General features: G+C 51.9%; 12 protein-coding genes, 7 long non-coding RNA genes and 2 pseudogenes across 80 annotated transcripts; 10 read left to right on the forward strand and 11 right to left on the reverse strand.

The window, feature by feature from the left end:
- Positions 1-213: 213 nt before the first annotated feature.
- On the forward strand, positions 214-35,208 carry Ccdc13 (coiled-coil domain containing 13). 2 transcript variants are annotated; one of them, XM_013072803.3, is made up of 16 exons: positions 214-337; positions 9,328-9,558; positions 11,646-11,794; positions 14,610-14,752; positions 15,456-15,545; positions 17,609-17,725; positions 18,624-18,728; positions 20,518-20,679; positions 21,431-21,607; positions 22,597-22,803; positions 23,248-23,372; positions 23,625-23,708; positions 25,002-25,124; positions 32,450-32,586; positions 33,313-33,424; positions 33,737-35,208. In XM_013072803.3, the coding sequence occupies exons 2-16, from the start codon at positions 9,338-9,340 to the stop codon at positions 33,894-33,896; spliced, it is 2,112 nt and encodes a 703-aa protein (XP_012928257.1). In that variant the 5' UTR covers positions 214-337; positions 9,328-9,337; the 3' UTR covers positions 33,897-35,208. The 2 variants fall into 2 exon arrangements, with proteins under 2 accessions (XP_012928257.1, XP_087066793.1); XM_087210667.1 differs by having other exon boundaries at positions 33,313-33,404.
- Positions 35,209-36,892: 1,684 nt separating this feature from the next.
- Positions 36,893-43,471, forward strand: Hhatl (hedgehog acyltransferase like). Of its 4 annotated transcripts, none has more exons than XM_004835089.3 (12): positions 36,893-37,208; positions 38,346-38,464; positions 38,662-38,729; positions 39,020-39,133; positions 39,216-39,410; positions 39,588-39,797; positions 40,021-40,192; positions 40,452-40,596; positions 40,667-40,702; positions 42,503-42,704; positions 43,065-43,206; positions 43,301-43,471. In XM_004835089.3, the coding sequence occupies exons 2-12, from the start codon at positions 38,359-38,361 to the stop codon at positions 43,429-43,431; spliced, it is 1,521 nt and encodes a 506-aa protein (XP_004835146.1). In that variant the 5' UTR covers positions 36,893-37,208; positions 38,346-38,358; the 3' UTR covers positions 43,432-43,471. The 4 variants fall into 4 exon arrangements, with proteins under 4 accessions (XP_004835146.1, XP_004835147.1, XP_087066795.1 ...); XM_004835090.3 differs by having other exon boundaries at positions 37,087-37,245; XM_087210669.1 differs by lacking the exon at positions 36,893-37,208 and adding an exon at positions 37,268-38,215 and having other exon boundaries at positions 38,330-38,464.
- On the reverse strand, positions 41,529-49,382 carry Klhl40 (kelch like family member 40). The gene is made up of 6 exons (XM_004835092.3): positions 46,806-49,382; positions 45,978-46,138; positions 45,737-45,844; positions 45,481-45,666; positions 44,422-44,568; positions 41,529-43,916 (listed from the first exon to the last, which is right to left on the reverse strand). Exons 1-6 carry the CDS (start codon positions 47,979-47,981, stop codon positions 43,805-43,807), a joined length of 1,890 nt encoding a protein of 629 aa, XP_004835149.1. The 5' UTR covers positions 47,982-49,382; the 3' UTR covers positions 41,529-43,804.
- A 14,989-nt stretch (positions 49,383-64,371) lies between these two features.
- Zbtb47 (zinc finger and BTB domain containing 47) lies at positions 64,372-72,219 on the reverse strand. Its single transcript, XM_087210668.1, has 7 exons — positions 72,011-72,219; positions 68,656-70,161; positions 67,648-67,800; positions 67,373-67,520; positions 66,554-66,669; positions 65,865-66,009; positions 64,372-65,765 (listed from the first exon to the last, which is right to left on the reverse strand). Exons 1-7 carry the CDS (start codon positions 72,011-72,013, stop codon positions 65,512-65,514), a joined length of 2,325 nt encoding a protein of 774 aa, XP_087066794.1. The 5' UTR covers positions 72,014-72,219; the 3' UTR covers positions 64,372-65,511.
- A 3,594-nt stretch (positions 72,220-75,813) lies between these two features.
- On the reverse strand, positions 75,814-117,885 carry Nktr (natural killer cell triggering receptor). 6 transcript variants are annotated; one of them, XM_087210664.1, is made up of 18 exons: positions 117,750-117,834; positions 117,546-117,626; positions 103,943-104,017; positions 103,078-103,185; positions 102,412-102,456; positions 102,078-102,105; positions 100,639-100,726; positions 91,736-91,765; positions 91,059-91,204; positions 89,970-90,192; positions 89,161-89,316; positions 87,849-87,936; positions 87,204-87,349; positions 83,043-85,955; positions 80,983-81,072; positions 80,545-80,601; positions 79,920-80,024; positions 75,814-78,407 (listed from the first exon to the last, which is right to left on the reverse strand). In XM_087210664.1, the coding sequence occupies exons 7-18, from the start codon at positions 100,680-100,682 to the stop codon at positions 78,320-78,322; spliced, it is 4,086 nt and encodes a 1,361-aa protein (XP_087066790.1). In that variant the 5' UTR covers positions 100,683-100,726; positions 102,078-102,105; positions 102,412-102,456; positions 103,078-103,185; positions 103,943-104,017; positions 117,546-117,626; positions 117,750-117,834; the 3' UTR covers positions 75,814-78,319. The 6 variants fall into 6 exon arrangements, with proteins under 6 accessions (XP_087066790.1, XP_004835151.2, XP_012928271.2 ...); XM_004835094.3 differs by lacking the exon at positions 102,078-102,105 and having other exon boundaries at positions 79,920-80,021; positions 117,750-117,885; XM_013072817.3 differs by lacking the exon at positions 102,078-102,105 and having other exon boundaries at positions 117,750-117,885.
- Positions 117,886-127,698: 9,813 nt separating this feature from the next.
- On the reverse strand, positions 127,699-131,225 carry LOC110347914 (cyclin-dependent kinase-like 2 pseudogene; annotated as a pseudogene).
- Positions 131,226-131,945: 720 nt separating this feature from the next.
- On the reverse strand, positions 131,946-134,365 carry Ss18l2 (SS18 like 2). The gene is made up of 3 exons (XM_004835096.3): positions 134,221-134,365; positions 133,937-134,013; positions 131,946-132,230 (listed from the first exon to the last, which is right to left on the reverse strand). The coding sequence occupies exons 1-3, from the start codon at positions 134,287-134,289 to the stop codon at positions 132,143-132,145; spliced, it is 234 nt and encodes a 77-aa protein (XP_004835153.1). The 5' UTR covers positions 134,290-134,365; the 3' UTR covers positions 131,946-132,142.
- A 105-nt stretch (positions 134,366-134,470) lies between these two features.
- Sec22c (SEC22 homolog C, vesicle trafficking protein) lies at positions 134,471-158,272 on the forward strand. 7 transcript variants are annotated; one of them, XM_087210681.1, is made up of 9 exons: positions 134,471-135,668; positions 136,089-136,331; positions 139,341-139,505; positions 148,094-148,302; positions 149,016-149,115; positions 150,212-150,375; positions 153,857-153,975; positions 154,903-154,968; positions 156,904-158,272. In XM_087210681.1, exons 4-9 carry the CDS (start codon positions 148,121-148,123, stop codon positions 157,335-157,337), a joined length of 1,065 nt encoding a protein of 354 aa, XP_087066807.1. In that variant the 5' UTR covers positions 134,471-135,668; positions 136,089-136,331; positions 139,341-139,505; positions 148,094-148,120; the 3' UTR covers positions 157,338-158,272. The 7 variants fall into 7 exon arrangements, with proteins under 7 accessions (XP_087066807.1, XP_087066806.1, XP_004835155.2 ...); XM_087210680.1 differs by lacking the exons at positions 134,471-135,668; positions 136,089-136,331; positions 139,341-139,505 and adding an exon at positions 139,552-140,148; XM_004835098.4 differs by lacking the exons at positions 134,471-135,668; positions 136,089-136,331; positions 139,341-139,505; positions 149,016-149,115 and adding exons at positions 139,581-140,148; positions 151,983-152,162.
- Positions 158,273-165,197: 6,925 nt separating this feature from the next.
- Positions 165,198-190,437, reverse strand: Vipr1 (vasoactive intestinal peptide receptor 1). Of its 12 annotated transcripts, none has more exons than XR_015451078.1 (14): positions 190,336-190,437; positions 181,605-181,704; positions 177,801-177,908; positions 174,123-174,229; positions 173,169-173,275; positions 172,847-172,979; positions 172,374-172,582; positions 171,234-171,387; positions 170,783-170,843; positions 170,598-170,664; positions 170,320-170,411; positions 168,596-168,725; positions 168,407-168,448; positions 165,198-168,119 (listed from the first exon to the last, which is right to left on the reverse strand). XR_015451078.1 is itself a non-coding variant. In XM_087210672.1 (14 exons), exons 1-14 carry the CDS (start codon positions 190,399-190,401, stop codon positions 167,928-167,930), a joined length of 1,545 nt encoding a protein of 514 aa, XP_087066798.1. In that variant the 5' UTR covers positions 190,402-190,437; the 3' UTR covers positions 165,198-167,927. The 12 variants fall into 12 exon arrangements, 11 of the variants coding, with proteins under 11 accessions (XP_087066798.1, XP_087066799.1, XP_087066797.1 ...); XM_087210672.1 differs by having other exon boundaries at positions 171,254-171,387; positions 173,169-173,272; XM_087210673.1 differs by having other exon boundaries at positions 171,266-171,387.
- Positions 190,438-191,079: 642 nt separating this feature from the next.
- LOC106008788 (uncharacterized) lies at positions 191,080-204,104 on the forward strand. Of its 5 annotated transcripts, none has more exons than XR_015451085.1 (5): positions 191,080-191,600; positions 192,214-197,124; positions 197,394-197,520; positions 200,867-200,993; positions 201,333-204,103. It is a non-coding gene; the product is annotated as an uncharacterized LOC106008788 (long non-coding RNA). The 5 variants fall into 5 exon arrangements; XR_015451082.1 differs by lacking the exons at positions 200,867-200,993; positions 201,333-204,103 and adding an exon at positions 198,510-198,661 and having other exon boundaries at positions 192,214-196,550; positions 196,973-197,124; XR_015451084.1 differs by having other exon boundaries at positions 200,867-204,104.
- Positions 204,105-211,861: 7,757 nt separating this feature from the next.
- LOC110349009 (uncharacterized) lies at positions 211,862-226,930 on the reverse strand. 2 transcript variants are annotated; one of them, XR_015451079.1, is made up of 2 exons: positions 226,786-226,930; positions 211,862-219,489 (listed from the first exon to the last, which is right to left on the reverse strand). It is a non-coding gene; the product is annotated as an uncharacterized LOC110349009 (long non-coding RNA). The 2 variants fall into 2 exon arrangements; XR_015451080.1 differs by lacking the exon at positions 226,786-226,930 and adding an exon at positions 225,488-226,014.
- A 119,691-nt stretch (positions 226,931-346,621) lies between these two features.
- Positions 346,622-351,023, forward strand: Cck (cholecystokinin). Its single transcript, XM_004835106.4, has 3 exons — positions 346,622-346,941; positions 347,299-347,520; positions 350,669-351,023. Exons 2-3 carry the CDS (start codon positions 347,301-347,303, stop codon positions 350,809-350,811), a joined length of 363 nt encoding a protein of 120 aa, XP_004835163.2. The 5' UTR covers positions 346,622-346,941; positions 347,299-347,300; the 3' UTR covers positions 350,812-351,023.
- A 16,202-nt stretch (positions 351,024-367,225) lies between these two features.
- Trak1 (trafficking kinesin protein 1) lies at positions 367,226-506,987 on the reverse strand. Of its 12 annotated transcripts, XM_021257940.2 has the most exons (17): positions 506,664-506,987; positions 459,559-459,854; positions 436,134-436,328; positions 398,217-398,293; positions 393,569-393,685; positions 391,700-391,800; positions 391,138-391,246; positions 390,193-390,271; positions 389,491-389,621; positions 388,980-389,054; positions 388,374-388,511; positions 386,362-386,438; positions 385,093-385,329; positions 383,905-384,221; positions 378,394-378,711; positions 371,842-371,944; positions 367,226-369,538 (listed from the first exon to the last, which is right to left on the reverse strand). In XM_021257940.2, exons 4-17 carry the CDS (start codon positions 398,265-398,267, stop codon positions 368,758-368,760), a joined length of 2,634 nt encoding a protein of 877 aa, XP_021113599.1. In that variant the 5' UTR covers positions 398,268-398,293; positions 436,134-436,328; positions 459,559-459,854; positions 506,664-506,987; the 3' UTR covers positions 367,226-368,757. The 12 variants fall into 12 exon arrangements, with proteins under 12 accessions (XP_021113599.1, XP_021113604.1, XP_021113597.1 ...); XM_021257945.2 differs by lacking the exon at positions 506,664-506,987 and having other exon boundaries at positions 378,556-378,711; XM_021257938.2 differs by lacking the exon at positions 506,664-506,987 and having other exon boundaries at positions 378,493-378,711.
- LOC101719865 (calreticulin pseudogene) lies at positions 473,582-476,953 on the forward strand (annotated as a pseudogene).
- Positions 506,988-524,868: 17,881 nt separating the features above from the next.
- Positions 524,869-528,789, reverse strand: LOC101726552 (uncharacterized). 3 transcript variants are annotated; one of them, XR_015451087.1, is made up of 5 exons: positions 528,622-528,789; positions 527,684-528,538; positions 527,180-527,595; positions 526,936-527,033; positions 524,869-525,695 (listed from the first exon to the last, which is right to left on the reverse strand). It is a non-coding gene; the product is annotated as an uncharacterized LOC101726552 (long non-coding RNA). The 3 variants fall into 3 exon arrangements; XR_015451088.1 differs by having other exon boundaries at positions 527,180-527,301; positions 528,622-528,785; XR_015451086.1 differs by having other exon boundaries at positions 527,180-528,538; positions 528,622-528,788.
- A 3,458-nt stretch (positions 528,790-532,247) lies between these two features.
- Ulk4 (unc-51 like kinase 4) lies at positions 532,248-912,006 on the forward strand. Of its 12 annotated transcripts, none has more exons than XM_004835115.3 (37): positions 532,248-532,374; positions 536,623-536,792; positions 538,921-539,020; positions 540,718-540,857; positions 541,545-541,698; positions 543,258-543,359; positions 543,927-544,010; positions 546,050-546,125; positions 549,387-549,479; positions 550,666-550,787; positions 550,952-551,021; positions 552,706-552,802; positions 559,019-559,123; positions 563,010-563,070; positions 564,537-564,718; positions 565,527-565,573; positions 567,187-567,265; positions 587,821-587,928; positions 591,831-591,914; positions 604,400-604,561; positions 623,134-623,316; positions 638,837-638,964; positions 657,071-657,204; positions 658,725-658,846; positions 659,483-659,539; positions 661,015-661,066; positions 661,166-661,260; positions 676,772-676,823; positions 676,919-677,066; positions 690,264-690,356; positions 708,806-708,854; positions 740,683-740,788; positions 781,389-781,555; positions 786,218-786,316; positions 823,150-823,332; positions 909,649-909,734; positions 910,741-912,006. In XM_004835115.3, the coding sequence occupies exons 2-37, from the start codon at positions 536,655-536,657 to the stop codon at positions 910,817-910,819; spliced, it is 3,837 nt and encodes a 1,278-aa protein (XP_004835172.1). In that variant the 5' UTR covers positions 532,248-532,374; positions 536,623-536,654; the 3' UTR covers positions 910,820-912,006. The 12 variants fall into 12 exon arrangements, 7 of the variants coding, with proteins under 7 accessions (XP_004835172.1, XP_087066816.1, XP_087066818.1 ...); XM_087210690.1 differs by having other exon boundaries at positions 550,669-550,787; XM_087210692.1 differs by lacking the exon at positions 823,150-823,332.
- Positions 911,558-939,719, reverse strand: Ctnnb1 (catenin beta 1). Of its 6 annotated transcripts, none has more exons than XM_087210649.1 (16): positions 939,647-939,719; positions 922,366-922,425; positions 921,726-921,953; positions 921,318-921,571; positions 920,963-921,201; positions 920,671-920,872; positions 919,921-920,065; positions 917,410-917,513; positions 916,999-917,337; positions 916,652-916,810; positions 915,168-915,287; positions 914,707-914,857; positions 914,491-914,612; positions 913,618-913,678; positions 912,629-912,847; positions 911,558-912,178 (listed from the first exon to the last, which is right to left on the reverse strand). In XM_087210649.1, the coding sequence occupies exons 2-15, from the start codon at positions 922,376-922,378 to the stop codon at positions 912,639-912,641; spliced, it is 2,346 nt and encodes a 781-aa protein (XP_087066775.1). In that variant the 5' UTR covers positions 922,379-922,425; positions 939,647-939,719; the 3' UTR covers positions 911,558-912,178; positions 912,629-912,638.
- A 49,080-nt stretch (positions 939,720-988,799) lies between these two features.
- Positions 988,800-996,423, forward strand: LOC106008789 (uncharacterized). Its single transcript, XR_001182988.3, has 3 exons — positions 988,800-989,255; positions 989,753-990,045; positions 990,342-996,423. It is a non-coding gene; the product is annotated as an uncharacterized LOC106008789 (long non-coding RNA).
- Positions 996,424-1,095,104: 98,681 nt separating this feature from the next.
- Positions 1,095,105-1,098,207, forward strand: LOC147828247 (uncharacterized). The gene is made up of 3 exons (XR_015451094.1): positions 1,095,105-1,097,087; positions 1,097,237-1,097,407; positions 1,098,024-1,098,207. It is a non-coding gene; the product is annotated as an uncharacterized LOC147828247 (long non-coding RNA).
- Positions 1,098,208-1,103,404: 5,197 nt separating this feature from the next.
- LOC101722693 (uncharacterized) lies at positions 1,103,405-1,110,485 on the reverse strand. 2 transcript variants are annotated; one of them, XR_204752.3, is made up of 4 exons: positions 1,105,763-1,110,473; positions 1,104,927-1,105,056; positions 1,104,400-1,104,570; positions 1,103,405-1,104,285 (listed from the first exon to the last, which is right to left on the reverse strand). It is a non-coding gene; the product is annotated as an uncharacterized LOC101722693 (long non-coding RNA). The 2 variants fall into 2 exon arrangements; XR_002395374.2 differs by having other exon boundaries at positions 1,103,405-1,104,570; positions 1,105,763-1,110,485.
- A 13,684-nt stretch (positions 1,110,486-1,124,169) lies between these two features.
- On the forward strand, positions 1,124,170-1,127,172 carry LOC147828248 (uncharacterized). Its single transcript, XR_015451095.1, has 3 exons — positions 1,124,170-1,124,528; positions 1,124,704-1,124,834; positions 1,125,380-1,127,172. It is a non-coding gene; the product is annotated as an uncharacterized LOC147828248 (long non-coding RNA).
- The last annotated feature ends 6,915 nt before the right edge of the window (positions 1,127,173-1,134,087 follow it).

The raw sequence follows: 1,134,087 nt of genomic DNA on the forward strand, positions 1-1,134,087 counted from the left end.
TCCCTTGCAGGACAGCAGAATGTGCAGAGGCTAAAGGTCTGATCCATAACACTCTTTAAAATACCCTTCAGAAAAAAAAAAAAAAGTCTCAAGGGTACGATGCCCTTTGTCCAGCCCACCACGCCTGTTTTCACAAAGCCTCAAGCTGGCCAGCGGCGCCGGTCACTTTCAAAACTTTCTGGTCTCTGTCGCTCCCCGTAGAGGCGTGATGACGTCTTGCTCGCTACGTTACTGGTTTCCCTGGTGACGGTTGCCAAGGCAGCAGATGCAGGCGTCCGGAAGAGGGAACCCGGCCCAGCAGTCCGAGGTCCTAGAAGGGAGAAGCAGCGAGACGGCTGTAAGTGCGAGGAGGGCGGCCGGGCCGGGCCGGGCTGGGCTGGAAGCGGAGCCGGGCTCGCCGCTAGCCCTGTGGCTCCACACACACCGGGTCCCCTCCCCGGGCGGTCGCGCGGTCCCGGGGCTGGTGGGGAGCTGAGGCTCGCTCGGGGTCTTGTGCCCTACCGCGCTGTCCTCCGGCGCGGCGCGGCGTCTCCCAGCCCGGGCGGGCGTCGGCAGGGCAAGGAGACCTCTCGTCCCTGGGCGCGCGCCTGGCCAGCGGTCCAGCAGGGGTCGGCTGGGCACCTCCCGGCGTCTGCCGCCGCCCTGGGACTTCGGGCTATTTCTAGGAATCCGGAAGAGAACGGAGAGGGAGAGGGAAAGTGAGGAGCAAATAAGGTGCCTGCATGCGGGAGGACGGCCCCGTCAGTCCTGCACTGGCCGCGTCCCCTGTGCACGCCGCAGCTTTCCAACGGGACCCCTGAGTGGGAGCCACGCGCCCCACCGCACGGCTCCCAGTCCTGCCTGAGTACACAGTTCTTTCCATCTAGCCTTAGTCCTACTTAAAAAAAATACTTAATTGACTTTATTTCTTAAATCAGTTTCAGATTTACAAAAAAATATCGAATAGAAAACAGAATATATATATATATATATATATATATATGAGATAAGCTTATATTGATAACGTTGTAATTGAAGCCCACAGGTTACATTAGGGTTTACACTATTGGTTTTGGTAAATGCACAATGCCATGTATCCACCTAAAATACCATACAGAATATTTTCACTGCCCTAAAAATCCCCTGTGCTCCATTGTTTATTTCTCCTCCTACCCCTGTTCCAACCCCTGGCAACGACAAATCTTTTATTTCTCTATAGTTTTGCCTTTTCCGAAGTGTCATACAGTTGCTAAGTTGTGATCATATAGAATAACCTTTTCAGACTGGCTTTCTCACTTAGAAATATGCATTTATGTTTCCTGCATGTCTTTTTTTGACAGCTCCTGTCTTTTCATCACTGAATAAAAATTCCTCTGTGTGATTGTACCAGTTTATTTGTTCACCTATTGAAGTACTTCTTGGTAGTTTCTGATTTGGGGCAACTATGAATAAAGCTGCCACAACATTTCCTATGCAGGTGTTTGTGTGGACATAGTGTTCAGTTCATATGGGTAAGGTTATTTTAGCTTTGAAAATGACTATCATCTTCCAAAGTGATTCTATCATTTGAATTCCCACCAGCAATGAGCGTTCTTGTTGCTTCCTATTGCCAGCCTATACTGCCACCAAATACTGATATTTGGTGGTGTCCATGTTCTCGACTTTGGCCTTTCTACAGGCTATGTAACGGTATCTCATTATTGTTTTAATTTGCATTTCCTAATGAATTATGTTGTCAGGCATCTTTTCATATACTTATTTGCCATCAGCATATCTTGTGGTGTTTGTTCAGATCTTTTGCCCACCTTTTACAAAGTTGTGTATTTTCTTATTAAGCTTTAAGAGTTTTTTTTTTCCATGTTTTGGACTCAGTTGTTTATCAGGTACATTTTGCACATCAGTTTGTTTTCATAGATTATACTTCTGGTATTAGAGCTGCACTACCAAATCTAAAGTCACCTAGATTTTCTTCTATATTGTCTTCTAGGAGTTTTGTAGTTTTGCATTTAATATTTAGGCATATAATCATTTTGAGTTAATTATTTTGTAACAGGTTTAAGGCCTGTGCAGATTAATTTTTTTGTATATGGGTACATTTGTTCCTGTACCATTTGTTGAAAAGACTGTTCTTTCTCTACTGGATCACCTTTCTTTCTTTGTCAAAGACCAATTGACTATATTTATATGGGTCGGCTTCTGGCTCTCTCTTAATTCCTCAGATTTGTCTTTTCTTTCACCAATACCACACTGTTTTGATTAATGTAGCTTTAGAGTAATTCTTGAAATTAGAAAGCGTTCTATATTATGTGGGTATTCTGGATCCTTTTCCTCTTCACATAAACTCTAGAATCAATTTGTTAATATCCACAAAGTAACTGTCTGTAGTTTCGGTTGGGATTGCATAGAACTGACATCTCTGACAATATCGAATCTTCCTATCCATGAATATGAGATATCTACTTCCTTAGTTCTTTGATTTGTTTCATCAGAATTTCATAGTTTTCCTCATATAGATCTTACATATATTTTCTTGGATTCACACCTATTTCAGTTTTTTTTCAGTTAATGGTGTTATGTGTTTTCATTTCAAGTTCCGATTGCTGATTGCTGGCACTTAGGAAACCATTGGACTTTCATGTATTAATTTTGTATTTTGCAACCTTACTATAATCACTGAACCTTGTGAGTTTGTTCATTCTTAGGATTTTCTACATAGACCATCATGTCATTTGCAGACAAGACAGTTTTATTTCTTCTCTCCCAATTTCTGTCACTTATTTCCTTTTCTTGTCCTATTTCATTAGTTAGAACTTCTGGTATGATTCGAATAAGAGTAAAGAAGGGCTACTTTTGCCCTGTTTCTGGTCTTAGGTGGAGGCATCTAATTTCTCACCACAAAGTCTGATGTTAGCTATGGGCTTTTTTGCAGATGTTCCTTACCGAGTTGAAGAAGTTCTTCTTTTTCCTAGTTTCTTAGAGTTTTTAGTTTTTAATCATAAATGGGTGTTGGAACTTCGTAAATCTTTTTCTGCATCTATTAATGTGATCATGTGAATTTTTTCATCTTAACCTGTTGATATTCCAGATACGTTAATCGGTTTCCTAATGTTAAACCAGCCTGCATTGTAATCTTAGAGATTACAGTCACAGCTGCTTAACTTAGAGGTTCAGACCCACAAACTGCAAACGCCTTAAGCAGCAAGGTAAAAGCCATAAAACAAAGTTTAACAAATTGTTAATTGACACATACATGATTACACAGAAGAAAGAGAAGGTACAGAAAGAACGTTACATCGCCAGATCAGACAAGCTTCAGCAGTGAAATTTCAGTTGTAAGCCGGGGAGTCTCATTATACAGCTTTTAGGGTTATGACTGGGAAGGGTCGGGGCAGTGTCCTCTCCACACAGGAGACCCCAAAGTCCCCCTGCCAGTGAGGCCCCTTAAATGGCAGTTGAGGCAAAAGTGGCTGTGTCCCAGCTGCATATGTGACTGGAGACAGAGTTTGTGGCTCCCCGAGAACTGCCCAAGTGCCCAGGGGAAAAATCACCTGCATTTTCTAGACAAGTAAGGAGATGTCCCTGAGAGCTGGCCAGGGTTTCATTCAGCCATGGCCCACCTTTCACTTCTGCTTAGTAATTTGTGTTTTCTCTCTTTTTTCCTTGGGTAGCATGGCAAGGGGTTTATCGATTTTATCGATCTCAAAAAACAACTTTTGGTTTTGTTAACTCTGAGCTAAATCCCCGGCCCTCAATTTCATTGATTGATGCTCTGATTTTTATTATTTCTCTTCTGCTTATTTTGGACTTAATTTAGTCTTCTTTTTCTAGTTTTCAATAATGGAATCTTAGGTTGTTCATTTAGACCTTTCATCCTTTCTAGTATGTATATTCAATGCTATAATTTCCCCTCTGACCACTATTTATTTCATGGCATTCTGCAAATCTTGATTGGTTGTTATTTTCATTTAGTTCAAAAAACTTAAAAAAATTCTCTTGAGACCTATGTGTCATTTAAAAACATGTTGTATAATCTCCAAATACTTGGGATTTTCCAGCCATTTTTCTGTTATTAACTTCTAATTAAATTCCATTCTAGTCTCTGGGCATACTTTGTATGATAGCTTTTATTCTAATTTGTTAATATCTGTTTTATGTCACAGAATTTGGTCTCTCCTGATGAATGTCCCATGTGTGCCTGAGAAGAATGTGTGTCCTGTTGTTTTTGGATGAAGTATTTTTAAAATGTCAGTTGGTTCCAGTTGTTTGACCGTGCTGTTCAATTTGACTCTACCTTTCCTGATTTTCTGTAGATATAGATTTTGATACCATTCTGCAGTTCTTGGATAGTCTCTTCTGGTTATTTTCTTCTTGTGTTTCATTCTTTCTCTTGTTGCATTTCAATTTCAATTCAAGAAGTTTCTTTCAACTCGTCTTACAGCTCCCTGAGTCTCTGCTCACCGGTCTATCTGCTGATGTGCCTATCAGCTGCATTCTTCATTTCTGTTGAAGGGTATTTGATGTCTAGTTTTTCACTTTCTTTTATTTTGCATTTTTCTCTTTGTGTTACCCACCTGGTTTTCCATGTTGTCCACCTTTAGCACATTAATCAGTTATTCTAAATTCCTGGAATGGTAACTCCAAAATCCCTTTCATATCTGATTCTGGTTCTGATGCTTGCTTTTTCTCTTACCACTATTTGTTTGATTTGCCTTTTAGCATGTGCTGTAAATTTTTTGCTGAGATCCAGACGTGCTACATAAGGTAAAAGGAACTGAGGTAGAAAGCCTTTAGTGTGCGGTCTCGCACTGATCCGGCTCGGATTAAGCTGTGTTTACAGCTTGCTGTATCTTTAGGAATCAGAGGCTAAAGTTTCTCCTGGTGTCTTGTTTTTCTCCCCTCTTGTCTTTGGGCTTTCCTACAATTCGTGTGTGTGTGTGTGTGTGTGTGTGTGTGTGTGTGTGTGTGTGTGTGTGTGTTCCTGGGCTGCAACCCCAGCCCTTTTTACTTTTTTTTTTTTTTGGTACCGGGGATTGAACTCTGGTCCTTGTGCGTGCGAGGCAGGCGGTGGAACCACTGACCTAAATCCCAGCCCTACTTTTTTTTGCTTATAGTCTTGCCAGGTTGCCCTGGCTGGCCTCCAACTTGTGATCTTCCTTCCTCAGCTACCCAAGCAGCTGCGATTGCAGGCATGCAGAATCGCACAGGGCTGGAGACTCCTTAAATGTGGGCCACAGCTTGTGTTCTTTACTGCAGTCCTGTTGCACAGGGAGCCCACTGGAGGGTGGTCAGGTGTGGGAGGTGGGAGGTGGGAGGTTCTTGGTCCTGAGAGTGGATAGTCTCTGTCTCTGAGTGAGCAGAGTAGAGCAATAAAGGTGTGACCAGGGCCGGGGACAGGGGCAAGCGGCGGGGATGGGAGTCCAGGAGGACGCCTGTCCCAGACAGGGGACGAGGTGTCGGGGGACCTGTGCCATGAGGCTGTCCCTGAGAGGGCTGAGGGTGCTGAGCAGGTCGGCCACTGTGAGAGCAGTCAGGATGCAGGGCAGGGAAGATGAGGAGGGGTCTTGGAGGGCCCAGCAGGGAGGGAGGAACAGCAGTGTCCTCAGCAGCCCACAGCTGACCCCGCTCCTGCACAGCGCGCTCTGCTTGGCACCTTCGCAAGTCTCTGGCTTCCATACATCGGCTCCGCCCACTGAGGTCGGGAGCCCCTCAGACTCACCCAGCTCCTCGAGAACCCACCTGGAGCGCTAACTGCCGAGTCTGCCCAGGCTGGCGGCTCCCGTGGGTCCCAGATCAGCAGCACCCAAGGCCTGGGCTGCCCCTGACTGTGGCCAAACGCCGCGCCTTCAGTTGCCCAGGGTGTTCCTGTGCAGCAGGCGTCAGACTCTGCGCTCCACCCTCCCCTCAGCCTGCTCGGTGTCCTCGTTCTTGCGGCTCTCCTTCCAGGGGCCCATCCTGGAAAGGGAAGAACATGGTTGTCCCTTCTGGTAATACACGCAAGGAGGGAATCACAACGATATGGTTTCAAATCTTAGGCTCCACAGGGTTTCCCAAAGCTCAAGAAACCTTTCAGGTGAAAGTGCTGTATGCCAGGTCACAAACTCAGGGCCACAGCCCAGCGGCATCTTGCTGCCTGTGGGACGCAGGTCAACTGAGAACGCCTTGACCGCGCCGCACACCGCCTCAGCTGCTTGGGGCCACTGAGGCAGAGTGCAGCAGGTCACATGGGCGTGCAATCACAGCCGGGGACACTGGGCCTTCAGAGGAGAGCTTGCTGACCCACCTCGACTTAAAACCCGGAATCTGGTCTCCTGTCACGTGATGCCCTGTGCCGCATCGAGCGGAGAGTGCCAGGGGGGACGACGAGGCAGAGGGGGGACCCAGGCGACGTCTGGGGCCGACAGTGGGAGGTGGCTGAGGTGCCACTGGCACGGTGATGAGCGTGGTGTGGGGCGGGGACTTAGGGCCAAGCTGAAGGTCGTTTGTGGACAAGAAGGTCCTCGACTGTGGGTGGCTCAGGCGCTTTCTGCTGCACGTAACACAGGATCACCGACTGGGTGTTAGGAAGAGCAGAGGTCGAGATCAGGGCGTGTCTGGTGGTGGCCTTCTTGGGGGCAGGGTCATGGCGGTGCAGGGGATTGCGCGGCAGGAGTTGGGAGCCTGTGCACGCCTGTCGTCACTCTGAGACTCTTTCTCTAAACGCTGTGGTCACATAAGGCCCACCCTCTCAGGACCTCACACTAAGGTCTCTACTTCAGGCTGGGTGTTGTGATGCAGGCCCAGTCTTGTCACTCAGGGAGGCTGAGGCATTGCAATTTCAATCCAGCCTGGGCAACTCAGCAACTAACTTAGCGAGCCCCTGTCTCAAAATAAAAAGTGAAGAAAGGGCTGAGAGTATCACTCAGTGAAAAGGCCCTGAGTTTAGTCTCCATTATCAAAACAAAAACAAAAACCAAACACAAACTAAAGACTGTGTATCTGCATGAGCCTCAGTGGTGGACGGTGCAGCTCAAGGTTGGCTCTGGGTGGGGATGCCAATGCCGGCGATGTGCCAGAGCCACCCAGCAGCCCTCATAAGATCACAGACATAAGCTCTGTGAGTCCCTGTGTGTAAAGTTCAAAGAGAGGGAACATCAAGAGTGTGTGAGGAGCTCTGACCACACAGTAATATAATGATTTAAAAATCACCAAAAAAGTAAACTCACAAGTAAAAGGAGGCTCGACAGAACTGGTCAGCAGGGTGACAGAAATTAAAAGGTCATTGAGACCCCCATTGCTTACCAACTAGAAAGATGAAATCCAGGCTGGCCCCACAAAGTGCTGACATTATGTGAGCAGCTGCCATAGGGACCCAAGAGGATGCAGCCTCTCTGGAAGGCAGGTTCACAGTGTGGTAGCTGCTTCCTCCTTGCTGGGATACAGCACCCAACAGCCACAGGTTAAAGGAGGAGAGGTTTATTTAGCTCACAGTTTATAGAGGTTCAATTCATAGTTGGCTGGCTCCAAGGCAGGGTGGCCTGGCAGAGGAGCATCTTGGAGGAGAAACAGTCCATGGCAGGGCAAACAGGAAGCAGCGAGGAATCAAGGGTGGAGGAGGGAGCTAGACCCTTCTGGGTCACGCCCCCAGGACCCACCTCCTCCCAACATCACATTCAGATTTAAACTCATCAGTGGACTAATCCACACTTACAAGTACCATGCCCCTGTGATCCAGTCATTTCCCAAAAGCCCCACCTATGACCACTTGAGGGGGGATGTCTAAAAATAAACCATAAAAATAAATCATTTCTTAAAGTTAAACATAAATTTCCTACACTTATGGGAATGGTCTTTCATGATGGTGGTAGTGGTTCACACAAGCATATATACTTGTCAAAATTCATCTGTACACAAAAAATGTGGCAAATTTTACTGTGTACAAATTATACATCTGTAAAGCTGATTGAAAAGAAAGGAGAATTCATCTTCAAGGGCAGAGGTGGGACTCAAGGTCCCATAGCAGATGCATGACCACAGGGGAACAATGTGGTTTAGACCTTAAGTCACTTACCCTGCACAGACATGGGGACATCACAGTAGAGGCCCAGATGCCACTCCAGTGTGTGTGTGTGTGGGGGGGGGGTCCTAGGGAAGATGTTCTAGGGAGGCAGAACTCACCTTGTAGATTATTCTCTTTGGAATCAAAATGTGCCCATCCAGACAATATCCTGCAACAGAGTCCCCCAGTGAGATAAGAGATCTCAGGAAGAGTGGAGTGGAGGGCAACTGTGTGTGCATAGAAGGATGGGTCTGAAGGTGCAGTCTCTCCTGTGTCAGTGAAAGCTCTTTCCTCTGCCTGTGGGTGAGAAAGAGGTCCAGGGGATGGACTAGGTCACAAGACTTGGATTCTAAGTTTCTCCAGCTCAGCAGGTCAAAATGACAAACCTTGGGGCCGGGGATTTAGCTCAGTGGTTCTGCCGCCTGCCTCGAAAGCACAAGGACCCGAGTTTGATCCCTGGTACCAAAAGAAAAAAAAAAAAGGTGCTATTCTGGACAAATCAAAATAACACACATTGTGGGAATCATTTTTTAAGCCCAGCTGTGGGTAGACACAGAACAGTGTACTGATTGGTGCATTGAGCTGTACACTCAGGATTTATGCATTTCTTTAAATTACACCTCAGTTTTTTGGTGAGGGGGGGTCTCACTATGTAGATTAGGCTGGCTGCAAGCTTGTGGTGCTCCTCCTGCCTCAGCCTCCCAAGTGCTGGGATTGCAGGCATGTGCCACTATATCCAGTTTATACCTCAGTTTTAAGAGAAACAAATAATGATGCCTTGTGGGGCATGGTGATACAGGTCTATAATCCCAGCACTCTGGGAGACTGAGACAGGAGGATCGAAAGCTCAAGCTCACCCTGGGTAACTTAACAACTTAGCAAGACCCTGTCTCCAAATAAAGAAATAAAATAAGGTTAGGGATGTAGTTCAGTGGAAGGCCCTGGGTTCAGTCCCTAGCACCCCGCCACACACACACACACACACACACACACACACACACACACACACACAGTAGAAATAAGGATGCCTAAGCCCTGTTCCTAGAAACCGATTTACGTGGTCTGGGGCTGGACGCAGGCACTGTTCTATTTTAGGGGTGCCCGGGACCCTGATGTTCCCCAGAATAGACAGCAGTGAACACAGGCCCAGCTCGTGTTGTGTCTGCGTGGTGGGGGAGGTGCTGGCACCTCATGCAGGCAGGGGTCTGTCCCAGGGCGGGTGGGAGGCTCAGCTTGATGGCTGGAAGGTCACTGCAGTGGGTGGAGGTGTGCAGAGCCCTGGGTGTGTGCTTCAGCCCCTTTCTGACCCCCAGGAGGAGCAAGATGGCCTCGGACGAAGCCTCACAGGACACTGTGCGGCTGCAGTTCAAGGCGATGCAGGAGCTGCAGCACCGAAGGCTACAGAAGCAGATGGAGGCAAAGAGAGAAAAGAGCCTGCACCTCCAGAGCCATGCTGACCACCAGGAAGGGCCCTCGGGGGTCTCTGACAGCCTTGGCCTCCTTCTCTCGGGGGAGCAGGACTTGAAGAGCGTCTTCCAGCAGAGGTAATGGAGGGCTGACCTCCCACAGAGCTGCGGGCAGGTGGAGGCAGGGGCGGAGTGACTGCAAATGTAAGATGTGGGCTCATCGATGAAAGTGGCTTCCATGCAGAATTGGTTCTTAGAAACTCCTGGATCTGCTAGACCCGTGCTCCTGAGGGCAAAAATTTGATATGAAACACACCTGAAAACCATTTAAAATCAACTTGAACATTTAAAAGCTCCTCAGGGTATAGTTTGTCACCTGGTTTCGTTTTTTATTTGATTGATTGATTGATTGGTTAATTGATTGATGACGGCAGTACTGGGGTTGATCCCAGGCCTATGCACTGAGCTACATCCCCATTCATTCATGCATTTATATTTTGAAACAACATCTGGCTAAGTCGCTAAGTTGCCCAGGCTGAGTTCAAACTTGTGAGCCTCCTGCCTCTGCCTCCCAGAGTGCTGGGATTACAGGCGTGCACCACCATGCCCTCTTTATCAGCAGATTTTTTCCATCTCTCTTTCATGAGAATTCTGTCTGTGTCTCTGAGGAGCTGGTTGGCTACTGCTGGTTCATAGATGCTTGTTGCTCCAAATCCATCCGAGACCATTGTCCCCGGCTAGCTTCCTCTCCTGTCCCAGAGATGCTCCTGCTGACCCTTTGTCCCTTCGCAGCCGGTGGACAAGTTGGAAGGTATCGGGAGTCTTCGCAGTGTGCTCTGACCCCAACGGTGCGTGGAGGCGCGCGGCCTGCGGCACTTAGAGGCAGCAGGGCGAGCGTCCTCTGCCCATCACTGGACCAGAGGAGCACCCCGCAGCTGAGCCGTCTCTGCTTCTGCTTTTGTCTGGAATATTTCTTCCATCTTCAAATTCGATTTTTTTATCACCTTCAAATTCTGTTTTTTTTAGTTTCTGTTTTCAAAATGACCTACTTCAAAATGCCAATTGGAAAAAATAGATATTTCTAATAATTGAAAAAATTTCAAAAAGCATACAGCTCCTGAATATCAGCTCTCAGTCAACCCCACACCTGTTTCCAAATGACCCGTCCCCGAATCAAGAGACTGGGTGGAGCGGCAGCAGCAGCAGCAATAGTAGCAACAGCTGTTGCCAGAAAATCCTGGCCTCCCGGCAGCTCCCTCTGCACTGCGCCTGACACGGCAGTGACCACCACTCAGGGTTTCTTGGCTCCATGAAGACAGCGGTGACACAGGACCGGCCGCCTCTTCTGCAAAGTGTACCCAAACCCCAGCCCCCTAGCCTCAATTTAAAGCTTACAAAAATCACCATTTGCAAGCGCATGTGTGTGCACGCGTGTGTGCATGTGTGTGCATGCGTGTGCACACGCGTGCGTGGAGGACTGCAGAGGCTATGTCGGTGAAATGAGGCTGGCTAGGGCTGTCAATCCCCGCACCCCTCGAGTGTGACAGTGTTCCCGGGGCCAATCCTCGCTGAGTGCTTCCTCATGTTCATTCTGATTTCTTCTTTACCAACAGATAATTTGGGAATTTGCTTCTCAAGTTCCAAATATATGATGGCCTTTGGGCTTTGTTTTTTATTTTCTTTTACTTTTTGACTTACTTTTGTTTGTGTGTTTTCAGACAGGGTCTCATTACACAGCCCCGGCTGGCCTTGAACTCACTGTGTAGCCCAGGCTGGCCTCCAACCCCCAGTCCTCCTGCATCAGCCTCCAGGAAGGATGCTGGGATTACAGGCCTGTGCCACCATGCCTTGTTTATTTTTTGCTATTTTTAAAGCGTTGAATTTTTGTCCACTGCCGTCTTTATTTGAGAATGTGCTAAGACTGGCTTTGTCGCTGCCTGTTCACTTTTATGAGTATCCCATGGGTGTGTGACATACTTCTCTGAGTCGGGTTTCGTTAGTAGATCCCTTGAAGCCAGCTAGTAAGCCGCGCCACTCAGCCTTTCTTTTCTCCTTCTGCTCGTGTGGTGCACACACGCGTAACCGCTCTGTCCCGGGAGCAGGGTGTTAGAATCTGCTCACCTCTCCCCTTTCCGTGCAGACCAGTCCCACTCCCCAGTGAGGCCCTGTGCCTGCCCGTCCAGGAGGCCCCAGCCCTGGGCGCTCACGCCGCCTTTGCCTCCCAGGGTGCTCGAGGACGAGGTCCAGCAGCTGCGGGAGGAGCTCAGGGAGACCTCGGACGAGAACGGGCGGTTGTACAAGCTGCTGAAGGAGAGGGACTTCGAACTCAAACACCTCAAGAAGAAAATAGAAGAGGACAGGCTGGCCTTCACAGGTAGTGCAGGGTCAGCTGTGGTCACGTGTGCAGCTGCATCCCGGAAGTGAGGGAGGTGGAGGAGCAGAGGGGGAAACTGGGCCAGGGCGAGCAGGGGCAGGGCGGGCCCTGAAGTCTCTGCCACTGGCCTGTGACCTCACCTGGTGTTTGTTTCTGGCATTTTGTGTTTGTGTTTTGTGTATGTGTTTCGTTGATTGGTTTCCAGTACTGGAGATTGAACCCAGGGCCTTCATATTAAGCTACATCCCCAGCCCGTTTATTTGTCATTCATATTTTGAGACAGAGTCTCACTAATTCCCTAAATTGCCCAGGCTGTCCTCAGACTTGTGATCCTCCTGCCTCAGCCTCCCAGAGTGCTGGCATTACAGGTGTGCACCTTGCTGACCAGCCACACATTTCAGAGAGGGAAGTCCAACGGGCCCCATTCACGTTTTAAACCAGGCCACAATGTCGACTACAGACAGGTAGAAGGGCTGTTTTCCTTTGGCTGGAGTGTTAGTGGGTGTTTTAGTGATTACACGTGGGACTTAACTTTGTACAGTCTGTTAGTCTATCAGAAACTTACCATGTCAAGTGGAAGCAGAAACTTCACCACCATAGAAGTGCCTTCACACTCCCCAGGGATGTCACAGCTTTACATGCGTTACACCAGGTTTACTGAGAGTCTTATGGATGTTATAGGTTTTGCAGGCAACCATTATACACATTTTAAAGAACTTGAGGAGACAAAATTAGTCTGTGCTTTCCTCACAGTTGTACCATTTGTCAGGGACGTCACAGCTGCAGGGCTGGGCTGGGCTGCAGTCTGACTGGGAGATGGGGAAAGCAGCGGACCCGTGGTCTCTGGGCTCCCCTGCTGTCTGGGCTGAAGAGGGCTTCTCCTGACCCACTGCTGAGGGCCGGTTCCAGGACTTGCACTGCTTCCGAATCCCAGGAGGAAACCCTAACCTGGGAACTCCGCCTGGATCATTTGTTCTTCTAGGTCTGGTTTCCTCCCAGATATGCTTGGTATGTCTTAGCTTCCAGTCCCTGGGGCACAAAACCCAGCACCCACAATTGAAAGGAGGAAAGGTTCAATCTGGCTCCTGGTTCAGGAGATTCAGCTCCATGGCAGGAACGTCATGGCGGAAGGGCACGGTGGAGGGCGGCTCACCTCATGGTGACCAGGAAGCAGAGAGAGAATGGAGGAGGGAGATGGACCCCCAAAAGCCCCACAGTGGCCCCTCCAACCAGGCCCCACCTCCTCACAGCACACTCAGCCTGGACTCATCAGTAGATCCATCCACTGGTGAACTCAGCACCCCGATCCAGTCACCTCCCACCTAGACCTCTGAGGGGCATTCTAGATCCAGCCCACAACACTCACTGGCTCCCAGAATCCTCACCTTGCTTCATGCATTCTGTCCTGGGGTGTGGGGTCCTCCGTGGGAACCATAGGGTGGCACACGCTTCCCCCACCCTAGCAGAGCCGGAGCTTCTGCTGAGAGTGCGTCTCTCCAGCTGCTAGGCTGGTGGTGCCCCCTGTGATCTTTCAGCGTCCCTCCCCGGCCATGGCGAGTTGCAGGACCAGGGAGCCAGCGCCCTCCTGTCCCCTCCCTGCAGACCTCAGGGCCCCAGCCTGCTCTGAGCTCTGGCCCCCGGGGGTCCTTGTCCTCCTCAGCACCTGTGAGGTCCCGAGGGCAGCCCCTCCCCACAGCCCACCTGAGTCAGAAGCTCCAAGTGCCGCCGCGTGCTCTCCGCCACATGCTCTCCACCGCTGTCCCCTGTGCCCTGTGGCACGGCCTTGCTGGGAAGGAGGACAAGGTGTGTGTGCCAGGCTTCTGGGGCTGGAGTGTCAGAAGCATGCAGGGAACTTGCAGAGCCACTGCCCGCAGGGCGCTGCCTTCCCGAGAGCCAGCTGCCCGTCCTCAGAGCCCGGCCCTCGTCACGCTCTGTCCAGAACCCTCCTCCTCGCTGACAGCCCACCTCTCGGCTCCATCTGCCCCGCCAGAGTCCGGCTGTGGACGATCTCCCTCCTCAGAGAGACGCCGGGCCACAGCCTGGGGAACGGCAGCGCCCACCCCTCTCGGCCTCACTGCGCAGCCCGATGCCCCCACACGCCCCTCGCAGGCTGATGCCTTGCTGTTCATTGTCTTTCTGCTAGAATGTAAACTCCAGGAGTCCCTTTTACTCACCACCAAATCCCTAACACTGAGAGGGCCCGGGACTTGGCAGAAACTCTGAACACTTGCTCAATGAATGCGTGTGCTTGGGGCTGCCACAGCGCTCTGCCGAGGAAGCAGCCACATTGTCTCAGCAGCTTCCAGGAGCGAGCATTCCCTCGGCCCAGGCCTCGGGGGCAGTGGGGTTGGCTGAGCCCAGCCTGGCGTGGCTGGGGCGGCTGCTGTCCCCTGTACCTCCTCTGAGGGCTGGCAAGCTGGCCCAGACCTGCTCACGTGCAGCTTAGCAAGCGCTCCTCCAGCCCCTTCCTGCCCTGGCCTCTACCTCCTGCTGGCCAAGCCCAGAGCCCAGCAGGCAGAGAAGGGTGGGGGCTGCAGCCCCTCATCAGAGGGCTCCAGGGAAGAAGGGGGCGTCAGCCTGTCTCCCGCAGAGCTGAACCCCTGCCTTCCAGTTTCACTGTCTCCCTAAGTGGCTTCCTTTGTGTCTCCAGCATTGCCATGGGCCCCTGGGTGTGCGGGACTCTTGGAACCTCTGCCCCTTGAGCTCCTTGCCAGCACTTCGCCCTTAAAGCCCCAGCGCTGTTGCCATGTGGCATGAGAGTGCGCATGGGACTCCTTTGTCCTTTCTCTTGACCTTGCCATTCCCTCCGTTTTAGGGACAGCCGGCCCAGCAGGAGACCTGGTTGCCACCAAAGTCGTGGAGCTGTCCAAAAGGAACCGAGTGCTGGCGGCAGAGTCGGAGGCTGCGCGAGCCAGGGTGAAGCAGCTGAGCAGTCGCGTGCAGGAGCTGGAGCGGGAGGTGAGGGCCAGGGCCCAGGTGCCCGGGGCCACCACAGTAGATGCTGAGTGGCCTCTGAGGGCTGGAGGGCACGCATTGCTGTCTCACCTCCAGGGCCCAGGAGTCAGGCTGCACAGGACCTAGGCCACTGAGAGGAGCCAGTGCAGTGGCCACAGCTCAGCACTGGGGCATGGTGGCCTCGTGTGGCTCTCTGCAGCTCTGCCAATGGCTCTGCACGTGTGAGCACTCTGCACTTGGCACCACGAGGGAGCCTCTGTTCTGTGGCCCAGAGTTGTGAGACCCGACTCCGGCTCTGAGCCAGGCCCTCGGGGAGGTGGAGGGGTCAACACAGCCATGGTGGCTCCCAGAGACAGCACATGGGCTTGTGGTATGGTCGAAGGGCCTCAGGAGGGTGTTACAGGCTCAGTGTCCCTGACCCGTCGTCTCACCTGTGCCCCCCAAGTCCACGATTCTTCCACGCTCACCTCCTCAGCTGAGCTGGGGCTCAGCATTATCCGCTAAGCTGCTGGCAAATCCCTGGCTGCTCTGCTGGTGTGTGGGGAGGGCAGCTGTCTGCAGGGACAATCCCACTGGTGCCCCTAAGGCACTGAGAGGACAGCCCCCCACAGCTTGGTAACCACACACCCCACACACCAGGGTGTTTTGGTTGGGCCATCCCGCACAGAGCAGCATTAAATATTAAGGGTGAGGTTTGCTTTTTCAGTTGCAGACGGCCCTGGCCCGGCTGCCAGCCAAGGGGGCCACAGATGCAGGAGCCAAGCCAACGAGGCCCCAGATGGGAGACAGCACCCTGGTATGGATCCTGCCTGTGCTGGGGCCTGTGGGGCTGCATGGGCCTGGCCACCCCGTCCCCTCCCCCGCTCTCCCTCCTGCCCCTCCCTTCCTCCCCCTCCCCTGTGGGCGTGTGGGTGCCTCTGCCTCAGTCCCCTGACTCCTTGGCCACACTGGCACTTGTAGGGGAGCCACCAGGGAACAGTACCCAACCCGTGGCCTGAGGCTGGGGGTTCCCAGCAAAGGCCAGGAGGGTCGATTCCTATTCAACCTCGGGGAGGGGCTGAGGCCTTGGGGACCCCAAAGCAGCCACCGGCCTCCCGCTTGTGCCTCCCGCACAGCCGCTCCCATGGGAGAACCAGCTCCCCCCACCCCAGGGAGCATCTGTGGGTGGCTCACCGTGTCTACAGAGTTGGGAGGGTGAGCGTCCCCCAGGCACCTTGTACCAGCCCAGGGAGGGGACTCACAGCGTGGGGAAGCCATTGTCTGTGCCCAAGCTGGAAGCAGAGTCTGAGTGTCAGGAAGTCCCGAGAGACCAGGCTGCAGGGGGACAGAGGGAGCCGGCTGGGCCGCCCCATCTAGGATCAGGCCAGCTGAGCCTTCAGGGCAGGGCCTCCCCTTCCCAGGGACCACAGAGGGCAGCACAGTGGCAACCAGAAGTCCCACCTGCCCTCCAGGAGCCCGAAGTGCATGTTCCTGGCCTCTCCTTCACAGACGAAGGGGCGCAGCTTGGAGGGGCCCCACTGCCAGGTGATCCAGCCAGAGCCGTCCTCTGTGCCCCTGCCAGGAGCTGGCCCACCACAGAGGCACTGCCATGACAGCTCCCCAGGCAAAGCCCTCGGGGCCCAGGACACAAAGCTGTCATGGGTGGAGGGATGTCCTTCTCAAGCCAGGCCAGCTCAAAGCCTCCGGTCTGACGGAGAGAGGACGGGCGCCCACAGTGGGGAGAGGGGCAGTGGGCAGCCCACAGGCAGAAGGACACACGAGTCCTTTTGACAGGGTTTCCTTGTATTTCCTGTTTGTTTCCAGCTTGCAGGCTTTGCTCACATTGGTTATTCCTCTGAGTGGGATGTGGTGCTGTGAGGAAGCCGTCTGGGACCAAGTGTCCAGGGCCAGTTTCTTTGGCCATTGGTCTTCAGCAGGGCTACCCAGAGCCTCTGGGGTCCGTGGAACGCCCCACACAGTCCACCGGGGCCACCTGCCACCCTGGCCTTCACAGGAAGGGATAGAAAGCCACAGCCACACCCACCTGCCTCCCAGAAGCACCGTCCCCTGGGTACCGGGCGAGGGCGGAGCCCCAGTGCCACCGTGGGGAGGAGCCAGGGTTCCAGGCGGTGGCAGCTGCCCAATGGGAAAGTCAGCCAGGCCCGGAAGGACCAGGCTCCTGCCCCAGGATGTCACCTCCACCCTGCTGTGTACCCGAGGGCAGGCACTTCCCCTCTGTTCCTGAGGCTCGGGAGGAGCTCAGATGGCTGAACTTGGAGGGCTCGGGATGTCTAGCAGACAGGCAGTCGGCACATTGCAGAAGAACACAGAGGCGAACATGGCACCCTATGCACCAAACATTGTTTAAAAAAGTAGAAAACCAAACAAAGTTCCACCAGGCAGTCTTCATGGCTGCTATAGTTCCTCAGGCCCCAGAGAGGGAGGGTTTGGGGACTGCACCCGGGTCTCTTTCCTGCTCAGTGAGCACAGTGCCTGCCAGAGCCGAGGCCCAGGCTGGTGGTTTGACTCCAGGACAGGGAGCCTGGGTTAGGGAGGTCATGGTCCTTGTGCGAGTGAACCTGCTCCTCCTCTATGAGTGAGACTGGCAGAGGCCACACCCAGGGGCCCGGGCTGTGTGGAGCCTGCAGCCTCCCATAGCCAGCCTGCCTGTGTGGGCAGTGCTCTGCACAAGGCCTCCGCGCGCAGTGGGGCTGCCAGGGTTCAGCCCAGGCCTTGCCTTCAGCAGCCAGGTGGTCAGGCCAGGGGCTTCCCTCCCAGGACCCAGGACCCAGGAGGGTGGAACAAGGCCCTGGGGATGCGGGGGCTGCGGCTCTCATGACTTCAGGGCACAAGCGACCGGTCTCCCTGTCCCTCCAACAGCTGGACACCCTGGAGGTGAAGGCCCTGCAGGACCGGCTGGTGGCCACGAACCTGAAGATGAGTGACCTGCGCAACCAGGTCCAGGCCGTGAAGCAGGAGCTCCGAGTGGCCCAGAAGGTCCTTCAGAGCTGGGCTGGGCTCGTGGCTGGGGCGGCCGGGAAGACTCCGCCTCGGGACCAGTCACTCCTGGGTCCCGCGCTGGGCTGAGGAAGAGAGCTCTGCCCCCTGGGGAGGATCCTCTACCCTCCCCCACCCCCACAGCCCAGCAGGCCCTGGGTTTGGCAGGAAGCTGGGCAGGACCCGCCTCCCGCCCTCCGCCCTGGGTAGTGTCCCCACATGGACAGGCGGTGTGTGCCGTGTGCATTCAAGGCCCCTTCAAAGGAAACACTCAGGCTTGGGACCCAGCCCCCGGGGTTCGTTATTTATCTGTTTGGACAGCGAATTCCCTGGAATTTTTCTGTCCCTCCAGAACCACTCAGCCTGGCCAGGATCTCTAAACCAATGACAGCCAGCTGGGCAGGGCTCTGGGGGCCCCTCAGAGGGGCTCAGGCGCGGGCTGGTGCCACTTCCAGGCCACAGTGTGGGGTCCGAGCCCCGCATCCCAGCCCCAGAGCTGGGCCCCTGAGGGACCCTCCAGCCTTCTCCCGCTGCTCTTCCACGACCACTTGTCCTAGCTCTTCTGAGGCCAGTGCCGGAGGCCCTGAGGGTTCTCTCAGGTGACGAGTGGACGGGTCCTTGAAGCTGGTGTGGTCGGTCATGCAGGCCACTCGCCAGGGACTATGTGGGGACCTGGGGACGCTGGCCGCTCTAGTGTCACCAGGAAGTTCTGAGGGTGACGGGTCTTGTCTCCAGGGAGACCTGGCCTTCAAGCCTGGCCTGGCGGCTGTGCTCTAAGGCAGAGGAAGGGGTGTGGGTGAAGGCAGGGTCCTCGGGGAGTCCCCAGCACCACTTCTGGGAGGCCTGCTGGAGCCCCTCTGGCTGCCAGCCGCAGTAGTGAGCCCCCGCCTGCCTCCAGGTCCTGGCCAGCGAGGTTGGGGAAGACGTGAGCGTGCAGCAGCTTCTGTCCTCACCGGGGACCTGGAGGGGACGCGCCCAGCAGATCCTCGTGCTGCAGAGCAAGGTGAGCGGCCAACGCCAGCTTCCTGGGCGGCCCCCGAGGCCCGGACACAGGACCCGGAAAGGCCGCCAGGCCGGGGCCCAGGAGCGCTGCAGGGCCGCTCCTCTCCCTCCGCCCTCTCCAGCCTGACTCCAATTCATTAGCCCTTGTGTAAGACGCAGCAACTCCAGGCCCTGGCGCTTTGCAAATGCCAGTGCCTTCAGCTTGACTTCTTCTCCAGGCACATTTCTTTTTTCCTAGTTCATTTAAATTTGTGTGACTGCTGTGATTCAGGCTCTTTCCAGTTTCATCCTGATGGATGCAGGCTTTTGAACGTTTTCATTACCCAATGAAAACTTAGCCTTGCCTCACTCGGTTTTCCAAGCATTTTGGAGCATGCCCAGCGAAGCTAAAGAGCTGGGGCTGCACATCCCAGCCACTTGAATCCAAGCCCCAGTGCTGCACCCACCAGCTGTGTGACTTTGAGCAGGTTACTTCCAGTCCTTGCCTCAGTTTCCTTGCCTGTGGAGTGGGGAGAATAGCAGTCCCCATGGTTCCCTGGTGGCTTTCATCCTGAGTCACCTGTGGGGTCCTTGACGCCAACACGAAGGGGCGGGTCTCCAAATAACTGTAATTGGTGATTAGCGCGTGGCCCTGGGGTTCAAGGGAATGGACTTTGAGTCTGGACTCCGTCCCTGCTGAAAGCTCCGTGACCTTGGTCAGGTCACTTCCTCTCTGTACCTCAGTCTCCTCACCTGTAAAGTAGAAATAATAACACTGTCCCTGTAGGGTTGTTAGGGGTTAGTGAAATAATACTTGCACAGTGCCTGGCCATAATGACACTCATCATATTAGTTATTATTGCTATCAAGTTGCATATTAAATGATTTAAAGTAATCCTGTGCTCTTTAAGGCTCCAATAGAAGCTATACAGTGCCACCTCAGGGCCCTGATTCATTCTTTTGTGAATCAGGGGCTCTTGCCCTTCACCAAAGGGGGCTCAAAGGGAAGCTTCTGCCCTGTGCAGAGATCCCAATGAGTCCTTCCTTCTTTCTTGGAAACTTTGTCTCCAGATGGAATTTGTTTGAGTTGCAACTTTGTTTCCAGGTAGAACTTTGTTTTATTTGCAGCTTGTCTTGGTTGTGACCACAGGGGAAGCAGGGTAGGAAGGACCCCGGGAGCTGTCTGCTAACCCCAGTATGACAAAGGCATCGTTCTGTGGGGTGACACCCACTTCCCACTTTCTGAGGGCCTGTGTGTGCCAGGCACTGCATTTCACCTGGACTGTCTCGGGGTTTTTCAAAGTTGCCTAATCCTAAAAATCACCCAGGCCCTTCCCTTGTCGGTCTAGAGTAGATAGATCCCAAGATTTGTCACTGCAAGAAGAGTCGTGGTAGATTTCATGTTTCAGGCGTGTTTGGGACACTGAGTCCTCTTAATGACTCTCTACAGTGTTTACCCCAAGGCTCATTTTAGGGTTGAGAGAAGCGAAGCGAGCCATGCAGTCACACAGCCCCGAGGCCCTGAGCCTCTGCAGGCACCACCCCCTGAGGAGCCCCCTTAGCGCCCAGGCCTCGAGCTTTGGCCCGTGTGGAGACCCAGGCCACACATCTGCTTCTCAGCCCTGACGAGTCTGGTTTCTAAGCTAAGCCTCTGTGCCCTCAGCCAGCGCAGGTCTCCCCTCCCCACGGAGGCCCCCTCAGCCTCTGGGGCAGGGGCTCCAAGCCTTCAGTCCCAGTAGGGTCCTCCGCCTCCCCAAATGGTGGGGTCTGTGACACCGACTCGGTGGAATGAGGAGTTTCACTGCCCTCAGGTCCGGGAGCTTGAGAAGCGCTTGGGACAGTCCCAGAGCAGGTCTGCAGGGACAGCCAGTGACCAGCTGTCTGTCCACCCAGACCCCAGGAAGCTGTCGCCACAGGAGAGGAACCTGCAGAGGATCCGCAGCCTGGAAAGGGAAAGGCAGGAGGGCTGGGAGGTGAGGACAGGCCTGTGGAGCCTGGGTCAGGAGGGCCTGGGCTACCGAGGGGTGCAGGCGTGGGCAGGAGAGCCCTGGGGCCTCGGGTCACCTCGAGTGGGCCCAGCTGGAGCTGCCTGGCTGGGTCTCACGGGGCTGTTTGCAGGATGCTGTGCCTGAACCCATACTGGGAAGGGAGGGGGGCGGGTGTAAGGGGTTGGTTAGATGGGGCTTGGCGCGGGGAGCTCCAGGCTGATGAAGGGCCTGTGGGGCTGAGTCTAAGCAACAAACAGAACTCCTCGGCCCTGATATGAACAGTCCTGGGTGCCCTCACTCCGGGCATGGCTGTGTCGGGGACTTAGGGGCCTTCTGAGGTCCGGGTTGGCCACGCTCTCTCCCCGGGTCCCGCCTGGCCTGCACCTCGCTCTCTTCTATGCTCTCTGGCCCACACTCCCTCCCACCACTCTCCCCACTTCGCATCTGCATTTGTCCACTTCGGATGTCTTGTGCATCCCTGCTAGGAGGGCCGCTTCTTGCTCTGCTCACTCTGCCCTGGGCCCTTGGCACACAGCAGGCCCTCGGGAAGCACTCAGGGTGCCCAAGCCAGAGGCCAGAACCCTGCTGTCCTACGGGGTCTGGCTTCGGGGCCTCTCCGGGCCGAGCCTGACTTGGCGCCTTCCACTGCTGTTGGGCCTGGGTTTCCTCGTGCCTCACCCCGGTCGCCGGCTGGGTGGGAGCCCAGCACTGACCTGGCCCCGGCTTCCCAATGCAGAAGCTTGCAGGTGAGCGAGACGCCCTCCAGGGAGAGCTGGAGGAGCTGAAGAGAAAGTTCGAGGGTGCGCGCTCCCGAAACAAGATCCTGTCCAGCGAGGTGAAGACACTCCGGGGCCAGATGGGGACACTGGCAGAGAAGGGCAGGCATGACGATGAGCTCATCGACGCCCTCATGGTAGGCAGCCTCTCTGCGGACCAGAACCCGTGAGCAGCCCAGCCTGGGACAGCCTGGTCCCCAAAGGCCACCACATAAGCCAGGGGGGCTCACAGCCTGCACCCCGGGATGGAGCGGCTGTGCTGTGCAGGCACAAACCCTGGGCCTGAGGACCCTGAGACCCCGCGTGTTTGTGTCCATCCCTCTCCAAGGCCCTTGAAGATAGCTCGTCGCCAAGACAGCTCCCAGAGTCACAGGTTAGGGTCCCTTCCACAGCTGGGAGCTCAGGACACAGGCCTGGTACATAACCCAGCCCCACAACACAGCCACGCCCCATCCGGGAGCTTCTGACCACCCAGCCACCCCGATAAGTGAGGCCACACCGTGGGGCTGCCCTGCAGCCTGAGGCACCCCAGGGTTTAGCGTCTGAATTCCAGATGGTCTCCATCTGCCCCAGGGAGGAGCAGCCGGCTTGACTGGGGCACAGTGTTGACATCAGAACCCCGGAATGGAGGCTACCTCTGCCCCCCTTGCTGGCTAAGCCCAGCCCAGTCGCCGCCCCTCTCCGAGCCTCAGCAGCCAAGTTTTGCAACCAGGCACAGGCTGGGCCGCCTCTGCATCCCCTAAGAGGCTGGCAGACCAGCTGTGCACCCCCAGGCTCTCCGGCCTCTACTTTCTCCACCCCTTCCAGGTGGCTGACATTGCTCTTGCTGTTGCCCTGCTTCGGGAAGCTGCTGCCCTGGGAGTGTCCTTGGGGCATTTCCAGGCTGTGGGGCATCAGGCGGGTGGGTCAGGGCGCTGCCTCCTAGGAGACCAGGCCTGGTTTTTACCCCCACACCTGCCCTGCCAGTGAGGAGCCACCCAAGCTGCTTTCTGCTGCCCTCGAGCCCTGCCGCCTGGTTTGAGTCCCCAGTGGGCTGTGGTGGGCTGTGGGGTTCTTGGGGCCCAGGGAGAAGACAGGGGTCACGCCGAGCAGCCAGAGCTGACCCGCTGTCTGGCCCGGACCCCAGGAGCAGCTGAAGCAGCTGCAGGAGACCCTGAGCAGCCTGAGCCTGCAGGAGGAGAAGGTCCGCACGTCCCAGCGCCACCAGGACCAGGAGGCCCACAGTGAGGCCCAGCGGAGCAGCAGCCTGGTGGCCCAGCTGCAGGCCATGGTGGCCGAGCGGGAGGCTAAGGTGCAGCAGCTGGAGCTGGAGGTCAGGCAGCTGGGCATGCAGGTGAGGGCAGGGCACCGCGTGGAGCCCCAGTGTTCTCTCCTCACACTGCTCTTGCTCTGGCCCCAGAAAGGACAGGTCCTCTGTAGGTCACCACCAGACAAGTGTCAGCTGCCGTTTCCTCTGACCAGCTGGGGAGGGCTCATGCCAGGCCGCCGGGTGGCCATACCCGCTGTCCCTCCTCGATGCCGAGGGTCCCCTACAGTCCCTGCCCAGCAGGCGTCAGGCCCTGACCTGGCCAAGTCCACAGCCACGCATCTCTGGCCCGGACTGTGGAGCAGCCCTGGCTCTCTGAAGAGGGCATCACCATGCGAGCAGTGCCTCCCACAGGCCTCTCCTCTGAAGAGAAGCCTCTTCCTGTCCCCGGGGCCCCGAGACCTGGCCAGGGTCCCCGCCTCCCCCAGGCCGCTGTGCCCAGCCTGACGTGGAGCTCACGCCTGTCTCCAGGACAGAGGCGCCGGCGAGGGGTCCTGCAGGCCTGAGGTGAACCCCACTGGCCCCAGGCTCGCAGGGGACCAGGCCAGGTCCCCAGGCTCCACAGGTGACCACGCCGGCCGGCTGGGACCCTCTCGGTGAGCACACACTGGGGAGGGGAAGCCCCCATGGGCCCCTGGCCATCCTTCCCGCAACTGCAGGCCAGCCATGAGCCCCCGGCCTTGCTGCGACCCTCCTTGAGTGTCCTCAGGATGCGTCTGTCCTGCCCCTCACGCAGCCACACTAGGCCCCGACACCCGCTGGGTGGTTTCATTCTGGGAAGAGGCCCGGGACGCTGGGGGCCCACGCCGGGCCCCTCAGCTGCTGACGGCCCCTCTGACCCTGCGCAGTGCCGTCAGCAGCCTGGGCCACACGCTGGTGGAGTCTGCGCTCACAAGGCCTTCCCTGCCCAGCCCCCACGGGACCACACCCAGGTAGGAGGCCCACAGCTTAGCCAGGGCCGCGTCCCACAAGGAGGAGAGCAGGACCGAGGCCAGGCAGGCCCAGGCCACGTCCGAGGCCACAGTCAGCGCCTGGCAGCTGGGGCCCGGCCACGCTCCCTCCGGCTGCCAGGGGGCAGGCGAGACCCAGCACCGACCCTGCGCCTGTGACAGGGACCGTGCTCCAGGGGAGCTCTGCCCGATGGCTCCCACTTCGAGTCCCCCATAGCCTCGGTCTCGGGCCTCTCTCTGTTGGTAGAATCGGCCTGGGGCTTAAACGGGGCCTTTGTTCTGACTGCCAGCTCACAGACAAGGGTGGCTTTGTCCTGCCTCGGCCTGCTGGAGCCCTGGTCCTGTGTCACCAGACCCTGTCCCTTGGGCAGGTCACCGGTCTAGCAAGGCCCCTCTTGAACTCCCTGTGTGGCTCCAGGCCAGTCTCTGGGCTGCTGTCTCCTGAGGAGCATGAGACACTTGCGACCTGGCACTGGGGCCAAGGCCAGCCTGGTACCACCCCATACCAGCATGGAGCATGAGCAGCCCTGTCTGAGGGGCCTGGGTCACCGCCCGCCCCTCCTTGGCCCACGGGCTGTGACCTTGCTCCCACGGGACAGACACAGACACTGACTGAGCCCAGCCCCTCCGGGCCCTGCCCATGCGGCTCCCCATCCCTCCCGCTGGCCACAGCGCAGCACTCTGGCTGGGGAAGGCCGCACGGCTTGCGCCCACTCCCAGGTGACTGGTGGGTGCTGGATGGACGGAGGGGGGCAGCCCCTTCCTCTGCTCCTCTGCACTCACTGGAGTGGTGGCACCCGCGGGCAGACCTACCAGGCGGGCACAGGCTCTGGCTCGCAGGCCCAGGGTGCACATCTGCATTTCCAGCCAGCACCAAGCCACCGCCACAGCCCCTGACCCAGAGAGGCCCTGACTTTGAGGGAGCAGTGCTGGGAGCCAGAGTGACAGGGCTGCGGCCCCAGGGCCCCTCACCACCCAGTGCCTAGCGGGACCTCGGCCCACGCGAGCCGCCCCAGACCCGTGTGCCCTGCTTGCTGCCCTGGCAGCCCTCCCTGCACCCACGCTGCTGGAGGGGCCCGGGAGCCAGCGTCCATAGCAGGCAGGTGGCTCCAGGCCCCATGGGGACTGCAGGGACTGAGCAGGGCAGGTGACTCCAGCAGGGCCCGGGGTCTGGCCACCCCCAGAGCCCAAGTGTCCTTCCTGTCCCTGCCACTGTCCCAGACGTGCGTGTGGTCTCCTGGCCTCGATGACCTCTGCCCTCCGCCCTGGCTGCAGGTTCCCAGACCCCGAGGAGCAGAAAGGCTGGCAGGCTCAGGCGACCGAGGCCAAGGCACTGTGGCAGGCCGCCGAGGTGGAGCGGGACCGGCTCGGCGAGTTTGTCACCGTGCTGCAGAGAAGGTAACACGCAGGCCGGGGCTCCGGGGGCCGTGTGGGAGGGGACGGGGCTCCCTCACCCGAGTTGCTCCCTGGTCCGGCCAGGGCAGCCCCAGCCACGAGGCCCCCAGCCTGGGGCGCCGTCATCACACGGTCTGCCTGTCTGCAGCCCTGTCCTGGGCCCCTGGAGTCCTGGGAAGGGACACTGGAGCAGTGCTCTGCCAGTCGATGGGCAGCAGTTAAAGTCGAGCCGGTGCTGAGGGAGGGTGTGGTGGAAAGAGATCAGGCTGGTAGCTGTGGGGAGAGAAACCTCTCTGGGGACACCGTGGACCAGAAGCTCCCGTGTCCTCCTGAGGCTGTTCACAGTCTTCATGAGAATGAATCGGTGCTTGCTGAGGGACCCTTGCAGGACCGCAGGGGCCAGGCCCTGATCCACAGTGCATCCCCGTCTCCCAGCCTTGTCCAGTGTCAGCCAGGCCCCCTAACGACAGTAACAGGAGCCTGCTCTGGCCAAGTGGAGTGGGAGGAGGATTTTCAGAAGGCGCTGGAAACCCCAAGGTGCAGAGGGGAGGGGCCCCAGGAGACAGGGGGCTTGGTGACACCTTGGTGGACAGTGGCTTCCATGTTTCTCTGTGCTTTCTGGGCAGGGGTGGCTCCCACACCCACCCGCATGAGGTGGTCAGCTCTGATTTCTTTGTTTTGTTCTGTGCATGGGGAAGATATGGATTTCGGACATAGTCAGGTTCATGAGAAAAGAGACATTAATTCTTTCCCTGTGGTTGAACTTTAGTGGACAGTGCAAGTCTGGTCTATCAAATGGAGACATGTATGCAGCTCCAGCTTTCTCCCCTAGTCATTAAGTTACTCCTGCAACCAGGATACAACTCAGCTATCGACTGCTGTGTAACAAATATCCCCAGCTTCAAACACACTGGTTTGTTCTTTCTCTCGGTTCCATGGGTCTCTGGTCGCTCTGCTCCATGGTGTCAGCTGGGGTCACCTGTGCAATCTCAATGGACTGGATGCTCAGTGAGTGCCTGGGTCCCTTCCTGCGGCCTCTCTGTCCGGGGCAGGCCAGGGTGAGGCCCTGGACAGACAGGGTCTGAGGATGCTGTCCCTCCCTCTCAGAGCCACACTCAGGCCACCCTGTCATCCAGCAAAGGCCGAGGGTCCCTTCTGCTCCACGTCAGGAGCTCTGCCAGGCTTCCCCGGCCCATCGGCCAAGGCGCATGGCCCTTCCTACCCTGGATCTCGCTGTCTGCCTGACATCAACAAGAAAGGGGGCCCGGGCAGCCTCTGTGCTATGACTCCCAAGCCAGTTCGCTCCAGGGCCTCCCCCCAACCAGAGCCCACTGTCTGTGGGGCCTGGGCCTGGTCTCCCCTGTGTCACTGGCCCCCAGCCCTGGTCCTGGGGCACCCGGGCGACAGGAGGGGAATTGTCATTCGTTTCTCTTCCCTCCATCTCCCACACAGCGCCCGCTGTCCTGTTGTCCATCGTCTGAAAGCAAGTCATTGCTTAGATTTTGCCCTTCCTCCAGTTCATGGGAGGGGCTGGCCTAGGCAGGCTGCAGGCAGAAGCCACTAAATACGGCTCTTTCATGAAAAAGCATGCACTTGGCTTTGTTTTCAAATTCAAAGTGGGGATTTCTATGTTTAAACGGTGGCGTTCAGCCCATTCTCACTTTGTAATATTCGATCCCCTTAATTAGTTTGTTCTATTTGCCACGATTTTTCCCGGCTGCTTTTCTCCGTTCTTCTCCCCGATGCCAGACTGATGGAGTTCTATTTCCCTTTCCTCCGTGGGAGTTGGGAAGTTATAGTCCTCTCTCTCTCTCTTCCGTGTTACCCTGAACACTCAACAGAAAGCCCCGCCTGGCAGTTCCGGCCACTGGCTTTCTCCACTGTCTCTGAGCGCCAGAGTAAGGTAAACGCTCGCCTGATTCCTCCACGGTCGTTGACTTGTTACTCATTTCTGATATTTCTCTCTCGTGTTCTTTCTTCAAACCACCCGAAAGTAAACGCTCCCAGTCAGTCTTGGGTGCTAAAGTCAGCGTTGTTTCCTTTTCCTCCTCCTCCTCCTGCTCCTCCTCTTTCTTCCTTTTTGGCACTGGGGATGGAACCCAGGGCGTCCAAACTGAGCTACATCTCCAGTCTCCCCACCCCCTCTTTGCAACAGCATCTTGCTAAGTAGCTAAGTTGCCCCGACTGGGCTCAAACTTGCAACCCTCCTGCCTCAGCCTCCCCATAGGGTTGGTATTACAGGTGTGGGCCATGGTGCTGGGCTCATTCCCTTCTTGCCAGGGTGCACCTGTGGGTCCGTGGCAATGGCGGAAACCTGCTGAGACTTTATTTTTGACTGCTTTATTATGCCTTTCTCTTGAATGAAAATTTCAGAGGAATTTGGACAGAATTCTGAATGGGTCTTTTTTCTGAGCACTTTGAGGCCACTGTTTCATCTTCAGCAACCACTGTTGCTAAAAAGAAATCTGCTGTCAGTTGTTCCTCCTTCCTCTCTAGATGCTTTTTGGTATATTCTGTCTTGGGAATTTTTCATTGCACCATGTCCAGGTGCATGCGTTCACACACACGAGTGCACACACATGTACACATGCTCCCACACATACACACATGCTCACACATGTGTGCACGCACACACTAATTTTCCCACCCAGGAACCTGTGTCCTTTTCCCTCTGGATGTTGCCTGGGACTGCTCTCCATGTGTTTCTTCTCCCCATTCACCCTGTTCTTTCCTCTGGAACTTCTGATCACTGTGCATTGCACTTTCTTATTTGCCTCCATGACTCTTAACCCTCCCGGATATTTGGGGTGAATCCTGAGCGCTCTCTTCAAATCTGTCTCAGCTCACTAGGTATCTTAGCTACACTTTGCCTACCTTGGAACCTGTCCTCATGCCTGCACTTCCGCCTTCAGGGCTACGTGTTCATAGGGTCCCGGGACCTCCTGGCCTGGGGCCCAGCTCCGGGGTGGAGGGCTCGCGAAGCAGCCCACCACCGAAGAAAAGACAGATAGCTTCACCTTCCTCTGCACAAGGGTCTGGAGCCCCCCTAGTCCGCTTAGGGCTGTCCTGCGCCCCCACCCCCCTAAGGCACAAGTGGTGTCTGTCACTGGACTGTCCCCTCTGGTGAGTAGCCTCCCTATGCCATTGGTATTTCTGCTTGAGACAGGGTCTCACTGTGTATTCCATCCAGGCTGGGCTTGAACTTACTATGGGGCCCAGGCTGGCCTCAAACTTGCAGTGATCCTCCCGCCTCAGCCTCCTGAGGACTGGGATTACAGGCGCACACCACCGCACCCGGCTTATTTCTCGTTTTTGCAAACTTGTCTTCAGCAGGCTTTTTCTCAGGCTGTCTTTGGTTAGAAAACTGTGGGCATGGTGCTTCTGTGCAGTGCCAGGGTTTCCCCACACCCTGTCATTCACTGCCTCCCTGCCCCTCAGACGCCTGGAAGCTGCTCAGTCCTCCCAGCACACAGGGCGGCCTGGAGGCTCCGAGTAACCCCAGGAGCTCAGCGAGCCCCACGCCTTCCAGGAGCCCAGGCCCACTTCAGCCCCTGTGCAGTCCAGCCCCTGCCCAGGCTGCTGGGAGTTTCCTGTTTTCCTGTCATAAGTATGGACCTACTTACTGCAGAGTCTGTCTCCAACCCCAATTCCACATTCCTCCTAGATAAGAACCGCTAAAACTATTAAAAATGCTTTGTACATCTAATAATACGCATATATGTAAATGCATGTGTGTATCCGTGTGTACACACGTAACACATGTTGCTGAAAAATGAACTCAATACTAAACACATCGTCACCCTTTCGTGAGAGTATATCTGTATCGCAGACTCATAAAAAAGGGCTGGAGATGTGACTCAGTGCAAAATCCTTGGGTTCGATTCCCAGTGCTGAAAGGAATACAAGGTGGCAGACAGTGGCAGGCTGCCCTTTGAAAGTGGTGGAATTCACATTCCCGCCCATAGCGTGAGGACTTGGTCCTTTCCCCGCACGGCCCGCTGTGCCAAGATCCATCAGCCTTCGCCACTTTTGCCAGACCAGTATGGGACCCCTCGTCTCACGGCCTCTGCACACAGTGCGGGGCCGAGCGTGTGGCTGGGCGTGTTTCTTACGCATCCTGTGTGTTCTGCCCTGTTCATGACCTGTTTGCGCCGTGGCCCATGTGTGTAGCTGTGTGCACATACATGCGTGTTTACCCTTACATGGATCTTGTATCGTTTTTGTTAAATTAACAGTCAGGCGGGGGAACCTCCTATGTGTGTCACAGTTGAGCCTCCAAAGCAACGCTTTTAACATCAGAACACGCACCATAAGCTGGCTGCTTAATATTCTTCACTTCACTCTGGCCTTGGGTCAGTTTGGTCAGACCCAAAACACGATGCAAGTCAGTTACGAGGGAAGAGGCAAGCCTAGGAAGCATTTGGGGTTCCTGTGGTTGGTTGGAGGCTCCAGAGACCGGCTAGGACCACAGACAAAGCTGCTGGCCAGTGGGGCAGAGTGGGCTCAGGACAGGCACAGAGGCGCGGGTGACTCCGGCCTGCGTGCTGGGCAGCGCCTGAGGCCTGGGACCTCTCTCCAGGTGGGGAAGACACTTTGGAGGAGAAGGAGTTTGCTTGCTCCTAAATTTTGCGGGAACTCGTGCTGTGCTTTTCATTTTGCGCAGCGTTTGCTGTCCTTCCTTCCCCCGTGTGCCGGGTTATGAAGTCGGGCAGGACGCAGGCCTGTCTGCGGGGCCTTTGGGAGCGGCTTCCGTCCGTGCCCAGCCCTGCCACGGAATTACTCAGCCTTGCATCTGCTTCTGAATTTTCAATTTGTTATGAATTTCCAGACTTGACCGTGTGTCATGCACAGTCTTGTGCTACTTATTTCACTTAGTAAGACATCATAGACCTTCTCTTTCTCTCAATGGAAAATCTTTTTATGGCTAGAGGGTATGTTATTGGATGACTATGCAGCTTTACCTACCGGTCCTCTGTTGATGAGTTATTGGTTTATGATTTTGAAATGGCTCGTTGTGTTAGGGTGCCCCCATCTATCCTCATTTTTCTTGGAGTGTTAAACCTGACAAGTAGCCAGTGGTTTTGTCAGTGCTTCTTCAGCATCTACTGGGAGGATCTCAGGTCCCCATGGCCCTTCTCTGCCGGGTGGGCTCCCAGCACACCTCCTGGTTCCTGAATGAATGAGAGCGACAGAGGGGGGAGCTGAAGGAGTAACGAAGTAGGGCACAGCCTCCCCAGGGTTGGGCCCCTGAGGCAGTGTCTGTCACATGAGGCACTGGCAAGGTCATGCAAGGTGACGGCAGAGTGTGCGCTGAGCAGGAGCATCACCCACGGGAGGAAAAGGCCCCATGCCCCTCCAGAACCTCGCTCCGAAGGAGCCCGGCCTGGCCTGGGCCACCACTCCAGCAGGCCAGTGGGAGGATGGTGCCTGTCCTCTCCTGAGCTCCTGCCAGCGTGGATGCAGCCCAGCTGATTGGTGGCCCTCCCAGCCCCACGCCCACCCCCTCTGGCCCGTGATCGCGGGCAGCACCTGGCCTGTGCTGGTGCATTGCTAACACAGGGCAGTGGGCTCAGACTCGCCCCCAGCAGGGAGCTTCTTACATAAACAGCTTCCACCGCTTCCCATGGCCCTTGCTTTTTGCCACCCCTGTGGCCTGGCGATGAACAAGGCTGTATGCACAGCTCCCCTCTCAGCCTGGGGGAAGCTCCTGAGCCCACGGTGATGCCCTGCACCTGCTCTGGGCCATGCAGCCGCTGCCAGCCACCTGGGCTTCTCTGAACCCTTGGCGGTGCTTAGTGTGGCTAGGAGACCGAATTTCCTGTTTTATTTCATTTCATTAACGTAAGCGCTTCCTGTGGACATGCGGCTGGTGGCCACTGTCCTGGGAGGCAGAGCTCCGTCTACTCCAGGGTCAGTATTCCTTTGTCCTGTCCCTGTGGTGGCCCTGTAGGGCCTCTTTGGTGCTTGCTTTTGCACACAAAGTCTGGAGAAACAAGCATACACGTGCTGGGCCGCACGGGTGTGAAAGGCCACACGCAGCCCCAGGGAGGACCTTGGCCCAGGCCCCTGTGAGATGCTGTCACGCGAGGGAGCCACATGATGAGGTCAAGGCCGTCATGGCTGTGACATCCGACAGCTCACAGGAAACAAGACGTGAGCATAAGGCTGTGCCCAACTGCAGGGGAAGCAAACGGACAAGCAGGGAGGTGTCCCTGTCCGTGTCCACGCAGCTGGGCGGGGTAATCTGTCCCTACGTGCGCCCTGAGGAAACAGGACCTCAGTGCCCTGGCCTCCGCTCCCCACCGTGACGCCCACATAGCAAGAGGCCCTGGGGATGGAACCGTCTCGAGGGACCCTAAAGCAGGAGGACTGTCCTGGATTATCGGGCGGCACTGTCTAATTGCCTAAGCCGTGAAGGCAGAGCTGTTTTCCCATCTGGGCTCCTCCAGCGATGCTGCAGCAGCCAGCAGCCGGGTCAGGGAGGCAGGCCAGCTTCAGAGTCGGGGCAGTGTGCTCTGTGGAAGCAGCTGGAGGGAGCAGCGCTCGGCCCTCCGGTGGCCTGAGCTGGACTCTGCCAGTGTCCAGATGGGCTCAGAGCAGATCTCCCAGCCCCTCTACACAGGAGCCCTGCAGCGAGACCTTAGATTTGGCTGAGCAGGGAAACAGCTGACCCTGCTGGCCTCCTACTCACAGACCTGCAAGGGGATATATTTATGTTTTGTTTATGCCTTTCGGTGCTAGGGATCGAACACAGGGCTCCGCACATGCGAGGCAACTGCTCTACCCAGGAGCTACAGCTTAGCCCTTTTTATTTTTATTTTGAGATAGAATCTGTCTAAATTGCTGGCTGGCCTTGGACTTGCAATCCTCCTGCATCTGCTTCCCAAGTAGCTTGGATTACAGGCATGCATCACTGTGCCTAGCAAATGTGTGTTGTTTTAAGATGTGAATTTTGTGCTAATTTGTTACAACAGCAATAGAAAACCAATCCACTCCCTTCTGCCGGTTCAGTCACAGTGTGGAAAAGGGTTTCTGTGTGATGAGGGAAGAGCATTGGGAGAAGACTGAATTCCCATTCTGCATGACAGGAGTGTTACCCTAAGCCATAGAAATGTGGCCGTGAATGTCCAGAGAACCAACTAACAGGCTGGGAGCAGCTGCCCTGGGGAGCGGGAATTGGGCGAGGGTCGGCACCTCGGGGCTGGAGAGAACTCTGTGACTCCAGTGCAGGCCCTACACGCCTCACTGGCCAACCTTGAAGCCCAGATCACTCTCAGAGCTGGGGGCCGGGGGCCCTGCCTGTGGCTGCAGCATCTCTCTGTGTCCAGGGTGGAGGACAGCAGCACCAGGCTACTGGAGGCTGAGAGGGAGCTACGGGCAGCGCGGCAGCGTTCAGTGGTGCTGGAGCAGCAGCTGGAGAAGGTGCGGCTGGAGCCTGGCCGGGCCTCGGCCAGGGGCAGAGCAGGTAGGGGCTGTAGCTGATCTGGATGCACAGGAGGCAGAGGCCTGGGAGAGGCATGAGTGGGGAGCCAGGAGCCAGGACCCCTGGACCCCTGGTGGTGCCCAGCTGGGTGGCCCTGCCCACCACCCTGGCACCAGCTCAGCCCTGGGCCCTGGGCCCCACACACCTGGGGTCGGAGTGGCTGAGCCCAAGGGAGCTGGCTCCCAGGCCTCCAGAGGCTGCGACTCCTCCTGCCCCAGTGCCCAGGATGGTGCCTGAGTTCCCAGCCCGCAGCAGGAGGGGGCCTGGCACTGTCCCGAGCCCCATCCACTGTGCCCCGCAGATGCACACCTCACCCCGTCCTGCAGGCTCCAGCCCCGAAGCAGCTGGGGGCCTGGCAGGCCAGGACTCTGGCCTCACTGTCCCTGGCCGTCCTGCTCCTCCAGGCCCCTGGCCACGCAGGGACATGAGAAGCAGTGGCAGACCAGCCCCAGGTCCCCACGGCCCGAACACAGCTCCCGCTGGCTTCTCCTTTTGCACTCGCGAGTGTGGAGTTGAGGTGCTGAGCGGAGAAGCCAGAGTCAGGGCCCTGGCAGAGGCCAGAGGCAGGCGGGGTGGGAGGGGACTGGAGGGGCTCCTGGGGGAGGAGGCCTCGGAAGGAGGTGTAGGGAGCGTCTCACCGAGGGGGAGCACAGGGCCTTAGCACAGGGTGTTGTCTCATCGCACAAAGTGGCTGCTGCTGTCCCCCAGGTCTGCCTGCCTCCAGCACCAGGAATAACCCGACAGGGAGCAAGAAGGCCCCGTCCTCTGCCCCGATGTCCAACGTGCCCGTGGAGTCCCAGGTGGAGGAGCTGACTGCCAGGTGCTCCCACCCCGGCTTCCTGGCAGTGGTGTTGTCTGGGTCCAGGTGCCTCAGGGCCTGCGACTCCGGCCCGCAGGCAGTCCTGCTGTGTCCTGCCTCTAGGCCTGCAGCTCAGGGTGGCCTAGGGGGCACGGTGGCCAGCTGTGCCCTGGGGAGTTAAATGGGCGTGGGGCCGAGCGCCCTGTCCCACTCAGCGGCCCTTGTCCCACCTCGGGGCTCTTCCGGGGCTCCCAGCGCCTGGCGGGGCTGTGGGTGCTGGGCAGGGGCAGGGGCACCGTGCGGCCAGGCCCTCAGCCCCTTGTCCTGTGCCAGGCTGGCCGTGCAGGTGGAGGAGAATGAGCTGCTGCGGACAGCCCTGGGCAGCGCCCTGAGGGGCAAGGAGGAGGACTTCCGCGTGTACCACGAGACCCTGGCCCAGGTGAAGGGCGTCTTCCTGCAGGCCCTGCGGCAGCAGAGGACTGATGGGCACTAGAGGGTGGGCTGGTGTCTGCAGCCTCCCGGAAGCCACCGGAGCCCCTCAGGGTGACCGAGCCCAGCCTCGGCCTGGTGGCACCTGGGCACACCCGCCCCAGCTCTGGGACAGCAAGCCAGCTGCAAAGGGATGGACGTGTGCCCCACCCAGCGCCATCTGAGGCCACCACCCACCCCAGACTGGGCACTGGCTCCCCGGCCCTGGAGCCAGACCTGTAATAGCCATTGCCGTGGTAATCGCAATCCTGCAGTTGGTGAGGGGCTCCTGCTGACCTCGGGGTCAGGGGTGCCATGGAGTCTCGGTGGGGCTGGGCCCTGAGGACGCTGGGCTGCTGGTCCCCATGGGCAACTCTGGGGGGCAGCGGGACCTGGGCCAAGGTGCCAACCGCACCCGGTGTGTGCACAAGGGCTTCACGGCACTGGGTTCTGGCCAGGCCCGAAGCTCGTCCTCTCCTCAACTTCTGGTGTCACCTCAGCTGCCCGGAAGACTCACCAAGTCCTGACCAGGAGGCCCAGCCGCACGGCCTAGCCTCTGCCCCAGGGGCAGCACCACCCATCTGGCACGTCCACCTCAGGGCAGGACAGAGGCTGCAGGGCCAGAGGCGATGCTGGTGGGGCCTCTGCCCTGGCAGGAGCAGGCCACGCGTGACAGCCCTGGCTCACACGGCCCTCTGCAGGCACTGGGCACCCTGAGGGTGCACTTGGCATGGGGTGCAGACCCCACCCCTGTGGTGTCCCCAGGAGCAAGAGCGGGCATGGGACCAGCCCCCCACAGTCCCCTGGGCAGGGGCAGGGGTGCGGCGGGCACCTGCTGCCAGCTTTGTGCCCTCCGGCAAGTGGCTTGTGCTCCCCGGCCTCCCTGGCCTCATTGTGAAGTGGGGACAGTGACAAACCCCCAAGACCACCAAGGAGACGCTGGCTGTCCACAGCATTGCTATTTACTTCTGCACAAGGACCAGTGTCTGGACTGATGGCCGTCAGCAGAGTAGGACTCGTGTAAGGACAGACAGCAGAGAGCTGCTGCCCGGCAGCACAGCGGCCCCTCTGCCCACCCTTGGCAAACTGATCAGCGGGCACCCGTGGGGCCATGAGGCTTCCAGTCCCTGGCCAGGTGGCTGCAGACAGAACTTTGCAGGGCCCTCGTGGCCGGGGAGCCCCGTGGGGCCACATGCCCAGCACCTGTCCTGTCTGTGGGCGCCCTACTGTGCCCTCTGGCTGGGACCCTGCCTCAGAGTCCCACTGGACCCCATGAGCCGACAGCCACTGGCACACAGTAGGCCCCCAATAAATGCCCATGTGGGGCACTGCAGTGAGCCGCGGGGTCCCTGCGGGTCTCTGTCCACAGGCTGGCCGGACACCAGCAGCCAACTCGGGGAGGCCAAGGAGTGTGACCAGCTCCCATGGCCCTGTGCCTGCCGCGTCCTGCCCCAGCTGTGGGTTAGGGGAGACTGGAGAGGGCTGGACCCAAGGGCCGAGCCCAGTGGCCCGGTAGGGAGCGGCCGCCTGCCGTCCGGGTTGGTGCCCCGACCCCGTGCAGCACCCACCCCTGCCCAGGGAGTTGGCCGGACACAGGTGCCCTGGAGGGCGGGAGGGCCGATTAAAAAGGCAGGCAGAAGCAGGCTGGCAGGCCCTCTGGGAGCCTGAGCAGGAGGATTAAACCAATTTGAGCCCAGGCTGGGCAATTTACCAAGGGCCCTGTCTCAAAGTGAAAAGTAAAAAGGGCTGGGGATGTGGCCCTGGGCGAAGGCCGGGTTCAGCCTCCAGCCCCAAGACACAGGCAGGTGAGGGCGTGAGCTCCCACACCCAGCAGGTGCCCGCGGCTGGTGTTGGTGAGCAGGCTCTGGGCCCCGCAGCACCCAGGGCAATGCTGTGCCACCCAGTTGCAGCCTGGCTCCAGGTGTGAGCCCTGTGAGCCCACGCAGCCTCCACACGCCTCACACACGGCACACACAGTGCGTAGGACATGCACACGGCACAAACTGTGGGTGCGGCTTTCAGGAGATCCAGCCGGGCACTGTGCTCCCCGCACTTTTGCTTTGAGCCCAGCGAGGGGGAAGGTTGAGACCCACCCACGCGTCCCTCCCTGTGCCCTGGCGGCCTGCTCTCTGCACCCCACCCTCCCATCCCACAGGTACAAGGCACGGCCCACACCCGGGGCTGCTCCTCAGGCCTCGGCCCAGGGCTCCCCCCAGCCCAATAAGTGCAGCCGCAGGGCACCCGCCTTACCCAGGGACTGAACCAGCAGCCGCCCCAGCTGCAGGGACCATGGGCCTGGGGTGGCAGTGCCTGGGGCAGCACCCTCACCCTCGCCCTGCAGGCAGGCAGCCCAGAAGCCACTCCACGGCCTCCCGCCTCACTTTGCTCTTGCACAAGCTGGGGACAGCGGGGCCACTGCAGACTGAGTCCCTGTCCATCCTGGCTGCTTCGGCTACCCAGTCCTCATGCCGAACAGAAGCCCCCACTCCCACTTCTCAGAGTCAGGACTGGGACGGGGCCTCGGCCGCTCTCTGCCGGGCTCCCTGGCTGCTTCCTCTGGGCCAGCCCATCCATGTGCCCAAGGGCCACCTCTGTCCCTTTCCTGTGTGGCCAGCAGGGCTTCCTGTCGTCCTCAACAGAGCCTGGCAGGGGCCAGGGAGCAGGGGCTCCAGGAGTGTCCCCGACTGGTGACAGTCACACATGGCCAGTGCGGGATGGGACCTCATCCCAGGGGAGCAGCCTTGCCAGCCCCCATCAGAAGACCCTGCCCGCCCAGGCCACCACTGGTTCGCACAGTCCCTTCCCCCTGTCAGCCATCGAGAGGCTGCCGGCCACTCCAGATGCCCTTCAGCTTTGCTGGTGACCCTGCAAGCGGTCTGCCCAGAGATGGCTCCTGTGGGACAAGCAGGTCGGTCCTCCCCGGGCACCATGCCTGGGCCAGGACTCAGTGTGGCAGAAGGGAAGAGGGCAGGGCCCTGGGGTCTCACAAGAAGGCGGAGCTGGAGCCCACAGGGCTGAATCGGGCACTGTGTGCGTGACCACCTGGAAGGCTTCCTGGAAGAGGGGTCCCGACTGACAGCAAGAGGGCTGGGGGCCCCGTCCCTGCCTGAGCCTCTCCCTCCCCTCCCCCACCTCCAGAGGCTCCGCAGCCAGCAGCTCCGCAGTGCTCGGCTCAGCGCCACTCGGGAAAGGCATCTCCTCCTCCCCCCGCCGCCGTGTCACCACTCACTGCACAGCCTCGGGGGGTGGGGACCCCGGGCTGGACACTCCCCACTGTGCTCCAGAGCTCAGCCAGCCGGACAGACGTTTGGTCGGACACAAGGCCCTGGAGCCCAAGGTGGGCAACGCGCCAGGGCCCCTTGCAGCTCCTCGAGGTCAGTGCCAGCCAGGGACAAGGCCAGTCCCGGGTCCTGAGGCAGGCTGGCCCCTGCACACATGAGGTGGCCAGGTGGGAAGGGAGCACCCCGGGGCCAGCGCCGGCCGAGGTCAGGGGTCCGATGGCAAGGCCGGGCTGGGGACACTCCGCACTGGCCATGGGAGCTAAAATTGGAACGTGGCAAGTGGGAGGCAGCTGACAAAGCTGTTCCACCGCTCTTCGGCGCTCCGGTTCCAGGCTCCTGCTCCATTAACTTGATCCCGGGCCTCCCTGCCCCCAAGCCTCGAGGGCAGGGAGGATGAGCAGGTGCCCAGCCTGGCCGTGGGGAGAGTCAGGTGGCAGCTAGCACTCGGGCAGGGGTGACAGTGGTCTCTTCTGGGACACCCGAGGGGCCCCCAGAGGCCACCTCGTCACGGGGAGGCAGCCAGATGCTGGGCCCTGGCCGACCCTGCCCCTCTCTGGGCCACGACCTCCCCTGTGGAGCGGGTGTCCTTGGTGGGACCCAGGAGAGCTGGTAGGGGGCTGGCAAAGGCTATCTGTCACTGGGAGGCTCGGGTGCCACACAGCCACGCCGGCCCGAGGACACCTGGACCCCGGCTCAGCAGTGTGGAGTCGCAGGGTGGCCCGGCCAGACTGGGGCAGGGCTGGAGGGCATGGGTGCACAGAGGCCCCAGGGATGGCCCCGCACGGCGCCGGTGGACTCCTGGCCCCGGCCCGGGGGAGTGCTGGGCATCCTTGGTGCAAGGTCGGCCAGCACCTTGGACAGCGGCCAGCGCGCTGGTGCCCGCCTGGCCCAGCCGGCTTCCCCTCCCGGCTCCTCTGCAAATGCCCTCCAGCCAGGGTCGGCCCGAGTGCCCGGGCACCGAGTGCGACAGCGTGGACACCGGCAGGGCCAGGATGCGGAGGCCTGTCCGGGGTCCTTCCCCGACGGGGTTTGGGCGGGAAAGCCGCTCAGGAAGGGCGTGAGGGTGAGGCGAGCGCCCCTGGGGGAGCAGGGCTGGGGGAGGGGATGCCCCCGGGTTGGGGCGCAGCTCGGGGGGGGGGCCTCCACTCCAGCAGGGCTGCGGGGTGCCGCTCTTCAGCCTGCCTGTCTCCCAGCCCCGTCCAGACCATGGGCATCAAGACCGCACTGCCCGCGGCCGAGCTGGGCATCTACTCCCTGGTGCTGAGCGGGGCCCTAGCCTTCGCCGCCCAGGGCCTCCTGGAGGCGTCGCAAGGTGACAGCGGGGCCCTGGGGTGGAGGCCGGGACCCTGTCCCTGTGGGACCTGGGGCTGGGCGCTGTGAGCCCCTGGCGAGGGTTCAGGGACACAGAAGAGTAGAAGGGGGCGAGGCAGAGACCCGGGCCCCGCACGCTGGTGGGGACGTGGGGACGGCCACCTGGGGCCCTGGCCTGAGGCCGAGCGCTGTCCCCAGACGGGGCCCGCAGGAGAGCCTTCCGGGAGTCCGCGCGACCTGGCTGGGAGTACATCGGCCGGAAGATGGTAGGTCCCCGCCCGCCGAGCCCTTCCCGTCCTGCCGTGCCGGGTCTCCGAGCGGGGTCTCCAGCTCCCCAGCCCCTCCTGGGCCCTGCAGGGTCAGCGCTCAGGTCCCCTCGTCCCGTCCGCGCCCCCCCCCCAAAGGCTGCTGGCTGCACTGTGCTCAGCAGAGGCCCCGCCCCTGCCGGGGGGGGGGACCCCGCCAGGGAGGCGAGGCCCTCTGTCTAGTGGTGGGAAGAGCCCTGCGCTGGGAGGTGCCGGCCCCTCACCGCCCCTCCTCCCGTGCCGCTGCCCAGGACGCGGCTGACTTCGAGTGGGTGATGTGGTTCAGCTCCTTCCGCAATGTCATTCTCTTTGCCCTCTGCGGACACGTGCTCTTTGCCAAGCTGTGCACCATGGTTGCTCCCCAGGTGAGCTGAGCCCAAGCCCACCTTGGCCACGGGCGGCGGGAAAGCCACCCAGGTCCCCGACGGAGCCTCCCCCTGTCCGCAGCTGCGCTCCTGGATGTACGCGGTGTACGGCCTCCTGGCCGTGGTGGGCACCATGGGCCCCTGGTACCTGCTGCTGCTGCTCGGCCACTGCGCGGGCCTGTATGTCGTGTCCCTCCTGGGCCAGCCCTGGCTCTGCATCGGCCTCGGCCTGGCCAGCCTGGCCTCCTTCAAGGTGGAGCCCCTCGTCTCCTGGCAGGTGTGCACTGGATAGGACAAGGGCTCGGGATGGGACCCGCCCCCTCGCCACCTCCAAGCCCCCCGAAAGTAGCACCTGGCGGCCCCGGGGTGTGTCCAGTGTCGGGTCTCTCTGCTGCGGTCCAGCCTGGCCCGGGAGGCGGGGCCCTGCAAGCCAGCGCCTGTTCTCTCTCCGCAGAGCGGGTTTGTAACGCGCACCTTTGATCTCCAAGAGGTGCTGTTCCAGGCGGGCAGCGGCTTCACGGTGCTTCGCTGCACCAGCTTCGCGCTGGAGAGCTGCACGCACCCCTGCCGCCGCTACTCGCTGGCCGACCTGCTCAAGTACAACTTCTACCTGCCCTTCTTCTTCTTCGGGCCCGTCATGACCTTCGACTGCTTCCACGAGCAGGTGAGGCAGGGCTCTGAGCACGGGGGGCCTCAGACAGGGGCTCCCAGCATCCCACCCTTCGCAGGGCCCGGGGGGGGGGTCACAGCGGGGACTGTTTCCCCAGGACTCGCGGCCGGGCCGCAGCACCTCCTCCCGTCACATGGGGCCCCCACGTGCACAGGCTTCTCGGGAGGCCCCAGCTGCGTCCTCAGGCTGCCCCACCACAGACAGCCTGTGTCCCTAGGTGATCCAGGCAGAGCCCGTGCGGCCCGAGGGTGAGCTGTGGCGGATCCGGGTGCAGGCGGGGCTCAGCGTGGCCACCATTGTGGCCGTCGACATCTTCTTCCATTTCTTCTACATCCTCACCATCCCCGGTGACCTCAAGTTTGCCAACCGCCTCCCGGACAGTGCCCTGGGTGGGTCCCACACAGGGACGGGTAGGGGATGCCCTCTGTGCTCGCAGGGTGGCCACAGCACCCAAGGGTCCTTGCCACATGCAGGTTGCGATGTTCTGTCCTGGCAGCTGGGGCTGTGTGCCTGGGATCCCAGGCCTGTGGGGCGTGCACAGAAGATGGGGTGCCCATGGGGAGCGTAGAGTCTGCAGGGGTAGGGGAGCCGGGAAGGGCCTGTAAACAGGGCTCCACGGGGCCAGGCGCTGACGGCACCCTTCCCCAGCCGGCCTGGCCTACTCGAACCTGGTGTACGACTGGGTGAAGGCAGCCGTCCTCTTCGGCGTCGTCAACACCGTGGCGCGGCTGGATCACCTGGACCCGCCGCGGGCACCTAAGTGCATCACCGCGCTCTACGTCTTCGGGGAGACGTGAGTGCCCAGGGCAGGGGGCCTGGACCCCACGCCCAGCCCCTCCTGCTCAGCCGCCTCCCTCCCGCAGGCACTTCGACCGGGGCATCAACGACTGGCTGTGCAAGTGAGTGGGCCAGACCGGGCCAGGCTGGGAGGCAGGGTGGGCACGGGGCTGGCCACTGTGCTGAAGGAGCAGGGCCCTGGGCAGCCTGGGGGACTTGGGCTGTCGGGGGTCCCCAGATCGGTCGGGTCAGCAGCTTCCAGGGTGGTGCTGCTTGGGAAATGTCTGCTTGGAACCCGAGCATCCTTGGGGTGGAGAGGAGGCAAGGACGGGGGACCCCGAGGTGTAGGAAGGAGAGGGGGCCAGCTGGGCCTGCGAGGACACTGGTCGGGGCCAGAAGCAGAGGTGACCAGAGTGGAGGGAAGAGCAGGACAGGATCGGGGGCCACGTGACACCTGGGAAGCCCCCGGGGATGGGGGCAGGGCCTCACGCCTCGGCCCAGGAGAGCCAGGAGGACTAGGAGGAGGAAGAGTGGGGGCCAGCGCAGGAGGGGGTTCTGCTTGGCACAGGGGGCCCTGGCCCTCGGGCCCAGGCAGGTGGAGGTCATGGCTTAGGGAACAAGCAGCTGGGCTCCAACATGAGAGAAGGAAAAGTGGGAGATGGTTTTCAGTTCTCCAAGATGTCAACTCTGTGCCCAGGCCCATTAAGGAGGGCAGCACTCAGGAGGCCGAGGCAGGAGGATCGCTGCAGTAAGGAAAGGATGGGAGGAACACATGATGGGTGGGATTGAAGGACCAAGCCAGGGGACAGCAGAGTCAGGACGCACTGGGAAGAGGGGGAGTTGGGGGAGAGGCAGGTTTTTGGCAAAGCTGGGGTATGGTCAGGGTATGGGTGGCAGAGGTGGATGGAGAGGAAACCACTGGAAATGAGCAGACCATGGGACGCGAGGCTGGTTCCTCAGCGGGTCTCCCGTGGTTTTATTCAACACACGTCCACAGAGCCCTGCTGTTTTGGGCCCTGTCCTGGGCACTGGACAAACAGCTGTGAACATGGTAGACCCTGAACTTGGGGCTGAGGGGGTCTGGTGAGGAGAAGCAGCCACACACAGGCGACTTCGGGTGGCCTGGGTGTTCAGAAGAGCAAGACTGTGCTGCAGGAGCCTCTGGGCACTGGGGAGAGCTTCTCGGGTCTGAACTGGGACTGGAGAGGCTCGGACAGGCAGGAACAAATCCCGAGAGAAAGAGCAGTGTGTGCAAGGCCAAGGTCCCGGGGCACGCAGCAGGGGTGGTGAGGTTGGTGAGGTTGGGCGGGCGCCTAGCCCTGGGAAGGGGCGACTGACCCCCACTGTGAGGGAAGCTCAGCGGGCAAGGTGGTGCATGCCGGTGTTCCCAGCATCCCGGAGGCTGAGGCAGGGGGCTGCAGCTCCAAGCCAACCTGGGCCACACAGTGTGACAGGAGGCAGTGCGGGTCCAGGCTACCCCTGAAGATCCCTGGGTCCAGGGTGGGCAGTGGGGGAGCAGGAAGACCACAGAGGCTCTGGCCACGAGGGGGTACCTTGGCCGGGGCAGAGAGGGAGGTGGGGAGCGGTGGTCGGGACTGAGTGGGGCCTTAGCTGTGAGTGGGAGTCGGGGACCCCCAGGCGCAGAGGACTCGCACCCCAAGCAGCTGAGAAGGTGCTGCACCACAGGCTCAGTAGCCCCTGAGGGAAGCCACCAGCAGGGGGCGCACATGTCAGGGGCTCAGGTGTCCCAGCAGAGCCCTGGGTGGGAGGAGACAGGAGACAGACACTAGGCCCAGGGCGGCCATGCAGCGCCTCGAGGGCAGCGGCCTAGGTTGGGACAGCAGTAGCCCCAGGGCAGCGCCCAACGCTGGCTCCCGGCTGCCCCTGCCCCTTCCCACACCCACGGCTGCCGTCCCCTGCAGGTACGTGTATGACCACATTGGTGGGGACCACTCGGCCGTGATCCCCGAGCTGGTGGCCTCGGTGGCCACGTTTGCTGTCACCACGCTGTGGCTCGGGCCCTGTGACATTGTCTTCCTGTGGTCTGTCCTCAACTGCTTCGGCCTCAACTTTGAGCTCTGGGTCCAGAAGCTGGCAGAGCACAGGCCACTGGCGCAGATGGAGGTGAGCAGGGAGCGGGCGGGAGGGGCGGACAGGGCCCAGGGGGGTGCGGAGGCAGGTGAGGGCACAGGGGGGCACAGAGGGGCGCTGTTGCTCGGGCCTCGCCCCACTCCCTGGCCCCAGCGCAGGGCAGCGCGCTCACCGTGGACCCCGTGTCAGGCACTGGCCCTGCCTGGGTACCAGGCCACCCAGCCTGGGCCTGGCTGTGGGTTGGGCCTCCATGTCCCCACATCTGACCATGAGGGGAGCCGGCCTGGGGCTCCAGGACCCGACACAGCCCAGGCCCGAGCAGCCGGGCCAGGCTGCTGAGCGCCACGTCCTCCTCCCTTCGCGCCTCACCGCGGCTCCCACTTGGCCGGGCAGGCCTCCCTGTCGGAGCAGATGAGCCGCCGGGTGCGCGCCCTCTTCGGGGCCATGAACTTCTGGGCGATCATCATGTACAACCTCGTGAGCCTGAACAGCCTTGAGTTCACAGAGCTGGTGGCCCGGCGCCTGCTCCTCACAGGTGAGGGTCGGGCGTCCACCTGAGAGGCAGGGAGGGCCTCGGGGCGGAAGGAGGACCCAGGGATGGCGCCCCGATCCGCGCCTCCACCCCACAGGGTTCCCCCAGACCACACTGGCCGTCCTGCTTGTCACCTACTGTGGCGTCCAGCTGGTGAAGGAGCGGGAGCGCACCCTGGCCCTGGAGGAGGAGCCAGAGCCGGGGCAGGGCAAGGAGAAGCCGGAGTAGCACGGCGGGCGCCCACTGAGAATAAAGCTTTTCTACCCCGCCTGGGCTCCAGCCTCTTCTGGTGGCCCCAGCTCCCGTCCATGGGGGTGGGGACAGAGAGCACAGAGCAGAGGGCAGGGCGCAGGGCAGCAGAGACCCTCAGAGGCCCTCCCGGCTCCTCTCGCAGCGCAGCAGCAGAGCCCAGAGCCCGAGCCACTTTATTCCCCTCAGACGGCAGGCGGGGGACAGCACAGCACAGCACAGCACACAGGGCCGGGCTGGGCGCTGCCGGATTCCTCCCCGTGGCTCCCGGCACCCAGCCCCACCAGCCCCACCACGGCTGGCAGCTCCGCCTCTCCTGGCCTCCTCCCTGGCCACAGGGTGGCTGCAGGCATCACATCTTGGTCAGGCGCAGCACGTTGAGCCGCACGGGCAGGAAGGTGGCGCTGGCCGCATAGGAGATCTCCCGGAGGACGCCCTCCCACTTCTCCTCCTCCTCGCTGTATCTGGGCGGGATGGGCCGGGGCGAGGAGGAGGCGCCCTGAGCAGAGTCCAGGGTGCTGGCGGCCCACACTGCACCTGGCCCGACCCTGGACACCCCGCTCCTAGGAAGCCCGAGAAAACGCACCCCGCGGGCTTATAGCCGGGCGGGGAGGAGCTCCCTCCCCAGGAAAGGGCCCCCATTCGGGAACCTCACGCCACTGCCCTCCCAACAAAGCCCCCTCAGATTTCCAGGCTCCGCACTCAGGAAGTGCCCCTGCAGCAGGGGGGTGAGGGGTTCAGGAACCCGGGCGGCCTAAACCTGCCCTTCCCCATGAGGGCCCAGCAGCTCCCCAGGCCGGCCTGGTTCCTTCCCGACCGAGCATGGAGAAGGCAGGGCAGGGAAGGCCTGGCAGCCGCCTGGTCCCTGAGCTGGATCCGGGGGTTCACAGGCCGAGCAGCAGGGTGCTGTCCTCCCTGGACCCCTCCCTGCGCCAGGCCTGAGCCTCGGGAGCCCTGGGTGGGGCTCACCTCCAGACGTCGTTGAGCTCTGTGGGGACCAGCTCTCCAGACTCGGTCTCCAGCGTGGCGAAGCCCCCGATGGCATAGAGGGTGCCCGCCAGGCTGAGCAGGCTGAGGGAACTGCGCTCCTGCGGGAAGGCCTCGAAGGTCGACCACCTGGGGACAGGGCGCGTGAGCCAGGGGCCAGGGCCACTGCTGCAGCACCCACAACCTGGCTGCCCCTGGACACCAGAATCCAGGCTCCCCCGCCGCCGGCCTCTGGGCGGCCGGCCCTGCGCCCCTCCCAGCCTGGTCCCACGCCACCCCATCCCAGCTGCCCAGGGAAGCGGCCCTGAACTGCACCTGCTGATTCAGAGCAGGGCCCGGCGTGCCCGGGACGCGGCCCTCAGCTCCGCGGTGGCCCCGGTGCGTGGCCTGAGCCCCCTTCTGCCCTCAAAGCCTAAGGCTCCGCAGCGCCTCCCTCCCCACCCCCAAACTGTTGCCACCCCACGCATCTGCCGCCCGTTGTCCCTCCTGGATCCTCACTTCTGCTATCGAGCCCCAGTGGCCCCAACAACGGGCCTCCCCTCTCAAAAGCGTCCCCTCGGCCTCTCCCTCACCCCAACATCAGGCCCCTCTCTAGGCTCCTGCTTCTCAAGCGAGGCCCTGGACCACAGCGGCAGCGTGTTCCGGGGCTGGCAGCTGTGCAGGCCCACATTTCACCCCGCCGCGCCTGGCCCAGGCCTCCCTCCCTCTGCCCAGGGGCACCCTGTACCCCTGGCCTCCCGGAGACCCCTCGTCTGCGTCCACACTGCTGCTGTGAGCATCGTGGTGAGACCGGGAGACCAGGACGCTGCCCCGGGACGGGTGCCTCCTCCTCCACCGCTCCGCCCGCCAGCCCGCCCAAGCCTGGCTTCTCCTGCACCCCCCTGCTCTGCGGACCCAGGCACCAGTCTGCTGGGACTGGACAGCTTCCTCCCACCCACCACCCTGCCCACCCGCTGGCTGCCTCGGGCCCAGGATGGAGGCCTCGCTTGCACAGACTCCAGGCAGGGCTGGGACCCAGTGGGGGCCGAGGGTCGTGCTCACCGGTTGTCCGCGATGCTGTACACCTCAGCGCTGCTGGTCAGCCCCGTGTCTGTGACCCCCGCTGCCACAAAGATGCGGCCATCGTGCACAGTGGCCCCGAAGAGAGAGCGCGCCGTCTGCATGGGCGCCAGCTCCTTCCACTCGAACTTCTCAGGATGGTAGACACAGGTCCTGCGGAGGCACTTCCTGCAGGGCACAGCAGTGAGCGGGGAGGCTGAAGCAGGGCCATCTCCCGAGAGCCCAGGCCCAGCCTCACCTGTCACTGCCCTTGCCCCCAATGACGTAGACGAGGTCCAGGTGAGACAGCACCGCGTGGCCGTACACGGCGTAGGGCAGTGGGTCCGACTCACCCCATTTGAACGATCTGCAGGGGCGGGAGGTGCGGGCTCAGGCGAGGGCTCAGTGCCCGCCTCCAGTTCAGCAACCCCAGCCCAGACCCGGGTGCGCCCCGCTCCTCCCCAGGACCCCAGATCTCAGGGTCCTCATGCTCTGCTCACAGTCGGTCGTAGCACAGCACCGAGTCCAGGCTGCGCTCGCCGTCCTGGAGCTCGCGGCCGCCGACCACGTAGATGGCGTTGAGCGCCTCTCCCAGGCCGAAGAGGCAGCGCGGCGAAGGCAGCGGCGGCATGCCCAGCCACCCCGAGTCCAGGTGGTCAAACTGTGGGCCCAGTGTCGGGTCAGCGCCACACTGGCCGCCACCCCAGCTACCAACAGACCCCACGGCAGGGACCCTGGGATTAGCGTGGAGGCCGCTGGCCTCGCCCACTGCCCTGGACACTTCACTCTAAGACCTGCAGGCTGCAGCCGGCCGCCTCCACCCCCTGCGACCGTGAGGAGTCTGCTTGGGGCTGCGGCTGCGCCCACAGGCCCCGCTTAGCCTGAACACCTCTCCTCTCTGCTGCAGCAACGCCGCCCACAGACTCCAGCGGGGCGCAGCACCCACGCTGCGACAGTCCCAGGCTCTTCCCTTCCGGGCCAGCTATGGCCGCCCTCCCTCCACTCCTCTGAGCTCTGTGTAGCCGCTGCGTGCTCCCCGCGGGCAGTCTTCTCTGCCTGGAGGCCCCACAGCCGTACCCCAGCTAGGCCTGGGCACCTGGCCTCCCGGGCCTTCCCCGGCCTCAGCTTCTCTAGGAGAGGACTTGGGACTCAGGCTCGGAATTCGAAGGCCCTGCCCTGGACCCCTGCCCCCTAACCCTGCACCCCTTGGAAGGGAGGCACCGAGGGACCAGCTCTCCACCAGCGGCCTGGGACCGTCCTCAGCCTGCCAGCGCGGGGCAGCAGCCAACCGCCCTTCTCCAGCCAGTGGGTGCCCGGCACGGCCGCACCTGCAGGAAGTAGGCGCTCATGGGGTCGTCCTTGCTGTCCTCGTCGTAAAAGAGGCCCCCGGCCACGAAGACCTGGTTCTCCTTGGTGACCAGGCTCACGTGGTTCTTGGGGACCTGCGTGGAAAGGGAGACGCAGTAGCACTCATTGGCTGCGGGATCGTAGGCCACGGTGCCCTGCTCGCTGACCATGAGGATGAGGTCCTGCAGGAACATGCCGAAGCGCAGCGTGTCGTTCAGGATGCCGGGCAGCACGCGCTCGGCTCCTCCCTCCTCCTCCTCTCCCTCCTCCTCCTCCTCCTCCGGGCCCTGGGCCTCTTCCCGGGAGGGACTCTGCTCCTCGCCCTTCTCCTTGTCCTTGTCCCTCCTCTTCCGGCGCAGCGTGGTCACGCGGCCCTCGTGCGCATCCTTCACCATCTGCACCTTTCGCAGCAGCTCGGGCTGGGCGCGCACGAGCGGGTGACGCTCCACGCGGGTCTCCAGGAAGGCGCGCGGCAGCAGGCGGCAGCGCACGCTCTCGAACACCGTGGGCAGAGCGCACTGGCGCTCGGCGCGGGCCTCGGCAGTGCCGCTGTCCGCCCAGCGCATCACCGCCTCGAACACCGCCTCCTCCTTCTCCACGTTGAGGCCGTCGCTGGAGATGATGGCGATGAGCTCGTCCGCCGAGAGCCCCAGGAAGTCGGCGTCGCGCGACACCAGCGGGAAGCGCGCGCAGATGAAGTCGCGCGCGGCCACGGCCAGGCGCGCGCAGTCGAGCAGGAGGCCGAGGCGGAACACGGCCAGGCAGTTGGCAAGGCACAAGCGCTTCTGCAGGAACGACACGCAGATGGTGAAGATGGACGGGATCTGGAAGCGGTGCGCTGCGGCGAACAGGTCCTGCACGCGGGCCTCGTCCAGCGCGATCTCCGACGTGTACAGGTAGTGCAGCACCTGGGCCACCACGTCGGGCGACACGTCCTCCAGGCGCACCTCGCCGCTCTCGGGCGCGGCCAGGAAGCGCGCGCGGAAGTAGGGGCTGCAGGCGGCCAGCACCAGGCGGTGGCACGGGAACTCGCGCTCGCCCGCGCGCACCACGCAGTCCAGAAACTTGCCGTGGTCCAGCATGTCCTTGAGCCCGTCCTGCAGCAGCGTCTGCTGGTAGAGCCGCTGCTCCTCCGCCTGCTCCAAGCCCAGCGCCATGGTGGAGCCCGGGAACGCAGTGCCGGTGCCGCGGGAGCCCTAGGGTGCGGCGACAGTGCCAGGGCCCCTCCGTGCACCTGCCTCCCTGCGCCTCAGTGCCTGGGCGCAGCTGTCCCGCGCTATTTATAGAGCGCTCCTGAAAGATGAGCCGCCAGGCCTCAGCGGGGCCCTCCCGGAGCAGCCTTGTCGAGGCCGTGGGGTGGGGCGTGGGCCAACTTGGGGCCCTCCCTGCCCCCTCCCAGTGGAACCGCGGGGTGGGGGCCGCCCCGCGGCAGAGCCCTCTCCGCCTCCCTCCCTTCCGGCCTCTGGGCCTGTCTGGGTCCGGTTCGGAGTCTGGGTTTCCTGCACAGTGAGCGGCACTGTGGCCATCACTCTTGAGCCGTCTGTTGCTGCCCTTAATGGGGAACCCTTTTCCTCTCTCTGCCTCTGTCCTGAAACTCTCCTTGCAGAGAAGCCCGTAGGTAAACAAGGCCACCACTACCCTGAGGGGCCCGGGGCAGGGCTGTCTCTCTTCGAAGCCTCAGTTTACCTCCCACACCAGGCGGAGGTGGAGGAACTGGACTGCAGGGCCCCAGCCAGGCCCTGCCGAGATTCGAGCTCACTGAGGTGTGGTGTCCCCGAGAGCACACAGGCGCTGTGACATCCTAGCGTGTCAGCCCTGCTAGGCGTCCCCCGCTCTGGGTGTTCAGCCCTCCAGGTTCTAACATCCCAGGGTGGTGGGGACATTCGAATTCCAGTGTCCAACACCTGGCACTCAGGCTCCAGGACTGCGGCTCTGCTCTCGGGCCCAGGTGGACACTGGTGTCAGTGTGGCCTGGCTGATCTGAGGGCTCAGAGTGGAGGCCCAGGACAGCCAGTCTCCATGCCTGCCCTGCTCCAGACTCTTGCACCCAAAGTGCGCACGTACACGCACACACCCCAGCCTTGGCCAAGATTAACTTGTTCTCAAAGTGCCAGCAGCAGCAGCTGTGGGTTAAATTTAGCCCCGGAACACTGGTATGAGCTGTTATGGGGCACTCCCCCGTCCGTCCTGAGTCACTTGTTTGTACCCTTGGGGTGTGGCGAGGACAGAAGAGAGGACCTCGGGGTGGGCCCGGACCGTGTCACCTCCCCTTTATGGCTCCAGCAGTGTCACTGTCTGTCCCTCTGGAGCCGTGCCCCTGACTCACCCACGCACCTCCCCAGCAGGTCCTGGGACTCACCCTGAGCAGGCCCTGCAGGGGGTCCTGGCCACCTTGCCCCCAAGAGGTGAATGGGGTCTCCCTGCCCCGCCCCGCGCTGCAGGGTGTTTCTAGCAAGCATGGAACAGATCTGAGAGGCTCCACAGTTCAGCCACATCCATCACCCAGCCGCCAGGCGGCCCAGCCGGATGGAAAGCAGGGCTGCCGGTCCCTCCTGACGTTGCTCCTCCCAGGAATGACAGACGTGCCCAATGATCATAGTCTCGTTTTCCCCAGACCAGGAGAGGAACTGACGAGGCAACTCATTTATAGCCACTGGATGACCTCATGGGTATCTTTAGGTTATGCCAGATCCCATAAAGCTCACGACCTACACGCACCCCCTGCGAATGTGTGTATGTGGCTCCTTCACCTGCCGAGAACCCACTGCTCTCTGTTTGAAATGCTGAATCCTTGGCATGAACAAATCTGTCAGGAATGTCTGCCTTTCAGGAGCTCATATGGAGGGGGCAGCAGATAAGTGTTATACAAGACCACAGATGATAGTGACTGCTTTGGACAGCGGAGCCGTTGGGATTTTCAGTGGCATAGTCAGCATGGACCCACTGAGAGGGCTACCCATGAGCAGGCTCCAGCCACAGAGGGTTCCAGGCAGGGAGCAGCTTGAGCAAAGGCCTTGAGGCACAAGAGCACTGGCATGTGCCAGAGACATGTGGGGCTGGAGAGCAAATAGGGCGGTGAGTAGGAGATGAGCAGAGGGGCCGTGTGGACCCCTGCATGAGCTTACTCATGGGAGCCACCGTTTCTTTTTAAATAATGATCATGGAAAAAGTGAAAAGTACAGTACAAGAATGTTCTGACCTCTCACACCCGTCACCCCACTGCAGTGACTCTTGGGTTACTGCTGAGTTAGATGTTGTTGTCCCTCTAAAGGCTCAGGCGTGGTGGTGGAGGCGGTGGCCAAGTGGGAGGTCCTTAGGTCGCTGGGCTCTGCTGGGGAACAGAGTAAGTGGGTTCTCATGGGACCTCCTGGTGGCTCTCGGGAGAAGGCTGGCCTGCACGCCGGAGTCGGCCAGGCCGTGTCTCAGCTTCCTGTGCTGAGGTGTGATTTCCCAACACCACACTCACGCTTGCTGTAGCCTCCGCCATGAGGGGACCCAGTCAGGGGCCTCCCCAGAGCCGATCGCCATGGGCACACACCCTGGGCCCTCGGGATGGGGGCCAAACAGCCCTCTTCTTCCCTCGCAGCCTCCTTGGATGTTTCAAAGTGGTGAGTAAATGCTGCTGAGTCGCCCTGCTGTCACGTGCGGCAGACACTGTCACACTTGGTGGCCCTTTGTGTCCCCTACACAGTCCTGCTGTGTTTCAGACAGTTCCCACCTCGGTAGTCCTCGCCTGAGGTAGAAACCTGACCTTGTGTTTCCAGCCTCCTGGAGAACACAGACTCCCGCTGAGCTCCATTCCCATGTGACCCAAGCTGCCCAGACTTCCATTTAGAAAAGGAAGCGGGAAGGGCAGAGTCTGTTTTGGCAAAGACCGCTGAGGGACAGCATGGTCAAAACTATGGTGCCACTTCCCCAGGTCCATGGGGTCTGTTGCCCCTAAAGGCTGCCTAGTCCCATAGCAGCCAGCTGAACTGCATGGACAGTTTGCTTCTAAGGAGGCTGCGTGACAGAGAAACTCACATCAGGCAGACATGGAGGCTGAGCTCCGGCAGCTGAGCCCTCCCGGTGGTCTGCTTTCTTCTCAGCTGACTTCTGGACGAAAGGTGACCTACCCAAGGAGTCCAGATGCCAGAGATGCTTTCCTGTGACTCGGAGAAAGGATTGCAAAACTTTAGGGAATGGGCGCGTCACAGAGGATCTGCTGAGCGGCTCACTGTGTTCATTGCATTCACTCGCTGAGTGGGCTCAGAGGACACATTTGCCTGGTGCCGAGGAATCGAGGAATGTTGGCAACGTTGGCACGTGCTGTGATGGCCACGGGTGGCTGGATCCTCGGTCTTCAGTTGCTGCCCTGATTTCAGGGAGCGCAAGGAGCTCCTACAGATGGCAGAGGCCAAGCAGTGGCTCCTAAGTGCCAAAGGTAAGATGGGCAGTGTTACTGCAACAGGCCGCAGGCTGGCATGGGTGGTAACCGGGCCTGAATTGGGGGATCCTAGGGGGTCATTAAAGGGTCATGGGTCTCTTAGGATCAGAAACAGATGGGTGCTCTACCAAAGTCAGGAATTCACCTGCTGGATCTGGATTTGCATTCCTTGACTGCCACATTTCTGCTAATCCCACCATCCATGGACTTAATGCCTTCTTTTCATGTAATCCCACTTAACTGCTTTTTTATCTAGCGTCTTATCTGATAGCAAAGCAGAGGCAAGCCTTCCAGTTGATGATAGCAGATTCAATATACACATTACTTTTGCTTCTTCCTAAAGCTTTACTGCAATGAAGGTACAGGAATTTTTAAAAAAATCTATATAACTATCAAGACCAAGTACATAACATACTCTGCATGGATACAGAAGAAACACCATGGGTTCAGGAAGGGAGTTGGTGTGACTCGCAGCTTAGCTTGCTTGAGAATGCTAAACCCTGCATCAGCAATGGGAAACCCTGGTGCAGCCATTATACACATTAGAACCCCTGTCTTAGTTACTGTCTCATCAGCAGGACCAAGTACCTGCCACAGTTTTAAAGGAAAGGTTTCTTTTGGCTCATGGTTTCAGAGCCAGCAGGTTCACACACAGAAATGGCATGGTGGAAGGGCTTGGCACGGAGGAAAGCTCATGTGGTGGCACCTCAGAAGCAAAGAGAGAAAGGAGGGACCTAAGAAGGAAATACACATAGGTCACGCCCCTAGTAACCCATCTCTAACCAGGCCCTGCCTCATAACAGCAAGTCAGCTGTCAACACATCAGTGGGCTAATCCACTGATAAATATCGTACCCCATGATCCAGTCACCTTCCAAACACATGAGGCTTTGGGGACACCACGGTCCTAATCCATAACACTGCCAACAAGGTCTAGAGTTGGCAGCACCCAATACATTGAATATACGGGAGAAGGCTGAAGACAGGAGGATTGGTCGTAGGAGTCATTAAGAAGCAGTTAGACACAACACCATGCCACCTGGGCAGAAACCAAAGGTTTAATTTCTGAAGAAGATAAATCTGAGCTCTTGACTGAGGGACACCCAGCAGCATTGAGGGTGATGGTCCCATGTGGAAATGAGTAAGAGCAACTTCTTATGCTTCGTGAAGAGTTCCTGCTCCCACTTAGCAACCAGAAGGCTAGCAGCCCAGCCATACCCCCAAACGGAATTGAAACTGGGGGATTTGCCAGACCAAGAGGAAAATAAAAGGTATCAAGAACCAAGGGCCTTTTAGAAAGCAGCCTGGCCAAATCATCCTAAGTGGAGCCCTCCTATTAATAATTCTCATCACATATGTGGAGTTTCCAATGCCTTAATGTTCTACTTGTTAAAATGGTTGAAGAGACAATTTATGACTTGATCAAGATAGTGTACCGCTCTATGAAAATAATGAAATCAAAGCATAACTCTAAAAGATAGCAAGAGAATGGAGCATGAGAATGGACAACTCAGCAGCAGGATGTCTTATATGCTCCCCAAGAAATGATGACCCAGATGATCCAGACCAGGTGGCTTCTGGGCCCCAAGCCTAGCAACAGAATGCAGCCCATAGAGGCTCATTTCTCTTACAAATTGGGCAATCCTCTGACATCTTCAGGGAAGTACCACCAGCAAGGGGCACCAATCAGGAGCCCCACTAACAGTCAGTAGCCAGGGCAAATGCTGTCCTTCCACACTGGGCCTGAAACTCACTTTCCTATCATGAGACCCTGGGCAGGCTGACCTAGGAAACCTCTCTGCCACCAGCAGCACCAGATAAGCCAGGCAGGTGAAAATATCACTGCAAAGGTTATGATAGTTGTCATTTGAACTTCAGCCCACAAGAATAGGCCAGGACTTGCATGCCGAACTTAATAAGATGACTTCCTGTTGCAACAAAAACAAGATCCAGAATCTCCTAACATGACAATCAAAATGTCTAGGATACAATAAAAAAAAAAATCACCCAACATACCAAGAACTAGAAATATCAAACTTGAATGTGGAGGGAATCAACTGATGCTAACACCAGTTGAATCAGATGTTGGAATTATCTGGAAAGGGTTCTAAGGCACTTATCTATCATAAAATGCCTTGACAAGTTCAAAATTCTTATAAAATAAAATTTAAAAATAGAAAAATTCAGGGCCAGGGATTTGGCTCAGTGGTTCCTGTGCCTGCCTCTCAAGCACAAGGTCCCAAGTTCAATCCCCGGTACCAAAAGAAAAAAGCAAAGAAACAAATTATACAGAAAAACCGAATGAAAATTATAGAACTGACAAAATACAACAGAAATGAAAACTTCCCAGGTAGCTTTGATAGGAGAGAGGAGATGGCAGAGGATAAGATCCATGCAACAATGGAATTTCCCCATCTGCACAACAGAAAAACAATACATTGAAAATATATAGATATGAGTAGAGTTTCAAGGGTCCATGGGTCACTGACAAAGAGCCAGTGGTGGTATCATTGTATGTAATCTCAGAAAGAGAGGAGAGAGTGGAGCTAAAAGAGTAATTGAAGTAAGAATGATGGAAAACTTCCAAAACTTGGTTAAGACAAAAACCAGCAGATTGAAGAAACTGAGCAAACCCCAAACAGGATGAAGTCAAAGAAATCTATGCCAAAAATATCATAAACTTCTAAAAAATAAAGTTAATTTTTTAAAATTCTTGAAAGCAAGTAGAGAAACCACATATCACCTATGGGGTTGGGGGGTGGGAGCTGCCAGTTCAAGTCACAGCCAATTTCTCATCCAAACCATGGAAGTCAGAAGGAAGTGGCACCACATTTTTCAAAGGCTAAAAGAACTACTGACTATGGATTCTATACCCAATGAAACTGTCTTTCAGGAACAAAGATGAAGTAATCCCAGAAATTTTTTTTAAAGTGCCAGAAACTAATAAATGAACTCACAAAGTCAGTGCACATAAGGACGTAAGCTTATAAGATAAATACACAAAAAATATTTCTGTTTACTGTGTTTCTGTCTTCTAATGAATAATGATGTTTACTTGATATTAATTTACTTATTAATGTTAAGTAAACTACAATATTAATATGACTATTTTTAATATTAATATTAACATGAAGTAGGCTGGGCATGGTGGTGCACGTCTATAATCCTAGCACTTGGGAGAATGAGGCAGGAGAATTGCCATAAGTTCAAGGCCAACCTGTGCTACATAGTGAGTTCAAGGCCAGCCTGAATTACATAGTGAGACTCTGTTTCAAAAAAAATTTTAATGTGAAATAAAACAATATCATTTACAATTACTTAAAAGAAAATGTTAAAAAAACTTAGTCATACATTTGGCAAGACACACACAAGGTCCATAAATTATAATTTATGCTGAAAATTATAAAATGCTGATGAAAAAAATCATAGATCTGAAAAAATGGAGAAGAATCCAATTTCATTGATTTGAAGAGTCAACATAATACAGATGTGAATTCTCCCAAATTGAAGTGTAGATCAAATTCAGTGCCTATAAAAATTCCAGCATGCCTGCCTCATAAGCACCAGGTTGTGAGTTTGTTCCCCGGTACAAAAAAAAAAATTCCAGCCAAGTTTTAACCACTTGACAGTTAACCCTGGGGATCACTCAGGCAGTGCATTTATTTATGTACTGAATATCTTGAGCATCACTTGAGCATTTGTCATTTCAACCAGTCAATTCTTGTATTGAATAAATTTGATAAAATTGTTTTTATATTTCCTGTTATATTTTCTTATAAAAACTAATGAAAAATATGCAAATTTTGGTCATCCTGTATTTAAATAATTGGACTGATAAGTGGTTAACAGACATAAAAGTAATTTTCATGGAAAGGCACAGGCCCTAGAATAATTATTGATGCTAGGAATAACTGGGAAGGAATAAGTGGGAGGAATCACTTTACTTGATATTAAGTCTTCCTGTGTATCTATTGTATGGTGTTGGCATAAGTTAGACACATAGATCAAGGGGATCCACAAGTAGATCTAAATAGCCTCAACTGATTTCTGACAAGGATGCAAAAATAATTCAATGGAGGAAGGACACCTTTTCCAACAAATGGCACTGGACAACTAAACATCCACAGGCAAAAAAAACCCCCAAAAAACCTCAATACTGGATCTTAACTGAAAATGAATTATGAACTTGAAATTTAAAATATCCAAAAGTAATCTTGAAAAAGAAGAACAAACTTGGCGGTATCACAGTTCCTGACTTCAAAAGTTTAGACTACAAATCTACAGTAATCAAAACAGCATGGTGCCAACAGAAAGGTAGACATTTAGACTGAGAGAATAGAATATAGAGCCCAGAAATAAACCTTCAGGTATGTAATCAAAAGATTTTTAATAAGGATGCCAAGACCATCCAAGTGGCCATAATGGATGGATGGATAAATAACATGTAGCATAAGACACACAATGAAATATAATTCAGCCTCCAACAGAGATTCTGACACATGCTACAACACAGTTGAACCCTGAGTACATTATACTAAGTGAAACAGGCCAATAATGAGAAGATACACACTACGATTCATTTGTATGTGGCAGATAGAGCAGTCACCTCATGGAGACAGGAAGTAAAATGTGTTAAGGACCTGTATGAAGGAAAGAATGTGGAGTTACAGTTTAATGAATAAGGAAATTTAGTTTGGGAAGATGAAAGGTTCTGGAAATGGATGGTGGTGATGGTTCCACAACAATGTGAATGTTTTTAATGCCATAGTACCGGGTACCCCTGCAGAGGACCCCAGTCTCCTGCTCGGTGCTAGAATGCAAAGCGAGAAGAAAGGCTCACAGACAGAATTAAAGTGAAACAGGGAACTGGGCTGGTCAGTGCTTGAGCAAGCAAAGACCCTGAACAGCCAGAACCGCCAATATTTATTGGTTACACAAGCATTCACTAAGTTGCGGGAGGCACGTGTTCTTGCTAGAGGTAAGTTGCTGATGCAGTCAAGGTCTGTAAAAAAAGAGACAAAGCATTCCTATGTTAGGAACAGAACTGACCACATATAGATTGTGGCTAACAAATTAACCTTGACTTTTTGGTTAAGGTTTCAATTCTGGGAACGGAATTTGGGTAAGAGTCTCTCTGACCTTGGCTATCATGTTGTCTCATATCAGAGCCCTACAGCTTCACAGACTGTTTCTGAGGCCTGTGCTGTTTCTGTTGGCAAGGGGATAATATTAATCCGTGTGCCACTGCAGTGTCCCTGTGAGTCACGTAGGCTTCGGCCAGACTCACCTCTTTAAACAAGCCAGTCGTGGGGTTAACTCTTACAGCCTGCCTTGGGCATAATCAAGGGTGGTCTCCTGCACCATAGGACTATACACTTAATGGTTAAAATGGTAAGTCTGATTTGTGTTTTACCACACCAGGGTTAGGGGGGGTGGACACCTTGGGTGCTTGTACCTGGATTTGACTCCTACCGAATAAAGTAAATGAGCATATTTCTTTTTAAATCCAACATATAGGGCCAGGATTTAGCTCAGTGGCACTGCGCCTGCCTTACAAGTGCAAGGTCCTGAGTTCAATCCCTGGTACCAATAAATAAAATAAAATACAACATATAAAACTATACAACTTCTAGAGAAATGCAGGAGAATATTACTGGCATTTACGGCTAGGAACACATTCCTGGGCTCAACACCAAAATTATGGCTCATAAATGGGAAGTTTGACCAACTAAACATTAATTAAAATAATTCATTTTTCAAATTTTGTCCTGCAAAAGCTCATGTGAAGAGAATTGGGACAAGCTACAGAGTAGGAGAAAATATCTAAACACACAAAGAATACTCAAAACTCAACAGTGCAAAATCTGTACAACTCAGAAAATAGACCTAATATCTGAACTGATATCTCACCAATGAGTATAAATGTGACAAATAATCTCATAAAAAGATACACAATGTTATTAGTATAGGAGAAATATAAATTTAAACCACAGTGAGATATCACTAAACACTTACCAGAGTAGCTAAAATGAAAAATAATGATAACACCCAATGCTGGTGAGCATGCAAAGAAACTGAGGCACACATATGTATTGTTAGTGGGAATACAGAATGGTACAGACACCTTAGAGAATACTTAGGCGGCTTCTTATGAAACCAGAATGCAGCCACAATGCAGCTCAGCAATTGCCTCACTGAGCACTTGTTCCAGAGAAGTGGAAGTCAGTGCTCACAGAAAGCCTGCCCATGAGTGTTCCCAGCAGTGGTGTGGTGGTGACTGCTGGCTTTTGCTACCTGCCCTGCTGTCCCTGGGAGAAGCCACTCTGTGGAGCCTGCAGCCTGCAGAGTTGGGAGCATCCTCCTGACACAGCATACACACTAACCCTGCACTCTAGGCACCTGTGGCGTCTCGTCCTGTATCTTGGCGTGTGCAGACATGAGGGGAAGGTTTTCATGGGCACCTGGTCACATTTCCATGAGTTGGGAGCTGAGCCGGCCCAGAACCACTCACTCGGGCTCCATACCCTTGGAAGACTAGGCAAAAGAGGGGGTTGGTCCCATATAAGAGAGAAATGACAGTGGAATCCACTAGTCAGCCATGTGGAGGAACAAAATACCCTCCATGGTCCATGCTAAGTGATGAAGCCAGAAGAGAAGCCATATACTGCTTGGCTCCATTCCTACGCCACCCCAGAGTGGGCAGGTCCCAGTGACAGAACACTGATCAGTGGTCAGTAAGGTCAGAAGGAAGTGGGGAACATAGCTGTGAGCTTCCCTTTTGGGATGTTAGCCCCAGAGCAACGGGGTGGCTACACAACATCATGAGTGCACTCCATGTCAACGAACTGCTCACTTTACAATGGTTTTTTAAATCATTTTCAAATAGCAAAACATTTATTGGTTTATTTTCGGTATACCTAATGATAACACTCATCATAGGGAATTTGCCCCTGTGCATCCCGCCCCTTTTCCCATCCCCCCTCCCCTCTCTCTGCACAAAAGCTTTGTTTCCACTTTTTCCTTTTATTTCAATTTTTTTCTTGTCCTGTCCATCCTTTCTCCCTCCTCCCTCCCTTGTTCTCCTTCCCATTTGAACATTTTCTTCCCATTTCCCAATATCTATTATACATTTTAGTCCTTATTTCCATTTTTGGTTTCTCACATGAGAGAAACAATGCGATATTTAAACATGTGTGCCCGATTTATTTCACTTAAGAGTATGGTCTAAAGGTCCATCCATTTAGCTATAAATGTCTCAAGTTTATCTTTCTTTATGGCTGAGTAGTATTCCATTGCATTAAAAAACCACATTTTTATCCATTTATCAGTTGATGGGCATTTGGGCTGTTTACAAGCTTTAGCTATTACAAACCGTGCCACTGTAAACATGGGTGCACATATATCGCTGTGGTATGATGCTTTTAATTCTTTTGGGAAGATACCAAGAAGGGGAATAGCTGGGTCAAATGGGACCTCTACTTTTAGTCTTTTGAGGTATCTCCATACTGACTTCCACAGTGGCTGTACGAGTCTACACGCCCACCAACAGTGGAGAAGGGTTCCTTTCTCCCCACAGCCCCTCAATTTGTTATTGGTTGATTTCTTCATAGCAGCCATTCTTTCTGGGGTGAGGTGGAATCTCAGTGTTGTTTTAATTTGTAGTTTTGTTTTGTTTTGTTTTTTTGTACCAGGGATTGAACCCGGGTCCTTCCACTTGTGAGGCAGGCGGCAGAACCATTGAGCTAAATCCCTGGCCCTTGTTTTAATTTGTATTTCATGAATGACCAGTGATGTTGAACATTTTTTCATATATGTATTTGCCATTTCTACTTCTTCATTTGGAAAGTGTCTTTTCATTTCAGATGCCCATTTTTGGACTTTGTCCTTAAATTTGGTGGGGGGTCTGATTTTTTGAGTTCTTTATATATTCTAAATAGTAGTTCTTTGTCTGATGAATAGCTGGTAAAAAAATTTTCCCACGCTGTGGATTGTCTCTTTACTCTGTTGGTGGTTTCTCTTGCTATGCAAAAACTTTTTAATAAGATGAGGTCCTAGTTGTTGATTCTTTGTAGTGTTTCCCATGCAGTCTGGGTTTTGTTCATGAAGTCTTTGCCTACTCCTATGTCTTCAGGCATTCTACCTATTCTATCTTTCAGCAGATTTAATGTTTCTGTTTTAATATTTAGATCTTTAGGGCCGGGAATTTAGCTCAGTGGTTCTGTCACTTGCCTCACAAGCGCAAGGACCTGAGTTTGATCCCTGGTCCCCCCCAAAAAACAAAAAAAGATCTTTGATCCATTTTGATTTTAGGTAAGTGCGTGGTGAAAGATATGGGTCTACTTTCAATCTTCAGCTTATGGAAAGCCAGTTTTTTGAGCACCATTTATTAAAGAGGCTATCTTTCTTCCAGTGAAGGTGTTTGGCTCCTTTGTCAAAGATAAGGTGGTTGAGTGTGTTTGGAGTTGTTTCTGCATCCTCTAGTCTGCTCCATTGATCTTCAGGTCTGTTCTTTTGCCAGTACCATGCTATTTTTTCCTTTTTTTTTTTGGTACCGGGGATCGAACTCTGGTCCTTGTGCTTGTGAGGTAGGCGGAGGAAACACTGAGCTAAATCCCTGGCCCCAAAATCCCATTATTTTGTTTTATTTGGGTACTGGCGATCAAACTTGGGTCCTTGCACTTGTGAGGCAGGTGGCAGAACCACTGAGCTAAATCCCCGGCCCACCGTGCTGTTTTTATCACTGTAGCTTTGTAGTATAATTTCAAGTTAGGGATTGTGATACCCCCTGCTTTGCCTTTGTTGCCCAGAATTGTCTTTGCTCTTCTAGGTCTGTTCTGGTTCCAAATGAATTTTAGGATTGTTTTCTCTAATTCTGTGAGATCTGCTCTTGGGATTTTGATTGAACCTGTATAACAATTTTGGAAGCATGGCCACTTTCACTACATTGGTTCTTCCTATCCAAGAACAGGGGCTATCTTTCCAATTTCTGGTATCCTCTTCAATCTCCTATTTCGAAGTACTGTAGTTTTCAATGTAAAGGTCTTTTACTTCCTTTGTATTGATTCCCAGGTATTTCATTTTTTTGGATGCTATTATGAAAGTGATTGTTTCTCTAATTTCTCTCTCCATGAGACTGTTATTCACATACAGGAAGGCTATTGATTTTTGAGTGTTGACTTTGTATTCAGCTATGCCACTGAATTTGGTTATCCAATCTAGAAGTCTTTTGGTGGAGTTTTTAGGATCTTCTATGTAGAGTATCATGTCATCCACAAATAATGATAATTTAACTTCTTCCTTTCCTATCCTTATTCCTTTTATTTCTTTCTCTTGTCTAATTGCTGTGGCTAATGTTTCCAGAAGTACATTGAACAAGAGTGGTGACAGTGGACATCCTTATCTTATTCCTGATTTTAGAGTGAAAGCTTTCAGTTTTCGACCATTTAATATGATGTTGGCTGTTGGTTTGTCATAGATGGCTTTTATCAGATTGAGATAAAGACCACCTATTCCAATTGTCTGTAGGTTTTTATCATAAATGGGTGTTGGACCTTATTAAATGCTTTTTCTGCCTCTATTGAGAGGATCATATAGTTTTTTTCCTTGGCTCTGTTGATACAGTGTATTACATTTCTTGATTTGTGTATGTTGAACCATCCCTGCATCCCTGGGATGAATCTAACTTGGTCAGGGTGTGTGACCTTCTTGATTTGCTGCATTCTGTTTGCCAGGGTCTTACTGAGGATTTAGGGTTTATGTTCTTTAGGGAGATTGGCGCTGTCTTAGCCTCACAGCCAGAGGCAGAATGAGGTCAGCTGCATCTTCTCCTCCCTGGTGGGTATGTGAGTGTTCTCTAGAGAAACAGAACACATAGGGTATAAATCCAGAAGGGGCTTTGTTAGGGAATTGGCTCTGCAATGATGGAGGCTGAGAATCCCTGTGTATCCAGCCTAGTCCAGAGCCCGAGAGCCAGAGGAGCCAGGGCTCTGAAGGCTAGAGAACCAGGAACTCCGATGTCCAAGAGCAGGAGGAAGAGAGCGAATCCACACCTTCTCTGCTTTTGTTCTCAGCCCTCAGTGGATTGGATGATTCCTGCCACATTAATGGAGACGAGTCATCTTTACTCAGTCCACCAACTCAAGTGCTCATTTCTCCTGGAAACGCCATCACAGGCACACCCAGAAATCCTGCTGTCCCCACCATGCGGCATTCCCGAAGTGGGTCAGGTTGACATCCAAAAGGAACCAGCACACTGGGTGTGATGTGTACATACATTTGAACTCATTTCCTCTCCTCCTCCCATTCCCCTTCTGTCTCACAAAGGGTCTGGGGTGGGGAGCGTCACACTTGGAGTCAGCACATCATTTCCAGACACAGAAGCAGGGTCAGAGCTGAGCTAGAGAAGCAGCCCTGCCCAGCAGATCCTGGGTTTGGAGCTGGAGGCCTCCGTGTGGAGAATGCTCTGGGGAAGGACAAGTGCCTGCTCATTTCTGTGAGGAAGGTTATTCTCAAGAGCGAGGTGCTGCTCTGCTGTGTGCGGTACTGGCCTGGATGGTGGCTGGGGCAGGCTGTGGCACCAGCAGGCCGGGGATGGGCAGTAGTGAGTTCTGCCAGTCACAGTGGTGGGTGTGGCTCGAGGGTGTAACGAGAGGCCCGACCCCTCAGTCAGATGCACTCTGGTAAGAGGCGCACAGCAAAGCTCCCACCACCCACACTCCCGCGCCCTGTGGGGGTGCGGAGGGTGTTCATTGGGGCATAGCAGAGGCAGCTTCCTGGGTTCAGCCTTTGCACCCTTAGTTCTCACTGGCTGCCTGGCAGCCACACCGCTGGGCCAGGCCCTGCAGCGTCGCTTAGGTTGCTCCTCACTAGGGCCAGGACCTTGAGTCTCTGGGGTTTGAATCAGTGCTTTCCACTGAAATTAGCTGTAGGGGCTCTGTTCTTTGCAACCAAATAGGCCTGGGTCTCCTGAATGCCACTGTGTGCCCAGCTCTAAGCTGCATGAAGAGGGGTGGCCTTGGGATCTGGCAGACCTGGGTTCCAGTCCTGGCTCGACTGCTTTCTGCCACATGCACTGGCTTTCCTTCTCCGAGCCTCCAAGTCCTCAGGACCTCGGAAGCCCATGGTGGAGTGCAGAGTGGCTGTCAGAGTCCCATCTGGAGGCTGCAGTGGCTTGGGGACAGCCTTGACTGCAGGGCTTTCTGGGGTCCTCTCTCCAGCTGGGCTGAGCAGGGCAAGGAGCTAAGACAGCCCAGGTAGGGGAGGAGGACCCACCTCCCCCACCCTCCTGGGCCAAGGCTGTGGTCTAGGAGACCAAGTAGGCTCCTCCCAGCCAGCACAAACCCTGGGGATGCCATGCTTGCTCCTCATCACTGCCCTGCTGGACTTCAGGAGCCAGCACCCCAGCCTGCACGCAGCAGCCAGGCCCCTAGGGACTCAGGGCTGAGCACTGGCCAGGATTCCCAGGAGGGCTCGCTCGGCCAGTGGGGTGCATTTCCACACCCTCCTAAAGGGGGCCTGCTGTGGAGCTTGCAGGGGCAAACTCCAGGCAGCGTGTCCCATCAGGGCACCATGCCTCCCGCACCAGTGCCATGGAGCCCCCTGCAAAGCCACCTGGGACTGAGCCTCATTCAACCCAACTCACACAGCTCTGGAAAGCCCCGGGCTGGGGTGGGGACCCCAAAGGGCTGAGCACGTGCATGCAAGAGGCTGTGCCTCGGTCCCAGGCTCTGGTGCTCCTGGAGCTCGTAGAAATCCCCCTGCAGAGGCCTGGCTTCCTGAAACCACTGCCCTGGGAGTTGTGAGCTGGGAAGCCCAAGAGCTCTCCTCTTCCGGGCTCCCAAGGCCGCCTGCTGCCTGTGCATCGCCCCTGGCTCCCTAAGGCTCCCCTCCCCTCACGGGAGGGGCTGATGTCCCTGTGTGCTGTAAGGTCTGCCCGGGCGGCTGGGTTTCTCCCTGCCCATACTCGGGCAGCAGGAGATAAAGAGGAGGCAGGGCCAAGGGACAGGACTGCTACTGCTTTTATTCCCGCCCTCTTCTCCTTCACACACTGCTGTCCCCAAACCTGGGGCCAAGGAGCATCCACACTGGCCTTTCCACTACCTTCAGCGCTGTGCAGGGCACAGTGGAGGCTGTGCTGTACAAGCCAGGGCCCCCAGGACTGGCCATCCGCTTGAGGCCCCACTGCTCCGGCCAGGGAGCTGCAGAGGGGCAGGCCCTGACTCTAGACCTGAGGCTGGCTCCCGTGGCTGGAGAGAGGGACCCCAGCAGGATTCCCTGGAGATGACCACAACCCTCACCCCGGTTCTGGAAAGCAGGTCCAATGCCTTTGTCCCTCACTCTAATAACTGGGTGCCCACTAATTTTTTTAAAGGAATTGTAAAAGTGGCTCATACCCGTACAGTGCTGCAAGTCTCCATTATCGCTTCCAGCAGGGCGGCCCTAGCTGGAAAGGAGCCTGAGGCAAGACCCACGCTTAGCACCAGGGACAGAGGCCTCCCAGGAGGTGGCCGACCTGACTGTGCCTAGCGGCCTGGACCTCTCTCCCTGCCCTACCAGGGATGTGCAGGGGAACGCGGAGCCCAGCCTTCGGCAGGGTGGCCCCCAGCCCCCACCCACCTTGGCCTCTGCTTGTGGCAGTGTCCTGACAGGCCTGGGCCCCCACACAGGCTGCTCAGCCCTCAGGGGAGACCCTGGTGCCAGGCATGGGCTGGGGAAGCCCTAGGGCTACTGCCTACAGCCCATGAGGGAGGTCAAATTTGGGGGGAAAGAGCTCTAAAGAGCTGCAGGCACTGAGGCCAGAGGTCTGAACTAGCATGGGGGGGCGCACCCTGAGGAGAGAAGCCTGGGGATCAGGGGGTAGAGGAGGAGGCGGGAAGACCTAGTGTGGAGCCTGAGAGTTGCAGGAACCCCAGCCTTGGGTTCAGGGGCTGTGGGGCCACAGGGCCACCTTCCTCTCTCAGGGGACCTGGAGGACACAGGTGCCTGGGGATGTCGGCAGCCTCAGACCCACCCAGGCCAGGGAGGCTGCTGGCACCAGATCCCGCCCCAACCCTGGAAACCACCAGCACCGTGTAGCTTGGGATGTCTTCAAATCACTCAGGTACCTTGGGCCTGCCCCACATCTGTAGAGAATAAAGTGCTTCATTTATTGATGATTAAAATGTCCCCGGCCCTCTGCCCAGTGCTGCAGGCCTCCAGGGGGTTCCCAGGGGTTCTGTCCCCTCACTGGTCCCTGGGCCCAGGCCTCCTCCCACAGCAGCCATGCTTGGAAGGTGGGGGGGCAGAGGTGGGGTGTAAGGTGCAGAGTATAACAAACAAAACCGCATGAACACGATAGGAAGAGCTTAACTAGGAGACCTGTAGCTTATGGAACCTCCTCGCCCATTTTCAAGGCAGGAATGAAGACGTTAAATGACAACAGAAAAGGCTATCCTATTAGTAATGCTGGCCTCCAGGTGCAGCCCTGGATGCAGGCTGGACTCCACCGCCCCTGGGGTCTGGACGTGCGGCTCCTCAGAGCGGGATGCGGGCACCGCCCCTCACCCTCTGAGGAGGCCCAGGAGGGACGGGGTGGGGGGCTGGGAGCGGAGGCGCAGACACACACAGACCGCGCGTCTCCTGGCGTGGGGTCCAGCCAGCGTGGCTGGTGAGGGCCAGGTGCTCTGAGACGCAGCCTGGCCCCACCCCACCGTAGCACCGTGGGACCCTAAAAGGCTTGCCTGAGCCTCCTCCTGGGCCCTGCCCCTGAGTCGCACCTTCGCAGCCCAGGGCCGGCGCTGCCCAGGGCCTGGTCACCGCGCAGAGGCCCAGCTGCTTCTGGGCCCTCATGGCAGCCGGAGCAGGCCGGGGACCTCTCCACCGCTGGCAGGAGTGTCACCGAGCAGGGCAAACCCTCGGGGCCAGCCCCTGTCTGCCCCACTCCCAGATCCCGGCCTGCAGTCTCGGCCCCCGGCTCCTCCTGGCCCACAGTCCCGGGGTCCAGCCTGAGCTCCGCCTCAGCATCCACGCCCTCCGGTCAGCCCGCATCTCCGGGCCTCCAGGAGAAGCGAGCCGGTCTGAGCACAGGTGAGGGCGAGCACCGAGTCTGCCCAGGACGCCCCACCCTGGGCAGCAGCGCCCTCACCTAGAGGGCCGCTGCAAACTCCTTCCTCTACCTTCTCTTCCAAAAATACACTGAACAAAGGAGCCAAGGCTTCCAGGAGTGGCGGAGGGGCATGGGGACGAGGTGTCCCTGCGGTGGTCCCACGGGCCAGGGCTGCGGTCTCAGTGGTGTGCGCCAGGCCCTGCGGGGAAGGGCGGCGGGCCGAGCCCCGCGGGCTGCGTGCTGGTGGCGGCAGGCAGGCTCACGCGGAAGCACTTCTCCTTGTGCGCCTTGAGCATGTTGGAGAAGCGGAAGCGCTGGCCGCACACGTCGCACGGGTAGGGCTTCTCGCCGGTGTGCGTGCGCCGGTGCCGCTTCATGTTGGGCCGGCTGGTGAAGCTCTTGCCGCAAATCTCGCAGATGTAGGGCTTCTCCCCTGCGGGGCGGGGCCGGGAGGGCGGGGTCAGGCGGCCCAGGGAGGGCGAGTCCCGCCTTGGGCCCCCGGAGAGGAGAGGGCGGGAGCAGCGGCACTCACCGGTGTGCGTCTTCATGTGCTCGTCGAAGTACTGCTTCATGTTGAAGTCCTTGCCGCACCACTGGCACATGAACTGCTTGTGCCCGACGTGGATGCTCATGTGCGAGCGCAGCTGGTACTTGTACTGGAAGCGCTCGCTGCAGTTCTGGGGGTCGGGGTTAGGGGCTAGGTCAGGCCACAGGGTCGGGGGTCCGGGTTGGGAGGTTCAGGGTCAGGGCTGGGGTCAGAGTTAGGGCTAAGGGGTTGGGGTTAGGGTTGGGGTTAGGGTTAGGGTTAGTTAGGGCACAAGGGATGAGGCGTCCTTAAGGCCAGGGATGGGGTTGGGGTTAGGGTTTGAGTTGGTAGCATTGGGGTTATGTCTAGGCTGGAGGGGTGAAAGTTAGGGAGTCAGGATCAGGGATGGGCTTAGGGTCAGGGCATTAGGGGCAGGGTTTGGGCAGGAGGAACTGCGGGCCGGGCCAGGACAGGCTGCAGGCTGTAGGCAGCAGAAGTCCCAGGCCACAGGGGCTCCCTTCTGCTCCTGGACTTTCGTCTCTGTCCCCCACTCCTCGGCCCCTGCCCGGCCCTACCAGGCCCGGAACACACAGATGCCCCACCTGGTGTGCACCCCACCTGGCTGCACAGGTGAGGCCCTGGTCCCGAGGCCGGTGTCCTGCCCTAAACCCTGCAGGCCGGTGGGCGGCGCTTACCTCACACCGAAAGGGCTTCTCCCCTGAGTGCTGCAGCGAGTGCACCTTGAGAGACATGCTTCGCTTGAAGGACTTCCCGCAGGTCTCACAGGTGAAGGGCATGTCCTTGGTGTGGGCTGCGGGTGGGCACCGAGCTGTCAGAGCCGGTCAGTGCCCCCCACGCACCCTGTGGGTCCAGGCGCCATCGGGGCAGCCCAGGGACATGCCCTTTCCTGAAGAATGAGTGGCACTGGGTCCAGGCCGGCATTTTTACAACTATGGGGTCACTGCAGCAGAGACTGCTGAGGGCCCAACAGCTGTTCAACAGCAACAGCACCCCACCCATGGATGGGAGCCCCCAGCAGAGGCTGGGGAGATCTGAGACACAGGGAAGAACCCAGCCACTCTGAAGCCGACAGTGGTCTTGGTTTACTCAGCGTGCTCCCAGGGAGCTCACACGGGAGAGGCAGCACTGTCCACCCAGTAGGGAGAGGGACGGGACCCAGCCAGAGCCCTGACATCCACCTCTGTCAAGCCCTTGCCTGGACTAGGCAAGGAAGGGGAGGCACGGAACACAGGCAACCAACTAGGCTGCGTGTGGTGTGGGCACCTGCCCAGGGCCTCCTGTACCCAGGAGTGACCCCCGCCTTGAGGGGTGGAAGGGAGAAGCAGGCACAAAGAAGGCACGCCTTTTCTTGGGTACTGCCCCAGCCAGGACACACCTGGCCAGCCCAACAGGACCCTCCCACCCCTCCTGCTGCCCTGGACAGAGTCTTCCCGTCCATCTGCCCGCAGGCACATCCTGCCTGCGCTGCCAGCAGCCACCCTGCCCCGACTCACCCACCATGTGCTTGCGCACATGCGCCATGGTGTAGAACTTCTTCTCACAGATCTCACAGGAGAACTTCTTCTCTGCATAGCCATGCACGATCTTGTTGTGCTCGTGAAGGGACCACAGTTTCTTGAAGGCCTTCCCGCACGTCACACACTGCAGGGCGAGATGACTGTGCCCTCAAACAGGCCACTGCCTCTCCCTGGCCTCAGCCGCCTCACTTCAGGTGTGCTGCAGAGGCCCCTGACACCCACAGGGCTGGGGATGGTGACTCACTGCACACCTGCACATTCAGGGGGCTCCGGCCCCTTCGCTGGCCTCGCCTCGCTGCGCTGCGAGGATACACAGGCAGCCCACCACAGGCACAGTCCACGGACACCATCAGGACCTGTGCCCGACAACGTGGAGAGCCCCAGGGATGGCTCCAGGGGGCTGGCTGGGGACAACGGTGGGGGGCTGCGGGATCAACTCCTCCCCGTCTTCCCCATCCTGCCAAGCCCTGCAGGATACCCCGGGGCCAGAGCCTGGCCTGGCTGGCACAGAGGCTGGGCCAGAACACCTAGCCCAAAAGTGCACAGGACTCTGCCCCTTCGGTGTGTGGCAGGTAGAAGCAGAGAGCAGCCCAAGGCAGACAGGAAGAAACAGGTGAGGGATTGAGCAGGAGACTGGGGCCTCCCCGGGAACACGGGGCGCTGTGCTGAGCAATTAGTTCAGGCAATTAGCATCCACCACCTGCACCTTTGCCTCTGCTCCTGGGCCAGAGACGGGCAAAGGCCCTGAGGGCCCCAGCTGGCCCTGTGCCACAGACACCCCAGGAACCAGGCTGGCAATACGTACTTCATTGGCCCAAAGCAAGGAGCCAAACCAGCTCCTCCACTCTTCCCAAATGTCTTATCCGGTCCCTTCTCCTGGGCCCACACTCCTAGCATCTCCAAGGAGCTGAACGCAGGGGGCTCCTCCCGCTGGGCTGCCCCTGCTCTGGACAATGCCTTTGTGGGGAACAAAATGACTCCCCCACTGCACAAACCTCCCTTCCCCTCCTGTGGACTCTGGTGCAGTACACAGCCTGTGACGCTGTACAAGGTGGCACTTCCGGCCTTCCTGCAGCTCCAGCAGGCCATGCCCTGGCCTGCTTCCTGCATTCCAATTCCCCCACCCCTCTGGCCAAGGGCACAACTGTCCCAGGCCTCTCTGCACATCTGTCTGTTGCCTCCCGCAGGGAGCTCTCCTTGATGCCATCCCCAGAGCCCTCCAGGCCAGACACTGCCCCGCCCCCGCTGCCCAGGCCCACCTGGATGTTGCGCTCGCAGTTTGTCTGCCGGTGCAGCACCAGCTCACTCTCCAGCAGGAAACGCTTGCCACACTGGTCGCAGATCTGCATGCGGCTGTGTGTCACATTCATGTGCTTCTCCAGGTACCAGCGGTTGTTGAAGACCCGGGGGCACTTCTGGCATGGGTGGTGCTGCTTCTCCTCTAGCTTCACCTTGGCCCCTAGCCCATCTGCGGCCGGCGGTGCATGGGCCGGGGTGGGCGCCACCCCAGGGGGCTTTGGCCGCTTCCCACGCCGCCTGGCCTCCTGGGGCTCAGAGGCAGCCCGGCGCCCAGCGCGTGCGTTCTCCCGGGACCTCGTGGCCATGCGACCATGGGCAGTGGGGTCCTGGCGACCCCCAGGGCCTGCCGAGCCCTGCCTGCCTGTGGGCCCCCCTTCCTCCTCCTCCCCTTCCTCCTCCAAGCTCTCAGGGCCCTGCTCACTGTGCCCCTCCTCCCCCTCTTCCTCCCCCTCCTCTTCCTCCTCCTCCTCTCCCTCACTGCCACCCTCCTCCTCCTCCTCCTGACCTCCGTTCCTCCCTGCCTCTCCTCCTTCCTCCTGCTCCCCCTCCTCGTCCTCTTCGTCCTCCGAACGTCGCTGCAGCCCATCCTCCCTGCCCAGCACCATGGTGGCTGTGCTGGCGCCCGGCCCTGGCTTGCCCTCGGGCCCTGTGGACACGTGCAGTGTCTGGTTGTTGAGGTTGACCTCCACGATGATCTGCGACTGCTCCTGCCGGCTGTAGCTGCCGGCTGCCTCCAGCGCTTCCTCCAGCCCCTCGCCCCCTTCCAGCTTGCACGGGCCACCAGCCGCCTCCACACCGGCCTCCTTCTCCTCCTTGAAGAAGGGCTGCGCCGGCCCCAGGGTGGCTGGCACTGTGTCCCCAGCAGTACCTGCCCCGTCCTCCACACGCACCGAGTAGGGGTCAGGACCCTCTCGGGCATAGATCTTCGGCAGCCCAGGGGCGTCAGCCTCCTGCTTGATGTCACAGTAGTAGGGCGGTGTGGCTGGGTTGCAGCTCGCGGCTGGTGGGGCCAGCGCCACTGCAGTGCTGGGGCCGGGTGGGCCCAGGGAGCGGGCGTCCAGCAGCTCCTGGCAGGACGCAGCTATGTCGGCCATCTGCAGCAGCGAGGCGGCGCTGAGCACCTCGTGCACGTTGGTGGCGTTGACCAGCAGCTTGGACGTGTAGATGAAGTTGAGGATCTGCTGCAGGCCGCCCGGTGCCAGCGCCTCCAGAGACAGCTCAACGCGCTGCAGCTGCTTGTTTTGCGTGAAGAGCGAGTGGAAGAACTGGCTGTAGGCGGCCAGCACGCCCTTGTGGGCCGGGAAGACACTGCGCTGCGGCACCAGCACCAGGTCCACGTCGCACAGGTCGGGCTGGAAGAGGCGCTGCTCGTTCAGGCGGCCCATCAAGCAGGCGAAGTGCAGCGCCACGTCCTCCACCAGCGAGAACTCGGCCGCTGGCGAGTCGGTCGTCTTCTCAACCAGCAACTGTTGGAGGGCAGCGGAGGGTCAGGGTGGCAGGGGACCCACAGACGCTTCCCACCCCACAGCAGCTCCCTCTCCCGGTCCCTCCCTCCTGGCAGGGTCATCAAGGAGGTGGAGCGGGAGCCACCCCAGGACCCTGGGTCAGTCCACTTTCCTGGGCCTCCGCTCTCCCTGTGAGAGGCACGGTTGCCCTGGGAGGGGAAGTGGATGGGAAGGCCAGGGGAGGGGCCGGGGGGGCCCTGCCATCCTTTCCTCCCCCTCCTGACCCTCCAACACCCCACTCCCCTGTTGGTCCTGGGCCCCACAGATCCCCCCACAGGACGCCTCGCTCCCCACCTGCCGGCCCCCTGCCTGGAGGACAGCTCTGCACCCCAGCCACCAGCCCAGCAGGACCTCAGAGACTCAGGGATGAGCCCAGCCCTATCCCTAAGACCACCTCCCACGCCAGCCCTTCCTCGGAGGGGGTGGGGAGTGTCTGAGCTAAAGTCCTAGGTCTCTGCATGAGAACCCGCCTCAGGGTGAACCTCAGAGAGCCACCAGCAGCCACCTGCCCTCCACGCCAGCAGTGAGGCCACTCTGTCCTGTGTCTCTCAGACTCCAGGGTGGCAAGGCTCTGGCCGTGTATGCCATCTTCCTGCAGATCCTCCACATTCCCCAAACCCGGAGCCACTGTCGGCCCTGTCCGGAGCTGCTGGCCACCCAGCCTGGCCAGTCTAACCCAGACGTGGCACCAAGCCCCTCCCATTCCCCACCGCTGACTCACTCTGCTTCCTCCACTGGGCCCGGACTCTGCAAGATGGGGAAATCAAGGATGGGAATGAGGGGTCCTCTGCCTGCCTCCCAGCTCTGCTAGGGCTGCCCCTGCCTGCTGGGCTGGACCCGGCTCTGCATGGTTGGATTCAGGAAGCAGTTCCTGGGAGCCCTCCTAGCCAGGGACAGCTGTGGTCTCCCAGATCCCCGCCCACCACCTGCTCCCTGAACCCCTGCACCTGTAGGTCACTGAGGGCACAGGGAGCAACAGGCCAGACAGTAGTGGGGAAAAATGGCAAGGCCTGTCGGGGTTGGACGATCTCGATCAGCCACGTCAGCACCACCCTGGACACAGATGCTGCCCAGCCCCGAGTGGCAGCCCTCTGCAGCCAGGTGTGCCACAGCCTGAAGCTGTGGGTGCCCCTCCCCATCTGGCCATGCCAGCTGCAGCCACACACCCATCCCAGGCCCAGCCCCCAGCCTGGCAAGGATGCCCCAGGGACAGGCTGGCGCTCTACCGCCATCAAGCCCTCCAGCCAAGTCAGGTGGGCACCCTGATACCTGAGGGCACCTGCCTCGCCCAGGAGACCTTGTGATGAACCCAGGCATCTAACCGTGCCTGCTCCTCCCATGCCAGCCTCCGGCCTGGATGCACGGTTGTATACGAAGCCAGCCTGGCACAGGCACCAGCTCCTGGCCTCAAGGCGCCTCCTCTCCGGGAAGGGTGGATGCCAGCCCCTGTCCCCGCCTCTGCTCCCTCCCGGGGACAGACCAGAGAGGCGGGGGCGCCCAAGGTCACGCCGCAGCTCGCACCGGCCTGTGGCCCCATCCCAGATCCAGGGCCGGGCGTGCGGCGCCCACGTGGCCGAGGCCAGTGGGAACCCGACCCTCCCCGCCCGGCCCGGGAGAGCGCAGGACTTGGCCCGGCGCTGCGCCCCCACCCCAGGAATTTCCCCGCGGCGCCGGGCCCGGGGTGGGAAGCGCGTTCCGTTCGCGGGACGAGGGGCGGGGCGGGGGAGGAGAGGGCGAGGTCGCCCCCCGGCCGTGCGCGCCGCGGGCGGGGACCGAGGGGACCGGCAAGGCCAGGGAGCGGGGCCCGTACCATGGTGCTGCGGCGCGGGGGCTCACAGGGCCCCGCGGTTTCGCGCTGCGCCCGGCGGCCGGGCCGGGGCCGCTCCACGAAGCGCCGCGCCGGGGGCCCCCGCGCAGGGCCGCGCCGCCATGGCCGGCGGGAGCGAGGCCCGGCGATCCGTGCAGCTGCGCCCAGCCTCGGGCGGGCGGCGGCGGGGGGCGCGGGGCGCCGATTGGAGCCCGCGCGTCAGCTGGGGCCGCCGTCCGGACGCTTAAAGGGCCAGGCCGCCTGGTGCCGCGGGGGGCGCGGACGCGCGTGGCGCGCTGCCCGTTGCCTCCGCCCGGCCTGGGCCGCTCGGCCCTGCCAACGCCGAGCACGCGCCCGCGCCGTGCGGATCCCTGGCTGCGGGAACTTCGCTGGGTCCAACCTCAGCGCCGGCAGCTGCACCCGGAGGCGGGGCGCGGAGGGGGCCGGGCCCCACTCGGCAGGCGACCTCCACCTGCTCCCCCAGCGGCCGCATCCGGGCGGCGCGTGCACCCACCCGGGGGCCCAGGCGGCTCCGACCCCGGGGTGAGTCGGGGGTCCCCGCGGACTCCAGCCTCCAGCTTGTACCCCTCCTACCGGGTGTCCTAGGCTGCTGTCCGGGGCCTGTGAGATCCAACCCACGGCCGCAGGGCTCAAGGCCTTGAAGGTCTCTGACCCGGCCCAAGGGGAGGCCCCGGGGCCCAGGCCCCACCGCCCCAGAACCTGGGACCTGCGGCTGCCGTGGCCTCCCCGCCCGGCCTCTGCGGGAGAGGCCGCCAGACCCGCGGAATGCTGCTCTGGCTCGGACGCCCGTGGGGGCAGGGGCCGGCTCTGCTGGCGGGAGGCTGCAGAGGACCCGTGCCAGGCCGAGCAGGCAGCAGGGTGGGGAACGCGGGGCGGCGAGGGGCCCGGCAGGCCCAGGGGATGGCTGGGCGCCACCGCGGAGGGGGACCTTGTGCCCCGGGGGCTGTGTCATCACGCAGGCGCCTGTCTGTGACTCCCACCCACACTGCTGCACATCCCGCTCTTGGTCACCACGTTGTCCTACCCTGGCAGCCCCCCCTCCTACAGGAGCCCTCTGAGTTACTCAGGTCCCAGCCAGGCACCTTAGCCTGGGTTGAGGGTGCATGCTGGGTGTGGGGAGGGGTGGAGCAGAACGTGGAGGGCCCAGTCTGTCCTGTGATACACAGGGCTCCCAGCCAGGGACAGAGGTGGCCTGAACGGCGCGCCAGGGCAGGAGGAGCACTGTACACAGCCAGATGGGAGTGAGGACGGATGCTAGTGTAAGATGGGTGGGGACAGAGGGGCACACCTGGGGGCTGTGCACGGGCTGGGGCTCAGCACCCACAGGGCCCCCGCCTAGGGCAGGCCTGAACAGCCTCTGTGCCTGGACCAGCCAGACCTTCTGCACTGGCTTCCATCTCTTCAAACACCCCTCACCTGACTCACAGTGGACCCTTGCACTGACCTGGGAGGTGGCATTGACAGGACTCACTGGCTGGACAGACACCAAGGCCGGGTGGCAGGAGCCAGGGAACGGGGGATTGAAGCGGCCCAGCAGAGGGCTGTGTGGGCCGTCCTAGGCCCACTCCAGCCAAAGCTTGGCAAAGTGTGTAGCCAGTGTGACCAGAGAATGGCCTTGGCTACCAGTCTAGCCAGAGGAGGGGTGGAAGGGTGCTGAGAAGGGAGGAATGGGGGCCCAGGGTCCCCAAAGACCCCAGCCCCTCCCTTCCCTCGGCTTCTGGCCTGAGCAGGTCTGCTGGGGAGCCCCAGGCAGAGCCCGAGCCCTGGGCGCCTGTTGGTGCCTCATTGTCCCACCCACCCAGTCACCTGCAAGGGCCTTTGCACACCCTGGAGGAGGAACCTGAGGGTTCCTGCAGTGCAGTGCCCAGTAGAGGCAGGCAGAACAGATGTGTGGGACATCTGGGGGCCTGAGTTCCTAGAAGGCCACGGTGAGACTGAGCCATTGCTCACCTGGCAAGGGCACAGTGCAGTGTCCTTCCGGCACCTGGGCTGGCAGTTCTCAGTTTCCCTCAGTGGCCCAGGTTCCTCTCTTGACAGGGAGGAGATGCAGCCCCCATGCTTGGGGGCCGGGGAAGGAGCAGCTCCAGCTGCACTGGGATGGGTGTGCAGAGAGTGCAGTGGGGCTCAGCCTCCCTGGGGTAGGAGGGGCAGAGTGGGCAGGGTGGCAGGAAGGGCAACGGCCCCACCAGGAGAAGACCCACTGGGCACTAACGCCACAGCTGCCAGGGCGGGCCTCACACAAGCCAGCAGGTTGCCTGGTTTCTAAGGCAGCCTGCACACCGCAGCCCTGGTATGGAGGCCTCCAGCTCCCAAGACCCTCACCACCCTGCTGGCCTGAGGATGCACCTCTCTTCCTGGAGGCAAGGCGGGGCCGCTTGGTTCTGAGCATTTGTCTGTCTACCGGTTAGTTCTAGGAGGGTGATCCTCACATCCCGAGTCCTGTCTGCAGGTGAGGAGCTGAGCTAGAGGTCGGCATGGCAGCTCACTGCTCCCCAGGGGAGACAGCGGGAGCTTGTCCTTAAGGGCCACGCCCGAGGGCAGTTGCTCACTGAGGTCCTCCATTTTCTTCAGAACAAAACCCAAGCAGGCCAGGAGCAGCCAGGTCGCTGTGGGTTCTTGGCTTTCTCTGAAGATCTGGCCTGGTGGCAGACTGTAGTTGGAGGCCCTGGTGGCCTGCGGCCTGACCACTGCAGGGCGGAATCAGAGGCCGGGCTGGGCTGAGCTCCCTGCACCCCCACCCACCCCCTCAGGGCTGATGGGCAGGCAGAGGCCCAAGGATGGGGCTTGAATGCAGCATGCAGGAGCGTCCCGAGTGTGGGTCACGCCTTTGGTCATCCTGTGTCCTCAGTGCTCTGCGTGGTGTGGGCTCTTCCTGCGCGCTGCAGGGCTTGGGCTACCGAGCTGGGCTGGGGTCTCCAAGGGACAGAAGTGCTTATCCCTGGCTCCAAACCTGGCACACAGCAAGGGAGCGCTGCTGCTACCCAGCGCCAAGCCCTGGGGAAGAAACGCCCCCCCCACACACACACCCAGCTCCTCTGCTACAATTTAAAGCAAAACTCCCAGATTAGACAGTTTATGGTTATCCAACTTGGGAGCCCACTGTTAATTTAGAAAATTCACTGTCTGAAGTGAGAAGTAGCCTGTGTTTACTGCGGAAACACATTCCTCCATGCTCGAGGACACAAAAGCTAACTGTGCTGGCCAGGTAAATCCTTGTGTTTTGGTTTTTTTCGGTACCGGGGATTGAACTCGGGACCTTGCACTTGCAAGGCAGGTGGCAGAACCACTGAGCTAAATCCCTGGCCCTTGTGTATGAGAAAATGTCACCGTGCACCCGTCCCCAGAAGTGACGCATGCCACTCTGCACAGTGAGCGCTGCTGGGGAGGGAAGTGGAGCTAGGGGCAGGCGCTGTCCCCAGGTGCGGTACAGGGACGCACTCCCTCCACAGCAGAAACCTCTGGATGCAGGTGACAAGCTGGAGGGATTGGGGTTCCCGGGGGGCCGGGGGGTACGGAAATCAGACAGCACAGCACGAACACTTCGTGTGCAGCCGGGCAGCACTGCCTGGCACCTCTGGCGCCACCTGGGCCCCCCACTGGCCAGGTCGGCAAAGATAGGTTTGTTCCCACTTCAGAAAGACTCGCTGAGGTCTGGTAAGTCGAGACAGACAGAACACAGACACAGGGCTAGGGATTTAGCTCAGTGGTTCCGCCACCTGCCTCAAAAGTGCAAGGTCCCTAATTTGATCCCTGATAACAAAAAAACACAAAACACAGACACAGACTTAGACCAAGTATACATTTTAATTTCTACAAGGCCCCGTCATGTTTTAGGGAAATACAGCTCAAGTGTATACAAATTAGACATTGGTACTATGTACAAAAGTATTTTCTACAATTTTTGAACAATACCAGCTATTTGCAATAAACAGAACGTTACAAAAACAGTCCAATAATGCATTTTCTATTAAGAAGCACATTACACAACATGATTCAATTTTATTAAAAAATAACTTCAAAATACAGACCCATGCCCTGTAGGAAGAAAAGCTATTTCTGTAGTTCACTTAGTAAACCCACAAGTCCAACACTGCAGCAGGGCCAGCCTTTTCTGAGGGAAACGGGCTTCTAGGGCCTCCTTCCGGGATAAAAATCCCACCTGCCCTCGGCTGTGACGGGTAGAGGTGCTGCCCGAGGTCCACACGGCTCTGAAGTGCCCTCCCCCGCTCTGTGCCGGTCCCCAGAACCCGCGACTGTGACAGCCCTTACACGGCCCCTGAAGATCGGAGGGAGGGCAGAGATGTGGAGCATGCCAGCCAAGGGCTCTAGGGGCCACGCAGAAGGGATGTAAAGGAGCTGGCCGTGACTGAGGAGCCCAAAGCAGTCCCTCCCGAGCCTCCACCTTGGAGAGTCTAAGCAGAGAACCCAGCCGGACCACACAGCCCTGGCCCAGCACAGGACAACACGAGTGCTCCACAAGCTGCACAACGTGGCTCATTTGTCACACAAGGCAACAAAGAGCTAATACACTGCCAAGAGTCACTCTTCTTCGCCTGGCTGATCTGGCAGTTTCTGTTCAGAATGTTCTGAATGCCTTTTTCCTCTCCAGCTGCTATATTAAAACAATATCCTCCTTTGCAGGCAACTTTTGAAAACCCGATACAAACCACACGTTGTTTTATATTCTCTCTCAAGTCCTGATCTTTGACTCCGTTCTTTTCTGAGGAACTGCTGTCTGCTGCCACGGTAAACAACGGCCCACCAGCCCTGCTCACACACTGTGCCTCCTGCCGGGACCGAGCCCAGGGCCTCGCTCCACCGCAAAGCTCTACCCCAGCCCTGGACGGCAGCTCTGACACATCCCCTGTCACATCCCCCCAGCTGGGGTCTCTGCTATTTCCTAGACAGCCCAGGCCAAGGCTTGGGGCAGGAGAGCAGACTTTGACACTGGACATGCGACAGGAATTCCCCGGCGTCACTGGATGAAATTGGCACTAAGGTGATTAAGTACACTTGGGGGAAAACTGCAAACAAAAGATTAAAAAAAAAAAAAAATCACACTAGTTTTTACAGGTCGAGTCATTTTTGGAGAACCACCCAAAGCCACAAACCGGGGTCTTTGTGGCACCCTGAAGCCCTCGAGGCTGTGGCCTGGGTTTTCCAGGTCACGTGGCTTCACGCAGCTGGCGGGGGACCCAGCAGAAACAGGAAAGCAGGCTGGTTGGAAGAGTCCTGCCCCTGCTGTGGTATATCCCTTCCTTGGAGGACTCACACATGAAGCCCTCACAATGTCTCCAGGACGGTGGCAGTTAAAATTCTGGTGCTGCTTTTTAGATGCTCTTCAGCCCTCTCCTTCAAAAGCACAGGTACAGAAGGCCAGAGTGGGATGGGCATGCACCCTTAGGGTCAGGCTCACCCGCTCTGGGCCCAGTCCATGCATGTGCTTGAGAGAAGCTCCTCCAGTATTCAAAGACAGCGTGGAAGAAACAACTTTCAGTGCCAGTGTATTTAACAAAACATCATTCTCTTATGTGTAGCATTATGAAGATGATGCTTAAAGAGGCACCGAAAGGTACCGAGAAAGCACCGAAGCATAAACTGGAGTAGGACGCTTTCTACAGTCTAAACTCCCATATTAAAAAGCATGTACAATATGCACTCCTCAGAGGCAGTACAGGAATATATAGTTAAGGCTGATTTTTTCTTCCTAAGGAGCCCCCCAGCCACAGCAATGCCGCCCGTAGGCAGCATGATGGACGACCATGTTCCTGAGCCCCAGAGAGGCAGAGACAGAAGGTGAGTCAGGCGCCGCGCTGGCTCCCGCCAGTGCGAAGTCTAGGTGGTCAGTTCTGACCAGACCTAGCTCAGGACTGGGAGCTAAACATCTGCCGCCTTAGCAGTTCTCCTCTGAAGCTCTCTGCTTGGCAGCATGTATGCTAAAACCTGAAAGGTGGGCAAAAAGAATCTGTACTCTAGGGATACATGAGATGGGGAGAGACAGTCTATCCAAAATAATATCACAAATTATACTTACATAAATTTCACAATTTCTTGATTCAAGAAAATGAAAATTCCATAGTTGGCTACTGTAAAATGTGGCCTAAAAGTATTTATAGGAGACACACCTGCAGACTTCTACACATGTACGTAAGGAGTGCAACTGACAAGCGTCTATCTCTGAAATTCACCTCTAATATCAAAATAGAACAACAGACTGTCATTAAGTTTCTGAAACGTTTAAGTTACCAGATATTTACAAACAAGATATAATTTATATCAAAATGGTAGTTTTCAGCTGTATCTGCTGCTTTCACTGGGGCTCCGGTGATGAGAGTAACTGCGGTCACTTTCGCTGTCAGAGCCATAGGATCTACAACTCCTGTGTAACAAAACAGAACAAAATGTACAGCAACATCTTAACTCTCCACCCTCTCAATCCCTCCCGAGTCCACTCTGATCTGAGTGGCTTCCAAACTGACAGGACGGCACAGCACAGGCGTGGACGCTGGACTCTGACCGCGGCAGTGCTACTCACTCCTCAAGGGTGTTTGCAAGACAGCTGGTGGCAACATTCGGGAAACTTACTTGAAACCCGTGCATGCACGTGGGCAGAGTAACTTTCCATGGTACCCAAAACGAGACCCAACATTTCACTAGATCACCTGAGGAAGTACGAGGGAGATGCACGATTCAACACAGTTTTATTGAAGGCACGGAAGCCAAATGAGAGCCCAGCAAAGGTGGGAGTGGTCTGCACGCTGACCCTGAGCCAAGAGGACCTGCTTATCGTCCCTGTTCAGTTAGCTTAAAAAAACTTCAAGAAGAGCCAGTCACAGTAGCCAGGTACGGCCCCTAAGGGTCACAGGTAATGTAGCACAGCCAGCCAGAGAGGAAGTGAGGGACAATGAGCACAGGGGCACAGCAGCCCCTCCGGGCGAGAGGGAGGGAGGGAGGGAGGCTTCCGGGACAGCGGGCTGCAGCGGAGACCTGAGTGTAGGTGGGAACTGGTCATTTCAGGAAGCAAAGAGGAGATGTGGAGAGGGCACCTGTGTCTCTAGGCAGGAGAGGGTCAGGGGTAAGAGAAGCGGCCCTGCAGTACCTGGACCTGCCCGTGTGCACCGGAGTGCTCAGGTGCGTCGCAGGGATGGGGGCAGGAAGACTGATCCACCAGAAAGGGCTATTTCAAAAGTTATCAAAGGGGCCAGGGATTTAGCTCAGTGGTTCTGCCACCTGCCTCGCAAGTGCAAGGTCCCGAGTTCGATCCCCGGTACCAAAAAAAGTTATCAGAGACCTACAGTAGTCAAAATTTATATAAAACACAAGACACAGAATACATAAAAATTATTTTACTAAATTGACAAGACGGAAACCTCAATCTTGCCAAGACTATGTCTTACATTACTTTTTTCTTATTTCTACGGAAATAAGAAAATGGAAAGCCCGACTTTAGGAAGTGGCTGGAATGCAGTGACCTTCTTTCATCCTTCCTCAAGAGGTGTATGTTCAGCAACCCATGAACATTTACAATTCATCTGAGATGAGACATGAACAAAATCCAGCAAATATCACCTGGTAACTCTTAATACCAAGGCCACTTCTGGCAGCTGCCAGTTGTCACTAAAACGCAGGAAGAGAGGATTTCTGTCCTTGGAGGGCTACACCTTCTCCCCACTAGCAGTCAGTGCCTGGTGTACCAAGAGCCCACAGTAACTCGAGTGCTCCAAAAGGAGGGGTTCTTAGCCTGGCATGATGGCACATGTCTGTAACCCCACCGCATTGGAGGCTGAGGCAGGAAGATCGTGAGTCTGAGGACAGACTGGGCTACACAGCAAGACCCCATCACCAAAACCCTGCAGCCCTCCCCCATGAAACAGAAACAACAACGACCCACCTGGACCACCTGTTGTAACTTCTTCCTCGGTGGTAACTGTCACTCCTCTGGCTCCGGCTCCGGCTCCGGCTCCTGCTGTAGTAGCTGTCGTAAGTGTAGGACCTGCTTTAATAGCAACAGCACACATTCAATTTTCCCATGCAAAAGCTCCAATTCCCACTTCTTTTTAGCTGGAACATGGGCACTTACTTAACGACAGCGTGAGGACACGGGTACATAACAAGTACCACGAACATTTGGCAACTGCCCATCACTTATCATATTAAAGAGAAAAATGCTGAAAAATAACACAACATTGAGTTTGATGGACTCTGTTGGATCTTTTCAGGCAATTATATTAACAAACACCTGTGGCATAATTTGCCATTGTCACTTTTCCCATCAGAGTGAAATGGGCCAAAAGATAAAAACTGTTGAAAAGACCTCATTTAGACAGGGTATCCTTTGAGGAGACAAATACACATAGTAAGTTATTAAATAAAAAATGCCACAGGTGAGGGCCAGGGGCAGAGTGCAGGCCCAGCACATGGGAGGCGCAGGCTCAAGCCCTGGTGTCAACAACACAACACACCACCGCCAGTGGCTGCCACACGCGGCTCCCGCCCAGACTCACACCCTGTCTTACCTGGACCGGCTGTGGGCGTCATACGAGCTGCTCCTGGACCTGCTCCTGCTGGATGTCCTGTGGGACCACAGGAAGGAATCATCTTGGGGACAGGTGGCCAGGCTCATCAAAGTCTAGACCAGTCCTCGGCCACCACAGTGACACCTGTGTCCAATGAATGACACCTCGGAACTTACTTTCCTATGAAAAGTCTGCTCGATGCCCTAAAACCCATTTCATGAAAAAGATGAAAGTGTGGCACCCTCCACACACCCCTCCTGCCTGGTGCCCTGCAGTCCTCTGCTCCTCTGCTGCTCTCCAAGCCCGTGGGGTGACCGCGCCTGTGAGCTCTGGTTAAGATGTACTTGGGGCGAAGAGGGGCGGCGGGCCTCTCCACCCCAGCCTGAGGAGACCCCACTGAGGAGCAGCCAGGAGTGTCCCTGGGCCCTGCAAGCCCACCTGTGACTGTCGTAGCTTCGGTAGGAGCGGCTGCGGCTTCGGCCTCGGCTCTGCCATCCTCGGCTCCGGCTCCTAGAGTAGCTTCTGGATCTGTGAAGACAGCCAGTGAAGACACCAGCACATCAGTCATCTTGCCACACTGGCGACAGGAATCCCGAGTCTGGCCAGAGAGGGACGCAGCTGAGGGAAGGCCTCTCTGCCACTCTGCAGAGGCTGTGGCACTGGCACTGCAAATGTGGCAATCCAGAGACAAGCGTGCCTCAAAGTTAATGATCAGAGTACAGCAAGCCACTGAAGCCACAACCACGCAGCCCAGCTCCAGCCCAGAAAGAGGAGAGGACCCAAGCCCGCAAGGGAAGCCCAGGACCAGACACGATCCTGAGTGAGAAAGGTGGCAGGGAGCATCTTCACGTGTAAAGGCTTGTTTATAAAAGATCTCAGAAATGCATCTACAGAGAAACGCTTCTAGGGGGAAAACAGAAAAACTGTAGCACAAGTTTCCAATCATGGTTAATTATAGGAGGGCAGTCAGCAAGTAGGGTGGAAGTGGTACAACAGATGACAGGTACAAAAAGACCCATTATGTTATTTTCTGTACTTTCTATCACTTATCGTGGGCAACTATTTAATGTTTAATCAATGCAACACTCAGGTCGCCCTGTCCTGCCCCCTGCACTCCACTTTACCCTGTCACTCGGAAGTGGCAGGGAACCTGTGCGGGTGAAGCCCTCGGGCAGGGTCCCTGCAAGTGTCTGCTTGTTTGGGGGATGTGTGCTCAGTGTACCTGCAGGACTACGATATGTTACGCTCTGTGAGACTCTGGGTTTTCAGCAGCCAACACAGAGCCAGATCCTGTGACATGGTGACCAAGGATGCGGAGGACACTGTCAGGGAGCTGGGCTGAGGCAAGACACTAGAAAGCAGGGAGGGCAGTGCTCAGCAAGGCCATCTCAATCTGCTGCCCTTAGGCTGCAGGGCAACTTCCTAGAGCAACTTCCTGTCCCACCACCCCTTTCACAGAATGAAATGCCACCTGCTCCAGAGGCAGGGGCAGGAAGCTGGTGAGGGGTAAGCACCAGTGAGCGGTCAGGAAGCTAAAGGAGCTCAACGGGCACCTGCACCACGCGAACAAGGAACCCTGGGACGAAGGGCCAGTTTCCCAGCTCCATTCCTGCTGGGGTCAGGGTGGGAGCAGGGAATGATGGGAAGAGCTGGCAGAGGGCTTCTGGTAAGCGGGCCTGAAAAGGCCCGGCATGGCTTTGCAGGAGTCTCTGAAAACCTCAATCAGTTTAGTGAGGCCAGCAAGCATGCAGCTGCTGAGGATGGCCAGGGGCAGTCCCTTTCTAAGTAAAGTCTGGAGAAGTACAGGAAGAAAGACGGGTAGAGAAGGAAAGAAAGGGAACAATGGTCAAGGAGGGGTCTGTATTTTAAGCTCAAACAATGAAAAGCAAGCCAAATAAAATAGGAGATTTGAGTAATGAAGACAAAGGTAATACCATGAAGTGTTTCATAAGGAAAAAGGCAACACAGTTACTTATGAATTATCGCTATGGCTCTTTTTTAGTATCTAGCTCTTATTCTCTATACTATCCAGTCTACACCCATGCATCATTACAAAAGCTACGTGAACTTTTCCAATTTGAACAAGAGAAAAGTCTGAAGATGATTTTTACCCTCCTCCAGATAAAGGTCTCCAGCACGCATCCTGGTCAGGTGACCGCCTCTCTGACACTTACCTTCTGGATGTGTGAAACACAAGTTTATGATCTCTCAGCCTACAGATTCTGTTAACTCAGGATTCCTGCAAGAAGCCTCAGACAGGGCACGAAAGCAGCCTTACACCTTTAGAGATGGACAACTCACCAACATCCAGGCAACTCATTTCTCTTTCACTTAAATTAAGCCCAAATTTCTTCACCTGAAACCCCCCACCACCTATGCCCTCAGGCCCAGTTTAGATATCTGGAGACGCTAATCTTGTCCCTAACTCTGACACCTTCCCAAGCTGAAGAGGAACAGATGCCCCCTGGGAAAACCAAAGGAAAGAGAACAGTGCTTACCGATAAGATGACGTGGAAGTTCTTGATCGACTTCTGGAGCGACTGTAGGAGGTGGACCTGGCTCTGTGTCGGGATTTGGTGTCAGATTTACTGCGAGATCTACTTGGACTCCTGGACTGAGTGTCACCATCCCGACTAGGTGTCTGCTCCTCACTTGAACTTTCCTGATTTCTTGGCCTGCGGTTTAGCCGTGCTGTCTTCCTTACTTCATCAAACAGTGACCCAGGCCGAACTTTGTTTTTGCTCTTGATTTCTATCCTTAAGCCTTGTGGTTTCGTCTCTGGTACAACAGTCAGGGCCTTCGCCTCTGCAGCACTGGATGTGGAAGCAGGAGGGGTCCACAGGTTCCCCACACCCTGCAGAGGCTTCCACTTGTTATCCAAGAGGCGGCCCTGGCTCTTCTCAGCTGCCTCCCTCTTCCCGACACTTTTACTGGCGCTGGCCGTGCTGGCTGAGCTGCTGTCCAGTTTCCCCCCTTCTCCCACTGTTTTCTTTTCAGATGTGCTGCTTTCCTGTCTCACTCTTTCTGCTTCGGGAGGTTCTGTGTGCACATCCTGTTTCAGAACACTGCTCATCTGTGGGGTGCTGAGCCTTGAATTGGCCAGAGGGGATGTCCCCTCTCCCTTGACTGGGGAGCTCCTCTCGGGAGTGCAGATTTCCATGTTATCGTCTGTCTGAAGCACATCCTCCGCTCCGCTTGGGGCTTGTTCTTCAAAATGCTGACTGTTTCGGGGCAAACTGGCCCTCTCTTTCTCGGGATCTAAAGCTGTGGGACACATGCTGGGCTTACTGTCACCTTCGGCAAGCTGATCCAGGGCTGATGACGCAGTCACTGTGCTATGTTGTCCTGAAAGCCTGGCCTTGTCACAGGCTTTCTCAGTGTGAGTAGTATCATCCTTTTTTACGGTTTCACTGTTTTCAGGAAGTTCTTTTTTTTCTTTTGACTCTTGGGTGACTTGCTTTTCATGACTCTCCTCCTCTTCTTCCTCCTCTTCCCCAAACTCTAGTGGAGGCTGCCAGTGGAAAGCTTGCTTTCGTTTTGGAGGCTTGTGCTTTTTGTCTTTTTTCCCTTTCCCTTTCTCCTTCACTTTCTTGGTGTGGTCCCTTTTCAGACTTTCCTTTGTCGAGTGTTTGTACTTCCATGGCTTTCCTTTGTTGTTTTCAGAGTTAGAATTGGACCTCTCAGAACCAGAAGTCGAGGGCCGCTGCCTGCTGGATTTCCGGGCACCACTGTCAGGCAGCCCCGCATTCACTGGAGATTTTGCCTTGGATTTAACTTTGCTGTGAACTGCACTGACCTCTGACTCAGAATCTGATGTGGCCTCCCCTTCCTCCTTGTCAGAAGACCTCCGGGAACCCTTTGCACCGGTTCTAGTTACATCTCGTTCTGAATTTGACTCAGAGTCCCATTTACTCCCAGCGTAATTCTTCCTTTTGGGCTTACTGCCATTTCTAAAGTGATCGGAAAGATTCTCTTTTGAGTTTCTTGTTTTTGGACGCAAGCATTCCCGTTCAGGCTTGGACTTCTCTGCATCTCTGCCTTTTTCCTGCTTCTTATTCAGTATTTCCACTCTGCCCTGCTTCTCTTTTTCCTGGACTGAACGGGTGACCTGACCACTTGACTGTTCATTGTCTGAAGAAGAATCTACAGACGACCTGCTCTCGCTACACCTTCCTTCCTGACATGAAGACCGGTCTCTACCTTTGGCATGCCGACCACCCAGTGTCTTTTCAGAGCTGCTGCTACGCCTTTTACTGGAAGTGTTACTTTTTTTCCCGCTGGATCTAAATTTCCTCCTGGCCCGTCTGTCCCCATCACTGCTAATGGAAGTGTACGAGGACGATTTACTGCACTGTGAGTGATCGCTGTACTTACCTCGTGAATGAGACCTAGAGGATGGAGACCTGGACCTGGACCTGGAACGTGAACTAGCTGGACTACGAGATCTCGTGTATGACCTAGAGTAAGACCTGCTCCTACTCCTGGAAGTTCTGCTCCCTGACCTTGGTGAGCTTTCGGAACTTCTATCACTATATTTTGAATAAGCACTCCGATCACTTTCTGAATTTTTTCCTCTTTTATGGTAGGATGATGAACTGCCAGTCTCTTTAGTATTTGCTAAACTGTAAGTACTTTGGATGGGCAGCAAATGAGTCGTTTTAGCTTTCATCTCCTGAATTCGCTCATAGGAGGGCTTCCAGGGCTTCTGTCCAGGCTTCCACCTTGAAGGGGGGGGGCTATCACTCAACGGTATTACTGGAATATTTTCTGTTACCACCGGCTGTACTACTACATTTTCATTTTGTGGCACTGTTGCTCTTAAAGATTCTGTTTTAACTGGTTTATTGTCACTTAACTGAGAAGCTGTTCCTCTTGGTGATTTTGATGCTGCCCTTCGGTGCCCTGACTTGGAACTAGATCTGGACTCGGATCTACTCTGAGAATGTGATGAGGATCGTGATGCAGCCCTTGATCTGGAGCTCCCTCTAGAATAAGACCTAGAGGGAGGCTCCGACCTGTGGGAGTCCCTGCTGGAATGGGTAGAAGAGCTCTGGTCGCCCTTGTCAGATTTGGACCAGTCCCTCTTTGATGAGTGATGTGATGATGAGGATGAAGAGTGAGACCTCCTTTCTCTATCACAGGAGGACTTCATCTGTTGAGTGGAAGATTTTGAAGATTCTATGTCAGATAGTACAGCCCTTCTCTTCTTAGTCTGCTTGTGTCTTCTGTAGTGCTTCTGCTTTTTGGCTTTCTTTTTATGCTTAACTTTTTTTTCCTTTCTGCGTTTTTTACGATGACCATCAGAGTGTCTTGCTGTGCTAAGGTCTGAGTAATAGCCACTAAAGGACCACGACCTAGATCTCTGTGACAAGCTTCTCTCATCCCACCGGCTTGAGGAGGGGTCGCTTAACCTACAGACAGGGACACAATACAAATGAAGTCATTGGGAAGCATGTTTTCTATGCCTTGAACACAGTTCCTGTCAAAAACAAAATCAGCACGTGAAGCACAACTAAAAATCATGAATCAAAGAGTTATGTGGCTGGTCTTGACCTTATACTTTCAGAGATAAATAATAACAACTTGTGGCAGATTCACTTACAAAGGGCTTTTTGTTTTTTAAGCTAAGAAAGGAATTTCCAATTTGACAGGAAAATGCAAAAACCAAATCAACTCATCACAAGATCACTGCTGATATGCTGAGTTCCTGGCTGGGATCTGCTCACGGCCCTTTTCCTCTAGAAGCAATTTTTAAGGGAGATCAAAGAAAGTTTCCCAACAGCTCTGCTGTGTTCTTAGCTTAACTTTTATCTTCTGGTGCTGGGCATCAAACCCAGTGTCTCACAAATACTAAGCAAGCATTCTACCTGAGCTGCACACTCAGCCTCTAAGATCAGCCTCTTGTTCTAAAGAAGCTAGCATGAATTGTCTTCCTTTCCCCTCACAGAGGTAACCAAGACTTGCCTCTAAACTACTTAAAATAGACAGAGGAAAAAAATGACATGAAAACTATGGTTTCCAATCTTAGTGGCAATGCCACAGCTCAAATCAAGACTCCTCAGCACTGCTGTGCACCAGCCACTCCCACCCAGCAGACACCTCTTTCCTCCCTCTCCCCATGTCCAGCCACTCTGTGAGACACCTGCAGAGAAAATGAGGATCTTTCCATGAAGAATACACAGGGCTCCCTCAGCGTATTTTCCACTGGCTATCCTGGGGCCAACCCCATTTCTAAAACAAATACTCACTGTGGGGTATCACTGAGTGTAAGAGGCAGCTGCCCTTCTGAAGAAGCAATGGTCTGTGGGCACACAACCAGGACAGGTTTTCCCACCTGCCAATGAATTTATCAGTGACCAAGACTCATGGCTAGGAAAGAACTGGCTGTACTATATGATCTTAAAGTCTTGATTACTTCTAAAATTGGGTACCAGTTCTTCAAAACATTCAGTGGACGGAAAACCATTTTGAAAGCCCCAAAGCCATCTGTCTTACCTAGTTAACAGTACTACTTTCACCAAGTCTCCCTAAATGTATTACCTTTGGCCACAACCTAATTCCGACTGCACACCTTTGATGGGAAGAGGAGGATTAGGCTATATTCCTTCAACACTTAGGACATCACAGAGCCTGCTCAGTGCCTCCCTCCCAGCTCTCACTTGTCTCCTTTACTCCATTTCTCTCCACTTGGCGGTCGGTATGCTCTCAGCCTCTGCATCTCCTCCTTCCAATGAGGAGGAGTTTCACTGCTATCGTTGTTCTCAGACTCCGAACAGGATCTTGATCTTGGAGGTGTGTGATAGCGCTGTACAAAGGAAACAGCTACTTTAAAAACACTTCTCAATTACAGGCTGCTATCAGACAAAGTCAGGCAAAAGACCCAAGGATCTCGTTTACCTTCAGAGGCAATGAGTTAAGTACTAAGAGAATGGCACAAAGTTATTTCAAACATAAGGCACTCAGAGAGATGGGAAAGAATGCTATTCACCTGTAATCTCCTACGAAATTTTCCTCTTCAAAGTCCTAACAGCTACATCCACTAGACTAGATTATTCAATGTACTGTAATTTCTCAACATCTTCATTATTTTATAGTACATTCATTTCACACTTAATTAAACCCATCCAAATACAGGCATAAACTCTGACCCAACAGCAGTACCTTCCCATAACTACGAAAAATACAACTAATTTCTCATAAAGATTTTCTATTTTAAGTAAAAAAGAAGTTAGGATTTTACTAATAGGTTTAAAAAAAACTGTTTAGGAAAGTGATTCACAAAGGGGAAAGTCTTAGCCACACACAATGGTGCCCCTTCCTTTAATCTTCCGTCCAGACTTTGACACAGATGGTTTCTGATCACTCACAGTGGGTGCCACATCTGGAATCGTCCTAGAAAAGAAGTTGGGATGAATAAGAAAAATTAGCAAGTGTCAGGCAGTGTTTAAATGGAAAATGTATATTCCTACTATGCAAAACTAGTTTCAAAATATTTTGACACGGAGATTACTTGAAATTCAAGTTTCAGCTTCCACAAATCAAGTTTTATAGATATAGAGCTACCTCTATCTGCTCAGCTCACGCTTTTCTTGAGCTGTCTCCAGGTGGCGATCCCCTGCTTTAGACTGCTATGGGCACTCAGAATCACAACAGTGTAGTTACAACCTGCCAGCATCCGAGTGCTACTCACATCACCTGTCCACACGGGAGTAAAGCTTCAGAGATGAAGGCCGTGAAATCACACGGCAGGGCAGCATTATCAGACAAACAGTATCAACATGTTTTATGAGAGAATACAAACTCTGAAGTCTAAGAAAAGTTAAATGGAATTCCATTTTTCTTATTAGTAGACCTGTATTGAAAAGTTGATACTCAGCTTGTATTATACTTTACATCTTGATAAAACATTTGTGGAAAGCTAGGGGTATGTTTCAGTTTCAGCCCAGCCTAGACAACTTAGTGAGATCTTATTTCAAAATTTTTTTTTAAAAATGGGTGGGGGAATGCACCTCAATACAAAAGCCCAGGGTTCAAACTCCATTACCACCACTACACTCCAAAAAAAGAAAAAATTATCTTGAGACAGGATAATGTTAAGTAGTCACCCAGGGTGGCACTGAATCACTGAAGTTATGATCCTGCTGCCTCAGCCTTTCCGGTAGCTGGGATTATAGGCAAGTACAACTGTGAGCAGCTAAACAGTATTTTTTGAGACCAAATCTAAAGCCACACACTAGCTTTTACAAAGCAGAGAAGTTTCACTGAGCAAGTTAACTCTAGTAACATTTATGATACTAAGTATCTCCCATCACCAGGCAATTAACACGTTTCATCCCTCACTTGGATTCCAAAAGTTCAAGTAGTCCTCTATTCTGATAACCAAAAGCTCAGTGCTTTCATGAAAGGCCTATGACCTCCAGAAAGAACCTCTCACCTGACCAACTTATCTGCCTCCTTTCCCTACTACTGTAGTCAAATGTGAATCCTACAGGGTATCTGGTGTCTCCTACAGAGTGCTCTGAACACAGGCCTTGTCCGATAAATGAATACGAAATGGCAATGAACTGACAAGTTTCTACTAGAGAAATAAAAGCACAGAGTCCTCATCCTACTTACGGCTCAGGCTCCACTGGGACAACAGGCATATCTCTCCTCAGTAAAAATCGATTCTCAGGCACGGGCGGAATCTCTTCTGGACGGACAACAGGCTTTTCCCTTTTAGCATTTGAATCCACTGGTCTGTCTTCATTGGTATCGCTCCTCTCAGAGTGACTTTTGAAAGAAAACAGCAATTAGGATCTGTACTGCTGTTTGTGCTTCAACATAATTAAAGCATATAAAACTCGACAATAAAATAACACCAAAACTACTGATAGCTTACAAGTCTCAACCAAAGAGTTTCATAATTTTCTCACAGAGAACAAAAAAAATCAGCCCAGAGAACTAAATTGTCAAATGATCCTAACTTTTCAAGTTTCAGAGATTATTTTCACCTAAAAACAAACAGATCTTTGATATGAAATGTCTATGCTACTCCTACATTTGCAAAATTTCAGTTTGGATAAGGTGCAAAAATCCAGCCTTGTAAGCCGTAGGTAACAAAACAGTTGCTAGAATCATACACACTTCTCCCATCCTAGGGTGTGTGTGTGTGTGTGTGTGTAGGGGAGTGTTTGTTTGTTTTTAATTTTTTTTTTCTTGGTCCCAGGGATTGAACTCAGGACCTTGCGCTTGCGAGGCAGGCGGGGAACCACTGAGCTAAATCCCCAGCTCAAAAGCTGAAGTTCTGAATATGTACTTTTTCTTTCTTGGTACAGGTGATCAAGCTCGGGTCCTTGCGCTGGCACCACTGAGCTCCATCCCTGGCATAGGCACAGGGGTGTTTGTGTGAGTGAGGGAAGGTGGCCTCAGGGTTTTGCACTCACCCTTTGGGGCTCACAGTGTGTTTACTCCTTGGCTCTTCTGAACTGCTTGCTTCCTTTCGTCTCCTCTTAGAATGTTTAGCTTTGGGCCTCCTCTTATGTTTCCTTCTCCTATTTTTCTGATGTTCAATTTCACTTTCTGAAGATGATTCTGAAGAGGAAGAGGAACTGGAAGAGGAATCTGAGTCTTCTGAATGTGTTGGTTTCTTCCCCTTTTTTTCAAAAACTTTTAATAAATATTAACAAAAGTATTAGTATTAAATTCCAGTGCTTGCATTTCAGACTAAACTTTATGGCTTGATGTACAGCAAACTAAAGATGAAATTTAAATAAACTTTGCAAGTTGAGAAAACTACTGTTTGCAAAACTGCAGAAAGCCTGTATTCTAAACGGGTCAGATAATAGGAAAATAAATAACTATGTGAGATGACAAATGATAAATGCTACCACAGAAAAGTAAATCAGTAAGACCAATGCAGAGGGAGCAGGGGAGTAGAGTAGTTTAAGGCAGTATCTGCCACATCCCTGGAGGAGGAGGAGTAGTGCCGATGCTTAGAGATAAGAGTTCTAGAGGGAGAGAAGAGTGCTACAAGGTCGCCATGCTGGGAGGCACTGGAGGGGAAAGGGTTGGGAGCTCGATCACCCAGGGCCTGCTAGGCCCCATAAAGACCGCAGCTCTGGCTAAGAAGGGAGCTTCCTTGTACGCAAGATGAAAAGACCAGGGACCAGCTGGTTACTGCTAAGTGCAAACCCCAGACATAAGCAAGGGACCAGGTGAGATACTGGCCCGAGAAAAGAGCAGAGAAGAGCAAGGAGATGGAGGCAAGGTGAACAGTCACGAGGCCACTGCATAATCAAGGCCTGAGACCCTGGTGGCAGAGCTTAGGCTGGCAGCAAGGGGAAGCAGTGGGAGGAGGGACGGTACAAGATCTGCCGACTGACTGGAGGTGGGCTGTGAAGCAGGGACATGAAGAGCTATCTTTACACCACCCATGGCCTTTCTTCCACCACTGCAACTGAGGAGGTATTTTTACAGTCTCCAACAAGGCTTTACCTCAACCCTAGTTTCCTCCACCCTCAACAAGGTCTTACCATCTTTTGTTGATTTTGTGGCAAGCACCCCGCAGTCAATAACTCGCACATCTGCATAAGGTCTGCTTGCGGCATCAGTTTTCAGATTTTCTATCTGCTCGATTACTTCAAAACCAGAGATAACCAGTCCAAAGACAACATGTACCCTGCCACAATATAAATTCAGGAAGAAGTGGCTTGATAATTAAGCTACGAATAGTATCTCAGACAACCGTTATAAACGACATGGCCACAGACCTGAATATAAAACCAAAGTGCCTGATGTATGAAACAACTGGAAGGAAATAACAAACTTGAAATCTGTTTCACACAAGCAAACATTTGGGCCCCAATCAAACCGGTCTCAGCTTTTTGCCTTCTAACAATGTTTCTTAACCATTTACAGTTAGGAGTCTGAAAACAGGCTGCACTTGTAGTGAAAAACTGCCTTTATAGCTACACTCAGGACTGTGTAGCTGGGAAGCTCACCCATGGCCACAGATGGAGACCCTAAAAAGTGACATCAGATCCCCAGGATCTCAAAGCTATCTCACTTGTGACCCTCCAGGAAGAGTGTGGCCACGAGATTAACCCAGGCATCAGCAAGAGTAACTGGCTGAAGGTTTACCCATGGTCAATCAGTCTCTAGAGCTGGTCACCCTAACAGCTCCCCTAGATAAGAAGAATGTAGCTCTTACCCATCCAGGTGTGGAGCAGGTTTTGTAGTGCTGTGTAATAAACATCAATACAAAGATGAGGTCAAACACGCCGTGTTTTGGTGAAGAAAGTGCAAGGGTTTAACCACAGCATGTGGAGGACAAAAAAGTAAAGATAAAAAGACAGGGAAAAAGTTAAACACAACATACATCTAAAATTAAAGACCCCCCCCAAAAATAAAATTAAAGACCCCCAAAATAGCAATAGTAGCCATTTTACTGATTTCTTAAAATCAAGATTATAATGAATTACAAAATCATCTCTATTAGACAATATGCATAAACAATACATAAAGTAGTTTTTATTTCCATTATAGCCATAGATATACAACAAATATGCATTTAAGTTACTCTCAAATCTAAAATTACATGTAAAAAATCTCAGACTTTATCAGCATAAACAAGGAAAGCCCATCTGTCACTTGTGCCATGGAAAGGGAACTGCGCTGGCTATTTGCTCGTACACTGCATGAGTTCTCTTCTGTCCCTTTTCACACTGGGTCTGCCTGCAGCTTTTAGGCAGGCAGATGAAGCCAGGCCTCTACAATCCTGTTCCCAGAACTTCCCGCTCCTCTTCTTTCACCCAAAGCAAAATTCAGCCACTAGTCACAAACTGCCAGAGCATCACTCTTGGGAAGTCTACGGGGCACATCTGATTAACATACTTTGAACCCCATCTGGTTTTTCCCATAGCATGCTCACAGATCTTCATACTATGTGAACAGCAGTGTAAAACTCCAAAAGCAGATAAGGAGAATTACATAACACAAGCATCTCAGTTTACAGGAATGAAAAGTAGATGTTTCAGAGAGAGAAAAGGCCACTGGATATCAGGCCATGTTCAAGCAGTAAATTGTACCAGAAGCTCCCATTATCTTTTTATGCTCGTTTTAAGGTAATTCTAAGACATGTATGTCAACAAAACACAACTTGAACCTCCACAACAATACTAAAAATCTTTACCATTCCAAAATTGTAATGCTTATACTTACATTAAGAATATTCAGTTCTGTAAGACAACTATAGTATTTAATTTAAAAAATTAAAATGTCAACTTAAGATTCAGAAATTTGAAGAAAATCTTGAGTTTTAACACCACAAATCTTAAATATGCCGTAGAAGCCAGTGTAACTATAAAAATTTAAACAGGCAGCAAAAAGAAAGAAGAAAAAGAAAAAAAAAAACATCTAGCGAACTGGTGCCCACCAATGCTTAAACCATTAAACTGGCATCCAGAAAGCACTTTGGACAGCAATTTAAAAATAGAAACGGGGCCGGGGATTTAGCTCAGTGGTTCCGCTGCCTGCCTTGAAAGCACAAGGTCCCAAGTTTGATCCCCAGTACCAAAAGAAAAAAACATGCTTCCCATAATTTAAAAACTTTACCAAAGCATACTGAAAATAAGAAGGAACCAGTACATAAGCTAGACATAGATCCCACTGTACAAAAGATGTAAAGAGTGCATTTAAAAAGGTAGAAACTTCCCACTGTATAAGGAAATCAGTGTCAAACACAAGTGGACACAGGAGTGGTGGTCTGCTCAGGTCCACTTGCCTCCAGCCCTCTTCTCTCAGCCCTACATACAGGGTCTGGTACCAGGAAAAGCTTACACGCGAACCTCACTGGGCCACACCTCCAGCCCCAAGTTTTATTTTTAATTCAAATGAAAACTTGATTGTAGGAGTAAAGAAAATGAAGAAAGAACCAACTCTTTCTTTCACCTGCCCAGACTGCCCAAATGGACGTGAATAACTAACTTGCATTTGTATTCAGGATACAGAAATATGAAGTAGTATTTCAAGTGAGTTAGAGTACATATTAGGAATCCTGAAAATATTTGAGAAGAAGCCCTCTGGGAGTGGAAATCCCAATGTAAAGCAGGCTTACTGGTCCAGGGCTGACAGTCTACATGGATAAACAAAGGGCATCAGCAAAATTACAAAAAGCGGGTAACAAAAGGGCAGGGGTCAGTTTGCTCAATGTCATGACTAAACTGGGCAAGGAGAGCTCACGCACTCTCGGATGTGTGACTCCTCTTGCAAAACTTGCAGCTCTGTAAAGAACCGCGCTGCAATGCCAGACATCGGGGAAAGAGGACTAAGAAGGCCAAGGTCTCTTGCAAGGCACATTATACTCACGCACTAAAAGGTACCCAAGGGGGAGATGGCCAAGCAACATTCTAAATTAAACTCTTTCAACATTTACACATTTTTATTTTCCCATCACTTAGAGATACCAATTTTCTAGTTTCCTCCTGAATCTACTTTAAAAACACATGAGCAAGGATTCACTTAAACCTTGTAAATCCTAGAAACTGAAAAGGGTTACTGTTATTCCAAAGAGCAATCTCAATTTTTTATATTATGAGCAGAGAAGTTCTTGGCCTTATGCAGAAATTACTAGTTCCACACTGCAATAAAATCTAAAGCCATAATATAAAATATAATACCAGTCTCCCAACAGAGGAGTGTAGAAAGAAATTTACTGTAAACAAGCCACTGGAATTTAGATACACTTCTCAGGATTAACTACGACAATAAAACACACTTGCTATACGAGTATTGTTGCTATACAGAACAAGCAGAAAATTATTTTTCTTAAAATGTTTCAATGCATTGTAACGACAGAATTAAAGAGATAGAGGCAAAGAAAGAAAAAGAGCCTTAGAGTAATGAGACATTACCTTTGGAGCGCACGGTGTAACACTCTTTCTGTAAATTTTACACAAAAATGGCAAGAAATAAATTGTAATACACTTTTAAGACAAGACTGAATCTATGTTTTAATATCAATATAACTTTGAAATTAAATATTTTAGTTTTATGCAAAGTGAAAAAGCTTTTTAAAATGGAGGGCTCTAAATTTTCTTTCACAAAAGATACTTATGTAAAGATGAAATATGCTCAAGAAAAGCCTTATTGTAGCTGAAGCAGGACTCTTTAATGTTCTAACACAGGACGCCAATAAAAGCGAGTAACAAAACACCACACTTCCTTTCGCCAATCCCAGAAACCAGCTAAGAAGACTAACATCAAAATCTGAGTGCCCAGGAGCAGTTACAGCTCTGCCAGTCAAAAGTAAAACCTTCAATGGAAAGAGACTGAGTTAAGATAATTCAAAACAAAATTCCAAGGAACTCCTTAGTAATTCCCTTCACACAGTTAAAGAACCTTTCGTACTTCCACATTTGAAGCCTTGTTTTAACCACACATGAAAAGACCACTTTCAGGAGTTAATGAGCAAAGGTCTGGGCCGCAGTTACTGCTCACGCCTGTAATACATACTCTGAAGTTTGCAGTCACGACACATAATAATAATGGAATAATAAAGCAGTGTAACGGGAATTTGAGGGTTCTTCTCAGAGGATAAAAAGGCAAGAGAAATGAAAGTATGAGTGTGCTGTCAAAACTTGGCCATTGTATTTTCTTTTCCTATCTAATCTGATTTTCCCCATTATAAAGATTTTTTTCTTCAAAGACCATCCATTGGGCCGGGGATTTAGCTCAGTGGTTCCAGCACCTGCCTCGAAAGCGCAAGGTCCCGAGTTTGATCCCTGGTACCAAAAAACAAAACAAAACACACAAAGACCATACACTGTCTGATCACTTTTAACTGATTAAATCTTCAACATATACGTTACTACTCAAGACCAGAAGCCCTACTGCGGCATAAACAAAATGTCTGATAAGGGTTTTGGACATATTAAATCTTAAAATATTAAAAAATAACCATTAACTTCTTATAAAGGCAATGATACATGGATGTCAAAAAAGAAATATGGTTGAATGAAGTTTTCAATAAATGTAAAAAAGTACTCTAGTGTAACATAGTAAAAAGAAGGAACTAAAGATAACCTGCTTCTGTCTAACTCGGTCTTTGACATGCAATTCTTTTGAGTGTTAAAACCACACTACTGTCAAGGAAGGGGCACCAAATTGTACACAATGGCACAGCTTCCATTGGAGCAATTGGAAACTCACTCAGCTTCTCACATGCTCTACTTATGTACTCCATCCACAAAGAACAGCCGAATGTCACCAGAAAGTTTCTCCCATATTGCTAACACCATGTCACATAAGCACCAGGTAACATTAAGCTTGGATGTTAGGGATGACAGGATACTCAGAGAGACTGCTTAAGGTTGACTGTCACAAACATGTCTGCTCATGAAAAAAATCCCGAAATTAACATATGAAGGTTTTTACCACCCCCTCCAAAAAAGGGGGAATGAAAAAGCTAAAATTCCTCAGGTTATTAATACTTACTAGCATTTCCTCTCACACACACAATTTATGAATGTGGGTGGAAAAAGCATTTCTATCCCAAATCTACTTCTGCTGTCTCCCATGTCAACACAGCTTCACACAGCCCTTCAAACATTGCCTTCTCTGCTACTCTGCAGGATGAGCACTCTACTCATCCATCTGTGCAGCCACTTGCAAGTCTAACTCCTCAGTGATGTAAGATAACTCTCCAATGTCACATGTCCTCACTCCTCCCTTGGCCATGTTTATGACTGCTAAAATATGACACCGGGCTGGAATACAGCACAGTGTCGAGTATGTGCTCAGCCAGCACAAGACCCTGGGCTTAATCCCCAGTACGACGCCCCTATCAAAAAATGTTTTTGTTTGTGACAGGGTCTTTGTATATAGCCTAGGCTGGCCTAGAACTTGTGGTCCTCCTACCTGTCTCCTAAGTGCTGAGACTACAGGTGTGTAGGTTATTGTGACCACGCCAGTAGCCATGACAAGGATTGTCCTCCAAAGCTTTGTGGGCTTCTACTCCACAGCTGTAAATGAGGCCCCACAGCTCCTGTTCTGAGAGCCACTGCCCTCTGTGAGGCGCCTCTCACACTGGTGACAATCAGCCCACGGGCAGCATGTCCTGTAGGGAGGACAATGTCTGCATAGGAATCATTCCTTCTGTGACCATATTTTCACAGCGAAACGTTTAGTTTATCTTTACAAGAAAGAATAGATACTTTCTAAACAAGAAAGACAAAACTAACTCAAGGTACAAAGGAAATACAACTAAAACCATGGCTTCTTGAAAGCCAGTTTAGTGTCCTAGTCCAGAAGAGCTATTAATAACAAAGGCTGTAAAGGATCTACCTGATCTTCCTAATTACTACTTTATGTAGTATTTTCATCTTTTTAATAAATATATATAAAAACAATAAAAACTAGAATCAGAATTACTGCTACTAATAGCAGAAAAGGAAAAAAGTTTTCCCAAGTGGCATTATAATTTCCAGCAAAATCCTTGCTACTTTCAATACTTAACAAAAATAAATTCAGAGCAGAGTGGCTAATTATTCAGTTTATCTTGTGCAGCATTCTCTTCCTAAGCATCAGTTTCTTCCAGATTATGAGTAAAGTTTGTATAATCTGGTCTTTACATCGGTTTTCTTCCTTATTTAGCATCATTCAGGGAACTAAAAGCATGTCCAACATGATCTCTAAATCTCTTTCCACTCTAATAAAACTGTATGTCTAGAGCTCTTTTATTTTTGCCATGCTGGGGGATCAAACCCAGGACCTTGTGCATACTGGGCAAGCACTCTACCACTGAGGTACATCTCCTTCCCTATAGCGTTTGTTTTTTTTTTTGGTACCAGGGATCGAACTCTGGTCCTTGTGCTTGGGCAGCAGGCGGTGAAACCACTGAGCCAAATCCCCAGCCCTCCTTCCCTATAGCTTTTATTGTGGTTTCTTCCTAATCTTTGACCTAAAAAATTAGTAATAATAAAAAGAACTAAATGAGTAAATACTAAATGAGTTAACTTGGTAACTTTGGTCCCAAGCCCTAGAATGCCTTCAAAAATGCTTCGATTTGAACACACACTTGTCTCCTCCATGACTCAGGGGGACAGTACCATCTCTCAATTCTTTCACGTTTCTTGGGCAGTTACCATTCCAAAAAGCATCAATTTTCTTGTACAGATGCTCCTGAAACAAAATCATTATGACTAATGTAGTGGTAGATGTGATTAGTTATGGTAAAAATTATCAACAGCTTTATAGAAGAAAATCTGATTTTCATCATACATACGTTTATTCCAGCAAACAGAGTAATAATGTAAAACTATGCTTAATAAAAATGACATATGCCTTAGGAAAGTAAGTAAAACAATGCCCAAAGCACAGGAATCCTTCAGCAATGTGTTGCAAAACACCCACACTAATAGCACCAAATAGTCCTTGGGAACTACAGAGTAACAGATTTATAACTTAAACTACAAGTGCAACATTGCAAAAAGAAAGATGTATTAAAAGTCCTGATGAATCTATAAAGCAGGAACTATAAAGGCAGTTCTTTTATTTTACCATCCATCCTTAATCCTATCTTTTTCAGAACTGCTGCTCACAGGGCACCTGAGGAGCTGTGGCAACAGGAAGCATGCAGGTAGGCGCTACCCCTGGGAATCAGTGCTGTGACAGTCACCACTAATACCTGCAATTAGAGGCAGGACCTAAACACAGAGCATTCTTCTTCCAGCTCCAAAAGGGTTTGGGCTTGCAAGAGACTTTCAAAGATTTTCCTTTTATGGGTCACATCTTCCTTTAACCCATCCTTTCAATGAAAGCAAGGATACATTTTGTTCAGTAATGTATCAATTTGATTTTACCATGCAAAGCATGGGAATTGGTACTTTTAGCCAGCACAAAGACAGCACACAGACACAAAAATTTCTTTTAAAAAAGAGGTGAGAATTATCAAAACAATTATTTCCAAGATTGCTTTTTTAACTGCAAATTTCTTTCTAAAAGTAAACTTCAAACTAAATTTTGACCAAACTGAAAGTAGAAAATTTCTTTTGATCACAAGCTCATACCAATCTTAGTGCTACCTACAGTTAATAATGAAAACAAGTTTAAAATTTTAAATCCTAACACACTGATGTTAAAATTTTCATTTGACATTCTTCAAAAAGTAGTGGCACACACAGCTACTCAGAAAGCTAAAGCAGAAGGATCACCAGTCTGAGGTCAGCCTGGGCAACTTAGATCAAATCTCAAAAAACTAAAACAAAAGAAAACAAGTAGTCTAATGTAAAATTAGGCTATGTAGAAAGCAACGATGACCTTTATTAAACATTCATAGAAAAGACTTAAATACTAAGTAACGTAAAAACAATAATACTCTAAATTTCCTGAGGTACCTCTATACTAGATTTTAATTCATGTACGTAAAAGTACCAGTTTTAACTCTTACCATTTTACAAACAAGCTAATCTGTATGCAATAATGGCATGAAGCTGCTGCTACCTGATAAATCAAATTTTGAATGTAATGACATAAAAAAGGAAATCTAGGGGCCGGGGATTTAGCTCAGTGGTTTCGCCGCCTGCTGTGCAAGCGCAAGGACCCGAGTTCGATCCCCAGTACCAAAAAACAAAAAAACAACAAAAAAAGGAAATCTAAAAGAAACTTTAGAGCCCTCAGATGGTAGCTTCTTGACCAATGAATCATTAGTTTTTCGTGTTTACAGTTCAGATAAGCTTAAAAATGGAAATGGGAAACCTCAAGAGTAAACAGCTACTACATAAAGTCACCATGAAAAGTTTTAAAAATACTTCTCTCTACTTTTTACTGGCCCAGCAAAAAGGTCTGATAACTAATAATCTAAGAATCAAGAGATGGGAACAACCGCCTTGGGCTTTTTCCTGTGTAGCTCCAAGCACAATCATTTCTTATAACTTTCCATTTTTAGGATATTCTTACAAACAGAATGTCCCTTATCTGAACTTTATCTGATCATGTTGGAAATCTATTTTTCAGACCAATTTAAGACACGGGTTGTTTTATTTTTATGTATAAAACATGAACAATTTACTCCTCTAAAGACAGGGAAGCGCCATTCATGTTTACTCATTTAGAAAGATGTCAAAGAAATCTTTTACTGATAAATCATGAATAAAATACTTCTCCAACATATATAGCACAAATGAGATTTACTTCTCATCAAAAGCATCAAATCTCCTGCTGGACAATTATCTTTATTTCATAGATGGGACTGTAATACAAATAGATTTGGGAGTAGCTTTAGATAACAATATAACTAGAAGTATGCCAAAAGTTTTTTTTTTAGAATTTTCACATGAGAAGTTTTAGTTGTGCATGCATGTACAACCATGTGAAAATATTTGTTTTACACAGCAAACTTAGCAGTCTGAAGTTTCCTGAGTGATAATCTCATTACAACTTTTGGCAGAAATGACAGAACACTAGGTTAATTCAATTATGCAGAAAAACCTTACAAAGTTTTTTGTTTTTTTTAAATACCAGGGACTGAACTTGGGACCTTGCACTTGCGAGGCAGGCTGCGGAATGACTGAGCTAAATCCCTGGCCCAACAAAGTTTTGAGTTTTTGAAAATGCTGGCTCAATACTACCTATTTCAATACAACAGCAGAAAATGGCACTTCTTTCCAAATTGGCTCAAAGAACAACAGTAAACAAAGAGAAAGAAAGAAAAAGTATACAATGGTCTCACACCAACTTCTTTCCATCCCAAGGGTCCATGTGATCCTTTACTATGAACAATTTTTAAATGTTCTTCAATAGTTTACATTTTAATCTAGGTTTTATAAACCAATCCCTCAAATTTGGTAGGGGCTGAAGTCAATTTTTCTTTTTATGATGAAAGTATATTTTGAAAATACTACGTATCTTCAAGTTGTATATTTTTTGTCCATTCTTCAAATCCAGGATATATGCTCAATGCTGATGTTAAGAGATTACCAGTCACCCTATAACATTACAATAAAAAAACCCAGTTGATAAAATTTTAGCACTAAAGTTGGTTCAACTATACCATCTTTCTTATGAACAGCGCTTCTCTGTTTAGGAAAAACTTAACTCTGAATTACGCCTACTCACATGAAAAACTGGGAACCATTGGTATGTTTCCCTCGATTTGCCATTGACAAAAGGAACGCTCTGTCATGTTTGAGAATAAAGTTTTCATCTGTTTGAAGAAAACACAAATTTGTCAGTTTCCAATTATAAGCCACTTCTAAAGTAATGTTTAAGTAATAAATAGAAAGCAAAGGATGAAATTTCTCTTCTGGTCAGTATAGATACTTGAAAATATTTAGAAAAAAAAGTTTTAACTAATCAAATTACAAGAGCATAAAAGGCCAAAGATACTAATTAAAGCCTTGAAGAAAAGAACATGTATTTAATACTTTATACAAATAGCCTTAGAATAGTCACTTTTAGTAGTAACATTTTTTGATTAAATGATATATAAACTATCAGCTTTCAGGAAAAACTACAAAGAATTTTTAGAAAAACCCCTATAGTAAAAGCTAATTTTTCAATTAGTCTGTTGAATCCACTACACATGGATGGACTCTGATACTCCTCTTATGTGGTTTGTTTTCATTTGGTGAATTTATTATGAAACTGAACTGAAGTCAGACTATGAAAGCAGAAAACACATCAACTTTTAGAGATATGTCTAAATTAACTTGGGGATCACAAGGAAGAAAATTTTGTAAAAATAAAATTTAAGGAGCAAACTACAATTTTAAGGCACAAAAGTATCGCCACAGGGAACAGCCCCATTAAAGTGGGCTACAGCATTAAGTTCAAATCGCTACATGCTAATATAACCAGCTAAACAGCTGTTTCCTACTAGTTCAAGGAAAAATTGTCACAAAGATCACTCGGAGATTATTTTAATTCCAGCAAAAACATCCTTAAAATTAACTTAAATTTTCTGTTAATATTCATACAAGCAAATCTTTATTTAAAACAAACAGAAACATAGAAAACTTTAAAAAATGATTACCTTGGGAACAGCCTTCTGAAAAAGAGTAGTAATCCATTTTCTCCCAAAGGAAATATAAAAGACTATTATGACACTGAAGCTTTTTAAGCATTAAAACCTAGTAATATTTGATCCCATTATAAATCTCTGCAACTGACTTTTCTAAGGCTTTTTGGGGCATGTGCAGTAGTTAGATTTATGCAAATGCTACTACTGTAGGAATAAAACACAATCATATAGTTCCGGTACACAAAAGAAAACATACAAACCTTTGAGAAAGGAGAAAATACCAACTTTTATTCAAAGAAATTATATTGTTTAGGGGGAAAAACACAACTAGATTCTTTTCCCTCATGTAGAACTAATAACCCATTGGGAAAAGAAAAAAGATACAGATGCACATATGAAATAACATAAAGCATTTCCAAGTCTTCAAGCAATATAGAAATCCAGACACAACCTGACCCAGACTGTCCATAAATTCATTAGGAAGGGTGCAAGGAAACAGAATTGGAGTTTGTGTTACTGAGCTTTGTTCTCTTACCTTTTCATTTTGCAAAAGACCACATTCTCTATAAACAAAAGAATATGTTGACAGTTTTAGGCAGGAAGATAGGAGTTTTCATGTATAAAGTTGCCTAACCTCCATGCTGAAAGTCATGTTTAACCATAAAGTTAGCCTTAATTAATCTTGTCAATTTAAAGTTACATATAACATATAATTTATCCCCAAATTCATGCAAATAAAGTATTTTCATGCAGCATTAGTTTCATGCAAAAAGTGAACTATAAGTAAACTTCTTCTCATTAAGAGTATATGACCAAACTTGCTTTAATAACAGAACTGAAAGAAAAGACCATAAAATACTAGGCCTTACCTTTAAAATATCCACCATAAATAGATTCTCCACCTTTTCCATTACCTGCAAATGTGAGTTACATTAAGTCACAATGAAAATGAAAAATATAGTAATTAATACATACAAATTATTTTTCATGGTTTCAATTTGCAAAAGGAAACACTGAGCCTTCAACTGTTACAGACGATAATAATTCTAAGAGTCCCCAATTAACTTCATCTTTAAAATATTGCAATAAATACTATAAAAAATGATTTCCCACATGAGAAAATGAAAAAATGGAAACAAAGTCTTTTAAATAGGGAGGGGTAGAGGGGTTGAAGGGAGGGCAGGGGAATGGTGAAAAAATAAGAACCAAGAAAGAAATGATTTCCCTGGCCCACTTATTTGAAGCAGTACCACACCAATAAAGTTCTAGAATAAATGCAACTGGACAGAACTCTGGCATTCATTGTTAGGGAATTCATCAAGCAATTATATAATAATCCTACAATAAATTATATGAAAGCAAAATAAAATGTCATAGTATTTTACTTTTCATACATTCTGGATCTTAAACATTTATTCATTGAACAACTATGCAATGACCACATATTTACATCACTTTGTGACATGATATTTACAATTAACAGTAACAATAAGACACTGACAGAGCATCATTAGGAAGACAACTTTTAGCTCTACCTTCACTGAAGTCCCCACCCTGAATCATAAAGTTTTTAACCACACGATGGAATGTAGAACCTTTATAACATAACTTCTTTCCAGTTGTTTTCCCAAGGCCTTTCTCCCCTGGGGGAAAAAAAAGAAATATAGCTACAAACCCATCCATTTATAGAAAGAACTTTCTAATTGCTAGGCACTGTACAAGACCTAAAAACCAGAGAGCAAGGCAATCAACACCCACACACACACGCGCGCACCCCCCCGCCCCGAAGTAAAGCAAAGTAGCATGAGAGTGTGGAATGTTGTGGTATAGACTGTACATGCTACAGATGATATAGCTGCTTCTCTAAAGAACAGAATCAGAAACTGGAACAAAAACTGGGGGACGGGTGTAATGAATATCTAAGTATTGGCTTTAAAATATTAGTCTGCTATGTCTAATTTTAAACTAAACCTGTCTCCATTTTTTCTACTTATTTAGAATGCAAATCCAATTATGCATAATGAATATTTGTTTTGCCTCTCCACCTTCTAGGCCTAAATTTCTTGGGCAATATGCAGATGCTATATCTGTTAAAAGTACTGAAATTTGTAAAATTCTACCAAGACCAAGCAATTTTGAATGTCTATTATTTTATAAACTACAATGTAGAGAGAAGACTCCATTACATGAAGCAGTCTTACTATTTTTTCATTTTTAAGACCTTTTTTTCCTTTTACAGAGATGATTCCTTAATTTCATATGGTAGGGTAAATAACATTTCTTGTTCCAAAACAGTTCACAGACGCCTTTTTTTTCCCCAGGAAAATACCTGCTCTGTTAAAGCAAGGTAAAACTGTAAGCCATAACTTTTTGTTGGAAATAACTTCAAAATTCACTTACCTGAGCATAGGCAAAGGAAGTTTTTACACGTTTTTGGACATATGTCTGAGAAGAGCTGAAACATAATGCGACCAACTGAAATAAAACACATTGAGGGAAAACAATAAGCAAGACGGTGAAATATAACACGTTACATGTGAGAAAGAAAACATAAAGAGAACAAATGGGAAGGTGCTGGGCCCCTCCAGGAATGACTGCACATCACATCCTGGAACAACAGTCTCTTCTCATCAGTCCGAGAAAAAACAAAAGCTTTTCTGTATTCAGCTTTCCCTTTATACAGGAGCTGTCTGGGGCCAACTTCTCGAATTACAACATCCACACTTAACACTACTCTATTCCCTGAGAGAGCAGAAAAAGAAGGAAAGAACCGACACTAGCTGGCTTGATGGCACACACCTCTAAGCCCTGCTCCTTCAGAGGCTGCAGCACAGGAAGTGCAGGCTGAGCCCAACCTCAGCACTCATTAAGACCTTGTCTCAAAAAAACGGATTGGCATGTAGCTCAGTAATACACCTCTAACTTGGTGGCAACATTTCTCTCATGGACTTTCATGAGGCAAGGCATGGAGCAGAGGTTTTGTCTCTTCTGACACTGTTTAAGACCAAAATAAAAAAACACATAGAAATACAGCTTAATTGATATGGCCTCAATTCCATCATGAAAGGTAAAAAAAACTGCCACAACCAGGAAAAAAGAAAAAAATCCTAGAAAGGACAGATGAACCCTATAAGGCTCAGCAGACATAATGAAGGCTAAACTATGAATACTCAAGACACTGGTTAAGACTGCTTTCTTGCTGGGCATGGTGGCACACCCCTATAATTCCAGCACTCCAGAGGCTGAGGCAGGAGGACTGCTGTGAATTCAAGGCCATCCTGGGCTACACAGTGTGTTCAAGCCCAGCCTGGAATACACAGCAAAACTGTCTCAAAAAAACACTGCTTTCCTAATTTGTCTGTTTTGGCAATGCTGAGAACTGAACCAGAGCCTCATGGCTCTGAGACTGAGATACATCCTCAGCCCTGCTTTTTAAACATATGAATATATATATGTGCAATTTGAAAAATTTAAAAACAAAAGGCAAGATCTGGTGGCGCAAACCTGTGATCCCAGCACTCTGGAGGTTGAGGCTAGAGGGTCCTTAGTTCGAAGCCAGCCTGGACTACGTAGCAAGCGACTGTTTGGAGAGGAATGAGAGCGGCACTGCAGCCTCCAGGTGACTTACATGGCACAGTACATAAGTTCTGCTGATCACATGTACAGTACAGTACTTTTATGTTGTTACACATTATAGCCCTACATGTAAGAGTCACGCAAATAAAAGCCAAGTCATCAGGTTGGAGTTTCCTTTGACCATTTTTTTGTTCTGAATACTGTAACATACATACTTATGTACAATTCCTCATTTAGCAGCCAATTCAGTTAGCCACTACTTGCAGGATGCAATTCAGTCATTAAATGAGGAATGTCTATAATAATTAATAAATGAAAATAACAAAAAGCAAGGTCAAAATTTATCAAAAAGAAGAAACAGAAATATTGTAACTTCTATCTGTGAAGAGGTAACCTGGTATTAATTGCCCCAAAGTAAATTAAACACAGCAACTGAACGCTACAGGATATGTATCATCAAATATTAACTTGAACTTAGCTCATTAATAAAGCAAACAATAGATTTTCAACATTTTTCACCAAACTGCATTACTTTAAAGAAAACAGTGCCCAGTCCTCTTTTGGTGGGTGTGGTGGTACACACCTGTAATCCCAGTACCTGAGAGGCTGAGGCAGGAGGATAGCCTCGAGTTCAAGGCCAGCCTGAGCTACATAGTGAATTCAAAACAGAAGATATTCTAAGATATATTCCTTAAGGAGAAACTCAATCAGCAATAGTGCAGTTATTTTCAGTGACAAGAGGCATAAGCTCTAGTTATGAAACACATTGAAAGGAAAAGCTCTGTAGTTACAGTAAGGAAAAGACCAGAGTGAAAGTGCAGAAGGGAAGATCCTCTGGCTAATGGTAACAGTAACCCAACTCCTAGCAATAAATACTAGCGATTTCTGGACCCCAGAATGAGCTAAGAACCCCTGCTAAAAATGTCTCTCTGCAAATTAACAGCTGGTTTGTTTGTTTTCAGAATACAGGATCTTGCTCTGTAATTCAGGCTGGCCTTGAACTCACTGTGTAGCCCAGGCTTGCCTCAAACTTGCAGCAGCCTCCTGCTTCAGCCTCCTGAGTCCTGGGATTACAGGTGTGCACCACCACACCTGGCTTTAATAGCTGTTCTGAATGAATAAGGTCTAAGAAAAATTTGTTACTCAACAAACATTACTTATAATTTAGTGACATTTAGTAATTCTTTAGAATCAGTTAACACTATTGATAATATTCTTTTCTATTTCTTCCACAGAATTACTTGCTACTCTAATAAATATACAGCTCTGTAACAGTAAATCTGAAACTGATTCCTGTAAGCATTAGCACTGTGCTTTTAGTGAGGACACACACACACACACACACACACACACACACACAGCTAAAGATAAAAATGACAACATGTGGAACTGGTTTCTACCCTAATCTCAAAATACGAACATGCAAATCCTTAAAAATAAAAAGACCAACATCAGATACCTTACATGAGAAACCAAAGACAACAGAGCACTACCTTCTTAAAAGGAATAATACGCTATGAACCACAAATTTTATGCCTAGCAAAGAAAATACAGTAATCAGCTTTTACCCTGATGGATCTATTTGAAGCCCTGGACACTGAATACATTGTAATGCCAGATTAAACCTAAATAACTATGGTAACTATGGCTGTAAATAAAAGGTAAATGTTGTAAGTATTAGGAAACAAATTTATATAATAGTAAACATTTTCTGCTATTTTTATACACCTAAACATTTTCTTTTCCAAAAATTTTCTGCTATTTTAATATACTTACAGTATCTAATGATTGAAAAATCAAACAGTGGAAAGGGTACAGAATAAGAAGTTCCAATTCCTAAGGACAGGTACTCAGGTTCACTAACTTCCCCTGTGCTTTTCCAGTTTATTCTCATACATAAGAAGATACTGATATTGTCTTACTCCCCCCCCCCTCTTTTTTTGGTACTGCGGATTGAACTGAGGACCTTGCGCTTGTGAGGCAGGCAACGGCACCACTTAGCTACATCCCTGGCCCTTCCCTTTTTTAAAGATAGCATACTGCACACACTGCACTGAACCCTGCCGTTCACTGAGTAACACATCACGAAGAACCTGTCATGCCTGCAAGGCAAAAATACTGTAAGTGGGAAGAAGGCAGTGAAAAATGACAGTATCAGTAAAAAACAGGGGAGGCCAAACTGGTGACAAAAACTACCTATCCTCATACCTCTTGGTGAGAATCAAAAGGTAGCCTTTGCTGACACAGATCCAAGTAGTAGGGTGTAGGCACACTTAAACGTGCAATTACCCGCAGAACTAAATAACATACTCTGGTAGGAGGGAAGCAACCCACAGTAAAATACAGGCAACAAAGGAAACAAGAAAACATAAACAGGACAGGACAGGCAACACAGGACGGGATAGGCAACACAGGACCAAAACAGCTCTCGTGCTATTTGGCCACATGCAGCTTTTTTCATGATGTCAATCAGCAACCAGTTAAAGTATTCTGCAGATAGCACAAAATTCAAAAGAGAATTTACTTATTGGCTTCTATAGCTAGCTGACAAGGATATGGGACAGCAAAGATCCAGGATATCAGGGAATGTGGCCAGACGGCAGAGCTGTCCCACACTTCTGTGTCCCAATCACTGCATACAACCCTAGGTATTTCACAGGAAATCAATCGCTCAACTCAAGAAAATAAAAAGAGGAATGCCAAAATGTGAGAAAAGAACTGTAAGAAAGTAGAGATGATAATTCCTCGTGATAAGGACTAAAAGCAGACCCCAGAAAGGAGCTAAATGCCATCAAGTAACCAACTAAAAGAGAGCTGCTAGGTACTCTAACTCTTCAGACATAAATGAATTCTCTCTAATCTTTAAATAACACCAAGGTATCACTGTTTTGGAGCATAGCAAAAGATGAAAAGCTCAACACATTTTATAAAGCAAAACCTGAGAAAGATAACATAAAACAAAATTTTAAAACTCAGTATATTATCCTCATTTTTAAAAGAGATACCAGTCTTAGGAAATTTATTAGGAAATTAGGAAATCTATTAGTATATCTAAAGATTAGGAAATCTACTAATATAGGAAATCTATTAATTATATTAGGAAATCTAGTAATGTAATTGAAATGAAGGAAAAGCCAGATAAAATTCTGTAAGAGAAGCAAAAGAGCATTTGATGAAATCCAACATTCATCCTTTAACATAAAATATACTCTTATCTTCTCCAACAATCAGCATTATGTTTAAAGTAAAATACAACTACAGCATCAATTGTATTAAAAACAGAAACAACCCAGGCGTGGTGATGCACGCCTGTGATCCCAGCACTTGGGAGGCTGAGGCAGGAGGATCACCATGAGTTGGAGGCCAGCCTGGGCTACACAGGGAGTTCGGAGCCAGCCTGAACTATAAAGGGAGACCTTGCCTCAAAAAAATTAAAATTAAAATTAAATTAAATTTAAAAATAAAATAGAAACAAGTTGAAAGTGCTCATTAGAATCACTATTATATAATGTTGTTCTAGAAATTCTAGCCAATATAAGTAGCTATGAGCTATACAAATTGGAAAACATTTTATTATTTGAAGGATATTAAATGTGCACATGGAAAACTCAAAAGAACCCCCTGAAATATTAAGAGAGACTGAAGTTGTTTATCTTATGACCAACAAGAACTAGGAGAATAATTGAATAAAATATTCTCAACAGCCACAAAAAGAAAAAAACAGTCTACTACTTAACCTGTGTTCATGATCTACTAAAACAAAACTACAAAACTCTGAGAAGCATTAAAAACAATCTGAATAAAAGGAGAATTACCTTGTTCTTGGACAGGAAGACTCAAAATTACAGACATGCCCAATTTTCCTTACAGGAGCAGTATTTTAACTTAATTGCAACCCTCCAAAAATACTACTAGAGGAACTTGAAAAAAGGATACTGAAGGTTACTTGAAAAAACAAACACATACTTTTCCTCCTTCAAACATTTTATTTTGAAATTTAAAAATATCCAAGTCTTTTGCAGTATTCATCCCTTCCTGTCTACGTAGGTCTTTTCTGAAGTATGGAAAGCTACAGACGTGACACTACTCTGCATTGCTGCAGCAGACACGCCTGCCCCTAAAGGTGCTGCGGTGGTTGATACCCGGATGCCCCCCAAAGCCCCGTGTGCAGAGATGCGGCTCTTGCAATGTGCCTGGCTCACAAGCGTGAGCACCTGGGGTCTGATCAGAGGGGCCTCACTGGAAGGTACAGCTCCCTTTCTGGCGCCTCCTGACTGCTGTTGAGCCGAGCAGCTTCTTTTCACCAGACCTCTCTGCTATGCTGCTTCAGTCTGGAACCAGCCGGCCATGATAGGACTGAAACTTCTAAAAGATGAGCCAAAATAAACTCTCCCTCCTGTGAGCTTCGGGTGTGGAGTATTCTGTCCCCACAATGAAGACAATGACCAAGGCAAGTGTTCTCCCACTAACCCCAGTACCTTTATAACATCCAGGAAACAAGCAGTTAACAACACAGCCTAACACACAATTCTGGCCTAACTATAAATACTGTTATTTGGTTGTTTCCCCAGTTCCTGACACGGCGCTCCTAAAACCCTTATTTCCTGAGTGGTGGGTGGCTTTTATTCTAACATTTCATTTTTCTCTCCGGGCCTTCAAATTCCCTGGGAATTTCCAGGGGGACAGGACCATCTCCTGGTCTACAGAGCCGACCTCTGGCAGGCCCTAGATTGCTTTACGATGGGGACTGAACACCAGAAAGACCAAGCTACAGAGCCCTGGAGCTTTCAGACTACCCTCCACCCCGCCTTCCAGGAAGGGAAAGAGCTCAAGAGTCAGTGGTACTTACAAGAAGCCCCCTCGACAGGGTCTGAAGGACTCCTAGGCCCTGAGAGTGGCAAGCTCGGCGGGCATGGAGTTCTGCCCACCCCTGCCCCAGAACTTGCTCACGGATGTCTCCCACTTGCCTGCTGCTGCACTTTACCTTTCCGAATAACCCTGCAGTACTAAGCAGTGGCTTTCTGAGTTCTGTGAGCTACTCTCGTGAACTATTAAACCCACACAGAGGCTGTGAGAATCCCTGATGCACAAACTGTGGATCAGGAAGTGTCACGGTGGCCTAGAACTCACAACTGGCACCTGAAGTCGGAGCAGTCTCGTGGACTGAGTCCTCTCCTCCAGGCAGTGTTAGAACTGAACTGAATTGTGTGTTTGAAAGCTGCTATGAAAAAATCTCTTCAATAGGCCATATTCAATTTTACCTATCTACATCTTTTGTTTTTTCCCACTTTCTCATTCTTTTTAATAGCTGAATGGAATTTCATTGTTTGGCTCTACTGAATTGTATCTAACCACTCCTCAATTGAGAGGCATTTGAGTTCCTTCCGGGTTTTTCTTTCTTTCTTATTTTTTTCTTTTGAGATGCTTTGAACCTAGGACTTTGCAAATGCCAGGCAAGTGCTCTACCCTTGAGCAGAGGAAGGGAGAGAGAGCTGTTGCTCCTAAGGTTAAAGTACTAGCCACACCAATCTGTAAGGTAAGCCTTTGAAAAGACATGCATATCGTGTTTCACAACAGCTCTTTACCCAGTGGGCATGGCCACTGGTAATCCTTTTCTGAAAGGGGTTGCAAAACAATGATTCTTCCAGTCCCATCACTTCTACATTTATCCAGCTTGAATTTCTCTGCGAAGAGCTTCACCTACCCACCTCATTTAAGAGTGTCAAACAACACAGAAGTCACTGCCATTGACAGCCCTGACTGGGTGAGTAAGTGCTGTGTGAGAGAGGTAAACTTTCATTTCAATCACTGTTACTTAGCCTTCATGTTAGCAACTAGCCCTACCCTGCAGCTACCTTCACATGATGGTTAACTAACTATGTAGCCACCAAAAATGACTAGATATAGCTTAACCTATGCTTAACAATAAACACCCCCTAATTACAAACCAAGTGATTCTCTGTAAGTGCATACACAGTTAAGGAGGGAAGAGTCAGATTTCACTCTATGGCAGTGAGTCTCTTGCACATTAAGACTCCACCCTGTTGGAACACAAGACACTAAAATCAGGGACAATGTGTAGCCAAGCTTACACAGTAAACTGCTTGCAGGGGGGTTTTGTTTCTGTGCCGCTTGGGGTCAAATCTAAGGCTTCACATACTAAGCAAGCATTCCAGCACTGAGCTACACCCCCAGCCCCAGTTAGGGGTTTTGAATTCAACTTTTGAGATCATCTCAAAGCATCCTTGAGATCTAGAGAACTTTATTCATCTGTGGACACTTGGCCTCTTTAACCTGATCTTTCCACCTATTTAAAGAAATCTTCCTAGTCCCAATCTGCCTTTACCCCAGAAGGTGAAATATTTGCTAAAAACCTGGCCAGCTGTCTATGTACCATGTGCTACCAAGAACCCAGGCCTAGTACCTCTGAGCATGCCTGGGAAAGGAGGCTAAGGCAAGAGGATCACCATGAGTTCAAGGTCAGTCTGGGCCACACAGTGAGTTTAAGGCCACCTTGAATTACATAGCGAGACCCTGACTCAAAAAACACAACAAAAAACAAACAAACAAAAAAAAACCCTGAAACTTAAAATTGCTAAAAGAAAACATAGGGAAAACACTTGAAACCATAGAGACAGGCAAAGACTTCCTGAACAAAACTCCAACAACATAGGAATAACAAGAATCAATAAATGGGACTGCATCAGATAGAAAGCTTCTTTCTCTCTTTTTTTTTTTTGTGGTACCAGAGCTTGAACTGAGGACCTCTTGCTTGCCAGACAGGCTCAGTGCCACTGAGCTACAACCCCAGCCCTCTTCCTTGTTTTTTTGAGACAGGGTCTCATTATATACTCCACACTGGCCTTGAGCTCACTATGTACTCCTACGCTGGCCTCAAACTCATGGTGATCTTACTGGCTCGGCCTCCTCGGTGCTGGGATTACAGGTGTGCACCACCACACCTAGCTTAAATAAAAAATTTCTACATAGCAAAGGAAACAAGTGAAGAGACATCTACAGAACAGGAGAAAATCTTTGCCAGCCACTCTGCTGAAGATTAGTATGTAGAATATATAAAGAACTCAAAAAAAGTTGACAACAACAAAAAAATCAAACAGCTTGGGCTGGGGATTTAGTTCAGTGGTTCCACAGCCTGCCTCAAAAGTGCAAGGTCCCAAGTTCAATCCCCGATATCAAAAAAAAAAAAAAAAAAAATCAAACAGCTCAATCAATAAATGGACAAATAAACTGAACAGACACTTCTCAAAAGAAATACAAATGGCCAATAAGTATGCGAAAAATGTTCAGCATCTTTAGCCACTAGGAAAATGCAAGTCAAAACTACACTGAGCCCAGTGTGGTGGCACACGCCTTTAATCCCAGCGCTCAGGAGGCTGAGGCAAGAGGATTTCTGCCAAGTTCAAGGCCAGCCTGAACTACACAGCAAGATTGTCTCAAAACAAAACAAAACACTACAGATTCCATCTTATCCCAGTCAGAATGGCTGTCATCAAGAGCTCAAAAAACAAGTGCCGGCAAGGATGCAGGGGATAAAAGGAACACAGCTGGTGGGAATGTAAATCATATGACGCAGCTATGCACCCCGAACTATATACCTGAAGCAGTCGGAGTCAATATGCTGCAGGGTTACCTACATACTGTGTTTATGTAGCACAACTCATAAGAGCTAAGATATGGAACCGGCCTTGGTGGCCACCAACAAGTGAATGGATAAATACAATGTGGTGTGCATACATAGTGGAGTAGCATCCAGCCACAAGAAGGGAATTGTCATTTGCACAGAGGATGGATCTGGATCATCATGTTGAGTGAAATAAGCCCAACTCAGAAAGACAAATATTGCATGTATCCCTAAAATGTGCAATCTAAAAAGGATGACAAAGTAGAAGGGAGACTATGACTAGACAAGAGGAAGGGATTAAGAGAGAGGAGCTGAGGATGTGTGATTCGGGAATGGACTCGAGCAAAAGAGACACATCGAAATCCCTCCCCAAAAATGTGAAGCTAGGTGTGAGGGTGGAGCAAGGCGGTGAGGGTACTTGTGGTGGTAAAAATGGTCTAAGTGTGCATACACGTGTACACCCTGCTAAAATGAACCCTAATGTGAATAACCAATGCAAAAGAGTGAAAAAAGCCGGGGCATTCAATCCCCAGTACCAAAAAAAAAGTGAAAACAGTTTTTTAAATGTCAGCATCACAAGAGACCAAGAAAGACTGAAAAAATAAAGGCTAAAAGGTCACAACAGCTAAATACAATACCTGTTGCTGGACTGGATTTTGTATTGAAGGGGAGAGAATGTTATAAATGACTTTTTAGGCAAATTGACAAAATTGCAGATGATACTGCATCAATGTAAATTCACAAAACTGACAGCTGCATTGTGGTTATATAAGAGAATGCCCTTATTCATAAGAACTACACACTGAAGTATTCTCAGACAGAGAGTCACAATGCAAATAACTTACCTCAAAAGGCTCAAAAAATTATGTGTGCGCAGAGGAGTTTGAGGTCAGCCAGCCTGGACAACGTACTGAGGACCTCATCTCAAAAGACAAAACAAAACAACAAAAGCAGGCTAATCCGAACACACAAATAATTTTATTAAATGTAAATAAATGTCAACTAATAGAGATTATCAGAAAAGATAAAAATAAGATCCATCAACTACATTTGCTATCTACAAGAAACCCCTTTTAAATGATGTAAGTAGATTAAAAGTGAAAGGGCTAGGGCCAGGGATTCAGCTCAGTGGTTCTGCTGCCTGCTTTGCAAACGCAAGGTCCAAAGTTTGATCCCCAGTACCAAAAACAAAAAAAAAGGGAAAGGACTAAAAATTACATGACATAGTAACACTAACAAAAAAGATGGAGTAAGCCTGATCTTATGTAATCTGGGAAGCCAGGCAGGGTCAGGCTTATTACTAGCATGGGAGAAATCTAGAGTAGCTATATTAACACCAAAGTAAACTCCAGGAAAATTATCAGGAATAGAATGGGCTGTTATATAATGATAAAGGATCAATTTACTAGACGGCAATCCTCAACTGTTACTAAGACAACAATCCTAACTGTGTATGCACTCAAGAGCCTCAAAATAAATGAAGCAAAAACTAGTAGAACTGAAAAACAAATTCACATTTAGGGCCAGAGATTTCAGTACTGCTTTATTGTTAAATAGAAAATCAGCAATATAGACGTGAACAGCACTAGTAGCCAACTTGATCTAGTCAACATTTAGAGAACGTTCTACACAAAAGCAATAGAATACTGGTAATTCTTTTTTTTAAAAAAATATGGGAAACACACCAAAATAGACTGTATCAAACCATAACAAATTTAAAAGAACTGAAATCAACATGTGCCCTCTGATCATAATGGATCTAAACTAGAGTAGAGATCATTACAGAAAACCTAGAAAAAGCCAAGTATTGGTGGAGGATCCCTATCAAAAAATCCAAAGCAGGCCAGGGATTTAGCTCAGTGGTGAGGCACCTGCCTCGCAAGCACAAGGTCCTGAGTTCGATCCCCAGTATCAAAAAAATCCAAAAAGCTCCAATCCAAAACTTTGAGCACACCATATATCCTCATATGACAAGTAGCAGTCAAAACACTGGCATACTAAAAATGATACAAAATCATATGTATAAATTTTAAATGCCATATGAAAGTATATATGTACAACATGCACAGGGAACAAATAAATGTTGTGTTTAGACTTGGGATCTAACCCCAAGATAACTTACTATGTCTATGAAAACATTTTTAAATAAAAGAAATCTAAAACCTGAAACTTTTGATCCAAGTATTCTGCATAAGGGATATCCGGCCTGTGCTTGAAAACAGAACACCCCAGGGCCGGGGCTGGGGCTCAGTGGTTAAAGCATCTCCTTAGAATACACAAGGCCCAGGGTGATCCCCAGCATGGCAAAATGAAAATAAAGAAAACAAGGAAAATAAAAGAAGTTAGGTACTTCTAAATAACTCAGGAATTAAAGACTAAATACCAAGAAAAATTAAGTATTTTGAACTGAAAAAATGCGCATTATCAAAATTTGTGTAATATATCTTAATTTACCTCTATAATTAAATACTATATCAGAAAAGAAAGGTATCATGTCAGTAATCTAAGCTTCCACTTTCAGAAACTTGGAAAAAAAAAAAGCCAATTGCAGTGGTACAAGCCTATAATCCCAGCACCGAGGGAAGCTGAGGCAGGAAAATCTGAGGCTCAAGTCTGGCCTGGGGAATTCAGTGAGAAACTGTCTCAAAATAAAAATAAAATAAGTTAAAATAATTTTTTTTTAAAAAAAGAGCTGGCGGGCCAGGCATGGTGGAGCATGTCTGTAATCCCAGCACTTGGGACACGTTGAGGCAGGAGGACTGCCTGGATTTCAAGGCCAGTCTGGGCTACATAGTGGGTTCAAGACCAGCCTGAACTCAAAAAACCTAAAAATAAACATATAAATTAAACAAACAAACAAAGGCTGGGGATGTAGCTCAGTGTGACTGCCCTAGGTTCACTCCTCAATGCTTTGAAGAAGGACAGATGGACAGACAGACAGATAGAAGGAAGGGAACTAGAAAAAGAGCAAAGCAAGGGTTAGGAAAGAAATAATGGTAGAAACAGAAATTGATGAAATTGAAAACAGAAAAACAATGGAAAAACTCAATGAGACCAAAATCTGATTCTTTAAAAGATAAAACTGATAAACCTTTAGACCAGTGGTGGTGAACCTATGGCATGCATGCCTGCAGTTGGCTATTATCACTGAAAGCTCCAAAAGGTTCACCATCACTGTTCTAGACTGACCAAGGAACAAAAGACAACAGGCACAAATTACCAACATTAGGAGTGAAAGAGGAATCACCACTATGGATTATGCCAAACAACTCTATGTACATACAAAGGACAACTTGGGTAAAATGAAGCAATCTCTTAAAGCCAGTAACCACCAAAACTTACCCAAGGGGAAAAGACAACACCAATACTCCTTTATCTATTACAGTAATAAAAATCTAAAAACCTAGAGTTTGTAAATGAACAGTCCTGGAATTACTGGCTTCACGGAGAAAAACTTATACACAATTTAAAGCCTTTTTCTCTTTTAATAGATGCTTGCAGGGGCCGGGGACTTAGCTCAGTGGTTTTGCCGCCTGCTGCACAAGCTCAAGGACCCGAGTTCGATCCCCGGTACCAAAAATAATAAAAAAAAATATATATATATATATATATATATGCTTGCATTCATTCGATGGCTTTGTAATTCAAAAGTCAACCTGGGCTGGAGATTCAGCTCAGTGGTTCCCCAGCAAACGCAAGGTCCTGAGTTGGATCCCCAATACCAAAAAAGAGTCAACCTGTCTGCTAAATCCCTGCCCTCGCTCAAAACTCTCTTAACGGTACCTCCTCGAGTCCAAGTCCTACAGGCTCTTTCCCACTCTCCTCCCTTCTCTAACTCGTCACACGTGGCTCCTTGCTGCTCCAAAACAAAACCACTCTTGCTCAGGCCTGGGCTAAGTAATTCTCTCTACTAGGAATACTCCGAATATTCTTCCTAAGATTGGGGATGTAGCACAGTGGGGCCGGCGCCTGAATATTCTTCCTAAATTATAAACACGAGTCAATGCTTGAATGTCGTCTTCACCAAATGGCCTTGTCTCGCCAACTGATTTAAATACTACTCCTGCTGTATGCCTTGATACTCGTTTTCCTACTTTTGGGTGTAAAAGGAGAAGAGGCCTTGTTTACTCACTATCTCCAGAGCCCAGAACAATAACAGGCTCTCATAAGGAGGTGCCGGACAAGACGCTGGGCCAAGATGCGTTATGTGTGCCTCCCATCAAAACTTGTCACAGATACCAAAAAGAGCTAAGAAAATGATTTGGAACGGTGCCCGCTCTGCTACTAGGAATGAAACAACTACCATTAGAGACAATATTTTATTTTCAAAAAACATACACATTTAATGAAAGGCTGGATTCCTTAAGAAGGAAACAAGGTTAAGTGGACACATGTTGCACTTGTGCAGGAAAAGAACACTCTCGTTTATCACACAAGTTCCCTAGGCACTTTCCCAAGAAACAGGAATTCCAGCTAGAGTCTTAAGGAAGAACAGCAGCCGGGCTAACGTTTTAATAACAGTGACTGTAAAACACAGAACACACGAGTCCAAACTTGACAGCGCAGAGCTCACCACGCTCCCTCAGCACCCGGGCCTCTGCCCCCAGGAGAACCTCGGAGGCCGCTAGCCCGGCTTCCGGGCGCAGGGCGGGGTGAGGGCGCGCTCCGGAGTGCGGGGGCTGGGTCGCGGGCAGAGACCCGGGCGCTAGCAGGGGCACCGGCGAGGGTGAGCGGCGCCCACCCGACCCCACCGATCTCCCGCGGCCCCTCCCTGCCCTCGCTCACCCGGCTCGCGGTTGATCTCGATGTCGAAGTGACACTGCGGCCGATCCTGCGCCCCCATCGCGGCCGAGGCGGCGGCGAGAGCTGCGGGAGAAGGGAGGACGGGTCAGGGCGGGCAGAGTTTCCGCCCGCCCGCCGCCGCGAGGCGCGGGCCCGGGGACGGACTCCTCCCGCCCTGGCCTCCCGTTCCCGGTGGCTTGTACGCACCTGGCTGGCCTCCGGGCTGACCGACTCCCCGTCAGCTGAGGAGAAAGCGCCGCCACGGGCGCCACAGCGCAACGCCACTAACGGAACACCGCCTCCTCCCGGGGGCGGGTAGTCGGGTGCCACGCCAAACCCCGCGAGAACCAGGACAAATACCGCGAGAGCATAGCCGGAGGGGGTGCGTGCGTGGGTGTACGCTCTGGCGCTCCTACCGCTGCGCGAGCCTTTGCCACGCCCCTTTGTCTGTCGCCCAATCCGGAGGTGTGGATGCGCCTGCGCGAGACTCTCTTGTGGTCTGGGCCTGTGAACAAAGAGTATGGTTTGAGTTGTTGACTTTTAAGGGGCGTCGTGGTAAGTTTCCTAAAAGGGAGCTTTAAAATGGGCATATAACCGTCTACATTTATTTTTTAGGAGTATTTCTATCGAATAATTTTAGGGATGTAATTATATTATGCAGTGTACTTAACAGGAAAATAAAATATCGAAGTATTACATTTTTAATATATAATGAGTTTGGAATAAACATTAACATTTTCAACATCAACTGTTTACTTGCTTACAAAGCGTAAACAATAACAGAAATAAATTTCTATGTGAACTACGATGAAAATATAAACAGAACTCTACCACACCCAACTCAGTCTTCACACATGACAACTGCATGTTCCACACACAAGTCTTACTCGTTGACAGCACATGTGTTTTGTTTTCCTGTCTTCTTTGGTCGGACACGGTTGACATCTTGCTAGTCTTCCTCTTAGGAGGTTCCTATGATGTCTGTTCACTGGTCTGCTCCAGAATTATTATTATTATTTTTTTGGTACTGGGAATAGAATTCAGAACCTCACACTTGCCAGGCAGGTGCTTGTGCTGCTGATCTAATCCCTGGCCCATGCTCCAGAATTCTTTTGCAGAGTTCTTTGAGCAGATACATACTGTTCTTCTGTTATAATTGATCATTTACCAATTCCAGTCCCAATTCTCTAGGAAAATTTCTCCATGATATTTTGTGCTTGTTATTTTCTTTGTAAACTATGAAACTATGCCTGATGTGTTTAGGATTGACTAAAACACAACCGTTGGTCAACGATTTGTGTTTTGAATGACATCATAGTTGCTGCACAACTCATCAAAAGCATCTCTGCTTTTCCATTTGTTATAAAATGTGATCATTTCTGGCTTCATTTGTGTTGAGGGTTCACTATCAATTTTTTTTTTTTTGAGACAGGGTCTCACTAGGTAGTCCAGTCTAGCCTTGAACTCACTATAGCACAGGCTGACCTTGAACTCACAAGATCTTCCTCCCTCAGCCTCCCAAGTGCTGGGATTACAGGTATACACCACCACATCTGGCTTCACTGTCAATATTATCATCATGGTGTAATGTTGACAGTATCAATACTACTTTGTTTTTCTTCACCATGTAGAAGCCCAATGTTATGTCTTTCTGAAATCCAAAGATAGTACTATACATTTCTCTATTGAAAACTTGCAACATTTTTTCGGGAATCTCCTCTTTGTTCTTGCAAATAGTTCCTTTACTGGTCAACTGATTTTTTTTTTTTTTTTTTTTTTTTTTTTAGCAAATGTAACATCAATGGGTAACTCGTGAACCAATTGTTGAATGTGACATTTGAGTTACCCATTGAAATAGTGCAACAAGTCTGTTCACAATGTCATATGGTTTATTACTGCACAAATAAAGACCTGGTGACTGAGTTCCAGGATACATTTCTAAATTCAAGACGTAAAATGTCTTCGCATTTACCAGGGCATATATCTTTATACCACATTTGGAAGGTTTATTTGCATATATTGCTGAAAGCTACAACAATCACAAAATGATGGAAGTTGCTCATCAATTGTCATGTATTTGGACAGTGTATAAATTGCTTGACAGTTTAAAACAAAGTTTTCAGGGGCCAGGGATTTAGCTCAGTGGTTCCGCTGCCTGCCTCACAAGCATAAGGACCCGAGTTCAATCCCCATACCAAAGAAAACCCAAAAAAACCCCACAAAGCTTTCAAAAAATGAGCATAGCAGCCAAATTGTCAGATTTTTTATTTTTTGGCAGGTCTTTTTGTTGCCAAAATGTAGGCAATTTTGAAGGAAACCAGATCTCTTGAATGTCACTATTCTAAAAACCTCAATGCCACATCTGTCACTTCTCCATACATACTTTAGATTTGGATGATTAGAATGATAAAGTCCTGCTCTGAAGGCTTTAGTTCAAACAGTGAGGTGTCATGACAAATATATTTGAGTATTACTATTGGTGCATATAGAACATTTTACTTGTATTTCATTATTAGTATATTTCACAACATCTTGTAGCATATTGTCTGTTACAAACAATTTCCGACATTGAGTTGTAGTGTTGGCATTGTGTCCAATAGATTTCACCTCTGGCAAGAACCTAATAACATTTTCTGACCGAGTTCTAATGTTGGATCGTTAGGTATACATGACCGTTTTTGTAGCATTTTGACTAGTCACATATGTATTTACATCACTGTTTTCTTCCTCATCTGAATCAAGGTCCTCATTCTGTGCTTCTCTGTCATTCTTGCTAACTTCTTTGGCTCACATGATCCAAGTCACCATCAGTAGCTGAGTAACCTGATGACTCACTTTCAACCACCTCCCAAAGTTTTAAAAGCAAATTTTCATTCAACATTATACTGAATTGGGCTAATTCTACAAGAAAATCAAAAGAAAACATTTAATAAAACAAATCATAAATACACAAAAGTGTAACATGGCACATAAGGTGGGTAAAAACTCTCCTGTTTACACTTTGACACATGTACATACACCCTATCTGCCTACCAAGTGAATGAACACAAGGATTGCTTCCTGTATCCCCAGCACACTACTGAGACACACAGCTGGCTGCTGTTATGCTAAAGTACATATTTTCATTAGAAGAGAACACTATGGGCATCTGTTAGCCAGTTTATATGCCAAGGTAGCTCTTTGGCTAGGTTTCCTTTTTATAAGCATGGTTATGACCGTGTGCCACAGTTGGGCCACTTGTCTCCCACTTCGGAGTGATTTCTGTTTGTGCTTCTTTAAGACCGTTGTCCATATTTTGTCAAGTGCTCATTTTAAATTCTGGTTTTCAATGTAAAGGTTCTGGGTACAGATATTTCATAACACAGGTGTTTCATAACAAAGGTGTCTTGACTTTTCAGTTGATCGGGTTTTTCTTTGATGGTGTGTGGCTTCTCTGTGCTTAGAAAGCTGCCTGGTTCCCTAAGTCTGTGAAAATTTCTCTTGCTGTGTTTTCATCCGGAAGCTTTGCAGTTTCTGTGGTCTTAGAATTAGTCCTTGTTTGTGGCGTCAGGTAGTGGCTGAGGTCCCTGTTTTCCTGTAGGGATAGACTATCATTCCATCACCAGTTGTCGAGAATCTCTTTTTTATTCATGGAATTACTTTGGTTTTGTGACCACATATATATTTATTTCTGGACTCTTGTTCCAGTGATCTATTTATCTATATCAGTGCTGCACTGTTTTTTGGGGTGTTTTTTTTTTGTGTTCCCAGAGATTGAACTCGGGTCTTTGCGCTTAGGAGGCAGGTGGCAGAACCACTGAGCTAAATTCCTGGCCCCATGCACTGTTTTTTAACAAACTACTTTTGAAAATTGTAAAAGTCAGTGTGGAAGCCCATGCTCGTAATCCCAGCTACTGGGTGGATTGAAAGAGAAGCCTAAAGTCCAGGCCAGCCTGGACAGTTTAGGAAGACCTTAGCACAGTGTCTTCAATTTCATTCATATTGTTTCATGTCAGTTTCCCTTATGTATATACAACACATTTTTTTGTACCTACAATGTAGATTCTACTTCAGTGGACACTTGAGTTCCTTCCACTCTTTGGCTATTGTGAATAGTGCTGGTGTGAATATGGGTGTGCAAATATCTCTTCAAGATCTCTTTTGAGCCAAGGATTTAGCTCAGTGGTGCTGCTACCTGCCTCAAAAGTGCAAGGTCCCAAGTTTGAAAAACTCAGGGTCCCCAGTACCAAAAAAAAAAAAAGGTCTCACTTTTGAATCTGTTGAGTAATGCTATGCATGGTGGTACGTACCTGTAATTCCAGCTACTTAGAAGATGGGGGCAGCAGGATCCCAAGTGTGAGGCCAACCTGATCAATTTAGTGAGAACTTGTCTCAAAATAAAATGGGCTGAGGATGCATTTGTTTGTTTGTTTGTTTGTTTGGTATTGGAGATCAAACTCAGGACCCTGCGCTTGCAAGGCAGGCGGAGGAAACACTGAGCCAAACCCCCAGCCCCTGAGGATGTATCTCAATGGTAGAGTGCTTGTGTACCTTGTGCAAGACCCTGAGCTTAATCTTCTATATTGCAAAAAAGGAAAATAAATGTTAAAATGGATATTGAGTGAGATAAATGTGGTAATAATCTTGTTCACTATTGCATCTATATGATAGGAATCGGGATTTACTGAGCTATGTTTTCCATGTGTATCTTTGAAATTATTCACAACAAAATCATTAAGATCAGGCAGCAGGGCATGGTGGTGCACCCCTGTAATCCCAGCACTCAGGAGGCTGAGGCAGGAGGATCATCAAGAGTTTGAGACAAGCCTGGGCTACATAGTGAGTTCAAGGCCAGCCTGAAGTAAATAGTGAGGGCCTGTCTCAAAAAACCAAACCAAAACAACAACAAAAGCATAGTCTTTCTTTCCAAAAGACATAGGTCCAGGTTATTTTGCAGGCATATTTTGTCAGACCCTCAAGTAATAATCATGTCTTTCTCAATAAACATATCTCAGAAATTAGAAAAACAAAGAGGGCTACCTTACTTTTATCTCAAGGCCAAGGACAGCACAAGAAATTTATAGACCAGTCTCATTATAAACATTAATTTAAATTTCAAATGAAATATTAAGAAGTTGAGTTTAGCAAAATGTTTTGACCTAATTGACTTTAGCTCAAGAATGCAAAGATGGTTCAACATGAGAAAATATTTTCTTTTAATTCACCAGATTAACAGATCAAAGATAAGGTATACAATTATTCCAATATAGTGTCTATTGGTCATCAATTTTTGGCCTCTTAGCTCTGAATGCACACTTTATCGTATCCTCTAATACACAATTCAACCTCAAGCAGGGATCCCTACTCCAACCCCATCTCCCCAGAATAACTTCTACATTTTTATAACTTGGGGGAGGAAGAAAAAAGGTAAATGCATGGAGAAAATGAGAACATACATATACAACACCTGTTTTATTTGTTTATATCATTAAAAAATAAAAGGATATCCTAGATCTTTCCTTTTTTTTTTTTTTGTACCAGGGATAGAACTCCGGACCTTACGCTTGCGAGGCAGGCAGCAGAACCACTGAGCTAAATCCCCAGCCCAAGGATATCCTAGATCTTAAATAGGAATTGGGCAGAAAAAACTCTTATTAATACACATAACTGGCTAAAGACTGCTAGCTTTAGAAAGCTAGATTTCAAGGGTAGCCCTTGGACGGAGTCTGAGAACTCAGATGACAGACTCCACAGTTCCCTCAGTGACGTCCTGTGCCTGAACTGTTTGCGCAAACAGTCCGGTTCAGGGTGAACTCCCACTTTCCTTCTGGGAGCCTAGGGTTTTGGTCTATGCTGGACAGAGCATACACAGGTGTGCAGCCCCAGTAACAACCTTGGGCCTGAGTCTTTAATGACTTGCTGGTAGACCTCTCACAAGTGTCCAATTCAAGCCGCTGGACTAATTAAGCCTGTCCTTGGCAACTCCTGTGGGAGAGGACTCTTGCATCTGGTTTCCTCTGGGCTTTGCCCCATTCCCCTTTAACAACAGTCTGCTGCCACATCCTCTACAGGAAGGATCTTGGATCCCATCAGACAGCCCACTGCAACCAACCCTGCTTGTCACATGAGGTCCTTACTCACTGTGCATTGACCCTAATTGTTTTCTGGTTTCATCCTCTTAATTCCTCTTTGAGTCCTCAGCTCTAACTCTTTTTCTGGACACTAGCCTTTGCAAATAGGCTGGGTTTGGATACAAATTTTCAAGTACTTCATTGCTGTTGGAAGCCATACTCTCCCTGCTAGGAATGAGGCATAAAACAGTTGCTATCTTCATTTCTTTTCTGTCTAGAAGCAGAACCTAAGAAGGTGATTTGAGTGGAAGTTGTTTATTTAGGAACTGCTATGGTGTGAATGTTTGGGTCTACCAAAATTCATATGTATATTGAAATCCTACGCTTAACAGTGAGAGTATTAGGAGGCGGGCCTTTGGGGGGGATTAGATCATGAGAACTGACCCCTCATGAATGGGATTAATGTCCTTATAAAAGAGGTCTGAAGCTGGTCATGGTGGCACAGTCCTGTAATCCCACCACTCTGGGAGGCTGAGGCAGGAGGAATGTAAATACATGCCCACCCTGGGTGACTTAGCAAAACTCTGTCTCAAAGTAAAAAATAAGAGGGGAGAAGGATAAGGGTGGAGCTCACTGTAAGCATCCCTAGTACTGAAGAAAGAGAAGAGAGGCCTGCAGGAGACTCCCTGTCCACGTGAGGTCATGATGAAAAAGGCATGTCTGTGACCAGGACACGGGCTTTCATGAGATTCCCAATCTCCTGGGGCCTTGATTGTTTATTTATTTATATTTTCTCAGATGAGGTTTGTTCTTTTGCCTCAAACTCATGATCGTCCTTCCTCAGCCTCCAAGTAGCAGAGATTACAGGTGCATCCCCCTGTGCCTAGGGTGGGCCCTTGATCTTGAAGTTCCTAGTCTCCAAGACTATGAGAAATAACATTTTTTTAGAGAGGATCTTGCTGTGTAGTTCCTCCCAAGAGCTGGGATTACAGGCCTGCACCACCATGCCCAGTTAGAGAAATAAATTTTTGTTACTTATTAGCTATATGGTTATGGTATTTTATTATAAGCAGCCCAAAGGGACTAAGACAGGAGCTGATCCTAGGAAACTGGATTCAGGGAGCAAGGAAATAAAACGAGGATCGTGACTCATGAAGTGCACAATATTAATCCAGCTACCACAGTGGCTTCTTGGAGTTTCCTCCTGCTGGGGAACTCTGGGGACCAGCACAGAAGGAACACCTCACGTTCACCCCTCTGGAGTGGGTAGGGGCTGTATTTTCATGTGCTGTCTTGGGACAGTCCTTGGCTGAGAGCTGCTCCCAGGGGTGGGGATCCCCAAACTTGGCCTCTGTGCCTGGGCAAAGGCAGACTTCCAGGTATGGGAAATGGTCTTGGGAACAGAGATGTGGGCTGTCGGGAGTCAGGAGGAAGACTGTTGGGAGAATGTCCAGTGGAGTTGGCGGAAAGTTCAGGAATAAGACTGGGGTGCTATTAAGGATAGATGTAGTGTCCCCCAGAGCCACCTGTGCTCAGAGTGGGGTCCTGGAAGGTGACTGGAGTATGAGGCTGTAGCTGACTTGCTGTGGGGAGGCGGAGCCTAGTTAGAGGCGCGTCACTGGGGTCGTGGCCTGAAAGGGTCTATTTCCTCCCCTGCTCCTCCTTTCTCTCTTTGCTTTCTGGCCACATGAACTGAGCAGCTTTTCTCCACCCATCTCTTCCACCCTGCTTTGGAGCCAGCCATCCATGGACTGAAACCGTGAGCCAAAATGAACCTCTCCTCCTTTAAGTTGTGGGAGTTGGGAATCGTGCCTCAGCAATAAGAGTGACTAAGACAGATGCTGATCGCTTCAGCTCCAGCTGACAAGTCAATGTTTTGTTTGCTGACTAGGGAGTGTCTACGGTTGGAAAAGCTTAGACTTTTTCTATGACATATAAAAGCACTTGATAATTTTCGGAGTCCTTGCAGCTCAACGGCTAGGCAGTTTGTCAGGCATCTCTGAAGTAGCATGGTGGCCTGGTCCATGCCAGGGTGTGGGTCTTTTCAGTCTTGCCAGACTTTGGGGCTCCCTAAAGCCAGGGCCCAGTGCCCTTCCACTTGTTTCCTCACTGTGGAGCCCAGCACAAGGCATGGCCCAATGAGGGCGCCCGTTAAGACTGAATCAATGACACAGATAAATAAATGGACTCAAGAGAAGAAAAAGTACAGTTGGAATGAAGGATCTTTAACTCTGGCCCCTGCCAGCATGGCTAGTTCCCTTTGATGATCATGTGTCAGGTCCCTTGTGTTCATGTCTCGGCCGCAGTGTTATCTCCACAGGTCACCCCTGACTGTAATCTAGTAGCCACACAAACATGTCTCAGCATGTTTTGTAATTCTTTTATTTTTTTTGTAATCCTTTTATAATTCTCTGAAGAACATGATTACCACATGAAGCTACCCTCACTTATTGTCTCTCTCCCCGAGGCTGGCTTCCTCACTACAGTCTTCTTGGCATGTACTAGTTGATCAATAAACATTTTTAATTAATTAAATACAACAAAAATGAAAACAACTTGAATTTAGGAAGGAGGTCCTAGCAACTCCAGAGAACACCTAGATTCTAGGGGAATCTGTGGTACTTTCATTAAGAACATAGGTAATAGATTAACTTCTGAAAATTGCTTTTATTGGAATATGTTAAAAAAACATTATATAAGCTACAGTAACACTAAAATTAAGATACTATGAATCCAGCTCAAGAAATAGGTTCAGCTTGTCTTCAGGCTCAAGGGCAGCAGATGGCACCGACCATCACTTCCTCAATAGTTCTTTCAGTGATAGGAGTCCCAGAGGTGACTCCATGGTGTGGAAAAGAACACTTTGTGGAGTACCTGACCTCACATAACCTGTCCTCGTCTGAGGTGCCAATCCTCACCCCAGGAATATGAGGGGACAGAAGTCTCCACTGCTGCAAATCCTGAGTCGGGGGGGGGGGGGAGGGGTAGAAGAAAAAAATGGAAACAAAGCTTTTGTAAATCAGGAGGGGAGGAAGGGTCGAAAGCAGGGAAGGGGAATGGGCTAAAAGGAAGAATCAAGATACAGATTCCCTATGGTGAATGTTGTCATAATGTATATCAAAAGTATACCCATAAAATTCTTTTTAAAAAACCAAAAACTACAAAAAATTAAGTAGCTACAACTATTGTTTGATTTAAAAAGTAAGGTGTGCCCGAAGTAATGTCAAAGTTTTCAGTATTGCTTTGTGAGTGGATCTATTATTGATTAGCAGGTGAAAAAGCAAGAAAAGAACAGTATGGCCAGCCTACGATTTGATTTAATTTAAATAAAATAGGTGTGAAAATCTGAAGAAGAAGAGTCTGGCTGGGAAATCCAGGCCCCGGTGGCTGTCGGGAGGGCAGAGACCGCGCAGGCGCACAGTGCAGCCGGCCCGGGCCAGGTCGGGCGTCTCCGCGGCGCAGGCTCGGCGTGGGCTCCGAGACAGCTGTGAGGTGGGGTGGGGTGAGGTGGGGTGGGCTGGGGCGGGCCGCTCCCCGGGAGGCGCTGTGCGGCGCGCCTTACCGGGCAGCCTGGGCTGCGCTCACAGCCTTCAGTTTTGCCGCTTGGTTCTCTGCCTGCAGACGCGACAGCCTTCCACGCACGGGGCCGCAGCGGTCTCAGTGCCCTTCCCGGGCGACAGGGCTGCGTCTGCCCTGCTCCCCCGTCCCCGACCCCGCGGGGAGGCCGCTCCCCAGGCTGAGCCTGCGTCCCGCCGGAGCGCCGGGCTTCCGATGCTGAGCGCCCCCTTTGAGGGTGCGGGTCAGTGCAGGGAGTGACGGCCCTGCGGTCTCAGCCCGGGCTTCCTGCGCGGGTCCCCAGGCCGACGCAGTGACCCAGCTCCGTCTCGGGGCAGTTCCTCCTCCACCCCAACCTCCCGGCTCCTCGGGTCCCGCCAGGCCTCGGGAGCTGGTCTGCCGGCCCACACGCCACTCTGGCGCCGCACTGCTGGGAATTAGACTCCATGAGATCTTACAACTCAAAACTAAACGCTGCACGGCCCAACACGTCTGCTGACCAGATGGGGCCATGAGCGCCCGTGTGCCAGCGGGCAGTGCCAGCACCAGGAAGACTACACACGGGCGAGAGCCATAGGATGGCACATGGAGAGGGGAGCAGGGCACGGGCTTGTTCCCAGACTGTGTGGTAGGAAGGGCCAGCGCCCTCAACTAACCCATCAGAGCACGGGAGTATTTACTACATTATCTCAATCTCTGAAGCTTGGGGGGCAGATACTGCTTTCATTATCTTTTTTTTTTTTAGACAGGAGTTTTCTATGTATTTCAGGCTGTCCTTGAACTCACTATGTAGCCCAGGCTGGCCACAAACTCATGACGATCCTCCTGCTTCAGCCTCCTGAGTGCTTGAATTACAGGCACGTGCCACCAGGCCTGGCATTTTATCTTTTTAGAGGTGAAGAAACAGAGGTCTCAAAGGTTAAATGACAAAACTGGAATTCAAAATGAATCCTCTCCGCTATTTACATATTATAGCCGCCCTGGGTTCCACCCGGCTCTGTCAAAGGAACAGGGAACCGGGCTAATTTTGGATTCCTTGACAAGAATCTGCCTCCTTTTAGGGGTAAGTCTACAGATGGAAGTTTTTATAGGACATAGCTGACAAAGGCAGAGGACTGACAAAACTAGAAAACCACCATTACACAATCACTAATGAATTAAAAGAGCCAAGCTGGGTAGATCACATTCAAGTTGTGAGGCTGCTGGACCCTGAAGGTAACTGAAATCAGGCAGCATCTTGATGTGGTGCAAAAGCAAGTATGTGCCCCTCCCGCGATGTAGTTTTGCCTGAGTATCAGCCTGAGCCTCTTGGAGCCGGAGCCTCTGGGTCTCCCAGCTTATGGTAACGCTGAGTGAGGGACACACATTTAATGACTCCTCTGGGGCACAATTCATGGGCCCAGAGCAGGAGAAAGTCAAGGGCAGATGACCTACTTGTTTTCAACATGAGGTGGAACTGTTAATCATTTTTAAAGTGACATCAGCAAAATGGAATATGTCAGTGTTGTCTGGATCCCTATTCATCAACAAAATGACATCTTTTTGTAACTGAAGAAAACGGCACATTCTTATGATGCTATTAGATGGTAATTAAGAATCACTATTAATTTCTTTGGCAACAATGTTATAATTATTAAATACCTTACGGTTATTAAAAGTACCTTACAGCTATTACTCTGTACAGTTTGAGGAAACCAAACGGTACACTTATTATATGGAAACTTGTCTCTCCACCACCTTCTTTCATGGAAAAGCAAGGTTTATTATTTTCATTGCATGAGTAAACATGACTGTTTACAGTATTTCACTCCTTTTTCTCACTTTTAATCTTGGCTAACTTTAAACATACAGTCTACTGTCAGCAAATACACTCAGGTAACAAGATCCATATTACCATTCTTTCATTCGCTGTATCTTGGCATCAACATCTGGCAAGGTGACAGAGTAATCAGGGGAGGGGCACTTGATTCATCTTCCCTTGAAACAACTGCAGTCTTTGTCTTTCCTTCTTCTGCAAAGCCTTTCTTAGAAAAAGCAGGCAATCAGAAGGAAACCTTTGCAACTACAAATCTCTCCTCCTAGGCTCTCAGCCCTCTTGCTGCAAAGGATGTCAAGTGCAGCACCCTATTCAGAATGACGATGGTCCCTCTAGGGCCTGTTCCATCCAAAGTGAGCATCTGATGTGATGCCACACTGGGGCATGCAGGTCAGTAGCAGCTGGGGAAGGTGCGCAAGATTCTCAGAGTTCTGTTCTCCTTTCTTAGTCTGGGATTTTGAGTTACGCTTTTCAAGGCTCTCGGTTCAGGGAGTTGATTACAGCTTAGTTCAGGCAAACAGACGTTTGTCTTGGAGTAGTCCATTCTTTTATTTACCTGAAGGAGGTTCTTTTTGCTGGAGATGGATGTGGTCACATTAATATACTAATTCCTGGTGGAGAACATTTGGCTTAACAAGTGGAATATAATTCTTGGTTTTGTTATCCACTCTGTAACGCTCAACTCCTGGGACAGCCCTCATTCCAGGGTTACACTGGGGAGCCGCTGTGAGATTGTGCGTGAGTGGGGCTTCTCATGTCACCTGTAACCCTGCTGCCATCTCTGAGGCTGGTGGAAGGCACTGCTTGTGGCTTGTCTCACTGTTGCAAAGACAGCTGGCCTTCGAAGCTCTATGGCCTTTTCAACTTCTCCATCAATTTTTGACTCTTTAAATACTTTAGAATCCTTTATTTTGGTATTAGCATTGGTATCCTGTACCACAAGTGTTTTTCTTTCTTCACCTAAGGATTTATCTTTTTCTTTTCTTGAGATGGGGTCTTGTTCTGTAGTTCAGGCTGGACTTGAACTCGCAGCAATTCACCCACCTCAACTTCCTGAGTGCTAGGTTACAGGTGTGTGCCATGACATCCAGCTCTTTTTCCTTTTCTGTTTTGGAACTTTTTTTTTTTAGGTAAACAAATATTCCTGGCCTCTTTCTGCATCTTTAACTGTAGTTCCTGGGAGAATCTCTCAGCAAATCCACCTATTTGAAAGAAATCATGGTGCAGGAGCTCAGCACAGAAGGGCCTTTTGTCTGGGTCAACATGTAAAAACTCTACCACAACTAAAGCCAGGCGTGGTGGTGCAACCCTGTGTTCCCAGCACTCGGGAGGCTGAGGCAGGAGGATGGTTGCAAGTTCAAGGCCAGCCTGGACTACACAGTGAGACCCTGACTCAAAAAACCAACCAACCAAAAACAACAGAAAACAACTTCAGAGAGTTTAGGATAGTGTCTTTTAGGACGTTCTACTTCCTTGATTTTAGGCAATCATACTCCAGCAAATGCAGAATTTTTACAGAATGATTCTTGGTATCTTAGAATTAAGTTGCCTCAACACATCTATGATAGAGCTAATTGATATGCAAATCTCCAAGAAACAGTGGCTCCTCCACAAGCATTTTATTTTTGGTACTAGGGATCGAACTCGGGACCTTGCTCTTGCAAGGCAGGCGCCAGAACCACTGAGCTAAATCCCCAGCCTTCCACAAGCATTTTAGTTACCAGACAACCACTGGCTCATACAACACCCTTGCCATACCTGACATCTCCAATAGTTCTGGAGCTCTGTATTGCTTGGCTGCTACATAATCAGCATAAACCCTGAGGAGCTGCCAATGTCCATGAAAACCTGGTCACATAAATTCACACCAGACTGGGAGACTAAAAGTCTCTGGCTTTACACCTCTGTGTATGATGCGACTGATGAAATCTAATTCCATTAATAATCTGAAGTAAATACTTTGGAACTACTTGGTAATCTAATCCATTTACAAAGAGTTCCAAGTCATCAAGAATTGTGGGGTCAACCAATTCAAAGACCAGGTACCATCTTTTTTGTTTCACACACCTTCAACAGTCATCAAGTTCTCATGCCTCAGTTGCTTTAGTAACGTGCTAACATAGGAATTTTTTAATCATTTTGTCATCCTTCTAAGAACTTCTTCATGGCCACAATTCTACCACCTTTATTCCTCCACTCCTTCACCATTCCATAACTCCTTTTTTCAACAAATCCTAGATTCTCATGTTTTTCCAGTGTGATTTAAAAGTGGTAGGAATTTTTTCTTGCGTTTCCTCAGAGATCCTCTCACTTGGAAGGAGACAGAGGTTTCCAACTTAGAAGCAAAGTTGGGGCAACATGAATGCTGCTGAGGAGCTGTAAGAGATGCTGACTGGGATCCAGTGGTTGCCATGCTGCAACTCCTATGGATGCAGTGAGAGTCCAGGTGGAGCAGAGGTGTGCCACCCGCAGGTGCGGTTCCACAGGAGTGCCAAGGCCCAAGCCTAGAGCATGTGTAATGCAGGGTCTGGTCAGCAAGGCAGCACCACTACAACCTACCTGGGGACAGGCTGCCAGCCCTTAAGGTTTATTTCAAAAGAACCTGAGAACACAGCCAGGGGGACCATTATTTGCTGGTGAGGAGCATACAGATACCTGTCCATTTGGCAGGCTTTCAGTCAGGAGTCTCAACAACTTTTTTAAAATTCATTTTAAGATTTGGATCAGTACATGATGATTACACTCATCATGATGAGTGGGGACATGTACATAATGTACCTTTTGTTTGGTACTGGGAATTGAACCCAGAGCCTCAAGCACGCTAGCCAAGTGCTCTACCACTGACCTACATCCCTAGCCCCTCCAATTCTTGCTGGTTGCTCAAAACCAACTCACTTTCCTCTTCAGGCTGAAACTAAAACGTAGTCTTGAAGATGCCCAAAACACATTCCCATTCCAGGAAAGAGGACACCTGGAGCCAACTCACTGAGGATCTGATTTATTATTAAAATAAATATTTACATTGAGAATACAGTTAAATTAGTAGCTTTCTTCACATCTGAAAAAGAAGCACAGTGGTTTCATTCATGCTTTAAGCAGTTGAGGTGGTAAAGATCCTGTCTTCATTTCATAGGAGCCAGATTATATTCACTCACTTCTCACAACAGCCAGCTGAAAAATTACTCCATTGCTTCTGAAGCACTGGCTGGGCTGGCATCTGCGATGGTAGCCAAGTAAATGAGATTTCTATGCAACACCTGCTGATACCTAAGGGTGAAAACAAGCAATAATTAGTAAAAGCTAGCTTTTATGGACCATGATCAAAATCCTGGAAAAGAAAGACTCATTCGAGCAGAATGGCTCAACCACTGACTAGATTCAGTGTTAGCAACCTTCTTGTCAAACTTAAGGAAAATATATCCAGAATCTCAGCCATTCTTACCACTTGCAGAGCTACTTCTCTGGACTAAGCCACTATTACTTCTTGCCTGGACCATGACAATTGTCTCCTAGATCTACACTGACAGTTCTGTTTTATTCTCCAAACAGCAATCTCAGTGATCACTTAAGTCAAGATCATGTCTTAACTGCTTAAAATCCTCCAAAGGCTCCCATCTCATTCAGAGTAAAGCTGAGCCTTTGTATGCTATGGGGACTTCCAGTTGCATAGCTAGTTCCCTCAGCTCAGGTCTCTTCATAAATGTCACCTTATGAGAGACACTTTTTAAAATAGCTCCTCCTACTTGCCCTACTTTCTTTATTTTGCAACGTTACAGATCAAACCCAAGGCCTCATGCATGCTACTGCTCTACCTAGCCACCAGTCCTCTGCTTCCCTGTTTTATTCTCACCCAAAATACTTACTATTATGCACCTAAATATTCCCTCCTTTCAGAGTCTAGAATATCAGCTCCATGAAAGTAGAGCTGTTATATTTCTTGCTGACACTGACCAGTACTTTATAGTACTGTTGAACAAACTTCAAAAAGGAATAAGACACTTCCATGATCAATGAGAACTTACTTAAGCAGTGATTCTCAATCAAGGGGCAGACCTCTCTGTTTTGAAAAACAATCAAACTAGGGCTCAGAAGCGTGGCTTGTATAATGTAGAAAAGCACTATAGAATGATTTCGGTAACTTTCTTGCAGTGCATTAAAAATCACAGCACCAAACGGAATACTCTGCAACTGTTTCCCACATAGAAAAATAAAGTACTTATTATAAACTGTAAAAAACAAAATTATTAAATATCAGTCAAACACCAAGACTTACTATGCCACTGTAGGTGACTTTAGGAGGTAAGTAAGGCATGACTTTCTTTTTTTTTTTTTTTTTTTTTTTTGGTATCGGGAATCGAACTCGGGTCCTTGAGCTTGTGCAGCGGGCGGAAAAACCACTGAGCTAAATTCCCGGCCCAAGGCATGACTTTTTTAAAAGTTTCTTCAGGGACAACAAAATAATTATTCTCTATATGAAATGGGGCATAATTCATGGACCACATTTGGAAAAAAGATTCAGATTCTATTTTCTCTCATTTTGGCACCTGGCTGGAAAGCACATTGTTATCCAGAATTTACCTTTGGCTTAACTTGGAAATCCTTTGCTGGTGTTTGTGGGTTGCTCACAGATTGTGAGTTGGAAAAGGGAGCTTAGTAGCCAGGTGGTCTTCCTCAACGGGGGATGAAGCTGAAATTCAGAGGGGCCACGCCTCCTCCCCATCCCTGCTGTCATCAGCTGACAAGACTGCACGCCCAGGTGGCTTTGCAGTGAGAATAACCCAGTTCTGAAAACGAAGCCACGTCTAACTCCAGGTTCTGCAAAGCACGGGCTGTATGGTTCGGCCTCCCTTTCCTCGCCTGCAAAGCGAGGCTCGTCTGCGATCCATCCCTAAGACCCCTAGCTCGGGACAGCTGCTGCATCCTCCTCCTGGCTCTCCCCCCATCGTAGGGCCGGGGTGGGAAGGGGCACTTACTGAACGCACTCGTTCGCCCAGCCCTTGTTCTGATACTCTACGATGCAGCGGATCAGCTGATCATTCTCCTCTAGGAGCTGCAGAACCAGAGGAAGGTTCAACGCGCGCCACGCGAGGACGGCGGCGGGGTTGCCCGCCAGGCCCGGCTTCTACGCGGTCTCCGCCCCCGTCCGCTCCACACCCGCAGGGCCACACGCTGCACAGGCCTGAAGTCCCCACCGGAAGCCCTCGCTCCGGGGAGCCCCCCGCGCCCTCTGCCTCCCTCTGCCCGAGGCGACGCTCACTCGCTGGATAGTCTCTTGATCCACCACCGCCTTGCCCCTCAGCCAGTCGGGTACGAAAGCCACAGACATCTCCCGGGGCGGCCCGGAAGCCAACGTCTGGCCTCGCCGCCGGGTCCCCGAATGACGCAGCACGGCGCGCGGCGGTACGATCTCGAAGCTGATTGGTTCTCCTGCCTACGTGGGGACAAGGAAGTCACTCATGATTGGACGCGCAAAGCGACGACTCCTGGGGTCCCGCCGGGCGGCGTGCGCTTGCGCTGTCTGTAAAGCTAAACCTGTGGAATTCGGGCTGGGTGTGCAGGGCGTCGTCTGCGGAGCCCATGCTTAGCTGTAGGATTCGACTGCAACCCATAGATAGGGCTCTAACCCTACTGCCCTTTCGACCTTAGTGACTCCGGGGCTCTGCAGGGCTAGGACAACACTGGTGTCGGCTGTAGGTTTCCTCTGGGCCGTAACGATGCTCCTTAGGTTTGCAGCTGAGGCGACTTGCTCTGTCCCATAGCTGTGGAGGCCGTCAGCACTGGAACCCTCGCTCACTGCTCGTGCACCGTACTGTTACTGACTCCCTACGTTCTTCTGGTTTGTTTGCAGCACTGAGGATTGAACCCCGGGCCTTGGCAAAGAGCTACATCCTGGGGCTTTATTTTATTTATTTTTGAGACAGGGTCTCGCTAAGTTGCTCAGCCCGAGCTGGAACTTGCGATCCTCCTACCTCAGCCTCCTTAATACTGGGATGAGGGACGTGCCTGGCTGGTTTTGTGCTTTCGATCAGAGGAATCAGAAGTGCCTTGGTACAGAACAGGCTTTTATTGTTATACTCGAGCGTAAGGGGGAAAGTTGTGGGTGGATAGGAGCCCCGGGCTGATCCAGACAGAAGGAAGAGGGAGTACAGGATGGCTTCTATGGCTCCCACCAGGGAGGGAGGGACACAATCGCAGTGCCCACATGCGCCTGCGCTGTTTGTCCTGCCACACCACGTGACACATCTCATTACCGTTTTAAGTCTGCACCCTCGGGTTTGATTTTTTGCTATGCCAATAAAGTAAAGGCATAGTTTACTATGGCGACTATTCTACCCAGGGTCCCTTGCCACCTGGAAGCCCACTCCTGCCTCAGTGGGTTTGATTTAAATGATTTCTTTCTTGGCTTTGATTCTTGGTATCTTTGCCGGCCACAGGCTGATATCTCAACCTCCTGTCTCTAGCTGTGCTCCTCCAGTGTCACAGACTGGAAGACGGTCCAGGTTTTCAGGGTTCCGTTTTCCTGGTCTGTTCGTTGGCCCCCTGCAGGCAGCCTCGCTATTTCAGGACTGCGAAGGTGTTCTGCTGTGAGGCACAATGGGGAAGCTGCGCTCGCCCGATGGGCCCTGCCGCGGCTCCTAGTGACCAGGGAAGCTCTGCAGAAGTGGCCATGGTCTTCTAGTCCCTCCTGGTGGACATGTTAATGAGGTTGGTTTTCCCTAAAGCACACGGTGCAGAAGCCACTCTGTTCAGAAGGGAGATCTTAGCAGTCTGGACTTCTCCAAGGGGTGGATCCTAGAGCTTCACTATCCTGAGTGGTGGTTGGGATCCAAAGCAGGCTCGTCTGCTTTGCCCAGCCCTCCCTCCACCATCCCTGAATTCAGCAACTTCCATCTCATTTCATTCTCATGTCACAGAAGGGTGAAACCAACGAGGGAAGTGGGGTGACGTCCCTGAGCTGGGGAAGGACTCGGGACTTTCTGGTAGCCAGGCCTGCACTAACTCCACATCAGGGTCCCTCCCCAGGCAAATTCCTCAGAGGCTCTATGGAAAACAGTGGACAGAGGAGGAACCATAGGAGCTGGGTGCATTCCTTGTCCAGCCCTACACAGCCCCATTCCTGTTTAGACAAGTACAGAATGACAAGAAGATAAGATGGTGTTCAGGTGGAGCAGGTGCGGGTGACCACCCTGATTCGGCACACAGGAAGCGCTCGAAGGGAAGAGACGTCTCAGTGAGAAGAAGCAGAGGTTGTGCAGGTGTCCAAAGCCTGGGCCCTCTCCTAGGGGGAGTGAAAGCCATGGATGGTTTCAGGTGGAAGAGCGAAGTCAGCAGTGTCTCAGAGTTTTCCTGGCTTCAAGATGGAGAAAGGTAGGTAGGGCAGTGAAATGAGAAATGAAAGGGGCATTGAGAAGGCTGCTGCCGGTGTACAGTTCAGAGGGAGTGAGCACAACGACCACGGTGTGCATTTGAAAGGCACGGGAGTAGACTCGCTGGACCTTGGTGATGGACTAGGGAGGGGAAACCTAAGGGAAGTCAGGGATGCTCCTGGGGTTCTGCCTTGGCAACCGAGAGACCAGTGATGCCACCCATGGAGGTAGAAAGTGAGGAGAAGCTAGACTGGAATGGAGAGGAATGCACCGCGGTGAACATGTACAATTGGATGTAATGTCACACAGATGTCGGAGTCATGGCTGGGTGCTTGGGGCTGGAACTCAGGGACAAAGGCGGGACCAGAGGTACAGGTCTGAGCAACATCACGTGGCCAAACTGCTTGGGATCCTGCAGTGGGTGAGATGGCCTGAGGTGCATGTGCAGCTTTCCCTCGTGGTAGAGGAAAAGAGGCTGCAAAAGAGACTGAGGAGGAGAAAGAGACCAAAACCAGAGAAGCCTGGGGTCTGAGAATTTAAGGAAAAAAGAGCAATGGAAAAGAAAAGCTAGGACAGCAATGCTATATGGAAAGGTCAAGCAACACAAAGACTAGATCTTTGATGCCCTTGTCGAGGGCAGTGTCAGCTGTGAGGCAGAAGTCAGAGTTTCAGAGGACTGAGAAACTGTGGTAAGGGAAGCAATGGAGTGTCCAATTGGACCACGTATTCTAGAGGTTTGGCTGTAAAGGGGACACAGAAAGAAGGTGGTAGCCGGAGGAAAGGAGTTGTCGGAGCTTATAGACGTTTTGATGGTTGCTCTTTCTTGGGTGAAGGAGGCACCTAGAAGAGCAAAGAAGGCTGAAGAATGGGATATTTGGGGGCTTGGAGAAGAGTTAGAATTGGGCTGCCACATGGCATTAATGACCGGCAGTATACGTAGCAATGATCTACAGGGTTGTGAGATTTTGTCTAGCAGTACTGGCCCAGGAGCAGGCGCAAGGAAGGCAGAAGGTTGGGTTCTTCCAGGGCTGGAGTGCTGCCAGGCAGGCGTGACAGGTGGTGACTGCCAGTGGTGTCAGTGTGTGGGGAGCATGTGATGGGAGTGGTGGACCCTGGCTCTCAGCTAATGGGAAGGGAGTGAAAACTGAAAGGAACTCATCGCTAGAAGACAGTGGGTGGACAGCTGCACTGGAAGTCTCTGCAGGCCAGAGAACAGGGTGGAACTGGGAGAACAGACAAAGGACAGGTTACGAATAATCAGAGGTGGAGCTCTTCTGTGGTGATGCAGAGGTCAGGAGTGAAGGGAGGAAAGTCTGGGAAGAGGACAGTGGCCTGGAGCCAAAGTGACCGTGATGGGATGAGGGCTAGGACCTCAGGTGCTACACCTTAGCCCTGCTGCCAGTCCACTTTGGTGCCAGAGCCACCCAGCTCTGCCAGTCAGCAGTGAGGCCCTTTCCTACAGCACCCAAGGCTCCACATTTGAAAGCTCCAGGTTTATAGGTCTAGCACCGAATTTCCTTCCCACTTCTCGTCCTGGCACATTTACTACCTCTGGTTCAATCTCCTCTTCCAACCCCGAATCTCCTGGGTTTTCTCCTTTGTGTCTGTGATGACTCAGCCTCCTTATCACTTGTCACAGGGACTGGCCCTGGGTCAGTGTGGGAGGGGACCATGTGCAAGGACCTGAACACCAAGAGATAATGATCCCCGGGGCCATCTTGGACTCTATCACAGCTCTCCTGGTCTCATTTTGTAATTTCTATCTGGTTATGTGAGCCCTGGGTCCGCCCATGTGACGATGACTTTCATGAGTCCAGCTCAGACTTCTAAACTGAACAGCAACCTGCACATTCCACTGCTGTGGTGACCTCTGGTAGCCGGGACTCTGCAGAGACAGAATGGAGAGGACATCTATGCTTCATGAGAGGGGTTTATTAGAGGAATTGGCCCACATGATTATGGAGGCTGAGGCATCCCATGGTAGGTCACGTATGAGCTGCAGAACGAGGGGAGCTAGTGGCTGGTTTGGTACAAGTCCATCCCGATGGGGGCTTGGCTGCAGAACCAAAGAAGCTGATGGTGTAACTTTAGCTCAAGGCTGAGTCCTAGGACAGGTGTTGCTGGGAAGGCCAAGAGCCACATAGGGAATCTGGGGTTCGATGCCAAGGGCAGAAGAGCGGTGTCCCAGCTCTAGAGGAGTGAGCTTGTCTTTCGTGTGGCTCAGCAGTCGGATGTGGCCATCCAGACTGGGCGTGGGGCACATCTTCCTTCCCGCCATGGATTCGAATGTCCAACTCTTGTGGAAACACCTTCACAGACACATTCATGAACGATGCGCCAGCATCTATCAGGGCATCCCCAGGGCCGGTCAGGATGACCCCAAAACTAACCATCACAGCACCCTAACCAGAACTCTCAAAGGTGCCTCAAATTCAGCTAGTCTGAGACACATCTGTGATCTCTTCTCTTCCAAATCAGATTCCCTTCTGGCATTCTCCAGATCTGTGAATTCCAGTTCTCTTTACCTTCCTGGTCACCCTGCCTGCATTCCAGCTGCGGCCTCTCTTGCAGTGGCCTCCTGGCCAGTCCCACCACAGCTTCTCTGAGGCATCTCCACTTAGATCGCAGCTTTCGAAGCCGAAGTGATTTTTACAGAATGCAAACTTGACCCTTCCACTCTGGCTCCCTCTTTTCTCTCTAAGGCTTCCCATCCCACTCCTCTATTCTCTAAACTCTTTTTGGGTGGGGAAACGTACACAACAGACTTCATGATGTTAGCCGTTTGAGGGCACAGTTCTCAGTACACGTACACTGTCGTGCAGCCGTCACCAGCACCACTCTTCAGAGCTTTTTAATCTGCCCCAATTAAAACTCGGTGCCCTTTAAAACATTCCCGCCTCTGGTTTTCTTTTCATCCCTCAAAGGAGCCCTGTGGCCTTGCACACAGAGTTCTTTATACTCCCAGATCTCTCCGTCTGAAACAGCCTTGCTCTTTCCTCTGCCCATTCAGCTGCTACTCAGTGAAGCCTCCTCTGACGCCCGAGTCCAGGCCAGAAGCTCCTGTAAATTCTCTCCAGCACCTGCTCCTGCAGAGCGCGGTGGCCACTCGACAGGCTGAGGCAGGAGAGTCGCAAGTTCGAGGCCAGCCTGGGCAACTTAGTGAGACTCTTTCGGGGTAAGTATATGAATAAGGGCTGGGGATGCGGCTCAGCGCTCCCAGGGTTCAGTCTCCAGTAGGGGAGACCGCAGAGCCACTCGTCCCTGCCCCATTCCTACAGGTGGTGTGATTTAGACACTTGTTAGGGGTCTGGGGCTGTCCCCCTGCCCTGTTCTGGTGACACAGCGCCCACGTGGCGCGTCGCTCCGTGGACTTTGCTCCCCCCTCCAGGCTGGCGGTGGCCACGGGCCCCAGACCCGGAGCAGGGCGCGGTCCCGGGGCCTCCCCTCCACCCCAGCAGGAATCCCGCGCGAATCTCGCAGCGCCAGCGGCGAGCCCTGCGCCTCTGGACCTTGGGCCGCAGGTGAGCGTCAGAGGCGGATGAACGTGGGAGGCTTCGTCCCGGCCGCGCCCCTTGACTTGGACGTCCCGGCCCTTTAAGGGTTTCACTCGCGACTCGGGGACCCCGGTGGAGGCGCTCGCGGAATGGTCAGTTTGGGTGCGGGCGTTACTTAGCAGCAGCGAATGAAGGCTCCAGGCGCGCGCATGCGCACGGCCTCCCACCTGCGCCCCGGGACTTGCGCGGGGCCGCCCGTGGGCTGAGTTCGCCGAGGGGACGGCAGAGCCGCCGGGGATTCGTGGAGGCCGCCGGTGAGGCGAGGTGAGAGCGCCGGCGGGCAGGGGCGCCGGGTCGGGCCGGGCCGGGCCTGGGTTCGCGGGGTCGGGAAAAGTGACGCCCCAGGACTGACGAGCGGTAGAGCGAATCTGTCAGATTTTACAAAGAATTAATCCTGGAAAAGACCATTTTAGTGAAGTGAAAATGGAAAGAAACATTTGGAAGCGGTAACGCTGCTGAACAGAATTGAATCGGCACGCTGGGTTTCCTCAGGAAAAGGCTTGCGGTTTTGTAGTGGCTCGGATTTATCTTTTGAGACAGGGCCTCCCGGAGCTGCCCGGGCTGGCCTCGAACTTGTGATCTTCGTGCCTCAGCCTCTGGAGTAGCTGGGGTTACAGGCGAGTAACCCACGACTCGCTCAATAGCTCCGATTTAAATGTTTGCATTTGCAACCTAGAGAACATCTTGGGTCCAGCGTGTTTTATTCTTAGAAGGAACTTAGAGATCAGTTGTACCCAAAAGGTGACTGATGGCCAGAGAGGAAGACGGCTTCAAAGGAGTGCAGGGTTAAGGAGCAGTGGCAACACGTAACCTTAGCTCCTTCCCCACCCACTAATCTCGGATTAATTTTGACATTAGTACTGTAGGAGAAGGAATTAGAGGAAGAGTAACTGTAATTCCAGAGGTTGGATTTAGAGAAGCAGGATGTGGTGGAAAATCATAGGCTTTTGAATATTTGAAGGAAGTTCGAGTTTGAATCCCAGTTACACCTTTTTCTTTTTTGGTTTTTTGAGACAGACTCTCCTCTCACTGTGTAGCCCAGGCTGGCCTCAAACTCATGATGATCCTCCTGCCTCGGCCTCCCAAGTGCTGGGATACTAGGCATGTGCCACCACGCCTGGTTTGAATTCTACTTAATACCCTTAAGCTGGAGAGCTGCAGGATTCACGCCTGTCCAGGGCAGATTATGCTTACACCATAGCATTCAGCAACATCGGCAGTGTGAAAGCTTCATAGACAGTCACCCCTCCGTGTCCTTGGCCGCTGGTCTCAAGTCTCACATAAACAACATCGTATTTGTGTTTAAGCCGCGCACATTTCCCTGTGTACTTTCAGTCATCTCTGGATGGCTTATGTACCCATGTTCAGGACAGGTGTAATTTTTTTCAAACATTTTGTATTGGAAGTTGGTTGAATGCACTGCCCTGGTACTGTGGACATGGAGGAATGTAATACTACTCATGTTCAGGTTCCCACTTTTCTCAGCTCTTAACAGATGACTTACATTGACCTTTATCTTCTCTGTCTGCCCCTCGGCGCCTACAGGATGGACAGATTAGGTGGCCATTTCTCGGGTCCTATGGCCAGTGGTGAATCTAAGAGTGGGTGTAAGCCTTATTAGTTTGTTTTCCTAGCTTAAACTCCTGGTGTGTAAGACCTGGTCAGCTCCTCCACGTGGTAGAGATTTGGGGGCAGAGGAAAGGAAAAGGGGAGAAAAGACAGAAACGAGAGTAGCCTCTGGTGTAGGCACAAAGCCTTTGCTGGTGGACTCGCGATAATCTATGACTTGGATAGTTTGTGAACAGGTGGTTGGGTCAAGATTTAGGAAATGGGGGAGGTAGATTAAAATACTATTTAATAACACTAGTAACATGGGTGTGGTATATTTATTACTCCCTTGTGCTTCTACTTAAAATTGTCTCTATATAAACTAAAATTTTTCTAATTTTCTCTCTAAGTAGAGATTTATTGTGGGTGAGTGTTCAAAATATAGTTCAGAAGTAAGGCAGGGGATATGCAGATCTGCATTTCTTGTTTCAGTGAACCAAATGAAGGCAGTTGTTTGTTCGTGCATTCATTCATTTGCTGGCAGTTCTGATTGTTTCCTAGTTCCAGCCAGGCCTAGTGCTGGATTACAGCAGCCTGTATGAGGGTCTGGTAGGACTGGAAGACAAGCCAGTGTCTCTTTGTGAGGACTCTGAGGCTGAATTTCTCTGTGTGGAATTGATATTTTTTCTGTAATTGTGGCATGATTTTCCAGATTCGTACCACTGCTTTCCTGTTGTGAATCGACTGCTAGTTTTCTTTGAGTAGCTTTATTTTAGCAAACCCTGGGGTTATTGTACCTTTCTGTTTGAAAACGTCCTGTGTTATCTTCCTGCCTTGGTCTCCCAGAGTGCTGGGAATCCGGTGTGTGCTGCCAGGGTCTTGCCAAATTGCCGCGTTGACTGGGCTGGGCTCGTCCCTGCGCTCCTCCTGCTTCAGCCTCCCAGAGTGCCAGGAGGACTGTGCCGCCATGCCCAGCTCCTTTAGCCATTCTTGTAGAGCAAGTGTGTCACTGACACACTCTGCTAGTGTTCCTTCACCTGAGTATGTTGTACTTCCCCTTTATTCTTTTTGTTTTTGAGGCAGAGTCTCGCAATAGTTCAAACTGGCCTTGAACTCACTAAGTAGCCCCTGCTTTGAACTCACAGCGATCCTCCTGCCTCAGCCTTCCTCGTGCTGGGAGTACAGGCATGTGCGCCATGTCCAGCTTTTTCCTTAATTCTTAAAGGATATTTTTGCTAAATAGAGAATTCTGGGTTGGCAGCTCTTTTCCTTTTAGCTCTTGATAAATGTGTTATTTGCTTTTGTCCACTGTGGTCTCTATGAGAAATTTGCTTATATTTGACTTGTTCTTCCACTATAAGTGAGGTATCTTTTTTCTCTTGCTGTTTTCAGTTTTCTTTAGTTTGGCTGTTGTGCGTGCTGGCATGGGTTTCCGGGGGCATATCCTTTCTGGGCTCTGTTCAGGTTCCCGATTCTGTAGGCTTTTGTCTTCTGCCATGATTGAGAGGTATTCAGATAGTACTTCCCCAAAGACTTTCCTCTTGTCTTCCAGGACAATAGTGACAAGAGTGTTAGATGTTTTTCAGATCCTCAGGTCTCTGAGGCTCTGTGCAGTATTTTTCTTTTTTCTTTTTGGTACTGGGAATCCAACTCAGGACCTTGTGCTTGTCAGGCAGGTGTGGTGCCACTGAGCTACATCCCCGGCCCTGTGCAGTATTTTTCAATCTAGTTCCTCTCAGATTGTCCAGATTAGGTAATTTGTGTTCTGTCTTCATGTTTTCCAATTCATTCTTCTTTCCCCTTCATTTTGCTGTTGAATTCATCCATTGAGATTTTTTGCTTCAGTTATGTTTAATTCTTAAAAATTTTAATTCTGAATTTCCATTTGGTTTTTTATATTTTAGATTTCTTCAATGAAATATTTTAAACATTTCTTTAAGTGTGTTCATAGTTGCTTATTGAAGCATATTTATGGTAGCTGCTTTAAAGTTTTGTCAGATAATTTTAGCATCTTAGCATTCAAGTTGAAATTTTCCTGGTTCTTAGGTTGGCCAATGATTTTCTGTTGAAACTTAGACATTTTCAGGTATTGTTATGGGATATGGCTCTTACTGTAATACAGAAAGGTAGAAAGACTTCCCATGTTCATGGACTGGGAGAATTAGTTTTGTTAAAATGGCCATGCTACCAAAAATGATGTACAGTCCAGTGAGACCCTCATCAACATACAAATACTGTTCTTCACAGAACTAGAAAAAAATCCTAAAATTCATGTGGAAGCACAAAAGACTCCAAACAGCCAAAGGAATCCTGAGCAAAGAGGAATAAAGCTGGCGGCCTGGTAGTGCCTGGCTTTAAGATATACTACAGGGGCATAGTGACAACAGCAGTGTGGTTTTGGCATAAAAACAGGGCTGGGGATCTAGCTCAGTGGTTCTGGCGCCTGCCTCGAAAGCATAAGGTCCGAGTTTAATCCCTTGTACCAAAAAATAACAAAACAAAACAAAACAAAAAACCCAGATGCACAGACCACTGTACAGAAGAGAGGACACCAAAGTAAATCCACGCATCTTCAGGCAACTGATCTTCAACAAAGGTGCCAGAAACACACACTGGAGGAAGGACAGCCTTTTCACCAGATGGGTGGGGAGACTGGTTATCCATCCATAGGAGAGGATAGAAATCAGAGCCTGATTCCTCTCCCTGTACAAAAAGCAACTTGCATTGGCTCAAAGTCTCTGATGTAAGACTTGAAACTACTAGAGAACACAGGAGAGGCATCTGAGCATATTGGCACAAACAGTGACTCCCCAGGCGGGACTGCAGAAATGCAGCAAACAAAAGCAGGAACTGACAGATGGGGTCACACAGAAGTAAGCAGCTTTTGCACAAGGAGGGGACCCCCACAGCGTGCAGAGTCAGTCTACAGGATGGGAGGAATCTGGACAGCGAGTCATCTGACAGTGGGTTAATGTCCACAATATAGAAAGAACAACAAAACGTACGAAATCCGGTAAAAGAATACAGGCAAGTCATCTGAGCAGACACTTCTTAAAAGAAGAAATGCAAGTGGCCAATAAATATGTGAAAAAATATTTGGGGTCTTCAGCCCTCAGGGAGCCACAAATCAAAGTTGCAAGGAGACCCCCCTCTCTCCCTGGTCAGGATGGCTGTCATCAACAAACAGCTGCAGAGGGCCAGGGGTTTAGCACAGTGGTTCTGCTGCCTGCCTCGCAAGCACAAGGTCCCGAGTTCGATCCCCGGTACCAAAAAAAAAGAAACAGCCACAAATGCCAATGAGGACATAGAGAGAAAGAAGTCTTTATACACCATTGTTGGGAACATGGATAACAGTGTGGAGAAAGGTGAGAATGGGATTACTTCGGGATCCGGCTGCCCTACTCCCAGGTGTCCAAAGGAAACGAAGTCAGCACACCAGCGAGGTCCCTTTGTGGCCATGTTTTGTGGCACCGTTCACAACCGTCAAGGTACGGAATCAACCTAGGTGCCGTCAGCAGACGAATGGACAAAGGAAATACGGTATGCGTGCCCGGTGGAGGGTTATTCAGCCATAAAGGAGCCAGGTCCTGTCATTTGCATGAAAATGGATGTAACTGGAGGAGTTCACATTAGGCCACGAGTCAGACGTAGACAGACTAGTATTGCACACTTCTTCTCACGTGTAGAAACTTAAGCAAATGATCTGACAGTAGAAGAGGTGCTGCTCTGGCTGGGGTGGGACGGGGAGGGGCAGAGGGTGGCAGGTGGATGGCCGAGGTCTGTGCCCCCGAGGACCCAGGTGCACAGTCCCTGTGTTAATAATTATGATACTAATAAAAGAAATCACCTGTTTCTGCTGGGCTTTGTTGACACCGCTCCTGCTTGGGAAGTGGGGTCCAGTCTCCTGCCAAGAGGGTGTAGAAGTCTGGGTTCCCTCGTGCATTTGTTCCCACCCTGGGGCAGTGAGCTGCTCAGTATTTTGGGGGAGAGGTGGACATTTTGTTGCCTGTTGCCTGGGGAGGGTGGCTTCTTCCTTCCCTGTGGGAGAACACTCAGTACTGCAGGGCCAGGGCACACGCGGAGCTCTTCACCTGCCTTTGCTGGTGTGCAGGAGGTGGCTGCAGTCTTTTTTCCGTGGTGTGGCCTAGGATAGAGTGGTTTTACTGACGGACTGTCTGCTTTGCTAGACTGTACCTTTCCCAGGTCCTTGACTGGAGCGAGCAGCTTTGTCGTGGTGGTGGCGGTTTTTTGGGTCTCTGCTCATTGGTGTTTCTGCGTTGCTGGTTTCTCCAACACCAAGTCTGGACTTTATGATGCAGAAGAATAGGCACAAACTCATGGCTCCAAGGCCCTGACTACTGCCTCCTCCTGCACCTGCAGGTCGCCTCCTGTGTACCTCGCATATAGTGCCCAGGTTTCCAGGGGTGTCTACCGGGAGGGGCTGGAGGAGCTTTACTCCCGTCCTCTGCGACTCTCTCCTTGAGTAGTAGTCAGTTCTTGCCCAGCTTGTCTGCTGTCTCTTAACAGAGCCTAACCTGAACTCATAAACATTACATCCCCACGAACATGAGCCCCTCCACGTTTGTATTAAGACAGTTCTCATCTTTTGGAACACGGAGTATTTTCATGAAGGAAAAAGGGCTAAGGTTGTCCTCACCTCCATTCTTTCCTATTTCCCCAGCAGCGTGTGAAGCCCTGCCATGCGCATGGGCTGCCACATCGCCTCTCACCGCCCTGCAGGGGCACCGCAGGTCACCTTTGTGTAAGGATCACAGGTACCTGTAAAGGGCTTGCAAAATGACGTCTCACTGGTTTGCAGTACTAGCAGCCTGAAATACAGAGTTTTTATTTTTCCTGAATGCTAGTGATTGGAGCAAAGCAGGTTTGGTCACCAAAGACTGAGGGTGGGGGTGGGGGTGTTAGAGAGTGGAGAGCGGGTTCTTGTGGTTACCGTCATTGGGCAGTGCCGCCTGTTCCTTCTTAGGGCAAACACGTTGTCTGGCTTGTAGAGAATGTTCCTTTAAGAAGACAGCACCTGAGAGGGTGTCTAGGGGTGACAGCTGGAATAATGCTGCACCCCACTTTTCTGAAGAAGAGCATGCTTAGGATTCCTGCCTTGTCTTGCTGTGAAGTATTTGTATCCTGTCCCAATTTGTCTTTTTTTTTTTTCTCCCAGTGTCCTTGTATGGCTTGGTGTGAGGCTCTTTTTGGAGTTATTTTGACCCTAAGCCCTAAAATTGGTCTTGTATTTCCCCTGATATCTCTTAGGACTTTGTGCCTTATATCTCTTTTTAAAAATGAGTAAGCGTGTAGCAGAGAGTACGATTCACCTCCTCACCTCTGTCTCCAGGCCCCTGCATGGTGTGAGAGGAGTCAGTGTTGAGCACCAGGCAGGTGTGGATCCCACAGTGCTCCTGGCAGTGGGCCTGGCCCTGATGTGCTTCTGGGAACTTGGTAGCTGGTCAGGATTGTATCGTTCCTGGAGCTTTTCATGGTTTTACTTCCCGAGAGAAGGTGTGGGGAGATGGGACAGATGGACCGTGTGTGTATCTCTGCGGTTTCTGCGTGGGTAAAGGGGGAATAATTATTCATCCACTGCAGACAGATACACTCTCAGGTAGGGGAAATGTTAAATCAGTCAAATGGAGAATGGAGCAGCAGGTTCTCCAGACTCTTGGTAGAAGGAGAGAGTTGGTCTAGCTGGGCCAGCCTGGGAAGGTGTCCTGGAAGGGGTGGACTGCGACAATTCTTGATCTGGACCTGGGTGTGGGCCGTCTGAGACCTGACTGCAGGTCCGATGGAGGCAGGTGGAAGTGTGCCTCCTGGGCTCCTGTTTTGGAGGGAGGAAGGATGTGGATGCTGGGGAAGTTTGCAGCCTGAGGGTTCCCTGGAAGAGGGGTCTGCTGCGTTTCCTCTCAGCATCCTGGCAGGCAGAGGCCCTGGCAGGCAGAGGCCCTGGCAGGCAAATCTGTGAACAGGACTGTGGACTGGCGGAAGGACCCACGACAGCTGTCCTGGCCACCTCTGTAACCCCAGGTGTGCAGGTTCTGCCCTTGCAAACCAGGCTTTGCCCCTAGCCTGGGCAGGGCTGCTTTCTGCCCCAGAGGGACCTTTTTTAATTTGCCGAAGGCACCGTCAGGGCTCAGATCTGTTTCCTTGTGTTTCTTAATATGCTTACACATCAAGGCCAAATATTTAGCATCTTGCTGTAATGCAGTTTGCTCAGTGACTTCCTTTAGCCATCTGTGGGGACTCAGTCATCCTTTTGAAGACTGGCTCTGTTAGACATTTGCAGGGTTTCAGAGGACATGCTGTCCGGGTCCATTCCTGCTGTCCTGGCGACCAGCTTAGGGGTAGGTGCTGTCTCCCTGCCTTGCTCCGTCTCCTGCCAGGGCAGCTAACCTGCTGAGCACCTTCTCCCTGGGGACCCTCCCTGTCCCTGCTGCCCGAGTGTCAGGCACTTCCTGTCCCCTGGAGCCCTCTGTGCTGGGCTGCTCCCTGCTTCTCGGTCTCATCCCCAGGGCTGGGTCCTGGAAGGGATGGATTCGAGAGAGAGGCATGGAGGGTCCCGGTGAAGGAGAGCTGGGCGGAGGCGGAGGGAGGAGGCCGTCATGGCCCAGCACCTCACTAACCAGGTCCCCTGGCCTCCGCCCACCCACAGGAGTCCCCATGCCTCCTCCTGAGGACCATGTCCATGATCTTCTTCGCTAGTGTGGTACGGGTGAGGGACGGACTGCCGCTCTCGGCCTCCACTGACTTCTACCACGCCCCGGCCTTCCTGGAGTGCAGGCGGCGCCTCAAGGCCTTGGCCCTGCACCTGGCCAGGCACCCGGGCCGGGGCTCCGCAGAGAGCTGGGACTTCCGCATACAGTAAGTGCAGCTGAGACGTTCCTCCCCCTCCCTCCTCCTCCTCCTCCCTCCCTCCTCCCCCTCCCCCCACCAAGGCTCTGGTGGGACACCTTCCCCGTATGAGGGCTGTTCTCCTCAGAGAGAAGCCTGTGACTTCACAGTGATATCTTGGGTACCTCAGTATTTTTTGTTTTTGTTTTGTTTGGCTTTTTTGGCACCGGGGATCGAACTCAGGTCCTTGCACTTGTCTGCTGTGGCGGGAGCACTGAGCTAAATCCCCAGCCCTTGTTTGTTTGCTTTTGAGACAGGGTCTCCCTTTGTAGTTCAGGCTGGCCCTGATCTCACTCTGTAGCCCAGCCTGGCCTCGAACTTGTGGCGCTCCTTCTGCCTAGGCCTCCTGAATGCTGAGTTTGGCCATTACTCTTGGCTCTCACCATTCTTTCCACAGAGGAAGCTGAGACTTTCTTTTCTTACAGGTGTGCAGTAGCACACCCTTTCACAGTTAAGGGGTTATGTGCTAGGGCTGCCGAGGCAGAAATGCCTTCTCTCTCTCCTGAGGCTGGAGGTCTGAGCTCCAGGTGTGGCAGGGCAGAGCTCCCTCTGCAGGCCTTGAGGAGGACACTCCCAAGGCTGCAGTGCCCCCTGGTGGCAGTCCCTGGTTTCCTTGCCTGGCAGGCACTCCATGGTCACATGGCCTTTCTTGTTTCTGTGTCCAATTTCTCTCTTCTTGTAAGGGTAGCAGTCATTAGAAGAGGGCCCTCCCTACTCCAGAATGACCTTGTTTCATCTTACCGACTCTGTTTCCAAATGGAACCCCATCCGGCGGCCTGGGAGGTAGGATTGCTGCCATCTTTTTAGGACACAGCCCACAGTAGGGCCCTCTGACCTATAGGAACAGCTTGTCCTGAGGGGACAGGTGCTCTGAAGCACAGCTGTCCAGGGAGCCACCCTGTCCTTCCTGAGAAAGGATTTTTGTAGGGAGTTCCAGCTATAACACAATGTAGAACATTAGAGCCTGAAACCCTCCTGCTGGAAATGCCCAGAAACATGGCTGCCCGAAGTGTATAGTGGAGCTTGGAAGAAGCCCCAAGGCAAAGGGAAGTGAGGATGCAGGTGGTGAATATGTGCCTGTGTGCCCGTGCATGTGTGTTTGTGTGTGTGTGTGGTGACACAGAGGCTCCTGGCGACTCACAGGTGCTGACAAGGCCTTCATACACGTGGGGCCGGGGCGGGGGTCAGGGTGAGACCCTCGCAGAGGAAGGAGGGTGCTGGCCGGCGGCAGTCCTGCAGACAGCATGCTGCTCAAGGGCGCGCTCAGCTCACCTTTGCCTCAGCTGTGGTGGTAAAACAGTCGCACCTCAGAAATGGGGCCTCTGCGCCTGTTCGGCCTGGGGGCTGCAGTAGCAGTCTCAGTTCCCCAGAGTCTGGGAACCCCCATTGTTGTTGGGCCAGACCCAAGACACCCCTGGGGGAGCCGGCCTGCCCTGCAGCTCGGGGCTGGGGCTTTGAGGGAGGAGAAGCCCCTGTGATGAGCTTAGTGGAAGATGGTAGAGCAGGAGCAGGTACCACCCGAGCCGGTCCTAGCCACCCCAGCCAGGTGAGCCGCAGCCCCCAGAACTCAGGCTGATGAGGAAGGGGGCAGCCTGAGGAGGAGCAGAAAAGGAAGAAATGCCTTGCATTTGTTTTAAGAAACCAGAAAACAGAAGCACCCCTCATGCCTGCCTAAGTTGCATGGTGTTGGGGACTGGCACCGCCAGACGTTAGAAAGACACAGTCTCAGAGCTCAGTCTCGCTGAAGAGTGACGTGCGCAGCAAGCAGCCCCAACTGTTTGAGGCCAAAGGAAGCAGACTTGGGTGGGCTGTGCTGGGTGTGGGCGGGCCCTGGCCTGGCTCCTGGTGACGCAGATGAGATGCTGCTCTTCTGTTTCAGCTTTTCTTCTGCCCGGGATGTGGCCTGCATGGCTATCTGCTCCCGCCAGTGCCCAGCAGCCATGGCCTTCTGTTTCCTGGAGACCCTGTGGTGGGAGTTCACAGCGTCCTTCGACACCACCCGCATCGGCCTCGCCTCCAGGCCCTACGCCTTCCTCGAGTTTGGTTCGTGCCTTTTGCTTCCACGTTTCCTCTCTCCTCTCCTGTGTGTGGTGTGTGTGGAGCTCAGGGGGCTTTGATCCTCAAGGAAGCAGGTGGGAGGCATAGCCAGGTGACATGAAGCCACGTCGGCCTTCACAGCAGGAAAGGGCCAGGAAGCCTGGAGGTCCTGGCTTTTCAGCTCTGCAGAGCTGGGCGGGGAGGGAGGGAGAGGCTCGGGATTGCTCACCCCAGGCCTCAGACACTGTCCAGGGAGCCATGGCTGCTTATCTTTGTAAGTAGGGTGGAGCTCAGCCCTGCTCCTTCCCCGTGTGTTACGTGGCTGCTGCCACCCTGGACAGTAGAGGTGGCTTCAGTGACAGAAACCATGCAGCCTACAGTCTGAAGTCCAGGACAGTTTGCTGGCCCCTGCCTGGGAGCAGGGCCACTCTGGGGTATTCTTCTATCATGAGGGAAAGGGGAAACAGCGTGGGCAAGTTGGCTGGTGATTCCCTGTTTTGTTTTGTTTTTTGGTAGTGGGAATTGAACTCAGGGCCTGGTACTTGCCAGGCAGGCACTGTGCTGCTGAGCTACATCCCTGGCTCTCCCTGGGACTTTTAAATTGTACTTTATCAAAGTACTAGTGTGCAGCAGTTTGGAAAAGCACGTCCTCTCCTGAGGAGCTTGGGAAGTGCTGGCGTGGCAGAGAGGCCTCGCGGGTCCCTGGGGCTCAGGAAGCCACGTGGCGACGGGGTGTGTATTGGTCTGTTTTGAGCTCTTGGGGAATGAGTGTAGAGGGTAGAGGGAGGAATGGGGCAGCTTCTGTGGGTTCTGGGTCAACATGGGATGTCCTTGAACAAGGGGCTGGCCGCCCTTGGTCCGGGCTGGTGCGGGGCCAGTCCCGCCTGCCCTCTCTGGCTCCTGTGCTATACCCAGCACGGTCCCTGTGTGGCCCTCCGGCTGGCCCATCAGCAGTGGCATCGGCACCCTCTGATGGTGTCACCTCTAGGTGCTGGGGTCTCTTGGTGGACCAAGAGCCCTGCCTTGGGTCAGCCTCACTGCCGCCCTCAGCCCTCTTCCTGTCTGTCCCAAGCAGGCCGCACACAGCGTCCTCGGCTGCGTTCCTCTCCCCGTCTGTCTGTGTGCTGCCTTCCTCCAGCGCGGTGGGGGACCTGGTGGGAGGCCCTTCCGGAAGGAACGGAGTTAGCATTGGGCGTGATTCTCCTTTGCCCATGTGTATGAAATTTCACTCCAGACACTTTTTAGGATTTGGTAATGAATTCATATTAAATGGAAGAAGTAAAACCAGTCTTTCAAACATATATCCTAATGTGCAGAATATATGCACGTTCATTTGTAATTTTTTTCAAACAAGCCTTTTGGAGATGATTAGGCTGTATGTGCAGCCTAGGGCTTCCCCGTCAGGTGTGGCCGAGTCAGTCCCTGCTGCCTCTTTGTCGCTGAGGCCCTGGGCCGCACCTGTGCAGGCTGGGGGCACCGTGTGGCAGTCATCTGACCTGGATGTGTAACTCGCTCCCAGGCCTGGCGGACTCGTGCGCTTGCCTGGAGATGTGAGCTCTGTTGTGCGCTTGTGGCCTCATGCACACACTCAGCCTGGGCTGCTCTTTCTGCAGACAGCACCATTCAGAAAATGAAGTGGCATTTTAACCACGTGAGCCCCTTGCAGATGAAGAGCAGCTTGGAGAAAGTTCAGGAGGAGCTTGACTTCCAGCCCCCTGTAGTTCTCTCCCTGGAGGACACGGACAGGGCCAACGGCCTGGCGAACGGGCACACACCCGTGCATGCAGAGCCCGGTGAGTGGCCTCCCCTCTGTTGCTGACAAGAAGGCTGCTGTCCTTGTCGGACAGGCGTGGATTTCTCTTTGCTAGAACTGTGTGCTTGGGTGGGGCACAGATGACAGGCTGACCCTGTTGCCAGGTGGCTAAGAATGTGAGCGTGGATGGTGCCCACGTGCTGGACAGCCGGGTTAGCATCATTGACTGTTGGCGCTCAGCACACGATGGAGCATGATCATTTTTCACTTCTTGATTTACCGTGACATAAAAGTAAACTCATTACTAACTAAAGTAGTTGTGTGCAGCCCAAGGATCCTGTAATAGTGTAGGAGTGGGTCGTTACCCGACAGAGCTGTCCACATGGTAATAGTCTAATTATTTTAACTGTTTTCTTACTGAACTCATTGCTTGATTTTAAAGTGCTGTATTAAAAGGCTTCATGTTTTTGGCTTAACTTTGTGTTTTGGTTCAGTCTGTTTCACAGGATAAATTCCCACATTCGCTGTCATGCCAGTCCGTACGCTGTCCTCACTTACATTAGAAGAGAGAGCACTTAACTTTTGTAGACAGAACACTAGGTAGCCGACCCCCAGGCTGCTCCTGAACACAGGCTACTTTGTAATGTAATGTAATATAATATAATATAAAATAATATAACAAGTGTTTTAAACACTTAGGCAAGAGGAGCAAGTCCAGAAAGTGTCAGTTTGCCCACGCCTAGGGCGATTTACTGGTTTGACTCAGCTGATGGTCCCAAGGCTGAATCTTTACAGGAAGCTCTCTCTGTCCTAACAGCACCTGTGAGCTGCTAGCAGGATTCTAACACTGACAGGAGCAAGTTGGGTCTTGCTTGGGGTGTGTGCTTGAGAAATGTAAGACCAGAAGGGTTGATTCTAAAAGATCATAGTGAGAGAGGAGCAGCATTCAGTTGTGTGAACCAGAGCCAGGTCCACCAGTTACCTCTAGAGAAAGGAGCGCTTGTTTGGTGGTAGTTCCAGGAGCTCACCAGTGTCCCTCCTCTTCCCAGGTATTTTAGAGTTAAAAAGAATTAAGTTGCTGTAAATTGCTCTAGAAGTACTCTGGGCTGAACATTATCAGAAAAAGAGTAGAACGTTTTACAAGCTGACGGGTGAGGTGTGTAGCAGGATGCTGCTGGACTCTGACAACCAGTTTCTGAGAAGAGTCCTGGTCCACCCTGGTAGCATAAAAAACTATTCAGCTCAGGGCCGGGGATTTGGCTCCGTGGTTCTGGCGCCTGGCTCCCAACCGCAAGATCCCAAGTTCGATCCCCGGTACCAAAAAAAACCAACAACACTATTCAGCTCAGGCCTCCCTGTCATGGGTGCCGCCCTGGGCTCTGTGGGTGTCTGGAAGCCTTGCTGGCTGCCACCTGCAAGATGCGGTACCACCCTGTGCCAAGGGCGATAATCGGGAATGTCTCCTGACCTCGCCCCACCTCCCGGGGCAGACCACCCAGCCTAGAGCCACTGCTGGAGTGGGAAGGAAGTCAGGCGCTGGCAGACCGTGCCTGCCTAGGAAAGGGCTTGTTTCCGGCGGGCGCTCAGCTGGCTCAGGCCTGTGCTGTCCTCCACTACTGCCTTTTCCCCAGCGCGTTCCTAGGTCTGTCCCCGGCAGAGGTCTGGTTGTGCCTCTGCTGATCCTTCTTTCACAGAGCCGTCGTTTTCACCAGGCGCGTGTTTCTCGTTGTCCAGCTCCGCGTTTCCGCATGGAGCCCGTGAGCGCCCTGGGTGTCCTGTCCCTTGTCCTCAACATTATGTGTGCCGCTGTCAACCTCGTCCGCGGAGTTCACCTCGCAGAGCACTCCTTACAGGTAGCCTGGGCTCTTCACACTTCTGCTGCGGCACGCGGGGTAGAAGGAGCCGAAGGGGACGCTTTGTGTCTGTGAAGTTACTGTGCATTGAATCTCTGTTCGATGCACGTGCGGAACTAGGGATTGAACCTGGGCTTTCACACTGGGCAACATCCCCAGCCCCCCTTTAAATTGCGAGACAGGCTCTCGCTAGGTTGCCCAGGGTGGGCTGGCAGAGAGGCCAGTGAGAAGTGGGCAATTTGCTGGAAGGAGACCGGACCAGCGTCTCCCTGTGAGTCACACCGGGGGCTGCCTTACTCTGGGGCAACCCAGCGGAAGTTGGGTTCTCGGCCTGCACAGTTCAGGCTCCTCCTTCCCCATAGTCCGGTGTGAATAATGCCGCAAGCGCTTGCTTCTCAGTGCCTTCATCAAACAGCTGCATCCCTAGCAGATAGTGATATAGTTCTCCCTGCTGGACTGGCCATCTCAGAGCAACTGTTCCATCCTGTTTTAAAATAGTTGTAAATCTTGAAGTATGTTACTACTTGGATAAGGAAAGGAACCATCGTTAGCATAGGTATCTTTAGAGTAGAGCGATAATGCTCCGCTCTCCCGCGTGTGGCCGCTGTCTGCAGTGTGGGCTGGGCCAGTGCCAGCCGCCTGTCACCACCTCCTGCCATGCAGCATGGTCTCCCTCTTCCTGCTGGTGGTGCTGCGGCTGGAGGCCAGAAGCAGCCCCTGGCCAGCGAGACGGCCGAGGTGTGGTGTCTGCCTGGTGGGTCTTGGGTACAGAGCAGAGTGTGGGTCCAGAGGCCGTGGGTGGTTGGAGGGAAAGCAGGAGAGGGGCCCGGTGCTGCGGAGCAGCAGGGCTGGGAGGGGAGGGGAGGGCAGAGGTGGGGGTCTCCTTTCACCTCAACACGCCCCTTGTGTTCCTCTTGATTTCTTTAGGTTGCCCAGGAGGAAGTTGGGAACATCCTGGCCTTTCTCATTCCTTTTGTAGCCTGCATTTTCCAGGTGGGTGAAACTCGGGTGTCTTGGTGAGTGGGTTAAACCTCTGGCCCTCTTTGTCGTTTTGTTACGGCTGTCAGCGAGTTCCTGATCCCGGCTTTGTTCCCCCACAATCCTGGACCACACTGAGCCACTAATGAAAGAACCTTGGCGCATCCTGACGAATCCTCACCTTTTACGGAGGAAGAGCTTTGGGCACGGAAAGGGAAAGCCACTTGGCCAGGGCTACAGGGACCCCGAGAGTAGCTGATCCGACAGGGACCCCGACAGTACAGGGCAGAAGTGGCCCTGGCCGGAGGTCTGCAGGAACGGTGTGGGTTACAAACCTGTGAGGAATGCAGTTTGCTTTTTTAAATAGTGACACTTTTTGATTCAGATCTGCACCTCAGGGAGTGAAACAGAAATGAGGTCATTAACTAGGGGCTATGGGCACGTGCAGTCCTGCACGCCCGTAATCCCAGCTTCTCTGCAGGCTGAGGCAGGAGTATCGCAGGTTCAAGGCCAGCCTGGGCAACTTAGTGAGACCCTGCTGGGGCGGGGGTCAGTGGGAGGGAAGTACTGGGGTGCGGCTCAGTGGTACAGCACTTGCCTAGCTGTGTGAGGCTCAGGCTTCCATCCCACTACCACAGACAAGACAAGAACGAGAGGGCTTTGATTATTCTTCAGTTGCATTCAGATAAACTGTGTGCTTCAGAGCTGGCATAAAAAGGAGCTTTTGAATCCTCTGTGGGTGAGTTTATTTCAGTAAAAACCTGACTTTTATTCTCTTGCCTTCTCCATTAGGCCAGGATTTTAGCACTTTCTTTGCATGCTTAAGCTTTTGTTTTTTCTAAGTTAAAATTTCTTTTTTTTTTGGTACCGGGGATTGAACTCGGGACCTTGCACTTGCGAGGCAGGCAGCAGAACCACTGAGCTAAATCCCTGGCCCCTAAAATTTTTTGTAGGGCACTTCTCTGCTCTTCCACATAGATCTTAGAATGGTTTCTTTTCTTTTTCTTGGTACCAGGGATCAAACTTGAGACCTTGTGGTTGAGAAGCAGCTGGCACCACTGAGCTAAATCCCCGGCCCCTAGAATGGCTTCTTTTTAAGAATTGCTGTACCTGATTGTGAAAAGGGAAGTTTTCAGGGGCCATTAAGTTGTCAGGGGGATTTAGCTCAGTGGTTCCACCACCTGCTTCTCAAGCGCAAGGTCCCAAGTTTGATCCCCGGTACCAAAAAACAAACATACAAACAAAAGGAAGTTTTCAACCCAAAAATGAAAATGCACTTTTTTTCTTTGAAAACTAGTCTCTAAAACCTGGCTGCAGCGAGTGGCAGTTCTATGGAGCCTGCCTTTCAGGGCTGCAGGGGCCCTAGGGTTCCTCCTTCATTCCTTCAACTGCATTCCTCCTTGGCTAGCTCCTGCTCCGAGGGCCTCTCCCTCCCTCCATAGCCAGAACTGGCATTGAATTGCTCTGTGTTCTGAGAATGTGCTCTTTTAAAAAATACTAAACTAGAAATCTGTTCCCAGCATTTGCAGAGCGGGACTAGCCCCTTTCTGTGTGGTCGCTTGCGCGAAATCCCAGTGGCACCCCTCCTGGGTGCCTTCTTCGCTCGGAGATCCTTCCATGGTAGTGCTCAGTGTGGTGCTGACTGGGAAACCTGGCCAGGGAGAGCACAGCACCTCCGGCCATGCTTGCTGGAGGAGAACTGCACTAGGGTCTCCCAGCCTGGCACCTGCCCACCTGCCCCTTCCTGTGCCTGCAGGTGTGCTGCCCCTGGCTCCCCTGTCACACCTGCTTCTCTGTCCTCTCCCACGTGCCTGATTGCACCTGGGGTCAGCAGCCCGAGCTGCTGGTAGTGAGCCAGTCCCTGGGTCCATGAGGGCGGCGGATGCCATGCCGCGGTCTGACTGTGGCCTTGCGGTCGTCCCTAACAGCTGGCCGTGTGGTCTCTTGCAGTGCTACCTGTACCTGTTCTACAGTTCAGCCCGCACGGCGAAGGTGCTGCTGCTGCTGCTCTTCATCTGCCTGGGCAACATGTACCTGCACGGCCTGCGCAACCTGTGGCAGATCCTCTTCCACATCGGTGTGGCGTGTCTGTCCTCACACCAGATCCTCATGCGGCAGCTGCAGGAGACACAGTCGGACTGCAGCGTGTGAGGATGCGGTGGCTCTGGCTCTGCCCTGAGGGTTGGTCCCTGCCTCCTTTCCTGCCCTGCCTCAGCCCACTTCCCACCTGTGAGCTTCCTTTGGACCACGTCGGGCGCAGGGCTGGAACTCAGGTCCTGGCAGGGCCGGGTGCCCCATGTGTGGTGCTGCAGACCACAGGCTGGTCCGCCCCAGGGCATGCTCAGGAGGGCACCGGAGAGCAGGCGGAGCCTGGGGTCTGCTGAGTCAGCCTCGCAGTAACGGTGTCTCCAGGAGCCGTCCTGAAATCCGGGTCTGTTCTGGAGCCCAGATGGGGCTCAGTGTTCTTCTTTTGAGGAGAGGTCAGAACAGGGTGAATTAAAAACTTATGTAGGGTTCATAAATACAAGCTAGATAAATTTTGTTTACAGTTTTGAGAACTTAGGTTTGCTGTACCTTTGGAATATTTCTATTTTGGATATAAATTGAACTTCAGTAGGACAAGAACAAATTTAAGCTGAGAAAATGGCAAAGAAGCCTGAGTTTATTTAATTGTAGAAGGGTGTCTGACCCTTGTAAGGTGGAGGGACCATGAGAGCAGAGAAACGTGTTGTGCTTCCTTGCAGGGCGTATCTGAGTGCTTTTTAAATTGGGTGAGCAGCCAGCACTGGCGGGTGGTCAGCCTCGAGGCACGCGCAGGGACAGTGTGCCTGACGCCAGCCACACTGGAGGAGACCAGGGAAGGGGACCCTGTGGTGCGTCCCAGACCCTCTCGGAGAGGCGCTGTCACCGCCTGTTGTTCTGCTGCTGATCCTGTGCACCTCTACACAGAGGGCTGCTCGAGTTAATTACTCCTGTACCTTTCCTGAGAATCTGGATTGGATCCAGGGCCTCATTTTTAATGAACAAAAGCCAGGATGTAGCTGTGTGTGTGGTGGTGCGAGCTTGTAATCCCAGCACTGTGGGAGGCTGAGGCAGGAGGATTGCCAGTTCAAGGCCAGTCTGGGCAACTTAGTGAGACCTTGTGTCAAAATAAAAAACAATTTTGAAGGGCTGGAGAATGTAGCTCAGTGGAAGGGCTCTAGGTTCAATCCCCAGTACCCTAAACAAACATAATAACAGAAGTAGATGTTAACTCTCCAAAATTTTATAAAGGTATAACTGACGCATTATTAAAACAATTGATTATCATTTTCCAAAATAGGGCTCTGAGTGAGGTCCCTTAGGTCTCTGGGTGGCCCGTCTTACAGAGCCCACCCCCGGGTTGTCTGAGAAGTCTGGAATCTGAGGGGCTTGAGCACAGCTGCCTGGAGCACTTGGGCTTGGGCCGTGCAGCTTGATGAGCGGCAGGTCGTGTTCCGTGGCTTTTACAAGGGGAAGCCGTGACAGGTATGAGGACGGGCTTGGGAGAATTCAGCTGTGTTTGCTTATTGCTGCTGCCTGTTGTCGTTGAGCTACCTTGGAATCATTTTAGGAAAAACAGATTTCGGTGACTTGCAACTGGGTTGGGGAAATGTTGCCACAGCAGCTTTCTTCTCTGGTACTGGAATTTTCTGTTTAACCCAACTCGGATCTGGATGTGAAAACCATCTTGGCAGCATCCTCAGGTGTAAGCGTCGAGGTTGCTTCTCAGCGATTTTCCCTACACTTAGCAGGTGAACTTTCAGTCTCCCGGGAGATAACCTCCAGGGGCGTGGACGTAGGAAGGGGCCACACGGGAGAAAAAGAAGCACCAGGAAGCGTGGCTAAAACAGCGCAGAAATCTGTTTATTTTGAATCTCGCATGGCCCGGTGTCCTGTGGCCCTTTCCCCCATGTGCTCTGGTGTCTGAGCTGTGACCCACGAGTCAGCAGGTTAGAAATGGCCCCTGAAGGTGGCCTTGCTGGTGCCCACGGAGCGGATGGAGCCGCCCCACACCTGGCCGAGCGTGGTCGGTCTGCACCCCTTGGGTGTGAGACCCACTTTTGCAGCAGAAACAGAACAGAGAGTGCAGCAGCCTACGTGGCTGGAATCCAGCGGAGGGAGGCTGATGATGGAAAGGAAGTCCGGGGGTTTTGCTCAGGAGGCCAAGGGTTGGCTTTAGGCACAGAGGTGGTGGCGCCCTGTGGTCTCATGTCACGAGCTGGTCCCGCATCCAGCAGGGGCTCGGCCGCCCTGTGCTCGCTGCTGCTCGGGCCTTCGCTTTCCCTGCCCATCACCTCAGGCCTGGATCTGGGGAAGAGGAAACAGTGTCGAGGACAGAACCTGTAAAACGCCCCAGGGTCTTGCGCTGCCACCAGTGCCCAGTCCCCTCGTGGACCAGGGCAGGGCTGTGCCCCGTGGAGGATGCAGTGTGCTTTCCCCAGGACCGGCCGTGTGTGACGACGGGAAGGAGAGCCTGTTGAGGTGGCTGTCCCTCTTGGGACCAGAGGCCCCACGGCCTGAGTCCTGGGCTTGCTCCTTGGGCTTGCGCCCTGTTACTCCAGCAGCCTGTGATGTGCACTGCGAACCAGCACCTGCAGTTCTTGAAAGGCCAGGAAAGGCTGTCGGAGTGCTGGAGGGGGCCATTTTAACTGCCCTCTCTTCCCTCTGAGCCCCTTCTCCGGCTCCCTCGCCTCTTTCCACCGCTGTGCCCCCACCCCAGGGACACAGGGACCCTGGAGTCTGGCGGATGGAGCTGTCATTGGCATGGAGAGGGTGGGCGAGGGTGTGTGGGTGCCTAGCACTGCTCACAGATGATGGCCACGGGGCCTTGGGGCCTGGGCGGCAGGGCCTGAGGCAGGACCAGAACTGGGGCTCTGTCAGTGGAAGACAGTGGCTCCCCTGGGTGTGGGGCTGCACCTTTGTCCAGGGCCACCATGGCTGTTCCTTGCAGGCCCTCAGAGAACCTGCTTATGGTTTCCAGGGTACAGCGCAGGTGTGGACAGGTAGGGATGCGGCTATGTCAGACGTGGCTCCCATCCCAAGTGTCCCTCTCAGGGCCCTGCCCAAGTTGGGGAAGCCCTGCCTGTGCACTGTGGGTGCTTTGGGTGGTGAGGGACAAGCAGGATGTGCCCCCGAGACGGGGCAGCTCCCTGGGTGGCTTGGGGACAGCTGGATTCTTCCACCCAGCCAAGAGTCACAGTGGAGTGGCTGCCCGTCGGCCTCAGATTCCCTCTCGGGGGAATGACGACAACATCACCTGCGGCCTTGGCGAGCTGTGTGGTAGTGGGGGCCCTGGGTGGGTCCAGGCCCATGTGCGCACAGAGAAGGGCTGAGTCACCTGGCCCCGCGGTTCCCCATCCCCGGCCACACAGAGGCGTGTGCGGTGCCGCAGTGTGCGTAGCTCATCGTCCACTCCAGATTCTCTGGAGCGGGAATCTCCTGCTGCAAGGCACAGGACCCCCGTGACAGCAGGCTTCTGTTGCCGGGGAAACCTCGTCAGTGGGGACATGGAGAAGGCTGTCATTAGAATCGGAATGGCGAGAAGGGGGACATCTGCCCCGTGACTGTCGGCAGGGTTGGGCCTCACAGCGCCTTCGTTTTCCATGAAACTGAAGCCCGTGCTGCTCCTAACCTGTGTGTGGTGCCCTTGGCCTCCAGCCCTTCTGCCTCCATCAGCCCCTCTAGGGCCATCGTGGCACTAGCCTAGGTCAGTCTGCCTGGTGGACGCCGCTACGCAGCTTAAACCCTGAGGCTACTTGCTCCCTGGACTCCTTTCTGGTGCTTGCTTTCCAGCTTCTGTTTCCGTGGAGCCACAAAGGTCTGTTCCGAGTACAGGACCAGTGCATTTTAACAGCCCGGGCCCGGGACATCCGTGCACTGGGCAGCAGGCCGGTTGTGTATATGCAAGTTAAGTGGGCAGCTGCTGGGCGGGAGGAGAATAAATCTGACTGTTGCTAAGCCAGTGTTGTCTCCAGAGGTTCTGGCTTGTGCATCCTTTCTCGTGGGTGGGTGTGGAGAGAAGTGACGCTGGCTCTCGTTTGGTTCCAGCAACACCTAGATAAGTGCAGGGCTCAGACGGTCTTTAGCACAACAGCAGCCCTGGCGCTGCCCTCGTGGGGCGGTGACATCATCGATGGCCGCCAGGGGGCGCAGCTGCCTGCCACAGTCTCAGGTTCCCAGCCCAGGGTCACTGCTGGTCCTGTAGCAGCTGACAGAATTCCCAGAGAGGAGGCAGGGTCCTGTCCTCCACACCAGGGCTGCTTGTGTGGGGCGGGCAGCTCCATGCCATCTGTCCTCAGCTGCGACTTCGGGAGGAAGGCGAGGCTTCCTAAATTAACACCTGAATGGCCGGCAGAGCTTTGGTGGGCACGGGAAGCCGAGTCCAGCCCTGCGAGCTGGTCACAGTACCCCAGGCTCTGTCCCTCGGCTGGGGCCAGGTCCACCCACCACGCAGCCAAGGGGGCCATGGTCCACCGAGGTTCCCTTCTGGGGGAGCCCAGGCCGATGAGTTGCTGTCTTTTCTCCTGGGCCCTGGCCTTGGTGGGCCGGGTGCCGGAAGTGCTGCTGCCAGCTGCTGGCCATGCGTGGGCAGCGCCTGCCTGCGGAGGATGGGCGTCCTGTCCGGCCCTGCTGAGCCGCCTGAGAGGCTGGCTCAAGTTGTAAGCAGCATCTGTGGAGTTCACTGAAGAATAGGGAGAATCTCTTCGTGGCCTGGAGTGGAACGGTATGTCTTAGCAGGCTGTAGTGGTGCACACCTGTAATCCCCACACTTCAAGGGGCTGAGGCAGGAGGATTTCCAGTTTGAGTCCTGTCTGGGCGAACTTAGCAAGACTCTGTCTCAAAAAAAAATTAAACAGCCCTGAGTGCAATCCCCAGTGTGGAAAAAGCGAAAAATAATACAAAGGAAGAAAAAGGTAGTTCTAAAAAATGTCACAGGCAAAACTACAGAAGCAAAATGATTGATAAATGTGGTTATAAATAAAATACCACCGTCACAGTTATAAGAACAGAACATACAGTCCTCGGAACCAGTCAGGGTGGGTAGACAAGCAGTTTGTGGACATCAGCAAGTTAGAGCCAATCCTGACGGAAGTAAGAACGAGTCACAGAAGAGAAGAGCCCGCCAGCTAGTGCACATGGAGACACACAGAGAGGTACACACCAAGGCAGGAAGTGCTCACTTGTGCCTGCGTCGGGCGGGTGGCACTGGCCACGCCGGGGGGGGGGTCGCCGGCATGCACAGGAGGGGTGGGCATGGAACCATTGGCCAGCTGCAGCCGCAGTGAGGAGAGACACAGCGCATCTGCAGAGCTGTGCTGCTTGGTGTCGCCCCAGACTCCTACGCTAAAGTCCTGGCAGACAGGTGCAGGAGTTCAGGTGCGATGGGGATGTAAGTGTGGGCCCTTAAATGGGGCGGTTAGGGCTGGGTGTGGCGCATGCCTGTAATCCCAGCTCCCAGGAGGCTGTGGCAGGAGGGTCACTGTGAGTTTGAAGCCAGCCTGGACTACATAGTGAGCATAGCCAGCCTTGGATACATATCAAGATCCTGTCTCAAAAACCAGTAAAAGAAGAGAGACTAGGAGATGGGGAAGGCCAGGTGAGGGATGAGGAGACAGCCCCTCCACACCTTGACTCCGACCATGGACGTCGGCCTCTAGAATCGTGGGAAAACAAATGCCTGTTATTACAGCACCCGACAGCCCTTGCCCACCAATAGCGGACCAAGCGTGCCCGCTCCTCTCGGTGTGGGAGTCTCAGTTTGGGTTCGCAGTCCGGGAAAATAGACCCTTAGGTAACCGGGGTAGAGGCAAACGTTCACGGAAGCGGAAGCTTGACCGGATGGCTGTGTGGCACCCACCGAGGAGGCTCAGCAGCACACCCCAGACCTTGATGCGCCTTGGCTGGGGCCTTACCACTTAGCGCCGAGAAGAAAGTAACTTCTGCTCGGTTGCTCATGTGTGCACCAAAATGGTAAGAGGCTTTGTTGGCAGAGCTGTGTGGAATCCGTGTGAATGGCTGGCTGGGGTGGGCAGCGTGGGAGTTAGGTGTGGGTTACTAAGCGCCAGTCAGCCCCTGGAGCACAAGGTGGCCCGTGTGGCCCTGAGCGGTCCTGTCACTTGTGCCCGGCCCCAAGGGGACAAGCTCCAGGGGGGTTGCACCTCTCAGGCTGCCTGTGGGCGAGGGCAGCTACTGGCGAGAAGGGAGAGGGGTGATGGGGGGAGCCAGTCTGCCGAAGGGAGCTGTCCTTGCAGACCGTCCGCTTCCCAGACCGAGCCAGTTCCTGGCTCGACTTCCCACAGAAGGCGCTCCTCAGAGGGCTCTCCCGGGGCAGGGGCGCAGCTGCAGCGGGCAGGGGTGTCCCCAGTGCGAGTCCTTCTAGCCTAGAAATAGCCTTGCTGGCCCCAGGGCCAAGCAGGAGGAGGGGCGGAGGTGGTCAGCGCTGGAGTGAACTTTCTCACAGAGCTGTCCAGCAGAGCTGTCCTGGCTGAGGTGTTGGGGCCTGGGCGGGGCGGATCCGAGGGTCTGGGGACACGCTGTTCCCATCTCGCAGACTGTCTCACCCTACATCCTGTGTCCGAGGGGACATTTCCCTATCTCCATCCCGAGGCCAGCCAGCGCCAGCCACAGGAAGCGGCCAGTGCCAGCCCCCACCGGAAGAGTAAATATTAGTCTCTTCAGGAGCTGCCTGTTCTCTGTCACTGGCACAGAGGACACAGCAGGAGGGGCCTCTGGGTCCCCACGCCCAGGGCCTGTGGCCAGGTTGCTGGAAGAACAGGTCCCCGCTGCCAGCCACTGCTCGGCCATGCCCCTGCCGGGGGCTCAGGCTGCACTGACCCTGTGCCAGGCTGTCCAGCACTGTCCAGGCAGTGTCCACAGAGGCAGGCGCTGGGCCCTGACCTGGACAAAGGGTCTCTGGGCCTGCGAGGATGTGGTTTCAGGCCCTCGGTCACCAGGAAGGGGAACAACCTGTTCTGCCCCACTGTCCCCCCACAGACAGGGCCTCCTTGCAAACCTCCTTCGCCCTGCTGAGTCCACTCATGCGTGCCCAGCCATGAGCTCCGGGTGGGCATGCACGCTCACCTATCAGGGCTCAGGGATGTTTTGCAGGTGAATATGTGGGGCCACACTGAGAACACTAGCGAGCCCTCATCCCTGTGCCCCCAGTTCTATTCCCCAAGCCCCCGCTACTGTGACCGGCGAAGGCCAAGGAGCGGCCATGGCTGGGAGCAGGATGCGGGTGCGGACGGGTAGATGGCAGGGATCTGTGTGCCGAGGTGTCCCTGGCTCTTCTGGGTGACAGTGGTGGAGCAGACACAGCGGCAGGGAGGTTTGCAGGACCCAGCCCTCAGCTCTCTGAGGTGGGAGGAGGCAGGGCTCCCGTGTGGCTCTGGGCCTGTCCTGCCGTTGGGGACTTGGGCCGCAATGCCACCCCGCAATGGCCACCCCCCAGCAGTGCTCAGCCTCTCCTCTGCCTGCCAGGGGAGGCACGGCAGGTGTCAAGAGGCTCAGGACAGGGAGGGGTGCGTCCTGCAGCGCGGTGCTCCTGGTGAGTGTTTGGGCGGCGGGAGGACACTCTGCCCTCCGCCCTCCACCCTCCTGTCTGGCTCAGTGGCCCTGCACCTGGGACATCGGTCTCCACTTTCTGCTGTGGGGCTGACCGCCACTCCTCCATGCCCACCACAAGACACTTTCTGCACGAAGCACCCAGGGCAGCACTGTCCCCGCACCAGGCCAGGAGACCCAACGCGCCCGGCAGGAGTCGGCACACCACTGGCTTTCCTGCCCGCAGCCGCCTCCCTTCCGCCCCAAGCCTGTGTCCCTGGCACAGAGGGTTAGGTGAATACCCTAAGCTGGCCCAGGCGTGTGCTGGGGGCGGGCCTCGGAGGGTCCATCCTCCCTGACACGCACACACCCTCCTTCCTGCCAGCGAATGGGCTCCCAGGAGAGCAAGTGCCTGGGACTGTGACGGCTGTCCACACTCACGGGCCATGGGGGTTCAAGGCCGGCAGAGAGGTCCCCAGAAAGTGTCCCGTGGTCCACAAGGACGCTACCGAGCCACTGACCTGGCCTCGCAGCTTCCCGCTGCCGGCCTGCACCCTGGGCGCGTGTCTCCCTGAGCCCGGGGAGGTTGGCAGTACCCCTGGTTCCCTTTCATGATGACCTCCGATCTTGGGGGTGCTGGGGACCCCTGGGGTAAGAGGGGAGACAGAACAACTCAGAAATCAAGGTAAATAATAGTTTAATATTTTTTTAAAAAATCAACATTAATGCAAAAATACATGATGAATAAAATATGAAGGTTTTAAATACAGACGGAATCCGCATCACTAACTGGACCGGCTCCCCCGGTCTCCACGCACGCCACCCCATGACCTCACCTTCGAGGGTCAGATACCGGGGCAGCGCTGGGCTCTGAGGCCAGGCTCTGCCCCGGCTGCAGCCATCCTAAGCAAACCCATTCCCTCTCTGCACTGCACTTCGAGACCCTGTGTGCCCCACGTGGAGGCTGGGGTTTTGCCGCGAGGGCCTCCTGACCTGTCCTCCTCCTCCCCTCAGCCGGCCGAGGTCCCTGTCCCTCTCCCTGAGGCTGTCTCCAGGGCCACTGACTCCCGGCTATTAATATCCCACCCTCGCTGGCCTGGCCGGAGCAGGGTGCTTAATGACTGCCAGCTGCTCCGGCCCCTCCCCGGGGACGGATGGGAGCAGTTTCTGTTCCCACAGCGGGGAGAGGGAGGCCAGCGAGCAGTGGGAATACAGGGGCTGATCTGACCCCAGCCCCAGCCACCAGCACCGCAGGTGGGGTGCCAGGGACGCCACCCCAGCAGGCGGCCTCGCCCTCCGCCTGGCCCTGTCCTCCCGGTCCTTACTGCAGCAGCCTGGTGCTCCTCCCAGAGGCCCCGCGGGTGTGCTCAGCACGTCCCCGGCCAGGTCCTGCGTCCCCAGCCTCCTGCTCCATCCCTGGCGGATGGGCTGGCAACTTTGCCAGCTCTCTCCTCGGCCTCACCCCGAAAGCCCGTGCTCTGCTCCCACTGGCCAGGGCACGGGGCTGTCCTCCGTCTCGTGCGGGCACGCTGGCCTGAGTGGCAGAGCCGCGCACTCCCGCTGCCCTCTACCTCAGGGTGGCGGCCGCCTGGGCTGGGACAGGCGATCCGCACCTGGGCTAGCGGTGGGGGCAGGCGGGGCCGGCTCGGTCAGGCCAGAGTCCACCCGTGGCAGTGGAGGCTGGGCCCTGGGGTCCTGTCCCAGGCTCACCCTGGGACCAGCCCCTGACTGCCCGCCTTCTCCCTCTGTGGCCCTCGGGGTAGAGACAGCTTCTGAGCCACTGGACCCCCTGGCAGGGACTTTCGGGAGGTGCTGCATCCCAAGGCTGACCTCGGGGAGGCTCTCAGCACCCAGCAGGTGGCAGAGGGACAAGCCGGCCTGGGTGACAGGTGACAGTCGGAGGGGATAGGAGGAATCCTGGTCTGGTCAGCCTGCTGGCCCCTGCTGGGGCTGTCCCTGACTCCCCATCCCTGCTCTGCACCCTGTCACCTTCCTGTGCGGGCCTCACCTGTCCTCCCTTCACGCTGCTTCCCAGTCTCTGCCTCTTATGAGTTACTCTTCTTCCCTCCCCAGAAGCCAGGCACGGATGGGTTTCGGGTCTGGGCTGGGGCCCCGCTGGCCTTCCTGCAGCTCAGGCAGTCACGGGGTCCCTGATCTGTCACCTGGTGCAGGGTCCCGGGCTGGCTCTCAAGCAGCCTGGGCAGTACCCTGCCTCCCTTTGCTGGCGTGGTGACTGTCTGGCTCCTCCAGGGGGGTCGCCCCCTTGAAGGTGGGAGCCCTGGGCCCAGGAGGTCAGCAGCCTTGGTGACAGTGGCACTGTCCTCTTCTCCTGGCTGACCCTGGGAAGGGGCAGCGTGGCCACCGCATTCCTGTCTGATCCTCATTTCGGGAGTGACCATGGCTGGGGACTTAACCGTCTCTGAGTCCCCAAGCCCGTGCCAGCCCGGGGCTTGGGAGGCTCCTCTTGGTCAGGACGGGACCTACCCCTCGCGTCACACCCAGAGGAAGAGGATGCACCTCCACGAGGCGAGCTGCGAGCCCTCAGAACATGTGCTCGACACATGGAAATGTGGGCTCCTCACCCTGGCCGGCCGAGGTGGCATCTGGCTCTGGCATGTTCTGGACTTCTGGAAGAGGCCAGGCCACATGGGCCCAGCAGTGCTGTGGCACAGGCCCCAGCCAGGTCAACCCGAAGGGTCCTGAGCCGGCTGCAGCCTCAGGGTCTTCAAGCAGAGGCTTGGCCACCAGGCCGGGGCCCCAGAGTGAATACTGACTGACACAGGCTGCCGTGAGGACACTGGGCTGGGCCTCCTCAGCCACCTTCCAGGGTTGGGGATTCGGGGATAAAGGCACAGTGACTCAGGGTGACAGAGCCCCGAGAGGACCTCGCTGTTGTGACTGTAAGAAGGCAGTGAAGGAAGAGTGCTTTCCCTTCCCGCAGCCCCTTCTGAGTTCAAATCCTGTCTGGATGGCGGGCAAGGCACCCGCCGTCTCCCAGACTCAGCTTCCCCATCTGTGGGATGGGGACCATAATTCCCGCCCTGCCGGGCTGGTGTGAGGTTTAAGGGGCCAGGTGAGCGCCGCAGTGACACCTGGGCGAGCTCCCAGGGCCGCTGACTGCTTTGGTTGGGTAAGGCTGGGGCGACTGACCCCAAGGACAGGAAGCCACGAGGCCCAGGGGAGCGCTGTGCCCACCGCCTCACAGCCCGGTCCGTCACAACCCTGCCTGCGCCGGAGGTAGAGAAACCCACTAGTGGAGGAGAGGCGTGGGGCGCCGGCAGGGAGTCCTGGATGGCAACGCTGAAGCGGGGAAACTCGCCGCGGCGGGGCGGGCCCAGGCGTCGCGAGGCCGGGCCGCTGTCCTCCCATTGGCCGGAAGAGCGCCGGGGGCGGGGCCGGGCGCCGAGAGCTCACACCAGGGAGGCCTCGGCCTGGAAGCTGGAGGAGCGGCGCGCGCCCGGGCTGGCGCGGGTCAGCATGGACACCTGCGTGCTGCACGTGGCGCCTGTGCTGCCGCCCCACGCCGGCTGGGCCTTGGGGGTCCAGCCTAGCATGCCCCGCAGGTGCCAGCGCCGCCACTTCCGCCGCAGCTCTGCCTGCACCTGCGTGAGGGAGCTGGTCAGGCCCGGCCTCCCGCCCCGGCGCCGGGTCCGAGCCCGGCCCGAGTCTAAGCTGAGACGGGTCCCTGCACCCGACTCCCTTCTCCAGCTCACCTGGGCTCCCAACCAGCCACCTCCCACTCCCGCACCCGGGGCCGTCAGAATGCAGATTCCGAGGCAGCGGGCCTGGGGTGGCCGTGGGGAGCTGCGTTTTAACCAGGCTCGGTTAAAGCTGGACAACATGCTGGGGCAGTAGGGTGTCACCCGGGCCAGCACCAGGAGGGGCTCACCTCGCCGTTGAGAAAGCAGTAGAGCACGGCTACCACAAAGCCCTGGGAGGAAGGGGCCAGGACAGGTGAGGACACAAGCCCCAGGCGCGCCCGCCCGGGCACCCGCCACGGAAGGGCTCAGCACCAGGGCGGTGCCCGAGCCAGCGGGAGGGGGCCCGACCAGCCCGCGCCCGAGGCCCCAGCCCCTACCTGGAAGGACCCCACGACGAGCTCAAAGACCATTTTCACCTCGGCCTTGAAGTTGTCGGGGAAGAAGGCGAACATGATGTAGTGCACACCAAACAGGGGGATCAGCAGCAGCGTGGACTTGGCCAGCCTCCTGGGGACGAACGGAAGAGCAGGCTGGGGTGTGCGTGGCCCGCCCACCTCGGCCCCTGGCCTGGCCAGCGTCACTGCCCTGTGCTCAGCATCCAGGAGAGACGGAAACTCCCCAGCGCTTCCCTTCTTGAGAGAGCACTGTACCCGATAGCAGGGTTTCGGCTACTGGGGAGGCGTTCCCAGGCACCAAGAGATCCTGGCTCCTCCCTCCTGGTCTCAGTTTCCCCAGTCTGTACCCTGGGTCCGTGCACTCAAGTCATGCTGCAGACTCAGAAGGCTCAGGGTGCTACCCGTGCAGCCTCCTCGGAGGCCAGCTCTGTCCTGGGCGGGGGTCTCTGCAGCTGCGCTAATCCCAGACATCCCAGGTCACCTGGAGGGTGGGTGGCGAGTGCCCACGTTGTGCCCGGTCACCAGGGAGCCTAGGACTGGCAGCTCCGCCCCAGGTCGCTGGGTTTTCTTCTGTGCCTGCTTCTCCAGGACCCGCCCCCCAATGTCCACCCCCAGATGCCCTGTGGGGCCGGCTCCTCCTCCCCAGCCTGTGCCCAGCAGCAGCAGTGTGGACTCTACATGCTGTCCTCTCTGGGCAGGGCTTGTCCTGGTGGCCTGGGCAGCTGGCCTCCGAGCTGGTCCAGTCGGTGTGAGCCCCGGGATCCCTGGCAGGGGGCATCGGCAGCCTGGGCAGAGGAACCTCCCCTCCCCTCCTTCCTAGGCCCGGCTCCCAGCCATGCCAGGATCCTGCATGCTCCCCACTCTTCCTGGCACAAACCTATCCCACGCGCTGCACAGCCAGCAGATGGAGGCTTTAACTGGAGGCTCACGGTGGGGTGAGTGGGAGCCCACAGCCCCTCCCCATGGAGCGCATTCCCGGCTCCTGCCACCCCTCCACTTGCTGCCAGCTGTTCCCTGCCCTGCCCCGCCTGAAGGCCTGGCGATGACCAGCCCCGCTGAGCACCAGGTGGGGGAGGTGAGGGTGCACAGTGGGGTGCAGGCCCCCGGGGCTCCCCTCCTCCAGTGGGAAGGGATGCTCGTGTGGGTGGAGAGAGTGTGAGCTGCTCTCATCTGAGACTCACAGGATTCCAGAATAGAATCCTAAATCCAGCCCCATGTGACATCCTAGCGGGAACCTCAGACCCTGTCTGCTCTCCAAGGAGGAGCCAGGCCAAGGCGTCCCTGGCTCCCTGGGCCGAAGGGTCCCACGAAGGCTGGGGCCCCACCTCCCCTGGGTGCCAGACCCCTGCACCTTGGCCTTCCACCTGCCTCTCCAGCCCCAGGCGCAGGGTGCCGCCCTCGCCCTGCCCACTCCGCGGAGCCCTGCAGAGCAGCGGCTGCCAGTGTTCTCTGCAGATGTGCTGCCACAGCTGATACGGAGGGCACAGACCCCTGCAGTGACCATCCCTTGGGGACAGGGACCCCAGGGCATCATCGGAGTCCTTTATCACACCCCTCCTCTGTGCCAGGGATGGGCACACAGTGCAGCTCGTGGGGGCCGAGGCAGGGGGCTGGGCACAGGGCAAGGGCGCTGTGGCCCCTGGTGACCCTGGAGGCTGGGGCGGGGCCTCAGAGGGGATGGAGTGCTGGGCCTGGGCCGCACTCACGAGTAGGAGCTGCTGTCGTTTCTCCCGATGTCAGGGGGCCGAAGCTTCTGCACCAGGGTCCGGATGATGCAGATGAAGAGGATGAAGTTCACCTGGTGGCGGCAGAGGCTCTGGGGAGTCTGCCGGCCACTGCTCGCCCTGGGGAGCCCTGCTGCGTTCCCCTCACTGCCACCGCCCCTTCAGGCACTTGAGGAGTAACTGACGGTGGCATGGGCTGGAGGGAAGCCAGTCCGGCCACGGGGCCTCGGTTTCCCATCTCCACGGTGGGAGCAGCTCACCAAGATGGACATGAGGATCGGGGCCTTGATGATCCACCACAGGGAGGAGCTGATGGTGTCCCAGCACCTGCAGGCCAGCCGGAGGGGCCGTCCTCAGCCAGGCTCCCGCCAGGCTGGACACCATCCCTCCCCCAAGGCCCCGACCCTCGTGCTGGCAGCCAGGGGAGGGGTGGGTGAGCACTCACCCATAATCCTCGAAGTGGATCCTGATGACAGTCCACACCATGGTGAAGGTGCTGGGCACCCCTGCCAGGGCCAAAGGGGCCAGAGAGGAGGCGGGGAGAGGACACAGGAGGCGGGAAGAAGGAGAGATTCAGGAGAAAAGAGAAAGGGGTGAGCTTTCAGGGTTGCCAGGTAGAGCTGCTTAGGTTGCTCACTGGGCAAAGATGCTCTTTTGAGAGGCTATGGACACGGTCCCAGAGGACGGCCCTTTCTAACCTCGAGAGAGGCTGCTTGCAGACGGGAAAGGGAAGGCTATTTGGGGTCCACCTGCTGAGCAGCCACAGGCCCCGCCCAGGGTCACACCACGGGGGGGAAGTTCAGCACCAGCAGGACCAAAGACTGGGGGGTACCTCCCCTGGGGGCTCCCAGGCCCTGCCCCTCTGCCCCAGCCTGGCGCCCTCCCTGGTACCATACCCCAGCCGATGAGAATGTACCCCCAGAAGTACTTCCGCTCGGAGAAGAAGGAGATGGCCAGCAGGGTGTGCAGGTAGAGCCCCTCCACCAGCAGCCAGAAGAAGTTGGCCATGACGCAGTACTGGAAGAAGACGACGGCCGCCTTGCAGCCCACCTGCGGGGGAGAGGGCTCGCTGGGGCGGGGACCCCACACCGCCAGCCCCCACACACGGACCCCTGATGTTGAGCTCACCGGATGCGGTTTCAGGTACGCGTCTGTCTACCGCTCACCGCCCTCACCACTGACCTGCTCCTGCCTCCGTCTACTGCCCACGCGTCCAGCCCGCATCCATTCATCTTCCCGGGGACCCATCCGCCTGCCCCTCGCCACCTGCCTCTCTCTGTGTCTGCTGCCCGCCCCAGGTGCTGTCCGAGCCTCAGCCACCACTGCCCACCTCCGTCCAGTCCTTCCGCCTACTGGGCACCAGCTGCCTGCCCATCCCCTCGGCCCCGGCCCCCATCCTGTTCCACTAGGCTGGGAGCAGCTGGAGCAGGGCTGCAGGCAAGGGGGACGCCCAAGGGGGCTGGCTGGGGACCCTGGCTGCGGGCGTGGCCGGGCTGTGCCCAGGTGGGAGGACGGAGGGAGGCCGGGCTGGGAAGAGGGAGAGGAGGAGAAGAGCAGAAGGGGCTGTGACCCTGGGCCGCAGGAGCCAGGGAAGAACGGTGTCCGGGCAGACAAGGAGGGCGGCGTGAGGGGAGCCCGGCTCATGGAGCTCAGAGGCCTGGAGCTGGGGCTTGAAGCCCCGTCCCTCGGGAGGCCTCTGCTTCCGTCCCGGAACCCAGGGCACAGGCTCAGCCCTGCCTTCCCCCAAGAGCAGCGTGTCTGGCCGCCCCCCCGGGAAGCCCTTCTGCAGCCATCCCCACGCAGGTGCAGGTGAGCTTCCTCCCCCCTCCCCTGGCTCTGCTGTACCACAGGAAGCCGAGGTGTGCGTGTGTGCGCGTGTGTGCACGTGTGTGCGCGTGTGCTTGCACGCAGGGCCCCAGGGCAGCGCATTGGCTCTGTCACAGCACAGCTCCTGGAGAAAAGCTTCAGAGCTGCTGAGGAGAGAAAGGGTCACCACCTCCCCAGGCCCCCACAAGTGAGAGGCTGTGGGCCCCCACCTGGGCGCTGCCCTTCTTGAGATCCCAGACTCCACCATCAAGGCCCGCTCTGGGGTCACCCAGGAGGCGGCGAACCTTTGGCCACAGGCAGAGGAGGGAGCCAGGCTGGCCCAGCACTCTCGGTCCCAGCCTGGGGACACGGCGAGGGCCCCTGCGCACCAGGTCCCCAGGGTGGCCTGGCCTGGCCTGAGCCTGGGAGATGTGTGAGCCTGTGGGCAGCAGCAGAGGGTGAGAAGCAGAGGGGAGCATGGTGGGTGGAGCTGGGCTGTAGAGGTGGGGTGGAGAGCGTGCACAGATGGGGAAACTGAGGCACAGGGGCCTCATGGAACTGTAGCAATGGAGGCAGCGTGATGGCGGGCAGGTCCACCAGTATGAGGCCAGTGCACTGCCAGAGAGAGGAGGGAAGATGCCAGGGGAGGAGAAGCCGGGAGAAGAGGGATCCAGGGGGAAACTGAGGTGGGGTAGACCCTCACCGAGCCCTGGGAGCAGTGGTCCGACTCTCCACTGTCGTACAGGGCCCGGTCTTTGATGAAGACGGCGGCGGCCCGCAGGATGAAGGAGACGAAGAGGTGCATGTGGATGTAGTTCCGGGTGCAGTGCAGCTTCCTGGGGGCAGCAGAGCTGGGCACGGGGCCGGGACCCACCCACAGGACCATCCTCCTCCAGGGCAGCCCTGAGGCTCCTCTGCCCCCTGCTGTCCAGAGACGCCGGGCTGGGGCAGCAGGGGCAGGGCAAGCTGGCTAGGCTGTGCCCACCCGGGGAGGGACACAGGCCAGGTCCCGGGCTCGGCCTCACCTGAACAGGCTCAAGATAGCGGTGGCCACCAGGAGGGTGGCGAGGGACAGGCTGTAGCCAATGGTGTAGCCGGTCTTCACTGAGCTATAGAACAGGGTCTGCTGCTGCTGGAGCGATAGGCAAGGTCTTGGCAGGGGCCGGGGGGCTCCAGAGACTGCCTCCCGCCCTTCCCTGGCAGGGGGACCCTGCAGCCCGGGGCTCGCAGCTCCAGTCAGGGATGGGACAGGACCGTGCCCCGGGGATGAGGCTAGCCCTCTGTCCTTGGCCAGCAGTAAGTCACCAGGGGCATTCCTCCCTCTGTGCCCCTTCCATGCCAGGCCCGGGCTCAGCCCTGGGCCGAGACTGCTGGGCCTCTTTCTGTGCAGCCAAGAGGTGCCGGGCTGCAGAGTGCACAGAAGATGCTGCGCTCCTTTCCTGTTGGCTCCGAGGGAGGCATTCTGGCCTTCCTATAGAAGGCAGCGCCACTTGGGCCCTGCTTGTCCCCCCTCCCCGTCCCTGCAGACACAGGGCATCACTGGGCAGCCTTGTGTCCCTCCCGTCTCACTCCCATGGGGGAGTAGAGGAATCAAGGCCTCGGGCTTGGAGCCCCCAGGTGGCGGGAGCCCCCTCAGGGCTGGGCCCTGTCACCGAAGACAGACTCCAGCAGGCAGGAAGGGTCCCGGCAGAGAGTGCACTCACCCTGGCCCTCCCCATCCCCTGAGGCACAACCTTCTGGAGACGCGGTGCTCAGCCTGCTGGGGACATCAGGCCCTCCGCCCTGCCCAAGCTGCTGCTGGGCATCTGAGCCTGCCTGGCTCCTTCCGGTATCTGTACCTCAACTGCCCCCTCCCACCCCGCACCCCAGGCCAGAGCGAGGGGTGCCTTGCCCGGGGCAGCTTCTTTGTTTGCTGCTCTGGGGACACTGTCCTGGGCATGGTCCTCAGGGGCTGGGCAGGGCAGGGCCACGGTGCCCACCTCATCCAGACTCGACGCTCCATCATCCAGGCCGCAGGCAGTGGGGTAAGGGCCAGGCTCCAGCTGAGTCCAGCCCGCGTCAGTGCAGCTGCGGCTCACGTTTCGGCCTGGGTGGGGGTGGGAGCAAGGGACAGAGGCTGAGGCAGGAGGAGGCCCAGTCCCTGTGCTGGGCAGCAGGCAGAGGACCTGGCCCGACTTCTCCAACCCCAGGGTTGTCAGGCTCCAGCAGCCCTGACCCAGGGCGCCCTGGGGACACCTGGGGACAGCCTCAGAGCAGACCCTCAGGCCTACGCCCTGCAAAAGCTGACTCCAAGCGCAACACAAACTGGTCCTTGTGACAGACAGCTGTGCCCGTGAGGATGGAGTGACCCCCAACCTTTCGTCACCGGGCCGAGGTCCTCCTCAGGCAGGCCAGGCTGTGGCCTGCTGGGGCTCAGGTGTCCCAGACAGGAGCAGAGGGAAGGGCCAGGGACCCCTACACGTTGAGTTCGAGGAGTCCTGGCAGTGGCCTTCCCTAAAAAGGTGCCAACTCAGGAGCCAGGCCTGTCCTCACTCGGTGGCCGGCGGGCAAGGCTGGGGCTGCTCTCAGTGAGGCCTGCAGCAGCCCAAGTGCTGAGCTCTCCCGGGACCCCCGCTGCCTCCCACTCGGGCCCTCGGTCTTCTCCCTGTCCCTCCCCAGGAGTGGGCAAGACCAACCCACCGGCCTTCAAGCTGGGTGTTAAAGCTCCACCCTGAGCAGGTCTGGGCTCCTGTGAGACCTGTGAGGCCGCGCATCTGTGGCCAGACAGTCCTGTGCCAGGCCAGGGACAGGACGCCGCACCACGGACACAGTTCTCCCAGGCTAGGCGAGGCTAAGTGACTTGCGGGAGCCACGCGGCAGGGAAGCTGCTGGCCTGGACACAGACCCTGCTGGCCGACCCACATCCTCCTGGGCTCCTGGCAGTGGGGCCTGGCTGCCCCGGGACCGGTGGGAGGGCACAGGGGTCGACTCCGAGGCTGGCCGGCCTCTGAGGAGTCCTGGGATGGAGGGCGGCCTCAGGGAGCCGCTCCTCAGGGGACCCTGGGAAGCCGTGTCTATGCAGCCCGGCTCAGGGCTGAGGGGACGGTCAGGTGGGGACCCCCGCTCTCCCCTCTCCTGCTCCCCCAGCAACCCCTCTTCCTAAAACCCCCCCTCCACCTCAGCACCCGAGGTACTAGGGGGACGCTTCTGGGGCCCGGGCCTGACCATGGCGCGTCCCATGGAATCCGCCGGGGTGCCCTGCCCCAGCCAGCAAGGGCAAGCAAACTTCTGAGGCTGGCACAGGGCTTTCTGCTCACTGCCTCAGGACCAGGCAGTGCGGGCCTGGAATGTTCCACGGACCCTGCGTACACGGCTAACATGGACTCTGGTTCTGCAACTGGCATCACTCTTCTGCTTATTTAAACGTCTCTTCAGATACTGAGGATAAAAACACCACAGCTGAAGGACGCTTGCACTCCCGCTGGGAGGGAGGCCCCATCTGCCAGCCTCCTCCAGGGTCGCGTCCTGCTGGGCAGGCGGCTCCCTCTGCCCTCCGAGGCTTCCCACATGCTTCCCACCTCGGGGCTTCCTCAGCTTCCCGAAGAGCCAGGCCCTTCCCAGCACACCGGCCCCAGCCCTGTTCCCCAAGGGGCAAGTGCTGGGGTGGCACCGCCCCGCCCAAGGGCGGCCACTTCGTTGTTTCAGGGCCTGTGCTCCCACCATCGGCACCTAGTTACCAGGGAGACACGCCTGCCCCAAGCCTCAGCTGACTGTTTCTCACTGCCATTTGGAGAACTAGGCCCGAGTACAGCCGGGCGGGTGGTCCCCTGGATGAAGGTATCCGGCCGGTGGCTGCTTCGAGCTCAGTGCCCCCAGGTGACCGGGCTCTGCCTGAGGAAGAGCAGCCTTCTCCTCCCCGAGGAGCACCACACAGGCCCTCCCCGCCAGCCAGAGGGTGGGCTGGAGGGTTCTTAGGCCAGGAGCTGCAGAGCCATGTCCAGGATGGAAGGGGGCTGCCCAGGAACCCCCCAGGGGACCTGCTTGGCTGAGGGGCCAGGGAGGCCAGGCAAGGTGCATTCAGGGTCCCGAGTCCCTGGGGCCTCCACAGGGGCCGCAGCCTTAGCCTGGGCACTCTGAGGGCATCTGGTCACCCTGGCCTCGGTTTACAGACAGGAAGCGGGCTCAGGGTGGGGACCAGAGTGCCTGCAGGACACTGGAAACACATTGGGGTGCTGCTCCTTGTCACCCCTCACCCCACCCTGCTCCTCCTTAGTCCTCCTGCTAGGCTGGAACCCATGTGTCCCCCAAGAAGTTTTTCTTTTTTTAACCAGTGCTAGGAATCGAAGCCACATGCTAGCTAAGTGCTCCACTGATGAGCTACATCCCTGGGGCTTTTAAAATCTTTATTTTGAGACAGGGTCTCACTAAGTTGCTCAGGCTGATCTCGAACTCTAGATCCTCCTGCTCCAGCCTCCCTAGCAGGTGAGATTAGAAAGCATGTGCCACTACTTGGCTCCAGGACCCCTGGGGTGGATGGCCTGGCCTCAGCTGCTGGGCCTCTTGGGAGGGCTCTTACTTCCTCAGTGGGTCAACCCACCGACGGGGCCATGGGTCAAAGGGCTTTTAGGAGGTGGGGCTGACCGGATGAAGCAGGTCCTGGGGCGAGCTGGAAGGATGTATCCTGCCCGCCCCCTTCCTTTCTGCTTTTCCCTCTCTCTGCTTCCGGGCCAAGGTGAGCATCTTTCCTCCAGCATGCCCGTCCACCAGGACACTTCTGCCTGGGAGCAGCACTGGTCTGGGCCCCAGTAAACTTTCCTCCCTGACGCCATCTCCCCAGGTGTCTGGTGACAGCAAGGAACCCAGCCTCCAGCATGGGTCTCCTGTCTGCACTTCTGGACTCCTCCTCTCAGAACTGGCACTGCCCATTGGAAGCCTAAACCGAACTGCGACAGTGCCTGATCACACCTCATGGCTTCTCGGTGGACCAGGACAAAGCCGTCCAGGGCTCGAGGCCCTGAGGCTCCGGCCTGCACCGCTGCTCCAGCCACCCTGCTGCCCACCCTTTGCTGGGTCAGGAGCTCGCCCGGGGCCTCCGGTCCCCTCCAGGTTTCGGCCCCCAAGGCAGTGCCACCTCTGACTCCCACCTGTGTGGTCCCCAGCTCCCCAACCCCTCCCAGCCCTCCTAATGCCTCCGACACCTTCGCCTGGGCCCCCAGCTGGCAGGCAGTGGCCACGTCGAGGCCCCTCAGGGTGCCCAGTGTGGTGCCCAGTGGGCTCACAGGTGCCTTATCCACGGAGTGGGAGGGTACAAGTGGCATGTGAGTGTCAGAGCCGCCCGGCCCTGGGGTGGGACACAGCAGGGGTGGAAGCAGCAGTGTGGCCCGCCAGCCATCTCAAGGGTCCCGACTGCTTTGGCTCCAGGCAGCAAGGCTCAATGGTGACGGCCCAAGGCGCCACACCAGACCCAGGGAGCCTTGTGCTAACCAAGTGCCTGTCAGTCAGCAGGTTATCAATTGCTGAGCAAATATTTGGTGAGTCCTTCCCACAGGCTTATCTCCAGGTGAGGAGCTAATCAAAGCCCACAAGTCCTTCCAAAATGCAGCACCATCCCTCCTCTGCACCGCCCTCTGGCCCACGCACCCTGCCCCAGCACCCTGCCCTCTGCCCGGGGCTCTCACCTCGGACGGGGGAGAAGAGCCTGAAGATGAGGGGGCAGGCCAGGACGACCACCTGGCCCCGTGGGGTGGCTGGCCAGCAGGTGAGGTTGTCCCACATCTTGCTGCAGCCTGTGAGGTGGAGGCAGAGGACACGCGGTCAGCAGGTCAGCAGGGACAGAGCCCACAGCAGCCCTTCTCTAGCTCCTCAGCTGGGCTCCCCCGCCGGTCCTCCTCAAGGGTGCAGCGTCCCTGGGGATGTTGTGAGCACAGGAGGTGCCCCATTTTACAGCGATGGGGCCTGGCCTGGCATCTGGCGTCAGGCACGGGGGATGCAGGCCTGGGTGGGCGCAGGGAGGAGCCGTGTCCTAGAAGGCCCTTTGGCAACACCTTTGGCAGTGCGGAGCCCTCGGGCTCTCGCTCCACTTCCTGTCTAATCCCAAGGTGTTCACCACCCAGGCTGGACACACTCGGGCTCTTACAGGAGTGTGGGCTGGGTGGAGAGACACTGCGTCCAGAACTTCAGCGAGAGTCATTCAGGGTTTTGGAAAATCGTGTCCCAACAGCAAAGCTGGCTGGGATATCTGAGTCACAGCTACAACCGCCTGTATACATCAATCTGCATTTATGGCGCTCACACTCCTGGCGTTTATATTTATAGGTACAACCTTCAGACTGTATCCTTTATCTCCCAGTGCAGTCACGCCTGAACATATATAGATCATTTTATTATAACCATTTTTTCTTTTACATTACAGCTAAAACATCATTTTCTTTTGGCAGCACAAGGAGTAGCCTTTAGTCGTATGATTTGTTAGAAAACTGACAGTTTGATTTCAAAATTCCTATTGCAAAATTATCAGCAGCAGTTTTAAACATTTCCACAATGTGGACAGATTCCACTTTGCAGACACAAACAAGGCTGTTATTCCACATCCAAAAGCAAGACTTGTCCCAAGAGGGCCTATTATAGACTGTCAGTTTTTAAAAAGATGACTATATGTGTGTGTTCTGAATTTCATTTTGTAGCAGTAAAGACAGCGTTAGAAAATGCTTCTTATAAAAGAAGATGTTAGGTCTGATGGGCTGACAAGTACACTGGGGTACAGCTGCTTCTTGGGTGTCTTCAAAGAACCCACAAACAACCTGAGTATCCCCAGCTCAGCGAGACCGAATGGTGACTGGGGTCAGGCTGTGACCTGCACCATGGAGCTCTGGGTCTTGCAGGTCCGCTGGGGAGGGGTCTGCTTTGCCAGGCAGATGCCTACACTGTGGCTTTGCCTCTCGAGCACCCCAGCTCCCCTGAGGGACCGAACTGCTCCAGACCTCCTCCCTGGGGAGGCTTAATTGTCCCTCTGCAGCCCTGCCAGGCCCATAGATTTGCTCAGGAAACCCAACCCCAGAGCCAAAGTCAACGCCAGCTGGGCCAAGCCCAGCCCAGCCCAGGTCCGAAGGTTCACAAGTTCCCAAGGAAGGGGCCTGGGAAGAGGAGTGGAGGGCTGTCCCCCTTGGGGAAGAGCATCGGGACTCGGGGGCTGGAGGCACAGCACAGGTGGAGGTGGGGTGGGCGGTGCCCACAGCTGGCTTCTGCAGCTGGACGCCCAGGACCACACCTGTGTCCTGGGGCCTCCCTGCCTGGATGCCCAGCCTCGGTGGCTCCCTCTGCCCCTCTTCTGTTCGGGGCCAGCTCTCCAGGCCGGGCAGGGCCTCCCAGCCAGCAAATCCTGTGACGTCTAGGCCCCCGTTAGTAATGCCAGCAATCTCCTGTGCAGCCTTGGTATGTGCCGGGCGCTGTTCTAGCTTTGTTAAGTGAACAGCTTACTTAACCCTTCCATTTCTCAGATGGTGAAACCGAGTCTGGGATCGGACCCAGCCAGTTACACTTCCACTGAGGGGTGCAGCCTGCTCACTAGCCCCCCCCCCCCCGCCGCCTGCAGGTCCCCAAGGCGTTTCTCCGGGCATTTGCTGCTGCCAGACTGTGTTCACCCCTTTCCCGCAGCGCCAGGCACGCCCTGAGTGTAGGCTTCCTATTGTGTCTGGGTCCCCGCCAGGCCTGGGCTTTCTGGCTCTCTGGATGCCAGCCCAGGCCCTGGTGGATTTGGGGTAGGCTTCTGTCCCTGAGGGGGACAGAGGGAGGGAGATGGGCCTGGCCCTGGGGGAGGAATGTCCACACAACAGGCTAGGCTGGGCCGGGGTGCAGGTCAGCAAGCAGGGGCAGGAGCTAGGGCGGGAAGGCCACCATGCGGTGTGGCAGCTTCCTGCAGGAGGCAGGGTGGGGACGCGGGGCGGGTGGCAGCCAGCAAAGTGCTTGGTGCCTGCTGGGGGCTGTGACCCCAACAGGAGAACCTACCTGAGCCTGCCCCCGTCCCGTCACTGCAGAAGTGCATGCACACAGGGACGCTCCTCTGGGCACACGGGCCCAGACAGACAGGAAGGTTGCACAGCCGAGGGCCACAGAGACCCGGCTTGCGGTCAGACACTCCGTGTTCCCTGCACGTCCATCCGGACAGACACCCACAGACGACGCCCAGGCACACAGCGTGCCCGGCAGACACCCGACAGACACAGGCTGCAGCTTGCAGAGACACTCAGAGTTGGATGCTGGCCCAGAGGGACACAGGCCAGGAGCACCCACTGGGTGTCACCCCAGGCCTCACGGGTCCCAGTGGCCTGCAGACCCATGGCTGCCCCCTGGGCCCAGGCCGCTGCTGAAAGCAGGGCGTTGGCACTCAGCAGGCATGAGTGCCAGCAGTGACCTCATCGGGATCACAAGGTGGCCTGGCCTGAGCCGAAAGGCGCTGCCGTGGGAGCCCAGAGTCTGTCTGGTGTCCCCGGCCTGCTCCTGCCCTGCAGCTGGAGAGGAGGGGCACACAGACCTCAGACTCAGGACCCAGAGGCGGGGGCTGCCTTGCCTAGGGACCCATCTACTAGGCCCATCCACCACTGAGGGGTACAGGAAGCAGAGGGCCTGGCAACAAAGCCAAAAGGAGGGACTCGGGCAGGGTATGGGGCCGTGGCCGCAAAGGGGTGGGAGTTGTGTGTGGCACTTCGGGGAGAGGCCACGTCCTGACTGCCACCCAGCCTTACGGGGGAGGCCCTGACCTACCGCCCCACCTCTCCGCATGGCCCCCTCTGACCTCGCCCCTCCCCGCTTCTCCACCTGCCACCCTTCCTAGCCTGGCTGGAGCCCAGCTGCCCGCCCCACTGGAGGGTGTATCGTCTGTGGTGATGGCCCTGGTGCCAGGTTGGGGCAGCTGGGCACCCTCTTCGTGCTGCCAGGCCTGGACAGGAGCTGGGGTTCGTGAGCCTGCTGAGGGCAAGCCAGGCTGGGAGCAGTGTGGGGCCTGGATGTCACTCCCTATCCACTGGGCACAGTGGAGACAGAGCCTAGGGCTAGGAGGGTGGAGCAGTTTCCTCCCGGACCTGTCTGGGCCAGCCTGGTGTCCCCTCTCGCTCTGCACAGCCACAATGGCTCCGAGTTCCCGTGCGGTCCCCATGGAGGTTGTTCCTAGCCCTGGGACCCGCCTGTCCCACTGTCGAGTCTCTGCCATGTCGCACCCTGGGCTCGTGTCCTGGGCATCATTTCCACTTTTCTAGGAGCCTGAAAGCAGAGGGGCTCGACAGAACCCAGTGTGCATGACCTCCCAGCGGACGCGTGGGCCCCGAGTGCAGAGGGCTGGGAGCCTGCTGTCTGTTCCCAACTGCTCGCCACCTTGTAGCTCTGGGTGCAGTCAGCCCCATGCACCCCCCCGACCAGTGGGGAGTGAAGGGCCCCGAGGGAGGCGGCACGGGTGCCGAGGACTCTGAAGCCCTCCTCGGGGCTCTCACCTGTGGTCTCATTCTCCACCTGAGCCTCCTCCAGGCACTCCCGCTGCTGCCTCTCAATCTGCTGCACGTAGTCACACTCCTGCTCCAGCCCAAATGTGCCCTGGGAACAGAGGGGTGGAGCAGGGCTCGTCAGAGGGCCCAGGCTCAGCTTGTGTCCTTACCAGGAGTGGAGCCAGGCAAGGCCAGGGCAGATGGAAGCTGCTTCAGCCCTGGGGGATCTGACTTCCAGACTGAACTGCACACCAACCCCAGACTACAACCCACCCGACCACAGCCCCAGGCTGAGTCCCCACACCAGCACCAGGCCGCAGCCTACCCAAGTCCACGAGTCCCAAACGTGACCTCAATCGCAGGCTGCAGCCCATCCAGCACCAGACTGAATCCCAACCCTAGCCCCCAACTCAGCCCATCCAACCCCACCCCCAGACTCCACCTCAGCCCCAAACTGCATCTTATGCGGCCCCAGGCTGCACCCTGACCCTGACCAGGTGTAACCCCTCTGTGGTGCACAGCCCCCAAGGTGGGGTACTGAGGGCACTGTCATGCTTCCTGGCGGCTTCCTCTCAGTGGTGCTACTGTAATAACCATGACTCTGTGGGTAGCTGACCCTGGACAGTGGTGCAAGGGCCTCTCCTGAGAGTCTTGAGCTGGCCCACTGGACTCTGACTGTCTCCAGTGTGGCTTGGGTTCCCTGTCCTTGCCTGGTCTCTCTGGATGTGTGGACCAGCTAGTGCTACCCTGCTGTGGGGAGCTGGATCCCAGCCTCCAGTCTTTGGGTCAGGCCTGGGCAGAATCCAGTAATCTGCTGCATGTCCAGCCTTGTCTCCATCCCAGGATCCCATGTCAGCCCCTCGCTCACCAAAATGGAGAGAGGACCAGAGCCCTTCCTGGCCAGACTTCCCCTGCATCCTCTGAGCTTCCCAATAACTCAGTTATTCCAAATCTACTGAGGGTCAGGAGGCTCAAGGAAGTAACAGGCCCCTGCAGGAAGTCTCAAGATCCACCAGACCTCCTCTGCCTCCAGAAGGTGGAAAGAAGGATGGAATAACCCTACCGTCTGCCCTGCCCAGCACTAGCCTGTCGAGGGAGTAGAGTGGGGTGGGGCACACCATGTGATGAGACATCATGGCATTGGGGAGAACACATATGTGGAGGTGATGGCCATCTAGGAGAAACAAACCAGAGACAGCTGGGTCTTGAGAGCTCTTGGGTGGGAAGGGTGGGTGGAAGAACAGTGGGCTGGTGGCAGGTTCTGCCTGTCTCTGACTGTAGCGAAGTGGCAACCCTGTATCAGTTTCCTCATCTACGCCTGGGGCAGAGGACGGTATAGTCCCCACTAGGGCCTAAAGTGAGAACTCAGCAAGACCTTTCCAGAACCAGAGGTTCTCAGGGTCTCCTGCAAGTTGTTCTTCCCATCCTGGGACAAGGTATTTGTCTCCCTGGGCCTGTTTCTCTGTAGGAAAGATGGGCTTCAACCACCTCCACTGCTGAATTGAATGTTTCTTGAAACGAGTCTGGGGAAAGAGCACAGATGGGGGCTCCCCTTCATTTCCTTCTTTTAAAGGGGTCTCCTCTTGGCCTGCAGGCACAGAGTACATAACACCTTGACCAGTGAGTGTGACCACAGGTGGCAGTGAGCTCTGCATTGCCATTGAGGCAGACAGGTCCAAGCTGAAGGTGGGCAGCTGCCTAGCTGGCCATACAGCCAAGTCTCTTCCACCCTAAGAGCTCCCTCATCCCACGCCGAAGGCTTTGTGGAGCCCATTGCCTCTTAGGTCACCTGGAATCCAACTTCACCATATGCAGCTCACACCATGGCTGACTTGGCCAGGCCCAAGGAAGGCCTTTTTGTCCAGGATACCTTTCAGACTTTCCCAGCATGCAGACCCCACCCACTGTGTGTCACTGGTCCAGAAGCTACAAGCACACATGGGTTGTACCTTGGACCATAACTTTTGCTGGCCAATTGGGGTAAAGTCACAAGCTGGTAAGTCCTTTAAAGCTTGTCATATTGGGAGCCACATGGACCTATCATGGAGCAGGCACAGTTACTTGGGTGATTACTGAAAGAAAATATGACTTAAAGGAACGTGGCACCTGTGGGTCCTCTTTTCCATAAGGAAACGCTCATGGTGCTGCAGTGGAAAGGCTCTGTGGCTGGCTCACCCTGAGGTGTGAGGACAGGATGATCAGGTGGATCCCAGGGGTGGCCTGAGAGAGGAACCTGGGCCCTGGCCACCCTGACTTGGGTCCTGTCACAGGGCTGCCTGGCTTGTCTTGGAGCACGCGTCTCCCCCAGGTGCCTTCCCAGCTCCGCCACCCACCAGCAACAGGGATCTTTCTGCCTCTGGCCCCTTCCAACCCTCCTGATGCTCCTGCCCCTTCTAACCTCCTGCCCAGGGCAACACAAAAGCAGGACTGAGGTAGTGGGCATCTGTTGTTTGCCTCTCCTGCCATCCTTTTCTCTCTTCTGGTGCCACATCCCCATCCCTGTCTATCTGGGAAGCAACTTCCTTCCCTGCCACTAGATCCCAAGGTCTCGTGAATTCTCTTCCAGGGGACTGACATGTGATACAGACCTAAGTCAGAGTACTCCTGGCCACACTGCTTGGCACATGGTCAGGCTACACAGACCCAGAAAGCTCATCCTGGCACTTGGGATTAGGCTATCAGCAAGAGAGTGCTTTCCCCACTGACTGGACCCTCACGGGAAGGAGCTTCTGCCACCACCATCTTGTTGACAAGTGGAACATGATAATGAAGGCCACGTAACTAAAGGCAGGATTGAGATGGAGAAAAACCAGGGCCCTCGATGCAGCTGTGCCTACAATCAACAGTGTGTCCCACAACATGAACCAATATCTTAATTCATGGCTTGAGCGAGTTGAGTCTTCCATCCTTATAACCCAAAGTGTCCAGCCTTGTGGGGTGTGGACAGCGGATGCCCTTCCTTCCTGGGCCCCCTGAAGTACTTTGCTGAGAAATATTTCTTTTCCAATTGCTGTGGGGACCTAGGGTTCCCAGCAGCTCCTGCCTGCTGCTCTCTGAGGGTGGAAGAACATGGGATCAACTTCTCCAGTCAACTCTGCTCCTCCAGTGGCACAGCCATGGAGCCCTTCCTGAAAGGCAGCTGGGAGGGGACAGCAGGCTGGGCACAGGAGGCCCCAGGATGACTCAGGAGCCTGGGGTGTCTCTGCATCGCGTTGGGGGTGGTCTAGAAGATGACTCTGTCATGTGACAAGCCCCATCTGGAGAAGGGTAGAGGAAACGGAGACCCACAGAAGGACCTGAGAGCATTCCCAGATGGGACCATGTCTCTGACCTCTGGTCTGGAGAGCATCAACTCTTTTCCACAGCCTTGCCTTGGGCCATCTGGTCAATCATTGTCCTTTGAGGGCCAGGGCCAGGGCAGCTCCCTTTAGCCCTTATCACGGAGGAATTCAGGCAGACTTTGGACTTCCTCTCCCACTTACTTCCCTTTTCTAAACATCCTCATTATCCCTGTGGACTCCAGGCACACACAGAGCATTGGAAAATTCCCTGGCCAAAGACAGCCAAGTCTACCGATCCCAGAAAAGAGCTTGGGATGTGGCTGGAGGGTGGGCTTCATGCAGACAGAGTAAAAGAGAGGGTCGTGGAGGACGTCAGGGTTAGGCAGTGACGGGGGAGTAAGAGCACCTCACAAAACGGAGTGGTGTGTGCACACGTGTGGAGGTGCCTTGATTCTCTGCCTGCAGGAGGCCCAGCGTGGCTGCAGCAAAGAGAGTTCTGGGGCCTCGGGAGATACGGCAGGGACGGGACTGCAAAGACCTCAGAGCCAATTTCAGAGTGAGCTCTGACTCCTGGGGTACGGGGGGGCCTCAAGATTTGAAGCAGCGTGGAAGATGCGCACTTAGCAAAGACCCCCCAGGTGTCAGGTGATAGGACCCAGGGAAGCAGGAGTCTGGCAGGAGTGTGAAAGGCAGCAGGACGATCAGGGGACTCCAGGCAAGGAACTTCCTGTTTGCAGACTGCCCAGCACTGGGGGCCACTAGGGATGACCCGCGCTCCTGAGGTTTCCTCAGAAGAGGGCTGTTTCCCGGCCTGGGACCAGCAGGGGAGGCCAGGGCATGGGGAGCAGGGGCAGGATGCTCAGGAGTGGGCCCATCTTTCCAGCCCTGGACAGAAACCATCACCGCCTAAGATCTACTTAAGTCTCCCCTGCCTGAAATCTTGGGGGAACAGAGGCAAAGGGAAACCGAGGCTACAGACAGCAAGCAGTGTGACCAGAGGCACAGAGATGTGGTGGCAAGGTGGAGAGGAAAGGAGGCGCGGAGAGAAGGGGCAGGACGGGAGGGGCCGGGGAGGCCGGAAGGTGAGACAGATCGCGGAGCCCAGAGGTCACGGAGAGGAGGAAAAGGCGTGCTGCTTTGCAGAGGGCTCACAAGGAGGCTGAGAAAAAACTGCATCTTACGGTGGAAGGGCACGAGCAGCCCGCTGGTGCGGCAGCAACACACAAGGACCTGCTCTGGGCAGGGGCCACACCCTTGTGCCATCGGCAATTCAGAGCTGTCTTTTAGGTCTGTGCATTCCCTAACTAAAACCTGTCCTGAAGTGGGAGGCGCCGCGCCACAGCCCCTCTGGAAGAAGCAGTCCCTCTTGGCCTGGTGGAGCACATGTAAGACCACAGGCTCCAGAATGAGATGGTCACTTCCTGCCGGGTGACTTCTGGCAATGTCCCCAACCTCATCTGCGAAACGGGGCAATCAGAGCGCCACTCACTGCTAGGACTGTGTTGAAGGGCACACGGAAAGGATGAAGCCCGGCAGGAGAGAGTGCTGCCAAGGGTGAGCAGTGCTTGCCAAAGCCCGGGCCAGGCCCCCGCGCCAAACGCCCTGTGCACGCCTGGGCAGGCTGAACCTCCTACCCGCTGGATGTTTACCTGCCAGTGCAGAGCTCGAGCTCTTCCCATTCATTCCCTTCACCCTCATGGCACCTGCTTGATCTTCCTTTCTAAATATTTTACATCCCTTCGCCCACAGCCCAAAGCTTCCCCTCTGCAAACCCAGGTTTTGCAAACCACAGCCCTCGTTGGGGGGAGTCTGAGGTGTGTGGAAGAGGAGAAGGACTGGGCTGTGCATGCACGTGTGTGTGCTGTGAGGAAGATCAGGAGCTGTAGGGCTGCAGGGCTGGACTTGGGGCAGAACTCCCCAGAGCCCCCAGCGGTACCGGCACAAGGGCTCTCATCATTAGCAGAGTCTGAGCAAAGACCTTCAGCCTGTTCCTGACTTGAGGTGCTGCTTAGAGGGGTTCCCTTGGGGACTCAAAGCCATCTGGGCTAAGTACGTGGTTTAAGTCATCCTCCCTTGAAAGATTCCTAGGCATCTCTGGGAAGTGAGGTTTACAGGATCCCACTTACAAACTGCCTGGGCGATGCTGGGGTGGAGGCACCTGCAGACAGCCAGGCACTGGCGTAGGAGCACCAGGCTGTGAGTCCTCAGTGCACCGAGGCTGGCTGGTGACCTCCTCTCCCCGGTGAACTGCTGTGCAGGAAGAACGTGATGTGCAGTTAGACAGGAGGGGGCACTTCCAGAGAGAGACTCCCCTGCCCTCCAGAGTCACACAGAAGGGGACGTGTGTGAGCTCAACCCTGCCACCTCACAGTGCCGCCCTCGGGCGCAGACTTGGGGACGCGGAATATTAGACAGGAAGGAAACTCGTCTTCGAATTTTGTTAGGTTCCATGATAGTATCGCAGTTATGCAGGCAAACGTCTTTTAGTTTTAGATCTGCATCTTGAAATAACTTGGGATAAAGGTCAGGATGTTTATAATCGACCTCAACATGCTCTAACCAAAAAAGCAAATAATGCAAACATCAATTGTCAAATGTTAACACTTGTCAAACCTAGGAAGTGGGTATTTGCATGTTCACGATACTATTCTTTCTACCTGCTTTATCTGTTTGAAAACTTTAAAAGAAAAGCAAAGCAAGCAAAATAAAACCCCAAACACCCGTACATGTGGTGGGGAGATTAAAACTTTTCTTCTTCCAAAGTGAAGTGAGGCGTGGGAGTCAGTACATGCTGCAGTTCTCCTGGGTGCAGGGAAAACCCATCTGTGTTGGGCAGTCAGGTGGAAGAGAGGAAAACCCTCGAGGAGAAGGCCAGGTTCCCTAGGTCACTGGCCAGGCCTCGCTGTGGCCTGCAGCGGGTGCAGCACTGGCAGGCGGTGGCAGGCTCGAGGCCTGTGATGGTGTTGCAGCCCTGGCTGGATCAGCGCTGGGGCTCCTGTGGTGTGAGGCCCGTCACGTCCCTGGGCCTGGACTCTCCAGGGCACCTCCCTCCCCGCTCCCAGACTGGGCACTGAGGGGAGGCACGGCCTCTTGTACAGGTCGCCTGCCACTTTGACCGCTTTCTTCCTTCCTTGGCCCCAGAAGTGCTGCTGGGATGCCAGCGCTGCAGGGAAGTTGGGGCCCAGTCCAGAGGAAGATGGAACCTGGTTGGGAGCCGCAGCTGCCCTCCCCAGCCCACTTCCCCTGCACACTGGGCCAAGAGTTGTCAGCTTCCTCTGAGAGGAGGAAACTGAGGCCCAGCCATGAGTCTCAGTGTACCAGGATAGAGCTGGAAACCTCCCCAAGAGCCCCATCTTCTGGCAGGGTCCCTGGCCTAGGCAGCCCACAGGGGCCATTGCTTTGCTCCCCAACAGGTAGTCTGAGCTTGCTGCAGCCATGTCTCCTAAGGCCCACAGGGTGGCCTTTGGGGTCAGAGACTTGGGAGAGCTGGGTGGGGGCAGGAGCAAGGGGCCTGTGGCCAGGCAGGGCCTTCAGGAGTAGGTGGCCAGTGCCCTGCAGTGCCAGGAACCACCTTTGTCCCTGAGAGCTGGGGGCCCCCCTCTCCCTAGGCTCAGGCCAATGGAGATGGTTTTATGGTTGGCACCATCCTGCTCCTCCAGGGGGACCTGGACCTTCCCTCTCGGCAGCCCCTGCACATCCCTGGCCCAGGACCCTTGGTGGGGCCCAGTCTGCTTGCCCCTGGGCCCTTCCCCCACCTGTGCTGCACCCAGGGAGGAGCCCCGGGTCTGCTGTCCTGGGAGGGAAGGGAAGGCCTGGCAGGCACCCTGGGACACACTTCCTCCTCCAAACACTGAGTTTTCTTTCCTTCTTCACTTCCCTATTCAGAGATTTCCCCTTCCCAGGCTGAGGTCAGAGCCATAAGCAGGAGTGATAAGGCTTCAGGCCTTCAACCTGAACTTTGCAGCCGCTTTATGACCAGACCCCCCCCCCCCCCCGCTCCACAGTAGGCTGGAGCAGGGCTGCCCGGTGTCCACTCCAGGGCCAGGAGAGACCGGCCCCTCGCTCCAGCCTGGCCTCCCCGTCCTGGCTGAGCCCCTTCTTGCCCTGTGGGCTCCGTCCTGCAGAGGGCTGTGAGAAATGAGGGCAGCTAGAGCCCCCAGCCCCGACCTGGAGGGTGGAGGGAGGCCCACCGGGCTGGAACAGTCAGGGAAGGCTGCCTGGAGGAGAAGCTGGAGTCTGGCCCTGAATGCCTAGGAGGTGGAGAGGGGAGGTGGCACTGGAGGGGCCAGGCTAGGGTCGGCTCGGAAGGTGGAGGGCGGAATGGCCTGGTGTGCCAGGAGGCCCCTCTGAGAGCCCTGCTCTGGCTCAAAGCCTCCAGCAACACAGGAGTGGGGTGCAGCATGAGACCCAGATTCCTGCTCATCCAGAGTTTGAGAGGCTGGGAGCCAGGGTTCTTGGCGTGGTCTGGAGGCTCAGGGACACGCAGGGCCAGAGCTGGGACCTTGAGTCAGAGCATGGAGGAGCAGGGGGTCTCATGGGTATCGGGGTAAGGGGGTCCGGGCAAAGGTCAGAGATCTGCTCCTGGGCCAGTTACTGAGGGTCCTATCCCCATGGTGTGTGACAGCAGCTAGGGGGAAACAGATTTGTGCCCTGGTGGGGGTCAGAAGGGGCGGCCATGGGACAGAAAGGATCAGGTGGTCAGGATCCCTGCCCTCCCCAGCCAACCTGCAGCTGCTTCCAGACTTGGAGCCTGTGGGCGTTCAAGGCCCTGTTCAAGTAACAACTCAGGCTGGCTCAGGGCCTGGGACAGAGGCGGGGGAAAATCAGGCTCTGCTGGGGCTGGGAGGGGTGGACAGCAGCGGCTCAGGAGTCCCCGATCTTCCCTCTCTCACAGGTGGTCCAGCATCTGCCCTGGCCCTGGCTCGAGAGCCATCCCAGCCACCCACACGTGGGCACGGGGCCTGGTACCAGGGGCAAACACAGCCCTAGGAGAAGCAGAGGTGGGAGGAGAGGGCCGGGCAGGCTGCCCCTGGCTTGGGCTCAGCTTTCCTGGGCACACCCAGGCCCTCAGCCCCACCCAGGCTGCCCACCACCCGCCGCCTGCGCACCAGGACTTCTCTGCTGTCCCCAGTGGGGGGCACGGAAGGGCACCATGCCCACAGTGCCAGGGACACCGCAGAGCCAGGACGTCCTCAGGCCCGGGACACCCCAACCGGGGACAGCCAAGACCCGAGGGCACCCCTGACCTGGGCACCCTGGGCCGCGCAAGTCGCCCTCCCGTGCCCCTCTCGCCCGCGGCTCCTCCTCGCCACACAGCCGCCTGCGCACCGGGTCGTGGCGCGGGGACACGGGGCCCGACCCGCACTCCCACCCGTCGGGGAGCCAGGCCGTGGTAGAGCCGGCCGCGGTGCCCGCCGTCCGCGCCCGTCCCGGCCCCCGCCCCCGCCCGGGACACTCACCGCGGGGCCCACGGCGCAGGCGAGCGCGGCGAGCACACAGGGCCAGCGGGCGGGCGGCGGGCGCATGGTAGCGAGCGGCGCGGAAGGCGGCGGGCGCGCGGGTCCCGGCTGCGGCGGGCGGGGGCGGGGGCGGGGGCGCGGCTGACGAGCGGCGGGCGCGGCCAATGGGCGCCGGGGGCGGGGCTCCGCGCAGGTGTGGGCGGGGCCGGGGTCCCCACACCCGCGAAGCCGCGGCCACCTCCGCCCGCCCCCACCGCGGAGCGGGGACTGCGCGGTCTCCCACTCCGCGTCCTGCCCGCCTGCCCCTCCCGGGGCGCGGCCCCCTTCCGAGAGGGTCCTGCCGCGCGCTTCGGAGGGCTCGGGCTGCGGGCCCAAGGCGCGACCGGAAGGGCCACCCAGGTCGCGCGTGGGGCGCAGGTCTGACCCGCGGTGGGCAGAGGCTGGGGGGAGCGGGCCGCTCACGTCCACTCGCGGGACTGCGAGCTCCGGCCGGGAGCGGAGCTGCGGCGCCCTTCCGCGGCGCAGGAGGCAGTCAGCGCCCTCGCGCGGAGAGCTGTCCTGAGACCCCTACCCTCCCGCTGGCGCGCACCGAGGGCGGTGCGAGGCCGGCTGGGGACCCCAGGCGCATCCCTGGCCCCGGCGCCTGTCACGGCTCCCCGAGGCCCACGCAGCGCGGGGCGCGGGGCGGGACGGCAGTGGCGGGGGGGGGGGAGTCCTTGGGCCGCGCAGGGGGCAGAAGCCCTGGCCTGGCCTCTCTGGAGCCCGGCGGACCCGCGTGGAGGGCGCTGTGGGCTCGTGACCTCGTCCTGGGCCTCACCCTGCCGGCTGCTGTCCCGGGAGAGGGCTCTGCCTGCCGCGGCCCCATCGCGCCCTGGCTCGCACCTGCGAGGGCCGGATCCGGGGCTGGGGACAGGGGCAGCCAGGCACCACGCTGTCCCGGGACCCTTGGGGTGACACGGGCTGCGCGGGCAGCGGGAGCAGGCTGAGGCTGCCGGCCGGGGGCGCTGTCCTCAGGGCGGATGGCGGCTCGGACCGCGCCCGCCTGGCGCTGCCCCCGCCAGATGAAGGCAGTGCAGGGGGCAGCGTTTTCCGGTGGACTCAGCGCCAAGCTGCTTCTCTCCGAATTGTGCCGGGGGAAGCAGCCTTCATCCCCACCGAAGGGCACAAAACACTCTCGGAAGTGGCAGAAGCAGAAAGAAAGTAGCAAAAGCAACTAGACATGCAACCATGGCGAACCGTGACCGCGTTGCAGCCTGTCCCCTACTGTGAGTCCTGTGTCTGAGACCCTGGGTGGGGATCAGCATCGCCAGTCTCAGGGGCTTCGTGGACTCTGATGAGGGACCATCATGTGCCCCCTGGGTGTGCTGGGGCTCTGGGAAAGGAGAGGATTCAGAAGCAGAGGCTGGGCAGGCGGCTACCGGGGGTGGACGGCAGTTCCCTGGGGTTTCTCCTCCTGTCTCCACCCTGGCCCAAGCCTGGGCCCCTCTGGAGTAGGCCTCTGCCCGGACAGTGCTGGCGTGGGAGGAACAGGCACCCCTGCCCCCTGGTCCCCTTCTTGTGATTGCTCCCTGGGGTGCAGGTTCTGTGTCCCCTCTGGGCTCCTGGAACCTGGCCCCAGGCTCTGGCTCAAGCCGCCACTCTCCTATTGGATGCCGGCATCCCAAGGGAGCCCTGGATGCAGGAGGTTTGGGAGAAGGAGGCAGCCACCTACCGCCCCTGTGACAGCAGGCATAGCGGGGTGGGGGGTCTCAGTTACTCACGGAGAACGCCTGGCTTCCCGCCCGCCCGCCTCCTCCTCCCGGCACGAGCCGAGCGCCTCCCGCGATGCTCCAGCCCTCCACACCCCTCTCAGAATCCTGTTCTCACTGCCTCCTCCAGGCGCTGCTGCAGGAGCTCAGCGGTGGCGGTGAGGTTCTTGGAAAGGGCAGCTGCGGACCACAGAGGGGACCTGAGCTGCATGATGGGGTCCCAGGGAGTCACCGCCCCAGGATGTCCCCGAAGGCCACCCACACTGCCAGCTGGGGGCTGACCTCGCCCCAGGCTCTTCTGGTGTGGAGGGCCGGCACGAATGTCATTCATCCCTCCCGCATTGCCACCTGCCCTGGTCTGACCCACCATGAGTGTGACTGACGAGTCCCCTTCAGGGGAGCCTTGCATGACCTGGGCGGAAACAGGGGACGTTTAGGTGGCACTGCAGCTGTACGTGGGAAAACTGAGGCACAGGGCATGGAAGGGTAGGAGAGCTTCTGCTCTGCTCTGGGGGTCAGAGACAGAGAAGACCTCAGTTGTTCCCTTGGGTACAGAGAGGGGTGACCTTAGAGATCCATTCCTCAGGATCCCAGGGCTCAGTGTGGCTGGGAGGTCACCAGGCAGCCAGCATAGAGATGCAGGGAGTCTGGGAAACTGGAGGGAGGGCTGCTCCTCCTGCTTCTTCTCTGATGGCCTCACCACAGTGTGCACGGGTGTTTGTGTGTGTGTACCTGTCTGCGTCTGTGTACAAGAGTGTGCTTATGGACTGGGGATTTAGCTCAGTAGTGCCACACCTGCCTCACACAGGCAAGGTCCCAAGTTTGAGCCCTGGAAAAAAAAAAAAAAAGAGTGTGCTTATATATTCCGGTACAGGGGACATGACTGCTTGCAGCTGAGGGCTAGCACAGGGATGGCCACCATGATGGCTTGCATCTGAAATGTTCCCCGAGATGGGCGTGGTGGCACACACCTGTAATTCCAGTGTTCCTCAGGCTGGGGCAGGAGGATCACCATGGGTTTGAGGCCAGCCTGGACTACATAGCGAGACCCTGTCTCAAAAAACAAAACAAACAAACAAAAAGTCCCTTGAAAGCTGTGTGCTAAAGGCTTGGTGCCAGCCCGTGGCGCTGTCAGGAGATGGGGCAATCTCGAGGAGGAGGGCCATGGTTGGAGGAAGTAGGTCCCTGGGGGTGGGGCTTCAAAGGTCCCACTTTTGTCCCACCTCCTCTGCTCCCTGACAGGTGGGCAGCTTTGTGCCACCAACCCCTCCCTGCCAGCTCAGACACAATGGAGCCAGCCAACCATGGACTGAAATGTCTGACACCGTGAGCCAAGATAAATATTTTCTCCTACACTGAGTTTCTTAGGCAGCTAGAAGAGGCAGAGTTGGAGCAGGGCTCTGGTACCTGGGGGAGGGGTGGTCCCAGAGATGTGTCCAGGACCCCAAGAGGCTGCTCCCTGGGGCAGCAGGGCCCTCGGGGGACTTTGTACCCAGGCAGAGCTCAGACTGAGGCCTTGGGGACCACTGAGTTCCCATGCCCCTCTCCCTCGCCCAGCCCTGCAGCCCTGTGTACTGGGCAGAGCTGAGCCCAGGCAGGGGTTCAGCAAAAGGGAGACAGGCAGGAAGAGACGGATCTAAGGGGTCTAAGTAACATGGTTTATGCCATCAGAGGTTAGTGTGTTAAAAACCCACTGGTGGGGGCCGGGGATTTACCTCAGTGGTTTCACCACCTGCTGCGCAAGCACAAGGACCCGAGTTTGATCCCCGGTACCAAAAGAAAACAAAAGCAAAACCAAAAAAACCCCACTGGTACTGGCCATCTTTGTGTGACTCCCAGAGAGCCAAAAGAAGGGAAAATGAAACTAAGAAAACGCTGCCAAGCCAGTAGATTGTATGGATGGGAGGAATAAACTCAAGGGAGGATGGGCTGTTCGCAGGAGCATAAAGTCAGATGTCAGGAATGATTACAGACACCTTCATCATGGGGCAAGTGAGAATTCAAGAGGAAAAGCAACAAAATGTACAAAGAGGATGATAGTGCACATGGCTAGAACTTCCTATCCATCAGGAAGGTGCAATAACCCGAACATCTACACAACATTTGTCAGGGCAGCTTTGACATCTGCAGTGGTGGTGAGTGGCTGGAAACCCTCGTCTCAGGGATTTTAGTCAGCCATGGAGATGAGTGGACGGCAGGCGCGTCTCTCCCGGGGCTGTGGAGCTGAGTACGCTGTTGAGCAACCACAGCAGGTGCAGAATGCTATGCACAGGGTCCCGCAGGCGGATTTAATATCTAAAGCCAGTACTGCGTAACTTTCATGGTCACATAAATATGCAGTGAAGGTACAGAGCGTGCTCGGGAATGGTGAACAGCAGAGCTGCGTTGGGGCTCCTCTGCAGAGGGAGGTCGGGTGGAAGAGCGGAAGTGTGTTCATTCCATCCCGGACAGCAGTCAGCACAGACACGGGAGCTTGAAGCAGCACCACCTTGCCTCTGTTTCCTGTAGTCGGAAGTCCGCATGAGGGTTAGCAAGATCCTCTGGCAAAACAAGGTGCTGGCCGGGCTGTGGGCACACGTAGGGCCCCAGGTCCTCCTGCAAGGTCACTCCAGTTGTTGGAAGAATCCAATTCCTTCAGCTGGAGGATTCTTCTTTTTTTGTTTTTTTGATGGCCATTGGCTGGGTCTTTCTCATCTCCTCGAGGCTGATCTCACGTCCTGGCTCTGCAGCCGTCTCCATAAATGTTACCTTTTTACCATTAATAATTTAATTTAAAAATTTTTTTTTTTTTGGAACCGAGGATGGAACTTGGGACCTTGTGCTTGCGAGGCAGGCACCAGAACCACTGAGCTAAATCCCCGGCCCGATGTTACCTTTTTAATCAGGGTACCAAGAGTGCATTGGCTGTGGCTTTGAACCCCTCTGACTTTCAACTCTGGAAACTCTTTTTAAAATCACCTGATTAAGTCAGGCCCACCCACCTCAAGGGGAGGGGATCACAGGATCTGCACCCCAAGGGTCAGGAGTCGCCAGTGCTGTCTTAGAACCCACAGGAAGGATGCACAGTGGGTACCAATTGTGCTGCAGACTGTACTGAAAATATCTACAGCCAACATGGCTTCATGTTAAGGTCTCTGGAAAGTAGCTGGTGGATACCAGGGGTTTGATTTTCTTATTCTTTTCTCCTACATTATTGAAAATATTTCACACATACAAAATTAATGAACTAAAACACCAAAATGCACCCTCTATTAAAGGAGTAAAGAAATTATAAATTATTTAGAAATAAATAATAATGAATATTAAAACCTGAATAATATAGACATTACACAATTAGAGAAAAATTTACAGCCTACATTAGATATACTACAAACAAGAGAAACTGAAAATCAGTGAAATAATTTTACAACTAAAAACAGTGGAAAAGAAACAACAAATTAAATCTGAAGAAAGGGAGGCATTAGTGAAGATAAAACTAGAAAGTAATGGTCAAAATAAAATATTGGATGAATGAGCACAACTTTCCCCTTGAACAGGCGTGGCTTAGTTACTTTTCTCATTGCTGAGACAAAATACCCGATGCCCACAAGTTAAGGGAGGACAGGTTCATTTAGCTCACAGTGTGTGGAGGTTTCCGTCCATAGTCGGTTGGCTCCAAGGCAGGGGGCCTGGCAGAGGAGGAGCAGCTCAGAGAAGCAAGGGCCCTCAGCAGCTGCTTTCTGCCACCTTTATAGTCTTTCTTGGGTACTGGGATCAGGGCAGGTGCACAACCAATCAGGACTGATTTAGTAATCACACACCCTTAATCCTAGCATTGCACCATGAATCAGTCACACACCTTAGATCCAGCCACCTCTGAAAAAGCTCCATCTCTGACCACTTGAGGCTTGTGGGGACAGCTAGACACAGCCATAACAAGGCTGGTAAATAGATAAAAAGTTGGCAAGCCTGATCGAGAACAAAAGTGGAAACTTAGAAGACAAGGGATGTAGTTCCAGGAACAGAGAATATTTTAAAACTATAAAAGAATGATATTGTGTGGCAATATTATTCAAACATCTATGTGAAATGGGTGCTTTCTAGAGAAATATTAGAGTTGCCTCTAAAAAAGATACCAGGCCCCGATGGTTTTATGGGAGGATTCCCTAAGCCTCAAAGGCACAGATAATTCCCATGTGAAGGGAATCATGTTCCCAGCATGCTCTATGAGTGGTGTATGCTGATATTAAAACAACGCAAGGATAGGATAAGCAAGGAAAATGGTAATTTCACTCTGTAATTCAATACATTAGGAAATAGATTTATGAATTTAATATATGACATAATGTTTAATATTTAACTCATGTTTATGCATAAACGTAAGAGCAAGAATCAAGCTATGACAAAGCCGGGGAACTACAGTCACCATCTCACATCAGGAGCTGGGATCACAGAGACCTGCAGAGCTGCCTGCGGGGAGGAGGGCAGGTCTGCTGCCAGCTCACTTGCCTCTGGTGGTGGTGTGGGCTGTGGCTGGGTGAAGTGGGGCACCCAGGAGTGTGTCTGCAGAGGCCAGTAAGGGTTTCCACCGGAAGTGAGGATCCTGGCCGTTGACATGGCAGTTGCTCTTGGTGAGGCAGATGCTCCAGAAGGGGATGGGCAGAGAAGTGGACACAGCCCAGACCTGGGAGATGCCAGGCATGGCTGCTATCCTCGTCCTTGCAGGGGAGGGTGGGTGCATCCACTTGGCCTCTTTGCCTCCGCACGGGACCCAGGATTTGTCCTGGGGTGTCTGCAGCAGGCTGGGCACTGTGGCCAGGCTGGTGGCTTGAGGACTGGCAGGGACGGCAAGAGACCTGAACTCTGTTGGGAGAGCCTCAGTCTTTCCCCACATCTGTCCTCCACCTCAGCCACAGGTGTCACACAGAGAGGCCCCTGGAGCCCCTGCAGCTTGACTCTGCCCACGAGCCAACAGGGAGATGCTTCTTCTTATCACCCTCATTGCTCTGACTGTGGCTGGAGTCCCAGCCCCACCTCTGCCCTCTCACCTCTCTGGGAGCAGGTAACACCCCACAGTGGAGACAGAGCTGACAGTGCCATTGTCCCTGGTGGCCACCCTGGGTGGGGACTGTGGTGTGCAAGCCCGGGTCTCCCTCCCAGCCTTTCCTTCCTTGGTGGGGGCTCAGTCCACAGCTTAGTGCTGCTCCCAGGAACAGTCTGGGAGAATCGCAGAGAAGTCCTCCCCTGCTTCTCTCTGGGTCCCAGGTGCCTGAGCAGGAACCTCCGGGCTCCACTTCTGGTTTTCCTCCTCCCAACCCCAATCTCCTCTAGGCGAGAGATCATCTGCCCAAGAGAGGACGCCTTTCCAGGGAGGAGCGCACCGAGGGGGCCCTGCCAGCCCCTGGGGTCCTCACCTTGCCTTCTTCAAGCAGGGACAGGACGGCCTTGAAGGAGGGAGGTCAGAAGCAGCCTTCTTTTTCCTCTGGGGGAAGTGTGGAGGGGCCGGGTGGTGTAGACAGAAGAGCATCGGACTGGAGCTGCTGGCAGCCAGGCTGCAGGGGGCAGCAGCCAAGGGGGACACTGCATGAGCTAGCCCAGGCCAGGGAGAGAGCAGGAGGAGCAGGAAGAGGAGGAGACAGATGCTTGATGGGGAAGAGAGGCCAGTTTCTGCCTCCTGTCTCAGGTCAGCTGCATCTCATCTGCAGTGGGAGGGTGGGTGTCCCTGCTCTGAGGGCTTGGGACAAGGTGGTGGTGCCTGGCAGGAGGTCCCTGGGGGTGTGTCCTAAAGGGACAGGGGGATCCTGGGTGCTCATTTTCCTCTCTCTTTGCTTCCTGGCTGTTGTGAGGTGAGCTGTCCCTTCCACCGTGAACTCCCACCACCACGTTCTGCCTTGCCAAGAGCCCAACGGCAAGAGCCAGTGACCATGGACTGAGCCCTCTGAACCCATGATCCAAGCCTTTCCTCTTTCTTGCTTTTATTTATTTAAAAGTTTTGGTGCTGGGGATGAAAGCCAGGCCAATGCTCCACACCTGAGCTGCAGCCCAGCCCTACCTTGCCTCATTTTTTGTTGTTGTTTTTTGAGGTAGGGTCACCCTTTGCAGTTCAGGCTGGCCTCAAACTCACGGCAATCCTCCTGCCTCAGCCTCCTGAGTGCTGGGATTACAGGTGTGCACCACCACACCTGGCTTTGCCGCTTTTGAAGCAGATGTTTTGTCACAGTGATGGAAGCCGGAGCGCACCCCTCGCCCGCTCACCGTCTTGTTCCCCACAGCAGCTTCCTCCAAATTCCCAGCCCTTCCCTCCTCAGGCTCAGCATCTGGGCTGGGCATTAAGCTTGTTCTTTAACTCATCAGAAAGAGCTCCCAACTACAGGATGTGGATGAAATAACATAACCCACTCCCTGGAGCCCATCCCTGATTTTACCTCCTTGGCGTTCCCATCTCAGCAGTGACCATGCTGGCTCAGACTGCAGAGCTGCGGCCATCTGTGACTTGGAGGATGAGAACCCCAGTGCCATCACAAAAAATCTGCTCTTCCATTTGCAGAATACTAACATTCCTCAGTGGCATAAACAGTCAGTGCTGGGTTCATTCCCTTCCTTGCCTTACGGTGTTTTTTTTTTCAAAACCTCTTGTTTGTATAAAATGATTCACACCCTGGAATTGACTACAGGGAACCCTCTCCCTGCCGCCTGTCCTCTGGATAAAACTGAGTCTCGGGTCTGGGAGGGCACCGCAGCGGAGCTGGATTGCTGCCCACCCCCGGGGGGGGGGTTATTCAACCTCTCTCTCTCAGACTGTTTTGAAGCATCAGCAAAGTCCCACCTTTCCCTAGTCACTCATTTTTGTTTGTTTATTTAGAGTCAGGGTCTCACTATGCAGTTCAGGCTGGCCTGGAACTCACCCAGGGTGGCCTCAAACTTGCAGCAATGCCCCTGCCTCAGCCTCCTGGGTTCTGGGATTACAAGAGTGGCCACCACACCCAGCTCTCCCTAGTTCTAAGTGTGCACCGGACCCCAGTGGTCCTGTTCTTTGTTCCACTTCTTCTGCCTCCTCCTGCCCCCCTGGCCATGCTGGCCTCCTGAGAGCTTAATCCTACACCCGCTTGCTTCTGGGTCAGCACTGCTCCCTCTGCCGGGAATGCTCTTCCCCTGGAACCCGAGTGGCTTCCTCCTCTCTCCTCCTTCACTGAACACCAAAAAGCAGCCCCTGAAGGCCTTTCCCTGCTTGGTCTTCAGCACTCATCACCCTCTAAGGGCCTGCACTCAGGGCCAGGAGTGGACTTTCTTACTGTTTATCTCCCCTGCTAGAACAGAAGCCCCACAAGGGCAGGGAGGAGTTTGTTCTGTTCTGGGCCGGAGGCGGGGCTGGCACCTGGAAGTCATCTCTTCACAGAGGGGAGTGAGAGGCTGCCTTGGCCCTGCCTCTCTCTGCTCCCAGATTTCTAGTGCTGCACTGTCACCCAGCTCTGAGGATCCCCCGGTTCCTTCCTTGGCCCCCATGGGGTCCCCCAGGCTCTACCTGGCCTGGCTCCTTGGCCTGGACTGACCCTTGCCCAGAGCAGCCTCCTGCATCAGCTCCCAGGGGACTTTGCTGTAGCACTTGTGGGCTGGAGTCGGGGTCAGTGGCCCCGCTGCGGAGTCTGGAGCACTCTGTGGGGGAGGACGGGCCCAGACGTTCCCGGAACAAGAGCGGAGCCTGGGCCGGCAACCCTTCCTATAGCTCTGATATCGACTCTGGGCCTGACCCATAGCCACGGGGTGATCCCTGCCCAACCCTGGCCTCCTCCGGTTACTCGTGACCCCAGCCCGACCCCTGAGCCCTTTCCAGGCCTCAGTCTGGGCTGATCTCTGCCCCAGGTTGGCCCTGATCTCCAAGCCACCTGGCCCTGCATCCAGCCCCACCTGCCCTGCTCAGCACAGACGTGAGGCCCTGTGGCCGCCACTGTCACTGCTGCCCGCAGTCCATGGAGCCTAGACAGGAGCAGGCCGGAGTCTCGGGGTGGCTGCGCCACTTCCTTACCTGCCCTCCCCCTGCACCCTTCCTCTCTGGCTCCTCACCGAGTGGCACTGCCTACCTGGTCAGGGCCTTCCAGGCCAGGTGCCAGGGCAAAGAGGAGCCTGCACCTCTGTTTGCACAGGTCTGGGTAAAAATACCGCAGCTAGGCAGGCTTCTCCTGCTTCCTCCTCTGCAGGCTCCGGCCCTGGCCATCCCTGGCCAGCTATCCCCACCCCAGCCTCTTCTTGCCTGGACAAGGCAAGGCCCAGAGGACAGGGCAGAGGTCCCGCCTGGCCTGCAGAGCCACCCTACAGACACCTAGGGCCTTCGAGTTGCGGAAAGATAAACTTCTGTTGCTTCTGCCCCCCAGCCTGTGGCTCTGCTTCATGACAGTCCCAGCATTCGAGATGTGGTGCCTGCCACAGGTGACCTCCAGGCAGTGCTGAGGGTCCTGGGCCTCAGCAGGGTGGGCAGGCTGGCCCCTCGGCAGCTCGGGCCTCTGGGGTACAGAGTCCAAGCCCCGCTTCTTTAGCTGCTGTTCTTTTGTTCTCCGTCAAATGGGGCTGAGGCTGCATCCTCACAAAGCAGCATCTGCACCTCCCCAGGTCCCGTGTGCTCTCCCGACAGAGGTCACAGGGGAATGAGCGCCCAAATCAACAAGTAAACGGAGGCCCCTGTCCTGGCCCTGTGGGTCACCCTGCTCACACGCAGACCTCTCTGGCCACCTCTGGCCTCTCGGGACTTTGGGCCTCCCCCAGTCTGATCTTTCATGGTCACTTGGTATTCTTGCCACGTGTGTGTCCAGCTGCAGGGTGCCCATCCCTTCAGGATGCCAGCCATCATGAGGAGGGCCCACCTCAGTTTGCCTCTGCCAAGACCCTGCCTGTTAATCGCATCGCTTCCGGTGGTCCTGAGGCCTAGGAATTCAACCTGTGAGTTTGGAGGGATGGAACTCAACCCGTGGTGGTCACCTGACGTAGCCATCACCCAGAACTCATCCTTTGTCCTCTCCGATTTCCCCAGCAGGGCAGTGGTTGGGGGCGGCTTGGCGGGCGGTGCTGGGTGCCAGGGAGCAGGGCGCTGTCCCCGGAGGGTGTGATGAGCAGAGGTTCAGTTTCCACTGTGTGGCTGTGGGTGGAGGCCTCGGCCCTCCCGGACCCCCACAGCATGCCGGAGTGTCCCCCCACTCGGTGACTGGTCCTCTGCTGGGGACCGGGAGAGCCAGCGTGCCTTTTCTGACCGGCCTTGGGCGTCACGGGTGTCCCTTCCAGCCTGTGCTCTTGATCACAGAGGCTGCTCCCGCTGGAGCTGGGAGGAGGTTCCGAAGGTGAGTCCCGGGAGGGAGGGCTTCGTTCCTGACCCGGCTGGCTGACCAGACTTCTGCTTTCCAGCCAGTGGGACGTGGAGGGAGGAGTGAGGCCCCTTCCTGCTAACTGGGGACGTGGGAGTTGCAGTCGCCTCTTTTCAAATCACCCTCGCTGAAAGTCAGTGGCACAGCCACACAGGGCTGGAGGAAGGGCGGGAGACCGCTGTCACCTTCAGGGCCCGGCCCAGCTCAGCTGGGACCCAGGAGCCTCTCAGCGTGGGCCAGCTGCTGGCCCTTCCCCCAGCTGGCTGTGGCTTCAGAAGCAGCCCTACAAGGGGCAGAGGAGGGTACCATGTGTGCTCCCCGTGGATTCTGAGAGCTCACACAGAGCTGTCCCCAGAGCTGTGGGTGTCACTGGAGGCAGAAGCAGAGGTCAGCGGGAAGCACCTGGCAAGTCTGACACAATCTCGCCACTGTCCAACCTGAATCCCGGGCAGGAGCTCCACCATGTGCCGGGGGGCGGGGAACTCCCACACCCTGTCTTGCAGGCTTCTGGTGACGGCCGGTGACGTGATTGCTTTCCAGGAAAACCCTGGGTTTGGGTCCTGTTATCCAGGGGCCTCCACTGGGAAACTGAGGCTGCCCTGTGGGTCCCAGTCCAGGGGCTTGAGATGGTGCCCACTGAGCTCTGCCTTTTCCTGGGCCCATGGCTGCAGCTGGAATGGGGCCCCTTCCTGACCAGGGCCACCACTTCCCTCTCTGCTGGGCTCTCTCCAAGGCACTGGGGCCTTTGCACGGCCCAGGATCTTCCACAGCCTATGGACCCCTACTAGGATCATATTTTTATGTATATATGTATGTATGCACACATGCATATATGTATGCATTCATGTACTCCTGAATGCATGCACATGCGTACACATACAATGGTACCACAAACACTTTTGTTTATAAACAGTTTGGTCTGAAAACAGAAGTCTTTGGCAAAATTTTGATTTTTTTGCAAACTCTGCATTGGGTGACAAACATGATCAAGGCCATCTTTCCCACACAAACACAAACGTGGCCATCTGTCCCCAAACTGTAGAACAAATTATGAACCGAGGCACCACTGTACATGTATATCCGCGTGTATGAATTCTGTGGTGCTGGGGATCGAACCTGGGGCCTCACAAATGCTAGAAAAGTGCTCTGCTGCCGAGCTTCATCCCTAGCCCAGGATAATATTTTTAAATGCATAAAAAATCCCCACAAAGGATTATAAAGAAAATCAATTGAAATATAGCAATCAAAATATTAAAAATAAATTTGGGCCACAGCAATACATGTGCTTCTTTTTCACGTTTCAGATAACAAGACCCTAGCAGCAGGCCGAGGAGCGGGTGGTGGGAGACGAAGCAGTCCCTCCTTATCGGGTGGTGCTTTCTGTGGTTTTGGTCACCTGCTGTCACCTGGAGTCCTTAGGGCACAAGGACTCCCATCAGACTTAACGGGTCAGGAGGTCAGCAGCAGCCCAGTGCCACGTCACGGTGCCCGGGCCCTCATCTCACCTCCTCTCATTCCGTAGGCACCGGATCTGCCCTCAGACCCCAGGACAAAGCAGGGTGAGTGTGGTCAGTTTAACTGAGGTGCAATTAAACAGCGTGCGTGTGTGTCACAGAGACAGAGACCACCTCATATCACTTATTCCAGTAAATCGTTAAAATCATTCCATTTTATTAATTATTTTTAATCTCTTACTGTGCCTACGTTATAAGTTAAACTTTGTCATAGGTATAGGAAAAACAACAACAACAACACACAAGGTGTGATTTCAAAATACTGCTGTCTCTGGCTGTCACTGAGCCTTAGCCACGGTGTGTGACGTTTCAGTTCGTCCAGTGCTGTCACTGGGTCGTGAGCTCCAGGTGAGAGAAGGTGTGTTTTGAACAAAGTGTGCCGTAGATCGCGGGGCACAAACGACTGGCCAACGTGAAGCCTGGTCAGTTGTGCTGGAGTTGCGGGATCCTGCACCTCAGGTTCCTGCTTTTAAGATGTATCACGGTGGGGGACGAACCTGGGCCTCTGTTGCCGTCCTGAGGCCGTGGCTCAGAGCTCAGTGGAGGCACCCGGGTCTCCTCGCCAGTCCAGACCCAGCGGCGCTTTGACCCTGCGGAGCTGCGCCGGGGGAGTCTGCACCAGGAGCGCGGTGGGGAGCCCTGGGTGCCAGGCCGGCTCCTGGAGCATTTGAGAAATGATGTGCGGGGGAAACGGCTGAGAAATGGGCCAGCGCTTTCACCCTCCGCCACGACTCTGCTCTGGGCCACACGGGTGCTGGAACAGCATTTCCTGTCCAGTACAAACTGACGCCCTGTCCCCACGTCCTCATTCCCCGGATCCGGCAACGCGTGACTCTGGCTCCTCCCCAGAGCCAAAACGACCATCAAAGGGAAACATTTTGAATTCATTCAGGACACGGAGGCAGAGGCAGCCAGGACAGTGCAGCTAAAGACACTAAGGAAAGAGGGCTCCAGAGCTGCTGCAGGAAGTGGTGAGGATGATGGGATGAGTTCAAAGTGGGGGATTCATGGGAATATGGCTTATACTATAATAAATTTTAAAAAGTAAACATTAGCCATAGTTTTCGACCACACCTCCTATATAGGGTCCAGTCCTATCCAGTTTCAGGCACCTGCTGGGAATGAGGTATGTCCTGGCTGACAAGTGGGACCCCTAGCATACTGCAAGTAAATGGCATCTTGGACTATATTCGCGAATGGCAACGTGAGATGAAAATATCAAAGATTTCTATTAGTGACAGAGTCACAGCTCTTGCTGATATTTCTGTGCTACATTGTCTACTTTCATAGTGGAAGAAAATGTTAAATTCAGTTTAAATGGAATTAAGTGGCCATTTTTCCTACTTAAATATATTAACTCTCCATTTTCTTTTTACTATGGCACTGGGGATGGAGCCCAGGGTCATTGCACTGAGCTACATCCCCGGCCCTTTTTAAAATTTTGGGACAGGGTCTCACGAAGTTGCTCAGTGGCCCAGCGTGGGCACCTGTGATCCTCCTGCCTCAGCCTCCCTGAGTGCTGAGATTGCAGGCCTGCACCACCATGTGTTTCTTGAAGGTCAGGAGACCCAAGACTACAATCCTCCTGTGTGGGACAGGCTTAATGGTGACTCGTCACCTTCTCAAGCCTCGTGGCCCCAGTGGGAGATTCTCTTCCAGCCTGGGCTGGTTGCTGTTGTGTCAGCTAGGTCGGGGGGCCTGCAGCATGTTCAGTAGGGACAGGGTTTGTATTCAGGCCCTGGGGAACCACAGGGGACTCCAACCTCAGGATGCAACTACCAGGGCTTCAGGGTGAGGGTGTGGGGCCTGCATGTTAGTCAGCTCTCTGTTACTGTGACAAAATACCTGAGACAAACAGCTCAAAAGAGGAAAGGCTTGCTTTGGGTCCTGGCTTTAGGGGATTTCACCCACGGCCAGTTGACTGGGCCTGGAGAGGCAGAATCTTCACAGCAGGGTGTGTGATCGAACAAGCTGCTCATGTGATGGGATCCAGGGAATGAGACTGAGGAGGCACCTTTCGGCCGGGGTGCGCCCTGGGGGTCAGGGCTGACCCAGGGCTTCTTTCTTTGCCAAGAAGACTGCAGTGCCCTGACAGGCGATAGGCAGCCTGTGAGGAGGAAGGGAGGATGGAGGTCTGGCTCAGCAGCTCCTGCGGGGCCTTCAGCTCAGTGGTGTGGGGAGCTGCACGACCTCCCTAATGCAAGCTCTCCCTGGTTCTGCGCCCTGGTCGGCTGCAACCGCAGGAAATGAGACCCCAGGATCCCTAGGTTCCTCGCATTCCAGGGCAGGGCCATAGCTCCGGGCTGACACAGTCCAGGTGCTGGGGCCTCCGTGGGCATCCAGGTGAGCTTCTCTGCTGCTTCCTTAGAAACTGCCTGCAGCCTCTGCCATGTCTGGGGGACAGGCAAGGTCCCTTGCAGGGCCCCACGTCCCCTCCCCCTGGACCTTGTCACCTCCTGGCCACTTGGCCCTGAGTCCCATGACCTCCTCCTGATGTCCAAGCTTCCTCAACGGTCCTAGCGTTTTCCTCGGAGGGGTCTAGTTTTCCCTCTTCCTAGCTGATCCCTCTGGAAACAGACCCGGGGGGTTTTGCCTGGGAAGTGGTGATGTGAGGAGGATAGCACTGTGGGTCACCGGGGCTTGCACGCTGGGTGTGCTGGGCACTGGGCAGCACACAGCTTGGCATCTCATCTGCCGCTGACGATGTAGGGCCCTGTCCACCTTCTCCCGTCTACTGCAAGTTCAAGGCTGGCCCAGGGAAGAAACTGCCGGGCAAGTCTGGCCTGCTGCTGGCGTCATCCCTGCCTGTCCTGAGGCTAGGGCACAACTTCCTGTCCCGGGGCCGGAAGTGCAGGTAGGTTTTGCTGGGGACAGTGAGTGCAGTGGGTGTCAGGGCCCTGTCCCCTCCATGCCCTTTCCCCCTCCACCAGCTCTGGGGGCAAGGACAAGACATCTGCTCCTCAGTTTGCAATGTCCTGGGCTCAGGCTTCGTGCGGGGTGGTCCCTCTCCCCAGCCGCACTCCTGGGGTCCCTGAACAGGTCTGTAGGTTGGACGGCGACAGTGCAGAGATGACTAAGCCCTCACTGTGGGTGGAAGGAAGATAGGAAGCAGGGCACCGTCATGGGAGGCAAATGCTGACAGTGCTGCCAGAGGGGCAGGAGCGCAGGGTCTCAGGAAGGAGCTTGTCGTCTCTGCTGGGATTGGGGTGACATGGAGCTGCTGGCCCGGGAGGCTGAGGGGTGCAGGGTGGTGGGGGACAGCGGGCGTGTCCTGCAGGCAGGTGGCATGGAAGAGGAAGGCGCTGTGGCTGGAGGGTCCAGGAAGGACAGGACAGGATGGAAGGAGGTGGCAGCCAGGGCAGGGAGCAGAGACATAGGCAGCAGGCGCCGAGCCCTGGGCATTTCCTCCTGCAGGTCTGGGAGAGCTGGTCCAGACTCTGTCTTGGCTTCATCACTCGACTCAGAAGCACCAGCTGCCAGGCCCTGTGCCCCCCAGCAAGGAGCTCAGGGCCCTGTGTCTCCAAAGCTATAAACTGCTAGATGAAGAACTAATTGCAGCGTTGGGCCTCAGCCTGGCTCATCCCTGTGGATGCCTGGTCCTCTGCTGGTGGCTGTGAAGCTGCAGTGGACGGGGCGGCCTGAGCCCTGAGGTGTGGTGGGTGCTGTGCCCTGGGAGTGTGGGGCCTGGCCTCCACGGTGGCTTCGGCAGTGCCACCTGGCTTCTGTGTGCCCCTAAGTGCACTTGGAGGAGGACAGAGAGCATTTGGGAGCACCAGCTGGGGTTGGTGGACGGGGCTCAGCCTCCCCAGGCCCCGCTGCACACTGGGGAGAGGAACAGGGCACAGGGCATGGGGCGGAAGTGGGGAAGTAGCTCAGGGGCTGGGGGCTCATTTTAACCCAGCCCCGCCCCTCAGTTCTCCCTACCTGCAGCCAGGTTCAGGGCCCCAAGTCCCCTGCTGACTCTCCTGTCCCCACAGGCTCCCCCAGCCCCCAGCTCCCATAACTCGGGCCCACTGCCTTCACTGTCCAGCTGGAGAGGCTTCCCAAAGCAGAGGACTGTGCCGCTGTCCTGCCCCTCCCTCGAGGGCTCCCAGTGCCTGGAGAATACAGCTTCCCAGACTGAGGTCCCCACTTTAGAGGGGCCTGGCGGGGCCCTTAGACCTGGGCAAAGCACTAGACTTCTCGGTTTGAGCTCCAGCATATGTGACGTGTGACTGCTCTGCACCTCAGCCTTCTCATCTCTAACTGGGGACAATCTCAGTCCCCAAATCCCCGCATCCAAGAGGACTAAATGAGCTGGCTTGTGGGAAGCCCTCAGCACAGCTCTTCCTCCATGAACAAACTTACAATCCCAGAAGTGCTTGGTAAAAGGCTGCCATTGTTACTGGCTGCCGCCACCTGCCACCATCTCCAGGAACTGAGTTTCCATCCGAAGTTTCCAGTGCAGCCTTGTACTCCTTGTTCGTTGCCTTGAGACGGATGAGCCCAATGCCAGCAGCTTACAGCGGCCACAATTCTTGGAGCATGGGTCACCTGTGTTCTCCACTTCCAGGTCTCCTGCGTCCTGCTGTCCCCAGACTGCAGTGTCATTGGGGCTGGAGTGGGGCAGGATCTGTTCGCCAGCTGGTGGTGCCATGAGCTCACTGAGGCTGTGGGGCTGAGGGCCTTGCCTCCTTCCTGGAGCCCATGTGGCGTGGGCTAGCAGCTCTGAGGTCCTGACCACATGGGGACTCGGCTGCTGCTCCCTCCAGCCACTGTCATGGGGGAGACCAGGCAGGCTGGGCACTGCAGCTCTGTGCAGTGCTCACGTGCAGCCACGCCACCCTTGCTCCTGTGTTCTCTCAGCAACAATCCCACATGTCTTGCCCACTCTCAAGGGAAGAGGACACACAGGTCCCAACGGCAGCAAGCAAGATCACAAGGCCACCATGCACCACTGGCCTTGTCCCCCTCCTGTCCTCCTCCTGTCTGGAAGGCTTCTCTGCCCCCGGGGTCCATCCTGCTCCCTCCTGCCATGGTTCCAGAGCACCTGCCCCCGCTGGCCCTGGCAGGGTTCTGGGCACCGACATGGACAGCACAGTCCAGCCCTTTGCACTTCCTCTGCCCAGCAGCTCCCCTCGATGCCCTAATTCCCGGCTCCTCTGGCTATGGGCTCATCCGGGAGTCCCGGAGGCACATTCATGTGAGCATACCTGTCTCACTGGTTGGGACTTCCCAGGATCCGCACTGTCAGGCTGAGCCTGGGTCTCCGTGTGGCCGTGAGGTTAGAGAGCCCAGGACGTGCAGGAAAGGGCAAGGAGCAGGTAAGAGCAGGTCAGTCTGCTCCCAGAACCTAACACAGGTCTACGCAGGAGCCACAGTGAGCCCCGAGTTACCAAGAGCCTGATTCTCCTAAAATAAAGTGGCTGCTGAGAGGCCAAAGGCACCGGCAACAGTGGGGCTTATTTTTCACGTGCGGCAAAGCCACTGGTTATCTGAGATGAAGGCGGGAATGGCGTTGGGTTAAAGAGAGCAGCGCATGGCTCCTGCTGGGCGAAGCTGCCAATGATCCTCTGCCCCTTCGTGCTGAAACCGCAGGGTTTGCTGAGCCGGTGCCCCCTCTGAAGTGGAAGCAGCACCGTGGAGGCAGGGGGTGATCTCTGGGCCCTGAGCAGGACCACAGGGCAAGGGTTCAGGAGGGCTAGGCTCGGGGCTCTCCCGGGTGCCAGTGCACACCTGTTACACTGATGGGAAGCTGAGTCTGGGAGAGGCGAAGGGCTGGGGAGCACTGCCCCTCTGCCCTGCCCTCTCTTGAGCTGTGAGGTCCCATCCCAGAAGCCCCAGGTGCAGACTGCATTCTGCCCCGTCCTTGGGTGTGGCGTGCAGCCGAGAGGCCTGGCAGGGGAGAGCGCGGGCCCTCAGCAACTGCAGTGGCCCCCCGGGGAGGTGTGGCGGCATGGTGACAGCCACGTTGGGGGAGAGCTGCGGGCTGTGGCCTGGATTCTCCCAGGACAGGTGTCCTGACCTCACCCGCCTTGCCTCACAGGCACACATGCAGAATTTGCATAATGGCTGCTCCTGGACACCTGAGGAACCAGCTGGAAGCGAGTGGTCTAGTTGTGTCCCCAAGGGCAGCCTCCCAGAGGCCTGGTTCCCGGGTCCAGTGTTCCTCACTGCCAGGGAGGAGTGTACAGACCCTTTGTGTATCTGAGAGGGACGGGAGGCTGCCTGGCGGAGGGGTGGGCTGCTTCTCACGCCTGTCACCAGCTCCCGGAGGAAACAGTGACACTGGATTGTCCGGGAGAGGGTTGGGTGGGGGTTGGTGGACCAGTTAGAGGAGTGTTGAATGCCTGGGGACTGAAAGAAGAAGGTGGAAGGTTTCTAAGAGGTGTAGGCACCTAACCCTAAGGCAATGGCTGGGGTGGGATTAAGTGACTTCTGGAAGTGAATGCCTCCAGCTCACATTCTTCCTGAATCTGGGGTCTTGGTGATCCCAGGGATACAATGGTTCCAAGGCAGGACCTTGACCATCAGCTGTTCAAGGGTGACATTGTCTTAGTCACTTTCCTTGTCACTGGGCCAACGGGACAAAATACCTGACACCCACAATTTAAAGGAGGTGAGTTTGAGGTTTATTTTGGCCCACACTTTAGAAGTTTCAGTCCTTGCGTGGTCAGCAGTATGGCGGAAGGGTCGGGTGGAGGAGAGCTGCTCACCTCATGGTGAACAAGAAGCAGAGAGGAGAGGGAGGAAACAGGGAGGGAGATGCACCCTACCAGGCCATGCTCACAATGTCTGCCTCTTCTGATCAAGGCCTACCTTCTCACACCAAGCGAGCTGTAGCCCCCACAATCAGCTACCTTCCACAAGCCCCACCTCTGAGCCCAAGGGGCAGTGTGCGGGGGACAGTGGATATAAACCATTACAATGTGCTGCTTGCTCAGATTGCTTTCACCAGGTGGACCACCACTCCCAGCTGCTGCCAATGTGCTAACTGCACTCTGCTCCTGCTGCTCCAGAGAGCTACCCACACCTGTGAGAGCTGTGTCCCTTGAGGGTTCTACCACCCATACTGGGGCAGCTCAGGGCTGAAGTCCAGGTGACACAGGGCAGGAAAGCCTGGCTCCATGCCTCAGAGCGGGCTTGGTCTGCAGCTGAGTCTTGCTCGGTTTCCTCCTCTCCCCCATCCTGGCCCCACTTCCTGAGTCCCTTTCTCCACAAACTGTGTCCCAGGCTCTGCTTTGGGGGAACCTAACCCAAGACCCTGACCCATGTAAAACTTCTCACTCATTCTGGGGGAGCTAGAGTCAGAATAATAATGAGTCTGAAATTTAAAAGATGAAATAATATGAAATCACTACCACTCAGCATGCTGCCTAGCAATTTATGGCTTTATAACAGCATGGAGGGAAATGATATATGGACTTCCTGACCCTGGGATAGTCGGTTTGATCATGGAGCAGTGAACTTTTCTTGGGTAGAGGAGTTGAGATCCTTAGTGAGGAGGGTCTGCATTGTTGGAGAACACTTTGTCTTGGGCATAGAGTCATGCGTGTGGCTGCAGGGGCCAGGAAAGCCCATGCCATGCCTTGTATCCCTCCCTGGGACCAGGGCTGGGGCTGCATGGACTTGATCCTGGTGGTCACAGCGGCTCTCCTCCAATCAGGGAGGACAGACCCCAGGGCAGGGTTCCTGCTCCAGCATGAGGCTATCCAGAAGGCTGGGTTGAGTCCTGGCTCTGTGGAAGTATTGATGGGGATATGGGCTTAGCCTCGCCCTTTCTGGACCTCCATGTCCTTGCTGATGAATGGGAGTCTGTAGGAGGAGCAGGAGAAAGGGCAGAGAGGAGGAAGACAGAAGAGGGAAGAAGGGTCTGCCCAGAAGAATCCAAATGCTGCCAGCTGTCTTTGCTTGGGTCTTTTACCTGTTGGCAGTGTGGGGTGGGAGGGTGTGCCCTTGCCGGTTAAGGGGGTGTGTCTGGTTTGGGGCTCAGGATAGTGACTTGGAGCATGTGGAGGAAGGAATGGTAGCTGGAGGGTGACTGAGGCAGGCTTGGAGGCTACTCTAGAGCCATTGCTACTGTTAGTTTTCTGCCATTATAACAAAATGACTGGGGTCTTTAACTTACAAAGAAGAAAGGTTGGTTTTTGGCTCCCAGTCTTGGAGGTTTTAGTTCAGGATGGGACAGATTCACTGCTTTGGGCTCTGGCAGTCATGCCAGATGATAATGACGGGAGTGCTTGGCAGAGAAAACTGCTCACCATGTGGCCAGGAAGCAAAAGAGAATGTTAGGAAGAGCTAGGGTCCCATAGTGCCCTTCCAGGACACACCCCGAGTGGCCCAAGGCCTCCCACTGCACTACCTCCTCAGGATCCACAGCACCACCCAGCGGCACTACCTGCGTGTTTGGGGGATGTTCAAAATCCAAACTGCAGCCCCTAAATTCTTAGGCATGTGGGCTAATGTATCCAAACTGGGATACATCAGGAGGCAGTCAGAAAATGCTTTAAATTATGGCATATTGTAAAATATTTATGTGTTAGTCCATGTTATAGTTTATATCTAGATATCCCCCCAAAGCCTCACGTGCTCACAAGTGAGGCTCTTGGTGTGACTGGATCATGGGGGTGTGATACTCATCACTGGATTAGTCCACTGATGGGTTTGTAGCTAAATGTGATGTTGGGAGATACAACCTGGTGAGAGGAGGTGGTCACTGTGGGGATGACCTGGAGGGGTCTGTCTCCCTCCTCCTCCCTTGATTCCTCGCTGTATCCTGCCTGCCATGGACTGTTTCTTCTCTGCCATATCCTCTGCCATGCCACCCTGCCTTGAAGCCAGGTGACTATGGACTGAAACCTCTACAAACTGTGAGCCAAAATAAACCTCTCCTCTTTAGAGTTGTGGGTATCAGGTATTGTGTCTCAGGAACAAGAAAAGTAGCTAAGATAGCCAATAAACAGATTATATTTTATTGGTGGACCTATGCAACATTCTCATTCAATTATCAATTCCAAATATAAAATTCTAAGATAACAAAAAAGTATATGTACATATTCATGTGCATTAAAACAAAGGCTTCTTTCTATTCTTTTTATTTAGACATTAAAAAGAGTATAAGCAAAAACACCTGGGGATGCTACCTCCTCTGCCATAGCTGTAGGGGGTGTAGTGAGTGCCCAGGTGAAAAATGCCCCTTTTTTGCTGAGAGCTGGTTCAGAAAAGCAGTCATCTGTCCAGACTACTGCAATGGAGAAAATGGATTTCACTACTGGAGTTGCTGGGGCTGCCTGCATTCAGCCTATGGAGTGTGCGGCCCTGTGCAAAAACAGCTTCCTGGTGCCAACAGATGACCATGCAAAATAGTGGAGGTGCTATCACCCCTCTCTGGAAAGTGGCATGCATCCTGTTGGAGTTGACATTTTGACAGGCAAAAACAATGAAGGAATTTGCCTTCTACTGGTAAGGTGTGTATTACACATATCAAAAGAAACAATTATCAAACAACATTGATAGAAGACTCCACAAGTCATAAAGGGAAAAAGATACCTTGTGAGTGGAAAAATCTGGTAGATACTACCTTAGCCAAGAGATCAGAGCCAACATTAGCAATAATAGGACAAACTGACATTATTTACCTCCTGATCTGACACCTGGGGACATATCATGTATTCAGTGTTCTTGCCAATAAATACATTTCCTGAGTCATGAGGAAACTATCAGACCCTAAGTGAGGAACTGCCAATAGCACAACGGTCTCCTCACAAACGTCAGTATCATGCAAACAAAGGCAAGGACCGCCCCAAACTAAACAGACTAAGCAGCCCAATAAATGCAAGGCATTATTCAGAATCAGATCCTAACCTGGGAATGATTTCCTCTAAAGGACAGTATCGGCCAATTTTGCAGATGAAGGAGGAGGTGAACACAAGCAGCATTTGTGGGAAGGAGCAGGGCTCAGGAGTTCAGTACTTCATGCTCTTCTCTTCACTTACTGCTTTGTGGAATCACTGGAGACAGATATGAACAAAGACATCAGCACATTTTCTTGTCAACTCTGCCTACTGTGATACAGACAAAATAAGACGAAGCAAAGTGTACTTGAAGAAACAGCATTATTGGGGGAAACAAGCTTGGTTGGAGGCATTCTAAAACATCAACTGCTTTTATTGTCTCTTAGAATAAAGATATGAACATAAACTTTATGTAAGCAAGATAAGCTAAGAAACACACTGTTATGTGGGATATGTACATTTGGGATTGCTATCTTTCTGGAGGGTTGGTTTCTTAAGTCACTATATAATGTCCCTCTTTGTCTTTAGCCACTTTTTATTGCCTTGAAGTTTACCTTATACTATTATAGCCACTTCTGCTCTTTTCTTTTTTATTACTCATTGCATCATATATCTTCCCCCCTATATTTTCAGTCTACCTGTGTTTTTGTATATGAAGTGAATTTCTTGTAGGCTGCGTATTGCTGCATATTCTTTTAAATCTACTGTGCCATATCTGTCTTTTTACTGGTAAATTTACATTAATTGATAACTTGCCATTTTATTATGTTTCCTCTTTGTTCCTTTTATTGTTCTTCAACTTCTCTCTTATTACCTTCTTATGGGTTATTTGAACATTTTAAAGGATTCTATCTTGATTTATTGATTTTTAAAAAAAATATATTGGTTTAAGGCTGGGGATTTAGCTCAGTGGTTCCAGTGCCTGCCTCGCAAGTGCAAGGTCCTGAGTTTGATCCCCAGTACCAAAAAAAAAAAAAAAAAAAAAAAAAAAAATATATATATATATATATATATAGGTTTGTATAATTTTTAAGTGATTATTCTAAGTGTAATTTTTCAGTAGTTGAAAACTCATGCCATTTCCTCCTTGTATCCATGGTTTTGGATGAGAAATCTTTTAAACTGATGCTTTCCATGATTAATTCATCATTCTTTTTTTTTTCTTTGGTACAAACCCTAAAGGAAAATAGCCTCCAACCCAGATTGATGAACCCTGCAAAACTATCTTTCAAAGTTGATGGTGAAATAAGGTATTTTCATGATAAAGAGCACCTTAGGAACTTCATGAATACCAAACCAGCACTCCAAAAAATTTTAGACAAAATCCTAGGAAAAGACAATGAGGATCACAACCCCAGGAAGCCCAGCAGAATGAATCTGTTGGGCGCAACAAGAAATGAATGCAAAGGGGGCAAATCCAACAAAAGGAAAAAGTCATGAGAATGATGTCAATACGTATCAGTTATAACCATCAATGTTAATGGCCTCAACTCACGAATCTAAAGAAATAGACTGGCAGAATGGGTCAAGAAGCAAGATCCAACAATATGCTACATACAAGAAACACACTTAATTCAAAAAGAAACTCATAGACTGAAAGTTAAAGGGTGGAAAACAATGCAACAGGAACCCAAAGAAAAGCAGGAGTAGCTGTCCTCTTTGCAGATCAAGTGCATTTCAAACCAACACTGATTAAGAGAGCCAAAGAAGGACACTACATCCTTGTAAAGGGAAAAATCCAAGAGGAAGAGATGACAATCATAAATATCTATGCACCAGACACTACTGCGCCCAACTATATAAAACAAGTACTAACGGGCACGAAAAATCATATAATCACTAATACAATAATAGTGGGGGACCTCAATACCCCACTGTCACAAATAGATAGAACAACTAGACAAAAAAGCAAGCAACGAAATACTAGAACTCAATCAAACTCTTGAACAAACGAACTTAACATGTTTACAGAGTGTTCCACCCCACAAAATCAGGATACACATTCTTTCCAGCTGCACACAGGTCATTCTCCAAAATAGACCACATACTTGCTCATAGAACATATTTAGGTAAGTGCAAAGGAACTGAAGTTATCCCCTGTATATTATCAGACCATAGTGTGATGAAATTGGAGATCAATAGCAAAAGAAACTGCAAGAATTTCATAAACACATGGAAATTGAACAACACACTTATGAATAACCAATGGGTCACAGAGAAAATTAAAGAAGAAATCAGAAAATAAAATAAAATTTAAAAAAAAGAAGAAATCAGACAGTTCCTTCAACTAACTGACAATGACAATACAACATATCGGAATCTATGGGACACAATGAAAGCAGTCTTACGAGGGAAATTCATAGCAGTGAATATGCATATTAGGAAAACAGAATGAGCCGAATTAACCTGATGCTGAACTTCAAGCTTCTAGAAAAAGAAGAGCATGACAAACCCAAAGCTCATACAAGGGAGGAAATTATAAAGATCAGAGCAGAAATCAATGCAATGGAGACTAGGAGAACAATACAGAAAATCAATGAAGTCAAGAGTTGGTTCTTTGAAAGAATAAACAAAATTGACAAACCCTTAGCCAACCTTATCAGAAAAAGGAAAGAAATGGCCCAAATCCATGCAATTAGGAATGAAAAGGATGAAAAAACAACAGCAGAAATCCAGAGGATCATCAATACCTACTTCCAGAAACTATATGCCAATAAGATGGAAAACACAGAAGAAATGGACAGATTCCTAGACACGTATGAATTACCAAAGTTGAATGAAGAAGACCTAAAAATACTAAACAACCCAATATCAACCAATGAAATTGAAAATGTAATTAAAACTTACCAAGAAAAGCCTGGGTCCTGATGGCTTCACTGCTGAATTCTACCAGACATTTAGAGAGGAACTACTGCCGCTACTGTTTAAACTCTTCAATGAAATTGAAAGGGAACCAATACTCCTGAATTCATTTCTGGAAGCAAGCATAACCTTGGTCCCCAAAGCAGAGAAAAACCCAACCAAAAAAGAAAACTATAGGCCAATCTCACTAATGAACATAGACGTAAAAATCCTTAATAAGATACTGGCAAATAGAATGCAGAAGATCATCAAGAAGATCATACACCCTGACCAAGTGGGATTCATCCCAGGGATGCAGGGATGGTTCAACATATGCAAATCAATCAATGTAATACACTATATCAATACAGCCAAGGACAAAAACCATATGATCATCTCAATAGATGCAGGAAAAGCATTTGACAAAATCCAACATGCATTTATGATAAAAACCCTACAAAAAATTGGAATAGAAAGTCTCTACCTCAATCTGATAAAAGCCATCTATGACAAATCAACAGCCAATATCATACTAAATGGTCAAAAATTGAAATCCTTCACACTAAAATCAGGAACAAGACAAGGATGTCCACTATCACCACTCCTGTTCAATATAGTTTTGGAAACTTTAGCCATGGCAATTAGACAAGAGAAAGAAATAAAAGGAATAAAGATAGGAAATGAAGAAGTCAAATTGTCATTATTTGCAGATGACATGATACTCTATATAGAAGACCCCAAGAACTCCACCAAAAGTCTTCTAGACTTAATAACCAAATTCACTCAAGTAACTGGTTACAAGGTTAACACAAAAAAATCAATAGCTTTCCTCTACACGAATGACAGACTCACTGAGAGAGAAATAGGGCAAATAATTCCTTTCCAACAGCATCCAAAAAACTGAAATACCTAGGAATCATCCTAATGAAAGAAATCAAAGACCTCTTCTCTGAAAACTATAGCACTCTGAAAAGAGATTGAAGATGATATCAGAAAATGGAAAGACAGCCCTTGGTCCTGGGTAGGAAGAATCAACATAGTGAAAATGGCCTTACTTCCAAAACTGCTATGCAGATTCAATGCAATCCCAATTGAAATCCCAGCAGCATACTTCATGGACCTTGAGAAAACAATCCAAAAATTCATTTGGAACAAGAAGAGACCCAGAATAGCAAAAGCAATTCTAGGTAACAGAGACATGGCAGGGGGTATTACAACCCCCAACTTGAAACTATACTACAAAGCTACTGTGATAAAAACAGCATGGTACTGGCAAAGAAACAGACCTGAGGACCAGTGGAACAGATTAGAAGATGCAGAAACAACTTCAGACATACTCAGCCACCTCACCTTTTGCCAAACACCCTCACTAGAGGAAAGATAACCTCTTTAATAAATGGTGCTGGAAAAATTGGATTTCAACTTCCCAAAGACTAAAACTAGACCTATATCTCTCACCATACACTAAACTAAAATTGAAATGGATTAAAGATCTAAATATTAAAACAGAAATACCAAATCAGCTGGAAGAGAGTTTAGGAAGAACTCTTGAAGACATTGGTGTAGGAAAAGATTTTATGAACAAAACCTCAGTTGCCCATGAACTAGCACAAACAATCAACAAGTGGGATCTCTTCTTACTAAAAAGCTTCTGCACAACAAGAGAAACCACCAATGGTGTGAAGAGACAACCCACAATGTGGGAAAATATTTTCACCAGCTGTCCTTCAGACAAAGGTCTACTATCTTGAATCTATAAAGAACTTAAAAAAATCAGACCTCCCAAATTTAAAGACCCAATCCAAAAATGGGCATCTGAAATGAACAGACATTTCTCAAACAAAGAAGTAGAAATAGCAAATAAACATGTGAAACAATATTCAACATCGAGAGATGCAAATGAAAACAAGGACGAGATTCCACCTCACCCCAGAAAGAATGGCTGCTATCAAGAATCAACCAATAACAAATGCTGGCAGGGCTGTGGGGAAAGAGGAACCCTGCTCCACTGCTGGTGGGAGTGTAGACTGGTGCAAGCACTGTGGAAATCAGTATGGAGATTCCTCAAAGAACTAGGACTGGAAGTCCCATTTGACCCTGCTATTCCCTGTTGGGTATCTTCCCCAAAGAATTAAAAGAATCATACCACAGTGATATATGTGGACTCATGTTCATAGCAGCACAGTTTGTAATAGCTAAAGCTTGGAAACAGCCCAAATGCCCATCAACTGGAGACTGGATAAAGAAAATGTGGTTTTTTAATAAAATGGAGTACTACTCAGCCATCAAAACCAAGAAATTAGAGACATTTATAGCTAAGTGGATGCACATTGAGGCAATACTCTGAAGTGAAATAAATAGGACACACATGTGTAAATGTCGAATAGTTTCTTTAGTGTGAGAAACTGAAAGTGTAAATAAGGACTGAAAGGTATAATAGATAATGTGAAATAGGAAGAAAAGGGGCAAAGGGGAAGGGGAAGTGGGAGGGGTAGGGGAAAGGAAAGAAGGGAATGGGATTAATATGAGAAAATGGAAAAATGGAAACAAAGTCTTCGTAAATAGGGAGGGATGGAGGGGTTGAAGGGAGGGGAGGGGAAGGGGGAAAAATAAGAACCAAGAGAGGTTATGTAAAGGTGCAAATTTCCATCGATGAATGCCATTATATTGTATACCTACAATGTACCAATAAAATGAAGAATAAGGAAATAATTTTTAAAAATTTATTTTTAAAATTTTGGGACCATCCCACTAAGTTGCCCAGGCTGACCTTGAACTTGGGTCCTTCTGCCTCAGCCTACTGGGTGGCTGGGTTTACAGGAGTTTAAACTGAGCTCTCCGCTGCCTCCATTGCTACCAGAGAAGGGTGAAAGAACCAGGCCAACTAGTCTGCTTGTTTATTTGTTTTCTTGAGGCTGGAGATTGAAGCCAGGGCCCCGTGCTAAGCAGGTGATCCACCCCCGAGGAGTCTGGCTCCATTCAGCCACTGTTGCTATGACTGGGCTGGAGTTCGCTCCCTGCTGGGCTCTGCACTTGCAGAGTCAGCACGAATTGGTAGCTCCACTTCTCTCTGTGGCACTCAGTTTCCCTGCTGCTGGGTGCAGTGGGTGCTGAACTCCAGGCTGGGCTTCTCTGACCCAGGCATGGAAAGAGAACAGAATGATGGATAGAATGGGGCTGGAGCCTGACTTCCAATGCCTTGCTGAGGAATTTCAACCAGGTGGTGAGGAGACTCGCTGCACACTGCCTCATTAAATCCCATTGGTGCCATGTGGTAGGGGAGGCTCAGCTCACTGCTGGGCCCCACTGACACTACCCTTAGGGGAACCATTGTACTACCTGCTTCTGCCAGGCAGAGAATGGAATATGAGCTCCCTGCATAGACTCAGTAATGTCACCTGTCAGGGGAACAGGGTGTTTGCCCTAGACGGCTCCACAGAAGCTGCCAGGGCAGGTTGTATGTTTTTTCCATTGGTATTTGACTGGAGTGGGGTGAGTGTTGCCAAGGTTTTCTGTTTTTAAGCCATCTTTTTCCTGGTCTTTAGGATTTGTCTGTGCATGATAATGGTTCTGAGCTGCAAGCCTGTACAGGAACTTGTTCAAGATATGTGGGAGGCAAGGAGGAAAACGAGGGGACTCGCCAGGGCGTCGTTTCTCAAGTCCAGGGGCCATCAGGCAGCCATTGTCTCCTTTCTTTGTTGTATTGTGTCCAGACTTTTTAGTTGTAAGAGGAGGACCAGGGAGAATATGACAACTCCATCTGGGTGAAACTGGGAAACAGCAGAGCTACTTTGCAGTGAAGCAGTCTGAGTGCAAACAAGGCTCAGACGTCCTTCTCAAAAGCAACTTCTTAACCCTTGGTAAAATAATCTGCAGGGAATACAAGCATCACCTGAGCATGATCTGAAAATCATAAGCACTCAGCTCTACCGATGAATCTCAGCAGTATCTGTGAAAACAAACGTGGAGCATATGTTACTCTAACAAAGAACCCTCTTATTTTTGATTTAGAACAAACAGGAATCCATGTGTCACTTGGGCAAACTAGATCCAAGTCACCCAATGTTCTCAAGAATTCCTACTGGAAGTCAAAGCCGGGTAAAGCAAAACCAAGGAGTATTTGTACAAACAAGTCCTAATTAGGATCAGTCTAAGCTGTTTTTGCTATTTGAACCTGGACCTTGGGCATTATCTTGGTCTTTATGGACCTCAAACCTGGACATTTCCTTTGTTATGGACTTACATGATGGATTAGTGGCTCTAAATGTGGAGCTGGGTCTTAGACCTAGATTTCTGAGGTGGACCTTGATCTGCACTTGGATATGGGCTTTGGCCCTGTATCTTAAACTTGGACATTGAATTTGGACTGCATCTTGGACTCCAACCTTTAAATGAAGTTGTATCTCAGACATGGATGGACATGGGTCTCAGGCAGGGCCTGAACTTAGACATGACTATGGATGTGGCTGTTAGACTGGGACTTTAGATCTGAACATCAACCTTGGAGTTTCACTTTGGACTTTGCTCCTGGACTTTGGTAATTGCAGTGGTTTAAATGGGAACTGTACCACAAAGACAAATCCATTGAAGGCTCTATCTCTAAGGCACCAGTGTTTGGAGGTGGGGTCTAGAGAAGCAGTGGGTCACGAGGCCCTGACCTCATCCGTGGACTCACCCATTAGTGGCCCATAGCTGAATCGGCCATTTGGAGCTGGGACCTGAAGTGGGTTCCTGAGTCTCTGCTCTTGAAGGGTGTATTTTGCCCCCAGCCTCCTCCTCACCGGCTCTTTTCTTCTCTCACTTCCTTGTTGCCATGAGGTGAGCAGCTTTCCTCTGCTATACCCTTCCACTGTAATGTTCTTACTCATGAAACTTGGCAATGAAACCAGCCAAATATGGACTAAAATCTCTGAAACTCGGAGCCAAAACAAACTCCTTAAAGTTGATTTATGTCAGGGATTTTTGTCACAAAAATGGAAAACTGCCTAACATAGCAATGGAATTCTGGTTTTATTCCTGGATCACAGCCTTGGACATGTTCCTTAGGCCTTGAACTTGGGCCTGAACCTCAAACACAAACATCACTTTGGAGTCAGTCCTGGGACTGTGAACAGGACCAGGACCGTGATCCTTTGACTTGGATCTCTAGACATGAATGTAGACTATGAGCATGAATGTGGATGTTGAGCCTAGACTTAGAAATCTGTGCTGGGCCCTGAATGTGAATCGGTAACATCAGTCCTCTACAGGGAACTTGGATTTGGATCTAGGCCTGGGACCTGGAACTGGACTGGGATCATGGAAATCAACCTTGAATCTTGGACCTGAACTTCAGTCCTGGACATTGAAACTGACTTTGAAAATAGACTTGGAATCTAAACTATGGACTTCAACCTCGGACCTTTGAACTTTATTTAATTGACCTGAAAATTAGACTGAAACCTGGGTCTTGGGCCTTGATTATGTGCCCGGATTATGTATCTATATAATGGACTCTAATTTAGACATAGAATTTGGACCTGTGTGTGAATTTGGACCCCATATTGGGAGCTGAACCATGGACCTGTGGATTGTCCTTACATTTGTGCCTGGACCGGAGACTGTTGGATCTGTAAGGTCAAATTTGGACCTTGGACCTAAACCCAGCCCTGGACATTAGAATAAGACCTTGACCAGAAATTGGACACGACTCTGGATGTGGCTGTTAGAACTTTGCTTCTGATCTTGAATGTGGAATTCACACATTACCTAGACCTTCTCCCATGACCTTGTACCTGGTCTGTGGATCTGGATCTCAGACCTTGACTTGCAGTTGAAACTGGACTTTAACCTTGGTCTGAATGCTTGGCCTGGATTTGGACTCTGATAGGAATCTGAATCTAACCTGGGACTTGGATTCGTCTCAATCTTGAACCTAGGCTTTGGACCTGGACTTTGGAATTGGCCTCAGACTTTGAAATATAAACTGGGCCTTAGATTTTTGCTCCATCTGGACTTGGGCCTTGACCTTAGATATAGATCTTTCCAGAACTTTGGACTTGAACTTAGATTTAGTTCTTGGTCAGGACCTAAACTTTGACTTAAAAACCATATTATGAGGTCAGATGTTTCCTCACTGTTGAACTTGGCTTTTGCACACAGATGTTTTCTGGACTTTGGTCTGGAGCAGCACTTGGACCTTGGACCTATACCCTGGTCCTTGGACCTTGGCTTTAAATTATGACTTTTAACCATGGTCATGCACCTCAGATCCAGATCTAACCTTGACTTTGACTGGAGAACTGCTGATATAGCCTAATCATTGAGCCTAGGTCTTTCTACTTACTTGAATTGGATCTTTGATCTGGAACTTGGATTTTGATTGGCACCTTGAACTTGATCTTGGATCTGGAACTTTAACCTCATATGTTGACCTTTACCTCTGCCATGGAGCATGACATGACCTTGTATATGGATGTGAGATGTGAGCTACGGATCTTGACAGGGACATTGGACCTAGGTTTGTGCAGACCCTTGAATATGACCTTATGCTTGGAACTTGGTCTTAGTACTGGAGGTGGATCTTGGAACTTTGGCCCTATGTCTATCCCTTGACCTTGGACTCGGAGCATGGAAGTTTGTGTTGGACCTGGATAAGGACCCTTGACCTGAACCTTGGTCCTTAGATCAGGATCTTGGATCTTAAATTTTGCTTTGGCTTAGACATTGTGCCGGATCTTTGACATGGAAACTGGATAGATTTAGACCTTTTACTTTGACCTTGGTCCTGGACTTTGATGGTGGAACCAAAGTTTGAACTTTGATTCTAATTCTAAGCTTGTTTTCTTTGTTGTACAAGTAAAGCTGACTTCATTTAACTTGCAGCAAGAACATACTTTTGAGAATAATATATGAGACTGATCTTGTTTTTGCATTTGGAAAAATTGCTTGTCTTCTCAAACACTTACTGGATTCATCCTAGCTGACTCTAATGTGCAATAAGAATGTACTTTTGATAACAATGTGTGATAATGGACTCATACATGTTTCGTTTCACTTTAACTCACTCTAACTTGCAAGAGGAACATTTGAGAACTCCATTGATTCTTACATTGGTTTCACAAATGCTGCGAGGATTCATCAATATAATTGAGAAGAATAAGCATTTTTGCTTATATAATGCTTATAACTATCACGACTTATTCTACCAAGATATAGAGAGGTCCATATCCGAGGTCTAGGTTCTAGGTCTAAATTCCATTTCTAACGTCCTAAACTTATCCAGTACCCTATTCAGTGGTCCAAGTCCATATACAGTGTTCAAATCCAAGCTCCAGGTCTAAGGTCAGTCTAATATGAGCTCAAATCAAAGTTGCAAGATCCATATCCAAAACCCATTTCCAGGTCTGAGATCCAGGTCTAAGGTCTAGGTGCAATGTCTGGTCCAATGATAAAGTCTAGGTTCAAGCCTAACAGTCAGCCTCATGGTTCAATTTCAGAGTAGAATTTTATTCCTGAGGTCAGGACTGTGTGTAATTCAAAGCCAGATCCAAGTTCCAGGTACAAGATCTGTATACAAAGGTGGATCAAGGTTTAAGGTTCAACTTTCAAAGTCTAGGTCTATGGTTAGGCCTAATGGCTTGGTCAAATCCCAGTCTCAGGTAAAGACCCAAGGTCCAGAACCACATATGAGGTTTGGGTCAAAGTCTATGGCTTAAGTTTAAAGCACAAGTCCACAGTTTAGGTCTAATATAAGTTAGACTTTAGATCTTGGATAAAGCCAGATATAGTTTGAGGCCCAAGGTCCAGGTCAAGTTTCATGGTGGTTAGAGGTTTTATGTTTAGTTCTAAGGTTTCGGTTCAAAGTGAGTCCAGGTCAGTGTTGAAAGTCCAGGTGAGATGTCATGAGCAAATCTCTACATCAAAGGTCCCTAATCTTATCTTTGAAGTCCAGGTCCAAGATCTATGTCTCAGGTTCAGATTTGAGATTCAAAGTCTAGGACCATGTTTCTAGTCCTAATTTCATAAATGTATTTCAAAGCTTAGGTCTGGGTCCAGATTAGGTCAATCCAAGGTACAATTCAAATACAGTTTACAGATCAAGGAATAAGGTCAGGCCTAGATTCACATACAAATTCCATGTCCAAAGTCATGGTTCAATTTCCAGAAGAAATTAATTTAATGTTTTATCAATAACTGCATCCCCTCTAAAGTCCTAGATTTCTGGGTGATGGTAATGTTTGGTCTTATACTTACATCATTATTTTTGTCTCAATATTTTATAACCTAAGGCCTAAATTGTAAGACTATCTACAACTATCAAACTCTGTAAACAACAGTAATATAGAGGGAAAGGAAAAAAATTAAAAAATAAAGAAGGTATTGTGGTATATATCTCAGCATCCCCCCCAAAGCTCGTGCACTCATAGGGGGCTTTTTGGAGGTGATTGGATCATGGAGGAGTGTATTTGTCAGTGGATTAGTCCACTGATGAGTTTATAGCTAAATGTGATATTGGGAGGTAAAACATGAGGGGAGGAGGTGGTCACTGGGGGCGTGGCCTGGAAGGGTCTATCTCCTTCCCCTTCCCTTGATCCCTCTCTGCTTCCTGCCTACCCTGCCATGGACTGTTTCTCCTCCACCATCCCCCTCTACCATGTCCCCCTGCCTTTGAGCCAGCCAACTACGGACTGAAACCTCTACAAACTGAGCCAAAATAAACTTCTCCTTACAGGTGTGGGTGACAGGTATTGTGTGTCAGCAATGAAAAAGTAACTAAGACAAAAGGGAAAGGAAGTGAGGAAAGTAAGTTGAAATATAAGAAAATACTGGTAGTGTCTGTTTCTATAATGACTATAGTAGTCATTTATGTCTTCATTCTTCCAGGACCTAGTCCATGTTCCTGTGACCTTAGCCTTTTAGATGGCTTTTAACCCACAGGTGACATGGGCTTCATTCACTACCTGGAGATTCTGTGGTCTTCTGTGAACTTTTACATTGAACAGAGTGGCCCTGAGAGGCTCCAGGAATCACCTGGGTTCTTGTGATTGTCTCTGCCTGCACAGCACAGCATAAACTTTATTAACCCTAACTATCATTTACCACATTTCCTTTGGTTTTGTTAAGCAAATGCTTCTCCGTATGTTGTAGGCCCTTCAGTCAGTCTTCAGAGAATAATTTTATATGCTAATTTAAAGCAGTTTAATAAATGTTTCTCTGTGAGAATGGTTTCCCAGTCCCTCAAAGGGTCTATCCTATATGTTAAACAGCATGATATTACTGGAAGGTGTACTGTAATAAATTAAAGAAACACTGTAAACCCCAAAGCAAGCATAAAACTAATGCAAGAGTGAGTTAACAAAGGAGATAAATATTAGATAATAAAAATACTTAATCCCAAAAAGGTGGCAAAAGAACAAAGAATAAAATGGAAGCCCAGCTCTGTTTGCTGGATGTTAAGGATCTAAGCACCCCAATTAAAAGACAAAGACTGTCAGGCTGGATAAAAAAGCTGCCTAGAGGGCCAGGGATTTAGCTCAGTGTTTCTGCCACCTGCCTCGCAAGCCCAAGGTCCTGAGTTCGATCCCCAGTACCAAAAAAAAAAAAAAAAAAAGCTACCTAGAAGAAGTCACTTTAAATATGAAGACAAAATTATGGTTAATGTTAAAAGATGGAAAAAGATATTAATGATATAATAAATATCAGGTGAAGTCAGTTTCATAACAAAGACTTTTGGCCGGGAAAAAGAAAATCATTTTGTGATGACAAAGAGGTCAAGTGGTCCTAGCACACACATCCCTGCCTAATAACAGAACTCCTAAACACAGGAAGGAAAGAAAAGAAAATGGAGAGCTTAAAGGAGACATAGACAAATCCACAAGAACAGATTTTAACTCTGTACTACTTTTCTATTGCGGCCGAAACAGATTAAAGCAGATTTAGTGGCTCAACAGTGAGGTATTCATTACCTTGTAGTTCTTTGTATCAGAAGTCTGGTACAGATCTGGGCAAAAATTAGTGTCCTAAGCTGTTTTCTGTTCTGGAAGTTCTGGGGGGGCTCTTCTTCCTTCCTGCGCCTTGGCTCTTTCATGCCCCCATCATCAAAGCCCAAGGTGTTCCACCTCTCTCCTTTTTCTCTGACCACACCTGGGAAAGATTCTTCTCTTTTAAGGACTCATCCATCTGAATAATCCAGGATGATCTCCCTGTCTCAAGGTCTGCAACCTTAATCACATTGACAAGGTCACTTTGGGTTTTTTGAGACAAGGTAGCCCAGGCTAGCCTTGAACTCGAAGCAATCCTCCTGCCTCAGCCTCTTGAGTGCAGGGATTATAGGTGTGTGCCACCACACCTGGCTGCAAGGCCACTTTTGCCATGTAAATATATTCTCAAATTTCAGACATAGGGTGTGAACATGTTTGGGGGCCATTCTTTGGTGTATGACAACGCCACTTCTCTATAATTAATAGAACAAGCAGAAAGAAAATTACCAGGCATGTAGAAGACTTGAAAAACACTCGGTCATCTCCATCTTCCTGTATTTACAGAGCATTCCACCCCAAACAGCAGAGGGACATATTTTTTAAAAGTGCACATGAATATTTTCCAGGGTGTATGCCACACCCTGGGTCATGAATCAAGTCTTGATAAATTTAAAATAATTTAGATCTTACCAAATATATTCTCTGACCATTCTGAAATTAGACATAAAATCAATGACAGAAAATATCTGGAAAATTCCCATATATTTGGAATTGAACATGTTTCCAAATATTCCCTGGGAAAAAGGAGAAATCATAAAGGAAATTATAAAGTAATTTATAATTATTTTTGTGTTTCCAGTGGAAATCGAAACACAACATACTAAAATGTGTCAGATGTAGCTAATGCACTACTCAGAGGGACCCTCTCGTCACTAAGGGACCTATGTTCATTAGCTTGGAAGGCTCTACTTGGGACTTCAGAGCCTGCATTAATAACCTAGAACAAGGAAAAAGGTGAACTTCAAACATAATAAAGATCGGAGAATAAATCAATGAAAATAAATCAGAAAGTCAACAGTGAAAATGAATAAATCCAAAATACTGAGATTAATATAGTTGATAATCCTCTTACCAGACTGATTAGGGAAAAAATGATAACAGATAATAAATTATCAATATTAGAAAAGAAGGTCACATCACTGTAGAGTCTGCAGATAAATGTAATTCAGCTTGTTTTCAGACTAAATAAAAACAGTGTATGACTCTAAGACTGAGGGCCTTACCAAACGCTCCGAGGAGCTGACTGCAGCGAAGAACACCCGGGAAGGAACACACCGGACAAGTTGGAAAGTAGAACAGACCTTTATGAGTCTGGCCAGACGGCACTCCCAAGCTCCAAGCTTAGAGAGGCAGCTGGCTCAGAGTCCGAGGCTGTTTTTATAAGGGTCTCAGGGGAAGGTGGCAAGCAGAAATACAAAAGCGGAGGGGAGAGATAAAACAGACCTTTTACAGATTGTCCTTCAGATAACATATTCAGATACGGAGTTGGGCAGGCATGACGGAACACGACGCACACAACAGACCTTCCTGGCACAACAAGAAGCACAACCCTGGAACGCGATGTCTGCCTGGTGATCCGTAACAGAAGCAGACAAGTTGGGGCCCTATTACAAAGATGGAGTAACTATTGTTCAGTCTCACAATGACCATTTCAGTACATTTAGAAAATAAACTGTACTGGTTTCCTAGGGCTGCTGTGAAAAAGACACAGACTTGGTGGCTTAAGACAACAGACTTTATTTTCTCACAGTTTTGGAGGCCAAAGTCTGAAATCCAGGTGCTGGCAGGACAGGCTTTCGCCAAAGGCTCCAGAGGAGAGTCGACCCCATGCCTTTCTCTCAGCGGCCTCATGTTACACACACTCCTCAGCATTTCTTGTCTTCTTTTTCTTCCAGAAGACAAAGGTTTAATTGCCAGACATATACAAATACACATTCATACACACACCCACGCAATACTTCAGGGCTTTTCATACCAGTTATTTTAGGGCATAAGCTGAGTACTATCCCTCCACACCCCATCAAAAAAGGAACAACAACCGAAAAAGGAAAAAAAAATCCCAGTTTTAACCCTCTCCGTAATGAAGAAAACTCCCCTCACCCACGTACAAAGTAATTGCACAGCGGCAGCTTCCTGGCGGCCCCACGGAGCACGCTCCCACAGATGTCCCCCATCGGCCACTCCGTTGGGATGGCAACAGGCAGGTATTCGGGATTTTCCCCAGTAGTGGTTATTACAGTCAGCACCACTGTGAGGTTCGTGAATCAGGCTCTGAACAAAAGTGTGAGTTACAGATTTGATAGTCAAACAGAATCATGACTGAGTTTATCTACGACAAAGGGACAATGAGGTGAGACTGAAAACTAAGCCATAGACTGCTTGATGTCCCAATATTCAAACAATAAACCAACCCTCCATTTTCACATAGGCTCAGCTTCATCCCCGAGAAGTGGACAATGCTCCACCCTTGGGAGTAACCAGATTGTTTTCCCCACTCTTTGGCAGGAGATGCATATTCTTGTTGAGTATCTCAGTCTAAACTCTGTGACAACCACAGCCCTGGTTTCTTCCTTTCCAAAATCTTAGTGAGTTTTTTCCTTTTCGGGGTTGCGACTGCTGATGTAGGCAAAGAAAGAACAGTTCAAACTGGCACTCAGCCTTTCCAGGAGCCACATGATCATTTACAAAGCTCTCCCCATCTCTCCCATTCTGCTCTTGCCTTCCTAGCTCTCAAAACATCTCTTAAACTGAAGTTTAAAGAAAAAAACACTATTCCATTCTCAACAAATACTCTAAAATCCATTTGTTATTTGAATGCTCATGGATAGAAACTATTTTTAAAAAGTGTCAAATTCAGGTTCGCGGACCATGTTCATGAGTATCAAAAACCCTATTAGATATAATCTCAGTTTTCATCTTGATTTGCTACCTGTAAGAAAATGCTATTTGAACCAGTTCCATGAAATTCTGAATCTGAGAACTAAATTGGGGTAAACGAGTTATTGTGGAAAAAAAATAACTATCAAAAGCTCTTTCTAGAAAATTCAACTACCGTGCTATTCCTCAGGACCAAAAAGATTTCCACTCATCTCCTCACGAAAAGCATTTCTTGTCTTGAGATGCATCTTTCCAACCTCTGCCTGTGTTTTCACATGGGTGTGTGTGTGTGTGTATGTGTGTGTTCAGCTTTTCTCATAATGATTAAGGCTCACCCTGCTTGAGGGTTCCTCATCTTAACTTGGTTACCTTCATGTGAGTAAAGACTCCATTTCCAAATAAGGTCACATTCACACAAAAATTCACATGGAAAATTCGAGTTGAGAGGTAGAACGTTAGCATGTCTATTTGGGGGACAGGATTCAATCTCCAAAGAAAGCATTTAACAGGATTCAACACCTAAGCCTTATAAAAGTTCTAACCAAACTGGGAATAGGGGGTAGCTCCTCAACCTGTTGAAGAGCATCTGCAAACCCTGCACCTAAGTGGATCCTCAGTGATGAGTGCTGAAAGCCCGCCTCTAAGATCAGGAAGGATGCAACAGTGTGTTGCCTCATCACTGCTACTCAGCACTGTATGGAGACTCTAACCCAGGCAACAAGACCAGAAAAAGAAATTAGGGGCACCTAGAGGGGAAAACGAAAAATTAACTCTCTTTGTTTGCAAAGAAAATGCCATTCGTGCACACCCATGTTCATAGCAGCACAACTCACAATAGCTAAATCTTGGAAGCAGCCTGTAAGTCCATCAACAGATGAATGGATAAGGAAAATGTGGTATCTATACACAATGGAGTACTATGCCATAAAGGATAAATTTGAGTCATTTGTAGGAAAATGGATGCATCTTGTTACATGTTAAGTGAAATAAATTAGTCACACAAGCTTAAATCACATGGTTTCTCTTATATGAGAAACCCAAAGTATAAATAAAGTGCAAAATAAAAGATCAACAAGAAAATCCTATGGAATCTACCTAAGAAGTTATAAGAACTAATAATGAGTCTAACAGATTTGTAAAATAAAAATAATCATGCCAAAACAATATTTCTATATAGCATCTAGTACTTGTGTATAGTAGGAATGAAAAATTTGAAATTAAAATATAAAGATGAAATGACTGCAAATAGCCAAAACTTGGAAAAGAACAAGGTTATCTACTTTCAAGACTTCTTATAAATTATAATAATCAACACATTGCAGTATGGAGAAGTAGTAAAGCACAGCAGAGTCCAGAAATAGATTCACATGTATAGAGTCAATTTTTGATAAAGGAACAAAAATTCAACGGAGATAGGATAGTCCTTTCAACAGATGTTGCCACCACAACTGGACATTCATATGCAGAATAGAAGAAAAAAGGTGAAAAATTAACTCAAAAATCTTAAATCCTTATATGCAAAATATAAAACTATAACATTTCTGGATGAAAACAGAAAAAAAGCATTGTGGCATGGACAAAGGTCACTAGAGCATCATTTATAAAAGGCAATTTTTAAAAATTAGGATTCCACAGAATTAAGGACTCATGCTCTTCTAAAGATACTGTTAACACAAAGAAAATCAAGCCAAAGACTTGGGGAAAACATTTGCAAATTATATATTTGTTAAAGGGTTTGCATCTAGAATTTATAGAGTTCTTAAAATTCAGTAAGCAAACAAACAACCCAATTAAAATGGTAAGATGTTTGAACAGAATCTTTATTAAACAAGATATACGGTGACAAGCACATGAAAAGATGCTGAATATTGTTAGCCAAGGTCCAGCACCAGTTGAAGGTCATGCTCAGGTCGTAGACCAATCTGGTCCAGGGATAAGGTTCAGATTCAGGGCTCCATCAAAGATTTAGGACTGGGTCAAGGTTTCAGCTCTAAAATCAAGTCAATGAAACTGGAGACATCTCTAAGGTCCAGGTCTAGTATCTGTGTCCAAATGAAGATCTAGGCTCAGGTTTGGGGTCCAGGTCCTGGGTCCATGAAGAGAGGTTAGAAGCCCAAGTCCAGGCCAGGTCAAGATCTGAGTTTAATGTCAAAGTCAGGGTCCAGGAAGACACCAGGTACAAAGTCAATGTCAGATTTCCAGCCCAGAATCCCAGGTGTATGTCCAAGGAATGGGTTAAGATCTATTTCGAGTTAAAGTCTAAGACTGACGTTAAATTCATGACCAACATCCAAGGATCAAACGCAAGATTCAAGGTTCACTTCCAAAATTCAGGTCCATGTCTGCAGAAGGTCTGTGTTTATCTGACCTCCATATTTAAGGCCAAGGCCAGCATCAGAGCTGAGGTTTGACACCAAGTCCAAGATTAGAACAAAGCCTTGAAAATTAGCCCTGGACCTGTCCTGGATATCTGAGCCGCCAAATCTGAAGATGCCCGGTGGGCTTCCCCTCATCCAAAACCCGCCTTCCTTCATCAATCTCTTTCAAAAAACTTGTTCTCAATCCAACCTTTGCGTTCACTACATGTTCACACCCCAGATTTTGTCATTACCCAAAGCTGCAACTCCTACATAGTCTTAATGTCAACATTTCACTCTGTGACCGCCATCTGCTAATTTTATTTCTTGCTCTTCTAGCATCCCAATGCCATCAAGTTAAAATCTCAATAGGGTCTTCAATCCACTGGTCTCTTTGTTGTTGTTTACTACCCCCCATGTCTCTGTTTACGTCCTTACCTGGCTGATTTGCTGCGGTCACTGCATATACTCTTTCCCTGGGGGGACCCCGACACCCTTACCCTCCCTCCCTCCAGTACATGCACAACCTTGTCAAATCTACCTTGCCACTCACATGTGCCTGTATCCCACACAGCTAGGTGTAGGAATAACCACCCCATACTAAATTGCCCTGGGCCATTTCTCACCCAAGCATGTGTCTTCAAACCTCAGATTCCATGCCACCTTCACGCTCAGTTAATCTAGTTACTTTTATCATTATTATCACCTTTTGGGACACTGGAGGTTGAGCCCAGAGCCTCGAACATGCTGGGTGAACATCATACCACTCAGCTATATTCCCAGGCCTTTTTATTTTTATTGCGGGACAGGGTCTCACTAAGTTGCCTAGGCTGGCCTTGAAGTTGTGATCCTCCTGCCTCAGCCTCCTGAGTAGCTGAGATTGTGGGCAGGCACTGCTTGCTTCTCTCTTGTTGCTAAACCACGACAGTCCGTTGACAAATGGCAGGTCCTCCCACGGGCTCCGACTCCACTCTGCCTCAGCAGTCCTGCCTGTGTCCTGCAGTGCGCCCAGATAGGAAGGGGGTTCTCTTTCTCAGTGTCTGCAATCTCGCGGCTCCTGCACGTTTCTGCGCTCACGGCCCCACGCTGACATCACATGTGATATCACACCAAAAAGAAACTGTGGCCCTGAACCTTGTTGGTACTGTTTACCAAAACCATTTAAAAATAAAAGAAGCTGCGGTCCTGTGGCCACCGTGGCTCTCAGGGAGCCCAGGTTGGCCAAGCTCGTCCCAAGGCATGAGGAGAGGAGACCTGGCCCGCCCAGCCAGTCCCCACCTGGAGGCTGTGCGCACAGCCCTGCAACTCTGCAGCCTCTTGCAGGGCACGGTGGGGCCGACTCTCCACTGCCCCGCGGCTCTGCTCCAGTGCCCCGTGACTTTGTGTTCATATGTCCGGCCTCTGCCTTGCTTTAGAGGAACAAGTGACACGCACACGGCTGCTCCTCTGGTTCAGGAACACGGTGCACTCTACGTCACCCTTGGGCGTGCTTTGTGCATTTGGCTTGGAAGCCTGTGTGCTCTCTGGTTTCCCGAGTGCCCCATCTCAGGCTCTTTCGCGGCTTCTTTCCTGTGTCCTTGACTCCCAGACTTGGCAGTGTCTCTGGGCTCAGCAGTTGGACCATGCAGCCCCGACCTCCTCCTCCACATCTGCAGCCTCACATACCTCACGTATTATGATGAGCCCGAGTTTATGCCTGTGGCTGTCCGCAGGGGGGTCCCCAGGTGGGTGTTTGGGTGCCGCTGGTGCGGGGTGAGGACTGCACCCCCATTCCGCCTGCTCGCCTTGGCAGGGTCTTTCTTCTCCAGAGTCTTCGTGGCTGATCTGGGCTGCAGGCTGCGGACATGTCCTCGGGACCGTACACATCTCAGCGTCCTTCCTGCCAAGCAAAGGAAGTGGGGGCCAGGGTCAGTCACAGGATCCGGGGAGTCCGGGGTCCTTTCTCTGGTGGGCCATTGTCTGGTCCTACGCATTCTGTAAATGCAGCTCCCTCCGGGACCTGGTTCTCAGTTTCACCTAGGTGCTTCGCTGCCTTCCCTGCTCTCTGGCACACATTCTTGCTCTGAAGAGAGCTGCTTTGAGGTATCCTCGGAAAGTGCTGGTTTTTATCTGGTCTTTGCCAAGTGCTGAGTTTGGGTGGGCTTTGCACCCAAAGGCTTTTTCAGTACTGTTTTCTCATAATAAGAACCCTTAAACTGCTGACTTTTGTTTGTTTGTTTGCTTTTGAGACATGGTCTCACTATGTAGCCCAGGCTGGTCTCCAACTCAAGGCAATCCTCCTGCCTCAGCCTCCCGAGTGGGGGGATCACAGGTGTGTGCCACCACGCCTGGCAAATGCTGACTTTTTCAGTAACGTGACATTGCATGTTTCTGAGCTCATTTAGCTTTGCTTCTGACGGCAAATGATTCCTTAGGTACTCTTTACGGTGACACCTTTCCGATGAGGCCACTGTCAGCAGGTGCTCTGTTTCCCACGTTCCCCTGGAGCTGTTTGCCAGTCACATGATCCACCTCTCACAGGGTCACAGGCGACGGTTCCCCGGTTGCTGGGTCTTGCCTGATGGGCATTGTCCTCCCAGCTGTGCAGTGTCCTCTTCACCCGTTTTCTGTTCACATTTTAGGTGTTTGTTGTTTCTGGTGCTAACTCTGCATCAGTCAGGATCCTGGGGTTTGGCTGCAGAAGCAAACCTCCCAGACCTCAGAGATTTAACACAAGTCTGTTGCATGTCAGTGAGGAGGTGGGGAGGCTACTATGGGTGCTCAGGACTGAGGCTGGAGGAGACGACACCCATCGGCAGCTGGGCCTGGAGGCCAATTGTCAAGGGAGAGAGAGGCTGGAGACAGACCTGTGCACAGCTCCTACGCGTCACGGGCTGGTTGGAACTGGTCATCGGGCTCCAAAACAAGAATAAGGAGGCTGAGACAGGCAGTCTTCTCGACATTGTCTACCTTCAAGGGCAGCTCTTCAGTGCATCTCCCACACAGGGTTTGGCTTTTGTTTACTGTGCTTTGTTCTCTCTTTTGTTTACTGCTGTATCTTCAGTGCCTGGCCCTTAATAAATATCTGGTGAATGAAGGACTGAGCAGAGTAAGGTTTCTTAGCTGATTGCAAAGAAAAAAGAAGAAAAAGTAAAAGGAATCGCCGGGTTCTTGAGGCCGCAGTGGTGCACTGGAGCTGGCCGTGTGTGAGCCCAGGGCCAGGGCCGAGGGCGCGGACTGAAGCCCTGCCTTGGGCTGCTGTTGGAGCCCTGCTCAGAGAAACAGCCGAAGCCCCCTGGGTGTGTCACAGTGCGCTGCCCCCAGCTGGGGTAGGGCCATCCTGCCTGAGGGCCCTAAGCAGGGACGGAACCTCCCCTCGGCCTGGGATCTGCCCAGAAACGGTCCGAGTGGAAGCCACATCTTCCATGAGTCACTGGGCCGGGGCTGTGGTGTGTTTGACTCGATTGCTCACTTCACCCCTGACCCGGTGTCCCTGAGCCACGAAGACACCCATTTCGAAACCTGTACACGGTGTTTTCACACCTGTATTCAGAGGCTCCAATCTGGAAGTGACAAATGTTCACAGCAGGAAAACAGGCGAACAGTTTGTGAGAAACACTCACTCAACAGAATCCTGCTTGAGATTAGAAAGCACAAATTACTGAGGTGGGAGTGCCGAGAGCTCTGTTGAAGTGGAGGACGCAGGCACCGAGTTCTGGCAAGGGCAGTGGATCTGTCTGACGTTGTAGGGCCGGCAGGCCTGGTCCTAGTGCCTCGCATGAATAGGGCGCGGACCTGTGGGGAGCTGTACAGCTGTGTGAGCACGGGGCTGTGGCTCTGCGGGTATAGACGGGTTGAGACGGACTGCAGCAGGCACTGAACATGGACGCTCTTATCGGTACAATGATGGGTTTGTACAGTGAGCAAATAAAGACTTGATTTAACGAGACAAAACGAAAGCGTTTCCAAGCTGGTGACCTCAGCAGGGCCTGGGCCGAGGGAACTGCAGATCTGAGTGAAGTAGATTGGTTGTTGTGATCCCCCGCTCTGTCCAGTCCCTTCCAAGGTAAACACTTGGGTCACATTTGTCATCACAGTGCCAGAGAACAGCAGAGCACCTGAGCTCACAGGGCTGCATAAGCGCATTGTCCTTGTTTATAAGAGACAAGATGGCTCTCCTGTCCTTGAGGGGCTAGTTAGGTCCCTTAACACTGAAAACTTAAGAGAAGTACCCAGAGCTTCCAACCCACACACCCTAAGTGGTTTTTTTCTCTCCTTCCCAGCTCCACTTCCAGCTGGGAGCAGAAACAGCCCTAAGCCTGGTGCCAACAGACCACAGAGCAGCCCTAATCCCCGTGTGCCGGCCCCTTGGCCCTCTCCCTAGCCAGTCCCAACGATGGCTGGTCAGAGCTGTCTTCCTGGCTTTGGCTAAACAGAGTAAATGACTTTCTCGCTTCACCATTTGTCATGGTTTAGATGGTTTAGATGGGGAATGTCCTCCCAAGGCCTCACGCACTTGTAGGTGGGGATTTGGGGAGAGGAGTGGACCCTGGGGGCTCGTAGCTGACTTGCTATTAGGAGGCGGAGCCTGGCTAGAAGAGGTGGGTCACGGCCTCACGGCCTGGAAGTGTTTATCTCCCTCCTGCTCCTCAGTTTGGCCTCTGCTTCCTGGCCGCCATGATGTGAGCAGCTCTCCTCCACTCTCCTCCGTCCAGGCCCTTCCACCTTTGAGCCTTCCACGCTTCTGCCTTTGAGCCCACCAACCATGGACTGAAACTTCTGAACTGTGAGCCAAAATAACCTCCTGCTTTAAGTTGTGGGTGTTGGTATTGTGTCCCACTGATGAGAAAGTGACTAAGACACCATCTTTTTTCTCTTTGTTCAAACTCTTCATGTAGGGGGTGATGGCATCTGGTTTCTTGGGATTCCCAGAGTCAAGCTTTTGCCTTGGGGCCCTGGTAACACTGGGAGACCCAAGAGGGAGAAAGAAAGGACTTGTACATGTGGGCTTTCTAAAGTTTTTGCTCTGAGGTGGGAAGGATTCCTGGGTCTGGCTACCACAAAGTTCTACTTCCGGAGCTTCCTTGGGGCTCTGGGCTAGGGGTCACTTTAGGATGGCCTCAAGCTGTTAGAAATGATGTCAGTGTTTGTTCAAGTCTTTTGGGGTTGAGCTGGACACAATCGTTTGTGCTGCGGGCCAACAGTTTTTAGTCAAGATAAAGTTGAGGCCTAGTCAAAAAAGGCTCTGAGGAGCCTGTCTAAAGTTTGGTTGAGGAAAGTCTTTGTCGTTTTGTTTTCTAGTCCCGCAGTAGGACATGGCTGCCTTAGGTGGGCCCTAGAAGCGAAGTCTGAAGTGAGGATTTGGAATGTGTTGGGGCAGTGCTCTGGGGTGAAGCTGTAACGGAGAAGGAAGCGTGGTAGGGAAAGTGCCTGAGTGAGGACATGGCTGGACAGGCTCGGCGGGGCGGCCCTGGGACATAAATCCGGACCCGGAGGGCAGGCCGTGTCCCCTGTGGCTTCCGGCAGGATGTGGGGGAGAGATTTCCAGAGAAGGGGCAGTGGTGGCATGGTGGGGGCATGCACCCACTCTACCCCAGGGGATCTGGCCAGGGTTCCCCTAGCGATGCTGTCCAGGCTGGCCAGGTTAGGGCCCACTTGGGCTTCCTTGATTTGAGACCCAGCTGACTGACTTGGAGCCTCTTAAATCAGCGACATCTCGGTCTGGGAGCCTCCCCCAGACCCTGCCCACTCCCTGGTGGAGACCAGGTGCCCTCACCGCTGGCCTGGAGGCTGTGGCGGGGCGGGTGCTCTGCCAGGCCGCACAGTGATAACTGGGCTCCTGGCTGGGACACCATCATAGGGGGACAGTGTGCAGGGCTCAGACAGTCCCCACCTGGCGCGAGAGGGCCGGCCCAGACACCGCAGGGATGGCCTCTGTCCACCGTGGAGCGGCCAGGCGGGTGGGAGGGCAGCGAGGACAAGGGACCCCGTGCAGCAGCTGCTTGCGGGACGGAGGGCTCCGTGACCTTCCATAAGGGTTCTCAGGCACATCTCCACCCACGGGGAGGAGGCAGAGGAAAGCCGAGGGCACGGCATTGCGCAGGGGCTGTCACTCCGGCGCCCGGGGGCAGGACTGGCCTCACCGAGTCCTGCAGCCTGGCTGCCCCATCCCTGTGGTTGTCCTGCCTCTTGCGCAGGGGCACACGAGTGCTGGGGACATGCACACCCCGGGGAGCATCAGGGTCTTCTCCTCAGGTCAGGAAGTGCCGGCCTTCTGGAGGCCCTGGGCAGCTGGCGGGCGGTGGCCTGTGCTCCCGCATCCTCGCTGGGAGCCCACACAGGCCGGCAGCCGTGTGGCCACCAGGTGGCAGCGGTGCCACGCTCCTGGGCCCATGCAGCTTGGCCGGGTGGGCGGTCACCTGCGTGCAGGAAAGAGGGGTGAGGCAGGCAGGGGGCAAGTGCCTCAGCTTCCCCTCTAGTGCTGGCGTGTCACAGGTGGAGTGCAGGCTCAGAGCGCTCATGTCGCTGCGGCCATGTTGCAGCCAAGCTGCAGAGTTCCCTTGAGGCTCCTTGTGTCCCACACTGCGGAGCTCATTCACCCCTCAGGAAAACCTGTGTGGCACATCCGCTTGTCACCCTTAGGTTCCGGATGGGAAACTGAGGCCCAGACAGGTTCAGGAACCTATCCAGGGTCACAGAGCTGAGACTGCAGTCCAGGCGGGCTGGTGTCCAAGCCTGACATGAGTGTCACGTTCTGGCACGGTGTCGCGGTCACTAGCAACAGCCCGGGCAGAGACGGCTCTCGCTCATTCATTCAGTTTTTTTGTTTTTTTGAGACAGGTTTTGCTACATAGCCCAGGCTGGCTTCAAACTCATGGTGATCCTCCTGCCTCGGCCTCCCAAGGGCTGGGTTACAGGCGCACCCCCCACAAGGCCAAGTGTTTTCTGAGGAACAGACCATCCAACTAGACGGTGCAGCGCTCGGCCCTTGGACTCTGCCCGCGGGGAAGCTGGGGTTGGCAGCCCTGCAATTCAGAGGCCACATGGCACGACCCAGCGAGCGGCGGGCGCCTGAGCCCTCAGTGGAGCGGCTCACGCCCGGGGGCAGCTAGGCAGCTCCCGAGGGGCAGATGGAGGAATCCCTCCAGGAGGGTGTGTGGCACGGTGCACCCTGCCCTTGCGGATGCAGTGGGCACAGTGGTGACTGCACTTCCGAGGCTGCTGGGGACCCTCAGGCATCACTCTCCACAGTGTGTGTTGCCAGCTCACTTGCTGCAGGATGAGTCCACATGACCGAGGCAGAAGCCTGGACTTCCGGAAGTGTGTGGAAGGGAGGGAGCCTCCCTTCTTCCTCCTCCTTCCCTCCTGCTGCTTGGAACACAGATGTGATGGCGGAGGCTGCAGCAGCCATCTTGGGCCACATGTTTGAAAGTCACCTGCTGATGGCAGAGGAGTTCTGGAAGGAGCTCTGGGGAGCTGTCACACCAGTATGGGCCTGGGCACCTCGGGAATGGTTTCGACACAGTGAAACAAAAGCCTGCCTGCATCAGCTGCTGCCAGTTGGGGTTTTCTGTTCCTTGCAGCCACACCTAAGCCCCAGTGACGTGGGATGGTGGTCAGGGTTCAGGTTGGGCCCCCACAGCTGGGCTCACTCTGGGCTCTGCCACTGCCAGCAGGGGTCCTTTGTTCATGCCCCTCATCCAGATAGAGGTGCCTCCCAGGGCTGCTGCACACAGGGACAGAGTAGGACACAGCACAGCGGAGACAGGAAGTGAGGGGCGGTGGATGCAGGGCCCAGTGTATGGTGGGGCCGCCAGTGGGGTGGCTGTTCCCATGTGCACGGGTGCAATCTGCTCTGGATGCGCCGTCATCACCCCGTGCTGTCTGAGAAGGACGCCACCCTGGAGCCCCAGGAGCCCCCATACACACACGCACTGGGGCCTCCCCGCAGCCGAGCTGTCTTGAGGCAGAGCCGTGTCCCGGGTGTGTTGCCCTTGTCTGGCCCGTGACCCTTCCACCTCCCCGGGAAACAGGGTGCCTGGGGCTGCCAGGTTGGGCCAGTAGAACACCAGCTGCCCCGTGCACTTGGGCGTCAGATGAATGGCACATGGTGGTTAGGATGAGCATGTCCCCATTTCGCCTTTACCTGGCAGCTCTGGGGAGGGACCCGTTCCTGGACCCCACATTGCTTGGGGGCCCTGCTGGCTCCTCCAGGCCCTGCACTTCCGGTCTGGTTGCCGGGGAGAGGCTGTTTTCAGGGGACTCCCAGGGGCCACCCCTCTGTACCCTGTGACTTCCCGGGCTCAACCTCTGGCCGGCCGACCCTTTCCACCAAAGCAGACAAAGCATGCTGGCCGGAAACCCGGTCTTCGGAGTTTCTAGATTACCTGTAAATGTCAAGTCCCGAATCCTTGGCGTTAAAGTTGACTTTATTTATTTGTTTTTTTGGCAGTACTGGAGGTTGATCCCAGGGCCTTCACCCTGAGCTGCATCTCTTTTAAAAATTTTTCATTTTGAGACAGGTGTTGCTAAGTTGCCCAGCCTAGACTCAAACTTGCAATCCTCTTGTCTCAGCCTCCCAGACTGCTGGGGCCACAGGTGTGCATCACTCTGGCTGGCTTAAAGTTGGCTTCAAATGTTTAAGAAATGCTCAGACTGACAGATAGTAAATGAACAGGAGTGCAGCGAGATGTCTCAGCACACTCACACACTGCGTGTGGATCAGTGCAGGGTTGGCCACCCAGCATCTCGGTCACTTCTCTTTGTGATCAAACATTCAAAATCTTGTCTTCTCTCCATTTTACACTGTACAATACGAGATTGGAAGTTGACCTTTGAAACTCCAAAGCCAAAGCTTTGACTCCTTCCTCTCCCATGCCGCACTATCGCATGATTCCCTGCGGGTGGCGTCTGCTGCAGGCACTGCCAAGCATGCTCTGGCAGGCAGGGGACTCTCACACCCCTAGTGCCTTGTCCCCGTCCTCCCACCTGTGTCTGCACGGCGCTCGGCGTTTGCTGTGACAGCTGCGGCCTGTGAGGTACAGGACAGGTGTACCTGTCCACCCCCCCACCCCCCACCCCCGGTCCGCCGTCAGCTCTTGGCGCGGCTTCCCTAGGGGGCTGTCAACGTGTCACTGCTGACAGCCTCCTAAGCACCCCTTCTGGCCGACATTGCTCCCTGGTGCCCAAGTTGTCCCAGCCTGGACCCTGCAGGTCAGGGTGCCGGAGGACCTGGCACCTTGCTCCCAGACACAGGGAAGCAGGGCTCCAGCCCACAGGATCTTTCCCCACCATCAGGCTAAAAATGTCGCCATTTCTGTAAGACACAGGTCTGAGTCACCAAGGAAAGAGAAAGTGACAGCAGCTGAGTCCTACACTTAGCAAACTTGCCACGGACTCACACTTCCTGCTGCAGATCACTGACATTTTTGGAAGATCCAAATTTAATCCAGGCATGTTGGAAGGATCCAGATGGAAGCAGAAGCCACAGGGCCGTTGGCAACACCAATCTCGACACTTGGAACACCGTGGTGGGGAGCGTGACCTGGCCTGGGGCTCAGGAGGGGGCTCCCTGCAACCTCCGGGCCTGTTCTGCATCACAGCCGAGGAACGGTGCACCGGGATACCACGTCCTCCCAGGGGGTCGCCATGGCTATGGCTCGGAGCAGAGCGGCTTTGGAAACCTGCGATTTCAGCATGGCGGATGGGGCTTCGAACAATCTTACTTCAGGCCAAGCATGCAAAACACACAGGCGAGCTGCTTGTCCCTATCTGGTGCCCACACATCTCTTTGGTTGTTCCCTCTCCCCTCGAGACTGAGTCCCCAGGGCAGGACTTGCCTGACCTCCCAGAGGTTCCCAGCGCTGCGGCACTCTGACCTGGCCAGGCCCGGTTAGGCAAAGCCTCCTGCCAGGAAGCAGTGGGCCAGTGAGCCTGCAACACAGGCCCTCTGGTTCCACGCCCAACAGCACCTCCTGGCACTCTCTCTCAAGTACTGTGACATCTATTTACTGGAAGCATAATGAGTGATTTTTAATATAGCCATGCCTTTGTGTAGCCTTCGACACATTAATTTTAGAACTTTTTTTTCATCCTCGAAAGAAACTCCTTACCTGCAGCAGTCCCTTCCTGTCCCCCAAGCTCACGAGATCTGAGCAGTTGCTAGCTCACTGCCATCCCTATACATCTCCCTACTCTGCGCGCCCTGTAAACGGAGCCCCATGACTCGAGGGCTCTGTGACAGCCTCCCTCCTTCGGCCTGTCTGCGCTGAGGCAGCAGGCATCAGTACTCCACTTTGTTCTTGCTGAGTAATACTCCACCGTATATTTATCTGTTGATGGACATTTGAGCTGTTTTCATTTGGGGTTATGATAAACAATGTTTCTGTAAATGCTTGTGTTCAAGTTTTTACGAATTTATGTTTTCTTTCAGATGCCTTGGACGGACTTGCTGGGTCACATGGCGACTCTGCGTGACATTTTCAGAGGAGATCCGGGCGCATTCCGGGTGGTTTGGCCGTAAGCTGCTTAGCGTTTTCGGGAGCACTCTGATTCCTTCCCAAACTGGCCTTGCCATTGTACAGCCTTCCTGCCAGGGAGCAGAAGGCTTCTTCCTTACACTTGCTGTTTTCTGACGCTCCCTGGCAGCCATCCTGATTGCTCTAGAGCTGAGCCCAGCGCATGTCTGCATGTCTGTCCATCCTAAGTGCCCTGCCCGACACAGAGAGCTCACTTCAAGGCGTAGACTAGATTATCGCTCAGGGGTGGCTGGACAGGACGTCAGGGCCAGAGCCGCGCGAGGATGGTTTGCTGTATCCTTGGCCTCACAGGGACTGGCCAGGCCCCAGGGTCGGGCACAGGGAGGAAGGGCCGGCCTTGAGCCGGGCAGACTGGCGGTTGTGGGCAGGAACCTCGTTGCAGCTTCTGCAGGCAGGGCGGCCCAGGACTGCTGGTCGGGGAGAAGTCAGCGGCTCTGAAGGACAGGGCTGTGCTGAGCCGCCTAGTGCCAGCCCCAGGAGAGCAGGGTGGTGGACCGAGGCCCAGGAGGTCAGGATGGAAGAGCATGGGGCGGGGCCTGGCCGGTTGGTTTGCAGGTAAAAGGCACGTCCAGGGTGAGTGTCCCCACCCCTCCGATCTTAGCCCTGTCTGTGTGTAAGGAGACTGGAGGAGGCCGAGTGGTGCAGGGCAGGGCAGTGGGTGGAGAGCTCTCCGGGTTCCCTCTCCGTCTCGGGGAGGCGAGGCTTCTAACTCAGAGGGTGTCTGCTCCTCCCCAGGAGCCCCGATGCCATCGTGGGCCAATGGCCTGGGCCGGAAGCCTGTGCTCAACTCCAGGAAAGCAGGGCCTGCCTCACCCAGCTGGAGCGGGAGGGAGGAGCTGGTGGGGTTTACCGGAGCGTTCCCGCCACCCCCCAGGCCCCGTACGAGCCATTTCCAAACAGCTCCCTCTTTGAAAGATTTTCTGACCCATCTCTCTGGCGGTTGATATTTCTGAAGCCCGGCTGCCCACAGAACCCCGAGCGCGGCTCAAGTCGGGGTCGCGGGGCCCCCGCACCGGTGCGGTGCCGCTTCATGATAAATTGGTCCAGGCCTCGCCACATCGGCCACAGCGTCACACCCTTGTTCCCTGGGCCCCTCAGCCTGCGGGGGATTCTTCTCCAGGACGAGGGCAGGCCACGCCTGCTCGGCTGCACACGCAGCTGTTTTATGAACGCTTTTTAATGTATAAATCCCGTAAGACAGCTGTGCTGTAGCTGGATCGAGGGCTTTAGACTTAGAGTTGGGGTTCTCTCCTACCCAACAGGGCCCCTGCTATTGCTGGACACTGGTCAGGGAGGGGACCTGAAGGCCACACGGCTGGGGTCCTGAGCAGCTGACAACAGAGGCTGCGGGCTTGAAGGTCTCTGAGCAGCAAGCAGCAGGGGTAGGCAGGCTGGGGGCCCAGGATGGCTTTGCCCACCCACAGGGCAGCGTGGCTGCTGAGCTCAGCAGGGCTAGGAGGGGCACTCGGGGGCTCCTGAGAAAACCACTTGGGAGGGAGCAAATGGCCAGATTGTTAGGCCCCAGGCCCAGCAGCAGTGTGAGCTCCTAATGTCACTTCTGCTGTTACTGCTCAAAGCAGTCACAAAGCCCACGCTCGGAGGTGAGACGTTAATCTTCCTTCTTAGGGAGAGGAAGGTCAGAGAATTTGCAGCCATGAAAACTGGCCACAAGGGGCTCTGTCCCCTGCCCCTCCCACTGCCCAGCCCCAGTTTGGGGAGGGATGCGGGAATCCCTGAACAGGGGTGAAGAGTATAAGAGCAGATTTGTAGCGCTTCTGGGGCTGAGCCCGGGTGCACAGCAGCCCTGAGATGGCTGTGTGGGCTGCACAGAAAGATGGGCATAGGATAGAGTCCTCTGCAGCCCAGCGTGGCGCATGGCACAGTCCTGCCTGCCCAGGTCCAGGAGCACGGAGGACACTCAGGAGCTGGCCTCGAGGCTGGCAGAGCAGATCCTCGGGTGACCAGGGTGGAAGGAGCTCTAGGGACCGGATGGGCAGTGGGCATCTCAGCGGTGCCAGTGTAGATCAACAGCAGTCACCCCCTTTCTTTGCATTGTGGAAACAAGGCAGGGCCAGGACAGCAAAGAGGGCCTTGAGCAGGGTGGGTTCCCCGGAGCAGACTCCGATGAGGAGAGTGTTGGTCAGGCCGTGCAGTACATGTGCCCTTGGGAGGAGGAGGGCAAGCTGTGTGGCGCCCTCTCCTGGTGGAGACCTCAGCCGCACTGGAGGGAGCTCTGGCAGGGGTGGACCTGCCTGGCCAGGCCGGATGCAGCAGCAGGGAGGGGGCACCTGGCCTTGGGAGCAGCCGGTGCGATGGACTCTCAGCCGCTGGGAAATCATTGTTTTCTTCTGGAAGTGCGGGCTGGAAGGCACGTCCCAGGATCTTCAGAAAACCAGTGTGAGGCACGAAGTGGTGGAGAGAGTTGCCTTTCTTGTTGCTGGACTTGTGCACTGTGATTCCTGTCTCCACCGTGTGGGTTCCCGGATTTCAAGAGCACAGGAGCTGTGACTCTGAAGCAAGACTGCTGGGCTTCTTGTGCCTTTTAGGAAGAAGAAAGGAACTTCATCTTGTCTCCACAGACCTGGACATAGACGAGGACCCACATGGCTGTTTGCTAAATCTCATGTGGAAGTAAGGGGTTATTCTTATTTTATTTGCTTCAGGGAAGGCTGTCGAGGCCCATGGAATAAGAACTGGCTATTTCCTCATTTTTCTAGATCCAGGAGTCAGATAGGGAGGGAGACAGAGCCTGGGGTGACAACTGTCCTGGCACTAAGTGAGCCCAGGTTGCCCGTCTTAAGATGCTGATTATCTCATACCTGCTTCAAGTTAGGTAATATGAGGTGTCACAGACCCCTCTGCATCCCCAGGATGGGAGTGGCTGGTTGTGCACAGCTGAGCCAGGCCAGCAGTGCCCTGAGGACCTCTGTCCAGTGAGGAAGAGAAAGGACTTCTCAAGGACGCAGGGGGCTTAGATTCAGCTCCTGTAACAAAGCACAGGGACCTGATGACTTACAAGCAACAGAAATGCATTTCTCAAGGGTCTGGAGGCCAGGGTCTGAGATCAGAGCGCCGCACGGTCAGAACTGCTCAGGGTCCTCGTCCAGGTGACCGCTTCTCCTGCATCCTAGCTAGTGAGTTCCCTAGGCTCCCTTTTATGTAGATACCTAGTCTGTTAGTGACTGTGAAGCCAGGAGGCAGATAGGGCAGGGGTCCTGAGTAGGTAACAAAGTAAGCTAAAAGTTAGGGCCCCAGTGAGTTCGCATACCAAAATGGATTATCTGGGCCTAATGAAATGCAAGGGACAAAGAACAGGTTCTTAAACAAATAGGAGAGACCTTGGAGGAAGTGAAATGCAAACACAGCAGCTGGCTTTCCAGACATCAAAGGCCCACCTGCAAACAGGAGCACCCCTGTTTTTTGTCATGTACTCCGGTCCCCCAAACTGTGTAAAAAACCAGTGAACCTAAACATCTGCAGTGTCTGCTTGCAGAACCCCTCTCAACTACTGGAGACTTCTCTTTTGTTCTTTCTAATAGACATGCATTTGGCCATTCCTCACCACTTGCTGTTCGCTGTTTTGTCAGCTTCTAGACAGATCCTGTTCCATCATCATCACATCGAGAGTTGGGATTCGATGCATGAATTTTGGAGGGACACAAGCAGTCCATGGGAGGGGTCCCTGGTCTGTTGCATTGTTCAGTGGGGCTTTTTGGATGATGAAAATTCTATACTGTTGTGCCCAAGAGGGTGCCCACTGGGCCCTTGAAATGTGGCTGGCATGACTGAAAAGCTCAGTTTTAAATTCTCAGGCCCCACTTTGAACCCATGACCCAGAAGGTGTATATCTGCAGGAGTCCCTAGGGGACCCATACGCCTGACTGAAGGTGACCTTGGAGGACCAGCTCCCCACCAAGGCATGGCTCTCTGTCACCCCAGGATTCAATATGGAGTAGGGGGAGCAGAGGATTGGAAAATACTGGCACCATCTGGGTTTCAGGATGGAGGACTGGGAGACACAGGCAGATTCCCAGCAGGTGGGGTGAGGTGGTGGCCCGGGCTGTTGGGACAGGGATGGGACTGCTGTGAAGTTTGCTGCCGACCCAGGAGGAAGCTGGAGGTCTGCTCCACAGACTGCAGGCTCTGATCTAAACATTCTGGCTCGATCTTTGCCCCTCATCTCGCCAAATTCAGAGTCCTCTCAGCAGCTGAGAAATATCCTTTATGCTCACCTTTTAGGTCAAACACGTTTTATTTTATCCTTTGTGTCTCAGCTGGCTTCTTTTTTCATCTCCCTCTACCCGGCCCGATTGCTCCTTTAGTTCAGCTGTCAGGGCCTTTATTTCCACCCATCCCTTCTTGTTGTTTCAATCGCTGCTCCATTTGTTTTGGAGAAAACCCAGAGCACTGTGATCTCTGTCCTCCTCACCTTCTCCCCACTAGGTTTGACATCTGTCTTTTTAGACAAGATTTCCTTTTTGCAATGGCACAGTGTTCAGCTACTGCAGTCTGCGTTCGCCCTGAGGCCGCCATGTATGCATTGAAGAGAAGCCTTCGAATGCCTTCTTCCTGCAGAATGGGCATGGCATGGATCTAAATGTCACTCAGGCGCCTGGTGTGCCGAGTGGGGCTCCCGGAAGCAACTAGACCCCCAGGGCTCCGACTTCACTGTGGATGAGCCACACTGATGGCACCCTAGCAGGGGTGGCTCTCAGGAGGTGGGGCCTCGAGGGGCCCGTGGGTGGCCTTTGGAGGTGTGTCTTGTCCCTGGCCTCTTCCTCAAGGCCAGATCGTGAGACTTAGGTGGAAGGAGTTCCTTGTGGCATGTGTTGTACCCCAGCACTCGGTACAGTGCCTGGCACAGTGTGGGACTCAGATTGCTTGAGGTCAAAAGGCCTGGACCAGAGATGCATCCCGGAAGGGCTCAGTTCTTGAGAGCATCACAGCCAACTCTCTTTTGAAGACTGGTCAGTCCAGGCACCAGTTTCCAGAGCTCTTAGCTGCTTTCAGTCCCACCACACTCATTTCCCTGACTCGAGCCCCCTGGGCACCTAGTGAGGGGCTGAGTGGTTCTCTGCTGCGGCACAAGAATGCTCATTGCAGAGCCGCCCAGAGCTGAGTCTCAGACACTGCCCTTCCCTCAGTTCCTCACCGCCTCAGCCGGCCTCCGGGGCTTCCTTAAAGAGTCCCCAGGCTGTGAAGTCCAGGGAGACCTTGCCAGGTGAGTGGCTTTCCCTCTCCTCCACCTGTCCCATCCCCTGATCCTCACTCCCTTCCCAAGGTCTGCATCCCCTCTACCACCCACCTGGGGAAACGTTTGGTTCTCACGACCCCTCTTCCAGAAGGGAGCCCAGAGCCACAAGGGCCGACTCCAGGAAGGAGTTCGAGCTTAATTCACATTGCTTTTTGTCACGATTATGGTAGTAAATTGTTTGATGCCAGAATACTCATTCTTCTAAGTTGTTTCCCCAAAAAAGACCACAGGTGAGGCCCCTTTAATTGGATTCACAGACTTTGCTCACTGTAGTGTGACAGGATAGGACACCATGGCTTACGGTTCCATGGTCCGGGACAGACGTGACTGGCACATGGGAGCAGGGAACTTGGCATCCACCCCTTTGTTCTTTGTTCTTTTGGTACTGGGGATCGAACTTGGGTCCTTGCATTTTCGAGGCAGGTGGCAGAACCACCCAGCTAAATCTCTGGGCCCTGCCCCTTTGTTTATAGGGGAGTCTGGGAAGGGCACAGGGTTAACTGAGGAATGAAGAGATGAACGGAAACTGGAAGGCCCACATGGGTCGTGAAGAACATGTGTGTAGTGACATTATTTAGTGGTAGCTGCATGAAGGGCCACGAGAACATCCAGAGCACGGGTGAAGATACCCACGTGTGCTTCCACATGCCGGGGGCTCCCACTGCTTTGTGCACGGGCCCGCAGGATGTAACTGTAAACTGCCCATGGGTGGATCTGCTGGAACTCCGGGCTCTGGTGCTGTGTTGGACCTGCCTTCTCTCTCTACCTCTGTCTCTGCTGCCTTGGCATGGAGTCCATTCTCAAAGATTGTCCTCTGCAGTCCCAAGACAGCTCCTGCCAGCGCCTGGCTCTGGGCTGCCGCCCTGGAGGGGTCATGAACCAAGTAAGGAGCCTTCACTTGATCTTCATGGGGCCTTATTGGTCCCAGATGGGTTACCGCCTACTTCTGACCCAGCCACTATGGCAGAGGAGGGGGCGCACACACTGGCTCGGGCTGGGTTGCCTTGCTCCACCTGGAGCACAGGGCCAGGAGAGAGACCCTAAAAGAAATACGGACGGTATGGTCTGGAGAAGCGTGAATGAACAGTGGGGAGTAGAACCAACAGGAGTGCATTGTAGTCTCATCTAGAAACTGAGCTGGGTTGGAGGAAGGGGTCTGGGGCCTGTGGGTTCCCTGAAGTTGTGGGCACAAATTTGTGTTTAGATCCATCGTCCAGGGAGAGAACTGTAGCCACCTGACATTGTGGCAGGTAGTGGGCCAGACGAACTGCCTTTCTTTTTATTTGTTTTGGTTTTTTTGGTACCGGGGATCGAACTCGGGTCCTTGTGCTTGCGGGGCAGGCCCGGAACCACTGACCTAAATCCCCGGCCCTCTGCCTTTCTTTTTAAAACTAGCCCTTCCTTTTGGTATTGGCTTCCTGAAAATTTTCCGTATCAGAGGCAGAATTTGCTCTTCCACTGCTTCTTATGAAACGATGTTACTAGAGAAAGTAAATGCGGTCAGAATTTAGTTTATGATGTTTCTTTGGGTTCTACAAGTTGCAGAGCCCTTTCTTCCTCTGTGGCTGGAGCATCAGAGCGAGCAACATCCAAGGTGGTGCCAGAGCCTGTCATCCTCCAGCCCCGTGGTCAGAGACTGCCCATCAGGGCCACAATCTGCACCCTGTGCCAGGCCTTCCAGTGTGAGAACTATGCTCCAGGACCCCTCAACGTGTGCCGTGCCTCCTCCAGCACCGTGAGCCCTTTGCTTTGTCTGCAGAGGCAGCTCCACCCTGCTGGGGACCAGCTGCCAGCTCTCCTGAACTGTTTGCCCAGGAGTGGGAAAGGCCCTTTGCGGATTGCTTCCTTGTAATGCCTTCGAGGCCTCCCACAGGCTGTTATTTTCCTGCTAATCCCAGGCCAAATAACGTTAGTCTTCTGGCCACTGCAGAGGTGGTGAGCACACACGGGCGGCCAGCAGCATCCCTGACATCCTGGCTGTCCACAATCACGGATTCACTGAAGTTCAAACACGCCAGGACTGCCGCGCACCTGCCCTTTGCACTGCCAGATGAGCTTCTCCTTGAGCGACATTGTAAACAGCTTCACTTCCCCTACAACCTGCACTTTGGATTTTAATGAGACTCCTGGCCAGCTGGTGCTTCGCTGATTTTCCTCTGTGTAACTCCAAGGTGACCACGGGGATTCAGAGACTGCAGCATGCATGTGCCTCACCCTGGGATCTTGTCCAAATACAGATTCCGATTCAGCAGACCTGGGACGGGGCCGAGAGTCTGCATTTCCTCCAAGCTCCTCCAGGGTCCACGAGTCCAGCAGCAAAGGATGGAGTCAGTGGCCTTCAGCCCCACTGCTCCTCGGAGCCTGGGAGCTGAGGGCTGTGGTGGCCCAGGCCCACTGTCACTCAGTAGATTTGGCTGCTGTGGACTGTGACCCCCAGTGAGTGTCCTGGGAAGCCAGGGTTGAGAGCCCTGCCCCTCGAGGCCTCAGCCCTGGTCCACCAGCTTGGCAGCTCGCTGCCTCTGCCATGTGCACCTGGCCATTCCTGTCTCATCCTTGGCACTCACAGACAGCTGGTAGACCAGGAACTCCCCGCAGCCTCGTGGGACCCGCACGACCTCCTGCCCCACCTCCCACTGCCATGGAGGTTTGTGGAGTGGAGTTCCTTCTCCTGAAGTCGCAGCATCAGGACCTGCCCAGGTTTTCTGTCCCCACAGTGCAGTGGCCTCCCAGGGGCCTCAGGAACCAGGCAGGAACCGCTCCTCTGTGTGACCTCGGGCAGGGCTCCTGGATCCTGTGAGCATTCGCCTGCCCTGCATGAGGGGCGGAGAGAGAGCTGCTCCTCAGGGCGGCAGGACACGGGGGAGAGGACCTCTGTGGACCACGCTCCAAGCCTGGGGGCCGGGACCACAGCCGCCCTCCGTGCCACCTCGTGTGGCTGCCTCTTCCGAGGGCCGGGCAAAGGTCTGGCTGGCAGCTCCTGCTCCTAGGCTCGTGACCATTCTGCGGCACAGTAAATGTGAGCTTCAGGCTTCCTGGCCTCCAGCGTGCTTCCTCTGCCGGGTCTTCCAGGGCGGGCAGTGACCTCCCCATGCTGGCCACGGGCAGCGTCTGTACTGCAGCTGAAGGAGGTGGTTGTGTTGGAACGGAGCTGTGAGGAAATCGTGAACAGTCCCTCAGCTGGATCCCTCCCTCCCTCCCCCTCTCCCTCCCTCCTCCCCCTTCCTCCTTTCCTTTCTGTTCACCGAGGCCCAGGAGTGGCTGAACCCAGCTCACCCGACCCCCCAGACCCTAGTGAGTTTATCGCTCCTCCTGTCCTTGGCAGAAGGGTGCAGGGTTTGAGGCACAGGATCTACCTCCTGCTCACGAGACTCCTATGCCGAATCCGGGACCTCACAGACCCAGATAAACGGGGGTGGTTGGGGCCCTCAGCCCCACAGGGTGGGGCAATGCCCCTCCTCCCCAGCCCGGTGGCCCCGGGGCCCCTCTGCCTCCTCTCCTGGTGGAGGCTGTTTGGGAGCCGTGGGGCCCACTGCTTTTCCTCTGTGATGCGGGCTCACGAACTCCGGACTCGGGACCTCGCTGTGGGTTCTGCCTCCCGCCCCCTGGGGACTGGCAGGTCATGACAGGCCCCCCGCCTGCTCCCTGGGCAGCATCTCTCTCTGCACAGCCTGGTGCCGTTCTCCATCCCACACTGCACCGTGGACAGCCGAGGGAGGCTTTGTCCCACATGGGGTCCAGGAAGAATGCTCACAAAAGACACAGCTCCATCCTCTCCCCCAGGACGCCCTTCCTCCAGGCTGCGGACACATTTTACTCCCGACAAACACTCTTAGAATGTGCACAAAGTGAGGCAGTTTTCTTTCTGATGCCAGTTGAATACTTTTTAAACAAGGCAGCAACACCAGAGCTAAACCTGCTTAGATGTGAAGATAAATGTGTGGCAGATATACACAAATCACTTGACAGGTAGGGCCACTTCCAGCAGCTGGGAATAACATGTGGCCGAAGGGGGCCTGTGCCACATCTTACGTCTTCCTTGCACGAGAAGTGTGGGGCTGGCGGCTGCTGGTTCTGACTCAGGGTCCATGACATTGGCTCTGAGTTGGTGCCAGTGCCGCCCTCGGGCCCATATCAGAAAATGGCATCGGAGCTAGGCCCAAGGAGGGAACCAGGGGCCTAGAGCAGGCCCTCCTGCTCCCTGGGGTCTATCTTTCCATGGAGAAAGCCATCTCCCAAAGCCCTCTCTGCCAGCCTGCTCCTCCTTCCATGTTCCCGGCCACAGCTGTGGACATCACTGCCAGGCCAGGGACAGGGCCACCATCTTTGAAATTAAGGAGTCTCTGCCCCAGTGCTGGGGCTGGGAACCACAGGCCTGACACACACAACTTAAAGGAAAAGGTTTATTTTGGCTTACAGTTTCAGAGGGTTCAGTCCACGGCCAGCTGGCCCCCACAGGAGAAACACCATGGTGTACGGGTGTGGTGGAGAAAAGCTTCTCACCTCATGGTACCCCATGAGCAGAGAGGCTTGTAAAGACAGTCAGAGAGGAAGAGGTCAGGCACCTGGCCCATGACTAACCCAGATGGATGTACCTGTAATCCTAGTACTCTGGGAGGCTGAGACAAGAGGCTTGTTCAGCCCTGGCAACCTGGTAGCTTAGTGAGATTCTGTCTCAAAATGAAAGATAAAAAAGGGCTAGGGATATAGTGCAGGGTAAAGGCCCTGGATTCAATTCCCGGTACTGAAAAAAAAATGATTAACTGGCATAAGCATACGTGGCTTTGGCTACATGTGACCAAAAGTGCACAGGTCTCAGAAGCCCTGAGCTGCTGGCCCAGACTCCTGCCTGTTAGGCGAGAGATGTCACCCTCGGCGCTGACAGGGCCCCATGGAACTGGGAGGAAGCTCAGCTCACAGTGAAGGGCTCTGTGTGAGGAGCATGCATGCATGGCTTCACAGCAAGAAACAATTCTGGAAACAGGAAAGAGAGTCTGATCCAAAGGGGAACTTCTGTTTCAGAGTCGGGAGGGTCTGAGGGCCAGCATCTGTGTTTCTGGCTGTATCACACACTGTGCACACGTGGGTGTGTGTGTGATCACAGACAGAGGTGTCCTCGGTGTCCGTCTGGCCAGCGGGACTCCCTCTGTGGAGGGTGCTGAGGTGTCCATCGCGGGCCAGGGCAGGGCCACTGCGGGTCCCCAGCTCCCCAGAACAGCTGACACTCCGAGGTTCAGGGCTGGCTCCACACCCCCAGTCAGAAGCCCGTCCCCAGCAGGCGCTTAGCTTCTGCAAGAGACAAGACTTGATCCAACCAAATCTAAATTGCTATTGAATTATGGATGACAAATCACTAAAAACCAGAACAAACAGGCAGAGCACTTTGAGCTTTCATGGGTGTCCTCCAACCTCTCCACCTGTGGGAGGTGGCCCTGGGCCCAGCTGGGGGACATGCTGGGGAGTTACTGGCTGAAGTGTCCCAGGGGCTCTGGGGTGCAGATGAGCAGCTGTGGTCCAGAGGACCTGGGCCTTCCCTCCAGCTTCTCCAGGAAAGCTCAGAGTCGGAGGTCGGTGAGGTGGTAGCAGCAGCCTTTGTTAAATGCTTTGCCCAGTGACTTTGTTTTTAATTTAAAAAAAATTTTTTTTTTTCTGTACCGGAGATCAAACTCAGGTCCTTGTGCTTGTGCAGCAGGCGGCGAAACCACTGAGCTAAATCCCCGGCCCTAAAAAAAAATTTTTAAGGCTGGGTCTCCACTTGTCCTGAGATTGTCGAGACCAAACCATCTAGTAGATCTCAGTGTCCTGCCCTCCCTCCTGGCCAGGACAGGTTCTCTCCCCACCAAAGGTGTCCTGTGAATTGATGTTCCAACTGCCACTGGCTGACAGGAGGAAGGGAAGCGACTGCTTCTCTCTCCCCTCTTCTCAGCCCTTTACCCTCTTTGTTCTTCTCTTCTTCCTCCTCCCTCCCCTCCTCCTCTTCATTTTAATTTCAGAAGTATTATTTATTGAGCACCTACTATGTGCTGGACACTGTGTTAAGCATTTTGCCATATTGTCTCATTTAATTCCCCCCAAAGTCTACTGGGTAGATTTGGTTATTATTGATGTTGTACAGCTGAAGAGTTGGAGAAAAAGATAAATAAGGTGTTTGCAGCTGTGCTAGGAAGTGGTAGAGCCAGGGACGCCTGACTGGAGCACCCCCTCTATTGTTTAGCATTGTTAAAAATTAATTAATTTATTTTTGTGGTACAGAGATTGAACCCGGGGCCTTCAAACTAGGCTGCATCCCCAGCATTTAAAAAAAGTATTTGTATTTGAGCTAGGGTCTTGCTAAGTTACTAACTTGCCCAGGCTGGCTCAAACTTGAAACCCTCCTTCCTTAGCCTCCCAGAGTACTAGGATTATAAGCTTGTGCTATGCTGGCTGGCTGAAAACTTTGCTTTGTTTTCTTGTTATAAGAACAATGTGGGGCTGAGGATGGAGGTCAATGGCTGTGCCTGCCTAGCAAGTGCAAGGTCCTGAGTTCTATTCTAGGTACTGGAGAAAAAAAAGAACAGTGTGATGGGCACCCCTCGGCCCCTGGACCAGGTACACTGTCTCCGCCCCTCTGCCACTCCTGTGCCCTGTCTCCCTCCATAGCCCGCACTTCTGTTTAGCTGCAGCATCTGAAGTCCACTGTGACACTGCACTCCTAGTACTTGGACGTGGGTCTAACGGCCACACTGCCCAGGGCACAGCCCGTACTCCAGTGTCCTCAGTGGTCCCTCAGCCGTCCTTCTGAGACAGTTCGTTCGACCCAGACCCCAGATGAGGTTTGCAAAGTGCCTCTGGCTACTGGAGATGCAGGGCTCTCCCAGGGCGGCAGGATGCCCGTCCCCTGCACTTTCCTTCGGTGCCCTGCTCCTCTGTGTGCACCTGAAGTTCCACCTCCCACCAGCAGGACCTTTACCCTGCATGCTGAGCACAGAGCCCTGGTGCAGCCCTTGCCGCCAGCGGTGTTGGCTCTGAGCTTGGGCACACGATCTGACTCTAGCCTCACAGCCACCACCTTGCAGGAGAAGAAACTGAGGCAGGGAAGGAGCAGTGACTTCCCCAGGCACACAGAAGTTACAGCAAACCTGGGTGTAAACCCACAGCCAGAGTCTGGCCAAGGTCAGCAAATTGTTTAGGCAAAGGGCTGGCAGCTCACATCTTAGCTTTCCCGACCTTTCTGTCTCTGTCTCAACTCCTCATGTGAGCCGCTGAGGCCCAAAGCAGCCCATGGACAGCAAGCAGAAGGCTGATGGGGTGTGCACGCTCCAGCCAGCCAGCTATTGGAGCAGTCATCTGGCCGGCTTCGGCCTGGGGCCAGCAATCCCTGCCCATTCACTCTGCAGGCTCCCTGCTCAGCCTCGGACGGTGGCCATGAGGGCAGCCGGCTTTGTGCCCTCAGCACACCCCAGATGCCGCTGTCTGCACCCTGGTGGGCACACGGAGGTCACGGGGAACAGAATCTGCACAGTTGGGGGGACAGAGGGGGTCCCATAGCCAGGGCACCTGGGGAGCTTCGACTGCGGGAGAAGACACAGCCCCTCTGGACCAGAGGTTTCCGGGAAGGCGTGCAGGTTCAGGGTTGTCTTCAGAAGTTGCTTTAAAGTACATCACATTGCACAATGCTCTGGGGTGAGCGCAGTGCCAGTGCTGCTTTGCACACCCAGTCATGGGTTAAGGGAGTGGGCACTGCTGTCAGCACCGATAGGAAAACTGTGAGCAGGAGGCTGACGGCAGGTGACAACCACCCCAGACAAGCAGGAGCTGGTCACTCGAGCTCACAGTAACAATCAAAACTGCATTGGGTGCTTTGCTAAAAAGCGTTTGCCTAAAGGAGCAAGCGGAGAGGAAGTTACAGCATCTTGAGCATCTAGGAGGACACAGGAGACATTGCTTTGCTTGTCTTAAAATTCTTGCTTCCCTTTAAAGATCTAGAAACTAGAAATGGAATATGGCAGTGTAATCCACGGCAAACATTCCAACGGTGTTCTGGTCAGTAACTTGTGTCTGGGAAAAGACCCATGCTGAAGACAGCTGAGGAAGTTTGCATTCATGGGCCTAGGCTCAGTGCTTATGGCCTGCTTTGACCTTTTCTCCTTTTACGATTCTTCACTTTATCATTTTATTTTATTTATTTTGTTTTAGTTTTGTTTTGTTGAGATGGAATCTATAGTTCAGGCTGGCCTTGAACTGACTACGTAGCCCAGAAATCCTCCTGCCTCAGTCTCCTGAGTGCTGGGATTACAGGCGTGTCTCACCACACTCAGTTTATCGTTTTAAATTAATCAACTAATTCTGCATCTTCATGGAGTCAGCCAGAAGCATGTCTGTGCTTTTCAGTTTGCCCTCAGGTAACCCAGTCTGCTGCTGTCACGTGACAGATGAGGATGCCTTTGACCTTGGGCCCAGGGAGTCAGAGGGCTAAATGAGGGTCTCTCCTCTGCTTCCCTTAAGAGGGGTCCCACAGGGTCTCAGGAATGCTGAGGCTGTGGAGCCCTGGTCCCCAAGGGTGCCCACACTCTGGCTCTGGCCTCTGTTCCTGCAGAAGGACTTGCAGGCCTGACAAGGGCCTGGAAAGGGGGCGACAGTCCTGAGTCTGGGTAACCAGTGCAGCCCGAGAGCCTGGGAGTGGGAGACAAGGTGTGACGAGGAGGAGGCGCCCTCGCTGGCTTTGGAGACAGGAGAGAGAGGGGCCAAGAAGAGCACAGGCCACCGCCAGCCCCGAGAGAGAGGACCGCAGTCCCCGGGAGCGCCCAGAAAGGACGTGGCTTGCTGACCCTTGACTTTAGCCCGGTGAGAGCCACGAGCTTCTGACGTGTACCACTGGATAATAACTAAGCCATGTTGTACCAGCCTCCAGATGCGTGGTAGCTCATGACAGCAGCAGTAGAAATGAATACAGATGCAACGGTGACAGCCCCTTCCCTTTCCAGAAGGTTGCGGCCCACAGCAGAGGATGTCATAGAGAAGACTCTAGAAGTGCTGGCCGTGGAGACAGACGGAGGCCTCTGAAGCTCTTGGGAGAAGGTGACTGAGTTATTACGGCAGCGCACCGGAAACCCCCCGGAGCCGGGAGCAGCCCGAGCACCTTCCGAGCAGAGGCGGAGGCTCTGAGGGAGCCACTCTTCCTCTCCAGGAGGGCACCCAGGTCTGCAGGGAACGGGACAGGGAGGCGGGGAGGGGACAGGCAGGGGACAGACCGCACATTCTCTCACCGCTCACCTCATTCCCTCAGCACCAACAGAAAATGTCCCCGCACCCCCTGTGTGCGCCAGGCTCTAAGCCTGGGGCAACGGAGACAGCGCGGGCGGGTCTCTGCGCCCTGGTGCTCAGGCTGGGGCAAGGGAGAGCAGTGAGTGAGTGAGCCAGCAAGCAAACAAATGCGCAAGGGAGTTGCTGGTTTCCGCTTGGGTTTCCAGAGAGCTTGGAGATGCTGAGTGGAGACCCGAGGCGGCGACAGAGGAGAGCAGAGCGGGGAGCAGAGTGAGGAAACCCTGATCAGCCAGAGCGGGGGAGCCGGCCAGGGCGGGCGGAGGAGACAGCGTGGTGCGGAGCCACAAGCTCTGCATGGAGGACGGCGGGCGGGCAAGCGAGGGGAGGAGGGCGCAGCAGGCCTCTCACAGCGGAGTGGGGCCTGGCCTCCCCTGTGCTCGGGAAACGCAAACAGACTTCCCACACAGGCACGGAGTTCAGGCTAGCTAAGGACTCGGGTGCAGGCAGGGCTCAGAAAAAGCGAATGCTGGCAGGGAGTCTAGGGCTTTGTGGACCTAACTCTCTCCCTTCCTTCTCAACACGATTAGGCATCTGCTATTTTGGTCTCTTATGGATGGGGAAACTGAGGCATGGCACAGTTGAATAGCTTGTCTAAGGCCACGCCTGAGCTTCCAGATCAGTGATGGCGAAACTTTAGAGCTTTTGGTGGTAACAAACAGCCCGCTGCTGCACGAGGCCAGGGGTTCCCACCACTGTCCTAGGTGCTGGGTTCTTCTGGCTCCTGGCTGCTGCTCAGTCGCATCTGCCACTTGCCAGGTATCTGGAGGCTTCAGCACATCTTGGCAGCCACAGTTCTCTCACTCATGAGCACACTCACTTCCTACTTTGGCCTAAGTTATACTTTTAGCCTGGGTCACTGGTTCTCAACAGGGAGCCGTCTGTCCCCAGGACCTCTGTTGTCACAGCTGAGGGGGCCGAGCTACTTGCATCTCGTGGCCAGGTCTGCCCTAAAGAACAGCCCCCCATCGGGCGGTCCCAGGAGCAAAGGATTTCCCAGCCCACGTGCCCAGGCTGAGGACCGGTGGTGAAGGTGACCCCTGGAGGATGTCACACATGCGAATGGTGACAACAGGACAGCTTGAGCAGCCACCCAGTGGGTAGATGTTTATGGAGTGCCAAGGGCTGTGGGCCTGCCAGGAAGCAGATGTGTCCTGACTTCCTGTGACATCCTCTAGTTTGAGGGATGGGGGAGTTCAAGGCCAGCCTGGACCACATAATGAGACCCTGTCTCAAAAAACCAATTCCCCCCAAAACAACCCCCATCCCCAAGAAACAAGACAGTCACCTGCTCAGGGTCACAAAGGGCTACCACTCTGCCAAGGAGCACCGTGATCATTTGTGGGAAATGGAGGACTTGGAGACCATAGTGTGAAGTAAAGCAAATCAGATGCAGCTTAAATATCACATGGTTCCTCTTATATGAGAACCCAAAGTATAAATAAATTGAAGGCAAAATAAAAGATAGAGGATAGGAAACAAGGAGAGAGATCTTTTTCAAAGGGGAAGGGGACCACGGAAGGAGGGGGAGGAAAGGGAGGGAAGAGAAGCAGGCAGAGTTGAGATGTGTGTGGACCCCAGCTCCCCAGGAGGAATGTGATCATCATGTGTTTCAGACACTTGCTAATAGACATTTAAAAAAATTAAAACCAAAATGCAACAGAGGCCGAGGTGCCCTGGTGTGCAGTGACCCAGGGGGGAATTGGGCGGCCTGGGTGGGGCCTCCTGTTTTCTGAGCACGCGGAGTGATGCCCTTTGCTTGCCGGGCTCCTCTTCCCCAGGACCGGAGTCTGTGAGCTGGGACGGGTGGTGCTGAAGCCGGGGACGGCAATGTGGCCTCCCGTGCTGCTCTCCCTGCTAGGCTACCTCGTGGTTTCCAGTGGCGCCTGCATCCTGGGGCACTGCCCGTGGCTCGACTGCTCCACAAGGGGGGCCTGGAGTACTTCAGGGCTACAGCCCCGCCGACTGGGAGTGCCCAGCCCCCGCTACCCCTTGGGTGCCCTCTCCCATTCTCGTGGCTGCCTCACACTCCCCTTCTCCTAGGGGTGTGCCTGGCTTACTTCGAGAGCAAGTTCAACCCCTTGGCGGTGTACGAGAATGCGCAGGACTTTGGCTTCTTCCAGATCCAAGACCGCAAGTGGTGTGCGCCGGGCAGGAACCTCTGCCATGTGGCCTGCTCAGGTGAGGGGCTTTCACTGCACGCAGGTGCTGGGTATGGCCTTCCCGGGGGCTGGAGTGCTCGGGTCTGGGGGAGCAAGAGGAGGCTGTGTCCATGGCAGGTCCCCGGAGGCTGAGCAGGTTTGGGGTGACAGAGACCCCCATCCAGAGCACAGAGCAGGGGCCCAGGTGAGAGGCTCTGCAGGCCCTAAGCCCCTCAGAGCTGGAAGAGATGAGGCAGGGAGAGGTCTCAGTGGGTCTGCTGTCACCCACTTGCCACTGCTCTGTTCCTCAGGGGACAGATGCTGCCACTGTGAAAGGCAAGGGGGTCTCTGGAGCACACAGGAGCTGTTACCAAGGGGAGCTCCCTGCCACTTGCAGGTGCCCAGCTCCTGTGGCAGGCGGAGGTGCTGCCCAGAATTTCCTCTCCATACGCATTTATCGGGCACCCCCTAATTGCAGACCCATGGCGTTGCTATCTGCCAGGTGCCCTCCTGAGCCCTCCACCTAATATTCACAGTGACCCCGGGCTGGGGATTTAGCTCAGTGGTTCTGGTGCCTGCCTCGCAAGCGCAAGGTCCCGAGTTCGATCCCCAGTACCAAAAAAAAACAACACACACACAGTGACCCCAAGAGCTGGGCACTGTTATTACACCTTTTCTCTAAATGGGGAAACTGAGGCCCGGGGAGACTAAGCACATGCCATGGCCCTCAGCTGGCGAGCAGGGGAGCTGCGCAGGAACCCTGCAGTGCAGCCCCTCCCAAGTCCATCCCGGGAGGCCAGAGCCAGCCAGGCGCCTGACACCTGAGCTGTCCCCCGTGAAGGGGCCACACCTCCAGGGGCGTGGGGCCCACCTGGGAAGCCTCTGTCGCCCTGTTCAGCTCCCAGACTGGGTGTTCAGGAGGCAGTGAGGGCTGAGGCAAAGCTGGCAGCCTCTTGAGTGGTGTGTGGTGAGCCCGCTGTGTGTGGACCCCGCGGTCGGCTTTGGGGCTCTAGGGTCCCAGGGAAGCCGGGTCTGTGGTGCGGAAGGAGGTGGTGGGCACCTGCTGCTCTCCCTGTGGGAAGTCCCTTCCTAACCCTCCTGTCTATGCGGCGGGGACTCCGTGAACCCTGCCCAGGGGCACTGCAGTGCAACAGCACGTGCAGCGGCTCGAAGGCCCGTGGTGAGTGGCAGCCAGTGGGGACAGGCATGCGGAAAGCATGGTTTAATTACTGTGATGGGTGTGTCGTGTCACCCAGCTTCTCAGCAGTGGAGGCAGAGAGAGACACGGCAGACCCGCAATTTGGATCTCATGAGAAGTGTGGGTGTGTGGCACCCCGGGCCCTCACACACCGCTCCCGGAGCCTGGCACCGTCTCCTGTGACCCGGCCCTCTTCCCGGCCCGCTCCTGTGTCACCGCCAGGCTGAACGTCCGTGCGAGCAGCTGTACCCCATGGGTCTCGCTGTGCCGGAGGCGTCTGTGGCCCTGGCTCCGCCCAGGCTCTGCAGGTGTCGGGGTTGCCAGCGAGTCTCCACCATGGGTCACCCAGTGTGGGGCAAATGGTCCTAACACACGAGTATTTCAATGGAGAGATTATTAAGAGAAATACAAGAAAAAACTCCATGGATTTGGTAAAAAGATGACCTCGTCCTGCTGCCTGAGAAAAGTCTAGAGGTGGATTTATTCTTGGAATTACGTGGAAGTGGCCCAGAGCGAGCCCTCGGCGCCTTCGAGGTCAATCTCAGCTGTTATGGGATGGCGTGGAATCACCTGCTTCATTTTCCCCACAGATTCACTGAATCTTAATTTAAAGGACACAATCAGATGTGCCAGGAAAATTGTGCAGGGAAAGACGGGGTGCGAGCCTGGTGACTGGGGCCTCTCCGCTTGCTGGCGTTGGTGACGGCCACGCGGTACGTTGGCCTTGACCTTGGCCATCTGGGGTGCAGATCTCAGCCCGTGAGGGCGCCTCCTCACCCGGGTGAGCGGCAGAGCACTCGCGTCCTGCAGCCCGACCACAGTGGGAGGAAGCAACTGCCACTCGCGTTGCCTCGAGCTGCGGAGTTCTGTGATGAACATCTTTAAAGTCAGCTGGTGCATATCTGCGACCGTTCTTCCGTATCACTTCCTACAAGGCTTTTGAGTTCTTTTGAGGTTCTTGGTACATATTGTGAAATGACTCCCCTGTAAGATCCTAACAATTTATCGGTCTCTAAAGAGTTTAGTAACATGTCTTTTACTCTGCACTCACCAGTCAAAAAGACTTTGTCATTTGAAAGGTGAATAATAATTTTATTATATCTTTTTTTTGCCTTTTATGATATCTCATGAGCGTGTTTTCTCCTATGTTGGTTATATTGCTATTAATCTGTGATTTTTCCCCTGTCCTTTCCTAGTTTTTAAATTTAAGTCATCGTAATTGTTGGAAAGGCTCTTTACATGGTTGGTATATTAACCATTTGTTGTGTAATTGCTGCCAAAAATAACTGCCTAATTCCCTCTTAAGCCACATATTTGCAGAGGAAACTTTCTAAGAAATGCAAGTGATTGGGCCTGTGTCTGATTCTTTTACTCAGTATTATACTTATTCACACTGCTGTGTTTACATGAATTCATTCATTCTCGTTGCTGTGTGGGCCCACTGCGTGGATCCCCATTACATCTAGTGATTTATCCATGTTTCTGTTGGTCAGCATCTGGGTAGTTTCTATTCTTTGGTGCTGCTGTGAACACTTTCTCTTGTGTTTGATGAATCTATAAATTGATTTCCATTGGTTATATCAAAGGATAAAAGTGCTGATTATTGGAGGCACTTTTTTGGATTTGATATATTGTGCCAAACAGTTTTCTAGATTTTGTTTACCACTTTACACTCCCACAAATAATTATGGATTTTAGTTGCTCTATCTACTCACCAGTATTTGGCATGTCCTAGTTTATTCTCATGACTGTGTAGTCATACTGCTTTATGGTTTCATTTTCCATCCCCCAGTTACTAATGAAGTTTGGTGCCTTTTCAAATGTTCACAGGCATTTAGATATCTTTTATGTGTGTGTGAAGTACCTGTTCAAGTATTCTTGTCTGTTCCATAGCTATGAGGGGCCAGGAGACCCCCTGCTCTGGAGGACAGGGGAGTTTGCCCAACTGAGGGACGGGAGGATTCCTGTGGCTCCCAGCTGGCCTGATGCTCCATGGGGACAGGGGCTGAGGCTGGGTGCAAATCAGGGCAGTAACTTTTGGGCCACCAGGTGGAAGGGTCAAAGGATCTCAGCCGAGCTGGCTGGGCAGGGTTGAGGAGCTGAAAGGGATTCTGGAAACCCAGCAGAGAGGGTGCCTGGAGGGAGCAACCGGCCTGGCCTGGGACAGTGCTGAGGACACAGCGTGATGCTCTGTCCGAAGCTTGCTTCAGGAGAGCTGAGGGTGCTCAGGATGCAGGGCTGGGGAGACGTTGTGGTCACGTGGCTTCCCATGTGAGCTGGGGTGGCACTCATGCCTGGGCGTGGACTGAGCCTCCAGGAACATGCCTACAGCAGGCACCGCAGGCCCCGGGCACTCTGGGCCCTGGGGGTGGGACACACGGCTAGGCCTGGCCTCTGGCTCTCCGGTGCCCCTCCTGACCCCTCTCTGGTCTCCCCCAAAGGCCCAGCTGGTCCCTGTACTGCCGATTCTCTGACTCCCTGGAGTGGTGGCTGGACGGCTGCAAGCTGTAGCTGCTGAGTGCCCCGCACGCTTGCCAACACATCCAGGACTCTCGCCCTGCTGTCACCTTGCTGCCTGACAGCTCCCGGCAGAGAACCACAGCAGCTTGCTTCTCTAGAGACGCAGGATGTGAAATACACCTCATTCATCCCTAGCCTGGGCCCAGTCTCTGCCATACATCACTGCAGTCTCCGCTGGTCACCATGTTGACTCCTCACGCCTCTGCTCACAGACAGGACTCGAAGGAGGGGATGTCTAGGAATGAGTGGTCAGTGCAAAACAGGGACAGGAAAGAGAGGCACTGGGGAAACAGTCCCAGCAGGAGGCTGAGGCGAGCAGGCCCACTGTGAGAGTTCTGTGTTTTCAAACCCTTCAAAAGGCTATGATAGCCGCTTCCATGGTTGCCCCTTGTAGAGACTTCAGGTCTTTAAAGTTACACAAACATACGTAGGTAAAAATGGAGACTCAGATAGTGTTGTAAAGAGGGGAATCAGAAATAACCACCCGCCTATGGAAGCAGAAGTTTTCATTGTTGTCTGTAGCCCAAGTTTAGAGGCCCTGGCTTAGGTTAGGGTTCAACTTTTCATGTGTCCTTCTCTCCTTCGGGGGGTGTGTGTGCGCACGCGCATGCTTCACACATGCACTTGTTCCCCTTAAAGCCTGGACTGCTACTAAATACATAGTTTTCTATCTTGCTTTTTACTTAATATTTTGTGGTCTAATAGTTCCTGGTCAACCACAGGGAGCCAGCACCATCTTTAATGACTATATCGTATTCCACCACACAGGCAAACTATGATGCCTACACTCTATGTGCTGTTCTTTTCAATCTGGAGGTAAACCAGTGAGGTGAGCAGGGGCCACCATCATGGAAGACAGGACCCACTGCAAATCTGCCTCCTTCTGGTTGGCATCTTGGTTGCTTTCAGAAGCGACAAGAGGTGGCCGGAAGTTAGAATCTCAGGGGTAGAACTGTTATGCAAGTTCTCCAATGATCTATCAACTTTCACAGCTCTGTGTGGGTTTCCCTCCTCTCCGGAGGAAAGGGTGTTTGGTGTTTCCCAATGACATGGTGCTGCAGAGGATGTAATATTGATCACACCCAAGGCAGGCTGTGAAGAGTTAACCCCATGACTGGCTTGTTTATAGGAGTGAGCCTCGCCAAGGCCTACGTGCCAAGGTCAGAGTAACTCGCACCCAAATTCCGTTCCCACAACTAAAACCTTTAGACTAGAAGGACAATGTTCTAATTACAGTCATATATTTTGTCTATTCTGTCTCTGATTCAAGAATGCTTTGTCTTGTCCTTTATGAGCCTTGTTTACCTTAATTTCCATAGAACCTGCACGTGGCTCACCTTCACCCCAATTGATTGCCAATAAAAGTCAGTGCCTGGGACTGGCCAGGGCCTTTGTTGGTTGCACCAGCGTTGGTCTTCCTGGTCCCTGCTTTCTCTCCTGGTTCTGTCTTCTAGTTTTATCTCTCAGGCCTGCGTTGCAGACTGGGCAGGCGACTGGAATGTGACCGCGGGGGGTCTCCAGTACCATTAACAGGGTTCTTGTTCTTATTCTATTACCAGCAGCCACTGTATTAACTCCAGAATACTGCAAGAATCTTCACATGCTCTGTTTCCAAGCTTTGCAAGATAGATGTGAATGATGCCCAGGCTCCAGGTGGGGAAACTGAGGCTTGGACAGGGCACATAACCCAGCTCTTCTGGAGTCTGCTAAGTTATGGAACTGGAGTTGGAATCTCTCATGTATTCCAATCCTGGGGCTGGATCTGTCTTCTTTCCTCACCCCACCCACTAGCTGGAAAGTGGAGTCTGCAGCTCTTTAGTTAAGATGCTGCTGGGAAGAGGTATTAAGGAAATAGTTCAGGCGATGGGTCCTCATCGTTGTGCCTAGTTCCAGGGCTGGGAAACTGAGGGGACTTTCTGCAGCAGCTCTGGAAGTCCTCTTTTGTAAGTGTCTTCCCCAGGTGTGATGAAAACTAATGGTGACTGCTGTTCCTGAGCACCATCCAATGGAAAGGCAGCCAGTGAAAACACGACGCTGGGTCCTTATCCACCCTATTCACTGGGTCTGGCACCATATGACACTTGACTCTTCCCCAAAGTCAAAATGAACATGAAAGCTCAATGTTTTGAATGGATTCAGGACATCGCGGCAGCCAGGACAGCGCAACTAAAGGCACTCAGGAAAGAGGACTCCAGAGCTGCTGCAGAAAATGTCCAGGACATGGGATGAGTGAGCTCAAAGCCAGGGAGAGGATTTGAGGGGGATTTGGGGCAATGCGTTCTTTACTGTAATTCACTTTTGACGTCTACACCTCACCGTGTTTTTGATCAGGGGCCCCCGGGCACCATGCTGTGATCTCCCTCCAGGCTCCCGGAATCTGCTGCTGGTGAAACTGGCAGCAGAGCTAACGGAGCGAAATCCAGCCTGCTCTGGGGTTTTCCCTGGCAGCTGTGGTGAAGGACTCAGAAAGCCCCTGCCACTGCCAGGAGGCCCGCAGGAAAATGCTGGCAACGCCCCAGCTGGAGGAGGAGGAGGCGGCCAGCGGGCAGGGCGTGGTCTCCCGCACAGCACACCTTCCGTCCGGGGAGAAGCCAGTTACTGCCCGGCCCCGGGCTGCGAAGCCTCTGGGAGTGCTGGCGTGGTGACGCGGACTGCGTCCAGTCCTTGTCTGCACCCAGGGAGGACGCGGGATGGACCGGCGTTTTGACAAGGGCCTGGGGAGTGAGGGCTCCTGCGGGTGGGCGGCTCTGGGGACGGCTCAGCCAGTGCTGAGGTCTTTTGCTGGCGAGGGCTCCCGTCCAGGTCCCCGGTCGCCTCCTCTCCCGTGCTGCGGACTTGGTGTTGAGGCCTGCGGGTGCCTCTGAGCCGGAAGAGCCTGGCTCCCGAGCGATCCCCGGGCCTGGTGCAGGAGCTAGGGCTGAATCACCAGCCAGCTGGGCGCCTGGGCTGCCTCTGTCGGGCTGCCAGCCTGTGCGTGAGTGTGAGCGTGAGTCGGGTGAGCGCGCGTGTGTGAGCACACCCAGGTGCCGCTCTTCCTGCTGCTGTTGCTGTCCGATGCCATTTGCAATTTTAGAGCTGGGGTAGACCCTGCGGTGGCCGTGTCTGACCCAGAGTCCGACCCGGGGCCAGGGGAGCAGCTCTGCTTGCCCAGCGCCCATGCAGGTGGCTGAGGGGATTTGGACCCCCTGCGCATGCCCACCGCCCAGCGGCTCCTGCCTGCTTCTCTGGCAGCCGGGAGGGAGAGGGGCGCCCTCTTCCTGGGCGACTCGTGGTCAGGAGGTGGAAGGACAGGCGGGCCCAGTCTTTGGGAGGACCTGGCTGGGAGGGCGTCGGAGTTGCCGAGGGTCTGAGGCAGTTCCCGGCGGAGCTGGGGAAGCGGGACGAGGAGCTGGAATGTTTTTCTCCATTTTCCAGTCATTCTTGGCCAAGTCTTCCCCACCCTGTGCCAAGGAGATCAGTGGAAGGGAGACAGTGAGGGGTCAAGGGAGCAGGGGCTGCCCCACCTGTGTCCGAAGGGATCTCATGAGGGCTGCGCGTCCCCTCCGGGAGAAGCTGGGCCCTGGCCAGGCAGGCAGGGCCTTCCCCAGCGCTCCTCGTTTTCATAGCTGCAAGAATACGTCCTATGTTCCAGCGAGGCCCATGCCAGGTGGTTTGCATAAAGGGCCCCAGTAAATCCCGAAGGCCGATCTTCAAAAGCAGGCATCTCCCACCACTGTGGAAATCAGTGTGGAGATTCCTCAAAGAACTAGGGTTAGAGGTCCCATTTGATCCCGCTATTCCCCTGCTGGATATCTTCCCCAAAGAGTCACACCACAGTGATATATGTGCACCCATGTTCATAGCGGCACAGTTTGTAATAGCTGAAACTTGGAAACAGCCCAAATGCCCATCAGCTGGAGACTGGATCAAGAAAATGTCGTTTTTTAAGTAATATGAAGTGCTACACAGCCATCAAAAATGAGAAATTAGAGACATTTATAGCTAAATGGATGCACATTGAGGCGATACTCTTAAGTGAAATAAATAGGACACACATGTGTAAATACCGAATAGTTTCTCTAGTGTGAGAAACTGAAAGTGTAAATAAGGACTAAAAGGTATAGTAGATAATGTGAAATAGGAAGAAAAGGGGCAAAGGGGAGGGGGAAGTGGGAGGGTTAGGGGAAAGGATAGAAGGGAATGGGATTAATATGAGAAAATGAAAACATGGAAACAAAGTCTTTGTAAATAGGGAGGGATGAAGGGGTTGAAGGCAGGGCAGGGGAAGGGGGAAAAAATAAGAACCAAGAGAGGTTATGTAAAGGTGCAAATTTCCAAAGATGAATGTCATTATATTGTATACCTAAAATGTACCAATAAAAGGATATACAAAACAAAAAACAAAAACAACAAATGATTCAGATAAAAATGGGCAAATGCATTGAACAAGTTTTTTTTTTTTTTTTTTGGTACCAGGGATTGAGCTCAGGTCTTTGAGCTTGCGTAGCAGGCGGCAAAATCACTGAGCTAAATCCCCGGCCCTGAACAAGTATTTTTTAAAAGAGAATATAAATGGGCTACAGGTATATAAAAATGTAAATCTCAACTATCACTAAGAAAATATAAATCAAAACCACAATTAAATATTATCTCACCTGAGTAAGAATGGCTGTTACCAAAAAGACATGAAGTTACAAACTCTGTCAAGGGTAGGGAGCAAGGGGAACTCATGCATTACTGGAAATGTATTGCTGAAAATATGAGAAATATTACAGAGATTTCTTAAAAATCTAGAACTAGGACGTGACATAGTAACCCCACCGCTGGGTAAATACACAAGAGAGTACAAAGAAGAGACACTTGCATACACTTGTTTATTTCAGCACTGTCCGAGACATGGAATCAAATCGTGCACCCATTGTTGAATGAATGGATAAAGAAAACAAGGTGCATACACGATGGAATAATACTATTCAGATATGAAAAATAATGAAATTCCATAATTTGCACCAACATTAATGAATTTGAGATCATTACCTGAAATGAACTAAGCGAAATACAGAAAGGATACTTCAGGTTTGCACTTACATGGGGAAGGAATGTTGATCTTTGAACAGAGAATAGAGTAGTGCTTACCAGAGCCCTAAAGGGAATGTAGAAATGGGGGCTGGAGAGAAGGCAAGGACAGGAGAGTAGAGATGCACAGGATAAATAACTTCTAATGTTATCTAGCAGAATAGGCTCTCCATGGATGACACAGAGAATGTCTTATAACAATTACTAGAGAAGATTTTAAATGTTCCCAACACAAAGACAGGGTAAATATCTGAGGTCATAGATAAGCCAATTACTGTATTCTGCACATTACACTCTGTGTACATCTGCTTAAATAGGATGACCCCATAAAAGGTACAAGTGCTATATGTCATAAAATATAAACTTTTTTGAAAAAAGGATTGCATCAGATAAAGGTGATTCATTTTAATAAAAGAAAAATTCTTCCATTTTCTCTCTTTGAGTTTTTCCTCTACTTTCTGGGAAATTTCCTCAGCTTCTTTCAAACTTTCCATTGATTTTTTTTTTTTCATTTCTATTTTCATGCTTTTTCACTTCCTTGGGTTTTCTTTGTCCTCTGAATGTTTCTTTCTTGTCTTCTCCTAGGACCCTGGACCTGTTTTGAAGATTCACTATGGTTTTCTTCTCAGGATAGATCTTTTTGCTGTTTGTTCTGTAGCAGTCTCTTTCTTCTAAGTTTCCTTCTAGTTACTATTTGAAGTCATCCGCTGCTGGGGACCAGCTATGATATGTACAGATTGGTGGGGCCAAGAAACAGACCCTACACTCCCAGGTCAGTGTTAACTTCCCCCAAACAGGAAAGTATTCAAAAGACCCAGACTTCCTAGCTGCATGAGAAAGGCATGATCACAACGCTCCCCAGACAAGGTAACTCCTGCCTGAGATGATAAAAAATGCAGGCACCCTGTGTTGGGAGGGACCTTAGCTTTTCCCTGTGAGATGCTAACCTCGGTCAGGTCACTGTTTTGCTATCCTAGTCTCAGTACACTCGCTGTTCTGGGACAGTGCTGTACCTGCCCCTCTGTGCTCCTTGCTAAATAATAAAAGCGGGCCTACTAGAGATAAATTCCTCCCAGCCCCCTTACATATTAGGTATTGCTTGTGTCACTTTTATTCCCCGTCGTCCTCCCTACAGGTATTCGGGGCCCTAAAGAGCTCCTGATATTTCTCAGCTATCGCTTGACAAGTGCTTGCTGGCTTATACCCGAAGTGGGGCACCAGCTCCAAGGCGGCATGGATAACTCTCGCATGTGGGGCCTCCGTGGGGCCCCTGGCCGGGCGATGCCCCGCACATGTCCGATGTCTCTCGGGCTGGCCGTGTCCGCTGAAGTCTCCTTAGCCCCTACCTGGAGTTTTAGGTCTGGCTGTCTCATTTGGGTGCTGGTTTGGGGAGGTTGAGAAGTGGGCTGGATCCCAGCTTCCCAATGCATAAACACTTATTTAACCCCTATTTTCAGCATGCACAGCCTCTCCTAAACTGTGCCCGATGTCTCCAGTTCAGACTCCGGCCTGGGCCCCAGGCTGCCGTGATCTACTGCTAGCCGGTCAGCTCTCCAGGTGCAACTGAGGCAGCTGCCCCTGCTGCCCTACCTTATGCGCTCTGCAGTGTGCTCAAGGCCTGAGATGCTCTCCAGCCCATCGGACAGGCTGGCATTGTGCTGATTTGTCTGTCTCCATGGCTGCTGACCACCAACCATGTAGAGGGGGCAAGAAGAAGTGGTCACATGGTCTCTTGCCCCTGGGTGGAGCCAGCCCACTGAGGTCCCCTGCTGGGTCCACGGCCCCTCTTCTTGCCACTGGCTCTGTTCGCGTCCCTGCCACCCTCTGCTGAAGCCCATTTCTCCCCTGGCGAGTGCCTGGAGCTTCAAGAACTCTTTGCACCCATGACACCCGGCTCCCTTTGCTTTATAAATGCCCACACGAGACCGGGGTGGAATTGGGAATTTCTCTCTGCAAGATTTCAGCCTTTCAGTCTTTATCAGTTCATCTAAAGAATGATTCTCCTGCAGGGGAATTAGTGAAAGCAATAGATTATTTAAGAACTTTATTGTAAACTAATGAAGAAGGGACGAGGAGGGCCGTATTCTCCACTGGTTGTGTAGGGGATGGAAGTCAGTGGGCTTCACACCGACACGGGATTCTGAGCTTTGACAGAGCTGGGAAAACTGAAAATCCGCATCAGAATGAGCAAGATTTTACTGCTGATAGAACACCCTGGAAAGCTCTGGAAGGAAATGGCAAAAAGTATCCCGAGTTATAAGTATTTTAAAGGCCAAGTCTCAAGGGAAAGCTTATGCAATTTACTGGCTTCTCTGCCAGCTCCCATTTCCCCAGGAGGCGGTCACTGAGAAATACAGAGTTCTGCAGAAATAAATCTGCCTCTCCCCAGTGAAATGCTCCCAGAAACTGTTATTTACATTTGCCCTTTAAAGCGTGCTGTGGGAGAGACTTTCAGAAGGCTCAGTTCCGGTAACTGACTTGCATTAAAACCCAAATGGGTTACATTCCAGCTGGGGCTTCTGATTCCAGAGCACAGAACGCTGAAAACCATAGCTTCCGCGACGGGAGAGAAGCGTCCTCAGGATCACCCTGTATTTAACAAGCACTTTACAATGTGTAAGTGGCCAACTGTGGCAAACCAGAACAGACCAATTATGTTCTAGACAGGAGCAGGAATACGAATTCAGATCCAAATGAAATAAAGCCGCACAGTTCCAGCTTTGTGTGAATCGTCGTATGATTCACATTCGCACGATACGAATCACCCACTGTGCGCCGGGGAGGCGCTCAGAGCTGCGTATCCGGTCTGACTAATCTCGGGGATTGGTGTTTGTGGCCTGCCTCTGTGGGCCTGCGGAGCAGCGGCCCGGGGTCTGTTCCATTTCTCTCTTCCCTTGCTCAACAGTGGTAGAAAGGGACATCAGCTATGGGCGCACTCAGCCCATAGGCGACAGTGCAGACCCTGCCCATGACTCTGTGTGTGTGTGTGTGTGTGTGTGTGTGTGTGTGTCTCAGGGAAGACTGATGAGAGCCGGAATCTACACCACGCTGATATTTAGTTACCAGGAAAGTGATTGCTGCTGCTCTGGGGAGGTACTCCAGCATTAGTGGGCTGAGCAGTGTGGCCCTGTGCCACGTCCCTCTCATCTGACCATCTCATCAGCACCCAGGTGATTGTGCCAATTTCTCGACTTCCCTAGCAGCTCAGCGGCTGTGGAGGTGAGGCAGCTCCTCAGCAGTTTCCACAGAGAGCCAGCCACCAGGCTGGAGCCCGAGTGTCCCTGTGGGGCTACTCTGAGCCACCTCCCTGGACAGCAGCCACTACAGCCTCAAGGAATTTTTAAATACCTGAACTTTCGAGGACAAGGAGAGAAGACAACAAAAGCAAAGCAACAGCCACAAAGCGGAGGCTTATTTGGCAAGGAAGACCTCACTGCTGACCCTCTGAGGCTGCTGGGAGCCGCACGGCCTGCCTTGCTGAGTTTCAGAGGCTGCTTTCTCTGTTGGGCCCTGCGTGGAGGTGAGAGGAGCCCACAGGGACAGGAATGCTGCGCTTGCACCAGTCCCAGCTCCGCTCGCTGGGAGCCCCGGCCTTTGCCATCACCAGGGTAGCTGCTGGCCCACAAGTCCTGTACCCCTGGGAGCAGCTCGGGAACCCTATAACCCAGCTCCCCATGGGTGGGTTTTGTCCACAGTGCATGTCCCCATACCCTTGACCATCCCTGCAGATCCCAGGGAGCACCCGGGCTTGGATCATGTTCTCTGTCCTGGAACAGAGAGACCTGGGCACCCGGGAGCTGAGTCATGGTGACGTCAGCCACCAGGCGGCAGTCAGCAAGCCGCTGGGGAGTGCACCGAGCTCTATCAACGCCTACCTTCTCCGGCCATGCATCGGCTTTTCCTTTTCTGCTGTGGGAGACAGCAGTGTTTACCTAACAAAGATTACTTTATGCTGAAGCTAGCTGCGTAGGCTTTTCTCATTAGCCACCCAAAAGAAGTCCAAGACACTGGCGATTATTAGAGCCCAGGCGATGGTCCACCCCTTGGACAAGAGTGAGGTTAACAGAGATGATGTAGTGGAGGCCACCAGCCCAGTCCGCCTCGGAATGCTCCACTCACCCCTCATCCCGCCTTCTGTGCCCTGGACACACTGGTCTCCACAGAGCCAGCCCGTTCTGGATCGAGGTCCTGGAGCTTCAGGATCTCGTGGTCCTCTGCCTGTCTCATTTACATCCCTAACACAATTTCCAGGCTTGATGTACAGAACACAGGATGAAAACCCAGGGAGATTTATTCCATTCCCTAGTCCTAGAGATCGGGGGCAATTTTTATAAACTCTTGTTGTTGCTGAACAATTTAATATGCCATTGTCTAGGCAACAGAATTTTCCTCAATTCGATTTTAAGCTAGTACGGGAGGGATCTTTCCCCTTGCTCTCCAATGACATTAGGAGTCTTGTAGGAACTTCGAGCCAGATTCTCCTTGGCAGCCCTGTTGCCCTTGGCATCTGGGGAGGGTGTGGAGCCTGCGGGTGGGAAGAGCCCACAGGCACAGGGAGTGCTACAGACGGGCCCCCGGCAGAGGACTTGCTTCGGAGCCTGAGTTGCCCATGGGGCACTGGTCCTCAGCCATGGAAGCGCTGAGATTCAATCTTTTAAGGAAGTTACTGGATTCTTGGCAGGCATGAGCAGGGAGGGGCCTAGAGCAAACTGGAAAGCAAACGTGCTGAGTGCAGGCAGCCCGAGGGGCGCATCGGCCCGATGAGCACATTTTCTCCCCGAGGAGCCCCTCTCTCTGCCTTGGGCCGATGTCACCCCTGGCCTGGGCCTCTGTGAGTCTTTGAGCTCTGGTGTGAACAGATTTTGAGGCATCACTCTTGGCATAGCCTCAGTCCCCTCCTGGCCACAGTTTTGGGGTCTGGACCCTCTTGTGTGGGCAGAAATGACTTTGACTGCAGCTGGCGGTGGCGTGAGACTGACTCGGATGGTGGACGTGGCGACCAGACAGAAGGTGGCCTGTTTAGTGAGGAGAGGTCACTGGTCACTGTTTACAGAGCGCTGTCTGCACCTGGGGTCATCAGCCCATTTAATCCCACAAGGAGACGGCTAATAGAGTTCCTGAGCAGATGAATGGCAGATTTGATAAGTTGACTTATTTTGTTGAGTTAGTGCTAATCGACCAGTTTGCATCTGTCTTTAGGACAGCATTTATAAGCAGCATGAGGTGTGCTCGCTCCTGCCTCCTGCTGCTGTCAGTGGAGCCTGTGGGGAGGAGAGGGGAGAGGAGGGACAGAAAGGAGCACCGTGCACTCTTTAGTAGCTCCCAGGCGTGCCCGTCAGCCATGTTTCCTTGCACCGGTTTGAGTCTTCCTGGAAGGGATGCGTTCTCCCAAGCGTGTTCTTTCTTCCACCACTCTCATCCCTTCCCCTCTCTCATGCTCCAACCTCCAGCTGGAGGAACAGAGATTAGGGCCAACACAGTCAAATATTCTGTGAAATCCTGCTGAGGACAATAAACGGGAGAAATGCACCCAGTGAGTCCACAAATGGCTCATTCGGGAGCTCGGCTCTCACTGCCCTGGCTGTTGCTGACCATCCTTCGTCCGAGTGACCTGAGAGTGAGGAGCTGAGAAACTTGACCGGTGTAACAATCAAGTGTTAGATGCACAATTTTTAGACAATCTGTCTGAAATTGAGGTGGGGTCTTTGTGCCGCTCAGCAGGACAAAGGCACAGCAGGGAGGACAGACTGTGACACAGGGTGGCTCCCGGTGCGCTGACAAACTGCACCCAAGCTCCAAGACCGACGCAGGCCAGGAAGGAGGGAAAACAACGGTGGAGTAAAGGAATTAGAAACAGCTCATTTCCTCTCCTCTAAGAGAACCCACAGTGCAAAGTGCAAGGCTACCGCAAGGACGGACCGGTGAACTGGGGGGAGCTGCCGTCGAGGCTGTTGACCCCGTTCACTTTTACAAAGGGGGCATTGTGCATGTGATGCCCAGCATCCCAAGCTGTGGCCCTTACTGCACCACGTGGTTACCGGGCCTGGTCTGCAACTTACAGCCCTGACACTTGTGTGGCCCGGAACCATTCCTACACCCTAACCCAGGGAACCAGTGGGTTGGGTGTGGTGCGGAGGAGATGGAAATTCTGATTACTGGGAAGATTAGATGAAGAGGCCAAGAAATAACCTCAATGCTTATGAGAATAACACTGTGCCACTAAAATGGAATCGATTTCGAATATTTCACCCAGCACTTGCACTGAATGAAGAGCAGCATTTGGAAACTGAGAATCTGCCACCAAATCCCAGCTCCTTTGCTTACCTACTGTGTAACCCCAAGCAAATTAACTTTCCCCTCAGTGCCTTGCTGCCTTCCATCTGAGTTTCTGTGTGATTTCAATGCAATAAAATATTAAAGGCAAGATAAGTAACAGATGGGAGGTTCTCAAGAAACTGTGCTTGCTAAATAGCAATAATGAGAATTATCATTACGACAATAACGATAGCTATTATTATCACCACATACATTTATAAGCCCCCAGGCAGCCTCTAATGGGAACTTGGTTTCTAAAAGTTCTTTTCCTGCATGACTTTCCTATGGCAATGATGAAGCACTCGGGTGTGATTTTCTTGCCTTGTTATCCTTGCATCTGGAAGCCACAAAGCCCAGCAATTTTTTATTTTTTATTTTTGGAGTTCAAGCCACAAAGTGTCTGGGAGACTCCAGCAATCCACTTGAACCCTAACTCACTTGAACCCTAGCTTCAACATTCTCACACCTCTATCCCCTGGCCTTCAAGGGACGCTCTGCCTCGAGAGGACTCATGAAGAATTCAGTCTGCCCTCGGGCACAGGCTCCTAACTCTGTTCCACTCCTTCCAGTTTGCCCGGCTGCAGGTGCCTCCTGCTGTGTCCAGCACGGCCCAAACCATGTCACCACAGGAGACGGCCAGGCAGACCACTGCGGCCGTGCCCCAGGACACAGGCACGTCTGCCCCAAGCCCATGCTGGGCTCTGTGAAAGAGCTTGTTCTGGGTGCTGGGTGAGGGGATGTGTGTGAAGCCTAGTCTGTGTTTTGCAAAGAGCGAGCAGGTCTCACTCACTGGCACAGCCCCGCCATGGCCCGGGTCAGCCCTGCAGAGAAAAAGCTGTGCTGCCACGCGGTGACCCACCGCCAGAGCACACTGCCCAGGGCTCCTAGGTTAGCTGATGACAAAGGACTAGGGCCGCCCCCTGGTCCTGACACAGTTCCCCCTTCCACAGACAGTGCACCAGCCAGGACGGCTCTAGTCCAGACTCAGAACGGGCCCTCCACCGGGGCCTGGGCCCTCATAACTGCGTTGGCCATGGCTGACCAGCTGCTGTGCCACCAGTCACCACCCCAAGGAAGAGGCAGGACAGTGTAACTCAGGGACCCACTGTGCAGAGACAGCTGGCTGCAGCCCACAGAGGCAGCGGCGCTGTTATTTTGAGTCCTCCTGGGCACCGAATAGCAGCCTTTGTGGTGGTGGAGGCTGGCACAGGCTGGTGATGCCCCCACCAACGGGCTATGTAGGAAGACCATGGGAAAAGCCCGCTTGAGAGTCTGTAGCCAGCTTTGCCAGCACGCCTCCTCCCTCTGTGAGGAATGGAGTGCTAAGGCTCTGCAAGGCTGCCTTCCGACCTTCGCCCTTCCCTCCCTGTCTGCATGGACTGTGTGGCTGGCGTGGACCCATCTCTGGTGGGAGAAGGGCCGAGGAGATTTTCATGTTGATGCCTCATTTGGGTGATGTTTGCCCAGTGGCTGACCTGGCCCATCTCCACCCTTGGACAGGTGAACAAAACGGTGGCCATACCCATTGCAGATCAAAGGAAACACACAGCTGGTCAGGCATCTGTTACTCTGGCCCTGCATTCTCCGGGAGGTAGATGTCCTGTATTCAGAGGGCCAGCCATGCATTAGAGCACACCTTGTTCCAAGCCTGTGCTTGGCACCATATGGACCCCCGTGGGTGGTGGGCAGGAAGGAGTATGGTTGACACAGACTGGGGCTCTCTGCCCTCAGAGGTGGCCTCACCACAACCCTTCTGGTAACGCAACAAGGCCCACAGCTCCACAGTGAAAGGCAAGCACGACCCCATTAAGGTCAGCTGCACCTGGGTGTGGGGCCAGGGACAGTCAGGAGCTGCCTGTGTCCAGAGGCACACAGGACTTCAGTGGCTAGGCATGGAGAGGGTGATGAATGTGCGCAGCGCCCCCCAGGGACGAGTGTGGAAGCCTGGTTCTGCACACATTGTTCCAGCTGGATGCCACAGAAACTAGCGGAAGAGAAAGACGGATGCCGGAAAGGATGGAAAGGAGCAGCAGGTGGCATGAGGAAGCTTCTGGACCCAGACTGAGGAGGAGGACTCTGTAGACATGTGGCAGGCAAGCTCTACCAGTCAGCACTGAGTCATAAGTGTTGGAAATCAATTCCAACCCACACAAGCAAAGAGAGGAATTTCTTAGAAGCATTTGATAAAGTCCATGGAATTGAAGATAAAGCTCATCAATAAGGCCCCAGAAAACACAAGGCCAAGACCCCTAGAAGGAAGCGGTGGTAGGAGCCAGGGCTGTGTATTAGTCAGGTGTGACTGCAAAGTGCTGCCTAACAAGCAGGCCTCGCATCTCAGGGGCTCCAACCTCAGATATCCTCTATCTCCCTGGCACCAGCCTGGGCACGGGCTGGAATGGCTCCACGTCAGTTTGCCTGGACCAGCGGCCAGAGGGCCAGCCATGCCACAGAGGACATGGGGCCTTGGTCCCTGCCCTGCTACGTTCCATTGGCCACAGTGAGTTCTGCAAGAAAGAGGAGGAAGAAGAGTGCGAGAGAGGGTTGTTCCAGGCAAGGTGCGGACCCCCACTCAGGGCAGTTTGATGGTGTGGGTCACGGTACTGGAAGCCCCCGTCTCCCCAGACCTCAGTGAGTCCAGCTCTCTGGTCTCTGCCCCTTGGGATGGACACTGGGATGGACATGGGAGCTCCTCGGGGTGTTACACACCCAGATGCTGAGGGAAGGAGCCCTGGGCCTTGTTCCCCCAGCAGTGACCAGTGGGAAGTGCTGGGGGCCCATGAGGTGAGGCCATGTGGGGCTTAGCGGTACTGGAGTGACCTCCTCTTCCCCGGGTGCGGCTTTGCAATGCTAAACGGCTCAGCCATCCTCAGGATGGGGAGCAAGGCTTCCAAGGGGCCCCTGAAGCCGCCCTCACCCCATCTGCACTGGGGTTCCTGTGGGGAGCAGGGGGGCTGTTGCATCGCGTGCTGCGCCTCTGGCTGCTCTCCAGTTCGAAGATAAAACTTTTTATTCCAACTGGTGATTTTTCTCTCTTGGCCAGGGCCGAAGCTTCTGTTCTATAAACAGGGCCTTGTTGCTAGGTGACAGCCACAGCCCCGATCCTGGACAAAGCTGAGGCAGAAAGGAACCAAAGAGATCCGAAGCTTCTACTCTGAAGAGAAAATGTGCAGCCCACAAGGAGGAGGCCCTGCACTAATTGGAGAGTTATATAAGAGCCAGACGCCCTCGCCTTTGCCCAGGCCTTGGGATGTAGTTAATGTATTCTTTAAAATTGGGAAAATAGGAAGTTGATCTGATAAATATAGTTGGCTCTTTGGACTGGGAGAGGAGACTTGAAATAGCCTGACTCCCTCCAGCAGGCCCCACCTCCATTAGCCTGAGTGAGGAGTGCAGCTTATTAAACACTTAGATCTGCAGAGAATGGCACCGTCAGGGCCTCTGAGAGCTGCTCTGGGACCTAAACTTTTCATTAAAATGGAAGGAGGCTTTGCAAATCAATAAGAAATACAGGAACATTCCAAGTGGAAATGCACAAAGAACATGAATAGACAATTTATAAAAGAGCCACAAATGGCTGAAAAACTAATGAAAAAATTTCCAAATTCATTAGCGAGAAAGGAGACACAGGAAAATGATAATGAGAAAACAGTTTTAATCTGGTAAACAGCAAACATTTTTAAGACGATGTACAGGACGGGCCACAGCTAGGGAAGGCCTCTCTGCAAAGTGACTCGGCCCTGTCCTGAAAGCCCAAAACACATGCACAACTTCTGACCGAGCAACGAGGCCCCCTTGTTTACTAATACAGTTGTGTAGTGTTATTGAAAAAGAAAGAGACATTGGAAAAAACCTAACAATGCCACATTAGCTAGCTAAAAAGTAATCTCTTATTCCATGCAAAGTTGTTTTCAAGATTACGAAAGGAGGGAAGCAGCTCCTAAAGTTGCACACCCACTTGAGTTTATTTTTGTAAAGTGGGAAAGAAGAGGACATAGAAGGCAGCACAAACTGGGCATTCCCAGACTCTCTTGGTCCTTGGAAGCTTCGGTGTCTCGGGTGTTCTCTCCCACTGCATCTCTGAAACTGCCTGTGAGCTTTCCTGTAGCACCTGGGGGCAGCCCAGGACCTCACCGGGAGCCACAGCTATAAACCAGTGTGCTAGTGGTTAAGAAGGAAGGTTCTGGAGCCCCAGCTGTCTGTACTTGCTAGTAAGTGATTTTGTGCAAATTCCCTCTCTCTCTGGTGCCTCAGTTGCCCCTTCCAACTGTTATGCAATTGACATATATGACTTTTGTAATAAATGATGTTTTTATTTTAGAAGAGGAGGAGGGTTGTGTAATGTCTCTCTGAGTGCTGTGCACGGCAGAACCCAGGACAAGCAGCTCACCCCGCCCCGATGTCCCCGGACACTCCCCATGGTGCTACCAGGTCCCCTAGTAATCACACCTCAGAGAAGCTCCTAGTGTCCAGCCGGGGAAGGCAGGGTGCCCCGGGCTCTTCCGCTTTAGCAATGCCAGCCTGGCGCCTGCCTCCTCCTCAGCCCGCACTCACACCATCACCCTGTGCCTGGCTGGGTCTCAAGCCCCGTCCAGACTTGTCCCTCTGCCAGGCCATCCTCTTATGACCTCTGCTCTGCTCCCCTGTTGTGCCCCTCGGGAATTGCTTGAGTTCCATCTGCCTCGCATTCAGTGGGTGCTTCATAAATGCTTGATAACTGAATATGTGCCGCATGAGATGGGGTTGTGTGTCATTCCAGGAAATACATTTGTTGTTAGCATGCTCCTGGAAGCAGCTGGGGTCCTTGGTGTCCTCGCTGTCAGAGGCCAGGGTCCTGGTTGGGGTCAGGAGGGCAGCTACTGTTCCTTGGGCAGGCATGGGAGACCACACAAGGCCACCCAGACCACTAGAGCTTCAGCCTGGGGTCAGAGCGGCACTTACTGTTTTGGAGCTGGAAGGGCCTGGCCCCACCGCAGCCATGTACAGCCACCAGGCCACCGCACCACAAGCTGTTGCTGTCTGCTGCTGGTCCACCAGGAAGTGACGAATGGGCAGTTCCTGTTGCATGGCCCTGCACCAGGAGCAAGCGAGGGGGCACTGGATCTCATGGGAGACAAGACGCCTACAGCAGCACTCCGAAGTGAACCAGGCCCTGGCTGCTGGGGTCCTCGCTGGGGATGACGCGACGCCGGAGAGATGAGGGGACTGGCGTGGCATGAGCGGCCTTGGACAAGGCCAGCTGGAGAGGGACACTGGGGCCGAGCTGTGAGGGACTGAGGGTCAGAGCACACGGGTCATAGGCGGGTCAGTGGAGCACGTGGTGGGGAAAGACACAGCCCGTGTGGCAACAGTGGGCCTCCGTCCCCTCGGCCTGTGCCCTGGAAGGAAGGCGGATCAGCCCAAGTGTGGATGGATCCTGAGGGTTCAGGTCACAGTATGGATGTAGGGGTAGCGGTGAGGCCCTCCCCAGAGTGCTTTCTGGGGCTCCCGACCCGAGCCCCGGGCGGCCGCTGCATCTGGCCTCAAGCCTCTCCCCGCCAGCGCGGACAGCAGCGCCTTTCCTCCGAGTGGCTCTGCCTGGTGTGGCAGGGAGACAGCTGCCGAGCCTGCTCTTCCCCTGCCCCTCACCTGCCCAGCCCCATGCCCAGTGCCTGGGACAGGGCCGCCCCCAGAGTGGGTCTGTTTACTGAAACAGTGAAGTCTCCCCAGTCCATGCGGAAGTGGGGGCAGAGGGCGGGAAGGACAGGGTGGGATTTCTGAGGAGCTGTTGATGTGTTTGAAAGGAATCTTTTCATTATGTCAATTACAATGTCTGTTTATTGCAGAAAATTAGAAAGTGCCAACAAGTAAAACATTTTAGAAGTGAAAGCATTCTCTCTCTGCCCCTAAGGAAGCTACTTGTGGTGCCTTTGGTTCAGAGAGCACTTTTTGTGGAAGATCAAATGCTTTGTCCCGGTTCCCCACGCCCTGGGGTAGCCATCTGTGCCCACAGCCACGTGGCCTTGTGGCGCGTGGACTCGGCTGCCTTCTGCTTGGTCTCGGGCCCGCTCTGTGGCCAGCTTTGGCTGGCAGGATGTTAGCAGACAGGATGAATCTCAGGTGTGATGGGTCCTCTCGGGGCGGGTCTCTCCCTAGAGGACAGGGCTGGCATGGGCCCTGGGCCAGGAAGAGGGAGATGCCTGGCTCTGGGCTCCATGTGTATCCCAGCCCCAGCCAACCTGGATGAGAGCAGATGGCCCACGGAGCGCCTGCTTCTCACAGTGACACGTTCCCAGGACACCACTCACCCCGTGGTGCATCACTCAAAATTCTCTTAGCCCAGGCGCAATGTCCCAAGAGCAAACCCAAGGGCAGACTCCACACAAGGGTGCTGGTGCTGTCAGTGTAGGTCCGGGTGTGCGACCAGGTGCCCGCGGCTGGGGAGCAGACGGGAGGATACAGGAAACACGATGACTGCTGCCTCGTTCACTGTGAATCTAAAAATGAAGTCTATCTCTTTAAAAAGTCGGCAGATTCAAGGTTAAAGTTTAAAACTAGAAGCAGCAGAAAACTACCTTGTAAAATTTATCCAAGTAGAGTGCAGGCTAGGCTGTCTTGGAGAAATAGACATAAAAATTTAGAGCAATGTTTTACATGGGAAAAAAAAGTCAGCAGATTAATTTTTATTATAGAACATCAAAGAATTGATAATTAGGTAAAGTGCCGAAGTCTGTCACTACCCCTCTGCCCTTCCTTTCTCCCCCTCTTCTCTCCCTCCCTCCCTGCCAACTCCTGCTGATCACCAGGAATGTTGGGGACCTGGCTGCAGAGGGACGAGAGTGAGGGAGAGCCAGGTGCAGCCCAGCGTGCACAGAAGGAAGCAGGGATGCACACACAGAGTCACACGCACACACAAGCACTGTACAGACGGGTGCATTTGCTTGTTTTTTGTTTTTTATTTTATTTTATTTTTTTTAAGAGCAGGAAATTTTATTGAGGGAGAGACAGCTCCTGACAGAGACAGGAGGCGACCTGGAAAGTGGGTTGCCCCATTGGCTTTGTTTTTACAACAAGGCCCCCTGGAAGGATAAAGTAGAAACCAATAACTGTGGTCACTCAGAGAAGTGGGAGGGTAGAAATGGACAGGAGCCTGCTCTGGCTTCGATTTCATGTAATTTTGACTTAACTACATGAATATTGTACATATTCATAAAATAAAGTTAATGGAAATGTGACATTGAAGACATACCAGGCTGAAGGAATGTCATTGCATACTAAATCAGTGACATGCCGAACCGAGAGAAAACGTTCAGTTCTCCTTGGTGAGGGACAGTCCAAGAGCAAGACCAGGCTGCAAGCGGACAGCCGAAGCCTTCTCAAGAGACGTAACCATGATGCTTCAAAGCTGCAGCAACTCTCGGTGTGCTGCCAAACAAGATAAGCAGTGATACCTGATATTGGTCAAGGAATATTATGAAGAAATATTAGGAACCAGAAAGTGATAGGAGTAAAATAGACTAAATAGAAAATCTGCAATGTTAGCTCACACGGTTTATTTAATATGAACTCATGATTGTATATTATATAGTGCCTTAAAAATGAGTGCATATCTGAAATGAAGAGACACATGCCTTCATGTATGTATCACGTGTACACCTACATAGACACATGTGCACGTGTGTACACAACTCCCATGGAGAAGGTCCGTCCTCATCCAGCCACGGGAGACTTCATGCATTCTGTGCTGCCCAGTCCTGCCCAGGGTCCGCCTTCCAGACACGTGCCTATAAGCACCCAGCAGCGCTGGTGGGAGGTTTGTTATCTCGATGTTAGTTTCCTAGCGAAGGACCAGAGACTGTCCAGGTGTCCTGCACAGAGGACTGGGAGAGTGACCTGCTTGTCCCAGTTTTATATCCGATACAGCTATGATATCATATACAGAGTCTGCCAAGGAAGCATATGCACACTTCAGCCATTTGCTGTACTAATAAATGTCTAGAAGCTCATGGCCACCGCTTCGAGCACTTCTTATAACTGTCGAGCCAAAGGTAACTTGTATTAATCTCATGATGTCTCAATAAATTTAATATTAAAATATTTATACCAGTTTTTCTTTTCCCGATGTGTACATTTTGGGCAGACTTTGTATAGATTATATTTATCCCCACTGAAAGGCCCCAAAGCCTAACAGCCCAGCAGCAGCAAGCACGCCCCCGCTCAAACCAGTCAGGCCCCAGGAGAAACGGGAGGGCCAGGCTGAGCCAGGAAATCCAGGCGAGCCTTGAGTGTCTTGTTTTCCGGAGAGCAAGGGAGCAGCACTTGCCCGGCACTCAGGGAGTTTGCTGTCCGCGTCTGGTTTACAGCTGGGACAAGCAGCTCGCTCTCCTCTGTGGAGGACACCGGGACGGTCGCTGGTGCTCTTCGAGGGTAACCAGGGCCACAATAAGAATCCCCCACCCCGGGCTGCTGTGCATTTGTGGGCTCCTGTCAGAAAGGCACTGACGCGTGCTCCTCCCGCGGAGATGCCGTTCTGCCTCGCTACTCCCCCTGGGACTTGGACCCAGACCGGCAGGGATGGCGCTTGTCACACCGCACGGAGGAAGACGTGTGTAAGGACACTGGAAACGAGGAGCGGGTTTGTCGTGGAGGAGCATACCTGGCCAACACCGGCCTCTTTTCCAGGTAGCGGCGTTGATGACGGCAGAAGGAGCCGGTGGACGCTGCGTGCAGGTCCTTGAGGGAGGTCCTACGTCCATGCCCCACTTCCGTCATGCCTGGGTTCCCCCGTGCTCTGTCTGGGTTCCCCACCCCCCGATACCCACACACTGAGGCGTCAGTCAACCCTTCCACTCCAAAACCTACTTCTTTGCCACTCAGAGGCCCTTTGCTGATTAGCATAGATCACAGTGATGGCGAACCTTTTACCGTTTTCAGTGCTACAAACAGCCCGCTGTGGCATGCATGCCGTAGGTTCGCCATCACTGGCACAGGACATTCTCCCACCCGAGGCCTCTCTTCTGGGGCCCTTGGTCCACGGACAGCACGAATGGGCCCATGCCCATCCTGGCCCTCTGCCCTGTCCCCGGGACGGCACTGTTCCTCCTCTCAGGACCACTGGCACCCAGGATCGGGCCCTTGCATCCATCTACAAAGCAGCAGAGTCCTGCCCTAGCCCCACTGTTCTAATTTTTTGGTTTCCCTCCCAGTAAATATAACATTCACATCTTCACAGGGATTCCCAGATTATAAGAACCTCAAACAAGTTCTTCGAGTCAGTTGGCATTACAGCCTTTGGTCCAATCCTGTGAAAACTTCTCAGTGAGCTTTGGCCCAGCCTCGGCCCAGAGCCATAACCAATGCACTGCTCTGGAAGAGGACTGGGAGCCGAGCTGGTGATCGGGGGACAGCCTGGGGATGAAGCTGTCATCAGGCTTCTCCTAAACCTCTCCACATTCTAGTCCCTCCAACAGTGGCAAAATGAGAAAATAAAGACGGAAAAGCACTCAACAGCATGGCAAGCACTTTACAGAGAGAAAAATGAGCAGGTGAAGCAGTTAGCTTTGCCTGTAACTTACTTTTTTCCTTTCTTTCTTTTCTATGTTTTTTTGAAGCTCTGGAGAAACACTTCAAGGTATTAGCGTTTGCTAAATGTAAGAGATGTTTGGTGCTTTTCTCTCTATTTTTCGGTATTTTAAGGACACAGTTGTCCCTCACGATTGTGGGAGATGATTCCAGGGCTGTGGTCCCTCAGTGAAACGGTGACAAACTCACACAGAACCTGCACAAGCTCCCAGGGGCTTGGGGTCACCCCTTGGTCACTTATCATACCCAATAACGGGCCGTTATAGCGATTGCTCGGGGAATCATGACCAGGGATCTGCCCATGCCCAGTACGCACACACTTTCCCTTTTAGTTTTATCGGGGATTGGTTGCATCTGGGGCCGTGGAACCCGTGGGTGTGGAGCCCTGATAGTGCTCCAGAAGCTACGTACCCACTCACACATGCATCTTAGAATTAAGAGAGAATGAGAGACAGGGAATGACATTAGGTAAACAGACTCGGGACTTCCACCATTTAGATAGAGGGTGAAGGGGGAGGAGGAGGAAAAAGGGGATGGAGAAGGAAGAGGAAGAGCAGCAGGAGGAGGAAGAGGATGAGGGGCAGAAGGAAGAGGGAGAGGAGGAGAGGAAGAGGAAGGGGAAGGAGAGGAGGAGGCAGAAGAGAAGGAGGAGGAAATTCACGCACAAACACCGCCACCCTGTGACCTCGGGCGGGTGCCGCCTGGGGCAGCTCACTGAGCACCAGGACTGAATCTGGCCTTGGAGCCCTGCCCGGGAATCTCCACGGTGCGTTCCAGGAAGTGAGGGAACTGCCCAGCAGCATTCAGAGAGGGGTCAAGTGTTCCCAGAGATCTGGGGGAAGGGAAGGGGGTAAAGGTGCTGGACGAGGACTCAGTGCTTTATTTTACATTGGTGTGGACTGACTAATGTCTTATATTGGGAATAAATTTGCTTACTGCTTTTTCAAACAGTTTTACAGTGGCAAGGGTTCTAGGAGAGCCCAAGGCTCCTGGAGCAGGTGGGGGCCTGGGAATGGCTGGGGTCCAGGGCAGGAGGAGGTTGGGAGGCAGGGATGGAGGTGGTGGCTCGGGGAAGGGTGTGAGGCCTGGAACATGTGTTGGGACAGCCAGGTGGACCTGATTGCTCAGCCTGTGGAGCCAGTTCCCAGCCGGCCTTCCACTCCCTGGGCCTTTAGGGAGCAGCTGGGCCCTCAGACCAAAGCCAGCACATCCAGAGGCTGCTGGGAGACGGTGGAGGCAGAGGCAGCCGGGCCCGGGGGTGGAAGGCAGGCAGGCCAGGGTGCCCTTCCCCAGCAGCTGGGCGCCCTGCCTGGATGAAAATAAAATCCGCTAATGAAGCTAATTGTCTGAAAGGCACTTTTTTGTGTAGTCATTGAAAAGAGGCATAATGAGCATAAAAACGAAGAGATCTGTTATTTTCTCATTCACGCCTTAAAGACATTCTGAGTATCCGCCTGGTTGGTGTGATTACCAGCTCTTGCTGCAAAACTGAAGCTGGTTTTGTGGGGGACATGGAGGCCATGTCCCTGCTCCCCTAGGACCTCTGGCTCCCGGAATGCTTCCTTCTGAGTGCAGTCCACTGGACGCTGTCCATCCTTGGAGACGGACGTGAGGGACACCAAGACATGGAGCCTGTGGTGCGGGCCTCACCTCGCCTGAGTGTGTCAGGGAAGCTCTTCTGGGATGGAAGAGCCCAGAGCTGGGTGGAGACCGTGGTCACCAGGTCACTGGAGGTGGTGACCGTGCGCCCCAAGCAGGGCCCCCAGGTCTGCAGGCGAGGGGAGGGAGAGGCCTCTGATGGGCAGGGACAGAGAAACAGGCCGCATGGGCACTTCCGCTATCCCTCGCTCCTTGGCAAGATGGGCTCTGTGCAGCTGTGCAGGGACCCTCACCCCTCGGGGACGCTGCCGCTTCCAGGAGGACAGCAGCTGTCCTGGCTCAGCATCCTGGTGGAAGGGGGGCCACTCGGCAGCCATGTGGCCGGCAGCAGGGAGCATCGGGGAAGAGCGGGAATCCCCGTCTTCCGGGCCCCCTTGGCAGTGACCAGCAGTGTGAATAGCCCGCCCAGCCCTCAGCCCGCATTTTCCAGTTTCCTCTGAAGGTTAGACTTAGTTTGCACTTTTGCCAGCTGCCTTCCCCTACCTGAAGATCTTCTTCACTCAGCCGTGTTCTTCCCACCTTCCAGACAAACTTCTTGCATGCAAGTCCTTGTCCCAGTGTCTGGTTCTGGGGGAGCTCAAAGGAAGACCCGCTGGGAAGCTTGCTGGGAGCAAATCCCCTGTAAACCGGTCCCGGTGAGCATTCTGTCCACCCAGCGTCGAGTTCACCTCATACCTGTCCCTGTGCATGAGGCTGCAGCTTCCCAGGTTCGCAGCTTCCATCTGCACCCTTGGAGACACGGAGGAGCCTGCCCCGAAATGGGTGGTTCTAGGGCCCAGCCCGCTTTAATCTGCACCAATCTAGTGCACGTGCCACTTTAATCAGAAGGAAGGGTTCTGCAGACATAGCAAAGAAGGCGACAATCACAGAGCAGGCCCCGCCACCTCCCCGTGGGGATCTGGTCTTCGCACACTGAGCGCCAGATCCCTGGCTGCACAGCCTGCACAGAGCCCCAGACATCTGCTGGCCTCGTCCTGGTCAGCACCCGGGTGTCACAGTAGCTGCCCTCTTGCTGCTGCCTGACTGGGATGTGGTCCATTGTCATGGAGGCCTTGGGAGAGAATCCGGAATCATCCCTCCCTCTGAATCTGCAGTCTACACTTCTGCCCGCACATCCTCCCTCATGAATAGGTTCTTTGTGCTCCCTGGATTGCAGAGGCTCTTTCCTTCCTCCAAGCCCAGGACAGGCAAACGCTGGGCTCCAAAAGACGCCCACCGAGTCCTGGGAGCCTGCAGGTGCGTCGGCTTCCCTGGCAAAAGAGGCTTTGCAGACACGAGGGAGTCAGGGATCTGGAGGGGGACAGGGCCCTGGGTCACCTAGTGGGTCCCGCACAACTTGGAAGAGAAGGAGGAGGCAGCTTTGAAGGGGCCATCAGCCGAAGGAGGAGAGCAGCCTGCAGAGCTGCAAAGGCAGGAGATGGATTCCAAACTCCTGTGAAGGAGCACAGCCCTCCTACACGGGGACTTAGCCCACCAGACCTCATTTCAGACCTCAGGCTTCCAGAACTGCACGACCATAAACAGTGTGGTTTCCAGGCACCAGTCTGTGGCCATCTGCTACAGCCACGAGGGATGAGCCCAGCATCTTACGCTGTCCCCTCCCCCGGGGACACCCTGCCTTCCCTTTCCCACTTCCTTCCCACAATCCCTCTAACCTCCAGTGCTGGCCTCTGCACCGAACCTGCACCTGTCCTGGCGCACAGCTGTTGCCCACCCTCGGGCAGTCCCAGCCCCCCAGCTCCCCGGCCTAGGCCTGCTCTTCTGCCCTTCACACACTGCGGTCAGTGGGGTCACTTCTCCTGTTAGCACCACTGGAACTGCTGGACAGTTCCAAGAATTTCACCAACAGAGGGGAAATAGAATGAACTGCCAAACCACAAATAGGAGAAAAACTCTGGATATTTCTAAATTCAGTTCTGTTTTGACCCTAAAAATCCCATAGCAGCAGCAAATTGCCCTGTTGTGGTCCTGGGATTCCCTGCAACCCCAAGGCACTGTCCTCTCTTCTGTCCACCACTTCCAGGTCCCCTTCTGGGGCTTCTGGACAGCTCCGAGGTCCGCCCACCTTGGGCACACACCTAGAGCCCATTGGGTGACCCGGTTCCAGTCTGAGGCCTCAACCAATCAGCAGCCTTTCTGTGGCTTCCCTGGTGCTCCTCAGGGGGTGTAGAACTTGTCCACTCTGAGATGCCTGTGCTGGGAAGCGGGTGCAAACGCACCCACCCTGGACACCCAGGAGGGTTCCTTGTGCACCGTGTGTGGCCTGACCTCCCTGGTGTGGGAGACTCGAGGACCCAGCTTGTCCCCTCGTCCCTCTACTGTCACCCTCCTGGTAGCCACCCAGACCCAGGGACTGACAGCCAGGCACTGACCGGGACACCAACAGCAGGGCTGGGCCTGGAGGTTAGCGAACTCCCTAACATGGGACTCTGCTCAGAGGAGCCGGGAAAGTGGGGACGCATGGGGGAACCTCCCACCTGGCAGGGACCTCGCTGGTCCACCCTTCGGTTCTTGCCCTCACTTCAGTGAAGAATGGAGAAGCAGGGCTGAGTGAGAAATGGGGGAGTCAGGGCTGGTACTGTGGGAAGGGAAGGTTTCTTTAGAGCGTGGCAGAGGCAGAGAAAGCAGAGGGAGCTATCTGCAGCAGGGAGGTGCTTCAAGAGAGGGGCGCCCCACTCAGAGCGAGATGTGCTTCATACTTAGAGGATGCTGGTTTCTAAAACTACCTGTGTCCCTGATTGGCGGTCTGGGCCAATAGCGTCTCGGCCTTTGTTTCTGGGAAGGGGACAAGGTTGGCGTAAGTAAACATGAGTGACACTTTCGTAAGGATGCAGGCCGGAACCTTTTCTCAAGTACGTGGGAGCGATAAGCACTTGGTGGTCTTATAATCGTCAGCCGAGGGGAGCATGTGGTGCCCCGAAGCTCCAGGCTCTGGGTTCGTCCTGTGTGCTTTCTGCGTCCCTCTGCCCTGCAGGAACACTGGGGCTCCTCAGGACCCGAGGGGCCCTGCTGTGGGTCATGGAGCTCCAAGGGGAAGCACAGCCTGCCACCTCCAGAGTCCTTTCCTGCCCACAGGCCCTCTGGGGACACCCAGCTGTACTGCGGGGACCCCACGTAGGTCCTGTGGGGCTGGGCTTGAGGCAGATGTGAAGCAGCAATGGGGCCAGAGTTCCAGGCCCCTCCCCAGGACACCCGATCTCCACCTGGAGAGGAGAGTGTGGCCCAGCCTAAGCACCTTGTACCGGGCACCCAGGCCTCGAGTCTCCTGGTGACGGTGCTCAACGGTGGGTTCATCTTCTGCAGCTGAGCAGCGACCACCTTTGCCTCTCCCAGGACTGAGGCTGGTGTTGGCGGACTTCCAAGGCCAGGCCGAAGCTGGGTCTGCAAGGTGGGAGACCTGATGTTGGCGTCGCTTAGGAAGAGCCAAAGTCTCTGCCAGAGTCATCCACAATGCCCCAGGGCAGGAACCTGTCTCAAAGATGGCATTCGCACCCTGGCCCATGGGAGCTGATTATACACAGAGGAAATGTGAGGAACGTGCACTCCCACGAGAGTCTCCGTCCTGGCCTCTTAGTCCCATGCAATTTTGTGTCTTCGAACACTTCGTGAGTAGAAATGAATCAAACTCAACTCACTGTCTCAGTCATGAGGACCACACACCCAGGATCCCCAGGACGGACACACAGGGTAGGGGACCCCGTTGGCGAGGAAGTCGGGAGACTCAGGCCTGGTTCTAACTTCTGCTCCTGAGCAGCTCTGGGCCTCGGGTTTGGTTATTTGCTTTTAAATCTGTGAGACAAGGTATTTGAATGGGATAATCAAGAATCTGGTGTATCACATGTTTCAAGTGTAGCAGCATCAAAGTATACTCACCAAAAGTCAGACACACAAAGTAACTGAAGCAGGAGTGTGGTGGTGCGCACCTGTAATCCCAGCACTCTGGGAGGCTGAGACAGGAGGATCACTGTGAGTTCGAGGCCGGCCTGAACTGCATAGCCTATTACATACCCTTTACCAATAAACAAACAAACAAACAAATAAATAAATAAATAAATAAATAAATGGTCTGGGGACGTAGCTCAGTGCAAAGGCCCTGGGTTCATTCTCCCATACTCCCAAAAAGCAAAACAAAACAAAACAAAATTAAAAACCAAGTAATTGGCCATGTTTTGGTTTAGAGTATTTTCCTTCTCAGGACAGAAAACACTTCCCAGTTGAAGGCGAGTGCCCTCCTGATCTGAACATGTCTATGGTGTGGTACTCAGTGTCTGGAAGAGAGGTGCCCACCTCCCCAGGAGCCCCTCATGCCTCCTCTCCAGGTGCCGGGAGAACAGGAGTCCCCAAGGCCCCTCGGGAGGGCAGGCTGGGCTCCTGCGCTGTGCATCCTCCGGGCTGCCAGCCCTGGCCGGTTCCTGGTGCTGTGGCTCCTAACTGAGCATGGTGGCTCTGCCTGGTCCCTGAGCAGCGGCTTCGGGCCCCTGGCCTTGGTCCTGGAACCACCCTGGCCGGGCGTCCTTGCTCCGCTGCAGGGTTCTCTGTGCCCACCCTGGATGCACCGGCCTGGGCTGAAGCCTTCATAGTGCTGCTCCTGGGCGCCCACTCAATCCAAGGCTCCTCTCCTCCTGTTCCCCCTGCGGTCCCCCTGTCCCACCCTCCTGCCCCCTCTCCTCAGCCCCTCCTGGCACTGACCATTCGGCGTGGAGTAGCTTTGTCCACTGAGTGGCATCAGTCCACAGGGCTCGGGTGTTCTAGGCCCAGCGAACCTTTATTAAACAGAAATTACTTTCATCACAGGAGGGGAAGGGGCACAGACCACCTGCTCAGATTGCAGCTCCTGATCTATCGGCTCCTCTGTGGCCATGGAAACCAGAGAGGCAGGGATCTGGAGGCGAGGCAGAGTATGCTGCAGGCAGCAGTGACGTCCTTGTCCCTACCTGCACCAAGCACAGGCTGCAGCAAGGGGAGGTTGGCGGGTGCCGGAGGACAAGGGCCTCCTGTCCCTCTGAGCTCTCCTCCAGTGCAGAGCCGTGTCCTGCCTGCCCTGCCCGCCTGGCATCAGGGCTGGCAGTCGGGAGCACTGGGCTGTTTTCCAGACCTGGAGTCCTGCACCTCTGTGGGTGCAGATGGCCTTGGTGTGGGTCCCCAGAAGCTGACTGGTCAGGGTCGTCTGGAGGTGAAGGCGCACAGGGCGGAGAACTGGAGGAAGACACGGGCTGCTGCCAGCTCCGCCATGGGTGGAGTTCACTGTTGTCTTGACTCTGGGGCTTCCCACTGCTCGTGCCAGCCTCTGGGGAGTCACGGCAGGCTGGGGGCCTAATTTTACTCTTCCCTCTGGGCCTCTTCTGCCGGGCGTCACTAGGGACGCCCACAGACCCAGGGAAAGAACCTAGTCCCGGTCTCCTGTGGAACCAGAAAGACCAAGTGAAGGGATGGGGTCCACGGAGAGCCGCACGGATATCGCTCGGGATTGTGGGAAATTGGGACAGCGAATCCTCCTCCTGCCCCGTCCTACCCCCAGCTGAAGCCTGGACGAGGACCCGCCAGCAAGAGTCCAGCAGCGTCTTGAGGCTATGAGGGAACAGTCCAAAGAGCTAGAGACCCCTGAGTTCTGATATCCTCCCAGCACCCGGAGGCCGACGCAGGAGCATTGCAAGTTGGAGCCTGTCCTGGGTTACTCAGTGACTTAGCAAGACCCTGTCTCAAAATGAAGAAGTGAAAAAAAAAAAAATACAGCTAGGGATGTAGCTCAGTGTGGTGGCCCCGGGTTCAGCCCGTGCTGCAAAACAAAACAAGAACAAACAAAAAAAACACCTAAGCTAAGACACCACGTCACCTGATGGAAAGGACTCCCTTCGGATCTAGGCCACTTTCATTCAGATTTTCTGTTCCCGGAAGCTGAGCCTCCTCCCAGCCTGGAGCACTGGAAACAGTAGTGACTCCTCCTGGGGGAGCTGTCCCCGCTTGCTGTCAGGTTGCAGGGTGGGCACGGGAGCAGCCGGGCACACTGAGGTGGCAGGACTTGGAAGGTGGGGAGGCAGGGAGAGGGGTGTAAGGAGGGAGCGCACAATCAAGCATGCAGTGCGCTTGCCCAGACTCTCCAAGACGGACCTCACCATTCCGTGACAAATGCGCACTAACTAGAAGGACAGGGGACAGTGGCAGGCACAGCAGGAGGGCACTTTGGGACGGACAGAAGCGCTGCGTGGGAATTTAATCAGCCTTACGATATAAATCCTCTTTTTATCTATGTCAAATGCAGTAAAACCTGCATTACTCAACACAAACTCTGTAGATGATCTTTGTAGAAAATCCTAAAGTGTCTACCACAAAACTATTAGAACAAGCTCAGCAAATTTGTAAGATACAAAATCAGGATGTTAAAGTCAATAGTATTTCTATATAGCAGGAATGAATAAACCAAAAATGAAATTAAGAAAATAATTCCATTTACAATAGTATCTTAAGGAGTAAAATACCTAGGAATAACATTAACAGGGGTAGTACAAAACTTTAAAATCTGAAAAATCAAAAAGTTTTTTGAAAGAAACTAAAGAAAATTTAAATACATGGCAAGACATTCCACATTCGTGGATCAGAATATTTAATGTGGTTAAGATGGCAATAGTCCCCAACTGAGCTACCTATTCAGCACAATGCCTATGAAAATACCAGCTAATGTCTTTGCAGAAAGGAACAAGCAGATCACAAATTCAGATGGAAATTCAAGTTACTCAGAAGAGTGAAAGAAAAACCTGAAAAAGAACAGAAACAGAGAACTAACACTTTCTGATTTCAAAATTACTGTAAGTGATACAGGGAGAGGGCGGTACAGGTGTGCGGACACGGAGACAGATGAGCAGAGAGCACGTGGTGTTCGAAATAAACCCTCACACTGTTGGTTAGTGATTTCAACTAGGGTCCCAAGACAGTTCAACTGGGGAAAGAATAGTCCTTTTGACAAATGGTACTGGGTAAACTGGTTATCCACATGTGAAAAAGTTGATTTAGACTACATGCCATTTACAAAACTTAACTCCAAAAGCATCAAAGATTTAAGTGTAAAAAGCAATAATCTTAATACTCTCAGAAAACAGTGAAGAGGTAAATACTGCTGACCTTGAATTTGGCAACATTCCTTAGATGTGATGTCCGAAGCACAAGCAGTCACAACAATAAAAACAAAAAGATAAGTTAGATTTCATCAGTATTGAAGCCATTTGTGCATCAATACCATCAAGAAAGTAAAAGTTAACTTGTAGAACTGGGGAAAATATGTGCAAACCATTTTTTTCATAGACTCGTCTCTAGAATCTATAGAACTCTTATAACTCAACATTAAGCAGACAAATAATCCAATTTTAAAATTGGCAAAGCATTTGAATAGATGAATAGACATTTCTCCAAAGAAACATACAGACACAGCCAATGGAAGTATTCTCAATTTTGTTAGCCATCAGGGAAATGCAAATCAAAACTGAGATGAGATCCCAGTGAACACCCACTGACTACAGCCACTATAATAAAAATGACAGATAATTACAGTGTTAGGGAGGATTTGTAGAAACTGGGACCTCGATGGGAATGTGAAGCAGTGCAGAAACTTTGCAGTATAGCGTGGGAGTGTTCCCGTTTAGATCTAGATGTCCCCTAAGCCTTATTCGATCATAGGCAGAATCTTTGGGGTTGGATTGGATCTGAAAGGACTGGATCATTATCCTTGTATCACTTACCCTTCACTTGCTGTTAGGAGGTGGGATCAGGTCGGAAGAGGCAGTCACTGGGGGCGTGACCCAGCCGGGCTCATCTCCCTTCTCAGCTCCTCCCTCGACTCTGCTTCCTGTCACCATGCTGTGAGCAGCTCTCCTCCATCAGGCCCCTCTGCCATGCCATCCCACTTTGGTGCCAGCCAACCTTGCAAGATGCCTTAGTCACTTTCTTATTACTGAGACACAATACCTGACACCCACAATTTAAAGGAGGAAAGGTTTATTTTGGATCACAGTTTGCAGAGGTTTCAGTCCATGGACAGCTGGCTCCAAGGCAACAAGGGTTATGGCAGAGGGACCTGGCAGAGGAGAAAGAGCTCATGGCGTGGCAAGCAGGAAGCAGAGAGGGATAAAAGGAGGAGGAAAGGACACATATTGTTCCAGGCCATGCCCACAGTGACCCACCTTCTCCCTCCAGACTTTACCTGCCAGCATCACTTAGCTCCAAGCCCATCAGTGGACTAATCCAGCGGCTCACACCCATGATCCAAAATCATATACCTGTGATCCAGTATCACACACTTAAGATCCAGTCACTCCCAAAGCCCAACCTATGAGTGCATGAGGCTTTGGGGACATCTAGATATAAACCATAATGAAAGGACTGGGACTACTGAAATGTGAGCCAAAATAAACCTCACTTTCTCTACGTCGCGGGTGTCTGGTATTGTGTCCCGGTGACACAAAAGTGACTAAGGCTAGCTGCTCCTCAATGGCCCAGCCATTCCACCCCTGCATAGCCACCCAAGAGGAGTCAAAACATAGGTCCACACAGAAGTTGTACACAAATGTTTATAGCAGCATTACTCATAACAGCCAAAAGCGGAAACAGCAGACATGTCTGTCAGCCAATGAGTGCATGTGTAACATGCTGTGCTATGTGTATGCGTAGAAGGTAGTATTATTCAGCAATAAAAAGGAACAAGGAACTGGTCCACACTGCAGCATGGATGACCTTGGAGAGCCTGGAGGGAGGTGAGAGAGGCTGGCCACAACGGGCCGCACATTGTACCACTTCATTTAGATGAAGTGTCCAGAATCAGAAAATTTGTACACACAAAATTTAAATTGGTGATTGTGTAGGGTCGGGGGGGTGCTGGTAAGAGTAGAAGAGAAACGGAGATTGACTACTGAAGAATATAGGGTTTGATTTTGGGGTGATGAGAATGTTCTAACTGCCTGCGAGGGTTGTATAATTCTGTGAACATACTGCAAAGGACTGATTTGTACCCTTTACATGGATGAACTCTTTAATGTGTGAATTACATCTGAAGGAGGAATCTACTTTTCCTCTGGTGTTAATCTGACAGAACAGCAACTTGCAACTGTCTGCAGCCTTATTAGCATGTCTCTGAATGAAGCCGACACAGGAGAAGTGGAGAAATCTTCTTATACATATTCCTTGAGCCCTGATTCAGCCATACCTGAAGCCGTGTACACCCTGTGACCACATGGAGAGGCCCGCAGAGCTTCTTCCAGGTTCTTGGTGACCCAAACAAAGAACTGGACAGGAAGAGGCAGTGAAAGCGCACACTTACCAAAGGCAGAAAAGAAGGTCACTCGGCAGAGGGAGGGCAGCAGTGAAAAGGCTCACAGCGGCCCTAAGGATAAGGGAAGGGGTCTTTTGTATTTCGATTCCTGGGTTATCTCTCGTTTACACAAATAGGCATTAGGACAGTTGCCAGGGATTTAGCTCAGTGGTTTCTCTGCCTGTTGTGCTAGCGCAAGGACCCGAGTTTGATCCCCAGTACCAAAAAAAAAAAAAAAAAAGAGGACAGTTGTCCTACCAAACACCCACTTGGTGTTTCATGTGTAAACTGCACTATCAGAAACTCATCTCTTCAAAAGCTCCTGGCTTCCTGTTACATGTAAATGAAAAGTTCAGGAATGGTGCCTTTTGATTGGCTGTGCCCACATGCAAATGAAGGATTGAAAAGAGCATCTTCTGATTGGTCCTGTGAGCAGCACCAGATTCAAATGAAGGATGGAAAGTAGCAAGTTTCCAATTGGTCCACAGCAGCACCTTTCTGGTTGGTTCTGTGTAAATGATGATGACAGTCACTGTATTAGGAGTGTCCCCCCCGCCCCGAAGTGTCCCTCCCCGTTACCCTGCCTTACAGTGGACTTTCTGGCTATGTGAACCAACTTATTCCTTTGTTTTGTTTACACATTTTAGGTTTGGTTTCTGTTAGAATTGAAAAGACCCTGACTTGTGCCGCAGTATTGCAACCTGGTTTCATAGGGTTAACCTTGCTTTGGAACCAAAATTCACTGTGGAGCATGAGTTCCAGAATTTTCTCAGCTACGTAAATAAACCCCAAGTGTGGTAAGCAGTGTCCCAGGCCCAAGAAATGTCTGCCGAGCCCACTTCTCCCCCAGGGATGGCAGGGGTGGGAACCCAGGGTCCTGGCTTAGAATCCCAGATGCCCCTGTCTCCCGAGCAGGGTGGCTGTTTCCATTTCTGCCACTTGACAGTGTCTCAGACACGCAGATAATAGAAAAAGTGAACTCATTAGGGTCATTAATCGTTTGATCTGGAATAAAAAAATACACAAAATGCAGTTAGTTTCTGAAAAAGCTATTCAATTTGTCAAAAGCGAGATGACAGATAAAAATTTTTTAAGCTGGAAGAAATCCTGATATCCTCTGGCCCTAGGACTTCTACTGTACAGTTAATTAAATAAGAAAAGCTTTCCTTCCTGTTTGTTTGAAATACTGGTGTTAAGTTCTTATTTTGCTCCAAATTAACCTGTGTTTCGCCTGGAAGCCAGAGCCACACCGCTGGCCGTGCAACAGCCACTTAAGGACCTATTTTCTTATGCATGACGAATGGCAACGAGTAATTCAAATTCATTACTGAGCAGATTTAAAGTTGCAGTTTGGTTTAGTTTGGGTTTGTGGAGACCGAGAGCTTGGAGTAGAGGTACAGTCGAGGTCGGAGGAGAGGGCAGAGGGGCAGCTGCACCAGGGACACGCAGAGGAGTCCACACTCCTGAGCAAGACGACCCGCCAGGTCCCGTGTGCAGGGCTTCAGGGAAAGCAGGAGCAACAGTGCACAGCGGGAGACTGGAGGGCAAGAACTAGGGATCCGGACAAAGGTGAGGGCAGGCAGAGGTCGGGAAGGCGAGTGGGGGCCTTGGGAATGGAGTGCAAAGACATCAGGAAGGACTGGCCAGGCTCTGCTCTTGGGCTGTGGGACACCGTCCCGGCCTGGGTGCAGTGAGGGGCAGGACCCACCTGCACCCCAGCCCGGCTGTCCTGAGGGTGCTCTTCCCACCTGGAGCTGGCCTCAGACCTGGCCCGGTTTCTTCTCTTGCTGGGCTGTGCATCCTGGGCTTCAGACGTGGCACTCAGAGGTTGGCCCCTAGCTGCCGGACAGCCGCTCTGTGTGGCAGCCAGGAGCCTGGTGCAGCTCACCGCCCCACCAGCCTTGCCACCCACCTCTGCCCCACTCTTTCTCCCTGTTCATTCCCTCCACTTGCCCTGGCCCATTCTTCTTGGTGCCAGAGCTGGACACAGTTCTGGGGAGCCTCAGGAGGCCACCCTGCAACTGCCCTGGAGTGAAGGCCCAGGAGGAAAGGCTTAGCTCTTGCATCGCCCCAAGTGTGGTCACCGGATTTGTGGAGCTGTTTTGCTTCCTGATTAGGGTGCAAAGTCCCTGAAAGCATTCTCCCCACAGCCTTTCTACCATTCCGGGCACGAGTGTTGTCGATGTCCAACACCTGCGCCAATTAAACGCACAAGGTTCCTGGGCAGAGTTTTCGCTTCTGCTGATTGCAGGAGGCTTTGCTAACAAGCTGTCCTAAATCATGCTGGTTTTGTCCATCAGTATGTGGAGTTGTCCTGTGGGCTGTTGGTGCAAACAAACCCAAGGGAGCCTTTTAAATAAAGTACCCAGTGTGAAAGTCACAGTGAGAATAAAGTAATGAATACCCTAGGGATCTTTAAGCCAGGGCTGGAATTTCAAATTTGTTATACTTATTTTCTGGCCAGCTTGGGAGCTACGGTGCAGCTCCGAATGTCCCTTCCATGGAAAGAACAACGGGGAGGGTACAGATGAGGGAGCCACTCCTCGGCAGGTGCTTTACCTTTACCTTTAGCAGCTGATCCTGGAAACACGACAGCATCAATAAAATAACCACAACTATGATTTCATGACATTAGACCATTATTTAGAGTGTTTCAGTGTGGCGAACGTATCATGGCTATGCTGCTAATAAAAGACTCATTATGTTTCAGAGATACAGACACACGATTCACCAATGAAGTAAGAAGTGCTCCGGAATTTGCTTTAAAATGAGGAATGTGTGGGTGATGGTAACTGAGGACTTGTTAGATTTTTTTCTCTACTTTTCTACATGCTCGAAATTTTCCCTCATGAAAAGATAAAATGAACAGCGAAGTAACCATGACCCATCTCAACGTGCTGACCACTACAGTTCACTGTGTCTTCAGCGTGGAGGGAGGATGCAGCTGAGGCCCCGTGTGAGGTGTGTGCATGACGAGGAGCATTCTGTGCCCAGGTGGCTCGCTCGGGACGCCCTGGTGAGGGGCCAACGGCAGCCGCAAGAGGGGGCCATGAAGTCCCAAGGACAGTCTCGTTCTGAGGCAGAGACCTTCCGTGGCCCTGACCTGCTCCCAGGGCTTGGGGGCTGGAGTGGGGAGTGAGGCCGCAGCCACCCTCTCTCCAGGTCTGGTGGAGCTTGCTTCACTCCTGGGGTCAGGGCTGCTGTTGCTCTGTGTGGCCAAGCATCTGTCTCAGAGTCAGCGAGCCACTGGTAAATGATCGGCCAAGTGGTTGGCGGCCTGTTCGCGAGCGGCTTGCACGTGCCTGTGGCTGAGCTCATTCGGCAGCTGCGCACCCTCATCTGACCCCGCACAGCAGCACGGCTCAGCGAGGTCGGGAAACACCATTTCTCCTCTTCGCTCTTTCCGGTTCTGGGCCCGGTGCTTGGGCAGCTTAGAGTTTATGAGAGTGATTTGAGGAACAAGCCGCCCACTCAGGCGCTGCCTACACTCTGCAGCCACATTCTTAAAAGACGACACGGAATAGAACAGTGGGCATGGCCAGGGTCCTGAGGCCACAGTGCGACAGTGACTTACAAGGAATACAGACCACGGACATCAAAAAGCCCACTGGGGCGTTTGTTCCTCCATGAAGGGAGCTGTGATTTGAACCTGCGTTTGTTTGTGATTCTCCAATTCACTTTCTGACCCCCAAAGACCTGTCCCCACCCCAGGTTCCAAGTCTGTATTCATTGGTCTACTAGGCTTCTCCACTCAGATTTCTGCACAAAAGTCAGCCTTTCCAGTTTTAAATTAATTATTTTCCTTCAAATTTGTTCCTTTTTCATACCATGCAGCTATGCTATTGGCCAAAACTGATGTCAGCAGCCAGCACTCGCTTCTGTGTCCCCTGCCCAGCCACTCTGCACCTCCAGCCCCTCGGGAGTCTCTGCAGTGGGATGACCACGACTGGCTGCACCCCCACAATCACCCTCTGGCACCCTGAGAACAAGCTCACAGGCCAGATTGTTCCAAGGGAACAGATTTGGGTATTTCCTTAACTGATAAGAGAAGCAACTCAGGAAGAGGTGGGGAGGTCATAAAGGGCTTCTGGTGCCAGCCAGCCTGGGCTATGTAGTGAACTGAAGGCCAGCCTGAACTGCACAGCAAGACTCTGTCTTTAAAAAAAAAACAACATTGTTGATATTGCCTTCTACTCCATAAAAAGGCTGTTTGGTTGCATACAATTGTGGGTGTTTTTCTTTGACATTGTATAGAAGAAGCGGATGCTCCAGTCAAAAGCTGCACCTGTGTGTGTCGCTTCCTGTACCTGGGATGCCACACAGCACCCACCACTGACCACGGGGCACAGGAAGATGGCAGAGCTGGGGACACTGGGCCTGTGGGGCCCACACAGCCCCAGCATTGGTCAGAACTAAGTCGAGAATCCCTGCCTGCTGAGGTCTCCCCTCTAGGCTCCGTAGGGGCAGGCACCAGGCAGGAAGAACCCACATAGATTGGGGGGCACACTCCATGGTGGCTTTCAAAAGAGCTGGGGATGCAGAGCAGTGTGATTATTCTTGTCACCTCTACTACCCGTCGCATGCAATTGCTGTCTCACACAGCCTTCTAGTGGCTTGCACACCAATTTGACTTCTTTCCAAAATGATGACTGTTTCCCATTTGCAATTCTCAAGCATGGGACTGCAAAGTATTTAACGTTTTTATTAAAGCTTTTAAAGACACCTTACTTTGATAAAGTGGCAATTACCAGGCATCTGGCCTGTGCCTGAGGACCGTTTGTCATCTCACAATCAATGGCATCGACTTAGCTTCTGAGTGCTCTGTGTTGGAGCCTTTTCCAGACAACAGGAGTGTCACCAAATGGTGATGGAGCCGCCGTTATTACAGGGGTGATGGATGGAGCCTTGACAGAAACGGGATCCAAGAACATCGTGATCTCTCATGTCTTTCCCGTCAGCCTTAAGATGATCCACGGGGAGGAGTCCAGGTCCTCAATTTGCAGTTCCCCTCTCTGTCTGGGGACCCCAGGACAGCCTTGCCAATGGTGCCCCATTGTCCAGTTTTCCTTTTGGAAAAGTACGCATCTCAGGTCAAGAGAACCATATGTGTCTGCTGTTCCTGTACAAATCTCTAGAAAATTTAGAAGATGTTCTTTTTAAAATTTGTACCCATGTGGAAAGCTAGCCCTTTCAGTGGGAAGTATGCAGAGGGCACGGAGGTCAGAAGGTGAATGCTATGGGGCAGAGGGGGTGCAGGTGGTACCAAGGTTGGATGCAGTGTGGATCTGTCCTCCGAGGGTCTGTGTGCCGGGGTCTGGACCCCACTGTGGCCACATTAGGTGGTGGGGGACGGCTCACTGGGAGGGCCTGGGGTGAGTTGCTGGGTCATCACGGTGCTGAGCTCATAAAGGATTAAGGCTGCTCTCATGTGATCCTGAGTCGGGCTTTGCAAGAATGAGTGGGTATTTACAGAAGATGTGAGGGTCCAGGGATGTAGCTCAGTGGCGCCACACCTGCGTGACAAATGTGAGGTCCTGAGTTTGATTCCTGGTACCAAAAAAAAAGAAAAGTGAGCCTGGCCCACCTCACTCTGTGACTTCCCTCTCACCCTGGGACCTCTGGCTTCCCCACAGGTTCCCGCCTCTTGGTCATGGTCACGTGACAATGCAGCCCTCACCAGAGGTGGAATTGGTCAGGCCCCCCATTCTTGGATGTTCAGGCTCCAGACCTGTGAGCTAGATTAACCTCTTTTCTTTGTAAGTCATCCCACCTCAGGTATTCCATTACAGCCGTGGAAAAAACTGATGGGATAATATGAGATTTTTATAATGCTACTCAATTTAATATTTATGCACTGCTTACTTCTGGAATTTTCCACTTAATATTTTTGGATTATGATCGACCACAGGTAACTGAAATCGAAGAAAGCAGAATCCTAAGTAAGTGTGTGTGGAGCTACTGCATTGCCTTCGTAGTAAGTCGTGCTTCCCTCCAAGGCATGGAACACTTTCCCGTTTATTCACATCTCTTTGATGTCTTTCAACAATGTTTCAGTTTCCAGTGCATATGTCTTGAACTACTTTTGTTATCTCTAAGTATTTTTTCATTTTAAATTTTATATCAGCCAATGCTTATTAGAGAAAGAGATTTTTTTTTTTTTTTTTTTGGTACCAGGGATCGAACTCAGGTCCTTCTGCTTTCGAGGCAGGTGGCGGAACCACTGAGCTAAATCCCCGGCGAGAAACAGATTTAATGTAAGATACACAAATACACAGGAATTTACAAGCTCGGCTCACAGCAGCCGCCCACAGTTGGGTGTGGAAGAGCACGGAAGGGCTGCCCGCGGGCAGGGGACCAGCAGGATCCAGGCCAGGCCTGGAGCTCACTGTTGCGTTCCCGAGAGTCCATGTCAGGGTGCTGAAGGGCCTGCCGTGGAAGCCAGGAGACCACGTCCAAGACGAGGGTGAAGAGCGGAGCTCCTGGAGGAAACAGGCGCCTTCTTGCTCCTTTCCCTTTATTCCATGCGGGCTGCAAGCCCATTGGCTGCTGTCACTCACACCGAGGCTGGGTCTTCCGTCTGCAGTAAATCCCCTCGGCCACGCCCAGAACTGTGCCGATCCCGTTTAGCTGGGCGTGCCTTACTCAAGGTGACACAATCAGGTAACTATTACAAATGTACCTTATTTTTAGTGTGTTTTTATGCATAATAACTGTGATCGTCTTGGTGAATTGGTACACATGCAAACCACGCCCTGACTGTCTTTACCCCTCCCCTCTATTTCCAGAGTCTACCTGCCTGTCTCCTACCATCTCTTGTTCATTTTTAACTAAAGGCTTAATTTTTCAGTGTTTTATATTTGGTGCGATTACTCATGGAGTAGGATTTGTGTCTGCCATTTTGCCATTTGTTTTCTGTGTTGCGTCTTTTGTTGTTGTCTTGCTCCTTTATTCCCGTATTAGTGTTTTCTTTTATCTTAAGTATTTTAGTGCACTATTTTAATTCTCCTGTTTTCTTAGTAGTTACTTTGCATGAGGTTTAAAATTAACATTTTAGCTTATAACAAGGCAGTTTGAATAAATACCAACTTTATCTCAATAGTTTACAAAAACTGCTCTTATATAATTCTATTTTCTTCCCCTTCCTTATGCTATTATTGTTACAAAAATGGCATCTTTATATATTTTATGCCCATCAACAAAAATTTATTGCTGCTTTCTGCAGTTGTGCTTTACATCATATAAAAATAAGTTGGGCCGGGGATTTAGCTCAGTGGTTTCGCTGCCTGTTGCACAAGCGCAAGGACCCGAGTTCGATCCCTGGCACCAAAAAAAACCCCAATTTGTACAGTTAATTTTATTGGTGCTCTTATCTGTGTGGGCTTTAGTGTCCATTTATTTCAGTGTGAAAGAGTTTTAATACCTACAGTATTGTAGGAAGGTGTGCCAGTATTGTGGCTGTGTCCAGAGGTCCCCCAAAGCCTCATGTGGTCACAGGTGGGGCTTTGTGGAGGTGCTGGATCTAGGATGGGTGCTGCTGGGGCCCAGGATGTGGTGCTGGGATTGATTCACGGTGTGATGCTAGGATGAAGGCTGCCCGCCCTAAGGATGGGAGGCCTGGATCGATGTAAGGGACAGAAGGAGGGTCGTGACTTGTCACTTGTCACTGGCTGCCTGCTGCCTTCGGCCTGCCTGCTCTCCCAGGCCCCCTGCCTTGCAGCCAGCCAACTATGAATGGAAACCTCTACGAACTATGACCTAAAGAAACCTTTCCTCCTTTAACTTTGGGTTTTGGGTACTTTGTCTTAACAATGATTAAGTAACTAAGACAGAATTTGGTACAGAGCAGTGGGGTCGAGGCTGTGACCTTACCTGGCCATGTGGCTTAGGAACCTTTAACGCGGGCTTGTGGGAAGCATTTGGTCCGCAGATGCCGGCTGAACAGGCAGCCCTGGAATCCCTGAGGCTGTACCTGATGGGAGAGTCCAGTCAGAGCTCAGAAGACAGAATGCTGACAGAAACGCAGCCGGTCAAGGCCGGGTTCAGGCGGTTCTGCTGGGCTGCATCAGCTGCTGCTGGTCTCCAGATGATGAGCGTTTCACCGTGGCGGGAAGTTCGTCCGCGTTGTGCTCGTATCCAGAGACTGCCGGAGACTGAGAGTAAGGCAGAGGGCTAATTAATCTGGCAGAAGAAATTGCCAGTTTCGTTACCGTGCATCTAAGAGTCTCTTGAATTTATCTTCGGGGCGTTTATTAATCTTTGTAACGTGGATGGCCGTTTTTCCGTCAGATTTGGAAAGTGTTCAGCCCTTACTCTTCCACTATTCCTCCCTTCTCACTCCGCTCTCCTCTGAACTCCCGTTACGCACATCTCACTGTGCTCGGCACTTGATGTCCAGCAGGTTTCCGAGACTCGACTTCCTTCCGGTTCTCTTCTCTGCCTCTCGGACGGGAACACCCCAGCCCACCTGTCTTCACAGCTCATGAGTGCCCCCCAACTCAGATCTGCGACTGGGTCTCCAGAGTTTCCGTCTCCAGTGTTATACTTTTCAATTCCGATTTGATTTTCTAAGGATAATTATTTCTTTAGTGATACTTTCATTTGATGATCATTCTTACAGGCTCCTTTAGTCATTAGACATGGTTTGCTCAGATTTCTTGAGCACAGTAGCTGACTTACATCTATGTCTGGCAAGTCAGCCTTGGGCTTCCTTACGGACAGTTTCTGGGACCTCCCTGTGTCCCCTCCCTCTTCTATGGGCTAAGATTTCTTGTTTCTTTCCATATTTCACAGTTTTTTGTTGTAAAACTGAGCATTTTAATAACAGAGTATGTTCCTTGTGGAAGTCAGTTTCCAGCTCTCTCCGGGCTTAGCCCTTGTCCCTTTTTGTTGGTATTCTTGTTGCTGTTTGCTGACTTTTCTGAGCAAACCTGCTCCAGTCTGCACCTCATGGTGTAGCCTCAGCCCTGCCTCGTGCTTGGCGTGGCAGAAGCAAGTGCTTGCATGGAGGTGTCTAGATGCTGGGGCTCATGGCTCCCCTAGTATTTGCTCAGGGCCTCCTGTGCACCCGGGACCCATGTTCAGCCTCACCGACGCCTCCTATCTCTGCATTCGCCTGGCCCAGAGCGCCGGGTCAGCAGGAGAGGGCTTTTCTGAGCACTCACACGATGCCACCAGGTGCACTGCTCTGTGTGTGCACGTGCCCTCTAGGTTCCGGGCATAGCTCAGTGCCTTCCAGGCTTCCCACAGACAGCCTGTCCCCAGCATTCCCCTCTGCACATGGAGGTGGTGTGTCTGTGCCTCGCTCTCCTCCACCACCTCAGGCAGCTGCAATATTAAATAAAACCTCTGGCTGTTCCCAGCAGACATCTGGGGGAGGAAGGCCATGCTTCAGGCCAGCAACGACTCCTTGCCGCAGGGTTTCTGCAGAAGCCCTGGGGGCTCGGAAAGGACAGTCCTCTGAGGATGCAGCCTCGCAGCAGCTTCCATCTCATTCTGCCCGACCCGCAGCTCCAGGTGTGTTCGCCGTGGCTGTGAAGTGCTGGTTCTCAAGATCACCACCCGCGGGACCGGGGAATGGGAACGCAGTAATCCACAGCGCCGCAGAGCTCACCATCCACCAGGATTCAGCTGTCTTCCTGGGCCCCTGCCCTGGGTTGCTGCAAGCCTGGGTGGAACTTTCGGAGTGCTGGAACATTAATTTAGACACTTCCCCCCACTCCAGTGCTCTTAGTGTTTTTTACGGAGGAAATAATTTTCGAAAGTTCTTACTCTGCTTTTGCCTATGTTGGCTGGCTCTCAGTGTGGGTTTCACTGGGGTTTGTCTCATCCTCGGTGAAGGTCAGTATGTTTTCACGTGTCTGAAGGATATTCATATTTTCTTCTCTGGGAAATGTTTATGTCCTTTGCCTACTTTTCTGTTAGTTTTTCTTTTGTTTTGAACTTTTCTTTCCAATTTTAAGAATGTTTACATATTATGATGATTAATCCTTTCTATGTGATAAAAATTGTAAATACTTTTCAGTTTGTCATTTGACTTTGCCTTTATTTTGTTTTGTCATACGAAAACCTTTAAGCTTGTTAGTTAAATTTATAAAAATTTTTAAATTTTTCAAATAAATAAGTTATAGTTCTAACATTATCCACTTCATGTTTTTTTTCATTAAGTTTATTGGTACATTTTAGGTATAAAATAGTTACATTGATCATTGGGATCTTGTACCTTTAGAAGATATATCTTAGTTTTTATTTTTTCCCCATTCCCCTGCCCTCCCTTCACCCCCTCCACCCTTACCTATTTGCAGAGACTTTGTTTGCATTTTTTCTTTTTCTCATATTTTTTCTTTTCCCTTCTTTCCTTTCCCCTATGCTTCCCATTTCCCCAACTCTTTTAGACTTTTTCTTCCTATTTCACATTATCAATTATATCATTTGAACCTTATTTGCACTTTTCGTATTTCACACCAGAGGAACTATTTGGTTTTTACACATGTGTGTCCTATTTATTTCACTTAAGAGTATGGCCTCAATGTGCACCCATTTAGTTATAAATGTCTCTAGTTTCTTGTTCTTTATGGCTGAGTAGTACTCCATTTTATAGAAAAACCACATCTTCTTTATCCAGTCTCCAGTTGATGGGCAATTGGGCTGTTTCCAAGCTTTAGCTATTACAAACTGTGCTGCTGTAAACATGGGTGTGCATATATCACTGTGGTATGATGCTTTTAATTCTTTTGGAAAGATACCCAGCAGAGGGATAGCTGGGTCAAATGAGACCTTTAGCCCTAGTTCTTTGAGGTATCTCCATACTGATTTCCACAGTGGTTGCACCAGTCTGCACTCCCACCAACAATAGAGAAGGGCTCCTTTCTCCTCACAACCCCTCCAGCATTTGTTATTGGTCAATTTCTTGATAGCAGCCATCCTTTTGGGGGTGAGGTGGACTCTCAGGGCTGTTTTCATCTGCATCTCTTGAATGACCAGTGATGTTGAACATTTTTTCATATATTTATTTGCTGCTTTTACTTGCTTGTCTAAGAAATGTCTGCTTATTTCAGATGCCCATTTTTGAATCAGGTTTTTATATGTGGGGGGGTCTGATTTCTTTGAGTTCTTTATATATTCTAGATAGTAGACCTTTGAGGAACAGCTGGTAAAAATTTTTTCCCACATTGTAGGTTGTCTCTTAGCTCTGTTGGTGGTTTCTCTTGAAGTGCAGAAGCTTTTTAATAAGATGAGATCCCAGTTGTTGATTCTTTGTGCAAGTTCCCATGGTACTGAGGATTTGTTCATAAAATCTTTTCCTACACCAATGTCTTCAAGAGTTCTACCTAACTTACCTTCCAGTAAGTTTAGTGTTTCTGTTTTAATATTTAGATCTTTAATCCACTTCAATTTTAATTTAGTGCATGGTGATAGATATGGGTCTAGTTTTAATCTTTGGCAGGTTGAAATCCAGTTTTTCCAACACCATTTCTTAAATAGGCTATCTTTCCTCCAATGAGGGTGATTGTCTCCTTTGTCAAAGATGAGGTGGCTGAGAGTGTCTGGAGTTGTTTCTGCATCTTCTAATCTGTTCCACTGGTCCTCAGGTCTGTTTCTTTGCCAGTACTGTGCTGTTTTTAATCACAGTAGCTTTGTAGTATACTTTCAAGTTGGGTGTTGTGATATCCCCTGCCATGTCTCTGTTGCCTAGAATTGCTTTTGCTATTCTAGGTCTCTTCTGGCTCCAAATGAATTTTTGTCTTATTTTCTCTAGTTCTGCAAAATATACTGTTGGGATTTCAATTGGGATTGCATTGAATCTGTATAACAGTTTTGGAAGTATGGCCATTTTCACTATATTGGTTCTTCCTACCCAGGAGCAAGGGATGTCTTTCCATTTTCTTGTATCCTCTTCAATCTCTTTTTTCAAAGTGCTATCGTTTTTAGTGTAGAGGTCTTTTGTCTCCTTTGTTAGATTGATTCCTAGATATTTCATTTTTTTGGATGCTATTGTGAAAGGAATTGCTTTCTTAATTTTTCTCTTAGTGAGTCTGTTATTTGTGTACAAGAAGGCTATTGATTTTTGAGTGTTTACCTTGTATCCAGCTCTACTGAATCTGTCAATTAAGTCTAGAAGTATTTTGGCAGAGTTTTTTGGGTTTTCTATGTAGAGTATCATATCATCAGCAAATAATGGCAGTTTAACTTCTTCCTTTCCTATCTTTATTCCTTTTATTTCTTTCTGTTTTCTAATTGCTGTGACTAATGTTTCCAGAACTATATTGAACAGGAGTGGCGATAGTGGGCATCCTTGTCTTGTTCCTGATTTTAGCATGAAGGTTTTCAGCTTTTGACCATTTAGTATGATGTTGGCTGTTGGTTTTTCATAGATAGCCTTTATTAGATCCACTTCATGTTTTAAAAGAGGGCCAGGGATTGAGTCAGGCACCATGCCTGACTCAGAAGCACAAGGTCCTGTGTTGGAGCCCAGGTACTAAGCAAAACATAAAAACCAAACAAAAAAAGAATGTGCACATACTTTCTCCTATACTTATGGTTTATTCTTTTTTTAGCCTTAGATTTATGATTTATCTGAAGTTTATCCTAGTATATGTGTGAAGTTCAGACCCATGCTTGTCCCAAATGGTTATTTAGTTGTCTCAAAACAATGATAAATGTCTTATTTCCTCCAGTGGCTTGAGGAAGTTTCGATGTGGGGTGGGTTAGACTATGCATGGGGCCTACTCTGGATCTTTTAAATTTCATTCATGAATCTGTTTTGAGACATTGATGAACACCACTTCAATTATTGAGGATTTCTAGTATGTCTTAATATATGTCAAGGCCCAGCTCATATGCCCAGTATTCTCCCTTTCTTTGGGGTGTTCTGTGATAATTTTGCCTTTTTATTTTCTCCACAAAAAGTTTATATTCATCAAGGGAAAAACTTTCCGTACTTCATAGGAATTACACCAAATTATTTAAGTAATTTGAGAAGTATTCAGATTTTTATAATTCTGTTTTCCTGTGCAGGAATACATCACATCTGTCATTGGTTTAGGTCTATGTTTTGGACATTAGGGGTGTTTTGGAGTTTTTCACATTAACATTTACACGTTTCTTATTTAATGTATTCCTCGAGCTTTATCCTTGTGATATTAAAGAGCAGCAGCAACAGCTCTTCCCCACTGTGCTTTCTTTAGCAGGAATGTCTTCAGCATTTCCCACTACAGGAGAAGCTGGATTTGGGGTTGAGATATATCTACCTTTTAAAATTTTTTTTTTTTTATTAGTCCGTTTTATCAGAACTTGACCTGACTCTCGAAGGATATTTCTAGACAGGTGGGAGTTTAGGGGAAATTGTGTTCCAGCATTGTGTAAAGGAAAGGAGCAGAAAGAGCTGTTAAGAGCCATCATGTGGCTGGGGAGCAGGCAGCTGGTTAGGGTAAGGTAGGACAGGCAGGCTGGCGATCACGCAGGCAGCTCCAGAGGCCCTCACAGGCTGCGCCAGGCCCGGCGCTTTCTTCTGCTGGTGTAGGAGCCAGGATTTAGGCTTGCACTTGTCACAGATGCATCCAAAGCCTCTCAGAAGCAACTACAGATCAGACCCAGCCGCGTATGCCAGAAGGAAGAAGGGCTGCGGAAAGGCACTTTCACTTTGTTTTTAAGTGGAGTGAGTGGATGTAGAGCCTTGTATCTGCCTCCCCCAAACCTGAGAGTCCTCCCTGTGGGGAGCCTCAGCCCCAGGCGATTCTCCCGAGTCTTCCTCCACCCTGGTTGAGCCAGAGCTGGCAGAACTCTGCTGGAAGAGGCCTCTTGCCTATGTAGGGGTCGGAGGGGACCCTGGTGCAGACCCCAGCATAGCTTCTAGCCAGTGGGAACTCAAGTCTCCTCTCTGCTCCTGTTTGCCAGACCTGAGGGCTGGAAATAGTTGAGCACAATGCATAACCTAGCGGATAAAGAAAACAATGTTTATGTTCATGAAAAATTCATCAGTAATTATACCTCTGGGAGCCAGTGGGAGTTATGAAATCGTGTGCACAGGATGTTCATCTTTTTAATAGAGCTAGCCACGGGGTACTTATTTTCCATGCCATTCATAAAGCCTTTGACGGGCAGAAGCTGCTTGCGTCAGTCCATAAAATTATAAGATACGCAGGATATTATGGTAATTTTTTGAGAGTATTCTCATTTAGTATGGGGCTGGGAGGGTGCAATAGTCCCACAAATGCAACAGTAGTTCAGCAGTGCTCTCAGAATTATTCGCAATGACTCCAGCTCAGACACCAGGGTTGAGGTCTGCTGCCCTGTGTGATATGCTTGTTAAGGAAATGGCTTTTACATTCCATCTCCCGCTCTCTGTTTAGGAGTGACAGCTCCTAGATTTCAGTCCCATAGACTGACTGATACACACATGGCCCATCTGAGATCAGGAGGAAGCTCTAAGTCAGCTTTCCACGGACCGAGGCAGAACCAGATCCACTTTTCCCGTGTGGCAGCCCGTGTCCCAGCAGCGAGCAAGCAGCAGTGTGAGGTGAACAGAAAAGAGTGCAAAGAGAAGGCTGATGCTCCTTTGGTTAGAAGAACAGAGAATACAGAGGTGAGGTGCTTGGGCCTGAAGCTAAGTTCAGAAACCCGACCTTACTGACTTTCAACCTTATTTATTTGGGCTGAACCATGTGAACCCTGCCATCTTGCTATTTTTGACCTGAAAGATTGGTTATTTCTCGTGGTTCAACCCCAGAGTTCAGGAGCATCCTGGCTGCACCTCAGGACTCAACACAACCACTCCTGCTCCAGGCTGAAGTCCCCACCCCCACTCAGCTGCAGCGTCTGTCCTCTGCACGAATCCGTGTCTGCAGCAGGAAGCTCAGAATTTCCTGGTCACCTCCATTCCCACAGACACCTCCAGGAGGCCCAAAAGTTCTGTGAGATTTCTTGACGAGGCGAAGTCCAATTATCCACCTCTTGCGTTGGACTTGGCTTTGTGGGTTGTTCCACGAATTGGAATTCAGCAAAAGTTACAGCACATGACTCCAACACTAGGCCATGAGAAGGCCTGGGCTCCCCAGAGCACTCGCACACAGGGCGCTCACTCGGGAGCCCGGTCTGAGCAGCCCGGTGGAGAGGCCCAGGGGGAGGAACTGAGTCCTGAATGTGGAAATGCGTCCTCCAGCTCCACCCAGGCCTTCCAAGCCTCACACCCAGCCAGATGCTGCCTACGATCTCCCGAGGGAATCCAGGCTGAATGTCCCCACTAAGAACCCCCCTAACTCCTGACCCTCAGAAAGTATGGGATAATCAGTATTTGTTGCTTCAAGCCAGTAAGATTCATGATTTTTTTTTTTTGGTAAGAATAAGAAGTGCAAATTTAATTCACCATATATCCTTTTCCTAAGGCCCCAAATTACCATAGAATTGATGACGTGAGATAACGGAAATTAGCTGAGTGTGGTGGCACACACCTATAATCCCAGTAGTCTGGGAGGCCGAAGCAGGGGGATCATGAGTTCAAGCCCAGCTCAGCAATGCAGTGATTTAGCAAGACCCTGTCTCAAAATTTTAAAGCAAGGGCTGGGGATGTAGCTCAATGTGAAGGCCCTGGTTCAATACCTGGTAACAAAACCAAACCAAACAGAAACAGAAATTTATTCCCTCAGAGTTCTAGAAGCCAGATCCAAGTCAAGTTGTTAAGAGGGCCAGATTCCCTTGGAAGGTTCAGGGGAGAATCTTTCCCTGGATCTTCCTGCTTCCCGTGACTCCTGGCATTCTTTGGTGGGGCCAAGCCCACCCCCACCCCTGCCCTATGTCCACACATAGTCTTTCTGCATTCTTTGTGTCTCTATGTCCTCTCCTCTTATAAAGATGCCAGTCATTGGATGGTTTCATCCCAAGAATCTCACCTAATTACATCTGCAAGGACTTATTCTCAAATGATGCTGCTGTCAGGCTCCTGCTGGACATGAATGCTGGGGTCACAGATCACAGTGGAATGAAACTAGCAATCAACAGCAAAAGAAATCACAGAAATGACACAAACCCACAGTGACTGAATAATACACGTTCAAACAATCAGTAGGTTATTGAAGAGATTGGGGGAAATTAAAAAATTCCTAGAATAAAATGATAGTGGAAACACAATGTATTTGAATCCATGGGACATGATGAAAGCAGTTTTAAGAGAGAAATTTATAGCTGTGAGTGCCTACATTAGAAAAACAGAGCATTTAAAAATAAATAATCTAATGATGCATCTCAAAGTCTTAGAAAAACATGAACAAACCAATAAAAGAAAAGAAATAATAAATATCAGGGCAGAAGAAATGGATAAATTTACAACCTACCAACATAGAGCCCAGAGGATATAAAAAGCTTAAATAGATCAATAACAACCAATGAGTAAAAAAACTGACTGAGTAATAAAGAGTTTCCCTACAAATAAAAGCCCACAACCAGTTGGGTTCTGCTGAGTTTTATCAGACCTATGAAGAAGAATGAATACCAGTGTTCCTCACACTGTGCCATGAAATAGGAAAGGAGTGAACCCTTCCAAGTTCATTCTATGAAACCAGTGCCATCCCAATGCCAAAACTGGATATACTCAACAACAAAAGAAAACTACAGACCAATATCTATAATGTACATATATGCAGAAATTCTAAATAAAATTCTTGCAAATTGAATTCAACAACACATTGAAAAGATTATACACCATGACCAAATTGGATGAAAAGATGGCTTAACATACACAAATCAATAAATGTATATACCAACTAAATAGGCTCAATGATTAAAATCACACGATCATCTCAACAGATGCCAAAAAAGTCATTGACAAAGTGAACATCTAGGTTGAGTATTTTACCCCAATATGATAAAAGCTACAGACTACACAACAAACCCAGACCCAGCATCATTCTGAGTGGGAAAACCAAAAGCATTTTCTCTAAAAGCAGTACAGAGACAAGGGTGTCCACCGTCACCAATTTTGTTCAATAGAGTTCTTAAAATCTGAACCAGAAAAAATACACAAGAGAAAGAAATAAACAGATTACAAATAGGAGAGGAAAAAGTCAAACTATCCCTATTTACAGATGATATGACTCTCAGAAGCTTTAAAAACTCCACCAGAAGACTTTTAGATCTGATCATCAAATTGAGCAAAGTAGCAGAGTACAGAATCAACATACAAAAAATCAGTAGCTTTTCTATACACCAACGATGAACAGACTGCGAAAGAAATCAGGAAACCAGATCCATTCATAATAGCTTCCAAAAACTAAACACCTAGGAACCAACCTAACCTAGGAGGTGAGAGACTTTTACCATGAAAATTTCAGAACACTGAAGAAATTGAAGAAGATGCTGGAAGATGGAAAGACCTCATGTGCTCAGGAATCAGCGGAATTAATATTGTTAAAATGTCCACACTGCTGACAACAGTCCACAGAGTCAGTGCAGTCCTCAACAAAACTCCAATGACATTCTTCACAGAACTAGACAAAACAACCCTGAAATTCATGTGGAAGCACATTTTGTGGCCCAGAATGGCCAAGGCAATCCTAAGCAAAAAGAGCAAAGCTGGAGGTGTCACCATACTGTACCTGATTTCAGGTTATACTACAAAGACATAGTAACAGAAGCAGCATGGCATGTAGACAAATGGAACAGAACAGAGGACACAGAAACAAATCCACATGACCACAGCCATCTGATTCTGGACAAAAGAGTCCAAAACACATGTTGCAGAAAGGACAGCCTGTTTAACAAATGGTGCAGGGAAAACTGGATATCTGCTGGTAGAAGACTGGAAACTAGATCCCTATCTCTCATCCTGTACAAAAATCAATTCAAAATGGATCAAAGACCCAGCTATAAGACCTGAAACTTTTAAGGGGAAACACTTGAAGCCATAGGCACAAAACCTCCCTGAATAGGACCTCAGTATCACAGGAAATAGCACCAAGAATCAATCAACGGACCACGTCAAACCTAAAAGTTCCCACCCAGCAATGGAAACAGTGACTACAGTGGAGAGGCAGGCGTCAGAATGAGAGACAATCGTTGCCAGCTGCTCTGCTGAGGGGGGATTAGTATCTAGAATATATAAAGAATGCAAGAAATACCAAAAAACAAACACCCTACATAACTCATTGAATAAATGGGTAAATGTCCGAACAGATGCTTCTCAAAAGGATGCAAATGGCCAGGAAGTATGTGAAAAATGTTCAGCATCTTTAGCCATCAGGGAAATGCAAATCAAAACTACGTTAAGATCCCATCTCACCACAGTCAGAATGGCTGTCATCAAAAGTACAAATGATGATAAGAAGAATGATGATGATAATAATAACAAATGTTAGCAAGGATACAGGAGAAAAAGAAACTCTTCCTCACTGCTGGAGGCAAAGTAAATTAGTACAACCACTATGGAAATCAGTAGGAGATTTCTCAAAAAGCTAAAAACAGAGCTTCCATTGGATGCAGCTATACCACTCTTTCATATAAGCCAAAAAAATTTTTTAAAAGCACACCACTGTGATACACACATGCTCATTTTTGTTTGTTTTGGTAGCAGGGATGGAACTCAGGACCTTCCACTTTCGAGGGGGGCAGCAGAACCACTGACCTAAATCCCGGCCCTCACATGCTCATTTTTATTGCAGCACAAGTTATATCATTTGAAGGAAAATGCATGGAATTTGTTGAGATGACAGATCTACTGTTCTGTCTTTCTGAGACATTCCTTGCTATGTATTTAGTTTGGCAGCATGTTTTTTGCATATGATGTCTTTTCAAATTGTAATCTTTGAAAACTGACAGAACTTTCCTACAAATAAGCACAGTATCTCATCATTTGTTTCAACAAAAAAGTACTGTACTCATCTGTCCGGTTTTGAACACACTCCCTCTATCCATGGATTTTCTTTTTGGATGAGGATCTATTTTCTTGTGAGGTGATGCTGAAGCCATGCTGATATTTTAAAAATCGTAAATAAGCAACCATATTTCTAATAGTAGTGATGAACGAAACACCATTTGATACATTTTTGTACTTTGCATACCACAGCTTCTAAAAAACGATTTTAACTTAAACCAGCCCAAGTTTAATAATTAAATGAAGAGCTTACATGTCTGCTTAATCACAATAAATGCTGTCTTCCCAGGCACACACTGTGCAGGTGGCTTGAAATATTATCGTCAAGTTGCAGTCACACGTCACATCCCACACACACAGCTGTGGCGGGTGCAGGATCCAGTCATTAAAAATGGCACCGAAGCGCCATAGTGACGACCTCAGGGTCTCGTTATTAGCTGTCCAGGCCCGCGTGCAGACCACGGCTTGGACACGCCTGCTGCAGCCTCCTTGGCTCTGCCCGTGTCAAGTCCACCTTTGGCATCGGAACCGGCCCCGTTGGCCCTCCTTGCGTTAGCACGGCTCTTCCGTCTGTCCTGACCCCCGTCCTTTCTTGTCGTCTCCCTGCACTCTCCCCCACGGCCCCCTGCAGGGCTGTAATTCCCACTCCATCGCTCCCCTTAGGATGAAAGCCCAGGGCTGCGGCCACGCCCAGACGCCTTTTCATCCCTGTTGCTGCACCGGGTGGGTGGCAGTGTCTGGTCCCGATGAATGAAGAGCAGGTCGGGGAGGGCAGTGTTTGGGGCGCGGTTCCCGGGAGCCTCAGGCGCAAGGCAATCTTCCATCCAGCCAGTCTATGGACACCCAGGGCTCTGGACCAGCACGGTGGAGCCGACATGTGCCCGGCCTCCCTCACCAGCCCTTACCCTTAAATGACAGAAAAATAGAGCCGTCCTTGAACTGGACAACAGGAAGGACGAGAAATGGGGCACCTGGCGCTTAGGCGGGAGAGGGAAGCGTGTCGATGAGCATTTCCTGAGCTCACCGAGGGTCGCACTCCGTGTGTTCCGTGACGCCCGCTGTCCTTGCGTTCCGATGCCCGGCTGCTTCCTGGCTCAGGGCATCGGCTTATTGACTCGGTGGATGTGGATGCGGCCCTGTTTTTGTCTCTGCTCCTCTCCAGCTCCGGGCTCGCTAGGCCCCTTGGCGCTTTAGCTGCTGTCTACCGTTGCTGGCTCTGGGGCCTCTGTCTCCATTAGCACTCTCACCTCCGCTCCCTGCCAGGCACCTGGCCATGCGGGCACCTTGACCCCAGCCTCTCTTCTGCCCAGCACAGGAGGCAGATGGAAACTGCATCCTTCCATTTGCTGCAGTCCTGGCTGCACCCCACCCTCTTTCTCCTTGGCCCTCACTGAGCAGTCAGTGACTCCTACCTCGTCTACTTCTGCTGCATGTCGGTTCTCTCCTCAGCCCACGGCTCTGCCAGGCCAGCCTCGAAAGTCTTTCCTGGGCTTTGGGCACAGCTCATGAGCCTGTGAGCCCTCGCTGCCTCTCCCCTGGCCTTTGTCCTCTGAAAAGCATCGGGTCCAGCCTGTCTTCTCTCAAAGCTTGGTCAGCCCCACCTGCTGCACTAGAGAAAGCAAGGAACCAAACCGAGGCCCTGCACTCCTCCCACGTGTCCGAGGTGGCAGAGACAAATGGCCTCTTCCTCTGAGCCCTGGAGCTCTGGAGAGAGAGGTTTCTGGAGTCTAAATCTCTTCAGTAGCTGATGCAGTAAGGCCCAGCAGGATTCCGAATCCAGTCCCCGGGTCCCTGAGGAACAAGAGCTGTTGGCAGACTGGGCTCTGGGCTCCGACCGACAGGGCTGCATCCTGACTGCTGCACACTAGCTGTGGTGTCTGACTTTTTAATCACCTCTCCTGACTGTGGGGGCTACAGGCAGCACCAAGCCCAGGGTGTCTTCGTGAGTACTGAACGAGAGACTGCACGGAAAGCCCCACCTCAGTGCCCGGCACAGAGCAGTCCTGATCACGGCAGCCTTTGTGGTCACTGTTAATATCACTTGCCAGACCCGAGCCTCACACTAAGAGAATGAAGTGACAAGCTAGAGCATCAAACGCGTGGGCCTGTTCTTGGGAACACTTGGCCGAAGGGGACAGTGCCATGGGGGTTTTGAGAACTGCCTTCGGGCAGAGACGTTCAGGGCCAGGACCGGTGGAGGAAGGGGGGACAGAGGGCCCAGAGCCAGGCCGCTCACTGTTCCCCTGCGGCCACCAGCTGTGCGGGGTCAGAGGGGCTGCCCGGGCCGACTGGAAGAGCAAGAGAACCATGGAAGGGAGACCGCGCGGGGCCCTCTGCCTGCCAGTGAGGGTCTGGAAGGAGTTTTACTGAAGAGGAGAACGATCCACATTGGTCAGCTTGGACTTCCCCTGGTGGAACAGGAAGCAGAGTGCCAATACAGCCCCGTCCTCACTGTGCCAATCAGCATTCTGCAGTCCAGCCCGGACACGGCATGGCTGGGTGGGAGGGGCCCTCTGGAGCTCAGGGGAGGAGCGGAGGGTGTTGGCCACTTCCCCACGGGGTTGCTATGGCGCCCTGCAGCTTGTACCAGCCCAAAGGGGGAAGGGGTGGTGGGAATCCTACCCGGGCCCCTCCTGCTAAGGCTGTGCCTGAAGAGCTGTTTGGAATTCGCTGGTCCAAGGAGGAAGATTCAGCACAGGCCTTCTCAGACTGGGGTGGGTTATGATTCCCCTTTTCTGCTAACTGGGGTCCTGCAGAGGCCCTGGCCAGAGGAAGGGACTGTGTGACAGACACCGCGAAGTCGCTGTGACCCCGTGCGCCCTTCGTCCTGGCAGCTGGGCTACCGTCCTCATGTGGGAATCCCCAAGGACTGTTTTGACTTGAGGGAACCTACGAATTGTCCTCTTCTAGCCAGAGAAACACTGCTCACATCAGAGGCCGGGAGCGATGTGAGACCTCACCCAGCAGGTGACAGCGCCGGAGCCAGCTGGCATGGAGAGGATGCCCACGTCCCGCGCCTGGGTCGGGTGGGCACGTCTGTGAGGCTCGCTTCCCAGCATTGGGAGGAACATCTCCAGGTGATCCTGGAGCCTGCCGGGCCTGGGCATTTCCACATGGGACCACCTCACCCTGGTGGAGATCATCCCAGGAGAGCGGGAAGGAGGAAGAAGGGGCTGCGAGCTTGAGGGGCAGCAGAAGGACCTCACCTGCAGCCCTGGGCAGCACAGCTAGAGCAGGAGAAAGTGTGTAGGAGCAGGTGGGGCTCGGCAGCAGGCCAGGGCGGGCCGATCCACCCCCCAGGAAGGGAAGGGACTGGATGCCAGAGCCCACAGGCAGAGGCTGGGCCAGGTGGGAGCAGAGACCTTGGCATCTTGCTCCTGTCCACAGGCAGGAAGGGTGACCCAGTGTCTGAGCAGACGGACGGGGATGGCTCCGGGCAAGGCAAAGAAGTCAGGCCTGCAGTCAGGTCTGCAGCGATGGGCTCATGAATGGGATGCCGCACAAGGGGATGCGGGCTCCTCAGCACCTGCCCAGCGCTGGCCTTTAAGCTGCAGCAGAGACTTCTGTGGAGAAAGAGCAAGCTCCACGCGCCCCAGGGCCAGGTCTGCCCCTTGCCTTGGAACCCTGCCCTCTTTCCTCTCTTTTTGCTGTCACCCCACACTGTGAACTTGGGTTAGACAGTCAGGCCTGCAAAAGCACTACTCTAATGGCACTGGGATTGAGCCAGCTGTGCAAAACGGGTGGCTCCAACCGTGCATTCTGTTGAAAGGCAAAAGCTCCAACCTAAGCCAAAACCGCCAGTTTGTGCATTCACCTTTCTCCTGTGCTATAAAAATCCTGCCTCTGCTTTAATCTGGGGTGGCTGGCCTTTGTGTACTCTCTGATGTCTATCAGATGAATGAGGTGTTTAATGTCTATTTCTGTCACCTACATAACTTTCTTTTGATGCCCAATACTAACAAAAAAATGTCCCTGGAATATAATTTGGTTGCCTGCCCCTAAGCCGGTCTTTTGTGTCTGGCAGCTGGCCAGGGTTGGGGAGAGAGCCTGGGTCAGCCTCCCTCTAGCCTGCCCTAATGATGCTTTATGTTTGTTTGTTTGCTTTTGGTACTGTGGATCGAACTCAGGTCCTTCCACTTGCTCAGCAGGCGGCAAAACCACTAAGCTAAATCCCCAGCCAATCATGCTTTATTAAGAACACTGGTACATAGGACAAGGAGTCTGAGGACAGCTGCCGTGTGAGTCAGACACGCGCCCAGGGAAGGTGAGGACTCTTTACCCTGCCTCAGAAGCCATCTGGAAAGACAGCGGTGAGGTGGGACAGGAGTAGGAGAAGGGAGTTTGAACACTCTTGGTGGTGGTGCGTGCGTTTCAGCACCCCACCTAAGGGGCTTACAAACTAGAGCTTGCTTTATAGTCCACGGCTACCTAATTTCTGACTCAAATCCCCAGTCTGCAGGGCTACAGGAGAAACCGCTGCTGCCCTTCTGAGTCCTCTCCGATCCCAGGTCTTGCCCAGCTTCGGGGAGGGCAGGGGTCACAGTGACATCCGTCCCCTGTCCTCCACACTCGTAGCCCTCACCTGCCCCTCTGCAGGGAGCCTGTCTGGAGTGTGACCCCTCTCTGGTGTCCTGCCCAGGTGTCTGCCGGGAGCCAGGGTCGCCTGTGTCCACTCCTGGGATCACAGCCTCATGCCTTCCCCCTTCCCAGCCTGCAGTTGTCTCTCCGGTACGGGGAAAATCTCCCTGCCTATGTCTTCAGCTGCGAATATTCTCAGGAGCTCACGTCTTCCCAGCCAAAGGACCAAGCCGCCACACCCAGCTAGTTTTCAGGTCTTAACTAGAGGAGGTGTTGGTCTTCGTCACCTTCGCAGATACCTGGGGTCATCAGCTGGTGTGATCTCGGCTTGCAGTTCAGCGGTTTTAGCCCAGGGTTGCTGGCCCTGCCGCCCGGGACTGTGGCGGAGCATCACGGTGTGGGGGGGGGGGGAGGTATGCGCTGACAGCCGAGAAGGAAGGGAGGAAGCTGGACGGGCTCCTGTCCTTGTCCCCAGCAAGGAGGACCTCCCTGCACCCGCCCTCCTCACGCTCCCCCAGGGCCCATGGGTGACCTCCCAGATCCACATGGTAGCCGTGGAGATCGCACCCTGTTTTCCTTGCCTTCTGAGCCCCGTGGCTCGCTGTTCTCCGCCCTGTGCCCCGCTGCGTGTTCTCAGTGCCATCAGAACTTGAATGTGCATAAGAGGAGGTCAGTCCTGAGAGGAGACGGTTTCCTCCCCGCCAGGGAGTGGCCAGCGACCCTGGACAGACCTAGGTCAGCACCCAGCTCATTCCGGGACCTGCCTGAAGCGGGTAGTGGGCACGGGCTGGTACTGAGGCTGGGGCAGGGTGGGGTAGGTCGAGGAGACAGAAGTGTTCACAGGCACACGGGGACCAGGACCAGGGAGGGCGGGGTTTGCTGGGGAAGGGGTGGCCCGGAGCAGGGGGGGCTGGCATGGCAACTCCCCTGCATTCCTCAGCAGCCCACAGTCATAACCAGGGACCCCGAAGTGCAGTAACCCTTGGCCTACTGTGATAACTCAGATCCCCCAACACACTGTATCCGAAGCTGCCACTAGATCCGGGTTGGAGACCAGGAGAGCACCCCCACTGGCCACCCTGCGGTGGGGGAAGACGCCAGGGAGGATCTGGCAACTGCTAACCATCCCACCCATTAACACGCTCGCACAAGCATCAAACCACCTGACTGTTAGAAACAGTAACTATGTGAAAGGAATGCAGTGCTAATTAGGTGAATGCGTCCAGAAGACAGCAGACTGACAGGAGAGGGCGATGGACTTGTCTACTGAATCCAAGGCCACTTTCCTCCTCATCTGGGTGCCAAAGTGTCAGCTGACGGGGCGGAACATTCCCGGCTCTAATGTTTCTGAGCCAGGCCTGGAACATAGGCGAACTGCTCCAGCCAGGACCAGGAGCACTGCCGGTTCCTCTCCTTGATAAGTCCTGAGACACTAAGTCTCCTTGCTAAGTCCCCACTGTCCCTGGGGCCTGGACAGGGACGCCATTGATAAAGGCTCGGTGCAGGAGGAAGTGGACACGCTGTTCAGTGCACAGGAGTAAATGATTCCATTTATTGTTTAGAGAGGGATATATGCCTTCAGTGTATTTATTTTTCGTATCTGGATGACTGTGTGCCAAACTGTCACTTCTGGCCAAGGGACTGGGAAGCAGGGAGGGGATATTTCACTTCAGAGAAAATGTCAGATTCTAGAGGGACGAGTTTTCCATGCCTATGAAGTGATACAAGTGAGACGTAAAACTTTACAACAATGCAACCATGCTCTTATAAGACGCCAGTACCCACTTAGATTCAGAGGTGGACCTACACACAGAACGCCAAGAGCTGCCACCTTCACGGGAGTTACAACTGACTGTTGTTTTCTTTGACCCTTTTTTCATCTTCTAAGATGTCTACAATAAGGATTTTTACTTTCAGGATGTACAGATGCACGTTTATTTAAAAAGAAAACTGAAGGGCTGGGGATTTAGTTCAGTGGTTCCGCTGTCTGCTGCGCAAGCACAAGGACCCGAGTTTGATCCCCGGTACCAAAAAAAAAAAAGAAAGAAAACTGAAAGCAGAAGCATATCCAAACTCAGTTTTGTCAGTGGAAAGTCCTGTCCCCGACACCTGTATTTTAAGGGAAATTTGCCTGGGTTCTGTGCCTGTAAAACAAGAAAAAATCTTCTAGTGGCAGGCGAGGCCTTCTCCTCCGTCTCTGATGCTCACAGGAATATGTCCATAATCAAGCCCCCAGACTTGGTCACGGCTGGGGGCTCCTGAGCCTTGGATGTTGTGTCCCATGTGGTCTCAGGCCACAGAGATGCCTGACCCAGTGCGCCGCCTCCAGCAGACCGAGGGCTTAGCTAGCTTCAAAACAAAAGCAAACCAGTTTCATATAAATAGGCAAATGTCACCGATTGAGCTCTGCACATATGTTCATGAAGGGGAATGTCCTGAAAGTGAATGGGGGAAAAGCAAAGCCATCTCCAGACACACTGCTGATGATGGGCTACTGTCAGGGACCTCTCGGGGCAGCTTTGCGGTGGTGATGGGGATGCACAGCAAGGGAAGGCAGAGGCTCGTGCCGCATGTCAGTCTGTGACAAAGTGAAGCCTAGGATAAATGAGGGTCACTTCTGATGTTATATAATAAACAAACTGATGGGCATTTTATCCCAACAGGACTGGACCATCACGCAATAAGAACCAGTCACAAGGGACAAAAGGATTCGACTCCTCTCTAGCTCCAGGGAGGAAGCCACAGCCCAGCCCAGGACTCGGAGGAGGTGTGGGATGCCCTGTCACCAGTTTCTAACAATAGCTTATCATTTTAAGAAAGTTCGTGCTATTTCCAGTTTGTCTATTTTTATCTTTATTTCTGGAATGAGTTGATTTTTAATAAAAAAATTTCTTTCACTATTTAAAAATGCACATGGTTTTTTCTTTAATGTGTTCAGAAAGTGGCTTATATTAAAAATTTCCTACCACTGAATCATGTTTGCGTAGCTGGTATGAATCCTATTTTTAATATGTTGTTTGATTTAATTTGCTCCCCCTGAATTATCATCTTGATAGAGTGAGTTAGGCTTCCAGCTTTCTTCTTTTGTTCTCCTTGTCTTTGGGTTGGTAGCAAGACTATGCTACTGTTGCAGAATATGTTGGGAAGCTTTCATATTTTTACTTGATCAAGTGAAAATGAAATTTTAAATAATATGGGAATTTTTAAATCTTTAAAAATCTGGAGAATTTTCCAGAACAGCCAGGGCTTGGCGACCTTTTGGTGCAGACATTAGAACACCTGACCGGTTAGCCTGTGTTTATGGCTGTCTTAAATTTCCTGATTATTTGTCAGTTTGACTATTTGACTCCTAACGTCATGTGCTTTTCCCCCTGACTTTCAAATTCACTTTAATTTTCTATGACGTTCCCTTCAATTTTATAAGCCTCCACAGTATCATTCCTGACGCTGTTTAATATCTTCTCTTTTTTTTTTTTTTTTTTTTTTTTTGGTACCGGGGATTGAACTCAGGTCCTTACGCTTTCGAGGCAGGTGGTGGAACCACTGAGCTAAATCCCAGGCCCTAATAACTTCTCATTTTTCAGGGCCGGGGATTTAGCTCAGTGGTTCCGGTGCCTGTCTTGCAAGCACAAGGTCCTGAGTTCGATCCCCAGTACAAAAAAAAAAAACTTCTCATTTTATCTTGACTGAATTTGTCACAGTTTTTTCACTCTCAGGAAGAAAGAAGAGAAGGAAGAAAGGAGGAGGGAGGGAAGGAAGGAAGAAAAAAGAAAAGAAAAAAGAAACACTGGGCCAGGGACTTAGCTCAGTGGTTCTGCTGCCTGCCTTGCAAATGCAAGATCCCGAGTTCAATCCCTAGCACCAAAAAAAAAAAAGGAAGAAAGAAATACTAGCATTCCATTTTTTTGCTGCTTCTTTTGTATTTATTATTTATTTACTTTGGGGATTACTTGGATGCTTTATTAACATCTTGAAAGCTCGGTTCATCTATTTTTAAAATTTCATATTTTCTAATAAATGTATTAAGGTTGTAATTATTTCAGTATGACACTGGATGCATCCCACAGATTTTTTCTATATAGGGCCTCTTGTCATTCATTTCTAATTAGTCCACAAGTTCAGTCTGATTTTTGTCTCTGTAATTCAAGTATTTTTGGAAGGACTATTTCTATCCCAATTGAATGAATAGTTTTTTGCAGGTGTTAAATTCAGTTTTCTTGGCCATCATTTGTTGGTTACTAAATTTTCCTGTAGATTTTTTTTCAGAAAAAGTTAAGAATTGATTTTAGCCCTAAAATGAGCTGCCATTGTGTGTGTGTGTGTGTGTGTGTGTGTGTGTGTGTGGACAGAGAAGGGGGATCCCATGGTTATTTAAAAGAATGTCCTTTTTTATGTTGGGCTCTCTAGATGGTTGTTATACTAAGCTTAATGACTGTTATTCAAACCCTGAAGTCTTACTTCTTATTTCCCTTCTGATATCTGACAAAGGTAAGTTAATCCCTGGATTGATTAGTGATTGCTGTCAAATAAACCACCTTCAAACCCGGTGGTTTAAAGCAACAGCCTTATCCTCACTCACACGTCTGTGGCCGGCGGGGCTCAGCCGGACCAGCAGCCTGGCCCCAGTTACGGTGGCTGGGGTGGCTCTGTGGCTCTGCTCCTGTGGGGTCAGCTGGGGTGGCTGTGGTCGACTCTGGTCCCCGCTGCCCATCTGTGGTTAGCAGGGCAAGAGCCCCTACAGCCTGCAGGACTCACACTGCCCTGGCCAGGGCCCTCATGGATCAGGAATGGAGAGCATGCAGCCAGGCCCAGAGCCCGGCCCCATGCGGTTCTGGGGTCCACCCGAGCCTCTCTGCTCTCGAGGACCCAGGCCATGGGCTGAGTGCTGTAGTGATCCCAGAAGGGTCTGTCCACACCCTAACCCCATGCCGAGGACCTGGCCTCATTCGGAAACAGTGTTTTTGCAGGTGGGGTCAAGATTAGGGTTTCAGCATGGGGTCGTCCCAGATCTGGGGTGGCCCTAAGTCCAGCGACCAACTGTTCTCCAAGGGGCAGCACAGGAGGAGACAGAGACACAGAGACCGAAGCAGAGATCTGAGTGGCGCATCTACATCTCAGAACCCTGGGAGCTGCGGGCAGCCCCAGAAGCTGTGGACCAGCTCCTTCCTCCCTCTCCGAAGAAGCCAGTTCTGCTGCAGCCTCAGCCGGGGGCCTCTGCCCCAGAACCATGACGTGGTAAACCACTGCTGTGTGGAGCTGCCAGTTTGCAACTGTTTCGGCAGCATCTTAGTCCATTTGGGGTGCTGGCAATTTCCATAGACCACGTGGCTTCTAAGTGAGGGAAATTTACGCCTGACAGCTCTGGCAGGGAGGCCTGTGCCTGAGCGCAGCCTGGTCCGGCTCTGGTGAGGGTCCTCCTCCCGGGTGCACACACACTGCAGGCTCCTCGCGCTGTCCTCCCGGGGCTCAGGGCGCCACTCAGGTTCGCGACGCACCCGCACGCATCCCCAGGTCTCGCTGACAGGTCCTAGGAAATTCCAGAAATCCCCTTGGCTGCAGGCAATTCTTTTCTGCACGGTGTGCTGATCTGACCTGGACGCGGGCTGGGGCGGGGAGGAGCGGTGGAGCGAGTCTTGAAGAGCACCCGTCTTCGAGGGGCCCCACTCAAGGGAGGCCGAGGTGGGCCTGGGCAAGGATGGGTAATTCCCCTGGTGGGGGCTACTTTCGCCGACCAGAAGAGTTTAGGAGGATTTGGGAGTTCAAGATCTGGGGACTTCGCTACCAAAATGCTCCCAAACCAGGCCTCGGAGTCCGTCCTTCACTGTCTGCTGTGCCATTTCATCTTTCTGCAGGGCCGCTGCCATAATAAACGGATCCCGGGCCTGATTTCCGGCACAGATGAGCTGCCGAAGATGCGTTAGCGTCCTGACAGTAGCTCCCGCCGGAAGGAGGAAGCGGTGATTGCGAGAGGGCATGGGGAGGGCTCGTTAGTGCTGGGAATCGTGTAGTTATTAATCTGGGGCTGGTTTGCTGCTCGCGTTCACTTTATGGAATTCATCACGATCTCCAGTTATGATGCGTGCACTTTTCTGTAGATTCCCCTTCCACGGAAACTTTACTTGTAAACAAGTTTTAAAATAAGAAAAACAGAAGCATCCTTAAGGCCTTTCTGGTTTTAAAAGTGCCTTGGACGTTAACTTCCCTCAGCGTCATTTTCTTTTCAGAAGTCTCTAGTGTTGCCATAAACAGCCAGACTGTTCCCCACACACTTTAATTAATATCATTTCCCTAGCAGTTACATGAAGCCACTACCCTGCCTCCGAAGCCACTGCCTTCTGGTGCGTCCTTTAAGAATCGGAACAAATAGACTGATAGCACCTTAATATGAGATGCAAACCCAGCAAAGGAGAGCGGGTCATGGGGTGTGCAAAGGGTCCAGTGGGTCCTCTAAGGGGGTCTACAGTCTGGTGCAAGGAGGCGTGCTGGTGCTGTGGCCCCCGCTTCATGCTGAGGCCACAGGGGCCACAGCAGGGCCACAGCCGGCAGCCTCTGCGCACCACTGTGAGCTTGTCAGCCCGCTTCTTACTCCAGTGCTTCAGCAGGAGACGTCCTAGGCCCCACACGGGCAACCTGAGAGTCTTTCTCTGGGCTCAGTGCTCCTGCCCAGAGCTGCTGGGATGCCAGAGCCTGGTGGTGAGGAGACTGGAAACAGCTGTCGACAGTCCCGGGAGGAGGACAGGCTGGGGCGAGCTGGTGCCCAAGGTCGCGGGATGAGCTCTGGGTGAGCTTGCACCCAGAGTCGCTCTTCTGACTGTTATGCATGCAGCGGGAGGGGCAGCAAGGATGGGGAGGAAGCGGCTGAAGGCTGGGGCTCCCTAGTCCTGGGGAAGCCAGGGGAAGGAGGAGCCCAGGACCCGAGGGCAGAGGGGCAATGCTGGCAGCTGCCTTGGCTGTGCCATGTGGTGAGAAATTCAGCACAAAGTAAAACTGTGGGCATGGGTACGTCTGCGTATTGGGCTTCTCTCCACTTTCCAACCTCCGAAGGAGCAGAGAGCCCTCAGAAACCAGGGCGCTGCTCACTAGAGCAGCCTTGGGCTGCAGGAGCAGCAGGTGGTGACTGGGGCCTTGCACCCACAGCCAGGGCCAGCAGGCGGGCGGAAGGCCTCCTTCAGGGACGGAAGCAGCCTCTGATAATGGACAGTAAGGGCGGCGTTGCTGTGGAAGCAGCGGAAAAACTTGAAAGGGTTCTTTTCCTTGTCTTTAGCTTTTAACTTTTTACTTTGAAATAATCATGGACTCAGAAAAACTAAAATAAATAAAAGCATGTAAATGAAAATATATGTTTCCCTGCCAACCAGCAAGAAACAAAACAGAACAACAACAATGGCAGCATCGAGTATTAGTGACCTCTCATGCCGGGCGGCTGGAGGCGCTCTCTGCACACACTCGGCTCCTGCTGTGTAATGAAGGGCTCAGGCACACTTTGGCCCAGTCCTTCCAGATGCCACCAGCTTCTCGAATGCCTGCACAAGAGCCTGGCTGCCAGTGGTGGGAAAAAACACATCCATAAGTGAGATTCTGCTCAGCCGTTAAATAAAGATGAGGAAAACGTATGAAGTTTCCCCAAAGACGTGGTTAACTGGAGAAAAAAAGGTAAAAAGCAGTACTATGGCATAATTTATTTAGTATTGAAACAAATACAAACCAGTTCGTTTGTGCCTCTTTAGCTGCATTAATGTCAGAGGAGAAAAATGGATCAGAGGATAAGGGAATCAGAGTGAAATTTCATTTGCTGCTATTGTTTATTATTTTACCACAAGAATATATTCAGGTATCATCTGTGTGCTAGTTGGGTTTCCATCACTGTGACGAAATCCCCAAGATAATCAATTTATGAAGAGGAAAGTTTTCTTCTGCTCACAGCTCTGGGAATTTCAGTCCGTTCATGGGTGGCTCCATCGCTCTGGGGCCATGGCAAGCCAGCATGTCAGTGCAGGGTGTGGAGTGACAACTGCTCAGACTTCTCCCGGTGACCCCACACCGAAGACCGAGCCCTTAGCGCAGGGGACTGGGGCATCCAAGAGGCAGACAACAGCACCAGGCCTATCTGAGTCTGCTTTTGAGAATGAAAACTTGTGGCATGGTAAGAGCTGTGTGACGTAGCATTCTCTGTCTTCCCTTTGCTACCCTGTAAAACTACTTAACACAAAACTAGATTCCTACTGTTCTTGCCCAAGGTTCAGCCATCCTTTGGTTTTGTTTTGGTTTGGGTTTTTTTGGTACTGCGGATCAAACTCAGGACCTTGCATTTCCCAGGTGGGTGCAGCACCACTGAGCTACATCCCCGGCCCTCCAGTCATTCTTAATAAATAAATTCCCCTCATTTTGTAGTTTTCCTCTGGTCTATCCCACAGCCCTGATGTGAGTATTTTTTAAGTACTTTCATCCAGTTTTGCGGTTTACATTTGTTGGGGAGAAGATTTGCTGACTTTTGAACCTTGTCATTGCTGGAACTCAATCATTTAAGTTTTACTGGAGTTCATGATTTTTTCTGAGCCAATCTTTTCATTGTACAGTCTGCACACGTTTCCTAAGGCTGTTGTGCGATGTCACCACAAACTAGGTGACGTGAAACAACTGGAATGTGCTTTCTCGCAGTCCGGATGGCTGCAGTCCAGGGTCAGGTTGGGCAGGGCTGCCGGGGTTTCCAGTCTTGTCCTTGGTGTGGCAGCGGCGGCCCTGGCTTACATGGACCCTGCCACTCTCCCATCCGTGACGCATCTGTCCCTGCCTCTACTCCTGTCTTGCTGATTCGGCCCCACCCATGACCTGACCTGATCTGATTTTATCCACAGAGACTCTACACCCAAGCAGGGTGCAGCACAGAACCCAGGGCTAGGAATCCCATGCCTTTCTGGAGGATGTAAGCCAACCTGCAACAGAGTCAAACCCGTTAACCCTTTCTCTTATGGTGTCTCTGTTTAGCTTCTGCCTAAGAGAGGTCTTCCTCATTCTAAATTTAAGAATCAATATTTTGTGCTTCAACTCTTTGCATTTAAATTTCTGGGCCACCTGTGATGTTTTTGGTGTAAGGAACGAAGTGCACACTCAACTTTGCATTTTCTCTTCCCTCAGGCAGCTGTTCTAAGACTGCTTCCGAGAGGACCCCTTTCTCTCCCTCGGAAAGCCGCATCTGAGCCCGAATCAGGGAGCTGCGGAGTGGGATCCACGGAGCCTTGGAGGGAACGCTGGACCGGCGCTGCCCTGCTGATGCAGGCAGATGGCAGATTGGTGACCACACTTGGGAGCCACCACGGTGCAAAGGACTCACTCATTCCCTCTTGTCACCTTCCACTCACACGGCCCAACACACATGCAGCCTCCCCAGGACCAAAGCCAGAACCGGGAGGGACAGATTTGTTGTCATCCATGAACCGGAACCAGCACATCCTGATCTCCCAGAGTGGGCTTTACCTCGCGCTCATGCGGGCTGACACTTCGTGGGCCTCACAAATACCACGGTGTGTCACACACGTGGCAAGGTCACGCAGAGGACTCCAGGGCCCTCGCAGCACTCTGAGCTCTCTGCCCTACTCCTCTCAGCCCGGCACTGATAACATCCCACTCTCCCTATGTCTCCTTCTCTAAAGAACTGTGCAGTTGGGCCATGCAGGCTGCGGCCCTCTTGGGTTGGCCTCTTTTCCTCAGGAAGCTGCATTTCCACTTCCATCTCCTGTCCTAGTCCTGTGGCTTCCTTCCTCAAAGCCCCCACCCGCTGCCTGGTGCACCTAGTGCACCTACCCACTCTCCTACCTGCGGACGTGGCTGCTGTTGGGGGCTTTTAGCCAGACCTATGTTGAGAATCAAGAGCAAAGAGCTCAGCAGAGTGATTTAAAACATTTTGTGTCTGCTTAGAAAGGAAGCTCCAGTAAAGTTATGGCCTGCAAAGATAAAACAGGAGAACCAAGTACTTTGGAAAAGGACACTAGAAAAGATAGCCTGGGGGCATCACAAGTAGCAGCAGGACCCCATCCTTTGCAGCCTCAAATTTGCAAAAGTGACTTGCCTTGGGAAGAGAGCCCCAGAGCACCATGTTCCAAAATGGCAGGGGCCGGGAAAGTTGTTCCTCTAGATTTAGTTCATAGGCACTCGAACCCTACAGCCAAGAGAGAGGGAAGCCTGGCTGCTGCTCCAGCTGGCAGCAGACCTTGGCGTCATTCACGGGGTGCTGGTTTTAGGTGCATGCAGAACGCAGGAAGTGTGGAGTCAGGAAGGCTGCTGCCCAGATTTCAGAAGAAGGCCTGGGAGGTCGGGCAGTGAGCCCCTGAGAGGGCCGTGTGTGAGGCTGTGTGAAGCTGAAGGTGCTGTGGAGATCCCAAAAGTTTGGAGAAGCCAGGAGCATGGCTCATCTGAGGAAGCTTTAAGGAGGGAGCAGAACCCACCCAGAACCCACCCGAGAGAGAACCTGCGGGAGCTGCAACCATCTGCAGTTCCTAGGGACAGAGCCACCTGAGCCCTTTGGAGTTCACAACTTGCTACAGATTGCCCAGGATGCTGGAAGTGGAACTGGGGATTTAATGTTTGCCCTGCTAGATTTTGGACTTGCTTTGGTCCCATTCCTTTGTACTTTCCTGTTCATAACTTTTGGAATGAAAATGTGTATCTTGTGCCATTGAATGTTGGAAGTGTTTAACTTTCCTTTCATGTATACAGGGGGTCATAGCTAAGAATTTGCCTTAGGTCTCAGAGGAGACTTCAGACTTGGATTTTTCAGCAATGCTGGAACTGTTAGGACTCTGGCAACTGTTAGGGATGGAATACGTGCCTTTTGCATAAAGGGATGCACATGAGCCTTTGGGGGCCAGGGGTGGAATGTTATGACTTGGGTTTAGTTGTCCCCCCAAAGCCTCATGGGGCTACACGGGGCTTTTTCAAATTTGGCTGGATCTAGAGTATGGGACTGATTCATGCTGCAAAGCTAGGCCTGAGGGCACTAGGATTAAGGGTGTGATGCTACCCAACCTAAGTAGTCTGAATAAGATCAAAGGGGCAGAAAGATGCTATTAAGGTCCCTATTGCTTTTGCTTCATTGCGGGTGCCATGAGCTATTTCTCCTCTGCCATGTGCCACTCTGTCTTGGAGCCAGCTGTTTATGGACTGAAAGCTCTACAAACTGTGAGCTAAATAACTTTTTCTCTTTTGCTTTGGCTGTCAGGTATTTTGTCTCAGCAATGAGAGAAAAGTAACTAACACAGCTTTGTGTCTAGAAGCGCCCCCCCAAGCCTCATGCAATCACAGAGGGTACTTTTTAGAGGTGGCTGGATCTAGAGTGTGTGGTGCTGGGATCGAGGGTGTGTGGTATCTAAATTAGTCCACTGATTGGTTTGGCATAGTTCTGGTTTAGATTAAGGATGGGGCTATACTGCCCTAGGGCAAGTGGTCTGCCTAAAATACAAGGCACAGAAAGAGAGCTAATATGATCTTGCCTGCCTGCCTGCCATGGACTGTTTCTCATCTGCAATGCCCCTCTGACATGCCACCCTGCCTTGGAGCAAGCCAACTAGGGACTGAAATCTCTACAAACTATGAGCCAAATAAACCTCTCCTCCTTTAACTTTGGGTGTCAAGGATTTTGTCTCAGCAATGAGAGAAAAGTAAGACACATGCCATTTCACCCCTAAATTCTTCATTATTCATCTCCAAAGTTAGAACATTTCCCCACGTAATCAAAGTATTATGATCACAGTTAAAAAAAATTAATAACAATTCCTCTATATTATCTAAAATTCTTTTCATATTTATATTTTCCAGTTGTCCTCCAAAAGAATTTTTAGTCCATTTTTTTGAAAAAAAACCCCACCCAGTCAAGGTCCACACTGCTTTTATTTTATGTCTTTGAAATTTCTTTTCACTAGAAGAGTCTCCCTCTTTCCCTCCTTATTCTTTCATGACATCAGACACCGGATCAGGTGCCCATCTTCTGAGACTAGAGGTTCGCTCTAAATCTAAGTGATGCTAAAATTACAAGTTGATTTTAAACGACTTTTAAAAGCAATATAAAACACATGAGAAAGATAAACAGATACTAATATCTTTAAAAATCTAAGTCATAGATTTATTCTTTAAGGGGGCAAAACTTCTGTTCATGGAGATTTTAGGCACTTTTGTGTTTAAGAAAATTCAGAAACACGCAGCATGAACGGTGGTCACTCTGGCTCATCCCTTCTTTTATTCCGTAAATGCTCACGTAGCTCTCAGTCTGTTGGACACTGGGCTCAATACCAGGAACAAAAACACCTGTGGGGAGGGCCTGCGGGGACACAGATGCTGCCCTTCCGGGCCTGCAAGGACAGTCACAGCAGCGTGACTTTGTGACGCCTCTGACTTCAGTGACGTCCCCCACCCCATGCCCACTGCCCCCCGCCCCCCTGGGCCACTCCGGAATCACTTTCCAAGCTGTGCGGCATTAATTTCCGATAGAGCCTTGGTGTGGCCATGTGAAAGGTAAACAAGATGGCCCTCCAGGCAGCGCAGATTGACCGGCTGCAGCCCCGAAATGCTGAAGAGACCCGAGCTAGGGGAGATGGTGTTTGCTCAGCAGGAGAATCGGAGCCATCAAGTTTTATTGCTTGGGAGAGGATGTGTGGGGAAATCAAGCAGGGTTTATTTACGTGTAAAGAACACCGGTATTAATGAGGCCTCCCTGCTGTCACTGAGCCTAAAATTATGTCCTAGTGGTGATTTGCTTGGGGTCAATAGGAGGCCGTATGTGTCTGCTACCGGTCCTAGCAGGGCCGGCGCCCAGGACCAGGTGTGTGGGCGGGAGCAGGTGTGGGACAGACCTGTGTCCATGCTGCTGATTCTGCTCCGCACACATGCTCACCACCCGGATCTCGGCACAGGCAGAGCCTGCCCGCTTAGGTTCAGGTGCTTTTAATATTCACTCAAGGAGCTACTCTTTACATAGAACTTGAAACTGCTTCCCCCTTTTGTGCAGTACTGGGGCTTGAACCCAGGGCCTTTGCTGAGTCACATCTCCATCCCTTTTTCAGATTTTTTTTAGTTTCAGACAGGGTCTCAGCAAGTCCCTGAGCTGTCTAGGCTGGGCTTCAACTTGCCATCTTCCTGCCTCAGCCTCCCAGCATGCCGGATGACAGGCATGTGCCACAGCACCTGGTTTAAACCAGTCTTTATACCTGGCTCAGATCCGGATGAGAATTCAGGACATCTTTAGTCCATTCCTCTGTGTTTAGGCTGTGCTGTGGCTACGTCAACTCAGAAAGCAAGGACTTTATCTTCTTAAAAACTAAGGCCCCGGGAGCAAGTCAGCATTTCTGCTAATGCCCCCACGACTGCTGGAGAGATCACCGGTCTCCCTGGGTCTCCTCAGGCTTCAGCTGAAACTTCATTTCTTCGCTTCTGACCCTGCAAGGATGAGGTGCCCAGCAGTCCTGGTGCCTCTGCACCCTCACCGCACACCCTGCCCCTCTGCTCCATTTCCGTCTGACTGGCTCCTACTGACTGAGTCGCCAAATCTCCCGCCACCACCAGGCCAGCATCTGACTTGCTCCTCAGGGGGGGGGCTGTGGGGGAGCCTCGGGGACTTAGAGCTGGGCACAGAGGCCACGGCTCCTCGCTCCATGTGCTCCCCAAGTGTACGCAGTTTATGGCACTTAATTATGCCTCACCGAACTTGTTTTTAAAATTCCCTTTAGCTCTCAATTCAACCTCCATCAGACCCGGGCCAGTGCTGTCAGCCTTGGCCGCAGCTTTGCGGAGCTGCCCATGCTGGGGCTGCAGGAAGGGCACCCCGTGCCTCCCCCACTCTGCACACAGCTCGGGTTCCTGCCATCTGGGGACCTCTCCACTCCTCGGTGCCCAGGGAAGTGCGCCCCACTGTGGTTTGTCCCTGCTGGAGAGCACTAGGCTCCCAGGCCAGCTGAGTGGGGCCCCGTGCCCTGGGGAGCACACCCGCTCGCAGGGGTGCTCTGACAGGAAGATCAGCACAGTGCATGGACCCTCACTGCCTGCTTCAATGAGACAGGATGGACTTGAGATAAGTCAACCTGGCTCAAACAAGCTTGCACCAGTGGGTTCTCATTGACCACTGCGGACAGGATGTCCAGCTGCGAGCCTCCTTCAGGCACAGATGGATCCAGGTGTCAGAGGCTGCTGTCCCGTTTTGGTCTCCTTCCTCTCCCCCGCTCCCGGTCCTCTGCCCTGGATGCGCTCTCAGGCCACCTATTGCCTTTTATTGCAGAGACAATTACGAAAGTCCCCTCGGGCCCTGCCGTATCTAAGGTTAAGATGAGGCAGCTCCTGCTCAGGGGATCTGTCCGATCTCACAGAGGAACTCGGCTTAGGTCAGCTTAGGCCAAGTGCTGACTTGCAGACCCGCCACTGCCACTGCCGCAGGGCTCTGGTCTCTGGGATGCGCACACCAGGACTGAAGGGGCGGGGGCTTCGGGGCTGTTTTTACCTGCGCAGAGAGCAGGATGCACCCTGGGCAGCTGTCCCAGGCCACCGGAAAGAGGAGGAGGAAGAGCCGCCCTCCACACAGAAAGACTGGTCCGGGAAAGGCCCTGCCCCACTTGTGGCCCCCAGAGGGTCGCCGAGGTTTCTGCTCTCTCCTGAGCCTCCGTGGTTCTCCTCCCCAGGGAGAGGGACGGAGCCCTGCAGTTCTGCCGGCCCTCGGGCCTGCCCCTGCCTCTCCCAGCTGTCTCCCCTGCAGCGGGAGGCAAGGCCAGGAGGCTGCCCTGGGGCTCACAGCACAGTCAGGCACCGGCGCTGATGGACTCGGCGGAGAGAAAGGTGACCTCTGGGGAGAGGAGCAGGGCTCTGGCTAGCGGATGAAATACCATCACCCTCTCGCTGACCTGGGAAGCCCGCCTTGGGGACAGAGTCTCGGGCGGAGGAGGGCGCCTCGCACCTTCCATCCCAGGTCTGCTGCTTCTGTTCTCAGGAGGCTGGAACCTGAGCTCCCTTCTCCTCCCCCCAGCCCCTAGGGACCCTGTGATGCCAACCAGCAGCAGCTGGGCCAGAGCCGTCGCTTTTGTCCCGAGCCTCGCGCTTCCTGGCCCTGGGTAAGATGGGGCCCTTTCCAAGTCCACTCTCTCAAGGGCAAGGGAAATAACCAGACCGTATTTTGTAGGTGACACACCAGAAAATGTCCCCAAATGTCCTTCGCTTCTCCAGAACCTGAGATAGGTTTGTAGGACCCCATTTTTAATAGACTTTACCAGTCTGTGAACACTTGCACACTTAGGTTTCCTGCTGGGTTCATCTGTGCATACTTCATGGCTCTCGGCATCGTGCTGTTCCTCAAATCCAGGCACAAATGGAATCCCTTTCTCCCGATGCTGGTACAGGGCCAGTCTATGGCCTCACCCACAGCACCAGGACAAGAATAAGAGAAAGGAGAGAGCATTTGTGCATGCGGGTGTGTGCGTGCATGTGTGTATGTTGATTGCACCTGTGTGTATGTGTGCACATGCACATCTCTGTGCATGCATGTGTGTGTTTGTGCATATGTGCTTGTGTGTACATGTGTGTGTATATGTGCATGTGCATGCTTGTGTGTGTCACCTCACGTGCACAAGGCTGATCCCGTGAGCTGGGTCCCTCGACTGCCTAGACAGTGTGGTGCTGCCCACGAAGGACACATTCCTGGGGTCCCACCGGGCTCTCTCCCCTGAGGGCCTCTGGGAGTGGCTCCATGGTGCGAGTGGCACTGGTCACCCCTAGCCTCACACCCAGGGTGGGGCACTGTCTTCCTGCAGTTTTTCTCTGAGAAAAGCAGGAAAAGGGAAACCCCAAATCCCAGTATCCTTCCCTCTGCTCTGGACTACACCCACCAACCCCCCACTGAACCCAGAGTCTTCACAATGAGGTACATCCCCAGTCCTTTTTTTTTTTTTTGGTACCAGGGATCAAACTCAGGACCTTGTACTTTTGAGGCAGGAGCTGGAACCACTGAGCTAAATATTATTTTTAAAATTTTTATTTTGAGACAGGATCTCACTAAGTTGCCCAGACTGAGATAGAACTTGCAGTCCCCTGCCTCAGCCTCCCCAGAGCTGGGCTCACAGGCATGCACCACGGCGGCTAGCCCCACTCTGTATTCTGATTGCCCAGTTGAGAAAAAGAAATGGCTGAGGGCTGCTTGGAGCAGGTGTAAGGGTGTGAGAACCATGCCCGGAATTCATTTCCAAGTTGTCATTCCCAGGGCTGGGCGGTGGCTGCCGTCCTCACCAGGAGGCCGGACTGGAGTCCCGGGGTCCAGGAGGGAGCTGCAGGGAGAGCCAGATGCTGGCCCTCTGTCACCTGTGCCACTCTGGGCAAGGCGTGCAGTGGCTGGGTCAGGCCTTGCCCCACTGACCTTCAGCTTGGACTGGTGACTCGGAGGTGGGTGGGCTCTAAATGTGCTCACACGTGGGGCTCTCCCTCCACCACTCACAGAGTCTGCACCCCAGGGAGCTGCTACCCACTCAGCCTCCACCGCAAAACAAATGTGCCTGGAGAAAATGAGACTCAGCACACGTTTGCAAGCTACAGCTCTGACAAGATGCTAGTTTCCAAAGTACTCAAGGGCTATCTAGAACCCTATAATTATCCAATTACGATAGGACTTTTACATGCATCTCTCCTGAGGAGGCACACCGATGGCCAGCAGGTGCAGGACAAGATGCCCCAAATCACCCGCTGATAGGGAAATGCAAGTCAAAACCACAGAGAGATGGAGGATGGCTATGGCAAGCAAACAAGGACGAGAAGAGATGGGCAGGCGGCGGCGAAATTGGAATCCCAGTGGCGCCCATGAAGGAGACCCTGTGGCGGTGCCTCAAAGATAAAACCAGAACTGTCATATGGGCCATCAGTCCCTCTGCTTGGTATCGATGTTTAAACATCAAATCCAGGATCATGAAGAGGTTTAGTGTTCCCGTGTTTGTGGCAGCCCTGCTCCCACGGGCCACGGTGTATAAACAGCCTACATGGCCAGCAGTGATGAAAGCTGTGAATGCCCACAACTCAGGACACTGAGACAACATGGAAGAGTCCTGAAGAGGTTGTGCTACCTGAGATAAGCCAGCCAGCCCTCACAGGATCGGCACCTCCAGTCCACTCCTAGGGTGGAAGCTAAAATAGACTCATGGTGGAAGAGAATAGGGTTGCAGTTTCCAGGCACCAGAGGGAAGGAGTATAGGGCACCACTAACAGTGGGTATAGAACTTGAGTTATTCAAATGAGTAATTTGCAGGGGCTGGCTGTGTGACACACTCCTTCCAGATGACCTGACTGTATTGTATACTTAAAATCTATTAAAAGGGCAGTTCTCAAGTTAAAAGTTCTCACCACAATTAAAAAAAAAATTAACCCAGAGCCTGAAGCAGAGTTATCCCAACGTTTCTGTAGACACGTGCAATTACATTGTCATTGTAAGCCACTGTATTTGGAGGTCATTTGTTACGCAGCATTATCGTAACAGTACTGACTGATACAACGTGAGCTACATACAATCAGTGGTAGCTCCCTCAGATCCACTCTTCCAGAAAGTTAGAGCCAAAAGTAAACTTAAATATATTTATTCAGGAGTAGTGGGACTCAACATGCAAATAAAAGGGCATCCAGTCAGATGTGGTGACGCACACCTGTGATCCCAGGACTCTGGGAGGCTGAGGCAGGAAGACTGCAAGTTTGAACCCAGCCTGGACAATTTAGTTACTTAACAAGACTGTCTCAAAATTTAAAATGTGTTTAAAAAAGCTGGGGATATAACTCAGTGCAAAATCCAGGTTCAATCTCCATTACCACACACACACACACACACACACACACACACACACCCATTCCCTCCTCTCAGGAGATGGCCACACTGCATGCTGGGCTGACAGAGGACAGCTTCTCTGCCTGGTGGAGGAATCTCCAAACCAACACCAAGACAAGGATGGTGAGGAGGCTTATCTGTGAGGTGACTCTAGGAGGAGGGAAACTGAGGCTGGGGGGTCTGCCTCCCGTTCCCCAGGAGGAGCAGGACACGGCCTCATCAACTCCACTAGTTGTGCCTGTGCCTGGCTAAGCACCCTCCACCTCCAGGGAGAAGCTGAGGAAACCGGCCTCTGGGGAACTGACTCTCGGCAGTCTGGAGCCCAGCAAGCGGAGAGGACCAGGGCTAACTGCTGTCTGTGCCAGCCCTGTCCCAGCAGGATGGCACTCGATCTAGGTGAGACCCGAGAGAGAGGCACACGCGCCTGAGTCTTGCTCGGGGCCACAGCTCCAGCCCTTCACATCCGTGAGAGGTGGGGGTGTCGCCGAGAGGCCCTGGCTGATGGGCGGTGGCTGCTCCCAGGTGCGGTGGCACTCGGTGTGGAAGCCCTGGCGGCCTGAGCCATCCTGCCTCAGCCTTCCAAGTGTGCACACACTCCACCAGTGTGCAGAGAACATGTGTGAGCAAGACCTGGTGGAGACCACGGTGGCAGGAATGTGCCATGGCTGCACTGGCCAACGGACCCGGGCTCTGGGTGTGTGTGTGGGTGACCGCTGGGCCTGGGGCCACTGCACCCTCTCTGACCTGGGCCCTGACCATCTTCCCCTGGCCTCGGGACTAGGGCTGCACAGGTGCTGAGAAGGGGCCTCTCCAGCCTCTCCGCCTATGGAGGGCTTCCCACCCTCGGCTTGCTGAAGGCCTGCCAAGCCTTCCTCTCTGTGGAGGATGTAGGGCACCGGCATCTCCTCCCTTGGCGTGGGCAGGGCCGACGTGGAAGGCAGGGGAGCCGGGGTGGCTTTGTTGTTTTTGCCTTTTCTTCACCTCTCTGCTTGGGCAAAGGAACGCATTCCAAAGAGTCTAACAATGGCGGCTTCAGGTAATTTCACACATCTTTGATGAATGTAACTGTCAGGGCATCCACACCACCAGATTCTGCTGGAGTTCCACTTGCTCGGCCTCCTGCCCCTGCCTGGAAGGTGCTCCCGGCCGCAGGGCCAAGGACAATTTGAGTCTGTCTGCTCTCCAGCATTGGGACCTCACTGCCTGCTATCCCTGGGTTGAGCACACTTGCCTCATACATCCTGTTTGGTTTTAAATTATGAACAGTTTTTACAGGAGGGCCAAAGATGGAGGCATGGGTGGTGTCTGGGGGTTCTGGGCAGGGCAGGGACCTATCATGTGCTGAACATCACCCCAGCCTTTGCTGCTCACGAACCAGCTCTGTGTCCCTCTCCACAGCCACACCTCCGGCCACTAAGGATCCACTGATGGAGATGTTCGTCCGGGAGCTCGGAAGGACAGGCAAAACACGACTCCTCGGGACAGAGGGGGCACCATGGTGCCGCTCAGCATGCCCAACGCCCTGGCTTCAATCTAGCACCGCCTCCCATAATTCTTCATAATCATTCTGCATCCTGCAAAAATACCACACCCTGCTCTCACTGCTTTGAGATTTCTTTCATCTGAAGCGCTTGGTTATTGTTGGCTGAAAAAATATGGAATTACAATCATTTCTCCAATCAAGAACATGTGCTTCACTGACAGTGTCTCTAGGTTTTGCTGTTGCTTCTGTCTTTCTGTGCACACAGTGCCAAACTGCGTACACTTTTCATGTTACTTCAACGCCCAACTGCAGCGTAGCCTTCCTGGGGACGTGTGAGGTGGCATTTACAGTTAACATGCATAAGGCTGGTCATGGGCAGCGTGAGGGGACATCGGTGTGACAACCGAGACGTCCCTGGTGGGACTGGCGTTGATATGAATGACCAAGGCCGAATCTGTGCATCTGCAGGAGATGAACACACAGCTGTGAACCACACGGCCTGCTGCAGCCCTGGTCTCAGCAATGCTGAAATGCGAGAGAAATGTACATCTTAGAATCGACGAAATCTCCGAAGTATAAGGAATGTGTGCATACACCTGTAGGTGACACAAAACCACATCCAGAGGACATTGTCTGCTCACAAAAGGCCTTCTCATTGCTGTTCCCGTCCTGACAGCTTGAAGCACACTCCAGCGCTGCGCTGCTGTTGACCTGGGCTGGCCTGGTTTCGTGCGCTGCGCGACAGTGTAAGCACACTTCTCGCAAAATGGGAACATGGCCAGCGGGCGGCGGGCACCTGCGGGGCAGCGCTTCCTCTCTCCGCCCCCTCCAGAGGGGAGGACAAACCCTGGGCAGGGCGCATCCTGTGCAGCGGGCTGACCTGCTGGGAAGATGCTGCTCTTGGCCCCAGAGGCGAGACCGAGCCGCCTCCCAAGCTCCACGCTGGGCCCCGTGGCAGAGGCACCGCACAGAACCACGCTGCCCACCTCCCCGGCCCTGAGACCCTTGGGCCTCCATCGGGCACCTAACACCGGCTCTCGACGTCACCCTCGCAAGTCATTTCCTTGAAATCGCCCTTAAGGGTAACATCTCTTGCCCTTGACTTTGCCCTTTCCAGATTTCGGGGACTGTGTTGAGGGCAGGAGACCCCCGGGAGCGAGAAGCCAGCCTGTGTGGTCACTGGCTGGTGGCCCCTGGCCTGTGTGGTGCATGGTCACACCTGGGGCTTCGTGCACGACCTCAGCCGCCAGCTACAGGGCAGGGGCCACGCAAGCTCCTCTGAAGACGGACATGAGAGCCACAGAGGCAGCCCCACAGCCTGGCCGAGCGGGACCCAGGAACCATGCATTTCCCGGGAGCCCTGTGCCTCCTCCAGTCCCCGCCGCTTCAGTCAGAAACTGCACCACGGAGGCAGCAGGTGAGGAGGGCAGGGCAGGCCGAGTCCATTTGCAAGGTCAGGGACCCCAGCCCGCCCCAGTGCCCCACCCCAAGGGACCCCAAGGGACGGGGAGGCTGCCGGCCTCGGCCCTGGGGCCACCCGCTGGGCTCCCTGGGAAGAGGGAAGCTGCTGAGCGGGAGGGTGCACATGTAGGGATGGGGAAACCAGAGGGAGCAAGGACGACCCGGAGACGGAGGCCCGGCCCTCCAGGACCCCCAGACGTGCAGCAGCCAAGAGCGCACGAGCGCCTGGTGTCCACGCGCCCGCTCTGCACTTCTGACCCGCGTGCTTTTGACACCACCCCTCTTCCTCCAAGCCCTGTGTGGTCCACACCCCCTGGGGGCGGAGTCAGGGGCCCTGGGCTGTGGCCCCGCCCACCCCCTCAGGCCCTTAGAGACCCCAGGCCACCCTTTGGGCCCTGAACTCCCTGAGGGAGGGCACCTCTGCTTCTCCTCTGGAAATCGTAAGTCCGCTTCTCCTCCTGGTGTCCTGCTGGGGATACAAAGAACCTGGAAGCAACTCCCCGCTCAGCCCCGTCTGGCCGGCTTCGGCTTTCAGGTTGTTAGCAGCAGCAGGCCTTTGAATGAAAGGAAGCAGGAAGGAGGGGAGGCAGGGAGGCTTGGTTCCGAGGCTACGCGAAGAGCCTGGTGATTGAGCCCCCCGAGGACCTGGGAACCATGGGAACCGAGAGGAAACGACCCCCTCTGACCGGCCCGAAGGCTCACAGCCCACAGACCTGTGAGTAAGCAGCAGTCACGGGACACTCGGGGCTGCCTGGGGAAGGGCCGAGCTGAGCTTCGCCTGGACAAACACAGCCGGGCTGTGCTTACTGCACTGGTGGCCGGGCTCTCGCACACAAGCCTTCAGCGGAGTGGCTGAGAGGTAGCTACCCTACTGTGGAGTACCAAGTGCCGTGGTGCACACCTATTATCAGTCTGGGAGGCTGAGGCAGGAGGACCTCAAGTTTGAGCAACATAACAAGATTCTATCTCAAGTAAAACATAAAAAAGGACTGGGGATGTAGCTCAGTTGCAGAGGCTCCAAGTTCAATCCCCAGTACCAAAAAAAAGGAAGATCAAGAAGATGGGTGAAGGTAAAGGGGTGAAGGTAAAGGGATGAATGTTCACCAAGACCTGGTTTATCTGTATCCCCCTCCCTAGATTTCCCATTCTTTTTCCCTCTCCATGCTGGTTCACAGTCCATTTGCTTGACATGGACATAATCCCTCTCTCAACACAAAGGGGTAACAGGACTGGATTCCAGGATGGCCCTGGTGCTCGACCCCAGCTCGGCCGTGTGGGAACAGCAGCCTGGAAGTGTCTCTCTCAGCACTGTACCCTGGCCTCTCCACTGGGACCCGTGGGGACTGGGGTGACCTTGTGAGGAGCAGAGGAGGTGGCAGAAGGCTTCACAATGACACTCACGCTGAAGCTGTGTGTACATGTGTGCATGCACGCACGTGTATCTGCATGTGTGTGTGACAGGAGGCGAGCAGGGTTATTTACACTTAGGGATGGGGCCCCCCACGAGCCCAGAACTTGTCTACTGAGCCCCCAGCCCAGGATCCGTGTCCTGAGGTCAGTGCAGAGCCCTGGTGCCTCCTGCTGAGTGGGCATGGTCAGCACCCTGCCCGGATGCCCGGCTGCTTCCGTGGGCCTCTACTCCTGTGACTATCTGGGGTGTTCACGTCCCTGGCTGGATCTACAGAGACCTGCAGGCCACAGAGCTCAGCTGCCAGCACTGCCCTCATCAGGAACGGCGGGTGCAGGTGTGGGGAGTCCGGGCCCCTGCCATGAGGTCCTGCAGCACCAGGAGGGGCCAACCTTATGGGCTCAGTCTTGGGCCACACGCCTCCTGGGCTTCCCCTCCCTGCTGTCCCCTCCTGCTCCCCTGGGCACCTCCTGATGCCTCCCCAGCCCGTCAGACACAGCTGCTGCCTCCAGAGATTCCAAGGCAGGTTTCAGATGAAGCCCAACTCATATCAAAGTGGGAGATGCCACATCAAGAACGAGGGGCGCTTCTAGGCGTGGCGGTGCACACCTGGAATCCCAGCACTCCAGAGGGCTGAGGCACAGGTTCAAGCCCAGCCTGGGCAGCTTAGTGACTTAGTGAAACCCTGTCTCAAAACACACAAAGGGCTGGGGATGGAGGCCCTGGATGTTGATGGATGCTGAAAATTCCGCCCTGATAGTTTGGGTTTTCCCAAGAGTAGCCCACAGGGAGTGACCTGAGTGCAAGTGGCCTATTTGGGCTGCAACCCAGGAAAACTGGGTACGGAGGCGAGGACAGGAAATGGGGCTGGGAGGCCGAGCACAGGTACAGACTGAGCCTGTGCCCACTACGGGCCCTGGAGCCGAGCTGTGCTGGGGACGCTGCGGGCCCCACAGGACGCACACGTGGCTGCAGGACAACAGGCAGGGTGTCAGCCCCAGTCCACATGTATCACTGCAGAGAGCAGCTCCTGGGGACAGCACTCCCCAGCTCTGAAACCCACGTCTGTGAGCCCAGCAGCGCACGAGCTGAGTTCCAGGGCCAAGGCAGACGCCAGTCTGCAGAGCAGAGGTGCAAAGGGGACCCCCGCACGCACACACGCACGCACGCCTCCTAAACACCTGCACGCATGTTCGCAGCCTGCTGCTGAAGCCTGTCTCTTTCTATCGCAGCAAGGAAGCAAGCAGACATGGGCAGAGGAGAAAGAAGCAACTGCATCCATGAGGCTGCAGCAGATTCTCTAGATGCTTCCTCGGGGCCCATCTGTATCTTCCCAAGAAAGGCAGATGGCGTGGGAAGTTCCAGGCTGGGCTGTGAACACCCCCAGCTCCTGGCTTTGGATTTTCTCGGCTGGGGCGCAGCACATGCGTGTGCCTTTAGCAGCCTGGCACCTCCTGCAGCAATCAGGTTGCCAAGACAGAGCTATGCCTTCCTCCTGCCCTCTGCATTTCTCCTCTTTAAAATTAGCATCTCGTTATGCAAGGGGTGGTTCACAGGGAGCCAGAATAAATCTGTGCCACTCAACAGCTGTAGTGGACTTGAGCTTTCAGCGTTGCTTCCTTCTGCTTCTACCTCATTGGAGCTACTGTCCTCAGACAAGTGAGTGCCTCCACTCTCCGGGTCTCATTCTGATACGGTCTTCGTCTTAAGGAACTTAGTGTTTTAGTCACTTTCCTGTCACTGGGACAAAACACTTAAAGGGAGAACGTTTATTTTGGCTCACAGCTTTAGAGGATTCAGTCCATGGTCAGTCAGCTCCAAGGTAGGAAGGCACCGTGGAAGGGCCTGGCGGACAGCTGTTCACCTCACGGGGGCCAGGAAGCAGAGAGCAAAGGGGCCAGCAGGAGGGAAGCACGCCCCAGCAGGTCACACCCCAGGACCCGCCCCTTCTGACCTGGCCCCACTTCTTAGCGTCACACATTGCTGTAGCACCCCCACGATTCACCTTCACAAGCCCCGCCTCTGAGTGCAGGAAGCTGAGGGGAACCTCGGGATACAAACCATCACACGTAGCCTGTGGAAAGGACTGAACACACGCTTTCTTCCCTCAGCCAGAAATCTAAGGCTTATCTCACCTCACCTGTTGTAGGATGCAACCCCTGCCACCTTATGTGACAATGGTGCAAACCCAGGGCTGCAGAACCACACAGGGGTCACACAGGCAGCAGGTGGAAAGATGGGGCTTGGCGATCCCTCGTCAGCGGGGAAAGAACAAGGCCTGTGAGAGGAAAAGACCTCTCCTGGATGTTCCTCTGGGGCAAACTCTGCACCTCCGGGTGCCTGTGCTTCACAGAGGGGGAACAGAAGAGGGAGACCCGGGTGCTTCCACCACACGCGGACGCAGCAGGGTCTTCCCGGGGCCGCGGCTGCACCCCCTGTCCCCTCGGCCCGGGTCACCTGCACTACCGGGACAGTTCTGGCACAGGCGAGGGCTTCCAAATGGCACCCTGCATCTCTCCCCTACCGACGTGCTCCACACATCTGCCCACCAGCTCTGCCTGCACCGTAAACCTCTCCTTGGATGTTCCCCGGGGTTGCCAGAGAGGCCCCACCCCCACGACCGAAGCCGGCTCCAGGCAGGGCCCACACCCCCTGGCTTTCTCTCCCTTGCTTCTCTCCCGCCTCCTCGGGAGAGCTCTCTAGGAAGCCGCCCCAAACACCTCCTGCCCCCAGGGCTCTGTCTTGGGCCTGTTTTATGGGCACGCGGACCCAGACCAGAGCCCAGAGTACAAGGCGGGGTTCTGGTTTGAGGGCTGCGTCTCTTTCCTCCCTGCTCCCCACCCAGCGCTTAAGTAAGAAACGCAGCCCAGCCCGGCAGATCGAAGCCTCTCCTCGCTCCTCTGCCCTTCTCCGGAGCCCTGGGCACAGCACCCAGCCCTCCCGCCCTCCGCAGCCCGTCTGCTGCCAGCTGTCCCAGGGAAGCCTGGGCGGCTACAGACTCCTTCCCTGCTCACGCCCCAGGTGCTGAGAAATGTGAGGAGCCCCCCCCGCGCCCCGGGGGCCCTCCGCACTGCCACACAGGCTGCCTGCTCGGCCTGGCTGTGCCCTAAGGGACAGACTTGGTCAAGATCTAAAGAGAACTTTTTCCTCGTGGTCAGACTCCTGCCGTCCCAATACAGCGGCTCTTCAGCGTGAAATGTGTTTCCTCTGTTCGCTGGCTGCTGTCCTCGCCACCCTCACCTCCACACACTGCTGGCCCCGGCACGGCACGGCACGGCACAGGGCCCGACTTGACTTCCTAGTCCCCGGAGGTCCGGGCGCCCGGCCTGCTTGAGCGGCCCCCTCCGCGCCACGGCCCTCCCGTTCTGCTTGGCTTCTGCCTCAACCCTTGCTCCCCGCTCTGTTTTCCTCCCTCCCCAGGCTGAGTCAGCAAAGCAAGAAATGGGTCAAGCACGATTGATTAAGCATCCGGATCCTCTATCTGACTCAACGTCCCCTTTCCCAGCAGCTGTTTCCCGCTGTCCGGCCGCCGTCCTCCCTGAAACACCCACAGCTGTCACGACCTACAAACATCCTGCCTTTGGCCAAACTCTGGCCTGGCTCCTCCGAATCTTTGTCAGTGAGGCTTCGACCGTGGCCTCCAGACACTGCCACGGCTTGGAAGCGCTCAAGCCCCATCCTGAAAATGACCCTACACCACCCCAAAGGGCCCTCCCGGGAGAGCCAAGCCTGCCAAGAGAATCGGCCGTCCCGGTCACCCCGAAAGACAGAGCCCCTGTGACCCGCCAGCGTGGGAGGGCAGGACCCTGACTCCAATTAAGGCCAGTTCACGTCGGCGATGAGCTTCACACGGAGTGACCCGCCCACCACTGCTTCCCACCCCTCGTCACCCTGGACACCCTGAGGCCGGGCTGAGTCACCGCTACCTCCTCCCGTTTGCAACAGTGTATTACTGATTGAAGCAGTCCTTACCTCCTGTCCGCCTCTCAGTACTGTAAAAGAACCAGTACGCGCTGTAAGTATGCGGCATCTACCACACAGGAAGAAGGAATTTAGGGTAAACCCTAGGTAGGTCAGTATGCAAACGCGCAGCCACAGCTAAACAGAAGACACAGAGAGTGTTAGGCACAGGCACCCATTAGAACAGCTTTGGGCTCAGGCAAGTTGCACTATTTGCTACTGAGCTATACAGAATTTTTCTATACATTTGATAATTTGCAATAAAAGCCAAGTAATATAAACATGGGGCCTGTGAGCCAGACAGCTAGACGCACGATCCACATGGGTGTGTCACAGCTCAGACACAGGAGCACTTTCGAGGTGGGTGACGCACTATTTTCAAAATGGTGACAGTCTGCTGTTAAAATCTCCAACACGAGTCTTTCTCGACAAGAAGGCCTTTGGGTCCTGGGAGAGCTAGCTCAGGGCTGTTAAGCTGAGCTTCCGGGTGTGGACAGCGTCAGCAGGCTCTCCGTGTGCACGCCATCGGCCACCCTGTGTTCACACTCGCGCCTGAACTCTCGCTAGCTTCCAAGCCATCACCCAGGACAGCACAGCTGCAGGGAGCACCCCGCCTGCCTCGGCCCAGCACACAGCAGAGCCGGGGCGCAAGGTCAGATACCATGTGCCCGGTATGAGCTCTCAGCAGCCCCAAGCTCAGCCTGCCAAACTCCCCGTAAGCGTGGCACTGGCCAGGTTTCTGTAGGAAGCTGGGACCATTTCTGGCCATACACTTACCTCTGCTTCGGAGGAAGCTGAGTCCTCAGGACCACAGAGGCCCCAGTCCCCCCTCAAGTAACCCGAGTCCCAACTTGTTCACTGTCCCCAAGTGGAGCCCTAGAGCTTCTGCAACCCCATCTCAGGGCGGCCTGGCCCACCCACTGCTGGCATCCTGCCAGCCCCTGCTCCTCCTGGCGTCAGGCACTGGCATGAAAAAGGTCAAAGAGAACTCACTCTGCGTGGAGACGACGGGCACCAAAACTAGATGGGATTCCCAATTCCAAAGCGGCCCGCTGTCAGATTTCTCCTCACTGCGCTCCAGTGCTCCAAGCGCCCACCCGTGACGGCAGGGACCTCGGGCAGGGAGGGGTTCTGGGCCCCAGCCGGGAGCCTCCTGCAGTTCAGGGGACATAAGGCAGGGGCAGAGGGCAGAGAACAGCAGGGAGGGCACCGATTCTTTCATCCCTTTCACCCCCGAGACGCACGAGCTGAGATACAAAGCAACCTGGCAGCAAAGGGGACCGAGCAGCAGAAGCCACTGCTCCTGATGAATGCACACAGCAGCCCACAGGCCAGAGCGCAGCCGGCAGGCAGGATTCCTGCACATTCCAAGCCCTCTGCCGCCCTGGGCCCTTGCCAAGGCCTGTGTACCCCTTGGGTCCTGTGCATCCCCACTGGAGGGGAAGCTCCACAAGCATAAGGGTCTGGTGCTCTCTGCCCGTCACATTGCATCCCAGTGGTGCTGTCTTCCGGGAGGATTACATTGGAATCAGACAGACTCGGCTGGGTGGTTTGTCCGGGGCAGCTCGGAGGCCTGGGAAGAGTAAAACCAGGAAGAGGGACAGCTGACTAAAAACGTTCTCGTGAGACTTGGAAGAGTTTCCAGAAGCTTCTAGAACAGTCCCTCCAGAGGAGGCCAGGCTGCTTTCATCCACCCTGTGTGTCTCCAGGAGGTGACCCCTCCTCCCAGGCCAGGCTGGGGTTCCAGGGACAGGAGGGAGAGGGCCTTGCAAGCTCACAGTGGGGACCCTGCCTCAGTGCCCCAGCCTGCCCGCTGGCCACGGAAGAAGTGGAGGGGTGGAAGGCATCCAACCCATCCCCCAGAAGGCACAGGGATATAAAGATATATTTTTAATGAACAAATGGATCCTTCTTGATCCAGCCCTGTATCTACATGACAAGAATACGCAGTCCCGGCCATCTCTCTGAAGACAGCGGCCTGGCCCATCGAGACAGAAAACCCTTACATGGCCAAGGAGCTCTGCCTCCTTTGACTTCATTTCCCATAGCACACGCCTGCCTGCGGGTCCCCTCCGGGGTGCAGGGTGTCTGCACTGCACAGTGAATGAGGAGGCCCCTTGCAGCCTCCAGGAGCCCCCGTCACCTAGCCCCTCCTGTCCCTCCTGACGAGTCCCTCCAGCCCCCTCAGGCTGGCAGCACCACCCACCTGTCCCACCCGCCACACCTGGGGTCCCGCCTCCTCCGGGCAGTTCATGAACACACACACACACACACACACACACACACACACGATAAACGCAACCCCATCTTCACCCCTCACCTGGCTGCCCCGCCCCAGCCCCTCTTCCAGCCAACCCCCCTCTGGCTATTCTCCACCACCCACCCAGCCTCCAACCTGGAACCCCAAGAACCTAGCAAGTGGCTGCTTGCTGGGTGGCTGTAACTCTACTTCCACTTACTGTCTGCATGATCCTATTTCTTTCTTTTTTTGGGGGGGGGTACCGGGGATCGAACTCAGGACCTTGCACTTGCAAGGCAAGTGGGGCAGAACCATTGAGCTAAATCCCCAGCCCTGCATGGTCCTGTTTTTGATAATCAGTCGGCATCGTGGTGCTGTGATCCTAAATCCAACCACTTGATTCTGTGTCCCCCGGATCCCGGTGACCTCCCAACCAGCCCAGGCCTGTCTCTCCCTTCAGAGGCCTCTGGTGACCACCAGACTCCTGCATCCAAAGTCCAGCTCTCTCCTTCCCCTAGCAGGAGCTGTCTTGGGGACCCCCTTCCATTCTCACCCCCGGGCCCCAGTGCCTCTAGGTCACCAGAGGTGGCAGGTTTTCTTCAGCTCTGGTTCACTGGCAGCCCTGGGGCCTGCACCAAGCTTTGTCCAATAAACAGGAATTGAACGGTGGGGCAGGGGATGAAGTGGCCGGCTCTACTAGGGCTGTCCAAGCATGTCCAGAGCAGCTTAGAAATGCAGGCTCCTGGCTGCCTCAGACTCGGGGAGTCAGAACTCGGGGCGTCTGAGCACCTTCAGGTGACTCTGCTCCGAGGCAGGTTTACACTTCCGACTCGTGGCTCCTGGCACCAGCGAGCCCGGTTTCCCACTGGAACAGCCCTTGGTCCAGTGACTGGGCTCCAAATGGGCCCCCTGGCCTCAGAGCTGGAGGAGGGGCGGGTTGGGCCCGGGCGAGGGGGTCTGGACAAACGTCGCCGAGGGTTCTCGGGGAGCAGGCTGTGGACCAAGAGGGGCAGGGCCTGCCAGGACAACAGACGCAACGGGCGGGCGGAGGAGCCCAAACCCAATGGCTCAGGGTGTGGCTAGGCGCCTCCCCGCCCCCCCAGAGGCAATGCGTCCGCCCCAAGCTGAGTGGTCCGAGTCCCGTCGGAACTGGCCGGGCCGGAGTGGGAGAGCACGCGGCAGACCGTGCGTGAGGCTTTGCTGCGGAGCAGGAGCGAGCGAGCACGAGGGCCGAGGCCGCGGGTGCTATGAGCGCAGCGCGCAGGACCGGCGGTGGCGGCCCGGCCTGGAGCGGACGCTCGGAAGGCGCCGAAGGGGCTGAGGGCGGGGACCGCTCTTTCCTCCCCGCTGACTCCTCGTCCCGCCGGAGCCCCGGCGCAGCTAGGCGGGGCAGGGTCCCGGCCACCCCGCCCCCAGCGAGGCCCACGCCGTGCGCACGTGCGTCACAGCAGGTGACGGCGCCCCGGGCTACTTAAGGGCAGCGCGGGCCGCCCGTGGGACTCGGGACTCGCCGCTGCGCCCCAGGTAGGTACCGCAGTCCGTTCGGTGCGCGCGGGAGGGGCGCAGGGCGCAGGGCGGAGGGCGGGCGGGCTCTGCATTCTCCTCCCAGGACAGCCCGGAGGTGCGGGCAGCCGGGTCTCGGGCGCCTTCCGATCCCGCCCGGGAGCCCCGCGGTCTGCGCCCCGGAAAGTTCACAGGTCGGCCGCGCCCGAGCCGCCCCTCCCGCGCTCAGCCCGGCCGCCCCGGCGTCTCCAGCGCGCGCTCCCCAGACCCCGCGCGCTTGCCGGCGGACCGACCCCATCCCTCCTCAGCACGGACCTGGGCCCCGGAAACCCCGGGGACCGCGGCTCCCTGCCCCCTCATCCCCTGCGCCCTCCACAGCCATGGACCGTGGCCTGAGCCTGTGCCTGTGCGTGTTGATGGCGGTTCTGGCGACCCGCGCCTGGACGCAGCCGCTGTCCCCGGCAGGGCCCCCGGGCCCCGGGACCCCAGGCCCAGAGGACGCGCCCCGGAGGCAGCTGCGGGCCGCGCCGAGGACGGGCGCCGAGCCTCGGGCGCGCCTGGGTGCGCTGCTCGCCCGGTACCTCCAGCAGGCCCGGAAAGGTAAGGCCCTCTCCCCCCGCCTCCGCCCGCTGCCCCAGTCCGACCTTCTCCTTCCTGCCCAAAGGAAGGTGTCCCCTTTCCCGAGTCCCCCGCCTCAGACCGGGCGGTTCTGGGGCGTCCTGTGTGGCAGACTGAAAGAGGATGTGCAGGACTTGAGTTGAACCTCCTTAAACTCGTCTTTTGAGCCCATTTGGACCACTGCGCCATTTCACGGGCACATTTAAAGATACTGACTACACCCACAAAGGGGCTCCAGAGGCACCAAACATCCTCTGCCCGCTGTGGTCCTCGGAGTCCCCGTGGAAACGCTCTGTCCGGGGTGCCCGATGCTGACAAGAAGTGGCAGTGTGTCTGTCTGCACCAGAGTGGTGACACCAGAGCTGGCAGCAGCTTGGGGCTTCTCCTGGCAGCGGGTGACACGGTTGCAGAGAGATGCGCTGGTCTGCATTTTGCTGCTGGAGAGAGACAGTCTTCGAAGCATCGGAGTCCTTCTCTGGGAGTGGGGTGACTTGGCCACCCTTTCCTGGCCTGACTTTCCCATGGCAAAGAGAAGAGCCCGGGGTTCCCTGAGCCCCTTCCTGGTCTCTGTGACCCCGACAGGCTCGGCCACTGCCGGCAGCCTGCAGGGTCCTGACTGGGGACGGTGTTTCCTCTCGGTGTTGTCCACAGGACGCCGGTGACCCTGGCTGCTGGGCAGGCCGAGGGAGGTGCAGGCAGTCCTTGCCATGTGTGGGTTTGAGCCTCAGCTCCTGGCTCAACCAGAAGGGAGGACATGCAGGGGTCAGCTCTCAGCCTCCTGCGCTTCTATGCGACGATAAGTTGGGGCCTTTATGTCCGGGGCACTTCAGAGGACAGGGCAGGAGCCTGCTGTCACTGCTCTCTCTCCTGCAGGGAAATCACCCCGCTGTGTTGCTTGCCTGCTACTTACATTGGGAGACGGCAACTCGGGCGGGAGACGGAACAAGCCCGACCGCTTTGGGGCTGCTTCTCATCTCAGATGTGAAAGTATTTAGTGCCTGCCCCTGATGTGGCCTGAAGGTCAGCCAGACCCACCCGAAGTGTCGTAGGCTATCCCTGAGCCACAGATAAAGAACTGTCTCCGTGCTTTAGAAAGATCCAAGAGAAACGGTCTGGACAGAAAATGAGTCGCTGGACCAGCCCCTGGCCCGACTCTTGGGTGGCTCTGGCAGCAGGAGCCAGGACCTTAGCTGGAAGGGTTTTCCAAGCCATGTTCTTAACCCCTCTCCCTGCCCTTCAGCACGGGCCGAACACGCCCCAGTAGGAGCAGCAGCCACGTAGGAATTAGCTGCTGCACTCAGATCAGTGCCAGCGTGGGACCGCCCTGCTCCTCTAGCTGACACCCGGGAACGAGGGGTGATATTTATACACACGCACCACGTGGCGCCCTGGGATATTTGCATACTTTGAGATTGTATCAGACTTTCACTCAGCTCCAGGCTCTTTAGTGCTTCAAGGCTGTAGCCGAGAGCCTGTACTTGTGAGATTCTTAGTACAATCGCCCTCAGGGCTCTTGGTGGCCTGGGAGATGAGGTTCTAGCAGGGGAGGCCTCTGGTGGCCCAGTGGCTCATAGCTCACACCTGCCGGGACCTGCAGAGTCTGGTGCCGCGTCTGACAGCCTCTCTCCCACCTTTCGAGAGCCCCGACGGCCCCTCCAGGCCCGCTGTGTCCATGTGGAGGCCATGGCTCCCAGGGGTGAGTGACAGTGGCGTGGCCTCCCCTCTAGGAAGCAGCAGGGCCGAAGCCCCTTCCACGTCCTGGCATCCCTAGCAGCCCAGTGGCTCACTCTCCTGGGCTTAAAGGGTCAAGTTCTTGGCTCCAGTTCCGTAGATGAGTTGTCAGCCCTCCTCTGCATCAGTGTGGGACAGGCGCAGGGACAGGTACAGGTGCCAACAGTGTGAGGACTGGGGAGTGGAGGGGAGCACCAGGCACCCCAGCTGCTGGCTGCTGTTGGAGCTGTACTTGCTTTACGCAGAGACTGGGCAGTGGCAGCCCCGAAGTGGAGTCATCTCAGAGCAGACAGCAGCAGGGTCATTTCCACGCAGCTGTCCCCAGAGCGGCCCCTGTGGACCAGCTCCCAGCAGGGCTGTCTTCATCCTGCCGTGGGCGGTGGGCAGTGTCCACGGCAGGGGCTGCCACCTGCCGAGGTGATGCTTCACTCCCAGCTGGGAAGGGAGGGGCAGTGAGAGGCGGGGAACTTACTCTGTGTGCTGCTCCCGGCTTAGGGGCTGGGAACGCTCCTCACCGTGAGACGGGATGCTGCCCGCCTCTGTGGGCTGTTCACCAGTGAAGGAGCTGCCCATGACCCCTCCGCCTGGGGTGAGGACCCCAGAGGCTGTTCATGCCTCTCCCTTGGGTGGCCAGGCCCCTGCAGGGTGGCCCTGGCCCCCGGCCCTGCTCACTCAGCAGGCTCCAGGCCTGCGCAGATGGCCTTGCTCTGACTGCGCCCACTTCGGGTTCAGTGTCACGTTCAGTCAGCCGCCTTCATGACCTCTCCTCTACAGGTATTTACTGAGAAGCTGAGATCTTAGCTGACTGTCTTTTTCAGGTTCTTAAGGTAGTTTTCAAATTAATAATTTTAAAACAGTATTCACATAGCAGTGGGACTCGATTCCCTGCCCCATTTTTTTTTGGTACCGGGGATTGAACTCTGTACCTTGTGCTTGAGAGGCAGGTGCCGGAACTCCTGAGCTACATCTCCAGCCCTCCCCTTTCTTGTTTTACTTTGCTTTGCTTTTGTTTTTAACCACTCCATCGAGATGTTGTAACTGAACCAGCTTACAGCTCTCTGGACGGGCCAGGCGAGTTCGAGGGTGCTAAGGGGTGAGATTTGGAAACAGATGGGCACCAGGGAAAGCCCAGCTGGCTTTTGCTGAGAGCCACAGACACAGGGACCTGTGTTGGAGGTTGGAGGCGAGGTAAACTGAGGCAAGCCTGGGTCTGTGCCAGGCAGGAGCAGAGGAGTCCACGTGAGGATTGGAGAATGCGGCCCGGCGGTCCCGCCTGTGGGCCCTCGGTGGCTCGCTGGCAGCCGTCGGGCCTGAGGCTCTGTGCATCTGCCTTCTCTGCTCTTCCAGACCCTCAGTCACAGCCTAGGTGAGCGGCCTTGTTCCTTCTCTCTGCTTGCAGCGCCTTCCGGCCACATGACCGTGGTCAAGAGCCTGCAGGGCCTGGACCCCAACCACAGGATAAGCGACCGGGACTACGTGGGCTGGATGGACTTTGGCCGGCGCAGCGCCGAGGAGTCCGAGTACCCCGCGTACCCCGCGTAGAGACCGGGGCAGGACACAGCCTCATCCCACTCGTCGGCCTCTGCCTGACACTTTAACAATCTGCTCCGCCCTCCGTGCGAATGACCCGTCTGTCGAGCTTGTCCAGTGCCACCCCGCGCCCCGCAGAACTGTGCCATGGGAAGATGGTGTGTCCTTCGCCTGTGGCGCCCGGGCCTGCGATGTTGCTGTGTTATTAAAGTGATTTCATTCCACGCCTCTTCCATGTGTCTGCCTGCTGGGGAGAGGAGCTGGGACCCTGCACCCCAGGCCGGTGGCGAGAGTGTCTCGGGCCGAGGAAGGTGCCTTCTGCAGCCGGCTCCAGGGCCGCCCCAGCCGCCTGACCCATCTCTTCTGCCCACCCCACTGCCCCAGGGTATCTTTGGGGTTCTCTGAGCCTTTAAGTGAGTTTTATAGGGCAGTGCTATGCCAGGCTTTTAAAATTATTCTTCTTTCAGTACTGGGGTTGAACCCAGAGCCTTTGCACTGAGCTACAACCCAGCCTTTTAGAAGTTTTCTTATTTTGAGACAAGGTCTCACTGAGTTGCCCCAACTGGGCTGGAACTTGTGATTCTCCTGCCTCAGCCTCCCAGAGTGCTGGGATCACAAGCATGTGCCACCATTCCCGGACTCCGCAGCCTGTGTCATGGAGTCACCATCCTTCCTCTGGACCGGGCAGCAGACTGAGAGGGGGGGTGCTGGGTGCATGAGCTGTGAGGGTGAGGACTTAGTTCAGCACCCAGGCTACTGGGGCCTCCATGTGCTAGCACTTCTCAGGCCCCTGGAGCATCCTGTTGAGCCGTGTCCCAGCTGGGGCCTGACGCAGCCCCTGACGTCCACGTGGCTGCCTGGTACACCTTGGGAAGGGCCTGTCACCTTCCTGGAGCCCTGTGGTGGAGAGGCCCTGTGTTCGGGGGGCACGTGGGAGCCCCGTCACCATCTGCTGGGATCAGGAAGGGCCAGGCGATGGCGGCATGGGGGGTTCTGCTGCCCCAGCTGACCCTGGGGGCTTCAGGCTGTCACCCACCCGGGGCGCACAACTTGCAGCCCAAAGGGAAGACGGAAAAGAGCACTGGCAGATCCGCGCCAGGCCTCGGAGGGGACCCTGCCCCCACTGCTACAGATCTCAGGGCCTCTTGGCGGGGCGGGAAAGCACCGGGAAGTCCCGGGGATGCCCAGGGAGGCTGGGCCTGAGCAGAGCCAGAGCTGAGCCGAAGTCAGGGTTCAGTGTGAGACCAAGGCCCGACCTGGCGCTCGCCACGCCTGCTCAGACTTGCGCGTCCAGTCCCATTCAGCCCCGGCCAGACGCGGGAGGTCTAGCACCACGGCGCCTCGGCCCCAGCAAAACCCTCGGTTTTGATGAGCAGTGCGGGTATTGTGGGCGGGTTGTGCCCTCTCGAGTGTCCGCACGCCCACACGTGTGTTGCTTGTGTGCTGGCAGAGGGGTGGGGTTGGATGGGTTGCCAGGGAAGTGGCGTGCGGTTCTCAGAGGTAGTCACGACTGCGAACACACGACACGTGCCAAAGAGCGCGCGCCTCACTGCCAGTACTCGACCCAGGACGGCGCCACAGCCCCTGCGGGACAGCCAGCCCCAGACACCGCTGGCCGTGCAGTGGGAGTGGCTCGTGCCTCTGGGTGGATGGAGTGCGGTGTCTGGGTGGTCTGCTACCCAGGGTGGAAGTCGGTTCATCTTCAGGGGCAGCTTCCCCATGTTTCTCAGGACCAGAAGTATCCACTCCTCCGAGTTCCCTAGGCTTGCGGTGTGAGCAGCCGCCAGTGCCAGTAGCGCCAGGGCGCCTGGGCTCCCGCCAGAGCCCCTCAGCCAGGCGGGAAGGGGAAGGCGGAAGCTCCGCCCGAGACCTTGGCTGACGTCAGCTCAGCGATGTGAGCCTGCTGCTCCACAAGCACTCGGGGGCCCCCAGCCTAGCCGAGGGGACCCAGTGGCACCCTGGCTGTGAGGCTCGGTGGTCCAGGCAGAAAGAGAGCATGTGCGGGAGAAAGATGTGCTCTCTCCGCTTAACAAACAGCAGGAAAATCACCACCCTGTGTCCTTGTCCTGTCCCGGTAGCCAAAGGGGCGAATCCCACTAGCTAGACATTTCCAGGTACCGTGAATGTCTTTCTGCGAAGGCTCAGGGTCCCAAAGGTAAATAAAGCCGCAGTCCGGCAGAAAGGGAGGACCAGGCTCTCTGACCTCTGGGCCTCCGGTTCGGAAATCCTCTCTCCCGGGTGCTGAGGGGCCTCGGTGGTGTCCGTGTCCTCCCGGCCCCCAAGCTGGCTGGCCCCAGGCGCACTGCACACCCTCCTGTCCTCTCCGCTCCCTGCCACTCAGAGCCCAGGTTATGCCCAGTTCTGCACTGGCACCCTTTTCCTCTCAGAGGCCGGCCCCGGGGGCAGAGATTCTGTTGACGTTGACGCTGTCAGTTTTCATTTTATCCCAGACAACTTAAGGGTTATTTTTGGAAAAACGATGTGTTTGTTATACCAGGTACTGAACCGGTTAGGTTGGGTCGTAAGTCGGAACCTGCCTCCGTGAGCTGTGAGGAGGTCGGCTTGATTTTGAACCTGTGCTGTTCCTTGGTTCCATCTCCACTGTGCGCCCCCCGTGGCCAGTATGGGAGCCGAGTGGCCGCTTAACCTTACTCCGGTGACACTGGGAAGGACCCGACCCAAAGCTGCAGGCTGGGGTGACTATGGGGCTGCTGTCTTGAGCCCCCCGTCGCCTCCCCAGTGCTTTCAGTCCCTGGAGGGTCCCCGGTGTGGGTCCTCCACCCGGAGACGTGGGCGGGCACTGTCCTGCACACACTTCCATCCGTGTTGGGAGCATGTCCAGGCCCCACAGCAGAGCAGGGAGAGCAGAAAGAACCAGTGAGGTGCGCCCGTCCTCTAGGGCTCACAGCTCCCCTGAGCAACAGCACTTCCCTACGTCCTCGGAGGCGTGGCCCCTTACTGGCTGCACCACCTCGGAGGTGGCTGTGCCCAGGTTGGGACCAGAGATCAGAGGCAAGGAGAAGGTGCGGACATCTGTGCCCCTCCGGGCGAGGGCGTGCCCACTCCACTGAGGTGGAGCTGTAGGACGGTCCTGGGGATGTTGGTGCCCGGCGCACTCCTGGGGGCCAGGGAGACGCAGGAAGCCAGGAGGCTCGGGGACTCGTGACCGCTCTGTGCCACCTCTCCTGAGGTGACCAGCGGGAAGAGCCGGGGACAGTGGTGCTTCCACCACCTTCCCCGGAACCACCGCAGCAGGGTTTGGAAATGCAGAAATTTCACCTAAAGCCCAGTGTCTGAAACTCTGGCAGCGACGCACCTGCTTCTCTGCACAGTGACAAGGTGTGCAGAACCCTCTCCCCTGGCCCATCCCACACGTTTGCTGCATTTACAACCCGGGCTGCGGGGTCACCTGCTCCCAACGGTGACAGAAGGGACAGGGCGGCACATCCAGGCTCCTTCCTCCCCTCCCAGCCTTGGGTCTGGGCCCTGTCTCCCTGCCCTCACCCGGAGCCTCCTCTGCCACCGCCCCTTTGGGCTCTGTGCCTCGGTCTCCCTCAGCTCCCCTCAGCCCGATTCGAGCTGGCGGGCCCAGCCATGCCATGGAGTTGAGTCCCTGCCCCGAGCCCACCAGGCCGGACTCCGCGGAGCTCTGACATCTGGATGAGATGTCAGCTCACGACATGCTGGCAGGTTAAACCAGCGACCCATGGGAAAGGGCTCTTCTCCAAGAATGGGGGTTTATTTTATTATCTTAATTTCAAGTCCATTCACGGGACTCCCAAGAGGCTTGTGGTCTGGAAAATCTCCAGAGAGAACCAGAATTGCTGACAGGGGGTGAAGCGCATCAAATCAAGCTCCAAGACCAGTGCCCTCTCTCTCCCTGCCTTCCTGCAGCTGCCGTGCCAGCCTGGGCCGATGGACACGGGAGTGTTCAGTCAGGGTGTTCAGGCCTCGGAGCCCAGGCTGCTCCGGGCTGCAGCCGGAGTGGCCTCCGGGTCTGTGACCGATGTCTCAGCCGGAAGGGCTCTGACTGCTCCCCTGTCTCAAGCCCTTCCTTGGCTCCGCACCGCACTGAAAAGCACCTGTGGGCACCTGTGTGCCAGGCACAGGCAGGTGCGTCAGGGACAGAGCACCAAGGAGGGGACAGGGTAGAGGGCCGGCCAGCAGCAAGGACCAGGGCAGCAGAGCTCCCAGCTGCTGGCCCCTGACATGCAGTCTCTGAGGGTCTCTAATCAGCCCCAGGGGAGCCAGGAACCCAGGGGCAGGGAAGTCTCAACAGCAGGAGAAATGGCCCTGGCTTCCTCTCCTGTGGCGGACAGCAGCGCCCTCACGTGGACATTTAAAGAAGACGCCTCAGGGTGCCAACCTCTCAGGCGCCCCCTGCAGGATTCAGGCTCCTTTCTCCTGTCCACCCCGGTCAACCAAAATTTTAAAAATATATAATTCAGGGCAGGGAACTGTTTGCTAAGAACGAGTGATTTATTTTGTCATTTTATTTTTGAACTCTTAATAGGCCACCAAAAGATTCCTGAGTTTGGAGAAGTCACCTAATAAAACTGACAGAACAGGGGAGCTGACAACTAAAATGCCTTTTTGCAGAATTGAAACCAAGAAAAAGAACTCTTGGAGGCATTTCTAAGGCAACTTGGTAACTATGGTTACCCCTAATTAGTGAGCACCTTATGCTTTCCAGATTAGAATGAAGGAAAATGAAAGGAAAAGCAGGCGCAAATAAGCACAGATGCTAAGCTCCTTGCATGCACATGATCTTGTATTTTGAACATGAAAGCAAGATAGAGTAGCTCGGAATCTGGAGATCAGCTCCCCCCACCTTTGCCTTCACTTCTTTGTCTCTCCGCACACAAGGAGGATGCAGAAACTGAAGCTGGGAATGGGGAAATCCTCCTGAAGAGGGTGACACCCAGGGACAGGCAGCCCCATGGCTGAGTCTGGCTGGGACAGGCGGTCTTCCAGCAGGAGGCAGAAGGCTCCGGAGTCTCCAAGGGGTTTGCCCTCTTCGAGGAAGGAAGCCTCGAGCTACGACGGACAGACTGGTGACAAAGGTGCCCAGGAACACTGGCCATGCTGTGCAGGGTGCGAGGGTTTTTCTCTTCCTTCTCCCTTACTGGGAAAGAACAGTAGGGCTCGAGCCAGAGAAGATAAACTGTGGCCCGGAGCAGAAGCCTCGGAAGCTGTCCATTTGTTCCGCTCTCCATTCATTCAAAAGCTATTTCCTGAGACAGGTGTGGCCCAGGCAGTGTCCTGGGCACCAGCGAGGCTGCAATGAGAGGCAAAGGGGCTGGGATCGGGACTTTCTCGCTCCAGGGCGAGGTGGCAGAGCAGGTCCAAAGGCAGAGACACAGAGATCTCGTTACTTGGCTGCCCGGTCGACGTTTCAAACCCAGCACACGCGGACTTGAACTCGAATTTCTCCTGCAGTTTTCCCAGCTTGACAGGTGGCAATGCCATCCTTCCAGCTGCTTAGGCCAAAGTCCTTGGTGTTATCTTTGGCTCTTCACCCCTTTCCTCTAATCAATCAGCAAATCTTGTTGAGTAACCTCAAAAATATTTAGAATCCACACCATCTTGTCTTTACAACGTCCACTGTCACCACTTCAGAATGGGCCACCACCCTTGACCCCAGATGACTGTCCTAGCCCCCTTAGCTGGTCCACCTGTGTCCATCCTTGAGTTTGTGCCCAGCACCAGCACTGTCCCAGAGTCCTTGCTTCTGAACAGGTCTCCAGGCCATGATTTGTAATCATGATTTCCTTCATTCGCCCTGTGTTCATGTCCCTTGCAAGCCCACATAGCATAGCCACATATGGCTTGGATCTTTCTGAAATGAGAATGCGCGTCACACCCAGTAAGTGAAAAATCCTGACCAGCTGAGGACAAAGGAAACACTGGGTGGTGAGGGAATGCAGTCACAAATACCAGGCACCGACAAGGTCTACTACCCTGGCTTTTCTCCAGTTGAGGGACACAGAATTGCTTAAACAGGTGTTGGAAAACTGAAAAAGCCAAAGGAAACATTGAGATAACACAATACTAATTGTGGCAGGAATCTGAGTCCCCAGTTCTGTAGGGCTGAAGAAATGGAGACTGGTTGTGAATAATGAACCTGAAAAGCTTGGAAAAGTGGTCCTGAGCAGCTGGGACCACAGCTCTGAGGAGAGAGCTACCTGGCTGTTATCACTGAGCAGGAGGGAAGACTGCAAACTCGGCACTGAGAGACGATAACTGTACCGCACAGTTAATTTCCCCACTTCACGTAGGCTGTCATCGCTGCAGCTACTGGGCTGTGCACATCAGGACAGAGTCACGGTGGCACAAGACACGATCTGGACACCCGTAGATCCTGAACTTCCCTTTGGAGAAGCCATGCATTTCTTTCTGCTTGTACAAGTGCCAGCTCTGTTGCACTGTGTCAGAGTGTTTGTTGTTGATCATGATAGAACGTATCAGGTGCTAGGTGGCAAAGGGGTGGACTGTAGTGGACAGTGGGGATTATTCTCATCTGGACAGAATTTTAAACACTCTTCCTTTGTTTGAAAATTCTCTACATCCCCAAAGCAGGAGCCTCTCTTCGGCTGGGCATAAGGCCGTAAAGTTGACTCCAGTGTCACCAGTGTGGGCTGCAGTGCCGCTGGCTCTCCTGGTGGTGGCACTATATGTCCTGGTGGCATTATTTGAGCAGATTCCTACCTCCCTGGCCTGCAGTCCCACATCTATCTCCAGGGAGATGCTCTTATCTACAATTGTCCCCTTGTCGAGCATTTTTCCTAAACCATCCAGAGCAGGTTTCTCGTGTTTGTAATTAAGAGACCCAGCTAATGCAGATGACAAGAAAGTCATGTTTGCTCTGGTCATTCTTACCTCTACCTTTAAAATTCTTCATAGAGAATATGTTTTAAATACTGGTGAGTGAAGACATAATGGACGGAGCGGGGCTCTGGGAGAGCAGGGATGGGCCGAGACCCACAGACTCGGTGGAGAAATGGGGCGGCACTGGGGCACAGAGCCCGCGACCCTGATGGCGCCCGGAGTGAACAGTGTGTCAGCCCACAGCAGGCTTGCAGCTTGGTCACAGAAAGGCAAGGGGCCCTCGTGCACTGCTTCTGTTCTCTCCACGGAAGGGGACAAAGGTCTCTTGTTCCAGAGGCAGAGATGAAGGAAGTGAGAGGGCCGATCTGAAACAGCGCCCACAGCAAGGAGAGGCCCTGGACCTGAGAGCCGAGACGTTGGCCTCACCGCAGGCCCAGCCGAGGACAGAGCCTCAAACTCGGGACCACAGCTTTGGCCTCCTTTTCCCTACCAAGAGCCAGCGCTCCTGCTCTGGTCAGGGAAAAGGTGCACAGCCGAACGAACCGGAGTTGGTTTCTGACAGAGGGCAGCAGATGGGCCGGGAAACCGAGGACCTGGGGACTCTGGGATGTGGGGATCTGAGCCGGAGCGGGAAAGGGGGGCAGGTGCCGGTTAGAGCGGCAGAGGGGCCAGGCTCCCTGTGCCCGTGAGGAAAATGCCACCACCTCAGCTGCGCGGGGTCGCCCAGGCTGGGCTGAGCGAGGTCCAAATCCAACCCTGAGCCGTTTCCTAAAACCCAGGGATCAGGACGGAGCCGGAGCCGGCAGAACTGGGCGGAACCGGAGGAGGAGGAAGAGGAGGAGGGGAGCAGAGCGCCCAGTCAGACTGACAGCAGAGTCAACATGGGGAAAGGCGAAGCTCAGTGCAGACATCTTCAGAGGAGTGGAGCCGCCAAGGAGCCGGCAGAGGAGGCCAGGGAGGAGGTTGAGCGAGGTAGAGTGAGCAGGCCTGGGATGGAAGGTGAGCAGGATAGGAGGGTGACGGGAGGGACGCCGCAGTGGCAGCCATCGTGAGCTAAGGGAAAGGACCCTTCGGACATGAGCGAGAGGCTCTCTGGGGACTGCGGGAGGTGACGTTCCGCAGGACCTGCCCGGTGTCACAGTGGAGGTCAAGATGTGAGGGCGTCTGCTGGGGAACTGGGCTTCCATCAGGATCCGGCACACGTTGAGGAGGGCGCCGAGACCCATTCCTCTGGGCCGAGAGGGTGGTTTGCTAGAAGCAAAATAGCCGATTATTTTTTACAGCTGCCTCATTTAACCACCGGAAATTAATTATACTTAACAAAATAGGCTTTTTCCGGTGGAAGTCACCACAGAGCTCCACTGGGTGTGGCCCGGGCTCAGGAGACCAGGAGCCAGGGAGGAGCGCACGTCCCTCGGGGCCGGCCGTGACCCGGTGTGGCTTCCTCGTCCGATCCGGGGCTGCAGGGGCCGACCCGCAGGAAGACTACCAGGCTCGTTTGTCTATCAGAGCCCGGAGTGTACAAAGCCTGGGCCAGAGTGAGCGTTTATTTACTTTTCTAATCTTACTTTCACTATGAAGTAAATTTCAACATTACCAATCAACGTTATCATCGCCAGTAAGTGCAACGTGAGCGTCGAAGGCGGAAGCAGGAAATGTGCGTTACTTTTCAGCCAATATTGAGACGGTTCCGCAAGTCGCCGGGTCTTCGTGAGGGCGCAGTGCCGCCCGGAGCCTGCAGGTGGCGCCCGCGGGGAGAGGGAGGTGCCGGGTGGAAATGGGCGATTACAGCCCCGCTGCGCCCTCGGCGGCCGCCACCGTCTTTCTGGTTGGCTTATGTTTTGAAACGTAATTTAGTGCCTGTGAAGCTAATTGAGCCTGGATTTCGGTTTGCTTGGTTTTGCACTTTATTTTCCTTGTCATTCTGCATGATTGCACTTTGCTAAAGTATTGACTGATAACCACGCTGCGCCAGAGCTGGGTGGAAAGCCGCCCGCGGGCGTGGAGCCCAGGCCCGGCCCTCCCTTCTCTGCGGTGGACGCGGCTCCTCTCCGGCCCCCTGCCCTGCCTGTCCCCCCAGGTGCGGCTGGGCTGCCGGGCCGGGGCTGTGACCTGGGGACGGGACAGGAAGAGCCCAGCTAAAGGAAGAATGCAAACGTCTTAGCAGGAGGATGCAGCTCCAAGGGCTGCTGCCGCAGAGCGAAGGAAGCGTCCTGGGGCACAGCACCGGAGCGGGGGTGGGGGGGGGATGTCCCACTCCGCTCACCTGGACAGCTGCACCCTGCCTCCCGCCTCCTGTCCCCGAGCGAGCGCAGGGCTCCTGCGGCTGTGGCCGAGGTGTCGAGGGCCCCATTTGTGTCTCGCACGCTGGGGCCTTGTCCAGGTCCCAGGCAGCATGGGCAGCAGAGCAGACACCCTGGAAGGAGCAGCGGAGGGGGAAACTGAGGCCTGGCCAGGAAGACTCGAGGCCTGAGGAGTCCTGGGGTCTGCACTCCACCCCTGCCTCAGGGCCCCGGCCTGCACGGACGCCGGGCGGGTCTGGAAGGTGAAGGGCCGCTGGGCACCTCCCGCGCCCCAACTCCCTCTGCGGGAGACGGGAGGCCAGGGCGCTGTGGCCCGGCCTCTGCTGCCCCCTTGCGTCCTCTGCCCGCCGGGACAGGCGCTGTTTCCCCTTCTCTGCTCAGCCCGGGCCAGCGCCACCTCTGCCGGGCCCAGGGCTGTGAGCCTGGGGCTCCTTCCTCCTCCCGCCGGTGTGGTCACTGCCCAGACAGGCGGGGTCGCAGGCCCGGGCTCGGCGCCAGGATCAGCTCCTCTGTCCTGGACCCCACGCGCATCTGAGCTAGCCCCAACCCCAGACTCGGCCCACAGGCAGGAAGGTGGGCGCCCTCGGCCGGGGCGGGGGGGGGGGTGCCGGGACCGCCCGGGCCTCGCTGGCTGCTGGCCCCAGGTCCCTTCCTGGCTCGCACAGGTGCGCGTAGCGGGAGGGGAGCCCAGGGCTTCGCAGCTCCGTTCGGGGCGCCAGAGAGCCTCAGGGGCACAGGCGGCGGCAACAGGACAGGGCGCCCGCGGGAGCCACGCCCTCCACAAACTTGACAGAGACGTGAATCCCTCAACCCCCGCCCCCCCCAGCGCTGTCTCCTAGGGTTCAGTTCAATGGCTGAATTCAGGAAAGGTCACGTTGATAGAACATTCTAAAACACATGTTCTTGCTCTGTTGGTACACGTCTGCAGGGCGTTCCTCCCGTACGCGTCCTTCACGTATCTTAATTCTTTTCATTCTCGTCTCCTCCCCTCTCCTCCCTCCCTCCCCCTTTAGATCCTCTTCTCTCATTTTTTAAATTCATGTTTGCTCTACATAATAATTACATTCTTCACGGGCAGTCGGTACATAACACATCTTTTTTATCCACTAATAAAAATTTAATATCAGAAAACAGCAATTCTTTTAAACCATTCACAATTAAAGTGGACAGAGACAAAATTATAGGGCAGCCATCCATGGAATGCTTTCATGTATACAAAGGATCCAGAGAGGGGACATTTAAAACCACTGTTCAGGCCACCAAACCAGGGGAAGCGCAGTGGTGTTAGGACCCCGAGAAGACTCCCAGCGTGCGGAAGACACCACCTGACGCAGAGCAAAGCCAGTCTCCTTGTGGCAAGCAGCTGTGAGGAGAGCTTAACTCTACAGAATTCCCAAATCGTTGGCCAGTCCTTTCCCACGACAAATCTCCTTCACATCTCCTGGGGGGAGTCAAGATGTCTCAGGAACAGGAAGTTACATCACTGGTTTTGATTCCATAGCATCTCCAATGGTGCCCTGTGGGTGACGTGGAAGGTTCTATTCTGAGCAGGAAACTGATGGACCAAAGCTCAACAACTACGTTCTTGCCTTGCACTGCAGCGGTTCGGGATGAAGTGGTTGTGATTCTCTGGCTCCCAAAGGGCTCTGGGCCCAGGAGACAGGCACAGTTTGGGGGCTTGTGCTGTTGGCACACAGTTGCTGCGTCGATACCTAGCTACCACATGTGTCAGGGCCTTAACACACTCTGGTGCTGGTGGCCATAACACATCTTAATCTTTTTATGCCCCTTTCCCGCCTGTCTTGGTTCCCTTCCCACTTGCAAAAGACCCATCTTCCTGTTTCCTTGTATCTTTGATTTTGCTCTTTATGCTTTGAGTTTCTCACAGGAGAGAAACCATGTGATATTTAAGCCTGTGTGTCTGATGAATTTCACTTAACATTATGGTCGTGGCGTCCATTCATTTTCCTACAAATGACTCAAATTTACCCTTCTTTATGGCACAGTAGTACTCCATTGTGTGTAAATACCATATTTTCTTTATCCTTTCATCTGTTGGTGGGCATATATGTCACTTCCAAGATGTGGCTATTATAAATTGTGCTGCTATAAATGAGTATGCATGGATCACTATAATATGATGACTTTAACTCTTAGGGAATCACCTAGAAGAGGAATAAGTGGATCAAATGGAATTTCTAGCTTCATGTTTTTTGAGGAATCTCCATACTGATTTTCATAGTGGTTGTAGTAAATTACATTCCCACTAACAATGTAGAATGGTTCCTTTTTCCCAACAGCCTTGCCAGCATTTGTTATTATTTGATTTCTTGGTGATGCCCATTCTTTCTAGAGTAAGATGGGATCCTAGTGGTGTTTTAATTTGGATTTCTCTAATGGCTAGAGATGTTGAGCAATATTTCATGTATTTATTGACCCCTTGTATTTCTTCTGAGAAGGGTCTATTCATTTCAGTTGCCATTTTCTTTTGTTTTTTGTACCAGGGATCGAACTCAGGACCTTGTGCTCGCAAGGCAGGTGACAGCGCACTGAAATCCCCAGCCCTCAGTTGCCATTTTTTGACTGGATATTTTATTTTGGGGTATAATCTTTGTGAGTTCGGTATATATTCTAGATATTAGTCCTCTGTCCACCCTGCAGCTTGTTTCTTTACTCTTAGCTATTTCCTTTGCTGTGCAGAAGCTGTTTAATTTCACATGATCCCACTTGTTGACTCTTGCTGTTACTTCATATGCAGTGGGGACTGTTCAGAAAGTCCTTGCCTGTGCCTAGGACTTCAAGAGTAGAGTTTGACCTCTTTTGTCTTCCAGCAGATTGTGTTCCTGTTGCAATGTTTAGATCTTTGGTCCATTTTTGTTTTGCTTTAGCGTGTGGAGAGGGATGGGGGTCTAGCTTCAGTCTTCTGCATGTGGACGGCCAGTTTCCCGATGCCCTTTCCCCTGGTGTATCTGGCCCCTTTGCTGAGGATCAGGGGGCTGAATGCATGGGGGCTGCTTCCACCTCCTCTGTTCTGCCCCACTCATCCACACGTCTGCTTTTGTGCCAGCGCCATGCTGTTTTTATCACTGAACTTTGTGGTATAACTTGAAATCTGGGATTCTGATGCCTCCCACTTTGCTCTTGTTACCCAGCATTACTTTTTGCCATTCTGGGTCTCTTCTGGTTCCATACGAAGTTTAGGATCATCTTGTCTAGCTCTATACAGAATGCTGTAGGTATTTTGATTGAAAGCGCATTAAATTTATGTATTGTTTTTGGAGTGTGGTCATTTTGACAATGTTGGTTCTGCCTATCCAGGAACAGGGGACAGCTTTCCATCTTCTGATGTCCTCTTCAATCTCCTTTTTCAGAGTTCTGTAGTCTTCATTGCAGAGATCTTTCACTTCCTTGGTTAGGTTAATTCCTAAGTATTTACTGTTGAATTATTATTGAATTTGTGTGTTTTGTATTTTGCTACATTGCTGCATTAGGTTATTAATTCTGGGAGTCTTTTGATGGAATTTTGGGGGTCTTCTATGTAAAAGATCGCGTCATCTGTAAACAATGATAACTTGACCTCTTCCTTTCCTATGTGTGTCCCTTTAATCTTTTTCTCTTGCCTGATTGCCCTGGCTAATATTGCAAGTGTTACATTGAACCAGAGCAGTGATCGTGGCCATTCTTGTTTCTGATTTTAGGGGAAAGCTTTCGGTTTTTCTCCATTTAAGATGAAGTTGGCAGTAGGTTTGTCACAAATGGCTTTTACCAGATTGTGACAAGGTTCTTCTATACCTATTGTATTCAAGTTTAGGGTATTTTCAATCATGAATGGATGCTGGATTTTGTCAAAAACTTTCTCTGCATCTACTGATATGATCAGGTGATTTTTTTCTTGAGACAGGGTCTCACTATGCAGTTCAGGCTGGCCTGGAGCTCACTATGTAGCACAGGCTGGTCAGGAACTCACAGCAATCCTCCTGCCTCAGCCTCTCAAGTGCTGGGATTACAGGCATGTGCCACCACACCTGTTTTGATCAGGTGATTTTTGTCCTTGCTTTTATTTCTGTGATGTATTACATTTATTGATTTATGTATATTGAACCATCCTTGCATCCCTGGTATAAAGCTTACTTGGTTCTAACATATGACCTTTCTGATGACTTTTTTTTGGTACTGGGGATCAAACTCAGGACCTTGCACTTTCAAGGCAGGCAGTGGCACCACTGAGCTAAATCCCTGGCCGCTTTCTGATGATTTGTTGCATTCTGCTTGCCAGTATCTTGTTGAGGACTTTTGTGTCTATGCTCACTAAAGAGCTTGACCTGTAGTTTTCTCTTTTGGTTAGGTCCTTGTCTGGTTTTGGAATCGGAGAGATGTTGGCTTCCAGCAGTGAGTTTGGAAGCGCTCCTCCCCTTTCAATCTTACTAAAGAGTTTGAGGAGTATGGGCCTTATACCCTCCCTGACAGTCTTGTAGAGTTCAGAGGTGAATCTGTCAGGTCCTGGGCTTTTCTTGGCAGCTTATTACTGCCGCACTTTTACTGCCTGTTCCTGGATATGTCTTCTTGATTCAGTTTTCCTAATTCATATGTGTCTAGGAATCTCTCAGTTTCTTCAAGATTTTCTAATTTGTTGGAGGCAGTTTTGTCATGGTGCTGGAGAAGGGCACCTGGACTTGGGCTCTATCCATGGTGATTTTGTTTTTTCATTTCTAATTGCACCCATGTGAGTTCTGTCTTTTTGGGATAAGTTTGGATAAGAATATGTCTATTTTGTTTATTCTTTCCAAGAAACAGTTCTCAATTCATTGACTCTTTGTATTTTTTTTTTTGGTCTCAGCTTAATTCCTACTGACATTTATCATTTCCCTCCTTGAACTGGGTTTGAGTGTGGACTATTCTTGTTTTTCTCATGTTTGAGGTGCACTATTTGGTTATTTACTTGACTTGTTCTGTTTTCATGATGTGAGTGCTGACCACAGCAAACTTCCCTCTTAGGAAAGCTTTCATTGTGCCCCATAGGTTCTGGTGTGTTGGACGAGCATTATTGTTTGATTCTGGGAACTGTTTAATTTCTTCCTTGATTCCTTCTGTGACCAACTGAGTGCTCAGGAGTGTGTAACCTAATGTCAAGATGTTTGTGAAGTTTCTGTGGTTTCTTTTGTGGTTGATTCATTTCAGTGTACTACAACCTGATAGGGTCGTGTCTGGTGAGGGCAGATTTTACCTATCCAGTGTTTGCAAACTTTACACCAATAAGGAATTAGAGATATAAGTTTAGAAGGAGAAACAAAATCACTTTATTGGAAGGAGGAGCAGAATGAGGAGACAGACAGCTACCTTGTCAGAGTAAGGTGCCAAGGGTCTTTGTTCTCAGCCCCTTTTATTACACGGTGAGAAGGGACTGCCCCGTGAGAGCTGTTACCACTGGATTGGCTGTTTTAGGCTGAGACCTGATTCAACCACTGTCCCTTTTCTCTGCCTACATGCAAATTCTTGGGTAAGCTTTTTCTGGTTGTGTTTGTTTTGTCAAGTTGATATCTTTGAGATTTACAACAGAGCCTTACATTCAAGGCTGAGTTAGCAGTTAGTAAGGGATACATGTACATTTTAGTGGAGTCACATGGTGAGAGAATATTAAAATATATATTTTATACAGGTATGTGTCTCCAGGTGTGAGTATATATTTGATACACTGAGTGAATTTTATGTAATATACCCCCCTCCCCACCCATCTCCTCTGTACTCAACTGGAGATGGAGAGGAGAGAACTGGGGCCCTGGCTTCCAAGCAGCCAGGATGCTGATCAGTCCTCCCTCCCTCTCTTGACTGCTACTGCTAGCAGGGGTTTAACTCTTTCCAGTAGGGTTTGCCAGCAACCTCACTAAGGCCCTTACCTCTCCCTGCCTGTTCCCCAACTTTCCCTGCAAGTCTGCATGGGGTGGGGTTGATTCTTGTGCCTCCATCTAAGCAGGCTTTGTGGACTAGGAGAGGTCTGTTTTGGAGAAAGTTCCAAGTGTGGCCGAGAAGAATGTACATCCTTCTGCAGGAGGCAGAACACTCTGTAGACAACTATTAAGTTCCTTTGTCTCAAGGTGTGGCTCAGCTCTGATATTTCTGTTAGTTTTTTAGTTTATTTATGAAGGTGGGCATTGAAGTCACCCACTACGATTGTGTTGGCATTTTGTGCCCCTCAGTGCTTGCCTTGAAGGGGTCCACTGGCAGTGGTGCATATATAATCACAACTGTTAAGTCTCCCTGATGAACTGTTGCCTTAACCAATATTTAGTGACCTTCTTTGCCTCTTACGGTCAGTTTTAGCTTGAAGTTTACTTTGTCTGAGATTGACATTGTTATCCCTGCTTGCTTTCAGGGTCCTGGTGTTTTCCATCCTTTGATTTTTAGTCTATCAATTTCTTTTTGGGTTACATGTCTTCTGAATGCAACAGACTGCTAAGTTTTTGCTTGGGAGCTGGGACACACACACACACACCTGTTGGTGACACCCTGCCCCAGGGCAGCCTGCTGCCAGCCGGTCTGGAGTGGCTGCCCTTCTCTGCATCCTCAGTTCTGATTCTCGCACAGCCCAGTGGTCCTTCCTGGCCCTACTCCTCAAGATGAGCTGTCCGCTCAGGAGTGCAGGCAGGGACCCCTGGCTGCTCGTCTCTGGGCCCCAGGCTGACGGCTGGCACTGGAAAATGCACAGAATGCATTTATTCCTCCCATCAAGGTGTGTCACCTCACAGACCTAAAAATGGAGGAGTAAAGAGGGCACATGCCTTGCCCGAGGTCACAGCACTGCCAGATGGTGGCACTGGGTGTAGGCTCCTGACTGCCACCTCCCACAGCAGTGTTGGCTCGCATGGCCTCACTCCTTTCCAACGTGAGGTCCTCTTGTTCTCGCCATTCCCCACTGGAGACTCTACTGTTCTTGGTTCTTCGTTCTCTTAACACAACTCCATAGGAAGCAATTTATCTCACATACATGCAAGGTGTTTTCACTCCGGTGGGGTGACAGCACAAGAGCACAATTAACTCCACGACTATTGTGGGGGGCAGTCCCCAGGGCAGCAGGTATGTATCCACAGGATGTGTGGGGAACAGTATGCAGCCCTGAAAAGTGAATCAGGTTCTGGTTGGAAAGCTGTCTGAGGTACAGTATTGTGCTGAGGGAATGGGAGATGATAGCAGTATGGAAAGTATATGCCTTGTATTTACTTTTACCTTCAAGTTTTACATAAGGAGATTCCTCTCTTCAACAAAAAGATAAAAAGATACGGATCAGAATAACAGGGTGGTTCCCATCACTTGAACTTATTTTATTGATATTCATTAGTGAATAAAATTTTATTGTTGCTTTTTGATGCATTTCAACACACTTTCGGTAGTGGCTGCACAATGTTGATCGTTATTTACTAAATACTGAAACCTCTGTGGTCCGGTCTCACAGTGGTATTTCTGGTGACCACGGGCAGCTCCTCTCTGATGCACAGTGGTCCAGTCAGGCCGTGTCTTCGTGTTCCTGTTACTCTACCTTCGGCTGCAAATACACTCAGATCCGGAGCGAGAAGCTACTTGCAGCGGGTGCACACTATGCGGGCGGGCGAGTGCGCCATGCGCCCCGGCCCGCTCTCTGCCGCAGAATCAGCCTGAAATCTCGGGCGGGGCCTCGGCGGGTGAGCTCTCGGGTGCCCTCTGTGATGCGGGCCCGCACGCAGCGGAAGGACACGGCGCTGCTGGGGGAGGGCACGGACGCCCACTGCCACCCTTCTGGCACCTCCCCAACCAGGGTGACCTGCGGCGCAGTCCTCGGCGGGAATAAAAAAATAACCCGCGGGACGGGACGGACAGGCAGGCTGGGCCGGAAGGAGGGGACACGAGGGATACCTAAAAGCCCACGACTCACTGGCAACAGCCTAGGACCGGGCCCCTGGTGGTTGCGGCCCTCTTCCCGGGACAGGAAGCAGCGGGGACCGAGGCTGGGGAGAGCAGCCCCTCCGGGAACAAGAGGGTGAAACATGTGAGCCTGGAGTGGCTGCCACGGCAGCGGGCGCAGAGCCCCGGCCCACAGCGCTGCTCGGTGAGGTTCTTCCCCGCTTCCCCCTGCTCACAAGTCTCCGATAAGCTTCCCAGCCCTTCCACTCCATCCTGCTGCTAGCACTGCCGGCCGGGTCGGGTCTCCATGACCCTGCTGCAAGGCTGGCCTGGGGGGACCCACTCTCACTAGTGACTCCCGGGCCAGGCATCCCAGAACCAGACCGAACTGCTGGTACCATTACTTCCGGAAAGGAGGACGGAAAGAAAATGCGTCCCATGGAACAGAGGGCTGCAGTCTGGGCCGCGGGAAGGGACGTACGCTCACGGAGCACAGGCGGACTTCAAGTTCGGGGCGTGGAAAGAAAAGCCCCCACAGAGGGGCGCGACCTTCCTCGAGGCAGAGCAGGGTCCCAGTGCTGAGCCACCCGATCGGTCACCAAAAGCTACATCAGGGCTGGGCAAGGCCGGGGTCTCCTGAGCTCCTTCGGGTGGATAGGGTGTCGGGGACCCTGGGCCATGTGACAGCTCGTGGTTTGACACAAGCAGAGGACACGGAATTCACTGGTTTCTTATCCATAGGATAAGAACACGCTCGGGAGTTTCAGTGCTTCTCAAAGGAAAGAAGGAAGGACCCGCAGTCTGGTGAGCACAGGTGACTCCCCGTGGGACTGCAGGACGGCAGGGCACCACCAGGCCTGCGCATGCTGCGTGCCACCTCACCAGCGCCACTCCACCCCGCCGGGCCGGGCCCGGGCACAGGAAGGGACAGCGCAGCAGGCAGCACCACCTGCCCTCACCGCAGGCTGGTTTGTTCGGGGAGCTTAGCACCCATCAGGATGCCCGAGGTGAGCACCGCGGGTGCCTTCATCTGCATGCTGGAGCCCACCATGGTGGGGAAGCTTCGGTTCCTACGGATGCCACCCGGAAGCTGCAGCCCGCCCACGGTGCTGGCGACGGCGGTGGCCGGGCAGCCCAGCGGCAGGCCCCCGGGAGCCCCGGGCGGCACGCAGAGCACAGGTCCCCGGCCCTCCGTCACGGTCATGGCGGGGCCACGGGCCCGCCCTGTGCTCACCGCCCGGGCCACCCCGAAGCGCCGCACCTTGGCAACGAGGTTGAGGCTGCCGACCGACACGTCGGTCTGGCTCTCGCTGCTGCGCACGCCCTTCTTCTCCCGGACCTCCCGCAGGATGCAGCTGGCCGGCTTGGACGCCAGGAAGGTGTCGTAGGGCGGGCTGGTGCCCTTGAACTCGAAGGCAGGTGGGGAGCCGGCGGGCGTCCGCATGGGCGAGTTGGGGGGTGTGCAGGGGATCACGGCCATGCGGGGGGCGTAGGCGGGCAGCAGGGAGCCCCGTGCGGCACGGTCCCAGCTCCGCGGGTCATACACGGCGGCTGAGATGCCGCGCTCCTTCAGCAGCCACACCAGCCCCAGTGACGTGCTCATGGTAGTCGTGGAGTCACGGGCGTTGGTGAAGGACTCGGCCAGACTCAGCCTCCGTGGGGTGCACGGCGTGGCCGCCGGTGTGGACTTCAGGTGGCCGGCACTGCCGCAAGCAGGTGTCGGGGCTGCATTAAGGCTGGAGGGAGAATGGCAGGTTACACCCCGGGAGGACCAGGACCGTGCCAGGCCGGTGGCCACGTCCCCCAGGGTGGCAGGGCAGGCCTGGGACCTCTGTCCACGGAGTCCCTCAGGTGGGGCACGGGAGCCCTCTGCCCTCCTGGTGTGTGCCTCCAGCCGTGTTGGGCCAGCGGGGAAGGGACAGCTCAGGAGGACTGAAGCTGTCGGAGGAGGCAGAGAGGCCCCTCCCCATCTGCTCAGGGTCCAGCTGCTCGGGAAGAGCAAAGGACACAGCACTGGCCATGGCGGTGTGTGCATCACTGCCTGCCCCGGGTCCCGAGGCCGGGACAGTGGCCTGCCCTTCCCCACTGCCCCCTCCCCCTTCACATGCTGTCCAAGCCTATGCTGGTCGTGGAGTTCATGCCCAGAGGAGGACAGCACATCCTGGGCTCCGTCTACGGCACACAGAGACTAAGAAGCATCCCTGTCCCTCCTCTCTGTCCTGCTGCCTGTGGCCCCATGAGGTCTGGCAGCTGGGACCAGCTGGGGAGGCCACGAGGACAGGGAAGGTCCCAGGGTTCGGGGAGAGGCCCTGGCGTGGCTGAGAAAGGGTGGCCGACTTCCAGCAGCTGCTGCAGGGCAGGGAGTCCACCTGGCCTCCAAGCCTGCTGGAGGGGCTGCCAGGTCCTGGGACTGGTGAGCTGAGCGGCCCAGGAGCTGGGGACAGAGACCTCTCTCCCATCACCCTGGGCGAGGACCAGCATGGGAGGAACAGAGGAGGACCTGCCCGGAGCAGGTCCCTGGCATGACCAAAGGGCCCCTGGCCAGGGACAGCCCAACAGCAAGAGCAGGCTGCGGGCCTCGGGGCTCGGGGACCTCCCAAGACAGCTCACACAGGTGCGGGAGGGTGCAGGCACTCGGGAAACACAGCGTTAGACACCACGGCAGAGGCCAGGTTAGGGGCAGACTTGCAAGGGGCACAGGAGGTGTTCACAGGTGTGTGCGCATCCCGCAGAGGGGAAAAACTTCTCGACTGAAGTCTGGCTTGGGGGCTCCCTGAGGAGAGTTTGATTTTGCTCCAGCTGCCTTCCCTTCCTTGAAACACAGGCTGGACAGGCTAGAAGGGCATCTAGCTCGGGATGCAGCTGTGCGGCCCTCTAGGTGGAGCCTGCCGTGTGTGGTCCCTCCGGAGGCTGCATCTGCCCAACATGCAGGGCCTCCCACTGGGGCTAAAACACGGCTTCCCCTTCCACACACAGGCCAGGAACCCAGAGCCCGGCAGCAGGGGCAGCGAAGACAGAGCCGACCTTGGGTCAGGCCTCGATTAGTGTGGGAGCAAGGCCAGCCAGGGTTTAATGGATTAGGGGATCGGCGGCCAGGCCACCGCAGACACACGGAAGCCGTGCGTGCACACAGACCCTCGCAGGGGCCCGGCCCGGGCGGCCCTGTGTGCTCACCCCCTGCCTCACCCATGGCTCAGCTCTGCCCTACACCTCCTCTCGCCCAGCGGGGCCCAGGACGGCTCCGGCGTCCTCCGCCCATGACCTGTGGAGAATCGTTCAGGGTTGAGGTGCTCTCTGGGGAGCTGCTCGCCAGCCGCCCACTCACTGTGCCCGTCCTCGCTCCCCCAGTCTCCTTCAGGGACCTGGGAGGTTGCTGCTGCTCGGCAGAGGAAATGGCAGAGTCGGAAACACCAGTCTCCCCTCCCCGGGAGGCGGGGAGAAGCCAGGGCCGAGGGGCAGCTGACCAGACACGGGCTCTCGGAGCTGAGGCAGGCCAGCTGGGCGTGGGCTAGGCCAGGGGTCTGCACCCTGGGTCCATTGCCATGCACAGCTCCAGGAGGAGCCCGGGCACAAGGGATCCCTGGAGGCCAGACCTCTCCTGGGAGGAAACGGAGACTGGCTCTGGGGTGGCCATGGGCCTGCAGGAAAAGCTGCTAAGGAGAGGTCTCAGGATGCAGCCCACAACCAAGCCAAGGGCAGGGAGGGTGGGCCAGCTCTACCGTCTGAGCGGGGTTTGAGTCAACAGGGCCCAGAACAGCTGACGACAAACACCTGTGCAGTTTGTTCTCAAGCTGGCCAGAGCTGGCTTTTGTTCATTTGTTTTGCGACTGGAGTCTCACTTTGTAGTTCAGGGTGGCCTGGACCTCACAGCGATCCTCCTGCCTCAGCCTCCTGAGTGCTGGGATCACTGGCGTGAGCCCCATGCCTCACTCTGGGGATGGCTTTGCGGGAGCCTCTCACGTGGCTATCCTCAACACAGGGTCTCACAGGTAAGGGGTCCCCATCCTCAGCCGCAGCTGCCCGCTGAGGCCAGCCTTACCTTGGTGTGACCCGAGTGAGCTCGTCGGAGGGGTGCAGAATGCGGCAGGTGGTGAAGGTGAAGGTGGAATTGGTCTGGGACATGCACTTCCCGGGGTGGTTTGCTGCATCGGGAACAAAACACAGTCCTTGCATCTGGTGTGCACAGTGAACACAACCCAGAGACCCAAGCGGATACAAGGTGGGGTCGCCTGTGGGCGGGGCTGGGAGGACAAGGACCACGAGCTCTGCAGGAAGGTGGCCCCGGGCACAGCTGCAGCAGAGCCCTGGCTGCAGGGCCGTGCGTCCCCCTGCCTCTGCCTGTCCACACAGGGTCCCGGTCAGGTCAGGGCCAGCAGTGGATCCAGTTCCGGACAGCTGGCCTTGGGGGCTGAATCTGGTTTCCTCCTCAGAGGTCAGAATTGCTTTCTCCTTTTGTCACTTGTGTGTCTTTTCATGGGCAAACGGATGCCAAACTCTTCCAGGACAGGGAGGCCACGTGGTGCCTGGCAGCCAGGCAGGGCTCACACTGAAGGGGCTTGGGGACCTGGCTCCACTACTGACCCTCGGGACTGTCGGGGGGATGTGGTGACCTCAGCGGCCTCAACAACAGCATGGCAAGAGCTTCAGACAGCACCCTCGGCCAGGCTAAGGGCCGTCTGGTCACAGCCTGGACTGGCACCGGGCCCTCTCGAGACCCCGCCCTGCCTTTCTGTCTCCAGGACAGCACGAGTTGGCCCCGTCACTAACTCTAGGGCTCTGCCCGCTGTTGCTCAGGAGGCCAAGGCTCGGGGCAAAGGGAAGCATGTGAGAGAAAGCGGGTGGGAGCAGCTCTCAGGCTACCAGAGACATCATGATTGCCAGGTTACCTCGTTCATAACTCACGCAGTGGGAGAAGGAGCCAAAAGGGGGAATAAAAGGCAGCACCCAGAGCACGCACGGTGGGTGCAGCCACTCTCCCGCCCGCCCGCCCGCCACAGCCGCTCAGCCCCCAGAGACCTCAAGGGGGAAAGGACGGGGCTCGGAGCCCAGGAGCCTGCATGGGGCTGGGAGCTGCAATCTTCCAGCTCCTACAGGTGTTTTCTCTTGGATGTGGACCAAAAGGAAAAGGGCAAGCAAAACAGAACGGACGGGTGCCGCAGACCCACAGATCCACGCAGATGATAAAAAATAAAAACAAAAAGCTGGAGCCACACAAATCGAAGGCAAGGAAGACAACACAAAGCATGGAATGCCAAGGTGACTCAGGCAAGGTGAGGCACTGGCCCCGCATCATCTGAGCCACTCTGTGCCACAGGCTCCGTGGCCCCTGGCATGGAGGCCCAAGGGCAAATGCTCAAGCATGGGGAGCTCTGGTCAAGGCAGGAGGAAGGAAAAAACAGAGGGAAACCGCCTTCCACTCTCTGTTCCTCCAGCAATAAATGTAATGGCTCAGGAACTCAGGTAACTGAGAAATTGCTGTAAGCAAAACAAAAATGGAAACAGCTATGAAGAGAAGGCAACCAAACAATCACGATCCTCTGCAACCAAGGAGGGCCGTGACCAAAGCAAGCCAAAGCGAGCCAAGGCCAGCGGGGAGCAGCCCCACAGACAGGGCACGGGAGGACGGTTACTGGGGAAGAAGGGAGAAAGCAGGAAACAGATAATCAGGACAAAGCCACTGAAAAGGACAGAATATTAAAAAAAAATCAAACAAGACTGGATTTAAAATCAGAAGTGCACCCCAATTTAAACCCATGGCCAGAATCTCAATCACAAGGTCCCGGAGGTGCAGCTCCTGCACCCCATTAGGTTTCAGATCTTTAATTGCAGCACAGTGCAAGGTCGTTTCAGAGGCACAGCGGCATCCACAGAAGTGAAATTTGGGGGTGAGAACAGGCTGCTAAAATTCAGAAGTCACCAGGGCCCAGGAGCCATCAACAGCCTTAGGTGACGAAGAGGGTCAATCAGAGCCCACAGTGCCAATGCCGGCGACTCGCCCGGCCTGCCAATTACCGCTGGGACACTGCTGCGCCAGCTCTCCTGTCACTGCGGGCCGCCGGGCCGCCACTACGCCTCCCTGCCTTGGGACACAACACAGAGAAGTGAGTGGCAAGGTGGGGCCCCTGAGCCTCCTGCTCCTCCTGGACCTTCCGGGCAGTCAGGACCACAGCCTGTGTGGGAGCCCCTGTCCATCCACGAGGCGGGGCCGTGGTGGAAGGCGGCACTGTGTGACCACCTCACACTGCTCACTCGGGGGGCACAAAGCTCCCCAGGACCAAGGCTCTGACTCCCTGCTGAAAGCTGTGTGCTGACCTGGCTGCAGGGCTCTGGGTGTTCCTAGGGAAGGGCAGATGCTGCACTGAATCGCAGCCAAAGGCTGAGACCCGCCTGCCGGCCAGATGGAAATGGGTCAGAAATCAGCACTGACCATTTCCTTAGGAATAAAAGCCCCAATCCTTCCTTACATTAATTCCGACACCGGTACAAACTCTGATGAGCTTGCAACTCCACCAACCCTGCCTGTCCAGGCTGGGGGTCTGTGAACTCCAGGAGGCTCCCTGCAGGCTCTCTGCTCAACACAGTCCATCCGCTTTTTGTAGCAGCTAAGCGGTGCAGCCACAGGGAGTGCCTGTGTCCCAGGCTCTCTGATGCCACCCAGAGTGGGCCACGTGACAAGTGGCACTGCCACCAGTGCCCCTCGGGGTTGTGGCGCCTGGCACTGATGGGAAAACATGGGTGGCAGCAGCAGTGGCAGGCCCAGCACAGCCCCGCGCCCACCAGTCGGGGAGGTGCACACTATAAACTGGGCTGTGCTGTGACCTGGTCAGGATGCCCGGGCCCCACAGGAACTGAAGCACGATGGGGCTTGGTCCGTCCAGCTACCCCCATGGGATAACCTGGACCCACGGGCTCTGGCACCCTCCCCCCCGTGCTGCTCCCTTCCTCCGTCCTCTGTGGAGGGAAACGGGGCGACACAGGCTCTTTCCTGTCTGAAAGCCGTGGTGGAGCCCAGCCCTTACTGAACCCCTGTGAGCCCCACAGAGTGGGGTGCCTCCTCGTGGGGATGCACACACACTGGGGATGGAGGAGCACTGCTATGTCGCACCCCAAGCTACTTCCTCTAAGCTCACAGAAATGACTTCTAAAAAGGTCAAAAAGTTCTTTCAAGCGCATCTCAAAATCTTGGAAAATGGGACCCATCTTTGCAGTGCACGGAGGGCCTTCTGTATTTTCTTTGATCTTCGTGAGGAGTAGCAGGCTTGTGTGAAATAAAGAAAATGGTCTGCCCGTTTTCCTTTCCTTTTCTTTGGTACGTAGTGTGAAGCTGCTGGCCTGAGACTGGACTTGCCGTTTCTGTGGACGCAGTGGCAGACACATGCACACTCACACAGGCCGTACCTCATCACCAGGACCACAGTGACACCAGGCCCAGCCTTCTCATCCACGCAAACCAAACCCACTGATGCCGAAGCCCTGTCCAGTCAGCTCACGGGCACCAGTGTGCGTTTTTACTTCGGCGCCTTCTCTCACGATGACGGTGGCAGAGGACGGTGCCTCACCTCTCAGCAGCAGGACAGAGAGCTGCATTCGTATGAGCCCCAGAAAGGCAGAAGCAACACTTCAGAATTCTTCCCAAAAGACTGCAATATCAGGGCACAGGAAAATGCTAGGAGACTTTTCTGCCACTTGCTTATGTAACTGCGCCCATGAATCTTTCTGGGGAAAAGTCCTATGATGAGTCCACGTACGAAATGCTCCCAGGAAACCCACCTAGCGCAGGCACGGGCGGGTCAGTGCGGCTCTGGCGGGCCTGCTGCCTGAGTGAGGTCATCGGCAAGAGTGCTTCCCACGAAGCGATGCAGCCCAGTTTCCCCATTTTGTAATAAAAGCTCTCTTTAATTTCTAAATGCAAGGCGATGCTTTAAAGCTCTTAGCTCCTGGCAACGCGTTCCCCTGCTTCTCCTGTGCTCCTTGGACACAGCCCCAGTGTGGTTGTGGCTCTAGGGGACCCCAGACCCCAGAGATCAGGCATCTGGCACTCGGACGGGTTCCATCTTGGGGGTTTTTGAACCACATCACCAGATCTTTTTCTGGTTTCTGCACAATTTCTTTTCAGCTTCTGCAAAATTAAGTCTACTCTTCACCTTGCACCAAGATCTCTACTGTCTGTTTTATCTAAAAAGTGTGTCATGTAGGTGAATGACTTCACAGCATCCTATAGAGGGGCTCACTGCAGGCTGCTGTCCAGAGAAGAGACTTCAGGTGCTGTTAAAGTGCCACGGGGAAATGCGAAAGTCTCTGGGTCCTTGGATGCCAGTGAAGCTGGGCTGCATCTCTGTCCCCGCACTGACAGGGGTCCCTCGCCTTTTCCACTCTAGCTGCTCCCACAGAACGAGGACCTGTGTTAAACCAGGACACAACAGAAGTGGCTCATCCTTCTCGGCTCTGCTTCGGGTGGCCCAGGTGCTGATATTCAGGGGATTTTCAGGCCCGAATTGCCCAGTGTGACTTTTCCTTCCCCACTGACCAGGGTCTCGGTGTCCCCCAGGCGTCTCTGCCAGGCGCACTTCAGCACTGTGACCTTTACATTCTGTGGGCCCCACTTCAGCCTACCCTTCGCGCGCCTGTGAGGTGCGGTCTCCGAGGTAATTTGGCTGAACCACCCGCCCAGCTGCTGGCTGCAGTCCTCTAAGCCTTCACCCTGCATGCAGGTTAGAGCTCAGTGCAGAGCATGGCCGAGGCCTGGAAGTGCCTGTGTCTGACGCCACATGCTTTCCATGTTAAAACATAAAACATGTCATTGAAATAAAGTAAAACTATAATTTAAAAATTGTTTTAAACAATCCATTTTAATCATCTATTTACAGTACAGTAATGTGGAACCATCTTTTCTAAAATATAGAATTTTTAAAAATCATCAAATGATGCTTCAAGTAATACATAAAATATACTGATAATTTTTTTCAGTGCTCAGAACTTTTTCCCCATGTGACAGTAGGCAGACATATATGGTCTTCCCAATCCCCCAGTTTTAAAAAAGAAAAGGAGAATCACCTTCCAACTTCACAGCTTCTCCCTGGGTCTCCCCAGCAGCTCCTGGGACTGTGGACCGCGGCCCCAAGCAAGCTGCAGCCCAGTGGGCCGGAGGCCAAAGCAGGGTCTCCCGCGTCTGTGACCCCTCAGGGACGCCTGGGTCACTCATTTAGAGTGAAGCACTTCTCACACTCCAAGCATCAAGATGGTCCTTCCACTTCCAAAAGAGGAACAGAGCCAAACCCTGAGCACGCCTTCCCCCGAGGGGGGTTGAGATGAGACCGGCACATGGTGCAAACTCTGCCCAAGCCTCCCGCAGAAGCAGTGGGCCCCCTGCTCCCCACTCAGAAACCTGTGCGCCGTCTTCAGCACTCAGCCTGGGTCTGGGCTGGGATGTGTGTGCTGCAGGTTTCCGTGAGGAGTGACAGGAAGGAGGTTGGGGGCCGTGGCTGGGCAAGCGTGGGCTGAGGGTGCCTGGCTGTGCCCCTCGCCCTCTGTCCTCCATGAGAGGTGCTCTGGGCCCCACTGGCTTTATTCCTTGCACAGCCCCCAGGTCACCTAGTGTGCCCTGAGTCCCAGGTCCCCGTGCACCTGTAGGGCTGCGGGCAGGGCCTCGGCTCTGTCCTGCCCCGAGCTCCCGGGGTGCTGTGGCTTTCACAAAGGAAAACTAGGGACCACAGAGACCAAATTCCCGATGACAGGAATGTCATGAGGATGACGCCCCAGGGTACCCCATCTTTTCTGGGTCTGTCCCCTTACCGCTCCCACAAGACCTCGCTGTGGGGCGGAGCATGCCAGCTGGGAGATGGTGACCACGTGACCCCGGGCTCTCGGGCCTGAGCACACGGCCCGAGGCAGTGCCTGCAAGCTGAGCTCACAGCCGTGTTGCCCTTGGGTGCTCGGCTCTGCACTCACCGCTGCCTCTCGGAGACTCAGTATGATCTCTTGGGGCCCCTCTGCTTAATCACATTTTTAAAATCCCCCCGAACAGGTGTAAGTTAGAGCGAAAACAACATGCATGTCTTCAGGAGAGGCAGGAAGTCAAAGGCTGCTCATCCGAGTGTCGCCTGAAACCCCGATCACTTTGTGGGCTTGTTTCCATGTGAATGTAGCATCCAGGTGAGATTTTCCCTCCCCTGTGGACTGGCCCAGCCTTGATCACTGCCCCAATGTGCCCAGTGCGGCTCCACAGAGATCACCAGGGTGTCGTGGAACCTGCCCCTCGGACACGGGGCCACACCCAGGACAGAAAGGGGCACTGGCCTCGGGGCCCCACACCGCTCCTTTTAGCAGCCTCTCCTGCTCCCACCGTAAGGGCCCTGCTGAGCCAGGCCCAAGTCGGGCAGGGCTGCGCCTGGGAACTGCATAAGGACCATCGGACTCCATGGTACACACAGCGCCACACAGCAGGGATGCTTTCACCATCACCCACACAGACGAGCGGAAGCCACACACAGAGAGCCACTGCACATGGTGCTGGGGACAGAGGTGAGGACAGCCCGGAGCCCGGCCTCTGGGGCCAGGGCCAGGTTTGCAGGACAGAGCGCGGTGCCCTCACCAGACCCCTCCTCCTCCTCCGCGGCCTCGGGCGGCTCCTGCATCTCCTCGGGGGAGCTCCTGCTGCCTGGGACAGTCACGCGTGCCCGGGACCTCTCACCTGAGGTCTCTGGGTGCTGCACTGGCGTGGAGGTATCTAGGCCCGGGAGGAGAATGTGGTCACCTGTGTCGTCTTCCTCAAAGTCGTTAAGGCAGTACACTTCGTCCAGGTCAACGTCCAGTGTCCGGAAGCCTTTGGTGACCACGCCAGGCCGGGGGTCTAGAATGCCCCCCAGGTGAGGCTGGGCCAGCTGCTGCCAGTGGTGGAGCGTGGCAGAACCTGGCAGGGAAGGCACAGAGAGAGGAGCAGGTTAGCATGGAGGCTGAGACAGGCTGGTCAGCGCCCCAGCCAGCTCTGCCCTCCTCCTGGCCACATCCCAAGGAACCCAACTCAAGGAACCGACAACTCCATCTTTAGGTAAACGAGCGTCACACTGCGTGCCAAGGTGTTTGGTTAGGAAGCATTTTAAGCAACCCCAAAATTCAATGCATTATCGTTTTATAGACAGCAGAGGGGGAAATGGCCAAACAAGCACAGGGTGGGCACGTGCGCTTGCAGGTTCCAGAGCACATGGACGGACGTGAGGAGGAGGTGATGCTGCCTGCCCCGGACCCACTCCAGAGACAGCAGAGCCGAGGAGGTGGCAGGTGTGACCGTCACCATCTTCCCTCGGGTCTCTGTACCTACCAGCAGCCGGGCGCTGCCTGGTCAGGCGCAATGTAAGGACGCGGTAAGTCCACGCAGAGCAGTCTAGGGCCAGGAGCCAACTCCTGTGACACCAGACCCAGGACTCAGATGCCATGGTGCGTGGTCTGTAATAACACCAGCGTGTGTCCCGACGACCTGAGTGTCCTGACCACTCTGTGCCGAGGTCATGTGCCCCGGGAACCCAGGCTCAGCGCATCCACCTCTAGCACACTGAGGTTGCTCAGCTTCCATCTGGCCACAGGACTCAGCAGGCCAGGTCCCCACTTGTGTGACACCAGCAATGCCTAGGGGCTGGGAGTCACCCAACACAAGGGCACACGCAACTCTCTGCCCTCACGAGATCTCGGCCGGGCCTTGGGTAGGTGAGGGAGGCAGAGGTGGGGGCTTCCGCATACCTGGCCCCAGCGTCACCCACGGCAAGAAGCCCCGAGGGGCACCAGGCTGCCCTGGTGGGGAGGGAAAGGGGAACAAACACACAGATCCTGGTGCTCCAGAAGTGAGGATGGAGGTTTGCCAGCCCCCAACACGGCCGGGAGAGCACTGTCCACGGGACAATCACAGCCAGGTCTGGGGAAGGTTTCCTGGCCCACTGCAAACCCACTTGGAAGGAAAACCCTGGCACACTGAGGATCCATGCTGAGGGTTTGTTGATGCCCACTTCAAGGTCTGGCCAGGTCGTCAGCATGCACAGATACAAAACCAGACTATTTCTCCCAGATCTGCTAAATACAAATATATACCCTCAACGCAACAAGGAACAAGCCATAATGGGGCAGCTGTCATGGAAGGGGATGCGTGCCTGGGGGCACGGCTGGCACAGTGGCTCTCACAGGGCCAACTGCTCCACCTTCGGAACAGCAGCCGACGGCTGCCACAGCTGTGGGAGAGGAGGAGGACACTAATGCCACCAGGTGGGCAGAAGCCAGGGGCGGCACCAACTTCCTGCAGAGCACACGACAGCCCTGCCACCGAGATCCAGGCCACCGTGACGGTGCCATGGCTGGGAAACCACCCACACCCGCGGCGGCCTTCGCTCCTGGACTGTGAGGACCTGAAGGAGCACAGTCCCTGGGCACTCGGAGACGGGGACACTGTGCAGCTGAGTCCCCAGTGCCACCACACCACTGCTGGTGTCAAGACCCCCATGAGGACGCCTGTGAAATGCTGCATGCTTTACCCACAGCACATCAACTCCTCCTCAGAACACGAATGAGCATCACCGTCTCACTTCACAGGAGCCCCGGGGTTGGGCAACTTCCCAAAGCCATTAATCAGTGGGGACAGAGCCAGGCAGGCTTCGGGGGAGGCCAGTTCTTACAGCACCTGCCCCTGCCCCTCCAAATGCATAGGACAAGAATGGCAGGACCTCGGTGACCCGGCCAAAGACACACTAAAGAGTGGCTGGCACCCCACTGCACAGAATGCCAACTCCAGAACTCCCACGTGGGTGTCTAGGGCCAGCAGGGACACGAGCGCCTTCCGGGAGTCACTGCCGCCCCAGGGCCATGTGCTCCTGGCTTCACAGGCACAATCCCGGCATGAGAGCAGCAGCAGGGAGCAGGCTCCAAGGAGCCATGGCCTGCTGGTTAGCACCATGCGTTGGGGGTCCACATGGCCTCCACCTGGGCGGGAAAGGGAGCCGGGGCGGGGCAGGTGAGGGACCGCAGCTGGGGCAGCTGTGAGAAGATGCCAGGCCTGGGCCCCGTGTGTGCCTCAGCCACCCCATCTTAGCCCCCTGCAGTCAGGGCCTGCAGAAAGGCACTGACTACAGAGCAAGAACACCCAGCTGGCCTGAGGGACGACCACGCGGAGGGCCTGGCGCTCACCTGGCCGTGCTGGGCACGGAGCAGGGCCATGCTCTCCAGAGAGCCCGCTCAGCTCGCTGGAGCTTCACACTAACCCTGCTGTCTCCAGTTCACAGAGGGGAACTCGGGCACAGAGAGGCGTCTTCCCCAAGGCCACGCGCTGTGTCCTGTCTCCGAACCCTGGCTCTGCCTCTCGGCAGATGTGAGCCTCAGGGATCAGGACCCACAGCCCTTGTGTCTGATGTGCTGAGCAAGTGAGGTGGAGAGCAGGGTGTGTTGATCACACCTGTAATCCCAGCACCCTGGGAGGCTGAGGCGGGAGGGTCAAGTTTTAGGCCAGACTGGGCAATTTAGTGCTTTAATGAGACCCTGTCTCAAAATAAAAAAGGGCTGGGGATGTAGCTCAATGTGAAGGCCTTGGGTCCAATCCCCAGTACCACTGAAGAAAAATAAAAAGCGATTTGGTGAAAGCCACCTCAAAGGCCGCTGTGTGACCTGGCTATTGGGCTGTGGGGCTCAGACTCCGCCCCCAACTGAAACCGGCCTTGAGCAGAACACCCCACCTTCCGGCTCCTCGCTGCCATCCCGGCCTTCCAGACACCTTGCAGGGCAGCTCTGTGCTGCCAGGTGCCAGCCAGCAGCCTGAGCCCTGCCTGCTCCTCCCCACATGGAAGCGGGCTGGGACGGGCATGGGTGGGAGGACACGACCTTGTCCTCCTGGCTGGCACGAGCTTCAGTTCTGCAGAGCCAGGGCGTGGAGGGCAGTGACCCCAAGGTCTCGGCCACGCCCCGGTCCCCCCCCCAGTGTTCACACCCTCCGAGAGAAAACCCTCCACCAGGGGCACGGGCCAAGAGTCTGAAGGAAGCACTAGCTGATTCATCTGGAAATCCCACCTGGATTACAACTGACCAGGAAGGAAGAGCAAAGTACGGGAGCACAAACGGCCCTGCCTCGGTCTCCTGCCACCAGTGTCTCCGCGTGACTGCTGCATTCTGCATCTGCCCACACCTGCCAGGTAAGCTGGGGAGGGCAGGTGTGAGCATTCTGGCTGACACCGTGGGCAGACGGCGAGCTGACTCAGTGGGTGGGGGAGACGGGGGCGGGAACCACTGCCTGACTGCCTGTGTGCTGCCATCCCAGCAACACTCTCCAGGGGCCTCACTGGCGCCTCTGCCCGGCTGCTGGACATCAGGGAGTCCCACGGGCTTCTCCCGGGCCGGGGGCAGAGGGCGGTGTAAGAACGTGGCCAGCAGCCACGCGGAAGCCCAGCCTCAGCACTGGGCACGCGCCGGTCAGACCTGACGTACCCACGGGGGGCTGCGCACACACCCCAGCTCACCTCTTCCTCCCCACAATCCTGACAGCGGCGAGCCACTTCCCAACGGGAAACGGCCAGCACAGTGCAGTGCACCAGTGCACGGAGCCTAGAGAGCTCGCACTCCCCTCACGGGCACACACAGACTGTGTCCCAAACAGCTTCGAAGCCAGGAAACCACACAATGGAACCAGACGAGCCCGGGCTAAGACGCGGCTTTCAGGGTAGTGACTTGGCTTCCTGGGAAGCGGGCACCAGCGGGGGCTCCTCCTCCTCCTCCTCCTCTAACTCAGCACGGACATGCTGCCACCCACGTGCAAAGCGAGAGGAAATAAAGACGAACTGCTCAAAATGAGCTTTAAAACATCCTACAATGTGCCTGGACAATGAGTCCAAAACTATATTCTTAGATGACCTCGTGAAACAGTAAAATACAGAAAGCAAAGGTACAGATGATGAAGTCCAATGGTCCCTGAGAGACAAAGGAAGCAAAAGAAAAGAAAGGCAGAAAGTAATCAGAAATGGGAGATTTTATTGAAAGAAAACGGACATAATCACAGATCAGAAAACAACTGCCAAGCTTCCAACTGAGTAAATAATTAAAAGAGCCAGCCATGCCTTTTCTGAAACCTAGGAAGGATCTAAGTCATATAGTCAAAAATAATGGTGAGGACGGGGAAATAGCCCACCCTCTGCCTTTCTGTGGAGAGGACGGGTCCTCAACAAGCCCCCCTCTCCAACAGCAGCGTTCTCCACGGGGCAGGGTCCCCGGGGCACGCTGGGCGCTTCCTGGGTGAGAGCAGCGCACTGCTCCCTCGGGTGCCGAGCGTGTACTCACAGTGCATGAGCAGTGCACCTGTAGTGGTAAGATCTCAGGGCGGCCGTGACTGGGCCCGAGGGTCCGGAGCTCCTTGGAGGAGTGAACGCCGAGCATGAGGTCGGCTGCTGCTGCGCAGTGAGGCTGGTTTGGCTCCCATCAGCAGCATGAACAGAGCCCTAAAACCCCAGGGAGCTTCCAAACCGAAGGAGTAGGGAAAACTACAAACACTCGGTGGCCTTGGCAGAGTAGCAGCAGGGGCAGATGAAACATTCATAATACCCAAAGCAAAAAAAGAAACACGGAAAAGGCGCATTCCCAGGAGTAGATCATCCGAGGAGGCCGACACTGAAAGGTAAGCTGCCAGGATGGGGCATCAGGAGGTGCAGCTCCCTTCCTGGGCCCCGGGCCCCAGCACCCCTCCCTCCGCGAGACCAAGCCAGAACACGGCGCCCGTGAATGGCGCTCAGGGTTCCTGCAAGGCCCGACCTCCAGGTCTGCTCGGCATGCCTTCCTGAGCTGCCCAAGGCCTCCCAGCCCCTGCCAAGACCGACGGGTCCTGGACCGTTGCAGCCACGCCTCTGCCTCCCCAATGTTTTCTAAGGCACCAAGGGCAGGGAAGGAGCCAGACAGCTCTGCCTGTTCCCCGGGCTGGCGCCCAGGCCAGTGCTGTGCCCCTAGCGGAACTCAAACCAGCAGCGCGGGTGGCTGTCGCGGAAGAAGAAAGAATAGGCGTGGCTCAGGTGGCCCGCCTTCTGCAGGTGGATGAGGGACCACAGTGAGTCCCCGAGCAGGGCAGAGAGGGGCCGAGGGCCCTTGCGGTCACCTTCCAGCGGCTTCACGATCTGCAGCTTCTCCGGCAGGTAGGAGCGGCTGCTGAAGGACATGCCCGAGAAGCCGGTGAGCTCTGACAGGCGCGAGTGGGTGCCCAGCGACAGGATGCTCTCGGTGGGCGTGAGGGAGCCGCTGTGCAGCTCGCCCTTCTCTGCCAGCTCCCGCAGCTTCCTCTCCTGCTCTTCCTCGAAGAACCTCCGCTCCGACAGGTAGTTCTCACGGCGCAGGGACAGCCGCCTCAGCGCCGTCTCCAGGTCGTGGGTGCCCGGAGTGCCAGGTGTGCCTGGCTTCTTAGTGTGCTCACTGGGCCTGGGGAAGGAGCAGGGTGAACACTGGGCCCTGGGGTGCAGGCCTGCCAGACCAGCACTCCGGGAGGCTGGGCAGGAGGTGGCAAGCTCCAGCCCAGCCTGCATAACACAGCGAGGCCCGTCTCAAGGTAAAAAGTAAAAGGGCTGGGAACGTGGCTCAGGGCGAAGGCCCTAGGTTCAATCCTCAATACCAAAAGGAAAAGAAAACCAGAACGGAAATAAGAAATGTCTGCCCCAAACAGCCCCTGCCCTCTTCAGTCTGAGCTGCTCTTCCTTGGGAGGGCCCTGGGTGGAAGTGCACACCTGACAGAGTGGGGCTGGGCCCCTGCGCAGGGCACCCTGAGCCTTGGGGAAGAAGCGCTCTTGGGGCTGCAGCTCCTCTGCCTCTGTAGTGAAAGGCACTGCAATCCTAACTCTGAACATAGCCAGCTCTGATCACAAGACCCCCGGCTCTCTGACCCAACTGGCCCAGAAGCCTCAGTTTCATAGCTCAGGAGGGTGTGCGCCAGAGACAGGGCCTGGGCAGGTTCTGTGGGGCCTCAGGATGGAGGGACCGACTGCCTGGGGACCCCCTCGGGGATGGCTCCCCGCTGAAGCAAACCAAGGGCATCAGGGTCCTCCCGGCCTTTCCCGCACCCAAGCCACAGGCCGTGTACAACACGAAAATCTGTCCCACTGCTGGACAGCGGGGCTTAGCAGCAGGACGCACTCACAGACTGCCCTCAGCCGCGTGCAGAAGCAGGCCTGGCATGGCTGGGAAACGTGAGCCCAGCAGGCGGGCGGGCGGGCCGGAGCCAGACCAGGGCACGGCGGGGGTCTGCACCTGCGCCCACCCACAGCGCAAGACAAGGACGTGAGGCTCACTCGCTCACCCCAGGTCGGCTGCCTCCGTCTCCAGGATGATGCTGCTGGTCTTGTTGTCCAGGACAATGTTGCCCACATCGCTGCCGTAGAAGCTGGACCGGGGGGTGCTGACGCAGCTGGACAGCAGGGAGTTCACGGCCGAGGACTGGTTGGAGCCGGGGATGTTCATGGGGGAGGGGGTCAGCGACCTCTGCTTGACCACCTGGTTGATGTTCCTCACAGTCTCGAAGACGCGCTTCTGGTGCCTGGGGGTAGGCAGAGGCAGGAAGGACCTGGGGTCAGGCCTTCCAGAAAGGGCCCACAAGGGGCCAACAAGTGCCCGGCCCCAGGGGTCCCCAGGCAGCCGGCTGTCCCGGGGTGATGTATGGCGCCTCTGCACTGTGAAGTCAGGGGGCTCGGGCCCTCAGAGCTCAAGACGCCAATGCGCTATGTGCCAAGGTGACACCAGGAGACACAGCCGTGCCCGGACCCAGAGCCCGACCTGCAAACACAATGCTCATCACCCCGTCTCCCCACAGGCTCTCCCTTTCACGGCTGAGTCCCTGGAACACCGTCTCAGGCTGCCAGCACGCACTGGGCTCGATACCAGCTGCAGCGTCAGTACTTGTTGGCCATTCATATAAAAACAGCGAGACTTAAAGCCAGTCTTCAACTTCAGAGGCCAGGTGCTAAATACCGGCTCTGTCTACTTTAGAAGCTGCTGTTTCCAGGGGCACAGCTACACACAGTCCGACTGGCTCCCTGGACTGGACCGGAGAAAGGGCTTCCTGTGGCCAGAGGCTCCCATTCCCCGTGTGCTGCGCCCGGAGCACAGGGCCCAACCAGGTCCCATTCACACACCGCCCCTGGAGCTGGGCAGAGCACACGAGGGAACCTGGTCGAAGCTCCTCCCAGGCACTGGGTGGGACGGGAACCTCGCCCAGCGCCCCCCGCCCCCCAGCCCTCTGCGGCTCATTCTGCAGCCTCTCCTTTCCTACCAGACACCAAATGCTGCACAAAGGAGCACTTCCCACCGAAAGGACAGAGACAAGCACAGCTGTGGCAAGACAGAGCTCGCGTAGGGAGAGGCAGGAAGCGCCTCTCTTCCCTCCCGACCTCCTGGCAGCTCATCGTGTACCCCAACCCTGACAAGAGTCGGCTGCCCCCAAATCCCCTCAACCTGGACTGGAGGACCAGTCGTGGCTTCAGAGTCTGAGGCCCACACATGGCTGGGTGCCAAGTACCCCGGCTCCCAGGTCAGCCTGGGAAGCCCAGAGCTACCAAACCGTGTGGCGTACGCAATGTCTGGAGAATCGGGCTCTTCCAGCTGCAGCTCCTTGCGCATAGTCCCCTCGATCTCTGCCGCCAGGGAGTCCTGGGAAGAGCAGAGACACACGCTGTGTGGGCGGCATCTGAGGCCCCAGGAGGCACCTGCAGCATCAGGCTTCCCCAGCACAGCACAGGGTCAGGAGCATCCTGCATAGCTAGAGACCCTGGCTGGACACTCGCCAAGGCGGCTTCTGGACACAGAGCCACTGGGCACTGCGTGTGAGGCCCTAATCATGGCTGATGGTTGCAAGCAAACCCCACACTTCCCTGGCCAGCCCCAGCTCTGCCTTGTGGCCCCAAGGAGGGATGGTGACTTACTAGAGGGGGAAAGAGCATGTTCAGAGTGGTGCGATGGTATTTCCAGACGCCTCAAACTTACAAAGCGTCAGACATGACATGGAGGCCTAAGTGGGCCACACCAAGAGGCTGTACCCCAGGTCTATCGGGTCTCCACCGCTCCTGGCTCACCAGGACCCTGACACACAGGCGACACCCAGTGCGTGACCTAAGTGTGGAGCACTGTCTCCCTGGGCCCTGCTTTAGTCTGCCCCTGGGCTCTCCCATCACCCAGTCTGGCCCACCTGCCCGTGAACGTCCCACTTGGGAAAGGCAGGACCCCCATTTCCAGAACTTGATGTTTCACTAAATCATGGATACAAAGCCTGAATATAAAGAAGTCCTTGGTAGGCTGTTCTTCAAGCCATCCATCCACCATCCATCCATCCATCTGTCCACCCATCATACATCTGTCGTGAATCCATCTGTCCATCATCTCTCCATCTGTCCATCATCTATCCATCTATCAATCTTTCCATTCTATCCATCTGTCTCTCATCCATCCATCCATCTGCTGACCCATCATACAAGTCATCAATCCATCCATCCATCATCCATCCATCTTTCCATTCTATCCATCTGTCCCTCATCCATAAATCCATCCATCCATCCATCTGCCTACCCATCATACATGTCATCAATCCATCTGTCCATCATCCCTCGATCTATCAATCTTTCCATTGTATCCATCTGTCTCTCATCCATCCATCTGCATACCCATCATACATCTGTCATGAATCCATCTGTCCATCATCTATCCATCTATGTCTTTCCATTCTATCCATCTGTCTCTCATCCATCCATCCATCTGCCTACCCATCATACAAGTCATCAATCCATCTGTCCATTATTCATCCATCATCCACCCATCCATCTATCCATCCGTCATCTATGCATCCATCATCAATCCATCTATCTTTCCATTCCATCTATCTGTCCATCATTCATCCATCCGTGCATTGTCCACACAACCGTCTAAATGCAGTATCTATTAAGTACCTATAATTCTTCAACATACAGAGTGTTGTGTTTGGTATGAGGTATTAAAGAGAAAAAAATGAAAAGTACAAGACCTGGTCCCCACCTTCAAGGGGCATTAGTCTGAAGGGAAAATGAATAACCTCGTTTCCCTGTATCCAAATATCACAGGGAGATGGCAGGCTGAAGGGCTCAGCCCAACTTCCACAGGGACATTAACCTCTCGGGAAATCCCCTTTTCCACCATGTTCCCCCAAATATAAACAAATCAGGCCAGGGCTAAAGAAATAAGCTCACACGGAAGTGGTATAAAAATAAGTTGTTTTCAGATCACAGATACTGGCAGTCACCTGTTGGTGAATGGTTACTAAGCATACAAAGACCCGACGGACCTGTAAGGGCACCTAAGAATTCCAGGGTGACTTGTGAGGCCTCTGCTAAGGTCAGAAAAGAACATGAGCAAGCGAAGTCTGACTAAACCAAGTTCATCTTTCAGAGGCAGGAGCAGAAAAGATGACAGGCTTGGGGATGGGAAGTAAGGATCCAATCGGCTGTGTGTGGCCAAAGCCACCAGGGCCACACGGATCCAGGTCCCAGCAGCGGGTGGGAGCTGACTAAAGGACTCCCAGGCGCACATCCAGGCGGGAGGTGCGAGGGCGCCGCTCACCATGGGGAAGAGGCCCAGCGAGTGGTAGCGCCGGGCCGTGGTGCTGGGCGCGGTCCTGTTCCGAAGGTTCTTCAGCTCCTCCTGGGCCTCGTGCAGCATCTCCATGCACTCCGCGTATTTGTCCTCCAGCTCGCGCAGCTGCAGGCACAGCAGACGTGGGGTCAGGGCCTGGGGCGCCCAGGTGCCACACATCCCCACCCTGCCCAGGGGCCCCAGAGGCCTGAGCCATGCAGCCAAGTCCCCGGCACCCAGCGGACCCACTGTCCCTGGACCTGCGGCCAAAGTGCAGAGTCCTTAAGGGCCAGGGCAGCTACAGCCTCGGGATCCCCCTACAACACCAGCAGCGGGCAGCTGAGTAGAAGAACAGGTCAGCACCCCATCTCAGGCCGCATCTCTGAACGGGTGCAGAAGGAGCATTGATCAGAGCTGCGTACCAGGCCCTGGGCCGGGCAGAGCCGCGACTCCCACAACCAGCCACAGGCGGCAGGCACAGCACCAAGGCAAGCGTGGTGCAGGACAGGGGTCTGGTGGACAGGACCAGAGCCGTCGGTGGAGGCTGGCCCACCTGCCCTGGAATGGCGACCCAAGAAACAAGGCGACACTCACCTCGGCCGTGAGCTGCCGCTGGGCGTCCTTGGCCGCCCCCAGGTGCTGCACGAGCTCCTCGTTTTCCACCGTACACTGCAACAGCAATGCTGTCACCTTCCCTGGAGACTCAGAGGAGCCTGCTGCCCCTGCCCAACCTGAGCCGCTGTGACCTCATCACCGAGTGGGCGCGGTCCAAGGCCTTTTCTGGCCACCGCCGCTCTCTACAGCCCGCCCACCCGCCCCTCCAAAGCAGAGGCTGTGCTCTGGGCGCTCCTCTCTCCCCGCTGAGTTTGCACTCCCTCACTCGCAGCACAGGCCTGGGAGCCTGAGCCAGCGCCTGCTGTTGTCCTCAGTCTCACGGGGACACTGAGGGGACACCGCATCCTGCAGCCCGTCCACCCGGGGGCACAGAGTGAAAGCGGACACCGGGCTGGGCAGTCAGGAAGTGAACCCTCCTGACAGGGAGCTGCCCCTTCCCGCCTCAGCCACCCGCTGAGGGTCTGTCTCTGCAGAGGAGCCCCGCCCTTACAGCTTTCGCTTTCTTCTGCAAGTCCACGATCTGCGAGAGCAGGTGCGTGATCTCCTCCTGCTGGCGGGCAGCATCCTCCGTCTTCCTGGCCAACTCCTCCGAGATGCCAGCGATCTGCACATTGGCGTCCCCTGGGCACAGAGCCACAGTCACAAGAGGAAGTCAGGCCACCACATGCACAGCAGATGAGCGGCTTCACAAGGCTGCATCCCAGGGACCCGCAGTGGCCTCCCATGCAGAGCAGGCCTTCCCCAGCGCAGCTCCTAGAGCTGCCCGGCATGGGCCAGGCTGGGACATGCTCAGCCAGGTGGGGTGGCCACACCCCAGTGTCGCTGCCCGGAGACACGGCTGCACGGGCAGTTTGGGGGCTACACACCGGCTCCCTAGAGCTGAGCTCCGGCCACCGGGACTCCCCGCTGCCCCACTGAGTGCAGCGTCCCGCCTGCCCTCCGTCTCAGCTCAGCTTGAAAGTTCTTCTGTGTGCTGAGAGCCCAGCACCTCACCAGCATGCAGCGTCACCCCTCCAGCTTAGCGCTGAGCCCCACCCCTCCAGAGGGAGCCACCACTGGAATGGAGCAGTGAGCAGCAGCAAGGAGCTGTGGTCCCGCACGTCTTGCACTCAGCACCCGACCATAAGCAGGGAGGGTCCTGGCCGAGGACTAGCACAGGCAGCAGCAGACGGGGGAGGGCGTGGGCACGTACTGAGCTCCTTGACGCAGTCGTTGACCAGCTGCTGCTCCTTTTCCTCATAGGTGATGGTCTCAGTCTTCAGCTGGCAGGCCTGTGGGGGGGCTCGGGTCAGCGCTCACCTGGGCTGCGGGCAGGCGGGCTGGGCGGGCGACGGGGCCCAGCGGGCTGCCCACACTGCCGCCTGCCGGCCTCTGGTTCCCTGGGCGAAGGGACATGCTCTCGGGATGGAAACCAGAGCAAGCCTGGGCCCCTTCTGGGTCACCGGGCTACGTTCCTCAGTAAACGAGGGGCTGGAGAAGGCACCGGCCACAGGACAGGCACCTCGGGCACACACGAGCTCTCTCTGCGTGCACATGCGCAGGCACAGCTGCTCCACCCACTGATGGCTTCCTGGAGCCTGGGGCCACAGCGGACCGAGCCCCTGAGCGGTGCCTGGGGCCCCAGTGCCTGCTGAGGTGGCCAGCACCAACTCTGCCGCACCGTGTTCTTAGAGGGCAGCACAGAGGAGAGGTGGAACACGGCTGTCACTGCCTGACTGGCAGGACCGGCCCTCAAACACCAGGGCCCACTTTCCCCATGGTAAAGAGAACCAGAATCCGGCTTTCAGCCTTCTGTGAAAACGGAGACGATTCACGTGGGCGAGTGCCTGGCACTGCGCTTGCCCTCATGGGAGATGCCCTACTGCACAAGTGCCAAGCTCCCTCAGCCCCGGTGTCAGCAAGGCACCTAGGATAGACGTCCCAGGCTCCCTGTCCAAGCCCTGCAGAGTATGATCCACAGTGACCTGAAAACCAGCTTCGCCCCCAACCTCCATCACTGCTCAGAGCTGGAGAGCCTGGGAAGGACTGTTTGCTCTAATGGGGTGGGACACCTCCCCTCGGGCCACACGGGTGACCGCCTGGTGCCCATGGCTGCTGTCTCAGGGCAGGGCAGACAGCAGGGCAGGCAGCGCCTCACCTCGGACCTCAGGACCACATTCTCCTCCTCGAGGTCCTTCAGCTTCTTCTGAAGAGAATCCAGGTGGAAGTAATTCTGCACTGAGGAGGACGACTCGTTCCTCTTTAGCCTGGGAAAAATCGAGATGTCTGCTGTGGCCCGGGCACACGTGAGAGACAGCTCGCAGGCTTGCAACCAGCACAGCCCCGTGCCCAGGAAAACTAGCAACCCCGGGGCCCTGACCCAGCCTCTGTCCACAGTCTGGGAGGCACATCCCCTCTGGACTCAGGGAACTGCCTCTATTTAAAGCCGGCAGTTCTGGGGTGCCCCGGAATTCTGAGGAGGCCCCACAGCTTCTGTCCCAAGGACCTGCAGGGGACCTCCTGGGTTTCCCCTAACATCCAAGCCCACCTGGGTGCCCATCAGCGAGCCCAGGCCCCTTGGCTGGCCTGACGGAAACCTGCCCTCACATCCCTACTGCAACACAGTGTGCTCTCAGACATGCCCACCCTGGGGAGGCCATGGCAGCACTGGAGGAGGGGACGCTGCCTGGGGGAGGGCAGAGGCACCGCCAGGGACTCACGGGGTGGAGCAGACAGACTCGGGCTCGCTCTCCTCCGCCGCGCTGGTGTAGAACTGCAGCAGCTCGTCCTTCATGGACAGCTCATGGCGGAGCTGGGAGACCTGCAGACAGCAGGCACCCAGCGTCAGGGGCGGGACAGCCCACAGCCCCGGACAGCTCCCCACTCCCATTACAGGGGCCTGGTGGAGTTCATGCCACTCAAGGAGAGTAGGGTTCTGAGGTGGGCTCAGTCTCAAGAAAAACAGTTACCTTTTGGCAGAAACCTCCCTGTCTAAATGCACAGGTTTTACTTTGGTACAGAGAAGAGCAGAAGGGACCAGGGGACTCCAGACAGTCAGGGACAAGACTGCCTACTGGCCTGGGCTGTGGCCAGGTGCCAGCTGGGCCAATGGCCAGAGCATGGAATCACGGTGCTAAAGGACACAGGAGGCCACTGAAGCCTGCCAGAACCAGACCCCCAGTCCCAGAAGGCCAGTAGCAGGGCTCGCCCACCTCCTGGGGACAGACTCACCGTGCCCCGTGCCCCTGAGCCCAGCCAGGCTCCCCATGCTCAGCGGTCACAGGACAGAAACTTCCGGTGCAGGGCGGAAGTGGGGCCCTGAGACCTGGCCAACCTGACTACTGCAGGGCGGTTTACAAGTCGTGCTGGTTTATACTTAGGATCCAGAAAGGAATAAACTCAGGCTGTAAAGCTTTTCCTTTGCCCTCTCAACACTTGGTGGCGAGTAATATGGAGTCAGTGCTACAGAAGAGAACTGCAGCTCTGCTTTAACTCCACCCAACACAGGGCCAGCCTCTCTCCCACGGGAAGGCAGTCTGACGTCTGCATCCAGGCTCAGCACCTAGACGGGCTCGCTGTGTCAGAGGGGACCGCATGATGCTCATGCTCCCGGAGAGCGAGCGGGGTGTCTGCCAGGCTCACGGCGCAGCCCAGGGCGGACACAGTACGGGGGGCATTCAAGAAGCCCAGGGGTGGCCACGTGCCGGCTCTGGCTCTGGTGGCATATCCCCTGTCAGAAGGGCTACAAGGCGGGCAGGGACCCTGCTTCCTCCGTCACCAGAGACGCTGGCCAGGGAAGGCAGGTGACATGGTGCTCCTGCCCCCCACCTTGGAAGGAGTCTGGGCTAAACCCTGTCTCACGCCATGGGAACTCTCTCCATCTCATTACCGCAGCCACCAAACCCAGACAACCACAGCTTCCATGACAGAACATCCTGGGGACAGGCACAGGGCAGCCCCACAAGACACCCTCTGAGAGAAAAGAGGGAGAAGTGAGCAGGAAGTGTTCAGGCAAGGCCCACTGTGAGGAGAGCAGAGGGTGACAGGGAGGGCTGCGGGGCCGGCTCTGAGCATCCAACCCAGGCCAGGGATGCCGGCTGGCCACAGGCTCCCTCCCGTACACACCACGTCCCTTCCAGAGAGTCAGCACTGTGCCTCCGAAACTTAGGTCCACTTCTGAACAGCCCAGCTGGGTGCCACGGCAAACACCAATGATCCCAGCGCTCCGGGAGACTGAGGCAGGATGACTACATGGGCGGGGCTCAGCACAAAGGCCCTGGCATTTGGAATAATAAATAAACACACCGAGAACCTAAAGGTTTCCGGCCCTTCCCTGGGGCTGTCAGCACCATCTACATGCATCTCCTGAGAGCACAGGGCTCCATGCACACAGGAGGCTGCTCTTGCATCTGTTCCACACACGCCATCAACTGCAGTGGTGGCTGTGGATCCCCCATGTGCCCAGCCCACCTGACCCGGGCACCACGGCCCCACTAGAGGCCAGGGAGGACCGTGCTGCCCTGGGCACATGCATGCATGCGTACACACACACACACACACACACACACACCCTGCCTGGGCGGCCTCACCTCCTCCCGGATGTGTTCCACTTGCTCCTCCAGCAGCTCGTTCCGCTCGCTGAGGGTCTTGTTCTTCTTTAGCAGCGACTGGCCAATGCGCGCAGCCAGCTCCAGGTCCCTCTCTTTCTGCAGAGGAAGAGGGAGAATGGGGGTCAAACACTGCACCCCAGAGGGCCCCAGGCCCAGAGTCAAGGGACATGCAGAACAGGGGGCCCCAGAAATAACCAAAGACTTAGTATGCAGTTCTCCATCTGTGTTGGCATCTGGGGATGTTCAGGGGAGAAACCTCTGCCATATACAGAGTGTGACTGAAAAACATGGTGGATGTTTAAGTTAAAAGAAATTTATTACAGTAAAAGCCACACTGCCATAAATCCCCTACCCCTTGCTTCAAACACACTCATCCCATGTCCTGGCCACTTTCTGCATCAGCTCTGGAGTCCTCTTTCCTGAGTGTCTTTCGTTGCACTGTCCTGGCTGCCTCAATGTCCTCAATTGATTCAAAGTGCTTCCCCTTCGTGGTCATTTTGGCTTTAGGGAGAGCCAGCAATCAGACAGTGCCAGAGCCAGTGAGTAAAGTGGATGAGGACACACGGTGATATTTTTATGAGCCAGCGTTTCTGCTGGATGATGCTCAGCAGCAGCATTCACTATTTTTTACCACCCTTTGTAAAGACACCCATGAAAGAAGACCCCAGAACTGCTGCAGAAAGTGGCCGGGAAAATGAGATGAGTGTGTTCAAAGTGAGAGGGGGACTTTGAGGGGCTTCATGGCAATGGGTCCTTTACTGTAATAATTTAAAGATCTACCAACCCTATACATTTTGATCACCCCTTGTACTCCGAGAGCAACAGACATAGGGGCCAAAGGGACATCTGCACGCTGTCCCTGAGATGCACACAAACCTTTGTTCCTCCAGAGACAGACTGCTTCCAGCACCTCTTCCGGCTGAGCCTGAACATGGAAGCACCCATGGGAAGCACCCAGCAACAAATGAATGACCGAATGGATGCAGAAAGTCTAAAATGCTCCTACAGTGACGCTAACAGCTGGCACAGGGAGGAGGCCACCATAGCACCCATCAGGCTGGAAGTACCGATTTCCTACTTTGGCCACAGGTGAAATAAAAACATTGAAGTCACTCTGAGATACAACTACATCCATTTTGTTGGTTTTGCTTTTTAAACTTAGAAACAATTACACAGCTCTATCTTTAAAAACAAAATCTTTCAAAAGGCAGAATAAAACTTGAGAACATGGGTTTTCCACTGACACCAAGTGGAGGGAGTGGCGGGAGGGAGGGAGAAGCTGTCCCCGAGACGGACAGGCGCCAAACCCCAGGGTAGGCCCAGGCCCATGGGGCCCAGCCTTCCCAGCCGGGCAGATGCCCCGGCTGCTGCTGGGGGCTGGGCTGGCGAGGGCCGCTCTGGAGAATTCCCTTCAGGGCGCTCAGCTGGGCCACAGGTGTGAGGGCAGGAATGGTGCTCCAGGCAGGGGTGCTGGAACAGCCCGGCCGCCAGGTCCATGTCCACGGCCTAAGCAGAGGCTCCGCCTCTCGGGATCAGGTCCACTACAGATCTGCCACCAGCCACAGGTTAAAATCCACAGGCGGGCTATGAAATCGCTTCAGCACTGGCAACAGGTGGTTTAAATTACAAAGACCAGGACAGCCTCAAAAACACCAGGGGCACTGCACGTGGCAAGGGCGCTTTCTCATGCCTAACTCTCTGCCGGTCGTATCTACCTGTATGAGGGCTCTGCCGCCCTCACTTGCCCTTGCTCTGCTGCTAGGATTGGGCCTGGGCACCGTGTGCACTGAGCCCTGAGTTTTGGGCCCAGCACTGCATCTGTTAGGTGGGGTAAGGTCAGGTGGGTGAGCTGAGGTGGCCTTGAAAACCCTTCCAGTTTTCTGACCTGCTGTGCTATAAACTAAAGGAGCCAGCAGCTTTTATTTCTCCTTCGAGTACCCTCCCACGCATTTACTGTGCTGCAGTGGCCACCTCCCTCTGATAGCCCAGGAGTGTCCCTGAATTCCAGCACTGCCCTGATGTCAGACACCTCTGTCCCGGAAGCCGGCCGGCTCTCCCATCTGGCTATAAGTTCTCCCTTGTCCATGCGACTCATGCTCCTCTCCTCTCCTCCCCCAGAGACTCAGGACAAGGAAGACTCTCGGCTCTGTCCCTTCATCCACGCTGGCCACAGTGTCTCCCCAGAGGATTCCTCATCCCATGGCCCTTGTCACCTCTCAGATTCTACAGCTGGGTTGACCTGGCCCCTAAGGAGGGACTCAGAGGTCTGTGGTGGGGGAGCCCAGAACAGAAAGCTGGTGTTCAGGGGCAGCTCACAGACAGCACCTCACCAGGTACTCTGATCAGCAACTGGCAGACTGACAGCCACGTCTGTACCTCTGTGGATCCCAATGCAGTGGCTCCCTTTCTCCCCTAGAACGAGCTCAGGCAGGGTGTCGGGCAATCCACTCTGCTGGCTCACTGCTGGCCACCGGTCTACAAGACTTTCACCCATCCAAGCTGCAGAGTTCACGGAGCACAGACATCGCGCGTGCCTTCGCCAGGCTCTGCCCGCACGCAGGCCTTGCCATGGACGAGTGAAGGGCAGATGGCAACACTGCCGCTGTGTCGGGCCAGGCCAGCCACACGAGCACCTGGGGATGGCCCCTGGCGGCACACACAGGGCAGAGGCTGGGGCAGTGACCCAAGCTACAGACCTGACCCCCACCCAGGCCTGGGCTCCTGGCTCTCCTCACCCCTAGGGGGGCTCTCCTGGGTCCTACACTGGAAACCTGACCCACACAGGGATCACACAGACCATTGCGGGGGGGGGGGGGGGGAAGGAAGTTACAGCAAAAGTTTTATGGCAGAAATGAAAACATTTTAAGTTATTTCTCTAGTTTCACTTAGGCAATGGGCTGGTTGGGTTTCTCTTGGAGAATTACAAGAATGAAAAAATATACCGCTTTTCAAAACCAGCCATCACAGGACTCATAACCAGGAAATGGCCATGGATTACAGACAGCCAGCGTAGGCTTCCGCCCGCCTGTGCCCTCCCCTGCGGCTGTGCCCGGCCCCTCACAGCCAGCCCTCCAGGGACCCACGCCCACAGCTGGCTCCTCATCAGCAACTTCAGGACACAAAGCGAGACTGAGGGCAGCGGAGCAGCTCTCAGAACCCAGGGCAGCACCTCCCAAGGCTCCTTCCCAGGGCAGCAGCCAGAAGGCCAGGAGCCTCCGCCACCACAGCAGCGGCCAAGGGCACAGCGCAGCAACCTGTGCAAATGCCCTGCACAGGACAGGCACCGCACCACAGGAAATGTCAGAGCTCACAGAGGCACCGCTCCAGGCAGCCACCACGTGACTGGCAGCCCGCCCTTACCCGGAGCCGGCCGCCCATTCCCGGTAGAGGCAGGGAGCTTAGCGCTGAGGCTTATCAGGGCAGGGACGCCTGCCCACCGCAGCCTAGTCACTACATGGAGAGCACTGAGACAAGGACACACTAACCCTTCAAAACACGGCAGGGACCGTCCAGCAATTCTGTGAAAATATAAGACCACCTTTTACGAGGTGACAGGCACCAGGGAGACTGACGGAGGGAAGCGGATCCCTGACACTCAGGGCCTACTGATGGCTCCAGTCCTTGCTCAGGCGCGTGGTCCCTGCCCAGCCCCCAGGGACAAGGGTGGGCTGAAATCATTGCCCTGTGCAACGGACCCAGGGCCCTGGCACACGCCCAGAGGAAAATGCCTGGCTGGCAAGGAGCCACAGTAACAAAGACTGAAGCGGCCACGTCCTGCCCCGTCCACCGCATCCTCCCACTGCCTCAAGTGGTCATGGAGACGTATAGTCCCCGCCATCCTACTGTCATCCGGGAGGGGCTCGGACAGTCACGGGACCACTGCAGGGCAAACAAGGGCTAGGAGCTGCCACCGGCCGCAGAACGCCAGATCTGCGGAGGGGACAGACGGGCCTGCAGCACACACACCAGCGCCTCAGGGTGCACGACCCTGCAGGGCACGTGAGCCACGCAGGCCTCCCCGTCGTGAGCCTTGCTGGGCTTCAGCTGCTCATTTCCACGCTGACTCCATGGTAGCCCACCAGCCTGCTGAGCAGAAGCCGAAAGCACATGGGGAAGACGTGGGTCCTGATACATAACTTTCTGCCAGTTTCTAGATACATTTAAAATACATTGTCAGGGGGCTGGGGATTTAGCTCAGTGGTTTTGCCGCCTGCGGCACAGGCGCAAGGACCAGAGTTCGATCCCTGGTACAAAAAAATATATATATGTTGTCGGTACACATTCAGATCTTGACCAGGTATTCTAGCAAGGATTTAAATGCCACCGCCATATACACACACACACACACACACACACACACACACACACACACATGTGACATATGCAGTATCATATACATACACACACACACACACACACACAGCATCAACACATTCCTTTAAAAACATAAGATATCTACACAGAACGATAGCTGAGGAAGCCCCCACCCAGAGCGACCAGCACAAAAGTAAAGCCATTCAATGATTCTGCAGGGCCGGTCCCGAAAGTCCTGAACAGACACCAGGGATGCGCTAACCCATGACCAGTCAGGAGCAGCCCGAGGTCCTGTGTGGAGACACTTACTTACCTCCTCAAGAAGCCGAGTGACAGCATCTATGTCATTGTATGTCTTAGTCATCTGGCCAACTCTCTCTGCACAGAGAACTGTAAGAAACAGAAAGGACAATGAGCAGCTGGCGCCATGCCTGCCAACAGAGGGGCCCCCAATGCCACCACTGGTGCAGCTGGGTCCGACCCACACGGGCCAGGTTTCACATCCCAGTTCCACACCCCATGCCCAGTCTGGGAGGGAGGAGAGTGAAGTCTCGACACTGCACGTGAGTGCGTGCCTGTGTGTGTGCCTGTATGTATGTGTGTGCCTGTATATGTGCCTGTGTGTGTGCGTGTGCCTATTTGTGTGCATACCTGTGTGTACATGTGCACAGTGTGCATATGTCAAGGGCACTGAGGGCCACACAGAAGACTGGAAGGGGCTCTGGCCTCGCACAAGCTAGAGAGGGAGCGGTCACAGTGTGGCCAGCCATGTGTAGTGACTGGAGAGGCCACTGCACCCAGACCCTGGCCACACAGACTCCACGCGCGGGCTGGGTGGGGCCTGAGGAAAGCAGCCCATAACAACTGCTAAGGGTTGTCTCCAGTGAACAGTTTCATAACGGCTCAGCCCCTCTGTCCCCAAGGCCAGAAGTACAAGGCTTCCCTACCAAGAACACTAGGGATGTGCATGCACACACACACACACACACACACACACACACACCCCGCAGTTTCACTACATACACAACTGACTGTGGTCACAGTCACAAGACGCAGCTCACAAGCCACTGCAGAACCACGTGTCTTTGTTTCTCTTCCACTGGAGAATGCAGTTGTGCAAAGAAACAAGGCTTTATTTAGTCTGCTAAACAATCTCAAGGTTGTTTTATTGTAAATCAACGGCAAGGAATTGACCTTCAGTTCAACACACACCCAGAAGGGAGTGAGAGTTTTACCCCAAGCGGGGAGGAGTGGATGGTAGTGGATTTGGGGTCAAAGTGTGGAGTTTGCAACCTGTCACGCTGGGGCTGAACAAAGCTTCTTAGGAGTGCTGTGTACCTGAGATCCTGGAGACCCACCCTCTCAAGGGCAGTAGATTTTGAGTGGCCAGGCCGGACAAGGGGAATGGAGAATGTACCAAAGTCAAACTCAGCAGCACTGCCAAGCCAACCTACAAGTGGAATGCAATAGGACTCTAAATATTTTATCCAATGCAAGTAGAAACCATTCTAGTGAACTAGCCCAGAGAAATCTGATCTGCTGGAATGATTTTCTAGCTAAGGAGGAGCCTGAAATCCGGCTATTTGAAACCTATCAACCCAGAGCCCTAAGGGCCAGGAGCCCCTCCGCTCCCTCCCTAGGAGTAGGTGAGGGGAGGCCCAGCAGACCTGTCTGTCGTGGGCTTACGCATGAGTCTAATTTGATGTAGACAGCGTCCAGCTCACTGGTCTAGACAGTGCCTCGGCCCCAGGCCGAAGAAGAAAATCCTAAACTGAACACTCCTTGGCCGCCTCCAGGAGTTAATTTTCCTAACACACCATGAATATTCTGCAGGGAAACAAGGGTTGGAGCCACCACTTCCCCAGCACTGTGTTGGTCAGAGACAACACTTGATTTGTTTCTCAGTACTCATACTGAGCTGCATCCCAGCCCCAGGGTCTCGCTGAGGCACTAAGGTGCCCAGGCTGGGCCCGGACTTACCTCAGCCTCCCAGAGTGCATGCACTGCCACATCGGGCTGCACCTGAATTCTGCACCCTAAGAGCTCTGAGGTTATTCATATAGGAAGTCACGTGTGGATAATCACATGCAGTTGAGGAAGCCTGTACAACCTAGCCTCAGTTTCCCTCAGTGGTGACATACCGCAACACCATCCTACACATGACACCACCGTGGGGTGCTACACGGCTGCATTCCAGGGTGCTGACTCCTCTCTCTCCACCTACGTGTGCATGAGTGTAAACACGTGGATATGAAGGTCCAGACAGTCTCCTCACATGTGCAGGTTCCTTTAGCCACTGCTGTAAGGATCCCTTGGGTCGCCCTTTCTACACAGCTAATTTTAAAAGCTTTAATGTATGTCAACAACCAAACCCCAAAAGGAGCTTGGCCCAGGTCTCTGGAGCCCTCCCTCGAACACTGACAGAGGATGTGCCAGGCACCGAGACAGGACAGCTGCAGCCAGGGGCATTCAGGGTGCAGGGCTCCCCCCAACCCCCAGAGCTTTGACGACTCCCAGCCAGAGTAAGAGCCATACACAAGAAACTAGTGTTCACGCGAAACTTCGAAAGTGTATGATTATTATGCTTTTAAAAATGCATATAATCCCCTGAGGTGGGGAGAACTGTATAAATTTATAGTACCCAGAAAAAACTAAGATAGCCATAAAAATACTGACATTTGGACAACATCATAAATTTTTATTTGTGCTCTAAAAAATTTTTATAGTGACCATGTACTGATGGGGAAAAACAACTTTGATGTTTTTCAGAAAATACACAGCTGACTATGAGGTGTCGGATACTCCCTGTGCTTACTTCTAAGAGAACTAATAACAGCAGCAAAACTTTCTCTTTCATTGCCAGATAGACGTGCGCTTTATGGGGTGCATCCACGCAAGGTGAAGTCCAGGTTACCCACAATCTCCGAGACCTTGCTGAGCATGTTCATGAGGCTGACACCAGGCATGGACGGCCCCACTGTGGGCACAGCAGTACCTGGGGACTGGGCACTACATCAGTGCCACTGCACAAATGGGAAACTCAGGCCAGAGAGCTTGGACAACTCACCCAGAGCCAAGCAGCCAGCAAGGGGCAAGCTTCACATAAGTACCGACTCAGCACACGCAGCAGCCAACAGCCCTGCTGCCTGCTTCTCGGGTAGGGACTTGACCTCCCGTCTCAAGAGCTTTCTCGGCACCCCAGGCTGAGCACTGTTCCATAACTGGCTCTGCCTGCACACAGGTGAGAAAACTTAGAGAGGTCAGGGGCCCAACGAAGGTCACGGAGAACGGAGCTGCACCCCAGGGAGGGGCCCAGCGGTCTGGCTCCTGAGTGCAAACACGGGCAGAGGACACGACAGGTCAGCAGTGCTCGGAGGTGTGCAAACAGCAAGGCACACGTGTGATGGAGAGGGCGGGGCCCCAGACAGCCCTGCAGCTGCAGGTCTCGGTCTCCTCTTCCAGCACTGAGGGGCGCAGGGAGATGAGCACAGGTGGAAGCAAGAGCCCAGGATCCCGCTGCTGTAAGACCCCCAGATTCTGCTCTTCAGGTGCCCGGCCCTTAACCCTAAATCCACAATAGCTGTGGCCAAGTCTCTCTCTCCCCGAGAGGAGTGTTTCAGAAGGAAGTTCCATTTCCAACCCAGGGAGTACTACCCAGTAAGTACCTTTCACCCAAAACTGTGTCCAAAAAGTAGAAGAGCAGCGATAAACCTCCATAATAACATAAGAAAATCCTGAGCCAAGCGTGGTGGTGCACGCCTGTGATCCCAGTACTCGGGAGGCTGAGGCAGGATTGCTATGAGTTCAAGGCCAGCCTGGGCTACACAGTGAGATTGAGGCCAGCCTGAACTACACAGAGAGACTCTGTCTCAAAAAACCAAGAAAACCCTGGTCAGAATCCTAGAAAAGGAAGTTGAAGGTATCCTCTGAAAGCTGAAGGAAGCCTTTGGCAGATCAAGCCCGCCCGGATGAGTAACCATCAGTATGCACCGGGCGGCTTTGTGCTGGCAGGCAGGACATCTGCCCTCCAGGAGCACAGGGAGCGAGGTGGCCTGGGGTCCCACCAGCACCTAGGCAGTGCAGGCTTCGCAGGGGACCACAGGGAGCACTGGAGGCTGTGGAGGAAGTGACCGCAGGAGTCCGCACTGCAGCAAACACTGGAGCCAGGCGTGGGGTATGGGGACACAGGGGATCAGCGTCCAGGCGCTGCCAGGGGACCCTGGGTGGCAGCGGGACAGGGGGCAGTGGGCTCTTATGTCCAGAGACTGAGACGAGATAGGCTGGGGGGGTGAGGCAGAAAGTGCATGGTCTACGCTCTCCTGGGGACAAAAGGGACAAGAACGACCATTCCTGGGTTGAGAAGCTAATGGGGCTGCCCGGCGGGACCAAAGGCAGGGGGCAGTCACGTTGCTGCGGCACGAGCTGCCCCTGAACCACGAGGCAGGGCCCAGGTGACGGAAACGCCTTCCCAGCGGCTGGAGGAGCAGAATCCACTTCAAAACGAGGTGAACACCAAGTGCTTGTTCTCAGGAAGGCAAGTTTAAGTGAGTGCACGGGCGGTGGTACACACCTTGATCCCAGCTGCTCGGGAGGCAGGAGACGAGGAACTGCAGGACCATGTTGAAACAAAAATAAAGAGGGCTGAGGCTGTAGCTCAGCGGTAGAGAGCTTGCCTCGCATGTGTGAGGCCCTGGGTTCAACCCTAGTACTGCGAGAAACAAAACACAGCAAATCTGAGCGTGCAGCCTGGGCTGGCTGACCTGAGGCAGGAAACACGGCACTGGGCTGTCAGAGCCAACTGGGCTGGGGCCAGAGTTTCCAGGGCGCCTTAACCCAAAACTCGGGAACCCAACTTTTCAGCAAAGTAAACCACACTCAGAGCGACTGCGGCAATCAGTGCTAGCCCCACTGCTCCGGGCATGAGATGCCGGCCACTAACAGCCCCAAATATCCAGGTGTCCACTGAGGCCAAGGAAGCTCAGGAAAGAACCAGCTGGGGGTGGTCTTGGTGGGGGTCGCAGCCAACGCGGGTCAGGAGGGTGCACAGATGCGGGTGGGTGGCAGGGCTGAGGTCACGCAGACCTGGAGGCCAGCGGGCGCACGAGAGCTGCACATGTGCGTCCGCGGGCTGAGCAGCCCCTCTCCACAGGCTCTCAGAAATCAGAGGACCCCACTTCTGCCTCACCTGACTGAAAGCAGCAAACAGCTTTCACCACACTCAGCCTAAGTCCGGTAACGTCTCTCCCACGAGTGTCAGCTTTACACATCTTCCTATGTGGTCAGAGCGAATAAATAAGCATTTTACACCCACAGGTATGTGTGTGTATATGAAAACAGAGCATCCTATAACCTGTCTTATTTTACTTTAACTTCTTTATACTTTGGGTTTCTCATGTAAGAGAAACCGTGTGATATTGAAGCTTGTGTGTCTGATTTATCTCCCCTAACAGTGAGACAGGGAGACAGTTCTTTTGCAAAAGGGTAGGGCATCAAGACATGGAGGAAGGGGAAAGAGGGGAGGGGATGAAGAAAGAAACCAGATGTGTTATGTGTGTGCCAACTCCCCACGCCGCTGATCACCTCGTGCTGCAAAACGGAGAGGGAGAAATGAAGAATTACCGTCACTAACCCTCAAGTAGGTACCATTTCCTTACAGCTCTCAAAGACCAAGCCACTAATATCCATGAATAGAGAGGATACAACTGCCCATTCTCTATGTACTTAAGCTGTTTGTATTCCACCTGACTTGTGCTCATTTCTGTAATTAAAACAAGATTTTTCAACTTTTCTTTAGAACTCAAGTTCCATTCTTTTCCCCACCTGCCAGAAATTTTTCTTCCTATCATATGTACCCCAGTATTCGTTTTTTAGAAGTTAAATTAATTTTCTATAATTTTGTTATTAAAAAACACTGGTGTATTCAATGAATTTTCACAGTGAACATGTACCCCTCAGATTCCGAGGTCCTGGTAGGGGCAGGGCTGGTGATCACGTGTCAGAAAAATGAACGGCCACAGCCCGTGGCTTAGCCCTCTCTCGGTGCCCACAGCCCATGGATTAGCTCTCTTCCCAGGTGACCAGAGCAGGAACTGTCAGGATGAAAAGGCTCGGTCTTCTGCCTGGCCCTTTGTCCTCCTGGAAGTGAGCTTCATAAACACTCACTGTGTGCCCTGCTCACCAGGCACGGGTGGATATTCAAACCCTGGGAGCCACAGCTAAAAAACCTCCCATAAAGTTCCCGTGAGTCACCATCCACGCCAAGTTTCCAGGCAAGCGCAAACAGATGTCCTTTGTTGTACTGGGGTTGAACCAGGCCCCATTGTGCAGAGTGTTTCCCCGGCTCTGCCACTTCCCCCACAGGGCAGCCTCCACACCCGGGGATCCAGGGCCCGGACTGTCCTCAGCGGGCCGCCTGCCCCCACCCCGGCACCGCCCTGCCCCGCTCCCTGTCCCACCTGGGGTGCCTCACTCCTCCAGGGCCCAGCGGGAGACCGCGCCTGCCCACTCCCCCCACTCCGCCTCCAGCCGTCCTGCCCTGCTCTGTGAGAGCGGGCACTGACAGGGCCTGGGACCTTGACGGGGCCACCCTCTCGTGCCTGTGGGGACTCCGCCTTCAGCGCCCCTTTCCTCTGCCAGACAGACAGCCCCGAGTACGTGAAACGCATCTGCCCCTGCTTCACACAGGGAGCCCGAGGCGCTGGGAGGCAGGTGAGATGCCCACGGCCACAGCACCCTCCGTCCCGTAAGGATCCGAGAGAAACAAGACCTCCTATCCACACAGAAACCTGCGCCCCAGCTCAGCACACTTACAGCCAAAGAGCGGAAACACGTCTGTCTAGAGGGGACTGGGGGGCCGGCGTGGCCCAGCCGCCACAAGGAATGGTGCGGGGCCTCGGTGCCTCTCAGAATCCCCACGCCCAGTGCCGAGCGAGTGGACACAAAGAACACCCTGCCGCGTGGGCCCTCTCAGAAGCGTGGGGGTGGGCGTGGCTGCCTGGACAGGGTGAGAGCGGATTCACCGCATGCGGGGCTGAAGGCCTCCGGGGCGGGGACAGAGCCCTGGGTCTGAATGACAGCGACGGGACAGCCCAGCAGACGGACTGAGCGCCGCCGCGCTGCCCAGCTGCACCTCCGCACTTTAGTCACCAAGTGACATGCAAACCAGCCTGCCTAGCCACTGTGCTCTGCCCACATCCCTAGGACGACACCACCGGGGTCAAAGGTCTCCACACACGCTCCTGGCCGCAGCGCGCTCAGCCACACTCGGGCCACCACAGCACTGCCGACTGACATTCCAGCTGGGAATGAGGCTAACACTCAAAAACCGACAAAGAGGAGAAGCGGGACATCACCAGGAGAGACACAGGCAAGGGCACGGCTCCGCAGCTGTGGCCCAGCACGCGGAGGCCGCCGCCCCTCCCTGTGCGCAGCCCCTGGCCCCTGGGGCCCCCGGGACGGAGGTGCTGGGCTCTGCTCTGCCCACAGCCGTGTGCGGCCTGGGCCCACGTCGCGTCGGAGCAAGGTGCCCTGCAGAAGCAGAGCCCAGCACACCCAGCTCCAGCTCCCTCGCTGCTCTTGGGGCCATGGCTGACCTGGCTCACCGCCCCTCGCCCGGGCAGGCGGGGAGCAGTGCCACAGCACGTCTCCCAGAGGCAGAGAATAATCAGAGAGGCTATCACCAGGCAGCCACTGTGCAAAGCAGAGCAGCCCCCAACCCACAACACCAACACGACCCCCTGCAGTCTGAGCAGAGGCCAGGCTGTGCAGGGACGGGACAGCGCTGCGCACTGCAACCAGCCGGCTGGACGCTGCCACCGGTCTCCCGCCCTGGGCTGGAACTCAGGTGCTGGCCTGTGGGGCCCCTCATCACCCGGACTTCAATGAGGCGACAGCCAGGAGGCTCGCAACGGCCCTCACCAGGGCCTGGCAGGCGGCTTCAGGCAGCGCGTGTGTCACTGCTTTCTGGCCACCCACCCCGAGGAGAGCTGCACTGCTCTCCCATTTCAGGCCCGAAGAACCTGCACCAGGGCCCGGCCGTGTGAGTCCACCCCAATCCTAAGCCCCGCCTGTCGAGTCAGTGCACGAGTCCTCCCCTCTTGGCCTGTTCCAGAAGCAGACGCAGACACACATTAGCCCGCAGGACGGCCAGGCGAGTCCACAGGGATGGGACAGCCTCAGAGGGCCAGAACCCAACACAGAGCTGTTCCTCATCCTGGCCTGAGCCGCACCGCACCGTGCCGAGCAGCTGCTGAACAGGAAATGAGATCCGAGTACCGAGCTGTGGGCCAGTGCCTGCCTCACCCAGGACCTGCGGGACTGTCCGGCTCCCACCTGGGGCGCTGCTGGCCACACGAGTTCATGAGACGCCTGCCCCAGGCCTGCTCTGCGCTGCTGGTCCCACCTCATGAGGCAGGGGCCTGGGCTGTTTTCCCCCAGCTAGACCCAACTTCCCCTGGAGCCCCGTGGAGGCCTCAGACAGCTGGGGCCACGCTGGACAGACACGGGGCTGGCGAGCCACAGCGTTGGGCTCTGGGCTCCTCACGCCTGCCAGCCACATAGCTCATCTCTGTGAGCAGGGGATCTCTTTTTCTAAATTTATTTTGTTTTCAGTACGACCTCCCTGGTGGGGAGTTGGTGCGTGCACGTGACATCTCAATTCTTTTCCCATCGCCTTCTCCTCCTCTCCCTTCATCTCTTGGTCTCCTTCCCATTTGCAAAAGCTCCATCTCCCTGCTTCCCATAATCTATCTTTTACCTTGCTCTGTATTTATACTTTGGGTTTCTCACATAAGAGAAACCATGTGATATTTAAGCTTGTGTGTGGTGTATTTCACTTAACATTACGATCTCAAGGTGCAGCCATTTTCCTACAATGACTCAAGTTTATCCTTCTTTATGGCAGCATAGTACTCCACAGTATGCAAACACCACACTTCATTCATCTGCTGGTGGACACTGAGGCTGCTCCCCAGTCTCAGCTCTGACAGCTGTGGTGCTGTGAACACGGGTGTGTGTGGGTGCACGGCTAGTGCTCCACCTCTGAGAACAGCCCATGGGTGCAGAAGGCCCAAGCCGCAGAGCAGAGCGGGAGATGCTGACTGCTGATGCCCTGGTCTCGGGACCTGAACCTGCGCTGGGAGCTCACAGTGAGCCCAGGCAGCCCCTGAACATCCTGCCTTCCCCCTGGGCCAGCCTGGAGGACACTGGCCAGCAGCCTGTGACTCCCTGTGCCTGTGAGAAGATGTGAGCGAGCAGGGCCTCCCAGGCGTGCCCTGGGGCCCGAGACAAACCACAGCTCTGCTGTCCACCCTGACTTCCGCCTGCCCAGCCGCCTCATTCACTCAGTTCAGCCCTGCTGGGTCTGACCCCAGGGTGGGGACAGGAGGGCAGGGATGGGACAGCTGGCACGCAGCACCCGAGATCAGCCGTGTTCCCCACATGTGACCTTCAGGGGCTGGGACACTGGGCCAGGGTGTCCTCTCCCAGAAGGGGAAGACGAGCAGGTCAGTGCCACCTCCGCGAGTGCCCATACGGGGCAGGATTAAGTGAGATAATATTCGGCAAGAGCCAGAAGGGCCTGGGGCTCCATCAGCAAGAGCCTGGTGGGCAGGGAGACCCAAGGCCGGAGTGGGCCCTGCTCTGCGTCCAGCCAGGGATTTACCACAGCGTCTGTTTTGAAGGTTAAACGGGTGAAGTCAGACAGTGCCCAGCACCCACAAGGTGACCTGGCAGGACAGCAACGAACCTGGCACCACGGTCATCAGAGCAACTCAAATGCTAACTTGGCCCCAAGCCAGAAGAAGGCGACAGGGAAAATGCCGTGGGAGCCACATCCCTGCTGACGCTGTCTGACCCACCGAGCTCATCCCCTGCAAGGTGGCACCTGCTCCCCAAAACTCAAGGAAGGGCGGAGTCACAGGCTCCCAGCCACTGGTCCCCAGGGACTGAGAAAGCTCATGTCCAGAGCCATCCTGGCATGCACCACAGATGCCTGCCTTCCTCCACCGTCCCTGCCAGCTGGGAGCAAACCTAAAGCGTGAGCTGGGGCCAGTGCACAGAGAAAGCAGCGCACTGGCAGTGAAGTGTTTTTCCTTTGAGGCTGCTGTCCTGAAGCACAGGCGGGAGAGTCGCACAGGAGGATGGGGGACAAACAAGAGAGGAAGCAACGGAACCGCAGGTCCAGCATGGCACGCACAGTGGGGTCCCTTGCAGCTGTCTCCATGAATCACCCAGGACTCCAGCCCATCCCGAAGCCTCATGCAGCTGGTATGGGCACTGCTGCCCGGGACCCCCTGAGAGGATGGCTGGCTAGGGTCACAGCCCAGAGTAGAGCCCACAGCCACACTGCATGGGCCGGAGCAGCTCACCAGCTGCGTGGCTTTAGGGTTATCCAGCTTTCCTCCTGTGGACGATAAAGTGGAAATGAGAACATGCTTCACCTCGCAAGTCTGCCTCAGGATTCAATTCATGAACCCAAACAAAGCCCTTAAATGGTGCCCATAGGGGAGCAAACACTTGCTCTGCACTCAGGCAGCTAAAATACAAGTGTGGATACATGGAACATGTACGTGCGAGCGCATTCACACGTGAGAAGTGTGTGCGGCACAATTTCTTCTCTTGACCAGGCCGCGGTGCTGCTCAGCATCGTGCATGACCGTCATTAGAATCGCGGCAGGATGCCGTCAGCTGGGTCTTCATGAGCGTTGTGCTCTCGGCCACTCTGGAGCCCGGGCACAGAGCCCCGCGCCCTCTCCACTGCCTTCCTCCAACACAACGTGCTCAGCTGCCACGAGGTGAAACAGTAATAATATTTCCAGCACTTCAAAAGAAAAACACTTCTGCGATATGGCTGGTTACAAATAATTCTGAAAATAAGTGTTATCCTGAGACACGAAAGCAGGCCGTCCCAGAGCTAAGGGTGCAAAGGTATTTTGTTTTTCTCACAAGGCCTAGGAAACATCCACATCCCCACTGTTTAAACAACCGTTTCTCTGGCCTGCAGGTGACACCCCAAGCCCTTCAGAAACTCCCAGCACCCCTCAAAGGTGCACCCCACACTCAGCGCTGACAGTTTCAAAGGCACCCTAAGTTAAAAAGAAAAACAATCCCTATTTCAAATCAGTAATTAATAATTTTTTAGATAAACATGGCTGGGATTAAAAACAACTTTTATTTACTCATGACTCACTCTTGTGTCCATTAACTTCCTACAACCCATTCGACTACAATGAAACGCAGAGCTGGAGTACCGCAAAGGAAACACAGCAAGGGCTGTACCTGCCACAGCACACAGTGATGCCCGAACACCCAGCTAAGCCACCGACCAGCCGCAAAGCCACCCGAGCAGCCTGTCCAACCAGAGTAGGAGTGGCAGCTGTGGGAGTCTGGTACCCCGGAAGAGGTGCATGAAGGGCATGGGGTCCGCAGCAGTTACCCGCTTCCACCAAGTCCAGGGTGTCCTGCCACTCACGGCCCAGTGTCCTCTCCTCCTCCTGGCAGCTGCATTCAAAGCATTCCTCCTCCCTGCCTGCGTCACTCAGGGACATTGTGATGAGATCCCAGAGCCGGAACATCACCCTACAGGGCCTCTCCGGTGAGCGAGCACTCGGTCGCCTGCCCCAGGAGCCCTGGGGCCCAGACCCAGGGGCCCGAGCTGGGGCACACCCTGGGCCGGGTGGGGTGTGAGCAGAGCTGCTCCCCAGCGTCTCGGGCAGGATCCCAGGGCCGGCACCTCCCCGGGAGATCCAGGAGGGCGGGCAGGCCACTCAGGGAGGAGCCGGGCCAGCAGGGAGGACCTTGACCATCTCCACCACCAGGCTGGGCTCCCCACGTCCACCCCAGAAACCGAAGCAGTGGAGGCGGCCTGCAAGCCTCACAGCAACTGCACAGGGAAATAGCAGCCAGGCCCGGAGCAGGTCCACCTGCCTGAAGGCGGGCGCACGGAGGCCAGGGAGCGCAGGTGGGTGGGACTGGCCCACAGTCAGCATGGGGCCTTCCAGCGGGCGTGCCCGGGATCAGGCTAGGAAAGGAGCCACCCTTCTGACTTCCAGCACAACCCAGAGGGAGGCAGGTTACTACCCACACTGAACTTAACACATCGTCCTCCTCTGGCAGTGATGTATTATGTTCTTTCTTTATTAATCTGCACTTTATAAATCCTGTTCTCACCTTAATCTGTTTCCACAAATTTAAAAAAACCTTTCCAACTGCTAAAGAAGACAAGAAAGAAATCTAAAGCCAAACAGCCCTCAATGTTACCTGAGGAAAGATGCCACCACTTAATGGTGTCCCCTGGCACCGATGCACCAATGCCTGCGAGGGTGGCAGGCTGAGCCCTCCAGCCCACTGAACGGGCTTTCTGCATCCCAGGCCCAGCCACTGCCCACTGCACAGTGACCGGCTCCCTGCTCCTACACACAGCACAGACAGACATGCTCTGCCTCTCCATCCACCTGTGCCACATCACCAGGGGAGGGGCGCAGCAGGGGCAGGACACCAACAGGAGCTGCAGTCAGGGACAGTGGCCCTCTCGGCTGCGAAGCCTACAGCTGAGGGGGCTGCCTCATAGCTAGAATGTCTGCTAAATGAAGCTGTGCCTCCATACACACCAATACAAGGTCATGAGCAAGCAAGCACCTCTAGAGAGAAAACCAGGACAGCATGAGGATTCCACCTAGAAATTAAAACCTAGAGATACATGCATTCCCTGGCTAAATTTCTGGAAATTGAAAGCGACTATACATTTTACCATGTAGAAGATGTGTCCTGTGTGGCGAAAAGGGAAAAAAGAGATTTAGCAGAATTCAGAGGCAGGGAGTTCAAAAGTCACATTTCATAAAACTGTACAGTTTAAATACTATGTTTTTAGAAATATACACTCAGTAAAATAAATTTCTTGAATTTCAATGTATGTTATCAAATTGGGCTTAAGTAATTCAAAAGAGAGTGAGTGTGTATATCAGAATGGGTTCCTCTGAGCTCTGGGGAAGACGGAGAGAGGATCGGCCCACCATGCGTGCCACTCACGCAGCAAGGGTCAGAGGGACACGAGACATGCAGGGTGCCATGCTAGGCCACGAGGCACAGGAACAAGACAAGGCCAACTCCACACACCTGGAAACACACTCCCAAGGGACTTCACGCCCAGTCAAGCTGCTTATACGCATCCTTTAATTCAGATCAAGGGCATCCTGAACAAATAAAGTCCAAGACCACGAACAATATATCATGATAACCTTAGGGCGTGATATTTAGGGTTTCCCTACCCCATTTTTTTTTTTTTGTGGTACTGGAGATCGAACTCAGGACCTTGTGCTTGCGAGACAGGCGGTGGCACCACTGAGCTAAACCCCCGGCCTCCCACCCCAGTTTTTAATTAAAATATTTAAATATACAAAATGCTTTAAAGAATACTACTGTAAGCTCCTATTATCCCTCCAACAAAACTGAATGATGAGTATTTTTAATTTCTTTGGACACAGCTGAGATTTATAGAAAAGTTGCATGAAAAGTGCAAAAATTCCTGAGTACTTTTCATCAGATTCCCCAAGTGAACATTTCCCGCCTCTGGTTTTCTCTCTCTCAGCAATCAAACAATGCTGTCATCCCGCCCGATCTGAAGACCTCACTGAAGTGTCCTTCAGTTGTCCGAAAAGTGGCCAGGGCAGAAGAAACCCCGACCGTGGGCTGCACTGAACTGGTGGTTCCGGTTGGGACCTTAGTCGGAGCCGCTGCTGGGCCTCTGTATGCAGGGCAGAGGCCACTTCCCTGGGGCCTGATGCTTCGTGGTGCGGGTGGGGCCCAGGAGGGGAGACACAGAAGGTGCAGCTTCCAGGGCCCCTGCTGCAGGTTGGTCCCACCCCCGCCGGAACTCCATCCCGGGTTCAGGTGACATCATGAAACTCCTCCACCATACAGTTCCTCTCTTTCCCTCCATATGGAAAGTGTCTGGTGGTGCCCAGGCGTGGGGGTGCACACCTGTAATCCCGGCACTCTGGGGGGCTGAGGCAGGAGGATGGCAAATTTGAGCCCAGGCTGGCCAACTGAGCAAATTAGTGAGCCCCTGTCTTGAAGTAAAAAATAAAACGGGGGGTGGGGATGTAGCTCAGTGTAGAGGCCATGGGGTTGATTCCCAGTAGTGGAGGAAAAAAGGTGCTTGGTGTGACATACTCTTGAGGCCACTCTTGCTTTAACCCCTTATCAGGGTGGAAGGTAAACACTGAGTTTTGCATCCCCTGATTCTCATTTATTAGCTGGCTGCCTACTCTTGGTAGTGACTTTCTCCTCTCCCGTCCACGAAGTCCTTGTTCACCTCTGTCCGGGTCCACAACCCCCCTCTCCCGCTCTCTGCACCTCCTCCCGCACACCCTACTTCTCTGCCACTGCAGCGCAGGGCTGGCAGAGAGGGGTCCTTTCCCTCAAACGAGCCTGCCACTGGGCGCTCTTGTCAGCTCCCTAGTCCCGGGCTTCTCCGTGTCGGGGAGACCCTACCTCTACTTACTACACTGGTCTAAAACAGCTTCACTACAAAACTATTACATTCAGCTCCTGTGGGGGGGGGGCACTAGGGACTGAACCCAGGGTCTCGGCACTGCGCTACATCCCCCTCTCCTGTGTCTTAGAGACTTGTGAGCCTCCTCCCTCAGCCTCCCAGAGTGCTGGGACCACAGGTACAGACCCCTTTCTAAGGAACACCACCTGAGCAGCCACTGCAGACAGGGCCTACAAGGAAGCCCCATCACACAATACACATGGGGCAGAACCAGGTCCCTCTGCATCACATGACCTAGGCACAAAGTCAGGGAAACTTGCAATAACCTCAAACCAGAGGGACAGCTTTCCACTCATGCTCACAATGCCTCTAACAAATTGCACTCAGGAGCAGCCCCTCAGTAGGGTGACATTTCAGAGGCCCCTGAAATCAAGTGAAGACCACCACAGTCCCTGCCTAGCTCTGTGATTTCCGTCACAGAGGAGGAAGGCACAGCACCACTTCTGCGGCTACTGTACCTCAGTTTCCTCGTCTAGAAAACCCAGGTGAACGTGGCCACCGCCTGCTCGATGCTGAAATCTGCAGCCCAGGCTGGGGACAGCATGTGGGACAAGACCCAGCTGAGGACAGGAGGCGGTGCAGGAAATACTGGTCTAGCCCATGCCTTGCTCAAAAGGCCACTGCCTTTTCAAGGGGGCTTTTCTTTTTTCAAGAACTGACAACTAGTGTTATTTCTAAAAAAATAAACTAAGCCCTGGCTGAGCCCTCATCGCTGACCATGTGCTCTTGCTGTCCATACACCATGTCTGTCTCCACAGATGCCCCATCGGAACAGCCCTCCCACCCCAGAGGGAGCCTGGGTCCATCCACCCCGCGGCCACGCACAGGAGCACAGGCGCGGCCACTGTGCCTGAGCTCTGCTGTCCGCAGGACCACGAAGGAAGGCAGGGCCCGCAGAGCCTGTTTCCCAGGGACCTGCAGAGGCAGGGTGGACTTGAGACTGCATGAGGCGGGGTCCTTCCAGCCCGGTGCCTGCTCTCTGCCGGCCTGGGCAGCGCTCTGCAGACACACACTGGAAGCAGTGAGATTCCTCAGGGCCCCTGAGTGGGAAGGGAGCGGTCATGGCCCACGATGTGCCAAGGTCTAAAGTTCTGGCTGGAGATGGGCCATACCCAGCCTCAGTGACCAAGAGGTCTGACGCCAGCATGGCAGCACACGCCCTGCCAATGCACTGTGAGCCCGGAAGGCTGCTGCTCCACACCCTGTGCCCACAGCTGGCCACTTCAAACCTCTACCCATTACGTTAAGGAACTAGGCAGCCAACGCCTCCAGCTTCTGGTTATTCCAGCCCATCCTGTGCCTCTGCTGACTGCTCTGGGTCTTACTGGGGTCAGAGATGGGGACACAACTTAAACTAAAAAAGGGAGAGGGTGACTAACACCAAAGTCCCCCCTGACCAGGGCCAGGAGCACAGCAGCCTTCCCTCTCCCCAATCTTTAGAGGGTCCCGCTGGCCGGAATCTATGTCCCATCCACACTTCTCACGCTAACGCTAACGCTGCAGTTTATGTGTGAGTCAGGAACTTGACATCAGTGATGATTTTGCATCTCCTTCAAGGTATTTGACTCACTTTTTGCTATCAGCATGGAAAGTTCCTCAGAACTTTCCCTCGGTATTGATTCAAAGGTCAATGCTGCTGATTAGCAATTTAAAAGGTCCACATCAAGGAGGGCAAATCCTCCTTTCAGATAAACCTGTCCCAGGGCAGCAGGGAACCCAGCTGGTTAGGGAATGAGCAGACAGGTAACCAGGAAGCCAGCATACACACAAAGTGACGCTTTTGTGGTCTCCTAACAGATCTTTTCTGCCTCGGTCCTTCCATCCCTCTTTTCTACCTGTCTTTATGTGGAGTTATGAAAATGCCAGCTGTCCCAGTAACAATTTTCTCCCCTTCATCCAACAGTAGGAAAGAGGTGAAAGGACAAGGAGCTGCTCCACACACAGCCAGACAGCAGCAGCAGGCGAGCCTTCTCCCCTTCCATGGGCCTCTGCTCCTAGCAAAGGACAGCTGGGGCTGCTCTGGCCAAGAGACACCACTGGGGCCCGGCTAGGACAGACACCCAGGTCAGGGAGGGGCGGCTGGCCTCGTTCCCACGTGTAAGGAGAACTGGATGGCCAGTGCCTGGACCCACACGTTAAGCAACCTTCTCCCGCTTCTGGACAGCACAGGCGGGTGCCTGGCCACGCCCAGCTCACCCAGAGGCTGGGGCAGGCACCACTGGAACAGAGGCACCAAACCACTATGAAAAGTGACAGCGCGTTCGGAGAGCCAGGCGTCACCGTGGAAACAGAGGGGTCGTGATGGCTTCCCGAGAGAAGCAGGCCTACAAGTGCCTCTGGAGTTAGGTGGCAGGATGAGAACGTGCTTCCAAAATCAGTCCCTCCAAAAGGAAAAAGAATCCATTCACCCTTCCCCTCAAGGCCCTGGGAGCTTCCTTCCACCCTCATACCTAAAGGCTATTTAAAGACGCACTCCGATCCGACCCAAGGCGGCACTGTTCTCACGCGATGCTGGGGACTGTGGCGAAGTTTCTCAGTTCATTCCTCCCACAGCCACAGGCGAGGCAGAACTCTGTGGATCAGAGGCCATTCTGCGGCCCCTTGGCTCACTAACTAGGCCAGCTCCCAGCTGTTCCACCATTCGGGTTAATCGGGTGTGGCCATGGCTGGATCAGTCCGAAACTTGCGATTCACTGAAAGAGCAGCTACCTGTGCTGTGATGGCTTCCGCGGGGCCGGCACGCAGCAGCACCGGGAGTGGACCCCGGGGAGAGTGTACTAACTGCCCCTTCTCACCACAGGCTTCCCACTGAAAGGGGCAGACTCCCTGCAGCACACGACGCTGAGAGGCAGCAGGGCGGGGGCGCAGAGCCCTCCTCGCCACCTCTCTCCACCTCCCCTGAGCTGGAAAGCTCGGGAGACCCGTCCACCCCGCAGCTGCGGCCCCGCTGGAATGTGCCACACCTCCTCTGCACAAACCCAGGCGGCGACAGAGGACACATTCTCTCCCTGCCTTGTCCCACACCTCCCACCCCAGGCCCCTGCAGCAGCCCCCTCCTCCAGAAAGGGCAGATTGTCCAGGCTGCTGCTGACGCCCTGGGGCCGCTCTTGAACACCTAACCCCCAGGCAGAGCACAGCTAACATGCCGACACCTGCATACACTCACATCCCACGCCAAAGGATCGGCCCACAGAAGCACCCCCCGCACAAGCCCAGCACAGCAAAGCCATCTCCCCTCCCTGCAAATGACCATGCATGCCGCAAAGGAGCCCGGCCCACCTGCCATCCCCACTCACAGGCCCTGGAAACTGGCAGAGCCACGCACGCCCGTGGCGGTGCCAATTCTGGTGCCCCTCCTCCCTGTCTCCCCACGGAGGCTCAGCCCCCACCCCACCCCAGGAGGACAATGCCTCTACACATCCCGCTCTATTTCCCAGGGGCCAAAATTACCGTCCGAGCATTCTTCATAATACCAGTCTAGCTCATAGTAATCCGCCTCGATAAATTTCTGCATAGTCAGTATCCGTGCAGGGGAGACGGGACTTCACGGCGCTGTGGACATCAAGTGAGACACTGCCATGCCTCCCTGCCCTCCCAGATCACTGGGCATGACAGCACCCTGAGACACACCAGAGTCTGGCTGCACATGCTGAGCCACAGTGTGGGCCGGACCAGAAAAGGGGCCTTGGCAGGAGGAAGTCCATGGGGCGGGGGCAGCTTGTGCAGCTCTCCAGACCCTGGCGGCCCTGCTAACGAACGGCTCTGGACAGCAGCTCTGAATGGGAGTGGCTGGACTTGTCCTATCCAGACGCCCGCAGGGTGACGTCAGGGACACACACCACCTCCCAGGCAGCTCACGCTAGCCTTGCCTCCTGCTCTCCGCTCATCTTTCAATCTAACCGTTGCCATAGAAACTGGCTGGCTCAGAAAAATGATGCAGGGATGGAGGAAATGTCTTCCAAGGATGCTGGGAGCAGAGGCTGTAAGGTGCCAGCAGGGAGAAGGGAAAGCGGAGCCAGGCAGGGGACGGGGCTCCGCACCACCAGCACTCAGGGCAGAGTTGAGGACTGGCTTCCTGGTGCTCTTCTGGTCACTACAGAATGTGTTTCTGCACCTGAAAAACCCCACCTTAAAAATTTGCAAACCGCTACCTTTGGTTTTCTTTCTTCAATCCTATTTAAAACATTCTTAAAATTTTAGATACTGCCTAAAGGAAATGTAAATTACTCAGAAAATGAAAATGTTTTCACTGAGATAATTATTCCATGCTCATGGCTTTGCTCAAACTTGTGGGAAATGGCATGCAACTTACAAGCAGAAGGGACCGCCGTTTCGAAGGGCTCGCCCGACAGTGCACTCCTTCATGGCCACGAAGGTGTGCAATCTAGGTGCACCAATGCACAGGAGAGAGACAGCACCCTGGACAATGTGCCCTTTGCGGGGGCTGCAGGAGCCTGGGGAGACTCTTCTCTAAAATGGTGGAGGATCTGCACTTTATGCGTGCACCTCCATACACCGTAACCCTCTCCAGGTCACTCCAGTACCTTAGCACAGTGTGAAAGCCAGGCAAGTGGCTGTTACACTGCTTAGGGGTGAATGACAAGAATGTCAAACATCTGCACGTGTTCCGGCCACACAACCATGTTCACATATTTAAAATCCACAGTTGGTTACGTCTGCAGATGCAGAACTTGCCAACACAGAGGCCTGACTGTATGTGCATGTGTGTATAAAACAGCATGTGTGTATGTGTGTATGTATATGTGCATGGTAGAAAGTTGAGGAGGAAAGCTACACACGTGTGCATATGCACACCCCACACATAAGTTCTTGCACAGAATCCATTCTCTGTGTAAATCTGTCTCGACCTCCTAAACCCCTGGGAGCCAAGGAGCCAGCAATGCTGGACCCCTGCCCTGCCTCTGTCTGGAAGCCTCCCTGCTCCCCCGTGGGCCATGAGGGCCCCTCTCCATCAGCCTCACCTGCACTCTGGCACAGGACCCCACCCCAGACCTCCCCACCATTGCACAAGCATCTCTGGTCTGCCCACCATGCATGGGCAGAGGGACACTCATGACCTTGGTTCAAGGTGTTAGGGGTTTGGGGGAAGGTTCAGAAACCACAGGGAACAAAGAAACAGCAGGATCCTGGTTGTTGTCCCTGCTGTCAGACCCTGGAGGCCAGATGCCCCTCAAGCACTTCTCCCTCCAAGCCATCCTTGAGCCAACTTCAACTCACCTGGTGGAGCAAACACCAGGCCCGTGGCTCCCTGGCTTCCTCAGTCCCTCTCCCTGGACACACACATTCATTTTCTAGGACATCGCACTATGTACAGCCTGCAGCCGGTGATCCCAATTCTCCCTACAACTGCCCCTGTTACCCGCATGCATCCCATCTCTGACTCCAGTCTGTTCTCGTCTCTCCTCTGCAGCTCCACAGCACCCCAGTGCCCTCACACCCCATCCCCAAGGCAGGTGGCCTCAGGCTGGTATTCCCAGGTTTCCCAAGTTTTGTTTGCTTAAAGAGATTCCCGAAAAGATGGTGATAGGCCTCATAAATAAATAATTCTACAGTTGACAGATTCCTCAAAATCCACTATGTTCAAAAGAGTCAACCTTCTACATCTAGGAGGGAAGATCTAATAAAAATCTGAAAAGCAAAGATTTAATAAAGGAACAAGAAATGCAAAGCTAGAAACCCCTTACAGAGGATCTGGCACGTTTACCGTACACTGCTGCTCTCTACTGTTTTATTTATATCCCATCACCTATAAAAAACAAGCTGGACAGAGCCAGGGATTTAGCTCAGTGGTTTTGCCTCCTGCTGCGCAAGTGCAAGGACCCGAATTTGATCTCCAGTACCAAAACAAAAAAAAGATTAGAAAAAACAAGCTGGACACACAGATGGACAATGGCAGTGTAAGGACTCTTGGAGTCAGATGCCCAAGGTTAGGTTCGATCCTGGACCCACATCCCTGCAACCCTGTTAGGCACACCAGGCCCATCTGCTAACTGGGTGGCTATGCCAGGCTGCCGGGGAGGACGGGCTTCCGCTCCCTGGTGCCCGGCCGCACACTCAGCACAGGCCCGGGACACAGCCGTCCGCAGTCAGTGTCAGCTATGCATCTGCATCCCTCTCCAGAAAGGAAAGAAACAACAGCAGGAGCGGCTAACAAGACAGTGCAAAGTCCAGACTTTGCGAGCGAAACGAGGTAGAAACACCATTATAACTCTCTCCGGGCATACTCCACTCAAGGGCACTGAATTCACATGAGGAGCAGGACAGACAGACTGCAGAACACCTCCACGCAGTATGCACTACAAAATGGCCTGCAGCACGTCCAAACGCTGCTCATACCCTGTTCAGCTTTCAACAAACCGGGGAAAGAAAACTGAAAGCATTTCCTCAAAATGAGGGTGAGACAAGGGTGTGCACTCTTAGTACAGAGCTGGGAACATCAGCCAGGGCAATCCCGAGAGACAAAGACAAGGCATACAAAGAGGGAAGGAGGAAGTCAATTTCTCTATTTGAAGCTGATGTGGCCTACACCTCAAAAACCCTCCAGAGCCGACCAAAAGTTCCCAGGAGCTGATAGACACATTCAGCGAAGTATCAGGGTACAAAATCAACATATAAGGATCAGTAGCTTTCCCAGACACCACAATGAATTTGCTGAGACAGAAATCGGGAAAATAACCCATTCACAACAGCCTTTAAAAAAAAAAAATCTATGAATACATCTAAGCAAGGTGGTAAAAGACTTCACATTGAAAATTAAGAAGCTGGGGCCGGGGATTTAGCTCAGTGTTCTGCCACCTGCCTCGTAAGCACAAGGATGTGAGTTCGATCCCCAGAACCAAAAAAAAAAGAAAAAGAAAAAGAAAATTAAGAAGCTGAAATTACAAGTATGAAACTGAAGAATATACTAGAAGATGCAAAGATCTCTCATGTTTGTGGATCTGCAGGATATTTTTATTTTTTGAGACAGGGCCTCACTATGTAGTTCAGGCTGGCCTTGAACTCACTATGTAGCTGAAGCTGGCCTCAAACTCCAGTGATCCTCCTGCCTCAGCCTCTCAAATGGTGGAATTACAGGTATGCACCACCACATCCAGTTTGAGAATTAGTATTTTTTAAATCACTATATTATAAAGCTATCTACAGATTCGACGCAATTCTCATCAAAATACCACTGTAATTCTTCACAGAACTGAAAGAAAAACTCTAAAATTCACACAGAAGCACAAAAGATCCCGAATAGCTAAAACAATCCTGAGCAAAAAGGAACAGTGCTGGAGCGAGCACAGTACCTGATTTCAAAGGACACCATGAAGGCGTTATAACAAAACAGCACGACAGTGCCATAAAACCAGACTCATGGACCAGTGGAATAAAGGACCCAAGAATAAACCCATGCAGCTACAGCCATGGAGTCAAAAGACACCCTCTCCAGCAAACAGTGCTGGGAAAACTGAACAGCCACCTGTAGAAGATGGAAACCAGGAGCCATCTCTCACCCTGCACAAAGTCAAGCTGAAACGTCCCAAAGAACTAACATAAGAACTGAGACTACTAGAGGAAAACAGAGGAAACCCCTGAAGATGTTGGGATAGGCTCAGGAGATGAGAGCAGGAAGGGACAAACGGAATGGCGTCAGCAGAAAGCCCCTGCAGAGCACAGGAAACGGTCCGTGTGAAGAAAACCTGTGCCAGCCACTCCTCCGACACAGGACATCTCCAGGGTTCATGCAGAACTCAAAGAACTCGGCCAGGGGTTTAGCTCAGCGGCACTGCACCTGCCTCACAAGCACAAGGTCCTGAGTTCGATCCCCGGTACCAAAAAAAGAAAAGAACTCAAAGAACTCAGCACCAAAAGAACAATCAATCCAACCCATAAACGGGCAAGTGAGTAGAATAGACATTTATCACTAGTCGTACAAATGGCCAATAAATACATGAAAAAATGGCCAATTTATCTTCACCCAAGAGGGAGCTCCCAACCAAGCTGCACTGAGACTCCATCTCAGCCAGTGGCAAACGCCAATGCAGCTGTGGGGAAGAGGACCCCTACACGTTCTTGACAAGAATGAAAATTAGTGCAGCCCTACAGAAACAGCATGGGGGGTGCTCAAAGATCTAAATGCAGGGGGCCAGGGATTTAGCTCAGTGGTGCCGCCGCCTGGCTTGCAAGTGCAAGGTCCTGAGTTCGATCCCCAGTACCAAAAAAACAAAAACAAAAAAACAATGACGTGGTACTTATACACAATGGAATATTAGCCATTGTGTGAAGGACAACATCTTGTCACTGCAGGGAAGTGGACAGGGCCACATCCCTGGCACCTAGAGTACCCGCCCAGGGCATCCTGGGCAAGCTCCAGTAGTCTGCAAATGAAACCTGAAAGAAAACAGAGGAGAGGCACCACAGGAGTGGCAGAAACCCTCGGTCCCACAGAGGAAACAAGCTGAAGAGAGTTTCATTTCAGAAGAAAATGAAAAGTCATCAGAAAATCAAAGAGTTAAGTTAAAAACATTAACGTGATAAGAGACGCGATTTCCAGCTCTGTCACCAAGGAGGCTGCCCTGCACCATCACCAGCCACCACCCTCAGGGCACCAGGCTCAGACACCAGGGGGCCGGCCACACCCACTGAGGGCCAGAGCACCCCCAAGACTGGGCGGCAGACGGCACGGCAGCCAGAGCAAAAGGCCCACAGCGGGCCTCGCAGGGAAGCCTGAGCATGGGGAGAAGGCGGTTAAGTACGGCTCAGGTGAACAGCCACGAATCCACATGAATATGAAAATGAGAGGGCCAGCCAAGTGAACAGCAACTGACATATAAAGGAAGAAGATAATGGGAAGTTATTTTTATCTGCTTTAGGAAGTCGGGTAGGAGGCGATGACTGCTCTGTCTCTGCCACGAATACCCTCTCCAGAGCGCTGGCGAGTACGTCTCCGAGCGCAGTGGCTATGAGTACACCAGCTGGGGGAACCAGGGGCAGCCACTGTGCCAAGAACAGCGAGGCCTGGCATCACGGGCTGGAGCCACGCCAGGTGGGAGGACAGAATTTCCAGAGGACAGCGACTGCCCCCAGGGCCCCAAGCTCCGGAGGGACCAAAGTTCAACACGACCTGTGAACTGGAACTGCCAGGCACCAACAAACAGGGCCCAGCTGGATGTGAACAGGTGGGTTATGTCACTAAGCAAGAGTTAAGACTCTGTCTAAGCCAGGCGTGGTGGTGCACACCTGCAGGCCCAGCATCCGGGCAGCTGAGGCAGAAGGGTCTCAAACTGGAGGCTAGCCTGGGCTACACAGCAAGTTCAAGGCCAGCCTGGACCTGTCTCAGAAAAACCAAGGGCAGGGGATGAATATGAATGGGAATTTGTGGTTTCAGAAAAGACACCAGGCCGAACTGGAAGACCCCATATGCCCACCCAGGAAGCTGTGAATGGGAAAGGGTCTTCATAAGTATAACTAGGTAAAGGGCTTGTCTTAGTTATTTTTGGTCATTGCTGAGACAAAATACCTGACAGCCAAAGTTAAAGGGGGAAAGGTTTATTCAGCTCACAGTTTATAGTGGCTCCAAGGCAGGGCAGCATGGCAGATGGGCATCACAGAGGAGAAACAGTTCACAGTGGACAAAAGAAGCCATAGCAGCCTTTTTCTGCCCCTTTTAGACTTAACCTAGACTGTGGGGATTGGGGCAGTGCCAAACCAATCAGTAAACTGGTTTAGTAATCACAAGCCCTTAATCCCAGCATCACACCCTAGATCCAGCCACCTCTGAAAAAGCCCCACCTATGACCTTACGAGGGCTTGGGGTGACAGCTAGACACAGCCATACCAGGTCTTGAGGTGACATTAGCCTAAATTCAGATGGACCCTAAATCCAGTGGCAAGCGTCCTTCGAAGGGAAGGCAGGGAGAGACACACAGAGTGGGAGCAGCGTGGAGACAGCAACACACAAGCACTGAGCCCACCAGCAGAGAAAGCTGAGGCCCGGCACCGCCACGGGATGCTGCACACTGCAGGAGAGGTTGGAAGCCCCTGCCGAGCACTCAGGAGCAATGCACCCCACAGATACCTTGACTCCAGGCTTCGGCCTCCAGGATGGTCAGAGAACCCATTTCATTTGCAACTCCCCCCGCCCCGCCATTAAGTTTCTTGGTACATTTTAGGTATACAATATGGTTACACTCATCATTGGGATCTTGTACCTTTACATGAGCATCTTGGTTCTTATTTTTTCCCCTTCCCCTGCCCTTCCTTCACCACCCCCCTCCACCCTTCCCTATTTGCAAAGACTTTGTTTCCATTTTTTTCCTTTTTTCATATATTTCTTTTCCCTTCTTTCCTTTCCCCTACCCTCCCACTTCCCTTGCTCCTTTAGACATTTACTTCCTATTACACAATATCAATTATATACTTTTTAAATTATAATATCAAGATCTAGGAGACATTACCACAGATTTTACAGAATTTAAAAGGATATAGAAAGCATATTACAAAACTTGTTTCTGAAATAAATTCGACAACTTCTAACTTCCAACTTCTTGGAAGACAAATTAATGAAACTAACTCTGGAGGAAATATCAAATTTGAATAGCACCTATTAAAGAAAGTATATTCCTCACTTAAAAATCTACCTATATGACAACAACAGGCTCGTATACATTTTAATTGATAAATTATATCAAACATTTATAGCAGAAGAAAGAAGGAACACTTCTCACCTCATTTTAGGAAATCAACATTGTGCTAATCCTAAAACTGGATAAAGATAATAGAAGAAAAAAGTATGAACATAGATAGAAATTTGTTTAATAAAACAAACTATTAGAAGTCAGATCATGGGCTGGGGATTTAGCTCAGTGGTTTCGCCACCTGCTGCGCAAGTGCAAGGACCCGAGTTCGATCCCCAGTACCAAAAAAAAAAAAAAAAAAAAGAAGTCAGATCTGGCAGTATGTAGAAAGTGGTTTTATTATAAGGATGGCAGTGTTGGTTCAGCATTGGAAGACCCACCCCCAAAAGTCATCATTTTAACAGAGGAAAGGAAAAAGCCATATGATCCTGTCACTAGTTGGAGAAAAAGTATTGGACTAAATTCTACAGCTGTTCGGGGTAAAAGCTATCAGGAGACTAGAAGTAGAACAGAACCTTCTCAACAGATCAAAGACATGTACTCCATATTTCCAGCAAAAATGCCTTATATGAATGGAGAAGACACAATGCTTTCTCCCTAAGGTGGGGAATAAGGGCAGATATGTCTACTCTTCATCTGTCCATTAAACTTTGAAACCTAGGCCCAAACCAAAATAGTCTGGCAATAAAATGACGCAATTAGGATAGGATTGGCACAGCAGAAGCAAAATCTTTACATGTAGATGAAATGATCATCTACAGAGAAAATACTAAGAAATCTCTAGGAGCCCCTAGAACTTGTATTTGAATTTAGCAGGATTAGAAAACACAAGGTATATATAAAAGTTCAGGTCTATGTATACTTGCTATAAATGAAGAATTGGATATTGAAATTTAAAAGTTATGTAGGAGTACAAAGGACCTAAAAAAGTAAAAAGAAAAAGAAAAGAAAACAGTGTTGGAAGACATTTAGTACCTAATTTTAAGACTTCCTCTAAGCTACAGTAATCAAGGCAGTGTTGGTGTAAGGAAAGACAAATAGATCATTGGAATAAAACAGAGAATCTAGAAATAGAACCACACATATATGGCCCACTGAGTTTTGAAAGATTATTTAACATTAGCATTTTATAGAACGTAAATTCAATTCAAGAGCTGAGGAAGAGATAGTGTTTTCAGCAAATGGCACTAGAACACCTGGTATCCATATATAAAAAATTAACCTCAACCCTTTATTTCCATACATGAAAATAACTTGAAAGGATCCATGAACCTAAATATGAAAGCCTAAAACTATAAAACTTTAAGAAGAAATTATAAGGGAAAATGTTTATGAATTTAGGGTAGGCAAGAACTTCCTAGGATACAAAAAAACATGATGTATAAAAGAAAACAATTGATAAATGAGATTCCATCAAAATTTAGAACTTTAAATGACATTGCTAAAATGAAAAGTAGTCCTTAAACAGACCATATTTACAATGCATATAACCTATAACCAGAATATATAAAGAACTCTTACAGCTCATTAATAGACATCCCAATTAAAAAGTAGACACAAGAAGATGATAAATAGCCAGTACAGCACAAGGAAAGATGTGCAACACTAGAATCAGAAAAATACTAATCAGTACAATAATAAGATTGAATTATACACTCATTAGGGAGATGAAGTTAAAAGTTTTAAAAGCCTTGTCATGACTTTTTCTTTTTGTTGGATTCTCCCCCTTTGCATTTAATTTGTCATGCCCAATGGATTCATTCTGCTGGGCTTCCTGCGGTTGTGATCCTCATTGTCTTTTCCTAGGATATTGTCTAAAATTTTTTGAGTGCTGGTTTGGTATTCATGAAGTTCCTAAGGTGCTCTTTATCATGAAAGTATCTTATTTCTCCATTAATTTTGAAAGATAGTTTGGCAGGGTTCATCAATCTGGGTTGGAGGCTGTTTTCCTTTAGGGCTTGAAATACATCACTCCAAGCTCTTCTTGCCTTGAGGCTTTGCACTGAGAAATCTCCTGTGATTCTGATGGGCTTTCCTTTGTATGTGATTTGTTTCTTTTCTCTCACTCCTTGTAGAATTTTGTTCTTCTGTTGGGTTTCTGGAATCCTAACTATTATATGCCTATGTGCAGATATTTTTTGATCAAGGCTAGCTGGAGTCCTATATGCCTCACTTATCTGTATGTCAAGTTCTTTTCCCCTGCTTGGGAAGTTTTCTGCCATCACTTCTGTGAAGAGTTTTTTTCATGTCATCTGCACTCTCTCCTGTTTCTTCATTGACTCTGACCAGTCTTATGCTATTCTTCTTTGCATCATCTAGCAGCTGCTGGATTGCTTTCTCGTGGTCCCTTACAATTTTAAAGCAATTTTTCTTTTCCTGGTCACTAATTGCAATCTTATCTTCTATACCTGAAATTCTGTCCTCACATTGGCTCATTCTGCTGTGTAAGCTTTTCAGTGGAGTTTTTAAACTCCTGGAGATCTGTTTGCATCTGTTTTATGGATTCCATTTGTTTCCTATGTTGGGATTCCATCATGTTCCTCAGCTCCTCTATTTTTTTATCTGTGTCCTCTCTAGATTTATGAATCATGTCTTGCACTATGGGCACAATCTCTGCTGTTATCTGAGAAATTATTTCTGATTTCATTTTTTCCAAATCCTCTTGTTGCCAGTTCAGGGAGTCCAGGTGGCTGAGTATCAGATTGTTCCATCTCATTTCCCTTTGGGGTTGGTATAGGTGATCTGGAAGTCTGTTTTTGAGGCTTGTTTACGAGTCTTCTCATTTCCAAGGGGGGGGCGGGCTGTGCTGCTGGCGCCCACATGGCTCACCTCCTCTGCCCTGGGAGTGGTGGAATGGCAGCCAGGCTGTCGTAGGAGAGAAAAGCCAGCAGAAACAGGAGACATGCCAACATGTCAGCTCTGCCGACAATCCCAGCCATCGCCTTGGTGTGGACAGGGTGCACGGCAAACAGCAAGGCCATGGCAAAGGCCAGCCCCCAGCTCCTGAAGACAGCTTTATCAGAGGTGTACATCAGCATGAGTGTCACCAGGCAGTGTAGGATCACATTCACTGCATAGAAGTAGAACGGGTTCATGCCCGTCAACAGTACGTTGAGCTTGAAGGTGAGGATGCACGGAGGCTGTAGGACTTGTGCCTGGTGTTCTCAGCCATGCCCTTGCCCCAGAAGTTGCTGGCGAAGATGCCCCAGCGCAGGGGTGTGCTGGGACGCACATTGGGGTTGTGCACAATGGCCCACACGTCGTTGTGCATGAACTCGCCGCGCAGCGAGCGGCTGAAGCACAGGCAGCTCGGCCCAGCCAGCAGCGCATGCAGTTCCCCCAGCCTCCATGGTATCCCTAACGCCGACCGAGTTGCGCCAGCGTGTCTGGCATCCTCCCCCTCCCTCCAAGGTCGGGTAGCGCTGGGCACCGGGAGGCGGGCTCGGCTCGGACTCATGTGGCTTACCTTGCAACTTTTCTAAGAAGGCACTTTCCATCCCTTCTGTGGAGTTGACAAGATCCCTACAAAGCAGGCCTAAGTGGTGGTGCCGGAGTTTGCTGCAGAGCCCCTGGGGTGTCTCAGCCCCCTCTGCAGCCCCCCTCTCCACAGCCCCCACCCCGCTTTCCACCTGCATGAGGGAGGCCTCCTGGCCAGGGACATCAGGGGAGGGGACTGCATGATGGGCAGCCTTGCACCCAGCCCTTCCCTCCGCCTGCTCGGGAAACCTGCAGAGCAGAGGCTTCTGCACAGTCCCCCTCCCGACGCTGCCAGTCACCGAGCACCCAGGCGGAAGCCCGGCCTCGGAGAAACAGCTTGCTGTCAGCCACTCTCGGCCCTGCTGGCTGCTGCTCACTCCTGCCAGGAGGTGGGGACGAGGCCTGGTCCTCACCGCCAGATCCCAGGCGGAGTGGGCACCAGCCACCTCCAGCTCCCCTTAGCATGCACCCTGCGAGGGTTGGGTCTATGTTGGCTGCAGTCTGCCTGGGAAGCCTGGAGGCGGAACCTCATGCTGGGACCAGCAGGCCACCCTGTAGGCGCCCTCAGCCTCAAAGCACACAGAAGCCTGAAGCTTGTCCCACTGAGGTGCGCTGAGCCCAGCACTGGAGAGCAGGCGGTGGGAATGGAGCTGTCATGGCTGTCGCCAACTAGAACCCGCTCCAGCTTTGTCTGAGCCACGCTGCATTGACAAGAAACAGAGACCAATCTGTGCAGAAGTGCTCGCCAAGCATTTAATCTCAAAAAGAAATGAAAAAAAAGAAACATGATATTGGGACTGGTTCAATAAAAAAACAATGAAAGCTGCTAGGTAAGAGGGGACAAAGGAAGCCCAGGGCTCCTGTGAGGCTGCCTAGGTCACCTCCCTAGAAGGCACCCTCCAGCCGAGGCTCCCGCGGGAAAGGGACCTCACAGCTCCTGGGCCAGTGTGAGGGAGGACACTGTGATCCTGCTGACCTGGGCCAAGGAGGAGCCTAGGAGGGGCACATGCAGGAGCGCCCGCTCCTGGGCTCCCTGAGGGGCCTCCCTGCCTGTGCAGGACACAGCCCCAGTCTGGGGGCGGCAGAAAGGACATTCAGGCCTCCGCACTGACAGGAGAGAAAGGCAAGGCCACTGTTGGTGAATACACTATCATTTGGTGTTATTTTGTTTAGCAAATGATGATAAAAACTTTCCCTGGCAATCAGCTCTCCTCTGCACCCTGGCACAGGCCCTGGCCCACCCTCAGTATCCTTCCTTCCCCCACTCGCAGGTCTGTGGGCACAGACGCCTTGCTCTCCACCAGGTTTGCTCGCTCGCTCTCACACACACACACACACACACACACACACACACAAAATATCTGTGCTTTTTCTCAGGTCACTACCTCATAAAACTACTGACATCCACCCTGTCTCAGTCACTTTCCCATCACTGGGACACAATACCTGACACCCACAACTTAAAGGTTAAAGGTTTATTTGGCTCACGGTTTCCAGTCAGCTCAGTTCATGGTCAGCTGGCTCCAAGACAGAAATGCATGGTGGAAGGACCTGGAGCACAGCTCATCCCACGGCAGCCAGGAAGGAGAGAGAGAAGGCAGGGCCCAGGACAAGAAAAATCCTTCCAGGTCACACCTCAGTGACCACCTCCAACCAGGCTCCACCCCAACAGCACATTCAGCCATGAGCCCATCAATGCATGAATCCACTGGGAGCATAGCGCCCCATGATCCAATCACCTTCCATACACAGGAGACTCTGAGGAACATCTTAGAGCTTAGAGCATCACCCACACCCCACTCAGGTCAGCACCTGATCTATTCAGTCTGCAGAAGTGTAGGCAGGCAGATTGTTGTACCTCTATTTTTGTTTCACTCAGAAATTCAATTAGGAAGGAGGAAGCTTTGGAAGATAGCAACAAACAAAATAATCTTTCTATTCTACATGTGGGTTCAAAATTGTTTCATGTTACAAAAAGACACGTGCCTGTGCATTCCCTCACTGAAGAAGCAGTTCTCAAGCACCCTGAGGCCCCAGTCCCACTCATCAGGCCTGCGCTCTGCCCTCTTGGCTCTATTCCATGAGAGTGGAGGTCTTCGGTAATCTGTAATCTTTCAGAGTCTAAGCCGTGAACACCCTAAATCTTAATGAGGAAAGTCCTAGGTGATTTAAAACATGCCTGGAGCGGTGACTGAATATCTCTGTGGTGTCCTGTCTGGAAATCTTTAAGATGTTCCCTAAAGTTTCCCCTGAAAGCAATTTACTAGTACTTTAAAAAGTAAGCATAATAATTTTTAAAAACAAAAATTAAAAGTTTCAACTTCTTTAATTCTTACTTTTATAGTACAGAAAAGCTCAAATTAGAAAACTGCTATAAAACAAAAAATATTTTTAAGAACCTCATCGTGGGATGAAAAACTTTGACCACAGAATGAAAAGGTCTCCATGACACATTTCAGAGAATCACAGGCCGTGTGATCCCTGATTTCCAGAGAATAAAATCGAGCCACGGCAGTCATGAGAGGGTGCCCAGGGCCACACAGCCCGCTGGGCGGTGACGGGGCCCCTCCAGCACGGGAGAACTCTCCTCCAGCTACTTTTCTGCCTATGCCAGCTTTCTGGCCCTGTGACAAAACGCCTGAGATAATCAACTCGGCTCCTGCTTCCCAGGGTCTCGGTCTGTGGTCACTTGTCCTGTCAGGAGGGAGCAGGTCCTTCACCGCAGGCCAAGTGTGACCAATGCCCTGCTCACTCTTGGTGCCCAGGAAGTGCAGAAGCTGAAGAAGAGGAGCAGAGTCCCACATCCTCTCGAGACTATGCCGCCAAAGATCAGCTTCCCGCCACCAGGCTCCACCTCTCAAAGGTTCCAGCATCTCCCCAGCGCCCAAAGGGCTGGACACCAAGCCTTTGACACGTGGCCTCTGGGGGACATTCAAGATGCAAACTCTAGCACGCCCGGGACCTCGCGGGAGGAGAAAACCCTGTCTATCATCCGGGCCCGTATACCTCCAGGACACTATGAGCTCGAGGCTGTTAAACTTCCTCTGATGACCTGCAGTACTGATCTCTCCCAGGAAGGTGCCTTGGTGGAGTTTCAGAAGTCGATCCCTCGGTAACACTGAATTTAAAAAATTATAACAGTCTTGAAATGACTTGTCACGCTCATAAACTGTAGTTATCCCCTTCATGACCATGACCTGCTGCTACCATTTTCCAAACATTAGCTCCAGGATAACAACATGTGCAAACTAAGAAGAAATCACAGCAACCCTCGGCCTCATGAGAAAACCTCAGTGCGTGTCCAGACTACGAGGACCAAACTTGGGGAAAGGGGCTTGAAGCACGGCCTGATGTCTGGAGGAAAGGGGTTGCATCGGGGATGAGAAGATGCCACACCAGAACTCAGGAGAGGTGAAGCCCTGTCCACTGTCAACCCAGAGACAAGGATGCAAAGGTGTAGGCTCCAGCTGCAGAGTGCACTGAGGAAAAGCCTGCCTGGCCCAGAGGGCTCGGCCCCTCCTGTGTGACTGGACAGACAGCCGAGGGCCCCTCACTGTTAAAGGGCAATGGGAACAGGCTTCGCTGAGAGCACTGGGAGGACGCACTGGACCTGGCTCCGGGGATGGGCCCCTCCTCAGCATGAACCACCCTCATCCAGAGAGAAGCAGGATGAGACCCTGAAAAGAGAAGTCCCAGGCCACAGGGCAAGGCCCCCAGCAAAATCCACACCCAGGCAGGCGGGTACACAGCTGACAACCGCAGCACCTGAGGAATGTGGCTCCGCTCCCTGCCTGGCGCTCACCACCAGCCTTCCCGGACCTCCGGGACTCAGTGAACGCCAAGCAAGAAGAAGCCCTCTCCAGTGCCTTCATTTATGGAAATACTTAACCTCGCAGCCAGAAATGATGCAGTTCAAATGCGCTTTAAAATGGTGACATCTTCAAGCTCAGGAAATCAACTGGTAGAAACACACCTTAAGGAGATCATGAGCTGAGTGGACAAAAATAGGAAGACGTTCACTCATACCTGCGGAAGAATGAGAAGTAGTCTAGAATCCTAATAACGGATAATAGGCAGAAACGATGGAACTGTATGCAGTGGTGAAAATCGTGTATTTCAAGAATTTTAATGCCAGGGAAATGGTCAGCATACAATGCTAATTTTCAAACTATTATGTTTCAAACATGTCATTTATCTATTGCAGAAAAAACTAGGAAAATCTTACAAGGAGTGCTGGCTGCTAAGGTAGTCATCTTTTTGTTTTCGTTTTCCAAATATCTAAAAATCAGTACATTTTTGTGCTCAGAAAGAAATGTTATTATTTTTAAAACCTCTGGAGGCCCAGAGCTGAGGGACAGCCAGGCTCTGGGATCCTCTACAATAGTGACAGACAGACCTGTCCCCCACTCCGGAACAGCATACCTCTCGATGCCAGGACGTCAGCACACAGTCACAAAGCAACAGAGGCTCCCTGCCCTCCCCCTGGCGACGGCCGTCACAAGTGTCAGACCAGCACTGAGAGGCAAAATCAGCAACCATGCACGCAGGAGGCGGCCCTGGCTCTGGCTCTGGCTCTGGGCCCCACACGGGCCTCCAAGGTAGCTGTGTGAGCATCAGGAAGGCTGCGGCGAGGGTGACAAGCCAGGTCCAGTCCCGTGAGAGAGAAGGGAAGGCCACCTGCAGGGAGGTAATGGCTAAGGCAAAGACGGGAGCGAGGAGACCCGGGACAGGATGCTGACCAGGGTCCACATGCACCCAGCCAAGCAGAAGATGGACTTAGCTGAAAATGAGAACAGCAGGCCAGCGATGAGGGCCGAGGAGGGCCGAGGAGGAGGAGTCGCCACCCCTCGTGAGTCCATGGCACACAGAGCTCACCTGGTACCCACCAACAAAAAGCCTGGAAGGCTGCGTCTCTGGACAATTGGGTCAGAGGTCTGCCAGCAGCCGGAAGCAGGGGCACGGCGGCGCCTCTCCACGCTCCAGCTGCAGGCTCGGGGCGGGGCTGGGCCGGCCCTCCATACAGAAGGGCGAACAAAGCCAAGGCAGCACTGCCCCTCGAGCTGCCCGCTGCCCACCATGCCGGGGTAAGACGAGCACAGCACGGCTGAGGCCGAGAGCAACCCTGCCTGCTGGCACCGGCTGGGCAGGAACCTCAGAGCTCCTCGGGGGTCAGGGTCAAGAGCCCCTGGGGCAGGGAGGAGGAAGGGAGCAAGAGGCAGAGAGTCGGCTGGAGACAGGGAAACTGGAACCAGGAGCCCAGAAGCCGCCTGGGAGCGTGTCCACAGAGATGGCCCGCGCCCACTCAAGCGGCCAGCAGGCCCAGGCCAGGTACAGTCTGCAGAGTCCTGGGAGCCCCAGGATCCTCTCCCCTGGGACAAGCCCTGGACCCACCCACAAATGGGCCCACAGACTGTGACCACGTGGACGGGGTGTAACATCACCTCAGGTTCATTTTAGGGGCACAGCCCGCAGTGCTGGGGGGCGGGGGGAGCCCCGCACGTGATTCCTGGTCCACACAGGCAGCTCCAGGCACTCAGCAAGTCACTGCACCCAGGCCCCGGGCCCTGCGCAAGGATGGCTGCGAGACATTAATGGTCTTTATAGTTTTCCTTAATTTCAATTTAATTTTAAGAAAATTTAACTGGCCAGCGGAGCTGGTTTAACATGCAGCTTCCCAGGCCCTCCTCCCCCCTGCCCACAAGCAAGGTAAGCAACTTGGCCTGGACGCCAGTGAGGACCTTACACACTCCCTGCCTCCGGCCAGCCCAGTGCAAAGTCCCGGGTTAGGTCCTGGACGAGAATCAAGAATGCAGGAGATGCTTTCATCTCCTTGGTTAATACTCTCAGCTGAAACTCAAACAGGACAAGTTCTCCAAGCAGCATAGCACCTGCTGGCCCTCTGTAAACACAGACTCGCCGGTTCAGCAGCAGCACTTCACTGGAAAAGCAAACACGGGAGCAAATCTTGCAGCCAGCTCCTATCTGTTCCACGACTTTCTCTTCTCCTTGGGGAGCCGCTGCAGGCAGCCTCAGAGGTGGGGTGGCCAGCAGGTCACCTGCTGCAAATGCATGTGATCCTCACCAATGCTCACTAGCCCCTGAACAGTGCCTCTTGGAGGAGGACACAAAAGAAGCTACAGCCACCTGACAACGAGCCCAGCAACCTTCACATCTGGGGGCTGCCGACTGCAGGCGATCTGAGCTGGGGACGTGTGAGGGCTAAGGCAGGACTGAGTGGAAATCACGGAGAAGAATGAAACTTTATTTTCAGGTATCACTTGGGTCAGTGACCTTGAGCCATGAAAAACAGGCCTGTGTATACGTTGGCCACATGTCTTACAAATAGACAAGCTGCTAGCGCATCGTGAAACTGCGGAGTGTGGGTGCTTGCTCTTGTTTCACCAGATGAGCTTGTGACACTAGAATGTTTCCCCATTCTCTGAGCGTGGCTAAGGCAGGAGTCAGTCCGGACAGCTTGTGCTTGAATCTCAGTGACCCTCTGCTGGCTGACTTGGGGAAGCAGCCTCCTCCCGGACCTCAGTGTCCCGGACTACCAGAAAATTTCACTCAGAGGTCACCGTGGGCCTGAAGGAGATGCAGGAACAGCCCTACAACACTGCCGCACAGTAAGCAGCCCATGTCGACTCCTCTTCCTGTTCAGCCATCCAATCTCAAGTGCCCCTGTTATGGGCACACTTGCTTTGTGGCTCGCTTTCACTGTGTTTCTCAGACTCATGGGGACTCCAAGCCACCTGGCTGGGCAGGCTGACTCTGGAGAAGGTCGTTCTTCCACCACCGAAAGTCGGAAGCCCCAGCTCTTGCCCTCTTCTTAGCAAGCCCAGCAAGGGCAGGTGTGGCCCGTCCTCCGTCCAGGTGCTGGCCTAGGGCGGGGACAGAGCCCCAGAGCGCTCCTGTCTCGACCCCCTCCACAGCAAGACCCGCTGTCCTAAGCGACGCAGGAGGGAAGCCTAGCTCCAGGGAGGGTCACGTCATCTTCTCACGCTCCTCCTCCTCCTCCCACCGACGTGACACACGGTGACTCCCAGCGCTGTTACAGTCACACATCTCCTGGGCGACACACATGTAAACAAACACACAAGACCCAACAGGACTCCGGGCCCACAGCAGGGCTCTGAACCTGGCCTCCCCTAGCCCCTTGGCCAGTGTGGCAAGGCTCACTGACCCCTCCTCGGAGGAAAGATCCGAAGACGGAAAACAGCACGCAAAGGAAAGTACCGGTGCTAACGTGGTGGCCAGGGGATGAAAAGTCTGTGACATGAACGGAAGTGGTCTGTGTTGTAAGTACCTCTTCACTAATGCACTAAACAACAGTGTCTATCACCCAGCTAATAACCAGTGTGACTTCTGAGCAGGGAGAGTGGAGGCACGTTTCAGAGCGTCTGCCGCCGGGATGTGGAAATGCCTATGTTCCTGACTGGGACAAAGGGCAGGTCTGCTGCCGCCATGCTCTGCTGTCTAGGTTCACAACGAAGCCAAATGCTGCATTCTGATGGGAAGTTACCAGGGATGGAGGTCAACCTTCTCCCTTTCTAAGTCCACAGAACCCCTCAACTCTCTGCTTGACCTTTGGGGTCCAGCACCTCAGTTAGACCCTGATTTCAGCTAAGAGTTAATGCTTGATTGTTCAATTAATAGAACCCCAGCAAATGCTCGCTCTGCTCCAGACACAGAAACCAAAGAAAGTAAAGCAACAAGGGAAGACTTGGAGGCAGCCATGCTGTAGAAGCTGTCGGCATCTCTGCTCAACGTTTCCTGCAGTCTAGTTTCACTGTAACGTGTATTGTCCACTGCCAAATCCACCAGCAGTATTTTTTCTTAAATCTGAAACTAAAAACTAAACAAAGGAAAGCAATGATCTGTTCGGGTTCGCTGTCAGGCAGAGGTTAGACACTGAGGGTCCTGTTACGGAGCAAACAGCCTCCCGCGCTCCCCTTCCCCATGCGGACCCAGCCCTGCCCGACTGGAGGTGCTCAACAGGGCTACCAGGAGGCAGAGCCCAGAGTGGCCCCCCCGGCGGCTGCGGCTGCTGCGATGACACACGAGGGTCAGCAACTAATCCGAGGGCGGAGAGCGGGCCAGGAGCCCGGAATCCCAGCAGGGCCCCTAACGCGGGGCAGGCAACACGGACAGACGGCCACCAAGTAGCTCTGGGGGAGGCCTTCAGCACCCCCCACGGAGGGCTACTCTGGACTCGGTTTCCCACACACAGTGCATCTCCGTGTGGCATCCATGCCGAGCGCACACGTAAGCGGCTTGCAAAGAGCTTCACGTGCACCCAAGACACACAAGCCCCCAGGTACCCGATTTTCCTTACTGAAACTGTCTGCAGTGTTCACACAAAGACACAGGTTTGTGTCAGGCATGAAGCCACTGGTCAGTTTAAATCACACCTCTTTCTTACTGGTACCTAACGGAGAAAGCCTGAAAACGCCCTAGAGCAGGGGCTTTCAGTCATACAAACGACTTCACGAATTCAAGAACTTGGAAAGCCTGGCCTTATTCCTGATCACCACAGAGAACGTTCAAAGATGCGCATAAGCTGGTTTGGGACCAAGCTACATCTGTGGAGAAGCAGACTGCTACACTCTTTTTTCAAGGGGACACAACGATACACAGATGTGTAAATGGTGGGGCCGGCATGAATTGTGAGAGTGAAATCGCTTCAAAAAGGCACCCTGTAAATAAACACCGAGTCTGCAGCACCCAGCACCGTGCCTGACCCTGCATAACAGGAACACACTGGGAAGGACAGGCCCAGGGCACGGCTCACCCCGGCAGCAGCTCTGCACACAGCAGCCCAGTGCCCCACACACCTGCCACCCTGCCTAGATGTCCCCAATGCCTCTGGTTTTCAGTGGGGACAAACTCCTTGCCATTAGGAGTTTCCGGGGACTCACGGGTACTGTGGCTGTGCCTAGATGTCCCCTAAAGCCTCATGCAGTCCTATGCAGCTTCTGCAGAGCTGGCTGGCTCTATGGATCTAGAGTGTGTGATGCTGGGTTAAGGGTGCAGGATTAAGGGTATGAGTGCTACTCGCCCTAAGGTCGGCTAGCCTGAGAAATGTAAGGGACAGAAAGAGCCGCTTGGCGTTTGCTTTGCCACCTTCTGCTGGCCATGGACTGTTGTTCTTCGGCAGTCGCCTGCTGTGCGCCGCCCCGCCTTGGAGACATCTGATTATCGACTGAAACCTCTACCAACTGTGACCCAAATCACCTTTCCTCCTTTAATTGTGGTTGTCGCTTCGTCTCAGCAATGAGAAATTAACTAACACAACGTGCTACACCGGTTATAAGGGAAAGTGGGAACATTTTCAAATTCTTCTGGATTAGTTCAAAGAAAGCTGCTTCAAATGAAAATCCTCCTTGGTCCCCACAACCCTAAAACTTCTACTCAGAACATTTAACCTCAAGACCTGCACATGTCTAAGCCTTTGGCCACATTTCTTCAACCCCTTCCACAGGCGGCAGGCCACAGGACTCAGCGGCCCACACGGCCTCCCTGGCCCTCGTCCCACTGTACACGTGGCAGGGTGGCGACTTACGGAAGTACTTCAGGGTTTCGTCGATCTGCTCGGAGGTGAGGTCGAGGTTGGCGTCTGGGGAGACGAGGGGCGTGTGGAGCCAGTCATCGTGGTCGTAACCGTAGATGGTATCGGCTCTCAGCTTGTAATGAGGCAGCTGCTCCTCCAGCAGGCTGATGATCTCCACTTCGGGAAGGTCGGTGCTGTTGCACACGTCTGCAGGGAGGGAGACCAGGAAGTCGCAGAGTGAGAGCCAGGACGGGCCCCGCCCGCTGTGCTACCCGCTGAACCCGGGGCCCCATGGGAGCTGGCGACCTGGCTCACTAGTCCACAGCCCAGGGAAGACTGCTGCGGCCACACCAGGGCTTCTCCCACCTTAGACTCTACTCCCAAGACTTAGAATGGTGGGAGGTGACATTTAGCAGATACTGGGCACAGTTGGATAGAAGAATCATTTCTGTTGTTCTGAGGCACAGTAGGGTCACCGTAGTTGACGACTGACTGTGTTTCAAGACAACTGGTAGAGAGGATCTTGAATGTTCTCAGCACAAGGACAAGATAACGGGGCAATGGGTATGCTAATTGATCTGTTCACGGCACACCGTACGAGAAACTGCATTGAGTGTGACACTGTCACCCGTAAACATCCACAATCACTGCATGTCAATTAAAACTAAAAACTCTCCGCCCCCCTGCTGTGAGTGCCCACTCTGGGAAGGAAGCCTGCACTCTTGGGCCCTCCCTCCGGGGCCCTCTCTCAAGCTCTCTGCACTTCGGCCCCACCAGCTGACTTCACCTCTATGCCCGACTCCTTCCTCCCACTCTTACCACTCACGCTTCCCCTTGGCTAGAACCGCGCCCGCATTTAGTGTATTAATTTGTCTGTCCACCCGTCCACCCGGGAGACGTGATGGAACACAGCAGCTGTGGTCCTGCCCGAGACCCTTGTACTCTTGGGGGGCATCCAAGCATGACGCCAAGAGTGGCCCCCTTTGAGCCACCGCTTGGACACCAGCTCCCCGACACCCTGGTGCTAATCTCGCCCCCAGAGCTTCTGGCACTGTGCTTCTTAAGCTCCGCCTCCTGGTGTTTTAATACCTGACTCCACGCTGAGAGTGGCCGTCTCCCACGCACAGCTATCCTTGGTCCGCCCCTGCGCCTGCCGCCCAAGGATCCACGAGAGCGTGTATATCGGAGACCGACTCATCCAAAGCCCTTGTAATTACACTGTGATCGTCACCCCACTTCTCCACCCCAGTGCTCACTTATCAAACGAGAAACCCTGAGAAGACTTAGGTGCTAATGGGTAAGTGTTAGCTCACTGCCAGCTAATCCTGACATCAGCCACCTACGATGTAAGTGGCCATGAGAACAGCAGTGGTCTTGCCAACCTAGAAAGGGAGCAAGCGCCCCAGGTGCACACAGCTGGACAGGAAAAGCCAACCAAACAACAGTACTCACTCCCAGGTCACTCTGTAGAAAGCTGCCATGGCGTGGACCCTGCATGGAGTGGAGACAGCACAGGCTCATGGGACCGGGGGCAGGAGGAATGCAGGCGCTGAGGATGAACCAAGACACCGAGTGCTCCTCCCCAGGGCATGAGGGGTCCAACCAAAGGAGGCAGCCAGATCCCAACCCCTCACTCAGAAGAATCACTGGTGCCAGCGGCAGGAGTGGGCATGTCTGTGAGCGGGAACAGGAAGGGCCTCGGGCAGCACTGGCTTGGGAAGGGAAGCAGGAACCAGGCATGCAGGGTGGGCGAGTCGTCCACGTCCGCCCCCCCCCCCCCCCCCGCCGAGACCAGGCAGGCGGCGGGACAGGGACTCAGTCAGAACATGGAGACCTGTGCCCAGAAGAGCCATGCTGGGGACTTGCCCAAACCCCTGCTTCCTCTGTGTTTAAAAAGGCCATGCAGCGAGCAGAAAAGGAGGGGAATCGCAGGAAGAGTGTATGGGGTACGGGTAGGAACTGTCCCCTCTGGGCAGGGTGGGCACCTTTCCCAGCTCCCGCTCAAGCCAACATGCAGAGCTGCGCTCTAGAACACACCCACCAGAGAGTCGGGTGCTTCCCAAAGCATTAAGCAGGGAGTTCACATTCAGAAAGAGGGCATTCGTGACTCCACAGTTCTGGCCTGGAGGGTGGACCACATCTGCATACCCAGGCTTCTCTGTGCACCTGGGAAAAGTCACAGCAAGCATCCTGCATCTCGGCAGCTACAACCCAGCCCAGCCCAGCCATCACCTTGCAAAGGTCTGCGGAGAACAGAAGGCATGGCCTCCCCAGCAAAGCAACAGTACAAGCTCGAGGCAGACGATTTCTTTTCTTTCTTCTCATTTCCCACCAGCAGCAGAACACCACACAAAGCCTCGAGGCGGTCCCATGACAAGCAGATATTCCCTACTCACTCCAGTGCACAGCTGTTCCCCACAGAGGCTACTCTGCCGCACAGCCACCATCCCTGAAAGGGGACATGGGGCCAGGGAGTGTGATGCAGTTGTTGGGACCTCTTGGCCAAACACAGGTCAGACCCAACCATTACTGCACAGCAGCTACCGCACAGCGGCTACAGGCAGCACCAGCCTGACCCAGGAGAACAGGCTGGGACCAACACATTCCAGGGTGACACACACGAGACAGGCCGGCATCTTCTGGAGTCCCAATGCTGCTTGGTGGTGGAGACAGAAACAGGGTCCAAAAAAGAGAAAACATCCTCTAACAACACCATGTCACTTGCGAACACGCTGGCAACTGCTGAAAAGTGGAGGCCTGACCTGCCCTCCCCCGTGTCCAGGCTGAAGGTCAAGCTATTTACAGCGTGGTCCTTGTGCCCAAGAGAGATCACGTTCCTCGAGGCATCTGATGACTGTGAGACAGTCTATCAGAAGGTGAGGCTGGGCCAAGACACCTTTTCAAGACTGCCTGACTTTTCCCTAATGGGTCTGGCCATGCAAATGTCAACAGGTTTGGAGCCGAGGGGAGGCCCAGAGAGGACTTGGGAGTGGTCCAGGACCTCTGGACCTTGGCCACGGGGCCAGGGGCTCCAGTAGGGACGGATACCTTGTGTGCCTCATGAAGAAGACACACCAGAGGCCGAAGGTAGGTGAATGTCACCTAGAGCCTCTGAGAACCCCAGAGCCAGGCTCTCAGCAGGCCAAGCCCCACTGGGTGTCCCCAGAGCTGGCTGGCATCCTCCCAGCAACCTTGGGACACAGGTATCATTTGCTCAGCTTCAGATCCAGTCTGAGAACCCCCAGCAGCTGGCTGGCAGTCCCGCCATCCCTCTGCCACCTGCTGCCCGTTCTGGAGGGAGCGAGCGGGTCGCTGGGAACCCCAGACTCTGCCGAGGCTTCCCCACGAACCAGGACAGTCAGTCAGATGCAGATAAGGTGGGGGTGCTGGGCAATGCTCCCACTCAGAGCAGGAGGCACAACCCGGCCCAGAGGAGGAGCCGGCCAGCCAGGAGGGCCATGTGAGGGTCACCGGCCCTTCCTCCAGGCTCCTCCGAGCTGGCAATGTGAACAGACGCTGCCACGCAGCCAGGGGAAGGGACCCCCGCCCTCTGTGCACTTCGTCTCCAAAGCTCCAGCACGTGACCAACAGCTGCAGCAATGTGCTCCTGGATGAGTCGACAACGAAGCAACAACTTCTTGCCAGAGCCCAGGCCCCAGAGGGCACTGCTTCCAGCAGATCTGCAGCAACGGCAGCCCCGCCCCAGCCGAGTGTGTCCAGCCCAGCCAGGCGGTCAGAGTGTGGCGAACCCTCAGGACCCCTCCCCACTTTCTCCCCCAGCCCCATGGCTGCTGCAGGCGCCATCTCTGGAAGGCTCCCCACCTCCCTGCTCCCTGTGGAGCTCACGACTCTGCCTTCCCTTTCCCAGCCAGGCCCACTCACCATGTGTTTGCCAGTATCATTTCTGCTTCCTTTTGGGGATGTAGCCCCTGAGGGATGGCCGGGCCCACAGCCACCCAGCTAGAAATGCAGTTCCCAGGTTTTCCTGCAGGATGCTCACCCACTTCCCTCAGCCACAGGAAGGAAACAGCCTCTAGCTGCCCCTGCCCTGTCCATCTGCAGGGTCAGCTGGTGCTGGGCCACCCACCCCAAGGGATGGCACTGTGGAGGGATGAATGGGTGGCTGGCCACCTGGCCTCGCTGCTGGAGAGAGCACTGCAGGGCCAGGGCTCTAAGGAGGACAGGGAGCGAAGGTCGAGCTGGCTGAGGCCGGACCCACACTGGTTGTGGTCTCTGGTCAGCCCGCTGAGTCAACAGCTTTCTTACCAAGCTCAGGCTGCTCTGGCCTCCAACTTCCTTCGGCTAACCATTAACTGTTTGCTATTCTCCAAACATGTTTTTGGTATTTCTCCCCACAAATCTGGGTTTTACACCAGCTATTTTTGCCAACCACACCCTAAATATTGCCCAAATGTCACCCCGTACCCACAGAGCCTCCTTGGGCTTCTCTCTGTACGTGCAAGCTTGTGACACAGCATAAGCAGTGTTTTCTCCGCATCTCTCCTGATGACTGTGAGGCTCCAGAGCAAGGGCTTGGAGTCGCACCCTACACCCACCCAGCCCTCAGCACCTTGCCGAGCAACTATACGCGCTCACCAGTGTGTCGTGAAGGCCAGAGCCACAGGAAGGAACAGCGGTGACAGTGGCAGGTCTGTCTGTCCACCGCCTGCCCAAGGCAGACATGCGGCCAGCTAGGGTCGGGTCCTCCTGTGCCATCTGGACGTCACTCAGCAGGTGGGTGTCCCTCGATCCTTGCCCGATGCCGGCCCAATACCCGCCATCCTCAGGGCTACCCCACCCAGGCTTTCCCCAAGGCACAGGGTTGGGGGTCTCCCTCAAGGCCAGGGCGTCACTAAGGGCTGCCCAGGAGGGGCCAGGGTGCAAGGCTGCAGATCCTCTCCCAAAGGGGCAGGAGGGCCGGACCTGGGCCTGTGCTATGCTTGGGTGACGCACCCTTGCCCGACACCCAGGCGGAGCAGAAGCAGCCGCTCCGGATTAGCATCTGAGAGCCTCCTGTGAAGCCCAGCCCCCTGGCCTCATGGGCACCCGCTTATCTAGGGGGACTCTTCTCCGGAAGGGCAACTCTGGTTCTCACGCAGCACCCCAGGCTGGGGAGGACCCCCACCGGGTCTTGGCTTCCTGCTGTATTCAGACCCGGGGGCCTAGGCGCAGGAGGTCAGAACAAACTGAGGGGAAGCAGAGCTGTCCTCAAGGAAGGCACCCTGCACACTCAGACCTCAGGAGGTGGGGAAACCGAGGGCAGAAGAGCAAGAGGGAACCAGGAAGAGAGGGGAGCAGAAGGCACAAGGGAAAGGGAGAGACTGGAAGAAAGAGGCAGATGCAGGGCGAGGCAGCACCAGGCTGCCACCTGCTGGCGATGCCCAGGCCCTGGTGCCAGCCCAGAGCACCCGTCCAGCCTGTCTTGCCCCAGCTTCACCTGTCACTACCCAGACTGGGCCTCGGTTTACAGGCTGAGCAGCGGCATGAGGCTGCCGAGTCGCCCTCTCCCACCTGCACCCTTCCAAGCAGCTGGTACAAGGCCAGGGCCTCATCTGGGACCCCAATTCCTCCCCAAAAGGAGCAGTCCCCAGTCCCCACAGGCCAGGCTGCCCTGCCACGAGAATGCCCTGGTTTCTAGATGCCCACCCACTTAAAGGGCCAAACTAAACGTACCTGTCGCCAGTCAGCGCTGGACCCCACCCAGGCGCCTCTCTCTGGGATGCTGTGTTAGAAAAGATCTTCGCTCACCCTCAGGGCTGCGCCTGCTTCTCCCACCCGTCCGTGCACGTGCACCCTGTCTCTGTGCAGGTCGACACCTCCCTGCCCGCTGGCCTCCTGGTGTGACAGCACCCTCAGCCAGGTGTGGCACCTCCACAGCCACGAAAGAACCACTCTGCACAGACTTGGCCACACTCCCACTGTCTTAAAACCACAAGGATTAAAAGGCACAGGCCCAAGACACACATGGTTCTACAGGGCCTGAGACACACATGACCTTTGGTAACTGGTGTCTGATAAACAACCTTCTAGAACATTCTTTACAAGCCTGTGATCCCAGCACTCCGGGAGGCTGAGGCAGGAGGACTGCAAGTCTGAGCCCCGCCTGGCAACTCGGCAAGACCCTGTCTCAAAGTAAAAATTAAAAAACAAAAAATGTAAAGGGATAGGGGTGTAGTTCAGGCTCTGGGTTCAATCACTGTTATTTAAAAAAAAAAAAAAAAGACAGAAGGGGAAACCTAGGCCCCGCAAGATTCAGAACATGGGTGAAGCCTCAGGCCAACCAGCACCAGATTAGAAGTCAAGACCCCAGCCCCAGCCCTTTCCTGTCCCCGGGGAGCGGCCTCCCTGCTCACACTCTCGCCCCAAAGGACAAGCACGGGTCTCCCTTTCTTTTCCAATCCTGCGGCTCCCTCGGAGGGAAGGACAGGTCACCTCTGTCTCCACAAACGGAGGAAGGACGGGCAGTCAACAAGACTGCACAGCCGGCACAGAGCAGGCCCCATGGCGGGCTTCCCTGGACGCTTCCTCAGCACCTGGAGCCCCGGAGCAAGCAGAGATGGGCAGTCCATGCAGACCAGCGTCAGGCCCTGGGTGACCCTTCACCCCCCAAGTACGCACGCGCATGCACCCCAGCTCCAGGCAGACATACCCGACAGCAGCGCCACTCCGCATGCTCAGTCACATTCAGAAACAAGGCCAGTGCCAGGCTGAAGGGTGACCTTGTGCAATGGAGCATGGCACACGCCAAGCCCTGGGCAGGTGGGTGTGCTGTGCAGGGCGGGGCAGGGCCCGGCCTCAGGGACCTGCGGAGGAGGCTGCGGCGGCAAAACCAAAGTCTGCGCTCCGGAGACAGCAGCTCCGGCGGGCCTGGTGTCCGGATGGCCAGGCACGGGGAGAGCGGTGCCATGGCGAGAGGGCCAGACCCCAAGCCCCGGCGTGCAGCGAGCGCCAAGTTGGGTGCACAAGTCAGCGCAGCCCCTAGTCGCACTGCCGGGGACGGTCCAGAGTCGGCTATTAGCGGCCATTTCACCTCGGCACACCAGGAGAGAAAATGACAAGGTCTTTGGGTTTCCAACTCTCTTGATAACTTCTCTTTAAAGTGAGTGTTGTATCTGACAGTTATTAAACAACGTTCAGACAGAGCGGTGTGCTCGGGCTGCCCTCACAGCAAACACCTGGACAGCAGGTTGAGAAACCCAAGTTTTCTGTGACCTTTAGACCAGCCCTCACGCCTAGGCCTAAATCTCGCAGAGGAATCCCAAAACTCCAAGTGCCAAATATGTGCGAATGGCTTCTGGTACGCTTGGTCACTCAAAGCACGCATGACCGGGTTCCCCGAAAAGCGAAGGCACAGCTGAGACAGCAAGCCCATGTCTGGGGACCCAGTGCCACATGGGGACACCAACAGGTCTCTCTGCACCTGTTCCTCACAGCGAGAGCGGGCAGCCTGGCACTCTGGCAGATGACTGGGCAGAGCACATCTCGTGCCGGCCATGGAACACCACTCCACCTCAAACAGACACACGGCACACATGGGCCAGCCCTGAAGACTCCATGCCACGCGATGGGAGCCAGCCACACGGAACAAAGACTCCAGGAGCCCATGTACACGCGGCATGGACACAGGCAGACTCGCCAGCTCGGAAGCAGCCTGGATGCTGCAGGGGCTAGGTGGGGACAGAGTGGGAGCATGGTGTCACTGCAGAGTGACAGCAGCGATGGCCCAGGCCCTAAAGCCACTGAGCCACGCACTCGAGACACCTGACATGGGGACGTGTGCCAAACCACAGCTTAACAGCCAACGACCTGCCTCACCCACGAGGCCCACACCCTCCCCCTGCTCTTGTCCTAGAAACAAAGAGGCAGTCAGGGGGAGGCTCGAAGCAGAAATAAGTGAGGGAGCCCCCAACAGAGCCGCAGACAGCCGGCACCCCAACACAGCGTCAGTGTGAGCAAGTGACAGCGACAACGGGCCTGCACCGTGCGTGGACACTCTCATCACGTGAGCTCACAGACAGTGGCGGCCCCACACAAGGACACTGCAGAGGGAGCCGGAGCTGGAGCGGGCCATGGCACCATGTTCACACGACAAGGTCAGCCAGGGACGCGTGTCTCAGAACGCACCCTTCCACGTAGGGCACCTCACTCTGCAGCAACAGCAAAGACATCAGAAGCATAAGGCTGGTGATGAGAAGGGTGCAGAGCGTGCAGAGTGGAGCCACAGATCCACACAGAGCGGAGAGTGGGGAGAACCCTCAGGAGTCCAGGACCTCGGGAGGGCGGCTAACCCGGGAGATGGGGTGCTGGGATGGGTGCCCGCCCGGCCCAGCTCACCAGGGCACCCCGACCATGCCTGGTCTCCCGTCACTGCAGAGGGGCACCTGGAAACAGCTGGGCAGCCCTCAGTAAGTTAAGCACAGAATTACCACACGACCCAGCAATCCTGCTCCCACTATGTGAAGAGGAACAGCACACAGGCAGCCACAGCAGCACCACTCAGCCACGGAGGGAGACTCCCCCAAAGCCCATGGATCGCCGATCAGACCGACAGACAGACAGGGTGGGCCACACAGCAGACCCGTCTTCTACCACAAAAGGGAACAGAGCACTGCTCCGGGCCACTACGTGACCAGCCACGGAGGCCACCAAGACCACGTGCAGCAGACTCCATTCATGTAAGACGCTCAGGCTGGGCAAAGTCCTTGAGAGAAAGGTACTGGTGGTTGCCAGGGACTAAGAAAGGCGAAGCTGGGGTGTGGCTGCTAACCAGTCAGCTTCCTTTTGGGGTGATGAAAATGTTCCAGAACTAGTTAGCAGTGAGGGTGGCACAGTATTTTAAATGTGCGACACTGTACAGAATTGTATAGTTTAGAATAGTTCGTACAGTAAATGCCGTGTGGATTTTAACACAACGTCTAAAAAGCATCCCTGTTTAGATCTCAAGGAGATAGCACTACACCCTGACTAGGGCCCAGTGAGAGACACTGCCCACTGCGGGGATGCGGGAAGAGACAGACACCGAGCAGCCAGGAAGACTCACACGCTGCTAATGGGAGAGGAGAACGATACAGCCATGGTAACAGGCCACACCTCTATAAATGGAATTTTTAAAATCTCTGAACACACTTACAATGGGTGGACTTATGGTTGCAAACATACCTCAATAAACCTGTTTGTCTTTTTTTAACCTGTCTTTGCTTGGATAATAGTCACCCAGCTCTGGCCAATTATTTACAAGATAGATTTGAAATCAAAACAGGTCATTCCAAGAACACAGCAGAAAGCCCAGTGTGACTCAGACGCCGCTCCTATGCCCCAAGACCCGGCTCCTGACCTAGGCCCGAAGGTTTCAAGTCTCCTAAAACCCTTGCTAGGGTTACGAACCAAGAGGTGAGCACAGCAAGATGGCTCAGGGTGCTGTGGAGCGTTCGTCAGCTGGGTTCCAAGCCAAGTGACCTGAAGAGGGACACGCATGGCAGTGAGGACGCTACCGTGCCATCGCCCAGGCCGCCTTAGACTGTAGGTGACAATCGCCTGCCCTGTCGGCTGCTGCTGTTGGTCAGCTGCACCCTCCGAGCACCTCCCGAGTCAGCTCGGAGCACAGCGTTCCTTAAAGCACCTGCTGAGTTCATTAACGGTGCTGACTGAAGGAGCAGCAGGCCATTTACCCACTCTGCAGCTGCACTCTTGGACTCTGGATTCACACCCTTCTTCAGCCCCCTTTAGGAGCAGACAACGGGAAAAGAAGTGGCTGCCGTCCAGTGGTGACAGGTACGCTCTGGGTCGCCTTCCTGTGGTCACTGCTTCCACCAGAGGCACCGACACAACCCCCGCCCGCCCACACTGTGCGCTCGGCCTGCCTCTCCAGGCCGCATTCCTCGGCCCTGCCTGCACACACACTCGCACGGGACGGGAGTGCAAACGTCCCCAAGCTCATGCCACCCTCGCACCCGAGCCCAGTGTCCTCTACCCACGCTGCTCTCCTTCCCATGCGTCTGGTGGCACTGAACAGTGGACCTGTGACTTAGGAACTCAATTCGTTCCGAGGCCTGGCTGTAACTCAGGTTGGTCAGTGAAGGCTGGGGCTCCTCTATGCAGCCTTCAAAGTCTCCCTCCTGCACACAGGCAGATCTCAGTGTCCTTGGAGAGACGCTGGCCCAGGATTTCTCAGTGAACCCCACACAGGAGAGGTTGCTGTCCTGTTCCTTCCAGAGCTCTTTAGGGGTTAAATCTGTGTCTGAGACCATCTGGAAGCACAAGCAGCCAGCATACGGGCTGTAACTCAAGACTTTGTTTGTAAATTAAAACTAACATTCCAGTCGTAACCCAAGTTGTTCGTATGTCAGGCTGGTCATAACCCAAGGGTCCACTGTACTCCTTTCTGCCCCAAGCGTGGGCACCCTGCTGGCACACCTCCTTCACCTGCCCACCACCCTGTTCTTGGTGCCCAGACCGGGTAACTCCACCGCCAGCTTCCCATAAAACCCAACCGGCACAGACTCCAAGTCAATGCCTACTGACCGACTGCCAGCCACCTGCTGGCAGTGCTTCAGGACAGTGACCGGTGAGTCCATTCTCCAGAGTCAACAGCTTTTTTGGTTTTGTTTTTCGGTACCGGGGATTGAACTCGGGACCTTTTGCTTGCAAGGCAGGAGGCGGAACCACTGAGCTAAATCCCCGGCTAGTGAGTCCATTCTCCACTTGCCCCTCTGTGCCCTGCTCAAGGAAACTGACCCCCACACCCGGGCCACAAGCGCAGGGCCAAGGACCTGCCCGGAACAGCCAATGCGACCTGGGGCTACTGCCAAAACAAGCCGCCGCTGGGTCACAAGTGTACCCGAGGCAGCATCTGCCGTCCCGGCCCCAAAGCCTCTATGAAGATGCAGAGCTAACACGGGATGGCAAAGGGCAGGGCAGAGCGAGGACACGGAGAGCAGCACAGGACTCGAGGCCGGGCCCTGAGCAGGAAAGAGCCTGCTCCTCGCTTCCCGCCGCATGCAGGGTGCCGGCTGATGCGGCCTCTTCATGGCAGGAAGGGGTCGCCAGACACCCAGGGGGCAGAGGCTAGGGAAACCAGGGCATCGTCCCCAGGAGCAGGCCAGCCCCACAGGAGGGGACCCCAGGCTTAAAATGCCAACAGCAGCGTGAGGAAAACTGAGGGACAGCGGCCAGGGCCGGTGCGCCTCTGGACCAGATGACCCCCTGTGCCAGAGCTCCTCCCCGGCTCCAAACGCAGCCACAGGCATGGAAGGGCGGATCCTGAAGGCAAAACCCCACACGGTGGCTGCACCACGCTCTCTGAAGGCAAAGTCGGAAGGGAGAGCTCAGAAACCACACAGCAAGTGCGATGAAGCGTTTGCACCAGGGAAATTGCTATGGTCCTGGACATAGCTCCAAACCCAAAACCACTTCCAAATTTAAAAACTAAAAATATTCTCAAGCAAAGAAAAAAGTGAGGCTGTGCAGCTGGAAGTTCCAGGTGGTGGTTCCGTGACACTGCAGCCCTGGGCAGGAGCCGAGGAAGTTTCCCAGACGGCGCAGGGCACCCAGGCACTGCACAGCTTCCTCCTCTGTCTCCTTTCTCTCTGCCCAGCTTGGTGCAGAGCAGCACCTCTGCGGACAATGGGCGGGTGAGGAGCTGAGCCCCACTCCGAAGCCGACCGCTGACAGGTGCGATCTTGGCCACACATCCTCCGTTCTCACCGTGGATGTTGTTAAACTTTTAAAGTTTTGTCAATCCAAGTGACAACCATGAATGTCCTGCTTTATTATTTGTAATTTCACTTTGGTAAGAATGAAATCTGTACTTTATTATGTGCATCCTTTCTAAATAACACTCGATGTGCTGGCCGCCTACAGTCCTGCCTCTGGGTGCCCGCTCTTGTTACCGATAGCCAGGACGGGTCTAAGGGGCCGTCCAGCAGCACTTTCCTATCAGGTATTGTGCAGTCCCCGCTGGTCATGCTGCGTGTTTCCCGCACAGGCTCGGTCCCGCGAGGGCCTGTGTCCCTGGTGCACAGGAGCGGCGTGGACGAGGCAGCTCAGGCACGTGTGCCCGGCGAGGGCAGTAGCACAGAGAGGGCCGAGCGGCCGCAGGACAAGGGCAAAGGCCCTGGGGCCCCTTGCTGGGCAGGCAGAGCAGGGCTCCACCCGAGGGGCTCAGGGCCTGGCAGGGCTCCCGGCCACTCGCTCCGTCCGCCCCGGCGGCGTCTCGGAGTGTCCTGCGACACAGTGCACAGCTCCAGCACGGCAAGTCCCATCTACAGAACGTGCAAGTCCTTCAGGAACAGACACCGTCACAGTCAGACTCGCTCACGCCGACCGATCGCTTTCCTAAATGCCCGGGTCAGACCTCAGCCTGCCGCGCCCAGCGTGGCCTCGCCAGCCCTGGGATTCCTGATCCCGGGAACCGCCGCGGTGCTCCCTTCTGCAGTGCCACTGTGCTGTCTTCACATCCACTGCTCTTGGCTTGGGGCCGGCAGCAGTCAGTGGGGACCCAGCTGCGCTCTGCACAACAGCAGCAGCAGCAAGGACTGAGGAGGCCGCAGGCCACGCGCCCTCCTCTTCTCACGCTCCCCACTCTACAGAGGGCACAGAGAGGCTGAGCGGCTGCAGCCAGCCACACAGCAGACTGCAGCAGCGGCCCCGCCTTCCCAACGGTGTGGACCCAGGGGCCACGTCCCAGCGCGGGCGCTGCAGGACCTGCCCGTCCCTGACCCGGCTGCAGGTCCCCTGACTCCCTGAACTCTCGTCCTGCTCCTGCTTCTGCACCAGGCACTTGTCCAGCTCTGGGCACAGCACACAGCGACCGAGGCCCGCTGCCCCGAGGCTCCGGCCCCACAGGGCCTGTGGCGACCTCCCACCCCCTGGCTCAACCTGCCAGGCTTCCTGACACAGCTGCCTGGTGACGGAGGACGGAGCCCCACCCTGGAAACACCATGGCTCCCCGCAGGGCATGATAGGAGAGAGGAAGGAATGCCCGCTGAGGCTGCAGCTCATGGTCTTAATTCCAGTCACCAAGGCACGAGAGACACTGCTTAGCAGCCTCCTACTGCCCATACTCTCCTCACCAGCAAAGCCTGAGCCCCATGGAAAGACCACATTTCCTAGCCACCCCTTTCCCCACAGCAAAGTATGACCATGAGGCTAAGTTCTGGTGAATGACATACAAGCAGCTAAATGTAAGCCTTTTCAAATAGCTGCCTTCCTATAGCCTGGGACTTGGGCGTGATGGCTGGAGCTCAGCCTTCCTAGACATGAGATCACCTTAAGGATGGAAACCATCACTATCATGGTGCAACTAAAGGCGAAGAGGGGCTTGAGCCCTGGGGATAATCGGCGGGAGCCGAGGAGAGCCTCCCGCTGGCTCCTTTCACATGACCAGAAAGTGAATCCCACAAGTGAAGCCACTGTTCTTGCAGCCAAGCCTCACCCTTGCTGACATGGATGCCCCTGAGCTGCAGTGGAGAAACCCTTTTCCCTGCCATCCACGGCGGGAGCAGGGTCGCCTCTGCCCACTCACCCCGGTCTGCACCCTTCCCCTCCTGCTGGCTGTCACCCAGCACTGCAGCCAGACTCTCTGAGCGAGGCCCACACCCACCCAGCCTCCTTCCCATCTGGGCCCTGCAGGGACCTCGGGACCCAGGTGCCCAAGGGCTGCGGGCAGAGACAGGGTTGAGGCCAAGGCAGGAAAACTTCGTTTTATTAACAGAACAAAACTTCGGGAACCACAACGCCGACGGGGCCCCCGTTCGCCAAGCTGGCCTGTTCTTCCGTTAGTTCACTTACTTCCTGGCCAGCAAGCCCTGTTTATAATGGGACAATGGTGACCCTTTCCAAACATCAGAGGAGGTCACATGGATGTCAAAAGACCCCAAACCCATCTGAGAAATACTACTGCAGCCTGGCAATAGGCTGTCCAACAGCAACAGATAGGCCCGACAGGAGCTCCCTGCTCCCCGAACTGGGCTTCACGTCAGCCCGAGCACAGATTCAGAACGTGGAGCACCATCAAGGACAGCCTGCTGCAAAGGCGCTCACGGTCACGCCCAGGGAAACACAACAGGTCCGCTCCGCTCCGGTGCTGCACCCTACACGGGGTCCCCCGCGTCCTCACGGACGGATGACTCTGGAAGGCCCTCAAGTCGTCCTGCCCCAGCCAGCAGCGAGGGTGGCAGCGGAAAACGTATCCAAAGCACAGCCCCCTGGGGCAGAGGGTGGGAGCATGACAGTCCCCGAGGGCCATGCTGTCCCCGCACAGCCTGGAGCGCACTGACTCCCGAGCCACAGCTGCAGTGGCTGAGCTCTGCAGAGGAAGAGCCAGATCCTAGGCCGTGGGACCCGGAGGCAGGGATGCTGGGCAAGCATGCCTGGGCCTGAGCCCAGCCGCAGCAGCCCTGGGTCAGGAAACGCTGCTCACCAAAGACCAACCTGGCCCCACCAGGAAGGCAGGGACCCTCTAACACCTCTCACAGACACTGCTGCCGAAGACGAAGATGGGGTGAGCGAGTGGGGTTTCCCACCGAGAAACAGCTGTCCTGGCCTCGCTCTCACTGTCACGCAAGGAGAGGGCCCAGCTCGAGAGCTGGTGAGGGATTCCAGGCTCCTGCTGCCCCCGGGCTGTCTGTGGCGTCCACACTGAAAGGCCCACCTGTCTCACTGGGGCGCTGCAGCCTGCAGGTCCAGGCCAGGGCTCTGCAATGATGATGGCCCGCAGGGCAGCCTGGCCCAGCCTGCTCCTGAGGCACGGCTACGCCCATCCTGCATGCTATGAGAGCTGCTCTCTCCTTCCAGCATCTGCCAGGCCCTGCTCGGCCCCAGTTCCATCCTCCAGGAGGCAGAGACACAGCCAAGGGCTTCAGGCGAGCACACCCCTGTTACCAGGAGGCCCAAACCCAGGCTGCTCACCTGTTCCTGCCACGCCGCCCTGGGCGTCACCAGAGACAAATGCCCTCTGTCCACCCTGTGACTCAGGCAGAGCCACCTGAGTGGGAGTGGCCCAGGGGACATCAAGGATGCCGCTCAAGACGTGCTGTGTGGTGGGTGTCTGCCTGCCAGGAAAGGACAGCGACTGGACAGCAGACAGGCCGAGCAGACATAAGTGAAAGCCCTGTGAGCACCGAAGGCGGTAAACACAATGGCTGCCACTGCGGTTTCGCCTCCCTGGCAGGACGTCCATGGCGGCACCTGGCTGAGGACACTGAATTTAAAGACACGAGGCACAACCCTTGGCAGGCTGGGGACCAGGCCAGAGCCGCTCTACGTGCACGCAGTGTGGGCCCAGGCGGCAGGAAGGCGGGATGCAGCCTGCCGTGGCCTGCATACTGCATACGACGGTGGCAGCTCCACCTGCCCACTCCCAACCCTCCCCAGAGCTGCAGCCCCGGCCGGCCGCTGCGACTCCCGTGGCTGCGCCTCCCTGCCGCCAGGTGGCGCTGCGTCCTCACCGCACAGGCCTCTCCCGCCTCAGTCCCAGCAGGCCGGGTCGACTTCCTGCGGGATGCAGAGCTTTCAGCCTCCCCACACCTCTTATTCAGCACTCACAGACTTCCTGCTTCACTCCAGCTGAGGTGTCTGGTGACACCTGTGCCAGCCTCTCGCCCCAGCGAATGCCCAGGGTCCCAGATGCACACTGTGAGGTCGCCTAAGGGGGTGAGGCAGCAGCGCCCCAGAGAGCACGGCCCACCTCGGCCCATGCCTGTCGCGGGACCTAAGCTCTACGGAGGGCTGCAAAGCTTCTCAGGGCCTCGGCAGCACACAGCCAGCTCGCTGCACACAGGAGGAAAGAAACTGCTTCTCTGAGGATGAGGGAGAGGGGATGGGAAGGGGGCTGGGAGGGGAGGGGAGGGAAGGAGGCAGACAGGGCCAGGGAGAGGAGAGAGGAAAGGAAAGCAGAAGACAGGTCGCCCGGATGCCCCTCCGGGCTCAGCACGCTGGGGCCCTGGTGTCCACGCAGCTGCCAATCCAGCCACCTTCACAGGGGAGGCACACAGCCTCCCCAGCCCGTCCCTGGCTGGCTCGAGTTGGGACAGGACTGCTGGGATGGGGCTGCCAGGACATGGAGTGCTCCCAGGGCCAGGTACAGAGCTGGCAGGTTCTTGGCTGGGTCCTCGCCTCCAGAGCCACACCCACACCCAGCAAACAGCCAAGTCCCAAAGCCAGCAACGGGCAGGGACCCCGCCAGAGAACCTCGCAGTGAGCTGCGGTGGCTGGGTCGGCTTGGGGAGATGGGGCAGCAGCTGAGCCGGGAGCAGCAGTGGCTCCCAACAGCCACACCACACAGGCACCTGACTGGGAACACCCACACCGACAACACACACCCTATCGTGCCCACCTTAGGGACGGAGAGCACGGTCAGGTCCCAGGCAGGCACCACGGTCCACCATCAGGGCTGCAGCCACGAGTCACACTGGACCTCCTGCCGCAGAGCCAACATGCCTCGGCCCACCCAGGACACCACGCTGCTTCTCCGCGGGCATGGAGCCTGGTCAGGGTGAAGCAAGAGGAGAGGAAGTTCGCCGGGGCAAAAGCTCATGGTGTGCTGCCTTGAAAACGCCCCGTGGGCCACTGCTCACTAACTTCCTTTCATGCGGATGTATGTCGGGTGAGGATTCCACAGAACCCGCAGAATAAACACACAGCAAGAGCAACTGCTACTCCGTTAGAGGAAGGCGGCCATGTGCGGAGAGTCCAGGGAAAGTACGCAATGAAAACCTAAGGTGACTGAGCTTCTTAGAAGCCAAAACAAAAAAGAGAAACACACACAGTCTACTAAAAGGAAGTTCACCCAGGTAAGAAGAGCTTTACCAGGAGCCTTGCGCTCAGCAAGACAGGCTTTAAGCAAATACTGAATGACGGTGCAAAAGAATCTTTAGATCCTTTTTAGGAAGGATGCAGATGCCAGTCATTTCTAAACCAACCAAGTGTCTGGCTTTCTTCCCCAGCAGCAGCTGCATGGTGCCGGTCCACAGAGACCTCTAGTGGAGAGCTCCCTGGCCACACACAGCTGCTCCCGTTTAAATTCACTCTGACCAAGCAGACGTACAGCTCGGCTCTCTAGAGCAGACACTGCCCCTGGAGGAGGCCTGGGTCGCCAGTGAGGACAGCCTGGGCCCAGGACCCCATTCATGCTCGGGATGGGGGTGTGGGAAGGAGCCAGGCCTAGTGGGCTCGGTACTGCCAGGCAGGCTCCACCGTCCAGCGCCCAGGACTGGGGTGGCCGGGGACGAGGACATCTGCTTGGCCGCTGAGCATCTTTCACACCTGCGTAGGCGGCATCCTTACAGAGGCAGCCACTGACCAGGGCTGCTGCAGGGCCAGCTCCACCCCAACTGGGGCCGTGGACACTCGGAGCCTTGCTTCCGAGGATGCCTCTCTCTGGGCCATGCCCCAAGGCCTGGCCTTTGACGGGCAGCCTGCAGCGGGCTTGATCCCCGGGACGTGGCTGGCCATGGTTCTCCTGCTCTGGCCCCTCCCTCCCTGGGCACTTAGGTGCCTATCACTTGGCTTTGGCACCCTGACAGTCCGATAAGCATCTCTTGGTGGAGAAGAATGTGTTCTTCCAGGTAACCACAGCTCAGGCACTCGACGGCCACACGGGGCTACTAAAGTACTTCCACCAGCAGCAGTTCTTTGCGATTTCATTTCCAGGTTTTCTGAGTGTTTCGTGAAAACGTGGTCACTTGCTCTCCCCACAAGTCCAGTATTGTGAGGGTGATGCGTGGACAGAGCAGTTCTGCCTCTCTGGCAGTTTTGGACGCCTCCAGGGCCTGCCCTGGGCACCACGCCCCGAAGCTCCCGGCAGATCCCTGGGAATCCACCAGCCCTGCCACCCCCAGGGAGGGCAGCAAGGGACCAGTGGCCTCTTGGATCAGCAGGGTGGCAAAGAATAAAAACAAAGAACAGCACCTATGAGCAAGGGAGGGGAAGAAAGAGAAAGGGAGAGACACATTTCTGAGAGACACCGGCAGCCCGCTGGCAGAGGGAAGAGCAGCAGGAACCGGGGCCACGGAAGAGGAAGTGTCCTGGGGTCCAGGAGAGGGGAGGGGCCTCAAGGGGCACATCCAGAACAACTCCGCCAGGGCCCCCGGCCCAGGCCTTGCCCCTGCCACTGCCACCCAGCAACAGGCACGGCTGCCGACAGACACAGGCGGAGGAGCAGGTGAGCGGGCAGTGAGACAGCTCGCATCCCAAGGACTCTCCCCACCCCGCATCTGAGCTCACGTATCCCTCATCGCAATCCCAGGAGGTGGGTACTGCAATCCCTAGCTGTGGCTGACAAAGGAAATACAATTATCTTATTTGGGGTAATGGAGAAAACTGGTCCATAAGCAAAAGGCAGGCACTGTTAGGAAGCGTTTAGCTCAGGTCGCAGAGAAGACAGTAAAACTCTCTTGGGCTAGAGTACAGCATGCAAGAGGCGCTGGGCTCAATCCTCAGCACCACAAAAAATCAAACAACTGTAACAGGGACAGATGTTTAACCTCCAGGTGCAGAGGGGAACACATGCCGCCACCTTACACACCTGCAGCCGGCAAAGAACAAAGCACCCGCTAATCCCTGGGGCGCAGACCGCATGGGCCCACACACTCTCCTGTGCTGTCTGAATAGCACACGAACACACAAAACACAACCTTGAACCACGTCCACCGACACGCAAGTCCTCAGCCTCCAGGTCTCACCCGCTCCTTCACCCCAGGTTGGCTGTGGGGAAACCTGGACATCCCCAGCCCTGGATATACCTGCAGGATACTGGAAGCAGTCTCCTTACTAACCGTAGGAGTCAAATCAACTGTGGCTCTTGGAAGCAACGAATAATAGACCCCAACGAGGCTGAGGCAGGAGGGTAGCAAGTTCAAGCCACTCTCTTCCAATAAAAAAGTGGCTGGGATGCAGCTCAGTGTGAAGGCCCTGGGTTCAATCCACAGTGCTGCAAAAGCCAAAGGAAAGGGAAGGAAGAATGTGATGGGTGGACACTGAAGGGAAGGTCTCCGCTACAGGTTCCCGAGTGGAAAGGGCGAGTGTCTGCCACAGGTCCCCGTGGGGACGGGGATGCACTGCACACGCGTGCAGAGAACAGCTGCAGAGAGACACGTGAGGGACGCGCCTCCTCTGCCCAGGCCCCTGGTGACTCAGACCCGAAGTACAAGCTGGGACGGGGCAGAGTGCTCACCCTGGGGGAGCAGGGAACAGCTAGTGAGCTGCAGTGGCCTCCACCGGCAGACATGGGCCAAGGGACACGCAGTGGGGACAGCAGGCCCCAGGGGAAGGGGGTCACTGTGTGGGAGGAGCCTCCTTTTTCTCACTGTGCGCACAGTCCCGAAGCCCACAGGATGCTAGAAACAGGGATGGAACAGAAAGCTGACGGAGGCAGACAGCCCAGACCTGACCCCTGGCTCCCCCGCTGGCCGGTGTGGCACTGCCAGGCAGCTGAGCGCTCTGCGCCTCGGTTTCCTCCTCTGTCGATGGAGATGATGCAGAGACACTGTGCTGTACCACACACACACACACACACAGACACACACACCCATGCTGCACATCCGGGACCCAAGGGCAGGGACTGCTACACTGGCACCTGCTTTCTCCCCACCCAAACTGACCGCGTCCCTCCAGGACGGCCACAGGGGCCAAGACTGCACTCTAAAAGGATGCCTGTACCTCGTACTTGATTCAAATGCATAACTAGGATAAAAATACAACCAGCACCAAGAATGCAAATCACCTGTCCAGAGTCCGCTAGCACGGCAACTGCATTTCACAATTTACATCACAAGTCCTGGGGAAAACACTTGACCCACTCCCCTGACGAGGGACAGAAGAGAGGGAAGACCAGCCAGTGGCACATTTAAGAGGCGCAGGGGAGCGCCCCTGTGCTTCTGCAAGGATTCAACGTCAGCCCTGGCTTCCTCGGGCTTCCCCAGGGCTCCAGGCTGAAGAGCAGGCCCAGCTCTGCACACGTGCAGTGAGGTGCATGCACTGCTGGTGTCCTGGGCTTGTGAGATTTGTGCACCTGGAACCCTTAGGGAACTCACTGGTTTGTGGCCCAGACAGCAGGCAGGACAGAAACCCAATGGGTCACCCCACCGTCAGACTCCGCTGCCTTGGTGAGGTGGAGTGACAGGCCTGAGCAGGCACCCCTAGCAAGCTCTCACCGCAGGTATGGACTGGAGCCCCAGGGCCCACGCCAGGTAAGGAGAAACAAGACAGTGAGGAAGGGAGGGGGCTCTGTCTGGCCCTGTTCTTCACACCTGGAAAGCCCTCTCTGACACATACTGGCCAAGGCTCCGAGAACCCAGGGCAGACATAACGTTAGACGAACAGCAGTCAGAGAGGGGGGCCTTGGAGCCCTACTGGGCCACTGCCAGGCCTGGGAAGGGGGAGGGGCCTTCAGGCCCTTGGTGTCGCTGGTGGCCTCTGAACCCCACCCTTGTCCATCGCCAGCACAGCGATTTCCTGCCAGGGCCACAGACAGACTACCACACACCACTGAGCAGGAAAGACACAACCTCTCCTCGGTTCCCTTTCCAGCCAGGTCAGAGAGAAAACAAAGGGGATCCCGGCAGCCTCACTTACCGCATGGGCTGGTCCGAAGGTGCTCGCCTTGGCACAGGTGGGACCCAAGCCGGGCCCCCGCAGGCTGCCCCAGCTGGCAGACCAGTGCCATGTGCAGGCGCAAACTCCACGGCAGCTCAGCGGGAGAAGACCTCCTGCGGGCGCTCAGCCTGGCACAGACACTCTCCGAGCCCTCCCGGCACTCTCTGAGCTGCCTGTCGGGGCACATCTGAGGCTCCGGAGCTGCCCAGGAAGCACAGTGTGTTACGTCACCTGGCAGCCAGGTGCCCAATCGGCTCATCTCACCCTGCCACCCCAAACACAAGCCACGCACCCAGAACACGATACCTCCCGCTGGGTGCGGGCCGGCTTGCTCGGCTCTGCCTGGGAGTCCGGTGGACAGACGTCTGCTGCTGCCCCGGGCTCGCTGGGCAGTGGGGGCATCTTGGAGGCTGGGTGCCAGCGCTGTCCTGGGACTGCACTGTCAGAGCCCTCGGGCCCACACACATTCCTGGGGCGGCAGGCACTCGGAGGACACAGGCACTTTCATGTCGCTCCTCTCTGCAGGGCCACCGTCCCCCACTGCACAGCTGGCCACAGCACCTCAGCCTGGAGGGGGCCTGTGCCTGTGCTCCCTCGCCCCCCGCTGACGCCTCGTCCTGGCCGAAGGGCCAGCCATGCCCCTGGCCTCCGCCTGTGCGTTCAGAGTGAGGAAACCGGTTTAACTGGATGGCACCAGCCAGTCGTGACTGTGACTGGAAGCACGAGGCACACGCTTGGACGGGGGAGGCACAGCTGTGATCCCCAGCACCAGGGGCCTGCCCACCCGCCCCTTCCCCGGGACTTGGCCGTGCACCCCCTTCCTGGCCTTCCCTGGACTGCGCCTCTCATGGTCCACCCACCTCTCCAGCCAGACGCTTTCCAGGGCAGCAGAGAACCTGGGTTCCCGCAGGCCTGGGACCAGCTCCACCACTTAGTGCCCAGCGATTTCAGTCACAGTCCTGAACCCTGCGATTTAGCCCATTCCCTGGAGAGGCCACAGTACTACGGCATGACACGGTCACTCAACAAACATCCCCTGAGCACAGGCCACAGGCAGGGCTGTCTTAGCACAGGATGTCAGGGACACAGGAGGCCACACCGCCCCTGCCCTGGAGGACTGCACACTCTGCACGTCCAGCAGAGAAAGTACAACACAGGGCTGCTCCGAGGATGGAGAGGCAGGAAGGGGCTGAGGAAGGGCAAGGGGACCCTGCCTCACGTTGGGTCCCAAGTGGCACCTGGAGATGGGAAGCAGGGTCTCCAGGCACCCGGGGTGAGGCCATGCAGGCGTGCCCAGCAGCAGGCCGGAGGCTGGAGCCAGTGCTCGGGTATTGGAGGATTAGCAGGGGTGGCAGCACTGCTGCAGTGAGCGGCCACGAGGCAACACTCAGAAGGGCAAGGGGACACAGGTCCACAGAGGCCACAGGCAGGGCCCTGCAGGCAGAAGGAGAGGAAAACCCTGGCTTTGCCTTCCAAACCCAGCTCACAGGGCTGGGTGAGCACAGACTGCCTGAGTGAGGAGGCCCTGCCACATCCGGCCTGGGGCCAACGTGGCCTGGACCAGGTGGCTGCTGTGGAGCTGTGAGCAGCACCCGAATTCCAGGTGTGCTCTGAGGACCACGGGGCTGATGGGCTGCCCCAAACTGGGGTGCAGAGGAGGAACGGATGCTGCAGATGCCTCCAAGAACAACAGCAAGCGCTGTTTACAGAGGGGAGACCTAAGAGGGGAAGGCAGCTGCAGAAAACCAGGGGTCCACGGCACAGGCTGCACAGCCCAAGATGCCCGCCAGCGCCCATGTGGACGCACGGGTGTCCCCGGCCTGTGGGGAGAAGACGAGGGCACAGGCTCGCGGGGGTCGCAGCTGGAAGGCAGGGCCCCGAGTCCTCCGCCACTACCAGGCTTTGGAGAGGCTTTGGGAGCCTCCAAGGGCACGGGGTCAGCGCCAGGAGGGCAGTGGCTCCAGGGCTTTGGGCCACAGGCAGGACGGATGCCCGCATGAGCTGGGTCTCTGTGGTGGGGCCAGGTCACCCACAGCGGCCCCGGAGAGAAGCAGAGCAGAGAAAGCAAGTGAGGAGAGGCACAGGCCTGCAGGGATGGGGCTGAGGAGGCGCCGTGTGAGGAGGGAGAGGCCACAGCGAGCTTCCTGCTGAGGTCGGGCTCCCAGGCACGCTGAGGAGGGTCCTGGATCCCTGTCCGAGGTCACCGCAGGGCGCGGGCGTGGCACAGCAGTGGAGAGCAGCGTGTGGCCCATGTCGGGTCAGAGACGTGTGCAAGGCCCGGCCCAGGTGGAGGCCCAGGCTGGGACCCCGGTCCCCAGCCCCGTGTGGCCAGGAAACCTCAACACTTGGCCCTGACCCAGACCAATGAGAAGCTGCTGGCATTATGTCAAGCAGGAGGCCACCAACAACAGCTGAAGACAAAATGAAAAGCGGCGCAAGGACTGGGGCTGTGCTCGCCGCTGTGACACACAAGTCCCGCACGGCTCCGCTCCCAGCCCGCGCCGCGGAACTCCAGGGACTGCTTCGCGCCCTGGGAGGGACAGCAGAGACGCCACACCCAGGCCCTGCAGGGGTGACTGCCAGGGACCCCGTGAGCCGACATCTGGCCAGCCCTGTCACACCCCTTGATGTGCCCTGCGCCACTTCCCTGGCTCTGTCCACGCAGGCCCCAGCGCAGGGTCGAGGAGCACACTGCCCACTCCTGGGAATCAGCGCTGCCATGGCCGCACAACAGTCACTGGCGAGGCAGCCACTGGGCGAGAAGCTGCCAGCCCAGGCTCCCCCGCGCTCAGGTCCCCGGGTCCCCCAGGCCGCGCTCCTGGAGTGCTCCCCTCCGGCCCCGTACCAGTGATGGTGCAGGCATCCCGGTACCCTCTGCAGCCGGCCGCATCTTCCACAGCCTCGCTCACGTAGAGTTCCTCAGGGATGCCCGGGCTGCAGGCTAGGACTGCATGGTCACACGCCTCCGAAGCGGGCACGGAGCTGGCCGAAGTGTCGTCGTGCGGAGCTGTGGAGTCCAGCTTGGCAGGCTTCAGTGGGAGGTGTCCACTGCCATCGGGGGCCCCGCTGCTGGAGTCCGGGGCGGGCGGGCGGAGGGTTCCTGGAGGCTGTGATGCACCGGCGGGGTGGCTCACAGGGAACCTGGGGACAAGGCAGAGGGAAAGGTGAGTGTGCAGTCTGTGAGCACGGTACGCAGAAGTCCTTAGAAAGCACACGAGCACTCCCAAGGCAGACCCTGAGAACGACCTCCTCACCTCACCGAGACGTCTCTAACCTCGAGCCTCGGTTTCAGGAAGGGAACTGCAAAGACGCCGCCTTCACTAGCCGGCTCCGTGCAGCCAAAGCACAGAGTGCAGGCTTTGCTCACCTATTAAATTCTGCCTAGAAGCAGCTGTATGAAAACAAACAACCTGACAGCCCTAGGACCCCTGAGCTGAGAACAGGGCAACGGGGCACCAGCCACCACGCAGGGCGGGCAGAGCTGCGTCCAGGACATTAAGTAAGATGTTGCTACAGGACACATACGCGGGCAACACCGCTGCTGACACGGTGACTTACAGAAGACATTCTGTCCTAAGCTCTTCCAGCCACCAGACGTTGCGCCCACCTTCGAGGCAGAAGGACGACGGGGACTCAGGGAACCTGCTGGACACAGGCTCCACAGGGAGCTCAGCCCGCTGTGAGCCAGGACCACAGGGGAGGCCTCGGACCAGCCTAGCCGCCTGGTGAAGCAGCCGCGCCTCCATTCAACCCTACCTGGGTCCTCGGGCCAGGGATGTAGCTCAGCCGCACAGGGCCAGCCTGGCAGTCAAGAGGCCCAAGGCCCCAGAGCCAGCGCTGTTCCCAGACACTCTCTCCCTGGCTCGGGACTGCAGGATGGGTGGACACACATGCCGACCTCTGAGACGACACTAGGACCCAGAGGCATCGCACAGATACAGGTGCTAGGGGCAGTCAGGAGTTTGAGGGGTCCTGAAACAAAACAGTCTGAGCCCCGCTGCTCTAGTAAATGAGTGGAAAGAAATAGCGGGGGAGTCCCAGAGGCGCACTCAGCGGTAGGGCCCGGCTCCAAAGCACCAGGCCCCGTGCTGGGGACCAGAGGGACGCTAACCAACAAGTGACCATCTGAACACTTCCATTCTGACAAAACTACAGTGCGGATCCGCCTCACTTCCCTCTTACCAACTCTCACTGATAGTGTTGGTGATAACCACCCAATCCCAGGCAGTCTGAGTAAGACAACGGGTCGCAAAGACAGTGCTTGCTGTCTCCCCGCACGACCTGCTGGCCTCTGCCACCGGCCTTGTAGCAGCAGTTGTGGCCTGAAACCTCTCCGAACTGTGAGCCAGATAAACACCCCCCTCATGCCAGTACTGTATCTTTGTTTCAGTTTCCGGGTATCACACACTTACCCCCAAGTACACTACAATCAAATGAATATTGCAAGGTAACATAATTAACAGAAGCACTTTCTGGAACACAAAATTTTGGAGACATCGACAAACGCTCACTCATACCTCCAAAGTGAACACAGCAGCAGTTTCAAAATCCCAAGAATATTTTATAGTGCAGCAACTGGCAGAGCCATTCAAAAGCCTGAGGGCCTCTCGAAGTGCAAAGCCCGAACTCACTGGTTAAAATCAATGGGGAATAACTTGAATTCCTATTCGTCAAAGACAGTCATGAATACAGCACATCCAGGCTGCAGACTGGAGACAAGATCATGCACGGCAGGCGCTTCCCTTCACACCTGCACAGCTGATTTGCAGTCCTCAGAATCAAACCCCTTTTGGTCCTACCCTGGCCCTGGTGCCAGCCCTTCAAACCTGCATCTGTGTCATCCCACTCTCGTGGCACCGATTTCTCAGGACCCACGTTAGGAAAAGCCTCTCCACTCTGCACAGAGCCCTGGCCCATCCTCCCGCATGGCGTCCAGGGCTCTTGGGAGCAGGCCTGCTCCAGGGCACGTGGGCAGGCCCTACCAGGGTGAGACGTGGGGCACGGGAAGCGGCTGAGGGGCGGCTCTGTGACCCACGTGGGGACAAGAGCTTAACCCTGCCAGCCTCAGGGACTAACAGAAATCGAGGGACCCCCCGGGGCACCTGCAGGGCCCGTCGGTGGCCACAGCCCTGCTCTCCAGGAAGCAATCCACCCTCACCGGGGCTCCCCCTCCTCAGTGCACACCAAATGTCACTCCGCGGGCGACCACCCCACTGGGGACTGGACGCCTCATCCACAGACCGCTCAAAAGCTGGGTGCCAGGTGCGCCCCACTTCTACCATGCATGCCCCCGGGGAGACCCAGGAATTGCAGGAAGTGGTGGTGCCCGTCCCCAAGGAGCAGGACTCTAGAGTGGGCTGAGAGAGAACCCAGTGACTCAATACCCACATTCCCCAAACTGCGCTTCTGCTCAGACCACACTTCTGCTGGGATGAGAGAGGCTCCACAAGCTCCAGGACCGGAAACAGGCAGAGTCAGGCAGCCAGACATGGGGAAGGAGAGGCCGGGGCTGCAGAGCACTCCACCTGCCCTCGGGCCCACGCATCTCCTGCAGGGAATGGAAGGGCGGCGCTCGGGCTTCCTGGCTCTGAGGTAGCGGCAGGCAAGTCCCTGCAGGGCTCAAGCCTCCTGTGCCCTGCAGAGTAACAGTGCTCAGGCCCCAGAGGCTGCAGACAGACTGCTGACACAGACACAAATGAGTCCCTGGCACAGCCCTGAGCACAGCAACTCCACCCTGCAGCGACACTCCCCGCTCCCCAGAGAAGTGGCCCTTGAAAGTCCCTAAATCGAAGCTTTGAACTCCAGGGCACACCTGTAAAATCTCAATGCTTCCAAGTCTTACAGCAGCCCTGGTGTGCGCTGGCAGCTGAGCCGGGGCTGTGGAAGCTTTAGCTACACCACCCAGCCCTCCCCTTGAGCCATGCATTGCACAGCTCAGGGAAACGATACTCGGGAAGGCTCAGAAGCTTTCCAAAGGCCACAGAGCCGCCAGAAGGTGGATCCCAAGCCAAGTGCAGGGTGCACACCTGTGATCCCAGTGCTCCGGGAGGCTGAGGCAGGAGGATGGCAAGTTCTAACCCACCCCGGGCAACTCAGCGACTTAGTGAGATGACGTCTTGAAATGAAATGTAAAAAGGGCTGGGGATGTAGCTCAGTACAGAGGCCCTGGAGGGAGAGCACCCAGGTGTGAACTGAGACAGGGATGGGAGTCCAGTGCAAGTGGCTCTTGGCCACGTGTTGCTTGCCGGGCATCCTGCACCCCTCACCTGAGGCACAAGCATTTCAGAGGGCCATGTGCAGCTCGGGACACAGGCAGACAGCACCCTGGCTGCTCTCGGGCTGCAGCAAGCCCAGCTCAACAAGCCAAGTGCTCCTTCCAGGCGGCTTTGCAGAACAGCGAGACCACCCTGCCCGGCCGGGAGCCAGGACCAGCTCCACAGCAGGAAGGGTCCCCAACCACACCACGCATGCTGGTGGTGTCTGGCGCCAGAGCAGGCCGCTGTGAGCCAGGAGTCTCTGTCCCCCCCGGGAAGGCACTGCCCCCAGGACCACTCGGGCTGGATGGAGAAAGCCAGAGCACAGAGCTCCAGGCCTGCACATAACCCTGCCATGCCAGCCAGGTGCCAGGGCTTCCCAGGTGTCTTTTGTCCAGGCAGAGGCATCCGACGTGCCTGGGGACCAAGATTTCATTCCACAGTTCTGAACAAACAGGTCCACGATGGCAGAGGTTTCCACTGGGGCCGCGCTGGGCACCGCATGATGGCAGTCTCCCAGCACTCGAGGCGGCATGCAGGCCATGGGTTAGACACCACATGGGGCTGTCTGGCTCGAGGCACGCAGCAGGGCTTTTCCCTAAGGGCACTGGGAGAGAACTAGCATCTGCAGCTGTATCACATTCAGCTCCTGTGCCTGCAGCCTCATCCCAATTCTTACTGATGTTGGGGGGCCTCTCTCCCTCCCCAGGGGCTCCTGAGGGCCTTGCACTCAGCGGGGATCTCTCTCCTCAGGTCTTGCAGGATCTTGGGTCCAGCCACACTCGCTGAACCCCTCCACAACGGGAACTTAAAAAGCCGCCCTCTGCCCATCCCCGTGCCCCTCCCCTGGCCTCCTCTGTGTTTCTGCAGGCTCAGATCATATTTGGCCTTCACGGGTCACTAGCATCCCTGCCCTTTCTTTAGGCCCCCACAGCAGGGCCTGTAGGGTGGACACTGAGGCCAGGGAGCAATCCTGAGGGGCACATTAGGAACCTGCCCCTTGCACCCCTCTGCCACCCATACTGCCTTGCACCTAGCTGGGAAGGCAGCCAAGTGGCCACCACCCCCACCCCAGGAGGACGACTCAGCTCTGCGGCTGAGCCAGACCGGCCTGTTCTAGTTCAGCTCAGCCCCACCTGTGACCGCAGCTCAGCCCAGGCCCGAGAGGCCTCTGTGTGTGGATGAAAGCAGGTAGCCTCCCTGAGACTGAGCCCAGTAGCTAAGCCTGCGGTAGAAGCATGTTCCTCTACCTGTTTCTGTCAAAGGAACATCGTGGGAAGGCTGGCTAACCTGTGGACGGTGGACGGACCTACAGGAAGCCATCGTCCGGAATCAGGGTGGGCACCCAGGACCCTGGCTCCTACTGAGGCCAGTGTGCTCCTGAAGCTGTCACCCTAAGGTACGCTTGGTCCCTCATCCTCTGGCCAGGGCAGCCCTTTTGCTTGTCATATTCTAGTGCTTCCCTAAGCAGGCTGCCACCTCCTTGGCAGGCAATGAGGCCAGGGTGTGCTATTTTCCAGCGCCCTCAGCTCAGGCGCTCCTGGAATGGTAACATGAGCCACAGGTCAGCACAGCGCTTGTAACTCACATAGGTGACCTTGTTCAGAGCTCCTGACCCATATGTAACATCAGTATCCACTTCTCATGGGAGAGGGAGCCCAGCTCAGAGCGACCAGTCACTCACCAAAGATGTGCGCTTGCCGTGCACAGCTGCCAGGATGCCGCTGCTCCATTACAGCTATAATTCTGTGCCGAACGGAGCTCATGGTCCAGGGCACAATCAGACCCTCCACGAGGCCCCTGAGCCCGGACCTTCACCCCATCCATAGTCTCTTCAAACAACCTCCCACCTAACAGGAGCCAAAGAACTCAGCCAAGACCCCAGGAGTTTCAAAAGCCCCCAGAGAAAATCCGCATCCCTCACCCAGCCTGAAGATGGGGTCTGACTGGGGCCCTGCTGGGCGGTGGACACCACCCTCCTGCCTCGTCCCCCCACCTCGTGTGACCTTCCCATGAGTCCAGCAGCTCATGTACACAGCTGCACGAGTGGCTAAGCCGTGGAAACTGGTATGCAACAGCTGGTAGCTGGGCGAGGTGCAGAGACGGGGTGCAGGTCTGCAGCAACAGTGCCAGGCTGGGGGCAGCCAGGCTCCTACTGCCCAGGATGTGCGTGGGCTTTCACATGCGAGGCCGTTCATGGTCCCCCCCGCCCTGCCTCACCCCCCTCATCCCCAAAGCAATGCTGAGCCAGAGCTTGGAAGGACCAGCACCTGGTGTGAGGCAGCACCAGGGAGAGGCTGGGGACAGGGCAGGGACTTGCTCCAAGTGTTAGCTCCCTGGGAGGCACATCTCCTTCTGCTAGTACTTCAGCTACTGCAGCACACTACAAAGGGAAGGAGGATCCAGGAGGGGCACTGTGACACCCATGGGACAAGGGATTCGCGGGAGACGATCAGCAACCAGTCAGAAAGGCCAAGCAGCTCAGGGTAACCAGAGGCACCGGAAGGGAGGGACCCAGTGGTCTCACAGACGACTCCAGGCTCCAGAAGGAGAGCAGGGGACAGCAGGGACTAGCAGCAACCCCATCACAGTGCTGCTACGCACCTCCAGGATGCCACGTGCCCACACACAGACACACACGCAGAGCAAGTGCCTTGCAGGCCACACCTTCCTCTGGCTCTGGAGAAGTCGACTCCCCATACGACGGAAATCAACGCTACTCAAAGGCGATTTCTGACAACCGCAGAGAAATGATCCTGCCCTAGAAGCCAGCTGCTCTCTTTTCCAAGCCTTGCTGGGGACAGAAGCAAACCCACCAATGCACACCTGCCCCCAGGAAACGCGGTGATGTTGGGACAAATCCATCCCACCCCATCCATCTAGGTCTCATGAAAGAAAACTGAGCTCATGTGACCACATCCCCACCCCAAGAATAACCCTGCTGCAGGAGAGCAGGGAGCTGCCAGCCAGCTGCCTCCCACAAGCCCAGCCCATGTGCAGAACAAAGGAGAGAAGAGGACGACGCATGACGGGTCTCTGCCTTGTGTGACCCTCCGGGCTCTAGCTGGCAGCAACAGATTTTTCAGCGCCATAAATAGCTCGGGCCCTGCCAAGGTGCCAGGCCGAGAGGCCAAGACAGCCTGCCTCCCCTCCATGCACCGGAACCTCATCTACCATCCAGCACGCTGAGTCCAGTGACATGAAGAGGACAGGGCCCGGCCCAGACGTGGGTCACCCGTGGGCCCTAAGGCTGGCAGGGCACTCCTGGGCAGTGTAGGCATGGAGCCATAGCACATTCCCCTGCACGGGGCTTCCTCACACGCCAGGCCGTGGGCTCACTCTGCAGGGAACAAGTCCCTGGACACCCAGTCCTGCCCATCAGGGGCGTGCGTCCAGATGGGGGGTGGAGGGCAGAGGGGCAGAGGGGCAGCACAGTGTGACATGCCATGCCCCACTCCCACCCCCAGTCAGCAGCCCAGGCTGGCGGCTGGCTCTCTCACATCCCGGGGCACCAGGAGGAATGCAGGAGCCCAGCCAAAGCCAGGAAGGGGACATGGCAGGACAGCAACCTCATCCCAAATCCCTGTAAACTGCATGGCTGGGAATCAGAGGCTACAGGCTAGACAGCTATGGCTCCGAAGAGGAAAGCCCTGTGAGAAAAGGGCTGAAGGTGCTACCCCGGAAACCCCTGGGGCCCACCCTGCATCTCGCTCTGCATGGGCACAGGCCCTGGGGACAGGAAAAAGGGAGCTGAGAGCCAGGGGCAGTGAAGCCCGGGGCCTGCCTGCCTGCCCAAGACCAGGCCCAAGTCAGTGCTGACCCTCGGCCAGTCACACCCTAGCGTAGAGCTGAGTAATAACTGCGGGAGAAAGACCCCAGGAACACAGAGTGCGGTGGGACAGGAGAACTGTTCTCTGTCTTTGACCCTTCCTGAGGTCCTGCTTATATCGCACTCAAGAGCTTTTGAAAAAAATCAAGAGCTTGGGCTGGGGATTTAGCTCAGCGGTTCCTATGCCTGCCTCCCAAGCAGAATGTCCTGAGTTTGATCCCTGGTACAAAAAAAAAAAAAAATCAAGAGCTAGGTGTGGGGGTGCACACCTGTAATCCCAGCACTCTGGGAGGCTGAGTCAGGAAGATGGAAAGTTTGAGTCCACCTTGGGCAAGATAGCAATGTAACAAGATCCTGACTCAAATTACAGAATAAAAAAGAGCTGGAAATGTAGCTCAGTGGGAGGGCCCTGGATTCAATCCTCAGTTCCACAGGAAAAAATGTTTTAAATCATAGTGAGTCTGGGCTGGGGATTTAGCTCAGCAGCACCACACCTGCCTCACAAGCAAAAGGTCCTGAATTCGACCCCCAGTACCAGGAAAAAAAAAATCATAGTGAGTCCACCAATAAGGAAAAGCACAGTGACTGCTCAGCCAGGCCTGGAAGCATCACCCCAGGAGCACTGGGCTCGGACTCACAGCAGCAGTGGGGCCTGCATCTTCACCCTCTGCAAGCCTCGATGGGCAAACCGAGGTTGGAAACAATCTGTCTCCAGCCCTGAGAAAGAAGCTAGAGGTGCAGCACAGGGCGACACACCGGTCGCTGCGTCCGTGAACACCGCCCACCGCTCACTGTCCTCTCTTACCTACACAGAATTGAAAAGCTTCAGAACAAAGACCAAGAACGCAAAAAGAGCAAAACTACACAAAAAAAATGTTAAGAGTGTGAGACATCTCTTTGAAAATAAATGCATCCAAAGAATGAAGATCTTTTCAAATCCCAGAAAAAATACAAATGCACATAATAAAAGTTCCCAGGTATGAAGTTTATTAAGAGAATTTCAGCAGCAAAAGTTCTTGGAAAAAACAGCATGAATATTCACACAAACGGAGATGAGAAGAAGGGTACACTCCTGTGTCACCCGCACCTGTCCTAACCTCACCTGCACGGCCACCCAGGACCCGCCAGTGAACCTGGGTCAGAAACTATCCACTGCTGCACCCATTTCCCAAGCAAACCATCACCACCCGCAGAAATGTAACTCCCTCTACTTAGCATCTGCATGGCCCTCACATTGGAAATGGAAATGGAAATAGAAATGTCCAATGTGGAGTCCAACGATTCACCTTTGCCCCCTCTCCAGCAATGCAGGAAAGCGGCACCCAGGACCGGAGGAGTGGGAATCGCAGGTCACACGGTGGGGAGCACGCCACCGCCACTTACACACGTGCCGGACACGTGCTGCGAGCGACCCACGAGACCACACGAACGAGAGGAAGGCGCACTCAGCACGTGGCACGTGCTCTGTGCCGCCCAGGCCACCCCCCAGCAGAGGCGGCCCCGTGGGAGACATGGGGCCCCATCTGGACGGGCGTTCTCCTACCGCAGGCTCCGCACTCACTCATGCCAGAGGACGGGCAGAGCTGCCTGGTACAGACCCCTGCCTGTGCCCTTCACCCGGACACAGCACAACTCAGGGAGGGAGGACAGACTTCGTGACTCAGCCTGGAGGCCCACAAAGCCACACCTGAAAAAGCCACACCAACTCTTCAGTCCTCACAGTCATGTGGCGGGCCAATTCCGGCTGGAACACCTGTAAAGTACAGTGGGTTTGCACTGAGTCACCTGCCACATGAGGACAGGAGGCAAAGGTCGGAGAAGCGTCCTGAGTGACACCCTTCACTGTCAGCTCGTAAACTTTCAACACTGGAAAAGGGAGGGGGAATCTCATGCAAGCACCAAGGGGAACAGAAAGTATTTGTTTTGGAGCCTGTGGACGGAATAAAGCCTCTTTTCCATTTCCATATCAGTTTCTCGGTGCTGAACTACAGTGAAATCACAGCCCTGTGTTTTGAAAACAGATTCCGCAGCTATGGGAACGAAGCTGCCAGCGCATTCTGACTACACTGCAGATGAATGAGAAGAACTTCTCAGCACGGACACAGCCCCGCCCGCCCAGGATTCTTCTTTTCCACAAAATATGCTTTACCGTAATCAATACAGAAATCCCCCAAAACTAGTTTTCTGGACAAATAGCCCTGGAATAAAAGTTCCTTCAACTAGCAATTCCTACGTCAGACACCTGTGTGGAAAAGAACTCTATTCCTGGTTTTATTGACCTTGAATGACCCCCAGAGGCAAGTGGCCTCCCTCATCCCCCGGAGAGTCCATTCTGGACCAAAACCAGGCTGGTGCAAAGGAGATTCTCTGCACAGCGCCACATGGGGACCCGGAAAGAAGGCGACAACAGCGGACACCGCGGACACCCCCACACTGGCACGGGAGGTGGCACAGAAATTAGGAGCGGGTGGCTTGAGGGCAGAAACCAAGAGCCTGTGTACCAGGACACCCCGGAAAACTGGGGCCGGGGCTGGAGCAGCACGTTCTCACCTCACCCAGAAGGCTCCCAGTCAGCCTTTTCCGGCTGCAATGCGCCACGTACCAAGGAAGGGGTCAGAGGAAGCACAGCAGCTCAGAACCAGGTGGAGTGGGTGGGGGACCGTGGCCCCAGCAGTGGGGTCCCTGCTGGCTCCTGCCCGCCAACCCTTCTCGGGGACCCACCCTACACTCTGCTTCACCAAGCTGGCTGTCACTCGTCTCCTCCACGAGCCTGCACTCAAGGCAGCAGCACCTCTCCATGGCCTCAGAGGGCTGGACATTCCCCAAGCTTACTACAGCCCCAGGAAGAGAGCCTGCTGCGGGCCACAACCTGCTGGGCTTGGGAGGGTCACGCTTCTATGAATGGTGGTGTTTGCTTACAAGGTGCTCTTCAGGGTTTTTTTGTTTTGGGCGGGGGGGGGGTGGTACTGGGGATTGATGCTCTTCAATTTTTAACTGCCAAGTCTTAAAATTCAAAAGTTTTCATATAGCAATTCTAGATCCCTCAGCCTCTCACAATGTTTCCAGATGGGGCCACACAGAGCACCCCCCCCCGCGCGCGCCTGGGTGCTCCTGACAGCAGCACCTGCCCCTGCCCTCGTGCCTGTACCCGATGGCTCTGTCTCTCCTGCTTTTCTCCTGGCATCTGTCCACACACCACACAGGAAAAAGGACTCTCTACAAGGGCTCTGCTTCCTTCAGGCAGGAATTCTGATCTTGGCTGGTCCTCGTTCTCACATCAATGCCATCTTTGCAAAATTCCAGTTAAAATGAGTGTCTTGAAAGGGACCGATTTTAAGCAAATTTCTGGATACCTTATTATTTGTACTTACAGTTGCAGACATGCAACCCAACATATAAAGTATTTCTGAAACCCTTAGAATTCACACAAGGAGGATTTTCTCCTTCAAATTCTGCAACCAGTATTTCACGGGGGAATTCTGTTAGTCACTCAAAGACCAGATAATCCCAATGACACTTAAACTGCTCCAGAGCATAGGACACAAAATCACATTGTGGGACCAATTATACCAGGAAGGTAACCATGGTTCAAGATTGTAAACTCCACTAATAGCATCTACTATATTACTAGATCTAAGGAGAAAAACCACAATGATACCCATAAACAGGGAAACACTTTCAATAAAATTCAACATGCTCTTCCCCAAAATAGTATTCTGCAAAACAGGAATTGATGGGTGTGTCCCTAATGTGAACACACAGCCCGTAGACCTGGAGCTAGGCCTGCCTCCCTGGGAACCAGCAGCGTCTGCAGTAAGGTGCAGACCAAGACAAAGATGCCCATGAACTCCATCACTCCCAGTGTGTTAGGATCGTTAGGAAAAAACCAGCACCATCATAACGGGAAAAGAAGTAGTGAAATCATCCCTTCACAGATGACCTAATCCTACTCCTGGAACAACAACACTAACTCAAACAATAAAGAGACTTAGTAAAATATCAGAGTATGTTACAAAAATTTCTATTATTATATTACTTCAAAATCAACACCCTTCATATCCATTGGCAATACCCAGTTAGAAGACATAATTGAAAATAAAATTCCATACATCACAACAAAATTAAAATACTATTCAGGAACAAACTGAAAAAGAAATATGGAAAACGTTTTTTTAAAATCACACAAAATTATTCGTTATGACATGCACTACAAAATACGAGAAGCAACCTATACATTTCTATGTAAGAGTTTAACCAAACAATAGAATACTTTGCAGCAGTAAAGAACAAAATAAGAGAAATATCTCCACAAACTGACTATGGAAAAGCCTGTGGAATATACTGCTAAGTGAAAAATGAAAGTATAAAAACATCACGGCTTTCTGTACAAGAAAAAGGAATGAAAAACTCACATGTGAGCACCTGGTTTTTTATAAAAAGAAACACAGGGTGAAGGAACAACGAACTTGCTTCCTTGGGGAGTGGGCAGACATCACAGGGATGGGGGTCAACAAGCTACCTCCAGGCACCTTTTCCTACATTCTGGACTTCTGACCGTGCGTCTGCTTTACATACTCAAAAATTAAGTCAGTGAAGATGAGGGACCTCAAAACTGCACCAAAACAGAAAGAGATGAGCCGAACTGTAGTGCCAACTAGCAGCGAACACACAGAAGAAAAGACCACGTCAGCATCGCTCTCCTCTTCACCCGTCCTCTGTCCACTCAAAGTGTGTCACCTGAGGGGATACATGCAAAAGGGAATCGTGAATTTTATTTTACACATCTGATGGTCGTGGTAAGGGAATGAGGAATTTTAAAGTCAATGTGAACGTGTTTCTGTGCGGTGTGGGGTAGCTAGAAGCGCAGGAGAGCATTGATAGCAGGAGGGAAAACCCCTTGAAGTGGTCAGTGTGGGTGGAGTCTGTGACTCCAGGGCTGAATCTGGATGGCAGGTAGGGGCAGGTCCAGGCCAGCTCACCTCACCACTCCGTGGCCCCAACCACACTGCAACCAAGGTGGCCCTGCCCCAGAGCCCCTGCCCACAAGAGCGTGGCCCTTACTAGGCAAGCCATCCACAGGCAGGGGAATAAAACCGGGCACAGTGACACAAGAAGGCCCCTCGGCCCGGGGTGAGGAATGCTCAGCGAACACGCCACAGGTGAGTCTGCAGAGAGACAAGTGCTTACAGCCTGTCCTATGACGTCCACAACTCCACGCCTGCTGGTCACAATCCAGCAATATCAAACTGAACAGCTGTACCTAATACAGTCTTTTTGTTAAAAAGTATACTACTTAACCCATCACAAATACACCCTTAATATTCAAAGGTAAAATCATCCGTAAGTCATTTTCTGAGACGTTTTGGTTCCCAAGAAGTCTGGTGCAAACATTTTAACTTTGGTATCTTAGCAAACATTCTGTCAGCGGCTTTAAACATTTATTAACGTGCTTATTTTTCTATGACAAGTTTGTAATGAAGCAACACTCATTCTGTTTGTCTAGACTCCTTCTCAGACTCCAACGGATGATACTTGAGAGTTGTCCGGAGTAACTCGGGACACCAGGCTGAAAATGTGTTTCACTGCTCCAGTCTCCCAGCTCTGTCCAGACGAGCAGTCTGTGAGGGGTGCATGTGTTTGTGACCACCCGACCCAGAAGGCACAGGAGGCCTCTCTTGTGCCTTGGGTATTTCAGTTATCAACTGTTCTGTAACAAACCGCCCCCAACCTAGCTGCTTAAAAACAATGGCCATTTCTCAAAATTCTCCAGCTGGCCGAGGCTCAAGTGGGCGGTCTTTCTGTTCAGCCACAGACCACATGTAAACAAATGGACGTGGCAATGTTCCAATAAAACTTTATTTGCAACAACAGGGGGCGGGGAAAATTTGATCTGAGAGAATAAGCGCTGCATCCGGGATTGGAAAGCCATGCCTGTGGTGCTGACACTGCTACTCACTGGCAGGGTGACCTTCTGGAGTGACTCTTCTACACCTGAAACCCTGGAATAGAGTGGGCCCTCTCCCAAGGTGACGGCTGTAGGGTCCAAGTGCACTGCACAGTCTGCTCTGTAAGACAAATGTGCCTTGTTCCAGCTGCAGGGCCTGCGGGACTGCTGGGGGGGGGGGGGGTGCTGGGAAGTCCAGCCAGGCGGGGACAGGGGGCGGTCGGGCACTATGTTCCCATGAAATGAAACCTTTCCCGATGATAATATTCTGCAGCAGACTGAACAGTCTTTGTTCCAGATCTGGCACTGTTCTGCTCTCTCTCAACAACAAAATACCTTTTTCTAACCCAGACAGACAACACTGACACAACCCGTACTTCACAAATAAGCAGTGTGCATGGTCAGTAAAAAGAAAAGAAAATCCCCCGAGTTCTTCAGAGGCACAACTGCGTAATCACATTGTATCTAAGCTGGTTTACAGCTTCTAACGTTAAACAAAACAGTCTCTGACCTGTAAAACGCTAAAAGCATCACCAAAATTGTTTTAAACATGTGGATGCAAGCTTTATTTTTCTGAAATTAGCCCTGGTAGAAACAAATATTACTGAAACACAATTTTTAAATCTATCCTTAGCCAAATGGAATTGAAGTGCTTTGTTAGCATCTCCTCACAATACCAAGAGTCGACCGGGAGAATGGGGTTTCCCAAGAACAACTGGCAGCCTTCTACCTCTGCCTGTGGAAATTTCCATCTCTTCCCCAGGAGAGGGGCAGACCAGGAGCGAACGACTGGCCCTCCGCCAGCAGAGCAGCTGCCCCAGGCTCCACCAGAAGAGAGCTGCTTTCTGGAAGGGCGGCGTCAGCAACTCCCAGGAGGTGCCCGGCCCCAGTGTGGGTGCCATGGCTGTCCCCTTCGGATTAGTGTCCCCTTCTCAAGCAACCAGGCCACGTCCAAGGCAGAGCAGGGCTGGATAAAGCTGAAGACCAAGCAGATGGACAGATGGGCACAGGGACTTTTCGCTCCTGACTCACAGACTAATAAACTGGTATTTATTGTTGGTCACTCATTCATAAAGTAGAAGGGAAGGAAGGCAGACGACTTAGCATAACACAGGCAAAAGTGGACATTCCCCAACTCCCTTGTACGTGTGCTGGAGCAGAATGGAATTTTCACATGATAGCTGGGAAGCTATATTAGGCACTGCAGGCCAACCTTCTAAATAAAGGTCAAGTGGCAGTGAGTTCGCATGGTCCCAGAGCTCTCCAGACAGCTGACTGCTCTCAGTGTCTCCTGCTCTGGAACGCTGGCTATGGTCCCTCTGCCAGCTTCTGCCTGCGACGGCGTCCACTCTACCCAGGGTGCAAAAGGACGAGTGTGAAGGGACTGGCAGCAGCGGGACCTCTGTGTGTGCAGGCCTGACACGGGCTGTGGCTGGGCAGTCCCACTGGCCCTGAAAGCCCAGGCTCGCGCTGGACATGAACACTGGGGCTGGGATCAAGGGGACATGGGAACTCTCTGTACTCTCCGAAACCCACTTTTCTGAAAACCTAAAATTAGCCCAGAGCAGACTGCAGAAAATGAGCCAGCCTGAGGTCAGCTTCGAGGCCTGAAGCACACCATTCTCGTCTTCACAGGGTCCTCCGTGAATCCACCGAAGTCCCGGGCTCGGGTCATTAGCCCCCGGGAAGCTGGTGAGAGCCCCGAGGGACTGCAAAACACCCGACAAGCACAGCGACATCAGCGTGACAGCGCTCCCAGGAAGGCTTGCTCCCACTGACAGACTGCAAGTAGAAAGCCAGGAGCCAGCCGGGCACGGCGGCACACCCCAGTCACCCCAGCACTCTGGGAGCCCAGAGGGGCTCACAAGTTCAAGCACGGCTGTGCAACTTAGGGAAACCTCAAAATGAAAAGCTGTAAAAAGGGTGTGGGGGCGTAGCTCAGCGCAAAGGCCCTGGGTTCAATCCCCAGTGCACGAAAGCAAGCAAATCAATAAACCCAGTGAGGTGCTCAGGAAGCCAGGCCTGGAAGAGAGGCCCCGACTTGCCACTTCGCTCCCCGCCCGGCTCCCCCACCCCTGCCCTCTCAGATGCGAAGGGACCACACCGGGTCTGCCCTGCATCTTTCTACATACACCTCAAACCATTTTCACTCCGGTTTTGTGGAAGGCTACTCTTTATCTACCAAAATATAAATAAAGAATCAAATAGGGCCGGGATTTAGCTCAGTGGTGCCGCCGCCTGCCTCTCGAGCGCAAGGTCCCAAGTTTGATCCCTGGCAGCCAAAACAAAAAAGAGTAAAACAAAAGACAGATAGGTCTGTACTACAGAGCCACTGCCTGAAGATTGTTTTAAAGGTCCCACGCGCTGCTGCCCCCTCGGCCCGCCATGCTACTACCCGGGCTGCTGCTGCTCGGCCTCCTTGGCCTGGCCACCGCTGAGCCCTCTGTCTGCTTCAAGGTGCAGTTTCTGGACAGAGACGCCTGGACCAACTGCTGGATCGAATCCAAACACAAGTCCGATTTCGGCAAATTCGTTCTGAGTTCCAGCAAGTTCTACAGGGACCAGGAGAAGGAAAAAGGCCCACAGACAAGCCAGGATGCCCACTTTTATGCCTTGTCGGCCAGATTCGAACCTTTTAGCAACAAGGCCAGATGCTGGTGGTGCAGTTCATGGGGGGGCGGGGGACGTGAAGCTGTTTCCTGATAACTTGGACCAGATGGACATGCACAGTGACTCGGAACACATCATGTTCAGTCCAGACATCTGTGGTCCTGGCACCAAGAAGGTTCATGTCATCTTCAACTATAAGGGCAAGAATGTGCTGATCAACAAGGTCATCTGGTGCAAGGGTAATGAATTCACACACCTGTACACGCTGATTGCGCGACCTGATAACATCTATGAAGTGAAGATGGACAACAGTCAAGTGGAGTCAGGCTCCTTGGAGGATGACTGGGACTTCCTGCCACCCAAGAAGATAAAGGACCCCAATGCTGCCAAGCCAGATGACTGGGATGAATGTGCTAAGACTGATGACCCCACAGACTCCAAGCCTGAGGACCAGGATAAGCCCGAGCACATCCCTGAGCCTGACGCTAAGAAGCCTGAGGACTGGGATGAAGAGACAGATGGGGAATCGGAACCCCCAGTGATTCAGAACCCCGAACACAAGGGCGAGTGGAAGCCACAACAGATGGACAACCCAGATTACAAGGGCACCTGGATCCACCCAGACGTCAACGGCCCAGAGGACTCCCCAGATGCCAACATCTATGCCTATGATAACTTTGCCTTGCTGGGCCTAGATCTCTAGCAGGGCAAGTCTGGCACCATCTTTGAGAACGTCCTCATCACCATCGATGAGGCAGGCATATGCAGAAGAGTTCGGCAACGAGACACGGGGCATCATGAAGGCCACAGAGAAGAAGATGAGGACAAACAGGATGAGGCGCAGAGGCTTAAGGAAGAGGGAGAGACAGGAAGCACCAGGAGGAGGAGGAAGCGGAAGACAAGGATGATGGGGAGGACCAAGATGAGGAGGAAGAGGAAGAGGAGGACGAGGAGGAGGAGGAAGAGGAAGATGCTGCTGGCCAGGCCAAGGGTGAGCTGTAGAGGCCACACTGCCCCTCCAGGGCTGGACTAGGCCTGAGTGCCCCCGCTGCAGAGCCGGCCGCGCCAAAGGGTGTCTCTATGAGACCCAAGAACTTTCATTTTCTTCCAGGCGGGTTCAGATTTGGGGTGGACTCTGGCTTTGTGTCCCCCGCCTCTGTTTTTAAAGAAGTGTTCTGTCTGATTCTCCTTCAGCCCTCCGAGCCCTCCTGGCTCTTGTCTTTCTTTTCTGTTCTTTTTTTCCCATTAAGTTTACTGGTACATTTTAGGTATGAAAGCTCTTGTCTTTCTTGACCAACCTCTTCCCCCTTCTTTCTGGGATCCCTTAGCTGCCCTGAGGGTCAGGGTGTGGAGGAGAAGCCCTGGGCTTGAGATTCCATCTGCTCTCCTTCCTAGAGCCAGGAGGGGCGGGCAGCAGAAAAGGGTGGCCTCTCCAGCCCCCCAGCACTGAGGAACCATGGGGCACCCCTACCTGCTTTTCTCCCCTGTCTCTAGATGGCCATTTCTAGGTGGGCAGTGGATTCCAGCTCAGCTCACACTGAGAATGTTAAGAACTACAAAAAAAATTTCTATTAAATTAAGTTTTGTGTCAAAAAAAAAAAAAGACAGACAGTAGGAAGTAGGGAGATGGATCTTTTGCAGATGCTGTGGGGGCCAGGAGATGGGGGAGGGTGGGAGGCAGGGAGGGAGGTGGTGCGGAAAGATCCGCTGTCGAGTGCAGGAACCAGCTCCCCACTCATGTGATTGCTGTGTCCTGAGGACCTGGACTAACGAAATAAACTTGAAAACTGTGAGCAAACACCTCCCTCCATCAGAAGGAAGGAAGAACCAGCTGCCTCTCGGCTCCTCTGAGCTTCAGGTCTTCCTATCGGCCATTCTCGCTCCCCACAGCACTCTGCTCCCCATTCCCACGGCCATGCTCTCGCCCTCAGCTGACTGCAAGCCCCAGTGAACCCTGCCCAGCCCTGGTAGCACTGCACTGCCTCTCTACATGCTGCGCCCCTCCCTTCCTGTCTTCTCAGAAACTAATCCTTCTCCTGGGTGGGGTGGTGCACACCTGCAAGCCCAGCACTGGGGCAGCTGAAGTAGGAGGACTGCAAGTTCAAGCCCAGCCTGGGCTACATGGCAACTTAGCAAGACCCTGTCTCAAAATAAATACAAAAAAGAAGGGGGACAGTGCTGGGGATGCAGCTAGTGCAAAGGCTCTGGGTATGAACTCCAACACCATGGAAGAAACAAACAGAAAACCCTAGTCCCTCTGACGTAGTCATGCACTCATTTGCTTCTCTATTATCTACTTCCCCAAACAGAAGGCAAGTGCCGTGTGGATGGGCTTTGGCATTTCTGCTCATTGCTAACAGACCCTTCAGAACCCCTGCAGGTTGGCCCCACCTGCCTGGCCGGTGTGGCTCTTTGCAATCAATGAACAGAAATGAGCAGATGTTGCAGGAAAATGATCAATGTCCACCAAACACTCCGAGTGAGTAGCGGCCTTCTCCCTGTGCTGGTGATGGGGCTGTCCTACCTGCCATGTGCCCTCGGCCCATCCCACGATGGACACCCCTGCACACTGCTCCAGGCGTCCCTGAGAGCACAGGCAGGTGCCCAGCATGGTGGCCACATCAGGCAGGACCGCTGGAACACAGGCACAGCAAGCCTGCCTCCACGCTGGGCCAGGATGGGCGCATTCCACTGACGCAGTACACAGGCCAGAAGCAACAGCAGGGATGACACGGGCTGATCTGAGGTCCCTTCCAGGGCCCTGTCTCCACAGCAAAGCTGAGCAGGAAACAGACCACAGGTGAGCAGGCACTTACACTGTGCAGAGGAGGGCAGAGGAGTGACGAACACTAAGCTGGACAAGGTTGATCCCCACCAAATGCTTGCTCGCCTGCTGTGACCATGGAGAGCGCCGCCGGGCAACCACAAAGCCAGCATGGGCAAAGGGCACGGGGAGAGGAAGGAGTCAGCCTGAGATGAGCTCCAAAGGAAGCTTACGGAACAATATGTTCCATTTTATTGCCATTAAAATAAAACTCTTCCGTTGGGTGTATTTTCTGGTTTCTTTGAACACAGGAGATAAGAACACAAACTGTGCAGGGGCGGGCTGGGGCAGGTGAGCCAGGTGAGCCCCAAGGTCACAGGACGCATGCGCCAGCCCACCTCTGAGTCCCGGGCCCAGGACCAGGGCCAGCAGACAGTGGCTCACCGTGGGCTGGGGAAGGAGGGCGGCCTCCCCCGCCTCCTTCCCACCCCGGGAACCATCCTCAGTGGCCTGCAGCAGACAGTGCCAGGTCAGGCCCAGGTCTCAGCCACCAGGGCATGCATAGGCCTCCCTGTGCTGCCATCTCACCTGGCCTTGGCAACCCTGGCAAGCTGCAAGGAACTGCATGGAGCAGAGCCTGCTTCCAGGAGCCGGAGAGTGCAGCAGGGCAGGGACGTGGTGGACAAGCACTTCCTGCTCCCCCTCCCTTTTCCCATCTGTGCTTCCCTCTTGCCCTCCTTCCTTCCTCCCTCTTTTGTTCCCTTCCTCCCTCCCATCCTTCCTTCTCTTCCTCTGGAAGCACCACTGAGGCTGCTTGCAGTCCTGGTGGGGAAAGCAAAGGCACTGAACGGACTCTGGCCCCCAGGGCTTCACAGCCCGCTCCGGCCACACAGGGGTAGTCCATGTTCCTGGGTGTTCGGGTGTCTGCCACCAGTGTCTGGAGTGGCTTCAATCACTGCACCTTAAAATCCCCAGCGCCGACACCACCCTTGGGGCGGGGCCTGCCGGGCAATGCCAGGCTTGGTCAGGGAGGCAGCAGAAGGTGCCCTGCACCATAGGGCTATTAATGGCAGCAGAGCGTGACTCGGGTTCCTTCCAAACTGGATCCTCCTCGGACTGAGGCGATTAGGGGGCCAAACTATCTCTCAAGCAGGACTTTTTAAAACCCTGGTATTGCAAACGGAAAGCCCAAGCTTAAAAGTATCACCATAAAAAGGATGCAGAGCAGTATATGATTACAATCAGGGACAGAGAAAATAGAGGACAGTGAATTTCCAAGAAATATATAACAACTCAACACGGCACACACTGAAAGCCTAAGATATGAAAAATGCAGACATTAGAGCTGCTTGGGACAACAGTAAAACGTAGAAATTTTTTCCCTTTTTCCTGGATAGCTGAGTGAACAGGACAAAAAAGAACACCTTTAATTTCAAAATTCCTGATATTCACCTGGGCAAAATCATCTAATATCAGTTCACAGGTTTGTTCCACACAATTTAAAATCAAAACAGCAGAGAAGTCTGTTTATGCTGAAGTATTTTAAGAACATGTTTGAAGGTGCTTATCCAAAATAGAATTCAGCTGAAATCCTTCCAAAAGTCAACAAGCACAAGAGAAAAGGCCTTCAGCACCATCTTCCCTCGGGGAACTGAACTCAAAGTCACAGGCAGACACCTCTTCCCACCCCAAAGAAGTCTGCAACCCTTAAGACAGTAACAGCAAGTGTCGGGAGAGACTCTGTGACCTGGGGCGCAGACACTGCTGGTGGGAACACAAAGTAGATCCACCAGTCCGGAAACAGCCTGGCAGGTGCACAAGGGTCAAATACAGAGTTCCCACATGGCCCAGCAATTTCACTCAGACCTGTTCTGCTACCGAGAGCAATGAAAAGCTTCTCTTTGGATGTTCACGGCAATATTCTTCACAACAGCCAAGAAGTAGAATTAATCCAAAAGTTCATCAACGGATGAATGAATAAAACCCTGAGCATACGACCGACTGCACGCCATCAGGGAAAGGGATGCAGTGCAGAGACGTGAAGGAAGCCAGCACGAGGACCACATACTGTGCCTTCTTTGCTCATGGAAGAACGCCAGGCACAGGAAGCAGGTCAGTGGGGCCCTGGGGCTAGAGAACTGGGTAAAATGGGGTAACCACGATGAATGTGGGTTTCTTTCTAGGGTGACAGAAGTGTCCTAAAACCAGTCACAGCGATGGTAGCACAGCTCTGGGAATACTGAATTCCAGGCTTGAAACGGATGAACTTGTGTGTGGACTATGTCTCAGTAAAGCTGTTATTTTTTAAAGGTTTTACAATAGTCTTTTAAAAAGGAGGGGTGACTGCGAAGGAACAGAAACAAGGCCAAAAGGTTCTCGGGCTGTGGAGGCTATTCTATATCCTGTGGTTACACAACAACGTGCATGTGTTAAGACTCATAGACCTGTACGCCACAAGAAGAAAGTCTGTTCTGCTGTATAATTTTAAAAATAAAAAATTTTCAAGTCTATGACTTCCTCTCAGCACTCAGAAAGGCTGATGCGGGAGAGTCACAAGTTCAAGTCCCACCTGGGTAACTTAGCAGGCACTGATTCAACTTGCTGGGCATGTGGCTTAGTGGTGGAGCGGCCCAGGCTCCCATCCCCAGTACCACAAAAGAAGTACAGCTCTGGACAGACACAGCTGTATGCTAACAAATGTTCAGAGAGGAAACCATCAACCACTGCGGCCATGATTGGTCTGGAAAGGGGAAATGATTCACCTCTTGCTGACACAGTATCTACAAAAATGAATAAAATAACCAAATTATTTCTATTTTCCATGATGCACAGAATTTCCACCATATAGAAAACACTTGCAGAAACTTTCAACCATGCTGGAAGCAGGTGTGTCGGCGGCAAAAGAGCAAGGGGCCGTTTTTAGAAATAATAACGTAAGGAACCTTCACACGGAATGCGCTCTTCTCCCCGGGCCAGGGCAGGTGGAAGCCTCGGTGCTGTCGTCTCCCACGTGGTATGGGGACCTCAAGTCTGGCAGCTGCCTCAGACAAGCTTATCACCGGGCAGCCCATCTCGGGGGGCTCACAGAGCTCAGGGCTCCCAGGAGGCAGCCCGCAGCGACAGGGCCATTCACAGGCCCCTCTTCAGTCCCCTGCTCCTCACACCCTGACCCGGGGACCGGGCCTCTGCACGGGAACCCTGGGACACACTGAAGCCATTTCGGCCCACAGAGTGGGCTGGAACCTCCTGTCCTCCTGACCACCTGCTGAAACCAAACCCACGTTCCACCCTGGCCTGCAGGTCTCTCCCTGTGCAGCTCCTACCCACCCGCCTTTCCTGCCTCCGTTTAACTGAGCAGAGCACAGGACGGAGCAGGGCAGCAAGGGAGCCAGGCCCAGGGACTGTGCAGCCCAGAGGAGGTCAGCCGCTCCAGGTATTCAGTGATTATGCCACCAATTACGTGCACAGCACTGGCACACGAGGGGCCCTCCAGAAGCGACAGCGGCTGCGACTGCCACCGAATGCTCCACAAGCACGAGCGATCACACGCCACACCAACACACCCCGAATCCCTCCCTACACCCTCCACACCCAGGGCAGCACACCGAGGCCTCCAGGAAACTGGCCTCAGGGAGCAGGGAGGATTCAAGGAGAGCGGGGTGCAGGAGAAATGCCTGCTATAATCCAAGGAGGGCCTCCATGTAGCCGGGGATCTTCCGTGCCAGCGTAAGGTGCTGGCAGGGTAGGGCAGACTATCTGCAGGCAGAGACCAGGCAGCGCAGCAAGACCACAGCCATCGAGGAGAAAACAGAGGGCCTAGGGCTGCATTTTCACGGTCACCTCTCCCTTGGCCAGCTGAGACCTGATCATCTGCAGGTGGGGTCAGGCGCGGTCAGCGTGGCTTGGCTCAGCGAGGTCCTCAGGAAAGGGGCCAGCTCCTGGGCAGGGGACGGGCAGGCAGCAGAAGGCTGCCTGCACAAGGCTCTGTCTCTGTCTTTCTCGGTCTCTCTATGCCCTCCCCACCTGGAGTCCAGGAGGAAGGGCGGGTGTCATGGACGGAGCCCAGAGAGAGGACCCAGCACCTCCACCAAGGGACCCCCAGGGTGCTCTGGCCTCCCCCTCTGCTACCAGAACCCTCGCTGTGTCTCTGGTCTTTCCCCAGTCTTTACTTCGCTCTCACACAAGCCCAGCTTGGCTATCGCACTACACCACTGTGCACATGCCATAGCAGCCGCCCAGACAGAGGCCATAAGGCCCGGCGCCTGAACGAGCAGAGAGAGAATGGGGCATTGTGCGGGACGCAGCGCGCGAGAATCAGAACGCATGAAAATGGCCATTGTTCCGGAAAGGACGGCCGGCCGGCTTCATTCCAGGAGTGCAGGAAAAGGCAACACTGAGCCTCTGGGGCAGGGGCCGGAAATGGCAACAGAGAGGCTCCAGGGTGAGCCAGGAGCCCAAGGCCCCAGGTGCTGGGGAAAGTGTGCCCCAGGCCTCATCCTCCGCAATGCAGATCTGGGCACATGTGTCTGCACGCTCAGGGAGCAGTGACTGGAGGGGCCCTGGGTCCTGCCGCTCCTGCTCGTGATGGGAGCAGCCTAAGTTATTTTCTCCTCAACGCTGAACCTTGCTGCCTCGCCCAGCGGCCCCTTTCCCAAATCAGAGCGAGTGCCTGGCAAGGCAGGGACACAGAGGGGCCTCTTCCAGGTCAGGCCACACCACGCTCCACCCCTGCCCCAGCCATCTGGGCCTCTGGGAGGCCAGCAGCATGGAGTCCAGGAATGTGCAGTCTGACGAGCTCCGCCCACACTGAGGTCACAGGGGACCAACCAGCCAGAGTCCAAGCCCACGCCAGCCTGGGCTCCCACGCCAGCCTGGGCTCCCACGCCGAGGTCTTCACTTTTAATCTCTTGCGGTCTCTGTGCATCGGAGCAGCTCTGTGGCTCCACTCATGAGCTGCACTACTGTGCACAGGGCCCCAAGTCACAAAGCTGGCACAGGAGGGTGGCGTGGGGCTTGGCGCCAGAGAGCAGAGTGAGGAGGGGACGTCTGTTGAGCAGACAACCCCAGCCACGCACGATTGGGCACCACTGGGACTGTGCCTGGGAACTGGACAAAGCAGCTGCACCTCCACGCCTCGTACAATGACAAGGACAGAGGCCTCAGCCCTGGGGCCTCACACACGCTGCCCACTGTCCTCTTCCTCTGGTGCAGAACGGCTCACCCTCCAGTCGGCAGCAGGGCCCCGTCCACTCCAGCCTTGGCCACCTGTGCAGCCCCAGCGGTCCAGGAGAGCACAGTAGAGGTGCGGCTGGGGACAGCGGTGAGGTGGAGGGACACCCCAGGCAGCGGGCACCTGACCTCTGCACAGGGTCAGTGCCACCTCCGCCTGTGGAAGACGACAGCCCAGGGACCACACCGAGCTGTCAAAGGCAGGGCAAAGAGGATCTCTACTGCTCTGGCCTCAGATGACTTTGGCTCAACCAGGCTTGTGACACCCTGGGGACCATGACAGCAATGACAAGACCTGCCACCACCAGCAGGCCTGAGTTCCCTGGGCACCCCGGGAAGCGAAAGGCTACCAGTTGCCAAGAAATGGGATTAAATGTGTATTAGCTCTTCTGTACATAAAAATAAAATTCCCCCTTAGAAAAGGCAGCCAGGTGTAGCCTTAACAGCCTACTGAAACTAGAAGTTTCCTAAGGATCAGGATCAGGCTTGCAGGCCAAAGCCCAAGAGCTGCCAGAGTCCACACAGAGGAGCGAGGTGACCTGTCTCAGTGCAAGTGCCCTCCTGCCTCCCTGAACACCCCAGTGCCCGTCCCATCAGGACCAGAGGACCAGAGGCAGGGAGGCCGAGACTCAGACCCTCTGGGCACCAGAGAGGGCAAGACAGGACTGGACGCCTCAGGTGAGCATGGCCTTGCACACACAAGGCCCTGGGAGCCATCCCCAGCACCAAAAAACATGAAGGGCCAAAGCCCACCAGGACTGTGGGGGCACTGGAAGCAGGAGTGAGTAGAAATCTACACTTCACACACAAGAGCCCTCACACCCTCCACCCAGTTCCCTGCCCAGCCCCAGCAGCCAGGCAGGAGCCTAAAGAAATCCACTCTGGGAGTTCGAACATCTGAAGAAGAAAGCTGCAACATCAGGGTCCCTGGGGAAGGAGGCTAAGGGCCTCGTCCCTCACGACAGCCGTCCATCCAGCACACGCGGCCAAGCCTCCTGCAGATGCCCAGGCAAACCGAAGAGGGGTCTGGGAAAGAGACAACACAGGAGACAGAAGAACATGTCTGGCATTATCATGAATGTTTTCAGAGACAGAAGACACTGATTCCAGGACATAAGAAGAAGACGAACTCTAAAAGAGTGGAGGGGCTTTGGAGAGAGCTTTCAGAAATTGGAAAACTGGCAACAGAAACAAAATCAAACACGTAAAAGGACTGAGGAGAAAGGTGAAGGAATCTCCAAGAAAAGAGAAGAATGTGAATTAAGAACAAAGAAAAGAAAAAACAGAAGAGCAATCCCAGAGGAGCTCCAGCATAAAAGAGGGGAATGAAAGGAGGAAATTTCCACAGAAACAGGGCAATGAACATTCCTGGGACTGGAGGACATGAACTGACGGAAAGGCCCTACCGAGTGCCCCACGTGGTGGACAGAGCATCCGAGATTCCAGAAGCCTCTCCAGCCATCCAGAGAAACACACAACGACACGCAAGGGAACTGGAACCAGGATGCCAACCCTGAGGTGCAGGACAGGGACACCACCCTGAGACCTGGGACACTCATTCCGCCCGAGTCCCACACCCATTCCCCCGCCAGCCACGTGAGACGCAACATCCAGGCAGTGCCATGTGCAAGGTGCCACGCAGCACCCGGGCACAGGTCAGAAGAGAGGGCTGGCCTCACGCGCTGACTGTGGGGACGCTCCAGGGCTAAAGAGACAGCCAGGGAGCAGCCCCGTCTTACCCCGCAGTGAGTGTCGAAGGACACCTGTAAAGCCACGGGCCTGGCGGGGACCCCTGGATGGAGGCCACGCTGGGCCACACAGGGCCGTGTGATGTCAGGCCCCGGAGAGCACAGGCCCCGCCCAGCTCCTCCACAGCCGACTGCGAGACCCAGGCAGCACGGAGGCCTGCGCATGGGGGAGACTCAAATACAGGCCAAATGCTGTAGAACGGGCAGGCGTCCTGGCACCTGGAGATGGTGCTGAGGGGCAGCAGATGCTTCCAGAGGGTGGGAGGCGACGTCAGAGACGGTGCCTTCACATGGCTTTACAGGGCTATTTAGAAAGCTATGCGCTGCAGGGGGTGTGGCACTCGCCTGTAATGAGAGGCTGGGGCTGGAAGATGCAAGTTCAAGGCCACCTAGGCAACTCTCTGAGACCTGTCGCAGCAATGAACATAAAATGAACAGGAGCCAGGCGAGGTGGAGCACACCTCTGAACCCAGCTCTCTTGGGAGGCTGAAACAGGAGGATCACAAGTTCTAGCCCAGCCCTGGCAACTTAGCAAGACCCTGTGTCTCAAAATAATAAAAGGTAGGCTGGGGCTACAGCTTCAATACAAAGGCCTGGTTCAGTCCCCAGTGACACCGAGTAAATAAATAAATGGCTGTGTGCACATGACTGTCTTCATAAAAATGAATTATCTGAAAATAAAGGCAAGCACATATGGATGGAAGATTTTCCGGCAAAACGCTCCCTTTTATCAACACTGGATATTTCTGAACAGTGTGATTTGGGATGGTTTCTGGCTCTCATCTCTGCTCTTTCCTTAACAGTTAGAACTTCAAAATCTGGCTAGGCTGGGTGTCGAGTACAGGAGACGCTAATTCAATCCCCAGCTCCAAAAAACAGAACAATGAAAATTACACAAAACAAGTCACTGTTTTAAATTTTTTTAAAAATCAGCTACAGATCTGTACACGTGGGCTAATCTTTCAAATCATGGGTAGCAGAGCTTCCAGCTTCTTTTCCACTACTTCACCTGATTACTGCCAAGCCCAGAACAGAAAGACGGGGGGGAAGGGCCAACCTTAAATAAGTGCACATTTCTACCTTTCACATGTGCTAAATGACCAGCCTTTATGAGAGCATTTATACTTCTGTTGTCCTCATTAAACATATGAAGATAATTTAGATATATAATAGTTATGCCACTTTACTTTGTTTTTTGTTTGGTTGGGGTTTGGTTTTATTTTGTTTTTATTTTCGTTTTTCAGCACTGGAGGTTGAACCCAGACCCCTCACACAGAACTACGTCCCCAGCTCTTTTTCATTTTTTATTTTAAAACATACTCTTGCAAAGTCACTCAGTTGCCCAGCTTGGGCTCAAACTTGCCATCCTTCTGCCTCAGCCTCCTGGAGTGCTGGGATTACAGGTGTGCACCATCACACCTGGCAAAACTATTTTACCTTTTAAAAAGTATAATCTAAGACCTTGTCCATGCTTAACTTAAAGAATGAATTTAATTATTAAGTACTAAAATGTTATCCTGAGTTAGGTAAAAATGTACACAGGAATCTTGAATTTCAATCAGTCTGCAGCACTCCCTTAAGAACTAAATGAAATTAAGGTAATCCTAATAAATGGGGAAAAGAAAAACGCTATTTCAGGGCACTGAGGAAATACCAAGGCTGAAAAGATTCAAGGTCCATAATCCAACATCATACGTTACTCGGCAGGAGAGAGCTTCAGAACCAGCCCCAGAAACATGACCCATTCCACTGCGGGCTCTGACTGGGGACAGTCTTAGGGGGAATCACTTTCTTCCTCCCTAAACAAGTGGATTCCAGCAGCCCCTGTGCTGGTAACTGCGAACGCTCCCTCCCGGAGGGGAAGGCCACTCTCAGACTCCACCATCTTCTCAGCAGAGGGAACACTCGAGCCTGGCCTCCAGACCCAGCTGTTCATCCTCCTGGCTCAAGATGAACCCGCAAACTCCTGCAGAGAGGGCGGCCCAGAGCCTGGCAGGACGCTGAGGGGCCACCAGCACCTGCAGGACCCTCATGGGACTGACACCTGCTCAGACTCCACCTGCTCCACCTCTCCTGGAACTGCTCCGGCTCCTGCCTGGTGGCTGGTGCAGTGTGTGCCTCCCCACCATGCTCTGAGGTGGGTTTAAAACAACAGGAAGGGTACACCCTTAAGGCACACCTCCAAGGCTGCTGGTCAGACCTGGGCTCACTCAGGACGAAGAGCTTCCCGGTCCAGTTTGGTCTCTGTGACCAGGAAGTGCCCACCTCTCTGCCACTGGCGCACACAGCTGGGTTAGGGGCCTTCGAGGCACAGGGAGGACGGGGCAGGGTGCTCTGGGCAGGCCCAGGTGCCATAGGATCGTGCTGCCTGTGAAACACTCAACTCTCCCAAGGCCACACAACCAGACATGCAAATAAACATTTTTAAAAATTACTTCTGGGGCCAGGGATTTAACTCAGTGGCACCGCGCCTGCCTCACAAGTGCAAGGTCCTGAGTTCAATCCCTGGTACAAAAAATATATATTACTTCTGCATTCAGTTTTATCTTAAATGTATTAAAAACACTGTGATTCCACCTTTAAAACTGAATCCAGCTTCTAAGTAAGCGTACAGTCAAAAACGGTACTTTTATACAGACACAACTGCTGCAAAACACACCCCAAGAGCAGCTTGTACAGCAACAGATTTCTCCTGTGAGAAAAAGCACATGGTCACACTGCAAAACCACCAGGTCCAGTTTCTTGATTTAAAAACTTTCAGCCGCACAGGACTCAGCTCGCAAAGATTTTATTTTCCAGTAAGTTGATTCTGCGGCTCTAGTTTCTGAAAGTGGGCTAACTTAAAACCCCAGAGAAGTCATGTAATTCAAGTGAAAAGCAGATGGCAGGAAGGAAAATACAGAACCATGGCACTGGCCGGCATCCGTCAGCGCTGACCTCTGCATCAAATGAGCTGAGAAGCCGCCAGACAGCAGTGACTAGCACCCCTGAACCCTCCCCTCCCCAACCCGACACAGGGAGGGACCCCGTCTCAGGTCAAGAGGACTCCAGCTGGGCCAGCAGCACCCTCGGGAGCACAGTCATGCTCTGCCCTGGCACCTGATTCTGCACACCCAGGTGGGTGACTCCACTTTCTAGGAAAGCTGCCCTTCTGAACTGAGAACACTCCTTCCACGCAAGCACACAAACAAGACTCAAATAACTTTCAGGAGGACTAGCACAAGTTCAAGGCCAGCCTGGGCTACATAGCAAGACTGTCTCAGAAAACAAAATCTAAATAAAGTTTCAAATAACCCTAAAAATACTGAAAAGCTAATGAAAGAGGATTAGACTTGGAAGCAGATTTGAAAGGTCATTATTTGAAATTCCAATCTCAGTTTTAGGGTCCAAACCTAAGCTAACACAGGGCCTGGGGCCATCAGAAAAGTGGGCTCCTCCCGGCCAGGGCATCCAGGCCCAGCTGGTCAGAGGCCCAGCTGCTCAGAGCCCTCTGCCTGTCCCCGCCAACCCACCTCCAGAGGTCACAAGCAGACCCTATCTTCAAACAGGACACTTGACCAGCGAAATCAGCATGCTTTATTTCTAGTAAATTAAAAAATAAAAAATACAAATTGGCCTCTCACCAACCAAAAGAGAGCTGCGTCAAGTCAAGTGCCGGCACAGGCCAGAGCAATGTTCTCTTTCTAGCCCTCCAGGAGCTAGGGGAGAGGCCACTGACCCCCTTAGAGGCCACAGTAAGAACTAGGGGTACCAAGGAGCAAACCGGGGCAAACCCTGCAGGCAGAAGCGCCTAGCTGTGACCCTCCAGGGGCTGCAGTGCAAGAAACCCACAGGGTGACGGCCAGGGACAGCATCCATCAGGAAAGCTGGGGTCAGAGCAGGGACAAAGGATTCCCAGGACAACGGGAGGCAGCAGGACCAGGAGGAGAAACACAGAAGGGGGCAGGAGGCAGGGAGGGGCAGCGAGAGGGGGCAGGGGGAGGACAGAAGAAAGATGACTGGAGGGAGCAGAGCAGGGGAAGGCGGAGGAGGGGCCAGCAGCTGCCCTGGCCCACAGTAACTAAGCTGGGCCTGGAGATGGGAGGAGCAAAGATTGGAAAGAGCCCTAGAGGTCAGAGCCCCAGATCAAATTTCACAGGCGCCTCCTGGCACACTCTGCTAAGTAGCAGGTGACCACTCTTTTTACAGGATGGGACAGGGGATCGATCGGGACTACAGGCACACACCAGCAGGTGAGGGGCTCCTCAGACACTCGAGCAGCAGCCCCCTGGGCTGGGGACAGCACGCACGCCAGCCACACCCATACCTCGGTCCTCCCGGGAGCACATGCTGCAAATCACGCAGGGTCCTGAACAAAGCTTTAGTTCCATGACAAACAATTTGCAACCAGAAGTGATTTCTACTCAGAAGCCTCTACTTAGTTGAAAAGAAAAGCTATTTTCACTTCACAAAAGTCCTGAAAAATAATATAAAAAATAATAAAGTAATAATCTAACTATACCATATTAATGAGACAAAGAACAAAAAAGTAGGACCATACACACTCAATAGATGCAGAAAAAGCATTTGACAAGTTCACTACCCTTCCATGATAAAACATTCAACAAACTAGAAATAAAACTTCCTCAGCCCATACAGAGCAATGACATCACAACTGACAGTGACCGAACAGGAAAGACTGAAGGGCTGCCCAGGCAATGAGAAGACAAAGGCGTCCATCCACTCCTGCCACCTCTGTTCAATATCCACAGGAGGCTCCAGCCAGCGAAAGGAGGACAGAACAGGAGACAGAGAAAAAGAGAGGAGGGAGAGAGAGAGGGCGGAGGGAGCAGAGGGAGGCGAGAGGCAAGGAAGAAGTAGAACTGTCTCTGTGCACAGGTGACACAACCTTACATGCGGGAAATCCTAAAGAACCCACAGAACATACTATTAAAATACAAAAATTCAGCAAAGTCACAGAATACAAAATCAATATGTCAAAAATCAGTCACAGTTCTATACACTAGCAATGAACATTCCAAAAATAAATTAAGAAAAGTATTCCCTTTATAATAGTATCAAAAAGAATAAAATATTTAGACATAAATTGAACAAAACAGTACAATACTTATACACAGAAAACTACAAACACCGTGGAAAGAAATGAAAGAATAACTGAATCGGGCCAAGGAGGTAGCTCAGTAGCATCCCGCCTGCCTCATAAGCTCAAGGTCCCAAGTTCCGTCCCTGGTACCAAAAAAAAAAGAATATCTGAATGGATGGGAAGATATCTCATGTTTATGAGTTAGGAGACTAATACTGTTAAATGACATATTCCTAAAATTTGTCTACATATCTAATGCCGTCTTTTGCGGATATTAACAAGCTAGTCTGAAAATTCAGATGCAAATGAGGGGACCCAGAATAGTCAAAACAAACTTGATAAAGAAAAACAAAGTTGGAGAACTCACACTGCCTCATTTGCAAACTTACTACACAATGACAGCATCCAAGACAGTGCAGTCCCCATATAAGGGCACACAGAGCAGTGAGAGAGCTGGGAGCCCTGAGACAAACTCCGATTTTTATGATCATTTTATTTTCAACTTAATCCAGGAAAAAAAGTCTTCAACAAATGGTGCGAGGACAGCCCTGTACCCTTCTGCACAACAATGCGCTGGGCCCACCTCACAAGAGTCAACATGAAATGGGTCAGAGACCCACATGTAAGGCTGACACCATAAACACATAGACTTTCATGACCTGGGGAGACAATCGCTTCTTAAACATGCAACCAAAGGTACAAGTGGGCAGCCAGCACAAGCCTGTCATCCAGCACTCGGGAGCCTGGGCAGGGGATCACCGTAAGGGCAAGGCGACCCTGGAATACCCTGTCTTGAATGGGCAAAAAAACCTAAACAAGACTTCATCAAAACTGGAAAGTTTGTACTGACGTGAAACTACCAAAAGGGATGGCACTGGGCCCATGGAGAAGACACCTGCAGGCCGCACGGAGAGCACGAGAAACCTGACAAGGCCTGAGCGCGGCAGCCTCGGTCACACGCCTGCCCCACAGTGCCCGGAAGTGAAGGAGACAAATCCCTGCCCTGGCGGAGCCCCAGCCCGGTGAGTGGCAATCTCAGCCACCAACACCAACGGCCCTTGGAGACCAGTGCCAGGTGCGGGTCCCCCAACTGCGGTCCCTGCCACTCAAATGAAGCCTCAGACAGACGTTCTCAGGGGCCCACAGGTAAAAACACCAGTGCCGGACATGGAGACTGCTGACAGGGACGGTCACCCGGGGCCGGGAAGGCGTCCCTGCAGTGCCAGTGGGCCAGACCTCAAAGGGGACAGCCAGGGGCAGTGAGGACAGGCTGTGCAGAGAGCAGGCCGGGGCTGTGCAAGCAGAGGCACCGTGGAGAACAGGCAGCTCGGTCAGGAGCCCGAAAGGCTCCCAAGGGCTTCAGGGGGCGGAGCACAGCCTCTGTGGCCCATGGGAGCTCCTGGCCGGCCGGTTAAGCGGGGGTGATGCTTCCATGCGCACCTCAGAAGGGAGAGACATTACAGCAGGCCTGTCCCTGTCTGGGCAGGGTCTCTCAGGCACTGTGCTGCAGTAACAGGAGGCCGACAAGCATGGCAGGCGGGCAAACGGGTCCTGTGCCCACAGCAGGTCTGGATGAGATCTGAGCAGTGCTGGCGACCGGGCACAGGTGCGGGGCAGGCACAGACGCAGGTTACACGGGGTCAGAGGACCAGCGGCGACAGGTACAGGAGGTGGAGTGGTTGCAGGAGTTTGAGGGAGCGAGGAGGTGCAGCTTCCCGGCAGCCAGGAAAGAACTCTGAAGAAGGGCAGAACGAGGGCCACACAGACCACACACCCAAGGACGGGCACACCGGGCTGGCGGGAGCCACGGAGCCACTGCACTGCTGGCCGCAGACAATGGTGCCAGTGTCTGGTGGCCAAAGGGACACGGACAGCAGCAGGGACACTTCGGTGAGACCGGAAGGCAGGCGGGGAGAGATATAGCTTGGAGAAGACACGAGGTGTAGAAAGGTGGCAGAGACTGCAGCCCCCCATGGCCCAGCAGGGCAGAGTCCAGGGACAGGCTGAGGGGAGGACGGGCCAAGCGCCTGAGCGGAGCACAGGTCCCACATGGCACAGTCAGCCTGGGCAGCGGGCGGGGAGGCCAGGCCTGCTGACGCTGCCCACAGAGGGAACGTGCAGGAGGCAAAGGGCAGCAGGGCAGGTGCCTGAGGGATGTGTGGAGAGTCCAGGACAGTGTCCAGGCAGAGCCTGTCACCGCGCTTTATTGGTTCCCAGAGTCACCATGCTGGGTGACAGGTGACCGCGACCGCAACGGCCGCTCTGCGAAGGCGGGGCAGGTGCAGCCAAGGGCGTGGGGGAGGACACAGGTCTGCCCAGGACAGGAGGAGGCCTGGAGTTCAGAGAGTGCGGGACTGCAATGAGGACTTCAGAGGAGGGGCAGGTGGCTCCAGGTGACAGTCCACCCTGCTGAACAACACACGGTCACGGTGCTAGGTGAGTCACCGGAGCTGCCATGATGCAAGCGGGGAGGACCTGAGCCCAGAGGTCCCAACCCCAAGGGAGTCCAGGAGCACAGGAAGGAAAGAGGGCCAAACCCAAACGTCACCCACGCCACAGGAGCAGAGCTCGGAGCCCCTCACTGTCACAGGTACAGGCTCCGTGTGGCCAACAGACGGCCAGGGGGAGAGCGGGATATCACTACCACACAGAGCCGCAGGCTGCACACGGAAACCTGAGTCTCCCTGCGGAGAAATCGAAGTCACAAAGCCTGCACGTGCTGGGCCCAGAACCCCAGATTCAGCTTCCATCCCCAAGGCCGCTCTGCTGGCAGCCACAGGGAGACAGGGCAGACTGCATTATTTATGGCCCAGCAATCGCTTGTCCCCGCACTGGAGCTCGCTAATCGTACCGCATGCCACTCCAAGGGGGAGGTCAGGGGCCCAGCGGCCGGTAATGAGCTGGCTGGCTGCCCCGCATCAGGCCCAGACGGTCACTGCCTGAGCCATTATTGAGGCGCCAACAGCCCAGAAGAAACCCACCAAGGCAGCACCTTGTAAGGAGGCTCGGTCGGAGTCCAGGCTTCCAAACCTCTGACCTGAGCAGGAAGCAGCGGGAAGCAGCGGGAAGCAGCGGGAAGCGCCCTGCTCCCCACACCTCCAGCCAAAGCAGCCACTGTCTGGCTCCCAGGACAATGTGTTTCACTCCATGGAAAACAGCGGCCCTCACACTTGTTTCAGGGATTAAAGTGTTTGGTGCCACAGTTTGGGGGAAATTTTATTAAAAATGAAGAAATAAAAGATGGCACAAGAGCCGTAGGGCCCCACCAATGCCATGAGATGGCCACGCTCGTCCCCTGGCTCCACTCGGGCTCCTTATGTGACATCCATCGTGGGCAGGCTGGAGGAGCGGGGCTGGGGCGAGGCTGTTCAGCGACACCCTGCAGGTGCTGTGTGCACAGAGCTGGGAGTGGCAGTCACAGTGCCTGGGGCAGCTGGCAGGGAGATGCAGTGGTCTGTAGCAGGACAGCTCCGCTGGCAGCAACTGACAGAACATTTCGAAACAGCTAGCAGAGGGGACTGTGAGTGACAAATGTCTGAGGGGACAGCTATGCCGATTACCCTGATCTGACTGTTACACGCCGATGCATGATTGAAACATCACACTGTCCGGGACCACAAAAAGCCAAACTGTAGCCCGTAAATATGCACACTCACTGTGTGTCAATTAACAATAAATAGTGCATTTAAAAATCTCCCGGCATGGCAACACCAACCAGGACAGGGCACAGGGGAAGCACCTGGAGCCCACCACGGGCAACAGCGCAGCTGTGCCACCATCCCCACTCACAGCACCGGAAATAGCCTTCACTGCAGTGGCTGCGTGATTCTGTCCCACAGCGAGCGGGCCCCGCCCCAACTCTCGGCTGGGACCCTCAGCCGCTCTCCACCTGAACCCCACGCCCTTCCCAGGCCACTGCCTGCCTCCCCGCCCCGCCCCAGGCCGGGCTCGCTGTCCCCTCCGCAGAGCACGCCTGTGTGGGTCAACCCAGCCAGGGCTGCGTGGGGGCCAATCCCCGGCTGCTGAGCAGCTGGGGTGACAGCGATGAGCCCTGCTCAGCCCGTGGCCTTTTACAGTCCACACCCTCGCCCTGCTGGGGACACAAAGGGGTCCTGCAGGAGCCGTGTGCCAGCTGACGAGGGGTGAGCCTTGGGCTGTGAGCTCAGTTGGGGCACCGTCCCCAGATGCAGGCGGCAAATTTCATGACGCACTAACAAAGCACCACAGAACTGCACCAGAATCCTCCGAAACTTTCAACTCAGAAAGTCAAACGACAGGGAGAACTGTGACCAACTGTCACCGACACCTGGCTCTGGGACACTCGCCCACCTGCTCGCTTCTGCCCAGAGGAGGCTTGCCCACCCACAGAAGACTTCTGCCCTCTCCTCACCTCCAACTCCACTCACTTCTGGACACGCTCCCTGCCCACCACCTGACCAGCAAGGCACAACCTGGCAGCGTCGTGTGCACGCACCCCACCCACAGGGCCCTCAGCAGGGCACCAGATCAGGGGCTCACACTGCACTTGCGCCTGTCAGTTCCTACCCCAGCTGGCCAGAGCCTCCAACCCCCGGGCACAGCACACCCTGCCACTGAGCCAGGCCGGCCAGTGCAGACCCCTCCCTCTCCCTGTTCCCCCTCCACCCAGCAGCCAGGACATGTTTAAAAAGTCCAACAAAGCCAGGCGTGTTGGCACGTGCCTGGAATCCCAGAACTCTGGGAGGCTGAGGCAGGAGGATTACAAGTTGGACCCCAGCCAGGGCAAGTTAGCAACTTAGCAAGACACTGTCTCAACATAAAATAATTTTACAAAGAGCTGGGGATGTGATTCAGTGTGACGGCCCTGGGTTCAATCCAGGCACCACAAAAAAAAAAAGAAAGAAAAGAAAAAAAAAAGTCAATCAACTCGTCACTGTCCTGCTCAGAGTCCTCCAACAGCTTCCAATCACATTCAGGTTAAACTGTCACCTCCACCCTGTGGCCGGCAGCCGGCTGTCCCTGCTCCCCCGAGACTCCCAGAGACACCTCGCTGCCACTCTGTCCCCTCCTGTGTCTCGCTGGCACATCTTACTCCCACTGTCCGGCTGCCCCAACAGGGCTGCCAGGGAAACGGCTCAGCCACACCTCCAGCTAATGCCAGCTCCCGTGGGGCCAGAGACCCTGCCTCCGCCCAGAGCGGATCCTGACTCCTCCCCAAGTCGATCCAGTCTGCTGGCGACCTAAGACAGTAAGCACCAGCATCAGCACCGGCACCAGCCTGCAGCGCAGCCTGGCTTCCTCCTGCCAGGAAGGCCGGAAGGGACGGGGCCCCACGGCACCTGTGGACGGGTTGAGGCCTTTGGCTCTTTCTTTTCAGTCTTTCTCACAACTGAACAATGCTTGAAATCCACGAGCATTTTTCTAAAATAGATTTATTTATTTTCTTTTGAAGAAAAACTGCCCAGATTTCAGGAGCTTTCCTTAAAATGTGTTTCCAACATGGTCGGGATGTAGCTGAGCAGCATAGCGCCTGCCTGGCAAGTGCGAGGTCCTGAGTTCAATCCCTGGTACCAAAAAAACAAACAAACAAATGTATTTCTAACAACTGCAACTTTTTTTTTTTGGTACCAGGGATCGTCCTTGCGCTTGCACAGCAGGCGGCAAAACCACTGAGCTAAATCCCCGGCTCCTGCAACTATTATTAAAAGAAACACCACTAGAGTACGTTCATGCTACTATTTTTGAAATACAAATATGATCAGTCGATTATGTCACACTCAGAATTAATGTAAACACCAACATCTCTGACCAAACAGCAGAAAACCTCTCTCCCGAGGCCAGCACCATCCCAAGCTGTGGCGCAGACGAGGCTGGAGGGCAGAGCGGCCCTCACCAGGACTCAGCCCACAGCAGACCCGGACAAGTCGCTTCCCATGGAGTCCGCCCTGGGATCCCAAGCTGACCCGGGGTCACTGTAACGTGAGGGACGCTCTCTGCTACAGGTGACAGGGGATCCAGGGCAGCAGCAACAGGTGGGGACCCGCCAACAAGCCACACAAACATGTGCAAACGCTGTGTCCCGCTGGCCCCAGGGGCTGTGCCGGGCTGGAGGACAGGAGGCGAGCCATGCAACTCGGAACAGGCACAGGGTCAGCCTGGACTTACCTGCCCGCCTCCCTTTCTGAGAAAGGCCAAGGTGCACTTCTAATCTAAGATAGGAAACTTTCTTCTTGTCCCACTGTTCTTTTCTAGTTCAACACAGGGTTGTGTAAAGAGGGCTCAGCGGAGAAAAAAAGGAAGTAGCGGGGGAAGGGGCAGGCAGAGTGAGAACCCAGGGAAACAGAGAAAGGAGGGGCAGAGGGTGGAGGGGGAGAAAAGACAGAGCGAAGGGAACAAAGAGAAACAGACGAGGACAGAGAGGAAGTGGAAAAGCAGCAGGGAGAGAAACAAAGGCAGGCAGAGAGACAAAGCAAAGACCGAGGAAGAGAAAGGGAAAGAAAAGGTCCGTGGGAAAAAACAGTGCTGTGTTTCACGGAAAAGCTATGTGTGAGAGCCCGTCCTCCCCAAGCACTGCACTGTGCCATGTGTGGGGCAAGTGAGCAGAGCTGGGGCTCTGCCTGGAGCATGTGCGCTGGACTTGAAGGGCCCTAAGAATAGCGCGGCTGGCGGCCCGGCCAGTGAGCTCAGCGCCATGTGACCTCGCCTTCCTCTCCTCCACAGGCTCCACTTCCTCCGGGCGGCCGCTGGCTCTCCTGCACCAGGTCCCTGGGAGCCGCTTCCTTTAAACAGACAGGGTCCTAACCTGTAGGGCAAGTGCCAGAAATGTCAGGAACAGCACTGCGGAGTGTGTGGATTTTAAAGGGTACCGTTAACTAACCGCTAACTGGTAGAGTGGAGCGAGTCCTTGAAATAGACAACTTACAACAGCTAGGAAGTAAAGATCTAAATGCCCCATCTATTAGAGACACGGAATTCCTAAAAAAAAAAGCCTTTCCACATTACGAGGAAAAGACCAGCAGGTCCCCAGGGTGCCTGCCACCAAGCCCGGGACTCCACTCTGGGGACACCAGTGTGGGACAGGGCACAGGCGCCAGCCGGCAGAACGTTGCTAGGAGGAGAGGAGCAGAGCAGAACGGGCAGGCGGGGCGGGGGGAGGGAGACAAAGAAGAGGGGCTTGGGAGGCTGGGAAGCTTTAACCCTCTCCAGCGCAAGTCTCTGAAAGGAGCTCCGCTCTGCAGCAGTACACTTGGAAAGGCTCTAGCGTTTTAAGAAACCACCTCAGCAAGCGGGGGGAGGGTTTCACTTCTCAGGGGAAGCCTGGGTTACAGAGGAGACTCCTGCTGGCAGGGATGCCTCTCCATCTCCATGGCAATGGGAACAGCAGCTGAAAAACCCGGGATCCCGCACTCCCCTCCAGGCAGCACATTCTGACTGCCAGGAAGAGCCAAATGGATATGCAACATGGGGCTGGTTCACCAGAAAGACAAAGAGGGCCACATCACAGCCCACGCTCAGTGGCTCACACAGCGCACAAGTGGTGGGCATGCTGTCCCGAGGGGAAACAAGGTAATTATATCAGTAGCAATCACACGGTCAACTAAAAGGTGAGCAATCATTAACTTTCCCCGCTGCTGAACATGGTTACACACTGAAGGAAGCATTCGATTCCCTGTTAACACCATAAATAAGTTGTGCACACTTGACAAGTCCACGTGTGGGCTTACAGCACCAGAGCCACTCTTGCCATGAGCAAACACACAAAAGTCACAAAAGTTCAAAGACAATAATTACAGTATTTCGGGGCTACCATAAACACTTTGTACATTATTCTATTTTGTTGGGATGCTTACTACACTGAGAAGCCCCCGCAAGACACAACATGGGAAGCCCTAACATCAATCCCGGCTTCAGTGGCCTTCTAACCTCATCCTTGCCCTCTTTCAGGCTGCACACCCAGGCCCGGCTGCCCACTCCGTCTTTCCACGTCTTCCTGGAGACCCCTCCAGGCCAACCAGGCCACGCTGGAGCCTGGGGCAAGGGAGAGATCAGCAGTGCCAATCCAGATCCTGTCTGTCAGTAAGCTTTCATATTGTTTATCATAAGATTTTGTTTTTACATTTGGAGTTTTTGAAGTACTGCACTGAGATATAGCTCATCTTGGGCTGGTGGCATAGCTTAGTGGTGCAGCGGGTATGTCACATGCACAGGCCCTGGGTTTGACCCCAACGCCACACACATGTGCACAGAAATTACTTCTCTGGGCTTCTGAGTTTCCTTGGCACCTTTGTTTAACCACTCCCCCATCCAATTATTTAAATACAGGATGACCAAAACTGCACATTTTTCGTTAATTTTTATAAGATAATATAATAGGAAACATAAAATAGACAATTTTATCAAATTTATTCGATACAAGAATCGACTGTTGAAATGGCAGCTGCGCACACGATGCCCAAAGTGAACTGCTGAGTGGTTAAATTTTGTAGCCTAGGCAGGGTGTCAGGAGCTTCATCTTGGTCCAGGCCCTGCCCACCATGCCTAACAGAACTCCCTGGGCAAACCAAGGGAAGGAGGAACAAACACCCAGCTTTATCAACTGCCCTGAAGATGGGGTGATAGCTGCAGAATGTCATGAATTCTGCAAGAACCGTTCTACTCCGCACGGTGCCATAAAACGTTTACACGACTAAGCCAACATATCTTCTGAATGACAGAAAACCAGGTGACAGAACTGCAAACATTTGCACACTGACTGCACAAACCAACCCAAAGGACGTGGTATCCTGTATCTCACTCGGACTCACAGCAGTGAGCCCAGGACCCCACTGACACCGCAAGAACACTCTGACCCAGCCAGCACTCCTGGACTTCTCCCCATCTGTGGCCACTGCTTCGTGACACACAACACCTCCCTGTCTACACAGCAAAGTCCTCAACCCTTACCTCAAGCTCCAATCTGTCCCAAGGATTGGACAGTTCCCAGCAGCCTGAACTTCTCCACTCAGAAGCCTCCAGACCACAGCACAGCAACACGCATGGGAGATGGGACTCTCCAGGTCCTCGCTCAGGACACCCGGGCCAGGTCTCCACCTCGGAAGCCTCAGGCTCGCCCTGGACTCTGCCCCTTCCTGCGCCCTCCCACTACTTCCTACTACTTCCTTGTGGGCAAGCCGAGCTTACGGCGGGCATCACCTGCGTCCTCGGCTTCCATCCACATGCCACGCCCCACGGCACCGTACAGCCACACCTCCACGTGGGCGTCTGCCATCCTCCAGGTGGCCTGGGACAAGGTTGCCTCACCTGCTGCATGGGCCTTCTCTGCAACAATCTGCTAGCTTCACCCCTTTCCTGCCCTGGTGACCACATGTGGATGCAGCCTCTCTGATCAGGACATTGTGGAAAACTCTCAACCTTGCTCCTGAGGGCCACTCTGGCATGCTGCTCTAGCCGAACAGAACTCAGCGAGCCAGAAAGAATAAAAGCTTGACTACAAACTAACCAAACCCCAGGAATATTTATCATTTTCATTATTCTTTCTATATGAGCATCATTTCTCTCAAGCATTGAGAGATTTAGCCCAGCTAAATGTTTTCCAGGTACCATTCAATCGTGGAAACATTCCTCTTGTACTAAAATAGTCTCTTTCCGGTCAGTACAAACTACTTCCCAGTCTCCTGAGTACAGTATAAACACATCTACTGCACCAGTCAACAATTCAGTCTGTTTTCCAAATGACTTGCTTTTCACGCCTTTTATCCATTCTTGCAATAATAAAAACATTCTGCTTATTTTCTCAAATAGAAAGCTGCTTTCTCAAACATGTAACAACAAACTCCACTTTTTCCACAAGAGGCCTTTGGAATGCCCTGATATTTGTGTCTAAATATCAAGTCCAGAGGGATTTTTTCTAGTGCCTAGGGACCATTGCAAAGTTAACTCTTTTACTTCAAAGCCAAAGCAGGGAAGCTGGTTGTCAGATGAGCAAAAACCACACCCCCACACCAAACCCTTAGGCCGAGGGCTTTTTTCTTTTTGTTGTTCCACTTCCTGCTACAAGGTGGGGCCAGCAGCTCCCGGGGCGTGGCAGAGGGACCTCCCACGGTGATGTGGACAATCGGACCACAGGAGCTCAGTGACAACCGTAACAGTGGCTCACACCACATGCCTACTTGGGCCAGCACTGTACTTACTGTGCGGGCTCCTCTCCTAGCCTAACAGCAATGATTCTGAAACAGTCTGGGGCTGTGCCCTGGGCTCCATCCCCAGCAAGGCAAAAGAAAAAAGAAACAAGTTTTTTGCAGTTTCAACATATGAGCACTCATCTTCAAGGGGAAGAAAGAGGACAGATATACAAGTTATATGCTGCATTTTGTCCAAATGGTTAAATCTGAAGTTTTCTGTCTTTCAAGTCATGAGTGGTGCAGAGGACGGAACTGTCGGATTCGCAGAGTGCCCGTTCTGTTTAAAATACGTCCTGGATGTGAAGGTGGAAAGGCTGAAGTTCCTCTCACTGTGAGGCCAGGAACCAGCTCCTTACCTCAGCCGTGCACTCACTCACACACACCAAACCGCTCACTTCCAGCCCACCCTCCTACCATGCGTCCTCAGTCTCAGGGTTCACTTTCTTGTCTGCTTGGTGTCTTTAATGCCCTGGCACAAGACTGCCAATTCTAACTCCATAACATGACAAGAATCCGCTTGTCCTTGTAGTTGAGGTAAACCTCTGATGTTCTTCCCAGGGTTAAATCCTGCGGTGCCAACAAGACCCTTTCTCTAGACCCTCACTTAACAGAACGAGACCCTGACGCCATAACTCTGCAGCCGCACGTCTGAGATATCAGACCCCAGTCAAGCCCTAACTCACCTCCAAGAGGCCAACCGAACGTACGGCTAGAGCCCTGTGTTCGGAATTACACAACCTGGCTGGGGTGTGGCTCAGCAGTAGTACACACGCTTAACATGTGCAAGGCCCTGGGTTCAAGCACCAGCATCCAAAAAGACAAAACAAAACAAAGTCACAAACAGAAACACACGGGTTTACTGAGTTGCCTTTCTTCTGTTCACCGACACACTTGCTCCAATTTTTATTCAAAAGTTTAAAAGCAAGGAAAGAACAGAAAGACCAGAAACACAAGCCTGGAACCCTAGCAGCTCTGACCAGTCGTCTGAGTCCCGCCACCCTTGCTGCTGACCTTCAGTGATGCCCAAGAGTGAGCCAACAACCCGGGGGCACACGGTGAAGCCAGGGCTCCTAACTCCATCCCTCTCAGGAGCCTCCCCTAGCTCAGGAAAGGCAGGGATGGCGGATGGCGGCTGGGCCTTCGAAAACAACCGGGTGAGGGAGGGAAGTGACTCAAAAGAAACAACTGCTCCACACCCACCAGGATGGCTATTCTTCAAAAAGCAAAGAAAACGAAATCCGCCAGCAGATGCTGGCGAGGCTGTGCAGACCCCCAAAGTGGCGCCAGCCGGTGGGATGTAAGACGATCCTGCCCTTGATGAGAGGGAAGACTGGCTCCTCCAGATGTCAAGCCTTAGATGGCCACGTGACCCAGCACTTACCCATACCCCAGAGACCCATAGGCAGCGGCCCAATAGGTGTCTGAAAACCAGCATTGTCAGCAGGGCTGTTCACAAGACCGGAGATGGAGGAAACACGAATGTCCATGGGCGGAGGAAGGACACACAAAACGTGGTGCACACGTCCGATGGGACAGGACCGCGCCTGACACTGTGATGTTCAGTACAGCATGAAGGAACCTTGAGGACACTGTGCCAGGGGAAACACCAGGCACAGAGCATGCCCTGCGCCAAGCACAGCTGCACTTCGGGAGGTCCGAGCTCTGCCGGGGAAGGCGAGGAGGCTCTGGAGATGGAGGGTGGTGCACCCACACGATGATGCAGACACACCTCACAGTGCCAGACTGTACGCTGAAAATGGGGGAAACGATAAAGTGCAGTGCGCATACTTTATCGGTGTTTTTAAGGTGGTCACTGCACCAGGGAGGCCCTGTGATCTCACAGCCTGGAGGGCTTGGGCACCCCTGGGACAGGAAAAGGGGAATTTACCAAAGCCTGCTGACCTGCTTGGCTGTGAGGCTGTGGCAGGATCCTGTGAGACAGGACGCTGGAGGACAGGAAGAGGTGGCACTGCTGGGCCTGACCTGTCAACCTCCGCCCAGCTCCATTCTGCTGCCAGACCCTCCATCCCATACCCCAGGACAAGTGACCTGGCGCTTTCGGTCTGCTCGGAAGAGCGGGCAGTGGGCAGGCTGCCACTCTGCTGGGATGCAGGGGCACCTGTCACACAGCCTCGGAATAGTCCACAGAGCTCAAACCTTCGGCCAGCGTTCTGGGTGTGTGGAGGAGGCGGGAGGCGACACGGCCCGCCTGGACTGTGCCCCAGGACAGGCTGGCCCTTCCCCACGGGGCCCTCCCGCCTGACGGGTCACTGTGCGCTGTTACAGAGGGCAGAGGTGGGGTAGGGGAATGGGTTCAGCAGCCGCTTCTGAGAGGCCTTAATCCCTTCCTTTCAGCACAGCACGGAGGCTGAAGGGAGGCTGAATGGAGCCTGGGGCCCAGCTCTCCAGCGGGGAAGGGGGGAGGGGGGCAGCTACTTGCTCTTCCCAACATCTGCAAAGCCTGCTTTGTGCATGTGCAAAGAACACACCTACATGGACACAGAGCAGGGTCTCGGATAAGGCCACGGAGGACATGGGGACAATGCAGGTTCAGGCTGGGCAGGTCGGGCGGGGTCTGAGACGAGCCTGCAGGTGATGCTGCTAACCCTCTGTGAGCTGGGGAAACCCATGCTCTTCGGGTAGCCTGAGCCGAGACCAGGGGACCAACTCGGGCAGAATGGCACAGGCCAGGAGCCCTCCCAGGGGCAGCACCCTCTTCCCACCTCTGTGTCACAGAGCACAGCCACCTGGGGCTGCCAAGAAGCCAGGCTCCGTCTTGGTCCCTTTAGCACATCACACGCACCACACTGAGGGCAGGCAGTGCACCTAGAGGCCAAAGGAGTCTTTTCTCCCCTTGCAGGGGTTTCCCAGTGGTCCTCAGACAGCATGATCAAAGATGGCTTCTACACCACGGCTCTGGGGTCCAGATTCCTGATTCAACAGCGCAGCTACAAGTCCAGCCAGACCACATCCAACATTGAGGGGGACTTCCTGATTTAGCAGTGCTGGGGCTTGAACCCAAGGTTAGGCTACATCCCCAATCCTTTTTACTTATTTTGAAACAGGATCTCACTAGGTTGCTACGTTGCCCAGGCTAGACTCAAACTTTTGATCCTCCTGCCTCAGCCTCACAGAGTGCTGGAGTTACAGGTGTGAGACACTGTGCTCAGCTCTCTGGAGATATTTACCTTTGGCCACATCCCCAACAATTAATTATTTCATAAGGACCCATGATAAAAGGAGGCAAGCCCATGCTAGATCATATCCTTTCCACTCTTTACAAAACTGAAAAACGGTGAGCTCACAGAATGTCAACATCAAAATAACCCACTCACGGCGTAAAGAACTGCCTGGAAAGACTGACTGATTTTATCAGAAACCCAGAGGAACCAACGGAGAACTTCTAAAATCCCATGGTTCTCCCTCCATACGTGTAGGCGCTTTCTCTCTCCAAACCTGGAAAAAGAAGAAGTAAAACGCCATATTCCTAAGTCTCGTTAATATCCATTCCAAGAACCACAAATAAACCTGTGGCGACGTAAACTAATGGAGGATTTCCCAACAGCTGATCGGTGTGGACGCATGTCAGAAAGCAGGAGCATTCTTTCATCGGCATGCTCATGCTGTCATGAGAAAGTCTAGTCATTAAGGAAGAATGCAGAGAGAGGGAAGCTCTGAAGGGTACGCTGAAGGGACACTTCAGAAAATGTCTGGCCACTTATTTTCTTCTAGTTAGCTTTTAGGAAAGATTTTAGGGCTCCTTGAATACTCACAGCACAGTCTTGCATATTCAAATCCAGATAATTTATATTCCGGTGGTTCTCTAGTTTATTAATATACCTATTTCCCCTCAATATCGGATCTCCCTTTTCACATTATTACAAACATCAGTCCATTTGCTCTGGGTAGATGACCTGCTTTTGAATGTCCTGGTGTGTCATAAAGTCTAGAACCAGAAGACAACCTAGAAACAATCCAGCTCCAAGATCCTCAAACTAGGGTACACACGTGCTTAAGCTGGGAGCCTCCCGGGACCTCAGAAAAGACAAGGTACATCTTCCCCAAGTGCTTTTTGACTCAGACAACAATTAAACTGGGATTTTCCTTTATATTAAAACAAGATGAATCCACACCAGCAGCAGTGGCATGCTCCTGTAGTCCCAGTATGGGGAGGCTGAGGTGACAGGCCTGGGGAACACAACAAGATCTTCCCATCAAAAATTTAAGAGAATTCCACATTCATTCTTCCTCAAAGTCCCAAGCCGTTGAGTTAACACTGAAGTGTTAGAAATCTCAGCCCAAGCTCCCAAATCCCCCTGTCTGGGTTTCTATTGCCCTGAAGATTACAGGGACAAAATTAGGAAGCATCAACCTCATCCATTCTGCAGCCAGACTGAGGCCAGGCACTGTCCTGAGGCCATGAATGGCCACCTGAGAAGTCACTGCCCTTGTTAGTCTTCCTAGAATGCTAGACCATGGCCCTAAGGAGGGTTTTAGGAGCATCCTGCCCCTTTTACACCCTCATCCGCCTTAGGTGCACCATGAATAGTCCCATAATTAAATGGGCTTCCTGGTGAATCATGCTGCAAAGCCTCTCTAAGCAGCTGCACATCGCTTGGCAATACATGTACTACAGTGTACCATGTCGTCACCACAACTTTGGACTCGTCGGTGCAGTCCCCTCTGCACGCACCTAAGAAGGCAGGTAGATGGGGAGCACTGTCAGAAGGAAGACTCTTCCTCAGTAAGTCTGTCCATCAGACCCTGACCCAAGACTGCAGCATAAAGTCTAAGAACCATGTGTTTCTTCATGAGGAGAGAGTCCCCGCTGCCATGTCCACCCTCAGAAAGAAGCATGTTTTTGTCACCCCACGGAAATCACCATGCACAACACATTCAAATGGGCTAAGCAGGTCAGGGTCCATCTGCAAACACCAAGGCCACAGAGCCATTGTTTGAGGAGGCTGGCGATTGTTAAATCACCCTCAAATTTACCAAACCACCTGGCCATACAGTCCACAAGGGTCTTCCTGAGGCTCCACAGCCCGAAATTTACCTCAGCTGTCCTCCAACCCTGTCCTCTCACATGAGCCCTGAGGGGAAAACAGGGACCACCCCTGGTTGAGGAAGTGGCACAAGAGAACCTTCGAGTCACAGAGACCGACGAGGCAGGGAAGCCCAGGCGCCCTCTCCACACTGAGGACCCCAGGTCCAGGTGGGGAAGCTGGGCTGATTCCAGAGCCTCCCAGGAGAGAGCCCTACTGTGTTCGGGACAGGAGGGGGGTGTAATGACCAGAACAAAGCCCCACGAGATGACAATGTAAAACGCTGTTGCTTTGGAAACTGGAAGTTTAGCAACTCCTTTCGATGTAAACAATGCTGTTATTGTCAAAGCCTTTGTACAGTATTTCATGTGACCTGCACAATAAACCGGCAGAAGGTAGTGATGAGTATAATCTCTGATGTATTATCCCAGCGCGGGGGGGGGGGGGGGGGGGGCTCCAGGGGGAAAGAGAACTAAACACCCTCCCAGATCACCCAAACTTTTACAGATTCTCTGTTTCTTTAATCTTTACCATCCGGTGAAGTTAGGGACACAGGTCACAGAGCCAGGACAGAGAGCAGGCAGGCTCTGAATCCAGGTTTCCCGCTCCAAAGCCCGTGTCCTTAACTCACCAGAGTGCGGGAGCAGCAGCCACCCAGCCAGGGTGAGGACACCCTCTCTGGAGAGCTCCGCCAGGGATGGAAACCAAACCCCACAGATCCCTGGGGCTCCAACAGGAAACGTTCTGGTGCTGGGGCCAAGCTGAAACCAGAGCTGCTGCACTGGGGCTTTCTAGCTCGGCTCAGCAGCACCAGCTCCACTCTTGGCCCGGCGTCATCTGGGTCCCCTGTGATAAATGGGATCAGGGGTTGAAGAGCAGGAGGGCCAGGGTGTGAGCAAAGAGGAAGGCTGCCATCTGTCACCTCAGGTCCCTGCTCTGCAAACCTACCCTGCCGAGCTGGGGACGTAGCCTGCAGCCTCGAGTCTGCTCCGCTTTGCTGCTCTGGAGCTGGGAGCTGCGGGATCCTAGAACAGCTTGTTCCCAGGTCACCAGAGGCCCGTAGAGGAGAGGCGACGGCCCCGGTGCGATCTGCAGCGCGGGTTAGGGACAGGGACACGGCTGCACGGTGATTGCAAGCCGACAAGGTCCCGGGGAAGAAGTCGGAGGCCTGGACACTCGCGCTCGGGGTGGAGCAGGGGTCAGGGAAGGGGTGCCCGGCCGCAGCGCTCCAACTTTCGCTTCCTCCTAACACAACTTCAGAGGCACGATGTCGCCGCAGCTTACCTGCGGGTCCGGCCTCGCAGGAGGGTGACAGGTGACCGGGGCGGACGCAGGCCGGGCCGCCCGGACGCGATGTGACCGGCGCGGCTCTGCGGCGCTCCTGAAGGTCACGCTGTCACCGCGGCGGCCGCGACCCGCGCGGGGCGACACCGCGGGCGGAGACCCGGGCCGGCTCCCGTCCTCCCGCGTCCAGCGCCGGCCCAGCCTGGACTCCGCTCCCGCGCGGCGGCGCGGCGGGAACTCGAGGCGCCGGGACGCGGGGGCTCCCGCGGGGTCACAGCGCGGGTCACGGGCGCGGGGTCGCGGGCGCGCGGGGGCCCCGGGGCGGCGGGCGGGGTGCGGGGCGCGCGGCGCGTGCTCTCGCCATGGCTCCCCGGGGTCGGGCGGCGGCGCGCACCTCCCGGCTGCCGTCACCGCGCTGCGCAGGCCCCGCCCACTGCCGGCCCGCCAGGCAAGGCCCCGCCCACCACGCCGGCCCACGCCTGCCCGCCCGGGGCTCGCCCATCCTCCCGGTCGAGTTCCGCCCGACCACGCCCCTCCAGGCTCCGCCCTCATGGACCCCGCCCACTCGGCCCCTTGCGGGGCACCGCCTCCGGGACGCCCTCGGGCTCTGCGCTCGGGTCTGCGACCGCCAGCCGGGAGCTCGGACTAGGGGCCGGTCCTGGGGCCCAAACCGGGGTGGGGACGGGGACGGGCACCTGAGTGAGAGGCCGCCAAAGGGCGAGGTAACAGGGATGGGGCGGAGGAGGGGCCGGGGCCGGGAGGAGCCCGCGCAGCCCGGTGGGCAGGGCAGCTCATCCACCGGCCCTCTGGGGGGCTGCTGAGGCTGCCTCTCCCGCCTGCCTCGGCCCACAGGTCGCGGGCACCAGACTGCGGCCAAAGCCGGAGGTGCAGGAAACCAGGCCCCAGGATGGACCTGCGGCCCCAAGTACAAGTGGACGCCAGCTACAGGGGTCTGCCGGCCTCGGTATTGGCCGGGTGGACCTGGCTCCCGGCTCGAGTTTGCTTGCTGGTGACACTGGGGAAGTAGGGACCACACGGGGGGCAGGCGGTTCCCCTGGACCAGGTGATCGCCCTGTCCTTCCCACGGCGCCCGCCTCTCCGGGACAGCGAACCCCCTGAACCGGACAGCGACACCTCAGACACCCACAGAGAGGAACACCTACCAGGCAGCACGAGGGCGGCCTTCCAGAATCTCAGTGTCTGAAAGGCAAAAGAGGCTGGGCCCAGCCCCAGATTAGAGGGCCAACGGCCTGGACACTGACCTGAACGGCAGCGGGTCGGGTAATAAGGAACCCTACACTTGAAAAAATCAGAATCCACATAGTGGACGAAAGTATTGGATAAGTGTTCCATTTAATGGTGTCCATAATGTGTACCCAAACCGTGTGTGAGAGTATTTCTGTTCTTAGGAAACACGCACTGCAGGGGTAAACCTGCAAGTGCCCGCAAGTGATTTGGGGGGGAGGGGGATACATATTGATGGGAAAGACTGACAAACCAAAAAGGTTACCGGTGAGCTGGGTACAGGGTGTATTAGAACATTTCTGTAACTTTGAATTTATTTCTAAATAAAATGATTTTGAAATAACATCAGGTGAGGGCTGAGGTGAGACAGGAGGAAAGTAGGAATGATTGTAAAAGGTACTTTTGTGGTTTGGGGGCTGAGTATCTTAATCATGGTGAGGTGATAAAATTGCACAGAACTTACATGAGTGTGAGAAAATCAGAAAACCTGCCTAAGAGAGGTGAATCGTACTCGCATCAGTACCCTACTTGTAACATCATACTAAGTTTCAAAAACTGCAACTGGGGAGATGACACGAGGCAGGCATCATTTCTTAAGATTGAATGTGAATCTCCATTGTGTCAAAGCACACGCCTGTAATCCCAGCACTCAGGAGGCTGAGGCAGGAGGATCGCTACAAGTTCGAGGCCAGCCTGGGCTACATAGTGAGTTCAAGACCAGCCTGAGTTATGTAGCAAGATCCTGTCTCAAAAAATCCAAAAAAAAAAAAAAGACAGAAAAATCTATTACCAAAAGAATTATCAGATATATGCCAGGCTCATTTGTTAATATGTGTGGCCAGCTAGGAAAAGCAGCAGCAGACAGGCGGAGCCATCGCCGAGGTCTTAGAGCAGATGCAGTACTGTAACCAGCACCAAAGGCGTTAATGGGAAGAGACGAGCCAAAGTGCAGCTGAGAGATCTGACTCCTTCTGGCTCTGTCATCTGAGTACAGAGCCCATGGGCCCCGCCTTCCCACTTTCCAGAAACCATGAGCAGAAAAGTAGTCCACGGTCACAGAAGCATCCTGTTTTTGGTATCCTGGAAACTACAGCTCCAGTGGATGCTGGATGCTCTTTGCCCCTTCTCAGTTGTCCATCACTTTCTGTATCTGTGAGATTCAGTCAGGGTTGGCATGGAATCTTGAAGTCACTTGATTCATGGAGTCCCTGACTATGGCCACGGTCAGCCACAACGTTCTGATACCTGGTTTCCAGCACTGGCAGCAGATGAAGGACACATGGATCCCACCAGGCAGAGGGGCCTCTTCCCTCTCCCACCCACAGAATGGAGGAAGCACATGGCAGGCAGAGCCCCTTGCAGGGAGCAGCCAGCCATGGGCTGCTCAGAGCCCCAGAGCCACCTGAGCAGCTGCCGACCTGCTGCTGCCAAAGTCAAGACACAGGGACTGGCAGGAACCAGGTGGGCTCACAAAGGAAAATCCTCAGACGGATGGGTCCAACTCCACTCCACATCCAGTGGAGGGCTCTACTCACTGGCTTCCCCTGGGCCACAGACAGCACTGCATTCTTTCCTGTCATCAAATCAGGTCAAAACCAACATATGGTTTATTAATATTTGACAAGCCCTGAGTGTGTGACTGGAGAAAATATAACAATATCTTATCCATCCCATTGAAGAAGTCAGAATACAACACAATCCAAGGAAGCAAGGTAGAAATCACAGGAGTTGAAATGCCATCCGTGTTAGCTTGGCTTCCCCCGAAAGCAGCAGCAGAGAACTACTGACAGGCAGAGAGTTTCTTTTGGGAAGTGGCTCCATGTAATAAGGGTGAAAAAAAGGGACTGTGAACAGAAAGAAAGGGGGGGTGGGGAGGAGAGGAGAGAGATATCCTGGGTGTACAACCCCTTCGAGCAGCTGGGGCTTAGTTCCTCTGAGGACCTGGGTGGAAGGCTCCCTGGGTCCTATCTCCTGTCCTCAGGCCCCTGTCTCCCATTGGTCAAGAGGATGCTGAGCAAATTAAATCAACTCATACGTGACTCAGAGCATGCAAACAGATCCCTGACTCACCAGCAAAAAAGCATCCTGCAGGCCAGGATTTTCTGTTGCTGCATTTCCACACCAAAAACAGTGCCTGGTTCATAGAAGATGCCCAGTCAACAGACCTAAACTAAACTACTAGTCTAGGTCAACAATAGAAGGAATTATAAAAGGTAGGTGCCCTGGCTTGGGTGCCACTAGCCTGTAGTTCCAGCACTTGGGAGGCTAAGGCAAGAGGATCACTTGAATCCAGGAGTTGGAGAGCAGCCTAGGCAACATAGTGAGGCCCTGTCTTTAAAAGGAAAAAGTAAGGGTGTGCATAAGTTATTCTTCAACAGTACTTTGTATGTGCACGCGTGCTGTGGCAGACGTGGGGCGAGACCAGGCACATAGAACAGAGAACAAAACAGGCGCATTCCTGCCTGGCTCATCCAGTCCCAGAGAGGAGTCCAGCGCCAATACACACATGCTCAGTGAGCTCGCAGGGAGCACTGTAAGGACAAGGACACGGGCAACAGAAGGGGGACCCAGGGAGGAACAGGGGCCAGTGGGAGGGGGGGACCTGGCCACGCCCCGCGCCCTGGCTTTGGGGAATGCAGGTTTCGGTTACAGGAGTACCGTGGTTGAATCCGTATCTCTAAACTCTCCTCCTGAAGCAGTGTGCAGGACCACCTGGAGTGGATGCTCACGGACAGCAGAGGCCGAGAGGTGGGGAGAAAGACCAACCCACTTCTAGCACTCCACCACCACTGCAGTCACTCGAATTTGGCCACACAGAGGCCCCGGACAGCTGCTGGAATGGAGGGGCCAGTGACGGAAGGCTCACTACAGTTGTAGCTCTCAGACCTCCTACACTGGCTCTGTGGGAACAAAAAGGGAAAATGTTCTCATTCGCTTACTGGATGTGTCAGGAAAAGAAGGGTGATTACAGGTACAATCTCAGGACAGAGCGCACCCCTCGTGATCATGGGGTGCTCACCTCCACCCGCTCCTGCGCACATGCACTCTGAGAAGAACCTGCCACCCCTCCCGAAAGCAAGCAGAGGTTGCATTACGGCCCCAGGTGCAGCACTGTGGAACAGGCCAACCGGGTTTAATCTGACATTCATGAGGCACAGGCTGTGCACCAAGCCTGGGTGACCTCCGCTCCATGGGGTGGCTGCTGGGAAAGCGAATTGTGTTACACGAAGTCCTGTGCTGTTGACAAACTCCACATTCAGTGCAGGCTCCTGGTCCTCTGACTGATTAGACACTTCACTTCCGTCTCCGTCAGTCAGCCTCCGACTCAGAGAAAGGAAAAGAACGGAGGCGGGAGGAGACTTGGGGTGAAGAAGGGAAGCCTGGTGTTTATGATAAGGACCAATGCTCATGGGCTCCTTAGAAATTCGGAAAATATTTCCAACATTCCTTAGAATTAAAACACAATATCAATACCAATAGCTTTTTTCTTTTTTTGCCGTGCTAGGAATGGAACTCAGAGCCACAACCATGCTAGGTGAGCACCCCCACCGCACCGCACCCACCCATATTTTCTTTTTGGCATCTGGTCTTGTGCCCCCTGCCCCCAGCCCATCCACCTTCTGGAAAGGCTCCAGATGCACTCACTCCTGCTGCAGAGCCTGCAGGGACTCCCAGCAGCCCACAGTACAGCCGGCCCTTCGCCTCTGCCACCTGCTCGCCATCCTCTGCCAGCTCTTCCCTAACACCCTGAGCCCCTGGGCCGAGACTCCACCCCCTGCATCCGGGCAGGAAGCACCACTCCCAGGGGAAGCTTCTGGGGAAGGGCACTGTGGAGCTGCCTTCCCCTCCTACCGGGCCTCGAAGGAGCCCTAGCAATTGTGCTGTCTGAAGGCACTACTAATGGCTCCTCGGCCCCTAGGTTTTCAAAGGAAGTTAGAAATCTGCCTTGGACCTGAAACGTCCCTGTGTTAAATATTGACAAAATCAGCAGCAGAGAGCCCAGAAAAAAGCAGATGCCAGCGAGCTCCAGCGCCAGGCCCTGTGCACCTGGGGGTCACTCCCTGCACAGTACAGTCTGGCCTGTGTCTCGCTTCTCTGCTGACCCACCCTGTCCTGCAGGCCTCCACATGCAGCTCTTCCTCTGTGCAGCCCCACACCCCGCCCAGTGGAAGTCACACCCACCCAGGCCCTTCCTGTCACCTCCTGGTGATGCTCAGCTTTGTGGGGTTGAGTAGTCTGTTGACTCCCCTGCCCGCCGCGCCTGTCGGCCCCAAGCCTCCGTCATCCACGTCCTCAGTGGACACGAGTGGGCATTACCTTCACCTCCCCTGACCACGTGTGCCCATGGCCAGGCCTCAGGGCAGGCCCTCCTCGGTCTCTTTCAACTCTCCCACTCCTTAACCATCACCCCCTGGCATTCTGTCTCCACAACCTCTTCTCTTAGGACCTGCGATCCATCCAGTCTGCCACTGTCCTCCTAATACCCTCTCTCTGTTTTCTTTTTTTTTTTTTCCAATACCAGGGATTGAACCCAGGATCTTTACACTGAGCTTCATTCCCAGTCCTTTTTTAAAATTTAAAATGTATAACTTTATTATTCACTAAACACATACATATACAAAAATTAAAATTATTCAAAGAAAAGCAATGCAAGGGAAAAAAATTATAATAATATTCAAATATAATAGAACTCAATCAAAGCAATACTGAAAAGTACTTAAACATTTTTCCATAAATTTAAAAAAACATCTCAAACATTAACAAGACATCAGAAGATGGGATTTTTTTTTTTTAGAAAGATTTTCAGAACTAATATTGAACAAATAGTGGTCTGGAGAAAAAATTCTAATTAACTAGCAAACTCTACATAGGCCAAATGTTTTTAAATTTAAATTTCAATATAGCCATGTGAGACATGATGGAAATATAATCTGAGAAATATGTTATTAGGCAATTTCATCCATGTGTATCGCAAAGTACCACACAGAGCGCCAACCTCTAAGTCCAAACTGAGAAGGTGTACGTCAATCATCTGTGATGGCCCCTTGAAATTATCCAAATACGCAGTTAAACACGAGACACATGAGGCTACCACTGGCATAGCAGCACACTGTTTTACAGTAAACTCTTTTATATAAGTAGGATTATGCCCTAAAGGATGAAAAGCCCAGCATGTTATGGTGAGTACCTAAAACCGTAACAGTCATTTACCACACTATCGAGTGCTGTGTACGGTACATAGTTGTAGGTGTGTCTTCTGAAAACACACCCTTCTCTCCTTTGATCTCAGTGACTCTTCCTTCCCAAGTCCTTTTAACTTTATTTTTAAATTTTGAGACAGGGTTTTGCTAAGTCACTAAATTGCCAAAACCGGGCTTGAGCTTATGGTCCTCCTGCCTCAGCTTCCCAGCGTGCAGGCACTACGGGCCTGTGTTGCCACACCCAGCATCCTTAGGTTCCACAGTCAATCATTATCATCACTTTCTTGCACTCTCCCTCAGTCAACAAACTCTCTTCCTCGTAGTTGGCAAGACAGGCTGGATAGATTCAGCTCTCTGCCTGCTCTGCCCCAAACAGGCGCTGAACGAGGCCAGAGACAACACCGGCTGTGCTGCTGGGTCTCAGCTTGAGGGGCCTTCAACCCTGCTGCATGGCTGACACCTCTCCACTTCTCCATGCTCCTAGCTCCAGGGGCACCACATACACTTTTCTTTTGCCCAAAAGTTCTAAGTCCTCCACATCTTCGCTCTCAGCCGATGACCCTTTTTCTTATCTCACTGAGGAAATGGAAGCAGCAAAAGAGCCCCCACATTCTCCCTCCACTATTGCTGCTCCGAAGCCTGCAGCCGGACCAAAACCTCTGCTGACGCTCAGGCCCTGGGGCAGCTGTCCCTGCTCCCACTCAAAGCCACCTCGACCCTTGTGAACCAGACCCCATTCCCTGTAACCTGCTGCATCCGTCTAACTGGCCCAATGCGTCCTAATACCTGAACCGTGGACGTGACCTTATTTGGAAAGAGGGACTTTGCAGATGTCATTAAGTTAATGATCTCTAGATGAGATCATCCTAGATTATCCGGGATAAGACTGTAGCCTAACACGAGAAAGGCAGAAGGAAACTGAAGACAGAGGAGACACACAGACAAAAAGGTAATGTGAACACAGGATAAAGAGATGTGGCCACACTCAAGGGAGCCCAGCAGTCACCAGAAGCCAAAGAGGCAAGGAATGGATTCTCTGCTTCCATTGTCAACACAGCAGCCACCGATCCTCTGAAATCCGAGTACTGCAGAGCTGTACGTCGGTGGTAGAAGGTGTGTGTGAAGCCCTGCGTCCCCACAGCACCCACCCCCCAAGGGTGATGACTATCATGTCCCTCCACTATTCCAAACTCCAGGGGTCCACCGTTTCCCCCCAAATATAAGCGAGAGCCCAGCACGAGTGCATCCCTGCCAACACTTCAGTTTCAGATTTCTGGCTTCTAAATTGTGAGAGAATAAATGCTGGTGTTTTAGCCACCAAGTGTGGGGCAACTTGTTATGGCGTCCTTAGGAAACACACACCTACCCGGGTACCGCATGAAAATAACCCTTCCAGGGCCGGGGATTTAGCTCAGTGGTTCCGGCGCCTGCCCCGCAAGCACAAGGACCCGAGTTCGATCCCCGGTACCAAAAGAAAGAAAATAACCCATTTCCCCTCGCCCTCAGGTCTTTCCTCCCTAGGGGGGCATTCTCACTAACATACAAGTATACCGTTATCTTTTTCCCTTGAAAAGAAGAAACCACGCTCATAGCTTTATCTCTGTCTCCGGCTACCACGCCATCACTTTGTTCTCTGTAGCAGCAAAACTCCCTGAAAGGGTTGTCTGCCGTCATGGTCTCCAGTTCTTCCCCTGCACTTTGCCCTTCCACCCAGCCCCCTAGGCCTTTGTCTGGACTACTTCGCCCCACGGCCCGCCTCCCATGCGGCCATGCTGAGGGGTCCTTCCCTGTCACCCTTTCACTTGGCCTCTTGAAGCGTTGGACTCAGCCTCTGTCACTTTGCCTGCACACGCCTTCTTTGTGTGGCTTCTGGGAAAGCACACTCTGCTCACCCCTGCGATCTCATCTAATCTTGAGGCTTACACACCATCCGTATTTAGATAACATCCAAATTTATACCTTCAGCCCAGACTTTGCCCCTGAACGGAGATCCACATAAACAAACTCCCTACTGGACACTGCCCTTTGGCTATCATTATGGTTTGTATCTAGATGTCCTGCTAGAGCCTCACTGATCATAGGTGGGGCCCTTGGAAGCCGGGTGGATGGTGGGGCATCATAGCTGACTTGCTGTTAGGAGGTGAGGAGGTCTGGTTGGGAGGGACAGGTCACTCTGGGCATGGCCTGGAGCGTTGTATCTCCCCTCCCTGCTCCTTCCTTGACTCTGAGTCCTTCCCAGATGCCATGAGCAGCTTTCCTCCACCATGCTTGTGCCATGCATCCTGCCTAGGAGGCAGCCAACTATAGATTGAAACCTCTACAAACTGTGAGCCAAATAAACCTCTCCTCCTTTAAATTGTGGGTACTGAGTCTTGTTTCAGCAACGAGAAAAATGACTAAGACAGACTGACACCAGGAGTGGGATGTCTCTATGACTGTACTTGACTATGTGGTTTAGAAGTCTTTGGCACTGTTTTGCAGGAAGAGTTTGAAAGAGTTTGGAGTTGCCAGCTGGATGAGCCCTAGAACACTATAAGCTGAGCTTAATGGGAGATTCTGATCAGAGGGCAGAAGACCAGACTGTTGATTAAAAGGCACACAGCAAATATTAGGCTCAGGTGGGAAGAAAGACTCCATTGGAAGTTGGACTCCCAGCCATGTGTGTTAAGCTCTGGCAGAAAAATTATCTACATTTTGCTCATGTCCTTAAACTTTTCAGGAAATTGAGATTAAGGGCCATGGACTAATTAATCTGGCAGAGGAAATTTCAAGGCAGTCCAACATTCAGTCTGTACTATGGGTACTTGGGGGGCTTTTAGCCAGCTCTACTTTGAGAATCAAGAGCAAATGGCATAGCTGAGTGATTTTTAAAATTTTCGGTTTTGCCAGAAAGTTGTGGCAAAGAGAGAGCAAAGGAGAGCTTGGGTGCTGAAAAAATTAGCATTGAAAAGAAGCCAAGTATTTTACAACATGAAAACAGGAAAAATGGCTCAAGAGCATGAAAGGACAGAGCAAGACCCTACCCTTTGGCCTGCAAAAGTGAAACACTGCTTTGAAAAGAGAGCCCCAGGGCACCTGAGCTAAAGAATGGCTGGCCACTAGGGAGTTGTTTTCCCAGGATTCACTTCACAATGCTCAGCCATCAAGAAACTCAAAGGTCTCTACTGCCATGATTCCAGACAGCCTGGCCACTGCTCAGGATGGCAGCAGACCCTGGGATCATCCACATGGTGCTTTTCTAGGCACATGCAGAATGCAAGACTGGTGGGGTCAGGAAGGCTTCCACCCAGATTTCAGAAGGCTTAAGAGACCAGGCAGTATGGCCCTGAGAGGGCCGCATGTGAAGCTGCTCGTGTGAAGCCAAAGGTGCAATGGAGAGACCTCAGGATACTGGAAAAGCCAGGATTGTGGAGCATCTGAGGAAAGTCAGAAAGAGCGAGCAAACCCACTCCAGGAGAGGAGCCATGAGGGTTATGAGCACTGGCGGGGCCTCAGGGGCAGGGCTGCCCACACCTTTGGGATTCACATTCCGCCACAGCCTGTCCCGGGCTCTGGACATGGAGCTACAGAGTTAATATTTTCACTGCTGCTTTTCTGATTTGCTTTGGTTCTGTTCCTTTCTCTTTCCCTATTCGTCTCTTTAGTAATGAGAATGTTTACCCTGTGCCTTTCTAAGTCACCAGTGTTTAACTTCTTTTTTTATCTTTACAGGTGCTCAGGTAGCTCAGAGTTTGCCTTGAGTCTCAAAGGAGATTTTGGACTTGGATTTTTCAATAATGCTGGAACTTGCTGGGTGTGGTGGTGCACTTCTATAATCCCAGCACTCGGGAGGCTGAGGCGGGAGGATCACCTTGAATTTGAGGCCAGCCTGGCTACATAATAAGTTCAAGCCCAGTGTAAACTACATAGTGAGACCCTGTCTCAAAAAATAAATAAACAAAAACAATGCTGGAAGTGTTAGAACTTTGGTGACTCTTAGACACGGACTAAATGCATTTTGCATAAAGAGATGCCCATGAGCCTTTTGCGGGGCGGGGTGGAACATTACAGTTTAGATCTGGATATCCCCCAAAGCCTCTCATGATGACAGGTAAGACCTTTGGAAGATGCTTAAATTATGGGGCGTATAGCTGACTTGCTTTCAGGAGGTGGAGCCTGGTTCCGAGGGGTGGGGCACTCTGGGGGAACCAGGTGGATATTCCTCTCCCTGAGTGTCCCCTGCCCCCGTGACATGAGCAGACACGAGCAGCTTCTCCTCTGCCAAGCCCCTCTGCCATGTGGTCCTGGCTTGAGCCAGCTGGCTATGGACTGTAACCCTGAGCCAAAATAAACCACTCCTCCTTAAAGCTGCAGGTGCCGGGTATTCTGTCCCAGTGATGAGAAGGTAATTCAGCTAAATTTCTCTTGGATATCTCAACCTCACTGTGCCCAGAACTGAGCTGCTGGGCTTCTCTCAAGCTCTACTCTTCCACAGTCTCTTAGCTTTCAGACACTCAGTCCAAAAGCCTTGTAACCTTTTTCCAGCCCACATCCAGTCGATCAGAGAATTCCCGTTGGCTCTACCTTCAGAATGTAATCCAGAATCTACTTCTCACCGTCCTCCTTGCTGCCATTCTGCACTGACCCCACTACGTTCTTGCTCACTCCACGCTCCCTCCCATACGGTCCTCAAAGACCTGGGCTGGTTTCGGGCCTGCTATCTTGGTGGCATGGTGCTGTCACCCTGGAACAATCACCCCCATGAGGAATGGGGGACGAGCATGGAGGAGCACTGTGAAAAGTTTAGTGAGCCAGGAGTGGGAGGGCTGCCACCACTTCTGCTCCAGTTCCACTAGCCAGGGTCTCAGTCACATGACCACACTAACTCCAAGGGCGGCTGGGAAATGTAGTCTAGATGAGCAACTAGAAGAAGGAGAGAAGAGACTTGTGCATTCAGTCAGTATTTTCTGCCACAGTGTGTCTGAGAAGAGGGCACACACTATATATATATACAATTGATTTTGAAAATGTCTCATAAAGAAAAATTGCTCTGTGGGTTTAAATGATAAGATTACGGATGCTTCCCTTTATGCTTGGCTAGGAAGCATAAGGTTGTATGATTGGCCCAGCTGGTCCGTATGACTCGTGGACCAGGAGCTGGCCTGTTTCCAGGGGACAATGGCACCACATGGTCAGGTAGGAACAAGCACCAGCACCCTGTGTTGTGACATCTGAAATAATTATTTTCTGATCAGAACTGGAGCGTCAGTGACGGGAACATGCTGAGGCTCTGCCTTCTCTGCTAAGATGTACAGCTCTTCTGCACCCTGCACACCTTGGCTGACCATGGCTCTGGCTCCTGGAGTGGCTGGGATGTGCTGGGAGCGGAAGACCTTGTTCCAGAATCCGCTGTCCCCTTGCCCCTCCAGGCAATGTATGTTCTCCCCCAGCCCCCAGATCGCCTCCATGTGACCCAGCCCAGTTATTTGTGCTTGATGAAGCACCTTCCTTTGTCTCCTTCCTGTCCTGCCTGCTCTCCTGCCCCCACCCATGCTCTGTGGCCTCAATCCCAGATGAACCATTGCGGATCCCGGGGTCCACTGTCGTGAGTGGGGCCTCCCTGGAGACCTAGCCTGTGCTCACAAGAACTCACGGCCACGGTGCAGCTTCCCCCAGCCCATTTGGACACCTCCAAGCCAAACTCCTGGATGCTGTGGTACGTCACTGTGGGACAGGAACTGTGAATGAGCAGGGCTGGCCGTCCTGAGCTGCAGGGACGGAGGACAGCACTCGAGTAACCGTCGTGCTCTGCCCAGCCCGCATGTGGGATGTTTCCCCAGCGTCAGCACATCTGTCACACTCTGCATAATCAAGCAGCTGACCGGGTATAAACAGACCCCTGCTTCTCTTCCTGGGCCCTAGGAATCAATAGGAGGGGAAGAATGTGTGGGGGGGAGAATGCGGCGAGGGTGACGGTGACGCTGCCTTGTGTGAGGGCAAGTGCAGGGGACTGGGTTACTTAGTCCCTCAAACCCTCCCCACCTGCACCAGTTAACAGCACGAAGGCCCCCAGCACAGGCCTGAAAGGAAAGACTTGCAGGAGGGAGCAAGGGCTTACAGCTTTCACGCCACTGAAAGACAGCCCGTTCCAGGGAGCAAGACGTTTTGGACGGCAGGAGCAAAAGCCCAGGACAAGGGCATGACGGCGGCAATGCCGAAGCAGGCGGCCTCACCCCGGCTGGCAGCCGGCAGGCCTGTCCAGGGCACAGCCCCAGCCCACCCAGCCTGCCAGGGCCCAGCAGAGGAGGCACACAGCCGGGGTCCGGGAGAAGCCACCATTCCCTTCTCCTCACCTTCCTTCTAAGAAGTTTGCTGGATGCTTACAAAACAAAATTTTAACATTTAGTCTAACAATGGAATTGGCTTTCACTAGCAATTCATGCATCCGGGAGCACCTTGTCTGAAGAATAGACAGGCACCCTGTGAGTCTGCAGAATAGTTCCTACGAGGTAGCTGGATCAGGAACAGGGAAACCGAATCACACAAAAGTGGATGGATTAACACTGGTTTCTCTCCACATGGCGCGAAAGCAGAGGGGACCTCCTCACCACGTGGTTCAGGGTGTGACTGGCTGCAAATCTCCTGTGTTTGGGGTAAACTGGTCTATTTGGAGATTTTTCTCTTTCCTTGGTGTTAGTGGCTTTGCATCACTGTTACAAAATACTTAACATCATCAACTTAAAAAGAGGAAAGGGGCTGGGGATTTAGCTCAATGGTTCCACCGCCTGCCTTGCAAGCAGAAGGTCCCGAGTTTGATCCCTGATACCAAAAAAAAAAAAAAAAAGGAAAGGTCCATTTTTGGCTTAGGTTTGGAGGCTTCAGTCCATGGGTAGTTGGCCCTGTGGCGATGCAGCACACAGCTCACAAACGACAGAACCAAACACACCCTCGGCAGGGGGTGTGCATGGGGGGATGCAGGCGTGGGCCAGCCATCTACCTGTCCATCACGGGAGCAGTGTGGAAGCAGAAGCCCTTTCTCCTCAGGGCTGGATGGGTGAGAGGAAGAGCCTGGCTCTCTGCGAAGGCACAACCCCAGTGAGCGAAGCCTCCAACCCAGGCTGGGCTCCCAGGCCTTCACACCGACCGCAGCCCTAGTACAGCCTGGGGCTGAGCCCGGATGGCGGCTCCCTGCGCCCCTGCTGTGCTGGGCCCATGTAGGCGCTCAGTCCACAACCAAGGCTTCCTACACGGTGCAGTTCACAGAACACATTTGCCGTTCTTTCCCTCCCTTCTCCACTGGCTCGGCGGTTTTACAATCTGTTTCTACTTCTTTAATAGCCATCCTTAGAATCTAGCAATCATATTTCTTTATCAAAACAGGACATGAATGTTGTTCATTAAGAATTTTCTCTAGGAAAAGAAACAAAAATAACCCAAATGAAGAGATTGAAGGATCACACACAGCATAGTGATAAAATACAGGAGGAGCTTGGAGGTCCGGCAGTCCCAGAGGCATAGCAGAACAACAACAAAACAAATGAAACGGAAGAACCAAACTAACAATCATACGGTCCCTGTCAGAAACAGGGGTCAACTAAGACATTTCCCACGGCCAAAGCTGGAAAATCTGAGCAACATAGAAAGTAAAGTGGTACTGGGTTATGAAGTGAAAAGTAAATACCCACAGATCCATATCGATATAAATAAATGAGTGAATAAAGAAATACTTGGGGGGCCGGGGATTTAGCTCAGTGTGCCACTGCCTGCCTCGCAAGAGCAAGGTCCTGGGTTTGATCCCCAGTACCAAAAGAAACCTCCAAAAAGAAATACTTGGGGCTGGGCATAATGGTCCACACCTGTGATCCCAGGACTTGGTAGGCTGAAACAGGAAGATTGCCGTGAGTTCAAGGCCAAACTGGGCTACATAGTTAGTCTGTCTCAAAAAGAGAAAGAAAGAAGAGAGAAATACATAGAGAAGAAAAGCAAACTCTTCCATGGAGGGAACTGCACATGTATGTAGCTGTCAGGAGGTGCATCCTAAGGGCCGCTCTGAAGGGGCGTGTGGAAGGTGGGAGGGGTCGTGATGGCACTGCAGTGGCAGGAGGTGCTAGCTCATGTCCACCCGTGTCCCTGCTCACTGTGGGGCGGGGGCCACCTGCATCCTGTGATTTTCTCCCCAGACACACAGTCCTCGTCTGATCATGAGAAAAAGATCAGACCAATCCCAATGGAGAGACATTCCAGAAATACTTGCTTAGGCCAGGTGTGGTGGCACACACCTGTGATCCCAGCACTCAGGAGGCTGAGGCAGGAGGATCACTATGAATTTGATGCAAGCGTGGCATCAAAGTGCCAGTGAGTTCCAGTGCGTAGTGAGTTTGAGGCCAGCCTGAACTGCATAGTGAGACCCTATCTCAAAACTCAAACAACAAGAACAACAACAGCAAAACCAAAAAAACAAAGAAAAACTTCTATTCAAAAATGTCTGATCAAAACTCTAGGTCATCAAAAAGTGGGAAAGTTTGAAAAACTGCTACAGCCAAGAGGAGCCTTAAGGTGACATTACTAAATACGATGTGCCATCGTGGGTGGGACCTTGGACAAGAAAGGACATTCAGTAAAGCTAAGCAGCTCTGAAGAAAGCTGGGGTTTCCCCCACAGGAATGCATCGGCATTCGTTCATGAAGTACGGCAACTGGGCCGGATCAATCTAGGGTGTCAGTTAGGAGAAACTGGGTGTAGTGCATACAGGAATAATCTGTCTTAACTTTGCAATTTTTCTATGAATCTAATATTATTCCAATATAAAAAGTTCATTTTAAATAAAAATCGGGAGAAGAGAAAGTAAAAATGAACAAGATTTGACACATGTATGTACTAATTCCCCACTATGAATGTAACATTACCTATACCGAACATACCCTAATAATAACAAATTTAAAAAACAAAAGCAGAACGCCCTCCCTACAGCAGGCAGGCACCACCCCTCTGTCGGGGTCTGACCAGAACTGGAAGCCAAGGAAGGGCAAATCTCCATTTCCTGCCCTCGAGATGTGATCAGCCCCCCGACCCACTCCGTCCTCAGGCTGCAGACTGAATTACACCACCAGTTCGTCCAGTTCTCTGGGCTGCAGATCGCTGGATGTCTGTCTGGATAACTTCCTAAGCCAACTCCTCAATAAATATCCTCTTAAATTAAAAAATGGCGGGCTGGGGATTTAGCTCAGTGGTTCCGGCGCCTGCCTTGCAAGAGCAAGGTCCCAAGTTCGATCCCCAGTAAGGGAATAGAAGTAGGCTGGGGGTGTGCTCAGGGTAGAGCACACGCTTAGCAAGCCCGAACCTGTGGGTTCATTCCCTAGCACCAAAAAGCAAACAACAACAAAAAAGATAAACACACACCAGGGCCAGGGATGTAGCTCAGTGATGTTGCGCTTGCCTCCCAAGCACAAGGTTCTGAGTTCAATCCCTGGCACCGAAAAAAGAAAAAAAACCCAAACACACCAGTTTTTCTTACTTATGTATTTCATTTTTTTCCTGTAATACTGGGGGTCAAATCCAGGGCCTTGGGCATCCTAGGCAAGTGCTCTACCACTGAGCTACACCCCTAGCCCAACCAGTATACTTGAAATGACTTTTTTTTTTGGTACTGGGGATCAAACTCGGGTCCTTCTGCTTGCGAGGCAGGTGGTGGAACTTGAAATGACTTTTAATAGAATTAAAATATTTCATGAACTTATTATTAAAGAATTATTTAAATATAAAAAGAATTATAATTCGAAATGAAAAGATTATTTTCACAAAGTCTGGAAAGTTACAGGAGAAGAAAATGAGAAGGAAGGAGAGTCTAAAGATTTAATTTTGTTTAAGATATAATTTTTATGTAGAAATAATTTAGTTATTAGGGGGTGATTGCTATGGAAATAGAAATAGCTGCGGGACATCCAAATTGACAAAGGAGAAACTGATAAAGCATAGTCAAGTCAAACCATGAAATGTGACAAGACTTAAAGCCCATGGCAAAGCATGGCCAAATTCAATATTAAATGGGCGAATCCCCCGTAGAAAAAGAGGACTTGCAGAGTGAGTGAAAGAAAAAGAAACCCTAGATTTAGGGTGTTTGCAGAAGATGTGTCTAAAAATATGATTTTTTTTTTTTGGTACCGGAGATCGAACTCTGGTCCTTGCGCTTGCACAGCAGGCGGCGAAATCACTGAGCTATGATTTTAAAAAATATGATTTTTTTTAAATTTAATTTTTAATTTAAAAAATTAAAAAATATGATTTTTTAAAAATAGGAAGTAAAGAGAAGAGCAAAAATGAAATAAAAGAATGCACAAAAATTAAAAAATCAAAAGAAGCCATAGGTGACGCTATTACTAATGCAACAGCCCTCTCTTCTCTGCACGCCACCTCTCTGGGCTCACAGCCCCGAGTCCTCTGCAGTCCCTACCAGCATGCTCTGCCTTTTCCCCAGTAAATCTGAGAATCCAGAATTGTGTTTACTCTTCCCAAAAGCCATTCAATGATGCTTGTTCCTCTGGTGCCTGAGTGACTGGCTGCGGTGACCGGCCTCTGTCCAGAGTCTCCCCCGGCTCCGTAAACACCAGGTTGTCACGATTAATTAGAGTCACTACTGAGGCCCAGGACAGTGATTCCAGGTCCCCTGAGCAGGACAGACAGACTTGCTGCTTTGATAGCCGCTGATCCCCAGGTTAGCCAGCAGATTTTATGTCACTCCAATCAAGTGCCAAGGAGATCTTAAGAAAATGACAATGTACACTATTCTAAAATTTATATGGAAAAACGAGTACAGGAGTATACCCACGACCATTAAAAACAATCAAGGAGCATTGGTCCTGACCAGAAAGCAAAACGTAATAAAGTCATGGTCACTGAGGGGCCATTTCCACCTTAGGAGTAGACAAGTTTCCAACAGCACAGAACCAAAGTTGGAACCCTATAATCCATGAGGATTTAATAGATTATGGGGAGCAGGGCACCATTCTCCTTTTTAGTAGCCGGATTCCTTCTGTTCTTGGATAATTCCAATAGAAACTGTTTTCCTAGAAGAAAACCTTGGGAAGTTTCATGGATCCTGTGGTGGCTGTTGAGACACAGTCTTAGGTAAAATCCTGGGAAATATTCAACTCAGAGAAAATACTTTCTGAAAAAACTTTCACAGTCTTCCACTCTACTCCTACCTAGCTCTTCTTCCTCTTTTGAAAGTGGTGACCCTGGCATGTAGACTCTGGGGGACTGTGCCCTCCCTGTGTCCCCAGGCCATACCCCACCACCCCTTCAGCAGTTCTGTGCGTCCGTGTGTGTTTTGCAGGGCTGGGGATCTGGCCCAGCCCCAAGCATGCCGGCAAGTGCTGCACCCCAGCCCCCCAGCAGCTCTTAAGGAACATTTTATTAGGAAACATGGCAGGCCCGAAGACAGAACCTAATACCACTCCCCATGGGCACATCCACGGCTTCAACCAGTATCTGCGCCAAGCTGGTCTAGCTCAGCCTCGGCTTTTCCTGGCCTGAGACAGCGGTTTCATTCATGAACGTCTCCTCGCCACGCCTCTGCTGCACAGACAGTCTGTGCAGGCTGAGCCACCTAGAACGCACGCACTGTTTGTGAACCCGGCTGACAAACTGACCCGACTCGGCTCTTTGGGAGCTGGGAGAGTGTCCGCAAAATTTTCACTTTCTTCTTTGGTTGTTGTTTCACCCTGGTTTCCTATCGCTTTCTGAGGTCACATTGTTAGCTTGGATTTTGCTGAAAAAATATACCGAGTTCATCAAATTCTTTATTTTCATGAAATCGCACCTCACAGGAGAAAAAACATGTAAAAGGCAGCAAGTCAATGCCAGAGGAGCGACCCGGTGATTCAGGGGGAAAGGGGAGACCTGGAGGAGGAGGCCACACTGGCGTCGAGGGCACAGATCTGGGGCATGGGTGGACTGCCCCAGCGTCTGCCAGCAGGCCAGGCAGAGGTACCGGATTCCGATCCACGTGGCCCGGTTGCTGTGTTGACCAGGAAATCACAGGCTTGAGACCAGGAGCTGCAGGGCAGGGAAGCCCGGAAATCAGAAAGCGACTGTGTAAGAGCAGCTGGGCTCCCGAGGGAGAGGCCCCTGGGGGGCGCGGTCAGCTGGTCTGTCTTCCAGGTCTGCTGGGCAGCAGGCTGGCACTGAGCCAGAGGCAGGCTTTAGTGGATCAGTTGGAGAGGCTCTTTCTGCTGATCGGAACAGAAGACAGGAAGGGAGTAGTGGCCCACAAGGATGCACTGGGGCGTGGGGGCAGGGGCAGGCTGGGCCCAGAGCTCTGCGGGCCCGAGTGGAGGCTGGGGGACTGGTTGTGCATCCAGGGCACAGGGCCAGAGCTGGGCAGGAGGGTGTGGCTGAGGCAGGAGCTCAGAGGCGACCGGGAGTGGGAGCCGTCCGGTGCCAGGGTATCCAGCCACCCTTGGCTTCTGTCTCTCAGCATCCAGCCAAGTGTGTCTGCTGTCGGGTCCCCCACGGAAGGTTTGCTTTCTCTGCGCTTTCCATGCCGTGCAGAACAAGTTGTAAGCCAGGCCTGAAGTTTTCTTTCTAGTCGGGTGCTCAAAGGGAGCTCCTGTGAAGAAAAACCTGTAGGTTAGACATGTATCTAGAGGAGGCATGGGGCTGGGCCTGGTGGCACAACCTGTAATCTTAGCACTCTGGGAGGCTGGGGCAGGAGGGTCACAAGTGTGAGCCCAGCAGGGCAACTGAGACCGTATCTCAAAATAGAAAATGGAAAAGGGGCGGGGCTGTAGCTCAGTGTGAGGGCCCTGGCTGGAAGGAAGAAGCAAACTGGAGGGGTGAGCAGCCCGCTCAGCACCTTCCTAGCACCCTCAGGCCCTGGGGAGGTGCAGGCACAGACCTCGAGGCTGTGACTCAGCTCTCAGTTGGCAGCTCCCATCCCAGGGCGCCTGGGCCACCCAGTATCCACCTGGGCCTGCTGTGAGCAGAGCTGCGTCTCCTGAGGGGCGTAGGCTCCATCCAGGGTCCTGGCACTCCTATGACCCATGCCGATGCTAGGAGGACATGAGCACCGTTGCCCACTGGAGTTCACGGCACACACCAGAGCCTCCGAGTGCTCCTGGTGGAGGGGAGAACCTGCCCCGCAGGGACCACTCAGTGAGCACACAGGAGGGGCAGAAGGCTGAGAGTCCCCAGCACTGTGTCCTGTGATGCCTTCGTGCTTCTGAGAGATGGCCCCTGCTTAGTGGACAGCTGGGTCGTCAGAAACTCAACCCGACAAAGTCTTCCACTTTCTCTCAGGGTTCAGCTCTCTCCCCAGCAGGAAAATGTGCACGTCATTATGGGATGGAAGGCCCGGCCTTGTCTGCCTTCCTGATTCTGTCCACACGATGCCTGGCCCTGGACAATGACAAGCTGGGCCCTGTGGTCACACAGGTGGCACAGAGCCAGGAGTGGGCAGCCCCAGGCCAGGTTTGCCGCCTGATCTCACTGGAACGTGGAATCTGCTGACCTTGATCTGTGCCAAGTGCTGAGTTGGGGTTCGATGCAAGAGACAGCTTCTGTGGCTCTGTTGCATGCTAAGGTGGCTCTTGATAACTACACTGCACTGCGTATTTCAAAAAAGCCAGAAGGGAGGATCTGTGTGTGGGGCCGGCCTTGAACCCAGGTCCTCCTCATGTCAGGTAGGCACTCCACCATTGAGCTACATCCCGGTCCCCCTTCCCCTCCTCTTTGAACCAGGGTCATGCTATACTGCACAGGCTAGCCTTGAATTTGTGATCTTCCTGTCTCAGCCTCCCCAGTAGCTGGGATAACATGTGGCTTAAAGTGAAGGAGTTTGAGTGTTTTACCACATAGAAATGATCGGTGATGTGGACGTAGGTGTGAGATGCCTGATTTGAACAGCACACAACGTATCCATCCACGAAAGCGTCACACAGCACCTCATCTAGGTGTCAATTAAACAACAAAATTTTAAAACCACAAAAATAAAAGTGAAAAAAGGTAAACCCAAAAGACAAACCTCAATTCTGAAAAGAACAGCAGCAGCGCCGAGGGTGTGCTATTGCCGATTGGGAGGAGGCGAACTCTCACCTGGTCCTCTGGCCTCGGAGAGAAGGACGTCTGTGTTGGGAGGGCTGGTGGTCAGCGAGGAGGCCTCGAGGGTCTGAGGGTGTCTCGTCCCCGGCCCCTGCCGGAACTGAGCCTGTCGGGCCCTGGTGGGAGGTGCAGGAGAGGTGGACTGAGCGATGGGCAGCTCTCGGCCGCCGGAGCAGCTGAGCCTGAGCGGCCCAGGCCCCGCTTCCTGCCTCCAGTGTGGCACCTCTGCCAGCAGCCTCGGCAGGGACGGAGCGAGGGTGCCGCCTAATCTGGGACTGGCAGCCCCAAATCCAGGCTCAGGGAGGCTCCTCTCTGTGGTGGTCCCCACCCACGAGTCTTCAGTTCTCTGCGGATCTCAAGCGTTTGTGTCTGGGTCCTGGGCCGTGGCTTACTGCTCCACAGCCTTTACCCTAAAGATTATTTGTCCCATTTGAGTACAGACAACGATTTAAAAAATTGGTTTCCAACATTCCGCTAAAGGCTGCCAGGTTTCCTTACCTTAAAATGAACTGGGCTTCAGCCAGACTTGGTGGCACACGCCTATAATCTCAGCTCTCTGTGAGGCTGAGGCAGGAGGGTCGCAAGTTTGAGCCCAGCCTGGGCAACTGACTAACTTAATGAGCTCCTCTCTCATAATAAAATTTTTTTAAACAACTGGGGATGTAGCTCAGTGCAAAGGCTCTGGGTTCAATCCTCAGTGACAAACCAAAAACAAAGAGAAAGACAAAACAAAAATGGATGTCATCTTCTTCACCCCCAGGCAGAACAGATTATCCACTGAATTTCCTCCAGATCTGAGACCCTTTGGGCAGCAGGCAGCTCTTAATTAGAAGCAATAGATGCGGACCCCGACTGATTTAAGCAAAACAGGAACAAACTGCAAAAATACTTAGCGGCTGACCGAGGTCTCATAAGGCTGGAGACCTCGGCTTGAAGAATCAGAAGGATGAAGGGCACCGCGGGGCTCGGACTCGGGCTGGGGTGAGGGCACCGCGGGCGCCAGGGCTGAGCGGGGGCTGGAGCCAGGGGACTGTCTTCCGGGCTGGGGCTCGGTCCGCGGTGGCCAGAGGCAGTTTAGGGTTCTGGCGTGGGTTCACTTGAGTTCACAGAGAATCTAGGGGTGGGGCTGTCACGGACCGCGGTCTAGGGAGACATCAAGGCTCACAGTGACCGGGCACCCCGTGAGCGAGTCTCTCCCGGGTTCCCGGATCCGCCGGTGCATGTGTCTTCCTCCAGGATGGGACTAACGTCAGCCTCGGCCCTCAGCTGCCTGCGGTCGCTGCCGTGCAAGCATTCGACTGTGGCCAGCACGGGCGGGCGCCTTAGGCGCAGCCTGCAAGCAGAGCTCCAGGGCTACAGGTGACGTCACCATGCTGGGCTGCTCCCCCCACCCCACCCCGCGGACCTGTCCCGCTCCCCACCCCCTCTGAGAGCACCTTCCCGGTGGATCCCACGCCGGAGGTGTCCTTTGTGGGGTTCAAGCGGCCCGCGAGATCCCAGTATGGAGAGATCTGTGTTCTGAGCTGCTGAGTGGAACCTGCGCGCCGCCCTGTGCACCCTGCCCAGGGCCCGAGTTCCCACAGGAGCAGGGGCGGGGCTCTTTCTGCGCCTGGCCCTCTCCCTGGCCAGTGTGCAGCCCAACACACACTAGGTCCCATAATGCATGGATGGGGCGGGCACAGGACTCTTGGCTTTAAGTCCTGGGCTGGACTTAACTTGGTGCTCTCCATGCAGCTCGGTGCCCAGGGACCCTGCCCTAAGGACCCCTGGTCACTGCTGTCCCCTGCATCTTCATAATCCCTCACTCCCTGCAGTGACTTGTGTTTGAGTTCGCTCTCCCGAACTCCTGGGCTCCGGAGATCCTCCTGCTTCTGCCTCCCCTGCCACAAGGCTGTGAGCAGGCCGCCGCTCACTCAGCACTGCAAATCCCTTTTCTTCCTTTGTTATAAAAATTTAAAATCACAATTAAGATCTGTCCCCTACTGGTGTAAAAATAGCTCAGTGGAGCAAATGAATAAGCTAGAAACAGACCTGAATCCATACATTTAAAAATTGGCCTACCACAAGGGAACCATTGTGAATTCCCCAGGAAAGAATTTTAATGGTGATATAATTGGGTAATTATTCTGAGTAATAAAGTTATAACCTCATTCCCAATGATTACCAAGATAAATTTTGCATAGATTAAACAGTCTTCTATAAAAAGAGTGAATCAATAAGAGCAGAAAAATAGCAAATGTCAAATCTCCAAACAGGAAACAGCTTTTTAAGCCTAAACATTATTTCTCAGGGCTGGGGGTGTTGCTCAGCAGTAGGGCCCTGCAGTCTAAACCAGTGCTCAGTACTACTACTAATACTATTTTAAAAAATTTTAATTCATTGTTTTTGTGACAAGGACTCATTATGTTGTCCAGGCTGGCCTCAAACTCTGGCAATCCTCCTGCCTCAGCCTCTCAGGTTCTGGAATTACAGGTGTGTGCCACCATGCCTGGCTTAGTAATAATAATTAAAAAACCACAGAAGAATGCTTAAACCTTTGACACCAACTTGTTCTGTGGGAGTCTATTCTCAGGCAAAACCCAAGAGCTGCTGGCCAAGGCTAGGGAGTGACAGCGGCCCTTTCTGTGTGCCTTGAGTGTGAGGAAAGAGGAACAGAAACTGGCTTCCTTCTAGGCAAGCAGGGTGGCCTCTCCTTTCCCCACTGCTGGTGTGCAGGGAGCCTGGTCCAGGTTTGTAAGAAAAAACTCCAAATTCAAATTGCCTGCAGCCTGTTTGCACTGCTGGAGGTAAAAACAGTAGTGGAGACGCTTGGCTCTGCCCTGTGGGCTGGAGAGAGTGGAGGAGGCCGCCCATCAGGAGGGCAGCAGTCAGTGGGATCCTCAGTCAGGCGCTGGTGCCCATGGACTTTCTTCTAGCCAGGGAAGAGGGGAGGCGAAAGCCAGAGGGCTTCCCATGGGTCCTCAGGCGAGGGGCTCCCAGGTGAGAGGCGCCCACCTCATCTTGTCTGTGTAGATGTTTTATGTACCTGACACAGGCACACATGTCTAGTCTACACGTGTGCATGTGTTACATACATCATATACATAATGCACATCTAGCACGATTGTGCCCACGTGCACAGTGCATCATTTGGAAGTATGGATTCCTTTAGATGATACACACACAGGGCATGTGGTGCCCAATTCAAGATGCAGAAAATGCACCTCTTACACTAACTCTTGCTCTCCCTCCCTCCCCTCCAAACTCAGAAGCCCCTGGCTTCCACACCCCTCCCCTTGGAGGGGCTGTTGGGGGAGTGTTCTTCGAATATATGAGCAAATCTGTGCATGCCATCTTCCTCCTCTTTGTCTCTCTCCACGAATTCTAATATGATGCTCAGTATTAAGCATTTTGCATTTTCAAGATCATTCCACAGATGCCTGGGAATTTAGGCAATCCAGAAGCTGGTGTTTCAGCTCCCAGGCTCACTTGGGAACCTGAACAACACTCTGCTGATTTTCACTGTTTTTTTTGAAATTGAACAAATGCTTGTCAAGGTCTTATTCCTGGACCAGTAGTGGCCACTGAGTGGTGTGTGTTTTCTCCAGCTTGGATTTTGGGATGGTGTTTTAAAATTACCTATCAGAGGGATTCTTAAACTTTGCTGGGCCACTGGCATCTTTGAAAAATCTGACCAGGGCAATGGACTGTATTCAGAAGATCCACATGCCTACAAAAATTTAACTGTCTTGCCTTAGCTGGTTCATGAATGGCCTGAAACACCCGAGGAAACTATCCTAAGAAATCCCAGGATGTGAAACTTTTCAGGTATTTGGGACCATTCATCAAAATTTAGAATAAGTCACATTTCATCAGATTTACTATCTTCGCTAATTTGGGAGTGGTCCACAAGGAGAGGCTTTCCATACCAAAGCTGCCAAAGGCACGGAAAGATAAGACTGAGGCAGCTCTAAGAGTTGGAAATAAAATAACAGATGAGAGTCACCTGGGGTGGGAAGGGTTACTCCACTCAGACCCACAAATTCTACCCCCAGATGGAAATGTGCACTTCAGGGCCCCTCAGATCCACAGGACCCCAAGTTCTGTGGGTGGGGCAGAAATGTTTAAACTTTATTTTTTATCAGTACATACTTGTCATACATATTGCCCTGTACATATTTTTTCCCCATTTCCCTCCCCTCTTTCCAATCCTTTCCTCTCCATTTACAAAAGCTTTTCTATTTTTTTTCTTCCATTTCCTTGTCCCTTCTTCCTTTCCCCTTCCCTTTTGAACACGTTCTTCCTACTTCCCAATGTCAGGTAAGGCTACAGTCTGGAGGTGCATCCGTTTACCTACAAATGCCTCAAGTCTATCCTTTACTGGAGAGCAGTACTCCACTGTATAGGAACACATTTAATCCACTCAGTTGCTGATGGGCATATGGGCGTTTCTAAGATTTAGCTACTGCTGTCTGCTACTATAAACATGGGCGTGTACACATTACGGTGGCATGATGCCTGTAACTCTCCGGACGCCAGAAATCTGAAAAGTGTCGGGGAGTGCGTGGGAAGCGGTTTGGAAGCCACTGCGCAGGCCCCCAGTGAGGAGGGCGCTGGATCCAACGACCCGGGTGGGAATTTAGGACGCGGGCTCTGAAAGTTTAGGCAACTCTGGACGGCTCCCTGTGAACATAGCCCGCTCTTCTCTGCACGCACCCTGAGGATCCCGAGGGGTCCTCCCGCCGCCCACGCTTCCGAGCTCCTGGGAGGGGGCCCCAGGAAGGAGCGATAGAAAACGGGGGCCAGGGCCACACAGGCCCAACACAGTCCGGGAGCTCCGCTCAGTCGACACCACACCCAGGGCTCCCGTTAGCACTCCCACTTCCGGTGAGTAGGCTGTGGGACCGGACGCTCAGCCAATCAGCACCCTGCTCTTCTTCCGGTGTTCTGCCTGCTACCATGGAGACGGACCAGGCGAGTCCAAAGGCGGAGGGGGGCTCGGCCTGCCGTGCAGCAGTGAGTCCCGCCTACCACTGGCAGTTACCTCCTGGTCCCGGCCAGTGGGCTCATCCAGGGTGGGCTCCGCTCATTCACTTCCGATTTCCGGCCAATGGGAGCGCGGGCCGGCCACTCAGCGCCCGCCCCTTTGGCGTCGCGAGCTGCCCGGGAGATGGGCGGGCGAGTCCAGCGCGGAAGGTGCGGCTGACCAGGTTCGTGGCGTCCGTGGAGCCCGTGGGCCGATTCGAGGCGCCCTCTGTGGCCCCTGCGCCCTCCCGGGCCGGCTTGGCTTCGCGGCCTCTGAGGAGGGGCCGGACGGCCGCGGGGCGGCGGCTCCTCTCCCGCTGCGTCCCACTGGGCCTGGCCTCCCCTTGCCCCCCAGGTTCGGTTCGGGAGCCAGTCGCGCCCCGTGTGGGCAGGGCGCCGGCCCCGCAGAGATCCGGGTCCGGCCTGTGGAGAGGACCGCTCCCGCCGGCGCCCCTGCCGGGCTGTGCTGGGTCCCGAGTAGGAGGCTCCAGAGCTAGGGCTTTCCCGGAGGACTTTTCGGCTGAGTAAAAAACGCCCCACATTTTTATCAGCGTTCTCTGTGTGTCGGAACCAGCCTAGAGCTCGAACCTGACCGAGGGGCGACGAGGATGGAAAATAAAGAGACAGAATCAGGGCTAAAACGCGGAGGGCCGGTGGCTCCTGGCCCCTTGCGACCTAGAGCCCAGGTGACAGGCGTTATTTACTCAGACGCGGGCCCGGCGGTCAGCTCCGCGGCATTCCTCTGCCTCACCCTCCAAGCCCTGTCCGGGTGAACAGCAGGGTCTCCGCTTTTCCGACTTCTCCCGTCAGCGTGTCAGCACGCTCGCATGCCCTCCTTTTAGTGCTGAGCGAGGAGGCCAGTTGGGCCTCAGTCTTCCCATCAGGCCTCCCACAGCTGCTCAGGTTAGCGGGTTTCATTTTGGCAGATTTGTACGTGGCCGTAACACACCTGACACCCCCCCCCCTCCCCGGCCTAAGCTTCGCATTTGGGGAGGCTTCAGTGAGCGTAATGTAGCTTGAGCCTATTCACCCCACATTACTCAACCCTCACACCCTTCCTGTATTCTATTTCTCTTGTCTACTGATAGCCTTCCTTCTATTTTATTGCCATCGTTTTTACATTCTAGGTATTTGAGAGAACATGAGCTATTTGTCTGTGATCTGGCTTATTTTGCTGTACATGCTGATCTTTGAGATCCTTTTTTTTTTTTTTTTTGGTTAATGACAACATTTTGTTCTTTAAAGGGAATTTCTTTTTTTGAGGCAGGCTCACTGTATAGCCCAGGCTGGCCTCAAACTCAGTAGGTTGTCCTGCCTTAGCCTCCCAAGTGCTAGGATTGTAGACATGCATAGCTCCATATGTAATGTTTTAATGGAACCCAGTGCTTTGCATTCAGTTATGCTGCTTTCCTGCCTTAACAGCAGAGTTGAGTCGTTGGAACAGGAACTATAAGGCCTTTTTTTTTTCATCTAAAAAGATGAGTTTTCTTTTTTTTTTTTGGTACTGGGGATCGAACTCAGGTCCTTGTGCTTGTGCAGCAGGTGGCAAAACCACTGAGCTAAATCCCCAGCCCTGAGTTTTCTTATTTGAGGTGCAGTGTATTGCCCTTTAAAATTTGTTTTAAAAATCTGTAGAGATTTACCACAGTAAGGATTTTTTTGTTTGTTTGTTTTTTGAGACAGGGTCTCACTATGTAATTCAGGGTGGCCTTGAACTTACTATGTAGTCTGGGCAGGCCTCGAACTCAAAGTGATCTCCTGCCTCAGCCTCCTGAGCGCTGGGATTACAAGTGTGCACCACCATACCCGGCTCAGTAGTGTTAGCAGTAGTCACACTGTTCTGCACCGTAACTCTTTCTCTTCAGTTGAACATCTGTACCTGTGAAATCACTGGCTGTGCCCTCCTCATGCTGCCCCCTGGCCACCAGCATTCTGCTGTCTGGTGCTGTGAGTGTCACTGCTCTGGTGGCCTTGTTTAATTGGTGCCTGGCTGACCCCACTTCCTAGAACGTCCCTAGGGCTCCTCACGCTGTTGCTGTCCTGGAAGGTCCTGCCTTTTTAATGCTTCATTGAGCTCCCTGGGGATTAGTAAAGCCCACTTCTGGGGTATCTGGGGGGGACTTGCAGGCATGGCCTTGGGGTCTGTGTCTATCCCTCCCCCTTCTCTCCCAGTGTCGCCTGCTCTGCTCCTTGGCCACCGAAAGCTGAGCAGCTTTCCTCTGCCAAGCCTTCCACCATGATGTTTGTGCCAGCAGACCATGGACTGACTCCTCTGAGCCCTCGAGTCAGATAAACCCCTCCTCCCCCTCCAAGTTGTAGGCAGTCTGTCCCAGTAATGGGAAAGCTGACTAATACCCCACATAATACTTCACTGTGCATGTGTGTACATACTGCACTTGTGTGTATGTGTGTGTGTGTGTGTGTGTATGTGTATATATATACCACCTTGTGGTACTGAGCCATCACACTGAGCTGCATTCCTAGTCCTTTTTATCTTATTTTCTTACAATCTTGAGATGATCTTCCTAAATTGCCCAGGCTAGATTTGAACTTTGGATCCTCCTGCCTCAGCCTCCCAGAGTGCTGGGATTGTAACTCCAGGGTTTCCTTTTAGTTTTCTGAGCCACACTGCAGTAGCAGCATGTGCACCTCCAGTTTTTCTCCATCCTGGCCAACACTTGCTGTTGTGGTTTTGTGCTTTCGTCTTTATTGTGGCTCCCTTTATGGTGTGAGCTTGTGATATCTTGCTGTGGTTTTGATTTGCTTTGATAAGCGATGTCACGTTTTTCCATGTGCTTGTTGGTAGTTGATGCATCTTTTTTGGAGAAAAGTGTATTCAGGTTCCTTGCCCCGTCAGGATGAAGGTCCTGTTGAGTTTTAGGACCTTGTTTTGTGTTCTGGATGCCAGCCTCCCAAGACGTGTGGCTGTGGATGCCCTTTCGTTCTGGTGCTGGAGTCCTCATGCACAGAAATTTCTAATTTTGGTGTAGTTGCATTTACTTTTACCTTTGTGGACCATGATTATGGTGGTGTTTATTGCCCCTTTAGAGGAAATGAGGTATCATGCACATAGAATGAAATCACCCCTTAAAATGCACCATTCAGAGGTTTTCCGTGCAGTGAGGAAGTTGTAACCATGGCCACGAGTGAGTTACGGAATATTTTCGGCCCCCCTGAGAGAAACCTCAGCCCTGAACTTGTTGCTCTTTTATTTCAGAGGGGTTTTGTTAGGGGCTGTGCCTCCTGGCTACCAAATGAAATGCAGGTCATGTTTAAAGAGGATATTTAATGCTTGGGTAATTTCTGGGAAATATTTTTTTCAAAAAAGGAAGAGAATGAGGTAAATTTATGTTCTTTTTCCTCCAGCTTTGGTGAGATACAATTAGCAAATAATACATTTAAAGTGTGAAGTGAGACACTTTGATAGTCCTGTACACTGAGTTCCTGGAAGGGTTTCCACAGTCTAACATGCATAATCCCTTCAGAGACACTAGTTATCTGAAAGATTTTAGAGTACTTTGATAATGTACCTGTGTTGTTTGTGATTCTAATTCTACTCTTCTACTTTAATTCTAGGTGAAATCTAGTCTGATAAAAGATTATACAAAGTCCTTATTCACTCATGAAATGAAAAACAAATAATGGCCAAGAACTTGAACATGTTTAACTGTATGCACCCTGAGTCTGAAGGGTGAAATGCTTGGTGAAAAGCACAGTTCCTGACTGAGGCCGGAGGCCAGCAGTTCCATACATAGGGAGCATTTCAGTGTCTGTTGGACACCTGAGGCTCTGTGGCGGCCACAGGGTCTGTCACAGCGTGGGGAAGCAGTAATAGAGTGAGCTGTGTGGCTCCATCCCCTAACTGGAGTCATGGAAGCGGGCGCCAGGCGTGATGTGTCCTGTGCTGTGTCCCGCAAGCCAGTATTTTGCTGCCCCTGACTCCGGATGTACTTGGGCTGGCTCCGTCCCGTGGGTCAGGTGGAGCACTGTTGCTCCATGTGTGTCTCCACATCATTCGTACAGCCATTGTTGCATTTGCTTCTCATAGCTGGTGGCGTTTAAGGGACACATGTTAGCCTGTCATGCAGATACTGACTCTCCTCTCTTTTGGGCTAGGTTTCCATTGTAAAAGGGAAATCAAGAAAGATAGCAAAGTGGAAGAAAATCTCATTCATTCCCCAAGTTTGTACTTGTGTTCAAAATAGCTGTTTTCAGTTTAAGATCTTGTTGTAGGAAGTTGAACATTGATTTGTGAATTGCTTCTTTTATTTATCTTTTCTTTAGTTTTGTTTATAAAAAATGATGCAAGTTCCAGCACTGGCAGGTGGATTATATGGATTTGTAGGATTATTAGGTTTATTTAGATTTGGAGTACCCCAGGCTAAGCAGTCTATGCTAATGACTTGCTCTCTTGTACCTCTGTTTACCTTTAGATGCCGTTTGATTGTGTGTCAGCTGGCCCGAAATGGAAAACTTTATCCTATATGAGGAGATTGGCAGAGGAAGCAAGACTGTCGTCTATAAAGGGCGACGGAAGGGGACGATCAACTTCGTGGCAATTCTTTGTACCGAGAAATGCAAGAGGCCGGAGATAACCAACTGGGTGAGTCAAGTGGGTCTCCTTCCACGAGGGACAGACAGCTGCGACAGGAGAGCGACAGGGGTGTCAGGACAGAAGCCACCGCAGGCTGTGTCACCTGCTGCATTTTCAGGCTGCAGCGAGCGCCCTTTGTTGGTTGGGTGGTGCTGCCAGAGTAATAGACTGGTCCCGGGAGTCACCTCTGAAGGGTGCTTAGGGTGCAAAGGAAACTACCAGATGTCTCCTGCGACTGAGGATATGAACATGAAGTTTCCCAAAAGGATCCTGGGTGAGCGCTTAGCTTGGAGTAGCAGTGTCACTCTCCAGCCTGTGCCATGTGGGCCATACCTGGCATCGCTCACGGGTGACTGACAGGCTGGTCCTCAAGATTGTGTGGAGCCACCGGGGAGAGATCTGGAGGCTGAGGCCGCATGATGCTTTCCAGCTCTCTCAGGAGCAGGAGCAAACGCTGCCCTTCTCGGTGAACCCAGCCCTGACCGAGTCTCGGGCCTCTGCCTTAGCAGGGAACCCTGAGCACCTGGTGGAGAGAGTGTCGCCTTGGGAAGGTGATGTAAGAGTGGGCGCCGGGTCAAGTGAAGCGTCCAGTGTGTGCTAGAACCAACATGGCGAGCGTGTCCAGGGTGGGCGTCTGAGGGTCCTTTGGCCCCGGGCACACTAGAGTGGAAAGTCCAGAGGTAAAGTAGTAGGGCCTGCCTGAGGCCTGAGGGTTTACTGCGATCATCCACACAGAGATCTGTGACACAGCCGGTGAGGCACACGCCGGCCATCTCGGCACTCTGGGAAGCTGGGCTCACAAACCTGGGCCCAGCCAGGCAGCTTAGTGATTTAGTGAGACCCCATTTCAAAAAATAAATGAATAAATAAATAAAACAAGGGCTGAGGCTGTGCAGAGGGCCTGGGTTCAGTCCCTGGTACCTCAGGAAACAATACTGTGATGGCTGATCTTTGGTTCCGTAGGAACTGCTTGTTCCCTTGTTTCTGGTTCCTGAAGGATCAGCCCCTCTGCCTCCTGTCAGGCCTCCTGAGCCCGAAGTCCCCTCCCCAGGGCTTCCAGGACGCAGGCTGCTGGGCTCACCTTCCAGTTGCAGAAGCCCCTGTGCTGGGTCCCAGGGGCCACAGGGCTGTGGCTCCGAGGCTGCTGCCCGGGACACCTGCTCCCACCCTGACCTTGTTGCACCTGGGAGGGGACCTTCGGTGTCACAGGGGCCAGGCCTGAGCCTGAGGGTGACACCTGCTGCTCATTCCGGAAACAGTGTACGTCACCTCGTGCTGTGTTCCTGTCCCCGAGTCTGGCTCTGGGTTGGGCCTGTAATTCTGCATGAGTACCTTGGGTTCAGTAACAGACCAAAAAACCAGGGCTTTTTGTTCCAGATACCTTTAGGATAAGCTAAGCTATGATATTTGGTGGGTTAGGTGTTTTTAAATATTATTTTCTTTTGAGCTGGGTGTGGTGATTTACACCTGTAATCCCAGCCCTCAGGAGGCTGAGGCAGGAGGGTCTCGGCTACATAGTGAGTTCAGAGCCAGCCTGAACTGCAAAGGGAAACCCTGACTCAAAAAACCAAAAAAAAAAATTATTTTCTTTTGAGACAGTATCTTGCTACCTCCCTTAAGTTGCCCAGCCTGGCTGCTCCATGTTTGAATTATGATGTTTTCACCCTGTGATGGTCTTTGGGAGTAGCTAGTCGTAATTCAGGGGGTACCTGTGCTTTCACCACCGGCAGCAGCTGTTTCAGTGTAACCTTCTGGTCATTTCCTAGGAATAATTCTTCTGCAGCTTGTATTTATAAAATGAGTGTTCTCCCCTCTGCAGTGCTGGGGATTGAACCCGGGTCTGTGCACGCTGAGCGGGTCCTCCAGCCCAAACACATGATGTGAGATTGTACGTGTTAGCATTTTCCCATGTGATCAGCTCTCTTAACCATAATTTCTAATACCTGTAAACACATTTTCTTATCGATTTATGGGTTACATATTAGGTGGTTCTTAGTAGGTGCAAGGGTTTAAGAAAAAATATGTTGTTTTTGAGAGTGCATGCTGTGTTATTTTTTAGAATATTATCATTTTAATTAAGTGATTGACTTAGATTTTAATCCAACGTGGCCCAAGCCTAAATGCTATGTTTTTACAGGTCCGTCTCACCCATGAAATTAAACACAAGAATATTGTAACTTTTCACGAATGGTATGAGACCAGCAACCACCTCTGGCTGGTCGTGGAGCTCTGCACAGGTGAGCATATGTAGGAAGCTGAATGGGAAAATATAGGGCAGTGGAGGCAAGTCTATGGCAGGTGTGCCGCAGCGGGCACACAGCCCTCTGTTGGCCTAGAGCCAAGTTGCCCCAGCTGCCGAGGGTCAGATAACAGCTGTTTATTCTGAACTGAAACCTCAGTATTCAGGTTCAATTGCAGTGTTGGCACTTGACGATAAATAAGTGGGTTTTGGGTTGCAGTTTGGGCACACGGTCTCTAAAAGGTTCGCCATCCCTGATGTAGGGTGTAAACTTTCCTTTTCTATTGCAACTGTAAATAGTATTGATATTATTTACTATATTAACTTGAAAAATCTATTGCTTGATAGGTATTGGGGAAAGGTAAAATAGGATATTTTGTAAAAGGAAGAATTATATAAAATTCAATTTGGAGTGGACTTTAGAATGTTACTAAAACACCTACATAACAGTTTAGGAATATTTTAGTGTGATTAATTTGTTCTAAAAGCTTTTTAGTAAATAAAGCCTCAGGTTAACTAACTGTTATTTAGCTAATACATTTATAAAATGATCTTGTTTCTATGTAAAGGATATGTGGGCTTTATAAAAGCTTGATACGGAAAAGGACAAAGATGAACCAACAAATATCACACCTCACAGTAATCATAGTCCCCGGTCACAGCTGTCGCTTCATGCAGTTTTCTAGGACAGTGCACAGGGAGAAAGGTGACCAAATTCCTGGATAATAGCTGGGCTTGCAGTCTCACATTTTAAAAGCTTAACAGAAAGTAAATGTAATGAGTATCACAATTAGTTTATTGTATTTGTACATTGAGTAATAATGAAAGATCACTAACTTTTGATGCAGTATAATTCTTTGCTGTATTTCATCTGTTGGCATTTAAAATTATAAAGCTAAATTATAAGAGGTTGTTTGTCTCTTGAGTCAGTGGCAGGGATCATGCTTGGGCTCCCCTCGCAGACACACTCAGTGGCCAGGGTCCCCTGGGTGCCTTGCATGGCAGTGTTGTTTCTGATGCTTGACCAGCTGTGATAGCCTAGCGCTCGATCGTGCCTGTGTTAGTACGATTCCTCACCCACTGAAAGAAAATAAACAAAACCCTAAGTACTTTCTCCTTCCATTATGGAAGTTGTGACTGAACTTTCACAAGCCGGCTGAGACTTGGCTGCGGTTATCATCTCTGTCCTTTCCAATTCTCCTGACTGACATGGTAGCCTTGACTTCCCTGTGGCCTTCTCTTCCCTGGGCTGTGCAGGCAGGGCTGGATCGTCGCCTGTGCAGGAGCTGTCGCCTTTGCGAGTGTGACCTGCTGTGCATGTGAGTTAGTGAGCCTGTGCTTGCAGACTGAAATGGAAGTCTATAGTTTTGGGTTAGAACTTAGCACAAATTTCTGCAGCCCGTTACTTCCTGAGGGATCAGGGTAATAATCCTCTCATCCCTGCTCACCTGTTGCCATCTTAGGTGGGGCAGCACTGGCTGGCAAGGGCCCAGACCTGGCCCACTGTGCCTGCACACACATCTTTCTTCTGCCACACTGCTCATGCCAGTGCTCATGTCATCCCGTCTTGACCTCAGACACCCTGTGACATCAGTGGGTTCAAGTGTGTGATTTTTTTTTTTGGTTCCAGGGATCAAACTTGGGACCTTGTGCTTGCGAGGCATCAGGTGTGTGATTTTAATCAACTCTTTGCAGGCGGTTCTCTAGAAACAGTTATTGCCCAAGATGAAAACCTCCCAGAAGATGTGGTGAGAGAATTTGGGGTTGACCTGATTGCTGGCTTGCATCATCTTCACGAACTTGGCATTCTCTTTTGTGACATTTCTCCTGGGAAGGTAATCCATGAATTGTAATTTCTTTAACTACTAATGTTAGAGGTGTTAGTGTGTGTGTGTGTGTGTGTGTGTGTGTGTGTGTGTGTGTGTGTGTGTTAATGGCAGTTAAATACTCTGCCACTGAGCTACATCCCCAGACCCAGTCCCTGGGAGCTGTTGGCTTCAGGAGTGTCCTCGCCTCCCTGGGCTTCCTGTGGAAAGTGGTGTTGTGTTTGCATCCAGCCCCTCCTGTGCATCGAGACACCTGTGGCTTTGCAGCGCACCCAGTGCAGTGCACGTGCAGTGCCGTTTATATGGTTGTTATGCTGTGTTGTTAAGGAATAATGAATAAGGAGTACACATTCAGTATAGACAAATATTTTTTCAAATATGTTTGATCCTCAGTTGGCTGAATCTGGAGATGCAGAACCTGAGGACTCAGTGGGGTGATGACTATACGTTTTCCTCTTTCCTGAAACCAGAGGTTTCCCTCTATGCTCTCTAGGATTGGACAGTTGTTGATTCTGTTATTAAAATGTTATTTTTCTTTGATTCTGTTATTAAAATGTTATTTTTCATTTGCTTCCTTTTAGTAGAAGTTGTTAGCCAACCCTCCAGAAGCCTGTAACGGATTTGTAAGAGGAGCAGACAAATGTGTGAACTAAATCGAACTTGTCTCTGAAAATGTTTGTGTCTGAATCTTCTTAGATACTCTTGGAAGGTCCTGGGACATTGAAGTTTAGCAATTTTTGCTTGGCGAAAGCGGAAGGTGAGAATTTGGAAGAGTTCTTCGCTTTGGTGGCAGAAGAAGGAGGAGGCGACAGTGTGGAAAGTGTATTGAACATGAAAAAGAGAGTCCAAGGTGCGTGGGCCTGGGAGCTCGAGGTCACAGCTCTAGTTGTGGGTCGCCCGTGTCCCGGATAGGAGAGGATGCTGGCCTTCTGTTTGTCACCCTGGTATTGAATGGTGACCGGGAAAAGTCTGGGCACAAGTGTGGCTTTGTGCTTGACCTCACAGGGCCCATGGGAGGCTCTCACTGTGGTGTTTGCTGAGAGCGAAGGGTGACACCACCACACGAGTGTCCATGGGAGACGTGAGGGCTGCTGGTCAGCCTGTCTGTGGGCCCCGGAGCTGTGGTTTTTGGGGATGTTTACTCAGTATAGTTTTGTTTCCAGGTGACCAGTGACTGCTCACTTCATGGAGTGAGTGTTCTTCCTGGTAGGTGGAGAGGGAAGAAGAACCCTGGTTTTTGTGGGGTACTGCATCTGCCTAGGTGCCTGAAGAGTATCTCCCTTCCAGTTCTGAAACATGTGGTTTCCACTTATGGCTAAGCCTTGCATGAAGTGTACATGACGCACATGCATGCTACCTACCATGCACTTCCACTGTCTGGGGGGTTTGGGGATATGTGGTGGGGTCGCATCTAGTCCCCTGCCAGAGCCAGTGATGTTGAGAAGTGAGAGGAGGCACTGGGAGGTGGCGATGTGCTGCATTCTTTCCCCCTGCTTTAAAGATACCCTCTGTGTACCTGGTCCATGAGGGGCTGCCAGGACTGGCGCCCTGGGGCTCACTCTTGGTGGGTTTGGAGTTTGAATCATAGATAGATCTTTGCTGTTAAGCCAGTGGGATTTCAGGGTTGTTACTTGTGCTTAACTTGGCCCATTTAATTGTAGTAGTTTAATAAGGGTTCTTTTGACTTTTTTAATTGTTAGTTGAATTTATATTTATTAATACACACGCATAACTCAATGTGCCACACTGTTCACTAAGGTAGATTTGCATAATCTATATTCATAATGTATTGTCCTTTGTACAATATAATCTTCAAATTAGAAAACATTTAAAAAATGTGAAATGTATGTGTCTTCATTACTTTTCTCGTTGCTGAGACGAAATACCTGACACCCACAAATTAAAGGAGGAAAGGTTTATTGTAGCTCAGTTTGTAGAGATTTCAGTCCATAGTTGGCTGGTTCCAGGGCAGGGCGGCATGGCAAAGGGGGATCACAGAGGAGAAACAGTCCACGGCAGGGCAGGCAGGAGGCAGGAAGCAGTGAGCCTTCTGGACTTTTAGCCCATCCAGGCTGAAAGCCTATTGATGGAATGGTGTACCCACACTCAGGATGGGCCTTCCCATTATCACCCAGAACTATGCTAAACCAATCAGAGGGCCTAATCTAGTACCACACACTCTTAATCCCAGTATCATCTACCCTACATCCAGGAGCCACCTCCAAAAAGGCCCATCTATGAGTGCATGAGGCTTCGGGAGGACATTTCATACAAGCCATAACAGCTTGTGAAGTTTTAGTCGTGTACACATTTCCCTCCTGTCTTTGTTCATCTCCTCAGGTCTCTCCCAGTAGCTTTGTAGGGTAGAGTATAGATGCCTAACAATTGTTCTTTGCACTTTGATTTTAGGGCCCCCTGTATACACTGCTCCAGAAATTGTGAGGGGCGCTGACTTCTCCATTTCCACTGACCTGTGGTCATTCGGCTGTCTGCTCTATGAAATGTTTTCAGGTGATTACTTTCTGTTTCAGTGTAAAATCAGAGTGAGCTGACACAAAGAAATAATGTCAAAAAAGTTTATGCTTGTATTTTGCAAATATTTAACCCATAAGATGTCAAAAATCCAGTTTTATTAAATTTTTGTATATACCAATTTTGGCTAATTTGATTGATGTCAAGGTATATGCAGGTTTTCAAGAGCTTTTTGGCAATAGGTAATTTTTCATGATACTCATCTGGAATTTTGAAATGTACCTAATTATTAAAAACTGGGTTATTAATAGCAATTCTTCAAAAGGTGCATCATGACTGAATTATTTGGAGGTGTTGAGTAGCCCATGAAGCCTTGGATCATGGTAGTGGTCATATGTCATAAGTGAGTTTGTGTTTTGGTTAGGATAATAAATTCTGAATCAGAGAAATGTAAAAAAGTAGACAGTATACCTGTGTATATATTAGGCATCAGTAATTAATGACTGCTTTTTCCTGTTAAGTGTGTAATTCTGAAACATCTGTAGCTAAGTTCAGAAATATTGATGATAGCACACAATGTAATTTTGCAAGTTAATGTGATTTCAGGAAAACCTCCATTCTTCTCAGAAAGTGCTTCAGAATTAGTTGAAAAGATTTTATATGAAGATCCTCTGCCACCTGTTCCAAAAGGTGAGATTTCTTATGATAAATTCAGTTAATTTCCATCTTACACTGATTTACATCCTACACTTTACTTGACTCAAAATCTTTTTTAATGATTCGTAACCTCTAAAAGTTATATTTTATGTTTAATCCCAAATTGATAGTTTTTTTGTGCTATTTCTTTTGATACTGAAATTGAAAGCAAAGCACTAATGTTTTCTTTCATTTAACAACATGAATTAGTTTGTGCTTCTGTATCACCAGAAGCCCGGTTTAGAGATTTTAAAAGATCAAGCCCATATATATTTACATTCTTAGTTCACCATTTGCCTAATTTGTGTTCCCAGCTTGGGGTTGCTCTTGTGTGGCGTCTGGGTGGGAGCAGATCAGGCCTGTTGCAGTGCTCTTCTTGAGGCATCCAGCTGCCCTGACATCTTTCATGCTAGAGACAGTTGTCCTATTTTAAAGGTTATGAACCTCAATCACATAAATTATGTTAACGTAATAATCTACCATTAACACTAATTTTCCTTTTTTTTTTCGGGTACCAGGGATTGAACTCTGGACCTTGCGCTTCTGAGTCAGGCATGGTGCCACTGAGCTAAATCCCTGGCCCCCCATTAACACTAATTTTAAAGAAAGAAAAGAAAAACAAATGGCATAAATGTGGTTAACATGTTGCTGTACATTATTAGGGAAGTTATGACCCCTAAATTCTACAAAAATTTATGCTGCCTATATTTTAAAATTTTATTTATTTATTTTTGGTACAGGGACTCAGACTCAGGGCCTCACGCTTGCCAGGCAGGCGCTGTACCGCTGAGCTACATCCCCAGCCCTATGCTGTATTTAAAAGAAAAATTTTTCAGAAGTAATGAGTGAAAGAGATGTGCAGAATATTTTTAGTGTTTTTTTTTTTTTTGGTACCGGGGATTGAACTCTGGACCTTGCGCTTGTGAGAGAGGCAGCGGCAGCACTGAGCTACATCCCCAGCCCTATTTTCAGTGTTTTTTTGAATTACTCATGGTGAAGAAAAACTCGATATTTTGAAAGTCTATTTCTTTTTTTGGGGGGGGGAGGGGGTACCGGGGATCAAACTCGGGTCCTTGTGCTTGTGCAGCAGGCCGCGAAACCACTGAGCTGAATACCCAGCCCGAAAGTAGTCTGTTTCTTAAAACAAAAGCTAAATTCCTTGCTTGCTGTACTGTATTATTTTCTGCTATAAGTTAAAGGCTGTCACGTAGGGAGGAGAAATTTGAAAATGAAGGTGTGAAGGGCCCATGCTATCATTTCCTGGGGGCTTCCTAGAACTGGCTGCAGGGCCCCTGGTGCCATCTGTGCCCCTGAGCCACCCAGGTCCTGCTGCAGTCTCAGGTCCAGGTCTTCATGGGCTCTCCGCCATAGCCAGGTGAACTGGCCGCGGTACATCTCCATCCGGCTCAAAAACACAAGCGTCGTGAGACTATGGGATTGGTAGCTCTGTACAGCTCTGGTGTTCATTGTGTCCCTGTTAAAAATCTTCAGAGTAAAAGGGAGACACAGGTATTCTCCTCACCGGGTGGGGCATGGTGCACAGCTGTGACCTCAGCACCCTGGGAGGCCGAGGAGGAAGAGCACAGGCTCAAGCCTGCCTTGGCCAACTTAGGTAGACCCTGTCAAAAAGCAGGGGCCTGGGGATGTTGCTCAGTGCAAAGGCCCTGTGTTCCGTTCCCAGTACCACCCAAATAGGAAAGGGGACAGTCGGTCAGGTTTGGATTGCCTGAGAACAGGCGTAATTAATTGTCCGTGACCGGGTAGGCGGTGACCCTTACTGGGGCTGTGTGGGGAGGAGGCGTGCTTGGTTCAGGCTGTGATTTGAGACCCGGTTTTCCGGGTGCCCCTGTGCCCGCACCTCCCTGCTCTGCCCTGCCCGCCGCACACAGGAGTGTGACTGCTGTGGATGGAGCCCAGGTTGCTGCAGCTTCTGTGCGTCTCAGGTTTGATCGCCTTCGTGCTGGCGCAGGATGTTAAAGTTGACGTGTCTTACCACTTTTCTTTTTTCCTCTTGGAAATTCATTTACTTACAGATTCTTCACGTCCTAAAGCCTCTTCAGATTTTATTAATTTGCTTGATGGCTTACTTCAGAAAGATCCTCAGAAAAGGTATGGGCGGTCTTTAGATGCAAACAGGTACTAGAATCTTATCCCTTCACATACTTTTAAAACAGTGTTGTTCTTAATGTGCAGATAGTTGTCCAAGTTACTTTTTTTTATAAAGAAGTCTGACGTTGGGCCGGGGATTTAGCTCAGTGGTTTCACTGCCTGCTGCACAAGCGCAAGGACCCAAGTTCAATCCCCGGTACCGAAAAAAAAAAAAAAAAAAAAAGGAAGTCTGGCTTTGGATTAAGACTTTATGCTTTTTGTAGTTCTTAATCAGGTGGGGTTTTTTTCATTAAGTTTATTGGTACATTTTAGGTATACAATATAGTTAACATTCATCGTTGGGATCTTGTACCTTTACATGATGTATCTTGGTTCTTATTTTTTCCCCATTCCCCTGCCCTCCCTTCATCCCCTCCACCCAGGCAGGGTTTTTAAAGTTTCACTTTTTATATGTTAAGTGGCTGCTGAGGGCTGGCGTGTGGCTCAGTGACCGAGCCCTGACCTGATATCTGTGAGGCCCTGGGTTTGATCCTCAGTACCTCAGGAAAACTTGCCTAGTAGGCCGACATGTTTTCTTGTAAATCTCAAATCCAAGAAGTGGATTTGTTTGTCTTTATTGTATGTTTCAGGTTAATCGTTTCAGACCATTGAATTAGGAATGGTACTGTCAAGAGAATAATGTAGTGTGGCCTGAGCAGTGTCTTACTGTGATTTATTTTTATGATACCCTATCACAATGGCGGTATTAAGTGACAGGCCAGTAGGCTGGCCAGGAATGTTGTGTGTTACAGTGATGGCAGGAGCTTAGAAACCCTGAAGCTCTAGTTCAGGAAGGCTACCAGTGGTGGGGTCTCCTCGCCCTGGGGTCCAGAGCAGCCCCCACTCTGGCAGTCCCCAGCCTGGGTCCCAGCACCGTGCTCACTGAGGTGTGCCCTGTCCAAGAGGAACTACTCTGGTTCTGGTTCAGCCTATGGGTGGAGGTGAGGGAGATCTAGACAGGTATGTGGGGGGCTCCTGCTCAGGGTGCAGAATGGAGAATAAATTTAGGGTACAAAATACTCCATTCACATTTATTACACACATGAAGAAAACACTGTGGAAGGAGACGCTGACTCTTTTGTAGCTGTAAGGCAGACTTTTCTCAGCTTACATTGAGTGAGTTAGGATTGGTTATCTAGGTGGGTAATCTTAGGTAGATAGGACATACATATAGATACTGTTTACAGTCACTGTATCCTCCGGTTCTGCATCTGTGGATTCCACCAATCGCAGATTGAAAATATATGAAAAATTGAGTGTGTACTAATTTGTGCCATTACTGCCTAAACAGTGCAGTGTAACAGCTGTACGATAGCAGTTCCATTATATTGGGTATTAGAAGTAATGTAGAGATGACTGAAAGTCCATGAGAGGATGTGTGTAGGTTACACCTGTGATCCCAGCACTCTGGGAGGCTGAGGCAGGAGGATTGCAAGTTTAAGCCAGCCTGGGCAACTTAGCAATTTATCAAGACCCTGTCTTACAATAAAAAAGAAAGTGCTGTAGCTCAGGGGATGTAGGTCAGTGCAAAGGCCTGAGTCCAGTATCCAGTACTGTAAAAACAAGCAAACAAAACCCCACACATGTCATTTGATATAGGCCCCGAGCATCCTTGGGTTTGGTCTCTGTCCCCTGAGGTGCAGAGGGAAGACTGATTAGCACGGAGCAGCCTCAGGGGTCCATGCTCATAGCCTTGTATTTTATAATTGTTTGCTTAAAGGTATTTGTCCATAACCAATTAGTTTCTCTCAAGGTATGTTATGGGTATTTTCCCATGTTAGTAAATATATCTGCGTAGTCATTTGGCTACAGAATGTACATGCAACAGTCTAATGAAAACCAGATTCAGTGTTTCTGGATTGACAGTAGTGTACAAACTGCTATGTTAAGTTTCCTTGTATGTTTTTTTCTTCTGGGTTCACGTGGGCAGTGAGCTCTGTATACATTTCTCAAAGTGGACTTGCAGTGGAAGGCTCAGAGCACCAGAGTTGGATGCGTTGGCAGGGCATAAACATAGATGCACTTTGCAGTATTCTAGGGATATGTGCTGATTCACACTTCCAGCACCCATACCTGCCACCCTCACCTACAGTAGGCTTGCGTAATCTTTTATTTATTTGCCATACTCATGGCTGAAAATAAATTTTATACTATCGGCCATTTTTATTTTGCTTTAGGTGAATTCTTTTCTTTCTTTTTGTTTTTGTAGTATGGGGAATTAAACCATGGGCCTTCACACTGGGCTACATCCCAAGGCCCTTTTATTTTGAAGCAAGGTTTTGTAATCCTACCTCGGCCTCCCAGAGTGCTGGATTACAGGCACGCACCACCATACACTTCCTTCAGTGAATTACAAGAGCCCTTTGTGTAAAAGAGATAGCATATGTGGTTCTTTTTCTTTTATATTTGTGTTTTACTTTAGATCAACAATCTATTTCAATAGAGATTTTTTTGGTACTGGGGATCGAACTCACGACCTTGTGCTTGCCAGGCAGGCGCAGCGCCACTGAGCTAAATTCCTGGCCCTCAGCACAGATATTTTGAGTAATTAATCAAACACATTTTTTCTTTAAATGTTGGGTAGGTGTACCCTTCCCTAACCTGTGAGTATCCGAGGGCCATAGTCCATAGGCAAGTAGTAAGACTTGCTTCCCTGAAAGTGAGTCTCATGTTGGATACGGGTGAGTCGTGTCAGCAGGAGTGGACCAGAGGTGATGTTATTCTAACACCTCAGTGAAGTGTGGCTCTATAGTCTGGGAGCTCCAGTTCTGGTTGGTTTCTGAATGAGGTGCTGGAAGTGAAGTTCCCAGACTGAAAGTGTCACACAGCCAGGTCACTGCAATAAAGATTGTCGGAGTGATGGGGTGATAATACGTGACATATTTACATTCAAAATTCCAGTTGTTTGTGGATGCCGTTCATGAACTGCTTGTAAAACCTGAAAAGTTTCCTTTTCACCAGACTCAATGTAATATGAGCCCTGAGACTTGTACTTTTTAGTTTCATTCTGTGCCATCGAAGACTTCTGTATTCTTCTGATTTTGCTGAGAAGTCTGTTACATGCCAAGATAAGAAAAAAGTGGGAAGCACTTCCAAAGGTCCCCTTGGAGGGTGATGTTATGATGCATTATAAAATCTGATGCCGCTTGTCTCTGGATGTGTCCTGGGAACCCTCCGGGGTGAATCAGGAGGATGGAGTTTTAACGGTCTGTTTCTCTGAAGGTTAACCTGGAGCTGCGTGCTGCAGCATCCGTTCTGGAAGGATGCTTTCTCGAGGGAAGCTGAGGAGTCCAGCGCAGAGGATTTCCCCGTCAGGTGTGCCAGCTGTCTTGTGCCTGGGTGTAGTTCTTGCACTCTTGTGCCCATTATCTTCTAATAATGCAGCATCACTGGCCTGAATTTCTGGGCTTTTATGGTCTGTAATACTGGCATTGGTTTAATTAAAGTTTAGCGAGTTCAGTGGTGGTTTCGCTTATCTTCTGAGCAGTTGTCCTTTCCAGCCAGGGATCTGGTCTGCTGGTCCTTCGTCCTCTTCACCAGTACCCCTGCTTCCTGCCCTGTGAGCACCTTCCCATATCATCAGGGAGGTGGCCGTGTGGTGCGTGCTGGCTAACAGGACGTGAGCAGGGTGCAGGTTTCTTCCCTTATAGAAATGTGAGCCAGTGTGTCGTTTGCCACATTTCTGCTTCTCCATGCTGTAATTGGGAAGAAAAATGTGACATGAGTTGCTGTTGGCCTGGGTCTGGAGGGACTGATGACTGGGCTTTCCTGCCCGGCTGCATTTGCAGTGAAGTTAGGAGCTCCTGAGCACCAGGGTTTGGTGGTTGGGTGTCACCCTTGCCTTGCTAAGCTTGTCCTGCCCAGCATTCTTCAGTTTTAATATGAAATCATTGCAGCCCAGGACACTGAGCAAGGCAAACGTGGTTGAACAGGGATGGAGGGAGGGAGAGAGGGAGCGAGAAGAGCCGAGACGGGGTCGGCCTCATGTTCTCGGGGTCACAGCTCTCAGGTCAGAGAACAGGGCTCCTCCTGTTAGCGTTTCAGGCACTGCCCATTAGCTGCTGCTGTGCCCAGCTGGCTGCCGCAGGGTTACCTGGAGGCTGGTGGCAAAGGAGAGATCTATGGCTTCTCTGCCTTGGAACAGAGGCCAGGGCTTCCCTTGGGTTCTTCCGCCTGTACGTGTTGCTGGGAGGCCAGGCCAGCCGGAAGGGGCCGCCAGGGAGCTCCTCGCAGTGGAGCTGGAGTGGTGCCTGACTCCACGCGGCTTCCTCAGTGGCCTGGTGCCTTTCTTTTCCAGGGAAAGGGCTCACAGACTCCGCGCAGTTCCCTGTGTATAAAAGGTGCTTGGCTTTGAAGCTAATGAAGAATGCTGCTTTTCTAACTCTGTGGTTTTGCCAAGTGTCATGTATAATTTAGTTACCCTTTTCAGCCTGTTGTTCTATGAACAACACCAGAGAAAGCTCCAGAGTGAGTCTGGGTGTGCTGGTTCTTTCCTGTTCAGCAGCAGAAGTGCGATGGGAAGTTCTGGACCCCAGGATCCCAACAAGCCCTCGCAGGACCCTTCGAGTGGACGCGCTGTGGGGTCCCGGGCAGCTCAGCGACCCAGCCACACTCTCACGCCAGGTGAGCATCCACAGGTGGCGCTGGGGGCTCTGGCTGCTGAGGGAGGTGTCTTGGCCAGGGCCTGACTTCAGTGTCGGCTTCCTTCTTGAATTTATCTACATGTGTTATGCTCTGCTCTTGATAACTGTGTCCCTTACGGATAATACATTGCTTTCCTGCTTCAGAAAATCCAGCCGAGTTCCGGCCTAAGAGCACTGCTGGGGGTCAGCCGAATGAGTCCCTGTTTCTCCTCAGGTACGTACGGTAAGATCCAGAAACGCCGAAGGCAGCAGTGAGAGGTAAGAGGCAAATCTTTTTAAACCATCTGCTGTCCTGGGGCAAAGCCATTACACAGGGGAAGAGGACAGGGACATTAATGCCACCTGACATACTCACTGTCTTCAAAATTACAGCTGTGTGCTGGCCAGGAGACTCTAGATTCTGCTATGCATTTAAAAAGTTACTTATTTCCCCCTATTTGTAAAGGTTGAATCCTTTTCATTTTGTACTTCAACTTCAAATAAAAAGGAATTGAAAATTTCAGGAGTCCAGTCTCTTTGTTTGGATGGATTTGCTGGAGAAGCATGCTGTGTCTGGTCCCTCCCTCCTTCCTGTCTGGCAGAGCTAGGACCCAATCAAAGACCTCGGGGCTGCTAGGCAGGTGGTCGACCAGCAAGCTACGTCCCTAATCCCTGTGTTTTTCTTCGTAATACATTTCAAATGTGAGGCTTAAAAAGGGTTTATAATCATGAAAAGAATGAAAAAAAACTAGGATGGTATATTAAAGTGACTAGAATAAACATATGAAAAGTTTAATACATAAACACTAAATGGATTTTTCAAAAATTCCTTGGGTTGGGGTGTAGCTCTGTGGTAGAGCATTTGCCTGGCATGTACAAGGTTAGGTCCCCAGCACTGCAAAAGTGAAACAGTCTTACGTAGAAGTAGTTTTATTTCATGAAATGGAGATTATAATGTTAAACTAAAATTTCTCGATCTATTTTACCCATATTTAAATGTAAAATATGTTCAACTTATTTATATAAATTTTAGCCATTCAAAATTGACATTTTAAGAATCTCATATCACTGCTACATAGGTATGTGTTATATTCCATGTAGATATATGTTTAGTGAATTAATGAAGAAGTAAATGAAAGAAAGGTAAAATCCTAATCTTTGAGAAGTTAAGGGGAATAATTAGAATCTTGATTATCTAATGAGAAGGATTTTTTTTTTTTGGTGGTACTGGGGCTTGAGCCATATCCCTAGCCCTTAATTTTTATTTCGAGATAAGGTCTCAAAACCCAGGCTGCTCAGGCTGGGCTTAAACTTGTGGGTTTTTTTGGTTTTTTTTTTGCCTCACCCTCCCAGAGGGCTGGGATTACAGCTGTGCACCACCATACCATGCTGGAAGGATTTTTAAAATGTGAAAACTCAAAATGAGAGACTGAGGAATTGTGTAGATTATAGCAGACATTTATACATCCAAGAGGAATCATTAAAAATAGATGCAGATTATAACTTGTCTAAAATAGGCATGAAGGTAATTTTCCATTTCACGTATATCCTGAAATAAAACTGAATATTTTCCATCCTTTGTATTTTATCTGTTTTATTACGTTAGTCTTGCCTATACCAGGAGACACTTAAAGGTAATACAATCAATGTTTTAAGGTTTCTAGTTAAAAAAGGAAATATATGTCATAGAAGACTGTGAATAAAAGAAATAACAATTTAGTCAGGAAATTATTTCAAAAGCAGTCACAAAAATTATAGTGTTATCTAAACACATAGTAGAGCTTAAACTTTCCTGTATGATGAGATCATATGTAATCACCATATTTTACCATATTCCATAATACGTGTTTTTTTCTAGAAACTAGTAAGCAGAGGATGAAGTTTCTGAAATCTGAATAATGTTATATGGTTATTCCCAGTTCTCGTCCCACCCCAAGGACCAGCACCGCTGTGGGGCTGAGCCCCAGAGAGGACGCTACTCAGAGTTCACCACAGAAGGCCTCTCCCTCAGCCAAGGTGGGCAGTGATGGGGTTGTTTTTTCTGTATAAGATGTAGGACCTCACCCATGCCAGAGGCTGATCAGACCCACGGATACCTGTAGGAGGGAGGACAGGGAATACAGAGAAGCACAATATTCAAGGTTCAAGGGGACTGGGAGGCCTCTAGTGGACAGACTTGATGATTTCCACGGTTGAGCCACTTTTATTAACCAGCAAAAAGCACAGGGAGAGGAGTAGTGTACTTTTCCTGGAACAGTGGGAATGGGCAACAAAGAATCAGGAACAAGTCAGTCCTCACAAAGGGAACAAGTTAGTGGGGATTAAGTCCTTCCCATACTTGGATTCCTGCATTCTTTTTGGATTGTCCTCAGCAGATCCACGCAGCCAGGAAACATGCAACCTTCCACATATTTCCCTATTCCTAAAGCAACTACCATCAGCCTTGGAACTGCGGGGCCTGTAGCCTGGCCCCCACCAATGTATACATATGGCTGGTCCGCAACAGTTCCTCACATAGCTTGGTCACCAACACACCCAAATAATTGCAAGTTGATTTATGAACTGTGTTCATAATTACAAAATGTACAGTAAAGGTATTTTCCCTGATCATCATTGGTTTCCTTGTAAGTACTGTAAGCATGAGATCTCAGTTGTTTCATAGTTTTTTTTTGGTAACAGCTTTCTTGAGATAGAATTGACACGAGATACAATTCACCCATTTAAAGTGTAGGATCAGGGGCCTTTGCTTTATTCAGAGACACATGACCATTCACCCAATCAAGTTAGAGCTCCTTTGTCCTGTGAAGAAACTCTACCCCATTCTTCCTACACTCATTCCAAGCAGCTGTCAGTCTCCTTGCCTGTTCTGGACGGTCATAAAATGGAACCGTACAGTATGTAGTCTTTTGTTACTGGCTTTTAAAATTTAACAAAATGTTTCTAGGATCCATCCAAGTTGTAGCATGTATCAGTACTTTCCCAAATAGTACTGTATTGTATTCTTTGTCTTTTTTCCATTCATTGATCAGCTGATTGACATTTGGGTTGTGCCTACCATGTAGCTGTGCTGAAAATGCTGTTGTGAACATCTGTTGTATGTTTGTGTGAGGCTCGTTTTTACTGCTGTTGGGTGTACACATAGCAGTGTCATTGCTGTGTCAGATTGTACTGACTTGTAACTTTTTGAGGAATTGCAAACCAATTCTCAGCATACCTGCTCCACTTTACATTCTCACCAGTAGTGTGTTCAGGGTTCTAATTTTTAGATACCGTCACCAATGTTTGTTGTTTGTCTTTTTTTGACACATTGTGGTATAAGCATGACTTGTACCACAGGTGGTACAAACAGATCTAGTCACTTTTATCGGTTTTTTTACTAATAAAATTAATAAAAAGCCACCAGATGGGACAGTCGTGGATGTACCACTGGTGACTCAAGCCACCCAGCAGCAAGACATATGAGTTACAGCCCTGTTGTGAACTTGTTAACCTGTAGGTGTAGATTCTACAGATGTGGGTCAGTGGTAGAGCTCTTGCTTAGCATGCACAAGGCCTCGGTTCCATCCCTAGAACTGCACACACCCAAAAAAGTTGTGGCAAAATGTATACAGTGGTGCCTCGGTTCAGGAACTTAATCTGTTTCACGATTCTGGAAAAGATGGCCGCATTTGTGTGCATGTGGGAAAGGTGGCCGTAGTTGTGTTTGTCACCCAATGCAGAGTTCACAAACAAAAAATTTTGCCAAATGCTTCTGTTTGTGAATCACATTGTTCACAAACAAAAGAGTCTGTGAACTGAAGTACAACTGTGTCACATATAATTTACTATTCTAACCATTGCACATCCCTCTGCAGGCGTCGCCACCATCCACCTCCAGAGCTTGCTCAGCATCCCATATTGAAACTCTGTGCCCCGACTCTGTGACCCTCTGACTTCAAGAGTCAGCCCCGTCAGCGCCTGTGCTTGGATTTCATTTGTTCCTTTTTAAGGCTGAGGAAGGCTCTGTTTTATTTACCTGTCCTCTGTTGGTGGACTCTTGGTTGTTACTGCCTTCCGGCTGTTGTGTCGTGGGCGTCAAAGTCCATCTTGTGGTTTGATTTGCACAACGGTGGCTGTGACTTTGAGGATCTTATGGGATTATTGGCTGTCTGTCTGTTGTCTTTAGAGAAATGTCTGTTCAAACCCTGGATGATAAATTCTTTTTTTTTGGTACTGGGGATCGAACTCAGGACCTTGTGCTTTCGAGGCTGGCGCGGAATCACTGAGCTCAATCCCCGGCCCTGTATGATGAATTCTTTATCTTGTTACTGAGTCATAGGAATTTTTTTTTTTTTTTTTGGTACCAGGGATTGAACTTGGGACCTTGTGTTTTTGAGGCAGGTGGCGAGTGGTGGGAAATCTTACCTGGTCTCAAGAGGTGATCTGTGAACATCTCCTTTTCTGTGGCCGTCTTTTTACTTTCTCCCTTCTTCTTCTTTGATGGAGCTGGGCATGGGCCTTGGCTGCGGCCTCATGTGAGCAAGGCAAGTGCCGTGACCTGAGAAGCCACCCCAGCTCCTTGGCCTCGTCTTCCGTGATGGCCTTGTGAAGCGCAAGGTTTTCGTTTTGATGTAGTCCAGGTTATTATTTTTTTTGAGTGTTTGTACCTGTGCTTCGGGTGTCACATGTAAGAAGCCACTGCCTCTCCAAGGTCACAGGGCTTCTACGTGTGCTTCCCTGCAGCGGTTCTGTAGCTTCCACTCTTACATTCATCTTGGGTCCGTTTGAGTTAGGGTTTTTCTGCGGCATGAAGCGGGGTCAGCTTCCTTGTTTCATGTGTGGGTCTTCACCTTTGCAGTGCTGCTGTGGGAGGATTGCTCTTTCCCCGTGGCATTGGCTCGCCTCCCTGGTGGAAAATCGGCTGGTGGTAAATGTGTGGTCTTTTCCAGGCTCAGTTCTGCTGGTGCACCTCTCTCTCCTTGTGGCACTCCTGTTCTGCCTTAGTTACTGTAGCTCTTGTAAAGCTTTATCAACTCTGGGGCCGGGGATTTAGCTCAGTGGTTCCACCGCCTGCCTCATAAGTGCAGGGTCCCAAGTTTGATCCCCAGTACCAAAAAAAAAAAAAGCTTTAGTAACTTTGAAATTTCGCAGTATGATTCCTCCAACTTTGTTCTTTTTAAAGGTTGTTTTGGCTCTTCTAGGTTCCTTGCATTTTTGTATGAATTTTAGGATCAACTTGTCATTTTCGTCAAAGAACCTGGTTGGGCCATAATGTTGTGTGCATTGTATCCATAGACCATAGGGAGTATTGCCATCTTAACAACATTAAGTTTTCTTTCATGAACATTGGGTGTCTCTGTTTATTTATATCTTCTTTAATTTCTTTCAGTCATAGTTGTCTTAAATGCAAAATTTTTTTTTTTTTTTTGGTACCAGGGATCGAACTTGGGTCCTTGTGGTTGCAAGGCAGGTGGCAGAACCACTGAGCTAAATCCCCAGCCCACAGAAATATTTTTGATTAATGTTTTTCCAAGTTATTTTTATTGTACTTACTGTTTGATAAATATAATTACATTTTTTTTTGTACCGGGGATGGAACTCGGACTCTTGTGCTTGCGAGGCAGGTGGCGGCACCACTGAGCTAAATCCCCACCCCCAAAAATTGTAATTATAAGGGCTGGGGATTTAGCTCAGTGGTGCCGCCGTCTGCCCTGCAAGCGTAAGGACCCAAGTTCGATCCCAGTACCAAAAAAAAATAAATAAATAATAATTACAATTTTTAATGTAATGTGACATATATTTGGGCCATTTGAAATTTCTGCATGGAACTTTAGTGTAAATGGGTTATAATAAAAATTTCTCGCTAATGATGTTTTGGTTGTATGTGAAATAGAAAATCAGTGTAAGAAACATTCTGAAATGCAGTAGATGTTGAAGTCATTCTAGCAGATGGTTATTGTAGAGCTGAGTAAGTAGAAATTTCATTGAAAATGCTCGAACAATAATTATATAAATAGTTTATGTTGTATAACTTTTTTTTTGGTACTGGGGATGAACTCGGGACCTTGAGCTTGTGCAGCAGGCGGCGAAACCACTAAGCTAAATCCCCGGCCCTTATGTTGTATAACTTTTAAATGGTACTTACATTGGGTTAAAAATTACTTGAAGTTTAACTTTTCCCATTACTAAGACAAAATACACAACACCTTAAGTTAAAAAAGGAAAGGTTTATTTTGGCTCACAGTTTGTAGAGGTTTCGGTCATAATTGGCTGGCTCCAAGGCAGGTTGGCATGGCAGAGGGGCATCGCAGAGGGGAGAAACAGTTCATAGAGTGGAAGGCAGGAGGCAGCAAAAGCAGCAAGCAATAGAAGCATCCTTCTTTCTGTCCCTTGAATTCTGTCCAGGCCACACATCCTTAAGACGGGTAGCACTCACACCCAGGGTGGGCCTTCCCATTATCCACACCCAGAACTATGCCAGACTCATTTACTAGTCACACACCCTGTACCCCAGCATCACACACTCTAGATCCAGCTGCCTCTGAAAAGCCCCACCCGTGACCCCATGAGGCTTTGGGGAACAGCTAGACACAGCCGTAACATTATCCAAAGCAAAAACTGATTATATTTTGATATTTGTACTTTTGGTTTGATACATAGTGTTTTGTTTATTTTCAAACAAAGGAACAGCTTTTAATTTTTTTCGTATGATTTTGATCTCATTGTGATTATTGATCACATAGCTTGGCTTATGTCAAGCATCCTTTATCCCTAAAGCTGGGAGGACTAGAAAACACATCTCTGTAATACTCACATTCCTGGGTATTATATCTATTTATCTTTTGCTATTGTGAGTGGGATATTTATTATTTGTGCATTTGATAATTTATTTGTGCATTTGTTCAGTTTGCCAGTAGGAAAATTTTACATAGAAATTTTGTATTGGCACCCCTTTCTAATTCTTGTATTGTTTCTAATAATTCTTCAGCTGATGAATTTTGGTTTTCTGGCTAAGTTGTAGCACCTGCATATAAAGGTAGTTTGGGTACCTCTCTTTCAGATATCAACCTTACTCTGCTCTGTGGACTGATCTAACTCCCTTCCATGTTAATGGCAGAAGTGTCCACCCTTAGCTGTGCTGGTCACTTCCTCCTGCTGCCCAGGCCCGCAGGACCCATCTCCATGAGGCAGCTGCTCCCCTCTCCAGGCTCCCGCTTGCCTGTTGTCTGCAGAAGCCAGTACAGCTCTCCTCTCTTGAGCAGTGCCGGGCATTGTTTCAAATGCTATGCACTTACTCTTCAAATCTTGGAAGGCTTTTGCTTTTAATCTTTATTACATTGAAGAAAAACAGGCTTTAAATTTCTTAAGGTCACATAATAAGTGGCCATGTCTGTCTGGTGGCCTTTCTGTCTCGAAAGTCCATGTTCTTAAACTTAAATTTTTTTTTACGGCATCCTTCCCTATTTCTTCTTTGTGCATTTTTGTAGATCTTTTGTCTCATTTGATATCTAGGATTTTTATTAGCTAATTCTTCTGTTCCTTTATCCATGTCCCTTTGATTACTTTTCCTCATTGTTTTCTTCACTGATTTTTCTTTTATTAAGGTCATTAGCCCTTATTTAAATTTGAATTTATAACGTGTAGGTCCTCTTTTTTTTTCCAATGTGAAATACTTAGAGCACTAGAAATAAAAATTGTAGTTAACTAGAGCACACACACACAAACACAAAATCTCAAAGGGTTAATTGATGGTGAACATCTGGTTATCTACTGTCCTTATGTATTGACTCTAGGTTTAATAAATGCGTTGGTACTCAGGCCCAAACATTTTTATTTTATAATTTTAAGTTCATATTGAATATTTGCTAGGGCAGAAATAATTGGTGAGCATTTTGTGGATGAAAGATACAAGCCCGGAGGGTGATCGTAATACCCACTGGCCACAGCACAGTTGAGAGTGTCAGGGAATGGGAGGTCTGTTTTCTAGTCCTCTTGGCCTCCGTGGTAAGGGTGCCTGACATGAGTCAAGCAAGTCGGTTACTTGCCCTGAGCTGTGCTTTTCCACCTGTGAAATGAGAATAATGACAGCAGCGTTCTGGATCTTTGTGAGGATTGCTCGAGGCAGTGACAGCATTTTGAATAGCAGTGAAAACACACTGACACGACTGGCCTTTCATGGTGTGTCCTCCTCAGCATCTTCTTACCTCTGTCTTTTGAAACAGAAGCAAAGTATAATCTGTGTTCCTATTTTAGATCACAAGTGTGCACCTGAGCCGGGAAGCACTGGAGTCACAGATGAGAGCTCTCATCTACATGGACTCAGACCTGGTTGTCACCCCAGTCATCGACAACCCGAAGGTGTGGAGGCATGGGGACCACGGGGCGGGGGCGGCTGCGTCTCAGACCTCATGGGAGGGTGGAGTCTACCTGCATGCTATTTTCATGCAGGACATTCTTCACCTTGCTTTCTCTCCTGCTCCCTGCTTTGTCTACTTCTGTTCCATTCACTCCTCGGATCTGCCCTCCAGCCTCCCTTCCTCCCTTCCATCGCACTGCTGGTGAGTTTGCCCCCTGCTCCCTCTGTGACAGCTCAGTGCTCTATCCTTCCTGCGCTCCAGTGTGCTGCAGAGGCTGCTGCCTTCCAGATTACAGTCCCCAGCTCTCAGTCCCTTCTGGGTTCTGGTCATGATGCATGAAGGCAGGCGGCAGGGAGCTGGGTAGGGGTCACCCAGAGACCCTGCTGTCTCAGGGGTGTCAGGACTGCAGGCAAATGATGAGGGGTGCAGAGGGAGTGAGGGGTTGCAGTTCACGATGTCCTTTAAACCCAGTCTGAGCTTGGTGCTTCATATCTTTAGGGATGTGGTTCATATGTTACTAAAGGATGATGAGTATTTATTTACCTTTTGATTTCCACCAACCAACACACTCACACTCTACCAACTGTTCTGATTTTAATTTTCCTGTTTTTTTTTTTTTTTGTGGTACTAGGGATCAAACTCAGGACCTTGTGTTTGCAAGGCAGGTGTGATACCGCTGAGCTAAATCCCCGGCCCTCCAGTTTCCTTTTTTGAAAATGTTTTTTCATAATAATTCATGACTGGTTCCTTGTATCTCATTGAGGAACATTATTTTGTTTTGGGCTCAATGGATTCTTGGGTACATGTTTATTTCTTAGCATTTCATAAAGATTATTTAGCTTTTTTTATAATGGAGCTAATTCTTTTTATGAATTCAGATATCTGGCAGGGTAACTATATTATGCTAAATTCGATGGATCATAGGTCTCTTAGTAATTTTCTTTTTGCTGAAATACAATACCTGACACTTAAAGGAGGAAAGGGTCATTTTAGCTCATGTTTTAGTCTGTGGTTGGCTGGGTCCAAAGAAGAAATACCGTAGTGGCATGGCAAGGAAAAGCTGCTCACATCATGGAAGCCAGGAGACAGAGATCGAAGGGAGAAGCACCCTACCAGTCACCGGCAGTGACCCACTGCTTCCCACCAGACCTCACCTCACATTGAACTATAGCACCCCATGAGTCAGTCATTTTCAAAAGTCCTGCTTATGATCGCATGAGGCTCTTGGGGGACATCTAGATATGATCCTTAACATTCTACCTTGGCTCTCAAAAGGCTCATGTGCATCTCTTTATGCAAAAGGCACGTAGTCCATCCCTAAGAGTTGCCAGAGTCCTAACAGTTCCAGCCTTGCTGAAAAGTCCAAGTCCCAAGTCTCCTCTGAGACCTAAGGCAAACTCGTAGCTGTGACCTCCAGTAAAAATCAAAAAGAAAATTAAACACTACCTACATACAGTGGTACAGGACAAACATTTTTATTCCAAAAGGGAGAAATATTGGTATGGAAAGAATGGACCAAAGCAAGACTGAAATCCAGGAGGGCAAACATTAAATTCTGTACCTCTGTGTTTAGCACCCCAGGCAAGTTGTGGTGAGATGTGAAATCCAAATGGCTTGGGCAGCTGTCACGGCTTCTCTTTTGCTCACTGCCCACTGGTTCCCTCAGCTGATGTTCTGTGTCCCTGGCTTCTCCAACTTCCTGGGGTTTCTACTGCACTCTTGGCGTTACTCTCACAGCTTCCCACACTGCCCCCTGGGGCCACACTGCCTGGCCTCTTTCCCTCCTGAAATCTGGGTGGAAGCCTTCCTGACCCCGCAACTCTTGCATTCTGTATGTGCCTAAAACCAGCACCACATGGATGATGCCAAGCTGTGATGCAAATGAGTAGTAGCCAGGCTGCCTTGAATCATGGCTGAAGAGGCCTCTTGAGTTCCTGGATGGCTGAGCATTGTGAACTGAATCCTGAGAAACACCCTAGGAAGCCATTCTTGAACTCAGGTGCCTGGAGCTCTCAGCAAAAGTTTTTATTTTTGTGCCTCTTAGTTTGGCAAGAGTGGGGCCTTGCTGACTCTTCACATGCCCTCAAGGCATCTTTTCTGTTATCCTGATCGAAAGTACTTGGTTTTTTTTTTTTTTTCTGGTACCAGGAATTGAACTCAGGACCTTGTGCTTGCAAGGAGACGCAGTGCCACTGAGCTACATCCCCAGCCCACTTGGCTTTTTTATTTTTTTGTACCAGGGATCGAACTCAGGACCTTGCGCTTATGAGGCAGGTGGTGGCACCACTGAGCTAAATCCCCAGCCCACTTGGTTTCTTTTTAATGCGAATCTTTTTTTTTTTTTGGTACTGAGGATTGAACTTGGGTCCTTGCGCTTGCGCAGCAGGCTGCGAAACCACTGAGCTAAATCCCCGGCCCATAATGAGAATCTTTTAAGCAACCAAGCTCTCTTCTGTTCCACCTTTATTTATTTTTATTTTTGGTGTTGGAGGTCCAACTCGGTCCTTGTGTTTGTGGGGCAGGTGGTGGAACCACTGAGCTAAATCCCTGGCCCTGCTCCACCTTTAGAGCCCATTTCTGTCTAGCAAAAACTATAAATGGTCCATTTGCTCCTGTATCTCAGTGTAAATCTGACTAAAAGCAGTGAGAGTGCCTGTGTTACAGCCTGAATGTTTAGCTGCCTTGAAATTTTCTCTGCCAGATTAATTGGTCCACTGTCCTAAATCTCCACCCCTGCAAGGTCTCAGGACATGAGTAGAGTGTAAACAAATTTTCTGCATAATTCATAGGACCTGGCTTCCAACTGCCAGTAGAGTTCTTGTTCCCAACTGAAATCTCTTGAGTCTGGTCTTTACCATCTGCATTTCTGTCGGCATTCTGGTCTGAACTTTGATTGGAATCTCCTATCAAGCTCAGCTTACAGCATTCTAGGGCTTTTCTAGTCAGCAGTGACCCCACTTCATGGAGCTAAAATCTGTCTTAGTCACTATCTTGTCTCTGGGACACAATACCAAACACCCACAACTTAGAGGAGGGCAGGTTTATTTTGGTTTATTTTTTCTCATGTTTCAGTCCATGGTTGGCTGGCTTCAAAGAAGGAATGGCAAAGGAGAGGGACATGGTGGGGGAAAGGATGCTTAGGTGCTGGCAGTCAGGAAGCAGAGAGAGGGAAGGAGGAACTGGGGAAGGAGATGCCCCTACCAGGTCATGACCCCCAGCCAGACCCCATCTCCTGACATCACATTTAGCGCCTCTGTGATTCACTCACCTCCCACAAGCCCTGCCTCTGATGCGTGAGGCTTTGCAGGGACATCTAGATATAAACCATGATAATGATATTTTTCATTCTTTATAGCTGAATAATACTCCCTTATGTGTGTGTACCAGTATAACATACTGTCTTTATCCGTTCATCTATTGACAAGCATCTAGGCTGTTTCCAGAGCTCACCTGTTGTGAATTGTGCTGCTGTAAACAGTAGAAAGCTTTTACACAGCAAAGGAAACAGTTGGCAGAATGAAAAGACAACTCACAGAATGGGCAGAAAATTTTACCAGCTACACTTTTTTTTTTCTTCCGTACCAGGGATTGAACTCAGGACCTTCTGCTTGCGAGGCAGGCGCAGCACCACTGAGCTACATCCCTGGCCCCCAGCTACTCTTTTGATAGAGGACTAATATCTAGAACACCCAAAGAACTCAATGGAAATTATTTTCAAAAACACTTTGTCTCTGTTTAAATAGTTTAATCTGAAACAGCACTGTTGAATTCTTTTTTCTTTTTTGATGACAGCATTCTTTTTTGCAGTGTGATTCAGGGGACATTTTTGCAGACAAATGTCCATCTCAAAACGTAACTCAAAATTTTATTTTATTTTTGAACCACAGATAATGAAGCAACCGCCAATTAAATTTGATCCAAAAATATTGCAGCTACCAGCACGTTCAGGTAGGACCATAAACGGATTGTTCAACATGCAACTCTGTATGTGGATACAAACACAAAGTTTATTTGCAAATGGAAGATTTGTATGGGCTATTGAAGTCTGTTTCCTCGCCCCTTGGTTGTGCTCTTGGGGCAGTGCTATGTAAATTACAAGCCCTGGTAACCTACCTTGGCAGCCGATCCTGATGCCCTGTGGCCTGTGGGTGGGGACGTTTTGGGGAGCAGGGCGAGCGTTGCATGAGCGCCCTTCCCCTGGGGCCGCTGGGTTTCTGCAGGGATGGTGGTGGTGTGGGTGCTCAGGGCAGGCAGTTGAGTGCCCCCGGGCTGGGCAGCTCACTCTTGCGGGGCTTGGGTTTGGTAGAAAGAGCTGTCTGTGGCCACACCACCCTAAACATGCCCGACCCTGTCTGAGTAGAAACAGTGAAAGGGTGATCGCATGTCATTGCAGCTAACGGGAGCCTTTCTGCGGTGAGCATCAGCACTTTTGCACATCTTGTGTCAACTTTTTCAGCTGGACAAGTTATATTTTAATGTTAAGGTAGATTCAGGGAAAATTCTTTACTGTGGCTAGAGAAGAATCTTTGATTTAAAGTAAATTCATTGTAAAATCTACTCAAATTTAAATGAACCAACTAATGGCTTATATAAGTCAACATAATTACTGATAAAAAACCAAAAGAAACTACATAGACATTTTCAAAAGGCCAAAGTGAAGCAAAATGTTATTATGTTTTTGGTACTGGGGATCGAACTCAGGACTTTGTGCTTGAGAGGCAGGCGTGGTGCCATTGAGCTACATCCCTGACCCAAAGCAAAAAATTAATAGTGCATTCAGTGTCAAGAAGTATTGATCATGGAAACCCAGAGGATTATTATGGAGGAATTATAGTCTTTCATTTTTTTCCCTTTTGAGTTGTTTAGGGAGTTATTTTTACAATTTTTTTTTTTTTGTTTTCTTTAAATAGTTTTGTTTAATTTTGCACTTATAGTGGAGGTTGTAGGACAATTCTCCTTTAGTTGTGTGCTTTTTTTTTTTCCTTGAGTAGAGTTTTCAATTGAATTAATTAAGAAGTATTCCTGGATAGATGGAGATGAAGAATGTAGAAGGACAATTAAATGTATTATCTTTAGAGTGATTATTTATTGAGAGTACTGGGGATCGAACCCAGACCTTCGCACTCAGCTACATTCCAGGCCTTAAAAATTTTTTTTAATTTTAGGATCAGGTCTCACTAAGTTACTAAGTTGCCCAGGTTGGCTTGAGGTTGCAATCCCCCTGCCTCAGCCTCCCAGAATACTGGGATTACAGATGTGCACTATCACGCCTGGGTAATTTTGACAGTGGTAGTGTTAGAGGCTTCTTTGTCCTCATTGAACCTCTGAGAATTCTACATTTGATTTCTCACATGATGTTTCAGCAATCCTCTTTTCTCATCATACACATTTTCACTACTTTGTTCCCTGTGCAGTTGATAAGCTATTATTTCTGAAGGACCAAGATTGGAACGACTTTTTGCAGCAAGTGTGCTCGCAGATCGACTCCACTGAGAAGAGCACGGGGGCCTCCCGAGCCAAGCTGAATCTCCTCTGCTATTTGTGCGTGGTGGCCGCTCACAAGGAGGTCGCCCCCAGACTCCTCCATTCTCCTCTGGCAAGTGTTGCTGCTTCCACAGTCCTTGCAGCAGGCCTCATACCTCTCATGTTTCTCTGGAGGTTGAAACAAGGGTTAAAATAGTGAAAAATGATTTATCTACTACAGGTTCATGGAAATTATCCTCGGTTTAGTGCTTATGTCTAAAAGCAGTTGGGTAGAATGGTGATTCCAAGTTTTTCTTTTGTAATATTTTATTTTATGTTAATTTTTAATTAGCGTAGCATAGTTTTCATCATGAAATCACAGGATAGACCTTCTCACACTGTCGTGAGCTGCCTGTGTGGAGTAGGGGCTCCTTTACGGTGTCCACCCGGTAAATGACCTCCAAGGTTTCTGCTGCGACATTGAAGGGAGCTGTCACGTCCCTAAGACTTCTGTTTCCTGCTCCTCCTGGGAATGTTCTTGGATTGTCTTCATTTACTGGTAAACCCACTGGGATCAGGCAGTGCTTTTGAAGTTCTCTTCAGCAAAGAATTACAGTGCTTTGGAAGTGTTTCCCATAGGGCAGTCATTTGGGAACTGGCAGGAAGAAGCGTAAGTTCATTTTGCTTTCAAGGTGGTATTAAGGTTACTTGTTTGGTAGTTGGTGTCTGTTGCATGGGTTGGACATTTAAGGTATGTAAAGTGGTAGAAGAAACTAAAAGTATTCTTTGTTTTTCATCTGCTCAGTACTTTTTGCATTTTGTAAATTATTTTCTTGGTGCATAATTCACGTTTTTGTTGCATAAAGATCTGATTTGTTACCTTGGAATCACTTTCTGTGTTGTTTCATGAGTTAAATGTGGATTTTTACTTTTTATTCTAGTTCCAGTTGCTAATCCAGCATTTGCGAATAGCTCCAAACTGGGATATGTAAGTAACATTTATATTTAAAAATATTCTTTAGGATTTTACGAAGTTACTACAGCTCACACACTCATAAGCAGAGTACTAAATGGTTATTATAAATTACTCTGAAGTAAAGATGACTCTGATTCATAGACAATTTCTGGAGGCATTCTAATTATAAATTTAAAAAGAAGATTTAAAAATAGCCATTATCCTAATATTATAAATACAATTCTGGGATTGTCTAAGCTACTTCACTGACTGCTGTTGAGTGTTTATTATGCACCAGATCCCTGTGTTTTAATTTACACGCCTAGAATTTTCTTTTGGGCACCTGTAGCTTCCCTTCCTGAGGCACACAGCTTCCCAGGACGTTCTCTGTAATCTTGCGGGATTGTAACCTATAGAATCCAAGGAGGAAGGATGCTAGCTCTCTGTGGAAGCAGCAGCCTTGGTGAGAAGTGCAGTAGTAGGTCAGGTGTTGGAAGACTGGGCTCTGGCTGCCAGTGAGATGTGGCCAAATGGTTAAACCTTCCTCTGGGTCTCCGCTTCCTAGGGAGTCTGTGTGGGACAAGGAAATAGTTTAGTTTAGGTCTGAGACAGATCTGTCTGTTGGGTTAACTGCTTTAGTTCCTGAGCCTCCCCTGTAAAATGGGGACAGTGTAACAACTTCATAGGTTTTGGTGCTAATTAAACTGTGAGTGAGATAAATATATGACATACTTTGTACAGGGTCTGGTTTGTCTGGTGGTGGGTGGTTAGTGTATACTGGGGGTGCAGCAAGCTCACTTAGCTCATGTGATTATTAGAAATACATGGAGAAACGGGGGTGAGGAGATGTTGTGAAGTGTTGGGTAGAGAATGATAGTAATTATTCTTCGTGCTGGCAAAAGACTGGAGACCACAGGAGTTTGCACAGAGCTCTTTTGGGGTATTACTCTGATGCGTCTTCTAATGCCACCCTCCCAAGGCAAAGTACGGCATTACCAAATAGGGTTTAAGGGAATGGTTGAGTAGTTGGTACTTTGAGAAGGTTTGCAGTGCGCTCGTTAAAAAGAAACCAGGGACATTCTTACTGTTTAAACACAGTTCTTGAAAACATACCTTCAAATGGGTGCCCTGCTGACACCAAGATGCATGCTCTTACTCATTTCCAAGCGCTGTTTTAAAACTGTTTTGTTTCATTTTTAAAACTCAAGTTTAAACATTAAACAGTTTTAAATGGAGGAAAATGGCAAATAGTAAGGTAGATGACAAGTCTTCTACTAGGAGCTTCTTTTCCTCTTTCAGATGGTGCTGCTTCCGTGTTTTCCAGTTTTGATCAGTTTTCCAAGTTCATTCGGCATATAGAAATACAATCACATGATATAGTTTCTAAGTTCTTCCCCTCGTCTATATTAATTATTATGTCATTAATTTGAGTTAGGTAGTGTTTTGAAGTATGTTGTGATCATTTTTATGCTGTGCTGTTTTTTGGGTAGCATTCTGTGTTGGGAACTTGCTATTTGTGTTTCCCCATGAGCAGGAGGTTGTGCCCCCGGCTGTGCACGTGGCACACAGCCAGTCTACCTCACGCCTTGCGTCTCACGCTCCTTAGTGCCCACCCCTTCTCAGAGCTGTGTCCTCTCCCTTCACAGACGGGCCAAGGTGGCGCGGGTGATCGGTCTCCTGGCCTCGAACACGAGTGAGCTCCAGGAAAACACACCTGTTATCGAGGTAATGTCTTTTGTTACTGCCCTGTTGTAAATGCTATAGAGATTGTTTTTGATTTTATAATTCGGAACATACAGCTTTCCCCAGCCTTCCTGTGATTTCTCTTTGTGGCCCTGTGGCCCTGACAGGATGGTGACACTGGCCATTGGAGGGTTCACTGGCACAGCTCAGCGATGCACTAGGCTGTTGTGAAAACCATGTGGCAGAGGCACAGCCTCGGGAAAGCAGAGCCGTAATCACACCTTTCACCTGGAGTTTAGTGTTCCTAAGCTCACCAGCTGCCAGTCATTTCTTTTTCTTTCTTTTTTAGTACTGGGAATCGAACTCGGAACCTTGTGCTTTCGAGGCAGGCGCTGGAACCACTGAGCTAAATCCCTGGCCCATGCCAGTCATTTCTTGACACCTGATCCTGGCATCTGATGGTCACGTGCACACCAAAGATACTTTCTAGTATTGTCATTCCTTTGAAGTACTGATATGGAAAGCTTTTCTTATTTAGTTAGTGGGTAACCCCAGGCCCTGGCAGCAAGCACTACCGCTCTGCAGCCTACATGAGTGTCCTTGACTGTTGAATGCTTCTTCCCATTAATGTTGGTTATGCTTAATTGGTAATGAGTTTTTATCCCTTGGGCTAGAAAAGGCCCAAGAATCAAAAATAGATGAAAACACCAAGGCTTTTGTGGGCAGGGCGACGAGGGGCGTGAGGTAGCGAGGCCTGGACGGCATGGCGAGGACTGGGGACTCATTCAGAACGAGGTGGGAGCCTGGGGGTGTCACGGGCAGAGGACCCTTCATGAGGCTTCTGTTTGAGAAGGTCACGCTTCTGTTAGAGGTGGCTCTGGGAGACCACGCTGATCTGAATCGGATTGTTGTCACCCCCCCCCCCCACACTTTACCTACACACATACAAAATGCACAGTGCTACACATGTACACATGTATGTAAATACATAGGTACACACATACACACACATACATACATTTATTTCCTGTTGTGTTTTTAAGAGTGCAGACATTCGCTAGTTGCTATGATAATATTTTAAAGCAGACTTTCATAGCCAAGACGCCCAGCCAGAATGAATTTTAATGTTCAGCGTTGAAAACACTGAGTCACCACAGAAATGCAAATGAGACCCGAACTGCAGTGAGAGCCTGGCAGTGCTCTGTGCTGGGGAAGGCCCTGGGTACCAGGATGTGGCTGCTGCCAGTGGGGACGCATGCGGGCACAGGTGTCCTGCACAGCTGCTTGGGGGTCTCCGAGGCTGTGCCAGGCACCTTATGCCCTGTGCCTGGTGTGCGCAGTGGCGGTTACAGAACGATGGAGTCCTAAGCAGCGGCAGGGCTGGGCTGGGCAGCAGGCCTGGGGACCTCGTGTCCAGGCCCACTGTTTTCACCTCAGTGGGCCACTTCCTGGGAGGACTGATGTGCTTAGAAGGGTCAGGGCTGGGATGGTCTCGGGTTGGGGTCAGCTCCCCCTCCGGCTGACACTGTGGGGAGAGGTGTGTGCAGGTGGGTGTCGTGGAGGGGTCTGGAGACTTGGGGTGCCTGCAGCACAGCCTAGGGAAGACGGGGCAGACTGGGAACTGCCTGGGGCTGCCCTCATCCCCCCTGTCAGGGACTCACAAAGGTCTGGACAGTGGGCGTTGCAGCAGCCTGGGTCCGTCACTCACCCCACTGACACGCCCACGTCACCCCTGCCCCATGGCCCCATACTCCCGGCGCTGTGAGCACCACCAGGGCGACTGGGCAGCAGCCTGGACTGCACTGTGGCTGTGCCCTCGGCTGCCCTCTCGGCCACGCTGCCTCTGGAGACCAGGTGTGTGGTGTGCTCATTGTCCCCTTTCCTAACCCTCCTGTTTCTGTCTGTGAGAGATGGTGGGTGCCCGTTCCCGAGGCGCCTGTGTCCTCCATTTCTGCCGGGGATTTGTTCATGCTTGGTTAACTGGAAATGGAAACCTTGGGGAAGATCACTCCCAGTCCATCGAAAGGCACTAGTGTATATTTAGCCATCTGGTGAACAGTTTTGAATTAGTGAGCTAAACTTGCTGGGTAATGGAGGTTGCAGAAGTTGAAGTTGGGCCAGGTGCCCCTTGGCAATGCTGCTGTTTGTTTGTTTGTTTGCTTTGTGTTTGCTCTGCTGCGGATGGAACCCCGGGCCGCTCACTGAGCACAGCCCTGCCTTGGACCTCCCATGTCTCTGCACCTTGTAGTTGTTTTGAGCAGTTGGCCGCGACAGTTTCAACTACCACTAGAGGTCACCCAAGCACTGGGAAAAGCCAAGAAGTTTCACAATCTGTCCTTCAACTTCTGCCTTTGCTGTGGAGGCTTAGCAGGGATATGGCGGTGTTTTATCTCTTTCTTGTTTCTAGAGGTTTCTGCTAACACACTGGCACTAGCCGTTGGTGATTGCCAGTCACCATTTGAGGTTAATGAAGTTAGTGAAAGCCAGGACTCCTCTCTGGACAAACAGACTCAGCACCTTGCGCCTGACTGCAGGCGCCATGGAAGCCACGGAGCCCACCAGCCACTCACGTTCTGAGCTCCTGAGGCTAGGATTGTGTAAGGCTCGAAGCTGGGTGTTCATAGATGATTTATTTGTAAATTATTAACAAACTTCCAGGTGTGAGATGAGTCTTAATTTCTCTTAATAGTCTCACTGCCAGTGGGTAATAAAAATTGTTGTTGCAGAGCCCGTAAGGTATGGAAGAGAAGTTAAAAGTACAGAATCTCACTTTTCACTCCCACTGGTGCTGAGCCAGCGAGCTGAGGTGTATTTCAGGTCCTCAGCCAGTGCTGAAGGCTCAGGAAGGGTTACAGGAGTAGGAAACTGTGGTGGTGTAATTTGTTAAAGGGACAAGCAGAAGAGAAAAATAATCTGTCTTGCTACCCTTATGATGTGGTTTAAGTTTATCTCTTCTGGTTATAAAAAGAACTGGTCGTGATGTCTTCTGGATTGAGAAGCATTGCCTCCTTTCCTTCCTAATCACTTGCATCAACGGACATCTGTGTGTTAACAGTACCATCCATCTCGGGAGCTGGTGCACATGCATGTCATGTCGCGATCATTTCACCCCCTCTCCCACTGCTCCCCTTCTTCTTTTCCCCAGCACTAGAGAGTGAGCCCTGCCTTTGCATTGAGCTGTATCCCCAGACCTGTAAAATTTTAAGACAGGGTCTTATTCACTAAGTTGCTCCAGCAGGGCCCAAACTTGCTTCACCCTTCTGAAGTGCTGAGATCAAAGGCATGGGCCACTGTGCCCTTTAAAAAGAACTCATCAGTGGAGTAGTCTGTGGAGGGGCCATAGCTAAGTGTGCTCTGGGAGCTGGGTTCTGGTTGGAGGAGGTGGTCACCAAGAGTGACTGGGAAGGGTCTGTTCTTGCCCCCAGCTCCTCCCTCTCTCTCTTCCTGGCTGCCATGGGGTGAGTAGCTGTCCTTTGCCACACTCTTCCACCATGTTTTCCTGCCTCGGAGCCAGCTGGGCATGGACTGAAGCCTCTAAAATGAACCAAACTAAACCTCTTTGCCACATGACAGTGTTGCAGAGGCCAGCAACATGGCCAGTGAAAGAACTTACCAAGACAGAAACCGAGACAGAGAGCAGTTGAATAGTCGCACTGTAAAGGGGCAGGTGAGACAGAGAGACCTGTGTTCAGGAGTAGGGCAAGTGCTGTTTTTAACAGGCTGGAAGAGGGGAGTGGTTGTTTTGGTATTAGCCTGGGAAAAGCAAGGACCCTTTTTAAGGGTTTCTTGAGCTTGAAACAGTTGTAGATAAAGCTTGTAGGTATGGGAAAGGAATGTTGGGGGGAGGATAAGGTGGGGCCATGTGCACTTTGGTGCATGTTGTCCTTATAGGTCTTACAGCAGTGGTCAAGGCCTGGGACAGGAATGTTAAAGGTTAGCTTTGCTATAGCTTTCTGGAATGGTTCGTTTCTGAGTGGAGTACGTGACTGTGATGTACAGCTGAATGGAGCAACGTGGTGGCCAAAATGGCTTCTCTTTGATTGTTTAATGCCTCACGCTCTCTTGCTTTAAGTGGTGGGTGTTGGGTATTTTGTCCCAATGATGGAAAGGTGACTAATACAGAAAATTGATACCAGGAGTGGGGTTGCTGCTGTGGCTGTACCTGTCCATGTGGTTCAGAAGACTTTGGAACAGGTTTGTGGGAGAGGTTTGGAAATGTTTGTAGATGCAGGCTAGAGAAGCTCTAGAATGTTGTAAGCAGAGCTTGGTTGGCAATTTGGTCAGAACTCAAAGACCAAAATGCTGATAAGGATATGGACAATAAAGGCCAGACTCAAAAGGTTTCACTTAGGAACAGGGACTCTTGGGAAATGGGCCAGAGGCCATGTGTGTTACATTCAGGCAAATAACTTTTCTTCTTTTTATCCATGTTCTAAGACTTTTTATGAGACTAAATTTAGAGACGGAAGACTAATCTGGTGGAGGAAATTTCAAGGCGGCCCAGTGTTCAGGCTGGCTGCTTTCAGCCAGATAACAAGAACCAGGAGCAAAAAACAAAGCTAAAATATATAGAAATTGTGCACTGGGCTACAGAACGCCTCTAAAGTTGGGGCAAAGGAGAGCATGTTACTAAAAATATTAATATCATTAAAAAGAAGCCAGGGCCGGGATTTAGCTCAGTGGCATTGTGCCTGCCTTGCAAGCGCAAGGTTCTGAGTTCGATCCCCAGTACAAAAAAAAAAAGGAAGCCAAATACTTTTTATTGGGACAAAAAAAAAATCCCTTGAGGACATCTCAGGAATTGGCCTGATCCCACTCATCACATGCTCAACTTATAAAAAAGTAAACTCTCTTAAAAGCCTTTGCTTTGAGAAAGGGGCTCCAGGGCTCCCTGCTCACTCAGGGCTACCTAGGGAAGAGTATCCCTGAGTTTAGCCATCCAGGCACTTAGAGGCCACTTCAGCCATGGACCAAGGGAGCCACGGCACTGCTCAAGCTGGCAACAGACATCAGACATCCACACAGTGCTATTTTTACCAGTATACAGAGTGCAAGAGTTGTGAGGTCATGGAGGTGTCCAAACTAGATTTCAGAGGAAAGTTTGGGAGGCCAGGCAGTGCATCCTTGGTGTGGGAAGCTGTGAGAGTGAAGGTGAATGTGCATGTGCAGTGGAGACCCAAGGGAATTGGAGATATCTGTAAGGTGCAGACAGTGAGCAGAGCCAGCTCAAGATCAAGAGGGAGGCCAGGTGGGCAGGGCTGCGCAAGCTCTCAGGATCTCCCATCTCTCCGCAACCTGCCCCCCAGGGCTAGACATGGAGCTACAGGAATTTTAATGTTTGCCTTGGTGGTTTTTCTTCTTGCTTTGATTTGGTTCCTTTTTATTCCCTTATTCCTCCCTAATGCAGTAGAAATATTTACCCTGGGCCATTGTATGTTAGAAGTATTTAACTTTCATTTTGATTTTTGCAGAGCCTCATAGCTAAGAGTTTGTTTTGAATCTCAAAGGAGACTTTGGACCTGAACTTTTATATAATCCCAGAATTAGCAATTTTTAGAGATGGACTAAATCCTTTTTGTATAATGAGATGGACATGAGTCTTTTGGAGATCAGAGGTTGTCTTAGTTACTTTCCTCATTAATAAGACAAAATACCCAACACCCACAAGTTAAAGGAGGAAAGATTTATTTCAGCTCACGGTTTGCAGAGGTTTCAGTCCAGAGTCGGCTGGCTCCAAAGCAGGGTGGCCTGGTAGAGGGCCCTCACAGAAGAGAAACAGTCCATGGTGTGGCAAACAGAAAGCAGTGAGCAGCAGCAGTAGCAGCAAGCTTGCCTTCATTCTCTCCTTGTACATTCCATCAGGGTATAAGCTATTGATTGCATCCACACCCAGAGAGGGGCTTCCATTATCCACACCCAGAACTATGCTAAACCCATTTAGTTATCCCATACCCTTAATCACAGAATCAAACACCTTAGATATAGCCACCTCCAAAAAGCCCCACCTGTGTGTACATGAGGCTTTGTGGGGACATCTAGATACAAGTCGTTAATGGATGGAATGTTATAGTTTAAATCTAAAATGTCCCCCAAATGTCTAATGTATCCAGAGGTGGAATTTTGGAGGGTGATAGGATCGTAGGAGCACTGTACTCATCCCCATATGAATCCATGGATGAGTTCACAGCAGATAGGAGGTAGGGCCTGATTGGAGGGGCAGGTGACTGGGGAGGCTTGACCTAGAAGGGTCTATTCTTTTCACTGGCCCTTCCCTTCTCTTTATGCTTCCTGGCTGCCATTGGTTGAGTAGGTGGTCACAGGCCCTTCCATAATGCTATTTCTGCTGCCTTGGAGGCAGGTGACCATGGACTAAACCCTCTGAAATCAGGAGCCAAAATAGACCTCCCCTCCTCTGAGTTGCAGGTGTTGGGTACTTTGTCACAGTGATGGGAAGGTGATCAACACAGCGCCATTTATTCAAGACAAATTGTTATCTATCTTAGCCCAGCTGGAATGTGAGGAGTTTTATTGTGCTGTTCTGGTGTTGTTTGAACATAGTCCTCTGTCACCTGCATTGCCTGTTAAGTGCTAGTTGGTTTAGACCACTGGTTTGATTTGAGTTCCCTTTTGGGGGTGAGTGGGGATGATAGTTGTTCATGGAGGGTGCTGTGTAGTTCCTTTGGCTCCTGGGGAGAGGCACAGAACATCTGGTTGTATCTGTGTTAGTGGAGTTAAGACTGATCATTAGTTTCAGACTTCAGCAGCCTTATTGCTCCAGTCAGACTTTTTTTGTGTGTGTGTCGAGGGGCTGTGAGACGCTGTGTTCCACATCAGACACACATGAGATCGGTTCTGGGTTGTTTGTGGCTCTGAGCTTAGGCTGAGATCATTTTTAATCCTCCACAGTTCTGTGCTAAATGAACTTATTTTTTGTTTCTTTCTTTAAAAATATATAGTTTTCTTTGTCAATTATAATTCACCAAAGCCAGGGGGAAGAAAGAAAAATACGAAATTACTGAAGGATGAAAATATATGGAGTGACATCCCAGTTGCTCGATGAAAAGACCCAATTATGCAAAAATGTCAGTTTCTTCTAAATTAGCCCATAAATTTTAATTTCAGCACCCGTCAAAATTTCAATCTTTCTCTGTTTCTTTTTGGACAGCATGAGAAAAATTTGTGAAAAGTGATAAACAAGAGTTGAATAACCCTCACATTTTTGTGTAGAACGAGGTGAAACTGGGGGTTCTTAGGTTAAGCCCCAGTGCTCTCTGATGTTGACGTCACATGTGGATGTATGGTCCCTGGTGGTTCCTGAAGTTTGTTCTGTTGGTGTTTTAAAATTTTTTTTGAACAAAATTACCTGAAAGGATGAAGCTGGTGGTTTGAGAAGGGCGAGAAGGCTGCCGCTCCGAGCGAGGGCTGGCACCTTTCTCTTTGGTCAGTCCGTGACGCTGAGCTAGCCAGAGAGGAAGGCTGCACCCAGGGGCCCAGTGCTGGTCTCTCGGGCTGACAGGGAGAAGAACCTTCTCAGCGGGCACTGATGAGTCACAGCCTCCGGCTGCTGGCCCAGCCAGATGGGGCGATGCAGGGTTGTTCTAGCAAGGGGTGGCCGAGGGAGGGACAGTGCACCTACCCAGGGTGGGGCTTGGCCCGAAGAGAAGGCGTGGGTGGGATCCTGGGCCGAGACAGGGCTGTGCACGGGAGGCGCGGACCTGAGCCTCATGTAGCCTCTCCTCCGCTAAGCTGTAGGTGGCGGGTACTGTGTCCCAGCCACCAGGGGAGCGGCCGAGAGAAGCCGATTGAAGGGAGTCGCAGTGCCGGCGCACTGGGCAGAAGCCCCTGGAGCAGCGCTGACTCACTGTACTGGAATTGCCCTCTGTCCGCGTGAGGACAAGGCACTGCCTCCATGACCACAGGGTTCCGGGCTGATTAACCTGCCGGGTGGCCAGCAGGGCCCTCCGGGAGCGATCCACGTCAGGGCTCAGTGTGGCTTCTGTCTGTGGCCGGTTGGAGGTGGCAGCAGCAGGGCCGCTGTGCTCGGGCCTGACTTCCTCCCTCACCTCCGTGCGCCTCTCTGTGCCCGGGCTGCTGGAGAATGGCGCCAGGTGGTGCCCTCGCTGGTCCCACTTCTCCAGCTGACCATGCAGCCCTCCGGTGGAGCTTCGTGTGTGAGACTGCGACTGACTACATGGCCCTCTCTCCACAGCACTGTTTTCAAAGCACTATTTTGTTCTTTCTGTGTTTGTGACCCTCTGGCCAGCCCTTGGGCTCCAGGGCAGCGATCCTTGCCTTAGTCCATCTCTCGCTCTCTAAGGTAACAGTATGTGTGCCCCCAAGTCCTGTACACTCTTTCTGAGCCCCTTTGAGTGGTGTTGGAGTGAAGTGGCATCCCCTTCCTGCTGATGCTGACATAGCATGCAGACCCATGTGTGAACCAGATCTTGCTTTTTCCTCCGGAGAAAGAGGAGATGCAGAGTTTTCTGCAGTCCTGGTGTGCCCGAGGCAGCTGAGCTGTGGGAGCAGACAGCATGGCGTCTCAGCCACCTGTGTGTAGTGACGGACTCTGCTGGCTTGGTCTGCAGTACCATTTCGGTTTTAAAACGAACTACAGCTAAGCATGGCCAGTTCTACGGTAACACCCAGTATAGGACTGGAAGATCGGGTCCGTAGCATTTCAGGATCAACCAGTCAGTCTCAGCCTGGGTCCAGCAGCAAGCCAGAGCTGCTTTTCCTATGAGGACTGGTTGCTCCAGAGCCCTGGGGACGGGTCTGTGCTGTGATTCTGCAGTGGAGCTTGTCACAGGCTTCCTGTGGCATGTCTGCCGCAGTTTCAGTAGTGTGAGTTCTGTGCGTCTTGAGACCGGGCTGGCAGAGTAGCTTGTGCTCAGCTTAGACTTGCTACCGAACACTTTCTTGGATCCCTCTCCAGCTGGTAGTCTTATCAGTCCGCACTAAATGGATCGGAGCCTCAGTATCCAGAAACTTGCCAGTCACTGGACCGTTTTTGTCATCCATGCACGAACCTGTCTGTCACTTGAGAAGGCATGGCCTCAGATGCCCCAGGCTTCAGGGGTCCTAGGAGCATCAGCAGTGTGCTAGGTGGGGGCTGTGAACTCATTTAGGATTTGCCTCTTTCCCTCTGGCACGCAACTTAGGGTCCTGTTCACCAGACCCACTTAGCATAATGTCATCAATATGACGGGACAATTCCATGTCCTGGGAGCCATCAAGATGATCAGGGTCCCCGTGGGTCATGTGACGACACGGCAGAAGATTTGACAGAGGGCAGTTTAGCAAGCAGAAATGCTTCAGATTTTATCTGCTGATTTGGATGGAAAAGGAAGTATGCCAGAGCTGTGTTCATTTGCTTCAGTGAAGGTGCTATGTTTGAAACTGCAGCCACAGTAGGTGTCATTAATGAATTAAGCTTGCAGAAGTCTGTAGTCATCCTCCAGGACTACAAGTATGTGGCCCTGCACTGACCTGAGAGGCAGGTTGACCCGATGTGGTAGAAATCCCCATCCCTACACTCTCAGGACTTTGGTGGCTTGCTTGGCTCACCGTCACTGAGTGGGCAGGCGGGCAGGTGTTACAGTGACCTCCACCCTGGCCCTCCCTGCTAGATATTCTTCAACTCGCTGCTCAGGAAACAGGTGTCAGAACTCTGCCTGTGGCTGAGTGTTCTGGGACCAGGAAAATAACCACCAGATGGGAGATGGGTTTGGGCTAAGACTCCATGTAGCACGTCAGCTTGATCAGCTTCTAATTTGACTCCTGGGCTTTGGTGGATTTTAGGTTTCCAGAGAGGAGTCCACGTTCAGAGCCAATCTCATCACCAGGGCCAGCTTGAGTTGACAGCCTAGAAGATCCTAGCCTTAAATCTCTGGGCTCCCAGGACAGGCATTGTGAGTGTGAGCTGCAGACCTGCTTTTGAGTCCCAATTTGATTCTCAGGGGAGATGGTTTTACCCCCTGTGCTTCATTTGGTGCCAAGGGCTCCAGACTCCTTGCTGTCCCCTCTTGCGGACAGGTTCATCCTTATCCATCCACCCTTAGGGTTGCAGGTTAATGTGAGTGGGCTCCTGTGTGGTACCACACTGTGGGCAGGCCCTGGGGTTTATCTCTTGTTCCATTTTGAAAGGTCAGTTCAAGGTCATCAAGATTCAGGACGTGTCCCTCAGGGATAAAGCATCTTGAAAGTGCGCCTGTCTTCCTGTGTTCTGTTTTCTGGGGTTTTTTTCTTCCTCTTTTTGGTCTTGGTAATTTTCTAATTTCTTGTCACTGCAGCTGTGCATTTTGTAAAGACATTTTATCTAGCATTTTAAATTATTTTCAGTGGAAGAACATTCAAAGTATCTTGACTGTCATACACTAGACCAGAAGTGGATAAGGGAAATTTAATGTGGCACCTGGTTCTGAACTACAGATTTACTGTAATTTGATATTCAGATTTTTTTTTTTGTACCAGGGATCAAACTCGGGTCCTTGTGCTTGGAAGGCAAGTGGCAGAACCACTGAGCTAAATCCCTGGCCCAGATATTCAGATTTTTAACTTAGTTTCATGGCAGGATTGATCACTGTACTTTCTTAACGAAGACTTTTTAAAAAGAGCAGTTTTAGATTCATAGGAAATTGAGAGATGAGAGCAGAGATGCCCCATAGACCCTCTGCCTTCCCTTGTGCGTAGCTGACTCATTGCCAGCCTCTGCAGTGGAGGTCACACTTGTTACAGAGCCAGGGTGCTACACTGACTCATGAGCATCTCCTGAGTTCACAGTTTACAGCATGACTTACTCTTGCTGTGGTCCATTGGTAGGGTTTGAATGTACCCCCAGAACTGTCTCCTGGAAACAACCCCAATACCCAACCAATACCACGGTTGGGAGGTATGGTCTACTAAGAGGTGGTTAATGGCATTATCTATAAACAGGGTGGGTTGGGTCCCTTTCTCTGTCTCTCCTTCCCTTTTTCCCTCTTACCCCACTCCTCGCCCTTGCCCTTCCACCTTCTCCTGTGAGATGGGGTGGCAGAAAGGCCCTCACCTCCATCTTGGACTATCTGGCCTCCAGAAGGATAAGAAATAAGTCTGTGTTCTTTATAAATTACCCATTCTGTGCTATTCTGTTATAGTAGCACAAAATGGGCTGTTCATACATTGTGTGCGTTTGGGAAAATGTGTGACAACGTGTATCCACCACCGTTGTGATGTCATGCAGAGTATTTTTCCTGCCATAAAAGTCCCCTATGCTTGGCCTGGTAATCTGCACCGCCCCCCCCCCCCCACAAACCTCTGGCAATTGTTGATGTTTTCATTGTCTCCATGGTTTTGCCTTTCCCAGAATGTGAGGTACACTTGTTATGCTCTACTCCTCCTTTCTCTTCTTCCTCCTCCCTCCCTTCCTTTTTTCCCCCTTTCATTGCAGTACTGGGAACTGAGCCCAGAGCCTTGCACTGAGATACATGCCCAGCCCTTTTTAATTTTGAGACAAGGTCTCATTACATTGTTCAGACTGGGCTTCAACTTGTGATCCTCCTACCTTAGCCTCCCACTGTACTTCTTGCAGTACTTTTCTGCTGGTTGGTGCTTTGCAACCCTAGTGTGAGATCCATTACATAAATGTTGATGGCCCATCTTAGCTGCACACAAATCTTCTTTTACTATGAGATATGGATCCAGTAGTTTATAGGTTATTTACTAGTGATTCTTTTATAATAGTAGAACTCCATCATTACATATGGCTAGATTGATCTGGAATTGAATGTGTTCTCTCAGTCAGGATAGGCTTGCTTTTTTTCCTGCAGGCTTAGGTCGTTCTCAAGGGCAGCCAGCTACTTTCATTTTATGTGACATCTCCATCTGTCATAGTGCCGGCAAGGTTTCCAGGGGCAGGTGAGGATGGTATGGAGAATTGCACATAGGTATACATTACACCATTTACACTTTCAGCCACTTGGCCAGAATGGGTCATAGGGTCCCATCCGGGTCTAAGGGGCCCAGGAAATGTTTCTGTGTCTAGGAAGGGAGAGGGGGAAACTGGATAGAACTAGTACTATTTTCCACTTCTGCAGGTTAACTCTACCTAATTTAGGCAAAATGGGTATTTAGTAGAAGGAAATGAATGAAGTCAAAGGATCCAAGAGAAGGTTTAGAGCAGCCAGGACCTAGCAACTCGTTAGGTGTCTGGACCAGGATTCTCTTGAAATCTTGCTCGGGAATACTGCAAGAATGCGTGCGTGATCTTCAGCTGTTGTTTTACTCTGTATCATTCCATTCAGGACTCCAATTCTGAGCAAGAGCCGTGCTGGTTAAGCTTGCATGGCTTGGTGCTCCCATGACTGTACCAGATTGTGGGAGGAAAAATATTCCTGAAGGGGGCTGAGGACCTCTTCAGTTTTTAAACTTGGACGGTAGAATACCTGGTTTGACGTCCTACAGATTAGGGCCAGTGCATGAAACACATTACCCCATATGACTGTTAACCTGATATATCAGCTTCATTGGATTAAGAAATGGTTAGTAGGTTAGTAAGCATGGACCTGGCTATGTCTGGGTGGGTCATGGAGGTGTGGCCTTGGGTACTAAATATGGTCCTTTACCATTCCTCTCTGGCACTGTTTCCCTGCTCTGATTCCCAACCATCATGAGCTAAGCAGCTTTGCTCTTCCTCATCTTTCTGCCATGTTTCTGCCTTGGAGTCAGCTAACCATGGGCTAAATTCCCCAAATCCATGAGCTAAATTAAGCCTCTCTCCTCCTTTAAGTTGTGGATATATCAGGTGTAGTGACTGGTGATGGAAAGCTAATATAGAGATTTTATACCAGAGAACCATGTACAGGATCAAATTCCCTGTGATGAGTATTTTCATTATGTATGCCTAAAATGTACCAATAGATGTTGTGCTTTAAAAAACAACAACTCATTTTGGGCAGACTGGGTAAAGAAACTATTAAAAATTGCAAGAAAAAAATAGAAGTGTTGCTGTGGCTGTACTTGACTATGTGGTTTAAAAGCCGTTGGAACTGGTTTGTGGAAAGAAGGTGGAAGATTCCAGCCAGAGAAGCTGTGGAATCTTATAAATAGAGCTTGATAGGTGATTCTGGTCAGTTCTTAGGCCAGGATGCTGATAGGAATGTGGACAGTAAAGGCTAGGTTCAGAAAAGGCCAATTCTTGTTCAGTTGGGAACAAATACTCTATGGGCAGTTACACTAGAGGCAGTGTGTGTTACACTGACAGAAAATTTATCAACATTTTGCCCCTGCCCATCTCTATACTTTTCAGTAGATGTAAGGGAAGTAGGCTAATCTGGAGGAGGAAATGTTAAGATAGCCCAACATTCAGACTGTGGCATAGGTACTGCTAGCTGCTTTTAGCCAGATTTATAGTGAGAATCAGGGGTAAAAAGCAGAGCAGAAAAATGTGAAAAACTTAAACTTTGGCACAGAAGAAACCATGTGTAGTTCGGGCAGAGGCATGGTTAAGAGATTACCACCCTGAAAAAGAAACCAAATGCTTTATACAGGGACAAGAAGAAAGATGCTTCGAGGACACCTCAGGAATCAGCAAGACCCCTCCCAGGGCAGGCCCAAGGGTCCAAAGTGGTCAACCTTTCATTTGAGAAGAGTATCCCTGGGACCCCTGCTTCAGAAGGGCCTCCTAGGGAATTGGTTCCCCAGGATTCATTTCACTGTTCTTAGCCACCCAACCATTCAAAAGCCGCTGTAGCCATGGTCAAGGGGACCCGGCTACTGCTTCTGCAGACAGCAGACTTTGGCATTGTCCACATGGTGCTGGTTTTACGGATGTGCAGGATGTAAGAGTTGTGGGGTCAGGGAGGCTTCCGTCCCATCTCCACCCCATTTCTCAGAGGCAAGGAGCCTCTGAGAGGGCAGTGCATGCGGCTGTGGGAACGAAGTCAGAGGTGGAGTGCAGACGAGGAAGTTGGAGAAGCCAAGCATGTGGAATGTCTGCCAAGGAGAGCTGCAGACTGAGTCGAGCCAGCCCAAGAGAGAGGCCAGGAGCCAGGCTGTAGTGGTGGGACTGTCCAAGCCCTGTGGGACTCAGCTCACACCATGGCGCAGATGCTGGACGTGGGGCACAGGACTTAATGTTTGCCTGGCTGGGTATCAGTCTTGCTTTGGCCCGATTCTTTTCTATCCCTGTTCTTTCCTTTGGGAATGGGAATGTTTACCCTGTGTACCTTGGGATTATAGAACTTGTTTTCAATTTTTTTCAGAGGTTCACAGCTAAGAATTTGTCTTGAGTCTCAGAAGAGGCTTGGACTGTGAAAAATGCTAGAACTGTTGAGACTTTGGGGAAGGTATTATTGTGTTTCCAGTTTTAAACAGAATAGTTCTGTTATGATAGGCAGAATCCTGAACTTGCTACTGTCTTTATTTGGAGATTTTAAGTATGGCTTAAGGAAATGTATTTGGGTGTGAAGCTGATAAGGATGGATTGTGACTGTCAACCTGGTAGGTCAGCTTCCTTGGAATAAGAAGTACCTAGGAGGTTAGTATAGCACGCTCCTGGGTGTATCTTGGAGGTGTGGCTTTGGGTACTGTATATGGTCCTCATCCCCTTCCCCTCTGGCACTGTTCCCCTGCTCTGCTTCCTAGCTGGCAGGAGCTAAGTATCATGATGTTTCTGCCTAGGAGCCAGCCCACCATGCACTGAATTCCTGGAAACGGTGAGCTAAATTAAAATTAAGCCTCTCCTCCTTTAAGGTGTGGGTGTCGAGTATTGTGCCCAGTGATGGAAAACTGGATAATACACCCCAGGAGGATATTGAGTGGTGTTAGGAAGAGGGACTTGATGGTTGGTGACCAAGAAATGACAAAATTTCTTCTGTAGTTGATATTTGTTGACATCTAATTTTTAAACAAAGTAAAAGGAGTTGATAGTTTGTGTATCTAATGTGTCTAAACTTTTGAAATTAGTATAAAGACCATGTAGAAATCTATTTATGTATTTTATTTGCTTTTGCTGACAGTTTATTTGTGAGAGAAGGAATCTACCAGTTACATTGTTTGTGTACACTTATGGCTCAGCAAGGAAGTGGCAGATGGCAGTCCTGGCTGCTGCTTATCTGTTTTTAGGAGTTAGGTGTCAATTACAGATCAGAGTTGAATGCGCTTGCTCAGTTAGCATGCAGAGAATTAGAGATCATGTGAAGATTTTGATGTCCAGATGTCAGCGAAAAGCTTCTTACAGACGCCCTTGCAAGGACATTTTCATAGTTATTAAATACAGAGCAGAATTTAATCTCTTCAAACATTGTATCGTCATTTTGCCCCTGCGTCCCCTCGTCTGTCCAGGGTGTCTGTCCCTTGTGATCAATACTGGTGAAAATGATGGCCTGCAGATGTGATTTTACTGGCCAAGGTTTAATCAGATATACAGGATCCAAAGAAATCCAAGATTTAATACAAATAAAATAGAATTTGGATGAAAAACTGGGAGAATTATGTGGTTTACAATATTATCTATGTGCCCTAGCTATGCTTGGAACAAAGAAAGTGATGTTCTAAGAAGGAAAAAGCCTGGGGAAAAGCCTGGAATTCCCTCTTCATTTGGAATTGTGGAATGCCTCTTATTTCAGGGTTTAGGAAATACTAGGAAGTGTATGATTTAAAGTATTATGTTGTCAGTATAATCTCACTACTGCTATATCTTCCACTGGGAGTAGATAAGAAAGTTTAAAACCGTTCCTGTCAGCCAGCCATGGTGGTGCATGCCTCTGTCTCAATACTCTGGGAGTCTGAGGTAGGAGGATCGCAAGTTCAAATGCAGGCTGGGCAAGTTAGGAACTTAGATCCTGTCACAAAAAATGAAAAGGCCTGGGAATGTAGCAAAGGCCATGGGCTCAATTCTTAGTATTGAAAGCACACATGTGTGCACATGTGTGCATCAAAAGATTACAACTACAGAAAACCATTCTCTTGCCCTAGTACAACCTTGAGCATAATGGGAAATGCCTGATACCTCATGGACCTGGGGCTTAGTTCAGTGTCCATTTATAACTGTTAAATATATGTCCATTAACATGGGGATTTAACATCTACCATTGGAAGATAAGAGCAAGTTGTTTCTGTACAAGTCCAGAATACAAGTTTTGTACCTGCAGAGCTTGCAAGTCTTGGTGGTCTTCCTGATTCACTGTCTGCGTGTCTTTTGGCCCCTTACTTGAGAGGCTCAATCCAGGGCTTAGGGATTAAAGCGTGCTTGACCCCTAGCTACCAATAGGGTGACTTTAGATAAAGGCCTGTCTCCACCTGGTCCTGTTTATGATAAAATGGGTTTTGATTTCAGAGAAGTCTTAGGAAATGGCAGTGCAGTCTTACATCGTTGTCTGTGGTATCCACCCAACCAGTGCTGCAGAAGAATAGTTCCCATTAGGTTAAGAGAACCAGGATGGTGTATAGACATGCCTCAAGGTGTAATGATACTAGAAAAAAGACTACCCAAATCTCCTCATTTTGCTTTACCTAGGATTTTTAGAAAACACAGAATAGTAGCACAATACCTGACTACTTATCCTGTTTTTATATCCTTTAATTTCAAGGTTTGAAGGCTAATAGGATTTTTAGAGATGACAGGTAAACATGCAAAAGAACAATGTTCCTATATTACATAGATGTCTGAGTTTGAAGAACTAAATCTATTTTCCCTTATTCTGTGTAGTATGGCATTTTCAAATGCCAGCGTACCTACTTCAACACATATTTTCTCCCTGATATTTGCCATTTACGTATTATTTGCTCATTATTCTTGGTTTTCCTTAATAATACTTCTTTAAATTTTAAGGATAAATGGAAATCTATACAAATAACATTTCAGAGGGCCATTATCTGTTGGGTCCTGTTCAAGGCGATCCACAGTTGACTTTGGCAAGTGAGCAGTAAGGTTGCCGTGGCATTGTGGAGTGAGTTATATGATGTGTGTCTGTTTACACGACACTGAGCTCCAGAGCAATTTCTATTATGCTGGAGGCCAGTCCCGACAGTTTTATCACTAAGGGTCTGCAGCATGAAAATGTTACAGATTTCCAGGGATGCCTACTGACAGAAAATGCCAGTGGGTTATGAAATGGAAAAATGCTATAAATCCCTGCAACTAACTTCATGAAGCAGAAAGCCAGATCTGAGTTTTGAATTTAGTATGAGGTTGACTTTTCTTTTAGTTAACTGTTAATTTTGTGATGATTGTGTATTCACACGCAGCTGCAGAAACTATGCTGAGAACTTCCGGGTGTGCTCCGTCCAGGTCTCCCCAGCGGGAACATCCTAGGGCCCTGCAGTGCAGTGATGCAGCCAGGGGATTTACATGGACCAGGGCCAGGGAAGGCACCTGAGCTCGGCCATGCCTCTGCCTCGGGTACCCCTTCGTGACTACCCCCATTCCTAGCAGACTTGGCTTGTGTCCCTGTTTTTTATTTTTACCCTTCTGATTGGCTCTGATTTCCATGATGTTGGACATCTTTTCCAGTGCTTATTTGCCAGCTGTGTATCTTCTTCAGTACAGTGTCCTGGTGCTTTTGGTGCCAGAGGTACTTTTTACCTAGCCCTGGATCCTGAAGACCTCGTCTGTAGCTTTATGGTTTTGTTTTTATATTTAAGAGCATGATCTATTTTGAATTAACAATTTGTATAAAGTGTTAGACTTAGATCAAGTTTCCCTTTTTGTTTTTGGATGTCCCGTCGCTCCATACCTTTTATTGAAAAGGGTGACTTTCCACCTTTGGACTTTCGTCACAGATCAGTCGGCCGAGTGCTGGGGATGTGGCTCAGGGGTAGAGTGTTTGTCCAGGATGCATGCAGCCCTGAGTTCCACCCCAGCACTGAAAATGGAAAAGTTGGCTTTCCTCTGTGGAGCTCTTTCTGGATTTGTGTCTGTCCTGTTGATCCATGACTGTCCCACCAGCAGTGCCACGCTGTCTGGCTTACTGTACCTGTGTGATAAGTCTTGAATTCAAGTAGAATATTTCCAACCATTTAATTCTTTTTCAGAATATTTTGGCTGTTATAATTCTTTCACTTTCGTTATAATTTTAGAATAATCTTGTTCATATCTATAAGACATTGTTGCTAAGAGTTTGCTACAAACTGCTCTAAGCCTCGCCTCAGTTTGGGTACACTTGGAATCTTTGCTGTGTTGTATGTCTTTCGATGAACATAGTACAGCCCTCCATTTATTTAGTTCTTTTATTTCTTTAAACAGCGCTTTGTATTTTCACATACACATTCTATGTGTGTTTTGTTAAATGTACACCTATATATTTACTTTTTTCTAAATGGTATTGTGTTTTAAATTTCAGTTGTCATGTGTTTATTGTTAATGTGTAGAAATACAATTCTTCTTGGAATGTTGGTATTGTATTCTGCGACCTTGCCAAACTCCCTACTTCTAGGAAGTTTTTTTGTAGATTCCATGGGATTTTCTATATAGTCACATCATTTGCAAAATGATGATGTTCACCGGGGAATTAGCTCAGTGGTGCCACCACCTGTCTTGAAAGTGCAAGGTCCTGAGTTTGATTCCTGGTACCAAAACAAAAAAACAAAACAAAACAAATTGATTGTGTTTCTTATTGAGTTGTAATAGTTTGCGTTTTTTGGGGGGTTGGTTCCTTTCACTTGTTACTAAGTTTTTATAGGATTATTTATAGTATTCTTATTATCTTTTTGATGTCTGCTCACTTTTTGTATGGTGGTTTTAACAATTTTTTAAATTAAAATTTTAAATGTAAATGGAAAATAATATATCTGTTGATAAGGTACAATGTGATTTTTGTGGGGGTTACTGGGGATTGAACCCAGAGAACTAACACTGAGTTACATCGTCATCTTTTTTTTTTTTTGGTACTGGGGATCAAATTTGGATCCTTGCGCTTGTGCATCAGGGGGCGAAACCACTGAGCTAAATCCCCGGCCCTCAGGGTTGAAGCTTAGTATGAAGGTCCTGGGTATCATCCCCAGTTTCAAAAAACAAACAAGCAAACAAACAAAACTTCACATGGAGTATATTGAGAAACATCCATTCAATGAATACTAGACAGCAGTGAGAAGGAATGAACACTGCTAATGCCACAGCATGCGTGAACCTCAAGTGCACTACATTGAGAGAAAGAAGCCAGACAAGGGAGAAGTTGAATCTGAACCCATGTACGTGAACCCCATAGAATGCGACCTCATCACAGAGAGGAAATCGGCAGTAGCCGGGGAGGAGTGGAACAGGGAGACCCAAAGGGACCCTGTGGAAGCACTGCGGGACGTCAGTTCTCCTGATTGTAGCAATGGCTTCACAGGCATATATGTGCTACCAAGTTTGTAATTGCACATTTATGATACAGCTTACTGTACATCAGCTACATTCAGTCAGCTGTTTAGAGCTCCGTGTCCACAGTGTGCCTACAAGGCACGACTACTTACACCACCCCACACTTGTCTGCAGCTCACCCGTGCTGCACTCTGCAGAGTGGGACCTGTGACTGTGTGTGTGTACCTTGGAGGTTGTGGGAGTGTAGAGTTGCTCCAGAAGTTTTCTTTAATACATATAACTTCATTTGTGCATCATATCTTAAAACTCAGAAAGTAAATGTCTATGGGTTTAGCAACACCCAACCTCTGCAAAGTAAAGAAATCCTCTCCATGGAAAAAAATTGAGATTTCTAAGTATAAGTTTCTAAGTTTTTGAGGCGCTGCCTGTAATCCCAGCACCAAGGCAGGATGAAGCAGGAGGACCACAAGTTCCAGCCCAGTCTGGACAACTTAGTGAGGCTTTGTCTCAAAGTAAAAAATAAAAGGGCTGGGGATATAACATAGCTTAATGTGAAAGCCTTGGGTTCAGTCCTGAGCACCATCAAAAGCAGTAACAACAAAACAGACAAGCCAGTTTCTGAATCACACGTTGGTCGATGGCACTGGGGCTCCCTTGATGGGAGAGAGGCTGCCACACCACAGTGTGTGCATTTTTACCTTCTCAACGGGGGCTGTTCTGCAGGTATTGTCAAGAGCCATTCTGTCCTCCTTCATGATTCGGTGAACCTGTATTCATGTCAGTGTCTCCAGTTTCAGCGTGTGTGTGATTTTCTTAGTGCCACTCCTGGGAAATCAGCTGCCATATTGCAAAGTGGGTCATAATGGAGCTTTGGTATGACATCCCTAACCTCAGACTTTGGAAGGAATCATGTTGAAGCATGAGGCGCTGTGAGGACATTGCACAGTGTGCTAGGGCACACACTGGAGCCCGGCACCCTGAGAGCCGCATGCAGGGCCACGGCGTCCCATGAGCTGGCTGGGCCGGGCCAGTTGCCAGGATCTCCTCAGCCTCTGCTTGCTTCTTGAAAGACGGGGCGACAGTTGCCTCGCGTGTAACCTGAAAAGTGCTGTATGACTTTATTTCAGTGTATATGTATTTTTACCGTTGTCTAGGAGAGTTAATATATTTTTCTTCCAGTATAAAGCCCATACTGTGAAAATAGTTTGAAAACCAGTTCTTGAAAATGGAAGGTGAATTTTAGTGTTTTGCTTTTAACACAGAGGTGAAAGAACTGAGAGAGGCACACCTGAAATAATGTATTTTTTTTCTCTTTCAGGCAATTACACTCTTAACTGAATTGATCAGGGAGAATTTCAGGAACAGCAAAATGAAACAGTGCCTTCTCCCAGCCCTCGGGGAGCTGATCTACCTCGTGGTCACCCAGGTGAGATTGAGCCGCTCACGCACCCTGGCGCAGCGCCGGCTGGTGCTGCCGCAGTTACAGACTTGGGCCCTTGGAGTGCGTCCAAGGGACACAGAAGTTTCACTCCTGGGAAGAGAGTCCCTGTGCCTGGCTCCTGTCTCATCCCTCCCTCCAGGGTCTGTTTTCCCTTAAGCGTGGGGTACTCTCGGGACGCATCTCCCAACCAAAGGGCTGAGAGCCCCCAGAGCGTCGCCATCTTGGCCCCTTCAGGCGAAAGGAGACCAGTAGCCTCCCAGGATAGGTGCGCCGTTGCCATTTAAATAAAACATTACTTAGTGCAAATACAGCTTTTAATGTGACTGTGGGATTTGGAAGGGCAGGATTTGACTTCTTATTTCTAAAGGTACAATATGGAAGTACTATTGAGTTAAACAGGGAAAACATCTATTAATGTGTGCGTGCGTGCCGCTTGGACCACTGGTGCTAACACGTAGCTGTCCCCTTGGGTGGCATGGAACAGTCCCCTTGGGTGGCACAAGCTGCCACCCTATGCATATACCACTAGTGGCTCAGAGCCGCCTGGCAGAGAGGCATACGAATTACAGTCCCATCGTGAACATGTGATGATGATAAGTCATAGGCTAGTCATATCATGTGATACTGAGAGTTAAATAGGTACCAGTAGGTTATAAATTAACAAGGAAGTTCTCTCATTGTATTTCTTAAGTTTTGAGCTGGAAGTTGCTCAAAGGATACATATTCCAGGGCCGGGGATTTAGCTTAGTGGTTCCGCCGCCTACCTCACAAGCACAAGGACCGGAGTTTGATCCCCGGAATCAAAAAGAAAAGAAAAGAAAAAAAAAGATACATATTCTGAATATTCTTAGCACCTAAATTAAACTTTCTGGGCAGTGATCACTTTAAGGCAATGCTACAGTTGCTCTAGAACAGTGTTTTATTGCTCAGGTCTGTAATGAGTAGTGACAGTCAGCACTGCAGCTCTCTCTCTGCTCCTTGCTCTTCTTGGCCTACTATTTTGGTCCTTGGGGTGTTAGATAGACTGAACTTCAGAATCAGCTTGTCTAATTCTGTAAATCATCTTTGTAGAACTTCACTGATTATGCAGATGAATTTGAGAAGAACTGCTGTCTTTATGATTTTTCGGCTTCTGCTACATCTGTGTATCAGTTAGGACAGTATTGAGATCTTTATGGTATTTAGTCCTCCAGTGTATTTATATTTAAAAAACATTTCCACTACTGTCATTTCATCCCATTCAGAAAGCATTTTGTGTCTGCCTTGGGTTGAACTTTTCTGAGGTAAATTTGTTTTGAAGAGCCAGTATATTCATGAACCTGCAAAACTAGAATGTAAAGACAAGTACACAGGGAAAAGTCTTTTTCCCAGTTTTGGACCACATCTGCCTAGCTCTCCCTAAAGTAACCATTATAATTACTTGTATTTACAGAGTTAATTTTGCATGTGTGAAATGTCTCATTTTATACAGCAGGTGGACCCCCCGCCCCGGGGAGTTACACCCTGCTAGGCACAGTGGATGGAATGTGTACATGGGAGCTGCTTTCTGGTAATTCCCATGGATGCGCCTCTCGGTCAGAGCGTGTCCCCTCTCCTCCCTGCGTGGAGCTCACAGCACCCACGTTGTGTCACCGGCCATGCTGGTGAACAGCATCTCCTTGCGCGTCTTTGGGGCTGCAGGTCTTTTGTATCCCCTGGCCTTTTCCTTGGACAGTCCTTGAGGCCTGGGCGTCAGACTCAAATGTACCAAGTTCCGTAGGCCTTCAGAATAAAGTCAGCACCAGTACTCAGCTCGTCCCCTGCTCTCAGTTGTCTAATTTTGGACTTAATTTTTTCTGTTTTCATCAGATCTTTGATGCACTGTAAGAATGTCAGAATCAAACCAGGTACTTTGAGTAGGAGGACAGTCAGGTCCTTAGTCTGCCGTCTCATCAGCAGTAGGAGTGGAGTCCAGGTTTTTTGTCCTGCTTGTTTTCTTTGCCCTCCCTTCACATAATTGTATAATTAATACGCAGTGACCTACATTTTTTTGTGGTTCTAGGGACTGAACCCAGGGCCTTTGCATTGAGCTACATCGTTGGCCCTTTAAAAATTATTTATTTATTTGCAGTGCTGGGCATTGAACCTAGGGCTCTTGTACTGAGCTACATTCCAAGCTCCTTCAAACAGTTTTTAAATTTTGAGACAGGATCTTGCTAAATCATCCAGTTACCCAGGCTGGACTTGAATTTGCTATCCTCCTGCCTCAGCCTCCCAGAGTGCTGGGATTACAGTTGTACACCACCATGCCCAGCTAAACTATACATAATTTTAAGAAGAGATTACGATTTGACAGATTCTGACATATGCATACACCTGTGAAGCCATCACCACAATCAAAATAACAAGCCTTTCGCCTCCCAGTTGATTCAGCACCCTCAGAAGCAGTGATTGTTGTCCTCTGAGCTCGTTTGCATTTTCTGTAGTTTTGTGTGAATAGGCCCCGAAGACTCATTTCTTTAGGCTCTGTGGCAGATGCAGAGCCCTTCCCTGGGTGTGCACCTTAACTGGGTGCAGCCAGACTGTTTTGATAGAGGGGCTCTGTGCCCCAGCCCTGGACATCTCCTGTGGGGCCCCAAGGTCTGGGATCCCTGGAGTTATTAAAATGGCCTTTGGTGAGGCGAGGGTCTTTGTGGACAGCCGGCGGGAGTACAGGTGAGCCACAGAATCGGGGGGTCAGCAGGGCCAAGCCAGGCTTCGTCTGAGGAAAAGCACGGAAGAGTTGGCTCAGTGGAGCCGCTTGCGTTTTCGCCTCCCGCGCCCAGGGTGAGAGAGTTAGCAAGGCGGATTGAGCAGGCAGGTGAGGAGCGGGCGAGGAGAGGTACCCTCAGGAGGCGGCCGACTGGAGGAAGGCGCAGGGCTGGGTCAGGCGGCTGCTCCCGGGCGAGGCGCCGCCGGAAGTGGTCCTTTTCCTTCAGGAGCGGCGGTGGCCAGAGGTGGACTGTGATCCGTGGTGCCCCCTGCCGGGAAGCCCTGCTGCCTGCGCGCCTCCTCCAGGTTGGGGCCCTTGGAGCAAGGCCAGGCCCTGCAACAGATGATGTGCAGGTTTCGCGCAGGAGTCCGTGAAGATGGGGCCCGGATCGGATCTGAGTGCCTGGCAGGGGAGGAGCCCGGGGCTGGGAACGGGGATGGTCGCAGAGGTTTGGAGTAGGTGAGCCGGATGGGAAGGGACTTGTGTGTAGAACTTAATTTTGGCTCCAAATTAGTGAGTTTCGAGCTGGAGCAGCTTCTAACCACAGTCACGCCAGCCTCCTCCACAGGCGGTGACCGGAGCAGGGTTTTATTGCTAAGTCGGTTACAGTTTGAGAGGGCAGAGTTCTCATCACAAGCATGAGGCACTTCTGACCCATAGTGCACCAGGTCTGTCCTAGTTTTCAGTGAGGAGGACCAAATTCCTGCGGTGAGAGATTGCCGTTTTCACTTTTCTGCACAGCACTTGAGATGTTATACTAACCTGGTTAATTTTCTGCGAGAGAATTACTGCTGCTGTCGTTAAGATCAGCGGACCTGCTAATCGTATTTTCATATTTTGGCCACAGGCTGTCTCCCATGCAGCCTGTCCGCCCATGTTGGTGCGCTGTCCCGAGTGTGACCCCAAGCGGGTGTCCCAGCTCGACCATTCCAGCCAGCCGTGCTTTACAGGGGGCACCAGCGTCGCCGGGCTCCTTCCCGGTCGGGTCGGTCACACTCCCTCCTCAGGCCTTTCCCCCTGGCTTCTGAGCGGGGACCGGGCGTGCGTGGTGATTCTAACAGGGCATTAAGAAGGTTTGTGTGGCTGCTGTGCTCTTGGGGGGCTCAGTGTCTTTCTGTGCTGCTGACGTCACTGTCTTCCCTTCGCTTCGTTTCAGGAAGAGAAGAGCAGGCTGCCCCGGCAGTGCTGGGCCGTCCCCCTGGCCACGTACACCGTGCTGACGAGGTGCCTGCGGGAAGGGGTAAGGTTCTGGCCCTGTCCAGGCTGGCGCTGTCAGCCCGGATGCTCCCGAATTTACACGATCCTGGCGCCTGGAGCAGCTGCCTGCAGTGGAGTAGACCGCTTCTCATTCACTTAAGTGTCCTGCTTTAAGATGACAGCAGAGTCTGCAGCAGAACTGCTTTTTATAACTGTGTTGTCCCCCCATATCACTGCTTACCCCGCAGCCCGGCACCTCATCATCTTGTCAGGTGCCATTTTGAGTTCAGAGAAGGGACGCTTTGGCCAGGGCCCCCCGATTTAACACTGAGCAGCATTTGTTACAAGATGTGATTTTCCAGGTTAGCCCCTGTGCGTGATTCGGCATGAGAGGCCAACCCTGGACGTTTGCGTTCTGTTGTCTGAGGTTGTGCAGAGCCAGGGGCTGGAGTGCTTCTCTGGGAGTGACACGGAGGCCACCAAGATGAGCCTCCTGCCTGGGTCCCAGCGGGTCTGTGATCCTGGGATGGGATGACAACATCACACCTTATCAGCCTTTCCAGATTACGTCATTTGCCTGCAGTTGCGGGCCCCACGCAGGCACGAGGGTATAGGCACACGGAAGGTCTCACCTCCGGGGATGGGATGAAAACAGGAAGTGTGAGATAGCAGCTGTGTAAATGCAGAAGAGCAAAGCACAGGCACCCAGAGGAGGAAGGAGCCCCCTTGGGACCCTCCATAGTATAAAAGGGCTCCTCAGAATTCTTATCTGTGATTTTTAAAACTTAAGTCTTTGCCTTGGAAAAGTTTGTCACTTATAAAACCTGAGGTTGTATCTTTGATCAGCTTATTTGTGATGATCATGCAAGTTGTTATTTAATAACCTTTAATAATTTGTATTTTAGTAACATTTTTTATATTGCCTTGGTATGAAGGAAAAGTCTGTATTTTTCACAAATGGGGATGTCTAAACTCTGAAATTTTTTTTGGTTATTGTTGGGTTTTCTTTTGGGGTTTTTTTTGGGTCCTGGGGAATCGAACTCTGGACCTTACGCTTTCGAGGCAGGCATAGCGCCACTGAGCTAAATCCCCACCCCTAAACTCTGGACATTTGAAAAACTTTTATATTTGAAAAGCATTTATGAATGTGTTTTTGCAGAATATACACATGGCCCTTACAGAACAGGTAAATTAGGGGGTGATTGTTTTCACTAAAAAAAGGATTTCCATCCTTAAAAAAAATTGAATTATAGTTGTTCTTGAAGTAACAAATTTGCTAAAGCATTCAGTTGAAATAATTTTTAAGCCTTTTATCTCTAACAATTTTCAGCACTGCTGACATTTCAGAATATACTTTGCACTGTGCCTCATCTGCAGGAGAGTATAGAAAGGTGTGTCGCTGAAAACATGTTCCCACACACATGGGAGAGCCAGTGTGGCACACGTGCCTGCAGTCACAGTGCTACAGGAGGCTGAGACAGGAGCGTTGCAAGTTCCGGTCCAGCCTGGGCAACATAGTGAGACTGTCTCAGAATAAGAAATAACGTCTCTCAGTGTGCAGGCCTTTCGTATCCATGCTGTGGCACTTCAGCCACAGACATTCTGCCTGTTTCTGGGCCTTAGTCTTTTGTTACCTGTGTGCTGCAGATACTTAATTTCTGACTGGGCAAGATAATGAATTTGTCATCAGTTGCTAGGCAGAAGTTCCCCCCTTTAACGTGTCTCAGTTTATCAGTCTATTCCTTCATGATTTGTGCTTTCTGTGTCTTAAAAATGCCTCCTTACGGTTGTGGAGGTGGTCTCTGACATTCTCTTGTAAACCTGTTTCTTGGCCCTGTAGGGCGTAGCTCTAGTTGCTTCCTGGTGTGGTCCCCCTCTGGGTCCCGCTTTCCTTTCTGAAGTGAAGCTGGGCCCCTTGCCCCAGTCACTGGGTGTATCCTCCCTGCTGCTCGGCAGTGGCCCCTGGCTCTGGTAGCCCTGAACGACGCTTCCTCATCCCCTCTGGGTTCGCGCCCTGTTCGCCTCAAGGTTTACATGGCCCTGATTTTTAGTGATTTCTTTAGTATATGGGAAGTCTTTTCCTGTCAAGATAATCTTTCCCCCCGAGCGTTTCTTAGCTATTTTTCTCCATTTCACTTGCATGAGGCTTTTGGAATCAACATTTTGAGTTTACCTCTTAAGGGGTAATGTATCTGTACTAGGTTTGAGGAGAAGTAGCTAACATGAGCATGAAAGGCAGACACAATGGGAAGATGAGCCGAGAAGGGCAGACCGGAGCAAAGTGAGATTAGAGCGGCTGATTGAAGCTCCTTTGCGCGCCGGGTCACATGCAGCTGTCGTAGTTATTAAACACTCAGCTCTCCCTGGTGCAGTCCAGCTCTGTACAGCGGTGCTCAGAGACACATGTTCATCTGCCCGCCGATTGAGATGGAACAGGCAGAGATAATGAGGGGAAAGAGAAGTGCTTTCTTCAAAGTCCCTGCTTCTCTACTCCAGCTTATTTACATATTTTTTGTACATCATTCACTTTGTTTCTTGTGTTGTTACCATGACATTTAAAGCTATGAATTTGTCATTCCATCTAGTGTTAGTGATAGTTCACTAATTTTAACATTTGATTATTATTTTATAGCTAGTACCTAGTCATAATTTAAAATATTTTTCTTCTAGGTTGTTGATGAGATAGTTTAAACTTTCTGTTGGGTGGGAGTTATTGCCTTTCTTCTACCTTTGTTGGAATAATAAAATTGTATCCTCCTTCTCTCCCTCCCTCCCTGCCTTCCTTTCTTCTTTCCTTCCTTCCCAAGACTTTGTGTATGCTAGGCAAGTGCTTCACCACAGAGCTACATCTCCAGCCCTTTTTATTTATTTTATTTTGAGACAAGGTCTCACTGCGTTACCCAGGCTGGCCTTTTGAATATGGTCCTTCTGCCTCTACCTCTTGATTAGCTGGGATTATAGGCATGTGCCACCATGCCTGGTACTTTCTTAAAAAAAGCCCTGTGGTTTTCTGTAGGTAAAGATAAATATTACATAAAATTGGCCTTTTTTTTTTGGGTACTGGGGATTGAACTAAGGACCTTGCGCTTTGGGGGCAAGCAGCAGAACCACTGAGCTAAATCCCTGGCAAAATATTTTTTGTGTGTGTTTACTGGGGATCGAACTCCAGACCTTGTGCTTGCAAAGCAGGCGGCAGAACCATTGAGCTAAATCCCTGGCCCCAAATTGGCCTTTTAAACCAGGAAGTGTGGAAGTCTGTGGCATTAGCACAATAACATTGTTGTTTTATTTCTCCTGCTTTAAAATCAATTGAGAGTTTCTTTGCTTAACTTATTTCCCCCTTTTTCTCACATTCAGAATGTAAATGTGCTCATCATAAAGGAATGATAGAGGCGTAAGGTGTCAGGTGTGCTAATTACCTGATTTGACCATTACCCAGTGTATGGAGGGTTCAGGCTCACATTTTGTGCCTCATAAAAATGTACAAATATCATGTGTCAATCAGAAAGTAGAACTAAGGCCTGGGAGGGCAGCTCAGTGCCAGGTTATTTCCACAGAATGCGGGAGCCCTGGGTTTGACACTCAGCATTGCCAGAAGAAGAAACTGAAAAATCCTACGCCTTGCTGAACGTGGCGGCCGGTTCTGGTGTAACTTTTCCCTCCTCTCTTCTCTGCGTTGGGAAGAAGGCAGTGGAGAGAGTTTCATTGTAAGCTACTTTGCTTGTCATTCCCAGGAAAGCTCGCTTTGCTCTGGGATTTATAAGTGTTACATGACGGAGTGGATCCTCGTCAGACACGTTGGAGTGCCTTGTGAGCAGGATGGACACTTTCATTTGTTCTGGGCCTTTTTAACGCTGTAACGTAGGCATCTCCTCAGGATGCTGCATGCAGCGGACCTTCCCTTGTCCCGGCTCAGGGTCATGGTGGGTGCACAGGGGAGGGAGCTGGGCTGTCACCCAACCCGAAGAGCGGTCGCAGTCACCTTCCTGATGTGCTCTGCAGTTTCCCACACGCTGTGGCCTCCTTTTCCCCACAGGGCAGTCTGCCTCCTGGAGGTGGAGGTGCCTCAGATGTCCCCTCGACCTTGGTAGAGACAAATGCTCAGACGAGAGGGGACAGAGGCACAAGAGAGCTGGTCAGACATTCAGGGGCACGGTGCCTGCAAGAAAGGGTGACTCCGAGCTGGTGAGCTGGTCTGGCATTTCAGAGCCCCGGAGGAGCCCGGAGCCCGGAGCCCGGAGCCCAGGGGAGCCGACTTTAGCCCTGGATGTGCCACTGTCGGGAGGTGCGACTGCCGACCCCAGGGTGCCCTCTGGTGGCAGTTCCTGTTGAAACACCCTGACTTCCCTGCCAGGGCTGTGGGTGTGACAGCAGGGGGCGTTACCCTGGCCCGCACTGCTGTGTGGATCCCAGGGGCCTGTGGCAGTTTCCATGACGAGGGTCCACAGCGTGGGCCAGGGAACCTGAGGAAGTTAGCGGCTGCGCTGCAGTGCAGACTCAGATACCAGCTCCCGAGAGCTTCCCCATGCTTAGAGGGGAAAGTTAATTTGTACATTTGCGTCTAATCAACTCCAGTTTTTTCTTGAGCTTGCATAATTGTATAATTACAGTGCTGAACTGACACCTGGCATATGTTGTGTTTAAAAATGTAAGGTTCAAAAAACAAACGGTTGGCTTTATTATTCATTCCTCAACAAAAGCTTGTTAATTTTGGTCCAACAAAATTCTTTTAAGAGGAAATTTAATTTTCATATCTAATTGGAGCTCTTTGTTCTTTTTGAGAGAACAATGATTGTTTATGTATTTAATTAGAGGAGACTTGGCTTGAATTAAAAAGAAGCATTAGAAATGTTAGCCATTATAGGTACTGTCATTGAAATGTTTAGACGCTAGTTCCCTAAGACAAAGAGGGAAGTGAGTTAAAATTCTTGGTGTTTGATAAGAGCTAGAACAGTTACACCTCCCTTGTTGCTGCTGTTACAATCTAAGTTTACTCTGCCTCAGGAGGGAATGTTGGGCCATTGCTTTTTTTGAGGGAGGGGACACTCACAATGTGTGTGGAATAAGAATGGCGCCGTGTCTGTTTCTCTCGTGGAAATATCACTGTGAAGCCCCGCGTGGTGGCGCACGCCTGTAATCCTAGCGCGTGGGAGGCTGAGGCAGGAGAGTGCCATGAGTTCAAGGCCAGCCTGGTGGAGCAGATAGCAAGGCCCTGTCTGAAAAGACCAAAACCAAACCAAAATGGAATCACTGTGAATGTGGTACTTTAAAGATTCCTCCTTTTCTGAATGCTGTTATTAGCACCAGGTGAAAGGCTTACCAGGTGTGCAGTGGAGAGCAGTTCTCGGGGCAGCATGGTGGGCAGCCGGGTGTCCTCAGGCCGCAACTGTGTCCCCCCCGCTCTGGGCAGATGTGCCCAGGGCCGGCGAGAAGTTAGGAAACACCGTCCCTGTCACTCCCTCCAGGGGTTTCTGTGTAACTGTTCATTCCTGTGGTGGTGTTGCTCATTCCCTGCTTTGTGTTTTAAAAATCGCACTCTTGTTTCTTTCCCATTTAGTACCGGTCCCGGTTTTTCTTTTTACCTGTTGATTACTGTTCTTAGCATAGCGGCCTCCTGGCTACAGAGGCTGGTGCACACAGCCTCCCCGTCCTGTGGAATTGTTGGCGTTTCCTGATGACGCAGTGCGTAAGGGAAAAGGCGAATCCTGTGATTGCTGGGTGACGTAGTTTTTCCTTCTCCTCTAGTAGGCATGTTAATCCCATAGACGATAAATAACAGATCTTCTGCCTCTATGTGGATTTTTTTTCTTTGCCTGTCTGCTTTATCAGATGATGAGATATGTGTTCGAATTGCTCCCTTTGCCAGAGTTGCCATTGAGATTTTGCTTTTATGTATTTTGAATTGGATGGAAAATTTGTATTTTTTCCTTGGTTTATTGTAATTTTTATTATGTGGTTGTCACAAAGAATCCACTTGCCAAAAATAGGCTTTTGAGGGCTGGGGATTTAGCTCAGTGGTTCCGCCGCCTGCCTCACAAGCATAAGGTTCCGAGTTCGATCCCTGGTACCAAAAAAAAAGGCTTTTGAAAGAAAAGTTTATTCCAGTTAACAGTGACTAAAATGAGGAGATTCCAGCAGCCAGCTGGGAAAAACCGAGTTTATCACATCTGTGTGTGGATGGGCTGACATTGGGAGAGGTTTCATCTGTGAGTAGATGAACTAACACCAGGAGAGAGATATTAGCAACAAACTGGGAAAGGAATTAGGCTTATATAGGTATTGAAGGGCTAAGGAATCTGGGGCAAAGTGTTTGTGACTTGGAAGCCAAGGATGGTCTGCTCAGGTGTGTACACAATTACAGGACTTCTAGTCGCCAGGGGGTTCTATACCACATTTGAGTCCATTTGCCCTAATTACTGAGAAGCTGCTGCTGTTTGCTAAAAGCAGCTTGTTTGCTTTTTCCTCTTGGTTTAGTGCCGGCCTGACAATGTTGTGATCTTAAAAGTTCTCTGGTAATAGTTTTTGCCTGAAGCCTATTGTCTGGTATTAATGTAATTATCTCAGCCTTCTCTGAGTTAAATGTGATGGCCAGGTATTTTACCATTCTGTTTTTCAGCCTTCCTAGAACTGTGTTTTAGATTTTTTTCTCAGTAGTATTTATTGAAAAATTCTGTTTCATAGTCATTTCACTTAAGTATAGTATTTAGTCCATTTACATTTCTTGTGATTGTTGGCATAGTTGGATTTATAGTGCATCTTATTTGGTGTTTGTTGATCTGTTGTGTTTTTTTTACATCTTCCCTTTTTGCTTTGTTTTTCTAATTCCTTTTATCTTAGTTCTTGTTCTATTGCTTTTGTTTTCAAATATATTTTTTCTGTGCGTAGAAGGGCAGTTGGCCCACACTGCTGTTTACTTAGCAGTTGAAGGTGCTCTTATTCCCTTTCTACTGGCTGCCGTTGTTGCTGCAGGAAGTCTGCTGCTGGAGCAACTGTGACAGTGCCAGGTCCTCTGAGGCTGCTCAGTGCCCAGCTCGGATCAGTAGGGAGCTGGGCGTTTACCTCCTGTCGCAGAGCTTCAGCTAGATCTGGGCCGGGAGTGCTCCTTCTCTCTCCAAAGCCCTGCAGTTCAACCCAGTTCCTGGCTGAAGGCCCTGGGCACTTTGTGGGGTTCTCGCCTCCGCAGCTGCCAGCTAAGAATTGGGCGGTAGTTTATGGGTGTTTGTGCAAAAGTTCATTTTCTTGTTTCGTATCTGTCCTTTTTAGTCACTTTCAGAGCGGGAGGATCAGGCAGGTATCCTGCAGGAAATGAGAGTCCTGTACCCTTAGCTCAGTGAGCTCCCAAAGCAGGAAAGTGTGTGAGGTAAACTCCAGGTACCTTGGAGTCTTTGCAGGAAAGAGCCTAGTTTTACTAAATCTATAAATGTGAAACGAGTTAATGCCAGTATTTCACGTTAGTGTTGGCGTTTATTGAAAATGCAGGCATGCAATTCCTTTTGGTTGAGGTTTCATATAATACGCGACATCTCCCTAACAAGAGGAGATAGTCCAGCTCTTCATTAATAAGCCCAGCTGTTTTCCTAATAACCATAGCTTGTGTTCTGACTGGTGGCAAAAGAGGGCTTTGATTTGAGTGCTGGTGTGGCCCAGTTGTCCCTTCCGGAGAGTTAGTGAGCGGGAAGCAGACCAGTCTCACTGGTGTGGCGTCCTGCAGGGTCCTGGGAGGCTTGCTTGGGGGTCGTATGTTGGGTGGGTCTGCTGGGCTCCCTGCGCGGAGGGGCCGCGGGATGATGCGTGGACTCTTTGGTTCTGGCCTAGGAATGGCTCCGAGGAATCGACAGACACTCGGGATGTAAAGCCCATTGAGGGTCCGCCCGTAAACGCCCCCATTCAGGGGAAAGCTTTCAGGACCTCAGAGAAACATGATGAATAGCAAGGCTCATGGGACAAAATGCCACCTTGGAGGACAAGGCGTGTGTCTCTGGGCACATCGGCTTCCTTCCTTTTGCCTCTGCGTTAGGGAACCCAGCAGGCAGCACACGGACGGCACTGCCCACACCAGGTGCCTGTCCACGTGGCACTTGCGCCCGCCAGGACAGCTGGACAGCGCGGTTTGGGGGAGGGCAAGCCGAGCTCTGGGCACTCTGCAGAGGAGGCGACCCGTCGGACCCCTCCCCCAGAACAGAGAATAAAGGAAGAAAGAGGCCGGCAGTGGTATAGTGATTTAGTCTGCTCCTGCGGAAGGAACCCGGAGCCGGGAGGAAGCTTTGTCTCAGCTATCAGAAATGTATCAGAAGCTGGAGGAAGTGGAAGTACAGTACAGCAAGTCCCTGACTTGGGAACATCCGAGCTGCAAACTTTCACAGGCGTGCTGTGTAAGGCCACTTAGCTTACAGAGGAATCTCACTTATTAACGGAGCGCACTTGCAAGCTGGGGACTTACTGTGTGTCTGAAATTTCTTTTCCAGCCATGTCAGCGTTGATGCTGTGCCATTTCCAGCCGCTTTAGCGTTCATGCTGCCTGCTCTGAATAGTAGAAAACTGAACACTTGAGCATTTGCTGCTTCCCTTGAGCTAGATTGTGAATGTGTAGCTTGTTGAGTGCAGAGCCACGGCTTGAATTTAGGCATCACTGAATATTTTTTATGTTTTACTTGAAGAAGATACATGATGTTAAAAAGTAATACATACTGCAGCAATCCAAATACGGCACAAGCCTACAGTAGGCTTGGTGGCCTCCCTCAAGGTGGCCTCCCCGCCAGCAGTGTTGCCCACTTTCCCCAATCTCTCGTTCCGGGCTCGGTGACTCAGGGACCTGTGTGGATTCCTTGTTAAACAAATGTGGAGTTGTAGTATGCTTATACTCCTTAGTGTACTCCAGTATTCTTAATGAAGCTTAGATGTTTACTGTTAATGCTTTATAAATGTTTTCTCCCAGTCTGAGGGGCTGTGAGCTTAAATGGTGTTATTATGAGCAGAAATTGAGGATTTTGTTGAAGTTCAATAATTCCTTTCTTGTATGCTTACTGCCTTTTTTGTCTTGCTTAAGAGGACTTTGCTCAAGATAAGATATTCTTACAATCTCTTCTAGAAACGTCGTAATTCTCTTACAATTAAGTTTGTGATTCATCTCAAAGTGACCTCTGCGTATGGAGTTTGCCGGGATGTTTTTCTTGGCCCAGAACTTGGTCCAACCTTATCATGTTTCTCGAAATGTGCACTTTTGTTGAACAGAGTTTTCTCTAAATGTCAAAGTTGGTTAGTAGTGTTATCCACATTTTCTTTGTCTTTACTGACTTTTCGTTGCCTTTACTGGCTTATTATCCACTTTTTACAGATATATCTCCAATTTACCTACAAGTAATGATACACAAATTCACATACGAACCCTGTATAATACTGAAATCTCTTCCACCAGAGCCTTCCTTAGTTGGGTAACGTATAGAATGGCACACAGAATTGCCTGTCACATTTAGGAACCACGTGTCAGAACTTTACATCAGAATGATGTACTCTCCTCTGAGGGTTTCTAGTATTAGACATTTTTACTTCTATAGCTATTAAAAACCTCACAATACAGTCATTATTTAAAACCTTCCCTGTGTTTTAAAGAGGTTCAAATTTAAAGAAAAGTCTATGATATTTATTTATATATTTAATGATTTTATTCCTTATTCCTTTCTATAGATCATGTTTCTCTCATTGTGATTTTTCTTCTGGCTCAAGAATTTCCTTTAATATTTTGGAGTGCAGTTCTGTTGGTGATGTATTTTCTCAGCTTTTGTTAGAAATATGTTCATTTTGCATAAATTTTTTTTAAGTTTTATTTTTAATAGACAAGTAATAATTGTGCATATTTATGGGGTGCCCTGTGGTGTTTCCATATGTGTGTACAGACAGTCTCATGGCATGCCATCACCCCAGTATTTCCCGTTTTTTCTGGTGGGAAGGCCCGGACCCCTGGCTCTCCAGCTGTTCCGCAGAGTGCAGTGCGTTACTGCCAGCTGCAGTCTCGAGCTGTGAGATGCTGGAACATGCTCCCCTGTCCAGCTGCCACTTCATCCCTTGGGCAGCATCTTCTCTTCCTGGTCGCTCGCCACCCGCCTCATCCCTGCTGCCACCTGCTGCCTTGTGGTTTATGCCTTTAGCCCCTCATAACTCCACCTCTGAGTGAGCTGCTGTGAGGTTTGTGTCTCTGTTCCTGGCTTGTTCACAGTGCACGCCTTCCTCTAGGTTCCCCCAGGTGGCCCAGACTGACTGAGTTCTGCTTTGTGAGCCGCCATGTAGCATTGCATTGCGCAGAACTCCGTCTTCACTGTCGCCCGTCCGGGTGTCGCAGATCCTGGCCCTTGTGAGTGGCTGGTTGGCCCGGGGCATGGACCTCCATTTGATGCGTGGATTTTGGTTCCTCTGGGTTCAGGCTCAGTGCAGGATCACAGGGTCATACTGGATTCTAATTTTAGTTCTTTGAGGAACCGCCGTACTGATTTCCATGATGGCTGGACTAATTTATTACCCCACTAACAGTGTAGGAGTGTCCTTTTCCCCTCATCTTCCACAGCAGATAGCTTTCATCTTTTTGTAGTAGCCAATCTAATGGGTGCGAGATGATATCTCACTGTTGTAATTCACATTCTCTCATGACTAGAACTGCTGAGCCCTTTTTCCTGTGTCCATTGGCCATTTGTGTTTGTTTATTTTTTTGGAGAAATGTCTGTTCAGGTCCTTTGCCTGTCTTTTTAATAGGGTTATTTGTTTTCTTATCTAGTACCCCAAGTTCTTCATGTATCTGCATTAGCCACGTGTCCAGTGTATGATTTATAGATATTTTCTCCAAGGCCATGTGTTGTTTCTTCACACTCTTAACTGTTGCCTTGGCTGTGCAGGAGATGTTTAATTGGATGTGATCCCATGGTGCCATGGTTAGGGTCTGGATGTCCCCCCAAAGCCTCGCGTAGTCATAGGCTTGAGCTAGAGTGTGTGAAGCTGGAATTGATTCATGATGCCATGCTAGGCTCAAGGGCACTAGGATGAAGGCTGTGAGTGCTTCCCACCCTAAGTAGTCTGAAAAAGACAAAAGGGGCAGGGAGACACTGGTAATTCTCTCTTGTCACCTTTGCTGCCTTGTATGCACCATGTTGTTTCTGCTCTGCCCTGCCTGTTTGTCGTCCCTGCCTTGGAGTTGGCTGATCATGGACTGAAACCTCTATGAACTGTAAGCCAAATAAATCCCTTCCCTTCTAACGTTGGGGGTCGGGTATTTTGTCTCAGCAATGATAGAGAAGGGTGACTAACACACATGGCCTATCTTTGCTTTCATTGTCTGTGCTTTTGAGATCATGTCCAAAAAACATCTGCCTTAACCAGTGTTGTGGATCTCTCCCCCAGTACTTTGTTCTAGTAGTTTTATAATTTCGAGCCCTAGTGTAATCCTTTAACCCATTTGGACCGATTCTTTGACGTGAGTAATGTATCATCTTGGCTTCTCTCATCACTCCTTCTTCTTCCTTCCTGTAAAAGTGGGCCATATGATAGTAGCCAATTTAACATCTCGACTAATTCTGTTAGCACTTCTGTTGATTGAATTTTCTTAAGAATCCTGTTCTGCTTTGCATGCTTGGTAATTGGATGTCAGATACTACAAATTTTATATCCTTGGGTACTGAATTCTTCTTGTGATCCTATAAGTATTTTGAACGTTTTCTTAGACTTATTTACATGACCCGAAAGCAGTTTGAGGCTGTTGAGGCCAGCGGTTAAGCCCTGTTCAGAGGATGTGGAATACTCCCTGTGGAATATGCTGGTGAGGCGGTGTCCCTCTTAGGCCTCTCTGGATGGTCTTGGATTTCAGTGACTTTCCTCTCTGGGGAGTTGGGGGACAGGCCATTCCTAACCCTGGGTGCTTGGGTTGTTCTGCCTGGTCCTTTTGACTTCTGTGTTTTACTTGTGTTACTTATTTCCCACATTATTTAGTATTTATTTTCAGTCCTGGATGTTGAACTCATGGAGTACTAAGCAACATCCTGGCCCTTTTTATTTATTTGTTTTTTAAAGTTCTGAGATGGCATCTTGCTGAGTTGCTCAGGCTGGCCTCAATCTTATGAGGCTCCTGCCTCAGCCTCCCTAGCAACTGGGATTACAGGTCTGTGCCACCACACCTGGATCGGTTTTTATTAAAATATGGAGAGGCCGGGGATTTAGCTCAGTGGCACCATGCTTGCCTTGCAAGCAGAAGGTCCTGAGTTCAATCCCCAGTACCAAAAAAAAAAATATATAGAGAATTATATTCTGCTAGCTTGCTAAAATATGTGGAGAATCATGTTCTGCTAGATCACTAGTGTATAACCAAATTGTTGTGTTGGTTTTCTAATAATCTGAGAGTTACCACACCCTCAAGGTGCTTAACACGAAGGGACAGATGATACAGTTTTGGTATCAAAGTTACTCGTGGTTTTGCAGAAGTGCTGTGCATTCACTTCTTGTACTGAATAATGCTTTCAGTCTTCTCCTTGTTCTTTGCTCTCTCTCCAGGAAGAGCGTGTTGTGAATCACATGGCAGCAAAGATCATTGAAAACGTGTGCACCGCCTCCTCTGCACAGCCCCTGGGCGTCATCCCAGGGGAGGTCGGGCCTGCTCTGTGGCACCTGTTCCGACGTGCCCCCATCGACTCCCTCAGGGTAACGGCAGTGTCGGTAAGGCACCTTGGGGGCATCGCGGGGTCTGTTTGGACACAGGGTTGAACGAATATGCCAGAAAGAGGGGCAGTTTGAGCGCACATACAGCTGGAATCAAATTTTGGAATAATCATTGGTGAGAGCAGTAATGCAGTTTTCCTGAAATGGGGCCTGGAAAACCTTGGGAGAGTTGGGAAATTCCAGTTAGACCTTGTAGGGAGCCATGACATCACCGTCTCAGAGCTCTGGAGCTGCCAGGGGCAGTCACTGGCGACAACAGGGGACACAGGAGGGCTTTTCTGGATCCAGTGCTTCCGGCCTTCCTCGTGAGCGCCTCGTTCAGAGTGGGCCCAGTGGCTCTGTCCCTTGTGGCCCAGACAGACGCACCTGCACGCACCTCTCCTCTCCCGGTCTGTCCCTCTGGGCAGCGGTGAGCCCCGGCTTCTCCTGTCACCCTGCACTTCGTTTCTCCACATCTCCTCCTGGTCCCTTCTTGGGAACAGTGGCCACTGTTGCTCTTCCCTCTGCCTTGAATCTCTCCTCCTTCACTATATCCTTGTAGTCAAGATTCATGTGTTTTTTACTCTACCCCATTTTTTTTTTTTTTTTTTTAAAGAAAGCACAAACACACCAGGAAGTGTGGTCTGGCTGCCCTTCCTCACAAACACACTCTTTAAAGAGTTCCTGCCGGCCATTGTCGCTCTTTCTCGCCTGTTTCCTGTTCCTCCCCGTGTGGCCTCCTGGGTCTCCTTCAGCTGTTCCACCGAGGCCCTGGCTGCTTGCACGTGGCCGGGATGTGGGTATTTGCGGGTAGTTTTCAGTTCTTATGTTAGCCTAATCCTGAAGACCAAGGGAAAGTCCTACTCCCTAAATACCCAGCACACTCCTACACCCACACCCCCGTTTCAGGAGCTGCCTGTTGTCAAAATTGCAAAACTTCCGCCTAATTGTGACATTACAGTCAAGGCCAGCCTTCAGCAGGACCGATGCAGCCTGCCAGTGACTTTCTCAGGAGCTTTTTCTCGGGGTTCATGCCATTTTCGTCCGTATGTGCTCCCTGGTTTCCCTGCTTGGCAAAGCTGTCCAAGTGCCCCACCAAAGTCGCACCCCTTCCAGCTCTTCTGCCCTCTGCCTGACACGTCAAAGCTGACTCCTATGTCATGGGCTTCTTATACTTTCTTCTTGGCATTCGTCTGGATTGTTAATTTTTTACTGAAATATGGCCGCTTTTCCCAATAGCATGTCCTTTTTCTTTTCTGAACCAGGGTCCACCCTGTTTTCAAACCTGCAGTCTGACGCAGTTCTTCAGACTGTGTGCTCCATGTGGTTCACAGTCTCAGCGACTACACAGCTTTTATTTTGCAGGGGAGGTTCAGCCAGATTCGGCCCTGACTTTCATCATGAGCCTCCGTGGCTCCGGAGGACCCTGGCTGAGCAGCTCCGCTGTGGCAGTGGCCCGCACAGCCCAGCTGCTGCCTCTTTTCTTGGAGAGGTTGGCGACCACTTTCTCTAACAGACCCAGCAGTACCTGCTTTGAGCATTTTGCCACCTCAGGCCCTGTGCATGTTCTTCTAGATTTCTTTTCAACAACTTTCCAAATATAAAAACCATCCTTTGTGTACTGATGATGAGCTACACAAAAACAGGCCTCAGGCATGAGTTGAAATTCTGTTTTGAGGAGTTGCTTTCCCTCTGCATGTGTGCGCGTGTGCATGCGTGCGTGTGCATGCGTGTGGGTGTGGGTGTGTACATATTTATGTCATCATGGGCTCATGGATTGCCTCTTGCATTCAGTGGATGAAGATGATGATGACGATGATTTTGTGGCCCTGGGGATTGAATCCAGGGCCTTCGCACTGAGCTGGATCCCCAGCCCTCTTTATTACTTTTTATTTTGGGACAGAACCTTGCTAAGCCGCCCAGGCTGGGCTTGGACTTGTGATCCTCCTGCCCCAGTCTCCCAGGGCGCTGGGGTCACAGGCGGGCAGCATCACACCCGCGTGTTCAGTGGTTCATGATGTGATGCTTTCATTGCACTCTGCTATTCATTGTTCAGATTCTCTTCACGTGGGCCTGGGGTCTCCATCTGCATCGGAGCTGCCTTCCCCTTGGACACTGTACAGGGTCTGGCTCATTCCATGCCTTCCCCACCCAGCCCCGGAGCCCTCCGTGCTGCTGCCACTATTTCCGGCCCCATCAGACTGTGGGCTGGAGCAGAGCCTGTGCGCACTGACATGGGAGGAGCTCTCATGCGCTCCCCCTGGTGCCCCAGGTTAACTGGTGTCTCCCAGTCTTCCCGGCCTTCCCCTCCCCTGTCTGCATTCTGCTCAGAGAGCTGGATCCTACTGCTCCCAAGGGTTTGCCGAGCCGCTCACTCGGGTGATGTATCCCACACTGGCCGCCTCTGTGTCCCTCTCTGTTCCCTCCCACCTCCCCTCCGCTCCCCTACCCTCTCCTGGGCTCGGCACTCTGTGCCTGTGGCCCCACCTTCCTGGACACAGACATGTTGGCCCTGGGAGGAGGAGGGTCCATTGCCTTCCCTTCCCGAACTCCCTCACGTCTCCACTCCAGCTGGTCAGCCCGGCCTGCGCTCCACTGAGGAGCGTCTTGGCTCTCCACCCCCTCCGCAGTGGGCTGCTCCTCTGTGGCCCACACTGTCCAGGCCAGTGTTGCTCCTCAGTCTCCCAGAGTCCAGTTTTCTGTTCTGCCGACTCCATTCTCCACCAGAGAGAACTTCATAAGGTTGTCTCTCCTGTTTTCTGCTACAGTTTCAACCAACTTTCCCATTTTATTCCTGGTAGGACCCAGTGCCTTATCCAAAGCAGTAGATAGAAGTTGAGTACTGATGGGTACTTTTAGTTTTGGGGTAATACTTAATATTTAAAACATTAGTACAAATTGCTTAGCAAATAAGTTATGTTACTTTATTTTATTATAATACCTCATTGTAAACCCTTTGAAATCTTGAACCACAGTTTGTTCATCTCTCTCATCCTGGTGCCAGGTTAGGACTTCTCCAACCGAGACGGAGGGAGCTGCTGTCCCACATGGGAGCAGAGAGCAGCAGGTCAGGAGATGAGACCCTGCCCTTACCAGTGCCAGAGAACAGGCCACAGGGGCTGTGGTAGTCACGAAAACCAAAGAGGGAATGATGCAGTCGGTGTGAGGCTGTGGTTTAGGGATACTAAGCAGAGAAGCTCTGACGTCAGAGTCTAAGAATGTCACCTGTATTATACACAGATTTCCATGAAGACTTAGTCAGGGTGGAGGTCATGGGAACTGAGCCGCATTCGGAAGACACCTGTGTGTGTTCCTCCCGGGGAACAGCCTGGCTTCCTGCGGGAGCCCTCTCCTCCTCCCACAGCCGGCTTCTCTGTGTCTGGAGAGCAGTGCACCGTGAGGAGCCGAGGGCTCCTTCTTGGCCAAGGCAGAGGCGGGAAGGCCCCCAGGGCTGGGCCACGCCTTCCTGCCATCCCTCGCTTGCCGCACTGTGCTTCTCCTCAGATGCACGGCTTCAGAGCCAGAGCGATGGCGGGCCTTTCAGAGCTGTCAGTGTGTGAGCTCTCACCCCTGGTCAGTCTAGACCGCAGCTCTCAGCCCGGCCCTCACAGCCTGTGGCCGTCCACCCCGTGGCCCTGTCCCTGGTGTACTGACCCGTGCTCTTAGTGGCCTTGGCCTTCAGATCAGCAGCACCAGCCTCAGTCTTTTGGGCCCCAACCCGGACCTGATCAGAACCTGGGGGAAGAGGCTCAGCATCAGCATTTCAGTCAGCTGAGAGCGAGCACCAGCGCGGCCAGGGTGGGTGACCGTGTGCCATGGCGCAGGAATGACTTCGTTTGTAGGGAGTGGGAGTGGGAGTGGCAGTGGCAGGTGAGGACCTGAGCTGGGGAGAATGCTGAATGGATATGTGAAAGACTCCTGGGTCCTGGAATTGAGGGACTCTGCCCAGCAGGCACGGTGGGGCCCGGAGCTCTAGATTTAGAGCACCACGGCTAGTACCGGAATCTCAGCGGGCGGTCGCCGAGGCAACAGAGTCCAAGGGTGAGGAGTCTGTGGGCTGGCGGATCCCACTGGGGCTTGGGGGCTTCTTCTGAGGGAATTCATGCTTCGTACTGCTACTCTCAGATGTCACTGCTGCCTTCTTACCAGCACTTGAACATGCTGGAGGTTAGACGAGGAGACCCCTGGCTTTGTGTTTTCTAAACCAGCCTCTCTTGGAAGGGCGAAGAGAGCCTGGGGTGTTGCTGGAAGGGGTCCCTGAGCAGAGTGTAGTTATTGACGGGCTGGATTCTGCTGCGGCTCTGAGTTCAAATCCCTGTTGCACATTAGAAACGGGTCAGTGGCTGTTAAACAGAATTTTATAAATGTCCCATGTAATTACTGAAAAGGAAAGGAATTTACCTATGTGGCACTTTGCAAATGCGCAGGTTTTCAGTGCGTTTTGTGTACTTATTCAGAAATAGTAAATATAACCCTTATTAATATGCAGACTCTCCTGCAAGTGTGTTTCTGTAGGTGGTCAGACATGAGCAGTACAAGCTGTTCTTTCTGCAGCTGAGGAAGGCTGGATGGCCAGTTGCTTTTTCTCATAGTGGAAAGTGGCCCAAAGTATAAAAAGGTTTTGAAGCCGGGCAAGGTGGCACAGGCCTGTCGTCCCAGCACTCAGGAAGCTGAGGCAGGAGGATTGCCATGAGTTTGAGGCCAACCTGAACTACATAGCGAGACCCTGTCTCAAAAAAAAAAAGTCTTAACCAGTTAAAAGGTGACCCTAAGTAGAGAGGTGACTACAAACTACCTACGAAAGAGCACTGGGTACCTTCTGCTCAGCGGGACATGCACACTGACTGCCTGGTGTCCTTGGGTTGCCCTCTCCTCATTATCAAATGATTAGGGCTGCATCTCACACTCACGTTCATTACTTCCAAGAAGTAAGAAACACATGCACAACTTAGAATTAAAAATAGGGCAAAGATAAATCGTAGATATGCAAAAGTAGGGTGAGAAATATCCAAAAATAAAAGATGTAAAAGAAAAAATAAAACCACAACAGAAGCCCTGGGGCGGCTCCTGTTCTGAGCAGCTTCTCCTCTGTGCATCTCCTGCATTGCGGTGAATCCCTCCATTTAAACTCAGCTCCTCGCTTGCGCGAAGTCTCTTGCCATGTGTGAGGTGGTCTCCTCGGGTCACCAAAGACCAGAATGGCCTCGTGATGTGTGGGCTCTGGGACCCGGGCCCACTGGGGTCACCGGCACCTCCCTGCCTCCTTGCCTCCCTCCGTGGGGCACAGCGCCCACCCTGTGCTCTCTTCGCCTGGCTTTTTCTGCAGCTGACTTTGAACTCTGCCGGGCCCTCACTGACATCTGCTGCCCATCCCCGGGCCGCTGGCTGTGGGGCTCCCCGAGTCTGGTTTCCCGATGCCCCAGGGTCCTCTGGCCTCTCTATCACTGCATAACCTGGCTTTCGCCCTCAGACACTTTGCAGAGGGCTGTGGACATCGAGCTGCCTCCCTCGGCTCGGAATGTCCCCTGGTCCTGTCCCTTCTCTGCACAGAGGGCTGGGAGCCCAGTCGGCCTGCGCTGTCTGTCTCTGCCTCCCCCTCTGTCTGTCTCTCTCCCAGTAGCCTGTCCTGTCTGGCCTTGTTCCTTCTCAGGTGAGAAGGACCCTGCCTGATGGCCCCAGTTCAGAACCCCCCAGACCCCCCAAAGTGGCTGGCAGTGGAGCCAGACTGCGTGCAGTGAGTGTCACTGTTGGGGCCATGTCCTGTGTGCTGGGCCTTCTGCACCCTATATCGGGAGACCTAGGACCTGTGTTGCTTGTGGGGTGGCTGGAGGGTGATTTGGGGTGGCCTGAGATGCCAGTTCTGTGCATGGGTGTGAAGCCCCCAGGTGTACATGCAGAACCCCGGGGTCACTCCTGCTATGGACGGAAGCAGATCAAACAGGATCTCAGATCTGATGGCCGTGTGGCCCTCTCTCCCTCATGGACTTGCCTGGTTAGCCTGAGGGGTCTCAGAAAATGGACACAAAAAGCACTAGGAGGAGAGCTGCAGCAGAAGTTCCCCAGGGGCCCAAGGTCACAGCTCCATCGAGCGAGTGAGCAGAGAGGCTAGGAAAGGAGGTCTCCTGGGAGGTAGAGGGGCTGCATCCCAGATGGGAGGTTTGCTGGCCTCCCTCCCCTTGGGGTGCATCCTTAAAAACTGGAAGTTTGACCCTCAGTCCCCGAAGAAAAGGTGCCGAATCTTGTGCTGCACCTGGGCCTGGAGAGCCTGTCCCTTGGGAGGTGGTGAGGTGTCCACAGAGGGGTGATAGCTCTGATGCCGTCGTACAGCTGGAGAAGGGGCCGGTGAGAGTCCTCGTGAGGCTTTCTGTGCCCTGGGAGGGTGAGGGACTTGGACCTGCAGCACGGATCTGCCTTGCCGGCAGCTCCAACCTGGAAAGGAGCCCAGAGTGGCCTTGGGAGCTGCAGATCCCGAGATTCAGTCCCCTCCTCTCTGATGCCAGAAACAGAAAAGCAGGGTGGCCCCCAGGCTCCCTTCCCCTCTCCTGCCTGGCTACCCTCCTTCCCGGCACATTCAGTCCTCTGAGTGTAAGCACTTTGGGCCCTGACCCCCCTGTATTTCCCCTCCCCATAGCAAGGGTGGGCTCCTATGTTCCCTTTCCTCAAGTGAGCGATGACTAACAGGATTGGGGAAGGTTTTCTGAGGACCCGGGCAGTTTGTTGAGAGGCTTACAGAGGTGGCCCAGAACTAGCTGAGCCTGGAAGGGTGTCTGTCTCCAGGTCAGTCCCGCCCTGGCTAGATGGAAACGGAGGGCAGATGACACTCACATGGTGGGTGGGGAGCTGTCCCGAGCTCCCCACGCTGGGACCCTAGTGACAAGCGCTTTGAGACTCGGTCACTTTGTTGTTGTGTCCTGGAGGCCTTTGAAGAGCCAGGGTAAAGCCTGTAGATTGTCCAAAGCTCCCCTGGACAATATAGGGGGTGCAGAGGGCCCTGCTGGCTTTCTGAAAAGATGAGAAAGAGACTGGTGGATTAGGTAACCCTCGGGTAATTCCTTCCCCAGGCAGCCCCTGATACTAACAAAAGCTGAGGAAACGGGACCTAGCCCCGGAGGCCCCACTTAGGGTTCTCCTAAAACATGCCACCGAAGGCTTCCTTCATGGGATAAGGGGGCTGCGAAAGGGACCGTGGGGACACAAGGGCCACCCTGCTTGCGGCTGCGTTGCCGAGCAGACCTGACACAGAGAGTGCCGAGGGGCCTCCTTCCTTAGTAATAGCTGCCAGCGTGGGAAGCCAGGACCTGGGCCCTGGGCCCTGGGCCCTGTGTAGGAAGAGGCACTGGGGGAAGCCTGTCCCTGGGGCCACCCAGACCTCTGGTTTGATGACAGCAGGACCCCGGGGCCCGGGGTCCCACACCCGCTCAGCACCTCCAACCTCAACACCTGACTGGTGGGACGTGCACACCTGCTGGCCCCTGCTCCTCTATCTGTGCTGCCTCCCTCCCCTCCAGGGCCACAGCCAGGGAGGGCCAGAGACACAGATCCTCGAACTTTGCTTATCCCTGAGCTGTAGCTGGGAAGATTCTGATGTCTGGGAGTCTGACTCCCTTATCAGGAAGAGCCTTTCTGGCCCAGATGAAAACAGCTGTTCTAACAACTGCTCCTGTTGGTCTCATCCCCCTGCTTGGCAGATGGAAGTGGACCCCAGGTTTGGGCCGAAGGAGAGCAAAGCGGGCAGGGAATTGCTGCCCCTCTGGTAAAAATTTGCCTTCAAGATACTGCCTCGCTTCCACGCCAGAGACAATCTCCCTTCCGACCAGAGGGCCAGAGCAGCCGGGCCATAGAAACCCTCAAGTCGCAGGGCTTTTGGTACCTTTTAGCAGCTCTGCAGTGCACCTGTCCTGGGGGTGCAGGAGCCACGGCAGTGTGGGGCCTCAGGCTGTGCACATCGCCCCACAGAGCAGAGCCCTCCTCGTGGTTCTCAGGCCTTGACTTAGGAGATGCTTTCTTCTGCCTCCCTTTGTGCCCAGACTCAGATCTCTGCCTCTAGGACCCCACCTCTGACCCGGTTCCGTTAACCCGGACAGGGCTTCCGAGGTGTCCTCGTGTGTCTGGACCGTCTGCTCCCGCCCCTGCCCTGAGGTGAAGCTTCTCCGGTGTGAGGAGGGACCAAGGCTCAGAGAGGCTGTCGAGTGTCCCAAAGCAAAGCCCAGCTGTGCTGGCTCTCAGTACAGTGTTTGGGGTTAACCATTTCAAAGGGAACCGGAGTCCTAGGGAAAGAGCAAATGGGGCTGTCTCATTCCTCCCTCCACAAACCTTAGAGCAATTGAGAGGCTTTCTGGGGACCACCGGGTTCTGCCAGCTAGATTCCGGGTGTGGAGAAATAATCCGGCCCTGATGCTCAGAGACACCCAGAGACGAGAGACCCCCAGGGCCAGCGAGTGCCCAAGACCCCAAAACAGATACCTCGGGCCCCGCCCTGAGCTTGCTGAGAGGCCACCCACTCAGTCCTGTGTCCCAGACAGGGAATGGCTCTGGAGGACTGGCTTGGCTTAAGGGGCAGCTTGGCAGCCCAAGGGGATTTGAACAAAGAATTAGCCCTGGTGGCCAGCTCGCCTTAGGCACCATGACCTGACAGACGTTTCGGCTTGCTGGCCTCCGAGGGCTCCCTCACGGCAGGCTGGCGAAGTCCTAAGCCAGCTCCCAGAGGGGCCGGCCTTCTGCCTACCACAAAAGCCAGCTACTTTCCTCCAAGCCAAACTTCGGCAGTCTGAACAACCATTGCGAACAGGTGGTGCTGGGGTGGACTTAAGGAATTCCCTCTGAAAAAAACCCAAGCTAAACTCTTTGGCAGTAAAAGTTCACTGTGGAAAATAAAACTGAAGAGGCAGGGTACACCCCAGTGACCCGTTCTGCACCATGGAGAGCTGGTCACTCCTGGCAGGGACCAGCGCCCCGGGGGCTAAGTCACCGGCCTTGACCAGGTGTTGGAACCTAGCAAAGGAAAGCAGGCCAGCTGCATTCTGATTCTGGGTACACCTTCCTGTCGTCCAGGCCCATGCAGCCATTTGAGAAGGAAAAAACTTCTCATAGCCTCTGGGTGTCCTTAGAAACCATCGCCAGGCGGTAGCTCACCTCCTGAGGGCTGTACGTTGTCCTCTCCAGGAGGGGCAGTAGTACACTGAGGGGCCGTCAAGGGAGAGGATGAGGCCAGCACCGGAGTGGTGGGTCCAGCCCTGCTGTGGGAGCAAGGCCAGGCCTCCACTCCTCCCCGAGGCAGAGGCACTGAGCCCTCCACCCTCCTGGCCGTTCCAAGCCAGAGACCGAAAGCGAGGCAGCCAGTGGAAGACCCTCTGTTCCCCAGAAGGGGCCTGGCACAGCGGCGGCCCAGAGTGGGGGTGTTCGGTCCATGGGAACAACAATCCCTGACCTACAGACAGGTCCCCCTCACCCCGAGAGCAGGAGCTTATGCAGGAGAAGGCGGCAGGTGGACTGCTCCATGCCAAGCCCGGGCGCCCATTTTTCCTGGTGCGGGGGACATTTTCACTGGTGGGTGAGTCCTGCCCTTTCAAAACCCAAAGGCAACTGAGGGAGTCCGAGCCTTGGGCCGTGAAGTTGTCCCTGGGTTCTGTTGCCTTGGGGAGTCTGAAGTGACAGTGTCGTGGCTGGAAGCCCTGCAGCCCGGTCAGTGTCATTCACACCGCACCAGTACCCGGAGGCCCCAGTCCTCCACAGGGCGGAGAGGCCACATGCAGGCCTAAAAAGTCGCCTCTGTAAGCTGACGTGAGACATAGCTTCCCAGACCACCCCCTAACCACAGTCCTGAAATTCAGAAGTACTCCTCAGAAGTCTGACTGAGCCCTGGGCGGCGGCGTGGGAGCCCCTGGCTGCTGGGCTCTGAGGTGGCCGCCCTGGTGTGACACTCCGCTGATGTGGGGAGCAGGGAGCCCCTCTAAGCCGGGACTGAGTCTTGGAAAAGATGCTGCCTGTCTCCTCCCTCCCGGAGCTGTGCATCTCAGTACTCCCCAGCCCTTTGCTGCCAGGGCGACCCGCTATGACTCCTAGATACGCCACACTTGCTTGAAGCCCTGGACAGAGGATAGGATGGGATGATCCCACAGGCTGCTCCTGGGGACCCCTGGGGGCTGAGAGCTGTGCTTCAGAAGGCCCCCCAAAGGTAACGGCCCATGAGAGTGCCTTGACCATCCTTTTTTTTTTGGTTTTTTGAGGCAAGGTTTCCCTTTGTATTTCAGGGTGGCCCTGAACTCACTATGTAGCCTAGGCTGGCCTCGAACTCATGGCAACCCCCTGCCGCAGCCTCCTGAGTGCTGGGACCACAGGCATGCGCCACCATGCGCGGCTCTTGGCCATCCTGTTTTGAATAAATCTCTTTACAGATCCTCTGACTTTGATCTTCTGGTGCCTCTTCACCTGCCAACTCCCTGCAGGTGGAGCCATTTTCTTTTTTTTTTTCCTCCATTAAGTTTCTTGGTACATTTTAGGTGTAAAATACAGTTACATTCATCATTGGGATCTTGTACCTTTACATGAGCATCTTGGTTCTTATTTTTTTTGCCTTCCCCTGCCCTTCCTTCACCCCCTCCACCCTTCCCTATTTGCAAAGTCTTTGTTTCCATTTATTCCTTTTCTCGTATTTTTCTTTTCCCTTCTTTCCTTTCCCCTACCCCTCCCACTTCCCCTACTCCTTTAGACCTTTACTTCCTATTTCACATTATCAATTATACATTTTAAAATTACAATATCAAGATCTAGAAGACATTACCACAGATTTTACAGAATTTAAAAGGATACAGAAAGCATATTACAAAAATCTGTTTTGAAATAAATTTGACAACTTCTAAGAAGTACCTTGGAAGACAAATTAATGAAACTAACTCTGGAGGAAATATCAAATTTGAATAGCACCTATTAAAGTATATTCCTAGCTTGATAGCCTACCCCTGTGACTACAACAGGCTCGTATACATTTTAATTGATAAATTATATCAGACATTTAAAGCAGAAAATAAAAGGAACACTTCTCCCCACATTTTAGGAAATCAACATTTTTTATCCTAAAACTGGATAAAGATGATAGAAGAAAAAAGTATGAACATAGATAGAAATTTGTTTAACAAAACAAACTATTAGAAGTCAGATCTGGCAGTATGTAGAAAGTGGTTTTGTTATAGGGATGGCAGTGTTGATTCAGCATTGGAAGATCCATCCCCAAAAGTCATCATTTTAACAGAGGAAAAGAAAAAGCCATATGATCCTGTCACTAGTTGGAGAAAAAGTATTGGACTAAATTCCACAGCTGTTCATGGTAAAAGCTATCAGGAGACTAGAAGTAGAACAGAACCTTCTCAACAGATCAAAGACATGTACTCCATACGTCCAGCAAAAATGCCTTATATGAATGGAGAAGATACAATGCTTTCTCCCTAAGGTGGGGAACAAGGGCAGATATGCCTACTCTTCATCTGTCCATTAAACTTTGAAACAGGCCTAAACCAAAATATTCTGGCAATAAAATGACACAATTAGGATGGGATTGGCAAGGTAGAACCAAAATCTTTATATGTAGATTAAATGATCATCTACGGAGAAAATACTAAGAAATCTCTAGGAGCCCCTAGAACTTGTATTTGAATTTAGCAGGATTAGAAAACACAAGGTATATATAAAAATTCAGGTCTGTGTATATTTGCTATAAATGAAGAATTGGATATTGAAATTTAAAAGTTATGTAGGAGTACAAAGGACCTAGAAAGGTAAAAAGAAAAAGAAAAAAACTGTTGGAAGACGTTTAGTACCTAATTTTAAGACTTCCTCTAAAGCTACAGTAATCAAGGCAGTGTTGGTGTAAGGAAAGACAAATAGATCATTGGAATAAAACAGAGAATCTAGAAATAGAACCACACATATATGGTCCACTGAGTTTTGAAAGTTTATTAAACATTAACATTTTATAGAATATAAACTCAATTCAAGAGCCGAGGAAAAGATAGTGTTTTCAGCAAATGGCACTAGAACACCTGGTATCCGCATATAAAAAATTAACCTCAACCCTTTATTTCCATACATGAAAATAACTTGAAAGGATCTATGAACCTAAATATGAAAGACTAAAACTGTAAAACTTTTAAGAAGAAATTATAAGGGAAAATGTTTATGAATTTAGGGTAGGTAAGAACTTCCTAGGATACAAAAATCATGATGTATAAAGGAAAACAATTGATAAATGAGATTCCATCAAAATTTAGAACTTTAAATGACATCGTTAAAATGAAAAGTCCATAAACAGACCATATTTCCAATACATATAATCTATGACCAGAATATATAAAGAACTCTTACAGCTCATTAATAGACAACCCAATTAAAAAGTACACACAAGAAGATGATAAATAGCCAGTACAGCACAAGGAAAGATGTGCAACACTAGAATCAGAAAAATATTAATCAGTACAATAACAAGATCATATTATACACTCAGGGAGGTGAAGTTAAAAGTTTTAAAAGCCTTGTCATGACTTTTTCTTTTTGTTGGATTCTCCCCCTTTGCATTTAATTTGTTAGGCCCAACAGATTCATTCTGCTGAGTTTCCTGGGGTTGTGATCCTCATTGTCTTTTTGTAGGGTATTGTCTAAAATTTTTTGGAGTGCTGGTTTGGTATTCATGAAGTTCCTAAGGTTCTCTTTATCATGAAAGTATCTTATTTCTCCATTAATTTTGATAGTTTTGCAGGGTACATCAATCTGGGTAGGAGGCTGTTTTCCTTTAGGGCTTGAAATACATCACTCCAAGCTCTTCTTGCCTTGAGGGTTTGCATTGAGAAGTCTGCTGTGATTCTGATGGGCTTTCCTTTGTATGTGATTTGTTTCTTTTCTCTCACTCCTTGTAGAATTTTGTTCTTCTGTTGGATTTCTGGAATCCTAACTATTATATACCTATGTAGTTTTTTTTGATCAAGGCTAGCTGGAGTCCTATATGCCTCACTTATCTGTATGTCAAGTTCTTTCCCCTTCTTGGGAAGTTTTCTGCCATCACTTCTGTGAACATTTTTTTTATGTCATCTGCACTCTCCTCTTTCTTCATTGACTCCAAGCAGTCTTATGTTATTCTTCTTTGCATCATCTAGCAGCTGCTGAATTGCTTTCTAGTGGTCCCTTACAATTTTAAAGCAATTTTTCTTTTCCTGGTCACTAATTGCAATCTTATCTTCTATATCTGAAATTCTGTTCTCACATTGATTCATTCTGCTGTGTAGACTTTCAATTGAGTTTTTAATCTCCTGGAAATCTGTTTGCATCTGTTTTATGGATTTCATTTGTTTCCTATGTTGGGATTCCATCATGTTCCTCAGCTCCTCTATTTTTTTTATCTGTGTCCTCTCTAGTTTATTAATCATGTCTTGCTCTATGGGCACAATTTCTCCTGTTATCTGAGAAATTATTTCTGATTTCATTTTTTCCAGATCCTCTTTTGTTGCCAGTTCAGGGAGTCCAGGTGGTTGAGTATCAGAGTGTTCTATCTCGTTTCCCTTTGGGGTTGCTGTAGGTGATCTGGAAGTCTGTTTTGGGGGCTTGTTTATGTGTCTTCTGATTTCCACAGTAGGGGGTGGGTGTGTGCTGCTGGCGCCCGCGTGGCTCACCTCCTCTTCCCTGGGAGCAGTGGAATCTGTAGCCATTTTCATTGCCAAACCTCGTCCTGGAAACGACCAGGACCCAGGCTGACTCAGGTTTCATGTCCCTCTCTTGGCCATTTTGTCCAGTGTGCCCCTAACCTCCTTTTTGACCTACAGTGGCGCCCACCCCTTGGGCCCTGTGTCCCCAGTAGACATCTTCATGTCTGTCTCACACGCCTGCTGGCTGCAGAGGACCTCCCAGGAGCTGTCCCCATCCAACCTCGTTTCCCACCTCTGCCTTTGCTTGTCGGTGTAGACTCACCGGCCCTGCCTGCCTGCCTTCCCCAGCCTCGGAAGATGGAACACCCACGCAACCCTCAGGCTCACCCAGCACCTCAGCCAGTGCAGCCCCACATTAGTGGGAGCTGTGGGCCGTGCCCTCCCTGACTGCCTTGGCCCACTCTGCTGCCCGGCCCCTCCAGGCGTCCATTGTTACACAGCAAGTTACAGTCGTCCCTTAAAGACAGAGGCTGCAGTGCAAGACCCAGTCACACAGCTCACTGCTCAGCTTGATGGCCTCGAGCTTTGTACACCTGTCACCGGGCCCCTGTATCCAGCTGTGTCCTGACTCCCGAGGACTGCATGAACGTCCCCTCCCAGATGCCGCAACTCTTCCAAACCCCCGGGGACTCAGGTCTTCGGTGCACTTCCCCTCGACAGAGGGGAATAATTGTAACCTCCAACTTGCTAGAAGTCAGGTAAGCTGAGTTCCTGTTCCCCAAAAGGGAACAATGAATTCTAAGGAACAAGAGGTTGAGAGTAGGAAATATTTATTGGGACGGACAGCTGCTGAGAGGAGGGGACCCCACTTCACAGAGGAAGTTTTATAGAGCAAAATCATGAGGTGGGTACAAAATCATGTACAACATGGGACAAAACTGATCACCCAATAAGATTACAAGTATAGCTGCTTAGGTAATATTGATCCAGTTGTCATGTACCAAGTGCACATGGAAAGAACAAAGAACTTAGTAGAAAGGGATGGACCAGAAGGTTCTGGTCATCCACCTGGGTGACTGATGTCTAGCTAGACATTATTGGACCCGGGAATACCAGTTATAGTATGTTGCTTATCCCTTGGCAAGGCATGCAGGCCTGGCCCTTCCGTCTTTATCTTGAGGCCTGTCCTCCAACAGATGCGCTTCCAGCCACAGCTGTGATGTGTTCTCACCCTCAGCACTGCCTCCCTTGAGGCTCAGCCCTGTGTGACGGCCTAGGGTATCTCTACCTAACTCAGCTGTCTGTAATACCCTCACCAGGTACAGGCAGATCGACTGCATGGACATTAACCATCCTAAGACCTAACATCACTGCGCTGACATATGTAGGGGACAAATAGGCAGATCCCAGGACAGACCCACAGGAAACTGTCCAGATTTCAGATCCCGAGCCCTGGACAAATGCTTCCTGCCATGGGCTGGGTCTGAGGGTCCCGAGGCTGAAATAAGGAATGTAACCCACCATGTAAAATGAGCACACAGGTTCGCTCACTTCTGTCATGGAAAAAGAATTTTCAGGACGCGTCAGAAGAGGCATGAGAAGGATTTGTTAGAGGGGATACAGGACAAGCTCTGAGTGGATGGAGGGTGCTCAGAGAAGTGAGGCCCCTTACACCTGGGGTCGGCACACCTGGAAGGCTGTTCTCACTATGGACCATCCTGGATGTCTGCCACTCACAGTGCAGGCCATCCACAGGGGATACATTAGACAGGCTGTCTCCACCGGAGCTGCTTTCAGGGCTGGAGGAAGCTGAAGGAAAAGGTAATTTCCAGGTGACGGAGTGGGTGGGCCCAGGTGCAGCTGAAAGGGGCTGGACTAGGTTTGCTGGTTTTGGAGAAGGGAACATGAACCTGGCTTGTGTTCTTAAGCTGCAGTTTTTCTTTAAAAGTACGATTCTAAATCCTTGATTTCCTGGTCTCCCCTCTGCTTAGTTTTATTTCTTCTGTCCTACCTCAGTTCCTAAATGAAAAAGTCGAAAAGGCTACTTGTGCCCAGCTTACCCACATAAGGGGGCAAAACTACTCCCTGAATCTGGCTGAGGGGAAGCTAGCTCTTTCCCTTAAAACATACAGGCAGAGCAGCAGCTGGTCCCTTCAGGCCCTCACTGAGCCGCCTGGGCCATCACTCCAGGTGTGGGCCAGGCACGGCTCCTTGGCCACCAGAGAGATTTGTGCCCTTGGGATGCTCTAAATCCTTGTGCCTCCTGTTGTCCTGCCATCCGTTCTCCTGGGCCCGCGACGTAAGGGCGTTGTCTTTGTGGCATCTCAGATGTTCTGCCTGTCAACGCCCTGCATGGGTCCATCGCCTTGGGATGTGTGTGCCGCACGGGCTCTGGACAGTTCAGTGATCATGCAAACAGTGAAGAGGGCAGCCTGCCTTATCCCTTACTAATAGGACTGGGCATAACGGTGGGACTGGTACCGGGTCGGCGGGCCTCACCAGCCGCTTACCTACTTCATCCAGGTCTCCATCTCTGCGACAGATGACAGCTTAGCCTCACTCCAGAACCAAACAGATGCACCAGCCACAGTGGCTCTACAAGACCAGAGGCCTAGACCTTGTGTGTTCCTAGAACAAAAACACTGCTTTTTTACGCCGCCAGTCTGAAACAGTGAGAGACGCAGCACAATATCCAACTGATGATGCCTCCCACATCTGCCCCAAACGCTCTGATTCTTAAATTAGCCAGACCTCTGCCTGGAAACGGCCCTCCTGGCCACTCCCTGTGGGGCCTTCAGGATCATTCTTCTGGCCCTGCATTCTTAACCACTTTGCTGTGTTTCTTTCTGGCTCCATAGCATTGATTTCCAGATAACACTCCTAAAGGGAGGCCGATCCCGGACCACTTCCAGGGATCCCAGGGACGACTGCCCAGGGAAAAAGCTGGGACGCCCCCTCCCAGGGGAGGTAGCTGAAATGAATTCTGTGCCCAGTGTTCCGAAAAACCAGGAGCTGCTCCTCCTCGAGGGGGCTTGGAGGCAGGTGGTCAGACCTGGCTGTGGGGCGTCTGGAGCTGTTGGGCGGTGCAAGCTGTCCTTCCTGTGAGTGGCCGAGGATGGCTGGATGGGGCTGGCCTTTTTTTCTGTATTTGTTTTTTTCTTCCAGTACTGGGAACCGAACTCGGGACTTTGTGCTTGCCAGGCAGGCATGGCGCCACTGAGCCAAATCCCCAGCCCACCTTTTTTCTGATAATGGGAAGTGGGCCAGGGTGTAAAAGGGCCTCAACCAGTGAAAAGGGGACCCTGAATAGAAAGGTGAACACAAACCACACATGCACACACACACACACACACACACACACACTGGGACCCAGCTGGGCCTGCACATTGGCTGCCCAGGAGTCCTTGGGTTGACCTGTCCTCATATGCTTAAGGCCTCACCCCTATGCCCTGCATCTCATCCATGCCATTCCTTACTAACAAATAAAAAAAAATGCACAATTCAAAATTAAAAATAGGGCAGAGATAAATCATAAATATGGAAAAACAGGGCGAAAAATACTCCAAAACAAAAAGCCTAAAAAACCAAAGCAAAACCACCTGGGTCCTTCACACTGGTGGCTCCCAGCTGGTTTGTGAGCCACACATCCTGCTGCACAGGATGGAAACGTCTTCGCTTTAGTAACCGTGTTCTGGCTGGCCTGTGGTCTCACTGTTCATGCAGTGGTCCAGGCCAATTCTCCGCAGGTCACCAAAGTCAAAAAGGACAGTGACGTTTCCATGGAATTACAAAAGTATGATGAGCCATCAGCACGTAACTTTGTGAATTGTTACAAAATCACGTGCATTCTTGTGAGATGTGTGCACTGCCCATGGTCCCCTTTATGTTGGGGGCGGGGGCTTCTGTGATGCTGGCTTTCAGAAAGTCACTTCAGCATTTGCATAAGGGTTGGGACTAGGCATTTACTTTAAAGCGTTTCTATGGAAGATTCAGTTTTATACCAGCTAGCACTTATTTTCCTTATTTTATCAATAGGAGTAATTTTGAAAGGAAGTTCATTCTTGGAGATAGAAAAAATAATTTTATTTGTTTTCTAAAAATTTCAAGAACATAAAAATATTTTTCAAAGTATTAGGAATTTTACCTCCAGCTGGGGGTTTAGCTCAGTGGCACCGCACCTGCCTTGCAAGCACAAGGTCCCGAGTTCGATCCCTGGTGCCAAAAAAGAAAAAAAATTTACCTCCCTTCTTTCTTCTTTTTTTTTTGGTACCGGGGATTGAACTCAGGACCTTACACTCGCCAGGCAGGTGCGGTGCCACTGAGCCACACCCCTGGCCCTCTTCCTCCATTTTTTTCCTCTTGACATATTGATCTTTTCATTATTATTAAAGGTTATAGACCTGTTTAAAATATGAATCAGGGAGAAGGAACTTAGGTGACATTAACCATGAGCAAAAACTTTGAGCAGTCCGGAGCAGCTCTGGGCGTGGCCTCCTCCGAATGCTGGCTCTGCTCCTTTGGACAGGCTGCTGGTGTGCAGTGAGCCTCCGCATTGTCTGGAGGGTGGTAACAACCCCACCTTTCTCACATGTTGTCGAGAGAATTACATGAGATAACTTTCCGATATCCCGAGAGTTCCTACAGCGAGCAGTATTCATATTAATTTTAGGAATATATTTTCTGCACTTAGCTCAGTTTAATACTGTTTTCACTTATGTAAAGAGGATTTTCTATGTAGACTTGTGAATTAGTTATTAATTCAATGGTTATTATTATCTACCTCTAAGTTTTAAGACAATGTTCATTTTCATTGCGACAGGGTTGTTTAACTGTTCAGTTTGCTGGGAATTTCCACTTTCTGGTGCCAGAAGAACTGAAGGGCTCCCACGCAGGTGCGGTCCAGGGAGGGCCAGGCCATGCCGGGCTTTCTGATGCGTCTGTGTTCCTGTCCCTGTCCCGCAGGCCCTGTGCCGAGTCTCTCGCCAGTGTCCCGCCGCCTTCCAGAGCGTGATCGAGAAGGTGGGACTACCCTCCGCAACCCACGCCCTGGCCACGGCCATCTGCAGGGCCCAGCAGTGCCTCCTGACCCTGTTCTCCACCCTGCTGTCCTGCGGGATCCACCTCCAGAGGCTGGCCCAAGACAAGGTGGGCTCCCGTGCTCCGCTCCCTGCTCTGGACATTGCTGTTCTCTCCTCTTGTATTAGGGGCCCAGCAGGAACCGTGTCTCGGTAGAATTTCTGCTTTATCCCAAGGGGCCTTTGTGAACTTCACCAAAGCTCTGTACCAGAGAACATTTGCTCGAAGATCTTATGAGTCTTAGTGGTTAAAACAAATCCAGTTGAAGACCTCTGCCTGCTCGTCCCACTTACTAATGAAAATGAGCAGTGCTCAGAGTCCTTCCTGTGTGCAGCGTTTCTTACCCCGCCCTTCTCTGCCCATCTCCTTTTCCCAGGCCCATTCCCTCTGCGGCTTCCCCTGCCCTCTTCCACTCCTTCCCTTTCTCACACTCTGCCAAACCAATCACCTTTGGAGCCCCTTTCTGGAGCCTGGCTGGTCTGTCCTGGCCGTACATGGGTCGCGGAGCAGCCTTGCCCCGAGTCTTCTCGGGCCTGGGTGGAGGGCAGTACCATCCCGGGGCCCACCTCAGGCTGCGGCCCCTGTGAGGTCTCTGGGCCTTGCGTTCGAACTCTGCCTGTATTAGTCAGAGGAGTCAGCTGGTGCAGAGCCGACCGTGTTTATCGCTACGTTTGGAAAGCAGTTATTCAGAGAAGTTTTCTGTTGTGCAGCCCTTCTCAGCTTTCGTATCCCAACAAGAAGAGTGACGTGTGTAGTACTCGTGAGGTCATTCCTTGCGTCCCCTTCCAGGCTGGGGGACACATTCAGATCCGTTAGTTTAATTGTTTTTGTGGGTGGTGCTGGGGTATGAACCTCAGACCTCACATATCCTGGGCACACTCAGCCACGGAGCTGTCCCAGCCCTCAAGCCAGAGACCTGCAGGATGTAGCGAGAGTGAGGAGGACCTTGGCTCTGCTCAGAAGTGCAGGGCGGGATGGCATCACACGGCTCTCGGTGGTTCTTCTGCGTCCAGTGTGGTCTGCTGGATTTCGTTTCTTAAAGTAGTGAGAGTTTTGTAATTTACTAATGACCCACACTGACATAGCCAGCTTGACCTGCAGCTCCAGATAGAGAACAGACCACTTCCAGCCCCAGCAGGTTCTGATTTAGATTCTAAGGAGCTTGTGCCTGAAAGTGTGTCTAGCTGTTGGTATTAAATTTTCCAATTTATTCTTGTATTAGAAAAATAACACTTGAGTAGTTTTACTGCATAAATTGTGGTAAGAGAGTTTTAGCAGAGCTATTTTTTAAACCATCAGGATAGGTATGGATTAGTCTTCAACTATTTCACAAAATCAGTAAAGTAAGACGCATTCGTGCGATTTTAATTGTTTTATAGTGTGTAACTCCTATTTCAGGTATCTTAAGTGAATGAATAAACAGTTAAGTGTATGGAATGCTAAATAATCTTTTGCTTTTGATTGATACTGGCACCTTAAAACGTTTTCTTAGCTGTCGGCCACCTCCCCCATTCGTAAGTGTGCAGTTCAGTAGTACTCAGCCTACTCACCTGGGGAGGTGCGGAGCCCAGGACTTCTTCACCCTGTAACACTGAAGCTGAGAACGTTTTGGCCGTGTTGAGCCAGGCTGAGTTGTTTTGGTCTTCAGCGTCAGCAGCCCCCCAACACCAGGCTGGCAGTGGAAGGAGGGCTTGGCCTCATTCCTGCTGGGCTGGGGAGAGGTCCAGGGCCCGGCCCAGTGGAGTTCTTGGAGCTGAGCTGCTGGAGGCCCCTCCATGCTGCTGGGAGCGGGGAGGTCAGGCTGGTTACAGCCTCACCTGAGGGCAGCCTGCACCTGCTGCTCCTCACCTCTGCCTCACCTCGAGGACCGTGGTTAGGAAGTTGAGGCTTTGTGATGGGGCAGGGGGTGGGAGGGGAAGCTGGTTCTTGCTGAGCTTGGGGTGTCAGCCCCAGCCTGGTCCACACTGGTACCACCACTGGGCAGGAGGCAGGAGGGCCGTGGGCTGCTGGGCTGGAAGGAAAGCCCAGTCCTGACCAGCTCAAACTGGGCTAGAAGTCCCGGCTCCCTGCTGCTTTTGCTCATGGAGCTGGGCGTGCAGGGAGGTGGTTTTTCATGTTTGGCTGGGGCAGAGTAGCTGTTGTCCAGAGGTTTTCTGTCCCTACACTGCCCCTTCCTTGGGGCTGGTTTTCTGCATGCGTGTGCGTGTGTGTGTTTGCGCTCGCCCTTCTTGCTGTTTCCAGGGCCCTACAGTCTGCAGAACCTGCTTTCCCTTTCCATGAGGCATGATGGCCTGCCCAGCACAGTGCCGTTCTGATCCTCAAGCCCGAGGCCTGCTGTCCACCCATCTTCTTTGCTTCTGGTCTGCAGGGTTGGCTTTTCGTGTCGTGTCCAGGACTTGAGCTGTGGTTGGCAGGAGTAGGAAGAAATGCAGCTTCTTTCTCTTGTCTTCTGGCTTTTAAAATGTATCAATGACAGCCCAGTGAGATACAGTGAACTTTCATTTAAAATGCAAGGTTCTACTTTTTATTGATGAGAAACTTGCCGTTTATTGGCTGTTTACTGTGGGCCACATGCTTAGTGGTTCGTGGCTGTCCCTTCAGATGAGGTTCGGGGTGTCGAGTCACTCCGTGGACTCCTGGCGCGTGGAAGTGCTGGATAAAAGCTTACCTCTGAGGGGCCAGACAGTAGACGGGGGCGGGGTAGTTCTGGGAGGACCGAGCGGCTGGGCGACTGCTGGGCATGCAGGGACACTTGGTGCCCGAGGGGCAGAGGAGTTGGCCAGCCCCGGAGGAGGAGGAGTGCTTGGCCTTCAGCGGTGGAAGGAGCTTGCCCAGTGTGGATGGGGGAGCTCTGTGGTTCTGCCTCCCCGAGATGTGTGCGGTCCGGGCCGTCCCAGAGGACCCAGAAAGCCCGCAGCACTGAGCCGCGCAGGCGCGGAGGCTTGCACCGTGGTCACTGCTTTGTTTCTATCCGAAGAAGGGGAGGTGCACGCGTTTGCCTGCAGCCTCGTGTGAGGGGCTTGCTTCCTGCTCAGTGCGGTTTCCTTCTGTGCGGGGCCAGAGGCAGGGACCTAGGGCACACACAGCTTCCTGCTTCCTGTTGCTCAGGGAGGAACATGTGCGTGTGTGGCTTTTATAGGGGACCAGGGCCTGTGTATTATAGCCCCCCGAAAGGTCTATTCCCTTCTTTTTCTTTTTCTTTTTTAGCAGTGACAAAGTTTATTTGAAAAAGTGCAAGTGAGGGGTGAGGGAGAAATTGGCTCTGCAGAGCGAGCTTGGGCCGAGTTAAAGAGGAAAAAGCAAGATGAAAGGACACCCTGGAGAAGGCAGGGCAGGCTGCCCTGAGGAAACCACGCTGGCCTGTTCCCTTCTTTTTAAATAAAGGAAAATTACTGTTTACTGCATAAAACTTAGAAAAGAAGAAATCAAAATTGGCTGTAATTTCACTACCCAGAGATAACTGTAATTAACACATTGTTTCATTGTCTTATTTTATTAATATGTGTACGTCTACTCTCCAGAGCTCCGACGTGTTGCCTGGTCGCATTTTAAAGGACGGCGTTATGTGCATGACACGTGAGGACTGGGCTTCTCTGAGCCGGAATGGGGACAGGTGTGGAGAGTTGGTGATGAGGGCCCTCCGTGGTTTTGCTTCTGCAGTTTCGGTTGCCTGCTGTCAGCCACAGTCTGAAGATATTAAATGGAGAATTCCATATATTGAGAGAGACTATATTCACAAAGGTTTTATTACCATACAGTGGTCTCTCAGTTCACGAACAGGATTCCGAGTTAGACGAGAACTGGGTCAAATTCAATAGTTAGGTTGAATGGTGACCTCATGGGGAAATTTGATTTGGTGGTTGTCCAGTTTGGTTTGATTATTGGGGGAGATATTGTATGAGGAGGTCATTACAATTTTTGCTAATTATAATACATTGGTTCTTTGGTTTACAAACTTAATTCTTTCCATGATTCTGGTCACAGAATCTGGTTGCCATTTGGTTGCAACCAGTATTGTGGAACGAATTCTGCAACCAGAATTATGGAAGGAATTAAGTTCGTGAACCAAGTTACCACTGTATCTAAAAAATTAAAGTAGCCAGGGCTAATTTAATATATTTTTACCAGGTTATATTTATAGCTTTTAGAAATTTTAAAATTTACATATTTAGTATAGAAAATTCAGAATATTTATTATTTTTTTTTTCTTTTTTTTTTTTTTTTTTGTGGTACCAGAGATCGAACTCGGGACCTTGCGCTTGCAAGGCAGGCGGTGGGACCACTGAGCTAAATTCCTGGCCCCAGAATATTTAGAATATATAGTACAGAGGGCCGAAGTAAAGTGCCTACCTCTCTGAGGTAATGTCTGTTCAATTCTAACACATTCTTTCAAGTTCATATTTGCCATGTCCACACACACATCCCTTCCCTGCTGCCACACACACAGGCTGTTCATCTTTCTGCAGAAACTGGATCAACCATATGTTGCTTGGTAACCTGATTGTTTGGGATGCACCTAAGTCAGCTACCATCACTCTGCAGGGTCATCTTTGCGGGCTGGGGGTCCCATCTTGGGAATGTGTGGTAGCTTACTCCAGCAGTGTGTTACTGCAAGCTTAAGAATTTCTACCGCCTCCCTGGGGGAAGTATTCTTATGGTTAAATCCTTTGTTGTGAACTTTCTTAGTTATGTTTTTAGGGTGAACTTTTAAGTAAAATTGCTAGGTTAGTCTTGTATTTCACTTTTCCTGTGTAGTTTATATTTACCACTGTGGTTTTATATATGTTGACAAATAGCTACAGTCTTAGTAAAAAAGCATTATAATGTTGCATCCTGAATATATATCTTTCACATATATCAAAATATTTTGGTTTAGGGCTTTATTAAATCTGTGATTATAATCCATTCAATTTACTTTTCTATCTTTAAAATTTTCTGCCAAGATACGTAGAGGCCTCATGGTAAATTATGGTTTTCTTTTTTGCATAATCTCCATCTTTTTAAATTTGGTGAACCACAGTAAGTTATTTTTGGGTTGTTGAAAGTTGGGGCTCTGTTCCAAATTTTGGTCTAGAAATGATGCCAGTTGCAAAATCCACTTTGTCTTCTGACATCAGGATATCGGTAGAAGGTGACTGTTGTTAGGACTTAGAAAATCTAAAGAGAACAAGAGCAGAATCTAAAAAAGATTTCTGTTTCTGATGACATAATTGAGGGGATATCTGGCAAACCTTCACTATCAAATCTTAGATGTGCTTGAAAATCCCCACAAAGATATACAGTCCCTTACCTTGCAAAAATAAAAAGAAAGAAAAAATGAGAAGCTAACAGTGAAGAGGAGATGGACACTACAAGGGCCACCATGAGGTAGGAGCACGGCAGCTGCTTACTGCGGGATGCGTGTAAACTGAAAAGTTTCATACCTAAAGAAAATCGAGCTCATAATGCAGTTGTCTACATGTGCCCCTCAGCAATGGTGTTAAATACGTGGCAGTTCTATTCCATTTGCACTCTCCTCAGTTATTTTTCACTTATACACAGTCCTCCTTTTGCATTTCCATGAAACAAATCCCTGACATAACCGTGTACTTGCTTCACGTTATCTGTCGAAGATGAGGACGATTCTGAAATAAATATCTTCACAGTGTCACTAAACACTAAAAAAACCGAATAAATTCTTAATATGTTCTCTGACATAGCCTGTCAGAATTCATTTTCTTGACTGTCTCACACATTATTATTATTATTTTTTTCTTTGGTGCTGGGGATCAAACTCTGATCCTTGCGCTTGCGAGGCAGGCGGTGGAACCACTGGGCTAAATCACCGGCCCACATACATTATTTTTATAGATTGTTTGTTTGGATCAGGATCAAACCGAGCTTCGACTTCAGGCTGACTGGTCTCTTGTGTGGTTTCTTTCGCATCTCCCCCGGCCCTGGAATGAATTTGTTGAGGAAATAGTCAGTTCCGTAGACTTTTCCACATCTGCTTTTTTGCTCATTGAATCTGGCGAGCAACAGAGCCAGTGTGTCCTTTAACATACCGACGACACCTGTATTTCTTGCAGATTGGTGTGCTGACAGCTTTGATGAGATCCAAATTTGAATTTGGGACAGAATGAGGGTGCTCACTGGTGGTCTGGTGAGTTGTGTGTGCCCTTCCGCTCGCCTGATCGCTTCTCTTTCTCTTCACTGATGGTGAAAACACTATGGCTTCCGGCAGTGACAGTCCAGTCTGTGGATTGTAATTTCCCCTCCAGCTTCTCACGCAGTGGCTTTAGCAGTCATCAGTGCTAACTGCTTAGAGATATTGTTTTAGGGTGGTTATATACGTTGATACTCAAATCCTATCATTCTTTGTTCATTAATTAGGGTTCCGCTACAGGAACAAAGTCTCCCCAGCCGTGTGGTTATACTGATGTACAGTTGATGCAAGTAAACACAGAATAAATGCTCTTTGCATTTACTTACTGGTTTTCAGAACAGCAAGTAGGTTTCCTAGCAGTCTCCAAAGACTGGTTCTTTTAGTGTCGTTATGCTCTCCAGATTTTTAAGATCGTGGTGTATTTCCTTCTGTCCACGTTGATCTTATTCTTTCCATGAAGTCACACAAGTTTCCTCCTGGATCTGTTTGCCTCACTATGGTGCTCCCTGCTGTCTCAGACCTACCTTGTCCGTGTGCTCTGGGCCCGGACCCCTCTTGGCCTCTGGCAGCCCGGCTCTCCCACGGGCAGCATGGTGGGTGCCGCGGTCTGGTGCTGTCTCCAGGTGTCTTCACCGGGCAGCACTGGGAAGTGCCTGCTGTGCTGAAAAGTGCCTTGCTGTTCACCAGTGTTTCTAATTATTAGCATTCTTTTCTCTTACGCCAAAAATTGTGGCTCCTAATGACAGTAATATAATTTTACTTGTTTTAGAATATTTATATTATTGTGAAATAGGTTATCAACATTATGAGTTTTGAACACAGCTTATTAATTTCTTGCCATTCTTTTTGTACTTAGGGCGTTTCCCAATAGAGCTGTGCTGTCCAGGAACTGTTTCAGCTTCTCTTAGATGATTCTTCTTTGTCTTGTTCAATCAGCAGTTCGATAAATTTAGGTATCATTTTCCTTTTGATTTTGAAGGATTTAAAATTTGGGGGATTTATTTTATAATTATTTGAAACAGTAACTCTGTTCCAATGTTAATTAAAAAAAAACCAATTCAGACAAGTCTGGATTCCATCTCTATGCTTTTCATTTTTCTCCATTGTCTTCACTGAATGTAAGCATTTTTATTAGGGCACCTGTTTAATTTTTCATTTAAAACATATAAGCAAATGTTTGTTCTCCTCCTCCCTCTCCTCCCCCAACAGTGTACCCCACTCAACTGCAAAGCATCCTTGACACTCAGAGGGGGCTTCATGGGCCCCAGTGGGTGGGGACAGAAGGACTGGAGAGGTCAGAGCAGGGCCAGTGCTCCAGGCTCTCAGGAAGCCCCAGCGAAAGCTCCCTCCGGGAAGGATGGCTTTCCACCCTGGAAACCAGAGTTACAATGAACGTGCAGCCCAGTGTGGCGTGGCGGAGCGAGAGAGAGGAGGTATAGAGGGAGCAGGGTGGCGGTGCGGGTACTGAGGCCTATCCATGAGTACTCTGTGGTGGCACCAGAGGAAGGAACTCAGACCCTAAAAGTACAGAAGTTCCCCAGGCTTCTTTCTCCTTGCTGCACAGAGTCTGCTTCCTAGGAGTATAGGAAGATCCATTTCACTTAAACATCAACACATAAAAAGGTTGTGGTTAAACTCATAATGGTATAAAAGAGTGTAAGAATAAATGATGTTGAATATCATCCTAATGGACAGTGAAGGCTCATTAGAAAAAATATGACTCAAAGCATATGAAAGCAGTCACATAGTATTTTAAAAAGAGCTGAAACAAGTTAATGGAATGTACAAATCAGAAAGGAAAGAGCTTGAAAATAGAGAGGGCCTGGCAGGAGGTACAAAACAGGTGGTCTAGCCTGGGGGAAAAAAGGAAAACAGAGGGGGAGACAGTTCCATAAAGGATCACAAAAAGAAAAACACACTGTAATCCCTTGGTGTTTTGGGCCGACTACACATAGCTAAAGTGCTTGAGACTAAAAGTGGGTTTGGGTTTTCTTTTGTGAGTCTTGGAATCTTTGCACTGCGTGATGAGCTCTCCTGGCGAGGGGATCCAGGCCTGAACACGGATTCGTGTATATTTCATACACACCTTCTGCACACAGCTTTTTCTGCAGCCTGTTGCGCAAGCAGCATCATGTGGACACTCAGAGCTTCTGATTTTGGAGCATTTCAGATTTCAGGTTTTTGGAGTAGAAATGTTCAACCTATATAAGCTATTGGGTTGAAAATGAGAAAAAAATTTAAAAAATCAAACAAAAGACTTAGAGGACAAAGATAATCCAACGTATCAAGAAAACTATATGAAACAACAAATACCACGAAGTATAAAGCAAGAGGCATTTTCCTGAAGAGTGGTGTGCTTGCCTGCACCACTGAAAAGGCACAGGTGCCCGAGGGTGTGTTCCGGGGGGTCTGGGGACAAGGCGCTGGGACACGGCGCGCTAAACCTGCAGCCCTCGGGGTGGGCGCCCGGCTGCTAATAAAGAACACATGCTGGAAGGAAGCTTTGTTCCTCATGTGTGTTACACATTCTGTACGTGGCCAAGACAGCCTCCTTCATGTAACATGGTCCTCAGGCTGTGAGGTGGACACACCTATAACCTAAGGAAAAGGCCCTCAAGCACCGAAGCACAAACACCCAGTCACATACAAGGAAACGAAAGCATACAGTACTGGCCCTGCACTTTTCTGCAGCAGCCCCTGGTGGCAGAATCGGTGGAGGAAGGTATTTAAGGGTTTTCAGAAAAAAGACATGGGCCAAAGCTTGTGTATTGAGGCATCTGAGTCTCCCGTTACACACAGACCACAGACAAACATATGAACGTGGAGGGATGAGTCGTGAGCTCTTCCTGAGTCTCCTCCAGAAAATGCGCTATAGATGGCCAGGAAACACTCAACCTGGAGGTCCTAAACCTGCGGTGCCCCACGCAGAAGGAAGGGCGAGGTACATGAGACTTACAGTAGACCTGTAGACTGCTTTGTAAGCAAATCTTTGATACAGCCTTAGAAAAAAATCTCACCTAGAATCTCAGTGCGAGGTTGGTTTTTTTTTTTTTTTTTTTTGGTACCGGGGGTTGAACTCAGGACCTTGTGCTTGCAAGGCAGGTGGTGGAACTAAATCCCTGGCCCGAGTGCAAGGTTCTTGATGCTAGAATATCAAATTGTGTAAAACTGGAACTATACTTTGCTGTATTTCGACTACCTGGGCTTAGAAAACTCACATGACCTGTGTCAGTTGCATAGATCCGAAGATCTGCATTACTGTTTTCCTGAGGTACAGAACCTTGAATATGCTTTGTACCTGAACGGTAAGTAATGCATGCTTGGGATTTCATAAGCTTTGGAGGTCATTTAAAGATTCAAGCATTAATTTTTAAAGCCGTATCATATTTCACAGGTGGGTTTGTTCATGCACATTAGTAAGCTAGCCTCTTTTTGAGTGTTATTGACATTCACTGCTATCTGTATAGTACCTTTTACAGTTTTTGATTTCCTTATTGATTTTGACATAGCTGTAGTCCCTTTTATTTTAGCAGTCTAGTTTGAGTGTAGCTGGTGCCTCGTGCTTAGCATTCTGACGGAGGAGCACAACGGCGATTAATAATGACCCTGAAGTCACAGACGGCTCTTCGGATTATTTGGAAGTATCATGGGAGATCACTGTGAACTTTCATGCGTGTGAAATTCTGTGAAAGATTTGAGTATTAATTGCACTCAGATTTTTTCTTACATATTCATGAGACATACAGTGGTTGCTGATCAAGCATTTACAACATGGAAATTGATTGATACATGTTAATCAGATTATGTGTCCACATTGTGTTATTATTTTTAGTTTGCATAAGTAAATGTGTTCTCTGAAGGACATTTCACTTAGCTGTTAGCTCCTTGGCTGAATTTCTTCAAGGAAAGTGATGGAGAAAAGGTGTTAGATTTAATCAGTGCATTTTTTGTTTCTGTCAGTATTAAACAGGAAAATAGTGTAGTTATCTAATGACTTCTCAGGGTTTTTTCTCGAAGCTGTTATCAGTTGACAGCCAGGCTGTGCTCATTGATTTTTAGCTATGACAGTGGGTGAAGCAGATTAATTTTACCTCTTGAGATTTGCAAGAGATAATTTTGAAGTTATCTGCCTCATTATTTGTCATTCATGTAATAATTTTGTCTTTATAAGGTACATTAGAGGGATATTTTACCACCTCACATAATTCTGGTAAAGACAGCTTTTTGTTTGTGAAGCACGTTTCATCTATTTGAACAAATTGCTAACATTTTGAATATCTCATCGCATCATCTTTAGGTCAGGCTACACATGCCCATTCTGAAATCCCCGCTGATTTCCTCTTTCTTGGCGGTGCACATTGGACATGAACTTGTGTTTGGGCTGTAAAACATCAGCGTCTGCTCCTTTCCTCCGCCTGTGCAATAGAGATACATTGAGCTGTGTGACAAGATGAATTTAAATCAAAGCTGGATGTGCAGAGCAGATTGTGAGCTAACGTGGCTCGAGGTCACTTTGGTTCTCTAAGAGGTGTTTTGATTGTTCACCCTTGGCACTGAGTCTCTGCCTGCAGCCTGTGATCTCCCCCTTCCGATTCTGAAAGATGAATACCGTGCTAGAAGGAAGGTGCCTATTGTTTAAGATTAAATATGGAGCCCTGGGCAATTTGTTGTGGGGAGTCAGAGTCATTCATTCAGCTTTTGGGAAGTGACTAGATGAGAATTTATTTAGGGTATATGATATTTTTGGCTTGGATCCGATTGTACTGCATCTTCTTAAGGAATGCAGAGTTGTGTTATGTATAAATTTCATGTGTCACTTTTATTTTTGATATTTACTGTAGTTTTTGTAGTTCATCTCCCTTAAAATCATGAGCATATTATTTGAATTTTGCAAGATTGTTAATATGGCCGAATAGTACTACATGAGGAAGAAATACAGTAACAGGCCTCATCATCATTTATTACTGGACATTTCTGTGTTTTAAAACTGTATCTGTTGCTGTATGAAAAATTTCTGTGCCTGGAATCCTTTCCTTTCTATTTATTTATTTATTTATTTATTTATGGTACCAGGGATCAAACTTGGGACCTTGCGCTTGCAAGGCAGGCGCTGGAACCACTGAGCTAAATCCCTTTCTCTTGAATACCTAAGCTATATTTCATTCATCGATTGTCGTGCATCTAACCATTCCAAATGTGGCAGCTTGGGCACGAACAGTGCTCTGTGCTCACACGGTGGTTGGCAGGCTGGTGCCGCGGTGTCTGGCCCTGGGCTGTGTCTGTGGGCCCGGCTCCAAGCGCTCTGGCTGCTCCAAAAGCGATGCCCCAAGGCATCAGGCAGAAGCTGCGTGGAGCTTGCGGAGCTGCTTTGCTTCCCTCTGCTCCCTTCCCAGGCAGGGTCTGTCCCGAGAGAAGGTGAGGCTGGGAGCTGGCTGGCTGGGGTATTCACCACAATTATGATCTACTCAACAGACCTCCCATTTTCACATGTTAAAAGTGTTTCCTGTTTTTGTTTTATAAGCAACACTGCAGTGAGCCTTCTTGTGCGTAGCTCACTTGTTCAGCATTTTGTTGGGTAAGTTTCTTCATGTACAGCAGCTGTGTCAGAAGGAAATAACACTTTGAAGGCTTTTGAGAAAGGCAAGTCACCTTCCTGGCAGCTGTAGGAAAGGATGAGCACTTGGCCTGCTCCTGGCTGTGTCTAAGATTTATCCATTTCCCTCCAGATGTCAGCCGACTCCCAACCACTTTCATCTCTGCCCTCGATACTGTTCTTCCTAACTGCATCTCTTTGGCTACTGCTGAGGACAGCCATATTTTAATTTTCTTGTTGGAAGTTAGAGTTCTTTCATAAGCTCTTTGCCTTTTCAGGTCACTTTGTTGTTTTATTGGAGTGTTCCTGTGCATTTTTTATTGATAAAAGTTATTTTTATATAAAGAAACTGATTCTTCACCACAGGTTGTAAATATTTTAGGTAATTTTTACAACATTATAGATTTGTTTTGACAGATATACAAGGTTGCTTCCTTCCTCCCTTATTTAAGTTTTTAACGTCTTCTATCCTTTCTCATATATCGCCTAGTGAATAGTCTCTCTTTTATGGTTTTTATTTTCTAAAGTCTTACAATACACCATTTTGTTCCCTGTTCCTATTATTTTGTAGTTTCCATAACAGTTTTCATAAATGTAATTTGTTCTAGTATCTTTTGTTGCAAAGATTATCCTTTTTCCAGAATTGCCTCTGCATCTTCGTCATGAATTACCTGATTGTATTTCCAAGCTCTTTATTTTTTCCCTAGGTCTACATGTCTATCTTTTATCAACACCACATTGTTCTGATTGCTAGAATGCAAGAATATCATTGTTTATCTATTCTAGTTCCTTGGCTTTCTATGTTAAAATTATCCTGCGTGTATCTACAAAAACCTGCTAGGAGTTTGATGAAATTCCGTTAATTCTCTAGGTCACTTTGGGGAAAGCTGACATCTTAACTAACTTGAGTCTTCTATAGGAAATGAGTATCTTCTATTTATAACTGTAAAACTTTTTCTTCCATCACTATTTTGTATTTACCTTTATTCTATTTTCATTGTAAAGATTCTATATAGACTTGTTAGGTTTAAGCTAGCATTTCTTTGTTGCTATTGTTATTGGAGCTATTGAAACATAGTACTTTAAAACATTGTTTCCCAGTTATTCATTACTGGGGTATAGAAATATGCCACATGTTGCTAAACTTCCTTATTACTTTAGGAACATTTTTGTACATTGTTTGGGATTTCTATGCAGCTGGTCATGTCATCTGCAAGTATTTCTTCTGTTCCAATTCTGACATTTTTCATTATTCATTTTCCCCTAATCTCACTGGCTATGGTTTTCAGTATAATGTTGGATTATGGGTGGAGAGAGTGAGATATCGCCAGTAAGTGTGACATTAGCTTCAGGCTCTCTGGACGCCCACTTTCCGGCTGAGGAAATTCTCTGTCTCTACTTTGCTGAGTGTATTTGTCATGAAGAGATGCTGAATTTTGTCAGATGCTTTTTATAATTATTGTGATTGATTTTCATGTGAATTTTCTTGTTTAATCAGTGTAATCTGTGAGTTATGTTGATCGATTTTTCAAATGTTGAATCGGTCTTAGATCTCTGGGATATAGGCGCTAGGCTATTCCGTGTTACTCTTTTAACTTACTGTTGGGTTCAACGTGTAGTTGATTTTTTTTTTTTTGGTACCGGGGATCGAACTTGGAACCTTGCGCTTGCGAGGCTGCGGGTTCAGCTTCCTTTTCAGTGAGGGGTTTCACGTCTGTGCCCTGCGTGACACCGTGTGCTCCCTTTCCCTGTGTAGCTGAGGGACTCGGCCCTCCTGGTATAGATGCTGTTTCCTTCTGGTGAGCAGTGATACTGCAGCCCACCTCTGCTTTGGGGTGCTTGTTTGTTTTCAGGTTGGACTGGGTGGGGACTTAGTCTGTTTGACTGCTAGAACAAAGCCCCTTAGACTGGTTATTTTAAAACAACCTGAGTCCGTTGCTCCCTGTTCTGGAGGTGGGGAAGTGCAGGACGAAGGGGCCAGCAGATCTGGTGCATGGTGAGAGCCCTTCCTTATGCTCGGTGCCTACTGTGTCTGCAGCCTGACGGTGCAGCCCTCTGGCATCCCAGTTTAGATTCCGCTCCTCACCCCACATGCAGTTTGGTTTCCACAGTTTGTTTCCAGGCTCCGTGAGACCACTGGTTCATACACGGGGCTGTGCAGAATCTCCCTCCCTGGCAACACAGCACTCGATGTTAGAGGACCATGGTTTGCCCAGTAAATACATGAATAGATAAAATTTCAACAGTGAGTGTTGTGAGTCAGTCCTGGAAGTTCAGGGCTCCTGCTCGGTGCTCCCCTCCAGGAAGGACCCTCGGGGATTTGTATCCCGCATCCCCCCAGCAGCAGGGTTCGGGTTACTTACATTAATGAATGTGCTCACAGTGTGTGTGTGTGTGTGTGTGTGTGTGTGTGTGTGTGTGTGTGTGTGTCCCTATCTGCACGCTGACAAAGCCCCAGAAACGATTCACAGTCTGTCAAAAGGGAAAGAAGTACTTTTATAGACAGCTAAGTTAGATGGAAATTAATACCCAGCCAGAGAGGGATTGAGCCCTTAAGGAGCTCAGCGCAAAAGGATGATGTCAGAGTGGTGGCTGGAGGTGCATCTGAAGAGAGTCCGGCCTCGGCCTCAGGGTGGAGAAGCAGTAGCAAGGCCCGGGCACCTTCCTTGAACAGAAGCCTGAGCTGATACTGTGTTAGCCTCTAGGTCCAGTGGGCCCAGATAGGCGTCAGGCACACAGGTGGTGACCGGGACACCGGCCCCACACTCTCCTCTCTTCCTGAAGTGCCTTTGTTCTTCCCATGTACCCCCTATTTTTTTTTTTTTTGGTACCAGGGCTCAAACTCAGGACCTTGCGCTTGCGAGGGAGGTGCCGGAACCACTGAGCTAAATCCCCGGCCCTATACCCCCTATTTTTGGAGACAGGATCTCACTCTAGTTCTGGCTGGCCTCGAAATCACTATGTAGCCCAGGCTGGCCTCCAACTTGCAGCAATCCTCCTGCCTCAGCCTTCCAGATGCTGGATTTTCAGGCGTGGGCCACCATGCCTGGCCCACGTACCCTTGCTATGTAACTCGTTTCCCTATCGGATCAAGATTAGCTAAGCACCATACTTGTAATCCTATAGGTTGATGGTTGTTTGGCCCACGCTGTACCCACGTTGTGACCGCTGTATAAATTACCCCTGACAGTGGGCCTCCATGGCCACCCACTCAGGACCCTGCTGGGAATCCAGGAGCTGTTCTTCTCCTCCTTATTGCCAAGAAAACTCTCCTGACCTCCACCTTTGGTTCACAACTTCATTCCTTGATGTTGCGGAACCTCGTACTGAGCACATCTGTCGTCTAGCAGGGTGGGGTTGTATTTCTCCTGTGTCAGCGCGACTGGTCAGGCGCTCCTGTCCGCTCGTGTGTAGCCTCTGATGGAAGCCTCTGGCAAGTGTGGGGTTTCTGGGTCTGGCGCTGGGTGTGGTTGCTGTCTTGTGCTTGCCCAGGCCTCTCTGCTGGGCAGCCTGGCTCTGGGCTCAGATCTGCCGGCAGCTTCTGGTCATGTACATGGGCTTGGTTGTCCGTCCCCCCGGATTTGAAGCCAACTCTGAGTTTGGGCAAGTTGCTCTCCTTTTCAAGATTGATTTTTCTCTTTAAAATAGAAATACAACTGGCAACTTTTTGTGATTGGTTTTCAGGTTTCAGTAGATAATACATATGAAAAACTTAGTATGGAATCTGGAATAATTTAGCAATTTTATTTCCTGCCTTCTATTTGATTATTATAATCTATTTTCTCTTGAGAATTGAGAGTTCCCTATATTTTTCATGATTTCTCAAAAACTGTTTCAAATATCGTCCACAGGATTTTGTCTCTACGATTATCCGTTTACTCGACAGCCCGTCGACGTGCATCCGAGCGAAAGCCTTCCTGGTGCTTTGCTATGTCCTCCTTCACAGCCGCGAGATGCTGCTGCTCAGCTGCCAGGCACGGTAGGGTGTTCCCTCCTGGGCTCGTCTGCTCCCCAGCACCGTGCCGTCTGTGGGTGGCTTTGTGTTCCTTTCATAGGGCATTTCTTGGCCTTTAGGTGTCTGGTATTTTTTTTCTTGATTGTTTCAAGGGTTTCATGTTTCTCCTGTAATCTCAGCCTGGAGGCACAGAGAACCCAGGGAGACTTTGGAAGGGAAGCAGGTGGTGGTGCCTGGTGGGTGTGGATCTGAGCAAGCCCCGCCCCGGGCGGGGCACTGGCGTGGTTCCCGGTGCATGGCAATGGTCTCTGGCTGGGTTCGGGGTGCTGCTTTGCTTTTGTAAAGCTCTGGATGAGTCGCGGAAGGCCCCACGGAACAGCCTCGTGAGGCCAGAGGAGGCGGAGGGTGGGATGGGGTAGGGACGGGGCCTGGGAGGAGTGCGTCCCTCTCTCTCTCCTCCGTCCCCCCGCCTCAAAGCAACAGTGGTTGCCAGTGCCCTGCAAGTTCCTTTCTGAACCGTTTGGCCCTGCTCTGCTGAAGCCCAGGAGGGCCCTGAAAGTCCAGTTTGAGGTCTGCGTCTTACCTGGACTTTGACCTGTGCTGAACAAGCAGTCGTGGAGGGGCGCCTGGAGCGCCATAGCCCGGCGGTCACCGGTGTTCTCCAGGAGCACCTGCTGTGGTGTAGCGAGCGATAGCCACGCCTCCTCCGCCCGCCGCTTCACCCTGTCTTCTGCAGTCTCTTCCTTGCCACCCTTCAACACACTAAGCCTGTTGTGCTGGGCCTTCTGGCTCGCCGGCCTTCCGTGTCTCTGATGAGTGAGTGGAAACTTCAGCATGTCTGGCCCATTCCTCCCTGCTCCTCCTCTGCAGCAGTGCAGCAAGCAGGGTGAGCTGGAGAGGGGCCGGGAGCGTGGCTCCGTTGTCCTGCACGCAGCGGCAGAGGAGACGCTTCTGTCCTGGGGTCCTGTCCTTTCCCGCCTGCTTCACACCTGTCCCGATCAGTCACTGGGGGGTGAAGGAGCCAGCAGGCCCGGTTGGTCCCGGTCCTTTGAGGATGACATGTCCTTGAAGGAGAAAGAACAGGAAGACAGGGCAGCTCTCAGTGAGGCAGAGCTGATGAAAGTGACGGGAAAGAATTCTAGCAATGAAGAAAGGCCCTGTGGAGGGCGGGCGGCTTTTTGGGAAGTCAGCAGAAGAACTGAAGGAGGACGGCCTCCCGGGGGGTGGCTCTGGCAGTGGAAGGCCAAGGGAAGGAAAGCATCAGGCCACATGGACCCCGCGACAGGTGCAGAGAGCGCACGTGGAAACAATCAGGACGGAGGGTAGGTCCTCGGGACCCCGCATGCCAAGGGCTGAGCTCCAGTAGGGGAGACCAGGTGGCGCAGGGGTTTTGATCAGGGAGGCGGTGGCTGTCACCTTCTGCCACATGTGCGGGGGGGGGGGGGGGAGGAGCTAAGGCAGGGGAGGCCGACCGAGGCAGGCGAGCACACAGGCGAGCTGTGCTCCGGCGGGCTGTGCTTGTCCTAGGGAATCTCTTACTGCCTGCAAGGCAGAGGCCAGTGTAAGCTGTGGCTCTGCCTGGAGGATTGGGGGCCGGCCCTGGGAAGACTCGGGGGGACTGCGCAGTCCCCACTGCAGCAGGAAGCAGGAAACAGAAAGCTGTTCTGTGCGGTGTGGCGGGAGGCTGCACACCGGTCCAGGTGCTGCTGGGTCGGGGGCGGGAGTGCTGGGGACCAGAGCCCCGAGGGGAGGGGAGTCCACTTGTCCTGCAGGCCCAAGGAGAAGGAGCCTCAGCCCCTCCTCCTTGGCCGGCAGGGCTGGCAGGGCCCTCACCCACACTGCCAGGGCTTGAAGCGTCTTCCTAGGGAAGCCCACAGGGCTGACATGTGGGTGTCCTCTCCTGAGCCACTGACACCTGGGCCCTGCAGGACAGGCCCTGTGTCCTGAGCCCCCCTGTGCACCTCCCGGCCACACTCCAGTGTAGCATGTGGCAGTGGAAACAAACAGCCAGCACTCAGCAGCTTCTGTTCCCTGACATGGGGCATGGAAACCAAAGCTCAGCATGTAAGAGGGAGATGGCAGGGACAGGGACCAGAGCCAGGAACAGTCAGCTAATAGGGAAAGGAACGCAGGTGACCAGAAGCCTCTGAAATGCTAATCCAAGTGCACATTGAAAGCACAGTGAGATAGCCCTTCTCACCTACTGCACTGGCAGTGTGTGAAGATGCATCTCTTTTCGAGGCTGGGGAGACTGGCCTGCTCAGACTACGCTAATACTGCAGCTCCTGTGAAGAGAAGTGGCAGTTCAGGCTGAAATGGCTGGAACCAGAAGTGTTCTGGGTTTTGGAATGTTTGCAGTTATGCACCAGATGTTTGAGGGGCGGGACCCACGTCTAACATTAAATTTATGTCTCATGTGCTCCTTACACATGTAGATGGATGCAAATTTTGTGCATTGTTTTTAGTTGTGGCTGCATTTTGACTGTGGCCCCATCATGTGAGTCAGGATGGTTCCCCGTGCAGTTCCAGAGATTGGAGCATTACTGGCCTTGGACTTTTGTATTAAGGATGCTCACTGCTCTCTAGAGAAATGCACATGTATTTGCCTTTTGACCTGGGCACCTTCTCTCTAGGAGATGGGAAACCTGCAGTGGCATAGAGGGGAGGTGACAGCGCAGGACACTAGTTCTGGCCCCGGAGCCTGGCCGGAGAGCTCTGGACACCTCTGATAGTGTTCTGTTCCTGCTGTCCCAAGTCAGCACAGTGCTTTAAGACGGTGCCCACTGCTGGTGTGACAGTCCCTGAGGGTGATACCTCCCTCATGGGCATGGGCTCCAGGTGGTGGCTGCTGGGCTGAGTCTCACCTGAACTCTCTGGGGGCCGGTGGAGCCCCGTGTTCTGGCTGGTTTGTGGCTGGGTTCATGCTCAGTTTCAAGGCGGGTGTCCAAGCAGAGGCGTTGGCAAGGTCACCTCTTATGGCCTACACCTCCTCTGGCTCCAGTGTCCTTTGCCCCCTCTGCTGCCCCCAGTCAGGGAGAACATGTGCTTATGAGGGTCTCACCAGGTGAGGCAGGTTTACCTGAGTGAACTGGAACGTCTCGCCTCCCAGCTCCCTGCCGAATCCTGCCTGGATTTGCTGTGAGGTTGAGCAGCAGGAGTGGGATTCTTCTGGGAGGGACATCTTTGGATTTCTTCGTACCACATCCAGGTGTTGGAGCATGGTGCTGCTGTGCAAAGGAACGAGGCAGACGTCCAGGGCGGCATAGTGGTCTCCAACACCGTCCTCCCGAGAAAGGCAGGGAGCGGAACAGGACTCCCAGCCTGCCACGCAGTGCCTAGGAGTGATCGGAAACAGGCATGATGTGTGTGTGCATTTACTAATCAAGAAGGACTGGAGAATTAAATAAAAAATTAGAAAAATAGCAGTGGAAGAAGGTAGAAGAGAATGAGGTGCAGGGCAGGGGTGGGCTGTACTTCTCTAATGTACCTGTTTTAGGGCCCTCACTTTATCATGATGTAAATATTTTACATAAGTAAAAAATAAAAATGCAGTCTCTCATTGAAGGTACTCTATGTGTCAAGTTTGTGGAATAGCTTTCCAGAGGAAAAAAAGTTTAAATTGCTCAGAAATCACAATATCAGGGCAGTATATTTCTTTTGGGATTATTTTGGGCACCAAAAACTCAATGAAGAAACCTAAAACTGAACCCAATTTTCTTGTCAGTGTTAATATTTGTATTTCTTCTTGAAATTATTACCTATGTGGTAAGAGAAAACTAATAATTATGCCAATTTCATTCATAGCCAAGATTTTCCAGCATAAAGAAACCATTAATTGGGCCGGGGATTTAGCTCCGCGGTTTCACTGCCTACTGCGCAAGCGCAAGGACCCGCGTTTGATCCCTGGTACCAAAAAAAAAACAAAAACAAAAACTAAAAAGAAATCATTAATTATAAAATATAAACTAAAATCCTGTCCTCTTCTAGTTTGAATCAGAAGTATTAGGATGAACTCATTTCTTTTTCCATCTTTTAAAAGAGGTCGTGCATCTCCTAGTCTCACCTGTCTGTGCCGGTCAGCTGGGGCTGCCCTGGCGGAAGACTGCAGATGGGCGGTGTGAAGGCTGTGGATCCACTGCCCCACGGTTCTGAAGGCTCCAAGCCCAAGGGCAGGGCCCGCAGGTTTGGCTTCCTCTGGACTGGGGAGCATGGTCCTCGCCACATGGCTTCCTGTGTGTCCCGCTCTGGGCTCTTTCTCCTGTACCCAGCGTCACCAGGCCCTGGGCCAGTGCCACCTCAGGGGCTGGTTCCCTGCCGATGACCTCCTCTGAGACCCCTTCTTCAAAGGGCTGCCTTGTGGATCTTATTACTGCAGTGCTGGGTTTGCATTTCAGTTCTTGAAAGATACTGGTCTGTAGTTTCCTTGCTTGCTCACTCTTTTTCTTCTTCCTTTCTTTTGTTTTAGTATCATTGTAATGCTAGCCTCATAAAATGGATCAGGATGTACACCCTCCTCTTCTGTTTTCTAGAAAAGAAGGTATACATTTATTTCCATGTTTGATAGATTTCTCCAGCGAATTCATTTGAGCCTGGAGATTTATTTTGGGGAGGTTGAGAATTATGTGTTCAATTTCTTCAGTGGTTGCAAGGCCATTCAGATTTTTAAATTTTATTTGGTTGCGCATTGGTAGTTTTTGATTCTCAAAGAATCAGTCCTTTATTTCTAAACACTTAGTTTGTGAGCATAATGTTTTTTCTAGTATTCTCTTACATTTTTAGCTACTGAATAATTCATAGTGTTGTCTCTTTCTATTCCTGATTATTGGTGTTTTAAACTTCTCATTTTTGGCAGTCTTGGTATAGATTTACCACTTGTCATGGTTTATTTTGAATAGCTAGCTTTTTGTTTTATTTTCTCCATTGTCTCCATTCTAATTTTTATGCTTTTTTCTTTCTGCTTGATTTGTTTTGCTCTTCTTTTCCGAGTTTCTCTAAGTAGAAACTGAGATTATTTACTTTGAGATTCTTTTCTCTTTGGAAAAGTTCTCATGTATCATTTAGTGCTGTAAATCTCCTCATTTATGGTTTTACACAGATTTTCATTTTAAAGCCTTATTCAGTTTATTGTAACCTTTTTATTTCCCATGAAACTTCCCATTTGAACCATGTATTATTTAGAATTGTGTTGTTTAATTTCTGCGAGTTTAGAGATTTTTCTGCTGACATTCTATTATGGATAGTTTGATTTATGATGGTGAGAGAACTGAGATTTCAGTTCTTTTAGACTTGTTGAGGTTGGTTTTGTGGTTTAGTGTACGCGCTGTCTCGGTGGAGCGTTCTGTACATGTCAGGGAGAGCCCATTGTTTTGCTGTGCTGTTTACATGTTCTGTATGCTTACTGTTTTTCTTTCTAGTATTTCTATCCATTTCTGAAAGATGGGTGTTGGGTTCTGCAGTTACAGTTGAGGAAGTAGGTTAGACTGTGGCATCTACCCTTAATTTTGTCCGTTTTGATGCTCTTTTTACTTTTTTGTGTTCCAGTCTGCTCTTCTCACTTCCTTTATGTTTAGAGAACTTTCTTTAACCTTTCTTTAGGTTAAATCGATTTGCTATTTAAAAATTGTTTTGCTTTGAGAAATCTTTTTGCCCCTTTATTGCTGAACTGTGTTTTATTACACTCATAATTTATGGTTGACAGGTCTTCTGCTTCTTGTTTTTTTGGTCTTTAAAAATTTTCATTTTCTCTGGCCTTCTTGATTTCATTTTTGGTTTTAAATCTGTCATTTGAATTAGTATTTCTATATAACTAACAGGTCATTTTTCTCCAGATTTTTGGAAGATGTTTTCTTTGCCTTTGGGATTTAGGAATTTAATCATTATGTGTGTTTGGTGTGGATTCTTTGGATTTATCCTGTGTGGAGTTTGTTCATTTTCTTGAATCAATAGGTTTATATCTTTGCAAGTGTGGATATTTTGAGGCATTATTCCTTTGAATACTTTTTTATTCCCCTTGCCCTTCCTCCTCATTTTCAGCTGTAGTAATATAAAAGTGAGGTATTTTTTAGTTACCTACAGGTTCCTGAGAGTGTTTTGGTTTTGTCTATGTTATCTCTTTTTTAGATTTTGGAAATTCAATTTATCTGTCCTCATATTCACAGATTCTGTTTTCTTTTCTGTGTATTCTGCTATTCGCTGCATCCAGTGAGGGCTTTATCTTAGTTACTTCATTTTTCAGCTATGAAGTTTACATTGTGTTTTTATGGCCTCTTATTTCTCTCTGAGATTTTAAATTATTTATTTATTTTTTTGGTACCGGGGGTCAAACTTGGGACCTTGCGCTTGCGAGGCAGGTGCCGGAACCACTGAGCTAAATTCCCGGCCCCTTGATTTTAAATTCTTCATTGGCTTCAGGAGAGTTTGTTAAGCTCTGTGGAATATACTCATGAGGGTTGCCTTCAGATGCTTGTGAGAGAGAGCATCCTAGCCCAATTCCTAGTGGTCCTAGCGCCCGTCCCTTGCCTTTGTGCCTCTGCTGCAGTTTTCCTGGTTCTTGCATTGATGAATGGCTGTGGGTGAGGTGATGGGCATTTTGTCTGCCAGGAGATTTGGGTCTCTGCTTGGGACTTGAGGGGCCCGCTGCTGTCTGGGCTGGGGTTGTGGTGGAAGACGGGCTCCCCAGGCCACTGAGCGAAAGGAAGAGGAGGGCGAGGGTGCCAGTGGTTTTCTCTTTGTGTGTCGGCAGGGCAGGGCAGGGCAGGGCAGGGCAGGCAGGGCAGGGCAGGGCAGGGCAGGGCAGGGCAGGCAGCGCCACAGAGGCGTTCTGTTGTGAGGCGGTCTGTTGTGAGGTGGTCTGCTGCCTGGTCGCTACCTGGGGAGCAGGCTGTCTGCTGTCAGCCTCTCATCACAGAAAGGAAGTATCCCACGCCTGCAATTGCAGGAGGAGGATTCCAGAACCCTCGTCAGCGGGCGCCAAGGCAGAAACGGCGCGGTGGGAGGGAGGGCAGAGAAGAGCTGTGAGGAGCCACGGTCTCAGCGGCAGGGGCAGCCAGGGAGGAGCCGAGGAGAAGGCACTTCTGTGACCCGCTCTCCTCTCCCGCCAGGGCCCAGCTCCTGACGGCACACTCCGCACTCACGGGTCTTCCCGCCTTGCTCCGGACACAGTTGATGAATTTTACTTAGAAGAGAGAAGAATAGGCTTCCCACTCCATCTTTGCAGAACTGCAGATACAAAGTCACTTTTTTTTTGGTATCGGGGATCGAACTCGGCACCTTGCACTTGCGAGGCAGGCAGCAGCACCACTGAGCTACATCCCAGCCCCTCCAAAGTCACGTTTTAGCACCACTATGGAAACGGGAGTTGCCGGAACTATTTGGGAAGCAATTTGGAAATGTCCGTGGCCATTAACAGTGGCCATCCCCGTGGCTTTAACAGGCTTGCGTTGGCTGTGTAAATTGTGGGGATTAATGCATGGGCTGTCTATGAGATGGGCATGAGGGGTCCAGTGCACCATGGTTTCTGGTGCTGAATACCTGGAAATACTATGCGCTTCTATCAGGATTGCACGATTTCAATAAATGATGACATCACTTAATATAAATGACTCATTGGTTAATTTGGATAGATGTTCATTATGTAGACACAAGTAAAAACAAAAGGGCAGAGTTCTATATTGTGAATATGTTTTTGTAAAACAACAAAAAATAGAAAAACATTTGTTTGTGTGTATTTGTATAAAAACCCATATACACAGATGAATAATACCAAATTGATTGAGGAGGGGTGGGATACGGAGGTTAATAATTATCTTTATTCATTTGTGCTTTGGAGACTGTACAATGAGTATGTTTCTTTCCTATAATTAAAAAAAAGTCTAATGAAGAGGAAATTAAAAGAAATGTTACTAATAGGAACCAGTTAGTATTAAAGGATGAAGGAGATCTCTAAGAGAGTAAAAGCTTTTTAGATTTAATTTAGTAATATAAATTTTTCTCCTAACAAATATTCGGTGCAGTCTGTAGGAAAAGTTTGGTATCTGCTTCTTTGTGTTGTATCAGTGAGTGTGTAAAATGCATGGTTGTGTATAAAGGTGTGCAGAGAGAGGCAGCCCGTGGCCGCGTGTGTTAAGTCCTCAGGGATGTGTGTACACAGAAGAGGCTTCTTCCTGTCCCGCGGAGCAGTACTGGCAGCGGAGCTCTGCCCGTATCGTGCTGCCACTGTCCACCCGACAGCCGGGCCTACGCGAGCCTGGGAGAAGGTAGCTGCTTATGCGTATGTTTTTTCCTGTTCACCATGGTCACTGCCAGCCTTTGTGGGTTAGGTTCCAGCAGATTTCCTGTGATGTCAGCTCTCTCAGTGAGACTGAACTGTCAGAGTCAGATAAAAATGCTCAGACGGCCCCGATGCCCACCTGTTTCCCATAGGCCCGTACTCACACTGACTGGCAGGCGATGGAGCAGGCCCCATGTGTGTCGGGCAAGGAGGGCCTCTCAGAGGACCGACAGCCTGCCTGTCAGCGCCCCGGATGGATCAGGTTTTCCTGGAGACCTTTCCCTTCCCCATGGCTTTGCTGTCAGTATGGTAGTCACTGAAATTGAAAAAAAAACTGCTTTGATCTTAAAGATTTTTTTAAAAAAAGAAATATTTACTCTGGATAATTGGTTAACTGTTTGAGAAAAATTATTTTCTCTGCTTGTACCATAGAAAAGTCAATTCCAGATGGATTAAAGAGTTATATACCCCAAAGAAACCATAAACAGCTGGAAGAAAATATGTTTAAATATGGGTGAAGAAGGCTGTTCTGAGGAGAAGAGCAATGAAAGAAACCTAAGGGAAACGCTGATAGTTGGGCTAAATATGAATTATATCTTAAAAAATTGTAAGTCAAATTTATATACTACCAAAACTATTCATTTTTTTTCCAGTACCCTGGATCGAACTCAGTCAGGACCTTGTGCTTTCGAGGCAGGCGCAGCACCACTGAGCTGGATCCCCGGCCCACATTTTTATATCATATGTACTAATTTCCATACTATAGAGAGATTCATAGTAATAGGAATATTCAGCTCCACTGATAATCAAAGAAGTACAAATTAAAATAACCAAATGCTATTTCTACCCATAACATTGTCAGAGTAATGCCCCTGACTTCTATCCAGAGTACAGACAGAGAGACACTCTTTCTCAATCGGTGCAACTACCTTTTCGTGGCCTTTTTATGTGTATTAGGATCTCTGATCTAGGATCTCCACTGTGGCACATGAAGTTGGACGCAGGTTTGTACTTTCCTAGGGCTGTAGAGTACCTGAATGGTGGGAATCTCAGTGAACCCACCTTTCCTCGGTTGCTGAGGCCTCAGCAGCCCAGCTATCAGATGTGCAGTATCCACTGACATCCTGGAACCCCCACAGCCGTGGGTGCCTGTCCGCACTGTGTGGCAGCCCCCCAGTTTCCAGCGTCACTCCTCTGTTTCCCAGACCTTCTGGTTTAAAGTAACCATTGCTGCATCTTCCAGTGGAAGTTTTCCTCCCAGGAAAGCAATGCAAAGATGTAACAGTGGAGGAGATCACTTCTGCTGCTCGATTCGCAGACCCGTGTGTTCTGACAATGGTGAGACAGCAGCATATGTCCTGGCTGCTGATTGAAAGCGTATACTTTGTGGTGTAAGACAGAGCTCAATTTCTGAACGTGTGTTTCCCCAGCCAGCATCATGAATGCTTTCAGTAAGTCCTTCCCCATTTCTGTTAGGCCCAGTGCTTCTGGATGGTGGAAGACATGCTGAGACTATGGATTTTATGGGCTTGAGCCCACTGCCACGTCCTTTTTGCTGTTAATAAGTTCCTGGTTAGAGGCATTATTATATTGGTTACCATGGTGGCAAATAAGGTCTTTCTGAAGTCTCTACTTCCTGGTGCTGGCAGCTTAAGGGCGTAGAAAGCAAATACACACCCAGGATCTGTGTTTCATCCAGTGAGAATAGTTTGCTGCCCTTCTGCAACCATCACGTTCCTAGGAGCGAGGCCACATGGGCTCAGCGTTGGTCACTCTTGTCAGCTGGGGAGCGGGTGTCCGAGACATCATTGCTGAGGCACGGTCCTTCTGGTGGCCGTGTGTGTAGCCTCCGACTTTGCCACCTTGTTCCCTTTGCACGTGGCCCTAGGGCCAAGCCCCAGGATGGCTGAAGGAGGAGTGACTAACTTTGCAGAGTATGCATTGTCTCCGTGACGGTCAGGAGCCTCCTCAGAAGTGGACGGGCTCTTGCCAGTGTCCGCATCGGACCCCCACATCTCATGCTTGGCACCCATCCTGAGAGGTGTGTCTACAGACCTCTTTCTCAGGACTCCTGTCACCGGTCTTCAGGTCTTGTTCTGAGTCCCTGACTGTCCTGCTAACCCTAGCCTGTGCCCGTGAATCAGCGTGCGTCTGTACGGCCAGCCATGACTCAGTGAAAACACAGCATGCGAGGTGGTCAGGGACCTGGCTGGGCCTTCGCCAGTGGCAGTCAGCTGGGCATAGATCATTCTGAATCGGCACAGAGGGAGGCAGTGCAGAGGCAGTGCAGAGGATGTGAGAAAGGAGTATGAGCCCCGCACCCATGCGGCTGTCGTGTATTCTAAGCTCAGTCTCTCCAGTCTGTACCCCAGGTGATGACAGGGTTCCTGCTATGTGTGCCCAGCATTGTGCTTGGGCTAATGTCAGGTAAGCCACGTCGCACGATCTCTTATGTCAGTAGTTCTGTGTTCTCTAGGAGCAGCTGTTTCTCAAAAATAAAAAAGTAATCCACAGATGAGAACTGGCTTTGCTCTCACAGCTCAAAGGTCAGTGTGGTTCACTTCCTGCTGCTTCCTAGAGGCTTCTTGACCACAGACCCTCTGAGTAGCGCCAGACCTGCCGGGCATAAGGTTGGTGGCAGAGCAGCTTGTCCTGCAGCTTAGATTGTGGCCAAGCCTTTACGCCAGCGCTGTTCAAAACCAGCAGCCTAGGGGTCCTCGGAAGAGCTGGTGAGAACACATCCACGGAGTGCGCACTGCCCCTGAATCTAGACTCCCACCAGTCGCAGTCTTTGTTTTTCGCTCATCATCAGTAGAAGATGCAGAACATGTCTTGGCCTGGAGCCTTAGGGGTTTGGCTGTCTCGTGTCTCACTAAGCTTCGGACCCCTCTTAAGGTCTGGTCAGCTTAATGTCCCCAAAACAGTGCACAGATGTGACGTTCGGAAGCATGTGTGAGAGCGTTTTGTGGCCAGGGCTGCAGAGTCGGTGGGGCTTCGCAGTGAAGTGGTGAGGGGGAGGACTAAAACCAAATACTGCGCCTGCCGGTGGCCCTTCCACCTCTGATGTGCTTGAGATGCAGAAAAGTCCTTTCAAGGTCAGCAGCAATGACAATGCCACAATGATGTAGCTTCTCTCCAGGAGAGACAGCGCATGTGAATGGCAACTGCAGTTGGAGGCAGAAACGTTCGTACTTTGGGCAGTCTGCTGTCATTGTTCAAGATCGATTGCAGTCATTTCCCACGATTTTGTCCTGGCCAAGTAGACCATTTAAATGGAGGTATAATAGATATGAATCACCCCTTTTAAGTTTTTGTTCTTGGTGCTATTTTCTAGGATTTGCCTTCCTGTTTATATGGTTTATTGTCTTGGTAGCCAGGGGACATTCAGATTTCCAGTTGTTCCTCCTTGTCTCACGAGTCCTCCCATCACATGGATAGCCAGTGTGTGGGCTCCACTGTTACTTAGTAGGTCTGTTGCAGTTGCATATTTAGAATGTAGGGAACTGATCACAGTGCAGCCCATGCACATGCGGGGACAGTATAATTTGAATCTGGGCCAAAGCCATTTATCACCTGGCCACCATGAGTTGAGAGACAAAAAGCTTTAATTACAAATGGAAGTATTGAGTTGGGCGATGAATTTGCTGAGGCTTCTGGCAGGGAGATGGAAGAGAGGAAAATGCATCCCATATTTAAAGCAAATTGTTCCTGCGTGGGGGACACAACAGTTACAAGTTACGGATGTGCAAGGGAAGATAAAGTGGGCTTACAATGGAGTGAAACAAAGAAAAGTGCTGTTTTTCTTCTCCAGAAACAGTGCACTGCTTGGTGAGGGCCCAGTTGTGAAGCTGCCTGGCTTGGACCCACTGGCGTGCGTGTGGGTGTGGGCGAGCTCGGTTGGCATCCTGTCCTAACCCTGATGACCTCATTAGTCATTTGGAAAGTTCATTTTAATCACAATGAGATACCAATATATACCACTAGAATGTTTGTGATTTCAAAGCCTGATAATGCAGGGTTTTGGCAAGGATGCAGAGTACCTGGAATTCCTACACCTACTTGGTGGAGTATAAATTGGTATAATAATCGGGAAAACGAATTAGCAGTATCTGTGAAACTGAATGTGGGCTTCCTTGTGATCCAGCATCCAAGGATACTTACTCCCAATCTCCCCCCGCCAATAGCAATGTTTGCATTTGTCCAGCACAAGCTATGGTTAGCAGTGTTCATCAATGGAAACAGCCTAAATGTCTCCCCACAGCAAAATGTATAAATAAAGTGTGGCACATTCAGACACTTGCATACTACACAGCGATGAAAACTCTAGAGAATGTGTGTCAGCACACATAATGTGAGTAAAGAAGTCATAGTCTCAGATATCTGGTGTTTCCTCTCCTCACAATTCAGAGTTGAGGGAATGACAGCCGTTCTAGAAGATCTTGGTGTGGGGGTGAATTTGTTGACTTTGAACTTCTCACCCAGATCCTATGTCAGGCATTTTTAATGTGAACTTTACCATCAGTACCTCTCTGAAGATGATTAGTTTCACCAGAGAGCCGAGGCTTCCAGTGGTCTGCCTGGCAAGAAGGGACTTGGCTGCCAGGTCCTGGGTGCCCAAATTCTCAGTATTCACTGTGCATAAGTTCACTTAGTCTTCCTGTTTTTGGTTTGGCTGTCCTCTCTTTAACTTGATGTGCTTTTTGTTTTGTTTTGTTTTGTTTTGTTTTTTGAGACAGGATTGGTCTCACTTTGTAGTTCAGGCTGGCACTGAACTCACTGTGTACCACAGGCTGGCCTTGAACTCGCAGTGATCCTCCTGCCTCAGCCTCCTGAGTGGTGGGTTTACAGGTGTGCTTTTTACCTGTACAGAGATTTTATTTTTTCCAGAGAATAAATGTTAAGACTGCTCTGCCTGAGTGTAAGTATAGTGGCAGTCACTTAGAGACAACAGGTAGAGGAGTGTGCCAGTTATTAATTGTCACCTTGACTGTATTAAGAGACTCTTGGAGAAGTGATTGGGTCAGGGGCCTCTGCACTCATCACTGTGTTAATTCAGTAGTATTCATAGCTGAATGTGCTTTTAGGAGGAGGGCCCAGTTGGAGGTGGGCCACTGGGGCTTGCCTTTGGGTAGTGTATTTCTTTTTTTTTCTCTTGGTACCGGGGATCAAACTCAGGACCTTGTGCTTTTGAGGCAGGCGGCGGAACCACTGAGCTAAATTCCCGGCCCTTGGGTAGTATATTTCTCACTAGCACTGTTCTGCTCTGCTTCTCAACTGCCACGAAGTGAACAGTTTGCTCTGCCATGTCCTTCTGCCATGTTTCTGCCTGGTAGTCAGCCAGTGGTGGACTGAATCCTCTGAAACCGTGAGCCAAATGAACCTTTAAGTTTATTTCCTCCTTTTAAGTCATGTATGTCAGGTGTTTCATCCAAGTGGCTGGAAAGCTAACTAATACAAATGGTGCTGGAGAAGTGGGGTTGTTGCTGTGACTGTGCCTGACCATTTGGTTCAGAAGCCTTTGGAACTGAATTGAAGGAGAAGTTTGGAAGTTTGGAAAGGTTTGGAGATGCTGGCTGGGGAGGCCTAAAATGCTGTAAGCAGAGACTGATGGATGGTTCTGGCGAGAATGTTGTCAGGAATGTGGACAGTAAAGGCCAGGATAGGGAAGTTTCAGGTAGGAGTGAGGACTCTATTGGGAACTGGTCAAGTGGCCATACATGTTACATTCTGGCACAATTTTTTCTACATTTTGCCAGTGTCCTGAGAATTGGCAGGAGGTGGGTTTAAAGATGGTGGACTAATTGATCTGGTAGTGGAAATTTAAAGGCAGGTGAACATTCAGGCTGTGGCATAGGTACTGTTGACAGCGTTTAGCCAGCTTTATGGTGAAAATGGGGACTAAAAAGCAGAGCTGAAATATTTTGAAAGCTTACATTCTGGCCCTAAAAGAAGCATGCATAAATTTGGAGCCAAAGAATGTATGATTGGTGAAGATTAGTGCTATTATAAAGACATGTACTTAGAACAGATAGGAAAAACACCTCGAGGGCATCTCAGGAATTAACAATACTCCACCCATTGTAGGCTCAAGGCAGCAAAAATGTAAACCATTTAGTTGAAATCAGCCTCTGATCCCACAACTTGAGAAGGACCACCGAGGGAATTGGTTCCCCACCATTTTCACCATGCTCAGCTGTCCAGGCACTGAGACCACTGCAGCAGTGGTTCAAGGGGATGTGGATATTGCTTAAGCTGATAGCAAAACTGGGTGTCTTTCGCATGATGCTTATTACAGGCAAAACACATGTTCCTGTGCAGTGGACACAGAGGTAGCCTTCTGATAGCAGCCTTCAGTGGTGTCTCATGTTTTATTTCAGCCAGTGATCTTTTGCTGGCATTTGCAATTATACATAGCAATCCATGGACACGCGTCATCCTGTGTGTATGCAAGTATATCCAGAGTAACTTCTTCTAGAGTGGGAACTAATAGATTTTTAAAGATATTGCCATCTTACTCTGTTAGCTTTGCATCACTGTGACGAAACCCCTGAGACAGTGAACTCCTAAGGAGGGAGGTTTATTTTGGCTCGTAGTTGTAGAGGATTTACTCATGGCTGTCGGCCCGTGGCTTTGGGTCTGTGGTGAGGCAGTGCATCGTGGTGGGGTGCACTATGGAGCAGAGCCGCTCACCTCATGGCAACCAGGCTGCACAGAGAGAGCCGGGAAATGCTAGCTCCCCATCTCACCTTCACCAGCGCCCCCCAGTACCTTTCTCCAGGGCCCGTCGGAAAGGCTCCACCACCACCTGTAGCTCCACAGGCCGAGGGCCACGCTGAGGGACTTCTTGTGGACGTATCTGCCCCAGTTTCCCTTGCTGCAGCGGCCTTCTCAGCAGTTGTGTGGAGGGGAGATCCTCACACATGCCCAGAGCTCAGTTGGCTTTGTGGATATGTGGTCACATGGTAGATGATGGGGTAGATTCCATGTCTCCGCCACGGCTTTCTGTGTGGAAATACAATCCGCATGGTGCGGTAGGAAGAGGGTGGTGTTTGGAGGTGGGGTCTCTGGGAGGTGATGAGGGTTATATGAGGGCACCGGGTGGAGCCCCGTGAGGGGCCCTGGTGGCTTTGTAGGAGAAGGAGGGGCCATGTCCACGGTGTGAACAGACAGACGGTGAGTGTTGGAAAAGTTTGTTACAGGAAAAGGCACTTTGCCACGAATCTCCCTCAGGGTACCCCTTGCCTCAAACACACCCTGTCATGCTTGCCACTTTCTGAGGCCGCTCTGGAGTCTTCTCTCCTGAGGGTCTAGCTGTGCTGATGTTGCTGCCTGGGTATCCTGAACCAACTCAAAATGTTTACCTTTTGTGGTATTTGACTTTGGGAAGAGAAAGAAGTTGCATGGTGCTAAATCCGGCGAATGGAGTGGCTGAGAACACACCATCATATTTCTGTTTCACAGAAATTGCTATGAACAGTTTATCAGTACGAGGTGATCTGAAAATACTGTGACTATTTAAAGAAAATACTTTATTACAGTGCCATTAATCCTCCTAAGATACTCCCCAAACACACTTATCCCGTTGTTCTTGCCACTTTCTGGAGCGTTCTGGAAGTCCTCTTTTGTTAGTGTCTTTATAAAGTGTGATCAGAAATACAGTAAATGCTGCTGTGAGTGCCATCCAAAGGCAGGCTCATACAAACATGATGCTGTGTCCTCATCCATGTTATTCACAGGCTCAGGCACTGCACGACTTCTGGCTCTTCTCCAAAGTCAGAATGGCCATGGAAGGGAAACGTTATGAATGGGCTCAGAACGTCAGGGCAGCCAGGACAGCACAAAAAACGACGCTCATGAAAGAGGACTCCAGAGCTGCTGCAGGAAGTGGCAAGGACAATGGGACGAGTGTGTTTGAAGGCAGGGGAGAATTGGGTTAGTGGCAGTGTATCTTGTACTGCAGTATTTTCTCTAAGCTTACACCTTCACCATTTATTCTATCACACTGCGCATACACACAGACACACGAGTCCTCTCTCTTGGCTGGTGGTGCTAGGTCCTCCCCTGCTAGCAAGAAGACCAAGCCCAGATGTTGAGCTCTCCACCCTCCAGAGCTGTGAGCTAAATGAACTCTGTAAGTAGCCCATCTCTGGTATTTCATGATAGTCTTGGAAAACAGACTCATGTATAATTCAGCCATGAAGGAAGTGAGGAGAAGAAAGAGGAGTGTCACACACTGTGTTAGCGAAGTCCCTGGGGTGGCAGGGAACTGTCAGGGTGGACACTGTCAACAGGGTGTGAAGTGCTGCTCTCAGAGCGATGCAGTTAGTTGTCCTACTCTTTGTTTTTGTTTTTATTTTGGTACCAGGGATTGAACTTGTGCTTGCGGGACAGCCGGTGGAGCCACTGAACTAAATCCCCGGCCCACTTGTCCTACCCTTTGATTTTGCGAAAGCTGTTTTGCAGGAGGAGCTGGGCAGGGAGGTGGCCAGCAGCCTGTCTGGGAAGATGGGCTCTCCTTGCCCCACCAGGAAGGTCTTTGCGAGTCCTGCCGCGTGGCTGGAGTGTGGAACAGTAATAAGAGGTCGTTGGAAGCGCTGTGGCCCTCTGGGCAGCTCTGGTGGCAGTGATTGTGTGTCTGTGCAGCTCCCCGGCGCTCTGGCTGGCCTGTTGTGTTCTTCACAATGTAATGTGTAATGACTGTGTTTTTGGAGCCCAGGTGTCATGAAAGGGAGAGGGCCTCACTCTCCTCTGGTTTCTGCACCATCAGAAAGTTCTGTGCTGACCTCAGTGCTTCGCATGTAACCAGGGTCCTGTATTAGCATGGCAGGGGTGGTCGGCGGGTGAGCAGAGGGTGCTGACTGACTGGTGCAGACCCGTTGGACTGCCCGACTCGGGCTGCTCCTCACGCGTTCGCCAGCAGGGCTGCAAACAGTAAAGCACAGAACGGCGAGTGCACCGATGCATCTGGTAGGAGAGCCATGTCCATGCAGTGCAGGGTCTCGTGGACTGTCGGTGTCTGCCTGAGCTGTGTGTAGACCCACATCTTTCTGCTGTGTAGTGGAGTGGCAGGATGCACCTCAGCGTGATTGGTGGGCTGTGCGAGCAGGGGCATGCCACAGGGGACTTCTGCATGAGGAGAAAGGCCCGGGAGCTTGGGCCGAGGACTCGAGGGTCCAGCAAGGGAGAACATGTGTGGAGGGCCTCGAACCTCGCAGCAGCACCCTAGGTTTCAGGTGACTGTGCAGGGTGCGCCTTGGTCTGCATTGGAAGCGCTTGGTTCAGAGCAATGTGGTTTGGTGGGATTGAAAGGCACGTGTTGTAAGACCTGTAGACAAAGACATGTAAAATCCAGATGCTTCAGGAGGATCTGCAGTCTCTACAGCCCTGTGTTGACACAAAACCCTTTCTTTGGATTTATGGACACAGTTTACTGAAAGAGTCAGGATTCATGTGAGTTGCCTGGGAATTCCAAGCAAGGCTAATGCTGATGACCAACAACAGTGTGGTCAGCTTGTGGGTTCACTTGCAGTCTTTGAAAACCAAGACCCCTCTCTATTGACATCTTTCCCTTTCATTTTTCATTTGGAAAATCTTGTTTTCTTCATTGGCCAAAGGCAAATGAAATCAGCACATGGTTGTGGGATACCCTGGCAGATAGATTCAAAGTCAGCTTATTTTCTTTCTGCATATGCATCTTGAGGTGAGGCAGAAATGGACTGTGCCTGATCAGCTGCTAAGACTCTATAAACGCCAGTGTGATGAGGATGGTGCCCTGTGGACACACTGGCCACAGCGGCATTTCCAGACAGATGCTGCCCACTGTCATACTGTGAGAGGTGACCTCTGCTTTCCCATTTGTAGGCTGGTAATGTACATCGAGAGAGACAGCAGAAAGACCACTTCGGGCAAGGAGCAGCAGAGCAGCAGCAAATACCTGTCCAGATGCCTGGAGCTGCTCATCTGCCACATCACCCAGGAGCTGCCTCGGATCCTGGGTAAACTGGAGCCTTGTCCAAAGGCCTGGCTGCTGCTCACCTCTCTGCGCCTGGGCTAAAGACCTTGGCTCATTCTCACTCTCTTACTCCATTCTTGCAGGCAAATGAATGCAGTGACATTTGCCTTCATGTGTGGTTCCAAGATTTAAATTGTCCTTATCTGTATTTATAATTATTTTGCATCAGTGACCTTGAGACACGAGCAGGCTAAATGTTACAGTGAGGCGTTATTGGAAGTAAACTGACCATCTTAGAATATAAACAAATGAAAGCATTTGAATTGCTTATAGTTGCACTTACACAATTGTTTCTGGTAACTTTTCTCAGGGTTTCTCACCACTTAAATCTGAAGAAAATAATTTTCCCTTGAGATTAGAGCCACAAATCAGTTTATTAGAAGAACTTTAAAATACATAGCTTTTACATTTAAAACTTGAAGTGTTAAAATTTAAAGAATTTTGACAGTATTGGTCAATATTTAAGTTCAAATTTTAAAAATTTCTTTGGTTTGGGCTGGGGATTTAGCTCAGTGGTTTTACCACCTGCTGTGCAAGAGCAAGGACCCGAGTTCGATCCTCGGTACCAAAAAAAAAAAAAAAATCTAATGATTTGCAAGAGATGTTTACTACAACAAACCTCTTATTTTGTTATTGTAGAAATTAAAATGTGGAATGTGTCCACGTAGCTTCAGTCCCTTTTCATGCTTTTCCAGCAGATGTAGCTATAAACAGAAGTGTTAAAAATGTTAAATTTGATTCAAACCATTATCCTAAAGTATGGTTCCGATTCAGAAATTCAGAATATTCACTCAAAATGGTGAAAATCTTTTCATACCCAACAACAATAACTTTTTGCTAATATATTTCAAGACTTTTTTGCTGCTAATGACTGAAACTAGAGCATCCCCAAATTCACAGTGGATTCTAACTTTTGTTTACCTCCAACCTGAAGGTTATGATCTGGCTGGTTAGTAGCTGAGATTCTTATTACCAGACTCTGTATTTTAGGATCCAAAGATAGGATTCTAATGTCCACAAATCAAGGTATATTTATTATATATAATTATATATGTTGTTTTCCAATGAAAAGTCTTGGGAATTGAACTCTTTCCATTTCCATCCTCTTCCACTGTTTAAAAAGCTGTGATCTGTAATTTGTTCATTTATATAGATAGTTACTCTAAAATGATTATTCCTGTTTACCAAAGTAGTGTGATGATAGTTGAACTCCAGAAAATACATAAGGAAATTCTAAAATTACCACTCTACCATAATTTTTTGTAGATTCTATTTTCCCCATTTCTAGACTCGAGGCTAATTGAAAGTGTATGTGTAGAACATCTCTTTTTGTCCTGAGAGGCCATGTGTGTCTCATTTCAGTGTTTGTGAGTGAGAAGGACGTGGCTTGCATTTCTGTCTGGAGCTTGATTACCTTGGGATTCCCACTGGTGATCGAGCCTGACTTTGGCCCCACACCCTTGGGGTCTGTAACCCGTGTCCTCTCTGGGCTGTGCTCCACAGGTGACATTCTGAACGCCTTGGCCAGCGTCTCTGGTCGGAAGCACCCATCCACCGTCCAAGGGAAGCAGCTGAAGACATGCCTGCCCCTGATGCCAGTTGTACATCACCTCCTCACTTCTCAGGTACTGTCCTTTCAGGGGAGGAAGGGCGTGGCCAAGTGTGATCAACATGGTTGAATTTTAAAAAGTTGACCACAGTAGAAGAAACATTGCTGTGAATCCCCTTCAGAGCCCTCCCCCTGGCCTCAAGCACACTCATCCCATCATTCTTGTCACTTCCTGGGGCCATTCTGGAGTCCTCTTTTATTAGTGTCTTTGAGAAAAGTGATCAAAAATACAGTGGCTGCTGCCCCCTAGTGCCATCCAACAGAAGGGCAGCATGTAAAAACATGATGCTGTGTCCTCACCCACCTTAATCACTGGTCCTGCCACTGTGGGACCTCTGGCTGTTCCCCAAAGTCAAAATGACCATGAAAGGAAAATGTTTTGAATCCATTCAGGACATCAAGGCCACCAGGACAGCACAACTTAAGACCCTCATAAAAGAGGACTCCAGAGGGGCTGCAGAAAGCGGTGAGGACGATGAGATGTTGTGCTCGAAGCAGTGGGGAGGGTTTTGATCCCATCTTAGAAACTTGGCTCCCTGTTTTGTAAACTCTAGCTAAGAAATGTCAACCGAGACAAAACATTTTTGTTTCTTGAATTAAAATTGGTCTTGGCTTTCAGGATTTAATCTGTGGACACTCTTACCACACACAGGTATTTCGACCGCAAGTTGTAACGGAGGAGTTTCTTTTCAGTTATGGAATGATTCTTGTGAGTAACTCCACTAAGTGTTTTATGTTCATACTAAAATTGTGGCTTTTTCTCTACGGTGTGTGGAATTTGATGTCACTATGAGGTAATTAAAAAATTCTAGTGGCATTTATTTGTCTCTAGGGAAGTGACCTTTTTGTATTTTTATCTGTTGACTGTAATAGAAGTTGACATTTGGAGAGAAAATATATTCTGTCCTGATAATGTTTTCTGTTCAGAGACGGACCCAAATATGGTAAATAATTCCACAGAAACGCTTTCATAGATTTTGGTAAAAAAGTATAAAATAAAATGTGAAAATGGAATACTAAGAATGCTTCCATCATGATTGACTTGGTCCTGTGGCATCCTATTGTGCTTCTCTTCTCTTTTTATGACCGACTGCCTTTCCCTAAGTAAAGCTCAGTTTAGTTTTTAATTTATTTTACCTTTGATGCTAAAGGTAGAAGTGAAAGCAGATCATTGTGGCATCTTAACTGTAGTTTCTGTTCATGAATTCATCTTTTTGTTTAGTTTGTGGCTCGTGAATCATGTCATGCCTTCCCACTGTGTGCAGTGGTCACAATACATACGGCTGATAGACTGAGGAAGGTGTCCAAAATGAGAAGCGGGGACCATTGTCGTACGGTGTCTCCAGTCTTACTCTTATAACAAATGCAACTGAGACTTTCCAAATGCTGTAGAGGTATCTGATTAAAATGAAGTTCTCTTGTAATTGTGTAGTCAGGATGGTTGCCACCCACAGGGGAGAAGATGATCTTCCGGGAGCCTCCTGCTAGGGACCGTGATGTTAATTTTGGTTTCAGGGTCACCTGGCATTTAATTTGCTATTTGTTGAATATAAAATATATGTACAGTTTGATGAGCCAAGGGCAGAGATTGTCTGCACCTTAGAAAAGTGGCAGTGGCCCTGTCGAGCTCCTGTCCACAGAGCTCCATTCTGTCCCAGGTGTTCCACAGGGGCTTGAAGCCCCGTCTCCAGGGCTGAGCTGCTGTACAGCACTGGCATCCCGCACAGGGGCACAGGCCAGGGTGGGGGTGTGTGTGTGCCGGAGCCACTGAGACCGCTGGGAAGCTGAGCTGGCCGGAGACCACTGCCTGTGGCCTGGCTGCCGTCTGTCCTGTCCTCAGCAGTGGCAGAGGCAGAGGCAGGACCCTCCTCTGGGATGTGCCCGTCCTGAGTGAGTGTCTCTCCCAGCCTCCCAAGTCTGAGCCTCCATTGACTGTGTGCCAGCATCAGCCCATGGTGGGTGGCGATTTGCATATTTACCAACTGGGGTTTGTTATTCATAGTCTTGAATAGAATCCTGTTTGAAAGCTGAGCTGTTATTTATGATATATGCAGAAGATCTCATTTTTTCACAACTTACTTCATAAGAACGACAGGAGCAGTTTTGTGTAACACATTGACTACCTAAGTTTTATTTCAGACTGATTTTGAAAGGTCTGTTGAGTGAGAATTTTATTTTTTTCAGAGTCATATCAGGTCAATAGACTCAGGAGAAAGCAACATAGAAGGAGCTGTGGGTGAGTAGACCTCAGGGCTGTCCAGGCCTGTGCGTGATACTTCGGGATTGTGCTTCAGAAAGCACACAGACCCGAGAGCAACAGTCGCTGTGTCCCTAGGATCGGCAGCATCAGAAGAATTCATCAAGATCACGCTGTCAGCCTTCGAAGCCATCATACAGTACCCCGTGCTGCTGGAAGGCCACCTCGATACGGTCAGTTCTGCAGCTTTTGGGGATCCCCCCTTGGCCTTCTTGGCGATTGTGATCTCACGAGACCCTCGAGACATGTGGTCCTTGAGGGCTGGATGCGTCCAGATGGCAGAACGGACCTGGGGGACCTGTGTCCCCGTCTGCGACGCTGCCGAGACTTTTCCTTGCCTGTGATTCTCTGCCTCTCCTGGCCCCGCCAGCGTGCAGACCTCAGTGCTTCGGCGCTGTGGGCGTTGGCGCAGAGGTATCTTCTCTGAGGCACAGTGTGCTCCGGAGCTGGGCCGCCACTGCCGCTTTCCTTCATGTGCTGACCTGTGCCCCTGCCCGGGAGCGGGCTTCAGAGGAGTAGGGCAGCAGCTTCCTCTGCGGCTGGGCAGAAGGCACCTTCCGAGGCAGTATTCACTTTGCCCACGGAGCTTTGCTCTTGGTCCTGCTCATCTGTTCTCACTCTTTCAGGTGGTCCTCGCTGATTTCTGACCGCATGCTCTTTGTCAGCCTTCGTTAACTTGGTGCTTTAGCACCAACCTCCAGGTCTGATAGAGTCCTTGATTCCTGAGGGACGTCTTTGCCCAGTGTGAAGTTCCAGGTTGCAGGTGTTCTTGCCAGCTGTGCTTGGCATTGTGCCGATGCCACTCCTGTAGGTTTGTTCCTTCTCTCCTTTACTCCCTCTTGTGTTCTGAGTTAGTTTTCCCTCTGAAGGTGATTTCTCTTTTTATCCCTCAGTGCATTCTAAAACTTGTTTCTTGGTTGGAGGTATCTTTAGAGTTCTGCAGACTCACTGTGATGGTGAAATTGCACTCAGAGGCAGGCAGACCAAGGAAGAAACCAGCACTCAGAGAATGGAAGGGAAGGCAGGTTTATTCCCTAGTGGGTCCAGCGGAAGTCACTTTCCAGAGTCTGAGCCCCAATTCTCCATTTGTTCTCACATTTATCTGTTCTTCAGCCGGGGCGGGGAGCAAGCAGAATTTTACAGAAGCAGAACTTAGCACGGAGCAGGGAGGTGGAGGTAGTGTTGCTCTTACAGTTTATCTGTAAGACACAGGGAGGTGGGCAGCTGTGTCTCTGCACTTCATCTTCCGGGCACAGCAACCTTCATGGGCCTAGCGGGAGGCCAAGCCTAGGACTGTCAGCCTTGAGACCGTCAGTCTCTGTCTAGCTTTGAGACTGTTGGTCTCTGCTTTGAGCTTTGTTCCTTTCCATTTCAGTGGAACTGAATGTGGCTGTCTCTTTTACTTACTCGTTTAGGGTTCTCTCTGCCTGTGGACTCTGGGCTGTCCCTTCTCATTGGTCTGTGAATTTCTCTGCCATTATCACTGTCTACTTGAACTCACATGGACATCGAGCCTTCTCACTGCTTTCTAAACTTGCTGTCTTTGTCTGTCTTTCATTGTTATGTTCTGAGTGATTTCATTTGTCCTGTTTCTGTCTTCTGTGTCCATTCTGCTGCCCAATGCGGCCACTCAGTGTTTGATTTGGTTATTTTTCATTTGTAGTTCTTCCATTTCTAGAAATTCTGTTTTTTCTTCAAATCCATATTGCTATTTAATAGTTTGCTGCTCCACCATGTGTTTTATTCATTCCATTTGCTGGGTGTGGCCAGCCCACAGCAGGTTTGGGAATTCCAGAGTGCGAAGTCAGTGCCGAGTACACCTCTTGTTCCAGGTGCCATCCCTGGCATTCCCTGAGATGGAGTCTGGAGTTGCTTCCCCTGGGAAGGCTCCTGGCTCCCCAAGGACATCTGTAGCCTGCGTACACACCCCTGAGAACACAGGTCTGCCACCAGTCTCCTGGGCATGCTTCTTGGCAGGGGTGTGAATGAGCGTGCAGGCACTGTGTGTGCACCTGGTTGTGCAGAATCCGAGGGTGCGTCCCCTGCGCAGGTGTGGGCTCAGCGTGGGAGGCTTGTGGGCTCCCCTGCTCCAGGCAGCTGGCCGAGGCCCCTGGGGCCCCGCGCACCCTGTGGGTCAGCACGGGAACCCTCCATCCCTTGCTGCCTGGGGCTTTCCTCCAGAGTTGGCCTGAAAGGTCCCCCACTGTATCTTCAGACCTTACTTAATTGTCAGGTTTTGGTTTTCTACATTTCATCGGCATTTTCCTTTGTTTTCAGTAAGTGTTAATCCCTTAGCTGCACCCTGACTAGATACCTGTTTCATAGTCCCTTTCCTAGCAGTGAATCCCATGTACTCAGTGGACATAGAGCTTGCTGGGATGTTGCTTACTGATTGTTTTGCCTAATGAACAGTAACCTCATGACAAACATGTTCAGATCCAGGGCTTATAAATATCTGTCTTGCATTTAACTGAACTTTAATTAATTTATTTTCTAGTTGAAATGTAAGCACACTAATTATTGAAACCACAGCCTCTATTATGATGGAAAAGGAATTGCTGAAACTTAACTGCTTCATGAAAATATTTTTTAATGCCATAACTCATGGGAAATCTTCTAATTACCCCTTCTTGAGCATGACCGGAAAGTGGAGGGGGAAGAGCTCCACCCTGCGGAGCCTCGTGGGGCTTGGAATTTTAGCAGATACTGAGTTCAGGGCTCTCTGTCAATACTTTATTACATGGAAGTGGCTAAGCACATTTAACTCACACTGAGCACAAACACTTAAGTTTCTAGACCATTTAGCACCTTGGAATTGAGAGCCATCAGTGTGGCTACAGAGCAGTCAGAGACCCACAGTGATGGTCTCTACAGAGAACTGGTTCTCACAGTGGTCTCAAAAATATTAATAGCAAAGGGATGCATAGAGGAGATTCCTTTTTTTTTTAGAAAACTCTGGCAGTAATATACTTTGCTAAAATGCATTTCTATTTATTTCACTTTTAAACAGATAAACCTTAATGATGAAGAAAAATGAAAAGCCTCCCCTTTTGTAAATTTTGAACTGAAGACTGCATGTTCATATTATTTAATTTAAGCCAAATGTGTGAGTTAGTCTGAGTATTGGTAAGGCTCTCAGAAACTGCTGGTGGGAGTGCGGATTGCTACAACCACCCGGACACTATGGGGCAGAGTGGAATTTGTCTGCACACTAGGAGCCTATAACTCAGCAGCTGACTCCCATACACAGTCAGGAGCAGTGTGAACTCATGTTCCCTGAAACGCACCTGCAAGAATGCTCATCACCCCACCCGAGCACTGTGCACGGGCCCTGAACGGGTCAGCTGCCCACGGTGATGAAGGTGCGGTGCAGTGGTAGCACAGAGTGGAGATGGCAGTGGAAGTGGTGACGGGAGGCCCGCTGGGCAGCACGCGGAGCCGGGTCACAGACACAGCTCAGGAGCAGGCAGAGCCAGTCCGAGAGCAGGCAGGGCGGTGGTGACCCATGCGCGGCCACTGGCAGCGGGGCCACCAGGCCCCCACTGGATGCAGGGACTCGAGTGTGGCTGGGACAGAGTGAGCTGTGTGCTGGAGTGCACAGCAGGACCGAGCACCTCACACTGAATGTACATGTGTGCATACTCGGCACATGTGTGAGCACTGCCCACCCCACTCCCGCCAGCTGTTCTGCAGTTGCAAACGTGGCTGGCAGGAGTAAGCAGCTCTCTTCGGTACTGAGTCATACTCAGGATTAGCTTCTCACTGCCCTTGTGGACTCTTGCCACACAATGAGTAGAGGAAAACCACGTGGAGCTGGGCGTGGTGGCGTGCACATGTAATCCCAGCACTCGGGGAGGCAAAGGCAGGAGAACCACAAGTTTGAGCTCAGCCTGGGTGATTTAGCGAGACCTTGTCCCAAAATAAAAAATGTTTAAAAGGCTGGGGATGTAGCTGAAGGTGAAGGCCCTGGGTTCAGTCTCTGGTACCACAAAACAAAACAGAAACCCCCAGATTTGTGATCTTACAGTTCTTGAGCTCAGAAGCTGGAACTGGGTCTCCGGAACGACAGTCATGGTGTCTGAGTGGCTGTTCTTTCTGGAAGCTTTAGCGCAAGGATCTGTTCTGTTCTCCTTCTGAGGCCCAGGCCCCTCGGTTGCTGCCCACTCTCCCTCCAGGAAGCACCTTAGGCCTCCTGGGCACTGCTGCCTTCTCAGCCTCCCCTCGCCCTGGTATAGGTGTTCTTGTCATTAGGGTAACGTGGCCTCATCTTCCTTCTTGGGACCCTTGATTCCGTCTGAGAAGCCCCCGTCCCCTGTGGAGCAGCAGTGTGTTGCAGTGTTCTGACAGCTGCAGGGCATTGCCCTGTCTCTCACAATTCTTGTTCTTGTCCGTGGCTTCAGTGTTGTTTCCTTACTTTAGTGCTCATGTTCACTGGGCCTGCCAGTGCCAGCCCTTTTGAGTTGGCACCTGTGTCCTTGTGCCAGCCCCTGTCAGACGTTGAGTGCTTCTCCTTTTCTGGCTGTTGGGCCCTGGCCCTGGGCTTTGCCATTTCTTTGGGGACCCTGTTTGCTGTAGTGGGGAACAGCATTAGACAAAGGTCAGGATGTGTCCTGGAGCTCGTGGCTTCCAGATCCCTCTGGGCAGCAGTGCTAGGAGGTGGTGTGTGCATGTGAGTGTGCACGTGTGTGTGCATACATGCGCGTGCACGCATATGGCCATGGTGGAAAATGTCCCCAGTTCAGCATGTGGCGGTGTTAGAAGTGAAGCTGCAGGAGGAGTTCAGGTCACGGGTGGGTGTGTGGCATTTGGTCGGCCTTTCCTCTCTTCCAGCGCTCACGGGTGCACGGGAAGGCAGCATCTGGGAAGCAGCCGCCTTCACTCTACGTTGCTGGGGTGACCAGGACTCCCCTGCAGAGCCGTGAGCAGTACATCCTGTTGTTCATAAACTGCCCCATCTCACCGCCTGGGCTGTGAGCCCTGGGTTCGGTCCCTGGCACACCCTCCCCACAAGGGCACAGTGTGCCCGGCCTAAGGCCCCATGTTACACTGCCAGAGTGGACCGTGCCATTCACATGTGCACACACACACACGTACATGATCCAGCCTTACATGCTCGTGGATTTCCTCACGCACCTGTGTATTCGTGGACAGAGCCTTGGAGCTCCGAGTTCCCAGCGATGTCGTCACTTCCGGCGGCCTCTCCTGTGGTGTCCGCGGCAGCACGTTTTCTCACTGCGCGACCCTTCACACATCTGACGTTACAGAACTGCTGTGTGCAGACCAGTTCTGGACAGACCCGAGGAAGCCAGGGCGTTTGTAGAATGCCTGAATGGCCACGCAGGGAGGTCACCGCACGGAGCTCAGGGAGCCAGCTCAGCCCAGGCGGAGCATTCCAGTACATCTGTCACACCTCTTTCGGTCTGCCTTGAGTTTTAGGCTCACTCTCCCCTTCCTTTTCTTGTTGATTTTAATTTTTTAAAAAAATATGTAGAATATTAACCTGGGTCAGCTGAGGGGAGTCAGGTGCGGCAACTTCCAAATGGAGAGTAAGAAACTCAGTGGAGTAAAGTCTACAGGTGTCACCAGGGAGATAAACCCAATAAAGAAAACACATGTGTATGAAAACACCAGCAGAAAACACGCTGTCACTGAAAATAGTTAATGGTGAGGAATGCACTTTTCTCTAAGCTTGTTGAAAAGAAGAAAATTCAAATTGGTTTGGTGGTCATTTGTAGCTGAAGGCTGCGGAACATCTACTATCTTATTTTCCACATTTCACAACGTGGAAAATGCTGAATTATAAATAAAGTATCATCTTGCTCATTGACAGCTTAGGAACAAATCCAGTAAGGGCAAGGGATTCCAGTGTTGTTGACATATTTCAGATGCTGCGTTCGAGCTGTCCTCAGAGCCCCTAACTCACAGTTACTCCTTTTATTTAGGACATGCCAAGGGGACTAATGACATGTGCACACACACCCCTGCATGCACACACACACTAACATTTTCTTAAAAAGGGGGCCACCCCTAGTTTTTGAACAGAAAATTTAAAAACTTCCAGATTTAGGAATTTCAGAGAGTCAGTAGATCTCTGGCCTTAGACTCCATGGACTTCAGCAAACCTGCATGTCTAGCATAACATTGAAACTCCTCGGATGACTCCTTCTACGTGTGGTGACCCCACAGCCAAAATGAGTAGTGAGTGTGGAACTCCAGGGCGGAGAGAAGTCGCTGGTACAGAAGAACATGACTGGGATCGTAGTAGTACTTATTTGCCGTTGCGTTTCACCTGCCACATGGTAAATGTTTAATGAATTCCATGTGGTATTATTTCACCCGTTTTGGCTATGCAGATTAATGGGGTTCATCTTGGAAGACCTGTATATGCATATAACAGGCTTTAAGCGCCCCCCCAGTTCGTGCTCTCTGGGGAGGGTCTCAGTGTGCACATTTCAGTCACACCCAAGCCCCCATTACCCTCCCTTCCCTCCATCCCTTCCTCTTGTCCAAGAGTAGTTCCCTTCCACGTTCTTGTCATCTTTCTTAGACTCCGTGTATTAGGGAGAACAGATGATACTTGTCTTTTGATGTCTGGCTTATTTTGCTCAACATGATGATCTCCAGATCCTTCCCGTTCTCTAGATGACAAAACTTCAGTCTTTATGGCTGAGTAGTACTCCACTGTGTGTGTGTGTTTTCCGTGTCCACCCATCTGCTCATGGGCACCAGGCTGTTTTCCATACCATGGCTGTTGTGAATTGTTGCACCGTAAATCTGGGCACACAGGTGTCCCTGTGGGCCGCGGATTCTAATTGCTTCAGGTGTATAACAGAGGGTGTAGCTGGATCAGACGGTAGCTCTGTAGTTGTTTGAGGACCCTCCCTCCTGATTTCCATAGAGTCTGGACTAATTCACATCCGCACCAGCAGTGCAGAAGGATTCCTTTCCCACCCCCTCGCCAGCATCTGCTGTGCGTGTGTTCTTGGTGGTAGCCCCTCTTGCCTGGGCTGGGCTGGAGTCTCAGTGTGGCTTTGATCCCGTGTCCCTGTGGGTAAGGTGTGGCCAGATCTTCACTTACTGCAGGGGCGTCTGTTATAATGGTGTGCACATGTCCGGAAGGGCTGAACACTGGTGAATCGTGGGGTGTGCACGGGCATGATCTGCAGTGCAGGCTCTTCCTTGTGACGGGCAAGGCCACACTGTCGGAAGGTGTGGGACAGTGTTGTGTCACAGTCAGACTCATCACGGTTACCTCTCTGTGACTTGTGTGCTTTAACAGAGTTTTGGGGTCTTGTCTAACCCCTTTTGGTCTTCATTGTCATGCAGTAGGCTTGCTGCTTGGAGTTGGCTTGTCATAAAGCACATTTTAATTGTGAATCAGACTCATTTGTTATTTTTAAATCAAGAAACTTCTGCAATATGCTGAATCAATAATTAGAGTATCAGCTCATGTTTTGTGTTAGGTTGATGCTGGGTTTGAGCTTTCTCAGGCCTTTAGGGGAGCTTAGCTGTAACGTTAGATAAAAATCAGAAGGGAAAAAGTAACTACTGTTGAAAAGTGTATCTGGTAGAGAGGACCCCCAGCCTCCAGGAGAAAGTTATGGGCACTATTGAGTGGGGCCTCCCCGGTGCACACTGCGCTCCTCGTTGGGAAGGTGGCTGGGGACATGTTGGAACCATCAGGCCAGTGGCCTAGACTGGGCTGCGTGGGTAGGTGGGAGTGGGGACCGGCCCAGGCGTGGGTGGGGAAGGGGTAAAATCTGTCTCCACCGGAAATGAGGAGCCCCTGGGGGAGGGGAGAGCAGCTAGGAGGAAAGGGCAGGAACAGGCTCGGGGCTGGACGCCGGTGTCAGGCCGCCGGGCCAGAGCCAGAGCCAGAGCCAGGGCCAGTGGAAGAAATCAGGGCGAAAGTTAAATTCTTTGGCAGGTGATTAAAAGTGATTCAAAACCGTGATAGGTAACATTCAGTTTTGAATTACTGGCATTGCTGTTGTGGAATCTCCGTCACCCCAGACTCCCTGGAAGTTCTGGGGTACAGTCCCAGAGCGTGTGGGAATCTAAAGGTAGTCCTTAAAAGGGACTGGTGTCTGGGTCTGATTGCTGGGTGGAGGTCAGCCTGGACCGCCCGCCTGAGAAGAAACCAGAAGCCAGCGATTTGTGCGATGCGATGCGGGGGTCAGCAAACAGGCGAATGAGGCGAGGGAAGGAAGCTGCAGGAGGGGCGGGCGGAGGCGACCTGTGTGGCCCAGGAGGGCCCGGGCCTCCTGTGTGGGTGGGAAGGTGGCGGCCTCCATGGGGTGCCTGTGGAGGCCAAGCCGGAGGTCAAGAGGAGGCGGGTAGTGGGGAGCTGCAGCACGGGAGATGGAGAGCGAGTGAGGGAGTAACCTCGCCTGGCGGGACACCGTTCGCCTCTGCGCTCCGGGAGCCTGGGCGCTGGCTGTGTCCGGAGGCCGGCGGAGGATTTTGTTTACAGCTCGGACATGGCGGCTTCAGCCGCTAACTAGGGTACAAGCCAATTAGGCTTTGTTTTAAGTTGGCCCTCAGTAGAGCAAATGCGTCTTAGAGATCTCAGAAACGTTTCTTACACCTCGTTCATTCTAAAGGGTGGATTGGTATGGACGGTCATAGCAGTGCCCCAGGAAAACTTTCCGACTATTGGGTTTGCTCCTACGTTAATCACTCTTCGTGCAGAAGTAGAACTCTGAGACCCAGGGGCTTCTGATAAAAAGGGTCTGTTGGCGTCTCAGGGGCCAGGTCCTGGGTGCCGGAGCAGTGACAGATGCCCACGGCCCATAGCAGGTGGACGTGGAGAAGGAAAGCACATCCTGCACCCGCCCCAGCAAGAGGCCTGGCTCAGAGAAGCAAGGAGAGCGGGACAGGAGGGCAGGCCCCAGGGAGAAGCGGTGTTGCTCCCATAGCGGGGGTGCGCTCCCTAACGGTTTTCACCCAGGCCGGGTGCTGCCGCCTCGTGGTTGCCTGTGATGGAATTCCAGCCAAAGATTCAGCATAAAAGTGTCCTTGTTACCTTCCTGTCTCTTCCTCCTCTCGCCCTCTGGCCTGTGTTGCTACATCTCGGACATCCTGGGCCTTCCTTCCTCAGTGCCCCTTGTGTGAGCTATCCTTGGAGGGAAGCGCTTGAGTTTGGGCCACAGTGCCGAAGGTCAGTGGGGGCTGGGGCTGAGATCAGTGGATTTATTTTCCAGTGCCGAGCCAAAGAGCTGTGGGATCCCGGGTGTGCTGGCTGCAACCTCTGCCCCTGGAGCCGTGCCGGTGCCAAGGCCCCTCGGGGCGTGCCCTCCGGGGTGGCTGGTGAGCCTCTCAAAGACCCTAATCCTAAGTTCAGGGTTTGAGGTCTTTATCTCAGCGACCCCTTTGTTGGAAAGTTTATGCCCCTCGTGGGACTGTCAGTCTTTTTTCAGGACACGTGGGTTGGCTGGGGATACTGTGTGGTGCTCCGTCCTGGGGCCCTGGGCTGGGAGGGCCCGGGGAGCCGGCAAGCCCAGCAGAGCGGTTTTCCTGGCGCCGCTCACGATCTGTGCCTGGTTTGGAGCCTGCGAGCTCCCCGCTGCCTGGTTCCGACCAGACCTCAGGGAGTTGAACCTGCCACTGGGAAGCCTCTGGCAGCGTGGTGAGGTCTTGGACTCATTTTCAGAGCGATACTTTAAAAAATAACAACTTACGTATTATAATATATCCTATATAATATGTTGCATACTTCACAATTGCTCAGATTTTGTTTTTAAATGCATAAAATAAATAGAGCACATAGACTTATATGGGAAATTATTTGTATTGAGGTCTAGTTGATTTTGTTTTAAGAACAAACCTGCTTGGGCCTGGTGCTGCACCGTGGCTGCCAGGCCCCACTTAGCACGTTTCCAGGTGTGCCTTCCTGTCCCTCACCCTGAGTAGCTCTTAGGTTTTGTGAGTGGTGATGATAAAAGCCCCTCACACGCTGCATGGTCAGCTCACCTGAGCAGTGTGTGTTCATGTGCCTGTGTGTGTGTATAACCACTGTACAGTCAGCTCATCTGAACGTGTGTGTGTAGCTAGTGTGGGCTTACATACAATTCATGTTATGTAGATATTAGAATATTTCAGTTATATACAGTCCCCTCCCATATTTTTTTTCTTTTAGAACCAGGATTGAACTCAGGACCTTGTGCTTGCCAGCTGGTGCGGTAACACTGAGCTATATCCCTGGCCCCCTCCCATATTTTCTTGAGAGTAGAGAAAATAATTCCTGAGGTTTTTATAGGCATATATTGAAATATTTTACTTTCCTTCTTGAATTTTATTCATATTTTTTGCCTGAAACTGCTCCAGGAACCAACTTTTTTTGCCCTATACCCTGAAGTAACTAACATTTGAAGATTTATGTTCTTATCTTCTTTTTCACTAGAGTTATTGTATATTTTAGTGTACATTTTCTCTAAAGAGAAATGTCTCCTTTTCCTTAAAAATAATTTTTTTTTTTTTTTTGTACTGAGGATTGAACTCTGGTCCTTGCACTTGCAGGGCAGGTGGCGGCACCACTGAGCTAAATCCCCGGCCCAAAATAATATTATTTTCTTGATCCCTGCAGTTACTGAATAGAACATGAATGAATTGATTAGACAGTTTTCAGTTTTTATATCCTTCATCTAGTTCAGCTTGCTGACTGTAGTTATTTTCATGTGATTCTATTTTTCAGTTAATTTCTCACTGTGTAGCCTTCTTTTGATAAGGTGTAACAACTGTCATTACTCAGCAAACATATGAGTTAGTCTGAATTTCCTTATGCTCTTCATTTATGTACTTAAAATGCATTTCATGTCACATTATAATTCATCCTCCACTTGTTCTTCTGAAAGATTAGTCTCACTTGTAAGGATTGATTTTTATTACCATGGATACTATTTTAATTACCTTGTGTTATTCAAAGAAAAACTGCTAATTTAAACAGTAAATGATACTATAATTAAATAGATTTCTTTTAAAACTTACACATTTTGGACCCAGCAGTTTACATTTAGTATGTATTTAGGATTGCATGCATTGTTTCAGGATACATTGTGTCATGCTGTCTGGATCCTATTGCAAGTTGATTTTTTTCACAAAAGCTGATGATTGTGAGATTTAGCCACTCTAAAATCAGGTCTGAAATGAGTATCTGAAGGTATCACAGGTGGTGTAGAAATGGAATTGCTGGCTGGCTTGTGTAGTGTATGCATTTTCAGCTTTGGCTGGTATTGTGAAATTAATTAAGTCTTTCAACACATTGTACTGATTTATCATAGTAGATGAGTTCCCATTTCCCCACTGTCATGCGGGCACTTAAGATGTTTCTGTTTAATTGTGTGTAAAGTTGAATCTCAGTTGCTCTATTTCCATTTCTCTGATTATTAGCAGGGTGAGTCATTTTCAGACACTTCTTGGCTCTGTGGCTATTCCCTTCTGTGAATGTCCTGTTCGTTTGTTTATTTATTTATTTATTTATGTGCAGGGGATCAAACTCAGGACCTTGTGCTTGCCAGGACAGCGCAGTGCCACTGAACTAAATCCCCAGCCTTCCTGTTCATTTATATGCATGTCTTTGGTTCAGGTTTTGGGCTTGTCTTTTTCTCATTGATTTGTTTTGATGTATCCTGCATACGAATCGTTGTGAGTTACAGGGATTGTAGAGTTCTTCTGAGCTGATGGCTTCTCTCATTTGCTTGTGGGGACTCATGTGATACACATGTTGTGTCATTTGAGTACTGTACTCAAATGTATCAGTGCAGTCGGCCCTCCACACCTGCAAGTTCAGCACACACGGATTCGGTCAGCCACAACTAGAAATGTTAGAAACAAAATTGTGTCTGTACTGCACATGGACAGACTTCTTGCTAGCAGTTACATTGTAGCAAGTATTGTAAGTGGTCTTGGGATGGTTTGAAGCACGTGGAGACTTGCAGAAGCTTTGTACACAAATACTGTCCCCTTTTATATAGGCGACTTAGCAGCCGGGGTTTCAGTGTCCAGGCTGGATGCTGGAGCCCATCCCCCTGGGGTGGTGCGAACACAGCCCCTCTCCGAAAGCCAAGCAGATGGGGCCTGATCTTGGCTTTAGCCTTCAAAACCGTGAGCTGAGCAGACCTCTCATCCGTATGCGGCCCAGCCTCAGGTGTGTTACTGCAACAGAAAACAGATGAAGGTTGTTTCCTTTCAGTTTATATATGTTTTTGATATCATTTTCAAAATCCTTTTCTACTCTACTATGGCAGTTATTCTATATTTTCCTTTAAAGTTTTTCTTCCCACCATTAGATCTTCAAGCTTCTTATAATTTAAAAATATATTCTTTGAATATTTTCAAAAAATTGTACCTGTTTCCTTTAAAGACGAGTTTGTTTTGTGCAGGGGACCATAATATTGATTATGCCCAAGGCAGGCTGTGAGGAGTTAACCTCCCAATTGGCTTGTTTATAGAAGTGAGTCTGGCTGAAGCCTATGTGCCCAGGTCAGAGTAACTCGCATCCAAATTCCATTCCCACAACTAAAACCTTTAGACTAGGACAGTGTTCTAATTACAACCATTTATTTTGTCTATTCTGTTCCTAATTCGAGAATGCTTTGTCTTGTTTTTTATGAGCCTTGTGTACATTAATTTCCATAGAACCTGCACATGGCTCACCTTCACCCCAGTTGATTGCCAATAAAAGTCAGTGGCTGGGACTGGCCAGGGCTGGGTCGGTTGCCCAGCTTTGGTCATCCTGGCGCCCGCTTTCTCTCCTAGTTCTGTTTTCTAGTTTTATTTCTCAGGCCTGTGTGGCAGACTGGGCACGTGGGGATTGGAGCCTACTGCAGGTCCCGGCAGTTTTGCAGTTTTGATGCTCTGGCCCATGCCCATGTGTGCAGCCTTTGCCCCTTGCCCTGCGAGCTCCGGCCAGCTCTGTGCTGTGCCCTCTGGCCATTCGGTGAGTGTGCGTTTGGTAGGGTCGGCCATCTCTCCACATGCTTTGTTGATAAACTTCTGCTATCTTTGACCTTCTGCCTTCCATATGTGCTACAGAATCAAGCCGAGGTCAGGGAAGCATTGGTGGGGCATCCACCGTCGCTGCATCTGAGTGATAGTTAATCTGCAGAGACCTGGCCTCTTTGAGCCTTAGTTGGAGACTGCACTTACCTCATTTATTCATGTCTGTAATGCTTTTCATTTCTGTGTGCAGATTCAAGTTTCTGACCTATAGGTTGTTTTCCTTCTCTTCAAAGAATCTCTTTTAACGTTTGCCATAAGGCAGATATACTGGCAAAAAAAAAAAATTCCTTGTGATTGTATGTATGATAATTTGATTTAGAATTCTGTAGGTGTTTTTGTCTCTCATCACTGCACATTTCGCTCCAACATCATGGACCCAGTGAAATGCACCGAGGGGAATCAGCCCTCGGCTGGTTAAATTTTAGGCTTAGAAAAGCCTAGGATGGGGGCTGTGTCCACTGTCTGTAGTAGCTGCGGGTTCCAGAAGCATCCTTGATTTTGTTTATCCTTTAGTCTTTGGGTTTCCCTAGGAATTCTTTTTCGCTTAAGCCTTTGTCTGAAGCTTTGTAGTAGCATTTCTGCAGGGCACCGCTGACACTGTGGGAGGTGTGGGGCGGGGAGTGATCTCTGGTTTTTGATTGGGTCCCACCGTAGTGAGTATGTGTGCCTGGGGGGACCTTCCCACGTGCTTGTCAGCATCTGCTCCCTGCAGGCAAGGCAGGAAGGCTAAAGGGGACTGGATGTGGGTGTTTCTCTTCCTCTGGGTCAGGAAAGTTCTGGAAAACCCCAGTGGGTTTGGCTGTGTGTGGTAAAATAGCTTCCCCTGAGTCCAGACCTTGGGTAAGAAGGAAAGAAGGCTCGGGGCGTATTTCAGAATGCTTAGTTTTCCTTCTCTGCCAGGAGCTTCAGGGGACTCTTCCCCATCTTCACCTAAGCTTGGTGGGGCTCTCGGAGTGTGAGGCCCTGGAAGTGTGAAGGTCCCCTAAAACCCTGGGGATTTTTTTGTACCAGGGATCGAACCCAGGACCTTGTGCTTGTGAGGCAGGTGGAAGCACCACTGAGCTAAATCCCCAGCCCAGTCCTCGGCATTTTTACCTTGAGGATGCCCTTGCCCAGTCTCCAGTACTCACTCAGCGACCAAATGCTCTCGCACCATGCCTTCCGCCCCCGTGAGTGGTGTCTCTGGATCTGCCTGCTCCGGCTTGGGGATGGCATTGGCCCTGTGGCTTGAGCTGTCTGGTGCATCTCAGAGAAGCTGTTGGCTTTCATTGTTTAGCTCTCTTCTCGTGAGGGCAGTTGTGATGACTTCTGAGCCAGTTTCCTGTTGACCGGTACCGGCCTGATGGAGCCTGTTGAAGGCCATAGTACTGCACATGTTACTTTTGCGTATGTGCACGTGTCTATAATGCTCATGATGTCATAGGTGGCATAAAGCTTTATTGTTGTAAATGCTATATTTTTCCCAATTCTGTTCGTTGTTTTGCTGTAGGTACATAGGAAACTAGATATTGTGTAGTCATTTTCTGTCTGCCAATTTTCCATTTTCTGATCATATTTATTTTTCAGACCTTCAGATGGACACTTAATATCACTTATTTTAGTCCCACTACCTCCTTCAGGTATATTGTTAGCATCTTAAAGATAGGTGTGGATCACGTGGACAGGGGTTGATGGTAGGATGCGATGCCTTTCTTTCCTTCGTGTCGTCTTGCTGCTGTCATACTTGGAATTTTAAAGTTCTCAGAATACTCTGGTGGAGTGTGATAGCTGAGCTTCGAGTGATGAGACATCCCTTAGTAGGAGAGGGGAACAAAACAGCCCTGCTTCTTCGAGTCCTTGTACAGCTATCTAGCTGTAACTGCATATGAACTTGTCCTGTGCCATGGAGATGGGACAGCTGGACAAGGCTGGGGCACCAGGCACACACGGAGCTTTCTCTGTGCACCACCCCTCCTGCCCTTGTCACTGAGGGAGCAAGTGCACAGGAACAGAAGCAGTGCACAGTGCCTCGTGGCACTTTTGTTCATGCCCAGAGCACACTTTGTCCCCTCCCACCACCGCTGACTGCCCCCACAGTCCCTTGACAGTAGGTGTTTCAGTTAGATTATGCTAGTGATTTATCCTTTCTTCATGGATATTTTGGAAGAAAGGAACTTGTTATTTGGGGTTCAGTTTCAAACACTATTTGAGTGTGGTCTGTCTGATATAACTGGCTTATCATGGGAATGGTTTGTATGATGTATTTATATCTTTTGAGTCTGTTTCTATAAATAACTTGTCAGTTGTTTGATGTATTTGATAAAACGGATTACTGTTTAATTTTGTCTAACATTTTGATCATTGCTCAGCCTAAACATAAGTGATAACCGGTTTATACATATTAATTTGACGGTTTAATGCCAATCTACGGTAACCAGTTTGGCATTGCCTAGTAAATTTCCTCCCCTAAGCACTGAAAGTTTTAAGAAATTGCTCTTTTGATTTTCATAATGTCATTTTGACCTGAGGACTTTTTCAGAATAAAATGAGCTTGATGCTTATTCAGTGTCATGAATAGTTTGATCCTGGATGAAGTTATCTGCTGACCCCCACCTTTGATTAGGGATCCTGTCCTGAGAAAGTGCGGGTGGGGCTCGTGGGTTTGGCGTGAAGAGATCTGAGCCGAGCCTCTGGCCTTTCTTTCAGGTCCTGGAGTACATCCTGCCACCCCTGGTCTCCCTGGTTCAGAGCCAGAACGGTAAGTGTGGCCGCGGTGGGCAGCGTCTTTCTGCTTCCCCTGGCCGGCCGGCTCTGCGCGGAGTCACAGCCTGGCCTCGCTTCCTTCTCTTCCAGTGGAGTGGAGGCTCTTCAGCCTGCGGCTGCTCTCGGAAACCGCGTGCCTGCTGGTGGACCTGGCGGCTGGGGATGGCGAGGAGGAGGAGGCCGCCGGCGGCTGTGAGCACAGCCTTGTGGCGCTGGTGCGCGATGTCCTGCTGCCGCAGTGAGTGCGCCGGGAGGCCTCAGTCCCCTTGTCCATCCGTGGTGCCCCGCGCCTTGTGCGTGCAGTCAGAGCGCGGAGACCGAGGCCCGGTATGGGCCGCGGCTGTGGCCTTGCAGCGGTTTGCGCCAGCATAGGGCTCCAGTGGGGTGGGCTTAGCGTGTGAGGTCAGTGTGGCGACTGCGGGGCAGGGTGCTGCGATGCTCCTGGCCCTGCGCCTCCCTTTCCCCAAACCCTTCGGTTAGGTTACGGCGGGCTTGTGTTTGGGGGATGAGCGGGAGGTGGAGCAGGTCGGGAGTACTGGCTGACTGCGGTGGAGTATTTCTCCTTTGTACTCCGTGGCTCACGTGGCAAACAGCAGGATGACCTCAGAGAGCACCCAGTGGAAATGCGGAAGCCCCCCAAGGCACCCCAGAGCCGAGGGCCACGGATCCTCTGGTCAGTTATCCTTGCGCCCCTATGTCGCCGCCAGAGGAGGGCGTTGCGGAAGTGCTTCCGGGTGGCGCGTTCTGCCCAGGGCTCATGCCTGTCGCTGCTCCTTCAGGCCTGGGCTGCAGTGTGCATCCTCTGCAGGTTTTCGGGAGCGGCTGCGTTGCGTGTGCTGCCCTCTCTTCGCCTCCTCGGGATCTGGTCTCAGTTTAAAGAGTTAACGATCACAGTACGGGAACCAGGTGCAGCTGCATTCTGATTTTGGCCCGTGTTAAGAGTTTGAATGACGGAACATAAACTTGGGTCCACATTAAAACGCCACACAAATGACCACGCCTCCTGTGGCAGCGAGTGCCTGCCCCGGAGCGGGCAGATGGACGGGCCACCTCTTCTTTCCCCTTTCCTCCCTGCTCTTCCTCAGTCAGGTTCTGGGAGATCCCTGCTATAGGTGTGAGTAGCAAGGATACTTCTGATACTCAAAGGGTGAAAATGATTATCTATATGGAAAGAAATTTAAGCTTTGTCATGTGGGACTTTCCTAGTGACAGACTATCATATTTTCAGTTGTGTTTGTTTTATATGAGTGTGTGTAGGCTTTGTACTTCTGTTGGTTAAATAAAAGATAACAGCTTTTCTAGTGGGATTAATAATTTCAGTGCCACTGTACACTTCTAGAACTATTCATGTATAATCATTGCATCTTTCTAATAAGAAAGTACCTAAAACTGCAGTTTTTGCATAAAATGTGAATTTTGAAAGATGTGCTTTGGGCATCTTCCATCGAGAAACTTGGGGAGAAGCATTTTTGAGACCTGAGACATTTCCCTTACATCAGGGGTAGGATTTACTCCAGCAGGGCTTCACAGTTCAGCAGTAGCTTGTTAACATCTCTGTCAGTCTGAACTGAAATACCTTCATATCAGAAGTCTGCTCAGTTTTGGAACAGTTTGTAAAATAAAATGTGTTAACTCTAACTCACTTCTCCTGTGTTATTCATTTAAGTCGAAATAAAAAATACATATTTCCATTAATGTACATGATTAACTTTTCCAGAGATAAAGAATTAAAGAAGAAACTACAGATATAAACCACATGATGACTTAAGGTCACAAATAATGTAGATGAGCTCAGGTTTTTATTCGATGACTTAAAATGCACCTCCTGTCATAGTGTGGGTGCAGAGAGAGAGGTCCTCAAAGCTCAAGATGGGCTCCGAGGTGACGCTCAGGTCCCGGCTCTCTCTGCGGTTCAGGCTCTGAACCTGTGTTTCCACTTCTGCAGCCCAAGGGCAATGTTTCTGCTTCAGAGGAGGCTGGGGACCATGCAGAGCCTTCTCGGGAAGCACTTGGCACACCGCGCGTGGGACGTAGCTCCCTCTTCACAGATGTTCGGCACCACTTGTGTTCCTATTAGGCTCACTATTGCCATCTCTCCATTAACCTTGCAGTGGAGATTGTAATAGTACAGTAATAGTAATAGCACATACTTCATAGACATGAAGTGGTCGTTAAAACAGATAATGTTTATTCTGCCTGCCTGGCATATACAGTGAGGACTGGATAATATTATGTAAACATTTTTGTAAGTGAAATATCTGTATGCTTTTGTTTAACTTTCTTGACTCTGGAAAATTGCAACCTTGGCAAAAAGTTTGGTCTTTGAAGATGAATCATTGTAATTATAAGTTTATAAGTGCTAACAATGGAAAAATTCATGTTCTCCATTGGGTATACAAATATAATAGCTTAAAAATTATTACATTTCTGAAACCTATAGTACCCTCTTAGAATCCACTTAGCTTGGCAGGTGACAGGTTGATGTTGATACTTTTAATTTTCTTAGAATGTTTATCTTCCTTTGACCTGTTTTTAGACGACAGGGCGACAGCCTTTTCAGGCCCACGTGGGGCAGGCGCTCTAGAATTCACGCAAAGCTGTCTGTGCGTCAACGTTATTTTATTCGCAAACAAAAATACCCAGTTCCAGCCAACTCAGAAATCTGTTTCCTCTCACGATGGAGAAGCCAAGGCTCGTGCTGGCACGGGCAGAGCAGGGCTCACGACTGCCACCCTCTGTGCCGCCCTTGGCATCTCCTCCCTGCAGCACCCAGGGGTCTGTCCTCTGAGGGCCCCTTCAGGCAGCAGCCCCTGGGTGGCCAAGTCCGGAGAGAGGCTGAGTGTCTTCTGCAGCAGTCCCGGCAGGTTCTCAGGAGGACAGCGACTGAATCCTGCCATCACCTCATGGTTCCCACTTGCTGTGCTCAGTCAGCGCTCAGGGCGACCGCAGCCACAGCTGAAGAACAAGTATCTTCATGGAGCTCCCCAGAGAGGCAGCGCCCTGGGCCGGGTTGTGTGCGGGTCTGCATACTGAGAGGGTTGTGCAGCTGGCTCACGTGATTGTGGAGCTGAGCAGTCCTGAGGTGTTCGGCTCACAGGGGAGGGTGATGGACTCTGAGCTGCAGTCAGTCCTCTGCTCTTCCCTGGCTTACAGTTCCTCAGGTGAGAGTCACCCTCCCCACCCGCATGTTGCAATCACACCTGACCAGATGTCCAGGCACCCATGGCCCAGTCACATTCAGACATAAAACAACCACCACCGCATGTGTCGTAAATGCCGTGGATGAATTGCTGTGTCAGTTAATGAATTAGTAGCAAAGAACCATCATTACCTCTTCTCGGTGCGGTGGTTTGTCTTCTAGAGAGGAGCTTTTGTTAGAAGCATTTGGTGCCTCCTGCCTGTAGGTTTCATTCCATTATAATGGAACCCGGGTGTGACTGGCAAGGAAAGGACTGCACCGCAGTCTGGGATGGAGAGGCAGGGTGCTGCGGAAGCTGGCTGGCTGTCTCCAGGAGGAGCTGCTGCCTGTGAGCTCCCCGGAGCAGCGGGCAGCATCTTCTCTCTTCCCTGGCCCAGGACTCCCCAGTACTGAGTGCATCCGATTCACAAACTGGGACCCAGCCAGGCACAGCTCTGCCGGAGTAGCACTTGCTCTTCCCAGAGCCGAAGTTCAGCAGCGTTAACCAAAGTCCTCTGAGTGAAGATGTTCTCCGAAGCATCGGTTAAAGTTGAGCCTAGGTGATGTTAATAGACCTGGAGGAAATGCGGTTTTTTTGAAATTCTGCTTTGCTTTTGGGTTCCACAGTTCACCTGTTTCACTTTCTGAAGCAGACCTTCTCGTGTTCTACAACCTCAGGACGTGGTTTCTCAGTTGCCTCTCTGTTAAATCTCCCAGGACTCCAGGGAGCTTCCCACCACAGCCTTGGAAATGCTGCTTCTTGGGGTGTCTGAATTGCATCAGGAGCAAGGCGAGGAGCCTCACCACCAGGACTGACATAGGTGTGGATTGAGAGTGTGAACTAATCCATTCTCAATCTCTTTGCTGTGGGAGTGTAGACTTGGTGGTGTAACTCAGTCCCACTTCCTGTCCCAGCTCCTGCGAGGTGCTGGCCCCTCCACCCAGGTCCCACACAGCCAAAACCAAGGTGTCTTTCTGTGGGCCAAGTCCCTCTTGAAGGCACCGGGGTAATTCTACTTTCAGACCCTTCTGATTGTTGGCAGAATTCAGTTTCTTGTGACTTATGTTGGTTTCCTAGTGCTCCTGTAACAATTTACCACAAACTAACTGGCTGAAGACAGAAGAAATTCATTCTCTAAAAGTCTAGGAGGCCAGAAGTCTGAAACTGAAGCGCTGGCAGGGTTGGGGTTTCGGTTGCCGGGGGATCCATCTTATGCTGCTCCCAGCTTCTGGTGGCACTGAGACTTGGACTTGTGCTCTGTTCCTCATTGTCACTTGTCTTTCTCCTTTGGATTTTTCATCTCAAACTTCCCTCTGCTTTTCTCCTGTGAGGACACCTGTGTTGGATTAGGACTATCCTAAATCCAGGGTGATCTTGCCTTTTGGGGGGGGGGTAGTAGAGCTGGGGATTGATCTCAGGGCCTTCACACTGAGCTATAACCCCATTCCATTTTTATTTTGAGACAAGGTCTCACTAAGTCACTATGTTGCCCAGGCTTGGCTTGAACTTGTGACCCTCTCAGCCTCAGCCTCCCACAGCACTGGGAGTACAGGTGGGCACCACTGTGTGCGGCTCAGGGTGACCGTATCTTGACATCCTTAACTACATCTTCAGAGCCCCTTTTTTCCATGTAAGGTCACTGTTATGGTGTGTATGTAGATATCCCCCAGAGTCTCATGTGCTCATTGGTGGGGCTTTTGGGAGGCAGCTGTATCCTGGTTGTGTGATAACTAAATTGGTTTAGCACCGCTCTGGGTGTGGGTAATGGGAGCTCCAGCCTGGAAATGGGTGACACCAATTGGGCTTATAGCCTGGATAGACTCTAGAGAGACAGAAGGAAGGCAGGCTGCTGCTGCTTGCCTGCCACACCATGGACTGTTTCTCTGTTGTGATGCCCCTCTGCCATGGCACCCTGCCTTGCAGCCAGCTGACTATAGACCGAAACCTCTACAGACTGTGAGCTGAAATAAACCTTTCCTTCTTTAAGTTGTGGGTATTGGGTATTTTGTCCCATTAATGAGAAAGCAACTAAGACAGTCACATTCACAGGCTGTCAAGGCTAGGGCATAGACATATATTTTGGGGTGATTACTCAACCTACTTTGTCGTTGTTGGACTGTGGTACCCATATCCATCTCATGTCTCATGTCCTTACAGTGTGTAGGGTTTTGCTTGCAGCCTCCTCCATCTTTCAGCCAGGTCTCTCTGATGTCCTCCTCTGTCTCCAGCCTGGGGAACACTCGGCTAATCGACGACGATGTACCTGACACTGGCTGTTGTAGCCCTTGTCTTGTGGCTCGTAGGTTTGGGTTCAGAGCTTGGCCTGCTCTGAACCTGGTGTGGGTGCCCTCATCTTCTCTTCTCCTTCTACCTCCTTTCTGGTTTTCTTCCTTCTGTTAGGGTAGTGGGAATGCCAGTACTGTAACCGAGTTTATCTGTGTAATTAACGAGAAAAGGTTTATTCTTTTCTGGGAAGAAAGATATCACATTTCCTCAGAAAATTACCATGATTTTTATTCAGCTGAGAGACCAGATTTAATTTGAAAGGTTTACGCAGAAATGAAGAGGCAGTAGTTAATGCAACTGAAGCCCAAATTGACCTTATTAATTAACGTCTGCACCTCTCAGAAGTTTAATATCAAAGTCATTATCAGTGGAATCTCGGTCCTGATGCTGATTATCTGAACATTTTGCCTGCTAAGAGTTGTATGAGGGGAGGCCGTTTCTCGCTTAGTGCTTGACTGTGGCTGGGACTAGATCCTTTTCAGGAAGCGCTGTGCTGTTCTGGGGAGGGACGTTTTAATATTCACACGAGTGGAAGTGCAGGGAGACCCGGGACTTGGACTTGATGGTAGTGAAAGCAGTGTGCGCTCCAGTGAAACCGCACTTGGAGCTCTGAGATTCTAGCCTTCCCTGGACTGGGATAGGCGGACGGTCCTCTCCTGGGCTGCTGCTGGGCAGCAGAGAACCACAGCTCCCAGTTCCCTGGGTCAGAAGAGAACAACCGAAGCTGCTGAGGACGAGGTGTCCTAAGCCAGGGTGGTCAGTGGCCGGACGGGGTCAGTTGTTTTCAGCTTGTTCTCACCTTGCACGGCTTGTGGAGACTTAGCCCAGTCCTGTTGGAGGATGCCTGTGTTCTGACTTGCACTAGGTCGTGGGTTAAGGAACTTCCTTTCTCCCTCACACCTTCTTCTTTCCCAGGTCATTTAGTAAATACATGCCAGTGACTTCCAGGTTCCGGGGCCCGGAGATGCCCCGGTGGACAGTGCTGCCTCTGTCTCCCTCAGCAAGCGTGCATTCCCGGGGGAGGCCAAGTAGTAATCACATAAACATGTGGGTGATGTCAGTTGGTCCTGAGCCCTAGGGGGAAGAATCGGAGACCAGTGTGAAGGGAAGCAGAACAGTGAGGGAGGGATTACTGTGTTTTAGGTGGGGTCGTTGGGGGGTGGTGGGTGACAAACCAAGTCGTGGGAAAACCTGTTTTTGCCTTTGCTAGACTGGAAGCATTTTGTGAATATGCGTTTTAGTCTCATAGTTTCTTTTAGCTTTGAGTGTTTTGTGTTGAAAAGAGATCATGCTGATACGAATGTGCTCGCAATGTCTTTATGACATTTCGGCATTCAGAGTTTCTCTCTGGGGAATGTGAGCACAGACTTCCTTTTATAATTCTCTTGTGACCTGTAGAATTATCGGGGCCGTAATGACTCCAGTTATTACAGTTTGTTTTCTGGAAGCTGAGAAAGAATCTATTCCTTACAAATCAGAATCGTGCTTCCTTTTAGAATTGGAGTTTGTAGATGGGTTCTGCTAGTGGCAGGACACTGTAAGTTGTATTGCTGTATGAGGAACAGTGTCCTCAAGGCTGTCTGCCCTGTGGACCAAGGACGGAACCATATTGCTGCTCTGTCTCCCTAGCCACAAGAATGCTGAGTTGAAGTAGGTGTAAACTTGGCCATCTTTGATGAGAATCAGAACAGAACAGAGTATTTCATTTTCGACCTTTCTTTAGATGATTTTTTTGCATCCGAAAGCAGCATCACGATGTTCTATCTTTTCCTTTTACTTGTGTTTTGTGTCGGCCTAGTGGGTGCACGTCTGCCCTCACCCCATTGCCTAGACCTAGGGAAGTGTAAACTGGGATCATTGGGAGTTAGTCAGTCCTGGGACACAGATGAATGTCACTGCGCCCTCTGAATCAGAGTAATGCAGCCAGTACATTTCTCTGCATGTGTTTTGTTAACCTGGAGTGTGTATTGTCTTTCTTTCAGCACTCCTGCTGCTGCTATGAAAACTTGCGATTGGTCTGATTGAACAGGGCTTAGTATCCCAAACTGCATTTAACATGTATTTTGAAGTCGTGCTTGTGTTTCTCTTACTCAGAGGCATCTCTGTGTGATACATCTTTATGATCTTCCCACGTGAATGTGCATTTCTCTGTGCACTTAGGTGCCCCTGTGACTGTTGATAAGTAAATATCATGCAAAGTGCCAGCGAATTGCAGAATCGGCACATACAAATCACACGCCTGTGAAGCCCTTGAGATAATAGCAATTTACAAGCTATGTATCCTGCCTTCTAAAGTTTAGGGTAGACTCAGGATGCTGCCTGGTTCGAATTCTGGAAGAGACTGCATTAGAGTGCCAGGGAGAGTGTGTTATCCACCCCTCTTCGTAGCCTCTCCTCAGACATTCCTGTTTTCTCGGAAGGTAGGTTTTTACCCTAAGACCTTGTTGTCTAGCAGCCCAGTCAGCCTCCAGGCAGCTCAAGCCTCGGGTCCATCTTGCAGTCTGCTACATTTGCCTTAAACACGTTATCTTCCTCCTGTCAGTCCTTGCTCAGCAACCTTCTCTCTCTCCATTGCAAGGCATAATAATATTACCATATTTCCCTGGCCATCCAAGACTCTCTCTGTTTTACCCTTTGCCTCTCATTTCAGATTATTATCTTCCTGCTCATCACGTGGTTTCTCTCTTCTTGGTAAGATTCACTTTGGACTTTCTGAAAGCACTTGCCTGCAATCTGTCTCTCTTTGTTAACCCTCAGACATCACGATGTATCTATATCTGTGACTGTCTTTGCTCCTTGTAGAGCACAGTTTTATTGGCTATCCTGTAATCTGCTTGTCTTCTTTACCTGCTGTCTTAGTTATTTTTCTCATTGCTGAGACAAGATACCTGACACCCAAAGTTATGGCAGAAAGGTTTACTTAGGGTCACAGTTTGTAGAGGTTTAGTCCATAGTCAGCTGGCTCCAAGGCAGGGTGGCCTGGCAGAGGGGCATCACTGAGGGGAAACAGTCTGTGGCAGGGTAGGCAGGAAGCAGCAGCAGCAAGAAGCTTTCTTTTCTGTCCCTTTTTATTCCATCCAGGTTACAAGACTGTTGACTGATGCCACCCACACCCAGGTTGGACCTTCCGTTATCCACACCCAGAGCTATGCTAAACCAGTTTAGCTATCACATATCCTTAATCCCAGCATCACATGCCCTAGATCCAACCACCTCCTAAAGGCCCACCTATGTTAAGTGCATGAGGCTTTGGGGGACATCTAGATACAAGCTGTGACACCTAGATTTATAGCTATACCAAGTCTCATTTGGACAATTCCCACTTACAGATGTCTAGTATTTTCACTGTTGTATAGGTGCTACCAGACTGTTTATGACTCCATCTTTACTTTCTTCGTTGAAGCTCTAGGGGTGGAGTTACTTATTGAAATTTATATATCTTTTAAAGGCATTTGATATGTTCTGCCAACGCTTTCTTTATGGAACTGCCCATTTTGCCATACACTTGCTAGCCCTGACTTTCATTACTTCAGATATCAGTGACATAGGTGCTCCTTTCCCTTGGACTTTTTGAGGACTTTTTTTTTTTGGTACCGGGGATTGAACTCAGGACCTTGAGCTTGCGAGGCAGGTGGCGGAACCACTGAGCTAAATCCCCGGCCCTTGAGGACTTTTCTTGTCTGTACTGGATTTGTTCATTTTTCTTGTAGTGTTTATTGGTTGGCAGTGGCTGTTTACACACCATAGTGATGTGCAGCATAATGATGTTTCAGTCAGCAGTGCCCACAGATCTGTGGGGGTCCAATGAGATTGTACCGCCGTGTGACGTCGTAGAGTTCTTCCCTTGGGCACGAGTACTCTGTGATGCTCAGACTGCCAAAGTCTCCTCAGGACACATTTCTCAGAATGCATCCTACTGTTAAGGAACAGGTGACTGTAGTGAGAGTATTAACTCTTTCTTTTGCCAATATTCTGCAAATAATTTTTCCCTCATTAGGTTTGTTGGTAGTGATCTTGCCATTGTGAAATATTTAATTTTTAAAGACTTTATAAATATTTTTCTCCTTCATTTCACATCTGTTGTCATGCCAACACCAGTAACATCTTCTCACCCAGGAATATGTGTAGATCTATTCATTGTTGTCTAATGAGGTTGTAAATTTTAACTTCAGTGTTTAATTTGCCAGGGATGCATTTCATGAGGCATATCCTGGCCGATCAGTCTCACCTGAGTTACTCTTTCCTGTCCAGTGCCTTTTGAGCACCTCCATCCTTAAGAGCTGCTGCAGTTTTGAATGCGCTGCAGCTTTCCCTTGGCAGGACCTTCCTCACCTTTCCCACGCATGCTGTGGAATCGCTTCTCCCCACCCTGTGTTCTACACTTTACCCCTGGAGCCTGGAAGGGGAACTTGCAGCTTGATCTGTGTAGAGTGGACCTCACTGGGACTCGGCGTCCCCCCTGCCTCTCTTTGTAAAGCGGGACACAGATGCTCTCTTCCCAGAGCCAGTTCTTGGTTGCACCCTCAGAAGGGCACCTGGCCGTGATCTGGAGCCTCTGGACAGCTGTTTCCATTTCTCGGCCTCCCCAGTGGGTGCTGCTTCCCCCAGGCACTCCGTAAGGTCGGGATTTGTTTATTTTCGGACTGGAAATGGAGAACGAGGAGGTGAGGACTGCCTGGTCTTCAGAGCCTTGGGTCAAGAATGTGTGATTTTTTTTTTTTTGGTACCAGGGATTGAACTCAAGTCCTTGCGCTTGCGAGACAGGCGGTGGAACCACTGAGCTAAATCCCCGGCCCATGAGAATCTGTGGTTTTTAAGAGTTTTCTCTCCCAGTGGCTAGGAATTTACTGTAAATGGTTTCAGGGTTCAGCTGGGTTCAGCTGCTTTGGCTCCTTGGTCAGAAGGGACCCTAGAGGTCGAAAAGTGGGGAGCGGGGACCCTCGGCCAGGCCTCTGTGAGGTCAACAGTGACCTCAGCCCACAGCCGGGTGCAGGGTGCCAGCATGCCTGCCAGGTCATCCTCTCCGAGGCAGTTCCCAGCGGAGACATACCGTTCATCCATCCATCCATCCATCCATTCACCAAGCTGTGTCCAGTGCAGTGCAGGACCCACGTGATCAGAGTAGCTGCCTTGTCTCTCTCTAGAAGATGAGTGGACAGAATCACAGCATACTTTTGGCAAGAGTGCTGACCATTGCAGAGCTGTCTCTGATTTAAACCAAAATACGCTCTGTGTTTGTACTCTAAACACACTCATTGTGAATTTTGTGCTGAGTGTTCCCAGGAGAGGAAAACGGAAGCGTTTTTTGGGGGCGGATTCTGCATGGCTGCTTGGCTCCACCCCCTCCTGTTTCAAGGCTGGGTGACCAGAGGCTCAATTTGCGTCTGGTGCAGCCAGTAATTCAGGGTGCCTTCTTCCTTAGTGTAGACGATGTGCTTGTTGTTAAGCCTGATTTGAAAAATACTCTGTAGCTCTGTTGAGGATTTTTTCTATTATATTTCAAAACACTTTTTTCTTGTGCTTTCTACACAGGCCTGAGAATAAAGAGATCACTTCATGTAGGCTGTGGCCTCTTCTGTTGGTCATTCAAAAAGTCCAGTGGGGTCGGTCCCTGGGGTGGTGAGCAACTTATAGGGAGTTTCTCAACCTTGCTTCTCTGAGAAACTCCCTGACGCACACTTTCGAAATGCTGGCAGAGGACGGGGATGAGGACATTCCCTCTCGTTGCTGTCTTCGAGGGCAGTGCCTCTGTTTCCCTGTTCGGATGCACAGGCAGAGTGTTCGTTAACATGGAGGGTGTGGGTGTCTGAGTCCTAGGCCACCCTGAGGCGCTGCTCTGCCTGAGCCCCAGCTGCCAGGTAGGATGTCTTTGTGGACCGTGCCCGGGGGCACCAGATGGGACATTCCAGCCCCAAGTGACATGGGTGCCTTGGGCTGTGCACACAGCCAGGCCCTGCAGGGCTGCAGACTGAGCCCGTGAGCAGTGGCTGGCCTGTAAAATCGCTGGACCGGAGGTTGGCGAGCTGCTCCGGTGATAGTACTGTGCACAGTGCTGGAAGGCCCAGCCCTTGCCTGGGCCCTGGACACAGCCACTGTGAGCTCCTGCCTGGCCTCTCCAGGACTTGGCCTCTGTCCTTGGTGCTTTTACCACATGTCCTTTTGCACTTGTGCACCACAGTTAGTGTAAGTGATCTGAATTCTCTGAGTCCTTCTAGCAAGCTTGGGCATGTGAGCATGTTCTTGGGGCCCCCGACTTAGAAGAGCTTTGTATTTTGCAAAAATCATTAGAGAAAGGAACTGATTATTCTGTCTCTAATCTGCTGCTCTCTTGCTTTTTAAAAGAAAATTTATTTTGAATGTTAGTTTATCAAGCACGGCATCATTTTTACAGATGTTTACTTGGCTTTTGTCTTATTCCTGTGGTAGAATAGATTGGCTGATTTCCTAATGTTTTTGTTTTTCTTGACATTACTCAAGCTTTGTTGTGTCGCATTTTCTTAACATACTGCTCTCTGTGCTGTATGAATGATTTTGTTATAATTTTATTATGAGTGGTTAGCATTTCATCTGTGTCATACAGGGGCAAATCTTTGTTTAAATTTAAAAACTTCAACACCCTTTCTAAGATATGGTACTTCCTGGCTCCTTCAACAGAACTCTGCTCCGGCCTGACATTCTCTTGCTGCGGGCTTGGTCCCCTGGGTGGGAGCGGCCTGTCTTCAAGGCCCGCCTCTGCCTGGAGTTGTGGGGTTTCTGCCTTTTGTTTTTCCTATGCTTTCAAGTCCCATTTCTTGTAATTTTCAGGTTGCCTTCCTGTAATTGTCCCTCTCCTCTTGTTCCTTGGCTCCTTTTTAATGGCTCTGGGCTGAGAGGCTGTGTAATTAAGCCTGTTACAAAATGAGTTCCAAAAGGAGCATAAACAAGCGCCGAGAGCCTGGGCCCTGTGCTCTAGAGCAAAAGCATGCGTTTCATGTCACAGGTTTTTAAATATCCATTTTGGATTTTCAGAGAGATTTCTCTCCCTCTTTAGTTGTTGACTGTTCTGGAGAATTAGGTCATGAAGCTGATCCGTTTGGCTGTCTGCTCACCGACCCACTCAGTGATGCTGTCCATTGAGCAGCTACCCAGTGCTGACCTGAAGCAGGCACGACACTGTGCACAGGCAGCAACCTCCGCCTGGCAGAGGACTTGGGGGACAGAAGGAACACTGTCAGGGAAATGTGGTGAAGACATTTCCAGTTTTACTCCATGGGATTTTAAAACACTAATGACAGGAATGCTGTGCAGGGAGAGAGAATGTAGCAGGCCTGAGGCTGCTGACCTTGGAAGGCCCGCTGGCAGGGACCTGGCCTCCCGGAGCCTGCCTGGTCACACTTAACTGACCAGGGTCCCAGGGCTGAAACCGAGTGTCCTGGTTCATAGAATACCACTTTTCTTCTGGGAGCTTGGGGTTTTGGGGTGCCAGCAGGTCTCCCCTGTGCACCAGCCCCTGAGCACCCCGGCCCCTGAGTCTCCCTCGGCCTCTGTGGGCTGGAGGAGCCCACACGCGCCGGATTTGCAGTGTTCTGTGGAGAGGTGTATGGACTGTGGAGCACATGAGGACACTGGCCCGTGGAGCCTCCGGCCTTTTGCCTGTGTCCTTGTCCCTGGTGATTGAGCCGCATCTTGACCATGCGTAGCCTGTGCTGGGCTCTCTGAAGCTCGGGGCGGGGGCGTCCCGAGAGCCCACCTGGATGTGAAGTCCACGGTCTCCTGCTCTCTTCTGGCTCTGCGGTGACCGTGGTGGTTTCGTGGCCCCTGGCTGCAGCCAGTCAGCATGGTCGTCCCCTTGGCAGGGGAGGATGAGGGGGCGGCTGGCTTTGCAGCCTTGCAGGCACCGCAGCTCCTCACTCGTGTCCAGGTGTGCGCCTGTGGCCGCGGGGCTGTGTCCCACTGGGGCGCGTTACCCAGCATCCTCTCTGTCCCCGCAGGTACAAACACATCCTCACCGAGCCCGACCCGGTGCCCGCCTACTCGCTGAAGCTGCTTGTGGCCCTGACAGAGCACAACCCGAGCTTCACCAGGTACTGGACGTTCAGGCTCTGTCTCCTTTCTGCCCTGTGGATGAGTTCTGTGTGTGCTTAGAAAATGTCGGGGAAGGGAGGTTCTGCAAGTGGCCTTGGGGCTGCTGGAGAGCTGCCTTTCCCTGCTTCCTGCTCTCAGTGCCGTCTTCAGTGCTGCTTTGGCTCTGTCCTCACACTTGGAAGCCCTCACTTGAGTTTGTACCTTGTGCAGTGCGTGATGTAAAACGACAAGTTGTTTAAAGGGGAAAAATGAATACATATTGTTTAAAAATCTTAGTTTGTGCCTTATTTTGCACTGACCACTTTATTTAAATCACAGTAGTATTTTGTTGATTGCCACCATTTTATTGGTTGACATCCTAGTTAAAATAGTGCAGAACGCCTGCCCTTCTTGCAGGGGCCGAGTGTGATGGCAGCGTCACACTTGGCCTAGGACAGTGCTGGGAGCACAGGGGGCACCACCAGGGGAAGCTGGGGAGGAGTGTTCCAGGGAGGCTGTCCACACCTGGGGCCACAAGGCCTCTGCAGGACCCTGCTCCTCCGGAGTGGCCAGCTGGTCTTTAAAGACAAGTCCTGAGGTCTTTGAAGTTCCTGCGTCGGAACTGGTGCTGAACTGGGGAACAGAGCTGTGTGTAGAGTGCAGAGCCGGCCGGCCAGGCCCCTGGTGGGCTTGTGTGTGGCTGGGCTCCTGGCTCCTGGCTCTTGGTGGGTGCCTTCCTTGGTCTGAGCCTGAGGTGGCCTGGGAATGTCACCTCCTCGTCCAGGTCCTGAGTGGCTGGCAGGAGAGCGGGGAGCAGAGCTGATGGTTCGCTTGTTGAGGAGGCTCTGTTTCCCTGGCTTCTTAGCACCTTGCAGCCGTTCCAGAGTCGTCCAGATCCAGCTCACGGAAGACGCCATCCTCTCTTCCAGAGGAACAAGATTAGTGCTGAGGGGCGGTTGGTGTTAGAAGCAGCATACAGATGGAGGTCGTTTTTCCTACCTCAGTGTTGAGAACTAATGCTGTGTGCTGACTTTATCCTTTCATCAGTTTGAACAGATTGCTTTTACTCTTTCTTCCTCTCTCTTTCTCTCTCTTTCTGTCTTTTTTTTTGAAGTATTGGGATTGAAAGCGAGGTGCTCTACCACTGAGCTATGTCCCTGGCCCCTTGTTATTTTTAAATTTTGAGATAGGTCTAATTAAATTGCCCAGATAGTACTCCAACTTGCAGTCCTCCTGCCTCAGTCACCATAAACACCAGTATCATAGATGTGCATCACTGTGCCCAGCTGTTATTATTGTTATTTTTTGGGACAGGGCTTCACTGTATAGTTCAGACTGGCCTTGAACGCACTGTGCCTAAAGCTCTGGCTGGTCTGGAACTCACAGTGATCCTCCTGCTTCAGCCTCCTGAGCACTGGGATTACAGGCATGCACCACTCTGCCCAGCCCAGCTGTGTTTATGATTTTTAATGTTCAGTTTAGCTCACACCTGTGGTGTGTATTCTAGACTCTTTTCTTTTCTTGCCAGTTCTATTAAATTCAACTGAATTTCCTCCCGTGGGTAGGGTGGAGAACCCTGGAGAAGTAGAAAAAGAGTGGCTGGCCTCTCTCAAACTGTTTTATCATAAAAGTGGTATAGACTAGGCTTGGAAGTTAATGTACTGTAATCTTTTTCTGAGAAGGCTTCATACACAGAGTTCAGTGGATTGATTTTATAATTGTGTTTTAAATGAGCAAGTACTATCAGCACAGATCGCCTTTGCCTTAAACCCCACAGTAACATCACAGGTCTACAGGCCTCCTCCCCACGGCCTCATAGGCCCTGGAGTGGGGTAACAGTGACTATTTTGGTGTGGGTCCTTCCTGAGCACTTTCTCACTTCTTAAACTCAGTACGTACGCTGGCATAGCTGTGGTTAAAAACTAATAGACAGTGTACTCCAGGTGTCTTCTCAAAAATTACCAACATGATATGGAGATCTTTGATCTGAGTCTTTATTCTTACTCTTATCTAACTATTGCTGAACTATCAGGGATTTTATTTTACATTCACCTAATGACTGATAATATTGAGTACTTTTTAATGTTTATTCACTGCATCTAATTAAAGTGTACGAGTTGAGTGGTCATCAGTGCTACCTCTGAGAAGCTGTTTTGCAGAAAAATGCCAGGTACATGAAGATTTCCGTTTGGGGACATAATTTTTTTTTTTTTTTTGTACTGGGGATCGAACTCGGGTCCTTGTGCTTGTGCAGCAGAGGGCGAAACCACTGAGCTAAATCCCTGGCCCTGGGCACATAATTTTTAAAATGATACAGTTTTCTATAATTTATATAATTTTGTACAAACATAGAATTAAGTTACAATATAGCCATAATGTAGAATACTCGAGGACAGTTTAAAAAGGCAAAGTAAATATTGGACACCGGTGCACAAAGATGCCAGCACCACTCTGTTCAGCAGAATTAGCTGTGCACCTCCTCTTCCCCGTGCGCAGCTGCCTTTGCCTCCCTTGGGCTCTCCCGCTGGGTTCTGTTCTGACTCCCCTTCCACAGAGATGGGTTTAGTGGACCCTGTCCCCCCGAGTTTGGGCTGAGCCTCGAGTCGGGAAGAGATTACTGATGGCTCCACACCCTGCTGCGGGCACTGGACAGAGCCCTCACAGACTCTGGGATGCGGACATGTAATAAAGAATCAGGCTCAGTATTTCCCTGACTAGGGTATTAAAAATACATCTGAAGCGGAACATTTTGAAATGGGGAATACATTTTTACCAGGGAAAGAGAACAGTGTAAGAAGACACTTGTGGAGAAGTCTCCTCCTTCCAGCTGTTCTGTTGCAGCCTCCTTTTCCTCACATTCCCTGTACTGCATTCATTTGTGTCCCAATGCAAGCTAATACGAACATGCATTTTCTCTCTTCTTCCTTTTAACACAGATAGCATATTGTGCATGTGTTTTTAGCCCTTGATTTTTTTCACGTAGTGGTATATTTCCAATGGCATACCTTTATTTATTTATTTATTTACTTACTTACTTATTGGTACCGGGGATTGAGATCGGGTCCTTGTGCTTGCGCAGCAGGCGGTGAAACCACTGAGCTAAATCCCTGGCCCTCCAATGGGATAGCATTTTAATACCAGAATATTTGTATATGTTACACTATGTGTTACATAGGACACTCTGTAACAGTTTAAAGGGGCAGCATGAATGTTGAATACTGGCACACAAAGATACCTGCACTATTTTGGTAAAGTTTACTTACTTCCTCTTCTCCTCGTATATGTCATAATTTATCTGTTAGTGTCCACAGGGCAGACCTGTGCTGTTTCTAATCTTGTGATGTTGCAAACGATGAGTAATTGTGTGTACCTAACACTCTGCACGCTGAAGGGATGGCTGTCGCCAGTGGTGTGTGTGCTGCTTCTCACACAGTCGGTTGGGTGCTGGCTGCACCATTCGGTGTCACTTCCGGACATTAACAACTTAACACATGGAAGATGTGGCACGTGTCCTCTGTGCCCCTTTTTGACAGACGCACAGATTGCATTTTCTGCATATTGATTTGGCAAATCCCTGTAGAGAACATTTCCCCCCCTAATCTCTTACTATTGAAAACAAAACCCTCGGTAAGGAAGGCTCTTTGTCTTGTGTGAATGCACGCATGTGCTGAGTACCTGGACACAGAATTGCTTCATCAAAGACAAAGGCTGGGTGGGGGAAGTGGGGGGTGCCAGCTTGTCTGCACATTGGTGTCGCCCGGAACGCTGTTAAGAATCCCAAGTCCCTGAGCTTAGCCAGGTGGGCAAAGAGGATAGGATCTTGGCCACCTGAAACCTTGCTCCATCCAACCCGCTCCCCCCACCCCCCACCCCGCTTCTGGCCTCCAGGCTGTGCTGCTACCTGGTTGCACACTACAGAGGCACAGGGGGTCATAAAGGCCATTGTCCTGAGCTCCAGAAGATAGAGCAGAAGTGAACAACAGAAAGAGGGCCTCAGGCTCCTCGATGAAAACTGAAGCCCACTGGAAAAGTGAAGAGAATCTCTGGAATAAAGGCACACCAGACCACCGTACTTGGTAAGTTGGAGGGATCATCACCTCCCATCAGAACCTGGACTGTCTTCAGGGGAAGGGCAGCAGGAACCTGCAGTAGAACCTTGCAGAGTTCAACCCTGCAGGAGGACAGGGAGCTCAACTTGGGACTTGTAGCCAGAAATCTGCCTGAATCTCACGGGTCTGTGACTGGCTTGCTGAGACTCATTGACTTATATCTGCACACTGCTGCCCACGTTGTCTATTGTGACAGCAGAGACATACCCTGAAGGAGGCCCTTCATTTTTATTTTTTATTTTCAATTTTTTTTTTGCTCTTATTTTTAATTTTCATTTTTTTCTTTTTCAACTCTTTTCAAATTTTTATTTTTCCCTTCTTTTTTTTTCTCTTTTCTTTCTCTCTCTCACTTGCTCTCTCACTGTCCCACATTGTTCTTCACCTCCCTTTTGTTCCTGTTCTGGCACTAATTCGGATTTCTTCTTTATTCTTCTTTTCTTCTCTTTTTCCTTCTCTCGATTGTCATTAGCTTTAAAGGAAAGTAAATACAGTTTCTAGCCTCCCTATTGCTATTAGGTTGTTCTGTTCTCGTCTTTGTTCTTTCATTCTGTCTTTTCCTCTTGCCTTCAACAGTTTCTTAGAGTTTGCGTGTTCTTCCTGTGTCCTCTGGCCTCACTGCTAACCTTCCCCTATCCTTCTACCTATCTATCCCTCCCTCCCCACCTCCTTCTAACTCCCCATCCCGAAGGGTAAAGTTGCTACATTGAAGAGTTTATTCACTATAAACATATGTTGGGTTGGCCCTCTATTTTGAATTAATTCACACAGTTAAAGATGATAGATTAATAACTACCAAAAGTTGTCATTTTCTAAACTGTGCTTGATGCTATGGTGTTGCTCATTGTATCACCTGGGCTAAGGTGTTATGATTGATCTAATCAGTTGTCCTTCCTGGTATAATGAAAATGAGATAGCCTCACAGTTATTAGAGACTCAAAACCTAAAGACCAGCTATATCTGGAAGACACCCCTGAGAAGCAATCATTCCATAAGGGTTCTAAATACAAGCAACAAAGATACTTAAAATAAGCAACTTCGAAGTATCAACCCAGGAATTAAACCAAGGATAGTACCAAAAAAAATTAGAAGACATTTAAGCAAGGCACAAACTCAGAATTCCACCCCACCAAAAGCAAATTCTGAGGGAAACGAGGTGGAAAAATCTGGTAATCAACCACCTGGACACCCTGAACTGATAGCACAGGAAGTAACAAAACAGATGAATGAGGCTCTAGAAAAATTCAAAGCAGAAATAGTTTCCCAGATAACTACAGTGATGGTGAGCAGAGTGAAAGACATGATTAGGAGCTCTAGAATTGAAACATACAAAAATAGATGAGCTCAGAACCATGCTAGAAGCCATGAATGCCCAACAATGGAAAGAAATGGAATCCATGAAACAGATTCAAACAGATATCCAGGAGATTAAAAACTTCATTGAAAGTATTCACAGCAGATTAAGGGAATGTGGAGATAGAATATAAGATATAGAAGACAAGATTGCGGTTAATGACCATGAAAACAGAGATTTCTTAAAAATAGTAAGGGACCACGAGAAATCAATCCAGCGGCTGCTAGATGATGCAAAGAAGAATAACATAAGACTGATAGGAGTCCATGAAAAAGCAGGAGAAAGTACAATTGACATAAAAAATCTTCATAGAAGTAATAGTAGAAATCATCCCAGACAGAGGTGGAGAATTGAACATACAGATAAGTGAGGCATATAGAACTCCACCTAGCCATCATGATAAAAAAAATCTACACCTAGACATATAATAGTCAAGATCCAAGAAACCCAACAGAAGAACAAAATCCTACAAGCAGTTAAAGAAAAGAAACAAATCACCTACAAAGGAAAGCCCATCAGAATCACAGCAGACTTCTTAACACAAACCCTCAAGTCAAGGAGAGCCTGGAGTGAAGTATTTCAAGCCCTAAAAGAAAATAACTTCCAACCTAGACTGTTGTATCCTGAAAAATTATCTTTCAAAATCGATGGGGGAATTAGATACTTCCATGACAAAGAACACTTGAGAAATTTCATGAACACCAAACCAGCACTCCAAACAATTCTAAACAATATCCTAGAAAAAGACAATGAATGTCATAATTCCCTGAGGCCCAACAGAGGAAAGCCACCAGGCAAGGCAAGAAACTAAAGGGAAAGGGGGAAAAAATAAAAAACGAAAGAGCCAACAACAATAACACATCATGACAAGGATGAGTCAATATCTATCAATTATAACCATCAATGTTCATGGCCTTAATTCACCAATCAAAAGAAATAGACTGGCAGAATGGATTAAGAACCAAAATCCAACAACATGCTGTATACAAGAAACACACCTAACTCAAAAAGAAATTCATAGACTGAAAGTAAAAGGATAGAAAACAGTTCTCCATGTGACAGGAGCCCAGAAAAAATCAGGGGTAGCAATCTTACTTGCAGACAAAGTAGATTTCAAACCAAAACTAAGAAAGACAAAGATGGTCACTACATCCTTGTGAAGGGAACAATCCAAGAAGAAGAGATGACAATCCTAAATATATATGCACCAAATACAAATGCCCCCAACTATACAAAACAAATATTAATGGACATGAAAAACCAAGTAAGCACTAATACAATTGCAGTGGGGGACCTCAATACCCCACTATCACAAATAGATCATCTAGACAAAAAAATTAATGAAATTCTAGAACTGAACCAAGCTATTGAACAAATGGACTTAACAGTTGTTTACAGAGTGTTCCACCCCACAAAATCAGAATACACGTTCTTTTCAGCTGCACATGGGTCATTCTCCAAAATAGACCACCTGCTAGCTCATAGGACATGTCTAAGTAAATATAAAAGAATTGAAGTTACCCCCTGTATATTATCAGACTATAGTGCAATAAAATTGGAGATCAATAGCATAAGAAACTGGAAAACCCCCACAAATACATGGAAATTGAGTAACACCCTCCTGAACAACCAATGTGTCACAGAGGAAATTAAAGAAGAAATTAGACAGTTTCTACAAGTAAATGATAATGCCAGTACAACATACAGGAATCTGTGGGACACAATGAAAGCAGTACTATGAGGGAAATTCATAGCAGTGAATGCCCATATTAGGAAAAGAGAGAGGACTCAAATAAACAATCTAATGCAGAACCTCAAGCTCCTAGAAAAAAAAGAGCATAACAAACCCAAGGCTCATACAAGAGAGGAAATTATAAAGATCAGAGCAGAAATCAATGCAATGGAGATGAAGAGAAAGATACAAAATCAGTGAATCAGTGAGTTGGTTTTTTGAAAGAATAAATATAAAATCGATAAACCTTTAGCCAACCTTATCAAAAAAAGGAAGGAAAAGGCTCAAATCCATGCAATTAACAAAAAAGTTGAATTCACAACAGATCCAGCAGAAATCCAGAGGATCATCAATACCTACTTTGAGAACCTATTCTCTAATAAAATGGAAAACACAGAAGAAATGGACCGATTCTTAGATACATATGAATTGTCAAAGTTAAATGAAGAAGATATGGAAATTCTAAACACCCCAATTGCAATAAGTGAAATTGAAAATGTAATTAAAAATTTACCTTCGATCCCTGGTACCAAAAAAAAAAATTTACCGACAAAGAAAAGCCCAGGTCCTGATGGCTTCACTGCTGAATTCTACAAGACGTATAAAGAGAAACTATTGCCATTACTCTTTAAACTCATCAATGAAATTGAAAGGGAAGCAATACTTCCAAATTTATTCCTGGAAGGAAGTGTTACTTTGATTCCAAAACCAGGGAAAGACCCAACCAAAAAAGAGAACTACAGGCCGATCTCCCTAATGAACATAGATGCAAAAATTCTCAACAAGATAGTGGCACACAGAATATAGAGGGTCATCAAGAAGATCATACACCCTGACCAAGTCAGATTTATCCCAGGGATGGAAGGATGGTTCAACATATGTAAATCAGTAAATGTAATATACTATATTAACAGAGCCAAGGACAAAAAATCCTGTGATCATCTCAATAGATGCAGAAAAAGCATTTGACAAAATCCAACACCCATTCATGATAAAAACCCTACAGAAAATTGGAATAGAAGGTCTTTATCTCAACCTGATTAAGGCTATCTATGAAAAACCAACAGTCGACATCATACTAAATGGTCAAAAACTGGAAACTTTCACGCTAAGATCAGGAACAAGACAAGGATGCCCACTATCACCACTCCTGTTCAATATGGTTCTGGAAACATTAGCCACAGCAATTAGAAAAGAGAAAGAAATAAAAGGAATAAAGATAGGAAAAGAAGTTAAACTGTCATTATTTGCTGACAATATGATACTTTACATAGAAGACCCAAAAAACTGCACCAGAAGACTTGTAGACTCAATTGACAGATTCAGTAGAGTAGCTGGGTATAAGGTCAACACTCAAAACACAATAGCCTTCTTATACACAAATAACAGACTCACTGAGAGAGAAATTAAGGAAACAATTCCTTTTATAATAGCATCCAAAAAAATGAAATATCTTAGAATCAATCTAACAAAGGAAGCAAAAGACCTCTACACTGAAAACTACAGCACTCTGAAAAAAGAGATCGAAGAGGATATAAGAAAATGGAAAGACATCCCTTGTTCCTGGGTAGGAAGAACCAAATGTAGTGAAAATGGCCGTACTTCCAAAACTGCTATATAGATTTAATGCAATGCCGATGGAAATTCCAACAATATATTTCACAGAACTAGAGAAAACAGGCCAAAAATTCATTTGGAGCCAGAAGAGACCTAGAATAGCAAAAGCAATTCTAGGCAACAGAGACATGGCAGGGAATATCACAATCCCCAATTTGAAACTATACTACAAAGCTACTGTGATAAAAACATCATGGTACTGGCAGAGAAACAGACCTGAGGATCAGTGGAATAGATTAGAAGATGCAGAAACAACTCCAGACATACTCAGCCACCTCATCTTTGACAAAGGAGCCAACCATCCTTATTGGAGGAAAGATAACCTATTTAAGAAATGGTGTTGGAAAAACTGGATTTCAACCTCCCAACATTAAAACTAGACCCATATCTATCACCATGCGCTAAACTAAAATTGAAGTGGATTAAAGATCTAAATATTAAAACAGAAACACTAAACTTGCTGGAAGATACGTTAGATAGAACTCTTGAAGACATTGGCATAGGAAAAGACTTTATGAACAAATCCTCAGTAGCACGGGACATAGCAGAAAGAATCAACAACTGGGATCTCATCTTATTAAAAAGCTTCTGCACTGCAGGAGAAACCACCAACAGAGCTAATAGGCAACCTACAATATGGGAAAAAAATTTTAGCATCTGTACCTCAGACAAAGGACAACTATCTAGAATATATAAAGAACTGAAAAAAATCAACCCCCCCCAAATTCAAAGACCCAATTCAAAAATGGGCATCTGAAATGAACAGACATTTCTCAGACAAAGCAGTAAAAGCAGCAAATAAGCATATGAAAAAATGTTCAACATCACTGGTCATTCAAGAGATGCAGATGAACACAACACTGAGATTCCACCTCACCCCAGAATGAATGGCTGCTATCAAGAAATCAATCAATAACAAATGCTGGTGGGGGTGTGGGGAGAAAGAAACCCTTCTCCATTGTTGGTGGGAGTGCAGACTGGTGCAATCACTGTGGAAGTCAGTGTGGAGATACCTCAAAGAACTAGGGCTGGAGGTCCCATTTGACCCAGCTATTCCCCTGCTGGGTATCTTCCCCAAAGAATTAAAAGAATCATACCACAGTGATATATGTGCACCCATGTTTATAGTGGCACAGTTTGTAATAGCTAAAGCTTGGAAACAGCCCAATTGCCCATCAAACTGAAAACTGGATAGAGAAGATGTGGTTTTTTCTTTTTTTAATAAAATGGAGTACTACTCAGCCATAAAGAACGAGAAACTAGAGACATTTATAGTTAAATGGATGCATATTGAGGCTATACTCGTAAAATAAATAGGACACATATGTGTAAATACCGAATAGTTTCTCTAGTGTGAGAAGCTGAAAGTGTAAATAAGGATTAAAATGATTAAAATGAATAATTGATAATTTGAAATATTAAAAGGTCCAAAGGGGCAGGGAAAGTGGGGGGGGTGGGAAGGAAAGAAGGGAAAGGAAAAAATGGAAACAAAGGCTTTGTAAATAGGGAAGGGTGGAGGGGGTGAAGGGAGCACCACAAATGGGGAAAAAATAACCAAGATGCATCATGTTCAGGTCCAAGCACCCAATGATAAATGTAAACATATTGTATACCTAAAATGGACCAAGAAAAGAATTTAAGCCAAAAAAAGAATTCCAGGTCCCTGACTCTACCCAAGCTGCCAAAGTCCCAGGTTTTGGGTCTGGACAGTGATTGTTGAAGTTCCCCAGCTGATTAAACATGCAAATAAGCCTCAGAGCCAGGAAGCAGAGCATTTGTAATTTGAAAGATGTTACTCAGTTGCCCCCAGTCTAAGCTGTACCAGTTTTCTCTCTACCAATGGTGTAAGTATGGTGCTTAGTGTGAGCCTTGATGGCATTTATGGTGTTTGGTCTTGGGCATTCTTTTTGGGTGAGTTGAGGAGCTGGTGGCAATTTGGGAGATTGAACCCTGGGTCTTCATTCTGAGCTTAATCCCCAGCCCCTTTTACATTTTTTTTTTTTTTGAGATAGGATCTTGCCAGTTCACTCAGTTGCCCAGTCTGGGCTTACACTTGTGATCCTTCTACCTCAGCATCCCAGAGTGCTGGGATTACAGGTGTGTGCCACTGCACCCAGCTGGTCTTTGTCATTCTGATATGTGCAAATTGAGCCTTAAATATTACTTTCTAGTTTTATTGCATTGTGGCCATCAGATAATATTTCTTGTTTTATTTATTTATATCCAATATATGGTTAGTTTTTATAAATGTTCTGTTTATGTGCCTACTGGATGCACCAAAACAAACTAAGGCCTAGTTCAGAGGGCTGTCACATCTGATTTTGGTGTGTAAAGTGGTCATGTGTTGGAGGTCTTCCCATGACTTGGTAGCAGCAATTTTAGGTAAAATACTTGACTGTAGATATTTATCAAGAGGATGATGCCAAATTGTTTTGTGCAGTTTTCTAGTAATATGAAATGACCAGGAGCTGTTGGTTACAAATTTCACCTGTTGCTTGGCTCCATCAGCATCCTGTTCTCAGAAGGGTGTGCATCGTAGGTCAGCTCGTGCATACCAGGTTAGAGCACACGGGGACAGGAGCCTCTGTGACGTTATCCCCGTGTCCACTGGGGTGGTGTGGCTTTTCTGTGTGCATGCTTATTGTGGATAAAGACACCCTCAGAGCCTAGGCCCGGCACCCTGGAGGGCTTCCTTCCCCTCAGAGAATTGTGCGCGTGATCCAGTCTGCAGTGGACGTTGCTGTGCCTCAGCGTCCCCAGGGTCCGGTGTGGGAGCTCCATCTTCAGTGCAGCAGTGACAGGGAGCCAGGCCTGGGGAGACGCCGGGGTGGCAGGTGCAGGGCCCTCTGGGTGGACCGGCCACTTTCCGTGGGAACAGTTGGCTGTGGTGGAGGCTTGGCCCCTTCCACACGGGCGCGCTTGCTGTCTGACCTCCGAAGGACTCGGCACCAGCCCTCACCCTGTTTGGCCTCAGGATCTGTGAGCCACGTGCACTTCTTTCCTTAGAGATCACCTGGTGTCCGGTGCTCTTTTACAGCAGCGGAAAGTGCACGCACAGGGATGACACTGCTGCCCTGGGGAATCTGGCTTGTCACTGAGCTCATAGCAGAAATTGTTTGTCACGTTAGTGCGGTTGTGCCATCAGAAGGGATGTGTTACCACCCGAGCCCTGCCCTCGTCTCTCCTTAATTTTAGGGTAGATTGCACCAAGCCCTTGCTCTCTGCAAGAGAAATGCTCCAGGAACTGGCTTCCATTAAGAGCCAATTAGCTCTCAGTGAATCTTCCTCAGCAAAGTAATTGAATTTTAACTTTGAAGTTTTTTTTATAGCAACATTTAGTTCTTTTTCTGAATTGTAAGAAAAAATGTTTATGTTCTAGGTAGGCACTCTACCACTGAGCTGTACCCCTAGTCTGAAAATGTTTATGTTCTATGTCTAAGAATTGTTATAATTTTAGTTTGCTGAGAATGTTAGAGCTATTTGTTTTATGGCAAGATTCATTAAAAATGCAGAAAAAAATTCAGAAAAATATTAAGCTTTAAGGATTTCTTGAGTGAAACTCATGGTGAATCAGTGATGTGTCTTTCCATCAAGATAAGTGAGTCTTGTGGTCCCCACGCTCCAGCTGGCTTGCATCTGTGATTCCTGGTCTGGGTGCTCATTTCTGATTTGTTCATTTATTTAATGTCAGGCCTAGCCTGAACCAGTGGGACAGAGCAAACAGCAGCAGTCTCTCAGTAAACAGGGCGAATGGACTCAAATGAAGTGTACAACCCCCCTGGTGCTGAGAGGTCTAGTAATTGTGTACATGCCTGAGCAGACCGTCCTTGGGCATCCAAGTCATAAATATTTCATCCCGGATTCCTTAGCCCTTCAGTACCTATATAAGCCTAGTTCCTTTCCCAGTTTGTTGCTAATGTCTCTCTCCTGGTGTTAGCCCATCCACTCACAGATGAAATCTCTCCCAGCTAGCTGGTAGAATCTCCTGATTTTAGTCCCTGTTCATTGGAATAAACTTTTCTTTCAAAGCCTGTTTTGACAAGTGGATTCTTTATAACATTTAACATCTAAATGGCAACTGCTGAATGATGAAGATAAGGCATAAGATAAAGTTCTTATCGTAAATGTGCTTAGGATTTAATAGAGGAAGCAGATTTGTAAATAGTGTGTAACAAGGTCAGAGAGACAGTGGCATCTACAAGATGTTTTACCCGACTGGCGATGCGGTCCTGGTCGAGGTGCTGTCCTGTCTGGCGAGAAGTAGAAAATGAGGCTCAAGCAGCACTAGTCTGTGCGAAGTGCCTGGAAGAGTCCCTTGCCTGTCTGCCCATCCCTCTCTCCTTTCCCTTCTCCTCCCTTCCAGAAGGACTGTTGAGGGCATGTTGTCCTGGAAGTGACCCCTGACAGAGTTAGAAATGCTCGCCTGCACCCTGCAAAGAATTGTGAGGGAAAGAGCTGCAGGGTCAGAGAGGAGCTGCCAGGCCAGGCTTTCCGAGGAACCTTGGGGAAACACCAGCCGCACAGTGGCTTCCATTTGTACATCTTAGGGGGTGTTGGAGATGTTCGGGATGTCTCCCTGTTGTTAAAATACAGTGGACCCTTGACTTAGGAACTCAATTCATTCCCGAGGCCTGGCTGTAACTCAGGTTGGTCAGTGAAGGCTGGGGCTCCTCTATGCAGCCTTCAAAGTCTCCCTCCTGCACACAGGCAGATCTCAGTGTCCTTGGAGAGACGCTGGCCCAGGATTTCTCAGTGAACCCCACACAGGAGAGGTTGCTGTCCTGTTCCTTCCAGAGCTCTTTAGGGGTTAAATCTGTATCTGAGACCATCTGGAAGCACAAGCATCCCGGATTCGGGTCCTAACTCAAAACTTTGTTCGTAAGTTAAAACTAAACCAAGTTCATATGTCAGGCTGGTCGTAACTTGAGGGTTCACTGTAAGTCATTTTGGGGTCTTTCTCCCTCATCTAGCTGAATTTAGTGGGAGTATTTGCTCAGATGAAATCACAAGGAACAAAATATTTGTGCACTGAAGTAAAACTGTTAAAATCAGAACAAATAGATTTCTCCAGAGACAATTTGCTGCTTCTCAGGTGCCCATGGAGACAAAAACCTCAGGATGGGGGCCGGCTGGTCTCTAGACTTCTGTCCCCAGGGTTGGGTCGCCTTGCAGGTCTGTGTTTGTTTGTCGCCAGGGTCCTGTGGAGTGTGATACATGCTCTCTCTGGCTGGGCCTGAGCGTGCGTTTAACTTGCTTTTCCCCTTTTGAACACAGCCCCTGTACAGTGTTCTCAGTTACGTGCTCAAGCCGAGTCCGTGTCCACACCTCTTGATAAAGGAGAGGAATTGCAGGGGAAGCAAGCATAAAAGACTGAAAACAGAGTGAGTCTTGGGCTTTGGCTCTTTTTGCAGTCCCTTGGTTCAAAAGCTTTGTTTGGACCCCCTTTCTGTCTGCTTTGATTGGAGCCTTAGAGGATTATAGTGCTGTGTACCTATCCAACATGTATTGTTGGTGCTAAAATTTACTTAGGAAGATTTTGGAGATCAAATTAAAATTGTCTGAGTTGTCGACTTTGCTGAGGTATTTTATGTTCTTCCATTAAAGTTACCTTTTCAGCAGTTACAAGTCTAAAATTTTATTTTATCCTTGAAAAGTTTAACCTTTCAATTTTCTTGGGAAAGTTCTTTTTCTTGCTCCAGCAGCCAGTGGTTGTCAACTGTCTTTGAAATTTGTTAGTATAACAGCATTTCCCACTGTGGAGGAAAGGTTGATGGTGGGAGGTAATGACTTTATGTTGGTGTGGGGCTGAGGTTAGAGTAGACCTGTGTGTCCTCGAGGTGCTTTCTGGGTCTGTGAGGCTGGAGCCTGCACATCTGTACTGCAGTCAGGGCGGTTGTTTCCACAGTGCGTCCCCGCGTGTTCTGCCAGTGTCCATGTGAGTCCACACTCACGTGAGTACTTTGTGGCTATTTCTGGGTCAGGAGTGGATGGCTACTTTGTGTGAGTTACACGTTTGTAACTCGTGACTCTCCAGCTATGCTTTGCACGGCGCTTTTGGGCCGAGCATGGACTTGGTGCATCCTCTGTTTGGCCAGGCTCCTGTGGTCCGAGGACTCCTGGCTGAGCTGGATCGGATCGGATTGGATTGGATCAGAGCGGACTGGCACTCTGGCCCTGGGGCCGGCTTGATGGTGTTGTGTGTGGCTTGCAGGGAGGTGAGTGGTATTTACATTTTTGAAGAGCTGTAAACCTTGCAAACAGAGAAACGAATGAAATATAAATAAAATGGAGTACTACTCAGCCATAAAAAATGAGAAATTAGAGACATTTATAGCTAAGTGGATGCACATTGAGGCGATACTCTTAAGTGAAATAAATAGGACACACATGAATAAATTCCGAATAGTTTCTCTGGTGTGAGAAACTGAAAGTGTAAATAAGGACTAAATGTATAATAGGTAATGTGAAGTAGGAAGAAAAGGGGCAAAGGGGAAGGAAGTGGGAGGGCTAGAGGAAGGGATAGAAGGGAATGGGATTAATATGAGAAAATGGAAAAATAGGAACAAAATCTTTGTAAATAGGGAGGAATGGAGGGGTTGAAGGGAGGGCTGGGCAAGGGTGAAAAATAAGAACCAAGATACATTGTGTAAAGGTACAATTCCCAATGAGAAATGTAATTGTGTTGTATACCTGCAATGTACCAATAAAAGAATTTAATAAAAAAACCCAAAAAACCCCCAGACAAACGAGAGGCAGAGACCCTGTGTCTGCCGAAGCCCAAAATATTTACTTTCTGAGTCTCTTCAGAAAATGTTTGTTTCGATTCCCAATCTAAAAGCATAAAACTGTTCTGTCTTTATTGATGTAAACATAAAAACTATTGACATTTTAAAGCTGTGTGGAACTTTGTAGATCTTTTGGGTATTTTAAAATGTTATTTTATTATTCAGTTTGGTAAACCCAGCTGAAGGGACTCAGATCCCAAGAGGAGGCCTGGCCTTGCCCCAGGGGGCCGAGTGGGGTGGGCAAGGCCCCAGGCTGTGAGAGGGGAGGGAGCAGGCGAGGGTGGAGTCCATGGTCCAGGTGCAGCTGGGGCCGGGCCCTGGCATGACGTCGGCAGATGAGTGGCCTCGGGTCTGGAGCTCCAGTGGGAGGTGGCTAGAGTCTGAGCTTGAGTCATTTGCTCCCCGGCAGTGGGTTCCCGCTCGCCTGGGCACCCCTAGGGCTAGCATTGAAGATGAGGTGTAAAAAAGAAGGCAGGGACTGGAGCTTCCTGTCTTAGAGTCCAGGAGCCTTCGGGGTCTTCTAGGGCAGGACTGGAGGGAGCAGACTGGTCGGCGTGAGCAGAGCGAAGTCCTGTGTGCGGTGCCCCCACTCCTGCAGGCCCGCTGTCCGGTGGGCGCTCTGGGCCAGGTGGAGGGAGGGTCCGGTGCCTTCAGAAGCCCTGCCCCGTGCTCTACGACATTCCTGGCCTTGGCCACTGGGGAGACCCCGGGATGCTCGCACCTGGCTCCGCTGTCCCAGTTCTGGCCGTGAAGGTTTTGCCTGACCACTCTAGGAAGAGCTGCCCGGCTCCTAGGAAGCCGAGGCGCAAGACTGCCAGTGCCCCAGGCTGATGGGGCTCCCCCTGGAGGCTGTGTCCGGTCCTGCCCGGCGTGCCTCTAGGATGTGGGAGAATACCCTGGAACCTAGCAGCTGTCACCAAAGCCCTCTCCCCTTCATACACGGAGACTGTATAAATGACACACTTATTCTCTTTGTTAAAATTTTATCATCAGTTTATTTATATTTTTTATTTTTGGGGGTTCTGGGGATTGAACGGGACCCAATGCTTGTGAGGCAGGTGACGGTGCCACTGGGCTAAATCCCTGGCCCATTAATTTATTTTAATTGTAGTGAATTTTTAATTGTCAGCGATTCTGCACTCCCGCACGGTGTGCTTCTGTGACGCCCAGACCCCGTGTGTGAGGTTTGGGCCAGGCTGATTAGCATAGTCAGTTCCTCCTGGGAATGGCACTCAGCGCTCTTCTGGGCGGAGTTTGCAGCAGAAGGCGCAGCTGCTGCGCTGAGCACTCACTCCTCCCGTCCAGTCCAACTGGACTTCCTGCTTCCGTTCAGCTCCGGTCCCCTTCTACTCTCTGCCTCTCTGAGTTCGACACTCTCAGATCCCACATAGAAGGTCATGCGCTATCTTTCTATCATTTCATTCAGAATGCCATTGTTTAGATTCATCCCCGTTATTGTAACTGACAGCATGGCCTTCCTCTCTGAAGCCTGAGTAGCATTCCTGTGTGGAGAGCCCATGTGTCCACTGAGGGGCACACAGGTTGATTGTGAGCCACGCTGCAGCGGACAATAGCACATTCACTTTGCGTAGACACTAAGGTGGCCCTAAGTGGGTCTCGTTCTCTGGGAAATGTCAGTCTCCCTTTCCCTTAATGCCTGACTGAACACTGATTGTTTACGATGCAGTAGTTGCGTGGCATTCCTTTAGCTGTGGGCACGTGTTCGCAGCCCAGCTCCCAGGAGGCCATGTGATAGCCCTCTGCTTCCCCTACTTCGGGTTTTCTGTGAGGTAGCGCACTACGTGGATCTCCCTGTACACTGCCTGTCTTCAGCTTGGGGTTTATCATACATTCTAAGAAAGAGCTAAGCAGGGATATGATTTTTCTGAACTGAAGCAGGAGTGAGCAACCACAGCTTGGCCTCCTGCCTCATTTTTTCATGAATAAAGAATTACAGGTTCACACCCACGCCCTCCTGTGCTTTGCTTGCGGCCTTTTCCGTGACGATGGCAGAGTTGAGTGGCTGCCACAGAGACCCGAGACTGGGAAGCGTCAAAGTGGCCCATTACTGGAAAAATTTACTAAGTCTTGGACAAAAGAAGTTAGAGATTAGAGAATTGTTCTTATTTAAAAAAAAAACTGTGACTTTTGCATGGTTTTGATTTTATCAAGGCTACTTTCTCTTGAATTGCATAACATATTGCTCTGTTATAACTGTTGACAATTTGTAAGTATATTTGATGAGAAAAAGCACCTAGAATGTATTGGGTGATTGGCCCCCAGCTTCTCAGAAATTAAAAGCCAGGGCCGGGGATGCAGCGCTGTGGTTCCGCCGCCCGTCTAGCAAGTGCAAGGTCCCGAGTTTGATTCCCGGTACCATAAAACAAAAATATCTTCATGTCTATACATAAATACTTAGCAATAAAATTAAAAAAAAAAACTAAAGGCCATTAAAGTTTATTGTAGATGAATTCATCAATGCTGAAAAGGCAGCTCATGAGGCTTATATGAAAATGCGTATGACTCAGCTGTGCAGTGAGGGCCGGTTATGTTGTTTCAGCTGGCTTTACCTTTTTTGGTAGTCTTTATAATAATTATGAATTTTAATTAATTTGTACATCAAAAATGCCAGTCTATTTGCTATTTCACTTTCTGCTGATCAATAAGGCAAAGCTAGTAGTTGCTTTGGGAGATGCCTCATATTCCTCGTGTTTAATAGCTGCAGCTCAGAGTATTACAAGTGAATGTTGAATCATGCTATTTTTCAGTCACAGAATTTCAGCAATCAAACATGGGGGCTTCATTGCTCTGTATCAGGGCAGTGGTTCAAACGTATATCATCTAATAAGTGGTTACTTTCTCTTTTTTTTAACAGACTTGTGGAAGAAAGCAAACTGATCCCACTCATTTTTGAAGTGATACTGGTAAGAGAGGAAGCATGCTTGTGAAATTCAAAGGTCTGAAAGGTTTTGACTGGATGGTACGGTTGGCTGTGTGACCCCCACTCCACCCCAAAGCTTGTGGTTCTTTACTGTGTCAGGAGCCTCCCTGCGTCTCGGCTCTCTGCTCTGTGAAGGTGGGTGCCACTTGGGGACTACATGGAAGTGCTGTTGAAAAACCCACCCTTCACAGCAGGTTTCCCATCCTGAAAGGTCACCTCCGCACGGGTGGGTGTGTGGGGCTGCAGCACGGAGTCCTCCCCTCGGGTTCCAGTCCACGTCCTTGGTGCCGGTGGGGAGTTGCTGTCTGTAGAACTGGGCTGGCTTAGCTTCGTGCACCCCTTCTCCTGCTCCTGGAAGGCATCTGAAATGAGAGCCACCTGTGGCTCCCGTGTGTGGAGAGTAAAATGAGGTGCAGAATCGACTTTCGTCACCCCAATAAACGCCGCTGAGATCCCTGATGGGATCTGAGGGTTAGGGTGGAACCTGAGTGGCTGCTTCTAGCTGAGCAGCGCCCTCCCTGGGGGTTCTGGTGTTTTCCGGGTGTTGTCCCTCCTGGGAACTTTCGCTCCAGTGGTCTTTGTAGACTGAGCACCGAGCCAGTGTTTGTCTCCGCATGACAGGAACGCTGAAGGGATGGGCCGACTTCGAGCTGCCTTCCAGGGGTGGCCTTGCTGGCACATCTGGGGTGGGCCCTCGCCCTGGCCAGAGCAGCTCGTGCTCAGGGTCTTTGCTAGGGTGGTATTTTAAAAAGAAATCCTGCTGCCCAGCAGCAACAAGAGATCAAGTCAGCGCTTCATGTCCTTGAGGAGCACTATTAAATTTCTATTGTACTTCCTTCTCGAATTGAATAATCTGAGCTTCTTTTCTCCGTATAAATACATTTTTAAATCAATGCAGTGTGATCGTAGCAGGTATCCTGTGAACTATTACCTTGCTTGTCCTTTTAAAGTTTTTGTTACCGATATGCATAATACACTGTTTTATTGATTCTGTGAATCACATGTTTCTCAGATTATAACATTTCAGAAATCGAAGTCTACTTTCCAAAGCAATGGCGTTTTACAGCTGCTTTCAGCCAGGTGACCTGCTTGTCGTTGCCTTAAACAATTTATTTCACTTTTACTTTCCTTTCTATAAATGCCTGAGAGTGATATATTATAAAAACCTATGTCTGAATAAGTCTAAAAGAGCTCTTTCAAGAAAAAGAAAATAAAATGTCTGGTAAGAAGAAGCCATGCCATAGTTTAACTGGCAACATTTTTCTCCCGTAGTGCTGATGAAATAATGGTGCATCTTAGCACCGACGGGTCCTGGAGTCAAGGAACACAGCGTGTCCTTCAGCTTGGCTGGGCCGCTGGGTTGCCGGCTCAGGAGACCCTGGCAGTTTTGCTATTTGTGGGCAGGAGAAGCAGTCTGGAAGTGCACCTGGTCGGGGGCGCAGTGTGAGCTGGTCCCCAGCAGGGCGGGTGTGTGGCTCTGCCAAGTGGGAGAGTGGGAGGGGGGCGGCCATAGAAGGGACCTGGGCGGGCCTCGAGGGGCAGGAGGCGTGGTCCGGGCAGGGCAAGTGCTGAGTACGGAAATGTGCCTGAGTCCAGGGAGTGTGGAGAAACCGCGGGGCGTGAGGCCCAAGGAGAGTTTGAGATGAAATCGTGCAGGGTTTATACTCTGGTTACTTCCTGTTTTTTGGCTTTGCAAACAATTTATGCCCTTCAAAATCAGACAGTTTCCTCTATTTGAAAAAAAGTCTCCCTGAGGCCTAAGTTGTGGGAGGTAAATGCACCCAGTAGGTCGAGCAAGCAGTGTGGGTGAGGACGTGGGCGCATTGGGCTCCGGGGCACAGGCACCTGCTAGAAGCCTGGGTGCCTGTGCCCCTGTGGTCTCCAGGTGACCAGAACCGTGACAGCTGCAGTCCCCATCGGGGATGCTCGTGACATCAGCCCAAGGGACCCACACAGCCCTGGGAGGAGCGCAGCAGCAGAGCAGGCTTCAGCCATCCTGGACTCCCCGCTGTCCGTTTCCTGGTTTGTGCCAGGCCAGGTGTATCGACCAGCTTTTCCGTTGCTGGGACAAAATCCCTGGCACCACCTGCAGCTTAGAGGAGGCGAGGTTTATTTCTGCTCTCAGCTCTGAGTTTCCAGTTCCTCCGTTGGGCAGCTCTGAGGCAGGAGGAGAGCCGCTCACATCCTGGGGCCGGGAAGCACCTAGAGATGGGCCCTGCAGAGGCAGCTCCCGGAGCCCTAGCAGCACTTTCAGCTTCTAACAAGGGTGTGTGAGTCCAGTCATCCTCCGAGGGCCTCTCACCCAGTCAGGACCACAGTGAGGGTGAACTAACTGGTCCACCAAGCAAGGGAGGAAGGCCGCGTGTGCAGTGGCCTTCCTGGGAGCTGGGTGCTGCTCCTTGGCCGCCCTCCTGCGTCCGAGCTCTGTGTGGCCCTGGCAGCCCAGGCCCTGTGCTGGCTGGGAGGACGCCGCAGAGGGTGCTGCCTGCGCTGAGCCGGCTGTGGGCTCACAGCCTCTGGTCTGCAGCCTGAGGCTGCTCAGTAAGCGTGGTCTGAAGGCGAGCTGTGAGGAGCCGGCGCCTCCCAGTGCTAAAGGGCGCAGTTACCAGGTGGGCATGACCAAGGACATTCTTGTTTCTATTTCACCTCTTTCCAAAAAGTAGAAATTGCTTTAAAATGTGCCTTCAAAGTGAAGTCGGATGTATTGGCTTTGGGTGTTGCTATAATCTGATCTCTCATTTTATGTCAGTGGTTTATGTTTTGGCTACTTCAATAAGTCATTTTAATGCCAAGTAATATAGGCAGACTCTATTGCATTGGAAAAAATCTTTATTCATGGCAGATTTTCCAATGTGTGCCAAAATAACGCTGTCATGATATTTTATGTGTCTCTTCCAAAACAAACAATTGAAGAGCAATTTCAGTGGCAAAAGTTAATAATAAAAATGTGATTAGCAATACACTGCTCTGATAATAATGTTGTTTTAACAGTTGTCTGGAAGAGCAGTTGGCTCAAGCTTTAGTAAATCTTTCAAGTCAGCTGTATCTTTCGAAAAGAGAGGTTTCTTTGTGGACTCTTGGAGCCCAGAGGATGCAATCACTGGGACAGTAGGATGGTGTAGGCTGCAGCTGCATGCAGTTAGGGATGTTTCCATTGTGTGCATTCATCCGGCTTTAAAGTTGCTTTGCTCTATTCCAGTTGTGATTCGGTTCCTGTGAGTTGTTTTTGAAGCATGTCAACTGGTTTCTTACAGTCCCGAGAATGTGCACTTGCGTCCACTATGCTGTCAGCAGGATTCTACTGTGCATGTGGACCAACATTTCTAAAAATAGAAAGTTTTGATTAAAATTTTAAAATGCAAATTTATACAAAGAGTACCTGTTGGATGCAGGAGATAAAATTCCTTCTTAAGCTGTATTTGTACCCACTTAGGGCTTTACAGTTGCAGAACAGAGCTGCATGACAAATTCCCGAGTATACCAAGACAACTTTACACACAGCTAACGTGTAATGCCATTATGGTATGTGCACTGCATTGTTTGCTTTTGAATGAAAATGGGTTTGTGTAGATCCAGTCTTGGTAGTCTGGTCACAAGTGTGGAAAATCATTTCCCAGGGTCTGGGCACAATCTATTGAATGAAGTGCAGATGGTCATGTGCCAGCCAAACAAATTGCTTCCATCTGACCAGTGCCGTGTTAGCTGGATACATGAGCCAAACTAAATAAACTTATATTAGCAAACTTTGGCTGAAGCATAACTAGTTTCTGCATAACCAGCCCAATTGGTTGGAAAGATGATAGCTTTTTTTTTTTTTTTTTGGTACCGGGGATTGAACTCAGGACCTTGCGCTTGCGCAGTAGGCAGTGAAACCACTGAGCTAAATCCCCGGCCCCTGAAAGACGATAGCTTTTATTAGGATGAAAAACCACTTCAGAAAAGCTAAAATAGAACTTAGCTTATTTTGGCCATCCGGAAGGCACATATAGTGAATGTGTTATGTGGGGCTTCTTCCATGTGTGTAGAATTTTGATTTTTGTCATTGCAGTAGTTTGCACCTGAAGTGTCTCCCGGAAGCCCAGCTGTTATGGGCGGAGCCCCAGTTGTGGTGGGAAGTGGAGGAGCTGGGAAAGGTGGGGCTGGATTGGAGGGAACAGTCATTAGGGGCGTGGCCTCTGGGATATTAGGACCCTCCCTCCCCAGTTCTCCCTCCACACTGCACATTCCCACCCTTCCCTGCAGCCCTGGAATGAAACCCTGAAGCCCTTGCCAGAAAAAGCCTTTCATCCTTTTAGCTTGATTTCTTCCAGGTCTTTGTTACAGTAATGGAATGCTGACTTGTACAATCATCAGTTTTGCTTCTAGTTGTCCCCTAAGTCCCAGGCTTGGTTTATTTAGTTTTTGGTTTTTGAGACAGGGTCTCACTATATAGCTCAGGCTGGCCTCGAACTTGTGGCAGTCCTACTGCCTCAGCTTCCTGAGGGCTGGAATTACAGGTGTGTTCCACCACACCTGGCTACAGCCTTCATTTTGAGGAGAAAGAGTATTCATTCTTACCTCTTACTAAGGAAGTCTAGTTGAAAACACAGGGAAGTAGGTAACTGGTAAGATACTAAATGATATCCTTTCTCAGAATGCAAGCTTTGTAGTTTTTACTCTTGGTTGATTAAACAATTGAAACACAAACCTGGCAGGGCCTGTGTTCCTTCTGTGACACCCGTGAGAGGAGGTTTGGATCTGGTCCCTCTGAAGTGTGGCCAGAGCCAGTGTTGCACAGCCCTTCCCAGCCCTGGACGGGGGCAGCCCGGCCGCTGGCCACTGGCCGCTTTGGTTTCAGGCTTTTGTTGGAAACAAAAGCACAGCTCACGGTGGTCACTGGCTAAAGCCATGTGTGTGGGGTGCCCTGATAGAGGGAACACAGGCAAATGACTCTCAGGAGATGGAAGAGCTACTGGCAGAGTGGGGTGGACACAGGGAGTGCACACTGAATGGTGCTGACCCTTGGGATTCTTCAGCACAGGAGCCCATACAACTTAGTCATGGACAAAACAGTGGAGAGTATTTGTGTAGTTACCAGTTCCGATTAAATAAAGCAGCAGACACCTCTTAGCGTTTGCTCTTTGGTGGTCTTTGCCTTTGTTTTCCTGGTGAACAAGAAAAAGAAGAATTTATGCACTTAGGCAGAGCTGCGGAGGATTTTCAACAGAGCCAGGAAATCCTAGACACCAAATCACTTCACAGATTTATGGGAAAAGTAGAGCTTTTAAAATAGCTCTGGACAGTGAAATTGTCTTTGGGATTTATTAGAGGCACCAAATTGGAGGAAGACTGTGATGTGCGGCCAGGAAGGGCGAGTTACCGCATAGAGGTTTTCGGTGTTTCTGCTAACAAAAACAGTACCTACTTGTAGGAAGTTTAAGCAGTATGGAAAAGCCTGACCTATCAGCAGTGTCTCTCATAAGTTCACGGCTCCCAGCTTGGTGCTGCTGTCCTCGTCTTGTACACGTGTATCTTCTCTGCATCTCCTTACAAAATGGCACAGGCTGTGTGTTCGCCTCTGTGCCTCACACTGTCCACAGCGATGGTGTCTGTGTGTGCATGGAGACTTGCACACCCACATGTGTGCTTCTGTTTAATCACCACATAGTATTCCCTGTGTAAGTGTAATTATTTAGCCTGTCCCTGTTGTTGGACATTTCAGCCTTGCCCAGGCTTTCTGCGATGGGAAAACAGTGAGCAGACAACTGCTGAGTCTCCGTACACCTGCGTGGATGCGTGTGGCTTTGTACCTCCTCCTCTCCTCGATGAACTCAAGAGGGACTTTTCATCTCCTCAGTTAAATTTATACCCCTGTATTCTATTGTTTTTTTGCTGCTTTGTTTTATTATAAGTGGAATTATTTTCTTAAGTTCTTTTCCACACAGTTCAGTGTTAGTATACAGAAATGCAAGTGATTTTTAAATATCGATTTTGTATCCTTCAGCTTTCCTAAATTCATTCATTCTCATAGTTTCCCACTAAAAACAGAGACAACTTAACTTCTTCCTCTTCAATTTGGGTCAGTTTTCCTTTTCTTGCCTATTAGTTCTGGCAAGGATTTCTAGTAATATATGAATTAACCGTAGCAAGAGTGGACATCCTTGCATTGTTCCTGATCTTAGACAAAAGCGTTTATTTTTTTTTTTTGGTTTTTAGACATGGTCGCACTGTGTAGTTCAGGCCGTCTTTAAACTCACTATGTAGCCCAGGCTGGCCTCCAGCTTATGGCAATCCTCCTGCCTAGGCCTTCTGAGTGCCAGGACTACAGGTATGCACCACCACACTGGCTTCTTAGAGAAAAGCTTTTGACTTTCCCTGCTGAATATGTTGTTAGCTGTGGAGTTGTCATATGTGATCTTAATTGTGTTGAGGTACATTGTTTCTGTACCTAATTTGATGAAAATTTTTTGTCATGAAAGTATGTTGTATCTTGTTAAATGCTTTTTCTGAATCTATTGAGATGATTATATGATTTTTGTCCTTCATTCTGTTAATACAATATATTGCATTTATATATTTGCATAAGTTGAGCCATCCTTGCATCCCAAGGATTAATCCCATGCGAACATGATGTATTGGCTGTTTAATGTGTTGTTTACTTTGCTTTCCTGGTGCTTTCTGAGGGTTTGATTTTGTCTGTGGATACTAGGTTTTTCTTGGGAGATATTGGTCTGTAATTTTCTTGGCGTGTCCTGGTCTGGCTTTGGCGTGAGGAAAATGCTGGCCTCGTAGAATGAGTCTGGAAGTGTTTCTTGTGACTCTATTTTTTAGAAGAGTTATAAAGGATAGGCACTACTTATTCTTTAAATGTTTGGCAGAATCACCAGAGAAGCCTTTAGGTCCTAGGCTTTTCACTGTTGCGAAGTTTTGATCGTTTACTCAGTTTCTTCACTGGTTAAGCTCAGATTTTCTTTTCATGGGTTAGTCTTGCGAGGTTGTAAGTTTCTAGGGATTTATCAGTTTTTTAAAATTGTCACACTTCTTGGTATATGACTATTCATTTGTAGTCTTCTATATGAGTTTGCATTTCTGTGATGTCATTTGTGACATCATTTCATTTATAATTTTATTTCTTTTTTCAGTCTTCCCTGTTTTTTAAATTTTATGTCTAGCAAAAGACTTGTTGATTTATTGTGGTGATAGTGGTGCTGAGCATTGAAGCCAAGGCCTTACACATGGTAACATGTGCTCACCCCTGAGCTGCACCCTAATTTTATGTTTCAAAAAAACTCTTAGCTTTTTTCTAATTCCTCAAGTTATAAAGTTAGTTTGAGATCTTTCTTTTTTTCTTAATGTAGATGTTTACAGGTATAAACTTATGTCTTATATTTTCTTATTACAACCCACAAGGTCTGTCATGTTGCATTTCCATTTTCGTTAGGCTCAAGATTTAAAACAATTTTTTTTCTTCTTTGGCCTGTCAGTTGTTCAGGAATGTGCTGCTTAATTTCCACATATTTGTGGATTTTCTAAAGTTCTCCCTGTAACTGATTTCATATCTTGTGGTTGGAAAGGATATGTGAAATGATTTCAGTCTTTGTGAATTTCTTTAGACTTGTTTTGTGGCCTAACATTTTTCTGTCCCGGAGAGCGTTCCATATCGGGTGGTGTGTTCTGTGTGTGTCATCATTATATCGTGACAGTCTTTAGCTTGTGGGACAGTTTTTACTTAGGGTTCATTTTTGTTACACATATGGTTTGATCAAAAGATACAGTAAGAAAAAAGATACACTGAATATGTAAATTAAAAAATGATTACAGTAAAAAACCCACATTGCCTAACTAATCCCCCTCCAAATATTCCCCTGGCTTCAAACACACTTATCCCATTGTTTGGTGCAGTTTTTGTAAACTTTTTGAGGTTTGTTTCATAGCTGAGGATATGTTCTGCCCTCATTTGCATTCTGTGGCTGCTTGAAAAGAATGTGTGTTCTGCTACTTGTAAGAGTATTTTATAAGTGCCGATTAGATTCTGTTGTTTGATGATGCTGTTGAGTTAGTCTGTGTCCCTGTGATTTTCTTTCTAGTTGTTCTCTCACCTGTGGAGAGAGGATGGTGACGTCCTCAACCATAATTATGGATCTTCTTTTACTTCCTTATCTCCTGATTTGTGCCTCAATGTTTTGCAGCTGTGTTGCTTGAATTATTCATATTCAGGGTTTCTGTGTCTTCTTTGTGAATTGAGTCATTATGTAATTGTATCACTATCATTTTATCATTATGTTGTGTTTCTAGGTTGCTGTAGTTTTCTTTTCTCTGAAGTTTACTTTTTTCTGATATCAATATAGCCACGCTTGCTTTCTTTTGATTAGTGTTTGCATGGGATATCTTTTTCCATGCTTTCAATATTCAGCTTTCCCTTATCATTAGATTTTTAAATGAGTTTCTTGAAGATAGCATATAGTTGGGTCAGCTTTCTCCTTAATCCACTCTGCAGATCTGCCATTTCAGTGATTAATTTAGACCTTTTATATTCAATGTAATTATTGATGTGTTTAGGCATTGTCTGCCATCTTATTTCCTTTTCATCCCTTTTGGTTTTTTGTTTCTGTTTCCTGTAGACTACTTCAACATATTTTAGAATTCCATTTTTGTTATTTATAGTGTTACTGTCTGTATGAGAGGCTATCCTGTCATATTTTATATACAAAAGTTGCAGCATGGTAGAGTCATCATTTTGCCAATTTAAATATACTTTATTTCCCTTCATCAAAAATTTTTTTTAAGTTCTGATTTGAAACTATATAATTATAGTTTGTTTTAAAGAGATTCTAGTTCTTTGGCCACTTAAAAAAATTCATTTCATCTTCGTTTAGTACAGCTTTACATTTTTGGCAAGTTGTGAAGGTAGCATAGTGAGTTCCTCCGTGTCCTCACCTAGCTTCCCTGTGAAGTTCTTACATTACCATGGTACATTTGTCCCCATGAAGGGTCCAGTAGTTTATTCAGATCTGCTAGTTTCTGCTAGTGTCTCTGCTTACAGGAGCCACCCCATAATGGCCCCTCTCAGCCAAGGTTACCTCTGGTTGGTTCTGTGGAGTGTGTGAGCGAGAGCAGTTGGTGGGGGGTCTTGTCACATGGAGGTTTTTTGTTTTGGACCGGGATCAAACTCAGGACCTTGCACTTGCAAGGCAGGCGGCAGCACCACTGAGCTAAATCCATGGCCTGACATGGAGGTTTTATGTGTGACTTGTGGCCATTGTTATTCCGTCACCTGGGCCACTGGGTGCCTGGCTTTAGGGAGAATGAAGCCTGGGTCTGGTTTCAGTGAGTGCAGAGTTCACTGTGGAGACAGAGGCAGAGCCCATTTATGACGCAGTGTAGGTCCGGTGATGGTGGAGGTGTGCAGTGGCGCCCCCTGACGTGGAAACTGGACTGCCCTTCCCAGAGGGGGTCCCTGCCAAGCATGGAGGACTACAGTTTCCATGAAAGTGCGTGCTTGCTCTGTGCCCTTCCAAGTGGCATATATGCCCGGTCTTCTTTGCTGGAGAGTGCTTCTGCTCTCCTGTCAATGTTAGCTCTGTTGTACCTCATCTCTATGCTCAGGCGTCTCTGCCCCAGCGTCATGCAGATGCGCCTGACTGGGTCAGTGCTTTCCTCACAGGTGCTCATGGTGTCCCTGGTGTCCTTAGACCACTTCCCTGGCTTGCAGCTTTGTATCTGTGAGATGAGTTGATTTAAGTCACCACTCTATGGCCCACTTCCTGCAGCAGAAACAGTGTCCTTTGTGGTCAGCACTGTGTCCCTGCACAGAGACCGGCTGAAGCAAGTGCTCAGTAAATGCCTGCAGGAGTGAGCGTGTGCATGGGGGTGAGGGTCCAGATTGTGAGGAGCTTTTAATCCCTGCCAAGTTGGAACTTAACCTTATGTCTGCTTGTGGTGATTGAGTTTAATTGTGTCAACTTGATGAGCCTTGGAGCCATATAGAGGATTAGTATAGCACACTTCTGGGGGTGTCTGGGGGTGTCAAGGAGGTGTGACGTTGGCAGCCGTACCTGGTCCTGGGCCCCTTCCTCTCTGGCACTGTTCCCCTGCTCTGTGTCCTGGCACCATGAACTGAGCAGCTTTGCCCTCCTGTGCCTTTCCACCATGGTGTCCTACCTTGGAGCCAGCCCACCATGGACTGAACGCATGGAACTGTGAGCCAAACAAAACCTCTCCTCCTCTAAATTGTGCCACTGGATGCTGTGTCCCAGGGCCTTGGAGGGATATTGAGGATTTGATCACTAGATTTAGATTTAGGAGTGTGTACCTGAGGAGCTTTTGTGTGGGAAGCACATTTGGAATATGTGAATAAAGCAATGCCAAGGAAACAGTTCTCATGTTTTTGGTTATATTCAGTGACCTTCCCATGTTGTAAGTGCCTTTTCTGGGCAGTCTTCCTCTAGGTTTATAGCCTCTGGCCTGTGATAAGGTTAGCAGTGGTGTTCACAGGTTTCAGCAGGCAGAGCTAAGCCCCACGCTTAGATGTCCATGTCCGAATCTCAGAAACCTATGGCTGCGCTGTCATGAGGCCCTGGGGTGCTACGACTGGAGGTGGAATTAAGGCGGTTGGCAGCTGCCCTAGGTAGGAGGTTATGCTGGACTGTCTCGCAGGGTCCGTGTAATCACAAATGTCCTCGGATGTGGAGGGAGGATGATGGAAGAGAGGTCAGAATAACGCCATGTGGTGTGCGACGGCCCGGGTGGCAGCTGGAGGCTCTGGCACAGGAGAGGCTGCAGGCCAAGGGACGCAGCAGCTGCTAGCAGGTGGAAAGGTCAGGAAGGTGGGCTCCCTGGAGCCTCCGGGAAGGGGCTGGCTGGGCGGGGGGCTGGGGCTTTGGGCCGTGAGGCTCATCCCCAGCCTCCAGCCTGGAGGAAGATGAGATGCCGGGCTGTGTTGTTTACGCTGCGGAGTTTGTAGCCCTTTGTTACGGCTGTAACAGGATGCGAGCGCACTGCCACTCACCACTGGTACAGTAGGTCTGCCGTGCAAGTAAGTGGTCAGGGGAGACAGAACTCGGCAGTCTTTGTAGAAATAGCAGCTGAGACTGGGTATGAATCTATTTGGGCCTTTTTGTGTGAGTTTATTCTGAGAGCCATAAAAATATTGGCATGTATTTGATAGTGTTTTTAGATTAAATTTCATAGTATGATTCTTCATCTAAATTGACCAAAGCAGAAAGAATGTTTTTTTTCTCTAATGCTGCCCGCATGGTTCACGTGTAAATGCCTTCTGCTGTGCTGTACATACATGGCAGTTTCTAGATCTCGCTGTAAAAATGAGTCATTGCTCCCTGACAGGTTTTCTTTTGAAATCTGTGACTCAGGAGCTTGGGGAGAGGGCAGACATGTGTCTCTCTCCATCTGGTCTCCTGAGATGCTGCGTCTCTTGAAGCCCTGAGCTTTTGTTTTATTTCACTATTAAGTGTTTTATGGTTTTTCCATAGCCCTAGTTGTGTTTCAGAGTACGGTGCATGGGGCCGGTGGGTGGGGACATCCCAGCTGGGGTCGGTTTGCAGGGTGAGGCATCTTTAAGGGTCCTCTCATCCCCCCAGCCTTACACCGCTTTGGGGTTTATTTTCTTGAGTTCTTAAGGAAGTCAGGGATTGTCAGTAATGAAAGATGTGTTTAGAAATGAGCTTTTCCAGAAAGTTGTTGCTTTTTAAATTTCAATCAATGCATGTCAAGAGGATTCAGCATCCCTGCTGCAGTTTTGCCCTGTTTCTTTGCCAGTGTGTGATAGATAGGGATGTAGACTTTCCCTTTGAGCTCCTACGCCATGTGGGGCTGCTCCCCTCCCCAAAACTTGCTGGGTTTACATTTAGATGACCACATCCCCCTGTGTCTCCTTTAAAAGACACCCAAGTTGCTGGCCATGGTGATGGATGCCTATAGTCCCAGCCGTCTGGGAGGCTGAAGCAGAAGGGCCTCAAGTTCAAGCCCAGCCTGGGCAACTTAGTGACTTAGCGAGACCCTGTCTCAAAGGAAGAAAAGGGCTGGGGATGGAGCTCAGTGTGAAGGTTCTGGGCTCACTCCTCCATACCACAGACACAACACAGCACAGCACAGCACGGCACAAGACACCTCCCAGTGGTATGCCAGCCACCTCAGGTAGTAACCAGGGAGACATGACTGAACACTGGCTGTGCTGTCCCATAGGACGGTGCCCAGGGACTTGCCCCTCTCAGGGCCCTCAGGACCCACTTGCCACCCCCGGGCGGGAACCCAGAGCTCTGTTCTCCTACACGGAAGTCCCTGCTTGCTTCCAGCTGGGACTTGATTCTGTGCAGAATCCCAGGCCTGAAACGTTCATCCTGGGTACACTGTGGGGAGGGGAGCACGGGATTCAATCATGGAGGGAGCAGATAGGTGCACAGTTTGCCATGTCCTGAGCACTGCAGGTTTCAGGCCTAAAGCAAAAAATCTGAACCAGACAGCACAGTGTCTCTCCTTGGTCCACTGAGAAAGAAAATACCGTGAACCCTGGCCAGGGTCTCGGAGAACCTTCAGAGGTGCAGCTGGAGAGTGGGTGAGGGTGAGCTTCGGGCTGACTGGATGGACTCCCTGGGATTTCCTGTGATGCCCAATCAGCGCGGGACACCGGGGGGGGGTCTACCCTCCCCCCTCACGCCGTGTGGGGACAGGGCCCTCGAAGGACTGTCCCCTGATGTCGGAGGCATTGCAGGAGGCTGTTCTCAGTCCGGTCCACCTGAGGGAGCGGCAACAGACAACCAGGAGTGGGGTGTGCCCTGTACCCAGGGGAGAGGTCACTGCAAGCAGCACACAGCACAGAACCGCCTGGCCCAGAATGCGGGTGGTGCTGATGCACAGGAGCCTTGGAGCCATCCGTGTCACGGTTTTGTATTTCCATGACAGCCTCTGTCAGCGTCCTGGGGGCTTCAGGTCTCGGTGCCTTCAGGTCTCGGTGCCTGGTCTGTCCCACACTCTGGTGTGCTGTGCCTTGGCACCTGCTGTACCTCCTGCTCTCCTGCACTCATGCCTCCTGTTCCCATTCTGTCCGGTCTGGACCCTGTGCTGCCCACTGCGCCCCTCTAGGACCCACCTCAGGCCTCTGCCTGGCCCGGGCCCGCACTTCCCGCTCTCTGGTGGGTGGTTCCCTCCGAGGGCTCCAGCCGGGCCCAACCACTCTCTCCGCCTTCAGCCCCCTGCGGCTTCCTCCCCTCTTTGCAGGGCAGACTGTGATCCCCATGTCGCCTGCCCCTGAGCACGTCCCTGAGCCTCCCGCCCACCGGCACCCTGCCCCAGCGCCTATGACTTGAACCTCGTAGAGGACGCAGCACCGGCTGCTGCCCTGTCCCTTCGAGGCTGTCTCTGTGTGCAGTGACTGCACGTGCATGGTGGCCTGACTGTCCCTGCGGCGGTCCCTGTCTCCCATCCTGACCTGTTGCCCACAGGCCCGAGACTGTGTTCCTTCTCTGCGTCAGGAGCTAGATGCCAGGAGCACACTCACTTTCTCATTGCCCTTGGACCTAAACTTCTGGAGACCAGACTTCAGTGCTGTTTTTCTCCTCTTCCTTTTCAGTACTGGGGGTTGAACCCAGGGCCTTTGCACTAAGCTACATCCCAGCCCTTTTTATTTTTTATTTTGAGACAGGATCTCGCTAAGTCCCTCAGTTGCCCAGGCTAGGCTCAGACTTTCGATCTTCCCGCCTCAGCCTCCTGGAGTGCTGGGATCACAGGCTTTGCCCTTTTCTGCTCAGTGTGCCTGCTCTTACTCCCTAGGGTTTCTGGTTCCCCTTTACTGAGCGCACACTTGCTGCCATTTGCAGTGGCTGTCCGGTAGGCATGTCCTGGAGACTGTTGTCGCTGGACCCAGAGCAGCTGCAGTGCTGCGACCTGGCTTGCTTGCTGCAGCGTTCTTCAGTTCTTCAGACTTGGCCTCAAGGCACCAGGACCCTCCTGCTTGCCGTCCACTACCACCATTCTCAGCGGCTTCGCTGCTGCTCAAGCTGCCTTCGACCCCTCATCTCAGCAGCCCGGGCACCTTCTCTGTTACCTGCTCAGCTTCCCATTAAGCAAACCCTCCAGGCAGGCACACCTTCAGGCAGCCTGCTGTACCAGTTCTCCGTCAGCCTCCCTGCCAGGGCAACGGAGCGGCAATGCCACTGTCCCTGAGTGTCCTCAGCTGCTGAGGCGCACACCCTCCCGGCCCCACCCGGCAGCCTGGGCAGCGCTGACCTGCAGTTTGCTCCCTGGGTTTCTGTCACGGCCCCTCTGGCTCTGGCTCTGGCTCTTCCTGACCCTGGCACCGCTGCTCCTTCTCCTGGTCACCTCGAGGCTCAGGGTGCTGGGTGCTGGGTGCTGCTCCATCCCTTGCCGCCCTGCACGCTGGTGAGACTCTCCTAGGGCATTTCTGTAGGCCCTGTGGTTGCATCTCCTGCTCTGAGCAGGGCTCCTTCCACTGCTTTTGTTACACACCGCAACTCTGCTGTGCTGTTTCCATCTTCATTTGTTTCAAGAATTTCTACGTTTCCCTTTGATTTCTCTAATGACCTGTTATTTGCCTGGCAGCATGTCATTAAGTCTGAATTTACATGGTTTCTGAAGTTTCTTTTGTTGTTGATTTCTAGTCATATTCCATTGTGTTCAGAGAAGATACATGCTGTGGTTTTGATTTTTTTTTAAAAAGGCAAATCAATCTTTCTTTGGCATCTTTCAGAAAGCAGTTGGGGGTGATGGATACCTTGTTTTTGCTTGTTGTGAAGTCTTTATTTCTTGGGGTGCACCCAGGGCTGTGGAGTGGGAGCTGTGTGTGGTGCAGAGTGTTGAAGGAGCTTTCAGAGCTGACATTGGTGCTAGCTCACACGAGTCTGGCCATGCCCTCGGCCCCAGCAGACACACGCCTGGTCTCTGTTCTGCCTGTGCATGAAACACCTGTCTTGGCAGTGTAGGCCGTCAGGTGGGCTCAGATGCCAGGGCCCCATTTACTGTGCTGGGCTAGTTGGGTCTGCAAGGCCGCAAGGCCTGTGCTAGTGTGCAGAGTGTTTGCAGGTCCCAGGATGGCGGTGTGCGGGGCTCAGACTCCCGGAGCAATGTGGACTGGGACAGCAGCTCCCTTCCCAGATGCTGCCTCCCTGCAGCAGCCTGGGCTTCTGGGCTTGCCCGAAACACTGTGAGCGCTTTTCCCAGCCCAAGCTGCTCATGCACTCCGGTTGCACAGCTCCCTGGGCTGCAGGCCCTGATGACATGCAGCTGCCCACCAGCCAGGCTGGCTGAGTCCACACCGCGGTTTGCTGGGAGCCCTGCAGCGGCCGTCTCCCTGCCCGGGATGGGGATGCAGGTGGCAGTTGCCAGGTGCCGTCACCAGGTCTGGAGCCTCACTGGTTCTGGTCTCTCTCACCGAGTTCCTGCCTTCTCCTGCCGTCACTTACCTGAAATGCAGCTGCCACCAACGCCTTTATTCCTCTGCCACCCCGTTGTCATCAGTCTTTGCACATCACCTCTTGGCATCTTTTATAACAAGACCATTTTTTAGTTGTCTTTAAAAATTGGAGGAGCATATAATAAAATGCTAAAGAGTTTTCAGGGCTAGTTAACCTTTATTAAAAAACAGTATTTAAATTTAATGATTATGCTTGTGACCCGAATAATACCTGCTATAGAGTGGTGTGCAGTTCGTGCAGTCTGCCCTCGTGCCAGGTCTTGGCCTAGGACTGTAAGGTTCACGGTAGTCTTTGGCTCCACTTGACTTTTATCTGGTTGTAATCAAGCAGATGAATGCTTCTGACAGTCGAGGAGCCTAATGCACCTAGGAATTTCACTGCCTATATCTACTTGCCGAAAAGCTGATAGTTATTTCTCACTAGTTTGAACTGACATATCTACATGGGGAGTCAAGTTCAACTCTCGTGCATTCATCACACGGCAGGCAGAATCTTAAGATCCCTATGTTCTCCATCCCTGAAGAGGCCAAATAAGGGAGTTGGTAAATGCAGTGAAACCACTAATACATTGACCTTAAGGTAGGGAGATTATGTAGATGGGCCTAACCTGAAGATTTACGTTTTAAAGCACAGCAGTTTCTTTCACTGAGACACAGAAGAGGAAACTGGATACAGTTAAAGTAGGAGATGGAATGAGGGCCACAGAATTCTCTGGAAGGAAAGGTTGATCCACATGGCAAGGACCTGAGGCCTCCAGGAGGTGAGAGGGTCCTGACCCAGCAGTGCCTGGGAAACTGGGCGTTTCTGTCCTAGCCCCAAGGAACCCGTTCTGCTCACAGCTGGATGGGGGCAGAGGACTCTTCACAGACCCCAGTCACACCATGACTGACTAGCCCCAGCTTGTGTCTGGGAGGCCCTGAGCAGGGCCCAGCGGAACCTGCGTGGGTTCTGACCCACTGCAGCTAAGATACTAAGTGCGCGTCGGTGTTGTGTTTTCCTGTTCCTTAAACTTAACAACAATCCTGTAACATTATCAAATACACAATGTTGGGATTTCTCATTGTCTTATTTTTACAGTTTATTTGGAGTCATTCACATTGATACTAGTTATGTCTCTTAAATTCCCTTTCTTCCTTTCTTTCTGATCTCTTGTAGAAACACAAATTGTGTATCCTGCAGTACTTTCCGTTACATTTTCACAATATCCTCTGTCATGTTTTGTGACTAATTTTTCTTGATTTTTTTTTTATTGTGGTAAAAACATGATGTTGAATTTCCCACTGTAAAGATTTTTCAGTGCGCAGTTGATTAGTGTTAACTGTATGCCCACTGTTGCATAACAGAGCTCTAGAAACTTTCATCTGCATGATCGGAACTCTGTACCCTGGCTTTTGACTTCCTGCTCTTCTCCCACAGCTCCTTTGCAGCCTGGTCCTTTCTGTGTGATTTTTGACCCCTTTAGATTTTCCACTTGAATGGAGCCACACAGCAGCCGTCCGCCCGACCTTTTGGGATGGTGCGTTTCACTTAGCTGAGTATCCTGGGGTTCACCCATGCCGCTGCAAATGGCAGAAGGTCCTCTTTTTCTTGGGGCTGAATAGTATTCCGCTGTGTCGGCACCACAGCCCCTCTATCCCTCCCTCCACTGACGAACACTAGAGCTGCTCCTGTATCTTGGCTGCTGTGCAGAATGCTGCAGAGAACGCCAGATCTCTCTGAGATCCCCCTTTGAACTTTTTGGTATATATTCCCCAAAGTAGATTGCTATGTCCTATGAGAACTCTATTTTAAATTTTTGAGGAACCTCCATAATAGTTATACTGTCTTATAACTATATGTCTTATATGTCCAACATAGTACAAGAGCTCCAGTTTTTCCAATATCCTCGCCAACATTTGTTATTTTTGTAATAATGGCCATCCTGGTGGGTGATATCTCATGGATTTTGTTTGTTGATTTTGTTTGTCCTCTGAGTAGTAACATCGAGCAGCTTTGCGTGTGCTCCTTGGCAGTTTGTGTGTCTTCCTCCCAGAACCACCCGTTCAGTACTTCCTGTTGGGACCTCCGGTTTGACTGTTGAGATGTGGGTGTTCTGCATCTGTCAGCACAGGCACCTCAGCAGGCACATGACCATGGTCGGCCAGTGTTTCCCACTCTGCCAGTTGTCTTCTCACTCTGTTGGTGCTTTCCTTTGGTAAGTGGAAAGTTTTATTTTTCATGGATTTCTTTTTTTTTTCCCCTGGTACTGGGGATCGAACTCAGGACTTTGTGCTTTCGAGGCAGGCGCAGCACCACTGAGTTAAATCCCCAGCCTTTGGATGGATTTCTTTTAAAACCAAATTTGTCTTTCATTTATTGCCTGTGATTTTGGTATGACAGCCAAGAAATCACTGCCAAGTGGAATGTCTGGAGCTTTTCTCTGTCTCCTCACAGTAGTTTGTAGTTTTGGATGTTACATTTAAATCTTTACCCCACTTTATTTTTAGTGTGTTACGTGAGGAGCCAACTTCATTCATTTTCATGTGAACATCTAGTTCTGAAAGTCCTTCCCCATGTGTGAGATTCCTGTCAGAGGTCACCTGGGCCTAAGAGCGCAGGGTTGGCCCGAGTGTCTGCATCTCTGTTGTCCGCCTGTTCACGAGTCTGCCTTCTGCCAGCATCACTCCGTGCTGATAAGTGTCATTCTGTAGGATGTTCTTAAATAATCCTATAGAACGACAGCGTGAGACCTCCGAGTTTACACTTTTTTTTAGATGATTCTGACTGCTCACTTTCTCTTCAGATTCCATATGAATTTTAGCATTTTTTTCTACCTCTGCAAAAAATGTCTTTTTTTTTTTTTTTTTAATAGGGATTGCGTTGAATCTGTAGATTGCTTTGGGTAGTGTAGACATTTTAATAATGTTTCTTAGCCACAAACACAAACCCTCTATTTGTGTGTCTCTGATTATTCCATTAGTAATTCCTTGCAGGCTTTAGCGACAAGTCTTTCATCTTCTTAGGTAAGTTTATTTTGAAGTATTTTATTCTTTTTGATGCTATTGTAAATTATCAGGTTGTTTTCTTTTTTAGATTGGTTATTGTTAGGTATTGTATACACTGATTTTTTTCATAAATTCTCTGCACTTCAAGTAACTCTTGCCTACTATTCATAGAACTCAGAATTTGCCATCTGTACATCTATAAGAGAACGCTAATGAGTGTGTTGTTCACAGCTCTTTTATCTTTATTGGTTTTCCTCTTTCTGTGTCAGACTGAGAGGAATAAAGTACCCTGATGTCAGTGTGTCCCTATATATTTCTCCCCGAATCCAGTTTTTGACAGTTGTTGCCATGTTATTGGGTTAATATGATCATTATTAATATTAATAGTTATAATTTCCTTATTAAATGCTTTGATCTGCAGTTGAGATTTGTTTCATTAATTTATCCTTTGTGATATTTCTGTCTTTCTTTGGACTGATCATTACTTATCTCTTCTCTATCTCTTCTCCTCCCCTAGATAAAATTCTTTTCAAATGAGAGATTTGCCCAATTAAGTCCTCTAGTTTCTAATAGACTCCACCAAGATTTGTGCGGAGACCCTGTAATTAGTGAGCACAGTCAGACTCTGGTGTGTTCTACTCTTGGCACTTCCGGAGGCCACCGTGCCATGGGAGGAATCAGAGTCGCTCCCGCCTGTGTGGGATGGTTGGGTTGGCTGCAGAGAACCGGGAGAACAGTGCTGCGCCCCACATTTGTGTGTCCTTAAGAGATGGCACCTAGCACTCACATCTCAGGGCTGTGCAGCAGCTTCCTGCTGGAGGTGAGCAGCCCGTGGTTCTGGGCCATAAGGAGAAAGCAGTCCGAACACGACAGAAGTCCACTGGAGGAGCCCAAGGGCCATGGTCCAGGCAGGGGAGGTGGCTGGGCCTGGATGCAGCCCACAGGAAGAGGGTGCAATTCTGGCCACCCCTCAAGGCTGACACCAGAGGAGCTGCCTGCTTCAAGATCTTCTCTCCAGCAGTGATATGTTACTGTTAAATGAGACAGTAATTATGGTACAGTGCTTTCCTTACAAATATAAACATAAAATAAAGCATTCGTCTCCCTGAATGGTTCCTTCCTGATTGCAGAATGGGTGAGATTTTAGATGATCCATCTCTTCTTATTAATCCCACAGGGCTTCATAGTGGAAAGAAATGAGACTTATTTGTGCTTGCAAATCAAATTGCCATAAAAGGTTATTTCAATAGACAGAGGCAAAATCATACTAAAATAATTTACTAAAAATGGGAGCTAAGAGTGTGCTTAATGGAACAAGATTAGATTTAATTTTCTTACTGTTTCCATCATGAAAGCTCCATTATCTTTCCTGAAACCTCGTTTGGGCTCCCGCCACTCTGCAGTGCAGAGGCCTCTCTGGGGCGTGCGGAGAAGGATGCGGGATCCATTAAAAACAAAAATAGCGGATATTATTCTGTTCTTTCATTTCTGCTATTTGATATCCGTGTCTCACATCTAGTTTCTTATATTCTGTTCCTCACCTCATCTTCTGAAAGCCATAAATACCATTATCTAAGAGCTTTCAGAGGAAGGAAGTTTGATTCCAGGGTTGAAAACAAAACTAAGGTATTGATGGAAGTCTCCGGAGTGCAGAGGCGCTGAGGAGTCAGGAATTCATCTGGTTATGCCTTCGCCTGCAGATGTGTCTACTGTGAAATTGCATTTGAGGGTAAAAACAAACCAGCATAGCACTGGCCCCTTAAACTTTGCAGAACTGATAGATCGGAGTAACGAAGAATCTAAATACTTCAAAAACTCCCAGAAAACGCTGCCCCTTTGGTATAATGTTGTTAGGGATAAGGCATGGCCGGCCACCCAAGAGCCAAAGCCTGGTTAATTGAGGTGCGGTGAAGTCTCAGCTGGGAGCCCCCGGGCCCAGTGGCGGCAGGAGAGGGTGTCCATCAGAGCAGGGGAGGAGAGCCTGGGAGCTGACCGCCAGGCCGCTGTCTGTACCCCACCAGCCGACCTGGTTGCTGTCCCTACTTAGGGTGGTGGGATGTTTCTAGTTTGCTCTTAACTCCACTGAATGTCAAGGGAATTTATATCCTCAGCACTTATTTTTGGCTAAGATTTAGTGTGGACTCCGGAAGCCTCTGCCCGGGTGCAGAGGCCCGGGCGTGCGCCTCGGCGCCCTGTTGCTCTCCACCCACCCCCGCAGCTCCCTGGTGGCCCCACCTCTGCCTGTGCTGCTGGCTCTCGCTGCCCGCTCTGTCCCCGGCTCCTTCGTGGACCACCCAGCTCGCCCGGCCGCGCCCCACGCCAGCTGCCTCCCCTCTGCTGTCTCTGTCTGACTGTGACCGCTGGGTGCAGACTCCCTGGCTGGCATCTCTGAGCAGGCATGGGCTGCTCTTCCTACAGATTCTTGAGGGAGCAACAGTCGTGTGCAAAGGAGGTTATTCATTTTTAAATTCTTTTTCAAAATAATCTATTGTCTGTAAGACCAAAGATATTGGTAGGGTAGACTGCTTAAAACGAAGAATCATCCACGAAGTGTTTGCCTATTACTTTGCAAAGTGTTTATGTAGACCCCTGTGTATATATCTATAATCTGTGTTTTAAATATACACCATTTAACTTTGAAAGTATATTAATTTTGATGTACATATTATTTCGTGTCCCTTAAACAGTGATTTTTTTAAAAGTTATTTGTTCACCTTGTTACTTCTGCCCTGAGAGGATGAGATTCTAAGATGACTTAAGAAAAAAAAGAAAAAATGGAAACGCAGATGATTCGTTTCACAACCCAAAAATAGTCATGGAAAAATTATTACAATACTGTAATATAATACAAAATAATAAGGAAAATACAAAATATAAAGAAAAATAAACAAATTAACTTGCAAAACAATAAGGCTGGCTGATCATAGAATCCGCCCCCTGTGCGGGGTCCGGGTGTGTCCCCGAGATCAGGGCACCTCCTGGAGACCAGCGCCCTGCTCTGCGACCCGCGCAGCACAGCTCCCGGCGGCCCGGCGGGAGGACTGCAGCTAGTCGCCTCGCCTCAGCACCCTGCACCTCCTGTCCAGCAGCTCGTGGGCTCCCATGCGGCGGGTCTGGGCTGTCACAGTTCCGGGGGCTCTGCGGCCAGCACGGTAGGAGGCTGTCCTCACCTGTGTGCCCCGGAATGCAGGGGCTCCTGGGGACCATTCCCTTTTTGCATCCTGCCCTGCTGGGCAGAGGTGCGGTCCCGGAGGCGCAGGGGCTGACTGAAGCGCAGGTCGGTCGAGGGCTGCTCGCCGAGAGCCCCTCCCCGCGGCCAACACTGTGCTCGGCAGTGAGGGCGCGCGCTTGGTCTGTGTGTATCCAGGGCAGGAAGAGCCGGGCCCAGGGCGGGGGAGCGGGGCCCGTGCCAGACACCTGTCTTGGTCACATTTCTCTCTTGCTAAGACAAAATAGCTGACACCCAGAGTTAAAGCGGACAGGTCTGTTTAGCTCACAGTTCATATGTGAGACCTAACTAACTCCATTTTAAAATTTGACTCCATCTTAGAATAAGGCTGCAAAGTGGCCTTGACATAAATTCCACTTCACTGAAGTCAACTATTCCCCTAGTCTCCTTTGTGCCCATAAAGTAATGATAAAATGTCCTTGCTGTGAGACAACAGATAAAAAAAGGACACAGCTCCTAACTCAATCCTCTGGTTGCCCAGAAAACAGACGCTCCCGGGGCCATTATCTATGTGCTGACCATGAACATTCTGTCAATGAGCTGATTGTTCCTTTTTTATAAAATCTCCATGTAGTCACCCCCCCCCCCGCCCCGTACACCCCATGCTTGCTGAATATCAACCAATCATGTAACTGCTAAATGGAAAATCCCCAAACCTTGCTGTAGCCACAATAAAAACCCTGCTGATTTAAAATTCAGGGCTCTCAATCCTGATCCACTGTGTCGGTGACGGTTGTGAGCCCCTGCTCAAGCTTGAATAAACGACCCTCATGTGTTTGCATCGGAATCGGCTCCTTGGTGGTGTTTGGGGACTTCGCGATCTGGGCACAACACATAGAGGTATCAGTCCCCAATCTGCTCGCTCCAAGGCAGGGGGCACATGGCAGGGGCAACCGTTCACAGTGGTGGAAGACAGCAGAAGCAACAAGGGACCTCACCAGCGTCATTCTGCCCGGTTTATCCAGACTACTCAGGGCCAAACCAACCAGCGGACTGGGTTAGGAGTCACGCGCCGCTAATCCCAGCATCACACTCTAGATGCAGCCACCTCTGGCAAGGCCTCCTTGTCCACACGAGCCTTTGGGGGACATCTAGACCAAGACCCTAGCCACACCCTGGGCTACACCCTCGGACTGGCCCAGGCCCAGCCCACCGGATCCGTGTCTCCCTCCCTCCTTCTCCCGCCACCCTGCCTCGCTTGCCTCCGTTCTTCCTGTCCATCCTTAGCTCTCATCCTGATTTCTGGTTTTCTCTTTGACCTACACAAGGAAAGTTTAATCAGCCACCTTGACCTCTAAGCTCCTAAAGCTGTAACTCATTTTTTGAGACTTAACAGTTAAAAAATAAGAAACCACTGATACAAAGAAACATAAAGAAATTCTCCTGGATTGTGGGACCGTTGCTTTGCCACAGAGGCAGTGGCCCTGACCGAATGGACACTCATCAGAGAGCCTTGGTTTGTCCCAGAATAGACACAGAAGAGTGTGGTTGGGTTTCAGCTGATGTCTCAAAGCCCGTAGGAGACTCCCAGCCTGGCTTGGCCTAGGAAATTAATTTCAGTTCTCCTGAGTGCCCTGCTGGACTCCAGAAATCAAGGTGGGCCAGTATATGGGCCTCTTCTCTCTCCGTCAGTGTGGCCAGTCTTCTGACTTTGGACCCCCCCCCCCACCTGCTGTGTGGTGATTGAGTAATGGTCAACGTGGACCACCCAGCTGAACTGAGTCAGCATCAGCATGGTTCTGGGCGTGGAAGACCACCTGAGGACTGTTGCTGAAGGCATAAAAAGTGAGCTGGAGGGGAGGACCGTGGGCTGTTGATTTTCCTGGAGGAGCTTGCTGTGGGGGTTTTGGTGGTTCTCGTCAGAGCAGGAGCTCGGGTCTCTAGTGTGTGGACAAATCTCTTGCATCCTTCTGCATTTGACTTTTGGGTGAATATTACAATTCCATAAATTAATGTACCCTGCGTTAGATCTATCCCCTTGTAAACCCAGACCAACAAAATTGGCACCTAGAGTGGGATCTTTGCTGTGGTGTTGCCTGGCCATGTGGCTTAGGAGCCTTGGGAATCATTCTGGAAAGGTTCTGAGAGACTGGTCAAAGAGGCAGCCCCGCCACGCTCTAAACTACGTGGGAGACTGTGGTGAGAGCCCGGAAACAGTACTGTGGAAATGCCGCCAGTAGGACGGGGCTTAGGCTGCTGTTGGGGGCTGAACTGGCTGCTGGACCCGGGCCATGCATGTTGTGCTTTGGCAGGAAGTTGGCCGTGTTTTGCTTGTTTGGAGGCATTGCCTGGGTGGCAGAAAAATTTCAGGGCAGTGTCGAGTTGGGCTGGTGGCATGGTTACTGATGAGGCTTTTGGCTGGGTCTGTGTTGGAGATTAAGAGCGGAGAACCAGCAGCGTGTTTGGAAGTATTTGGCTCCAGTGGAGCTGTGGGTTGCAAGGATACAAGAGGAGAATGTGGTTGTTGGGAAGGAACAGGACAATGGAAAAGTGACCTGAGACCTTTTACCAGGAGGGAAGAGTGTGTTTGGGATACAGGGGTCCCTGGCGACGTCTTTTAGTGTTGTTTCACCTGTTGTCAAAGTTAATGGAAAACAAGGACTGTGGTCTTAATAGCTCTCTCCTATTATGGTTTTACTGTAGTATGGTGTTGATGTCTACCATAGTGTTTAAGTATCGCTAAATACAGGTACATAAATGGAAACCCAAGGAGTCTTAAAATTTGAAGCCATAATGTGGAAATGAGTACAATAAGCGCTGTATACATATAATTGTTCTATTAATGTAAATCTGAATAGATCAAGATATGTGACTTTTCACAAATCTGCCGCTGGAGACTCTGGCTTGAGGAAATGTGTCTGTTAGCAAGTTGACCATGTGTGGATTGTGGTGACTGAATGGTGGGCAACCCGGACCGCCCAGCTGAACCGAGCGAGGCAGAGTGGCTGGGCGCGGGAGACCCACCTGAGGATTGTTGCCGACGGCATGAAAGGAGGCCTGGAGGGGAGACCGTGGGCTGATTCTCTTGAAGAAGCTTGCCGCGGGAGGGATTTTTAAGATTTTTTTCAGAAGTTTGAGTGTATGCAATGCTTCCTGAGTACATGGCAAGGATTCACTAATTTGAACTTACCGTGTACGGCAAAGGTTCTTAGAGATGGATGCACACTGATGGAAAGCTTCTGGAGAGGCCGTTTCGTGCCTCTGGCTCTGCGTCCACCCTCCGCAGCCCTCACAGGCGAGCAGAGGGCCTGGGTCCCACCCATCCGGTCCTTGGCGGAGCCTCCCGAAAGCCTCTCCCTTCCCGGGCCACTTGGGACAGGGCAGTTCTTCCGGTAACTTTCATCTTCACAGCTGCTGTGCCCGCGGCCAGGCGGCCTCTGCACGAGGGCGGCCTCCCCTGTGCTGCTCTCGTGGACCCGTGGCCTGGAGCCCACCGTGCTCCAGTCAGATACGTCGTGGTGGAGGTCTTCTGCTGTCCCTGTGTGTTCGGGCGGTGGAAGTGCTTGGAGGAGGAGGCTGAGGGATGCAGCCAGTGTCTTCTCGTCCACCCTCCCCGCTGGGCTGCTCTTGGGTGCAGATGGCCAGTCTGTCACCACTGCAGGAAGCCACGGGCAAGGAGCAGCCGTCCCTGGGACACTGGTCCTAGGGCTTCCCTTGGCCCCTGTGCTGGGCTCCTGAGCTGCTGTACCTGTCTCCAGGCCCTGGGCCCTGCTGGGAGCATCGCGCAGAAGCCTGGGTACTGGAAGGGGCTGGGACAGTCCACCGGCAGGCACCGTGGGCTGCCAAGAGGGCGTCCCAGCCCACCACCCATTAGGGGTTTGGAAGCCAAGCTCAGCACACTGCTTGGCAAGTGGTGCCAGGGGGCCCACAGATCTGGTGTGCTGGCTCCCGTGGGTCACTGATTGTGACTTGACTTGCTATTGCTAGAGGGTCAGACTTGACAAGGACTTCAGTCCCTTCTCTCCTGTCCACTCAGAAGGGCAGAGGGTGGAGGACGGGGCTTCGCTGTGCACCTGCCGCTCCCGGGTGGCTCCATGCATGCTTTTTGCGGAGGGAGAAAAGCTGGCCGGCCCTGCCACACCAATGTGTGTGGCCTGTGCACACCTGGCACAGTGGGCTGGGGTGGGCCCTCACTTGCTCTCCTCCTGGCACCTCTCACCTCTCACCTCGGGCTCAGCCTGGGGCTCAGTCTCGCTCAGTCACTGCTGCCCTGGGATCAAGTGTCAGCAACAGCATCCTTGCTTCTGCCACCCCATGGCTCTTGTGGCCTCACCTCTTCAGGGCTGTACATCCCACCAGGGCCCTGGACACCAGGCGGACAGTGGGACAGTGACCGTGGGCCCCACAGACCTGGAGCTAAGCCCGGGGAGGGAGAGTCCCTGCTGCTTTAGAGGGGGTGTAGTGAGGCTGGGCTGGACACTGGCACCAGCTTGTGGGGACAGCGAGCAGCAGAGGACAGGTGCAGGCGAGACCAGAAGAGTTTGGCAGCACCAAAACCACAGCGGAATAAAAGACCCCAGCCTACTTGGACAGAAGCCCCTCCTTCCCTTACTGGCTGTGTCCTGCCTGCTGACATGAGGTACTGGCCAGTCCTCTTCCTCGAGTGCTATTTCACATCCTTCAACCTCCCTCTCCTGATTTTCACCACCACCCACGATAACCACTCTTATTTTCTATTTCGGTACATTTGTCCTCTTGTTTTCTGAAGAGAGCTTGCACATAGAAATATTTTTCTTTCTGTGTCAGGCTTAGCACGTCCCCCCAGCATGATGTCACCCAGGTCTGTCCACGCTGACAAACTGACAGTCTCTTCCTTTTTAGCGACTGGATAATACTCATTAGCTGTATCTTTGACGCACGTTTTCTTTATCTGCTTATCCACAGCAGACGCTTGGGTTGTTTGTTGGTGCTTGTGAACAGGGCTGCATTGAGAGACATTTATAGGGAGTCAACAGCATCTTCCAGTCATCTGCATCTTCAGATTTGAGGACAGGGCTTAAGGCCTGTCTGTGTGGAAGCCACTGGGAAAGGCCGGTCACTCACGCGTGTCCTTGCGGTGCCCTTGGGGTCCCAGGCTGTTCTCCATAAGCCCTGCAGCAGTCAGGGTGGGGACGCCGCTTCTTCAGCGTCCAGCGCTCCCTGACTTCATCTTTGAAGCTGTACATTTTAACGAAGTCGTTTCATCTCTGTTGCCCAACTCTAGAATTCTGCTCCTTGGATTCTGATTCTCTCTGTGGGAAATGCTGCATTTTATTAGTGTGCTTGTGTCGTGTTTATTAAGTGTCCCCCCCCACACCTCGGTGGCAGGCACACAGGTCAGCTGTGAGTAGTGATGGGCAGTGGGTGAGTTCAGACATCTCGCCGTGGGGTGTGTGGCGTGGCCTTCGAGGGTGTCCCCGGCACCCGCATGGGTGAGCTCGGCCTCCTTCTGCCCACGCAGCCAGTACTGACGCCGTCTGAAAAGCGTGGCTGGCAGCAGTGACTCTGGTGTGCGTGTCTGCTTTTGTGCGCCTCTTGCCTGTGCCGTCCCGGCCTCCTAGGTTCTGTGTCTCACGGCACAGTGGACCGGGGCGGGCCCTTGAGACTGGATCCCGAGGTGGTGGGAGGTGGGGCTCAGTGTGGCACAGGTGTCACCACAGCAGCGCCAAGCCTGCACACCTGGAGCCCTCCCTCTTGGCCCGACCCCTTCAATTCCCCGGATTACCTGGGTGCCCAGGGGCTGCTGGTCCCCCATTGTGTCCTGTTTCTAGGGCTGTGGGGCGGCTCCGTGTGAGTCCGGGTTAGTGTGGCCTTGGCCCCTGTGCCCTGCCGAGTGTGGCGAGGTGTGCTTGTCCTCGCGACCTGGGTCTTTGCCTGTGAGGAGAGCTTCGGCCCCTTCCGTGCTTCTGAGGACAGCGGGAGGAGGTGCCGGGCTGGGCAGGCCTCGGCACACAGGAAGCTCCGTGTCCCGGTGAGACGCTGCCCAGGCCTGGCCCTGGCCCTGCCCCGACCCGAGGTCCCCTCGTAGGTCAGTCCTCCGCTTGCGCGGTGTGGACTCCTGGAGCCATTAACCGCAGAGGCTGAAGGAAGCGGGAAAGGAGGCAGCGCCCGAGGCCGGGTCTCACCCAGCCTTCTCTCACTGGCGCTGGCCTCGCATCCCATTTGGAGGGAGGGAAAGGCGCCGTCCCAGAGCTGCAGTCTCTGGCCAGAGTCGTCCCGGCCTGCAGCTCGGTGCCCTTCACAGTGGGCTGAAGGAAGGGGCACGCGGCCCGGGTCACCGGCACCCTCTGCCCACCACCCCACCCACTCAGAAGGAAGCAGGATGTGTCTCTGTGACGACTTACCCCCTACGCAGTCTGGTTGTGAACAAGAACAAACCTTATTCGAGTTGTGGAGAGACAGGAAGTGGCTCCTTTGATGATGTGTTAACAGAAGCCTATTCATTCCCATGTAGTCTACACCTCATCTGCTCCTCGCCTGCCTCCCCCTCCAGGGAATGGTGATCCGCCCAGGGCAGCAGCTCTCTCCTCCGCTGGAGAACCATGTCCTCTGGGAGGCAGGGACAGCCGCTCTGTCCCAAGGTCGCCTCACCTGTGTTACTTAGGAGCGTATTTCCTTATGAGGAGCCGAGCATAAAGTTACCTGTTTTCCACAAAGCCCTCACTGTATCCTGCACGATGCTGTATGACGAGATCTAGGAATAGTCTGAAGACTAAAGAACACGGAAAGCAGTGTTTTAACAATTCCGGCACAGACAGGAGCGCTGCCGGTGTGGCTGCGGACGTCTCAGCTTCCCTCGTTCTGCACAGATGCCCCGAGGAGAGCGCTTGGGAGGGTGCACGACAACCACAGTGCCCTTCCTTGGGAGCCGGAGCCAGAGCTGGTTGGCTGGATCTGAGCCTGGGGTCTCAGTATGTTGGAGACTCGCTTTTCTACTGAAGGGAACTGGGGGCCTGGCCTGGAGTGAACGATTAAACCTCGGGACAAAAGCGCACAGGCCCTGTGAGGAGGGAGGGGTTAAAATTGAGCCAAAAGCACACAGATCATTGCCCTGCGAGGCAGACGGTTCACAGGCTGTGTGCGGAGGGGAGGGTTAAACTGTGGGGCAGCGCTCGAGGGCTGGGAGAAGCGAGTGGTTAAACAGCACGAAGTTTACGTCAGCGAAGCGTGTTGTGTCTGGCCGCGTCCTTCCCCTTTCCCCAGGAAAACTGCCCACCCCTGAGACTGCTCCGGGCCAGACTGCTTTTCTCCTGCATTTTTCTCTTAAGCGGATATTCTTTTTTTTTTTTTTTGGTACCGGGGATCGAACTCAGGTCCTTGGACTTGCGCAGCAGGTGGCAAAACCACTGAGCAAAATCCCTGGCCCCTTAAGTGGATATTCTAAAGGACAGCCAGAGCGTGTCGCGTGGTGGCTTTCTCTCTGAGTCTCCCTAATGGCTGGGCACTCTTGGTGACTGAACCTGTCTTGTCTCCGGCAGTCTGTCACCCTCCATGCCACCCGTGGTCACTCTCTGACACAGGAGACGTCAGTCTCAACAAGTGGCGCTGGCCCCTTGCGGACGGGCTGAGCTAAGCCCTGGCTCGTGAGAGAGCAGACGCTGCTAGGGTGTCGTAGAACAGGCGCAGTCAGCCAACACCGCGTGCTACAAGTGGATTCGTCCCAGCAAGACCGACCCGTGTTTGTTGATGGGGGCCTTTTGAAGGATGATGATTCATTTTGCTGAACAGGATAAAGTAAGATTGATCGGCTTTACTTTCTTCATCGGGACGCATTCCCTATGCATCGTTAGCTGCTTCATCACGAGTGCCGTGTCGTGTCATCTTGGTGCTTATTCGGCACTCTTCATCCAGCTGTGGGAGCCATTTACCGCTTCCACAGTCATTTCCTGGGCTGGGGTCGGCCACTGCGGAAGTGCCCTTGAGCAGGTTTTTGGAGTTAGGCCCTTTTAGGTGTCAGTATTGGAAAGCAGACCCTTTTGAGTCAGGCAGAGACCAGCTGGTGACACCCACAGGGTTTGAGGTGACGGCCTCAGTGGGTGGGAGGGCGACTCAGGGTCCCTGCAGCACCAATCGGCAACTGTGTCACCCTGCGGCAGGGCTCCTGGCCTCTTTGCTTCCTGTTCTCAAGTACTCGAGTCCAGCTGTTGGAAACTGTGCTGTCCGGAAGGTCACAGGGACGCAGGGAAAGGCAGGACAGTGAAGCAAGGCTCGTGGTCCTTTCTCGTCACAGGTGGGCAGGGAGAGGCACCCTCTGTCTGCCTGGAGAGCAGTGGGGGCCTGCACATCTGCAGTGACTGGCGTGAAGCACAAGGTGGAGACGGGTCCTGAGCCAGGGATGCGTTCCTGAAAGATCCAGGGGCGTGGACAAAGCCGTGGCGGGTCTGACGGGTGGGCGGGTGGATGAGGGGACACTGCAGGGCCATGTGGGGTCAGGGCTGTGGGAGAGGCTGTCTGTGCACAGCTCCACCGAGAAGTTATTAAGCTGGGCGCTGTAGGTGATTTGAGGAGAACGGGCATCTCCAAAGTGGATCAAGGCATAGGTATCCAAGCAGATTGAAAAATCAAAGATCTACTGGCAACACAGATCCTGTGCCTTTGCTTCTGTGGGAGGCTCTGCCGGATGTGCTGGAACAGACGTTAGGGGAGCAGTGCACACTGGTGCAGTGAGATGGGTGTGCGGCCAGACAGGGTCGCCCGCTGGCTGCTGGCTCTTAAGACCACGAGTGCCACAACCCGACACTGGCCAGCAGACCTCGTGAGGCTGGCAGAGGAGTGCAGGTTCATGCCAGGCCTTGCAGCGTCTGTCTGCGGCACATGGCGCTGCTGACCCTGCAGCCTTTCCTGTCCTCTTCCTGTTCTGCTTCCAAGCTCCCATCGCCTTCTGACGATGCTGGGATTGGTTTCGGTGTTTAGTGGATGTTCTCTTCTCTCTGCTACAAGGTAAACAAGGTGTGGGCAGGATCCAGTGTTTTGTTCTTTTCTGTTTTTTCATTGGTGTAAGCCAAGTACCCGGAACAGTGGGCATCTATGAATATCCACTGCAGAAATGATCGTCCTAATGTAGCTGGTGACCTGGACCAGGCGCCAGAGCAGGACGAGGCGTGAGTGGGGAACGCAGATCTTGAGCGAGCCGGTGAGCAGGTCACTGGGGCTGTTCTGTGTTGGTCTGGATGACCGCACTGCGGTTAGGGTGGTGTTCACCTTGGCTTAGGTTGGGAGAGCGGAGGGAAGGGGCATGAAATGCTGCACCATCTTCACAGCTCTACTCTGAAGCTGAAATTATTTCAGAAACACAGTGAAGTAAAATTTCTGTTCATATGAACTGCCCCGTGGGCACTGTAAAGAAGCAAAGCAAACTGCACCTTTCTGTGTGCTGGGAGAGAGGAGACTCCCAGGGACAGGCTGGAGGGCCTGCTGGTCCTTCTCAGGTGGGAGCCAGGCGGAGTCCCGAGGTCACAGGACTGGCAGGCCCTGCAGGCCAGGCTGGATCTCTCAGTGCTTGCTCTTCACAGGCCTGGCATGAACGCTTTACACTGGAACATTCTGTGCTAGCCTACTCCTGCACCTCAGACTGCACTTCGGAATTATATGAAATTTTATCATTTCACCTATAGTCTGTTTTAGTAAATCAGATGGGGAGAAAAGAAAAGCAAGTGACTTTTATGATTCTTTAAGATTTCCAAGAAATAGAGCCTGAAGCTTCACTTGTTTTACTTAGCCTCCATTTTTGGGTCTCAGTTTTTCTCTGGTGTGTGACAGCGAATGCAGAGGAATGCAACATGCACTCTTCAGTGCCCTGTGTAGCTCCCTGTGCGGAAGCACAGCACTGCGAGTTGTACCCCCGTCATGCGAGTGCCAGGGTGGAGGCCAGGAGCAGGGCTGGGGGTGTAGAGCGGCAGCAGCTCGTCTTCCTTGGAGCAGTTTGCCTTGGCGGCTTCAGACTTGGTGTGTTGTCTCCTGTGTCCCTCTACCTGCACTCCTGAGCGCCGAGAGGCTGTGTGGCTGCCCCTCAGCCACTGGGCGGGACCTGCCTGCCTCTGTGGCTGGCTCAGCCCGGGGTTGCTCCCCGACTGGAGCTGGGGCTGGGCCTCGCTGCAGTCCAGGCAGCAGCGCTCCCCTGCTGACCTGTCCTGGTGGAGATGCAGCTGCATTTCCGCATGCATGCGGTCCTCACAGAACTATGGTCTCTTGCAGGGGCATCGGGAGAACATTCTGGGTAACACCATGCAGAGTGTGATCGCCTTGCTCAGCAACCTGGTCGCCTGCAAGGACTCGAATATGAAGCTGCTCTACGAGCAAGGTGAGTGCTACTTGCCACCCCCTGGTTCTGGGAGTTCGCCCATCTGCAGGTTTCCTCCTCATACAGAGCAGGGAGTCAAGAAATGCTGTTTAAACTTGGTGAGTCAAAATTCGTGATAAAGATCTATAAATAATAGAAATGGAAAGCGGGGTCAGACAATAATTTCCCTGAATTAATTCATTATCTCTCATGGCACAGGGTCACTCGACACTGCTTAAAGGTGATAAAACAAAAAATAGAGGTGTAGAATTATTGCTGGTAATAAAAATAAAAACAGATGTGACCAAACACAGCTCGGAAGTCAGACGGCATGGTGGGGAACGGCTTTACTTTACGTCCTACGCACATTTCTGTTAGTTTTTTAAAACCACATGCATGTTCATTTTTTTATTAATAAAAAATGTTGCTAGAACTGTTCACAAGAATAGGACCCAAACGAGCTGTGTCATTAAATAAAATTATCAAGTCACTGTTCTAATATTTGCCCACAGGAATTTAGAGTTCTATTCTATGGGAAGATGATACTTTACTACTGATAATATGTTTTCCTACCCTAAGAAAAAGATGTGCTTTCAATAATAAATCTCCAGCCATTGTGGAACTTTGGTACATAGAAACATTTATTCTTTACACAGCAGCATACCATTCTCTTTGTGGACACAGCATGATTTATTTGACAGGAGTGCGCCAGCGGCCAGCCTCCTCCAGTCTGTGCTGTCACAGACCCTTCTGCAGGGAATAGCCCTGTGCAGACTCCCTTTTTCTTACGAGCAGGGCCAGCTGCAGGGCAGGTTCCTGCGACTGGAGTTACCAGCTCACAGGTTGTGTGCATTGTCATTTTGTAGGTGTTGACACATTATTCCAAGTGACGTGCCAGGTTGCACTTCCACCGAGACACAGGAGGCTGCACGCGAGGGCTTTGAAGGGAAGTGTGTGTTACGTTTCCCACCTTGTTCGAGACAGTTTTGTGTTCTTCAGCAGTGTTTTGTAGTAGTTTGTTAGTCTTTGCGTTTCTTCTAGGTGTTTTGTTACTTTTACTTGTTATCTGAAATGAGATATTTTCTGCCACTCTGTCTCCTAGGCTTGCAAAACAAATGCGTTTGAGAGATTTTGACTTCTGTGTGGTGCACCTTGTACCCAATTTGTACCGTCTCAGGCTGAGTAGTCTTGGATGGTGCTTCTGGCTTTCCAGGTGCCCAGCAGTTGGAAGTGGTGAGAGTCGCACAAAAGCCCCGTGGGCTGTTTTCTTCTTGCACCATACCTGCCTGCTCCGTTCTCATCCTCTGTGAGGCGCTGTAAAGCCAGTCTCTTATTCCATCTAATTTCTTCTGAGTCTTGACAGTTTTTCTGGAAATGTCGTCTGTGTTATCTAATTTATTGGCATCCAGTGGTATTTGGCGTGGTCAGTGGTGAGCTGGCTTATCTTCTTCATATTAGCTGACTCTTTTCACATCTGCTGTTGCGCCCTAGTCATGAATGTTTCACCCCCATTATTGGGAATTTGCATTTGGTTTTCTTTTCTTTCTTTCTTTTTTTTTTTTGGTACTGGGGATTGAACTCGGGTCCTTGCGCTTGCGCAGCAGGTGGCGAAACTGCTGAGCTAAATCCCTAGCCCCTGGTTTTCTTTTATAAGTTTTTCTTTGTTGATAGTCTCTGTTTGGTAAGACATGATTTTTATTCTTCCGCTCAAAGGTTTGTACATGGTTACCTGTACTTCTAGTCAGGCCTTCAGACACAGTTCCCGTTCACTGCTTTTTTCTGTGTGTGGCCCATGTTGCCCTGTTTTTGTTCTGGTGTGTGGTTTTTTTGGGGTTTTTTTTTTTGGTACCAGGGATCGAACTCTGGTCCTTGCGCTTGCGAGGCAGGCGACGGAACCACTGTGCTAAATCCCCGGCCCAAAATGAGATTCTTTTTTTTTTTTGGTACCGGGGATTGAACTCAGGTGTTTGTGCTTGCGTAGCAGGCGGCGAATGGTGTGTGGTTTTTAATTTTTTGTTGGAAAGCAGACATCTTGGCTGATGTAAACGTGTCCACACCAGAAAGCAGATGGTCCACAAGGTTGCTGCTCCTGTTTTGTGACCTGTGGGTTACTCGGTGGCTACTGAGTGGACTGAAGTCGGTATTCCCTGCACTATCGGCCGCGGAGGTCTCTGTCCCTTTAGTTCCGGGGCAGCCAGTGGCTGGACAGGGGTTTCCTGAAACCCACAGCCTCCCGCCCCACCCCGTCCCACAGGCCTTGCGCGTGCGGGGCCCTGGCGTCCACAGTGAGGCCGCCCTGGCCACCAGGACCGGCATCCAGGGGAGAGGGCTCCTGGGCCTTCCGTGGTCACCGCCCAGCTGTGCACATGGGCGCAGCCTCCTGGACGCCCAGGCGGATGCGCCGGCCTGCACAGCCTGGAGAAGGCTCAGATCTGAAGAGCTCCCACCCGCCGCGCCCGCTGGTGAGCTGGGGGGAGGGGCAGTGCTGTTGGGAGCCCGGGCTGGAGGAGCTGGGCCCCGGGGCGTGGCCTCGCCGCCTCTGCTGTGGCTCTTCCTGCCTCGGCCCCTTGGCTGCCAGTCAGCAGCTTGTCTCCGCCACGCGGCGCCAGCTGACGGGCTGGAGCCCCCGGAACATACCTTTCCCCCAGGTTGCGTGTGGCAGGAGACGGACAGCCTCGCCTGCGCATTCCTCCGTCTTTAAGTTCTGCAGGAGCTCCGTTCACTCCCTAAACGCGTCTCAGCCTCAAACGGCTGTGGTGTTAAAAAGTCCTCAGCCATCTTTCGTGTACAGTTGGCCTTCTCCCCACGTCGGTCAGATAACGGCGGTGTCCTCTGAGTGGGGCTTTCCGGAGAGGGGTGAGAGATGGGACTGTGGCAATTTGGAGGCGTCCCAAACTCCATTTCCCAGCCACCCAGCGGTGGTGCTTCTGACAGTACAGCCCTGTCACAGGTCTTCTTAGCCTCTCAGAAATTGTTACGCTCCTTCCAGTAAACAGAAGGACCAAGTAATCCCTTCCGAATTCTGTCCTGTTAGCTGGGCTGTGCCTGTAATGCCAGCACTCTGGGAGGCTGAGGCAGGAGGATCATAAGTTCAAGTCCAGCCTGGGCAACTTAGTGACTTAGACCCTGGGGATGGAGAGGGGTTAGATGTAGCTCAATCTGAAAGTCCTGGGTTCATTTCCATCTCTAACTTTGGCACAGAATCGGGGCACCATGGAAGCAGGGGGTTGTATGACCCAGGTGGGATGGGGCAGAAATCTGGAGGACAGGGTGTAGGGATCTGAGAAGTGAGGCACGAGGCGTGTCCGGGAGGTGACCGAGATGGCTGCTGAGTTGTGTCAGTGCCGTCTGAAGCGGGCACACCCAGAGCTCACGATGCTTGGGGGTCAGGTCCTAGTGGCACAGGGCTGGCTGGCTCTCCTGCGGCCCTCCTTCTCCTCGTCCCTGACCTCCTACACCTCTCCTCCTCTTTCTTCATCCTTCTCTCGCTCCTTCACACTGAGCTACATGATACACACACACAGATACACCGATGGTATAGATACAGATACGGACAGAGATACGTAGATGAATATACGTATCTATTTTGTAAGAACCTTCTCACTAAGTTGATGGGTTGCCCAAGCTGGGCTCGAACTTGTCCCCTAGAGGACTGGGACTGGTGTGCACCACCATGCCCGGTTGTTGTTCTTCTAGTTTCTCCTCGGCCCCAGTCATGTATACATCAGTTCTCACCGAACCTGTAGCGAAGTGGAAATCGGAAAGATAATTACAGCAGGCATAGTACTGTAGGGTAACGGTGAGCTTCCGGTCCCAGGGCACTGCCGCTTCCGGCCCGTGGGTGACAGCGAAGGGAGAGGAAGGCTGTGCTGTGGATGGACCTGAGTGGCCGGGTGGAGCCATGCGGTGCGTGTATTTGGAGCCGTCTGCTGTGGATCTTGGCTGCTGATCAATTCTGGCGAAATTGTTGGGTTACATATTTACTGCATGTCACACAATTAAATTCCTTATTCCAAGCATACAGACTCTTGCACTGACACTTGCGAGTTGCCCTGTATAAGTGGAGTGTGGTGCAGGTGACTCCCCTGCTTGTCCGTCCTTCGTCACAGCCCTGTACGGTCCCCGAGCTAGTGAGAGGTGGCTCTGAGGGCGGCTCTGTGTCACCTTCCCCCCCACGTGGCGGTCCCTGCGTGGCCTGGTGCAGCACACACGTGTGGCACTTGCAGGATGGGTGTGCACGCCTGGAAGGAGCCCAGGCACCTCAGGAGGCAGTGGCCAGCAGTGTCCTCTGCTCAGGGCGCTCGATGGAGCAGAGATGAGGGACAGAGCAGCATTGAGGCCCTGGAGTGGAAAGGGTCGAGTTGGGACCACAGGGGAGGAGCTTTCCAGAGCGACTGAGCCAGCGATTCTGCCTGTTGTGCTGTTGTCCTTTTCCGTGTCTGTAAAGGCAGCGGCTGCGAGGCTGGGTCCGAGGCCCAAGAGCTCTAGCGTTGTGTGCGATCGAAGTTGTGCGTGGTGCCGCAGGACAGGAGGGGCACGCACCCAGCAGCACTCGCGCTGTCCCGGTGGAGCATGGCGCTGCCCGTGCTCACGGTGTCTCGGTGGCAGTGGGCAGTGGGCAGCGTCCACCCTGAGGGCTCGCGCCGTGAGGCTGCCAGAGACGCGGGAACCCGTAGATCTACCCCGTTCTCACCAGCGTGGAGCTACGCTAGATGACTCAGGGCTTTTTTTTTTCTTAAATGTTCTCACTTTTAGAACTATGCAGGGAAAGAATTATAAAACAAAGTAGGATGTTTTGTTTGTATTTTAAAAACATCAGCATTATTAACATTTAAAAACAATGCTTTCACATCCCTGTGCAGTGACCTTTCAATAATGGATTTAATTCCAGTTTTACTAGCAGAGCTGTCGGGATAACAGATTTACAGGACACAGAGCGGCACTGGAATGCTATAGCACCTCCAAAGAAGCATTTAAAGACATTATGTTTGTCTCCAGTGGTTTATAGAGCTTCTAAAATCAAAATACTCATTCTTACTTGGTTTATTATTAAACTGTCTAAATCGGTGTGTATTCAAGCAAGCAGAAAATCACCATGAAAGTTGTTGGGGTTTAAGAATAAAGAAGCATACTTAATAGCTCTCTTAGATTGCTTGGCTTTTGAGTATAACATCTGAATGTCAGACAGCAGGGCCTGGCAGACTCTTCCTGTAAAGGAGCAAATAGCGGAGGCTTGGAGCCCATAAGATATTTGTTGCTTTTACTTAGTTCTGCCAGCACTGCATGAAAACAAGCCATGAAGAGTCCTTAAAGGAATGGGCAACGCTGTTTTAATAAAGTTTTATTTATAAAATAGGGTGGCCAGTGTACGGACCATGGTTTGACCACCCCTATGTAGTAACTCAAACTCTCTCAAAATTTGTAAAAATGTAGTTTTTACACTGTGATTAAAGTTAAATAACGGTGTCGGTGTCTGGGATAGCACCTGACTCGCCTTGGTCCTGTGCGGGAGAGGGACTTGTTAGGGATGTGGACAGTTTTGCATAGCGGTTAAAGCAGGGGCCTGGAGCTGGCTGCTGGGTTCAAATCCTGGCGCTGCCACGTGCCACTTGGATGACCTTGAGACCTTTGCTTCGTGGCCCTGTACCTCGCTCTTCTCCATTCTCCACTGCGTCTCTGGGGCAGCAGTCACGTCCTGATGCCCCTCATGTGGTGAGGAAGTAGACTGTGGGTCGTGTGAGCCTGGTAGGGTGCCAGTGCCCTTATTACTGACGTGGGCTGGTCTCCAGAGGGGATTTCCACCCCACTCTCCGCCCTCCGCCCCGGGGCCTCTGTGTGCTCTCTCCTTCCCCTCCTGATTGGACACCAGCTGTGAGGGTGTGGTGCGTATGTGGCGGGCACTGCTGGCTGAGCCCACGCTGTGCTGGAGTCGTCCTCATGGACGAGGGGTCTCAGTGAGCTCGTGGGCAGGCTGCATGTGACAAAGGGCTCTCCTCCCCTCACAGCTGCTTTCACTGCCACTGTTTTGTTGGTGTCCTTGGTAAATAACCACTCCTTGATAGATAAATTTAAGATTCAATATTTCAGGCCCTCTTGAATGTTTCAGGATTAAATAACAGAAAAAAGTCTGTTTTACTGCCTATCCCCAAGTTGCACAAAGCAGCAGAACACAATTCCATCTTCAGGGACCTCAGGAAAGAAGCAAGCACTGCGCAGCTATTCAGGAGCCGTGAGGGGTGTGCGCCAGTGCTTCGACCCCTGAGAAGCAGGGCCTGCTGTCCTCTCCTGCCTCGAGCAAGGCTTGTATTTTCCCAAACGGGTGTGTCGCAGTGAGCGGCCACAGGCGGCATGGAGGGTGAACAGCTTACCCAGGGCCGAGACTTGCTTAATCAGCCAGTGGCCCAGAGGGGCCGTTCACTGCTCAGGGTGCCCAGCTGACAGCACTCTGGCTTTTATTTAATTATTCTCACCGGCCTGGGAGCCGTTTGGCTCGAAGGGCAGCTATCTGTGTGCTTTTGGCCCTATTTTAACCCCTCCCTCCTCACAGAGCCTGTGCACTTTTGTCCCACAGTTTAATCGTTCACTCCTGGCCAGGCCCCCACGTTGCCCCTTTGCCTTACAGAACCCGGGACGGGGAGGAAGACAGGAATGCAGTGTCGGTGGGGACTGGGCTTGATGCAGGAAGGTCATCATGGCCTCGGCATGGAGGCTCCACCGGAGCAGCATACGAAAGGCCTCGGGGACTGTAAGAAAAACAACAAACAGATAATTCCAATAGTAATAGGAATCCAATGTGAAGGTTGAGGCCAGAAAACCAATTTTGGGAGTTTAGCCGGTAGGCAATATCATTAAGGTGAATTAAAGTGATACTGTGAGCTTTTATGTGTAATTTATGAAGTTGGGCCTGCGGTTGGCCTTGGAGCATAGTAATATCTCTGTATAGATTGGTTTGAAAGGCACCATGGAGGAGGTGTTGAACTTCCTCTGAGGACTTTGAGTGGTCAGGTGGGAGGATGAGATGCACACAGATGCTAAGCAGTGTCACAGCTGAACTGACTTCGTTCTTCAGAGCTTGTTAATGCTTGTTCAGCCAGCCGACTGCTGCCTTATGGGCATCGAGTTCCTGGAAGTTTTTCCTTTTTTTTTTTGGTACCAGGAATTGAACTCAGGTCCTTGTGCTTGCAAGGCAGGCAGCAGAACCACTGGGCTAAATCCTCAACCCTCTGGAAGTTTTTCTTAATCAATGTTGGCCTGAGTAGCATGAGTAATGTTTCATGGAGAGATATTAAAAATTATATGCCGTGGGGGCTGCAAGGAATATAATAACTGCTATTGGCGATACTGGGACTATAGATAACGCAGATTCTTTTGTCAGGAAGCACAGTTTGTGGGTGATGGTGCAGACCACTGGAATAGCAGGGTGGCCGTAGCCCCTCCCACAGTCTCTTAGGGGCCAGCAGGCGGCGGCTAAGCTTTGTCTGTGGTGGCTTTGGATCTCTCATGTAACTGTATCTAAAACCAGGGAGGTAAGAATGAGCCCTTTTGCATGAGCCCAGCAAACTCTGTCACTTACGTGAGGTGGATATGCCAGCAAACTCAGATAAGGACCTTTATACCTTTGTAATTTTAGAGTTATAAAAGATCACTTACATGATCTTTGTATGAAACAAGTTTTTTTTGGGGGGGGTACTGGAGATCGAACTTGGGTCCTTGCGCTTGCGCAGCAGACAGCGAAGCCACTGAGCTAAATCCCCGGCCCCGTATGAAACAAGTTTTCAGAAGTGAAGGGAATCTTGTGTTTTGTAGCATCTTTTTAGCTTGAAAAGTGAGTTGTTTTTTTGTATTGCTGTGAAACCTTTTGAATTACAATTTTAGAAAACAAAATCTTATGAAATTGTAGTCTTCGTCTATCTATGGTCTGTATTCTCTCTTGTTTTATAAATTCAGTTTTGAGGAGCTTATTGGCTTTTTCTAATGGCTTATCTTGTGGGTTGTGAGGGATTTTAGTGACATGTTCAACATGTCAGAGTTGGAGGAAAGTTTGTAAAGAAATTGGCATTGTTCTCCATTATAAGGCTAGGGAACATATGAAAGAGCATCTCATCGTTTTTATTATGAATAAGGGCAGTTTCAATCACTTGTAGGGTCTCCACAATATAGGCCAAATCAGTGACAATATGGAGAGATTGAATCAGGGAACTGTTATTTTTTATCAACTATGGTTGTCTTAGTTGAATTTTTGTAGAATATTAACAGATAAGTTAAAAGGGTTTTTGTTGTTGTTGTTGTTGTTTTTTTGGTACCGGGGATCAAACTCGGGTCCTTGTGCTTGCGCAGCAGGTGGCGAAGGTTAAAAGTTTTATAGGGAAAACTTGAGATCAAGGACAACATAACACATTGCATAAAATCATGATGACATCATTATAATAAGTGATATAAAGAAACTTTTACTCAAATTTGTCATCTTTTAATAAAGTGTCACCTAAGAAGAATGTATCTGTCGATAAGTGAATTTTATGTGATATTGTTTGGACCATATAATATTTGGGCATTTTAAAGTATTGTAACATAAATATAATATAACAAATACATAATAATCATATAAGCATAAGCCCTGAAAAAGTGTTTTTATCTTTGAAGACCTGTATGTCTGGGAAACAGTATTTAATATATTTAATGTGTTTAAGACATCATGTAGCTAGCAATAATGAGTGTCACCAATTAGGTTAGAACTGTCGCAGGAGGCAGCTTTGTCTTGTTTTTTGTTATTGACCAGTCTGGGTGTCTCTCCTGGTTGTGTAGAAAAACTGTGTTTAGTATTAATTTTACAAATGAGAGTTACAGTCTTGTTAACCGGAGAGGAGAGCTGAGACTTGGGCAGGAGTGACTGACAGATCCAGGGCCACAGCTCACTGATCTTCTTTGAGCAACAAGGGGTTTTCAGAAGGGTCAGTTTGGACTCCACCAAATCAACAATCAACTATACATTTAAAAAAAACTGGATTTTTGCAACCTTTTCCTCAACACAGTTGAGCTTTCTAGTTTTGTCATCAGCTCTCTATCTTTTCAGCAAGGCAAAACTTTTATCATATAAAATCCTCTCATAGGAAAAGCATATCTCTTGTTCTTATAGCCTCCTTTATATATTTTTTTCATCCCACTTACTATAAACTTTTTATAACAAACTTGGCTATGGCCACTTGGATTATAAAGTGTGTCCCTCCTCCCTCCTCCCTCCCTCCCTCCCTCCCTCCCTCCCTCCCTCCCTCCCTCCCTCCCTCCCTCCCCCCTCCCTCCCCCCTCCTCCCTCCCTCCTCCCTCCCTCCTCCCTCCTCCCTCCTCCCTCCTCCTCCCTCCTCCTCCCTCCTCCTCCTCTCTGGTCTCAGATTGTTACATTTTAAAATTTGGCTGTCAATAGACTTTTTTTTTTTTTTTGATACCGGGGATTGTACTCGGGTCCTTGGGCTTGCGCAGCAGGCTGCAAAACCACTGAGCTAAATCCCTGGGCTTGCGCAGCAGGCTGTAAAACCACTGAGCTAAATCCCTGGCCCTGTCAATAGACTTTTAAGTAACCTTGAATCAGTGTTCTTATTACCAGCAGAGAGAAGAGCAAGTTAAACCTGTAATTGAAGTTTAAGAATTTACAACGCACGAGAAATATTTTAAGCATATTAATTAAACAAAAATACCAGTTTAAATTGGAAGCCAAAAGTAGATTTATCATTTAGCTAAGATTTGTAACAGTGGGCTCTTATTATGACGCTGGGTTGGCTTAACACTGGAGCATGAACATTATAAGATTGACTCCCTGCTTTTATGGGGTTGCAGGGAGTTGCACCCTTCTCACTGTTTTGAAATAGGGTTCTTTCTATTAAAGTTGGAGTGGCACTGATTGGCCCAGTGATATCTTTTTTACATTTAGGACATCTTTGTCTTGGAATGTTCATGTGCAACTCCAGAAAACCACCTTTCCCCCAAGGGGCTGGTGGCCTTCATTGTGACCTTAGCCTTCTTCCTGTGTCAGCTCGCTTCAGGCCAAGGGCCTCTGTATGTGGTGCCCGTGGTCCACGCAGCTCGCGCCCTGAGCCCTGCGGTGCTCAGGAAAGGCTGGAGGACCACCATGGGCTGTTGGGGGACTGTTTCCCACTGAACACCTCCCAAGCTCCCTGCTGAGCCTGTTTTTGAAAGTCCGTTGGGAGGAACAGGGTTGAAAGAGAAATGAAGAGGAGAGTGGCAAGGGAGGATGCTTCTCATGCCTGCTCTTTTGCTGCCTCTCAGTCACTGAGTTCTGAGATGACTTTAGCGAGATATAATTCAGGTACTCTACAGCACATCCATTTCAGGTCTCCCTGCTCCCCAAGTCCATCGGCCAAGGCAGCCGCTGATGTACCTTTTGTCTTTATCCTAGACGTGTCGGGTGAAAAGTCGTGCAACAGTGGCCTTTTGGCGTGGCTTGTTTTATTTAGAATAATGATCTCAAAGTTCATCCTCATTGTAGCATGTATTAATAATTCATTTCTTTCTATTGCAGAAAAATGTCCTGTTAGATGGATATACCATGCTTTGTTTACCTACGCCTTAGTTAACAGAACACAGTTTGTTTTATGCTTTGGCTGCTGTGAATGATGCTTCTAGCGGCATTCATACACGAGCTTTTGTGTGATGTATGTTTTCATTTGTCTTGAGTGTAGACCTAGAAGTGGAATTGTGGGTCATAAGGCAACTCTGATCCATGTTTTGAAGGCCCACCAGCCTGCTGTCCTAAGCAGCTGCACCACTTTATGTCCTACAGCAATGGAGGAGTCACAAACCCTAAGCCCTCTGAACTCTTGTTGCGTCTTTTTCATTATAGGCATTGTAGTGTATGAAGTAATCCCTCATGTGGTTTTTAAAAATTCCCAAAATCTATCATACAGGCATCTATTTTGTTGTGATAAAATATACACATCAGAAAACTATCATTTAACCATGTTTAATTGTGCAGCTTGGTGACATTGTGCATTCACATTCTTGTGCAACAGTCACTGCTGTCCATCTTCAGAAGTTTTTTCGTCTTACCGAGTGGAGGGAAGAAGCCTGGCCCTCTGGCCTGTGTGGTCCCTGCACAGCTCCGCCTCATGTGTCGTGCTGTCAGGTGTCAGTGAGCGCGTGGCACAGAGGCCGTGCAGTGCGAGTCCTCTGGCCTTGGACATCATTGGTGGTGACAAGCTCCGTGTCTGTCCTCCTTTTCTGTCTGTTTACAGAGAACCTGCTGTGTGTACGGTGCTGTGTGTTAGTTTCTTCAAAGGCCTCCAAAGTGAATAAAATTTGCTCAGCTGGGTGACTTTTAAACCAGTTGCACCCAGTTTTTCTCATGACAGGGGCATGCTCTTGCGACCCAGCTGTCTGAGCGTCTAGGAGCAAATCCTCTTGGAGTCCACTGAAGCCTTTCATGCAGTGACCTCTGTCCCTTTCCTTCATGTTGTATGACCTAAATTTAGAATTATTTGGAGTAATTATTGTAATAGGTGAGCATAAATGTTTGAATAAAGAGAACTTTCCATGGTTCTCTCCACTACTTCTTGGGGATAGGATGCACTGCAGTGTCACTCTCCTCCCCTTCACCATGGTTCAGCTAGGTTTCTTAATGTCTAAGAGACTCTGAGATATCAAAGCCACTTTACCATTTACCGAAGTGTTTTACTGTAAAGGGAAAGAAGACATTTGACAAGCCTTTTCACTAGATCAGATTTAAAAACATGAAACATAGTAAGGAGGGTCCTATAACAGTGGGACTCTAAAATGACAGCACCAGGGAATCACACACAATTGGTTACACCTCCCCGGGGATCACACAGCGCTCCGGAAAGACCTTTCTTCAAGCTGTCTTCCCCAAAAGAGGAAATAAATCCATTATTTGGGGAGGAAGTCCAGATGCTAGTGTGTGGATGAAAGAAGGTATCATGGTATGGTAATTAGCCTGTAATTTATTTGATGAAGTACTTTGGCCTTAATCTTTCCAGAGATAATGGTACCTATTGTACATGTTTGTTTTGAAAAGTAAATGAATATGTGTAAATTTATTGTGTATAATTTTTCCCATCCAAGTACCAGGTGTGACCCTGCTTGCTTAGCTTCCAGATCAGACGAGATCGGGGGTGTTCAGGGTGGTGTGGCTGTAAACTGTTGTGTATAACTTCTGTCATTAGCATAAATATTTAGCAGTAAGTTTTAAAGGTCACCGAAGTGTGGTCCTCACGTGAGGCCATGTAAGCAGTACGTGGGGAGGAGAGAGGGCCAAGGCAAGAGGCTGGATTCTAAAGAAGCCTCGCCTATTTCCAGTCAGTTAATTCTGCCAACTTGAATAGGTTCCAGTGCAGAGGCCCGAAAAAATTCACATTCATGCTCTTCAAGCCAGTGTTCTTAATTACAAAGAAATGCACACGTCTAAGAACTTGTGGAAAATCTCATTTCCAAAGGAGTCATTGAAAGATTTCAAAACTGCATGTAAATGTCTGTGTAGAAAAAGTGGTAGTGTTGCTATTTGGAGACAGTTGTAGAAAGGAAGGTCTACGGGGATGTCTGAGACAGACAGTGCTGGAGACGAGGTCTGGGAGGCGCGAGTCGTGGGCTCCCTGGTCACACAGCAGGAAGCTGGGGGACCTGTGGGCAGAGGACTCCCCTAGGTTGGCTGGCTGTGGTAGCTGGTGGGAAACAAACTGAAATTCACTGGCTTTGCACAGAGAAGCTGATTCCCCATCACGTAAGAGTAGAACATGTGGCGTTCCTGGTCAGTGGGTGGCTTTCTCCTGTAAGCCCCCTGGCCCCTCTCCCTTTCATGGCTCCGCATTCCCTAGGGGCTTGGAATCCCCTGCAGTTAGCAGGTAGAAGAGTAAATGGTGGAGAAGGCATCCCTTCCTCTTAATCCCAGTTGGAAGTGCAAATACGTGCAAATCACACATCAGATGAAGGGTTGCTATCCCAAATACATAAAGAACTCCTGTAACTCAACCACAGGAAAACCAAGAAAATCCACAAATGGTCAGCGAGCACTTAAACAGGTCAGCTTCACTGGTCACTAGAGAAATGCAAATTAAATCCACAGTAACTCAGTCCCCCAAACAGAATTAAAAACTAACCCATATAGGAGATATGCACTCTTTCACATACTATAATATGTACTTTAAACAATGAACAACAAGTGAGTGCGGTGGAGACAGTGGAACCCTCATGTGTTGCTGGTAGGAATGTAAGAGGGTGTGGCCACGGTGGAAGAGGGTATAGTTGTTCCTTGGAAAGCAAAAGAGAACTACCTCCCGTGTGGGCAGCAATTCTGCTTCTACAGTATGCCCCAAAGCACTGAAGACCCAGACTCACTCACACACACAAATGTTCACTGCGCTGTGCTGGTGACCAAAAGGTGCAAACAGTTCAAGTCTCCAGGTGGAAAGTTGAACAAAATAAGGTATATGTAGACAATGAAATGTTACTTGGCCATAAATAAAATTCTGAGACATTGTACAGTATGCAAGAACCTTCAAAACATTAAGTGAAAGAAGCCAAACACAGACAACTGTTGCATGATTCCATGTACATGAGGTGCCCGGAAAGCAAATGTTACAGGGATGGGAAGGTGCGTAGAGAACGCGGGGTGGGGAGTCATGTTTAGTGGGTGCCGGCTTCTGATTGGGGTAATGAGAGCGTTCTGGGTTGGTTGATGGTTACACGATGTTGTGGACATACTTATTGCCACTGAATAGTGTGCTAAAAATCATTAAAATGGTAAAGTTTTATGTCACATTTGTCTCACCACAGTGTAGAGGGGAAGCTGGTCTGGCTCACATCCCTCTTCTCATGCTGACTGCTGAGAAACGGTCTCAGGGCTGAGTTAAGCAGCAGAGTTTGGGCAGTGGGGGCTGGCTGATCAGCAGCAGCTTGCCAGTAAGTCCAGCATCTGGAAAGGAAGCCGTGCATATTTTATGAATGGCCAAATATTTTGACTACAGAGACCAAATTTAAAACTCCTTTCAGTACATTTGTACCTTGCAAGATCACAAATCAAGTTCCCAGGTGACTCCTAGAAGCTTCAGGGTCAGAAGATCCTGAGAGCTCTGCCAGGCTTGGGTCAGGCAAAAGCAACAGTGAGGCTCTCTTTCAGCAGCTCCAAGGAGTTAAACGCTGTGTGTGTGTGTGTGTGTGTGTGTGTGTGCGCGCGCGTGCATGCGCGCGCTGTGTCATAGTAGAGGCTGATTCTAGTTGATCTTGATTCTCCTGGCCCTGTTTTCTCCACACTTTCATCTGTGCTCCGGGCTCAAGTTCTCTGCTGCACTGTAGCAAGTGCTGTGCTGTGTCCCAAATGTGGGACAGTGGTTGTCTCCTCCATTAAGAGGAAGCCAGGCTTAATCCTGGGGAAAGCCTTTCAGAAGGAACCTCGCCGATGAGGCTGACGGCCGCTTGGGGTGGGCAGCGTGACAGGCTGGGGGACTGCCCCTCTGGGGAGGCTGGGGCTCTGGGATGTCAGTAGCCACCCTGGGCATCTTTGGCCACTGCCGCCCTCCTGTGGGCAGGGAGGGGTTGGTGCTGCCGGTGGCTCTAAAGGCAGGGCCTTGATGTCTGTGACATCCTGGGGCAGCCACCACCTTGCTGCCAGGTGAGAAGGGCCTTCCCGAGAGGCTGGAGACTCACCTGGGCAGAGGTCAGCCCTGGGCACGGTGGGTATCTGAGGTGGAGATGCCCCTGGTCTGGAAGGCAGGTCCTTGCGGATGTCCCAGGTGGGGCAAGGGGCCGGCCTGTGGCCTCCAAAGCCCTCCCAGCTCTAGCACTCTCTGGTCCTTTTGTGTATTTGCCCAAGTTGCCAAACACTCCTGTCTCCTCCAGGATGAAATGCAGGGGAGAAGTCAGTGTGAGGAGAGAAAGCTATTAAGATGTAAATGGTCTTCCCTGTAACTGCTTTCACAGTGTGCTGAAGCACACGTTGGCTTTTATTCCCTTCTGTCGGGGCTGCTGACACTTGGAACTAAAGATGGAAATGTGGAATCAGGCAGGTCATAGCGACACAAAGAGAGACGCTAACATCTGGCTCTTTCCCTCTTCCTTTAAATGGCGGAATCAATGCTGCAGGGTATCTCCAACACTGTCTCTTTTATATCCTTAGTTTAGAGGCAGAAAATCTAATGTCAGGCAGCAATTACTGCAGCACGTTGCTGGCATATTCAGCAAACACGGGGTGTTTGAAGTGAGGACAGTTGTTAATGGTGTTAGAGCAACACTAAAACTTTATAGAGGCGTTTAATAACTCATTTGCAGATCATGAAACAAAGCTAATAGTCAACCTTCATGGGTGAAGTGCTCGATTCATCTTGTGGTCCACTGCTTTGACTTTTAGTCAAATGTCAAGAGATGACTTAGATTTCAGATGTCTTTATGTACATTTTATTGTTAAAGCCCATAGAATTTCCCTCACTTAAAAAGTAAATCCCCAAAGAGCGGTGATCTGACATTAACATTTTAAACAAAACCTAAGGCATCACCTTTTTCTGCTCACAAGTATATGTCAGTGACTGGAAACGATATATAAGAAGAAATCTTCCTCTTTCTGAGCTACATGCCAGCCTTTCTTGCCTGGCTAAGTTGCCCACCTGGTCCGGAATTCGTGATCCTTCTTCAGTGCCCAGAGTCGTGCAGAGATTGCCGGGTGCACACCACGCCGGCAGGCGCCCCTCGGGTCTACCCAGCCTTTCTTTCCGTAGGCATCTCTCTCTAGCTGTAACAGTGGAGTAGGTCACGAACCACTCTTCCTGTTCTGCTGCCATTTCTAGATATTACAGCTTGTCTTCCCCTCCTGATAGGCTCGCCTCTCGCTCTGTATGTCCCATGCCCAGATTTCTGTTCCCGTTGGAAGTAGTTGTTTCCCCCTTTCCGTGTCTTCGGGCATCACAGGAGTGAGGGTGCTGGACCATATGATAAGTTTGGTCTTGTCTTCTTCAGGAAACCATTTTTGAATTAGAATATTTTGAGTTGGATTACCCTTAAAGATAATTTATTCAAACGCTTCTTTGTATGGATGACAAAAATTGACTACTGAGGTTGGAAACTTGCTCAGGACCCCACTGGAAAGGGGAACAGACGGCCCGGGATGCCCGCTCCAGCCCAAGCCCTTCCCTCCCTGTGTGTCCCCCAGGGCAGTGAGCGCTTCGCCGGGTACCAGGGGCCTTCTGTCCTGTCCTGTCCTGTCCTGTCCTGTCCTGTCCTGCTTCTCCTTTGGGGCCAGGCTTTTGCTTTAGTGTTTGTTGTTTGTGGAATGGGCTGCAACTCTGCCCTCTCGTTAGGACTAATGCTGGTGGTGACCAAGGTCCCTCCTTTGGGGGTTCTGTTCGTTGCCTTCTCCCTCGGCGTGCTTGGTGACAGGTGGCAGGCACTACTTCTGGCGATCTGGCTGGTGTTTGGAAAACTCATTTCCAGGCAGAGAGCAAAGCCAGGTTGACCTAGGCTCTCGGGAAGTCCCAGGAGCTGGCACTCTTTAGGCCTGGATTTCCACCACCCGCACTCTCCAGCTGCGCCTGATGTTCACACTGGTCCCCTGACCTGCGGCAGGCATGGAACGCCTCACACCTGTTCTAAGGCTGAAGTTCAACGTTAATCTAAAAGGGGAGGATTTGTTACATTTCAGATACAGAAGAAAGGATAATTGAAAGCAGGCCCATTGTGTGAGGCTGGGGCGCTAAGCGGGGTGTGATACAGCCTCTTCCTGTGTCTCCCTGGGATGTTCACGGGGAGGGCTCTGCTCAGTCAGCTCCGTCGGGCCAGTCACGGGGAAAGGGAACTCCTTCAGCGTCGCTAGTACAGCTCCTGGCCTGTCACTTTTGCTCCATGCAGACTTAGCAGGAAGCTGGAGCAGGACGGCCATGGAGTAAAGCCCCGTGACCCCCTCCCAGGGAAGCCTGATTGTGAAAGGCTATTTGTGCCCGAAACTAAGGAAACCCGGTACAGGGTGACCTCACAGGACCTGGTCCAGCATAATGGGTGGGGAGGAAGGCACTGCCCACGCCATCCCTCTCCAGCTCCAGGCGGCCCTGCGACGTGGAACGTGGAGAGAGGCACCGCACACGTGGGAAGGGGCGGGTGCTCAGTACCGGGCCCAGAGTCTGTGGACCGAGCTTCTGGACGCACAGTAGCTTGGCCTCCCCCTGCCCCAGTGCAGAGAGAAACTCCGTCTGCGGGGTGGGACAGAAGGGACCCAGGGCCAGCCCAGGGAGCCCCTCGACGGTGGGGAGGTTGCAGCAGCAGCCGCCCCTAGGCAGTGCCACGGGCAGGCAGCATGTTCTGAATCCAGGTGCAGGCCCTGGCCCTGGCCATGTCACGTGTGTGGTATGTGGTGTGCTGTGTCCTGGCCAGTGTCACCCATGGCTGGGGCAGGGTCTTGGGCCACAAGCCCATCTCGGCAGCAGGCAGGTGTGGCAGTGTGGGCCTTGCTATACTACCCCTGCGCCCGGCCGCGCTGGTCTCTGCAGGCTGCGGCCCCAAGCGTGACCCAGTGTTACAGCAGCGGCGGCTCTGGTGCTGCCTACACCATCCCTCCCTCAGCTGCGAGAAATACAGCACGCTGTCGTTACCTTCCTGGGGGAAGGAGGAGAAGGCTGCCCGGGAGCCAGGGCCAGTCCCTGTGTGGAGCAGAATCCCACAGCCTGAACGGCTGGGGGTGGGGTGAGGTCAGCACCCCCAGGCCCTCCCAGCCGGGCAGAGGCATGTGGGCACAGACTGCCTTTCCTAGGCCCTACCCTAGTGCATGTGGAAGGCGGACCAGCTGCAGATTTGGTAGACACTCAGCCCCGTGGCACCCTCTGGTCCCCAAACAGTGAAAACCCAGCAGCGGGGGCTCATGGCAAGCCTGGAAGCAGGGTGCCGCCACCTGCTGCGATGACAGGCTGGCCACGTGGTCAGAGACAGTGAGACATCTGCCCAGAGTGTCTGAAGGACACTGGGACAGACACCCTGGCCTGCAGTGTGCGGCTGTCCTCATCTGCCGGAGAGAATGACTCGGGGAGCTGGGGCCTCACCTAGGACACAAAGCGGGGCACCAGCAGATGACCACAGAGCAGCCAGTGTGTGCGAGCATTTGGACAGAGAACTCAAAATACTAGTGAATCTCAAGAAAATACAGAAACAATTCAGCATTGTGCATCAGGGAAACTTAATAGGAAGATTAGGTAAAAATGTCATATCCCTGAGTTGAAAAGTACACAGTGAAATGAAAAAGCAATAAAAGGCATGAATAGCAGAATACACCAAACATAAGGCTCAGTGAGCTTGAAAACACAGAGGCAAAAAGAGAAAAAAGAACAAAGAGGAATTAAATCTTGGGGAGCCTCATGACAGCATTAAAAAGTAGATATTTGAGATTTTGGCATTCAGGAGGGACTTTAGAATGCCAAAGGAATAGGAAGATTATTCAAAGAGATGATAAGAGGAAAGTTTCCAAACACAGAGAGACAAGAAAACACCCAGACACAGAAAGATTGAAAGGCACCAGTCAGATTCATCTCAACCACATCTGCCCCAAGATACAATCAAGCTCCCAAAGGTTAAAGGCAAACAGCAGATTCTCAAAGCAGCAAGAGAAAAGCAACACATTGCACGTAAGTCTGTCCCAAGTTGGCTGACAGGAGACTTATCAGGGGGGAAATTAAAGGCCAGGAGAGACTGGTGTGAGATCTTCACGGTGCTGCAAGAAAAACACAGCACACAGCACGCCAGCACACCACGCCAGCACACCACCACCACAAAACCCTGCCAACCAAGAACACTGTGCCTGGCAAAGCCATCCCTTAAAAATGAAAGAGAGAAAGACATGCACAGACAGATACAAGCAGAGAAAACTTCTCACCATTGGACTGTCTACAGGAAATGTTAAAGGGAGGGAGTTCCTCCACCAAAAAAGGAGAAACTAATGTATAGGAAGGAAATACTGGCAGACATAAAACTCATGGGTAGCAGTAACTACACAGGCATTCAGACTGTTTTAAAATTGTAAACATAGTACATAAACCACTTATCTCTTTACAGTGAAGATTCAACAAAGCAGTTAAATAATAGGTGTATTGATGAGAGAGAGACAATATAAAAATTTAAAATAGGATATAAAATTTCAACATGTGGGGAGGGAAGAAGTACAAATGCAGAGATTCTTTTTAAAAATCAGTATTCACTTGTTCTTTACTTTTTTGGGCTTTATGGTCAATGTTACTGTCATTTCTAAATGTCTTGTTATAATCAAAAGATATTTTTGTAAGCCTCATGGTAACCACAAAGCAGAAATGTATAATAGTGCAAAAATAAAAAGAATGAAAACATGCTGTTAGAGAAAATCACCCACAAAGGAAGACTGTGAGATAAAGAGAAAGTAAAGAACTACAAGCAAACCTAGAAAATGAGTAACAAAGTATCAGTAGTAACATTTTTAGTGATAATTTCCTGAAATAAAACCCAACTACATACTGCTTACAGGAAGCTCAATTCACTTCTGCCAACCAACATCTGAAGACCAAAAATGAAGGAATATAAAAAGACTTTCCAGTGCAAATGGAATCCAAAACGAAGCAGGAATGGCCATGCCTTATCAGTTGAGAAGGAACATCATTATGTAGTAACGAGGAGGACACTCCAGCAAGGGGAAATACAGGTGTAAGTGTGCGCCCATTATCGGCACCGGAGTTTATCTATGTGACTTTGTGCACATGGCCAGGGGACATGTCCGAACCCCTCCTCCTCTGTGAGATGAGGACCCTGTCCTGCTGTGAGTCACACTGAGAATTAGGAACAGCATGTGGAGGGCATTGTGAATGTGGCCGTCCTTTAGGGACTGTGCGCGCACATGTGCGCATGCATGTATCCTAGAAAACACTAGTACATGATAAGATTACATCTGATTAGATTGAAACTTATCTAACATGAAGTGTTATCTCTAAATATATGTTTGTAGCTTATGCTTGTACACTGAAGTATAACCACATACCTGTGTGTCTATACTCTATATCTGAATAAAGTTAAACCGAGCCTTTTTCACGTGAGATGAGAGTGATATATTTTTCCCTCTAAAAGCCATTACGTATAATAAAACCTATGATTAGTTACACTTAGGTTGCTGTAGATGATAGGTTGGGATCTAATAATGATTTTTCCCTCTTTGCAGCTTGTCAGATTTAATCAGTAGGTAATCAGACATTGATGGAAAATGAAATTCAAAATTATGCTCTATACTTCTACATTAGCATACATTAATCTGAAGGCCCGAGGCAGCTTATAGTCCAGAATAACAGGAACAGCTCTTATTTCTGCTCACTTAATCAGTCACATAGTTTTTCAAGTATCTGTTGAGAAATGACTAATTTCAGCCAGTGGCCCGGCAGTGGCCAACAGCAATGAATAAAACATGGGTCGCCCTCTGGATGGTGCTTGCATTCTAGGGAGTGGCGGTCCATGTGCTAAGGTGTGTCCTGCAGGTGAGGGGTGGCACCCATGCCCTGCGCCAGGTGTGCTTCAGGGGGGCAGGGGCTGAAGGAGGGGAGCCATGCAGCGGGGAGCCCTGAGCATGCCCTGTCTGACCGATGGAGCCCCGGTCTCAACCCATGACCAAACGATCGGAGATAGAAAGTAGAGAGTGTCTCTCTATGGGGTGATCTTGGTGCTGTGGGGTTTGTTTGGTTTGTGTTTCTTACACTAGTACTCGGCCAAAGCATTGCTGCCATCAGAGCACTCATCCAAATGACCAGCTTCAGGAGCTGTGAGTTAAATGTTTCAGTGCGAACTCTTCTCAAGGTGGATGCTTACTTACCAAATATGTTTACATGGATAAGAAAGGTTCAGACTTTTTCAAAAAGACAGTATTGCCTTGTATATCAGTGATGGCAAACCCATGGCACACATACCACAGCAGGCACACGGAACCCTCTGTCGGCACAGGGGCCAAGTCACCCCTCAAAACCCAGCATGGGATAACAGCTGTTTCTTCTAAACTGAAACCTCAGTATTCTGGTTTAATTTCAGTGTTGGCACCTTACTATAAATAAGTGGATTTTGGGTTGCAGTTTGGACACATGGTCTCTGAAAAGGTTTGCCATCACTGCTTTATATCATTTTAGGATGCTGAAATATCAGATGTTAATCATTAGGTTTCTTTTTTTTTCTTCTTAAAAGTCAAAAAGTTCCAGTGATTCATAAAGCATGTATACTAATTACTCATATGTTATACTCGTTGAGTGCACCTGGAAAGAGATGCCAGTACAGATATGAATCGTTTAAGGACCCACCTATTTAATGACTGTCCAGATTTACGCCTGCCACTCCGACTTGTGCCCTGCATTCAGACTTACGACACAGGAAGGCGAGCGGCAGTGCGACCTACAGTGGCTTCTTCTACAGCACAGTGCTGCAACTTTTACTGACTGTACGTGCAGCACTGTAGCTTTATGTTCTGTTATACATTACGGTGCGGCATGTAAGAGCCATGCAAATAACTCTTTGCAAAGCAAGTCACCAAGCTGGAGTTTCCTTTGACCATTTCCTTGTTCTGAATATTGTAGTGTACATGCTGTGTACAATTTCTCATTTGGTGACCAATTCATTTAACAACTGAGTCACGGGAACTGACTTGATTGTTAAATGAGAAATACAGTGGACCCTCAAGTTATGACTGGCCTGACACACAGACAACTTGGGTTAATTAGGTTATGGAAGATTCATCTGCCTCTTGTTAGCCGTTGCGTGTACCCAGGTAAACATCCAGATCTCAGCTGTACTGACTTAGTTACGACCAGCCCTCAGGAACCAATTGAGTTCGTAAGTCAAGGGTCCACTGTATGTGCATTTAGGTTAATGCTTTGCATAGTTCAGCTCAGAGTTGTTAATATTTCTCAATTCTAACCTACATAGATGGTGTGTAAAACTTGTAGGTGTCCTGCTGGGTTTTCCTGAGAGTGGACAGGCCTGTGGGGAGCCCCTCTAATCCGATGCCTGGTGTTGGTGAGCGGCTCGGAGGAAGGTGGGGCTTGGCTGCCCTCATGCTGGTGCCTGGGATGCAGACTGGCAGCAATGCCCCCTTTCTGTTGGCCTGGTGCTAGGTCGTGGTGCAGGAGCAGTGAGGAACTGGTGGCATGCTTATTGTATAAATAACGGCGGGAATGTTCTGCAGAGTGTATGGACAGCTGTTGGGGGCTGCTCAACCGCCTGCCTGAGGGTACAGCAGAGGATGAAAGAGTAGACAGTAAAGAACAAAGGAGTGTTATTACTGGGGGGCTTGATCTCAGCCCTTTCTGGCCTCGCCCACGATCTCTGGACTTGGCAGCATTCATTGCTCACACAACACAGCAGGGGCGTAAAGGTAGAGGCAGGGAACAGCAGGACTGAGGCACCAGGCTGTAAGAAGAAGGCTCTTTTAGCAAGTTGCACATGGGCCTATGACAGACTCGGAACTTTAATCAATAGCCAGGTTATAAGCCAATTCTATAATATTTCACGGCCTGCCCAGTGGGATTCCAAGCTGGTCTCCTGCAGACAACTACATGTGGGGCTCTTGGTTACCCTTGTGGTCACAGAGTTGTGACACACTGTGTGACCACTGCAGCACGGGAGAGGTCCTGCTCCCTGAGATAGTCCTGTCACAGTAACCTGATTTGCCCAAGAGTTTTGAGATCAAGTGGTGGCTTGGGATCCAATAGTGCTTTCTGCCAGAAGATGGAAGTTCCTGCACTTCTCATTTGTCCTGTAGGCTAGGGCTCCTTCACAGGTTCTGAGGAGGCTGTGTTCTTTGTGCTCCTCATCAGCTTGCTGGTGTATTCTCATGATAGAGCTGCTGCTGAACTTGGGCAGCTGCTGAAGAGCCCATCTCAGCCACAGCTAGTTTTTCTTAGGCTCATTCATCAGTAGTCACACTGCTGTGGCAAAGGGCGTTGCATTTTACAGCTGTTGTGGTAGGTGCTGTGTGTGTCACTCTGGTTTGAGATGATTTAAAAGCAATAAAATGTAGCAAATAAGTGTACAGTTTGAGCTTGTACTCTTGAAACCATCATGACAATTGAGATGTGAAACATTTCCATACCTGTTTCCTTGTACGAATGCAACATTCCTTATCTACTCCCAGTCCTGAAAACCATTATTTATGTGTTTCTAGTTTTGCCTTTTTGAAAATTTCCTATCAGTGGAATTATACCATATGTGTCATGTTTGTCAGGCCTCTTTCTCAGTGACAAATGCCACTTAGCTTCAGACACATTGCTGCTTAGATCTGTGGTTTGTGTCTTCTGAATACAATTCCACCTCATTTTGTTTACCCACTCACCAATAGTGGATGGGCATTGTGGGGCTGTTCCTAGCCACTGGAACTGTGGATGAAGATGGCATGAAGATTTGCATACAGGTCTGTGTGTACATACATTTTCATTTTTCTTAGGCACATAGGGGTGGGGCTATTGGATTATATAGAAAGTGTCTTTTAAAGAAGCGGTCTAGCTCTATTATTAAAAAGACAAAAATAACAAGGGTTCACAGGGGAAAAGGAAACTCACGCCGGGAGTGTGGATACAGATAGCGCAGCCACTGCAGAGCACCGTGTGGGGTTTACCGGGACACTGAAAACAGCTACCGCGTGACTCAGTTCTGGTTCCGGTCTTGTTTACACAAACGGTGTCTGCAGCCCTCAAACCTAGGAGTGCCTCAGGGATGAATGGATGAGGCAGACAGCTGTGTACACAGTGGGAAACCCATGAGCCCTAAACAGAAGAAAGTCTTGCCATTAGGACAGCAGGCATGAACATGTAGGGCCCTCCATGAGTGAAGTAGGCCGGGCATGCAAAGGTGGTGCCACATGATCCCACGCATGCAGTAACCTGCCAAGCTGAACTCACACACACACAGTCATTAGGGATTAAAAAGAAGTAATGTTGGTGCAGCAGTGACTGAAACACTTTATGTGGAAATCTGCCACTAAATTTGAAAGTGTGAGAAATAACTCCACTGGTTCAGACGCAAAGAATGGGCTTCAGAGGTGAGAAGAGCCTGGGCAGTGAGTCTTTATTTCTAGAGCTTGCAGGTCTGCCACTTGGCAGCTGACACAGAGTGCTACAGGAGCAGTTTTTCTCTGCTCTCAGTCCCCTTGCCCACGGCCTGGGCCGTCACACAGTCTTTGCGATCTGGCTGTGCCCACCCTAGCCTACTCCCTCTGCAAACATTTCTGTGGTCTGTAAAAACAAGTGCTAAACTACAGGAGGCAACTTCTTAATTGCTTGTAAAATCAGTTAGCATAGTGAATTCCACACTTCAGGGACTCTGCACCCTTTCCCCCTTTGTTTAGACCCCTTTAAAGGCATGACCTCGGTCCTGTCCTCACTCAGTAGGTTTTTTTGATTCAGTGACAGACCTTATCCTGAAAATAGACTACTTTAAGTTTTCGTTTCTTACGAAAGTGTAGAAAAACAAACTTTTTAAAAAAATGTAACTTACCAAATGTTTCAAGAAGTGGAAAGTCTCAGTGGTATTCTAACTAGGTCTACTACATAATTTATCATCTAAACCTAGACAGTTTTACAGATCCACCTGGCTCAGTATGTATAAACCAGTGCTGCTCTAGATGAACCACTAAAGGAATTTTAAAACTGTCCAGAAAGAATACATCAGGCTCCCATGATTCTGGGGGAGAATTCTGCCAGAGCTTCAAAGGCCGTACACAGAGTGCTCCGTCGTGCACTGTCCCTCAGGTGAGGGCCCCAACTCCTGGAGGGAGCCAGCACAGCCTTGTCCTGAAGCCAGCCTAAGTCAAGACACGACCACAACATGGGCCGATCAGATCACGCGTGAACAAAAATACCAAGTAGAATACGTTTGGTATTACCCCAATAATCTGAGAATGACTTAACATTAAAAAAATCTATGAAAATCTATGAAAACATCTGTGAAAATCATTAGAAAAATCTATGAAGTGTTACTTAATCATAATCATAGATAAAGGAATCAGAAGCTCAGAGAAATATTTTTATACCATTAAATCAGCTCTTGATTTCCAGCAAAGTTGAGGGAGCAGACCTCAGGAAAGTGTCAGGGTGAGGTGGAGCTTTGTCCAGCTGAAGCCTTACTCCGTGGTAGCAGCTTCAGTTTCCAGCCAGGCTACAGTGCTGGACTGCCAGTCACTCTTCCTCTTAATGCTTACAGAATATAAAGTGACTGTGTCTTTTCTGATCCCCAAAGCAATGCATATTCATTACAGAAATTTGAATAATGCAGAAGTTTATAAATTTAAAGGTGAACTTAAAGTCATGACCTGAGTTAGCCATGTGTGTGTGTGACTCATCAGCCAGCAGCGCTAGGTGGTGAGGAAGAGCACAGGCCTGCAGTTAGCATGTGTGTCACCACATGACCCCAGCTTGCAGAGCGGTGAGACCGAAGAGCAGTGCCCAGGGGTGATTCGATAAATCACACACGTGAGCAGCACAGTGTGGAACAGTGAGCACACAGCTCTGATGCCTGTCCTGTCCTCATATGCTGAAAAGTACAGTCGGGTTATCTCAAATGTAAATTGTCCTCTAACTTGGTTTTCCGTGTTATGTGTCATAAACATATTTCTGTGTCAGTACAGGTAGTTTTACTCTGCCTTTTGGTTTTCTAATCACTTTATCCACCCCAAGTAGGCCTCTTTCATTGTTAACATGGGCACTTTTCATAGTTAATAGTCATTTGCATTTCCTTAGTAAATAGTTGTCTCTCATCTCATGAATAAGAGAGCTGTTTGTCTTTTTCTTAGAGATTTGTAAGAGTCCTTTGTATATTAGGGATGTGAACACATTTTACAAAACTCATTTAAAAATGTGGGTTTACTTTATTCAGTCTTTTGAAATGTAATTCTAAACATTGCTGTTGTGAAACCCATTAGTGTTTCTTTTACACTTTTGGTAACCACTTAAGGGTTTGGTTTTATATTTAAAACTTTAATCAGACTGGGGTTTTTTGTTGGTTTTTTTTGGTACTGGGGATCGAACTCAGGACCTTGTGCTTGCCAGGCGGGCGGCAGAATCACTGAGCTAAATCCCAGGCCCTCAGACTGGGTTTTAAATGAATAATGTGAAGTTCAGAGATTTATCACTAAATTATTTTTAATGGTTAGGCAGTTATACCATCACTATTTATTCCTGCTAGGATTTAAAATTCTTGGTTTTTATATCCTCATTTATATAAGAATTCATACATTTGTATACCAGATTCCTGTTATCTATGTCTAATTGGTATAACCTTTAATTCCCATATTCTAATATTTTATTCTGGTATTGGAATATATTTTGATATATAATAAGGCAAAGACTTACTCTCTTTTTTTTTTTTTTTTTTTTTTGGTACTGGGGATCGAACTCGGGATCTTGTGCTTGCAAGGCAGGCGCTGGAACCACTGAACTAAATCCCCAGCCCGACTTACTCTCTTTTTAAAAAATATTTATTTTTATGCATTTCTCTTTTTCAAATGAATTTTAAAATCTATTTATCTTTTCCAAAATTGTAATAAAATTTTGATCACCAACATTAATCATATGTAATTTTGTTGTTGTTGTTGTTTTGTTTTTTCTTTTTTTTGGTACCGGGGATTGAACTCAATCATATGTAATTTTTGGATTGTATTTGTGTGTTTATCAATACTTCCCATTGAAGGTCTTCCCATTATTCAACTCTCATTTTACATCTTCCTGTAATATATTATCTCTTTTACACAATTCTTACTTTTCTTTTTCCAGAACTGGGGATTGAGCCCAGGGCTTCACACTGAGCTACATCCCTAGGCCTTTTAATCTTTGTTTTGAGATGAGGTCTTGCTACGTTTCCCAAAAGGGACTTGAACATGCCATCCTCCTGTCTCAGCCTCTCAGAGTGCTGGGTTTACAGGCATGCACCACCACGCCTGGCAAGTAGATCTTACATTTCTGGTCAAATTTGCTCCTATACTTAGTAGGTTAAGTTGTAATTTAGGAAAACTTTATTCGCTGGTTGGTAAGACTACTTTCTTCTCATTTCTTCTGGGTTCATAATCACTTCTTCCACAAAGAGTGCTAATTTTCACTGTTCTCTCTGACATTTTGGGGTCCATTTCTGTTCTTTATCTCTTCGGCAAGATTCTCCCACAGAATTTGAGTGAAAATTAGGAAAGTGCACATCCTTTTCTTGTTCTTACGTTAATCTATGTGCTCCCTGTTTCCCTTGAGAGACTGGACAGACAGACAGACAGTGACCAGAGGCTGTGTGTAAGGAGGGCTGGGGTGTGCAGCAGCTGGCCTGGGCTCCAAACCACCACCTCTGCAGCAGTCTCCTCCTTGGTCTGGCTTTGCCCGGTGACTGCCAGCCCCTCTGAACTTGGCCCAACTTCTACCGTGTTAGCAAGCACAGAAAGCAGCCCCACTTCTCGGTGGCCTGCTTTCCTCCAGTGGCCCCCAGCCCACTGCTCCAGCAGGCGGCTCCTGGGCCTTCCTGGCTTCTCACCCTCCCTGGTCCCTGCCAAGCCCGAGTGATGGCACTGACTCCCCCACCACACAGGCTCTGAGTAGCCTCTGTGGGCAGTTGCTGGATCCCTGCTCAACTGTGAAGTATGATGTTTATTAGTGGGTTTTCTAAGGAGTAATTGGTGACCAGCGTCTAGAATGAGCCATCCCCGGGTTGTGTGTAATGTCACTTCCGAGCAGGTATGCCCTAAGCACCTGCAGTGAGCCAGGGACTGTGTGAGGCTTGTGACACAGGAATGACCCAGACAGACGAGACTGCTCTTGTAGCATTCGCTGCTGAGCGGAAAGATGGAGCCACTCGTACGGGTGAGCACAGGCTGTGGGTGATGGGCAGAGTGCCAGGGAGCGGGGAGAAGTGTGTCGCGCACACGAGGATAGGCAGCTTTCCACAAGGTCGCAGGAGCCGGCCAGAGGTCAGGGAGGGAGGACCTGCAGTGCGGGCTGCCTTCCACCCCTTTGCTTTCAGCCATGTTTCCTTGCTTGTTTTCCCGTGGGTGTCTCTGCCAGCTTCTCTTCTATGTTCCCATCCAAGGGAACATTTACAGTCTCCTTATAGCTTCAGTTGATTTTCAGTGTGACTTCAAAGTCTTCAGAAATTTGCTATGTAAAGGCTGCACATATTCCTAGGTAATATTTATTTTCTCCACCAAAAAAAGCTGAAAATGAAATGCACTCCCTGCTGATGGCTGTCATCTGGCCGACACCCCTGGCATTGAATACCTAATGCTGCCCACGCCAGCCCCTTGGCTCGCTCCGTGAGTGGCACCTGTTAATTAGCCATTGCAAGAGGATGTTGCTGAAGTAGGTTGTCACGGATAATAGACCTGCTGTGAACAGTGCGAAAATAAGCTTTTCAAAACAATTTCAGGGAAGCAAATTTATTTTTAAGATAGAATGCCTTGGTGCCATGATGATCTTCTGTCCCTTCTTATTTGCTTATGTTTTAGCCCTTTCGATTGCTGTAGTGATGGGGGGGATTCAGCTTTCCGTGTGAAGATCTCCGTTTACATTTCTTGCCCTCTTCTGCTCCTGGTTACATTTACAAAACACACATGGGGTTGTTCGCATTCACACTTGAGACTCACTAGGTTATCTTTTTTCCTCCTTTTCCATGTCTAGTCATTTTCTAGTCGGAAAAGGAGCCTGTTCTTATGTGCACAGCATCCACCATAGAGCCACATGGCCTTCACAAAGTTATCTACCCTTTCTGAGCCTCAGTTTCAAAATCTGTGAAGTGGAGTTGTTGAGGGATGTATGGGTTAGGCTCTGAGAATAGCAGCTGGGTTATAACAGTCACACAGGAGGTGTGCTGACAAATATGGTCCATGTTTAAACTTTAAAAATAAGAGACTTTGCCATGAGTCCCCCTCAAAATATTTCCCTCAGTTCCAACACTCATCCCATCCCATCGTCCTGGCCACTGTCTACAGCAGCTCTGGAGTCCTCTTTCCTGAGTGTCTTTAGTTGCGCTCTCCTGGCTGCCTGGTGTCCTGCATGGATGCGAAAGATCTCCCTTTTGTGGTCATTTTGACTTTGGGGAGAACCGGAAATCATGTGGTGCCAGATCCAGTGACTAAAGTGGACGAGAACACAGCGTTGCATTTCTGTTTGATGATGCTCTCGGGTGAGGTCTTGTCACAGTAGCCCAGAGCCGACCACCACAGCTCAGCTGGGGAGACCTCCGTGACCTGGTCACTCCGTCAGCTGTGGCCACGCTAGGACCAGGCGTCCTCCCTGGGCTCCCGGGCTGACCTGAACGGGCTTGGGTGTGTCATTTTCTTCCCGTGCTGGCCAGCCAAAGTTGAGCCAGTTTACAAGCTTTTCCCCCAAAACAATGAACTGAGCATAGCATCTCCTGGGCCCCGGAAGTGGGTTCTGTGAATGCCTGCTCCAGCTCAGAATGCTGCTTGTCAGGGGCATGGTGGCTGAGGGCTTCTTGGTAAGGTGATGGGTCGAGCCTAGGCAGCAGCTTCCTCAGTTTCCCCTTGCTGTACTAACAGGGCCGAACAGCGCGCAGCATATTTTCTTGTGCTCGTGAGGTCCAGGTCGCCTGGAGTGGACCCTGGTAGAGACAACCACAGGTGTGCGTGGTGTCAGTGTAAAGTTGTTCAGAAGGGAGCTCCTGTTTCCGGAGGCGGCTGCATTTGGACTGAGTGTTGTATCTAAGTCATGAAAGATAGAAATACAAAGTACCTTCAGAAGTGCAGAAGTTTAAAGTGCGCACTTGTGTCTGGTCTCTACGCCAGTGGATTTTGAAAAGGTGATACAATGAGGACACAGTGCCAGGGCTGGGGTGGCTCTGCGTTAACACTCCTGGCACATGAAACACTTGAGGGTGACACGCAAGACGATCCCTACCAAGTCACTCATGGATCTTTCGGAGTTGGTTACAATTCATGCACAGTAATTCTTGTGTTCTTTGACGTAATGAGCTTTGGGCTCTTCTTGAGCTGTGGGGATGGAAGGTGAGGAGTAGGGTGGTCGCATTTGACTGGGCTGCTGTGGTCCCTGTGCCTTGGTAGTGTCTCTGGGGGAGGTGACAGGCAGACAAGGCAGGCACATGGGGGCTCCTTCAGCCACACCTGCTCCCCTGAAGGTCTGAGGTCCGGAAGCTGTGTGGGTTGTGCTTCCTGGCGTGCTTGGCTCGGGTTAAACGTCACACTTCCTTTCCCGCAGGAACTCATCCCTCTGCCCTCAGGTGGGTGCAGGGCACATTTGGGCTATGCTCACCACACTGCTCTTGATGCCTGCTCCTGGGTCTGGGTTTGGGATTGGATGTGTTCTGCTCCTCCTTTTCTGGTTTCTCAATGTGGAAACTTGGATCATTGACCTGGAACACTCCTTTCTTGCCATAGATATTTAGTAGTATACTCTTCCTTCTAAAGACTGCCTTAGCTGGGTCTCACGGGTGTTGCTGTGCTCTTTAGTCACATTCATTTGGCTGTATCTTCTGACTGTCCTTGGGGTGTTATCTTGGACCCCTGGATTGTCTCTGGGCTGTGCCCCCCCCCCCCCCCCCCGTCTGAAGGAGAGCTGACCTAGGCCGTCAGAGACAGACGGGGAGGGAGGAGCGGGGAGGGAGCAGACGGGTGGGGACCAGGCACTCCCAAGGTGCAGCGCCTGGAGGGGCCCTTCCCCTGGCTCTCCTCACACCTCACCCGCCTCTGCTGACATTTCCATCCCTTGAGAAGTTTTCCTCCTGGAGGACACAGCCTCGGTAGCATCCTTGAACTTTGCCCCATCACTTTGGAGGGGAGTATCTTTCTCTTGAATGTGACTTGTCTATGGAGGAGAATAAAGTGCTAAGCTTCCCACTCCATACCTAACGTTTCTACTTTACTCTTTGCCCCCCTGCCTGCATGTAACCCTTCACGGCGGTGGGTGCGTCCCAGGTGAGCTGTGCAGAGCATTGCCCTCAGTCCCGTGAGGTGTGGCGAGGGGATGCGCAGTGGCCCCTTCCCTTCCTGGGGTCTGTGGACCAGGGGTGTGCCATCCGCATGTAGATCCACAGGCCAGCCCCCTCTCTTTCCAAGCAGCTGTGTTTCCTGACTTCCCTCCTGGGCGTGTTCTGGGGAAGGGCAGCAAACCTGTCAAAGCCGACATGGCCATGGGAAGACCCATGGGCAGGGGCTGGCAAGCGGAAGTCTCACTCCAGCCTGCAGCACCGGATGGCAGTGGCCAGGCACTGTCTCAGGCTTTCAATTGTGTCTGATAGACGGGCTTTAAAAACAGACTTGAAGACACTTAAATTGTAAATTGACAAATTATTGGATGTATGTATTTACGGGCACAAGGTAATGTCATGATTTATGGATGCATCATGGAATAAGCAAGCTAATTAATGTGTCTCCTCAATGACTGATCTTTGTGAGATTATTTGCAGTAGAATCTCAGTGACTTTGAAGAGTACATTACTGCTGACTGCACCAGTTCATCCCTAGAAGAGATCTTTACTCCCCCTCTGTAGCTGAGACTCTATTCCCTTTGGCCACGCTCTTCCTGCCCACCTGCCCTCCTGGCCTCTGTAACCACAACTCTGTTCCTTTTCTGTTTGCTTCTCTGAGTTCAGTTGTTTTCCTTTCCACCTATCAGTGAGAGCGTGGGGCATGTGCCTTTCTGGTTTATTTCACTTGCACAATGTTTTCCAGTCCTATCTATGCTAATGAAATGACAAGACATATTTTTAATGACTGGCTATTAGTCCATTGTGTGTATATCACATTCATCCATAGATGGATGCTTCGGCTCAGTCTGTAACTCTGCTGTTGTGCATAGTGCCTCATCAGACGTGGGAACGCAGACATCTCTGATCAAGTGACTTCACATCTTTCAGGTAAATACTGGGCAGCGGTAATTCTGTTCTATGTCTTGAAGACTCTATACGTTTTCTGTAATGGCTGTGCAACTTTGCATTCCCGCCACGACTGCACAAATGTTTCCTTTCCTCCGCACTCTTTCCAACACTTGCCTTTCCTCTTTTTTTTTTTTTGGTACCGGGGATTGAACTTGGGACCTTGTGCTTGCGAGGCAGGCGCCGGAACCACTGAGCTAAATCCCCGGCCTGCCTTTTCTCTTTTTGATGGTAGCATCTGACAGGTGTGAGGTGATAGGGTGACTTTAGTTTGCATTTCACTAATGGTTAATAATATCGAATACATCTTCGTATGTCAGCTGGGCATTTGTTCTCCTTTTGAGATGTATCTACTCAGATTCCTTGCCCATTTTTAAATTGGATTATTTTTTTCTATGATGTTGAGTTACTCTTATTTTAATGTTAACCTCTTATCATGATAGCTTGCATATATCGCTGTGTTATTTCAGTGTTTTGTTCAGAGCCTCTTCATTTGGATGTCATGCCATTTGTCAGTATTCCTTTTGTTGTCTGTGCTTTTGGAATCAAATTTCTAAAACTCATTGATGGACCAGACCAATGCTAGGTCATTTTCTGCCTGTATTTCCTTCCACTGTTTTCTGTTTAACCCTTTAGTCTGTCTTCAGTTGATTCCTGTAGACAGGTTGGGGTAATGGTCCCATTTCATCCTTCTGCTTGTGGATATCTACTTTTCCCAGCACCGTTTGTTGAAGAGAGTATCCTCTGTGTTCTGTTGTGTGTTCTTGGGGTCTTTGTCAGAAGCCAACTGGCCACACGTGATTGAGTCTGTTTCTGGGCCCTCAGTCAGTTATGTGCACTACTTAGACCACTGAATTTTGTGCTTCTTAAAGTTTCATGTTATTAATTAGGAACCTTTTATTACAGCTTGAAGAATTCCCTTAGCAGTTCTTGTGGGTCAGTAGATACATCCTGTGGGTCTTGTGGGTCCTAGCGTGATGAATTCCTTTAGTTTTTGTTCGGGAAAGTTCTTAGTCTCTGATTTGCAAATACAGCTTTGCTGGGTAAAATATTCCTGGTTGGTCTTTGCTTTCCCTCCAGCACTTTGAATACTTCATCCCGTTCTCTCCCTGTCTGCTGGGTTTCTACTGAGAAATCACCCGATGATTGCACCGAGACTCCTCTCTGTGTGCTGTTTCCTATCTGTCGCTGCTCTCAGAATTGTCTTTGGATTTTGGTGGTTAGATGCTTTGTGCCTTCGTGAACTCCTCCTTGGGTTGGGTTGGATTTGATTGGACAGCTGTGTACTTCCTGTACCTGGATATTGACATCTTTTCCCAGGAGAGTGGTGTTTCTGGCCATGATTTCCTGACTTTGGCCCTGTTTCTCTTTTTGTCCTTGTCGAATCCCTGTTATGCATAGTTAGGTCTCTTGATGGTGTTCTGTAAGTCACATTCTTTCTGAGTCTGTGATTGGATCCTTTCAAATGTTCTGTCTTTGAGCTCACTGATTCTTCAGCTTGGCCTAACCACTCCTGAAGCTTCTATTGGGATTTTTCTCTTCAGTCATTGTGTTCTTCATCTCTAGGATTTCTGTGTGTTTTCTTAAAATTTCCTTTCTCTTTTTGTTAAATCTCATTTTGTTCACATCTTGTTTTCTAAATTCCACTTAATTTTTATCTGTATGCTGTCTTGCATTTCATTGAAGACACATTCTGAGAGATGTGTTCCTAGGCAGTTTTGTTGTGTAGACATCATAGAATGGGCTTGTACAAAACGAGGTGGTGTATGTATCCTGCTACTCGTGCAGGGTATGTGGCACAGAATAGTATGGAATGAATATCCTAGGTGCTTGTAACAGAGTAGTACGTGTGTATCTGAACCTCTCAGCGTAGGAAATGGATAATCACAAGATGGCATGGAAGACAGCCAGTGCTCCCTCTGTGTGGGGCTCTTCCCACGGGTGGCATTTCCAGGCCTGGACATTGCTCTGGGTGAACCAGTAAATTACTCATGTGTTCATGTGAAGTCCTAAGACTTTGTGTACAGTGTCCACCTAGGCCAAATTTATTTAAAATTTTTTTCTTCAGTGACAAATTAACCTTTCTTGCTGTACCTTTTTATTTTATAGACTTTAAAACTTTTTTGTAACTTTCTGACTCTTCTGTAATAACACAGCTTAAAACACATTGTTCAGCTGCACAAATTTTTATATCCTTATTCTATAACCTTTCCTCTGTAAACATTTAAAAATCCTTTTGTTGTTGTTGTTGTTAAAAACTAAGACACAATCACACCAGCCTGGGCCTGCAGGGTCAGGATCATTGCTGTCACCTACACATCTTTTCCCACAGGAAGGCCATCAGGGACAGGGACACTCACGGAGCCGTTACCTCCTGTGATGGCAAGGCCTTCTAGATCCCTCCTGAAGGACCTGGTCAGGCTGATTCACAGTTAGCATTTTTGCATAAGTAAATGTTGCATGCTCTGAAGTAAAGAATAAATCAGTAACATGGTCATTGTTTCATTATCACATACCATGTGACCAGGGTCATTGTGTTGCTGTCCTCTGCAGGAGATGTGTTTGCTGCGGCAGCACTGTGATCCATGAGTGGTGTGTTGTGTCTCTGTGTTACCCTTGCTGTGGTGTCACTAAGCCATGGGAATTGTTGAGCTTCACTTTAATCTTACAGAACCACCATCAGATATGCAGTCTGTCATTATACCAAGATGTGCTCATGTGGTGTGTGGCTATATTGGTGTAGCTTGCTGACCTTTCGCAAGAGGACCATTCTGAATTCTTTGTGTGTTTTACAGATTTTCCTGTCTTTAGGTTCACTGTTGGAGCCTTGTTAGTTTCTGTGGCAGCATCACAATTTCCTGATCCTTGCGTGCTTGCCTTGCTGTCGATTGGTGTCTGTGCTCCTCTTCCAGGGTGTACAGTGTTCTTGGCAACACAATTTAGCCATGATTCTAGATGGAACAGGTAGCAGTGGCCTTGGGCACTGACCTTGGGTGACCTTCAGGCACTCTGGATGTCTGGATGCTGCCTTTGCTGTTAGTGTGAGTGGCACAGTGGGCCAGGCTCTGCTCTCTGATCGGAGCCTGGCTGAGCTCTGCAGTTGTGTGAAGTGCTGGGTGGGCTCTGCAGTTGCCTCTCGTTGGGTGGGCCTGGAGCACATTCTCTGGCTGAATTTGAATTCTGTATTTGCATAGGGGTTGCAGGAGGGGCTCTGAGGGTAGGTGGAGTCACAGGGGTAAAGATGGACCAGCTGCTGTGCTCAGTAGAAATGGACCCTTGAGGTTTGCCTTCTGCCTCAGAGGGCCTGCAATGGGTTTTGAGGCTAGGTAGAGCCCCTTGGACTCCTCAGCATGGCAGATCCCCCCTTGCCCATGGCTGACATGGGCTGCTGTGCTGTCTTCTCTCCTGTACAGGGCCTGATGAAGGTCACAGTTGGTCCTGGAGGCTGCAAAAGGCAGAACTCCTAACCTGATAAGTACCGGCTCAATGTGCTCGGTGGGCTGACTGTGAACTGGTTCTTCGGCCGGAGGCTACCACTGGCTGCACAGTGATGTAGCTCCTCTGAGCCCTGTGTGCACCACCATGACGATGGGTCCCACTTTTGTTTCTGTGCGGCCACTGGTAGTCCAGCCATGCCACTGACCTCAGTGTACTCTATGAGGTGATGGCAGAGGAGGTCTCCTGGGAAGTGTCCCAAAGAGCTAGAGAAGCTCAGCGTCACCTGTGGTCCTCTCTTCCTGGTGTAGAAACTGTCCCCAGGGAATCTGTGCGACATGGGGCCACCTTGTGGAGGGAGCAGGCACTGCAGCGTGAGACCATTTCTCTACCTTTTCCATGCAGTTTTTACTCGGTCTGTGGACCTTGCAGGTGACTCAGGCTTGTTCTTGTTTGTTTTCAAGGTTGCTGGCTGAACTTTTTGTAGGGGTGGTGATACCCGCTGCTGATCCCCCATTCCACTCTCAATACCTCCTTTCTGTTTTGGCTCTAGTCATTGTTTGATGCCCACGACACTGTGTTACCATGACTGCTGCTCTTTCGTATCAGCACCTCTGCCTTGGATTCCTTCCTGTCCCTGCTCTGACTCCCATTCAGTCGCCTTCAGGCCCTGCCCAAGTCTTGCCCATGCTTTGGGAAACTTCTGTTTGTCTGAATGTCTCCCACCTGCCTGTCCAATCGAAGCCTGAACTGCTACTTAGTTCCCAGCACTTACCACCCCCCGCCTTGCACATGGATACTTTGGATGTTCTTCTGTTACTTCCAGCTCTGCATATCTCAAAGCTAACTTCCAGATGTAGAACACTCAGTGCCTGGCTCAGTAAATGGCCTGACATCCAACTGCAGAGCACGTGCACCTCTGCACTACCTCCTCAGACACGGGTCTAGTGCATCGTAATTGCCTACTGTTAGCTCTCGGTTTTAATATTTAAGTGCAATTTATCTATAGCAAAATATGCTGATCTTACATATACAATTTAATTCTGAAAAATGCCTTCCCTCCTGCAGGCAACACCCATCAGAGCATAGAGCATGTCCATCACCCCTGAAAGATCTGTCCTGCCCCTCTCCCAGAAGCAGTTGCTGTTTGGATATCAGTCAACAAAAACAGGTTTTCTTTAGAGTATTAAATAGATGCATCCATATAATGCAGTTTGCACACTTTTTGTTGGTTTGTTTTTGAGATACATGGCTATTGTAGCTATCAGTGGTTCGTCTTTATTGCTGAATTACTATTCAGTGCTCTTTGAGATATAATCAGATCTCAATTTTTAAATTCTGTTGATGGACACCTGAGCTGTTTTTAGTTTGGGGCTATTTCTAATGAAACTTTAGGTGGACATGTTTTAATTTTGCTTGGATACATACCTAAGAGTGGAGGTAATATGATAAACTTATATTTAAACTTACATAAAGAGAACCAGCCACTTGTTGAGTCTTCAGCAATATATGTGAGTTTCGGGCTCTCCACATCATCACCAACATTCAATGTTGTTGTTTATAAATTATTTCTGTTCATGTGTGGTGACATCTCATTGTGGCTTCAATTTTCATTTCTCTGTTGACTGATGATATTGAATTCTTTCATGAACTGATTCTTAGTCTTTTACTCATTTTTAAGCTTGGATTTTTTGTCATTTTATTATTGAGTTGTCAGAATTATTTGTATATTCTGCATGAAAGTTCTTTGTTCCATACGTTATGAATGTTTCCTTCAAGTCTTTGGCTTCCCAATTTATTTTCCAACAGTGCCTTTTGATTTGTAAAACTTTAAACTTTTGATTATCAACTTTTAATTAGGACTTTCTGGGTCCTAAGAAATCTTGCCACATCTTAGTTACAAAGATCTCTTAAATTTCTTCCAGGACCTTTTTAGAATTAGCTTTCAGATATAGATGTGTGACTTGCTTGAAATTAAGTTTTGCATATCATGGTCTATAACTGTCAGAGATTTCCCTCTTTTCCCTCCTGTGGATGGAGAGTCTCACTGTCCCCTGTGATGGAAAGACTTTACTTGTTCTAAAGAGTTAACTTGTTGAAATTCACTTGGCAATAATATTATGGGACCATTTCTGGACTCTAACAGAAATATTTTAAGAACTCATGAGTTTTCTATGAGAGATGCTTGCTTCTTAGAGCTCCCCACCCAATCCACAACCCGGTAGCAGTGAGCAGCCCTCGTTCTTAGACCATGGTCTCTCCATACCATTGCTAATTAGAATCGAAACAAAACCAGACAGTGTGGCTCCTAGCGGAAGTAGCTAACGCCCATCTGGGGCAGGGGTTCTGGCATAGTATCATAGTGCCTCTTCAAGGGGCTCTCAGTGGCCCAAGATGGGAACATTGAGCATAAAAAGGATAATAATGGAAACGAATTGATCCTGTAAGATATATTACTTAAAGATCCATTCTGTTCACAGTGATGCTCCACAATGAACTTATTCATAACCTGTGGTCCCCCGCCTGCCCCGCTTTGGTCTTCGCTGTGGTAGTTGCTGCTCCCCAGGCATTTTTCTGGAGTCTGGGGAAGGGTAGCGCAGACTAAACATGGACCCCGCTTTTACTTCCCACGCCGTACATTATGATGCTCAAGAAGCTGCTAAGGGAGGGTTCTCTGTGGAAGAAAAGCAGCTCAGGACATACAGAAGAAGAGAGGATTTGAAGATCACCCTGTTGCCATAGCTAATTAAATAATGGGACCGGACAGGTCAGCGCACTGGATGGGGACTCTGTAGTGGGTGGGTTAGACTGGAAACCCTGAATGCAGGGTTAATTTTAGTGGTCTGTCCTTGCAGGTAGAACAAAACAGGAAATACAATGGATCCACCCCAATGGCTGTTGCCCTGCATTAAGTGAGGTCTCTAGGTCTAATGTCCACTTTTCAGGAACTCTCCCCAGGACGTAGGAACAGTGCTGAGGACATCTGCAAGAAAAACGTTGTAATCTCTGCAGAACCAGGTGGCAGGAGTAGTCATGGGTGGGGAAGGGTGCTTACGGATGAAGTGACTGAGGGTCCACACCAGTAGGATGTGTGGACCTGGTTCACGTTCTGATTCAAGGAAACTAATGGTGAAGAGGACGGTTTTGAGACAGCTGGGGAGTTTTGAACGTAGTCTGTATGTTGAGCATGAGAAGATAAGTTAGTTTTGTTAAGTGGTAATGGCAGTGTAGCTAAGAAAGAGCATGTGTTAGGCTACATAGAAGAATCGCCAGGAGAAACAGGGTGCATGGTGTTTGCCTTGAAATACTTTGGAAAAAGACACAGAAAACAAGATTAAGAGAGCGTTAGTAATTGTTGGAAGGAGAGAGGGGAGTTTCTTTTACTGAACTGTCTCAGAATTTTGTTGTTTTCCTAATACAAAATATAGACCTGAAACACATATATTTGGCCCTGAAATGAGCTTTCCAGCTCTGAAGCCCTCTGGGAACCTGTTGGAGACAGGTCTGGAGAGTCCTTGTGGGCTCCTGGTGCTGTCCCTCTGGTGGGAAATGTCTGCGCCCAACACCTTGCCTCTCAAGGTGCCCTTGCACCTTCCCCTGGGGCTGGCGGCTCCCATGGGGACAGAGCTGGACACCGGGAAGACTTCCCAGCCCAGCGGGGCTTTGACTGCATTCTCTTCTCTCAGGTTGAGGGTACAGGAAGCATTGCTGGCTGCCAGCTGCTTACTCCAGGTCAGGCAGTGTGCACAGGGCTTCGGGGCCCCCGGGTTTCTGATGGCTGTGTCCCGCTCTGCCCGTCACCAGCCCGTCTCCACACAGTCCACACAGCCCTCAGGGCTGCAGAGGGGAGGTGCGTCTCCCGTAGCGTGTTCACCAAGGACTGTGGTTCTCAGCCCCGCTGCCCTGCCGCAGCCTCGGAGCCCGAGTGCCAGTTCCTAGTGTGCACGTGGGTGACACATCGTACCTGGAGGATAGCGCCTGGGTGTGCTGCGCCTGCTGGAATAATCACTTTCCTGCGCCATCTGTCGTGGTGATGTGTGCTTTACGGGCCTTGTCATCTGATAATGAAATTTTGACAAGGATCCATTCGACTTTCCCTTTCTCTTCAAGTAGGTTTATCTTCTGCCTTGGACTCGGGCTTTTTAAGCACCTTGACAATTGGCCACTTATGCTGTCATTTACCGAAAGAAGTGAAGCTTGGGACTGCACCTCTTTGACTTCCATGTCTACCTTCAGCGACAAAATTAGTTACTTTTGTAGTCAAAAGAGTATTCTGTGCTTGTCAGGAGAGTGAGGTTGGCTTGCTGGAGCCCTGTGGGAGAGGAGCCAGTGCTCCAGGGCTGTGCGTGGAGGTCCCCCACTGACACCAACCGGGGCCAGGACAGAGGGGTGCAGGTCCCACGGAACCCAGTTCCCTGTCCGAGTCACGTTTCCCTGCCATACTTTCTTCTATCTGCTTGTGTGAACCATTTGTCTTTAAACATTCACTTTTTCTTTTTAAGAATGTTTGGATTCACGCCGCAGTGGTACCCAGGATCCCATCCATCATTTAAGCTTAGAGTGTCATTTCATTTCATTTCGTCGTGTTGTGAGAGCCGATTCATTTTGCATATTCAAAGGACCATGCTAACTAATAGTCACCATGAAGCTGCCAAATTAAACGTAAACAGTAATGGCCCCAAAATGTGGAAATATATTTGTTGTGGCAGATACACTGAACTAAAAGTTGATGAAGAGCAAATGCACTGTTAACGAGTTTTCAGACAAAATGATAGGAGCTAGCAATTTCTAAATTTCTTAACTACCATAATCCTATGTTGCTGAAATGCATGAGAAAAATTATTTTATTACGTTATCCTCTAGAAACAGGCAGTTTCTTGTAGACCTGTATTCTTGTAGACCCATGAGACACCAGACCTGGTCCACCATGGTTCCCAATGGTAAAAGGGAGAACACTGCTTTCCAGGAGAGGACCCAGGGACACTGAGTTTGTGTGTCACGTGGTTCTCAACAGCAGGGAGTCCTAGGATCCTGGAAGCCTGCCCGTTAGGGTCCTGTTTCTCAGAGCGCAATTTGGGGAGCTCCACATCAAAAGCACGCGGAACGCCCTTCCTCTCATCCTCGGCCTGCTCCCGGTTCCTGAGCAGACTCCAAGTGTGTGGCCGAAAGCCTGCATATTAGACATCCTTCCGCAGTGGCGTAGGGCGGAGCGCAGCCTGGGTACTTTGAGGAGCTCGTGCAGCATGGAGCATGGATGCCTCTCTCCTTGGTTCATGTGATGCATTATTTTCATGATTTTATGATGACCCATTTTCCTCTCTTTTCCCCTCAGGACTCGTGCATCACGTCTGTAGCCTGTTCACTGCAGCCGCCACGCTGTGCTTGGATGTGGACAATAAGCACAGCGCTGAGGTGGCAGCCACCCTGCTGTTCTCGCTGCTAGACATTCTGCATGGCATGCTGACCTACATGTCTGGTGTCGTGCGGCTGGCACTGCAGGTGAGGGGCTCCCTGTGTTACACTCCCCTGTCATCCTCCAGTTGTCCTCATGGTGTCTCTTTGTTTTAAAAGAATGTATCATTCTGTACCTGAGTCTACTAGCAGCATCTGGGGTGACCAATGTTAGGAACAGAGAACACGGTCACGGTGTCTAAGCCCAGCCAGGGAGGCTCCCTGAGCAAAAGCTCCTGAGTGTGGTTGGGAGCCACTCCTGCCGGAGGTATGTTGAGGGTGACCAAGCAAATCAGACTTCCAGTCCAGAAGCGGCACCTAGCCCACCCTCAGTAGGCTGGGTGGGAAATTGGCACATGCATGCATGTATGAATGTATATGTTTGTGTACATGTCAACATATATACACATGTGACCCATGCAAACAGGCTCACTTGCTTTCCCCTGTGGCTCATAGCCTGGAGACGTGCAAGGCTTTCGATGGTCAGGTGTGCTCTGTGGCTTGGAGACATTGGCCTGCCCTGAGCTCGCCCTGCGCTGCCTCCTCCTGCTCTAAGTCTCCACCTCCAGTCTCTGCTTCACTTCCTGCTCTCTCTCACTTGATACTTAACCAGGAGAAGGCATGCAGCCGACAGGAGCTCAGGTCCTGTTTAAAATCCTGGTGAAATTGCACAGGTGTATGTCAGCTGGTAGCATCATAGCAGTGTAGACACAGAAGCTGCAGCTGAAGTGAGCTGTGTGGATTCCCTGCCAAGAGTGGCAGTAGGCAGGGCAACAGCGAACCCCACACCCTGACTTGGTCTCTGCTGGGCCTCTCTGTGGTAAAATGGCTATCCCCTGGAAAGCCAGTCAGGGGCTGGCTTGTCCACGTGACTCCGTAAATGTGCCCCACCCTCTCAGCTGATGTTCTAGTTCACTGCCAGGTGTTTAGCCCAAACTCCAAACGCGCTGGGTTAACAGTGCATTTCCTGGTTGTCATTTGCTCACGATACTGTTCCTAATCAGTAGCACAGCATTGTTAAATACTTTCAGACTCCTCTTTTCTCTGGCATGTCTCCCGTCCGAGAACATTGTTTATTTCAGTTTCCACAGTGGTGGCTTTATGGAATTCTTTGAGATGAAGATGATAGTTACATTCCTAAAGTGCCCTCACAGTTAGTCTGACTAGATGCATTTTTTTTTTTTTTTTGTACCAGGGATTGAACTCTGGTCCTTGCATTTGCAAGGCAGGTGGCAGAACCACTGAGCTAAATCCCCGGCCCCTGTTCACAGTTAGTCTGTAAAAGATTATGTCATGTAGACTGTAGATTAAAAAAACTATATCAGAAGTTATTTTTTAAAAAACCCCTCCAGATCAATAGAAATTGTTATTATAAGTGATTAGATATTCAGGGGTGATTAAAGGAAAATTCCTTAACATAAAACATTTTGACTTTTCTTTTTCAGTTTGCTATTGTGTCAGTAGACCACGGTTTTGTTCATATTACCCAGTGCCACTGCATATTTCATTGCTGCCATTTTTCCAAGTTTTCCCTCCTGTCTGTACCTGCTGCTCTGGCCCTGACCACTGAGAGGTCTGAGAGGTCTGAGAGTGGTGGAGCCCTTGAGGCTGAGCCGGGGAGGAGCGGGGCGCGTGTCAGACACAGTGGCCGAGCCATGATCGCTTTGCAGAGCACGATGGCCTCTTTGCTCATGAGGCCTCTACGCCGGGACTCTCCTGCACCAAACCTGTTTCTCCAATAGGAACCCCCCTCCAGTGGGAGTCGGGAAGTTTCTGAGGCGCGTTCTTCTCCAGGGAAGAGAGTGCAGGCTGGCGTTTGTGCTGTAGGGGGAGCTCAGTGCCAGCTCTGCTGCTCCAGGTTCCGAGTGGGCCCCAGTTAATCCCCGCGTTTTGTGTGTAAGATGGTGAGGCAGAGACATAATGTGCTTGGGGCCCTGGTACCAGCACCAGCACCAGCACCAGGACTCAAGGCTGGGATGCCTTCTGCCTAGATGGAATAGAAGGGAGAGAGGGAAGGTGGGCTGCTGGTGCTGCTGGTGCTTCACTGCCTCCTGCTTTGTGCTCTCCTGCCTGCTTGCCATGGACTCTGCCAGGCCCCCTGCCTTGGAGCCAGCTGACTATGGACTGAAACCCCTACAAACTATGAGCTAAATTAACCTCTCTTCCTTTAACTTCGGGTGTTGGGTATTTTGTCTCAGCAATGAGAAAGCAACTAGGACGCTGCTCTTCCCCATGAGCCGCCCTCCGCTTGGGGCTTGAATGCTGCTGACCTTCTTCTGGCACGGCCTATAGTCTTGTGTCTCCCCCTTCCTCTGACGGCTTTGGTGACACGTTGTGACCTGTGACATAACTTGCTGACCCCTTGGGGAGACGTTGGAGACCTCACGGTGCCCAGCCCAGTGTCTGTCCTCACTGCCAGTGCTGCACCTGTGCCTACACTGAGAGTCGGGTCAGCGTTTCCTGACACATCCCAGTCCTGCCCTTGCATCCCTTTGCTCGGGCGTCCCAGGCCCTGAAAGAGCTGAGTCTGTGTCTCACTCTAGGCCCCATTTCCACCATTCAAATGATGAAGTCACTCATGCATCACCTTCTGCTGCCTAGACGCCGTGGCCGCCTCTCTCGTGGCGGTTTTCGCCTTGCCTTTCTTTCGCATAGTCATTTGGAAGCTCTCTCTCTGCCTTGTAACTAGGCTGTGAGGTCTGCCTCACACGTGGCACAGTTACGTGTGGGGATGGGAAGGTCTGACCGAACTGGCCTGGGCACGCCGTAGCCAGTAGCCTCCCATGTGTCCTCCGGGCTCCCTGGGGCTGCTGCAGGTGCCTCCTCTGTTCCTCTGCAGCGCCACCCTCTGCATGCTGGGCATGGAGCAGTGAGGAGCAGTATTAATCCTGGGCCTTTCCTGCTGGAAGCCAGCAGTGTTCTGTGATCTCCCCTACCACGCCCCGCAGTGCAGTGCCACTTAGATTTAAACATGGCTCATAGTGTTAGCGGCGACATCCCGGGTTTTATGCGTGCGACTGTTAAGTTTACGCTTCCACTCGGAGCCGTGCCTGAGGCTTGTGCTCACCCAGCCTGTGGCTCGCTCAGTGTGGCTACCAGATGCCCTCGGCCAGAGCTGAGCTCGGACTCCGCACCCCTGCCTACCCTGACGGCAGTCCTGCCCTCACCCTGCTCTGCTGACCGATGCCTGGGAGTCATCCTTGACATTTCCTGTTTTCTGTACTTCATGTCACCAAATACAGCAGCCTTTACCTTAGATGCCTAGCAAGTCTCTGTCCTCTCAGAACGTACCCTGGGCAGCCTAGGCGGCATCCTGCCTTCACGGTGCCCTGCCAGGGCTGGCAGCAGTGGGGAGCCAGGGTTGGGGCTGGGGCAGAGGTGGCTGTGTCTCCCGGAGACAGGCCCTGGCCGAGGTGACCCGACCCGACCCGATCCGACCCGACCCGAGAGGACAGACCTGGGAGCCCAGCCGCCAGGGAGGAGGTGTGCTGAGCAGGGAGATGGGGAGGAGCAGCGGGCAGGCTGGGTGTTGGTGCCTCCCGGGACGCCCCTGTGGCCGATGCTCTGCAGAGGTGGGTGTCCAGTGCCTTCCTGCACCGTGCCTCCCTTCTCGTCCAGCTGGACTTCCTCTCTCTGGAGCCCTAGGCTGGGAGCAGGTGACAGTAAGAGAAAGAGACCTGGTGGATCTGGCCCCGGTCCTGGTGGGAAAGCCCTGGGGGTTGCTCTGCTCTGCTGCTGAGGGTTGAGAGGAAGCCATGAGGCCGGGAGCCGCCAGCTGCCTGTCCTGGGTGTTTTGGTTTGGGCACGTTAACGTGTGATATGAAAAGCCCTCGTCCACGCCAGGCCTGCCACGGAGGCCAGGGAGCCACAGCCAAGATGCAGAGAGGTCCCGTCCTCTGGAACCGTGCCCCACTGAGGTTCTCAACCACTGCTCCCTGAGCCACAGAGACAGCTGTTCAGCCAGGCCCTCTGAACCCCGAAAGCAGCAGCTGTGGTTCTGTGCCTAACCTGACGCCCACAAGCAAACTGGCTTCCTTAGAAAGACCTGGGTCCCACTGACGATCTGAGGTGGCCAATGGAGGGGTCAGTACTGAATGTGGACTCAGAGGGAAGTGTGCGTCCTGTAGCAGCACAGGGTCTTCAGTGGGAGTGAGGCCTTCCGTCTCCTCCGCAGGGAGGTCTGTGCTGCTGGGAACCCCGGGAGGCGGGGTGTCCCGTAAGACCCTCCCTTCTTCCCCCCTTTGCGCCCGCTCCCCCAGCATCAGCCACTGTGCCAGGGAGGAGCACACACATCAGCAACCTATTCCTGCAGTGGCCGTGGGTGGGTGTCCCAGGCTCACCTGAGTGTGCGTGCACGCATGGCAGCGGGATGTGGTGTGTGTCCACTCGTGTGCAGGGAATGCGCAGAGATCCCGTTTGTGGTTTGGTGTCCAATTGGGTCGCCTGGCACACTCACCCACTACTGTGGGACCTCAGACAGGAGCCTGGGCTCCCCTGTGCCCAGTGCTGTAGCTCGGCTGGCGAGGAGACGCCCTGCCCGAAGCTCCGGCATGGCTCTGCCACTGCCTCATCGGCTGCTGGGCCGTGCAGGGCTGAGCTGCTCTCTGCTGCCCCAGGCCCAGACACTGCAGCTCCGCCTCCTCACTGCTCACCTGCTGGTTCCCCACAGCCAAGCCCGCTGACACCAGTCCCCTCTCTCTTCTGCCGCAGGTGCAGAAGTCCAGCTCGGGAGGGGACACGCAGGCGGCGGAAGACCTGCTGCTGCTGGGCAAGCCCCTGGCCGCCTTGGCCAGCCTGCTCATCCCGCTGGTGAGTCACTGGGGCTGGAGGGAAGCTACGGAATTTCACGAGCCCCCAAGTTCCTCCGTGGTTTTAATGTCCTTCACAATCAGAACCAAAAGAACTTTGAACATGTGGCTTGGAAACACTAAGATTCTACTTTATTTGGAAACTGGGAAGCTCATTCCTTTAGATAGATATTCAAGTAAGGCAGAGTTGCAAAACCAGGCCCGTCCGTCATGAACGTGAGGCTCCCAGGAGGCAGCAAGCCGTCGTTGCGGGTGTCCGTCCCTTCCCGGAGGTCTGGCCTTAGCCTGGGCGCAGGGCTCCCCAGGGCACAGGCGCAGGTTCAGGCATCGCACACTGGAGCTGCTAGACGTGGGAGGAAGGTGCGCCTTGGGGCAGCCCACAGGAATTCCCGATTGAGCTAGAGGAAGGGCTTTGACCAAATGCGAAGGCCTGTGAGGAGGCGGGGTGGCCTGGCAGCCTGGGAGCTCCGCCCTCAGGGGAGGCAGCGCCTGGGGCTGGAAGGCTGTAGGGCTTGGCTCTCCTGCCCTGCTCTGCGGAGGCTGAGGGCAGTTTGCATGAAGAGTGCTGTGGGCTTCACTGTCCAGCAAGTGAAGGTTTGGTTCAAATGAGTGAGGGAAGAAGGAAAAACGCACCAGTGCTGGTCCCAGCACTCAGGAGGCTGAGGCAGCCTGGGGAACGTAGTGAGCTAGAGGCCACCCTGAGCTACAGAGCCATCACTCCTGGGTTATGTTAGACAATATTACGCAAGAAAGAAAGCAGTCACCCGCATGACCAGCAGGCTCCCTGTGCGCTGTGGGACAGCCCAAGCCAGGCCAGACGTGCCTTCCCGGGGCAGGGGTCCTGACTCCCCGGGTGGCAGGAGGACGAACACAGGCTCCCCTGGGGACACGCCGCCGCATGTGGTGGCACGGAGTTGACGGAGAGAAGCCGCGGACGGGGGAGGCGCGCCTGCTCCGAGCTGCTGGCTTTATTGCGATTGGAACTCCGTTAAATATTGTCAGTCTTGATCTTACCATCTTACTCTGCGTTTTCTTTCTAAATGTGGTTAAATGAGGCATAGGAGGTGTAAAGTTTATTGCAAAAGCTGTTGAAAGCACAAAGGAAGGATTTTATAATGGTGAAGAATAAAACCCGAGGGAACATATAGCTGCATCAAACTTCGGAGTGTGGAGCTGTGTATCGAAAAAGAGAAGGAAACACGGGAGAAAACCAAGACAACTTACTGAGACACTGAGCGGATGGGGCAGAACTGAGGCTGGAGGGCAGGGCTGGCTCAGCGGCCGGTGGCTGAGTCTGACTGCTGCCTTTTGGAAAACCCCTTCAGGAGGAACCTGGCCTCCACAGGGTTGGTAATGTGGAGCAGAGCGGTGGGACTCATGCTGGGCACTGGCACATGCGCGTAACACATCTTGGTTCTTTCTGTCTCTTTTGCCCCCTTCTCCCCCCACCTGATCGGCTTGCTCATCTCCAAGAATCTTTTTTTTTTTTGGTCCTGGGGATCGAACTCGGGTCCTTGCACTTGCACAGCAGGCGGTGAAACCACTGAGCTAAATCCCCAGCCCCTCCGAGAGTCTTATTAGTCATTATTTATTGTTAATTCCTCATTTATTTATTTATATTGCAGGTTTCTCATATAAGAGAAATCATGCAATATTTAACTTGCTGAGCCTGGCTTATTTCACTCAGCATGATGGTCTCAGGTTCCATCCGTTTACCTGTATATGCCATGACCATATTCATCTTTATGGCTGAGTAATACTCCATTGTGAATAATGTCACATTTTCTTTATCTTTTCATCATTGTCAGGCATCTGGGCTGTTCCAGAGCTTAGCTGTTTCAGTGAATTGTGCTGCTGTAAACATGGATGTGCATGTTGTGCTACAGAACAATGTCTTCAGTTCTTTTCGGAGTATACCCAGGAGAGGTATAACTGTGTCAAATGATATTTCGACTTTTAGTTAAAAAAAACTCTGCACACTGATCTACAAGTTATACTAGTTTATATTCCTGCCAACAATGCACTAGGGTTCCTTTTTTCCTGCATTTTGCGTGTGTGTGTGCGCTTTCTCGATGCTGGCCATTCGCACTGGAGTAAGATTGGAATCTCAAATTAGCTTCGATTTACATTTCCCTAATGGTTGTTAAAGTTGTTAAATATCTTTCGTATAACTGTTGGCCATTTGTGCTTTTGTTGCATGTGGGACTAAAGCTGAACCTCTGGCCTTCACTCTTTTCTCTTTTGAGACAGGATGTCACTGAGTTGACCAGGTGGGGCTTAGATGTACACAGCAGGTATAAAGCCAAGTGCGGTGTCTGCGGAAACTCTGGAGTGGGCATGAGCTTGAGGTGGGGTCTCGGGTGGGCTGGCGAGGACAGGAGCAGCTGTGGCTGAAGGCCAGAGTTGGACACGGGGTAGCAGGTGCCCAGGTGGAAAGCTCAGAGAGACATCCGAGAACTGCCCGCCTCTGGGGAGAGAGCGCTGCTCCTGTGATATAGATCCTTCCCCGCTGGTCACCCCTGCTGTCCTGAATTCCCCTGCGCCTGCGCACTCACTGTGAATATTTGCCTGGCTAAAGCAGGGAGTCAGACTGGCCTGAACCTTGTCAGCTGTCTGCCCCGGTACTCCCGGCGCAGCCTCTTCTCTGTCCAGCGTGGGGACCTGGCCCTGCAGTCAGGGCCAGGAATGACCCAGGATAAAACCCTGCTCTGGATAGCTGGTCTTTCCCTCTTTCCGAAAGACGCCTCTGAGGGGAATAGGTGGGTCAGGTGAAATTTCCATTTTTAGTTGTTTGAGGAATCTCCATGCTGATTTCCACACTGGCTGTACTAGTTTACACTCCCACCAACAATGGGAGAAGGGTTTCTTTCTCCCCACAGCCTTGCCAGAATTTTTTACTATTTTTATTTTATTTTTTTTGGTGCCAGGGATCAAACTCGGGTCCTTGTGCTTGCACAACAGGCAGCGAAACCACTGAGCTAAATCCCCGGCCCCAACTGTTTTATTTTTAATGATAGCCATTCTTTCCATGTATAGCAGCATAGTTTATAATAGCTAAATTGTGGAAGCGGCCTGTAAGTCCATCAACAGATGAATGATAAAGAAAATGTGGCTATTGTACGCAGCGGAGCACTACTCTGCTATAAAGAAGAATAAATTTGAGGCATTTGTAGGAAAATGGATGTACCTAAGTTTGGGCTCTCTTATATGAGGAACCCAAGATATAAATAGCAAAATAAAATATAGAGAATAAACAAGGAGGTAGATCTTTTACATACAGGAAAGGGACCAAGAGATGCCGGGGCTGGGGTATGAAAAGAATGAAGTTGTGTGTGCATGCGCCAGCTCCCACGGTGAGCTCCTCAGCGTGCACCTCGGGCATGGACTGAGAGAGAGGTTGGCCTTGGAGGGGTGGTCCCAGCTCCTCGGGCACTCTGTTACTGGTAACCCGGTCACACTTAGGTTCCAATCTGCTGGCCGGATGTCTGCCTAATGTGTGTGAGCTGTGTGTTGTGTGTATGAGCTGTGTGGTGTGCGTGTGAGTGCATCACCAGTGTGTGTGAGCTGCGTGGTGTGTGTGTGAGCTGTGTGCGTGAGCTGTGTGGTGTATGTGAGCCATGTGGTATGCGTGCGTGCCACATGGTGCAAGTGTGAGCCCCGTGGTGTGCATGTGAGCCACATGGTGTGCATGTGAGCTGTGTGGTGTGTGTGGGCTGCATGGTGTGCATGTGTGAGCCGTGTACTCTGTGTGTGAGCCACGTGGTGTGTGTATGTGTGTGTGAACCACATAGGGTGTGTGTAAGCCATGTGGTGCGCGTGTGAGCTGTTTGGTGTGAGTGTGAGCTGTATAGTGTGTGTGTGAGCTGCGTGGTGTGTGTGTGCATCCATCACCAAGGCCATTAGGTCTAAAGGTGGCTGTGACCAGAACATCACCATCTGCCTTCTCTGGCAGAGATGGGCACGTTTATAGCTGTGCATCAAGTGAAGAAAAGCAGGGATGGGTCTCTCGACGCCCTAAAGCGGAGCAGTGCAGACCAAAGATAAATTTTGTGATAGTTGTTGCAGATGTAGGAGGTCACAGGATGAGGGCCTAGAATTGCTCTCCTGTAGGGAAGAGTAAGCAGACCTGGCTTCCTCTGACTTGGATAATTTTGGAAGCCTGAAGGCAAGAGAATGAGCTTACAGTTTTTGAGATTCTTTCCAGATGTGGTCCTGCGAAAACAAACTGCTTCTCCTTGAGAAAACATGGAGGCTGCCCCCCATTGTTTATGGAGCACAGAGTCCTCCCCATCCACTAGGGTGCAAGTCCAGACCTCCAGTGAATGGCGGGACCCGTGGCCAAGCCACAGAGACAGAGAGCTGGTCCCGACTTAGGGACTGACCCGGGGAGCTTCACCCTTATGATGGTTTGAAAGCCATGTGCATGCAGTAGAAACTGCCTGGAGCACTGTGCCTTCCTGGGCTGGCGAGGTGCCATGGGACAGCTCCCAAGACACTGAGTGGCAGCAGCCACAGCGCCAGCAGCTGTGTGGTCACAGCGAGCGGCCAGGCTACCACATGGCACGTGCTGCCCTGAGATCGGGAGGGAGGGCCCCAAATGCACCTCCGTGTGTGGTGTTTTCCACCTGGGAGGTGCTCCCCAGACACAGCCCGTGTAACGGGGGAGCGTGTGCCCGTGCTTTCTCCTGCCTGCGCCTGCCTATGGCAGAATTGAACTGATAAATTAAAGACAGTAACTAATAATAGAGCCGTTCCAACAGTGCGTTGTAGTGGAGTCGTGCAGGCGCGGTCTCTCTCCCAGGGTGCCTTATCGCACGGTGCTTCCTTCCTCCTCTGCTGGCGTGAGATGGTCCAGGCCCCGAGTGCCAGATGGAGGAAGGACGCTGACACTGGCTGTTCCCGACTGTCCTGTGGGTCCCCGGGATGTGGCCCTCTGTCCTGTGCACCCACCCAGGACACCCAGCCCACTGTTTCTCATCACTGGATCATTGTCTCTGGGTCACATCATCCTTACCTCTCCGTGTTTCTCTTGGATCCCGTGTCCTGCTCTGTTCTGCACCCCCGCTGTTTTGAGGCCTTAAAGATGCTGTGCTTTCCCTGGCCTCTGCCGCCTCTCCTTGGACGAATCCTCCTTGGTTTTCAGGTCTTGGCATGAAACTCTCTTCTTTGAAGAAGCCACTGAGACCCCCGAGGGCTGACCCCAGCCCAGCTGCATCCCTAGCCTGCTCATCCCTAATGCTCCTCCTACGTGGAACCCAAATCCCTTGCCTCTGCCTCGGTTTCTCTGACTGGACCAGGAGCCCTGTCTGTCTGCTTCACTCAGTGCCCGGTACAGAGAAGGGGCCCACACAGTGCTGGTGTGGGAAAGGACGCCAGGAGCTTCCAAGTGTAGCACAGCCTCTCATCGTAACTGAGAACGATGAGACCGAGTCCGATAAGCAGAATACAAGCGTGGCCAGTTCCTCTGAGACCTCACTCTTCTACTTAGCCGAGCCTGCCACCTAGTCAGTAGAAGAGGCGATGATGAACGAGCTCCCCTGCTTTAAACCCTGCCCTCCCCATGGCGGCATCTGCCCTGATGTTCTCTGGGGAGCTTGTTTCAGACACGACCCACACCCCATCTTTGATTGACCAGAAAGGACACAAAAGGGCAGTTGGCGCTGCCCAAGGACTCCTGTGGTCTTGAAAAGTGCTCTGTTTAGTAACTGCGCTCTGTACAACCAGCCCAGGACCCCAGAGCCCTGGAGAGCACAGAGCCGATGTCTGCATCCCTACCTCTCCCCTCAGGGGTCCCCAGGCACTGCCTTCCAGGTCTAGGTCTGGGAGCTTTAGGAAGGAATTGCAGGGCTGTACTCTCCCATTACTGCTTATGCCTTCCTCTTGAAGTGGTTGTAATGGAGCAACGTGGCTTTCAATAGCATTTTGTTGTTGGCAAGGCTGCGTGCTCTATGCTGAGGAGAAAACTTTCATTCAGGCACCTGAAAACGACTCCTCCAGGGAAGCACTGCCACCCGAGGTGGCCCACACTTGGGCATCCTCCCTGTCCTCTTTCCAGCCCCCTCGCAAGTGATAATGCTTTAATATGCATGCGTTTCCCTAACAGAACAGGCCTGGGCTGCAGGAGACCTAAGAGAAGGCAGTGGCAGGAGCTGCAGAGATAGAAGGGAGAATTGAAAATGGAACTGTGACAGCTGGGTCCAGCCAGAAGCCATGTGTAGTTCATTAACAGGTTCCTCAGGGTGCGCCTCATTCCTTGTCCCCAGTACACTTGCCTTGACTTAAAAAACAGGATAATAGTATCTTGTATAATTAATAGTTGAATTTTTAGGTGCATCAGTGAGGAAGTTGTGTGTTAATAGCACTTTTATGAGGTAAGATCCTAAATGTTAACCATTAGCACCAGGTCAGGATGCATCAGAGTTTTAGTGTGGGTTTATACTTCTAGTCTTCAAAGATGGAAGCTGAATATGGAATATAAACTGGTACATTAAAATGTAAACTGCCATTTATCAGATGCTGTCTTAGTTACTTTCTCATTGCTGGGACAAAATACCCAACACCCACAATTTAAAGGAAAAAAGGTTTATTTTGGCTCACAGTTTGTAGAGGTTTAGTCCATATTTGACTGGCTTCAAGACAGGGCAGCATGGCAGCAGAGGAGAAACAGTCCATGGCAGGGCAAGCAGGAAACAACAGCCTTCCTCCTCCTCTCCCTTTTTTATTCCATCCAGGCTGTATGCCTATTTGTTGGTGCCACCCATAAACAAGGTGGGCCTTCCCACCTCAGTAAGTCCGTCATCCACATCCAGAACTATGCTCAGCCAGTCAGTGGACTAATCCAGTGTCACACACCCATGTTCGTTCCAGTCACTCCCAAGAGCCCCATCTATGAGCATTTGAGGCTTGGGGCGCGGGGTATGAGCCATAACAAGAGCCTTAAAAACATACATTTTAATTTATATTTTTGAATTCTAAATCTAAAAATTAAGCATAGGAAATAATCAGAATTATAGAATTATATGTCTAAACAAATATATTCATGACATTTTTAGTATCAAAAATTTTGTTAGTAACTTACATGTTGCTCAGTTGGGAATTAATTAAATCCAATTTTTAAGGTAGAATTCTGTGAAACCATTAATAGTTTTCCAAACATACTGAAAAATATGGGACAATATTTTTAGCATAAGGTTAAATATCTGAATATTATGTGCTAATTAAAAAATGTATTTAAAAGAAAAGCATACATAACTTGAAAATCTTATGTAATTTAATATACAGTGCTACCTCAGTTGTCCAACAGCTCAATGCTTAAATCCACTACTTGAACAGCAGAGTTCGAAAAAGATCTGCTTGGTATTTGTAACTTTGCTCCATAGATGAACTGAAAATCCGATCTGCAAAAGCCTGCAGGAGCGGAGAGCGAGTCACATGTCACCCTCACCTTGGACACAAAGGGGGATGCTCCAGCTGAGCACTGCTCTCGCCCAGACAACACACAGTGCTCGTGTAATGTTGGGGCCTCAGAACCAATTATTTGGTTTTCCATTACTTGTTTCGGGAAAAATATGTTCAGTTCTCAAACTTTTCAGTGTTCAAACACAAATTTGGAATGAATTGAATTCAACAGCTGAGGTATCACTGAATATTTAAAATCAGCATTATCCAATAATTCATAGGTACAGATGTATATATCCAGCTCATTAATAATTAATATTTATACACACGGGGTAGTCCTTGCCCCCTCTCCCCTCGTATCAGGAATTGAACTCGGGACCTTGCGCTTGCCAGGCAGGCGCAGTGCCACTGAGCTATGTCCCTGGCCCTTGGTAGTCCTTGTTTTACTTGGTTCCTTCCATTAGGCACAAACACAGTTTGACAATACCAGGCCCCCAAACAGCACGGTCCAGATCTCAGTTCCCGCAGTGTTGTGACAAGGTTAATTCTTGTAGGAGCTATGAACTTTGCTCCCAGCCCTTCATCAGCAAATCGTTGCGCAGGTAACATCATTGGCATCCTCAGTGACCAATCGTGTCACCTGTTCTAAGCCTGCCAGCCATTGGCCACTGTGTACAGATGTTTACGGGCAGGCAGCAAAGCATGCAGTTGTGCAGTCTTCTTGCTCCCACGGGCTAAACCCATGCAGGTAGAGAAGTGGAAACTGAATGAAGGGATTGAGCTCAAAGATGGTGGAGCAGAGAAGAAGCCAAAGGCGATCCAGCAGGGAGCGAGGTTGGAAGGGCGTCAGCAAAGCCCCTGCTGCTGTCACAAGTGGCTTTAGATGCAGGGCCTTGAAGCTCCATAGCAGCGTGAAGCTCCCCGCACAGCCCCCATGACCACATGTGTTAAGGTCCCGAGCAGTCTAAGGAAATTCACATTTTAGCAAGTTGGATCCAACCATATATTTAAAGAATAGATGCATTAGGAAATGGGATTTACCCTAGTGGTGCAGACTTGATTTAACGTTCAAATAAATAGATGCAGTGTACTACATTAGTAAACTAAGAAAGAGAAACCAGATGATCCTCTCAGAAGATAATAATCTAACACCTGTTTTTCGTAGTCCCAGATAAATGCATCTAAGAAAAGTTATAGTTACATCCTGTTTAAGGGAGAAAGACTTAATGTTTTCTCCCCAAGATCCGAAATACAAATAAAGACGCCCTCTTCCATCTGGCCAGTGCAATCAAGCAAGAAAAACAAAACCACCCTGTCGGAAAGGAAACAGGAAAGTGACATTAACAGAGATCACATGTCTGTCGAAAATGCAGTGGGACCTACAGAAAGTACTAGATATAATAAATGAGTTTGTCATTGCTACAGTAAACAAGATTAGTATACCACAAAATCCTATTTTTGGCAATGAAGAGTTGGAAACTACAATAAAATATAGTACTATTTAAAGTAACAAAAATATGAAATAGAGATAAATCTAACAATATGAAAACTGTAAAACATTGATAAGCAGAATTAAAGAACTTCTGTATTTATGAGGCAATGTACCTCCTTACTGGAGAGACTCCTTGTAGCTTTTTGTTTGGGTTTTGTGTGTGTGTGTGTGTGTGTGTGTGTGTGTGTGTGTGTGTTTTCACAGTTCAGGGGTCAAATCCAGATCCTCGCGTGCAGTAGGACAGTGCTGGCGAACCGTTCAGAGCTTTCAGTAACACAGAGCCCGCTGCAGCCCGTGTGCCGTAGGTTTGCCACCGCTGGACTAGGAAGTCCCCCTCTCCAACACCAAGCTTCCTCCTCCTCCTTCGGGACGGCTGGACACAGACCTCCCCAGCCCGACCTGGAGGCTCAATGCGATCCCCTTCACAGTCCCAACCTCCTCTTTGTAGAAACTGATCAGCAATTTCTAAAATGTACACGAAATAAAAAGGACTGTAGAATAATCAGTACAGCTGTATTATTTAGTTTTGTATTGCTGCAACAGAATTCCAGAGGCCGCTTCTGAAGTAGAGAGGCTCGTGCAGCTCACGGGCTTGGGGGCTAGAAGGACAGCCTGCCACAGCGCAGGACTCACGGATGCCGCTCACAGGAGAGGCCCCAGGTCCCCTTCAATCCAAGCACAGGAGTGGCCCTGACCCTCACCCACCCACCTGCTGGGCCATGCTTTTCCATGAGACCTCAAGGGGGTGCTGCTGGTATCAGGCCGTAGGCACGACTGACAGAGAGCAACGCTGGAGGGCTAAGGTCACTGCACCTGCAGACTGGAGTGCAGCTTCTGCCATCGAAATAGTTCAGTATCTGTGAAGAGAGCCTTGGCTTCGGTGTCCTGCTTGATTTCGTGGATTTGGTTGCTGTATACTTTAAGTGCATGCAGCTTGTTACACATCAGCTACACCTCCAGAAAGCTGTTGATAACATGTGTGGGCCCATGACTGTCACAGCTTCTGCAGTTTCCTTTTGTGGGTGGGAAACCCCAGCCCTCATGTTTCCCACTTGTGCAATGGGAAGGGTGATCCCAATGTACTGAGGGCCCTGTTTCTCGGTAGCTACTTCTGACTGCTCTGGAGCTGCCAGCTGCTGTTTGCTCTGGTTCTGGTCTGCTGAGATATGTCTGTCTTTAAAAGGTTTCTTGTTTGAGATGAAGTCTCACTATGTCACTCAGGCAAATCTCAGATTCATGGGCTTGGGTGATCCTCCTGCCTCTGCCTCCCAAGCAGCTGGGGCTGCTGGCAGGTTCCACTGTGTCTAGCTTCAAAGTCTGTATTGTTTTATTGTAGGAGTGTGTGAGTTACACATTGTGAACTTATATGTCATTGTTGGTGGAAGCACATACTGACTTAGTTTCCAGCCTTGTCCTCAGATCACTCGTAGCAAGCACTCAGTAAACAATTTAGCTTATGAATAAGGTCTCCCGGGCCCCAGATTCTGGCCCTGACCCCCTTCCCTCCCTTCCCTGATCCCCACATCATGTTGGCACACAGTTTGCTAACCCTGGGTGCTCTCACAGGGTCACAATAAACAGACTCTCCCTGTGTCCTTCAGAGGACTTGAGATCCCTTTAATTAGAGTTAGAAATACAAGTCCTGGGCTTGGTTTGCCTCCCTGGAGAGTCGACATAGGAATGTGCCTGCCTTCCTGACAGTCGGAAGTGATGCTCAACAGTGACACTCAGCCTTGGGACAGGGCACTCCGGGGTCCAGGACATGGAGCCGGACAGGCTGTGTTTGGCCATGGCCTCAGGAGGGCTCCGAGCATCTCACCCCCGGCAGAGGGCCCTGGTGCCTGGTACCCACAGTGCGGCCCTGCTCTACCCAGTCGGGAGGTGATGTCTACATTGTGTGTTTAGTCTTCAGCATTGAGTGTTTTCCCTATTACAATTCTTTTATCAGTTTTAGTGAACAGTGAGTAACTTTTTCTCTAAATTTAGGATCTCAGATCGCAGGGTCCAGTCTGCTAGGTGGCTGCAAGCCTCTTGGGTGGTTCAGAAGTGCCCGTCTCACTGTCTTCCTGATGGGGCTGGTGCAGGAAGAAGCCTCATGCAGTGCCCAGCTCGGCGGCCCTTGGGTTGCTCAAGGCCACCATTATCAAAAGAATCCACTCTGATTTCCCCGAAGGTCAGCCCTGTGCTGGTGAGTGGAGATGAGAAACAGTTTGCTTGGCTTTTTGGTGGCAATAAAACTGCTCTGTAGGGCTATAATAAACATTTTTTTTTGTTTTGCTTCCACAATAAACAGCTAGGTATGTCTTAACAGGGCATAAAACTTTATGTTGAACTCATCTTGAACTTTAAAATGTCACTTTCTGTGTCTTGATGTAAATTCCACGTCGTGGCACTTGGTGCTTGGGAGGCTGGGCACCTGAAGGGGCCCTTTCACAGATGAGGTCCCTAAGGGAAAGAACGCAGGTGGGGCTGACATTAGCAAAAGCAGCAGCAAGCATCTTTATTCCTCAGCTCTTATATTAGTCATCACCAGGTGTTATAGCCTTGTGTCTTGACACCGCTGTGTTGCACATGTGTGATTGTCTACGCCAAGTCATTCTTACATAAGTGGGCCCTGTTGTGCACCTGCAGTGAACAGCAAGGTCATGTCCTTATGGGTCCTTAAATGTCCCGGGGTTTCAAGCGCTCTGAGCAGCGCCCTACATTGCTACATCCACAAAAGGACAGAATAGTGATTTCTTCTGGAAAAGGAGGGAGAGGCTCTGTGCATGTGTGTGACTTGTGACATTTGTGAGCTGTCATCGACTGTCTATACCTTTCCTTGGGGAGCGGGATGGTGTCTCTCGGCTGGCAGGGGACTAGGGGGACTTGGTGTCCCACACGAGCAGCAGCCCCTGGCCTGCTTTCCAATTCCTTTCAAGCACGAGGTCCCAGGCAGTCAAGTGTGGGCTTGATGGCCCCTCGGATGTCCATGTCTGGTGCCCAGTGGAGCAGACTGACAGATTCACCAGGGTCAAGTGACCACTTCTCCCTACCGCCAGAGGTTGCCTCTTCAAAGTCTACCACTATATGGTTCATGTGAGAGGATGAAACATCTAACGCATGATGGAACTAATGAAAAGTAGTGTTTCAAGGAAGTGCTGTGCTAGCTAGTGCATACTGTAGTATTTTTTAAAAACATCAACCAGAAATATTCTCGAGGAAGTCCGTTACAAGTGGTTTTCTCCACTTGCCTTCTGTTAAAGTGCCACGTGGGATGAAGAGTGATTGAATACATACTTAGTTCAAAGTTCAGAGAACTTTTTGTAGCAACAGTCAAGTCATTTTGAGTCCTGCCTACATGATCTGCTCAAAAAGCACGAGCATGACCACCCTCTATCGACTTGACCTGGTCAGCGTCCTTCCTGGAGCGGGTGTGTTGTTATTCCAGATGGCTGGCCAGTATTTGTTACTTCTAGTAAGTATTCCTATTTTTGTTTTGATTGGATACTCTGATCATTAGTTAAGTTTGGAAATTGTCTCTTTGTTTTTTGTCCTTGGGATTAAGCTGTCCCCAGGAACAACAGTGTAAGGCCTCACTAAAGACCTGAGGCCCAGTGTGGTGGTGCATGTCTATAATCCTGGCTACTTAGGCGACCGAGGCAGGAGGAACAAAAGTTTGAGGCCTGGCCAGGCGTGGTGGTGCACGCCTGTAATCCCAGCACTCGGGAGGCTAAGGCAGGAGGATCACATTGAGTTTGAGGTCATCCTGGGCTACTAGTGAGTTCAGGGCCAGCCTGAACTACAAAGGGTGACCCTGACCCCAAAAACCAAAAAATAAAAGTTTGAGGCTAAATGGGTGGGGGAGGGGTTGCTGCTGATGTAGCTCGCTTGCTAGGTAGAGCACTTGCCTGGCATACTTGAGGCCCTGGGTTCAATCCCCAGCACCACACACACAATAAATCCATACCCAAGATTATTCACCATCAGGAGTATGCCTGTTGCACCTAACACATTCACAGATGCCAGCAGCCATTCGCTTTACAGAGAAGTAAATTTAAGTATAAATTGCCTGGTTAGTCTATGCCCATCTTTCTTTGTCAGTATGAATTGAAGGAAAAATGTTTTCAACTCACAACCTTTTTTACAATTATGGCTTAGCTCATAACTAAAGGTTCACATGAGGCAAAGATAGAAAACTCACATTTCATGTAAATGAAACCTCAGAACTGTTTGGAATGTGGAGGCCGAGATGATTATGAAATTCGTCATGCAGAAACTGCAAACCAGGAGAGTTGGGGGTTTAACTCAGTGATCAGTTTCCTGTAATTTACCACTGAGAGAACAATAAATCGACTAAGAACTAGGCCCATTTTTCCTATAGATTATTGCTTTAATGTCAATTCAAACTGAAATACTTTGACCATTAACACGGGGCAGAAGCACTAAAATATAAAACAACAGTAAAATAAGGAAACATTTCTAGGCTAGGACTTAACACACGTGGTACTAAAAAGTGCAAATTAAAATCAGTCACGGTGTTTATGGGAAGATCTGTTCCCTTCTGAGTTTCCATGCCTGTATGACTCACAGTATTTTACATTTTTTCTCCAAATATTTTGAGTCTTTTAACACATGTATGATAGGGGCTAGTTTTCTTTTATAAATTGAAAAAACTACATCCAGTAAAAATAGTGCAGACTTCTCAGAAGGGTTAAAAAAATGAAAAAACATCTACCTCTTGCTTGGGCTCCCTGAAGATAACGCTGCTTCCACAGTTCTGTGTCCATATGTGTGTATCAGAGCATATGAGCCCTGTTATATGCAGTGGGTCAAAATTTCCATATGAGCACATGTAAATATAACCATTTATGATGACTGCAGAACTGTTTGAATATATCATAATCAAGTTAGCTAGATTCCCTCCTAACAGATGTGTAAGCTTCCAGCCGTATGTGTGTGGGGTAGAGGTAGTTTTTCTAACAAACACAGTGAGACTGAAACTTTTTATTAGATACATTTATGTTTATACTTAAATATTTATAGGATAAATTCCTAGAAATAGAATTGCTGGGAAAATGGTGAAGAGTTTTTAGTTTGATATATATTCCCAAATTGCCCTTCCCAAAATGAAGAGGAACAGTTTCCGCCTGTTTCTTGGGTTTTTATAACAGTGTAACTTTTTGCTACTCAGATATATGAAACCTTGCTTTGCTTTGGTGTTTTGCATATTTTCATTGGGACTCAAGATGGCATGTTTTGTAGGTCACTTAGTGTGTCTGTTTGCTGTACACTGCTTTAGCATAACCTCTGCCCATTTTTTCTACTTTGGAAGAGCTGTTAATATATTGATTTATGGAAGCTCTTTGTATTTAAGAAGTTTATCTTTTTGTCACAACAAATACACTGTTTAATCTTCTCCTTGTTTTTTTGTTTTTATAGATATTTTCACTATTAAGATAGATTCTGTTTTATGGACAAATACCTCATTGTCTTCCTTTATGATTTTTGAGTTTTATCTCATGTTTTATTGGTTTCATCCAGGAATATAATCACTTATATTTTCTTCTAGTACTTCCATGGGTTTTTTTTTTTTTACATTCATACATTTGACTATTCAGAATTATCTTATTATAAGTAATGTGAACAGCTGTGTAGTGGTATTTTGGGTTTTTTGGGGTTTTTTTGGGTACCGGAGATCGAACTCGGGTCCTTGCACTTGTGCAGTAGGCGGCAAAACCACTGAGCTAAATCCCCGGCCGTGTAGTGGTATTTTGGTAAAGCATCTTAAACATTGAGTACAGTGAAGACTTTGTTTTATTGGTTCATGTTATCTTTGCCACATAATTATTAATCAAGGGAGAGCAACAGCTGTGTATCTTGCAGAATTATCATTTCTTGGGTGTAGTTGGTTATGCACTGTAATCACAAAATGGCTGGTACTAGTGCGTGTCCAGAGAGACAACAGCAAGGCCTGCCTTGGGAAAACTACTGCTCCTTGACCTCACTTACCGTCTTCCTAATCATGGAACAACAGGGAAGGAATGGGACTGATTCTACAGAGACCTGCAGAAAGCGAGCTGTGCTTGGTTCATTCTCCACATCTGTGAATTCAGCCCACCACGGATTAAACACATTTGGGAAAAAATTGCACCTCTGCTGAACAAGAACAGGCTTTTCCCCTCGTTATTCCTCCCTAAACAATATAGCGAGGCAGTTATTTACATAGCGTTTTCATCACGCCAAGTGTCATAATCTAGAGATACTTCAGAGTAAGCCAAGGTCTGTGAACAGCTTACGTGCGAGCACTGTGCCAGCTCACACAGGACTTGGCAGAGTGTGTCGTCCTCGCTGCCTCTGGAATCTGCGCTCTAGGGACCTCTGGAGAGTGCTGCAGTGGAGGAGCTGTTCTGGTGGACTCCTGAGGACTTCCCAGGAGAGCCGTGTGTTCACACCCCGGGATCCTCCGGAGAAAGCGCACTTTCAGGCCTGGCTCCCCCTGGAAAGAGCCTTTTCTCCATCGGCTCAGCTGGAAGCAGACTGATATATGTGACGTTTTCTTTGGTGATGACGGAGACTGCGTTTAAAGAGGGTGGCGATGGATAACAGATAATTTCCCATGACTGTGTTTGTAAAATCCGTACTTGAAGACCATACTGAGTTCGTTCCCCCTTCGGTGCAGTCCTTAATGTCTCACCCTCCTCAGTGCACGGGGGAGATTTCTACACCGCACCTGCAGCCCCTGCCGCGTGTCCACAGGGACGATTGGGGGAAGCCGGGACCTGCGCGGTGGCAGAGCAGCAGCTGGGGAGCGGCCCTGGCCCGCGTGACTGACTTCCTGCCGGGCCCTGGGCTGGCGAGAGCGGCAGAGCCGCCGGGCCTGGGTCGTCCCTGGACACCGTGTCCTGACTGCTCTTGAGCTGGCCTTGCTGGTTAGAGTGACCAGAGTCACGTCTGTGCGACCCCCTCGGAAACGGGAGGGAATCTAGCCCCGGAGCTTGCTGAGATGAAAGAGTTGCAAGCGGAGAGCGCCTGGCACAGCTGGCACCCGGTGGAGGCCCTGAGGTCGCCTTCACCTCTCCCGTGCTGTTACCGGCGGCGCGTCCTCCGCATTGTTCGGTGGGACCCCGCCGCGCCGGGAAGCTGTGATGGCCACAGCCGACAGGCCTCACAGGTGTCTTCGGGAGCGGGCCATGCTTCAGACGAAGAGCGCTCCCTCCTTTTTAGCCACCCCCAAAGAAAGCCCCTCGCTTGTGTGTAAACTGAGAAAGCGGCGACACGTCATTTTTGAACCAGGAAAACAGCAGGGTTATTAGTGGTGAGTGGCTCTGATAAAGATGCTTGGTTTTCTGTGTTGGTTTAACCCATGCGAGGGTTCCCGGAGGTCCTTCCCAGCAGCTCGTCTGTAATCGCATTGCCGGCTCATAAACATCCGGCTCTCACTGTAATGAACCCTCTGTGAGCAGCCTTGTTAACGTGTGAGAGCCGTGTTTCCGGTTCCCAGCGCTTTCCCCGTATCGCTCGCGTGAGCTGCCTCACGGCCCTTCTGGAGGGGAAGCCGGGCCCCGGCCCGGCGAGGCAAGCGCCGTGGGAACTGAGTCCGCCAGTGCCCGAGTGAGACAACAGTTTCGCTTTATTTTAATCCTGCATCAGCCTCTCTTCGTAAATGAGCCATTAATTGATAAAGTTGAGACTCTACCACATAGAATTCATGCCAGATGTCTAGGTAGTAAAGCCTTAACTGTTTAAATAGTTTTTTAAATAGAGAATTATCTTCTTCCACTTGTAAAAATGGCCTGGTTTTATAAATTTTCTTGTTAGGAAGTGGTTCTTTTTGTTGTGTTAACCTTACAATTTTATTGTAAAACATGCCTTCTTTTAATGGAGTAGCCTTTTTAAAAAGAAAAAAAGTATTATCTCCTATTCTTTTGTTTTTAGTATATTTTCTGCCTCAGAACTCTTACTAGATATGAACTCTTCAGAAAGGAGTTACTTTAGTAGGATTCCGTGTATTTTTCAGTGTCTGGATTTAGTAAGTAATGTTAGGCATCTAAGCCACACACTTCTGCAATACACATTCGACTCTTGTAAACAAGACATAAGGGTCCCAGGTTTTTTGTCCCTCTTGATGCCACGGGACTGTGGCCCGCATGGGCTCCTGCAGGTGGCCTGCCGCACGCGCTGGTCACAGCGTTCCTGGGGTGGCTCGGGTCTCCCGCAACACAGAAAGGGTGTTCCCAGCCTAGGAAGCCCCCCTTGTTGAGTGTGGGGTGGGAGCCAGATCATGTCGGATACTTCAGTTACAAAAGTGACTATGAGCACATCAGAACAATTCAGATCGCACAGGAGCCACGAGAGTTAAGCCCAAGCTTCCCCTCCCGGCAGCGTTCACCGGTTCTTCTCTGCATACGACCATGATGGTGAGCATTTATAGCGGTGACTTTCGTTTTTCACTTTTTGCTTCCATTTCTATAAATAGAACAATAGTATATATATTTTGTGACTGGTTTTTATTTATATCAAATTATGGACATCTTTCCAAGTTAGTACTTAAACATGAAATCTCATTCTTTTTAAAAGCCACGTGGTGTTTCATAGTGAGAGTGTGCTGTTATTTATTCCACTCAGTGACCGTGCTGGTGAATCCTACTCAGCTGCTGTTACCCCTGCGGTACAGTGAATATCTCAATGTGATTTTCACACTGCATTTCCTTTGATTAATCTCTGGGAAATAAGAGAGCTAGATTAAAAACAAGATTTTGTTTTATTCAGTACTAATTGCTACTTACTTTACTAAAAGATTTCAATAGTTTATATTGTATTTAAAGTTTGTAAATGTACCTGCTTTACTACATCTTCCCCAGTACTGCATCTTCTGCACTTTAAATATTTTTTTGTTCATAGATAAAAATAACATCTGAAAAACTTTCAATTTGGATTCCATGCTTTTAGCATTAAGAAATAGCAATTAAATACAGCCACACAAAGCAAAATATGTACAGCATCAAGGCATTAAGTTTGGACATGTAGGGAAGTAGGGGATTTTATAGAAATGTTTGTATTATCAAAGTTGGCATCAGAATAGATAGAAGTACCAAACTTCAAAAGGTTTTAAACTTGATCATCTAATAACGTAAGTTTCAGAATCCACAGGTCTAATTTGTTCTTGTCACGGCAGGTAGAAAAGAGGGTTATGCCAGTCCAAGGAAGAAATTCTAAAAGTATCTAAACACTGTAGAAATTAATGATGTCAATATAAATATCACCACCAGGTGAACAGTATCAGTTAATATAACCAATCAGAATTTTTATGTTTTAAATGTTAAATGTTGATTCACTGGACATGTTTGCCTTCTAGATATTTTACAAAATGCATTTATTAGAAATAACATTTTCAAGGACTGGTTTATGACAGAATTGATCTGATTTTCTGTAGCTGCAGGGAAAGAAGAAATATTTTTTCTCTTTATTATCCTGCTGCAGATTTCTTTCAGAAGTAGTTAGAATGACTGCCAGTTTGAAGGGTAAGTACTGGAATTCTGTTAGTTACTACCAAAAAAAAAGACGCTTATAATATGACAAACCAAAAAACAACTAGACTGTGTTAATGTGACACTTTGCATCTACAAGATCTATCATTAAAATGTCGCCAGGCCTAGATGTGAGTTCTACATTGTCAAGGAATACACGACCCCTGTGCTGTCTAAATGGTTGTGATGATTTGAAAACATGTCAGAAACATTGACGACTGCTTTCCCTTAGCTGTGTGGCTAAGACTTAAAAGGAAAAAGCAACGTAAATATAGCAGTATATTAAAGTAGACCAGTATAGCCAGATGGGCTTTGACTGAGGAATTCAAGAGTAGTTCAAGCACTAGAAAAATGTGATTTCATATTTAGGAAGCTGAAGGAGCATAAAAAAAGTAATCATAAATGATGCTAAAAAGCTCAACTAGTCATTCTTTATTTTTAAAAACTCTGTTAAAGATCATGACTCTGCAAACATTTTAAAGGTTATTCCCTAGAAATCAATACTAGGCCTTTTAAGTAAAGAAGCACTGAGAGCATTTTCATAAAATCGGAGAGGAGGAATTGCCTTTTACTGCTGCCAGTCCTCCCTAATGGGGAGATGTGTGCTGATTGAGTGGTGAGCCTAAGGCAAACCTTCAGCCTAAAAATGGCCATTACTTGCAAGTGATAAGATTTTTATATCTAGAAAAGGAAACTGAAGTAAAAACCTTGTTGGTGTTAAAAAGCAAGTTCCAGTAGGTTCATGAGACAAGATATAATGTGGTATGCAGAAATTGAAGGCTTTTTTTTTTTATACCTGCCATTGATATGACAGAATTAGAGCTGACACAGAACTGACTGATTTCGCCCTATAAAAACACCAAAAATAGGCGTAAGAAGAAAATACAAGTCCTGTGTTGGTAACTATAGGCAAATGTTAAAGATACTAAGACCCTAAATGAGCTCAGAGACGGGCAGGTGCCTCCTGGGAAGACAGTACTATCAAGAATGTTAATTCTTTCTAATTCATGTGCATATTTCCTGCACTTTCACCAGATTCACCCACATTTCAGGTTGCACCAGAAACTCGCTCCAGAGGCCAGAGGGTAGCCCATGGGTGGGCAGGCAGTGGGCAAAGGGGGGCTGGCGGGAGCCTGGTGAGGCCACTGTGGTGGCAGCGGTGGCCTCTCTGAAACGCATGGCACCCCAGGCCTCGGGAGGAGAGGGGCAGGGCGTGTGAGGCTCTGCGTAGGGTGCGGGCCACCGCCTGACCCTCTCCTGCTCTCCTCCAGGCTCCAGCCAGAGCCCAGCTCTCGGGTGGGCCTGGGCTCCTGACGGTGCCGGATGCTCCCAAGGAAGGAGCGAGGCAGAGAAGAAACCCGACTGTCCTGCAGAGTGGCGGTGGGCAGACGTGTGGCAGCTGGGCTGTGGTCCGCTCCTCCTGCGATCTCCCGCAGTGGGTGCTTGCTCTGGGTGTCTCCAGGATTGGAACCTCAGCAGCGGCCCGCACCCCATATTCCATACTTGTGCATTGTGGAGTAAATCCTGCCTCCAGGTGTGCATCCGAGCCACAGAACGCTGTCCTTGTGACCTCATTGGGTGGTGCACCAGCCCTGCTGCCTCCTTGCTGGTCCTCGCAAGCACCGAGCCCCCCTGTTTTTATTATAAACATTCTCCAGTGGAGAAGTTGGAAGAATCACACACTAAGCACTGAGAGAACCGCCATCTGCATCCTTAACACTTTTCTCTCTGTCTTCTACCACTGATGGATCCATCCATCTTCTTTTTGATGCCATTTGAAGTGATGCCCAGGGCTTTTGAACTTGGTACTGTGACCTGGATCTTTTGGATCTTTTTTTTTCTTTTGGTGTGGGGGATTGAACTTGGGTCCTTGCGCTTTCAAGGCAGGTGCCAGAACACTGAGCTAAATCCCCGGCCCAGTGCTGTGACCCTAAAGACCCTTTCCCCCAACACTCTCCTGGCTTCCGCCTGGCCCTGACTGTCCCTCAGAGAATGCTTCCCTGAATGGTGCACCTCCGCCTGGCCTTGTGTGTCCGCTGCTCTCTGTCTACCTTTCATCCCCGGGGGCTCAGGAGGAGGGCACTGCCTGCTCTGCTCACCTGTCCCCTGCCTGGCCGGGAGGTCCTTGTGGCAGAGACATCAGGTCATCGAGAATGTTTGCTCCTCTCCACGTGGGCACTGTGGGGTGGGCATCCGCTGGGCGTCCTGCTGGGCCCGAGAGCTGACGTAAGGTCCATCAGTAGGAGAAAAGCATGCAGATGGATCGGGCACGATCGCACATTATTACACAGGTGCCTCACGGTGAGGACCCAAAGCAGCAGCTAGAGTCAGGTTCTTCTCTCCTGAAGTGGATGAGGCCCAGTGGATGGGACACGTGACAGGCAAGCGGCTTGAGCGAGGTAGTTACCAGGAGAAGAGGAACAGGAACAGGAAGATAAGGGACAGCTTAAGGCTTTCTGGACAGATCTGACCCTGTGTCTGCTCCAGAAGTCCTGGCTGGTACTCTGATTCCTTTTCAGGTGGGCTCTCCGAGCCACGTCTGGTGGCCTGGCCTTTCCTGCTAGTCCCTGCACCCCGAGGCCGCAGACGCCTGCAGTGACTGGCGGAAAGCTCTCTCTCTCCCAGAGCCGTGTCTGAGTGGGACGCCTCTGGAGCCTTTCCGGGCATGTGCCGGAAGCTTCCCCGTGTGCTTGTGCCCTTGCTCCTCTCTGTCTCCTTGCATGGAGGCCAGGAGGGGGCTTCCTGAGGGCGAACGTTCCCGGTCCCCAGCTCCCTTAGCTGTGATGCTGCCCTGTTCACAGGGTGCTCCGCGGTCTGCTAAGGGTGTCCTTTGGGTTATGTCCCCGTCAGGCACACGCCATCGGCCTGTCAGCTGGCCGGAGGGTGGCTGGGCAGCACCCTGTGCCCAGGTCTCTCCCAGGTGCCTCACACTTCCCCATTCTAGTTCCGGTCCCCGCTGTGGCCGAGGGACGCCTCATTCGGATAGTCCGCCTTTTCCTCCTGGTGACCCGCCCACCCTGCCAGGCCTCTTTGTAGCCGTGTACACTGCCTCCTCTCTCCTGGCATGCCCCTGGCTTTCCAGGCTGAGCTCCTAACTATGGTCACTGCTCTCTCCTCTCCTCCCGCATGATGTGTGCCTGTGCAGGGTCCGGAGGCACGGCTGGAGTCACGCTGGAAACAGGGTCATTTCTTTGTGAAGAGGCAAAGGAAGACCAGTCAGAAGAAAGAGTTGTGTCTTTTGGGGATGCAGACAGCTGACCGGGGCCACGCTTGATGGGTGTGGGAAGGGCAGGCAAGCAGAGCGGTTAGGACGCAAGAGCAAGGACTGGGTGTGGGCACCAGGGCCTGGGCCTCCAGGTCTGCGTCCACAGAAGGTGTGGGCCGCATTCTAAGTGCAGCGAGAAGACACGGCTGATGGGATCTCACTGAAGTCTGAACGAAAGTCCCCGTGGCTCGCACATGTCCAGGGCACTGGAGGGGCATCTGCTGTCACAAGCCCACTTCTTGTTCCCAGTGCGGCCTAAGGACGATGGCACAGAGATGGAGGAGGAGGTGAAGGCGGCGGCATCGGGCCGGAGTCGTCCCATGAGCTCAGCGTCCTGTGCTCACTGCCTGGACGCTTCTCCTCTGGGTTGGTGGGTCCCACTGCCCCAGTAGCATTGGTTAAACTCCGTCTGTCCTGCTGGTGTGACTTTTTAAAGGAGCTGTGTCCCCCTTCCTTAGTTACCGACGAGGACACGGGGACCTGCATCGTGAACATCGGTCAGCCTGTCTGTCCCACTGTAGCTCTCGACTCGTTTGGGGAATGTTTTTAACACTCCTGCCTGGAATATACACGGATGACAGGCAAATCAGTGAAGATAGTGGCCACTGTTGTCCCCTCTGAACACCCACACTTAAGAATAAATATGCCCGGGCATCAGAGGAGACTGAACGGTACCCTTCTCGGGGACGGGGCATGGTGTCACGGTGGTGGCACTGAGTGTCCCCGGGCTGCGTCACCTGGAGGGACTGTGACATCCGCTCCCTCTTCAGTGTGGTGGGCGGGAGAGATGTGCAGAGAGGAAGAGGAAGAGGAAGCAGAGTGGCCTGGAGCAGAGGTAAATCCGGTCCCAGGCATCCTGGGATCACAGGGACTCTGCTCACTCGCTTTCAGGCAGCGTGCGAAGGGCCGGGAGCTTTGTGTTTATTTTTTTCTTCATTAATATGTTCCCCTCTTTGAAAATAAATATAGCCAGATAATTATTGACAAAGGACTGTACCAGGCAGTTTTTTAAAGTAGAATATATAATGAGGAAGATTTTGAAATGGATTGTATTGTATAAATCGACTAAAGGGAACTAAATCCAACTGTGATTTTAAATTGCTTTAAAACAGTTCTTATTCAAGTGTGAGCCTTCTTAGAAACATTTCCAAGTGGTATGTACATGTGCATTTTTATGCATTTCAGGGCCTAATAAGAATGTTTGGGAGTCAGGGTCGACAGAACATACACAATGCCAAATAGACTGAAAATGATTTGTTGCTTCCCTGAAATTCAGACTTACTTGAGTATTCTGCTAAGTCTGGAAACTCTAAATAGAGCTGGAAAGTGGAATCGCGTGGGGAAGGTAACAGGGCGAAGTTCCTGCACCAGTCAGCAGCCCGAGCTGGTCGCTGCCATGGGCCATGGCTCTGGCTCTGGGCCCTGCTTGGCAGACACAGGTGGACACGCACGTGCCGTTCATGAGCTGCACACTCCTGGGAAAAGGGGAGGGAAGCAGTTCCCTGGGAGGGAGGGAGTGTTTTTGGTTTTTTGTTTATTTTAAATCCCAGGAGCACTTTGCCACGGGCATTAAAGAGCCACTTTGCAATGCTAAGTGTGTGTGGTAACAGCTGTGTTTCATTTATCATTTTATGAAGTGGACAGTTTTGAAGAGTGGTTTTTACTTTATACGATGTCAGCTTTTATCTGTTCTACCTTTTGTAAATCATGCCTTTTTAGTCACATCTGGGAAATCCTCCCCAAACCATGAGTCAGAAACTTTGCTATGTGTTCTCCTAGAAGTACAGCCTTCGCTTTGATATTTTGGCCTAGCATTCACTTCGAATTCATTTCAGTAAAAGATGTAAGATATGCATCGACATTCATGTTTTGCACATTGTTTAAGCATTTATTGAAACCTTATCCTCAACTGTGTTGCCACTGAGCTTTGTCAAAAGTCAGTTGGTTCTGGGCGTGGTGGCTCACGCCTGTGGTCCCGGCTCCTCTGGAGGCTGAGGCAGGACAATTGAAAGTTGACTCCGTCCCGGTGACTTAGCGAGACCTTGTCTCCAAAGAAAAGCGAAAGGGCCTGGCACTGGCAAGGGGCGAGCTCAGGGTGGAGCGTCCGCACGTCCGTCTGCCTGCGCAACGTGTTTCTTTGAGTCTGTTTCTGTGCCCCTCCCATTCAGGCTGCTTTGGCCTCCTGTGTCCTTTGCATTTCCATCCAAAACTTAGAATTGGATTAACAGTTTATTTTTAAAAACCTTCTGGGATTTTGCTTGAGGCTGCGTTGACTCTGCAGATAAATGCGGTACAATGTGGGCTGCTCGGCTAGTGAACAGGCCATGTCCAGCTGCTTGCTCAGGTTCTGCGGGATTTCTCTCCCCAGTGTTCTGGGTTTCAGTGTGTGATCGATTCTCTCATCTGCTGTCAAATCTGTTCCTAAGGATTTCACTTTTTATGCTGTTGTACTGTATTGTTTTAATTCTAACTTCCTGCTTGTTGCTCTTGGGAAAAATAGCATTGACTTTATGTGTTAGGAACAGTCAACGTCGTTAAACTCACTATGGACTCTGGTAGTTTGTTATGAAATTATATCAGTTTTTAATGCAGAGGATCGGGCTTCTCCCAATAAAGTGACTTCATCCTTGGCAGTTCTGACCCCAGCCTGCAGCACTTTGGAGCTGCACTGGGCGTGAGCACCTCCGGCAGAGGCAGTGCAGCTGGGGAGGGGTGAGCTCCTTGCTCGCTGGCTCCCATCGCCCTCTCTGCAGCCCCTTTGTCCCTCCTCCCAGCTTGCTGAGTTTTGTTGGAAATGGCTGTCAGCTGTTGTTCCGATATTCATTCTCCTGGGATGATCCTGTGGTTCTGGGATGGAGGCTGGGTCCACCTGGGTCCTGGAAGAAAGATCCACTGCAGTTCTGGTCTCCATGGTTCAGGATGTTTGTAAGTGGGTTCTTGAAGCCATCTTGAGTTACAGTGCAGTCACACGGAGCATGGGAGTACCTGCTCCACCATGGCCGGTGACCGAGATGAGCACAAGTTCTGAGAAGGAGAAGGAAGAGGCAGGCAGCGCTTGGAGCAGTGCAGCCACAGCAGAGCATCTGGGGCTCCTTGCTGCAAGCTACTGAAAGGGGGCCCTGCCCTGGCAGCTTGGGAGGGGTGCAGTCTGCCAGCACCTTGGTTTCAGACCCCTTGCCTCTAGAAATTAACGCCTGGAATAGTTCAGTACTATGTTTGGTTTATCTACTTATTTTTTGAGATAGGGTCTTGCTGTGTTGCCCAGGCTAGCCTCAAACTCGTGGCCTCAAGTGATCCTCCTGCCTCGGTCTCTGGAGCAGCTAGAGAACTATAGTTGCCCACTGCTGTGCACCTACAGTGTAGATTTTTAAATGTTGAGCTGTCCCTGCACCCTTAGACCCTTCTCTACTTAGTAATAATGCATTAGCCTTTTAATATATTGCTGGACTTCATGTACTATAATTTTATCTAGAATTTTTGTATCTACATTCATGTAGAATATTGCTCTAGAGTTTACTTCTTAGAATGTATTTGTTTTGTTTTGTACCACCATAATGTTGAAATAAGAAAATGATTTAGAATGTATCCCTTCAATTTTCAGGAAGACTTTGTGTAGAATTTGTATTTTAATGGTCTCATTGACAAATAACTGCTGTAAAATTAACCTTTTGCAAGCATTTGCTTCAGTGCTTTTGATATGCACAGAACTGCACAACCATTATCTAATTCCAAAATATTTTCATCATTCCCCAGAGCAACCCGAAACTCATAAAATCCTCTCCTATTTCCTGCCTTCTACCACTCCAATCACTAATTTACTTCCTGTTTCTATAAATTGGCCTGTCGATCCTATGTAATATATTTGGAATATATGTATGATATGTGATCTTTTCTTATTTCTCTTAGACTAGTGTTCACAAGGCTCATTCGTAGTAGAGTGTGTAGGTGTATTTCATTCTTTGTTATGGCTGAGTAATATTCCAGTATATAGGTATGCACATCTGGGTGTACTTTCATTGACGGACGTTTGAGTTTGCTTCCAGTTTTTGGATATCATGAATAACAACTCTCTGCCATCTCTGGACAAACATAGGCATGTGTTCTTTTTTGTGAGTATATGGTGAATCTGTTTAGCCTTTTGAGGAACTGAACTGCCAGTCTGCTCTCCAAAGTGTGGCTCCTTTAGCATTCCCACCAGCAGAGTGTGTGGACTCCAGTTTCTCCCTGTCCTGACCATTCGCGGGTCATTGTGTTTTTATTACAGCCTGGTGGGTGAGAAGCAGCATCTCATACTGGTTTGTGTTTGCATTTTCCTGATAGTTAATGATGTTGGACAGCCTTCCTGTGCTTATTAACTATTTGTGTAGCTTCCTAGAGAAAATGTTTATTTGGAACCTGTATCCTTTTAAAAATTGGATTGTTTTTTTGTTAAGTTGTGAGCAGTTTATATATTACATATGTACATGTATACATGTCCCTTTTCAGAGATTAGAGTTACAAAATATCTCTCTGGTTCCATAGACTGGCTTTTCACCGTCTTGATGGTTCATTTATAGCACATTCTTAATTTTACTGAAGCCTAACTCACCTATTATTTTGTTGTTTATGTTTGGGGATCAGTCATACCTAGTAGGGCCGGGGAAGTATCTCAGCAGTACAACACCTGCCCGGTAGGTGCGAGGCCCTGAGTTTGATTCCCGATACCAAAAAAAAAAAAAAAGAGGATTTGACACTTGTTCAGAGGTTCTCCCTTTGGGACAGAATCCTACCTAGCAAAGTATCATCCAACTCAAGGTTACTAGGACTCTACTGTTGTGTGTTCATCTACAAGTTGGGTTCCATCTATCTTGAGTTAAGAAAAAAATCTGAGGTCTAATTTCATTTGTTAGTATGTGGGTGTAGTGACGTATCTGAACACCATTTGGTTAAGGGGGACTCTTTCCCCCTTACTGAATTGTCTTAGCACTCCTGTCAGAAATCAGTTGACCATAACTGTGAAAGTTGGTTCCTGGGCCTGTACTTCTATTCCGTTGATCAGTAATCTGTTTTACACCAGAACTTCTTTGGCTAGGTTTGCAGTCAAATTTGAAATTCGGTCCTCAGGTTTGTTCTTCCTTTTAATATTACCTTGGTTATTCTTGCATTTCCATATGAATTTTAGGATAGATTTATCAATTTCTGCAAAATAAAGTAGCTGTACTTTTGCTGGAGAATGTTTTGGATCCATGGGGCAATTTGGGGTATATTTCCATCTCAACAGTTTTAAGACTTCTGATCCATGAACATGGGATATTTTTCCATTTATACAGAATTTCTTTAATTTTATTTAGTGTATTTACAGTGTTTTTTGTTTTGTTCTTGGTGTGTATTACATGTGTCTTGTTAACTTTATTTCCAAATATTCTGTTCTTTTTAATGCTACTGTCAATGCAGTTGTAATTTCAATTTCAGATTATTCATTGCTGGTATATAGAAAGACAAATAATATATTAATTTATATCCTGCACCCTTGTTGAATTTGTTCATTAGTACTAAAAGTTCCTCCTGGTATACCAGATTATGTCATCTGCAAATAGAGAAAGTTTTTCTTCTTTCTAGATTTCCTTATTTCTTTGCCTTCCCTAATTTCCCCAGTTAGAAGCTTTACTAAAATGATGACTAAAAGAGACATGAGTGAACAACCCTGTTCATGACCTAAGGGGGAAGAAATTTACTCTTTGCTGTTGCGTATGTTGGCTGTAAGGTTTTGAAAGATGATGTTCTTTGTAAGTTGAGAAAGTTTCCACCTATTCCTAATTGTTTGAGTCTTTTTTTATCATAAAGTTGTGTTTAATTTTACCCCATGCTTATTTTGTGACCACAGGAAGACTTGGTATTTTACTTCTTTATTATTGTCTCATATAACATTGATTTTCAGATGTTCAACTACCCTGCAATCTTAAAATGAATTCCATTTGGTCATGGTTTACAAGACTTTTAATGTGTTGCTGGTTTGGTTTGCTAGTATTTTGTTGGGAGTTTTACATTTATGTTCATAAGAAATACTGGCCTGTAGTTTCATTTTCATGTCATTTCTTTGTCTGGTTTAGGTATCGGGCAATACTGGCCCCATACACTGTGTTTTGAAGTGTTCCCTTTTCTTTAATTTTTCTGGGGAAGTTTGTGTAGAATTGGTATTACTTCTGGCTTACATGTTTGGTAGAATTCACCAGTAAAGTCACCTGGGCCTGGATTTTTGTAGGAATGTTTTTAGCGATGAATTTATTCTCTGTAGTGGATAATATGCTCCAGGCTGTCTGTTTATTCAGGAGTGAGCTTTGGCTTCTGTCTGGTACTGTGTCCTTTCAGCACCAGCTGTCTGTTCTTCTGGGATCTTTGTGCTGTCTCCTCACCTGCAAGAATCCACTGGGATCGACCTCCGGTCCCTCCCTGCATGGAGGCCTCACCAGTCTAAGCTTTAAATCTGACTCTGTCCCTGAACCAGTATCCGTGCCCTTCAGTGACTGGTGTCCTGTCTTATGAGGTGTTGTTTTATGCATTTGGCTGCTAGTTTGTTATTTCAGACAATTAAAAATATTCTTTCCCTGCTATTTCAGGGAAGGTGGGAAAATTTTATACCTGCCCAATGTTTTTTTGGCACAACAGGAAACAAAAAACTAAAAGAGATTTACAAGGATACAGAATATAAACCACCCTTGAAAATAATACTTAGGATAAACACCCTCTGATTATATGAACAATGCAGGAAAGTTATGCCCCAAATGAAGAAATGTTACAGTAGATTGAGCAAGAAGCCTGAATGTGTGTATCTCACCAGCCACCCAAATCTGTGCACAGTTATTAAATGAGCAAGTGCATTTTATAGTGCTAGGAGAACAGAAAGAGAAGCTGTTAATGGAAAAGAAATTTCATGCAACTACTGGATGATAGAAAGCAGATGGGACTGAATTGAAATAGCAAAGGAGCCTATCACCCAGAGCGTACATGGGAGAAAACCAACCAGAAGGTAGGGACAACTGTGGAATACCTGCTGACTCCAGCGAGGTGGAGGCTGATGGAGGCCCAAGGCACTTTGCAGGCTAACTGGCAATTAGCTTCCAGAACAATCAGACCCCTGCCTTCCTCCATGTTGCACCTCTGGGTTCCACATCAGAATTCAAGACCTGCACTTCAGAGAGCAAACTGTATCTGAGGTGACTTCTCATGTGGGAATGCAGCTTTGAGGAGCCCGAGGAAGGCATGGCATATGAACACGGAGGGCAGACAGCGGAAGCCATTTAGAGAAACAGGCACAAATGCAGAGGAGTCCAGGCCATCTGCTATGGTAATCTGCCAAATTTTTCATTCATGGAATAGAAAATCAAAAACATGGACTTTTGAGGAAGCCTCACAGCAAGGAGCAGGAAGACAAAAGTGAAAGAATATGGCTGAGAACAGAAGCAGCAAGGTTGGTAGGAAGTGTTATGTGTTGAACTGTGTCCCTGACCTAAAAAGAAAAAAGACAATATTGAAGTCCCAACCCCTTGTATTTTAGAGAGTGGCCATTTTGGGAAGTTATGTTATTCCAAATGAAATGGGCTAAATAGGCCGTTCTCCAGTAGGGTGGTCCAGTACTACTGGTCTTTATGAGAAGATGGCCAGGTGAGGATGCACACCTACAGGGAGAATGCTGTGTTGTCACAAAAGTGAAGACTGGAATTACACAGCTGCAAGCTAAGGGAGACCAGTAAATCATGAGAAAAACTAGGAACTAGGAAAAAGCAAAAAAGGATTTAGTCCTGAGCTTCAGAAGGAGCTTGATTGTGGGCTTCCAGCTTTCAGAACAGTGTGATGATTACAGGGGATTTAGCTCAGTGGTTTTGCCACCTGCTGTGCAAGCACAAGGACCCAAGTTTGATCCCTGGTACCAAAAAACCAAAACCAAAACCAAAACAACAGAACAGTGTGATGATAAATTTCTGTTCTTTATACCACCCAGTTGGTGGTACTTTGTTATGGCAACCCTAGGAAACTATTACAGAGAGTAAAAGAAATTTTATCATTGAAAAAATAAAACACATTCAGGTAACCCATAGGATGGTGAAAAATTACAGAGAGAGTAAGATAATGAGGAACAGGGGAAACCAGTAGAAGACACAATAAAATTGTATATTGGCTTTAGGTCCTAGTACCCCAACATTTTTCTTAAGTGTAAATGGTCTAAATCACCGATTAAATGATAGCAATAGTTCGAGTTATGTCTTAGTTCATTTTGTGCTGCTGTAACAGAATACCCAAGATTAGGTAATTTACAATAGAAGAAATTTATTGGCTCATGGGCTGGAGGCTGGGAAGATTGAGGGGCTAGCATCTGGCGAAGGCCTCTCTGCTGTGTGAGCACGACAGAAGGCAAAGAGAGGATGAAAGAGCAAGAGAGGGCCTGAAGTTGTCCTTTCATAAGGAAGCCACTCCAATGAAGGCAGAGGCCATGTGGCCTCATCACCTCCTCAAGGTCCCCTCCTCCACACTCCTGCATTGGATGCTACGGTCTCAGCACAGACATTCAATCTACAGCAGGGCGGATGACAAAACTTGACCCAACAACATGCTGCCCATAAGAAACTCACTGCAGATATTACAGCATTGACAGATTGAAAGTAAAAGGGTTTGAAATATTATTTTGTAAAATCAGAAATGGCCATATTAATGTTAGATAAAAGCCTTCAGAGCAAAGAAAATTACTAGAGACAGAAAGGGACATGACATAGTGATAAAAAGGTCAATCCACTGATGTACAGAACCATTTATGAGTATGTATAGCGCACAAAACATCCTCAGAATACATGAAGAAAAACAGTGCTAAAAATAATTAGACAAATCAACAGTTACAGGTGGGAACTTGAGAAACCACTTTCTATAACTGATAAAGCAACCAGACAAAAAATGATAAATATACAAAAATTGAATCATACAGTTAACCAGCAGGAAACAACTGACATATATAGAACACTGCACCCAACAACAGCAGAATACATATATTTCCTTATGCCCAGGGAACACTCACCAATACATAATGCATCCTAGGTCATAAAAGAACATCAGCAAATGAGAAAAGAAGGGGAGGGGTAGGGAGGAAGAAGAAAGAAACAGTGTGTTCTCTGACTACAGTGGAATGCAACAAGAACTCAATAATGAACAATAGGAAATTTTCCAATACTGAAAAGTAAACATACTTCTAAATTTATACGTTGAAGAGAAAGTCTCAAAGGAAATTTTTTAAATACATAAAACTGCATGAAAATGAAAATACAGTGGTACTTTGGTTTACAAACTTAATTTGTTTTATGATTTTGAGGAAGATGGCCATGGCCGTGTTTGTCACCTGATGTGGAGTTGTGAATGGAAGCAAAATTTTGCCCAGCCCTTTGGTTTGAAAACTGAATTGTTTGCCAACCAAAGTGTTCATGAGCTGACATATTACTATATATAAAAATATATAGGATGCAGCTGAAAATAGTGCTTAGAAAAAATTTTATACTGCCAAAATCTTACGTTAAAAAAGAGGAAAAGTCTTAAATCAGTAATCTACACTGGCATGGTGGCACACACCTGTAATCCCAGAACTCTAGGAGGCTGAGGCAGGAGGATCAGAGGTTCAATCCTGGCCTGGATTTATGATTTAATGAGACCCTATCTAAAAATAAAAAATGGGCTAGGAATGTAGTTCAGTGTCAAGACCATGGGTTCAATCCCCAGTACCACCTGACCCAAAGCACCTATTTTAAGAAACTGGAAAAGGAACAACAAAATTAACTTAAAGTCAACATTGAGAAGATTGTAAAGACAAAACCACAGAGCCAGGGATGTAGCTCAGTGGCTCTCTGCCTGCTTGGCAAGCACAAGGTCCTGGGTTTGATCCCTGGTACCAAAAAACAAAAACAATGAAATTGAAAATAGGATAGCAATAGTGAAAAATTAATAAATCAATAAAATTGAAAAAACTCTAGAAAACTGACAAGGATAAGGAGAAGACAGAAATCATCCATGTTAAGGAATGAAACAGGAGCTACCCATGTGCACAGTCATTAAGGGGGTAATAAGAGAATATGCTCAACAATTTTATGCTAATAAAGAAGTGGATCACTTCCTCAAAAACTACTAAAGTTCAACCAAGACAAACCCTTAAATAGCTTTATAATTGTTAGAGAATTGAATTTATAATCTAAAGGCTCCTAAAAAGCAGTCTCCAGGCCATCATTTTACTGGAAATTCTCCCAAACACTTAAGATTAAACACCAATTTTACATAACTTTTTGTAGAAAATAGAAGAGGGACTACCTCCCAGCCCATTTTTGGGAGTAATATTACCCTGGTACTAAACAAAGATAAACTACAAAAAAATAAAATAATAAGAAAAAACTATAGGTAGTATCTCTGATAAACTAGATGCCCAAGTGTCAGCAAAATATTAGCAAATTAAATACACCAATTATTCTACCTTGTTAACAGGTTAGGGACAAAATATTACAGAATAATAGCACTTAATGCAGTAAAAGTAATTGAAAAGACCATTATGATGAAAAATCTCATCAAAGTAACAGAGGACAAATCACATCAACTTGATAAAGAACAGCTGTGAAAAATCTATAGCCAACATCATACTTACTAGTGATGACTAAATCCCTTTTCCTCTAAGATTGGGAGCAAAGGAAGGCTATCCCTCCCACATTCTTACTTGACATAGCACTGAAATGTCTAACCAGTGCAACTGGGAAGAAAAATAAAAGGTATACTATTTGGAAAAGAAATAAATCTGTCCCCATTTATTGATAACATAATTGTCTATGTAGAAAAAGTACAAGGAGTCTACACAAACACTTCTAGAATTAATAAGTAAATCTGGCAAGTTTCCAGGGTACAAAATCAATAAGTGAAAATCAAACGCATCAAAAATGTATATTAAATATGGGTAATATTTGTGTCTCAATTATACACCATTTAAAATTTCTCCAAATCAGAACCAAACAAATACAGAATATATATCCAGAACATTACAAAATTACAGTAAAAGAAATCAAAGAAGACATAAATAGAGAAATATACCACAAATTAGAAGCCTCAACCTAGAAAAGGTATTGATTTTCTCCAAATTTATACTTAGATTTAATGTAATTTCGGTCAAAATTCCAGCAAGATATTTTTTAACAAGATGTAGATATTCAAGCTTATTCTAAAATTTATAAAGAAAGGCATAGGCCATAGAATAGCTAAAATAATTTTGAAAAGGAAGGAAGTGGGGCCGGGGATTATAGCTCAGTGGTTTCGCCGCCTGCTGTGCAAGCGCAAGGACCCGAGTTCGATCCTCGGTACCAAAAAAAAAAAAAGAAAAGAAAAGGAAGGAAGTGGGAGGAAGCACTCATTCTGCCTGGAGTTAGAGTTTATAGATCTCTGTAGCAACAAGACAGTGTGCTGTTGCTGCGGCAGTAGACACCTCAGTCAATGCGGCAGCAGAGCTCAGCAGCAGCCCACACAAACACCCAGATCCAGCTAGCAGATGTGGAAGAGCAATGCGATGCAGGAAAATAGCTTTTCACGAATGGCACTGGGGCAGTTGGATATTCAGTGGCCAAACTGCAAAAACTTTGCTTCTAAACTTCATACTATATATAAAACCATGAGTTAAATGTAAACTATACAATAATAAACCTTTAGGAAAAATATATGAGAAAAATCTTCAGAACTAAAGGTTTGGCAAAGAATTTCTGAACCTGGAACCAAAAGCACATTTCTTAAGATTTGAAATCAGTCAACTGAACCTCATCAGATTTTTTTTCTCTGTGAAAGACTCAATAAAGTGGATGAAAAAGGTCAGCTACAGACTGGGAGGAAATATTTACAAACCACATATGTGAGAAAAGAGTTGTATCTAGAATATTTAATGAACTTCCAAATATCAACACTACACGTCCAACTCACAAAGGGCAAAAAGGATAAATGAAAAGATGTTCACTGTCAGTTATCATTAGAAATGTAAATGAAAACTACACTGAGGTGTCACCTTCTGCCTGTCAGAGTGGCTAAAATGAAAAATCGCGATGACACCAAGTGCTGCTGCTGAAGGTGCATGACCGGGATCCCTGGTACGTTGGTGCCGGAAATGTAGAGTGGTGACAGGGTGTGTTACTTGGAAAACAGTTTGGCCTTTTCTTTAAAAATTAAGCATGAGGTTTCCATACAGACTGGCGAGTACACTGATGGACCTTTATCCCAGAGGAGCCAAAGTTTATCTTTGCACAAAAACCTGTACAAATATCTGCAGTAGTTTTATTTGGGGTTGCTTCGTCTCGGTCACTTTCTCACCACTGAGACACAGAAACCAACACCCACAACACCAAGGAGGAGAAGTTGTTTTGGCTTGTGTTTTTGGCCATGGTCAGCTGGCGTCCAGGCAGGAAGTACATGGTGGAAGGGCTGGGCGGAGGACAGCTGCTAACCTCGTGGCTTCCGGGAAGCAGAGACAGAGGGAAGGAGATGCACCCCTGCAGGCCACGCCCCCCTCCTGGCATCGCATTTGGCTGTATATAGTGCCCATGATTCGCTCGCCTCCCAGAAGCCCCTCTCTGAGTGCACGAGGCTGTGGGGGGACCTCCAGATAGATGCACAACAAGCTCCAGATGGGAAACAACTCCTTGTCCTTTAAGAGGCAAGTACACTCTGGTACATCTATACTGTGGGAGTCTACTCAATAAAAATTAATTACTGAGGGGCCAGGGATTTAGCACAGTGGTTCCGCTGCCTGCCTCACAAGCGCAAGGACCCGAGTTCGATCCCAGGTACCAAAAAATAAATAAATAAATTATTGATACATGTAAAAACTTGGATAGAACTCAAATCGTGCCGAGTGAACAAAGCTGTACAGACTATGTGATTTCATTGATGAGACTTACTTGAAATGACAGATGGCGAGCAGATTAATGGTCACCAAGCTTAGAGGTAGAAGTGGAAAGAGGTAGCTGTGGCTGTGCTGTGTCTTCATGGTGGTCCCACGTGGTGCGACCTCCTAGGGCTGGATACACACACGTGTGCAGGCACACACACGTGGGAACACGTAGATTAGTGCAGTCAGAATAAGGTTGATGGTTGCACCAGGGCTAACCTCCTGGTTGTGCAACTGCTCTGCAGTTGTTATACAAGATGTTTCACCTGGGGAAACTGGGTGCTGTCCATATGGAATCTTTATTGCAGGACTAATTCACATGCAAAATTCACATGTACTTCTACTCATACCACATCCACAGTTAATTCCAAATGGAGGCTCAGTGTCAGTGTTAGAGCTAAAATTATATCATTCTTAGAAGAAAGCATAGGCCTAAGTCTTCAGGACCTTGGAGCAGGCAGTGGTTTCTTAGATATGTTGCAAAATTCATATGTGTCACCCCCAAATAAAAAAAGTTAGACTTCGTTAGAATTTAAAGTATTTTATCCTTCAAGGGATAGTATCAAGAAATTGAAATGATAACCTGCAGAATGAAAAACAAATTTAAATTATTCATCTGTTAAGAAACAGTGTATTTTAAATACAGTGGTATCTCAGTTCATGAACTAAATTCGTCCCATGATTCAGGGGAAGATGACTGCAGTTGTGTTTGCCACCCAATGAGGAGCTTGAGAACAGAAACAAAATTTTGCCAAATGCTTCTGTTTGAGAACTGAATTGTTTGCAGCAGAAGTGTTCGTAAACTGAGGTACTGCTGTGTATGATTATGTATTATATACTATAAATACATATACATGTGCATATATACACAAATTCAAAACATATAAAAAAATATTTTAGGACCAAGTTATGAAAAGACAGATGACTTATCTTAAAAAATGGGCAAGGGATCTTTTCAGATATTTCTCCAAAGATGTTCAAGTTGCCCTAAATGCGTGAAAAGATGTTCTCCATCATTAGCCGTCGGGGAAGTCTGGATGAAAACCACTCTCCCCGCTTGCACTGGGATGGCTGGAATTGAATAGACAGGCAGTAGCAAGTGTCCATGAGGGTGTGGGCAACTGGGACTGTCCTGTATTGCTGTGCTAGTGGCAGCTTTGGAAAACACTGTGGCAGTCTCTTAAGAGGTCAGCCATAGAGTCCCTGTGTGACCTGCATTCTATGCCCCTCCACGTATGTCCACACAGATGCTGCTGCACAGGCCTCCCTAGCAACATTATTCATGATGGCCACAGTCTGAAAACTTCTCAAACGCCCACCAACTGATGAGCAGAATGGGGTGCACCCACACCCTGGCACAGGATCAGGCAAGGAGACAGGAAGTACTGGTGTGCGCCACAGTGTGGATGAACCTTGAAAATGGTGCAGAGTGAAAGAAGCCAGAAGCAGGGTCACACTGTGTGATCTGATTTATCTGCAGTTCCAAAATAGGCAAACCATAGAGACAGAAAGCAGATTAGCCCTGAAAAGGGCTGGCGTGGAGCCTGCGGAGCGGGGAGCCTTTCTTCTAAGGGTGGTAAGAAGCTGCAGGGCTGACTGGGGACAGGTGTGTGGCTCAGTGGTGATCGCACAGCCTCAAGTTCAGTCCTCTGCACACAAAAAAGCATTGCACAACTGTGAGCACACCTAAAAACAACTGAATTCTATACTCAGGATAAATTGTATGGTATGGAAAGTTGCATCTCAATAAAACTATTGCAGTAAATAAAACCTTGAAAACAAAATGGTTAACGTGTATTTATAATTTGATTAGTATTTTATATTACAGTTTTTAATATCTAGAGAAGCAATGGTGTATTTCTCAGTCAGTAATGATTTGGACGTAGACACGGCTGGAATGTCCCTTAGTGTCTCCTTGGAGGTAGATATTTCCTGCGTAAGTGATGGAGCCGGCCTGTGGGCAGTCAGACTGTTCACACCACTGACACAGGCCCTGTGAGCGCACACACACACACACACACACACACACCCCCCTTCTGGGCGGTAGGCCTCCTTTTCTGTGGGTTGGAGAGGCTGCAGGGTCTCCTTCTGACTGTGCCATTGGCCTTACTCGAGCTGCACTGTAACTTTAGAAAGCAGCAGGCAGTCAGCAGTCAGGCTGCCCAGGCTGCTGCCACCCTCGCTAGCCAGGTCTGCTGCATCTGGAGGAGGCCTGCTTGGTCTTCAACTTCAATGCTCCTCTGTTGACTTGCAGCTTCCTGGCGAGGACCCTGAGGTTTTTGAGGTCTCCTCCAAGTGCCTATCCATCCTGGTTCAGCTGTACGGGGCGGAGATCCCAGACAGCCTGTCCCCTGAGAACACAGAGAGCTTCGCTCGTGTGCTGGCCTCCAAGGGTCCGAAGGATCAGAAGCTCCTGCTGCGGATCCTCAGGAGGATGGTGAGTCTCGCGGTGCGGAGCGGGGCAGCAGGTGTGGGCTCTCGGGCTCTCGGCAGCCACATGGACAGGGTGGCCACTGCTGGGATCTAATTGGAAATTTCCAGAAAAGTTGCAAGAGCAGTGTGACGCCTCCCAGCTGTCTTTCCCTGTGGTCACGGCTGCTACCTTGGTCAATCTGGCTACCTGCAGATACATGGCTTCTTTCTTGACCATTTGAGAGCAAGTTAGGGAAATTGTGCCTCCGTACCCTTTGATGGATAAACGTATTTCCTTAAAAGAGATACTCGCTTGCTTACCTGTAGTGATCAAAATCGGGAAATTTAACATGGACTCATTATCTTAGCACACTGCCGTCCATATTCCAGTTCTGTCCATTGTCCCAGTGACTTCTACAGCTCTTTCCAGAGTAGGGTGCAGTCTGAGGTCAGCTACGTAATGTGGAGTGGTCCGCGGTCTTGCTTTGTCTGGCCCGACGTCCGGGGACACGGGCTGGCTACCCTGCACGTCTGCCTGGCTGTTGCTCTTCATCCTTAGGCTGCTGCCTGGCCCAGGGGACCCTGCCCCTTCTCCGCCCACCGAGCTGGAAGCTCAGGGTGTCCATCTGCCCCCAGTAGTGATGTTAGCTTTGATCACTTGCTTTAATCAATGCGCAGGTATTACTTTAATTTTGTCATGGTTGCAAAATGGGTATTTCTAACTCTCAGTGTTTCTGATGCCCAGCATTCTAAGGAAAATCATCCTCTTCTGCCCAATTTATTTCATTTTTTTACTTTTTAAAAATGTATATAGCTGCTATGTCTTTGACAGTGCTTTGTAGCTGGCCTATTTTCCCCCTAGAGTAAATCTGCTGGCAGATTTTCAGGCCATGATCTGGGAGCTTGTGTTGAAGTTAATGAAGGAGGGTCCTGTCGGTGACCTTTGGTCTGTCGGCCTGGGTTCATTGTAGATCCCACCATCTTAGCAAGTGGTGGCTGTGGATTTACCCCAGAGTTGTACTCAAACAACTTTGGTGCGAACTTGCTAAGTAGACAAGTAAAGCTAAATCTAGGGGACATATGGTGGGTGACAGATGAGAAAGGAGAGAGCCACTCACCCTCATCACCCTTACGCCATGCTCTTGGGCAGCCCTTTTCCCTCCCAGATGGACTCACTGTCCCGGTGAGTCGGCCTGCCCGCTGGGATGCCGGCTCGGCCTAGGCCGGGCTCCCGCAGCGTGGGAGGCACTCAGGAGAGGGTGGCTCTTGAGGCTGTGTGCCACCGAGCACGGACGATACTGAGTCACCGAGGGGCAGTTATTTTCTTTTCAGGGTTTTGTTCCTCTTTCTGATGACTCAGGCAAGCAGAAGCCTCTTTAATACTCCTTTGCCTTTAGCACCTGTCTATCCCTTCAGAAGCTCTGAACAAAGCAGTCCCTTTAGACTGTCAGCTTTCACAGTGCAGTGAGACATTTCTTAGAGGCATTGTTACTTAAGGACAAAGGAGAGTCAGTCTGAGGGCAAGTGGGGTGGTCACCCTTCTCCAACAGGGAGAGTCCAGGGTCCCCACAACGTAAGAGAATGCCGAGCCCTTCATAGGCTGTTTCCCATATATTCATTTCGTGGATAAATTAGGCATAGTGAGAGACTAACAGCAGTAAAAATATAATTATAACAATACACTGTAATAAAAATTATGTGGATGTGGTCTGTCTCAAAGTACCGTGCCTCAGTTCATGAACTTAATTCTTTGTATGATTCTGGTTCCAGACTTCGTTCCATGATTCTGGTTGCAACAGAATTGCAAGCATATATACTGAGGTACCACTGTATCATACTGTATTGCATCCACGTTCTTGGGCTGATGTGAAATGCTACCTAAAAGAAGCACTTGGTGGCTTCTCCTTTGCATCTGAATTGCCAGCATCACTATTCTGATGCCGTGGGCCCTGTGTTGGTCAGCTTTCTGCTCCTGGGACAAAATACCCAACACCCCCAACATAAAGGAGGAGAGGTTTATTTCAGCTCATGATTTCAGAGGTTTCAGTCTATGGTCACCTGCTTCAAGGCAGGTACATTGTGGAAGTGTGTAGCAGAGGAAAGCTGCCCCTTTCAAGGCACTGGGAAGCAGAGCATAGACGAAGAGCTGGAGCCAAAGAGGCCAGGGACCAGAAATAATCCCGAGGGTTCTGCCCCCGTGAGCTACTCCTTCCACCCGGGCCACACCTTCCAAGGGCCCATCAGCTATGAACTCACTAGGCTGTCAACCCAGGAGTCTCTGGATCCAGTCAAGTGCCTGTTGAGATTGACCAGCACGGGCATTATTCAGTGAAATGAAAGTTCCCTAAACACAAGCCCTGCAGTCCTATGGCTGTTTGAGGGTCACAGTTGGGTGGCACCTGCAGTGTGGAGACCCCAGACAAGGATGGTTCACCGCCCATGCCAAAGCATGGGATTTCACTGTGCTTCTCGGAACAAACACTGCAATTGGAAACTGGTGAATTTCTTGTTTCTGGAATTTTTCACTTAATATTTTTGGACCACAGTTGACTATGGGTAACAAACTGCAGAAAGCAGAACTGCGGATAAGGGAAAAGTACTGGGGTAGAGAATGTGGGAATACAAGTGATGAGAAACTGTGATAAATAGTTAATTTGGCCGAGAATGACAAGAGATTCAGAAATATTGGTCTAATATCTGAAATATGGTTAGGTTTGTAGAGACCTGCAGTTCCTTACTTGGAAGTCTTGGGACCAGGTTTGTTTTGGAGCTCAGAATTTTCAGGACCGTTTTGGCAGAATGCTGACACAGTACGCTGCGGATGCTCACAGGAAGCCACAGATGATGACGGCGTCAAGCATGGGCATCTCTGTGCAGCCAAACAGAAATGTTCACGCTGAGTGAAGAGAACACGCCCCAGGCTGTACTCCGGCCCGTGTGGATCCAGGTCAGAGTTTACCACCTGGTGTGTTTTGAGCCAGACCTGTAGTATTTTTTCAGAGCTTTCTAGAGTTCTGATTTGCAACAAGGAGATTATGGACTTGTCTTTGGAAATAAATTATATACTTTTCTAAAACACCGATTAAATTACTAGTGCAGAAAACAAATTAGACTCTAAGTGGGTTGAAATTACCAGATTCCACCACCTTTTAGCTTATTTCACTGCTTGAAATGATTTCTGCATCGTCTTGACTGTCACACAGGGCTGAGTGACTTGTACCTGTAGGTGTGAAAGCAGAGGTAGATCTTTACCATACCTGTTCTTTTTGGCTTTATTATGGTAAAATGTGCATAATGTAAATTCTAACCATTCTAAGTGCCCAGGTCAGTTGCATCAGGTACACTAACTCTTAAGAATTATCACCACCATCCAGTTCCAGAGCATGTCCACCTTCCCTAAGGGAAGCTCTGTCCCCACTGGACACCAACTTCTGGTGCCCTCCCTCCACCCAGCTCCTGACAACTGCCACTCCGCTTTCTGTTTCTGTCAATTTGATGGCTCTAAGTGCCCTATCCTCTGGCATTTATTCTCTTTTTTTTTTTTGGTACCGGGGATCGAACTTAGGACCTTGTGCTTTTGAGGCAGGGCCTGGAACCACTGAGCTAAATCCCCGGCCTACATTTATTCCTTTGTGTGTGGCTTTTTGCACTTGCTGTAGTATCATCAAGGCTCGTCCGTGCAGAAGCCTGTGTCCAGGTTTCCTTCCATCATGAGGATGGATAGTATTCCATTGGATGTATACTTTCAGAGATCTGCTCATCCACTGATGGACATTTAGGTGGTTTTATCTTTTTGGTCTCATTATTGTTTTCTTATCTCTTTGCTATTATCTGAATTGACTGATGAATTCTGCTTTGGTTCAGAGGATTATGATCCCAGGTCTGGCTGTGGGAGCCCTTTCCGGGTGTCCAGTGTCTCTGACCCGCTCCCATCTTCTGTTTATTTCTGAGCACTCTACGTCATGACCTTCCATGCCCTACCCGCTGGAAACCCCCATTCCTCCAACAGACCATAGGGTCTTTTTCTAAAGCTTTTAGAAAAGAAGACACAGAGGGGTTCTGAGTAGAAATTATAACAACTGCTTAGTTGCTAAACAAGAGAAAGAATGTAGGAAGTCCTTCGGCACCCTGGAGGAGCGTGCTCCTGAAGTCTGTCTAGTCCATGCCGCCTCTGATTAGCTGTCCAGGATTTCCCAGGACAGTACGGGCCAACTGTTCGGCATCAGTGTGCTGACTCTTCCAAAATACTCTGGGTCATCCAGTGTTGGGTTCAAATCATAACAACATAAGGCTGGAGAGACCCTGGACCCCCCTCAGCTCCGCCGTGGCCTTTAATTCCCCACCCTAATGTGTAGTTCTACTGAAACAGAACCGAGTCTGGTACATTTGGGGAGAGAGCAGCGGTCACCCGAGGAGGAGTGTGAGCCCAGCTTGACTTCGGGTCCCACCGTGTCCCGCTGCTCTGTGTGCTGGCTTAGTGACAGCCATTGCTCTGGAGTCATCGGCCTGCTTTGTGTCCTCTGGCGTCGCCTTGTCTCAAGGTGGCAATAGAGGCTGGGTCCTTGTGGTACAGCTCTAGTGTCTGACCCATGAGCACTGTCATCCGGTGCAGCACCACTGTGTGCCGGGCCATCTGCCACATCACTGTTGTCTCCCGGCCATCTCAGAGTAAGCGGCCCGAGCTGCTCTGGGACACACTTCGGTGGGTTCTGCAGGCGATCATCCAGTGGGATTGGATGAGCTCTGATGAAGGCCCAGAGTCAGCTCGCATTCTGGAAAAGTGGGAGGCCGATGGAGTTGTGATTGTGTGCAAAGCACTGCACTGGGTCCCGGAACAGTGAGGTGTGCTGCTCCGCCCTCGGGAGCTCTGCCAGGGACACAGATTGAGCCGCTGGGTTTACAGAGCAGAGCGCAGTCAGTGCCTCTGTGGAGAGCCACCGGTAGTCCCCAGAGACCGTCCCTTTGGGGCTGCAGCTGGAGGGCCCGGCATTCAGACTGAGCTCAGGAGCCTTTGCTTGCAGCCGGAAGCAGCGTGTCCCGAGCAAAGGCCCTGAACCGTGGAGCTGGAGTGGGGCAACAGGAGAAGGGCAGGCAAGGCAGGGCCGCCAAATGTGCTCCTCTGTGGGCTCTGTGGTTGGGCGCTGTTACTGAACTGTGAAGCGCTGGTCTCTGGTGCCACCAGGGTTCCCTTCCAGTGAGCTGAGAGACACTGGCTCTCCAGCCGCTGTGCACTTCTGAGCCTTGGTCTGCATGGAGCCCCCATTAGTGTCACAGCCACAGAGCCGGACTCCCTGAGGTACTGTGGAGGAGGAGCCAGCCCAGGCCAGCGCTGCTGATCTCCGGGGTCCCTGCCTCAGTCCTGAGGGTGGTGAGACCGAATGCGCAGAGGACAGGGATGCGGGCCATGCCAGGAGTGCTGGGGAGCACATCCGGTGACCCTGGCAAGGCCGCCTCTCAGCCCAGCTTGCTGGGGCAGAGGAACCAGAGACCCAGCGGACAGGGTGGGCTGGATGTGTGACCGGGCTCAGTACCTGGATTCGGGGCATCTGGTCCCTGTGTTCCTAGATTGTGAGGGAGGACCCCAGGCTGTCCCTCAAAGCGTACCCCAAAGTCGCACTCCTGAAGTCGACTCCCCAAAGTCGCCATCTCTCTCGAAGACCTCCTGTCCCACGGCTGGGTGCCCCTGGGCTGTGCATGGCCCCTCACGGGCAAGGCCAGGGGCGAGCTGGTGGCGGCTGGCACTGTGTTCCGTAGTCATTGGGCGGTGACTTTCTAAAGCCCGAATTCTCACCAGCACGCCGAAGAACTAAAAGGTTTTCATCTGTGCTAGTAGGGTTGGGATGTTTGGCCCCTAGAGTCCTCCTCTTAGTCTGTATTGAGAACATTCGGAGAAGTTGGGAAAACCTGAAGATGTAATTGTCTGTTGTGATTTACAGGAAGTTGGGAGGTTTTATGGTTATGCTTTGTGCCTCAGCTTTAAAAATGTGACAGAAATGGTTCAGCTTTGCCCTAAACTTGGAGTCCCTGGGTTTTCCCTGGTAATGGCTGTGGATTAGCTCCTGTCTCTTAATCAGTGCCAGCTTATTTCTGCGCTCGAACTTCCGGCTGTGCGTGGAGTTGGCTGAAACGTGTGGGCTGACGACTCTGGCTGAGGTGTGGTCAGCTGAGCTGGCCTCCCCCTGTGCGGTGCAGGTGGCGGGTGTGGCTGGGAACAGCCCTCTGAGGAGGGCCCGCGTCACCGATGGGGACCCTCACGTGGCCCTTCCTCGGAGACTGCCCCAGGCCTGTGGGGTTCTGGCTATGCCCGCTTCCCTCCCCTCCCCGGGTGCCCCGGCCTCTCTCATTGCCCGGGAGCAGACGCGTCCTGCTGCTGCTGAAGGTGCCGTGGCAGAGCACTTCTCCATGCAGGCTTTAAAGCTGTGGAGAGAGCAGATGAAGACACTTGAAGCCTGCAGCATTATTTTCCTCTTTTAGGACCAGGTTGATTTGTAAGGAAACAAGCTTTGAGGCAAAACAAAAAAGGCAAATGATGTCTATCTCTCTCGTATCTTTACTTTTCTCATGTTTAATGTCCTCTGTTCTCACTTATTTTCTAAAAGGAAAAAAATGGGGATTGATATGAAGTCAGTGAATTATTTTTTCTTTTTGGTGTTTTTGAGACAAGTTCTCGCTGTGTAGCCCAGGCTGGCCCTCAGCTTGCAGCAATCATCCTGCCTCAGCCTCCCCAGTGCTGGCATTACAGGCATGCACCGCCACACCCAGCAAATTCAGTGAGGTTTTTAAGAGAAACACTGGCTCCCAAATGAGTAAAGAGTCAGTGCAGTCAGTGTTACGGACTGTGGCCCCTGAGGAGATCTCCCTGGAGCTCAAGAGGGTGCATGTTCTTCAGAGGTCCTGAGAGAGCTCGCTCTTCGAGTCCATCCATGCACACCATTTAGGGCTGCAGCGGAGAAGCCTCCTCTGCCAGCGGTTGCCATGGGGTTGTGAGTTTATCCAGAGCTTTTTATTTTTTGGTGCTGGGAATCGAACTCCGGTCCTTGTGCTTGCGCAGCAGGCAGCAAAACCACTGAGCTAAATCCCCAGCCCCATCCAGAGCTTTTTGAATGACTTTCTGATAGCTTTCCATCAAAGTGAAACAATATCTTTCCTGGACTTTTACTTAATTCCCCAAGGAGATGCTCCTGAGACTCAGCAGGATGGAGGATGCAGATGGCCGTGGGATAGCCACTGGAAGCCAGGCCTCTGGACTCACCTCCTCTGTGGAGTCAGCAAAGTCGCCATCCACTGAGGAGCCTTGAGGGGACCTGCTGGTCTCACCATGGGTGTCCCCAAATCCCTCTGAACCTCCCACCTCCCTCACCCTTGTTCCCCCACCCCACCTCCCCACATGCCGGACCTCCTGACTTGGCTGGTTCCTTCACTCCTCTTTCCTAATCTGATGTTTGCACCTTGTGCAGCGTAATCCTCCTTCTGTTCTGACTTTTTTTGTCAAGAGACTCAGGTCTCCTGCCCCTTCCTGTAGTTCTGGTAGATAACTATGTCCCCTGCCTTCTCTGTAGAGCCTTCTCCTCTTCCAAGTTCCTGTTGCCGCTGGTGACACATATGCCTTCTTTTTATTACAAAACATTTTAAAACAGAAAAATTAAAAAACTAGTATGATGAGCATCTATGTAATCAAGAGTTGTTATCATTTTACCATATTTTTCTGAGTAATTGTGTTTTCAAAATTATGTAGAAATGGGGACACTATAACACTTGACCCCTAACCACAGTACTGCTATCAAACCTAAGAAAATTAGCAATTTTATAATATTATTGTATCAGCTTTTCCACTGCTGGACACAATATATACCTGACACCCACGGCTTAAAGGAGGAGAGGTTTAATTTAGGGCATGGTTTCAGGAGGTTCAGTCCATGGTCAGCAGGCTCCTGTGCAGCTACGTCATGGTCGAAGGATGTGGTGGAGCAAAGCTATTTAGTTTATGGCAGCAGGAAGCAGAGCAGAGGAACTATGCCACAGAAGAAAGGGCCAGGGACCAGATATAGCAGTCAGGAACCCCTCAATGACCACCCAGACACCCAGGAGTGAGCCACCAGTCCCCTGGGCTGCCCGTAAAACCAATCAAGTTGAAACAGTCAAACTGCCGCAACTGTTAATATCCAGTTCATCTTTAATATACCCTAGTTGTCAAAAATGACTGACAGCTTTTTTATGTTTTAGCCATATTCCACCCAAATCACACATGCTGTATTTAGTCAATGTTTTCTTGGTCTCTTAATCTAGAAGCGGCTTCCTGGGTTTTCCCCTCTGTGATTCTGAATTTTTGAGAAGCCCAGTCAGTTGTCTTGCAGAAGGTCTGCAGTCTTATGATGGCTTCCTCATGACACTTTGGGTCAGAATACTTCCCCCTGGTCACGTCTGGCGTGTGTGGTGCAGGCCGTCCCCCGTGGAGCTGTGCTTGTGGAGGAGCCATCCTGCACACCGCACCATCTTGTCTCTCTTGGAGAGATGCACTGTGAGAATGGCCCTGTCACACAAACAACTTTTAAAGCAAGAGGTAAAAACTGTAAAAATAGGATAATATTCATGGAGCAAAGGAAATAGTCAATTTTTAAGCCTAAGGGAGAAAACATTTAAAGTATGGAAAGACCAGTCTATTTTTCTTGGTAACAAATATGATAACCCTCAAAAATACAGAAGCCCTGCCAGGTTATTAATTGACTGAGCATCTACTGAAGGGAAGTTGTAAGTAAAAGCTAGGAGTCCCTGGGATTCATCCTCTCCTAACCTTCTAACAACCAAGGAAGACAAAGGGATCAAACCTCACTGTAGTGGATCATTTACCTGTCGACAACCCGAATGTTCCCATTTATGGGGAGCTGTTACCTGGTCCCATGTGTAGCGATGCTGAGTCACTGTGGCTCTTCGTTTGACCTCAGTGGTCATTTTAACCATCGTCAACATTTTGCCATGCAGAAGGCTGCAGACTCCCTTGCTAATTTGGGGTTCTTTTTTTTTTTTGGTACTGGGGATGGAACTCAGATCCTTCTGCTTGTGCAGCAGGCGGCAAAACCACTGAGCCAAATCCCCGGCCCAATTTGAGGTTCTTTATGCAATTTTTTTTTTTGGTACCAGGGATCAAACTCGGGACCTTGCACTTGTGAGACAGGCACCCAAACCACTGAGCTAAATCCCCAGCCCTAATTTGGGGTTCTTTAATGACATGTTTCTAACAAACCTTTCTCAAAATAATGAGTATTCAAAGTGTGGTGTCAGGGTGAGCATGTTTGAAGCACATCTTTGTCCCTGCATACGGCAGTGGACAGTGCTCCGGCGGCCTGTCCCTCAGGGGCACCTTCACTAGATGTTTCTAATGTGTTTAAAGTCACATTTGAACTGGAGCTTCATTGTGTGTAATCTGTATTAGTCTTGAGGAATGGATCCTACTTACTGAAAGAAACCACAGTTCGTATTTACCTTACGTCATAGGAATGTATGCTTTTCTTTAAGAAGATGGCTTCCAAGTGGACAGGCTGCATATCAAGTGGAGAACCACATTTAGTTTCTGACTTTTTGGTTTTTAAATAATCACAGAAAAAGATAAGGGTAAAAAGAATATTTCAATTTATATTTTAAGTACTTAGAGAATGTTCTAAGGTCAAGCTGTTAGACAAGTTGAATTTGCAGAGATAGCATGAAATTTTGGTTTTTGTAAGCTAATGTGTTTAGCTTACTATAAAGTTCAGTGAAAAGAAATACTTGACCATGTTTAGGGACCTGATTTTTTAACATGATTGTATCTGATTATATAACATGATTATATCTGATTTTTAACATTATTTTGTTCCAAAACAAGTGATACTGGCAAGTTACCACTTACTCCTTTAAACTGCCACCCTGCCAGTTTTAGAAAAGATGACAAAGTGGGTGGAATTGGATCTTAAAAGTGAAACACGTGTATTAAAGTGAGTGTGCTTTGTCTCACCCACGTTATGGAGCTGTTGTATGAGTCGCTTAGCCTTCAGTGTGACAGCCCAAGGCTCCTCTGTGCTGAGCCCAGGGTCCTGGTGCTGGCACTCAGTGGTGGACAGACACAGGCCCCTGCTCTGGTGGAGCTCACTGGGGGAGGCTGACAGCCACACTCCTTAACTGTATGGGGTCTCGGGTAGTGAGGGCAGGAGAGGAAAAGTACAGAAGGATGGAGCTGTAGGAAGCAAGAGGGACGTGTGTGACTGGCAGAAGGCACAGCTGGGAAGACCTTCTGTGTGCATGGTATGTGTGTGTGTGTATGCAGAGTGGAGTCCTAGGCAGAGAGCAGCACCATCCCTGAGGCCACGGACTGGTGCCTGGCTTACTAGGAACTGTAAGAAGCCTGTGTGTCCAGCACAAAGTGAGCACGGGGAGATTGCTTAGACGTGAGGATGACAGCAGGAAGGGTGGGGTGGTGGGAGGAGGCCACGTGGGTCCCATGGGCCTCTGAAGACCGGCCTCGTTCTGAGGGAGGTGGTGCCTAGGGGTGTGAGCAGAGGGCACAGTCTGGGTGCCACACTGAGAAGCTTCCGGAAGCGATAAGGGGCGGGAGGTGTGTTGGAAGGTGGCCTGCAGGGGTAACGGCGCTCATTTGGATAGGTCTCCGGTGGTCTCCAGTGGAAGCACAGGAATTTGCGGGCAGATGGGATGGAGGCTGAGACAGAGAGGACCAAGATGACTCCAGTTCTCCAAAACTAAGACGGCCAACACTGCAAGAGGGGCGATCTGAGAGGGAGAGAGAAAATCAGGAGCCCGTCAGGTTTCCACCGGGAGTGTCCAGGTGATGGCTGTGTCTGTGGTCTGCAGGCCCGAGAAGAGATGTCTGGATTGGACAGAGGAACACTGGGGGCTGAGGTCAGACTCTGGATGCCTGGCTGTGGGCTCTAGAGGGTCCAGTCAGTGGTCACAGCCGGGCCTAGAATCCGACAGGGAGATGGCACGCGATGAGGGGAAGAGGGTGTGATTATAGGCGAGAAAGCTGAAGAACAGAGTGCTGAGCAGGAGTCCTCTCTGGGCTCATTGGGGTTACCGAGCGCCGTGACAGGTGTGGGATTGAAGACCAGGGTGGTGAGTGGGGAGTGGGTATGTTGGGGACCAGCAGCTCCCTGGAGCAGGGGGTGTAGCAGATGTCTTCCTCCGGTGACACCAGACTGGAGGCTGAGGGTGGGGGACTTCAGGGAAGAAGGACACACAATGGTTGGAAGCAGCAGTGACAACCACAGCGCCTTCTCCAGGCCCAGGCTCAGGCCCTGGAGTTGCTGGCTTGGGCAGCGTCCTAGGAGAACAGCAGGTTTCAGTTAGGGCAGGAGTAAGGGAAGAGTCTTGGGAGAGGTGGGGTGTGGACTTCAGAGCACAGCAGAGAGGGTGCAGGGGATGCGTGGAGGTGGGAGTTGGGAGAGAGGGTGCGTGCGAGCCTCACGGGGATGAAAGCCTGCTGGGGGAGGCTGCAGCTGAGGAGGAGATGAAGGAGAGGGGTTGTGCCCCACCCCTGCCCATGGGCGGCACAGGGGCCACCTGACCCCGTCGCCCTGCCGAGGACGCCTGTGTGGGCCCTTCCAGCCACCCTTGGGGCTCTACCAAGGCCGTGGGACTTCCTGGTTAAGGCTTACGTCATCAGCCTTGCATGATGGCACATTATAACATTCTTCACACTTAGCCCGCCCAGCGTCACCCTAAAAACTGGCGCTGTTGTGAAATTATTTGGGATCTGCATCCCATTTCCATCGCTGTTCAGACCAGGGCTGCCTTTTGACTTGCCTGTCCTGTGACTGCCTGGAAGAGATTCTCTCTTCTCTTCCGCTGTGGCCGTCGGTCTTGTCACCTGTGCATCGTACCCACACACACTAATCATTTCCACCGTGACTCTTCCACCGTCCCTGGTTTCATGAAATCCTCCATTTTTGCAAGTTTTTAATTTTTCCATCACTTTGTGTTTGAGGGGCACAAACCTCTGTGAGCCAACCCCTAGAATTCATCAGTGAGACCTTGGCGGCTGAGCATTTGTGCTTCCTCAGTCGGTCAGAGCTCCTGAGGGGTGGTAGGAGGAGAACCCCCTCCACCCCAAGTGCTGCCGAGGTCTCTACTGAGTGCCCTAAATGGGAAGCATCACTGCAAACAGCTCTTCTGATCACGGACTTTGGCTTGTGGAGCGATGGGCTGGCCATGTGATCTCCGTCTGTGGTCTCCGTGCAGACCACGCGGTGGTGAGGGGCCTGCCGCGTGCAGTGGAGACCCTGGTGCTGCGGCGGCCCGGCAGCTGAGCAGCCCCGGGATGCCATGGAACTGTCGGGGGGCGATCGTAACTCTGTGTCCCAGGGGTCTACTTCTTCCGGCTCCATTGTTAAAGGAAGTGTTTGAACTTGCTCCTGGGAACGATTTCCTGTGGACCCTGATTTCTTGTCCCACTTGAGAGCATGCTGCTACCCTGACACTCGTTGAAGCAAATAATGACCTGGGCGCTCATCTCAAATATTCTTGTTTCTCTCTGTGATTCTGTGATTTGTACACAGAACAAATATATTTATCCCTTCTCCAGAGAAATTCTCAAATTTTCATGCAGTATAATTTGTCTGGTTACCAAATACTTTTATTTACTGTAAACCAATAGTATTTGCTTTCTTTCCACAAACACCCCTAGAAACATTGTCGATTTCATTTATTGAGTCTCCAAAATATTTAAGTACCACAAAAGTTTTAATGCCACTGTCTTCTTTTCCTGATTTCTTCATTGTTCTGTCAAGAACCGAGGCCTGTTTATAAACTCCACATGGGCCTTTTGTGTAGTGGATGGATGTAGCAGGGTTTTTAATGAAATTTGAGCTGTCTCTCAAGATCACAGATATTGGGGCCTTTAACATTGCAGCGTTGCCTAGCAACCTGGCACTCAGTGCCTTTCCTGGCTCCGTAATAACATGGTACACTCTCCTTTGCCAGCCCTGATGAAAATGTAATGGAAATAATCCCTTTCTAAGGGTTACACTCCATGAGTGGGCAACAAAACAGATTTTTTTCCCTCTTGCCACAGCCTGGACAGGCTTTAATTCAGTACACAAAGTATTTTCTGAATGTTGTATATAACAGAATGAAATATATTCTAAGATAGTATTCTTAAAAGGAAGGCCTGTTGTTCTTAAATAATAGTTATAAATACTGTAGAAATTGTTAACAAATGCCCACATACCCTTAGCGTGTTAAAAAGAAAATTGGATTTACTTGTTAATTCAAGAATGCCTGCTCACCCTTAATGTATTCTCTCTGGACTATAATAAAGCCACAAGCTTTAGAATAAAAACATTGCCAGTCTAAATCAGCGAAAAGTTTGACATGGATTGTTTTTTATATATATTTTTTGTAATTTTAAAGAAGTATTTTCAGTTACAAAATAATACAACATATAAATGAAGTTCAGAAGGTAGAAACAACTCGGATGTTCATCAGTTGATGGATGGATAAGTTCAACATGGTATATCCATCAGTGGAATAGTGGTCAGCCAGGAAAAGGAAGAAGGTAGTGACAGGAGGTACAACGAAGTAGACCTTAGAAGCATTAAGCTATAGAAGTTAAAATCAAAACACCATGTGGTGTATGATTCCATTCATAAAGAGTACCCAGAACAGGCAGGGTGTAGATAGGTCCAGCCCCTTCAGAATCTGCAAAGCCACAGAGTGCTTGGGGTGGCCTGGGACACAGAAAGGGCAGGAGGGCACAACTGGTAACGGCATGATGAAAGCGCTCTAGAACTGACTGTGCTGATGGGTTCCTGCTGCCTCTGAATATGCTGAGGACCACGAGGTTGTACCCTTCAAATGGTGACTTGACTTTTTAATGGGTTGCAACACCAAAAACAAAAGGAAAGATAGATAACTTCAGAAATGTAAGTAAAAAGAAGAAAGCTATAGCCCATAGATTACCATAGTTAATACTTTGGCTTATTTCTTCACAATCACACACATGTACCCACCCACAAAAACATGGAGGTAGAGGGTAGTCAAAATCCATGGTGAATGTTTAGATTTTTAAAAGGACTTATTACAGTAAAAAACACATTGCCATGAACTCCCCTCAAAATATTCCCCTTCGCTTCTGGCACATTTGTCCCCTCGTCCTGGCCACTTTCTGAAGCATTCCAGAAGTCCTTTTCTGTGAGGGTCTTTGCAAGGTGTGGTAAAAAATATGGTGAATGCTGCTGAGCCCCGTCCAATGAGCAAGGAGGCTCATAAAACACACACTGTCCTCGTCCACCTTACTCATCAGGTCTGGCAGTGTGGAACCTACTGCTCTTCCCCAAAGTCAAAAGGACCATGGACGGGAAGCATTTAGAATCCATTGAAGACATCGAGGCAGCCAGGACAGCACAGCTAAAGACACTCAGGAAAGAGGGCTCCAGAGCTGCTGCAGGAAGTGGTGAGGACCATGGGATGAGTGTGTTTGGAGCAAGGGGAAGGATTTTGACGGGGTTAGTGGCAATGTCTTTTACTGTAATAAACTTAAAAATTTAAACATTTGCCATACTTTTCAATCATATCACATATGTGTATTGTGTAAACATTTACATGTATTAACATATATTTCTAAATGAATTGAGATTTTAAATTATGAAGGTGAAAAGTTCATTTGTTGACCTTGCTTGTCTGCCTTAATTCCAATGAAATGGTTAAAATAAGTCTGAAAGTAGTAAAAATGCACACTCTCACTGCAAACAGGGGAGCTGATTTGAGAAATCTCTAGGCGACAGAGTTGCCCCGGCAGAGTTTGGAATTAGACCACTGAGGGCGGGGAGCAGGGCTCTGAGTGGGGCTGTGGAGCTGAGTGGCTGAGCCGTGGTCTAGGCTGCCCTCCGCAGCCCGCCGTCCTCCTGGACTGAAGGCCCTGTTGGTTTCTCACTCATTCACTCCAGGGCAAGCCCGCTCCTGCTCTCAGCGGCATTTTCCTGGAAGCTTCCCAAGGAAGCCAGGCAAGATCTTCACAGTCCCTGAGGCAGCGAGCACGTCAGGCTGCCAGTGCTCAGTCAGACAGCATCGCGGATGGCTGTGAGCGGACAGTCAAGGGAGGTCAGAGCCGAGGAGTGGCCACCGAATGTCACAAAGGTGACTGGTCTCATTAGTAGCCTCATAAAGACTTAAAGGATTTTTGCATTTTTGAAATGTTATTTTCAAATTTAAGAACCCAGTGGAGGGATCAAATGATGGAGTAATCTGAGGAAAACCAAATGAATTATTTCTCAGACCAATTTGGAGAGTTCTTTCTCAGCACACAGTAGGACATGGCAAGCAGTGTCGCAGGCAGGTCCAGGAAAGCTGCAGCCCTTCGTGGGAACAGTGTTAGCACCGCAGGGCTCAGTGGTCCACAGAATTAATATCCCCGGGAGAGAAGAGGACGGGCTCCCACTGTGCCCGTGGACACTCCCTGAGCTCTTCACGAGAGAGCAGTTGCAAGTGCACACGTGTGTGAGTCCATATGTACACGCACAAGAAGTGAGCACATGTATGTATACAGGTGTACAATAATAGACTGTACACATGCAGATACATATAGAGACAAGTGTGTTTGTGTGTATTCAGCTGTATTTTCCAAAGATAGTTGTTTAGAGCCTTTCATTGTGGAATATGCTGAACTGAATACTGTCACCTGCAGATGCGCAGTGGGATTCCAGTGAACTTGCATCCCAATAAACCCATTGTGTGTTGAAAATATTTTAGACCAAAATGCATTTAATACACCCCACCTCCTGAGCCTATGACTCAGCCACATGCGAACCCTGGAGGTCTGTTGTCTCTCCTTGTGACCACAGGGCTGTCGGGGACCACAGACTGTCCTGCTGCCCAGCATGGCTGGACAGGACCACCCCACATTCTGTGACCCAAGACAAGGTCAAAATTTAAACATAAAGTGTGGTTTCTAACAAATGCCCATGGCTTTCCCACTATCATAAAATTTAAAAATGGCAAGTAAAGCTCTTATAAGTCAACGACCATCTGTGTTTATTGAAACTAAATAAATGTGACTGTTTTGTGCTGTTTAAAACATAACGTATAATATTGCTCCCAGAAGTACAGCGTTTCTTGGAATCACCTTACATATTCAATATTGTAATATACAAATAAGAGGCTATTGCTCCCCAGCCATTCTCCTCGGGAGTCTGGATGTCACACTCACAGGACATTTCCAGGCCTGCAATGGGCTCCTGTCCATCCCCTTTCTCCTGAATTAGAGGATTTATCTGTGAGCCTCAGGGTAGACAACCAGCAGGCCAGCATTGCTGGGATAAACAGTGAATCTACCCAGATCATTCCTAGATGATTAGTTCACTTTGCAGTATGGAGTATTTTATTTAAACCACTTTGATATACATCTTTAATTGAGCAAATCAGCAATCCTAATTTTGTATTTTTAGAAAGCCCTCAGTTTATTTGACCCGGCCGTGTGACGCAGTTGTGTTAGATGGATATTGATGAGAATTTGACTCTGTCGGTATGCGGTTCTGCATTTTCAGTGGAAGAGCCACTTGGTGTGGAGTGGAAGGAAGGGCAGGGCTGGGGTTGGCAGTCTTGGGTTCAAGGGTCACTTGTTCCAGGTCATTGATGGCGAGCCTTTTAGAGACAAGTGCCCAAACCACAACCCAATACCCACTTATTTATCACAAATTAAACCTGAGTACTGAGGCCTTAGGTTGGAACAAACAACTCACGCATTAACATCTTTTGTCTTAAGAGAAAACACGTGTGCCATAGATTCACCACCACTGTTATACTTAGTAAAAATTAGGCAACCTCTCTTCACTGAATTTCATTTTTCTAATCTGAAAAATGGAAACAATGATATTTCCACCCTCAGATTGGTTAGGGACAGATGAGATATGGAAGCAAAGTGCTTAGCTGTCCCAGAACAGAGCTGCTCGACAGCGGTAACTGGAGCTCTTGTCCTTATCACCAGTGTCCTCATCGTCATTTTGATTACTGTATTGATTGTCTGGTTAGTTGTCTTATTTTCCAAATACTTAGGACTTTCCTACCACTTAATTGTAAAAGCCCCAGGACCCCAGGCCGGGGTAAAACATCAGCTGGCTTTGTGAAGGGTATTTTGCATTTGCTTCATGGAGCTTTATTCAAGGTCAAGATCACAAAGGCTCCTATCTGTTGTCAGACTTTGTTTATAAGGTCTGCTTTCTCCTAAGCGAGGCACACGTTTCTGTTTGCTGTGCCTCAAAGAACACCCATCCATGGCCTGTCTGGACAACTGGGTTTTCCAGCTTTGATGTTGAGATTACCCAGCAAGAACTTGATTCCAAATCCAGGGAGAATACTGAAGTAACTACTGAAGTAAATGGCTGGTGAGGGAGAAATAACAGGACAGCCAGACCTGTGTTCCTCAGTGTGGTCCCAGGCTTGCGGCCTGCGGTGTGACTTGGAACTCATTTGAAGTGCAGCGTCTCGGGCTCTGTGCTGTGTCTGCAGGGTCAGATTCTGCACTTAATTTAACAAGGTACCCGAGTGATGCCGTGTGTGTCCTTTGAGAAGCTCTGCCCTGGAGGCTGCTTCTGGAAATCCAGAATCCATGGTTACTGAAGTTGTAAAAAGACGTGAGTGAGAACTTCAGGTGGGGTCTGCCCATTCCCTTCTGCAAGCCTGCTCACATTCCCCTTGGAGCATCTTTTTATTTCTTACATTTCCCTTTATTTGAAAAGGACAATGACACTCAGAACCGCTGTCACTGTTCATGGTCTGTGTCTCTACAGTTTGCTTTCTCTAGCAGAATAGTCACAAGGAGAGGGACTTTGAGTAGCACTGGAGAGAAGTAACAGGAGAGAATGTGGATCTTGTTCCTGGTGAGGCCCCAGTTTCTGCTCTGTCCTGGTGATGTTGTCCTCCTCGGGGCTGGCTGACAGTGCAGGTCCATGTGCCGGGCCAGCACAGGGCCGCTGTGCGACAGGTTCCCTGCAGCATGGGCGCAGGGCAGAGGCCAGAAGTGGGCTGAAGGGAAGAGTGAGGAGCCCTTCTAGACGGCCACTCAGCGGTGACTGCTTGAGGGAAGCACCGAGATAGGTCTCCAATCTTCCCAGTCCAGCCCTGCCCTGGCCTGGGCGCTCCATGTGCCGTCTCCGAGCCGAGCGCTGGTGTCCCTGCTGGGGCACTGTGTGCGGATCACAGGGGCAGTGAGTGGTGTCTCTCGGGGAGTGTGGCGCATACGTGTGTAATGTGTGTGCTTTGTGTGTCCTCATCAGAGAACACACTTCCGCTCTCCTTCCCTCACCACATGCGCCGACCTTCCACAGAGCGCTCCATGCAGGGGGCTGTGGTGCACTTGTGCATGCAGTGTGCGCATTTTGATCACTGCCTCTGTGGGCACCAGCGGAGCCGCAGGGAAACGCGGGCAGCAAGCCTGGGCCGGCAGCAGCCTGCCAGCCCAGATGAGCCTTCTGCTCCTGCTTCGTGGCTCCGGGTGTCTTGGCCTGTCTTGCTGAGGGAGCTGGAGCTCCCGCAGAGCCGCTGATGACTTATGCATGAAGTGAGGGATCCCAGCAGGCTCCCCCTGGGTCCTGACCCCTCTCTGGCCCTGCCCTGCTGCCAGGATAGAATCCTCAGCCCCAGGGGAAGCAGAGCTGTCGCCAATTACAGCGGGCTGGGCTGCCCTGCCTGCCCCCAGGGGCTCCTTGCGCCTCGTTAGACCTAATTGCATGGCCAGGAGAGCTGGAGCCATGGCAGCAGCAGCATCTCAGCAGCCCTGGGCACTCAGAGTTGGGCAGCGTGGGTGCAAGGCACCCCGCAATGCTGTGCACCGGGGTGCAGTCCCCATCGCCAATGCAGAGGCTGGATGGCGGAGGGCTGCATGCAAGTCCTTTGACAGGGGATGATGCTGAAGGCCATGTCCCTGCAGAGAGCCCTGTGTCCCTCCCACAGGGCTCTGCTCTCCAGTTGCCCAGGTCCCCTGAGCCTTGGAGCTCTTATGAAGTGGGCCATCCTCTGCAGCTGAGTGCCCCTCCCAGGACGCCTGGTTACCGTCATCGTCATGAGCTGTCAGTCAGCGACTCTGCGGGTTCAGATGCCATAGAGGCCAGCATGCTTCGAGGGCGTCCCTGAGCGAGCTGTTGAGCTGAGTCATTGACCTGGGTGACAGCACAGCCCCACGAGGAGAGGATGTCACCCCACTCACAGTGGAGGACACGGGAGGCCAGACCAGAACAGGGTGTGTTATGGGCAGGCGAGTTAGGATTATAGAGATGCACCACACTCCAGGCCAAATTGAGTTCTTCATTGTCATAAGCTGGTGATCAAGAGTGGCTCATGCCAGAAAAACTCTTCAAAGGAAAGACAGTTTGTAGGACCCTTTTAAGGGCTCTTCTATTCGTGGAGGGCTCAGGGAGAGGGGGAGCACAGCAGTAAGTTAGTGGGGTCAGGGAAAGTTTCACACAGTTTAATTAAAACAAATCACACAGGTGTGGAGTCTTCTGAGTCTTCTGTTTACAAGGCAGTAAAGATAGCATAGTCGCAGACTCACACAGGTGCAGAGCATCCTGTTTACAAGGCAGTAAAGGTAATTTCACAGGATGCGGAGGCCTGTCATGCGTTAATGGAAGGTGACCTCCTGGAATTACTTTACACAAATGGAGTCAGGTTGGCTCTCACAGCTGCAGTCGGGGTTCTCACCGAAGCCAGCGTACATACTGCGTGCACTACCACACTGAGCCCAAACAGCGAAGAACTGCAGGACCCTCCAGGCCTTCTTCTGGAAGCACACTGCTGATTTAAATGTTCTTAATTGATCTCTGCTTGACCTTTTCTGTTAAAAAAGAAAAACAAGTGCCGTAGTGCCATTGTAGCTGGCAGTGTTCTCACAGTCTAGAACACAACTTTCTCCGCACGACTCTGGGAGGGCTGCCGCCTTTTTGCTCTCGAAGCCACAGCTCTGCGCCTGGGCCCCACAGCTGCTGAGAACCTGCCGCATTCAGCCACCTTATCACAGCTCGCCCTGCCGCCTGGCCTGATGGCGCGGTTCCGGTCAGTCCAGGCATCTGACTGAAGGTGCTCTCGGGAGCCAGCATGCCACAGGATGTGCTGGGTGGAGAGTGGTTCTCTGCAAGTCACTTTCCGCTTGGCTCTCTGGGTCTCTGCAGCAACGGCCCATGAAATATTGTGACTAGCAGAACACCCAAGTGTAATGGGCTTGTTCAGTTATTGAAAAGTTTCACAAGTGTTACTGAAGCCCTTACTTTCTAACAGCTGGAATATGAAAGCACCTTCCTCAGAAACAACACCAAAACTCTGGAGCTGTCTTCAAAGCATGGTGACAGAACCTGCATTCGCTGCAACCCAGTACATCAAAGTCCAAGGAAGATATTGCATCTTGTTATCGTTAGGAATATTCCACATCTAGTAATGAACATATGTATAACCTGCCACCAATAAAAACTGATTGAAAAAGCGTTCTGCTCAGAACAAAGTCATAAATACATATCATCCAGCACCCAATAAAGTGCTACTTTTAAAAAGTCCTACTTAATTGCACTGGGATATGGAAACCTACAGTATGCGTGGATATAAAACCAGCCCCGAAGAACAACATAGCCCTGAGCCTCTCAGCAGGTCCCGGAGCCCAGCGGGTTCTGGCCGAGCTGCCTGCTCCTGGGGCTGCCCCGGCTTGCGGCGGACACAGGACAGAGGACTTTCCCAAGCGGGTAAGGAGCGGTGTTGTGTTCGGAGTTTTGTCGCATCACAGTCAGCTTAAATCTCCAGCTTTCACGTAACACCCTTTGCCAGCCCCTCTGCTGACTGCGCCCGTCCTGCTCTGTGGGGCGCAGCGCTCTGCTCCTCGCTCCGCCCCCTTGCCCGCGTCTCCATATTCCCCCTGCGCCCTCCGAGTCCCCGTGGGCACGGAGTGTGGCCTTGTCGCCGCCTGCTTGGTGGAGGATGTGGGCCCTCTCTGACCCGCACGGCGGCCCGCCTCTGCCTCACTCCTGGCAGCACCTCGGCAGGGTCCTTGGTGCGCCTGGCCTCCAGCGCCCCGGGCGCGGCACCCACTGCCCTGTGTGGGACCTGGTGGGCGCCAGGTCTCGGGCTGCCCCACGCACTCCGAGGCCCTCCTCCAGGAGCACGCACCCTTGGCTTGTCTCCCTGCTGTGGCTCGTCCTCATGGTCTGCCTGGGCTGTGTACACGCGACAGCACTTGAAGACCCCGTCCCAAGGCCTGCTCCTCGCCTCTCCGGCGTGTTGCCCCAGGGAGCCCCGCAGCTCCTGTCCTTCTGTCATCTTCACCTCTGGCCTCTGTGAAGGTGGGAGGGACTCAGCAGATGCCAGGCTTTCTATGCCCCCCATGCCTGCTCCGCAGCGTGCGGTGGCCTCGGGACTCTAATCAGACCTGGCATCAGGAGAGACCTGAGAGGGACCTGAAGACCAGAGGTGACAAGACACCCTCTGCTCCCCAGTCTCTCACACCCCACCCTCTCCCATGGCTCCCACGGCTCCACGCAACATTCATCAGGAACCCGACTGCTTTCACCGCCTCCTGCTGGCCTCTCCTGTGAACCACTGTCCCTGCCTTCAGCTGGCCCTCCCGCCCGTGTGTGCACGCCAGTCTCCTCTCAGTACAGCTGCAGGGCGTCCTTCTGAGACCTTCGGAAGATTCGGGGACCCAAAATCTCCGACTCCTCTCTGTGTCAGAAGAAACCCCAAGACCTGGCTCTTCCACAAGGCCCTACAGTTGGCTTCCCCTCCCTTCAGGACTCCCCCTTCTGCTGCTTTTCCTTTTCTCACCCAATTGGACACACTTGCTGCTTCTCAGATGCCAGAGTCTTTGTACATGCTGTGTCCTCTTCCTCCTTCCAGAAGATTCCTCCACATGCCCACGTGGCTGCCTCTTTCACGCCTTCAAGTCTTCCCCAGTGTCACCCATCCAGCCCACGGGAGTGAGGTACCTCTTGCCTGCCTCTGGTCCTCCCCTCCCACACTGCCTTTCGGTTTCCCTATCACCTTATTGTCTTGGCAGTTTGCTTGTTAATTTGTCACTTACCTGCCCCTCTAAGACGCCTTGTCCATTTCCATCTTCTCTGGGGTCCCGCTGCCCCCAGAATTGTACCAAGCACATGGTCTGTTTAGAGAAACGAGCGCTTCTCTGAGGTTGTGTGCTGTCCCTGCGGGCTCAGCCAGGCCTGTCCTTCAGTGCCTGCTCCCTCGGCCCTGTGGTAGAGTCAGTGAGAGCCAGAGAGAGTGCTGGTGAGTGGCCAGGCTGGGAGCCACAGTGGCCCCCGTGCTCCACAGCATAGGGACTGTCACCTGCCTCTGCCTCCCACATTTCCATCCACGATGTGGGCCCTTTGTGGTGCTGTCTTGGGACAGGACTGTGGGCAGCACCGGGCAAGGCCTTGTGCAAAGCAGAGCGATAGCAGCGTGTGGCAGGCGCTGTCTAAAGGCTGCTCATTTCGAGGTCAGCCAGGACCCCAGGCCGGTGGCCTAGTTCCATGGGTTCTCAGGCCCTTGGGACTCCTCACCATTATTGATTGTGAAGTCGCTTAGCAGACACCTGTGAGCCCTGCTCTGTGCTGGGCTCTGCTCTGTGTGCTGAGCACACAGCGGCACCTCCAGGCTCAGAGGCCATGCTGTGCCCCGTGGAGCAGTGGACCCTTGGTGTCCCCTCTGAGGTCAGACCATGAGGTAGATGAGCCTCACCTTGCCCACCTGCTTCCAGGTGGCGGTGGCTCCTGCCGGCCCTGTGCTGGAGTGTCCCCGCCCTCAGACATGTCCTGCCCTGGCCGCCACGTGCCCCTGCGCGTCCTTGTGCTAGTGCAGAACTAAGGTAGGTCCGAGTCATGACAGGGCAGTGTCCACCGAAGTTCTAGAGCTAAGTCTTACCTCTGCCCTGGGAAACTCTGGACTCATCGCTTCATTTCCTGGCCCATTTCTCTGTGGATAATGGAGAGATGACGCAGCCTCCTAGGTTCCTACAAGAATCCAGTGTTGGCACAGTGCCCTACTCACGCTGGGACTGTAGGCTGGCAAGGCATGTGAGTCCCCTGTGTGCAGAGAACACTTGACGATGGAGGCCTGGATAGTGGCCATGCATACCCCGAATGCCTGCCCACAGCTCACCACCAGCCCTTTCCCTCCCTGCCATCCCAGTCTCGGGCCCAGGCTGCCTTATCCTGAGTCCTGCCTTCCGGCATTGGCAGCCTGCCACTCTGACTTGCAGCTGCTCCCTGGTCCTGCTGGGCTCTTCCTGGCCTCACTGAGCCTCCCCACTCCTGTCTCCCTGGGGACCACCTGGACCAGAGCATTGGTTTTCTTAACAGAATTACATCTTTATTTTCTGATTTCACAGGTAGCACATGACCTCTAGGGAAAATAACCCAGGCTTTACAAAAGTGACTTAAGGAAGCTAAAGCCACAATCCCAGCACAGTTGCACTGTCCATGCTGCCCCATAACTGCCTTTGCACGCTGCTTTGGATGGCATGGAGTCAGCGTCTGCTTAGTCTACCTTGAGCACACAGTGAGGAAGTCACTTTGTGCCACTGCTCAGGACTCCACCGTGTCCTTAGACCAGAGTGTGTCGGTGTCGCAATGGAGCCGTCAGGGTCAGCGCGACCAGCAAGGGAAAGGGCAGCCAGTGACCCACAGGCCCCACCCTGGGTCTGAAATGTCCCAGCGACTGCCACTGTCAGGCTCATGCTGATAAGACTTGACGGTTCTGAGCATCCTCTTGCCTTTAGAGACAAACACACGAAGTCACCCGAGAGTCAAAGGCAGGTTTGTCATGGGGAAGTCTAGGGCCGGGCCTGTCCACGGTGGCCTTAGATATGGAAGCAAATTTAATTATAAAATTACGTGTTTTTCTTCTCACCAAGGCCAGAATGGTCATTTAAATTACATAGTAAAAAAACCACCATGGTTCAGTGCAGTGTGCAGGTGTTTATCTGCGAGAGGCTGTGGGCTGTCCCCAGGCTAGAAAACTGGTTTGCATAGAATATTTGTTCCCAGATTTTCTGTTTTGATGCCATTTTTAAGCTAGCTGTTTCATTTTAGCATAGCCAGTAATGAAGTAAACAAAGTGTGGAATATGAGACAATGCTAAATATTTATACCGGCCCTATCCTGTCATTTTTTGAAACTATTAAAATGTAATGTTTTTATATGGAATTATTATAAATTTATAGCAAGTCTGACCTGTGGTGATGCCCCCCTCCACAGCCTGTGAGTTATTGTTCCAAATTTCAGGTGGCAGATGCTTTCTGCAAGCAGCGTGCTGGGATGTGATTAGTTTTTGTGATTCAGGGCAATAATATACCTTCTCATGAGCATAAAACACAAGTGCTGATGGTGCAGTTTGATTTGAGCTTCTCTGAAATACCTGCCCCAACAACAGTCCGACGGCTCTTTCGCAGTGAGGAGGGCGATGATGAACCCTGCCCTGAAGACTTCCCGCCTGGAAGTCTCACTTAAGGTGTACCCCGGAGAGGGTGGGCTGAAGAGCAGTCTGGGTCTCCAGGGTGGGTGAGTGGAGGAATAATTGGTCTGTGAGCAGAAGCTGGGTTCTGTGGGGCTATCGCTAAGCCTAAGGGCGCTGAGGACTGGAGGCTGGGACTCAAACCCCAGAAAGCGTCTCTTCCCGCGTGGGTGGACCAGAAGCCACCATTGTGGGTGGCTAAAGCAGGCTAGGAACCTTCCTCAGCATTTCTTGTCCTCCCTGAATGTCTTCAGTCCCCAGAATCCTAGGGGGACACTAGGGGGCAGGCCTTGCTGGTAGACGTGGAGCACCGGGTAGAGAGGTAGAGCCGGGCGCATCTCCCCTTGCGCGGTCAGAGCCTGGCAGGTGGAGCTTCCCAGCGTGCCAGCGGGCTCCGAGCAGCGGCGTGAGAGTGCCAAGAAGACGTCTCTGGCTGTGGTGCCCGAGCTAGGCGGGGAGAGGCGATCGCAGCGGGAGGGACACCGCGGGAAGCAGGCCCAGCCGACCTCGGAAATAAGTTCCCGTCTAGTAGACGGGGCTCGCCCGAACCTAGTGTCCTGGCTCCCAGGGGCCGTGTCCCGGCCGGCCTGTGTCAAGCTTCTGTGTGGGCCCAGCTTGGGCACCGCACCGTGAGGAGCATTCCCCCGTGGTGACCTCCAGGGGCCCGCAGCCTAATGGGTCAGAGGTGTGTTCACACAGTTGCCATGCCGGTAACGTGACAGCTCGCTGCAGGCCTGGTTCACACAGGAGCCCGCCGGTTGGTGGCCAAGCTCCACTGGGAGGAGCAGCCTGGGAACATGGCGGTGGTAAGCTGAGGAGAGGAGAGCTCCCCCAACCCTCGATTCAGTGCCATGCCGGTGCGCGTGTGACGGCGGGCTGAGGGCCTCTTGCACACGGAGTCATCCCCAGACACCCTGGGTCTGGACAGGCCACCCAGAAACCACCACTGAAGCGCCTGCAGGGAAGCAGGAAGTGGGCTTCCCAGGCGCCGAGCCACTGCGAGTGGGGCCAGAGAGCCAGCCCCCGTGACTTCATCAGGCGCTGTTTGAGAGAAGGCAAGTGCACTCCTGGAAGTGAGGCCAGGGGTCGCATGGTGACCTTCCAGTTCTCTGATTCTGGTGTTACAGTAGCACTGCTGCTCCGGACGGGGCCAGGGACCGTGGTGCGGACTCACACCTGTGCGCTGGGTTGGGTCAGTGAGGGAGGTCGGTGCCTGGAGCCAGCGGGGACCTGAAGCCCATCAAGGGTTCCCAGGAGCAGCAACCCTGGCTAAAGATGCCAGCAGTGAGCAGGAGACAGCATTCCAGGACAGGCCCCGCGCAGGTCCCTCGCTCAGAGCAGAAAGCAGCCCAGCCCCATGGCTGTGGGGCCAGCTCAGCACAGAGGGTGGGGGGAGGGAGGTTTGGGGCCACCCGGGCCACCCCCGAGCCTGGCCCTGTCTGCCTTTGTGCACTCCGTGTTGGCGGTCCTCAGGCCAGGCCCCCGGGCAGCGCCCTGCCCACTGAGCAGCCCAGCTGGGCGCTGCAGGGTGAGGAGGCGAAGCCGCTTGGCTCTGGGCCTCTCGGCTGGGCAAACTGATGGGTGCGGCTGGGGAGACTTTGGGACAGGGCCGGCTGTGTCCAGACCCTGGGCCCAGCACTAGGGGACGGGTGAGGGCAGCTCGAGTGTTCAAGTGTGCGTCCAGATCCCTCTGATGCCGTCAGCGGATCCTTCCACAAACGGGTCGCGGCACAGGAAGGGTGCGGGCAGGGGTGGCCCTGCTCCTAGCAGGTTAGTCCCCCAGAGGCCGAAGCTGGGTGACTTCTCTGCAGAAACAAGTCCACTTTTGGCGACGCCACCCAGGTCCTTTGAAGGCCGCTGCCAGGAGCAGGGCGAGGAGCTCTGCCCTCCCCAGGCAGCCCGGCAAGGCTGGCCTAGCCAGACCCAGCCACAGGGTCCTGGCAACTCGGGTTGTGAGACAGAATCAGCTCTGGTTGCCGTTAAACATGGGCACAGACACACACTCGTGCACACACACCTGGCTGTCAGATGCTCTGCACACTTGAGCTTCTTACACAAGCTAGAAGATGGCAAGCCTGCGATCGAAGGACAGCTGCTTGGCCTATAAGCATCATAGACACACAAAGACGATGGGGAAAGATGCATAACTGTCTAGAGAAATGATTTCTACATTCCACTTATGTCAGGGAAACGACTTACCGATGATATAAAATTATTAGTATTATAAAAACTTGTTTTTCATCAATATCTGGGGGGGATCCTCAACTTTTATTCTTAAAATAGCCACTGACTCACAAAACAAGAAAAACACAACCAAAAGCAAAAGACGAAGAGCATGCCACCACTCGTAGAGGAGACAGACAGCTGGGCAGGGTTTTATGAGGCTCTCCCCTCAGCCTGAACTTTGTCATCTCTTAGGTGAGAAAATGCGAATGCTGAAGATGATGAACGGCAGATTGCGTAAGATGTGGAGAAGATCCGTGCTGTGAGGAAACGACCTTCACAAATCACGTTTATCATGGTGTAGTGTGGAACTAGGAAGTCCATGCCAGGGGCCTAGAAAGTGGACCCGTGAAACAGCACAGAGAATTTGTGTCCACGTTAGTGATGGCAACACAGACAAAGTCACCTACACCTTATTTTTGGGGAGGGCCTGTGTGGCCTCGAGAGAGGGTGCCATGGTGACGCTGCCTTTTCTTTCAGCGGGGGGAGGGGGAGCTGCATAAAGAAAAATTACACTGATTCATTGAACTTGGGTAAAGTGCCGTGGCCCTGTCCTCCGTAGTGAGACTGCTCCCCGGAGAAACTCACAGGCTTCACGTGTGCACCAGAACCTCCGTGGGGAAAGCAGGAAGGAGGGAGGGAAAAAGAACTGAACCCCTGCAGGGGAGCCAGCACCGAGATAAACTAGGAGTACGAAAGAATCCTTTGCTTACATGGAGTGTGCAGCCCAGAGGAAGAGAGATTCATCCCGGGTTATTAAAAATGTCCTCTGAGAAACCCTGGAATAATGGTGCTGGCCAAGGGTGGGAAGCTGCCCCAGCAGCCCTGAGCTGAGGCCTTGCTAGGTTGGGGTCCCTGGATGGGAAGGGTCCCTGCAATCAGCTCCGGGCAAGGGGGAGCGGGTCCTGCTGCATGCCGGCACCAGCAGGAGGCTCCTCCGGCAGGCCAGGGTCCAGGACCCACTTGGAGTCCTCCTGAAACGTGGGAGCAACTTGCTGTGGCATGGGCTCTCCAAGGAGCGCCCTGGTGGGCACCAGAAGCGAAAGAGTCCTCCTGCCCGCAGGGAGAGGGCCTGAGACAGGGATACAGGGAGACACGCAGGGCAGGGCCACTTCCACCCTCGCTGGGCTCCGATGTCCTTCAAGGAGAAACTCACCTGTTTCTCCGTTCTGAGTGTGTATAAGGGGCCAGGAGCCTGGCGTGGCACACTGTGACCCTGGACTTCACATCATGTCACTGTAGCCCTTCTGTGGTGCTGGGGACGTGGCCCTGCCCTCTGTGTCTGGGAGGAACTGGGTTTATCTTCATTTAATTGCAGCAGCCACATGAGCCTGGTAACCGCTTTTGAGACTGTGCTGGACGGGTCAACCCCTGTGGGCCAGAGAGACGTCAGCCGACACTGCTCGGATGGAGAGTAAACAATGCCACCGGGCTCGCGGGCGGCCGGGGGGAGCCCAGGGGGACCTCTCCTGCCCCTTTCCTGTCTCTGAGGTGGTTTGCATTGCTTTGGCCTGAATTTTGTACTTGCAGCCTCCTAATAATATCCGAGCACCTCACAGCCAAATAGGTTGGGGGAAAAAAGAACAGAAAAACAATACTACGTTTCTGTCTTTAGTAATTTGAAGAGCGAGCATTAAAAACTCAGTCAGACATTCAGTGATTTTTGCACAGTAGAAATAATACATACTTTACATCGGAAGTAAAGCACGTTCTCCCAGCAATTTAATTATGCAAATGCAATGCAAGGCGGCAGCGAAGCGATGTGAAAGGAGAGGCATGAAGATTGATAAGCTAAGATTTCCGGCCACGGTCCCCTGGTTAACTTCCTCTTTTGGTTAATGTTCTGCTGATGGTCATGCGCTACTTAGTGGACACCACATTTCTTTGTAATAAGTGCCCCTACGCACTTAGGCAAATACTGTTAATCACTGTTGCTTTGGAACGCAGCAGCCACCACCCCCTCTGCCCAGCAGTATGAGGCCCCAAGTGTGGTTAGATGCACCGGGACCAAAGCCCCTGCGCTGAGAGGTCTGCTTTCTTTCCCTCCGGCTGCAGCAAGATTCCGGGTTCTGAAGTGTCGTCCTGTTTTCCTGAGGGGTGGCCCGAAGCCAGAGCCCGCAGAGTGGGGGAGACCTGTGGTGTCTCCTCCCAGAGGAGCACTGGGGACCTGCTAGGGACAGGGGAAGCAGGGCAGGGAAAGGGGGCCAGACTGTGGGGGATGCGCCTTCCTACCCTGGAGTCCATGATGCCTCCGTCTTGGTCCCCACTCATGCACAGCACCAAGGCCGGTCACCGGCAAGGGCCACCTTGTGGATGGAGTCCCCAGCTCTCCAGGGGGTCCACGGGCCTGGGAAGGGTATGGGCCAGAGGAGAGACCCAGGGAACCATGTGGAGCCCGGGAGCCTGCCTTGCCCTGCTCCCCCGGGACTGCCAGTGGGGGTTGACTTGTGTGTCACCCTGGCTGGGCTGAGGGATGCCAGAGCACGGTTGCCCTTCTGGGAGTGTTAGTGATGGCTTCCCGAAGAGGGGAACATGGCCCAGTGGACTGAGGCAAGTGGGCAGCCTTCCGGAGAGTGGGCACCAGCTATCTCGGCCCTGGACAGAGCAGGATGGCGGTAGAGGGAGGGAGACTCGCTCCCTGGCTTGCCATGTGAGCGAGGCGTCGGGCTCCGCGCCTGGCTCAGACTCGGTTGCTCCAGCAGCTTCCGTGGCCTGCAGTCACAGGCAGCAGGTGGGGACAGGTCAGCCCTGTCCTGTGAGCCGCACCTCAGGGCAGATCTGCATGCCTGTGTGTGGGCACACTCGCACACCTGCCTACACACACGTGCACACAGTCCCCCTAGGTCTGTGATTGATTCTGCAGAGCCCTTCAGATGCGCAGCCGCCCTCTTCCCTGGACCCTGGGGACCCTGGGGACTGGAGAGCGTCCCAGTAAATCAGTGGGATTTATTTCTGTGCCGTGGTCTTTGTACCACAGTAGGATGTTTTTTTGGTTGTTTTGAGACAGGGTCTTTCTGTGTAGCCCAGGCTGACCTTGAGCACGGCGATCCTCCTTCCTCAGCCTCCCAAGTGCTGGGATTATAGGTGTGCACCACCACACCACTGAGATCCCAGTGGTTTTGTAAGAGCAGCCCTCGGGATGTCAAGCACCCTGGGCTGGTGGCCATGGAGGGAATGTCTGGAAAGGGTAGTGGGGTGGTTCTCGAGAGTCCTTCACCCTGAGAATGCCAGGTCAGGAGTCCACAGAGTCCAGCAAGCAGGGTTTGTCCCCTTCCAAAGCCTGAGTGCTGTGGTGACACCCGCCTGCTTTAGGCCTGGACTCTGCAGCAGGGCCAGGCAGCTCAGGGCCCGCGGTGTCCCCAGCCACCACCCAGCTGCCCAGGTGGGGGAGGAGGTGGGCATCCTGCTATTGGAGGAAAATTGAAGCTGCAGCCGCTGCCTCTCGTCCTGTTTACCTCCCCCTTTCAAGGTGTCCCTCTGAAAGGCTCTCTGCGAAGCAGAAATGCTGTTTTGAAGGTGAACATAAAAGCTTTCTTGGCAAAGAAATTGCTTTGTTCCATTTGAGAACCCTCTCTGCCTTTGAGAAGCAGATTCGAGGCTGCAGAACTTGATTAGCTATGTCGCCCTTCTCTCGGGTTTCTGGAGACAGGGCCAGGCAGGGGCCCCGCATCCCTCTGTCCACAGCACCAGCCTGTCCCTATCACAGGACATCAGCCTGCTGTGTCCAGGGCCCCTGACATCCGGGCCCCCTGTGCAGATGCCTCAGGGGCCAAATCAAGTTCTAGGTGTGGGGCAGGATCAGGTGTGGATTTAGGGACCCACGCTTGAGGCCGTTCTGCTGCTAAGAGGCCACAAGAATCCTGTCTCACAGAGTGAGCATTGCTATAGAGTGCTGTGCAGGACCTTTGTGTGCGTGCGTGTGTGTGTGTGTGTGTGTGTGTGTAGGCAGGTGTGCTTTTCCTTGTCCCAGCAGGTGGGGCTGGCAAAGATGTTCCCTCCCTGCCCCTTACACAAGGACTCTGCCAAAACAGTGTCAAGTTGAACTCAACCATATAGCCAAGCCTGATGTCTTCATATTTAGGCAGCTGCCCCTCAGAGTCAGGGCTCAGCCCCAGGACACTCAGCCTCCCTGGGATGCAGTGGTGGGGTTTGTGCACATGCTGTGCCTGTCCTCCCGAGGTCTTCACATCGTCTCTGGATGACCCGGGCCTCCGGCGGTGTGCACAACTGTTGGGTGGCGTTGCCTAGAGAATAGTGACAGGAAGTAGTGCCTCTCCCTGTTCTCTGCAGACCCCACCTTGCAGGCCCAGTGGCATAGAGGGCTCAGCAGGAGCTTCAGGACCGAGGTGTGTGGAGTCCGGCTGCCCCTGGACATGCTGCAGCCCACTTCACACACACGTTTCCCAGTACCTGACGCCCTGCTCAAGCTGTGGCCAAGTACAAGCTCTGGTTTGGGGGACTTTCTCAGATTTCTTCTTCCAAATATTTTCAATCTGCACTTGGTTTATTTTGCATTTGGTTAATCCACAGATTCAGGACCTGCAGGTACACAGGGTTGGCTGTACTGTCATAGTTTGCATCCCAGAAATATGTAAGATGGAGCCATCATGGTTAGGAGAATGCAGGATTTTTAGTAATAAGACCTAGACTTAAGAATTTAATTTGCTCTTGATTCATTATGTGGTGAACATCAGCTCTAAGCCTGTTTCCCCGTCTGGAAATGGGGCTAAGGGCAAATAGTAAGATTCCCAGGAAACCCAACAAGAGGACATTTGGGGAAGCTGGCCTTCCCAGCACCTCGCAGTCCGAATCGGTGTCTTCAGCACCTGGAGGAGGGTGATGGAGCTGCGGTGGTCCTGGGTTTGCAGGGCGTGAGCTGGGCTCCGGGGCTGGAGCCCTTGTGTAGCTCAGCTACCGTTGCTGGTCGAAGTACTTGATCTCATGGTGTGGAGGACGGGTTTGCTTGGCTCGTGGTTTCAGAGGGTTCAGCCCATGGTTGCTGGGAGGACATCATGGCGGAAGGGTGCCAGGGAGCAGAGGTCCTCACTTCATGGTGACCAGGAAGAGCGGGGGAACAGTGCTGGAGAAGAAGGGACTGGGCCCCAGATGTGACACCAAGACCACCCCCACCCAGCTCCCTGGGCGGCTCCACGGCCATCAGGGTGCCAACCTAGCTGAGGGGCCACGTCCCCCAGGCTCCTGATGGCCTCCTGGCCCTGCCCCCATGTGCTCCACACAGTTGCCAAGTATGGGCCTGGCCTGCCTGCTGCCATCCAGCTCTGGCTCTGGCACTGCACACGCTGGAGACTGGGCTGGGGAGGTGGTGGCCTGACCCCGGGGCGAGACCGTGTCCGGAAGGGAGGGTGGGCAAGGCCTAGGGGGCGCGATGCTCTCTGGTGCCTGCCGGCCCAGCAGGTCCTGTCCCACCCCTTATGTGTGCTGGGTCCTCCCTGTCCCCCGAGAGTTGCGAGAAGTGGCCCAGGACAGACATGCTTAGCACAGTCCTGATGTGCGTCTCCTCCCCTCAGTGACCCCAGTAGCCCCAAGATTGTCTCTGAAGGGCCTTGAGGTTCTCCCACCTCCAGGTCTGTCACGGATTCTTAGACACTTTCGGCTCACTTGGGGACTCCTGACGGGTTATTATTTCCCAGAGCTCTTGCTGCTGGCGTTCTTTTGCACAGAACGTGTTTTCCTCTAGCGATGGTTTCACTGGGGAAGGACTCGGTCCTTTGGGAAGGCTGAGGCTGGGCACTGTGCCTGTCCCTGGGGTATGAGCTGAGCCCTAATCCTCCCCTGAACTGCCTGCCCACCTGGGCCTGGCCTCCAAGAGGAGCTGGGTGCAGGCTCGGGGCGGAATGCCATGGCTCTCCTCAGTGGAGATGGTCCTGCAGCAGCCTTTCCACCCTGTGCCCACCCCTTCCCAAATGCACATATCTGGGGGAGGGCCTCATTCCAGGCTAGCCTTCACGTGGCTGTGACATGGTTTGCCTGCTGCCAGAGCAAGTGTCTTCAACAGTATGCAGAGTGTGTTGATGGCCCATTTTTGCCTGTTCCCTTAAAGGCTAAAACAGAGATGATGAGGTAAGCTTGGGTGCTGTCCGCACACCGAGTACGTCCTTTCTGTTCGCCGCATCCGCCTCCCCCAGTTCCTCTGTCTGCAGCCCACACTCATTCTGTAATCTCAGATCTTGGGGGTGGAGTGGGTTAGCAGCATGCACGAGATTCCTTGGCAAAGTAACTGCTTCTCACAAGAGGCCTGGGCTGTCACTTCCTTACATCTGTGTCGTTAGTCTTGTGACTTACTTGCAAAGTGAAAAAGTCTACCTCTGTCTCCCGCTTCTGTTTTCAGTCTGCTCCTGAGAAACAGTAGCTTATTAATCTCCAACCCCATGGCCATCCCGCGTGCGATGGTATGAGTCTGGAGAGTTCTTACCTAACCATTAGGGATTCAGGGAATAAATGAAAGCAGAGGCTGCTAATAGGAGACCCGGCTGGTCTCTGTCCTCCAGCTGTAAACACCAGGCCGGGGTGTGGTTCTTAGCTCCACTGTGGTGTGGACGGCCATAAGCATCTTTCGTTTCTAACCCAGCTTTCAGTCATGCTCTTTTAAAACTTCTCTCTCCAGGAGCACCCTTCCTGCCATTGTCTCATGGCTTACTTATCCACTCTACCTGTCTCAGGACAGCATGACAAAGAAAGAGTTGTGGACTACTGTTAAAAACACCTTTTAGGGGCCGGGGATTAAGCTCAGTGGTGCCGCCATCTGCCTCGCAAGCGCAAGGTCCTGAGTTCGATCCCTGGTAGCAAAAACAAAACAAAACAAAAAAACCCACAAAACTTTTAAAGATCAGTTTCAGTTCATCAAGGCTTTGTTGACTCATTTGTCTTAATAGCGTGTCCTTTGAGAGACTCCCCAGACACAGGCTTTGTGTGAGAGAAAAGGCTGGATTTATTTCTGTCAGGGTGCAGACAGGCTGAGATTCTGAATGATTTCAGCAGCTAGCCGGGAGAGAAGTTAAGTTTTTACAGGGCTTGAGGAGGGGACTATGATCCTAAGGGATCTGGAGTGGAATGCTTGGGGTCAAAGTTCCAAGGACGGTCAGTGCAGGTGTGCATGTAATTCTGAACTCTTTGGTGCCAGGGAGATTGTATATTCCATCCTAAATTCTCTGCATGGCCCCCTGCTCTGTTTACTGAGGGCAGTATGGCCCTGTTTAATGGCTCCCTGTTGTTTGCTGCAGGCTGCATGTTTGCCCAGAGGGTCCCACTAGGTCAGGCATGACATTGTTGACCTGTCCTCTTCCCATGTCACTGTGAACATCCTCCTGTGAATCTCTGCCCTAGGAAAGGGGGTCCCACAGCAGCCACTTCCCCTCCAACCATGGCATCCTGGACGTTTCTGCCCTCTTCGCCTCTTCCCCCTCTGTTCCTCGTTCATCTGAGTCATTGTCTCTTATCATCCCTTCAAGGGATGGTTGAAAACGGAAGCTAATTAACTAAATGTGAAGCTTTCTTAAAGTACTTGTAGTTCATTCTTTTCCACAAACATGCAAAGACAGTACATTAGCATGCACACTTTGAGTCTCTTTTTTTTTTTTTTTGATCGGGACACGTTTGCAGGACAGAAGGTTTACCTTCCCTGTAGGGAGTCAGTGCATGTGCCTTCAAGCATCTTTCTTTAGCAGGACACTTCCAAGGCCCAGTGCCGCCTTCCCTTTTTAACTGAAAGTAGCTGGGCTTCCTGCAACCCAAGCTGGAGCGTGGAAGAAGAAAGGAGACCTGCCGAGCCTAGGCCAGTGAGGCAGTGGCTTCCCGTGGCTTGCTTCTTGTGTATATTTATGGATATGCTTAAAGTGAATACACAGATTTTCTCCATGGCCTAAACAGAAAAATAGCTCATAAAAAATTCTGCAGAATCATCATAGAGGCCCAGAAATTTAGAGAGCTTTACGGAGCCTAGGCTGTCGGGTGGGGCACCCTTGCTTTGAGCCAACACTGTGGTCCCGAGGGTGCTGGGAGAAAAGGGCTAAGTGGCTGGGAGAACCGCAAGTGGCCTGCGAAGCCTCTAGCCGGTGGGAGAGGAGGCAGCTCCGCTCCTCTGCCCAATTTGCAGGCGAGATTTTAAGAGGTTTCTGTATAAGCCCTCTTCAGTTTGTAGTCCCTCTTACAAAAGCTCCACATTCAGCCCTCTTACCGTCACCATAGCAACGCAATCTCATCATAGACAACTGAGGAAAAAGCAGTTCTGCAAATGTGACCTCACCCTACCCTCAGTTTTGTCACAGTGTGTGCTTCCTGGTGCAGCTGTGATCTTTTGCTGTTCTCACCTGATCTTGACAAATAGCACCTAACCTCGGAGTGGCCTAGTGCTTTATTAGCTCGGCACTGCCCGGCTACTCAGATGAGTGGTTTCCGGACCAGTCCACAGCTCTGTGGCTATGGAGGCCCCTGGCCCACCCAGACCAGCTGGGTCACCTCCCGCCCTTCTCCCAGTGCCTGGGGAGTCTGAATTCACACTGCTCAGTGCTGACCCGGGTGGGCTGCTGGGTTGGCCCCTGTGGTTTATTTTCTGTACCTGTCCTAAGCCCCTGGCGACCCAGCCCTGTCTAACCATTCTACCTAGCAACCAGGTGAAAAGTACAACAGTTCTGCTGAAACCTTCCCTAGGTCACTAGAGGAAATGGCAAGAAACATTTTAGACAGAAACACTGAGAACCATCGTAAGATGTTAGTTGCTGCCTTGGTTACCCTGTGCAAGATACCAGAAATGCAGCAGAGCCAGGCGCTGAGGCGGGGAAGGAGCAGTGCTGGTCAGGGATGGGACAGGGCGTCTTGCTAACTCAACTCTTTCCTAGAGCCCAGGAGAGATCCCCGGATTCTGACTTCCAGCACTAAGTTTTCAGCAATTTATAGCACATCTTCACTGAAAGGAACATAAAACGTGCCCCTTCCCTTTCTACTTCATGGAAAAGGACATTTGTGTTAATTCTTCCTTAAATTCTAGGAAAGTTTAGCAGTAAATCCATCAGGTCCTGGGCTTTTTCTTAGTTGGGAGAGTTTTTGTTACTGTTTCAGCCTCATTGATTGTGAATGATCTGTTTAGATTTCTGTATCTTGTTGGTTCAGTTTTTATAAGTTGTTCCTGTGTGTAGGAATTTATTCATTTTTTTCTAGATTCTCCACTTTGTTGGAACATAAGTTTTTAAACAGTTGCTAATAATCCTCTGGAATTCAGTGGCATCCATTATAATTTTACCCTTTTCATCTCTAATTTATGTCTTTTGGTAAATTTGATGTAGGTTTATCAATTTTTGTATTTTCAAAGAACCAACTTTTGATTCATTGATCCTTTATATTCTTTTGGTTTCTCTTCACTCACTCCCACTCTGATCTTTACTACTTCCTTCCTTCTCTTGGTTTTGGGTTTGGCTTGTTCTTGTTTTTCTCAGATCTTGAGACTCATGATTAGGTTATTGGGATCACTCTGTTTTTCTCATGTAGCCACTCCTAGTTATAAACGTTCCTTTTAGAACTATTTTTATTGTGACCCACACATTCTGATATGTTGTGTTTAAATTTCTCCCTTAGTATGTTAACTGACCCACTGATCATTCAAAAGTATATTATTTAATCTCTGTGTTTGCTGAGCTTCTGTTTTATTGGTTTCTAGCTTTATTCCATTGTGATCTGATAGATTATTTAAATTTTTTGTATTTATTAAAACTTGCTTTATAGCCTATGCTGTGGTCTACTTTGGAGACAGTTTCATGGGCTCTTGAAAAGACAGTGTATTCTGCTGGGGTGTGTTCTGTTTTGGGGTGAAGCACCATATTGATATGTTAAATCCATTACATCTACAGTGTAGTTTACCTTTGATATTTCTTCACTTTTGTCTGGTTGACATATCTGTGAGAGGAGGGTAGTTAAGCCACCTACTCTGATTTTACTGGGGTCTCTCTGACCCTTTGTGTCAAGTAATATTTGTTTGATTAAATCGGGTGGACCAACATACATATATACACATACACTCACACATATTTGTGTTTATAGTTGTTATCACTTCTTGGTATCTTGTTTCCTTTATCAATATGTAGTGGCCTTCTTTGACTCTTCTGACGAATTTTAGTTTGAAGTCTACTTTGTCAGATATAAGTACACCTGTTTGCTTTATGGCTCCAGCTGATTGAAGTAGCACTTTGCATCTTTTCATGTTCAGCCTGTGTGTGTCTTTGCAGTTAGGGTGTGATACAAGCAGTATATATTGGGCCTCATATTTTGAGCCAATCTGCCAGTCTGTGTCTTTCAATTGGAGAATTAAATTAATACCACTTACATTGGTTATTGTTGAAACATATACTAATTCCTGTCATTTAGTTTTTCCAGTGTTTGATTCATTCCTGTTTCTCATTCACTTATTTACTATCCCAGTAAAATTTATTCTTTCCCTTGGTCCTTTAGTTGTGATTGTCCTCTTTTTCTGCGTGAAGACTTTTTTCTGCAATGCTGGCGTAGTGGTCATGAATTTATTTAGTTTATACTTATCTTAGAAAGTCTTTATTTTTTCCTTTTATTTTGAAGGATAGCCTCATGGAATATAGTAATCTGGGTTAGCAATTATTTTCTTTGAGGGCTTGAAATACTTTATTCCAAGCTCTCCTGGCCTGTAGAGCTTCTGTTGGGAAATCAGCTGTTATTCTGATGGGTTTGGCATTTCTCTAACCACTTTCAATATTCTTTCTTTGTTCTGGATTTTTGGCATTTTAACTATGATATTTTGTGGGGAGGTTCTTATCTGGTCATGTCTATTTTGGGTTCTAAATGCCTCCAGTACCTGGGTATTTCTCATTCTCCAGTTTGGGATATTTTCTGCTGTTGTTTCTTGCATGAATTAGCCTGTACTTCTTCACACTGCAGTGCCTCATCCTCAGTGAGCTTTACATTTTCAGAGACATTTTGCTGCCTTGTTTTCTCATGATTCTTTTATTTTTGTGTTGAAGTTTGCAGATCATTTGGGGTGTATATCTCACCACCATTGTGTGGAGGTCTTTTCAGTAAATGCTTTTCTCTTTGTGACATGCCCACGTTGCTCGGTCCTGTGGGACCACCCCACCTGGAGTTCAGTGTCCTCCAAACCAGAACTCTCATCTTTCTCTTGATCCCAGGAGTTTGGTTTTTCCGTACCTCCATCCCTCTGAGCTGGGTCCCAGCTGCTCATGAGGGAAGGCACCCCTGCCTCCTGGGTGAGTGGCAGCTTTGTCCTGCAGGTTTAAAGGCACGGGGTTTTCTGCCGAGGCAGAGTGAAGTGCTTGCAGTAGCTTCTGCACAGCTTCTGTCCAAGCCCAGCTCCTTCTGGTTCTACAGGGGCAGGGCCCCCCAACCCCGAGTCCATAAGGAAGTGCTGGGGATCCCTGCTCTGTCCCTGCCCTTGTCCCACCTCAGGCTGTGTCGGGCCAGGAGCACGGTTGGTACTTGCTGGCCATGTGGGTTGCCCTCCTGTCACCCTCCTTGCCGAGCTGCCTTCCACTCAGTGCCAGTGGGTGCCACTTCTGTTACTCTGCTTATCTTCCTAAATGCCAGCATTGCTAGGTGTCGCCTCGGATTCTTGCTCACTCAGGTGCAATCCAGAGTTTCCTGTCGTTCCCTGTCTCTGCACAGAGCCCGGAAGTGGTGGGTTGGATGGGCATGTCAGACGTTGCTGCCACCCCGAGCCCACCACCCCCGGAATCTGGCACCAGCCCCTTGAAGAAAGGATCTTGCCCCGCTTCCGTTTCCGTCTCGGCCCTGCACATCTGGCCACCCATGCAGGGCAGAGGAGACGGAGTCCACTGAGCAGCTAGGATTCCTATCTTTCCGTCGAGGCTGCCCTGGGAAGGTGGGAGACTGTCCTGCTGTCCTGCGGCGCTAGGTGTCGTCACTTGTGAGGAAATCAAGTTGCTCCTGTTGGAGCTGTGTCTTTGAGAGTTTTCCTCCAGTAATTGCTTGATTGGAATTAACAGACACCACTTTGCCGTCGGTGTCTTGGGACGTGAGCTTTGAGTGGAAGTGTAGGTTTGGGCACTTGTATTTTTTTCTCACTTGTGTGGAAAATCTCACACCGTGTTTGGCACCACAGTCAGGCTGCGCTCAGATTTCCAGTGGGTGCTAAGGAAAGACTCCGGGACTTTGAAGATCCTCATGTAATTATGATTTTGTACTGGTATATCATATACACCATCCCATTTGAGTTTGTTTTTACCAGTTGTGTGTTCTAGCTTATAGGTGTTTTGGAAAGAGTTAAGTGGAAAGAAAAATTGCATTGCAGTTTCAGATAAGTCACTAGCTATGGTTGTGGTTCATCTCCTTCCGATTCTACACCTACTCGACTACCATGCTAATGAACACTGATCACTTGCTACACAGCCGGCACCAAGCAGAGGTTACTGATAGACGAGGCAGACAGAGCAGAGTCACACAGGGCTGAGGAAGGTGCCCCACGCCACGTCAGGGGTCCTGTGACTTGCTCAGTGCTGGGAAGCTGTAAAGGAGGCAGACTGCAGAGAGAGTTCATTTCTACCTTGAGTCTGTGAAATACTTAAGAAAACACAGAGCAAAAATGAGAGAGCGAGGGACCCTCAGCAGCCCTGTGATGATGCACTTGCCTGGAGCTGAGGGTGTGCCAAGCTCAGGAGCACCCTAGGGAGCCGCTCGCGCGTCCTCCTGTTCTCTCTTTCCCAGGGCCGAAGTGCAAGGGATTAACACGAACAGGTCTTGTTCTGTCCTTGTCCCGTCATTGCCCTAAGCACTTCGTTTTCTTTAGGCAGTGAGGGGGACAAGCTGCTGGGACCTGGAGCCCCTGCCTGGCCTGCCCTCTCCCCGAGAGTCTCTTCCACAAATCACTCTGTACCCCATCCTTGCTGTGGCCAGGAGGCGTGCCCGCCCCAATGTGCCTGGCTCCCCAGATCTCTCCCTGACCAGAGCTCTGGGGCCAGACCCGCAGCACCGAGCGACGCCAAGCCAGGCTGGGGCAACTGATCTCAGAGGCAGGTGCAAGCTTCAGAGCTCAGAGCCGCCGTGGAGACTGGCAGAGCCGGGCCACCTCTCCTGCTCCCAGTGTGCACAGCCTTGGGGCTCAGCCCAGAACCCCAGATGGCTCCGCAGCCTGAGCTCTGCCGGCTGCAGCGATCCAAGGCTGTGGCCTAGGCCAGCGGGTCATGGTGTGCAAACCCTGGAGGGTGCGGATCCCTCGGGCTTCTCAGATGGCCCGGGCGTGCGTGCCTCCCAGCCTGGGACCCCGGCCACCCCTCCCTGGGTGCTGCACACTTCTGACGCTGTCAGCGTGGCTTCCGGAGCTGCCTGGCTAGCCTGTGGGGTCCAGGCCCCAATTTCTGCACCGGGGCCGTAGGGAAGCAGGAGAGTAACTGGTCGCGACCTAATGGTTGTTTTGTCTCTGAAAACCGCCCAGGTCGGCGCTGCCTGCAGCGCGGGACTGGGGTGAGCACTGGGCGGCTCTCGCAGAGCCTGACCCTGCGCAGACGGCCAGGGCATCTGTAAGGCTCATGAAAAGTCCGACCGGGAAGTGTTCAGCTTTCTTCTGTTTGCACAGGGGCTCACAGCTAGGAGTTGGCCTCACGTCTCAGAGCAGACTTTGGACTTGGAATTTTCAGCAGTGCGGGCACTATTAGGCCTTTGGCGACTCTCAGAGACGGACTCGAGGCATTTGGCACGAAGGGGTGTGCCTGAGTCCTTGGGGGCCAGGGGCGGGATGTCCTGGCTGTGTCTCGATGCCCTCTCAGAGCCCCACGCGGTCACAGGCGGGGCTCTCCCTGAAGTGGCTGCATCTAGAGCGTGTGACGCTGGGACCGACTCACTGTGCAGTGCGAGGCTCAGGGGCACAGGATGAAGGGTGTGTGTGCCGCCTGCCCTGAGTAGTCTGGATGAGACAGAAGGGGTAGAAAGAGCCGTGGCCATCCCTGTGGCCTTTGCTGTGTTCTGCCACCATGACCTGTTGCCCCTCTGCTGGAGCCAGCCAGTTACAGACTGAAACCTGTGCAGACCGAGCAAATGAACCTCCCCTCCCTTAAAAAAGAAGTCACCTTGGGATCGGTGTCCCCAGCAGCTCGGGGAGGAGGGGACTGGACGGCGGAGACTGAGTGCGGCGGGGGGAAGGGGCCGAGGGCTGGGTGAGCGCAGGGCAGCCCTGGGCCAGCAAATCCCGGTCTCCAGGCACCCACTTCCGACTTCGGTCCACGACCCCGAGCCAGAGCCCCGAGAGCTGCGAGAGCTGGTGAAGGCCGGGAACAGCCCTCAGCCTCGGGGGAGGCAAGGCCAGGTAATGTGACAGGGATCTGAGCCTTCCCCCGGCTCACACGTCAGGAGCCTTGAATTTGATGGTTGGGTCCCACCAGTTCCATTGTTTTCTTCTTTACTCCCTAAAGCAACACCGTCTGTCAAATCTAGTATGCTTTTCCGATACATATGCTTTCTTACAAAGAGCTCTTTCCTTTTCAAGCGACTTAAAACCTCTAAAATCTATAAATAAAATGTGTGTTGCTACCTTGGAGTAGTGACAACTGGGGAGACAACCCGACTGTTCTTAGGAGGACGTCTCTCACAGAGTTTGGTCCGCCTGTATGAAGAGGTGGTGTGCAGTTGTTAAAGAGAATGGGATAGGCGTTCATGGTCTTGGGTGTATAACTATCGACAGATCCCACTTCATAGGTGTCCTGAATGTGTGTTGTTTAGAAAGCGCTCTGTAAGGAGCAGCCATCCCACCGTCAACAGTGTCTATCCCTCCAGTGGCGAAAGCTGTAGACAGAGAAACCCCTTCCTGGCCGTGTGTGCGTGCGTGTGTGTGTGTGTGTGTGTGAGCCCTGATCCGCAGCACCTGGGCGTCTCAGGTGTGTGTTTTTGTAAGTGAAATGTCAGTGCCAAAAGGAAGAAAGAGAATACTAGAGGCCGCAGGCACTGTCATTTCCTTAAACTGGATTCACTGCTTCCAGACCAAGTCTCAGGACTGGAAAACCCGCGAAGACAGGGTTCCCGGGGCAGCCGGGGGTCCGAATAGCCCTGTGCTCAAGAGGCTGGGCTGCGGTGCATCCCATGGCGCGGGCATCCCAGAGACGGTGCGGAGCCAGAGGGCACACGGGCATGCTCAGGACCACGCCAGTGGTTGTGGGGCACGCGATGTGAGGGAGTTTTCGGTGGTGGCAGGTCCCGTGTGCGTGTGCTCAGCTGTGTCCCGGCGCTTTGACTTTGACTTTTTATTTTGGGACGGGGCCTCACTCAGCTGCCCAGGCTGGGCCCAAAGTTGCCACCCTCAGAGCCCCCGAGTGCGGGGCCACAGGAGTGTGCCCAGGCCCGGCAGGAGTTCTGGGTGGGGATGCGTGGCAGAAGCTCGCAGAACCACACGTACAAAAGGTCAGCTTTAGTGCTTGCCAGTTTTTAAAGATAGAATCTTTGAAAGAGCAGAAGGCAGGAAAGCAGGGAGCCAGGGCAGCGTGTGTGTCCGTGGCCCGGGAGGGCAGGATGGCTCCCTGGACTGTGCTGCAGCATCACCCCCGGCTCTGCCAGTGGTGCCCGCCGAGGAAGCGGAGCAGCCTGAAAACCACGGAGGGCTCAGCTCCGGCCCCCTGGAGACATCTCCTCCGTCACCTCCGCCGCTTCGTGCAGAGCATCCCGGCCCTGCCTTAAACCAGTATTGGACAAGCGGATGGGCACCCAGCACGCCTTCGCCCCCCCGGGCCCCAGGGGCTGCCGTTTGGACCTGCCGTGGGCCTCTGAGGCCTGGGAGTCACAGGCTCTGTCTCCATCCTGGCACTGTGGGGCCCACTGGGGATCAGGGACCCCAAGGTGGGGTCCAGGGAAGGTCTGGGTCACCGGGGTGGGAGTCCTGCCTTTTCCTCCCCTCCTGTGGGAGTGGCGTTGCTGTCCGCCTCCCGGCGTGTCACCCTGCCCAGCCCCAGGGCCCACTGACCCTGGGCAGAAGCTCGAGGTCCAGCTGACCTCGGCCTTGTCTCGTGCGCACTGCGCGCTGCTTACCTGGGCCTCCCCGGCCGCTGCTTTCTCCTTGCCCGTCCTGACTCCAGACTGCACCCTTGTCAGCCTCCTCTGCCAGAGTGGGGAGGAAAGGGCAGGGCTGCCTGCCATCCTGCTGACCCTGCATGGTGTCCACTGTGACCCTGTCCCGTCCCGAGGAGCTGTCCCCTCACTGCGAGGGGAGACCCTTCGTCTTCCACTGCAGAGCCCCATGTGCCTCCCCACCATGCAGCCCCTCTGCATCTGGCCAGGCTCTGCCCTCCCTTCCTGCTCACCAGCCTGCCTCAGCCTCCTCTGTCCATGCCCCTCTGAGTCCTGAACGCACCCCTCTGTCCCTCTGTGCACCGTTAATTGCAGGTCTGGGTGCCGGTGCCGGGCAGGACGACGCCACCTGAGTCCGAGTTATTGCCCTAGGTGGCATCACTGCGGCTTAGGCTTCCCCGGCACTTTATAGGTGTGTGGTTGTCAGGAAATTACCACGCACTTGGGTGTCCTATTTCCATAATCGCTGTGCTTGAGAGGTGACCATGGGCCTGTTCCGGAATGAAGAGGTGTTAATTACATTAACAGTCAGGAGTGGAGGGGACGAGGTGCTCTCCCTGTCCTTCTAAAGCGTGCGGCCTTGCCAGGCCACCAGGGGGATGGGAGGCAGGCAGCAGCGGGGACCTGCAGGGGAGAGGGGCGCATGGGTTAGAAGTGGCCTCAGAGGCAGCCGCCGGTGTGACTGGGGGCACTGGACGGAGCGAAGCCAGGCCTGGGCGCGGCTGCCCCGGAACACGGGCCCTGGCACTCACTGCAGCCAGATCCCTTCTGCCGCCCCTCAGGACGCGAGCAAAGGGGCTCATGGCCGAACTGCTTTTATCTCCATTTCACCAAATCAGCAGATCACCTAAGGCAGGTGAGCTGTGCTGGGCCTCCCCATCGGCAGCTGGGATGGCAGTGAGGTGCCTGGCTTGGAGAGGCGGCCCCCCGACAGACTGTTCCCGCGTGCGGTCCGGAGGCAGAAGCCGCTGCCTTGTCTGGCCACCGGTCCGGCTGACGTGCTGTCTCTGGCCTGCCTCCTCCCACAGCCCGCTCTGACAGGGCCCCCTGCTGAGCAGCCCTCGACTGAAGTGTCCAGCCAGCCAGCCAGGCAATGTGACTGAGAGGGAGAAGGAGCTGAGAACTTTTATAAAACACACTTCACATACAACCACCGCAGTCCACGTTTCATGCGAGCCTTTTCACTATTCAGGAGTCTCCAGGCGTGTCCTCTTCAGTCTGCCATTCATCTGGGGCCTTTCTCTTGGCTGCGTGGCAACAGTGAGCTGATGTACAAGGCCACCCTGCCAGAGGTGTGCTTGGTGCTCACACAAGCGTGGAAATGGAACTTCCTTGAACTTAGCTCATATGGCTTCCAGCACACGTCGGCTAAGGTAGTTGAGGAAGAGAACTGGGAATTGCGGCAGGGGCATTTCAGTCAGAGGCGCTCGTGTGCTTCTGGGTTATAATGGAATTCTTGCAGGGATTAGCGGCCAGTTGTATCTGGGAATGGAATGTGAAGCTGTCCAAACTGACTTGTGGGGTGGGACAGCGCCTTGTGCCTGGGATGCTGGAGGGGGTGGGGCCAGAGCCCCATGTAGGGGCCCAGCTCAGCACTGATGCCCTGGTCCCGGCCAGCGGGGCCCAGGGGCAGGCACCGCGTTCTTACTGGAAGATGAGAATACGGGACTTATTTCATGATGTATATATAAACCCACTCCCTAAATATTTTTATAAACATGGAATACATATGCATATAATTGTCTATTATATATTTTATATATAAAATAAAACCATCATCTTCATTAAAACTCCTTCGGTGTCAAGAATGCCTCTCATGCAATTTCAGTGTCTCTAAAAACTGTTTTTTCAACCAAGTGATATCTCTTCTAGAATTTACTGCATGGTAAATGTGGCATCATAAACCTGTTTATTCAAGAATATAATGTGAAATGCGCTTTCCTTTTTATAGGGAATTGCACTTTAACTCTTCTTCTTTTAAGAAACCAGTGAATACTTTGCTTTTAGGTTTCGAAAGTTGTTTCTGTCCCAAGTGCCCTGTGGCTCCTTTAATCCCCTGGCCTCTAGCCTTCCGGCCTCTCTCGGGGCTCCTGTTTTCCGAGTGCCCATGGGGACACCGACATTTTCTGCAGAGAGGAGGGGTTTGCCTTGGGAGTTCCTGGAGGAGAATTGCCATTCCGTGCCTCTCTGTGTGATGTGGGCTGTAGCTAACACAAACCCCACCCTGTAAGCCATCACAAAATTGCTGGTGGCAGTCTCCTCATCAGTGTGGGACTTACCTCCTGGGGAAGGGCAGCCTTTTGTTTTCCTCTAGGTGCTCCTGTTCTTCCAAGGAAGTGTTTGAGTCTGGCACTTCATGAGCTGCTGGGTTGGCAAACAAGAAAACCAAGCGAGAAATCTGTGAGATCTCCGCGCCCAGTGGGAAGGAGGGGCTGCCCTTGGGTGCCTTGGATGAGAGGGGAGGAAAGTGCTGGCGGGCGCAGACCCGGAGAGGGCGACCTTCGCCTCGCCTCGACGTGCTGTTGGCTGACCTGCTTTCCCATTGCTCCTGCCCCAGGCCCGGCCATCCTGCAGGGCTGCGGTGCCTCTTCCCCTGCACTGAGCCATACTGTGTGTGCTGTGGCAGCCCGCTGTCCTCGCCTGGTCATTCTCTGTGCCTCGCCTTCTCTGGTGCTTGATCTTTATTCCTGCCAGAATAAGGCGCAGTCCTGTGTCGGCTGTGTCGGCTGTGTGCATGCTCAGCTCCGTGTGCAGGCACATGAGCCTTGGACACTCAACAAGTGCGCTGAAGCTGCTGAAAGCTCTGGTGAAAAGCAGGTGTGGGCCACTTCCTCTGTTCTTAGCTTTCCCCCACAGGCAGCCGGTAGCCCTGGAATGGTTGGTGCATCTTGACACAACCATGTCCTCTCCCCAGGGCAGGGCCTGCAGCTTCCTGAGTTCCCATGGGTGCCTAGCTTAGGCAGGCCCCCCAGAGATTCCCAGCACCTGCTGGGGACTGGAAGGAGAAGAAAACCCCACCTGCTTCGACCTGGCTTCCTGACGGGCTCATACCCACTGCAGCGATGTCCTGATTCCTCAGAGCCAGACCGTGGAAACGGACCTGGACAGGAAACAGCGTGAGCGCCGGGAAGGCTCAGCTGCCTTCCTGCATGGGCTCTGCCCACCCGGGACAGGGGAGGCAGTCCAGGCCTTGTGGAATCTCTCAGCTCCCTGCAGCTGCGGCCACCTGCTCGCCACGCCCTGGCGACTCGTTAGACACTGTCGTCGTCACAAGACCTCCAACCCGCTCTGCTGCTGGCTGCAGGTGCCCTCGGGCGCCCCACAGGTGTGGCTCTGGGCAGGGCTGTGGCCTCGCTGGTCCCCTGCCCCTGGCCAGCGGGCAGAGAAGCTGCTTCCTGCATAGAGCTGGACAGAGACCAGGTAAAGCTGACTGGCAGCACTTCTTGTCTGTCTCACGGCTGAAATGAAACTTTCTCTAGATGGAAACGCCATACCCCTGCTTTGTTGGCTTTGTTGTTGAATAGCAGATTGGGATTTAATTTTCTCTTCTCTCTGGAGCCTACTCCCATCTCCCTCCCATCCGAGTGTGCAGAGTCTGAGTGCTGAGTCTGCATCTTCACCTCTGTGTGTGTGGTAACATGGAATTTAGACGCCATCACGTGTGGGTGTGTACACGGCATTACTCCACAAGAGAGCTCTTGCACACGTGTGTCTCATTGTGCTACTGACCTGGCCCTCTGAGATCCCTGCTGGTGTACCTAGTGCCGTACCCTGAGCCCCGCATGTGGTGCTGGTGCACTCAGAGTTCTTCCTGGGGGCCGCACCAGGTGGGCCTGCATTGGGTGGACAGACACCGCAGTCCCCAGGGCTCCTGAGGGTTCTTGGCCCCATCCGACCTTGTCAGACACTGATGTGCTTTGTAGAGGGTGAGTAACATCTCAGAAGTTTATTTGCCTTCCTCTGCAAGGAAATGTTCCCTTGCGTGCTTGCCTGCTGTTGCATTGCCATCCTTTTCTGTGCTCGTCTTTGTTGGGCTTTCTGGTTGGTCTGTGGGTGTTGATGCAGCTGTTTAACCCTAAAGATGGCAGACAGATATCTCCACAGTGGTCACCTCTGTAACTTTACCTGTGGTTTCCTTCACTCACCAGAAAAATAACAGTTCTTTTCTAGTGTATTTTTAATTGCTGGGGGTCAAACCCATGGTCTTTGCATTGAGCCATATTCCTAGCCCTTTTGTGTTTTGTATTTTAGGTAGCATCTCCCTAAGTTGCCCAGAGTGCTCAAACTCGAGATCCTCCTGCTTCAGCCTCCTGCAGTGCTGGAGTGACCCTTATCTCCACCTGTGTGCACCACCACGCCTGGCAGCCCTTTGGCTTTAATTTATAGTTTTGAAGGCCTGCTTAGAAAGTCTCCCTAATCCATACCGTAAAGGAAAGCTCCTACAAATTGTGCTTGTTTTCACCTTAATTTCTAAAATGTTAGCCTTTAACCCGTGCCGCTCATTTACTTCTGGTTTTGTGTAATTTGGGCGATGTCATCTAGCACCAGCACTTGCTGAGCTTCAGCAGGTTTGCCTGGAGGTCAGCACTGGTCATTTCTCAGAGTGGTGGTTCTCCAGGCATCGTACAGGCTCTGTGTTCCCTGCCCGGGGTTCTGGTCCTGCACTCGGGTCGGGTTCGGAGCCTGCTTTGGACCCAGGCAGGTAGTGCATGGCTGGTCCTGTGGTCCTGCTGGCTGCAGGTCCTGCTGCGGGAGATTCGGCGCTGAGGAGGCCCCGTCCACTTGAGACCCGGAAGGTACGGACTCATGGACTGCAGCCCGGCCAGGCCGAGGTGCTGCGGGTGTCAGAGGGAGGCTGCTACACAGAAGATATGGACTCTTTCAGAGCCCGGGCCAGCGACGGCAAACCCTTAGAGCTTGCCCCGATACAGAGGCTGCTGTGACACGCACACCTGCCTGGGCTCACTGCCCCTGCCCTGGTCCTTTCCACACTTGTGCTGCATTCCAACCTGCGTGGATTCGAGGATGGGAGAAGGCTTCTCGGGGGCCTCAGCACCGCAGTGTAACACCTCCGTGCTGTGAAAGGCACCCCTGGAGGGGGACGGAGGTGGGGGTCTCGGGAGGCCGAGGGTTCCTGGGGTGCCACGTGCTGCATTGTAAGGGGGAGAGTGAGAGCCAGGGACATGGCCTGTAGGACCCATGGGCCATTTCTAGGCTGACAGCAACTGACAGTAAGACACAACTGCATTAATTACCAAGTTTAAAACTGCCTCAGAGCAGCTGAAAGGCCTATTTTAAGCAGAGCCTCTCGGGATCAGTGTAGGAAAAGGCTGAGAAGATTCTTGTTCAGGACAGCATAGCAGACGTGTGCCCAGCTGGTCTTGGGGTGGGCGGGGCCAGCGGTGCCCTTGCTCCCAATGGAGCTGGGGTTGCCCTGGGTTTATTGGGCATCTCCCTCCTTAGGGTTGGAAAACGGATGACCCCAGCAGTGGACTGGCGCCATCACATTAGTCTCACTGGCGGGGTGAGGAGGTGACTCCCAGTGTGGTATTCCTCCTCTGCACAGGACTTTCCCTGGCTCATGTCATCATGCTGATGGCCCAGCTGTCGCTGCCCTAATCTTCCTGAGAAATCTGGTCTTTTACAGTTGGGGACACCAAGGCTGAGAACCTTGTCTCTGTTAATTCACACAACCAGCAGTCCGCAGGGCTAGAATCCAAAGCCAGGCAGCAGTTTCCAGTCACATGGAGCCTGTTCAGTAACTGGAAGAAAAGTGCTGTTTATGTATCACTTTTTTTTTTTTTTAGTACTGGGGATCGAACTCGGGTCCTTGCGCTTGCACAGCAGGAGGCAAAACCACTGAGCTAATTCCCCGGCCCTGTATCATGTTTGTTCATCAACCTTTAAACATGGTTAAAACATAACATGTTATATCACTACTGAGTTTACGTTATAAGAAAGTTTTGTGGCTCTATACATGAGAAACCACCATGGAATCAGTAGATAAAGAACCCGGGCTCTCTTATTAATTCCATGCCTCTGGTTTCACTATTGTTAATTCAGTGATGGTGAGTCACTCACTTAACCCCCAGACTTGTGTGCTGCTCATGATAGCAATACCTAACTGATGTGGATGGAATCAGATGCCGAGAACTAAGGCATATGAAGTATCAGACACATAGCACACACAGTGGATGTTAGGTGTCATAAAATCACTGTGGTGGCATGCTAGCCTTGGCAGATCGGAGACAGCAGTATTCTGCTTTAACCGTGCACCAAGATGTATCAGTCAAGAAAAAGAATATGGCCCAGGGCGCTGCTCACTCACTAAGGCCAGTGTTCCAGAGCCAGAGACCTGCAGAGCCCCTGACCTGCATGCTCCTGCTGGGTGAGCTATGTTCTGCACACACTGAGAACGGGGACAGTGCTCAGGGAGTCATGGAGATCTCCATGGAATCGGGGTGTCGAGCTGTGCCTGGGATGAGGGCCATGGGCTGGGAGGACAGGTACCCTTCTCTGAAAAGCCTGACGGGTTTCAGATTTTAGACGTAAAAAAATTTCAGAATATTTGCCTATATACAGTGATATCTTGGGGAAGAGATGTCTGGGGAATTCACATATGTTTTATGTGCAGCTTTTAAGAGGTATGATCAAAATATATGATGAATGTTTAAATTTTAAAAAATTTATTACAGTGAGAAACACATTGCCACAAATCTCCCTTCGCATCCTCCCCCTTGCCTCAAACACACACTCATCCCATTGTCCTGGCCACTTTCTGAAGCAGCTCTGCAGTTCTCTTTGCTGAGTATCTTTATGAGGTCTGATCAAAAATATGGTGAATGCTTCTACCAAGTGCCATCCAGTTGAAAGGCAGCTCGTAAAAATATGACGCTGTATCCTCATCCACCTTATTCACCTGATCTGGCACTGTGCAGTTTCTGGCTCTCCCCCCAAATCAGGATAACCATGAAAGGTCAATGTTTTGAATCAATTCAGGACATGGAGGCAGATGTAGCAATGCAACTAAAGACACTCAGGAAAGAGGATTCCAGAGCTGCTGCAGAAAGAAGCAAGGATGACAGGACGAGTACATGCAAAGCAAGGGGAGGACTCTGAGGGCGTCTCATGGCAATGTGGCTTTTACTGTAATAAGTTTTTAAAACTAAACATTCAGTGTACTTTTTGGTCACACCTTGTATACATAATTTAAAGTAAATTTATAGCCTATTTTAATAATTTCTGTTTCTTTACAACCCATCCCATGAGGGCTGGTATGGGTTTTCCATTTGTGACATCATGCTAGCGCCCAAGCTTTAGATTTGGGGGCTTTGGGGGTTTCAGATGTTTGGGCTGGGGAAGCTCCCCCTCTGTGAGCTGGCGTCATGAGTCCTCCTGTCCCAGTCTGCAGGGCCCTGTGCACAGACGCCAGGTGCACCTGCAGCATTTCACAGCCACCAGTTCCTTCCAAAGGTGCCGTGTTTAACTTTGTATTTAGGCAAAAGAAGGACCCAGTTTCTAGAAACCATGAGAGAAATACCTAAACTCATTGCTGTAGCCCTCTTACGGGTGATCCTGTCTTTTCAAACACTCTTTCCTTCCTCAAATCCACCATAGCATAATCAGTGGTGATGACTCCTCCGCATCACAGTTCTTTTCAGAACCAGATTAACAAGCTTGGGGTGGGGGTCAGAGTGGGGCTTCTGGATGGTCTGTCCTTTCCTGCAGGCTACGAGGCCATTGCTGGTCCAAACCTCTTATTTCTCAGGCAGCCGTCTTCAGTGTCTCTCAGTAGCACCGAGGTTTGTTCTGACCCGGTGACTACGCTGCTGAGGCCGGGCACTGTTCCTCGGGGTGACTGGCGCTGGGCCTGCCCAGTAGGGTCCTTGGCCACTCTCCTGCACCCTGACATGCGGGAGATGCTGGTTACTCTGTCAGCATGGTGGCAGTTACTGGAAATGCAAGCCTTTGTTCTTGACAGTTCTTCAGATCTTGCATTTGCCTCTCAGTACTGCTATGTGTACGAAAACCAAAAATTTGAGCCAAAAGCTAGATATAACTATCCCGACTTACTGAATTCATAGCCAAATCCAATTATCCATTTTTGTTAAAATATACAAACAGCCATTTTTACGAACAAGCCTGACAACCCAGTTCAGACCAGTGTGGGCTTCAGTCAGAATATCAAGCTTGCTGTACAGACTAGATGTTGTTTGAAGATTTTGATTTTAAAAATATCCTCTGAACTATCTAGGCTAGAGAAAATTCCCACGTAGTATTGCTATCACAACACTCATAGAATGGAAGAACTTTTTTTAAAAAAGTAATGTTTCTACCTTGTTTTTCATCTACATTTTCCTTCATTAGGACTTTCTCAGGAGGTACGATGAAGAGAGCAACTTTTGCCTTTAAACTCTTTAATAATTTACCTTAATCCCTGGGACAAAGGTGTGGGACATGCTCATTGTTGTGAGGTCAATCAAATGGCATGGACAGGAGGCAGCCTGGGACTCATTCCCTGCCGCCTGGGTGAACAGTGGACAGATGTCCAGCCCGGGGGACCAGGGAAGTCAGGGGTGGCCTCCTCCCGGTCTGTCCCCTGCCCCAAGTGTTCTGGTGCGAGACAGGGCTCAGCCTGTGGTTTGGACTGCACCGGAGGATACATCAGAACGCTGTCGGGAATATTTTGGTGAATTTTGCCATCAAAATTACAGTTCTGCCCAACATCAGCTGTTTAAGGCTACTTACTGAATAAAGTCAGAGACCTGTGTTCAGAGGCATGTATGATTTGAGCAGCCCGGGCAACTTAGTGACTTAATAAGTCCCTGTCTCAAAATTTTAAAAGGGCTGGGGGTGCACTCAGTGCAAGGGCAGCCTAGGTCCAGTCCCCAGGACTGAAGGAAAGAAAGCAAAACGAATGCTCTAGGGCAGCACTGCTCCACTGCCTGCCAGGCTGGGCTCTGGCCTCTCTTCCAGGTAGTTTTCCAAGCCCCTGAGCTGGCCCTTCCTTGGCCTCTCCGGAACTGGACTGCAGTGAAACCACTGGCCTCCCAACCCTGTTCACCCTGAACGTCTGCTTTTGAGAGCACCCTTAGGCTCAAACTTGCTCCTGCTGTTTGAAACATGTCAGCCTCCTGGAGACAGCCCCGGAGTCCTTTTCCGTTAAGGCTGTTCTCTGAGGGCAGAGTCCCTGAGCTGCCACTCGGCAAGGGGAGGACGCACTGGTAGCAGTCGTCGAGTTCCGGTGTTCCTCCACTGCACGAGCAAGGTGCAGGGTGGTGGCATCGGCCTCTGTGCTGCAGTTCCCTTGGGGCGGGAGCCACAGCCCTGAGCTAACTGGGCGAGGCCAGGCACCAGGGATTGAATTCAAGACCTTGCACTTGCTAGGCAGGTGCGGCACCACTGAGCTAAATCCCCAGCCCTGGCAAGGCCCTTCTGGCTGAGCCCTTCCAGAGCGTGTGTGCCCTCCGAGCAGGGCAGCGTGGCCACCCTCGCCTGGAGGGGTCCATAGCCTCTGCATGTGGCCTGGGCTCCGGGGGATACAGGGCCGGGGTCTCAGGGTGGCCGTGCCCGGAGCTCAGGCCTTTGCAGGAGCCAAGTGACCTTCGTAGGAGTCATACCTCCTGCAGGTTGGCGGCCTGGCCTGGACTGATCTGTCTTCAGAAGGAGGAAATCAGAATCTGCTTGTGCTGGGAGGAGTTTGAAAGAAGCTGGGGCACATGCTAAGCCACTGTGGAACTGGAGAAAGAAAATTATATAGTTAACTAAAATAGCACTTAAAAACTTTAGCTAAATTTTTAGCATTTGAGATCAGTTTTTAAAAAATTAATTTTATTGGTACACTTTGGACATGCATAATGGTCACATTCATCACAGGAAGTTTGTACCTGTGCATAATACATCTTGATTCCTCTGTTTCCCCACTCCCCTCCTGTCTTTTCAACCCTTCTTCCCCTCTCCACTTACAAAACCTTTTTGCTATTGTTTTACTTCCATTCTTTATTTTTTATCTCTGTTCCCTTCCTGCCCTTTCTCCTCCCCCCTCCCTTGTTCCCCATTGAACATTTTCTTCTTGCTTCCCAGTATCTATCATCCATTTGTTCCTTATTTACACTTCCACTTTCTCACACTGAGAAAAGAGTTTCTGCCTCTTTTATCCCATCCAGACCACCGGGATTAGGGCAGTGCTAAACTAATCCCTCATGTGTAGTAGTTCAGTAATCACAAGCCCTTAACCCCAGCATCACACATTCCAGATTCAACCACCTCTGAAAAAGAGCTGTTGGAAGACATCCAAACACAAACCACAACGTTCCTCCTCTGGCCCCCGAAGGCTCATGCACATCCCTTTAGGCAAAAAGGCACTTAGTCCATCTCTAAGAGTTGCCAAAGTCCTAATGATTTCAGCATTGCTGAAAAGTCCAAGTCTGAAGTCTCCTCTGAAATGTAAGGCAAAGTCTTAGCTGCAAGCCCCTGTACGAATGAAAAAACAGTCAAACACTTCCAACATTCAGTGGCACAGGATAGATATCACCATTCGAAGAGGTACAAACAGGAGGATACAAAGGGATAGGACCAAAGTAAGTTCAAAATCCGGCAGGCAAACATTGCATTCCACAGTTCCACTCGCAGCACCCCTGGCAATCTCTGGCAAGTTGTGAACCCGAAGGGCTTGGGTGGCTCCGCCCCTACAGCACTTCCGGTGGGTGTGGCTCCTGTGGCTTCTCTCTGGGCCGGCTGTGCTCCCTCTTTGCAGTTTTCCTCAGACGATCCACACTTGTGGCTTCTCCATACCTCTGGAGTCTCCGCGGCACCTTTGGCTTCACACTCACAGCTTCACACACTGCCCGCTCAGGGGCACACTGCCTGGCCTCCCAGGCCTCCTTCTGAAATCTGGGTGGAAGCCACCCACAACTCTTGCATTCTGCAGGCACCTAAAACCATTGCCAAGGTCAGCTGCCAGATAGAGCAGGAGTAGCCAGTCTTCCCTCTCTCTTGGCTGTAGGGGTCGAGTGCCTGGATTGCTGAGCACTCTGAATCCAATTCCAATGAACAAGTTCTGTAAGCCACCACTTTGGAACAACTTCCCTAGGCCACTGCCATTCTGGAACATGGTGCTCTGGGGCTTCCTTCTCAAAGCAAAATCCTTCACTTTTGCAATTTTGAGGCTGCAAAGGGTGGAGTCCTCTGCTTCCTGTGATGTCCTCAGGCAATCTTTTCTACTCTTCTGTTCCTTCTCAGCAGTCAAGATCTGCTCTGCTCTATCTTAGCAGTCCACAGCTTTACTGGAGCTTCCTTTCTAGCCAAACTCAAAACATTTTAAATCATTCTTCTGGGCTTTTTGCTCTTGATTCTCAACATAGATCTGGGTAAGAGACCCCAACAGTAGCCATGCTACTGCCTCAATATTCGACTGCCTTGAAATTTCTTCTACAAGATTAATTAGTTCACCACCCCAATCTCAGTCTCAGGCAAAGTACATGGACATGAACACAATGCAGATAAATATTCTGTCAAGCCATAACATACATCATCTGGAGTCCAGCAGCCATTGTAGTCCTTTTTACCAGCAGAAATCTCCTGAGCCTGGTCTTTGCCAGCTTTCTGGTCTTTTGAACTCTGACCAGAATCTCCCATACAAAACAGCCTAAGGCACTCCAGCACTGCTTCTGTAGCTAGTGTCTCTGGAGCTTTCCTAACACTTCCCCTTCCCACAAGCCAGTTCCAAAGGCTTTTGAGCCACATGGCCAGGTAATATCACAGCAACAGCCTCACTACTCTGGTACCAAATTTCTGTGTTACTTTTCTCTCATTGATGAGTCAAAATACCTAACACCCAAAGTCAGAGGGGAAGGGGTGTATTTGGCTTACAGGTCATAGAAGTTTCAGTCCATAATCAGCCAACTCCAAGGCAGGAATGGCAAACAGGCATGGTAGAGCAGAAACAACATGGCTCACACAAGGCAGCAAAGGTAGCAAGGCTGAGATGAATTTTAGAAACAGCACATACTGAAAATAAGCATGTTAAATGTTCAATTAAAAGAGCTCATTTTATTTATTTGTTTTTTTGGTACCAGAGATCGAACTCAGGTCCTTGCACTTGCGCAGCAGGTGGAAATCCCCAGCCCAAAAGAGCTCATTTTAGAGCAACAGAATAAACACAAAGAAAGCGGAGGAAGAAAATGCTGAAATAGAAAATGGAAAGAGATCAGCAAAACCAAAAGCGGTTCTTTGAAAATGTTTCTAAACATCCTAAAGGAAATGGGCAAAACACACAGGCGCCGTCGCCGGCACCCTGCTGACCTTCAGGAAGCTCAGTGTAAGTTTCCTCGCCACAGGCCAGCTTGGCCCACTGTGTGTTCACGTGTGATCCTCAGAGGGCGCTGCACAGAACCCTCATTTCCTACAGCGAGACGGTGTCCAGGGTTAAATCGTCTCCCGTGGGACACGGCCACGGAGCCCTGTGCTGTCCACTGGGCATCGTTGCCGCCCCTCCTCCTCTTCCTCAGTGTGCTGTGTGTTCTCTCTTCCCTCAAGCAGACTTGCCGGCTCGTCTGCTACACTGGCCTTCTCTGAGGCCCACCTCGTGGCCTGGTTGAGTGTGATTGTGTGTGTGTGTGAGTGTGTGTCTCATTCATCTCTTGCACCTGTTTCCTTTCTTCCATCTCTGTGTGGCTTCCACTGCTCCTTTCTAATTTATTGGTGTGCGTGATAAGTTCATTGCTTTCAGCCTCTCTTCTTTTTTGATACAACACTTGGGGCGACCAGTGTCCCTCCTGGGGTCACTGCGTTACAGCCCATGATTTTGATAGATACATTTTGTCTGGCTGCTCAGTTCTAACTCTTTAAGCATTTCATTTTAATCTCATCTTTGAATCCTGTCTTTTAGAAATGGTTTTAGATTTGAAAACCTCAGGTGGTTTTGTTGTTGTTCCTGACCTCTTACTGAATTGCATTGTGGACACAGCTCGTGGTCTGTAATGGATTGTGATTCTTGAAAAACCTTGAGACTTTTTTATGGCTTACTCAGTGGTATGTGATCACTGCTTATAAATGTTTATCAGAGACCTCTATAGCGGATCCCGGTCTCCTGCTTGGTGCTACACCGCACGGCGAGAAGAAAGACACTGAGAGTTAGAGGCACAGAGATGGGGAGCCCGGATGACCTGTGCTCAAGCAAGCAAGCAAGCCTGAACAAGCAAAGGCCCTGGAGAGCCAAAGCCGTTGATATTTCTCGGCGACGTCACAGTTAGGTCAGAGTAAAGGGACTGTGTGTAGTTGCTAGGAAGACATTGTTGATGCTGGCAAAGCTTGTAAAAGAAGAGTCGACGCCTTCTTGAGTTAGGAGCAGAACAGACAAAACACAGGTTATGGTTAATAATTAGCCTTGTCTTTTTAGTAAAGAAGGTTTTAATTCTGGGAATGGAATTTGGGTGTGAGTCACTCTGATGTTGGCTCGCGGGCTTCTGCCAGACTCACTTCTACAAGCAACCCAATTGTGGGGTTCACTCCTCACAGCCTGCACTCCCTACAGCCTGCCTTGGGCACAGTCAGTGGCGCGGTCCCCCATAAATGTTCAGCGTGCGCCTGGGAGAGAATTCTCCAGTTGTTGTGATGAAGCTCTCTATATGCCTGTCAAATTGAGCAATTATTATTTTATTGATATAAACACACATGGATGTACACACCCATATATTTCAATTTTGTATCAGCTCTTGAATTCGTACATTTCTTTCCATAGTTCCATTAAATTTTATCATTATTTTTTCAACTTTTTATATTTTATTTTTTATTAGTACATGTTTGAGGCTAGTTTATCAGGGGCATTCAAGTATAGAATTGATTAAATTGATGAATGAAATTTTTAATGTTACATGATGATTTTCTCTGTCCCTAATAATTCCATCCTTATTTTTTAATTGATATAGTTATGCTAAATTTCTTTGGTTATTTTTTCCTTGAGAGGTCTTTTTCCGTAATTTTAACCTTTCCATATCCTTATCTTTTTCGATAACTTTTAGCCTTCCCACACCCTTACGTTTTAGAAGTAGCTCTTATGAGAAACATCCAGGTGGATTTTGTTTTCTTTCTTGCAGACTTTGGTCCTTCTCCCTTGTATTTTAGCTCAGTGGCTGTCATAGTCCCATTCTCATCACTGGCACAAAGTACCTGACAGCCACAACTTGGAGGGAAGGTTTACTTCGACTCACAGTTTCACTGGGTTCAGTCCATGGTCAGCCAACTGCAAGGCAGAGCAGCATGGTGGAGAAAAGCTCCTCACATCATGGTGGCAAAGAAGCAGAGTGCAAAGGGAGGAACCAAGGACAAGAATACCCTTCCAGGCCCCACCCCAGTGGCCTGCCTCCTCCCGCCAGGCCCCTGCTCACAGCCATTCAGTGGATTATTTCACCGAGGAGTATGGTACCCTCGTGTGCGAGGGCACACGAGAATTTGGGAAACTGTTTAGATCTAACTGTAACAGTGACTTTCTTAATTTAACTCTTACTGTAAAATGGCTTTCCTGTAAAAGCACATGTTAAACACATTTGCATAGTTTGAGGACAGCTGTACCACACACACCTGAGTAACTTCGATGCCGTCTAAGAAATAGCACTGCCTGTCCCGTGGACTGTGCGCCGCCTCGTGACAGCCCTCTCTCTTCCACGACCCCACTTGGAATATGATAACCCCTTGCTTTCTTTCATAATTGCTCCATCTTTCCTGGTTAAATGCCAAATTTCTTTTCTAATGAAAGTACATAAGAGTTTAAAAAATATCCTTTAGGTGTGATTTTAGTTAACCAAAAACTACAAATTAACTTTTAATTTTAATTACATCAAAAATTACCACCTATGTCAGTTGTTCTGTCAGTCTTTGTAGTCATGTATGTTATATGTAGTCAGTTTTTATAATTCTTAGGTGCTGTGAGTAAAAATACATGCTGTAGAGGGTTCCGTGTGTCCATGGTAATCTTGCCAGCTGTGGTACGCTCCTGTCTCGACACGCTTCTGGATTCTTCTGGCCATTTACTGAAGCCACTGTGTCACTGCAACGTGACTGGCAGTGTAAATTCCTGTAAATTCAAACTCCAGGTCATGTGAAAGCCAATGGAAGCTACAGATTCTCAGGGAGACTTTGGCCAGGTGTCCAGGCCTGTGTCAGTGGGAAGATGATGTCCAGTCTGTCCCCGAGGGCAGGACCAGGTCCTTCTGTCCCTCCTCATCTACCCAGTGTCACATGCTCTGCCCTCATGCACTCAGGCCTGTGGGTCTGAGGCCATGAGGCCACCAGCCGTGGCACCTCTTTCTCTTGGCCCTGAGGGACGTCCCTTGTCTCACTGCTAGCTCGGGGCCTCCCTGGGGGCGTGGGCTCTGGTTCCGGGCACACCAGGCTCCTGTAGCAAATCTTCGGTCTCCACAGTCCCGGGTTACGTTTCTGGAAGTGGAGTCTCTCACAGTGCCTCTCTGTCATCAGGAACAGTATTAACACATTGAACCCAAAGGAAGAGCAGCACCCTCCGTGGAGCGGGCTGGGTCCCCTGCCTGGTCGGTCCTCTCTGCAGGCCTGGGGCTGAGGCTCTGGCCCAGTTCTCTGCCAGGCAGCATGGCTGGCGGCGTCTGGAGCCCTCATGCCTCTCCTGGTCCAGGTCTGCTGCATCTTCCTCGTTAGCGCCCCTCCGCACCAGCGCTTGTCCCCTTCTTTCCGCATTCCCCCCAGGCAGGGGCAGAACTGATGAGGGGCTTGCCCTGGAGAGCCTGTGTCACTCCGGTGGCAAAGGGGCCGCACCTCTCTGGCGAGCGGCTGTCCCTGCCATGTGATGCTGGGCAGGGGACAGCATGGCCTTGAGCCACGCACTGCAGCCTCACTGTCCTCCCTCCCTGCGGCAGGGCTGCAGGCCATAGACCTCAGACCCCTTCACCCCACGATGTGACAGGAGCATGGGACAGCACAGGCCCTGGGGACCCATCCATTTCCGGGCGCTGGAGGCAGAGCAGGGCTGTCACTGCCACGGTGCTGCAACATGACTCTTCCTGCTCACACAAGCCCCCAGTGCCAGCCGGGACCATAGAGAGCTCTTGGCTCTGTCCCTGGCAGCTTAGCCTCAGATTTCCCAGCGCCACCAACGCTGTGAGTCCCATGATCATTGCTGATGTCGCTAGGGTGGTCTCTGCAGCTGCTGCTAAAGAGAAGATCTCAAGTGCTACGTGTCTCCTCCTTCAGTCTCCGTGTCACCTGGACAGCCACATCTGTGTTCTTGGCTGACCCTGCACAGCAGACTCCCCACCCAGCCGCCTCCTCCATGCAGCCCTTGTCTCTCAGACACCAGAGAACCTGCCACATGGTCACCGTTTGCACGTGGTACTGATCCTCGTGTCCTCCAGCCTCCAAGTGCGGTGACTGCAGCCCCTGCCTGGCGGCATCTGCCTCATCCCGATGTTTCTGAGAAGTCCCCTGCCTGCTGCTGTCTTGTTCCTATGGCTTCGAGTCCATCCCAGCCGCTTCTTCAGGCAGCTGCTGCCCCAGCACAGCTCATTTTCAGCCCCAGGAGTGTTCCCGAGGCCTGCGACCCCAGGTGACCCCAAGCTTCAGATGGGAACAGGGCAGAAATCACCGCAGGAGCGCAAATCCGCAGCTGAGCCGAGGACCGCTGTCCCCAGGGCATTACAGCCTCATGTGGAGAAGCTCACCTGGGATTTTGAACCTTTGGGAGTGGGCTGCTGTATTTTCCTGTGAAGACGGAGAGGCCAAGCCAAGGCCCCAGCCACCTCCGTGGATCGAGGAGATGCCGTGTGTCCTGATGTGCCCTGGTTAAATGTGCTGTACTCTCCCGCGTCAGCAGGCCTTAGCTTTAATGACTGGCACTTCCCTCGTTTTCTTTGGGGAGTGGAATCACACTGCAGCGTGAGCTAGAAATGCTCAATTGTTAATAGCCTCCCTCGGGTTCTGCTTCCCGCTCTGACACTCTCAGTGATTTAATCTTAAGTTGCGTGGAATAAAATATCCCAGGGTCAGCTCCTGACCTGAAACCTCTTTAAATGCTATTCAAAAGTAGGAGAGCTGGGCCTGGGGTTTAGCTCAGTGGTGCCGCCGCCTGCCTCGAAAGCTTAAGGTCCTGAGTTGGATCCCTGGTACCAGCTCTGGGGGGGACCATGAGCCCAGTAATTATCGGAGGAAAAGTATAATTTTTTGAAAAATTGTAATAACTTTAAAAGTAATGGCAGTGTTTGTTAGTTTGTATTTGAATGTTTAGATTCCATGCAGTTTGAATATGGTATTGATTTTTCCTTCTGTCATAAGTACACAATCCTGTCTTCTCGTCTTTTACTACAAGCTGTTTTAGTATATTCCATTTTTAAAGAAAAGTTTCATTCTTTAAAATTATAAAATTCCCGTATGTCTCCTTTGAATTAGTTAGGGATGGGTTGTTTAGATTTTTGAAATTTAAACTTGTTTATCTGATATTTGGCGTTTTACAGCCAAGGGTAAATAATTGCCAGCATAAATTGCTGAAGTCTTTAAAACTCTCCATAATCCCCCAACAGACCTCTGTCCTCAACTTTATTTGGAATCAGATATTTTGTAATTGCCCTTCATTTAAAAATTATCTGTTCACTTTAAATAAGGATTGTTTTGCAATTTGGAATATGAGCTTTTTGAAGAATAATTGGGAAGCAAATAAACCCAGGCTGCATCTGAGCAATATTCTAAATATTTCAAGTGCTTTGCAAACTGTCATCCAAGTGGCTCATTACACGTGCTGAGCTTTCACAAAACCACCTCATTAGAGCCCAGACTTGGTCACTCGCACACCGTCAGCCACTGCATTTCAGCCCTGCATTCTTCCTCTGCTTTCCTCCCAGGCTGCCAGATGTTTAAAAGCCAAGCTGGCAGCGTCACCTTCGCTGGGACCCTCCTGTCTCCTACTCCCAGCTTCCATAGGAAAACCCTGCTTGTTAGCTTGCTTAAATGGCTCCATTGAGTCTGGACCCAAGCACTCTTGTTCCCACTCATTACCGAGTTGAGGAAGACTCTCTGAGCGAAGAGCTACACACATTTCAAACTGGCAGTCAGTGGATGCTTGTCTCCATGGCCGACATCTGCAGAGCGCCCATCTGGATGGACACGACATCCTCAGTATCGGCAGCAGATAGAAGATGTTAAAGGTACTAATATACGAAAGTTGTGTTCATCAAGAGGCCAAGATTGGCTTAAGTAAGACCTTACACCAAGTTTTACTGCAGAATCAACATCAAGTAACTTTGAGAAAGAGGGGTTACATTCGCCATGGACCCCAAGCTTGTCTTGCCCTGGTTCTGAAATACCTGTGTACATCTGAGAGTGTGCATGGAATGGCAGTCCAGCCGCTTGGCTTATCTTTTTCATGTTTCTTCATTTGTATTGAGAGATGTTTAAGGTAAAGATACTTCAAGTGTATTGGCTAAGTAAATGGATTCACTCGTAGCACAGCAAAAAGCCTGTTTCTATAGAAAATAATGATCAGCCGTTCCACCCAGTGCTTAAGGTATTGTCTGACTGAAAGTTAAATTAGGATTGGTGTGCAATCCTTTCAGCAGGATATGTACATGAAATCAGTCAGCATGCCGGTTACATCCGTCCGTGGTGTATATCTCAGAGCTAATTAGAAGGCGTCTGGGGCCGGCAAGATCTGGTCCATGCTGGTCTGTCATTATACTGAAATGCACATTTCCCCGAATCTTAAAAGATGGAATAGAATTGCATTTAAAAAAGAAATAAAATGCTAGCTGGCTAAAAGAGCAAAACTCTGGTTAGTGTGATATTCTACACACCCGCAGCACCGTCCTGCAGCGTCTCGATCTCTGTCTCACACAGCTCTCCGCTGTGACTAACAAAGCAGCAGCCCTGCGCATCTCCTTAGATAAATGATTCAGAAGTCACGCCCCCTCGCTTCGCAGTGAGAGGCAGCAGCAGCCTCCCGACCCTCCCCCCCCCCCCTCCCCAGTGAGTCCTGCTGCTCCCATCTCTCTGCACCCTTGGCTGGGTCCCTCCACGGTCCTTCCCCGCTCCTGCTCAGCCCGGGGACATCCACACCTGGTCTGTGGCTCCAGGTCCGCAGCGATTCTAGATCAGAAGAAGCCCCCCCCATCTGTGAAGTGATCAGGATTTAATTGCAATCGAGAGGACTTCCGCTTGTTTGTAAATGCCAGGCAGTAACTGGCGTGGGCCACACATCCCTCCAGCTGCCCTCTCAGGGACCCGAGGGCCCTGGCCTGGCTGGGTTGTGCAGGACCTGTGAGCTGGGTCCAAAGATAAGGCCTCCCAGGCACAGCCACCCTGTTTGCAAAGCGTTGGCAACCACAGAGTAATTGTAGTCAGGCATCAGGGAACTCACTGCAGAATCCTAGGGCTGTCGCGTCGCTGTTGCCCCTTCTGCACAACTCTGTTGTGTGAACACGCGTTTGGAGCCGCCACAGTCTCATCTCACACCTCTACAGCGAAAGCTCCTCCTCAGAAGAGTGTGCCCAGGTGCTGGCACGGCACAGGAGCAGCACCAAGCGTCCTTCGCTCTGCGTTTTCCAAAGCTGCACACCCTCCAGGGTGCAAATCAGCTCCGCCCTGGCTTCAGGTTTTCATCCACTCACAGAAATGTAAGCAAAGCTCCCATTTCTCAGTTTTTCCTCTACCAAATTTGTGCCTCCTAAAAATAAACCTGGTACCCCACAAAGAATGTATACCACATCCAGCATGGTGTCCACAAAAATTGTTCAGCCCTGACAGTTCCACTGGCCTGGTCCATAGCCCTGACCTGGTAGTTCTGCCTTCTGAACATCCGTCCTGAAGAATCAACCCAAGCATAGAAGGGGTTATCATAGCAAACGCTGGCACCTTCCAGAAAGCATAAGCAGTCTGGGATTATACTAGCCACCTGATGGCCCAGTGAGTCATGCCGCACTCCTTCGGTGGGCTGCTTTAGGTTTACTGTAACGAATACAGGTGAGCAGCGTGGGAAAACATAGGTGACACCACAGTAGTATGCTGCCTGGGATTATGAACTTCTGCTCAGCAAAGGACCCTCGAATGTAAGAATCTCCTCCACCAAGCTTTTAGGAGGCCCCCAACTCCACCATTAACAAACTGTGTGAACCTCATTAACAAACAGGCCCAGAGCTGCACGTGTGCCCTGAGGAGACGCCGCAGATCAGCTGTGCAGGCCAGGCCTGCGGCATCTTGATTCCTCCCTCGCACTTCCCGGGCAGCTGCAGAGCTCAGCTGCGCTATGCATGCGGGGACTGCGGGCCAGGCCTGTCCTTCTCCGGCAGGCGGAGCCGGCTGTTCCCACAGCAGAGGAGGAAAGGGCGTGTGCTGGGCTTCCTGTGTCTGGGCCGAAACTGGTGCAGCGTCACACCCAGCGCAGGCCCTGGGCCACTGCAAATCACAGGGCCAGGTAGGCCCGGGATGGGGGGCAGACGACCATGCATGGGCAGAGATGCAGTGCAGTGACCTCGGGTGCGGGTCAGGGAGGAGGGGTGGCAGCCACAGCGGCTGAGGTCCCACCTGCTCTGGCTCTCTCCGTTTACCTCAGGACTTGTCCCGGCTCCTCCGCCCTCCTGTGACTCTGGAGTGGCTTCGGGGACTCCAAGACTGCTCCCCAGGGGCAGGACTGGCCCAGGACACTCCCGTGTGCCCACGGTGGAGGGTCCTTGAGCACCCTAAGCCTCCAGTCTGACCGCTGCAACTTGGGGGACCCCCGTATGCAGGGGCTCCCTCACCTCCCGGGGCTGTCCTGCCCGTGTCTCAGCTTGGAGGGCATAATTGTGAGCGACGTGCAGTTCAGCAGCAGGCAGGGATCCGTACTTTTGTATCTTGGTAAAAGCCTTATTTTCTTTTTGAGGTAAATGAGAAGAGAACAGGACCATCTAAACATTTCCAAACAGTACTAATTCTGCTTAATTTATTTTTTAACCACAGGAAAATATTAGTGTATAGGAACAATAATGGCATAGTGTTAAAGTTTTGGGACCTGATTTAGGGGCCTGACCAACTTGGGAATTAGTTATCCTTAAACCCAATTTTAAAAAATCTTTAAACTCTTAGAAAAAGGTAATGCATTTGTCTTCTGAATCAGTGTTCTCTCTTCTTGCTGACAGGAAAGCTGAAAAAGTTCATCCATCAGGAAGCCCAAAAGCCAGTTGTTACAAAAGCACGCCGGCAGCTTTCTGGTTTCTGTATCCGTCCTGTAAACCGAGCATTCCTTTCCACCTCTTGCGCACTGAGCCGGGTGTCATCTGCCGTACACAGTGAATGACAGCTTTGAGTCTCTCCTTCATTGGCGGGACCGAGCAGTAAGAGCAGGGCCCTGCGTGGTGACATGCACCCACCACAAGGCACAGGCTCCCCAGCGGGGATGCCTGGGGACTTGGTAGTTTGACCTGCGGGTGCCAAGCACGCTGGTGTCACGCTGTCAGGAGGCTGCCTTTCTCTCCTAGCCCACTGGAGCACAGAGAGCTGCTGATGTACCTTCCACACATGAGAATGGACTAGCCCGTCCAGAAATGTCCTCAGCCTCCCCATCCGCAGCCTCGTGTGTGTGTGTGTGCGTGCACACGTGTGTGTGTGTGTGTGTGTGTGTTCTTATTCCCCTCCAGCAATCCCTTCAGTGTTCTCCTGTGAAACTTCAAGTTGTTTCCTGGTGTGGTCACCCCATTGATTCCATTTCTACCTCATTTGTATCTCAAGGTTTCTGGGCCCATCTGCGAGGCTTCTTAGGATGAAGATATCAGCCTTGGAGCACTCTGTGTGTTCCTGCTGCACACCGAGCACCCTCAGTGTGGGTCCTTTTCCTTTACATTCCTTGCGTTCCTAAAGATAACTGCTGGCCTGGAATCACTGGGTCTCACATTCTCTTACTTGAAACTGACTGTGTGCACATTTCCTTATAAACAGATCCTGTTCACTCAGCTGTGTTGCAGTGCAGAAACACCTCAGTGGGTGTTTTACGTGAAGTACTTAAAATGCCAGTTCCTGTGCCCTCCTTCTGGCCTCCCTGGTCTCCCGGGCCAGCCTGCGCCCCAGGCTGCGTGGTCACAGGAGCTGTGGCCATGGCGTGCATTGCTTCTTTGGGCTCAGACTCATTCAGTTTTGATGAGCACCCTCGCCCCCATATTAGCTAATTGTGCGACTTCCTGTGCCTGCCTCCAGGAGTCTTTTTCAATTCTTATAATTCTTCCCATTATAACACAAAAGTGAACCATCCCATCTGTTAGAGTTTCCGCATGTTTTTCCTTTGAGGTTAGAATTTTAAAGGTCCTCCCCAACGTTATCCCTCTTGCCACTCACCTGTCTGTGCCTTTGGTGGTCAGTTTGGGCTTCCTGCTGGTAGCCCTGCCTGGCTGCCGGGAGGGCACGGGCGGCACCGGTTCCGGAATGCCTCTCGACCCATCTTGTGAGCAGAGCACCACTGTCCAGGACGGCACCGCTTGAGGCCTGAGACCGGGGAGAGGTGGTGGAGGCGGCCAGAGAGGGCGCTGCATGCAGACTGGGCGGAGGCTGCTGATGGGGCACAGTCTGGGCCTCTGCTTGTTGGGTGGGAGGGAGGATCCCTACCTCAAAGTAGCCTTACGAGCAGAGCAGATTGTCTGTATTCCCGGCTCGCACTCAGTCGCTGTCATTGCTGCTGTCGGTATTATTTATTTGTAAAGTGTCTGAGTAATAAACACCTACAGAAAAGTAGATAGGTCACAACAGCGTGCCGAGTGTCTGTGGCCTAAACACACCTGTGCACCAGTGTGACACAGCGCAGCCCCTCCCTGAAGCCCTGGCTGTTGTGCTTCTGAGGCTTCATGGTGTCCATGTGCATGGCAGGCTCCTCTGTCTTCACTGCTGAGCAGTGCCCCATTGCACGTCTACGCGGTCTGCTTATGCACCCCTCTTCTGGGGGACGTTAAACTGGCTCTTCCATTTTCTTTTTCTTCTTTCTCCTCCCTCCCATTCTCCCTGAAGTATTTTAGGACCAAGCAGTATCTGGTGAAGAAAACAGCAGACCCACTAAGTACTCGGGGCAGGAGGGGGTTGAATACAGGGAACTGGATCGGCTGAGGAGGTAAAACCCAGAGCCTCTGAAGGGTCCAAGGAGTCAGGGCCTGCAGAGACCACATCAAACCCCCGCAAACATTCCCAGCTGCCTGCACCACGCAAGCTTCAGACGGAGGCCAAGAAGCCACGAGCAAACACACACCCACCATCTGGAAATTCCCAGGGATAGGGTTCATATGTGGATGTTCCCCAGCGGGGGCTTGTGGAGGGGAAGGATTTCTGACTGCGGCTGACTCGCTGTTAGGAGGTGGATCGCTGGGTTTGGCTCCCTCCCTCCCTCCCCACTACTGCTTCTCTCTCTCCCTCCCCACTACTGCTTCCCTCTCTGCTTCCCGAGTCCCCTGAGGTGAGCAGCTCCTGCCGCCCAGGCCCTTCCTGCCATGCAGCTGGCCAGCTGTGGACTAGAACTGTGAGCCAAGGTAAACCTCTCTCGTAAGCTGTGGGTGTTGGGTATTTCTTCCAGCAATGAGAAAGTGACTAAGACACCAGGCAGCTGCCTGTTAGATGTGCTGGGAGAGATCTCTCCAGCAGGGTCTGGTTTGGGGCTGTGGGCAGACAGTCTGGTAACTGATCCGAGTGACAGGAGGAGGGACTGAGTACATGAGAATCACAGTCTTGGCCGCAGGAAGCTCATGCCCCACTGCGTGAGTCATTGCAGGCAGTCTCTGGGCCATGCTTCACAGTATCATCTCCCTGTCACTTCGTGCCTGAGCAGTGGAATTCGGTGACCTAAGACTCCTTGAACTCAGTCCCAGTCTCTGCCCGTGAGGCACTAAACCACCACAGGGCTAGCAAGGGCTCGGGGGGCGCAGAAGCCACTTGACGATGCCTGAAGCCTGCACCATAGCCCAAAGAGTAAGATCAGGGGCTTTGAAACCAGACTGGGTTCAGATCCCAGCTCCTCCGCTTTACAGTTGGTGGAAACTATAACCCTGCCTCAGTTCCCCAGTGCTAAATCGTGTAGTACAGCAGCTCCTGCAGCCACCTGTCGCAGGTCTGTAGGTGTGGGAGTAAAGTGCCTGGTGCATGGTGAGGCTTTGGGAAGCCTGGCTTGTCACCCTGATCATCGCCTGGTGACAGCACAAGGCTTAGCAGGTCTGTGCCATCACAAGACTGATCTGATGGGAGCTGCAGCATCCATGCCCAGGCCCTGGCCTGACCACCTGCCCCTCCATGCTGGGCACTGAGCTCCTCTGGTGGGAGAGGTTGGTGCCCCCACTGCCCTGGCTCCTCCATCACCTGAGACTCTTCAGGTACCCAGGACATGCGTTGACTCCTGTCACTGCGGAAGTCACCTCAGCCTCCATCTTCACCAGCATGAAATGTCTCCTGGCACCGAAACCCTATTACGGAGCCTCCCCTGGGTTTTGTGGCCGTTTTCCGAAAGCCAGGTGTCCTGGGCTCTGCGGCGGCATTTGTGACTATCGTCCATGGTGCTGGGTCCCGGTGACTGTAAAGTCGAGTCAGGGATTCTGCAATGCAGGGTGGCCCTCGAGTTTACTCCGGGCACTGTGTGTGCTGTGTCCTCCCGGGCTCACGCCTGAGACAAACTCCTCGAGTAGTAGCTGTGATTAAGTGTCCCACGCACCCGGACTGCAGCGTGTTTGGCCGAACTGGGAACATTTCCAGTGTGTGGTCCACGACGGCCATGCAAAGCAGTAACAGAGCAAGGCTCTTCAAATAGGTTGGCTAAAAGCTTAGGAATGGGAGGGGGTCCGCTGCCATGGGAGAACAGGGAAGGAAGGGCCTGGGAGTCGCCAGCTTCTGCCCCCGAGGCCGTGGCTCGGAGTCTCAGTCATCGTGGGCTGCTCCGCTCTGAAGTGACCGGACACAGGTACCGCCCCTGGCCTGCAGCCGCTCGAGACTTGGGGGGGGGGGCACCTCTGCTGTGGGGAGACTGGCTTCAAGGAACGGCTCTGCCCTGGAGGCCGCAGCCCCAGGCAGGCGGGGAGCGGGCCTCTCCTGCTTGCATGCGTGGTAGGTAAGGGTATGCATCTCCCTGCAGAGCCCACAGCGTGGGAGGCCCTCCCCGCCGGGCTGGACACAGCAGGTGGTGTAGCAGTTCCAAATGCCCCACTGAGAGAGAGAGACGTGGCCTGGGCTCCGCAAGGCCTGCGGGTCATCGTGACCTCAGGAGGCACGCGTTCCCAGCCTAGCTGCCTGCATGGGTCCCCTAGCCAGGTCAGGGAGCCGGCGGGAGCCCCTTCCCTGCAGGCAGGCAGGACCCCACGCTCTGGGAGGAAGGGCTGGGCACTGCACAGGCACGGAGATGAGCTCCACCGCTGGCTGGACTTTCTGGTTCCGTTTGAGAAGCCACTTGAAGTGTAGTTTTCCACAGAACTACACGCAGACAATATTTAGACTCAAGTGAATGTTAGTGAGATTCTCCCCTCCATCAGAGGTCCTGGGTTCTCCTGAGCTCTTTCACACCACCCCAAACCCTGGGGCTGGAAGAACCTAAGGGTGTTTAACGCCATCAGGGTCAGGCCACATCTGCACAGGCTCCCGGGGCGAGACCCAGCTGAGCTCGCTGCTTATTCACGGAGACAGGTGCGGTCCCCCTCGGCACCACTGGAGCCAACGTGCCTGACCAGTGTGGCCCTGCTCTGGGCAGTGCTTGCCAGGAGCACCCTGCCAGTGTCTGTGGGAGGACGGGGGTCTCATGATGGAGACAGAAGCCTGGCTCCCACAACAGCGCATCGCTCTCGGAGCCGGAGCGCGCTGGGCAGCCTGGTCTGCCATCCGAGTTCGCGTCCCAGTGTAGCGCAAGGCGCCGCGCTGTGGCCGCCCGCAAGGCCCCTGCTTCATCGGGCTGACGCTGTTCTGACGGAGCAGGGTCCCCAGGAAAGGACGACTGTGGCCCCCCTCTCCCCCACTCTGTCCTCCTTCCCCGTCGGCGCTGAGACCGGTAAACCCGTCTCCGTGTCCTGTGGCAGCAGCGTGGAGTGGACCAGGACGCCCAGAGAGCGCTGCGTCTGTCCTCTGCCCAGAGAGGTTACACCGCCACACCCAGCCCATGGGGGCCCATGTGATCTCCATTCTGGACTGAGAAGAACCAGTAGATAAGCATCATCTTCCTCCCACACTGAAGCCGTGGCCTGGGGAGGAATCCAGAGGAAGCTGTGTTGGGTTTTCTCACGTCACTTCAGTTCTCGAGCCAGCAGGAAATTGTATCCTGCCTCTGCCACTCAGTCCTGTTTGCCTTCTTTTTACCAAGTTAAACAAGTTTCTTCCTGCTGTTTAGAAGACAACGTCCCCGAGTCTTCCCTTGGCTTCTTGGGCTGAAGCCCACCGGTCCTGCAGCTCCCTCCCTTCCACCCTCTCGGTCTGCGGCCCTGAGCTCCGGGTCCCACCAGGCCCCGCAGGCTGTGGCAGGGACCTTAGGAGCTGCCACAGTGTCCTCTGCTGTCTTCCGGACAGGACGAGGCCAAGTCCTGCAGCCAGGAAAATGGGGCAAGGGCAGGAGGCAGAGGGCAGCGTGGAGCAAGCCCTGGGGGAGAGACGGAGGGACGCGGCCTGTTGCCCTCACAGGATGCGCCCGCCCTCTGCCCTCGCCTGTCCTCCCTCCCAGCCAGGGCCGTGAGAAGCTCCTGCGGGCACCGTGTCCCAGGCTCGTCCAACCTCGGCCTCCTGCGTTCCCCTTCCTGCCTCCCACGGATCTGCGGCTCTGTGTCCCAGGCTGGGCCCATCTGAAAAGGCAGCCTCCTCGGGAGAACGGGAGCCGTCTTCCCGTGCCTCTCCCACCAGAACGGCACCGCCTGGGAGGACAGTGTGAGGGAGCCAGGAGGCTGTCACACCCAGCCGCCCCCAATCTGAAGGAACGCGCTGAGGGTCAGCCTCCGACTCAGCCAGGCTCCTCCAGCCGGGCGTCGCGGGCCCAGCGAAAGGAGGTCCCAGGAGAGAGAGGATCCGTTCCCCGGGTACTGGAATGGTCTCCACTTCAAGTTGCAGTCACTGAAAGGGTATGAAGCGCCCAGTTCTCACCTTGGAGCCACTGTTATTGTCATTTATTTGTATCCACCTGGAAATCCTCCAGCTACGCAGGGCTCACTTCCCGCTTACACGGATGGCAGCTGCCATGCATGCTGGCCCCGCTGCCTTGCTGCTTTGTCTTCGCTGACCAGCAGGAGACATGGTGCCCTGCCGTCGCTTTGCTGTCTTACTTGCCATAAAGTGAGACCGTTTCCTGTCCAGCAGCTATGCAGGCACTCTGTCCTTCCATGCTGTGCCGGTCAGTTTGTTGTTAGGTGTTGTATTCTGACTTCACACTCTATGATCCGAAGGTGCTCCTCACTCGGGGATAAGACCTTCCCTTCATGGGCTGTGTCGCAGCCGTTCTCCCAGTTTATAGTTTACATTTGGTGCTGTCATGTTGGTGGTTTCCAAGCAGAATTTGATTTTATGTGCAGATTCCTGTCCTCTACCTTGGTAAGAAAGAAAGAAGACAGGGAGCCCTTCCACTCTGTGCCTTGCGCATTTCTTCTGCTGGCTGCTGTCTTCTCTGAGCTCCCATCTTGGGCAGGAGCGGGCACAGGGCTGGGGGCCTTGACCTGGGATGGTCCGAGGAGGTAGCCTGGGCATCAAGAACCTCAAGTCTGGGTGAACTGAGAGCATGGGCTGCGCCTGGAGGGAAGCTTGGAAGCAGCGGTCTGGAGAGAGGCGGGTCCTGTTAGCAGGGCGAGGGCTGCTGCCACACAGACAGCTGCAGGAGAGGGACGTGCTTTCCTTGGCAGAGGATGAGACCAGGGCCGGGGATTTAGCTCAGTGGTTCCGGCGCCTGCCTCAAAAGCGCAAGGTCCCGAGTTCGATCCCCGGTACCAATAAATAGAAGGAAAGAAAGAAAGGAAAGAAGATGGGACCAGCTGCTCGAGGCCGCGACTGTGTGGACTTGGGGTTCGTAGACGCCCACCCCTCGCCTTTTCCCCCACTGAGATGCTGGGTGGGGCCCCTGTCACCACCTGGACGGGAGCCGATGGAGGAGCTGACCCCTGATGCCGGGCACAGATGACGCATCCCGTGTTGCTGTCCGCGCTGACCCCTGCGCTGCCTGGGCCCGCCCTAGTGGGCACGGGGCACCCTAGAGACCCCAGCAGGTGGAGAGCAGGGCCCCAGCATGGCAGGAGCCCCTTGGGAGTGCCCCGCTCTGCCAGGCAGCCGCATGCCAGCACAGGTGGCTCCAGCTGCCCTCCCTGCAGCCCCCTCCCTTGGCCGTCCTTTAAGAGCTGGATTCTGGTCTTTCTTTGAAGAGGGTATTTCTCGAAAGAAATGTTTTCTCCCCCTGCTAGACACTCCTGCAGCAAGAGAGGAGGAACAGAGGCTTTGATCTCGTAGGCATTCTTTTTAAATTTGATCTTTTGATCTAATGTTTTGTTTCTATGCACTTAATGGTTTGCCTCAAAATCACCTAAATATCAGGGCAAATAAGACAAATACTTTCAAGAGCAAAATCTAGACCATCGCGTTCGTGTAACCCTTGACAGTGTACTGTGAGACCGACTGCCTTGGCAGCCAGCAGGTTGTCTCCTTCAGGAGCAGGTGAGGGACGTGCAGTTTCCCCTGTCGTACAGGGCGCTAACTGGATGATCCCAGGGAGCCAGCGGCATACCGAGAGCTGTTCTGTCTCCGTCCTAAGAGTCTTTACAGGAAGAATAGAAATGCTGCCAGGCACCATGGGCTGTGACAACTGTCAGAGTCTCCCCTGAGGGTTGTGGGTCGGCCCCGTTCACTCTGCTTTGGCCCAGGCTTCCCTGCACAGGGTCCAGGCTGGCAGAGGTGGGCAGCTGCGTCGTGACACCATGCGCAGGGCCCCTGAGAGGCGGACTGCGGAAGAGTGCCAGTGGTCAGAACGGTGTGGCCTCTGGACGCAGCCCCGCAGGACCTCAGTTGCAGGACATCCGCGATCTAAGTGAACCAGAAAATCAAGGGCCAGGATTTGGTTTGAGCTCAGTGTGGTTCAAGTCCTGTATTGTAGGCCGAGGCCCGTAATCAGTGCAGCCACTCCTGCGCCAAAATATTCTCGTGAACAATGGAGTGCAAGGCTCTGTGGTTGCCACTCATCTTTAAATCCATGGATCAGACTCTAGGCCTTTACAGAAAGTTAATTAAGCTTTATTTCCTAAAGAAAACCATCACCACCGCCTGGGTTGATGTCTAGTGTGGTTGTCTGCGTTGCTGAGCAACCTTGAAATGTACCATCATCGCATGCATGTGTACAGAAAACGAAACACTGGAAGTGTCCCAGACAACCAGCAATAGAGGACAGACTACATGTTTGGACACTAAAGGTTAATCCACAATGACCTCTGCTTCTGCTCAAGGTGGAGTAGTAGGGCCCAGACTCCTGCTCCCACCTGGAACAGCCAGAAAAGAAAGAGGAAGAAGAGAAGAGAGACATAAAGCAATGTTTCCTGAGTGTGGACGTCAGGCAGTGAGAGGCAGTGACCCTGAGAAGGCAGAGGGAGGGGACTGATTGCCCTGTCTGGTGCCTTGAGAGAGTGCAGGCCTGAGGTGGGGTGCAGCGTACCCCCGAATCGAGGGGAGGGAGCTGAGAGTCCAGGCAGACCAAGGTGGCTCAAGTCCTGGGGCCCCATCCTGCAGAAGAGCCTCGGGCAGCGGCCTGGGAGTATCAGCAGTACCACCCGCCCAGCATGGTAAATCCACATCGCCTGGAAGCAGGGAGAAGAAAACCACCCAGCGGAGCCCTCCAGACCAGACCAGGAGTGAGGCCAGGCAGGCTCGGTCCTAATGGCTGTAACCTGCTCTGTATCACAGACTGCTTAGCACAAGAGATTGGACAGGAGAAACCGAGGAAAACTTAACAGAGAAAAACTAAGGCGAGCCAGTGTCTGAGATGAAAAGCACATAGGATGGGACTCATGGAAGATGAGATGTCGCAAAAGAAAAATGGTGCATTTGAACACGAGTTTGAAGCCCTCAAAATGAAACACAGGAAGAGTTATTTTTAAAAAAGAGAGATGACTATTTTGTAACTCTGATGGCTGAATGTGTGTGATTGGAGTCCCCGAGAGAAAGTGAGGGGGGAGAACAGCAAACACATTTGAAGAAAGAACGCTTGGGCTGGGGATTTAGCTCAGTGGTTCCGCTGCCTGCTGCGCAAGTGCAAGGACCCGAGTTCGATCTCCAGTACCAAAAAAAAAAAAGAACGCTTGGAATTTTTCTAACTTTGATGAAAACTCTAAACTTACAGGGCCAATGGGTCAATGAACCCTAAGCACAAGAAATATGAAGAAAACTGCACTGAGGCACATAACAAACTGCCCAAAAGCAGTAGTTAAGGGAAAATCTTTAAAATAGCCAGAAGGAAATAAACTTTACAGACCGGAACATATTCTTATAAACATGGGAGAAAACAAGTCTCACTTTCATGGGATGGAAAAACCATCAGCCCAGAATTCCATAACCTTAAAAACTTTCAACATTGAAGGCATAAAGAAGAGGTGTCTTTCGGTGTCCGAAAGCTGGAGTTGATGAGAAGCCCTGCAGGCAGAGGGAAATGACATCGGGTTGGGATCTGGGTTGGCCTGAAGGAAGAGGATGCATCAGAAATGCCAGCTGCCCCTCGCCATCCTCTTATGAACCGTGAGGGTGTTGGCGACACCTGGACCCAGAGCAGGTTCCCAGGAGGAGGACTTGGGGGAGTCTGGGTCCACACTGCACAGCCACGCCTCCCAGCGGCCTCACGAGGTGTGGCGGCCAGCAAAGGCCACTCCGCCTGCAGAGCACTCGAGGGAGTGCACAGCAGCGCCCGTGACCGACCGGGCCCTTGGGGGTCCACAGTGGGCAGGGGCGACAGTGCCGTGGGCACCAGGACAGGTGTGCATGCTGACTGCACTCACGTCCACACTCGGAGGATGGTGTGCGTGCGGGTGCAGTTTACTACACCCGAGCCATCTTGCAGCAAAGCTGCTAAAATGAACGTCGAGGACGGAGAAGGTGAGAAAACCATAGAGAGGGGATGCAGAAAAGGCAGTTTTACAGGCCCTGTACCAACTAGGTAAAGACTACATGTAAGATTTATATATCTGAGGAAAGAGTTTAGAAAAATTGTTGAATTTAGAAAAGAGCATCCCAACCAGGTGTTCTAGTGCCATTTGCTGAAAACACTATCTTTTCCTCTGCTCTTGAATTGAATTTATATTCTATAAAATGTTAATGATAAATAATCTTTCAAAACTCAGTGGACCATATATGTGTGGTTCTATTTCTAGATTCCCTGTTTTATTCAAATGATCTATTTGTCTTGCCTTACACTGACACTGCCTTGATTACTGTAGCTTTAGAGGAAGACTTAAAATTAGGTACTAAACGTCTTCCAACACTGTTTTTTTTCTTTTTCTAGGTCCCTTGTACTCCTACATAACTTTTAAATTTCAATATCCAATTCTTCATTTATAGCAAGTATACACAGACCTGAATTTTTATATATACCTTGTGTTTTCTGATCCTGCTAAATTCAAATACAAGTTCTAGGGGCTCCTAGAGATTTCTTAGTATTTTCTCTGTAGATGATCACTTCATCTACATATAAAGATTTAGCTTCTACCTTGCCAATCCTATCCTAATTGTGTTATTTTATTGCCAGACTATTTTGGTTTGGGCCTAGGTTTCAAAGTTGAATGGACAGATGAAGAGTAGGCATATCTGCCCTTGTTCCCCACCTTAGAGAGAAAGCATTGTATCTTCTCCATTCATATAAGGCATTCTTGCTGGAACTATGGAGTACATGTCTTTGATCTGTTGAGAAGGTTCTGTTCTACTTCTGGTCTCCTGATAGCTTTTACCATGAACAGCTGTAGAATTTAGTCCAATACTTTTTCTCCAACTAGTGACAGGATCATATGGCTTTTTCTTTTCCTCTGTTAAAATGATGACTTTTGGGGGTGGATCTTCCAATGCTGAACCAACACTGCCATCTCTATAACAAAACCACTTTCTATGTACTGCCAGATCTGACTTCTCATAGTTTGTTTTGTTAAACAAATTTCTATCTATGTTCATACTTTTTTCTTCTATTATCTTTATCCAGTTTTAGGATTAGCACAATGTTGATTTCCTAAAATGAGGTGAGAAGTGTTCCTTCTTTTTTCTGCTTTAAATGTTTGATATAATTCATCAGTTAAAATGTATATGAGCCTGCTGTTGTCATATAAGTAGGTTTTCAAGCTAGGAATATACTTTCTTTAATAGGTGCTATTCAAATTTGATATTTCCTCCAGAGTTAGTTTCGTTAATTTGTCTTCCAAGGTACTTCTTAGAAGTTGTCAAATTTATTTCAAAATAGATTTTTGTAATATGCTTTCTGTATCCTTTTAAATTCTGTAAAATCTGTGGTAATGTCTCCTAGATCTTGATAATGTAATTTTAAAAATGTGTAATTGATACTGTGTAATAGGAAGAAAAGGTCTAAAGGAGCAAGGGAAGTGGGAGGGGTAGGGGAAAGGAAAGAAGGGAAAGGAAAAATATGAGAAAAGGAAAAAAATGAAAACAAAGTCTTTGCGAATAGGGAAGGGTGGAGGGAGGTGGTGAAAGGAGGGCAGGGGAAGGGAAAAAAATAAGAACCAAGATGCTCATGTAAAGGTACAAGATCCCAATGATGTATGTAACCATATTTTATACCTAAAATGTATCAATAAAGTTAATGGGCAAAATTAAAATGAAAAGAGCATCCCAGGCAGCCTGCATGAGGCTGTAGGCTCGCAGTGGTTTAATAATACAGAAAGGAGTAAGCAGAGGGAAGAGCACGCTACTTTCAGACGTGGCCATTTTATGAGATCTGAATTTCAGCGATTCTGTTCGAGGTTCCTAGTATTTCCCTAGAAACATACCTTTCTGTGCTACCATCTCCTCCCGTATAAGATGAGGCTGAATCATAAATTGCTGCTGATTCCTTCCTTATTTCTTTGCACTCAGGGATAAATAGCAACACTAAGAAAGGAATTGGGGAGGAGGGGAAAGGACTTGGGGCTTTGTTTCTGCTCCCGACCCCAGGACCGGGAGCCCACAGTGGTGGCAGCTGAGCGGCCCCGTGGACTAGCAGGGAGCTTGTCTTCTGGCCCTGCACCCTCGGGCAGGAAGGTCCAAGGGGAGTGAGAATCACACCGCTTCCCCGGCCCTTGGACCCTCGTGGTCAGGGGTTTGCCCCCTCCCCCCGGCTGGCCCTGGCCTCTGGGTCCCCGTGGGAGCGTCTCCTGTCGTGGTCTCCCTGAGCGATCTCTCACGTACAGGTTCGCGCTGACCTTGCCTGCACCAGTGCGCTGGCTGTGTCCGCTCCACTGCACACAGGCGCTCGTCCACCCTGAAGACCGTCCGCTGTACGGCTCCCACCGAGCTGCAGGGCACCTGCAGCCCGGGGTGTGAGGCCACAGAGGCCGGGCCACTCCCCCCGCACAGGCACTTCTGTTACAGGAGAAACCGGAAGAGCAGATGCCTGTAGGTGGCGAGTTGGAGGAGATACAGATGGTTCTGTGTAACGGGATTCCGAGGAGCCCTTCTGCCCCGTAGATGATCTGAGTCAGTTATTTTCATAAATTTCACCTTTACACACTGCCTTTCACTGGAACAGCGCTGGCACCCTTCTGCCCAGCCTGTCTCATCGTCCTGATGGGAACCTGCCCTGCACCGTACGGTCCGAAGCTTGGGGTGCTGGACGGCAGCCTCCGTGTTCCCGTTGTATCCCGGGGAGCTGGCTCATTCTCCCATCGCTGGGATACAGACTGGCTGTGGGCCACCTCCGGACCAAGCCCCGGCTCGTCTCTGCCTCTGGGGTTTGCGAAGGACACTTGAGGGACACAGTGGTGAAGCCAGGTGGCCTGGCCGGACCCTGCGGCCCCCAGAGGTCTTGGAGCTCAGGGCCGCGGCTTGTGTGTCCCCTGCCCTGGACACCTGGCCGTGCCAAACCTGTGGAAGTGTCCAGGGTCGTGGTCCCGGCTCCCTTGGGTGCAGGCCCCAGGCCCTGTTCTGCTGCGCCGCCCACTCCCCACGGAAGACTACCTGCGCCTCAGCCTGTCCACGTCCACACCCCTCGCAGCAGAGCGGCCTGGCACGCGTCGATTTTACCCCAGGGCCCCTCCGGGCCGGGGTGCAGCCACACGGGGTCTGTCGGTAAGTGACCAGGCCTCCTCTGACTGCCTGGGGCCTGGCGGCTTGTCACAGCAGCCAGTGCTTCCTCCCAGCTGACAGTGTGAAGGGACACCACGCCCAGGGTCGAGGAGTGGTAGGAGTGAGGGGCCGGGAGGTGGATGAGGCAGGGCGCGGGTGCAGGTGGCCGGTGTGTGCAGCCTCCTGCCGACCCGGCTGTGGCTCCAGGGCTCAGGGGACCCCCGGCTGGGCTGCTGGCCCAGGTGTGGCTGCGCTGGGTCCCAACTCCGGGAGGCTCAGGCCCCACCAGGCTGAGGCTGGGACCCGACAGCCACAGTCCAGGCCTGGCCACCTCGGCCTCTGTCCCCCACTCCAAGTCCAGCCCGGGCCTTGGCTTGGGTGGCGGCCCGTGTCCCGCCCTGCTGTCTCCCCGCCCGTGGGTTCGGGCTCGCTGCCCCTGTGATAATCCACTCCAGGCTGAGCAGGGGTGTCGCTCGCTGCGGGACAGTCTCACCACGCCCTGGAAAGCGTCCCCAGCACAGCTCCCGCCGTCTGTGTGACGCCTGCTGGAAATGGCGGGACAGCCCTGGGTCGCTGCCACCCACGCTGCGGGTCCCCTGCGCCTCCCGGTCGCCCGCGTCTCTGCGGTCCTGACAGCACCCGCAGGCTGCCCTCGCCCCCACTCTCAGTGGGAGCCCATGCTCGGCCTGTGTGGCCCCTGGATCACAGGACCCCCGCCTCTGCGGAGGGGCACAGTGGCCCGGGGAAGGCGGGGAGGGGACAGGTCACCAGGCGCCCGCCCTTCTCGGGCCTCCGGGGTGGGCCCTGTACCCGCTGGTCCCTGCACTGCAGCCCCCATGTGCTGCCACCCCAGGGCCTCGTCCTTAGGGGACAGCCCCAGGGTCCCCGAGGCTGGTCCGCCTCCTCCTCCTCCTCGGGCGTGGGGTGTCCATCCCTCAGGGACGCTGCCCTGGACACCTGCGCCGCCCGCCTGGCCCGGCCTCACTTTCCTCCCCGTCCAGTGTCCGCTTCTCAGGCCACACCCGGAGCCCAGTCCCCGGGGTCCGCCCGCTGCCCTTCCCATTGCAAGACCCTTTGCAGCGGTGGCCCAAGTGCTTCTCCGGGCACAGCGTGACTCCCACCTGCCTCTGATAACGGAGGGGCTGGGGTGACGCGGGAAGCCTCAGGCCTAGGACCCCCGCTCTGCCTCGTGCTCGCTGCAGATCCTGGCTCCAGGGCCACCAGCGTCCTTGTGTGCTTTGCACTCGGCCTTGCGAGGCTGTTCTCCCCGTCCCCACTTAGAGGCCACATCGGGGCCAGTGGCGTCCTCAGCCTCCCGCTGGCCGGGCAGCATCCACTCTGCTCCCTCCGCCCGTGGGGACGGCAGCCTCCTCTCCTGTCCCACCCCAGCCGACGGCTTGGACGCTCCGCCCGCCTCTTCTCCCGCAGCTGCTCACAGTGCCAAGCTGCACCGTGCGGCCGCCCCGCGGCTCCCCCAGGTGGGCATCCGGGGCCCCTCACACTCTCTGGGCGTGGGGTTGGGGGTCTCTGGTCTCTCCGTGTGCTCCATCCTGCATTTCACCCGAACTCCCTTCGCCGAGGCTAGTCTGTTCTCTTAGCCACAGGAGGTCCACCGCTATAATTTTTGCCAATTAAAACCATTTTTCCTCGCTTACTTTGGAGCTGGCTGTGGCAGATGGTTGGTCAGATCAGCCCTGAAAGATTCCCCAGATCAGCTATATTAGAGCCATCACTTCAGATGCATGGGGCTAAAGGCCAGAAGCTGAGGCAGTTACGGGCCACTGCTGAGCAGTGAGGGCCCTGTTACTGCCCCGTGGGGAGCTCGGAGGACCGGAAGCCACAGCGGGGAGCTACAGGCGGCTGTGGGTCGTTCCTCCCAGCAGACAGTCGTGCCTAGCTGGTGGAGAAGGAGCATTTGAACCCTGAATGAGCCGTCTCCGCGGCGCCCGGCGGGGCCCACAGGTGGGACAGGAGGGTGGAGGTGTTCGGCCAGGCGGGGGCAGAGCCAGGAGGGACAGGAGGCCGGGGAAGAGCAGCATCCTCCCCGTGGCTGCTCTAGCCCTCAACACCGTCCAGAACATCAGCCCCGGCTCCAGGCTGGCCTCCCAGGGACACGGCACAGCTTACAGATGGCACCCGACAGCATGGCCACCACCCAGTGCCCCTGGGGACCAGCACCTCTCCCGTCCCTCATGTGGCATCGTGGGGAAGGAAAGCAGAGTGATGCCCACGGTGAGGGCCCAGCCACCTTCGCACAGGGACAGGCGCTTGGAGGGCCGCAGCCTCGAGCGTGGTCTCTGAGGGGACCCGTTCGCTGGACAGCACTGCGAGCCACACCTCCCTCCGTGGGAACCAGCCTGGTTGTGCGGGACAGTGACGGCACGGGCTCGTCCCCTTGAAGGAGCAGGGTCCACAGCGGAAGCTGGTGCAGCCCACCAGAGGCCAGGGCCCCCACTGCCGTGTGGACAGGAAGCCGAGTGCTCCGGTCGCCAGCCCTGGCGAGGCTGCTCAGCCCCTCCGTCGGCGGTGGCGTCCTGCGGTCGCTCAGCCACAGCTCCCAGGGACTGGTGGCAGGCGAGGGGCGACGCGGTGTTTATGCTTAGTGCACCCCAGCGACACAGGCCAGGTGTGCGTGGCTGTGCGGCTCACACATCGCACAGGTGTGCCCACCGCACCGCCTCCCTGCGCCCCCTCGCCCATGCCCTTCCCCACCCTAGTCAACCTGCTGCTAGTTTCTTGGCTTCTCTCCGTTACTGTGTTCATTCACATTTTGAGTTTCTAATGCAAGAGAAACTGTGACATTCAGCTTTCTGGGTCTGGCTTTTGTTTCGATGATGGTCCATTTTTAATCTGTCGCCCAGGCTGTCCCTAGACTAGGACAGCATCCTGCCATAAACATGGGTGCACCGTGTTGCTGGAGTGTCGCCTCTCCTCTACCCAGGGCAACACGCCGGGGTCACGCGCTGTTTCCGGCTTTGTGTTGAGGACCCTCCAGGCTGAGTCCCAGGGTGGCTGCGTTGGCTTTCCCAGCAGTGTGGAGCACCTCCTGCCTCCCACCCGTTCCCATTGGCACTTACATCGCTTATGTTCTTATGCCTGGGGAGAGATGGAAGCTTGGTGTCATTTTGATTTGCATTTCCCTGATAGCTAAAGAGGTTGAACATTTTTTGCAAACTTCTTGGCCATTTGTACTCTTTTTAAGAACTCCACTCAATTCATTTGCCCATCTACTGGTTGGACTCTTTATTTTATTGTGTGTAGGGTTTTTTTGAGTTCTTTATATATTCCAGATATTGATCCCCTATCAGAAGAGTATGGAGCAAACATTTTCTGGAATTCTGTAGGTTGTCTCGTTGCTGTCTTGTTTCCTTTGCTGTGCAGAAGTTTTTTAATTTGATGTGGTCCCGTTTGTTGATTCTAGATATTACTGTCTGTGCTACAGGGTCCGATTCAGGACGTCTTTGATGGTGCCTATGGCTTCAAGTGTTTCTCCAGTGTTATCTTCCAGCAGTTTCAGAGTTTGTTTCTGTGTCTAGATCTTGATCCATTTTGATTTGATGTTAGTGCAGCTGAGAGACAGGAATCTAGTTGCAGTCTTCTACAGGTGGGTCTCCAGTCTGCCCAGCACCGTCTGCTGAAGAGGCTAGGCTGTCTTTTCTCCAGCGTGTGTTGTGGCCCCTTAGTCAGAAATCAGGTGGCTGTCTGGGCCTGGCTTGTGTCTGTGTCCTCTGCTCTGTCCCACTGGTCTGCGTGTCTGTTTTTGTGCGGGTACCATGCTGTTTTGGTTACAGGGTTTGTAATATCCTCGACGTCTGATACTCCGACGCCTCCAGCCTTGGTCCTTTTGGTCAGCTTGCTTTGGCCATTGTAGGTCTTTTCTGATAACTACATGAACTTTAGGATTGTTTTTTCTAGTTCTGTGAAGCACGTTGTTGGTATTTGGAAAGAGAATGCATTGTAGATGATTTTTGGTAATATGGCCATTTTACTAATATTAGTTCTTCTGATCCTAGAAGAGATATCTTTCCATTTTCTAATGTCCTCCTCAATTTCTTCCTTTAAAATTCTGTAGTTTACATTGTAGAGGTCTTTCACCTCCTTAGTTAGGATGAGTCCTAGGTATTTAATTTTTTTAATCTATTGTGAATGGAATTGCTTTTCTGGTTTCTTTCTCAGTGGGTTCATTATTGGTGTATAGAAACACTGTTCATTTTGTGTGCTGATTTTGTACCCTGCCACTTTGCTGAATGTGTTGATCGGACAGAAAAGCTGTCTGGGGGAGCATCTGGGTTTTCTACGTACAGGATCGATCGTGTCATCTGCAAATAGGGGTAATTTGACCTCTTCCGTTCTTATTCCTGTCCCTTTCCCTCTCTCCCTTGCTGCGCTGCCCTGCTAAAATTTCCAGCATGTCGGAACAGGAGCGGCAAGTGTGGGCCTGGAAGGCAGTGCTTTCTGCTGACCCGCTCAGGGCGGTGCAGCTGTGGGCTCCTGTGTGGGTGTTGCCAGCCTGAGGGAAGACCCTTGCGTTCCTGTCATCCTCATGGTGAGGGCGTGGTCTCTAGGAAAAGCACAGCTGTGGAGGCTGGGGACACTGGGTCCAGTCTCAGTGCCACTGACTGCTTGCTGGCCAGGTGGCCTGGAGTAGGGCCCATGACTCTCCTGACCCCCATCTCCTTGTCCGTAAGCAGAGTGATGTATACTTTTCAGAGTTCCCCCCAAAATAACGTATTTGGGAGCTCTGTGTCCCTGCAGACAGTGGGGGCAGAAACGTGTGTCCTTCCCAGTTCTTCCTCGTGGGTGCAGCCAGCCATGGACAGTGTGAGCCCCAGGAGCCCCTCCCTGAACTGGGTCTTGTGGGCTGGGTCTACAGCGTCCCACCGCCTGGTGGGGCTCCTCCCCGTCTCCGGTCCTCTGAGCATGTGACGTGGAGACTCCTGGCACCACTTTCTGCTTCATCAGAGCCGCATCACCCTGAGGAGCCACTGTGTTCCGGAGGCCACTCCCTGCTGGGGCCTTGACACCTCGGGGACCTCCTGGCGCGCGAAAGCTGACTGAGGCCCCACCAGGGTCCCCTGTGCGCCCCAGGACCGTCCAGAGCGTCTTGTGCAGCACATCCAGCTTCTTCCGCAGGCGTCTGTGGCCCCGCCTGCTGGGCTCTGACCCCTCCCTGAGTGTCCCGGTGCCAGCTCCAGCCAAGCCCTGGCCCTGGTGAGACCTCCTGCCGTTTCCTGCTTAGCAGCTGTGTTGCTGGACACTGGCTTGCCCTGCTGAGGACAGTGAGGCTCTTGCTGGACGCCAGGAGGCACCCGTGGAGGCCCAGGCCACTGAGGCTGCAGCCCCGCACTGCTGGCCCAGATCTAGTGGCGGCCAGGACACGGGCAGGTGGTTAAGAGCCTCACTCGCCCCTGAACAGGAAGAGCCAGGCCTTGGCAGCAGCAGACGTTTCTGGAAAGACTTGAATGCCCACTGCCACCCCAGGTCTAAGTGGGCACATCTCGAAGACCCCAGCCACACAGGCGATGCAGGCCATTCTACTCGTGGGTTCAAACCACCGTCCACATTGGGCGCTGGTTATCGAAGACCCTGGATGAGAGTTGGATCTCCTGCAAGGCAATAGGATGCAAGGTGAAGGAAAGACACAGAAACAGGACTTAACCAGAAAGCGGGGACCCGGGATGGGCCATGCTGAGCATGTGGCAAGGACCCCAGGCAAAACCAGGGCCGCCGGTATTTACGGACTGCACAAGCGTGAGTGAGAACAGGGTACGGGCTACGTGTGGCAGCCAGTGATATCAGCTGACACAAGCAAGGCTCGGAGAGAGGAGGATAAGGTGTCCTTGCAGAGGAGCAGAGCAGAGCAGACCAAAGTCAGGTCATGGTTAGCCCGGAGGCTACTGAGACAGCTAAGGGAGGGGCGGCTCTGAATGGAGCGTGGTCGGAGCCACACGGTCGGTCCGGCTGCAGTTACCTCACTAGGAGCCCTGCAGCTTCACCGGCTGGGACTTAGGTCTCCGTCGAGCCTGAGCGCCAGCAACACGCTCTGCGTCACGTAGGCTCTGGTCCGGCTCCAAACACACTGTGTAGCCAGTGACGGGACGGGGGCGGGGCAGCTGCTCTGTACTGCAGCCTGCTCTGAGCCTGGCCGGGGGTCTGCCCTGAGGTTGGCGCTACCAGGTGCCGTCCCAAGCAGCTCCTGTCCACCCTGTTCTGTGCACCTGGTCATGCAGGGGTCGGGGCTCTGCAGTGATGGGAACCACTGAGGAGATGACAGGGACACGCCCAGAGCCGTGGGGCGGGCTGATGCAGAGGCACCCTGGTCACGGTCGTACTAATGAGACCCAAAGCCCAGAGTGGACCCTGCTCTGGGTGTGGGGTGGTGACAGTGCCTGCGGCCTCGGGCCTGGTGTTTCCTGGGCAGGAACCTGAGGAGACAGCTGGAGCCAGCACCCAGGACAGTGGCGGACATGGGAGTCACAGCCCTTGGGACTCCCACCCACACCTGCACTCAGGAATCCCCGGACCTGACACGACCTACAGGCTCTGTCCGAGCTCTGGGAGGACCACTCACCCCGCTGTGCTGCAGTGACAGGAAGCAGAAAGGCTGTCCCCGGTGGGTTTCTGGGCTCCGCCCCAGTGGCCTCTGCTGTGGGGCACCGTGTCCATCCCACAAGGCCCTGCATGCTGCAGAGGCCACCAGCCCGAGCGCCCCCTGCACGCACCGAGCCAGTGCTGTGTGTGCAGCGCCCCTCTGGGTTGCCCAGGTGCCGGCGACAGCTGGGGTCCTAGGCCTTGCTGCAGGCACCACACACGGCTGAACACAAGGCTGTGCTCAAGCGAGCGCAGGGCCTGGCTTCTGCCCACACAGCGCGGCAGCCCACACCTCGGAGCCTCTCTGCCCAGCCGCATTCCGACCACTCATGAAATGACCTTCAGGCTGCCCACGGGAGCTGTGAGAAACGTGGATCGCTTGGACTCAGCCCTGGTGCTGTTCCATGGCGCCTCACGACGAGTGCCGAGCGCTCAGTGAAAAGCATCCCCATGTGCTGCTCCTGATTCCCTTCTGATGTTCCCCGCGTGGCTCCCAACCGGTGGTCTTAGCAGAGCGTTGCAAGCGGGCGTGGCCTGTGCAGAACCGGAGCCTGCAGCTGGACATCTGAGTCCTGAATGCTCTCCAGGGCCCAGGCTTAGAAGCCTCTGCGGCAGAACCTGATGGAAACAATCGAGTTCGCCCGGGAGGGGCGCTGAGGGCCAGCCGTGAACGGAACAGCAGCGAAGCTCGGAGCTCGGCGCGGACGCTCTTCTCGCCCGCTCATACCCACGTTTTCCTGAGCCTCCGCAGCGCCCTACCTGGCTCCTCTAACCCCGGTCTGCAGCGGTGCAGGGCTGGAAATTCAGTCACTGTGCACGGTGTCGCTCGGGCCCGGTACGACTTCTGCACGGGTCTCCCTTCGAACAGAGCCTTCCCTGCTCAAGGAGCTGGAGAGGCGTCTGGGGCGGCTGCAGGGCGGATCCGTCCCCTGTCGCTGAGCTGAGGCCCTGGGAGGCAGCCAGGGTGTGGGGCCCGTTGTCAGATGTCTCCTAGGAAAGCTTACCCGACAGCCTCGGGTTAACTAACAAACTCCTTTGTCTTGCCACACACATTCTAGAGTCAGTCCTTCTAGAGAAGAATTACTGCTGGGATTTGATAAAAATTTTATTAAACCTGTATTTTGGGAGAACGCTTATCTTTTTTATGTGGAACCTTCCAATCTTTGAACATAATCTAGTATATCCATGTATTTTTTTTTTTTCTCATTGCCATTTTGTAGTCTCCATTATACAGATTCGGACATATTTTGTAAGATTTATACTTTGGAAGTTTGTCAGAACTTGCTTTAAGATCCACATACGGTGTATTTTAGAAATTTTCCATATGCCCCTGTAAAGAAAAAAAAAAAAAAAAAAATATATATATATATATATTTTCATTCTTCAGTCCTTAGGTGGATTTTTACCCTCACAGTATGAGTGACTACACCCAGGGCCTTCACACTGAGCTACATTTCCATTGCTTTTTAGAGTTTTTGAGATAGGATCTCACTACGTTGCCCGTGCAGGGCTCAAATTTGCGATCCTCCTGCCTCAGCCTCCCGGAGTGCTGGGATTACAGATGTCTCTCCACACCTGCCTCCTTTTGATTGCTGTAGGCACATCACTGAGAGACAGAATGGTGTCCCATGATGGCTACAGCTTTGTCTAGTTCTCACACTGAGTCGGTTATTTTGTTTGAGGTTTTTTGAGGCTGTGACCAGGGTATACATACATTGCTCTATGTTCCTACTTGATCTTCTTAAAAATATGAAGTGTCTAACTATGACTATTTCCTTAGTCCAATTTTTCTGGTATTAAGCACCCCAGCTTTCTTTAGTTTACATAGCATATTTTTTCATTCTTTAGCCTGTAGCTTACCTCTTCTGTATCCTTATATTTAGTGTTTCTTATAAATTAGTACATTTATGTAATATGTGTGTGTATATGTATATAATTTGTACATGGATATATACAAATATATATATTTGTTTTGTATTTTGTATCTAGTTTGAAAACCTTGATCTTTTATGTGGATATTTGGTTAATTTACATGTAATGTAGTATTGATGTGTTTGGGCTTATGTGTACCACATTACTCTTGATTCCTGCTTTTGGGTATTTATTCTCTTTCCTCTTGGTTTGGGTTTGAGTGTGTTCTGCTCTTTTGGTTTCTTGGAGTGGAGCTTGGTTCATTGATCTGGGACATTTCTTCCTTCTTACTGCAAATATTGAGTAGTACATATTTCCTTCTAAAAACAGCTTTGGCTGCAGCCCCTGGGTTTTGTTGTGTTCTACAGTCACTTTCAGCTATGAATATTTTCTGAATCTTTCTTGGGATGTCATCTTGGATTATTAAAAGTATGTTAATTAATTTCCAAGGGACAGGAACTACCCTGTTATCTTTTTTTGGTACCGGGAATCGAACTCAGGTCCTTGCGCTTGTGCAGCAGGCGGTGAAACCACTGAGCTAAATCCCCAGCCCTACCCTGTTATCTTGTTAATTACCAGTTAATTCTCTCATGAGTGGAGAATGTACTTTGTGCAGTTCCAGTTACTTGATGTTTCTTGAGGCTTGCTTTGCGACAGAGCACTGTGAACACTGGCGAATGCCCGTGGGTTGGTGGGACGTGAACCCGCTGGTTTATGGTGCTCTTCACTCCTCCACTAGGTTTCATTTATTTTTTATTTGCCCTGTTTGTCACTGTCAGAGGAGTGAAGTCCCCGGCCACATTTGTGGCTTTGCCTTTTTCCTTCAGTTGCACATGTTGGCTTCCTGTGTGGTGGGGGTGGCGGGTGGACCGTGACCACTGCTTCTTCCTCCCGTCCCTCACAGGTCACCTCCAGTGAGCAGCACCGGCTGCGCCTCGAGCAAGCAGGCAACCTTCAGTGGGTGCTGGAGCGGCTGGCCCGGGCTGAGGGGTATGTGGGGCCCAGGCTGGGGGAGTCCGTGGGGCTCGGGGTCTGTAGGGCCCAGGCTGTGGGATACGTGGGGGCCTGAGTGGAGCGGCTACATGAGGCCCAGGCCGGGGGGTACACATGGGGTTCAGAGGATGCACAGGATGGGGGGGTCTATGTGAGGTGTGGGCTGTGGGTGCAACACTCACCACCCCTTCCCCTGCCCCACTTCCTCCCCGAGGTCAGGACCTCCCGCCATCCCTGCCCTGAGAACCCCGTGAGGGAGGGGCCCCACAGTGGGTGCCAGGGCTCCTCTGCCACCTCAGGGCACCCTGGAGGTCGATGACCCGCTGGGGACACAGAGGCAGTGCCCAGGCGCCCACCAGGCTGAGGCAGGACTCGCCCGCAACTCCCAGGACAAGGCGGGTGATGCCAGTGAGGGCCAAGCACCGGGGGGCCAGGGCATCCTAGACCGGGCGTCCCGGGGCAGTGGGAGGCTCGGCTGCTCCTCCTTCGAGGGCCCCTCCTTCCAGGCCACCCGGCCTCACAGCAGGAGCTGCAGCTGAGGCTGCAGTGTCACTCCTGGTGTTCGGGTCGGTGTCCAGAGCCAGGCCCAGACCACCGGGCAGTGGGCAGAGGCCGCGTGGGCCTCAGGGTTCCCTTGCTGGGCGTCCCGGGCTCCACCCGACCCGACGCGACCTGACCCGACCCCGGGAGGCTGCCGCGGCTCCTGCACCCCGCATGGCTGTGCTCGCCTCCCGGGCGGGGGCCCCAGCGTCAGGGCTCCTGCGCCACCCCGGAGCGATAGAGCTCCTCGCCTCCTCGCCTGCTCGGTGCCCAGTGGGCCTAGGATGCAGAGTGGGGCCGGGGCCTGTGTGCACAGCAGGCACGGGGTGGGCGTGGCTCACTGTAGAGAGCTTGTGGAGCCGACCCACGCTCCGGGCTGGCGGCCTGGAGACAGAGCTCAGGGAGCAGCTCCGCCCCGCTCCCTTGCTCCCTCAGCGCCCCTCCTCCACCTGTGTCTCCGCAGCTCACCCGACGACCGCGTGGTGGCGTCCCTGGCCCTGGACATCCTCCGCAGCCTGGGCTCCCCGGAGGGAGGCCCCTAGCCAGCTCACGCGACGTCTCCTGGGCCTCAGTGCCACCTGCAGCCTGTCTGGACCCAAGAAAGTCGGGGGACCCAGCACGGCTCGCTCGGGGGCTCTGCCTGACTCCGCGCCTGGGGAACGGGCTCCGGGAAGGCCAGGTGTGCTGGTCGCCCTCGCCCAGTGCTCCCCTCTGTGGCCGGGCCCTGTGGAGCGGGACGTGGGACCCGTGGGGCTCCTGCCCTCGGGAAGCCTCGCATGTGCCGCTGCCTCCACCTTCATGGCCGTTTTCAGTCCCAGGAAATGGGCCAGGCCTGCTGCCCACCCCGATGGCACAGGACCCGGCCCCAGGAGGTCTGCCCGGCAGGGTGGATAGCACTGACGGTCGCCACCGCCCCTCAGCCCGACACGAGCCCAGTCCCACACGGGACCCCGTGCCCCCGGCCCTGGGGGCTTCAGAGGGAGGCGCAGAGCGAGCGTGACCAGCACGAAGGCCTTCTGGGGCGTGGGGCGGCCCACAGCTCTGCTCGTTCTGCTCCAGCCCGGGCTGGGGAGCCCCTCTGTCCCCTGCCCGTGCAGCCTCGGCTTTCCGAGTGCGCGTTTCTGCCCTCGCAGGCCCGACCTAGCCCTTGGCAGGGTCAGAGCCGCCCGCTTGCCTGTGGAGCCCGGGGTGCTCAGGGCTCCGGCCTGGCCCCGCACTCGAGCGCAGGTGAACCCAGGCCCTCCTCACACACGGGCCAAAGAAGAAAAGGCGACACGATCTAATGAATTAAAAGTTTAATTCTGAACCATTTTTATAACTGTATTTTCTCTTAAGCATCGTATCACAGCAGGTTACAACGACTTTGGGATAAAAGGCAACTGGTAAACTGTCCAAAACAAGGTTCCAAGTAACGCCTCACTGAGTACCCTACCCACACATATCCCAAATAAAGTTTCTGATCAAAAACATGAAATAGATCTTCCTGCTTATTTTCAGCATATTAAAAAGGAAACTAATTGGACCATTTCTATTTGTCTATTTTATACAAAAAGGCTACACAATGTTACACTTTCTTCAGATTACAATTAGTGATTATGAATTAGTGTTCTACACCATTACTCAATTCTTAAAAATTAGAAATCGCTGCGGCAGTATTCACTATAACATAACACTACGAGAGACTTAAAACTAACAGTTACTGCAAAAAAAAAAAAGAAAGAAAAAGAAATTAAAGAGCTACTTCAAAGCAAGCAAAGTCAGTACCATTACAGATTATTTAAAAAAAAAACAAAACTTTTTTAACAAGCAAGGCTAGGGCTTGATCAATTCCATCTTGTGATCCATTCTTGTGCATTCTTCACTTCTCGAGTCACTCCCCAAATCCATATGTATTGTTACTCCTCGACCGAAAAGGACCAGAACAAACAGTTTACTTCAAGTGTCCCACAGGAAACTCGCGTGGTTAGTGTGTCAGGCACTTTCTGAGATACCAGCCCACCCTCGAGCCCTCTGCAACTCTACAGGCCAATCACAACCAAGTTCAGACAACACAGCTGTACAGAGAGGCTGCTATTGATATTCAACAGCACATGGTACTCATGGGAGTATTAAGTTGCAAAAGCTGTGGCAAAAAAACATTAAAGTTAATAACTTCCAAACATGTGATCACAGAACAACCAGAAATCCAAGAACATTCACATGTCCCGAGACATCTCCTTTCCAAGTCTAGATCTGTTTTTGTGGCAGATTTACAGATAGGCCCAAGCCACTCCCACCCTACAACCAAGTCAAGCTCAAGTGCTGTAGGCAGAGTAAAACTTTTTACCCAACTGGCTTTTTAAGCTTCTTACCTAAAGGAGGTTACAGGTCAGTATCAAACCAGGCCAGCTGGTTGCTGTCACCTGGCGGCAGCCCGTCCATGAGGTCCTGGGCGTGCCCCAGGTCCGGCAGCCCATCCACCGGGTAGTCGGCACCAGGGTGGTGGCCGCCCATCTCGTGCTCCATCATGGGGTCCATGCCCAAGGCGTCCTGGCCGTAGCCACCAGAGTGGAAGGAGCGGTAGCTGGGGTCTGGGAAGGTGGAGGGCGGATGGGACAGGCAGGGAGAGACAGACAACCAGGTCAGCACAGAGGCCGGGGCTATCTCCAGCTCCTTCCACTTCCAGCCTGCCTCAGCCAAGCAGTGGTGCAGGTGAGGCCACCCAGAGACTGCAGACAGTGCCAGCCCCGGTGGCCTCAGGCCTGCCGGCTGTCTGCCCGCACACACTGGGGCACCAGCAGGGACACAAGCAGCAGCTCTGCAGCTGACTCCAGGCTCCGAACTCAGGGCACAGGGGATGCAGACGGGACCGAGGAGGTCTGGCAGCTGGGATCTGCTTGCTAGGAAGCCAGAACAGCGTCTCTAAGAGACCTTGCCGTGCGTCCTCTCAGGGTGGACCCTGGCTGCCACCTAAGCAGCCTGTGTGCCTTGGCAGTGATCCCAGGCCTTCACCTTTGTTCCCCAGATCTGGCTCTGAAAACCCTGGTGGCACAGCCCTGTGAGGACCAGCCTGTGCCAAGCAGTCAGAAAATCCTTGCGCCCGTGCCTGTGGCAGGCTGCAGACAGGCGCACAGGCTCTGAGCAGAGGGAGGCGGAAGCCAGGCCCACAGGAACATGTGTGCAGTGGGGGACGCGGGGCGCTCGGCACTCCCTATGCTACGGACACTGCTGCCGACTCGGATTTCAGGACTGGAGCCTGCTTCCCTGCCAACACTGCTTCCCCAGATGGGCAACAGCTCGGCTGACAGGGCTTTGGAAGCTGCGCCTCCCCTGGAATTAGCTGGGAAACAGGAGAACATACCATCCTGCCGATATCCAAGGGGTTCTCCCTGGGCACCAATATCAAGTCCGAGATCAGCGGTCTGGAGAGATGGGTGCAAGGCAGGAAGAACACAAGGCACAATGAGGCTTCTCAATTGAAGGAGGATGCAAAAGGGACTGAGAACTCGAACATCACAGAGATACTCAGAAAGTGCCAGTCCTTCCAAACTTTAGCCTTTGAAGATGATAAATGTTTTCTTTGCACAAAGTACTAACAAATAGTTACTAATTTACCCTTTCAACAACAGACAGGCTAAGGACCTCCGTGCTGAGCACTCTGGAGACACTAAGGACAGAGGAATAAACCCGGCAGCACCAGGACTGAGACAGGCTGTGTGGGAAGTGGATCTGCAGCCTGAGTGGCGGGCAGGAGTGCAGGTCAGGACGTTCCTCAGATGCCGTCCAAATTCCTCACGGCCAGGCTAGCTGAGCTCTGCAGGCGCCCTCTCTATTCAGTCAACAGATACAACCTACCGGGTGACTGAGCCATCAGGTAACAGAAACTCCGAGGTGCTTTTAATTCTAGTTGCTGGAAGCAATGGTTCACCAAATACTTATACTGAGGACAAAAATCCCCAAACGAATTCGTAACAGAAATTCAAGTAGAAAAATTTGTTTCCTGGTATGGGGACTCCGGTCCCTGCACTTGCCAGGCAGGCACGGTGCCCTGAGCTACAACCCCAGCCCCTCCCTGGATGTGTTGTTAAAACAAAGCAACAAGCTGATGCCCGACTAACCAGAGCCTCCTCCACCTCAGCTTCCTTGCCACCCCCAGGGCCCGATCCCGACAGGGCTTTAATAAAGGCTCCAAGTTCATCTCCACAGCGTCGGGCCAGGGCTCTCCGCCACCTACCTCATTCCAAGCCATGGGCTCTGTCCTGAAGAGGGAGCTGGTCAGCTCCACGGAAAGCCGCTTCTTGTAGTCCTGCGGCTTGTCCTCAGACATCCGGAACAGCACGGCGGCCGCGTACGTGGCTGGGCAGGGAGGCAGGCGTGAGCAGGGCAGACGCAGACCCGACGGCAGGGCTGGCCGCGCCCCCACGCGCCTGCGCCCACATTCCTCACTCACCCACGCCCTCGTTCCTCGAGTGCAGCAGCTCTGTCAGGGGCGCCGTGGCCCCCTCCGCCTCAATGGCCTCCGCAGCCTCCTTGTCCTGAGCCAGCTCACAGAGGACCCCTGCGGCGACTCTCTGGATGTTTTCGATGGGAGAATAGAGCAGCTGGGGAGAAACCACACACAGCGCATTAGCGCCCCGTCCACCCCGTCCTCCCGGTGCGGCCCTCCACAGCACACGCAGCCAGGAGCGCTCTGCTCAGAGGCCAAGTTTTTAATCAGACTTAGAAACTCAAGAGCTGGCTTGGGCCTGTGCTCTCCCCACTCTACCTGGGGCTCCAAGGCCCAGCGATTCTCCTGACCAAGAAAAACGAAGGACACTTGTGTGAAAGAAATCGTGACTGCCTCATTTAGTTTTGAATTTCTGGAAATTTCAGACATGTCAAGTCCGGAAGACCCACTCAGACCCAACACACCTGCACGAACAGTGGAATGGTATTGAGTCCTCGGATGACGATGCGGTTGTGAACATCCCGAGCGAGGATGTGCAGGGCTCCGGTACAACCTTCAACTATTTCTTCCATGCGGACGCCCTCCTGCAGGAGAAACGCGGTCGGAGCCGGCACTGCCCTCCCACGCGCACACTGTGCAGCTGTTCCTACAGCTGTCCGCACTGGCTGCACGAAGGGCACCCAGGGCCGGCCCCCAGAGCTACAGGCCCGACGGTGCCTGGATCGGGAATTCTGACAGAACCCGGTGTGGATTGAGCACAGGCACACCACATCATTCAGAGACGATCCAAAGTATGCAGAGGACATGGAGAGGCCACAAGAGACACTGGGCCACTTATCTAAGGCTTTGGTGCCTGAGGGGGTCCCAGAACTAGCCCCCTAGACACCTGGAAACAATTACAGCTTTCATACACCTCGCTCCCAAAACGGACTGCTTCTGACCAGGGCCTGGCCATGCTGCGTCAGGGGTGGGTAAGCGAAAAGGAAGATGCACAACGGGCCAGCAGTGGCGGCACCAGGTCAGTGCCTCCTGTTTGCTTCAGGAGCCCTCCATCTTGGCACACGCATCTCCATGTGATCCGGACCCTCTGCTTCACTTGGTTACCGGCTGCTGAAATTCTACTGAAGCCCCGCTCACCACAGGGAGGCAGGGCAACTGTGCTGAGGCCATGCAGGACAGGGAGTCAGCTTTTGCAAAACATTAAGTACTGTTTGCTTCTGGTTTTGGATTTGAGTTTAAAAAGTTATAATCCTACTGCTTTTAATGGCTTTTATAAACAGCTTACTTTTCATGAGAACAACTCCTTTCTTCTGAAAAAAAGGGGACCGCCTAAATTTTATGAAGCCTTGCTCCTGACATGCGCTAGAATACAGCACGAGCTGAGTGCAGAAGGACGCAAAGCCCCAGCACGGGACGACTAGCAATATGGGATTCCAGAGTCCGTCACAGGAGGGTTCATCTGCTTTCTAAAGTAACCTCACTAAATAAAACTTTGTGAATCTTAAATAGTGACAGGTTTAAGCTGGAGACTTGACATCAAACGCTAAGCCAAGAATGTTATAGCTGAAGATTCCAGATATGCCACTACTTGGTCTTGAAATCGGTCAGTATTGGGTTCTTAGTCCCTGAAACTGTTTAGACTTCCCAGGGAAGAGAAGTTAAAAGGCAAATGCTTTGCAGGCAGTACTCAGCTCGCAGCGGGATAAGCAGCTCTGAAACCAGGCAGCCCTGGACTCCCACTCTGGCCCTGCCAGACCCTGAGGGGAGCCTGCCCCAGGGCGGCGCACAGCCCCTGCCTCGCTGTGTAAGGCGGACATGAGCATTGCCCTGGCCCACTCTTCCTCCTCTGCTCCCTGCTCTCGGCCCCAGTGCTGAGGGGAGGGGTCAGCACCCTGATTCCTGCCTTCCTCTAGGATCGCTGGTGTCGCTGCAGGACAGGTCTACCTACCACGAACTGCTGCTGCGTCCCACCCATGGACGTGCGGCGCTGGGTGTCCTGGTGCGCGCGCACAAGCAGCTGGACCAGGCGTGGGATAGCACCCTGCTCTCGCAAGGGCGCGTGATTTGCTGGACAGAGTGCAAGATTGCGAATCAATCCGACAGTAGCCTGAAGACAGGAGGGGAGGATTGGCACAAGCTCAACACAGCCAGCAGCTCAGCTGCCCCCGCGTCCCCACTGCATCTGCGGGCGTCAGAGGCGCGCAGATGCACGGTATTTCGGGTCCCGCCCCCAGGCACACCCCTGCGGAGTGCAATCCCTGTCCAGCAGCCCACACCACAGCCCCCACAGCTCACCTTGATCAGCGGCCAATGGGACGGCGGGTGCAGGAGCTTAACCACGACTGGGAGGCCATAGTGCAGGCGAACAGCATTCTGGGCCATCTCCGCCTCCTGGTGTCGGCTGGTTAGGTGACGCAGAGCACAGATGGCCGGCTCGGTGATGTCCTCCCTGTCCCCGGCACGCAGGACAGTGCGTACCAGAGCCTCAATCCCGCCCACCTGGCACACCATCATCTTGTTCTTGTAGTTATTGCAAGTGAGGTTGGAGAGGATCCCAGCGGCACAGGTGACCACATTGATGTCATCAGAGCCCAGCAGCTGCACAAGCGTCCCCAGGAGGCCCTCCATCCCTTCCTGCGGAGAGGGCAGGCACTAGCACGAACTCATCCAGGCCTGTGGCCAGGCCCTGTCTCCCCTGACTCTTACCTGCTTAGTCGCGGCGTCTGAGAGGTTCCTCAGCGTCCAGAGACAGTTCTGGACGAGGCGCTGGCTTGGGTCTGTCAGGTGCAGTCCTAAGGCCTGCATCCCACCTACACAACAAGGCCTACATGAAGCAAAGGCCAGGAGCGAACCCCGAGCTCCTCCTCCTCCAAGGCCACCTGCTCTCCCTTCCAGTCCTTGCTGCCCCTGCCTTCTAGGTGATACTGAGTTCATCCCAGCTCAGCTCACGAGTGACCACTCCTAACAGCTCCTCCTCCTCCTCCTTCTCTCTTCCTTATTCCCCCTCCCCCTGCAGGTGGTAATTTCTATTACTGGTTTCTTCTCATCCACTTGATCGTTTCAGAAGTATTTATTCAGGACTACACCCTGTTGTTCTGAGCTGGAGGTTCGGGATGTGAGAAGAGCCAGATGCTAAACGGACGTGAAATTAGTAAATTCAAACCACACAATATGCTAGATGGTTTCAAGTGTACAGAGAAAAATAAAGCAAGACGGCCGCGAGGCTTCCATCTCAAGCAGGGCAACAGGACCAGCGCACTGTGGAGGCTGACAGTGGAGCAGTCCCGGAGCAACTGACTGGATAAACTGCCAGGAAGAACACCCTGCCAGGCGGCACTGAACACTCACTGCCAGGCCCCTGCGAGGCGGCGGACAAGCGGGGCAGTGGCGCACGCTGAAGCAGGATGGACTGCTGATCTCAGGGGTTCGAGGTGAGACCCAGTCTCAAAGCAAGAAGAAAAGTCACTGAGTCTCAAACAGCCCCAAGGATTGCACTTTCCATCTCTGGCAAAGGAATAAAACTGGAAAGGAAACCCTGCAGTCAACTTTACTCCTCTCCCCCAGCTAGCACTGCCTGGCCTGCTCACTGCCTGCTTGTCCCTCGGGCCTGGCTTCCTCTCTCATGTCCATCTGTCCGGGCCTCTCCTGCCACACCCTGTACTTCCTCCTACGGCACCCGGGCTGCCTGCCTCCCTCCCCGGACCCTTCCTGGCCACAGCTCCAGAGCCTCTGCGTGGCTCCGTGTGCCGCACATCACGTGCTCCTCCCCAGCTCCCCTCGCCACCCGCCCACGAAGCTGTCTTCTCTGAGACAATGGCTGTGACCACTGCTCGGGCAGAGAGGACTGTGGCCCTGCACACGCCCTCCCTGTACCTCCATGAACGGAGGGAGACCCTGGTCTCGGGCTGGCCACACCGCCTTAGCACCCGCACCCCTCCCAGCAGTCTGCTGGCCGAGGCTCGCTCACCATGCCCACGCCCCAGATCGTGTTGACAGCTCCGTGTGCCGCCTCAGCACCGGCCTTCCTCTCTCCCCACCACACACTCTCTCTGGCTGCTCCCTCCTGCCCCTGCATTACTGTGTCCTGGGATTCTCGCAGAGACAATCTATTCCTAAAACCAAGCTTTCACCCCTTGAAGCTGGAACATCTCTCAAGCCCGGTCCCTCCAGCGGCTCCGCCCTAACATGCCAAGTGTGCCACTGCCCCACGCCGGCCGGGCCCTCACCGAATTCTCCAGCGCAGCTGTGAGGAGCCTCCCTCTCCCGCACCTCTGGGTCCCAAACTGGAAGTATTTTCAGAATAAACAAACCAACATCAAATTAACCTGGGGACATCTTAAAATCAAGATTCCTAGGCTTCCAATCTCATACCTTTCCAGCTATCTACAGACCTTGTTGTTTCAAAGTTTATCTTCATAACACAAACAAACAAACACTGGAGATTCTGACTGCACAAGCTATCTGTACTTTTAAACAAGCACTACAGATATTTCTGGAATGGCTGCCCAAATTGACATCCTCTTGCTCTGCATAAAGCCAGCTGCAGACTACCCCAAGCTGATGGTCTCACTGTCAGCAGCTACTTTGGGCAATCCTATCCTCATCATCCCATCAATTCTCAAATAAAATGACTCCCAGATGGGAGGAGAGGGGTATCATCAACTCTGCTCCAGCGCCCTCTTCTACCGAGTGGCCGCACACCTCCCTCCCTCAGCATCTAGGGAGATGCTACCGGGTGGGTTACTGCAGGAGAAAGGATACCAGGTGGCAGGAGGCCTTGCTTGGTGTCAACACGCACACAACATCGACTACCACGTGCAAGCTGCCTCACTGAAATTACTTATGGGAAAAGCAACTCAGAGGAAACAGGAAAAACTATTTTCCACATGAGACCATCTACTCACTGAGAATCAAAACCCTGACACCAGACAATCCTCACAACTGTCTCACAAATAAGAAAACCACTTTACCACACAAACTGTACCTTACTAAAAATCTGTCATAACCTGCCCTGTATATTCCCAAGTTTGTCGGCAAAAAGCAAATTAACCTTGGTATTTATTACCTCTGAAGGATAAAAGCTGCCTAAATTATCCCTCGATAGCACCCTCCAGGAGTAAGAGGCCGACCCTCGGGATGTGCCCCGGCTGTGACTGGACAGGCTAGAGAAGCATCACCTCCTCCTCCAGCGGCGTGCGGGAGGGGCCCGCCACTCACCAGCCTCCACGATGGCCGGCTTGTTACTGGAGCAGACAGACAGCACCTTCAGCACCCTGCTCGTGGTCCACAGCAGTTTCTCGTAGGTGTAGGTCCTCATTATGTTCACTAAAGCCTGGGGCCCACCACTGGCCAGGATGATCAGCTGGAGAGAGGGGCAGGCACTGTTAGTCACGGGTCTGGAGCCAAGGCCCGGAGAAAGCTGAATCACTGCTTTTCTATCACAGGAGAACCTGGCCGGGTGACCACTGGGCAGTGCCACCCAAGACAGCAACTCTGGCCCAGCTTCCTTCTCCCCACACTGACCATAGCAAAAGAAGGGGGAAAAGTTGTACAACTGAGTCCCTGAAAGTTCAACCCAAAGTTCCGACTTGACCGATGCTCTCGACCACAGCTACCCTAACAAGACGCAGCAGGGCCTCGTGCCTTCCTCCCCTGGCCTCGCCCCCACGGGAATGGGCCCACCGAGGCGGGGGCAGGGGCGGGGGGGGCACCCATCTCCACAGCCGCGCCTGCGGCAAGCGTCCCTCCTCCAACAGCTTGCGGTGGCCCCCACTCTCTCCTCCCCACCGCTCAGGCCCACCTGCTGCCACTCTAGTGCTCGGCCCGTGCTTCCACCCACACACACGCCTGAAGCACGGACGCCGTGCCTCCGCTCCAGGGACCACACACAGGGAGAGGCACCCCGGATCAGCCAGAGTCCAGGTTTTGACAGGACACCATGAAAACCACACGAAGAACAACTCTTACCTTGCTTTCCTGATTGCCATAAGCTAAAATCTGAAGGCAGTCTGTTGTAATAGCCAAGAATTTAACATTTGTTTTATTGAGCAGTGCAACCATTTTCTGCAGGCCGCCAGCTAAACGCACTGCCATTTTAGCCCCTTCTTGATGTAACAGAAGGTTGTGAAGAGTTGTGATGGCGTAAAATAACACCGAGTCCACTGGCGAACTGAGGGAGAGAAAAGCCTCGTCACCGTCAGCAGGCTGTGCCTGGCGCTAGCCTCCAGCCTCCAGCTGCCCGCACTGCCCGGGGCCTTACCCCAGCATTTTCACCAGCGCAGGGATGCCACCGGACTTGAAGATGGCCAGCAGGCCCTCGCGGTGGTGGGAGAGGTTGTGCAAGGTCCCTGCGGTGCAGCGCGCGGTCTCCACGTCGCTGGTGTTCTGCATGGTGCGCACGATGGCGGACACCATCTGGGGAGAGCGCATGATGGCGTGCCTGGAGGCCTCCTTTTTGGAGAGCTGATGGACCATCACCGCAGCCTTGTTGACCACCACCTGTGACACGGGAAGCAGACGTCAGCCGTCTCCGCGACAGTCTAGCTGGGCGCTGGCACTCGCCCCTTCAGGTGTCCGTCAGTGCGGACGGAAAAGCTAGCCATGCCATGGCTTACCTGGTCCTCGTCATTGAGCAGTTTTGTGAGTTCGGGGATGGCACGTGTGGCGAGCTCCGCGTCATCCTGGTAGTTGATCAGGTTCACAACCGCGTGTTTCAGCATCTGGGACGGTTCGGCCAAACGCTGGACATTGGTGGGGTGGGCGGCGTCGAACTGTGTGGACGGGATCTGCATGCCCTCATCCAGCGTCTCCGGGAACATGGCAGCCCGCACCCGCTGAGCACGCGTCATCGCGTACTGCCCGTCGATGTCTGGGAAGCCCAGTGAGCACTCACCGCCTGCAGGTCTGGCACCGCCCGAGACCCTACCCCGCAGCGCTGGCTCCGCGCTAAGCCCTCCTCCCCCAGCCTCGAAGCCTCGTGCCTAAGCCGCCACACACCCTGTCCCGGGGCACGGGCACTTTACCGGCTACTTGCTCCTGAGTGAAGGACTGCGAGAAGCCCTGCTCCCACTCGTACAGGACCTGGGAGGTGTCCACGTCCTCCTCCTCGGGGTTGCCTTTGCCGCTCAGAGAAGGTGCTGTGGTGGTGGCCCCGGAGTGGATTCCAGAATCCAGGTACGACTGCTGCTGCCAGTGACTGACAGCTGCCTTCCTGTCTGGCTCCATGGCCATGTCCAGCTCCATCAGGTCAGCTGCAGAACAAAACCGTGTTCCTATTAGGACACTGAAAGTGCTACCTTAATTGAAAAAATAAAATCAGTGCTCTGACCCAATGAATATTTTTAGAAAGTCAAATACAAAAGGCAGCCAGGAAAAGCAGAGTGACAGGAGGCCGCTCAGTGATGGCCCTGCTCTGGGGCTCCGAGCGTTACTCACTCAGCACGGAGGGGGGCATGCGGCCGGGCTCCAGGCAGTCATCCACACTAGACTCCTGCCGGTGGCTTGTTTGCTATTTCACCAAGCCATGAGGAGAAGTGAGCGGAAAATGGAGCAAAGGGCAGCCTGACAAGTAAGCAGGGAGAGAGGAAAGCAGGGGGTCTGAGCCAGACAGGGTAATGGCCACGAAGCAGAGCCCCATCATAACTGAAGCTGGAGGACACGAACCTTGAGTGGCCATTGTCCACGAGGGCTTTCAAAGCAGCCGAGCACTGTACGTCAGATACCCTGGAAGAGGTCAATTGAAAGTCAGTGGGATTTCAGCTTTATCTGACAGAGCCCTAAGTCACCAGGGTGCCCACTAACCGTTCTGGGCTGCACTCACAAAGGAGCCCGTCTCACGCGACACAGTGAGACAGACCCTACCAGTCTCCAGAGGCCCCACCCTCAGCTCCACACTGCTGAGCTTCGAGGGCTCTTTCTCAGCAGCTACCGCTTCTCAGTAGGAAGAGATGAACTACAGATACTCAAAGAGTGTTATGAGAAAGCACAAAAGCTCTAATAATGAAAGCCAAGGAGGAGAAAAATTATGAGAAAATCAACTGCTCTGTGAATTCTAAAGGCCTCTTCTTTCAAATCTCTTACTGAAAAATTCATCAATTCCTTTTGGACAGTAGAAGTCCAATGGGATTTGAAAAACACACTGTCACTAAGCCAGCCTACTGCTTTCTTTTCAGATATAATGCAGTGCCATCCAAAATACTTTCATAAAACAGATTTGGTGACTGGATCAGAAGAGCAAGCCCCCCACCCCCGGGCACCAGTGATCGAACGCAGGACCTTATGCTTGCCAGGCAGGTGCTGGCACCACTGAGTTACATCCCTGGTCCAAAAGAGTGATTTTTAAGAGTTTTTACTGAGAACTAAAGTTACTTTTCAAATGAAAGTTTGGAACACAGATCAAAATACTTCTATTAATAAAAACTTTTCTAAGTTATGCCTATAGCAATATAGATAATATATAAGCATCACCAACTGAGATGCTATGATCACTATAAAAAACTTACTCATCTATTAAAAAAATGTTATCATGCAAATTATGTCTGTTTTGGCTTCATTATGCAGTATTCGTGAAAGAGTAAATCTCACAGGAACTATCTGCAATGAAAACGGTGGGAAGACTCGCAGTAGGGTTAAGTGTGAGCTGAGTTTTCTATTAACACACAAAGGTTTAAATGTTTAATGACGTTGGAAACTACAGCTCATGTCCTGTTTTCTCCATGTAAAGGGAGCACGCTGATTGTTCCTGAAATCGCTCTTCCACTGGCTTTGGAATCACAAAGATCACCCTACTTCAAAGCTGACTGAACTGAGCATCACTGTTTCAAGGTCCACAGCAGAAACAACGCAGTTCACGTGTAAGGAAGTCTGCATGACAGGACCTGCTGTAAAGGTGACTTATCTTGTAGGATAACTTGTAGGATGATGTGTGCCGCGTCCTCACTCAGCAGGACCTGCGTGGGCTCAGCAACGCTTGTGCAGAGTGCACACACACTAGGCAGTGCCTGCTGACGGCACCACCCTCTCATCTCCGCAGATGCTGCTCTTGGCTGCAGACCTTGCGCCCAGCCCTGTGCTGGGCTGTTTAACCACTGTCCTAACCGCTGCCCAGTGGCTCACCACTCCAGCTCCCCGTGTATCCTGGGGAAAGGGGACGGAAGAGTGCTCTACACCGAGCTCCTCCTTGGGCAGTGCCACAGGCAGACACCAAGGAGCAGCCATGGCTATGGGTCGTATCACATCTGGTTTCAAAGAAAAAGCATGGTACTATCTCCTTGTTGATGCAAAGCCGAAATATTTTAGCCATGGTGCTGGGTAAAATCTGCGGGCTGACCTGATAAAATGAACATATTTTATAATGACTTTATAGAATAAAGTTAGTTTATGCTTCAAATTTACAATATCCATTTGTATGCTGGAGACTTCACAACACTTCAAATTTGTCCGTGCAATCCTGAGCTGATCGTGGTAAGAGCAGTGAAGACCAGGCATCCACACAGGCAAGAGGAGACTCACCCTGCACTGTCCCACAGACAGATCCAAATACACATACGTGCAATCGGAACGGTGCCGCCGAAGGCAGTGAAGACTGTCCAGAGAGAACGAGGGGTGCCCGAAGCCCAGAGAACACTTTCCCCATCTCCTACCAGTCACTCAGGGCCCAAGGCCAGGTCTCACAGACTCACTAGGAAACCTCCCACACAAAAGGAGAAACACTTGGGAAACGCAGCAGACAAGATGTTAAAAACAGGAATAGAGTAGGGAGAGAAAGAAGTGAGTATCACCATCAGGATTAGAGAGAAGAAAAATAAGTTCAATAGTAACCAAGTTAAGATAACACCCTTAGAATACAAAGGGGAAAGACAAAGACACAAAATACAACTTCTGGGCAGTCTGAATGCTTCAACTTTTTTCCTTTTTTAGCCGTATATAGCTGGTTAGTTTGAGAGATTTCAGATGTAGCCTTTTATGATTTTTATGGTGTACATGTATACACAGCATACGAGAAGTCCATTCAATTGGCACAGTAGGCCAACTGGACATTTTGGAATAAATTTACTATTTAAAATAATTAATTATGGCGATAGCTTTGCACTTACTAGGTTTTTTGGTAGCCTCACCAACATGGAACTCACACAATCTTTGGACAATGACACCATCCTAAAATAGCACTAGTCTTAGGGGGGTTTAAAACAGTCTTTCACCTCATCTCCATTATTACAAAAAGCAGACACTTACCCTCCAGGATGCAGCTGCTTACTACTACACACAACCAAAAGGACGGGACACTTAGCACAAAGCGATCTCGGCATGTGCTGAACAGGAACAGGCTTCATCTGCACACACATTTTCATGATTACTAAGATGTCATTTATACCAGGTAAAATGATGTTTTCTTTGGTTTGTGCAATGCAAGGCTGCAGAAACCACGTAACCAGCTGCCACAGTGATGCTGCCTGGGGTAGCAAGGGAAAGGCAACAAGCACAACTCCAACCTCTCAGTGGTTTGGTTTGGTTTGGTTTTGGCTTAAAAAATAAAAAATAATAAACAAATATGACAAAACTGCCTTAACTGCAAAATGTTAAACTTGGCAATGAGTCTGTGGGTGCTTTTTAAAAATTATTATTCTCTATATATTTTGTTTAGCAAAAATAACAATGAAAGCAAGAAAATAGCTATGATTACTATTTCAGATAAAGTTCAAACAAGATTTTAAGATAAAAGCCTCTGTATTTTAATCTTTTAAAGCAAAATGGCATTATCAAAAAGAAGCAATAGTATTTTACATGCATTTTTGGTGACTCAGCTGAACTGTACTAACTCAAGTCTCAAGCGCTAAGATAAACTACTCCCCTACCCTTGAGAGAGCAGCAGTCCCACAACTAAGCTGGTTACAAGTCTATTTTAGAAGGCTCAAGTTTGCAGCTGTGGGGGAAAATCTGTTTCTGTTGTATCTTGGAACTGAAAATTCTGGTGCTCAAGTCCACAAAATGGTTTTAAACTTTGGGACACCAGTCAACATTATGGAGACACTTTTCTATTTTAAGTGGGTTCTACAGTCTAATAAGGCTGAATAGAAAATAACTCAGTTTAAATTTTTAATGAAAGGAGCCACTGCAATGGTATAAAAAAACTTGTCTATACACAAATAGAACAGTTAGAAAAATATATAGTCACAGAAAGATTACACTTACAGTGTGGGGCAGGGATTTAGCTCAGTGGCACTGCGCCTGCCTTGTAAGGACAAGGTCCTGAGTTCGATCCCCAGTACCAAAAAAAAAAAAAGTGGTTATACTTACACCAACAAAACAAGATACACGCAGGAATGAATTGAAAGAGGTCTGGTTTCTGACCAGAAATACTTTGTACCGTATGGAGATGTCAATGTTCTCTAACAGTTTTATAAATTTAACACACTCCTGACAAAACCCCAGTCAATTTTTTTTAGGTCTGAACATTATTCTCAAATTCTTTTGGAAGGGAAGGGTGAGGATAATAAATAAATAAATTCTGAAATATCTGTGAGAAAGGACTAGTTCTAACCTGATACTAAGTAACATAAATTAACTGCCGCAGCCATTAAAGTACTGTACTTTTAGGAGAGTGACAGATAAGAATATAGAGTAACCAAAAGACAGATCAAGGATGAGACAAATACATTTAAACTATTGTAGAGAAAGGTCAAGAAATAGCATTTCAAACAAAAAACAAAGTAAGCAGTAATAATCAGGAAGAAATTTAAACCCATTTATCTTTTGCTTCTCAGAGTGGCAATGAGTGAAAAGTGGGATACCCGCAGCTGAGGAGGACGCTATCGCCCGGCAGAAACTCTCTGGAGGGCAAGCCAGTAGGTCACTACGTGTGAGATAAACACCTTGTAGGGTGCTGAGTCCTTTTCTGTTAACAGAAATGTATTCTGTGGGAATACTCACAGACTTAGCACTAGATGGTCTGTACAGTGAGGGTTTTGTAGAGAAAAACGTGGAAACTACCCAAGTGCCCATCGACAAAGGGCTGAATAAATAAATTATTTAATAGAATACATTTTGTATTAGCACATTTTGCTACTGGCTTTGCAGTAGCACAAGGTAAAGCTTTTATTATAATGTTAGGGGACTGAGCAGTGAAAACAAGACAACTTGAGGTAATGGGAGCTGCTCTATTTAAAGAGAACATGGGGCAGAGGAGTGGTACACTGCTGCTTCAGCTAGGAGTGGTGGCCGGGGGCCTGAGCGTGTCTCTCCAGGGGGATGAGTGCAGAGGAAGGCCTCGGCTTAGTGAAGGCCACCAGTGTAACTAGAAGGCAGGGAACCATGGACAAGAAAAGGCAGGGACCGGATCTCTAAGATGTACGGTAAAACCCAAAGTACCCTGGGAAGCCTCTGAAGCAACTCGCAGAGGCCACTGCACTGAAGGGCGGGGTAAACTCAGTGGTATGCGTGTGCTGCCACTAAAAGAATGAAAAAGATCTATGCAGGAAAAATGTTCAACACATATCAAAGCATGCAAACACATAGGCTTTGCATACATTTGCAGAGCCAAATAATATTACTGAGAATACTATCTGTCCAAGAAGTTAGCTTATATCACTTAGTCCTATTACATATTAGCCAAATACTGAAATACGCCATTAAGGAAATGTTCTCTAAGCAAAAAGGCTAAGCACCCTATGAAACAGGCTCTGGGCAAAAGATGGAAACTACTCAGCCAACCATCTTCCCTCCAAAGTAAAAAAATTGCTAATGTAAAAAGATATATTCTTTGGAAAAATGTCTTTTCTAAAACAAGGAAAAAAACTGCAAAATTTTTATATTTAGGCAAATGTCATTTTATTATATCATATTTTGTGTTAAGCAATTTAATAAACATTCATTCCTAGCTCTTGTTCTATTAAAGTGGTAGCAGTCTAACAATTAAATATATTTGTACTAAAGTATGCCAGATTTCTGACTAGGGCACTTACAGTGTCTTAAATATCTTTTACAGTGTAACCTTAGGGTACTGACTTGTGCTATCAGCTAAACCCCCAATTTTATACTAACAAGGTAACTCAAATTTCTAGGAACTTCAGCTCCAAGCCTAAAATGCTTATCTCACTGAATCTTTCTGCCAACGTCATGAAGTAGGCATCTCTCCCAAAACCATCACTTGAGGACACTGATGAGCATACAGTTAATAAACTACTCAGTTAAAATTCAAATCCAGGGTTGTTTGTAGCTTTGTCATGCGCCCTTTCAATCTAATCATGTTTCTTACCTCTACCTTAAAGATAACTGCTAAGCCAATGCTACAGATAAATGTGAGGGTTAATAATTTTACATAAAGGCATCCTATACATTCCTACAACAGTGACCATGCCAAAAAAACAAACAAACTAGTATTTCCAAGATGTGAATCATTACTCTATCCTCTATGTGCCCACCTATATAGCACTAGAGATGCCACAGAAATGGAAGACTTTATCTCACAAATGCTTCCAGATATTCATCTCTTCTGCATGGAGAATGAATGGAGGGACTCGGTGGCCTCTCGTGATTTAGTCCTGCTCATACCCTCTGTACTTGTCATGAGTTTCCCCTCCCTGTGAAACCAGCACACTGAACCTTAAAAAAAATTAATGAACGAACTCCGTGGGGCTAAGCCTCTACCATTAGTTCCTCTGTTTCCAAAGTGCTTGGCATACATTAAGCTCTTAAATAGTTGATGGACTAAATGTGCCAATAAAAAAGCAAAATTCTCAGAAAGTAGCATACATAAATCATCATGTAGAAGCTTAAAATAGCAATAGTAATTGTATATAACCTAAGAGGTTTCTTTTAAATGTCTTCAGAACCATAAAGGATTCATTTATGAAGAATGTATGAGGTATGATCAAAATATACAGTGAATGTTTAAATTTTTAAAACTGTATTAGAGTAAAAGATACACTGCATTAATCCCTCTAAAGATCCACCCCTGAGCACTCTTAGCCCATTGTCTTTGCCACTTTCTGCAGCAGCTCTGAAGTCTTCTTTCTTATCTTTATGAGGTGAATGCCAAGCACCACCCAACGGAAAAGGTGCATAAAAACATGACACTGTACGCTGTGTCCTCATCTACCTCATCCACCAGATCTGGCACAGTGTGACTTCTGGCTCTTTCCCAAGAGCCACCATGGAACGCTCTGAATCAATTCAGGACATCCAGACAGCCACAACAGTGCAACTAGACACTCAGGAAAGAGGATGTCCAGAGTTGCTTCAGAAAAGTGACAAGAACAATGGGGTATGTTCAATGCAAGGGGAATGAATACTCTGAGGGTGATGAATGGAAATGTGTCCTTCACTATATTTTTTTAAATTTAAAATTTTTAAATATTCACTTTTTCAATCATACTTCATGTTGTTATCTAGAACAGGGGTCAGCAAACTTTTTCTGTAAAGTGCCAAGACGGTAAACATTTCAGGTTTTGTGGGCCATAAACTCTGTCACAGCTACAGAACTCTGCCACTGTATGACTGCAGATACAGACAACACACTACTCAGGGTGGCTACATTCCAGCAGAACTTCACTCAGGGAACAAATTAAAATTCAAATACCTGCCACGTGCCATGAGATATTACACCATTTGTTTTCAGCCATTTAAAAGCGCAAAAACCACTGTTAGTTCATAGACCATACAAAGACAGGAGGCAGGCAGCAGTGTGCCGCCTCTCACCCTGTCACACACATTCACTGAGAACAAAGGCACTTGCATTTATACTTTCATTAAGCACCTGGTTCCTAAATGTGAAGACCTGAGCAGAAGGGATTGTAAGCAGGTTAATACATTACTAAGACAGCTCAAAGTTTTCCCCGAGTATCTTCAAAAGCAGGCTACGTGGAAAACATGAAACTGGAACAAATGACGTACGCATAACTGTGCTGAGACAACTCCTGAGAAAGCCCCGTCACTGTGACTGGGACGTGATGACCAGGATTCAGCTCCCACATACGCACGACTTTACCCCGAAGCCCTACAAGCTCCCCTCCTGTGGCTGTTTACCAACGGTCTCAGTCAGATTAATCCAGAACATGTGACAGATGACTAGGCTATTCTCTACCACCGGGGCTGGTGTGGGGTCTTGGTATTATGCAGTATTTTCTTTTTTGGTACTGGGGATCAAACTTGGGACCTTGTGCTTGTGAGGCAGGCGGCAGAACCACTGCGCTAAATCCCCAGCCCCTGTACAGTATTTTGTAAGTGACACAAGCTGTTGATGCTGCCATCCTCGGCTAAAGGTTACAGCGGTAGAGAAACCATCATACATCTAAATTCTGAGTAACATACAAGGCAATCCAAGTTTAAAAACTCCTGCACCGGGGGTGGTGGCACATGCCAGTAATCCTAGCCCTTGGGAAGCTGAGGCAGGAGGATCACCTCGAGTTTGAGGGCAGCCTGTGCTACACAGTGAGTTCAAGGCCAGCCTGAACTATATAGTGAGATGCTGTCTCACAAAACCAAACCCTGAAATCCTGACCTGGAAGCATGACTCCGGCATCAGCTCGTTAATAATCTGTTAACAGACAACAGATTTTCACCGCATCTTGAGCAAACTTCTGTTCCCTGACAGGCATGTAACTTTATTCTGCCATTGCTGCCTTTGATATGAGTCTTGTAATTAATGTTCTCTAATATTTAGGAAGAATATTACAGAAAAGTGTGGTAAACTAGGAAGTTTTTATGTTCAAACTGTGACTGCCTCTTTGTTATTTCAATACAAAGAATTTCAAGGAATAACCCCTAATCTTTGTCCTGTTGTGAGTCCTGAAATACAACAATAAATGAGTCCTAACCTGGAGCTATGCAGGAATACCCCATCAGGTGTACTTTTTTTTGCCTCAATACGCCAAAGTGTGACATTAAGTGACAGGGATTTTTTTGTTGTTATTGTTCCAAAGAAAGCTTTCCTATGATTTATTTATTCAATAGTTTCAGGATATAGCAATGCTAACAGCATAAATGCTATGGATAGATTTCATTCATTTCCTCAACAAATATTTATGTATCAGTTACAGTAGGGATTAACAGATATGGTCATGGTCGTCACACTCTTGAGAGGGACAGACAACTGAATAAACAATTACAGAGCATGACAAGTGTGTAACAAGTAACAGGCGTGAGTGGGACAGGAAGACGGTGCCAGGGGGGTCCCGTGCACAACTTCAAGGGTTGCCTCCAGCTGAGACCAGAGAGAGGATCCAGAGACCTAGCACAAGGGAGCGGGGCAGGAGCAGCAGCGGCCCAGGGGTGGACATGGCAAGGGCACAGGCCCAGAGAAACAGGGGTGCCTGAGCACCTTTACTGAAGCAGAGGCGGGCTGACTACACGGGAGAGGCACATGCCACGGGAGGAGGTCACACAGCCAGGCTGGGCAAGGCTCTCCAGCCTCTGGTGAGGAGCAGTTTTCTACTCTAGGTGAAGTTAGAAAAGATTATTACCAGCTGAATAGCAAGATCTCCTTAGAGTTTCTGAAAGCTGCTTCTAGTTTTAATTCAAAACTTGTAAGGAAAGAAGGAAGGACACCATACAGCAACCATTCAAGTGACAGATGGCAGTGGCCTAGGCCAGGGTAGGAGCACCAGGGACACAAGTAGCTAGACCAGGGCGATGGGTCAGAGGCGTTTGGGAACAACTGGCTCCTTTGGTAAACTACATACAGCCGACGAGAGAAATGTAAGAGGAATTAAAGAGGACTCCTGGGTGTGTGGCTTGGGCAATTAGGTCGAGTATTTATTAGTGATTCCTAAAGGGCACTGTCTGCTACAACAGCCACTGGGCATACGTGGCTATTCACATTTAAATGCGCTATCAAAACTGACTTCAGTCACACAGTCACATCTCAAGTGCTCACCAGCCACATGCAGCTGGAGGCTCCCCCTACCGGAGGGCCTCAGAACACTGCTACTCCACAAGTGCAGCAAGTGGCTCATGCCCAACTTTCTCTGGCACTGCACACTGAGTGACTCAGCAAGACTAACGCTAGAGACCACATGCTGGATGGTCAGCATGGAGGTCCAGCATTAGGAGCAAGCAAGAGCACGCTCACTGGATTAATGCAGAGACACAGCTGGAAGGGGCCCCAAAGAGGAGACCATGTAAGTCAGGTACCATAGGAAAGGGAGTGGAAAAATAAGCAGGACAGCAGAGGGAAGGAGAGAAAGGCTGGACGATTCTGGGACGTATTCACCCAATCACCACTGAGTACCAGGGACACAAACACAGGAGGACCCTGGAGGGGGGAAAGATGTCACTTCGTGTGCCTGACTGCCACAGGGTGCGTGGTACAGCGGACTGACCGCACGGAGAGCAGGGAGGAAGGAGCTCAATGGGGCTCCCGCGGTGACAGCACCCCAGCAGTGCCTGAGCCCTCCCTCAGTCTGAGGGAGAAACAAGGCTGGGGCCTCCAGATCCATCCCGACCTGCAGAGAAGTGACTCTGTGACCTACGCTTTACTGCAGGGAACGGAGCTATCAGAAGGGAGACCGGTTTGGGCCCTTGATAGTAATCCAGGCAGATTAGGCTGGAATGGCTCTGGGGAGACTGTGAAGATATTTCGAAAGGAAAGCAGACAGACTGGCAGAGAGGATTTAGATTGGGTGCGAGGGAAAGATGGCAAAGAGCTGCAAGGTTTTCATTTTTACGTTCAGGAAAGACTAAAGAAGAACAGCTTGGGGTAAAAAGGGGGGCCAGTCTTAAGATTCAGAGATGCTCCTTAGACTTCCACAATGTTTAACGCTTAGAATATGAGAATCTACGGTCCAAAAGTAAACTCAGGCTAAGGACATAAATTCAGAAGTCATTAACAAACACATGCAAATATTTAGATTTGGACTTCCAATATGGACAATGAAGAAAGCTCAAGGACTTCTTCAGTTCAGCTCAGCCACTCCCAGTGAGGTCAGATTCCACCGGAAAAGCAGAGGGAGCGGGTGTGAGACTGCACAGTATTAAACGAGGTCAACTGGAAGTCGGTGTGCTAGAGGAAGAGCCAGGAGAGAAGGAAACACCAAGGGTGCCAGGAAGGGAGAAGGCCAGAGCCTGCCTCTTGGAGCCAGAAGGGATGTAGCAGAGCATGCAACTGCAACCAGCTGACCGGCCTATCCTGCAACCTGCACTGCAGCTCATCTACAGAGACCAGAAGGTGGGATGTCCAGTCATTCAGTGCTCAGCGAAAAAGCTAGGGAGGATACTGGGTTAGAGAGAGGGTTAGGGTGAGAAGAGAGAGGAGTGCAGAAGAGTGAACTGACAGACCAGGGGCTCCAGGCACGAGGCCAGAGGGACAGGCTGCTGGGTATGCACACGGGACAGTGACTATGATTCAAGGTGGAGTTGCAGCTGGCTACAAGTCAGAGTGAGGGACAGGAAAGGCCTGAACCGACCATAGGCTCCAGGGGACCAAAAGGCTATTGAAATGCAGCATTTACTGGACAAGTGCGGGAGAAAGGTGCGGGAAGTGAGATGGGGGCAGCGCAAAGGTACTGGTAACAGAATCTTAGGGTGCAACAGTCAGAATGTGTGGATGGATTAGGGTGGAAACAAGGTCATTCGAGGAGAAGAAATGAGGTCAGGATACTGGACACATCCTCTCCATCAGTGTTACTCAGTGTCAGAACAGGACGCCGTAAGGAGGTGGTACCAGACAGTAAGTCAAAATAGTGCTTTACTCACCCAAAGTCTGGGGCAGGGGCTGATCTAAACAGTGAACTCAGTGACGCAGGTAAAGCACATCCTGACATAAACTTAACGAAGCTCACACTGGTAACAAACAGTTCACAGACCAGACCACACACTGAGGTAGCACTACTGCACACCGTTACTGAGATCACCGAAAATTAGGACGGAAACAGAGGAGAGTGACGAGGAGCCAGGAGCTAATAGTGTTCCAGGAAGGAGGGTAGACCCAGGAAGATGCTGGAATCACAGGTAGTGGTAGGCAGTGTGACTGGGTGGAAAAGAACAAAGACATGCAGTCCACCTCCGTCCAGTGCTAAGAGGCAGGCAAGAAGGAAAAGCAGCACCCAGAGAGCTGCGAGGGGGCAGCCGTACCAAGGCAGAGGCTTGGTTACGGTCGGAGCAAGAGAAAAGGGAGAGTTTACAACATACGAAGGTGAGAAATGCTGACGGACTCCAGAAGTCACAGTGCAGGGATTTCCAGAGATGACAGAGAGGGAGATGAAGCCCCCAAATCAAAACAAGCGACAGGATTAGTGTTGGGGGAAAAGAAACAATAATGAAGGAGAGGAAAGAACAGCAAAAATAAAGTCCCAGAGAAGGCACAGACTAGGACTGACTGGCCAGGAAGACTTGGACTAAAACTCAAATGAGAATTATGTTAAGCAAAATGCCAAGAAATTGATGTATGAAAATGTCTGAATTTATGGAAGCTATGCCAGGATGTTTCCCAAATAACATTTAGTCCCAATTTCTGGATCTAAACGAACTGTGCGGCGTGAGTTAATACACCTTGGTTGACACCGCCACCCTGAGTGCTTTCCTGCACAGGGGTCTGCTGAACTCTCCCTGGAGCCTCCAACTCACTGGACCGAAAAAGCTTCCCAAAGAGCCCACGACCCCACGTTCCCCCTCTCCACACGGGCATTCATCACCTCAGCACAGTTCACGAACAGCTGCATACTCATTCTCTACATCCTTACCCCAAAACCACTTAGGTTTATTTTAAACTACACTCTCAAGAAATGTTTCGGTACTTATTGTTTTGGTACTGGAGAACTGAATCTAGGGCCTTTTCACTAAGCTACCTCCTCAGCCCCTTTTTTTTGAGACAGGGTTTTGCTAAGTTGCCCAGGCTAGGCTCAAATATGCGACCCTCCTGTCTCAGCCTCCTAGAGTGCTGGGATCACAGGTATGCAGCACCACGCCCGGCTGACTTTTCACACTTTTATATGCTAACATTCCACAGTGTTACATAGGCATCACCATGGTTGCAGCTGCCATTAAACCCTGTTTAAAAACTCATTAAACCCTAATTCTCCAGCTTTTGTACATCTTTTACTTCCAACTCAGATCAACTACCAACATTTAAAACATAATTTATTAATCACGGAAAAAAAGGTTTACATGACAAGACTGGTGAACTTGAAAGAACTCAAAAGTAGGATGACACATTTTTAAATTGTTTAACATATCTGTCACCAATCAATTAAAAAGTAATGCAGCAACATGTGTACTATATCACAAATTGTGGGAATGTTACTGAAACAATTCTAAAATGGAAATAAACAGAAGCACCACAAGGCAGCTTCATCCCAACCATCATCCAGCTGTTCAAACTCCTCAAACTGCCATGATTAATTTTAATTAATAAAAAATAAACTTTCAAAACCTTTCCAACTAAGAGAACTCCTGCAGTTATGAAGCCTACAGTGGCCATGGGATGGGACAGGTGCAGAGGCATCTCCGGGTCCATGTTCAGGAAAGGCAATGGCTGGTCGGCTTGGATTTATACCTTATGGTATCAAAGTAACTGTAGCCTGCAGCAGTATTTCCAGATGATGCTTCCTAAACCAAGGTTGGCTTAGGGTTTGAATTTTCAGTCCACACAGTTTGCCATTTAAATTGTCTGAAGATAAGACATCTAGCTTTTCAAACTCTGAAAATGAAAACCCTTGCTGGTAGTAAAAGATTTACCCAAACTCTATTAATAAACTGCCTGCATAAAACTTACAAAGAACAAAAACAATATGCTATTAATTTAAGTAAAACATATTCGTGTTTCATCCAACTTCATATTTATGTTTTGAATCTAGTCTAATATTAACAATTTAGAAATGCTAAGACCTGCTGAAAACTAGGGCATAATTTAAAGACAACTGTAAAATTTGAGGTCAACACGAATTGTGTATGCATGGTCAGAATTTGTCCATCATTTTAAGTACCTGAAAAGATTTATTTCACATACCCTTTAAAAAACTGTAGTAAAGAGGGTCAACAAACAATATGAGCAAGTTATTTTCCCCCTTTTCCTTGGACCAAACCAACTTAGTGTGTGAACTGGGTGTGGTGGTGCACACCTGTAATCCCCACACTTGACAGGCTGAAGCAGGACTGCCTCAAGGTCAAGGCCAGCCTAAACTACACAGCAAGACAAAACACAAACAAAAAGTGTTTCCCAGACATCACAAACAATGCGAAGACTGTTTTGAAGTTCCTAGTCATCCACTGATACAAGGCGTTTTTCCAAGAGTCTAAATATTTGCTGTATTCACAGAACCAAGTCATTTCATAAAATTATTCCAAACAAGACTGCAGAGATTACAAATTGGCAGTATCCTGCCCATAGCCATATTTAATCTGTGCTCACGAGTGTATCAAAGTACCAATGTCTACCTCTCCTGGGGGAAACCCAGATGATCTGGGGACTTCCAACTACATGACCTCCACATAATGACTGGAGCCGGGATGCTTCCACCGGACATATGCCCTCCGATCTGGGTTGGTCCACATGGTCCCAGTGACCTCCTAACTCTCCCAGACCCTGGAGACAAGAGTCTATTCCCACTACAAGATAGTAAGACCAATCCTACATGGCTCCCGAGACCAAACTTATTATAGCCATGATCTTGAATATCAAATTGTCACGTGCCTTATTAATGAAGGCAGGTAGCCAATTCCAAAAGTTCCCAGTAGAAACTTTTCAGTAAGGTTTTATGAACATAATTTTAAAAAGAACCTTAAAATCTATTCTAGTTTTCAGAAAAACTTCAGAAAATTGGAACAAAAGCTTGGAGACAGTAAGGGCTACAAATATTAAGCGCTCACTTTAACAGCACCAACCCTAAGTATGATCCCTTATGGAGGAAACTGAATCCAACACTGGCGGCGGCCCTGCCTTGCCTTTGAGAGCACAACTGTGACACGGTGGGTTTCTTGGTCCAGAGCCTCACCACGTTTCTTCAGAATAACCCTAATTCTGATGGCAGAGTGGCACAACCAGTGGCACTGTTGTTTTCTCTACACTCAACACTGTAACAGCAACCACACATTCTGGGAAACAACATTTTTTAGAAATTCTGCATAAACTGAGTACTGTTTGATTTCCACAGGCTAATGTAGAGCAAGCATTCCTGCTGCTAATCAGACTGATCTGGAAGGAGCATCTTCAGGAAATAATGTCACTACTAGAAATGCTTGGACTTGTAGCACAGGTGCCTAAGAAAGCTCTTGGGTGAGCATTTACGGTACTCACGCTTTACAACTGATTTGACAAATAATTTACATCTTCATCAACTTTTTCTAAGCATTTTAGTTTCTATAATTTATCAAAAGAGCTAAAAATGATCTTTTGGCTCCTAAAGTTAGTAACTGAGTTTTGGCTTTCACTGTTATATTTTCACAGATGTGTCTTTTTAAGGGACCTAAATAAAGTTCCCTAATTCAATTGACTGTTCCCGCAAATACTGGTAGAGATGACATTCTCTCATGCTAATCTTTTTAATCAGTAGTACTGACACGAATGATTCTCATGCATCAAAACTATTTATAAATATATTCCACACAAACTGCTGGAATCTAAGATGCACACCCCAGCGTCACCATCTAGCCACTGGAGGGCACTCAACGAGACGGCTGCAAGCCAAGCGAACATCCCTAACACCACTGCTCTGCCGCCACAGGTCTGGGGGGAAAGGTGTCTTCATTACGAAGTTCAACCCTACAAACCTAACTTTGTCTTTTAAGAGTTTCCTAGGAGAGAAAGCAGATTATATGCATACTTCAAGGATGGCAGAGATAAGGAGGCCTCAGCAGGTAAATCTAGGATTCAAATCAAGTCAAGTTCAGTCTTGCAAGAAACACAAAGACAGCTTTCCTAAGTAAACAGAATAAAGAACTTTCTCCTGAGTTTAAGGGATGAAACCCAATAGAAGTTAACTTCTAACTCATTTTCAATGAAAACAAAGCACATATTTTCCTTCTGTGAAACTAGAGATGTATTTACTTTAACCATTAACTCAGGTTGCAACAGTGTCACAGAAGAAGTAATTCCACAAATCAGCATCCTCTCCATGAGAGCACACGAGATAATAACTATCTGCTCTAGATGAATCAAAAGCAGTTCTTGGTCTACGTTTACTATTTACTTTCATGGCACAAAGATTTTTTTCGAAAATTCTATAACAAACAGCATACTTCATATAAAAGAAACCAACAAAAAATGAGTATTAGTAATGTTTTTGAAAAACAATTAGAAGCCAACACAGCAATACCAAAGTTGCCAGTGCTGTTTATCCCAAGGAGGGCAGTTCCCAAGATGCCCACACTTTCTGCCCGGGCTGGCTGGCATTCAAGCTTCGCACACCTCATCTACAAGCACTCTCATCAGCCCAGACCACGAAAGAGAAAAAACACTTTACAAACACAGGCACTGTCTCACTCTACCGCACTACTGCTTCCTTCGACTAAGCGTCCAGGGGCTGTAACTTCAGTGCTACCGTGAGAGATACTCAAGGTTCTCAATTCCCCGCGGCTCTCTGGACAGCACTTAACGGCTGCTCTCCCTGCTCCACAACCCATAACAAATGAGGATCTCTAGGGCTACCTGAGCACCACATTCCAAAACACACTGGAGAAGCTCGCTGCCTGGTTTCCCTTCCCGCCTCCCCAGTGGTTTTTTGGAAACAAGCATACGTATCTTGATCAGGAAGCTCAACTAAGCTGGATAAATTTTTGCACTGAAATGTACATTTTTCTACACAATAATCTCGGTAAAGGAGGTTCTCGGCAGACAATTAGTTAAAAAAGAATCTGATACTTCTGGACAATGAACACTGTTAAATGTTTGTCAGCATGGTGTTTTTAAAGCTGGTTTTCCCTATGAACTGTTGAGACTGGTTCTGGCCTCCGAGGGCCTCTCGGGCCTAGGACTGACTCCACAGGACTCTAAGTCAAGTTGTACAGTCTTCTCTTTCCTCCTGGAGCGCTGGAGGCGTGAGTAGTAGCGGCGCTCGCTAATCCTATAGAACAGACTTGGGCAAGTTTTCCAGTTACAGTTGCAAGCGCTTCAGGGCCTTGTCCTTGTACAAAGCCTTCAAAACAAAGATTAGGTCAAAGTAATGAATAGCAGGTCCAAACTAATCAAATTTTGTCTACTGTGAAAGGACACCTTCCAAATAAGCCTTAGGGTACTGCAGAAACTTCAACGAGTTTTAAAAATTTAAAAGTACACGGAGAATAACTGTAGCAGCAGCCTTAATTCAAACAAGCATCCACTGCCAGCGCGCACACAGCCCGCAAAGGAGAAGTTTATGCCCTGGATTTACGCAGACTAAACAGCAGCGGAACTCAAACACCGCTTCAGGCTGTACTTGGGGCGCCTCGGCCTGAAGAAAGTTACCCCGGAAACACCCGAAGGCAGGTCCGGCGGTCCCCCGCTCCCCCGCCCCGCAGGCCCGCACACAGCCTGCCTGGCCGGGCCGCCGAGCCCGCATTCCAGGGCCGCGTCCCGGCGGGCGACGGAGAGGGACAGCTGCGCGCGGCTCCCGCGGACCAGACCCGCCCGGGCCAGCGCGGCGCCCGGCTACTCAGACGGCGGGCCCCGGGCGAGACCCGGGCAGGGCCGCGACCTGCGCTCCCCGCGCACCGGTCACCCCTCCGCCGCGCTCAAACTTGCTCCGGCCCGGCCCACGCCCGGGCTTCTCGGCGGCGTCCGCCGCCCGTCCGGCGGCCCGAGGCGAGGCCGGCCCACCCCGCCCGCGCCCCGCAGGCGGAGCCCGCACGGCCCCGCCGCTCCCCGCCCCCTCACTCCCGCCCGCCGTCGGGGCCCCCGCCACGAAGTTTGGCTCGGAGCGGGGCCGCGGGCCGCGCACCTCGGGAAACCGGCGCCTCGCCGCGAGCTGGCGTCCGGGCTGGGCGGCTGCGGGCGGCGGCGGCGGCGGCGGCGGCGGCGGCGGCGGCGCTGCTCGCGGACCTGCCTCGCGTGGCGCCCGCGGACCGGCGAGCGCGGCGGCCACGGACGAGAGGCTCAAGATGGCGTCGCACGCGCGGGCTTATAGGCGGCCGGCGCCGTATCCTGCCGCGGGCGGAGCACGCGGAGCGCTCCGCGCACCCGGGGGCGGGGCGCGAAAGTAGTCCCGCGCGGCGGGCGGCGGGCGGCGGGCGGCGGGCGGCGGGCGGCGGGCGGCGGGCGGCGGGCGGCGGGCGGCGGGCGGCGGGCGGCGGGCGGCGGGCGGCGCCGAGGAGGGGCGGTCCGGGGTCCCCGCCTGCCCACGTCCCGTCCCCGCCCGGCCCCGCGTGGGCCCGGCCCCGCTCTACAGGTCTCGCCCCGCACGGTCCCGCGGGGAGGCGCCCGGGCCGAGCCCTGACCCTGGCGTCCCCGGTCCGCGGCCTCGCGGGCTCCGCGGGACGGGCCCGATCGTGGGTCGGGGCCTCCGTCCCGAGAAGCCCGCGGCGGCCCCCAGAAGCGGTTCGAGGGGCCCGCGGTCGGAGGCCGAGCGTCCCCGGGAAGCCTGCCCTCCGCAGACGGCGGGCCGGCGGGGCCCCGCTCACTTCTCCAGGCTGTGGTTCCGCGCGTTTCTCTCCCAAAACAATGGGCGGCGCGGAGGGTCAGGTCCCGGGCCGGCGGCCCACGCCGGCCACGCGCGTCCGAGCGGGACGGGGCCGCCCGGCAGCGGAGCCCCTGAGGCCGCGCGGGGCCCACGCAGCCTTCCGTGCCTCTCGTCCTGCCCTGAGCATGGTTCACCGTGCAGGGTGGCGCGGCGGCCGGAGCGTCCCTCTCACCGAGTCCCGGCGGCTAACTGCTGAATTCAGCGCAGCCGCTGCTTGTGGTTAGCTTGGCTGGTCACAGTTCAAACAGATGGAGTGAAAACTCCATTATATTAAAGCAGTATTTCCTGTGTAAAAAAAGTGTAAATGGCGTTTCCAGGTACCGACCACCCCAATTTTAAGTGCCATATATACAGTTAAAGAATTACAGTTGATTAAGTCAGGCATCGAAAAATCAAACGACTGATTTACATTATTGGGATTTTTTTAAAAGCAGATGTGTATTTTCTCTGCGTTCAGGAAATTTTTGCTGAATATGGCACACTAAGAGTGGCTAAGAAATGTCTGTACTATTAGACAAAAGCATCTTGATATTTGTATTTCTTTATTCAGGTGCCAAAACAGCATTTTTCTGTAACTTAAATATTTTCATCTAAATTTAGAATTAAAATTTTAAGCAAAACAACTTGATGTTAAAATGTAAAATTTGCAACAATACACCCTGCTGTTTTTCCCATCAAATTTAAGTGTACTGAAGAATTATTGAGTGAGTGGCCTGAAAACAAGTTAGAATTTAACAAATTCTTAGAACTTTTATTTGCTTATCTCGTAAGACAGAAATTGTTCCAATTGTCTCACCAGACTATGAGCTGGATAATGTCTGTGAAATTAAGACTAATACTATCATTAAACCAAAAAGAAATGGCAAACCACACACACACACACACACACACACGGGGGGGGGGGGAAAGATACAGAGATACAGCATCAAAATAATGAGTGGAATAAGTGATTTTGTAAAACTAATTATTCAAGATATTGTCCTTGAGCAATACAGTTCATTAAGAAAGACTACTTGGGTTGTTTTTCATTTTTTTTTCTAGAGCCAGCCCAATGGGTTTGATGTAAATGGATTCATTTTGTGAAATGGCGACAAACAAAAGGTTCTGAATTTTAGGCTGTGTTCCTAGAAACCAAAAGTGTCTCCAGCTGGAGGAGACAGTGCATGTTGCGATACCAGCCATTGGCACACCACGGACTGGCGACACAGAACCTGAACAAAAAGCATCCCTACACTGAAACACACTTATGAATTACTTTTAGCCAGGCACATAAATAAATTCCTATCTTGTTTTTGCACGTCAGGCAGAAGAAATGCTAAGCCAGCTTTATGAAGATGGTCCAGGCCCTTTTTGGATACTTAACTCTATCAAATCCATTAATTAAACATTTATTGAGGGCCTGAGACAATGAACTTCTTTCAGAGAGGGAAATGGATGACTGGCTCCTTTTGACTCGGGCCCTTAGTGTAATGTAAGATTGAAACTGTTAGTCAACCCTGCTTGAAAATAAGCGAAAGGGTAGAAAACAGGCTATGGGGCTGGGGTGTGGTCACCTCTGGACACCACATCCAAGGCCCTCAGGAAGAATACCTCCCAGCAAAACATAACAGGAAGCAACATTCTATGCATTGGAAAATAATCAATCGTGGCTCTTGTAGAAGACATTAAAAACGTTTCTGTATGACTACATGCAAATGCTGAACAAAAATCAGCATCAGCTTTCGTTTAGCAGTTCATCGAGTGGGCTATTTACGGATTGGGACTTTTGATTTACAATGCATCATCTCAGGGTTCAGGGTTGTCTTTTGATTTCTTTCCAGCTGAGCGGGCTGTCGCTGTAAATGCCTCTGTCAGCCTACGTGGCTAGCTGTTTTCTCACAGAGAAGGAATCAAGGAGCCCACTGGGCATGGGCGGCGGATGGCCACTCGGAGCTGGCAGCTAATGTGCTCTGCCGAGAGGGGCCGGGAAGGTGGCGGAGGTGGTGGCCGTGGCCCAGTTCCTTTGCTTATGTCCAGACTCCCTTCCTGCTTGGAGCCCTGTTTCTTCCAGGCCTTCGTTGTTTGCCCTGCTAAGAAAGGACGCCTCAGTGGCTACCGTGAGCGTGGACAGAGAAGCCGTGGAGACACCGTCCGTGATGTTCAGAGAACAGAAAGATAGATGCTTCTCAGTGTTGCTGGGAGCTGAGACGGATCCTTCAGCGGTGCTAGAAATCATGCTGTGGAGACACATACCCCCAACACCCACGCCGCGAAGCCACACACGCACGCACACAACCCCTCTGTTAAAAATTTCAAAATGGCCGCAGATATTTCACTCAGAGGAAGGTTAAAGGCGTTTCCCATCGCAAGAAGGATTAGCTTACCGGAGGATTCTGGGACTGCAGATGCATACTGCGGCAAAATCCTAAATTCATCGAAAAAAATCATTTCTGGACTCCAGCTGCTAAAAATAATAGAATTATAGTAAATCATGAGTAAGATTAAAACAAGCCATTTTCACATTCCGAAGTGTTCAGGGAAAAAAAAATGATTCTTTTCTTTTAACTCATTTCTTAAACAATGCAAATTTTAAAGTAGCTTTTCTTTCCAGAGCACACAGCGCCATGAAATCGATAATTTTTGATCTTTCGGTTAGTAGGCAACATGGTGAGCTCTTGCAAGGACTGCAGGCAGCAGACATGTTCTTGTCAGCTAAAAAATTTAATATTGTTTTTGAATCCATTGAGATCTGTAGATGTATTACCGGGTTTTTTTTAGCTTTCACTAGGCTATGGGGGGTGGTGCAAACCCTCAGTTTATCGACATAGACATGTCTATTGCTTTCTATATATTAAAAACAGGGGATCTTACTGGATCCTAAACAAAAAATTATGTAAAAGGAGTGGCTGGTGTGATTATAATCCCATCATGCAGGGTCCACGGTTCCCATTTAGAGAAATTTCGCAGAGGGCAACTTCTTAAGAACATCCCCGCTGTGCAGAGTGAAAGGCATGAACAAACCAAAGACAGAATTCATCTGTGTTTATATTTTACAAACAATGAAAACCTACTCTTTGTATGCCTTTCCCCCACCTTATTATTTCATGAAAACTGCAGCACTTCCCCACCCCCACGCAAACACTCACCACCCCAGCTCTGCAGTGCTCCGTCCTCTCTGGCTTGTCCTTCTCCTTGTTCGCTTTCACAAATTCTGCACGCGCCATCTTTGTGTGGGGTGATTCTCTGCTAACTTCAGTTACCCATTCTCTTACAAATCAGTTCAGAAATAGAACGTTCTAGTGCGCTGAGGGGGCTTGATTTGTCTGAATTTCTTTCAGTCTTCTCTTCTGACATAGAAAAATGGAAATGACAGGGGGGAAGCTCCCCCAAAAAGAGATATTTCTTTTATTCCCATAACCTGTTGTATACAGTGGTGATAAAAATATTAACATAGTAGCAACAGCTGCAGACTAAATGGAAGCTATGAGATAATTAATTAATGTGCTGCAGGTGCTGCTGTTGTGAACCGAGTAGCCCATGCCATATAAAGTCTAAATACAGTTACGATCCCCCCACTACAACAAAATACAGGGTGAAATGTCCTGGTGGTAAATATGCCCCTTATTTAAAATAAATAACTAAAAACCCTCCTCAGTCCCTTTCCCTGCCCCCACCAAACCACCCCTCATGGTTCAGTCATCAGTGGACACAGGCGGAGCCCCGAGCCCCGTCGGGCTTGTGTGCACAGGGTGTGTGGCAGGTGGAGACAAGGCTTCCGTATGCATATGGGGGTTTATGCCGTGGCTCAGCTGGAAGATGAACAGACCAGCGATAGCCTTATTTTTTTAGCATCAAAGATAGCTTGTAATATTTAAGAACTGTATTGGTTTTAGAAGAAAAATTAGATGTATCTGTGTGTCTAGCTAAGAAGAAAAATAAGCCTTGAATTCATACTTTTAAAAACCATGTGTTTCACAAAGAAGGGTGGAGGTGTGCGGTGTGGGCCTCCTCGCTGGTGTGGAAGGGAGGCCCTCGCTCCTACCTCTCTCTGCCATGCTGAGTATTGTGCAGAGCGTCGCTGGTGTGTCAGAGGTCTGTGCCTGAAAGGCCCTGCACAGGGTGCCGGCCTGGAGAGGTCACAGTGCCAGGAGCAAGTGTCCGCTGCTGTTTCCCACCATTCAGCGAAAAACAACTTTGGGCAGGGAAAAGTGGAGGAACACACAGATTGATTTTTAAAAAACTACTTGGCTAAACAATTCTCCTGGAGTAAGGAGACAGTCATTTCTGGTTTTGCTCCTAGGAATGCTCTGAAGGAGATGACCTTTGTTTGCTTGCAGCCTAGATTTTTTGTTTTGTTTGGAGGGAGGGAGGGAGGGAGAGAGAGAGAGAGAGAACATAAAATCAGTGTCAAATTTTTGAGGTTATTGCTTATTAAAATTTATTCTCTTGGATGACCTTAATATTTAATTCTAAATCTTCTAATAAAATAGATTAGTTCCTATACAGTGGACACATTTTTGCATTTTGATGTAACTTTGCGGAAATTTTAGTTCCGGAGATATGAAATTGTTCCAGCAGAACACGGCTCTAGCTCCACCCAGAGGAGCCTGCACTGGCGTGGGTTTCTTGTGCTCCTCTTGTGTGGATGTGCGGTGCTCTGAGGCGCCACATTTGCAGAGGTGCTGGGTGTTTTTCATACCTATGGGAGGGCCACTCATGCTTTTTATTCCATCTGTCTTTTGTTTATATTAAAGCTTTTCATAGTCTATTTTCAAATCTGCTGCTATTATGAATTCACGATTACAAAATTTGAGTTAGGAGAAAAAAGGAACAAGAACCATATTGTTTTTCTTTAAATTACAAAAGAAAAAGGAGAAAGAAATAGCCGACATTTTAATAAAAACCAGGAAAGTTGACAAGTATGAAATGTATACGTCCCTGCTGGGATTTGCCAGTCATTTCAATGCCAGCTTGCGTTGTTCCCAGATGGAAATCTGAAATCATATAGCTCTGGGATTGCAATGTCAATTTGGGAAACAAAGAAAGTGCCTTAATTTCTGCTTTTGAAGGACTCGTCCGCTCACAATATCTGTCCTTCCACTGTGAATTGGACGAGAAGCGAAAACTGACTGAGTGAGAGAGCGAGTGCTTTGCACCCCTCTCTCCTGTTAGGGTTTTCGTGCATCACAAACCAACCCCAGGTCCCCCCCCCCCACCGTCCTTAGTTTTCAGGACCTTTGTGTCAGGCTGTCAGTCCTGTGACATCCTACAGAAGGGCCTGAACAATAAAAAATGGTAGTGGCTTTGGGCCACCTTGTTTGGGGGTCGTTTGTCACCTAGGGAAGGTGACCTAACAGAGCTATGACGGTTCAATTCTCAGCTTGTTTTTAATAATCTCATCATACGACAGGTTTGTCCCAAGCTTGTTCTCTTAAATAAAAGCCCCTAAAGATTTTAATTGTGCGGTCTTCTTTGTGAAATAATTTTGTATGTGTATCCCCAGATGCATATTTATTTAACTAGACATAGCTGTACTGTGATTGATATATATTTATAAAGTATCAATGATGCTTGATTTCTTAAGATAAAAAGTTAATACAGGGGTTGTAATTTTTTTTATTTCCTCATTCCAGGGGATCCTCATCTGTACCTTCTGGGTTGTATTCATTCCACTCGGGACCTGTTCTAAAACTCCGGAATCATTCCCGTAATCACCTTTGAAGCATCTTTTCACACATGCTCAGTTTGTACAGCTTGTTTTTAAAACTAAACTCAGAACTTGATTTGTTATAATTGCTGATTATTGCAGGACCCTTGAGGGAATTACACCTGGATCTTTTCTATTGTCTGACCTTAAATAAGTCCCCTTCGATGAAAACTACCACTCACACCTCTAGCAAGTGTCCTGGAATGTGTTCTGGTTTGTGGCATCTCTCGCATCACCATTTTTTCTTGTCCTATTTGACTCTTGTGTGTGTGTTTACAAACATCCTGTGTCTTTTCCTTCTTTAATACTGACTTAGAAAGGTGTTAATGATGAGGATAAGGGATTCGTGTTTGATGTCAAAAGGTTCTGAAATACCTCACTTAATAATTGTCCTTTCGGTATCTGCTGATTGAGTCTCATAGTGACAAACACGCTCAGAATGTTTTCCAGACAAATCGGTGCAATCACTGCGGATATTACTTGCTGCATATGTGGCCCACCCACCCCATTCTTTGGTGCCCAAACAAAGCGTAGGCTGAGGTGCGGGAGCCTGGGCTGCCTGGGAGTTGGAGACGCGCTGCAGTGCTGAGTGCGGGAGCTGCACCTGCCACAGCTTTGGTACCGTGGCGACGGCCAGGAGGCTGCACAGCGACAGCGGTGCTTGCGGGAGTCAGGCTGGCGGCTTCTGTTTACTGAGCTTCTGCGGGGCTGAGGTTGAAGCTTTGCCAGTCCCACCCGGCGAGACCTCTTTTTAACCTTTTTAACCCAGAGAGTGGGGAGAGGAGCATCACTTTCCCCATCTTACTTTGCTGGGAATTGGAAGAGAAATTCAGGCATTTGCTCAGGTTAGAAGCTGAGTCAACAGAACTGGATTCGAACTCCAGGACCACACCGTTGAGTACAGCAGCCATTATCCACATATGGCTGTGACATCCAAGTTAATTCCGTCCCTCGGTTCACCAGCACATTTGAGGCGCTCAGTAGCTGAATGTGGCTTCCGAGTTGCAAGGCAGGGGTGAGGACATCTCTGTCATCACAGCGTGTCCTGCTGGACGGTGCTGATCTGCAAAGCTGCACTCTGACTGTGGATTTCTTTCTTCCTATCCCATCCATTCCTTTACGCATTCGTTCCTTCAAACATTTACTGAGAACCTGCCAGGTGCAAGGAGCCATGCTGGACACTGCGAAGTTGTCCTGCTGCTTCGCTGTCAGGGGCAAACGAAGCGGGCAGGAAAGAGCCTTCCGAGCTCTCAGGTTCTAGTGCCGTTGACTTGCCCTTGCTGCAGTGGACGAGACGCCACGTCCTCCAGGACAGGGACCTCGTCATTCTTCACGGAGCCCTTTATTGTCTCCCCTCTGTCCCCTCCCTGGTGCTCAGCCTGGGGCAGCACCCACTAAGAGTGAGCCTGGAGCCTCCAGTCGGAGCGCACACCAGCTGCTCTCGTCTGCTGCCTTCTCAACCTTTCCCTTAAGCTTTGGAAAACCCCAGGCAGAGGACTGTGGGAAGCCGGGTTCCTCCTCTATCTGGTGCCATCATGTTGGATAAACACCCTGGCCGTGTGATTGGCTGCTCAGTGCTTGGACTGCTGCAGAGTCACTAGGGTGAGGAGAAGAAGCACACACCAGCTCCCACAGGCAGTCAGCCAGGCTCGCCCTCCATCATGCCCTAGACACAAGGTCTCTCCGTGGTCAAAGGTCCATGTGCAGAATGAGTAGAATCTGACTCAACGGCTCAGACAGAAAGGGCAGACACAATAGGAAGACAGAGATGCCCAGCCTTTCCCTACCTGAGCCGCCGCCAGGCATGGGTGGGCCCAGTGAGGAGCTGGTGTTCCTAGTGAGAACGCCTTCAGGTCCCTGGGAGTCCCCCAGGCAGCTGTCGCTGTGATGTACATGCCAAGGTGCTGCTGTCTCACAGAGGTGCTGGGAAATGAGAGATCTATTGCCCGACTGTGTGACCTCCAAAATTAGTGATTCTTCAGTTGACCAAGAGGGCTCATTAGGCCTTTTGGGTGGCAATTCCTCATTTTATGTACATGTTCTGCTTCTGTGGATCTGTCAGGGTCTCATAACGGGTCTGGGGGATCTCGCTGTGTACAGAGGCAGTGGTCTACTGCTCCAGGTGTTTGCTCTGTCACCCTAGCCTGCCATCCCACCACTGTCCACCGTGAAGGCTCCTAAAGGGTTCATCCCCACCATCCCTTCCAGCCCGCTCCTTGGGGTGCCCCAGGTGCCCCGACTTCCTGTCTTGCTCGTGTAACATAGGCCCGTGCTGTCCCAGTTCACGAATGCACGTCTCTATTTCCAGTCTGCAGTAAGCGTTCTACTCCCTCTGCCCACCAGGCCTCCTCCACTCCGCATCATGTCCTCCTCACGGCTAGCTGCTATTTTTACCCTTTGGTGTCGAGGCCATCCAGACGGACACTCGAGAGGAATGCGCAGCATTTCTTAACAGACTGGCTATTGTCGGAACTGGCCTTGGCTGTCTGGATACAGCCAGACTGAAGGTGGCTCTGTTGTGGGCGTTTTGTGAGGTCCTTGACAGCTCCTCTCTGGGAACCCTCTGGCCATCCTGTCCCTTGGGCACGGAGGAAGTCTACGGTGGCCCTTCTAAGCGTCTCTTCGAGGACCTTTCCCGAGTCTTGGTCTCCCACCCTTTGATGTCCTCACTATTCCAAGATCTCAGGCCTCTGCTGTGAATTTCGGCCTGGCGACCTGGTTCACGGCTCACTCTGACACCTTGGTGCCCGGCTGGAGCTTCTGGCCTGACACCCTGTCTCCTGGGGACCGGAGAGGGAGCCAGGGTGAGTGGGAAGAATGGCCACCTGGTGGTTCTCTGGTTACCACGACACAGTCCCATTGGGTTCTGCTTGTATTTCAAGCCCGTTGTGTCTTCCTGCCTGGAGGTTCTTTGGACTATCCAATATCCTTCCAAGAAGTTTCTTTTCTGCTTTAGTCAGCCAGTCATTTTCTATTCCTCGTAGCTCAACAAATCCTAGGAGTCTGATAACCCCTCTGTTTTGATTATTTTTTGTTCTCTGTCTCCCTAGTTTGTAGTCATTGCATCTCTATTTTTTTCAGATTGCAAAGTAATACATGTACTACGTAAAACATGCAAATGAATAAAAAACATATGATACAGAATGGAAAACACACCATAATTCCATGCCACCAGATAGTTGTTGGAATTAAACATTTATTTCTTTTAGATTGGGACACCCGGCCAGACTCACCAGGCTGGCTTGAATTGACAGAGCCTTTCCCTCCCTCCTTGTGATATATATTTTCCTAGTAAAATTATTTTATGTAATTCAAATATCCATTGTCAACAGATGGAAACAAAAATTTCCTTGGGCTTCAGTTGAAAGTTTGGTTGGACTTCCTTTTGGAATGTTCTCTCTTTTTTTTTTGTATAAAAATGTTTATTGACTAGACAATTCTCATATAACTAATAACACGGCTTGTTATAATTGTGTGGTAAACAGAAAAATGTAAATTTAGTTTTATTCAACAAACATACTTGTTTTGGTCCCTTTTCATCTTTTTTCTTTTTCCTTTTTTCTTCTTCTCGTTAAGTAGGATAAGTTCTGAGTGTTGAAAAGAAAAGTCTAGAGATGCAGCCAGATCTTGGCAAAGCAGAGTCTGAAGTATTTTATGGGCTTGCTCATCAGTTGCCACTTCCCCATAATTTGAGCTCACATCTTGATAAGGGTTCTGTTATGAGGCTTACCATCAGTTATTTGCGTGTGAGCAAACTTCTGGATGCTGGTAAGTTGTTTTATATGAGTATAATACGCCTTCCTCCTCTTGTGCCTTTTTAGGTGATCTGGATATTGAAGATGAAATGAAAGCACAGATGAACTGCTTTTATTTGAAGGCCCTGGATGGCTTTGTTATGGTGTTCACTGATGACGGTGACATGATTTACATTTCTGTCAGGGATGATTTTTATCCAAGACGCTGCCCAGATACCTGATCTCTGTGTGCTGTTTAATTTCCTTTATTCTCTTGTCTTGGCTCCATTCCGGGATAGAGAGGAAAACAAGTGCCTGAGAGCGGCCATGGTCGGGCCCCCAAACCCACGGGCAGGACCCGGCTCCCCTCCTGCTCTGGCCGGCAGGTCCTGCAAGAAAAGGACGCGAAACCCGAGCTCCAGAATGTTCTCTTTTTTGTTGAAGTAGGAGCTCAGCCTTCCATGTGTACTCAGACACAGACTTTTGGGAAGCCTGCTAGCTCGAGGAGCTGTGGCAAACCGGTCCTTGCTTTGGGAAGCCTCCAGGCACTTACCCTCTGCTCAGGATCCAGGTCTTCTCCATGAGCCTGCCCAGTAGCTCTCATCACTGCCACTGTCACCAGTCACTCATTCCTCCACGACAAGCACGAGTTTGTTCTGCTTTCCTTCCACCTCCATTGCTTATGGGAGAGATAGTATCATTCTCTGCACTTCATTTTTGCCACTTACTGTATCTTGGAATCCTCGTTACATCAGTGACATCACAGCAGAACGTGGCCTCATTTGATTTCACCCCTGCACAGCGTTTCTATCTGTACATTCAGCTGGCTAACGCCTCCCCACTGATGGGCTGTTTCAAGCATTTGTCATAGTAGTGTATGAATAATTTTGTACATGTGCTATGTTAGTCAGCTTTTTGTTGCTATAACAAAATGCCTGAGAAAATCAGCTTGAAGGAGAAAAGGTTATTTGGGCTTGTGATTTCAGAGGTCCCAGTCCCTGGTTACCTGGCGTCGCTGTTCCTGGGCTGTGGTGAGGCCGAGAGGGCTTGGCAGAGGAAAGCTGCTTGCCTTGTGGCAGCCAGGGAGCAGAGAAGGAGGGAGCTGGAGAGGAAGGGCCCAGCACAGGCCATGAGCTTAAAGGACAGCCCAGTGCGCGCTGCTTCCTCTGGGGACCTTCCAGCCAGGAGCCAGTCAGTGGTTAGCCCATCCATGAGGTTGGCCGCCTTGTGACCGGCACCTGTCCAGGCCCACATCTGAACCCTGCTGCCTGAGGATCGAGCCCTGAATGTGTGAGTTCGGGGAGACACTAGAGGTGGGTTATTTCCTACATGGCCAAGCTTAACTCTAGGGTCCGGTCCCAGAAGTGGGACTGCTGAGTAAAGGAGGCAGGCTGGGCTGAGGGGCAGCTCGGAATGGCCCGTGTGCAAAGCAACACACACAAACACACACCATGCGTGCGTGTGGAGGGAAGGCTCAGTGTGTCAGGCGGCCGTGTCCAGTAAGTAGACACCCACCCTTGCCCTTCTTGAAGGCAGCGTGTGGAGCTCAGGGCCCTGGCAGGGTCGGAGGGGAGGTGGGAGGTGCTGCTGGGCACCACCCCTGCCTCTACACAGCCACCCACAGCACACACAAGCCTCTGCGGGCCTTTCCCGGCTTCTGCACACGCGTGTGGCCCGAGTGTGAGGAGGGAGCGGGTGGGAGCTCTGGAGCCGACCGGCCTGGGGACAGGACCCACGCTGGCTTCCTCTCTTGGCCCATGCATCCTGCCGGTGCTGCCCTGCGATCCCTCCTGAACCAGCTACTCACAGGAAGTTGCACGGAGAACGCAACCCAACCACCTGTCATCAAACTTTTGGAATTTTATAAATGATATCTCATTGCAATTTGAATTTTCATTCTCTTTTGAATGAGGTTGAGCATATTTTCATACATCTGAATACTTTCCTTTGTACTTCCTTGAACTGATGGTTATCTATTTTGCCTTTTGGTGTCTTCAATTTCTATGAAATCTCTGTATTAGGAAGATCAGTCTTTGTGTTGTAAGTGGTTTCTAGTTTGCTAAATGATGTGTTGATGTTATGTACTTTTATTTGTTTACTTTCGTCCTCATCCTCTCCCTCATTATCCTTTTTTTTTTCCTTTTTGGTCATTCAGGAGATTTTATTTTTGTGTACACCAATTAATTAAGTTTTTATTTGATCTCCTCTGCATTTTGGGTCACAGTTTGAAATATGAATTCCTACACTCTGAGTTAAAGAAGAATGTAATGATATAATAACACTATTTTTAGTTTTCATCGTGATTTTGTCTCGCTCTATGGTCTCTTCCAGAACCACCCACCACTCTGAAAACCGCCTGTGGTGGTTTGGGTCTAAGACACCCCCTGAAGACCATGTGTGGGGGGCTGGACAGCCAGCTAAGGGGCCGTGGGAGGTGCCTGAATGCTCCACTTCCTCAGTGGGTTACTCCTCAGATGGGTCACGGCAGGATGGGCCTTGCTGAAGGGAGTGGCTCAGGAGTCTGACCCTGGTGACTGTGTCCTGCCCCGCCCCTCCTCTGAGCCTCCTGTCTGCCTTCTGTCTGCCGTGAGCTGTGAGCTGAGCTGGTGTCTACACTGCACGCTCCCTGCTGTACTGCTCTGCCTCACCTGGGCCTGCAAGCAATGAAACCAGCTGCCATAGACTGGAACCTCTGAGACCACGCACCAACATGGATCTTCCCTCCTTTTGGAAGGAGTATTTCCTGGGCTATTTTGTCACATGACAGCGCTGACACATGTGCCGCTGTGGGGTTACTTTGCACAAGGTGTCTCACTTCACCAGCCGCTTCCTTCTCTACCCCCAGCCGCAGTTTACTTACTCTGCTGACTTTGTTTTATCTCAATTACTTTGATCTCTGAAAGTGTGTATTTTCTTCTTTCCCTATAGTTCTCCCTTTTTTCTTATGTATTGCTCAAAGTGCCAAGGAGCCTGTGTGTCCTTCAGCTGCAGTGCGTTTCAGAGTCAAAAGCTAATAAAGCGGCCGGATGACTTAAAATCTGATTCCTGCACCTCATTGCACTGCTGAGTATATTTCTCACTTATTTTTGTCTTGATAGTTGTCCACTCTTAGGGAGAAAAATATCAAAAACAGATAGGTAGGCGATAGATAAACAGATGTGTGTGACTTTCATCCATCTCTAGAATGTCATAAACTCACACAAATCACCTGTGTGTGTGTGCCTGAGTTTGATTAAATTCAACTGTTTCAGCCAAAGCAGGCAAATGAGAAGGACTGGACATTTTCTGATCCATTGCTACCTGTGTGTGGCTATCCCTTCACTTTTAAAAGTATTTCATTTGCACTTCTGGTGCCTTTTGATGATATTCTGGGCCAAAAGTCTACCCCCAAGTGTGGATGAATTGTGCTTGCGGGTCCTCGGCTTCCTGAGTAGCATCCACAGAGGCACAGGAAGAGGAAGCCCACTGCACACCATCAGTGCAGTGAGCTAACATGGAAAGTGAGACAGGGAAAGCAGCAGAATTCCTTCCTTGTCTGGGTGTTTTAAGCTCCTTTTGCCCACACCTGACGCAGACAGGGCCGCACCTCTGCCTGTCTCTTCCACTCTGTGTCACCTCGGCTTGCTGTGGCGGGGGAGAGAGTACCCTGCCTGTTGCAGCAAGCGTAGCTGCAGGCTCCCTCACCCACCTTCCCGGCTTTCTCTTGTGAGAGCCCAGGGGCACAGCAGTGGGGGGCCCCACCCGTGTCCGTCCTCTGAAAGTTTCCGGGGAGCCCCTGTGGAAACATCCGCAGCGTCTGGGCACCCCACCCTCCTCATCAGAATGCTCCCCGGTGTCGCCAGCTGGGGCTTGTAAGGCACCATTACAATCAAGGGGACAGTGACAGATCTGGAGGAAGTGGAGCTGGGCAGGGAGGGAGAGGCACATCAGAGAGAGAGGCTCACGAGGCTGATAAGGAGTACAGAGAGGACTTCTTGTGTGTGGGCGAGGCAGACAGGGAGTCTGTTTGAAAGCAAAGCGCATAATAACGCCATCCCAGAGCCTCCCAATGGGGCTGGTGTGACGTGCAGAAAATGTGTGTTTCCCGCCGCCTTATTCTTAGACCCCGGCACACAGGGTCTTCAGATGAGTGTTTACCTAAAGCCCCAACTAGGTACCACTCCGCTCGAGCCTAGATTTTCCTGCAGGAAAGTCTCACACCTGTGATCATGTTTCACGCCGTAACAACTCTGAGTCCCATAGATGAATTTTTCTAGACTCCTTGCTTCCGTTGAAAGAACAGAAAGAAAACTTCTGGCCATATGAATCCCTTAGTAGTGTTGTCAGTTCTTTGCAAAAAGATTGCTCACTTGCACAGTGCTCCTTCACCTTTCTCTTCTCCCAAAAGAAGAAGAGGCCTCACAGAAACGTATGCCTTGGTGCCTGGGTACAAATGCCCTGTGCTCCCCACACCTGCATGGGGCGCGGGTGCTCCGTAGGCAGCCGCTTGGCATCCCCTTGGCGCTCAGGAGGGAACCGGCCTGCTCCGCCTCACCTCTGGGTAGGCGGAGGGCACAGCCTGCCTTCCTCCAGGCCTGGGGCTCGGGCCCGTTTGGGCGGTGCACACTTCCTCCCCTGCTTCTGGCTTCCTCGTGCCTTCCCTCTCTTTCCTTTCCTTTCCTCTTTCTCATGCCCCCCTTTCTCCCTCTCCCTCTCCTTCTCTTCCTCCTCCTCCTCCTCCCTCATTCTCCGCTCTCTCCCTGGCAATCAGAAAGGCATTCCAAAGCCGTGACCCTCCCAGGAAACCGTGGATAATGGAGGCTTTCCCGAGCGCTTCTTCCCGAAGGTGTTCTCTGTCACTCCGGAAATGTGGGACAAGGGGAGCGCCTCCCTAGCACTGCTGAGCTTCGGCTTAGGGCTGGGGGTGGGTGGGGGTGAGGAATGACTGTTAGTGGGCATGGGCTTCCTTTTAGGAGTGATGGAAATATTCTAAAATTGATTATAGTGATGGTTGTGCAACTTTGTGAATGCACTGAAAACCACTGAATTCTACGCTTTAAAAGGCGGAAATTATGACGGCATGAGTTGTGCACACTTCACTAAAGCTGTTATAAAAGGTATTCTCATATTTTATTGTGAACAAGTAATCCCATTCTTTTAGGGTCCCACAACCCTAAAAGTGTTGTGAGTCTCCGCACACACTCGGGAGGGGCCGAAGGTTGTCACCTGGGCTGGGGCAATGTGGAGAGAGGAGCAGAGTGCAGGCAGGGTGATTCCTGGCAGGACCCGGAGCTACAAGGCTCTTAGGAACACTGCTGTGAGATTCACTCGTACAAAGCCTTTTGTGCCCGGACGTCCTAGTGTTTGCGTTTTAAACATCAGGGGAACAAAGGCGCAGAGACGCAGCTCCTGGCACAGTCCCTGCCTGCGCTCCACCTGTGTCCCGATTCCCTGGTCCAGGGGACTGGGGTCACCCTGCAGCATTTGATCTGGGCTGCATCAGGCTCTGAAGCCCCAGCAGGCTCTCTGCCAAATTCCAGGCCACCTGTGTCGTTGGCGACTCCTCGCTGACTTGGGTGTTCCTGGCTGGAAGGCCCCTGGCTGCGGGGGCACCGCAGCCACCCACGGAGCTGGACAGCGAGGGTTTGGTTGCCACCTACACGGGGCGGGGGTGGCCTCGGCGAGGCAGGCGGGAGCGGAGGGCACGGGCAGAGCTCACCTCAGGTGCAAACTCCTGTGAGGCACAGCTGCACGTGGGCCGGAGGGCGCCTGCCGGCTCCTGTCTCTTCCTGGCTTCCTGCATTCTCGCAGGCCCCCACCTCAGTCCTCCCTTAACCGCCTGCGCTCCAGTGCCTGGCTGCCCATCTGCGCTCAGGTACTTCACCAGCACATCCGGGCAGTCGCTGCGTCCTGTGGCCGGCTCACACGGGCTTGAGGAGGCGGAATCTCCACAGGACAGGTGACTGTTCTTGGAGCCCTGGGGCACTCGGGCGGGAGGGGCTGGGACTGGCACATTTCCTGGAGCTCCCCAGCAGCCTTGGCGAACCCGTTTCCCTGGCTGGGTGGTGGCTCAAGGCAGAGAGGGAGGTTAGGGGACTGGCCGAGTCCTCCTGGCCCAAGGAGAGCGAGTCCCCGCCCTCCTCCATGCAGGACGCTCCACGTGTGGATGGGGACTCCAGGCACCCTCTCTGCCCCACCGGGTGTGCCTGGTCTTCAGGGGCCCAGTTCTGCACCGTGAGGCCGGGTACCAAGGCTGCAAGTTCACATTCAAGTTTATCCTTCACCCTCTCTGGCTGCGTCCGAGCCTGGTGCCCTGTGTCACAGCAAGGGGAAGGAGGAGAGATCTGCGTAACAGACACCACACAGCGCTCAGTGCAGAAAAGTCACCCAAAGCACAGAGACCTAAAAAGCGTGTGTGCGATTGTCATCGTTTGTCCTGGAGTGTCATGTGCGGTCCCAAGCTTAACGCACGTGTTCTCGGGGGGTGATGGTGTGCGCCTGTCATCCCAGCCCTCTGGGAGGCTGAGGCAGGAGGATTGCAAGCTTGGGTTCAGCCTGGGCAATGTGGCAACTCAGTGAGATCCCGCCCAGTGTGGACAGGAAGTGCGCTGCGGATGGACTCTAACGGGCCACGCGTGGTGTGCGCAAGCATAACTTGCAGGCTGGCACTGTGGGGGAAAGAGGCCTTTGCCTCCTCAGTTCATAATGTGCACACACACACATGTGCGCGCGCACACACACACAGGCACACACAGTGAAACAGGCTTCATTCCCAGGGGGACTTCTGCATCCAGTGTGCACAAAGGGAGCTGAATTTGCCCTCTTTTGTCTTGTGGGCTGGCCACCAGGAAAGGCTCGGCAGACCTGAGACAGAGGGGAGCCTGGCTCTTTTCCGCTCTTGCCCAGCCAGGGGGAGGCTGTGCTTGGAGGGCAGAGCGCTAAAGGCACCGTGGAGGCAGGGACAGACCTGCAGTAACAGAATATTAAGTCCAGGAAAGAATCACACTAAGGCTCATGGGCTTGCGGGGTGCTGCGCATTCATGCTGCTCTCGACACTGGTGCCCCTCATCCCTGCTTGTCACACCCCATTCCTGTCTCAGGGCCCATTCCAGGCTCCCCGAAGCCCTTCCTGAATGTACAGGCTCAGGGTGCTCCTGGTGTCCAGGCTCGGGGTTTGAGAGTGCGGATGTTGGCGAGTCATCTGAAATGCACCATACGAGGTTTTTTCTGCTTCGCTGCAGCCACAGCAGAGTCGGACGTCTCCTTGGCTTATTTCTTTAAAGCCGCATTTCTCACTTATGATTGTGTGGTGCTGCAGTGTCCACTGGGCACCTTCCCTGCCTCGTAACCCTGCTCCCTGCTTCAGGAACATGCAGCTCCCAAGGGGAGAAGGAAGATGGAGTAGAGATCTGGCTCCTCACTGTCCCATCACAGTCAGGAACTGCAGGGGGCTGGAAATACTGGGCACGTGCTGATGGGCATCAAACTCTGTGCCGTTTCCTCCCTGGTCACATGTCTTCCTAGGTGGTAAGCGCCTTTCAGGCAGTGGTCACCTGTGACAGTGGCCACCTCTGTTGCTGTTCCCTGCCCACCACTGTTCTCTCTCCCTAGGACAGTTCACTGGTTCACCTTCCCCTGCTGCATACCACCCTGCCTCACCAGCATGTGGCATAGACTGGACCTATCACACTGAATTCCGGGTCACTTTGGGGAATTTCAGGAAAGAGCTCCACTCCATTGTGTTCAAAGCCTGGGTCTCCTCAGGCCCAATGTGTAGAGAAAGCTGACTTGAGGATTTTGACACAGAAACAAAGCTGAGTCAAGAGTGGAGACCCTGGGTGCTGAGTGTGCTGCAGAGCTCCAGGGCACTCAGACTCGGAGGGTGGGGAGCCCCGGAGGCCCAGTGCCTGGGAACTGCACCAGGCTCAGTCACAGACTGTGTCCACCGAGGTCGGGGCCTGCATGCAGCTCAGAAAGACCAGCAGTCATGCTCGGCAGAAAGGGTCCCAGGTGCCAGCCTCACGCTGGCTCTTGTTTCCCTGACTCAGGGGAGCAGCAGAGTGCTAGACCCCAAGTCACCTGCTGGGCTTCTCCAGGGTGGCCAGGTGGAAATGCCCCAGCTTCTACCCCCAGAGCACCGTGAGTGGAAGGAGGGTGGAGGGACATCTGATACAGATGTCCACACTCATACACCTCCGTGGCCCCTAGCATGGATGTGTGGCTTCCTGCCAGTGTGGGCTGGGGCCTCCCAGGGCTGTCCAGCCCACCCCGGGATATCGAGCCTTCCAGGACTTCTCTCTGCGCCCCTCCCCAGGGAGCTCCTGTCTCCAACCAGGCAGCATCCCAGCCGGGACACCATGAGTTCATTTCTGCAAAGCAGACTAGAGCTGGGGCCTCAGGACACAGGCGTTGCTCACCTGGCAGCAGGTGGAAAGGTATCTCGGGATCACGTGGGTGGCCACAAAGCCAAGCCCACAGGCTTACCTGCAGCTGGCAGGGAAAAACCCTACTCCTGTGCAAAAGCATCCTGCTCTTGCTAATAATTCCTATGCCGCTCACAGCCCATTTGTAAGGTGTGTTTTTCAGAATCAGGTGTTAACAAAATGATGAACAAAATAAAGAGCACAGAGTCAGTAATTATCAGCTTCCTTTGATGAATCCGCCCTAGAGTTTGTTATCACCAATCTGATGAAAAATTAAACAGAACAGAAGAGCACCTCTGGGAGGGGCGTGAAGTCAGCGTTTAAAACAGCCATCTCTCCGTTTCCGCCTTGGGAGTGTTGTTTGGACCCGTTTATTTCCGAGAGAGAGGCGGAGCACAGGAGGCAGAAATGGCCTCAGTGGGCGTTGGGGAGACGCCGGGGCCCGAGCTGAAAGTGAGAGGTTGGGGGGGGGGGCTCCTGTGGGAGCCACATCTCAGGCTCAGAGACGTGAGCTTGGGCAGTGCTGTGGCTTAGGTCCGGACGTCCCGCAAAGCCTTGGCTCGTGGGGTGTGTGTGTGTTTGTGTGTGTGTGTGTGTGTGTGTGTGTCAGGACGTTGTGTTAGCACTTTTCAGGCGCTCCAGACTTAAAGGGGAGAGGCTTATTTTGGCTCAGTGTGCAGAGCTGTCCGTCTGTAGTCGGCTGGCCTCAGGCAGGGGGCACGGCAGAGGACGTGGCAGAGGAGAGCTGCTCATGGCAGGCAGAAAGCAGGGGGACACGGAGGGAGGGAGGAGGGAGATGGACGCTTCCGGCCTCGCCCCAGGCTCCACCTCCACCCTCATGCTTAGCTAAACACTCCTCAGCGGACTAACCTCCAGGATCCAATCACCTCCCGAAGCCCATCCTGTAAGTGCAGGAAGCTTTGGGGCGAAGTCCAGATAATCATAGCAGAGGTGATGATTCCACCCGCGAGCTATAGCGCCCTGTGACGTTGGGGGCGCGGCCCGGTGGAAGACGGGGCGTGGTGTGGGTGTGACCCAGACGGGTCTGTCTCCCTCCCAGCTCCCCCACCCTCCGCTTCTGGTCCGCCCTTCTATGAGCAGCTCTCCCCCACGACACCCCTGTGCTTCGCAGCCAGCCGACTACAGACTGAAACGCGAGTCAAAGTCAACGTCTCTCCTTGAGGTTGTGGGAGTTGGGTATTTTGCCCTACCCATGAGTCCCGTGACCAAGACAGGCAGAAATCGGCAGGGCCAAAGTCGGGTCTCAGAGGTGTGGGGTGCTACCAGGGCCTTGGGAACAGGCGGGATGTGGAGCAGGGCAGTGGAGAGTGGTTCCTCGCTTCTCTGCCCGGGCCGACTCTGGGCCCCTGTTTTCCAGAGGCTTCCTTGGTGGTTGGAGAAGGGCTGGCATGAACGCAAGCCAAGCTGAAGAGCAAGAGGCCTCCACTCTCCCAGCGAGGCCAGACCTGGCCGCAGCTTGAAGGGCGCCCCTAAAAGCCAGGTGGCCCAACGTCCATCGTCTGGGAATCAGTCACGGGTGTGGGCAGGCGCCCAGGAAACATTCGCCCAACAGGTGCTTGCTGTCTGCTCTGCGGCTTTGGTTCCTGTGCCTTCCATCACCTGGAGTGTTCTTCCTTTTGCTCCAGTCCCATCAGTCCCTAAAGCCTTGAGGAATTTTGGCAGAAATTATTAACACGTGGGATGAGACCCATGAATCTTGAGGGGCTTTTCCTTGGCCCTGTCGAGTTCCCCTGCCCACACACCAGGCCTCGGTGCAGCAGGAGGGAGAACCACGTGTGGTAAACTCCGTGTTGCCTCTGAAAAAAGCAGCTCATCCTGAGAGGTGGGAACCTAAGCCAGACATTTTCCCTGACCTTTAAACCCAAACAAAGCAGGTGAGGAACAGCCACAGGCTGCTTAAAGGAAGTCCTTGTTTAAGGACTGTGGAGCCTGACCCTCCTTGCTGCCAGCGGCTGCCTTGCCTGCTCCCCTTCACGGCCGGCCGGTGGGGAGGCTCTCTGTGTTGCTGGGGACCCGCAGAGCGGGAGGAACCGGCTTCCTTCTGTCCCTCAGGTGTCCCTGGGGAGAGGCTGCTTGCCTCAGAGGCAGAGCTGGGCCTCCACCCCTGACTGGCCACCCTGGTCTGTGGAAGGCGTGCTCTCTCTGAGACAGTCATCATGGCCTCCTGTGGGGTCAACAGGCCAGGGCTGAGCTCAGGGGAGGAGGGGCCTGATCTCCAGTAGGTCCTGGAGTTTGTAGAAGTGAAGGTGAAACTTCAAGGGCTTGCTTGGGAGATGATCACAGCTGCGTTTCTGGAAAGTCCAGGGAAGATGCTGTGCACCGCAGGTGCCGTGGAGGGCTACCTGGTCTGGAGGTGAGGGCTGAGGGAGGCAGGCAGGCCCTCAGCGTTCAGTAAGAAGTGGTCCAGTTGGAACGAGTCGGTGGGGACAGAGGACCAGGAGAACGGCCGCGAGAGGGTTGGGGGATAGAACTGGCTGGGCTTGGTGAGCAGCCGGATGCCAGGCAGTCTGCACCAGCGCTGGCCCGGCTGTGGGTGGGGCACCCCGGGGGACACAGCAATGGCTTGGACACTGAGTCCTCCCAGGGGTGGCGGGCCCTGCTGCCCCAGAGCGGATGTGCATCACCTACCCTGGTGCTCAGCAAGTTCAGTTCCACCTCCGAGGACGGAGACCAGGCAGCTTCTCTTCCAGAAGAGGGCGACCCCCCCGCCGCCGTCCCTTGTCACCCCGGCTGTGCACACTGCTGTCCCAGCCCGCCCTCCCCACACAAAGCACGGCCAACTGGGGGCATCCCGGGGTGCAGTGAGAGAGCCTCTGCCCACCCTGAGTTTGAGTACCCGCGGGAGCTGTGCTTCCTTGCTCCAGGCTGTTGGTAGAGATGGGATGGGCGGCACCCCGAGCCTGTGGTGCTGGACGGGAAGCACATGGGCTCCAGCAGCCTCTGCCCTGCTGAAGGGGGCAAGGGACAGCCGGGCTGTGGCAGGGGCGGGTCCTGGGACGTGCGCAGCCCAGTGCACAGGCACTGAGAGACAGCAGGCTGCTGCCAAGGCCTGAATGTGGGTGAAGCGACGCAGGGCTCCCCGGGGCTGCTCCAGGCGCAGGGCTGGCCGGGAGACTCCGCAGCCCGGGGCGTCGCTCATCTGCTGGCCCGCAGGACGCTGTCTCTGGGCTTTGTGTTAGGAGAGGCCTTTATCTAATCTTCGGAATTCCAGCTCTCTGAAGCCAGAGTGCTGTCTGTCCTGGAATCAGGCCACAGATGCTCTGGCTCTGAGCAGACCCAGCTCTAAGGGTTCTCGCTCCAGGAAGAGGGGTGAAGCTGCCGCCGCCCATGTGGAATGCAGGACAGGTGTGTTCCTGTTGCCGTCTCTCTTCTCGGCCTTGACTCAAGGCTGCGCTTCGGGGTTGCACTGAGTTTGCCCAAGGCACAGTTTCTCAACCGTGGCCCAATTGACAGACTTGTGGTCGGGCCGTCCTGTGTCCAGGAGGATGCTCAATGGCGTCCTGCGGTCCAGACACCACTGCCTGTCCTTTCCCAGCTGTGACAACCAAAACTGTCTTCAGATTTTGCCAAATGCACCACTTTCTGGAGGAAGCCTGGTTAGCAGCAGTGTCTGCCGAGCCCAGTTCTGCTCTGACATTTTCTCCAGTTAGAAAGTGAGAGGCAGAGGGACCGGTCACCTTTCCTGATCACCGATGGCCTCCTTGTCATATCATGGGGTGGTCTGAACCTGGTACCCACCTCCTGGGCACAGAAAGACTTCACATGGGCCACGGATGCAGGGTTATAAATCATCAAATCACAAGCGCAGCACGTAATTTCTTTCCAAGTTTCAGATCTACTGAAGTCTTGAGTTTGTATGGGCTTGTTCTGTACCAGGTTAAGACACTGTTGGTAATTTCCCCTTTTCTCTTCCCACTTTGCCTCCTGTATTAGCTTTTCTGTTGTGCTTTCAGGTATCATTCCGTTAGTGGTGGTGGTCACCCTAGAAATGGCAGATATGCCCTTCTTATGTTGCAGTCTGCCTTAAATTGTGCTTTTGCCATGTCCTGAGCAACGTGAGACCTGTGCAGCTATTTAGATCACTTACCCCTTTCTCACTGCTTGCCCTTCTCATCGTGTTTTACTTCTCCACGTGGTCTGTTGTCCTCGTTCTTCCTTTGAAAGCTGCTCCCTTTACCTTTGCCCCTTTCCTGCACACGGGTTTTCTCCTGCACTTGCTTCTGGCTGAGCGTGTTGTCCTTCTGCCTGAAGTTCCTTCCACATCCCTCGTTTCAGCACAGAGACAGCAGACCCTGAGCTGAATATCTGAATTGAGTCACAGTGCTTTTGCTTCTACTGTGCCTATTACAGCTCTCCACTATTGCAGAGAAAGTGACAATACTGTTTCCTTTGAACTTTTCAAAGAAATACCTGGAGGGCTGGGGAGTTAGCTCAGTGGTTCCACCGCCTGCCCCACAAGCGCAAGGACCCGAGTTCCATCCCTGGTACCAAAAAAAAAAGGACCAAAATTCAAAGAAATACCTGGGGTTGATATAAAGAAAAGTATTAAGCCAATAACTGTCCCAGAGGTAGGCGCAGCTGGAAAGTGGTCGGGAACTGAGAGCTCCTGAGAGGTGCGGTGGGGAGAAGGAAGTGCCCATCTCTTCCCTGGCCCTTGGATCCAGAGGTGGCTGCAGCCCACGCCCAGCGCCCGTGACCCTGGGCAAGTCGCTGCTCTCATGTCCCCTCCAAGAAGGCACGGTCGTCTCCGTGCTGGAGGGAAAGCTTCAGTGGGATCACAGTTTTAGGTTAGTTACAGCTCTCTTCAGCAATAACCGCCATTTAGAGCATGAACGGTATGCGTCAGGCAATGTGCTGAAGAACACATACTAATCAGAGGTCAAGTCGTTGCCTCTGTTTGTTATTAATGACAAGATTTCTCACACTTGTTACCTTTATTCATTTGCTCACTCAACAAATGTCCATGGGGCATATTCTCTGCCCCGGGGCTGGATTAAGTGCTAAGAATACAGTGGGGACCAGAAGTAGAGATGCTCCCTGCTCCCCGTAGCTTTTGCTACAGGCATTAGAAGGCAGGCGTTCATCTAACATCATGAAACCAACACATTGCAAACCAGCTGAGGGCTGGGAGGGGAGGCTGGATCCTGAACAGGCTCCCCTGGGACCCTTGCCTTGCCTGGAGATCAGGGCCAATGTCCAGAGGCCATGATGCCCAAGCTCTCTGGGTGAGACCCCACCCCCTGGCTCACTCTGGCTCCTGCCCATCCTTCGGGTCCCACACACTTCCTCAGAGCCTCTCTGATCTCTGCAGAAAGTAGGAGGTTGCACCCTCATGAGCACCCTACACACTGCGGCACTGTCATCAATCAGCTACTCCTGTGCTCCTTGGTGTGGCCTCTGACAAACCTCAGTGGCCGAGTTTCTTGTTGGTGCATCACTATGTAGCTGTTCCCGGAGCAGAGCACTTAGCAGGCTCAGAGGAATGAGAACAAGTCCAAAGGACCCTCTCCTGGCCTGGCTTTCTAGTCTGCACAGTGAGGACAATGATACTGAATTCAACAGCATTTTTTCCCAAAAAACACATGTAAGTGATTGTGTGCCTGTGTATGTGTGTGTGTAAACCACAGGGCATGAAGGCAGTTTTACTCGTCACTTCCTGCCTCACTTTGTTGATCACCTACTGAAGGTGCCTGTTTCCTTGGCTTTTTAAAAGGTCACAGAGCCTCCTGCCCAGGGGTGCTATGACTACCTGCAGGAGCCCTGCCCCTTGCTTCCCAAGCCCAGCGCCCCAGGCAGCCTTCCTCCAGGGAAGACCTCTCCTCTGGCTCAGAAAGGCATCACACAATCTCAGTGCTTTTACAGCCCAATTGCAGGTCACTTACCCTGGCCCCAGCTGGATGGGGCGCTCCTGAGCTCACCTTGGATGGGGAAAGGGTTCATAACTCCTTTTCATAAACTCTCTCCTCCCCACAAGATGTGAGCAAAGGCATAGAGAATCGTGTCATCTGCAAATAATGATAATTTAACTTCCTTTCCTATCTTTATTCCTTTTATTTCTTTTTCTTTTCTAATTGCTGTGGCTAGTGTTTCCAGAGCTATGTTGAATAGGAAGGGTGATGGTGGACATCCTTGTCTTGTTCCTGATTTTAGCCTGAAAGCTATCAATTTTTGACTGGTTGGTATGATATTGGCTGTTGGTTTGTCATAGGTGGCTTTTATCAGATCGAGGTAAAGACCATCTGTTCCAATTTTCTGTATAGTTTTTGACATAAATGTTGTACTTTGTCAAATGCTTTTTCTGTGTATATTGAGATGATCATGTAATATTTGTCTGTGGCTCTGTTGATACAGTGTATTACATTTATTGATTTGTGTGTGCTGAACCATCCCTGCATCCCTGGGATGAATCCCACTTGGTTATAGTGTATAACCTTCTTGATGATTTGCTGCATTCTAGTTGCCAGTATTTTCTGAGGATTTTTGTACTTATGTACATTAGGGAGGTAGGGATAGGCAACGACTTCATGAACGAAACCCAAACTGCACAGGCAGTAGTGCAAAGAATCAACAGCTGGGATCTCATTCCATTAAAGAGTCTTTGCACCACAGAAGAAATCACCAACAGAATGAAGAGACAACCCACAGAGTGGGAAAAAAATTTAGCCAGTTTCCTTCAGATAAAGAACTCATATCTAGAATATGCAAAGAATTGAAAAAAATCAGCCCCCCCCCCAATTTAAAGACTCCATAATGGGCATCTGGAACGAATAGACACTTTACAGATGAATAAGTAGAAATGGCAAATAAATATATGGAAAAATGTTCAACATCACTGGTCATTCGAGAAATGTAAATTTTAAAAATGCTGAGATTCTATCTCACCCCAGAAAGCAAGGCTATTTTCAAGAAATCAACCAAAAACAAATGCTGATGAGGCTGAGGGACAAAAGGAACCTTGCTCTACTGTTGTTGGGAGTGCAGACTGGAAATCAGTGTGGAGATTCCTCAGAAAATTAGGATTAGAGGTCTTGTTTGACCCAGCTATCCTCCTGCTGGGTATCTTCCCAAAAGAATTAAAAGCATCATACCACAATGATATATGTGCACCATGTTTATAGCAGCACAGTTTGTAATAGCTAAAGCTTATAAACAATCCAAATTCCCCTCAACCCATGAATGGATAAAAATGATGTGGTTTTATTTATACAGTGGAGTACTACTCAGCCATAAAGATAAACCTGAGACATTTATAGCTAAATGGATACAACTTGAGACCATACTGTTAAGTGAAATAAATAGGACACATTTATGTGTAAATATCACCTTGTCTCTCTGGTGTAAGAAACTGAAAGGGTAAATAAGGATCAAAATGTATAATAGATAATATGAAGTAGGATGAAAAGGAAAGGAAAATTGTGAATGGGGAGGGGAGAAAAGGAAGGGAAAAGGGAAAAAACAAGAAAAGAAGGGAAAAATGGAAACAAAGTTTTTGTATATAAGGGGAGGAAGGGGGCTGAAGGGAGGGGAGGGGATTGGGAGAAAAAGAGGAATCAAGAGATACCATGTGCAGGCACAAACTCTCTTTGATGAATGGGATCGCTATGTATATTTAAATGGTACCGATACAATTAATTTAAAAAAATACATTGTGGCAAAAATCAAAACAAGCAAAAAACAAACGAAAGATGTGAGCCCCAGGTCAAAGAATGAATGGCCCGGTGTCGCCATGCCGAGAATTTCAGGACTGGGCAGGGCCGTGGGACACCTGAAACTGTTCCCTCCAAATAAACCCCGACCCCGGCTCGGCTGCTGCACTGGCGTCCACATCTGTCTGAGCTCCATTCCTCCTGCCCGCCCACATTCCTGCGGGGTTTTCTTGGGCAGCTAACTATGCTGTCCCCTCATGGGACTGCAGGGGGACTAATGAACTCACACCAGCTCCGCAGGAGGGAAACCAGGACAATGGAGGGGTGTCTCTCTCCTGTGGGGGCTGAATGTTCAGCGCAGTTTTCTTTATTGTCTAGCTTTCATCTGGATCAGGTAGTTTATTCAGAGAGGTGAAAAATGCTCAGTGACTCCCAGGAAGGATAGCTTAAGAGGCGGTGTTTCTTTATCTGCTCCCCCTGGCAGGTCTGGAGTTCGAGGCGTTCCGGGGAAGGGAGGAGCAGGCACGTCCTCTCACCTTGGGGCTCCCCACCAGTGACCACCAGCGAGTTTAGTTCCGTGCACATGTACTGTGGCCCCTCAGCACCTGAGCCAGTGCTGTCCAGCAGAACTATCTGGAATGATGGAAATGTTCTGTAGGCTGTGTTTTCCCAACCTAGACACCAACTGCAGGACTTCTTAATCCTTTTATGCTCCACAGGCTCGTAGCAAAAGGATGGCCAAAGAGAAGCTCTTTTTTTTTTTTTTCAAAGAGAGGTTCTTGTTCCCTCAAGGGCCTTTGTGAGTTTTAGGGAAAGGGAACCCTAAAATATTTTCATTCTCTTTCATAATCACTCATTTTTAAAGTCCCGTGGGATGCAGACTTTCAGAAGTATGTAGAGAAACAGGAATTCCCAGATGTCGGGAGAAGGCAGCTGTTCGTGTCCTGTGGGCTGCCCTGAGACGCCTCAGCGGGAGCTGGGTGGAGCCTGTCCGCAGGGGACACGGATGAGCCTGCTGCCCCAGGATGAGCGAGCAGAGGAGGCCCTGGCACTCCCAGACAGACGACAGCCCTGCACCTGATTTTCATTTCCAGAAGGTCACAGAAATGAACTCCACAAGGATTGGCAAAAATGGGCCAGTGAGGAAGACCTGAAAGTGAGCTTGCTGAGGACGCTGGGCACTGCAGGGACACGAGCAGGAGGGAGGACAGCCCTCCTCCAGGCTCTGCAGGCTCTGCTTTCTCAGCCCTGCGCGTCTCTCTGCCTAGTCCATGACTTCCTGGCCACTTGCCAGTTAGACGCAGCCAGGCCCCACTGGACTTCTACCTTGCCCTCGCTGTCCCGGAGTGGGCTTGAGGACAGGGATTCTCCCTCCTCCTCTAGCACGTCCACACTCGGGCAATGGGGCACTGGGAAGTGGGGATCAACTGCCCCGACTCTCACGTGCTGTGGACGCCTGGTTTCTCCCGGTCCAGCCAGGCTGTCAGAGCCTGCAGTCCTTTCTGTGGTGGCCGTCAATGTAGACAGTGCCGTCTTCCTTGGGAGCGCTTGGTTCTGTCGGGTCTCCGCCTCGCCCAGTGGTGCTGTCTCCTGGCAGCCCTGCCAGTGCCCGTTCTGAGGGGCGTCTCCTCTCTCCCTTCCCTTCCGCTTCGCCCTCTCTCTTCAGGCCACAGGTGCCGCTGTCCCTCCTCTATGGCGCTCTCCTGCCAGTCTTGTGGTTATGGTGCCCCCCCTGCCAGGTGTCTCCTTCCGGTCTCCAAGCCTCTGCCTCCATCCTCACTGGCCGCGGTCACTTCCTGATGGGCTTGGATTCCAGACAGGTGACTGGGCCCCCAGGTGGGGCCGCCCGCAGGCCAGGCCTCGGGCCTGCAGTGTTGCTGTGCCCACAGGGCACAGTGCCGCCGCTCCACTCCCCAGTTTATGGCTGTGCGAGCCGAGACAGTCACCTGCTCTCAGCCCCCTGCCCTCCCCTTCGGGACATGACACTGCTTGACCCTGCCCTGTGGTCTGGGGGGCGCTCTGTGGGCTTTCTGAGTCCCTTGAGAGCCCCCACTATCATGGGGCGGATCTGAGACCCCAGCGGGCTTCATCTCCCCAATGAATGGGGTAGATTTGTTCCCGGGAGGGAGGGCAGGGTCCGACAGCGAGGATGGTGCCTTAGGCCTGAGGTAGGTTCTGGGTGGGACTCCTGGGACCTCTTCGTTTTGGAGACACTAGAGTCCTGGAGCTCCACGAGGTCCCAGGCCACGGCTGGACTCTGGGACCCCCCCTCCCTCACCTGATGGGCCAAGCAGGTCTCAGCTCGCATGGTGGTCGGTCCTGGGACAGCGGACGGCAGCCGAGAGCAGGGAGCGAGGCCTCCCCCGGGGGCAGGGAGAAGGGAGGGAATGGCAGCTGCAGCAGCCTGGCCAGGACCTTGCCTTGCTAGGTGTGGTCTTTAGGCTTTGCCTCTTCTAATCATGGTCCTGACCTGGAGAGGCGCCCGAGGGGAGCCCACTGCTGACCCCAGGGCCAGCTGACAGGCCTCGTCGCTCTCTGGAGATGCTCGGGGAGCTCAGTGCCCGGCTTCCAATCAGCACCATTTCAGGCAACTCCTGGGACTGGCCTGGTGTCCCCAAGGGTCCCCTGAATAAGACGGGCCCTGCAGACCCAGGGTGGCCCTGCTGTGCCTCCTGGTGTCCCACAGAGGAGGACTGCCCTTCCCCCCGTGTCTCCTGCTGTGCTGCCTCAGTGGAGGACACGGTGACACCCACTGGGTGAGGAGCTCTAACTCCCGGGAGCCCACGGGGCCCCTGAGCTTGGCCTTTAGCTGGTTCTGAGAGGAGACTCCTCTGGCTGGAATGTTTCACTCTCACCTCATCTCTGGGCTGAGCCCTCCAGTGCCCTGTGGCCTCTGTGGCAGTCTCCATGCTGCTGTCTGTCCCCTGGCCCTGCTGCTGCCCTGCTCCCTGTCAGTGAAGAACAAGGGCAGAGTCAGAAAGAACAGGCTTGGCCCTGGCTCGGCCACTCTGTGGCTTAGTGTATTTGGGCACCAACGTCATCTTGCGGGACCTCAGTTTGCCTTCGTACAGTGGGGATGCACAGCACCCCTACCTCCCGGGTCACTGGCCGTGTCATCCGGGCAGCCCTTCCTGGGGCTCTCGGTCCTCATCATGTGTTTAGGGGGGAAGGCACAGGTCCCCAAGGAGGAGCACTATCGGCCTCGAGGTCCCCAGGGTCCTTGCTAACGTGAAGGCAGGAGTTGTTCTTTCCTGCAGCAAGCTGTCCTCTGTCACCATTCACCTGCTCCAGGAGGAGACCCAGGGATGGTGGCTTCCAGAGGCGGAGGCTGTGTTCACTGTGATGCTCCTCATACAGCATTGTGATTGGCACAGAAACTGCTACATCTGTCAGCGTCTCCAGCCCCCGGAGCCAATTCAGTGCCCCTGAGAGAAAAAGCTACACATCTCAGGGCCGTAACTCCCCAGAGTCCCGGTTTCACCCAAGAGTGGCTGCTGCTACCTGAAATCCTGAAGCTGTTTCCCAATATCTGTACCTGTCTTCCCTTGCAAGGGGAGCAGGTGTGCACCATCAGCAAACATTTCTGAGATTTGATCTCCATGTTGCCAAGTCTTATGTGAAGATGATGTCCCTGTCTACAGCAGGATGCCGAGCACAGGAACACAGTGGCCAGGACAGTCCCCACCCTTGATGGCCTGTGTGTAAAGACAGAGCCACACGGAAGTGTGGAACTGGAGCTGCCTTCGGACGAGAGGCCTGAGGTGGGGCTTGGGGCCACAGCCACGAGTGAGCATGCGCGGTGTCCTGCCTGCTGTCCTGAACATGGGGCTGTTTTTATCCAGCTCGCTCTCCCGGGCGTCCTCACGGGCCACCCTGCACCTTGTCCAACATCCGGGTGGCAATGCCACTTTCTTGGAGAGGCCTCTCCTCACACCCCGTCACATCTCCTATACAGACCTCCCCAACACTGAGGTTTTGTTCCATGCCAGGCTCTATATTTCTTCTTGCCACTGACATATTACATAGTGAACTGCCTGTTTCTGCCTGTCAGCTCTGCACACACACACCCACACCCACACCTATTAACAGCAAGACAGCAAGAACTTGGAGTTTCACTTCATCTTACTTTATTTCTGTATGCCCGATTCCTGGTGCCGGGAGCAGTGCTTGCCCTAGAGTAGACTCCAGCAAACACAAATTAAACAAGTGAGTGGACGTGGGAGACACCAAGATGGCGCGGACTTCACCTCCACACTCCAGTGGTGCAGTGTTCGGGAAGGAGAATCGCCACTCAAAGCCGAACCAAACACGGTGGCTGCTGCAGTGGAAATGTGTGTGTTGCACTGGTGGAACATGGGGGAGGGGACTGTTCGCTCTTCCTGCTGGGGAGGGAGTGTGCAAGGAGGCAGCTTCTCCGAGAGGTCATGGTTCACCTGAACCTTCAGTCAGATTTTGCCAGGCAAGGGGGGGTGATCACAGAGTCACGCCCACCTCCACTGCCTCACCTCTAGGACTTCATGCAGCCCCCACTGTACAGCCTGGTGCTTTCTTTCCAAGGTATGCTGGGCAGGCTGCAAGTTGTCGCTGGTAAGTCACTGGTAAGTTCTGGGGTCTCCAAGGGGACTGGGCCTCCCTGCCCCCCCCCCCCACTTCCTTCTTTCTGTCTGGCTTTCTCACTTCGTCAGTGGTGTTTCCTGAGATCCCCTCCCAGACACTGTCCTTGTGGATCCTTGATTGGGTCTGCTGGAGAGCCACGGCCCCAGGAGTAGGAAGACATGCACACGAACAAAGGGCTGGACAGTGCCAGGCAGGCTTGGGGAGAGGGAGACTGGGTCAAAAGCCAGCACCAGCCACCTGCAGCTCCAGTGTGAGGAGCACGTACAGGTGACATTCAGTAATGCCGCATGGAGGGCCAGCCTGCAGCTTCCTCCCCGCAGCCACGACTTTCAGCGCTGAGGTAGCTGGTTAGTTCTCCCTCATTTTCTTTGGTGTCTGTCATTTCGCACGCTTCTTTCTCACTCTGTCCCCATGAGGAAATAAGCTTTCTGTTGTGGGAGCCAACTGTGTGGCCCCGGGAGAGATGCTCAGTGCCGATGTGCTGGTGGGCGGGCACAGCCTCGGGTGGTCTTGCGGGGAAGGGGGAGCAAGGCAGGTGCAGGAAGTGGGGAACCTGGTGGGGCCGTGGCTCCCTCAGGGCACACGTTCAGGTGGAATGTCGTTGTCGCTTTAGCGAAGTCTTGCGTGAGTGGCCACTAGTTCCGAGAGATAATTAAACAGTATCTGAAGCACGAACGATCAATATGATTGCCTCTGAAAGGCAGTGACAGGAGTAGCCAGTGTTCTGTGATATAAATTCGTTCTCACGGGGGCCGTAAATCTTGCCAAGAGAGGAGGCGGTGGCCTATGGCACGGGGCCTGCTGGCTCCCGCGTGCCTTCCCTAGCTAAGCGACCATGGACCTTTGGTCTCATCGGCGGCTGGGAGGAAATTGAGCCGCCAAGCTGCATGAAACTCCCGCTGGAGATCTGGAGGAGGATGAATGGTGCTTAAGTAACAAGAAGACCGTGAACTCAAACTATTAAAAAGCAATTCCAAGACCAGCCCCGCCCCTCACCTTTTCCCTGTGATGAAGCCCCAAAGTCACGGTGTCCCTTGGTCCTGCTCAGGTGGGCGCCGCTCTTTCTCATCCTCCTGCGTGGGAAGTGCTGCTTCCCAGAGAAGGAGGGTGGAAGCTCAGCCCCTTCCTCCTGTTGCCTCAGTTTTGCCCCAGCCTTGGGGACCAAGCAGGGATCTCAAGGCCGAAGTCACCAGTTCTTCTGTAGGTGTGTCTAGGACAAAGGCTCACAAGCCCACTTTTCTCTGATTTCTCAAGCGCCTTTTCCAATGCGCGCTCCCTGCCGCCTCATGCACTGCTTGCTGTGGAGAGAGGGCAGGTGCCCGTGAAATTGGGTCGGCCCCTGGACAGGTGGCTCTCAGTCTGGGGCCGCCTCGGGGGAGACGCAGCCCTGTGGGCCTGGATGCCATGAGTGTCTCCCGCCTCACGGGCCCCCCTTTCCATTTTTTTTTGTTTTAAAGTTAAATTTTGATCATTCGTTTTATAGGGAAAATTGAATCCCAGCGCTTGGAATAAAGTTAAAGGCCCTTTGCCCAGCCGTCCTCACCTGCATCCTCCCCAGAGGTCGGAGCTCCCTCGGGAAGATGTGTGTCCCTCTGTCCTTTCTACTCGTCACCATGCATGCCACGTGCCGTGTCCTAAGAAGTGTGGGTCTGCGTGAAGGAAAGTCACCAGGTTTCTCACAGCACTCAGCCTGTTTCCCCTTCCTAGTCTCCCTGGGCTTGAGGACTGGGCTCAGTGCCCCTGCTCCACTCCACGGAGGGCAGGAGGCCGAGGTCCACACTCGGGCATCTCCACCACCGGCTCCACAGCAAGGGCGTCTTTCTCTATTGGGCTCACACAGAGCAGACGGTGTTTTGCTAATTTGTATAAAGATGTGGTTTTTGCTACGGCGGCCCTGGACAATTTCCATGCTTGACTTAATTGCTTCATAGTGTTCTTTGGTGTGGATCCAACCCTATGCCTGACACTCGGGGTGTTGCTGCTGAGCCCCAGCATCCGAAATGCGTCAGTAGCCCTTCTGGTGCACGTACGCAAATGCGTCCTCGGGAAAGAGGTGGCCAGTGCTGAGTTGCCCTCGGAAGGGCCTTTCAGTGTGCAGGCCGCAGGACCTGCCCGAGTGCCTGTTTCCATCTTGCTCCCCAGTCCCCTGTGCTGCCAGGCTGTGATCTTGTCAGCGGCCTTCTGGCTCAGCCCATTTGGGCTGCTGTAACAAAGCAGCACACACCAGGACTCGTGGACAGCAGAAGCCCATTTCTCACTGTTCTGGAGGCTGCAGTTCCACCAGGACGGTGGTGGATTCCATGCCTGGTCCACAGACCATGCCTTCTCACTGTGTCCTCATGAGTGGAGGGACCAGCTGGCTTGCTGATGTCTCTTCCATGAGGACACTGATCCCATCCGTGAAGTGCTCTCCTCCCAACCCGGCTGCCTTCCTAACCCGCCTCCCAACATTGCCACAATACGGGGGGGCCAGGGCTCCTCCCCTCCGAATGTGCACCTGGCTCTGGGGCTGCTCCTGGCTTCTCCATTGACTCTGTCTCCACCTTGGCTCTCGACACCACACTCTGCTGCAGGGACCCTCTGCCTGCTCTGGGTGGGTTCTGGTGGTGCCGGGGCAGTGTCTCCACTGGCGGTGTGGCCAGAACTCAGACTCTCAACCCGCAGGAGCCCGGAGCCTGGGCTGAACTTCTGGCCCCAGTGGGACCGGAGCATTTTGTGGTTAGACATGCTCTTCTCCTAGGCAACAGCTCTTCTGGTCTGGCTGGGACGTTTTACTGCCAGTGCCCAGATCCAGCGTCACCGGAGAGGCAGTGGGAGGATGAACTTTCATTGCTCCCATAAAGAGCCAGCCCTCAGCTCTGTTCCCATGGGTGGGGCTGTCACACGGGAGGATCTTCCCATGTCTGTGAGCCCCACGGCGGCAGCCTCCTGCTGGGCTCAGCCTACTTTTCCGCAAGGGGGCAAGGATTTCTCCAGCACCTCCACTGCACCTGCTTGTGGCAGGGGGAGGTGGGTGGGGAAGGGGGAAGGAGCTCATCGGCGCCATCGTGAGGACAGAACCGGCCTGAGAGTGTGCTGTCCAGTGTGGACGCGCCAAGGCCTCAGCCGCTCGCTGCGCTGCAGGAGGCGCAAGGACCCGGTGCTCGCGTGTCAGGAGCACAAGGCAGCACAGCCCTCTCTCACAGTCCCGTCCTGGTCGTCTGAGCCCAGGGAGCGTGTGGGTCCCCGAGCCGGCTCTGTGCTGACTCCCGTGTGCAGCACAGAAACCCTGGGCGGGGTGGCTCCACCTGACTCAGACTCTGATTCACTCGGGGAGTTTGGCAACTTTATGGTCCCCACAAACCCTGCCTCACATTCTGGGGAGTTTCAAGGGTGGGAATCTGCCTCCCCCACCGCCACCTGCCTGGCAGGTGCTGGTCAGTGACTGTGGGTGGGTGAATCACCCCAAGTAGCCAGAGTTAAGTGGAGGCCTGGAGTCCCGGGCTTTAGGCCCTCCCAGCTGTGGCTCTCCGGGAAACAGCAGACAGGGTGTCGGGCAGCAGGTTGGTGAGCCCCGGCCTCACGGTGGCCTGGCTGGGGACCCTGGCTCAGTTGCTGACCACGCCTGGCATCCCAGGGTCCTCCTGCAGGCCCCCGGCTGGGCACCGGCTTCAGCACGAGTTTCTCCTCCTGGCTGGGTTGTCCTGCTGGTCACTCCTCCTCCCCTCCCAGCAGGAGCCTTGTGTGTGGCTTCCTGTGAGCCGAGCCCAGCCCAGGCTGGGGCTGCTCCTGCCCTCCTGGCCTCAGCCGGCCAGCGCCCTGGAGACCGCTGAGCAAACAGCCCCAGAGCAACCTGGCAGGAAATGGAACAAAGAGCTGCTTCTTTCATCGGTGCCTTTGTCAGAAGGCAAATGGCGAGAAAATAACCTGAGAAAAAGCTGGAACAAGAGAAAAATAAAATAAGTTACATAATACTCTGATGACTTCAGGCATTTGATCAGTTTTTACTCAAGTAGCATGTGATTATTATGTGCCTGTGCAGACGTGTGACAGACACACTTGTGCAGCTTGGCCTGTGAGAGTTCACAGTGTGACACAGGAGGTAGGGATAGGAGCTCAGGTACAGTGCAGCCTGCGGGGGGGCGGCTCGCTTCCCCTTCTTTCTCCTCCTCTTCCTCCTCCTCCTCTCCCTCCCTTCCACTGCTCTTCTCCTTCTTCCCCTTCCTCCTCCTGCTCTTCCTCCTCCTCCTCTCCCCCCTCCTCCCCTTTGTTAGTTTAGTGAGGTCTGTCTGGGAGTGGGTGACTGCTCATTACTGCCGTGTCCCTACTGCCTAGACTTAGGCGGGCCTGTGGCTGATGCCTAACAATTATTTGTTGAGTGAGTGACAAAGTGAACGCGAGGACCCTGGAGAGTCCAACACCACAGGGCCTTCAAGCCCCTGGAGACGAGAGGTCCTGAAGACCTAAGCAGAGAGGGAGGTGGAGGCAGGGAGTACGGGGTTGGAGGAGGGGTTTTCCAAGTGGAGGGGAGAGCCGCGCATGGGCGAGGGCCTTGCTGGGTTCAGCCATGGGACCAGAACAGGCAGCAGCGCCGTGCCCTGCAAAGCTGTGGAAATGTCACCATGGGACAGGACCGTGGGGGCTCTGCCAAGCACGCAGAGCTTGCATTCCATAGTGAATGTCTGTTATTTTAAAAATTCGGAGTGAACAAGATGTCAAGAGAAAAGACAACAGTCACCTTTACTAGCCCTGAGGCGACGCAGGTCCTGAGCCCGCAGAAGGGGGCTCGATGCTGCCATTCGGGAGTTGCTGGTGTCTGGCGGGGAGGCATCAGGTCTGCGGGAACCTGGCTGTCTGCTGGGTGGTCAGCGTGGGCACAGATGCAGCAGGGCCGGTCGGGACAGGCGTGGCATCTCCTCATAGATGCCTCATTCGGGGCTGCTCCGGACCTTTGGGCAAAGGTCAGGAGCCCCTGAGAGGCAGGCGCTGAGCCCTAAAATCCAAACCCAAATGTGGATTTCAAAAACAGAGAGACGTTCAAAGAAGAAAGCATTCACCTATCTTCCCCAGGCAGAATCTCGCGGCTGCTCCCTTTTCTCTCTCTGTTATGTTCACACAGGTAGAATTAAATCAGACTGGATTAATGTTCCGGAGATACTCACTGTGCTCTTCTGCCTTTGTGTAGGTACTGGGGGCACAACACACACAAATGCACACAGAAGATAAATAATAGAGTTTTGCATCCCTTTCCTTTTACCACTTTCTTCTGAATTCCAGTTTGGAATTAGTATTCCTAACAACCTTTGCTCGAAGGACATTTTTATTCTGAAATAACCCTTCACAGCTCTTTGATGATGTGCCCGTTTCTCCACATTCCACTGCTCCCTAAACTTGGTGGACGGAAGCTATTTGGTACGCCTTTAGAACCACTGCCCCCCTTATTAGGAAATTGGTTTGGGGGGCGTTGGACTCAGGTCCTTGCTCTGCTACTGGCCTGGAGTCCAGCCATGGTGCTGTTTCACTGTTCCAACAAGAGGGCTTTGTGTGCTGAGGAGCAGCCAGCCAAGAGTCCTGCAGCTCTCAGGTGTTCAGGGGGCGCTGCTCAGCCTGCCTCTGCCGGCGGCGGAGGGCAGAGTGAGGGGTCAGCAGCGTCCTGGTTCCCTGAGTCCCCAGTGTGCTCCTCTGTCTGCTGCTTGGACTCTGCCTCTTCCTCCACATCCTCTCATATTCCTTTTATTAACCAGAAGAAACCACAGATTCCCTGGTGAGCCAAGTAGAGCTTGGGGCTGGACAGTGACGGCTTCTTTGTTGTTCTTCCCTCAAGCACTGTCTATAACCAAGATGTCCAGGCTGGTGATTGCAGACCTCTTCATTCTTCATCTGATGTAATGCTAAGAGCCCCAGAGAGCAATGAGACAAGGACAATGGCAGCTCCACTCACCGAGCGCCTGCAGGCACCAAGCACAACCACTGTGCTTTACGGACAGGGCCGCAAACCCACTCAGAAGCGCAGGTCAGGAGCTGCTGGGACTCCGCATGTGGACACGGGAGCTGCCAGCCTGGCAGCTGCGGCCCAAAGCTCCAATCACCCCAGACATGCAGACACCGAGCCCGGCTGTCTGGAGGATGAGGGGGTCCCGGTGACCCCCGGAGCCCTTTGGTCTTTGCTGTCTGCGAGTGACGGCAGCTGCTCTTCTAGGGTCTCAGGCCGTGCACTACCAGGATTCACACGTCCCAGCCCAGGCTGCGGAGCAGTGCTCCAGGCGCTCTGATTGAGGCCCCTCTGTGGTCCCCGTGCCCTGGCCCAGCCTGGGAACCTCACCATGAGTCCTCAGTGCCCACGGGCTGCAGGTGGGGCTGGCCTGGCTCTGACTGCCTGTGGCCTGGGCGTGGCTGTCACAGTCCTGCTGGCAAACCTGAAACCTGGTGCCTCGCCCCAGTGCCTCCGGGGGTCAGTCTGTCCAGATTTGACCCAAATGGTACCAGGTGACACTGCTGAGACAAGGCGACTCCACCCTGTCCTCCCAAATGGTTTAACTTGTGCTTTCATGGTTCCTTTTAGCTGATTCAGACGAATGGTGGTAGCCGGGATAACCTGGCTTGACTGGGTTGCAGGGTAGGCGTGCCATGGGTGCAGGTGGGACATGGAGCCCCTCAGAACAGTGCCCACCAGCGTCTCCTGGCGTCTATGCCTCTCGGAAAGGGAAGACTTCACAGCATCACCAGGGATTCTCTGCCAGAGACCAGCCCTCTGCTGCATCTGATCCCTGGACATCGGAAGAGGATGGCAGCCTGCCTGCTGCACAGGGAGGCTGGGGAGCGCTGGCAGGGCCTGCTGGATGAGGCAGCGTTGGCAGCGGCCCTGACTGTGAGGGCTAGAGCCAAGGCCTGGGGCAGCTGAGGGCTCAGTGAGGGCACCTCACCTGGCAGATGCCTCGAGGAGTCCCCTCATCACTTGTGACCTACAGATCGCACTGGGGAAGATCTGAAGCCCTCGGGGCCAGAGTGTGTTGGGTTGTGGAGTTTTCCAGATTTTACATGAGCGCTGTGGTATCTGCACTGTACACTGTGGAACAGCCCTTTCCGGGATGAGGGTGGTCCCCAGACCAAACGCGTTTGCGTCAGCCATGGGAGGTACTAATACTCATACTAAGCGGAGCAGTTGAAGACCGTAAGTAGCTCTGTGTTCATTCAGGTCAGGAGCTATCCCCTCATCACCCTAGAGGCTACATTTAGGAAAGCGTTTTCAAGCTTTAGAATTTTGTGGATAAGGAATTGTAGAACTCGCAACCTTTCTGAAGGACAATTTAACAATACTTATGAAGAATCTGAAAATGTACAGGCACTGTCACCCAACAATTTTACTCCTAGGAATTAGTTCTAAGAAAAAAATTCGATTACATGCAACAATTTAGCAATAAGGAAGTTTATTGTAGCATCCTTTTTGTTTGAATCTAAAACAAAACAGAAACCATCTAAATATACATGAGTAGGGGATTAAAGATTATAGAAATACAATACCCAGGCAATGGAATAAGAGGTGGCCCTTAAAATGTGATGTGTGCTTATTAATTTGGGAAGTTGTGCGTGATAGGACATACTACATAGAGATAAATCTAAGGTATGACCAGATGAAATATGAACCCTATTTATATAATGAAACCTGGAAGATCCATGTCGATTGGAGTTATCTCTAGGAGTCAGTCTGATGCATGGTCTAATTTATTTATTATTAATGTGGATTTTCCATTTTCTTTGTTCTATGTTTGAAAAGTAAAACTATTCATCAATAAGTTTTCCTCAATATCAATTGTCCATCAATAATTTGAAAGGATCGCGATGTTTATAGGCTAAAACAAAAGGTTTCTACTCCCCCCATCCTTGGAGGAAACCTTGCAAAAGCCCCTGTGAACACCAGCCTTGGGGAGTCACATGCGTGTCAGTCTGGTGTGGTTCTTTCCAGAGCCTTTCTGTCCCACGATACAGACCTCAAAGTTGCTGTTTCCAGTCCCGGAGTCATCTGTGTCTTCCAGCTTCTCTTCACTCTGTCAGGAACCTCTCTCTGCTCTGCAAGGCTGTGCCTCCACGCCCTTGATCCCTCCCATGGTGTTAGACATGTTGGTACTTTTTGTTTATTTGCTCTCTCAAACATTGTTGCGATGAACACCCTTGTACGTGCGAGTTTGGGCACAAGCGCACACATTTGTGTGGAAGCATCCTTAGTGATCTTTTTACAGTGAACGTGTGGGGCTGAACATATTGAAAGATTCCACTGGACTGTCTCTAAAGCCCTGCAGCCACTCCAAGGCCCATTTTGGAAACCTCACTATGAATGAGCTATTCAACAGTGCTGCCTTCTAAGCAAATACCACGTATTTGGGGCCACACGGATTTTTACTTGTTCACTCGCACCAAGGAGTGTCTGGCCCAGGCCGTACATGGGCCCAGTGCCCCCACCTGCAGGGGCAGCTGTGGTTGCCAGAGCTGAGAGGGAGTGGGGATTGTCCTTGGGTGGCTCCGGGGATGCCTGTCACAGATGGCCCGGTGACTGGGGCCTTTCCCCACTGTTGTGGCTGCTGACTGCTCCTTCAAGGCCTCCGTCACTGCTGTGAGTGGTGATGGCCCAGGCAGGGGTGGGTCCCCAGAAGCTTGGGCCGGGTGGGTTTTCAGGGGTGAGGGAGCTCTTCAGTAGGGCAGGCAGGCCCAGGGCTCCTCGACTTGGGCCCCACCCTGGGCCTCGAAGGCCTCCCTCTGGCCTTCCCCTTCACGTTTCCTCAGTTTGCCTTTCCGACCTCCTGGACGGGGAGGTTGGGCATGTTCCTCCCCCGCCTGCCCCTTTCGAGCTTCTTATTAAATAGGCAGTGTGTCCCGCAGCTGAGGGGTCGTAGAGTTAGGGAGCCCATTTTCTCCTTCACCCCAGCGCCGTCATACCTGCAGCTCCCTGGGGCCTGGGCGTCATGGGCTGGAAATTTCCACCTCTTGTGTGCAGAGTGAGAAGAGACGAGTCAGCAGAATGTCCCCCCAAACTCAGACTGGACTCAACCGTGAGGCCAGAGCCAGCTCCTCATTTCCTGCCTTGGCTGCTCTGTGCCCAGCCCTTCCAATAACGCCGTTGTTCCGCCCCTGTAATTAGTGGGGGCATAATTAACACAGGAGAGGAGCCCTGCGAACAGATCTGAGCACGTGCGTCCTCTGACACAGGTCGGGAGGCAGAAGCGCACAGGCTTCTACACGTCGGCCAGCAGCATCCGGGCAGACAATGGCTTTTCCTCCTCCTCCAGGCACATTTGTGTGCTTTGTGCAGGGACCCACCCCGTGGAGGAGAGAGGTGGGAGAGTCCTGAGACACTGAACTGGGAGGGCTTGGAGAGCTGGGGAAATTATGGGTGGAACTGCACTTTCAACAGGAGCACCGCTGGACGGTGAAGGGGTCGAGTCTGGGGCTGGCTGTGGGTGACATCAGGGTTCATAAGGCAGCTGCTGTGTTAGGCACTGAGATTCAGTCTCCTTTAGTCCTGCTACTGTCGGGGTGTGATATGTCTCCGAGGCTCACGCCTAGGAGGGTTTGGTTCCCACTGCAGCTGCATTCTCTGGTGGGCTTTGGCGGGTAGTCACCATGCAGACTCCGACTTCACGCTGGATTAATCTATCCATGGCTCATAATGTAACAGCATCATCGAGAGGCAGTGGAAGCTTAGGAGGTGAGGTTCTGTTGAAGGGAGAGGGTCATGGCAGTGACCTTGGGGACTGTATTTCGTCCCCATTCCTGCCCTCTGCCTCTTGTTTGCTACACAGTGAGCCACTTTGCTCCACCCACCACGATGCTCACCTGGGCCCAGAAGCAACTGAGCCAGGGACCATGGACAGAACCCTCTGAAACCGTGAGCTGCAATAACTTTCCCTCCTGTACACGACTCTCAGGTGTTTGTCACCACGATGGAGAGCTGACCAACAGTCCCTGTTGTGCACGGTCAAGTCTCACCATTTACAGGTGACACCAGGGTCCGGGATTGGGGTTTGAGTAGCTGAAGACCACAGGCAGGGGTCCCGACTCTGGTTTGTCTGACTCTTGAGGCTTAAAGGAAAAGCCATCCTGATTGCAACACCAACTCCTTCTCCCTGGGTCAGTTCTCCTTGGAGTTTGGAGCGGAGCAGTAGGACTTGCTAGGGGATCAGACATGGAAGAGGTGGAGGAGGGGAGGCCAGGATGACTGTGGGGTTCAGGCCCACACTGCTGCCATTTGTTGACATGGGGGAAGACGGGAGAGGAGCCAGGTTTGGGACTCACTGTGACCAGGTGCCTAACAGGACCCCGGGGCAGAGTTGGCCAGGAGCTCAGGGTGCGGGGAGGGGGCTGGGCCGGAGTTACACACGGGAGCCACAGCATCAGAAGAGGAGAGGAGAGGGGGAGGCAGAAGGCCGGGACTGAGCTCGGGGCCCAGAGTCGGCTGGAAGGGAGAAGCACTACCCCGGAAACCGGAGCGGGGCGGGAGGCAAACACGGCTGAAGAAAACCCGCGCAGGGCCCCTGTTGGTGCTGCCTTCCAGCTTGCCGCAGTCTCAGGGCGGCGTGGGAGCCCATGCCTGTCCTCGGCGTAGGCCTTGGCATTCACTCTGCTCTGGGCCTTGAACCTCTTTTTCTCCTCCCGGTTGGATTTCCACTCGCCGTTCAGGTCTCACCCGCAGGAGCCTCTCCCATGATGCCCCGAGCCATCAGACCCTGGTCAGAGCATGGAGCCTGGTGTGCCTCTTCCTGGCCGAGTGACTTGGCCAGGGTCTCAGGCGGCTGTGGGCCTCGAGTGGGAAGGGATCCTGAACTGTGGAGGCGCTGAGCGCGTCTCCTCTCCTTCTCTCTCTCTGTGGCTCCTCACTTCACCCTCCTTCCTTCCCCGTGTGTGGCAGACGGGGCTGGGAACGTCCTGGGGACTCTCGGCCTCCCAAAGGTGAGGAATCGTCACATGTTTTCTTGAAACACAAAGAGAGGTAGGAGTAGGGTTTGTTCTGTGGCCCTTTGTCACTCCCTGCAACGCTCTTGTCTTGCTTTGTCCATCAAGAATCAAGACTTATAATACTGAGCCGTTTCAGAGGTGAGTCAGTGCTAAAGCACCAAGTTCACCTCAAAACGCCACCTTCCTCCGATTGTTTTGTCCCCAGGAAGCAGCTCCTGAAAACAGAGCTTCTTTTGGGAAGAGCGGATGGGATGCTGGACATCCGTGGTTGGATTTTCCTGGGGGGAAACTGAGGCAGGCAGGCAGGGGCAATGCAGGATCTGCAGTGAGACCCGCAGTGCTGCCCCTGGGTCTGTGGGGGAGCAGCCTGGTTGCTTGAGGGCTGGTCTCTGCTCAGTGCCACCTGCTTCTCCCTCTGACATGTGTGAGCTCTGCTACTATCACTCAGTTTAATCCCCATTTAATGGAGCGGTGAGATAAAGACTAAGGATTCATGGGCTCAGCTGGCAAAGGTGCAGTGCAAATGCATGGAAATAAAACATCTCCCGACCCTGCCATCAGATATGCAGATTTTATTTATTTTCGTAGGAGTGCAGTGGCAAGGGAGGTGGACTTCTTCTTTCAGTTCTTGTCATCCTTGGTGGGGCATTAAATTTGGGAGCAGTGTGATCTGTCATGGCGAGAGCCAGCAGGACTGGCGGCAACCTGGAGACGCGGCTCCCAGTTTCCTAATAAATCCAGGTCCTTGCCGAGCCCTGGGGAGGGAGGGTGGCGTCTGGCGAGAGAATGACGGCTGCGCTCGCAGAGTGCCTGGCGGGGTCTTGTGGTCTGGGCCCATAAACCAGATCCCAGGCTTGAGTGGATCCCAGGGTGAGCCTAGCGCAGCAGGAAGCCAGGCCGGTGAGTCATGGGCAGGTCACCCTTGTGGGTACACAGGGCCACGTCCGCTGGGGATGCTGGGGACAGCGTGGGAGTGGCGTGGGGCCGAGGCCTCTCTGTGCCTTTCTGTCTCCAGTGAGGGTTTCCCGGGCCTCTGCTGGTGCTGCGGCTTCCCCTCGCCTGCCTGATTTCCAGTCTGCTTACATGTGATTAGCATGGGAGCCCTGCCTTCGGTCCCTCCTTCCAAGCTGTCTCTGTGTCCTCGTCTTTTGTTCCCATGAGTCTTAGCTGCCAGCATGTAGACTTCCAGGCAGCCCCACACCTGCTCTCTTCCTTCTGTATTCACAGAGCTGCAGCCACTGAACTCCAGGGCCCCTGGTGATGGGGGTGGCTAGCTGTGGAGGGCGCCTGACTTGGAGCCAGCCAGATGTGGCTGCTGCTTTGGGTTAACCTCGGACTCAGCCCAGGCCACTTGCCTTGCCCCCTCCTTTCCCTCCTTGTCCTGTGCTAGGATGTGATAACTGCCACCTCCAGTGAGGGCACCTGAGGTGGTGGTGGGAAGATGAGACCTGCCCGTGCCCCTGGATGACCTCGAGGAGCCGTCATACCGCAGTGCATTTTATAAAGCGTTGCATTTGGAACTGTTTTGTTAGATCATTGTAACTTTGCCTGTTAATCGAGCAATAAACTAGCCCAGACCTCTCTTCTGAGGTCCTGAGCCACCTGTCCAAATCTGGCACCATGATTCTGCTTGGATGACTCTCAGGTCCTCAATTAAAACTCAGGTCTCCCCCCCCGCCCCAAGGCAAGTCTTCTCCCACCTTCTCCTTCTGCAGGTCAGCTCGGGAGAGTCACCTCAGTGATTCAGACGCTAGGATGGGCTTTGTAGGTGCATCCTTTTATCTTATCTCCACATACAACTCGTCACCAAACACTGATTCTGCTTCCCAGGTGTGTCACAGTCCAGTCCATACATTTAGTTTTCTTTTATGGACTTCTAGAGAGAGTGGAGTTCATCACTTACCTCTGTTATCAGTAGAAGTCCCTGCAGAGTTCCTTTTGTTTTGTTTTGTGGCATTTTTATTTTTTGCCTTTTCTCCATTCTTTATGTGCTTTTCTCAGGTCTTCTTTCTGTATCTCCTTTGTGATGTGTTTGGTATGTGTCTTGAACTGGGTCTACTCTTGGGAAACACAAGGTATCTTTGTGTATGGATGTGTTCTGCTTTTAGGATAGTCACGGAATAGGGCTCTCCTCCTAACTTCTGTGATAACACAGCGCTTTATAGATTTGTCAGTGCTGCTGTATGAACCCTGGTCCATCACTCCCATGTCCCCCGTGCATTCTATACTGACCAGTATGATATTTTGCTTGACCATTGTTCTAATGCTGGACAGTTACCACAAAATCCCTGCTCAAAACTAAAATGTTGCAGAAAAAGGTCTTCTCATGGACAGAGTCCTTCAAGGACCCTGTGAGCTCTGCAGGGTCTACTGGCCATGGGCTGCTCCTGCTACTCCTGTCAGCTCCTGGGCCGCTGACTTCCAGGGTAACGTTGGCTTGCTCCCTGTGACTGCAACCAGCCCCCTGTCCTCATTAGCACAGTAAGGGTCTTTTCCCAAGTGCTTGCCCCTTACAGGATGGAGATTTCGGCACCGCCTGACTTTTAAATTTCACCAGTTTCATGGCTGTAAAGTGGCAGTGTCACATCGATACTTGAGTTGGCCGTTGCCGGGTCCCTCTGCTCTCAGCTTGCTGGCCACCCTCCCTCCACACTTTCCATCTGTTCATCTCTTTGCACATTCCCCCTCGCCCCGGGTTTCCTGTCTTGTCCTTGTTGGCTTGCAGGGAGAGGTCCCTTCGGAGGTGTCGTCCTAACTGAGCACCGTCCTGCTCACATTCGTGTTCCTGAGCATGTTGGTGCCAAGCAAAATGCAAGCAAACAGAGACAAAGGGTCCCCGGTAGTTGGGGCAGGCAGGCCGAGGGGAGACCTGAGTCATCACCCAGGGTGGTCAGACTTCCGGACCTACACTCACCAGCCATCCACAGTTCGTTAGCAGCGAGGGTATTAGCAATTACCCACCGAGAAGTTTTCATTAAATGCTGCTTTAAATTTCTCAACTCTCTATTTTGGAGTGCACCATTAAATTGATTGGCCCATTAAAATCAGCAGTTAAAAATGAGTTCATTGTTAAGAAGGAAAAAAAGATGATAATGATACTGACAGCCACGGAAACGATGGGCCGTCTTGCTCCAAATCAAAAGCATCGGGCTGTTAACACGTGAAATGTAAAACGTGCAAATGAATTTTCCTACTATTAGGCCCGACAATGGTGATTCACTGTGAACAAAACAACATCGTTAATCATGCTAAAGAAATGTTAGTTTTAACTCCATGTGTTTGAGAGTTTTGCTTGTGTTTAATTTGGAAATTAATTTTTATAGTTTTTTAAGAAAAGATTTTGTAACCATGAGGATTTTACAGCTGTTTTTATGTCTCCACATTTTAAATAACATGATCCTAAAACAATCTGGACAAGTGGGGAGTCTGTGGTAACTTCTGCAGGGAGCTTGGGAAACACTGGCGTGTCTGTTGCTGCCACAGGCGGTGAGCTGTGGGATGATCACCAGCAGAATTCCAGGCGCCAGGCGAGCTCACGCGCGTGGATGAGGTCAGAGGACGCTGAGCTGTCTGCAGTGTGCAGGTCTGTAGCGAAGGCAGAGGGCTGACCCTTGGGAGGCCCTCCCTATTCCTGTGAGGTCCAGGAGGGCAGAACTACGTTTCCCAGGCTCCCTTGTGCATCAAGTTCTGGAAGCTTTTAGACTTGGGGGTTGCTCCCCTAGTGAGGAGAGGCTGAGGTGAGCAGAGGCCTAGATCTGCTCCTCCTGGTGCCAGGCCTGCGTGTGGAGACATTTCTGCTGGTTCCAGCGGCTGTCTTTGAGGATGTCCAGAGGCAGCGTGTGGGCAGGGCAGGCTCCCTGTGGCGCTGTGGACGCGAGGCAAGGCTGTGGCACAGATGGCATGGCTCAGTCTCCGGGGGACCCCTGACTTAGGAGAAGCAGCAGCTCTTTCACTGGCTCATCTTTTCCTTTCCAACTTTTCAGAGTCGTTTGTCGAATGCCTCTAATGATTCTGTGAGCTGAAAACACCTGGTCATAATTCACTCCTGCTTAGCCTGGCTAGGGTGCATTCTGCTCTTTGCAACCTAAGGCTGGCTAATGTGAAGCCAGACCCTCGTGGGTGAGACTTTCCGACGGCCAGCTCCTTTTGTATGTGGGCTCTCGCGGAGGCCGAGTGGAAGGCGGTTTGGGTCTTTGCCACGAGGGAGCCCAGAGGAAGCGGTGGCATGGGAGCTGCACAGGCTGTGGTCGGGAGCTCAGGAGGGGATGGGGGTGGCCAGGGAAGTGCATGCTAAGGGTGGCACTGAGTTGGGATGCACGGCAGCCGGAGGGGCGACTGGCGGGAGCAATGGTATGAGTGGCATGTGGGGGTGGAGCCGAGAGCTTGGCCAGGCTGGGCAGCCCGGACGCTGGGACGCTGGGATGCGGCGTGACCCAGTTCGGAGTCCGGGCTTTCGGGCGGTGGAGACTCGAGGGTTTTGAGGAGGGACGACCTGGCAAAAGGTGCCTGCCTGTGAGCGGAGAGCAGTGCTCACAGGCTCACCCTGGGGGTGCAGGTGGCTCTGTGCTTGGAGCCTGGGCTCGGCTACCTGGTGTGCGGTCACCTTGGATCTCAGGAAGGGGAGCTCTTGAGAGACTCAGCTTGGAGACGTGGGAAGAGCGCTCAGCAAGAAGCCGAGATCCCCCCCGGGTTCCTGGGCTCAGGGCTCAGTAGAGAAAAAGTCTGGAAAGGACATTTTGCAAAATTGATTTCTGTAAGTAGCAAAATGGAGGAAATTTCATTTTAGGTTTTTACTTTCTCTTAGGCCATAACAGAAGGTTGATTTTATTGTTGGAAATCTTGTATTTGCAGAGAATTATAATTTGTTGTGTGGAAACTCGAAGGCGGGAGGAGTCTGGATTTCATTAGTACCGGTCTGGGCCAAGCGCCTTGTATGACTGGCTGCACGGAGGTGGGGACACGGAGGGGGTGGGCTTGGTCTCCTTCCTGCTGTGATCACATGGTGCAGTCACCGAGGCTGAGCACTGCGTGAAGGCCCACCGGCTCACACTGCTGGTGGCTGGAGGTCTCCAGCTTGGGACTGCAGCCCCCCCGGGAGGGCCCCGGCTGCACTGCAACGCGCAGAGGAAGGGCGAGGGAACCTGACGCACACTGCGCAGGGCAGGGGAGCAGGCGGGGCCGCAGGAGTCCGCGGCTCCTACCCAGCAGCCCGTCCTTGCGGGAACTCGTCCACTCCGGGAGACCGGCTCCCTTCTCCGGAGGGCGGAGCCCTGTGACCGAGCCACCTTCCACCGGCCCCACTTTGTGACGGTTCTGCTCCTCAGCTTCCCACACCACCCAGGAACTTCTGGGGGACGCGACACCCTGGAATCACTTGCAGGCCAGGGGTGGCTTCCCCCATTCCAGTGGCTTCTGGAGCATAAAAAAAGGCATTGTTTTGGGGTAGGACAGTCACAGAGGAGTCTCGAGATGGAGTGAGAGGTGCCCTTTCACCCCGGGTTTCCTGCCTGAGGCACAGTCTCAGCTCCACGGGCGACAGACAGAGCCCAGGCGCGCAGGACGAGGGTTCTGAGGCTGGTTGGGGAGCAGCCCTCTTCCCCCCTCTCTGCTCCCAGCTGAGCTGCTCACTGTATTTCACTAAACTAAGTTGGCCTCACAGTGCTGTTCAGGTTTATGTACAGACAAGAGCACAGGATCATAAATCCAGAAGTGGTAGACCGAGCACAGCCTTCCTGTGTCCACAGCCCCTTCTCCAACCTGACTTCGAGTGGCCACGGGAGCAGTGGGGCTGGTTTGGTCTGTCAGCAGCTGTCACCGGTGCTCCAGCCTCAGCTCAGCTGGGAAGCAGAGGAAGGAGGTGCTGGGGTCATCGACACAGTGCTTCGCTCCTCCTGGGCCCTCATGCGTCACCTGGGCTCCAGCTGGACCCGCGCTCCCTCCTGGAATTGTCAGTCATCCTGACACGGGAGGAGCACGACTTCCTAGGGAACTGTTTGTGTCTCTGCTGTCCTTTCTTGGTGGCAGCATGGTCAGAGCTGGTGTGGTCCAAGGCCCGTGCAGACAGCACTACCCTCTCTGGTCAGAACGGTATGCAGCAGTCTTGACCGACCGACCGAGCGACCGACGACCGACCAACCCTCCGCTTTGGTGTTGTGCTGAGCTACCTCCTTTTCCACCGTCCTTGTCGTGTTTGTCCCGGTGATGTTGGGTGGGCTGCTTGTTGCATGGACTCTTTCCAACCCGAGCACACACTTTAGGGCTCTCCAACTCCCTGCTTGGGAGGAGGCCCTGGGTGTCCGCTCCCCCGGGCCTCGTCCCTCTTCCTCCGGTCTCCAGGGAGCCCGCACCAGCCTCCTGGCCTCATGGCCTCAGTCTCGTGTGTTGGGTGCTGCTGATGCTGCCCTGGTCCCGGAGGAGGGAGTTTCGTCGTAAGCCTGGAAGGGAGAGACGTCGCCCTTCTCCTTGGCGTCTGTCTCACTTCCCAGGGTGACAGTGTCGGCCCCCATGTCTGCACACCCGAGGGGTCTCCTGAGTGCCACTTTCCTAGGGGCCGCAGCAGGTGCATCTCGGTGACCTCAGCACGGGGAGGTGGAGGTGGGCCTTTCTGGGTGTCCTCTCCAGATGGCATTCGAACCCCTGCTTCGTTGGCCAGAAGGGCTCTGGCAGGATGCGGGCCGGGCTGCGGACGAGTGGGCCGTGGGTGAGTGGCGTGGCCTTCGGGATGTGGTCTGAGTGGGGAAGGCCTGGGGCACAACAGGTGATAGGAATCGGCCCTGGAGGACAAAGTCGGGGGGGCCGCGGGGCCGCTGAGAGGACGAACAGTCCAGAGAACACGGAAGGGAAAGGTCACAGTGCGAAAACCTGACTGGAGGAAAACAGGAGCCCAGGAAAGCGTGAGTGCAGCAGGGTCCCCGGGGGGCTTCGCAGACACTGCGGAGGCCGCTTCCGGCCGTGCTTCCTGTGGGGGCCCTGGGGGCGGCTCTCCAGAGGAGGCTGGCGCCCGTGGGGAGCCAGGTCCTGGGAGTCGGAGAGGCAAGGGCTCAAGGGAGCCGGGCTTCGCTTTCCAGCACCTTCAGTGCCTGCGGGGGGCTGCTCGCAGAGCCCAGGCCGTGGGTCTCAGGGTCCTGCTGCGGCCGCTGCGCGGTGGCTGCTGTCCCGTTTGCATTGCTCTGAAGAGAGCCTGAGATTAGGGCGAAGGCCGTGATTTCTGAGGAGCGGGAGAGGAGAAGCGGGCGCAGGGTCTGGGCCCAGCTCCGTGGAGAGGGCAGAGGCTCCGGCACCACCCCCACCTCTGCCCAGCCGGGCCCCGCAGGCGGCGCTGGGCCTGCTCTCCGGGCACAGCTGGGTAGGTGGATGGCAGGGAGCAGAGAGAGCACGAGGCGGGATGTCGCCGGCTCAGAGCCCGGGGTGGGGACGGGACGCAGTGGCCATGGCTGAACAGCGAGGGGTGGGGCACCCGGCCTCAGACGGCAAATGCCCCTCCCCGGGCCCCCGGCCACTCCCACGCGGCGCCGCCCTCACGCCGGTGGGTAGCTGAGTGCCCTGGGCTTCAGCTGCAGAGATGTGACCCACCCCGCATGCCAGCCCCAGCCCTGCCGCGGGCCTCCGGGGTCGGCCACAGCCGCTAAGGGGCCGTTCCCCCAGAAGCCCCCAGGGCTCCGGGTCTGTCCCCGTGGGCCAGCGCCTGAGCCCCTTGGTTGAGAACTGGAACGCCCTCCGGGCCATAATCATCTGTCCTCGGTCTGCTTCTTTCACCAGAGCAGGAGCCTTCAGGACGGTTTCATTTATCTCTGTGTCCCCACTGCTAGCGCGGGGCATGCGACGGCACACAGCTCTGTAAGAAACAGAAGCAGTGTCACCGTGAAAATATCCTTTGCATACCAAGGTCACCCGGAGCACGGCCCAGACTGACACAGACCGAGGGAGCGAGTGTGCCCCGAGTGAGTGTGCCCATGCGAGTGTGCCCTGAGCGAGTGTGCCCCGAGCGAGGGAAGGTTCCGATCCCACCCCAACCTCGGCACAAGCTTATTCCACGCAGTAACCCAAATCCCTTATAAAAGGTGGTTTCTGAAGACAAATATCTTGCCAACTCTGGTTTTCTGGGAGTGTATTTCATGTCTAGAAATGTCCCAGATTAGCTCAGAGATAACTCTGGCAAATTGTAGTGGTTTTTTTTCAAATGGAGAACTACCATTTTGGAACATAAATAAGGTATACAACTCTGAAATCATGAGTTGTTTTTTCTTTTGTTGTTCTAAGTTGACCTGGAAGGCAATTCCAAAGGATGATGTAGAAATATATTTTGAACCAGGGAAGACTTGTTAGAATAAGTGTACAGCCTCCCACGGTGACCACTTTGAAAGGAGCAGTTGTTTGGGTATTTAGATATGTTTAATATGACCAGTCTAGTGAAATTATGGCTGCGATTTGCTTACAGGCGAACACAGACAACATTTCCAAAGGCTCAGGCACGGCATGGCCCCTTCCTCCCTGGTCAGTCACACAGACTCCATGGCTAAGAAGCCCCAGACCAGCTTGTGGGCGCACTGAGCATTGCGGGACACATCTGCCACCATCTCCACACTGTCAGGGTCCCTGGGTGTTCGCGCATTGCGGGGGGTTGTGTGTTAGAACGACCCGAGAGCTCTAGCCAGATGTGTACTGACCCAGAAGGGCCGAGCTGCCTGTACCTCCGGGACAGAGACCAGCCATCCGGATTCGACTTTGCACGTGAGTTGGGCTTGGGTCACAAGGAGCAGGGGAGCAGCTCAGGATGCTCAGTTTGCGCAGGGCCTCTATTCCTGTGCCCTGGGCTCTCTGTGGGCATTTCGGGGCTCGCTCTCTGTGGTTGGGCTGTCCAGTGCATCGTGGGGTGTTTTGGACCCTGGGCCTCTACTCCCCAACAGCAGCAGCTGTCCCTCTCTGCCCAGTGGCACAGCAGATGGAGCTGCCCTGCACTCAGTCCCTCGGGTCCCTGATGCTTCTGGGTCCCCTGCACCATGACACCTATGGGTTTTCCTTCTCAGGGCGGCGAGGTGACTCTTCTAGGAGATGCCTTGGAGAGCCTGCCGAGGCTCGTCCAGGCCAAGTGAGCTGAAGAGCTTCCCTGTCTTCACGTGGGACAGGAAGTGGACAGCAAGCTCTCTCAGGCTGCTTAGGGTGCCAGTCCTGCTTGTAAGGGCTCTGCCTGCAGGACCAAATCACTGCTCAGAAGGGCCCTCCTCCTGTTCCCGTCACTGGGGCCAAGGACTTGAAGAGGCTCGGACACCCCAATTGCCGCAGATTGCTGGGACAGGGGCTGGTGGAGAAAGGTTTCTGACGAGGGCATGAAGTTGAGCAGTGTGCAACCTGCCCAGCTGTGCAGAGAAGGTGCATGGGTGATGGAAAGTGGAGAAGCTGCCACGGGCCACCTAGGGCCAGGGTGACTCACGCGCTCCTGGCTGTGTTCCCTGGGCAAGGACTGAGGAGTGGACAGCTGTGACCCCTGAGGCTTCTCTCTGCTCCTCTCTCCTTCCTGCTCGCCTTCTCAGAGGTGGGTGAAGATGCCACGTTCGTGCCCTGCTCTGTCCGTGGCCGCAGCTCTGTAGCAGCCTCAGGCCGCAGCCCAAGTGAGTGAAGATGGACTTCCCAGGCCGCTTGGCCTTGGTTACCGTTCACCCAGCTGTCCCCACGCCGGGCTGGTGCCCTACAGCCTTCTCGCTCTCCATGCCTTCCCCGTTTCCCTCTCGAGGGCAGGGCAGGGGCTTTGCCTTTCAGGGTTCCTCTCCCGTCCGCCCCATCACGCCGGGAAGCAGTCCTGAGTGAGTGTGGTTCCGCTCTGCTCACCCGGTGGGGGTAGTGGCCTGGCGCCACCACTGGGCCTGGAGCAGCCCCTCCCTCCGCCCCAGGGAGGTGACGGCCCCGGGGCTCTGCGGCTTGGCGCCCAAGGTGACGGGAGGATCTGGAGCTCCGTGGGGTGGGGTGCCTGGGGGGGACCCAGAGGTGGGGGAGGAAGCCTCGGAGTGTGGAGAGACAGTGGAGCCCTGGCAAGGCGCCGGCCTGTGACCGGGAGGCCGAGGCCGGGAGGGACACTGCGCAGCTTCGTCAGAGTGGGCGGGAACTTCAGGGAGTGGTGCCTCCGGGGTGCCGGGGTGTGGACGTCTGCAGGCCTCTGTCCCCACCCGAGCCACAGGGCACACAGAGACAGCTGCTCCCCAGCGTGACCACGGCTTGTGAGAGAGGGGTCTGCAGGCGATGGCCGGCTCTGCTGTCCTGCTCTGAGGGTGACAGTCCCCCGGCAGAGTGCCTAGATGAGTCTAATAATGCTGTCCGTTCTTCTGGCGACTTTGCCTTCTGCTGATGGAGAGTGGCAAGGAACCCTGACTGCTCTGGCAAGCTTGGGCCACAACCCTGGGGTGAGGGCTTCTCGTGCTTTGGGTGTCCCCCAGCACCATGCCCTCCCAGGTCTCACTGGCACCACCTCCCTGTGGCACAGGGCGTCCTCGAGGAGGGGGGATTCTTAGCCCAGCATGGGCACAGGCATTGCCTGGACAGCTTTCCCTGTGGGAATCAAAGAAACTCCCCAGGGCTTCTGGTAGACCCGGATCTGATTACTGCCCTTGGCCTGTACTGAGAGACGGTGGAAAAGACTCTCTCCTTCATCCACTCCTTTTTCTTTTTGCCAGTATGCAGCAGACATTGACACCTGCCAGTGTAGCTTCACTTTTTTCCTTTTAGAATTTAAACCCTAAAATTATTTTACTTTAAATTTTATTTTAAAAATTTTTTGAGAGCGCACGTTTGCAGTACGTAGTGATTCCATTCATGTGGGGCTTGGGTACACGAACAGAGCACACCCGATTCTCTTTATGTCCCTCCCCTCCCTCCTCCTCCTCCCTCCATCTCTTGGCTGCTTTCCTACTTGGAAAAGACTACATTTTAAAAAGGAATTCATTGGGATGATGTGGATGGAATCATGAGAGAACGATGACCGACCAGGAGAACCCTAAAACCCATGAAGCAGTCTTCTCTGGGGCCTGCCCATCCGATGCACAGCTCTGCATCACCCACTTGAAGTCCCAGCACCCTCAAGACTCAGAGCCTCATCTAAGCCAAGCTCTGTCTCAGCCCTGCGGGCTGGGGATGTCTCGACCCAGCTGAGCCTGAAAGGAAACTGAGTTTGATTAGCAAAGGAAGAGGACAGTTGCTGGGAACGTACAAACAGCAGGTGCCAATCACTGCTGCCCATGAGAATCCTCTACACACGGTGAAAGCTGCCTAACCACCTGCCTTGGCTTTTCTGAGCAGCTTGGGTTAGAGGGATTAGCTCCACCTGCAGAGGAACAGCCTGCATCACTGAGACAAGGCTGAGACCCAGGTGCAGGTTTGGGGGTTCTCCATGGCGCACTGGGCCCGGGCTCCTCACCTCTCTGAAGACTGGGACTGATTCGCTAACGGGGCAGTCGCTGCCATTGCCAGATGCATGGTGCCTCCTGGAGCCTGCAGTAAGAAACCTTGACTCTGAATCTGGAGCTGTCTCCCAGAGCCCTTAGCTGGCGGACCAGGTGCCCCTCAGGCTGGCTTGACTGGTGCTTCTTGGGATGAGCACAAAGCCCAAGCCCTGTGATGTTGCTTGGCTTTTAACTTGAGATTTCAGCTTTGACTCACTATTTACACCATAGCTTCATGAATAGTCTTCTTTCCTTTTTTGTGTAGGTTGCTACAATGCCTTAGATAATAGCTCCAGTGCGGGACTTTGTTGGCGCTCCAGCCTGTATTTCCTGATCTAATTTCTACCTTTGCTTGTTTCTGCTGTGTACTGATTGCATGATCATGTGATGTGTATTTACTATGACTGGTTTTATCCCTTTTGTGGGGAAAGCCTTGGTGGAAATAGCAGAGCTTCTCCTCAAATGGTTATTGGCTCTGTGTGCTCAGGAAAGATACTCACTTCTCTGTGCCCCAGTCTTCTAAACAATGCCCTGCCTGTGCTGCTGGGTAGTTTAGGGGTCAGGTGAATTTGTGTGCAGAAGGGGGTCTGCCTGGCCTCATTACACACCCAGGAGGCAGCCACCTGGTGAGGAGTGATAGTGCAGTGACGCACATAGAGATTTACTCAGTGTCTTGGTCACTTTTCTCGTTGCTGAGACAAAATACCTGACATCCAAAGTCAAAGGAGGAAAGGTTTATTTGGCTCACACTGTGTAGAGCTTTCAGTGTATAGTCAGCTGGCTCCAAGGTAGGGTTGCCTGACAGAGGAGAAACAGTCCATGGCAGGCAGAAGGCAGCAAGCAGCAAGGGATGACCACAGGTCTCTCTGTCCTTTCTATCTTATCCAGGCTACCAACCCTTAGAACGGGTGGCACTCGCACCCTTAATCTTAGCATTGCACCATGATTCGAACCCAGCATCACGCCCTTGATCCCAGCAGCATAAATGCTAGATTCAGCCATCTCTGAAAAGTGCCCCCTCTGACTGCACGTGGCTTTGGGGGACATCTAGACACAGCCATAAGGTCCTGTGGCCTGAACTTTGGCAAAGTTGAGGGAAAGGACAAGCTAGGAGGCAGAGAGGGTGCTTCGGAACTGAGATGAAGCCACATCGCCCCTTACCCACTCGGGGGCACAGGGCTCCTGCAGACCCACCTCTCAGGGTGCACTCTGAGGTGCACTGCACACGCACACTGCACCCCTCCATGAGAACTCAGGGATGGGCTGGGGAGGCTGAGTCATGCACCGGGCTCCTTTGTTACCTGGGCCCTGATTGGAAACCTGCATACTGGGGGAAGGAGGAGCAATTTTAAGGGCTCCTGGCTCACACAGAGTCTGTCCCACCTCATCCAAGCACCCGTCTTATTATGCGATAAATCACTTGAGATTTATGAGCCCCTTGCTTCTAAATATTATTTTATTTTCCCAGAGATGAAAGTCTATTTGGCTTTTGAGTAACCTTGGGGAGATCTTTTCCCTTTAGTGGGTTTTGACACCATCCTCAGGACCTCCGTGTGTTGGAGATGGGCTCCCACCAATGTGGACGCTCCCGAGCCCCTGTGTCCAGGACCATGCAGTCCATACGCCAGGAATGAGGGAGGCCAAACACACAGGATGAGCTGCACTGAGCTACATCTCCAATCCCCTTTTTGAAAAAGAATTTTGAGACAAATTCTTACTAAGCTGCCTGGGCTGGGCTCAAACTTGCAATCCTCCTGTCTCAGCCACCCAGAGTGCTGGGATCACAGGTGTGTGCACCATGCCAAGCTAAGTCATCTTCATGAACTATTCAGTGTTTGTGTGGAGGTGAGAGACTGATTTCCTAATAGTAACAGTTTTACATAAAAGAAGCACTTATTTCTTATTAGATGGACAGTTTGAAGAGATTCAACAAAAATATTTCCTAATTTTCTGTGGCTCTTCTTTTTAAAGAAACTAAATTTTCTCAAAAATTAATTCAGCATATTAAAAAAAACTAATAGCTTAAAAAAAATCAAATGGGATTGTAAGGTTTAAAATGTAACATAGGCATTCTCTCCTCCCAGTTTGCCCTCAAATGGCTTGAAACAAGAACTTTCACCTCTTCTTTCCTTCCTCTAAATAATATGTGTATTTTATTAGAAGTAGCATTGCAGGTTATTTTTTAATCTGTCAACTTGTATGGTATTTATTAACTTCATCTAGAGTGACACCCTACCACCACTTACATTGTCCCTCCCCACCTTCTTGATATAGTAACATCACAACTTTTGGTTCAATGTCTGTGTTTACATTTTTAAGGCTGAAAGGTTGCTCATAGTTGAATCAAGCAGTGTAGTACAATTATGTCCCATGCTTGAGAAAGGGCCTCACTTTCCCCCTTGACTTACTGTGTATGCAGGGCATTTCTGCCATCTTTCATCCATGCCCAGTACTCCTAAAGATCTTTCCATGTTTTGTCAACCTTTGTCTCAGATATGTAAAATCTATCTTTCCTCATGATCAGAGAATCCTCCAGATAGAGGCTTTTTTTCTGCTCCCATCTGCCCTGTTTTTTCCTCAGGTTGGTACTGGCCTGTTTTTCAAGGTTTTGCTCTTACCGAGTCCTCTGATTTATCTCCTGCTCCTCCTATTTCTGGTTTATGTTTTCCTTTGGTTAAAATACATCCTCCAGTAGCTTCCTAAGAAAGGACGCATGGAACATATGTTTTTGGGTCATTGTATGGGCTTTGTCTTTTTTCTGTCCTCATACTTGATTGACTGTTCAGAAATGGAACCCCAGTTTGAAATTAAATTCACCCCAGAACTGAGCTGTAATTCCATTGCTTTTTAGCATTCATAATTGCGGTTACAATGTCTGATGTAATTCTTAGTGTCTTTGTATAGTGTTTATGTTACTTTATTTATTTATTTTTGGTCTTTCTGGAATTTAAAAGACTCTCTTTAGCTCTGATGCCCTGATATTTGATGATGAAGTACCTTCATGTGAATTTTTAAAAAATAATTCTCTGAGGCCCACAGTGGAACTTGGGAGATGTCAGTCCTCTAATTTTTTTAAAAAAACTGTATTGTTTATTTGCTAATTTCCCCCCATTCTTTCACCTGAAGTTCCAAAGAGTTAAGTATTACATCTTTTAGATCAGAATTTTTCTCATATCAGACAGATAAAAAAAATTTAGCAGGTTGTAATGAGTATTTAAAAAAAAATAGAATAGACTGGAATAAAATAGGTAAATCCAGTCCGCATGTGTAATGGGTAACTTTATGTGCCTATTTGAATAGGCTGAGGGATATTCAGTTAGCTGGTAAAACATTTCTTTCAGGTGTGTCTGTGAAAGTGATTTCTGGAAATTAGCTCTTGAATCAGTAGACAATAAGGAATATCTGACCTCACCAATGCAGGCAGGCATCATACAATCTGAGTGTCCTGATAGACCAAAAAAGACAAGGAAAGTGAACCCTCACTCTTTCTTTGTGAGCTGATATGCACATCTCTCCTATCCTCAGGATCAGAGCTCTGCACTCCAAGACTTGGACAAGCACCCTCTCCCCATCACTCCCACCCCAGTCCTCAGGCCCCTGGCCTTGTACTGGGAGTAACACGCTTGTCTCCCCCAGACCTACACTGAATGGTTCCCCTGGGTCTGCAGCTTGTACAGCATACCCTGGGACTCCCACGCTCACTCTGTGACTGTGTGAGCCAATCCCCAAGGTGGACGTTCTCTCACTTACCTCTGTGTAGCCTGCTGGCTCTGTTTCTCTGGAGAACTCTAACAGCGCACATCACATAACAAACACTGTCACTGTGTCTGCACAGCTGTGCATACAAGGCTGTGCTGCAGTGGTGATGATTTGTTTCTGAATCACAGTAAAGCAGTTTTCACAGACATGGCACAAGGCTTTGATACCTTATCCTTGCTCTTCTGTCCATGAATTCTATGCCTTCTTGTTTTACTTCCTTCTAAACCTTCTGTTGAATTTAAGATTTTTAGCTATTAGGTTTTTAGCTCCTAGGCACTCTATCTGCTGTGTATTCCTTTTCCATAGTGTTACATTATGCTGTTTCACAGATGTAATATCTTCTCTCCTCTTTATGAGAATTTTGCTTGCAGGGGTTTTAAATGTTTTTTTTTTTTTGCTTCTTGCATTTTCTCTGCTTCATCTTTCCAGTTCCTTTTTTCTTTTCTTTTTCTTGTTCACTTTGGTCTTTTTATTCTTTCTTCAAATGTCTGTGGTTCTTGGTTACCCATTGCAATACAGGAATTAGGCACTACAAAGCTGACTAGAAGCTGTAGGACCATGAGTGTTTGTGTCCACAATCTAGGGACACTGACTCAGATGAGGGAGGCAAGGGAGGAGCCCCTCTGTGTGGGGTAGAGACCAAGAGTTCTCATAGGAACTTCTAGAAAAGCACCTCCAACAAAAATATAATAAAAATCACATACATAAATTTAGAGTCTAGCAGCCATATCTTAAAGAGTAAAAAGAAACAGTTGAAATTTATAAGAATATATTTTATTTAGCTCACTATGCCCCGAATACTACAATTTTAACATTCAAACAACATGGAAATTATTAATGAAATTTTATAATTTTTACTTTCACACCAGATCTTTAGAATCTTGAATGTCTTACATCTGCAGCACATTTCATTTGGACTGCCCATGTCCCCAGGGCCCAGTGGCCCCCAGTGGTCAGTGGCTGCTGTATTGAGCAGCTCAGATCTGGGGCTTCTTAGACCCAGGACACAGGGGATCCATGACTCATCAGCCAGATGCCATGGAGGAAAAATACACTACGTGTTTTAGAGTTTCCCTTCCCTTACCTGGGAAACAAAGTTGGAATCGCTCAAGCCTCTGCTTCTATTTACCTTTCTGCCTGGGTTGTTAGCAAGAAGGTTGGGTTCAAAAGAGGGCAAAGAGTAGAGGGACAGCCAGGAGAGCCACTGCCCAGTGAGTGCCACTGGGTGTCAGGCATGGCGCTGGTGACCACACTTAGCAGCTCTGGGTTTCAGATGGGCTAATTCTGAGAGTGGATCAGCTTCTTCACAGCAGGCAACAGGATGGTCTGTCTCCTCCGTTCTTACCATTTATAAACTCCAGAGCCTGGTGTCTGGCAGGCAGCTGCCCTTCACATCATGGGGACCTGACTGAATGGAGAGCCCAGAGTCACACCCAGGGCCAGAGGCCCCAAAGCCCTGTCTGCCCATGGTTTTGCTGTTTCCACCGAGGTGGACAGCTGATGGCTCTGGAGTCCTTAGCTCCTTCCTCATCTGCCCTCAGCCTCTTTGTGATGTTAGGAGATTCTAGGAATTGTGCAGTAGCTGGGAAGAGCTAGTAGCCTTCAAGTCGCAGAGCTGTGGACAAAGTGTTTAGGAACAGAGGACAGGTGAGGCTTAGGTCCTGGAGCTGGACTACAGGATGGGCACCACTCCCACCTCTGTGGCCTTGGGCTTGATTCTTAAATGCTTTGTGTCTCAGCACCTGCCTCTGTGAGGTGGATAAACAATACTGTCACCTCTTGGAGGACTGTGAAGATTTCGTGACAGAAATTCACGAAAAAACCTTATACCACGGTGAGGCAGATAATCACTGCTCAATAAACAGTAGCTGAGATCTGCCCTCCAGTCTCCGTGTCTATCCCATGTCCTGTGTTTTTGTTTCCAGTTTCCCCATTTGGCCAAGTGCTCGAGTCATAAAAGTTTGGAGTTTTGCATCAAGGAGTGGGAGCCGCTGTGCCACTGTGGATAAGTCCCTGGATTTCTGCAGACCACTGTCCCTGGCTGGGTAACAAGGGCCCTGCCCTTTCCCGCTGGCGAGGAGTCTGTGGATGTTACTCACGGTTCCCGCTGTGGCTCTGTGTCAGCCCGGCCGGCACCCAGCCCGGGCCTGTGGCGGCCCCCACTTGCAGCCCCAGAGCCTGTGCTTCTCTTCTGGGAGGCCGCACTGGTCCCCGAAGGCGACGACCCGTGTGTGTGTGAGAGGCTGCATACGCCGGGGCACTGACGCTCCCCTGCTCACCCCCATCAGAGACTGTGGGAGCTGTCCAGGACACCCCAGCTCCTCTGAGGGCAGCGTGGGCCTGTGCCCGCCACGTCCTGTCCCCCGGCGGGCTGGGCTCTGGTGACGCATGGGGCCCACGGTCAGCAGTGAACCCTAATTGGCCGCTCGCCCTTTCCTGTCCAACTTCCCCACTCCCTCTTCCCCAAAGTGAGCGGCTTGCTCTTGACAGCTCTCTGTGTCTGCTTTTGGGGACCCAGTGTGATAACATCACTAGGTGACTTGGGAAGATCCTTCCCCAACCTGCAGAAGCAGTGCGGTTCAGGTCTGTGCCCACTGCATGAGTATTTCTGATGGAAGCTGGGATATGATCTCCTGAGGGGAGGCGCAGGTGACAGCTGGCTCTCCCAAACGGGAGGCCTGGATCCTAGAAAGAGGGCCTGACGAGTGATGATGGGGCACAGATTTGACCCCAGAATGTCCGCAGCTCCAGCATGGCAGGCTTGGCACCCTCATGCCCACCTGTGCACTGGGGCTCCTGAGGACTCGGCCTCCGCGTCCCCTCCCTGTGACCCTGCACGGTGGCCTCAGGGAGCGGGAGCGGGCAGCGCAGGCTCAGGAGTGGAGGCTGGCATGAAAGCATTCATCGGGGCTCATTCCGTCCTGGCCCGGTCGGGTTAATCATGGGAATTAATGAGGGCCATGGATGCAGAGAGCCCTGCTGTTTGTTTTAATAGCCGCCCTGCATCTTGAGGGAAAACCGGAGAGGAGCTGAGCTGGTTTGGAAGAATCCCAAGTCCGGTTTCCAGCCAAGCGTAGCCGGCGGCCTCACGTGGCTTTCTGGGCAGCTCAGCGGTAGCGAGCAACACTGGGAGGAGGCCCAGGTGGGCGAGGTGGCGTGGGCGGCAGCTTCCGGCAGAGGCAGAGCCCAGTCCAGGCCTGCTCCTCCTGGGTGGTCCGCCCCGCCCACCGGCCCGCCCAGGGAGAAGCGCTGACCCCATGCTTCGCTCTGGCTCCTCCCTCCCAGCAGAGAGCGCCTTCCAGGACCCCACAGTGCCAAGGGGAACCGCTGCGCGTCCTCTGCGGTCCTGTCCCTGTGCAGCCAGGTGACGGCCTGGAGGGCAGGGCCTGGGCCAAGTTTCTGTCTGCCTCCTGGCCCGGGCTTGATGCTGGGCGCAGGGCGCTGACTGAATACGTGATTTTATTGCCTGGAGTAGAGCACTGACGAAACTAAGGATTAGAGCCCCAAATGTTCACGGGACTTCTTCCTCTAAGCTTCATTAGTTCAGACAAACAAACAAACCCCAAACACTCCAGACTGTCAAGTGTATGAGGCAGACCAAACCAATTATGGATGTTGTCCATACCGGCTGCCTGCTCGCCTTTATGTTTTGGAAATACCCGTATGTTTGGAAGGGGTGCTGGTTCCTCTGTAGCCACCCCGCCCCGGGTCCTTTGCTCTCAGGATCCTCTCAGAGCAGGCAGGGGAGGTCACAGAGGGCAGTACTTGATGGGGTCTCGAGGGTGTGCGGCCACTTCACAGGGGGAAGGGAGGGAGAGCATTGGAGGCAGACGAAAGAGGAGTGAAAAGGTGACACTGGGCCACAAGGGCCCCGGGCCGTGAGGACTGGGAAGGCGGCTAGCATGGGCAGAATGGGGGCAAGAAATAGGAAAGGCCTTGGCTGGCACAGGAAGGGCTTCGGCCTCCGTGCCCGGGCAACGGGCGGCCAAGGCAGGTTCTACACTGGGCATGGATGACACTCATCCAAACACATAGGAAGGACTCTCGTGTAGCAAGAACTGGGGTCCTTGAGCTTGCGAGGCAGGCATCGGAACCACTGGGCTAAATCCCTGGCCCAGGAAGGACTCTTGATCAGCTAGTGGCATAGTTCTGAACAAGATCCAAGCCTGGGCGTCCTGGAGCCCCGAGGGAGACCTGTGACTAGACAGGATATGTGACAGTAAGAATTCTGCCCAAGATCCATGTTTTGGGAGGAGACAGATGGCAGAGGGGAGCTGGCAGAAGACGGGGTGGGATAACTCACCTGTCCCCTCTCCTGTTCTGTTTTGCACACTCAGGTCCACAGGTGCCGCAGGGAGAAAATGCCGCTCGGCCTCACGAAGTCCTGTAGAGCCCCTGTGTGAGGCAGGACCCTCAAACCACACGCTAGGAACCCTGTCTCTACTAATCCTGTGACCTGGTTCTGGGGCCAAGACCCCGAGGCCTTGGTGCCCGGAAACCCAGGAGCGGTCTGAAGAGACGGTGTGCGCTCCTGGTAAGCTCCGGTTCCTGCTCTTTCTTTGGAAGCTGTCACCCCCAACAGCAGTGACTCCGGTCGCTGGTGTTTGCCGTGGGGACCTTGCCGGAGCCCAGACTTCCAATGCAGCCCCTGTAGCCCTGCTGCCAGTGCCTGTGGCCAAGGCCTGGAAGGAGCAGGTGGACAGATGCTGCGGCCCTCGGCCCTCTGGCACCTGGAGTCCGGGCTTCACCGGCCACACACCCTTGGCTGGCTCTGCTCTCGGCCTGCTTGGCCTCCTCCACGGTATCCCCGGTGAGCTCCCAGGCAGAGTCCTGGTCTCCAGAGTTGCATGGGAAGCCGCGTGGGAAGCTGAGCGGAAGAGCCCTGCCATCTGCCTGACAGCCCCGTCACCTCGGCCATGCCTGTGCCTCACCTTGTCTTGCTGGGAACAAGCGCACGTCCACCTTCTGGTGCCGTCTTTGTCGCTTGCTGTTTGTCACGTGCCAGCCCCATAAGGGCGAGATCACATGCAGCTAAGCTCAGGTGGGTCTGTTTGGAGGGGAACCCATGGCTCCCGCTTGCAGCCTTTTTCCTGTAAATAGCAAGGAGCAGCTTCCTTCTGTTCTCTGGCAGCCCAATCACCAAGAATCCCGCTCTGGTGGGGCCTTTTTGGAGCATAATAGAAGTTGTGATGTCTTGTGAGAGGCCGGAATCCCAGAGAAAGCAGTTCTGGGAGGAAAGGAGGAGCTGATAAGATTTGGGAATATTAAAGGTTAACACCAGATATTTTGTTGCCATTTAACTCTCTGCCAACTCATGTTGCTGAAGCAGAAACAGAACATTTCTTTCCCTCCCTCCTATTTATTCCTTCCCTTTTCTGTTCCTGGGATTCAGTAGCTGCAGGTGTCAGATGCCGACTCCTCAAGGGCCGAAATGGTTTCATACAATAACAGAGAAGGGAGCCTGAGAGAGAAGAAAGGCTCTGATTCAGCTCTCGGGCTGGAATGGGAACTGGAATCGAGGGGCACGTCCTTAGAAATAGCTCCCTGATGGAGGAGGAGGCTGTGTCTCCCATGGGCGCAGTCCTGGGGCAAAGGGTGGGGCCACTGGGGCCGGCCCCGCCTGAGGGGTCTGTGGGGCGCAGGGCAGTGGTCGAGCCGGGCCCGTCTGCTCCTACACGGGTGAAACATGCCACCTGGACACACGCCCTGCCCCTCCACTGAGCGTTTGGTGGCACCCCAGCCCCTTCCTGAAGTGCAGGGGGTTAGGGTGACACCTCAGAGCCTGGTAGCCCAGAGAGACAGGGAGGGAGGCAGGGAGGGAGACGTCTCACTCCACACACTCACACTCACGCGGCAGCCAAGGGAGCCAGTAGGTCGCTTCCTGGGGCAACAGCGTGGCCCCCCACCCTCCCCTCCACTGTCCCCAGCCCACTGTCCCTCGAGGGTCCCAGGCAGTCATCTCTGTTTCTGATGGTGACTCCTGGAAGATGCAGACCCAGGCTGACCCCAGGCCTGGCTGTGGCTCGATGGCACGGCCGGGGATCCGGGGTCTCGGCTGCTCGGCTGCTCCTGCCTGGAAGGCTAGGGTGTGAGGGTCATGTCTGGGGCCCTGTCGGAGGGCACCCCTGCAGCCCCGGTGTCCAGCAAGGACTCGGCCGCCTACTGGCCGGGCGCCTGCTGTCCCCTCCCTTGCTGGATGTCAGAACCAATGCGAGTCTCTGCCTGGGGACCTCGACCCCATCTGTTTGCACCGGGAGCCCTGGGCCATGCCTGGTGACCAGCACTCAGCTCCTCACCTCTGAGCTCCAGGCACTGGGCCCATGGCCTCGAGGTGACACAACTCAGCACCCACGTCTGCCTGTCCTGTCCTGTCCCACTTGCTACCCTGGGCCCCGAGCTACACCGGCTCTCAGGTGCTACCTTCCCGAGAACCCAGCCAGAGGAGCGTGGGGTCAGGCGTGTCCTGCTCCTGTGAGAGGAGGGAGGCCAGGCTGTGATGGCCGGATAGTGGCCCCGATTGTGGAGAGCGGCAGGGGCCTGGCTGGGGCCCACTTGCATCCCGACTGGGCTGCTGGGCACCCGCTGGCTCCACTGAGGCAGAGCAGGAGTCAAGGAGAGTGGGAGGAGTAGGGCTTGGAACTCCAGGCTTTGCCTGGGCACGCTCGAACCAGGCCGCAGTCCTTGCCACAAGCCCGGAGCGAGTAAGGGCTGGCCCACCACAGGCTTCAGGCCCTGAGCGCCTGCCGCCTGTGGGCGGGGCGGGCAGTGAGGTGTGGAGTGCAGCTGCCTGTCCCAGGAGCCGAGCCTGGGGTCCGGGAGGAGTGGTGTCCAGCAAGAGCGACTGCTGGTGGTGACAGCTGGGCTCAGCCCCTCCCTGTCACGCTCTACTGTGAGACTGCGCAAGGGGTTTAACCTCCTGGAGGCCGGGCAGGTGGCTCACACGCAGCATCCTGCGCTCTGGGACGCTGGCAGGGGGCCACAGGTTTGAGCCCAGGCCGGGCAACTGAGTGACTTAGCAAGGCCCTGTGTCACAGTAAATGAAAAGGGCTGGGGAAGTAGCTGAGCACAGAGGCCCTGGGTTCAACCCTAGGTTCAGACACACACTCACACTCATACACTCACACTCACACCCACACACTCATTCACACACTCACACCCACACACCCACACCTCTGAACCTCAGCTTCCCCACCTGGAAATGGGCCCTTGAAGAACTGGAATGAAGATTTACAGTGACGCAGGGCACAGCCAGCTGCTAACGCTGGGCCTCGGTCCTTTTTGTCTTCTCTTTGTCCTTGCAGGAAACAGTGCCCTTGGCCGTGGAGCCAGCACTAGGGTAAAGGAAGTGTGTCCCTGAGTCCCGCCACATGGTCGGGCCCTGCCACCCCTCACATGCAGCCCTGGATGTGGGAATGACAGAAACACCGGGGCACTGAACCTGAGCCCTGCGCCTTCCTGCTGCCGGCGTTGGGGTGTCACCAGCCCCCAGAAGCTGGGCGCCCAGGGTCAGGCACAGAGGAGGTTGTTTCCTGGTGGTGGCCAGGGGTCAGGGTGACTTTTCTGTGCTTCTGGTCCTTTGCAGGTGGGGATGTCCAGCCACCCAGGGAGCCAGCCCCACCTTTGTGGCCAGGAGCACCAGGTGGTGACGTCCATGGGAGCTTCTGGTCCCACCAGGCTCTCCGACTCATGATGCCGAGGACAGGCCCTGTGTCCGTGGTGGGTGGAAATCAGATGCCTCCTGCGTCACCGAGGTCTGAGCAGAGGTGGCGGGTGTTGGGCGCGTTTCCAGCAGACAGTCTGCAAATATTTACTGAGGCTCTGCTCTGCACCAGCCCTTGCTGGCCTGCAGGCACAGCGGTGGCCTGCGGGAGACAAGGAGCTTGTGTTCTGGTGGGGAGGCCGGACTGGCACACAGGAAACCGGGCGGGTGGGGAGCATGGCCGACCCAGAGCCAGGGCTGTGCTTCTGCAGCAGCCCCTGTGGCCAGACCCCAGCCTCCTCCTCAGCGATCTGGTCCCTGAGGACAGAGCACCGTCCCTCCAGGGGGTGGAGACCCAGACTCCCCGCCCTCCTCAAATGCCCTGGGGGCTCCGGCCCACCTCTCTTTGGCCTCCTCCTGTCTGCACCCGACTGGGTTGTGTGAACCTTGCAGGAGCGCCTGCTGCTTGGGGCCACGTCTTCATCTGGCTGCTGGGCCATGCTGTGAAAGACCTGGTGGGTGCGGCTCCTGGCTGGTTGTGCAAAAACGCCCGGCTGTTGCAGGAAGATCCGCTGGGTTCACACGGACCACCAAAGCCCGAGAAATGAATCCGCACCCTGGTTCCCATCTACCTGCCTGCCCAGCTTCCCGGCGCCCGTCAGGGTTAACGCTTGTCCACGCCTTTGTGTGCCTAAGCGCCAGCCGTCATCTTGGTCACCGAATCCTGTGCTGGCTGTGACAGAGCCCTGCCTCACACTCCCGGGCGCCCAGCCAGCCTGGCCACTTCCTCCCTGGGGTTTGAGGGCGCCTGGCAGAGCACTCCCCTCTCGCTGGTGCCGAGTCCCCTCAGATCCGGAGGCCTCTCCACCCGCCGGAGGGCCCTCGCTGCTCCCACACTGGCCTGAGTCGGGGCTGGAGGAGCAGGGGCTTTGCAGGGGCTTCTCCCAACCCCGAAGAGCAGGAGGAGTGGGCTCGGGTGGTGAGGTGGGCCGGCCCGGAGTCCCGGGGCAGCGGGCCCTTGTGGAAGCCCGTGTGAGCTCCTCGGAGTGGCTCCCGCTGCCTAAAGACCGGTCCCGCGTGGTTCGTGGGCTGAAGGCCACTCTGTCCGTAGCTGGTGGGGTTGTTCAGGTCAGGGTGAGGGTGGAAGGGCTCCGTGTTCTGCAGTCCCATCCTCTCCCACCTTGGCAATGGCAGTTGGGAGCAGGGCTGCTCAGGAGGCTCTTGTCCTGCCTCTCACTGTCCTTACCTATAAAATAGAAATAAGTATACTTAAAGTCTGGATGAATAATTCATATCCAAGGGTTTGGCACAGGGTCTGGCACACAGTGATTGCTGTGTATTTGCTCCTGCGGTCCTGCTCCTTCCTTTCTTCCCTCCTTCCCTTTTTCCTTCTACTTTTTAAGTGATTTTAAACTGAAGCAGGGACTTGCTGTGCAGTCCAGGCCAGGCTTGAACTCACTGTGTAGACCCAGCTGGCTGGGAGCTGGGATTCTCCTGCCTCAGCCTCCCGAGTGCTGGGATCCCAGGCTGTGCCCCACGCTGGCTCCACCCCACATCTTGCCTCCCCACTCATCATGTGGTCCACACCTGGCCACCCTGAGCGTGGACACCTGGCCCTCTTCTGACTTGGAGCTCAGCTCTGATTTCCTCCGTCCTGGGCTCAGCCCTTTCCCCGGGACAGGAGAAGGTGTGCAGCTGGGGTCAGGGCAGGGAGGGGGGGTCATGGCCGCTGGGCAGACGCCATGCAGGCCGTGGAGGTGCCAGAGGCGAGGGGCTTCTGCTTCTGCATCCCCATGCGGTGGGGACTCCTGGGCCCCAGGGAGATCCTGGGCTGCCTGCAAGGCCACATCTTTGGGTGGCCGTTGGGTGGCCCCCGAGCCACTGCTGTCCCTCACCCCCTCACTCCCTGCTGCCTCCCCTCCCCCCCCCCCGCTCCAACTCGGGGGCCTCCCCAGCTCTGTGCTGCAGTGGTACCTGCTTGGAGCCTGGGAGCCAGTCCTGACAGTGCTGTGATGTTCTTTGGGCAAAACTGCCTTTTAGGTAAATACTTTTTGGGCCAATCTCACTGAATTAACTATCTGGGCCATTTGAATTTCTCCTCCAGGAAATAATTATGGCCTTTGGGAAATGTAAAGTCCACTGCAGTCCTGTGAGTGGAGAGGAAATACCAGCCTCTCTCTCCTGATGCCACCCCCTTCCACTTCCCAGTGACCCAAGGAACCCAATTAGCAGCAGTGCCCACCTCGGGGCCCAGGGTCAAGCTGGGGCTCTCGGGAAGTCCCTCGGGCGCTCATGCAGCTCTGCAGGAGGGAGGCAGCGGCTTCCTCCGAGCAGCCAAGGTCCGTATATTCCTGCACCCACTCCAGAAGATGACACAGGGCTGGGAGTGGCGTCACCTCCCTGCCAGGACATCCAGAGGACCTTATTCCTCTGCTCAGGGCCCCGTGGAGCAAGCCAGGGGTGGGGGCTGAGCCGGGCTGCCGGGTGGCTGAGCCCCACTGTGACACTGACACATCTTGGGGACAAGGCTGCCGGCTCCCTCTCTGGCTGGGGCGGTGGGAGGGCAGCTTGTGTGAAGCCTGGGGAGGAGGTGGACCCTGGCCCCAGGGCTGAAGTGGCCCCCTGTGTGCAGAGTGACCATGGGACTGAGCAGTGGAGGCTGGCTCTGCCCGGTGCCCTGGGAGCAGGAAGAAAAGCTTGCAAGTGGCTTTCTGTGAGTTTGCTCTGATGTCATAGCCGGTGTCCAAATGGGTCAGAGCCCACACAGGGGACCTAATTGCACCGCATGAGCTCTCCAAGGCCTCTCTCCACGCAGTGGAGAGGATGCACCCAGCTCACAGCAGGCTTCCTTTGAGGAGAGGACGGAGAGGGGGTAGAGGATTTGGGGGCAGGGCTGAGTGTCCCCATGCTGCTGACAGCAGTGATGTAGGGTCTCGTGTGCCGCTTGCCCTGATGGAGGCCCCAGGTCAGAGGACCCCAAGGTGCCCAGGTGAGCATACAGGAGGGAGGAAGGGAGTCTGGGCATGGAGGCTGAGGCTGTGGGTGCAGGAAAGGTGCAAGGGGCAGGCCAGGCTGGGGCAGAGGGTTGGGTACCTGGCTTTGGTTATAGAACCGCTGAGCATGATGGGAACCGAGGCCACATGGACCACCCAGAGGGCAGCACCTAGCGGCCCCGTACAGGGCTGTGTGGGTCCCAGGTGACAAGCAGGGTGTGTCCTGCACCCAGGTGGCCATGCATGGGGAGCAGCTCCTTCCCAACAAGATGGAGGTGTGGCCGTGGGGTGGAGGACAGCAGGGAGGCCCCAGCTCCAGCCTGAGCTGGCCGAAGGGGCTACCCAGCAAAGCAAGATGTCTGGGGAGAAGCAGTGCCTTTCAGAGGTTTCAGTACCAACATTTAGAGTGCAAATTTTACCCTTTACACCCAAATCAGTTCATCCCCAGAGTGGAGAGTGCTCAGTGGACAGCACGGATCAGGGCTCTAAGTGACCGTGCACTGGGGGAGCAGGAGCTCAGGCCCCAGGACAGCTGGCTGCCCTTGGTGATGCAGCGTCTCAGCTGCATTACCCGGAAGGAGCAGGGTGCGTGGGAGGTGCTCTGAGAGGAGGGATGGTGGGTGCAGCCAGGTGACCCAGAGGGTCCCACCCAGCGTCAGCACTGACCTAGGCCCTGGGGCTGCACTGACCCCAGCCTGAGCCTGAGGCTGAGGCCCTCGGGGAGGCCAGTGCTGCCAACAGCAGGTGGGTCCAGCTTCTGCTGCTGCACCGGGTGGCTGTGGCCTCAGCCGGGTGCCTGGGAAGGGTCAAAGGGACACCCCACAGTCGCGCAGAGTGGCCCAAGTCCTGCGTCTGCCTCCCGGTGGGTGGCTCCTTCCTCCTGGAGCTGTCCTGAGGCCTGGTTCAGTGCAGGACCAAGAAACCACCAGCTCTGTGACCTTGGGCCCAGGACCTTGGCCTTGACCTTCCTGGCAGCTGGAATGCAATCTGCCCCACAGGAGACGATGAAGGGCAAAGACGCAGTGCCCACCTCCCTGCCTGGCACACACAGGGATGCCTGAGGCCCGCTCCCTTCCCGGCTCCTCCTCTCCTGGGGGGAGAGCTGCTTGCCTCCTGAGGTGAGGACCACATCTGCTGAAGGCCCGGGACCTGCTCATCCTGTGTATCCATCCACTGTGCTGGGGAAGGTGACAATTTAGATGTAAACTGAGCTGCCAACTAATTGCTGCCCCTTGACTGTGACAGGTTCAAGGCCCAGAGCTCAGGGCGGGGCCTCCCACAGGGCAGCACTCAGAGCCACAGAGCCCTCGCCTGCTTCCTCGGTGCGAGCTGCGAGTTCCCCTCCTCTCCGCGCTCCGGCCGCAGCGCCAGCCCACTCCTCCTTTCCGTTTGCCCAGGCGTTCCGGCCAGGGAGCACCGATGCCGCCCCTCACCACGGGCCACTGACGTGGACCAGCGGGAGCAAAGGCGCCTGCTGCCTGCAGCGGCCCCAGCGTGGGCAGCGTGGATGGAGCCCTGTGTCCTCTCCACTCCGTCTACGAAAGGTGCTTTCATGCACGTCTTGGGGCTCAGCGTCCTGAGGCAGAGTCTGCCTGCACCCGTCCCTGGGACGCTGCAGTGTGGACACGGCCAGCTGCTTCCCTGCGTGGCGAGGAGGAGTTGGCGCCCCACACGCCCCCCCTGAGCCCAGGACCCTACCTGGACTCCCGTTTGCTCCTCCTGGGGATTTCTTTCTCTGTCCTCCGCCTTCTCTCAAAAAGCAAATTGCTGTGGAGCAGTGCGGTGGGCACCTATGCCTTGGGCACAGTCATGGTGTCTTCACCTCCACCCCAGTGCTGCGCTAAAGCATTTCTTCCAACTGAATTGCCCCCAGTGAACAGAGAGCGTGTCATCACCAGGAATCTTGCTGTGCACCAGGGAGAGGCCACGCCTGGGGCTGCTCCAAAGCTGAGTGCTTGGCAGCTGGCAGGGTCATCCTGGTTGTAATCACCTCGGCCTCTGCAGGTGGGCTTTGGGTCTGCCATGGAACAGTAATCATGGGTGATGGCTGAGCCCCAGTGTGGTCCAACGGGACTTCTGCCCTGGCAGAAAATTTCTAACCTCTCTCTGTTCCAACATGGCCGCTGGCCCAGTGGGTACTGAGCACTGGTGTGGGGGATGAGTGAGAACTTGAATTTTTGAATTAATTCAAGTTTAGATAGCACACCTGGCTAGAGGCTACTGATTAGAATAGCACCAGTGTGGCCCTGTCCGCTTGACTTGTGGAGGTTAAGAAGCACTTTAAGCATTGCACACACGAGTGCTGAAAATAATCCATTGCTGGAGTACCTGCCCTAATGAAGCTCAGCATCGCAGTGCTGGAGGTCTGAGGATTTGCCGATCATTCCCGGGAGGTGACGTTGGAGGACACAGGATGATAATGGCTTGCAGGTTGGGGAGGGCCATAAAGGTCACATGGGGCAAAGTTAGGCCAGCCACATTCTCAGTGGCAAACGGAAAGGGCAGCCAAAGGACGTGAGCCTTTCTTTTTTTGGTACCGGGGATCGAACCTGGGACCTTGCGATTTCAAGGCAGGCAGCAGAACCACTGAGCTAAATCCCTTGCCCAGGCTCGTGACCCTTTTGAGCCCAACACTGCAGGTGCATCTCCACTGGCGTGTCTCCTAGACATACCCCAAACTGTCCTCTGAGAAGTACACAGAGTATAAAATTCTTAACTTTCAACTCAACACCTCCATTCTAGGAATGATCTTGAAAAATAAATTCCAAATAAAGAAATAAAAATGTATGCACAAGGATGTTAATTATAGTGGTCCTTACATCAGCAGACCCTTGGAAACAAGCCCTAAGTTCAGTAAGAGAAGGGAAAATTCTCTTACTGGAAGGGAAAATGTTGGGAAAATTCAAGTGGTTAAGAAGAAATTGGCTTAGAAATTATTCGATATCAATATGCTACCATATTCTATAACCATTAAAATACTATTTACATTATTATGCTAAGTTTAAAAAGCAGCATTGTGTATCTAGAAACTTCTCAAGTTTTTCATAATGCATAGGAACAGGACAAAAAGAGAATGAACACAAAGCATTCAGTTGGACTTCTGTGACGATGGAGTGGAAATGCTTTTACTTTACCACTAAGCACATTTCAAACAGAACGTTGTGGAAACCGGCAGCCCAGAGACATGAGCAGCCACAAACACGAAAGTCCCGACAAAGCCCTGACCAGAGGGCCAGGAAAGCCGTGGCTAGCAGGAAGACAGTGGGGGATCCTGGAGTCCCACCCTCTTGAGGCTGGACCAAGGGGCCTTCCCCAAGCTGGTTAGAGAAAGCAGAGGAGGGAGCTGGGACTTCCATTCCTGCCAGTGATGAGGCCTCTCCTCCCCAACGATAGCTGAAAAGAAGGTGTGAATGAGAACCAGGACCGATCCTATGAACATGCGCAGGTTTCAGTAGAAAATGACACAGAACACCAAGAACCAGGAAAATCTCAACTGAGTGAAAAAAGATAAGAATAGAAGCCAACAGCCAACCAACAGGTCCAACGCATGTTTACAGAGCACTTCCTGCAGACGTAGGCTCACACACCTTCCCAGGTGCACACAAGACCAGGATAGAGCAGTCACATCCTGGTCATTACAGCAGATGTCAACAAGAGCAAGTCCGTACAGAGTGCATTCTCACCACGGTTAAATCACACCAGAAACCAGTGGCAGAAAGATAACCACAAAGTCTCATGAGTGCTGATACAAAAATACTAGGAAACTAAACAAAAGCTGTGAGTTATAGAGGAAGTCCCAGGAGGAAATAAAGAACACACCCAAGGGTATGAAAATGAAAACACAGCATCTCCACCCTGTGGGACACAGCGAGGCAGGGCTGAAGCGGGAACTCTCACCCCGAGTGGACAGAGGAGGAGAGAGGAAGAGCTCCCTCCCACCACGAGAACCCAGGAAAAACCCAAAGCAAGCAGCAAGAAGGAAAGAATTAACCTGAGAACAGAAGTCAATGAAATTTAGGACAGAACACAGTGGAGTGCATCAAGAAAGCCAAGGGGCAATCCTATGAAAGCGTCAATGAGATCGATGAACTCTAGCAAAACCGACAAAGAGGAAACCAAGGAGACACGGATGACCCCACACCAGGAGGCGGCGCCAGCCCCCCAGAGAGCCCTGCAGGGCCTGCTCTGCACACAGCTTCGGAGGCGGGGTCCTTGAGGTCGCCACTCACACAACAGCAGCACAGGCTGAGCGTACGGCTCTGGACCAGAGAGAACACCGACCCATAAAACTGTCCAACCCCAAAACCTCTCCAGAGAGAATCCCCAGGCCCAGATGTTTCCACTGGAGAATCTACTGAGTATTCAAACTAACTTTACACAAATTCCTTCCAGAAAATAGAAGAGAGACGCTTCCCGATTCATTTGGTGAAATGGGTGTTATTTTGCTACAAAAGAAACTACACACCAGTGCACCCGTGAATGTAGATACAAAATCCTGAACAGAACCCTAGAAAATAGAGTTTATTAATAGGTTAAAAAAAACCCCTATTGGCCTGGGGACTTAGCTCAGTGGTTTCGCTGCCTGCTACGCAAGCGCAAAGACCCGAGTTCGATCCCCAGTACCAAAAACAAACAAACAAAAAACCAAAACAACCTGTCTACTAAGTTGGCATGGAGTTTGTTCTCAGGATGCAGGGGTGATTTAATCTTCAAGAGTCAATCAGTGTAATACATCATATTACTATCTAAAGACAAAAATTACATATCAATTAGTATAGAAAAGCATTTGGCAAAATCCAATCCCCACTTATGATTTAAGAAATGAATGCTCTCGGGAAACTGGGAATAGAGGGATCCAACAAAGGGCATAGACAAAAATCCCACCATGAACCTTCTGCTCACTGGGGAAGGACAAAGCTGAACCCTGAAGTTTAGGAGCTGGCAAAGCTGTCTGCTTTTGCCGCCCAGCAGTGTGCTGTGATTCTAGCCAGAGCAAAGGAGCAAGAGAAGAGAATGAAAGGCACACAGACAGCAAAGGAAGAAATGGACTGATTTATGTTCTAAGTGACACGACTGTCCAGATCCAAAAGAGAGAATATGATTGAGTGAGTCCTGTGAGGAGATGAGACACAATATAAACGTGAATATCGATTGTGCTAGTACGCACTAGCAATGAACATGTGACCATCAAAGTTAGAAACACAATACTGCTTATGGTCATTCATAAAAACTGAATTACTTATGTGTAAATCAAATAAAACGTGCATGGGGCATGTAAATGTCTAATGAAACACACACAAGACTAGTATGCTGAAAACTATAAAACACTGATGAAGTCAAAGAAAATCTAAATAAAAGAAAATCCAAATAAATGAAGAGATATATGGTGTTCAGGGATTGGAAGACTGAACACAACAAAATGCCAGTCCTCCCAACTGATAATGGGTTCAGTGTATTTACTGTTAAAATCCCGATGCCTCTTGCTTTAGGTAGAGAAGACTATTCTAAAATGTCTATGGAAAGGCAAAGGAACTATAATAGTTAAGAATTTTGAAGAGAATAAAGTGGGAGGAACCCAATTCAAGACTTCAGTTTCCTGAAACAAATTTGGGTAGAACTGAATTTCAAGACTCCCTTCCCAGCTGCCCGATCAGACCATGTGGTGACAGTGGGGGAGACAGATCGCAGTGGGAGAGAGTGGAGGACACTGGAATGGACACAGAGACGCCTGACTTTTTTTTTTTTTTTACAAAAATGCAAAAACAATTAATGGAAGATTTATAGCCTTTTCAGCAAATGGCACTAAAGCAAAAATGTATAACCTTGATCTCAGTGTCATACCATATACAAAAATGTACTCCAAATGCATCATCAACTCAGATGTAAAGTTATAGAACTTTTATAAAAGACAGGAAAGCTCCTTTGCCTTGGGACCCGCCCCTGGCCCTCACTGAGAGACTGTTGACTGCACTCCTGGGCAAAGCCTGGCATGATTTTGAGATGACGCTAGTTTTCACCCGTGCCTGGTAGTGCTCTCGAGGCGGCGCGTGGTGCCGACGTCCCCAGGGCCTGGAGCGTGGGTAGCTTCCCTGCTTGCTCCTGCAGGGCACAGGGGCCACTCACCGGGTAGCAGAGTGGAGGTCGCAGTCTCAGGGGCAGTGTACACCTTCAGCCCTGGCGTGGGTTGCGCCTGCCCCGAGAGTCCCGGCACTGCCTCCGCTTGACAGAGCGGTGGCCAGAGGTGTGGGTGCTGTGCTTCCCCAGTGCCTGGGGACTCAGGTCCACACTCCCCGCCAAGGATGGAGTGGTCGTCACGCTGTCCCGTATGGGGGCTGCCTCTCCCCTCTGCTCACTGGGGCCACACAAAGCCCCTCTCTCTGACAGATGCAGACCCTTTGCCAGGCAGCAGCCAGAGTAATGGCCCGCGGTCTCCCGGATGCTTGCAGAGGAGCAGGCAGACAGATGCCACCATTAGGACCCCGTGTCATGAGCAGAAGGACTGGGGAGAGTGGCATTCTAGGGAGATGGGCAGAAGTGGGTGCGTGTGGAGGAACGGACGGGAGCACTGTGCCCAGGCGGGGGTCATAGGCCTGGGGGCCGGCCTGACAGCTGGGCAGTGGTCCTGTCCCAGCCGGCCTTGCGTGTCACGTGCGGGGCTCGGTGCTTTACCTGAGGCTGCTGGGATCAGCAGAGTTTGGAACAGGAAGTCGGGGCAGCTGTGCTGTTTGGGGCTGGGACTGCGTGTCCCTTCGGTCCCAGCCTGTGGTGTAAGTGAAGTTACACCGTGGTGAGGGCTGCGTCCAGCTCCTGTCATCTCCCATGGCTCCTCTCTGAGGCCTGTAGGAAACCAGCAGCCTCTTCCAAGGGCTCCACCCCGGCCTCAGGGAGCCCTGGGCTGTGCTCGCTGGCCCTGCCTGCCACAGGGCCCCCTCGGGCTGCCCGGGCCTCTAGTCTCTCACTCCCAGGCTGGCTGCTTTCCACAGGGGCTCAGGTTGGTGCCAGGCAATGCTCACATGCGGCAGCAAGAGGAGCGGACAGGCCTGGGCAGCGGGGCTGGGGGGCTGGAGCTGGGCCGCCTCTCTGCAGGCTGAGACTTGCCTCCTTCCTAGGGCACAGGCTGCACCTGAGTCTATTTTCAAAGAAGCGTTTGTATGTTCGCTCTTGTTGGAAGCTTTTGCCTCCACTGAGTGGCTCCTCAGCGTGCATTTATGGTAGTGTTAAAAGAAATTCCTATTATCTATCTTTTATTTTGCTCTTTAAATTATTTATACTTCGGGTTTCTCTTATAAGAGAAACCATGTGATATTTAGCTTGTGTGTCTGATTTATTTCACCTAAGACTAAAACAGCAAAATAAAAGTTGGATAATAGGAATCCGGGAGATAAATCCAAGCCAACGGGAAGGGTCTGGAGGTGGGGCAGAGGACATGGAGGGAATGAGGGTGCGCTGTGTCCACGTTCAACTCCGCGGTGAAGGTGCCAAGGTGAGCCGCGTACACGTGCCCTAAAAACGCATGGAAACGGAGCCACAGAATGGCGGATAAGCAGACGCAGATCTTCACAAAAGTAAAAAACTCCGCAAATCTAAAAGCAGAGTAAATCCCAAGCAAATCAGAAGTGCCTGAGAAAGCAAACTGAGGCGTGGAGTCTTTTCCGCGGTTAGCGCAGTGCCTTCCTTAGAGTCAGTAATGACGTGGACGGAGGCAGGGACGCAGCGGACGGTCAGGTTCGGAAGTCAAGCCGCTGCACCTCAAATCCTACTTCCGCCACTTCTCTCGGGGCCTGGGCACGTTGCTTAGCTTCGCTGTGACTCAGTCTCCTCCTCTCTGAAGTGGGAATAATAGCAGTGTACTGTGTTAGTCAGCTCTCTGTTGCCGGGACAAAGTACCTGATGTGCACAAACTAAAGGAGGGAGCTTATTCCGGCTCAGGGTCACGGAGGTTCCAGGCCACGGCTGGCCGTCTCCACTGCGGGGGCCAAGGAGAGCAGAGGAGGGCATCACGGCGGAAGGAGGGGCCTGTGAGGAGGGAGGGTCAGGCGGCAGCAGGAAGCAGAGGAAACAGCCAGAGAGAGGGGAAGGGCTGGGACGGAGTGCTCGCTTCCCTCCTCCAAACGGGCGCCACCTCCTGACAGCACCTCGGCTGCCCACTGAGGCGCGCGCCCTGGGGTCCGTCACCCCTTCAGGAGCCCCACCTCTGCACACAGGAGCTGGGAGGCAAACCCCAACAACTGCAGAGAGCCACTGGGAAGGCCGCATGGAAAGAACGGTCGAGTGCCGGGTGTCAGTCTTGGCACAAGCGTGTTGGTGACAGTGGTGAGGAGAATCCGAGGTGCAGTCTCTCTCCGTGATGGGGCTGGGGAGCAGGGAGTGCAGCCTGCCCAGGGCAGCCTCGGGAGAACCCAGCCGCCCCTGCTGCTTGGCCTTCCAGGTGGGGCTGCCCAGGGTCACCAGAGGAGGGGATTCCAGGGGAGCTTTGCTCTGGCCGGCCGGGAGCGGCTGGTCTGACCTGCAGTGCTGTCTCTGTGAGGTTATGGGCTCTCCTCACCAGTGTGGAGGAATTTGGAAAAGACAGTCTGTGAAAGAAGGAAACGATGCCGCTTGTCACTGGCAGGCTGGTGGTTCTGAGAGGAAAGCACCGCTCTCCCCTGGCAGCACAGGCTGGGTCCGCCCCGCCGCCTGGCTCCAGACCCGGGGCTGCTGCTGCCCGGCCTCCCGGGAGCCAGTGCTGTCCTCAGCAGCCTGGTTTCCCTGTTCACGGCAGGCTGCGTGAGCCCTGGAGCCCAGGATCCCCGCGACCCGCCCGGGGCGGCAGGCTGGGTCCAGGCCTGCTGCACAGCCCCGGGGAGAAGGCCTGCATCCCTGCCTTCAGCGGCCGCCAGCCCCAGCTGATGCCCGGTGCCTGTAGCTGCGGAGCCCCCAGGACAGGTGACGGGTGTCCCCTTCCGTTTCTTCCCTCTGTTTTGTGTACAAATGCTTCCTTTAACCAACGGCGTAATGCTAAACACTTTAACAAGTAAAGTTGATTTAGAAAAACAACCGCCTTCCCATCAATGCAAATGTCTTAAAGATCCAGCCAACCGTCTGGGCGCTCGGTCCGGTTCCCGCCCAGGCCATGGCAGACGTCGGCGTGTGGTCTCTGGTCTCCTTGATGACTTCTTGGGCCCAGTGACAGCTATGCCATTGAGCTGCTGCACAGCCACCCGCTCACTCTATCCGCACACATTCTGGTCACCCTCACTCCATCAGCAGTGGAGGCTGTAACGCGAATGTCTCAGTGTTTACAGCTGGCTCGTTTTATTGCCCACAGAGGCAGGCTGATGGGTTGAAAGGGTGAACACCAACATCGTCCCTTGCAAGCTTGGTTCTTCTTCAATTACCTTCAGGAAGGGAGGACCCCCCTTCTAAGGTTACCAGCCCTGGAGGGGCGGCACCTTTTCTGTCCCAATTTCTCTCATGCTGGCCATCACCACGACAACGTGTAGCCTGATTTTCATGGCTGATTAGTACTTCCTCCCCTCTGTCTGACCCTGTAGGCTAGAATGACTCACTGGCCTTAACTGGGGCGATCCTCAGCTTCCCCCCGCCAAGTCTGGCTTCCCCGACTCTGAAGCCCAGCTGAAATCTTCCTGCTGCCTCTGGCCCAGGCCAGATTTGATTCTCTTCCAGGCGCTGCTAATGTGTGTTCTGTCCGGCCAGCTCCTCTGGCTGCTCCATAAGGCAGTGCTGCTCCGGGCTCTCCGCCTGTGCGGCGCCCTGTGTTCTGGCCTCGGTGCAGTGTGAAGAACGATCTCCATGCTCTCCTGTGGGCGCTGTCCTCGCCCTTCTCTGTATTGTCCACTCATCCATTCCATGTCTCCTAGGAGTGCCCAGGATATTCTGGGCGGTAGAGACATGGTGGCAAGCAGCTCACCTCCGGGGACTCACACTGCCAACAGGCTAGCGAGTGAGCATCCGCGCGAGGCAGCAATGAGTGCTCTGAACGTAGAGACTAAGCTGGTCAAGGACAGGGACTTCCGCAGAAGCGTGGGCCACGTGTTGGCGTTGGAAAACTGTGCCTCTAACCCCAGTTCCTGCTCAGCATCCCCATGTCGCTGCTGAAGTTGGCCATGGGGAAGGGTGTGGATCACACACAGCTGGGCGTGGGGTTGCCCTTTTGTGGGTTAGTCTGGGAAAATCTCACTGGGAGGTGACACTTGAGGGTTAGCCTGGAGGAGTGAGGGAAGGAGCATGCAAGTGTCTGGGAAGGGCATGGTAGGCAGGAGGAGCAGCCAGGGAAAACCCCAAGGCAGAGTGGGCTGGCATTCAGGAACCGGCCAGGGCCCCTGAGCACATGGGGAGGGCAAGGAAGCTGGTAAGAGACAAGGCCAGTGCTATGGTTCACCCCCAGAGGTCCCCTAAAGCCTCATGGGGTCACAGGGGGACCTCTGCACACTGATGGATTGCAGGGCGCACAGCTGGCGGGCTGTCAGGAGCCGGGGCCTGATCGGAAGCAGAGGTCACCGTGGGCGGGGCCTGGTAAGGTTCATCTCCCTCCCAACTCCCTCCTTGACTCTGCTTCCTGTCCGCCATGCCCCGAGCAGCTCTCCTCCGCCAGGGCCCTCTGCCACACTGTCCTGCCAGTGAGCCAGCCGACTACAAACTGAAACATGAGCCAAAATAAACCTCTCTCCCTTGAGCTGTGGGTGTTGGGTATTCTGTCCCAGCAGCGAGGGAAGTACCCAAGACAGCCATTGTAAGTGTTCTGGCTTTTATTCCTGACTAGAGATGGAAGCCATAGGGGAATTTTGAGCTGAAAAATGACAGGTTCGGGTTTATGTTTTAAAAGAATCTCTCTGGCTGCTGCATTGAGACTGGCACCGTAGGAGGGAAGAATCGCAATCATGAGAGACCAATGCAGTCATCCAGGGAAAAGCTGATAGCTGCCTCCATTGGTGGAGGAGGTGGTGGAAATGGTTAGATTCTAAACACGTGGTCAGGGAAGAACCCAGCATTTTCTGGAGGACTGGATGGCTGGCGGGGAGGAGCCAAGGAGGACCCTATGAAAGCCCTGAGTTAACTGAAAAAATGGCTTACTCAGGAAGGTTTGAGGCCTGCTGGCAAAGTCCTCCACCCCCGCCAGCTGTTACTTGGTTTGTATTTCATTGTTCCACAGGGATCTTATCGTGAGGAAAGACTCCTTTCTAGCCATGCTTGGCTCTCAATGGTTCAGTCAGAAGCACCCAGCCAAGGACAGCGATATGGAGAAGAGTTAGATGCCTGCGAAATCCACCCTCCCGGTTCCCATACGCACAGCAGAGTTTACACAGGGAACAGGCAGCGGGATGCTGCTCGGGACCAAGCACGGGAAGGCGAGGGGAAGTTCTCACCTCTGGTGGCTGCTGCATGGAAGACAAGCTGTTTTCCTGGGTTCCTTGTCTCCTGCTCCCTGTAAGACGGAGAAAGCCAGGTTCCAGGAGGACCACTTGGGGAACCCAGGTTGTCCCCTCACCCCCAGCACTGTTACACGAGAGAGAACACAAGGTTTTTGAGGCCAGAGTTTCTTGGAGCCTTTTTATTATAGCAGCATAACCATTTCCCCAGCTAACACAAAAGCCAATTCCAAGACAAGCCAGCCCCACATCAGCCAGCAGGAAGCCCGAAGGACCAGAGCCTTTTGGTGAGTCTGAAATGTGGGAGACCCAGGACAAAGGGCCACCCAGAAGCTGCAAGCGCCCACAGCGGCTTGTGGTGATGCTGTGGGGAACCGTGAGGACAGCTTCCTGTTGGTAACCGAGCAGCGAGATGCTAGGGGACAGAGGAGAAAGAGCCTGGGGACAGGGAGGGAGGAAGGCTTTTTCCTTCGCGGGGCTAACTCGGAAGTGGGGTGGAGGCCCACACAAGGGTCTGTGGGGAAGCTGCTCCACCACCGAGAAGGCAAAGCACGAGGCCCGTCCTGGGAGGAGACGCTTACTGTCCCTGGGGAGGAATGACCCAGCGGGATCTTCCGAAAAATATATCTTTCCTTGGCCACTCAAGGGGGCAGGCAGAAGACACCGAACAACCTTCCCCATTAAAGTTAATGGGGAATCCCCTCTAAAGTCTGCGGCAGAAAATGGCGTGATGAATCAGTATGATTATTTCATGAAGCTCCGGAAAGATAAATAAGGCTCCTAAGGGACGTTTTATTGGTGAACAATTTATATCGGAGTACGCACCACAAGCTGGAAGGTAATTGCTGAGAATAAGGCAGGAAGCGATTACCAGGTTTGACTCCAGCTGGTTCTGTGCCCGTGGGAATGGAGTAAATAATGGGCGAATCACAATGAATGTAAATCAGTGCGCTGGGTAAAGTCTCCAGAGGGCCAACCCAGGCCTCCTCCGCCTCTTGGAGGAGCTGGCCCTGCCTGGCACCAGGGGAAGCAGCAAGACTGCCCTGAAGGGAGGAAGGGAGCCTTGTGCACACTCCTGTGACCTGTGGGCACTCAGGTGAGCCCAAGTCAGGCGGGAACTGGAGTTGCGTCTGTTCCACAGGCCCTGAGGGAGGCCGCCGTTGGCACAGCTCTGCCTGCCCTCTCCTGGGCATCTCCAGGTGTTGCCCCCACAGGAGCCTTCCTGGGTGCCCCTCCTCTCCTTCTGGCATCCCTCAGCTCTTGCGGTTGGCTGTCATTGCAGCTCTGCCCAGCCTAGGCACAAACATGGGGCCACACTGCAAGCCTACATGGGTCCAGATCCTGCCGCACTATATGGGCTTGGAACCCGTGCTCTTGTTTGTAAGATGAAGATGAATCTAGGAGGGGAGGCAGTGCTGTGGCCCATAGCCAGGCTCTCCAGCTGGACTGCCTGGGTTTGAATCCCGTCCCTGGTGGTTACCAGCTGGGTGACCTTGGGTGAGCTGCTTAACCCTACTGACAAATGGTAACAGCAGAACTTACCTCATGTGATATCACAGGGTTAGGTTAGCTGGCCCATGGTAACCACTCAGTAAATATTGACTATCATTGATTGAAGGGTTGTTGGAAACATTACTTGGAAAAGCCAAATAGCAGGCTTTGCGTGAACGCAGAAGCGCCAGACAGCCATTCGCTGTTGTGAACTGGGGGCCCTGCTCACCTTCTGAATGCCAAGTCACATGGGCATTCTTCAAGGCCTCTTATGGCGATCACTGGGCATGGCTGATGGATCTTGGGTTTCTTGTTCCCTCAGGATCCACTGCTGAGAATACCCTGGTTCTCTAGGGTCCCTCCAGGTGTTCCATTCCTCTTCCCTAGTGAGCCGTTCCTTTTATTTCCCTCCTGTGGAGTTCCCCACGGTCGACCTGGAGCACTCTGTTTATCTCCTGCTGTGCCCTCTTCCAGATGGAACCTACTTTCCGGAGTTTAATTCTCGGTACCCAGCTGCTTGATCAGCACCCTGCCTGGAAGCCCAGAGTCTTCCCAAGCCTCCCAGGCCATGGAACCGTCTCTGAAGCCTGCTCTTCTGCTTCTGCTGGTGACTCCAGCCAGCGACCTAGGCTGACAATATCCAGTGACGGATCCTTCTCCTCTGGCCTTCATAGCCAGCCCTCGGCAGACCTGGTAGGTACTCACCTTCGCTCATGCCCCCTGCCCTTGCCAGGTCTGGGCTGCAGAGTCCCTCCCTCCTCCTGGTGACACAGCAGCTTGGAGGAGACACACACGCCATTCTGATCCCTGGTCCAGACCCTCCAGCCCGCTGCTTGGCAGGAACCCAAAGTCACCAACCTGGCTCACCGCCCAGGCTGTCTCTTTGGGCCCTCCCACTGCTGTCTGTGTCACAAGCTGCCCCTTCCTTCCCGGTGCCTCCCTAGGGTTTACCCCACAGGCACTGCTCCCCGCTCTGTCAGCCTCTGTGCCCCTGGGCTTCGTCCTATGCTGCTGCTTCAATCCCAACCAAAACAGAGAAAGGTTTCTGGTGGCATTGATTTGTACTGACTTCTGATTGCAGACTGAACTCTGTTGGGCTGGGAGCTGGACTAGTACCCAGAGTTTTCCTTCCTGTCCCTACATGCAACACAGACAGGTGGCATATGGCAGGGCCCATAAATGCTTTTTAAAATTAATGAGCATATGGAGAGGTGGGTCCAGGTCCTGCTGCGCTATATGGGCTTGGAACCCGTGCTCTTGTTTGTAAGATGAAGATGAATCTAGGAGGGGAGGCAGCGCTGTGGCCCATAGCCAGGCTCTCCAGCTGGACTGCCTGGGTTTGAATCCCGTCCCCGGCGGTTACCAGCTGGGTGACCTTGGGTGAGGTGCTTAACCCTACTGACAAATGGTAACAGCAGAACTTACCTCAGACAGCTGGGGTCCCCAAAGGAGAGGCCAGGCTGCCCCACTCCAGGTAGGTGGGTGTGTCTGAGGGCTACTGATTCAGGCAAACATTTCCAGCAGCAGCGGGAATCCTGCAAGGCCCAAGGTACAGGGAATGGAGTGGAGACTGGATTAGGGTTTTCCAGAACAATCTGAACTGAACAAGGAGGGCAACAGCGAGGGCCATCCGGGGGACATGAGAAGGGGTTAGGAAGTGGATTATCCCCAGCTGGTTGTGGTGCTCCCCAAAGGACCAGTTTCTCCCTCCCTGCAACCATGCCTCTCTGCCACGTGGCTCTGTGGCTCCTGCCCCTGGATCCTGGCTTTCCAATTTGCTTTAGTTGAAGTGACCTGAGGGAGGTCATGTGACAGTTCTAGGTCCCAGCCCGCAGCAGCACGCCCAGGCCCATGCTTGGCCGCATAGCCTGCTGGATGGCGAGGGACTGAGCAGACCAGAACCAGGCAGTCGGGGACCCAGCAGGACTTGGGAATGTAGCAAGACAGGGAACCGGAGCTAGTGTGGCAGTGTTGGGCTGATTGTTTCCTTCCCAGTGAACTGGGACAGCAGTTTTGCTCCGGCCCCCTGCTAGATGACTGAGCCAGCAAGTGAGGCCGCCTTGCTGTAGGGTCGCCGTGGACGTGGGGCTACGGAGGTGCGGGCTCGGCATCTGAGGAGCTCAGCAAAGCTGTCCATCGCCCCTGGGCCTGGGAGCAACCCCAGGCCTGAGCTGACCCAGGCCTCACTTACCATCTGCTGCAGCCCTGGAGGAGGCCAGGGCCCCAGGACCTGGGCTGGGTCCTCACCCGAGTCGACCTCCTCTCTAAACCTCCTCTTCCCTCTGCCCACGGAACGAGTGGTGTTTAGGGAATTTTTTCCTGCTTTTGACTCCAGGGACCACTGTCTTGCTGGGGGTGCATGCTTTCCTCTGGGGTGGAGCACAGCTGGCTTCCTCTGTTCCTGTCCCCTCCATGCCCTGCCCCACCCTGGCTGTGACTCCTGTGGGTCCGTGCGCCCACCTCAGGGTGCGGCTCTGCCGAGCAGCGGTCAGGTGGACAGTGAAGGATGCCCAGGTTGTGGTGGCAGCAACAGGTGGAGGCCAGGCTGTGTCTTTTCACAGACGGCTCCGGGCCTCCGCCTGCAGCGGCTGCCTTTATCCACAAGGAACTCTTATTTTCTGTCGGGTCTGGGAAACTTTTCAGGGGAAAACACAAGCTTTGGGTCAACCTTTCTGTCATTCCAAATTGTGTTCCATATTTCTTTCAGAATTTCTATGTGCACGAATGTACACACACATGCACACTGACCCGAGTACGCAGACTCTGTCCCCACGGGGCTGTGAGGAGAATACCCGTGTATAACATGGGCCCACTCTGGTGAGCAGCCTCTCTTCCTCACTCCCTATCCCATGGCTTTTCCGACTAGTAAATCCTGCGAGAAGACCACATCCTGGCGGTCAAGGGCCGGTCTGGTGCCTCGGGACGTGTGGTGGCCCCTCAAAGACGGGTGTCTGGATTCTCGCCTTGACCTGAAGCAGGGCACAGGCTCCTCATGCTGGTCCACCCTGGCTTCCCCGGGTTTTCTCCTGGGTGCTTGTGCCTCCACACTCCCTAAAAAGGAGCCGGAAGCAAGAGGAGCAGACTGGTGTGGGGCACCCACCCTCTGACAGCATCCCCAGGGTTGGGGGACCTGAGGTCCACGCCAGGTGAGAGCCCTCGCCTGTCAGCTCGAGGCCGAGAGCACCGCGTTTGACTTTGGACGCCCTCTACTCTGCTGTGCCAAGCAGGCTCCGCCCAGGAAATGTCTGTTTTCAAAGCCCAGGTTCCCGCTGTTGTTTGGTGCTTTTCTGCCTGTTCTTGGGACGCGGTCTCCTTTAAAGAGGCCTGTGAGCCATTGCCCTGGGGAGTTCCGGTGGTCAGCATGATGTGCCCCGTGCCGGTCGTGCAGGAATCCCAAGGACCCACCGCCTGGAAGGCCACAGAGCCTCTTCCCGTGGAGTCTCTCCAAGGCCCTTCCCGAACCTGCCCCTAACCTCACCTTGGACCCAAGCTCTGGATTTTAAAAGTTAGGACATTTGTGAGTAGATGTGGCAGGAATCACGTTGGGTGTCACTGCAAGTTCATGTGCAATATTTACCTAAAACCGGGCGTGGTAGCATGCGCCTGTATTCCCAGCACCTAGGAGGCTGAGGCAGGAGGACTGCCATGAGTTCAAGGCCAGCCTGAACTCCATGGTGAGACCTTATCTCTGAAAACAAACAAACAAACAAAAGTAAGAATTCATAGCTACTAGATGACAGAGCTAAGAGGCAAGTTCAGGTCAGCCTAATGCAGAGCTCAAGAGCTTTTTTGCTTTTTCTAGTACTGGGGATTGAATTCAGGGCTTACATACTGAGCTATGCCCCAGGCTTGTATTTTTATTTTTAAATTTTTAGATAGAATCCCATCAATTTGCTAAGTTCCCTAGGCTGGGCTCAAACTCGTGGTCCTCCTGCTTCAGCTTCCCAGAACAGAGTCTGATTTTAATTTCAGCATTAACGCCAGGTCAGAAACTGAGGCAGCATGCCCTGCTGTCTGTTCTGAGTCTGCTGAACTCCCAGCACCCTGCTTACCAGGGGTCTCGGAGAGGGCTGTGGCCCAGGTCGGAAGGCCTGGATCTGAGCAGCGATACCTGCCCGCCCGCCTACGTGAGGCTCACTGTGAAGCCTGGAGTGCTACAGTGCCATGATGCAGGTCTCTGGGATTGTAGGGTCTGGTGGCTTTTACACAACTGACTCCTACATATGTATACAGATGCGTTTCTGCCTGTCTGTGTGCAGCATGGACACACAGTGCACACACGGCCAGTGCTCAAGGCTCACAGCAGGTCTAAGTTACTCTTGGGCCTAGGACCTCTGAGCCAGAAGGGACCTACGAGGTCGTCATTACACAGGAGGAAAGTGACGTGGATAAGAGGTCTCTGTATTTTGACTTTGAGCATTAGAGACTGAGGACTCAGGGCAGACAGGGCCGATGGGATGTGTGGTGCTGCAGAGTGTGGGTCACCGGTGGGCGCCCCGCTCTAGATGGCTGAAGAACAGGCTGGCACTGGGTAGCCAGGGGCGATTCCAGGCGGGGCTCAGGGCATGGGTCAGGGAGGGCAGCCAGGAAGCACCTTGTCTCTTGTCATCAGTTTTCTTTCTGTGTGCAGTCCACATTGCGCTAGGGCTTCCTGCCTGTGGGTCGCGGTGGTGTGCATGGAGCTTGGCCTGGAAGTACAAGTTTGATGAACCCCGCGCTGGTCCAGCAGGAAGTCGGCCCCGAGGGCGCCATCTTGGGAGGAAAAGACAGGTGAAGCTGTGACCCCCGGTGTCTGCAGCCGATGGTCCTGGTGAAGTCACTCGAGCAACACTCCCCACTGATTCCACCTGGTGCTGCAGACAGTGTCTGCCTCTCTCCTTGGAGGCCTCCTGCCCTGGACTTGTCCTGCCTGGGCTTCCTGCAAATGCCTGGGTCTGAGCCAACCATGATGAGACAGTGGCCATGAGGAATCCGGGTCCGCAGCTGAGGAAACAGCCCACAGCACAGGGCCTGTGCCCAGATGGGCGGGCCGCTGGTCCCCTGTCTTGGGGGAAGAGAGGGTGTTATTATGTTAATTACAGTGTCCTGGGCTTTACTGGGAGCCAAAAATAGGTCCATGTGGCTTCTGGGGACAGGCACGGACATTCCTCTGGCTGCCTTTGGTATGTGATTTCTTTTTTTGAGAAATCATTGCTTTGATTTAAAAATATTTCAAAGTCTGCCGAAACCCGTGCTGTTGGAGGCATTTGGGGAAGGCCGTTTGCACGTGGCCATCACCACTGTCCCCTCTGCTGGGTCACCGGGGGCTGCTGCCTCCCACACTGTGTGACGTCAACGGCAGCCAGCGGGTCCTCCATTCCTGGCTCCGCCTGTCGGTCAGCGAGGAGGGGCACTGAGCGAGTGTTGAGGCCGAGGGACTGTGTCCCCAGAGGAGCTGTTGGACAGAGATCGGGGCTGACTCCACGGGTCAGAGGAGGATTAGCATTTTTTGCGGGGCTGCTGTGAGCGCCCTGTGCCAGAAGCTTTTGCTGATCACAGCAGAAACTGGAAGGAGGGGGCGTAAGCGGTGCGGCTGGAATCTGGGCCCGAGCGTTCGCTCCCAGCTCAGGCGCCTCCTGTGTTCCTCCAGGACACCATGCCCGTGGCCGGAGTCCACGCCTCTCTGCGCACACGCAGTGCTTCTCGGGAGACAGTGGAGCTGAGGGGGGAGCGGGAAGGAAGAGACTCTGACTTCTCTTCTCAGGCAGGCAGAGCAAAATCTATGTTCACAACTCCCATGCCTTTGTGGCTTGGGGGACTGTCCACGGGAGTGAGACATGGTGAGCGCAGTGCTGGGGAGAGGGTGCTGGGCTGGCGCCAGGCCCACTGGAGAGACAAGGTTTGCACATGCGGAACACGACTGGGTGAGCCGGGAGTGCCAGGAGCCCGTCAGCAGCCAAGACCCTCAACTTGGGGCCGCTGACCCAGCTGCCCCTCCAAGTGCCAGGGTAGTGTGTCCTGCCAGGCACCCCCGTGTCCTGCCTGATGGGCCCCATAGGCGTTTGCTCTCTTCATTAGTTAAAAAGGAGGACAGATACGTTAACTAGACAAATTTAAAAACCATGCAAATATAGAGTGTTGTATTACTTTTATAATTTCCTTCCAATTTTTTATATATTAAAGAAAATGCACCGTGTGAGGTCTGAAAGCATCCTAGTGTCTTATTCCAACCAAATCACCCACTTATGGAGGAAGAAGCTGAGGTACAGAGTGGAAAGGAGCCTTCAGTTTCCCCAAGGGAGAGGGGCCTGGAGGTGGGACCTGACTCTTGGGCTGCAGCACTGTGGCCAGGGGCCCACCTCTGCCACTTGCGTGAGGTGGGTCTGGGAAGCAAGCGCCATTGTGGGAATGCTTGGTGCAGGGTGGCCCTGGCCCGAGGGCAGGCGCAGCACCAAGACTCTGCTGGGCCCTCAGAGGACAGATGGCATTGCTCCTGAGGCCCGGTGTGAGCACCCCAGAGGCAGAAGTGTGGCCTGGGTGTGGGCGGAACAAACAAGGGGAGAACTTGCTACACCAAATTAAAACCCCGTCTTTGAGATGGATTTGTCTGAATGAAAGGTGCTTTGAAGCCAGTTCTAGAGGCAGAAGGAGATGGAGAAAAGGCAAGCAGTGTCCGCATCAGCACGGAGACAGGTGCAGGACAGGATGGCGCGGCCAAGCGAGATGTGCGAGCCCAGGAGAGTGTTTGCCTGAGTCCCTTCTATAGACTACTTGATAACAAGTGTGTCAGAGAACCCGTGGGTCCACCTCAGGCACAGCGAGCGGTTCACCAGTGAAGATCTGGGATAATAAGTAGGGAAGGGCGCCGCAGTGTCTGTTTGCTTTCCAGTCAGACGACAGAGTTTCACCACAGTGTTCGGGTGCCGTCTCTTCCCCTGCAGGCCCAAGAGCCGCCTGTGTCTGTTCTTGGTTACAAAATGCGTTCCTGGGTGATTTCACATCTCCTTGTGTGAGAGAAGGGTAGCAATGCACACGAGGCCGTGGCTCTTTGGAACCTCTTTGTGTCCAAGCAAAACAGGTTTTCTTGTCCCTGCGGCACGCGGTCAGTGCTGGCTTCCTCTTGCTCCTGACCCTGCGGCAGGGACCCAGCTGCCTGTGTACAGCAGCTCCCCAGACTCAGGGGAGTCAGCCGGGCTGCCGGGGAGCCTGAGCCCACAGGCAGGCAACGAAGGGTGCAGCCCTCCCGGCCACCGGGCCCACATTGCAGCGTACCAGCCAGGTTTCCTGTCCTAGCCAAGGCCTCAGCTCTGCCCAGCTGTCACCTGATGGGCTGCATCCCTTTCAGAGGCCGAGGACGCTCTCCTTTCTGCAGAGGCAGCTTGTTCTTCATGATGATCTTGGCTATAGTTCTCAGGTTGGAGCTTGGTGGACTAGCAGAGGACGATGGCCCACTCAAGGGATGTGTGACAACACCCAGCCACAGGTGCAGGTCTCCTTCCCCGGGTGCAGGAGGTCCGGAGCAAGCGAGGCTTCGCTTGCTGGTCAGGTTAAGTTTGCTGGTTAGACTCTCGCAGTGCAGAGATCTCCCTACTGTCTCCTCAGCCACAGCCATGCTCCTGAGCTGACCCCTCAGGGTGGGCTGCACCGTTGGCTCCCACACCAGGACACAGGCTGAAGCATGAGCCGCTCCTGCGTTAAGCACCTGTCCCTCACCCAGCACGGCCTGAGGCTGCCTGGAAAGAGCACAGCATCGTCTAGTCACAGGCAGGGAGGGAGGACATGGACCCAGGAGACCCACCGGCTCTGTGAGAAAGTCCTGGATGCCTTGGAGCAAGCAGGTGCTGCCCACCCCAGGACTGGTGGTTGGGGAAGAGCCTGCAGAGGGGTCTGGTGACCACTGCACACCTGGCCTGGGTGCTCAGACTAAACACTCACTGTTTCCTCAGGAGGCAGCGCTGGGCTTAGAACATGACTGGCCAGAGCCCCCAGCGGCCCTGCATCTCGGACAGGGCCCAAGGCAAGGACTGCTGGTGCTGCTGGCCGTCCCCACCTCCCTCTTCCTGTGCTGATGTCACCCTGGCAGCAGTATCAGTACCACCTTCGAGCTGACCTTGTGTGATTTCATAGAAGAAATACTACACCAGCCAGTGGGAAGGGTCTGCTCCTCTGGTGGCCCTGGGGGACACCTCTGTCATCTTGAGTCCTGGGACTCCTGGGGCATCTGCTCAGCATAGCCATGAGGTGCAGGGTGAGAGGCAATTCCAGGAAGGGGAACCATGGATCAGGGCCCGGGTGGGTCCTGGTCAACACCAGACCATCCATCCAAATAGCAACGCAGGGCTGGGGATTTAGCTCAGTGGTTTAGCCACCTGCTGCACAAGCGCAAGGACCCAAGTTCGATCCCCAGTACCAAATACTAATGCAGCCCGGCTGGTTCTAGACACTGAGGTATTGCAGAGGAGTGGGCTGGGGTGGGAAGGCTTGAGGTGGGGTGCGCTAGGTGTGGGGATGGAGCAGGGGTCCCACTTCCCCGCCCACCTCTAGTATGTTGCCCAGGTCAGGTGGCTGGATGTGGCCGACCTGCATGGTCAGTGAGCTGCACCCGAGAAGTTTATTCCTGGTCAGCATTGAGGAACTACAGCTCGCAAATGCTTTTCTGCAAAGAGCAGAGCAGATTTATAGTGAGCCCCGGGACAAACCCACTCTTTCTCACTTGCACGGATGTGCTTTCTTGAGAGGCAGAGAAAAGAAGACAGCAAGCTTCCCGGTGGGAGATGACCTGGCTGCACCTGTGAATCTGTTTCCCAGGGCCAGGTAAGGAAAGAATGGCCCCTTGGGCACATTGGGCAAGACACCAGTTATCCTGGGCACTGAGTACAAAGGTGTCACTGCAATATAAGCCAACGGAGAAGACTTCGGCTCCGAGTCCCCAGACAGTGAACAGCACACGTGAGAGTCAGTGAGCGCCGTGGAAGGGCACACAGCAGGAAACCCAGAGACGCTGTGTGGGGCAGAGGTGGAGGGAAGGGACCTGCAGGAGCTGGCGGTGGGACGCAGTGCGGTTACTCTGCCTTCCTGGAGACCCTGCTTGGCTCGGGGTCTGTCTCTTCCTCTGTTTCCACCCGTCTGTATCTCTGCATCTCTCCAACAGAAATACCTACATGTGCTCACCAAAGACATTTCTGGATTTTTCATAGCAGCCCTATGCATAGCAAGAACTGAAAACTCTCCAAGTTCCCACAAAGGTAGGATGGATAAAGAGGGTGTGTATATTTATGCCATGGAGTGCGATCAGCAGAGCCTGAACGACCTTCAGCTACGTATGACAATGGGGAGGAATCGAACCTGATGTGCAGCCAAAGATGCCAGACGCAAGAGCGTCCACACTACACGGGTCATTTAGTTTTGTGTGAACAGCGGAGAATCTTTTCATTTTGCGTCTCACTTTAGGGTTGTACATGTCCAGCTCCTGCCTGATGAAGGGCTGAGGAGACACAAGCTCCCCAGATGCCAGTCTGACCTCTGGAGATGCATGGCCAAGCCTCCAGGTCACGCTTTGTAGGCTTCACGGGCTCGGGTTTAGGTCTGGATGGAGGACACTGTCCCTCAGGTCACTGGGCTTCTGGTAGCCTCAGACTCTGCTCTTCCTCGGTCACCTGAGTTCCTGTATCCCAGGAAACATCCTCAGAGCTGACCCAGTGCCATCGCGGTCCTCGGGTGTGGAGGAAGCAGAATAGAAGACCTAGGATCTGCCCTGGACACTGACAGCAGCAGAGACACCCATGGAGACAAGGCCGGAACGCATGGTGTGTGGGGTGAGTGTGACCTCAGGAGGTGGGGGTATCTGGAAGGGACTGGCGCACCAGACGGGAAGGAGGGTGGGCAGGCGGACGGTGCAGAAAGGACCCCTTGTGGGTGCTCGTGAACATGAGCTGAAGAATGCTGGTTGCCACATCCCCTGCAGTAACAGAGCTCCCCCAGCAAAACTTCTCTGGGGTTCAAGCTGTGTACTTTAAAGCAGTGCCAGGGTGCTCTTCCTGCTGCCTTCCATGCAGAGCTGAGGAGATTCTGCAGAGGAAATATGACGAGGTTGCCACCCTGCCAAGGGCCTTTGGTGTCTCCAGCCCACAGCATCTGGTGTCACTCCCTTGGCTGTGCACACCTGGAGAGCAGGATTCTACGGAACCCCGGTGGGCGAGGTGCCAGTCTGGGTGTGAAGCCGGTAACCAAATGGGCCGATGGCTTTGCCAACTGTGTGTGCTGGAGTCAGAGAATCGGAATTATTTAAAGGTCCAGGGAGGGAGGGAGAGACCATGTTAAAAGGCAATCACAACACATCCGGTTGCAGATCTTCAATAGCTTTATCTGTGATTTTAGGATCAGGCAGCAGTGAGGGCTCAGAGGCCTGCTCCAGGCCATGGGAGGTCCCCTCTATACCACAGGAAGGAAGTGGTGTACAGAAGGGGAAGGAGGTGCAGAGCCCCCATTGGTCAGAGCTCCAGTCCATCTTATAGGAAGGAGGTTGGGACAGGAGCCTGTGATTGGCTGAGACCCAGCTCCTTGCTCCCAGAGTAGGTTACAGTCTGTTTGCCCATCAAGTTAGGTTACAGCTCACTATGTGTGAAGTCTTTAAGTCAGACTTCAAATGCTGGAAGCAGCTTTAGGCCAAAGCCAGCACCGGGGTGGAAACTGTAAGTTTTGATTGTGAGTCCAGGAAACCAAGTGCTGACTGATGTGGAGAGCAGGCCAGCCCTGAGTGTCTCTCCCTCTCTCCCTCTCTCTTCAAGCCCCATTTCTACTTTTTCAGCAGAGAAAAAGCATCCTTGCCGTTTCACAAGAATTATTTTGCAGAATGGTCCTGTGGGATTTAGGTGAGATATGTGCGTGAACCACCACAACTGTAAGGCATGTTAGAGGCGCGGTGTGGCCGGGGCTATTGACACGCTAGGGAGCTGCGAGTGGAAAGGTGGTCCCCCTTCTGCAGGAGTTGTGAGGCTCTGCTTGTGCTTGGCAGGCAGCAGAGCTGTCACCAGTGGGTGCCAACCGCGTCCCTAGGCACCCGCCTCTCATGGAGGGAGGGGCACGAGCAAGTGGCGGTCTGGTTCGTGTCCCTCCAGGCGCTGCTGGCTGAAAGGCGGCTGCAGCAGGCAGGCCCAGGACTGGTCGTGGACGGGTGGCTTCCTGATGCTCTATGGCCGGGTGGCCTGGGAGCATTGCTGCCAGCCCGGGACAATCCCCCTCCACTGCACAACTTGATCATCCCTCGTGCCGCATCCTTGTCGGGCCTCCAGCTCGGCGCTCTTTCTTCCCTGCCCATGCTGACTCTTCCTGGGTGGCCGCCTGGGTCAGGGCCAAGAAAGAGAGGAGATCCGCGCTTGCAGGATGGCTTCTGCAGCACTCGCCTGGGCCCCCCTTCTGTGCGAAGTAGCATGGCTGGCCCTGCTCTGCAGATGAAGGCACCGAGGCTGAGTGTGACTTGCTGCGGGAAGAACCCAGAGTCTTCCAACTCCACCTCTCCAAACGCTTCCCTGCACTGCCTAACGGGGAGTGGACAGGGAAGAGGGAGGCTGAGGGGAGCAGAAAATCAGCTTTTCCTCAGTAGAGCAAGATGCAGGTCCGCGTGGCAGATGACTTCCTACGGGGGTGGGGGTGGGGTGAGGAGCCAGCTGCTTTAGAGCCAGAGCCCTGGGCACAGATGTGATTCAACACAGACCGCCAGGGCCCCGTCTATGCACCGCCCTGGGGCTGCCGGGTGGGGACTTTGGTGTCTTCTATTTGCTTGGAGCTGATTCCCTCAGAGGTGGAGGATCTGGACGCACCCCACTCTAGGCACCTCAGGGAGGGAGCAGGGCAGCCTGGACCCACCGAGGCAGGAGGAGCGCAGAGCTCAGAGTCCCTCATCCAGGGCTGTGCGGTGCTGCTGCCTCTCTCGAGTCCCTGCAGGGCCGGGTACACTGAAGATGTCCCAAGCTGCAAGATGGGATCTAAGGGGGCTTTGTGAGACCTACTCATCCTGGGGAGAAGGAGTCGGAAACCCACAGCCCTGCACCCCCAGGGGCACGCAGACCCACAGTCCTGCAATGAGGTGAACAGGAGCAACGCAGGCTTCGACCTGGCCCTGCTGACCCGGCCAGCCCAGTTCCACAAACACACACAGGATCTGGCATGTGCTCCAAGTGGAGAAGACGTCTTCACCTGCAGAATGGGGTACAGGCTCTGGGCGCCCCAGAAGGGCTGAGGAGACCGGGGAGAAGGGAACCTGCCACAGCAATGCTCCCTCCGGAATTCCGAGGACACTGGACATGGGCCAAGCTCTGCTTGAGGAGGCGGGGACACTGTGCTCCCTCCCAGGAACCAGAGAGGAGAGCCACAGGGCCTGGCCAGTTAGGAAGCAGGTAAACGCTTCTGACAGCAAATGTGCATCCCCAGGATGGTGGTGCCTGAGCCGCGGGAGGAAGAGGAGGTGGCCCTCCAGTCCGGCCTTGAGGGGTGTGTGGCCTCAGTGCTTGGCACGGCTGGTCTGCTGCCTGCGCTGTTGGAGACGGATGGAGGCTGGGGAGCAGGCACGCCTGGGAGGGGTCAGAGCAGGCCAGGACTCGCAGGTGCCCTCGGTGTCCTGCAGGCCCCAAGTGGCCTCACGGGTGGGGTGGGGTCCGGACCCGTGCTCTCCCAGCATCGCCCGACTGCAGCATGGCATCAGGGGCCCGGCACCCACCCAGACCTCCAGCACACGGTCTGGGGCAGAAAGTGGTGGCGGCGGGGACCCTCTCTCTTCCGTGCTCTTCCAAAAACGTAATCGGCTCGAATGGTTCTCTTCCCTCCCCAGTCTCACGCTCATTAATTCATTCACCCAACACCACATGCTCACCCCAGACTGATCCCTGTGTGGTAATGACAGCAGGAGCAGTGGCAGGGCCTCTAGGGCTTGGTTTTTGTCTCCTGCAAGCCCGCCTGGTCGGGCTTTGGCTGCAGGCCTCTTACCTGAGAGGCGATCGCAGGAGGCAGGAGCAAGGCCAGGCAGCCCTGCAGGAGGGCACGTGGACGTGATGGTGCCACTGGGTGCTGCTGCTGGTCGCGGGGCCTGCAGGTGGGGCAGAGGCCCCGGGGTGGTCCTCTGGAGGGGAGAGGCCAGGTGGTGACCTGGGGCAATGGCCAGGGCGCGAGGCTTCCTGCCCTGCCTCAGGGGAACAAGGCCAGGAGGAAGCCCAGAGCGGCCAGTCAGCAGGAGACAGGCTCGCCCTGCTGGAGGGACCATCACAGCCCTGTGGAAGGCAGTGTGTGCCTGGGGCCGCGGGCCGCTGTCGCTGTCACTCCCGTGCGAGGCCGCAGCCCGGGCTGCCCCCAAGCAGCTCACCTGTGGACACACAGTGCTCCTGGTTTGTGCGGCGGAGCTCTGACTGTTGGTCCTGTGAGGTTCTGGCCCCCTGTAAATGGCTGTGTTTGGAGCGGGCCGGGTGACGGGACTCTGCTGTCCTCAGTGTCAGCAACCGTGCTGCACTGTGGTGTCCCAGACACAGACGTGAGAGCTAAGGTTTGAGTCCTGGATGTGAATCGCCCAGCTGCACTTGTCCACTTTCGAAACTGTACCCTGCTGGGGACAGAAAACAGCTCTGGCTCACGTCTCTTGGCTTTTTAATAATTGCTGGATGGAGACGCAGAGCTCGCAAAAGCTGAGAAGCCACTCTGCCTGAGCTGGGTCCCTCCATGACCTTGTCCCCAGCACGGGGGCTGTCACTGTGCCCGGGGGAAAAGGCCCGTGCTTACCCGCTCCCCCAGTCTAGCTGGCCTGCTGCCTGTCCCCGAGGTGCGACACTTGGCCTGGCTTCTGGGCGCCAGGCCCTCCTTGCTGGCCGCTCCGTCTGCCTCCCTGGGCTCCAGCAGTTCCTGGTGTCAGAGGGGACCCTGTTCCCCACCCTGTGCCCACCCAGCCAGCCCCAGGCACCAGCCCCCTCCGGTCTCAGAGCTGGGAACCGTCAAGAGCTCACCGAGGGCCAGAGCCTGGATTCGCTTCCTTCTCAGATGTGCTGCCCTTAGCATTTGCCTCTCTAGGTCCTCAAGATCCAGTAATGCAGAAAACCAAGATTTTAGTCTGAATAGCAGCAAATTTGACTTGGCTAATTTCATGGGTCTGAAATCTCAGATCTGCACTGACGGGAGGCTCTGTATTGTGTCCATCCGTGCGCCTGCCATGCGAGGATACTCGTGCTGCTGAGTACGCAGTGACGTCCTGATGTCCCAGACGTGTTCTGTGAGACTTGCCCCGTGCCCCAGCTTCCCTTTCCGAGATGCATTCTGAATTCTCCAGCACACCTGGCCTGGCAGCCGGATTTGGACTGAAGCTTGCAGTAGGATTGTCCCAGGGAGGGCTCAGGACCTGGAGGAGTGACCTCGGGTGGCCTGCTCCCCACAGCCTGAGGACATTGAGAGTCAGGGCAGCTGGGCCCCAGCTCAACACCTGGACCTTCGGTAGCATTGCCGTTGGAACAGCCCTGCAGGTGTTGTCCCATGGAAAGGAGAGCCTGCTTCCCGTTCATGTCCACTAACCTAGCAGCCCCGCGGTACCTGAAACCCTCCCAAGACTGGGCCTTTTCCGGACAACAGCTCCAGGTCTTTGTCTTTTCCTGCCCCTCCCTCCCTTTGCCCCATTGAATTTCCCCTCCTTGCAGATTTGGTTGCGAAAGCATGGCTTCTGTGGTTCCCAGGCCAGGAGGCTCTTTGGGGAACCCACAGGAAGCCCGCGGCCTGAGCTGCAGGTGCTCCTTCCTAGGGCTGCACTTTCAGGAGTCAAGACAAGAGGACAAGAGGGGACAAGAGGAGCCAAAGGCGCTAACCTGTGTGGAGGGCTTGTGATGCAACGGGCACTGCCACCCAGGGGCAGAGGACACCCACCTGGAGCACAGCGTGGGGTGGCCCCCAGATTGTCCGCATGGCCTGTGGCCCATGCCTAGGAAGAAGGGGACAGGATCAGCTCTAACTTGCAGCTTCATGTTCCTCCCTGAGATGAAGCCTGGGGAGGGGGGCAGCAGTGGGAGGTAGGAGCCGAGCGGGCGCTGAGCTCACCCCGCAGAGCGCTCTGCAGATACGCCCTGATGCGGGCGAGTGAGCTGTCCTGTCCCCTCTTCTGCAAGTCCTGGCTGTCGGCGACAGGGTGGTGATGCCCTGGCACTCCTGGCCTGCTTCCATGGCCAAAGGCCTGGGGCCTGGGGCACGGACACTGCTGCATTCTGCAATGCAAAGGGCCGGGAAGTCCTAGCTGGGCCCTGACCCCTCCGCGATGGTTCTTTTCAGTGAAATGTCAAGGAATGTTCACACCGCTGTATCAGAAGAGGGAAAGGAAAGGTATGCCCTGCTCCCCATGTTAGTGGTCTGGGCACGGGAGCCCAGAGGGCGTGGTCCGGGAGGGAAGGCAGGGTGTCCGCACATTCTGCAGGGCTCTGGCGATGGGGTTCACGGGCAGCGGTACCCTGGACATGGGATCGGTGTGCGCAAGTTGGCAGTGGGCCTTGACGGTCCCAGAGATTCCAGCAAACAGGGCTGAGTGGCTGGGAGGAAAATGGAGCAAGCAGTGGGCTGGGCTGGAGCCTGTGCCTGTCTCCAGCCTCGTGTGGGCTGGCGGGGCCCCGGTGTCCTGTTAGACGAGTGCCATTGGGTGGATGGCCGGAGCTGGAGCTGCTGATGGCTCGGCCCTTCCAGGGCAGGAGTTGCCAAGCATCTGCTGCTAGATGTTCCCGGCTTGGCGGCTGCAGTGCCTCTGCTTCACCCTCCCCGCTGCCCCACGTCGCAAGGTGCCAACACAGGCGGCGTCTGCTCCGGCCCACTGCGGCTGCGTTCCAGCACGACTGCATGTGTGGACACCGAAGTTTGCACTCTGGGTAATTTTCATGTGTCACAGAAACATGTTCTTTTTCTGGTTTTTTTCCAGCCTTTTTAAAATGTAAACCCCAGTCTTGGTTTGTGAGCTGTGCACACGCAGGCTGCAGGCCACCGCTGCCCTGAGCCGATGTGCAGACCTCGCTCCAGGCTCCTCTCCCCCTCAGGCTCAGGGGTAAGGGTGGGTCCCGCAGGCCTGACAGTGGCAGGGCAGACCTCCTCCAGCTCCAGCTGATGAGGGAGTCGCTGGTCCTCAGGGCTCCAGGCTGAGAGAATTTGAGCCACGTGGGATCTGCAGCCCGGCCCCAGGAGAGGCTTGGAGCCCAACTGGCCAGTGTGCAGCGCTGCTCCCGAGAGGGTGGCCCACGTAGACAGCTGGGTCAGCACCTGGGTGGACCCAGGGCTTCTCAGAGCAACGAGCAGACTGGGGTGTCGAGGGCTAGGTGTGTGGGCAGAGTGCAAAGGTGGACGTTCAGGCGCACACCTGGGGCAGCGCTCAGCTCACGGTGTACACCCGGGCCCTCGACGGGGCTCATGGTCTCTCTGAGCCTCAGTTTCCTCGTCTCTGAAAGGCAGGCAGTCGCCACTGTCACCCAGCTGTCACCGGAAGAGACCCTGCGTCTGGCTCTGCCTGACATCTCGCCTCCCCTCAAATGGATGCTCTCGAAGATTGTAGAGCCAACTCCACAAAGTTGTGGTGGAAATTAGTGACTTAAATGCCGACTAGTGAGTGTTTGGGAAATGTTGCCACTTTTATAAATTCAGAGAGGAAGAAAGGTTGGATGCCTTTCCTTCTTCTCCTGAGATGCAGCGTGGCCCTCTCGGACTTCTGATCGCAGGGTTTGCACCCTGGGTCTTGCCGAACTTCCTGAGTAGGAAATGTCTTTGATAGCATTTGAGTCTGGATGCCCAGCCTTGAAGCCCGACTGTAAAACAAGAAACTGATTGGAGTTCTCTCTTCCCCACTATGTGGAAAGTCCTGTCATTTGACATTGCACAGCTATGAATTCTTTTATCTCCTTGTCCCTCCCCTGCATTCCTGGGGCACAGGTAAGCAAGCCCTGTCACTGGGAGCACATTGGTATTAACCGCTGCCTGGAAGAGGAGACACCAACAGGGGTGTTCTGCATTGCTTATCGGATGGAAATTCCCTCAGGGGGATGCTGATTAACGACACCCCAGTGGTGAAGCCACCCAGAGTGAAGCCACACACCACAGTGCCGAGGTCCCAGGTTGCCTAGATTTTCCACCAAATGCTTGCTCCTTCAAGAAGGAAACGGGATATGCTGTGATGTGGGCACATCGTGGAGAAAGGAAGCTACATTGTGTCGTCTAAGCATGAGCTTCTCAGGCTGGGGGAGTAGGGCAGGTAATGAGCTAGAGAGGGAGGGTGGAGCTATGAAAGGGCCCAGGGACGGGTTGGAAGGAGGCTTGCAGGGTCCCGAGGGGAGCCCTAATATTCACCCACCCCACAGGTTGGACACCATTCACCCCCAAGGCATCCTGACCGGGGAGGCGGGAAAGACCCGTGTGGGGAGCAGGTGTCTGGGGAAGGGTCCTGCTCTCCCGAGAGGCTGAAACAGCAGTGGCGCCCGCCCTTTCCTCCTGTGACCTGTGCCACGGCGCCGGGTGCCTCCCCAGCAGAGGCCAGCATGGAGGGCGGAAGGTCCCTGGGCTCCCCAGGCACCACCTGTGTGTTTATGGCCTCTGATCAGCTGCCGTTAAAGACAGTTTGAGTTGGAGTCTCCATCCCTGTTCCTAAGGCCTCCCAATGGGGACGGGCGGGGCTGCATCTCTGAGGCGCCCAGTCAGGGGGGAAGGAAAGGAAAGGCACGCTGCAGGCAGCGGGGCGAGGTACTTCAGATGCGCTAGCCTGAGACACACCTTGTAGGCCGCCTGGGCTACCACTGTGGGTCTGAGTTGGTAAACTTAGCAGCGAGCTCATATCGGGCCCCTAGCACACGGGCAGGGTAGGGACAGGTCCTTCGGGAACAAAGCATCGTAGAAAGCATCATAGCATCTAGCTGGTGGAGAGAGACCAGACAGAAGAAAGATGGTCTGGGGACAGTGTCGCCTGCGTATGCCAGGAGGGCAGTGCTTGTGGAGATGGGAATCTGACCCAGCAGGAAGGAGGAAGCTGGGGCCCGGCCCCTCATCCCCTGCCGTGGAACTCCTACCTTAGCACGCACTGATGCTGCTGGCGGAGACGAGTCACCTGGATGCTGATCTATTAATTCTCGACAAGAAGCAGAACCAGTCCACGCCATCACGGCGAGGTCTGTGTGGCTGAGCTGCAGTGGCAGAGGCCCAGGGAGCTGTGGCAGGTGGAGACCAGGTACAGGAGCAGGACGGGCAGGTTGTCCAGGGCAGGAGCTGGTGGGAGGAGGGCCAGTCAGTCCTGCTCCGGTTCCCAACGTCGTTCTCCAGTCCCAGCCAAGCCTCCAGGTGTCCATTAAGCTCACGTTCATTCAGCGGTAAACTGGCAAATGTTTAACAAAATGGCCCTTGGGAAAAATTGCGGGGAAAGGCTCTGCTTTATAACATTTGCCGAGTCAGGTTCCAGGGTATAAATGCTCCCCTGGGACGGATTTGAGATCCCGAGGAAGACGGTAGACTCTCTGGAGTGACTTTGGCAGGCTGCAGCATAGGACGGTCATGCCGCACTGGCCTCTCGGGGTCTGTCCAGTGCCAGCATGGTGCGGGGCCGCCTGTCAGTAGGATGCTCGTCTGGTCAGTCACGGCCATGGACAGTGAGCTGGTCAGTTCCATTCTTGGAAAATGACCTCATCTCCAAATTCTTAGAGAATTTATTTCCACCCCCTCTTAGTTACTTTTCTCTCATTGCTGAGATAAAATACCCGACACCCACAGTTAAAGGGAAAGGGGTTTATTTAGCTCAGAGTTTGTAGAGGTTTCAGTTCCTAATCCACTGGCTCCAAGGTGGGTGGGCGGGGGCCTGGCACAGGAGAAACAGCTCAGGGTGGGCAGAAGACAGCAAAGCAACAAGGGCCGACCACAGCTCCTCCTGCCCCTCTGTCTTACCCAGGCCCTCAGGGCGGGCAGCACTCAGACCCTGACCCTGGTGCCCTTGAGCCTAGCACTGCACCATGAGTCAGTCCCAGCGTCACACACCCTAGATGCAGCCACCTCTGGAAGAGCCCCACCTGTGACCACACGAGGCTTTGGGGCACAACTGGACACAGCCAGAACACGCCCATATACCACCCAGTAAAACAGTCGTGACACGGCTAAAGAAGCCAAAGATGGATTTCCCTTCCACACAGTATCGCCTGTAGTCCCGGATTCTGTGACAATCAAAAAAGCTGCAGTGTGAGCTGTGAGGTCTGTGCCAGACTGAGTGACACCAGAGGCAGCAGGGACAGGGCCTTGTGGGTCTTCGGCAGCACTCCACCCCTCTCCCTGCCTCATCCTGCCATCCTACCCGACAAGAAACGGCAGGAAAAAAAGCTCTGCATTGCCTAGCAACAGCCCTGGCTGCAGGGAGACCAGCCCTGGGCACCAGGGGAGGTCAGTCAATACAGTTCTGAATTCAGGCCGTGACAACCACGAAAGGATCCATCGTGAGGATTTATAGGAAAACCGGAGCCCAGCTGTGGTCTCCCCAGCTGGTGGGGAAGCCCATTAGCTCTGGGCACGGGGCTTCTCCAGATGAACTATCTGGGGTAAGGACGCTTCAGGCCGCCAAAATCAATAGGCCCCTTTGAAGGCAGACTCCAGCCGCTCTGGCTGAGGCTGTGCTTGTGACTGCTGGTCAGCAGTGCAGGAAGAGCAGGGCTGAGTCGTTCCCTCCCACAGGAAGGCCTGCCGCCCGCCGCTCCATGGGCATCCCAGCCCTCCGAGGGCCTCCGAGAGGCCGTGAGTATCAGCAGCAGGTCTGCTAAGGGGGTCAACTGTGCCAGTGTGGGGGACCATGGAGCTTCCCGGGGCGGTGCTTCCCAGGAAAAACCGGGAAAGCCCCCAGCAAGCTGTGACGTGGCCACCCGAGACCAGCACTCTCAGGTGGAGGTGATCTGTACCCTGGGAGGCTGACGATAAAGCATCGGGCACCAGGTTAAGTTTGAAAGGCAGATAAATGACGAGAAATCCCAGGACAATGCCCCAGATGTTACAAGGGGATACATTTTACAGTAAAACAGAGATGGGAGAAAGAAGAAGTGTCTGGTTGCCTGCAGCTCAGCCGTCACTCATCTTCTCTGTGTTTCATTTGGGAATCTGGAGCCACCCCCAGACTCTGGGTTGTCACAACCTCGGCTTGACGGGGTGGCGAGCCCTGCTGCCTGTGCCCAAGATGATGCCCAAGGTCCCGGCAGGCGCCGTGGGCACTGAAGCCCACGACTCCGCTGGAAATGTCTGCAGTGCACGGTGCAGAAGTCCTCCACAGGCTGGGCTCCCGGCAGCTGAGTCCTCCCCGGGCCTGCTGGGTGGACAGGTGGAGCAGGGTCAGGTGTGCTTCTGCTCCTGATGCTTTTGGTCAGAGAGGGCCAGGCAGCTTCTGGGAGCCCCAGGCGCTTCTAGCCAGTGCTCCCCCAGCAAGGCGCCACGCCCACTCTGGAGAGAGCACAGCAGGGGGTGTGGGCCACGGGGCCGGGTGCCAGGCCGCTGTGGTCTCCAGGTGTCCTCGCCCCAAGGCTTCTCCTTGCGCTCCTGCGCTGGCCTTGGCTGTGAGAGCAGAGCTCCACTGCTCTGTGTGCACTGGTACCGACCCGCCTGGAGTTTCCGGCGGAAACGGCAGCAGCAGGAACGCTGTGTAGCCTCCAGCTGGGGGGCTTCATCCTTTCGAAAACACATCCAGCCCATGAGAAATGTAGCCAGAAGTCACTGGCCGTTCTGGTTTCCAGCCCCATCAGACACGGCGGGGGTTGTTCTGCAGCTCCATCTTCTGCTTGGGGCGAGTGCGGAGGGAGAGGAGTCCCAGGGCCAGTCCTTGCCTGCTCGATGCTGTGTAGGGCTGAATTGTAGAAATCGGCGTCTCCTGAAAGGGAGTTGGTGAGCTTTTCTATGCCAGCCTCCTCGTCTCCATGGAATTAGTGTGTGCTGGGTACAGAGTTCTAGGGAGGGCAGGTGGCTATGGGACGACAGTGTGACTGTGCTGGATGCCAATGAATGGAAGGCTGAAGGGGCGCCAGCGGTAGGAGCGCACGGTTCACCCAGGCACACAGGAAGTGCTGGTTGAAGGAAGGCCTGCTGCTTACTACCTAAGCTGGCCTGGGCCTGTCAGAGTCCCCTTGGAAACTGGACACAGGCCTCGCCCTCTGTGCCTTCTTCCTGAGCACCAGGCGGGCTTTGCCTGCGTCTCCTGCTGTCGGCTCTCAGGCGCTTGGAGATACGCCTGTGTTTCCAAGCTCCTGCTATTCCTCCCAAGGCGGACCCTGTCAGTGTGGACTTTCTCAACCGCGGGGACCTCTTGTCTTTCCTGGGCTGTGGGGCAGCACAGGTCGCTCCCGGCCAAGACAGCACAGCCCTGCCTCGAGCGGGCGCTGTGACCTTGAGACATTATTTGACCCCTTGGCCCCTTCCTCACCTGCGGATTAGAAGGAAGAGGGGTCATGAAGGTGCCTGGCTCTGCTGCCACTAATGTGGTTGCAGCCTCCTTCCGTACAGGTGGTCCTGAAGGAATTACCCTGTAGGTTTCAGCAGTCTGCTGTCTCCCTTCCTGTTAGCTGCCCAGGAAGTCTGCAGAACCGGGGAGACTTCGCACCTTCCGTGTGAGGAAGAAGAGACTTGAGAGTGTAAATATTGTCCCAAGATCATCGAGACTTGGCGCAGGGACAGGGCCTTCTCCTTGTTCCTCCTTCCGCCCTGTCAGAGTTTTCAAAGGACACTGGCTGGTGTCTTCACCCGGACTCCGGATCTCCTTGCCGAGTTTCAGCGTCAGACGCTGAGGGGAGCAGGCTGTAACACGCACGCACATCTGCTCTCACGCACACCTGAACTCACACAGCAGCTACTGTGCGATGGCCGGCCAGGGTCTGAGGCTGGGAGAGAAGCTGCTTTGGATGATTTGCAGGGATCCCGGCAGGCGATGCCACCTCGGCCAGCAGCACCAGCCCGGGGATTCCTTCACGCTTGGCTGCAAGGGTGCGAGGCCCCGGATGGCGAGCAAGAGCTCCCTGTCTCCTTGGGTCTCCGTTCACAGCAAGTGGCCTAGGCCTGGGAGCTGACTGGATAAATAAATGAAAGAGGACAGCGAAGATATCTTTCCACAAAACAGTGCTGATGACGACGCTGTCCCCAGAAAGCACTGACAGGTGGCCACTTCCTCTGTGGGATGGGACAGCCTGGCCCCGCTGTGCCTGGAGTTGAGGCTGTGAGGTTTGGTGCCTTTGTCTCAACTCTAGGTGTGGACTCTCCTGGGCTGGAAGCCACCCCTATGGCTTGGTCTGGGGTTGGGTGACCCACCCTGGGCCAATGGGGCTGCAGTGTAGGGTGGCTTGAGTTTCTGTGGAAGTCCCTGGAGGAAGTGGACAGCCAGGTGGCTCCCAACCCCATCTCCAGAGCAGAGGAGACCCAGCTTCGGGAGGAGGCTGACTGGGGGAGACAGTGTCTGCTTGGTTGGCTTCACGCCGAGGTAGCAGAATATTCACAACCGGAAGCCCAGAGCATGGTGCTGCCCAGGTGAGGGCCTTCCTGGTGTGTCCTAACATGGCAGGGCACCGTGACCAGGAAGCCCGGCGTGCAAGTGTGATCTCTCTCTGTCCTCTTACAGAGCCACCCGTGCCGTCACGGAGCCCCACCGTGGGCCCTCCTCTCACCCGAGTTCTCCCCAAAGGCCTCACCTGCACGTGACACCAACAAATGAGTTTGGGGCTCGTTTGTGCTACATGAACTTTTGAGGGACCCATTCAAGCCATGGAGGCAGTAGTGAAGGGAGGAAAGGCCGGGTCCTGCCGTCGGAGCTGCGGTTGGGCTCCTCGTGCCCCCTTTTCCGAGTTCCCTTATGTGTGCAGCAGGCATGCTTCTTTGGGAGCCACTTGGAGCCAGATTTTCTGTCACCTGCAGCTGAGAGCAGGGCTGGCCCATGTAGGCTGAAGAAGCAAGCTCGGGCTCTTTCTTTACATGGGCTCCATCCTGGCCTTCGGATGCCATGTTTCTGTAAAACTGCAAAGTCGAGGCCTTTAGCCACAAGCTGTTAAAGCAGCTGCCTCTCCACACTCCGGTGCTCAGCTGTCACACTGGCCCTCGGGCTGGGTACAGCTGGAGCGGCCACGGGCACTTGGGGTCTGGCCAGCGAGGAGAAGAGCCTGTCGCTGCCTCCCTGGGTGAGAAGGGCACTGTCACCCTGGGCTTGGCGAGGCACGCGGGGTGTCTCAGTGTGAGGACGGCCTCTCAGAATGCTCTTCCCTCCCACGCAGCAGGCTCTGCAGGCCCGCTGCTCATGGTGACAGCCTGCTCATCTACCGCTGACCACCTTCCTCCCCTGCCTACCCTCCTGGTGTCTTTGGGACCACCTCCCAGGTGAGTGCCTTGCTGCTGCCCCAGTCCCAGACCTGTTTCTGGGGTCCCGGCATGAGGCTGACCCGCTGAGGGCTCAGCTCGTGCTGTGCACGCTGCTCAGCTCTTCTGTAGGAGGAGACCATCCCAGGCTGGGGCTCGGGCGCCACGTGGGAAGGCTTGAGATCGGATAGACCAGGGACATTGTCAGATGGTGAGAACTCTTAGTGACCGGTGTCCCCATCAGGCCAGTGGCTTCTTCAGGCAGGGATGGAGTTTCATTCCGTGTGCTGTCCTCAGCAACCAACATGGCAACTGTCACAAAGGAAAGACCCGCTAGGACACATTTGTGGGTCCTTTCACAGTGTCCAGCTCCTCCACTCTGGCCAGCGTGTCTCATCTCCCTTGAGAGGCCACCCTCCCTCCTCTCAAGTCCTTTGGTATGGATGGGAGAGAAACCTCACCCCAGCCCCAAGTCCCATCCCTCTGGCTGCAGTGATTGGTTCACTTGTGGGTTAATAAGAGTGAGTGCAGGACTTGTGGGAGGAGCTAACAAAAGACCTGCCCTGGTTCCCCTGGAGGATGAGATGAGAAGCCTGGAACTGCAGCAACCCTTTTGCTAACACAAGGGATGACCCGGAGCCGCTGCAGAGCGTGGGTCACATGGAGTCACCGAGGAGGCAGCAGAGAAGGGAGCGCCTCCTGGCCCTGTGTTGCATTTTTGAGCTTCAGAAGAAGCCTCATTTGAATCCTTTTTCCCCAGTGATATCTTTCACTGGGTAGATCAGCTTGAGTGGATTGCTGTCACTTTTCTTATCATGGGGAAACCGAATCTGTGCTCGGCATGAGTCTGCTGACGGGTGAATGATGTAAAAATGTAGGAGACTTCAGGTAGGCTTAAAGAAGGATTTGCTGAAACTCAGAGCTTTGAAATACAGAACAGAACACCCTCTGAGGTAATGAATTTCCTCTTTCCAGGGCCAGTAGCCTAGGTGACACCACTGCTCTGTCAGGAGTCCCCATGGGTGCCGCCCGATCTAACCTCCCTTCAGTGCACAGATCCGGCAAGACCCCAAGCAGACAGCTGGGCGAGGGCTGCTGAAAGAGCGTCAGTCAGAGGGGGTGTGGCTGGGGCCCCTCAGAGAAGGGTGAGGTGGCGGCCAAGTTAGGTGACAGAGGCCCACGGGTGGCAGGGATAAGCGCAGGCCTGGCTGAAGGTCAGTGGGAGCGCAGGGACCCCACCAGCTCCTGGCCAGCCACGTGGGCTGGGTCTCAGGCTGCCCGGCACGCTCACAGGGAGCAGGTTTGCCCTGGGCTGCATGTGCACAGCAAGGCCCCTGGAAAGAGGGGCAACCAGCAGTATTTGCACCGAGCGGATTTGCTCCTGATGGCAGAGCTGGTGGTTTCTCTTGGTGTCACAGGTTCACCACCCATCCTGGCTCTACTGCCGGCCTCTTGTGTGATCCTGGGAAGCACTGATCTCCTGCATATCTCTTTCTTCATCCTCAAAATGGGACTCACGATGCTGACCTCAGAGTGCTGTGCAGACGGTGTGGCCATGGTGCCCAAGCCCTGCGTTCGCCAGCACTCACAGGACGGAGGCAGAAAAGCTCCCGGGTCTCAGGAGTGCAGTCATGGGATGGCAGAGGCCGACGTCCTGGATTCCCGATCTTCTGCTCCCCCAGGGAGGCGGGCGGGCTGCATGGGGAGTAGGCCCCGCCGAGGATGCAGGCCGACAGGAGCTGGGGGCGCCAGGTTTGTAGAGGAGCAGAAAGCAGATCACTCCCCCCAATTCTCTTGATTTTCAAGTGTCTTCGGATCATTAAAATAAAATGGAAAGCTGTGCGGGCCAACGGGAGCCAGGCTGACCCTGGTGCCTGGCACTGCTTGCTCCCTCTGCTTTGAAGACCAGAGGGCGGCGGGCACCTGTGCCCAATGCCAAGGCCACAGCGTGCCCGTCCCCCCAACCCCGAGCGTCCCGTCCTGGCGGAGGCTGCACAGGCAGGTGGGCCCTCCCATGCCAACAGCGGTGAACTGAAAGCCGGGCGGGCGAGGGGTGCGCAGTGGAGTCAGCCCCGCCCTGCACCCCACGGCCCTCCCGAAGCTGTGTCAGGTGCCCAGTGAGCAGATCAGAGCTGGTTTCCAGCCAGCCTGCGGTCCCTGGCTTCCTGTCAGCTTCGCGCTCCCCTCTTTCCTCGGGCGCAAACAAGTCAGCTGTGGGAGTTGCAGCCAACGTGGGGTGCACGGTGACGAGCCAGGAAGCTGTTCCGGCTGGGTGCAGAGGTCCCTGCTCCACCACAATGTGGCCCACAAGCTCCAGCAGATGCTGAGCCTGCGGGTGGTGCCGGACCCAGACATGCTTCCCAGGGACACACACCGGGGATGGGGGACTCCCAGACGGGCACAGCCAGACAGACAATGACAGTAAGAGCAGGACAGCAGAGCTGTACCCGCCCATACCTCATGCGCCGTCCTCAGCCCTTCTCTGGAGGTGACTCACGGCCTGGACCAGTGGTGACCGTGGAAAGTGAAACCCCGGATAAGTGAGGCCTGCGTGCTGAAGCAGAGGGCGGGAGGTGCTGGCGCTTCGGTCCTGGCCATTCTCCTGCCCCTCCCTGTGGGTGCTGGTGGCCTGTGCTCAGGCCACCCTGCTCCAGACAGCCGCCCTCAGTGGGTCCAGGAGACCCGGCCCCGCCCTGCCCCTGGGGACGCTCATGGCCAGTGGTGGCCCTGGCTTCTCGGAGTCGTCTGGCTTGCAGTTCTGCTGCGGAGCTTCCTATGCACCAAGGCCAAGGCCGGCTCCCGCGGGGACAGCTTCCGTGCTTCGGGATTCTGCCACTCTCCCCGTTTCCCTCGTTCCCCCAGTGAGCCACGTGCACTGAGGCCCCGTCTCTGCCTCCAGGGACCTCTGCTGGCTCAGGGGCCCGAAGCCCTCACCAGGGCAGTGTGAGATGGATGTTGTTACCCATTTTGCAGGTGGACAAACTGAGGCTGGGGTAAGAACTCCCTGCTGATTCCTTCTGAAAATGTGTCTCTCATTTTCACTAAGTCTATCCACATTAAGCTTTTCCCCTCCAGGTCTTCCTGGCCATATCTGGTGAGAGGGAACCATGGGTTCTGCGCCATCCTGAAAGCAAACGGAAACCCTTGTGGGGGCAGGAACAAGGCCAAGGAACCCCTTAGGTGCCTCTTCTGATGTTTCACGTGCACGGTTGCCACCATCCAGCACAGTCCTCAGGGTCTCAGAGCCCAGCAGGAGATGCTCGGGCCCCTGTGGGCTTCTCGCAGGCCCAGGGCGCCTGGATTTCGGGCAGATGGCGTGGCCTTATGCTGCGGCTGGATGATGCAGGGCAGCTGTCGTGGCAGGAGGCCCACTGACGGGCAGCAACCTGGGCCTGATGCCCTGAGCCCGAGGGCTGGGCAGTGGGGTGCATCTGGGGAAGGATCATGCCCTTCCCGGTCCAGATCCCACCTCGAGCCTGTCCCAGGGACCCCACGCCTCCGGGGCGCCTCCCGGGGACCTCTAGATGTGGAGCCCAGCCTGGGGCCACCTTACCTGCAGGGGCTGGTCAGGACTCGCCTGCTTGCCTGTCTGTGGCCTGGCCCAGTGTCCCAGCAGCGGCACGGGGGGTTGTCAGCAGACTCCTGGTGGGCTTCTGTGTTTATGTCTTAACGAGGAAATGGGGCAACATCAAGGCCAGGACCCCAGTCTGGGAGAAGGGGGCAGGTCGGGCCTGGGGATTCTGCACTTGAACAGGTCCCCCTGGGCCCATGGTGTCTCTGTCTGCATCCACAGCTTGTGTCTAGTTTGGGGCTGCCTTGGACACTTGTTCTCAGAAGGCTCTGCACCAGCCTCTGGGAACCTCGGGGAAGGACTCTCTGCTTTCACCCAGAGCTGGGTCCTCACGGGCGCCAACCTTGGTGGGAGAAGACACGATCCCAGCGGAGACTCCGGAGCAGGTGGTGGGGAGGCCCGGCCTCTGAGCTATAATTAGACAGGAGAAGTGAGCACAGGAAGGTGACTCGGGAACAACGGGCTGCTGTATATTTTTAAAAGAGAGAAATCCTATAGAGAAAAGGATTTTGAGTGTTGCCAAAGAAATGATGACTGTTGGAGGGGATGGATATGCTTGCCTTGATTTGAGCACTGTGTGATGTTCGCATGTATCACACACCACATCATGCCCCGCCAATGAACAATCTTTACACATCCCTGCAAAGTAAACTATAAGAAGGAAACAGTGAGCTAGCAGCGGAGTCTTGGCTGGGCACCGTCCTGCTGGAGGGCCGGGCGGGCTCTGCTCTTCCTCCACCGCTCGGGGACCGGAATGTGCTCTCCAGCCCTGATGAGAACCCCGAGTTTACAAATGCCCCCTGGCCTCACTGGAGCTGGCTCTGAAGGCAGAAGAGGTTAAAAATGTGTTTCAAGCTTCAGGCAGTTAGAGCAGCCTCGCAGCACCCCCCCACCACCGGAGAATTTCTGTTGGATTTTGTCTGATGTGAACACAATCAGGCACTGTGAGTGTGGCGGGGCCAGGGGCACCGATTCTGAACAGCGCCCCATGCACGCGTGGCTCTTGGGGTCCAGACCTCACCAGGAAATAAAACCAGGACAGCAAGCGGCAAGGTGGAGTCAAGGAGCATTGTGACCACAGAGCCCAGCCGCGGCAGGGCCTGGAGCCGGGCACCGAGAGCAGAGGGGCAGCCCACGGGAGACTTGGCCTCTCCTGGGAGCTGCTGAGGGTGCTGAGTCCCGGGCCCTGATGTGGGCCACAGACCTGTGTCACCCCAGGCCGAGAACCCGCTCTGCTCAAATGTCGGACGGGCCAGCTGTCAGCTGCACTTTTTACTGACCAGTGTAGTGTTTGAAGTTTCTAGTACTGGTTTCCAATGTTTCACAATGGGCATTTTTTCCATAAAAATCTACATGTCTGGCTTAAGGTGGGGGAAAATTCATCAAGATCTAGTCACCGGGGGCACGTGTGGGCTGGTGGTGAGTGACTGGAGGTGAGCAGAGCCGCTGCTCTCGGAGAGGGCTGGAGCCTCCGGGGCCGCCGCCCCTCACCTGCCATCACCTGTCCCTCGGGTGCGAGCCCAGGTCGAGACCCATGTCCCAGCCCTGTCGCCTCGCTGCACACCTGTGGGTGCTGGGCCGTCTGCTTCCCCAGATGCCTTCTCTCCCTGGCCTGCACCCGCTCCAGCCCACCCTCAGCTCCTCCCCTTCCTGCCGAGGTGGAGAAGAAAGAACCTACCTAGCTCAGCACTGGAGCTCCCCAAGCACGCAGTGGAGCAGCGCGGAGGGGGTTGGCAGTGTAACCTTCCCTCAGGCGATCGCACCCATGAGGGGATGGCCCAGGGTCGCGCTCGGGATGGGTGGACAGTCCCCTCTGCCGGGCGGCTAACCAAGGCCCAAGGCGTGGGTCCCCAGAGGCGGACAGACTCGTCTCCGCAGCTGGTGGTCCCGTGGCTGCGCTGCGTGGGAGCAGACTCTCACAGCCGTGCCGTCTCCTTGGCCAGGCGCCCGCTGGGCTCTGAGGCCTGGGCAGTGAGGCATCGTGGCAGGGCCGGCGGGAGAGGCCAGCTGCCTCGCTGCTCGAGCTCAGCCTGACGCACTCCCTTGCTGGTGGCGGACGTGTGGCCCAGCGTGCGGTTCCGCAAGCGTCCCACGTCCCTTAGGAGGCTGTGTCCCTCGACAGGGCCCAGAGGTCAGCTGGCTGTGGGGTGAGCTGTCGGCTCTGGGGGAGCAGTGACGATAAAAGTGTGAGGTGAGAAGCGAGCGTGGAGATGAGGTGCAGCAGGGACACGCAGGGCTCTGCGGGCCGACCTGGACAGCAGCTTCCGTCCGCGGTCCCTCTCCGAGGCCGTGGGCCTGGGGTTGGGCAGCGTTCTCCAGAGGGACCGAACCAATGGAGCATCTCTGTCCATCCGCCCGTCCGTCCGTCCACCGCACCGTCTGCCACATCACATCAGCCGCCCCTCTGTGTTCTACACGTCCTCTGTCATTGACCCATCGTATCTGTTGGTCTGTCCAACCACCATCTCTCAATCTGTCGCCTAGCAGCTCATTCATACCTGTCTTCTATCATTTGTGTTTATCACCTGTCACTTGTCCATCATATCTGGCATCATCAATCTATCATCTGTCTATCTACCAATCATCTGTCTGTCTGCCTGTCTCTAGGCATCTATGAAGGATGGGAGATTCATTAGGGGAGTTGGGTCATGTGATGACAGAGGCCATGCAAGCCCGTGGGTTGCTGCCTGCACCCTGGAGGAAATGCGTGCTGTGGCTTGGTATCTCAGCCTGAGGCTCCCAGGCTGAGAACCTGGGGGCGCTGGTGCCGTCCAGGGGCCCAAAGGCCGGGAACCTGAAGCTCCGAGGTCTGAGGAGAGAAGGGTGCTCAGCTCCTCAGGATTGTGCAGCCTCGCCTTTCTGTTCTGTCCCACCTCCGCCCCACACCAGGGGAACGGGCCCCTCGCATTCTGTCCCGCGACTCAAAGGCCACCTCTCATGGAACCCTCGTGGATGTAGTCAGACATCAAGTTTAGCAGCCTGCTGAGCACCTGGAGCCAGCGAGCTGACGCTGACGTTCACCATGGCGGGGCCTGTGGCGCTTGGGGAACAGTGAGGATTTCCCATGGGTGCCTGTGGCCATCGACTGCTTTCTGGGCTGCTCACGGGGACGGCTGGCAGAGGAGGGGAGGCGCGTCCCTCCTCCAGCCTGCTCTGGGAGACCGCTGCTGCTGTGGGCTGCTCTGCAGAAAGGATGGACTTGGGGAGCAGGGGAACCTAGGCCTCTGCCCCCGCGGGTGTAGTTGCGGTCTGCGTGGGCAGGCTCTGTGGAAAAGTCCATTTTTCCTTTGTGATCTCTGCCGCTCTCCTCCCCGAGGCGTGGCGATACCTAGCTGAGTGTCCCAGTCACTTCTGAGCCCAGCTTTGTCCCCCACTGCCTCTGGGCCCCTCTCCTCTCTGCTCCTCTGTTCCCTTCCAGCTCATCGCCTTCCGTCTGTCTGTCTGTCTGGCTCTCTCTATCGTCTGTCTTTCTGTCTGTGTCGTGGGTGTCAGACAGTGGCTTTGCATCACAAATAACGCCGAGGGCCTCTGCGCTTCCTGACCATCAAGGCCCCTCTGTCCTCCTCCCACCCCAATTTCTCTCCCCCGTGAGACCCTTTCTCTCCCGGCCCCACGTCACCCTCTCAGGGCAGAGCATCTCAGCTGTCTCTTTGCCCTCCTCGGGGACCTTGCCCTCCTACGGCAAGCGTACGTCCTGTCACTTCCTGGATGAGTATGTAAGAGGGAAGCAGCAGCATCCCCCTGCCGCTCCTCCTTACCGCGACTGTGAGGCCCCGAGGAATTGAGCAGCCAAGCTGTGCGTGCTTCTGGCTGCCGGGGATGCTTTGAAGGGACTTCCTGCCCCAGGAAGATGGCCACGTGGTGCCTGGCCTTGGCCTGGGGCCTCTTCTTGCTCTTCTGTCCCAGGACACCAGGCAGCCTGCCCGCTCTGCTCCCTCTTCTGAAGCAGGGCTGAGGCGGGAACAGCTGCGATGCCCTCACTCCGCCCTCTCTGGAGAAGAGGGTGCGGCTGGGCTGCGAGGTCAGCAAGTCCGTTCCCGTGGTGACAGCCCTGGCAGCAGGTTTCCCGGTGAGCACACCGGTGTGTGCAGTGTACCTTGTAGCTCAGGATCAACAAAGTCAAGGCGATTTCCTTGACATTCCATCAATACGAGATTATGGAAGGGGAGGGCTTCCTGTAGAAGCCAGCGCCTTACTGAAGCTCAAATGAGGCAATATATAGTCAAATAAATTCAATCTCTATTTTCACTCCTTGCAGTTTTAGTGCAGACTAAATGAAATGGAAAGGTTTTGATCCTCACTCGTTCAATATATCTTCACTTCCTAAGAACCAAGGTCATTTTTACCTTCACAGGAACGGAGGCAAAATATAAAATGCTCACCCATTCCAAACAGAAATGCGTTTGCAGGTTTTAAGAGCTGGGTAGATGACTGATACATTATGTAATGCATTTCACGGCACAGCCAAATGTGTTTTATAGATAGTGCTTGACCTTGCCAATTCCGCTCTGAGGTAACCCTCTGAGGATAAAAGTCATATATTTAACACAAAGGGAGAGGCTGGAGAGAGGAAAGGCGCGCAGTGTTGCTGCAGTCGATCGCCGGAAGTTGCTCACGGTGACGATCGGACCAGGTCACTGCTGCTTTGCCTTACTAACAACCTCATGCTGACACCAACCAGGGACGAGTGACAGCCGTCGAGTGTCGCCACGGCGGTGTGGGCTCAGGACAAAGCACGCCTGGCACTGCAGCAGGTGGGCACGCGGCAGCAGCGTGGACGGCCATGGATCTCACTCCGCATGTGTGTCCTGGGACCTGGGACAACTGAACTCCCAGCCTCGGGGTCTCTGTCTGGCCCCTGCCTCAGAAGGCCCTCATCTGTGAGAAGCCACGCAGAGCTGTGTTCTGTGACTCCCAGCCTGGCAGACGCTGCTGCCCCACAGAATGTCCTGGATGGGGAACCCTAGGCTGCAGGAGTGGAGCTCCTCCCTGTGTGGCTTTCCTGTGAGTCTTGTTCATTGTTATCTGCTATCAGTCACCCCAGTCCTCATCCTGTCCCTCTGTCCACTTCATTAAACGTCCAGGTTGCTGCGTGCAGCAGACATTCTCGGGTGGTGTTCCATTGTGCTGAGTATTCCGGAGTGTATTTACTTGTTTGACTAATGCCAAACATTTCAACTATTTCTAGTTTTCTGTTATTATGGATGAAGCTTCTCCAGACACCTCTGTGCGTGTGTTTTGGCAAATGTGTGTATTTACTTTAGTTCAATTCACATCCAATAGCGGAGTTGCTGGGCTGTAGGATACATGTGCTGAACTCTACTCCTTATTCTCAAAGTCTCTGGAAGTGAGCGTGCTAATCTGCATGCACAGTAGCAGTGTGTGAGAGCTCCATCCAGCTCCTCCACATCCGGCAGCACCAGCCCTTCCGCGGGTCCAGGAGCCCCCAGCTCTCCCTGGGGGCCGCACAGCTGTGGCTTCCTGTGTGTGCGTAACTTGCAGGCGCTGGGCGGCCCTGTGACCGGCGACCCCAGCTGTCTCCCTTCTCACAGCCTGCCAGGGCCCCCGCTCCCTAGGAGGGGCCAGGCTTGCTTGGGGCTGGGTTCCCATTCCCTCTGCATCATGGGCCAGTCTGCTGCTGCTTCCGCAGAACACTCGCGGGCAGGACCGCGGCCTCCTACAGGATGTGTCTGCGTAAATGCGCCCCGGAGACCTTGGGCAGCACAGCTGCCGCCCACCCGCCCGGCCTGCTGAGGACGCGTTGCGTTGCGTTACGAGGAAGGGCTCCCCTCGGCCCCTTGCTGGGAGCCTGCACATCACCCTGGGGCTGACCAGACAGTCCATTCTGTGCCCGTGAACTGGCCCCAGCGCAGGCCGGCCCCTCCCGCACCCCTTGGCCCGCTGCAGCGCCAGGCCCCTGACACTGCCCAGGGGCACAGCTCAAAGCCCACCCGAGCCCCACAGCCCTTGGCATGTGGCACGGTGCCCTCACTTCCTCCTCTCTCTGCCCCGTGTCCTCTGGGCCGTGGGGCTGGGTAGACCACTCTGTGTTATCGGTCGCGGTGGCCCTGGGGCCTGCCTGGGGCTCAGTCCACCCCGGCTCCGGTAGGTTCCACCTGGGACACCTAGATTGGTGAGTCCGAGGCAGGGGTGACGAGCACCTGTGGGTCATCCGTGCGGGGGCCCCGGGGTCACTCTGGGAAGCTCCGGCACAATGCGCGGGCTTGTCCACAGCCGCAGGCGAGAGGGAGGGGCAGGGAGAGCCCTGGGCCCTGGGCCGGGCAGCCCTGCTCCTGCCTCGAGCCGGTGTCCCTGCTCCTGCACACTGCTGGCCTCCCCATGCTCCTGTGCACAGCTGAGGGCTCTGTGCTCGTGCACTGAGAGTGAACCACGTCCCGACAGCTCCAAGTCAGTCTCTGGGCTGGAAGCCACAGGAGCCGAGGGGGCTGCCTGGAGGATTTCTCAGGGAAGAGCAGTGGGGCTGAAGCCATCTTCGGAAACCTGACCAGCTCTCCTGTCCGCAGCCATGGTCACCAAACCCAAGGGACGTTGGAGAGACTGTCACAGCCAAGGGGAATCGAAGGCGACATGGTACTCTGATGAGATCCCGGGACAGAAAGGGCCACTTGGCGAAGGCTCAGGAACCCAGGCTCTCATTATCACAAAGCGGAGGGCAGAGCTGCAGTGGAAGCTGCCTGTGCTGCCTTCCTTTCGGCACTCAGGGACCTAGCTTTCTGTTGCCACTGCAGCTTATTCAGAATGGGGTGCAGGTGCGTCCACTGACTTCTGGGTCCTTAGAGAGTGCATTCACCTGTCCTGGCCCCAGATGTGCTTCTTACTGATCTCTACAAGCAGAAACAACAGTAATCCCCGAAGGCTAATGGCCTCAACTCGGGAGCTCAAGCCCTTCGCACACCACATCCACGCTGCAAACTCTGCAGCCAGCGGTCAGCATCTGCCTGATGCCCAGGACTCGAAGGAGGGCCAGCAGGCCAAGGGGCGGCTCCAGCTCGGGCCCAGATGGCCAGCTCAGTGCCAGCCAGGCTCTTCCTGTGCCCAGCACTGCCCTTCAGAGTAGAGTGGAGAGAGAGAGAGAGAGAGAGAGGGAGAGAGAAAGCGCCCAAGAGGCGGAAGGGAAGGGGAAGCGCCAGGAGTGAGCAGCGAGGCAGTGAGTGTGGCTTCCTCCCGTGGCACTGTCCACACAGCTGACTGGATTCAGCAGTGCCCAGACTTGTCCCCAGTGCGCTCCCTGCTGCACTGTCAGGCAGATTTACAGTGCACTCCAGGGGTGGTGTGCTGGAGCTGTGTCCTCTGCTCAGGGCGGCTGGGGAGGCGGGAAAGCCTCGTGCAGTTTAAAGCCTCCGCGGATCTGCCCAGAGGCCTTGGCAGCGTGCGGCCGGGAGTGGCATGGTGGGGCTGCAGAGCCTCTCAGGGTGCCCAAGTACCCACCAGGCTGGAGACCCTGTGCCCCGAGAGCTCTGGCTTCACCCCCAGGTTCCGTGGAAGGTCTCGAGAGTAGACAGATGCCAAACAGACCTGGGTTTTCAGCGTGTGGTGGTGAGACAGTGCCCAAGCCCACAGGAGAGTGCAGACCCAGGAGGAGGGAGTGCGCCCCTGGAGGGTCCTGCATGTGGGCAGGGAGATGCGCCTTCCAGTCCCACCCCAGATCCCAGCAGAGGCCGGCAGGGAGCTGTGGTCTGGACGCCCTGCTCTCCGTGTGGTTAACTCAGGGGGCTGAGGCGCAGGCAAGGGACACAGGCTCACCGGCTGCTGGGGCACAGAAGCCCCAGATCCCTAACTGCAATTGTTCCACAAGCACTATGCGCCTGGCTGCTGGAGCCCTGGCCCCTATGGAAGGGGAACTTGGGGGACCTTGGGGGTCCCTACAGAGATGTGGCTGTGGAGTCAGCATTCGCTGCTCCTTTCCTTGATGTTGGGAGGAGACAGTGGTTCCTAGCCTCTACCAAATCTGAGTGTCCCCGGCAGCTGGGCCTTTTGCTGGGAGGAGCTGGCCATGCTGGGAGGTCACCCCAAGGTCCCCAGGACCAGTGACAGCCTGGAGGAAGCTGTGAACCCACACTGTCCCTCCAGGCTTCCTGGACCCCAGGGCCTGGACTGACGTCTCAGTGCTGTGGACTCCTCCTACCCTCCTTCCCTCTGGGGCTGATCTCACCCGGGAGCCTGTCCTTACTGCAGCGAAAGCCTCTGCTCTCTCTACCCTCAGACCTCTCTAGGGAGACAGAGCTCCTGCTGGCCTCCAGCGGCATCTTCACAGCTGTGGCAGGGCCACTGTGTGGCCTGTGGGCTGCAGACACTCTCCCTCCCACGCTGGTTTCTTTCCAGGTAGCACAGCCACCAGCCAGTGACTGGCTTCTCGGGACTCTGTTTCCTTGGAAACCCAGGCCCTGGAGGCAGGGAACCAGGCAGGCCCAAGTTAAAGACACTGGGGTGGGAGTCTTCTTTAGGGACCGGCTTTTTGGGGTGTCTTCCAGGGCAGTCCTCTCCCCCTTCTGTGGCTGCTGCCCCCACTCCCAGTCAGTGCTCATGAGGAGCTTGGGGCGGTGGCTTCCGAGCGAGCTCTTGGTCACGAGTGCTGTTCTGAATCCACATGAAGGCCAGCATGCGCCTGTCCCTGGGCTTCACCAAGGAGCGAGGCAGGAGGTGGTCCTGTGCCTGCCTGGCCTTCAGACGGCCTGTGTCTCAGCGTCCCTCTGGCCAGGCAGGCAGGGAGAACCTTGGGGGCGGCCCCAGCCTCTGGGCCCCCTCACCTGCCGTTGCCGACAGCATTTTCTGATGGCCCACACGGGACAGCACCAGCATGGAGGGTGTGGAGTTGCTGAGCAGTTGCCCGAACAGCGAGTCTTGTGCCTCGGTCAGGTGGTGAATTTACGCTCAGCAACAAAGGAGCAGCTGGGTGCACATGAGGGCGTGAGGGCGGGAGGATGGCGGGTCACTCTTCATGTTCCCTGACTGGCTTTTCCGTGAAGGCTCGGGCGCCATCTCAAGGACTCTTGAACCCTGCACATCCAGAAGGGCTGGTATGGTCCCCAAGGGCCGTGCCCAGCGCCCCCCCCCCACCACCTCCGGATAGCCGCGTGGACAGGGCGTTTCCCCACTCCTGCGCACGGCGCTCCTCCCCCCAGCAGCGCTGCCACCTGCTGCCCTCTGCGGCCTCCTCCCCACTCCCCTGCCAGGGCGCCTCGCTGCAGTGCGGCGGTGGACGCTTCTGCCTTGGGGCTCAGTCTCTTTCCATCTGCACCTTGGCTGCCCTGAGAGCCCTATGTCCCACACCCGCAGCCCCTCTTGGCTCCACTTCTTGCTGTTTGAGATCAAAATCGACCCCAAACTCTGCGCCAAGGTGGTTGGACCATGGGGTGTTGGGGCTGACGAGCTGCAGAGATGAGGGCCTGGGTGGAGGTGTGGGGTGTGACCTGGCAGGGCGCACCTCTCCCTGCTCTGCTTCCTGAGCTCCATGATGCGAGCAGCTTCTTCCGCCAGGCCCTTCTCCCAGTTTCTGCCCTGGGCCAGATGAGCTTGGGCTGAAACTGAGCCAGTGTAGACCTCTCCCGCTAAGCTGTGAGCACTTCTCCCTCACTGTGGGGGCCCCACGCCACCTCTCTCTGGGCAGCGTCCTCGGCGCCCTGCCCTCTGGGGCTCAGGCTGCCCTGCCACTGCAGCCCTCCCAAACCCTCTCTCATGTCTCCGATCAACTTCCTGCAGCACAGGAGGAAAGAGGTCCTGAGCACGAATCTCTCCCCCAGCCGCTGTCCAGCAAACCCCACCGCACTGGGCTTCTCCTTTCCCTCCTGGTTGCCTCACGGCCTGGCTCCCGTCTGGGGAAATCGTGCCTAGTTTGGAGGCACTGGCTCCTGGAAGCCTCTCTGGTCCCTCTCACGGTTGCCTGTCAAGGTTAGCTTTGGCCCCCTCTGGGTTCTGTGAACCCTGTTCATCTCCACCCACTGCCTGCAATGGTCGAGATACTGTGCGTGACTTTTTCTGGCTGTGAGCTCCTCCAGGGAAGAGACAAAGTTCTCCTCGTTCCCTTTTATCCCCCACACAGGGCAGAGCGCCTGGCGCACAGAGAGAGCTTGGTGAATGAATGGGCGACTCCCACCTCCTTACACAGCACATCCACTCCCTTGCACTTGGGTTCCCTGCCCACTTCCTTGGGGCAATCAAACGCTCCTTCTGTCTCTGTCTTCAGAGAACTTCTCTCTGGTGTTTCACACCCAGTCATTCCTTTTTTTTTTGGTACTGGGGATCGAACTCAGGACCTTGCGCTTGTGAGGCAGGTATGGTGCCACTGAGCTAAATCCTCAGTCCCCACACCCAGGCATTCTTAGTGTAACTGCTGTTGCCGCCAGCCTGTGTTAGACACTCACCCTGTCCCGGGCGGCCGCTAGCCCTTCCCTGCATGGTGGTATGTAACCCTGGCAGCACCATGGAGCCTGTGTCCAGAGCCCATTTTCTGATCATACTTCAGCATGACTGGTCTCCTTGGTTTGCGGAGAAGCCCCCTCATGCTCGTCTGCCCCCACAGTACACCCTGTCTCCCAGTGTTGACCCTTCTCGCCCCCAGCCCCCTGGACCCAGCCCTGCCCGACCGCGGAGGCTCCCAGGACCCCCACAGACCTCGTGTGGTGTCACCGAGGCTGCTTCCAGAGACTTGCGGTTTCCAGCAGCACTGACGCTGCTGGCCACACCCTCGCGGCTCTGTCTTCTCCAGCTCTGGGCTCCTGTGTCCCCTGGGGCTCAGCCCTTGGCTCTTCTTTCCTCCCGAGATCTCTGGAGCACTCTGTGTGCTGCCCTGAGCTGCAGATCCCTCTAGGGCCCAGGGTTCCTTCTCCCCGTGGCCCAAGTCACAGTGTCACCGAAATTTTCAGGCCCTTCCTTTGCTTCCGTCCTGAGTCTAACCAGCCCCAGGACCACACTTACTGTTTCTTCGAGTCTCCTCCCAGGCCCACTCTCCTGCCTTCCCTGCGATTGCTTGTGGTCGTCGGTCAGTTAGCAGAGTATTGGGGAACTGTCATCCCATTAGTAACATCTTGGACAAAAACACTCGGGCGAGTTCCGGCGGCTTCAGTTCCTCAGTGGCCTCCTGGTTCCCATGCAGAGAGAGCCAAGGATGATGGGATGGGTGCGTTTGAAGGCGGGGGGAGAATTCCGACGGGAGTTGATGGCAGTGTGTCTTCTACTGTAATAATGGTTTTATTTAAGCACACAGAGTTTTCAACCACACCTCATAAAAATATGCATCCGCGATCACCCTAGATCTTGAGGACACCCCAAGGCCCCAAATCCCCACCCCGCCAGCGTGTCTCTCTCTCGTTTGGCCCACACACTATTCTCCCCGAGTGTGCTCTTCCGCCTTCTTTTCTCCTTGTCTGTAGTACGCGTGGACGCGCTCGCTGTGGGGCCAGCACAGGGCCGCACGGCCCAGTTCCTCATCCCCCCCCCCCGCCCCCCAGCACGGCTCCGCCCCTTTCCCACCCTCCAGAGATCTCCCTCCCACCTCCTACTGCTGTCTTTCACTCCCGATAGACCTTCTTGTCCCCCTCATAGATGCGTCATGAAAATTCCTCCCCTATGACTGACGACATTGGAGCGACAGTGTGCTCTGGCATTTCCGCCTTGGGGAACTGCGTCAGACTCTGTCTGGTGGCGTCTGGTGGCCTCGTTTCCTGCCCCGCCCTGCACTGGGTGCTCCTCCCGGCTCTCACACTGCACTGCGCTAAGCCCTGGCCGGGGACAGGGAGCAGGAGAGCCACTGGCTGGGCTTCAACGCGGAGCTTAGGTTGACTGCAGGGCGGGGCTGCTTCCGTCCCAGCCGGGGAGTCTGAAACGCTGGAGGCAGCAGGTGCTTCTGTCCTGTGAGCCCCTGGCTGGTCCAGGCCCAGCCACCTGTCACCTGCCCTGGCAGATGCTCACCCCGATGAGCCCCAGGGGCCTTTGCTGCCTGCAGGTTGCAGGTTCCCTCCCCACGAGCCGGCCCATGCGGGACCCTCAGCCTGCAGGTTGAGGGAGGGGCAGCCAGAACAGGCGCTGACATCTGAGCCCGGGCTTCCACGCCCTGGCTCTGCAGACAGAAGGCAGAAGCAGGACCAACCGCTCAAGGGCGCGGGCTGAGCCAGGCCTCTGGCTCCCGGGTTGCCTGACCAGAGAGAAGACCAGGGCCGAAGCCATGGACAGGTGACCAGGGTGTCCACTGAGCCCTGAAGAGCCCAGGCCCCTCCTTCCCGTGCAGGCAGGTTGGGCCACTGTGCTTCTCCCAGCCCCAGCCAAACAACAGGGCTTCTTGTAGCCAGGAGCTGCATGGAGTTGACCCGGAGCTGCCTGCTGAGCTGTGGCCTGGGACACAGAGAAGGGGGCCATCTTTGCCCCGACGGCCACACGGGGCCAGCGCCTTCTGGCTCTGTGGGACAGCACAGGAGTCGGGGCCCAGGTGGCTCTCAGGGCCGGTCTGCCTGGGAAGGCTGCAGACAGGGAGCTGTGGGATTCTGGGTCTGGAAGGTTGTCTTGTGGGAAATCTCTGGCCTCCACCTGAATACTTCATGTTATTTTTATAGTTTTGCTTTTATTGCACAACCAATACCTAGATATATTCTGTGTGATGTGGTGGGAAGACACTGCAGCCCCTGCCCACCCTGCCAGAAGCAGGCGGTGTAGACAGGGAGTGAACTTCCTCCCAGCTCTTTCTCTGTATCGACCTTCTCACAACATGGATTTACACACACGGATCTGTTCTCTATGGCTACACTGTGGGCTCACACGACACACACACACACACGATGCTCTTAAATTTGAGCTTCTCACTGACTAGTGTGTTTCGGACATCTCCTATGTCAGCACAGAGAGGTCAAATTCATTCTCTTCCTGGCTGCATGGTCCTCCATGGTGTGGACACCCCTGTTCTATAACTGGCCCATTTTCATGGAAATTGAAGACTGCTTCCACTTCTTTGGCTACTATAAGCCTCAAGACAAGAAGCATTTTGCCACATAACTCTTTGAGCATCTCTGAGTAGTTTTTAAGGACAGATTCCTAAAAAGTAAATTGCTACAACAGTGGCTTCATTAATTTATAAATTCACCCCTCTGATGATGGGTTTGCACATTTTCCTCCCCTGGGATTTATATAATTTTGCTTTTTATATTATGAGTGTAAAGGTCTGTTTTATTGTTTAGCAGTTTGGACCTTTCACCAACGTAAAATGTTTCTCTTTTAATATCTTCGGCCTGGAATTTATTTGTACTGTATCAACACACATTTCATTTTTGTTCACACTTTCCTTTGATTATCTTCTCTGTTCATCTGTTTTAAGCATTTCTACCCGAGAGCGGCCATCGAAGGGAATGGGTGGGTTTCAAGGCTCGTCTGTGTGACCAGCTGGCTTTGGAGCCTTGAGCAGGTCACTCGACCTCTCTGGGCCTATTTCTCCTCTGTAGGAGGAGCATCATAATGGAGTGATCTCCTACACTTGGCATGGATTTGAACAGCACAAAACACGTGCTTAGAAAACATTAGAAAGCATTTTATGCAAGTCTCCTTAAACCGCGTAACAGAGTTGGATGTTTAAAGCTAGGCCTGAGGATCTCCTTTACTTATGTGGTGACTTTGTATTTATATTTTAAAATATTTTAAATGATTTTAAAATTTACCCTCTCTAGGTGCATGATAAATGGCTTTAATGAATGTACAAGTTGCACAACCATCACTTTGTTAAAACTGAAGGTCACGTCTCAGTCCTTAACTACCCCTGGTGTCCGGTCACACACACCCACGGCCAGCTTCCCACCTCTGCCGACTTGCTGGACTCTGACGTGTCCAGAAAAGGGAGCTGTTGTGCATAGGCTTTGCATTTGGTTCCCTTACCTGGTGCAGCGTTTTTGTGATCGACCATGTATCTGCATCAGGAGTCCGTTTCTTTTTGATTACTGGGGAGCGTTCCTGGGAATCGGTAAACTGTACCACCTCTTGCTTTGGCATTCATCACCTGATGAATAACTGGCTTGTTTTCACTTTTTTAGTATTATGAATATTTATATCGATATTTTTGTAGACTTAGATTTTTTTCGTTTTTGTGTTGAAATGCCAGGTTGTATGCTTAGCTTTTGACAAAGTTGCAAATCTTTTCCCCAAAGTGACCATATCATTTCATATCCAGGTCAACCACATCATTGCCAATTACTGATATGTTGATCTTTGCAATTACTCAATTAAACTAGGCAGATGTTTGAGTTCATATTTCACCAAAGGAGATATATGAATGGCCAAGAAGCATATGAAAACATGTTTTGCTAAAGATATTTGTTATTGGGAAATATAAAATCACAGTGAAATGCCACTTCATACCCTCAGAATGTCAACCATAAAATATTTTGTTCATTTTATAGTTGGGTTGGATACTTTTCAACCCCTCTGTGAGGCCAATATTACCACTGTATCAAAGCCACACAAAGATACCACGACAAAAGTACACATCAGTACAGCTTATGAATATAGACACAAGAATCCTGTACAAAACACCAGCAAACTGAAGCCAGCAAATTTGAAAAAAGCTTAGACAACAGACCAAGTCTTCTACCCACGCAATGCACCACAGCAATAGACCACAGGCAAAAACACATGATCATCTCAATAGATGCAGAAAAGAAATGCAAAAGCCAAAGCCGTTGCATGATTAAAACAATAATAACAGCAGAAAAAGTATTCACCAAGGGCCGGAGATGTAGCTCAGTGGTGCCACACATGCCTGGAGAGCTCGAGGTCCTGAGTTCAATCCCTGGTACCAAAACAAAGGTATTCACCAAAACAGGAATAGGAAGGAGTTTTCCTAACCTGATAAAGAGGGTCTGGGAAAGCCTTCCACAATTCTTGCTAGAGGCCGAGCACGTGTTTCTGAGGTCAGGCCCAGGACCAGGATGTTTGCTCGGGCCACTTCTAACCCGCACTGTGTAGGGGCTGCCACACCAAGCAGCTAGGAACAGGCATCTATCCAACTCAGAAAAAAAGCAACAAAGCGATGTCTATTTGCAGATGACATGATCTTGCATATAAAATCCCATGTAACCTGCTGAAAAGCGATTAGAATTCATAAACAAGCTGAGCAAGGTTGCAGGATAGATTAATATGTAAAATCACTTCTGTTTTGTACACTTGTGACTAATAATCCAAAGATGAAATTAAGAAGATAATTCTATATACAACACTATCAAAACAATTTAAAAAGCTGAAGAATAAATTTAACAAAAGAAAGGCATCTGAAAACTGTACGACATTGCTGGAAAAAATTAAGATGAAGTTATCTGCTTTTGATTATTGAGTAGTAAATGTTCTTTATATAGTCTTGATAAAAGTGTTTTATCAGATATATGAACTGGAAATATTTTAATCTGTCGCTTGTCTTCATTTTCTTAATGGTAACTGGAACATTTTTCATTGTGCTGAAATCAAATTTATCAAAGTTTTTGTCTCTAATGGATAGTCATTTGCTATCATATATAAGAAATCTCTGTCTAACCCAAATCGTGAGTATAGTTTTGTTCTCCTTCTCTAGAAGTGCTGCCGTTTCAGCTCTACATTTGGGTGCATGATCCACACAGCGGTACCTTTAGTTGCTGGTGCTGGGTCACAGCCTAAATCGTCTCTCTGCGTGTGGATGTCCAGTTGGTCCATGGCTATATGGTCAGTAAACCATTCATCACCAGGACACAACCGCCTGGACACATCTCACAACACTGACCGCTCCTCAGTGGAAGGGTTTATTTCAGAAGCTGCTTTCTGTCTACACGACTCTCCATGTAACTGCACCACGCTTTCTTGGTTATTGTAGGTGGACAGTAAGTTTCAAATTGGAACTTGTAAGCTAATCAACTTTATTCTTCTTTTTCAAGATCTTTTTTCAATGAGTTCTCTGCATTTCCATAAAAATTTTTGGGTTGATGCTAATTTGTTAAATGTTTTGGTGGAATTTACCAGTGAAGCCATCTGGTCCTGTACTTTTATTCATGGGTTGATTTTCAATTACTGATTCAATCTCTCTAATTTAGAAAATCTACTTAAAACTTTTGCTTCTTCTTGCGTCCTTTGAACTCCAGACAGTATTTCTAAACTTGTTGTATGCATTGGTTAATCTCCAGGTTCTTTAGAAGGTTATTACAATTTTATTCTATTTTTCTTTTGTAGGGGGTTGGGGGGACTGGGGATTGAACCTACGGCCTTCCCAATGAGCTATCTCCAGCCCTTCTTTATTGTTAGATAGGATCTTGTTAAATTGCCTGGGCTATCCTCCAGCCTCAGCCTCCTAGGGTGCTGTGATTGCAATTATTTATACAAATAAACACAGACCGACTTCTACTGTCAGAGTTTCGTTTTTGGGATATTGTACCATATTTTCACGTTCTTTTCCCCACCCCACCCTGCCTTTTTGAGATTTGTACTTTCCTTCTTAATAACTTGAGGATTTATGTGCTGTCTCTCCTCTTTCAGAGGTTACTTTTGTTTTTAGACAAATACATTTAAACGAACCAAGCTTTTCTCCTTACATCACATTTCAGTTTGTGCCCGTCTGCTTGGCTCGGCCTCCAACCCCTACACCAGACCCATCTGCTCTGCAGGACCACACCCTTTTTCTTTGGTCCACTTTACCTTCGTGTCTGCCTGGACCATGTCAGTTCCTTCTCTGTGGTCTCAGCACCTGTCTTCCTGCCTCCCTCATAGTTGGGGTGAAGTGCGTGGCTCCCAGGGAAGTTCAGGGAGCAGCGTGATGAACATCCAAGTCCTGCAGCCCGATGGAAGCAACACCGACGGAAGGGTCCCCAGGGCCGTGCCCGTGCCAGCTCAGTGCTTATTATTCCCACACGCGTCTCTGTATGTTAAATGCATGCATTCCTGAGCAATGTGTGGCTTTGTTCACACACACACACACACACACACACACTGCTGCCCAGGAAACGGGCGCAGTTTGCTCTGGACGGAAGCGCCTGACTGGAAGGCCTCGGAATTGCTGACCCTGGACTCGGCATCACTTTGTGCCCCATCCTTGTCTTGCTTCTTCCTTCGTGATGCTGGTGACTGTCCGGAGTGAATGTCGCTCTGTGCCTCCTTTGACCTCAAGATGTCCAGATCTGAGTTCGAGACCTCCCTCAGCTGCGGAAGCCTGGACGCTCGCTGTGTGTGGTGCCCTATTTCTGGCTACCTCTGATTTTCCCTGTGTTTCCTCTTCTCACTTGTTTTATTTTCTTATGATTGGGCCAGGCAGAGGTAAATAAATAAGTAAGTAAATCTGCCACTTCCTTGGTACAGACCCTTGCATGGTTGCGAGGTCAACTTTCTTTTTCCTCTTTCTTTCTGTTATTTTTGCATTCATGGTTCTGTATACAACTGGCCCGGTCACCTTGCACTGTCACAGAGGCTAATCTGAGGTTTTAATAACATCTCAGGATCAACTGCATTATTCTAAACCGTGCTTTAAAGGAGATAAACCATAAGCCAGCTGCTCCAACTTCTTGTGGCACAATGTCACCCTGCAGACACCCACGGCTCCACTTGCATGGGAGGAGGGGTGGAGTGAGGGCATAGGAAGCTGCTCTCGGGGTTCAGGGTGCTGGAGTGACACTGGAAACCCCCTCTCTCAAAGCTCTGTGTCTCAGCAGGGGCAGGCTGCTCTGTCAGAGGGAAGTGAGCTGCGAGGTGGCAGGGCTGTGGCCATGGTCTGTGGGTGCCACTGGCCACGATGGGACAGGAAGGTGAGATTCTTTTCTATGCATTGCAAGAGGCAGGAAAAGGCCTGAGGTTCAATTCAGTGACAGGAGGAACCTCCTTGTGGTCAGACCTGGCCAACAGTGGGGTGTTGAGCTGAACGGGGTGCCTCGAAGTTCCACCCTGCGTGTCCTTGGGGACCTGCTCCCTGCTCTGTGCCCCTGTGCATTCTGCCCAGGGGTCCTCTGGCTGCAGGTGACACACACCCAGGCACAGGGGCAGTGTGGGCGCTGGGACTCAATGTTAGAGCCCACAGAGTTGCTAGGAAAGCGCCCTGGCTCCTGGTGTCTCAGGGCGGGTAGATCAGAGGCACTGTCCGCATGCTCATCAGAGCTGTCCAGTGCGGCTGAACCCTCATGGGTCACTGGTGGTGGTCACTTCCCCAATCACACCCCTGCTCTGAGCCCTGGGCCATTCCCGGGAAATGAGCGCACAGTCCCCTCTGGGAGGAATGGGGCAGCACCTCGCATCTTACTCTCTGCAGCTCATCCCATGACCTCACCTCTATCCGACTCTGAAGAGGAGTTTCACAGTCAATCAGATATTTATAGGCTGTCACCTAGGGAAAGTCTCAGAGATGGCCACCAGCGCCTGTCCTGTCCGGGAGCAGGGAGTCCACCAGCAGCACACCCTCGGAAGCACGACGGCAGGGCGCTGGTGCTGGGACCGGGCTGGGGTCACCGGTGAGAGTGCCACAGAGCATTCATGCTGATGCTGAGGAGCAGGCAGGGTCCACGGAGGTGTTTCCGAGCCGGGCCTGGATCACAGCACACATCAACACGCAGAGAGCAAGGAAAATGAAAAATCCACTCCACCAGCAGGGAAGGCGGATCACATTTCTCTTCCACTAGTCTGGTCACCTGTGCTCAGGAAGAATGTAAATCAATGAGCAAAACAAGGGAGCAGAAACAAGCCACACAAATAATCATGCAAGGAAATAATCTTAAAAAGTAACAATTCAAGTAGCGTGATGACCAAAGGTGTCAGCCAGGTAAAAATGAGGACAGTGAAGTCAGTTATATCCTCTGGTTGGCAAAAATGAGATCTCCAATCAGCTGGGAAATAAAGACACCAGCCGCTATTGTGAAGTCTACAGGTGTTTCTATCAGACACTAAGTAGCTGAGGATGTCATACTGGAAGTGCTCCAGACAGGCAGGAGGCAGGAGGGCTTCCTAGCAGTGTGGACACTGGGAGGAAGGAGCATCCACATTATCCTCACTGGTGCCTTACTCGGGTACTGGGGGGCTGTGCTCTTCCCAGGGGACCTTTCAGGCTCCTCTTGTCTTGAACAAAGAATTGGACAGGAAACAGAGTAGCAGGGTTTTACATTTATTAAAGGTATGCAGGTAAGAAAAGAAGGGGAAGAAGCACTCTGCAGAGTGACTTCTGCCAATTAAAGCACGGCAGGAAATACGCCCTGCATACTGAGAAGGCAGTGGCCAGGAGGCCAACGGCCTGTCCTGTATACCCCATCCTGACGGCGGATCTGACCGTCCTTTCAAATCTCTGCTTGATCTTGTGCCAGAAGAGCTGAAGATGGCACTCTGATTGGTCCCAGGCACAGAGGGGCTGGAAGCTGATCTGTGGCTGTCCTGGACTCCGTGATTGATAAGCCACACCCACTTGCCTGGCTGCTTTGCCACACCCTAATCTCCTGCCTTAGTTCTGTTTGGGTTTTTCCTAAAGTGCCTTTTGTGCTGGGGAAGGAAGGGGCTGTGAGCTGAGTGTGCAGACTTGAATTTGCGAGTGTAGCTCACAGAGGCTGCCACCCCTTACCCCAGTGAATCAGAGGAGGGACAAGGAAGGAGTCATCTGTTTCAGTAACCGAAGTGTTAGCTGTGGGCAGTGCACCCAGGAGGTGACCGGAGGACAGCACACAGATGCCTGAGACACCAGCTGAGGTAAGGCTGGTGCAGTCCACTCCGGTGTTCATATTTATTCTTAAATGTGCCCCTCACCCTTCCATGGCCCGGAAATCTGGCAGTCCTATTTGAAAGGCAGTGTTTCCTCACAAGTTTCTGTGCTGTGGATTTGAACTCTGTGTTCTAACCGGCCTTTCACCCAGCACCCAGGAAGTAGGAGGAGTTACCAGTCACTGGAAACCCCTGACCACTGAGGACCGAAGCGTTTTCTCTCTCCTCACCTTCATGTTTACCAGAGCCCCTCACCTATTCTTCATGATTATTTCCCAAAATGTCCACACAGCATGGAAACCCTGGGCCAGGCTCTGCTTTCTATGGTAAACGTGTTCCAGGGAGTTTGACTTAGGGCAGTGGAGTTACTTTTGCTCACTAGGCTTCTGTTTCTCTTCAGGGAAAGAATCAGGCCTGTTCCCTGCTTCCAGCTGCAGGCATCTGTGAAATACAGGGAAATTGTCAAGATGTGTAGGAAAGCCCCTCTTCCTCAAGAATTCCTTTATCAACACTCACGTGATTAACTACCGTTCAGATAAGCCTTCCAGGGGTTTAAACACTTCTGTTTCCCGTGTGGGTGAGACATCTTCTGTTTTAAGCTTTTGTTATCTCCTGAGGCCTTCAGACCTCACCCTAAAGCAGGAGCGGCCGCCCAGGAGCCCAGCGATGCTGATGTGCAGGGCTGCTGCCCTCGCCTCGTCCCGCCCTTCCTGCTGCTCTCCCCGGAGGCTGGGCTGGCTGGGCCTCGGCTTCCGGATGGCAGGGACAGGGGGTGCCCTCTCAATAGTTTTGGTCCACAGAACAGTGAAGCGGGGGCAAGCAGCTTTCCATTCAGAAATTCCACCTGACTGTTCAGTCCTAGAAACACTGGACTAAACACGTCTCTTAAAGTAGCAGCTTCTAAAGTTTCTTTTTAAGTTTCCATTTTAGTTATTCAGTTAGCAATCTGAAGGCAGTTTAAGGTTAAGGCTAAACATTTAGTTCTAAGAGTGCCTTCAGGAAGATAGCAGAGGAGGACTTTTGACTATTTGTTGCCCTTCGGGACACCAATTTAATAACTATGTGTGCATGAAGAAGGTACCTTCTCAAGACAGAGTCCAGGCAAGAGGCTCCCGCTCCGGGACACAACAGGAAGGACAGGTGCATTGGGCAGGTGGAGAGGACACTTCCCCTGCACACAGAGACACCGCTGCATGGGAGGAGGTGGAGGAGGTACCCAACATGCTCAGACCCCGCGTCAGACCAGCGCCTGGCTCCAGACTCCGGGTCAGCACCCAAGCCAGCTCTCCGCATCTGCCCTGCATCAGGTTGCCCAGCAGACTCAAGCTTCAGGCTTATCAGTGCCAAGCTGATCCCCACAGCCCACCTCCAGCCTCGGAGCACCAGGCTGGCAGCCACAGACTCAGGTCCAGGATGGGTCCAGAAGACTCAGGATCTTGGGACCCGGGCCAGGCAGAGGGTCTCGGGCTCCAGATCTTCCCCTGGGACCTGTGGGCCAGGCTGGTTCTTGTGGCACCAGGCTTCAAACTCACCTCAGTATCAGTCAACTCTCACAGACCCAGTCCATGGACCAGGCTCCAACTGACCATGTGGACCTAGCCTCCAGGACAGTATCTGCAAGGCCAGGCCAGCTGAGGAGCATCTAAGGTCACCTGACATTGTCCTCAGTGGTAGCCACAGAAAGTCGAAATAAAGTGCACGCGCTTGCTGGCAAAGACCCAGCCTGCCTGCAGCATCACAGCCTCCTCCACTCTCGTGAGAATGCTCCACACCCCTGAGCTGGAGAGAGAAAGAGCTTGGAGGGTCACACATCATCCTCGTCCCTGAGCGAAGCCCGTTCCTCGCTGTGCCACCAACACTCCTCTCCTGGATATTGGTACTGGGGGTTAGGTAGCCCAGACCGCTGAGCTGGTGATGGCCTGAAACTAGAAATCAGTAACAGAAGAAAAACTGGAAAAGCCACACAGATGTGAAATTTAAACAGCAGCCTCGAACAACCAATGAGCCAAAGAACTAATCAAAAGGGAAATTGAAAACAATATCTTGAGACTAGTGAAAACAGAATCACAATATATCAAAATTTATGGAATAAAGTAAAAACAGCTCTAGGAAAAAGAAAGTTTACACACATAGCAATAAATGCCTGCATTAAGAAAGAAAAAAAAAACTCAAATAAACCACCTATGGAAACCTATATGGAAAAATGTTTAAGTGCTTTTCAGTTTTGTTTTGGTTGAGTTCCACTGTATTTGAATATTATTGAAGTTTCTTCCCCTTGCATTGTTCTTCTTTGAATGGTTTTAATTTCTGTATGTGTGTATGTTTGATAATAAAGTTATTTTTAAATAAAAAAGTAAACAACCTAACTTTGCCCCTTAAGGAACTAAAAAAAGGGAATCTGCAAATTGAAAGAAAACATAAAGACCAGAGAAGAAATAAATGAAATTGAGACTAAAATACCTAAGAGTTCAGCTTTTGAAAAGAAGAAAAACTGACAATTTTTAGCTGGACTAAAAGAAAAGAGAGAAGGCTCAAAATTAGAAATGAAAGGGGAGATGTTACAACAAATGCCTCAGAAATAAAGTGAATCGTAAGGGGCTATTATGAAAGATAACACATCAAAAATTAGATAATCTAGAAATGGATACATTTCTAGAAACATACATCCTCCCAATACTGAATTGTGGAGGAGGAGAAAGTTTAAGCAGAGCAATAATGACCTCAACTGAGCCAATGATCACAAACCTCCCAACCAATCAAAGCTGAGGGGCAGGGCTTACTGGGAAACTGTGCCATGCATTTGAAGAAGGAAGGCTGAGCCTGAAGCTCTTCCCAAGAACAGAAGAGGAGGGAATGCCTTGGAACTCATCTCACAATTCCAGCATTGCCCTGATGCCAAGGCCAGACAAGAAGCAGCTTGACAACTGCAAGCCCGCATCCCTCTTGAACATAAGTGCAAAGCTCCTCAGCAAAATACTAGCAAGCCAGACTCAACAGCACATAAAAAGTATCACGTGCTGTGATCAAATAGGATTTATTCTTGGAATGCAAGAGTGTTTAAGCATATGCAAGCCACATCAACACAATGAAAGATAAAAATCATACTGTCATGTCCATAGATGCAGACATACCATTTGACAAAATTCAACAGCCTTGTATAATAAAAGATACTTCAACATAATAAAAACCATCTGTGACAAACCCATAGCTGGCATTATACTCATGAGGGAAGGCTGAAAACCATTCTTTTAAGATATGGAACAAGACAAGGATGGTCAGTCTCTTTATTTCTAATCAGTACTGCTAGATATCCCAAAGTAATTAGAGAAAAATAGGAGGAAAGGAGGCAGAGAAAGAGAGAGAGGGAGAGGGAAAAAAAGAGAGAGAGACTTACAATGGAAATAAAAAATGAAAATTTCTTTGCAGAGTACATATATATAGAAAATCCTAAGTACTGTATATAACTGTTAGAATAAACAAATTTACTAAAGTTTTTGGATACAAAATCAACATTCAGAATTTAGTAGTGTTTCTATATATCAGCAGCAAACTATCCAAAAGAAATCAAGAAAAAAATCCCTTTTACAATACCATCAAAATATTTAAGAATAAATTTTACAGAGGTGGTGAAAATGTGTACATGCAAAGCTATAAAACATTGCTGAAATACATTGAAGAAGACAAAGATAAATGGAAAGATATCCCATGTGAGTGAATTGGAAGTATTAATATTGCTTAAATATACATACTGGTGAAGTAATTTACAGATTCAATGCTGTCTCTGTCAGAACTCCAGTGACATTTTTCATAGACAAAAACCCCTAAAATGTATATGGAACCAAAAATCACCCCAAATAGGCAAAGCAATTTTGAGCAAAAAGAACAAAGTTGGAGACACCATACTCCTTGATTTCAAAATATACTATAAAACTATAGTAATCAAAACAGCAAGGTGCTTTCCTATGTTAATCAGCTTTCTGTCCACGTAACATAACACTTTAGAAGTCAGTTTAAGGAGGAAAGGTTTATTCTGGCTCACGGTTTCTGAGGTTTCAGTTCATGGTCAGCCAGCTCCACTGCTTTAGGCCTGGTGAGACTGAGCATTGTGGTGGAAGGTGTGGTGAAGGAAAGCTGCTCATTTCATGGAAGCAGAAAGGGCAAGAGAAGAAGGTACGAGATCCAAGGTCACATCTCCACAACTTCCTCCAACTTCGCCTCATCTCCGAAGATTCCACACCTCCCAGGATCACCAGCAGATCAGGTGGATTCATCCTCAGATTGTGTTGGGCCCCTGGTAATCTAATCACCTTCCTAGAGCTCCACCTCTGAACATACAGGTCCTTTGGTGGACACCAAATCCTGATGGTGATGGTACAGAAACAGACATGCAAACCAACGTGAAAAGACAGAGTGACCAGAAATAACTCACACAGCCCAGCTGCTCTGGCTCATCCTCTTGAACTCATGCAGATGTTATCCCAAGTCATATGTTAATGATATTGAGAGGATGGGAGGTGAACAGGATTAAATAGGGTCATTAGGGTGGTGCTTCCACAGTGAAAGCTGATGAGATCTTTATACAAAAAGGGAGAGAAAACACACACATGCATGCACATGCACACATGTGCACACACACATGTGCAGACAGGTGTGCTCCTTCCTCTTGCCAGGTGGTGCTCCATGCTGTCATGGGACTCAGCCAGCACCAGGTGAAGCTGCTTGACTGTGTACCTTGGAACAATGGGCCAAAATACAACTCTTTTCTTTGTAAGGCAGCCTGTCCTGGGCATTTTGTTAGAGAAACACAAAGTGAACTAAAACAATAGTTGACAATCTTGGACAAATGTGCTAAGAACACACAGTGGAGAAGGATAGTCTCCTTAGGAGAATCGGATATACACATAACTGGGCCTTCATCTCGTACCAGGTACAGAAATCAACTCAAAGTCAATTAAAGACATAAGCCCTGAAACTATAAAACTAGTAGACAAAAACAGAGGAAATCTTCCTGATATTGGTATAGCAGTGATTTTTTTTGGATATTTCCTCAAAAGTATAGCCAATAAAAGCAAAGCTAGATGGATGGGATTGCCCTGAATCGAAAATCTTCTGCATAGCAATCAATAGAACAAAGAGATAACCTACAGAATGAGAGAAAACATTTGTAAGACATATATCTGATAAGGAGTTAATGCCCAAAATATTTAAAGAATTCAAGCAACAAAATAAAACCCCAAATTGCCAGATTAAAACATGGGCAAAGGATCGAATAGACATTTCTCAAAAGAAAAGATGTACGAATGTCTAACAGGTCAATGAAAAATGTTCAACTTCACTGATCATCAGGAAAGTGCACATTAAAACCACAAGGAGATGTGAACTCACACCCGAAGGAATAGTTATTACAAAAAGATAAAAGATGAGTATTAGAGAAGGCAATCAGAAAATAGAATTCTTTCACACTCTGGGTGGGGCTGTAAATCAGTACAGCCAGTATGGAAACAGTTTAAAGTAAGTTTGCAAAGAAGACGAAATAGAATTATCATAAGATCCAGCAATCCCAGTCCTGGGTATACGTGGAAAGGAAGTGAAATAAATATGTTGGAGAGATCTCAGTATTACCATGTTCACTACATTATTCCAATAGCCAAGACACGGAATTAATCTAAATGTCTATTAATGAGTAAATGGATAAGGAAAATATAAATAGCAGAATACTATTCAGTACGTAAAAACATGAAAAACTTGCCATTTGGGGCAACAAAGATGAACCTGAAGGACAGTATGATAAGTCAGATATCCCAGGCACACAACCTGATGCCATTTTTTTAATGTTATTTATATGTGAAATCTAAAGAATCTGAATTATGGAAGCAGAGTCAAATGGTGGTGCCAGGGATGGGTATGGGGTGGTTACAGAGAGATGTGATCCAAGGGTATGATTTTTCCGGTAGTTGGGGTAAGTCCTGGGCATCTATTGTACAGTAGATGGGAATGTATTGAATACTTGAAAATCACTAGGAGTGTAGATCTTAAATGTTCTCACCACAAAATAGCAATAAATACAACACATTGAATATGTTAATTAGCTTGATTTAATTATTCTAGATAGCTAAGTTAGGTAGAAGTACTACAGCAATCAGATAGGTCCTCAGAGAGTCATGACGAAGGTGAAACACACCACAACCACGGCCGGAGACAGATCTGTTGGAGACCTGGCCTCAAGATAAAGACAAGATGATCAGACCTGCATACTTCCTCCAAGGACACACACAGGGCCTGATGAAGTCCAGACAGACATCAGCCATCCTGGTGGAAGACCAGGACCCCTGGACCCACCACTTCCTTCGAGGAGTCTTTGTTCTTTCCATCTACACCTGGTACGTGACTTGTCTCCCAATTGGACCACCGTTACCTAAGCAACTGTACTTGTAACCTTATTGGATGATCATGGCTGTGGCCCATGTTGTATCCACATGGGTTTTACTCCATGAGACTCCTCTGTAAAGTGGGGTCCCCGGGCTACCCACTCGGACCTCTTCTGCCCCTCAGCAGCTTTCCTATCAATAAATATCTACCTACTCTTAACCTCTGTTTTTCCTAGAATTCATTCTTTGATTTTAGAGAACATGAGCTCAGCGTATCAGACCCTAACAGGTAGAAAGCAGATCGCAGCCACATGGTGAGTTACGCACACTCAGAGGGGGACAGCATCCCCACACTGGGACACTGGGAAGAACTTCCGGATCCCAGAAGGACCGAAGTCCAGTAGGCAGAGGGCACTCTTGTGTGCAGGAGGGACAGACGGGCCTCCTTGTGGGTCAGCGAGACCCCAAAACTTGAGAACCTGCTGACGATGCTGGTGGGGAGGCGCCCTTGCCCTCAGTAATTTGTTTCAGTCTAGGGCTGATGGCTCCCTGCACTTAGCCTTCTTTGCTTGAGTGTGTGTGAGCGTGTCCAGATCTCCAGGCTCCGCTTCCTGTCCCAGGCTCTGACACCATCATGAGTGACATGGTTAGCTTCTCACTGGGCTCCGCTCCTCCTTACACTTCTGCAGCTCCTCCTCTTCCAGCGCTTTCTGCCGAGATTCACAGGTCTGCTCTTTACAGTGTGAGCCACTCTCTGTCTGTCCCCCCAGGAGGAGCCACCGGGCCCCAGGATCTGCCTCTGACTCCCCAAACCCGCGGCCCGGCCCCTCTCTCCAGGTCTCCCCCACCGGCCCTTCTCCATCTTCCAGTGCCATTCAGCATTGTTCCTCCTTGGAAGTGTCTTGGTGTCCCTCTGTTTCCCAGCACCTCGCAGGCACCTCCCTAAAAAGCCACCATTGTCTGAGCCCCATCATATTTCAGCTTGTTTGTCTTTGCTGCCTCCTGAGACCTGGACTCGTTGTAATTACCTGCTGAGGAGTGTGTTGTGTCTCCTTGCTCACTGGAAGGTGCTTGGGGAGAGAGGGCCCCGTGTGTCTCTATGACCACGTGTGGCAGGAGTGTGAACAGTGCCTGGAACTCACGAAGTGCTCAGGATGTGGGGTGGGTTTGCTGGCTCCCTGCTGTCCTCGAGGACATCATCATCCACGTTTAGGGGAGCCAAGTCCTCCAGGAGAGGCACTTGCCGAGACCAGGGACAGAGCACCTCCCCGGGAGTCAGAAAGAGCCCCAAACCGAAGGTCTGGCCGGTGTTGGGACGGGAGGCGGGTGTGTCCTTGGGGATGTCCTGGTGAGTCCCAGGTGGGGGGAGGCCCTGGAAAGCAACACCAGGCTCAGCACACCGCAGAGCATGCTGAGGACCAGGAACCAGAAGAGCACCGCTTCAGGAGGGCACGGGGGCTCTGCACCCACCCCAGCGTCACCTGGATGCTGGGACGGGACAACAGGCTGGTGGACAGAACCTTCCCCAAGGCTGAGCGAGGACAGGAACACTGGGCCAGGCCCACCTCTTGGAGGGGGCTGAAGGAGGGGCAGTTGCCTCAGGGACTGGGGCTGCTTTTCTCTGGGAGAGGAGTGATTGATGTGCAGGAGGCGCTGAGCACACCTGGCCACCTTTCATCTGCACATCAAATGCTACCTGGTGAGGTGCAGGGTGCAGGTGGGGACAGAGCCCAGCAGCAGCAGCTGTCACTTAAAGACGGGAGAGCAGGTCCAGGCTTCCCCAGACCCTGGCTGTACGGAGGGGCGGCAACTTCCTGGGTAAGAAGTAAGAGATGAAAGAGCCAGGACCGAAGAGACAGAATGGAAATGGGTTAACTGGGTCCTACTCACTTACTCATCCACACAGCGGATGGCATCTGGCTCCCTCCTCCACATGTAGCAGGTGGCGGAGAGCACAGCACCCAGCCCCACCGAGCCCCAGCTTGAATGGCCAACTGGGAAGCCCGGGCCGCAGTCAGGAGGGCTGCAGGGGTGGGGGGATTCGGGTGCAGGGTGCAGGGTGCAGGAGTGTGGGCAGGAAGTGCAGAGGGCCGGCCTAGGTGACTCCCCAGGCACCCCCTGCGCCCTGAGAGCTGGGGCCTTTCCTCCACGGTGTTGGCAGCAGAGGCCCTGGCTTCCGAGGCCCTGCTCTGAAGGCCTCTCCCTCCCGGGGCTCCAGGTCTGCTCAACAAGGAAAACCAGTCTTTGTGACGTGAGCCCACCACGCAGCCCTCCTCTGCGGGAGCCTGAGTCAGTGCCACTCACATCTGCACCCGCGTGATGCCCACTGCCTCGCCGCAGTCCACGGCCCGCCCCGGGAGAGGCTCTGGGGGCAGGGAAGTATGCTGTTCCAGCAGCCGCACTAAGTTGAAGTGCAGCCCTGAAAGGGTCCTCGAAATGCAGAAACGTGAAGTGCAGGTCACTGTTTATAAAGTACTTCCTCACACACCCGCTTTGTGGTGACGAGACTGACGGAAATTTCAGCCTAGAATGTTGCACTATTCATGTGTGCTGTTGGGCTGCTTCCATATCGGAGAGCTCTTAGCCCATGAAGCCCCAAGTCCCTCTTCCTTTCTGGGAAGGAAAGAGCTTTACTGAGCCCCTTCCTTATGCTCAGAGCCAAGGCAGAGGGCAGCTGCAAGGACTCGCTCAACCCTTCTGTTCAAGCTGCTGTCTTCAACCTCAAGAACCCACGGCCAGCAGGAAAGCAATATTCTATCCCTGCTCGTCCAGCAGGAGAGGAATTTGGCTTCTATGCCCACCCTCTTGTTTCGTAAACTGCATCCTCTGGTGACAGATGCTAGTTTCAGAGCCCCTCGCTGACTTGACCTCTGCACGGTGCCAACAACTCTGCACTCTGCACGCGTGGATGCAGGGAACTGAGCCACTTTGCCACAGTCCAGCAACATCCACTTCCTTCGTGAGCCTAGAGAGAGCCTTGAAGGTCAAGGTCACAGAGCGGCCAGCTTGGGCCCCTCAGCCAGCCCTCCCCGCTCCCGGAGCCCCCCTGTCCTCCTCTCTGGCGGGGGCCATCCCGCAGCCTCTCTCCCCAAAGCCCTACAACCAGGGGGATCATGGAGCTCGGAAGAAAGAGGGGCTCGCCCTGAGCAATGAGGGCATCAGATGCTCCTTCCTGTTTTACCCTCAGTGAACTGTGTGGTTGACGTAAACGCCCCCAGGATGCTCAGGGAAGCATGGGTCTGGCACGATTTCACCAAACGAAGGCCCCTCTGTCACCAGTGCCCAGGCCGCAGGCAGACAGGAGCAGTGTGCCACAGCTCTGCACACCACACTCGGCCATGCTCGTAGATTTTTCTCCCTGTAACAAACTCAGGAGGAATGTGGCGAGTGTCCCAAGGGAGGAACAGTGTCCACCAGAAAATGGAGAGGACTGCGATGTGGCTGGAGGGAAGCCAGGCCCGGAACTGGGCCTGCAGACGGGTGACAAGCCGCCAGCCGTCAGGGTCAGGCGGGGGGGTGGGGCCCCGGGGCAGAGCCCAGGCCGGGCCCTGGTGCAGTGGGGACGGCTGGGTGCCTGGAGTCGCAGTGGCAGGGACCACCTTGGGAAGGGCCCCAGTGGCCATGGGGCCACTCAGGGCCTCTGGACAGTTTCAGATCCATGTGGTAAGACAGGTGGAAAAGAAATTCAGGGCCTGGGGTTTAGCTCAATGGTGGCGCTGCCTGCCTCGCAAGCGCAAGGTCCTGAGTTTGATCCCCGGTACCAAAAAAAAAAAAGAAAGAAAGAAAAAAGAAATGCAGTTTTGTGTAACGACAAACATCCATATTGCCCGGGCATTGCTTGGTCCAGGGTCCAAACGCTGGCCAGGATTAGTTTTCCCCTTTCTGGCATTTTCCACTGGAGCTGTCACCCTTTAATTCGGGTTTCCTAAAGCAGACCTGAGTGGGAAGTGCAGGGTGTAGCGGAGCCAGCCCATGTGTGCCTGGGGCCTGGGGCGCTCTGCAGAGCACCTGCCTCCGGGGTAGCCCCGAGGGCTGGGAAGCTGGGCTGACGGCCGGGCTTCTCCTAGGGGTCTGAATGCCGAGTGCGGCCCCCTGAGAGTTTTCAGAAGACCCCAGGGGGAGGGCTGTAGTTGGAATGTGGGGTCCTGGAAGGCGATGCCCTCGGAGGAGCTGGCCCCACTTCGTGGCCCCTACCTTCCAGCAGCTGCCGCCTCCAGCCTCTGGCTCCGGGCTGGGAAGGGCTTGTTCCCTTTGGGGAGCACTGGCCCAGTGGAGTTTGAGGTCCGGAAAGCGGGCAGCAAAGACGGGAGAGAAGTGAGCACGCGGGGCGGCCGGGGGTGCGGTGCGTGTGAGGAGCGACCCCGCAGACGGTGGGTGTGTGGGGTGGAGGCCGCCACAGGTGTCTTCATCTGGGCTGCCCCGTGCAGACCAGGACCCGGGCAGGGCTGGCCAGGAGGGGAGCGGGGGCAGGGGTGAGATGGGCAGGAGGAAGTGGTGCAGCTGCACCCCAGGCTCTGCCCAGAGTGAGGAGCCCGACTTCCCTTCCGGCCTCCCACTGTCCCGGGCTGGCCGCCTGAGGGCTCGCGGAGCAGCGGGACTGTAGCTCTGTCCTCCCTGTCGCAGGGCCCCTGGCTGGCACAGGGACAGCCCACACCCACCCTCTGGGCCTTGCCAGCTCTGCTCTCTGACCCCAGGGGGCCTCGGGCCTGAGTGCCCTGGAAGGACACTGAGTCCTCCCGTTAGAAAGAACCAGGAGTAAGGATGAGAGCAGTGCTGGATGGGAGGTCAAGACCGCGCCTGGACGGAGGTGTTAGTTGCATGGGAAGGAAGTGTTGCGTCCCTGTCCCGGGCCTGTTGTTTAATTGGCTCAGTGGTTCTCAGGATGCAGGGGTGCTGGGGAACCTGGTCAAGCTTGCGCTCACCCCCCAGGAACTGGCGGGTCCTGTGGGCCAGGCCTTGAACTCGGGCCAGCTGGGGACCGGAAGTCAGTGCCTGGGGACGCACACAGCTCGCGCACTCAGGTGAGCACTTCCTGTCTGACCTGTAGCCCTGTGTTCAGGGCGGCAGCCTGGGTTCCAATTTGAGCCCCACGAGCTGTGCTTCTCTGCCTCAGTTCCTCGTCTGTGAAATGGATCAGCACAGACAGCAGGGTCGCTGCAGGGATTAACAGCTTCTGGTGTGTGATTTCCGGTGCCTGCTTTGGTTGTTGGCAGCTCCCCCAGTAGCCTAAGGCTAGACCTTCCTTAGTCTCCTGTGGCCGTGGGGAGTGCTCGCTAGGCCCTGCCTGCACTGCCCCGGCTTGAGCAGAGGCCTCTGGAGCTGGGGTGTCAGGGGCACCCCTTGCTTCTCGCTCATGGCTCTTATGGAGCTGCCTCACTCCAGGTCCTAGGGACAGTGGAGGCTCGAGGTCCCAGAGTCTGGGGAGGCGCGCAGTGCGGGCGGCTGTCAGCCCTGTGGCGGGTGGCCGGAGGTAGGGACAGGAAGCCTTGTGAAGGCCGGCAGGGGCGGGCAGCTCCCGGGCAGAGGGCGCAACCCATGGACTGATGACCCACCCTGTCCCTGAATCGCTGGTTGCCTCTGTGACGAGGTTCCTGCCTTACGCACCTTCAGTCAGTACTGAAATCACTGCTCTCAAATGCTCAACATATTTTTAAAAATGCAATAAACAAACAGCAGTGTCTCGGTTTCCGAATTTAAGTTGTCTTACGATGTTGGGGAAGATGGCTGAGGTCGTGTTTGCCACCAGATGCAGCATTTATGAACAGAAGCAAAATTTTGCCGAAAGCTTTTGTTTGCAAACAGAAGCGTTTGTGAACCGAGGCAGGACTATAAATGAAACAGCACGCACAGGAGCATTTCACTGACATTCCTGAGAAGACACCAATAGCTGTGGACCCTCCAGGAAGCCGGGTGGGTTGGTTGTGCAGCCTGAGCCAGGATGCTTCACAGTGACAAGCCCCTGGCCGCCCTCCCCAGGAGAGGAAGTGGTGGGGTTCTGCAGGAACTCCCCTGTGAGCCTGCAGAGGTGCTGCCCGCAGAGACCAGCCTGGACACACGCAGCAGGTGTCGCTGGCCCTGGCTGGGAAGCGCGAGGGCTCCTCAGGGTCCTGGCTCTCCCGGCCTGCTGGATCAGGCTGATGGGTGCTCAGCTCCCCACCCAGCCACACATACCCTAAGGCTCCATGCGGCAAAATGAGAGGAAATCGCTGCACTCGCCTCCACCCCATTCACTCAGGAGCAGTGCAGGATGCAGGACGCAGGACACAGGACCAGGACGCAGTTCGGCTCTTGTTTGTTTGTTTATTTTGGTTTGCAACTGCTCCATGCAGGCACTGATTGCAGCGAGAACCTGAGCAGAAATCGTCTGCAAGGAGAGCCAGCCCAGCTAAAGTCCCAGAGCACAGGACCCGTGAGAGTGCCCGTCACACCAGAGCTGTACGAGGACAGGGATGCAATGCAGAGTGGTCCTGTCGAGGGCACCACAGCGGCCGCCTCGTGCTGAGACCACCACACAGCCCAGTGCAGAGCCGCTCTGGAATCCACTGGGGAATGAAGGAAAGAGAGTTACCCACTGTTAGTTCCTGAAGGGTGTGTTTAGCACTTATGCATGAAGTGTATTTTCAGGACAGTTTGCAAGTACTCTACATTAGAGAGTCACCCGTATTTGAATCTTTCCATAATACAATTTGCTGAAAAGTGAGGAAAAGATTGGACTATTCAAAAACAAGTATTAGAAAAAAATGACAGTCTTCTATGCTACACAGACACAGAGATATACTCAAAGAAGATTAGAGTTAAACCTAATAACAAAAGTATAGATGTCAGAATAAAACATAGATTAGTTTCCTCTAAATAACCACTGTTTGAGGAGCGCTTAAATACATTGCAAGACACAGGTCCATAAGCTCAAGTCAGCTGCACTTTTATGCACAGTGGCCCTTGCCTTATGAATGGCTGGATTGAGGATTTCCAACTTTCTGATGATGCAGATGCATACCCACACATCTATTCTGCTTTTTACCTTCGCATGGTATTCAATAAATTACTAAAGAGTTTAGGTATATTAAATGCATCTTCAGCTTAAAATATTTTCCACTGATGATGGACATACAGGGTTGTGATCTCATTGTAAGCTGAGGAGAAAGTATACTAGCAATGAATAATTGAAGGTTGAAATTTACAAGTACTATTTTAATAACACCAAAACATGAAATATTCAGGTACACATTTTACACAATATGGTCAAAATAGGAGTGCAAAAGATTGTAAAATACCAATAAAAGAAATTTTAAAAGGTCTAAGCAGAGATGAACTTAGAAGACTCAATATAACTTAGGTGTCAATTACCTCCAAATTAATCTATGCATTCAGTGCAATTCCAATCAAAATCCCATCAGCCTTTTTTCTATATATATGGAAATGCAAAGGAACTAGAAGAGCCAAAATAAGATTGCAAAATAACAAGATCGGTGACCCATTACCGAACTTCACATCTTCCTTTGAAGTTACAGTGTTGAAGAAAGTGTGTGTTTGTGAAAGGATAACCATGAAGATCCATGAAACAGAACAGAAGTTTCAAAAATAGACACACATGTATGTGCTTGATTGGTTCTCAACAAAATGGCAAAGGAAACTTAATGCAATGAACACAGTCCTTTCATTAAGTGTTCCGGAGGAAGTGGGTGTTCACATGCAAACAAGCAAAAGCCCTTGGTCCACACCTCACACCACAGACAAAGTAACCAAAAATTCATCCTAGATCTAAACGTAAAGCCTGAAACTGTAAAATTTTTAAAAGAAAATATATGCTGATCTTCTTGTGAATGTGATTTAGGCAAAAGTTTCTAAAATACAACACCAAAACCAAGGTCCTTCAAAGAAAAGTAATGAATTTCATTTCATCAAAAATCTCTTTGAAAGACATTGTTCAAGAGAACAAAAAACGAGCTACAGACTGGGAGAGAATATTTACAAATCGTGTATATAATAGAATACTTGTGTATGTTAAGAACTCTCAAAGTTCAGCAATAAGAAAACAAATAACCCAGTTAAAAATGGATGAAAGCAGTGAGGGATTTAGCTCAGTGGCACTGCACCTGCCTTGCAAGCCCAAGGTCCTGAGTTTGATCCCTGGTACAAAAAAAGAAAAAAAAAATGGATGAAAGAATTGAACAGATGCTATATCAAAAGTATATTTAAATAGCAAATAAGTACATATCCTTAGTTATTAGGAAAATGCAAATGAAAATCACTAGGCACCGCTACACAACAATCAGGATGTTGAAAAGAAAGAAAAAAGAAATAAAAGAAGAAAACCACCATTTGTTATGGCTTGGCTCTAAAATGTCCCGAAGCCTCAGTGTGTGGAAGGCGGCAGGATCGTGGGGTGCTGTGCTCACAGTGGATCCCTCCACGGCCGGGGTCAGCGATGGCAGGGCCAGGTTGGAGCTGGTCCCTGGGTGAGACTGGAAGGGTTCCTGTCCCGGCCCTGCCCTTCTGTGCTTCCTGTCTGCCATGGAGTGGGCAGCTGCCCTCCACCAGGCCCTTCCGCCGCCCAGTCCTGCGCTGGAGCCCGTGACCACGGACTGAAATGGCGAGCCCAAGCCAACCTCTCTCCTTTAGGTTGTGAGTTCCAGGTGCTGTGTGCCAGCAGTGGGAAAGCTGACGAATGCACTGTTCTACCAAGCCCTGGCCAGGGTGTGGACTAACTGGGACTTTGACCCTGCCAACGGGGAGTGAAGAGTGGCACAGCCACATTGGAAACGAGTTGGCAGTTTGTGTAAAGTTAAGCACTCCTACCATGCGGCCCTGCCATGTCACTCACAGGTGCTTTACCCAAATAAAATGCAGTCTGTGTTGGCACACAAACCTGTGCACAGACGTTTATTCAGTTATCAAAAATGGGAAAGAACCCACACGTTCTTCAGGAAGGAGTGGATAAACACATTGTAGTATTTCCAACTCAGTAATAACAAGAAATGAACCATCGGCACAAAGAGCAACGTCGCAGATACCTTCTGCTATGTTAGAGAAAGGTTATGCAGTCTGGGACTCCATTTATATGGAAATTTGGAAAAGGCAACATTACAGAAATACAAAAACTATGAACGGTTGCCAGAGGATTGCTGAGGGGGAAAGGTGAATTATAAAGAGGCATGTGTGTATTTTTCTTTGCATCATAGAACTGATTTTTTGTCTTCATGTGGTTATACAATTACATGCATTTGTTAAATATCACAGAACTGTTCAAAAAATAAGTGAATATCACTGCCTGTAAATCTCACCTAAAAATGAGGGTGAAAATGTGAGAACCCCTGCATGACCGATTCCACTGTAACAGGAAATATCAAGATCCCACAAAGCAGGACAGAGGGAATTCAGATGGGCTGCAGGTCAGGGGCCAGTCAGTGACTGCGCCTCAAAGGGGAACTTGGCAGCAGATCTGGAAAGCAAAAATGAAATAAAACAACAACAACAAATCCCCTGAAGAACAAGACCAAAACAACAAAGCACCTTATCCTCCCTAGAAGAAGAGGCTCTAGTTGGCTTGCTGACATCGAGGGTGTGCACTGCGCCATGACAGCAGGGCGTGCGAGGCCCGTGGTGCCGTCTGGGCCCTGGGTGTGGGCCCGCAGCCTGGGCCGCTGCTCACATTCTCTGACTTACTGCAGGGCACCTGAGGTGTTCTGGTTGCCCCAGGCCTTTCTCAGCCTGGAGAAGAACCCTGCCCAGCAGCAGGGTGTGCTGTTGTGCACAGCCCCGGGGGCAGAGGCTAACTCCCAGGCCCGGGCCCTCCACATTCGCCAGTGGGATTAAACTTCAGCTGCCAAAGATGGTGGCTGGCAGGATGACACGCCTGTTGCTTTTCTGTGCCTGTGCCTGGGATTATGTCACACATAAGGCAATTTTGCTTGAATCCACACCTTGGCTGTCTGCTTTGGTGAAAACCACAGACAGCCAAGTCTCCCTGGAGAAGGTACTCGGAAGCAGAGCACCTGGTGGCTACTACCTGTCACAGCTTCCTCACTGGCTGGCAGCGGGGATCGAGGGGCCAGAGCAGAGGAGACAACTGCCCACGCTCCTGTGTGGGAGAGCAGGAGGCAGGCTGATCTGGTTGTCACTGAAATCCCCTTTGCTTACACTGCTGGTCAAAACACATGCCACATTAGCGCTCCTCGCTACGCGAGACAGCACGGCTGGGCGGGTGGGATTCCTGAAGGTGTGCGTTTCCCAGCACCATCAGCCACTGCTTAAAGATTTAAATTTCACACGTGGGCTCTGCAGCCTGGGAAACTCTGCTGTTTAATCTGGATGTTAATAATCTGTGCCCCTTCTGCTATCCAAAAAGAGTTTGGAGAAATTGCCGCCTAAACTGGGAATTTTAAAACATCCCGGGTCAGTTCTTCTAAAGTCACCTGCTCAAAGCAACTGCTGCTTGAACACCACAGGTAAGGGTTTCAGAATCCTGGATGTGCCGGCTCTGAACATGACACATGGTTTCCTGCCAGTCTGGGGCTGCTGGATTCAGATCTTGTCTTCCACAGACACAGCAGCCCTTGCTGGACAAGGTCAATGCCAGACAGACTCCCAGAAGATCACCCCGGCTGGAAGGTCACACAGGGTCACTCGGGCACTGCAAACCCCGAGCCTCTGCAAGTGCTTGGCGGAGCTGCCACTGGCGCCCTCAGACGGAAGGCGCATTAGGGCCCAGCGCTGCCACTCTGCCTCCATGTCCCCAGGCCGCCTGCCAGGCTGGCCTTGAGTTAGGTGAGCTGGAGGCCGGCTTCTCCCAGCTCACAGAATGCCACTCACTGCACAGTTTGGTGCTGTGGATGCGGCTGAATGACGGCTGGCTTAATAGGTGTGGGTAGGTGCTAACACTTGCCTCAGCAGCTCAGCTCATTCACACGCTGTGGAAAGGACAAGCCATCACCCGATAATGGCTCTTAGAGGAAAGCTCCGCATGATTGCAGGAGGCACTCTGTGGAGCCCTGTAACTTCTCCGGGGGTTGTTCATCTGATAATATTTGGAGTTGGGAAAAAATTCCAACATTTAAATGACCAGTGAAAGGTTCTAATGACAATCCATGTAGGTCCTACAAAACGAGCACAAGATTTTCTTGATAGAAATCTGTATTGATACAAATCATTATGTATTTATCCATGGCTCTGGTTTGAATGTGTCCCCCAAAACACATAATGTGGAGTGAAATGGATCAGACACACAAGCTTAAATATTGCATGGATTCTCTTAGATGAGAACCCAGAGTATAAATAAATTTGAAGAGCAAAGGAGTAGATGGTAATAGGAAACAGATCTTTTGCAAAAGGGAAGGGCACCGAGTCAGAGGAAGGGGAGGGGAAGTGAGTAGGATGAAGATGTGCTACGTGATGCTCCAGCGCCCACGAAGAGTGGAATCACTACGTACTGCAAGCATAGACTGGTAAATCTGCTGGGAACTTGATCCTCCATGCAGCAGGTAAGAGGGGCTTGGTCACCAGGGCTCTGGGCCTTCGGAGGCATGCATCTGCTATTTCAGGAGTGGGTTTGTTGTCAAAGCCAGGCTGGGCCCTCCTGCTCTCTTTTCCTCCAGCCCCTGCCCTGGAGGCAGCAAGAAAAGTCTCATCATGGGCAGCCATGGCCCGGGACGTTCCTGCCTCCAAACTGCTTGAAAGAAACCTCTCTGTTTACTACTTGCTTTCTGTTTCAGCAGCAAACACAGACTGAGACACCATCCATGAAGGATGAGAGAGGCTACAAGTTCTTGCTGAAAATAGTGCCAAGCAGATGTTAGAGTTACTCAGTCGAAAGGTGTGCGTGACGTCCACATTGCCTGAACCAAAGCTGTCAGCAAGACTTAGGCCCCAAGGAGAGGCCCTTTGGTGCCCGGGTCTGCAGGATCAGAGCCTGGCCGTCCTGGTTAAATTTCTGTGGCTAAACAGCCTTTTGTTTCCCCTCAATTTTAAGTTTCTTTGCTTATAAGAATATCCAGCTGTGACTTCGTTCATTTACCCTACCCAGCGGGGCCTCGGGAGGTGAAGACTGGGGTTCTGATGGAGACGCCGCACTGGGGAATGGGAGAAACTAGGGCAAGCAGGGGAGAGGACTCGGTGAGAGGTGCCCAGGGCAGAGTGGTGGGTGGTGCTCGGCAGATGCCTCCACTGCCCAGGCTGACTGACCCGGGCTGCAGGGGACGACGAGGCCTCCAATTCCCCTCCCTGGGAGTTGGGGCAGAGCAACGGCCAGGTCCAGGCTTATGGGCAGTGGGAGGTTTGCCCAGCACGATGGGTGTCAGAGGACAGGGGACAGTGGGAACCAGGGGCATCACGCTCCGAGGCAGGGTTTCCAGTGAGGGCCGGGCCTGGGGGCTGCACGCTGCTTGCTGCAGTGTTTGCCCCGCGGCCCAGGGGTGCGGCTCACAGGCTGAGAGTGGCAGCCTTCTCCCAAAGAGCCCAGGTATGCCCCAGCACCCAGGTGAGGAATGCAGCGAGTGTGGCTCAGTGCCCCTGCCTCACTTCGTGGCAGGTCCTCCTCTCACAGCTCTTGAGAAAGTCTTTCCAGGTGTTCTTACAGAACAGCGCCTTTCTCAGGGCTCTTGCCCTGGATTTTCCCACACCACCTACAGTTCCTTGTATTCTGCTGTCCATTGCACTCTGCCGGTCTCTTGACTATAACAGAAGCACTAGCAGGGCAGAGTGCTGTTCAGTTGCACCGCATCCTCAATGTTAGAAGCAGTCTTGGTGCAAAGAGGTGTCCAAAATCATCTGTTGAATGAGCGAATGAGTGAACAAACAAATGAACAAGGGGGCCTGTGCTGACTGTGCATGAGGAGCAGCCGGGTGCTGTGGCCCAGAACAGCTCGCCACTGAGGCTGTCTGCAGAGCCCCACAGGGCCGTCAAACTAGGGGCGCAGCATTGCCCTGAGGGCTTCCGCTCGCAGGTTTCCCCAGCTGGTACCCACCTCCCACACACAGAGGTGCAGGGCAGAGCGGGAGGTGGGCAGGCCCAGCAGGCCCAGGACCACATGCCAAGACAAGCCCTTGAGTCTGCCTGCCACATCAGGGGGGCTGCAGAGGACAGCGCTCCGCTGCAGAGAAGCCTGCGGTCAGGGCAGCTCTCTCTGATGAAAGACACGGTCGCCCTAGCTGGGGAGCCATGCTGGACGCGTGAAGTGTCGTGGATAGGAGGGAAAGGGTGTCGCTGAGGGTGAAGGGCGGTTTGATGCATTACCTGATTGTTCGGAGATGAGCAAAGATTGCTGTAAGAGTGAGAAGATGGAGGTCATGAACAGAAAGATAAGTCACGAGAAACAGATGCAGGAAGCGTAGTAAAAGCATTTCTGCAGCTGAAGAAGACTAGAACCTTCAGATTAAGAGCGTCAAAGAAATTAATATAATCCTTTTTGCATTTTGTCTCTCAAAATCAGACCCGTGGTCTTACAAGCAGATCACAATACAGAATTCAAGTGTGATATAAAAGACACATGATGAGCCACGGCATAACTTATTAGAGTTAGAAAACTAGGTCAGTGATTATACTAATTGGGTTAGGAATGAGGCAAATGTACAGATAATAAATAGAACAGGATCTGTAACTACTAATCTTTGGAGCCAGTTGATCCAACAAGTAACAGTGCAACCACGTGACTGACTCAGATTCAAGGCCAAGATTATACTGAAACATTTGAGAAATTGGGAGTGGACATACATGGGAAGGAAATGGAAGCGAAGGGGTCTCGAACTTTCCATGAAATTCTTGACACTGATGCTCAAATATTGTTTGGACTCCAGAGGTAACCACCACCCAGCAAAACCGGAACTCAGCATTTCAAACCAGCTAGGCGCAAACACAGGAAAGGCATTTGGCAAAAGGTGGGAAGAAGTGCAGGAGACAACGCACAAACGCAGAGGGAGAGGAGATCAAGGAAGGTCTGTCTCCCTCGTAAATGTGATAAGGAATGAGATAAAAGGAAAAGCTCCCAGGCTGGCTCCCAACACAGACTGTTTACGAGATGTCTACAAGGGCAGAAGTAAGAAAAGCAGACACACAATAAATAAGAAAGTGGGCGTGCATGGGTGTGCCAGGCTGCGTCTCTAAGCACTCTTCTGTTTGGGAAGCGGGCCCTCAAGGGCGGTTTGCATCACCCTAACCCTCTGAGCAAGAGCATTTATGTCAGAGAAGAGGAGGGAGGAGCAGGAGGAGGCAGGGAGGCCCAGGGTGGGTGGAGGTGGTGGAGCAGGTTGTCCATAGGCACAGGTCTGCCAGCCAGCCTGCACGGAGGGAAGGAAGCATCGCTGAGCCACCAGGGAGGGCTGAGCCAGGGTGGTGTGCACCTTGCAGAATGCTCGGCCAGCTGGTCCTGGAGGAGAAGCGGGAGAGGGGAGACAGGGCCCTGGGGTGCGACTGTACCTGTACCCCTGCAGGCGGCTCCTCTGCTCCTTGCCAGCGCCTGCCGAACCTGGGGGGCAGCTTTCGTAGAAATGGTCCAGGGCTGCTGTTCAGTCCCACCCAACAGGGGCTGAGACACTGAATGCCAGCCCCAGGCACAGGGGCGGAGGGGAGGCCTGCCGGTGGCAGCAACCCCGGGGGATGGGGAGGTCAGGCCTAGGCCCCACGGAAGCCACTGTGCAGCAGTGTCAGGGACCTGTGGGGCCCTCGGATCCCTTTCTGCCGTTTGTGAGCATGCTTCTGGCTGTTTCCTTTGCTGTGCATAAGCTTTTTAATTTCACATGATGCCTTTTGTTGACTTTTGATGTTATTTCTTGTGCAATTGGGGCTGTTCAGAAAAATCCTTGCCTACACCTGTGACTTCAAGAGTTTTACCTTTGTCTTCAGTAGGTTAAATGTCTCTGCCTTAATATTTAGGTCTTTGATCCAGTTTTATTTTATTTTAGTACATGGTGAGACATAGGGGTCTAGCTTCAGTCTTCTACATGTGGGTAGTCAGTTTCCCAGCACGGTTTAATACAGAGATTATCTTTCCACTAGTGTGTGTCCTGTCCCCTTTTTTAAAGACCAAGTGGCTGAATGTGTCTGACATTATTTCTGCATTTTCTATTCTGTTCCACTGACCCATGTCTGGTTTTGTGCCTGTGCCATGCTGTTTTTATCACTGTAGCTCTGTGATATAGCTTGAAATCCAGCATTGTGATGCCTCCTGTGTTGCTTTTGTTACCCAGGATTGATTTTGCTATTCTGGGTCTCTTATAAACTTGAGGCCTGTTTTTTGTAGTTCTGTGAGTAACACTGTTGATATTTTATCTCAGTTGCATTAAATCTGTGTATGAGTCTTGGTAATCTGGCCATTCTGACTCTATGCAGGACCATGGGGGATATCTTTCTAATTTCTGTGTCCTCCTCAATCTCTTTTTCCAGAGTACTGTAGTTTTTGTTGTAGAGTTCTTCCACTTCCTTGGTTAGGCTAATTCCTAAGTATAGTATTTAATTTTTTAAAGTTATTGTGAATGGGACTGTTTTCCTAATTTCTTTCTTGGTGGGTATATTATTGATATACAGGAATGCTATTGATTTTTGTGTGTTGATTTTATAACTTGCTACTTTGCTGAATTGTTTATTGTTCTAGGAGTCTTGGTGGGATTTTTTTGGGTCTTCTATGTAAAGGATCGTGTCATCTGTGAAAAAAGGAAAATTTGACCTCTTCCTTCCCTATACATCTCTTTTATTTCTTTCTTTTGCCTGATTGCTCTGGCTAAAGTTTCCAGTACTATACTGAACAGGAGAGGTAAGACTGGATATTCTCATCTGTTTCCCCATTTTAGAGGGAAATCTTTCAGTTTTCCCCATTTAATGTGATGTGGGCAGTGGATTTGTCATCAACAACTTTATCAGATTGAGATAAGGTCCTTCTATACCTGTTTTCTTCAGGTTTTTTTTTTTTTATGAATGGATGTTGGATTTTGTCAAAGCCTTCTTCTACACCCATTGGATGATTACTTGATCCTTGTCCTGGCTTCTGTTTATGTGATGTATTGCATTTGTTGAGTTATGTATCTTATCATTCTTGCATCTCTGAGATGAAGCCAACTTGGTCATGACCTACGATCTATTTAGTGATGTGTGGCATTCTGTTTGCCCTTGTTGAAGATTTTTTGCATCTGTGTTCATTAAGAAGATTGGCTTGTGGGCTGGGGATTTAGCTCAGTGGTTCCGCTGCCTGCCTCCCAAGTGCCAGGACCCGAGTTCTATCCCCAGTACCAAAAAAAAAAAAAAAAAAAAAGAAGATTGGCTTGTAGTTTTACTTTTTTGTTAAGTAAGTCCTTGTTCAGTTTTGGTGTCAGGCTGATGCTGGAGTCCAGGAATGAGTTTGGCAGTGCTCCTTCCTTTCAGTTTCATTGAAGAGTTTGAGAAGTATCAGCATTAGGTCTTCTCTGATAGAATTCTGGGTGAATCCTGGCCTTTACTCTGTTGATAGAGTTTTTAACCAGTGCCTCTGTTTCTTTGCATATTATCGGTCTGTTCAGAGTTTTTATATCTTCTTGGTTCAATTTTGGTAATTCATATGTGTCTAGAAATTTCTTATTTCTTCTGAGTTCTCCAATTTATTGTAATATAAGTTTTCGAAATACAGTGTACCTCAGTTCACAGACTTAATTCTTTCCATGATTCTGGTCACAAACCAAATTGGATGAGAACTGAATCAAATTTCCCCATAAGGTCAATACTGAACCTAACCATTCAGTTTGGTTTGGTTCATGTCCAGTTCAGTCTGGAACCAGAGTCATGGAAAGAATTAAGTTCATAAACTGAAGTACCACTGTGGTTTCTTATAAAATTCTGGGTTTCAATAGTGTCAGTTTTGATTTCGCTTTTCTAATTTCTAGTTATGTTGATATATTTATTCCTTTTTATATCAGTTTGACTAAAGGTTTATCAATCTTGTATATTCTCTCAAAGAGCCAACTCTTTGATTTATTTATCCTTTTTGTCTCAATATCATTAATTTCTGCTCTGATCTTTATAATTTCTTTCCTTCTACTAATTTCAGATTTGGATTACTCTTGTTTTTCTAGAACCTTAATTTGGATCATTAGGTTGTTTATTTGGGATTTCTCAGTTCTTTTAACATTTGCATCCACAGCTACAAGCTTCCCTCTTGGAAGGGAAGGACACTTACATTACATCCCAGAAGTTTCAGCATGTTATGCTTCCATGTCATTTTTTTCTGTGAACTTCTTCTTTCTTTCCTGAGTTCTTCTGTGGTCAGTTGATTAGTCAATAAAGTGTTGTTTAATGTCCATGTGTTTGTGTAGTTTCTATGGTTTCTTTTGCATTGATTTCCAGCTTCATTTCACTATGATCTGATAACATGCAGGGGATTATTTCAACTCTTTGGTATTTATTTATGCTTACTTTATGGCCTAAGATAGGGCCTGTTTTGGAAAAAGTTCTATGTGTTGCCAAGAAAAATATACATTCTGTTGTTGGATGAAACACTCTGTAGATGTCTGTTAAGCCCATTTGTTCAGTGCTGTGGTTGAACTCTGACCCCTCTTGCTAATTTTCAGTCTGGTTGACCTATCTAATTGTGGGCGTGGTGTGTACAAGCGCCCCACTATGATTATAGTGGTGTCTGTCTGTCCTTTTATGTCCAGTAGTTTTTGTTCTATGAAGTCAGAGGCACCAACATTAGGTGCATAGATATTTACAACTGTTATTTCTCCCTGTTGAATTGTTCTTGTAGCAGGGTGTAGAGGTTGCCTTTGTCTCTTCTGGTCAGTTTTGGCTTGAAGTCTGTGGGGTTTGAAAATGAGGTAGCTGCTCCTGCTTGCCTTTGAGCTCTCCTTGCATGGAGTAACATTGTCCATGGTGGCTTCAGTTCAGACAAGGTGAGGCTCCTGCGGGCAATATACCATTGCACTTTTTAACCTAATCTCAAGTCTGTGTCTTTTGACTGGGGAGTTGAGACATAGTGATTGACAGTTACTATGAGGTGCTTTTTGAAGCCCATTGCAGCATTACTTTTGCAGTGCTGATTCCTTTGTTTTTTTTCCTATCATTTAATGATGCCCCCCATTAGGTGGACACTTTCCTTGGGGCTCATTGGTGCCTGCAGCCTCCTTGTCTTTATTTTCCACTGAGTATTTTCTACAATCCTGCTTTAGTGGTCATGTAGTTCATCAGAATTTCTTTGTCTATTGGTTCTTATATTTCACATATTATATAGTTTCATTTACATAAAACTTTAGAAAATGCAAACTGATTTCTACTGACAAAAAATGGATCAAGGATTGCTAGAGAAGAGTGGGGAGAGGGGAGAGGGTGGCTTCCAAGCAGCACTTCTAGGGGTGCCAAGCAAGTTCAGCATCTTGGTTACAACCATGTGTTCATTGGTGTGTGAATGTAGCAAAAACATTGAATTGTATACTTTATACACGAAAGGCTGTTTACAAAGCTTTATTCATTTCTTTTCAAATCTCCGAGTTCTTTGTATTACCTAATCTTATTCTCAGGGCTTTAATTTACCATTTTGTGTCCCATCATTTCACATACTTATTTATTGTTTCTTCTCATAATGTTGTTCTATTGCCGTGGAGACCCTAATCCTCTGCTCTGTTGTGCGTACTTCTTCTTGCTAACACAAATGTTTTTGCCTAACATGCTTTACAACTTCTGTTTGTGAACCTATCTTTCATGAGTCTCAGCTTTTTAGGAAAGGATCTTCTGTAACTCAGGAAGTGGAACTTCAGAGCTGTAAATTTTTATTCGGCCAAGTCTTTCAGGGCATAACTGACTTGTGGGTTCCTCAACCAGCAGCCAGCATCATTAGGGTTTCAAACACGAGACTGATCTCGGGGTCCTCAGCAGAGATGATTCCCACCGCAGTCTAGGAAGAGACAGGTGGTTCCCTCAGGATGACCTGTGCACTAGGCATGTGTTTCCCGCACCCAGGAGCAAGCAGCTGCCTACTGTCCCCAGATCAGGCGTCACAGCCGACACCTCCTGAGAGGGCTTGAGCACAATACCCTGTCTGAGGCTGTCCCGTGGAACACAGGGGCCTCTGACACCTCCCCACCGTGTCTGCCGTCATTTCACAAGTGTCACCAGCCCCTGAAGTGCCCTTGGACTGTTAAACCTGAAAGCCACTGGGCCTCCCCATGGTTCCAAAGCCCCTCCTCGCTTTCTGCAGCGCTGTTGGGTGCTTGGACTCAGACCCTTGCTGTGCCCTGAAGAGTTCATCTTGTGTGCGTCCTGGGTCTCCTCCCAGGTCTGGACTCCCAGACACAAGCCCCAAACCCAGCACCCACCCCACTGTGTCCAGCCTGTGTGGGGCACTTCACGCAGGAAGACGCCAGCTTTATTCATGGTTGTGGGGCTCCGAGAAAGAAGATGTGAACCCCAGCCTTGTGGCAGAAACCTGAGGGCAGCAGTTCCTTCTCTCTAGAAAAGCCTCCTGCTCCATGTTGCAAACACAGATGTCCCCTCCCCACTGCCGCTCCTCCAACTCCTCCTTGGGTGACGACACTGCCATGAGCTGCGGGCCCTGCAGGCACGGTGAGGAGGGTCCCCGGTGGGGAGAACCTCATCTCATTATCCCAGTAGCAGCACTCACACAGCATATCTGCCCTCTCCTCGGGGTTCCGATGAGCACAGGCTGGCACCAAATGGTGGCTCTAAGAAGTTGGGGACAGGGCACCAATGCAGGCCACTGCTCTGCTTTCATCCACCAGTACAGAGGTGGGGATTTTGAGTATCTTTAGTTGTGTTGCCCTGGCTGCCTTCCTGTCCCAAATCAATTCAAACCATTGACCTTTCGTGGTCAGTTTGACCTTGGGGCAGAGCCAGAAGTCACCCAGTGCCAGATCCAGTGAGTAAGGTGGGTGAGGACACAGTGTCGTGTTTTTATGAGCTGCCTTTGTACTGGATGGCGCTGGGCAGCAACATTCACTGTGTGTTTTTTTAATCACAACTTGTATAAGACACTCAGGAAAGAGGACTTCCAGAACTGTGTCAGAAAGTGGCAAGAACAACAGAATAAGTGCTTGAAGCAAAGCTGGGGAGGGATTTGAAGAGGATGCATGGCAATGTGTCTTGTACCATAGTAAAATTTTAAACACTGATCATTCACAATATGCTTTGATCATATATTCTGCTGTCATAGTAAGAAAGTAGCCACAGAGAATACTTCAACAAATGTATGTGGCTGTGTATCAGTAAAACTTTATTTATAAAGCAGGCAGTAGGCTAGATTTGGCCTGTGGCCAGCTGCAGTTTGTCGCTCCCTGCTTCAGATTCTAAGTGCTACATCAGATACGCTAAAAACCTCTCATCTGCCAGGCTCCACCCGGCAGTGTGTCCCTAGCACTGTCTTCGGTGTTTCACAACACTCTCTGGCATCATTCTACCTAGACTCCTCTATGTTTTGTGCAGGAGGACACTGGCATTGGAGACAGCCAGGGCTAGGCTGGAATGTGGGCCCAGGCCTGGTCTCTGGAGTCTGTGGCCACGTCATGCTCCTGTTATTTCCTGCTAATGAAAATTCTCTCCGCTAACTCAGCCTGTGAGACTGTGAGCCACATTTCGGACATTCCTGGAACAGAGGAGGGAAGAGGCCGGGAGAGCCCCGGAGTGGGAGCGGGGCTGACACAAACATCGCCTCATTTAACACATTTCCTGCAGAGGAGCACTCAGCTGAAACCGTGGGCGGGAAAGGAAGCCAGGGACAATCAGAGGAAAAGGGACAGGCGCGAGGCTCTGTGCTCCTAGGCCTCCACAGCAGAAGACCCTAATTATAGCGTCTCCTCCCGGGCCTGGGAACCGGCGCAGGAAGTTAAACGCGCCAAGCCCGCTCACAGGTTCCAGCGGGAGCCCCTGTCTGTGGTCTTGCTTAGTCCCCAGTCTGTGTGATATGTGACACGGGGACCCTTTTCCCAACAGTGCTGGGGGCTCAGGAGTCGGGGGGATGGCATGGGCCCTACTCTGCAAAGGCAAAGCTGAGGCTTGAGTGACATCTCTGTCCCCAGCCCGGGCGGCTCCCAGAGGGCTGCCACAGGGCTGCTCCAGCTGGCTGGGCCACAGCAGCCTGGCCCTTGTGAGCATGCACAGTCCCAGTGTCCCTCTCCTGTCTCTGGGCGCAGCTGCAGAGCATGCAGGAATGGAGGGCTGAGGCCTACAGGGAGGGTGGGCTTCGGACCCGCTTTCTGGGAGGACTGTGTGGCACACAGCAGCTAGGGTCCTGGCCCTGCTGCACAAGGAGAATAGCAGGAAGCTTCCCACAGGGTGGTCACGAAGGTGGAATGGGGAGGTAAGTGAACGCAGGGCAGAGTATGTGGCTCATTCGTGAGGCCCCATCCAGGGTGATCCTAAGGGACACAGGGTAGTGCTCAGCAGGGTGACAGTGTGGCCTGGTGCTTGCAGCCTGAGCCCCATGGCATCAAACAGGTGCTCTGGCCCTGTGGGTCACTGACATCTGACTAAGGGAGCCTCTTGCTGTCCTGGCATGAGGTTCTTTCTGTAAGAAGGAAGGAGCAGATGGCAGCCATGCCCACAGGCTCTGCCCAGGACCATATGGAAAGTCTAGGCACAAGATGGATTGCAGAAGCTGCTTAGCGAAGCCATTCTTACTCTCTGCTTAGGGTTGTGGCACACGGGTTGCCTGCAGAGGGAAGGAGGAGCGGGAAGGAAGGGAGGGAAGCAGTGGCTCAGGCCCCCAAAGGGTCTGTTTCCACCCCTGCAGCACCAGCCCTGGCTGCTCCGTGCTGGACAGAGGGGCAGGGCTGGGGTGGGCAGCCAGAGGGCCTTCAGAACACGTTCTGATTTCATTTGCTCTTTTCAAAAATGCATTCATTAGCCGGGTGTAGTGGGGCATGCCTGTGATCCCAGCATTCTGGGAGACTGAGGCAGGAAGATCACAAGTTTGAGCCCAGCCCAGGTAACCTGGCAAGTTGGCAACTTGGTAAGACCCTGTCTCTAAAGAAAAAAAGAAAGGGCTGGGGGTGTAGTTCAGTGCAAAGGCCCTGGGATCGGTTCCCAGTACTGCTAAACACACAAATAAATTAATTAATTTAAAAAAACTTACGCACTGATTCTGCAACTGACCATGTGTCCACCAGGCCCTGCGCTCAGGACGATGCCAGGGCTGCGCACCAGAGAAGCAATTCCAAGGAGAATCTTGTGACCAGAGGAGAATGTGAACATCTGGGTGCCCAGGGGAGGGACGGGCACCTTCCTTCCCCAGAGGCCAAGCTGGGCCAGGTGCCCGGGAGGGTGGTGCGGGGCCCCACATGGCAGGGTGGGCCCAGAGGGAGTGCTGTGCTCCGACCCAGCCCTGCAGGGGCAGAAGCAGAAGCCGCAGCAGTTGAGTCGCTGTCCAGGGTGGGTAGGAGGTGTGGGGCCTCGGAGAGGAAAGAGGGCTGGGTTTGGGATCTAACAGGACGCGGTGCTGGGCAGAGCCAGGGAGCAGAGGATGGAGAGATGCAGGGACAAAGCCCAGTCCACTCGGTGGATGACAGTGACTCGCTGAGGGAGCCCAGTGCCGCATGGAGGGCGGTGACATTTCCAAGCACATCAGCAGGACAGAGGTGGCTTGGGTGAGTCTGGGCTGCTTGCCCAGGGCAGCGAGACCTCTGAGCCTCAGCGAGCACGGCGGGGCAGCGACTTCACACAGGTGCTCCGTCTAGACGGCCCTCATCTGCTGTCCTCTTTCCTCCGGCTAAACCGGGTTATCGGAGCCAGCTCTGCGTGGGGCCCCACTGCTGTTTCTCCACGCTGCACACGCCTGCCACAGTCACTGTGAGTCAGAGGCGGAGGCTGGGCGATGTGGGCCTGGCCCAGGCCTGTCTGGGCCTCGCTGTCTGCATCCCTAGCTGCTGGTGGTCTAGGATCGTTGCAGGTCGTGGGAACATGGAGAGAGTGCGCCGTGCCCCAGGACAGCCTAAAGCGTCACCTGCTGTTCCCTATGCCTATGCCGACACTCAGCCGTCTGTGTCATTAGAGTCTCGGATGGAATTCTGCGTTTCCCGGTCCCTTTTCATGGCCCCTGTCCCGAGGGCTGGATCCGACCGTGGCAGACAGCCTCGAGGGCCCGCAGCTTCCTCTGGCCCAGCATCTCGCTTCACCAAGCCTTGGGGCTTCCGAGGGGAAGCAGCGCTTTCCCGGTGCAGACATGCGCAGTGACATCCTGTGCAGGAGCTGTGTGACATCAGGGCGCCATCAGGGTGGGTGCAGGCGGGGAGGATGCGGGGCAGGGCAGGGGCTGTGCTTGTGGGCGCTCGAGGCTTGTGCTGTTTCCCTTCACCCAGACACGGACAGGAAGAGCAGGCTGCCTCCCTGTCATCTGCGTCCTCAGCGGGCGGCCCGGCCTGGGGAAGGAAGCGCCGGAGCCTGCCCTCTGCACCCTCATGTCTGCCGGCTGCAGGCTGGAGAAAGGGCGCTGCCCTGGCTGAGCAGGTGTCAGCTTCCCGGACACTGGCGCTGTCTCTGCTGCTGCAGGGTCTCTGCCTCCATTTCCTGTCTCTTCTCCTGGCCGCCTGCTGGCCTGACTCAGGAGACCTCGCCAAGCCACGTGGCGGCGCGAGTCACTCACGCGCGCTCTCTCAAGAGAGTGGCAAGAGTCAGTGCCTGGGCGGGTGCCTGGCCGCGCAGGCATGCCCCGGTGTCCGTGCCCGGCGACGCGTCCCTGGCACCTGTGCCACAAGTCACTTTCTCTCCCAGCGCCCGCTGCCCTCCTCGCTGCCCTCCTCTCTCCCCTTGCCTCTTTCTCCCTCCTTCCTGCAAATATTCGCCATGTCAGGGGCGGGGCGTGGAAGGAGCGCGGTCCGGTCCTCAGCAGGCTGCAGACGGATGCGGGTGGCCCGGCCAGCGAAGACCGGAAGCGGCGCACCGGCCTCCCCTCTCTGACCGCTGCCGCCCACTCGCTCAGCCCACCTCCGACTCCCCTGTGGACCCGCCGACAGTGGCCTCCTCACTAGCGAAGGAAGCCTCCGAGGGCCTCTGCCTCCGAGCCTCCATGCCAGAAGCATCCAGCGGCCACAGCTGGCAGCGTGGGTGGCAAACACAGCCGGGCCGGGTCCTCGGGACAGACCATTCAGGAGGGCGCCTGTGCCCTTGCCGAGGCCCCAGCAGGACGGAGCCTGCGGCGATCCTGGAGATGCTCAGGTGCGGACTCTCCTCCCCAGCTCGCTCCCCTTCCATCACCCCGTGTCCTCGGGTCTCCGGGAACACCTCCGCCCCAGCGCTGAGTCCTGGGCTCTGACTGTGAGGTGAGGGAACCCTAACCGAGGTGGGTGTGTTATTCATATTTACAGATCGGAAGTGAGAGGCGTTGCAGGTCTGCCACCAGCCTCCTTAGAACGATGTCTCCTACCTTTTGGAAATGACACTTATACCTAATCAGGAGGAAAGAAAAGTTCCAAAAATGGCTTTGAAAGCCCTCTGACCCACAGGAAATGGCTCTTGTCAAGTCGGCTGCTCACAGGGTAACACAGGGCGCTCGGGGGGCCTGGGCCGAGGGCATTGGCAGGGCAAGTCCATTTAGCAAGTGGGAAGGAGTTCTAGGTTAACTCGGGGAAAGCTCCTTTGTATTACTTTCCCTAGTCAGAATGGTTACTTGAACAAAACCCTTGGTGCTAGGAGGACAAATGGCTAAGGAAAGATTGGCACAATGAGGCCACCTGTGAACCTAAAAACTTAGGAAATAATTTTACATTCATAAAAGCATATTGAATCAGGAAAATAACAGTGGGATTTTATATTTTAAAAATTAGAAAGTTAATAGACAATGTGGTGCTGTCTTTATTCTCAAGACAGTGTGCTAAGGTAGTGTCAGGAAGGACAAAGATATTGTGGCTGTTAATTATGAGATGTCCACCTAACCTAAGTGGGAAACCACCTCAAAGATGATCAAAGCTCTGGGCGTGTCTGCAGATGATCGACAGGTAGCCCACAAACTGAGAGGCAGGTCCCACCCCAGATGTGGGTGGCCCCAGCCAGTAGGCTTGCAGCCTGGATGGAATAAACAGGGAAAGAAGGAAGTCTGCCTTGCTTCTTCACAGGGGCACTTTTTAATCTTTGCCCTTGGACATTCGTCTCCAGTTTCTCCAGGCTGCCAGGACAGACTTTCTTCAGCTTTGTGACATAGACTTACACTGGATTCTGCAGTGAGCTCCAAGCCTTTTACCTGTGATAGGATCCTCCAGCTCTCCGGAGTGGACGCAGCCATTCTGCCTTCTTCACCTCTGACTGCAGGCAGCCATAGTGAGCCTTGCTAATAAATCATATCTGTATACATATTGTAATCTGTTCCTCTAGTGAACCCCAACCGATACAGGTATTTTGGTTCTTTCAAAATTTGGGTCATTCTTAAGATTCTGTTTATCTTTTGAGAAACTTTCGAAATTCTTCTAACTGTAGAAAATAAATCCTCCAGAGAGTAAGAGTCTCATATATTGGTAAGGTGTGGTGCTTCCCACCCAAATACTCGAGACTTTTTCTCTCTTTATTGTAGGAGCAGACAACACGCTGAACACACTCTGTGTGAGGATACCAGGCTGGATCCCTACCATATTCAGTACATGCAGTCAGCAGGCCAGCTGGGTCAGGTCGGTGAGAAACACCATGACATCACGGCCCACAGCAGAGTACACAGGCAGGGAAGGTGAGAGGACACGTACCTATGCTGACAAGAAGCAAGAGCTCAAGTAAATGGCCTCCCTTTCCACTTCAAGAAACCAGGAAAAGAAGAACAAACTAAGTCTAAAGTCAGGAGAAGGGAGGAAATGGTGCATATTAGGGTAGAAGTAAATCAAGTAGAAAATAGAAAGTTGAAAAAATCAATAACATTCAGTGTTGGTTTTTTTGGAAAAGACTAACTAAAAAAAAGAAACTTAGAAATAAAATAAAAAAGGAGACATTACAATATATGCCTCATAAATAAAAAGGATCATATGATGAGCAGTTATAACAAATTGGATAATCAAGGAGAAATAGAAAACTCCTAAACTCTCATGACTTACCAAAACTGAATCAAGAAGAAGTATAAGACACAACTAGACCAATAACAGAAGATGGAATCAGCAATGAAAAAAATCCCAGGAAAGAAAAACCCAGGAATAGATAGTTCCATGTGCAAATTCTACAATTCAAAGAATTAGTACCAGACCTTCTCCAACTCTTCCAAAAAATAGAAGAGAAAACACTTCCAAATTCATTTTATCAAGCCAGCATCACTCTGATGCCAAAATTACAGACATCACCCCTGGCACCCTTGCTATGGTTTAGATCTGGGGTGCCCCGAAGCCTCGTGTGTGGAAGGTGACTGGACCATGGGCACCATCCTTATCAATGGGTCAGCTGACCTGCTGGCAGGAGACAGGGCCTGGATGGAGGCGTCTCCCTCCCCAGCTCCTCCCTTCTCTCCATGCTGCCTGACTGCCATGACGACGGGAGCGGCTTCTCTCCACAGGCCCTTCCTGCCTTGGATCCTGTCACCCGTGCACGCTCTGAGACCTCTGACACTGTGAGGAGTAAAAACCTATCCTCCTCAAAGTTGCAGGTGTCAGGTATTGTGATTGTGTCCCAGCACTGAGAAAGTGACTAAGTCAAAGTGACCAGGGAGAGAGGGAAAACAGAGACAGACAGACGGACCAACACCAACATCCTGGATGAACACAGAGGCAATAACCTCCAATAAAGTACTATAAGGCACGTCTAACCATACACTAAAATAATATGCATCTCGACCAAGTGAGATTTATCCATGGAAGGAAAGGGTGGTTCAACACATGCAGGTCAACCCACAGAATTCCCTACCTTAACAGAATGAAAGATGAAAACAGGACATCTCAGTAGATGCAGAAAAAGCATTTGACAAAATAGTGTCACGAATGGCAAGATTTCCTTCTTTTTAAATGAATGACATTACCTTGCATATATGTCTATTTATATTATATAGAAATGTAATATACATTATGCACAAATAAATACACATGCCTATACACACACGTAGATGCACACAGATACAGTCGCAAAGCAGCACATATTTTAGGACCCCATTTATGTGCTTTTGGAAATGCAAGGCTGTGAGCCATCAGATGGACTAGAGGTTGCCCAGGCTGAGTGTGGAGAATGGGGAGCCAAAGGCTAAGGCACACAGGCTGGGTTGCTTTCCTTTCCTTCCTTTCTTTCCTTCCTTCTTTCCTTTCATCTTTCTTTTTGAGGGAATGCAAATATTCCAAAACTGAAGAGGTTGGCACACAATTTTGTAGCTATACCGAAGGTGGTTGAATTGTATACTTTAAATGGGTGAATTGTGTGATATATAAATTATATCTCAACCTACTGGATGTGGTGGTGCACACCTGTAATCCCAGCACTTGAGAGGCTGAGGCAGGAGGATCACTGTGAATTTGAGGCCAACCTGGGCTACATAGGGAGTTCAAGGCCAGCCTAGACTACATAGCAAGACCCTGCCTCGAAACAAACAAACAAACAATAAATATAGAAGTAACATCTCAGTATATCAGCTTAAAAAATGAATAGCACCTTAGGGACATGGAGGACTATGACAAAGAATCCAATAGTTGCATCCTTGAAGTTTGAGAAGGAGAGGAGAACAAGGAAAAGAAGCTGCTATGTTTAAGAAAGGCACTAAAGGCATACATTCAAAAATGCTATAGATAATTTGAAATGGAATTCTAAAAGAGCGTAAGCCACAGTAAGACAAGAATAAAAAAGAAATAAAATCAGAGAAAATAAACAGAAAACAAAAATGAAAAAATTCATTTAAGTCTTAACAAATTAACAGTTATGTTAAATGTAAATGAACCAACCAAGTGTTGGAGATTGCAGAATAGACTTCTAAAAAATGACCCAATGTATGCTATCTACCAGAAACTCACTCTAACTCTGAGAATATAGGCAGCTGAAAATGAATGATGGAAATAATATATCACATAAACATTAATAAAAAGTCAAGAGTAGTTATATTAACATCAGAAAGAGTAGATTTCAGAGCAAAGAAAATTATTATTGGTGCTCTGAGACAAGTTCTCGCTAAATACTCCAAGGTTAGTCTTGGACTCTCTGTGTACCCCAAGCTGGGCTTGAACTCATGATCTCCATACAAAGAAAATTGTGGACTGAGAACAAGTCAAATTTAAATGTATATGCCTCAAAAAACTGAACTATAAAATGTGTGAAACAGAATTGAAACAACTAAAAGAGTAAGACAAATCCACAAATAGCGCTGAGACTTCAATCTCCCTCTTTCAACAGAGATAGAATAATTAGACAGAAAATCAGAAGGGATAGAGAAGAACTCAACATCACCATCAACCAAGAGCAACTAATTGACATTTATAAAACATTCTGTCCACTGACAGCAAGATGGCCATTATACACAAGTGCCCAGGAGCCATAAACCAAAATAGAACAAATCGTGGGTCATAAAGTAGACCTCAACACACCTTTTAAAAAATCAAACAATACAGAGTTTGTTCTGTTATCTCAATGGAAACATATTACCAATCAGTAGCAAAAATAACTGGAAAACTCCAAACACTTGAAAATTAAACAACAAACCCCTAAATAAATAATCCTCAAGCCAATGAGGGAGGGTCAAAGGAAGTAAAAAATACATTGAACTGAGTGAAAATAAAAACAGACCATATCAGAACTTACAGCTAAAGTTAGGCTGAGAGGAAAATTAATGGCATTAGATGCTCATATTGGGAAAGTCTAAATTCCCACATTAGGAAATGAAAAAGAGGAGCAAAATAAACTTTAAGCAAACAGAAGGAAGGAAATGAGAGCAGAAATCAAAAGTGGAAAAGCAATAGAGAAAAGTCAATAAAACAAAAATTTGTTTCTTTGTTAAGATCAATAAAAACAATAAACCTCTAACAAGATAAACAAAGGGTGAAAGATGGAAGACACTAATTCTTAACACCAGGAATGCAACAAGTGATATCATGCTGCAGACCCTGTAGAAATAGAAAGAATAACAAAGAAACACTCTGAACAAATCTACACAGATAAGTTTAACAACTTAGATAAAACAGATTTCTTTAAAAAACTTCAAATCATTACAATTCACCTAATATGAAATAGATTATTTGAATACCCCTATAATAGTTACAAAATTGAATTTATATTAAAAACCCCCAAAGGAAAAAAAAATGGAAACAAAATCTATGTAAATAGGGAAGGGTGGAGGGGGTGAAGGGCGCACAAGTAATGGGGAAAAAAATAAGAACTAAGATACATCATGTACAGGTGCAAGCACCCAATGATAAATGTAAACGTATTATACACCTAAAATGTACCAATAAAATAATTTTTTAAAAAAACTCCCAAGGAAGAAATCTCCATGCCCAGACTGATTCTCTGGAGAATGCTCCCAAATGTTTAAAGAATTAATAATAATTCTCCTCCACAATCTCTTTCAGAAAGTAGAAGAGAAGTGAATACTTTCCCACTTATTTTATGGAGCCAGTATTACCTTCATACCAAAACCAGACAAAGACAGTGCTGGCAAAATAAAAATGCAGACCCTCATGAATATAGGTGGGAAAATATAATACATATTACTCACAATATATATATTGTGAGTAACATGTATTATATACACTCCTATCTATACATACGTACATACACATATGTACAGTCCCAAACCAGGTCAAGTGAGATTGATTCCAGAGATCACAGGCTGCTTCATTGAAAGGTCAAAGAAATATAATCATAGGATCATATCAATAGATGCAGAAAAGGCATTTGATAATATTCAGGGCCTATTGTCATAATGACTTAGAAAACTAGGATTAGTGGGGAACTTCCTCAATTTAAGAACTGCTGAACTGCAGCTAACATTGTGTGTATCAGAGCAAGACTGAAAGATTTTCCTGGAAGATGTCACACAGCAAAGATTCCCATACTCACCACAGTTCTGGAAGTTCCGGCCAGTGCAATAAGACAAGAAAAGGGAATGAAGGGCATACAAATGGGAGAGAAGGAAATAAGACAGTCCCCACTTAAATAATCACATGTGCCAGACATTTGCTGATATTTTCCTAAAGTGTCCCCCAAAAGTGTCAGAGGTGGGGTTTCTGGGAGGTGACTGAATCAGGAGGACACTGACATCATTGAGGGGTGGACCCATGGGAGTCTCCAGCTGAATGGGCCACAGGAGGCCAGCCCTTTGTTGGCAGCAGACCCCGGGTGTGTGGAAGGGTGGGTCTCCTCTCTGCCTGCCCCCTCTTGCTGTGCTTCCCAGCTGCTGTGGAATGAGCAGCGTGTCCCACTGCATTCCTTCACCAGGATGTTTCTGCCTTGGAGCCAGCCGACTCACCTGAAACCTCACAAACTGTGAACCAAAATAAACCTCTCCTCCCTTAACTTCTGAATGCTGGATATTTTGTCCCAACAATGAAAAGCTGACTAACACAAAAGAAAAGAAAAGTCTTCTGTAGACAAGAAATGGAATTCCCACTACATTCATTTATTTATTCACTTATTTTAGATGACTTTCGAGTGTACCAGGTGGAGGAAAGCAGATGGAACAAGCAAGCTCCCAGAATACATTTTTAGCCCACAAATCTGATATTTATTAGCAATTGAAAAAAACTGCAGTTGCTGCATAATTAAGAGCAACTACATTTATTTCACAAAATCCTTCCTCAGCAAAGTATCCATCTGCCAGCTTTTCAAGTTTTCCTCCATGCCAAAGTACGTCAGCATGGCCCTGCTGTGACATTTAAAGCTGGTGACACCTTAATAATAATGTTGATGTGCAAAAGTACCATCCATTGACATCTGGCTGGTGAGGGCAGGTGGGAGTCGCCCCCTCTTCTGTGACTGCTGTGTAGGTGAGGGGCCCGTGTGGCTCCCAGAGAGCACATAGCAGGTCCAAATCAGAACTCGACTTCAGGGTGTTGGGGGTCACGTGTCTGCTGCTGTCTCCCTGTGAGACTCTGAAGACTTCAATCCTGACAGTCTACTGCAGCCCACATAATCGCGTGAACGCCTCGGAGCTGAGCATTCTTGGTCCTCTCCATTCTTGGAACACTTGCTGGCACCAGGCGCAGCTGTCCCCTGGGGGCTCACGTGAGCTGGTCATGGTAGGCGAGTCCTGAGTCTCATTTTCTCAGCGGGGCAGGGAGGTGGCCTAGGTGGATGGCTCGGCAAGACACCTGTGGCTCGGAGATGGTGGTCGTGAGACGCTATTGTTGAATTCTAAGCAAGATCTTGAAATGATTTGACTGCTGGTTTTATTCAAAGCTGTAGTCAGTCTCCAACAGAGCATGACCACTGCAGGTCTTGCTTGTAGAGTTGGCTGGAAGGACGATACTCGGGTGTGGGCCTGGGAACACAAGCGTGGGCATCACCTCGAGTTGGTGCTGAGCACTGAGGCACACAGTTGATGTGATACCGCCCTTGGGTCAACCCTTCCCATCGCTGTGGGGAAGACTGGCACCTGAGAGATGCTGGAACAGTGAAGCCTCAGGTGGAGGCTGAAGGCACCACTTCCAAACGGAGAGGGAGGGCAGCAAGGAGTTTACAAGGCAACTTCTGGAACCAATAGGCAAGTTTAGCAGGGTCACCGGATACAGGAATCTAACGCAAAGATCAGCCATACTTCTGTACACTGTATTAGCAAGGGTTACATGGAAATAAGAATTTTAAATGCAGTACTATTTACATTGCTTAAAAATATTGAAGTACTTGGTTATAAATCTAACAAAATATGTGAAGGACTTGTTTTCTGAAAATACCAAACACTGGTGAAAAAATTAAGATCTAAATAAATGAAGAGATTTATTATACTCATAAACTGAATGCCTCAGTATAATAAAGATGTAAATTTCCTCCAATTGATATATAAATTTAACTGCTAAAATGCCAACACGGCTTTTCTTAGGTATGACAAGATTATTCTAAAGTTTCTGTGGAGAGGCAATGGAACCAGAATTTTAAAAAGAAGAGGCAACTGGGGTGACTCACTCTATTCCACGAGACATGACTTGGGTGTAGTACAAAAGACTGCATGGCATTGGTGAAGGGTTGAGCATGTAGATCAACAGAGCAAAGCCGAGGGTCCAGAGGTCCCCTCAGTAAGCACAGGCAGCCAACCCTGGATGAGGGGGTAAAAGCAACTCAGTGGAGGAAAAACAGTCTTCCCAATAACATCTCCAGAGCAACTGCATACCCTTGGACAAAAATTAGTCTTATCTTAAACTTCATATACAATGCAAAGGTGAACTCAAAATCAATCATATTTTTAGATTTGAAATGTAAAACTAGAAAACTTTTAGATGATAAAGTAGGAAAAATATTTTTAGAACCCAGGTCCTGATGAAGAGTTCTTAGATATGACACCAAAAGTATGATCCATGAAAGAAAAAATTAATAAATGGACTACAACAAAAATTAAAAATGTTTTCTCTATGTAGTGCCTGCATAGAGACTATGAGGATATATTTGCAAACCATATGATTAAAAAAGGACTCCCATCTAGAATAGATGGAGAGCTCTCAGCTGCCAGTAGTAAAAAGAAATCTGATCAGAAAGGGGGGAAAGACATTTCATCCTAGAGAACGTACACATGATGGGGAATATGTGCATGTTCTCAGCACTACTCATTAGGGAAACGCATGTCACAAACATGGGCTTATCGCTATACAGATATTTAAGTGGCTGAAATACCAAGTAGTGACAAACCAAAGCCCAGCAAAGATCTGGAGAAAACGAACCTCACACCGTGCTCGTAGGCGTCTAAAAGCTGCTGTCACTCTGGGAAATAATTTGGCTGTGTCTCTAAACATCGAACATACACTTACCACATCATCCAGAAACTGCATTCCCAGACATCGAAAACTAATCTCCGGGGTCAGGGATGGAATTCGGTGCCTTGGCAGCGTTTGTCCACCTGGAGTAAGTGTCAGGGCCTCAAGATCGAGCACCTCTGTTCCTCTGTCCTCAACAGCTTGGAAGTGTTTGTTCTCCAGGGGTCCAAAGGTCAGCGGCTGGGCTGCCTGGCAGGGCCACACCTGTCCTGCACACGGGGCTGTACTTGAGGAAATTCCCCACGGAGAAGAACAGTTTCCAGTTGAGCAAGAACAAAAAGGAGTGGGGTGTGGCTGGGTCCATTGAGCGCCTGCCCCAAGTGGACAAGGCCCTGCCAGCTGCCCAGTCACTGGCCACATCCTCTTCCCAGGACCTCGCTGTCTGGTAGGTGCTCAGTGCCCAGACAGGAACCCCATGATCCCTGAAGGCACACCTCAGTGTCTCACACACTCAGGGTGGGGCTCGAGACTGCAGGAGGGGGAGACTCCCGCCGGGCTGCACTGGCTCGAGGGTGCATGTCCTTTAGGGTCTTGAGGGATAGGAGAACAAGCTGAGATTTGCTTAGCCTGGTTCTCTGGATGCCTGAGTTCTCAGCTCAACCCAGTACCCCTGGAAGCCCTTGCCAGGCTCTGGGGACAGAGGTGAATACACCACTGTCCCTTCATGGGGGTGTTGGGGAAAACAGACATCAAACAAATAAGCAGAAACATGTGGGAACCCACGCCTTCTGGGACTCGGAGCAGAGCACTAAGCCAGGAAGGACTGAGGTGGCCAGGAAGGGCCCTCACGAGGTATCCCTGCAGCCGAGAGGGACGGCAGTGACACAGAAAGGCAGACACGAGCCCAGCCACAGTCCTCGAGGGGAGGAGCGGCTCTGGGGCCAGGAGGGCCTGGTGGCTGGTGAGGGCTGCCCAGGCCAGGCTGAGCAGGGCCGCTGTGTGCAGGACACAACCTGCTGCTACCAGACCTGAGCCACATTCACGGTCCAGAGTCATAGTCGAGCCCTGCCCTTAAGGAGTTTCCAGGCCACAGATGGAAAGCAAGGGATCCCTCCAGGGAACGTGCTGTTTTCAGGCCATGGGAGAGTGAGCTAGCGCTGGCAGCCCGGAAATACCACCAGAAGGCGCCCGCGTCCACAGCTGTTCCGCATTACTGGGGTCCGAAGGTCCAGCCTTAAATGTCTCATTTTCTTCCTCTCCTAATATCTTCACTTTAAAATAGAGGGGGAACCACCCTGCAAAACAGTCTTGTTTACTTTATCCAAGATTAAAGAGCCTGGACCGACTTGGACAGTCTAGATGGATTTTTAAGTGCTTTATGGACAAGCGCCCCTAATTGCTAACGTGCTAGGCTGAGCTTCCATTGCTGTGCACAGGGCTGGCGGCGCCTGGCTTTGCTTATTTCCTCTCCTTGTTAGAGGTCAAAAGCTAAGTCCCAGATTAGAAGACGTTAATTTCTGAAGCCATGGGTCAAAACACGTTCTCTGGAGCTACCCACGCCACACACGGTGGCCTCAGGTTCTCCTGCGAGGGCCGGGCCAGGGCGGTCCATTCTCCAGCACAGGTGCCTCGAGAAAGGAAGGAGGCTGAGCTGGCACCTGGACCTCCACTCTCCCTTTCACTGCTGAGAGCAGCCTGGGATGGCGGGAAGAGCCCAGGATGCAGAGGGCCAGCCAGTTCTCTCCTGGAGCCGTACTGTGACTCCATGCAGGACACTTACCCTTTCCTAAACTTTGTATTTGATGGTACTGGGATTGGACCCAGGGCCTTTGCTCTGAGTTTTATCCTAGCCTTTTAAAATTCATTGTTAAATTTATTTTTTATTTTGAGATCAGGTCTGGATTAGTCACCAAATTGCCCAGGCTGGTCTTGAACTTGCTCAGCCTCTCAGACTGCTGGGGTTAGAAGCATGTGGCTTCACCCGTGCTGACAGTTTACCCCTGTAAGTCTCAGTTTTCCCACTTGTGAGGTTGGGACAGAAATACCGCCTCACCGGTGGCTTTGGGATCAAAGTGAAAGTGGGTGAAATGTGAGGCCACTCCAACTCTTCGGACTCTGCAGAATCTCGTGAAATAGCCCTTCCCTAAAAGAAGCAAATCCTGAATGGTTTGCAGAAACTGTCCTCACCATGGCAACAGAAATTATTTTCAGTGTGCTCAAAGAATGGTGAATGCTTAAATTTAAAAAACAAAGACTTATAACAGTGAAAGTCACATGGCCATGAATCCTCCTTGGAATCCTCCCTGTCACTTGAGCGCGCTCATCCCGCCGTCCTGGTCACTGTCTGCAGCCGCTCTGGAGCCCTCTTTCTGAGCATCTTTAGTTGCGCTGTCCCGGCTGCCTCCATGTCCTCTCTCAATTCAAAAAGTTTCCCTTTCCTGCTCATTTTGACTTTGGGGAGGAGCCAGAAGTCTCCTGATGCCAGATCTGGTGAACAAGGTGGAGGAGGACACAGTGTTGTGTTTTAGGAGCTGCCTCTCTGTTGGATGGTGCTCAGTAGCAGCAGGCACTGCATTTTTGATTTACCTCATAAAGGCATCCAGGTGCACTTAGGGAATTTTCCAGGGACAGAGAAGCATTTCTTAACATTTCTTAACACTCTTCTTGTGACTATGAGTGCAGTATTCTTGGGACAGAGCGGTTCACATGACTTTGTTGGAATGGGTCATCTTTTCAGCGGATCATTTGTCAAAGACTTGTGTGGCTTCCTGTTGCTCTTCAGACCTGTGCAGGAAGAGCCCAGCTGGCCTAGCCTTCATAGACCCACAGAACGGCTGTGGGATGCAAGCACCCAGGCAGTGGGCCTGGAGAGAAGCAAGGCCTGCTCTAAAACCCTGCAGGGACACCACAGGTGGCAAAGCCACTGACGGAAAGAATCCCTCCAGGCCCTGTGCTGTGTGTCACATAGGCCAAGGAGGTGGCTGCCCTTGGGAGGCACTCAAGATCTGGTAGAGAGGCAGAGGACAACTCCAAACCCAAAGCGGGCGTGGTGAGGGCAGCCAGAGACCCACTGCAACAAGCCTCCCTTGCAACAGACTCTGGGTGGGTCCTGCACCTGAACAGTTCGCAGGCGACTAGCATGATGGCAGGGCTAGGGGACACAGCACTCACCGACCGCGGCCATCCTTCCTGTCCCTGCTTCATGCCTGAGTTCTTCCTGTTGGCGGGCCGCACTGCCTGTGCTGCACTGACCGTGGTGCCCCTTCCCTGCCTGCCGCTCCTGTAGTCTCTGTCTCTCCAGCTGAGGTGTGGACAGCTGGGGGCAGCAGTCTGGTTGTGACAGCCTGAGGGCACGGGGCGGGCCCTCAGCTTCCTGAGCTCTGGGTTCCAGGTCTCAGGATCCAAGAAGCACTGGTGTTTTTGTTTTCTGCTTTTGTTGGTGCCTCTCTCTACAACTGTGTGTATGAGAGCCCTCTCCTGCTTGCTGACTCAGCTGGCCACGTTTGGATGGTTCTGGGCAAAAGCTTTTGGTCTGCGCCAACATCTAGCAGCTCTTTGGATCAGGTCCTTCTATTCATGCTCAGCTCTGGGCAGAGTGATGCCTGGGAAGAGTCAGGTGAGAAAGAGGATTATAGCAGCAGAGACAAGATCTAGTTTCCAGAAACCATTAGGCCTGACTCACCCTCCTTATCTTTCCTCTAAGATCTCATTTAATTTCATTTTCATGCATTTACTGAGCTTTAAATCAAGCAAAGAGCCACGTGAGATACCTAGCACTGTCACCAAAGGTAGCTGCTTTTGGAGGTGGTAAGGTTCAACTAGGTTGTCAGGGTGGGGCCCTCAGTTGAGAGACGTCTGAGAGTTCTCTATCCTTGTTGTCTCTCTCTCTCTTTCTCCTTTCCTGTCTCTCCCACTCTGCACTGCCCTGTCTCTCTATGCACGGAGAAGAGGCCCCAGAAGACACGATGAGAAGGTAGCTAGCTGTCTGCACCCAGGAAGAGAGAAACCAACTCAGGAGGCACAGTGGTCTTGGGCTTCCAGCCTCCAGAGCTGGCAGAAAACACACAGATGTTGCTTAAGCTACCAGCCAGTGTTGTTGTCATGGCTGCCTGAGCAGTGAATGCACCAACATTTCTGAGAATACGTTAGCTGGTTTTTAAGATCAAGTGGAAAAACTAATATATCACTACACTGGGTGATAAGACAAAGAAAATAAAAAGATGAATGGGAAATACAAGATATCCAAAGAGTAAATTCAGGAAATCTAAAATGCAAATGATAGGATCTATAAATATGAAAGAAGAGTGGCAATTAGGGAAATCGTGGAAGAAGCCTGAGCCAACTTAATTCTTCAGATTTTAAAGACTTGCTGAATAAAAAGCAGAATAAAACAACATCAAAACCAATAGAAACAAAACCAAATCAAGCCCTAGATACCTACATTTATCCATTCTTGGGACAAAGAGACTCTTACACTCTTTGTCACAAAAGAGCTCAGATTAGGACCAGACTTCTCGCTGAACTGGGAACAGAATTATATTTCTAGCTTCCAAGGAACCCTATTGAGAAAAAAAGGCCAGCAACAAAATAAAGTAAACACAAAATTGAAGCTGAGCACATATTCAAGATAGTATTACTATGTCAAGGCAAAAGAAAACCACTTTGAAATGTGGCAAGACCAGAAAGTACACTACCCAGGTATCCTCACTCACATGAGGTCAACCAGGTGTCCCCTCATCAAACCAGATGAAAATAAAGGAAAACAGAGAGAGGATTCAGAACAGCTTCAAGGAAGAACTCTTCTTGTGCATCAACTCTACACGTGGGTAAACCCAGCTAGCACTGGCCACCATTTATTTCTCTCTTGTGACCCACCAAAATGATTCCAAATGAATTTTTGAAACGAAAAAACACAGGAGGCCAATGGGACTGGAACGAAACAGCATAAATAAGAGTTTGGTAGATGTTTGGAAGTTAAATGTGGGTGAGCGAGGTGCAGCCCATTCACCACCGCAGACCCCCAGACTCAGGAGCCCAGGATGGGCAGGCAGTGTGCAGCTGGAAGCCACTGGCCGGAAGAGGTGTCCACGTCCATGCGGCCACATGGGCAGGCAAGGCCTAGCCCGGGGAGAGGCCCGAGGAGAGGATGTGCCTGACCTGGAGAACAGGGTGTGCCAGGCCAGGCTGGTGGAGGGAAGGACTGACCAGGGGTTGGGGAGAGCTTGCACCCGAACACAGGCAGCCCTGAGCTTCCTGTGCAACCCTCCCTTCAGCAGGAGAGAAGCTGCAGGGAGAGCCCTGCAGAAGCCCAGCAGAGGCCCCGGGCTGGACAGTGATGGCAGGGCAGGTGCACCGTGGTGCTGGTGGGCCGCTTCCTACCTCGAGGTCCTGTTGGCATTGTCCACTCAGTCACGGAAGCGACACGGAGCACAAGTGACCATGGGCTGTAGTCAGCCTCCCCTGGTACCTGGTCAGGGGACAGAGTGGACTGACAGCCTGGGCACGACCTTGTGATGACAGCTCAAGTTCGTAGCGCAGGGTCCGGATCTGAGTGAGAACCGGCACCAAGAGCTCTGGGCCTGGGACAAAATGCCTTCATGAAGCGGAACCCATGGAACACCTCTGAAACTACACACATGCTGCTTTGATGCTGGATTGGCCAAGGAGAGACTCGGCAGGACAGCGGGGAGAGGGAAGGTCCTCTGGACCCAGGAAAGGGCAGCTGTGGCAAAGCCTCGGCCAGGAAGCAGCCCTGGTCACAGGAGCAGAACATGGCTCATCGGCGGGCCACTCCTGAAGCTGCAGGGAGATTTAGGACCAGGGAAATAGAACAGGCACAATAGCTGGGGGTGTTGGTGCATGCCTGTAACCCCAGCACTTGGGAGGCTGAGGCAGGAGGATTGCCACAAGTTTGAAGCCAGACTGAGCTCTACATAGTGAGTTCAAGGCCAGCCAGAACTACATAGTAAGACCCTGTCTCAAAACAAAACAAAACAAAACAAAAAAGGCTCGAGAGAATAATATGTTGTATTAAAAGCAAATCCTTTTATATTCGGTAATTTAGATATTTGTAATACTAGAATTTGGTAAATAAATGAAAATCTTGGACTCAAATTTAAAATGTGTATTCAATATTTGTTTTAGATTTGTAATTCTAGGTTGAATTAGGGTATATAGTAGTACTTTGGTTCACAAACTTAATTCACCCACGATTCTGGGGAAGATGGTGTGTTCCTGTTTGTCACTCAATGCAGAGTTGGTGAACGGAAGCAAAATTTTGCCTAATGCTTCTGCTTGAGAACCATTTTTAGAACACAAGTATTCATACACTGAAGTATTACAGTGAGATAACTTTAGATCAACATATTCATAAATACAGCATTTTAAACATATAAAAATTATTTGTGCTCAGGAGAATTTACATTTTTGAATTTAATTCAGAAAAGTGAACATTTCAAAGAAAACTGAAGCCAGGCATTATGGTGGATGCCTGTAATTTCTGTGCTCGGGAGCTGAGGCAGGAGGATCTCTGCAAGTTCAAGGCCAGCCTGAGAGACCTTGCCTCAAATGACAAGAAAAAGAAAAACAGTATATTATGCTTGTAGTTGGGTTTGAAAATTGGGGTGTCTCATAAGTTATATGTACACATGAGACCACACACCATGCAAAGACCCCTTCGAAGATGTGGGAGAATAATAAATGAGAGTATGACCTTAGTGAAGCACGACCCAGTGAGGACCCAGACAGATGACTCTTTAACATGAAGATAGGAGCAAAAAGCGGCTTTTAATGAGGCCGGTGGCTCAGCGAGTGACTCCTGTCAGTCTCGAGAGCCTGGATAGAAGTTTGTGCTTCCTTATCTACCTCTTTTTACATCTATGAAGCTTGATTCCATTGGAACTTCCCTGGGAATATAGCAAAGCAGAGCAGCGGAGGGGGGAGAGCAGAGTCTGGCAGGACTTTCCGAGCCCACTGGGGCCACTCCTTTGATGACAGATTACAGAAGCTGTCTTGGCTGCTCAGGTGCGGTCTACAAAGAGCACAGTTCCCTAGTTCACCCGAAGTCACCTAATAACACCGTTAATCATTGTTGTCCAACAACACAGTTAACCCATAGTTGCCCGATTCCACATGGAGGTGCCGTCCCTTCTCTCATTAGTAAGCACAAGTCAAAAGCTTAAGAAAGAATCCAGTTTTAGAAATGGTAATGTTTGTAAACCAAATATTAAATCTGAGGCAAAATAGACCTTTCAGGGATATTCTCTGTGACCAAAAGCCATCCTCGGGGACACTAAAAACCAGCAGCAACGTGCCACACTTTGCTGCTCTGCTGGGCTGTGAGCTCCCTGCTGCCCTTAGGGTCTCACTTCACGCCAGCAGGGGATGAGCTCCCGGAGCCCCTGGCTGCCATCTGCCCCTCTCCTTCACGTGCCAGAGCCTGCAAATGGAAATACCACGAATTAAAAATAGTGCTTTCAAACAAGAGGTAAAGGGAAGATGGTAATATAATCGGGAAATGCAATGTATAAGTGGAGAGTTTTTAAAACAGAAGGTAAGTACGTGAAGAGGGAAGGGAATGGCTTAGATTTCATAACTGGCTCCCTCAGCCAAACTAGAAGTAGAAGGAAAGGCAATAATTGGTGAGCAGTGGTCCCAAAGCTCCTGCAGTGAGTGGTGACAGGGACTGTACTGGGGAAGTCTTGGGGAGGGAATGGCCATTATTTACATGCATGTATCAGTGGAAAATACAGGTTTAAGTGCCACAGGATGGGCCAGGGATTTAGCTCAGTGGTTCCACTGCCTGCCTCACAAGCGTAAGGTCCTGAGTTCGATCCCCGGTACCAAAAAAAAAAAAAGAAAGAACTGAAAATACAGATTTAAGTATGCTCATAATGGTGGGCAGCACTCATCAGCAGACGAGAGGCGTGGGTGTCACCTGTGGCCTGGGGAGCGGTGGGAGAGAGGAGGGTTAGGTAGAAAACAAACAACAGTGATCAAGTTCATTCTAGGAAAAATGTAAATCAAGAGCAACAAGCATATTCAACAGAAAACATGAAAATGACTAAAAATATATATACCACTTAAACCCAATAATCATAAACAGATTGAATCCTGCTTTAAAACAATAAGAAGTCCCAGGTTAAAAAAATAAGCAATAAAATTTGCATCTAAATAAGTAAGCGATGAGCCAATTTTGAAGTTGAAACTGGTCCTACTGATCCGGATATACCAGGCGGGTGTATACCCTAACACCAGGTAAAAGGACACTGCTGTGAGACGTAATTCAAGGGAAAAAGAACTAGACCAGTGGTGGCAAACCGAGGCACGCGTGTTATTTGTTTTGGTTTTTTCAAGATGGAGATGTTAATGTATGAGTTGTTTTTTCTGAACTAAAACCTCAGGATTCAGGTTCAATTGTGGCAGTGGTGCTTTGCCATAAGTCAGTGGGTTCTGGACTGCAGTTTGGGTGCTCGTCTCTAAAAGGTTCACGTCATGGGACTGGAGGGTCTGCAAGGAAAAAACTGATTCTGGAGAAAGCTCATGCACTGAAGAGCATGCATGCAAAGGAAGCCACAGAGACTTCCAGACCCCTGGAGAATTTGAGAGCAGACTTTATTATGTGCCTTTCATCACCCAGTGAACCAAAGAGCTAAGGGCAAGTGGTGCAGAAAGGAGGAGCTTCGCAACCAATCCACTGGTCTAACAGCTCTCAGGACTCTCTCCACCCTGGAAAGCATGTTTAAAACTCAGCGAATACCTGACCACAAAGAAAACCGAGATTTACAGGTCCCACTCGTCGGCGGCAGCTTGGCCCTGTGGAAGGGCAGAGTGCGGGGCAGGGAGCTGTTGTTCCTGCATGGCTGTGTGTCCCAGACCCTCTGCGCGCTCTCCCCTTGGCCTCCTTTTTAAATCTCTTCCTGGACACAGCCCCGAACGGGGGGGCTCGCCGCTCTGTTTCCAAGGACCGGATGGACAGTTACTCTCGCGGTCATGACTGGCCCACCTGGTCACTGGAGTGTCCCCGGCAGTCCCTGGCTTCCCCGGGAGGAAGTGCTGCTGCTCCTTCTGCACCCGGCCCGATGTCCACGTTCCGTCCTGGTGGCTCTCTCCACACTGGTGATGACAGGGGACTGTCACACTGACCCACTTCCCATCTGGGCCGTGTGATCCAGGGGCTAATTACAGAAGCTGATGAAATATTTACAGAGCTTGCTGCTCACTTTGGAAGCACAAGGGCTCACTTAATAAAAGTAATGACAGTGCTAGACAAACAGTGCTTGGAGCCCCATGCCACTTGAGCAGAGTAAACAACCAGCCGGGGTAATTTCAGGCTCTATTAGATGCTCTCGGCAAATATCACTGCTATCCGAGGGAAGGGAAAACCCTGCCACAGAGGAGATCCTACAGAAGCCACAGCCGGCACGCAGAGGAGCAATGTGGTTTGATTAAGATGAGCAGTGGCCTGGGCAGGCGCTGCACCCCGGGGCCTTCTCAGAATCCAGGTGGCGGAAGCGGCTGCCTCCCGCTGGCTCTGCCGTGAGAGCCCTTCGCGATGTCCAGCGGCGGCTCTGCTGGGTAGGTCGGGCCACGGGGAAGATGGCTTGGCTCGGTGGAAACTGGAGGGGCACAGGGGCTGGGCACAGAGAGAGCAAGTGGCCCCACCGGTGTAGGACACAGGAAGAGGAGGAAGGCGCATCCACGGCAGGAGCAGGGCCCAGGGAGGGCTGGAGGGACAGAGGCGGGGTCAGCTCACAGAGCCCAGGATGAGGGTGGATCCGCGAGGAGGGTGCAGCAGCCCGCTTCTCTCTGCCCTCATCTCCCACCCTCAGCTGTGCACTTCCAACCTCAGCAGAGCCGTGTGGCCGCCAGCAGCAGCTGTGCCGAGTGGGGACGGGTTGGGGACACAGCCCTGTCAGAGCCGGGCATCAGAGGTGGTGCTGAGCGTGTCAGCACAGTCAGATGGGGCGCGGGCTCTCCTCAGGTTGGCAGTGATTTTCCTGTTCCCCAAGCTGAGCACGGGAGTCAGGGAAGGTCAGGTGCCCTGGCCTCCTGAGTCCTGGTGGGCACAGCCTGCCAGTCAAGGCCCTGAGTGCAGGCAGTGTGGGGCCCAGGGCTGGTGCCCTAGGGAGCTGGAGCTCCCCTCTCCACCCTGCCTGCCTGGAAGGCTCCTGTGACCCAATCCTACCTGTCCAACAGGTTCTGAGACCAGATGGGCCCAGAATTCTAGTTCCAGAAAGTTGCCTTCACTTCCACCAGGAGTCACCAGCCCTGACCACAGGGACAGCAGCGGGGTGGTGGGCGAAAAACAGTGACCACGTCCACCTGCTCGGTGACCCAGGGAGCAGCCTGGAGCACTCCAGACCCTGCCTGAGGTCTGCCCCCCAGGGGTGGCGTCTGAACCACAGCCTCTTGTGAGTCACGTGAGGACTGGGGGTCGCGGGGTGTTGGTTCAGTGGCTCCCTTCAGCACTGCCTGATTTTGTTCTCACACTGGAGTGAGAGGTGCCCCAGTTCCGTCACCTCGAGTCCCCAGTTAGCCCTGTGGGAGCCGGGCACCCTGAGTCTGGACAGCCAGGGGGTTGTTCGCCTTTACCTAAGACGGCACAGATTGCTCGTGCCATGGAGTGGGGACCAGAAGGCGGGACTCTGGGCTGAGGTGGCCCCTCTGCCTCGTGGGGGAGCTCCTGGGCCATGGGTGCCCTCTGTGCCCTGCTCTGCTCGGACACTCTTTGCAAATGGCCGGCCAGGAGTGCTCCCTTCTCCTCCCGCAGGTGGCACTGGCTCTGGGCCAGGTGGGGTCCCCCCTCCGAGGACGCATTCCAGAGCCCAGTCCACCAAGTGTCCTCGGAGCTGGCGCCTGGCCCCGTGCTCCTTCCCCTGGGGGCTGACTGGGTCCCACCTGGCTCTGGTCCATGGGGGCCCCGGTACCGGCAGAAGCCGTGGAGGCCAAGGGAGCTGTGGCCGAATGTCCATGCCACCCATGGTGGCACTGGTCCTCTCCTCTGCCCCCTCAGGGACCCTCAGCCACTGACCCCAGGGCTCCTGCCCCTCCCCCCCCCGCCTCATCCGTGTCCTCAAACACTGCCCTGTATTCCACTGCCCTCTGTCTTGCTGATCCTGTCTAACCCAGTCTGAACTCCATTCTGCAGTGCAAAAGAAGACAAAAAAGGCATTTTGTTTGGAGCTCAGGATCTGTCTTTGGCCAGCGGTGTCCTGGGGCCACTGCGTCTTCACCGCTTCAACTTTTAGCCCTCATGGGAGGGGCACTGGGACCTTCGAGGGCACCGATCTTCAGGGCACGGCCAGTCCTGTGTGGCCACTGGCAGAGCCCTGAGCCGGGTGAGCACCAGGCCCCGCCCCTCGCCCCGTGACGAGCCTGAGACAAACACCCAGCTCCAGGCCCAGCACCTGGAGAAGCTCGGTGCTCGACAGACACAGCCACGCGAGCGTGATGGGCGGGCGGTGCCCACAGGACTGCGAGCTTCCCCAGAGCATGCAGGCCCCTGGGGCTCCCGGCCACGAGTGCAGGCAGCGCTGCAGGATGGAGCCACCTGCAGCCGGCCGGCTGGCCCCGAAGCTGTCCTCTCCCAGGACACACAGGGTGTTCTAGGTTCTGATTTAACCTAGAGGAAAAGAAGAACAAATCTCAGCACCTAACTCCGCAGCTCCTGCTGGACTAGGTCAGAAGCCGTCACACACGGCCCTGTCCCTGAGCACATGTGTCTGCAGCGGTGACCTGAGGCGAAGGACCCTGATGGGCAGAGCAGCTTCAGGGAGGTCTTGAGCGAGCCGCTTCCAGTCTCCTGTTCTGCAGGACTCTGCTCTGCCCTGGACTGGCAGCATTGCACGAGGTAAATGTGGTCTGACCCCTATCATGGTCAGAGTTCCTGCAGGAAGCAGGACTTCACCGTTCACTGTCTCACTAATGAGGCTTCTTGAAATCGTGTCCGAGCACAGCAAACCCACCCTGCTGTTCCCTGCTTGCTGGAGTTGGCCAAGACCCTCGCTGGGGGTGCAGCTCCCCGTCAAGTTGGGTCGGTCCCGGATCCCGTGGTGACAGGTCGGTCGCAGTGAGATTCATGGAAAATCAGCCGAGTTGCTGTTGCAGTCCTGGGGGATGCAATGTACCCTTCCCTAGGAAACTCAAACCCTGTCTTTGCCTCAAGGGCTGCGGCTAGTGCGACACCACGGTAGGCAGCACACTGCTGCCCCAAGTCCGCTGACGGCCCACACTGACAGAGCAGCAGCCACTGTGTCTGCCCTTGCACCTGGGCCTGGCCTCGCCACGGGCACATGTGTCATTAACCATCACAGGTGCTCGCATCGACGTTTTCAAGCACGTCAGCACTGCAGCGTGTTTCCTGTCCAGAAAGCAGCCAGTCCCCAGAGAGGTGGGGACACGGGGGAGCGAGGAGGAGGGATGTGCTACGCTTGAGCATGAGCCCAGCACTGCCCCATTTTATTTTCTCTTACAGGGAGGGCTGGCTGGTGCCACTGTCCCCTCTTCTGTGGGTCCTCGTGTCCCCCCACCCCGCGGCCGTGTTCCGAGGATGTCATGTCCCTGTTGCTGTAGCCAAAGGTCAGGGACAGGGTCCTTCTGTCCCCCTCCCGCACCTACAAGGCACGAGGCCAATGAACCCCACGCTTCCTTTCCTAGTTATTCCTAACTTCCCTTTTCCGACCAACATGTGAAAATCCCCGTGTGGCCTGCTGTACTCACCCAGGAGCCACATAATTTCCCATGTTTCCAATAGAGCGGTGAAGGTTTAAACCAAGCCCTATTCCAGGACCCAAACTGTAGCTTCCGTTTGCACCCAGTCTGGATCTCCCATGCCTCAGTGTAACTGTCTTACACAGTAGAGTTCATATTACTATTTTACACTTCCTTATCCTTTAATAAAATTAAGACTTTGATGAAATAAGAAGAAAAGTAATACAGAGATGCATACAATAACCAATTTCAGTAAGTTATTACAGCTTTTGTTTTATAAAACGGTTGCAACATACAGCATTAAAATTTAAAGTATTCAATTATGTAATTGTCAAAATGCCATCATTTTTTAATGACAAACTTCCCTCTGTCTTCTTCCATTGCATAATTATGTGCCAATAGATGGACTGAGTTCAAATTAAATATTTAAACCCTTTGCTGAGGTCATGGTCATTATTACTTATGAAACAGTAATATCAACCTTCTAAAATCAGAAATTTTATTTCTTAAATAAAATCCATGTTAATATGTAACAAAGTAAAGAAGAGTTTACAATCCCTAAGTATTGAGTTCAGTGAATCTTGGCATTTATTTTAAAATTTAATTTAAAATGACATCTGACTTGTGAATTATTATAATATATCCTTCTAAAATACCAGTAAAATGAGACTATATTTTGCTTACTCAAAATATCGGGTAATGGTTTTAACATGTTGTTTTATTATGAGTTACCTGTGTGCCTGGAATTTTCAGGATCAGGAGTTAGAAAATACTGGCCACAAAAACGGAGCCAGTCCCTTTCAGAGTGAGAAGGTACTTACAATTCAGGGACCAGTCTGGTCAGCTCACAACTTGCCCAGGACGTTGCTGATGAATCAAATGATCGATCCAGCGATGGTTTTCTGACAGAGTCTCGCCATGTAGTTCATGCTGGCCTCAAAGTCTCAGTGATCTTCCTGCCTCAGCCTCCCAAATGAGTGCTGGGATCACAGGCGTGCGCCCCCACGCCCAGCTTGACTCTGGTGACTCTAGACTGGAAGTCCTGGGACCTGGGCAGCTCCTCTGTGCCAAGGGCATGTGGCCCCCAGGGGAGGCCCCTGGCAGCCTCCCGCTGAGTGCGCGTTCCTGGCTCCTCTCCTGGAGAGGGCTCGGAGCCCAGGATGAGCTGGTGCCTCAGAAGCTCCCGCCTCAGGGCAGGCACGGACGTTCAGCTCTCTCCTAGGGCCAGTCCTGACCCTCAGCCCGGCCTGCCTCTCTCCGTGCAGGGTGGTGTCTCTGCCCAGGTGGTGCTCGTCTCTTCTGGTGGGCCTGTTTCCCCGCGGGCCCAGAGAATTGTGTGTGCTGGGCCTCGCAGCCCCAGGCACCATGGGCGGAGCTGGTGACTCTTTTTCACTCAGTCCTGGGAACAGGCAAGCATCACGTGGGGTCCGGTGGGACAGAAGCACATGGACTGGAGCATCCTGTGGGTGAACTGGCTGGGAATACACAGCACTGAATGTTACCATGATGCATTTAAATAAAGAAAAGATGAGCTCAGCACTCCAGGAGGCTGAGGCAGGAGGATTGCAAGTTCATGCCCAGACTGGGCAACTCAGGGAGACCCTGTCTCAAAATTTAAAAATATAAAAGGGCTGGGGATGTTGCTCAGTGGGGAGGCCTTGGGTTTAATCTTGGGGTTGGGGGAGCCGCCCCAGCAGCTCGCCAGTCTGTCCTTCTTCATGCTGTCCCCCAGCCCTCGGGAGGCCGTTGGAAGCGATCGTCCAGCTGCAGAACTGCGGCGAGGTTTCTGCCCCTGAGCTTTGGTCCCACAGAGGAGGGGACGCAGACACGCATTCTGACTGGCAGCCCAAGCACTGAATCAGACGACCATAAAGGCTTTCGCGGGGCCAGCCTGTAGAAGAAGCTCAATAAATTCCAGACTCATTTACCTGCAGTCCGCTGCCCTCAGCACGCCTGATCTCGGGGCCGCAGCAGGCCCAGTGCTCTGTACACCCTCGCCTGGGACCCTGCACGGAGAACTGGGCCGGCGCCGGGCGATGACCAGAGTCCTGGGCCGGTCTCTCCTGGAGTCCAGCGGGCGGCGGGCGACCACGATGCCACACGCAGGGGTGCGACGGTGGGTCGGGAGGAAGGAGAGCAGGCCAGAGAGGAGCCAGGCGCGCGGCGCGTGCGGAGTCAGAGTGGGTCCAAACACAGCGGCCAGAGCCCTGCAGAGCCACCGCTGTAGAGGCGCGGAGGGAGCACCAGGCACAGCCGTGCCGCGAAGAGCGAGGCCGCGCCAGACCAAGCCGCCGCGGTCGGGCTGGCTGGGGAGCAGGAAGGGAAGAGCGGGAGAGTGGGGTCACGCGTGGACTTGTGCAGAGCGGCCGAGCAGCTCCGTCGGCGGCAGTGGATGTGGCCACGTGGCCTCTCCCGCCAGCCAGCGCAGGCCCGCGCCATTTCCGGCCGAGGCTTCTTCGGGACGCAGCTCCCCTTCCTGGTGCTCTTCGCCTGGAGCCCAGCGCAGGCTGGCGGCAGAGCTGCAGGACGAGCGCAGCCTGGGCCCCCGCGGAGCGGACGGCGCGTTTGTCCCAGAGCTTGCTCCTTCTCGCTTGAACGCCGCGCTGAGCAGTTCTGATTCTGTTGTCGGGATTTTATTTCGAGTTCTAGGTGACAGCGGGTGGGGCGGGACGTCCCGGGGTTTAAAGCCTGCTTTTCACCACATGACAATTATGCCAGCTGGGGGGAGGGGGGGTGCGGGGCCAGGATCACACAGAGAGCCAGGCGGAGTTGGCGATGGCCGGCATAGAGCGGCAGCTGCCGCGGGAGAGGCTTGGTGTGGCCGTCGCGGACTCCAGGGTGACGCTGGCTGGAGAGGGAGACACCGCAGGTTTTGTTTTTGCTTTTGTTTACTGGGAATTGAACCTGGGGCCTTCACTCTGAGCCACAGACCCAGCCCTTTTGTATTTTTTTTGAGATAGGATCTCGCTAAGTCACCAAGTTGCCCAGGCTGGACTCAGACTTTGTGACCCTCCTGCCTCAGCCTTTAGAGTGCTGGGATTACAGTGCGGGCTGCCAAGCCGGGCTGGTACCCTCTGTTCTGACTGACAGAGCACCCAAGCGCCAAGGTGGACTCTGGGCCGGGGCAGCGAGGACACAGCATGGGCAGGGCAGAGCGGGAAATCTCTGCGGCACAGGCTCTGCCTCAGCCAATCTGGGCCGCGTCTCACGGTTAGGGTTAGGGTTGGGTTAGGGCGTCGCGGCGGCTTGGCTTCCCACGGTGTGCGCGGCACTGCGCTGTCTCCACCCCTGGCGTGCGCTCAGCCAGGCCGCGGGTCCTGGAGGGTCCCACAGTGCTGCGTCCTTCATGGCTCCGCAGTGCTCCCCTCAGTGCTCATCAGCCCGAGTCGGTGCCAGAGGAGTGGCCAGTCAGTGGCCACGCTGACTCCTTGAGGAGAGGGAGGTGCATATGGGGAGGGCGCTGGCTTCTCTGAGAAATCAGAACCGTTCTCAGCTTGACAGCCATAAGGGGCATCGAAGATGTAGAGGGGAAACTGAGGCCCAGAATGGCTGGCACCTCCCGAGCACCACAAGGAGAGTCCTGGACCTGGCTGCTCTTTCATCACCACCTGCCACTGAGCGGCCTCCCAGCTGGTGGGTGATGCTGTCCGCAGTGGCTGGGGAGCCTCGCGGGAAGCGGGGCCGGGCAGCAGCTGCAGGTGGAGTGACAGCTCCGGGACAGGTGCTCCACTAGATTGTGGCTGGGACCTGGGACAGAGCAGAGCCGACTGCAGGCTGCATCTCGTGAGCCCCAGGGCTCGGCTGTGCTCCCCCACGCAGGCAGGAATGCTGGCTGGCACGGGACACCCGCAACAGCCACACACGACACCGGGAGTGGCGGCCGCAGACCGAGTGCGTGTGTGACTCTGCCGGGGGCAGACCTGGCCCGGGCCTGCTGGGCTCTGCTCCTACTCCAGCCCAAGGGGGCTGTGGGGATGCCCGGGCCTGCGCTGGGCTTGGGCCCTCTTCCAGAATGAGCCAGCGGCAAAGCAGGCTGTGCTGGTGCCGCGTCTTGGGTTTCCTCTGATCCACCCAAACTCACTTGAATGTTTTTACCCTCTTAAGACTGTTCAATAACACATGCTCATAAATCAGGAAAGCTCTTCCACGTGTCCAGGGCTTTGATTTTCTGGGAGAAGGGTGGTCCGTCTCAGCTCACAGTGAAAAGAGAGTCCCTGAGGATCGAATTCAACCTAACAGCAAAAGAGCTTTTAAGGTTTCAGGAGATGCACAATTATCGCCCCAACCCTCTGACAACTCCTGAGCTTGGTACCATTATTGTCTGCCTTTGGCAGCCAGAGCCCTGCAGCTGAGTGAGGTTGATATCGTGCTGCAGGCCACACAGCCGGGAGGCAGCCCCGAAGGATGGAGCCCAGGCCCCAGGCAGCTCCTGACAGCACACTCCTTCTGTGAGGAGGCTGCATCCACAGGCCGGCTCCGGCACTGAGCACAGGCTCTGCTGGCACAGGCAGCAGCACGCCAGGCTGTGACATGCTCTCGGTTGGTCCTGGAGAGGTTGCCAAGGTGACCTGGCCCATGCTCCTGCATTCTGTGCCCAGGCTCTGCACACAGCCTGGTGCCATCTCACCCTCACCACGGCTCCCCCTCTGGAGTCTAAATCTGTGCAAACAAGCACCTTGGCAGACCGAGCCCACTCGTGACCGTGGGCATCAGTTGCCATTTGGGGCAGCGGGAACTGTGCCCAGTGCTGGGCAGTGAAAGGCGTGGAGCTGGGCACTGCCCGGGCTTGGCTGCCTTCATCGGGGCTGGGCACCCAGCAGGCTGCGGCCTCTGTCACCTCCTCGCAGGCAGACTCACTCCCGCCCAGCAGCCATTTACCAGCCGCTCCTGCAGTTTCCCTTCCTGTCCTCCAGGGCACAACAGGAGAATCCAGGGGCCTGGCAGGTGGCAGACTAAAAGTACAGATTTGGATGCAGACTCTTCCCTGAAGGGAGAAGAGACCTTGCTTGCACTTGGGATCCCTCCAGAATATCGCCCTGAGGCAGTGAAATAGAGATCCGCCTTTTCCATGCCCAGGCAGACTTGGAAGAGCTGGAAATTTAATCCTGAAGCCCTGAGCACATTGGCGAAATGGCAGATCTTGACCGGAGCACGAAGGCGGGAGCAGGGGCGTGACTTAAAGGCCGGACTGTGTGCTTGATTTATAGACCTTCACAGCCGGATGCCTCAGGGAGTGGCACCTGAGGTGCATTCAGGGTGAGGAAGTTCACGTGGCTGAGGGCCACAGAACCTGAACCCAGATGCGGAGACCTCAGAGTTCACGCCTCCACCACTCCCTGCTGCCACAGACCTGACTTTGCTGAGCGACCTGCAAAGAATGGTTTTCCAAACTGCTGCCCAAGATGTCTCTGAGCTTTAAAAGCAGCGTGAGCACACTAAGAAAATACTCCGGTTCGGAGCACGAGCATCTATTCAGAGGTTTAGGTGGTAAATACCATGGTGGTGAACTGTATCTTTGAAATACTGTATCTTTGAAAAGCCCTCCTGACCTTGCTTAACGGAAACAAACCACATCGAGTAGGGTTGAAGAAGGGTGCAGTTACTACCACTCCGTTTGATGTTTCAGAAATTCTCTTTCTGACCAAAGCTAACCAGAGGCAGAGTCAAACGAGGAGACAAAGTTACTCATTCACTTGGGGCAAAGGTCCGCAGTGAGGGCTCCCTGTGCTGCCCACACACCGGCCGTGTGAGCTCATGTGGGCCTGCTGCACAGCCTTGGGACGAGTCCGCAGTATGGGCTTTTCCACGGCTAGGCCTGGGTACAGAGCCCTGGAAGTGCCCCGTTCAGTCACCTCGCTGGTTAGAACGGGCTCCAGAGGGAAGCTGGCCCCAGAGCCCCCTGCACTTCGCAGTGGTTGGACAGAACTGCAGTGCGTGGCGGGACTACTTCATTTACAAACAGCCAGGCGCTCCTCGTTGGAAACTATATTTGAAACAAACGCAAACTCTCACAGCTCCCTCTGATCTTTGGCCTCAAGGGGCATGGTCTGAGGCCAACGAGCGTGTGACCATTGACGCCACCACTTCCTAGGCGAGGTGGGGGGTACAGGTGGGTTTTCTAGACACCCTGTGGTGTAGTGGGAAGAGACGGGGTTGCTGCCAGGCTGGGCTGAGTCCGTGGCCGACCTCTTCGGGGGGGGGAGCTGCAGGAAAGGAGCAGCTCCTCCCTCCTGGGCCTCGGTGCTGATTGGCGCTGTGGAGCAATGACATCAGATCACCCCCAGGTGCCGTGGCTGGGTGCTCCCCCCCTGGGGTGCCTGCCTGCCCAGGACCTGTGGTCAGAGCACCCCTGTTGGAAAGAGGGCCTTCGCAGGAGGACTGGTTAACCAGCAGAGGGCCAGCTGACTGGACGGAGGTAGGTTTCAGTTCTGAGGCTGTGCCCTTATGGGAGAGAGGACGCAGAGACGCATAGAAGCCGGGGTGTTCAGGCCTGAGCCTCACTTCCCCTGCCGTGTGCTGAGGAACAAGAGCGGCTGCCGAAGCTGGAAGCAGGGACTGAGGCCTTGCTCTTGGATTCTGCAGAACCATGGGCAAATAAAATATTGCTGATTGAACCACCAAGTCTGTGATGATTTTTCTGCAGCCCAAGAAAACAAATGCACTACGCAGAGGGCCTGGGAGGTTGCGTGTCACATAGACGATACGTTCCAGTGGGCACACATTTATTAGCCACATTGCAAACTCCTCACCCAGCACCTGGGGTGCCGTCCAGGGGGTACAACTGTCTCAGTCCCAAGTCAGAAAGGCTAAGGCTGGAACTGCTGATTCGATGAATAGAGATCTGTGTATTTCCCTGTATTTTTCCCACCTAACCCCTACTCTTAAAAACAAAATCTTTTAATTTTATTAAAACTAAATTTAACCATACAAGCTGATACTGAATTTTTTAAAAATCCACAGATTCTAAAGAAATAAGCATCCAAGTTCGGTTTGGACAGCACACGGCATATGCTCATTCTGGTGTCAATGCCCAGATTTCTCAATCGGATGTGTTGCTGGCCTCAGACGAGAGGCAGGGCCGCAGGGCCTGCACACGGTCCTCTCCTCGCTGCGGCAGTGGGCTGGCGAATGGCTTCATCTACACAAGGAGTGAGGCAGGACCTCTCTCTCCAGGTAGGTGGAAGTGCCTGGCAGCAACCGTCCCAGACGCCCCCAGTGACCCATGGCACGTGCCCGGCCACCTCGCCACAGCTACGGAGCGCGGCTCAGACTGGCCTGAGCTCAGCCGCGTCTCACCACGGCTCAATGCGTCAGCGATCCATGAGTCCCCAAGGCTGGGGTCCTCTGCCCTGGGCCCGGCTGCATGGCTAACCCCAGGGTCAACCTCCAACCCCTGAGGAGCTGGAGGACAAGCGCCCAGCTTCTTCTTTGTCGGGACAGTGGGGGGGGGTGCGTTCTTGGCTCTGAGAGGTCCCGGGGGACTGCACTACTTGGCACCCTTGCGGCTTCCCTCACCCTTTCTTTCCCCTCCCTCACTTCCGCTCGCTGAGGTCACGTCCCCAGCAAGCCACACTGTCAGCCCTTTCCTCAGACTCTGCTTCCGGAACAACCCCAGCAGGGACAGACATGAAGCGATTTGGGGTGAGTTGAGAGGCAAGTGGATTGGTTCTAAAGTCAGATGAAGAAACAAAGCATCAGATGTTCTCGTGTCAGGTGAGAACTGAGTGAAATATGTCCCAGAAATCCTGCAAATTGAGAATCCTGGCTTCAGGCTCTGTATCCACCAAGCAAAGAAGACACAGCCTTTCCGAGACTGCTCCAGCTCCCGTGGGCGTCGGCCTCGTGACTGCACTCACCAGGGCACAAGCTGGCTCCTCTGAGCCGGTGAATGCAACCCGTCACTGCTCACGCCAATCTCTTCCAAAGTGAGGCAGGGATGGTCCAAGAAGTCCGCTGAACACGTGGATTAAGAGGTGGGCTGTTTCTTAGTGGTGGAAAGGAATACACAGCGTGAGGAATGCACAAACTAAGAAGCCTGCTCTCGTGTGAGAATTCCCACTGTTCCAAGACTGAGGTGCTGTAAAGAAACCTGAGCCGGCCTCGTGGAGAGGTGACCAGTGGCCTCTTCCTTTTTGCCTATCCTTGATGAGTCTCTGAGTGTCTGCACCGTCTTATCCATGAGGAGGGCCCCAGATTCCTCATTTCCCTCCCACTGAAGCAGATGTTCGCGATTGGCTGGTTTCCACCTTCAAGGGTCTGGTCTAAGAGAAGGACCCAGTGGGAATATCTGTGCTTTCCATTCTGAGTATGGGAACTGGTTTCTACTGGTGCCCTAAGAGTAACTGGGAATATTAGGAGTGGGATTCAGCCATGGGGGATTTATTCCACATGGATGTCAGCGCCAAGATGGCACCCACTTGAGCCGCACCAGTGCTGGCCTGTGTGACAGCAGATTGCCGGAACTCTGACTATTGCACTAACTAATGCCTTGGGAGTGAGCACTCACTCGGGAGAGCCCACCACCATGTCCTGAAGACTTGCGAGAAGCCTGGTAGGGGACTTCACAGGAGGGCTGCCCCATTTAGCAAATGAAAATACAACCTGTGAATAGTTTTGCTACACATTTTTCTTTATCTGGAATTCAAATTTCACTGAGAGGGGTGGGAATTTAGCTCAGTGGTTCCACCACCTGCCTTGTAAGTGCAAGGTTCTGAGTTCAATCCCGAGTACCAAAAAAATAAAATAAATTAAAAAAAAACAAATTTTGCTGAGAGTCTTGTGTTTTTCTGGCAACCATACCTCAAGGATGTGAACTGAGAGCCCCTGCCAACAGCCGGGCACACCTTTCCCCGGCACCTGCACCACTGTGGAGCGCATCCTCCATCCTCAGGAGACCCAGCTGCAGCCGGCACCCTGAGTGCAGCCTCTCAAAAGCCTAAGGCCGGGGCTCTCGGCTGCCCCACTCATGTGCCCTGGAGGAAGTGGTGCAGGGTCATGACAGGTGATCCAGAAGCCGGAGAGGATCAGCAGTGTTTCGGGTGACTCGGCACAGAACACTGGGTGATCAGTCCCTTCCCCAGGCCCTTCCTCTGTGCGGGTGCAGCATCCACAGAGATGACCCAGATGGAGGCCCTCCAGGTGTGTTGGCTCCGGCCTGTGGGAGAGGGACTCATCCTGCTGGGTCATCAGGGAGGTGCATTCCGAGGTAAATCTGAAAGGAATCCCAGTCCTCCAGGGAGGTGGGAAGGGTGGGGAGGCCGGAAAGTGGGAGTTATAGGAAGTCCAGCTTCCTGGGAACAGGCAGAGAAAATGGGAACTACAAGTTTAACTCCTTGGACAGCACGCCTATGGACACAGGCCCTGGCCCAGAGGCATGTGCGGAGCATGCAAGTGTGCAGGGCCCACAAGGCTGCTCGAGCTCGAATCTGTTCAAAGGCTGTTGTCATGAACCAACAGGAGGTGATGATGCGCTGGGCTTGGGCAGTTGCCATGGGAGCAAAGGGAGGCAGCTGGGATGACAGGGCTCATCAGTGGGTGCTCCTCTGCCAGGTGTTTGTTGAGTGAGTGACGGATGGATGTGTGCGGCCTGAGTCCAGCAGGCCTGCCTGTGTGCTGCTCTGAGCAATGAGGCTGGTTACTCCCTGCAATGGGCAGTGGCGCTGGACTTCCTGTGGTGCGTGTGGACTGCAATCCAGGGCATCCGGATGACGGATCCTTGGGGTGGAAATCGTCTTCCCCCCAGAAGAGCCACTGTGAGGCTGGCAGTCACCCTTGATGTTTTCCACAGGGACACGTCCGGGAAAGCACAGAGGGGCCAGCAGGGCAGCCTATCGCTCAGTTAGGGAGCTTGGGGCAGGGGTGGGACAAGGAAGGGACACGGGGTTTGGAGCTCTCATCAGTTGCTGGAAATTTCTTCATTCCTGCTGGACAATTAGATTATGAGAAATAAAAATTTTTTAAATGTGTGTGCTCATGTGCACGTGTGTGTATGTACGGGTGGGTGTCTGCGTGTGTGCGTGCATGTGTGCCTGTGTGTATGCATGTGCTTGTGTGTGCACATGTGTGCATGCGTGTGTGCATTGTGCCTGTGTGTGCGTGTGTCTGTGTGTGCACGCGCGTGTGTGCCCGGTGTGTGTGCTGTCCCCAAGCCCCCCCTCACCTGACACCACGCCATCTCTCTCAGCGCAGTGGCCCTGGGCCTTTGACCCCCAACCCCATGCCTGTGGCTTCCCCTCCCTGCGCTGTGCCAAGAGCTGAGCCACCTCAGGGCCCAGCGAGCGTGAGCTTCCCCACAGGCGAGCGAGCGAGCAGCCGCAGCGTCCTGGGTGTGGACCCCGCCTCTGTTTCCGGCGTCCCACAGCAGGGTCCCCACTTCCCTGGAGACGCTCAGTCCGGAGGCGGTGCCGGTGGTGCAGGGCCGACTCCCACTTCTCCTGACGTCAGCACGCAGGGCGGCGCCGCAGGCCTGGCCCGGCTTTGGCCTCCCGCAGTCTTCTTCCCTGAGGGTCTGGGAGTCACGGCCCCTCCCGGCTCGGCCACAGTGCACAGGCACGGAGCCAGCCTCCTCCTCACCAGCGGAGTCCCAGGTGCCACACCCGGCCCCGCGCATCTCCAGCTCTTCATCAGACCCGTCCTGCACTTTCCCATGAGGCCCTGAGCCTTAGTCCCAGAGGGAACCCAGGCCGCTGGCCAGGTGGGGCTGGCTGGGTCTGCAGTGGACTTCCTGGTAGGTTGTGTGGCCTCCGCCTGCTCCCGCTCCACGCTGCAGGGAGCTGGAGAGGCCGGGTGATATTCTATACAGGCAGCTCCTGGTGGCTAAGGCAGCAGTGGGACTGGCAGCTAGTAGGAAGAGCAGTGCGGCCGGCGATTGGCATTCATTCCCACAGGAGACCCCGCTTCCAACAACCTCTTTCTTCCTTTTTACTGGGATGAACCCAGGACCTTCACACTGAACTGCATCCGCAGCCCTCCTACCCCCGTTTTTCAGACAGGGTCTGGCCGAGGTGCCCAAGCTGAGCTTGATACATGTGCTCCTCTTGCCTCAGCCTCCCTGAGTGCTGGGGTATAGGTGTGCACCTCCACACCTGCTTCTTGCAGCTATTCAGTGGCTTTCTCTTAGCACCACGACTGTGTGTGACTTATTCAAGGGGTAGAACAGGGTGTGGGTGGCTGCTGTTCCCAGCAACACCTGTCAGCACACCACGGTTGGCCCGTTGGTGGTGGATAGGAAGCCCAGCCCCTTCATCGGCGTGGCTTTCTGCCACTGTTGCAAAGAAAGCTTTACTCAGCTCACCGGAGGGCCAGAGGTCAAAGCCGTGGCTGGGCCATGGCTTGGCCTCTGTGGAGGTGGGGTGGTGGCACTGGTGGCAGGTGCACCCGGAGCAAAGGTCGTATCTCCACTGGAGCTGAGGGGAGACCCCTCAGGCCCCACCTCTTACAGACCACCCCCCCGGCACAAGCCTTTACCTCATGGACCCCAACCTGAGCCTGGCCTGCACCCCCTCCTTGGGTGCTGGGGGTCAGAGCCTCAGGCAACGCAGGCTTGGACCTGACCCCCACTGCCTCCCTTCCCTGTTCGGGAGTCCTGGAATCCTTTGGGATGAACCACCTGGCTAAACCCCTTTCTGGGTCTGCTTCTGGGAAGCACAGCCCTGGGTGCTCTCACTTCTTCCTCTCATTTCTGGGAACATTACTTTCACCCCACCTCCAGGTTTCCCAGATTCCTAGGCCCACACTGGGAGTGTGGAGCTTCATGTGTGGAGCCGGATGAGGCTGCAGGGTCCAGAAGTCAGGGGACCCCGCCGGGACTGGGTCCTGGAAGGGCGGGCAGAGGCAGGCTGGTATCTCCGCTCCTTCCAACATGGGAGAGATGCCAATCTGAATTCTACTGCCAGCTGGCTGTGACCTGGACTTCCCTAGACAGCTTCAAAATGGAAAGAAAGCAATTCATATATTTTGCACTAATGGCCACTAAGGTCCTAGAGGCTGAGTTTAGGGTTGCTTCGTCCTGTGTCAATGACCGTGTAGCTGCCGTCACTGGATTATTGTACCCATGTGGTCTGTTTTTTACAGTTTACTGCATTGGCTTTTCTTTTCGTGTATTGAAAAGTTAGAGGTAAAGCACGTAAAGCAGCATTAACCAGGTGGAGGTGATTGTCCCCGAAGGTGTGCTGAGGAGGGTGAGCACTGGAGCTGCCTCACCAGTCCACTGATGCTGCCTCGCTCCAGCCCACAGGCCTGCATCAACACCGCAAGACAGTCGTTAGAAGCAACATCACCTGCACACGGCTCCTGCGCATGGCTCTGTCTTTTCTCCTTCGCTACCATGTTGCGGCACAGCCAGGGCGGTGGGGCTCTTGCAAGGAGACCCTGCAGCCTCCTAGGAAGCGGAGCTGATGAGCCTCCCTGCTGTGGGAAGCACCCTGCCCAGGCGTCGTGTGCCAGCAGCGCAGAGACAGCTGGCAAGGCAGGGTGCGGTGCCGATGGCTGCAAAGCTGAAAAGGGTGTGCTCTGTCCGATTTCCTAAAAATGGGGAGCTTGGTAGAAGTGTAAACAAATTAAAGAGCGAAATAGAAGACAGAAGCAGGACACAGGGAGACAGATCTTTTGCAGAAGGGAAGGTGCCGAAGAGAAGGAGGGGAGGGAAGAGGATGAAGAAAGAATGAAGCTGTGATGGACGTGCGCCCGCTCCCCACAAGGAGGGTAATCATTGTGTGCTGCAAACATGGACCAGTGAAGTGAAAGTTAAACTGTAGATTGCTTTGGGAGAAAAAAGAAATACTCCGTGGTCAGTGTCTGTAACCGGGGCCCACTGTGGCCCGGTAATCCCTGCTTTCCTCTGCCAGCCCTGGGACGAGGCCCCTCTCTCCATTGGCTGCAGCCACTGCCTCTGATTTTCATGGAGGTGAGGTCTAAACTGTGGGACTCTGGAGTGAGACACCTTGAAGAAAGCCAGACAGGAGGGGGCCTGACTGGTCCCCGGGAGTGAGTGACATGGGCTCCACCAGGACCGTGGGGAGTTTCCCATGGCTCCTCCCGGCAGGCTGGAGGGAACAGGCACAGACAGAGCCAGGAAACGAGGTTTGATGGCTCAGGTTTATCTCATCTTCCACGTCAAACTAGAACCGTTTCTCGAGTGAGAAGTGTGGTGGAGAGCTGCAGTGGGTTCAAGTACACAGCCGCTAGGGAGGAATTTCTCCTTCCTCCTTGGCTTCTGGGGAGTGGGTGCCCCAGGACTGCAGAGGAGGAGTGGAGGGCAGGGGTCGCCACTCCAGTCCCCCACGGTGTCCCTGGGACCAGGCTCTCACAGGGTGGCCCTCTTCTCTGCCGCAAGCCATGTCTGTGTCAACTCCACATTCACTTTGCTTCCAGGCTCCGGCCTGGCCCAGGGGTTGCTAGAAAGGCCAATCTCGGGCTTCAGTGCTGGGGAGATCCTCTCTGGTGAGCGTGTGCACTCGGCTCCAGGAGTCCTGACCTGGGATGACTCTGACAATTAGAGCCCAAGCCCGTCCTAGGGAGGGGCTGAGCCTGGGTGGCTCCATTGCACTTGTGGCCCTCTGTCCCAGACGCTGGCAGCCGCGGAGTCTGAGCAGGCTGAGCACTGCCCCTTCCTTCCAGGAGCTCGGGATCAGAACTGAGGATACTAGAAAGCAGCACAATGGGTTTGTGGTAAAAGTCAAACCCAGTGCCATCCTGGCTCAGACGAAGGGCGAGCAGCCTAGCCTTCAGGGAAGACCCAGAGGGGACTAAAGCTGAGCCCCGGTTATCAGGAAGGAGTACGGTGGGGTGGCCATTCAGCACAGTGATGGCAGAGTGGAGGGCAGTGGGGAGCAGGAGGAAAAGGCGTTCGAAGGCCTGGCTGGAGAGGTGAGAGGAGAGCTCAGGCCTGGAGGGTGGGCTCCCAAGGGCTGCACGGATGGGAGGAGCTGAGGGCTGGAGCGGGCGGCCCAGCAAAGGGCCTGGGGGCTGGAGAGGAGACAGAGGGGCCGAGGCGGGGGCTTGGTATCTGTTTAGCTTCTGGGCAGCACCGGCAGCCATGGGGGAGCCCAGCTTGGTAGCAGTGGATGTGGGAAGATGACCAGAGATAACGGGATTGCCCTGAACCTTCAGTTCTGTGGACTCGTGCAGGAGTGCCTGGGCTGGGCTAGTTCCCTTCACGATGTCCACGAAGGAGAAATTGTCAACACAGCAAGTAGATGAAACAAAAGCACAGGGGACTCTTTTCAAGCCCCCTTTTAGCACAGGCTCTGTGTGAACCAGAAAGAGCTAGGATGGGTATGAAAGAGTAGGTTTTTAACTTGGTGTTTTTAAACCGAAGCTTCCCTCCCTGCCCCCCTCCCTCCCTTCCTGCTAAGTCTTATACACGGCTTTAATAGCTGTACCAAAGAAAGGGGAGCTCTTTAAGGTGGGGTAGGGGCTTAGATGTCCCCTTACCACCTCATTCCTCTTCTACTGCTGGTGCCAGCCCCTCGGGTACCTCTGTGGACACCTGGAGACCAGTTTAAAGCCACAAATCTTACAAGAGGGACCTAAATTTGGAGCTGTTTGATCAGCAATTAGAGCTGCTCTATAGGCTTTACAGAAATGGGATTGCTTCTGAACAAAACATTCTCCACCCATGGCTCCCTTCACCAGAGACATGATCTCAATACCCTTCCCAATTAGCCGGGGAGCTGAGCTGGGGAGGGGCCGGCGTTCCTAGGAGTCCTCGAAGATGCATCCTCAGACACCCTGCCAGCCGGGAGGTGGAGTGCGTGGCTGGGACGGCAGCCAGCAGCCGGCCTGCTGTCTGCTCCTGCGGTCACACAGACAGCCTGGTCCTGGCAGAGACAGGAGTCAGCAAGGTCATTCATCCCTGCAGCTGACACACAGCCCTGAGTGGGTCAGCCGCACATGCCGGGCAGGGTCTGGTGCTTCGATCCTGGCTTAAGGGTCATGAAGGCCAAGCCAGCATCCTCAGCATTCCCCGTGGCCTAGGCTCTGAGCACTACTGACCCTGCACCTCACTCCCCCGGTGCCACTGTGGTGACCACAGATGGCCTGGGAGGCAGCATGGGCTCCCTGGGGGGAGGAACTCCCCCGAGCTCTGTGGAGGGCAGGTCCTCTTTCCAAGTGGAAATCTGACCTCTTCCCGAGTCCTGGGAACTGTGTGGCGGTTTCAGCATATGCTGGAGGGCGAGTGGAGGAGGAGATGACACGCAGACGGGGGTGCAGCCCCTTGTGACCCTGGTCCTCAGGCAGTGACCCGCGCTGGGCCGCCCTCAGCATCCGCTTGGGCTGGGCCTGGTGTCCCGGCAACACCCCGCCACAGGCTGGGGGCTCATCGCACAGCCTTGATGCCCCCACCCAGCCGAGAGCATGCAGCCAGCCGTGACGATGGCCCTGCTGGGGAGCTTCAACCACGGGCACCTTCTCGGCATTTCTGTGGAGCCATACGCTGGAACTTTCCAACATGCCAAAGAGCTGAGAGGGGTACGGTGGTGTCTCGTGCACACATTACTTAAACATCGACATAGTGCTGATCTTGGCTCGTCTATGTCTCCCTTTTTCTGCTGAAATATTTTACAGCAAATCTTAGTTATTTCATTTAAATAGATAATAGAATAGAATAGACAAAACATTTTAACACTCATGGCATGGGGATTATCTAATAACCTGCCTTTGTTCAA

Source organism: Heterocephalus glaber, unplaced genomic scaffold (assembly GCF_053883595.1).
Source record: "Heterocephalus glaber isolate CG9 unplaced genomic scaffold, H.glaber_assembly_v1.0 deba00001175, whole genome shotgun sequence".
In the NCBI taxonomy this organism is placed as follows: domain Eukaryota; kingdom Metazoa; phylum Chordata; class Mammalia; order Rodentia; family Bathyergidae; genus Heterocephalus; species Heterocephalus glaber.

What these genes read in the sequence shown, in the direction of transcription:
- Ccdc13 (XM_013072803.3), top strand. Translation starts at nt 9,338, where the DNA reads ATGGCCTCGGACGAAGCCTCACAGGACACTGTGCGGCTGCAGTTCAAG. An exon ending in TGCAGGAGCTGGAGCGGGAG is followed by an intron (nt 14,753 to 15,455) that starts GTGAGGGCCAGG and finishes TTGCTTTTTCAG; the next exon opens with TTGCAGACGGCCCTGGCCCG. An exon ending in CCCCACGGGACCACACCCAG is followed by an intron (nt 23,709 to 25,001) that starts GTAGGAGGCCCA and finishes CCCTGGCTGCAG; the next exon opens with GTTCCCAGACCCCGAGGAGC.
- Hhatl (XM_087210669.1), top strand. Translation starts at nt 37,924, where the DNA reads ATGGCCCCGCACGGCGCCGGTGGACTCCTGGCCCCGGCCCGGGGGAGT. An exon ending in GCACCATGGTTGCTCCCCAG is followed by an intron (nt 39,134 to 39,215) that starts GTGAGCTGAGCC and finishes CCCTGTCCGCAG; the next exon opens with CTGCGCTCCTGGATGTACGC. An exon ending in CCGGCGCCTGCTCCTCACAG is followed by an intron (nt 43,207 to 43,300) that starts GTGAGGGTCGGG and finishes TCCACCCCACAG; the next exon opens with GGTTCCCCCAGACCACACTG.
- Klhl40 (XM_004835092.3), bottom strand. Translation starts at nt 47,981, where the DNA reads ATGGCGCTGGGCTTGGAGCAGGCGGAGGAGCAGCGGCTCTACCAGCAG. An exon ending in TGAGCGCCTACTTCCTGCAG is followed by an intron (nt 46,139 to 46,805) that starts GTGCGGCCGTGC and finishes CTGGGCCCACAG; the next exon opens with TTTGACCACCTGGACTCGGG. An exon ending in GTGCTGTGCTACGACCGACT is followed by an intron (nt 45,845 to 45,977) that starts GTGAGCAGAGCA and finishes CCGCCCCTGCAG; the next exon opens with ATCGTTCAAATGGGGTGAGT.
- Zbtb47 (XM_087210668.1), bottom strand. An exon ending in TGTGCGCAAGCACATGGTGG is followed by an intron (nt 66,670 to 67,372) that starts GTGAGTCGGGGC and finishes GCCCACCCGCAG; the next exon opens with CCCACACCAAGGACATGCCC. An exon ending in GCACATGAAGACGCACACCG is followed by an intron (nt 65,766 to 65,864) that starts GTGAGTGCCGCT and finishes CCCGCCCCGCAG; the next exon opens with GGGAGAAGCCCTACATCTGC.
- Nktr (XM_013072817.3), bottom strand. Translation starts at nt 117,603, where the DNA reads ATGGGGGCGCAGGATCGGCCGCAGTGTCACTTCGACATCGAGATCAAC. An exon ending in GTCCCAGTGGAGCCTGAGCC is followed by an intron (nt 87,937 to 89,160) that starts GTAAGTAGGATG and finishes CTTCTTTTCTAG; the next exon opens with GACGATTCCAGATGTGGCAC. An exon ending in AGTTACAACAGGTGGTCCAG is followed by an intron (nt 78,408 to 79,919) that starts GTGGGTCGTTGT and finishes TTTGTTACACAG; the next exon opens with GAGTTGTAGATCCTATGGCT.
- Ss18l2 (XM_004835096.3), bottom strand. Translation starts at nt 134,289, where the DNA reads ATGTCTGTGGCTTTCGTACCCGACTGGCTGAGGGGCAAGGCGGTGGTG. An exon ending in ATCAAGAGACTATCCAGCGA is followed by an intron (nt 134,014 to 134,220) that starts GTGAGCGTCGCC and finishes CTGGTTCTGCAG; the next exon opens with CTCCTAGAGGAGAATGATCA. An exon ending in TGGGCGAACGAGTGCGTTCA is followed by an intron (nt 132,231 to 133,936) that starts GTAAGTGCCCCT and finishes TTTCACCCTTAG; the next exon opens with GTATCAGCAGGTGTTGCATA.
- Sec22c (XM_087210679.1), top strand. Translation starts at nt 147,741, where the DNA reads ATGCTGTCCGGGTCCATTCCTGCTGTCCTGGCGACCAGCTTAGGG. An exon ending in TCCTGGCGACCAGCTTAGGG is followed by an intron (nt 147,786 to 148,093) that starts GTAGGTGCTGTC and finishes GCCCACCCACAG; the next exon opens with GAGTCCCCATGCCTCCTCCT. An exon ending in TCGCAGAGCACTCCTTACAG is followed by an intron (nt 153,976 to 154,902) that starts GTAGCCTGGGCT and finishes TGATTTCTTTAG; the next exon opens with GTTGCCCAGGAGGAAGTTGG.
- Vipr1 (XM_087210671.1), bottom strand. Translation starts at nt 190,401, where the DNA reads ATGCGCCCGCCGCCCGCCCGCTGGCCCTGTGTGCTCGCCGCGCTCGCC. An exon ending in ACCACTGCTCCCAGGGCTCG is followed by an intron (nt 172,583 to 172,846) that starts GTGAGGGTCTAC and finishes TGCTGCCCACAG; the next exon opens with GCTCACACATCTCCCAGGCT. An exon ending in TCGTCGTGGGGTCCTTCCAG is followed by an intron (nt 168,449 to 168,595) that starts GTAGGGGCTGGG and finishes CCTTCCTCCCAG; the next exon opens with GGCTTTGTGGTAGCCGTGCT.
- Cck (XM_004835106.4), top strand. Translation starts at nt 347,301, where the DNA reads ATGGACCGTGGCCTGAGCCTGTGCCTGTGCGTGTTGATGGCGGTTCTG. An exon ending in CCTCCAGCAGGCCCGGAAAG is followed by an intron (nt 347,521 to 350,668) that starts GTAAGGCCCTCT and finishes CTCTGCTTGCAG; the next exon opens with CGCCTTCCGGCCACATGACC.
- Trak1 (XM_087210685.1), bottom strand. Translation starts at nt 456,972, where the DNA reads ATGAGCCGATTGGGCACCTGGCTGCCAGGTGACGTAACACACTGTGCT. An exon ending in CCCGATTCTCCAGACATTGC is followed by an intron (nt 385,330 to 386,361) that starts GTACGCCACACG and finishes GCCTACCCCCAG; the next exon opens with GCACCAGAAGCGCGTCTTCG. An exon ending in GATCGTGAAGCCGCTGGAAG is followed by an intron (nt 378,712 to 383,904) that starts GTGACCGCAAGG and finishes CTTCCCTGCCAG; the next exon opens with GTTCTGCCACGCTCCACCAC.
- Ulk4 (XM_004835115.3), top strand. Translation starts at nt 536,655, where the DNA reads ATGGAAAACTTTATCCTATATGAGGAGATTGGCAGAGGAAGCAAGACT. An exon ending in GTGACATTTCTCCTGGGAAG is followed by an intron (nt 540,858 to 541,544) that starts GTAATCCATGAA and finishes GAATCTTCTTAG; the next exon opens with ATACTCTTGGAAGGTCCTGG. An exon ending in AGAGGCTGGCCCAAGACAAG is followed by an intron (nt 623,317 to 638,836) that starts GTGGGCTCCCGT and finishes TATCGTCCACAG; the next exon opens with GATTTTGTCTCTACGATTAT.
- Ctnnb1 (XM_087210647.1), bottom strand. An exon ending in TGCTCAATGACGAGGACCAG is followed by an intron (nt 921,202 to 921,317) that starts GTAAGCCATGGC and finishes CCCGTGTCACAG; the next exon opens with GTGGTGGTCAACAAGGCTGC. An exon ending in CTCGAGGAACGAGGGCGTGG is followed by an intron (nt 914,613 to 914,706) that starts GTGAGTGAGGAA and finishes CTCCCTGCCCAG; the next exon opens with CCACGTACGCGGCCGCCGTG.